At 43.1% G+C, this 978,699-nt stretch overlaps 16 protein-coding genes and 8 long non-coding RNA genes across 36 annotated transcripts; 10 read left to right on the top strand and 14 right to left on the bottom strand.

Moving 5' to 3' along the window:
* Nucleotides 1-4,941: 4,941 nt before the first annotated feature.
* LOC307207637 (uncharacterized protein) lies at nt 4,942-19,646 on the bottom strand. 3 transcript variants are annotated; one of them, XM_079961689.1, is made up of 7 exons: nt 19,330-19,446; nt 18,852-19,019; nt 15,626-15,793; nt 11,194-11,234; nt 10,574-10,689; nt 6,488-7,825; nt 4,942-5,107 (listed from the first exon to the last, which is right to left on the bottom strand). In XM_079961689.1, exons 1-7 carry the CDS (start codon nt 19,422-19,424, stop codon nt 5,072-5,074), a joined length of 1,962 nt encoding a protein of 653 aa, XP_079817815.1. In that variant the 5' UTR covers nt 19,425-19,446; the 3' UTR covers nt 4,942-5,071. The 3 variants fall into 3 exon arrangements, with proteins under 3 accessions (XP_079817815.1, XP_079817813.1, XP_079817814.1); XM_079961687.1 differs by lacking the exon at nt 4,942-5,107 and adding an exon at nt 5,326-5,480; XM_079961688.1 differs by lacking the exons at nt 4,942-5,107; nt 19,330-19,446 and adding exons at nt 5,327-5,480; nt 19,519-19,646.
* A 520-nt stretch (nt 19,647-20,166) lies between these two features.
* LOC307207667 (uncharacterized protein) lies at nt 20,167-433,855 on the bottom strand (the record flags this gene model as incomplete). The annotated part of the gene is made up of 2 exons (XM_079961752.1): nt 20,167-20,335; nt 432,591-433,855. One exon carries the CDS (start codon nt 433,853-433,855, stop codon nt 432,851-432,853), a length of 1,005 nt encoding a protein of 334 aa, XP_079817878.1. The 3' UTR covers nt 20,167-20,335; nt 432,591-432,850.
* On the bottom strand, nt 23,750-31,708 carry LOC307207687 (uncharacterized protein). The gene is made up of 4 exons (XM_079961790.1): nt 31,606-31,708; nt 27,185-27,408; nt 25,218-25,336; nt 23,750-23,990 (listed from the first exon to the last, which is right to left on the bottom strand). Exons 1-4 carry the CDS (start codon nt 31,620-31,622, stop codon nt 23,829-23,831), a joined length of 522 nt encoding a protein of 173 aa, XP_079817916.1. The 5' UTR covers nt 31,623-31,708; the 3' UTR covers nt 23,750-23,828.
* POU3F4 (POU class 3 homeobox 4) lies at nt 76,665-82,677 on the bottom strand. Its single transcript, XM_079961728.1, has one exon. It carries the CDS (start codon nt 82,622-82,624, stop codon nt 81,521-81,523), a length of 1,104 nt encoding a protein of 367 aa, XP_079817854.1. The 5' UTR covers nt 82,625-82,677; the 3' UTR covers nt 76,665-81,520.
* Nucleotides 83,834-175,382, top strand: LOC307207712. Its single transcript, XR_013834782.1, has 4 exons — nt 83,834-84,114; nt 84,698-84,809; nt 134,459-134,659; nt 174,379-175,382. It is a non-coding gene; the product is annotated as an uncharacterized lncRNA (long non-coding RNA).
* On the top strand, nt 176,011-176,915 carry LOC307207400. Its single transcript, XR_013834669.1, has 2 exons — nt 176,011-176,116; nt 176,415-176,915. It is a non-coding gene; the product is annotated as an uncharacterized lncRNA (long non-coding RNA).
* Nucleotides 210,848-223,190, top strand: LOC307207734. The gene is made up of 3 exons (XR_013834809.1): nt 210,848-211,036; nt 222,056-222,121; nt 222,815-223,190. It is a non-coding gene; the product is annotated as an uncharacterized lncRNA (long non-coding RNA).
* Nucleotides 392,208-396,328, top strand: LOC307207735. 2 transcript variants are annotated; one of them, XR_013834810.1, is made up of 3 exons: nt 392,208-392,303; nt 395,469-395,671; nt 396,005-396,328. It is a non-coding gene; the product is annotated as an uncharacterized lncRNA (long non-coding RNA). The 2 variants fall into 2 exon arrangements; XR_013834811.1 differs by having other exon boundaries at nt 395,469-395,712.
* Nucleotides 433,856-442,401: 8,546 nt separating the features above from the next.
* Nucleotides 442,402-465,059, bottom strand: LOC307208127 (transmembrane protein 182-like). Its single transcript, XM_079962497.1, has 5 exons — nt 464,796-465,059; nt 463,357-463,471; nt 460,018-460,116; nt 458,614-458,751; nt 442,402-448,218 (listed from the first exon to the last, which is right to left on the bottom strand). Exons 1-5 carry the CDS (start codon nt 464,946-464,948, stop codon nt 447,989-447,991), a joined length of 735 nt encoding a protein of 244 aa, XP_079818623.1. The 5' UTR covers nt 464,949-465,059; the 3' UTR covers nt 442,402-447,988.
* Nucleotides 465,060-469,586: 4,527 nt separating this feature from the next.
* LOC307207642 (sodium/hydrogen exchanger 2-like) lies at nt 469,587-503,334 on the bottom strand. The gene is made up of 12 exons (XM_079961699.1): nt 503,263-503,334; nt 498,761-499,224; nt 496,994-497,244; nt 495,828-496,045; nt 494,368-494,564; nt 490,866-490,955; nt 489,332-489,402; nt 485,576-485,740; nt 483,274-483,385; nt 482,312-482,446; nt 470,656-470,728; nt 469,587-469,736 (listed from the first exon to the last, which is right to left on the bottom strand). Exons 1-12 carry the CDS (start codon nt 503,285-503,287, stop codon nt 469,597-469,599), a joined length of 1,941 nt encoding a protein of 646 aa, XP_079817825.1. The 5' UTR covers nt 503,288-503,334; the 3' UTR covers nt 469,587-469,596.
* Nucleotides 503,335-517,276: 13,942 nt separating this feature from the next.
* LOC307207670 (TLR adapter interacting with SLC15A4 on the lysosome-like) lies at nt 517,277-524,301 on the bottom strand. Of its 2 annotated transcripts, none has more exons than XM_079961762.1 (2): nt 523,556-524,301; nt 517,277-518,545 (listed from the first exon to the last, which is right to left on the bottom strand). In XM_079961762.1, exon 2 carries the CDS (start codon nt 518,492-518,494, stop codon nt 517,580-517,582), a length of 915 nt encoding a protein of 304 aa, XP_079817888.1. In that variant the 5' UTR covers nt 518,495-518,545; nt 523,556-524,301; the 3' UTR covers nt 517,277-517,579. The 2 variants fall into 2 exon arrangements, with proteins under 2 accessions (XP_079817888.1, XP_079817887.1); XM_079961761.1 differs by lacking the exon at nt 523,556-524,301 and adding an exon at nt 522,873-523,121.
* A 274-nt stretch (nt 524,302-524,575) lies between these two features.
* LOC307207696 (uncharacterized protein) lies at nt 524,576-531,922 on the bottom strand. Of its 3 annotated transcripts, XR_013834762.1 has the most exons (4): nt 531,846-531,922; nt 530,589-530,667; nt 525,620-525,788; nt 524,576-524,764 (listed from the first exon to the last, which is right to left on the bottom strand). XR_013834762.1 is itself a non-coding variant. In XM_079961805.1 (3 exons), the coding sequence occupies exons 1-3, from the start codon at nt 531,112-531,114 to the stop codon at nt 524,617-524,619; spliced, it is 333 nt and encodes a 110-aa protein (XP_079817931.1). In that variant the 5' UTR covers nt 531,115-531,295; the 3' UTR covers nt 524,576-524,616. The 3 variants fall into 3 exon arrangements, 1 of the variants encoding a protein (XP_079817931.1); XR_013834763.1 differs by lacking the exon at nt 530,589-530,667 and having other exon boundaries at nt 525,620-525,795; nt 531,727-531,894; XM_079961805.1 differs by lacking the exons at nt 530,589-530,667; nt 531,846-531,922 and adding an exon at nt 531,106-531,295 and having other exon boundaries at nt 525,620-525,795.
* Nucleotides 531,923-532,091: 169 nt separating this feature from the next.
* Nucleotides 532,092-539,013, top strand: LOC307207697 (SH3 domain-binding glutamic acid-rich-like protein 3). Its single transcript, XM_079961806.1, has 3 exons — nt 532,092-532,278; nt 532,869-533,036; nt 533,560-539,013. Exons 1-3 carry the CDS (start codon nt 532,231-532,233, stop codon nt 533,659-533,661), a joined length of 318 nt encoding a protein of 105 aa, XP_079817932.1. The 5' UTR covers nt 532,092-532,230; the 3' UTR covers nt 533,662-539,013.
* On the bottom strand, nt 536,985-575,240 carry SH3BGRL (SH3 domain binding glutamate rich protein like). The gene is made up of 4 exons (XM_079961804.1): nt 575,075-575,240; nt 548,962-549,147; nt 543,308-543,388; nt 536,985-540,664 (listed from the first exon to the last, which is right to left on the bottom strand). Exons 1-4 carry the CDS (start codon nt 575,117-575,119, stop codon nt 540,632-540,634), a joined length of 345 nt encoding a protein of 114 aa, XP_079817930.1. The 5' UTR covers nt 575,120-575,240; the 3' UTR covers nt 536,985-540,631.
* A 13,402-nt stretch (nt 575,241-588,642) lies between these two features.
* LOC307208384 lies at nt 588,643-591,011 on the top strand. The gene is made up of 3 exons (XR_013835135.1): nt 588,643-588,816; nt 589,189-589,215; nt 590,982-591,011. It is a non-coding gene; the product is annotated as an uncharacterized lncRNA (long non-coding RNA).
* A 9,206-nt stretch (nt 591,012-600,217) lies between these two features.
* On the bottom strand, nt 600,218-605,428 carry LOC307207720. Its single transcript, XR_013834794.1, has 2 exons — nt 602,903-605,428; nt 600,218-600,521 (listed from the first exon to the last, which is right to left on the bottom strand). It is a non-coding gene; the product is annotated as an uncharacterized lncRNA (long non-coding RNA).
* Nucleotides 605,429-618,683: 13,255 nt separating this feature from the next.
* On the top strand, nt 618,684-699,290 carry BRWD3 (bromodomain and WD repeat domain containing 3). The gene is made up of 39 exons (XM_079961591.1): nt 618,684-619,459; nt 619,559-619,617; nt 619,804-619,833; nt 620,707-620,766; nt 634,017-634,167; nt 634,597-634,695; nt 636,221-636,381; nt 638,408-638,629; nt 638,957-639,057; nt 641,371-641,441; nt 642,278-642,378; nt 643,315-643,355; nt 644,374-644,478; nt 645,874-646,027; nt 648,081-648,215; nt 649,832-649,960; nt 651,908-652,133; nt 657,358-657,525; nt 657,648-657,831; nt 660,338-660,431; nt 662,395-662,544; nt 663,686-663,762; nt 672,330-672,507; nt 673,066-673,182; nt 676,318-676,425; nt 677,176-677,300; nt 677,788-677,870; nt 678,123-678,234; nt 680,311-680,372; nt 680,499-680,654; nt 683,003-683,123; nt 683,580-683,705; nt 684,150-684,285; nt 685,047-685,193; nt 686,087-686,239; nt 687,956-688,125; nt 688,934-689,028; nt 689,904-690,059; nt 692,489-699,290. The coding sequence occupies exons 1-39, from the start codon at nt 619,426-619,428 to the stop codon at nt 693,253-693,255; spliced, it is 5,364 nt and encodes a 1,787-aa protein (XP_079817717.1). The 5' UTR covers nt 618,684-619,425; the 3' UTR covers nt 693,256-699,290.
* Nucleotides 699,291-723,266: 23,976 nt separating this feature from the next.
* Nucleotides 723,267-746,140, top strand: LOC307208126 (syntaxin-3-like). Of its 4 annotated transcripts, none has more exons than XR_013835002.1 (3): nt 723,267-723,468; nt 729,077-730,697; nt 745,296-746,140. XR_013835002.1 is itself a non-coding variant. In XM_079962495.1 (2 exons), the coding sequence occupies exons 1-2, from the start codon at nt 723,428-723,430 to the stop codon at nt 730,002-730,004; spliced, it is 969 nt and encodes a 322-aa protein (XP_079818621.1). In that variant the 5' UTR covers nt 723,267-723,427; the 3' UTR covers nt 730,005-731,603. The 4 variants fall into 4 exon arrangements, 2 of the variants coding, with proteins under 2 accessions (XP_079818621.1, XP_079818622.1); XR_013835003.1 differs by lacking the exon at nt 745,296-746,140 and adding an exon at nt 733,607-735,689; XM_079962495.1 differs by lacking the exon at nt 745,296-746,140 and having other exon boundaries at nt 729,077-731,603.
* Nucleotides 746,141-817,875: 71,735 nt separating this feature from the next.
* TENT5D (terminal nucleotidyltransferase 5D) lies at nt 817,876-834,874 on the bottom strand. 4 transcript variants are annotated; one of them, XM_079962600.1, is made up of 5 exons: nt 834,550-834,874; nt 831,382-831,525; nt 827,433-827,558; nt 825,220-825,356; nt 817,876-819,169 (listed from the first exon to the last, which is right to left on the bottom strand). In XM_079962600.1, the coding sequence occupies exons 4-5, from the start codon at nt 825,312-825,314 to the stop codon at nt 817,975-817,977; spliced, it is 1,290 nt and encodes a 429-aa protein (XP_079818726.1). In that variant the 5' UTR covers nt 825,315-825,356; nt 827,433-827,558; nt 831,382-831,525; nt 834,550-834,874; the 3' UTR covers nt 817,876-817,974. The 4 variants fall into 4 exon arrangements, with proteins under 4 accessions (XP_079818726.1, XP_079818725.1, XP_079818727.1 ...); XM_079962599.1 differs by lacking the exon at nt 831,382-831,525; XM_079962601.1 differs by lacking the exons at nt 831,382-831,525; nt 834,550-834,874 and adding an exon at nt 830,987-831,010.
* Nucleotides 834,875-842,554: 7,680 nt separating this feature from the next.
* LOC307208376 lies at nt 842,555-843,706 on the top strand. Its single transcript, XR_013835126.1, has 2 exons — nt 842,555-842,661; nt 843,337-843,706. It is a non-coding gene; the product is annotated as an uncharacterized lncRNA (long non-coding RNA).
* Nucleotides 843,707-849,722: 6,016 nt separating this feature from the next.
* LOC307207998 (DNA excision repair protein ERCC-6-like) lies at nt 849,723-856,796 on the bottom strand. Its single transcript, XM_079962287.1, has 2 exons — nt 856,689-856,796; nt 849,723-853,599 (listed from the first exon to the last, which is right to left on the bottom strand). The coding sequence occupies exons 1-2, from the start codon at nt 856,739-856,741 to the stop codon at nt 850,071-850,073; spliced, it is 3,582 nt and encodes a 1,193-aa protein (XP_079818413.1). The 5' UTR covers nt 856,742-856,796; the 3' UTR covers nt 849,723-850,070.
* A 5,974-nt stretch (nt 856,797-862,770) lies between these two features.
* Nucleotides 862,771-874,181, top strand: CHMP1B (charged multivesicular body protein 1B). The gene is made up of 8 exons (XM_079961784.1): nt 862,771-862,930; nt 868,224-868,321; nt 869,167-869,313; nt 869,632-869,700; nt 869,802-869,909; nt 871,336-871,379; nt 872,152-872,224; nt 873,407-874,181. The coding sequence occupies exons 1-8, from the start codon at nt 862,915-862,917 to the stop codon at nt 873,449-873,451; spliced, it is 600 nt and encodes a 199-aa protein (XP_079817910.1). The 5' UTR covers nt 862,771-862,914; the 3' UTR covers nt 873,452-874,181.
* Nucleotides 874,182-929,527: 55,346 nt separating this feature from the next.
* TBX22 (T-box transcription factor 22) lies at nt 929,528-952,074 on the bottom strand. The gene is made up of 8 exons (XM_079961828.1): nt 951,516-952,074; nt 949,869-950,016; nt 944,759-944,860; nt 941,537-941,711; nt 940,243-940,407; nt 937,481-937,545; nt 935,787-935,872; nt 929,528-931,106 (listed from the first exon to the last, which is right to left on the bottom strand). Exons 1-8 carry the CDS (start codon nt 951,661-951,663, stop codon nt 930,493-930,495), a joined length of 1,503 nt encoding a protein of 500 aa, XP_079817954.1. The 5' UTR covers nt 951,664-952,074; the 3' UTR covers nt 929,528-930,492.
* A 19,893-nt stretch (nt 952,075-971,967) lies between these two features.
* LOC307208383 lies at nt 971,968-975,798 on the bottom strand. Its single transcript, XR_013835134.1, has 2 exons — nt 975,721-975,798; nt 971,968-972,075 (listed from the first exon to the last, which is right to left on the bottom strand). It is a non-coding gene; the product is annotated as an uncharacterized lncRNA (long non-coding RNA).
* Between the last annotated feature and the right edge of the window lie 2,901 nt (nt 975,799-978,699).

Genomic DNA, 978,699 nt, shown 5'->3' with positions numbered 1-978,699 from the left:
ATTTGAGGAGGGAGATTATTCCCTTTCATATGTTACACGAGTAAAGGTGATTCATGTTTTGCCAGTGGTGGATCGTACTATAAGGCAGAAATAGGCAACCACCTCAAGAAAAGAAAATTTGCTGTTCCTTACTACAATACAGTCTAAGGCCATATCCCTATCATTTCTTTAAAGTACTATTATACCACTTTGACAGTGATGACTTCCCCGAAATAATCCTGGGAATTATAAAGGTGCTGAGAGTTGTTGTTGTTTAGTCGTGTCCGACTCTTTGTGACCCCCTGGACCAGAGCACGCCAGGTACTCCTGTCTTCCACTGCCTCCTGCAGTTTGATCAAACTCATGCTGGTAGCTTCGAGAACACTATCCAACTATCTCGTCCTCTGTCGTCCCCTTCTCCTTGTGCCCTCCATCTTTCCCAACATCAGGGTCTTTTCCAGGGAGTCTTCTCTTCTCATGAGGTGGCCAAAGTAGTGGAGCCTCAGCTTCAGGATCTGTCCTTCCAGTGAGCACTCAGGGCTGATTTCCTTCAGAATGGAGAGGTTTGATCTTCTTGCAGTCCATGGGACTCTCAAGAGTCTCCTCCAGCACCATAATTCAAAAGCATCAATTCTTCGGCGATCAGCCTTCTTTATGGTCCAGCTCTCACTTCCATACATCACTACGGGGAACACCATAGCTTTAGGAGACCCCTATTGCTCTCCAAAGCTACATCCTCAAGAGGTCCCTTGGAAGAGGCCCTTAAAGTTCCAAGGATCATTTGGAGGAGCCAAAACTAATGGTTTAAATTTATAGTACAGATGTGACCTAACTTTTAAAAGTGCTTCTGTGTGAAAAAACAGAGGTTCAGCCTTATATCCATCATTTATTCTCTAAATTACCATATACAAAAATTAGGAATAAGCTCTGTAGTAATTTGTTAAACTTTCATGATTTCCCAGGAAATTACGAAATTTCTCTTTGAAAGATTTTTTTTTTTTTAACGTGTCAAGCGGGGGGTTATGACTGAATTGAAGTATGCTGTTATAGAACTTCAAACTAGCATCTTTTGAAAGATTCGTAGTAGCTGGAAGTTCCTAGCAAATTCCTTACCGAAACTGATGCAAGCTTTGTCTCAGATTAATTCATGCAAAGCATTCTGTTAAGTGCTGGAGGCCAAATTAATATTTAAGAATTTGTTGTCATTTATTACTTTGCATCACTTCCACAAACACATTCTGAGCCTTGGGCAGTTGGGTATTTAATTCTTTTAAGGTAGCTCAATGAATTATGGAGCAGGGTTTCAGCAGGGGGAGGGGGTGGATATAATAAAAGTCCAAAAAAAGGGACTTTTCATAAATTTCATAGTATTGTAGAATTGGAAGGGACACTGAGGGTCATCTTGTCCAACTGCCTGCAATGTAGGAATCTTGCCCACAGCTGTCCTTGGGTGGCTCAAAACCCAAGCCACCTGGTTAACAACCAGATACATAGACCCACAGCACCATGAGGCTTAAAGGTAAAGGGTAAAGGGGACCCCTGACCATTAGGTCCAGTCGTGGCTGACTCTGGGGTTGCGGCACTCATCTCATTTTATTGGCCGAGGGAGCTGGCATACGGCTTCCGGGTCATGTGGCCAGCATGACTAAGCCGCTTCTGGCGAACCAGAGCAGCGCACGGAAATGCCATTTACCTTCTTGCTGGAGCGGTACCTATTTATCTACTTGCACTTTTACGTGCTTTTGAACTGCTAGGTTGGCAGGCGCAGGGACCGAGCAACGGAGCTCACCCCGTCGTGGGGATTCGAACCACCGACCTTCTGACTGGCAAGTCCTAGCCTCTGTGGTTTAACCCACAGTGCCACCCGCGTCCCACCATGAGGCTTAAATAGCAGTAAAACTTCATCATCATCATCATCATCATCATCATCGATGTGTAAATGGCCTTTGTTTCACTTACTTCAAAAATAAACATTTTTTTAAAAAATGCTCATGGATTTTAATTTAAATTAACAATGAGTCAATCAAGCATTATTTATACAAGCCCTGCTGTATCATTCTAATGGCCCTTCTAGTCCATCATCCTGTTCAACTAGTCCAGCCTCCTAAACAAATGGATGCCTCTGGGAAACCTGCAAAGAGGACAGGAGTGCAACAGCACTCTTCCTGCTTGTGATCCCCAGAAACCAGTATTCAGAGACATGCTGGCCCCAACACTGGAAGGTGGCTAGTAGCCATTTAGGGGATGTGGGTGGTGCTGTGGTCTAAAACAATGAGCCTCTTGGGCTTGCTGATCAGAAGGTCAGCGGTTTGAATCCCCAGGACAGGGTGAGCTCCTGTTACTCTGTCCCAGCTCCTGCCAACCTAGCAGTTCAAAAGCATACCAGTGCAAGTAGATAAATAGGTACTGGTAAACGGCGTTTCCGTGCACTCTGGTTTCCGTCATGGTGTTCTGTTGCTCCAGAAGTGGTTTAGTTATGCTGGCCACATGACCTAGAAAGCTGTCTGTGGACAATCGCCAGCTCCCTCAGCCTGAAAGTGAGATGAGTGCCGCAACCCCATAGTTGCCTTTGACTGGACTTAACCATCCAGGGGTCGTTAACTTTTTTCCCCTTAGCTATTTATAGCCTAATTCTCCAAGCCATGTATAGCCTAATTCTCCATGTGTCTCCATGTGTCCAAAGTGTCTAGCTGCATCTTGCAGGAGGGAATTTCATACTTTAACTATGCACTGCATGAAGTATTTCCTTTGGTCTGCCCTGAATCTTCTGAAACTCATTAAAAAAGATTTGGAAATATGGGGGAAGGTGAAACTATCATTTTTAGGAAGGATTTCAGCCTTAAAGATGAATATCTTACCTTTGTTCTTATTCCAAACAATACCAGTAGCAAATAGCACTAGTTGCTTTAGGGAATGGCAAAGAGATATTTCAAGATTTGTCTGGCGGGGGGGGGGGGGGGGAGGAGGAGTGAAGAATCAAGTATAAAATTTTGATAGATACTAAAGACAGAGGTGGCTTTGCACTGCCAGACTTTCGATCGTATTATGTGGCAGCCTGCTGAATCTTCTGAAACTCTGCTTCATTGGATGCCACAGAGATCTAGTGTTATGGGGGGGGGGAAACACCCCTCTATACACTTTCTCCCATCATGGTTACTTTTTTTACTCCTCTATTATGTCATGCCCCCCACCACACTACTACTTACACATTTTCTAAATGAAAGAGCTCCAGATGTTATAATTGTTGTGCATAAGGAAGTTGCTCCAACCCCTTAATCAATATGGTTTTTAGAAATCTTTTCAGTACAATAATGGTAGAAGGGCCTTGCCATCATGGCTAGTAGCAACCCACAGCCTTTCCTCCATGAAAATGTCTACCTCTCCCCACTAAAGCTGCCCTGGCTGCTGACCATTATGGGAGCAAATTCCATTGTTTCACAGTGTGGAAGGTGAGTAGAAAAAACTTTGCCCTATCCACTTATTTCACAACATACGTAACTTTACACATGTACTTTGCCTCCACCCCCACCCCCAGCCAGTGTGGACTGGTCCATTAGTGTAAATGAGGCACTGGCCCAGCAAGCTCAGTCTGCCCTCAGCCAGCCAGCCTCCCTCCTTAAACCAACCAGGGGGGTGACTCTGACTATCACTGTTAGTCCCCTTGCCTTCTGCCCTACTAGTCCCAAGGGGCACCATCCACCTCTGTTCCAAATAGTGTGCATTTCAAGAATGTTTGCACTGTCTCCTGGTCCGCTGCATTTTGCAATCTTGCAGGGCTCATTACAAACTGATTCTATGCCACAGCCACATTGATAAAGAAAAAACCCAAAAACACTTTATATGTGTTATAACACTGTGATACCAGATGGCGCTGTGGATTCCCATCTTTCGCCAACGGGATTTCCCTTTAAGAAGTCTACAACGTGTTTAACTGAATCGCTTTTTTGATGTGTCTGGATCTAGCCTCTGTTTCTTAAGGTGATGGTATCCTTTCCAAACATCATGGAGGGAAATCCTGAGTTTGATTTACAAAGAGGTTTCTGCATTGCTGGAGTTGTTGAAACCAACCACCACCACCTCCCAAGACTAAAAATGTGTTCAATCACATTAACTGCTGAAGCTATATTGTCACATTTGTCCCAAAGCCAGGATGGACACACTGCATTTATTCCCTATATGCCTATCTTGACACCACATTTCTGTCAGTCTGTTCTATTGGTGTACTTGGCCAAATTGGAGTACTGCTCTAGTACACGTTGTAATGACTGGTCTTTTCTAAAAAGCCAGAACTTGCAGAGAAATGTGTTGTTAAGTTGGCAGACTGTATCAGAGTGAGAAAAATATGCCCATGATGTGACACCAGCATTCCGGGGGAAAGGCAGTTCACACAACCATTTCTCCATCTGACACATTGATTCAAAGGATCCACTTCGGGAACATGAAGTGATTTGCACCATAGTTCCTACAAAGACATGCTGTACACAGGGAATGGTGCAGAAGTGGCTGATTTGGGCAGAAACCTCAAAAGCTACATTCCAATATCTGAAGTTGCAGCTGGCTGCCTTTACCACCACCCTGCCATGGCAAGCTGCAGTGGCAACACCCAACCTCATATGCTATGTCTGCTGGGAAAAGGCAAGGAACCAAACATGTTGTTGTTGTTGTTTTAAAGACTCAGTCTGCTCTTAACCTTTGTGAGAGCAAGCTGTTTACTTGGAGCTGTCCATGGTCCTGCAACTTCTGGGCTGCCTTCCTCTGAGGATTCTGGTATCAGATGCAGAATCTTAGAGTAGGAAGTGACCCCAAGGGTCATCTAGGCCAATGCTTTGCAATGCATATTGCAATCTTTTGCCCAATGTAGGGCTTGAATCCACGACCCTGAAATTAAGAGTCTCATACTCTACAGACTGAGCATGAACAAGGCAATTACCAAGTTATGCCAATAAACTCACTACTCACAGGTTGTTGGTGGATATGTTTTATTTGTTAGCTTTTAATAAAAGGAAGAGCTATTCATTGATACCAGCTGCTGCATAAAAAATCCCCAGAGAAGTGTTGTGGTAGAACTGAAAAAATCATTCTTCCTTTCTTTTTATTGAAGGAATTTTTGAACCCATTTTGCTCCAGGCTGGAATGAGGAAGATAGAAGGCATGAGAATGGAATTAATAACAAGAAGAATTACAAATTATTCTGCAGAAAGAAACATGCAAGTTTTGCCACCTTATACACATACAAGAATGCATTTCTGCACCCAGTTATCTGAGAGTAGTGCCTTCGGAGGGCCACTTTCAGGTAGCAGATGGGGCCAGAAACAAAAGTGGGCAGAGAAAAATATATATGTAAATGTCTACTAATATACATGTACTCACACACCCATCTCTGTTCTCCACCCAGATAAGCAAGAAGCATGCCAGGTGCAGGAAGGAGTCTGAAGGGTGGGCAGAGGAGCCAGGGGAGCAGGAGGATGATCAAGGGGAAGAGGCCAGTGATTTGTGGGGTTCTGTACCACCCATGTGGCAGAGGGAAGAAGAAGAGTCAGAAATGGGAGAAAAGGAGGCAGGGAAGAGTTACAGGAAGGCACAGAGGTGGAAGAGACAGAGGCAGAGACAGCTAGGCCATTAGAATCTCCTCTGCTTCTTCCCTTGCTGTCTCCAAGGACAAGGAGGGGTTTAAAGGGACAGGAGCATCTGGAGCTGTAGTACAGGAGGTCACCAGCTGCTGGCATCACAAGTGTGGGTATGTGTGCTGAAAGGGGCATGTTTGCATTGTTGCTCCAGATATCTGGGTCAGAGCACAAGCCTGATGAAGGAGATGCCTAGCTAGCTATTCAGCAGGAGCAGTGCACATATTTTTTGCACCTTAGAAGCTGATGTAGTTGAGTGCTTTGACACTAAAGAACCAAATGTCCAATCACATGTCCTCATTGTGAGTTGTGTATGCTTGGGACAAGGCATCATCAGAGTTCAAGGATGTAGTCTAGCCAGGCAAAATTACTTAAGGAGGGTTACACAGCAGCACAGTTTCGGAGTGTGGCTTAGGGAAAATCCTGAGGGCCAGATAGAGAGGCTGAGGGGGTGTGCACATATTGCCATTTCAGGCTTGAGGTGCTCAATCCCTTCATTGCATCCATAGAAACAAATTCCTGTTTCAGCCATTTCATGCTGGAGTGTCTCTCTGAGGAAACTTTTATATAACTAAGCTATTTCACAAGAATGTCAGATGTAAGAATGAGCAAGATAGGTAGGATTCTACTAGTTTGCTTAGTATGAATACATTTGCTCCTGTTTTCTAATGATTTGGCCAATGAGCACTTGTATTTTACAAGCAATGTTGCAGCTTTTTAAACTTTAGACTACCTGTATTGAAGTTCTGATTGTGGTGCACCCAATATTACCTCTTCCCTATGGTATAATATTTGACTGCCTTACACCAACTATTTGACCTTATTACACCAACATTTCTGACCTGCGTTTTCATGAGATTTGAAGAAAAAGAGAAACAACTTACTAGGCGTGCAGCTTTCATCTCCTGCAGAGATCCTGTTGGAATTGTGGTGAAGAAAGATTTGTGCACTGCTGTGTGTTTCTCAGTATCTTTGGGAGAAGTGGTGGGTGATTTGAGTGGTGTTTTCCCAGGCGTTGGGCGAGGCAAGCTGCTGTCAGCTGTAGGTGACATTTCCTCACTTCTGAAATGAGTAGTGGCAACATTTGGGGATGGTGTACTTGCTCTGGCAAACATACGTGCCCGCTTCTGAGATCTGAGAGAGGTAGTGAGAGCAGAAGCTGCCTCTGTGTTCAATTGATCTTCTGGTGGTGGCGGCAAATTTCTGGGTGGTGATCTGGGTGCTGAATCATGAGGCACCATGCCAGGTGGTGATGTGGGCACTGTTTTCTCCAATGGCGGCTGAGATGTCAGAGGTGAAATTTCTTGATCTCCAGAATTAGTAGACTCAGGCAAAGGTGCTTCTGAAGCTGCAACAGTGGAAACTTTGCCTTCTTCTTTTCCCTTTCCAAAACGTTTCCTGGAAACATTTAGTGGTGGCTTAAAAGCTCTGGCAAACAGAGGTGTGCGCCTCTGAGATTTGAGCGATGTGGTAGGTGCAGAACTCAGCTCTGTTTCATCAGTGGCTGATGTTCTCTCAGAGGTTGGACTGTCATTAGTCGCAGGTGAAATTTCCTTACTTCTAAAATGAGTCATTGAATGCTTTGGAGGAGGCTCGGTGCTGTTTATCTCTTGTGGTGTATGGATGGAAACAGATTTTCCAGGCTGCATTTTTTCCACTGATGATTTCAAAATCCCTTTGAGTGATTTTGACTGTTCCCCATCATCACTTGGTGATGGCGCAGCAGATGTTTGAGGGGTTATGTCTGATGGAGATACCATCAGTGTGGTATCTTTCTTATCTTTGATTCTTTTCCTAGGTTTAGTTGCTGAAGGGGAAATGGGTGGTGGTGATTTTGGTGGTGGTGGTGGTGGTGATGGTGATTCCACAGTGGTCTGGGGTGATACACTGCTATGGTGTGATTTTTCTTCATTTTCAGGTGTAACTGTTATATTACCAGCTGCATCTACCTCGGTATGATCACCTGCATGTTCCTTAGTGTCTGATACAGGGGCCTTCTTTTTCTTCCAACAAGGCAACTTGTGCCAGAATTTCTTTTTCTCCTCTGACTTGCTTGGATCTGCTTTCTCGGAGTTCTCTAAGGCTTGGTTCTGGCTTGGTTCTAGAGATGGTTCTAGAGATGGTTCATCAGATTCACCTGGAGCAATTGGCTTGGGTGGTTCAGTGGTGGGGATTTTAAAGTCTAGTTGCACATGTGCCGGTGCTAGCGGTACGTTGACTCGCTGAAAGGCAACAATCAAATTGCATGTTAGTAATTGTGACACAGAGAGAGTGGGATTGAGATAAGGAGAGAATCCATGGACAGCTGCAGACCCTCCAACTCTCTCATACCAAATATCTCTTGTTCCGCGGCCACGTTCACACCTCCTTCATTTCTCAGGGTAGAAAACTCTACTCTAGCTGCACCAAGCTATACTGCATTCATTCATTTGCAGTGGCACATCTGGGGCTTCAAGAAAACCAAGGTGTTCATTCTTTTGTTCTTTTGGCTAAAGATATGCTTCAAAAAACCTCTCATAACTGCTGTACAATCTGTTATAAAAATGAGCTTCATCAGCATGAGAAGTGGCAGACAGTGCAGAACATGGCACCTTACTGCCTATGGGTGTTCATCAGTACGGGTGTACATTAGGGGCAAGATGCACCCATCTCCATAACTTAGAGATTTAACTTCCATAGATCAGGGGTACGGGCATTTAACCACTGTTTTTATCTAGCAAATCACACAAACAATATTTTAACAAAGCATCCCTAAAAGCCAGTGTTATATCAGTGGAAGGGGAGAACGAGAGCTGACCTTAGAGAATTGGCACAGTTGACATGTGTGTGTTCTTTTTTTTTTATGATAATTTTTATTATTATACATTTTGTAAAATTCCCTCCAATTCTTCGTTCAATCCCGCATACAACAAATCATAGTTATTTTTTTGACTTCCTTCAACGTCTCTGACAATCATCCGTAGTTACACCTTTAATACACATTCCCTTCTTTCGTATTGCCATTTTTCCTCCTTACTCCTATTATTTCTCATAAACAATACTTATTTTCTTTTTTTACAGTGCCTCTTTAAATCCCGCTAGCATTGTGTTCACACCACATATATTTTTCAGATAATCCACAAATTTCCCCCAGTCTTCGATGAACTTTTGATCTTTAGTATATCTAATTTTCCCAGTTAATTTGTCCAGTTCTGCATAGTCTGTCATTTTTAGTCTCCATTCTTCTATCGTCGGTATTTCCTCTTGTTTCCACTTCTGAGCCAACAGGATTCTGGCTGCCGTTACCGCATACTGGAAAAGCTTACAGTCCTTTCTTCTGATGTCCTTTCCTACCATACCTAAAAGAAAAGCTTCGGGTTTTTTCACAAAAGTATATCTTAACATTTTTTTCAACTCATTATATATCATTTCCCAAAAACTTTTCACTTTCTTACATTCCCACCACTGATGAAAGAATGTCCCTTCCTTGTCTTTACACTTCCAACATTTGTTATCAACCTTATACATCTTTGCTAATTTTACAGGTGTCATATACCATCTATAAAACATTTTCATCACATTCTCCTTCAGTGTGATACATGCTGTAAATTTTAAATGCTCTTTCCACAGTTTTTCCCAATCTTCAAATTGAATATTGTACCCAAAATCCTTTGCCCACTGTATCATTACCGATTTGACCTCTTCATCTTTCGTATTCCATTCCATGTGTGTGTTCAGTATAAATCTGGCAGCAAAGTTGGTGATCTCATGTGACTTGGACCCATAAACTTATGTTAGGCCATTGTAGATAGGACAAGAGCCAACAAGAGTGAGAGTGCAAATGGGTAGAGTGGTGCAGGTGGTGACATTATGCCACCCTTCACCCTAAGGTTCCAGGGTGGGTTGCAAATTAAAATGCAATATCAAAAACAATTTAAAATAACTTGGAATCACAAAAATAAAGTTGGTCTTAAAATTATACACCTCATGTGTCAAAAGCCAGGGTTAAAGAGGTGTTTCTTCAGCATTTGCCAGAAGCTGTACAATAAAGGTGCCAGATGCACTTTTGTAGGGAGGGTCTTCCACAGCTTTGCGGCTGCCACAAGAAAGGCCTTCTCTTAGGGTCCCCCACAAACTTATGAAGGTGATGGAACTACCAAGAGGTTACCCTCTGCATACAAGGGGAACTATAGGGAAGCAGGGAGACTTTCATATATTGGAGGCCCAAGGAAGAATCTTTGGCTCTGGACTTTTTGATTGTAATACAGTATGTGTTGCTTCACTTAGTTCAAAATGTGGCAAGTTACCCTTCTGGTGTCCTCTTCACCAGCTTGGATCTTTGTTGAGTTTCTCCAACATGGAAGGCCATTGCTAAGGATTGAAAGGATGCACACAACCCATCTGGGCTTCTATAATATGAGTGTAGTTCTAATTGTAATCATTTTTTATACAGCTACTGTGGACTACAATGCCCACGATGCAGTGCATTCTCACAAAAAAGCACGTGTCAAAACATCCAGTCAGCAGAATATAAAATATATACATTGAAATGTCACAGGCCAGGTGGATTTTCCATTGAACTTCCTGGCTCTGTAAGCAGATTTCACTATGCTATTCTGTTGGCAGTTTTGTACCTTTCAGGGTTTTTTGTAGATCACTCCCTTAATGGCAGGGGACCTTTGGCCCTTCAGGTCCTGCTCCTATCAGACTTAGCCAGCATGGTCAGTGGTCATGGATGACAGGAGTTGTAGTCCAACAACATCCATAAGAGCAAAGGTTCCTCAACTATGTTGTAGCAGATATGACACATTTTTTATATTGAAACCAATATACCCATATGGCTTTGACAACTTCTAAAATACTTGAATACTAAACTAAACTAAACTAAAATAGAGTTTTGTCTTGATCAATTTCAATGCATTGCCCCCTCCTAATATTGCACTTTATTAAAAATTCTTGCCTTATTAATTGCCTGGAGGAATTCTGCTTACCTTTAAAGCAGAAGGCCTTGATCTTGTTTTGGTACCAGGTCGTACTGGCTTTGGAAAGTCCAGAGGAAAGCTTAGGCTGACTCGTGGCTTTAGTATGGCATTATAGCACTCGATATCTGAAATATAGATAGAAATAAGAAAGACGTTTGAGGGAGGGGGGAACCCAACAACACAATGGTAAAGAGTGGTTTCAATGAATTCACCTATGAGTTCAGTTCTTAACAGCTGCTTAAAAGGACAGCATAAGAATAGCCCTACTGAATCAGGTCAATTGTGATCTAGACCACCATCTTAATCTCAGTGGCCAACTTATGTGGAGCCCAAAGGCAGGACCTGAGCACAGCAGCCCTCTCCTCACTTGTGAGGAACTAGCACTGTGAGCAACTGGTATTCAGAGGCATATTGCCTCCAACCGTGCAGGCGCAACATAGTCATAGTAGGGTCTGGTGACTTCTGTTTCAGTGTATCTGAAGAAGTGTGCATGCACACGAAAGCTCATACCAAGAACTAACTTAGTTGGTCTTTAAGGTGCTACTGGAAGGAATTTTTTTATTTTGTTTTGACTATGGCAGACCAACACGGCTACCTATCTGTCTCTGATCGGATGTTCACCTTCATACCTGGAATGTATTTTTCATAAAGTGGAGATCCTCTATATTTACTACAAGAGAAAAACAACAACAGAGAGAGGCATTGTCATATAGACTGTTTTACCAATTCTAAAGACATTATCCTTTTTTCAGTTTTAAAATATTATTATTATTAACAGGTACAAGGTAAAAAGGTTAAGGTAAAGGAGCCCTGGACAGTTAAGTCCAGTGGAATTCAACTGTGGGACGTGGCGCGCATCTTGCTTTCAGGCCAAGGGAGCCGGAGTTTGTCCACAGCAGCTTTCTGGGTAATGTGGCCAGCATGACTAAACCGCTTCTGGTACACCATGACAGAAGCCAGAGTGCATGGAAACGCCGTTTACCTTTCCGCTGCAGCGGTACCTATTTATCTACTTGCACTGGCATGCTTTTAAACTGCCATAAGTGTATGCCTTAGAACTGGCTTCCTCAACCTCGGCCCTCCAGATGTTCTGAGACTACAATTCGCAGCATCCCTGACCACTGGTCCTGCTAGCTAGGGATCATGGGAGTTGTAGGCCAAAAACATCTGGAGGGCCGAGGCTGAGGAAGCCTACCTTAGAACAACCTTCATTTAGGAACTGAATAGATATAGAATGATTGAGTTACGTTCCTAAACAATAATATTGTTATAATTTATTTCTAATATCCCACTCATCTGACTGGGTTACCTCAGCCAATCTGAGTGACTTCCAACAAAATATAAAAGAACACAAGAAAACGTCAAACGTTAAAAGCTTCCTGAAACAGGGCTGCCTTCAGATGTCTATGAAAAGTCAAATAAATGAGTGCTTATCTCTACAAAGGTTCAGTGAGATCTTCTCTTTTCTGTAGTAGCAGTTTATGAATTCTGTCCGCCACCTCGACCTCCCCACCCCGTCATCCTAATTATCTACCGTTTCAACACTCATCCTGGTAACCAAAACAGAAGTCAGGTGGGATTTATTCTAAAGACCTGGTTGTATGCAAAATCCCTTTGGATACCTTGGAGCCTGCGGCAAGTTGAATAGAGAAGAAATTACTTATTTGGTGTACATATTCCAGAACATCAGTGTGTCTGGGCATGAGTCATTTAGATAAGTGAAAACAAAATAAGCACCTATTGGCCATTTGAAATGAAAATACAATTAAAGGCTGCAAGGTCTCGTTCATATTTACTACTGCGATACTATTAGCTGGAGAAATATTTAATAATGTTATGGTCATGCAATGAGGACGGAATTTTTTTTCCCTCTAGGCATTTGTTCAGGTGATAGCTGAAGCTGGTTTTTTTTTTTTTTTAAAGGAGCACTCATGGCTAGGAGATGCTTTCTAAAATGGCCATTGATGATTGGTTACTGCTAGCTATCAAGCATGCCTCAATTGGTTGGGACCTGGAACCCTGAGATTTATTTATTTATTTGCAGCTGGCTGAAAGGAGGAGTTTCAATGTGGTTCGCTTTTGAGGAACTGACACTATGATTCAGATAGGTAAAGGTAAAGGGACCCCTGACCATTAGGTCCAGTCGCGAACGACTCTGGGGTTGCGGCACTCATCTCGCTTTATTGGCCGAGGGAGCCGGTGTACAGCTTCCGGGTCATGTGGCCAGCATGACTAAGCTGCTTCTGGCAAACCAGAGCAGCACACGGAAATGCCGTTTACCTTCCCACCGGAGTGGTACCTATTTATCTACTTGTACTTGGCCGTGCTTTCGAACTGCTAGATAGGCAGGAGATGGGACCCAGCAACGGGAGCTCACCCCATCGCAGGGATTCGAACCGCCAACCTTCTGATCGGCAAGCCCTAGGCTCTGTGGTTTAACCCACAGCACCACCCGCGTCCCTCTATGATACAGATAAGTACCATCTATTCTGATAGTCAACACACACACCCTGCCGCTCAACCTTATATTTGTAAATGGATATTACAAAGCAGCATAAGTCTCTTGCTCTCTCCTCAGGAGGAAATTAATCTGGTGCTTGAAACTTTGCTCCCATCTTCCCCCCTGCTAGTGGCAGCACTGAGACTGAGAAGCTGACCCCCCCACCCCTGTCTGTGCTGACAGCTGTTAGGAAACCCATATTCCTCTCACAGAGCTACATACAATCCCCAGAGTTTCCTGGGAAGAGGGACTGGCTGTTAAACCACTTGGCAAACTGTAGCCCTATGAGGGGAACAGGGGTCTCCTAACAACCCTCAGACCCCTAACAAACTACAGTTCCCAGGATTCATTGGGGGAAGTCCATGATGACTTCAAGTGGTTACAGGGTGATGGGGCCTAATACATACCCTCCAAAATTTCTCCAATGAAAATATAGACGTCCCATTCCATAATGATAATTTTACTATTTATACCCCACACATCTTGTTGGGTTGCCCAGCACTCTGGGCAGCTTCCAACATATATAAAAACATAATTTTTTTTTTAAAAAAACCCTTCACTATACAGAATTGCCTTTAGGCAGCTCAGGGCTTGGATAGTGTATCTCCAAACCCTCCAACATTTCTCAAATGAAAATCCTATGGGACATACTAAGGAAAAGCGGGACATTCCGGGATCAAATCAGAAACCAAGATGGCTTCTCTAAATCAGGGACATCCCTGGAAAATAGGGACACTTGGAGGGTCTGCTAATATATAATGTATGCTGGCAAGGTTGCATTGTTATATAGTTATAGAACAGCTGCAGGGAACTTCTTTCAATGCAAAGGAAACATTTCGCCGTCATCAACCCTGCAGGTGACACATGTTAGTGGTGGGAATGACCAAAGGGAGTAACAAATGTGAATCTTGCCACTGTACAATGGGCTGCTTTCTTCACACTCACCGGCCTCTCTCTCTGTATCATCCAGGCAAGGAAGAGACAGTATCAGAGTTCCAGGATGCATTCTAGCCAGGCAAAAATGCTCAAGGAGGGTATGAAGAAGAGGTGGTGAGGGATGTGGCCTGAGGAAAGTCTCAAGGGCCAAATAGAAATGCTTGTAGGGCCACATTTGATCCCCCAGGCCTGAGGTTTCCCACCCCTGTAATAAAATAATATATTTCCCATTTTCATCTTCTCTTATTTCCACTGCATTCATCAGCATATTTTGTTTGGACGGGGGAGCAAAGTTAGAATGGAGGATTACAACTCTGGTGGGACCAGCAGAATTGATAGAAAGAGCTGAAGAATGATTTTTGTTACTTTCATAATTCTTCCCGCGCCCCCCCTAAAACTTTGAAATGATTTTTCTCAACAGCTTTTAAAACATTTGAAAAGGCGTCTGTCTTTTTTTCCTCTTTTTGTGGCCTTGTTTCATTTCTTCCCTTGTTAATTAAACCATTCATCCAAAACAGGCATGGAAGAGAAAGATCTAATTTATGGACCTAGCCCAGTGAAAAGAAACAAAATTGAAGAATAAGCTGGACTGTTTAGAGGATTTATTACAACTGTGGTTGAAAGCCTTTTGAATAAGCTTGAGTGGGAGACCTGCAAAATGTGGCAACTTAATATTGCATCAAGGAGATGAGGGTAATGAGCTGGATCCTTGAAACAGAGGTAGGAGCAATTATTTGAGTTGCAAAGCTTCCTCTGGCATACAGATGGTCCTATTCTGCATTACTAAGACCACAATAAGAGTATGCAGGATCAGGCCAGTGGCACATCTAGTCCAGCATGCTGTTCTCAATGGTGGCCATTGATTATGATTAATCACATGGCCCTGGGGGGGGGGGGGGAAAGAAGTTTTGTGCAGGATTCACTTTTACTAACCCACTGAAAATGTCGCGGGAAAATGTAGGGGCCTTGTTTTAAATGTGTGCCTGTTTATGAAGCTCATCTCCAACATCTGGCCCATGGGGTGATGCAGGTAATTCACTCTACCCTATGAGTCACCATTTTGTACCTGGCTCTGGTTCTGGTTCTGGTCTGCTCAAAAATAAAATAAAAATAAAAATCCCTGAAGTAGTTCCTGCAAAATCAGTTTTTCTGCCCGACCCTGAATGGATTGCAGGTGGGAGCAGGTTACACATGAGTGCACATGCATTGCCTTTTAAATAAATAAATCTGGAAACTCCACTTGTCTCAATCCAGCATCACTTCTTTCTTCGGACAAATATTTCTATATCCAGTGCATAGATCAAAATGTGCAACACAATGGCTTTCCCAGTTCAAGGCAAGCATGTTGAGGAAGCTGAGTTCATATCCTTTGGGGCAGTGGTCATTGCTGCCTATTGGGACTGGCAGGACAGAAGGCACGGAGGCCAACAGTAGGTGGCGCCAGAGTCAATGACAGCCAGAACCACCCTATGACTTTCTGTAAGTAAAGGTGCAGATTGGGGGGGGGGTGCGGGGTGGGCAGCAAACTGAATGTGATGGGGGAGAAGGAAATGATCCTGGAATTGCTTTGTGAATTTGTGCCCTGTTAACAGCTGTAATTGGGGCTGGAGCATAACTTAGATTACCTGACATGCTGGTCTACCTTGGATGTCTGCTCTAAGTTCTTGGCTGGAAGCTGTTTGGCATTGGCTGGAACATTCTGGACATTGGCTGGAAGATGGTGAGTCTTGGCTGGAAGGTGGCGAGTATTAGTTCCCTCTGAATGAACTTTCTGGTTGTTTGCAGGTGTTTGACTGAAAAGACAATGAGAGAGGATTAGGAATGGGCATGTTAGCCCTAACCCACTCAGCATTCCCAGCAGCCTCAAGCACTGGGCAGAAGGTCCAGAGGAGGAGGAGGATTTGCATGTGCATCTGAAAGAGAATCCACCCCAAAACTGATAAATCGCAATTGTGTGGGCTTTCCAGTGATGGGGAGGAGTCCTTGCTTGTTGCACTCCTTACATACTTCTACACATACAAACGGGGGGGGGGGGGCTCCAAATGCTGTTGGATTCCAACTCTCTCAGAAAGCATGGATGATAATCATGGATGATAGGGGTTGTCACACAAAAGCATTGGGAATGGGGCATTGCTCCCCCATCCTCCCACCAAAAAAGCAACAACAACCCAAAAACTTTGGTGCCCTTTGAAAAAATGTCATGTGTGAAGCACCTTATACTAGATCTAGTACAGGGGTCAGCAAACTTTTTCATCAGGGGGCCGGGCCACTGTCCCTCAGACCTTGTGGGGGGCCAGACTATATTTTGAAAAAATAAATGTCTGAATGAATTCCTATGCCCCACAAATAACCCAGAGATGCATTTTAAATAAAAGCACAAATTCTACTCATGTAAAAACACGCTGGTTCCCAGACTGCCCGTACACCGGATTTAGAAGGCAATTGGGCTGGATCTGGCCCCTGGGCCTTAGTTTGCCTACCCATGATCTATAAAAAAAAACCTCTTCATTGAGCTTGCTAGATTAACGGGTAGAATACGAGATCAAGATGAACAAAAATTTCATAAAAACTCGAGTAAATATTGGAAGTATATTGATAATAAATGGTAGAGGACACTGGTGGTGTTGGAATAGAGAACGTTTAATATTCAAGATCAAGATAAAATACGTGAATGTAGGACTTATACGATACTTACCAATAGGGTGGAGGGGAGTCCAGAGCTCAATAAGAGTCCAAATATGAAGTTTTGTTTCTTTTTTCTTGATGATAATAATTTTTTATATTTAATTTTTTTTTCTTTGTATAAGCAGGGGAAGAGATAAGTACATTATGTAAATGAATTATAATTTATTTATATGTATGTTGATATGCTTATTGATATGATGAATTGTACAGTGTATACTTACACGGGTATGTGTATTTGTAAAGCTTGAATAAAAAGTATTGGGGGGAAAAAACCTCTTCATTTCTTGGGCAGATTATACTTTGACAACAATTCAGGACCAGCTTTGCTCAAGAAAGGGTGGTTGGTTTTGTTTTTTTAAAATTATCTCCATTAAAGCCATTTTTCCTGACTACAGTGGTAACTCGGGTTACAGATCCTTCAGGTTACAGATGCTTCAGGTTACAGACTCCGCTAACTCAGAAATATTGCCTTGGGCTAAGAACTTTGCTTCTGGATGAGAACAGAAATCAGGCGGCGGCACAGCAGCAGCAGCAGCAGCAGCAGGAGGAGGCCCCATTAGCTAAAGTGGTACCTCAGGTTAAGCACAGTTTCAGGTTAAGAACATACCTCCAGAATGAATTAAGTTCTTAACCCGAGGTACCACTGTACTTCAGAGTGAGACAGCAAAGTTTCTTTCATTGGCCTGGCTGAGATCAAATACTATCTGGCTCTTCCCTCCATAAGTGCCTGCTGCAGCAACTACACTTGTAACAGTATGAAAGAGCTAGTACCTGACCTTTCTGATTTGCATCTTCCTTACCTCATTCTATTTTTACTGTATCCTGACTCTTAGATGATAATCCACTCTGGTCCCATTAGCACTCTTCGTTTAACACAGTAGCATACCACTTTAAACAGCTTAGCTTCCCCTGAAGACTCTTGGGGACTGTGGTTCTCTGAGTGGTTCACCAGTCGATACCTCATCCCAGAGAACTCAGAGAACTTTAGCCGTGTGAAGGGAATAGGGGCCTCCAACACCTCTTAGCATCCTTAGCAAATTACAGTTCCTAGGATTCTTTGGGGGAATGCATGATTGCTGAAAGTGGTATGATAATGCTTTAAATGCATAGTACAGAAGACACATATTATAAAGCATCAAGCTCCTGAATATGTTAGCAGACAGGCAAACAATATCTCTTTCTTTCTATCTGTCTGTCTAGACAGGTGCATAGCGTGATAATATTTAGTCAACTACTGAAGAAATTTTTGCTTAGGAAGGCTTTATCTGCAGTGCACCCAGTCACTTATGGAATATCAATTTTACATCTGATGCTTTTTTTTCTGGAGTTTGCTGGTATGCTTTTGTTGTTTTGAGAGCTTGTTGAATTGATTTTATTGCTTTTAGAGCTTGCATTTTTGTGTTTTGTTCTGTTCGATCATATATACTGCTTCAATGGCTTTACACAGTGGAAAACTCTATAAATTTGCATAATTACCTACCCAAGGATTGGAAACATGGTGCCCTCCAGATGTTAGACTACAATTCCCATCAGCCTTAGTGGTAATTGCTGCCCATCGAGACTGACAGGGAGAAGGCACAAAGCCTAACAGTAGGTGGAACCAGAGTCTATGACAGTCAAAGTCACCCCTTGAACAAAGAGGAAGCAGATGGAGGCAGAGCCCCATTCACCCAAATCTATTTAACATGATTATTTTTAAAAAGCATGTGCAAAAGAATAGCCATGAGAAGAGGCATGTGATCAGATTCAGGTCTAAGATTTGCAGACAGGGAGGGTAACCCTTCACCCACTGCTGTGGTACTGTTGAAGTTTTACCTCCTGTAATTGCTACTTAATCCAGAAGGGAAGCTGCCAACGGCATTGAAGGCAGCATTCTCTTAGAGTGATTAGAGCTTTGGAGTGGAGAGGATTTTCACTGAGATTGCAACATGGGTGAAAGGGTTAACTCTCCTTCCTAGGAACTGTAGACCTATTGCTGTAATTATCATAGTTGTTGTTGTTGTTGTTGTTGATCCAACCCTTCAAATGCATTCACATATTCGCTCCTTTCATTTACTCCTGCAGGAGGAAATGTGGAGATGTTAATGATCTTGGAGTTGTTTTGCGAGATTGTGCAAAACACCCTGTTAACAGCTGTGCCTGGGGCTGGAACATAACTTGGCTTACCTGACCTGCTGGTCTGCCTTGGGTGTCTGCTCTAAACTCTTGGCTGGAACATTCTGGGCATTGGCTGGAATGTTCTGGGCATTGGCTGGAAGATGGTGAGTTTTGGCTGGAAGGTGGTGGGTACTGGTTCTCTCTGAACGGACTTTCCAGTTCTTTGCATGTTTTTGCCTGAAAAGACATTGAGAGAAGATTAGTGATGTGCATGCTAGTCCCACCCATAACATTCTCATTGGCTACAGCTTCAGGTTTTCACGCATTGGGCAGAAGGTCCAGAGGGGGGAGGGTTTGCATGTTAATCTGAATGAGCTTAGAATCCTCCCCACAACTGGGAATCCCAATTGCATGGGCTTTCCAGTTGTGGGGAGGAGTCCCTGCATGTTCAATTGAACACCCAAAGAATACTTTTTCAAACTTTCATGTTGAAAGTTCGGAGTGGAGCTGGAACCTCCAAGGACATAGTGACCAGGCCGATGCACACCTCTCCGTGCTCCTTACATCAACCTGTGCTCTTTGAACACCTGTATACTGAACTTGTATACGGAACTGGGCACTATACATGGGAATAAACTCCATGTGGACTGACACCTTGTCTAGATTTTATTGGTGTTTCCATGTAGAGGATTATCCACATTTCAGAACAATGCCCCGAAGTGCAAGATTATTTCACCTCACCAGCTTGTTCCTTCTAGCCAGACCGGGGGAATTCATTTTTCTGTTTCAGGCATTTCCTTCCCTTTTTGCTGAGGATTCATATTGTGAAGTCATCCTGAAGAAGCCTGAGCAGGAGATGCTGCTGCTGATGTCATAAAGAGACGGAGAAAATGAATGAAGGGGAAGGTTGAGATTCCATTTGGTACAACCCAGATACCATGCTAAGAGGTGTTGTTGTTGTTTAGTCGTTTAGTCGTGTCCGACTCTTCGTGACCCCATGGACCAGAGAACGCCAGGCACTCCTGTCCTCCACTGCCCCCCGCAGCTTGGTCAGACTCATGCTGGTAACCTCGAAAACACTATCCAACCATCTCGTCCTCTGTCGCCCCCTTCTCCTTGTGCCCTCCATCTTTCCCAACATCAGGGTCTTCTCCAGGGAGTCTTCTCTTCTCATGAGGTGGCCAAAGTACTGGAGCCTCAGCTTCACAATCTGTCCTTCCAGTGAGCACTCAGGGCTGATTTCCTTCAGAATGGAGAGGTTTGATCTTCTTGCAGTCCATGGGACTCTCAAGAGTCTCCTCCAGCACCATAATTCAAAAGCATCAATTCTTCGGCGATCAGCCTTCTTTATGGTCCAGCTCTCACTTCCATACATCACTACTGGGAAAACCATAGCTTTAACTATACGGACCTTTGTTGGCAAGGTGATGTCTCTACTTCTCAAGATGCTGTCTAGGCCTGTCATTGCCCTTCTCCCAAGAAGCAGGCGTCTTTTAATTTCGTGGCTGCTGTCACCATCTGCAGTGATCATGGAGCCCAAGAAAGTAAAATCTCTCACTGCCTCCATTTCTTCCCCTTCTATTTGCCAGGAGGTAATGGGACCAGTAGCCATGATCTTCGTTTTTTTGATGTTGAGCTTCAGACCATATTTTGCACTCTCCTCTTTCACCCTCAATAAAAGGTTCTTTAATTCCTCCTCACTTTCTGCCATCAAGGTTGTGTCATCTGCATATCTGAGGTTGTTGATATTTCTTCCGGCAATCTTAATTCCGGCTAGGGATTCATCCAGCCCAGCCTTTCGCATGATGAATTCTGCATATAAGTTAAATAAGCAGGGAGACAAAATGCAGCCTTGTCGTTCTCCTTTCCCAATTTTGAACCAGTCAGTTGTTCCATATCCAGTTCTAACTGTAGCTTCTTGTCCCACATAGAGATTTCTCAGGAGACAGATGAGGTGATCAGGCACTCCCATTTCTTTAAGAACTTGCCATAGTTTGCCATGGTCGACACAGTCAAAGGCTTTTGCATAGTCAATGAAGCAGAAGTAAATGTCTTTCTGGAACTCTCTAGCTTTCTCCATAATCCAGCGCATGTTTGCAATTTGGTCTCTGGTTCCTCTGCCTCTTCTAAATCCAGCTTGCACTTCTGGGAGTTCTCGGTCCACATACTGCTTGAGCCTTCCTTGTAGAATTTTAAGCATAACCTTGCTAGCGTGAGAAATTAGTGCAATTGTGCGATAGTTGGAGCATTCTTTGGCACTGCCCTTCTTTGGGATTGGGATGTAGACTGATCTTCTCCAATCTTCTGGCCACTGCTGAGTTTTCCAAACTTGCTGGCATATTGAGTGTAGCACCTTAACAGCATCATCTTTTAAAATTTTAAATAGTTCAGCTGGAATACCATCACTTCCACTGGCCTTGTTATTTGCAGTGCTTTCTAAGGCCCATTTGACTTCACTCTCCAGGATGTCTGGCTCAAGAGGTAGTTCAAGTTAAATCTTACTTACACTCCTTTTTCCTTGTGACTCTTGGTCTTGATATTGTGTGGTGGTTTACTAGAACATCTGCTGCAGCTCTCCAAAGGACAACAGCACATTGCCTCCATTAAACTGCAAGTCATGGGATCCTGCAGATGGGTTTTGGACCTGGGTGATTTGCTGCAAGTCTTAACTTGAATGACTGGAACAGGAAGTTGGTTGGGTTACTGCCAAAAGGTTATGCTGTGCTACATAGGTGGATGGTCTCTGGCTGTTGTAGGAAAGTAATTGGCCTGATGGATCAGACAAAGTTCCTTCAGGTTCAATATCCTGTTTCCCATGGTGGCCATACAGATGCCTTAATGAAGGCAACTGCTGCCTCTCAATGTCTGCTCACTCTACTGCAGAATACCTAGGAAGACCTAACATTATCCCATCACACTAGGAGATTACTGGAGAAGGCTGGGACCCTTTCAGTCAAGCAGCAGCTTGAATCACAGGTGCAGGTTGTGTTTGCTCCTACTGTTATAAAAGGGCTGTTTCAGCTTGTTCATTGCTGGAGCAGCTCAACAGTTCTGTGTTCCTAGAATCCTGCCTGAACTTTGCTTTGACTTGTTTCCAGTCTGAATTCCACCCAGCCTCACACTCAGTTTGATCCTTTCCATGTGCTGTGCTGTAGAGCAGGACACCCAGTCCCACCTGTGACTTTCACGTGCATTCCCTCAAGTTGCCAGCATGCTCTCATCCCTATAAAATGTCCCTTGAAGAGAAGTGAGGGATTATGCCTAGCTCTGGTGCTGGAGTGCCTTTCTGGGGATTTGATTTGAGGTAGTAGCTTCATTTGTGGGAGCACTGTTGTCCTGCTTTTTTACTGCAGAGGAGCCCACAGAACCAAGCCAAAAGATAGATTGGTGGTCACAGCAACATGGAGAGTTACTAGTGAGCTATTTGTTCTGAAGGGGGTTAGAAGAGAATTGAATTGGTTAGGACCTGAGTCAGAGATTGCAGTCTGTGGAGGTTGGTTTACCAACCTTAATTCTTCCTCAGCCAGTTCCTGCCCCCCCTGACTTGAAGGTAAAGGTAAAGTGACCCCTGACCATTAGGTCCAGTTGCGGACGACTCTGGGGTTGTGGCACCATCTCACTTTACTGGCCGAGGGAGCTGGCATACAGCTTCCGGGTCATGTGGCTAAGCCACTTCTGGCGAACCAGAGCAATGCACGGAGCAGTACCTATTTATCTACTTGCACTGTGTGCTTTCAAACTGCTAGGTTGGCAGGAGCAGGGACCGAGCAACAGGAGCTCACCCTGTTGCGGGGATTCGAACTGCCAACCTTCTGATCGGCAAGCCCTGTGGTTTAACCCACAGCTCCACCTGCATCCCCCCTGACTTACTTCTAGCCAAAAGAGTGGGTCTGACTTTCATTTTTGCCTCCTTAGTCTCAGTGTGGTCCTTGCATACCTTTGTAGGAAGGAGAATGAGGGCAAAATGAGAATTAGCTGGCTCAGTCCGCCATTGCCTCCACCTTCCATTGGCCTCTCTGCCTTCCGCCCCACCAGGCACCAGCAAACACTGCCTATAGTGTCACTGGTTACAGAGCCAGACCAGGTTTCTGGTTCTGATGTTGGTGATTAGAGAACCACTGAACCTGGGGCTGGCTTTTGAGCTTCTAACTTCCGGTCACCTCTCATCATCTCCATCCTTCTTTGGGCCCCTAGAGCCTCTTAAAAGGCCATCTCATTGGCCTAAAAATAGCAGTATTTGATGACCTCCTGGAAAGGTTGTGTGGGTGGTACTCAGTTCCCTGAGATCAGGGGAAGGTACCAATGGATGTCATGGCTTTAATTATTGGGGTGTAGCATCTGGTTCAGTGGGCTTCTCCTTGCTAACCTCAGGTTCAGTGGGCCCCTGACCACCAGCTTGATTCCTTACTGGGTGACACTGTGGCCTCTGACTAAGTGTACTGCCACTTCTGGACTCCAGGGTCATGACACCTATGCTGTCTGCCTCCATCTATACTCTACATGTGTATTTGTACACAAACCCAAATGTTACAAAACACCTTAAGTCTCCATTGATCTTTTCTTTATAAGGAAGCCAAACATGGGCAAGCACTGCTGCTGGAAGTTCTAACTGCTCAAAGAAGGAGGGCGAGTATAGCACTATGGCTAATGACAATAAGCCAGGTTCACACTGTGACTATAGATCCTGTCTTGTCCTTATATCACTGCTTGAACAAATCACAGTTCCTTGAGGTTAGATATGTTTTAGCTTAAAACCAGAAGTGGAGGCTTTCAAACCCCTTTTCTGGCACGTGAAAAAAAAGAGGGGCATGTAGTATATGAGCCCAAAGTTCACGATGGCTTGTTCCTATACAAGGAAACCATGATGTCCCAATACGTGTGAAGTTGGCTGGACTATTTCTGATTTGTGGTCACATTTTTCAGCAAATAATTATGAGTGTTGCCATACTGCTTGCTGGAGGACAACATTTTGGGTCTTTTTTGACTTTATTATCTAAGATGTAGTTGTGCAGCTCTTGCTTTTCTAGGTGGTCACTTGACTCCCAATCACTTTTCCTCATCAGTGAAGAGTGGACCATCTACAGGTACAGGCATAACCAGCATGCCCCCAATGCGAACATAATGATTTTTCAAAATTTCTTGTTTCTCATCCTTTATAAGAGCATCCATGGTGGTATCCTGTCTTCTTTCATCAACAGCGATGGAAACCTTAAAATTAACAACAGAAGAAAAGAGGCTGCGATACATTCTTACATCAAGATTTACTTACAGAAAACAAAAGCCAGCTGACCTTCCTACTCCTGCCCTCCCCATCTCCTTTTCCTTTTGTGACTACAGTGGTATCTCAGGTTAAGAACTTAATTCATTCTGGAGGTCCGTTCTTAACCTGAAACTGTTCTTAACCTGAGGCACCACTTTAGCTAATCGCACCGTGCCACCGTTGTGTGATTTCTGTTCTCATCCTGAAGCAAAGTTCTTAACCCGAGGTACTATTTCTGGGTTAGCAGAGCCTGTAACCTGAAGCGTCTGTAACCCGAGGTAGCACTGTATGTTATTTTTATTGATTTGTAAGCCACTCTGGGCCCAATCATTAGCTCATGAGTGTTAGGGTTAAATCCTGCTGTGTTGGCTGCATGCAGCACATGGAACTATTGTTGTCAGCCAACAAAGAATTGAACCACACCTTCCTGCTCATTAGCTGTCATTACCGATCAGGTGTCAGTTGGTTGACAAGAAGATGTAGTTTGCAAAAACTGGAACCCCTGGCAAGCCAAAATTGGCCCTGGGTGCCCCACTGTTGCAATAAATTATAACACATACATAACATAATTTTTTAACTTGTTTAAAACAAATACGTAATCCAATGCAAAATTTCATCTCACATCGGAAAATAAAACAGCTTTCTTCCTTGCTTCTGGTTTCTTATTTATCTGTGTCCCCTGCAGATCTCATACAAGGATGCTAAAACTCTGAAACAGGGGCAACTCCAAGGGTTTGAAAATTGTACTTATGTACCCTTTGAGGGTGGTGCTGTGGTCTAAACCACAGAGCCTAGGGCTTGCAGATCAGAAGGTCAGCAGTTTGAATCCCCATGACGGGATGAGCTCCCGTTGCTCAGTCCCTGCTCCTGCCAACCTAGCAGTTTGAAAGCACGTCAAAGTGCAAGTAGATAAATAGGTACTGCTCCAGTGGGAAGGTAAACGGCATTTCCGTGCACTGCTCTGGTTCGCCAGAAGCGGCTTAGTCATGCTGGCCACATGACTCGGAAGCTGTACGCCGGCTCCCTCGGCCAATAAAGCGAGATGAGCGCCGCAACCCCAGAGTCGGCCATGATTGGACCTAATGGTCACGGGTCCCTTTACCTTGATCCTTTGCAAATCTCTGATCCCACAAATTCACCACACAAATCTTGAACGTATATCATTGTTCACTTACTTCAGTGAAAAACAATGGCTTTGTTTGTGGTCTTTGTAGAGGATGTGGAGGCTTTGGAAACAGAAGTTTGATCTTGATCAAGGACTTTGGAGGAAGCTCACCAAAAATGGAATCTAGGACTAAGAAATCATAGGAACATGACTAGGGAAATAAGTCTTTACAGATAGGTGAGCTCTATGAGGCTGTGCCTTGCTGGAGAAACTCCCCTCCCACTTCAAAGAAGCCTGAATGTCATCAGAAGGCTGTTGGTTCAGGCTTGCAGAAGCTCTGAACAGGAACACACTTCTTTTGGAAAACACTACAACATTTAGTTGCAGCTTATGCCTGTTTTGTATAACAGCCATCTTGGTGGTCCCTCCTATCAGCAGAGCAAAGATATGTGGTCAGTCAATGTAGTGATTAATGAATACCTGCAGAGGAGTCTGCAAGCCTGCAGAAACATATTTATTTGAAATGACACAACCAGGATTGAACATAAATTTCCCTACATGATGTATGGAATGTTGAAAGCAGTGGTTCCCAATTGGTGGTCCATAGACCCTGGGGGTCCATGCAACCCACACACAATTTTGGGTGCTGTGCTGTCACACAGATCATGTGATTTGCATGGCAACGTGGCCTGGAAGACCACCACATAGATATCAACATTTTCAAAAGTAGAGGTCCATGGCTTGGCTTTTGAAAAACGGGGGGTCCACAGTACTTAGGTAATTGGGGACCACTGGTTTAGAACATGTTGAAGATTGGGGGTGGGAGGAAAGTGAGGTTGAATGAAAATGGCTTGCTTGAGCATCTAAAACAAAGGTAGAGAAACTCAGGCCCCTCCAAGCCTCTCTATCAGGCCCATGAGATCCCCTAGGTCAAACACTTCATTGATCCACCCTCGTTGATCCACACCGAGTGCCTTTGCCTGGCTGAACTGTCGTAATGCCTCTTGCTTGCCATGGATAGAGAGTAGAGGGAGATCTGTGGGTGGTAGTGTAGAAACCTCTGACTCTGAGACGGCTGAAATGTGCCCTGCTATGAATGTAGCAGACTGAGAATCTTTTGGCACGGAGTGGGCCCAAGCCAGCCCACCCATGCGACAAGGTGAGGCAGCTGCCTCAGGTGGCAGAAATGGAAGCAGCAGCACTCCTGCCAGCATCCTGCCCCACCACTGCCACAGAAGCAACCCAGGTAAGGGAGGCTTCTGTGGTGGCAGAGCGGCACAGCGTTCTGCACAGCGTTACTACAAGTTTCCCCTGTCCCTATGAGCAGTGGCGTAGCATGGAGGGTGCAGGGGGGGCCGCCCGCACCAGGCGCAACATCTGGGGGGGCGCGCTCGCTGCCTCCGGAGTCACCGAAGAGCCTTGGGTGCAGGCTGTAGCAGAGCCCCATGTCTCGCGGAACCGCCGAGCTGTGCACGCGTCTGGGCTGAAGGCGTCCGGCAGGCAGCGGCTCTCAGCGCTCGCCGCAGCCCCCGCACGTCAGGGCCGCGGAAGGCGCGCCAGGCAGCCCCTTCTCACAGCCCCGCCACCGCTGCTGCAGCTGCTGGGCCATGTTGCATTTTCCTCGCCTCTCTGCCCTCCTCCTCCGGGCAAGCGGCGTCGTTTGGGCGGCAGCGCCAGCGGCAACTCGCCTCAGATCACCTGACACGGACCCGCCGCCGCCGTCGTGGCTACCTTACCGTAAATACCCCAGCCCAGGCAGCAGCAAGAAGAAGCTGGCAGCGGCGGCAGGTTAGGGGTTAGGGGCGCAAATTACTTGCCTTGCCCTGGGTGCTGACAACCCATGCTACGCCGCTGCCTATGAGCTGAGAGGTACTGGTGGCACAGCTCTGTGGAATGCTTCCCCTCTCACGAACTTGGTGAGAGGGGAGGTGTTGTGCTACCCAGCTTCACCACCAAGTGAGAAGGGAACTATGCAAAGTGCTTCTTGCAGGCCCCCAAGTCTGTCTATTGATGAACAGGTGGGATTGTGGAGCATACATGCTTTCTGGGTCATTTGTTGTGGACTATCAGCTTCCTTGGATGTGTATTCTTCGGTGGCAGGCTGTTCCTCATCATTTCCATTGGGATGTTCTGAGCCAGAGTCCATTTCATCATCAACATACTCCTCTTTTTCACCACCTTCCGGGTCTTCATTCTTTTGTGTCTCTACTACATCACCCACAAACTCTTCTGATTTGGTTTCATAGAATTCATCATCATTGCTGGGGACAGAAGAAAGGGTGGGGGGGATCCCAAAATGTGGAAACATGACAATACATTTCTGCCTATGAATAGCCAACATCTTTTCTATTTCAGAAAATATTGCTGAATTTATTTTTTCAATGTAAATATGATAATTATTGGTAAAATAATGGGATCCAGAAAAAGGAAATCTAGATCTAGAAATGCGACATATGCACTATTTAGAAATTCTTGCATGTGGCCAGCAACAATGCTGTGTTTCACTTTTGCCTTGGGAGGAGATATGACCAAATCTGTCAGTTTTGGTTTCTCTCAGTTTCTTATTTTCCCAGTTTTAAGGTCAGTTCTTCATAAGTTTGCAATGTTTTTTTTTTAAAGTCCTTATGAAAATTGATCATTTTAGTGTGGATTTCTCCTAATATACACATTCTTTTCTATCCTGTTTTGCCTAACATATACACTTTTACAAAACAATGTTCCTCAACACAACACTGTGTCATTATCACCAATATATACATCTCTGTGCACCCTTCACCATAGTATATGCTTTTCTTTCTTTTACACATTACAGTCATACCTTGGGATAAATACACTTCAGGATAAGCATTTTTGGGTTGCGCTCCACAGCGACCTGGAAGTAACGGAGCGTGTTACTTCTGGGTTTTGCCGCTCACGCATGTGCAGACAGTCAAAATGACGTCATGCGCGGAAGTGGCAAAACGCTGCAAGCGCAGACGCGCAGTCACGTCTTACGTTCTGTTCAGGATGCGAATGGGGCTCCGGGATGGATCCCATTCACATCCCAAGGTACCACTGTAGTCAGCTGGAGAACCATATTGTAAAATTTGGAGTAGTGCTGATTTTGAAGGATGGATGAGTTTTGGTTGGTTATTATTTCAAAAAGGATGAATTAGGGGAAATGCAGTCTTAAATTTCTCTCCTGTCCTTTCTTGGGGGTAACCTATTAGATGGCACATGCCAGGGGTGGGTGAGAACTGAGCCAATAGTGAGTTTGGCACTTTATTTTCTCTCTTTCTGTCAAACTTTTTTCTTTTGCCCTCTCTCCCCATTTCCCCTCCTTGAACCATCATGAAATTATAACAAAGGCCATATGAGCTCATCTCCACGATAACGTTTATTCTACTTTCACAAATCAATTTAATGCATAGTTTATCTGTAATAACTGAGCGAAGCAAGACTGGCAATGAATATATTACCTGAATTTCCAAACACACACATAGCTTTATGGATATATATATAAGGAAACAGAAGCACCACAGTAATATGGAACTTCTCTTTTCCTTGCTTGCTTATCTCCAGAGTTGTAAGCACTTCCCTTAAAGCATAAGGACTGGAGGATGGTAAATATTTAACATCTTTATGCGCCCTCTTGCCCAGCTTGTTCAGAGTTTTGGGCTGGCTGTCATCAGCCCCAGACACATTGACCAGATGTTTGGAAGCTGTGGCTAGATGGCTCTGTGGGAGCTGGTTGAAGTTAAATCCTTCAAAGACAGTTTTTCAGAAGCCGAACATCTGATTCAGCTGTTGGCTATTGTTTCCGGAGCTCCTGCACCAATCAGAAGCTACACCTTGGTTTTCAAACATTTCGGAAGTCAAATGGACTTCTGGAATGGATTAAGTCTGGCACTTTTGTTTTTTTTTTGCTATTTATTTTGCATTTTTGTTTTTGAGGCTTTTTCGGTTAATTTGTTTTTTTGACTCTGTGGAACCCAGTTCAGCTACTGATTGATTGATTGTGTGACTGCGGAAATGGATAAAAGCCGCCTATCCAAACAATGACTATCATCAGTGCAGGTGAGGGGGAAAAAATCTTAATTTTTATCATCTACAATACTGTCTTATTTATTTTATAGTACAGTACATTGATTATTGCTTTCATTTTATGGATCAGTGGCCTCATTATATAGTAAAATTCATGTTAAATTGCTGTTTTAGGGGTTGTTTTTAAAAGTCTGGAACGGACTGATCCATTTTCAATTACTTTCTATGGCAAAGTGGACCTTGGTTTTGGAACTCTTTGGTTTTGGAACAGACTTCTGGAATGGATTAAGTTTAATAACCAAGGTACTACTGTAGTGCCAGTTCTGTTCACTGAAGCAGTTGAGTAGGCACATGTGGGGTAGTTGCTTGTTGACTTCAGACAAACAATTCTGTCCTGAAAAGGACAAACATACTCTTAAAGGTAAAGGTAAAGGGACCCCTGACCATTAGGTCCAGTTGTGACTGACTCTGGGGTTGTGGTGCTCATCTCGCTTTATTGACCAAGGGAGCAGGCGTACAGCTTCTGGGTCATGTGGCCAGTATGACTAAGCCACTTCTGGCGAACCAGAGCAGCACACGAAAACGCTGTTTACCTTCCCGCTGGAGTGGTACCTATTTATCTACTTGCACTTTGATGGGCTTTTGAACTGCTAGGTTGGCAGGAGCAGGGACCGAGCAACGGGAGCTCACCCCGTCACAGGGATTCGAACCGCCGACCATCTGATCGGCAAGTCCTAGGCTCTGTGGTTTAACCCACAGCGCCACCCACGTCCCAGGCATACTCTTAGAATGTACCTTTAACCAAGCTAGACTATTGCCTTTTGTAGTTCAGTGTTGTGTACTCTGACTGGCAGCGGTTGCCCAGCATCTCAGGCAGATAATCTTCCCGTCACCTGCTACCAGATCATTTGGCCTGGAGATGCATTGAAACTGGGACTTTTGACATGCAAAAGAGACTGAGCTACAATCTCGCATCTCTAGGAGCAAGCTTGTAATGGATGGGGAAGCAAAATTATTTCTCTGAGGTAATGCTGCCTTTAAAGTTAAACACTTTTAAAAAAGCATGGGTTTGAATGGAAGAGTTAATCATGTGCTTAAATATTTTCATTAGAATCAATGAAACTGAAAAGTGCTGGATTGGGTCCCATATGCACAGCAATCTCTATGTTCAGTAGTCTTTAAAAATGCTTTGGGGAAACTTGCTTCCTAGCATGAGCTGAAGCCAAATTTTTATGTGAAACTATGGAAGCAGGTGGCAAGCCATAGCCAGTGCCAGATTAACAAATAGGCAAAGTAGCCACTGACCTATGGGCCCCCACGCCTTTTAGGGTTCCTGTGACAACGGATCCAAATAATATTGACTTGATCTTGAAAGAATTTGGAAGAGAAACCCCTATTGACTCAGAAACCTACATCACTGTCAGGGGGTCCTGAGATTTTGACTGCCTGGGGGCCTCCAGAAGGTTTAATCCTACATTGGCCATAAGTTGTGAGGTGGTGAATGATTAGCTGAATTGTTCTGAGAATCGATACTTAGCAATAAGTGAAAATCAAGAGAGAGGATATGAACTGACTCAGACTCTGCATTCATAATCTGAGGTCCTTCTTCGTGTGCCTCCTCCAAAAGCGGTCTGGAGGGTGGCAACACAGGAACGGGCCTTTTCTGCAGTAGCTCCCAATTTGTGGAATGTTCTCCCCAGGGAGGTTCATCTGGCACCTTTGATATATATGGCTCCCAGTACGTTTCCCAGCACAATTCAAAGTGTTGGTGCTGACCTTTAAAGCCTAAACGGCCTTGGCCCAGTATACCTGAAGAAGTGTCTCCACCTCCATCGTTCTGCCCGGACACTGAGGTCCAGCGCCGAGGGCCTTCTGGCGGTTCCCTCGCTGTGAGAAGCCAAGTTACAGGGAACCAGGCAGAGGGCCTTCTTGGTAGTGGCACCCGCCTGTGGAACGCCCTCCCATCAGCTGTCTAAGAGAAAAATAACTACCAAACTTTTAGAAGACATCTAAAGGCAGCCCTGTTTAGGGAAGCTTTTAATGTTTAATAGATTATTGTATTTTAGTGTTTTGTTGGAAGCCGCCCAGAGTGGCTGGGGAAACCCAGCCAGATGGGTGGGATATAAATAATAAATTATGATTATGATTATGATTATTATATCTTTAGGAATCATGCAAAAGCATTCCTTTTCATCCAGACCATTGTCTGAACAATATTCTACTGTCTTTTAAATGTGTTTCTGGAAGGGGTATGTTATTGTTTTGTTGTTTTAACTATTTATTTTTGCTTTTACCATGTATTTTTATCTTGTGAACTGCTGCAAGATCTTATGGTGAAGGGCGGTAAATAAATCAAATAAATAAATCTAATAGTCACTTGTTAGGAATGTTTGTGGGAGCTACTTGGGTATGAAGAGTTCTTGGTGAGTACTTGCCAATCTAGATGCTCCATTGATTTTCTTCCCCCTTCAGCTGGATGTTTTGGTCAGGAAGTTGCAAAGTACAAGTCATCAGTTTATCTGGTACATTATATTGTCACATCAGCTGATAGGACATTATGATGCAATGATTTCAGTGTTTCTTTTCAGCCTATCACTTGAATCTCTCTCAAACTGGCTAGACAAGTGTTTGGAGGCCCCTTTGGGACAGAGATGACTTAGCCATGGTACTCCATGCTCTGGTAATTTCCCGGCAATTTGGTCTGTGTGGGGCTGCCCTTGAAGACTCATAAACTTGTGACAGTCAGATTATGCATTAGTTAATTATATGTATGATATTAGTCAGGATAATCTATATGAATTCTCCACAATTCACTTGATGTAGGAACCCTCATTGTGGGTAAAGGTAAAGGACCCCTGGATGGTTAAGTCTAGTCAAAGGTGACTATGGGGTGTGGCGCTCATCTCTACTTTCAAGCCAAGGGAGCCAGCGTTTGTCCACAGACAGCTTTCTAGGTCATGTGGCCAACATGACTAAACTGTTTCTGGCACACGGAGGACCGTGATGGAAACCAAAGCGCACAGAAATGCCATTTAGCTTCCTGCTGCAGTGGTACCTATTTATGTACTTGCGCTGGTGTGCTTTCGAACTGCTAGTTAGGCAGGAGCTGGGAAAGAGCAACAGGAGCTCACCCCGTCATGCGGATTTGCTGACCTTGCGATTGGCAAGCCCAAAAGGCTCAGTTGTTTAGACCACACCGCTGCCCGCATCCCTCATTGTGGAACACTGTGCCAAATAGACTGGTGCGGGGAGGGGGAAATGGTGAAGTAAGGGCCTTATCAGTAGGCACTTTGCTGAGTGTGGACCCATTCAAAGCTGGAGCCAACCCTGAACATAGCTCCTCAGTTAATTTATACCATTCTTTAAATGCATTGTGGCTTAATCACCCTCACCCCACCTCCCCCAAAATCCACAGAGTGGAAACATTAGAAAGGAAAGGAAAAAGAAGAGGAAGCAAGGATGCAAAAATTAAGAGAAATGTTAACATATGTGATAAATTCACAAAGGAATTTACACTGTGTGCAGAGTACCTCTTCCTGGGCACAGTTGTTAGAATATGATAGTTTGAATTCCAAAGTCTTGCAAGGTGAGCCCCAAAAGTGTGATCATCACTTAGCAACAGAGCTGTGGCAAAGAATGCCTTGATCTCACTTGATTAGCACCTTGGAAAAGAAACAGCCTCATTAAAGAGGCAGTGTCATTGTCACTGCAAGGAACAACAGCTTTCCCCAAAGCTAGGAGAGCTCTTTCCATACAGTAGCAACAGTGTGCATGAGGACCAAAAAGCTCTATGGCCTGCCAGCCATTGTTATTGAACTCCTCCAAGCACCACACACATCTCCTCAAAAGAAGGAGGTTTGGCAGAGCTTTGGCCTGGTGTGTGTGTGGCCAATCCCACCTGGAGTGTTGCAGGAGTGGAGGATATGTACATGGGAATCTGCCTCATGTCATATCAGATGCAGGCAGTAGCCTGCACCTATGTTTGGATGCTGGGCACCATTTTGAATCAAGGTGGCAGACTAAAATATGACATTGGTGTGACTTTGCCTATTTTTTGGTGCAACAGATTGAAAATCGGGTGGTGATAGATGCTTGTGCCTGATATCCCCCATCAAGCTTTCTCCTTGTGTTTATTTTCAAGCCCTGGAGAACATGGGCCCAGGGTACCCCAAGGATTGCCGCAACTCTTATTTTCCAGCTCATTCTCTGAGATCACTTGCAGGAATGTTTTTGGTCATTCCCTGAGTAGCTGGGGCTTGTTTGACAAAGTGTGTTCTCCATCACGGAGAGCACATGTTGCGTTTGGGTATTCCAAGACACCTTGCTGTTTCTGGGCAGATGGTTTGGCCAACTCGTAAGCAGGGGCGGACTGTTACTGGGGAAATTTAGATGTTGCCATTTAGTGATTGACAGCCCTATTTGTTAAATACAAGGCACGCAGCAACGGATGTCCTCTTTCGCTGCGTGCTTCGGATCACCCGCCCTCCCTTCCCTAATGTTAGGCTGTTTGCTTGACCTTGCTATTGCCTGTCATGGGGTCGTCTGCTTTGGGGCAGGGACCCAGTAGGAATTTTGCCATTTGGCTGTTTAGTGTGTGCCACTTGGTTTTCGCCTACCGCGTAGCAAATCGTCACAACTTGTAAGGTTTGCGGTTAGGCATTGGTCTGGAATTGGTTGCTGGAGGGGTATGGATTCGGCTGTGCCTGCCCCTCCAAAATGCTGCTGCTGCTGCTGAAGGGTTTTACCGTTAAAGGAACCCAGGGGCTCCCCCATGCTTTTGTCTGAAACCCCCTGGCAAGGGGCTAGGGCCACGCTAGCCCCTGGGAGCATGCTGGGGAGAGGTGAGGCATGGTTCCCAGTCCCGTCTCTCTCCCTAGGTGACTTACCCTTCCTGACTTCACGGGGGGTGCGAATGTCAGCGCTGTCCCCGTGCGGGGACAGTTAGTGCTACCAATGCCTAAGCAACCACTCACATTGCTGTATTTGAATAAAGTTGTGGCCAAAATTATGCCAAAAAATTTAAACAAAAATTAAGTGTCAATTGTGTTTTCCTTTGGGGTGTATTGGGGACCTCGACACGCAACAAGAACTTGAGGCTGCAGTGCCATTGGCCCAGTCCTGTGGAACACCCTACCAATGGAGATTCAGTGGCCACTTTCTGTGCCAACTTTTAAAAGCATGTTGAAAACTTTTCTATTCTGCCAGGCTTATGGAGGTTTGTTTTTAGTTTCCTTTTTGCTTTTAACTCTTTTTTTTAATTACTTTTTATGATTTTATTGTTTGGAGATACACACACACACCAACAAACTAACAAACTAACAAACAATAAACTGCACTGGTGTGACATACCCTCCAACATTTCACTGATGAAAATAGGGATGGGCCATTCCATAATGATAATTTTACTATTTATACCCCATACATCTTATTGGGTTGCCCCAGAACTCTGAACAACTTCCATCATACATAAAAACACAATAAAACATTAAACATAAAAAAACATTCATTATACAGGATTGCCTTCAGACAGCTCGGGGGTGGGATAACTCCAACCCCTCCAACATTTCTCCAATGCAAATAGGGACATCCTAAGGAAAAGAAAGACATTCTGGGATCAAATCAGAAACAGGGATGGCTTCTCTAAATCAGGGACGTTCCTGGAAAATAGGGACACCTGGAGGGTCTGATGTGAATACATCTGTATGGACATCATATTCCAGTTTTGTGTGATTTCACTCTGTTTGTTGTCACAGATCCAAACTGCACTCACTGATTTGGGTGACTCTTAAGGTATTGCTCCCCAGCTCAACACAACGTTCCGAAGATGGTCTTCATCTGTATTTTGGACACCAGACACCATTTTGAATTAAGATGTTGAATCAAAATGTGTCTTTGGTAAGAGTTTGCCCAATTTGGTGTGATGATTACAAACAGGCTTTCCCAAATTGGAGGACGGAGTTTTTGCATATGGTTTGCCACTGGATGAACTGAGGTTGCATCAGCGTGTGCGCATGTGCACAGCCCCCAAACCTCACAAATTGCACTCTCCATTTAAAATTGTAATAAAGTGCCATTTTGATAGATTAGATTAACAGCTGTTATTAGCAGCAATAATTTGCCATAATAACAAAAATAATGATAATTGTGGGTCTTGGAAGTGAAGAAAAAAAGCATTTTTTTATATAAGCCATAAATACCTAAGAAAAATACCTAAGAAAAATACCTAAGAAATACCTAAAAAAAAACGAGGGACGCGGGTGGCGCTGTGGGTAAAAGCCTCAGCGCCTAGGGCTTGCCGATCGAAAGGTCGGCGGTTCGAATCCTCGCGGCGGGGTGCGCTCCCGCTGCTCGGTCCCAGCGCCTGCCAACCTAGCAGTTCGAAAGCACCCCTGGGTGCAAGTAGATAAATAGGGACCGCTTACTAGCGGGAAGGTAAATGGTGTTTCCGTGTGCGGCTCTGGCTTGCCAGAGCAGCGATGTCACGCTGGCCACGTGACCCGGAAGTGTCTCCGGACAGCGCTGGCCCCCGGCCTCTTGAGTGAGATGGGCGCACAACCCCAGAGTCTGTCAAGACTGGGCGCACAACCCCAGAGTCTGTCAAGACCCCTGTACGGGCAGGGGTACCTTTACCTTTACCTTTACCTAAGAAAAACGTGCAAGCGAAGCACCCTCTCCCCCTCAGATCAATTGGGAGGCAATATTAAACGTTTCTTGGAAGATTTTCTTGCCACATTTTAATTACCTGTCCTGTTTGTTTATATTCAGTTACATTTTTCTGAAGATGCAAAGTTTTCTTTTTTAAAAAAACCCAAACACCTTGGTATTTAGGAAAATCCAAAGCTGGGGTGATGCATGCTCAGGTGCTAATTTATTTGCATCAATTAATTCCAGGCCCCTAATGTAAACCAATTAGTATTCAACCCTTAATGGAGTCATTATCTGTCAGATTAGCTTTTCGAAATGCTTGTCACCGTTACAGGACTAGGCGGCAGAACTTTGCTAATAAAACTAGCAGAATTAATGGAGTGAATAGCAGAGATAATGACTTAATGTGGAACATACAGTATAGACGAGGGGACTGATCAATGGCATTCTCAAAATAAAGATGTCAGAGAAGTAGCTACAGTATTCTTAAAAAAACAAAAGCAAAACTCAACAACACCAAAAACCAAGAGAGTGGGTGGGAATTGAACAATACTACTCGCACACATTCAAGAGGACATTATTGTCTTTGCAATGGTACAAAGCATAGTAAGTATATTTCCTCCTTTTGACCCTTATATCATGATTGCAGGGAGTCTTTTCCCAGACCTTCCTGGAGATGCTGGGGTTTGAACCTGCAGCCTTCTGCATGCAAAACAGATGCTCTACCACAGAGCCACATTTCCTTCCCTGATCTCCCTGGTGTAGATTTGACTCTCAGTGCCATTGGCTGCAGGCACCTATGAGTGTGTGCAATCAGCCCAAGACATGGTGTACATGGTGCTGGTCATGAGCTGGTCCTCCTGAGAGCTGATGTGAAGGGAACTGTTGGCATCTGTCTGTCTTAAGAGATAAGGGAGTGTACCTCAGGGGATGAAGTCAAACTGCTGGAGAATCACAGCACCCACTGTGGCTACAGAGACTAGTAACTCGCAGCTGCTGCCTTCTGTGTTGTTTTTGCTGCAATGACAGCACCAAAGTGACCTCTCTGGGGCCCAAGCCTGGGCAGTGTGTATGGAGATCCTGGGCTGCCCAGATGACAATACCTCCCTCTCAGCCTCACTGTTGTGATCCAAAGGAAAGCAGAGTCTGGCACCAGCTTGGCTGCAGGAGTTGCTGGAAGGAGGCAAACAAGATACCATCCAACCATCTTAAGGACTCCACTCCAGATTTGTGTAGGGTTTAGTCCGTAGCCTTTTTCTCCTGAAGATATCCTGTTTTCACGTAGGTTTCTGGGGCTCTCTGCTATGAAAATAATGGGCATTCCAGCATAATGAAGCTTTGTCTCCTTCCAGAGTCATAGATTCACAAGAGGAATCTTTTTTTAATGGATTTTTAAAAGACAAAATAAAAAAGAAATCCTGTTTTCACATTTTCCAAAATCAACGAGTGTCATTACATCTCATAAATTAAAGAATTTAAACAATGCAGTCATCATCACACCAATCTGGTGTTGAATTAGAGAGGTTATACTTTCTCAGGAGCAAAAAAGTGTAAGAGTCACCACTCTAGGGAGATTTTCGGTGCTGGGATCTCTTTTATTTTACCCATGGACTGCCATCTGTCCAGATTTTAATTTGCTCTGAACTAATTTTAAGGTGTATTTTAATAAAATGATTGCCTGTTTTTATGTTCTTATGTTCTTGTATACTGTGTTAGTTTTATGATGTTAGCCACCCTGAGTCCGGCTCTGGCTGGGGAAGGCAGGGTACAAATAAAAATTTATTTATTATTATTATTATTATTTCATCCTCATCTTTGAGGAAATGTGATTTCTACTGAATTCAAATCTAAAAAAGAAATTCCTGTTCTCACTATGGAACAGTAACGATCCCCTCTTCTCCCTCAACAACTCCTCTCAAGATTCAGAAATTCCCCATAAATAATAAAGAAATTTGCTTCTTTGTTATCCCTCACCTCACTTCCGTTTCCATTCCCGCCGGAGCAGTACCTATTTATCTACTTGCACTTTGATGTGCTTTCGAACTGCTAGGTTGGCAGGAGCAGGGACCAAGCAACGGGAGCTCACCCTGTTGCAGGTATTCGAACCGCTGACCTTCTGATCGGCAAGCCTTAGCTCTGTGGTTCAGACCACAGCGCCACCCGCGTCCCAGACAAAAGTACATACATCCTCTCTATGATTTTCAGATCATAAAGTCATTTCTACATATCAGTTGAAGTCAAGAAAATGAGAAGCTGAACAAATCTGAAACTCAGTGGCGTGCAGTGAAAATTTTCATAGGTTTGTGAGGGCGATTGGGGTCGTGCATGAGCATTGCACCTCTCTCCCTAAGCCCGGCAGAAGCTTCCTGGGCTTTGGAAAGGAGGTGCCAGAGGATCATTTAGGGAATTAGCCACTAACTAGGGGACTAGCCCTAGTCCACTATCCACAAGCTACTGCTGAAACTGAGGTTCACCCATTGCTTTCTGCTACTGGTTCTTTTTGTTTTTTAAAGGAAGGAAAAACTGGCTTCTGAATTTGGGTGATTTGGAGCACAGATGCACAAAGGAAGAAAATGCTCAACTGTTCCTCACCTGCTGTTTTCTTGCTCCAAATCACACCTTCCCTATAAGGCTCAAAATATGTGTTTCTAAAGGCAAATGTGAAAGAAAGAGAAAAGGCCACTGGGATGATTCAAAACAGGAAGGCAGAGGACGGAAGGATGGCTTAAGCACCTCTTCCCTGCCCACAACTTTTTGCTCCTCATAAAGGTACCCCTGCCTGTACGGGCCAGTCGTGTCCGACTCTAGGGTTGTGCGCTCATCTCACTCTAGAGGCCGGGAGCCAGCGCTGTCCACAGACACTTCCGGGTCATGTGGCCAGTGTGACGAAGCTGCTCTGGTGAGCCTGCACCAGCGCAGCACATGGAAACGCCGTTTACCTTCCCGCTATATAGCGGTACCTATTTATCTACTTGCACTTAGGGGTGCTTTCGATCTGCTAGGTGGGCAGGAGATGGGACCGAAAGATGGGAGCTCACCCCGCCGCGGGGATTCGAACCGCCGACCATACGATTGGCAAGTCCTAGGCACTGAGGTTTTACCCACAGCGCCACCCACGTCCCTCCTCATAACCCCCCTCAAAATGTGCTTTCTTCCTCTTTCAAAAGGGCCATTGGGTTACAGTTACATGCATTTTCATGTAATACATATTTTGCAGCTTTCTTTTTGTTGTTTTCCAGTTATCTCCAGCTTCACTTCAGAGGCCAGGAGGGGGTGCTATTGGAATGCCATGTGCCTGGATTTTCTGCTAAGTCAGTTCCTTTTCTTTTTAAGTTACCTTGTAATTTTTATACTCACAATTAAATTTTGTGACTTGAGAAGGGGATGGCGACAGCTGCATTGCAAATGTGAATTTATGGTGTTTGGCTGCTATTTTTTTTTTAATAAGCAGTAATAAACGATTCAAAGTTTTGAGTTTGTGAAATATAATTTATGTTCTATTAGTATTAGTTGTTGGCATCCGTCTGTCTTGAGAGACAATGGAATGTGTCTTGGGGGGAGAAGTCAAACTGCAGGCGAATCACAGCACCTGCTATGGGTGCAGAGACCAGTAACTCATAATTGCTGCCTCCCATGTTGCTTGTGCTCCATTAGCAGCACCAAAGTGACCTCTCTGGTTTGCAAGCCTAGGGAGTATGTATGGAAGTCCTGGGCTGGCCAGACAACAAGACACACACACCCTGGCCTGGTCTCACTAATATGGTCCAAAGAAAAGCAGAGCTATATGTTTGGCACCAGCTTGGCTGCAGGAGTTGCCAGAAGGAGATGTACAAGGTGCCACCCAACAGTCTTAGGGACTCCACTCCAGACGCGGGTGGCACTGTGGGTTAAACCACAGAGCCTAGGACTTGCCAAGCAGAAGGTCAGCAGTGCGAATCCCTGCAACAGGGTGAGCTCCCATTGCTCGGTCCCTGCTCCTGCCAACCTAGCAGTTCGAAAGCACGTCAAAGTGCAAGTAGATAAATAGGTACTGTTCCGGTGGGAAGGTAAACGGCATTTCCGTGCGCTGCTCTGGTTCTCCAGAAGCAGCTTAGTCATGCTGGCCACATGACCTGGAAGCTGTACGCTGGCTCCCTCGGCCAATAAAGCGAGATGAGCACCGCAACCCCAGAGTCGGTCATGACTGGACCTAATGGTCAGGGGTCCCTTTACCTTTACTCCTTAGCCTTTTCTTCTCCCGATGATGTCCCATGAGGCAGCAGGTACAGATTCTTTCCTTGGGGTTTACTCCCAAAGCCTTTAGGAGGTTTAGGATCAGAGTTCTCCTAGATGGGCTTCCTTCCCAGGTTGACAAGCCCTATCTGCCCCTCCATAGCATGTGCAGAAACCACCTTCTTGACCACTGGACCCACTATCGGTTTTGTCCACTCAATCCACCAGAGCCTGTCTTTGCATGCAGGGGAAGTTGCTAACTCACTGAGGATTTGAGACCCATTGACTACCCACACCTGGTTTAGCTAGCTACTCAAAGCCGCTCCCAGGGTATGTGGCCACTGTCACGTGCTGACAGCTTCTAGTGTTATTAATTTGATTCTGCAACATGCTTGTAGGCCAGTAGGTTCAGGAAGGATATTTTGTTTCTCTCTTAAGTTCTTTGATTTCCCCTCTTACTCTTAAGAGGTGGTCAGCTATTGTATTCCTGGAGTCCAGTGATCTAGTAGCTAATGCTGCAGGAACTGGTTGTGTATTTTGCTGCAGAACCACATCTCTTCCAGAGTGGTCAGGCTCTAAAATAAAGCTACTTCTCTGTGGGTGGGTGTAGGGATCTGCCTTACATTGACTCAGTCTATTTGTTCACCTAAGTGGGTAGATAGATTTTAGCCCAATATTCTCTACTACTATGAGTGGTTGTGACTCCACAGGGTTTCAGCCAGAGAGAGGTGTTTTCAATTACCTGCCACCTGGGAAACTCAACTGAAGATGCCAGGATCTGATCCTGGGACTTCCTGAATGCAAAGCATGAGCTATAGCATTGCCCCAATTTCAACTGTGGTCCATCAAGCTCACCATTGTCTAACAGATGTCGCTGGACTCCAACTTCCAGCAGCCTCAGCCAGCATGGCCACCGGTCAGGTATGAGGGGAGTTATAATCCAACCACATCCAAAAGGTCCTTATCTCTGGCCTGCACTGGTGGACAATGGTTCTCTGGGGCTTTAGAAAGGAGTCTTTTCCAGCCCTACCTGGATATGCCAGAAATTGAACCTCGGATGTTCTGCATGCAAAGCCGATGCTCTACCAAAGAGATACGTCCCCTTTTTAATGGAATTGTGATGAACACATGAAGCTGCCTTATTCTGAGTCAGACTAAGGGCCCATACAGCTCAGCAATGTCTATGCTGACTGGCATTGGTTCTCCAGGCTTAGAAACAGCAGTTTTTTTCCAGCCCTACTTGGAGATCCTTTTGCATGAAAAGAAGAAACTATGCTCATTCCCCTGAACATAGAAAAAAGCCTTGTTTTTAGGCAGACCAATGGCCCATCATCAGTATTGTCTACATTGACTGGCACCGTCTCTCTGGGGTTTCAGGCAGGTCATACTTGAAGATGCCCAGGAATCAAGAACCCTTTGCATGCAAAGAAAGTGTTCTGTCCTTCCTCATGAAGGAATGCCCACCCAGCCCAGAAGTCTCTACTCTGCTTGGCATTACTTCTCTATGTTCTCAGACACAAAGATCTATATATGCAAGAACAACTGTGGCATATATATATATATATACATATACATATACATAAAGGTAAAGGTAAAGGTACCCGTGCCCGTACGGGCCAGTCTTGACAGACTCTGAGGTTGTGCGCCCATCTCACTTAAGAGGCCAGGGGCCAGCGCTGTCCGGAGACACTTCCGGGTCACGTGGCCAGCGTGACATCGCTGCTCTGGCCAGAGCCAGAGCCAGAGCCAGAGCCACACACGGAAACGCCGTTTACCTTCCCGCTGGTAAGCGGTCCCTATTTATCTACTTGCACCCGGAGGTGCTTTCGAACTGCTAGGTTGGCAGGCGCTGGGACCGAGCAGTGGGAGCGCACCCCGCCACAGGGATTCGAACCGCCGACCTTTCGATCGGCAAGCCCTAGGCGCTGAGGCTTTAACCCACAGCGCCACCTGCGTCCCATATATATACATACACACATATATATTTGCAGAGTGGTATTCTTGCACTTCAGTGTGAAGGAACCAATTAATTATGTAGCATGTTGCTTTTGAAAATTGAGCAACTGGAACTGAATGTGTTGGGAAATGGAGTTGCCCTTTTTGAGTATGAGACCAGTTGGGTCTTGGGGAGGGGTCATGGCATGCAATGCACTCGAGGCGTGCCTCCCATAAATCACAACACTGGAGTGCCGAGTTTTGCGTTAATCCTTCCTTACGTGTAGAAGTGCTGTCTCTGCAGCTTGTGATAAGGCAGAGGAAATTAAATTGTTTTCCTGTGTGCATGGCACAGCAAGGTGCTTACGCAACTTTTTAATAAAACACCAGCGCTGCTATGGCGATGGTGGCAGCTAATTTAATGCCAGTTAGAATTTCTCCCCTTAAACTTGATTGCTTTCCAAACTATGCAGAGGCCTGAAATGTCCAGCTTTTTGATGCGCTGATACTTGTATGGCCAGTCAGTGAAGGAAGATTATGGAGAGGCAAGAAGCTATAACGCTCGCTCACTATACATGGAATGAGTGCAATTTAGAATCGACCACAGCTTGTGTACTTTTAAAATTCCTGGAGGAGGGTGGGGGAAATAACCTGACTGTTGGTAAGAAACAATCAGGCACAATTAATCCTCAATTCTGATTCAAATCTTCATGTCTATTTCAGTGCATTTGTTGAGCTCCTATGTATGCAGGCTTTCCCCATTCACTTCAATGGCATGTAATTAAAAAATGGTCATCCATCCTCTGCTTGAAAACCTCCAATGAAGGAGCCCACAGCCTCCTGAGGGAGTCCCTTCTACTGTCTAACAGCTCTTACTTTTATGAAGTTCTTCCTGATGTTTAGTTGGAATCTCCATTTTTGAAATCATTGGTTTAGGTCCTACCCTCTGGAACAGGTGAAGACCAGCTTGCTCCATTTTCCATGTGACAACCCTTCAGGTACGTGAAGCTGGCAATCACACCTCCTCTCAGTCTCCTCTGTACCAGGCTAAACATAACCAAATCCTTCAACTATTCCTCATAAGGCTTGGTTTCCAGACCCTTGATTATCCTGGTCATCCTCTGAACATTTTCCAACTTGACAATATCTTTCTTAAATTGTGGTGCCCAGAACTGGACGCAATACTCCAGGTGAAAGAAGGAGCTAATCTGAGGCTGCATCCTAAACACACTTTCAAGGTAATAAGCTCCACTGAGTACCTTCAGTCTGTCTTTGAATAAACATAGGGATGGGGGAGAATTTAATTTCACTTCATATTTCATGGCAAACCTAACTGATTTTGTGTTTCCAAAACAATTTGTGAATCAAAACACAGCCATCCTTCAAAATTTGCACATTCATGAATTGTGCAATGTACCTCTCCAGTCAAGTGATCAGTATACATTGGTTAAAGCGTCCTTCAAAATGAACATATTGGTGAAAAGAATATACCATTATTTTAGGTATATTTTAGGTATATTACAAATGTATATTAGGAGAAATTTGCACTAAGATTCCCCCCCCCCCATATTGTACAGAAGGGCTAGATGGCCCTCATGGTCCCTTCCAGCTCTAAGATTCTATGAAATCCTTGCTGAATAGGAGACATAATACAGTGGTACCTTGGTTCTCAAACTTAATCCGTTCTGGAGGTACATTCCAAAACCAAAGCGTTCCAAAACCAAACCACACTTTCTCATGGAAAGTAATGCAAAATGAATTAATCCATTCCAGACCTTTAAAAACAACCCCTAAAACAAAAATTTAACATGAATTTTACTATCTAATGAGACCATTGATCCATAAAATGAAAACAATAAACAATGTACTGTACTGTAAAATCAATAAAACAGTATTGAAGATGATAAAAATGAAAATGAAAATTTTTTTTTACCTGCACTGATAATAGTCATTGTTTAGATTGGGGGTGTGTGTCAGGGTTCCCTTCCAGAATCACAGTTGGTGAGTCCTCTCCTGCCCTTCCTTCCCTTGCTTTTTTTACACCACTGAAACCTGGTTCAGACCCGCTGATTCTTTTCCTCACCCAAAAACTTTCAATTGAGACTTGCTTTTGCCAATGTTTTAAAATTTGCCTAAAGTAAGACATAGCATTATCACTGAAAGTGCTAGTGCCATGACTTACAGCAGCTTTATCAGGGTGATATTTTTCAACAAAAGTTTGCACTTCAGTCCATTTTGCAAACATTTCTTTGATCACTGCAATAGATACACTTTCTCTGCTCTGCTCCTCCAAATATATTTCCTCAGTTGCCCCCTGTTGCTGCTCCTTCAGATTGTTTCGAAGTTCTTCTGTGGTGAGCTCAGTTTTGCGGTCCTCCACTAACTCCGCATCATCACTACTCACTTCCAAGCCCATGGACTTTCCCATAGGCACAATTTCACCAACAATAGGTGAATCCTCTTCAACAACCTCACATACACGTTCTGGGACAGTTTCTGGCCACAGTGTCTTCCATGCTGACTTCAGTGTTCTCTGAGTCACATCCCTCCATGTTTTGTCTATGATGTGTAAGCAATGTAGGATATTGAAATGATTCTTCCAGAACTCTCTGAGGGTTAGCTCGGTGTCCGAGGTCACCTCAAAGCACCTTTGGAACAATGCTTTAGTGTAAAGCTTCTTAAAATTAGATATGACCTGCTGGTCCATGGGCTGGATGAGAGAAGTCATGTTGGGGGGCAAGAACTTTACAATGATGAAGCCAAACTCTTCCAACAAGTCGTCCTCCAATCCTGGAGGGTGACCTGGAACATTAGTCATAAGAAGCAGGCACTTCATTGGAAGATTTTTGTCTTGGAGGTATTTTTTCATACTTGGCCCAAACACTTCATGAACCCACTCAATAAAAAATTGCCTTGCTACCCAAGCTCTGCTGTTTGTTCTCCACATCACATGCAATTTGCTTTTTATGACATTGTTTTTCTTAAATACCCTGGGGTTCTCAGAATGGTAGACTAGCAAAAGCTTCAACTTAAAATCTCCACTTGCATTCGCACAAAATAAAAGTGTCAGCCTTTCTTTCATGGCAATGCTTCCTCCTCCTTTGTTATGTAGATCCTCCATGGCATTTTCTTCCAAAAGAGGCCTGTTGAAAACTTGTTGGGGAACGAAGCCCTGAGACTCAACATAATCTTTAAATTCCAAAACGAATCGGTCAGCGTCTAATTTGTTGGCACTGGCAGATTCACCATTTCTCATCACACTGTGTGTGCCACTTTTCCTCTTAAAATTATCATACCACCCTCTACTTGCCTTGAAACTCTCACCCTCAGCACTTGCTCCAGGGGGCGTTTCTGATAAGGTCGGCTTGCAAATGTAAAGCTTTTTCACAAATTATGCTCTCAGAAATGCTGTCACCTGCCAACTGTTTTTCAGTTATCCATATTAAAAGAATTTTTTCCACTTCTTCAATTGTCTGTGTTCGCTGCTTTGTGAGTGTTTTAACACCTTTTGCATCACTGGCTCCTTTAATGGCATCCTTATTTCTTAAGATGGTACAAATTGTAGATTTGGCCATACCAAACTGCAATGCCAGATCACTTACACGGACCCCACTTTCATGCTTGGAAATAATTTGCTTCTTTACCTCTATTGTAGTTCTGTTTATGGTCCTCTTGGCTTTGCAGCTTTTATCCATTTCCGCAGTCACACAATCAATCAATCAATCAATCAATCAATCAGTAGCTGAACTGGGTTCCACACAGTCACAAAAAGAAATAAACCAAAAAGCCATAAAAAGAAAAACGCAAACAATAGCAAAAACAAAAGCCCCAAATATAAGTTCCAAATATTACCTCTATGTTGCATTTGTGCTCAGGACACAACAGACGACAGCCCTCAGCGTAGCACTCAGAACAGAAGCGTGGCACTCAAATCCAAAGCAGAACACTCAAATTCAAAGTGTGGCACTCAGAACGGAAGTGTAACACTCAAATCCGAAGCGAAATACTCAAAACAGAAGCGTGGCACTCAGAATGGAAGTGCAGCACTCAAATCCAAAGCGGAACACTCTAATCTGAAGTGAAACATTTAAAAAGAGCATGTTCGGCTTCTGGAAACAATGTTTGTAAACCAGAACACTTACTTCTGGGTTTGCAGCATTTGGGTTCCAAGTTGTTTGAGAACTAAGCTGTTCAAAAACCAAGGTACCACTGTGTGTGTGTGTGTGTGTGTGTGTGTGTGTATGAGATTTAGAAATGTAGAAAACTGAACTTAAGATTGGAAAAATGAGTAGCTGAGAGAAACTGAAACTTACAGCTTTGCCCAGGCCTAGCTGTTTGCCACATACTGTGCTTGTGGCAGAGATGATATCTGAACCTCATACTTCATGGCTTGTATCTTATCCACTCTCTTACAGAACAAGCGTTGGCTACAGCTCATAGTTAGCTTAACCTCGAGCCCAGGTCTAGACGACCTGCAAAGCAGCATGTTGCAGAAATGAAATTTTAAAAAAGACTGCAGAGGAGCAAAGTACTGGAGGCAGTATATCCTTGAATACCAATTGCTGTGAATCACAAGTGGGAAAAGTCCTGTTGTGCTCATGTCCTGTTTTGAGGCTTCCCAAAGGCATCTGGCTAACCACTGTGAGAACAGGATGCTAGACTAGGGCTCTTCTTTTGTTCTTGAGAACATAAGAATATAAGAAGAGCCTGTTGGATCAGGCCAGTAACCCATCTAGTCCAGCATCCTGTTCTCACAGTGGTCAATCCACTGGCCTATGGGAAGCCCACAAGCAGGACCTGAGTACAACAGTATTATGTGAATATCATTTAAGTGTTATCTTAGATGCTATGAAAAATTAATTTAGGGCTACTGGGACAGACAAACAAGAATGTTTGTTCCCCCATTTTTGGAAAGTACAAAAGCCTGCTGTAACAGTCTTGGATGTCTGAGCATGTAGTGCACAAATGCCTGTGACCTGTAAGAAGAAATCAGAAATAGTTATTGGAAACTGCACACCATTTTTCTTTCCGATGCTCTAGGAAAATGAGCTACATGTACTATAAAATGCAGGCTATGTCTTTCCTGATATTTCTACATTCATTACTGAACCCACAAACAATTCGTTATTGGTAATTAATATTAATTCCATCCATTTAATAGCTGGTATTATCAAGGGTAGGGAGATCGGTTTCCCAGTGTTAAATAATTTTTGCCAATTTGTCTTGCTCGGCTTGCTGCTTCCCTGATTTCCCAGTTGCTTCATATCTTCTCTATCTGCAGTCAATGAGCTGAGGGAATCAGAGCTTCTCCAAATCAATAGATCAGCAGCCAGCACAAGTAGAGAGATGCAGATTTGCTGGATGGTAATGTGAGATGGAGATACAGAAATATGCAAAGCGGAAATCAGCTTGACTGGGATTGCTAAGGATATGTTCTGTATCTTTTGAGACATCTCCAGTTTCTTACTGTCACAAAACTGATAGTGCGAGAGACAGTCTACTGTACTGCCATGTTTAACACAGCAGTTCCTTGGCAATTTGTACATCTGTGAGTGGTTCAGTTCTACACCACCATCTCCTTTTTTTAGTATCATCAAAGACATGAATTGTCTATTTGGGGCACTCTTAATTTCAAATGCAGCTTTCAGGGGGGATTAATATCTTGTCATCTTCTGCTTTGGTTACTGTGTTTTCTGCGAGAAGAAGGGACTGTAATTTTAATGCCCAGCATAGACCATAAAGGACTATAAACATTTAATGGACCCATAAACATAGATTTTAACCTTTTAAGTATTCTACATTTTGATTGGCTATGTGGCTGTCTTCTTCCCTACAGGTTATCAAGACTAATAAACAGGAAAGTTGAAAGTGCTGAACAAATCAAAAGGCCGAGAGAGAGAGAGAGAGAGAGAGAGAGAGAGAGAGAGAGAGGATATATATATATATAAAAAACCCTGAAAAGGTCAAAGTAGTACAGTTCACTATAATCTTCCTCAGAATATATGAAGCATTGCGATTTTGAGGCCCTTACTCCTCAGCTTGTAATAATGGCAGAAAAAAAGACCTGGTCTTAGTGCGATCCATTTTTCAAGAAGCTGCTGTAAGGTTGATTTTATTTCTCTATAGCCCACCTTTCCGCCCTTTGTGATCAAGGCAATGAAGCAAAATTATGAAGCAAAATTTAAAAACAGATAATCACCATTTCAGAAAGAACATTCCAAGAAGCAAGATGCCAAAAATCATTTAAGCAAAGGTCCCAGGAAAATAAAATGGTCTTTGCCTAGTACCTAGCTGATGACGGCATTAATAGCCAAGAAGATATTTCTGCAGTGGGTGTTCCAGGGATGCAGGGGGGCACCACAAAAATGGCCCTATCCACCTATAGCTGCCTGCCTACCCCCCTGAGGGTGAGAATCCTTCCAAGAGAACTTCTGATGAAGACCTAAGTCAGGGGTGGGGATCCTGTGGACTCTCCAGATGTTGCTGGACTCCAACTCCCATCAGCCCCAGCCAGCATGCTCAGTTGTCAAGGTTGATAGACTAGTCCTGCAAATTGGGCAGGGTGGGAGGCAGGCTAGCTGGCTTTGATCTTGAACAGACAGCAGTTCCAGCATCCTTGGGCACATGCTGAGATCTATTTGGAGCTCCTCTTCCTCACAGCCATTGCCTCTTTGCATGATCTAAGTATGCAAGCAAGCAAGCATCAGCAGAAGAAGAAGCAAGGAGAAGTGGCAGCAGCCTTGGTTTGTCTGCCTAACTCTTCCTTGGCAGAAATACACATTGGAAAGGACAGGTCAGGTGAGTGGGCAATGTGGCGACAGTGGCGAGCAAGAAGTAGACACAATCATCTTGCTCTTGTGTCCTCTTAAACCTAGAGCATGCGTGGACAGGCAGGTTCATGGGGAGGAAGGCACCCTGGTAAAAGGTAAAGGTAAAGGGACCCCTGACCATTAGGTCCAGTTGTGGATGACTCTGGGGTTGCGGCGCTCATCTCGCTTTATTGGCTGAGGGAGCTGGTGTACAGCTTCCAGGTCATGTGGCCAGCATGACTAAGCCGCTTCTGGCGAACCAGAGCAGCACACGGAAACGCCGTTTACCTTCCCGCCGGAGCGGTACCTATTTATCTACTTGCACTTTGACGTGCTTTCGAACTGCTAGGTTGGCAGGAGCAGGGACCGAGCAATGGGAGCTCACCCCGTCGTGGGGATTCGAACTGCCGACCTTCTGATCGGCAAGTCCTAGGCTCTGTGGTTTAACCCAGGAGTCTATTTAGGCCTGTTGGGATTCAGAACTTACTGGGTTAATTGTGTTCTGAGTTGTGCCTCCCATTCTCTGACGTTTGGAAGGAGGGAGGAGCTCTAGTTGTTGTTCTCTCTGTGTCTCTGAGAGAGACGGACGGAAGCCATGAATGCTAGCAGTCCAGGAGATTTTGGGAAATGCTGAGCTGTAAATATTTGCTACAATAAAGAACTGTTGAATTTGGACATACACAGTGCTTGGTGTATTTGGATCTGAAGCAGACTGCGACAGTTTTGATCCGCTGTGTTTTTACTCTGCAAGGCGAAACCGGAGAAAGAGAGGGTCTGCGCAGCTTGCTGGGGAGCGTGCCGGACCACTGGGGCTAATTGGGGCCATAAAGCAATTAGATGGCCAGTGCAATTAAGATCTTATCAGATCTTCACAGGTTATGGAGGACCTAATTACCGCTAATAAAACTGTTGCTAAGAGTCTGCCGGTGAGCTTTGAAGTTTTGAAGTCAGCTTGGCAATAGCTGGAAGACGCTACTGAGGCGGCAGAGGTCTGCGTTCTGTGTTTTGCCTGCTGCAGAGAGGCAAGAGTTGCTGAGGCAGAGAGCTGGAAAAGCAGCTGAGGAATCGGGTGCCGGAGAGCTGACTGGTGAAACGTGAGTACAGCAGCTGGGGCCCCGGGAAAGAGGAGAGAATGGCAGACAGCCAGGTCTTTGAGGACGTTCCGCTTGAAAAGCTCACTTTAAGAAGTTGGGCAACCTGGTCCAGAAGAGTAAGGGGTTGGTTTCTGGTTACTGGGCTTTGGAATGTAAGCCAGAGAGAACCACTTCCCTTGAATCCTGAAGGGACAGACACTGCAGGCTTTGAGGCTGCGTTGCCTGAAGAAAGCCAGCAGAGAATGCAAAGAGAGCTTGCTATGCTAAAGGCATGCGTACATGCATCACTTTTGCCCAGTTTGGAGGGCGTAAAGTCAGCAAGGGCTGCCTGGGAGGTGCTGAGGAGTTTGTGTGAAACTTCAGCAGGATGCCAGAGCCCTGGAGGAGTCATGCAGAGCCTGGAAATGGCTGTAGCCCCAGTCCCTGAGGTGCAAGTCGGGGGGGCTGAGAATTCCAAAGGCAAGTTTCAAAAGTTTTCCACTGTGAGTGCTGAAGTGAAACGCAGTTTCAGCGAGGGCAGGGCTGGCACAGAGGGCTCTTCCGGAAGAAGGGGGGCCAGGCCAGCTGAAAGGAGCCCTGGGCAGTATTTTTCCACTGGTGATCGTCGTCGTCATGCAAAGTCTGGGAAGCGGCGTAGAGCTAGACGCTTCAAGGTCGGCCACCTGGACAAAGTGAAGATAAGGCCTAAAGAGTCGCGTGGGAACGCAGAGGCCAGTCCGGTCTCCAAGGCAACGGAGGAGGCTACTTCTACGGAAGCTGCCAAGGTCCTGAGCAAGGGGGAGTTGGTTGCCAAGACAACCGGGACGTTTGTGGCCAGTATGGCATTGTTTGAAGACAGCTCTGAGAGACACGCTGATTTTCGTTTTGTAATCGACTCAGCAGCTAACTGCAACCTGATCCCAGAGACCCCTGCAGTCGAGATGTGGAATTGCAAGGCAATTCCGGCTGGAAAAACTGTTCAGTTTGCAAGTGGGGAAAAGAAAAATGTGAATAAAATTGCAAATGTATTGTTTTCTGTTTTGCAGGAGCAGATGGAAGTTTGCATTGTGCCAGGAGTGCAACACTGTATTTTATCTGTGCCTTATTTGTTGAAAAAGGGGTTTAAGGTTTGCTTTGAACACGATGTTTGTACAATCTCTAAAGGAGGGAAGCAACTGGTCAGAGTTGCAAAGGGGCAGAATGATCTCTTCATTCTTAAAACGTCTCTGGAGGGTGAGGGGAAGGTTGAGAAAGCACAAGCCTTGCGTGCTACAGTTCCCACTCATGTTTCATGTTCGTGTGTATGGCATAAGAAGACAGCTCATGCCTGTCTTGAAGAACTACAGGTGCTACCTGAGGTTTCCAAAGGCTGTAAAATTGCGGAATGTGCAAGAGTCCTAGATTGTCAGGCTTGCAGACAGGCAAAGGTAAGAGGGTGCAGTTACCCCAGGGTGGAGAGGGTAACCACAAAACCTTTTGATCTTGTGCACATAGATCTGTTGGGTCCCATGAAGGAACCAAGTTTGGGAGGGGCCAGGTTTCTGCTGACACTGCAGGATGATTTCTCGCAGAACACCTGGACACATGGTCTCAAATCCAAGGAAGATGCTGCACAGCTGATTAGTCGTTGGATTGAGGAGGTGGAACTAATGTTCTCCACGAAGGTCAGGGAAATTGCTAGTGACAGAGGTTCACAGTTTACTGGGTCTGCTTTGCAGAAGTTCTTTCACAAGAAAGGGATAAGTCACACAGTGACTTCTCCTCAACAGAGGGGGGTGGCAGAGCTCAGAAGTGAGGCTCTGGTTAAGGCTGCACAGGTGATGCTGTCAGATTCTGGGTTATCTCCAAAGTTTTGGATGGAGGCAGTTAAATATGTGAGCTTCACCTGGAATCGGTCCTACAATTCAGTGGTAGGAGACACACCGTTTTTCATGCTTCACGGGAGGAAACCACAGGTTCACTTCCTCCGTGAGTTCGGATCAACGGCCTCGCTGCTGGTGCCTGAAGCTTTGCGAGGGCCAGGTGAACCCAAGTTCCAGAAAATGATCTTCTGTGGGTATGAGCCAACGGCTCGTGCATGGAGGTTTGCGTACCCGTCAGGTGATCAGAGTAAGCTGCTGATCAGTAAACACGCTGAGTTCTGTAAGCAGGAGGAAAGGTCAAAGACCCCTGCCAGACGCGATATTCTTTCAGAATGTCTTTCTGATTCAGAGCAGGAAGGTTCTGATGAGGAGGAAGGAGAGCCAGGGGCTGAGTCTGCTGATGACGATCAGCTCACTGACCAAAGTCAGGAGCAGGATGGGGCATCTCCGCAAGTTGTAAAAAGGGAGCCCAAGAGTGAGCCTAGTTCTCCTGTGAGGGTAATTCCAAGGGTTCGAAGACGTGTTAAGTCAGAGGGGGAATCCCAGGATGCAAGGGACACGCCTGCTGACCACAGTGAGTCAGAGGAAGTGCCTGAGTTTGTGCCCAGGCGGTCCAGTCGCACAACGAAGGGAATTCCACCTGAGAGGTATCAGGCCACAGGTGCGTGGGTAAGTTTCGCACAGTGCGAATCTGAGAGTTGTGAGGATGTTCCACAGATGCCTGACAGGGACGCCAGGAGAGGGCGCAAGGCATTGGGGAAGGGATTGATCTCACAGAGGTCTGCAAAGGTACATCCACAGGTCTTGTCAGGAATGGAGGCAAGAGGGGGTGTTGGGATTCAGAACTTACTGGGTTAATTGTGTTCTGAGTTGTGCCTCCCATTCTCTGACGTTTGGAAGGAGGGAGGAGCTCTAGTTGTTGTTCTCTCTGTGTCTCTGAGAGAGACGGACGGAAGCCATGAATGCTAGCAGTCCAGGAGATTTTGGGAAATGCTGAGCTGTAAATATTTGCTACAATAAAGAACTGTTGAATTTGGACATACACAGTGCTTGGTGTATTTGGATCTGAAGCAGACTGCGACAGTTTTGATCCGCTGTGTTTTTACTCTGCAAGGCGAAACCGGAGAAAGAGAGGGTCTGCGCAGCTTGCTGGGGAGCGTGCCGGACCACTGGGGCTAATTGGGGCCATAAAGCAATTAGATGGCCAGTGCAATTAAGATCTTATCAGATCTTCACAAGGCCTTGAGCAAAACTGGCACTTTGAACTGTATCCTAAACCCAACCGAAGGGCAGTTCAGGCCATTCAGTGGAGCCCTTGTGACTACAAGGCCCTGTTTCCTGGCAAACTGGCTCTGTCAGGGGGCAGAGGTTATTTTTGGATTTGGAGTGTAACGTGCAGCTGAGCTGAAGGCTATCGATTTTATTTTCAAAACTACAAAGCATTACAATCATCTTACATCCCTCACTTTAACTGATGGGAACCCTCTCAGCAAACGACATGACCTCTGGAACTTGGCTGTGATGCAGCCCTTTTCGAGACCTAGCCTGCCTCGAGGAGCTGACAAACAAGGGTGTCTAAATGGCAGGTAGACAAGACAGCAGATACTTCCTATAACAGGTGCCACCACAGGACACTGCTAAGGCATTTCTAGAGATATAAATTCCCACATAGTACCACTCTGGCGTATGACTAACTGTGGGAGAATCATATTTTAAGGGGGAGGGGAAGATAGAAACAGAATTAACCACTTAAAGGCCCCAGAATCCAAATCTCCAGGCATGTCAAAAACATACTACCTAAAACTCCTCAAAATCACAATGGCATTGGTGGGGACCTCAGTGCTGAAGGCTGAATGTGGTATTCCAGCCCTCTAGATTTAGCTTAGAAACCTATCCAACCATCTAGCTAGGATGTGTCCTCGAATTAGTATAATGCCTCTTGCTTAACTGGATAAAGAATGTAGAGGTGACTGTGTGTGTCGAATCCACTGACTGGAATATAGCTTACTCTGCAAAGGCTAAGAGTCACATTCAGTGTTCTTCCCCTCCCCTTCATTAGAATGTGGCCCCTGGATGGTCGTCTATAAAGTAATATGGATCTCTCTGACTGCGAAAGATTCCTCACCCCTGCTCCAGAGTAAGCTAAACTACAAACAAGTCCTAATGACATTCTTGATAGGCAGGTAGGTGGGAAGAAGCCGCAAGAGAAGCAATTAGGAGGCATTTAATTCATCATCGTGTCATTTTATTTATTTATTTATTTATTTATTTAAACATTATAAACAGAACTAAGAAACGAAATCACTATTCCCCCACTTTATATATAGGAGAGAAGGGAGGGGGCAATAAATAAATAAACCTGCTAGATCTAAAAGAGCAGAACTTACAAAGTAGATAAATATTATTTGTACTCCTGAGTGCAGGAGTTCAACTCCTACATCATTAAGAAAACAAGCTGAAGACAGACTAATGCACTGACTTTGTGTCCTACGCTACTAATGATTATTTTGGAGAACAAGTATTTATTTCTTATACCTTTAAAGAACCCTAAAGCAATGGGGGTAATTATTGAGATTCAACATCCAGCAATTACGGGGGAGTGAAGATGGGAAGTAATAGAGATTGCACGTTACTTTTTTTTTTTTCATGGCAATCAACTATTTCTGTGCAATTTTCAACCTTCCATCTTTTATAACATTTGATGAGGGATCATACCAAGCCAGGAATAAGTTTAGAAATAAAGAATAGAGCCAAAAGGGTAATTAGAATTTACCAGCAACACCAGCTTATATTTCTGACAGGTCCTAAATATTAAGAAATGTTCCTTCCTTGACTCATCAAGGTGATGGTGGCTGGTGCCCTTTGGAACTGGTGTGGCAGAAGACAGAATAAATCAAAGGCAGGTGGAGCCAGAACCAATGACAAACAGACCCAACTATTGCTTGTTTTGTCCCCATCCTCCTCCCTGCTAAGAACTAAAAGGGGAAGGCTGAGACAAAGGATGAGGAAGCCAGCTGTGGCCATGTCCTAGGCTGGTTGCTAGTGAGAAGGCAAACAGGTTGGGGCTGGTTGAGGGCAGACTGAGGTTGGCAGCCTCCAGTTCATCAGGGATGTTTACCAATCGACCTGGATCCAGAGGGGGACACCTTCTCTCATACCCCATAACTTGAGATCTGATGATGAGGCACAGGTTTCTTCAGGACAAGTGTTTAAAAACTTTAATCCTTCAGAGGTTGCTGAGCTACAATTCCCATCATTCCTAGTCATTGGCCATGCTTCTTAGGATGGATGGGTGTTATAGTGCAGCAACATTTTCAGGGCCACAGGTTCCCCATACCTGATATAGGGGATGAAGGGTACTTGTTTTTTTATAATAATATTTATTAAATTTTTGTATAACCAATAAAAAACATACATAATAACAAAATATTTTCCATTATCCACATTTCATTCTCAACTTTGGACTTCCTCACATCTCTTGTTCCTGCTTTCTAAACATAGATTTTACCAGCAAATTATTAACTTAATTTAATTCATATAATATAATTTTCCAATATTTAATGTCTCAAATTTTGGGATTTAACAAACTCTTATTGAAGCTTAATCATAAAATATTACTTATCCAAAATTTATCTTTTCATCTACCAATTAAATTTAAATTTATATTCTTTATAACTAGTTTGTTGGAGCCATGTTTTTGCTAATCTTACATCTTTCTTAACATTCATACAATTTACAATATTTTTGTAGATAGTCCTTAAATTTCTTCCAGTCCTCCTCCACCAGTTCTTCTCCCAGGTCTCGGATTCTGCCAGTCATCTCCGCCAGTTCCATATAGTCTATCAGTTGCATCTGCCATTCTTCCAGTGTGGGTAATTCTTGAGTTTTCCAGCTTTTAGCGATGAGTATCCTTGCTGCTGTTGTAGCGTACATAAAAAAGGTTCAATCCTTCTTTTGCACACTCTGACCAACAATGCCCAAGAGAAAGGCCTCTGGTTTCTTAAGGAAGGTATACTTAAATACCTTTTTCAGTTCATTATAAATCATTTCCCAGAAAACCTTCACTCTAGGGCAAGTCCACCAGAGGTGAAAGAATGTTCCTTCAGCTTCTTTACACTTCCAACATTTATTATCAGACACATGGTATATCTTTGCAAGCTTGACTGGGGTCATGTACCACCTGTATATCATTTTCATAATATTTTCTTTCAAGGCATTACATGCCGTAAATCTAAGACCTGTGGTCCATAACTTTTCCCAGTCAGCAAACATGATGTTGTACCCTATGTCCTGTGCCCATTTTATCATGGCTGATTTGACCATTTCATCCTGTGTATTCCATTTTAACAGCAAATTATACATTCTTGAAAGTATCTTAGAGCTGGGTTCTAACAGTTCAGTTTCTAACTTTGATTTTTCCACCTGGAATCCTACCTTTTTATCCAACTTAAAAACTTCTTTAATCTGAGCATAATGTAGCCAATCTCGCACTTTATCTTTTATTTTCTCCATACTCTGCAACCTCCAGTTATCTCCATCTTTTTCTATTATTTCCCAATATTTCGGCCATTTGGCCTCCATATTGAGTTTTTTCAAGGCCTTAGCCTCCATTGGTGATAACCACCTTGGGGTCTTATTTTCCAATAAGTCTTTATATTTCAACCAGACATTAAATACTGCTTTTCTGACAACATGGTTCTTAAAATTCTTATGTATTTTAGCCTTGTCATACCACAGATATGCATGCCACCCAAATGCATTGTTGAATCCTTCCAAATCTAAAACATCAGTGTTCTCAAGAAGTAGCCAGTCTTTCAACCAGCAGAAAGCTGCTGATTCATAATACAACTTTAGGTCTGGCAGGGCAAATCCCCCTCTTTCTTTAGCGTCAGTTAATATCTTAAACTTAATTCTGGGCTTTTTGCCCTGCCAGACAAATCTTGAACTATCTCTCTGCCACCTCCCAAAACACTCCATTTTGTCCACAATCTGCAAAGTTTGAAACAAAAATAACATTTTTGGCAATACATTCATCTTAATTGCAGCAATACGTCCTGTCAAAGAAAGTTTCAGTCTTGACCAAGCATCTAAATCCCTTTTAATTTCAGACCAACATTTTTCATAATTGTCTTTAAATAAGTTCCTGTTCTTCGCTGTTATATTTACCCCTAGGTATCTCACTTTTTTAACCACATTTAATTCTGTCTCTTTCTGAAACCTTTCTGATTCTGAAGAAGTCATTTTTTTCCCCAAAACCTTAGTTTTTTGCTTATTAAGCTTAAATCCCGCCACTCGACCAAACTCATAAATCAGTTGTAGTACCCTTTTAGTACTGGGCTCTGGTTCCTGTAGGGTCAAAACTAGGTCATCTGCAAATGCTTTCAGGGGGATGAAGGGTACTTGATGGGTGCTTACTGTGAAATTGGTGCTTCCCGTGTATGCAAGCTTTTTGCAGCAACTATTCCACACAACATGGAAATGCCAACTCTTATTCCCACCCCTGTCCCTTTATGGCTGGAACAGGTCAGTCTGCAGAGCCTGAGACTATTAAGGTCAAGCCCCAGGTCGGGGGCATTGCAGGGGGTTACACTAAATGACCCTTGTGGTCCCTTCCAACTCTACAATTCTATGTGTCTTTGATTCTGAAGATTATATAGGGGAAGTTTAATCTGGAGTACTATGATATCACTTTAAATAGTCATGGCTTCCCCCAAAAGAATTCTGGGAGCTGTTGTTTTTAAGGGTTCTGAGAGTTGCTAGGAGACTCCCATTGTCCTCACAGTGCTACAGTTATGGAGTCCCCCCCCCCCCCGAACAGGAACTGATTGTTAAACCACCCTGGGAATTGTAGCTCTGCAGTTCACAGGGTGGTTTAACAATCAGTCTCTCATTCAGAAGACAGACCGATAACTGCAGGATTAGGGACCTCCTAACAACTCTCAGCACCCTTAACTAATGACAGTTCCTGGGATTCTTTGGGGAAATCATACAGTGTGGAAGTGCCCCACAACTGTTAAAGCAGTTTAAGTCAATAGCATGAAAATGCCCTTTTTCTTTCATCTTATTTTATCCTTCCTCCAAAGAGCACAGCATGGCATTACATCAGGGTTGGGGGACCTGTGTTCCTCCGGATGTTGCTAGACATCAACTTCCACCAGTCCCAGCCAGCATGGCCAATGACCAGGGGTGATGGGAGTTGTAGTCCAGTTAATTTCCCCCTCCAGAGATGTTGCTTAGAAAACAAATGCCAGAATGGTTGCTCTCATCAATACACAGGTCTATCCTAAAATCTAAGGAGGTTTTCAGCAGTGCCATAACTAGGGGGTGATGAGGTGGCCCCAGCCAGGGGTGCAGGTGAGGGGGGGTGCAAAATGGGCTTTAAAATATGTCTATAAATAAAAATATCGATTATTGCCTCTTAGAAAAGGTTTTAAATAGAGGATGAATTGAATGGGTGGAGTGGGGGTTGGAGGAGAGGTGGAAAGAAGAGCTAATTTGTCCATGGTTAGAGGGCGCAATCTGGATGGTTCTACCAGGGGTGCAAGATCACCTAGCTATGGCTCTGGTTTTCGGCTAAGTGCTTCTACTGGCACAAAGATCTCTGCTTCTGCAATGGAATAACCCCCCTCCTCCATACTCTTCCTATGTGCCCCCACACCCTACCAAATCTGCTCTGGAGGGTTGGGGGAAAACCTATTGGGTACAAACTACCTTGCCTTCCTTCAGTCAGCAGAGGGTAAGGTTGAGAGTAACAGACAGTCAGGGAAAACTATACTTTGTGGTTTCTTGCTAAACTCATATGTTCCGCTCCTTCCTCTTCCCCGCTCTCCCTTTCTTCCTTCTCTCTTGCATGAGGCAGCCATGAGAAGTAGCTCCCACCATCTAAGCTTAGAATCTGAAGCCATCCTTGGAAATAGGATTTCATGCTCTTTATTTCATGCTCTTTATTCAGCTCATAGTGGTGAGGAGGAATGAAAGTTTTCCCAAAGTATCTGCTTTATATACATTATTTACACAATGGGCTGCACATGATTGGCTAATTCCGGAATTCTCCTGTAGGCCAATCAGGTTGTGGATTCACTTCCATCTGGAGCTGGATTGGGTGGCTCCTGCAGACCAGTCATACTGCTGCATTGTTCTACGACCAATCAGACTACTGCACTCTGAATCCTATTGTTCTAAGACCAATCAGACTGCTGCATTTTGGATCCTATTCAACTCAGTACATAACATAGGAAGAAATTGTAGGTAAATAACATTCTCCCCCCTTTACCAATGGGACCTTTGAATTTACTTGTTTAAGCAATGCTAGTGATGTGGGGATCAGACAGAACGGGTGGTGGTTTCAGCTTCAAAGCATTTTAACTCTGATATATATTACTATTTTTTAAAAAAAACAGGGGTGGGGGGAGAGGAGAAAGAAAGGGGAAGTTTTGTTGCACAACCTGTCCTTTGGCTAGTAGAAGCACTTCTCTGGATACCACCCACAGTATGAAGAAACCTACAGCTCTCCAGATGGTCCTGGACAACAATTCCCACCATCCCTGAATATTGGCCATATTGGCAAGGACTGATGGGAATTGTAGTCCAGCAACATCTGGGGTGGGTAAAGGTTAGCCATCACTGCTTAAAACAGAAGACTGAAGACTCAGAAAAATGTCAGCGAAGTGCAGCAGAAGGCCTCCTTCCATCCACACCATAAAGCATCCATCAAAATCCAACCCACTCGTCATTTTTGGATCAAGTCCTATTTTTAGGTTGAAATCTGTTCTGAGATGTTAACAATGTGCATTGATTCCCTTCTTTTCCTTTCAGAAGTAGAGGCATCCTGCTTAAGGCATGGCTTTAATACAGACATGATTTTGCAACTCGTTTTACATATAATTGCTTTTGATATTTAAAAATAAATAAAATTAAAAACAGCTGAGCGACTGTGGTTCTCTCTGTGTGTGTGGTTTTTTAAAATTGGCTGCTGAACATTCACTATATTTTTTTATCCTACAATCACTCATAAGGATCTGCTGTGGCTATCATATATCCTAAAAGTGCAATTACTGTAGAGACTTTCTGGTCTATTGGCTGGAGAATGCTTGTGTAATGACTGTGGAATGGGTGGGTGGGTGAAGACCCCGATCCTGCAAAGATTCTTAAGATTGAATAACATTGTGACTGCTCTTGGGAGAATAAGTTTAGGCTGCAGCATCATACACTTCCACTCTCAGGTCCAATGCTCAGAAATAAATGAGAGTATTTTATCAAATTATTGTTGTTGTAATCACAGACCCTTCAAGTGTCCCTATTTTTCAGGGACATCCTGAATTTACAGAAGCCATCCCAGTTTTTTATTTGATCCCAGAAGTTCCCACTTTTCCTTAGGACATCCCTATTTTTATTGGAGAAATGTTGGAGGGTATGGTAGGACATCTCTATTTTCATTGGAGAAATGTTGGAGCATATGGAGTTATGTGATCCCTGAGCCAAGGAGATAAGTAACCCTACAACCTTTAGAAGACATATGAGGGCAGCCCTATATAGTTTTATTCTGTTTTTATATGTGTTGGAAGCCGCCCAGAGTATTATTATTATCATCATCATCATCATCATCATCATCATCATCATTATCATTATTATAGAATAGGATGTCCCTATTTTCTTCGGAGAAATGTTGGAGGATATGTAATTCTCATCCTCATCACATCAAGACTTTGTGCTTGGAGCAGATGAAAGGACTTGAGAGCTATCTTATGTCTGATGCATACCTTATGTCTTATTCATTTGAATGAGACTACTCTAAGCATAAGAAAGATTGCATTCTGCATTGCTTTCATTGTATTTTATCATTTTGTGTTTGTAAATGAAGCTGTGATACCTTATTACTTTTTTGAGGGGTTGTCTATAAATGTTTTTTTATATATATATCCTCAGTGGTGTAGCGTGGGGGGTGCAGGGGGGGCCGGCCGCACCGGGCGCAACATCTGGGGGTTAGGGTTAGGGGGCGCAAATCCACGGGTTAGGGGGCGCAAATTACTTGCCTTGCCCCGGGTGCTGACAACCCACGCTACGCCACTGTATATCCTAAGCCAACTTAGCTGGGAGTACGCACCACTGAATTCAATAGGACTTTATTCTGAGTAAACATGGCTAGGATTACACTGTAAGCCTAACTCCAACCTGTTGTTGTTGTTGCTGCTGCTGTTGCTGTTCTCATTCCACCCCTTCTGCAAACATATCCAAGGCAACTTAATATATTCAAAATCATACAAATGCATTCAAAGAAGCAAGCCCTGCAGCAAAATGCGGCAGTGTGGGGTGCTTCTATTCAGGATTCCAATCATTCCATTCATTTAACCCTCCCACCTGTGATTTCTCCCTGCTCCCCACCACATGGCAGCACTTAGCCAGCCTCCTGCACTGACAATACATGCTCGGTCCTCATTAGACTCTTGTTTGTTTCTTTTGCCGCATTATGTCTCCCCACCCCGCAAAATGTTTTGTTCTTCTCTTATCTTGGGCTTCCTGCAACCTTCAAGCATTCTGCTACTTCCCTCTGAAGCAGGGGTGAAGAAGCTTTTTGGTTCCATGAGCCAGGTCTCTAGCAAGGCCACCCACCTGTCAATCAAGTGACACTTGTTGTTGTTTAGTCGTTTAGTTGTGTCCGACTCTTCGTGACCCCATGGACCAGAGCATGCCAGACACTCCTGTCTTCCATTGCTTCCTGCAGTTTGATCAAACTCATGCTGGTAGCTTCGAGAACACTGTTCAACCATCTCGTCCTCTGTCGTCCCCTTCTCCTTGTGCCCTCCATCCTTCCCAACATCAGGGTCTTTTCCAGGGAGTCTTCTCTTCTCATGAGGTGGCCAAAGTATTGGAGCCTCAGCTTCAGGATCTGTCCTTCCAGTGAGCACTCAGGTCTGATTTCCTTAAGAATGGAGAGGTTTGATCTTCTTGCAGTCCATGGGACTCTCAAGAGTCTCCTCCAGCACCAGAATTCAAAATCATCAATTCTTCAGCGATCAGCCTTCTTTATGGTCCAGCTTCTTAAGGTCCAAGTAACACTACAAATTCATAAATATATGCAGGGGTGCCAACTTGAATCAAATATTGGGGGGGGGGGCAGATAAGCCCCACCCTGCATAATTGATCACATGACACAGTGCATGTACATCATTTGAATGGTAATGCCCATCAACTTTAGAGGGGCAGCCTCCTCAAATATTTTATTGGAGGGTGCAAACACCCCCTCAGCCCCTAGGAGCTGAGTCCTATGAATGTACTGTATGAGTTTGCTCAAATCCTAACACTTCACTGAATGTAGAGGTGGGGGGGGGTGGTCTGCCACCTCAACTCATAACATGGCACTTTGATGTCATGAATCTACTACTTCAAGGTTTTCATTTTCCTTTTTGCAGTGTGTTGCTGCCTGAGAAGGGTTCCAAAGCCCAAACAACCTAGCACATTCAGGTGCACAAGAAAGTTCCCTGCAGGGACCTCTCTTTCACACCCAAATCAAGCTGGAGTCGTCTCTCTTCACACCAGCTGGCACAAAAGAGTGTAGTGCGACATCAAAGAAAAAGGAGAAACTGAATCTCTTTCCAAGCACTGCTCTTTGGATTGTGGGCAAATACAGTGGTACCTTGGGTTACATATGCTTCAGGTTACATACGTTTCAGGTTACAGACTCTGCTAACCCAGAAATGGGTTCAGGATGAGAACAGAAATCGTGCTTTGGCGGCGTGGCAGCAGCATTCAGGCCCCATTAGCTAAAGTGGTGCTTCAGGTTAAGAACAGTTTCAGGTTAAGAATGGACCTCCGGAATGAATTAAGTACTTAACTCGAGGTACTACTGTACAGTGAACACTCGGGTTGCGAACATGATCTGTGCAGGATGCACGTTCACAACCTGCAGCTGCGCATCAGCGCACACATGGGTTGCAGTTCGGTGCTTCTATGCATGCACAAAGCACAATTTAGCGTTTCTGCACATGCACGACCACCAAAACCTGGAAGTAACCTGTTCCGGTACTTCTGGGTTTTGGCGGTCCGTAACCCTAAAAAACACAACCTGAAGCTTCTGTAACCCAAGGTATGACTGTAATTAAATAGAGGAGCATCTGCTTTGCATGCAGAAGGTCCCAGATTCCGAGACAACGCAGCAAAAGGATCCTTGTCTGAAACACTGGATGGTTGCTCCCAATCCGTGTCCACAATTCTGATCTAGAGGGCTAGTTCATCTGGGTTTCTTCCTGTGTCCCTAGTTTGAATTTCATATTCCTTGTGGGACATTTTTTTCTATGATCCGAACACTGTTTAGCAGTAGAGTGGCCACGTGTCCTAATTTACAGAGGGCAGCCCTCTATAGGAAAGGCTGTCATAAGGCAATCCAGCTAAAGGATTTTCTGGTCCAAGTCTGGGTTCAAAGATAAAGAACCATGGGGGGGGAGGGGAGAGAGAAAAGGGATCCAGAGGTTGCCCATCAACACTTTGCACCTGACCATCCATTTGAGCAGGACCACCAATCACCTGATCACAGTCTTTCCCATGATGGTGAGATGCATTGCTTTTCTATCACAGCAGTTGTGTCTAACTCTGCATCAGTATATATAATATCATATGCGAATTTTATGCTAATCTGCTCTCCCTCGCTCCCTTTGACAATATGGAAATGGCTACCCTGTGTAGGAGGTTGCTTGAAACTAAAGCTACCTAAAGTTTTTGCACTGGTTTTTTGGGAGGGTCTATGTCCCAGCCTGGGATACTTTGCCACTGTAGGCAAGATGCCCTCCCCTGATGCTGTTGCCCCCAGAAGATCCAGACCTCCTTCTTGTTCCTACCATCATATCCCTGCTGGCTCCAGCCCCACTACCACAACTGCACCCTTGCCCATGGCTGAACCATAACATAGTAGCAGTGGTGAGGGTCCAGAATTAGCAGTGAGGGCAAGAGTGCTGTGGTGGCAGTTGTAGTGGCAGTGGCATGGGCAAAGCGGTTGCAGGGATGTCAGCAGTGCAGCAGGCTGTTAGTGCTGCAATGGTAGGGGTAGGGCAGTGGTTAGATCTGCCAGCTGAGGCAAATTGCTTCACCTCATCCCTTTGAAGCACCAGCCTTGTACTCGTTTTGTACATTTTAACCCTTTCTTTCCTTCCCATTTCTAGCCGCCATTCTTGCTGCCATTAATAAGTAACCAATTAAATGTTTATATAATAACCATTCCTTGTCTCCACTGAACATACCAAACTCTTTTCTGAATATACTCAACTTTGAGTGACAAGAGGGCAAAAACATCCATGAGTCCTTTATGGGGAATTAGTGACCATTCATTCAGCACATGATCAAGACTCTGTAGGACTGGCTGTACCTGCCATATTCCATAATATGTGTTTATGCTAACATTCTCCTTCATATTGAGACCAGGAACTTCTAGAATGTCCAGTGATTGTATGAATTTCGCTATTATTGCTTATAACTGAGCTATACTTTCAGGATGGGAGGGACTGTGGAATGCTCAGTTTGTAATCTTTTTCTTTTCCATAATATTATCAAGAAAGAAAGAAAGAAAGAAAGAGAGAGAGAGAGAGAGAGAGAGAGAGAGAGAGAGAGAAACTATGGCCATCTGCAGACATTCCTTCAGAGAAAGCAACTGTGAATTTTTCTGCTGCAAACTCACATGCATCTTTGCTCCCCAAAGGACAAGCTCTCTTCTTATCCTTGAGTTGTCCAGTTTGTGGGTTTTCTTCTTCCAACACTTGCAGTTTATTTATTTTGCACTTCTTTAAGACTTTTGCATCTTCACACTTTTTTTTTTTTTTTACTAATTAAAACCTGGTCCCAGAAGAGCTGAATGTGACCCCCTTGTGACAAACACAAAGCTCAACCAATCAGTATGGTGCTTCAAAGAGCGGGATGGTTTGGTGACTGATGCAAGAGCTGGCCAATCAATGCTGAGCAAGTCTAGCTTCTGCTGAAAAATCAGAGCAGCATTCCTCTGAGCATGATCCAGGGACAAAAATGGTTTGTGTGTGCCAAAAATGCAGTGTGTGAGCTTTCATAGCAGCCTCACCACTAAAATTATGTACCTCAGTATTAGGGATGAGCAGTTCTGTCAATTTGTCCTCCAGATTTCCAGATCACTTTCTGAATCTTGTTTAAAGTCATTACGAACATTCATCAACATTTTAATACAGATTTTTTTCTCATTTACACATTATTATTATTTTGCAATTTGCCTAATACACACATTTTGCAAAGCCATGTTCCCCAATGTAATTCATTTTGATACCCGATATTTGGCTGTAGAACTTCATTGAAAAATTTGAACAAGTGTAACTTTCAAAAGGGTGTGGCAGTGTTTTGGTTCATGTATTATTTTGGAATGCATTCAGTTGGTAGGTTTGCTTTTAGATACTAACTGAATTGAATTTGTCCCCCGTCTCTGATCTGTGTGCAGCCTGTCAGTTTTTTCTGTATTCTGATAGGGCTGCATTGACCACACAGAGCAAGAGAGTAATGGAGCTACTTGGAAGGGTATTTCACATAACCATTGCTAGGTTCATGCATTTTCTATTCGTTATCCAAGGTCAAAACATTTCCAGGATGAATCCTACACCTGACTTTACCACTAGAGAAAGGGCCAATGCATGCTACATGAAATGTACTATTCCATATAACATGCCTGGTTCATAAAATGGCATCTGTGGAGGGTGGGGAATCATGACCATAGCCTGTGGAGTGGGAGTTGACCATTCCACCAATGGAAATCATTTTGCTCAAGCAGCCTCTTGCTGCTATAGTAGTTCCCCTCTTAAGCAAATATTTCATTTATTACACTTCTTTCAGCAATTCATCAACCACTTAAGAAGCATACAAATAACATTGCGGATCAGGCACAGCCAGAAATCTGTAAAGCAACTAAAAAGTAAATATACACAAAACTATGCTACCACTCAGTGGATTTGTAACTGGCTGACTGACCGAACCCAAAGGGTGCTCATCAAAGGTTCCTCTTCATCCTGCAGAAGAGTGACTAGTGGGGTGCCACAGGGTTCTGTCTTGGGCCCGGTCTTATTCAACATCTTTATCAACGACTTGGATGATGGACTCAAGGGCATCCTGATCAAATTTGCAGATGACACCAAACTGGGAGGGGTGGCTAACACCCGAGAGGACAGGATCACACTTCAAAACGACCTTGACAGATTAGAGAACTGGGCCAAAACAAACAAGATGAATTTTAATAGGGAGAAATGTAAAGTATTGCACTTGGGCAAAAAAAATGAGAGGCACAAATACAAGATGGGTGACACCTGGCTTGAGAGCAGTACATGTGAAAAGGATCTAGGAGTCTTGGTTGACCACAAACTTGACATGAGCCAACAGTGTGACACAGCAGCTAAAAAGCCAATGCAATACTGGGCAGCATCAATAGGAGTATAGCATCTAGATCAAGGGAAGTAATAGTGCCACTGTATTCTGCTCCGGTCAGACCTCACCTGGAGTACTGTGTCCAGTTCTGGGCACCACAGTTCAAGAAGGACACTGACAAACTGGAACGTGTCCAGAGGAGGGCAACCAAAATGGTCAAAGGCCTGGAAACGATGCCTTATGAGGAACGGCTAAGGGAGCTGGGCATGTTTAGCCTGGAGAAGAGGAGGTTAAGGGGTGATATGATAGCCATGTTCAAATATATAAAAGGATGTCACATAGAGGAGGGAGAAATGTTGTTTTCTGCTGCTCCAGAGAAGCGGACACGGAGCAGTGGTTCCAAACTACAAGAAAGAAGATTCCACCTAAACATTAGGAAGAACTTCCTGACAGTAAGAGCTGTTTGACAGTGGAATTTGCTGCCAAGGAGTGTGGTGGAGTCTCCTTCTTTGGAGGTCTTTAAGCAGAGGCTTGACAACCATATGTCAGGAGTGCTCTGATGGTGTTTCCTGCTTGGCAGGGGGTTGGACTCGATGGCCCTTGTGGTCTCTTCCAACTCTATGATTCTATGATTCTATGAAAACCTTAATTCATTAAAACACAGGTAGAAACAGTAACTTTTTAAACATGTATATGTAATTCAGTTCTGTGGCTGGGTAGTGCTGCCACACTAAAGGATCGACCTTTTATAAATGTGGAAGAAACATTATGTAGCACTTGTAAAAGTAGAAGCCGAAAAATACTGACAAGATGCTAAATGAGCATTACATCAGCTGTAATTTTTTTTTAAAAAAAAAAAGCTTTACCAAAAAACCAAATCTGTGAGCCAAGGCCAATGAAATATGCAATTATTAACAATGGTGTGTGGCTTCACAACAATAAGATGCAAAAATTGTGTGCAATTGCACTTCAATGTGTTCTAAAATATCTGACTGTGCATACTAAATTTAACTACTCTGCAGCAATGAAATAAAAAGATATTTCCAAAACAAAGGTGTCCTGTTCAGTGATAATTGTGGCAAGCAGATGTTCTCTGGGGGTGGGAAACAAAGTTCCATGGATTGAAAACTGCAAGTTCTGGGAATTGAAAACTGCAAGTTCCATGGATCAAAGCAGTTACCGGTAGATAACCATGTGTGGGACTGGGTGCTCTCATCAGTAAAGTGGCCCCAAGCCTATAGCAGCTTGGAGAATGAGGTTCGGGAGATTTCCATCAGGACGACAGCATGGGGGAGGGAGGGTTAGCCGCTACCACACCCTGCTCCATGGCCCTAACCCTTCTATTTTAATTGCCATTTGTAAAAAGGATAAACAAAAACATACACAAGGAAAACAGGAAGCATCTGGTGTAAATGAAGAAATAGAAGAGTTAGTCTCAAATATGCAGAAGGGCATGGGTAGGCCTTGTAGAATACAGAGTCACCCTGTTTCTTGGGCCCTCAGTTAGGTAATCTCTGGACTGGGTTGTCTTATTTCCCCCCCCCCACACACACCCTTTAAATTGCAATGTGTATTATTTCAGTTTCTTTACAATATGGTTTGCCCTCTTCCACATTCATTCTGCCAAGTGGGACTCTGGACATCTGCCCTAAAGCACAGCCTTGATATTACCACCACTTGAGCCAACCCTACATGCTCCTTTGTACATACTTATTTGCAAAGCCCTCTCAATCAGAAAGGTCTCTAAGTGTTGTACATAAGAAAATTATCATTAAAACACAGCTGAAACCTACAAAACAGTTGAAAACCCAAGTATACATAAAGTAAAGGTCTATAAAATGCAGGTGAAATCAGCAACACTTTTAAATAACACATAACTGAATCACATTTAATTTTAATTCTCCTCTCTCTTTTCATCCCACTTGTTCACCATAGGTCTTTCTGATGTCTTCACCACTCCAACTTAAATGCAGTTGTTTGTGGGAATCATGAGAGAAAGTCAGAGAGAGTCCATCTGCAGCCTGAAAATACATCAGACCGATTGTGGATTGGTTGCCTGTGGTCTTTTTTGGTGGATCGGCAGAAGAATGAAAAAAGAAAATACTCTTGTTTTGGAAACTGGGCATTGCTTCCCTAATGATGCATGTAAGATAGGCATGTTTTCATTATCAGGCTCGAGTTGAGTCTGTGTTGGTAGCTACATTGATATCTATCCTAGTCCTGTGTTGTTATCAAAGTTTTGGGTTGAAACTCCACCTTTCATTGATTCAGAATTTCTTCCTGGTATCCATGAAACTCTACATCCTCTTTTTACCAAACATGAATCTGCCCTGTGTGTTATAAACCTTGCTGAAAGCATTTTACTGTGAGTTAACTACTATGTATTGTTTATTGAGTCCGTCCCCCACCACCACCACCCGCATGTTCTCTTGAGCACAGGGAGTTTTTAATCAAGTTTTGTAGTCCCACACTGCTGTTTTAAAATCAATTGCTTTATGTTCCAAAATGGATTTACTCCTAGATGGAAAGGTCCTTGGAGACTCCCTAGGAGCTCTGAGAAACTCTCCTTTATGCCGTTTTCAAAGCTTCTGTTTCTGATCCTCAAGTGAGGAAACATCAGGCTGAGTTCCAACATAACATCTTCCATTGGCTCATTCCCACACACCCAAACTCTGCTTCTGCAGGAACATCCCCAAATAAATCAAAGACAATATAACAGTGGGCTTCCTGGAACCTGTTGGATGTAGTGCACGGACATGAAAGTGAAGTCTAGACCCAGAAGATGGAGCTGAAGTCCCAGCTGAGCCCACAAGGCAAATTAGTGGCTCTGATCCAGCTGCTACAGTCACAGGCAACTACTCATGCACAACAGTCAATGGCTCCTATGTGCATAACATCCTATTTGCTTGAAAGAATGCATTTAGAGGTGGGTGAGATGTCATACATTAAAGAGGACACCCCTCTCTTTGAATGCCTTTCTGGTCCAAGTCTAAAAATAAAGAACTATAAAAGGGGCAGAGCAAACAAGGGCCTTGAAAATACCCATCAGCCGTGAGCAGCTGGACAGCAAACTGAGCAGGCGCACACAGGATTACCGTTTTATTATTATATGAATTATTATATGAATTATTATTATTATTTAAATTTGTATATTGCCCTTCATCTGTAGATCTCAGGGTGATTCACAACATAAAAATGACACCTGGTCACAGTCTTTCCTACTATGGTGGGGTGCAACATATTTCTATTTAAAAAATAGTAATTATTTCTAAATTTACATCTATGCATATAAATTAGCACATGCAGATTTCATGCTTTGTATGTCTCCTTCTGTCCTCTTGTTTGGTGATACAGCTCCTCTTTCTGGCTTTATGCATAAGAGGCCACCCTAGACACAGCCAGTCGGTTCAACTCTAATGTGTCTTGACATGGGCAATGTACTTTAGAGGCTAGTTACATACATCTCTCTTGCTGGATCTTTATCAGTGCTAATTATTCTGGTGGTACTCAGTACCGGCACCCTTTCTCCCCCATCCTCTTTCAAATCTTGTGATCTATTGGGATGGTGGTCAAGTTTTGTTGGGGAGTAGCAAACAGAGAGAGAGGGAAGAAAAACGGACTCCTCCTGCTCATCCCCCTTCTCTAAGAAGTACACTCATGCATCCCAGTGATGCTGGGGAGAAGTTTGGAGAAGTTTGGGAGAGGAGACATGTAATTCTGGAAGGAGGACAGGACGGATGCTGGTTTGGGGGCAGTTAGAGAGCCAGGAGCGTGGGGAAAGGACGAGAAGGGGGGGATTGGAGTCTCAATTGTAAAGCATGGGCTTCTTGAAGAAAAGGGTGGGATATAAATGCAATAAATAAACTATTCTGCTTACCTGCTTAAGAAAGATGGAGGGGCCAGCCAAATGGAGATGTCAGTCAACAAACCTGGCAGCCTGGCAACCAGAGATCTCCACGTGGTCACAATTCCGGGTTGCCATATGTCCTCTTTTTCCCGGACACACCCTCTTTTTCAGACTCAAAATTTCTCTCCGAGTGGATTTTCAATATATAGTGGTACCTCGGGTTACATACGCTTCAGGTTACAGACGCTTCAGGTTACAGACTCTGCTAACCCAGAAATAGTACCTCGGGTAAAGAACTTTGCTTCAGGATGAGAACAGAAATCGTGCAGTGGCAGCGCAGCGGCAGCGGGAGACCCCATTAGCTAAAGTGGTGCTTCAGGTTAAGAACAGTTTCAGGTTAAGAACGGACCTCTGGAACAAATGAAGTTCTTAACTCGAGGTACCACTGTATAGCAAAACGTCTGGGTTTATGCAAATACACATACCACAAAGCTTCCAAAATATAAAGAGATGCTGCTCTGCACCTTTCCTCTTCTACTCTACTCCAGCTCCTTTCATGTGACTGGAGCTGGCCAATAGTTGGTTGTCACATGATTTGGTCACCGTGTTGTTCTTCTCCCCTGTCACATGGTCCGTAGAGCCTGTGGCTGGGAGCCATAGAGGAATATGCCCAGGAGCCATGGTAACTGGGAGTGGGGGATGCCTGGGGCTTTGCCACCCTCGCCCTGTGGCTAACCAGCTCAGCGGGTGGAGGGAAGCAAGGTTGATCCAAGGCCCCTTTTTCCAACCTCAAGAGCAGCAGTGGCGGGTGGGGGAGCCATTCCGTTTGTTCACTGACTGGTGGATAGTTACTTTTGGCTAAAGCAGCCCAGTCAGAGTGGCTCACTTTGTTCGTGTAGCAAATACATGAAGCAGGAATGAAAAACATGCACTTTTATATGCTCAGGTCTGCATACATGTATGTAACACCAATGCACTCATAGCGAATGCAATTAGTGTTGCAAGTGTGGAGCTGCTTTCAGTGTCTTATGCATTTTGAAAGCAACCAAACACTGTGAGTTGGCTGAATATTTATAATATTTGCCTTTTCTGATCCTTATTGTTTTTTGGTTGGTGGAGTATATGTGTGGCATTATTATTATTATTATTATTATTATTATTATTATTATTATTTTAAACTCTTCAAAATAATGCTCTTCAAAATATGGCAACTCTATCACAACTGGACCCCTGCCAGTCTCAATATGTGCCTGGCACCTGAGGAATTTCATACTCTGGATATAGGAGCAGGGGAGACTTGGGGTGGCACATGACTTGACATGTACCTGTTTACAAAACAGCTGAAACCAAGAGTAGAAATAGTTTACATTGTCCTAAGTGGCCATTTTATGCACACTTTACCCTGGTATGTGAATTTTTGTACACATTTTTTGGCTTGAGGAGAGCGTTGCAAAATTCAGAGAAGTGCAAATTGCAGAGGATTTCAAAGGCTGCTTGTGTTTCAGTTAAGGCATTGTTTCAGAAAGTGAGATTTGATGGATTAATCCTTGAATGCAAACTAAATTGAATTTCTCTCCATCTGTACTAGGAGGAGTGGCTGGGTTTTGGGTGGGCGGGAATATGCCCTTAGAATCCTCTACCTATTTGCCTCACTTTGCCTTATTGCAAATTGTGGGCCTGTGCGCCACCATGCTGATCACCTTTAAAAGAATAAGAAAGCCTGGACACTGGGCATTTTTGCACTAAACAGTCAAAACATCTAGCTGAGAATGAACATTACTCCACCAGACAGAAAAAATGTCAGGCATAAAGCTTACTTCACATCTGGGGTCACCATTACAGTGAAGAGCCATTCAGTCCAGTTAAGGGACATAGTATCAAGGATGTCTTATGCATAGAAGCTAGTGGCACGGGGTGCCAGGGTGGCAAGTTCTGGAGGGCGCCAGGGAAGATGTGGAAGCTGGGCATGGCGCCTTCTGGCATCAGCTCACTGCCCTCGCCCACCTCCGCCATACAGCGCCGAAGCAGTGCTGCGCCCAGAGCCTCTGTCTGACATAGCCACTGTGGCATGAAGCAGCCAGCTGAGCCAGGAGGCACCGCGTCCAGCCTCCGCCTCTTCCCTGCAGGAGGAGCCGCCCTCCAGCCGCTGCCCGCCTCCTCCAGCCCCGCCAGCAGCGCTGTCCTCCCTAAAAAAAAGGTGGACAACTCTGGGCAATGGGGGGGCGGCATAGGAGGGAGCTTTGCACCATGGCACCAGGTATGCTTAAGATGGCCCTGCATAGTATTGGGCTTTGGCGGGTGTTAGCCGATCAGAATGGGATTCAGAGGACTGGCACTTTTCTGAAAGCAGTCAATCTATATTACATGCCATTGCAGAATTCGGGCTTCCATGACCTTGGAAACTTAATTTGCCTTTTTCCAGATCCATCCCTGATATGCATATTGGAGTTGCAAGCTGGTTAAAGAAATGTTGATTAATTCATCATATGGTATTTAACTGATTCACTGATTGCATTTGCAATTGATTTGCAAAAACAAAATTTCAGAGGGCAAAAAGATACTGTAGTAATTGTTGTTATTATTATCCTTCCTTCACCAGCAGGTTCGGGTTTTCTTTGTTTTCAGGTGTTGCACACCTAGATGGCAAGAAGCTGCCTTCTGCTGAGTCAAACCATTGGTCCATCCAGCTCAGTATTGTCCAAACTGAACCCTACCTGGAGGGATTGAACCTGGGACAATTTGCATGCAAATCAGGTGCTCTAGCGCTGAGCTGTGGTAGGTGCCATAACAGAAGAGGTATTCCTCCTGTGTGTGAGGGAAGACAGAACACCTCCTTTAAGAAGCAGTTTCCAATCTGCAGTTTGTTGAAGAATCTAGTTTTAAAGCAATTAAAAACAAATAAAGCATCCCCTAAATTGGGGGAGAGCACTTCTGTAGCCAGTATAGCATTTACCCACTTAATCTATATTATTAATAAATTAAATATTGCAGTGTGTGTGTGTGTTTGTGTGTGTGTGCGCGCGCGCACTCACATGTACATATGTGTGTAAAAAATATGTTCATTTGATATATACTTTATGTATAGATGACATCATCTAGTAGAGGGATGGGAGGCATGTGACCCTCCTGATGATGTTGGACCCCAACTTCCATCAGTCCCAGCTACCATAACCAGTGGCCAGGGTTTATGGGAACCAGAGCTCAGCAGAACCAGAAGGGTCACAGATTCTGCCATTCCTAACATAATTAGGGTTGCCATATTTCAAAAAGTGAGAATCCAGACACAAAAGTTGTTGAGCTATCCATCCCTTGGGCCATTCACCACCTCTCAGGCAAACCTACTTTGTAGGGTTGCTATTCAGCATTAATTGAGGAGCTGGAGGGCCATATATGCCACACTGAGCACCTTGGAGGGAAAAGGTGGATATAAGTGCAGTAAATAAATAAGATAAAATCCTGGTTCACACTTACATGCGGAGCAGTTGTTGACCATTCATCACGTGGTTCTTCAACGTTTGATTGTTTTCAAATGAATATGTGAACCACTTCCATTTCAAAATTAGATATAGTTCACATCAGGTGATATGGATGTTTTACCTGTGCTAATTCATCCATGATCACATTTACAAATAAAAATTATTGATTGGCGCTATTACAATCAGTGTGCCATGAACATGTTTGCGCACATAAACAGCTGGCCCAATGAGAATTACAATAATCTGTACTTAACATTAGGTGGCAGGAAAGATTTTTCTTTTGCTTAGAGATGCAATGGCACAAAATAACTTTTATTTCTTTAAATGGATTTCCTTGTAGCTTCATTCTTCTTTTAAAAAAAGTTCTTTGTTTACATCTGCCTTTTATTGTATACATTTTGTCTTTCAGCAATTGAGAGTGGGGAGTGAAAACAGAAGAAATCCTTCAGTTGCACAGCAACAAAAATGACAGAATATCAAATTTACACTAAAAGGAATCGCTATTTGAAAACGACTTGACTTTCAGCTTTCAAAAACAAAGAAAGACAAATAAACATCTATATTTCAATCCTTTGTATGGGTATTTGATAATAAAACCATAGATATAAAACAAATGCCCTTAAATGACACCATCTAGATGGTTTTAATATCACCTCCCATGTGTTCAGTTACAATATTTTAATTACACTGATAGATTTTTGTGCAATTTAAACTCTCTCTCTCTCATGCTTAAAGAAGGAATGTGAGGTTAGGGATTGAATTTTTCCCCTCTTTTGGGAAGGAATAGTACTCTTTTAAAAAAAATAGTACTAATTCTGCAATATAGAATTTCTTTGTGTGAATCATGCCAGAAAAACTACATGTATAAGGTTTGGGTAACTTACAAGCTAAGTACTCTGCAAAGAGAGGATCCTATAAAATCGGACCCTCCTTCCCATATCAGAGAGAGAGAGAGAGAGAGAGAGAGAGAGAGAGAGAGAGAGAAAGAAAGAAAGAAAATCACAACCAGATGATGATGATGATGATGATTTGTATAGTGCCTTTCATCCAACGATCACAAGGCGGTTCACAACATAAAAATACAAAATGAGAACACAAAACAAAAACAAAGCAATACCCCCCCCCCCAATATTTAATATCTATTCAGGGGACTTTTAAAAAAAAAAAAAATCCCACAGAGAATTACATGGGGAATGTTTCTTTATTTAAATATATGAGAATAATGCCAGTTTTATAAATGCCAAATTCTAATATGTTGCCAAGTATGAAAATCAAACACTATCAACAGAGCACTGCCAGAAATCATAAGGGCAGGATAATCATCAGCAAAAGCTCAATTACTTTGTAGTATGTAATACTTCAAATTACCTGCATACACCACCCACTGCCATACATAATGCCTGTGCGTAGTGGGTCAGGTCTGCACCATGTGAGACTCACCAGTCCAAATACAGTCATGTATGGTACCCCCATCAGCAGCCCCCAAAACCTGTTTTTACTGCCTATTTGGGACTGCAAAAAAATAGGGAGAGGGTGTCAAGCATGACCGCAGTCCCAAACTGCATTCAACTGGGTGGCTCTAAAGTAATGCTTACCTACGTTAGGATGAAGTCCTATTGGAGGATTTAACAATATGTGTGATAGTTCAGCAAAAAGTCTAAAATTAGACCTGTGATGAAATCCCAAACTACGATTCTGTGAATACTTAGTCATGACCAGTGCTACTTTCCTAGAAAAAGAGGTGCCAGAACTCACCATGAACACCTCCCTCATTCTCTTAGAATGTCAGTGACACCCACCTGAGAGTTTCAGTGAGTCCAGCCCAGGTCATGAGGGAGTTGAATAAAGTGGGCGGGAAATAGAGTGCATATAAATTGGTGAGTGGGGGACCCTTGACTTGTGAGCTATGGATAGAGCCCAGGAGAAAACCTTGCAGACGCTAGTCCATTAGCGTGACTGGGACACTGCCTCAGCAACCTCAATCTGCCTTCACCCAGCCTTTCCCTACCTGCCTTCTTATCTTACTTATAACCAATCATGGGATGGCTCTGCCTCTCATTGGCTCTAGTGCCAACACCTACTGCTGGTCTCCTGGTCTCCCTGATTTCCTCCCAACCAGTCACAATAAGCACTAAACACCACTGGGTGTAGAGGTACTTAGCCTGTACTTTGGCAGGAACCACATGTTTACTATCTTGGGTTCCCTCGTGGAAGAAAGGTGGGATGCAAATGTAAGGAGATAAAATAAGATGTATATGGTTATGTGCATGCAGAATTGCATCCCTGCCTTGTTCCAGATTAAACAGTTAACCCAGGGCAGTATTGTCTACTTTGACTGGCAGTGGCTCCCCAGGGTCTCCAGGTCTTTTCCATCATCTGCTGCTGGAGACCTTTTAATGGCAGATGACCTGGGACCTTCCACATGCACATTCTTTGTACTTCCAGCACTGGAAGCTCTTCTTCATTCACCCCATATACAACCATGTTCCTTCATGGAACTCATTTATAAAGAATACAGGTCTGCCTATTGTCCATTGACTGGAGAGATTACAAACAGGTAGAATAACAGTTATGGCATGGGAGGGGAATGTTTACAACAATATAGTTAAAATATATACATTTAGCCTTCATCCATAGCCTAAGCCCAGCCTCCATTGTAGCTTAATAAGAAAAGCAAATTGCTGTACAAAATTAGCAACAAAGCCCTTCCAGAGGAAGATTTAGGGCAGTGTGACCAGCTCCACTGCAATGGGTGCCAAGCCTAGAGGGCGCCGCAGGGCGTCACAACTAGGACATAGCGAACTGAGCAGAATGGAAGGTGATAGGTGGGGTTGCCAAATGTTGAGCTCGCACAGGGCGCCACTGAAATTTGAAAGACCAAAGTTCACCCCTGGCCCTGCTTGCCTGGTGGGTCACAATCTCAATTAATGGCTAGATTGTTGCTTTGTTTTGTTTTGTTTTCACTTGTAGCCTTATGTGACAGCAAGAAATGACTATTAAAAGAATGTTTTTTTTCATGGAAATCTCTCTGTCATTCATATATGTGTGCATGCTTATATATATATGAAATCTAAAAATATGTTTAGGGGTACTCTCATTTTCTTACTCATATTGAAATACTACCCCTCAATGAGGTCAAACTTTGATTCACAAAATGTTTAGGGGTAAGTGTACCCCAGCGTGTCTCGCCCCGAAAAAGCTGTGTGTGTGTGTGTGTGATATATATATATTCTGCGACTTGATACAAAAAACAACAATAATCCCAAAACTCATTTATCAAGCCTGCTCTTAAACGAAATTTTCTATAGGTCTCCCCTGCTCATTCACTCTGCCCGTTCTTTCTGGATTAATTTTTAAAGTGCATGAATTAGTAGTCTGTTTTAGGGTTTTGTTTGTTGCTGTCTAGCCTCAACCCCCTACCACCTCCCCACAACACTTATGGCTCAAATCAGGTGACTAAGGAATAACGGGCAGCCTTGAGAAAGTCCGCACAAAACCTTGCCTCCCCACCATCACTCTCTGGTCATATCTAAAAGGCTTTGGGGGATCTAGAGCCAGGAAAAGGACACTTATTGATACCAAGACCTTGGAGGCCATGGGAGATTATATTTCCATGAGGCATCCCAAAGTGATTTACAATCTTTGACCTAAGCATGCAACAAAAGAAGCAGAAACCGCTTTTTCTCTGGCAAGCATCTGAACTGGTCCATCAGTAGCCTCCATTTCTGCATCCTGGCAGGATATGATGTACTTTAAACAGAATGGAGTTTTAGGTGATGTAAATTGTAGTGCAGAAGATACTGTCATCAAAATGCTGTTACTACTACTGCTGTAATTATTAATAATAATAATAATGATAATAATAATAATATAGCAAAACAACAACAACATCCTGCAAGGAGCTCAGTTTGGTACACGTGTTTCTCCTGGTTCTCATTTTATTTTCATAGCAACCTTGTGAGTTAGGTTCAGCTAAGAGACAGTGATGGGCCCAAGGTTGACCAGTGAGCTTCATGAATTAAATGTTTGTTGCTCTACCCACATACCCACTGGAAATTCATGATGGCAAAAGCAATATGCATTCTATGCAGCTCTCCTCCCAAATGAGTTTGAGTGGTCAAATTTAAAGCAGCATTTTCATACTTATTTTAATAGGTCAGACACCCAGATCTGAAACACATGTCCTTGGAAGCATATCAATAGGGCATAACTTTAAAGTAAAAGCGGGGTCTGATGCAAAGCAACCCAGGCCAAGCTGCCAAGCCTTTAAGTTGCCCATCTGTGCAAATTTTATATCGTGATAGCTGAGCACAACTGGGTCGCTTTGAGAATAAACAAAATAAAGACTGATTTTCCCCCATATTGAAAAGTGCAATATGAATAAAAGATACAATAATAAAAATTGCATTGCTGCCTGATAAATATTAACTTAATATTAATTTACAAAATTAAGTAGGGTTGGGGAAATAATACTGGCTTCATTTTCCTGGATGGCATCTACAATCATCCCTGTTTCAAATTCATAAGGTACTGACACACACACACACACACACATACGAAAACAAACACACACACCAATAAAAACCAACAAACCACTGCCTCTGCCTTCACAAAGACACTTAACATCCCCTTCCCCCTCCCCCTTTTGCAATGTGCTTCTCTGTTTTAAATTATAATTCGCAGGCAGCGAATACATTTGTGCATTCAAATTCAAGGCAAAGTTACATTGTGTGTTTCCCAGTTGTCAATTATAAACGGCTGGTCCAAGGAGGAGCTGAACCTTTCTTAAAGTCGCTGCATAGCCAACAGCATCTCTGAGGCTGCCTCTTAAACTGGGGGGGGGGGGGGGGAGAGAGAGAGAGAGAGAGAGAGAGAGAGAGAGAGAGAGAGAGAGAGAGAGAGAGATTGTGCTCAAAGAAACATATGTCGTCCCAAGATTTATTTATTTTTAAAACCGAACGAAAGAAAAGGATCGCTTTGCACAATCTCATGTGAAATTGACTGTATTAGCTTAACTAGCCCTGCCTGGGAAAGGGAAATTTGCATTCCATGCTTTAAAAAAGAAAGGAAAAGAGGAGGCGGAAGAAGAAAAGCAAACAAATAAACCAGGAAGACTCCACTAGGATGACCCTAAGGAAACCGAGATCTACAACAACCTCTTTAACAGGAAGGCATTGCCCTGTCGAAAAAGGGTGTGAGACTCTTCTTTCTCTCCCTTCTCCAGCAAAGATGGAAGCCTTAGAAGGGCCTGCCAGCTGACTGGTATAGATACCAGCGTTTGCTATATATTAGCCTCAATATTGTCTGAGAGAGGAAATTGACAGATTTCTTAAACAAAACAACAACAAATTTCACATAGGATTGAAAGGGCGGCTGGGAATTTGAACACAAAAAAGCTGGCTCTTCTCTATTAAAGTCTAACCGTTTAACCCTAAATAATAATTAACAACAAGAAGAAATATTTTTAAAAGAGCAAGGCCGTAAAGCATATTGGAAGGGGGGGCGGGGACCGAGAAAGTTTATTTATTTTTATTTTTCTGTAAAGTTTCCTGGGTTTCTTTCTTTTTTTTTTATCACCACACAAATAACGCAACTTCTTTTAACCTGTAAAAATGTTTTATTCAGACCTTTTTTGTGTGTGCGTCTGTACAACAATAAAATATTGCGTCAATATAAACCCCCCCTTGACTAAAAGTGGTTGACAAACAAACATCACAAGCGAATCGTTTTATGTTTACGCCTTCCTTCCCTGGACAGCCGCTTCGAGGATATATATATATATATATATAATTATTTTTTCTGACTTTTTTTTTTAACATAATGAGGAATTTATTGAAAATAAATAATTGTCGGCAACTGCGATAGGCAATTTGGAATAAAATAGTTGAAAAAGCAACCTTTAATGAAAATAGCGTTTATTATACATCAGTTACTAAATGAATAATCTAAATGATCTTTTTCCCCCTTTTAAATTAATAACTTCCCAAAAACGTTTAGAATATACAAAACTGTACAGGTATTTTCTTTTTCTTTTTTCCTTAATATAAAGTTGGCAGAAAGCGGGGTCTTCATTGTTGGGATATTAAGCGCATATTCAGGCTTGCCAGAGAGAAAATATGGAAATGAACATTGTTTATGCTTGGAAAGAATTTGGATTGAAAACGGGCGCGGGAAATGGGGGGGGGGGGAATCCTTTTCCATAATTAAACTGGCGTTGTTTTTGCATCATTCCAGAGCTGCAAATTTGCATCTAGGGCTCCTTTCATATTATATCGATAGGTGTGTCAGACAGAGTAGTGACGGATGGGTAGGCACAATACTCTGGATTTTTTTAGTAGTATAACTATATATATCTATATATACTTAGATGTCTGTAAAGCACCTATACAAACAACTGCGGTGCCTCGTTGTGCCAGGTTTCTGAGTGTATTCGCTTAAGACGTGTATACGTGTAAAATATACACATTGTGGTCCTGCCTAGGTGTCCGTAGACAAACAATGGGCAATGCGTCTGTTTGTACAGCGTGTTTGTGTGTGCCTGCACACCCCTATAATGTGCGCCTTTGTAAACACACACGTCCACAAATGGAGGGGAGCTATATCCAATGACAGGCATGGAAGGGGAGGGAAGAATCTACAAGCAAAATAGCATTTTATTTGCTTTGGGGAAACTCTTTTAAAAAAATACAACTTAATAACAAAACGCTTTTGACCAGATCTGCAGCATATCAGTAAAAACCACAACCCAATTCCTTACTGCCTTTTCCCCCACCTCGACCCAACCACCTCCCATACCCATTATTAATTTCAACCCTTGCTGTTTTCCTTTTGACTTTTGATAAGAAACGCGGGCAAACCGATTTATTCCGAAGCTAAGCGTTGGACGGGAAACGGGTTTGACTACAAACCGTAGCTCCAGGGGCCGACCAGGATGGATCCAGTCGTGTGTGTGTATATATATATATATAACATTGTCGAAGAGCTAGAGACCAGGGAAAGGCCGGCCTTTCAAATATATATAAGTTATTCTGGTGATGTTTCCATGTTCGATCTTTGTTTAGACAAGCCAAAATCAGGCACGGGGATGGATGGGGAGGGATATGGAAGGGGACGAGTAGGAGTCTTTTTTTAGAGAATTTCCATGTTGACGTTATATAATTCTGAAAGTTATTTAAATATATCTGAAAGGGCGGGACAAAGAAGGGTTGAGAAAATCAGATTTTCTGACTAGTCATCTCTTGTTTCTGCCTTTGGAGCTTAGAAAAGAGGGGTTCCAGATTCCACCCTCCTCTAATGGGGGCTGGGAAAATTAGAATACATTTCCCCCTGCCTCCTCCTCCCCCCCACTTTACAGAAAATCAGTGACCTGCAGGGGGAAAGGGGAGGAGGAGCTGATCAATGGGGTTCCTCCAATTTTAGGTCACAAATGTTACCTACAGGTTGTGGTGTGACACCCCCGGCCTTCGGAAGGCCGCTATACAGAAAGTCTGGTTTAGGAACGAGCAAAGCCAAGTCCAGCCAAGCTAAAGCGAAAACAAAAAAATATATACCCCAAAACCTGAAATACATCGGATCAGACCAAGGCGCTGAAAGGTTATTCATAGGCACGTTTTGTGTATATATCTATATGGAAAGAGAGAGACAATGCATTTGTTCTGTTGTCTTCGTATCGGAGATTTCTTTTTTTTTTAAAGCCTTGATGTTTACCACAGAAAATCGGCGAGGGGGTGGGGAAGGTTGGATAGATAGAGAAACAGAAGAAAAACAAGATAAGTATAGACATATAAATAAGTATATGTGCTGCCAGGAATGAGCAGCGGGGTGGAGGGGGGTAATGACGGTGGGGAGGAGGTATGTATTATAAACTATTCTTTTCATTTTCTTAATGTCGTGGCCAGGTTGATGTTGTCCTGAAGGGTTGATGAAGGTAAAGTTACCGATAATAATAATAATAATAATAATAATAATAATAATAATAATAATAATAAAATCCTGGTTTGGGCAGGGTCGGGAGAAGAAGAAGAAAAAGAAGAACGCAAGAAAAAGGAGGGCGAGGAGGAGGAGGAGTGGGGGATGAATGTCACACCCATAGGATCCGCGCCGCTGCCCAGTTCCCGAGTGGGTCCTTCATAGTCAAAGATCGTGGCAGGAGGCGTCTGTTTTCACGCTGTGAGAGTAAACCTCGTGCGGCTGCGGCGGGTCCCCTGGCGGCGTCATCCTCTTCTCCTTTTGCCGTCTGTTGCAAAACCAAACCCTCACCACCTCCTTCTCCAGCTGGAGGCTGTCCGCCAAAGACGAGATCTCCTGGGCCGCCGGCTTGGGGCACTTCAAGAAATGCGTTTCCAGGACCCCTTTGACACTCACCTCGATGGAGGTCCGCTTCTTCCGCTTCCTGCCCTGAGCCGCGATCTTGTCGATGCTGGTGGGGCTCCCCGTCGAGGAGTCGGCCTCCTCCAGCCACTTGTTCAGCAGAGGCTTAAGCTTGCACATGTTCTTGAAACTCAGCTGCAGAGCCTCGAACCGGCAGATGGTCGTCTGAGAGAAGACGTTCCCGTACAAAGTGCCCAGCGCCAAACCCACGTCCGCTTGCGTGAAGCCCAGCTTGATCCTCCTTTGTTTGAACTGCTTGGCGAACTGCTCCAGTTCGTCCGACGTCGGTGTCTCCTCGTCCGAGTGGTCCTGGCAGTGGTGCGAGCCCAGGTCGCCGTGGTCCGGGGTGTCCCTCAGCACCTGGTGCATGGCCTGCGGCGTGACCGAAGCCGGAGGGGGCGTCAGACCCCCGTGGTCCAACATCCCGCTGACCGTGAAGCCCGCTTGAGAGTAGACGTTCAAGGGAGGAGGCGGAGGCTGCCCGCTCGACGTGAGCGAGGAATTGTGAGCCGGGCTGGCCCCCCAGGCGCTGGGGTGGCTGGTGTGGTGGGGCGAGTGGTGGCTAACGTGAGGCGAGCGGTGGTGGATGATGGCCCCCAGCTGCAAGTCTTCCCGCCCTGGCTTCACGTCGGGCTGGTCCAGAGGGCTGGCGGTCAAGGTGGACGACCAAGGCCCTGCGTCGCTCAGGCTGGTCACCCAGTGGTGCCCCAGAGGGTGCCCATTGCTGGGGACCCCTTGCAAGTAGTCACTTTGGAGAAGTTTCTGGGGGTTCCGGAATGGGCTTCCTTGCTGCATCCCCGCCGATTCTGCGTGGACCAAAGAGCTGGAAGTGAGGATGCTGTAGGGATTCGACGCCGCAGTAGCCATGCTTGATGCTCAGGATTCCCCCTACTAGTTATAATGTGGCAAAGGGAGATGCGTTCAGCCTTTGACATCTACCCAGCCTAAAGGGAGCCAAATCAGCAACCGCATGCTGACGGGCAGCCCCGGCGGCCAATCCGAAAGCCTCTTCCCGCCGGGAAGTGGGCGCCGCAACCAATGAGGGTTCGCCAAAGAGGCTGGCTCTGAGCCCGTCCAAAAGGGTGGGGGGATGGAGAGAGAGAGAGAAAGAGGGAGACGAAGAAGCTTGCAGGCGGAGAAGGGTTAAAACGAGGGAGTCTGGAAGCAGGAAGTGAATCAATCTTCAGGTTCCATTGGCTGCCGCGAGCGGGCTGCCCACGATTCACTGGGTTAACCCTTTCGCCGCTGCAGGACAATATCATTTATTTCAGCCCACCCACCCACCCCATCTGCCCCTCTGCCGCCGCTACTTCATTTTTTAGATCTTATTAGGAGAAGAAGAAAGGGAAAGAGGTGGGAGGAAGGGAAAGGAGGAGGCAAGGGAATGCGAGGGCATGGTTTAAATTTGTACTGATTAATTCCAGGTATAGACCTTTCCTAGAAAACTTGGGAAGGGGCAGGCGAAGGGAGGTTAAATACCCATCTTCAAGACGGACAGCTTCTCCTTAACACAATCTATAGACCTCTCCCCACAATACCACACCACCCCCAAATCTCTCTTAACATTTTGAAGTCAGTCTGAAAGCAACTGAGAGATTAAGGGGTTGGGGTAGCGGGGACAACAACAAAATAAACAAAACTGTCTCAAGTCAATCTCCCCGGCGCCTCAAAAGTTACACCTTGCCTAGGAAACTTCGTGTGTGAGAGAGGAAATATCAGACGAACACTTACCCGGGACACATATTGCATACATGACACTGTTGTCATACTTTTGGGTATGTTGCATACTCATACACACAGAGAAAGAGAAATGAAACAGCTCTCTCTCTCTCTCTCTCTCTGTGTGTGTGTGTGTGTGTGTGAGAGAGAGAGAGAGAGAGAGAGAGAGAGAGAGAGAGAGAGAGAGAGAGAAGCTAGTTTTCAGAGATTCATTTGTTTCCTTTCCACTGAGCTGACTGGTTGGTAAATCAGCAGTTAACCCGCTGCCTGATTGAAATGCAAATCCTGCCTGCCATTCGCCTTAAGTTGGGTGGTGCAAAGTTTGCTTCCACAGTCGCCCTGGTCATCCCTACGCTTCGGCTGCCTCCTCTCCACCCCCCCCACCCCTCCCCAGCAATTGGGAAACCGCGCGCTCCCTAACAACAAGCTCTGCAACTTTCCAAGCCTCTCGGAGCCTGTGACAGAAAAGCACACAACTTGTGGTGGCGCGGCAGGAGGAGAGACGCACGTCTTGCAGCCCCGGGTGCCAAGAAAACCCCTCTCCTCCTTCCTAGATACATTCAGGAGGCTATAGTGGCTTCGTTTCTCGACGCCTTTCCAAAATACAGAACACACACACACGCAAAATCTGGCAAACGGTTTGAATAAATTAGAATTGTTTTCTGCTAACCCTAACCCTCCCTTACCTTTGACATAAAGCTGTAAGGTATTGCTGTCTGTTTTATAAGCTTATTCCTGAAAACGTGGCTTTAGGTAATAAGGAGGAATGTCAAAGCATAAGTAGGGGAAACAATGAGAAATAAAGGGGGGGGGATGGAAGGTTGCTGCTCTTTCTCCTCTTAATGTTCCTTTTCAGTCTATTATGTCAATAATAACAATGATAACAACAACAATAGCAACAATACAGTCTGTTGTGTGTTCCTCCTGCAAATGTTTTAGCTGGAGATCAGAAATCGGAGCGTTTAGATTTTGTTGCAGTACTCCAGCTGAGAAAATTAAACCCTAATACATTCGAAAAGAAAAGAACAAGGATCTCCGAAGTTTTTTTTTTTAATGACCTTTCCGTGCATAATTTCGGAGGTAACCTAGCTGCATAATTATATTTGCACTTACAGAACGCTGCATCACAGTTCCCTTATTGGTTTGAAATTCCATTAAATATATTGCAGGAGCTCCTAGGTTAAGCTTGATTTAAATTTGCATACATTTTCATATATTTAGCAGAAATAAAAGAAGGGCTTGCAGCTACCCGAAAGTCATTAAGGCATTAAGTTCTCTAGGAAGACAGATCTGGAGAAAAATTCAAGAAAATGAAAATATCGCCCTAAACAAGGTGAGCTTTTTTCCCTTCCACATCTCTCTCTCTCTATCCTATCCTTCTCTCCCTCCCTCCCTCTCTCTCATTTGAGCTGCACCTTTTCCTTTTCCTTTTTTAAAATACAGGATAAAACAGCTACTGGTCATTTTTCAGCAGTTTCCAAGTCTAGATCAATGGATAGGAAACCTGAATGCAAGATTTGATCGTTTTTATACTTTTTTTGGTTAAAGTTTGAAATAAAAGTTGCATAGGCTTAAATATATTGAGGAAGTTGGGAAACTTCCATTTTTATTTTTATTTTTTTAAAAAAAACATTTTCCTGATTGCTGGGTTTTGGTACTGGGAGACAGTACTGTGGTGAAGAGGCTCTGCCGTTTTGGTTTCGACAGTCTTTTCTTCTTCTTCTTAGAAGCGTGGAAGCAATTTTTGGGAAAAGTACAGTTACTGGCAATTGAGGTTCCACTTATTTCCTCGCGTGGTAGACTGTGGTCCTTGCTGGATCCGTAAAATAATCTGTAAGAAATGGGGTGTGTATGTGTGTGTAGCTGTAAAGGCAAGACTATTCTCCCCACTGGGATGGGAGAATAATTTGAAAAGACAGAAAGGGCCAGATTTTTTTGCGCGCGGGGGGGCGGGGGGGGGGAAGAGAGAATCTTTAGCAAGGCAGGAATGAAACCCAGCCAGCCTAATACCATATTGAAAATCGGATCCACTCTATTTCTGATGGTCTATTTAGAAAGCTAAATAAGTGAAACTGGAACCTAACCTAACCAAACACAAAACAACCTTCGCCCTCTCTTTTGTACGATTTTTAAATCAAACTTTCATCGTTTGAGGGTGCCTTTACAAGAAGAGGAGGGAATCGTAAAGCAGTTAGCTATTACCAACACCGATCCCCAACACAGTTAAGCAGCACTGTTGCAAACTGAGGATGATGTCCGCTGCAACACTAAGGGAGTAAATGTAACCGAACACAATAGAGGGGACGGATAGAGAGACAGAGACAGAGAGACTACATGTGAAAGCAGTATTGAACACCGCAGGGATTTACTTCTGAGTAAGCGCGCCTAGGGTAGACTAGTTTCTCTTCCACCACCACCCATACCAATTGACTTGGAAGGTCAATCCTTTGACAGCAGGCGCGCCGGGGTAGGGGGGTGCCTGCTCCTTACTCCCAAACCAACTCATTTTAAGGGATGCTGGAGAGGTCTAAGTGAGGCAACCAGGAAACCCACTAGAAGCCTTTACCTCCTTGACATGTTTGGGGATCGCCGGGGGGGGGCAGGGAGGAGGAGGAGGGATCGATTATCTTTTTCTTCCCTCCTCATTAGAACTTCCAAATGAACTTGGCTAGGAGCGCACTTTCTGACCAAGCTTTAAAAGTGGGGAGAGAAAAAACAGGCCTGGTGCAATCAAGCTCAGAAAATGGCTTTTTTTAGACCAATATAATAAATAATGTTAAAAAATCAAAATTTGCCGGCATCATACAGTATCATGTTCTGCCTCAGATTAATGGGAAGATATCCTTTGGCTTCTCTCTCTCTCTCTCTCCCCACACCCCCTCCGCCTCCACACTTTCTCTTTCTGGAGTGTTTTTTATCCGCTTGGAGTTGCAACCCTCCCCTCCCCTCTCGCTTTTGCCTCCTAATCTGCTTGAGAGGGTTTCTTTAGCGCTTTCCTGTCAGTCTAACTTCCCGAGTGTAACAGATGCTGCTCTCAGGCGCTCCTTTCTGCTGCTCGGCTCTATTCAGCTCCGCATATTTCTCCCCATGATCCAGGTTTCCATAGAGAGAAGCATAAAGGCGAGAGCGGAGCCGCAAATCCATCGCCCCATGCAGAATAAAAGGACCTCATTCAATAGACCCGACCCCGTCTGAACATGAGAGAGTTTTACTTTTTAAGGACACGCAGAGTAACTGTTGCAAGAATTTGTCACTTATTTTTCCCCTCCCCCCCCATAGACTCCAGAGAGAGAGAAAGAGACCTTTTTTTTAGAGGAGGAATGAAAAGGAATCAAATCTGTGTTGTTGTTGTTATTATTATTATTATTGCCATCATAATTGTTAATACGAATGTTTTCTTCTTTTTAAAGCCCGTTGGGCTTCTCGGACTCCCTCCCCCTCCCCCCCCCCCGCACCGCGGCCCGCCGCCAACCAGAAATAACTTTATTTTCATATCTAATCTCTCTTCCCCCCTCCCCCACCCAACCCCGCTTCGATCACTTCATGGCAGGTATAAAGCCCGAGTAAGAATAGCTCTAGGGAAAAAAAGAAGAAAGAAATATCCCATCTTGTTGGGAGGCAAAAGAGAAGTTGCTCTAGAAGGAGAGCGAACCAGCGAGAGATAGAGAGAGCCGGTTTCTGTTTGTTTATATGATTATTTGTTTGTTTGTGTTGAAAGTGAAGAGGTGTCTGTAAAATAAAGTCCTCTTCTGGCTCCCTCTCGCTCGCTCCAAACACACACACACTTGACGGTCCAAGTTAAATAAACAAACAAATTCTCAGCTCGCACTGTTGCTGGGACACCCCCCCCCCTTTAAGCACACACTTCCGTCTTGCTTTTTAAAGGTGCGTAATATTCTTGCGTGGGGAAAGGAGTATATCGGATTGGAGGACAAGTTGCCAGCGAGCAAGGTGGTCACGAAGCTTGATCGCGCAATTCCACTCAATTCAGCGGGCCTCACTCCCAGGTTAAGTGTCTTTAGGATTGCTGCGTAAAACTTGCAGGCCTGAGCATGCTTACTTCTCAGACTTACTTCTGAGTAAATCCGAATAGGCTGGAACTGAGGTTTCCATTCTTTCCCGTCCCTCACCTCTCCTGGAGGTGTGTATGACTTTTAGAACGCGATCCTATGCACATTTACTTGAAAGGAGCAGTCTAAAGGGATCTTGATCATATTGTAGATGGGTGTCCAGGGATGGAGGTTTAACATGCGGTCCAGCACCACGGATTTTTATCAGATAGGAAATCCCTTCTTGTTACTACTGTGAGCGAGTGTCTGCGGGGGCTGTCTGCGAGTTATATATTTACTGCAAATCACCGGAGGCGGTTCATAATGCAAAAAACAATTCCTCGCAGTTTTAAGGCTGCAATCCTCTGCGTCTTTACTCCAGAGTAAGGCCTGCTGTGTTACACACTCTTACCCGGGGTGTGTTTAGGATTGCAGCCGTTGAACTTGTGTGATCGATGACCCCAGAGGCGCTCTCTCTCATGCTGTGTTTTTCTCTCCTGCGGAAGAGAGACAGATACTGAGAGTAACAGATTGCAATATAATTATAAGCCACACAATTGTGGGAGATATCATCTCTCTCGAGTCCCTCGAACCTCTCTCCCTCTCTCTTCCTAAGGAGGTGGGACACACGCACAGACGACCCTCGCCGCCTCTGTCTCTCTCTCTCTCTCCCCCCCCCCCCGCCACACCCCTTCCCTGCAAATGCTGAGATTTGGTGGTGGTATTTAGTTGCAACTTTTCCAGATACTACTCAATTCCAAGAGCGGAGGCTTGGGATGTTGTTGAGGGCGGAGGGGAAGGGGTTCCCCCCCCCCCACCACTTCCAAGGGTGCAGTTTTGACTGTGCTTAATACAGCATGAAGCTGCGAGCGGTAGGCAGCGAGGTGAGGTCGCGACCTCTATAAAGAAAATTTCACCTTTTCGCCCAAGTTCGCTTTAGAGGCAAGGCTGGGACTTGTGAAGAGACGCTTGGTGGGAAACAAGTGTGTGCTTTTGTGTGTGAATGTGAGTGTGTTTGAGAGAGAGAACCCACCCGGAAAATAAGAGTATGGAAAAGGGACAGCGAAAAGGAGGCTGGGGAAGGAGACTGCGAGAAAGAGCGAGAGTGTTTAACTGTTTCTTAAACAGGGGAGAGAGGTTTGTTTTTGTTTTCTTGTTGTCCCGCACTTTCCACAGGGCTAGAAAGGTTAGCCACGCTCCAACCCCGGTACTCTCCCTGCAACAAGCGAAAGCAAGGTTTTAAAACGAAACCAGAGTTTGTGGAGTGGGAGGGGGAGAGGAAGCAAGAGAGAAGAGTGAGAAAAGGAGAAGAAGAATTGGAGGAGCACTGGAGAAAGATATTAGCCAATTAGCAAAAAATTGCTTTCTCCCCCCCCCCCAATATTTTTTAGTCTCTGCTGTTTTGGGGGGCGGGGGGAGAGAGGCACCTTGCATTTTACTCCTCTAGACTCAGATGCAGCAGCCGAGGAAGAGCAGGGGGCGGCGGAGAAGGGAAGGTAGAGTGTGGGGCAACGCGTTCAAAGATTAACCCCTTCCAGGAATCTTTGGCAATATCCCTCCCCCCCCCCACTTGCCACTGGCGACAGACAAGGCAAAGTATATTTCTGGGTGGGCGAGTTTTGTCACAGGTGTAAAGAGCTCCGAAGGAAAAATAGCAGTGGATGTTAATTATATAAGTCCAACAATGTGTTGGGGTGAGCAAGCGTGTGGGGGGGGGGAGGGGTCGAGCTTCTTGTTTGGGGGGGCTTGTCCCTCCCAATCACTTCTAACTTCGATGGCGTTTGGTTGTATGCCCAGACATGAGCTGATTCTGCGTTCGGGATACTGGAAGAGGGAGTGATCATTTTGATATTATTATTGTTGTTGTTGCTATAGTGGCTGTTGTTGCATCTCCTCACCTTGGCAGAAGAAATTGCAAGGTAAATAAGATAGAATCTAATCTGCTCAGCGCCTTCCCTCAAATTCCGCCCTCAACCCGCCAGTTTAATTCTGCCCCACCTCATTGCGCGCGCGCGCGCACACACACACGTACTGCAAAACGAGTTTGCTTCCACTTGGTTCATCTCCCGTGTGTTCCTATCTGTGTTCCCACCTGAAAAGTTTGGATGTTGCTGTGTACTTTAGGAGAGGCGCGGAGGTTGTGGTTTGTTTTCAAATGGGACTTGCTCTAGCGGATTTAATTCGTTGGCTGGGGGAGTTATTTATTTATTTCAACCTGAAAATGGGGGTGCGTGTTTGTGTTTGTGTTTGTGTGTGTGTGTGTGTGTGTGTGTGTGTGTGTGTGTGTGTAGTCCGAAGGATCATTCGCGTGTATGAGCGAATTGGAGAGAGGGGTGGCTTCCACAAACAGTTCGATTTGGTCTCTCATTAGATCGGATGCTGTTAATTTCCTCGCTTGGCCAGCTTTAGAAACCCAAGTTCGTCCGTTCTTTCTCCAAAACATTTTACCAGCCTCTTCAATGCATAATTAAATAAATAAATACTTTAAAAACAAAAAAGAGGGAGGATGGGGGAAAGCTACTTTATAAGGTCATAGATGAATTCCAACAATCGACCAGCCTTAGTCCTGGTTTCTTCCTTAACATCCAAGTTCAGAAGCATCTAGTCGTGGGAACTGGACAGCCGTCTGAAACATTCCAGGGGTCCACAGCTGAGCCCTTGGACGGTAAATTGTGCTTAGAAGAATTCAGCTCCTTTCCCCCGTATCCATCTCTAGGTATTACTAAACTGTTACTGAACTACAGCTTATATCTAGTGCAATTTGCTTTCTAATATGCACACGGAGTAAGTTGCATTTGTAAAAGCGCTCAGGAAGTGACTACTGTAGTCAGAGCCGGTTCTTCAGTGTAGCCTTGCCTGGATTTTTTTTTTAAAGAGGCAAAAATAATTCCCATCTCCCCGAAAGGGATGACTTCGGGGCCCTTGGTCTTCAGCTGTGTCGCACTCAAGTCCGCAGGACCCTTCGTCATGTTCAGAATTATGGACTTAGCCCTGAATAAGGGTACAAAGGCTGCAGAACATTAGTAGACCCCGGATTTATATCCATAAAGGGACTCGTTTACCAACATGGTTTCTAAAAATCTCCCCTTTGGGTACCTTAACAAATTAGCAACAACAACGACAACAACAGTGTGCGTAAAATAGAGGAAGAAGTGTGTCTGTCATGCATACGAATTATACCTCCCAAATACATAGTCTCAGAAAATAGTGATACTGTATATTGGTTCCAATGAAAGTAGCTTCCATGTAAATGACTAATTTCTAAAGAGTAGATTTACATCTATTCAGATGTACTGTAAACCTCGCAGTATTCTGTAGGGTGTGTGCTTTCAAGAACTGTGTTTAGGATTGGAGCCTTGTTGAGCTAACACAATCTCCTCTTTACTTAAAGGAAATGTTTAAGCTTTTCTCCCCGCCCCTGTGTTGAGTTTTAAAAATAAATAATCCTACAATTGCAATAGGGAGAGACTATGTGTATGAACCGAAAGGGGAGGAGAAGCGGGGCGCGCGCGGGGTGGGGGGATTTTCTCGAGCACAAATCAAGACAATGGATCTTCTGCGCTGGAAGAGGCGGCAGATCTCAAACAAAAGCTTGATGAAGGGAACAGACAAAAACGCAAAGTTCCATTCAGGGCTCCCCTTTTGCCATGTTGTCTCACAGTTTGGAAGATAGCAGCTCTCCAAATTAATGGTCCTCTTTGAATGGGCGGGGCCTGAGCGTTCCACCGATTTAGGCCTCCTGCCGGGATGTGATATGGCTCCACCTTCCTCAAGGTGGTTCTACTTTTAAATATTTTCCACCCTGTCACCATGAGGACTAGCGACTTCTTTTCGTAAAATATAAAATCGCTGTTCCTTGTTCTCGCCAGACTGTGTGTTTTAATTCGAAAAGGGTGTTCCGTGTACATTTGTGCCAGCTGTAAAAAAAAAAGGGGGTTCTGTATCCGTTTGTCAGTGGCAATTGGATGGCATCTGTCTGGCTTGGGAGACAATGGAAGAGTGCGCCTTCGTGGGTGAAGTCAGATCGTTGGAGAGTTACACCAGATTCAGCAGCAGTCATTCTCATTAGTAGATGGTGGCGGGGTGGGAAGACTGTCTCCTTCACATTGAAGTTGTTGGATGCCTGGCTGGTCCCTGAACAGGATGATCGATTAGATCCGATCGAGCAGGGCTTCACCACAACCACTAGCATTCAGTATACAACGCACACCGCGAGAGTTTTCTCTTAAGTTCGTCTCACTGGTGGGGCTTGGAACTGCGGCCCAAAGCACCCACCAGTTCATTTAAGTCCAACCTATTTTTAATTTTATTTTATTGAAAGAGGGGGAGAGTAGGGCATCAGCGAAGCCACTAAAGGGAAAGCAAAGTTTTTGCCACGGGTGGGCAAAAGAACAGTCTTTCCTTGCCTCAAAATCAACTAGTCACTTTACCTAGGCTTGGGACAACATGATGGGCTTTTTTTCTTGAGAGACATGACCTACACCTCTAACCGTCTGCCCAAGCTCGTCACCTTCCTCACTCTCTACTAAACCCTTCCTTCCCTCCAGGGACATGACTTGCTTCTTTCTTTTCTTTTTCCTGCTGTGGATCTGCTCCTTTCCTTCTGCAGGTGTTTTTCTAGATACAAGGGTATTCAAACTCCCCTCAAAATCTAGAACTTGGTGTCATTTTCCAGTCCGCTCCCACCCCACCCCACCCCACCCCAATCCAAGTGAAGGTGTGCTCTTTTCATACCCACCGAAAAGCAAAATTGGGGGGGGGGGAGGGCCAAGAACGAAAGGGGTGGATGTAGTTTGTAAGCTTCACCTCTCGGTAGCACTTACCTGGTGTCCTGGACCGGGCGCTCACTAGTCTCTCTTCCCTTCCCCCCAAACACACTTTCTTTCGCCGTTGACTGATGCTCTCGTGATTTGTAGTAAACTCCTGTTAGGAAGCCAGTTTACGCCCTTGAGCGGTTATGGTAGCCCGCCACACCTGCGGAGATTTCACTAGTCTGTCTCTTTGCCATCAAATATCTGTTGTCTTAAACTGTAGCATCCGAATATACGTGTATTCTCTCTCTCTCTCTCTCGCGTGTGTATAAAAAGAAGATTCGACGAGTATCTATCTATCATCTATTTTCGAACCTCATGTCATTGTACGCATAATTTAACAATACAACGATCCTTGCATGCTTATCGTACCGCATCTAGAAGCCTGAACGTGTTCCATATTCTTATAGAGGGGTTTTTTTTGGGGGGGGGGATGGCATTCCTGGATTGCACGGACAGGCAGCCCTAGAGAAAGGTGGAAATATTTCAGATCAAAAAGGGTGTTAGAGGAAACTAATGGTAAAGGGGAAGGCATGACGCACCTCCCACCCTTTACAACAGCACACACTTAAAGAGCGATCCTAAACATGCTCGCTCAGAAGAAAGGGTCTCTAAATTCACGGGGTTGGCCGTCCTGACAGGGTTTTCCTATACAATGTATAGGATACTTCACCTGCTCATAAAAATATATCTAAGAAGTGGCTCCTGCTGATTTCATTGGCATTTTCTCCCAGCTGGGCGTTTATAGGATTGGAGCCTAGGATGCCTAAGTCAATTTTAGATGCAATCTTACGCCCACTTACTTGGCAGTCAACCTCAGTGGGATTCAGCGCGCATAAGAATGTAGCCTAAAAGGTGTAAGTCAGTTTTAAATGCCATCCCATATCCACTTACCTGGAAGTAAACCCCATTGGATTTCCTTCTGAGCAGACATAAACAGGATTGCCGTATGAGTGTATTTAGGATTGGAAGAACTATGCACATTCACCTGGATGGTGTGATGCTTATTGATATTAAAATAGGTCTTTTTCTAGTCAAAAGTAAGGCCGGCATCCTATGCACAGTTTTACCTGGAAGTAAAGCTAGTGGGTCTTGCTTCCGAATTAACATGGGCTTAGGGCGTTTAGGGTTGCAATCTTTTAGTTGGTGATGTGCTGGGTATCTTTTTTAACCCATCCTCTTTCACTGGGATTCAGTGGAACTCTGAAAGAGCGTCGCTATATCCTCATTCGTACTTAATAGTAACTCCATTGAACTCAGCGGGACTTCTTCCCGAGTAAACACGCGAGAGTGTCGGGCGGCTGCACAGGCAATTACTTTGAATGTGAGCTGGGTGGTTGATCTGTCAGACACATTTTGATCGAATTATCCAATTTTAAAGGAGTAAATTGGCTTCTCCTAGTTGTTCCAGTCTCACACCTCCAGTCCTTGCCTTGCCTTGCGTAGTAGGGACCTAAACTGTGCTCTTAGTAGGGTCTGAGAACAGCAAGTTTGTTTGTTTTTGTTTTAGAAGCGGGATAAGTATATCCCATTCAGTTGTGGAGAGAGATTATAAAGCTTTTGTTTTTGTTTTGCATTTTTAGAAAGTTTAAGGGGGGGGATGCTTTCTTCCTTTCCCCTGTTCTCGCCTCCGTTTAGGATTTTACTTTTACTTGGGTGGGAAGAGGAATCGAGATAAGAGAAGTAAATGTTATTGTTATGTTATATCAATGTATGGGGCGCTTTAAAGGACCTCTGTCCCTAGGAGCTTACAATCTCATTGAGACACGAGACGGGGAGACACAGTGGAAAGCCAGTTAAACTTGAAACTCTTGGTGTTTTTTTTTTTAAAAAAACTGATGGTCGAGCCATTCGAAGCACCTTAGGAAAAAGTGCTATTCCAATACAATTCCGCTACAAATTCTAGCGAAGCCGATTGCTGTTACATGCGCACACCCACAGCCAAAATCAGCTTTGCTGAAAGGAATTTCTTTTTACCGGTTTTAAGATTAGTCCTTCTAGTGATAGGCAGTAGGCACCTTTCAGGGAAATGGGTGCATGATCCAGGGTGTTGTGCAAGGAATTTTAAGTACGCTTCATTTAACTTGCAAATGAAAACCAGTGGGGTATTCAAGGCTTGGGGTGTTCGCTGGGAGACAGAGGTTGCATTTCGTACCCCTAAAAGGAGTTTAGGAGCTGGGTACTGTAAATCGGCATTCTCCGCTTCATAGCCAGGTCGACCAGCGTGTGGGTCGGCTTTTTAGGAAAGAGACCCGTAGGATATCTGCTCATTTTGGATCTCTTTTAGGTACTTCTTTGCTCTTGGACGCTTCCTTTTGTTATTTCTTCTAGGGATTAATTCGAGCTTGGAGGACTTATGAGCCAGACAGAGTGAGTGTCTTTGGCAGAGCTGCCTTTCCAATGAATGAATGAATGAATGAATGAATGAATAAAATTATTTTTCCGCCAGAGAGTTCAAGGCATTTGATCCTCAAGCAAGCCAATGAAGTAGGTTAGGCTGAAGAGACAGTGACTGGTCCAAGGTGACCCAGTGGACTTCAGGCCTGAGACGTGACAAAGTTTAGTACCGTCGCAGGTGATCCAAAAACCCTTTATCTCTAAGGGCGGGGGTGGATCACAGAACTCTGTGAGAAATAGAAAGGTACTATGGACTCCACATATTTTACCCAAACATTCACGGATGGCTAACACCCATGTGTGTTCCATGTATTTACACACCTATGTTTCTGAGGGCATATACATAACTTGAGGGTGTGAAATGGATCAGTTAAAACAAAGTTTTGTTTTTGAAGAAATGTAATCTTTTATGAAAGGGACGCGGGTGGCACTGTGGGTTAAACCACAGAGCCTAGGACTTGCCGATCAGAAGGTTGGCAGTTCGAATCCCTGCGACGGGGTGAGCTCCCATTGCTTGGTCCCTGCTCCTGCCAAACCTAGCAGTTCGAAAGCACATCAAAGTGCAAGTAGATAAATAGGTACTACTCCGGCAGGAAGGTAAACGGCGTTTCCGTGCGCTGCTCTGGTTCGCCAGAAGCGGCTTAGTCATGCTGACCACATGACCTGGAAGCTGTACGCCGGATCCCTCGGCCAATAAAGCGAGATGAGTGCTGCAACCCCAGAGTTGGCTATGACTGGACCTAATGGTCAAGGGTCCCTTTACCTTTACCTAATCTTTTATGAAGTTCAATCAGATTGCTCATTCCTACACACAACCCACTATTTTGACCCTGTAGTAATGAAGGGGCAGCATACACACATGTGAGCTTGATCTTGATGCCTGACAGCTGAATATGAGAACTGAAGTCACATCCACAATAAATTTCTGCCACACATTTAAGGCACATAGTTTCCCTCAAAAGATCATGGGAAAGGTAGTTTATCATTCACAGATAATACTCAGCATTCAGTTCCCAGGATCCTTTGGGGGAAGCTATGTCCTTTAAATGTATCTTGCCGATGTGACCGGAATCCATATTGAAAAAACAAGCCAGCAAGTAGCATTTCCTCTGAAGCTAATAATAATAATAATAATAATAATAATAATAATAATAAGCCCCACTCTGGGTGGCTCCTAACAAAATATTAAAAACACAATAAAACACAACACCAACCATTAAAAACTTCCCTGTACAGGATTCCTTCAGATGTCTTCTGAAAGTCATATAGTTGTTTATCTCCTTGACATCTGACGGGACTGCATTCCACAGGGTAGGCGCCACTACCGAGAAGGCCCTCTGCCTAGTTCCCTGAACAATGTGAAAATTCTTTCTATAATGTTATATATTGATGTGACTCATTCATACATGCAAGTCACTGGGCAAGGAACACATGTGTTTGTGAACCAGGACTGTGTGTCAAGGTCCTATATGTGCAAATTGGTATCTGTGAGCTCTGTGTGATTCTCTCTCTTTTTTATGAAGGCCCCATCTACAATATATGTTCAAAGTATGATGAAGCCATTGTAAATCAGTCATAGCTTCCCTCAAAGAATAATGGGTACTGTAGTTTGTTAAGGGTGCTGAGCATTGATAGGAGGCCCCTATTCCCCTCATGGGACGCGGGTGGTGCTGTGGGTTAAACCACAGAGCCTAGGACTTGCCGATCAGAAGGTTCGCGGTTCGAATCCCCGCGATGGGGTGAGCTCCCTTTGCTCGGTCCCTGCTCCTGCCAACCTAGCAGTTTGAAAGCACGTCAAAGTGCAAGTAGATAAATAGGTACCACTCCAGCGGGAAGGTAAACAGCGTTTCCGTGCGCTCCTCTGGTTTCGCCAGCAGCGGTTTAGTCATGCTGGCCACATGACCCAGAAGCTGTACGCCGGCTCCCTCGGCCAATAAAGCGAGATGAGGGCCACAACCCCAGAGTCGGTCACAACTGGACCTAATGGTCAGGGGCCCCTTTACTGTTACTTTATTCCTCTCACAGAGCTACAAGTTACCAGAGTAGTTTAACAACCAATCCCCCTTCCCAAGGACTTTGGGGAATAGAATTGTCTCCTAACAATTCTCAGAACTCTAACAAACTTCAGTTCCCAGGATTCTTTAGATGGGAAAAGCCATGGCTGCTTAAAGTGGTTTGATACTGCTTCAAATGTATGGTGCAGATGAGGCCAGAACAAAGAGACAAGTCTGTGTTGCATGTGGAAATAGGAATGGTCTCTGCTGTGCTTACAATATCCCTAGTTTTCTAACGTTCTCTCTTTCAAAAGACCAACTTTCTTTTATCACCATTATTACGTGTCATGTTCTGTTGCCGATATTGCAAGCAGGCACGGGAACTAAGCAGTGAGCAATAGCAGCTAGAACATCATACACAGCGCTTCTTCTAATTCTTCTTTTTAAAGAGAGCAGTTACAGAGGGATAAATAGGCAGTTCAATAACAACATTTGGGCAGTTCAAAAATTCGAGCCATGCAAAAGTTGTCTTATGTTAGGTGATGTTAAAAGAGACTGAAAAGTCCAGCCTTTTGTAGAACCCCAGACCCTGTTGAAGACGCTTCAGACTCCACAGCTACAGTTCAGTGGAACAATCACCATTTTTTTTCCTAATGGGAAGGAAAGACACACTCTTTTACAATTGTGTTGCCTGATTCCAAGTTCTGAGGATTTTCACCTATTATATGCAGGCTCCTAAACATCACAGCATGCGACTCAAAGCAAGAGAGCATGTATGCACTCACACAGAAAATTCACTGGTGTGTTGCAGTGGTACGCGTTTTGCAGGCACATTATAATCACTTACCACTGGGCAATTCTAAATTTCCCTTTTTAAAAAAGCCCAACTCATAGGCATGTGGATCTCAGGCCACCAGATCCAAAAGAATGATTTCTAGATGTGTGCCCCTGTAAGGAGTCAAAATCCCAACCCCCTCCTCCATTGCCTGTCTGCTTCTCCAAACTGTTGGGGGGGGGGGGGAAGGCTAGTAGCGGCTAAGTAATTTGCAAGCCAACCTAGTGAATTAGGATGCTCCTCTCTCCATTTAATTTATGTTTTATAGTTGGTTTAGCCTTCTGATTTGATTGCCTTAGTAATGCCGGTTGCCTCCAGCTGCTGATGATACAGCTTTAATTCTGTTTTAAAGGTCATGTAAACATGTGCCTGTAGCAGAAGGAATGCAAATTCAATTCCTCTTCTCCCCCCCACCTCACCAGCCCCTCCTTTATAATGGTGCCTCCCTATTTGCTTGACAGCTTTTGCCTCAAAAATTTACAGGAGTGTGTGTGTGCGCGCGCATGCATGCGTGCACGTGCGCTCAGTGAAAATCCCCTCTCTGTGTAATATCCATGTATAGAGGTATATGTTTCTCACATACAAATTGGTGGGCATCCTCTTTGTGAATGTGATATATTATAATCTCACAGAAATACACACAAATCAGTGAACATCCTCTGTGTCAATGTGTGTGTAATGTCTCTATACAGGGATATGGCTCACACAAACACAACAAACAAACATCCTCTGTGTGTATGCATGTGTAATACGTATCCCCTCCCACTAAATAAAAGGAACCTCCTCTTTAGAAAAAGAAAAGGTAAAACCAGCCTTGCTTCCCAGGGCCAAAAGACAAGACATGTGAGGAGAATGTCAAAATAATGCCCACCACTATCAGGGGAAAAGGGGTAAGTGAAGACCTACATCAAAAAACAAGAGGGGAAATCAAGATTTACATAAGAATCTACTGAATCTGTGCATTCTGCTGCCTGAGGCAGTTGCCTCTCCTTGTCTTACGGGTGGGCCCTGCCCCTTCCCCACCATACACATCTCTCTTTTTTAAATTTTTTCAGAACTCCTTTATTTTCCAGTTTCCAAAAATACATATAACAAACAATCCCCATATACCTCTCCCAAGAAACACCCCATGCATATTTAATGTAAATAATACAGTCAAACATTAGACAAGCTGGCAAATAGTTTAGAATTAATTACATCAGTTAGGTGTCTTCTACTCTCCATCTTAACAGATTGTCCAACATACTGGATAAACATGCACCATACAGTTTCAAAATCATTTTGGGTCTTTGTGTTCTCTAAGGTGCCTCTTAACCTTTTGCAAACAGCATGTTCCCACATACCTAGGAAAACACATAGTTTAGTGGAGATCACTATGGTGGCTCAGAAGGATTCACTACCATTTACCTGCGACCCAGCTCCTGTCCTTTTTAAAAGCAACAGGCAAATGGACAAGCAAGTACGTGGAGAGGCAGTGCGGTGTGGAGAGACACACCTGGGGAAAACCCTGGTCTCAGTCGCCACTTATCCATGAAGTTCTCTGCGTGTGGCATTGTGGGGGTTATTAGTCCCCTCTGCCTCACAGGGTTGCTGTGAAGATAAAATGGGGAGGCAGCCTTGCACTCCCTGGGAGGAAAGGTGGGACAGAACTGTAATAAAATAAAATGAAATGCACAGAGGACAAATCTATCCATGAAGACAAGTCATGCTGCAAGTGTACTATCTCCAAGATGGCCTCTGAATACCAGTCACAAGGGAACAATGGTGGGGGACAGCTGTTGGGCTCATGCCCTCACGTGTGATCCAGCACTTTATTTATCCTTGTTTGTCGAATTGGAACATTTCTATCCTGCTAGCTGACCAAAGCTCTTTAGGCAGCTTGCAATGTATTTAAAATCAAATAAAATAGCCAACACTACTGAAATTGGGCAAAGTCCCCCGCCACCTGCCACGTTTTGTAATGCTCTGAAACCACATTCACACCATACATTTAAAGTTCTATGACATTGCTTCGAACAGCCGCGGCTTTCCCCAAATAATTCTGGGAGCTGTACTTGTTAAAGGGACTGAGACCTGATACGAAACGTCCTCCCCGCAATTCCACTCACAGAGCTAGTGTGAATTTCAATGGGTAGCTGTGTTTTGGTTCATGCATTTGTTCATGAAGTGCAAATTAAGCAATTTCCCATTAAAATGCAAGGCCAATTTTTTTCTTCTCCATCCCTGCTTCTGAGTAGACATTCACAGGATTGCATTGTCACAGAACCAGCCATGTGCATGTTTACTCGGAACATAGCGTTTCAGTGGGGTTTGCTCCCAGGTGTGCATTCAGAGCATTGCAATCTAAATTTGGGATTGCAGCCTGATTCTGGCCATATTTACTTAGCCTTTAGGTTGCAATCCTATGCAGCTTTTTGTGGGATAAACTTTACTGTACATAAGAAGACTTACTTCTGAGTAAACATGTATAGGGTTGCAGTCCAAGCCCTTCTGCCCTCATGTGGAGTTTCTCACTTTCCTGTAAGTGAACATTGTTTTGCAGAAAACCCTTCTGCTTAGTAAAGGGACACAGGGAGCTTGATTTATACTGTGCCATACAGTAGTTCCTTCTCACTCAGTATGATCCACAATGCTTGCAGTGGCCCTCTCAGATTTCAGAAAGGTGCCTCTCCCAGCCCTGCTTGAAGTTGCCAGAGAATGAACCTGGGACTTCTACATGCAGTGATGCCGAGTGGTCCATGAGGCTAGTAGGGTGGAATGCAAGTCCTTATTGAGGCTAAAAGTACAATACATACTAATTTGGGTTGAACTTGCATGGGACTTTGTTTCAAGTAAGCAGACATAGGCTCAGGCTGTAGGTTGCAGAAGGATAATCCCCAAACTCTGCCATTCCAGAAGGCTGAGATTTGTAAACAATGGGGACTGGAGTGGTGTAGTTGGTGGAGTGCCCCGCTATAACTGAGAAGACCCCAACTCACCTATGAAGCTCATTGGATAACCATGGACTGATCAGTCTCTTGTGACCTAACCTTCCTCGTAGAGTTGTTTTGAGGATAAAATGGGGTATGTGTGTATGTATTGTATGGAGCTCCCTGGAGGAAGGGCTGAACAAGAATGTAATAAATATATAAAATAAAACCATATAAGCTGGTTCCAGTGTTGGATGCACCTATACATTTTCCCCTCCTTTCTTTTTTCTTGTGTGCTCAAGGGTAGGTCCAATTTAGACCTGGCTGGGGGTTGTCATTGGTAGCCTATAGTGTGAGTTGGCGTCTTGCCAATCTACAGTTAAGCCTGTGACCGCTTGTCCATCATTAACCCTATTTTAGGGGGTTATAAACTCAGCCATGCAGAATTTGCTCCAGGCGTAAAAAAGAGAAAAAAGCTTTTTGCTACAGCTCAGTTCCAGCCCCCACCCCTTTCCCCACCAGGGTAGACTTCATGAAAAAAAAATCAGTCTGATTGGCTTTGTCCAGGTTTTTTAACCCTTGATGGAGAAACCAAGCAGAAGAAACCTGGGAGCTGTTATTGATTTGGAACTTTTTCTTCTCTGTTTTACTTACTTGACTAAATAAATGGAGGTGGGAAGGGGGATTATTGCCTCCAAAAAGTAGTATGTTATCTGGCATTATGAATTCCAAAATGCAGCAAGCAAGAATCCCATTTTCTGCTCCTCCACAAACCTGATGGGTATAGGGCCGGTTCTAACATTATCCAAAGTGAGGCAATAATCTCAGGTGGAAGATACTGGAGGAAGGGAGAGAGGTAGAAGCCTCTTGGCTGTTCCTCTTTGACCATTCTCTTTTCTTGGGTGACAGTATTATGTATGCTACATGGCCCTTGCCTCCCACTCCCAACAAAGCTAGTTTGCTGGCTCAGGTGTGAGGGAGATGCTATCCCACTGCCAATGTGGAAGTAAGTTTCAACTGTCAGACCAAATGGAGAGGAATCCCCTCATCTTGTCCTTCAGGTCAGGCAGCAAAATATTTTGGGCCAGCCCTGTTTAGGTTAGGCTGTAAGGGGGAATTCTTCTTTCAGAAGGAGAGTATTATGAGCAGGGAAAGGTTCATATAAAGCAGCCTTAGTCAGGACATCTAGTCAAGTATTGCTGATCTCTCTGACAAGCAGCTGTTGCTCTCCAAGGTCTCAGGTATGGGTGAATCTGACATTCTCAGCTTCACTCCATTTTGCATTTTTTTCAGTCAGTCTTAAATTTTGTTCTCCCCTTTCCCCCATCTGTTTGCTTTTTTATTATTTAAAGAAATCTTCATAAAAGTTCACCAGCACTTTCATATGTATTTCTAATATTTGCATGCAATTTTGCCTAAAACACATATTTTTGCAAAGCAGTTTTCCCTGATACATGATATGATATTTACATCAATAAATGCATTTTCATGCACACGTTTCTGTAGCATGTGCATTTTGGAGTACATTATTTGGCTGGAGAAATACATTGCATAATTCAGAGTAGTGCCAGTTTCAAAGAATAGTTGCGCTCTGATTTGTGTTAGAAAGTGTAGGTTCATTAGGTTCACCTTTAAATGTGAACTGGATAGAATTTCTGCCCCATCCCTAGTCTCAGGCTGAGGATCTTTCTCAGCAGCTGCAGATGCCAAAAAATCCATGTAATCTGCTAAATGTAAAGCCTGGTGCTTGACTCCCAATTCCTGGAGAACCTGTCCACTGAGGAGTCTGTCCAAGGACTCCTAATTAATAGCATATCTGCTGGAGAACCAACACAGCCAGGAAGCAAACAACCACTCTGTTTATCCCTGTGATACAGAGTTAGAATTAGAGGGGGAGCAGTGAAGGCCTGGACCCTTCCATTATTATTTGTAGAAGACTTCTGGATGAGACAATAATTTATCTTAAAGTGGGGAGGTTTAATTCCATGTTCACTTCATTTTCAGCACCAGTGCTGCAGGGAGTAAAAGATGCTTTACAATTAATATGTATTTGTTCATTTAAAAGTATATATCCCACCTTCCAACCACTGGGTCTTCAAGACAGCTTGCAGCCACGGCATGAAGCAATCAAACATCATGTTATTTCAAATAAGATTAAATCACTGATGGTTTAACATGTGAATTATGTGCAAGAGGCCTCTTGAAATTCTCCACCCTATTTGCGGGCTGAGAAACTGGAAAAGCCACTGGAAAAACAACTCCCTAGTTAGCTCAGTCGGTAGGGCATGAGACTCTTAATCTCAGGGTTGTGGGTTTGAGCCCCATATTGGGCAAAAGTTCCATTCGTTGTAGGTGGTTGGATTAGAACTAGAGGGCTCTCAGGTTCCCTTCCAACTTTCTTTTCTATGATTCTCTGAAGGTAAGAGGAATCACATTTCTCCAGTGGAAGGTGAAACATCGGAACTGTTTCTTATGGAGTGGGACTCACTGTAAGTGGCAGCACAGCTCCCCTTGTCCACTTGGCAGGGTTTAGTGGCAGTGGAGGCAACAGTGTTGGTAGCCTGGCTACCATTTTGCACGCACCCTATGATGTTCCAGTAAAATGTTCCTAAAGCTCACCACTGTAGGACTCAGGATGTTAGAGGAGGTGGGACTTCGATCTGATGTGTCTAAGCTCTTCATATATTCTTCAGTCAATAAGCTGGAGGCAGCAATGCTTTTGAATACCAGTTGCTGGTATTCAGTTGGGGAGAGTGCTCTTGTGTTTACCTCCTGCTTGCTGGTTTCTCAGAAGCAACTGGTCAGCTACTGTGAGAACACATTACTGGTATAGATGGGCTATTGGTCTGATCCAGCAGGCTCTTCTAATGTTCTTAATAAACAGTAGTGGTGAAAGAGAACTGGGATGGTCAGGTTGTGAGTTATGGAGCATTTTCTGTGTGCTTGTACAGGAGTACTGCCATGAGCTTTGTAAGTATAAACATATTTGAAGTATTTTTAGAATGCAACAGAGATAAAGGCAATAAATTTAAGGCCATTTATCTTAATGGCAGTAGTTCGTAAGGGTTTCAGGCAAGAGTCATTTCTAGCCCTACCTGGACATGATGGGGATTGAATCTGGGGCATTCTGCATGACAAGCAGATATTCTGCCCCTGATCTGCAATGGGCAGCTCCAAGACTCCTACTGCCTCTTCCTAAGACTTTTTGTCTTTGAAAGAGACTAGATCTGAAAAACATTTCAAGACTAGGAGGTCTCAAAAAAGAAGACCACTCTCTGAAAACAGAAGACTTAGCCACCCTAATTTATGCCAGGCCCACCCAGTCCACATAATCCACACTGCCAGCCATGCACAAGGGCTAATGGGGCACACTCCACATCTGAGTCCCAGCTAGCTCAGGTTAGCTAGTGATGCCTGACAACACTCAGCCAAATGTTTGCTCTTGCACTCAATTCAGATGGAGTGGGGGAGAAAGTGGCCTGAATTTGGGAGTGATTACAAGTGTGCGTGTGATGTTTTGAGAAGTTTTTTTGGGGGTGCTTTCCACTTGGAGGTAGTTTCTTAACATATATTTGTTTTGTTTTAATGATTGTGTCTTCATCAGGGCATATTACAGTGGTGGTGGAGGCCCTTACAGTCTTTGCCTCCCAGGAGCTACCCTGCACCCCCTTCCAAATGGCCAAGGTTGATGCAACATTATTATATAGTACAGCTTTCACCAACCTAGTGCCCTCTGGTAGTGGACTACAACTCCCATAAGTCACAGCTAGGAAAAATTGCAAGTCAGCCGCAGGACTGATCTCTCTCTCTCTCTCTCTCTCTCTCTCTCTCTCTCTCTCTCTCACACACACACACACACACACACACACAGACACACACACACACACAACTTGCATGGGCAGAAATAAGTGGGATCCCCGTGAACAGCTGCAGTGTATGTAGGGTATGTGTGGACCTATTATAACAAATGCCCTTGACAGAGTGGGCTTACTGCCCCCTTAGTCATTTTGGGGAATTCACTGTCCTATTTCTTCCTGTCCAAGTTAATGCAAGGATTCCTAAATGGTCTTGTGGGAGAGACACCTGCCTGCTGCTTAAATAACCCTTGGAATAAAACGCCATGCTGGCTGGAGCTGATGAGCACTGGAGTCCAAAAACATCTGGAGGGCAACAGGTTCCCCTTTCCTAATCTAAAACAACTACAACCATGCACACAAATTATCTATCCATCACCAACAAGGGAGGAAGACTTATCAATTTATTGCCCTGTTCGTAGGCTTGCTGAGAGCATCTGATTAGCCACTGTGGGAAACCGCATGCTGAACTGGGTGCACCTTGGGAGATCATCTTACGTGTTTCATCTCTACTTTTACCTAGTTTTCCAGTAAAATAATGGATTTGATTGATTGAATTCAAGGAATGCATGTAATTCAGCAAAGGGTACTAAAAAGTGCTTTCCCTAGTAGTGCTTAATTTATGATTGCTAGCTACCCCTTCATATTTTTATAGACCCAATGCATTTTGTGAGCTCACTCCATAAGAACTAGAATTCCCCTAAAGGATGTATGTAGATAGAAACATGTCAGTTGAGGACTGAGCATGCTCAGTGGACATAGAATTGTTGCTGACTATTAGAGGAAGGAAATGGAAACTGTGGGAGGGGGAACGGAGTGCAATGGTAGGCCCTAGAAAAGGGTGGACCTGACTGGCTGGCTGAAATCCTGAACAGGTGAGTTCCACACTGCAACATTTTGTCACAGGTCCCACATGTATTGAGTGTGGATGTAGTATTACTAGAGGACTACCTTTGATGAAAAACATCTTATCTGAAAGATGCAAAGTCAATGTTGGAGATGAGATCAGTCAAGTCTGTTCAGAATACGCTAGAGAAATGCGGTGCAGAATACTGTATTGGTGTTTGTGCATTTGTGTGTTTGGAGAGATGCATCTCAGGCAAACACACCATCAGGGCCAGGTAAATGTTTGAGAAACATTCAAAAGGAATATTCTTGTCTCTTTTCCATTTGGGGATTGCTGAAGATCACATCTACTTCCTACTGGCAAATCTGTGTTATTTTTTCTTTTTTTAAAGCTTTTCTATTTTTCTTTTTGTTCATCTTCCATTAAACTCTCTGCCATTTCACACTGGCAATTGTATATTTACATTAAGCATCTATGCAGAAAACCTTTATATATTTTGTCTTTATTTCCCCCTAATCCTTTCTCTTCCATTATCACACCTCCCCGGATTGCTATTTTTTTAGGAAGCGTTTTCAGGTGGTAATTCTGCTAACGTCTCTGGAGTCATTAAGCACACCCCCAGCGGAGATGTATCTCATGTTTTAGGCTGCAATCCTAACTCTACTTACCTGGAATAAACCTCATTGAACCCAACAGGACTTACTTCTGGTTTGACATGATTAGGAAGTAACCCACATTGGCAAAATGGAACTCACTTCCTAGTTAACAGCTCTGAGATTGTGCTGTTAATGAAAGTAGGACTAAGTTGAAATTTCTCAGACATAATTTTTTTCAAGCTCCTTATGAACTACTGGAATATTTTTTTGTCCTGACCCAGAGAATATTTGGCAAAATGGTTTTCCCAGATTTACCAACCATGAATTGTGGATCCATTTTTAATACTGTTTAATATTATGCCGATATTACCCTCTTTTCTTAGCCAGTTTCCTTCATCTACCAGCATGAGCCCACTGTAAAATTTCATGCAACACTCAAACTGACACCCTATACACTCCTGCCTATCGAATTCAGAGAGGCATATTTCAGAGTAGGCATACATATGATTGCATTGTAAATGAGCTAAAATGTCCTAGAAGAGGGTTTGGGTGTTGTTGTTGTTTTAAAAAACTGTTGGATAATTTCACTTTCCCCAGGAATATCCAGGAAAATGCCCCCTCCCCCATTTCACTGCTCACAAATGGATAATTTTTGGAGGCCGTTTTTAATTATCCCTAAATGAAAGTAAAGTTGGTTTGCCAACTTTCCACTTGGTAAAATAGGGATGAAGCCCAGCGTTCCATGCTGTCAGGGTCAGAGGGGGAAATGGGTTTTCTGTGATGCATAGAAGGCTCTTTCTACCCTTAAATGCCTAGGCAGAGGGGAGATGAAGATAATGTTTGTGGGGAGCACATAGTGTGATTTGCCCTGAACCCCACATGTTCCCCTTTGGAAATTGCAACTTTCCATTTTTTTAATCTCTTCCCATTTTAAGAAAAGGTTTGCCACATGGCACGATGAGTGTGTGTGCTGTCTGAGAAACACAAACACTAGTCATTTTGGTGCGTGGAACAGAATTGTGCAGCTCTTTTGATCCAGGCCAAAGTTTTGAAAACTTGCATCAGCACAACTGATTCAAATTTCCCTGGGTCAAAATTTCTGCCTTTGCAGAAAACAAACATACAAAAAATCATTGCATGATACATTTCTAGTTATTATGGTGAGAATTGAAAACAAGAGAAGAAATCCCATAAAAATTGTGAATGGGTGGCTTTCCTAAAAACAAAACAGTGTTTGGGAAAGCACATTTCATATTTTAAATTATTGGATTATATCAAATCCAAAATTTCCTTTCACTGAAAAAAAAAAGTATGTGAAAAAGTTTCATTTATCACTTTTATACACACGGTTCTCCTGATTAAGGATTTTTGTACTGCAATGGGTGTGTGTGTGTGTGTGTGTGTGTGTGTGTATCACAATTAACAGCACTTGCTGATATTAAAAGGGTCAAATTTATGTGTGTGTTCAAGGAAGATATTTTATACATTACATTCCAATAAATTGGAAGATAACTTCCTATGCTGCCACATGCTTTACACATGAGCTTGTTATGTGGAGCATATGCTCCTCTCATGTGTGAATCGTGTGTGCATGGTGCGTCTTCATTCTTCCTTATCTTTTTCTGTATCTGAAGTTCTTCTCCGGCTTCTCTCCCCCCCCCATCCATCTATCGCTCTCTCCCCCTACACACACACACACACACACACACACACACCCCTAAGCATTTGATCATTTCTTCAAGTCCCTTGGCTGAACCAATCTCTTTTCATGCACAGGATAAAAAGAGAAGGACTTCAAAGTAGGTTCAGGTAATTAACAGCTGAGGGGAACATAATCTAAACCATAGGCTCTGCTTTGCACCCAGGTCTGCTTTCCCGAGCCAGCCGGCAAGGGAGCGCCCTATTCCCTATAGCATCCAGATCGGCTTCCTCCGAACAGCTTTTGCCAAGCCTCCAGTCATCACATCTGCATTTCAAACACCGTGGCTCTGGCATTAATTATTAATTAGCCTACAGTCACCCCAGAGGATTTAAGTTCCAGCCTGCATATACTTATTCATTGACCTCTATCTTAGTTTTTGTTGGGGGGGGGTGTAAGGGGGGAGCCACTAGATGTTTAATAATTTCCTTTCTCTTGGAACCTTCTGTTCTAGTTTCACCGAAAAGGGAAACAGTATATTTTCAGTGTGTGTGTGTGTGTAGAGGCAGCGGGGAATGGGAAGGTTGTCTAGCTATTTGTTTACTGGAAAATGAATTGAGGAGAGCTTGTGTCAACCCTTCTGTGTTTTTACAGCTGACAAATCTTCCTTTCCTTTCCTTTCCTTCCTACTTATAGCATTATATGACTCAGTTTTAGTTAATATCAGGGCTGAGTAGCGATAGGCTTTTTTTTTTTTTTTTCATTTCTCTAGTCTTAAATTTAGTTCTCCGCATTAGTTTGCAATTTTTTTAAAAAAAAGAAGTCCTCATGAAAATTCACCAGCATTCTAGTGCAAATTTGCCCCAATATACACTTTTTTTTTTGAAAAGCAGTTCCCCTGGATATAATGCATTTTTGTATGCTATTTTCATTATTAATATGTGTTTATATGCACACTTTGCCCTAGTATATGCATTTTTGTGCAACTTACTTGGTGGGAGAGCTGCATTGGAAATTTCAGAGAAGTGTGGATTTTGAAGGATGGATGTGTTTCAGTTCGCATATTGCTTTGGAAACTGCAAATCAGACAACCTTGTCTTTAAATGTGAATTGTATTGCATTTCTCACCTATCCGTGTGACTGAGATGAAATGTCTCAGACATTTAAACATTTTCTCTCCATCCTTCTCAAACTCCTTCTGAACTGCAAAATACGTTTGGTTCTCCCCTAGAGAATATTTGGCAAAATGGTATTCCCAGTTTTGTCACCCCTGAGTTTTTGAAGCAACTGCAGATTCAGTATTAATATTGTTCAGTAGTATTATTATTACTCTTGAAGGAAGCAGTGGTCTGGCCTCCTGCTCCCTCTGGTCTCCGTTCTATATTTTCCTTCATCTACCAGTATGAACTAATGATAGTGCTTCATTCAACTTTAATTTAGGATATAGCTCTTAGCTCACTTACCTGGGAGTAAGCTCTCTCAAACTTATTTCACAAGGACTTACTTCTGAGTAGACATGTCTAGGATTGTGCTTTGAACTGAACTTTCTCAGAAGAGAATTTAACTTTTCTCATCTCATATCATTAAACAAAATGATCCCACTGCAAATTTCACATATATGTTGCTCAGCCTTTGTTAAAATATCAGACTATGGTACTTAAAAATACATTCAGTGGATTCCATTTTTGAATAAGATATTCAAAGGTTTCTCTCTCTTCTCCCCATCCCCATCTCCACCCCCACCCCAACTCTGTGTGTATGTGTAAGGCAACACCGTTTTCTTCTGCACTCTGCTACCACAAAATGTGTTTCCTTTAGTAAAATTACCAATGAAACAGGTTTTGTTTGCAATTGTTCAAATGGTTCTTGAGAATCAGGGAGGTTTCTTCCAAGACCGTTACCCAATGGGCTTTCTTATCCTTTGAAAATCATTAATATTCATTACCCAGATTTAATATTCAGTTGCCTTCCACTGATGTAAAAATAAACAAACCAGAAATGACAAGCAGTTGTGATAGGAAATTCACTAGTCATTTGCATCTCTCCCCCCCCCCTGCATCCCATTCTTGTAATATAGAGAATTTACTAAAGGAATTTACTAAGCCTTAGATGTAATCTCTTCAGCCACTGTAGAGAAAACATTTTCACATTGCTCCTACTTTTAAAATTGTTAGTGAAACGTGAAGTGATTGTTTACTTCGACTAATTCCTAAAGGAATGATGATAGTGCAATTAGAAGGTCAGACTTGCTAACTTGTTTGACATTCCAGCATTGATTTTGTTAAGGAATTTAAATCTGTGATAGTACCCTTTAGAATATTTTAGTGGCAAGTGTAGGATTTGGATGGAGACACACACACACACACACACACACACACACACACACACACACACCATTCTCCACTCAAAGTTAAGCACTTATGCAACACAATCCAATGCATGTTTAGTCAGTAGGGATTATTTGCTATTATTTGTGCACATAGCCTTAGTCACATTGAATTCAATGATCAAGTAAAACTTGTGCTTAAATCTCTTGTTGATATCCAGTGTGCCTAAAAAGAGCATAGCATTGGCTGGCTCATATCTATCCAAAGAAACAATATGAAGGATGCCATGTTTGGCTGGCTGGTCAATCAGTGAACCTAACTAGTTAAAACAGTTCAATTAGTAGAAAATGTGTCCTTGATTAATGGTTCAGCTGACTTACCCCCCCTCCAATATTTAGTACTTATACAGCACTGAACATGGAAAAAATGTATGTGTATGTGTGATGCTTCTTTTAAGTCAAGGCCTGCTGTGTGATATATATCTACATCTTCTTAAAAACAAACAAACCTTTGTTTCTTGTTCTTTTGCTCACATGCAAATGTATGCAGATTTAACCAATTTACTGATTAATAAACTAAAACTCAAGTGAAGTAAAAGCTGCTGCCAGAGTGGGAAACCTGTGGCCTTCCAGATGCTGTTGGACTCCAGCTTCCAGTATCCCCAGCCAGCGTGGCTAATTGTCAGGGATGCTGAGAGTTGCGGTCCAACAACATCTGGAAGGCCACAGGATCCCGTACCCTGTCCTATCCAATGTTACTTGCTCCCTAGCAAGCCTACTTGGGAATGCAGTCTAATATTTTTTTAAATCACAGACATCCTTTGTTATTATCATGGCACTTTACATAAACCAAAACCAAATCAACCAAGAAGACAGAATCCTGCCCTAGTGAGATTTCAGTCTAAATATCAATAGTGTGTGTGTGTTGTGAGCAGGATACAGAGAGAGAAGACAGCAGGGAGAAGGGATGGCAACAAATACGAGCAGATATGTATGTCAAACTTTGTTCCAGTTGGGGTAAGGATCGTGCCAATGAATAGGCAGAGTTTGAGGCGGGGAGCACAAACACGAAGTAAATTAGAGCTTCATTCCTTGTGCAGTATACCTCATTAAAGAAATGTGTGAGTGAGATGGTTTTTTTGGGTTCATGCCAGTGCTTTTCTTCTGGAAAAAATGGTGCTTGTACTGTGTACCCTTGAGTAGTCCTAGAAAGAAGCACTGGTTAACACCATCCCTTCTCCCATTTTTGGTGCACTTGGAGACACTACAGATAAAATCCAAATGCAATGCCATAAATGTGCAGAAGTGCATTTTGGGCCATTAACCAATGTCTTTCAAAGTAACTTGAGAAAACAGTAATTTCCCCTACGTAAGCACTTTAAAACTTATGAAACAAAGCCCTTTATACTGAGTCACATAATACGATGGTGGGAGCAAAAACTTTTATTGCACAGCACAAGGAAGGAGAAAGGGATAAATTAAGTGAAACAAGTCAATAGCAAGAAAGCATGTCATACTTTTAGCAACACTATAGGCTTAGGGAATTAATGCTACCCAGCACCAGAAAACTTAATCAGATTGAAAACTGAGGTGCACAGGAACAATATAACACCAGAAGCTGAATTATACTGCGTCTGTCCATTGGTCCACCTGGCTGAATGTTGTGTACACTAGCTTTTCCCAACTCTTGGGTCCAGCTGTTGTTGGACTACAATTCCCACCATCCCTGACCACTGGCCCTGCTGTCTAGGGATGTGTGAGTTGAAGTTCAACAACATCTGGGGATCCAAGGTTAGAAAAGGCTGGTCTACAATGACTGGCAGTGGTTTGCCAGGGTTTCAGGCAGGGATCCTTCTTAGGGATGCTGGGGGCTGAAACTGGGATTTTCTGTATGCAAAGCAGATGCTCTAGTACTAATCTACATTATTTCCATGCAACAGATTATCCCCCAATTGTCTCTTGGTCTCCCTCTTTGCAACTTTGTACAGACTGAATCCTGATTACAATTATACTACCTATGCATTTGAGGTTAAGCTGTAAGATCACCACGCTTAGGTATGATTTTATGACAAGTAAAAAAATACTGCAAGTTTTAATACTAGGGCTGCTCCAAATACCCATAAATTATGATTTGGTGCTGGAGCTAGCAATTTCCTTTGGGTAGTACGTCAGACAACAGCAGCACCACTGCAATTGCGTGAATATTCACATTTTAAACATATAGTTCAGTGTCATTGTTTCCCTGGCTGCTGCTGCTGCTGCTGCTGCTGCTTCCCTGTTCTTCAGTGAATCACATGGATGAGTCTACCCAGTCAGGAATCACATAAAGAATAATATTACATTGCAAAGCTACATCTGAGTGACAACAGCAGACATTTGTAAATAAGACCATGTGCATGGATTCAACCAGTCAGAGTCGACTGCATGGTGATGCCACTGAAGGAAACAAAAGGAAGGTGAGAGAGGGAGAGAGACAGAGAGCACAATTTAAATCAATCAGATATTTATTGTTATAGGCCAGCATTTTAAACAAGCCAAGGAACTTTGTTTTTTTTTTTTTTGGAAGGGGAAATCAGCCAAAAATGGGAAGCACTTTTTGGTTCTACTGAAAATACCTATTAAAGAAGCAGCAGGTATCCTGAGCTCTGCTCAGAATTGTTGCTGTATCTCAAAGCAATTGTTTGCATTCTGATTAAAATTTATCCCCTAATTAATTGATAGGACTGACATCAATCAATGAATCTAGAATGAAGGGCTCTGTTGTGCCATCCAGAAGTCTTACCAGGAACCAGGGCACCTCTGGTTACAGAAATACAGCAGTTCCTTGTAAGGATTTGTACGCAGACAACTGATTCAAATGTTCAGGAATGGCAAAAGGAGCGAAGCCTCATGAGATTGCACCTGCCAGGTCCGGCCACAGTCAAAATGCTGCCCCAGGCAAACAGTGTCTCTGGCACCCCTATTGTTTGCTCAGATTCTGAATACTTTATTTCTAATTGCTATTTCAACCCATTCCACGACTTTGATTTGCATGCATGTTTCACTCTTGCGATGTAAGATGTTAAGTTTGCATGGACGGAGCTCATCACAATCACTCTTTTGCACACTGAATGGACATTGACATTGCAATCACCCAGCCACCCACCCCCAAATGAATATGCTCTTGGAATGTGAGACAGCGATGACCATGCAGATTAGTACTGCCTTTTACTACTAAAGATGAACCAGTTGTGCTATTTATTTCAACAATTAAGATGGCCTTTGACAGGCAGCACCCAAGCTCAGCACCTCTAATGGTCTCCAGGGGGAGGGTCACATCTCCCTAAATTTGGCACTGGTACCACCTCAGTATGCATGCTGAAAATGGCATATTCGAATATGTTGGAACTACGTCCCAGCCTCTTGTTGCTTCCAGGTGATCTGCTTTATTAAGCATTCATCCTGATTTGGTTTACAAGGAGATAAGACAGCATTGACTGCTTAAAGAGCATTTGTTCTGCTTTGTTGGTGGGGAGTTATCTGATCAAGTGCTACCCCATACTTCCTAGTGCATTATTCTCTCTCACTTTCCCCTTACCTTAAAAAGTCCAATCCATTGGGCAAAACTGGTTTGATGTGCAAGACCACCTAATCGTCCAACCCACATTTGCCAGAATATGATTGAATCCCACCCTCAAATAGCAGTTGTCTGGAAGTGCTCTCTCTGCCACACACAGAAAATGATTGTGTGAAGACTTAGCTTTGACACGTTTGTTCTTTTTGAAGAGACTCAGAAACAGCAGAGATTTCTTAGGTGCTTTCCAAGATGTTCCAGGTGAAAAGGCCCTACTGCATCCTATGTGCTCTTCCTGGACACCTGGATTAATTTTCAGCTGATATATATATATATATATATATATATATATATATATTAAAGCACACCTATCTATTTCCATCTTACAAATGCTTCAGGGTATGCTGCTCTAATGTTGTAAAAGTTTAGTGGCTGACAAGGGCATTTTAGCTTTATATAAGGTGTTTTCTTCTTTCCCCTTCTAAAATTAAGCTCCTTTAGAGATTTGGTTTTGAAAATGTCTGCTGTCTCCAAGGCTTCTCTATGATTATCATGCCATTCCCATCATCACCCCATCACCCCCATTTGGCTATAAAACCCAGGCTCTCTTTATTGCTGGCAAAGCTGCATTCGTGTTGATCTGGCGTCTTTTTGGCAGCCACCCAGCCTACTGCCTCCCTGCTAGCAAAAGGAATAATCTACATGTGTGGTTCCATAATTGCTGGTGCCAGGAAGTGTATCTGTGCAAGCATATGGACCATGCCTCTTGACCTCTAAGCCCCGCCTTTTGAAAGCCCTTTCACAGCCCCTGTTGTGATCAGCCTATAGAACCTGATTGTGGAAACTGGGAATGGCTGCTCCCCACCCCCACCCCACACTCCCTTTGCGTCTGCCAACAAGCTTTGCTGGCAAGTTCCTGTGCATAAACAACAGCCAAATTTGGCTTATTATATGAGGAGCTGTGTAAAGGCCTCCTGGCCTTTTCACTTGCTTTTCATATGCACAGATATGGAATTACAGGGATACAATGTTTCCTTAGTGTTTGGATATGTTGCACAGTAGACACTTTGGGTCCTCTGGTCCTCTTGCGGGAATTCACAGAGGCTTCGCTCCAATTAGGGATGCTTTAGAAATATTCTCCCTCTGAATATTTTCCCTGGGTTTTGTAGTTCCCCTGAATTGCCTAGTTATGCTTCCAAAGTGGAAATTTGGCCATTGTGCTTATATATATATATATCTCGCAACAACAACAACAAAACCTAAAGCACAACAGTTTTGTAAACAGCTGTGCACATGTTGCATTATTTGCATCTTTCCTTCCCTCAGAATTATCAACATGCAGCTGCAGTTTTTCACTAACATCCTAAGTGCAGATGCACCTCCTCCTTCCACATCAGGTGGAGCCTCTCTGCATGCATATGCTGGTGATATGCTCACTAAAATTTGCTTTTCTCTTACAGCAGATGTTGGGAAGCTTTTTCAGCTCAAGTGCTGCCTTCCATTTTGGGCAGCTTTCTAGGAGACACATGCCAGTGTTGGGCAGGGCCAGAGGCAAAAGTGGGTGGATCAATGAATGCAGGTGTTGACTTTGGACAATAGGCCACTTTCATCACACACCCCATCTCTTTCCTCCCTCCAGGCATGTGCAAATTATAAATGTTGATGTGAATGTATAAATTATTACTATTCTTTGAAGAGAAACACAATACATCTCACCCTAGCAGGGGAAGTTTGTGCCTGCTCAAGTCTGCTGTCTAGGTGCTGATTGTTAATTGGCAACATCAAGCTAAATTCCTTCCTATGGTTCAGTATCTTTAATCTAGACTTGGACAAGGCAGCCCAGGCAGGACTTCTCTATTTGAGGGGTTTTTGGTGCAAGTCCATTAGAAGGGAGAACAGGGGCCTTGAAGCTGCTTATCAGCAAAACTGGGGAGCAAACTCCATGGTTTCTTCTGCTCCTCTTGAATTTTGGTTCAGTTGGGAGATTTATTATCATGATTAGTTCTGGAATCAAAGTTTGCTCGGTTTGCTACAACTTCAGTTCATTTGTATCTCTTTCTCCCAGAACTTACATCCCTACTATATGGATGCAAATGTGTGCAGCAATTGTGGTTAGTGCCTATTGGGACTGGTAGAGAAGAAGGTAGGGAGCCCAACAGTAGGTGGAGCCAGAGTCATTGACAGGTGCAGCTAGAGCAAACAACCAGCAGAGCCAACAAATTCTAGTTTTGCCCCCATCTTCTGGTCCTACAAGGGCAACATTGAGACCAAGGAGGAGGAAGTGGACAGGCAGTGCTGCCAGATCCTGGCCTGGTAAACATCTGGGTGTTGACTGGTGGCAGACTCGGGTCAGTGAGGCAGTGCCCCCATTTGCCCTCATGGACCAGTCTCCACTGCATTGACAAAACACTACTAGAAAGAAATATTGATGCAGTAGTGTCTCTTTTGTGCATTATTTTATTCAGGTAATGACTGCAGACTTCCCACATGCATCTGGTTGGCCTAGTGAGAACAGAATGCTAGACCAGATGGGCCTTTGGCCTGATCTAGAAGGGGCTCTTGTTTCCTTCATTATTTTGACACAGGTCTCTGGATCCTGTAGTTAATTAAGCATTTCTGGAAAGTTCTCCAGAACTCTTGGTCTCATGCTTAAAGTACTCAACTGATAGTAAGGGATGAAGGTCCCAGTGTTCCAAAACATTGCAGATCTAGTAAACATGACAGAGACCACAGATCTATAGTACGGATCTTTCAGAAGACTCTGTATACTTATTTTCAACCCTTTTCAGATGAAGGGCCATATTCTTACCCAGGCAATCTTCCAAGGCCCAGATGCCAGTTCTGGATGGGGCCAGAGGCAAAAGTTGGCAAAACAACCAATGTATTGTTTCCCTTTGCACAGGATGATAGTTTCTACACATCCATTCTACAAATGTTTTCATGTAGTGATATGTATCTGTGTCAAGGGCAAGTCTTTGCTTGTATTTTGCAGAAAATTATTTCTCAGCTCTGAGGATAGTCCATTGTTTGCCTGCCTTATATTAGGCCTCTCTATCCTTCATTCAAACAACCAAGAGGCAGTATCAGAACTCAAGGACAGGTAAAAACACCCAAGGAGTTATGAAGTACAGCTGGTGAGGGGTGTGGCCCGGGAAGAGTTTGGGGGCTAGACCTTCTGTAAATCAACTCTATACTGAGACCACATTTTTACAAACTGGGAATGACACTCAGTAAAATGAGTGTCCTATTGTGTCAAAATGTTTCTGAAGCGCTGAGTGTTTCATTTTCAGGTAGAACTCTGAATGATTCATAGTTTATCTTCACTTTCATTCCTTCCCCACTCCTAAGCAGGAGGCCCGGACTCTTACCTTCCTTTTGAAAAAGAAAGTAATTCAATTCAACATTTAGCAAGAAACTTGAAAAGCAAAACGTGGAGGCAACATTCTATGACTAATTGGGTAGATCCAGACTCACTGCTGTTGCTAAAGATGCTTAATCACTATCAGAAGTAAAGAATGAGGGAATATCCTGTGTCTTTGCTTGCAGTGAGAAGTGCATGTACAGGAGCAAGACGAATGGTGCCTTGTGCCTTTAACAGCAGTGTGGCTGGCACAAATTAAACAGAGGAAGTCTTGCCTAGTATGAAAATGCAATTATGGGGATAGTGTCACCAGCTGATAATCTATCTGTCAAACATTTTATTACTTGTGCGTGGCCCCAATTTACTTTTGGACTCTATACTTCACTACAGCAACTTGTAACATTCTGAAAGCTGGAGGATGAACTTTTTATGAACTAAACAGTTCATTTGGATGAACTTGAACAGAAGTAATTCATGGAGGGAAAATCAAACTTCAATTGGAATTAGTTCATTTTTAAAATGAATTTTTCAAGCACTGGGTTTGATGCTTATAAAACAGGAGCTCTGAAACATTCCACCCCCTGGGGGCCCATTCAAAAGAACTAAAAATGCCTTAAGGTCCACCAGTCACAAGATATCAGTGCAAGGCAGGAAACAGTAACAAGATCAGGGCATAATTAGCTGGCAACTACTGAGATCATTTTTTGTTGATATAAGACCCTTATTTGGAAATTGCTAAATTCATTGCCACAGTGCCTTGTGGCAGGGAGTACCACAGTGCAACTCGTCAAAGGCTATCTGTTAGAACTGTGGAGTCAAGTGAAGTCTTTTTGAAGAGATTGTCTGAGGAAGAAGTTGGAGAATTGCCAAACTTTGGAACTCAAAGGACCCTATCAGCTGCAGGAGTCTGGAAGTGACTGAAGGTTGGACTTGACTGTGGACTTTAACACAGGAAGGACTTCGAAGTAAAGAACTCTCTCTGGGCTCAGTTATAAAACTATCTGAAACATCAGTAAATAGTGTTTGTATGCATAGAGGTTGATGTTTCCCTTGTAAAGACAGCTCTTTTCTGTGGTGAGCTTAACCACTTGACTGAGCTTCCTCAGCTCATACACCAAACAACACCAACAAGAGGAAATAGGGACTCCCATTTGCCATAAGATTTCCATGTGATTCCTTCATGAACCAAGCATTAATCATACCACTATTCATACCATATTAAATGTTTATTTATTAAATTTGTTAGTCAATTTATTTTGCCCAAGGCAGCTCAAAGTGACTTACAACCAACCAACTAGCCCCCCATAGATAGATTAAAACTGGGGTGGGGGTGTTACATTGAAAACATCCCACTCACTTCTAAAAGGCCACATATAGTTAAATGCCAAAGACCTGGTTACATAGGAAACTTTTTGTCTGCTGCCTAAAGATATATAATGATGGCACCAGGCGAACCTCCCTGGAACATTTCACAAATGGGGAGCCACTGCAGAATAGGTCCATTCTCACGTTGCCACCCTCTCATGGAAGGGGCACTCAAAGAAGGGCATCAGATGGTGATCACAGGGTCTGGGTTGGTTCATATGGCGAGAGGTGGTCCTTGAAGTATTCTAGTCCTGAGCTATTTAAGGCTTTATAGGTGAGAACCATAATTTTGAATGGGGCCTGGAAACTAACTGGTAGCCAGTGATGTTATATGCTCAAACTGTCTTGCTCCTGGCTGCTGAATTCTGCACCAGCTGAAGTTTCTGAGCTGTCTTCAGAGGCAGCCCTACATATAATGCATGTATACTATTTCATGGAATTCTAGGCAGGTTCAGTATGTGTGATAAAGCTCTCTGAACTACATGGCAGCAGTCTGGGCTCTGTAGTGGATGCATACAGACAACTGGGTTACTTCAGGCTGAGGTGTTTTTCTTTCTCACTCCAGTGTAGCCTGATTGTCTGTATCTGGTTGCAGGCAGAATTTTACCATGCATTAGGTGCAAAAGGGTCTTTAAAATGTGTGGTAAATATGTTCACCTACACTAAGGATGGGGGAGAATTGTGATACAGTTCACATTTAAAGGCATACCTACCTAATTCTCAATTATCAAAACAATATGCAGACTGAAACACAGCCATAGCTTTGAAATGCACACTTCCCTGAATTTTCAACACAGTTTTTCAACTGAATAATGTGTACAAAAAAAAAAAAAAAGAAGGCTTTTGTCCTAGGGGAAAGTGTGCATAAATGAAAGTAACAGGCAAAATTGCATTATATTGCTTGCAAAATATGAACTTTAGGCAAAATCACATTTAAAAATGTGTGTATTAAGAGAAACACACACACTGATGGATTTTCATGAGGATATATCTGCATATCAAACTGCTAAAGCTAGGTGGAGAACTCATCTTAATGCTGGAAAAATGAGAAACTGGACAGATTTGCCCATCCCTAGCTACCACTGCCAGACGCTTGGTTTGGCAATGTGGAAAATTGTGGAAAGCTGCTACTTGGGTAAATGGTTATCTGTGTTCACTCCCCGAAGAAAGTGCAGCATGAGAGAGATTTCTTGGGACTGTGAGTGTGCGGCAAAATCAGCTGGCTCAAACATTAGTATGTGCAATTCCTTTTGAAAACAAACACACACACAACACCCCCCTCCAAATTAGCTGACCCTCATAAAACATCTTGGTGTATTTTTGTTGTTGTTGTTCCACCCTCTCCACTGTTCTCACAATGCTTCATTCCATCCCCCTCCCCTAGCAGCCATTGCCACACGCAGCTTGCTGTATGGGGACTCCATTAATCCTACATTTCCTAGATGGTATCTAAGTCACAGTGGGTTTCCACAGAAATTAATTTGTCCTGACAACAGGCCTAAAGATTGGAGTCCGGGGATCGCTTGGCATATTCCCTTTTAAACCGAGGACAATAATAAACAGAAGGCTGATAAGGACAGTTCTTAAAGACCACACAGAGAAGCGGCCTTGAACAGACTTTACTCATTGGGTATTGGTGGATCTGCCTGATAATTGCCACTCCAAAAGCTCTGTGTTTGAAAGGAGAACAAGCAGCCTGGATTTATGTGTGGTTTCAGTACAACAGCAGCAGGTTGAACAAACGGAACCTCAGAATGTAAATTTCTTGCTATTTAAAGGTGTTAAATAATTTTCCAAACTTATATTGGAAGCCTGAAGAGAAGAGCTTATTCTCTTTTCCTTGTGGGGGCTGTATTTTTTATTTTTCAAATGCCTTGCAGTTTACACGTTTTTCAATTTTTATCAGAACATTGGTCTAGATAATTTTCCCTGAGGCAGGCAAATCACACAAAATATGGAATTAAGAAATTTCACAGGTCCTGGGCCCAACATGCAGAGATTTACAGCAAATACTATTTATTTGAGTCATTCCTGTTTAAATTTTATTTTATTTTTTACTGTATCTGATCCTGGAGGATCTGAGTGGGTAACAATCTAATAGTGTGTGTGGTTGTATTGCAGAGGCCTAATTATTTTATTTTTCCACTTTTACCTCAGCTGTGAGGGAAAGGACCCTCAGGGTATCTTACAACAATAATGAAACAACCATTGTAAACAATATGGCCATTAAAGACAGAATAACTCTGGAATTGAACTACTCTGTATCATAATGACACCCTTTTAAGCATATGGCTGCTTCAGGAATGTGTAGACATGTTTTCCATTCTTTGGTATATGGTTGAGACACACACATGCATACATTTCTATATTCCATTTATAACTTTGCTGGGTAAATAACACTTTTCATTCCTGTGCTTATTTTTACGCAAGATGTTAATTGGGCAGATAACCCAGAATGTTTTTTAATGTGCTTCTGTTTATCAATAAGGAATCCTGGCACTCTGAAGAATTGTGATTTATGAGGTTGTCAATAAAATCCATTTCAACAGATTTATGAAAACACCATCATAATATTGTGAACAGGTTACCATATGAAGTAGAAGGAACGTTGCTCAACTTTTTCACCAGTCAGGCATTTAGGATATAACCGAGAAAATGTAGAGAAGCAAATTGAGATGGAAGCAACTGAAAAAATGGCAGAGGGTGTCTGAAAGATTCTACCACCATCACATTATCATCATTATTGTTATTATTTTGCTAAAGTGGACATTGATTTTGCTTTTAATGAAATGACGGCTTCTCAGTACTGAGAGAGAAATAAATAACTGCCTTAAAAGCAAGGTGTTAATACATTTGGCAGGGAATGCTTTATCTACACCTAAATTGCATAAATCAAATATTACTTTAATACATCTGATGGTGCCTTCTTTCTTGGTGAAAATTTAGCTGCATACTTTTTAAAACCATGGTAGTCTCCAACTAAAAAAGATACAACAGAGCATGGTAGATTGCCTCACCAGCCTGCAATACAACACACACATACAAATATTTAGAATATCTATGTAAGTCAGATAAGAAGTAGCATTATAGTTGTGACTCCACAGTGCCAGGGGAAGGGGAGGGAAGAAGGTAAATGATCCAAAGTGTTTGCATGGATCACTTGGAATGAATGGTCCTAATTTATTTATTTTTAATGGGTGGCTGAGAGTCACTCTGTAAGGTGTGAGAGTAACTGCAGCTGCAATCATACCCCCCCCCCCAAAGGGAAAGCAAAATTATCAAGAGGATTGAGCAACTCCTCTAGAAGAATGGTTACATTTGGAGCTTTTTAGTTTAGAGAAAAGGCAGTTAAGGGACAACATGGTATAAAATTATACCGTGCAGATTTGAGAACATGAACAGAGAAGAATTTCTCTTACAAACAGCGCAAGATCTCAGGGGCATCCAATGAAACTGAATGTTGGAAGACTCAGAACAAACAAAATAAAGTTGTTTTTTTCCTTCTTCACACAGTGCAAAAGATAAATAATGGGATTTGCTCCCAAAAGAGGCAGTGACCGCCACCAACCCTGATGGCTGATTAGACAAATCCATGGAGGGTAAGACTATCAGTGGCTGCCAACCCTGATGGCTATCTTCTCTTTCCACTGTTGGAGGCACTATGTCTCTGGACGCCAGTTGCTGGGAATCACAAGCAGGGAGAGGGCTGTTGCACTCTAGTTGGCACTGTGAGAAAAGGATGCTGAACTAGATGGACCACTGGCCTGATCCAGCGGGGCCCTTCTTAGGCCCCCCCCCATTTACTCCCACTGTATTCAGTCAGGCTTACTCCCAGGTACATACATAGGAGCCTGAGAGTGCTTCCAGATGGTTGTATATTGCGGGTTTTAAGCTGCTAACACATGCAAAGCTTTTTGCAACATGGTGACCACAGCCTGTATTTTTTCTAACAGTAGGAGAAATCCACACAAAAAAGCTGATGAATTTTTACTAGGAATTTTAAGGATAAAATACCATTTGGAAACTGACATGGAAATGTGGAGAACTGAACTTAAGATAGGAAAAATGAGAAACAGAGGGAAACTGAAATCAACAGATTTCCCAGGCCTACTTGGAGATGTCAAGATTGAGTCTGGGACCTTTCAAAAGCAAGTCATATGTTATGCCACTGTGGTATGGCCCTTCCCCTACATAGTCCAGTGCAAACCATATTTTGGGAGCATGTATGCTACTAGTCCACAATACATGCTTTCATTTTCCTGTTGCTATCATTCACACAGGAAAATGTTAACCAGGTTCTTTTTCTTGGATAAAAATCTTTCAGAAAAATCTACTTTCCTGCCTCCTCCCACAGAATGTATTAAATGTATATGACACCTGCTCAGGAAGCACATCCAATGGAGTAGACATTTCAGAAACCAAATGCAAATTCAGCCAATAGGGTCACAGAATAAATAGCATTTTGAAATAACCCACAATGCACAGAAAGCATGTAAAACATAAGGTTATTCAAACAGAAGCAACCTCTATCACTGTGATGCACACAATGGTACACACATACCATTTGAATGGCACTGTCCATCAAATTTGGGGGGCCCTGGCCCCCTCAAATTTTTTATTGGGGGGCCAAAGGGACCTCAGCCTCTAGGAGTGGACTCCTATGTAGACCTGTATTAGCTTTGGGAATTGCTCTATAGTCTACTTGGCATTTTGCTAATCCACTATTGGTGATCTCCATTAGTGTCTCAGAAGTGTATTGCTTTGAATTTTTTCCATAAGTCTTCTTCTTCTTCTTCTTCTTCTTCTTCTTCTTGACTGTCCACTAATGGTAACAAACTGAGTCCTGCTAGTGACTCAGGTATGTGTGCAGCTGGAGCACAACAACAACACCACCTGCCTGCAAAAAGTCTCATATTTATTGCATCAGAAACTTTGAAGAAGAAGAAGTAAATAACACCTTTCCCACAATTAAAATTAGTTTTTATGCTAAATATTAATCAATTACAGCTGGCATGCTTTTAAAATTAAATTGTGAATGGCTGCATTTTTTATTTGTCACACTTAAAGTACTCCATTAATTGTGCCAATGTAAAGAAGGTTGAGAGGTGGGTGAACCACTGAATTAAAAACAAATACCCTTCATTGCTCCTCTTTCTGATTTTTGACACCGGACCAAAGTGCTGTTCATGGTGCTGTGGCTGAAATATGCTATCATATCATTCCATTCAGTGGATCAGGGGGAGCCCTCTGTAAAATAGAGTACATGGCCACCTTACTCTTGTATATTTCAAACACCCCCATTCTCACACAAAGGCTCATTGCTTAATTCCCAGTGCATACTAGTATACACTGATGCAAACATCCCTTCAACATTTGCTGGGTGTAGTATTCCCATTGTTTGCAATAGCCTGTCCTGTTCCAGATTCTCTGAAGCTGGTGGGTTAAGTAAGGTATCCACAAAGACCTCTTAGTTGTTTGCTTAGTTAACATTCCAGTGCATACCCTAACCCTTTTGGCTCCATGCAAGTCAGGTGGAGAGTTAAAAATTCAATACATGTTTCCTAGAATGCTTAATCTCCCCATGGATCTGGTGGCTGAGCTCATAGAGCAGCTGTCCCTCAAACATATTTAGCAATATATTATTATCTGGCTGGGAAGGTGGGCTATTGATGTTTAAATAAATAAATAAATAAATAAATAAATAAATAAATAAATGCAAATGTGGGAAAGTGATTAATGGAGGGCTGATACCCTCAAAACAGCTCTGTCTCCAGTCAATAGGCGGAGCTTTGACCACCAAAGGGAGTGGAGAGCAACACAGTTCTATCGTCATAGGGCTCATACTAACCCCTCATTCATTTCAGTGGAGCTCATGCGGGAGACCTTCACAGTGGATGATATGGACCCCCCTCCCTCCCCAAGCTATTAAGTGTTTCTGCATTAGGGCCAAATCAGGCATTGTTTCCCCTCGTTTTTATCCTTCCTTTCCTCTTTAGCGAACCTTTCTCTAACATGCTTTATCTATTTGACGCGTTTTATATATTTGATTAGAGTGACTTTGTATTATTTGATGCTCTGATGAGATAAACAGTCAACTTTTTGAATATGCTTCCCCCCCCCTCCATTAGAATACAAGCCCATGGATGTTTCACCCTGTCTGCTTCTTCCAGTTTGATTTCCCTAGGGACTCATTATCATGCTGCTCACTCCATCCGTCACCTACACTGTTGAACTTGCTATCAAATAACCTTCAAAACATTCCTAGTTATTATGTGTCATAGGCCAGATTTATGATAAACTAACTTTGAAACAAGCGTGAATCTTTTGGACTTTTTATTATTATTATTTTGGTTTCTCGTTAATGTTCCTTTGCGATTTCCTTGCGATTTAATTTTTAAATTGGTTAGCTTTAGTCTGCCCCTCTTTTTATGCTGGATTTCAGAAGAGAGACAACCCCCCCACCACTTCTTCCCTTGCTCAAATAACTCTCCTTCTTCGATATGATTTCATGATGATATTTAAGCTCCATGTTTTTATTACGGAATGCAAAGTGAAGTGCCTTGGCCCATTTTGCTCTCCAGAGCTCATTAGAAGGCTCAAAAGCCTTCCTTTACAGTTAAACTTTGTGGGGAAACGAAAGCAATGCAATTGTTTCTGTCACTGCCATAGACCAACTAGCACGTCAAAGGGTAGGAAGACCCTCAGTAAGCATTTTAGGCATAAGTGAATGGGACTGTACTTCATGTGGTAATTGAGAAACTTGGGACTGAAGCTAAGGGTCAGATATGTCCTAATTGAGTGCTTCTATACAGCAACTTGGGAGGGGGACACATAACCAAAAACACACACACACAAAAAAACTTTTCTGGGTCCTCTCAAATAACCATAGCTATCAACGTTTCCCATTTTCAAAAGGGAAATTCCCTTATTCCGAATAGGATTCCTCGCAAGAAAAGGGGAAAGTTGACAGCTATGTAAATAACTCAAGAAATCATTACTGCATGAAGACCTCAGAGATGTATTTTCTTAGAGAGCACCAGGGCTATTTCCCCCAGAGTTCTCTAGTAGGCAGTCCAAGACCCAGGCAGGGGGTGGGAGTCAAAGGCAAATGGGGTGGCCCATGCAGGCTGATGGTAGGCAGATAAGCATACAAAATGACAATTCTAAAATGTGCTGCAGGTTGGGTTCTTTTGCAGAGCGGTGGAGTAGGAAAAGCTAAGAGTCTGTTGAGCCCCTTCTCTCACAAAGTTGCTCAGTCTCAGACTGAGCAGCTACACCTAGGAGAGTTTTTGTATAAGACCAGAAGGACCCTTATTTGTGTGTTCACCTTATAGTTTAAAGTCAAGGGCCAGCCCAAGCATTTGAGTTTAAATGGATAGTACAGCCATTAGGTGGGGGGAGGCCCTTGCCTCAGGCAGCGGAAGCCTCCAAGGTGGCATCTGCACAAGTTGCCTCACATCTGCTGGTGGCAAAGCAGCACTAGCATCAGTGCCAAATTGGTGATAGCTCACCTGAAACCGGTGCAGATGCTGGTTCTGCTTCTCCACCACTGGCAGCAGTGGGAGCGTAGGCATTGTAGCTGGCAGCGGCAGGTATGGTGGTGCTGGTGGCAGTGGCAGCAGGGCAGGGTGGCACCTCCCATTTCTCCTCGAGCACTGAAATGTGATACACTACCACTGTTAAAGCCCTAAATGGATTGGGCTCCAAATATCTGAAAGACGTCTTCCTTCCCTGCCTACCCTCTTGGATATTAAAATTTGCAGAGGGCCCCCCTCTTGGTACCCTCAGGGATGGTGGCCTACAGGAAGGCATTCTTTGTGCAGCCCCTAAAATGTGTAATTCCTTCCCCATAGAGGTGCATCAGGTAACTGCATTATATAGTTTTGTGACATGCTGGAGACACACCTCTTTAACCTGACCTTTGACACCAGTATGTACACACACACACACACACACACACACACACACACTGATCTGCCCTATTCTGTTTATTGTAATATGTTTTAACTGTTTTAACTGTTTTTCGTATTGTATTTTTAAATTGTTGCAACCTGCCCTCACAGTGAAGGATGGGTAAGAAATCTAAATAATAATAAAAAACTCCTCAGGTTACCAGCCTCTCTCTCCACCTGTGTATTATCTCAGTGGCACAGATAACAAACAGGGAACCAGGCAGAGGGCCTTCTTGGTATCTGCACCCACCCCGTGGAACACCCTCTCATCAGATGGTACCTCGGGTTACATACGCTTCAGGTTACAGACTCCGCTAACCCAGAAATAGCACTTCGGGTTAAGAACAGAAATTGTGCTCCAGCGGTGCAGCGGCAGCAGGAGGCCCCATTGGCTAAAGTGGTGCTTCAGGTTAAGAACAGTTTCAGGTTAAGAACGGACCTCCAGAACGAATTAAGTACTTAACCCGAGGTACCACTGTATCTGACTTTTAGAAGACATCTGAAGGCAGCCCTGTATAGGGAAGTTTTGATGTTTTATCATGTTTTAAATATTCTGTTGGCAGCTGCCCAGAGTGGCTGGGACAACCAAGTCAGATGGGTGGCATAAAATAATAATAATATAATAATAATAATAATATAATAATAATAATAATAATAAGGCTCTAAGTCATATGGTTGGAAGTAACAATGATTTAAAAACACAACAAGGTGTGATCCTCTGAAGTATGCCTGATCAGAGACATACCTAGGGGTAGGTACTGTAAAACGGGATGCAGGCCCGGGCAGGGGCGACAGACAAAAAAATCAGACTATCGAGTGTATAACATAAATGTGTGCTGTGATGTGGCAGCATTGTCATGGCAAGATCGAATGCAAGAGAAGGCGTGCATTTTTTTCTGCCCTTCCTCCTCACCTCACCTTCACTCCAAATGCTATGAGTACTTGACTCATGCAAAATGTAGTCATTTCTAATGTAGGTATTGCAGTAAAGTGATACCCCAATATACCTCCTTGCCAAGGGCACAAGGGACCCTAGATGTGCCTCTGTCCCTGTATACCCGAAGGAGTGTCACCCACCGTTCAGCCCGGACACTGAGATCCAGCGCTGAGGGCCTTCTGGAGGTCCCCTCATTGCGAGAAGTGAGGTTACAGGGAACCAGACAGAGGGCCTTCTCGGTCTTGGCGCCTGCCCTGTGGAACGCTCTCCCATCAGATACTGCAATTTAAATGTTCAAGAAGGCTAGCCACTTGATCAAACTCTAGTCCTTGATTTGATTGGGAGACCCTGTGGTAGCTAAGTAAGTTTGAAACTACTTTAAATGGGTTGCACAGGCATCCCTGCACAGTGAATAGATCAGATGACTCAAGCAAGCAAAGCCACCATGGGCCTACTCACTCAACTTACTCAGCACAGCTGCCAATCAATTTGAATTATCTGCAATGAAGTTTTAATTACCTGCCTCAGATGCACTAAGCTGTTGGAGTGTCTGTACTCATTCTCTGGATCTCACTGAAATAAATGTTTCTGCCTTATCCAATACTTTTCCTTTCCCCATTTTTGATTGCATGAACTTGCTGTAGATATCTGCAATGAAACAAAGAATATGGTGGCTCTGATTGATATTGTATTCTCGTTTTTTACCAATGAAGTTATGTCTTCATGACAATTATTTCAATATGGCTATAGGGTTGGAATGGGGAACTTTTTCTGCCTGAGGGCTATGTTCCCTTCTAGGCAATCTTCCATGAACCAAATGTCAGTGGTGGGTGGGGACAGAGGTAAAAGTTGGAGGAGCAACAAATGTACATTCCAACTTTGTGCAGTAGGCTTCTTTCTATACATACTCAGTCACTCTCACACACTATTGAGGAAAAGCAAGAGGAAGTATCAGAGCTCAAGGACACATTATAGGCAGGCAAGAGCACTTGAGAAGACTAAGACTACAGAGGGGGCATGGGCATGGCCTGGAAATAGCCCCAAGGGCATGATAGAGAGTCTTGGAGGATCACACTTGGTTCCTGGACCCAAGATTCCTCATCCCTGAAATGTCATACGTGGCCCAAATACATTCCAGTCATTCCATCTTCTAAACCTGGTCTGAGAAATAAAGTTAATTCTGATTCCTCAGTATTGCCCTTATATATGGAAGCCTATCTCCAATACTACAATACTGTATCCAAATAAGTTCTGCTCAGAATAGACCCATTAATACTAATGAGCCCAAGTTAGTCATGTCATTAAGCTCAGTGGGTCTACTCTGTTGCTCATGGTGGCAGCAGTTATTCTTAGAATTATGGAAGATGCTCAACCCAAGAATTTGTTTGCTGTAATGGAACTGAGCTTGCTGTCCCATCACACAAACTTCTACAGTACTTCTGGCTTTCCAAAGCTTTCTTAATCTCAGCAGTCTAATTTAGAGTGTGTGTGTGTTTGTGCACAGGAGTCATCATTGGGTTCTTGCTGTTGTTAAGTAGCAATCAGAAACCCTTGCTGACCTACTACAGATCACCCAGAGATAGTGATGGACTAAACTGTCAGTTTTAGTTTTTCTTCATTTCATCTTTTTCCAGTTTTAAGTTCCATACATCACATTTCTGCATCAGTTTGTGAAAACGCTCACAGAAATTGACATTGTGCATTTCTCCTAGCATTCACATTTTTAGATGTAATTTCTCCTAATATAAAACAGTTTTGCAAGCAATTTTCTCCACTATGGTGCATTTTCGATATGCCTTTTTCATTAATACATGCATTTTTATGCTCTTTACCCTGCTGTAGACATTTTGTACAGATTTTGGAGAACTACATTTCTACATTTTGGAGAACTACAAAATTCATACAAGTGTGCATTTCCAAAGATACTTTGTTTCAGTTTGCATATTGTTTCAGGGAAGGCTGTGTTAGGGCTCATCCAAACTTCCGGTTGTCCCATGATTAGAAAGCATGCGTCCAAGTGGTTTTGCACTTGACCTGCTCCTTTCCCAAGGAAAATTCACTCTATAGCTCTAAATTGGAACAAACGTCAGTCCGGAGGAAGCTTAAACTGCCATTTGCTCCAATTGAGCACTAAAGAGCGATTTTCCCTGGAGGAGAGTAATGGGACAAGAAGAAGTGTGGATAAGCCCTTAGGTTTGCATTAAAATGTGAACTAAAGTAAATCCCAGACTCTCCATCCCTACCTAGCGAACTATCAGTAGTTCTCAATTTATCTTTTGTCCACCCCTGGTCTAAAGCAGCCAAATCACTCTATTATCCCAGTTGTCCATGGGTAGGGAGTGGGAATAAATTCAACTCAGTTTAAATTTAAGAGAACTTGCCCTTTGCACATTCTGGAGCAAGATTTGAATTGAGACACAACCATCCTTTAAAACTCACATATCTTTGAATTCTGCAATGCAATTTTCCACCCATGTGATACATTCAAGAATGCACATGCATGTAAAGGCATCTATTAGTGAAAACAACCTTAAAAATGCATTATATTTTGGGCAACTGCTTTGCAATGTGTATGTTTGGGGAAATAGCCTAGAAACCTGTGCATATTAGGAGAAAGTCACACTATAATGCTAGTGAATTTTAATGAGGATTTGTAACCTCCCCCCCCCGCCAAAAAAAAAACAACAAACCACACACCTTGGTGTGTAAATGTGGAGAACTGAACTTAAAACGGGGATAAAATTAGAAACAGAGATAAATTGAAATTGACATATTTGCCCACCCCCACCTATGGGATCTCATTACGTTTTACCATTCTTTTGGGATGTTTCTGGATGGAATATACACAGAATGGAAAGTGACTTGTTTATTTATAAAACATCTAAAAATTGTTGGGCATTATATGGAAATTAAGACAGAATATAGCCCCTGTTCTCGGGCTGGCATTCTAATAGATATGACGTACGAGCCCTTGTTTGATTTTTATAGTTCCCAGGTTGTTGTCCTATTATGGATCTTATGTAATTTTAATAATTGACTTGTTGACTTGTATTTTATCGAGTGTATTTTATCGAGAGCCACTGAGTGATGGAAAAATAGTGTAGAAGTGATCCCTCCCCCCCAAAATAAAGTCTCAGAGGAGGGGTGTGCAGAGAGAAGTCCTGTACAGATAAGTGCTGTTTTGAAATCTGCTCTTCAGCTTCTGGAAAGTTTAATTCCTCTGCAAAAGAGGCTTCCATTTATATGACTCATTCTCAGGAAACCTAAGGAGATCTTTAGCATTTCAGTCCAGATTTCCCAGCTAAAAAGCTGCTTCTGACAGTATTTTGCTCTTCATTTTGGTCAACCACCTTGCAGATGGGAGGGAATCCAAACATGATGTTCCCATATGAGGCTGCAAACAAACCATATACAATATCCCCAAAGAGTCTTGGGAACTGTAGTTTGCTAAGAGTGCTGGGAATTACAGTTTCCATTATTCTTTGGGGATGTCATGTCCTTTAAATGTGCTTTAAGTGTGTGCTGTGTATGCAGCCACAAACAGAAATACTCTTGGAATGTATACCTAATGCTTTTCCTACTGTGAATGTTTCTCATGTGGAGGTTGTTTTTAAGGCTAGGGAGACCCAGGTTCAAACCCCTCCTTAGTCTTGAAGCTCACTCAGCCATGCTGGATCATCTACTAATCAACCTACCTCACTGGGTTGTTGTGAAGGTAAAAATGAGGTGAATGGTCAGATGTATGGTAAGGGAAAGAAAAATATAAAGAACTTTAAAATGTACAAAAGAGGGCAATAGGGCAGAATTTCAAGGTAAGACATAAACAGTGAATCAAAAACTCATAATCAAAACCAGCAACAGATGAAATGATATTTGGATGGAATTTGACATCTGTGTGACTGTGCTGTTAAATAAGCAACAGAAAGCCACCAGACAGTTGTGAAGTCCAGTGGCTCCACTTCTCCCCTGAGAACCTGAAGGTCAATTTCTCCTATGTAGGTATAAAGAAAGTTTTTATAAACCAGTCCTTCCAGTCTTGGGGCATGACTAAATTTGAAGCTGTTAGCAAATGAATTATCAGTACAGTAGTACCTTGGTTTACAAACAGCTTAGTTTATGAACAACTTGGCTTAAGATCGCTGCAATCCTGGAAGTAGGTGTTTTGGTTTGTGAACTTTGCCTTGGAATAAGAACATGTTTCACTTCCTGTTGAGTGTGTTCCATTTGTAAATTGAGTCCCCCACTGCTATAGGAAAGCGTGCCTTGGTTTAAGAGTGCTTTGGTTTAAGAACAGACTTCCAGAACGGATTAAGTTCATAAACCAAGGTACCACTTGTTTTAGTTACCTCCCACAAACATGGAAAGTAAGCACAACCAGGGGTCCCTATAGATCTTCTGTCTGGTGATGGGGCTGAAAACCACTAAATCCCAAAATTTGTTTACATGCACACAATCCCACCCCACGTGGTAATAAGGACCCTTCACATTGCAACCCCACCCACAAAAGGGGGAGCACCCTTTCAGCATGTGGTTTAGACGAATTGGGGTTAAAGAGCATTTATGTATTGTTTTAATGATTCCCACCCCCCAATTAAAACAGAAATAAAAGGTTCAGAGGACCAGATTCTAGACCACTGGGGAAGGATCAATTTCCAAGGCTAGATCAGCCTCCCATGTTCATTGACGGTTTTCAAAGGGAGAAAACCGTAAATCTAGAAGCAAGGCATAAAGTGCTGAAGCAGGTCCCTTCTGAGAACCAGAAATTCAAATCTCTTTATAGATTTCCAGCCTCCAATTGGCCCCCAGTTTTCAAAATAAAACTTTTGATAATATTGAGGACAGGTTTTGGAACCACACCAATGGCCACTGCTTTCAGGCAGGGATTTGATGAGACCCGAATGGTAGATCTTTAGCAAGCAGAACATACTCACTCTCACTCTACAGTCCTCCTCAGACTTTAATTATCTGGCTATTTTGCTTTATGCTAAAAATACAACATTTCACTCCTGGTCTTTTCTCTGCTTTCCTTTAGGCAGCTCACCTCCGGTCATCATTTCTGATGACCGGCAGGAAAAGCACACTTCTGCAATGGCCACTGATAGAAGAAGTGGGGAGCTGTATGTCTGAGAGCCAAATGGGGCCCTTTGGCCTCTCTCTTATGGGACTTTCAGCAGGCAACACCCCCTACCCAGCTACACCCCATCTCCTTGGTCACTCCACTCATTGGCCCTACATTGCACCCTCCTTGAGTGTTTTGCTTGGCTGGAATGTGTTCTTGAACTTTAATCATGCCTTTTGCTTGCTTGGATGGAGGATAGAAAGGTAGACTGGCCTATTAGGACAATTGCCCCACAAATCTCAGTCTTGATTCATCCAAGCCCACCTCCCTTTTTCTGTTTTTACTTACAACCACTCCAGAGAACAGATCTGCCTATCATCCTCTTCCTCGCTGGCCTCACTGTTATCCATGTGAAATTCAGCAGGGGAATGGTTAGAATTAGTTAGCTCTGCATGTTGGGCTCCTTGTTTAGCACCTTCTGCTAACCTGTTGCTGGGCCTTTGTTTTCCACCCCACCAGTCCCAATGGGCACCAAACACCACTGGGTGTGCAAATGTGAGTAGAAACTAGCCTACTGTATTAAAAGTAAAAGTTAATTCATTGCTCTGCCCACTTTTACCTCTGGCCCCATCCACCACTGGCCCCTGGAGTGTTGTTTGGGAGGGAATGTGGTCCTTGGTCTGACAAAAGTTCCCTGCATTTGACTTCTGTTTTGGATCACTGTTAACTTGATACTATAACACAGGCATGGGGAACCCTTGACCCTCCAGATGTTGCTGAATTAAAACTCTCATCAGCCCTAGCAAGCATGGGGATGATGAGATGATGGGAGTCTAGCAACTACTGGAGGGCAAAATGTTATTCACGTCTGCTCTCAGGGGCGTCTTACCCATAGAGGCTAGTGGCGCGGGGCACCAGGGCGCCAAGTTCTGGAGGGCACCAGACAAGAGGCAGAGGCTGGACATGGCACCTCCTGGCATCAGCTCACCACCCTCGCCCACCTATGCCACGCCACACCAAAGCAGCGTGCCCAGAGCCTCTGTCTGCCATGACCACTGCGGCACGAAGAGGCCAACTGAGCAGGGAGGCATCGCGTTCAGCCTCCGCCTCTTCCCCACTGGAGGAGCCACCCTCCAGCCGCTGCCTGCCTCCTCCAGCCCCGCCGGCAGCACCGTCATCCCTAAAAAAAGGTTGACAACTCTGGGAAATGGGGTGTGTGTGTGTGTGTGTGTGTGCCAGAGGGAGCTGTGCACCATGGCACCGGATATGCTTAAGACGGCCCTGTCTGCTCTAATGTGTATTTGGAGGATATGCACACATCTGCTTTCTTAAGCCAATCTTAAGAAAATCAAATCTGTCCTCGTTGCTCTCTTTCCAGAGTTGGCATGTCTCTTTAACAGCGCAGCTGCACTTCATTCTTTTCCTCCTCCTCCAACACCTTGCCCAAAGCTAACTTGGAGCTCCATTCTGTGTCAGCTGTGAGATATAGATATATAGTTGTCTTAATTACCAGTATTTCTCCTGTTGCTCATAATTCTCCTTGCTCCACCAAAGAGCTCTTCAGAGAGCAGTAAGGTTTCCTCCCCCCACTTTCTTTAGGGGTTTAAAGGTTGTCAGATGTATAAATGATCTTTGCTGGAGATTTTTTTTTCTTACAAGTCATTGTGTGTGTGTGTGTGTGTGTGTGTGTGTGTGTGTGTAGGTTGAGTGTTTAAATGTGGGTGATGTTTTTCACTGGTGCATTAAGGAAGGGAGGAAAAAAAGACATAGAATGTGGCCTACAGAATACCAGAGAATGTGAACATGGCAAATTGTAATAGGTTTATGGGGTTCACCACCTGCAGTGAATTACCGGTACATATTTATATTGTATTTTTCTAAATGTAATTGTTAAACATTTTTGCTAAAATCTTTGTCAGTACCACCAGCATTTTGTGCACTGATGTTTGCATTTATCAGGAACTGTTCTTTGTCAACAGCTAGTTAAAGACATTTTACTCTCGGATTCTGTGTTAAGAGCCACCTAATTGAATTCAAGGGAGTGCATAACACAATCTGAAGTCAAAGAGGTTAGCACAGAATGGTCCTTTTAAAAACTCATTCTTGTGCCTGACTGTCCAAGTAATTGCCACCATCCCTGAGGGAAAATAATTACTAGTATAAATAAATATTTTCTTCAAAGTCCCAGTTCTCATTTTAAGTTTGCTAAGAGCTAATTCTGGTGCTTTATGCACACGATAGCTCTTGGAAATTATCCTGTAAGCATGTGGAAAAAAATCTGAGTGAAATGGGTAAATTATCCACGAAGCACTGCTACATAAACATGATCCAGAAATGTTGGATCTGGTCATCCCTAGATAAGTGATATGTAGTTCTGCCAAAAGCCTTCAAGTGAGTGGTCCTTCCTAAAATCCTTCATCTCTGATAAACAGCTTTCAAAGCTGCACCCATTTCATTTTACCCTTCATATTGTTGACTAGGTCCTTTCTTGCTCTTAGGATCAAAGGAAGACACCTTACACTGAATCAGATTATTGGCCCATCTAGCTCAGTATTGCCTAAATTGACTGCCAGCTGCTGTTCATGGCTCCATGGAAATGCTGGGGATTGAAACTGGGACCTTCTGAATGCAAAGACCACCTCCTATCATTGAGCTATGGTCCTTCCTGGGTAGGCCATAATCTCAATACTGCTGACACAGTAAGTATCCTTTTGCTTGTCTACTTCTGGTTTAACTTTTTGGGAAAAGTAGTCACTTGCAGCTTCCATGACCAGGGTGCTTCTCCCTTATCTTCTTCACCTCTTTTCCCTGGCATGGACCCTGCCCTTGCATGGCCACAGTGTACTGGACACACACACTGACTCTATCCTATAAGAATCAAATAAGTTAGGACAGTTCCAGTTTTCAGATGGAGTTTTGATTCTGTTGAATATTCTCCATGAGGTATCTTCTGGGTGTGAAACAATAGCCTAGCTTGTGCTTGGGATCTGGATGAATCCTGAATCTTGAGCCAAATTGTGGTGCACCTCAGAGGGATTTTGAGTTTGTCAGAGATAGAGCAGGATTTGGAACTACTCAGTATGAGCCAAAATGAGAACTTCTGAAGTGCCTTGTGGTGATTTTGCAAACCAAATCTATATGCTGTAGACAAGTGTCTGTTAAAAAAATTATATTGAGGGAGCAATCCTATAGCAAAATCCACTGGGATAAAAGGGTTAGGATCCAGCATATCGCCAGCTGAATTGGGAGGTCCCTGGCACAGCTGAACTAGGCTGGCTTAACTCCCTCATCCTTGGCTCAGCCAGAGATACACCAGTGTATCTCCTCCATCCTGACTCAGTTGGGAGTCAGTTGGCTGAGCTGAGTGCAATGGATCGTAAACTGATTTAAGCTCTGAAAAATGAGTGCTATAGCGGCATGGTGGGGGAGGAACCAAAGAAGGGAGACCTAGGCTGGATCCTACACTGATTCAGCTCAGTCATGTGACGTGTAAACTAGGTATAAGTTAAGGCAGCAAAAAGGGTGGTGCACCTCAAACAATATTTCAAAGGCTTCTTTTCCCTCTGCCAGTCTGAAGCCTGCTCAATCAGCAGTAGGCCCACTGCTGAATAGAGTTTGGATCTGGTGTAACTTTACGCTGTCTTAACTTACACTGGCTTGCTTTATGCCAGGTTCTTGTATATAGGGTTAATCTCTAAATGTCTCTAAGATTACCATATAAGGTAAACACAAGGGAGGGATAATGAGGGAAAGGAAACCATGGGGGAATGGTGGAGGGAAAGCTCCATGTGACAGACAAGCCTGTAATCACAGGGTATGATTTTATCCAGAAAGTGCAAGTTTTTCTAGTTCCCCGCATCAACTCAACTTTAAAGGAACCATGTTAGTAACCTTTGCCATTTCATTCCATGAAGTAATTCCTCAGATGGGCATGAGCATTAAAACGTTTCAAGTCAAATTGCTCCCATCCCTAGTCTTTCAATTGTACAATAAGTCACTTCAGGACAAAATATACCAGAATTATTTAACATTCTTGGAAGAGGGTGGGAAAAGGTATTTGAAACTTTATTCTTTCTTTGTTTTGGCTTGGGAACTCTCAGCTGCTTGTATCCAATGACTTGAATCTGATTTCAGCAGAATGTCCTTTTCAGAAGGTTGCATGGTATCAATAGCTTTGCTTTTTCCTTTGTAATGGTAATCTCTTCTAAAATATTAATCCCTGATCATGATTCCTTCTGTGTCATCCCAGAGACAAGACCCAGGAAAACTGCTCTGGCACATAAAAACTAAAGACATTTGAGTAGTTCCCAAGTATACCTCTTTAATGTGCAACGTGAGACCATTTTGGGTGGAGAAACTTACAAACATCTATTCTGGTCTTGTGCACACTCCTCCTTACTCACTCTGCTGTCAAGAAATGGATGAGTCCATATTTTAAGACAGGCCCAGAAGGTTTCTGCATATTGAAAAAATTCAATGCAGTGCAGTATGGGATAGCTTCAAGTTTGTTCCCTTGGAAGTTTTGCTTCTCCCACAATTGTTATTACAATTTGTTAGTCGCTTTATCTTGCCCAGATGTACTCAAAGTGACTTTCAAGCAAACAACCAGACAACATCCCCCTCCCTGATGCATTAAAACCAAGGAGAAAAAGAAATACATTAAAATCATCCCACCCACTTCTTAGGTCATAGAGGAAAGCTTTTGCCTGGTGCCTATAGGTGATGGGATGTTGCGATTTGATTAATGCATCTGACAGAAATAGCAGAGTGATCCAACTGGCTATGGTGGGGTTGTGCTGGAGTTGTGATGCACCCATTCCCCATTTCCTGGATGAAACACTACAGGACATTTCTGTTTATGCATAGGCTGAAATCCAGTGGTGCGATTAGGTAATTTTAGCTCTGAACTTAATGGTCTTCTGCTCTCCCCCTATTTAGGTTGTAATAGGTATTACTTGCTTCAAAATGTGGTAAGAAAGGCTTGCTACATTTAGGGGCCCTCATTTTGCTGAGTGGGAGGGGGCTGGCACAGCTGCCCCAAAATTCTGCTCTGATGTCACACACCACTGCTGAAACCAGAAAAGCTGTTAACTCATAACCACACAGACACACTTTTATTTCTAAGGTCTCTCCTCAAAATACTTCTCTGAAAGGCAGAACAGGGACAGTGATTTCCTAGGTAAGAAAAAGCTGTCAATCTCTCTGGTAAATGGAAACTTTGGTTGAGATTTTCTTATGTACATTTTTTTAAAAAAGTAATTTCCGAAGGATTTATTTTGTCTTGTAACTAGTCACACACATTAACTGGCACTAAGATAATATCTTTTGACCAGCTTTGCTGGTAAATCACTGGGCTATGTAATTGACTTTTGTGCAAAAATTATGCATTATAATCTCTGGAAGAAATAAAATGGAAACATGTTTAAACACTTCCTTTTCTAAATGCTTTGGAGGGGGCCCCCTCTCCCACTGCTAGGGATAGAAGGATTTGTCAATTTTCTCATTCTCCCATCTTAAATGCAGTTCTCCACATTTCTGGAGCAATTTGATTTTTTTTAAAAAAAATATTCTCATGAAAATTCACCAGCATTTTACTACACATTTTTCCTAATAAACACATTTTTGTATGTAGGTTTGACTAATGTACATTTCTGCAAGCAATCCCCCCTAGTATAACACATTTTTGTAGGTTATATTCACTAATATATTCATTTTTGTGCATACTTTCCCATTGTATACGTATTTTTTGCAAACATTAATTGGTTGGAGAACATCACAAAAAATGAATAAGTGCAATGTTTTAAGGATGGCTGTGTTTCAGCTCTTACATTGTTTCAGAAATTGCACATTTGATACATTCATTTTAATATATGAGCTTAATCAACGTAATCAAATTTCTCTCCCAACCCTATCTGGTAGTTCATTGTAGTTCAAATGAGGGGGAAATAGAAGCATCAATTTCATTTTGTAAGTGGCATTCATTTTTTTCTTGGTGGAGCTAAAGGCTTTTGAGATGAAGACAGGCAATTGGATTCATGCACATTGACCTCACAATTTCAGTGTTCTTAAGAGGAACAGGTATGGATTTTGACAAACATAAAGTTACATTTTCTGGGGTTGTTTTTGTTTTGTTTTTTATAAAAAAAAGTTTTAGCATCAATATTGCTGTTCTGAAGCAGAGATGGAAAGCAGAATATTTTCACTCCAAGAACAATGATTAGCTTATAGAACTTGTCATCGATTTCTCCCTAAGATATCTTCATAAAAAGTAAGAGAAATGCAAACATCCTATAACAGGAACAATATTTCCTTTAAATGGTCCCCAAAGCACTTCATTTCATTTTATACTTCCTGTAGCCTGAGCCAACCCAAGTGCTTCTGTCAGGTAACAAAGTGGTTTATGTTGATTTAAACCCCACCTTGCCCTCTCCTTGGCCGCCAAAAGTCACAAAAATATTTTCAGTTACTTCCTGAGGACACGCAGCCTTATGGGTCTTTGGTGTGCCATTGAAGAACTGAGCTACTGTATGGACAGTAAGCTTATGAGGGTGTTCCTGGTTATCTTAAATATTGTGATGGAACATAGTCATAGGAAGGGGGAGGTACTTTGAACAGCAGATAAGGGAAGCAGGGGGAACACCCTCCATAATGGCACAACAGAGATAAAGGCTCTGTCCCAGTCTGTTCCCTCCTGTTTTCTAGTTTTCTACATGTGAGGAGATTTTTGTAGAGGAACATGACACATACAGCCAGTTACTATCTGAAGTGCCACAATCCACTCTATTCAGACCTCTCAGGGTCTGAGTTTCAAGGGATGCGACCTGGGACATTGTAAAGAGGGAACAAAGCCTGGCTCCACTTCTGTGGTGACTCACAAGCATGAAATCGCAAAATGCAATTAAATACATTGCTTCTATTGCTATCCTAATGAACACTCTGCTAGACCTTCAACTACTTGTCTATTATCAGGTGAGAAGCAAGAATGACATGCAGACCAAAATTTAGAATACTTTCCCTCAACCTGCTGCCTTTTAACTCCCATTAGCCTTGGCAATTGGCTATGCCAGTTGAGGCTGATGAGAGTTGTCGTCTAAAACATCTGAAGGGCACCAGGTTGAAGAAGGCTGTTTTAGAAGGGGTCGTGCCTTTTGGATAAGTATCTATAACTGACTCTGATAAGGTTTGCAAAAAAAGAAGAAGCATAGCCTGGGCTTGAACTTTTAAATAGCTATTTGATACAGAAACATAACATTATTTTATAGTTGGAAGGGGCTAATGGCTTGGCAAATGCCTTTCGAGATATTGCCAATGAAAATAACAAGATTAATATGAGTGTTTGCATTTATCCAGGATTAGTCAGCTGGTTGTTGTTTTTTAAATACCCTCATTGGAAATCAATTCATCATTCAGAAGTACCTACTGACTCTCAAATGTTACAGTACCAGTGGAGAATGAGAATTGGTATATATTGTTAAATTTATCCAGATGGTGCAGTATCCCATGAAGTTTGGGAAGAGCATTAATTAAGTAATATACCACTTGATGAAACCTCAAAGTTTTTATAAATGCACTCACTGTATGAGAAGACCTTGCAACAGGCCTACCCTGAAACCATGAAGCAGCTTTATTCAGAAAGGCATCAACAGCCATGTTTATTTGTGAACAACAAATCAACAATTCAGCCTAGCGGTAAGTGAGGCTAACGTTCAAGCTGGTTCCCATTTATGCAGGGAATCACCCTCAGGGAGGGGTTTGCAATAGACGCTGCCCCAACAACTGGTGTTTTATTTTTAAGTCTTAAAAAAGTATTATATGTATTTTCAGAAACTGAAAAATAAAGTTAACAAACAACCACTTTTCAGTTTCTGAAAATACATATAACAAATATTCACCACATACCCACACCCCCAAGAAATATTCCATGGATGTAAAATGTAACTAATACAGTCAAACATTCATAAGTTTGAATAATAATTTAGAACTGATTGCAGCAGTTTGGGAGCTTCCACTCTCCAGCTTTGGGGCTTCCATATACATTTGCATCTCTGCATAGAAACTATCATGTTTGAATATGATGCAAATCAGCGTCCTCATTTGTCCTCTCTTTTTGGTGATACCTAAGTAGCCATTCTACTCTGCTCTCAGCAACAACTGCTACATCTTGACATCATGATGCTGAATGTTTCCTTACCTTGCCAGCAGCCAGTTGTCAAGACCAAATGTGCCCCCCAGCCTTCTCTGTCCCTCAGATAGCGGCAGACTTTGGGCTCCCAAATGTTAGTGCCGCCCTGTGCGATTCTAAAATTTGGCACTTCCTGCCTCTTGCACCCCATTCTACATCACTGTTGCAGCTCCCACTGTGGTGCCAGTGCCTAGTGCAGCTGAACTGGTCATGCTACCCTAAAACCTCCTTTGCCTCAGGTTATCCCCAGGCCACACCCCATATTATTTTCCCAGGCCACATCCCTCCCCACAGAAGTGGTTTTAGGGTAGCACAACTGGTTCAGCCACACTGGCTGCCATGCTGCAGGGGGCACCACAGCAATGGTGTAGAACCAAGAGGTGGGGCACTTTTAGCATTGCACAGGGCACTATTGAAATTTGAGAGCCTGAAGTTCATCACTGTTGCATGGCTCTGCTTTGACACTCGTTGAGTGTTTTTGCTGAGCTGGAATGTGTCCTTGAATTTGGACTGTGTTTCTTGTTTACCTGAATGGAGGACAGAAGTGTGTGTGTGTGTGTGTGTGTGTGTGTGTGTGGAAACCAAGTTAGATTATGAAGGTAACATTCAGATTCATAGCTTTGCTCACTTTTTCCTCCAGCCTCTCAGAAGTTCCTAAATGGGAATGAGGCCCTTGGACTGAAACTTGCTCCTCTTCCCTGCAGTGAGTGATACAAAGTGTGGAGGGGTTGAGTTGCCTTGGAGGGCAAGGTTATCAGCAGCTACTCTCTTGCACTGTCAGAGGCAGTATGTCTTGATAATCAGCTGCCCCTCTTTTTCCAGGGATGTCCCTGATTTAGAGAAGCCTTCCTGGTTTCTGATTTGATCCTGCTCAGTGGCGTAGCGTGGGGGGTGCAGGGGGGGCCGGCCGCACCGGGCGCAACATCTGGGGTTAGGGCAAATCCACGGGTTAGGGGGCGCAAATCCACAGGTTAGGGGGCGAAAATTACTTGCCTTGCCCCGGGTGCTGACAACCCACGCTACGCCACTGATCCTGCTTTCCCTTAGGATGTCCCTATTTTCACTGGATAAATGTCGGAGGGTGTGGTAGGATGCCCCTGTTTCCATTAGAGAAATGTTAGAGGGTACAGAGTTATCTGAACCCCGAGCCATCTGAAGGCAATCCTGTATAGAGAAGAGTTTTTTTTTTAATGTTTAATGTTTTATTATGTTTTTATATATGTTGGAAGCTGCTCAAAGTGCTGGGGCAACCGAGTAAGATGTGTTGGGTATAAATAGTAAAATTATCATTATGGAATGGGGCGTCCCTATTTTCAATGGAGAAACATTGGAGGGTATGGACCAGTTGCTGGGAATCACAAGCGGGGAGTGGGCTTCTGTGCTCAGTTCCTTCTTGTGGGCTTCTCATAGGCATCTGGTTGGCCACTATGAGACCAGGATGCTGAACTAGAAGGGGCTTTGGCCTAATCCTGCAGGACTCTTCTTATGTTCTTATGTTCAGAGTTGGATGCATATATAATATCTGGTTCCAGCCTCAGAGGCCACATTGCAACACAGAGCTAAGTGTCTATAAGCCAGCTGATTTCAAAGGGCTTAAGTGTTCTTAACGCTGCATTGGATTGTAGCCAGTGTCCATAGATCTGATCAGGCATTATGGCACAGAGTAAAAGAAAAAGTCAATACTCACCAAGCGAGGTGTATGCATGGGAGAAGGGAGCTTTTCAAATTTCTCGTCCACCCCTATACCCCAAGTAAGCTTCCCTTCTCTGTAGAATTGGCATGGCTTTTTTACAAGAAGGTCCAGTCCCAAATGCTGACAAAACAGCACAGCTAAACACAAATGCACATCTTTGTTTCAAAGTTTGCTGCTGCCAGGTGTGCATGGGAGAAATCAATTAATTTTGAGCATTTCTGATTGTATGTTAAAAAGAGTGCATTGGTCTGTGTGTTCAAAATCAATTGTCAAAACGATTGAGGATTAATAACTCTGGAATCCTGACCTTTTATGTTCCTGCAAGGCCATGTAATAGGATGATTCAAGATCTGATGCCATATTTCATTAGTACCAGAGAGGGAAACAGATTAGGCTTTACCAGAGCTGTGTAAATAACTTGTAATACTATGGATACTTCTAATACTGCAAATAATGAATAATGCATTTGATGTATTTTGCCTCATGTTCTCCTATTTCAGTAGTGGTTCACAACACTGTTTTGCTTTGTTTTGTTTTAATTGAATCTGTGCCTCAGTTTTAACATTTCATGATGGGTTACTTTGTGGTGGTGGATCATAAGCCACATCAGGCTGAAAAACTTTAGTGAACAAAATAAGTGAAGTGTTTCTACAGTTGACCCTCTGAATATGGCATAAATGGCAAACTCATTTGCCATTGCCTTTAACTCCTATTTTGGATCACCCAGCCTTTTGCTTTAATGATGAACATCACAAATTCCTATTGTGGAGAAAAAGGTGAATCTATACAACTAAATATATTTTGCCCAAAGGTCAACCCATTTTGGAAAACTTATATAACAACAACAACAACCATAATAATAACCACAATTATTTTATTATTTATACCCTACCCATCGGGCAAAAGGTGTGCTTTACAAGTTGCACTGGCTCCTGGTGGAGTATAGGGTCACGTTCAAGGTGCTGGTCTTGACCTTTAAAGCCCTTTGTGGCTTAGGGCCCTCGTATCTACGGGACCGCCTCTCCTGGTATGCCCCGCAGAAGGCCTTAAGGTCCATGAATAACCATAGTTTAGAGGTCCTGGGCCCTAAGGAAATCAAACTATCTTCCACCAGGGCCAGGGCTTTTTCAATGATGGCTGTGACCTGGTGGAATGCTCTGTCCCATGAGACTAGGGCCCTTTAGGGTTTAACTTCCTTCTGTTGGGCCTGTAAGACAGAGCTATTCTACCTGGCCTTTAAGTTGAATTCAGCCTGATCTTTTATTTCCCTTCCCTTCCCCTCCCCTTTTTATGAAGATCACCTGCTCTGAGACCCCACAGCAAATTCTCCTCTGGCCTCCTCGCTGGCCCAAGTAGGACCAATTCAGCCACCTAGCCCTGGGGAATATATGATTGATTTTTGATTTTTATTGTTATTCATGTTTTTATTTTTATGCTGCTTTTATAATTAAGTGTTTTAAAGTGTTTTACATTTGTTGTTAGCCACCCTGAGCCCGGTTTTTGAACTCGGAAGGGTGGGGTATAAATAATAATAATAATAATTATTATTATTATTATTATTATTATTATTATTATATAATTGGCTCCAACTCAAGCAAGTATATTCCTACTCTATAAAGGAGAAGGGCTCCATTGCTTGACATTTTTAAAATCCTTTTTTTCATATGAAATCTCCAGTCAAAGTGGCCTAGCTTCTAATATATACAAATATCTACTCAGTATAGAATCTGGCTCCTCCCATGGACTGAGATTAGTTTGTGAGAGTAACCCAGGTATTCAGATAGAGGAACATGACTGGGAAATGTTGTGGTCCAGAGCCCTGTTAAAAACCATATCTGCAAGAATACAAGAAGTTACTCTAAAAATGCACAACTCTAATGCCAACCCCAGCCCTGGCACTCCACTACTTGGAAGGGGGCAGAAATCCCTCAATTATTGATAAGTCCTTAGTATTCATGCTCCTAGCTGCACCAGATTCACAGTTGCTTCTCATTAGAAATCTAACCTACCACCCCAGCTCTCAGGAGGAGTGGCTTGGAAAGATTTTAGAACACCTAACACAGCAAAGAAGAGCCCTCAGACTTTAGAGGCTAGTCAAAAATAGACTGTTTTCATTTGAATTCTTTTCCTTTGTCAACTCAGATGCAAACTCCACTGAACCTCCAATTTCCCAGGTTACTATGTGGAGAGGTTTTGTAGAAGATTACCTTATTTTCTTATTCCTCTCCCTGCACATTCTATTTATGATCACTAGGTAAAACTTACTATGCTTTATTATTATTCCCCTTACTATGAAAAGTCTATGTGTAACTTATGCTTCTTCTCTAATAACAAAATTATGATTTCTTTTTTTCCAAAAAAGAATGTTAGTGAGTTTGATTCCAGATTATTCTGTAACTACCTACTCAAGATGTAAACTCCATTGAGTTCAAAGGGACTTACTCCCAATTGAAGACTGCAGCCTGATAAACCCACAAGCCTAAAATGGTGTGTGTGTGTGTGTGTGTGTGTGTGTGTGTGGCACTCATCTCCAAGTATTGACCAGTACCCCCTCCTTTTTAGGCATGTGAATATTTCAGATTGCAATCCAATCACACTTCCTAAGGGAACTGAGTTGTTCAGCTGTGTGAAACCCACATCCAAATCATGATACTACTTTTCATTCAGATATATATATTTTAAAATATATAAAAAGCAGTGTGTGTGTGTGTGTGTGTGTGTGTGTGTGTGTCTGTAACATGGCTTTCCTCTTTGTTCTGCTTGTTATTTAGGGCTGTGCTGATGGACGTTCTGAAACCAGCCGTGAAGGTTTTGATGGGGCAGCAGTGAAAATTATGTTTCCTTTTGATCCATTATTTTTGCTTCTGATTATATATATTTCTTTATGGGAAACCCACAACACATTTTCCAGCGAAATGCACACGTACAGTCTCAGGAGCCCAGAGTACCATTTAACTGTCATTTCCTTTGATTAACCTTCACCTGATCCTAATCCCACTCCCTTAGGCAATTTCCCTTCCCTTTGTCCTGCCATTTAAATACCACTCTCTAGCAGGTGGGCCTATCTGTCATTAGAGGCCTGCCTATGTAATCTATATGTGCATTTTTGGATGCCACAATGCCAGCTTAGCTACTGTGAGGCAAACAAGGAGCTGCTGTGGGCTAGTGTTATAATCGCAAAGGGGTGTTTGCAAGACATTGAGAGGCGATTCAAACTGGAGGAAGGAATATGGTATAGTCCTCTCCTAGGCTTGTACTGTCTCAGAACCCACATGGATAGCAGTCTTTATATGAGGGCACACTGCCAACATTTCCCCACATATGGAAAGCTTGTATGACCAGGGTGGGGGGACAGAATCTGGGGCTGAAGGTTTTTCAAACTTTACATTTCCCTGCATACATTTTCTGTGGAAGAGACCTATTTGAAAGATGATAAAGCATGACTTTTTGCTTGCTTGAACGAACCCTACAAAATTTGCTCTCAGCAGTTCCCCTCTGATAAACTTTTGCTTCTAGAAAATAGCCTTTAGTTACAGCCCAGGGGTACGCATGATGTTGGATCCAGACAAGCAGCACATTTACTCGGAAATAACCTCCACTATTATCAGTTGGGCTTACTATCACATAGGCGTGCATCGAATTGCAGTCAAACATCATTTAAAACTCAGTGCAAATAATGTGGAGTGGGGTAACAGTGTAAGATAAACCTTCAAATAATTACAATTACTTGTATCCAATCTAAGCTACATGCACTTAGGTTCCATTGAATTCAATGACTAAGTTCACCATTGATTTCAATGGATCAGAAACACAACTAATTACTCTAGATATAAGTATTTATTTTTATTTCTAGATTGCACTGCCGTCATTCTTTCATTTGAAACATATTGCTTATGTTGTGCTTTAAATGCTGTTATTCTGCTTGCATTGGTTTTTAGGTAAAAAAATGTTTTAAGTGTTTTACTTATCATTATAATAGTTTAATGATTTATTTGTATATTGTTTGAACTCTGTGTGAATCACCCAGAGGACTATGTTGATTGAGATGTCAACAAATGTTCTAAATAAATTTGATTGTTAAGGTTCTTCGCCATATAGAGGGAGTTCATATTCTGATCTCTCCCAATTTGAAGTTACGGTAGCTCACATTACTAGTTTCCAAACTCATCCTTGGGAAGGTTCCTCTGAAGAATTTCATTATTCAACACTGATATACAGATCAGTTTTCAAGTCACTGATCTATGCAAAATTATTTCAAATCCAGATCCTGAGAGGTGGATCACCATTTCAGGGCCTTTTGTGCTTCTGTGCATCCAGTAGGAAACAGATGGGGAATTTGTTAATTTATAGGTTGACTTGTAGCTTGGGATGGAAGATAATTTCATTCAGTCTGGATTTCAAAGTCAAACCCATCTAATCCATGGTTCCCAGACTTTTACGTGGATAAAATTATCATTCAGATAGTGCACTTCTCTAAAATTTGTGATGCCATTTTTATTCAAACATGTGTGCATTGTAAGAGAAATGCATACAATTTAGAGATGATAGATGCACAAAAATATATATTTTAGGGGGTAAATATTTTTTAGTGGAAGGTACATGCAAAATGAGTATACAGTGGTACCTTGGTTCTCGAACTTAATCAGTTCTGGGAGTCCATTCAACTCCCAAAGCCATTCAAAAACTGAGGCACAGCTTCTGATTGGCAGCAGGAGCTTCCTACACTCAAGCGGAAGCCATGTCAGATGTTTGGCTTCTGAAAAACATTCGCATTTTACTTTTGGAACATTTTCTTTTGGGTTTGCGGCATTCGGGAGCTGATTTGTTTGGGAGCCAAGCCATTCAAGTACCAAGGTACCACTGTATTGGGGAAAATGCAAATGTTTTAATTTAAAAAAATCATTAAAAATCTACAGAAAACCATATGGAAAGAAGTTAAGATCAAACATATGTGTATGAAACTGAAGTGGGGAAAAAATAAGGTGATTTGTCTAGCACTTGCAGTAACTCAACCTGGGACTTCAGACTTCAGCAGGTTATCTACCAGGCAGTTTAATGTGCTTAGGAATTGACAAGTTATATTTACCCATGTAGAAATTATTGCCACATCTGTAGAACAACAGCAACAACCAAAGACTCTACACCCAGCCGGTTTCTGATAGACTCAGTAGATTAAACTGAGGATCCAGTTGTGGTACCAGGGCAATGTGCTGAAAGATAACTATTGTTTTTAGAGTGTTTCTCTTTTGAGCTAAACATTTTAGGTTGATTCAGTAAGCAAATTCATTGGTATGAATGCTTAGATTCTAATGCCTTTACACCTATTCATTCATTACACATACCTTGCTTTTCCTCAGCCTAATGAAGGTTCCCAGGAGACCTCCTACCCAGTCATCTTATAGGTCAACCCTGCTTTGGTTCAGCAGTAGAACTGCATCTATATTCATACCATTCTCTGGGTTTTCTTTGCTGTATTCTGATGCTCCAAGCTCTTTCAGCAATCATCTTCCATTGACCAGTCATTGCATTTTAACCCACTATTTTGGAATCTATGAACTGGATACACTGCCTGTTTAAAAGAGAATATCTCACATTTCTGTTTCTTAAAAAAATCAAAATACAGTGGTCTGTTTTCGGTAGCTATGTGTCATTTTAACAATGTTTTAACAATGAGTCTGTAAGTGACTGTGGAGGCAAATTCTGGATCCACACATCCTTCCACAGTAAAAGGTAAAGGTAAAGGTACCCCTGCCCATACGGGCCAGTCTTGACAGACTCTGGGGTTGTGCGCCCATCTCACTCAAGAGGCCAGGGGCCAGCGCTGTCCGGAGACACTTCCGGGTCACGTGGCCAGCGTGACATCGCTGCTCTGGCCAGAGCCAGAGCCAGAGCCGCACACGGAAACGCCGTTTACCTTCCCGCTGGTAAGCGGTCCCTATTTATCTACTTGCACCCGGAGGTGCTTTCGAACTGCTAGGTTGGCAGGCGCTGGGACCGAGCAGCGGGAGCGCACCCCGCCGCAGGGATTCGAACCGCCGACCTTTCGTTCGGCAAGTCCTAGGCGCTGAGGCTTTAACCCACAGCGCCACCTGCGTCCCTATCCTTCCACAGTACTCTATGTATAATATGCTGGCTGGGGCTGATGAGAGTTACAGTCCAACAATATATGGAAGGCACCACATTGACTACCCATATGCATAGGTCTTAAATCTAGTGGCAGACAGCATGGTAGGGCTGCACTGCTCACCTGACCTCCCACTAGTTGCATTCACTGCTGCATAGTGGGAAGGAGGAGGCATTGATGTATCCAGCATGGTGCAAACATATTGGCAGGTTAGTTTATTTTTGTACATTTGCATCACACAAACCCCACCCCTGCCTCACCTCTCCCTTTATCCATCCTGGTAAACAGCAGTGATCCAGCTGGATCGTAGCCAGGTGTGTGGTGCAGCTCCACCACATCTTCTACAACTGCTTAAAACTGAGAGACCTGATTTCAAATCCCTGCTTAGGCAAAAAAAAAAAAAAAAAAAAAAGGTTACTAGAATAAGAAGAGTTTGGATTTGATATCCCACTTTATCACTACCCGAAGGAGTCTCAAAGCGGCTAACATTCTCCTTTTCCCCTCCTCCCCCACAACAAACACTCTGTGAGGTGAGTGGGGCTGAGAGACGAAGTGTGACTAGCCCAAGGTCACCCAGCAGCTGCATGTGGAGGAGCAGAGACGTGAACCCAGTACACCAGATTACGAATCCACCGCTCTAAACCACTACACCACACTGGCACCACTCTAGATGTCCTTGGCCCATTTATTGCCTCTCAGCCTAGTCTATCTCTGAGAAAGAAAACAACTATGGGTGCTCTTCCTGAGCTATTAGGACAAGACCAGGATAAAAATAAAATAAATTGATTAAGATTATGATAAACACAACTGTTGAAGGACTTTTATGCCTGCAAAACCTGGTGGATAATCATTTGGGGAGATACCCACAGAGAATATCAGTTGATTGGTGGTATTCTAAATCTAGTAATAAATATTATGGATATAATACTATGGAAATATTATGGATATAAACTCACCACATATTTTGGTCTGGATCCTGATTTAGTATGCTGATAAACCACCCACCTCAGCCTAAGGTTATTGATAGGTTGCCTGATTCAGCTCATGTCAGTCTCTTTCTCTCCCACCTTCTCCCTGATTCAGTTTGGATAATTCTCTCCTTTGTTACTGGGAATTCCCCCCACCTTTTCAGAAAAGTGGGTGATAATTGCAGCAGCCCCTCCAGTGAAAAACACCTGCCAAATCACAAGCATATAGATCCAAGGACATTTATTCTAGGCATTTAAAGTCTGATTTTTTATTTTTAAAAATCTGTTGTTTGCTTGGAGTTGGTGGAAATTTGGTAGACATTCTGAGGGCTCAATTTCTGCCAAAGTTCAGAAAGATACCTATAGTGGTTTTCTGCACAAGGACTGCTTTCACAATTTTGGGTAAGTAAAAAAGGAATCACTTAATTTTTCCATGTCCTTTTTGGGCAATTGGTCTGTAAAACTGTGGCCCCTTGGGTAGGAAACCTGCCAAATTGCTCAGATCAGCCCAAGTACTGGACACTTTTAAAGCTTATTTTGTGCTGGGAAAACTAAGAGAGATTTACTTTCCATGTAAAATGATCACAAGCTTGATCTGTCAGTCAAGACAAAGCTGTTCCTTCACTATCTCCCCATTCTGGTGTTTGTTGTCTCTTTGGCCATCATTCTACCTGGGTGCTGTGATAAGGTTAGATTCTTTCTTTGGTTTTCAGCACATGCATCCCTACATTTACCGGTATTTATTTTTTTAAAATCTGAATTGTTGAAGCACTAAAAAGTGCTTCCATCTAAGGCATCTCACTTCACCTCAGGATGAGGGGATCATGTCCAAATGTGTCGGAATGTCATGCATATCCCCAAGAAATACTACTTTTTCAAAAAACTTCTACAGTGGTACCTCAGGTTAAGTACTTAATTCGTTCCGGAGGTCCATACTTTACCTGAAACTGTTCTTAACCTGAAACACCACTTTAGCTAATGGGGCCTCTCACTGCTGCTGTGCCGCCGCCACACAATTTCTGTTCTCATCCTGAAGCAAAGTTCTTAACCTGAAGCACTATTTCTGGGTTAGCGGAGTCTGTAACCTGAAGCGTATGTAACCTGAGGTACCACTGTATTATATATTGTAAGTTGAATGAAGTCGAGAGTGTCAATGACGAGCAGTGCTGCTCTGGTTGTGAGAACATCAAGAATACCATGTCCTATGCAGCTCAGGACCAAGATACCTGAAAGATTACCTCATCCTTACAGTATATACCCAACCAATTACCATACTCTGCAGGAAAGCACATCCAGCAAGTATAATCTCATCAGATAACCCACCACACACCTCTTTATCCTGGATTTAGACACTTTAGGTGTCTATTTTTGTGATTGCAAGTTGTCTTAAATTGTTTTTGATACTGTGTTTTAATGTTGTAACCCACACAGGGACCTTGGGGTGAAGGATGGGTTAATGATGATGATGTGAGTTTGGGGGGTGGGGTTTGGCAGTATGCCTGAGCCTCTTTTAATTCTTGGATTCAGCAATGATTCAATTGTTTGAATAGCCAAACTAGCTTCCTGGTGAGGTAAGGTAGAGGTAAAGGGACCCCTGTCCATTAGGTCCAGTCGTGGCCGACTCTGGGGTTGTGGTGCTCATCTCGCTTTAGGCCGAGGGAGCCGGCGTTTGTCCGCAGACAGTTCTTCCGGGTCATGTGGCCAGCATGACTAAGCCACTTCTGGAGAACCAGAGCAGTGCACAGAAACGCCGTTTACCTTCCTGCCAGATTTATCTACTTGCACTTTGATGTGCTTTTGAACTGCTAGGTTGGCAGGAGCAGGGATCGAGCAATGGGAGCTCACCCCGTCGCAGGGATTTGAACCGCCAACCTTCTGATCAGCAAGCCCTAGGCTCTGTGGTTTAACCCACAGCGCCACCCGAATCCCTGGTGAGGTAATGGCCCCCTAAGTACGGGTTGTTAAGGTAACCAAAGGAAGTGGCTCTGTGCCAGAGGACAAATGGGTGGGCCCCCTTCCCTTCCCTGGCCGTTGGTGAGAAGGACAAAGGCCAGACTTGTGTGAGAGAGCTTGAAGCAGGTGGCAGGCTGAAGTCTATGAGGGAGAGCCATGCTTGATTTCTGTTGGAATCCAAGACTGTGACTATGGGAGAAGCAACATCTTCTTGGAGTGTTAATCCTGGGGGCCCCTCCATCACAGCCTAAGTTTGTATAGATGTGTAAATGAACCATATATCCTAAAGACTCCACTGTCCCTCATTCCCAGGAAACCAAAGTCTGGGTAAGTGCCTGGAACCCCTGGTATCTCACACTGCTTTGAGAATGGGATGAGATGCAACAATAATATTGATACTGGACATCTAAAGTGGTGACACCTACCCTTTGGAATTCTCTCCTGCTACATATTAGGCAGGCACAATATTCACTGTCATTACAGTGTCTATTGAAGACTTTCTTCTTTCAACAAGCCTTTTACCTGAAAAAAATTATTTCAATGGGCTTCTGCACTGGATTTGAAATTCCTTTTATTTTTGGATTTGTTTTAATTTTTTATATGCAATTGTTTAAACTGCATGCAGTTCTTTTATTTTTGATGCTTTAATTGTGAAAGTGCTTTGAGATGCTTCATAAGAAGTGATTAATAAATGAAATAAATAACAAAAATGAAATGCGGTAAATAACAACCTTGTCATATAGGAGAAGGGGGAAGTGCAGAGACTGTGTGAGAGGCAAACAACTTCCTTCCCCATCACAGGATTTTTGTGCCTTCAAAGCAATTCTATTTAATTTCAAAATTGTAGGGCCAGATGCTGAAACAGCATCTGTACCCACAAAGGTCAATGATATTGATAGTGTCTGCCTTCTCCCAGGAAGTTCATCAATGAGCAAATTCAAGTGATCTTTCTCCATCGGCCTCAGCTCAGCTTGTAACATCTTTCTCTCTCTTTTGAAAAAGGGAGATGTGTTTCTAATGAAGCTATGCACTGATGGATGGAATGGAAACAAATATATTAGAGATATATTTGGCATTATTCCTGTATCTGTTGCAACATCAAGTAAGGGGTTAATGTGAGCCAGAAACTCATTTTTTAATGCCGGTCCTGGGAAATGTGAAATAACAATGAAGATGAGGTGGCAGGTTCAGCACTGACACAAGGAAGTGTTTGCAAAATTTATTTATTTTATTAAAAGACCTAAGAATGGTCCCATATTGCAAAAAAAATACGAGGTAGCATCTAAATGTAATACACAATAAAAAATTGAAAATAATGTTAGTGAATTGTACAATGAACATAATTTAAAATATAAAAAATTGACTTAAATCATTGGCCACAAGGAGTCTAGCAAGGAAAGAATACAAAGGTTGCAGCAAGATGCACCTCAATGGATATACACTGGTGTGGAGCCACCACCAAAAAAGGTCCTTCTATGAACCTCCACACTACATACCTCATTTAACATAGGAAACATCAGGACTACTTTTTATGATGAATGCTCCTACTAACTATGGCATTTGATATGTGATGCCACCTTCACACATGTAAGTTATTGATGTTGCAGTGATCAAATGCTGAACATGCCTGTGTGGTCTGGAGATGAAACCAAAGGTTTTCATGCATATTTTTTGTAAACTGCTTTGAGGGTTTTTTGTTTTTTATTTTACAATGAGGCATTGTATAAATTTGTGAAATAAATATGTAAACACACACACACACACACACACACACACACGCCACATTTTCTCCAAGGAACTCAAGGTTGCATAAATTATTTTCTCCTCTTTCATTTTTTCCCTTTTGAGGTAGGCTACACTGTGAAAGACAAAAGGAGAGAAAGTGGTCCAAGGTCATCCTGTGAGTTTTATGGTTAAGTGGAGATTCAAAACCAGGTCTTCCCAGGCCTAGCCTGACATTAATTGTCACACCATGCTGGTTCTCAAGTCACATCAATGCTATGCATTCAAAGTGGGCACCATTGCCATTCGAAGAGAACAAGGGAGGTGTTCATGGTGAGTTCTGGCACCTCCTTTTCTAGAAAACTAGGACTGCTCAGCACCATTAACAAACTACAGTCCTTGGGATTCTTAGGCGGGAGCTGTGACTCTTAATGTGTTATGGAAGTACTTTATGGTATGGATGTGACCTCAGCATGAACCCAGGCCTCTCATAATGCTCAGCAGGTTAATCAACCACAGTATCCTCTCAACATTCATCTCCAGTTCTTAAAGTGCATTGAACTGTCGCATGTAGGTTCAGCAGTTTGGGCTCCCAAAGCCAACTGCTCTGGTACAGTAAATATATCCAACAATCACATTGTCTTGACCTTGGGATTTTTAATGTGCACATGCACATACCTAGCCAATCTCCAGTGGTGCACATGCTGATGTTACTGACCAGAAGAAAACTCTCATTAAAGAGAGATACTCAGCATTATCTCTGAGCACTCGCCAAGAAAACTCACCAAGAATGAAGCAAGAATAACTTGAGCTGGTGAGAACCCACACATCAAATGAACCCAAAGTTGGGTGGTGTTGTTGTTTTTTTAAAAAAGATGCACATGTATTGTAAAATTGTAAACCACACCGAGTGCCTTGGCAAAAAAGGCGATAAACAAACAAACAAACAAACCTGCTACCAAGAGAATATCCTCTCTGCACAAATGAAGTCCATGTAATGGACTTAAAAAATATTGTGAATGCCAGAGAATAAATCATACATCCAATTATGATTACATGCACACCTTTTAAACAAAGATAGGGAAATGGTGGCCCTTCAGAAACTGTAGGACTACAACTCCCAGCTAGCATGGCAGTGATCAGGAATGTTGGGAATTGGGGTCCAACAACATATGGAAGGCTGCAGCTTCCCCCAATGCTGTGTAAAGGCTTACTGTGGATAAAGGACTGAATTGGACCTCACTTTTTGGATTACATCTATATCACAAAATGGCAGTTCTCCTGGGCTTATATATTCCCCAGACTAAACTGCAGTGTGGGGGAAAAGGAAGGAGATCCACGATCAAAACGGAAGAATCTCCATTTGTTTTCTTAAGCTCTTTCTCTGGATAACCAAATGATCAATTCTCACTGTGTGCAGAAGAAAATTGAGTTAAGTTTCGTAATTTGCTGGTGCTGCTAGAGCTGTGGGTTTTGCTTCATTTTTTTAAGTGGATGGGGAATCCTTGATTTGGATCATCCTGTTAAATTCTTATGGGTTGGTTTTTGTTTTTTTGTTTTTGTATTTGCATTATGTTAAAACACAGTTTGCCAGACAATGGTGGACTTCTGAAAATATAACCACTCTTGATATTTTGTGCCTATTAGCTTTCGCTCTTTCCTTATAATTCTGAGTCTGGCAATGGCAAGTTCACCGACTCCAGATTTGAAACTTGATTTCCTTGGCATCACAGCATTAGCATTCAGCTGTGGGATGTAACATAATAGTATTATAAGCAACCTTCCATCCTGTTGTCATGGATGCAACACAACCCAGTATTGATACCAATATAACACCAGAACATTATGAAATCTCATTTTTATCTACCAATTTTAATTTAATTACAGTGGAAATTCTTTTCAAATATCAAATGTGCATTTATTTTTTCTCACCTACCCCCATTTAAAGGCATTTATTCCATTAGCATTATGTAGCAGAATTCTCTTTGTCCAGTGTTCCTTTTCTTTGTAGTCGAAATATATGCCAGTGTTAGCTTTGGAGACTATTTGAAATAAGCTTCCATAAAACGTATTTGTTTCTGAGTCAGGGTGGTGTTATTTATTTATTTATTTGCAAATGAATTTTAAAGAACATTTGCATTTCTGCTACAAGGGCTGCATCACACTACTTGCAAATAGGGATGGATGGATCAATCTGTTTCCAGTTTATGACAATTTTGCATGTGTTTAGCCATAACTCTGTTCCATCCTGTTTCTACATTAATCTGGAATATTTGATTTTAGAAAGAACATCTGTACAGAAATTGGCTTTTAGTCTTTATTTATTTTTATTTTTTTTGGTACGGTATTTCATTTTCCATAACAGAACCATATAAAATTACAAAAGGTATGTTTGTCCAAGAGAAATAAATTGCTACAATTTCTGCTTTGAGGTTGTTGTTTGTTTCTTTGTTACATTCAAGCGGTACATAAATATTATGAAATAGATAATGAAGATTCATAGAGAAGCTGCGTCATCTTTTGAGTCGATTAGGAACAAAAAAGTGAAATACACATTGAAGTATGGATTTAAAGAATCCTTAATTGCATAGTTTATCTCAGAAATGCATTTAAATACATATTTTATCTCAATGTATGCATTTTCAAATGCATTTTATCCTAAAATATGTGGTTAAACACACACACACACACACACACACACACATTCTGATACTTCTTTGAGCTGAGAACTATACTGCAAAATTTGGAGAAGTGCAAAATCCAATGGATATTGCATTCTGTAAGGGATGGATGAATCCACCAGTTTCACTTTCTCTCCATTTCTCTTCTTCCCAATCTTAAGCTTGGTTCGTCCTATTGCTAAAACAAAACAAAACAGCAGCAACTCTGGAAAAAAAAAAAGGTCTGCATGAAAATCAGTATGCGTTCTCATGCCCGTTCTCCTAATATATGTATTTTTAAAAATGTTATTTTCACTAATATACACTTTTGGTGGACATTTTTTGGTTTGAGAACTTCATTGCAAAATTCAGAAAAGTGTGAATTTCAAAGGGGAGCTGTGTTTCAGTTTGCATCTTGGTTTGGGATGTATGAAGTTGGCATTAAAATGAATTTCTCTCCCACCCCTAATTTTTGATCTATGTATTAGTTCCAGAGATGTGAATTAGGTCAGTTTGTTTAAAACTGCAAACCAAACCAAATTTTCTTCCAACAAAATATTGCAAAAGAACTGAGAGAAAATAATTGTTTGAATAATTAAGATGCTTCCTAAACATCTCTTTAGGATGTTTCAATCTCTCTCTCTCTCTCTCTCTCTCTCTCTCTCTCTCTCTCTCTCTCTCTCTTTCTCTCTCTCTCTCTCTCTCTCTCTCTCCCTCTCCCTCTCCCTCTCCCTCTCCCTCTTCTCTTCTGCCTTTATCAGAAGATCTGATAAAAATTAAATGATGCTGTTTCCAAGATGGTAGTTATAGAGCTATAGGGAAGGAGTGCTCAGAAGGGTACCATTCCCTGAAGCTACAAGAGGCTGGTACTATTCTCGAAGTTGAGGCTGTGTAGCATTAATGTGCCCAATGTGTGCATCCAGAAGATCTATCCTCTTTGCTAACACAGTTAGATCTGTTGTCATCCCTTTAGTAATTCTAAGTCTGACAGGATGTGGTTCTCAAAATTGAAGAGGGATCCAGAGCAAGCCTGCTTGAAGTGCTGTTTTAGATAGATAGATAGATAGATAGATAGATAGATAGATAGATATAGATATAGATAGATAGATAGATAGATAGATAGATAGATAGATAGATGATAGATATATGCATGTATACAGTGGAACCACTGCTTACACAAGGGTTCAGTTTCAGGGGTCCATGTGCAAAGTCAAGAACCCACTGAACCCGACCCCCACAGGTGGAGGGTTGCATGCTAGGGTCTGGGAAGGTCACAGGAAGGCCATGAGAGCTTTCCAGGGCCCACCTGCGATCTTCCCAGACCCCAATAAGCAAGGCAGTGCCTTCCCAGAGCCTTCACACCTCCTTCCCAGAGGGAGATAAGGAAGGTGCTGCCTGCTCACCTGGCTTTGGGAAGGTGATACAAGGGCTGTGGGACTCTACCAGAACCCTCAAACTGCCTTCCTATAGCCAGGTAACTGAGGCGCCAGGCTTTGGGATGCAGGGGTGAGGGCTCTGGCTGTGTCTCAGATCCCTTGCCCCTCCTTCCCAAAATCCCATACCTCACACAGCTTTGGGAAGGTGGCATGAGGACTCTGGGATTCTGTCAAATCCCCTCCCCAATCCTTTCCAAAACCCTGGTAAATGAGGAAAACCCACTGGATGTGTCAGTGGGGAAAATAAAGAAACAGAAAGCCAAGATAATTGCAAGTTGTATGTATTAAAAATGCATAAATAAAAGAGACTGAGCTATGTCTCTTCCCCTTGAAGAGAATGAAGGGCATGGCCTGTGAGGGTCATGGCCTAATGAGAGTCCCAAGGACTGTATAGAGAAGCATGAAGGGCCTGAGGTTCCCCACTCCTAGGTTCCTGCTCTCTTTGCATCCTGACAGAGTTAAACATAGGAAACATAAGAAGCTGCCCTTTATGGAGTTGGACTACTAGCCCATGTTTTATGCAAGTGGGCTGTTCGTTCTCCTCCTCTCCCCCCAAAAGGACCATGTGCAGCCAAAGTCTTTTGACTTAGAACAAAATGAGGACTCAAAATGGAATGGGAAAAACTTGCCCTCTCACTCTTGGAACACTAGAACTTGAATGCTATTCAATGTAGATGGTCGGTGGGAGATTCAGGACAAATGGAAGTATTTTTCCCCACACAGCAATTTGCTGCCACATGAATTTGCTGCCACATGATGTGTTGATGGTGACCATGGGCTTTGATAGCTCTGAAAGGGGGATTAGACAAATGCTTAATGAAATACTTTTATGAATGGTTGGTTGTCATGACGACTATATACAACCCCCATGTTGAAGGCCAGTATGCCACTGAGTACCAATTGCTGGAGAAATTACAGGAGTGTTGTGACTTTTAAGTTTTGTTTGTTGTATTCTGTGAAGCATCTGACTGGCTTTTACTAGGTTAGAAGGACATTTGGTCTGATCCCACATGTCTCTTGTTATGTTGGGGGAAAAACCCCTGTTTCCTTAAAAGGGGGGAAAGCAAAGTCTTTACCATTGACCAGTCTTTTCCAGTGCGGCACAGTGTAGATTTTATTGAGCTTCAACCCCCATTCAACATGGCCAATCGTCAGAGTGATGGGAGTTGTGGTCCAACAATGTCTGGTGGACAGCAAGTTGGGGAAGTCTGCTATAGATGTTTTTGAATGTTGTTATGACTATATTTTAAATTGTTTTAGCCACCCTTTCATAATTGCACATTGTTTTCTGGTAACCATATTTAATTCCCCCCACTTTCCTCCCCTCTTTTACACAGAAAAGCAGCTTTTCCTGCCTAGATTCTGTGCACACCCCTAATTAAAACTACTATGAAGGTGCCTGCATCAGTCAGCAAAACCAGGCAGAGAACATTATGGAGTGAAAATTAAAGAAGGAAAACATCAGAGAGTCTACTGTATATGCCTGCTGTTAGACACTCAAGCATGGAGAACAGGATACACTTCCATGGATGGATAGCTTTCCTTATTAAAAAAACCCAGTAGGACGCACAGTAGGGGAACATACTAAAACAAGGCTTTGTAGTAATTTCCTTGAAAGAAATTTCCCAAGATAGCAAGTTGAAAAGCTTTTAATCTTACAGCTGGCTTAAGGAGGGAGTTTTGCTGTAGGTGGTATAAAGACAGACCATTTGATTACAGCTGATCAGGTAGAGTTGGTCCAACAATCCAGACACTTTTGTTCCCCCAAGGGACTTTGAATTTCCACTAAAAAAAAAAAAAGGTTGAAAAACTTTTGTCTGAAATTTCCAGTATCTTTAAGGACATGAGAATATTTGGGGGTTGGAGGGAGATGTACTTATTTCAGTTTTTGTTAATAATAAAAAAAAATCATGTTAAGCGCCAGATGAAAAATCTCTTTGCAAGATGACAGACAGCTATGGTAGTGTTTGCTTCCTTTCTAGACTTTTAACTTATTCCTTGGATGACCTAGATGTTTCCGCAGGTGAACGTGAAAGACAATGTCATGTCATTTCTGCTGTCATTCCGAACTTCCGATTTCCTCCCGAATAATGGCACTATAAATAGCACCCTCTTAGCAATGTAAGCTGCCCAATTTAACCATCCCCATTTTGAAAAGGGGATTGAAAAGATTTCCTGTGAATATTTGCCAATTCAAAGAGAATGACTTGGATAGCGCACCCTGTATTATTACCATAGACTGCCCTATATTATTACTCATATTCCTGCTCATAAACTTTGTTTGAGGACTGCTAGCCAATTCAGTCATTAGCCTTTGCCTAAATTCCAAATATGTTAAGAAAAAAAGGAAACCATGAACCAGAATTATTTGTGTTTTAGGCCACTGGTAGATTGAAACAAGCTGTATGGTGGTGGTGGCGGAGCAGAATGGGAGGCTAAACAGATGGGTTTGTATCTAATGAAGTTGAAGTCACTTAGCAGTGGACTTGTCAAACTAGTGAAAAGTTTAGTGCTGCTGGAACATTATTGTGCAAAAGAACATAAAATCAAACTGGTGGTAACTTTGTTGTGGAATAGATTGCACAATTTGTTGTGCTGTGCGTTTCTGCTAGCACAACTGTTACATTGAATTCCTGTTGTGCAACATTAAGACTCACTCCTCCATTAGCTCAAGAGCCCTTGTGCTAGTGGACAAAGAATATTGGGTACAGCCCATGATGTAGCTGAGCCTCATTTGTGCTCTTCTCTAAGCACAACTAACAGGAGTTCCTGCCTTTGGCATGTGAAATATGATAGACAGTAGAGAAAGTGACTGACAGCAGTATAGCAAGACACAGTGGGTGGGATGAAGTTCAGTTTTAGCCTGTGACTAGAACAGCTGTGGGAAAGGATATTGTAGACCCGGGAAAGGTTCAGAAAATGGAATTAAAAATAATCAAATAATTGGGGTAACTCACCTTTGACAAATGGTTGCAACATTTGGGGCTTTTTCATTTGGAAAACAGGAATATCTGCCTACAGACCTGTTTCTCAATTCTACCCCCTGCTGTGGACCCCCGAAAGGCCTTATAAGACCCACATGGGCTGGAAGTGCCCTAGAGTGATGCTATTCCAGGGGTACTGGGGGGGTGGGATAGTTAAACTGGGAGCCACTTGGCACCAATCAGAGGAGAACTGTGGTTAGGTGAGCCAACCAGAGCATTCAGTGGCATGGAAGCAGTTCCAATGTCAAGGTGTCCATCAAATTTGGAGCTCTAGCCCTGATCCCTAGTTCCAGTCAGAGCTGGAAATAAAGGAGAACAGGCTTTGCTACGCCAGTATCTGATAACTCTGTAGTAAAGTGAACCTGAAGAAAAATTTGAGCAACAGAAACAGAATTGTTAAGTTATAGTGCCCTCTCTTCCCATTCTTCTCCCACCTCATTTTCTCTGACTTCCAATAGAAGATTGCACCCCTGTTTTCTGTCACAGGTGCATGATGCTTTTAGTACAGTGAGGGCAAAACCTCAGAAATAAACACAGGAAATTTGTGTTGAAGTAGGCCACATTTCTTATTGTTTACAGATGTACAGATGGCCAAGGCATTGGGAATGTATCTGGTATCAAGCAGCCCACCTGCTGGTTGATGAATAAGGTGCAGTTGACTCAGAGCAGGGGATTCACTCCTGACATGGACTAGATGCTATGATCCCACTTGGGCCACCATTGGGAGATATGCTGTGGCCCATCACCCCCTGCGTGTACCCCCAGAGACACCCCTCCTGGACCCCTTTAACCTGACCAGCTAAGGATCTAACCCAATGGCTTATCCACCCAAATTGTGACTGTTACTATGAGGTAGGTGAAAAACTGCAGACCGGCCAATTCGTCTGCAGGAAAAAAAATCCTCTCTGGCCCTGAATACGGCCACTAAGTCAACCATAGCAAGGTCTTGTTGGCCTGCCTGCTCACCTTCAGGCTGACCAATTACAGTCTAGGTGGGCGAGTGGTGAATCTAACAAATGAGGGCAAACTACACAAGGCTGCCCTTTTAAATACTACAGGGGCGGGCTTGGTTCAGCTTCCTCCCCTGCAACCTGATTGGCCCATTCAACCAGATCATCCCCATCAGGCTAGTACAGCCAGACGGGGAGGCATTAGACATCCCCTCCATTGTATGGGAAGGAGTTGGCCCCTGGGACCAGGCTGTAGCCATGCCACGCCACACCAAACAGCAAATGCCGCTCCCCTGGAGTCCCAGGTGAGAAGATATTTCTGCATTTAGAGCTGAATAGCCTATAATAGCAACACTTAATGTTTTTGCATGAAAAAAAATGCTAATCAGCCCAATTTCTTGCTTAGGCATGAGCTCTGTTGCTATCGTATATAAATATGTTAGAAATCAGTTGGAAAGGGTTTAAATTACAGTCCCCTTGGCACAGGACTTCTAGGTCATGTTTTGCCCAACACAATGAGGTACTAGTGGTGGCCTGATTCAGTTCAAGCTACGTTCATGAGACCTGAGAGTGTTTTCAGCACCTTGTAAACCTGACTAACCCAGAGCTGAGAAACACTCTCCGTGTCCTGAATATCTCATGTCGGCCACCAAGGGCTGAGAACAGGAAACAAACACGCTTTATAATGCGTTTCACATTGAAATAATTAAAGAGAATTGTTGCTGGAGGGAAACGTGTCTTTAAAAATTAACCCTGATTTTTTCACTGACACATTTCATTTACTTAGAGTGGTCCTTGGCATTTCCCTCCCCTCCCCTCCCCTCCCCTCCCCAATAGAACAAACTTAACACTGGCCAAAAAAGGAAATCAGGGAGTGGGGTGCGAAAGAGAAAAGAAAACTTGGGATCAGGAGGAATAGAAAATCCATTCCTACAATTCTTACTCACTCAAGCAGTTCTTAGGAGGACTGTGCTTGTGATTTTGGATAAGAGGCTTAAATCTGAGTTAAGAACACAAATTCGCAAAATAACAGATCCCTTTCCTGCTGCATCCCTGGGGCCTCCTATCTTTCAAAGTGTTATGGAAGTGAGTAGAGCTGTATAGTAGATTTGACAAGGGCCTGAATCCAGGGCCAGATAAGAACTTTTCAGAGGGATCTGGGCATTATTCGACTTGGGTTGAGAGAGCCCCAGATCACTATAGGTTGGGTTGAGCAACCCAGAGACATACAGGGCTGTCGGGGAGAAGAGCGTTAGGCAGGAAGAAGAGGTAGGCATGAGCAAGAAGAATGGGGAAGCTGTGAAAAGTTTCTGGGTGGCTGCATGTTTGTGGGATAAGGTAAAGGTAAAGGTAAAGGGACCCCTGACCATCAGGTCCAGTTGTGGCTGACTCTGGGGTTGCGGCGCTCATCTCGCTTTATTGGTCGAGGGAGCCGGCATACAGCTTCTGGGTCATGTGGCCAGCATAACTAAGCTGCTTCTGGTGAACCAGAGCAGTGCACGGAAACGCTGTTCACCTTCCCACCGGAGCAGTACCTATTTATCTACTTGCACTTGACGTGCTTTCGAACTGCTAGGTGGGCAGGACCAGGGACTGAGCAACGGGAGCTCACCCTGTTGCGGGGATTCAAACTGCCAACCTTCTGATCGGTAAGTCCTAGGTTCTGTGGTTTAACCCACAACAGCACTACCCATGTCCCATGGGAGAAGGTAGGGAGACACATTTCCTGTCCTCCTTCCCCAAAGCAGCGCTACATAGCATCAGAACCTCCAACTTAACAGCTGGAGGATATGAATCTGTGCATGCTGTTGCTTCATAAGAGATTTCCCTTGCATGCAGGGCATCCACTCACAAAAGAGCAGTGCCATGTAGGTTTGGATCCTCCTACTAAACAGCAGTTAAGCTGGAGGATCCAGTCTTGCACAGTGCCAGTTGCTGCTCCTTTGTAAGCGACAATATGCAGGATCAGATTCTCTCATGGATCCAATCTTCAGTGGCACCTTACAGGATCAAATTCTCCTATATTTTAAAATGCCATTATTAATGGTATTTTTTGTGAGTTGGGTGTGTGTGTTTAGGCTGCATGCCTGAGCCCCTTCTAACTTCTGGATCCAGCAAGGATTCAATGGTTGGAATAGCCATGCCAGGTCCTCAGCAAGCTAATGGCCTTCTTAGTATGGGTTGTTAGGATAACAAAGGAAGTGGCTCTGTGCCAGGGGGAACCCTGAGTTTTGTGTGTGAGCTAGAAGCAGGCAGCAGGCTGAAGACTGTGAGAGGGAGACATGCCTGATTTCTGCTGGAATCCAAGGCTGTGGCTATGGGAGAAACAAGACCTTTTGGGGTATAAACACAGTGAGCCCCTCCACCCTTGTACCTCACCCCTGCTTTAAAACAATCTACTTTCTACACTGGGAGGCGGGTGGTGTTGTAGGTTAAAGCACAGAGCCTAGGACTTGCTGATCAGAAGGTCAGCAGTTCGAATCCCGTGACGGGGTGAGCTCCCGTTGCTCGGTCTCTGCTCCTGCCAACCTAGCAGTTCGAAAGCACGTCAAAGTGCATGTAGATAAATAGGTACCGCTCTGGCGGGAAGGTAAATGGTGTTTCCGTGCGCTGCTCTGGTTTCACCAGAAGTGGCTTAGTCATGCTGGCCACATGACCTGGAAGCTGTACGCCGGCTCCCTCGGCCAATAAAGCGAGATGAGCGCCGTAACCCCAGAGTCGGCCACAACTGGACCTGATGATCAGGGGTCCCTTTACCTTTACCTTACTTTCCACACTCTTCTTATGAATTTAGAACATTCTTCACCATGCCAGAGATCTAGGAAAAGGGCTCAGTTGACTTCACAACACAACATTCCTTACCACAACCACCTTTTCATTACTTACAGGATGTTAAAATATCTGAAGTAAACATGGGTGTTTGGTGATGATTATTTTATTTCAGGATTTACACGACATGATCTTTAATTTAGTTAAACTAACAGTAGACAGTCATAGTCTCATGCAGTAATAACTTTCGAAATTCAGTCCTGCTTGTTTGATCAAAATTTGGGAAATCCAACATGGAGAAGTTTGGTCTCTCTCCCCCCACCCCACCTTTTTTATTTGATCATTCTTCTTGAACCAATCAAATATTGCAGTACGTATTTAATGAGAGAGAAACGTCTTGGGTGAAAAGCTTTTATATATGAATTCTGTCTCCTTTTATCATTTGATGTTGTTTTGGTTGTCTAGAATTCTAAAAGAAAAACATACACATTCCAGGGTGTCTGTCTGTCAATGTTGAGTTTAAATCATATCTTTTAGTCAAAAGGCTGTTCTGTTCTAAGGAGTACATGAAAAATATTCACAGGTTGGGTTTTTTTTATATATAAAGAGATATAGAATATGCCATAAAAGCTGATTTCTAGTTATAAGTGAGAAATTGACTTATCTTCCAATTTGTATTAGGGGTGTACATTGGCCCCAAGATTGCTTTGTATTTGCACCTGTGCAATCTTTAAAATTTTGATGCTTCTTAGCCACCCTGTGCTCTTTCTCTACTTTGGTCCATAATTTGTTCTCCAATACATTCTGTGAAGCTCCAGGTTGCCCAATCACTATAATGGATAATGTAAACATGGCAATACTCTACCTCTGCTTTTGGTCAATGAAATTTACAGGCACAGAGTAACAGACCCTCCAAGTGTCTTTATTTTCCTGGGACAGTCCTGGATTTACAGAAGCTGCCCCGGTTTCTGATTTAATCCCAGAATGTCCCACTTTTCCTTAGGTCGTCCCTATTTTCATCAGAGAAATGTTGGAGGGTATGGAGGAAGCCTGCCAAATTGAAGACAAATCGGTCTGGAGGCTTTTTGTGGGGGAAGGACAAACAACTCAGTTTCCTTCATAATCTGCATTAGTTCAAAATAATTGAGGGGTGGGGTTGGTCTCTTGCTCTTTCTTACCTGAAAATAAGAGGTGGCTGAGTAGTGTGTATTCTTGCTTATACAGTGGTACCTCAGGTTACATACACTTCAGGTTACATACGCTTCAGGTTACAGACTCCGCTAACCCAAGAATAGTGCTTCAGGTTAAGAACTTTGCTTCAGGATGAGAACAGAAATCGTGCTCCAGCGGCGCGGCGGCAGCAGGAGGCCCCTTTGGCTAAAGTGCTGCTTCAGGTTAAGAACAGTTTCAGGTTAAGTACGGACCTCCGGAATGAATTAAGTACTTAACCTGAAGTACCACTGTACACTAGTGCTAGGCCTTCATACCTCTGATAGGGCTTACAATGTGAGGCTGTCTAGAACACCATACCACCCAACTTTTTGGGACAGGGAAGCGGGACATCCATGCAGTCTTTCTGCCCCCACCCCCTTACGACACATGCTCTTTATCCCACCCCCTGCCTGATCCGTGTGCTCTTTTTACCACCACCCATCCTCCCGCATTCTTTCTCTCATCCCACACCTGATCCCCACACTCTTTCCCCCACCTACCCTGCCCAATCCACACACTCTTTTTAGCACCACCTCTCCCCCAATCCACACACTCTTCCTCTCACCCACCCCCAAAACTGCTATCAACTCTGGGAGAAAGCTAGGTGTCAACACTTCTTCCTGCCATGCCAGTTTTCTATACACAAGGCATTTATTTGGATGAAAGTGCATTCTGTCATGTAAGTGCATCTGCCGCTTTAAGTGGTAGGTCAGTGGTGGAGTGCATATTCTGTATGCTGAACATCTCGAGTTCAATCTTTGGTACCTCCAGGTAGCTCTGGGAAGGGCCCCCATCTGAAAACATTGAGAGTCACTTCTAGTCAGTGTAGGCAACACTGAACTAGATGGAAGAACAATCTAACTCAGTATAAGGCAGCTTCATATGTTCACCCTACATCAGGGAAAGGACCACAGCTGAGTGACCGTGCACAGTTTGCAAGCAGAAGGTCTCAGGTTCAGTTCCTAGCATTGGCTCTAGATGAGGTAGGAAAAGATTCATCTAAAACTCCAAAGAGCTGCTGCCAGACATGTAAATAATTCTGAGCTAGAAGGACCAATAGTCTGAACTGGTATAATAAAGTTCCTTATGTCTCCTGAAATAGATTTACTACCTCTTCTTCCAACTAGACTTAAAAGAAAAATACAATTGGACGAGCTCAATTGTAGCTGTGCCTCAGCCTTTGTTGACCTCAGGAGCCTATTTGAACAATTCAAACCAAAACCAAATGCATCAGAAATAGCCTGATTTTCTGCAGCAATTGTTCCAAAGCTGCTGCTATTGTTGGCTCATGCTATATTTTTAGTTATTTCTTTCTCTCTCTCTCTCGCTCTCTCTCTCTCTCTCTTGCTTTCTGTGCTGTGTATTATTTTCCACTCAAATAGCATGATACAACATTTCTTTAACCAGAATGTTAAATGTCAAGGAAAAAGGCAATTAATCTACTATATGCATATATTAGTATGGGGGGAAATCCTTGGATAACATGCAATTTTATTTGTTTAATATATAGGGTTTCTTTTTTTCTCTTTTCTTTTTTGGCAGAAGGAATTCCTGGAGGGAAATGGTTAATCTATTTTTAACTAAAGCTTACTTTTGTAATCTATCCAGTGCTTAGAGTTCTGTCATTGATCTATGATTTATGTGTTTTAAACCACCTCTTGGCTGCAACATTGGTTTCTATCCAGGATGCTGAGCTGAATACTAATTGCGAGATCAAATTTATGCTGTTGGGCTAAGCAGCTGACGGGAGTTCTCTTTGCAGGGCTCCCATAAAGCATGCCATGGCGCTGGAACCTCAGTGAAATACTTTTTGGGGAGGGGCAGAAATACTGCAAATGTTTGCTGGGGGGGTGCAGGAGAGAAGGGAAGTGTGTCCTTTTCAAAGGGGTATTAAAAAAAAAACAACCAGAAAAACAAGGCTTGCTGAGGATGTGCTGGATTTTGGCTCAATGCATTGCAGAGATGCACTGGCAAGAGAGTGCAACACATTGATATGAGCCAAAGATTCAATTGGTTGCTCTGAATCAATATGGGAAGGTCAGACCTTCTTACCTCTCTGCATCCCTTTGTGTGAACAGCAGAAGCCCCCACCTATCCCTTTAGAGTGCTCAGATTATCAGGGAGAGGAGGGGGCTTAATGATACACACAAACCCCGCCCTCTGACTACTCCAAATTGCAGCCAAATCATACTCCTAGTAGCCTTTTAAAACCATATCTAGGAGGGGAATCGCCACAGAAAGTAAGAGGCCCCAGCTTCCCCTCTGCCCCCTATAAACTTTGAGCATGGAGTGTTGCCCGATACTCCTACCCAGGGCCAGCTCTACAATGAGGCAGAGTGAGGCGGCTGCCTCAGGTGGCAGATGGTGAGGTTCGGGGAAGGAACACAGTTGTGAGTGCCATGTGCTGTGTGCTGTACCCTGTACACTAGCCTGCTGCCCTAAGGGCAGTGGAATACACTGGCCTTTCACCAGTATTGGAGTAAGATTCCATTGCCATTCCAATCAGCTTCTGTGTCTTCCTTGGGAGAGGGTGCTGTCTTATCCTTTGCCTCAGGCAGCAAAATGTCTTGAGCTGGCCCTGGCCCTACCTCAGGCTCATCCTTGCTTTTGATACTGATTCAGCTGCCCTTTACCAGCTGACAAGCAGTGCCTTCCAAGTCTCTGTAGCACACAGCCTTCCACCTCTTGACTATACCCTATGGATTCCCCCTCCCATTCCCATCTGCTTACAATGTGTGATTAATAATAATAATAATAATAATAATAATAATAATATATAATCTGTTGCTCTCCAGATATTGCTGGACTGCAGCTCCCACCACCCCTGACTACTGGCCATGCTGTCTGGAAATGATGGGAACTGGAGTTCAGCAACATCTGCAGGATTACAGATTCCACACCACTAATGAATATAAACAAGTATATTTAGCAACCAGGAATCTTTCTGGCTTGCAGTAATGATCAGACGAGTCATCTACCATAAGCCAATGACACAAGTGAACAAATACACAGGACTGGGAATATTTTCTCCTGTTTTGTATTATGCGACTTTATTTTGACACATGTCGAGCAGGCAATGTGATTTATGAAGACTTCATAGTATACTAGTGAACGCGCTGTAGTGTGTTTTATTAAGTGTAATAAAGTCTTAGTAACATGAACATCATCTGTGCTCTGTCTCTCTTTGCTTTGTCTCTCTGCTCCCCCTCCCTGAACATCAAAGCAAGCAGGGATTACTGTTTCCCCCATCAGCTGTGTAATTCTTAACAGCTTTGCACAGATCCTCTGTGTGTGTGTGTTTGTGTGCGTGCTCGCGCATGTGTGCGTGCATGCATGCATTTAAAATAGAGAGACAGCGCACAAGCAGAATAATCCAAGTATAAACAGCAGCCTCCACTCCCAACCATAGCAAAAGTTCAGCATGTGTGAATGCTCCTTGATGGCCATTCCCTCCTTTCTTTGGTTACATCCATATTGAAAAGCACAATGTAAATAATATGTCTCCCCTAAAGAATCCTGGGACATGTATTTAATTTAAGGGTGCTGGCAATTGTAGCTCTGTGAGGGGTAAGCTACAGTTCCCAGCTGTCCTGGCCCACCCATGAGGTGGAGTGAAGCAGCAGCAGCATCAGGTGGCGGAAGCCCTCGTGCTGGTGTCCCCTTGGGTGCACCTTGCTGCCTCCAGCAGTGGTGGCTGCAGGGTGAGCTGGGTGGTGTGGCAGCAGCAGCAGGGTGGAGCAGCACTTCCCATTTCACCTCAAGCAGCAAAATTTGATGCACTGGCCCTGGTTCCCAGAATTTGTTGGGAGAAGCCATGTGCTTTAAATATGTTCTTCAATGCTCAATGTGAGTATGAGCTCTACCACCGGAGGTAGAGCAAAGGTTGCAGGGCCATTCACTGGGGATGCCGAAGCTGCCTTCTCCACTGCAAATCCTGCATTAAGCAGAGGGCTTGCACTATATGACTTACAAGGCCCCTTCAAGTTTTATGATTCTGTTCTTTCTTCTGTCTCTCCTGACCCCTCTTTCAGTTCTCTTTCCCACTATCAAAACTTAGATTGTAAGCTTCTATGTAGCTGCATAGGGACACAGGTGGCGCTGTGGGTTAAACCACAGAGCCTAGGACTTGCCGTTCAGAAGGTCAGCGGTTTGAATCCCCACGACGGGGTGAGCTCCCGTTGCTCGGTCCCTGCTCCTGACAACCTTGCAGTTTGAAAGCACGTCAAAGTGGAAGTAGATAAATAGGTACCGCTCCAGCGGGAAGGTAAACGGCGTTTTTGTGCACTGCTCTGGTTTGCCAGAAGTGGCTTAGTCATGCTGGCCACATGACCCGGAAGCTGTACGCTGGATCCCTCGGCCAATAAAGTGAGATGAGCGCAGCAACCCCAGAGTCGGCCACGACTGGACCTAATGGTCAGCGGTCCCTTTACCTTTTATGTAGCTGCATAGATATAGTTAGATATGGATTGTGCTAAATAGCTGACTCATGGTATCCATGGTAATGAAGCCACAATAACTGAGTGGAGCCTCCAGTTTCAGAGGCAGTAGGCCACTGAAAAGTGGGCTATTGCCTTCATGTCCTGCTTGCAGGCTTCCCAGAGGCATCTGATTCTTTGCATGGAGAAACAGGATGCTAGACTTGATAGAACTTTGGTCTGGGTCAGTAGGAAGGTTCTGATGTTCTAATGAAGGATAAAACTAGTTAATAAGTGACCAGTCTGCTGTCACCAATCTGCTTTTCATCCCTGCACTCCCTGGTAACACCTTGTTGAAGCAGATGAGTGGTTTGATACCATCACGTTCAATGAACCCTTGCCATGTAGTTGGCTGCTGCACATGGCAAAACCCTGACTGTTATAATGCCACAAGTGGGTCCTTCATGGGTCCTTGAAGCATGTGGAGTGCTCCCTCTTCAGCACCTCAGTTACTTAGGGATGGGTAGACTTGTACATTTCTCTCAGTTTCTCATTTTCCCAGTCTTAAGTACAGCTCTTTCTTTTAAGCCTGTGAAAGTTCATCAGTCTTTTACTGCAAATTTATCCTAATATACACACCTGTAAGCAATTTTGCCTAATTTCCCTGTTCAGGGAAGTTTTTAATATGTGACATTTTAGTATATTTTTCATCTTTGTTGGAAGCCGCCCAGAGTGGCTGGGTTTCCCCAGCCATTATTATTATTATTATTATTATTATTATTATTATTATACACATTTTTTGCAGAGCAATGTTCCTTAATGGAATGCATTCCTGTATGTCATTTTCACCAGCCCATGCATTTTTATGCACACTTTACCCTAGAACGTGCCTGTTTGTACATACTACTTTGCTGAAAAGTTGCATTGCAAAATTTGGAGAAGCGGGAATTTTACAGGATGTTTGTGTTTCATTTTTTCATATTGTTTCAGAAAGTGAGGATTAGGCAGAGTCACCATTATATCCCATCCATAGTCACTCCATGCCATTCACTTTCCCACCATGCCCACTATCAGTCAGAATTCTGTGACTTGAGAGCAAACCTCAAGCCCCCTCCTCCAACACTGCTGATATTTTGGCTCCATAAGCGACAGCACTCATGGCCTGAACTTCAGAAATAAAGAGAATGATATCCCAGCTCCAACTTGGAGATACGGGTGCAGATGGTGACAACTGGGTGTTGCAGGTGAGGCAAAAGATGAACAGTCACTCTGTAATAACAAAGATGCATTGAATGTAGAAGATCCTAGATCCAGTTCTTGGTTTCTCTAACTTCAAAAAGCACCATGTAGTATTTGCTTATGAAAGACTTCTGTCTATATTCCTGGAGACTTATTGTCCCCAAAATAGTCTGACCTGATATGAGGCAGCTCCAGCCATTCCTGTGTCTTCTTTGCCTTTCACTAACCGATTCTGGGCTGAATCTTCCACACTGATCAGCCTGAGCTTCCCCAGGGATACAGCCACATGGAAGAAACAAATTGGACCCAGAGCATCCTTGGTTACAGCTGCTGCTTCCCAGTAGCAATTTGGGGGACTGTTGTGGCTCGTTTTTCAGCTTGTTGCACTTGCACAAAGGATATTTGCATTTTTCCAGTCAGTCAGTCAGTCAGTCAGTCAGTCTGTCCATCCGTCTGGCTGGCTGTTGCAGAGTAGAACAACATTATAACAATTGTAACAGCACATTCTATGTGGACTACTTCTCTACCATGGAGCAGCTAGTTTAGCAAATTTGGCATGCTGCAACGATATCCATATAAACAGTTGTGAAGGGTTCCCAACCCTCCTGCAAGATGGTCTCATCCCATCTGCCTTGCTCATAGGCAGGGTGGGTTCCAGGTGTGAGGGGACCCTAGGCAATGAGCCCTCTGGTGTATCTCCTCCTCCTCCACTGGTGAGTCCTGGTGATCAGTGTTCAAAAGAGCATTAAGCTTTGGGGTCTAGTTGCTATTACACAAAGCCCCTGGATGCAGTACATTGTGGGAAATTAAAAAGGCAGCTACACTCAGGCACCTGTGTCTCTGATCAGTGCACCAGAAAAAAGTGCAATGGGGAACCCTAGGTAGGTATTAATGGTGGGTCTTTCTGAGGGTACCAGTCAAGGGTACCAGTCTCTAGTGCTGGCCATGTTTATAGGATTCACTGCCACTGAACTGGTGCAAGCTATTTTTTGGTCATATTCTTATGTTTTGGATAAAGGCTGCTGCTGCATGTTCAGAATGCAGTTGAGTGCTGAATTGAGACTTGATATGCTCTTGCACAATGCCAACTGTGAAGGGCTAGCATATTTCGTCTGAAGTCAGCAGGCTATCAAGTCTCGACTGCGGGAGGCTTTGCAGTGCAGAACTCACTTCCCTCTGTTGTAGGCCTTATTTAATCTATCCCCAGTGTATTCTTTGCTTTAAAAGGGGAAGTCTTCTGGTTTCATGCAAGGGTCTTTTGCTTGTGTGTGTACATCCATGTCTCTGTGTGTATGTTCGTGTGCATGATTCTTACTCTATTCCCCAACCCCTCCACCAGCCAACTAGTGGGTGCATGTGGGTATGAGTATGTGGGTGAGGCAAAGGGACCCAATCCATCTACTTCATCCATTTAATCACCTATGTGCTTTATTTCTTGCAATGCATACTATAGCTCAGATGATGGGGGGAATTAAACCCACAAGGTGGACCCTCTGATTAACCCTCATTATAGTCACATTATAATCCCCAAGGATTCTAATACAATAGCTAAGGATTTAGAATCCTAAGTAAGGGAGTTGGGGCCCTGTAATTTGAACACTGGGTTCATTTATGTTCATGTATGTGATTGGCATGCATGTTACTTGTGTGAGCGCACACACGGCATGGTTCTTTCCCTCAGAGAAGCCTCTTGTGAAGAAGCACCCTGCAGAATTGACCCGCCCCCTCCTCTAGGGAAGGAGACACACATGTTTAATTAGGATCCTCCCTAATTAAACATTAGCCCCACCCCAAATTAATTTGGAACTAGTTCTGAGGTGTGGTGGGTGACCCCCCTGGTTGGTGCAGGGTGGGTTGGCCTGATGGGGGGAACTCAGCTCAGAGCCATGGGGCAAATCTGGGGGGTTGTGCGCAGCCCTGCTGGAAGACAATCAAACTGCCCCAGAAAAAGGCGGCTATGTGCAGATGTCAGCACACAGTATAACAGTTTGGATGATGATTTCATAGAGTTCCCAGGTCACAGTCCAATTCATATTTACTATGCTACTGCAAAGTGGCTGAAAATGAGTCTGAGCAATAAGGTTTTAAATATTAACACAGAAGCTGATGCTCCATCAGGTCAGGCATTGTGCAGCAAAGTTCCATCAAGTCAGAATTTGCTTTAAAGAGACATACAGTGTCCTTCTCGCCAAAGTAATGTGACATGGAGACCCTTATCCTAATGCTATTCCTCAGCTTCCAAGTAAGTAGGAAGTGGGAATTTTATAGAATGGCTGTGTTCCAGTTAGCATATAGTTTCAGAAATTGGTAGCTTTGCCTTTGAATGCAAACTGGATTTGAATTCTCTCCTGACCTAGTTGTAGAGAAGCTACTCCAATTCCCTTATCATTTTGGTTGCCCTTAATTTGCACCCTATCCAATTCTACAGAGTTCTTTACTGTACCCTATCCTATACTTCACCATTCACCAGTGTATCTTATTTTCATGTATGTTTAAAAATCAACAAAAACGGTTTGTTTTTTACGCCCAGTGTGGGGCTTGTATTCGAAGGGTGAAAGTGCTTGATTAGGATCAGGCTGTCTGAAGGGTCATGCAAAAAATGAAACACTAATAAAAAAACCTAAAAACCCCACCAGTCATCTGACAAATGGTTTACTGCTGTAACTGATATGGTGATTTTGTCTAATCTTATATATCTGACATGAGTTTTCTTGCCTTAGCAAAGAAATAATTTGCTCTTTCAACAGTCCTGTTTATCATGAATTAAGAAAAGAAAGAGGGGGAAGGAAAGGAAACAAGAAAAAAAGATGAAATTTAATATTTATTGCTACACTTTGTTTCCCTTTGGGAAATTTCAGAGAAAATGATCTCCCCTTTATTTTTGTCTATTTACTGAAGGCTGCTTCATATGGGACATTTTCCATACTATGAGAAAAAAATAGCTCATGTGATTCCATTATAAGATATGAACCATTTTATTTGGATAACTATTTCTATGGTAGTTGCTTCCTTTGGAGGATTTTGGTCAGCTTTTTATTTTATGACCCTGTTTTAATATAGCTTGCTTTTCTCTCCACACTGCGTATGAGCATCTAAAACTTTACAGGGTTGCAGATCCAGAGAAATATAATTCTATATTTGTTCGTATATTGGTAAAGGGGACTGGAACACATAATTATATTGTTAAGAGCTGGAAGCATCGCATCATAGAATTGTAGAGTTTGAAGGGACCCCTAGGGTCATCCAGCCCAGCCTCCTGCAATGAGGGAATCTGAGCTAAAGCATCCATGATAGGCGGCCATCCAACCTCTGCTTAAAAATCCCCACTGAAGCAGCAATGAGGGAGGTCTTCTAACAGCTCATAGCATTCTTAACAAATTACAGTTCCCAGTCCATGAGGTGAGGTGAGGTGAGGCAGCTGCCTTGGGCAGCAGAGACCCAAGAGGTGGCACCTCCAGCAACAATGACAGCTCGCTGGATGTTGCTGCCACTTTGCTGGCTGCTTTTGATTCTCTGTATACTTTGAGGAAGCTATGACTGTTGAAGTGGTATGATACTGTGTTAAATGTATAGCACAGATGGGGCCTGTGTTTGTATAGGATAGCAGACCTAACTGGATTAGCCGAAATGCTATGAAGGCTTTATGCTGCACAACAGCTTTCGGAAATATGAAAACCAACAGCTCAAAATTGAGGAGCCAGTCATTGTGTGTTCCATCTTAAGTGCAACCTGCATAGTATACAATTGAACCTAATATGGTTAAGTCTGGTTTCCTCCTACTTATGACTATGCCTTAAGACAGTCTTTGAGGCTCAGCATCCAGCCAGTTTCCCCTTCTTCCCCTCCCATTTCTTAACTTTGAGCCTGATGAAGAATTCTGGGAAACTCAAAAACTTGCTCACTATCTTATGTCATTTGGATGGGGGCATAATAACAGTATTGCTCAAGTGTGGCTTTTGGAATTTATCTGATGCAAAAAGCTTCATTCATTTCTTGGTTTAAGCTGGTATATATTGCAGTGCCACAACCTGGCCTCTTGAATGGTGAAAGGATAGACAGTGCGTGTAGGAAGAACATTAGCAAAGTAATGATTTCTTTTTCTCCTTACTAGGTAACTAGCTCTGAGGAACAGGCAAGGAAGGCCCAAGGAAGTTTGCTGTTCAATAAAGGATGCTGGGTTGCTTGGCAACCAATCGTTAGGCCCAATGGTGCAACCAGCCAGCCAGGCATTCCAAACTGGCTGCTTCCATCGTCTTACGTTCTAACACAGGTGTTTCTCCTTGGCTGATTTTACTGCCTTTTTGTAACCCCTGGGGTCATGCATGCAGAAAGTCCTGGACAGGAATTACAGCCGTATATAACTCCAAACTTTTGCCCCCTTTCCTAGAATGACTATTAAGGTATTTTGTCCACAAACTGGAATGGTCTTTTGTATATTGAAAATGTGATTCTCTTTCCCGGTTATACATGAATGCCCTTATACCACCCAGGTTTGTCAGCAAGAACAAATATAAAACATATAAGGATGATGAAAGTGTATTTTCAAGTTCAGGTGGAGCTCACTTCAACGCTTGGAAGTTTGTTGTGATGAGCATCACAAATGAATACCATATTGGACTAAGTAAAAACAACATGCCAAGTGTAGATGAGAAGACAGGGCAGGTTATTTGCCCACCAGTGAAAGGTCAGAAGTACTTCTGAAGAGCATTCACGTATTTTTCATATTTTCTTTCTCTTTCTCCAATGAAGTAAATGTATATGCTGCAAACTGCATTTTTCTGGATGATATTATATGGTTTTATTATTATATCATATGCCGCTCTGGGTACTTTTAGTGGGATGTTACACATGAGCAACATGTGTTTTTAATTATCTTTTGAATGTTTCTAAATATCTGGTTTTGACCTTCTTTTATTTATGCTTCCTGTGTTGTTTGTAAATTGCTTAGAGGGCTTATGACAATCAATTGAGATATACATTTTGTATTATTATTATTATTAATAATAATAATATGTGATTGTGGCAGCCTGCAAATGCAACAATCATTCTGCCAGTGGGAACCCCTTTCCTAATATAGCAAGTCCACTAAGTGGCTTGGGGTGACAAAAGTGTTACAGTGTTACAGTGTTAATAATAATAATAATAATAATAATAATAATAATAATAATAATATTTTATTTATACCCCGCCCTCCCCAGCCAAGGCCGGGATCAGAGCGGCTTACAAGCAATAATAAAAACAAGAATAAAATACAACATTAAAATAATGGAACATTAAAATATTAAAATATAGCCTCATCGCAGGAGGAGAAGGAAAAGAAAAAAAGAAAGAGAGGGAAGGAGGGAATCAAATTGGCTCCAAGCCAAAGGCCAGGCAGAACAACTTTGTCTTACAGGTCCTGCGGAAAGAAATCAGATCCTGCAGGGCCCTGGTCTCATGAGGCAGAGCGTTCCACCAGGCTGGAGCCAGAGTTGAAAAGGCCCTGGCTCTGGTTGAAGCCAATCTAACTTCCTTAGGGCCTGGGACCACTAGGGTGTTGTTATTTATGGACCCTGAGGCTCTCTGTGGGGCATACCAGGAGAGGTGGTCCCGTAGGTACGAGGGTCCTAGGCCGTGAAGGGCTTTAAAGGTCAAAAGCAGCACCTTAAATCTGACCCTGTGCTCCACCGGGAGCCAGTGCAGCTTGAAAAGCACTGGGTGAATATGCTCCCATGGCAGAGACCCCGTGAGGAGCCTCGCTGCACCCGCTGGAGTTTCTGGGACAGCTTCAAGGGCAGCCCCGCGTAGAGCGAATTACAATAGTCAAGCCTGGAGATGACTGTCACATGGATCACTGTGGCCAGGTCAGGGTGGGAAAGGTAAGGGACCAACTGCTTGATGCGGCGAAGGTGGAAAAATGTCGCCTTGGCTGTTGCTGTAACTTGCGCCTCCATGGAAAGGGAGGCGTCAAGGATTACACCCAAACTCTTAACAGAAGGCAATGGCACTAATTGGGCCCCCGCAAGAGAAGGGAGTTGGTCCCTCATCCCCATGCCATCCCGACCCAGCCATAGGACCTCTGTCTTCGAAGGATTTAGTTTCAATCGGCTCCCACGAAACCATCCAGCCACAGCTTCCAAGCATCTGGTCAGTGTGTTTGGGGCCGAGTCGGTGTGGCTATCCATCAGCAGATAGAGCTGAGTGTCATCAGCATATTGGTAACAGCCCAGCCCAAAGCTCCGGATAATCTGGGCAAGGGGGCGCATAAAGATGTTAAAAAGCACCGGGGAGAGAATTGCGCCCTGCGGCACTCCACACACCAAGGAGTGGTGCGACGACATTTCCCTCCCTAGTGCCACCCTCTGTCCCCGACCAGAGATAAAAGAGCACAACCAGTTACGGGCTATGCCCTGTATCCCCACGTCTGCGAGGCGGTGGTCCAGAAGATCATGATCGACCATGTCAAAGGCTCCTGACAAATCTAAAAGGATCAGCAGTCCTGACCCGCCTCGATCCAGTTGTCTACGGAGATCATCTGTTAGGGCAACCAGAGCCGTCTCCATCCCAAAACCAGGATGGAAACCGGACTGAAATGGATCTAATGCCGATGTTTCCTCCAGAAACCTACCAAGCTGTTCAGCAACCGCTCTCTCAATTACCTTACCCAAGTATGGAAGATTTGAAACTGGGCGGTAATTGGATAGGTCTAAGGGATCTAATGAAATTTTCTTTAAGAGTGGACACACCACTGCTTCCTTCAGTTCCCCTGGGAATGTTCCCGTGTCAAGGGACAAATTGATAATTTCAACCAGGGGGGTCTGTGCAACATCTGGACACTCCCTAATCAGCCAAGACAGGCACAGATCAAGGAGGCAGGTGGTGGGCCTACCAACTTGGAGGAATCTATCCACATCAGTAGGGAGTATCCGATCGAAATGGTCCAACACTCGACCTGAAGTCAGTCGAGGGGCCTCCAGTTCAGTCACTGTATCTAAATTGCCAGGGAGGTCACAGCGGAGCAACAGGACTTTCTCCGCAAAAAAGCTCGCGAATGCCTCACAGCTGTGGGTCGAATTTGTGCTTAAATTTGGTTGTCCTCCTAAGGACGTTATTGACCTAATTATTCTAAAAAGCTGTGCCTGGCGAGAGCTAGCGGATGCAATGGAAGCTGCAAAGTAAGATTTCTTAGCAGCTTTCATAGCCATCTCATAGGCTTTCATAAGCGTCCTATAAGATGTTCTTGAGGCTCCATCACGAGTCCGTCGCCATACTCGCTCTAGCCATCTGAGATCCCGCTTCATTTTCCGGAGCTCCTCATTAAACCAAGGGGCCCAGTTTCGATGGGGTCGCAGAGGACGCTTAGGCACGATCTCATCAATGGCTGCCAAGAGCCGGTTATTCCAGTCCTCAACAAGGTCATCTAATGAGTCGCCAGGAGGAGCAGGGTTCCGCAAGGCTTGTCGGAATCTATCAGAATCCATCAGTTTTTGCGGACGAGCCCAAATAGGTTCGCCACCCAAGCCAAGGAGGAGCGGGAAGTCAATCTTGGCTTTCAGAGCGTAGTGATCAGACCATGGGACTTCCACAGCGGGGAGCATGATCACATCTATGCCAGCCCCAAAGATCAGATCCAGCGTGTGGCCTGCTTGATGAGTGGGGCCCAAAACAAACTGGGAGAGCCCTAGTGTTGCCATGGAAGTCACTAGGTCCAGAGCCTGTGATGAGGGAGAGGTATTGGCATGGACATTGAAGTCTCCCAAAACCAGTAGGTTTGGGAACTCCAAGGCCCAGCCCGCCACCACCTCCAGCAGGTCTGACAGGGTGGCTGCAGGTGTGCTGGGTGGTCGGTACACCAGCCAGACAGCCAAGCTCTCCTTGGTGCCCCACACGAGACCAACACATTCAATGCCGGAGATCGCCGGTGATGGCAGAGCTCTGAAAGAGCAATCCTCCCGGAATAACAACGCTACTCCTCCCCCCCCCCGACCCACAGTCCGCGATTGATGGAGGACAGAGAAACCTGGGGGTGTTATCTCATGTAGGGAGACTACTTCGCCTTCCCGTACCCAGGTCTCCGTCATTGACCTATTGTATATTTTTTCTACTTTTACAAGACCTGCACCTATTTTTCTCCTTGCACAATTAAAAAAGCTTGAGCAACAATACCAGCCTATCCCAGTTCTTGTGCTGATCCTACATTGGATCTCACCCATCATCATTATTATTATTATTATACTGAGAGAGAGCACCATGACACAGGTGGCTCCATTGCAGGTACTTGCCATCATTTTTTTATTTGCAGTATGCATTTGCTCTTTTCCCAAGAACCTCAAGATGATGTATACAGAGAGTTTCCTTCCTCTTTCTTATCCTCAGAAAACTCTGTGAGGTAGGAACTATGGCTAGCCAAAGGTCACACATTGAGACAAAACTGCAGCTGAGATGTCAAATGAAATTTTGGCTGTCGTACCAAAACATGGCAAGGATTCAAAAAGCAAAACACCAAACCAAGTATTTCATGCCAATTAAAAAAAATTAACTTGAAGGGGCATTTAAAAATAAAACCTAAAAATTAATTCGGGGTGATAAAAAGTAGCTTGTATGTCCAGTAATTTATAAGCATGTTGTCCACTGAAAACAACCCATAACAGCCTCTGAATTCTAAAGCATCTTTAGAAGAAACAATTGTACAATATTCAAAGTTCTGTGCAATGGAAGGGCCTTTTCAGTTGTGGCTCTTAAGATGTGGAACTCCATTGCTTCTGACGTGTATCTTGTCCATCTCTTTATAGTTTCAGCAAATGTTTAGAGGTGGAGAGACCTGATTCTACAAATGGACTACTGGCTGCTCCTATTAATAATAATTGCTATTTAGTGATTGGTACAAGCTGTTATTTTTAAGGACTGGGTTACTTTCTGTGCTTTTATTTGATTATCCTGTAAACTGTGGTTTGTGGAAAGGGTGGTATATACACCATCTTAATAAGAAATAAAGACCCTATAAAACCAGACACTCCTTGCAGTATTTTCCCTTCCAATTGGTTCTGGCTCTGATTTGCATCTTTCTGCCATGTCATTTTTCATGCGTCATCAAAAGCAGCAGCATTTACAGAGCAGAGAAAGAGAGAGAGAGATGGGCTTCCATGGGCAAATTTGTTTAAACTCTGGAACTCTTGTGGGTTTCCAATAGTATGATGTGCAAGAGACCACCAGACAGGAAACACTGTTTCAGAATGAGAAGCCTGATGACGGGGTGGGGGGGGGGAGCCCTCTTTCTGCCTTTCTCAGAGGTTATGCCAGAGTAGTTTAAATGAGCGAGTGATGAGTGCATTTGTTTTTAGAAACTTGAGGCCAGCTTTGGCAAACAGCTTATTCTAGTTGCTAGACGTTGTTCCTCTCAGCACTGATGATACCAATATGTGAGCAATTGGAGTCATCTCTCCCTCTCTCAGGACAAAAGGTATTTAGGTTTCCTGCTGACTTTTCAGCAACTTCAGAAGCAATTATCTAAAATACTTGGGACTAGCACATGTCAATCCCAGCATGTGGTGTTGCTTAATACAAAGCAGCCCATGCATTTCATTGAAATACATGGGACTTAGCATGTATTGGATGCAAAATTGGGTGCAGGACTGCTTTTTTCGCACCCCTCCCCACCACAAAAAAATTAGAGAAATTGGGGAGCTGGAGTGATCTGCCTGAAGTGAAGGTCTCATTGCTCCCCCAGCTTCTCAAAACAATGGGTCACTGGCCCTTATGCAGAAAGATACAGGGAAGGAAAGGTGTGGGGTGCTCAGTGCATCATGTTGTGGTGGAGGCAACCACACCAAAGCTCCCTTCCCTTTGTGTCTCCCCACTCCCTTTGGTAAATACCAGTGACCAGCTGCATTGGAATGTTGGGAGAGTAATTGTGCCCCATCTGCCCCACCTCACTGTCTGCTACTGATGACATCTCTAAGTAGGGTTGGGAAAGCCATTCCATCAAGCTGCCTCAGTGGAAGAACTGTGAAGAGCTCTGGCTCACTCCATCAGAGTCTTCAAAGCATTCCAAAACCCTTCAGCATAATATAACATGGTGCAGGCTTGGTGGGAGGGAATTTCCTAAGTGTGGAGTCACCACAAAGAAGGACCTCATTCTCATGACCACCCACCTGACTCATCTTTGAAGGCAGCCCCACATAGAGCTATTTGCAGTAGTCTAGTCTGGATATGATTAGATCAGGGATCACTGAGGCAAGGTCAACCCCCGCCAGGAAGGCACATGTACCAGCTGAAACTGGTAAAAAAGCACTTCTGGACACTGACTCTGCTGGGCTTCCCCAGGACATGTATCTTAAGATAAGTGAGCTTAAAGGAGTTCATGGAAGGATAATTTCTCAATCCCCCTTCCCACCTGCCACAAACCTCTCCTAAAACATATCCCACCTGTTGAAAACACTGCTGAATAATGATGGAGTATGCACAAGGGGGTGGTGCAGCAGGGGGAAGTCTGCTGAATTTTGGGTGATCCTCCCCTACCTCAGCAGCTCCTCACAGGCCATCCTACATGGTCCAGGAGGGCCTCCTGAGCATCCCAATGAAGTTTTGTTTGGGGGCATATGTGCAGATGGCTGATGTGTGAGCGAACAGAAGACTTTCCTTCTGTCAGCTTATTAAAGTTTACATTGCAGGTTCCAACCCAATGTGTGTACAGTAGGGCAAGGAATACAAAGAAAGGGAACTCCAAATCCATGCCAAATCCAGAGGATAGCAGTCCCTTTATTAGAATTAAGAATGCCACAAAATTTCAACAGAGCTTTTGAGATTTTCAGATTTCTTCCTGAGGTTGTAGGTTAAGCAAAACGTGTGTGTAGAGGGACCTGACTTAGTGTTAAAGCCATGAAGTCTGCACTGGTCCTAATCTTAAAACTGAGTGTTAGAAATGGCTGATTCCTCATATTTGAGAATATAATATGCAGTGGTTGTTGGATCTGTTGCAGATAACTTCTTTAAATCTGCTATCTTTCAACCACTTCACTCTTTTAAATTACACCCGTAAAACAACAAAACAAGTGTGTTAAAATGTCTATAAAAATTAGAAGGATGGTTCAGGGGAACGTGTGTAATTTCAAAAGAAGCAACTCAGTGAAGCATTTCCTTGGATATGTTCAAATTTCTTGCAGAATCAGTGGATAACTCCTTAAGAGATGCCTTTGATTTCAAAGAGCAAAGCTATTTTCATGAGACAGAGATGTGCATTGGTTTAGGTCTACCAGTAAAAGTCAGAGGTTGTGATGAGAATTGTTCATAACAGGTAGAAGCTGATGATTAGAATCATTCATATCGGCCTCATCAGTAAGATGACGATTGCCCCACTTATATTCCCTGGGTGCATAGTAAATCAATCACTAGCATCTCACTGTCCGCAAAAACTGTATTTTCCTTCTGTCATTTCATGGATGACATGATGTGCCAATCTTCTGTTCTCTGATGAGGGTTAGGAATGGACAGATTAGTCAATTTCCAGTCTAGCATGCCTTCATTCATAAATCCATTCCTTCCTATTTCTGCATTAATTTGTAAAAAAAAGTGCATGAAAAAAATCGTATTTCAAAATGTGTTTTTCATTCCAGACACACGTTTTCAAATGTGTTTTCTTTCAAAGTACACTTATGTAAATATACATTACTTTAAAATGCAAATTTTTATATGCATTCTGGTCCAATTTTTTTAGAGCCACAAATCGCATGGCAAAATTCAGGGAAGTCTAAAAAATCCAAATGATACCTGCATTTTGATCTACATGTTAGACTAGGAGTTGCAGATCAGGCAAATTTGTACTAAAATTTGAAAAAACAACAACCAAACAGTTCTTCAAACACAGGTTCTTGAAGGAGAAATGAATGTATTATAGCAGTGAGAATTCCAATCTTTTTGTTTTACAGGGTCACCAAACAGGGGTCTTAAATGTAGAGATTGAGATTTTTCAAAGGGCTCCCTCTATTGACAACCACTGCAATTTGCACCTCACAGAAGTCAAATCTAAGCATTTTTTTTTTTAAAAAAAAGTGTAATTGGGATAGTATTGGTCCATGTTTGTAGTTTAGCAGTGATATCCATAGACTAGATTTCCATAGATAAGCTGTATGTACAGGAAAATCATGTGACATGGCCTTCCTGAAGATGTACCATTTCAGAATGCAGGAGTGTGTGCTGGAGTCTGTGGCATATTTGAATTCATGTAAGAAATTATACACTTGTAAGAAAGATTCAGCTAGAAAGGATTATGCACTTATAAAAAGGGTCCAGAACAGCCTTTTCTGTGATATAACGTTTCCCCAGTTACCAACAATTATCCACTTTGCTGCAGCCTTCTACATCCTGCTACCTTCTTTCTCTAAACTAGGGGTGTGTGTGGTGTGAGGTCCTCTGCTGAAAAGACAGCAGCCTGTAGACAGCAGGACTGTACTGGAAGGCCTGCAGCACAATGGCAGAAACCCTGAAGAGCTACTGCCAGTCAGTGCAGACAATACTGAGCTAGATGGACCAAATGGCCTGGCTACGTATGAACAACTTGCCCTGTTCCTATCACCCCAGCCCTTTGAGCATTCCTTTCGAGAACTTGGCCTCCTTGCACTCTGAGAGTTTTCAAGTTATTTGACAGGTACTCCCAAAAGGTCCCACTGATTTTCAGGGCTAGCACCAGACTGCCGGTTCCTAGATGAAACTGGGCTAGTATTCTCAGGGTAATAGACAGGTTTGGGCTAAGGTTGTATTGTACCACTTGGAGGATGGGTGAAAGAAGGCAGCCCTCTGGGCCTTTCTGCCTGGCCCTTAGAACCCTTCCACAAACTCTCTCCTTAGGCCATCAGCTTTGCTCGCAAGCCTCCTCAGGTGTTTCAGCCTGGCTGAAATGTGTCTTTGAACTGCAACAATGCCTCCTGCACATCAGCATGGAGAATAGGTAGGAGTGCGTAGAAACTAGCGTACTGTACAAATGTAACATCTACATGTTGCTTCACCCAGTTTTGCCTCTGCCCTCACCCACCACTCGCCTTTGGGATGGTTGTCCAGATTGGATAGTGTCCCTCAGGCTGAAAAGGGTTTCCCTGTTCCCAAGATTGTAGTCCATGTTGTTCCTTTTAACCACTCTTCCATTTTAACAGTCCTAGCGGCTAACCTCACAATCTCAGATTCTGCAAATGCTAGAAACTTACTCTCACTTTTTGTAAATGAAAGCTGGGGATATAGCAATTATGCTTCATGCAGGAGTGGGGGGGGGGTACTGTGTCCCTTGCCTCTTGCCCCTATATTTACGTTTATTTATTTATTCACCGCCTTTCCACACACGCATAAGTTGTTTTATATCAAATTGGTGAAAAATGCCAAACAAACAAAACAAAGCAACAAAGCAACGTAAACATAAACAATTAGCCTACACTCTTTTCAGCAGTCAAAATACAAATTCAGAATAAGGCAGAGTCATACTAAGGATGCCTATGCATGGAAATATAAAGGGTGGGGATAAAATTAAAGTACTTATGATGCAGCCCAAGGATCAGTTAACAGCTGTTCCCACCCTGCCTTAAAAAACCCCAAATCCTGGTGACCCAGCTGTTCACACCCTGCAGTCTCCAGTATGTGGTGCTCCTTGGACTTCCGCAAATCCCTTCCCAATCCCTGGTATTACCCTGTGCTTCCTGGGAGAAAGTGTGGGAGAAAATTGTAATGAGAATATATATATATATATATATATATATATATATATATATATTCTCATTACAATTTTCTCCCACACTTTTGTGCACACACATTTGTGGCAAAGGTCTCTTCCTTCATCCCCCACATTCAAGAGTTCAGTGTTACTGTATAGAAGCAAAAACAATTCACCCCCTCCCAAAAATATGAAAAATAAAAATAAAAATGTGATGTTCTTGTTAAAAGGACACAGCAGGGGGAAAGTAACTGCTCTAAACAGACAATGTAAAGGAGGAGAAAATAGCTCCCATGGACGCATTTGGATTGTTGATTCAGGTACCTCGAGGTAATTTGCAAGACCGTAGTTTTACAGAGTAGGAGCAGCTTTCTGGCTTCATTGCACACAGTGGGGAGGGAAACAGCAAGCCAGGCTCTTCATTTGTGCTTTTTTTAATGTTGCTTCACAACCCAGGAACCATATGGGGTATAAACGGATCACTCCCTCTGAGCAGGCTGTGGAAGGGTTGCAGGGCAGGGGCTTAGCGAGGCAGTGGGAAGCAGTGAGACAGAAGCAGGAATGAAATATGGATTGAAATCTCACCATCGGGTGCAATATCCCTTGTAGCGGCAAGAGGTTTAATAAAATCCAAAAAAGATATTTAGGCAGCACAGTGTGTATCTGAGCAAGGTTGTAAGGAGCATACTTCCCCCGTATTTCTGTACTGAGCCGTATTTGGAGGTGGTCAGACGTGACGGTGCATGGATTTGGGCTCCCCAAATTTCAGAGCGCAGGGAATATAGTTGTTTTATACTGAATTTAGGTCACTGGTTCAGTTGACTGATATGGACTGCATCCAGACAGCACTTTATTCCATTTCCCTGACATTTCCTTATCTGATAATCTCCACATTTTATGTAATCTTTCACACAATATGAAAGCCACTTCTTGAAAACTGGCAGAATCTGGCGCTCATTTCTGTGTTACTCAGTTCCAGGAAATAAAACACAAAGCAAAACACCATTTGTAAACCCAGTTAGCCTAGAAAACTGTGGGAGTTTTGCATTGCAATTTCATGTGGAGTGGTATCCCTGCATATACAGTTCTTTCCTGCCATTTAAAGTGTAGCATGGCATGGCAGTATATCAAAAGAAAAGCAACAGTTCCATAATGCAACATGTAATGGCAGTGTAAAAGGAACATGAGAAAATGGGACAGAAGTACTAGCATTATAAGCAGGAAAACTAACGCAGTAATCCTTACATCTGAATGCACCCATAATGTGCTCTGGCTGGCAGGGGCCCAGAAAGTGTTTCCCTCCACATCACTCAGTATGTGATCATTTTTACCAGAGAGGCCTAGGACTGAATCTGGTGAACCTTTTGCATGTGAAGCACGTTCTCTGTCATTGCACTTTGCACTCTGTCCATAGCTCTCCAACTTCACTGGGTCAGATGCCTGTGACCTTAGTTTGGTGCAGCTGATTTATGTTAAGCAAATATCAGGGCCCTGAGCCAGATTAGGACAGCAGCACGGAGGACAAGGAGCAGAAACACTAAGATATTTGAATATTAAGCAATTGGCAAATGCTTTAAAATAAGTAAACCATTTGCCACCCACAGTCACTATTAGAATCCCCTCCAAATTTGATTTTCACAATAGGAAGAATGTTCTCTTTGGGAATTAGGATTCTGATGAGAAGTGCAGCAGGGACAAAGGGTTAAAGCTCCCTCTCTTTGTAGTTGTCCTGATTCTTCTCAACTTATCTGCTTCACACACACACACACAATCAGGAATGCAGTGCCAAACTACATGACCTATGTTACCTCCTGTTGACCCTCAATGCCATTTTGAGGACAGAGTCTTACAGACTTACTGTATTTTTCGCTCTGTAGGATGCACCAGACCATAGGACGCACCTTGTTTTAGATGGGGAGAACAAGAAAAAAAAAATTCTCTCCCTCTCTGTGCAGCGCCCCTTCAGCGAAGCGGCAGGAGAAACGGAGCCCCTTCCATTTCTCCTCCCGCTTCGCTGAAGGGGCGCTGTGCAGAGAGGGAAAGCTGTGCAGCGCCTCTCCAGCGAAGCAAAGCCAGGAGAGCAAGAGGGATCGGTGCACACCGATCCCTCTTGCTCTCCTGGCTTCAGTGAAAGGAACCCAAAGCCTCCGGAGCACAGTGGGAGTGCTCCCACTGCACTTCGGAGGCTTCGCGTTGCTATCGCTGAAGCCATGGAGCCTGCATGCGCTCCATAAGATGCACACACATTTCCCCTTAATTTTGGAGGGGGGAAAGTGCGTTTTATAGAGCGAAAAATACAGTATGTCCTTCCTTCAACTGCCTATAAAGGCAATTATATATACTGGAGTCCCTTCAGACTGGTTTCTCAGAGCCACCTTCCAAACTTCAAACTCTGTCAGGAGACAGATCATAGGTCTCCCTCCCCAAAGAAAAGCCCTCCTGAATTAAGCCAATTGTGCAGGGATGGAGAACTCATTTGGGGGCAAATGACACTCTCCTGGCAGTCACCTGATGCTATATGACATTAAGCATGGAGATATGTTATCTCTCATCTAAGCACTGTGTAAAAAGGTCAAGGTAAAGGACCCCTGACAGTTAAGTCCAGTCGCGAACGACTCTGGGGTTGCGGTGCTCATCTCACTTTACTGGCTAACGTTTGTCCACAGACAATTTTTCCAGGTCATGTGGCCAGCATGACTAAGCCGCTTCTGGCAAACCAGAGCAGTGCACAGAAATGCCGTTTACCTTCCTGCCAGAACGGTACCTATTTATCTACTTAAACTTTTGACATGCTTTCAAACTGCTAGGTTGGCAGGAGCTGGGACCGAGCAACGGGAGCTCACCCCGTCACGGGGATTCGAACTGCTGACCTTCTGATCGGCAAGCCCAAGGCTCAGTGGTTTACATTACAGTGCCACCTGCATCCCACACAGGCACCATGTAGTCAGTCTCTTTACTCTTGATGTTAGCAGTATGCAGAGCCAGCCGACCCATGAGGTGGGGCAAAGCAGCTGCCTCAGGTGTCAGAAGCACAGGAGGCAGTGACCTACTTGACCCGTCGCTTCTGCTGCCAGCAGAACACCTTGTCTTGCTGAGTTGTGGCAAAAGGGAGACTTGGCAAAAGGGAGATGCCAATCACCACCCCTGCAGAGAAAATAAGCACCAAGGTCTTGTAGAATGGTCCCCTTCATTGAGTTTTGAGGGGGCATTGCAGTGATGTCAGTGGTGCAACAGACAGGAATGGAGCATAGTTGGAGGTGGCCAGGAGGTGACACATTCCCATTTTGCCACAGCGATAAGGTCAAGAAAATGCCTCTCTCTCTTTGTTTTTTAAAAAGCAGGCTGTGATACCACATTGCTAAGATCAAACATAAACCTCTGCCTGCTCTTTGACAGTAGATTACAGTGCTAAGGTTGGATAGAAGCTTCTGCCTGTTCCCACTTTGACATTTGAATCCTTTGATGTCAAGTAATTGAGAGTTGGGTGATCCCACCCACCTGTCAGAAGTGGGCCAGTTCTAGATGCGGCCTTTAGGATTAAAAAGGTTCCCTACTGCTGCAATAGTCCATTTAGTCCTGCATCCTGTTCCTCCAAGTGGTCAACCAACTGCTCCCTCAGAGACCCACAATCAGAGCTTGAAGGCAACAGCTCTTTCCCTCTGTTGGATCCTAGCAACTGAGACTCAAAAGGCATGTAGCCTCTGAACCTGGAGGTTGCATATAGCAGCATGACTATTGACTAGCCACTGATAGTCTTTTTGTCCACGAATTTGTCTAATCCCCTTTTAAATGCATCTCAGCTCATTTCAAACACCACACCTTTGGATCCTTTGGAAGAAGGAAGGATCACTGTTTTTGAATGTGTACAACTGTCACCCTGCTTTCACCTGGTGGTCAAGACCTTTTTGTGCTGTTTCCCAAGCCTGCAAAGCTATTTGATTGGAGATGACAGTGAGACAAAAGAAATAAATGTGCACACCATAGGAAGGGAAGTTTTTCTCAACCAAAAGGCCTTATCTTAAAAAAAGACAGTCTGACTCCAGCCGGTATCTCTCTGGGCACTTCTATATGGCAGATGATTGTGGACTCAGCGCTGCTCAAGCATGTCTGTTTTGTACAGTGTCCACACAATGTCACCTGTATCAAAATCCTGCTCTGTATTTTGCCCCCTCCCCATTCAATCCATATTTACAATATTTACTATTTTTACTACTATTTTTTACTTATTTTTCTCCCCGCGGAAATTGTAAATCTTGATTAAATGAGAATTTATCCATGCCTGGATAGCTCAGTTGGTTAGAGCATGGTGCTTATAATGCCAAGCTTGCAGGTTTGATACCTGTATGGGATATTCCTGCATTGCAGGGGGTTGGACTAGATGATCCTCAGGGTGCCTTGGCTCATTTTGGGAGGCTAAAACAGAACAGGGAACTTCTTATACTGTCCATCCCACTGCCCAGCCACCATCCTGATTATGCTGGTGGAGGTGGTCTCTGGTGTGGTGCTGGATAATTCTTTAATTATTATTATTTAAACCAATTAAAGATACTGTTGGAAATGGGAAGGAGATGCTGTAGCTTCTTCCCCACTCCAGCAACTGGTTGGTGAGTGGGAGATTCAATCCTGCTGGAGTCTGTTTCTTCAGCACATTCCCCGTGGGAAACACGCTGTCAAGGCAGATTCCTGCCTTCAGCCTTTTCATCTAACTCCCTGCCCTGACAACCCCAGATTGCTACTGCCCAACTTGGCTGAAGCCCAGATTCCCTCAAATCAGCCTGATTTGTTTCAGGATTTGGCTTAATCCATTGCACAGCTCTAATATGCAACATGCATTGCAATTACCAACAAAATTAGGAAGCTAGCCTTAGAGTTTGGCTGCTGGTCTGCTATTGCTGTTATACTGCTGGATGTGTCCCTACAACATGTGGCCCAAAGCTATAGACGTCTAACAACATGCTTAATAAATCCCACTTTTGTGGCCAAAGACAGACTGGAAGGAAAGGGGAGTTCACCAGGTACATGGGTGGCTTCAATTCAACTTGACACCACAAGGTGGAAGGAAACTATAGGAAGAGTGGGGAACCTTTTCTCCCCCCAGATGTTCCTAAATTACAACTTCCATCATCTCTTGCCTTTGGCCATGCTTGCTAAGGCTCATGGGAGCTGTAGTTCAGCAACATCTGAAGGGCCAAAGGTTTCCCTCTATTGATCCATGGAATAAATATATAAAAGATTATTGCTTTGATTTTTCAAGATTTTTCAAGAAACTCTGGCAAATGTACCAGTGTGGCATGTAATTGTGGCTCACCTGAACACCCCGCCACACACAAAAAAGAGTGAGGATAAAAAAAGGACACAGGTTTTTGCTTTTTAAATGAAATATGCATGTGCTAATGCATAGGTATAGTTTTGCCTACAATGAATGCCAGTGGCTCTCCATAATTTCAGGCAGGAATCTTTCCCAGCCCTAATTGGAGGTGCTGGGGATTGAACCTGGGACCTTTTTATGCAAGGTATGCGCTCTCGCACTCAGCTGCACATCAAACCATCAGTAACTATGATGGGACTATGGGCAAGTCCTCTGAAGCCCATCTAAGCTCCAGGACAGTTCCATAAAAGAGAGAGAAGGCATTTCTTGAGGTAGTACTAATCACTGTATTTGCAGAAACAGTGCTAAGCATTATTCACTATCCTATTTAGTTTCAAGCTGTTAAATTAGATTAGTTTATTTGTATCACCTTATACGTTACATGGATTTGTTGTTCTCTTTTTGCATTTATATAATGACATTGTTATTATCTATAATTGTTCCAAATATGTATTGGGGGGGGTTATTATATTTGTTGTTCATTTTATGTTTTGTAAGTAGGGGTGGGGGAGAATTTCAGTTCAGTTCTATCTAATCCACCTTTTCTGAAACAATGCGCAAGCTAAAATTTCAACATTTTTGCTTCTCTGAATTTTGCAGTGCAGGTAGCCAGCCAAGTAATCTTTACAAAAAATGTTTATATTAGAGTATGCATAACAATGCATATATTAATAAAAATGACATACTAGGAGAAATTGCTTTGCAAAGATGTGCATAATAGGGGGAATCACATAAAAACAAGGAGATACTTGCACTAAAAGCTGCTGAATATTCACAAAGAAGTAAAAAATAATCATAAACTGAAGTATAAATATGGAAAACTGAACTTAAGATTGGAAAGATGGAAAGTGAAAGAAACCAAAATTACCAGTTTTGCTGAATCCTAGTTGTGAACTGCTTTCGACACATTTTTGTAGAAAAATATTATACAAATATGTAAAGGAATGAGTGAATTCTGCATCCTGGTACACTCAAAAAGAAGCCATTTCAGCTTTCTGGGATGATGGCACTCCAGCTTCCTGGTCTTTATGGTGAAAAGATGATCTAAGGTGGCGGTGCAACTGTGAAGGAACATTGCCTCAGGGCCATTGTGCCTCCAGTTTTAATAGCTTTTCTTCTACCAAGTATAGATCTCTGTGTATGTGTGTGAGTGAGAGAGAGACTGTCTGTGTGAGCAAGAGGAAGAACATAGCCTAGAGGTCTTGGCCACCAGTCTATCCATTATTTTTAGTTGGAGTCACCTGAAAATCAGACCGCACACTCCAGTGTGGTGTGATGACCTTTGGGGTTTTTGAATTGTGCTCTTTTTCTGGTAAGATGCAAGTGGGTGACTTTGAAGGGGGACCCCCTCCTGTGCCATGCAAAAGTCTTTGAATTGTTCCTGATCTGCTTCTGAGGCTCCCCACTTATATGTAAGGTGCTTTGAAGATGAATACACCCATCACAAGAGGGGGGGGTAGAGGGAGGAGAAGAAGCCAGTACTATTCCCTTAGGTGAGCTAAAGCTGCAGATTTCATAAAGATGTTCACTATAATGGCTGCTGCTTTTTGGGTGGGACGTAGGAGGCAATCTTGGTAGTTTTGCAGCAAACCAAAGTAGAAGATTATTGGGTATGTTTCTTGAACGCTGTACAAGAACTCCATTTCACGTCAGCAATGTCTTCTTAGACTTCCTTTTTCTTTTCGTTTTTGCAACACCTGCATTCTCATAGCATAGAAACTCTTCATTCATGAGTACCATCATCTCTTCTGTTTCTGATGTTCAGGCCTGAGTGCTGATGCTTAGGTAAAGGTAAAGGGACCCCTGACCATTAGGTCCAGTCGTGGCTGACTCTGGGGTTGCAGCACTCATCTCGCTTTATTGGCTGAGGGAGCTGGTGTACAGCTTCCGAGTCATGTGGCCAGCATGACTAAGCCGCTTCTGGCAAACCAGAGCAGTGCACGGAAACACCGTTTACCTTCCCGCTGGAGTGGTACCTATTTATCTACTTGCACTGGCATGCTTTCGAACTGCTAGGTTGGCAGGGGCAGGGACCGAGCAACGGGAGCTCACCCCGTCATGGGGATTCGAACCGCCGACCTTCTGATCAGCAAGTCCTAAGCTCTGTGGTTTAACCCACAGCGCCTAGCAAAAACAAAACACACCACAAACACACATGAAAGCAAGGTATCAATAGTCTGAAGGCTTGCGGAAATACAAAATACAAAAAAACCCACCCACCCACGAACAAACAAAAAGGGGGAGGGACACCTTTAAATAGGCAACAGGACACTCACTTGATTAGCCACAGAATGCTGACTGACTCTTGGGGGAACAAAAATGGAAATTGAGGGGAATGGGGAATGGAGTACTCTGGAGTAGGGCATTTTGTTGCAGGTCTGACTTGTTCCTAATTTTGATTGTACTGCTCAGGATACAGAGCACTTGGTAGTTCTTATCTTTTTGAATCCATACAATGACCTTTACATAAATTGGGCTGGCCCTTTGTGACTTTTCCTGGTGTTCAAGCGTGAGGGTCATGGCCGAAGAAAATAAATGTTCTCTGAAAAGCAACCAATGGAATGGCTGTTGTGCTATTGTAAGAGCCAGAATAATGGTTGTATATGTGGGAATGGGGGTAGAAAGGCCCCAGTTATGACTTCCCCCAAATAACCCTGGAAAGTGTAGTTTGTCATGAGTTGTGATAATTGTTAGGAGACTGCTATTCCCACCATAGAGCCACAATTCTCAGAGTTCCCTGGGAAGAAGGACTGGTTATTAAAATGTTTTGGACATTGTTAGCTCTGTGAGGGGAATGTGGGGGCCTTCTAATGAATCTTAGAACCCTTAACCAATGAAAGCTCCCAGGGTTCCTTGGGGTAAGCCATCATAAGCAGTCTGATACTTCTTTAAATGTATAGGGCAGATGGGGCCAAGTCAGTTAAGTTCACACTTCTTGAACCAATATGAGAATCAAACCACAGCTCTCCTTTGAAATTCCCACTTTTCCCAATTTCGCAGTGCAGTTCTCTATCAAAATAGTGTGCTCAAAAGTGTTTGTATATAGGGTTGGCATATTTTGAAGAGCAAAGAAGAGGACAGATTTGCCGACTTCTGCTTTTAACTATGGATCACGATGATGACTCTACTCATGCAAAAGAGGTCATGTCCTGGAAAAAGAGGAGAAAGTGTGCCTAAGAATAATAACAAGTGTGCCTGTGATAATAACATGCAAAAGTGCATTACAGTGGTACCTCGGGTTAAGTACTTAATTTGTGCCAGAGGTCCATCTTTAACCTGAAACTGTTCTTAACCTGAAGCACCACTTTAGCTAATGGGGCCTCCTGCTGCTGCCGCGCCGCAGGAGCCCAATTTCTGTTCTCATCCTGAAGCAAAGATCTTAACCTGAAGCACTATTTCTGGGTTAGCGGAATCTGTAACCTGAAGCCAATGTAACCTGAAGCGTATGTAACCCGAGGTACCACTGTATATTAGGGAGAATGCTTGCTAAGAATAGTATATCAGAAGAAACAAGCACTAAAATGATGAAGTTTAATGAGGACTTTTTTTAGAATAAAAATATTCAGAACCTGACATGGGAATGTGGAGAATTGACCTTAAGATTGGAAAAATAAGTGACTTAGAGAAATCAAAATTGATGGATTCATCCATTCCTAGTATGTAATCTGCCCTGGGCCTGTATGGTGAAGGGCAATCTATGACTGTCATATTTTTCAAATAGAGAGCAGATAATGTAGAAAAATAAAAGCAGCAGAACAAATAATGAAAGCCAAATTTTGCAATTTGGTAGGGGATGAAGCTAAGAAATGGAATTCCACCAAATGGCAGACGACGAGAAGTTTAAATCCTGTATTGTCTTCCTTTTCTGGGCCAAAGTAGTTGTCGCTGAAGCCAGCATCTCTTTAAGAAATTCATTAGATTGGAACACTGCTGTTTGATCATCCCACAAGTTCAAAAGGGTAAGTTGTGGAGAGGCTTGGATAGGGCTTTTTTTTTAAAAAAATATAATAATATTTTTCTTTAGATATCTGGCTTTCATTACGTGTTTTGCTGCTTTTATTCCCCCCCCCCCCAAATTATCCACTCTACAGATTTGGAAAACAAAACCCCTGTGCTGCTCCTAAATAAATCAGTCAATAAATAAATGATACACGTAGCTGCATGGTATCTTTTTTTAATCCACTTTTAGTATTCAAGAGAGAAATATTGATGAGGTAAAATAATGTGTTCTTTTGCGGGTAGGTGGGGGACGAGTTACATTTAATCTAGTAATGTTTTGACTTCCCAGCTGGGATCTCTTTTTTGTTCTGTTCTTGCCACAATATAGGACTTCAGAGTATGTTACTAATTCTAGGGCACTCAGGAGGATGTTCAGAAAAAAAGGTGATGCGGTGTTTTGATTTGCTGTGCAAGTCATATAGAACTATCCATGGCATTGCTCTGTTTATCTTTTCTTGTATAAATATCACAGTTGAAACTGGCTATAATTAGCAGTTGAACTCAATTTCTCTCTCTTTCTCTCTCCTCCCCCCCCCTCCTCCTTGTTTCAGTTATTTTCTGTCTGTCCCTAATTTCCATAGCTGCTGCAACAGAATTCTAGGAATAAATGCAAACAAGTCCACTACTGCCTTCCTGGTTTACACATGTACTACGGATCATTCTTTAAAGCCTAACTCTTAATTCAACTAAATAATCACTGCTTCACAGCAATAATTGCATATGAAAGGGGCTCTTCTTCCATTTTATTGCACATATAATATTTCTAAATGCCTACGTCTTGGTATTTAATTTTCTCCTAATTGGCACAAGAGAGTTGTTCGCTTGCCAAAGTTCCTCCTAAAATCCCTTGATTCATTTATGGCAAATGTGTTTTCCCAATGGAAGTTCAAGGATGAAGCAACAAGAACTCTTTCCTTTCTTGGGAAATGTGACAGTCTGATGAAGGACCCAAGCTTTATATGTAGGTTTGAATTAGCACAAATATAGTGGTTTGCTATTGACTGTAGAGGGGACTGAGCTAACCAATATGATAAAACTGATGATACAGTACAGATGTAAGGGAAGAGATGTGAACAAAAAATATATCCAGGTGTTTGGAAAGTTGCCTCGGAATGATGCATAACTGAACACTTCTGTCACTCCTTCAGACTATAGAATGCAGTGGCCAGGACTGTCAGCTCAAATAAGCTGAATTTTAAAACTGAGCAAGTTATAACTGAAGAGGGCAATAATACCAATGATCTTAAATTGATTACTAATGGTAAAGGGTTTTTAACCTGCCAATACCTGTCAGATGAACATCACTAGTTGCCCAATAAAGCTAATTAGAGTTAAACTCTAAAGCTAATTGGAGTTAAACAGCTGATTATTGTTAAACAGTATTGTTGCATGCCACACCAATCTCTGAGTGACGCAAGATTCCAAGGGTTCCAGGCATTCTTACCCAGGGTCTATGTTTCCTTTTGTGATGTCTTTATGGTATATGGCTTGTCTTTATGGTATATGGTTTGTTTACACATATGTACAACCTGAGCCTGCGATGGAGGGGCCCACTGGATCAACATACCAAGGGGGTCTTATTTCTTCTATAGGCGCAGCCTAGGGTAAGATCCAATCAGAGATCCAGCATCATGCTCTGCCTCTTTCTCTCTAGTTCACATTACAGCAACCAATCTCTCTGATTTTATCTGTTAAGGGAGGGAGGAGCTCCATCTATTTGCCATCTTAGGCCCTTGGTCCTTTGTTCTTCTTAATGGCACATCACCCTCACAATGATGTTAGTCAGGCTTAATTAGCTTTTAACACTTGGCTTAATTAAAATATTAATCGTGTCTATAACACAACTTAAAACACATGGGTCTGGTTTAATGCACACTGGCTTAATACTCCAAGCATTGATTAAATTCTAACTTCTACTAGATGCAAAAATTTAGGGGTGTCTAGCACCCACAAACTCATAACAGTATACAGTGAGCAGCTGATACCTACATATCAGTGCTAAATAATTGCATCACAACCAAAACTAATTTGATTAGTTAGTTAGCTAAATAAGCATGCTTTTTGGAAGAAAGTTCTTGTTTCAGCATGACTTACCCCCCCCAAAAAAGTGTGCTTAAGACTACAGATGTTAAAGTGCTTGACTCTAGCTGCAACCAGGTCATTGAGATTTGAAACCAAGAGCTGAAGTAGTATGGGTTAAGATGTAATGTGGGTTAGTGCATATATTTCAATAAACATGTGCTAGATGGAGATTCGTTATATCTAACCATTTTGTAAATAATTCAAGGATGTCCTGTCTCCGTAACATTCACAAGCCTCAGGTAATTCTGCTAAGTAAAAATTGTCTGCTCAATGGGTGGGTTTAATTCTTACCAATACTGTAAAGAAGTCAATTCTCATTGTATAACAGGGCATCCCTCATCATAAACCAAACTGGAAGAATACTTCTAGGAACTTCCACTGAAGCTATGTCAAAAATTGAGTAATATTTCTACTACTTTAAAGGGGTGGAAACATCACAATGCTGGAAATGGCTTAGTAAATTAATTGCAAATTACTTATTAATGAAACACAAATACTCAGCTGTCACTTGAAGCCAAATACTGGGTTCACTTAATGATTATTTTTTGAGAAAACACATTAGTGCTTGTTTGATCCTAAAAGTGTTAACAGCGGGGGGGGGGGGAGTGAAGCATTTGGTCTTTGAATGGAAACCTAACACAGGGAGAAAAATGTGAAGTGAGGAAAGCCACATAAAATACCAAATGTCTGACAGGATTGTGAATAGATTTAGAAAACAGGAAGAAAAAGAAAAATCCTAGCCAGAGTAATTACAAAAATAAATACATAAGGCTTTGCATTTGCAAAGCACAGTGTAGAAATTCCATCCTGCTCCATTTCAGTTCCGTTTTCCGGATCTTGAGAAGGAGCAATCCAGCTCCCTATTTAATAAATAATGTTCTGGTTCTGAGTTTAGTTCCACTGAACATTATCCATTCTTTTTTCAGTCTAAGGAAAAGCTCCAGGTACATCTGCTCATACGTTGTCACTTCTCGTTGCTTCTGGTTGCCCTGTCACATCTGGTTTTAAGGCTGCACAATGACACAAGATGGTGACATGAGACATGGAATTCACACAGGCAGTATCCCATTTACCAAATCCCTTTCTTACTGTACAGAAGGACAGTAGGTCATTTGTAGAGGACTTGCTTTCCATGCAGAAGGTCACAGGTTCAATCCCCAGCATCTCTAGGTAGGCTGGGAAAGAACCCTAACTAAAATCCCGGAGAGTGGTTACCAGTCTGTTAGATAATACTGAGCTAAATGGATCAGTGATCCAACTCAGGTCTTTTTCACCCTTATATTGGCATAGCTGCTGTTTGATCTGATGCTTTTAACATTGAATTTGTAGCTGATTGCCTGCAGTTTTATTTGCATGTTGCTGTGATTAGAAAGTGAGTCCAGGGTTTTCCTTTCTGCACTAATGGTGGGTTGTCACCAAATTGAGAAAAGTTCCATGGATGTAGTCACACCAACCAGTAAATGTTGGACTTATGAGCATGCACACAGGGACAGCCCTTTCACAGCTTTGGGGAGGGAGCAGTATTTAATGCCTTGCATTCTAGAATATTGTGTGAGTATAGGGGATTAGAAAGGAATCATAGAACTATAGAATTTGAATAGACCATGAGGGTCATCTAGTCCTACCGCCTGTAATGCAGGAATCTTTTGCCCAACGTGGGGCTCGAACCCACTACTCTGAGATTAAGAGCCTCATGCTCTATCAGCTGAGCTATCCCAGCAGACTATGTGTCTTCCTGAGCTATAGCGAACTTGGTTATTGTGGTGAAATTTTATCTGCAGTTAATGATTACTATAAAGAGCAGTACAGTACTTTGACTCAGTGCCAGCATCGCTACTTGCCATATCTTGTCCCTGAACTGAGTTTGCAAGCTGACAGTTCACACTCATCAGAGGGAAGAAGTTGAAAAACAGACGCCTCCCCAACCATGGCCCCTCAACACACACGCCTCCAATAAAACCAAGATGGCGCTTGTATACATGCCACACAACTGAAAATATAGAGGAACCGTTCCAAATCATTCATAAAAGATGGATTTTTTTTCAGGTGTAAGAAACAGCAGGTTTGAATACATAATTCTGGAATATTAGCTGGATGAAGCCGATGTCAAGCGGCAACATGCCAAAAAATCTTTTAAAACCCAGGAACTATTCCACTATAAATGGTAAGCGTGGAAGGCAGACCCATGACCCTATGAAATATGACAACCCTCTACATAAGCTATATTTAGACAACAGGTAAAATTATTAGTCCAGGCCTTCGGAATCTGATGTCGTTGGTTTGGTATTGCTGTTTTTATAATAGATGTATGATTTCATTTCATTTTGCTTTATATTGCTGTTTATATGTTGTGTTTGTAAGCCACTGTTGTGTTTATGTGCCCAGATATGGGGAGGGAGGAGTATAAAACATTGAACTAAATGAATAAATAAATAAATAAATAAAAAATAATCAATTAGCCTCCCTCAACCATTCTTTTTGTATGTTCTATGAGTTCAATACACAGCTCTGTTTGTTAGGAAAATGCTCTTAATCTCAGTTTCAAATTTATGGGTATGTCTTGACTAGACTAGCAGGTGGAATATTTTCTTCCCTAGATAGGTGAGATGCTTCCAAAAATCCTTTCCATCTAAATTTCTTCTGAGTTTTGAATTTCCTAATTACCTGGTCTTATTTTGGAAGTGGAACTGATTGGATTGTAGCCAACTAAGTTTTACTCAGAATAGACCCATTGAAGCTAATGGTCCTAAGTGAGTCATGTTCATTAATTTTAGTGGATACTAGCATTGAATACAGCCCATTATTGTTTATTATCTTCACCATCTTATCTACAGCAAAGTAAGGAGGCACCATGTTCTGTTCTGCTCTTCATTCGTCGCATGCAGCGCCATTTCCATTCTGCCACCCAAAAACTATGTTATTTATCTCACTGTCCGCTGTGGCAAAATTATAACTTACACAGTTAATTATGTAATTTTAATAAAATATGTTGATATTACATTATTCCACTGCATTCATTTCAATAGTAACAACAACAGTGAATACCTATTATATTCACTGGATTTATTTCTGTTCCAAACAAGGGATAACTAAGTGAACACCTGTAATTACCATCCCCATTTTTGTTGGGTGGGGCTTTCCAAACTAGGTGAGCTCTGCTTCATGTGCCTCCATTCTGAATTTTCACTTTTACTAATCGACACAAGGATTACCGGTACCTCCTTTGTCAGAGGCAGTATGTTTCTGAATGCCCCCCAGCCGTGCCACAGTTAATCGAGTCCTGGCCACGACACTGCCCACCAGAAAAGGTGAGCGGACTTGCTGGAAACTGCAGGGGTTGGAAGGGGTCTGTTGCACTCAGGTCCTTCTGGCTGGCTTCTTCTAGGCCACTGTAAGAACATGATGCTGGACTGCATGGTCCACAGGCATGATCCAGCAGCTTGATTTATGTGTTCTTACATTAAGGGTTTTCTTTAAAACAAAGCAGAACAGAATAGAAAGCAAAAGAGCTTTCTGAAGATCAGTCACGCTTTTAAGATGATTTCCACTCTGGTGAGTAACTAAGCAAGTAATGCTTTGCCTTTTAAAAGGAAGGGTTGCTTAGTCACAAATGACAATTGATAAATCATCTGAACACCAGTATCTTAGTTGCAACAAAACCATAATTCTACAGAATAACATGAGCTGACTTTGCTGGGAACAGTGAAGATGTTTCATGGCACATTTCTCCCCCTCTTTTAATGCTTCCGCTTTTCATCTTTAGCTGTAAATACACTTAGCGAGCAAAAATGAAATATAAGCACACGCTGGAGGTATATATATATAAAAAGTAAGGATGATGATCACTCTTGGCTGTTAAAAGAGATTGCAATGAAGTGTTTCTGGGGAAAGAAGCAATAAGTAAAGCCAAATCAGAGAACAAAATCAAACTTCGTTGTTTAATCAGCATTTAAAAGGACAACTTTTGCATGTCAAAATCCTTCTTGTTAAAATTCTTCATTTTCCCCATGCTTTTCCCCATACAATTTCATCTTATGCCTTATAAAAGGTCTGATCTATGTAAGAAGCATATGAATAACACAGTAAGTTGTATTTTATTAAGTCAGCCCACTGACCCACAAACTCAGAAATGTCTACAATGACTGGCAGAGGCTCTCCACGGTCTCAGGTAGGGATTCTTCCCTAGCCCTACCTGGAGATGCCAGGGATTGAACCTGGGACCATTCGCATGCAAAAAGGTCCTTCACCACTGTCAATTTCTCATTCTTCCACTCTTCAGTTCAGCTGACCACATTTCCATGTTGGATTACGCTTTTTAAAAAACAAGTCCTGACCAAAATTCAACATCAGTTTCGTGCACATTTTTGTGTGCCCAACACTGTACAGGTCTGTGTACACAGTTTTTGTGAGCAGTCTCCCCAAATTTCAGCACGTGTTTTGGGTGAGTTGGAATCATGCATCACAAAATCCAGAGAAGTTGTGAATTTCAAAGGGTAGCTGTGCTTCAGCTTATGTATGCAGTTTGAGGATGTGTGAATTAGTGGGGTTTGCATTAAAATGAGAACTGAAATGAGAACTGAAATGGATTTCTCTTCCCTCCTCCATCTTCACTCAGAAGACTCTTTCAAGGGTGGAATATTGAAAGAAGGACAGACATTTAAACATAAATTAATGTTGAACATTCTTATTTTTGCATGGTTGCTCCCACACCCCATGTGCTGTTTGACTTCTTGGTTTGGTTAGAAAGGCAACAAGGTCCTCGGAGAAGGTATGTGTTTCTGTTTGGCAACACAAGATAAAAGTCATTTGCTCTTTGTAACGGGGAGAGAGAGAGAGAGAGAGAGAGAGAGAGAGAGAGAGAAAGAAAGAAAGAAAGAAAGAAAGAAAGAAAGAAAGAAAGATTCTTAACATGGCAGAAATCACCAATTGTATATTGGGGGATGGGGAGAAAGCTGAGCTTAAATATTGAAAGAAATCCACAAAGATAAAAAGATTTCATTTTGGTACTTCTTCACTGTTTTTGCAGTTTGGCAGCTGTCAACATCTCAAAATATCATCCCCCCACCCCTCCCAAACCGCTGAAAGAAAGAAAGTCTTTGATTTTCCCCTTGAGACTCTGAAGCCAAAAATGGACTCTTTGTAGTCTCTACTTCATTTCAGATGTGGAGTCTCCTCGCCCCCCCCCCCAGCGGACATCAACCGCCCCCCTCTTAGTGGTACAGAAACAACTAATTCATAAGTAGAATCTCAGTTAATTAAATAAGTTTGATAGTTTAACTCCACTTTTAAAATAAAAATAAATACGTACATGGAGTAAGTCTCAAAAATATTTTCCTCTTTATTGCAAATCTCCAGAGGTCCCCCATCTTGCATTTCTTGCATCATTAATAATGCAAATTAGGTTTTGTTTGGCTCCTCCATAAGTTTATAATTAGAAGTAAATATTTAATATGCGGATCAGAAAATCAAATTGTGTGTGACTATATGTATGACAATGATTGTATTATCTTGTTGCTAGGACCCAATGTAATACATACATACATACATACATACATACATATATACATACACACCGTGAGCCTTGCTCATGTGACCAACATGGTTTGTAGCATGTTATTAAATATACTATCAGAAACTGAACACGCCTGCTGTGGCTATTTTGATTGAGCCAAAGCAGACATGATGTGGAAGCTCTGTTGCTATTAGACCTCTACTTTTTGCTTTAAATTTAAAGCAGTGGTGGGAATTTGGGAAGGGATCAGTTTTGATCAGAGCAGTTTTGACCCTTTACATCTCCTTTCCTACAGTTCTTTGCCTTAGATTTGGACTGGGCAGTCCCACCTTCTCTACAGAATTCAGAAAGACTTCAAGCCAGGCCCATGAGGAGGGGGAAAGCAGCTGAATACACTTGCCTTGTGCCTTTGATGGCTAAGCAGCAGGGGAGGGGGCGCAGGGTGCCAGGGACCTGTTGCTTTTTTGTTTGAGCTTATAACTTTATTCTAACAAGACTCCAACCCTGGATCTCAGACAAGCTCTGGATGTGCCTGCTTCAAGCTATATTGCAGGATCATTGGACCTCAGAATGATTCAGGTCTATGATTTATATATGAAGACTGGCACGCATTTTCAAATCAGGAAACATGAGTTTCAATGACATCGATAGAAATGTCTGAGTATCTCTCTTGACTCGTTCTTTATGGTTTCCATATCATTGCTGGTACAATTCTGGCAAATACAGAAAGCAACCTAATGAAGCTTCTGAATTTCTTTTTAGTGGTGCATTCTGCACAGTCACTTGAACAATTTGCTTTGCCCAACTCAGTCTTTCAGTTGGGATAAAGTTGTACAACTTAGACTATATCCTTGCTTGTGTTAATAATAAATATAAAAGCAGTATAATCAATCAGTGCCATGCTTCCTCTTCAGCCGAGATCTGCAAACCAAACACAGTGAAGGAATGGCAACATTTGTGCTTTGTATGGGGAAACTCAATCTATATTTATTACAGCAGATAACATAAAAAATAATAAGGGACCTATTATCTTGCAGGAAAAATCTGATAGTGAAAAATACACAAGGCAGAGAGTTTTCCAGTGATAAAAAAATTAAATTAATTCATTTATCAACCTGACATTGATGGAGCTGATTTGACCTGAGAGTTAAAACACATGAAAGTTGAATGAGCAGTTTTAAAGAAAGTTGGGGAAGGACTGTAGACATCATATACATAAATGCCAGTAGCTGTCAAAGAGAAATCCCAACGCACGAGATCCATGATTGGATAGGATCAATTATGTGATGAATTCAGAGAGACTGAAGGAGCAGCCAAGGGACACAATGTTACTCAACAGTTTCTTTAAAGCAGTCTTCCCCAATCTGTCACCCTCTAGAAGATTTATACCAGCTTTTTCAGCAGGGGGTAGGTCGACTCTCCCACAGGCCTTGTGGGTAAAGGTAAAGGGACCCCTGACCACTAGGTCCAGTTGTGGCCAACTCTGGGATTGTGGTGCTCATCTTGCTTTACTGGCTGAGAGAGCCGGCGTACAGCTTCCGGGTCATGTGGCCAGCATGACTAAGGCGCTTCTGGCGAACCAGAGCAGTGCACGGAAATGCCATTTACCTTCCCGCTGGAGAGGTACCTATTTATCTACTTGCACTTTGACGTGCTTTCGAACTGCTAGGTTGGCAGGAGCAGGGACCAAGCAACGGGAGCTCACTCCGTCGTGGGGATTCGAACCGCTGACCTTCTGATCGGCAAATCCTAGGCTCTGTGTTTTAACCCAGGGTGCCACCCACATCCCGCGACCTTGTGGGAGGCCAGACTATATTTTTTGGGGGGGGGAATTAAAAAATGAACGAACTCCTATGCCCCACAAATAACCCAGAGATGCATTTTAAATAAAAGGACACATTCTACTCATGCGATCGGCAAGCCCTAGGCACTGAGGTTTTACCCACAGCGCCACCCGCGTCCCGCAAATTTGTTGTTAAAGGTAAAGGTAAAGGTACCCCTGCCCGTACGGGCCAGTCTTGACAGACTCTGGGGTTGTGCGCCCATCTCACTTAAGAGGCCAGGGGCCAGCGCTGTCCGGAGACACTTCCGGGTCACGTGGCCAGCATGACATCGCTGCTCTGGCCAGAGCCAGAGCCAGAGCCAGAGCCGCACACGGAAACGCCGTTTACCTTCCCGCTGGTAAGCGGTCCCTATTTATCTACTTGCACCCGGAGGTGCTTTCGAACTGCTAGGTTGGCAGGCGCTGGGACCGAGCAGCGGGAGCGCACCCCGCCGCAGGGATTCGAACCGCCGACCTTTCGATTGGCAAGCCCTAGGCTTTAACCCACAGCGCCACCTGCGTTGTTAGTGGGGTATAAATAAAATATTATTATTATTATTATTATTATTATTATTATTATTATTATTATTTAGTCTTGCATTTTACTCACACTATTCTTATTGTGGATACACCTTTAGAACAGGACAAAGAAACTGGTTATCTCGGTCCCTCCTATTCCCTATCTTGTCTCTTATCATGGCTCTGCAATTTTATTAATATGGTTTGTTTATCATGTTTTTGCCTCACATCTCAATCATATGATCCCTAAGGTGGCTTACAACTCACCACCTAGGAACATTACCATAACTGTAACATAAGCTATCAACACTGAAAATAAGAACTCCTAAAAAAGCAATGCAAAGACATAACATAGGAAGTACAAGTATAAAAGCAAGCCAGCTTAATTCAATTAATCAAATGTCATTGAATGTTTGAGCAAAATGTACAGGGTGACACTTATAGTCACCCCAAAGTGGAAATACAACACCAAAAACGACAACGAAAAGATGAAAGGCAGATATTCACATATAATTTGCATGTTGCATATACATGGCTGTAGCCAAGTCCATTCTGTGTATAACCAACTTAGGTTCATTAATTTTCAGTGAGTCTACTCTGAGTCTAGGACATAGTTTGATACATCTCATACATTAAGAAATAATTAGATAGAAATGGGATACATGTCACCACTGTGAGGAAGACTGTGACAAGGTGACCTATGTGCCTTAGTAATAATTATTATTATTATTATTATTATTATTATTATTATTATTATTTATACCCCACCCATCTGGCTGAGTTTCCCCAGCCACTCTGGGCGGCTCCCAATCAAGTGTTAAAAACAATACAGCAGTCTGTTGTCCAGTTGGTAACTTCAAGGCTCTTCGCTATCCTTTCTTTTCTTTTTTATAAATAATATTTATTAACATTTTAAAGACTGCAAAAAAGAGAAAGAATTAAACAAAACAAAACAATACGATACAAAAACAAAAACACCACACAACACCAGCCCCCAAACATTAAATTAACAAAACCAAACAAACACAATTTAAAACACATCTAATAAGTTCAGTATCTTAACTTTCATTCACTTGTTTCAACGACCTCCTCGCACCTCCCTTTTTGTATTCCACTTTAATTAACTGTTTCAGCAATTCCTTTCCATCTTCCTCTGTTTTCTCTCCTGTAATTTATCTTAACATATTCTAACCTTATTTTTCCCTTTAATATATAATTGTCTTAACATATTTTAACTTTATTTTCCCTTTAATACTCTTATAATCTATTTGTACTTAATTCCTTGTAACATTTCTACTAAAGCCATATAGCTCCTTTCCAACATTTTTCTAACACTCATTAATTTTACAATATTTTTATAAATAGTCTTTAAACTTTTTCCAATCTTCTTCCCCCGACTCCTCTCCCTGGTCCCGGATTCTGCCAGTCAAATCCGCCAATTCCCTATAGTCCATCAACCTGGTGATCTTCTGTCCAATGCTCTTAACTCTTTTTCAAGTCCCTTCTGTGAGTCTTCTTCATATTTATACTTGAACTTTACTTTGTCTTCCACTGATCTTATTTTCATTTTCCTTCTTTTGAGGCTAAAGAGTAGATCTCAGGGAAACTCCCACCTAAAGATGATTTTATTCCTTCTCAACAGGGCAACCAAATCTCCGTAGTTAAATCTAAGATCCGAAAGGTATTTCAGAACATCTTTCAAAATTTCCACTTTTGACTGATGTTCTTCTAAGTTCCTCTGGTAGTTCCAACAGTCTCTTGTTTTGTTCTTCTTTTTTTCCCCTCCTCTTCCAAGTCCGAGAGCCCTCACAGTTTTAATCTCTTCTTGACCCAAGTCCTGGTCCCAAAAGTCATCAAATTCCTGTGTAAGGAAATCTATCAAACTTTCTTTCTCCAGTTCAGGTAGGGCTCTGATCCCCGAAATCTGATTTTCTTTAAATTCAATCATAGCAGGCATCAACTTATGGTCATCAAATTGCATCTGTAAGGCTGGGACTCTCTCTCTCTCCAATTGTGTTACTTTAGGTTCAACGGCAATAACTTTCTCCCTAGCCTTCTCCACAGTTTGCCATGTCAAAGTAGATTCCTGTGTCAGTTTCTGAATAGTTTCTATATTGGTGTCCACTTTTTGTCCCAAATTGTCAATTTTGGTAATTACCACATCCACCTTTTTGTGAAGCTGTTCCAGTGAGTCACTTATCTTACATAATACAACCACTAAGGCCTCTTCTGTCAACATTCTTAACCGATTCAAGGTCCCCAGAATCTCACAGGTTTTTATCTTGCAGCTGGAAATTCCCCCAGCTCAACTCTTGTAACAGTTTCAAAAGCTTCCTCTAGAGGGAAACAGTTTCTATTTGTACTAGTCCTTTTAAACTCAATTCAAACAATAAAATTAGTTTCAATTTTCTGTTACTTTTACTCCTTTTTAAACGCAGACAGAGACCATGGAAACAATGTATTCCTCTTATTTAACTAACTGTCAGTGAATGTTCTAATCACAGTCAGTCCTGTTGGCAGCCCGTTTCCAGGATCGGAGCGGTGGTATATTAACTCTATTCGCTCTCTCCTGCAGGTATACTCAGTCCAAAACTTTCCCCCCTCTTCTCCTGCCACCAAGGAGGGTTTAGTATTTTTTACTGATGGAAATTTAGTCCTTTACAATAGGCTTTCCGAGACTTCAGCTTGCATCCTCATTGTTTCAATCTATTTACAAAAGTGGAAGGTGGACTTCCTGTTTTGGACCTCCCCGTTTCGGCACCAAATTAAGACGTTTAAAAATCAAATTCTCTGTTCTACTCACGGGTAGTTACTTTAAGATCAAATTGTCCACAGGAAAAAGTCAGCGCTCTCCAGCAACAGCTATGCGGCTTCGCTCCATGGAAGAAGCAGTCAATTCGAAGCACCGCACCGCTCACCCCATGTCGCTCTGGATCCCCGAAACTGGGTTTCCCTGCGAGTACGGGAGGCGCAAAAGGTGCCAGCCGAATCCCACGTTCACAGGCTTCACCCGCCTGTGATTTCTAGTGGGTCTCCGTTTTTGCCGTGGCGGCCAGACCCGGATTCCTACGAAGCAAATTCCTCCCGATCAGAGGAATTCCGCCATTACCGGAGGCGCTAACCCAGAAGTCTATCCTTTCTTATAGTTCTTTAACTTTATACTTTGAGTAGACACCCTCTGCAATTGATTTGAGGTTTTCCTGTAGAAAAGATCTTTTCTCTGTAAGCTTCATGGTGGAACACTCAGAGCAGAGCTTCCATCTTAGCGAATGGAGCCAGAGTCCCTTCAACACTATTGCACTCTACTTTGCCTGGTGATAAAGGCTACAGATGATTTCATTCACATTTTTGCAAGTGCTTTGGTTGCTCCCTTCCACGGCATTGTACATTGTGCATGACCATTGCACTGCCAGCACAGTGGTGTCATAACAAATGGAGATGGATTCATGTGGCAGGTGCTCTAGGGACCAGTCTAGAGCATTTGGCCTAGGGCTCCTAAGACCATGAACAGCTGAAAGAAATAGTACAAACACTTAATCTTCACTAGTAGGGGTGGATGAATCTGTTGCTCTCCACTACTCATTTTTCTAATCTTAATTTCAGTTCTCCACATTTCTACAATAATTTGGGGTCTCATCTCTATCTCTATCTCTATCTCTATCTCTATCTCTATCTCTATCTCTATCTCTATCTCTATCTCTATCTATCTCTATCTATCTATCTATCTATCTATCTATCTCTATCATCTCTATCTCTATCTTTATCTTTATCTCTATCATCTCTACATACTCATGAAAATTTATCAGCCTTTTAGTGCACATTTCTCCTAGTAAACCCAATTTTGTATGCATGTTTGACTAATATACCCCCCTTTCTTTTACTAATATGCACTATTTTTTGCAAGCAATCTTACTTAATACAGTGCATTTTAATGTTATTTTCACCAATGCTTGCAATTTTATGCACACTTTACTCTAGCATATGCCTTTTTCTTCACATGGTTTGATTGCAGAACTGCATCATAAGAGTTTGAGAAGGTGTAGATTTTGAAGGTTAGTTGTGTTGGTTTTGCCTGTTTGAGTAGTGCAATTCAGGCAGTTTCCCATTAAAACATAAATGAAATTGAATTTCTCCTCCATCCCTGTTGGCAGTTCTCACTTTTATGGCCAATGCTGCCTTAACGTTACAATTCCAATGTTCATGAGAAGCTATATATATAAACCCCTGGGTGACTTAGGATCCAAGAACCACAAGAAGCACCTTCCTTGCTACCAGCTAACTTGGGCATTAAAGTCTGTGGGAAGTGCCCTGTTTTTATGGAAGCCAGGAGGAGGATGCCATGGAAAAGGGCATTCTCAGTGGCAGTGGTCCAGCTTTGGAATTCACTCCTAGGGGATACCTGTTGGTGGCCTTAAAACCAGTTTAAAACATTCCTGTTTGTCGAGGTGTTTGGTTCTTAAATGTTCTGTGTCACAGTGCATAGTCCCTTAGTGAATTATGCTGTGTTTTATTTATTAATGAGTGATTTTTATTTCTGTGTTACAGTGGTACCTCGGGTTAAGAACTTAATTCGTTCTGGAGGTCTGTTCTTAACCTGAAACTGTTCTTAACCTGAAGCACCACTTTAGCTAATGGGGCCTCCTGCTGCCGCCATGCCGCTGGAACACAATTTCTGTTCTCATCCAGAAGCAAAGTTCTTAACCCGAGGTACTGTTTCTGGGTTAGCGGAATGTGTAACCTGAAGTGTCTGTAACCTGAAGCGTCTGTAACCTGAGGTACCACTGTATAGATGAAGGGTGGTAAAGAAATAACAACAACAACAACAACAACAACAACAACAACAACAACAACAACAACAACACATTGGCTGCCAGACACTTTCCAGGGTTTTAGACAACGGGCTTTTTGAGACCTACCTGGAGATGGTAGGGATTGGACCTTGGACCTTTGACATGCAAAGCTTATCTCTCCCACTGAGTTATGACCCATCCCCTCTGCTTTGCCTGTATGCATATTTAATAGACAAATAGAAACAAGCAGGCACTGCACCGATTGAGATATAGCTGGGGTATATGAAGCATGAAGGAGTTTCTCCCCACGTGATCCCTTCTACTTTTCATGAGTTTTCAGTGCTCCAGCTTCCCTGCAGAGTGGAGAATGGGACCAGTTTTCTCTTGCTTGGCATCTATACAGGATTATTTTCCCTTCCAATAGCCTTTTCCGTGGAGAGAAGACATTACTATTTATAGAGCACAGTATGTGTACACAGCATGGGTCCCACTGGCAGATCAGGCAAGAATATCTCTAGTTTAGAGGAAGCTGAGTTTCACTTCACTAGCTGTGGCTTAAGCAGAAGTCTGCCTGCACCTTGTGTGCAGAGCCCCAGTGCAGCAAGATAAAATCACACCTGCCTGACTAAAAAGTTACCTCCCCAAAGAAAAGAAAAACATAGGGAGCTGTTTAGTCACAACATTGGTCCATTTAGCTCAGTGTTCTCTACACTAACTGGCAGCAGTTCTTCAGGATTTTAGGCAGGGTTTTTCCTCAATCCTACCTGGAGATGGCCCAGATTGAACCTGCGATGTTCTTCATGCAAAACAGAGGCTGTACAGCTGAGTTGTGCTATCTGTGGTGGGTAGATTGAAGGGATGTGGGATAAATGTAATTTTCACATTTCTTAACACAATATGCAGGTGAAACACATCTATCCTTCAAAATTCACACTCCTCTGAATTTTGCAATGCAGTACTCAAACCAAAAAATCATTATATATAAAAAATCACATAGATTATGGGGAAATGTAGCAATAATGAATGTGTTGGTGAAAATAACATACCAATCTTCCATTATATTTGGGCAAATTGACAATAGTTTTTTTTGTTTTTTTGTAAGAACTTCTCCCATTGTCAAGTTCACATTTTCCAAACATTTACAGAGTTTTATCTTATTTTTAATTTTAATTTTATGAGACCTACCTTCTCCTACCTCCTTCACATTCCAGTTTCAGTATTAGTACAAGTGAATTTAATGCATTAAAAAAAAAAAAATCAGTGTAATTCATTTTGGAGGAATCTCCAGCAGGTGAGAGATTGTCACGGGCTCCCAAGCCATTCCTTTTGCACTTTAGAAGAACAGGTATAAAAACTACACAGCTGGATTGTATATTCTACATTGCCATTATTAAAACTCTGGCTACTGGGAAATTCTTCCTAGATTTTTGATTTCTCAATTCCATGGCTTGAAGTTCTGAGTTTTGAATGGATACACTAACCATTCTTAGTTGTTTCATTCCTCCTCCTCTTCCTCCTCCCCCTTCCTCTTTAAAAAATCTGTGCATGCTCAGTTTGCCACAGCTTACAGTTCTCTCAGTTCTGATTGAAGTGTCTGGAGACAGACAAGTCAGGTTTTGTGTCCCCAGCAATGACCAGTGGAGAAATGACTGCTGCGAGGAGCAGAGAGAAGAAATGCCATGGCGCATCTGCCACAGCACAATCGGATGCCTTCATCTGCCCCAGCTGCAACAAAACATGTCCCATCCAGCAGGCACAGTTTGACTTCACCTCCAAAGGTGCACTCTTCAATTGTCTCTTGAGGCAGACGGATGTCAAAAACAAAACTGACTTGAAAGCTTGTGTCATCGTTAAATGTCTAGTTGCTCCCCTAAAATATATTAGCTCAACATACACCAAAATGGATGCCAGAGAAGGAGGGGCTTGATATAATTGTGGATCTAAAACAGTCACCCATGCTGGATTGAACATCATTAATGGAAATGATGCAATTATCACACTCAGTAGTTTTGTCGTGTGCATGTGTGTGCACGAGAGAGAAAGAGAGAAAACAGTTACATGCAATGTGTGCGCACAGTTTGTTTGTAGGTTGATGCCTATGAAACCATCAGCTGGTATATATTACCAAGCATTTTAACTGTGCTCAATCACTAGACAGGACATTATCTTGTCTATTTGCAAGGACAGCAAATCTATCCATTGCACTAGTTTGCAAATTCCTACTGTTTATTTTCAACGCCTCTTTCATCTGCATTTAAGGTGCTCTGGGCTCCGCAGTTTCAAGTACCGATAGGAATCGCATGAGAAGTACCCTAGTTTGTTAAGCCGTCTTGAGTCCTCCCCCTCTTTTTTTAAGCATCTTTAGTTCTCCAATGCAAGCGGTTCCTCAAATCTATTCAATGTGTTCTGAGCACTGCGCTCCCCCCTCCACAAAGCATTCAGGGATCCTGCATCCGAACAGTTAATTTGCACTATGCTCTGTTTCAAGAAAAAGGAAAACTGTCACCCTGTCATTTTAGAGTCTGACACTAAGCTTGTCAAAAGAGACAGCTGTTAAAATGAATTACTGTTGACATGCAGAGAAATGGCCCCAGCCAGATGTAAAGGACATCTGCGGCAATGAAGTGGTACAGGGTGGCTTTTAAAATGTGGTCATACTGGTATTTGAATAGACCGTCTATGGCGTTAAAACATGGCCTTGACTCAGACTGTTTAAAGCAGTGAACCAGAGCCAATGAAAAATGGCCAAGAAGTGCTGATCTGTTGCCGTATCCATAACTTATGCCTGAATATGAAAACAGCTCTGAATTGGAGCTATTAAGCCCTTATCTTGTATCTGGGAGGATGTAGACTTAAAAACGCAGCAGGGAAGATTGTGTGTTTCCAGGCTCTCGAATCTGGGGAGAGGCGAGGCATAAATTCATGAGGTGGATTATGCTGCCAAATAAGTTGGTTTGTCTTCTCTGAACGAATGCCCAGGTTGGAATTGCAAGGGCATTAAAAAGGTGGGCTGATTGCATCTAGGAACATCCGCAGATAAGTCCTGCTTTCATTGCCTTTCTCTTCCCCTCCCCTCTCTTTTTCTGTATGTGTGTAAGGCTTGATAGAGAAAGAGCTTGAGCTTAATGTATTTACTTGGGGGTTAGTGCTATCAGATTTGGAGCTTAGGATCACAGACAAAAATCAAATTAAAAAATCGAAATCCCTTGTATATGGGAAGCCTAGTTCCTTTGGTCTACACTTTGGTCTGCATAGTTAACAAGTTCTGTGGATGAAAGAAAAGTCAGATACTAAATTCAGATAGATAGATGATAGATGATAGATGATAGATAGATAGATAGATAGATAGATAGATAGATAGATAGATGATAGACAGACAGACAGACAGACAGACAGACAGACAGACAGACAGACAAAAATACACATAAAGATATAAACCTATACCAAACAGTAGGAACACATATGAAACAGTAGCCCTTGTGGTTATTTTCTCTTATCTATATGGCAGGAGCAAGGAAGTTTTTTCATTCCAAGGGCAACATTCACTTCTTAGGTTACCTTTCATGTACCACAGGGCTTGAAACAAAAGTGGACAGAGAGATTAATATCATTGTATGTTACATTCTGCTGCCGTCATTTCCCTGACCATTTCTTCAGTCAGGGTACAAAGGGGTGTGTAGGGGCACCCTCAAATTCAAGGAAGGTGCTGCCTGGCCCCAGGGTGTATTGTTGCAATCCTTTGGTTATCGGGGCAGCAGCCCAGATGTGGGAAACACCTTTTTTTCCAGCCTAAAGGCCACATTCCATTTTGGGTAACCTTCTAAGGGCCACATGCCATTAGTGGGTGGAGCCAGAGACAAAAGTGGGAGGAGCAGACAATCTGAGTTTTATCTAAGCATAGTAGGTTAGTTTCTACATGCTCTCAATGACCCCTCTCTAGCCTTCATCCAGGCACCCCCCACAAAGGTTCCCCATTCTGTACAGCTGCATTTTATTTATTTTCTTCATAGCGCGTGCGTGCGTGCGTGCGTGTGTGTATAGAGAGAGGTTTTCTTCCATATCAGTGTGCACAAGAAGGGTGTGTGGCTCCCATGTGGTCTACCCAGACTTGCTCATCTTTAGAAAGATTCCTGTATTGTGTGCCCTCAAACCATGTCCTGGGGTGGTCATACCTGCACATGATGTGTTAGGTAGGAAGCTGGTGGTGCTGCCTATGTTTGTGGAAAATTCCCAGGGACCTGTGATCACTGATGAAGCAAATTCCTTCCTTCTAGCATCTAATTCTCCACAAAGCAGTGATGTGTACATGCTCCATTTCTCTTAATGCTAGGAGCCACATCCACACAAGGATGTACGGGGTGTTGCGGGAGGGGGTAGTACCTCTGGTGGGGGACACGTCATGCTCCTTCTTCGGTAATTTGTCCACCTTTGGTTCCCATCCTGCACTCAGCTCTCAACTGGAGCCAGTGCCGGATTAAACCCTGTGGAGGCCCCTAGGTAGTAGAAATCTCAAGGGGGGAGCCCTTACAATTTATTTTAAAGCTTCTACTGGGCTTCTTGCAAATATTCTACCAGGATCTGGAGTCAGCGGGAACGTGTGACACACTAACCCACAAAAAGCTTTGTATCTGGAGGTTTCACATGTGCACACTCTAGTGAGATAACATTGAACTAAGAAAGCTTGATTGTAATTTTCTTTCTAGATCAAATCAATATTATTTTGATCTGTTGTCATGGGGCCCTTAATACGTGTGGAGCCCATAGGCCGGTGCCTACTCTGCCTATTTGGTAATCCGGCACTGCCTGTGGCTCCCAGAAGCATGCAACAGTGGCCACAATCCAGGAACTGCTTCGACTGACTGCCTAAACCAGATGAGGGTAGCCGATGGGTCTCAAACCCTTAGTGAGATAGGAACTTCCCCTGCATGCAGAGACAGGCTCTGGAAGATTGAGCAGACAAGACCAACAGTGGGTCCAACAGTCAAGAAGGCAGGCTCTCCACATGCTGTAGAGGGAAGTGAGGGGCAGATGGGGCTCATCAACCTGGAAAGGTAGCCCATCTAGGAGAAGGAAAACTCTGATCCTAAACCTCTGCTGCCTTGTGGGATATCTTTGGGAGAATAAAAGGCTATAGAGTAAACCCTACACAAATATGGAGTGGAGTCCCTAAGACGTCTGAGTGGCGCCTTGTACACCTACTTCCTTCAGCCTTCAGCCTTCAGCCACCAAGACACCTACGTCTTGGTGGCGCCTTATATGCCTATGTCCTTCAGCCAAGCTTGTGCCAAATGCATTGTTCTGATTTCCTTTGGACCACATCAGTGAGGTCTTGTCATCTGGGCAGCCCATGGAGGTCACTTCGGTGCTGCTAACACAGCGATTTGACTTCATCCCTGGAAGGCAGAAGCATAACCCATGGTTTCTTGAGACAGATGGATGCCACAAACAAACAACACCCACACTATACATTCACTATCATTCCACTTCGAACAATCATGGCTTCCCCCCAAACGATCATGGGAAGTGTAGTTTGTTAAGGATGCTGAAAATTGCTAGACAACCCCTATTCCCCTCATAGAATTATAATTCCCACAGTCCAACAGGATTGATTGTTAAACCACTCTGAGAATTATAGCTTGGGTGGGTGTATCTTCTACCATCTTTCAGCATCTTACCAGACTATAGTTCCCAGGATTCTTTGAGGGGGCAAGCTACAACTGTTAAAATGGTGTCGTGGTGCTTTAAATGTATGGTGTGGATGTGGCCATGGGTTGCTTTGCATTGGCAGCACATTGTCCAGCATGGAAAGGCTGATGCAGAATTCTGGATAGTGGTTGACAGGCAATCTTCCTCCCTCCCCTTGGCCTGTTTCACTGTAGCTTGAATTGCTGAATAAATGCAGGATTTTTGCATTGCATAATCTTCCACAAACAAATAAACGTGGGTAAAATCACTGTTCCTCATGGGATCACTCACAGGCAGCAGACCCTCTTGGGGGTATCCAGTGTTGTACACACACCCTCCCTTTTAATCGCCAAACCTTTCATGGTTTGTGGAAGCCATTCACTCAGAGTACTGTATGAAGAAAAGATCGACAACTTCAACACAAACTCTGATTATATCTACTACAGTAACTGGTTTACAGAAGCAAGACTCCCTGTGGGTAGCCTTTCAGTAAGGCAACCCAAGCAGGGTCTTTTTTCTTTTCTTTTTTTAAAGGAAGGGAGACAGAGTTTGCTTATTTATCTTGCTACTTAGCACATCATGCAATTTCTTTGACATGAATTAATTTCCTCTGTAAAGTGTCCCCTGTAATAACTAACATTGTCGCCACATTGTCCAACTGGAGGAAGGATTAATTAAATGAAAAGGGGCCAAGAGGAAGTTCTAACTTCTGATTACTTGTGACCCAGATATTTAGTACTCTCCTTATGCTGAGGCCTCAGGTGTTCCAGGAAGGATGTTTCTTCCACCACCCCCTTTAACCTTGAAACAAGGCAAGTTCAGACATCTCTGAGGGCGGTCATTTTTCTTATTTGCTCCAGATCCCCTTCAATTCATCATCAATATCCACAGGAAATAATCATCTCTTTATACTTCAGATTCCTCTAAGCTCTGCAAGGCTCTTGTTATGATTGCTTTCCAGCTGTTTTTCCTCCCTTTCTCCTACAGAAAAAAATTCCATGTGAAGAATTTCTGGTCACTTACCAGTTGCTGATTGATACCTGCCAGTAAATGCCAACTTTGACCACCTTGAATGGAGATTTTGGTTTAGATAGTCCTTGATGCTCTAAATTATCATCCTTCTTTCTTTGGGAAGGTCTTGATGTTCTCCAGCTGAAACGCTTGACATGAACAGTTTTTAGCTCCCAGGAAGGGCAGAGGTTAACAACAGTGAATCAGTTCAATGCTCTCTTGTTCTGAGTTGCTCTGTGAAGCTGGTCAGTGGTTAGATTTTAACAAGTTTTGCGTCCCAATTAGGTTGCAACATTTGTAGCGCAAACCATCTTTGCATAATATAATAAAGGGCATATTGTTGTTGTTTTGCAAGGCTGGAAAGTGAGAAAGCAAACACCACTGATGGTAAGACTCATAGATCTTCACCCTGATATTGGAACTCTATCAAACCAAACGCCCCTCCCCTGCTAGAAAAACAAAGAAATATGTACTTTGGGCACTCCTCAGTTTATGGACACACACATGGCTACTGCAGTTCATTAGTCCTCAAGGCAAAGCTCCCATTTTTGTTATTGCAGTTTTGCATTCATGCAAAGGGGAGCAGGAGGGCTGATCTTGTTGACCAGGATAGAAAAGAGATCAGTGATGTGACTGCCCTATTCAACTCAACCCAACCTTCTCTATCCATATTATTATTAATTAGATTTATTACCCTGGGATACCTTGACCCCTGGGATACCTTGCAACTCTACAATTCTATTGAAACAGTTAAATCACAGTCAACAGAATAGGGCTGTAAGTCCCAGAAGACCTGCTCCCTGCCTTGTAGGTTTTTTCCCACCTGGCCTGGGTGAAGCTGCTTAACAGAATCTTGGGCTAGGGTATTGTTTGGGTGGTTTTGTTGGGAAGGAGGTTGTTGCTGTTGTTGGTTTTTGTATCTTTATTTTAGATTGTTCAGTTTTGTTGTGCCTTTTAATGTTTTATTTATTATTACTACTGTTCCTATGTTGTAGTTATGTATTTTTTCATGTTGTTAACTATCTTGAGCATGGTTCGAACTGTGGAAAGGTAGCGTAGAAATACAATTATGTATGTGCATATGTATGTATGTATGTATGAAGAATATATATAAAGTGTTGCACATTGGGGTTGCATTTTCCTGAGTTGCTTCATTACTCCAGCACAGCAGTCTTTGCCTTAGTAAGCTGACCATCAAATCACGCTGCTGGAGAAATAAAGCGCTTCCAAAACGTTTCACAGCCTAAATCGGGGGTGGGGAGCTGAAAATTTCAGGAGAGCCAGAGCCAGAGAAATTGGCCAGGCAATGTCAAAAAGCCAGTAATTTCCCACTGAGTCATCATACATCTCAAGAAGGTTTATGAACAGAAGGCTGCCAGAGTCAGAAATGATGTCACTTAAGATGGAGGAATTGTCATAGTCCAACGCTGGATGATGCAGGGAAATTATTGATGACAACCAGGGCAGCTGGAAGAAAGCAATACAGTCGCTTTAGCAATGCAGCAGCAGAAAAATGAATAAACTGGTGGGCAGGCGGAAGCAGTGGTGGAGCTTCATGCTCCGGCACCGGAGGGTAGTGGAGAGCAGGCAGGGGCAAGGCTGGCTCGTGTCCTGGGGTCGTGACATGCCACCTGTGGGGGTGTGGCGCCCAGCACGGGCGGGGGGGCAGCCACGATAGCACCCACCGGGATCGCGCTGCCGGGGGCAGTGCATTCCCCCCCCACTCCTCTTCTTCCTCCAGTGGGTGGAAGTACAGGAAGCCCATGAGCCTGCCAGCTGTGAAATACACAGGCAACAGAGAAATTCCTTAGCTGGCATTTATTTGTGTAGATTGGGTGTACAGAATTTTGTGGTAGCCCCAAAGCACCTGACAGTACTGTTATATAATGCAAGTAATATCCAGTGTGCTTTGTAGCATAACATTATCACACATAGAAAGAAAACACAACACCCCCAAGATGGTTGTCACCAATGGAAGCGAAGGCACAGAAAAAACTCAATATGGAGGCCAAATGGCCGAAATATTGGGAAATTTTGGAACAAGATGGAGACAGGGTAAAATTGCAGAGTTTTGAAAAATTAAAAAACAAAGTGCGAGATTGGCTTCATTATTACCAAATAATGGAGGCATATAATTTGGATAAAAAAGCTGGCTTCCAGGTGGAAAAATCAAAATTGGAAACAGAATTGTTAGATCCCAAAATTAAGAATTTGTCAAGAATGTATAATTTGCTGTTGAAATGGAACACTTAGGATGAAACAGTGAAATCTGCTATGATTAAATGGGCACAAGATGTTGGACATAACATTATAATGGCTGACTGGGAACAGTAATGGAGCACAGGTATGAAATTTATGGCATGTAATGCCCTAAGAGAGAATTTAATGAAAATGATTTACAGGTGGTACATGACACCAGTCAAGCTTGCAAAAATTTACCATTTGCCCGAAAATAAATGTTGGAAATGTAATGAGACAGAAGGTGCATTCTTTCACCTTTGGTGGACATGCCCAAGGATTAAGACATTCTGGGAGATGATTTATAATGAAATGAAAAAGGTATTTAAATATACCTTTTTGAAGAAACCAGAGGCCTTTCTACTGGGCATGGTCGGCCAATTGGTGCCAAAGAAGGACAGAACTTTCTTTATGTATGCAACAAGAGCAGCAAGAATACTCATCGCGAAGTATTGGAAGACACAAGATTTACCCACCCGGGAAGAATGGCAGATGAAGTTGATGGACTATATGGAATTGGCGGAAATGACTGGCAGAATTCGAGACCAGGGAGAAGAGTCGGTGGAAGAAGATTGGAAAAAAAATTAAAGATTATTTACAGAAATATTGTAAAATTAATGAGCTTTAGAAAAATGGTGGAATGAAGTTATATGGCTTTGGCAGAAATGTTATAAGGAACTAGGTACAGATAGATTGTTAATGTATTATTATTTTTTAATTTTTTTTATAATTTTTATTAAAGATTTTTTAAATACAACAAACAAAATAAAACATACAGAAATGTCATGTGCCATAACATATTTTCTGATCCTCCTTGGACTTCCTCACATCTCCCGCTCCTACGTTCCAAATTTATAAAAATTAAACCAGCAATTTCTCACCTTATCCCCACCTTAAAATCCCTTTTTACAATGTTAAATCTTAAATTTTAGATATGTTTATTTCCTCTTCAGTGCATTAAGATTAACCCAATAATTATCTAAAAATTTAGTTTTTTCATAAATTTAACTTATCTTCATAATTCACTTCATTTGTTTCCATGGTGCCCAATTGTTTATGATCAAACATCCTGCTTAACATTCATACAATTTACAATACTTTTGCAAATAAATCTTAAATTTTCTCCAATCTTCTTCCACCGTCTCCTCTCCCAGGTCTCGGATTCTGCCCGTCATCTCGGCCAGTTCCATATAGTCCATCAGTTGCATCTGCCATTCTTCCAGTGTGGGTACATCTTGAGTTTTCCAATGCTTGGCAACGAGTATCCTTGCTGCTGTTGTTGCATACATAAAAAATGTTCGATCCTTCTTTAGTACCCCTTGGCCAACAATACCCAAAAGGAAGGCCTCTGGTTTCTTAAGGAAGGTATACTTAAATACCTTTTTCAGCTCATTATATATCATTTCCCAGAAAGCCTTCACTTTAGGGCAAGTCCACCAAAGGTGAAAGAACGTTCCTTCATTTTCCTTATATTTCCAACACTTATTATCAGACAAGTGGTATATTTTTGCAAGTTTGACTGGGGTCATGTACCATCTGTATATCATTTTCATTACATTTTCTTTCAAAGCATTACATGCAGTGAAATTCAGCCCAGTAGTCCACAATTTTACCCAGTCCTCAAACATAATATTGTACCCAATGTCCTGTGCCCACTTTATCATAGCCGATTTAACCATTTCATCTTGTGTGTTCCATTTTAACAGCAAGTTATACATTCTTGAAAGTACCTTAGTCTTAGGCTCTAACAGTTCCGTTTCTAACTTCGATTTTTCCACCTGGAATCCTAACTTTTTATCAAGTTTAAAAACTTCTTTAATCTGAGCATAATGTAACCAATCTCGCACTTTGTCTTTCATTTTCTCCTGACTCTGCAATTTCCAGTTGTCTCCATCTTTTTCTAATATTTCCCAATATTTCGGCCATTTGGCCTCCATATTGAGTCTTTTTCGGGCCTTAGCTTCCAATGGTGAAAGCCACCTTGGAGTTTTGTTTTCCAATAAGTCTTTGTATTTTGTAGATTGTTAATGTATTAAAGGGGAAAAAAACAAGGTTAGAATATGTTAAGATTAATTACAGGACAGAAAACAGAGGAAGATGGAAAGGAATTGCTGAAACAGTTAATTGTATACCTGAAGGAGCGTCTCCACCCCCAACGTTCTGCCCGGACGCTGAGGTCCAGCGCCGAGGGCCTTCTGGCGGTTCCCTCATTGCGAGAAGCAAAGCTACAGGGAACCAAGTAGAGGGCCTTCTCGGTAGTGGCGCCTGCCCTGTGGAATGCCCTCCCATCAGATGTCAAAGTGATAAATAACTACCTGACCTTCAGAAGACATTTTAAGGCAGCCCTGTTCAGGGAAGTTTTTAATCTGTGATATTTTAGTGTATTTTTGGTTTTTATGGAAGCCGCCCAGAGTGGCTGGGGAAACCCAGCCAGATGGGCGGGGTACAAATAATATATTATTATTATTATTATTATTATTATTATTATTGAAGTGGAATACAAAAAGGGAGGCGTGAGGAAGTCAATGAAACAAGTGAATGAAAGATAAGCTTGAAAATATTGGAAGTGTTTTTAATTGTTCTTGTTTTGTTTTGTTAATTTAATGTTTTATGTAGAGTTTTTGTTTCTGTTTCTGTATTGTATTATATTGATTTGTTTAATTCTTTTTCTTTCTTTTTGTAATCTTTAAACTCTTAATAAATATTATTTTTTTAAAAAAAGAAAGAAAGAAAACACAACACACACAAACAGGAACTTACAGTTTAAATTTCTACAGTACAGAAAACAAAACAGAGGGAGGAAATTGTAGAGTGGAAGGGGAGGTGCATGTTTTCTAAAATGCACATACTAGGCAGAAATGTGCATAGAAAATGAATACATCAGTGAAAACAGCATACAAAAATGCATTATATTAAAAGAAATTGCTTGCAAAATCATGCACATTAGTCAGACTGCAGGCAAAAGTGTTTTTTAACAATAGAAGAAATCCACAATAAAATATTGAAGAAATTTCATGATGATTTTTTAAAATGCAAATCTGGAGGACTGTATTTAAGACCAGAAAAACAAGAAACAGAGAGAACCAAATTTGACAGATCCTTCCACCATGGTAATTCTACATACACTGGGCAAGAGAAACCCTTAGCGGGCACGACGCACACAACCAGCAAAGCTGGCCCAATATATTTTGCTGTTTGTAGTGGCAACCCCCACCCACAATAAGACAAGGAACATGGTACCCAAGGCCAGCTGAGACAGAAGATCCCAGAAGTGTTCTTCTTCTTCATCTCTAGCAGGGAAGAACATACACTACAATAAATTAAAGGAAGTAAAGAATTTGCTGCATTTCTTGACAACCAAGAAAGGGTCAGCCAAGAATGTTTTATAACGTACTCTTGGTGTCTTATGTATTGCACAGTAAGAAAAGCAGATTGCAGGATTTGTCTCCAGGCCTCTGCTCTAAAAAGACTTAAAATTAGAAAAGCATGAGACATGAGTAGTAGAAAATCAGTCCCCCATTTTCTTCAGGGACTGGAAATATTTTGTGGGAAGATTTGAGGCAAATTTTGGGCCAGCCTCAGTCTAAACCCAGCAAAAGGGGAAGAGGTTAGCAGGATTATATTGGCAGGGTTAGAAAGGCGAAGGGAACAAGCCCAGTTCAGGTTGGTTGCATGGCTCATTAGAGATTTACAATTTCTTTGCCTCCTATCTCTCCTGGTTAATGCCACGGGACTGGCCCCTGCGGTGGAGAGGCTGGTGTTTTCTACCTCAATAGCAATAGAGGCTTTGAGAAGGATTTTAGCAATATGAGTGGAAAAATTCCCCATGCAGTGTCTTTAATGCTGCTATCCCTTGCTGAGCTGGAGCTGGTATAATTCTTCATCTGTGCAAATAGGGAGGGAAACTGGGGCATTAAGCTGCGATTGTTTGATGAATTCCTGCAAGCAAAGATGAATAAATTGCATAACATTCCCTTTGAATTGTTATGATCAGAAAGCTGAAATTAAGTTATATTATTCGGCTCAGAGAGGCAAGGATACCAACTTGCTTATAGATGTGAGGATTTAAAAATGTGCTAAATGGCCATCAGAGGGAATTTTGCCATTGCTTTTATGTTTGGAGAATCACTGCTGCCACTGGCTTCGAAGAGATGAGGGAATAGACCCAAAGGTTCCCCTCCTCTGAAAATACATCTCCTTCTATAGGTGAAAGATTCCTGCTCTTGGGGATAGGGAACCTTTAGATCCAGTTTATTGAAAAGCTTCATTAAGTTGAATTCTACAAATCACAGAGTTCATGAGGTTTAGTGTCGGCATGAACCAACTCATATGCAAGCAACTTGCCATCTAGATCAGTGTTTCCCAACCTTGGGCCTCCAGCTGTTTTTGAACTACAATTCCCATCATCCCTGACCACTGGTCTTGCTAGCTAGGGATGATGGGAGTTGTAGTCCAGAAACAGCTGGAGGCCCAAGGTTGGGAAACACTGATCTAGACCCACCCTCCATTAATACCACCCCTTGTTGTTTTTTTAAGGTCTTACCATTGCTTCTTCTTTTTTTTAAGGGGGAAGAGCATGCCCAACAATGAAAAGTTGAAAGCAGATGGGAAGAAAGCAGCACAACTTGCCAAATGCGAACACACACTCAACAACCCTACCCCACCTGCTAGAAGCCACACTAGTACAAGCAAACACAAAAGACACAGAAAGAAAATCAGTAGAGAGAGTTCACTGAAGCACAGCCTATAGTTTTTTGTTTCTTTGCAAGGCTGGAACTGCAAAATCAGTATTGTTCAGCTGCCAATTACTAGGTGTGGGCATAAGCTTCTGTTGCCTCATGGGGAGGGGGAGTTTCACAAATTATGTGGGCCTGACATATTGAGCTGTAGTATCTTGAGGTTGGATCCAGAAAAGCTGTGGGCAGAAGGAAAATATTTGACCTTAGTGGACCCAGCTGTAGTCATACATGAACCAGTTATTACTAGACCAGACTACTGTAGTGCCCTCTCTGGAGGACAGTCTCTGAATATAGTGCACCAAAATTCTTCTCATCCTTTGTTGTTGTTTCTGCTGTTCTTATTTTATATAGCACCATCAAACTTTGCCCAGAAGGCTTGTAGTCTGTCATTCAGCACAGAGGAGACAATAAAGAAAGGTAAGGGAACTGTATGCCATTTCCCTTCTGCACTCATGCTTTTGACCCAGTGGTAAAACACCATGTAAAGTAGAAGCTCGGTATAGTCATATGTGCATTCATGTCCAGATACTCATGCAATGGGGGGCTGCTCCAGCCCCCCACCTCCAGTACTAATGTCACTGCACTAACCATCTCATGAACTGAGTAGGGATGAAGGAGAAATATGGTTTGGCTAGCATGTTAATACAAACTTAACTTTTCTGCAACAATATGTGTTCTGAAGTTCAGTCATCCTTTGAACTTTACATTTCCATGGATTTTGCAATTCAGTTCTCCAATCAAATATAAAAGGTGCAAAAATAGATATGTATTATGGGAAAGTGTGCATTAAAATGCATATAATATACAAATATGCATTATTAGGAGAATTTGTTTGGGGAAATATGTGTATCGGGCAAAATTGCATACAGAAGTATGCATATTAGGATAAATATACACAGATATGCTATTGGGGACTCTTTTTCTTTTAAGCAGACTGTTGAAGAAATGTGGTAAACTGAAAATAAGACTGGGAAAATGTGTAACAGAGAAAAATCAGAATTGATAGGCTTGACTATCCCAGGTGTTGAGTGGAATATGTGTTAAGTTGTGGGTGAACATATCAGATGACACAGCGATTCTTCAAACACCTCTTGTTTATTCACAGGCCAGGACAGAACTGAACTGAAGGGTTCAGCCAGCCTGCTTATATAGAGCTCCACTACAACGCAACTGTAACCACTTTCTGTAACTATCCAATCACTGAATGTCACTTTCGATCCCTTATTTGCATAACTATCTACAGTATCCCCCTGCTGGCCCAGGGTGAGAACTTGAGTACATAACAATATGCACCTGTTTAAACACTCCACATAACTGAGACTGGCCACTTATTATGGTCTAATATTGTAGAGTACCTGCTTGTGTATAACTGGACACCAATGAATGAAATTTGATTGCTGACTTGATGCTGTTCACCACCAACACCCCCCATCTCTGATCCTTAACTTTTATATATCTCAATAGTGGGGGCCCCCAGCTTTGAACTGCTCTATTTTCTCAATAATAATAATAATAATAATAAATTTTATTTATATCCCGCCCTCCCCAGCCGAAGCCGGGCTCAGGGCGGCTAAGAACACTAAAACAGTTTAACATTATAAAAACATTATAAAAATTAATTAAAATCAAAATTGATGGCAACCATAAACTAAAGTTTTGTAAAGATTGCCAAAGGAGGGAGTCAGGCTGCGCCCTGACCAAAGGCCTGGTGGAACAGCTCTGTCTTGCAGGCCCTGTGGAAAGATGTCAAGTCCTGCAGGGCCCTTGTCTCTTGTGACAGAGCGTTTCACCAGGTTGGAGCCACAGCCGAAAAAGCCCTGGCTCTAGTTGAGGCCAGCCTAACCTCTCTGTGGCCTGGGACCTTCAAGATGTTTTTATTTCAAGACCGTAAGTTCCTCTGTGGGGCATACCAGGAGAGGCGGTCCTGTAGGTACGAGGGTCCTAGGCCGTATAGGGCTTTGAAGGTTAAAACCAGCACCTTAAACCTGATCCTGTACTCCACCGGGAGCCAGTGCAGCTGGTATAGCACCGGATGAATGTGATCTCGCAGCAAAGACCCCATAAGGAGTCTGCAGCATTCTGCACCCGCTGGAGTTTCTGGGTCAGTCTCAAGGGCAGCCCCATGTAGAGCGAGTTACAATAATCCAGTCTGGAGGTGACCGTCGCGTGGATCACAGTGGCTAGGTCAGGGCGAGAGAGGTAAGGAGCCAGCTGCTTAGCTTGGCGGAGATGAAAAAATGCCGCCTTTGTTATAGCTGCAATCTGCACCTCCATGGAGAAGGAGGTATCGAAGATTACACCCAAACTCTTAACGGACGGTGCTGGCACTAATTGCACCCCCGCAAGAGATGGGAGTTGCCCCCTCAATCCCATAACATCCCGTCCCAGCCAGAGGACCTCTGTCTTCGAAGGATTTAACTTCAACCGGCTCCCACGTAACCATCCAGCCACAGCTTCCAAGCATCTGAACAGTGTGTCTGGGGCCGAGTCAGGATGGCCATCCATCAACAGATAGAGTTGGGTGTCATCAGCATACTGATGGCAGCACAGCCCAAAACTCCAGACAAGCTGGCAAGGGGGCGCATAAAGATGTTAAAAAGCATCGGGGAGAGTATCGCACCCTGGGGCACTCCACACACCAAGGAGTGGCGGGATGACAATTCCCCCCCAAGCGCCACCCTCTGTCCCCCGACCAGAGAAACGAGCGCAGCCATTCAAGGACTGTGCCCTGGAGCCCCACGTGGGCAAGGCGGTGGTCCAGGAGTTCGTGATCGACCATGTCGAAGGCTGCTGACAGGTCTAGAAGAATCAGCAGCCCCGACCCGCCTCGATCCAGCTGCCTGCGTAGATCATCTGTTAGGGCGACCAGAGCCGTCTCGGTCCCATGACCAGCGCGGAAGCCAGACGGGAATGGATCCAGAGCCGATGTTTCATCCAGAAACCTACCAAGCTGTTCAGCAACCACTCTCTCAATCACCTTACCCAGGAATGGAAGATTCGAAACCGGGCGGTAATTGGATAGATCTAAGGGATCTAATGATGTTTTCTTTAAAAGCGGGCGCACCACTGCTTCCTTCAGTTCCCCTGGGAATGTCCCGGTGCCAAGGGACAAATTGATGATATCCCCCAGGGGGGCCCGCACCTCGTCTGGACACGCTCTAATCAGCCAGGATGGGCACGGGTCGAGAGGACAAGTGCTGGGCTTTCCAGCTCGGAGGAGTCTGTCCACATCGGCTGGGGATATCCGATCAAAGTGGTCCAATACTGGACCCGAGGACAGTCGAGGGGCCTCCAGTTCCTTTATTGTATCCAAATTGGCAGGGAGGTCATGGCGGAGCAACAGGACCTTCTCCGCAAAAAAGCTCGCAAATGCCTCACAGCTGTGTGTCAAATTGTTATTTAAATTTGGCTGTCCTTCGAGGGACATTAAAGACCGAATTATACTAAATAATTGCGCTGGGCGAGAGCTAGCGGATGCAATGGAGGCCGAGAAGTAGGACTTCTTAGCGGCCTTCACTGCCATCTCGTAGGTTTTCATAAAAACCCTATAAGATGTTCTTGAAGCTCCATCACGAGCACCCCACCATACTCGCTCTAGCCGTCTGAGGTCCCGCTTCATTTTCTGGAGCTCCTCGGTAAACCAGGGAGCCCGGTTTCTACGGGGTCGCAGAGGGCGCTTAGGTGCAATCTCATTGATGGCTGCCAGGAGCTGGGTATTCCAGCCCTCAACAAGCTCAGTCAATGAGTCTCCAGGGGGAGAAAGGTCCCGCAAGGCTTGACGGAATCTATCAGGGTCCATCAGCCTCTACGGGCGAGCCCAAATCGGCTCGCCACCTAAGCAGGGTGGGGGTGGAACGTCAATCCTGGCTTTCAGAGCGTAGTGATCAGACCATGGCACCTTCATCGAAGGAAACATGATCACATCTATACTGACACCAAAGATCAAATCCAGTGTATGTTGCACCAGTATTGCTGGGATTTTCAGCACCTGGTGAACCTGTCACTATTCATCAATGCTTTTGATGAAAGTGGTACCCATTGTTGAGCTGATGTAGTTATGCTGCTAGTATAGTATTGGTTTCACATTAGTTTGTATTTAATTGAAACATTGCTTTATTGTACTGTTTCGATGTTATTTCTTACTCTGAGGTTGTGAAGAGTGGGTTATAAATAATGTAAATAAAATAAATAAATTTGTAAGGTGCCCTTACATTTCTGTCCTAAATTTTGTTATGAAGTACTAATGTTGGTGACTCGCTGAGATGCAACCATTTGGCCACTTCATTCATAACTGCTATGAATGTTCATTTATAATGTGGTAGCTTTCTCTTCAGTATATTGAACTTATTCCATAAGTTCCATTCATCTCCCGACAAGAATCCAGGCAAAGAGGCAGAGCTAGGATAAAGAAATAAAGACAGATGGCTCTTAATTACAAAGGTGAAATGCCAAATTAAATTTGAGGCTCCCCCCAATCACTTTAAAAATAGGACACTGACTTGGTTTACTTTGTAGGCAAAGGTGAACATTTCCTGAATTATAATCTTCCAGTGGAAACATTCTTGCTTCCATTGTTCAGAAAGAGATTATTTTAAAAGATTAGTGAGACTTTCAATATTTGGAATGAGAAGGAAGTATCCTCATTTTTCTTGTTTGTTTTTGTTTACTTTAAAAAAAAAAACCCACAGATTTGTATTGAACAGTATTGAAAAACACCAGTTAATGTTTAAATTTAATTTTAGTCAAAAGTCTTCATATAAACACTTAGGTTCCATCTGCACTATACATCTAAAGCAGTATACAGTCGTGTCTTGTTTTGCAGCCGGGATCAGTGCCAGAGCCCCAGCCGCTAGCCGAAAAGGACACAGAGCAAAGTGCTTCATCTGCGCACGTGCGCGGAGCAGTTTGCACTTCTGCGCATGCGAAGCACGATTTATCGCTTCTGTGCATGCATGAGCGGCAAACCTGGAAGCAACCTGTTCCGGTACTTCCGGGTTTGCCATGGATGTTCGCTGGAATGGACGCTAGACAAGGCGGACATTCGCGGAGGTATTACTGTAATACCATTTTAAACAGTTACAGCTTCTCCCAAAGAATCCTGGGAACTTTGTTATGTTCAGGTTGCTGTGAATTGTTAGGAAACTCCTATTCCCCTGACAGAGCTACAGTTCTAAGTGTAGGTTAACAGTCGATCCCTCTGGAAGTTGTAGCTCTGTGAGGGAAATATGGGTCTCCTAACAACTCTCAGTGCCTGTAACACACTACATCTCCCAGAATTCTTTGGGGGAAGCCAAGTATATTTAAAGTGGGGTCATAGTACTTTAAATGCATAATGCAGATGCAGCATGGGTGAAAAAAATAGCCTACTTTGCAAAGGTAAAATTTGCACGTGTTGTTTTGCCCACTTTTGCCTATGTCCCCACATACCATGGCATGTGGATCCCAAAAGGAATGTGACCTTCTGATTAAAAAAGGTTCCACATCCTTGGTCTAACCTTTCAGGGCAAGTAGTTTCACATACATGTTTTTGTGATGGAAAACCCCTGTCACACGTTGCAACAAAGCGTTCCTCAGAAGGCAGTCACAAGATGCTCTCAATAGATCTCAAAAATGAATCGCAGAATTGTTAGCAGGAAGGGACCCAGAGGTAGGGCTGTCATATGTCCAGGTCTCCCCGGACACACCTGAGATTCGTCCATCAGAAATAGCCAGATATATGGCAACCCTTGTCAGAAGTGTTGATTTTTTGGAGAATTTCCTTAGAGATGGCTCAAAAATAACTTTTGTGTCCAGGCTTTTTGAAATACGGCAACCCCACCCAGAGGGTCATCTTTGCAATACAGTGCTACCTCAGGTTACATACACTTCAGGTTACATACGCTTCAGGTTACACGCTCCGCTAACCCAGAAATGGTGCTTCAGGTTAAGAACTTTGCTTCAGGATAAGAACAGAAATCGGGCTCCAGCGGTACAGCAGCAGCAGGAGGCCCCATTAGCTAAACTGGTGCTTCAGGTTAAGAACAGTTTCAGGTTAAGAACAGACCTCCCGAACGAATTAAATACTTAACCTGAGGTACCGCTGTACAGGAATCCTGTCCACAGCTACTCCTTGTGGGGCTTGAACCACCAACCTTCTGGTTAATAGCTAGGCACAGTGATTCACTGCACAACCTGAGGTTCTAAGATTCATACAGGAGAAGGCAGCCTTGCAAGTCCCAATCTGGATTAGGGCTTTCAAAGTTAAATTTTGTCAGAATCTTGAATTGCAGTCCATGCCAATAGATGCTTGATTCCATGTGTGACTGTGTTGCAGGAGCAGTTCACATGGAAGGGCAGAATCACAGAGTTGCCCTCTCAACAGTGGTGTCCCTGTTGCTTACCTGAGTGGTGCAGGGGAGGGCAGTGGTGAAATTGAAGTTGAGTGAGTACACTGCCCAAGACAATCTGGCACAATTGCTGGTATGCCCACACAACCTCAACCTCACCACCACCCTACACACCCACACCCCTCCCCAACATCTAACTAAGCAGCAGTGGCACTACCCTCCCAAGCTGGCCACTCCTGCTTGCATTGTGTGATGAACCACAGAAATGCAGGTGGCAACCTTCTTAGTGAATAATTTTCAAGACTCACTCCACCTTAGGGGAACAGCCAAAGCTCAGTGTCTGAGTGTCTGTTTTCCATTCAGAAGCTCCTAGGTTCCATCCCTGGCATTTCCAGGAAGGGCTGGAAATATCCTCTGCCTGAAATCCTGGAGAACTGCTGACAGTCAGTGTAAACAATATTGACCTAGGTGGAGCAATGGTCGGACTTGCCATGGGGCAGCTTCCTACAGTGGCCCACCCAGGCTGATCAGTGGCTCCTTATGAACAGAAAGAATATAAAGGGTTTCCTTTTTCCAGGCTTGCTTCAGCAACATGATTTTCATGAGCACTGATGTGCCTTTTTTATTTATTTTCTTGCTCTTTGCCCTGACTCTTGGCTTATTCTCTGATCTTGTCTTCCAGATTTTCCTTCAGCCCTTTCTTCTGGAGTGCTCATTGTCTTTGCCTCCTGGTTAGCCCTTCGCTTTGGCTTGCTCTACGGCTTTTCTTCATTGGCTCCTCCCTCATTTCTTACAGCCACCCATGGCCCAAACCTGACACCCTGTTTGTCCATCACCCACCCCCAACTGATGTTGTTGTTAGATTGAATTACACTGAATGCATCTACAAGCTGCTTCTACACATATACTAGTGTTTGTGTATAGCTGCTTGATTTGTATAGCTCAACTATTGTGTACCTGGGTACATGGACTGTACAGTTCTTGAATACTACATGTGATTAACTGTACAGACATACAACTCCACTATTTGTGCACACAGGTACACAGATTATGCCTCCTGTTGCTGTTCATCAAGGTTAAGAATGCATGGAATTCTAAATTGATATGAATGTTGACATAAATAAATGCCTGCTTGTCACAGTTATAAAAGCAAGTATTGTATCTGTTTGCCTGCCTGCCTGCCTACTTACACAAGTAAACACACACACACTTTCCTTCCCTCCAAAGGAGGAAATGAATATCATGGAATACATACACACAAAAACCAGGGCATTTTGTTCTTATGCACAGCAATGCACCTATATCGCTCCTCATCAGAAATCATTCTTAATGATGTCAGTGACAGTTTTACCTGAGAAACGACTGTTGGTGAATTTTAATTCAGAAAGGGCATGCTTTCTGGAAGAAGGGCTCTGTGGCAAATTGATTTTTCCAAGTTTAAGAAGAGACTGTGCAACATATCCAGGTGATGAGGACTGTCTCTGTATTACTAAAACAGATGGGCACTGCTCTTTCACATGTAACATCATGGGGATAGGCAACAAGCAAGCCAAGGGTTCATTCTGGAGTTCACAGTCCTCCTGCATGACCCTCAGCATGTTACTAAAGATTCTCCTCTTGTCTTCTGTAAGCTGACTTCATTGACTCTCAAATTTCCTGTATTGCATTGGCTTCTGAAGCAGGTATGGCTGGGGCCATGCCAGGTGTGATTAATAGTGTGGTTAGCGATCACATTGGGGTTTTGCAAAGTAAATTCCAGGTACCCCAACTCCAATTAAATTCAATTCCAGGTACCCCAATGAACACACACACAGCAACACACACACACACAGCATGGCTGTGAGGCTTAGGGGATGGGAAGTATATTTGGAGCCAACGGGGTTCAGTATCCTTTAAAGTGTCTTAATGTACCTAATTTGCACTACCCCAAACAACATGGAAATAGAAACACAGCTGGGGGGCCACTAGGTGGCGCATCGGAAGATGGCTGACAATAACATCTCTCCGACCCACACGAGGTAATTTGGAGGCTATGATGGGGGTAATTAGCCTCCTTAACCCCCCCCCCCCGGATTATGGGGGGGACGGCCCTTGCCTGCTGTGCCCTATACCACCCCCGAATTTGTGGGGGTGGGGGCACTAGGCACAAAGCCCTCCTGTGGGATTTTCGGCACTCCTCGACGCCGTCCCCGATTCGCGCCGCTGGTTGCAATGATCTTTAAAAGAAATAATTTGGACATGATTAATTGCACATACATCAAGGAAAAAGGGGAGTAAATACTGCTGACAGAAGAGATCTCTGATAACAAGATAACAATAAAATACGAGAAGAACGTCAAGATACGGTAATGACTGAGGGGGGAGGGGGGGAAAAACCTGCCTCTACCTTTTTATGTGATTTAACAAGAATCCCCCTCCCCTAATGAGTCAGAAATTAAGGACTTAAGCTGTGGATTTAAGGCTGTGTGGAGATAAACTTTCGATCCAAAGCAATGTTTCAAGATGAAGCTGGAAAGCTAAGAGTTTTGGAGTGACGCAGTCAGGAAAAAATGCCGTTCGCCATTTTGTGAGGCATTGTGGGAGCTCTTGGGTCTGGGAGGAGAAAGAGAGAAATAGAGTTGTTTACATATCGTGAATCAACTCCTCGGTGGGACTTAAGAGCGACAAATGCCAAAATTTACGATGGATAAAGTGATGTTATCTACGAAGGAGATATATGGAAACCATCTGGACTTAGTGAAGGAACGGGAAGTCCACACAGGATTATTACACTTGCTATCGGCTTAAGGAGACTAACAGAAGAGATCGTAAAGGAAAAAGAGAAATTATACGAACAAGATATGATGTGGCAACACCAAGATAAGACTGGATAGAATTATGAACTTTGTTTGGACTGATTGGGACTGATTTGGACATTAACGCAGTAATAAGAAGATGATCTGAATTCCCCTTTGGATCTTGAAGTATGGGTCCCCCCAACAAAATTTAAAAAGTTGGCTTTGTAATTCGGAATTTATATGATGTGATTTAATTTGATGTGATTGGCCAGTTAATAAAAATTATTTTTTTAAAAAAAAGGAAATAGAAACACAGCTATCCTTCAAAATCAACGCTGCTCTGAATTTTACAATGCAACTCTCCAACCAATAATTTGTAATTTGTACAAAAATGTCTATAGTAAGCAAAAGTGAGCACGAAACTGCATATATTCATGTAAGTAGCATACAATGCATTATACTGAGGAAAGTGCCTTGCAAAAATGTGTACAGTACTCTAAATGGCATAAAAAAATGTGTGTAATGGAAGAAATTCACACTAAAATGAATTTTCATGAGAATTTTCCCCCTACCCTCATAAACTAATGTGTAAATGTGAACTGAAGTTAAGACTGGAAAAAAATAGAAACTGAGAGAAACCAAGTGACAGATTTGTCCATCCTCACTACAAATTACCTTGTAGGGTCCCCTCAATGTGCCTTCAGCCAATTCAGATCTCTCTCTCTCTCTCTCTCTCTCTCTCTCCCTCTCTCTCTCTCTCTCTCTCCCCCTCCCTCTCTCTCTCTCTCTCTCTCTCACACACACACACACAACTGCCCATTCAAACACAAAAAAGAGATTCCTGGCTCCTGTTGACTTTCATTCTGGGTTGTTAACTAGCCATCAACCTAACAAGAGAATAGTCAGCCAGAAACCAGTGACATCTGCTGAGCAGGTCTTGTAGAGGAGTGTGCAGAGTGCTAGGGTCCACTGATTAACTGTGAGGTCTTTGCAAAGCCCTGTTGCAAGTGCCAACAGCTGATTGTTGCCACTTGCAGAGCTCTTTGCACAGAGCTTGAGATTACACTATAATCAGTTGATCATCACACATTGTAGGCTGTGCCTTTTCCCACATGGCTTTAAACCATGTGGGCAAAAGTGGGTTACCTACCATCATTGTGATAACAGGTGAGTGACAGGTAGGTGACCACACCTATCTCTCAGATTTTGCTCATGGGAGATACAAGAAGTAACAATTATGCCCACTGGCTGGATCCAGTTCCTTACATCCTGGCCTATGCATTTGGCTTCATGGGTCACAAGTTTTAGGAGCCTGAAGCAAACAAGGCAATGTCTTCCATGAGTTTGTTTCCATTCTAGAGCTTCTTCATTGCTTGTCAGCATAGTCTTATTTCCCCACCTAATTTAGGAAGACAATGAAATTCTCATATGGCTGAAATCCAATATCTATTTTATTTCATTTTTGGCCTGGTCTGCAAACATGACCACACTTAAAACTTTTCTGCACGGAGTCCAAATGTTTGCGTTGTTTAGAGCTGCCAAGCGGACTGCCATCTCTGCTCGGAATCGAATGTCAGTGAACCAAGTACATTTACCAGGCTCTGTCAACCTGTCAGCATCTGTTAAAGCTTCTGCCTAGATGTATGCCCAGGAGGGAGTGAAGAAAGGGATGGGAGAGTGAAAGAGCCAATGCACGTCCCAAAGGCAGAAATCGTGTGATGCCTTCCTGTTTCCTTTCCTTTCCTTTCGTTTTCAGACATTCATTCACTGAAAATGAGGACTATTCACAAATTAAGGCTGCCTCATTCCAAATTGAAATTAGCACCTCTACAGTTGCTTGGAACTGCAGGAGTAGAGAGCGCTGTTGTGTTCAAGCCCTGCTTTCATGAACATGAACATCTGGCTGGCCACTTTGAGAAGAGAACCAGCTGTGCTGGTCGCCAATTTGTATCTGGGCCCAATCAAAGTGCTCATGTTAGTGTTTGAAGCCCTAAACAACTCAGGCCCCAAATACCTGAAAGAATGCCTGCTTCCCCACAGACCACCCTGGGGTGCTAAGATTAGCAGAGGAGGCCCTCTTGGTTGTACTGTCAGTCTCAGAAGGTTGGGGTTGGGGTGGCCCAGGAGAAGACATTTTCAGAAGCAGTCCCTAAATGGTGGAACTGCTGTCCCACAGAGTTGACTTAGCATTAAAAAGTCACCCTCATTATGCAGCTTTCAGTGAATTTTGAAGATGCACCTCTTTACTCTGCCTTTTGACATTTGAGACATATACTTTTAGAACCCTCCTCATTTCTGTGGTTGTAAGTTGTCTTATGGGACACAGGTGGCGCTGTGGGTTAAAGCCTCAGCGCCTAGGGCTTGCCGATCGAAAGGTCGGCGGTTCGAATCCCTGCGGCGGGGTGCGCTCCCGCTGCTCGGTCCCAGCGCCTGCCAACCTAGCAGTTCGAAAGCACCTCCGGGTGCAAGTAGATAAATAGGGACCGCTTACCAGCGGGAAGGTAAACGGCGTTTCCGTGTGCGGCTCTGGCTCTGGGCAGAGCAGCGATGTCACGCTGGCCACGTGACCCGGAAGTGTCTCCGGACAGCGCTGGCCCCTGGCCTCTTAAGTGAGATGGGCGCACAACCCCAGAGTCTGTCAAGACTGGCCCGTACGGGCAGGGGTACCTTTAAAAAAAAAAAAAGTTGTCTTAAACTGTTTTTAATGTTGCAACCTGCCCTGGGATCTTGGGCCAAAGTCTGCAAAAATTTCTAAGCATAAAGCAATACAAAAAAAGAGAAAAAGTTCATTAAAAAATGCCAATTAAAACAAATGCTAAAAACAAATTGACATAACACTTATCAAATGATAATAAATATCAGTAGTTTTGAAGTAAATGTACATAATAAAGTTGCGTTAAAATTGCATGTCTGGGTTAGGGTTGCCTGAACAGGCATCAAAAACAAAACACTGGAGGTGCCACCCTTTAAACAATAGTCCAGTAGAACTGGACTTGTTTTAAATTTGTGACAGTCCTCTCTTTCTGAAGGGCCACCAGAGGAGAGTCCTCTGCCAGAAGGCATCTACCATTTGAAGATAAAGGAACAGAATGGAAAGCAGAGCCTTTGTCCACTAACAGCATGTGGGCAGCAGACAGGGCACCTGGGGCAGTAGTATTCAATGCCATCAGTGAAATGACATTTGGCTTCGCAATGGATCTTCTCTCTTATCCTTTCCCCATGTGCCCCCAAAGTCTGTTCTTGGTTCCCCTCCCCCCACAACATCCCAGAGCAGATTTAGGAAGGGCATAGGATATACATGTAAGAAAGTGTACTTTTTCCAAAAGTAAAAAAAAAAAAAAAACACAATCCAGCTACAACCATGAGGTAACTACTGGGGAGAGGGGAGGAGAAGAGATGCCTAGTGTCAATATATCCTTGATAACATTGAGGAAAGAAAACTGCAGCTTGGGTAAACTTTCTCTCAGATTCCATCAACACACACATATAACCCGCTGAGAGTTATAGATGTGATTATTTACTGCACTTACAAGGTTACACGGCATCATTCTGTGCATTATATTTTCAGCAATGAGTCCCAGGGGAAAACAAAATTCCCATTTTTATTTTTATTTTTTGTAAAGGAAACACGCTACGAACCATTTGGAGATGATGTTCTTTTATTTTTGTATGGGGAATGGGATTTGCATTTTAATTAAAATTTGCATAAAATCTCTCTTCCTGGGTCATAGTGCTGGTTTTCGTTTTCATTCAGATGCTCAGAAAATGTAAATTTGTTTACATGGCCTTAAAAAAAAGTGTTGCCAGGGAAGAATAATGAGACCCGCGGCACACCATTGCAGTCACAATAAATCTAACAGTGCCACAGCTAATGTCTCAGTGCAAGGTCCTCCGCAACAAGGAAAGATGGGGGTATATACATTTCTTTCATTATATGTACCAAAGTATTCCAAACTGTGGGGGCAAGTTACATATACTATTTGGTGAGTGGGGGCTGGGGGATATTAACCTAAAAGATAGACAATTCACCACCACCACCCCTTTCCTGAGATAAGAAAGGATGCAGTGACATTTAGAGCAAGGCTTTTATTAGAAAATAAAGTCCTTCGTGTTTATTAGGCCTTGCAAGGCTCAGCTGTGTGCCTGTGTGTTTTGTAGAAATAAAGATATCAGTATTCATGTGGCAGGCAGAGGTTTACAGCTGCAGTGGGTACGAATACTAATAATAGGATAAAAAGCGGATGTCATATTAAGAGGTCTTGAATGTGGCACTCCAGACATGCCTTGTTTTATTTTTACGAATCGTGCTGTGCTGACATCCGTCCTGGAAAGGGAAACAGAAGGACTGCAGTGGGGAGACCTTCTGAGGCCAAAATGAGAGATGGAGAAAGCAGCTTTCTGCTCACCCTGAGGAAGGAATCAGGCCCTTGGAGCATTCTATTTGAATACTCAAAAATCCCCGAGGTTTCATTTGTTTTTGTTTTTAAAAGCATTCAAAATAATATGTGAAGGAACTGATTCTTCAGTACCACCTGCTACCCCAGCGGTCAGGAAACTCAGACCTAAAGGATGAATGTGGCTATCTATCTAGGCTTTGAAACTCTCCTCAGCCATACCCCCCAAGGGCCTGGCATGTTTTTGCCCAGCCGGGATGTGTCCTTGGACTCTGGTTGGTAATGCCTCTTGCTTGTCTGTATGAAAGACCAGGGGTCTGGGTGGGGGTTAGAAACCAACTACTGTATGAAGGTAGAATTAATATTAGCTGTTCCAGACACTTTTGCCTCTAGCCCCACCTGCCACCAGCATGTGGCCCCTTATCCTAAAAGGAATGTAGGCTTTGGGCTAAAAAGTTCCCCCACCCCATGCTGTTATCCTGTGGTCTAAACCACTGAGCTTCTTGGACCTGCTGATCAGAAGGTTGGCAGTTCGAATCCACGTGATGGGGTGAGCTCCCATTGCTCTGACCCAGCTTCTGCCAACCTAGCAGTTCAAAAGCATACCAGTGCAAGCAGATAAATAGGTACCGCTGTGGCAGGAAGGTAAATGACATTTCTGTGCGCTCTGGCTTCAGTCACACTATTCTGTTGCACCAGAAGCAGTTAGTCATGCTGGCCACATGACCCGGAAAACTGACTGTGGACAAACGCCAGCTCCCTTGGCCTGAAAGCAAGATGAGCGCCGCAACCCCATAGTCGCCTTTGACTGGACTTAACTGTCCAGGGGTCCTTTACCTTTTTATTAACCAAAGGATTAGAGCAATTTGCCTTGGGGCCAGAATGGAGCAGCACCCTTGAACTACATCAAGACACTGCTTCTTAAAACTAATCTGAAAACACAGCTAAGGCAGTGATACTGATAGCATATTTTTCTGCTCAGGATCACAGGGGGTTGAGCTACAATGTTTTACTTAAAGAGTAGCAGGGATAATGGGAGTTGTGGTCCAATAACACGTGGAGAGCACCATGTCATACCCAACTGTCCCGATAAAACCAGGACATCCCATTTTTTCGAGTGCAAGCACAACAGCCATTTTGGGCACTGTGGTCTCGCACAATCTCATGCCGCAATCTTGCCCTGAAACAGCATTATTCAGGGCTGCAACCTCATGTGGTACCCCAAAATATGCTTTCTTTTGGTGCCATGATATCATGCAAGGACATAGCCCTGGAAAAGCACTTTTGGGGGTCATGATCTCTCACAGGTCATGTGACTTGCACAGAAACACAGTCCCAGAAGACAGCTCCCGGTTTTTGCCTCGGCGTGTTGGAGGTTATACAATGTTAGCCAAGTCTTCTGTCAACAAATCCAGACTCAGCCAACTTTCCAGCACAGACCATGTGGCTTTTAATCCCCCTGATGAAGATTCTGGATAGTAGATGTGGCTAGGGCTCCCCTAAAACCAAGATTGGCTAACCTATAGCCCTTCAGATGTTGTTGGACTCCCAGCTTTCATCTGCCCCACTCAGCATGACCAGTAATCAGGGATGGTGGGAGTTGTAATCGACCAACATCTGTTGAGCAGCACATTGTTCTGCTACGTAGTCCCTTGAGAAGGGTCCATTGCTTCATTGAAGATGAGCTAGCACCAGGTAGTGGAGATTAGTTTCATATGTGCATCCACATTGTCTGTTTAATATGTCCTGCTTTATGAGTTCACCATATTAAAACAATTCCCCTCACCTGAGATGTCCTGCAACCACCCTTTGCACAATAGAATTCAAACAAAGCAAAGCAAAGATATCATGTTGCCGTCACCACAGGACAAAGAAACAATGAAAATGCTGTGAACTTCTTGCAGCAATATAGATACAGGTAGATATAGATATATTCAGTAATTTAGAAGCAGCCAAATGGTGTCTGTTTGAAAAATAGACAAAACAAGGAAATTGGTCCTATAGACTGATTGTATGACAGAAGGCCCTATGAAAAGTGCAGATTTTGTGCCTGAGCTGTAAAAAGAGGGGAGCCCCAGTGTGAAAGCTGACACAGCATTAGCAAAATAATGCTCCAGTACATGCAGCCATAATTATTTGCTCGTTAATAACAAATTTTTGCAAGTCACAGGAGTAACACAAATTGGAAAACAGAAATAATTATCAGCAATAATGCTGCAGAAGCCAGACAGATTGGAAGTCTCTTCCCCTTTAAATTTAATAATAGTAAGATAACCAGGAAATTAATAAGAAATACATAATTGAAAATTAACCTTGCAAATCTGTTGTTAATGACCCATGGTACTCCTGCAGCACAATCATTTTACAGAGGCCCTGATTTGCATCTGATGCTAAGCCAGGTAATATTTTGGTGGAGGCCAAATAAGCAATGTTTAAATAAATCAGATTTTCCATATATATATATATAAATGCAAAGGAACAGACAGAAAAGGCACGCCTTTCTAGGAAATCTTGATAGAAAATAAGGACATAAGAAGAATCCTACTGGATCAGGCCAGCAACCTACCCAGTCCAGCATCCAGTTCCCACAGTGTCCTACAAGATGTCTCTAGAGAACAGGACCTGAGTTCTCTTTCCCTGCTTGTGATTCCCAGCAACTGGTACTCAGCAGCATACTAGGTGTAAGAAGAGTACTGCTGTACTGTGAAATTCCCATTCATCTCAAAATGTCATGCACCTGGGGTGTTTCCCATAGCTTGCCATGCACATGGGTTTTTCAGTGCATGAAACACAATTTGTGCTGAAAGATGCATCATAGCATGCCACACTCAGTAAGCATTCCAATGCTCCTCTATGTGGAGTGGGCCATTTACTCTGCCTGCACCTGGGGGAGTGGGGACTCCATATTCACCCTGGGTTCCAGAAAGCCACTTCTGGGTGGTACAATGAGGACCCAGGACAAAAGATGGGGGGAAAGTTCTCTGGAACTGGATCTTTAGTCAGTGAAATCAGGGGTGTTATGGGCCTAAACTGAGTAGAGCCCCCAGGGGATGACATACCCTCCCACATGTTGCAGAAGAAAATTGGGGCGTCTAGCTTCCAGGGCTGTGTTCTCACATGAGGGCACAGCCCCGCCCCACGGGATCGGGACAGTTGAGGGATATGGGGTGATGTTAAGATGATTCGACCCTGACCTTTCATTACCACAAAACATCAATATGTTGTACAGAAACTTTGCAGCAATTAGAACCCCGCCTTTTAATTTGGTTATCTGGGATTTATGAGGGCCATGTCACACACATAGTGGGCAGGCATGTGGCTTAACAAATTCATGCCTCTTACAGCTATGTTTTCCAGGGGTTGCTACTCCCAACCTTTGTTGAATATATGCTTGGTGTACATCTGGGTTTGCTCCTGAGTAATGTGTGAAACAGAACTTCAGTTAGTGATCTGACCCTGACCTTGCTTCTGTTGCAGTGCATGCTGCCTCTCTATCCAGACAAACATGAGGCTTTATCGCAGTTCAAGGACATATTCCCGCCAGGCAAAAGCACTTGAGGATGGCAGAAGGAAGAGGGGCATGCAACAGAGGACAGTGAAAGCTTTGGTTCTAGATTAGAAATGGAAAATGGTTTGCATGTTTCCAGAGGCAAAAAGAATAAATAAAGTCAGAACAATAGATGGAAGCTTTAATTTTGTACAGTTGGTTAGTTCTGTATGTGTGTTCATGCACACCTCTCTATCCAAACAAGGAAGAGGTATCAGAGTTTAAGGACACATTTTAGCCAGGCAAAAATACATGGGGGGGGGGGGTTGAAGTAAGACCAGGGAGGGTGTGAAGCCTTACAGAGAAGAGATGTGGCTTGGCTTAGGGAGAATTCCAAGGGCCAGTTGGAGAGGCTTGGAGGGCTGCATTCAGAACCCAGGTCTAAGGTTCCCCACCCCAGTCTAGAGCTTGCCAAGCTGATATTGCAGTGCTGGAATGAAAGAAAGGGAAGACGGAATAATTTAGATGTTATGATCTCACTTCACGTTTCATGCTTTAAAACGCAGCCCAACCTGTAACTCAGGTTTATGTGAAGTGCATCTTGTTTGAAACTTTGCAATTAAAAGAGATGCTTGTGAATGGCATGTTTACTGTATCCCCCATATAACTTCGCCAGGCTGACGGGAAGTAGAAACCCTTTTACAATGAAATATTACCCTGGTGGAGGTGCTGTTATATTCACAACAGGAATGTTTCTTTAATGTACGAAAACATTGCTTTAAAAGCACAGTGGTTGCCACAGAGAAAATTGCAGTTTCTAAAGGCATGAGTAACAATTTTAAAATAAAAAGTAAAAATAAACCACTCTGCAGCAAATATTTAATGTGGGTTTTAGCTGATCAAGCAATGCAAGGGGGGTGGTGGAGAGTGGGAATTTCTTAACCCCAATGGTATGTCAAGGTTGAACCACTGTGGTGTAGTGGTCAGAGTGCCAGACTAGGGCCTCAGAGACCAAGGTCCAAATCCCCACATAGCCCTGCAAATCACTGGGTGACCTTGAGCCAGTCACTGTCTTTTAGCTTAACCTACCTCAAAGGGTTGTGATGAGGATAAAATGAGGAGAACAACCATGCATACCACTTTGAGCTCCTTTGAGGAAAGGTGGGGCGTAAATGTAAATAACAAAGATGGGGTGACCCTCAACTGCCTGCACCTTATTATTTTTAGCAAAAGGAGGGAAGTTATTCACAACCTCCATTTATCAGGGAGGAATATACTTTATTGTCTCATTTAGAAGACAGAATCATAGAATTGAAGAGTTGGAATGGACCACAAGGGGCATCTAGCCCAGACCCCTGCAATGCAGGAATCATTTGCCCAGTGTGAGGCCTGAATCAATGACCCTGAGATCTTGGAGGACTATTGGCAATAAACCATCCTTTGTCAACTGAGTGTCCATCCATCGACCGCAGCCAACATGGCCAATGGTCAGGGTTGAAGGGAACTGTAGTCCCAAACATCTGGTGGCCATTGTGTTGGGAAGGCTGGAGTAGGCTTTACTAGGCTAGACAGGGCCATGGCTTATCTCTTTATATAGCACTTCATATAAAGATTCCAGATGTAGGGAAGCTACAGGGTTGTGTTCCTCTGGTCATGGAACAGCTCCATCTGAAGTGAATGGAGACTTGGAAAGGGGGAAATTTTGCAAGGTATCACTGGATTTGGGCATTTACATGGAGATGGGCTAATAAAATCTTTACTCCATATTTATATGAAGATTTTTTTCAGGGTTTTTGCCAAAGAAGTTTCATATACTTTTCCCCACTTATATATTGGCAGGTCTAGAGTTCTGATTTCCAATCCACCACATTCCATGGTCTTGAACTGGAAAGCATCTCTAATGCTAACAGCCCAATAAACCCAAGACAAATGAAATGCCTTTTAAAGTGCTAAAGTTCCACACTGATTTAAAATTATTCCACAGTCACTATTGTTGTAATTAGAAGCCATCCCAAGCAAAATCGACTCCAAGTGTTCTTATAATCACAAATCTGCTGATAAAATGCAGGATAGAATGCAGGAAATCCAAATAACAGATTTGTCCCTCTAGTGGCTACAAAAAAATAATAATAATCTACAGTAGAAGCCTCTTCGAACAATTATTGTTATCAGTCTGCAAAATTCTCAGCTTTTCTGTGATTTTACAGTTGTGACATACAAATATTGAATTAACAGAACTCAGAATCATCCTCCCATTTTTCTTTGTTTTTAAAAAACTGTTATCAAATTTCTAGCCCTTAATATATTGCATGAGGGGTTTTTTATCCCTCACAAAACTTCAGTCTCTTCAAAACCCTCATTTATTTCCTAGATGAATCAATGTGCTGTGAATTTAATGTGGGAATGTTGATTTTAGTAAATCTGGTGGCTCTTTTAGAGCACTATTTCACTTCAATAGAACAGTAACAAAGGCTTAGGAGCCTCTCCTGTTTGGACCAGGCCCAGGCATATTGAGCTGTTCTGGCTAAGAATTGGCTAGGAATTATGCATTCCTCAATGAACCTAGAGTAAAATGCAGATTTTCTGACTGGCTGGTCCCAGAAAAGTTCCAAAAGAAAAGAAAAGAAAAGGGGAAAGGAAACATAATGCAACAATGACAATGACGATGATTTACCATGTTTTTGGTGTCACCTTGCCCATTGCATTTCCAAATGAGCCCAAGATTCACTATTGATCTATAGCATAACCCCACTCCTGAGCATCTAACACTGCACCAATGTATTCTTTCTTCTATACATATCAGAATTCTACAATCCGCTTGACTGGATGCTTGTCTAAGGGGAAACAAGGGTGATTCGGTGGGAGAGAAGAAATCCGGTACTTCATTTTATTGTCTTGTGAAAGTTCTCTCCATTCTATGCCTTTGCTATTCTTATCCCCTTTCATGCTCCCTTAAACTTCATTATGCAATCAGTCCAACACTGTTTTGCATCTGATGCTTTATAACTCATGCCTGCCTCTTTCTCACCCTTGATTACTTTTACACTTCTCTGTTCCTTCATGCTGGCCCTGAAAAGCAGTGCTTGGGCAATTATTGCTAGATGGCATGTATAACCCTTGGGCACGCATTAATTTGTCTTTGAACACATTCTATTTCCCCTCAGTGTCCTTTCCCTTCATTGCTTTGTCCTCTTCAATTTCACCTTGCACTTCCTGCTTTATTTTCCTTTCCAAATTTTGCTCTGCTGAAATCCCATCTACTTGTGTTGTTACCCCCATCGCAGCCCCTCCTCCTCCTCAGTTGAACATTAATCCCAATTAGGAACTCGACGACATGGCAGTTTCGAACTGTTTAAGAGATTTCTTTTCCCATTTTGGAATCATGATAGCTGACAACAAAAGTGGCTTAACTTGTGTCTGCTGTAAGTGATGACCCTGCACATCAAAGAAAAGAAATATTAGCATTCCATCTATTGCTGATATTCAGGCTGTGTCGTTCCTTCTGTAACCAGACCTTATCACCCACACATAGAGATGCAGGAGAAATTAAAATCTGCTGGCATTTTCATGAGCAACTTCCTAATTCAAACCGATTTGTAAACTGAAGCAAAACTATACTTAGAATTTTACACTCCTCCGACTTTTGCAATGCAGTTCTCCAACCAAACAATGGGTACAAAATGCATCTGTTGTGGGCAATGTGCATAAAACTGCATATATTAGTGAAAATGGCATTCAAAAAAATTATATCAAGGAAATTGTTTGCAAATGTGTATATTAAACTGCATATAACATGTAGTGGGGTTTTTTGTTTTGAAGAAATTCACACTCAAATGCTGATTAATTTTCATATGGATATTTTAAAAACACACCAAAATTATGAATTGCTGCAGAAATGTGGAAAAAAGGATTTAAGACTGGAAAAATGAGGGGGGGGAAAATGAAAGTGACAGATTCACCTATCCCTAAACACACATAAGAGGATGGTATATAGTAAGATAGGAGGAACCCTGAGGTTTGTATAAGTATGATTTATTTAGAAAATTCCTAAATGGAGAGATGTCCAAAAACACACCAATGAGAATTATGTTGGATGTTTGGCTGTAATATTAAACATTCATTCATTCATTCATTCATTCACCACTGAGAACTGATTATGCTCAGTGGCTATGGAATGCTGCCTTGTTATTGGGAGGACACCCTGGAAAACTGGAGGAGTGGGGAAATGGAATGCAGTGGCTAGAATCACAGGAGCACTCCAAACTGCAACATCTCATTGCAAGAGTCACTCATACACTATGAGTGTGTTCCAGCTTTAGTTATAGGCAACAATATATGAACAATTGAACATTGAACAATATATCAAGTTCAATGTGTAGGGTGGGGGTGGGGTGGGGGTGAGCACTGTGTTGACGACGTGCATCTACAGTAATGTCAACTGCACACACAACTCTCTGTATGGGAAGTGGTTTCAGGTGCAGATCTCCCTTACTTCAAACTTGTGACTGCAGGTTTGAAAGCTCCATATATAGCCCCCAGAATTTGCAGATGAAAAGATAACAGGGTTGGGGAAGTTCCCACTTCAACTGAGACCCTGAAAAGCTGTTGTCACCAGTCCAGAGAAACGATGTCGGGTCAGGTGGTCCAATGGCCTGTTATGTCAGTTTCTTTTTTTTTTTTCATTGTGGCCTCAATAAAAGATTAATGAATCTGTCAATTTTGATTTCTCTCAAATTGTGGTGTGCCCCCCAGTTCAATTCACCTTATCTCCACATCTCCACATCTTTTTTAATTCCTCATGAAAATTCTTCAGCAATTTAATACTCATTTCTTCTGTCTTAGACATCTTTGCAAGCACTTGCACCTACTATAGTGCAATTTTGTATGCGCCCTCATATATGATTTTGATACACACTTTCCTCAAATATCTCCATATCTATACACATTTCTTAGTTGGAGAACTGCATTGCAAAATTCAGATCTCTCATATGAGCTGAATTAGAGGCCCCTTATGAAACCTGATGAGTCTCCGCATTGTGTGTATTTGGGTGAAGGGGAGTCTCAGGGCAGCTGGGGGGAGGAGATGCCTGAAGGGGGTGTATGTGCAGCTGATCCATCCAAGATTCACCCCATACCAAGATGCTGCAGTTGCTTAAAGGTAAAAGGTAAAGGGACCCCTGACCATTAGGTCCAGTCGTGTCCGACTCTGGGGTTGTGGCGCTCATCTCGCTTTAGTGGCTGAGGGAGCCGGTGTACAGCTTCCGGGTCATGTGGCAGCATGACTAAGCCACTTCTGGCGAACCAGAGAAGCGCACGGAAACGCCGTTTACCTTCCCACCGGAACAGTACCTATTTATCTACTTGCACTTTGACGTGCTTTCGAACTGCCAAGTTAGCAGGAGCAGGGACCGAGCAACGGGAGCTCACCCCGTTATGGGGATTCAAACTGCCGACCTTCTGATTGGCAAGTCCTAGGCTCTGTGGTTTGACCCAATTTGTTCAGAAGTTTGTAAGACTAAAAAGGGAGAAGTTGATGGACTTCCATTTTCACGTGGCTCAATGTGGTGCCTTCCATAGTTCTAGTTCCAGGTAGGTAGCCGTGTTGGTCTGTTGAAACAAAATAAAAAAATTCCATCCAGTAGCACCTTAGAGACCAACTAAGTTTCTTATTGGTATGGGCTTTCATGTGCGTGTGCATAACATAAGTGTACATAAACTTCTCCCTTTTGTTTTAAAAAGGAAGAAGTTTATGTAACCCCGAACTCAAAAATCTTAATACCTTAAAATGAACATTGGAATACCCCATATCATACACTTGCACAATTGCAACAATAATGGTTCTTCCTAAATAAATGCATGATGACATTGCATAGTCTACACACACACACACACACACACACATATTTAGTTGCATTTATTGATATACATAAATTCAAAGATTTCTGTGCTTAAAATACTGCAATTTCGTGTTTCCTCTAATAACTTTGGTACTTGACCAGGAAGAAATCCTCAAGCAGTGATACTGCTGTAGAATAGAATGTCTCTATTTTCATCTGAGGAATGTTGGAGGGTATGCATTGCTCGCCACCAGGCCCAGGAAATGGATCCTGATTCTGTCTTCTGAGGCATTAGCTACCCCTTCCAGTTTGGTGTCATCTGCAATTTGGATGAGCATCCCCCCCAATTCCTTCATTCAAGTCATTTATAAAGATGTTGAACAACAGTCAGCTTTTATGCCCCGGCAGCAGACCTGAGTGAAGACTGGCTCTGTTAGGTACATCGCTGAAAACTTCCCCGCCCACTAGGGCCATGATTTGCCTGTTTTGAATTTAAATGTTGGTGGACAATGTCACCAGCCCCTCTGTCCAGCTGAGGCCTGTTGTGATGTCAGTCAGCCATGTGGGGAAATGATTTGCCTCCACTTGGCCTTCTGGCAGCCATGCTGAGCCACAACTGCTGCCGCTGCCTGGAAACAGGTAAGTGGTCTTTCTCTGTACATTTGCAGATAAAAAGGAAATTAAAAGGTAGGACATAATGAGTGACCACTATGTTCCACCCCCACTTTTTCCTAGGTTTGGCCTAATCCTGAGCCCCACACCACCAAAAATTGGGACGTTTACACCCCTGACCCTATGTTAGATGCAGCTCCATGATTCATTCATTCATTCATTTTCTCTCTCTCTCTCGCCCTCCCCCCTTTCCTATTTTCATTTTTCTCCTTTTTCTTTCATTTCACATCTCGTGAAGACTCCCATTGATGTTTGTATATCCTATTCTAATGTTTTGATCCCCTGACACACTATATAATACTTCTATTTATTATCTAGAACAAGCCACCAGTACTTCCTTTCGCTTTCCTTTCCCTCGGGCATATCATATAGCTGACCCTTCTTAACCGTTTGGCTCCAGAAGAAGGCAGGGGAGCGGGGAGTGAAGCTATTTGAACTATACAAAGCCAAGTGCAATTGGGCAAAGAGATTTATGTGCCAGGATTTCCGAAGTTGTGCAATGCCACATTTATCCCTGTGCAATGTGCATGGCATTTATTACAGCTGGGTTTCAAAAGATCATGGCATGGTCTTTTCCATGTAGTCTGGATGCACATATTAATGCTGGGTTCTACTCCTACCCAGGGCAACAAATCATCTGACAAGTACCCAGACCTCCAAATAACTGTTAGCAGACAGAGGTAGATGATTCCAGAGCTAAAGGTACTGGTATAGTGAGAAGCAGCTCCTCTGGCCCACCTCAAGGGGACGACCTGGCCTGGAAGAATTCTCAATGTGGATTCCTGGCCCACTTCTAGTGAGAGAACCTGGCCAAGTCAGATGAGGAGGTTGCATCAATGCATGTCGCTGTTGGTTGGGAAAAGAATACATTACTATATATGGTAAAATAGGAGAATTTCCTGGGTGCCTAGCTCCAGGTTTGGGGTAAGTATTCTTCAATGAGAGCCACAGCAGAGATTTAAAATCACAAAACATGCAGCAAAGTAAAGCATGGAAATATAGGCTGTTAGACCTATACAATCTCCCCTTCTAAATTTATTCAAAACTTCCCCACTTCCCTTCGTACTTCTAGAGACCACACATTTCATAACTTAAAAATGGTTTACTTACAAGCTCTTCAAAGGTCATATTCATGTGCTTTTCCATGCAGCAGCAAGAAAAGACAGGCAGTGTAACGTAGTTTCAAAATCTTAAATGTTTCTAAATTATTTGTATAGAAACACAAAGATAGCTTGCTTAAGCATGTGGAGCAACCAACCCAGACTTCCCTTCTGGTAGGCTTACATGGTGGAAAATAAGAGAAAACAAAGAGTTTGGAAACCCTTGCTCCCAAATTGAGGTGGTGTGAACTTGCTAAGCCTGGCAGAACAGCTTATTCTATGATTTTAACCCCTTCATGCATTAATTAGAGTTAAGTATGCTGGCTATATGAGGCTGGATATATCCCAAAGTCACTTAGCTCTCTACTTCTGAATGGGACTCCTTTGCCTTGCCTTGTCCAGCTGTCTACTGGACCCCTGGACTTCTACTTAGTAATGTTGTCCCTAAATTATATTTCAACTCAGATTGGATCTCTTGTGTAATCCAGTCTTGAGGTTATCAATGCATAGACTACGGTGGCTAAGATATGGCCAAAGCTGGCTAACCAGACAAAACTGGTAAAAGGCACTTCTAATCACAGAGGTCACTTGGGCCTCTAGTGACAAAGGTGCACCCAGGAGTACCCACAAGCTACATGCCTAATCCTTTAGATGGCGTGCAACCACCTGATTTACTTCAGTGGCCTCAGCCCAAAGCACTGTGATTGGAGTGGTTTCAGAAAATAATTTAATGCAATTTAATGATAGCCCTGCCCATCAAAACGAAAGATTCCCCTATCCTCCCTTCTTCACCCTGTCCCCTCTTGAGTTCTGGGGATTTTCCCAGGGGGAGATGCAGGAAACCTGTGCTTCCAACTTTTGGGAAAAACCAAGAACAGAGTGACTCAGAAGCTTAGTGGATCCCTGATCTGCTTTGAGAATGAAATCCTTGTTAATGCAATCCAGTTTGGGGACATAAGATCCAGACCCAAATCACCCCAATTCACTGATGCACATTGAACATCAACAATCACAATAATCTTTTTTAAAAGCTAGATGGCACAGGAGGTGGGATGGAAAAGGTGGCCTTTCAGCCCTTTTGTATTCCTTTTCCCTCTTCACTTCAGTAACGAATGAAGAGGGCTCTTTTCTCATTTGTTCCCATCTGTAAAATGGCTGCATTATAAAGGAATGTGTTTAAGGTGGTGTGAAGGCTCTCTCTGTGGTTTTTCACCTGGCATAACTGTTTGCCACATGCAAATCCTCACTTACTGATCTAGCAACATGAATGCTTATGTCAGCTGGCTGTTAATCAGCTTAAAGCCAAACCCTCCTGTTTTAATGAGCTTTTGGCTGGGACTGTAGAGAACTGCATGATCTTAGCCATTGTAATATCGAGGTTTTCTGGCACTCCTCTTGGCAAAGTGGTTGTCTCTTCCTTCTCCTCTTCTTCATCTTTTTCCCCACCATCACCAATGTTCCTTTTTTCATGCTGGCAAGTTCTGAATGATGGCACTGTAAGAATGTGCTAAAAGGCATCTAGAAGGGGAAAGTGACGGCTGTTGCTATAAAGCTGTGGGGCATTTCTAATATTTTAATAGATCTATGACACACTCAGCATGCCCTCCCCCCCCCCCCATGCATTAAAAGGAAGGAAAATGAAATCGGGGATTTGTACATTTCGATGTGCCATTTTGGGAAAGCAGAAAATAATTATTCCTGGGCATAGTAGGGAATTCTCCCTAAATGATCTTCATTTATCAAGAGAACAATTAACGAAAGTGCACAGACAGTTGAAATGTTTTATTTTCTATTTTCAGTAACATGCACACATTTAGGTTCCTGAGGATCTGGTCCTCCCACCGCACGCTCAATTACTTTGGCAAGAGCATGCTGCAGGGACCTCCCATAGCTTTCCCCCTGCAAATGAAATTCTCAGCCAAGGATGGGTCTGGAACTTCTTGGCACTGGCAGAGTATAGCAGTAGCTGTGGGTAGCAGGAAAGCACTTGACACATCCAGCAGACAAATGACAGTTGTTTATAACTAGCTAATTAATTGCCATGGATGGGAGGTAAAGCGGGAAGGGGGAGAAGGTGATGCAGCATTTTAATTCCCAAGCACGTAATTCAGGCCCCATCTGCACTTTGCATTTAAAGCAGTATCATACCACTTTAAACAGTCATGGCTCGCCCCCCCCCCCAAGAAACCTGGGAGCTGTAGCTTTTATGGGTGCTGAGAGTTGGTGGGAGGCTCCTTATTCCCATCACACAGCTACAATTCTCAGAATGGTTTGACAGTTAATCCCAGGATACTCTGAGAATTGGAGCTCTGTAAGGGGAATAGAGGCCTCCTAAGACGTCTCGGCACTTTTAACACACTACGGTTCCCAGGATTCTTTTTTTGAGAGGTGGGGAGAATCTATAGTGCAGATAAGGCCATAGACAGAGGAAAACATAGAGGAATGCAGGAGTCTTTTGCCCAATGTGGTGCTCAAAACCATGACCCCAAGATTAAGAATCTCATGTGTACTGCCTGAGACCCCATAAGGCCCCACAAGGTGTCTTGATGGGCCTAGCTTTTTGTTACTTGTTTATATGTTTATACAATAATTAGGAAAAGTAGACGATCACATTTTATTTTTTAAAATTTTATGAAATTTATTTGTAGTTTTCTGCAGGAAAGTCATAAATCAGCCCAAAGTTTAGAATACAAAGATTCCATAAAATAGCCAACAGCAATAAAACCATACCTGAGACAAAAACATCAATACTAATACTTCTTGTAAACATTCTCTATCTGCTAGTGCAAAGGCTCTTTCACTAGTGGATGGCTGAGTTTTAATGTTGCACAACAGAGGAACCTAACACAACAGTTGCACTAGTATACTACCAGCAACCTGTTTATGTATTCTCTTGCAGAACAATGTTCCTCTGGTGCAATACACGTTGCCAGCGGAAAAATATATACTGCTAAGTGACTTTAACTTAGCACTACCCTGGATATAACAAGATGACGGTGATCCTTATCTCCCACCCCCTGTGGACTGAGTATGATAGATCAGAAGGGCCACACACCTGTCAATCCTCTGATGTCACAGCAACAGTAGGTGACCCATTTTCATCTGCAAGGTTTGGAATTAAACCTTGTGGGCACAAGCACATCATGCACAGTGCTTTGAAGCACTGGTGGTCAGCTGATTGTTGGGGCTTCAAAGCTCCATGCATTGTCCTAGGCAAATCCTGGACTTTGCAGAGGGCTTTGTGGGTGCAACTGTGCCTTTTCATGCCCAACAACTGATGTCATATAGAGTGTCGGTGATAGGGCAAGAGGGTGTGGCTTGGTCAAAATGGCCTTATGAGCCAAATGAGGACAGCTGGCAAGCCTAATTATGCCCAGGAGTCAGAGGTTCCACAGCACTGCTGCACAGTGCTGAATGAATGAATCAATATCAATCAACAGAGAGTCACCTGAAGCTACCTGCATGGCTGGTATCCCTCCCCAAATGTTTCTCATTAAAATAAAACGTAAATGATGTAGCAAATAACTAGTTATTTGCATCACATTTTGGAAAACGAGCAGCAGCAGGAGAAATGCTGGCAGATCAGGCACGTCTGCTTGGACCGCTATTTTGTAAATGTATCTTTTAACATGATTTAATTACATTTTAAAAGCCGTAACCCAGAGAGAGAACCGAATGCCCCAATGTTTACATTACTCGTGCACTAGGAAACATCCCAAGTTGGCTTGTAGCTTGAAATGAATTAACATCTTATTATTTTCTGGGCTAGAGGCTGGTAGAGGATGCCGCGACTGGAGCTGATCTTTGGAGACGTGACTAAGCATCTCCAGGTGGAGGAGGAGGCCCTAAATTCTCTTTTGTGTTTATCTACACATTAATTAAATGTGACCATTGAGAACGGAGGAGATGTTTTGATGCACCAAGGGGTTGTTATTGTACCTTATGCAATCCTGTTTCTTCCTAAGGAAAGTGTCTTTGAGGGCAAAAGTTTTCAGGGACATGGAAAGCATTTGCCCATCATGGGTTGTGTCCAACTAGTGTGGTGTCACAGTTAGAGCATCAAACTAGGATCTGGAAGGCCAGGAATCCCCACTCAGCCATGAAGCACTCTGGATGGCCTTAGGCCAGTCACTACTTCTCAGCCTGATCTACCTACAGGGCTATTGTGAGGATACAAAATGGAGGAGGGGAGAAGCATGCACATCACTTTGAGTTGCTTGGAGGAAAAGTGGGATATAAATGTAATAATAAAACAAATAATAAATCAGGTTTCCTGATCTGATCCATTAAAATTAATGCAGCTGAGTTAGCCATGCCTGTTGATTTCAATGAGTTGTAGCCAACCACCTTGTAGAATAGAATATTCAGAGGTCTATCCTAAATATTTTTAATATTACTACAGTTCCCTGCTTCCTGCTCATTGAATATCCATTTATTAGATGACGTTTATTGTTACATTAGAGCACCTCCTTTGCAAGTAAATGGCCCAGGCTGAATTCCAAGCATCCAAGGCCAGCATGGGGGTCAAAATCACTGGGCATTTGCCAACATTCACTTTGCTGCATGGGGCACACTGCTTGCTATCCTCCTTGCTGTTCTGGCCTGTTCACTTGCTGTCTCTTGCCACAAATGCCCTCTCCAAGCAAATGAACAGTGTGGAGATGGAGCGTCCTGTTCCGTTTGTGACACACTCCCTATCTGGGCAGTTGCATGGAACAAGGGTGAAAGCCCCAGAAAGCTTCTAACCTTGGTTATAATTTTTCTTCATGTGCTTTTCTTTTTTTAGTGTGTTTTCTTAACATTTCAGGGACTATATACACAGAGAGACACACAGAGAGAGAGAGAGTACCGCAATTACACACACACACACAGAGGTGTCAACCATTTTGTGCACTTCCTGGTGATGCGAGACTGCCAACATGTGGGTCTTTTTGGACCCAGAAGAGGGGAGAGTGGGGGCAGGACAGGGACAGGACAGGGTGGAGCATGCAGGGGCCAGGAACTGAACCCCCACACAAAACGGGGCTGTTTGACCTCTGTTGGTAACATAGGGTTGGATCAAATGTGGACCTTGCTATGGCAATCGGTTGGTATATTCAGAGCCAGGGAAGAATTTTCATTGCAGCCTAATAGGGCCTGTCTGCAGGTTTTGCCTACCTCATAACAATCATAACAACTTTCTGGTGGATGAGGCATTGGTTTGCATCCTTAGTCCAGGCAGGCAAGAGGTTGGGGGCCCTGCCATAAGCAGGTATCCCCTTAAAAGAGTGGGTGGGATGCCTTCTGCCCAGATGCCCAACTCAAGGGCAGAAGGGCCTTAGCACCTCCTGCTGGTGGCTGTGGGGTGTGTGTGTTGATCAACCAGCAAGCAGACTGGTTGACTACTGTATGTGTGTGTATATATATGTGTGTGTGTGTGTATGCTAAAACTTTCATGCACCTGTAATTAACAAAGTTGTAGCCTTATTTGATCCCAGCACTGGTGGCTTGTGCTTCTTTTACAGTATGTCTTAACTATGTGTTCAACACCCACCCCTCATGGCTTCACTGCACATGGGCCCACAAAATTACTACATTACACTAATAAATACAACAGAATAGGGACAATAGAACAGCAGCAATACGTATATATAAAGGGGGGGGCTGTACCTCCAACATAAAATCAAGAAACCCTCTAACTTTCCTCACTTGCTTCAAACACTGTTATATTGATTTTTATAAAGCATATTTTTAAACTGTCGAGTTTATCAATATTTCGATCACTTTGTTACATCTACTTGTTTCAAAAGCCTGTTGATTTTACCGGCATTTCCTTTTGAATGCTTTGTGTAAACTGCTTAGAAGTGCATCTGATTTGGTTGCGGAAGGTCTCAGGTTCAGTCCTCAGCATCTCTAGGTAAGCCAGGGAAAGCTCTTTGTCTGAAACTCTGGACAGCTGCTCCCAGTCAGTTTAGAGGCAAAACTGCACTATATGGTCAGTACAAAGCAGTTCCTATCTTGATAGATTAATGAATAAAGTGAATGATACTTACTGAATTATTAAATAGGCTCTCAAAATGTACAGCTGCTCCCCGCATTTTATTTTTAGCAATTTCATTTCAAACATCCAGGAGCACATTTTGAAACCTGTTGTCTCACCCACTCCCATCTGAAAGAAGTAGCCCAGTAATTTAGTTCTTTTCAGGCTACAGCATTTGGATGAAGTAGGCACAGAATTTCAATGCTCACCCTTTCTTTTCCCTTGCCTCCTTTTCTCTGAAACTAATCTCACCTCCCTTGCCACGACGAGGTACCATAGTGTCGAGCCTTGGTGGGGCAAAATGAGTGCCAATTATCTGCTCGCCTAAGCTGAAAATGCACCAGGTACTGTAAACGTCACAGGTGACGGTGTGTTTATCAGGGAGAAGGAGGAAACAAATGGTAGCCATTACAAAGGTGCATAATTTGGCAATTATGACAATTTGTTTTGCTGACACTGCCAGCAAACAGTTATTAGAAAAGCCAAATATGACTGGATTATATATGTCTACACCCATGCCGTACATAAACAAAGCAACGGGGGGGGGGGAGGGGGGAAGCACTGTGGTCCCTTGCAATAAAGAAAAAAAAAGAAACAGTGGCAAACTATTAATGCTCTTTTGAAAAGAGGAGTTTTAACAAAGTAAGCAAGAATCATTTTCTTTGGTTGAGTGTTGATTCCCCAGCGTGCTCTCAGTAAGTAATTAGAATCGCCCAGTGAATGTCAGCATCAGCTTGTTTATTCTCATTATTTTATCATTTTAAAAACCCTCTAGGTGATGAGACATGCAGTATAGAACATAATTACCATTATTAGCATACTAATTGGACACAAAAATAGGCCAACTACAAGGTAGCCAACTGAATAATTTCACATTAATCAAACACCAGAGTGAATAAGCCCATTGTTGAATTGACAGCTCCCATAATTGGCAATATTTTTTTTCCCCCACGAAAAAATATCAGAATTTCTCTGTACCGGTTGCAGCACGCTGCTCTGTAATTTAGTCATTTCTCCACGTCCCAATCTTTACATTTCTACACCTAGTTCGAGTTCAAGGAAACATCACGATAAGAATGCGAAGTCTATTAGCAAGTGGACTTAAGCATATAAAAGGCCTGACTGTTAACAACCGATTCACTTGATAAGCAAACAAAAGAGCTACCAATGAATTTAGATACTTGTTACTTCCCGCATTCCATTTAGCCTCAGATGCGCTTAAAACTCATAATAACATTGGGAAAGCAGGGGAAAACACTTTACCTGGCAATGTAATTCACTATCTTAGAAAAATCCATTAGAAAATTGCAATCCTTATTTTTATATTTATTTTACGAAGGACAGCACTGAAGTTTGGATGTTTCTCTTTTCTCTCTTCCCACCCGCTTTGGACTCATCCCATTCTGAACATAAAAACATAATATGAGCTCTTCTGAATCAAACCAAAGGTCCATCTAATCCAGCATCTTTTTATCACAGTGACCAACTAGATGCTGATAGGAAGTCAGCAAGCGGCAGTGGTGGATGAAGCCGCTAGGGCGCCTGGGGCAGCGCGCCTAGGGGCGGCGCAGGCCACCCATGGGGCAGGGTGCACCGCGGGGCCTCCAGAGTCTACCTGCCTCCTCCCACTCAGCAGCCCTACAGCTGGGGGGGGGGAGGCAGCAGGCAGACCGTTTGAGCAGCGGAGAGCCTGTGCACGCCCAAGCCACTGTGTCTCTCCCAGGAGAGACAAGTGACTTGGGTGCGCTGCAGGCCCTGTGGTGTGTGCCCCCCAACATTTTGTCTCTTTCACACACACATCCGGGGTGACACCCAGGGTGGCCCGCCCCCACTGCACCCCCTTCCTCCACCCCTGGCAAGCAGGATTTGTGCTCTGCCTGCCCGCGACTCCCAACAACTGGGCACCCTAATTTTGAACAGAGTAATTATAGTATTGGTGAGTTATTGTCACAAAACTATTTCATCAGCTGTAGAACTGACCTTCCATAAATTAGTGGGTTGCACCTCAAGGAAAGCCGCCTTCTTCTTTTTAAAAATGTTTTCAATAGGGGTCTAAACATAATCACAGTGGGTGCCTGTCTGATTACAACTGGTAATTAATTTCAGAGAGCTGGAGTTGCAACTCTAAAAGCTTGGTTTTTAGTACAGGACAAGCACACCTCCAGGGCATATGAGTGTCTTTGCAGTGCCCCATATGAGGAGCATAAATTCTGGGCAGGGATATACAATAGAGGATGAGGTAGTCCCTTAGATATCCTGTTCCCAGATGTTTAGGGCTTTAAATGCTAGAAGGCAAACCTTAAACTGAGCCTGGCAGCATGTTGACAGCCAGTGCAGTTGCATCAGCAGTGCGGTTCCATCAGCAGTTATATGGTGTCAATGGGGTGCCCTGGTTAATCTAGTGGCTGCATTCTGCACTAGCTGCATCTTGAGGGTTAAGCCCAAGGGAGTTCCACATCAAGCACTGCAGTAACTCAACTTTTGCAGCATGATGGCAAAAACTGTTAATGACCACAGGGCACTTCATGAAGGGTAATCTTGAACTGGCAAAGACAAATACATAGAGTGGTGGTGGTATGAATGTAGAAGAGTTCACAAGAAAATCAAAGAACAGGCAGTGGAAATTATCTGAGAGCAAAATAGTAGGAGTGACCATTTAACATGGCAGCACTGCTGGCAACACAAACAATCTGGTGTTTGGTAAGTTAATTAACACATGTTGAATAATGAAAAGCCATAACCTTGATTCAAGCCACTGATGACAAAATTGGTAATTGCGCTCTCCACCCACACACACTTTCAAGAGGTTTGGTGGGTGACAACATGAAAACAGGTCTTTTCTGTGGTGGCTCCCTGTTTGTGGCATTTACATAACTAAGTATAATGTCAGTTACATTGCTGTTACATTATTCCATTATTATTTCTACGTACATTTCCAATAATAATAATAATAATAATAATAATAATAATAATAATAATATATTATTATTTCTATCCTGCCCACGTGGCTGGGTTTCCCCAGCCACTCTGGGCAGCTTTCAACAGAACATTAAAAACAGGAAAAAACTTCAAGCATTAGAAACTTCCCTAAACAGGGAAGTTGTTTATTTCCTTGACATCTGGCAGTAGGGTGTTCCACAGGGCGGGCGCCACTACTGAGAAGGCCCTCTGCCTGGTTCCCTGTAACCTCACTTCTCCCAGTGAGGGAGCTGCCAGAAGGTCCTCGGCGCTGGACCTCAGTGTCCGGGCAGAACAATGGGGGTGGAGACACTCCTTCAGGTATACTGGGCCAAGGCCGTTTGGAGCTTTAAAGGTCAGCACCAACACTTTAATTGTGCTCGGAAACGTACTGGGAGCCAATGTAGGTCTTTCAAGACTGGTGTTATATGGTCTCGGTGGCAACTCCCAGTCACCAGTCTAGCTGCTGCATTCTGGATTAGTTGCAGTTTCCGGGTCAACTTCAAAGGTAGCCCCTCGTAGAGCGCATTAGCCCAAGTGGGAGATAACCAGAGCATGCACTACTCTAGCGAGACAGTCTGTGGGCAGATAGGGTCTCAGCCTGCATACCAGATGGAGCTGGTAGACAGCTGCCCTGGGCACAGAATTGACCTTCACCTCCATGGACAGCTATGAGTCCAAAATGACTCCCAATAATGTCTGAAGCAGCTTTCTATTGTTCATTGGCTGGAATGGGCGAAAAGTGCATCAAGAGAGCTAGGATACATCAGAAAGCATATGAAAAATGGAGCAATGTGATGAAATACAGGGGCAGGGAAAGGAAGAGTCAGTTAATAGCAAGGATGAAAGGGACAGCCACAAAGAGTACATTAAAAGCAAGGCAATGTTGTAAAGGTTAGGTAGGGGAAAGAGATTTGCATGGTATAGACAGAAAGCATGCCAAGACAGGGGAAAAGAGTAGGCTTGGAAGCATACCAAACAACACTGCTCCTTTCACCTTGTAGCCACAGGAAAGACAATCTATCATGAAACTGATATGGCATCCCTCCTCGGGGCATTCAAAAATGTAGCATTGGAAAGGCAAGAGGTTCAGCAGTATTGTGTTTGTATTGTTTTTCCCTTATTTTGAATTGTTAAACAAGGGCGTACGGTCGAGTTGTTGACAAGGCATCTTGAATTTTTAACCGAGTCACTTCTCCCCATGAGTTCCAGAACTCTGGGTCATTGATCGACCAGGGAAGGTCTAGAATGGTGACACCTGGAGTCCAGAATTTGCCCTTAGGTCATACTGGTGAGGGCCACTCCCATATAGGCTCAGTGGTAGAGTCCACCTGCTTTGCATGTAGAAATCCTTGGCATCTCCAGGTAAACCTGAAAAAGATTCCTATCTAAAACCCTGGAGAGTTGCTGCCAGTTTGTGTACACAATACCAGACTGCTACTTGTGTGGCAAAAATTCTACAGAACAGACAAGTCCATTTATGTTCGTAACTGTGGGCTCATATGGGCAGTTTCTTGACATTCCAGACATTTACATTTATTGCTGGGAAATCCAGCTGTACCCCTAAGATGTGTGAAAGAGGCAGGGGGAATAGAATTTGAACAACTTCTGTCCTCCTGGGCAGGGAGAGTTGGGCTAATTAGACTTCTGAAAGGCTGGAATACTCTGTCGCTCTGCACATGAGACTATAGCAGGGATGAGGAGCCTCACCATTGGCCTTGCTGCATCCAAAATATGTGAAGGGGACCAGGTTGGGGGAGGTTGGTGTGTACTGACTAGCAGTAAAGGTAAAAGTAAAGGGACCCCTGACCATTAGGTCTAGTCGCGGACGACTCGGGGGGGGGGTTGCGGCGCTCATCTCACTTTATTGACCGAGGGAGCCGGCGTACAGCTTCAGGGTCATGTGGTCAGCATGACGAAGTTGCTTCTGGCGAACCAGAGCAGCGCACGGAAACACCATTTACTTTCCCACTGGAGCGGTACTTATTTATCTAATTGCACTTTGACGTGCTTTCGAACTGCTAGGTTGGCAGGAGAAGGGACAGAGCAACGGGAGCTCACCCCGTTGCGGGGATTCGAACTGCTGACCTTCTGATCAGCAAGTCCTAGGGTCTGTGGTTTAACCAACAATGCCACCCGCGTCCCTTTCCTGACTAGCAATAGCTCTCCAGTTATTCAGGCAAGAGTCTTTCCCAGCCCTGCCTGGAGATGCTGGGGGTTAAACCTGAGACCTTTTGCATGCAAAGCATGTATTCTGCCACTGAACCCTAGCCATGGGGGATCTGGAATTAATCCAATATTTATAGGCAGCCGTGTGCGGGTGGGGGAATGTTTAGCAGACCGCAAAAAAAGATGTAACTGTTGATTGATAAATAATTGTCAGAACTAGCACCCTAAAATTCTGTTTGTTGATTTTTCAAATAGATTTTATTTATTTTGAATATATGGATAGAACAATAAATATACTAAAAATCTGTTTTGATGGTGGTGAGGGGTATCATGAGTTGTGTTACATTAAGTGAGGTCAAAATAGATGTCTATAGATTTTTTTTGGGGGGGAGGGGAAATGTAATCTTTAATTTTGTTTTGGAGAACACACAATATGGTTTTCACAATGCTATTGTTGGTGTTGATAGTCCTCTTGAATTACTATGTAAATTCTGTTTGTATTCCCTCCTAAAATAACCCTCCCCCCAAACTTTATTATATATATACTTGGTGGGATTAATAAACTTCTTTTTTAAAAAATATTAGGATAACCTCGACCTATATTGTACCCTCAGGACGCAGGTGGCGCTGTGGGTTAAAGCCTCAGCGCCTAGGACTTGCCGATCGAAAGGTCGGCGGTTCAAATCCCTGCGGCGGGGTGCGCTCCCGCTGCTCGGTCCCAGCGCCTGCCAACCTAGCAGTTCGAAAGCACCTCCGGGTGCAAGTAGATAAATAGGGACCGCTTACCAGCAGGAAGGTAAACGGCGTTTCCGTGTGCGGCTCTGGCTCGCCAGAGCAGCGATGTCACGCTGGCCACGTGACCCGGAAGTGTCTCCGGACAGCGCTGGCCCCTGGCCTCTTGAGTGAGATGGGCGCACAACCCCAGAGTCTGTCAAGACTGGCCCGTACGGGCAGGGGTACCTTTACCTTTACCTTTTATATTGTACCCTACCATACCATAGCCTCTTTCTGCTTGTTTGTTTGTTTAAAAGGCGAAAGGAAACACATTATTTTTCTATATTTAGCTTTAAGGGTCTGAAATCCTTAGTGAGGCTTCTTGCCTCGGAACTGTAGGCTGGATTTTAATGAGATCCGTGAATCCTACTGGTATATCAGTGACCAAAACAACAAGCATGCTGTTGCAGTTTCTATTTGCCCTGTGGCGTCCATTTCTCTGAGTGCTACCACTCCTGTGCTTTGCATTTGATTAGCCTTCCATAAAATTTATGACCAGCAAGTGATTCCGTAAACAATGCTAGGAATATAGATCTTGATCAGGCATGCAGCTTGCTTGTGGGCATGCAACCTGATTTTGAGGGGTGGGGGTGACTTTTAAATGGTCCACATGGAGTGAAACAGAAATGGAGGCAACAGAAAAGACCACTACATTGCAATTCTGTTGACGGCTACTCAGAAGTAAGAAGAGCCTTGCTAAAAATGCCTATCTAGTCCAACATCCTGTTCTCCCAGTGAGCAGGAAATGCCCTTTGGAAGCCAGGAACCTGAACACAGCTGCACTCTCTCCACTTGCAATTCCCAACTATTGGTATTCCAAGCTGTACTGTAAGTTCCATTGAATTCAGTGGAGCTTACTCCCAGGTAAATATGTTCAGCATGATGGGGAACCTTTCTTCTGTCAAAAGCTTGCATTTCCTATGGGATTATCTGTCACCAAATGCTCACCAAGAATGCTTCTAAATAATGAGCTGATTCCAAACTCAAGCAATGCGAGTTTTCCTAGCACTAGTAGCAACCATCTGAGTCAAGCATAATTTGTGATAGAGCACTTTTCCTTAAACAACCAGGTCCAGCAATTTTAGCACAGTAAGAAATTCAAGCAAATCTCCTGGTGGATGCTGCTCTTAGTTTCAACCTAAGATAAAATCAACGGTATAGAATTTGGTCCAAAAATTGCTTTCTACCATGTAGGGCAGGTGTAGTCAATGTGACTCATTTCAGAAGTTAATGTACTACAACTCCCATCATCTCTGGCCATTGGCCATGCTGGGTGGGTCTCATGGGAGCTGAAGTCAAATGACATTTTGAGGGCACTACATTGGAAACAAAGGAAGAGGTCTAGCCAGACTGTGGTCTCACATCTGATGCTTGGCAAAGTTCCAGCTTTCTTTTGAAGGAGCTAGTGATAAGAACATGAGCAATAGCAAACAGCAAGAGAGATACAGATCAAGGATTCTAGAAAATATTCCTGGAGTGGCTCAAAGGGACATTAACAGCAGAGCCACTTCTGAAGCATGGGAATGTATCAAGGGCAGTTTATGACATGGTGCAAACCTTCAGACAAAAGGTTCTGCTGAGCCTCTGCAAGTTTTGGGATGCAGCTAAAGTAGTATATCAGCTAACAAGCCATGTTCAAGATCTTGTTGCTAAGATATAAAGCTCTGCACATATCTGTACCATGTTACCTGAAACACAACCTACCCCTCTAAAGACCTGTAAGATCATTGGAAAAATTTTACTCACAGCACCACATGCTGAAGAATATCATAGGGAAGTGACCTGAAAATGACAGGACCAACTCCTGACATTGCACCTGTACTTTGTGATGCTCTTCCTTCTTTCATACATGGAACATCACCCATCAGTCACTTCAACTGTCTTGTAAAGACTTGTCTTCTTGCCCAGGCTTTCCATGACCTAAAACATTGGGCTCTGTTATTACTAAATTCCTGTTTTTATCTGCTTTTATTAAACTGTTTTACTGTTGTTATTTATTTATTTTTTTAAAATGCTGCATCTCTTTTTATTTTTCTGTTTCATTGTTTTTATATTGCATTTTATAAGCTGCTTAGAGATTTTAAAGATATTAAGTGCTTCAGAAATGCTTTTAATTAAATAAAGTGAGTCAATAGCTTTCCTGCGTATGCTACTGCAACAATCAAAATGATCAACAGAATATTTTTAAAAATGGAAGTTTAAAACAACAAGGCATGTTGTGGCACTTTAAGGCTAACAAATTGGCACAAGTTTTCATGAGCTAAGATCCACTTTACTAGATGCATGCTGTGTAATCCTCAGCTGCGGGTATTTATAAACATGGTTGTAAGCAGTGGAGTCTGAAGGAAATGAAATGCAAGAAGAAAGCAGCAATTCAGTTCAACAGATGCAAAGTTAGGGCTGCCGTACAGCTTCTGCCATTATAAAAAAAAAGTTAATCATTAAGGTGCCACAAGACTCGGGGCAGAGTAACCCTAACCCCCAGTCTGGAGGGGGTTAGGATGTGCTTATGCTGAGCTCTGCTGGGCCTCGCCAACTGGGGGCCTCCTCCATTGCTGTGTTTCTAGGCACAGGTCTATGCTTTAAAAGTGTCATGTCTGATTAAAGCTTTAAGCCCTGTTTGTTCCAATTTAGGGGTAAAGAGTGGGTTTTCACAGAGAAAGCAGCAGGCCAAAAAAAAGCTCTCAGACATAGCGCTTTAAAGTGTGGACCTCAGTCTAGAAAGCATGGGGCAAAAAGTGCGGCTGAGCCCTCAGTTAATTTTTGCACAGTCATGGTGACCTTGACACTGTCTTGCATTAGACACAGGTGGCAAGGTGAAACTAATTATGGAAATCTTCCTCAGTGGATGGTGTACCCAGGACTCTGGGTTAAAAAGCCATTTTACAATGATGCAGAAAGGAGGATTATTTTACAGGCATATATGATGAAATTAACAAATCTGGTGAAAGCAAGAGAGGGAAGGCAAGAAATGGTGTTTGCTTGTTTCTTCTTGGAATAATAAAGTGCAAGTTTCAGTGAATTCATATTTTCTGCTGAGGAAGTTTGAAGTTGGGGAGGACAGATCAGAGAGTACAAATTCAAGCAAACTGAGGGGCAGGGAAAGACCATCATTTTCTTTTTGAAAAGAAACAGTAAAATAAAGCACTTGAAAATATTTATTGAAATATTAATATTTTATTCATGATAATCTTATATTATATTATATTATATTATATTATATTATATTATATTATATTATATTATATTATTATTATATTACAGTGGTGCCCCGCAAGACGAATGCCTCGCAAGATGGAAAACTTGCTAGACGAAAGAGTTTTCCGTTTTGGAGGTGCTTTGAAAAACAAATTTCCTATGGGCTTGCTTCGCAAGACGAAAATGTCTTGCGAGTTCCTGCGGGGTTTTTTCCCTCCCCCCCCCTTTTTCTAAGCCGCTAAGCCGCTAAAAGCCGCTAATCCGCTAAACCGTCAATGGGCTTGCTTTGCAAGACGAAAAAACCGCTAGACGAAGAGACTCGCGGAACAGATTCTTTTCGTCTTGCGAGGCACCACTGTATATTATATTATAGAGATCTTATTATACTAAGCATAATTGCTTGTATACTAATTGTATTTATATTCTATTTAATCTTTTGTATACTTTTCACAATAGCAAACTCAACTAATACCAATACTCAAACAAATAAGCACATTTAGGGATAACAGGCTTACTCTTGTTTCCATTCCCACCATGAAGTGCATTTCAGCACAGTGTTGCTTCCCATCTATATTGTATTGCACTTATGGCAGTGGGGCCTCTGGTTGGCTGAGCTTGCATGATGGCACAGAATGTTCAGGAGCTAAGCATTCGGTGGTCCAACTCCAGTGAGGGAAGATGGAATTGTCAGTTTGATGGAGATTAAAATTCCATACACAGCTGCTAAGAGGCCTGGATATTAGGGAAACAAAAGAACAGGTATCCCAAAGGATGAAGAGAGAGTAGGCAATGGATCAATAAAGTGGAACCTGAAGGAAAAGTGAAGAATTAATACTTGAGGAAAAGGACAAAGGAGTACAGAGAAATGATGCAAGACATTTCTAATCAGAATGGGGGCTCTGATGAAACATCTCACCAACATGAGGAGAAACTGGGAGGAGGAAAAAAATGGAATTTTAAGGAGGTTGGTTCATGGCACTGACTGGCAAAGGGAAGTGAGACAAAATATGAAAAACCAGGAAGCTAAAGAAATCTGGAGGTGTGAAGACACAGGGGGCTTATCCACACATAACTTTTGCCCTGCTTGTTCACTTTAAAGCTCCGTGTCCAAGCACCCTTTTCTTTGCTTCAGAGTTTTCCCCACGAAAAAACCCTCTTTAAAGCTGAATCTGAACAAATAGCAATTTGAGTTTCCTGTAGATTGCCATTTGCTATGAATGAGCTTTAAAGAGCAGGCTCCAGGGCAAAAAAGAAAGGGTGTTCAGACACAGAGCTTTAAAGCACAGACCATGCCTAGAAAGCACAGAGGATAGATAAGTGTGGAGAAACCCAATACTGGCTAAAGAAAAGCCAAGGGAAATGTAGGACTGTGCCAAAACTATAAAAGGGTTCTGGGGACAGGAACGGTTGTGAACCATTGATGGGGAAAGCATGGGCAGGCAAAGGAGGGAGTCAAGTATGAAAATAAATAAAAACATTATATATATATATATATATATATATATATATATATATATATACACACACACACACACACACACAGTGGTACCTCAGGTTACATACGCTTAAGGTCACATATGCTTCAGGTTACACACTCCGCTAACCCAGAAATAGTGCTTCAGGTTAAGAACTTTGCTTCAGAATAAGAACAGAAATCGGGCTCCAGTGGCGCAGCAGCAGCAGGAGGCCCCATTAGCTAAAGTGGTACTTCAGGTTAAGAACAGTTTCAGGTTAAGAACGGACCTCTGGAACGAATTAAGTACTTAACCCGAGGTACCACTGTATGCATAAGATTGCTAGGTGCAGAGCATGGGTGGGGAACCTGAAGGTCAATGGCTAATTATGACCCTCCTGACCTCTTGACCTGATCTGTGCTCTCATTGTGTTCATGCTTTTGCCTAGCAGAAATGTGATAAAATATTTTGCTTAGCTGGATGGAGGATGGAGAATGGAGGTGTGTGAGTGTGTCTATAGAAATGGTTAGCTTTTGCCTGGGCTCAAACGTACCCTACAGTACAATGGGAAGAGTCCTGCCTATTGTTCCACCCACATTTGCCTCTTCTCTGCCTATGTTAGTCCCACCCATTACAGGCATGCGGACTCCAGCTGAAAAGATTCCCCACCCCTGATATAGATTGGATAGTTTCTATTGCCACTGTACCATTGTGACCCTAAAGGGGCAACTAAAGCTGGCATCCACCTGTCTCAGGAGACTGTGGAAGAATGCACCTTCAGGGGTGCAGTAAAACATTTGGAGAGTTGCAGCACCTGTTGTGGCTGTAGAAACAGATATGGGAGAGACATGTTTTGTTGCAGCTGCAACAGATGATGGCATCCGGTTGTGCTGATGCAGATGCACCACGGCATTTCTTCTCTCTGTGCTCCTCCTAGCAGTCATTTCTCCTCTGGTCACTGCTGTGGATACACAGCCTGACTAAGTGCTGCAGTCATTTGCAAGGGATTCCCACTCAGCAGGGTTAATTTTGCCAGCCTTCGTGTCACATCTGCATTCCCAGCAATTGTCCTAGGAAAACCAGGACATCTCAGGTTTTTTGTGCAAGGGCATGGACAGCCATTTTGAGCACTGTGATCTCACATGATCTTGCACAAATTCACGCTGCAATCTCGCCCTGAAAAAAGCACTTTTTTCAGGGCCACAGGCAGGTCATGTGACTCACCAAGGAGCACATGCCATGCTTCTTGGCCTGGACATGTTGGAGGGTATGCATCTGCAGACATCTTTATAACACACATTTGATCTGCCATCAGGTCTGATGCCCTGTAAATGCCTTCCTTGGAGATCCTGCCATCCTCTGGTCTGTAGTTATGACCAAGCCAATGTGGATGTCACTGCAACAGGAGTGCAAACATGCTGAACATGTGGGAGAGCACATCTTTGGGTTACAAGGGTAGTAGGGTGGCAGATCAGAGGTCACATCCACACATTTAAAACACATTTAAAGTACATTTGAAGCACATAAAGGTAAAGGTAAAGGGACCCCTGACCATTAGGTCCAATCATGGCCGACTCTGGGGTTGCGGCGCTCATCTCGCTTTACTGGCTGAGGGAGCCGGCGTACAGCTTCTGGGTCGTGTGGCCAGCATGACTAAGCCGCTTCTGGCAAACCAGAGCAGCGCACGGAAACACTGTTTACCTTCCCGCCGGAGTGGTACCTATTTATCTACTTGCACTTTGACGTGCTTTCGAACTGCTAGGTTGGCAGGAGCAGGGATCGAGCAACGGGAGCTCACCCCGTCGCGGGGATTCAAACCGCTGACCTGTTCGGCAAGTCTTAGGCTCTGTGGTTTAACCCACAGCGTCACCCACATCCTACTATAAAGCACATGCCTTCCCTCAAATAATCCTGGTAACTGTAGTTTGTTAAAGGTAAGGGAATTGTAATTTTATGAGGGCTAAGTAATGGTTCTGGGAAATCTTGGGGGGAAGTCACATGCTTTAAATTTGCCCTTTAATGTAAGGTGTGGATGTGACCTGAGTTTCACATTATTTTGAATTAACCAGAAACTATTTGGTGGCAGGTTTTGATAGTTAACCAGGCACTTGTTTCTTAATTTCACACGCTATTTTAAATCTATCTTTCCAGTCTTAAGTATCACTATATTGCTCGATAAAAATGTTTATTGTTCTTATTAAAAGAAAAATGTAATTGATAGGCATAAAATACACCATTGTTCCCTGTGCCCATTTTATTGTAATGAAGTCCCACTCTTAATACTCTGTGATCTTCAATGTCCTTTAAAGTACTGTAGTGTGTGTGTGTTTTAAAACATAATCTATAATAATCTAATTCAAGTCACTTAAAATGGATAACTCAGCTCCAATTATGATATTGGTAAAGGTTTTTACATAATGTGAGCTTTAATACAGACACTTAACACTAATACACTCGTTTACAACATACTGTATGAATAGCTAATTAAATGACTAAGTAGCAGTAATGGAAGTGCAACTATCAATATGGGCAAGGTATCAATGATGTAAGGCATTAATAAAACTTTATGGCACTATTTAATCTCCTTTTATAGCTACTACATTATACCACAAAGATGAACAGGCAGGACAACACACACGCACACACAAAGGGACATCTAGAGGAAGATGAGACAACTGAAGTTCAGAATGGGTGGTGGTTTTTTCCACCTGCAAGAATGTCAACTTTTTGAGAATAGGTATTAAACTACAGATTTAGGATTTTCTTTCCCACATCAAGGGATAAAGAGGAACAAATCAGTTACTTCTGCTTTCCCCCAATTTCTATTTCTATTTTTTTCTAATTTTTAATTAAATTTAATTTCTAATCCTCCCCCCTATTTTTCACTCCCTTCCCATTTTTCTTAAGTTCCTTTCTCCACATTTCCACTTCTATCCCTAGGGTCTTTTGGTATGTCCCACACCCCGTTTAACCAGCTTATCTTAATTCCCCCCACCCCCCAATTTCTCCAGTTTGTCTCCCCACACCCCATGAGCATTTTTATCTAACCCAGTAAAGGCCTCACCCACAACATACCTTTAAATCACTGTTAATACATCTAAGAAATGTGACCTAAGTTATACCTGGAAATCAGCTGGATTACTTTCAAGCCAATATGACATGACCTGCCTTTTAGAGAACTGTGTCATGATTTTGCTTGTCCATGGTTTAATTTCCTTCCTTCTAATTACGCAGCCTTGAAACTTGCCTCGGTAGCCGGTCCAGTCAGTGAAAGTGGATTACATGGGCTCTTCCCAAGAAATGCCATTAAAGTTGCACTGGTACTCCAAGCCTAGCAATCAATGTGGATAATATACTTTGCCAAAAGCTCCATAATGGGTTTTTTTGTGTGTGTGTGTCTGTTTTTTTTACAGAACTCAATACATCTTAGCTGTCTCCACTGGATCTAATCAGCAGTGTGCTAGATTTTTGATCTAAGCAGAAATCATACAGCAATAATGAATTCTATGGGTAGCAGAGGACACATCATTATCTGTTTGTCTGTCATGTCTGTCTGTCTACTATGGGATTTATAGCCCTCCCTTTCCAGCTTGTACTGTTCAGCCTCAGTGACTCATCTGTAAAATGAAATTATACCTATTTTGGAAACTTGTTGTTGTGAATGCAACAAGGACATGGTATGTACGAAACCAACTTGCCCCTACCCGCAAATAAATAAATAAAATATCCTGTTTCATCCTGATCCAGAATTTCTAAATCACCAGCATATGTGATGCCTATGAAGATCTGTTTAGGGTCTTCAGTTGGTTGAATTGGTGTTTAGGCCCACTTTTGGCATGGAAACTGCCTTAGTCATTCTGTATGTTGACCTCAATTCCCCTTGATCTCAACAACAATAATACAAAGACTCTGGTTCACAAGGACAAATATGCTGCCATATTAATATAGAACATCTGAACACAGTTTGCCCCATTCATATAAATGGAGGGAGCAGGTCAACTTCCACAAATTAGCCCTTGAACGCAAGAGAGATCCATGCGTAGATCTGAACAAGTACTCTTGGGAAATCACAGGATGACACCATTCACACGTGATTAGAGGTTTCCCAGTTCACCCATAAGACAACTTCATTTGAACACTTTATTGCATATATGAAGGTTGCTGCTAATGCTAAGATAATTAGGATGCCCCTGCTTTTTCCAGTGCTCTGTGTGTGCACTGGAGTCCTGTGGAGCTTTGAAGAGAGGCTTTTGAGTTTCTGCAACAATATCACAAGCTTCAACCATTGATGGTGGGGTGGGACTGGGATGGATGGCTGTTGCAGATTTTTTTCAGAGCAGTCAGTGAAAGAAGTATACCATCCTGGTGTGCCTTTGCCATGGCTTGATGAATAAACATGACCTTGGAGTGGTGCTACATCAGGACAAATCCTGGGCTGATTTTGGCCAGGTGAAAGTATCTGATGTCCTCTGTGCTTCCAAAGGTAAATGTTATTTAAAGAACTGGCCAGATTATGAAATCTGCCAGAAGCAGCATAAACAGATGATACACTTAGTAATGCACTGATCACCTCAGGAACAGCTAAAGTGTTGTTCTCCAGTGACTGGCTAACCAAGATGACTAGCAAAGTAACTGTATAAACATTTATATTGGAAATTAGATCCATTAACAAAGGTATTTTATTTTTAAATCAAAACACAAACGTGGCTTTGACTGTGATCCAAAGGCTGTTTTAGGCTTCCATCCTGACAGGACATCTACACTGTGTTGCTTGGAAGGTGTCCAGTGTCCCCTGCAGGAAAGCAATATGCCAATTTGCATATCAAAGCAAAGAAAGAAGCCAACCCCAATAGACCTCAAAAGGGAAGTGAAACTACAGGGAAAAGCTCACTTTTGAACAACTCTTGATTAAAAAGAAATAACACCCATCTGCACCTCAGTGGCCACTTCCGTACTTTTAAAAATATATAAATAATCCACTTTGCATAAATTTAGCCAGTGGATTTCAGACTTTCAGTCCTTGTGGAACATATTCTACACCAAATTATTTCCTTCATTCGGTACCCCTGTACACCTGAAACTTCAGCAGGTAGCAGAAGATTCTGTGAAATGTCTGAGAATGCTCATTCTGCTGACTTAGAGTGCCAGCTAGAACTCATGTTGCAACTTATAACATGAACAGAGTAGCCCTTCCAGCCCAAGGGCCACACTTCCTTCTGGGCAACATTCTGAGGGCCACATGCAATGGTGGGTGGTGCCAGAGGCAAAAGTGGATGGAGTAATTAGTATAAATTTCACCTTTGTACAGTCGGCTAGTTTTTACCGATGCTCTCTATTATGCATCCAGACAAGCAAGAGGCATTAGCAGTGTTTAAATACACTTCCCAGCCAAGCAAAAACAGCTGTGGTGTGAAGCAGGAAATGGAAATCATGTACAGTCATGGAAAGCAGCTTTCTGATCTGCCTGTACCTTTCTAAAAAGTGTGGCAAATAACATTTTACTTAGGTGGAGGTGGAGAGGGAATCTTAAAGGTTCTCAACCCTAATGGAATGGTTGTGGGAGCTGGGTATGTTTAGCCTGGATAAGAGGAGACTGAGAGGAGATATGTTAGCCATCTTCAAATATCCAAAGGGCTGTTACATGTAAGATGGAGCAAGCTTGATTTCTCCTGTTCTAGGGGACCCAAACTTATGGATTCAAGTAACAAGAAATGACCTTTTGACTCAACATCAGGATAAATATTCTGATGGTAAATTTTTGACTGTGGAATGATGCTTTATCATTCTTGCATTTCAGGGGGTTGGGCTGGATGACCCTCGGGGTCCCTTCCAACTCTACAACTCCATAATTCTATGATTAATGCAAGGGGTGAATACATTCATGTATCTCTGAATCAAGGTCCAGATCATCACTGGACTCCCACTGGAGCCTTCTTGAAAACATGGTGGGTTGCCATCTGGAACCAATTCACATATAAAATTCCAGTTCAGTTTTGTTAAAATGATGATAAACACATTGAGTACTTATCTGTGAAACTCTTCTTCCTGGATATCTATTGATATAAACATATTTTTTGAAGTGCTGTATGTATTTTGTGCTTTGTTCCTCAAAAAGAAACTGGCTGCAATAAGTCTGCCTCAAAATCACCACTATTTATGGAGGAGGATAGCTAAATTAATACTACAGAAGAAGAAGAGGAGGAGGGGGAGGAGGAGGAGGAGGAGGAGGAGGAGGAGTTGTCTTATTGCTTTCATAGTTCCATTTGGAGGCTAGGAAAGTTCATGGTATGAGTCACACAAAAAACCAGCACTCCTTCCAATTCCTTGCTGCTGTGGGCAACCACATTTCAATCTCTAAAATACTCTGTCATAAAGCTATGTCACAATACAGTATCCTTCCAAAGCATGCTTGAGATCTCAACAGGCTGGTTGCAAGTGCAACAAGGGACTGGGAGAGCAGGGGTGACTTTTGTAGCCCACACTCAAAAGTTGCTCATACTCCCTGAAATGTGAAGGAAGGTAGACAATTTTGTCCACCTCTTTTCCCACCGCCTCCTCAAATGGATGAACTTCTGGAATTCCAAAACTTCATCCCACCACTAAGCAAAAAGATATTTTCCTTTAGAGGCTTCATGGGGATGGGAGTGGGAGGGATGAATGAGAGCATAAATAAGATAGTCTTGGTGCAGTAATTCTAGAAAAGGTGTATGTCATGACTCCTGAGCTCAGCAGTGATCAAGACACAAGTCAGAGGCTGCAGAGTAACCAGCTATGGAGTCAGAACAGGTTCAGGACTCTGACCCCTGTTGCTGGAGATCAGGAAACTACTGAGCTGGAAGCTGATGAACACAAGCTGGCAGAACAAGCTCCCATTAACAACAAGATGTGTAGAGCCAGGATGCTCACAGGTGCCTTCCCCTTAGCTTGAGGAGCTAAATGCCTCCTAGAGTATCTCACTGGTCCAGTAGCACAAGGAGTACATTAGGCAGGGGACCAGGATGGGTTCCTGTCTCCAGGACCTTCTAAGAAGCAACATCTGCACCATATATTTAAAGCACTTTAACAGCCATGGCTCCCCTCAAAGAATCATGGGGACTGTACTCTGTTAATGGTGCTGAGATCTGTTAAGGAACACCAGGGTGGTTTAACAATCAAACCCTCTTCCCAAGGAGCTCTGGGAATTGTAGTTCTTTGATGGGAGCAGGGATTTCCTAATAACTCTCAGCACCTTTTAACCAACTACACTTCCCAGGGTTCTTTGGGGGAAGTCATGGCTATTAAAGTGCTTTAAAGTTATGGTTTGGATGTGCCCTATGCTCTCCATAAAGGACAGAACCTGGGAGACATGATCTGAGAGAAGGGGTATAAAATGACTGTTTGCTTTTGACCTTTGTCAGAGCTCTCCGTGATCCTGGAAATCCTGGCCCATTTTGCCCTGTGGGCTCAATTACCAGACCTGACCAGATAGAGAAGTATCACAGCTTCCTGAAAGAGCATGTGCTTTGCATGCAGAAAGTCCCATGCTCAATCACCAATGGCATCTCCAAGTAGGACTGGGAATGTCCCATGTCTGAAATCCCAGAGAACCATTGCCCAAATGTATACAGTCTACTGAGCTACAGTCTGATTCAGTATAAGGTAGTATAAGGCAGCTTTCTGTGTTTCTGAGATATTTATTTTCTTGCATTGATATTTATTTTCTTGCATTGACCTATCCTCCGTGATGCTCAAGGTGGTGTGCATGGGTAAAGGGGAACTGGGGGTTTCTTTTTAAATGACACTATTATTTTGCCCCAATTACAGAAGAAATTAAAAGCTAACAGTTCAAAACCCCCCACTCCCATACACACCGAAGAGGATTCTCCTTGCGCCTCCTTTTTCTTCAGTGCCTTATTTTGTTACCTGTGATGCTGTCCATTCCAAGCCATTCACTTTCTCATTCCGGTGCTGAATTTTCAAATCTGTCTGCTTTGCTCATGATGGTTATTCCAGCTTGAGGAATACCCTGTTTCATGAAGAATTGGATATATAATGAAAATCTCTCTCTCTCTCTCTCTCTCTCTCTCTCTCTCTCTCTCTCATATTTTAGCTAAACACCATCTGCTGACTAAAATCACAAACAACACTTTTCTGCTCATCTCACTGTTGTTGTTGTTTTTGCTGCTGCTGCTGCTGCTTAAAAAAACATAAAAGCTGAAAAACCTAAGCATCAGCACAGGAACAGAGGAAGCTGCTCTATAGCAAGTCAGACAATTTCTTTACCTAGCTGAGCACTGTTGACACTGACTGGCAACAGCTCTTAAGAGTTGAAGGCAGGAGTCTTTTCCTACCCTTCCTGGACTAACCATGTGCTTTGCTATTGCCCATCTTGGCAAACAGATGGGGTTAGTTCATCCATCACTAGTGGGTTTAAAAGTTGGAATCTTCCCTCCTTCCTTTTGCCAAGAAAATTGTTCATAATGGTGTGAAGAATTCTTCTATCAAATACAGTGGTACCTTGGTTTTCGAATGTATTCCGTTCAAGTTCCAAAATGTTCCAAAACATTCCAAAACCGAAAACTCAATACGGAAGCCTCAGTATGGAAGCCGCATGGCATGTTTGACTTCTGAGGTATGTTTGAAAACTGAAGCATTTATGGCATTTGAGTTCTGACATGTTCGTCAACAGAGACATTCAAAAACTGAGATACCCACTGTATTGTGGTCTTACAAAAATTTTCTTAATTGTCTCCAGATGTTTCTTTTGATGAGGCACTTTTAATTTTGCTTTAGGTGAAATTTTGGTGGGCACTCCAGTTGTTAGAGGAGTGTCGGGGGGGGGGTGTCATTTTGGTCACCTCATTTTGTTTCACCTTTGCTTTTGTTTTTCCATTATTTTCATGGAAGTCCTAGCCAGCACTCTGCTGCCTGTAGCATTAAAGTTTTCCATCAAAATGGAATGACATTAGCATACATTCTATTACTCCCCCAGGACATCGCCAAATTTCACACATAACTAGACAATGACCGCTCCCCACTTAAAACGGGGGGCGCCCTTTGCGTGGACGCGTGCAGCCCTGGATCTGGAGTGGCCCCATCAGCATAGGCTTTGCCTTCCCTCAGGTGGGATACCTGGAGGTCCCCGCCTACCCCAGTGAGTTGTCCAATCCCACCTGGGGGGAAGCGTTGCCAGGGAAACCAGGCCAGGTAGGGGGAGGGATTACCTGCCCACACAATAGAGGGTGGATCTTAATTGTTAATCCTCACTTGGCTCCAGAGCTTCTCCCACCCTACCCACCCTCAGTTAATGCCTTCTTTTGCAGGTTAACTTTTCTTCATAGGTTTTGCAGGTTAACCTGTCTCCACAGGTATGCGGGCGCTGCTACGATAAGGTCGCTGTTAAAGGGCCGGAAAGGAATTTCCCTGCATTGGCAGGTTTCGCCTTTCCCGTAGCAAAACGTCACAACTTTGGCGGTATCAGGCTTTGGGCGGAATCCTTTAGTCCATCTTCCTCTTTGCGGCGGCGATACCAGGGTTCCCCGTTAAAGGGGTTTTTGAAGGGAGGCTTTGGCCGTACGCCGAAAGGTCGTCATTGCTCTCCCCTGCGGCGGCGTAACGGGGGCGGCTATCTCTGCTTGAACATATGTTCTCCAGAGCCGGCCCATCCCCCCCACACACACACTGGATAACCCTGATGCTCCCTAGGTCCCCGGCTGGGGACTAGGGAGGGAGAACGCCCAATGCCTGAGCCAAGGTCTACCCACATTTGAAATTTAATAAAGTTGTGGCCAATTTAATCCCATAGCACGTTGTCTAGAGTCGTTATTCCACATGACGGGGGGGACCACTCGGGATCTGGGGACTCCGCCTGTCCACGCAAAAAGGATCTCTGTTTTGCAGACAATTAAACAAAAATGAAGGTAAAAATGAAAATGAAGATGCCCATATTAATTATGTTCCAAAACATATGTAGAGGACTATGGGATTCCCAACTGAACACATTCGGTCCTCTGTCATACCATCTGAGGCAGGTGGGGAGCCTTCCTGTCTCTGAGAGCATCAGCAGGAGCTGAGCATTTGTTTTTCCTGCAGAATACCCTGGATGTTATATCATTTGGGAACATTCTGAGTAACTGGGTGGTGGTTAGAGATGGGGGAGAAAATTGCATAGTTCACATAATAATGCAAACTTCCCAAATTCTCATTTTCTGAAGCAATGCATGAACTGGAACACAATTCACTTTGAAATTTGAACTTTCTCTGAATTTCTAGGAGTGGGAAATTGCTTACAAAATCCTTATACAGGGTAAAAAAAAAAGTTTATAAAAATACGTACATTAGGAGAAATGTACATGGAAATGCATATCAGTTTTCATGCAGACATTTAAAAAGATGCTTTAGTTGCTGCTGCAACAGATGAACCATGTTGATTCTAGTAGTTATTTTGTATGAGCTTCTACTGCTGAAGAAGAGCAGGGAAGGACAGATAGGAGGTGTGAATTAGGGGAATGAAGTGTGCACAGAAGTATAAGCGAGAGGAGAGCGACGTAAGAAGCGAATGTGGTCATTCCACTTGAAGTTGAGATAAGTCCCTAAAATTCATCCACGAGGCTTCACATTTATTGTTTTAAGCTAGTCCCAAAAGTCAAGAGGACAGGTCCCTGTCCTAAGGAGCTTACAATCTAAAATTTGTCACAGTGGAATTAGAAAGCAAAGTGGGGAGAAAATTGTGGTTGGAATTAACAGGGAAAGAATACACAGTTCTTTCAGTTTGACCTACTTGGGCTTGGCTATGGGCTTGAACATAGGAAGCTACCATACCAAGTCAGATCAATGGTCCATGTAGCTCAGTATTGTCTACAATGATGGGCAGAGGCTCTCTGGAGTTTCAGGCAGGTTCCTCCTGCCATTCCTACCTGGAGAAACTGGGGGTGGAACTTGGAACCATTTGCATGCAAAGCTTGTGCTTTACCACTGAGCCCTTAAACAATTTGGCTGCCATATTGCAAACATTTTAGAGAGTCTAAGCCAAAGTCCAGTTTTAAAACTTTTGCCAGATTTTGATTTTGTGCTGAATTCTAGTTTAACTGTTGTGCAGGAGCTCCATGTACTCACTCAGAGCCAGCCCACCCGTTAGGTTAGTTGAAGCAGCCTCCTCAGATGGCAGAAGTGCAAGAGGTGGCTCCCTACTCGCCCAACAGCTTCTGCCAGTGGCGGAATGCCACCCTCTTTCTGAGGTTCAGCAAGAAAGAGCCATTCTGGTATGCAGCATCACTGCATGTCTTTCCTATCCCTGAAGCAGAGAAGACAAGTTCCATGGCCTTGCAGAATGTCCCTCACTCTTGCCAAGTTCAGCAAGGGTATGTGTTCCAATGCGCGGCACTGCCATTCAACATGTGGCTCCCCCTGTACACACTGGAGCATATGTGGAACTCGGGACTTGAGCAAGGGTGTATATATTTGTGTGGCACTGCCTTTGCTCAAAGCCAAATGAATAGCTTTGTGAGCTGCTGCACCTTGATATTCCTTCCCTACATTCTATGTTAGTCAAACACTCTCCCTACTGGAGGGCTGGCAATTCATCTGTAATACTGCATTTTTCTTTCCCCCAAATCTGAATGGACTAAAAAAAGAAGAAGAAAAACCCTGATGCTAGCGCTACTTGTCCATTATAATAAAGGCTGATGAGAAACAGCAGAGGCGATGTTGGATAATGCATTCAAGTGGTGTGCTGTGGCTGGAGAAAGAGTGAGAGCTCTGTTAATGGTGTGAACACTTGATGTTGGATCAGCAAGATTATGTGTCTTTATTATGATTTCTAGCAAATTTAGTTACTGGAAGGTTTATTTATTTTTAATTAAAGTAAAACTGATGAGGGCCAGTAAATTTGATACTGATTAACCGACCCCAGCAGCCAGTAATTCTTTCCTTTGGAGGTGCTTTGGTTAATGACATCCAACTGCAGGCAGGAACTTTGCAGCTACAGAAAGGAGAGAAGAGGCACCTTTGATTTCATTTTGAAAATACACTCGTCAAACCGCCTCTGGTTGCTCTCCCTCTGAAGTCAATTAAATGTGACATTGGTATGGAGAACGTTGCTATTCTTGCCCCCGTTTCCCCCATGAAATAATAAAGAATTGCTACATCAGATTTTATTAGTGTGTTTTGCATGCTAAATAGCTACATTAAAAGCTTGACATTTTCTTGTTCTGTTTCTTTTTTTTTTTTAAGTTCCTTTTTACTGGTTGTGATCAACACAAGGAGCCAGCCACAAGGACTAAACACAAATCCACAGGGTTTACGCTACCTTTTTATTTCAAATGGATTTCTTGTTTTGTTTTTTAAAAGGCGGCATCCTTTTTAAAAAAAAAGACAACATATAAGAAGCACATGCAAGGTCACTTTTTGTATGGATTCATTGTCCACTAATGAACCTACCATGTGCACATTAAATCTAGTGAAATATTGGTAAATATTCTCTCCACCACCAATTTTTAAATTTGCATATGCAAGTTTTGCAGCTGTGCTGGGGAAGGGACAAGGACCATCCTTTAGAAATTTGCTTCTACAGAAGACAGAGATGGCCACCAATTTGGGTGGCTATAAAATATGACTAGACATGGAGTATAGGACTATCAATGGCAACCAGCCCAATGGCTGTGTTCTGCCCCTGCTGTCGAAGGCAGTATGCCTCTGAATGCCAGTAGCTATAGATCACAGGTGGGTGAGAGTGCTGTTGTACTCAGGTTTTGCTTAGGGCTTTCCTTGGGCCTTGTGTGAGATCTGGATGCAGGACTAGATGGGCAGTTTCTGGGTATTGGCCTGATCTAGCAGTCTCCATTTTCAATGTGTGTGTGTGTGCAATTAAAAACAAATATTTAAAACAGTGATGTGGAAATTGGGTGGTGTCAAACCATGCACACCCCCTCACTGCCCATCTCCCTTAGTGTTCCAAGGTCCTAGAGCACAGAGGGCATGCCATGAAATGCAAAGCATAAAAGAAGAAGCAGCCACAGCTGGGATGATGCTGTGTGCCCATTACATCCAGGAAAAGCTCTTCAGACATCTCAGGTACATTTTCTGGATGGCGGATAACTTGGAGAGGCTGTTATGTGACAGAGTTCAGCTTTATTTGTCTGCTACCTGCTGGGCAAGCGATAAGCACCAGTGAGAGACTGAGGAGTTCATTCTCTCCAGCAAGGTTACTTCTTCTTGATGAGCATAAAAAAGATAGCTTTAAGCCATTCACAATTATGACCTTGACTAGGAAAATGTAAGTTAATAAGGCTTCAACAAATTATGGTCTTTTTGGTCGATTTGCCTAGTGAACTGTTAATTGTAAAACTGAAAGACATTATGTTCAGCTTTCTCTATCACATCTTTTGTGTTTTAACAGTGACACTTCATTGAGTGCAATTAACAAAGCCTGGGAGATTTATTAACACACTTCTTCATGGCCAATGATCCATTCCACTTAAGACATAACACTGTAAAATGCACATTATCTCCTTTTGGCACTTACAATAATGCTTCATGAACTAGGAAGGCATATGTTAAAGCAGATAAAATAGCATTATTAGCTGACAAATCTTACAATTTATTAGACAGTTAATTTATCAGCTTAAAAGACACTTAAAACAGCTGTGCATTTAATGTCTTTTTAATGTATCCAGTAAAACTTGCATAATTGCCAGTAGTGCCATTTATTTTTAGCTATGTTGCAAAATGTCTGCATTTGCTGTTTACATCTTCTTTTAATTTTTCCTGCAAGGCTCATCATGCCAGAGGAGTGAGTCCCACCAACACAAGGGCAGGTCATCAGCTCAAAAAGGCTTTCCAGTACAGATACTAGTTGCCCACCAATAAGCTCTTCATTATTATTTGTGTGCTGAGTTGGACTGAAGAGGTCTTGCATTTTATCCTTACTCCAAGGGCAAGGAGGAGGATGAGTGGTTCATAAAGGAATGCCACTCTGCATCAGAGACCAACAATGTCTGCCTTTGCATTTCGAGCTCATCCTTAGCCACATGCCTGGGGTATAAACTAACAAGGTTCTGAGGCTACATTAGCAGAGGTGTTTCATTTCATAATTAAGGCAACTGCTCCCCAAGGATCAATTGTATCAGACCTAAGTACTATCTGTGTGGAAAGTGGGGGTGAGGATTCACATTTAATGACTCTGATGCATAAATTGGTTGTGTTTGTTTGTTACTCCCTAATTTAATGGAACCTTTGTTAGCTCTTTCCAGCCCTCATCTTGTTTTTACTTATTTATTTCCCCTTTTTATTTTCCTTATATATATTTTCCTTTTCATCTACCTGTCTATCATCTATATCTATCTATCTATCTATCTATCTATCTATCTATCTATCTATCTATCTATCATCTATCTATCTATCTATCATCTATCTATCTATCTATCTATCTATCATCATCTATCTATCTATCATCTATCTATCTATCTATCTATCTATCTATCTATCTATCTATCTATCATCTATCATCATCTATCTATCTATCATCTATCTATCTATCATCTATCTATCTATCTATCTATCTATCATCATCATCATCTATCTATCTATCATCTATCTATCTATCTATCTATCTATCTATCATCTATCTATCTATCTATCTATCTATCTATCTATCTATATGGGAAAGGATGCCAATTAATAATAAAAAAGCAGAAATTAAACCGCAGACATTGTGGTTTTCATTAATTGTCAGATTAGTTTTACTCATTGTATAAATATTTTATCTCTCTGCTAGCAGAGCAAATGAGAAGGGGTCCCAAAGCTACAGAGAGAAATGCCTTCAGGTTGTGGAGACTGGCCACAATCCAGTGTTCATCTGGGCACACTCCAGCTCATTGATTTAAATATACTTAATGTGACCACTCTGTTTTGACCAAAAAAGTCTACACTTTGCAGACCTTTGGCTCTCACAGTAACTGGGCACAGAACGTTCTGAGTAATACTGATCCAGAAGCTGTTTGCATCAATAGTGTGTCTTCTAATGGTTTGAAATGTTAAAATCAGGCTCAGGCCACCATCCATGTCCTGTTTGAAGCACTATTATAGTTTGTTAAGCCTGCTGAGAGTTGTTAGAAGACCCCTATTCCCTTCACAGAGCTACAGTGCTCAGAGTAGTTTGATGACAATAAATTTCTCTTGCCAGGAAACTCAGGAGATTGTAGTTCTGTGAGAAGAATTGGGTTCTCCTAAAAACTATCAGCACACTTAACCATCTACAATCCCTTTTGGGACAGCCACAAATGTTAAAGTAGTATGCTAGCACTTTAAATGTATGGTGCATATGTGGCTTTAATTGATTCAGAATTCTAGCATCCTTCAAGAGATCTTTTGGGTGCAGAATAAAATTCCATAAAGTTCAACCCTATCCCACCAGGCTCTACCCATTGTCCCCTAAGGCACCACCCCTAACTCCAAGCAGTATCTTCTGGGTCTATGTTAATAGACACAGCCACGTTTCCCCTGATGCACCCAGCTCCTCTAGTCTCCACTCATGCCTCCAAGCTCTAACCACTGTTTTTGTAGAGCACCTATCCCGCTCTACTCTCAGGATCTGAATCCCAACAGACCTCGTAGCCCTAAGAGAGGGAAATGAGGATCCTGCAGAAGGTTTAAGTAGCTCACCCACCCAGTGCTTTTTTCCAGTGGGTACTCAAGGGTATGCAGTACTGGTACCACTTTTTGTTGTTGTTGCAAAGTATAGCACTTACTGTAACAACTTCATGGTGAGTACTGGCACCTATTTTTCTAGCAAAAAAGCACTGCACCCACCCTTGTTACACTGTGTGCGCTGGTTGTTGGGAAAGGCATGTAGCTCAGGAGTACAGCACATGCACTGCATGCAATAGGTGCCAGGTTCAGTCACTGGTATCTCCAGTTAAAGAATCAGATAAGACCAGTTGTTGGGAAAGATTTACTTCTTCCTGTAACCCTGGAGAACCACGGTCTTTCACAGACACTGCTGGTAGCACCTTAGAGACCAGCTAAGTTTGTTCTTGGTATGAGCTTTCGTGTGCGTGCACACTCCTTCAGATACATATCTGAAGAAGTGTGCATGCACACGAAAGCTCATACCAAGAACAAACTTAGCTGGTCTCTAAGGTGCTACTGGACAATTATTATTTTTTTAATATATATATTTCTACTGCTTCAGACCACCACTGCTACCTACCTGAATCTAGACACTATTGGGTTAGACAGACAAATGGTCTGAACTGGCATTATAAGGTACCCAGTCAACCAATACTCAGTTCAAGTTCTTGTTACTCTAAGGCTGCAATCCTAACCCCACTTACTTGGAAGGAGGCCCAACTGAATTCAATATGACTTACGGTACTTCTGAATAGGCATAGTTAAGATTGCAGCTTTTTAGGTCACATCCACACCATATATTTAAAGTACATAGCTTCCCCTCCCAAACCCTGGGAACTGTACTTTACCCCTTACAAAGCTATGGTTCCTTGCACCCTAGCTCCTGGGGTTCAAGGGGGGAGCCATGTGCTTTCTGTGTATGGTTATGATTAAGGAGAGTGAGGTTGCTGAAGGTTGCCATTTTTTGCCATTATGTGACCTTGGGCAAGCTATTCTCAGTCTCAGTCTTCCATCTGTAAAAACTGCCTGTCGCACAGGTTTTTGGGAAGGATGCAGCTAACACTGGCAATTATAACTGCTCCAGAAATTGCAAGTTGACAGTCAAGCTTGTGATATATTTGTTAACCATCTTGTTGAGTAGGGGCGGGCCTGGGAAAAGAGAGCATGAATCATCAAAGTTAAGAAGAATGATATTGACATATGCATACCTATATTCATTAAAGCAAGGTCTCATCAATTACCTTTCTAATTAAACACAGCCACTTAATAGTGCGTTACTGAAGGAGAGGTAGTCATCTAATGAAAAGTGCTTTATTGTTTGATTAGCACAGCACCATTGATGAGTTTATTGTTATGCTGTCAATTGTTGGAGAGTAATCTTTATTCCAAGTACAGTGTGTTAGCCTAATTTGTATGGCGTTGCATGTGTGTGTGTGTGTGTGTGTGTGTGTGTTCAGGTAATAATCAAGCTGCTAGACAACTATCAAGCAGATATGTCTTCATAGGAAGTTCTGATTATGGAAAAGGAAAGGAAAATCTACTTTCAAATTGATGATGGTTGTGCCACCGTTCTGCTTCCCAAAGACCTATGGTCCTCCAGATGTTGTGGGACTCCAAAGCTCCTCAGCCACAGCCAGCACAGCCAGTGGTCAGGGATGATGACAGCCACCACCCTAGTCTTAGGCTGAGTTAGAATATTGCTACCTGCAGCTTACCTGTTCCTTCTCTGTTAGGCTAAAAGGGAAGAAACAGGTAAACTACAGGAAGCAGCAGTAGTAGAACTATTATATTTTTAAGAGTGCCCTTTTGACTTGTGTTTACAGTATTGCTGTAGTTAACACAAAGTTCACAGAAACAATAGCTCACATATCCTTCCCTTAATATTCACCAAGTTCAGCAGGATATCTGCAAAAGAACACCTGTGTAGCTATACCTATATGCATGTAGGTGCTCCACATGATCTAAAGTCCTGGTTGGGAATTAAGCACCATTCTGCTTTGTAAGGAAGATTGGGGAACCTGTGTTCTGCTAGATGTTGCTGGAATATAATTCCCATTGCCCCTTGTGTTTGGTCAACAACATCCCGAGGGTCCACATCCAACCTTGACATAAGACTTATACACACACATGACACAGCATATAAGCAGCACACAACATATACACTACACCAGAGCCTTCTAAACTTTTCAGGTTGGTGACACATTTTTTAGACATGCATCATTTCGCAACACAGTAATTCAGTTTTACTAGCCAACCAGAGGTTAAACTAACCCCTTTCCAGCCCTGGGAGGAGCACGTGGAGCATTCAAATGACACACCTACACACTGCAGCCGACACACTAACGTGCCGCAACACACAGTTTGGAAAGCTGGGCAAAGGAGGAATTGCTTAGTTCTGCTTATATGCCAGCACTTCATTGAGAAATTAAATAAAGAAATCCAGATCTAATGTTTTGAGGAATAATAGTTCAGTGGTAGAGCATCTGCTTTGCATGTAAAAAGTCCTCTGTTCAGTCCCTAGCATCTCCAGGTAGAGACTACCCCTACCTGTCTGAAACGTTGAAAAGTCACTGCCAGTCAGTGTTGACAATACTGAACTATGTAGGCAAACGGTCAGACTCAGTATAAGGCAGCCTTCAGTGTTCCTTCTCTCTCCTTATCCCTCCTTCTGTGTGCCACCTCTCTTACGAGTCAAGTTGCAAATATGAATTAAATGCCTATGTGGGTGGTCCCATTGAGTGGTATTAACTAAGAATCAGTTTCAGAGACAAAAACAAACAAACAAATACAGTGGAACCTCGGATTAAGAACTTAATTCGTTCTGGAGGTCCGTTCTTAACCTGAAACTGTTCTTAACCTGAAGCACCACTTTAGCTAATGGGTCCTCCTGCTGCTGCCATGCCACTGCCACATGATTTCTGTTCTCATCCTGAAGCAAAGGTCTTAACCTGAGGTACTATTTCTGGGTTAGTGGAGTCTGTAACCTGAAGCGTCTGTAACCCGAGGTACCACTGTATCTGGATATGAAAAGGGTATATTCTTTGAGAAGAGACATGTGGGGTGTAGTAAAGGGATAGATCCATCTGGGACAGGGACCTACGGTACTTCCTTCATCAAAAGTCCCTCAAGACAGGAAAAGGGATCTTGTTCCAACATCCTAAAGGTCTGCAAGTTTATCCAAAGAGGGGGGAATGGATGTTTCCATCAAGAAAACTGCTTTTCACTTCCTTTCCCCTTACTGAAATCCTCACAAGGGAATAACATATATGAACATGCATAGCTGGCTTATTCAGGGCAGAAATAGGTCAGGGGAGAAAATCAATTAAGTTTGTATTTAAGGTGAGCCTACCTAATTTGTACTTTCTGAACAATACGCAAACTGAAATAGAACCATCCTTTGACATGCACATGTTTCCAAATTTTGCCATGCAAAACTCTTGCCAAATAATGCATTAAAAATGTATATACTAGGGTAGAGTGTGCATAAAAATACATATATACTGGGGGGGGGGAATAAGTGAAAATAACATGCAAAAGTGTTCTATATTAGGGCAAACGTGTACGTTATCCAAAATCTGGGGTCCTTCGGGAGGAAGGGTGAGATATAAGTTCAATAAATAAACAAATTTATGCTAAAAAGCTGGTGAGGATTTTATGAGGATTCCGCCCCCCCACCCAAAAAAACAACAACTGCAAATCGCTGCAGAAAATTGTCTGGGAAAGCAAAACTGATAGTTAATCTACACCACACACATTTATAGTGGAACTGTCTACTATATATATTGGAAAATGCCTTGTCCATTTGTTTTCTAGGTTTGGCCACCTATCAATACATCATTGCCAAATTTTGGCATGAGGGTTATTGAGGTGGGGAGGGGGGCAACCTTCATTGACGTTTGCAGAAATACTTCTAAAAAGCCATTCTAAGGCTATTGAGCCAGTCAGCCAAGATGACAAGATCCTCAAATACAGCCACCACCAACTTAGCATAATGAATGCCACATGATCCTTTTGTCTAAAGCTTGAAACTGTGAGTCTGCAAACCAGCAATCAGGATGTTTTCACAGTGTGTGGAAAACCAGATATCCTTCCCCTCTCCTCTCCCCCAAAATGAAAGAAACACTGATTTGTTTTGTTTTATTTATTTTTTAATGAAAGAGAAGAAAGAAAATGCTGCTTGTTTTTTGTTTTTCTTTTAAATGGCAGATTTGGGCAGGTGTTTTATAGTTTTCCCTTTGACCTCAGTTTCATGTGATCAGGACCAATGTGTCAGCCTGGATTTTCAGCACACTTTATCATTCACCTCTGCTTGTCCCCTCATTTCTCTACTCAGAGAAAGCCACGTCTGAAATGTTATTGAGTAAAGCAGGACTCCCTACACTGCTGAGGGCTCTCCCTCAATGGTAATAAAATGGTGATAAAAACCAGAGCTGACACTTCAAACAGAACACGAGTCAGAGCTGGACAGGGGGAGGGCTGTTTGCATTTTCTATTCTCTTTTCTAAAATATAACACTTCGGTAGAAAAGGGAGGTGGTTTATTTTACTCTTCATTTTCATTAATGAATAAAAGTTATCTTTTGATAGAGAAGACATTTTCATTAGCAGTATTGTACAGAGGTTGGCAACCATGAGCTGTGAACCAAATTCACATTGTACAAACTGCCATTCCCATCAGGCTAAGCCTGAGTGGAAATGGTAAAAGGGGAGTAATTCTGACATGGGTTTAATCCGCCAGTCTGATTGTGTGTAAATACTATATACAGTATATCTGTAGATCATTACTCAAATATAACATGCATACCAAAAACGATCCCCATATTCCTTTATTGACTCAAAGTGTTTATAAATATTCTTCATCCATATTGCTATGCATTGTTATGATGGCAACCCAAAAATATCTGGGATATTCCCTTCTCCCCAGTAATAAAGGTTGTGATATATGCTAATTGGAAATTGGTATAAAACTTGAATCCTTTCCTAGATAAGATTCAATCTGTGCACAAATAAGTGCTTTTCATGGGGCATTATAAAAATCACATTGGAGAAAAAATATAGAATCATAGAATCATAGAATCATAGAGTTGGAAGAGACCACAAGGGCCATCAAGTCCAACCCCCTGCCAAGCAGGAAACACCATCAGAGCACTCCTGACATATGGTTGTCAAGCCTCTGCTTAAAGACCTCCAAAGAAGGAGACTCCACCACACTCCTTGGCAGCAAATTCCACTGTCGAACAGCTCTTACTGTCAGGAAGTTCTTCCTAATGTTTAGGTGGAATCTTCTTTCTTGTAGTTTGGAACCATTGCTCCGTGTCCACTTCTCTGGAGCAGCAGAAAACAACCTTTCTCCCTCCTCTATGTGACATCCTTTTATATATTTGAACATGGCTATCATATCACCCCTTAACCTCCTCTTCTCCAGGCTAAACATGCCCAGCTCCCTTAGCTGTTCCTCATAAGGCATCGTTTCCAGGCCTTTGACCATTTTGATTGCCCTCCTCTGGACACGTTCCAGTTTGTCAGTGTCCTTCTTGAACTGTGGTGCCCAGAACTGGACACAGTACTCCAGGTGAGGTCTGACCAGAGCAGAATACAGTGGCACTATTACAGAATACAGTGGCACTATTATGAATCAAATTTTCTACTCTCTAAAACCCACACAGACATAAAGGTTACACAGCAGGGATTACTGTCATAAGACTTGTCAATAGAGCACAAGGCAAGACATTAAATCAGGTGTGAGGAACCCTTGACTGTCCAGATGTTTTGAACTACAATGTCAATCAGCTCCAGCAAGCATGGCCATTCACAATGGATGATGGGAGTTGTAGTTCAGCAATATATGGCTTCCCACACCTGTATTAAATAAAATGAGTGAAAAGGGTTGCCCAAATTTGGCCATTATCATGTTTAGTAAATAAAGTATTGGGAACAAGGAAGGCAAAATAATAGGACACGCACAGAGAGAAAAGCAACACTAGCTAACTGATGCTCTATGATGATGCACTAATATGACAGCAATCTATGCCCCCACTTTCTCCAACCTGGTGCCCTCCAGATGTTTCAGACTACAGTTCCCATCAGCTGATGGGAATTGCAGTCCAAAATATTTGCAGGGCACAAAGCTGGGGACAGTTGCTGCATCAATAAGTCTTTGCTTCAAGCACATTTTGGTTTTAGAGTACCCTGGAATAATGATTAATTCCCAAGTAGCCAATTTAGATTGCCAAGTCTTCAAGAGAGAACACGTGTCTGTTTTATTTATTTCCAGTAGCTTTTAACAAGAAAAAGCAATTCCCTGGGCATTGAGCATATAACATCTTAAAGTTTTTCAAATGCCAAAACGGGTGCATTTACACCTCACTTCCCTAACTGCAAATTCCCTGTGATTTGAAAAGTGGATTTGTTGCACTAGGTGAACGGAGCACTTTAATCCACTTTAATTGTGTAAAGCTAACGTTCTAGTATGCACTTGAATCCCTCCTGCAAAATAGTGACAGTCTGGAGGCACCCTTTGTCACCCACATATTTCCTGCTTTCTTCTTCTCTCCCTCCTGCTATCCTGTCTAAAATACAAAGCACTGCCTGAGGCAGGCTTCCGACTATGAGTCAACTAGTCAGGCAAAATGAATAAAGACATGTCAGCAGAAGTGAGATGGACTCTCATTCCTATGTGTTGGTTTAGATTGGTTTACCAGCCAACCACTGCTCTTTGGTATGTGATCCCAGGAATATGCACAGACCTGAAGATCATCAGCAGCAAAATATATACAGTTTATATTGGAAAGCAGATAAAGGGAGAGGAAACTAATACATTACACTTGTTTTAGATTTGAGCTACAATGGTATGCTCCCTGGGAGTATTGAGCATTTGTTGTTGTTTAGTCATTTAGTCATGTCCGACTCTTCGTGACCCCCTGGACTAGAGCACGCCAGGCACTCCTGTCTTCCACTGCTTCCCACAGTTTGTTCAAACTCATGTTCGTAACTTTGAGAACACTGTCCAACCATCTCGTCCTCTGTCGTCCCCTTCTCCTTGTGCCCTCCATCTTTCCCAGCATCAGGGTCTTTTCCACGGAGTCTTCTCTTCTCATGAGGTGGCCAAAGTATTGGACCCTCAGCTTCAGGATCTGTCCTTCCAGTGAGCACTCAGGGCTGATTTGCTTCAGAATTGATAGGTATTGAGCATAGTGACACTTAATTCCAACCTGCATGGGATTGCACTGTAAACCTGTCAATGGCAAATTTTAAAATGGTTTCTATAATCATATTTGCACATAAAATGACTGACAGTATTTCCAGATTCAACACACATGAACACTCGATACCTTAAACCCAGTAGCCTCAATTCAGACAAAGTTAATCACACCTAAGAACTCTCGAAATCAACAAGATAAATTTGGTCACAGTTATACAGTTACGATCTACTGATTTCACACAAAATACATTTTGGATTGGGGCAACTTAGTTGGAGGTCAGACTCAATAACACAATATTCCTCACTTCCAAGTTCTTCTGTTTGGGAGAGCTGATTAATTCTTGATACTCTTCTTTTCTCTGCTACTACTGCAAACCTCTCTCTTTCCTAGTACAATGATCATTAAATTAGGGCATTTAATTAGAAACTTATTTCAGCCCAAGGGCCACATTCCCTTCTAGGCAACCTTCCAGGGTTCACATGCCCGGGGTGGGCAGGGCCATGTGCAAAAGTGGACAGAGCAACAGGTGTAAATTTTATCTTTGTACAGTAGGCTGCTTTCTGCACCTACACACACATCTCCCTGCCTTCTCCACTGAGAGACAAGAAAGAGGCACTATCAAAGCTCAAGGACACATTTCAGCCAGCCAGATAGATTCAGGGTATTAAGCAGTGCCAGGGAGGGATGTGAGCTGTGGAGAGTTCCAAGGCCTTCACCTCTGCATCTATAGCAGCTGGTAGCGTGGTACTTCTCACCTAGCTTCCAGTGGTGTCCCTTGCTGCTAGTTGTTGTGTCAGAGAATCCTTTTTCTTCCTTCAATTGTCCCTCGCCTGCTCTTCTAGTCTCTTGAAGCGCTGCAATATCAATGTTAAAACTTTGCAGCTCTCTTGCAATGATGGCAGTTCTGCGTTCAGGACACTCACTGTCTGTGTTATCTGACAAAGTCCGTATATTCCATGTTCCAAAGTTCAATTGTATTTTACGACTGCTAGGTGGTGACCCCACTGGGCGTGTTAATCCAGTAAGGGAAAAGAGAGGCAGACTATGTTTAGGGCACCTTTTCTAACCCCTCCACCTTTTCAGGGTGAGCAGAGTGGATCCTAATAGGGCTGCTCAGTCATGGATACAGCTGCTGAGCTGCTCAACTGCCTCGTTCCTTGAGTCAGAATGACTGGATCTGTATCCACCTCCCATGTGCCAGTTCATGACTAGGGGCTTGCAGATTTCATGATCCTGCCCCCGTTACCATTTGCCGATCGCCATGGGACTTTTGGGGTTTGGGTTCGGTTTTTGGAAGACGCCTGTGCGTGAATTTGTTTTATGTGTGTAGATCAGTGCACGCTGATCAATGCACAGTCTTCGCAGTAGGGCTCTCTTCTGATGGCATAAATAGTCACGACGAACTAGTAGATCCTATCTGCTGCAGTCTTCATCCGCCTTCACAGCGGCTACATACTGCTTGTTATCATCTGCCTGTTCTGCTGTTGAGGACTTCTTGGATCATTCTTTGTCTAGCTCTTTCCCTTTGACCTTACTGCCTTGGGTGACCCTGCTAGGAGTACGAGATTCCCAACGGCTTCACTCACAAGTGCAAGCCAACTCACCACGACAAGGTGTAATGTTGGAAAATGTTGATCACTTCTCCTACCTAGGCAGTTATCTTTCCACAAGGGTCAACATTGATGCTGAAATCCAGCATCACCTGAGCTCTGTGAGTGCGGCTTTCTCCAGAGTGAAGTGCAGAGTGTTTGAGGACCGGAACATTCACAGGGAAACCAAAATGCTTGTTTACTGTATGCTTGTGAAACATGGACCACTTACAAACGCCATCTCCCACTTCTCGAAAGATTCCATCCAAAAAATCTTACACATCACTTGGGAAGACAGGCGAACTAATATCAATGTATTGGATGAAGCAAAGATCACCAGTATTGAAGCAATGATTCTTCAACATCAACTTTGTTGGACTGGTCGTGTTGTGTGGATGCCTGATTATCGTATTCCAAAGCAATTACTCTATTCCGAACTTAAAAATGGAAAGCATAATGCTGGTGGTCAACAAAAGAGGTTTAAAGATTATCTCAAGGCAGATCTTTAAAAATGTAGTATAAACACAGACAACTGGAAAACACTGGCCTGAGACCGCTCCAGTTGGAGAACAGCCTTTACCAAAGGTGTCATGGACTTTGAAAACACTTGAACTCAGAACGCAAGGGAGAAACGTGCTAAGAGGAAGGCATGCTTGGCAAATCCACACTGTGATCAACACCCACCCGGGAACCAATGTCCCCACTGTGGAAGGACGTGTGGATCCAGAATTGGCCTCCACAGTCACTTATGGACTCATTGTTAAAACCGTGTTTATGGAAGACAATCTTACTCAGCTACAAGTGATCGTCAAAGAAGAATAAGAAAGAAGAGATGGGAAATGGTGTCCACATAAAACAGTAGAGAATGTTTGGGGGGAATTCTACAATGTGGTTTCCTTTTTCTATGGGTGTGAGTAAAAGAAAAATCTCAGACATGTTCTCAAAAGAAAAATGTCTTCTGAAAAACTCAACTCAGCTCTCTTTGCAATAGGACTCTCCCTCTCTCCCTCTCTCTGATACATTTTCCAGACAGGATTGCTGATTTTATCTGTGAAAATCTCGTTACTGCAGTTGCTTCCCTCTAAGAGTGCTTTATGGTGAATCTGACATGCTTGAGGTAGCATTAGGACCTCTTTGCACTGATGTGTTAGACCTCCAGGTAAATCCCTGATATGATCTCAAAGAAGTTTAACACATCATTTGTTAAGCCTTCTTTACCTAATGAGATGCCGAAAGTGGTTGATTGGTTCAGGGTTGCTATTCTGAATCGATAAACATTGGTAATTTGGGACTGGTTATATTCGCCTGTGCTCATTATATTGGCTCCCTCTAATTTCACTGTGAACTTGCCCTGAATTCTGTTCTTTTTTTCCTTTCCTTTTTTGTCTTTTTTGCATGCCAGATCATATGTACAACCGTTGATTCTGAAGTGAAACAGAGGAAGAAGATTGAAGAGACCCTAGTTAACAAGGGGCACTTGCCTTCTTTTAAACTGCCTTCAGCTTTCGATTAACCCCATGAAGATGTAATCAGATCAGATCTTAAAACAATTTAAAGGTTTGTTATGTTGGTATAAATCAGTTTTCACCCCTTTGAAGAAAGTCTATGTTGATTGGGACTTTCTGGTTCAGAAAAAAAGGCAAGTAAGAGGTGAAATGATCCAGGTTTATGACATTTTGCATTGAATAGAGAAAGCCAACAGACAGGTGTTTTTCTCCCTTTCCCATAGTAATAGGACCTGGAGACACATGGCAATAAATAGGTGAACTGTAGCTCAGTGGCAGAGCATCTGCAGCCTGTGCAGAAGGTCCCAGGTTCAATCCCCAGCATCTCCTGACAGGACTGGGAATGTCCACTAGCAGAAATCCTGGAGAGCCACTGCCAGTCAGTGAAGACAACACTTAGCTAGATGGACCTGGCTTAGTAAAAGGCAGCTTCCTAAGTTCCCAAGGTGGAAGAGATTCAGGACAGACATAGCACATAATTAATCCATGGAATTGACTACTTCAGGATGTGGTGGCAGCCACCATTTTAGATGGCTTTAAAAGAGGATTAAACAAACACGCTGAGGAAAGACCTAGTGGAGGTTAGGAGTCATGATGACTGTACACACAGCGTCTAGGTTTCAGAGACAGTATGCCCCTGAGCACCACTTGCTGGGTAACAGCAATGGAAGAGGAATGACGTCTCCATGCACTGATTTTAGGCTTCTCAGAAGCATCTGGCTGGCCAGTGTTATACTGGATGGGATGTACCAAGGTAAGAGTTCTACTTGGCCCACTTTTGCCTCTGGCAGCACCCATAGATGGCATTCCAGGACGTAAGGTGACTCTCAGGATGAAAATAGTTTTAAAGGCTGCCCTTGCAGGAAAATTCAGCAGGACTCATCACTTTAGAAGGGCTCCCACTGAACAGTCTGCCATACCTACACATTTCATCCATTTCTGCTAACTTAGCAAATAAAAAAATATAGATAGATGATGCCTGTAAAATATATATATCAAACTTTGAAGATGAGTAGCACACAAAAAAAAAACCCTGGACCTATTTGTCTATAGCAGACTTTATTCATTCATAACGGATGACTCATGATCCCTAGCATGAGTTTAGCCATTGGAGTGCTGCTGCCGGTCATTCTAGACAATACTGAACTCAATAGACCAATGTGACGGCTTCCTACATTTTATTTCTGACCTTCATCCAATGCATGCAGGTCAGAGGGGTGGAGCTGCTCAGGGGTATGATGTTGGAGGCTAGGCCAGGTGATGTATTCCTGCCCCCTCTCTATATGTTAACTGAAATAGGCTTTTCTAGTCTTTTGATCCCTGCTTGTCCAAAGTTTACACTGTAGTACCAATTCACAATAAGAGATGTACAGTAAGGAGTAAAAAGAAGAAAAGGCGAAGATGAATGCATGTCTAAGCATACCACCCATAAAAAAAACCTAGTGAGAGAGAGACAGAAAATTAACTTCATTAATGTGTAAATCCCACAGAATTGCCCAAAGATTTTCTTTTTTATGTATGAGGCTCTTAATGAACATGATTGCCCATGGCAAGTTAAATATCAAATAATTCTTTAAAGTGCTAAGAGACATTTATAAGTGTGGTAATTGATATCTAACTAGCTAAAGCTCTCTTAATAAACGCCTAGACATTCTTTAAAATTTCAAAGTATTAATTATAGAGGCGCATTTGCTATGATTTATTGTGGTTGTGGCTCTGTAACTGTTTCTATTATAAGGCTATATATGTGTAATAATAACTGAAGAGTACTGATTCAGCTTATGATGAAAGGGGGTCTTCACAGAACACCAAAACAAAATATGCATGTATATGACAGAAGGAAATGAGATGCCAACAGATATCTGAACTAATGCAAACCACCAGTTCAGTGTCTTAATCGAGAGAGAGAGAGAGAGAGAGAGAGAGAGAGAATGAATCGGGGGTTGTATCAACCACAACATTTAGTTTGGACCCCAGTTTGACACTTTGAAAAAGATCTGATTTGGCTCAGACCACTTTGAATGTTGCTTGCTTTGGCTCATGACCAAATCAGAACCTTGATTCATTCAAAGGAGGGGTGGTACCCCAAATATCCAGCTGAACTGTGAATCTACAAGTAATTTACTGTTTATGCTCATTTAACTTGCACACATTCAGCTTTACGCAGTTGGCTATAGGTAGATAGTTATTTAAAGGGGCTGAAAGGGGGCAGGCACCCAGGGGAAAAAACAGCTATTGAACCCAATGTGTTTTGATTGTACTTGAGTTTGGCTTTATGCACTATTCCCAGAACATAACCCCTGCCATCACTTAGAATTGCCTGTATTCGGGCCTTCTCCAAGGAGAAACAGTTCTTGGTCAAAGCAACTGAAAGCAAAGTGGCCTTTTCCCAAAGCTTTGGACTCTGTTTGAAACTTTAGAGGGTAGGGTGGGTTCTGCTTGCCCCACTAAATACAATGGGATCCATTGAAAACACCAAGTGTGGGAGGGAGAGCTGGGGCATTGTTTTATGACTGGGAGCTTTAGCTTCCATTCAGGACTTTTCAAGCAGTGCTTGGAGGTGGGCAGGGGGATTAAAGCAATATACAGGAAGGCCACAATTTACATGGGGGTTACATTATAGGAACCACAGCTAAAGCCAAAATTTTATGTAATCAAAACCCACTGGATTCAGCGGTATGTGGCATTGCCAAGGTCATTTCCCTCCAGAACACTGCCTCCTTTCTACCCTGTTTTATTTTATTTTATTTTAAATACATGTAACACAAGTTAAATACATGTAAGTTGCAGGCTTACTGTATCAGCAGTTGTTCTCAGTCTCCACCCTTTGTGACCAGCTGAATGACTTTGGTGATAGTGGCAGCAGCGCTTCTTATTACCTTGCAGCAACTACATGGTGCTAAATTTCCAGAAGTGGCTTCTGCATCATGTGAAAGCTCAAATATAATGGAAAAATTAAGGTACATAGGCAAATATGGGGGAAACAAAATAAAGTGTCATGTGAATGCAGCCATTGAGTTTCTGCAAATCGGTTCCAAAAGCAGCTTGAGAGCCACCAGTGACTGAGAGATTGTGTCTGTCCAATGTGTCCATATCCTCATCAAACTCTACTCTCTACACACCTCCCCAACCAGCTCACTTGGTGTCGAGGTTGGTGGGCAAGGCAGATGTTCCCAGGAAACCATGGCTAGGTCCTCCACACCAGGCTGGGTTTCAAGAAAACATATTCCTCCTCCTCTGCTGGACATGTAGTCATGAAAGTCATGTTGGGTGTCTATAGACCTTTCAGGTCAGAATAGGAAGTGTGGTAGTAGGGGCTGGGAAACAGGATGCAGGCTGGGGAACAGTGGTTCCACTGAGCTTCTCGGGTCCGGGGGGGGGTCTGGAATGCTTTCTAAAGACACTGAGTCTGTCAGCTGTCTCTCCCCTGGTGCTTCTTCTTCTTCCTGCTCCTCTCCCAATATTTCCCAGCTTCTCCCCTCTGTAGCCTCTGATCTGTGACCTTCCGCAAAACACTGTTGTAAATCTATACTGTCTCCCTCTTCTCTAGCAGATTCAGGCTCAGGAGGCAGTATCCATTCCTCCCCCTCCTCTGCCCAGTCCCTGACATTATCCAAGTGTGTATACAAAAGAAGAAAACCAAGTAAATAAAAGTAGCCCAGAGTAAAGTAAAACAGTAAATCTACTTGGAATGGCAAATCAATTAAAGCTGTTCCATCCATTTCAACAGTGCTGTGCAATGTGATCTCCGAAGTGGTCTGAGGCAAAGCAACCCACCATCTAAAGCACCAAATCAGGGTTGTGTTTTCCCCCATCTATGCACACACCCATTTTTTTTTTCTGATGTGGGAAGCACTCGCAGTGTTATTCCCCCCCTCCTTCTATCTGAACTAACACAGTACAACATGTGTTATTTGTAAGTACATTGTTTGGCACACATATTTGTTCAGATGTTCACAGGAAGGTAATGGATGGATGGACTCCCCAGTTTGCTTTCAGGGTTAGTAGAGAGTTTCAAATGGACATCTCTTGACCTGCCCCTTCTATTGAATATGTAGGTGGGGCAGCAGGCATATATATCAGAGTGCCTATGCCTGCACAGAATCACTCAATCATGGTGTTGGTAGAATCCACTGGGAAGTTCTGTGAACACACATCATTCCTTCAGGGCCTATGCCAAATTCTTGCTCTAGCCCATACCAAGCACAATGCTGAACAATATGACACTTCATCCACGCCAGCTTCAAAATTCACCATAGCACTTTGAATATTGGACATACATTGAGAAGTATTGGGCTCCATATTTGATGCTGCAAGCCCTTTGAAGTAAGACTGGGATATTCATATAATAAATGAATAGCTAGCCTTATGCTAATCCAGCATGGTCCTTTTCCTCCCTACTTTTTACTGGCGTGCATCCTTTCTTTTTAGTTCACCTTGCCATATCTAATTGGATTACTGAATAGCTAGAGGTGAAGGCAGAAAGCACAAAAGTGCATCACAATGCTAGCTCATGTCACAACCTTGCTAGTGCTTTTTTTTAAAGGCTTTTGATTCCACTCTGCTGCTCTTCCCCACCCCGAAAGAGGTAATTGCATGACAATTAGATTAATATCTCATACATACTTATTAAACTCAATAAGTGGTCCCATGCAAACAATTGATATTTAATTAACATTATCATCCTACTAAGTTTAAATTAAAAGTTCATTTAAAAACACCTCCCATGTTATTGCTCACATTAATGTGAGTTCGGTCTCTCCACCACCCCCTCAAATGTGTTTCATGTTGTGCTATTTGTCAATTCAAGCTACGCAGATTGCTTTAGGCTAGTTCACATGCAGAGATTTGCTACCCGGCTGCCACTTCTGGGTAGGAAACCCATGCATGCATGCAGCATCATGTTGCAATGTGGTGGAGTGAGGGGAGCCTATTTAATCATTAAAAAACAAAGGTAGCTAATTGGGTCCTTAAGAAAATCTCCAACTCCAACAATTGAGCAAAACCTTTATTTGGACCAACCCAAAAGTCACAAAACCAGGGGCAGCCCTTTAATAAGCTGTAGTAAGCAATGCACCTCAGGCAGTGCATGAGAAAGGACCAGAACAGCAATAGATTGTGCCCCCATCTGTTGCCCATGGGCTGGTCTGCTGTCAACACTACTGCAGCTAATAGCCATCCTGCCATCTGTGCACTGCAGCTGTGCAAGCTGCTGTAGCAGCTGCAACTACTACTACTTCTCCTTCCCATTGAGTCTTGTCGCTGTTGCAGAGAAACAGCCAATGACACTCCAGCAGGGTTCTCTGGGCCCACCATTCCTCAGTGTAAGGAAAGGGGTCCTTCCTTAAGTGAGGCATTGTGTTTCACGTGGCCATGGAGAGCACATGCACTGCTGCGGTTTTGCCACGACAGTTGTGGCAAAGTGGTGGTGGTGTAGACACTGTCCATGGCAACCTCAACTGGGGGTGTGCCCCAAAACCCTGACTGGCTCCATGGTCTTGATCCTGAGGACCCCTGTCAGGGCCAACCAACACTTGGCCACCCTGCCCTACCAAATTAGTTTGGGGCAGGTTTTCCTTTAAAAAATAAAAATCTTAAACATATGACCTTGATGGTATGGGGGAAACTGGATCTCCTTCCCTGCCCACAATCAATTCTGAGAGTTGATTCTGTGCAAGGAGATTTTCAGCAGGGAAACCTGTTGCAAAGGAGCACCTTGCCATGCAGGATCCATGTCTGCACTGCACAGCTATTGCACAGAGGCATAAATCCTGCAGGCTGCTACTTCAGAGTCAGGGCATGAGACAGGCAGCAGAGTCAGGCAGCTCCTGACTTCTTCTAAGAAGACACAGTCAGCAGTCAGGAAGGTCTTGGCAGTGTTTTCCTGCCTGATGTCTGACTCTCTTTTCTGCCTGATGCTCCACTCCCAACAGTTCCAGATTGCCCTGGGCCATCCTAGCTGACCTGCAGCAATATGTGGCTGTCTCAGCCTGACTTGGCCAACAACCAAATTCCTCCAAAGGCCCTAACCGTAAGTACAGTGCCTCACTCTGGCTCCCTGCTCATCTCCAACAGCTTATGGGGGAAACTAAACTTGGAGACAAAAGATGTGATGAAGTTTCACTCCACCTTAAGAGATTGTGTGTGAGTTGCAATGTGTATCTGCACAGAGGACCCCAGAGATCTTTGCATTGTGCAAGCCTTACACCCAAAAATACATACACATACACACACACACACCCATAACAACAGGCATTTTGCTAGTATTAAATAACAGTAGGTTATTACTTTTAATTGCAGATAGGATGTAGCTTAATACCCAGGAGGCTAATTTGTTTATATTAGCTGGATGGGTCAACTGCTTCAAACACACAGACTGCAGAACTACTAGTAGATTGCATTACACCATTTAAATAAATAGTAGCAATTTGTCAATGTCATCTTAGCTTCAATATTTTACTTTTCATTTCCAGGAAACAGTACTCCCAATTAAGATGACCTCTCCTTTCTTTCCCCAAATCTTGTTAGTGGTAGATGATTCTCTATGGTCATTTGGTTCATAAATAGAACAGCAAGCTCTTTTCAAAGAATGATTGTCAAAATTTCAAGTCAAATCAGCCTTAGCGTCACGTACAGGGAACTTCACATATATAGTAATGTTTTTGCTTTGTTTAGGGGAGAAGTCAGGAATAGATGAACGTTCACAACAAAGATGCAGCAGGTTTCAGGCTTATGGAACAAGATTTGGCCAAGTATACTTTGGGTATACTTAACATGCCAAAAATGCCTGTTGGATCCCACTGAGCACTGGAATAGCAAAACTCATATACTGTATAAGAATAATATAGGAGCAATTGGAAGGTGGGGGGGTGTGTTATATAGCCACAATTTACAGGTACATAAGAACAGGAAACGCCTGCTGGATCAGGCAGCTGGCTCATGTAGTCTTCTTTGGCAATCACTTGTAGCTGAGTAAGATTTTCTTACATGAATATGGTCTTAACAGTGCGTGCGTATGTGACTGGGGAGGCACCAGTTTGGCTGCAGCAGTTGCCAGAAGGAGGTGTACAATAAGCCATCCAACCATCTTATGGACTCCTGTTTCTCTCTCTCTCTGCCTCTCTGCTCAAAATGGCTATGCACATTATTCCTGAGTCAAATTTTTCTGCAGGCATCAGAAGCAAGTGCCCTACACTAATGGAATTATGAGGTCCTTAAGCTCAGTAGCCTGTCTTTGCTATTGATCTAAAGTCTCTAAAGACCATCATTTGAACTTTAATAGAATTGTATTTTCTCTCTCCTATTATTGCAATTTTTCTTTCAATAGATAAGTGGTTCTGATTTCCATCTTTGGCTGGGAAGCACTAATCCAAGAAAGAAAAGGAAAGGGTAAAGGAACTGTAAAAACTGTCTGGTGAATGGAGGTCACAATGGTTATGTGTATATTAAAAAATCAAGGTGGAAAAGGTGGACATCTTTGTACTTAAGTCTCTACAGAGGGAAGAGGGAATGTGTCAATTTCTATTTCTCTCTGATTTTTATTTTTTTCAATCTTCAGTTCTCCACATTTCAACATCAGTTTGCTATTTCATTCATTCATTCATTTATTCATTCATTCGTTTATTATATTTGTTAGTCACCTTTATCACAAAGTGACCCAAACTTTGTGTTAACATTAAAACTAATAAAGAACATTCAATTAAAAAAAATCTAAAAACACAGCTATAACGATAAAAGAGGTTGCAATGCCACCCATCAAATTATGGGCCAAAATGCCAAGTAAAGATAGAAGTCCTGCCTGGTATCTTAAAGTAGATAAAGAGCACCAATCATGCCTCCCTGAGGAGAGCATTCTGTATGTGAGAGGGGAGAACCACTGGAGGAAAAACATTTTTAAAGAAGTCCTCATAAAAAACAGCATTTTAGTGTGTGTTTTCCCCAATATACACATTTCTGTATGCAATTTTGCCTAGTGTCAGATCTACCAAGAAGTGGGAGAGCCTGGCTGTGAGATCTTGGTTCTTGGTTCTCTCCCAACCAGCACATATGTGTGTGTTTTCACTGCAACTCTTAGTTTGACCTGAGAGACATCTGCCTGCAGGTAGGAGTGTTTGCACACACACCCAGGGCTTCAGACGTCCACTCTGGGGCCATATCCTGCCCTGGCAACCCCTTAAACAACCCATCCAAGCCTTCTCCCACCCCTCCAGACCTGATGGCCTATCCTGCCCCTCCACGCCTTCCAGGACCTGTAAACGGCCACCCTTCGCCTTACAAGCTCCCTCTGCGCCCTCCCAACTTCCCCCACCAAACCACAAGTCAAAAAGTGGTAGTAGTGGGTTGTAATCTCCTCACCACAGTGAGGGTCTACTCTTTCCCTCCTTCTCAACCAACTTCAAAGGGAGGAGGAGGACAAAGGAGCAAGCTGCCCCTTTTATTGTCCTCTCCCCAAGTGCTGGAAATGTCCACAGTCAGGAAAGGGAGCAGCTTTTTGCCCCACTTCTGCTCTGCCCATGGCCCACCTGGACCACAAGGAGCGATATTCCTACTCTACATTCAAGTCAGCTACATTTTCTTCCTGTACGTTCCAGTCAGCTGAAGGATTCTTCTGTCTGTGGCATGCTCTGCTCTGTGCTGAACTGCAACCCAAAACCTTCTGGCAGGCAAACTGGGCTGGCTGCAAGCAGGGGGAGCTGGCTTCTTTGCCTCTTTCTACTTTCCTGTATTAGAAACTCTCCCTCATTTTTGGTCTGGATCTCCTCACCTGCCAATGAGGTGATATTCTCATTAGCTTCTCCCTGCAGAGTATCATCTGCCTGGTACCCAGTAGCATTTCCTCAGTTTCTGGGAAACCTACAGCTTCCTCAAGGACAAAAGGCCCACCAAGCAAAGACCTGATGATCCCACCTCTCTCCCTTTTCCTGCTTCTGTAGGAAATGCTGTCCAAGGTCACTGCCTGAACACAGGTCTTTGGGTAATGTTCTTGAACCAAGTCCTGCATTTCTTCTAGCAGGATGATCAGCAACTGCTGCAGGATCAAATGCTCTACAATCTGCTCCTTGGTACAGATTTCTGACTCTGGAAAGCAATGGCAGAGGCCCCACAGTCAAGCACAGACCTTACAACAGGCCTTGGCCTCCTGGTAGCGGAAATGCCTGAAGTTTTATTCAATTTAACTTATTCATGATGCCGGTTATCGGACCCAGAAACATTGCTTTCCTTATTACAGTGTTTAGGACTTATGGAAAAGCAAAGAGCCAAGGTGAAGGAGGGTCTTGAAAAGGAATCAGGCTGTATTCATGTCAGAATGCAATTTATTTTAAGAACACATATCTTAAATCAGCTCTCGTAGCAGTACAATACATAACTCAAAAGTATAGTTTATTATGTTCAAGAGACTAATTTTGGAGCTGTTATTTGCAGGGTTGACTTGATCTATTATTTTTCTGACCTGTGTCTAGATATGGGATAGTTTGGGGGCATTGGGGTACTACCAGACATGACACATGATCACATCTGGGTGTTCCCAAACTCCTACAAAGCAGACAGTAGAAGAGGGAAGACTGAAAGCGTCCCGTGGGTAGGCAGGAGACTTCTCCTCCCTTTCCTTGTTTCCTCAAAAATAGTTCCCTGGAACTGATGAGAACTGATGGAACTGACCCTCCTTAACCCCCCCCCCCATTTTTGTCTCCACCCCGCAGAACATTTCCAATCAGAAGAAGGGCAAGTGCCACCACCAACACCCCAGTGGGACACAGCGCACATGCCCTTCACCATACTGAGAAAACCCCTTAAACCTGATTTTGTTTTATTTTTTGGTAGATTTACAAAAAGAAAAACACACACCAAATTTTAGAAAGGGGCAAGATTAGATGTGGATGCACAAAGCATTATTATTATTATTATTATTATTATTATTATTATTAACTCCTTGTGCTCTGCTCTGCTCCTCCTTTCTTCCCGCCCAGGGTGGTCCTGCCCTCTGCCTGAACATCAGAGCCGGTGTGTCACATGAGCTTGGGCCTCGGTGGTGGTGGTCCCTCTTCCTTCCTGCCCACTCTCCAACAGCTGCTACAAGCTGCTCAAGGGAGGAGGCTGTCAGCAGTGGCCATGCAGATGCCATGGAGAGGCAATAGGATTGCCACCTCTGCAGTCACTCAGGACAAGTGCCAGCTCATCCTCCTCCCCAAGTTTAGCAATTTTGGCAATGGTGGCGCTGGTGGTAGAAATAGGGACATTCCAGGACCAAATCAGAAGCTGGAGTGGCTTTCATAATTCTAGGATTGTCCCTGATTTTGTGGAAATTGTAAGTAGCCCTCACGCTTGTGTTTACCATTGCAAAACCATCCTTTTGGACACTGTCCACTGAATATTATAAATATATAGTCAATTTCTCATTAGAGGCAAAGTATGGCCTTCTTGGTATGACTCTTACAATTGATCATTATCATCCAAAATAAATAAAATGAGAGGGACTTCAAACACTGTCACAGAAAGTCTTCAGTGTGTCTAACAGGCCTTTGCTATTGTAGCAAAATGACTAGGCCCATTACGTTTCCCCTGAAAGGACGTGGGGGAATCTATTCATTGTGTATAAAACCTTTTGCACTTTGACATAAAGTTCTTTCAGCAAAACCTTTCCTTTCTTGCTTTTTTCCTTCCCCTGATTGAAGCAAAACTTAAACCATATTCCGTTTCACAAAAGCAAAATGTGCTGAACATGTGCCTTTGGCCAGAGGGAGGGGGGGAACGAAGCATGTGTGACGACCTCTTCGACAAGAAGATTCTTTCTAAGCAAAATCTCCTGGGAAGGACCATTACTCCAAAAGCTGAGGAGCACAGGAAAAGGGTGAAACGGCATTAGATCAAGCATCAGCAAACTGGAGAGTCCAGGCTGTGGAATAAGTGATATTTAATATGTGCGCTCTGAGGCTCCCATTGAGTGCCCTGTTAGGTAACCCGGATCAGGATGCTTGTTTAGTGGATAAAAGTGTAACTTTAGAAATTGGCAGGAACTCTGTTCCTCTGTGCCTGGCCACCTGTATGCTCAGCCAGAGATGGTAAAGAATCTCAGACAAGCACACTTTAAAATAAAAAAGCTTGCTCTCTTTCACTTCCTTAAAACTGCCAGGTTCAAAAGAACCATTTGTGTTTAAAAAAAAGTAGAAGGGGGGGAAAACCCAGCCTTCTTAGTTCCAAGATGAATTTATTAAGCTCACTGATAAAGCTCATACTTTGTCTTCCTATTACTGAAATAACATCTTGATTCTTCTTTTTCCCTCCCTCACTTCTCTTGGCTGTGAAAACAAAGCTAAACAGAAAGGGATTGAGGAATTTTATTTTTCAAGAAAGGCATGGCCCAGCAATAAGTCCTTGTATCAACAAAAGTGTTTGGTTGCCATATACTTCTGCTATCAATAATAATAGAATACGTCTGGAGAGAGAAAAGGAACAAGAAATCACCCCTAACGGCCCAGATAGTATATTAATATAAAGCATTAACACTTCAGTCACCGAAAACAGGACTTGATAGGAGAGATTGAACTGAACAGAAGAATATAACATCTTCCAAGATCTCATTACGCTCATGCCCATCTGGGGTCCAGAATAATGAAAGAGTGGCATGAATTTATGGCCCCATAGATTCAGCATTAGCCCCTTGGATATTGTGTTGGATTAGCAGATTTATGGCTAATCCAAACACTATGGGCAAAATGATGTCTTTTTACATCCTCACTGCAGATCTCTGAAAAGCAGCAATAAGTTAAGGGGCTGAAGAGTTGACAGGCACTCAGGCATTTGGCCAAGCAGGGTGACATTCTGCCACCCTCCAAAAACAATTCATTTCTGGCAGCACGAACCCCACACTTCCAGATATGAAGAAAAGGGATGGAGGAAGAATTCATTTAAAAAATGGATTTATGTATAAAAGTTGGTGGTTCCAACCCGATCTAGCTTTGGCCAAATTTGACTGCCTCTTGATCACCCTCTTATGTCTGTTTTTAATGCCACCAGCAAACATGTGTGAATAATCTCAACACTGAGATCTAGACCTACTGGAGAGTCTAGAGTGTTTGTTTGTTTTAAGTAATAAGAAGTGAAGGTCCTGTAGAGCTGAAGAAACATAAAGTGAAAACCTCAAATGCCAACTGTTTGTAAAAGATGTTGGCCCAGTGTGACCTTGGAGGATATAGCACTGGAAGGAGCAGCGTAGAAAATTTTGAATGGGTGCATTTGGCTCTTTTTTAAGGTGGTTAGGTGTGCTAATGTACAGAGGGTATCACTCTATTTGAAGGAATCCTCAATTTGATAGCCTATCTAGGGCGAGTCTAGTTTAATTTTAAAGATCCCTAAGAAAGGAGAGCAGGGGTCTTGACATTCTCCATCAACTGTTAGCCCAGACTCAGCAAGCACACAGATCAGCTGGTCACAATCTTCCCATTCTCGCTAAATCACAGTAATTTAGTAGGTGAAGCCAGCATACCATCTCTGAACTTATATTTTAAACTATTTTAGTTGTGATTAATTGGTCTGCAAAAGGGACACGGGTGGTGCTGTGGGTTAAACCACAGAGCCTAGGACTTGCTGATCAGAAGGTCGGCAGTTCAAATCCCTGCAACAGGGTGAGCTCCCATTGCTTGGTCCCTGCTCCTGCCAACCTAGCAGTTCGAAAGCACATCAAAGTGCAAGGAGATAAATAGGTACCACTCCGGCGGGAAGGTAAACGGCGTTTCCGTGCACTGCTCTGGTTCGCCAGAAGCGGCTTAGTCATGCTGGTCACATGACCCGGAAGCTGTACACCGGCTCCCTTGGCTAATAAAGCGAGATGAGCACCGCAACTCCAGAGTCAGCCAGGACTGGACCTAATGGTCAGGGGTCCCTTTACCTTTACTTAATTGGTCTTCAAGACTGGAATCTGGATTAAGATTTTTTTTAAAAAAAATGGTTCTTACCTGAGCTCACTTACATGGTGCCTCCCAAAAACCTTCTGTGACTACAAAGCTGAAGCAGAAATACATAATAGATTGGTATGAGTCAGTATGTGGAATGAGGCTGGCAAAGGCGGCTGTTAATCAAGGACAGCAAGTCATGGAAAATATTTCTTCTGTTATTAGCCCTGCTGCTCTGCTTGTCGAATCTGCGACTGAAGTATCAGAGGATGCTCTTCCTTTTGTAGAAGGCCTGGTCAAACACCTTTCCTTTTAATGTTTGCCTAACTGGTCAGCCATCCCAAATATGTCAGGGATTGGCACGTTGGATTCTTGGCAGTCTCAAATGCTAGCTCCTTTTCTGTGGTGGCTCCCTCTTTGTGGAATGTTCATGCCAGAGAGGCTTGCCTGGTGCCATCATTACATATCTTTGGGCACTAGGAAAAAACATTTTATTTACCCAGGCCTTTGGCCATTAAACAATTTCTGCCCTTTTTTCTGTGATTTTATTTTTTTATTGTTATGCTTTGTAAATTTTGCTTTTAATGTTGTACGCCACTCTGGGATCTTCGGATAAAGGGTGGTATATAAATTGAATAAATAATAATTATAATTTTTAAATGTCCAAATAAATTAGAAGTTGCAATGTTTATGCAAATCTGTGCCCTCTTTTGTCCTCTCTTCTTAAGCGAGGCATTTTTTTCTTTGGCGGCTTTGCATAAGTGGTTACCCTACCTATTCCTTTATCTGTTGCTTTGAAGGGCCAGATCAAGTAATGTTTGCAAATAAGGAAGACATCAAACAAAATCAAAAGAGGAGCAGAAATCTCACCAAACTTTCCTACTTAGCTGGAAAAGTATTTACTGACCTAGGGATAACTAGTGCTTCAGTGACTCAATCCAGTCTTCAGGGGCTCATCATAAGGATCCTTCATTATTAGCTAAAATCCATGGATACTCTTTGTAAGGCATGTGAGCGTTCTCTAAGTCACAGCTATGCTCCAAAACAGCACTACAGTAGTTTATTCTAACAATCATGTTGGTGGTGCATTATGGGTTGTACCCAATGCTAGTCCTACTCAGAGTAGACCTATTGAAATCAATGAACATATCTAACTTAAGTCCATAAATTTTAAACTGGATTACTCCTAATAAAGCTTTGTTGGATACAACCCTATGTGTTTCTTCTAGGCTGTTTTCACTGCCACTACAGTCAAGAGAAACATATAGTAATGATACAAAGACTGAAATTACCTCGTTGAGTAGATGGATTCAACCAGATTGTAATGCACAGCAGTACTGCAAATCAAGCACAATTTCCCCCAGAAGTTCTTCTCTGGGTTGTAATGTTAAAGGAGATTCTGTTAAGCATTGATTTTGGATGAAACTCCCAAAGATTGCTGAAAATAATCTGACCCTGTTGTTATATCAATGTCTTCTGTATTTGTGTCAGATTCAGATTTTTTTAATTTGTTCATACTCATGAGACCATTACAAAACAAAGCTTTAACCAAATGAATGTAACACTAGACAACATCAATAGAAGTTTGGGTCAATTCTATTGATTGCTTGTTGTTAGAAAAAGTGTGATTGTTGTCCCTCATCCAGATCTAATATACTTGTTTTCCATGGCTGGTGTTCTGGAGTGGAGCAGATGAAACCATACTATAATTTAAAAGGAGCAATATAGTAATGCTCATATACACAACACATCCCATTATGACCAACTTCATCAACATGATGCCCTCCAGATTTGTTGGGCCACAGCTCCCATCAACCTAGCCAACACAGCTATTGTGACTAGGGCTGATGGGAGTTGTAGTCCAAAACCTCTGGAGGGCACAGTGAAGGCTGGTGGAGGTTCTTTGGAAGACAGAACTCTTTGGAAATCTGTAAGATTCACCCACTCAAATTCTTGATACCACAGCCAGTATCAAGCTGATTTCACAATAGGTACTGGATACTTGCCCAACACTATTCCTGTTTCCTTCCTTGCATCCAGATATACAAATATTTTAGAGGATGCAAGCAACTGCTATTAGAGAAGATAGATCAAATGCAATATGTTTGACTGTGAATTGTAATAAGAAGCTATGACCCATAAGAAAAAATAAGTAGCCTGCTGGATTAAAGACCTATCTTGTTCTGCAAACTGTGGCCATCCAGATGAGATTCCTACAAGGACAATGGCCCTCTTTCTTTGTTGTTCCACAGTGACTGTGGTCAAAGGCGTGCTGGCTCTGATCTTGGAGTTAGTACATAACCATCATGATTAGCAGCATTGGTAGCCCTTTACTTCAGTAATTTGTCTAATCCCATTTTAATGCCATTCAGTTTGGTGGCCATCACAGCACCTTGTGGGGCAAATTCCACACAATTCGCTGTGTGAATAAGTTCTTTCTTTTTGTCTGTCCTGAACCTTCCAACTTTCAGCTTCATTGGACTATCACATGGAGGAAAAACACACCTCTCTGTCCACATTTTACACACCGTATGTCATTTAAGGCACCTCTGTCGGGTCCTGTCCAACTCACCTATTTTTTCTGCCCATCAACATTTCATCATAGCTCTACTCAAAATGCCCAAGACCAATAGTGGACTGTGTTGTGGGGCTGAGCTGTATGGTTGTCCTACTGGCCTTGGTGTCAGTGCATCTTACCTGGATGATGGGGGTGGGAAAGGGCAGCAGTGAGGTTAAAGTTACCAAGGTGTCCTACATGCAAACGGTCTGGGTTCCTGTGGAGATGAAGTAGTCAAAACTTTAGGTCGTGTCTTCTTAGCATGTAATCCTCATTGAGAGGAACCTAATAGACTACAGTGGTACCTCTGGTTACGTACTTAATTCGTTCCGGAGGTCTGTTCTTAACCTGAAACTGTTTTTAACCTGAAGCACCACTTTAGCTAATGGGGCCTCCCGCTGCTGATGCATTGCCACCACACGATTTCTGTTCTCATCCTGAAGCAAAGTTCTTAACCCGAGGTACTATTTCTGGGTTAGCGGAGTCTGTAACCTGAAGCGTATGTAACCTGAAGTGAATGTAACCCGAGGTACCACTGTACTTAGTTCCCTTATGAGGAAAGACCCTATAAAGACACTGGACGTTGTTTCAGGAGACAATGGAGGAGTGCACCTTCAGGGATAAAGTGAAACCATTGGAAAGTTACAGCTCCTAAAGTGGCTGTAGAGACCGATATGGGAGAGAAATGTTTTATTGCAGGTGGTGCAGATGATGGCATCCAGTTTTGCAGCACCATCTCTCTGCTCCTCCCAGCAGTCATTCCTCTTCTGGTCACTGCTGCGGATACAAAACCTGACTGTCTGTCTCCAGGCACTTTAATCGTCTGCAAGGGATTATGAATAAATTAATAACAGACTTAGTTCCTCTTCTCCAATTGAAGGTCTCGTAAGATGATACCCTCATTTTAATTGCAATTTGTATCTTTATGTTTTGGAGTTTTGGGGTATTTTTTTGTTCTGTGAACCGCCCTGAGACCTCAGGGTATAGGGCAGAATAATAATAATAATAATAATAATAATAATAATAATAGTAATAATAATATAGTATTCTAAATATGTCTATGTTGTATCCTTTGTATTGTACTGTATTTGAAACAAGTCCAAGTTTTAATGCTCATCTTTTTATTCTTTGTTTTCTGTTTTTGTGGGTCTGTTTTGTTTTTTGTTTTTGTGGGTCTGTTACCATATCATAGTCGAAGGGATAGCTCAGTCAGTAGAGCATGAAACTGTTAATCTAAGGGTTGTAGGTTGAAGCCTCATGTTGAACAAAAGATTCCTGCATTCCAGGGGGTTGGACTAGATGGCCATCGTGGTCCCAGCTCTACAATTCTTTGCTTCTATTAATGATCACAGCAGTATGGTTGGGGCTGCACAGATGTACTGGTAGAAGTGCTGCATTGACTCCACTGGTGCACCCATATGGCCTCAAATTTGCTGAAACCTAGCCTATCGTGTCTGTCTTTCTTTCTCTTTCTGGCCTTTATCTCCTCTGAGGCCTGGGGCAGTTTGATGAATTTCCCAGGGTGTATTAAGGATGGAAAACAGGACACCCCTCCATTCACAGTTTTCTTTCTCTGGCCTCTGCACACCTCTCCTCCTGCAGCTACCAGTTCTGCCCTACTACACAGGCTGTTATCGCTCATGACTTGCCTGGATTTTGTTCCCTGTATTGTCTTTCCCCACTGCAACATAGGAATTTGTCCACAAGCATCGTTTTTTAAACAACAACAACCTTTTAAATATTCATTTTAATTTAGCAAAAAGATCTGGCAGAACCTACCTATTCTGGCATACGAATTAGGCTACCTACTGCTTAAAGCCTCATATGAACCTCAGCCACTCTCCATATTATGGAACTACATAGGAATGAGTCTCCAGAAACTGAAAAGGAGGAAATAAACACCCATCTTTATTTTCGAATTAGGTTGTTTGGATTCTTGCCTGCGAGAAATGCATACGGGCATCAGTGGAAACCCTGTAGCTACAAAACACAGTTAGGGCCTGGGAATTTTTATACCGATTGCCAAACAGCCCTTTACATCTCCCTATTCTAAGCTCTGAGCATTTAGAAACACTGTTTCATGAAGAGCCAGCATTTGGGGGCATAGACAGTTTGGCAAGAATCACAAATGCCTTCATTAACTCTTGAGAATCAGCAAAGAGGTATTTTCTGAACCCAAAATAAACTGTAAAGAAATGAAAATGCTAAAGAGTCTTGTGGCACCTGATTAACATCTTTGTTGTGGCATAAATGCCAACACCATCTTTATCAGATGCATGGCATGGATACTTAAGCAGGTACAGATGTGTGTAAGAGGACAGAGAGATGAAAAAAGAATTATACCAAAAAACACTGGAACCCCCTCCATATATATATATATATATATATATATTGGCACTTTCTGTCCTGATCCCATCCAGGCATTATGCTTTCCCTCTAGCCTATATCTGATGTCAACAATAGGTGTGTTGACCAGGGAAGGGGAAGAAATTTGGTTTGGTTTGCATTCTAATGTGAACCTACCTAATTTTCACTTCCCAGAACAATGTGCAAACCAGAACACAGTTATCTATTTAAATTTGCACATCTCTGAATTTTGCATCACAGTTCTCTAGCCAGAAACAAAATGCACATAATAAGGGCAAATGTGCATTAAGAAATAAAAAGGTAAAGGTAAAGGGACCCCTGACCATTAGGTCCGCTCGTGGCTGACTCTGGGGTTGCGGCGCTCATCTCGCTTTATTGGCCGAGGGAGCCGGCGTACAGCTTCCAGGTCATGTGGCCAGCATGACTAAGGCGCTTCTGGCGAACCAGAGCAGCGCACGGAAACGCCGTTTACCTTCCCGCCAGAGTGGTACCTATTTATCTCCTTGAACTTTGACGTGCTTTCGAACTGCTAGGTTGGCAGGAGCAGGGACCGAGCAACGGGAGCTCACCCCATCACGGGGATTTGAACTGCTGACCTTCTGATCAGCAAGTCCTAGGCTCTGTGGTTTAACCCACAGCGCCACCTGCGTCCCTGCATTAAGAAATGCATGTTAGCAAATTTAACATGCAAAAATGCATCATAAGAGGGGAAATTGCATGCAAAAATGTGTGCATTAGGCAAGATAGCAAAAAGGAAGGAGAAGTGTGTATCAGGAGAAATGCCCACTAAAATGCTGACATATTTACATGAAGACTTTAAAAAAAAAAAAAGTTTGCAGATTGATGCAGAAATGTGGATAACTGTATGCAAGATTATAAAAATGAGAAACTGAGAAAAGCCAACACTGCCAGATTTGGCTATCCCTAATTCACATAATAATGCCTCAATGAATATGTAAGGAGGAGTAGAACAATGACTCCTGCAAGCTACATCCCCTGTATGCCTCCATATGTACATGCACATGTCCCTCCCACTCACCAGCCACTAGTCCCACTTTCAGTTTTAGTGTGAAGGGGCTCTACATACAAACATATGGATGCACATAGGGGCTTCTCCATGGAAGCAGAAACTCTGGCTACTCAAGAATTCCCACTGGTGCAGAGGAGCAAACATGAGTATACACTACATGAGTATATATAGTCCTCGACATTGTGTGACCAGGCGTGACAGCCCCAGCCCCCAGGGAACGTGGGAAAGGAAATAAAGACTCTGACGGACTCTTATGAAGTTAAAATTAGGCCACAACTTTATTAAACTTCTGAATGTAGGAAGACCTTGGTTTAGGCCTTGGGCATGTATCCCTCCCAGCTGGGGAACTGAGGCATATCAGGGTAAGTGTAGGCAGGCAGTTGAGCCCATATCCCCACACGCAGGGTAGTTCACTGACAACCTTTCAGTGTATGGCCAGTGACACCCATTTATGCAACCCCTTTAAGAGGGGACCCTGGAATCGCCGCTGCAGCAGGGTGAGTCACCACTTCACACACATACACACACACCCAATTATAGGGAAGAAAAGACTAAAGGATTCCACCCAAGGCCATAACCGCCAAAGTTTTGACAAATTACTATGGGGAAGACAAAGCCTGCCAATGCAGGAAAATTTATTCCCGGTCCTTCAACAATAAACAGTCAAAGATCGTAGCAGCGCCTGCTAAACAGGAAGAAAAAGTTAACCTGTAAACAAGAAACATTAAAAAAAGGGAGGGTAGGGAGGGTGAACCTCCAGAGCTGTCTGCCTGGCTAATACTGGCTCCTCCCCCTATTTATAATGGGTCTGGCCCCACTTCCCAGGAAACAAAACTTAAAGCTGAGGCTGGGTGTGAACCTCTGAATAATACACTGAGAAGCAGACCAGCCCCCTTCTACTAGCAAGTTCCCTGGGAACTGTAGCACTGCATGTGATCCTGCAAAAGGCTCCCACAATATAGTGTGAGTGCTTATTAATGCTACATGTGCAGTTAATAAAGGACATGGCCAGCATGCACACCAGCACACAGAGGGGTGTCCCCTCACATGTTCAGTATGGATGTATTTCATGGACACCTCTGCTCTGAGGCCAAGCTAATAAGCAAGACAAGAGACATCTTTAGAAATGGCCTGTATTCATAGTTTGCAAAAGCTTCTGTCAGAATTGTTTCAACTAATTTTATCATTGCCTTCCTCCCTCTCTGATAGGCCTAGAACTATGAAAATGTTGGGAGATTCAAAGAGAAGACAGTACTTCTTCACCCAGGACATAGTTAAACTATGGAATTTGCTCTTGCAAGATGTAGTGATAGCCACTAATTTGGATGGCTTTAAAAGAGAATTTGAGAAATTCATTGCAGGGAGTTGGGCTAGATGACCCTTGTGGTCCCTTCTAGCTATACAATTCTATTATTCTTTTCTCATTCTTCCACCACACCTTCTGAAAAGAAAAGGGAAAGGGAAAGGGGGGGGAATCAAATTAATTATTGGGATTCCTCTACTTGCATGCATATTTCAATATCAATTGCCCCAGATACACAAAAGGCAAATGATGAACCCAGTACAGCTTCCCTATTTGAGAATGCTCCAGCCTTACCTTTCCTGGATAACACAGGGGGCACCCAAATGAACCAGCTAGTTATACATGCACACAAAGTCGCTGGCTGAAAGTAATTCTGTATTCAGTTTTAATAGAGCTGAATCTCCTGCTGAGATTTCAATATCTGACAGCCTTGCTTTTCGTGCCCCAAATGCCCAACCTCCCCCACCCTCAATGTTTGACCTTGGGTATGATTATATTCTTGTACATATCTCATGCAATGGGAAACCATTTGCCTGTATCACTCATCTCTCTCTCTTGCGCTCTCTCTCTCTCTCTCTCTCTGTCAATCCTGTGCAACTGAGATGGTCTGGTGCACTGAACAACAGTTAAAATTAACATTGAAAGGTGTTTCTTTCCTCTTTTCCCTGAATACTGTGAAAAGAGGGGGGGGGAGTAAGAGACAAAATTGCCTGCATTTTTAAACTATTATTTAATTGTGGATTTTGTTGTACTCTTATTTTAAAAGCTGCAATCTCCGTATGCATACCTTCCAACATTTCTCCAATGAAAATAGGCTTGTCCCATTCCATAATGATAATTTTACTATTTATACCCCACACATCTTACTGGGTTGCACCCAGCCACTCTGGGCGGTTTGCAACATATATAAAAACATTTTAAAAATTAAACATTAAAAAAAAAAAAAAAACCTTCCTTTTCCCGGATTGCATTTAGACTGCTCGGGGGTCAGATAACTCCATCCCCTCAAACATTTCTCCAATGAAAATAGAGACATCCCAAGGGAAAGTGGGACATTCCAGGATCAAATCAGAAACTGGGACAGCTTCTCTAAATCAGGGGTGTCCCTGGAAAATAGGGACACTTGGAGGGTCTGTGTACATGCATGTCATGTTGTTTTTCCTCTCTGCACTGTATTTTTCTGTTCTGTAGACCAAATAAACTAAACTACAAAAGTTAACGGGTTACCTTTTAAAAAATACTCATTTAATGAAGCAACAAAACAACTGTCATTGGGGAGCATGGTACAGGGGACCTGTTTCTTATGCTGAGCTTAATTCCTTTCCTCTGTTTGCTTACAGGATGGCTTAGTGCACTGCAAAGCAGAGTGTCTGTGCTCCAAGTCATTAATCAACCAGGGTTGCATCCAGTGTCAGTCCTGCTCAGGGTACTGAACTTAATGAGCATGGCTAACTTAGTTCCTTTAATTTCAATGACTCTACTCTGAGTAAAGCATAGTTGGATATCACACATAGTAACAACTCTGGGCAAAAGGTATCAAATCTCTTTAGAGCTTTAGGTGGTCACTGACAAAGTTGCACCTCTTCTCCTGAGTGAACTATTGTGGATAGTTTCTCCCCATACAGTGGTAACTCGGTTTTCGAAGATCTTGGAAGTCAAACATTTTGGTTTTCAAACGCTGAAAACCTGGAAGTAACTGCTTGGTTTTTTAATGTGCCTCGGAAGTCGAACAGGAAATGCGGCTTCCATTTTAAGTTTTCCGGAGGTAAATGCTTCCTGAAGTAAATGCTTCAGTTTTTGAACATTTCAGATGTCAGTCTTCCGGAATGGATTAGATTCGAGAACCGAGGTACCATTGTATATCAATTGACTTGTGGATACATATGCATTGTGTTGTATGGATTTTGGAGCAGGGTTGTTTGTTTTGTTGTTTTGAATTCTTTTTTTAATATGCAGCATGAGTTGGGGAGGGGGGTTGGCCGTATGTCTGACCTCCCTTCTAATTCCTGAATCTAGCTGGAATTCAGTTCTTGAAATAGCCAGGCTAGCTTCCTGGTTAGGTAATGGCCTAAGTATGGGTAGTTAAGGTAACAAAGGAAGTAGCTTGGCACTAAAGGGCACATGGGTGAGGCGCCCTCCCTCAACTCACTGGTAGTTAGAAAGATGAAGGCCAGAGCTGAGATGGGAGGTAGAACCTAGAAGCAAGGCTGCAGGCTGGGCAGTTGGGAAACAGAGCCATGCCTGATTTCTACTGGAATCCAAGGCTGTGGCTATGGGAGAAGCAAGCCCCCATTGAGATGTTAATGCTGTGAGCCGCTCGGTCATAGGCTCAAGCTGCATATATGTGTAGATAAACCCTATATTATAAAGACACCACAGCCTGCACTGTCCCTTATTCCAAAGGAGGCACAAACCCTGGGTTTTTTGTTTCTACATTTGTTTGTTAGGGGAAAGCAAGAGGGTATTCGTCAAGTTGATTATAGTAGCAGGTTGGAAGAGGTGAAGGAAGCTGGGGAAAAGAACTGAGGGTTTCAGCTGTACGCAGGAAGACATTGTCTAGATGCCAGGTTCATTTATAGATGACCATCAGGCATACCTGATGATAAAAACAGACCAGTTCTCTTTTTTTTAATGATATTTTATTAAATTTTATCAAAGAAAAAGGTTACATGAAGAAAAACACAAAATATATAAACATACAAAAAACATCAGAATACAATAAAACAAACAGTTAACACATAAGAAAAGAAAAAAAGAAAAAATTAGAACACTAAAAGAGAATTCAAAAACTTTAAAAAGAAAAGAAAACCCCTCTCTTTAATTTCTTACCATTCATAAACCTATTTTCTTGACTTCCTCGCACCCCCCTTTCTTGTATTCCAATTTGAAACTAATTAGCAAATTCCTTCTTATTAATTTTATCCTTATTTATCTTTCTTCTCATATTGTTTGTTCCTAATTTTCATCTAATATCTATCCCTTCTTTCATATTTATATTTTACCTTTTTTACTAGAACCCATTCATTTCATTTCAATGTCATCAACATTCAAAAATTTTACAATGTTTTTGTAAATAGATTTTAAATTTCTTCCAATCTTCTTCCAACAACTCTTCTCTCTGATCTTGTATTCTGCCCGTCATTTCTGCCATTTCCATATAGTCCATTACTTGCATCTGCCATTCTTCCAAGGTGGGTAAGTCCTGTGTCTTCCAATGCTTTGCAATGAGTATTCTTGCAGCTGCAAACAGACCAGTTCTCTAATGCTGGTTATGTTAGTATGTATGTATGTATGTATGTATGCATGGAAAATTTACTTCCCCACTGGGGAGAAATCATGTGCATGTCCATTCTAGCACCTATTTTGATGCTGTCATTCCAACATAGGACAAAGACCTTTTTACAAACCTTAGAAGGGTAGCTACATCTTTAGCTGCTGCATTCTTGTTCTATTATTATTTTATTTATCTCATAGTTAAACTGTTTCATGCTTGCTTCATCATTTTTAACACAAGTCAGATTGAGATCGCAGCTGAGCTGAAGAAGAGGAGGCACAAAAGTTTAGCAAATGCACACACACACACACACACACACACACACAACCTTAGGTGGGTTTGATCAACCAGTTTATTTCCAATAAGAGCTGGATATTATTGCCATCTGGTGGTGGGAATCCAACGACACTAAGATGTTTGGAAGGATCTCATGAGCAATTCAGCTGTGCCAGCATTCCCCAATCAAGCACTATCCAGATGTTTGGGACTACAACTCCCACCATCCCTGACTATTGGCTGGGGCTATTGGGAGTTGTAGTCCAAAATACCAAGAGGACACCAGGTTGGAGAAAGCTGAGCTATGCAATTGCCACTTCACCATCAAGCTATGCTTTTTTTCTGGTTTATTCAATGATAGGAAAAGTTGTCATTCATATATTGGAGATGGGCGGGGGGAGGATCTGGTTCTCTGAAAGATAGAAGAATCAATGGAATGGCAAAGTCCACCTGGTATAGCTGACAATAAACCCTCTTTTTTCTTTTGTCCTCGGGACTCCTTAAAACAGGGATGGGGAATTTGTGGCTGCACCTGGAATCCAACAACATTTAACAGTAAATATGATAATACTATCAAATATAGATAAAAATGACATACCGTAATCTTTTTAAAAAAGTATAATTACATGCCTGGGTTAATATACCAAACAAATTTTAAAAACAAAACATGGATATTAAGAAAAAGGAATTTTGAGGGCATAGGTGCTGCCACACTAAAAGACTGGGTCCTCTTATTTTCTCAACCCTCATAAGACACTTTTACTGGAATTTATGAAAATGTACTCAAATAGTTGGTTGCAAGTCAGGATGGGAGAATCGGCAAATTTCAATTCTCTCACTTCCTCATTTTCCCCATCTTGAGGTCAGTTCTCCACATTTCCAACTCATTTTGCAATTCTTTTAAACAAAGTTTGAAAATCCGTTAGCATGCTAGTGTGAATTTTTCCTAATATATACATTTTTAATGCAATTCCCCATATGACCTTTTGGTATGCTATTTCCACTTATATATGCATTTTATGCACACTTTAGCCCAGTATACATTTTTTTGCACAGCTTACTTGGCTGGAGAATTATGCTGCAGAATTCAGGAAAGTGTGAATTTTGAAAGATGCCTGTGTTTCGGTTTGTGTATTGTTTTGGAAAGTGCAAATTAGGTAGGTTTGCTTTTCAGCTTGAACTGAATTGAATTTCTGTTCCATCCTGCAAATCAAGGACCTGAGGCTGGGAGTTCTCTAGGCATAAGAAATCCAAAGGAGAAAAGGAAAGAGGAAAGTGCCATATTGAGTTTGTAGCAGCAGAAATTGTTGTAGTACTCCCCCACTCCCCATTCATCTCCATCAATAATATTTGGTTAAATGACACTCTAATATGTGTGTTGAAACATTCTGGAATAATTAAAATTGCAAAGGAAATGTGTTGGTTTCGGGGGGGGGAGGGAAATGAGAAGATTTTCTAGCATTCTAAAATGTTTTGAAGTCAGTGCTTTCAATTAACTTGGTATCAATAAATTGACTGATTATCAACACCTTGCTTTCAGGTTCCCATTACTGCTTGTTCTTGTTTCCTTTGATGTTGTGCATTAAATGTACTATGTAGGTGTTCATTTGGGTATGTTAAAAGTTACTGGGGTTGCTTAAACTTGCTGTATGAAAGTCAGTCTATATTCTCATTAAGTATAAGCAATGCTGAAGGAGAAAGAAGACCTCATTCATTCTCTTCTGTCCAGGTTTTCTTTTGCTATTCTGTTGGTTGTGTTCCATTCCATTTGCAGCAGAGCAGGAATTTATTTGATAAGGGTGCAGCACAGCACTGAATGCAGCACATTTCTACAATGTAGACCCTAGATCCACACTATGCCCCAGATATCCATGGCTTCTCAGAGATCTGCACAGGCCCAGGTCATTTCTGGTTTTTAAAGGCCTTACCCATTAAAAAAAACTAACGAGAAAATAAACATACAAAATAACCATCAGCTGCTTCCTTGCTTGTTTCAGGCTCAGAGTAAGAAATGAAAAACGATCTGCGTACAAGAAAGTCTGAATACTAAACACATTGACTGAATGGGGGAATTTTGCACAGTCGAAACTCCTTGGATTCTCAGATCTCCAGGCTGCAATTCTAAGCCCATTTCAGTGAGAAAACCCCATGAAGTACAGTGGCCAAGTCATTTCTGTCCAAGAGGAGTTGTAGTTGGCAAACCACCCAGAGCTGAAAAAGGCCCTCATTGCCACTGATACCACCACTAGGCTATACCAGCTACTGTAGGTAAAGAAGAAGCAATTAATTTCAAAGCCACATGGCCCTCTGAATCACAATAAGAATCAGTGTTTCAGTGCTGCCTGCTTTATCATGTTTGCCAACATATATACCATGCACGAGTAATTTTTTAATGCATGCCTTGAGATAATCAACGCCAAGTGTTGGATAAGACTATGCAAGAACATAACACGAGCAGATGGAATCCAATGGCCCTTGATAGTTATCAAGGAAATCTCATCGTGTACAATCATATCATGCCATGATTGTGTTGTCTTGAGTTATGACAAGCTGCAGACAATTTGGGGTAGCTTTTTTCTTCTTTCAGAGAGACTCATACTTCCTGAGCCAAAAAACTGAAATTAAACTTGTGCAATCAAACATAATGCATAAAATTACTGATATAGACTAGAAAATAAAGTACTTCCTGAAAAATATATGCACTGAATTGTTGGGAGTGGGGAGAGAAAGATAAGCAATCTATATAAATCAATCCATTTGCCAAATGTTTACTCAGTCAGAACTGAGATGCTGAGTATATGCTAATCTGTTAAGAAACTGACATTTGCTAGTAAAAGTTTGTGGCACCAAGTAAATCACCTCCAGTGTGGGGATCTGATGAAGATATGGGGACCTGGTCCCATAGCTGGTGGCCATATGTTCTGCTCTACACAACTCAGTCCTATATCTGAAGCAATTCCTGGTCCAAGTTCTGATTAAAGAACTATAAGAAGAGAGAGCAGGACCCTCAAAGCTGCCTATCATATCTAAACAGCAAGTTGAGCTGGCAAATCAGGTCACCTGGCTACATGCTGAGATTACTGTATTCTATTTAAATCAAGAGGTCCCACCGACGAGGCAAGCTCAGGAAACTTCCTGGAGCAGTGGCAGAAGCCCCAGAGGAGACACCCCTGTGGCTGCCCCTCTGCCTTCACTGCTGGTGGAGAGGCAGCTGCTGCAACAGCTTTCAGTGAGATCTTGCAAGATCCCATGCACTCCACAAGATCTTGCTACAATCTCATGACATCTCATGCACTTCACACCAAGGTAAAGGAAGCTTCGGGGGTGGGGGCTTTGGTGGCACTATTCCTGTTTCGCCTTATGTGGCAAAATGGGATATGTCATCCCTGATTTAAATTATAGTCATTTCCCCCCTAACTTTGCATTTCTGCATATAAATTAGCATTTAAAAACATTTGCAAATCAGTGTCCTTTCTGGACAGATAAGTCACTGAAACACGCTTCTGCCTCCTCCTTCTAAACATCAACATGGGTTGTAAATCAAGAGGCCATTCTCCTTTGATTCTTGGAAATTAAGGAGGTTAGAATTGATAAGGCATCTCTTTGGTGTTGCTGTGCTATGTCCAAATACCACCATAATTCAACAGGAGAATATAGAGGACTCCCCCAAAGCCCTTTGAAGTAGGCCAAAATCAAACTTTATTCTTGATGTGCATAGGTTCAGAAACATAATTTTATGTAAATGTGATATTTAGGGGGTTTGGGAGGGGATTACTTCTTCTGTCTGTTGATATGGTTTGTATATATTTATAGTTTTGTTGGTGTTTTAAAAAAAAATACTTGTTTTTAGCCAAATACAATTGACACAATTCTGTCTCCACTTGCCAAGTAACACATAGGTGAATATCTCTTACGAATGGGTTCAATGTCATAGATGGTGGAGGGAAAGCAAACTTGTCTCAACCCATCTGCATTTGGTCCAGAAATTTCACTGGCAGATCCCAATGGGCCACTTGGACCAATATAGAAGAGACCAGGAAGTCCTGCAAGAGATGTGTAGTATTGGAGCCAGGGACCATTATGGTTTTAATAGCGACAGGGTGGTGGCAGAATGAAGCAGAGATTGGGGCCTTGGGAAAATGGCAGGAAACTGGTACTCTGGCCTGCTTAGCTATGAGATTCCTTGATGGGAATAGTATTGGATACATAGTTTTGTTGGAGGCCATGGCTAGACTAACTGTTAGACTACTGAGGCATGCTGACTGGAGGCTGATGTGAGCTGTAGTCCAACAACACCTAGAGGGAACCAGGATTGTGAAGGCTGCCTTAGCCCTCTCTTTTTTATGCTCTTGGTTTCCCAGTTGAGCCAATAAACTCATTGGGTGACTTTAGGCATCACTCTTGCTTAGCCTTATTTACCTTGCAGGGCAGTTTTTGTTGTGGAGCGGATCCATCTATCTGTGCCACCTTGAACCCTTGGAGGAATGACATTGCTACAGGCATAACCAGGAAAAATAAGTGTTTTTAAAGGAATCTGCATGGTGCATGATTCAGCATGATTCATGTTTTGTCAGTTTTCTTTTTGCTTTGAATACAGTTGTGAATTTTAGATAATTTGTGTCATTAATTTCTGAAATTAGCCTTAGGCCCCTCATAATACCACTAATCCAGATCTAGAGAAGGACAGAAGTGATGGGGTCACCCAGGCCCATGCAGAGTTTTTCTGAGGCCCAGGGAAGGAACCTTGTTAGAATAAAGTTATAAACTCAAACAAAACAACAACAGCCAGTTCCTGGTGCCCCATCCCCGCACCAGTTTAGTTAGCCCTTCAAGGCCTACTACTAGTGAGCATGCCAATAATAAGAAGAATGACTGCACTCTTCTACTTACCTGTTCCAGTAGCTCTTTGGTGGGTTTGTTGTGAGCTAGACAAGCAAGACCCTCCATCACAGCTACTAAAATTATCTTTGGAAAGAATATTGCTGTATTAAGTATGCACACATCCTTGAATCAATTTTATCAAAACACAAGAAGCTGCCTTATACTGAGTCAGGCTGTTAGCTCTTTTGGCTCTACACTGACTGGCAGCAGCTGTCCTTCAGGCAGGGTTCTATCCCAATCTTTCCTGAAGATGCTGAAGATTGAGCCTAGGATCTTCTGCATGGGAGCCATATGTCCTACCACTGAGCCACAGTCCTTTCTAAGGGGACATATGAGGCTGCCTTATAGGCTGTAATATGTAACATGCAGAAACGCTTTATATTAGATAAGATGCTTTGCAGAATTGTGACTATTAGGCAAATGTGCATACACAGGAACATGGGAAACTACTGATCCAACTAATCTCAGTATTGTCTACACTGACTCAGCAGCTCTTCAAGATTTTCAGGCAGGGATTTCTCTCACCTCCACCTGGAGATGCCAGGGATTTAACATGGGATCTTCTACATGAAAAGCAGATGTTCTGCCAATGAGCTACGTCTTTTCTGCATTTCTGTAGAGTGCAGTCTTCTTCGTATCAAACTCTCCATGTTCCATTTCCACCATCCCATGCCCTCTGTTTGTTTCTAGTTTCCCAACTCCAGACTGCCTCCAAAGAGTCTTCATTCTGCAGCATGCCTCTGCATAAATATCCTCCTTTTACCTCTGAAGTTCTCCACATTTCCTGCAGCATCGCTAGGGGTCAGAGACACAAAGGTGCTATCCCCTGACTGTGGCAAATACTGCCATGTGTTGTATGTTTGATGAATTAAAAGGATGCTGCCAACTTAATTACACTGTAACCCTTCAATAAAGGAAGGGCAGAGCTGATTAACTAGTGAATAATTGGGGGCTGATTGATGGCTTTCTCCCTCACTGCTAAAGGCTGTATATGTAATTATTTTGCCTCTGGGCCTAATTTTCCACTGTTAGCTTCCACTTTTGTCATCAGCTGTAATTTATGGATGGGGGCCCCCTAGAAAATGAAGTAGCCCCCCAACTCCCAAGTCATGTCACCTACAAATGGCCACCAGGCTACCCCAGACACTCATCTTTCTAGCCATTTAGTAGCATTAGCAACCCCACTCTCCACAGGAAAGAATACAGCCATTTGTCAACAACTATCATAATATAGATTTTTCCCCTCCACTTCTTCTTGTCACATAATAATGTTTGGGCATCCAAACCATAGGTTTTATGTGTGGCGTAAGTGCCAAATCAATGTACAGCAGTTGAGAAAGGCTCTTTAGGAAAGCACCTTTAAAAGCTGAAATAGTTTTAGCCAAAAAGAAAAGCACCAACACTATAATTGTTAGGCAGGATATACAACTGATCCTTAGGAATCAAAGCCAAAGCTTGTTTGAGAAGCCACATTGATTCTGGGGGGGGGGGGGAGGGAGGAGTAGTGTTGTGCTACAATCCTGTACTGATGTTATACAAATTTTGAATCTGGTTCCTGGATGCAAAATTCAGGATTTTAAGCATAAAAAAAAAGCTTTATAGCCCTTAAGGCTGTGAAAAAAGGCTAGAAAATATGCACTCAGTGCCTTGTGATATCTCAAAAGAGTGGGTGGCGGCAGTGGCAATGGCGCTGACTGAGCAGTGGTGAGATAGTTGTGTATTTTTATGCAAGCCACAGCAAAGTATGCAGGATATATATGGAAATGTGCTTAGTTTGTAGGATGGATGCCCATCACAGAATCCAGCTTTCTTGGCCTAGAAGAGTTTGCACTGGTGCAAAATGTTGACTTTGTGTCTCTGTGTGTAAGTATATATGCAAAAGTACACAGAGCTCTCAATGTTTAAATTTCTATCAGTTGACAAAAATAACATGCAATTTGTACAGCCTGATCAATGTTGATCTGTTTTGAAAGCCTGGATTCATTTCACTGTATAAAATGTAAAAACAGCAATGACTGGAATAATGAGGGTGATACATGGAATAGAAGGGGTACCGGCTTTAGCAGCCATATGCAAAATACCACTGTCTCATCCCCTGTCCTGTGATGTGCAACTATTAATAAAGAAATACACATTTAAGCAGATTGAAAACATTTATATTAGCTCACAGTGTAATCATTTGCTAAACAAAAGACTCTGATATATTAAAAAGATGGGACAGCTTTCCAATTTTGTCTCCTTATTCTGTCTTCACAGACTATCCCTTTGCCTGTAAACTGCATCAGGATTTCAAGACGCCTTTCCCTCAGACCTCAGGTGGGTGCTGGCCCCAAAGGAGGTAGTGGGCTGGATAGAGAGGGAGGAAAAAGATTGATATTTGCCCTCTCTTCTTATCTGCACTTGATTTATAAGTCAGTGCAAGTATGCAGGAGAAATAAAGGCAAAGACCTTGATGCTTCCCTGTGGAGAATATGCACCATTTGGATTGTAGGCATGAAAGGCAAGAAATTAATGTTAAGCTGATCATCTGTCACTACTGCCAGCCTGATGGTTTTGCAAAGAACGGGGGAACTGGATGACATGCCCTCCAGTCAAGGGCACGACTGCCCGCTGTTCGCATATTATAAACACAAAGCTTTGGGTTTGGAAGGGATTTAAATTTAAATTATACTGTACTTGGGGGAAGGCAAATCTTTTACACAAGTTTATTTTCCTGAAGTATTAACATGCAGATTTTTTTTTTTCTTTGGGCTGGCTTTATGAAAAGAAGAAGAAAATAGCTTGCCTTTCCACCTTTTTATCCCCATACAGAGGCCTTAATAGGTATCCCTAGTTTTAAAGCAGTCTGTTCTCTAATGTAATAAGGCTTTAAGACTTTCTTTATGCAACAAGAGGGTGAGACACATTGCGTAAAGAAACAATAAAAAAAAACAAGCTCTTCTTATTTCAATGGACGGAGAAGGCCAAAATAAGTCCTGGACTTGGAGGTCTGAGATTATTTGTTTATTTATTTTCCTGTTCAAAAATGGCCATAATCGTAATATTTGTGGCTGGAGCTATCACAAATATGCCTATAGGATAAGGAGAAACATAAAATTTGTGTTACCGTGTTCAAAGATGAGCTTCAAAGAGGTAAATGAAGCACTTTGTGTGATTGCAAATACCTTATACGATGTCGGGGTAAATAGAAGCCCTTAAAACAAGCAAAGATTGACTTCCACGTGTTTGGTCCCTTGGTTTACAACTAAGAACTTCTGTAACATTTTGCTCACCTGATGGCCTTTGCACTTAAATGATTTCAATGCTCTAGACTGATGCCCCCCAGATGTTGTTGGATTGAAATTCCCATCAGCATGCAGATGATTTGAACCACAACTTCCATCATTCCTGACCATTGACCATGCTGACTGGGGCTAATGGGAGTTGTAGTCCAACAGCATCTGGAGAGCAGCAGGTTTGCAAAGGCTGTTCTAGATAGTAGTTCCCCTTTTTTAAAAACCAGTCTCCAATGTAATGAATGAGGAACGTGCTCACAAGCACAGCCTCAAGATTTTTTCCACAGCAGGTACAATGACATCAGGGCCAGGAGAATTGTCAGACCCTTCCTGCTTTGGGAAGTGAATGAGGTAGTAAGTTGACCATTGTTTGTGATAGACTGTCACAAAGGAAGTCAGATAATCTATTACAGTTGAAAAGCAGCTGGAAGAGGAGAAGTGTGCAGAGGCCAGAGAAATAATTATGAGGCTGGAGGATGTGTGGGAAGGTGACTGTTGTTGCTGCACTACCCCACATGTCAGCTGTTAGGTAGGGAGGCTGAGCAGCCTAAACTAAGCCTCATTGCACCTCAGTTCTGTTTGGGACTTTCTCTGCCCTCACTGACATCATCTTCAAGGTCTGGGGAAGGTCCATGAGGACTCCCCAGCTCTCTCCTGCCATTTCCTCGTATGATTCTGTTTGTTTGTTTGTTTGTTTCCCACATATACGTGGTCGCACATGAATTATTATTTTTTTAAATGATATTTATTAGAATTTCACATAATACACAAAAGTAAAAAACAACAAAACCATTTTCCAGAAAAGATAAAATAGAAAAGGGGGGGGGGGAGAAAAAGCAAAATTAAAAGATATTCAACGTTTACAGTCCTTATTTTCAATAACTTTTTTCCGCGACTTCCCCTCGCCTCCCCTTCTTGTATTCCATGTCCAAATATTTGTTCAACAAGTTCTTATCCCTAATTTTAACCTTAATTTATTATTATATTTAATTCAATTTATATACATCAATCATTATACTTAAAGACTTTTTCTAAAATCGACCCAATTTCCCTTCCACGAATTCCCCATTTTTATACTAATCACAAAGCAAAAAACGAAAAAATAAAAAGAATCAGAATATATTTGTACACCCTTTGGACTCCCAGATCCCACCCTCCCTTTCCCGGTTTCGATCCCCGAACCATTGTCCATTACTCCATCTGCTATCAGCCTGGAGACCTCACGTCTGAGGCTCTTAAATCTCTCTCAGTTCCTCTCTGCCAGTTTTTTTGATAGTCCTTTGTATTAAACACCAAGTCTCGGAGGGGCTCTATCCCGATAATGTCCATGTTCCTTCCAGCCAGACCTCCATATTTAAAGGTGGAGCTCAAATCTTGTTTCTTAATCCTTTTAATTCCAAATGTCCCAAAAGCTCCAACTTCCACCTTAATCAGATTTATAGTCCATAGATCTTCAGATCTCCACAGAAGGAGATCTTTCCATTCCTCATTCTTCAATTCAAACCAAATTTTGATCATCCAGTCCTTATTTTCTTTTATATCCATCTTGACAGGCCTCCGGCTCTCCTTTGCCTTCTGCAGCATTACAGCCCCTCCTTCCTGCTCCTCCTGTTCAGCATATATCTCTTTCTCCACTTCCTCAAATTCCTCAAATTTCTCGCACATGAATTAAATGCACATAAGTGAGGGGATGCCTTACAGCACTTCTAGTCTAAATGTCATTGCCGGAGGTACCCAAATGCTGGGACCTCCCCAGCTGACATATAGGGGATGGATGTATGAGAGCATATTTGTTTATTTCAGTCAATAATCAGTTAAGAGGGAGGATGCAGCTGGTGGAGGTATAACGAGGCTCAACATATGACTCAGAGCAATTGACCTTAAAAGTGACAGACATTAAGGCATTGCCATATACCAGATCCATGAACCAAACTTGACTGAAATCAACTCCATCCATGAAAAGAGGACATAATTGTATCTAAAGAGGGACATGTAAACAATATGCTTGATAAGTGTGGTTGCCCTGAGATGAGTCCTGGACCTTCTCTTGCACGAAGAAAAGACTCGCCATAACCCTCAGTGAATGAGAAGAGTACATGCTCTGACGGCACACTGAGTGTAAACGAAACCTCTTCTGTGTAATCACACATTCAAGTTTTCTCAAGGCAGAGCCACTTCATCCTAGATTTGTCCTCATCCTCCTTACTAGTGCTAAACACTGAGACTAAGGAATAGGAAGATGACAGGTTATACCAATACCCTTGGATCTGGTTGTAAGTAAGAAGGCAGACAGGTGAGGATGGAATGAGGGCAGACTGCGGTCCCACCTGAGAGCTTTCCTCTCCTCTCCCAGTCTCTCACCTTGGGAGATCTTCACTTCCCTGCCTCTCACTCAGGCTCCTTCCACCAACTATCTGCAATTTTCATGTGGGTGAAGCCCTTGGCCCCCATTGGTGGCCCAGAGCAGGAGACACCACTGGGGTCTACCCCTTGAGGTGACTCCCATTGTCACTGCCCATCATGGAGCAGCCCACTGACTGAAGCATGATGGGCTTCCCCCTCTGCATCCTGAAACATCCTCAGGGTTGTTTGAGTCCTCTCAGCTCATACATAAGTTCCACTACATTTGCAGCTGCTAGACCACTCTATGTGGTGGGCTTCAGCAGAGCCAGTTCAGACTGAGGCTACCAGCGCAGAAGTGATGCTGGTATCAGCACTGAATGCTGCAAGATCTAGACCAAAACTTGCACTGATGCTGCTTCTCCACCAGTGGTGGAGGCAGCAGGACAGGCAGAGAAATGGCAGCAGCAAGTAGTGGTGACAGCAGGACAGGGCAAGGCAGGACTTGCCATTTCCCCTGCTTCAGTATATATAGAATGAGCCTGTCCCCACAGGCAGAATGCATCAAACGGTGTTGCTCTGATCACCCTAACATCTTGTGGTTTGAAAGCTGATAACAAAAGAAGAAAATGTGATCTTTTGCATAATTATTTTTCAATAATAGCTGGCCTATGTTGCCTAATTCTCAAAAGCTTCTTTTCTGATCCCGTTCACTCTGCCCTTGATGATTAAAATGTACACAATAAACTCAATTTATATACATAAAAAAGATTTATCTCCTAAATATGATTACAAATGACCTTTGATAAAGAGTTAGCGAAGAATACCAGGAAAATAAGAGCTTCAAAAAGGGGGAAAGATTAAAAGCAAACATTCTAGAGAGGTGGTTAATTTCAGCTTCCTTTATATGCTCCATTATTATTATTATTTTAAAAGCCATCACACCATCACTAACTTTTATCAGTAAGTTCTCCTTTGTTTTGCTCTGCCACCTAATTCTTTTGATGACAATGAGTCCACAGTTTTCCAGTCAGTGATTTTGATCTGCATGTTATTGTCAACCTTTTTTTCACTGCTCTGGCTTATATGCAGATCCTCGCAGCAGAAGGCAGGGGCAGACTCAGTGTAACAGCTGGCTGGTTTTGCATAAGAATGGACTGCCCTTTCCCTGTTGTTTGCTCTTTGAAAATTACAGTAGGTGGGTGTCTGACTCACATTCCCCCCCCCCAAAAAAAACAAATACAGATGAAACTTCATAGGTGTGTGTGCGTGCGTGCGCGCGCGCGCGCACGCACACATAGATTTCTTTATATATTTATATTCTACCCTTCCTCCCAAATGAGCACAGGCCAGCAAGCAGAAAACAATTAAAAAGTCGTCTTAAAAACAATTCTAACACAGATGCACTAGGATAAAGATCTCTACTTAAAAGGTTTGTTGAAAGAGGAAGGTCTCCAGGAGGACCTGAAAAGCAGTGGCGTAGCGTGGGGGTGCGGGGGGGGGCGGCCGCACCGGGCGCAACATCTGGGGGTTAGGGTTAGGGGGCGCAAATCCACAGATTAGGGGGCGCAAATTACTTGCCTTGCCCCGGGTGCTGACAACCCACGCTACGCCACTGCTGAAAAGAGAATGAAGATGGCACCTGTCTAGGGTTGCTACACATCCAGAATTTCTCAGACATACCTGGAATACAGCCATGGGGAACAGCGTCCAGGAGGCAATCACTGAAATGTCCCATAATAGAAGTGGCGACTTTGGCGATTTCTGGAAAAAATAGCTCTAAACCTCAACTTTTGTGTCCGGATTTTCACTTTCTGAAATACAGCAACCCTACACCTGTCTTCTGTTTAATGTGTGGGAATTCAAGGGGTAGGTCCCATGACACAATATATTGTGCAGAATTAACTCCTGATAAGATATCAGTAGGTGCAGTGGCAAAGCTGCATGCTCCAGCACTGGGGGTGGAGAGCAGACAGGGGCATGGCTGGCGTGTCCCGGGGGTGTGGCATGCCACCCGCAGTGGTATGGCTTGCATCCTGGGGGAGAGGCACGCCACCCGGCACAGTCAGGGAGGCACAGCGCGTGCCAGGGGGCAGCCGCAATTGTACTCCCTCCCTGATGGTGCCTGGGTCCCACAGCCTCCCACCCCCCTCCCCGTTCCTCCGCCAGTGAGCAGGAGACCCTTTCTGTGAGATAAGCATTTTAGCTTTATGAGGCTAGTTAAGACTAATTAATGCATGAAAGTGTTAATACCGTAGAGTAAGCTGTCCTGCCAGGCTTATCTATGTCACTTCCCTTCCTTTGAGAAGCTCAGCAAGTGGAGAGAGTTGAACTGGTTGCTCTAGCACAACCACATGGCTCAACTGCCACTCTTGAGTTCCTATAGCAGTAATTTAGGAACTTTAATCACTCTGTAACTAAGCTCAGTTTTATTGCCTGGGCAGCTATTCTGAAGCACATGAATCTGACCTTTGGAGACTTTGTAAGTAAACAATTTTCAAACTTAGCAAACGTGCGGTCTCCTCCTATGTTGAGGGAAACTTTGGAAATAAACTTTTTAAGGGGACATTTTGGATAAATACCCAATCTGTTGGGTATATACTGTAAAAAGTGAGGCAATTGTTCATGAATCCTGGTCCCAAGCTGTATAAGGCTTTATGCAGCAAAGCCAACACTTTGAACTTAGCCCCATAACCAGTGCTTTTTTCTGGGGGGACACAGGGGTATGTATACCCCTAAACATTTTGTGAATCTTTGTACTTTTGTTCAATTACTGTATTTATTTTATCCGATTTGAACTATAAAATGGTGATTTTCTTGAGTGAAAATGAGAGTACCCCTAAACATTTTTTAAGAAAAAAAGCACTGCCCATAACTAATTTACAGCCATATATAGATGCATATTAGGGAAAAATAGATTCTTTTGAAATAGTGGACAAGAAAGAGGGAAATGACTCCTAAACATTATACATACATACATACATACATACATACATACATACATCAGTTGCTTGCCACATAAGGAGTCTCCCAGCAGCTTGCAAAATATTAAAACCATTAAGCATAACATAAACACAGGAAAAAACCAATGTGTTAACTGTAAAAAGCCATACAATATCCTATAAAACAGATCCAATAAAACAGCAACAGAAACTTCCGCAGCTGAAATCTAACATCAATAGCAAAATAATCATAAGCCATCAAACCTCTGGGAGAAGGGAGGTACGTTTTACCTGGTGCCAAGAGGATGTAAATAATGGAGCCAGGTATACCTCACTGGACCTCACATTTGCCAAAGGTGCTTCTCCCAGTTACCTCCTAAAGTTTCCAGTCCTAATGGACTGGAGTCCAGTCTGCTCTTAACTGGGGCACGCTCCCCCAAAGGAGCATGTTTGCCAATTCAAGTTGCTGGTTATAACTTATAAAGACATTGCAAGGATCAAGATCGCAATACTTGAATGTTGGCAATTTCTGCTCCCATTTCCCTTTTCACTTGAAGCCTCTGATATCCCTTCTCATACCCCTGTTTGTAAAATAAGTAAAGGGGAACAGAGAATGTATTTGGGGAATGGTGGTGGTGGGGTGCTTTGTGGAACAATGAGGACTCATAAGGGTGAGCAAGCAGAAGGTAAACTTGTAACATTTTTGAGGTAGGTTTCTATGAGCTGCCAAATTTTGCTTCTGAGCTTGAAGAACTTAACTGGCACCCATTGTCCTCATATATGATTTTTTTTTCTACTTAGGCTGTATCAGCAGGTTTAAGGTGGTTTGATGGTTAGTTTCAGAAAACCCTAGCATGGGTCTTTTGTCATACGAGGTACAGGAAATAGCTATCAGTACATACTTCAGGATGAGTGAATTTGCCAATATTGGATTCTCATTTTTCTAATCAAGTTCAGTTTGACACATTTCCTCATCAGTTTGTGAAGTTTCTTTGTAGGTTTGATTGTTTTTAGTCCTCATCAACATTTTAGACTGGATTTCTTCTAATATAAGCATCTTTGAATGGAATTTTCCTTTATATGCGTGATTTTGCAAAGCAGTTTCCCCAAATGTAATGCATTTTTGTATGTTATTTGAACATACAAGTAGATAAATAGGGACCGCTTACCAGCGGGAAGGTAAACGGCGTTTCCATGTGCGGCTCTGGCTTGCCAGAGCAGCGATGTCACGCTGGCCACGTGACCCGGAAGTGTCTCCGGACAGCGCTGGCCCCTGGCCTCTTAAGTGAGATGGGCGCACAACCCCAGAGTCTGTCAAGACTGGCCCGTACGGGCAGGGGTACCTTTACCTTTACCTTTTATTTGAACTGACATATATGTATTTTTATCCACATTTTATCCAAGTATGTGCAATTTTATAAACATTACTAGGCTGAAAGACTGCATTGCAAAATTCAGAGAAGTACAAACTGAAAAGGATGGCTATGTTTCAGTTCACATATATTTTGCAACCTACCTTCAAAGAAATAGAATGAGAGGCCAGTATTGATCAGAGTGTATCTCAGTCATATTTGTATGGTAGTAAATTCATTTGTATTCTAGATCAGCACTCTTCAGGCTATTGAGAACCCAAACCAGCATGCATTTGGAGATCCATTTCTTTCTTTCTTTCTTTCTTTCTTTCTTTCTTTCTATACTGCCTGCTGGTACAAACCAATTTAGATCAGGTCACGACCCAGTAGTGGATCCCAATCCACAAGCTGAAGTCCAATGCTCTGGATAATCAATTTCAAATAACATTGTTTTTAAAAAATCAAGGTGGAAACCTTCTAAATATGAAAAAGCTAAGCCTTTGGAGAAGTATCCAGACAATGAAAATGGGGAGGGCTTGGGAGTGAAGATGTTTGTTTTTAATTAAAAGGAATACAATCCTTGGCAACCTGGCCAAGTTCAGGTCTTTTATTTGCACTGAGTTTTAATCTGTGTTCACATGAGCTCTTGGATTATGTTTGAATCAACTCCTCCTGCCATTGATGTTTTCATCAGTGCTGGCTGGCATTTCCAAATATGAAAATTAGTAATACTAATTGCAACAACGGGAAAGCATGGAGACTTAGCTGCTCTGCTTTGCTTAAACTGTTAACAAAGGGCCCAAGATGTTCAGATTACGTGACAAAAGTAAAGGAGGTGGGATATGGGGGAAACGTGCAATGAATCGGCTCTTCATATAATCATAGGTGTTGATGTGTTGCTGGCTCCACTATTAAAACTATGCGGGTTTTGATCTGTGCTGTGTTTGATGGGAAAGCTCTTTGGGTCCTCAGACATCCTATCATGCAATACGACTGACTAGTCCCATGACTGACTAGTCCCATCTGCACTATACATTTAAATCAATACCACTTTAAACAGGGGTGTCTGATTTGGCCACAATGACCCACACCTTAGTTACACCTCATTCAGTTTACTGTAACGCACTGTACATGGGGCTGCCTTTGATATGTGCTCAAGAACTTCAACTGGCTCTGGTTATACAGAGCATACTGTTAAAACAGTTCCTTGTTAAAACAGTTCCACTTGCTACTGGTATAGTTCCAGTCACAATTCAAAGTATATGGCTTAGGTCCAAGCTATCTAAACTATCATAATACCTCATACAAATCTGCCCAGGTTCTGAGATTTTCAGGAGGGTCCCACCAACCTCATGAGCACCCTTGGTGGGGTTGTGGGAGAGGGCCTTCTCAGTGGCTGCTTCTGGACTTGGGAACTCCCTCCCCAGAGAAGATAGACTGGCTCCCTCTTTGTGATCCTTCTTATAAGACCTTCTTATTCCAACAGGCTTCTGTGAATTGGCTGCTTTTATTGAAAGGGCTGGTGCCATACCGTTTTTATTGTAATTATCTGCCTGTGTTTAACAGGAGAGAGAGAGAGAGAGAGAGAGGGAGAGGGAGGGAGGGAGAGAGAGAGAGAGAGAGAGAGAGAGAGAGAGAGATTTAAATCTATTAATGTTTCAATGTGTCTAATGATTTTCCCCTCTATGTTTTTAGCTGTTCTTATTTTTATGTGCAAGCCACCCTGTCAGGGAGAAATGTGGGGCATAAATAAATAGATAGTAATAATCCTTGGGACTGGAAAGAGGGAATGACTGTTAAGCCATTTTGGGAATTGTAGTTCTGTGAGGGGAACTAGGGTCTCTTAGCAGCTCTCAGAACCCTTAACAAGCTACCATTCCCATGATTCTTTGGTGGAAGCCATGACCTTTAAAGGTGGTCTGATACCAATTTAAATGTATAGTGCAGATGGGGCCTAGGGTATACACCACATTCCAGGGGGACTTGCTTCGGAGTAATTGTGCTTGAGATCACACTGTCAAAGATTCCCCCCACCCCCCAATGGCTATGTTCTCACTACACTGTCAGAGGCAATATGCCTCTGAATACCAGTTGCTGAGAATCACAGAGATGAAGGGTGCTGCTACCCACTGGTCTCCTCTGTGGGCTCCAGGCATGCAGACCTATGTGGAGCATCTCCCCACACATGGCAGTGGAGGAATCAGACCCTCTGAAATGAAATTATTATATAATATCTGCATGAAAACTAATAGCTCATGGGCTTCTTAAGACAGTCAATATCATTGTTACATGTAAATATTGTACCTTTCAGTATGTGTTTTGTGTTCATTTCCTGTACAGAGTTAGACTACGTCATTGATAATCTGGACCTGGACTTTGTTGATTCAAATGCCTTTTCGTGTTTATATAGAGCATTGCAAAGCAGCAATTAAAATATTTAAGGAGGGTGAGGAAATCTTTTGCATGCAACAAAGATTCCCACAAAATGTTAATTTCTGTCAAATAAGTGAATATATGCACAGATGCCTCCTGACAGAGGCTATGATTTCTGAGTGCTTTGCATGCCAAATAAGTTGTTTACCCCCTCAATGTTTGCCAAGTTTACTGTCAATTTACAAATAATTTCCATTTTGCTGTTTATTCAGTTGCCTTTTGATGGATATGTCTTCCAGACTTTTATCTTGCATGTAGACAAACTAATTAATATTTTCCCTTCAGGCAAATATTTTTTTTCTTAGATCTAAATGTGGGTTAGATTCTTCTCCGTTTCCATATGCTTTGTTCTGTCAATCATTTCCTCTTCTGTGTTGCTAAAAATGTAACTCAGTGGATGTCATTCCTCATGTTCTACAGATCCATTTCACCTACATGCACTTTTCCATTTGGATGTAGCTATTTTCCGTCAGAAGACAGTGAGGTGGAATAATATGGGGAGCCTTTGAAACAAGATTTGAGCCCAGCAAGCATCTATATACTAGGCTGCTGGTATATTAGGGTCCTTAGCTTGACCTCATTCTTGATAATGTTGTGGCATAAATGGCAGTGGGAAGAGATAACTCTACACAGTGCAGGGCCAAACCAATATTGAGCAATCCAAACCTTCAGCAAACCTCTCTCCATGCCCCTCCCTCAGTCAGCGAGTCTACCTCCTCATTGTAGCAGCACCATGAAGACCTTCTCTGTAGCCCTTTTGCTGGAAATGTTATAAATAAATAATGCATAAATTTGCACTTACAAAAAAATATTTGCATATGCAAATGATGCAAATCTATCCTCTTTTGTTATCATTTTAGTGATACCACACTTCTTTGGGGTGGTGGGACTCCATCAAAATGAGTATTACAGCAACTCTTGGTCATTTTACCAGTTGTCACCCTCTACTGGTGAGGCAGACAAATGGGAACCTGTGATATACACATACAGTGATTTTGACCTAGAAAGCTCCAAACAGTTTTTGATCATTGCACTTGAATGACTCCCTTTTCCATCCTGCACCTACCCAGGTATTGAACAAGCTGAGTGGTAACTGATAACAAGGTCTTGTCAGTTGTGGCACCCCATTTTTTGGAAAAGGTCATCTCCTGAAAGGGTTGCTAGGCACTGTGCTTGAAATAAATTACATAATTTTCTAAAGACATTGGAAGGCAGCCCTGTATCAGGAGGTTTTTAATGCCTGATGTTTAGTTGTGTTTTTTTATTATGTTGGAAGCTGCCCAGAGTGGCTAGGGCAACCGAGTCAGCTGGGCGGAGTATAAATGATTTATTAGTAGTAGCAGTAGTAGCAGTAGCAGTAGTTTTGTTTTTTGTTTTGTTTTGTATTGTTTGTTTTGTTTGCAATGCAAGGTGAAAACTTTATTTATGTGTGCAGTTGTTTTAGATAGTTTTAATCTGTAGATGTCATTTTTATGTTAGTATATCTCTCCCCCCCCCCCCCCGTTTTGCTGTAATCTTTTTAAACTGTTGCATTATCTTATTTTTATTGTTGGCTGCCCCGAGAACTTCAACTGAACAGTCCCTCAGTATAGCATGGCATGGCAAACCACTTTTGGGTCCCATGTTACCCATAGCAGTGAATAGAATATTCATACAAATTAAATATACAATACATTGGTCAAAACAGTGTAAAACAGCAAAATCACAGAATGCCCACCACAAAATATAGTCAATCAAAAATCACAAAATGCCACCAATCACACCGGTTATGTGTGCTTATAAATGTTTCAAATCAATAAGTTATCCTCAGCAAGGAAATCCAAATTACAAGACTGTTCTTGAAAATGATTTCCCCTCCCAAGTTCATTTGCATCTCTCAGCTCCCTTTCCTCCCTCAGATCTACCTATCAGGGTATGTTGGTCACTTTGTTTGCTCCTGCAGTAAGCACTGTGACACTGCTCAAACATGAACGCTGTACAGGGAGCCTGTCTCGAAAACTTCATGCTGAATTTCCTGTCTGGAGACCTTCATGTTCCCTGATAGGATGCAGATTGTGCATGGTAAATGTGGTCCCATTTAGGAGATGCTGCCCTTGATAGCTTGCCATCCAGCTGATTATTATTCTGCAGGTGTAACGGAGGAGTGGGATATAGTTACGCAGACTGGATACTGAAAAGCTTTTGCAATGTAAAGGAGTATCTCTTCAGAGCTACAGTTTGTTTGTGTGTATTTTAATGAGAGGGTTGTACATCTCATTGCTTACCTAGACCAAACTTATAATTTTAATAAGCAGAGCTGAAACCTACAAGAAACTAGATTCTTACAGCTTGTTCTGGCAATCTGCCACGCCTGGCAAAAGCTGGAAGGGAGAAAGTGCAAAGCATCCTGCAGTGTGCAGTGCCATGAATCATGGCCAGCAACACCTTTGGTAACAGTGCAACGACGTGGCAATGACAAAATGTATTAATGCAAAGTCACATCCCTGCTCAACCCCCAAGGATTAATTCTCAGACAGGATCTATCCTGTGATCCAACCCCTTCTCAGAAACAGCTGTGGCCTTGCAGAAGCAATTTCAGTGAAGAAGCTGGAAAATATGCTCCTGCAATGACAGAAATCAGCTCAGTCTGTGAAGAAGTTGTGTGACAAGTTAGAATTTTTTAAAAAATGAAATATATCCATGGGTGTGGCTGAGGTTTTCAAAGTTCAGAAATATATGGTTTGGCACAAAGGTGCGGTTTGCTCACAACATACATCCTTTTTCTGAACTGGATGCCAGTCCCTTGAAAGTTCTTCTCTAATTCAGATTGTAGACCAAGCTAGAACAAAAGTTGTTCTCTATTTCTCCTGAACCAGACACCCTGCAGGTTGAAGACAGAGTCCCCTGAATCCAACGCTGAATATTCCCTTGAAGAGCCTTCTGAGTTGATTCATGATGAAAAATCCCTTGGAACTGTTGGGTGTGCATATGGAGCCATTCCCAGTCCTAGCACCAAGTGGTGACACCAAGTGATGACACAGCAAGGAGTCTCATGACAACTCTCTGCATGCTTAACAAAATACAGTTCCCAAGATTCTTTGGTGGAAGTCATGACTGTCCAAAGTGGCATGGAACTGCTTTAAAGGTGTAGTGCAGATGGGTCCCAATTCATGCTTTCTGAAGCAATATGCTAATTGAAAAGCAATCATCGTTTGAAATTCACTTTTGTTATCTTCGGTTGTTTTCTTTAATTATACATCCTATGGGAAGAGTTGCACATAACTCTGAACATAGATTGACTCTGATCAAATTCTTACTTTACTATCTCTGTGATTGTTATTCAGATGAGGGGGAGGACACCCAGCTGCTTTAGATAGAAATATTGCAAAAGCTGAAAAGAACAGCAATAAAATGGGGCCATCTCTAGTAGATGGAGATGTTGCATGAGACAATATACAGGAGTAATTGTTCATGTTATACTCAGGTGAATGATTTTTTCAGGGATGACCTCATCTAAGAACATATGTACATTTCCACCATTATTGCTTGGAGCTGTGCCTTAACTAAATGGCAGTGATACTGCACTACCTGGCAAGGCACTGTGGCTATGATCCAGAAACCAAGAAATTGTCAAACTTTTTAGTTATGGGGTTGCTAAAAGCCACCAGGCTCTCCCCACATTTTACTGCTGCTATTATTGAACATTAATTTGTGACTATGAAATGCATCATCTAAATATGATTTCTGCGGGTACAGGGAGCAGCACAGGCCAGTTCTGAAGCTTATTATGAAGCCTAACACTCCGGGGATATGTTCACATACAGCTTACTGAGTTTCTCTATGACTAATATTTAGTATAGTATCAATGATCCTTAACATCACCTCTGCAAAATAGCCTGGTATTAATATCCACTTATAGTTACTTTTCAGGAAAGCGAATCTGAAATTAGACTGTAGTTCAGGGAAGAGCACATGCTTTGCATGCAGAAGGTTCCAATTTGAGTCCCAGTTATCTCTAGGATAGAAATTTGATCTTGTTCTGCATTTTAATGAGAAATGACCTAATTCACAGTTTTCGAACCAATATACAAGCTGGAATAAGGGTATCCTTAATTTAAGATTAGAGGAACTGCAAGAGAATAGTTGTTCAATCCTATTCTAGAATAGGAAGAGCCCATCAATTCTTGTTTCTCTCCATTTTTCATTGTTCCAATCTTAAACTGAAAAAACCCTCACAAAAATCCATTAGGATGCAGCATTTATTTTAAAAACAATTATTCGTGTAAATTCATCAGCATTCATCGTGCGGTGATGCACATTTCTCCCAATATAAACATTTTGCTATGTAGTTTTTCCTAGTATAAAATTTTCCAAACAATTTCCCATAATATAATTCCTTTCCAGATGCTGTTTTCACTTATTGAAGCAGTCTTAGCCACACTCCCCCTAAAATATATGCACTATTTGGCTGAAGAAGCGCAACAAACATTCAAAGAAGTGCAGATTTCAAATAACTGCATTTCGGTTATCCTATTTCGGGAAGTGTGAATTATGTAAGATTGCATTTTAATCTGAATTTTCCCTCCATCCTCAGTAAGATCCAGCCAAGAATTTTCCCCCTTTTGAAGAAATCAGGGAGCAAGAAAGAAATATAAGGCATGTCCATTTATATATTTATTTTCTCCCTCCAAGGGTTACCTTACACTCTGCTTTTAAACTCCTGCATAAGTTTGCCTGTTGTCTTTGTCCATGGAGTTTTCTTGGCAGGGATACTGGAGTGGCTTGCCGGTTCCTCCTCCAGGTGGATCACGTTTGGTCAAAACTCTCCACTATGACCTGTTCATCTCGGGTGCCCTGCACGGCATAGTTCATAGCTTCTCTGAGTTATTCAAGCCCCTTCGCCACGGCAAGGCAGTGATCCATGAAGGGGCATGAAGGTCCGTATAGTAAAAGCTATGGTTTTCCCAGTAGTGATGTATGGAAGTGAAAGCTGGAACATGAAGAAGGCTGATCACCAAAGAACTGATGCTTTTGAATTACGGTGCTGGAGGAGACTCTCGAGAGTCCCATGGACTACAAGAAGATCAAACCTATCCATTCTGAAGGAAATCAGCCCTGAGTGCTCACTGGAAGGACAGATAGTGAAGCTGTGGCTCCAATACTTTGGCCACCTCATGAGAAGAGAAGACTCCCTGGAAAAGACCCTGATGCTGGGAAAGATGGAGGGCACAAGGAGAAGGGGATGACAGAGGACGAGATGGTTGGATAGTGTTCTCGAAGCTACCAGCATGAGTTTGACCAAACTGCGGGAGGCAGTGGAAGACAGAAGTGCCTGGTGTGCTCTGGTCCATGGGGTCACGAAGAGTCAAACACGACTAAACGACTAAGCAACAACAAAGTTTGCCTAGGAATAAAACATTCACTCCAACTTTTCAATCTGCTAATAGGGAGTATTTTTCTTACTTACTAACTTAGCAACACAATTTTTTGTTAGGGCAAAACAGGAACTCTCCAAGACTAACTCCACAAGACTAAGGGGAAGAGTGACTTTAAGGGGACTAAGCTATGTCAACCAGGCACCACCCTGAGGGTTTAAGTTCCTCTCACATCAAGCTTTTGTGTGAAGGAATATAGGCAGAGTCTTTTGTAAACAAAGAAGAAAAAGTGACTGCATAGTGACCCTCATCTGTAGTCAGAACTCTTATTTAAAACCAAAAATAATTTATTATCAAGAGGAAACAGGCAAAAGTTGCTTAAAGGGGGAAATGATATTTCAAAGATTGGCAGCATTTCAACCCTCTTTTGGCCTCAGATAGTAAAAATGGGTTCCAGACCAGGGCTGGGGCAAGTCACTTAAGAGGGCAGGGTGAAAAATTTACTCCACCTTGCTGTAGTCCTCATTTCTGTTCTTTGAATTCTCAGTAATATCCTGGATTGATACTACATCATGACATAGTGCCATGTGGGAGTGAGGGGTGATGCCACTGATGGCCACCCATTTTTCTCCCTTCCAAATCACCCCTTGGAATGATGGCATAGTCTTTTTCCAGGGCAATCTGAAAATTAAAAATGATTTCACTCATATTTCTCTTTAGGTGGAACTAGGTGTCTCTGTTTATCTATGAAATGTATGATTGTGTTTTTCCTAAAAACAGCCTACAAGATAATACAACATTAATAGATACAAAACGGGAGGGGGAGCAAGAATCATTAAAGGTGGCGTCTCTTACGGTAATTGCTACTAGGTATGGTTTGTGAGTTATAGCACAGCTGTGGGGGATACAAACCTCATTGGTTATCTTAATTTGGGGCAATCCATCACTTTGTATTGGAAATAAGCCAATAATGTAGAAAGAATGAGATGTTTGGTACATTTGCTGTAAATGATCTACTGGACGATGGCAATATAATCTTGTCATAAACAATTCACCCAGGAAGTTTAAGTTATACCTAAGCACCTTTGTAAACATATTTGACACCAATACTAGTGCTATCTCTTTCCCTGTAGCAAGTTTACTAGAATTTGTTCAGTCATAGTTCAGCAAGCATTAAGAATAAGTCAAGAATCCTCTGTGGATTAGCTAAGGGGAATTGAGAAAGCAGGTCATGGCATGGGACACTATTACAGTGGTACCTCAGGTTAAGAACTTAATTCATTCCAGAGGTCCGTTCTTAACCTAAAACTGTTCTTAACCTGAGGTACCACTTTAGTTAATGGGGCCTCCCGCTGCCACTGCGCCACTGGAGCACAATTTCTGTTCTCATCCTGAAGCAAAGTTCTTAACCCAAGGTACTATTTCTGGGTTAGCAGAGTCTGTAACCTGAAGCGTCTGTAACCCGAGGTACCACTGTATATTGAAGAAAATTCCATATTGACACAGTATATTCTCTAAAGTTTTGAGATACAGTATAATTCTAGCAAGAAGTTTCTGCATCCTGAAATTCAGCATAAATATGGCCTTCTCTAACTTGGTGCTCTCTAATTATTTTGGACTTCAACTCCCATCAGCCCCAGCCAGCACAACTGACTGATGGGAGATGTGGTCCAGAATAGCTACAGGGCACCAGCTTGTGGGAAGGCTGGTCTAGTTACTCCCCATCAATCAAGTTTTCTCCATTGCTGTGAGATTCAGTTGAAGCACAGGAACTGCAATCAAACCATCCCTAGGTTATTACTTTTTTTTTAAGGGAAATAATTCCTGTTCCAAATGCATGAAACTGAGCTATAAATTCATGTACTTTGCAACCTGGTCGAGGGGGAAAAATAGCTTTTGACCTGTGAAGTAAAATGGTCCATTCAGAAAAGATTTTGTAGACTGCTTTTAAGATAAATGTTTGCTTCTTGTTGACTTCCTCTGACTTCTTTATTATCAAATCATGTAATTGTATTGTTATATAAGCTTGGGTATATTGTTTTATTTAGTGATCCACATTTGTGAACATATATATTCATGAAAATTCATCATGGTTTAGTGTTAATATCACATAATATACACATTTTTATATGCACTTTTGCCTAATATACACATTTTTGCAAAGCAGTTTGCCCTAATATAATGCAATGTTCACTAATATATGCATTCTTATGTCCACTTTACCTAGTTTGTACATTTTCGTATACATTACTTGACTGGAGAACTGCTTGCAAAATGTGAACCTCGGAAGATATCTATAGTTCAGTTTGCATATAGTTTCAGATTGTGCAAATTAGGTAGGTTTCTTTTAAATGCAAATTGAATCAAAATTTTCCTCCATCTCTAATTGTAACTCGTGATTCACTTCTTTTCAAGGTACCAACTTATGTACTGTAATATGCTTGAACATAGCACAATTCATGTTGTCTCACCTTCTCCCTAGAATATTTTGTGTTGTATTGGGTGGGTTTTTTGTTTCTTGTTTTAAATGTAATCTAATTTTAGATTTTCCCCAGCCATGTTCAGCTGAATGGCATTGTTAATGATACCAACAGCTGATGTCTTTATCTTAAAAACTGATTTATCTGGCAAGTGGCATATAATTGGTGGGGGAAATACCTCTAGATAACACCTAAGGAAAGATTAATTGTGTCACTGTGCTTCCCTATAATAATTGTTTACAAGAGCATTTATGCATGAGCTGTTGCCCTGGTTCAAAAGAATAACTCATCAGATTGACAGGTTCTCTGCTCTCAAGTATCCCAGTTAATTGCTGTTGCAGCTAGTTGAATAACGCAATTCCACACACACACACACACACACACACACACAGAGAGAGAGAGAGAGAGAGAGAGAGAGAGACTTTATACAACCAGAAAGAGAATTTCAGAATTCCAATTTTAAGCAAAGATCGGCCCCTTCACTGATGAAACATCAGTTGTGCTTTCTTTTTATGATTTAGAATATAGCAGATCTCATGTAAAAAACCCCACACTTTCTTTTCTTTTCTTTCTAATTATTTTCATTTATCCAGTTTCCTTTGTTTTGCAGGTACAAAACCTTGTAAATATCTCTGTCTCTCCTGAACAGACAACTAGACAACTAAGTTTTCCATAATGCCTGAACGGGGGGGGGGGGGGGGGGGGGCGCAGAGTGAGTCACACATAGCTATTAAAGAGATAGAAAGGAGCTTATAATCACTAAATTAGGTGAGTAAGGACCAAAGTCCAAATATAATTCCAAGCATTCCAAATTCTGCAATTCTGAGACAGGAGTCCAATGTCATTACTTCTGCTGCTGGGGTTGATGGGAAAATAATTTCACATAACAAAACTGGAGAATTTTGAGTTTCTATGATAAAAGTCAGTTTTTCTGGCAGCATGATAAGCCAAGTACTGCTGGCATATCAATATTCAACTGTTGTCTTTGTGACAACTTGTTAAACTTGTGCAGAGAAGAAGCATTGCAAAAAGGGTAGCAGACTGTGTAAGGAGAATGTGTAAAATTTAATTGAGATATGCACATCCCACATGAGAAGAGAAGACTCCCTGGAAAAGACCCTGATGTTGGGAAAGATTGAGGGCACAAGGAGAAGGGGATGACAGAGGACGAGATGGTTGGACAGTATTCTCAAAGCTACCAACATGAGTTTGACCAAACTGCAGGAGGCAGTGGAAGACAGGAGTGCCTGGCGTGCTCTGGTCCATGGGGTCACGAAGAGTCGGACACGACTAAACGACTAAACAACAAGATGCACATCCCACAAGGCCTGTGGTGGGGGGTTATGAATAACTGTCAGAGAATGTAAAAAAGTGTGGTGAGTATGTGTACATTCCCCAACATTGGGTGGAGATTATGTATATTGACTGGGAAATGTGCACAATTCCCTCTTCATGGACAGATTATGTGCAGATTCTCCATGAGGCCTAGTAAATGTGCACAGGAGCCAGCTGTTGTGCACATTAACCACTCAGCTTGGATTCTCAAATCATGTGGAACTGTGTCTTTGGATTCATACGGTTAATTCCCAAATTTTGTATCTCAGATATCAGCCATGCAGTTCAGGCCTCTACATTTCCGAGGGCAGTCCTCTATTTCAGGGTTGGGGAAACTGTGGCAGAGGTTATGCAAGCTGTGGTCCACCGACAGCAGGATTCCCCATTCTTGCTGTCTTTGAAGTTGCTCTGTATTTGAAGAACTGGCTGGTCAAAGTCCATTTTTAAAGATTAAAAAACGTAAGAAAGGGCCTTGAAATTGCAGCTCAGCAGTTAGCACTTTGACAGGCACACAGACCATCTGCTCACAGTCTTCCCCACTATGGCTTATACTTTTTAAACTATTATTTTTGAAAAATTATAGTAATGCTTTTTTAAATTATAGGAAGCATTTCTAAATTTGTATTGATGCATGTAAATTAGCATGTGTGTCCTTTTTTGTTTTGTTTTTTGTTTTGTTTTTTGTTTTGTTTAGTTTAGGCATGTCTATCTAAACATTTTGCCAATGTTCCCCCATTAGATACAGTGGGCACAGCTGGAGAGCGAGGAGGGGAATGAGCTGTTTTTGCTCCCCTCTGTGTATGGAGAAGTGACCAAGAACAAATATAATCTGAGCTGGGTTGCAGTTGGATCTGAAGCTGTCTTGCAGTGATATATTATCCACTGTTGCTGCTTCAGTCTCTTATGGTTTGCAGCTCTCCCATATTCACCCTCCCAAGCAGATGAGGACCTCCTTGTGGCTCCTACTAGGGATGATATCAGGACTCCGCCATGTGCCCAACCCAGCAGGTTCCAGACAGTAGAGCATGAGCCTCCCTTCCGCAGGCATTGAGTATGCACCCAATTCAACATGCTTCTATTCTATGTGTCAGCTAAAGGCAGTTGAGCTGCAGTCTGCTTTCCCTTGCCAGTTTACAGAAAGGAGCATGCTTTATTGTTCCTGATTGTGCATTACCAATTGTGTCTTCACCATATGACATCATGTTTGGGGCAGATGAGCATGGTTTGGGGGGGGGGTGGCCTAATGGGCCAAATTTGAACCTCTGGTTGTGATCTTCTTTTGAGGCAAGTTGGGCCAATAAGCCAAAGGTTCCCCAACCCTCTTTTGGGTGGTTGGCAAGATACCTATTTTTCAGAAAGCATTTGGAGGAGGACCAGGGACCTGTTTGCTGCTAGCTGTCATTTCCATTCATCTTTTTTTTTTTTTCTTGTGCATTTTTAATGGACTGTGTGATTTTTGTGGCTTTTATGGATTCTTATTGACTTGTTTTTATTGCAAGCATGCCTGTGGCCTGTACAAAGGATGGTGTGTAAATCATCTAAGTAAATATATAAATTCCAACATTCCTTTTAAAAAGGCACCTCAACAGCTTGGTGTTCAATGGCTGCTGATTCTGATGGCTATGTTCTCCCTCTGCTGTTGGAGACTGTGTGCTTCTGAATACTGTACAGTCTCCAACATACTGGAATACAGTACTGGAATCTGCCAAGTGGATGAGTGCTGCTTTAAACCGGTCCTCCTAGTGGCCACTGTGAGAACATGATGTTGCATTAGATGGGCCTTTGGTGTGATCTAGCAGGGCTGCTCTTTTATTCTTACACCATCCCCTGAGCCTGCTTATTTGTAATGATCACTTCTAGAGGCCCTGCTATGTGGTGGTGTGGTAATGGCCATCAGCCCTGATGGCTGAAAAAGGAGATTAAATAAATTCATGGAGCATAAGGCTATCAGTGGGTGTGTTCTACCTCCACTGAGTTGTTACCCCCCCCCCAAAAAAAAAAGTGAGAAAAAGGGAAATTTCTTGTCAAGATTCAAATTTGGGGCAAATATTATTTGGTGAGAGAACCCCAGCAAAGATTTAAAATCACAAAACATACAAATATAGGCTGTTAGGCTTTTACAATAGACCCCTCCAAATGAGTTCCAAAATGTCCCCTTAAAAAGTTTATTTCCAAGGTTTCCCTCTTTCCCCAGCATAGGAAAAGACCACACTTTTGGTAAGTTAAAAATGCTTTACAGTGGTACCTCTGGATGTGAACTGGATCCGTTCTGGAGCCCCGTACGCATCCTGAACAGAACGCAACCCGCATCTGCGTGTGCATGGGTTGCGATTCACCGCTTCTGCGCATGATGTCATTTTGAGCTTCTGTATGTGTGCGAGCGACGAAACCTGGAAGTGACCCGTGACTTCCGGGTCACTGCGAAACACAATCTGAAAACGCTCAACCTGAAGTGTCTTTAACCCGAGGTATGACTGTACTTACAAATGCTCCAAAGGTCGGGTTCATGTGCTTCAGAAAGCAGAACAAACAGTAAAACTTGGCTTATTTATGAAGTAGCAAATGTTCCTAAATAATTGGTATAGGAACTAATGAATGGCTGATGAGAACCATACAGCTGAGCTGGAACTACCAGCTCAAACCTCTTCACATGTTGAGCTTCTCAAGCAGTCCACAGGGTGAGCAATTGGCTTGATGACCCATTTCCTCCCAAGGTAAAGGAAGTGGGCATAGCTAAGCCAGGCAGGGCAGCTTATTCTATGGCATTAACCCCTTCATGCATTAATTGGACAAGCATGTTGGTTGTATGAGGCTGATTATCCCACACACTGTTGGAGGACATTTGCTTCTGAATAACAGCTGCTGGTGTAGAGCTCAGGTCCTGTTTGTGGGCATCCCTCAGGCAGCTGGTTGGCCACTATGAGAAGAGGATGCTGGGCTAGATGGACCACTGACCTCATCTAGAAGACTCTTTGTATATTCTCAATACAGTACCTCTGTTAACCAAAAACATATTTGAAGGTGACATGGTAGGTGAAAAATCTGGGGGGCGGGGAATGCCACGTGTTGCTTCAGGCATTGGAACATTTTCATATAAACTACTTACATAACCACAAAGGAGCCACAGAGGTAGCTATCTCCCTTCCATGGCATCTGGTCATCAGCAGTATGCTGCTCCTTAATAAGGAGGTTCAGTTCTTAACTGTCATGATGAATAGCCATTCTTAAACTCCTGTCTGCTTTGATTTCCGCTGCCTCAAAAGAAGATCAAAAACAACACGATTCTTAACAGAAATTAAAGACGTGATGCTGCCAGTTGCTTCTACTGTATGATATAATTTATTTTATAGTGAGGATCAGGCTGGTTTGGAGGATCAAGAGAGTGGAGATTCTAAATTTCTCTCCTGCAATGAACGTACAAAATTATAAGAATTTGTTTGCAGGCTTATCTCCTTCATTGTGCCACAGCCTCATTTTACACAGTGAGGGAGGTAGGGAAGAGGAATTGGGAAGAAGATGACATGGTGTGGATTATTTTGTTTACAGAACCTCCTTGCACCTCAAGTATGGTTTCAATTTTCCCTTTGAAATTTAGATCAAACAATGCTGTCAGCATAAATCCATTTCTCCTGAATATCATCATGTATTTGCAAATATGCAGCCAGCTTCGGGTTCACGTTGTTGTGATTTCTTTCCCCACCCCCCACCCCAACTCTGGACCTCACTGCCACTGCCTTGGGATTTAATATCTAGCTTTTCTGGAATACAGATCAAAAGCTTGTCCCAGTTCATGGATGCACCACTGTTTGCTTGATCTGTAGTTTGCAGTGGCTCCCATCAAATGGGTGACAAAAGCTTACGAAAACTACTCAGTAAGTGTGAATGAATGCAACTGAAATTGTGAGCAGGTTTGGTCACCTACCACTTTTGGCAGTGAAAGCTTGTGTTTGTCTCACGTCTGTTCTTCCCTCCTAAGCATTTTGGCCATCTTTTCATGGAATTCACAATAGTGGTACTCCAACTCTGAAATGCCCCCCCCCCCCTCACTTGGCAGATGCAGTTCCATTGTTAATGTTTAGCTTTAATGTTAGCAGCAGTCAAATGAAATATTGTTTTGTTGCATTTTCATTCATTCATTTGGAAAATTTATATCCTGACTTTTGACTGAATGATCCTTTACAGTAGATTGTGGCACAACATGCGCATATGTTGTTCCTTGCTCTGGGGTTTTGTAAATAATAAAGAACAGATTCTAAATAATTTAATTATTGGGGGGGGGACTGCCCGTTGTAACAATAATGATAGGATGGGTAATTAGGTGACAACAAAAACTGCAAAAAAAATATTAGCAGGGGCAATTAGAATTAGATCTATTATTTGGTTATTGATGTAAAAGTCCAGAATGTATTTTGAATAGTTAAGTCTTTACCTCTATCTTCAGTGCATTTTATTTTATTTTATTGCTATGGCTAGTGGCTGATGCAAATAAAGATTATTTTGATTCTGATAATAGGATGGGAATAATGGCTCCCTTAGGCTCAAAGTACACATTTCTCCATGGCATTTTTAAACACACACAACACTTGACTTTCAGCCTTATAATTAATTTAAGACAGAACTACAAGTAAAAGATAGCATTCCATATGCTATCCCAAAAAGCTTACCATAGGCTAAAGGTTTATATTATTCTATGTATATAACAGGGAAATGTAAAGGGAGGAATTTGCCCAAGTAAATAAGCATTTGTGCTTTTTAGGCCAAGAGCCTGGGTGGTTGGCCTGTATAGTCTTCCAGGGGGTTCTTTGAAATAAATGCTAGCCTGGTCCCTGGAACAGCAGCTTTGTGGCTTTGCATCAACCCGTTTATTAATAGCACCTCATCAAAAATTAGCAACATTTAAATAGCAAAAAGTGACAAAGTTTTGTCAGCTCTGATGGCATGCTGAAGAAAACAGGCAGTTGATATTGTGACAGTTACATGAAAGGCTGCAATCAGTATCAATGTCAAAGGGATACAATGATGGTTCTCTGCATTGCAACATGTCTGGTATAATCAGGAGGTTTCTGTGTCAGGTAGCAAAGGGAAAGCACAACAATTTTTTTAAGCAGGGAGGAGGAATGGGAAGGGAAGAAGAGGAATGTTTGAAGGGAAGGAATCATGGAAGGATGGTAGCTCAGTGGGAGAGCACATGCATCCCTTGCAAATGACCCGAGATTCAATGACCAGCATCTCATAAGAACACAAGAAGAGCCGGCTAGACCAGGTCAAAGGCCCACCTGGTCCAGCATCCTGTTTTCACAGGGGCCATCCAAAGGCCTAAGGGAAGCCCACAACCAGGACCTGAGTGCAACAGTATTCTTTGCTCCTGCGGTTTCCATCAACTGGTATTCAGAAGCTGTGGAGGTAGAACATGGCTAGTAATAACTGATACAACCATAATGACTGCTCCCCGCATAAAACGGGGGGTGACCTTTGCGTGGACACGCGCAGCCCCTGGATCTGGAGTGGCTCCATTCAGCATAGGCTTGGCTTTGCCTTCCCTCAGGTGGGATACCTGGATGTCTCCGCCTACCCCAGTCAGTTGTCCAATCCCACCTGGGGGAAGCGTTGCCAAGGAGACCAGGCCAGGTGGGGGAGGGATTACCTGCCCACACAATAGAGGGAGGATCTTACCTGTGAATCCTCACTTGGCTCCAGAGCTTCTCCCGCCCTACCCACCCTCAATCAGTGCCTTATTTTGCAGGTTAACTTTTCTTCACAGGTTTTGCAAGTTAACTTTTCTTACAGGTATGCGGGCACTGCTACGTTAAGGTCGCTGTCAAAGGGCCAGAAAGGAATTTCCCTGCATTGGCAGGTTTCGCCTTTCCCATAGCAAAATGTCACAACTTTGGCAGTATCAGGCCTTGGGCAGAATCCTTTTGTCCATCTTCCTCTTGCAGCGGCGATACCAGGGTTCCCAGTTAAAGGGGTTTCTGAAGGGAGGCTTTGACCGTACGCCAAAAGGTCGTCATTGCTCTTCCCTGCGGCGGCAGCGTAACGGGGGCGGCTATCTCTGCTTGAACATATGTTCTCCAGAGCCGGCCCATCCCCCGCACAAACACTGGATAACCCTGATGCTCCCTAGGTCCCCGGCTGGGGACTGGGGAGGGAGAACGCCCAATGCCTGAGCCAAGGTCTACCCACATTTGAAATTTAATAAAGTTGTGGCCAATTTAATCCCATAGCACGTTGTCTTGAGTCGTTATTCCACATGACGGGGGGGGGAGGCGCTCGGGACCTGGGGACTCCACCTGTCCACGCAAATTTGTCTAAACTTTTAAAGCCATTTAAGTTTATAGATGTCACTACCTTTTGATTGTGTTGGGAGAGTTTCCTGCCTAAAACCCTGGAAAGTCCTTAAAGAGATAAAGAGACTTGGAGGAGCACATTTGGCTCTCCAGGACTGAGGTTCCCCACCCCTGATCTTGTGTGTGTGTGTGTGTGTGCAATAGAGAGAGAGCGCGCATGCATCCAGTCATGTGAGCCATATACCTACAGTGCTGTAGTCCAGATATTGCTTTACCATTACAGGGAGAACACAGTGAGGTCTTTTCTCCTGTTCCTCCTCCCAAAGCATTCCTCTTAAGTGACATAGAACCATTCTGTTTGCAAAGCGTTATGAGTCCTTTGAATGCACAGTGCCACAGGTATGCAAATTGTAGTATCTGACAGTGCCTATATAGACAAGAATCTCTCTGTTTAAATAATAGTATGCAGTACCATCCTGTCCCTCCCCTTCACACGCCTTCCTAAAGCCTGGTTAATGTTGAGTTAGTCAACAAACACAAACAAAGGCAGCTGTGCTGTACTCCACTGACAGCTGGATTGGGTGCATGCACCATATAAAGGTAAAGGTAAAGGTACCCCTGCCCGTACGAGCCAGTCTTGACAGACTCTGGGGTTGTGCGCCCATCTCACTTAAGAGGCCAGGGGCCAGCGCTGTCCGGAGACACTTCCGGGTCACGTGGCCAGCGTGACATCGCTGCTCTGGCGAGCCAGAGCCGCACACGGAAACGCCGTTTACCTTCCCGCTGGTAAGCGGTCCCTATTTATCTACTTGCACCCGGAGGTGCTTTCGAACTGCTAGGTTGGCAGGCGCTGGGACCGAGCAGCGGGAGCGCACCCCGCCGCAGGGATTCGAACCGCCAACCTTTCGATCGGCAAGCCCTAGGCGCTGAGGCTTTAACCCACAGCGCCACCTGCGTCCCGCATGCACCATATATATTGCTACAATTCTGCTTTAAACTTTCACAATGTAAGTGGAGTCCATTAAAGAGGAAGGGCCTAATTTTTTAGTTTAGTTTTAGTTTTTTGTGGTTTTGTGTGTTTTTAAAAAAAATAATTTTTGATATTTAATTTTGTGGGAATGTTCAGGAGAGGATATATTGCTTGATTATAGCCTTTCCAACTTGTGTTAACAAGTTCACAATTTAGCAGAGTAACATTCCCCCTTTTAAACTCACAGCGGATGCGTTTGCTCAGGCTTGCTAAAGCCTCTATAATAACTGTTCTGGTATTTTCCCCTTATTCCCTCATAAAAGATAAGACACGACACAGTCTTCTATAAAAGTAAAAAAAGTAAAATAAAAAAAAAAGTATAAAAAGTGTTTACTCACATTCTGTCCCAGAAGGCAGACTTAGCTTAGAAAAGTAACATACACCTGGAAACTATCCTATAAAGAGACAGTCGCTTTGTCCTCTCTTGGCTGGAGGCCAAGAGAGCATCTTTGGCTAAGCAGATATTGCTTCTTCAATGCATGTAGTCAGACAGAGAGAAATGGCTGCCCTGCCCTGTGCTTTTGTCATTACCTGCACAGGTGAGGCCATGCCCACCTCTAGTCACATGCAGAGGAAGTCTGTCCCAGCCCAGAAGGAAACAGGAAGTTTACCTGCAGGCTGGACAAACATTCCTCCCCATGTGTAAACATGTTCACTCTAGGAATGTTGTACTTGACTGCTCTTGTGTTTCACATTCCACAATTTTTTTATTTTTTATTTTTTGATATTTGATATTTGATTTTTTGATTTTTGATTTCAAAAAATCTAATATCAAAAAATCTAATATCAAAAAATCTAATATCTAATATCTAAAATATAAAATATAATACAGTAGTACCTCGGGTTAAGTACTTAATTTGTTCTGGAGGTCCGTCTCTAACCTAAAACTGTTCTTAACCTGAAGACCACTTTAGCTAATGGGGCCTCCTGCTGCCACTGTGCCGCCGGAGCCCGATTTCTGTTCTTATCTTGAAGCAAAGTTCTTAACCAGAGGTACTTTTTCTGGGTTAGCGGAGTTTGTAATCTGAAGCATATGTAACCTGAAGCGTATGTAACCTGAGGTACCACTGTATAAAATAAACAAAATATAAAATAAAAACAATAAAACAATAATTATAAAATAATAGCAAAATAATAATAAAAAGAGGAAGGGCCTAATCTACTGATGTCAGGAGATGCTCCTGCACCCTGGATCTACTGTATTTTTCGCTCCATAAGACGCACCTAGTTTTTAGAGGAGGAAAACAAGAAAAAAAATATTCTGAATGAAACAGTGGATGCGTGTGTGTTTTTGTGCCAGCTGTAGCCATGGACATGCTATGTGATCTGATGGTGAATTTGGGGTGACCCAATGCAAAAATCCTGAGGATCCATGTGCTTTTACCTCCCCCCTCGCATGCCAATCAGCTGCTCAGTGGCTTTGTTTCAACACCCTCTTCCCTCTTGTTTGCCTTAGTGTCTTTTCCTTAGCTGGGGCAGTTTTTTGCTCCTCCTTTTCTTCTAATTTCTCTCCTCATTGCTTGTTTTAGTATTCCTGTCTCTTCTACTTGCAAGTTCGCTGTCTTTACCTCCCCCCTCCCAGGCAACCTCCTTTATCACTAGATTCCCTTATCTCCCTCCGATCGCTTGCTGAGCAGCTGCTCAGTGGCTTTGTTTCAACACCCCCTTCCCTCTTTCTAAAAAGAAAATGCATGATCTGCTTTTTGCCCCTGGGCAATTCGGCTCCAGGGACCACTCATCCACTCCATAAGACACAAAGACATTTCCCCTTACTTTTTAGGAGGAAAAAGGTGTGTCTTACGGAGCGAAAAATATGATCATTCCCCTGTATGGCACACCACTGAAGTGCGAGTTGCAGTTTCTCAATTGAGAGCCCTCATGCCCTGGACTGACAGTGTGCACCCTGGAGTATAAAGAGCTTCTTGTTCCAGTTGAGCAAGAACGCATTTCTGAGCTCTGCTGTGCTTCTTTATCTTTCAATGGAAGCCGGCCTGTTAAGGCAAGTGGGGGACCACCTCACCAACCTCAGCCAGCGCCCACCTGCTTGCCTGCCTACTTATTTCCTAGACTGGTTGTGGCCCTCCATGTCAGCTTCCTCCGCTTCCTCCTCCTCCTTAGTCTAATTGTGAGCCTTCCAGAAGTCTGAAGGGAAAAGGATGCACCTATTCTATTTATTCTATGATGATAGTGGTAGTGGTGGTGGTGATGATGATGATGATGATGATGATGATGATGATGCAGGGGCCCATCTGACTGGGTTGCCCTAGCCACTCTTCCCACACATATAAAAAGACAATGAAACATTTAAAAACTTGCCTATACAGTGGTACCTTTGGATGCAAACAGGATCCGTTCCGGAGCCCCGTTCACATCCTGAAGAGAATGCACCCCTCGTCTGCGTGGGTCGCGATTCGCCACTTCTGCACATGCGCGTGACGTCATTTTGAGCATCTGTGCATGCGCAAGCGGCAAAACCTGAAAATGCTCAACCTGAAGCAACTTCAACCCGAGGTATGACTGTAAAGGGTTGCCTTCAGATGTCTTCTAAAGGTTGTATAGTTACTTATCACTTTGGGGTGTCACATAACTCTGTACGTTCCAACAGTTCTCTGAAGAAAATAAGGACATCTTAAGGAAAAGCGGGAAATTCCAGGATCAGTTCAGAAACAGGACGGCTTCTGTAAATCTGGGACTTATCCCTGGAAAATAGAGACACTCGGAGGGTCTGAAAGTAGAATCAGTTGGCTGCACCTGTAACTCATTCTGGCTCCACCTACCGTTTGGGCTCCCTCCTGGAGACCCAAATAACACCAGGACCATCCGGAGCACCATAGGTTTCCCATTACTGGCTTCAAGAACGATTTGGGATTATAATCTGAACAAGGCCTTTGTGTCATGCTGCTCTCAAGGGCACAATAAATAGCAAGGCCAATAACTAAATGCCAATGTAAACCCAAGAAATCTAGTTACACTGGTGCCTCCTAAACCACCCTCCAAAATTTCACACCTGCGACAGCCTTCATGGAACTCAGGCATTTCTCCACACACACCCCTCCACAACCTATAATCTGCCATAAATACCTTTATATCAGGCCACTTCCCAAATGTGCCGCCTTTCTCAGCATTTTTCTAAAGCCAAAAGGCCTGATGGAAAGCATAGCTGACTCCAGTACATCACTAAGCTGAGCCTTTACCATCTGCTTCAACCCCTAATTACAAATGCAAAACAACATAATTCACAATCGCATCATAAAAAAGTAAAATATAAGTGATTTAAATGCATGTGCTTTGCTTATGCAAGGCAACGTTCATCTGCTATTTTCCCCCCTCCCTGTGTTAAAAGAGAACCTCCAGGGTGAAAGGCTGTTTGCATGGACCAAAAAGGGGAGCCATTTTGATGATTTAAAAAGCAAAAAAGTTTTTTTTTTAATGTGTTCACATGTAGTAAAATATAGATTACTTAGACATACGTGATCCTAAAGAATTTTTCACCCTCTCTCTTTTTCTTCATTGAATGAACTTTATTACAGTCACAGACCAGCATAAGAAAAATATATGATGAAATAGAGGTTAGGATTTAAACAGATAATTGTTACAGGAAATAAGGACAAAGAAACAAACATAGGATAAAACATGTGAATAAAATATGAGATTAAACACTGATAATGGATGAATAAAGACTGATAATTAAAACAGATAAGAGCTAAGAAAAAAACAAATAAAAACACGCAGTTAAAACAACTGTAAGAACATAAGGACTAAAAGACACGCAGTTAAAACAACTATACTGGTTTCTCTTCAGATCGTATAAATCTTTCACCTTTTTCATCATTGTAATCTAAAGTAACAGCTTTCAATATGGGCCAAACGCCTTTCAATAATTATCCAAATGCTTACCAGAAATGTACATGTATGTTGTAGTGTATAGGGACAGCATGAGCCACTCATCCATCCATATACACCAGTATATTATACCAAAGAGCAAGAATTGTATATATTACTCTTCTGGGGTTTGGTGAGGGTTCAGTCTCCATTGATTCAGGTTCTAAGGTCTGGTGGTGATGTGGTGAGACATAAGACATGTTGATAGGGAGACAATGCTTGAAGCATTCCTTTCTTTTTCTTTTAAATGTCCATGTTTCTGAGTTGACCTTCCACCCGTTATAGTCTGTCTATCTCCAAGTTCTTCCATTCCACACCTTTATTCTCCAAGAAAATTCCTTCTAAGCATCATGTAAGGATCAGCTTACTTGGAAAAGTGCTTATTCTCTTCATATACCCATTAGGACATTGTGTTCTGCAGGAAAGTTTCGCCTTGAAGTTCTTGAAATATTTATTTATTTAACAGATTTTAGATACCACTTGATTGTTGTTGTTTATTTTACAAAAAAAAACTAACCTCTGCGTGGTTTGCAAACGTGAAATAAAAGTGGTTAAATAATTAATATAATACAATATAATTGATATAATATAATATTTCTATGCTGCACATCTGGCTGGGTTTCTGCAGCCACTCTGGGTGGCTTTCAACAGAACATTAAAAACAAAATAAAACTTCAAACATTAAAAAATTCCCTAATCAGGGCTGCCTTCGGATGTCTTCTAAAAGTTGGGTAATTGTTTATTTCCTTGACATTTGATGGGAGGGCATTGCACAGGGCGGGCGCCACTACCGAGAAGGCCCTCTGCTTGGTTCCCCGTAACCTCACTTCTCACAGTGAGGCATCCACCAGAAGGCCCTTAGAGCTGGACCTCAGTGTCCAGGTAGCACAATGGGGGTAGAGACGCTCCTTCAGGTATACTGGGCCGAAGTCGTTTAGGGCTTTAAAGGTCAGCACCAACATTTTGGTGCACCAACAATTGCACCAACAAGTGTGCTCAGAACATACTGGGAGCCAATGTAGGTCTTTCAAGATGGTGTTATATGGTCTCGGTGGCACCTCCCAGTCACCAGTCTAGCTGCCGCATTCTGGATTAGTTGTAGTTTCCGGGTCACCTTCAAAGGTAGCTCCACATAGAGCGCATTGCAGTAGTCCAAGCAGGAGAGAACTAGAGCATGCACCACTCTGGCGAGACAGTCCGCAGGCAGGTAGAGTTTTTTGTTTTGTTTTGTTTTGTTTTAAAATTTATACCCCACCCATCTGGCTGCGTTTCCCCAGCCACTCTGGGCGGCTTCCAACAAAACACTAAAATACAATAAACTGCATCTCCTTTTTCCACTCTCAACATTTCCACATCTGTTTGCAAAGTTGTTTTAAAAAAGAAGAAGAAGCCCTTGTGAAAATTCATCAGCATTTTACTACAAATTTTTCCTAAAATGCATGTGTTTGTGGGTGATTTTGCCTAATGCATACACTTTTGCAAACCAATTTTCCTTAATAATACACTTTCCTGTGCTATTTTCACTAATGTACACATTTGATGCACACTTTGCTCTAGCACATGCAATTTTGGGCATATTACTTGGCTGGAGAACTGCATTGCAAAATTTGGAGAAGTGTGAATGTGAAAGGATCACTGTTTTTCCATTTGTGTATTGTATTGGAAATTACAGATTAGGTATGTTCACCTTTAAATGCAAACTGTATCAAATTTATCCCGCAGCCCTCAAACTTACATAACATGGCAGTAACAGATTTGAACCACCTCTCCTTCAAAGACCCTTCTGTCTGCTGATGTAATGGATCTAGGCAGATATACAAGCACAGCCTTCAAAATATTGCAAACCATAAAGAAAGTAAGATTAAAATCACTTTCCAGACTTAGTCTCCTTGTTTTATTTTGAATAATATGAGTGATTAATGGGATCAAAGACTAATAACCCTCCGTTATGGAATCTCCATGTCATTTTATTGGCTTCTTTGGGTTTTGGATCTAGCTCAAAATGAAATGAGTTGCAAGTAAGTTAAGGATAGCAGACTTTTCTAATTGTCAAAATTAGGTTTGTCTGGAGCAGAGACTAAAACCTTGAAATAAACAAAGTATGAGGTGCAACAATTATGTAAAGCCAGAATTAATGGGGGGGGGGGAGGCATTATTTGGAGTGTGCCTTCCCATCCTGGGACAAAATTAAACATTGTGCAGCAAGCAAGCAAATAATAGTCAATGAGTGGAATATGGAATAGGACAGAGCAAGGATGAGAAACCTGTTGCCTTTCAAAAGTTGTTGGACTCCAACTCCCATCAGCCCTAGAAATCAGTCTTAGTATTATATGAGAAGAAAAGCTTTCTGGGCAGGGGTGACATTATTTACTATTATGTTTAGAAATGTTCCTGTTGGCTTAGGTTGAAGTGCCAGTTTCTTGTTCTTCAATATCAAGGAGACTTGAAAGTATTCCATGGCATGCTTAAATTGTACTTACTTTTTCAGTGGGACCTACGGTGCATTCCTCTGCATGTTTATAAAGAATCAAGTCCTGCTGTGTTTAATTGAACTAACTGATGTAGGTGTACCTAGGGCTGCAGTCGTCTTGAGCACACTGCAGCTTTCTTGGGATTCTGCAGAATCAGTCCATAGGATGTATTGCATAGAAGTGGCTTGTATCCTATTTCACAGTATTCTTTAAAATCCATATGATAAATGAAAGCATAATCATCACCCCACCTCAAAAGAAAACAACCATTTCCAAGGTTTGCAGGTGTACAAACAAAATTCTACAAGGAGAAAATGTTGGTTTTTGTATTTGGGTTAAACGCAAAAATAGATTAGGTTAGCTATAATAAAAATGAGAATTTCCTGGATGCCTAGATCCAGGTTTGATCTTTGATTATGGGGGCTGAGGTCCCTTCAGCACCCCAATAAAATATTTGCAGGGGGCACCCCCCAGGTTGATGAACATTGGCATTCAAATGATGTATGTGTGCCACATCTTGTAATTGATTATGTGGGGTGAGGCTTACCTAGCCCCCACCGTATTTTATTCAAATTGGCACCCCTGGCAAGTACTGTTTCGTAAGAGAGCCCCAGCAGAGATTTAAAATGACAAATCATTCAGCAAAGTAATGCCTGGAAATATAGGCTGTTAGATCTTTAAATTATCCCCTTCTAATTTGCTTCCAAAGTTCCCCACTTCCTTTAGCCAAGAAAGAGACCACACATTTGGTAAGTTTAAAAATCTTTTACTTACAGACACTTCAAAGGTAAGATTCATATGCTTTTCTATACAGCAGCAAGAAAAGACAGGCAGCAAAGCTTAGGTTAGTCCCAAAGTGGTAAATGTTTCTAAATTATTTGTATGGAAACAAAAAAGATGTCTTACTTAAACTACACGGTCTAAGCTTGGACTTAGACCTCCTTACTGGTACGGTTCATATTATGAATGTAAGAGAACAAAGGGTTTGTTAGCCCTTCCTCTCAAGGTGAGGAGGAGTGACCGAGTTAACTTTGGCAGCTTACTCTATTGTCTTAACTCCTTCATGCATTGAAGGACCTGAACACAACAGCACTCTCCCAACTTGTGATTCCCAGCAACTAGTATTCATAGGGGTGATACCTCTGACAGTGGACATAGAACATCACCATCATGCCTAGTAGATATTGCAGATTGTTTTATTCGTTGTCAGGAGCCACCTTGAAGATGATCATGGGGAATAAGCATACAAACTACCTTCAGCTTGTAGTAGATTAAGCCAGTGGCGTAGCATGGGGGGTGCAGGGGGGGCCGGCCGCACCGGGCGCAACATCTGGGGGTTAGGGGTAGGGGTAGGGTTAGGGGGCGCAAATCCACGGGTTAGGGGGCGCAAATTACTTGCCTTGCCCCGGGTGCTGACAACCCACGCTACGCCACTGGATTAAGCTGCTGATAACAAGAAAGCTAGGTGCTCACCTCCTTCCAGTGTTATTTCTGATCATTATTTAAATCATTTTTGTGACCAGGGAAAGCAGAAATGTGTCCATTATTCACACAGGTATTTCCAGCTTCCCCATCCTCCCACCATATTTGTTTCATCTCTAACGCTAATTAATCCCAACTCAAGGCAATGACACCACACCAAATAACGGGAGAATTCAGAGTTCATAAATAATGTCACCCGGCAGTCTTCCATATTTACAAACAGATTTCCCCCACACACAAACAGAGCAAGGAATTGGGAACAATGAGGTCACCACTGTTGAAAACCAGAGAGTGACAAGCCTCCTCATTAGAAAATGACTTCGTATGAGTCAAAATTACAGCTTTGAAGAGGCTATTACTGAATTTGACCCTATAGTCTGCTAGGTCTTTCCCGATAAGCATTCGTTTAGAAATCATTTTTGTGTGTCTAAATTATCACACATACTCTTTCTCTTGCTGGAATCAAAATGCATTTGTCTATCAGCATAAGCCAACCTTATTTCAGAACAGAGTGACATTGTAAACTACCGTACTTTCTGTTCCCCAAACTTAGAGATGCTCCTGTGCAACTTGGCCGTGTGCAACAACTAGCAATCCCAGAGTAGAATGGGAGCACAGCCATCTGCATTAAAAAGCAATAAATATGCAATCAAATCCACAAGCTCAGATATAAATGAATGTCCACATTAGCTGAAACTGGAGCTGAGCCAAAATTTCTCAGTTCTTTTCCTTTGATTTCCTTACCCTGGCCTGGATAAAGCTCCCATCTGCAAAATTTCCTCAAGTTATTCTCCGCAATTATGATGGTTTGGGTGGTGGTGGGTGGATGTTATCCCCTATTCACAAAATGATGCTAGATCTTGAGAATTGTGGAAGGGATGCAAAATGGTAGGTAGGCTGCCAAAAACAGTCGCTGCTTAGGAAAAAGAGAAAGAAACTGTGTTACTTGTGCTAATGATGAGCCGCACCGAAAAATGACAAGAGATTTTTTTTCCTTCTTCCTGGTGAAATTTAATGAAATGATCCTGCAAGTTTGGAAACATTAAGGATGCAGAACCAGCAATTTCTGATTGACCACCTAAATCAGAGATGAGGAATCTATCACCCTTCAGCCAAATGTCAATGCTTCTCTGTAAATAGGTGACTTCTGAGTGGTCTCAGATTCCCATATATATGTGAGGCTTCATCCTCAGTCTTCATCTCCTTGGGACTGTCTAAATCAGGAATCCAAAGAACTTCTTTTTGGCATGAAACTCTGCACATTCTCTGGAACACAACACTCATCTGAAGCAGGTAATATTCAGCTAAAAAAGGCTGCATTGTCTTTACTGAATTTTATTTCCAAATCTATATGTAATTGTTGCTTTTCATTTTTCTTCCTATTCAACCCTTTTCCCCCAAATAACATATTTTTTATACTTTGAAATTTGGCTTCATTGGTTTTTAAAGGGCAATTATCTTAAATTACACACTCAATCTTCCCCACATGCTAGACTGCATAACTGTTAAGTTACCTCTTTGTGTACTGTGGATCTGGTTTTGTTAAGAACAGTGTCATCTGGGCTTTGGGAAACTAAATCCAAAGCTCCTTATCACTTAATATTTCTACAGCTGAGCTTAAAGGGTGGGTTCCTTGTCACCTGGGCTTAGAAATCCTTCCAAATAGTCAGGCAGTCTATATATTTTTGCAGGCTAGAATCAGACCTTATACAAAAATTGGGTGCAAGAGTAGGGAAAACTCAACCTCCCAGTTCTGCATCCGCCATTAATCACCCTATTCTCTTTCGGGTGCAGGTGACACCCCATTCATGTCAATGGGGTGAGTAGCTCCTTGAGGGCATGAGCAGATCTGTTTCTCCATTGACATGAGTAGGAAAACCTAGTGTGTGTGTGGGAACATCTGTAGATCTGAAGGAGAATCATGGCATAAAAATACAAGAGAAAAACACAAAATACATAACAAAACAAGAAAAACAAACAAACCAATAAGCCCCTTCTCTCACCCCCTCCCACAAACACATTTAAGCAATTAATAAATTAATTGTAACCATAATAATATTCAACCATTGCAAGTGAGAGTGGGAAACAGTGACTTGACAAAGACCAAATTGTGAATTAACAGAAGCAGTGGCATTCAAACAGAGAACATTCTGATTCACAGCTCAGCTTTTTAGCCTAAATGCTAAATAAGCAAATTCCACCCAGCTTTAACATACAAGACATAATAATTATGACAATAACTTCTTCTTTTTTTGTCTTTGGCAAAAATAATCTTACCCAAAACTATAAACTGATACCTTTTGGTTTAAATAAAATTTCAACTTTGATTCTTTGATGCTCATTAATCAACTAACTAACTAATTAGCTAGCAGCACATTAAGAAATTCAAAATGCTCTCTACAGCATAAAAAGTAAGGAAGAGGTGTTTGATAATGGAATGAGTTTCCTTGCAAGGTGGTGGGCTTTCCTTCCTTGGGGGTTTCTAAGCAGAGGTTGGATGGCCATCTGTCATGGATGCTTTAGCCAAGATTCCTGCATTGCAGGGGTTGGACTAGATGACCCCTGATGTCCCTTGCAACTATACAATTCTATGATTCTATGATTCATAATATTTGTTCTGCTCTACAGTATCACCATGACTCGGCCCACCCCTCAGTATCATTTTCAAATATATGCAAAAGGAAGAGAAAGTGAACTTTTTTTATTTCAAGACATTCTGCAATTTACACATTTTTGTATCAGCACACTTACCCATGTCATACGTTAGTATTTCCTCTGAACGGATTTAATTTTTAATTTTCCTGAATCAGTGTTAACCAGGAAAAAGGTAATTGTTGTCAAGAGTATTCAAACTGTCAGAATATCATTCAATCTAAAAGCTGTTAGAATCTCTGCAAAAGTAATTACTGAAACTCTATTCAACTGTAATAATAACCTGCCACTGATGACAGCAATTACTGGGAAAGTGTAATAGAAATCAAAGGAGCATTTTTCTCTGACAAGTACATTTCTAACTAAGGTTTACATTGGCTGAATGGTGTTGACAATGACTATGTGCTGTATCACTCTTAATCACGCTTGGCATGATGCTACAGTCTGAACTGCTCACATTTAGCAGCAAGACTAATTGTGTGTTTCATTTGACACTGTCCACACTCACAGTACATTGGAGGGGGGAGGGGATTTATCTTTTAGATCCACAATGCATTACCCTGACTTTGATCCAATTTAACTATCAATGACAACTGACCTTTGGACCTAAGACAGAGTTTACAGATTCCCATTTTCTTGAATAAATGCCTTAGAGAAATTTTCCCTTAGGGAAATTTTCTCACATCATCTTTTCTGTTGGAAAAAATACCCCTTCATGTTCTGGAAGATTCCAAAGTATATTTAGGGCCTTATTCCATGAGCTTTTCCTTAGATTATTCATTATTCAACTGACTTTCAGGTTTGGTGGGTGTGCGTCAGTTAAGGAGGGGAATTAAAACTAAGAGAGCTGAGTGTGGGGTGTTCATGTAATCTCACTGTATACAAGTTGTACAAGTGAAAATAAAGTATTTCTTTTTTTTCCAATAACCAATCCATTTATAATTAAACATCCAATTTAACTTATACATTCTTTTTGACTTTCATCAGCCTATCTGACAATTTTCATATTTATCACAACTTCTCACATTTCATACATTTATGTTGCACTTTGACAATCCCTATTTTATCTTCTCTTTTAAGCGACATTCCAGTTTATTTTTTCACAGAGCTTCTTGAAATCCAACAAGCGTTATTTCCTGATCACACACAGTTTTCATATACTCTGTAAATTTATTCCAGTCCTCGGTGAATCTCTGATCGCGTTGGTTTCGAATTTTCCCAGTTAATTTGTCCATTTCTGCATACTCCATCAGTTTCATTCTCCATTCTTCCCTCGTTGGCATTTCTTCCTGTTTCCACCTTTGGGCCAGCAAAATTCTGGCTGCTGTTACTGCATATCTAAATAACTTCACATCTTTCTTTTCAACATCATTCCCTACTATACCAAGTAAAAATGCTTCTGGTTTCTTTACAAAAGTATATCTCAACATTTTTTTCATCTCATTATAAATCATTTCCCAAAAGCATTTCACTTTCTTACATTCCCACCACATGTGATAGAATGTCCCTTCTTTCTCTTGACACTTCCAACATTTATTACTAACTTTAAACATCTTTCCAAGTTTCACAGGAATTATATACCATCTGTATATCATTTTCATAACATTTTCCTTTATCGTAGTACATGCGGTGAATTTCATTCCCTCTTTCCAAAGTTTAATCCACTCCTCTAATTGTATATTGTAACCAAAATCTTTGGCCCATTGAATCATAACCGTTTTTACTTCTTCATCTTTTGTGTGCCATTCAAGTAATAATTTATACATTTTTGACAATATTTTTATATCACTATTCAAGATTTCTTGCTGAAACCTCGATTTTTTCCCTAAGAAACCTTTTTCTCGCATCTGTTTTTTAAACACTGCATTCAATTGGAAATATTGCAACCAAACATTCACATTTTCTTTAACCTCTTCATATGGTTTCAGATTCCACTTATCTCCTTCTTTAATTATCAAATTTTCATATGTGGCCCAATTCCCTGTCATATTGACCTTTTTCGTACTCATTATTTCCAATGGCGATAGCCACATTGGAGTTTTAGGCTCTAATAGATTTTTGTACCTATTCCACACTTCAATTAACGTTCCTCTAAAAATATGATTTCCAAAACCTTTATGCACTCTGTTCTTATCACACCATAAATACGCATGCCACCCAAATCTATTGTCATATTCTTCTAAGTCCAACAATTCTGTGCTCTCTAATTTTATCCATTCTTTTAACCAGCAAATACAAGAAGCTTCATAATATAACTTTAAATCTGGCAGGGCAAAGCCTCCTCTTTCTTTTACATCTGTCAATATCTTAAATTTAATTCTGGGCTTTTTGCCCTGCCAGATATATCTTGATACTGTTCTTTGCCATTCTTTAAATATTTTCACACCTTTGATTATTGGTATTGTTTGAAACAAAAACAACATTTTCGGTAGCACACTCATTTTTATCGTTGCAATTCTTCCCCATAACGATAGTCTCATCCTTGTCCATACATCTAAATCACATTTGATTTTGTTCCAAGTAGGTACATAGTTGTTTTGAAATAGGTCAATATTCCTGGGAGTTAACGTAATCCCTAAATATTTTACTTTTTTGACCACTTTCATTTCTGTTTGTTGCTGTATTTCTTCTATCACTTCTTGATCTAAATTTTTAACCATTATTTTGGTTTTTTTTCTATTTAATTTAAAGCCTGACACCTGACCAAAATGCTCAATTTCTTCTAACACCTCTTGAACACTCTGTATGGGATCTTCTATAGTTATGACTAAGTCATCAGCAAAGGCCTTAACCTTATATTGATTACCACCCACTGTTACACCTTTTATCTTTTCGTTGTTTCTTATTGTTCTTAGAAAAACCTCCAGAACCGATATGAATAACAGCGGTGACAACGGACATCCTTGTCTTGTACCCTTCGTGATGGCAATATTTTCTGTTATAACATTGTTTACAATTAGTTTTGCTCTCTGTTCTGAATATATCGCCTGTATACCACTCAAAAAAGATTGGCCCACATCCATATGTTCTAAATTCTTTAACATAAATTCCCAAAAGATATTATCAAAGGCCTTCTCAGCGTCCACAAAAATTAACATAGCTTGTTTTTCGTTCCCGCTAGACAAATATTCAATTATATTAATTACATTTCTTATGTTGTCTTTCATTTGTCTGCCAGGAAGGAATCCTGCTTGATCCTTATTTCATTTAGTACCTTTTTCAACCTGTTTGCTAGAATATTTGCGAACATTTTATAATCATTATTCAATAATGAGATTGGCCTATAGTTTTTGACTTGCATTAGATCTGAATCTTGTTTGGGAATTAACGTTATGTATGCTTCTTTCCATGTTTCAGGTATTTCTCCTTTTTCCAATATCTTATTCATTACTTCTTTCAGCGGTACCAGTAGGATGTGTTTCAATTCTTTATAATATCTTGCACTGAATCCATCCGGTCCTGGTGCCTTTCCACTTTTTAAATCCTTTATTGCCCTTAAAATCTCTTCCAATCCTATTGGTTCATTCAATTTGTTTTTGTTACTTTCTGATATTTTTTGCACCTTTTTCTTCTTCAAATATTCTTCTATTGTCTTGATGTTGAGCTTCTCTTTTCTTTTACATAGATCTTTGTAAAAGTCCACAAATCCTTTCCTTATTCCCTTCGGATTCTCTATCTCTGGTTCTTCTATTTTAATTTTATTAATCGTACTTTGCTCCTTCCTTTTTTTAATTTTCCACGCAAGCCATTTTCCAGATTTATTTGCGAATTCAAAGTTCTTTTGCTTCATCCTTTTTATGTTCCATTCCACTTCTTTATTGATTATCATTGCAAATTGTATCTGAAGCATTTTTATACTCTGTTTAGCCCTCTCGTCGTTTGGTCTTATAGTCAGTTTCTTTTCATTTTCCATTATTTGTTTTAAAATTTCATTCTTCCCTTTTTCTCTCATTCTATTTTTGATTGAATTTTGTTGAATAAAAAATCCCCTCATTACAGCTTTGCTGGCGTCCCAAACCATACTCGTTTTCGTTCCTTTGTTAGAGTTATTCACAAAATAGTCCATCAAACATTTCTTAGCCCTATCCACAATTTTTTGATCATCCAGAAGGTTTTCGTTTAGTCTCCACCTGAAAGATCTTTCTTCATTCCCTTTTAGAATGGCTTTAACCGCGTTGTGGTCTGATAACACTTTGGGTTGAATCTCAATCTTCAATATTCTTGTAGTTAATTCACCAGAAACCCAAATCTGGTCAATTCGGGACATCGCTTGGTTTACCTCTGAATAAAAAGTAAATTGTTTTTCTAATGGGTGCCTCAATCTCCAAATGTCCACCAAATTGCAGTTTTCCGCCATATCAAAAAAGGTTTTTGGTAGTTTCCCTTCTTTCGATTTGCCTTTAGCCCGCAGTCTATCCATTTCCATTGAAACCACCCCATTCAGATCTCCCATTATTATTATTTTCTGGTCCAGGTATTCAAATAGCTTCTCCTCCAATCCTTTAAAGAATTCAGCTTTACTTCCATTTGGTGCATAAACTCCAATGATTATTAATTTTTCTCCTTGCCAATTGACTTGAACTGCTATCATCCTTCCTTCTTCGTCTTTGAATAATTGTTGTGCCTCTAATTTGCTTTTGATATACAGTACCACCCCTCTCTTCTTGCTTTTATCCGATGAAATAAATTCATTTCCCAATTTCTTATTAACCAAAATTTTTCTATGTGCTCTTTTAACGTGAGTCTCTTGTAAACAAATGATATCCAAATTCTTCTGTTTTAAATGTTGTACCACTTTATTCCTTTTTTTCCTTTCATTCAGTCCATTTGTATTCCATGTCCATAATTTTAAAGCCATGATGTCTGCCAATTAAATTATATATTTTCCCCCTCTTATGACTTCTCTTTCTCTTCTTTATCTTCTTCACTTTCCTCGTCTTCATCCTTTTTCTCTCCTCTTCCTCTTCTTTTTTCCTTTCTACTTCGTTCTTCCTCCTCCTCCAACTCCAATGAATCTCCCTCATCACCTCGCGCTCCTGCCCCTTCTGCAACTTCTCCTTCTCTGGTCAGTTCTCTGTATCTTCTGGAAAATTTTTCCACATCTTCTGATTTTGTCAATCTGTGCCTCTTCCCTTTGTATGTAAATGTCACTCCTTCTGGAAATTCCCACTTGAATTCTATACCGTTTTTCTTCAGTGTTTGTACTAATTGTCTGTATCGATCTCTCTTTTTCAACAACCTCACTGGCACATCTTTAAAAATAATTATATAATTCCCATCAATGTTTAGACGTTTTTCTGTTTTTTTGTAAAATCAGGTCTCTCATTTCCTTATCTTTAAAAATAATCAAACAATCACCAGGGAATTTTTTAGCTTTGGTCGTTCTTATTTTTATCCTGAAGGCATTTTGTATCGTTTTCTCCACTTCTCCAATTTCCATGTCCAACCATTGGGCAATTTCTGCTGTCAATTTTTCTTTAATCTTTTCTCCTTGGGTTTCTGGCACAGATCTTAATCTCAAATTAGATTCCCATTGCCGAAGTTTGTTCATCGCAACCGCATCCCAGATCTCTTCCTGCGTTCTATTCACTTCCGACATTTCTGCCCTGATTTTTTCCTCTTCCTTTCGGACCTCTCTCATCTCTAATTTTGTCCTTTTCATTCCTTCTTCCAAATTCTGTGTTCTTTTAACAATTTCAGTATTTTTTTTAACAATTTCTTTCATCTGATCTTTCAATTCATTCACTGTTAAGTCAATTTTATTGTCCATTTGTTCTAATTTAGTTTCCATCTGACCCAGTTTACTTTCAAGGTTTTTCTCACTACTTTTTATATCCGTCTTAAGTTCTGAAAACATCCTTACAATATCTGCTTTCCAATCAGGTTCTTGTTTCGAACTCTTTCTCTCTCCTGCTGTTGCTCCTTCAGTCTTTTTCTGAGTGTGCGACATTTTTACCCTCTCCTCTCCTTTGTAACTTTCTCAGAAATAGTGAAAATTAAGACAAACAAAAAGCAGCCAATAATTTGTTTTCCCCCCACCTGGTAGATATCAACAGTTCAACAAATAAATCAACTTCCTCCAAACATCTAATTTCTTACACTGTTTTTGTTCAATATAAAACCAAAATAAAATCCTTAAACTTAATATCAATCATATAGTTTTCATATCTATCTATCACCCCCTAGATGAAATCAAAGTACATTGAATTCTGGTAGAGAGAAGAGTTAATCAATTTGTTGATAAACAGCAGCAGAATAAATTGAGAGGCCCTCCAAAATCTTCTTGCCACTTGCTTGGCTAAATCCCAGGGATTTGTTGCGAATTTTAAATTAAAACAGTAACCAAAATCTTTCTTCAATCTTTCCAACAGTCTCTTTCACAAATCATATCCTTTTAATCCAGTAATCCAAGTTTCAAAGTTTCAAAATCCCAAATCCAAAGTCCAAATTCCAAGTAGAGAATGTAGAGGGGGAACCCCCCCAAAACCCGACAAAAAAGAGAAAAGGCAAAAAGGCAAAAAAGCAAAAAAATGAAGAGGGAGCAAAAACAAAGAAGAGCGAGCCCGAATGTATCCACAGTTCTGGGGTAGATAAAGTTCTTTTCCCTGGTAACCAGAGTGTTCTTCTTTGGCAACAAAATGGCGCTTTGTATCCCTTGCGTATAACTTCAAACACACGAGGGGGGGGAGTCTGCTTTATATAAAAAATAAAGGTTTTACAGTCTCAAAGTCCTTAAATATCCCAACAGAAAAAACCAAAAAATAAAGAGGTTAGGTATCTATCGTCTTAAATCTCTTATATTACTTGAGTTGCACTTATTTATATCGTTCCACATCAATGCCTCCGGGTCCGTAGCTTAACTACGCAGTTTTTTAAAAGTGAAAGTAATCTCGCTGTCTTCCTTTCTCCTTCCCCCACTCACAAAGAATTCTCCGGTACTGTTTATAAATGCTTCTCCACACTCCACACTCCTCTCCCTTCTACTTATTACAAAGTCAATCTTTAGGAGAGGCTTCCCCCCACAAATATCTCGTGATATCCTTAAAGAAACTTTGCCGCTTGTTGTAACTTACAGTCTCTCCGCTCCGCAAATTCTTCTTGTGTTAAAATCAGATTCGCGGCAAGGCTGACCTCCTTTTTAACACCCTGCCACCACGAATTAGTCCAAATTAGTCCAAATTTGTCCGAATCCAAACATAAAAATCCCAATTCGTTTTCTTCTTGTTTGAGAACGGATCGCTTTGTGCGCAAGCCCGGGGCTTCGCTAAGGAGAGATAGAAATGGCTTCCCGCTGCCGACGTCTCAACCCCGCCACACTCGTCACCTCCAAAAAGGGATTACTTGGTGGCCGGAGGAGAATTTTAACGGCAGAGCTGGGACCCCTGCCTCTTGGATCCCCTTCCAAGAGTGTTTGGGGGGCTGCGGCGCCCTTGCAAACCCCCTTTTTCTCTCCCGATAGCTGGATACTCCTGCGAGCAAGAGATCCCACTTGCTTTCACTTCGCGATCCGCCGGAAGTCTTTTTGTGAAAATAAAGTATTTCAATTTCAATTTCAATTCAATTCATTTTCAATTTGAGGTCTATATGGGCTGGCCCATACTGAGAGTCAGTGTGGTGTAACGGTTAGTGTGTTAGTCAAGGATCCCAGGAGATCGGGGTTCAAACTTCCACTCAGCCACGAAACTCTGTGGGTGACTCTGAGCCTAACCTACCTCATAGGGTTGTTATGAGGATAAGTGACGAAGAGCATAACTATTTATTTATTTATTTCATAAAATATATTTCATATTATTTATGTCATAAAAGAACTATGTACTCCTTGGGGAAAAGATAGGATATGAATGCAATAAATAAATGAATAAATAATTTGCATATTTAGTCGCTTGCTATGTAAAAAGTATCTAAACAACTTCCAAAGCTTTAAAAGCACAAGGGTTAACATAAAATCAAAGTGGGGAGGGCCATATGTTACAACAAACCATAAAGGGGAGACTTTGGCAGGAAAAGAAATCATCCAGCAAATACCCATAATCTATCAAATGTCTGGGAGAAGAGACAGGTTTTCGCCAGTGCTGAAAGCATGCTAATGAAGATGCCCAGCGGACCACAGTGGGGAAAGAGCCACAATTTTGCTGCCCAAGTCAAGTGTGTAGTATCACAGTGCGGTCATGTTATTTTGACACCTGAGGCAGAAAACCCCACAAGTGTCTCTCTTCTTTCCTGGCAGTAAAAATACTACAATGATAAAATGAATAACTGAGAATATGCTGCCATTTTATGACACTCAAATTCAGCTGCCTGAGGTGGTTGCCTCATTTTGCCTAAAAGTGTGACCATGTGTCCAACTTTACAGACTTCAGTTTGAAGGGCTGTCAAAGGAACATTTGGCATTTAAAGGGATGTTCTGGCCAGGTTTGGTATAAAGATACAGAAAAGACAGCAGGGGACGTCAGGTTAAGAACATAGGATCCCTACTGGATCACATTAAAGGCTCGTCTAGTCCCGCAACCTGCTCTCAAAGCAGCCAAGCAGATGCCTATGGGAAACCCACAAGCAGGAACTAAACACAATAGCACTATCCCCACTTGTGAAAGGGATGGGCCAATGCATCAATTTTATTTTGCTTTCATTTTCATTTATTATATTTCTATGCTGCTTTTCCTCCTCACAAGTTACAAAGCGGATTACAAACAATAAATAACAACATAATAGAACATCACAATTACAACATAAATCATATAGAATAATTAACAAATCCTAAGTAAAACAATTTCAAATAATCAGTAAGACAACCACCGTCTATAAAACACTATTTCAGTTTCTCTCAATTTTTCCAGTATGAAGTTCTCTTCTCCACACTTCCACAACAGTTTGCAAAAAAAACTTTTCAGCAACATTTTCTCTTAATATGCACATTTTTGTATGCAGCCATGCCTAATATATGCTTTTTCAAAAAGATATTTCCCTTAATATAATGCATTGGGTACCAGTACATTATTTTCATTCATATAAAAATTTTAATGTACAGTTTACCTTAGCATATGCATTTTATCACATGTTATTACTTTGCTTGTGAACTACACTGCAAAATTTGGAGAGCTACAAATTTTGGAGAATGGCTGTGTTTTGACTCACATATAGTTTTCGAAAGAGTGATTTAGGCAGATTTCCCTATACCTACACTGAGGGTCCCCAGATGTTGCTAGACTTCAACTCCCATCAACCCTGGCTATCGTCTATCATGGCTGGGGCTGATGAAAGTTGGAGTGTAGCAACAACTGGAGGGCTAAGAACAGTCACACTAACTTACAGAGTTGTCTGTTGTGACACCCTCCCCCACCCCACTCCACCGCCTCAAAAACCTGCTCCACCTATCTTTTTTGGCACCAACTACCTCTGAACATCACAGGTTAATTTTAATGGTTGTTACTCCTCTAAGGACATTGCCATCTGTTCTGGCCTCTGTGTACAAATGCTAATAGAGCACAATGCACAGCTGAACCATTAAAAAAAATCCTGAAACTATACATAATTTAAATGCCTTCACATTCTGTGTTCCTTCTATATTTTCATATGCATCTGTTACTTTGCTTTCCCCCTCCCACCTCATATGTCACAACGTACTTTCTTGAATGTGGCCACTTGCCAGTGCTGATGCAGCCACCAAGGTACAGAGTTGGAAGCTAAGGGAGACAATTTATAGTAGGTATGCATCATAGGATTGCAGGTCCATCATTTAATTCATAAAAGCCTTAGGTAAAGGTAAAGGTACCCCTGCCCGTACGGGCCAGTCTTGACAGACTCTGGGGTTGTGCGCCCATCTCACTTAAGAGGCCAGGGGCCAGCGCTGTCCGGAGACACTTCCGGGTCACGTGGCCAGCGTGACATCGCTGCTCTGGCGAGCCAGAGCCGCACACGGAAACGCCGTTTACCTTCCCGCTGGTAAGCGGTCCCTATTTATCTACTTGCACCCGGAGGTGCTTTCGAACTGCTAGGTTGGCAGGCGCTGGGACCGAGCAGCGGGAGCGCACCCCGCCGCAGGGATTCGAACCGCCGACCTTTCGATCGGCAAGCCCTAGGCGCTGAGGCTTTAACCCACAGCGCCACCACAGCTCTGCTTTCCCGTTACCTTCACAGGATGCCCCCTCTTTTGGTTTTGCTTTCAGTAGGTTTACCAAGCAGGCAATCTGAGTCAGCAAATCTGGACTGCTTTTAGAGGCATTGTTTACATTCCCCCTGCATCCCTTTCCAGCACATAATCACTCAGAAATTGGTAGTTAGGTCAGTTATGAGATTTTACTGTGCAGCAATAAGGCCAACATCTGCCTTGCATATTTGTGGTTGCCGTCATACTGCATCCAACATCGCTTCCTATTGTTCCAGGAGTTGCTCAGGCATATAATAGGGTTCCAATGAGTTCAAATCTCTTGCGCTAAGGATGGCTTTAGGGAGCTACTTCTCTGCCATATTGTGGATTAGATTTTTCCTGCCAGCAGTTCCACCCAACCCCTGTGCAAAAATAAAACAAAGCGAAACAAAAAGCAGGTTGGTGAAATGAATGGCAAGTGATCTCGTTTAAGCTAGTGCTCCTGTTGTTCCCTGCTTGCAGCATACTAGGTTCGATTTGGTTAATTTTATGGTATGTATGAATTGCTTCACACACACACACACACACACACACACACACACACACAAACCGCCCAAAGCAATCTACAATCACTAGAATACAATAGACTAATGCAAAAATATAAACATATTAAAAACATAGAATGAAAACTTCCAGGCATTGGTGCTGCCCAAGTGTCCAGAAAAACAAAGAAGTCTTTGCCTTGTGCTGAAATGATTTGCCAATGCTGATGTGCCTCCCTGTAGACAGCATTCCATAGACAATAAGTTACTACAAAGAAGGTCTGTTTTTCCATTGCCCTCTTCTAGATCTACCTTGGAACCAGTAGATGCGGTGAGATGCCAGCAGTATTAAGTATAAAACAATAGTGGAAATGTAGAAGTGGGTCACGTGTTCCTGGTTGAGAGTCTAAGGTGGATCTTAGGTTGGGAATGGTTGAAGGCTGCTGGTGTAGACAATACCACGCTAAATGGACCAAAGGTCTAGCTCAGTGTAAGTCAGCTTCATGTATTTGGAGGAAGAGCCACAGCTCAGTGGTGGATCACATTTTTTGCATGAAAAGTGGTTCCAGGCTCAGTCTCCAACATCTGCAGGTAAGGATGGGAAACATTCCTGCCTGAAAACCCTGGAGAGCTTCTGCCAGTTGGTATAGTATAGTCAGTATTGAACTAGATGCATCAATGGATCTGAGTCAGTTTAAAGCAGCTTCTTATGTCCATATTTTCCTCTGGCATGTTGTCTGTCTCTATCATCCTCATTTTCAAATAAAGCAAAGAGGAATCTAACCCTTTCCTTCAGGTGAAGGAAGGGTACAGATTGTTTTCCCAGCCCACAGCACATGTGTGCTTCAGTTCCACTCTGCCCTTGGAGAATGCAGGCCAGCAATAAGCAGGTCTGGCTGGCAGATGTCCTTTGAATGGTTTTGCAGCACTTCCTCCCAGCCAGAAAACCTAGGAATGGACTAGCCAATGGCAAAACTACACAGAGCCTGTAATTCCATTCTCCACAATGTTTTGTTTTGTTATACTCTCTCTCTCTCTCTCTCTCTCTCTCTCTCTCTCTCTGTGTGTGTGTGTGTGTGTGTGTGTGTGTGTGTGTGTGTGTAACCACTAAATCAGACCCAGGAGATTGCACCTCTGCCTAGATTTTTTAAAAGAACCTGACATTTGTCCCTGTGGAAATTCATTTTGTAAGTTTGGGCCCAGTTCAATGTGTTCAGGTCATTTTGAATCCCATTTCTGCCTTCTGAAGCATTAACTACCCCTCCCAGTTTGGTTTCATCTGCAAATTTGATGAGCATCCCCTCAATTCCTTCATCCAATTCATTTATAAAGAAGTGACTCAGGCATGCCGCCTAACCACCCCCCAACTCACAACACTACATAATATAATAGCAAACAAACCAGTAACACACACACACACACACACACACACACACACACCACAGTTTTAAGGACCATAGATTGCTTAATTACCCAAAGGCCTGGAAGAAGAGGAATGTTTTTGCCTGGCGACTAAAGATATGTAATGAAGGTACACTGCAGGTGACAGTTACTATGTGTATGTTGGGTGGTGGTAGTAATAGTGCCGGGGTCTATAATTTCAGTGGTACCCTGTGTGATGCCAAAATTTTACTCCCCCCCCCCCCAGCCTCGCACCATCTATTCTACAGTGGTACCTCAAGATGCGAACGGGATCCGTTCCGGAGCCCCGTTCACATCCTGAACAGAATGTAAGACGTGACAGCACGTCTGCGCGTGCACAGGTCGTGTTTCACCGCTTCTGCGCATGTGTGTGATGTCATTTTGACCACCTGCACATGCGCAAGCGGCGAAACCCGGAAGTAACGCACTCCGTTACTTTCGGGTCGCTGTGGAGTGCAACCTGAAAGCGCTCAACCTGAAGTGTATTTATCCCAAGGTATTTATCAACTGTACATCATAGTTGTGGCACTCTCTGTGGTGTCCCTGAGGCTCTGCACCCAGTCAGTGGCGTAGCGTGGGGGGTGCAGGGGGGCCGGCCACACCGGACGCAACATCGGGGGCGCGCGCTCACACTAGCAGCTCTCTGCCCCTACTAAAATCCACTGGTTAGGGGGCACAAATTACTTGCCTTGCCCCGGGTGCTGACAACCCACGCTACGCCACTGCACCCAGTGCAACCGAAGCAGTTGCTCTCCCCTAAATCCACCTCTGGTGGTAACTTGTAACCATAGTCTGTGCTGCTTAAGTTTGTCTGCTGCCCTCAGGTATGGCATTAAGATGCTTTTTCATCACCAGTGTTGAAGCATGATTTGATTGCCAATCTCGTCCATTTGTCCCACTGATTCTCCAACTTTTTATCCAAGCAAACCAAGTGATGACATTGGAATACCGAGCAAGTTTTGTTTTGTTTTTTAAGTTCAAGTAATTAACATCATGCTTCCTGTGTGCTCAAATGTATTTTTGTAATCATCATCAATTTATTGAATCAGCCTTCAGACCTTAAAAAAAACAACACCACATAGGTATCTTCTTGCCAATTTCTACATTCTTGCAATAATAATAATAATTTATTATTTCTACCCCTCCCATCTGGCTGGGTTTCCCCAGCCACTCTTGGCGGCTTTCAACAGAACATTGAAAACAGAATAAAACTTCAAGCAGTTGCCTCTTACTCGTACAGGAATTAACTGTAATGTATACACACAAAGTCCTGGAACTTTACAATTGTAATACAACAAAAATCAGAAAACTCCTCTCCACCCCTCCTACAACTGGACTATCTAGCTCAGTGAGTTAAGGACAGGTTAAAGTGTCTTTGATATATGGATAACTTTGGTCTGATTTTCCCCTCCCCTGGCTCTTATTATTTCACTGGCTACAATCTTCTGTTTTTAATGGTATGTGCTATTAAGGCTTATTATTATCATCATCCCATCCTTCAAAGAAGTTTTTAATACCTTGTTTTGGAATGTTCATAGCTTTTCAGGTGAAAGTAGAAAGATCAGATCATGATGTTCTCTATTGCACATGTTAATGAAGTGAGCGAGTGAGTCAGAAGGACTGGTCCCAACCCACTAAGATGTCCCAATTCAGAATCTAGCATGCAGGGCCAACCCAAGGGATTGTGCTGCCTGACACGATGGAGCCAACTCGTTATTTCCTACTTCAACACTGGCAACAGGACAGCATCCTTGTCTGAGGGCCAGCTTAGGAGGTGCAAGGCAAGCTGTGTGTAGTAAATGAAGCTCTGTACCTCCAACAATTTGCCATCACTTCCTGCCCCCCTTCTGCATCTGTTACCTGAACTACCACCCTAATGGGTTTCCAAATGGGTAGGCCCACTCCTGCTTTTATGTATTCGGCTGGATGAGAAGAAGGTCCCATGGACAGGATTGGGATCTAAGATCTCAAAGCCTGCAACTCAAGAGGCAGAGCCTGCTGGTCAGGGTTTTAGAGCTGGAAGAGAACTTATGGGGTTATCTAGGCCTAATATCTGCTCAATGCAAGAATCTGCAATTACAGTTTTCCTAAGTGATAGCTATACAGTCTCTGTTTAGATACCTCTGACAAAGGAAAGCCCTCCACCTCTAAAGGTAGTTTGGCTGTGTACACACCATATATTTAAGGCACATTCCACCCACCTAGGAATCCTGGGAATTATAGTTTGTTAAGGTGCTGAGGATTGCAGCTCTGTTATTAGTAAACTACAATTCCCTTGGGATCATCTTCTTGATGACAGCTCTTCAGACATTTGAGGGCTGCTATCATGGCCTCCCTTTACTTCTCCATACTCAGCACTAGATTCAGGGCAGTGCTGGCAGTTCCGCCGCACAAAGCACAAAGCAAAATAACAACCTATATTTATATGGGTACTACTCAAAGTTAAGCCCCAGTCAGATGGGCAATTTAGTTGCCGCAACTATAACATAGTGCACTTGAAAGCATGCACAAAATGGAAGGCGAGAGGCAGGAGGGTGTCAAATAAATATTTAGGGCAACAATTTTTGTCCTTGCGCAGTGCACCATATTACCAAAGTCTGTCCCAGTCCATACTAAACAAAGCCAGCTCTTTCAACCATTCCTCCTAGTTAGTAGTGCCTGGTGCCCATTGAGAATGGTGGTGTGGAAGACAGTGAGGCCAACAGCACATGGCGCCTGAGCCAATGGCAGGCAGATCCTCACACAAGACTGGTTGTAAGTAAGAAGACTAGCAGGTGGGGGCAGAATGAGGTTGGTGGGACAGAGTCCTGTTTGCCCTAGTGGAGCAACATCCAGTACTCATAGGACTTGGTCTTCTGACTAACATCATCCTGGCCACCCTCTTCTGAGGTCACCCTAGGGTAGGTGATAAAGAGCTCTGCAATCCTCAAAGACAGGTGAGCAAGGCAAGGGGGGACCTGAAGGAGTAGGTGGATGTCCAGGGGTGGGACATCCAACCGAGGGGGGACTGTGTGGAAGGGCATGTCAGGGTCTATAATGTTTAGCCTGTATTAGAGGAGAATGAGAGGAGATAGGGTAGCCATCTTCAAATATCCCAAGGGCTGTCAAATGGAAGATGGAGCAAGCTTGTTTTTACCCTGCTGCACAGGGTGGGACATGAACCAATGGCTTCAGGTTACAAGAAGGAAGATTTTACCATCTGGAAGAACTTTCTGACAGTAAGAGCTGTCACCCTCAGGAGGTTGTGGACTCACCTTCATCAGGAGTTTTTAAGTAGAGGTTGGATGGCCATCTGCCATGAATGCTTTAGTTGAAATGCTTGCCTTGCAGGGGGTTGGACTAAGTGGCCCTCAGGGTCCCTTCCAACTCTACACTTTTATGATTTCTGCACCAGCTTTTCCTGCCAACAAGATGACACCAAAACAGAGGAATTGAGAGGGAGGGAGGGAGGGAGGGAGGGAGGGAGGGAGAATTTAGCCAAACTGCTGGTTTCCCTTATTGTTGAACTATCCACTGTATTGCCTCTAGGGAGAAATATAAGTTGGAAGTCGAGCACCCCCCCAAAACAAACAGCACCTCTGATTAGTATCTCATTTTGCTAGCCTTCCTGCTTCATTTGTTTCCCAGATGGGCAAAGTAAAAGGTCAATAACCCCAGGGCAGCCAATCTGATTGGAAAGAAATGTGATTTCTGGAAGGGAAATTTGCAAAATATAGCCATAACCAAGAAATGAGAAGCATCTGAAGAAAGTGACAGTGCAGGCTAATCTTCCATGTAATTTTTCTTATAGAATTTCTGACCTTTTTAGAAAGAAAGAAAGAAAGAAAGAAAGAAAGAAAGAAAGAAAGAAGACCCTTCCTTTTCCACGAGCACAAAACTAAGCCTGTTCACTAGCATGGTTCTTTGAGTACCATGGGTTTTTTTATTACAGTTTGCCTTAATATTGAACAAGATAATAGACAGGATTGTTCTTAAAAAAAAAAAAATTAACAGCCCCCATTTTCAAAAAACAATATAAAATAATATTAATATTGTGGCATTTTACAAACTTAAAGTTCAATCCTATGCATGTCTACTCGGAAGTAAGACTCTCTCAGTTGAATTGGTTATTCCAGGTAAGTGTATGTAGGATTGCAGCTTAACTCTTAGATCCTAAGGTAAATTAGCTTGAAAAAATTCATGCAAGAAATATTTTCCATATTATCCTTGCAGCCACCTACAGCTCCCCCTCCCGCCAAACAAAACAAAACAAAACAAAACAAAACAAAACCCTTTCTGGAGGATTGGGAGCTCCTCTGAAAAATGATGAATGGGGCATCAAGTGACTGACAGGTGGGCAGTCCCACCCACCTGTTAAATTTGTCACATGAGGGATTTGAGAGATCTGATTACCTAGCCCTTCTCTGCAGCCTTAATTTTCCCATTCAAAAAAATAAAACATGCAAGACTTCTGGCTAATTGGGAGGTCAGGATGGAGGCCAATTAAGCAACAACTGTGAAAACTAACATGATATTGTAGCTTCCTTTTATTAGTGAATTGCAAGTGTCTCTGATTCAGGACCAGAAGTATAAATTCTACACGTTTCATGGAAGGGAGCTGTTCTGCTCCAAGTGATGATCCCAGCAAACGGTTATGTTCCAAATCTGGGCTAGGGGGTAATAGCAAGCTTATTGAGGTGATGCAAAGCAGGGTCATGCGGAGCGCAGCCAATTAGAGCAGATCCAAGTTAAAGCAAACAAAAGCTTGTTCAAACTGCACAACTCCACATGGACCTGTAGAAAGTTTCAGAAATAGCTTTAGCAACTGGTAATCCCAGGCTGAGCTTAATCTGGGCAGCACCTCAGTCTGAATGGTTAGCTTCATCTCTCAAAGCCTCTTATCCTAAAACAGGAATGGGGAAGCTGTTGCCCTCCAGGTGTTGTTGTCCTGGCAATTGACAGTGTAGGATGGAATTGATGGAGAATTGTCACCCTACGATATCTGGAGGGCCTCAACTTTCCCATCACATGTTAAAAGGGAAATCCTCTTGTTTCAAAGGGCCTTGCCTATTTCACCAGCTTTGGCTTTTTCAACCAGAGAAGCTACAGGTTCCGCTGCAGCTTCCGCACTGAAGTTGAAGGGTGGCAGTGCAACCGCAGGCTGGCAGAGCTTCTGGAGCAGTGGAGACTTCCAAGATTGACTCTGAAAGCAATTCACTTTCACCCTTTGACGCTTTCCTCCAGGTCCCCACCCTTGTCCCCCAGAGAGAGGAAGGTGAATGTTGAAGTCAAAATAACAGGGATCCTGCAGGCTGCCCATAGATGTCTGTGATGGAAGAAATAGAGACTGAGAGCATTCCCAAAGGATGACTATAAAACTTGAAACCTCAAGTGGCAGAGAGCTTGTCCACCCTTCTAGGCAATTGGTTTTGCTGTCAAACTGTTCTTGCTGTGAACTGTTCTTACCAGTATCCTGGTATGCTACAGTGAGGATCTTAAACTGTGTCCAGAGTCTTAGTCCCCGTAGCGTCTCTCATTGTCCATCTTCCTTTCCTCCAGCAAAGTTGTACAAAGTGAGATTTAGTGAAAATGGCTCCCGAGAAATACAACTACAGGGGCCAGAGGCCAATTTGGATCCATTTTGGATTGGTCTAGTTCAAAATGGATTGAAACAGATTGGTGATACATTTTTTAAAAATAAACATGTTCCATGCCTTTTTAGAATTTGTACATCTTGAATCTTGGGTTAATTCTAAAACAGATTCCTCATCCTAATTCCTTCCAGATGGTGCTTGAGTCCACCTCCAATCAGCCTCAGTCAGCATGACCAGTGGTCAGAGTGAAGGGCACTGTAGTTCAGCAACATCTGGATGGAACCAAGTTGTGGAAGATGTTCTAAAATGTCTCAAGAGAGAAGAAGAGAGCTACATTAGGAAAATAATAGTGTGTCATTAAGAGTTTAAAATTTAAAACCTATAGCTTCTGTAAACTATACATAAATCCTAATTTAATGTGATAAAAAATATGGTGTTAATAGACACTAGCATTAAGTTTTCATTACGTATTGTTCTCTGATGGTGACATTGCAGATACTAAGGTCTGAAATATGGAGATTTGGATATATATATATATATATATATATATATATATATGCCTAGAAAGCTACCAAAGGTGGCCTAGATCCAGGCTTCTTGGGTATTATTTTGTGGCTGTAGTGGGTGCCTTTTCTCAGATTTTCTGCTGATTATGCTGGAGCAATATTATGAGACAAAGAATTTATGCATAATGGGCATAAATCTTTCTATATGAGCCACCAGAGAGGCAAGAAAAATGGATTCTGTCAAGGATCTACATACAGATATGCATTAAACAACAGCCCTCCGTAGTTCAGAGGGCCCAGCTTTAAATGTAGATTTGGGGGGATAATGAAGAATGAAATTAGTGCTTTGTCAATGTGTTAAACCTTTCCGGGGCTCTCTGCTGGCATATTTTTATAGCTTAGGAGGATAAATGGTGGGGATCATAAATTTTTCCAACTTTTCAGCTGATCTTCCAAAGTAAAATGCAAGAAAGCTTCCACTGTGCAGCTTGGCACAACAGAAGTTGTTATTCATCAGGGATTCGGCACCACCACCGTAACTTCCAATTAGGGAAACATACATTAAAAGCTGCCGTACGCTGCTATAGGAGGCCAGGCAGTAGCTCGTGATTAATGGCTGTTCATTTACTACAATCACTCACATTTTTTTGTGCACAGGTCTTAACAGAGTCATTTGTGAATTGTCAACACCCAAATTTAGTCTACCTCCAGCCATCAATCAAAGGGGAGTGTGTATTTTCACTTGTGGCTGTGTGTTTGTTAATTACACTGTATGTCTTCTGCTTCTCTTGAAATGAGTACAATTTTTCCCCCCAGAGATTGGAAAACTACCAAGCATTGTTGACAAAGCTGATTTAAGGAAACATTGGGTGGGGCGGGAATCATAAAATGGGGGGGGAATAAAAATCATGCATTTTGTTCAGTACTGCAAAGAAAGGCTCCATGTTATTAAAGTCTGAGGTAACTCTTCCTTACCTGTATCTTTCACATTGTTGCGGATCATCTCAGAAATTGTTTTGTTGCTACAGCAACATTTTCCCAAACAAAATATACAAAGCTTTTTTATTTTTATTTTTTAAAATCACTTCCCACCCCCACCCCCCCTCTGTAGATAACCACCTATAACATTGTCATTATGTAGCAGATTGAATATAAAGTCTCAAACTGCGGACTTTAACTTTGATTATCATCATTGGTGTTATGATTATTATAATTATTTTTCAGGACCAGAAACACAATACTCGTTGGGTTTTCACTAAGCAGTTCCCTCTTTCAAGATTTAACAAGAACAAAAGTCAACAAAGTCCTGAGAGTACAAGAACACTCATGCATCACTTGCTGTGCAATGGAACCTTTTTCTGAGGGCTCGCATCAGTGGCTGGCATTATCAGGCACCTGCAAAAGCTCCTATTTCAAAGAAGGGGGCTCCTAGTGACCTCCCAAGCCCCTTGCCTCTGTTGCTTTTCCTCCTTCTTGCTGTTGCTGCCTATTAAAGACTCTCCTCCCTGGAAGAGAGGGGAGTGGTTGTGGGCGGGAGCCCGAGCACCGCCCCTAGCAGGGGGCGTTAGCCCCCTGCCTCCACCTCACCTGGCTGGCGCCCACGCCCCCTCGGAAGGCATCCAACCAGGTGCCACAGAGGGGGCGTGTTCAGCAGCCTTTTGCTGCAGTGCCAGCCTCTCCCTGGCCTCATTCTTCGCCATCGTCTCATCGCGAGTCACCCACCCTCCACTCCCTTTTAGCTCAGGGTCTTAGTTCATTGGCCTTGCTATGGACCTTAGGTTGGTCGCCCTGGTTGCCTGGTAGGAGTTTTTCCATTTGGCATTAGGCTTTTTGGTTTTTTCGCCTACCTCGTAGCAATCGTCACAACTTTCGTGGTATTGGTGGGTAGGTTAGGCATTGGAATAATGTGTTGTGGTGTGTCAAAGTGCTAGGTGTGGCCATCGCCTATGCCTTCAATTTTTGGGTATTCCGTTAAAGGAATCTGGCGGTCATGTATCCTGTCCGATGCCTGCTTGGCGGGAGACCATAGCACGACCCTCGGTGACATCAGGGGAGAGCCTATAGTTGGATTAGCATCAACAGGCTCCACCTACTGGTGAATAAACCCACTTGTTTTAGAGATCCAATGCCTAAGCCAATACCTTTTCACTGCTGTAATCAATAAAATTGTGGCCTTTCCTTGCCCATTAACCTTATATCATGTGTCCTTGTGTCTTCATTTCACATTGCGGGGGTCGGGTCCTCGAACCACAATAAACAAAAGGAATAACTTTCTGACAGTGGAACTGTCTTCCTCGAGAAGTTGAGGGCCTTGGAGGTTTTCAAGCAGAGGTTGGATGGCCATCTGTCATGGTTATTTTAGCTGAGATTTCTGCATTTCGGGAGGTTGGACTGGGTGACCCTCTGGGTCCCTTCCAACTCTACAGTTTTATGATTCTATGATTCTCCAAGTCTATTAGCTGTAGGATATTCATTTGTCTTGAAGAGGACAGTCCCCTGTCGTTGTTTTGAATTATATATATATATATATATATATATATATATATATATATATATATTTGTAGCATGACAATATCAGAGCAAGATGCAAATGGGAAGCCCAGAAGCAAGATATGAGTTCAGCAGCACTCTCCCTCACTCTATGATTCCCAGCAAACTGGTATTCAGTCATATTTTCTCTGACAGTGGAGGTAGCACATAGCCATCAGGTCTAGTAGCCTTTATCTAATCCTCTTTTAAAGCCATCCAAGTTGGTGGCCATCACAACATCTTGTGCGAGTAAATTTGATGGTTTAATTATACACTGCATGAAGAAGTTCTTCTATCTTGTCTGCCCTGAACCTTCTAACATTCAGCTTCATCAAATACACCTGAGTATCCAATTATGGCAAAGAGACGAAAAGTTTCCTCTTTTCACTTTCTCCGCACCATGTATAATTTTACACACCTTTATAATGTCTAGTCCCATGGACTGCAAGAAGATCAAACCTATCCATTCTGAAGGAAATGAGCCCTGAGTGCTCACTGGAAGGACAGATCCTGAAGCTGAGACTCCAATACTTTGGCCACCTCATGAGAAGAGAAGACTCCCTGGAAAAGACCCTGATGCTGGGAAAGATGGAGGGCACAAGGAGAAGGGGACGACAGAGGACGAAATGGTTAGACAGTGTTCTTAAAGCTACCAGCATGAGTTTGACCAAACTGCGGGAGGCAGTGGAAGACAGGAGTGCCTGGCGTGCTCTGGTGGGGTCACGAAGAGTCGGACATGACTAAATGACTAAACAACAACAACAACAACAACAACAAAAATGTCTACCCTTACTTGTCTCTTCTCTGAACTAAAAGGCTCTTCGTATTGATTGATTGGGTTGTGCTGCTCTTCATTCTTACCCTGCTTACATTATATTACCGTAGTTTCCCCACCCATTAAATTAAGATGAACCCCCCTGAAGAAATTAGGGCTAGGGACTTAAGTTCCCTACCCCTTCTTTAAAGCTTAAATATATGTAAAATACTTAACAAGATGATAAATATTTATTGCCTGTAGCGATAGGCCACTACAAGTAGTGAAATAATTACAGTGCCCATTTACAGTGTTGATGATAACTCACACATCCTGATAAGAAAATTAACACCTGTGGTAGGATAAAAACCCATTCACACATGTCATTCTTCCTTGTTGTCTCTCTCCCTCTGCACTCTGCCATTCTTCTAGGCTTTACATTTTTGGCATTACGACGGCTACTACTTCTAACAACAACAACTTATTATTTATATGTTCATTTGACTGTTGCCCTAGCCACTCTGGGCAGCATCCAACAAATTATAAAACCACAGTAAAATATAAAACTTCCCTAAACAGGGTTGGCTTCAGATATTTTCTAAAAGTCAGATAGTTGTTTATTCCCTTGACATCTGACGGGAGGGCATTCCACAGGGCAGGTGCATCTAGCAAGAAGGCCCTGGGCCTGGTTCTCTGTAACCTTACAATGAGGGAACCCTCAGAAGGCCCTTGGATCTAAGTGTCCAAGATGAATGATGGAGGTGGCAATGCTCCTTCAGGTATACAAAGCTGAAGCACTGGCACACTTTCTCATCACTCCCCCCCCCCTCCGCACCAAAAGGCACAAGCTTTGAAATGGGCAGGAAGCACAGTACATGCTGGTATGCTACCTCAGACTTGCTACATGAGTAGCTGTGGCATGAACTTGTGAAAAAGGTAGGGAAATTGCTCCTGCAGTTTTCATGGTTGAGAGGGTCGCAGATGTTTTTTCTTTTTCTTTCTGGGATCAAATAAGAAATAAGAAATAAGAGCTAAACTCAAAGTTTTCCAGAAGTGGCTTCTATGTCTTATGAAAGCTAATATATGATGCAGAAAGTAACAGGGAAACATCAGGAAAATTAAATAAAGTGCCGTGTGAATTCAGCCACAGTTGGGACATCACATTGAAAAACAGTATTTTTCTCCATCACTACCTTGGGATCTTATTGTGCAGAGGGAGTAATCTACAACAAAGCTAGAGTAGATAGGCCAATGTTTTGATCCAGCAGGGCTCTTATTATGTACTGCAAACCTTCTACATCAAAAATAGTTAACATGATGCCCTCTAGAGGTTGTTGGATTATGCATTCCATTATATTTGACAATTGGTCATATCTAGCTGGGGTTGATGGAAGGTTCAACATAACCTGGAGGACCCCATGGTGCCTACCCCTGTTCTTGTTCTTTATTTGTTTTTGCAGAGTCTTCGCAGTAAGAATTATAGTGAATAAGTACAATAATAATTTTAGCTGGTAATGGAAACTTGTTAAACCAACACATATTTAACTAAATATTAGAAGGCACTTCCTAACTGTAAGTCTGTAAGATGGGCCCTCCTTTGAAGGTTGAATGATCACCTGTCAGGCATACTGTAATTTCAAGATTCTGGCACTGAGCAGGGGTCACGCGGACTAAATGAACTCCCAAATCCCCTCCAACTCTAAAATTCCATGGGTTGGATTAATAGTTGTGTTTGAATACAGCAATGGGGGACCTGTGGCTCTCCAGATAATAACTCCCATCAACTCCAACAAGCAGTGATGAGGGGTGGAGGGAGCTGTACTTCAACAACACCTGGAGGGGTGCAGGTTCCTCACTCCTTTATTCCCATTGAAACCAATGGGACATAAGCTAATTATGACTAAGTTGCCACTTTAATTTCAATAGGACTAAAGCTTAACTAATTTCTGTCTGTATCCAATCCTATGGTTCCAACACTAAGGTGAACGGTCTGATAAATCTACTTAATCCATTGCCCTTCTGCATTTCAGAAATCAGGTTTAAGAGTTGCTGGCCACATTTGGATAATATAGGATATTAACACTCTGCAAGGATGACTGACAAGCAGATTGGTGCCAAATCACGTATGCATGAGGTGGAGGATATTGAAGTTGACAGTGCTTGATAATTTACAACTTTCACCTTCAGCATCTCATAATTTACATCACAATCACTGAAGAGAAACCTGGAGTCAAATAAAATTGACGGGATTAGAGCCCATGTGTGATGTCCCTGAAACTTTGAGACTGCAATCTTATTGTTAGTTACCTTAACATATAGGTCTGATTGAACTCAATGGGACATTTCTGAGTAAGCATATATAGGGTTGTGCCTCAGAATGCTCATTTTGAACATGTGGATGGAACTTTCCCATGATCCCTGCTGAATGTGGGCAAGCTTTATCTCCTAGCTGTCAATCTCTGTGATATTTCGTGGTATAGTTTACTTAATACAGAAGTGGGAAATCTTTTTCAGCCCTTTTTTCTGGGCAAACTCCTGAGAGACATATGACAGTGGCAAGCAAAAGTGTGGGGGGGGGCAATTGATGTAAATGTTAACTTTATACACAAGTGTAAGTCAGTAACTGTATATTATAACACACTGAACTTCTGGTTTGGGGGGGTTGTGTCCTACCAGGTGTTTCTCCAACTATGCTTTCGGTTAATATCCAAGGATAAGGATAGAAAACATGTGGTCCTCCATACATTGTTGTACTATAGCTCCCTTCTTGTTGTTGTTTTGTTGTTTAGTTGTGTCCAGCTCTTCATGACCCCATAGACCAGAGCACGCCAGGCACTCCTGTCTTCCACTGCCTTCCGCAGTTTGGTCAAACTCATGTTAGTAGCTTTGAGAACACTGTCCAACCATCTTGTCCTCTGTTGTCACCTTCTCCTGGTGACCTCAATCTTTCCCAACATCAGGGTCTTTTCCAGGGAGTCTTCTCTTCTCGTGAGGTGGCCAAAGTATTGGAGCCTCAGCTTCACGATCTGTCCTTCCAATGAGCACTCAGGGCTGATTTCCTTAAGAATGGATAGGTTTGATCTTCTTGTAGTCCATGGGACTTTCAAGAGTCTCCTCCAGCACCATAATTCAAAAGCATCAATTCTTCGGCGATCAGCCTTCTTTATGGTCCAGCTCTCACTTCCATACATCACTACTGGGAAAACCATAGCTTTAACTATACAGACCTTTGTCAGCAAGGTGATGTCTCTGCTTTTTAAGATGCTGTCTAGGTTTTCATTGCTTTTCTCCCAAGAAGCAGGCGCCTTTTAATTTTGTGACTGCTGTTAACATCTACAGTGATCATGGAGCCCAAGAAAGTAAAATTTCTCACTGCCTCTGTTTCTTCCCCTTCTGTTTGCCAGGAGGTGATGGGACCATTTTAGCTTTTTTGATGCTGAGCTTCAGACCATATTTTACGCTCTCCTCTTTCACCCTCATTAAGAGTTTATTTAATTCCTCCTCACTTTCTACCATCAAAGGGTAGCTCCCTACCCTTGGCCATTTGTTATGCTAGCTGTCACACATGTTAGCCTTGGAGTCCAAGAACATTTGAACACAGCTTGCTCATCTCTAACCTACAACCACCCTTGTTCTGAGTTCCAGCTGGGCTACCACTAGGAGGTTGGATTGTGCATGCAAGTTTCATTCACAACCCAAACCATAACAGTCAGCGGTGGCATTTTTTATGTAGCAGACTTTACTTCTAGACACTTAAGAGCATAGGAGGCTTGTGGATCAGGCCAATGGCCCCTCTAGTCCAGCATCCTGTTCTCCCAGTGGCCTGCCAGATGCCTATGGGAAGCCCACAAGCAGGACTAGAATGCAACCTCATTCGACACACTTACGATTTCCATTCGACGCACTTACGATTTCCATCAACTACAAACTCCTCTGACTGCGGAGCTACAACATAGCCATTATGGCTCGTAGCCTATGCTAATCTTATCCTACATTCACTTGCCTAATCCTCTTTTAAAGCCATACAAGTTGGTAGCTGTCACTACTGTCAGCCTCTTCTGTCAGCTCAGTGGAATATCCCTTTCCTTTTCAGGCTGCAGAAGTTCAGCTGGACATGCATGCAAAAGCCATAATGGTTATCCTCTACCTCCACAGTCAGAGGCAGCAATGCTTCTAAATACCAGTTGCTGGAAAGCATGGGAGGGGAGCGTGCTCTCGTGCTCATGTCCTGCTCACTGGCTTCCCATATGTGTCTGGTTGGCCACTTTGAGAAAAGATTGCTGGACTAGATGGTCCACTCACCAGATCCAGAAGGGTTTTATCGTGTCCTTGTGTTATGTTAGCATGATGATTTAGAGCAGGCATGTCCAACAGGTAGATCGTGATCTACTGGTAGATCACTGGACATCTACGGTAGATCACTGGTAGATCATTGGCTCCTCCCAAAGAAGCTGAACAACTGTGGCTCCCCTTAAAAGAGTTCAACATTTTCCCTCCTCCCTGAAAAAACTCAACAACTTTGACCTGAACTCCAAAAAAGGGGGTAGATCGCTGCCAGTTTTTAACTCTGTGAGTAGATCGCAGTCTCTTGGGAGTTGGCCACCCCTGATTTAGAGTATACTTAGGTACTGAATTATTGTCTTCATTTTCCTGGTTGTAAAGCTAGTGCTTCAGTCCCAGTTTCTAACATTCCTTTTAGACTACATTACCTGTTGTGTTATGGAACTGTGGCTTTTTGATCGATATACTGCCATTTCAGGGTACATTTCATTCATGGTAGTGTGACACAGCAGACATCCTTGGACAGGTCCCTACCTCCCCAATGTTCTTATGCACTTCTTGCCCCCCCCTCCATTATCCATCCATAAAAACAGGAAGGGAAAACTGTATGCCAGCATATTACCCCCATTTTCATCCCATGATTGTCTTGATGAAATGGGTTGCAAACAGATTTTGCCCCCAGAAGAAACCAACACAGAAATGAGTGCTAAATATTAGGAAAGCAGAATAAAATACTGTCTCGATGCAGCCTTAGATTCTGTTAACTATGGACCACCGAGCTGCATACACCACAGACAAAAATAATACTTGCAATAAATAATAATAATAATAATAATAATAATAATAATCTGTACAGAGTCCAATATTCTGGGGGGGAATAAAGCAAAAGGCAAATAAATTTCCTGAGACAAAGCATCTGAAATACACTTACAGATGTTTCTCTACGTTACCAAATAGAGGGAGTGGGTGGGTGGAGGGAGCGAAGTCCCCTGAGCTAAAATGAAAATTGATTTTTGGGAGGATGGCGGGGCGGGGGAGGGGAAGAGACTGAAGGATATGAGTGGATCATCATAATTGGCTCAACATGTGCCACAAGCTCCAGGCTACTTCAACTTCTTTTCTTAGCTGACAGATTTCTTTTGGAATTTCTCTCAAACGAAATACAAATGGGTTAATTGCAATATGTGAAACATTTGACCATCATATCCTCGACAGTGAACCCTCTCCACGGGGGAATTTCAAGAACCATTGTCAAATTCATAACAGCCATTCTAATCCACAGAACCCACCAAAAAAAAAAAAAATGCACCCAGGAGCGGCTTGAAAGGTGTGTGTGTGTGTAAAATCAGGCTATTTTACTGTAAGACGACACCATCTACAAGAAAATCTTTAATAAAAAAAGAAGAAGAAAGGAAAGAAAATGCTGAGAGTAAAAAGTTGAATATCCGCTCATTAAAGGGATGTCAAAATGAGAGATCTTATCTGCTAATCCTTAAATGCAAATTACTCAGGGAAATTTAACAAGAAACAATTTATGTTCCCAACTGCCTTTGTAGGGATAATAAAGAAAGAACATCCTATACCATTTAGTTTCATTTTAAGAATGAATACCTTGAGCATTAATTCACTTACTGAAATGACTACTGTAAGTGATGCATAATTGAGAGCCAGTGTGGTGAAGTGAGTGTTTGCCTAGAATCAGGGAGACCCAACTTCAAATATCTACTCAGCTGTGAAACTCACAGAATGAGCTTCGGCCAATCACAGCCTCTCAGCCTAACCTACCTCACTGGGTTGCAGTGTGAGGGTAAAATGGGAGAGGTGGAAATAAAACATAAACCAGATGGAGTTCTTTAGGAGGAAAGGCATCTTGTGAGCTACAGCCTGGTAGGAGCTGGCTGCAAATAATAGCACAGATACTGGCAGGGTGAGGTCTGCTTCCAATTAACCTCCATCTCCAAGACCCACCCTGTGATGTTCACTGGGGATCACCCTATCACATCACTATGGGCCTCCTCTAGGTCTCAGGGTTTAGGCCCTGAAATCTCAGGTCCTGGGATGCTCCTGACCTGGCAACTCTAACTGCAAATGACTATTGAAATTTTCCATTATTTTAGACGTGGCTTGCTACGTGCTTTGTATGATGAAGAACTGGAGTGGGGAGGGCAAGCTGCTGTCTGAGAAATATAATTCCAAAAACCCCTTGGGCAAGACAGAACTACTTGCATAGCCCTCTGGATTGTGGCCCATCTCATCAATCAAAAGATAACTAGCTAATGCTTTTAAGAAAGCGTGGTGAGCAAATCGTTGGCTTGTTTCCCTTAGAGACTAGGAATGAGGGATTGAAAAAGACTATGCATCTTCTGAAGTTGAAGCTTCAAGATCTTTATCTCAGTTTGGGGGAAGAGGAATTCTATTTTGCTGGGAACCCAATGAGATTTTCATTCTTGCCTAATCAGGAAAATATGTCAGTTGTGCTCTGAGCCTCTCTAAAACAATGGCAGATTACACTGAGGCATTTTGCCCACTGGATGGGAAATGGATGCAGGGATATTGCCTTAATTTCTGATGAGAGCTAATTACAACCCTAGTTTTGTGCTGTTAAACAGACACAAGTCTGGCAGGGGAGTGGAGTGGGGGAAGGAAAGATGGAAATCTTGCTTAAATGAACTGATATGGGTTTAGGGTGGCCGTGTGTCCTACTTTACAGAAGACAGTCCTCTGTTTGCAGGGCTGTCCAAGTCTGATTTAAAGATGAAGAACGTGGAGGGAAAAGAGCAGACTGAGTAGGTACTTGGGTGATCCAGTAAGTCTTCCCTGCTATGGATTGCATTTCTGTTTAAATTATACCTCATAGAATCAAAGAATTGTAGAATGGGAAGTTACCCCAAGGGTCATCAAGTCCATCCCCCAGCAATGCTGGAATCTTTTGCCCAACATGGGGCTTGAACCCAAGACTCTGAGATTAAGAGTTTCATGCTGTACCAACTAAGCTATCATATGTCTTGAGGCACACAAATCTGTATCTACAAATGTAATATTATTTTTTATTTCATGAAATTTACAATGTTGCTTGTTTTCAGAAAAACCTCAAAGCAGTGTGCAAGCAAGATAAAACAATAAAATTAACACTAAAAAAAATTTACAACCATAATTTAAAACATACAGAAGGTTAAAACTGCAATAAAATAGACTAAAACAAATTAAAACTCCTACAAACTTTCTGAACATCTGGGTAGGCTTGCCAAAATTTGCAGTTGTACTTGAATATGCAAAGTTGTATTCTCTTTTGCTCTCTTTTATGGTGATGTATACATAAGTGGCCATGCTAACTGGGTCTTGGGTCTTGACTTTTAGAAGACATCTAAAGGCATCCCTGTTTAGGGAAGTTTTTAATGTTAGAAGTTTTATTCTGTTTAATATTTTGTTGGGAGCTGCCCAGAGTGGCTGGGGAAACCCAGCCAGATGGGCGGGCTATAAATAATAAATTATTGTTATTATACTTACTATTATTACTATTAGGTTTGAGTTCATGAGACTCTCCCCTCCCCCCAATGAGTTGAAGGTAGAATGAAAAAGTCATCATTGCCTGAAGTGGATGCTCATCATGCTATCATATCCAGGAAGCAGTTTTGCGGTTTTCATAGGGCTCTGTAAATTTACAAAAAATCTGCCTCAGGGAAGGCAACTGAGGGACAAAGGAAATTAATGTTTGTCATGGAAACAATGCCTTTATTATAGCTCAAAACTACATGTGACTTACAGTTGTCTGTGCATTTGCTCTGATTTTTTTAACTAAAAGAAACAGCATTAGAGGCAGCAAATTTTAGGGGAAGATTCAAGGCAGAATAAGAGTTGCATAACATTTCCCCCTTATTATCTGTCTACTCTAGGACTGAGTGACCTTTCCAGCCCATGGGCCATGTTGGAAGACATTGCCTTTGAAGTTTGCATTTCTAAGTGGGTTTTTTATTTTATTTAAACAGCTGTAGAGGCATACAAATGCATGACTACCAGGGATCCTAATTTGAATTTGACCTGCAAGACTGTTTGTTTCAAGCCATACCAAACCTAGTCTTCACACCTGACATTACATATGATGTCATGTGTGTGGCAGGTAAAGACATTGCTACCTGCCCAAAGTAGGGTTTGCTGATATCTCTGGTCACTTTTGCCCATATGGTTTGATTTCAAAATGTGTAAACAACGGAAAATTACTCACTCACAGTGGCTCAGGGAGATCAAACCCCAATCTACTGACTCAGTTCAGTTCTCCACCCCTGGCCTTCTCAAACATCAGCCTGCCCACATGCTAAGCTAATCTTCATAGGCTCTCCTCCAGGCACTTTCACGTTTAAGGATGAGCATTTAGCAATTGGAAAAATGGCTTCCTGGCTGTGGCAGCCCACTTGTGCAATGCTCTCTCCCTAGAGGCTCAGTTTGATGTTTTATTTTCTGCACCAGGTAACAAACATTTTTTTAAAACACAACAACAGGTATTTCACCCTTGGACAAGATTGTTTTAATATCACAAATTCATGCTGATTTATTCTGTTGTTTCCTCTGCTTTAGTCTGAGGTCCTTCATCCACCTTTTGCTCCCACCCTGCACTCAACTCTCACCTGTGGCTTTTAGAAGCTATCAGAAGGCAATAGTGGCCACACCCCAGGAATGGCTTCAATTGGCTGGCTAAACCAGGTGAGGGTAGCCAATAGGTCTCAAACTCTTGGTGAGTTAGAGGACTTGTCTATCCCGTACATGTGAAGCACGGGAGCCAAGCTGGGCCCCGGGTTATGGGTGCCTAGTGTGCATGATATCATGGTGTCATGTTATGACATGATGTCATGATGTCAAGTATGACACACACACACCACACACCCCCAGCCTTGGAACCTGACTTCCAGTGGCACCAGAAGTCAGATTCTGAGGTCTCAGAAGGCCTTGGAAGTTGCATGGGGGCCCTGCGGTGTGGGTGATGAGCACCCACAACAAAACTTTTATGGGTGCTCAGGCACCCATAGCCCCCCATAGTTGGCACCCCTGATGTGATGACAGGCATTGAGCCAGTTACTGCTGCAAACTGCAAGGGTAGAAGTTTGTACCCTGCAAGAAGATGCTTGCTTCACTGAGACAGGCAAGGAGCGATGCCCAGCAGATCGCCAGCCAATGTGCCAATGACTACTGGCTAAAGCTGTGTCAAAGCATTCAACTTACTGCTGATAGTAGCAACACTTGCAAAATGTACAAAAGCATGAAGAAAAGCCTTTGGGCCAATAGTCAGGAAAACTGCACTGCTGAGAACTGCTCTGAGAGACAATCACAGACTGCAGCAAGCAGATGAAGCAATGGGCAGAGCACTATCAAGAACTGTACTCATGGGAATGCATGGCCGCTGACACAGCAGTCAACAGTGTTCAGACTCTGTGGGTCTTGGGAGAGCTGGATTCCTGTCATTATAAGCTGAAGAACGCCATCAAGTCTCAGGCATGTGGTAAAGCCCCAGGACAGGAAGGAATCCCAACAGAAGTGCTGAAAGCCAACTTCAATTCCTCTCGAATGATGCACATCCTACAATAAGACATGTCTTTCCATGTTTCAGTTTCTACAGCCGCAGCAGGTGCTGCAGCTTTCCAGTGGTTTGACTTAACCCTTGAGGATCTGCTCTTTCATTGGTCTCCCAAGGCAGACAGACGCCAACAACTCCATTGTTTATCTCTGTTTTCAGATGTTATTCTCTCTGTTTCCTTCCATAGAGTAAGCCATCCTTGAAATATTTATATTGAATGTTGGACTGTACATTTTATAAAACAATGAAACATACAAATCAACAAGGTGATATGATAAAGGCATATGGTCTGCTGTGGTGTGTTAACTCATTCCACTGTCATTGTATTATACAGGTGCTGCAGGCTTTCATAGCACTTTCCAAACCTGCCACACCTCCAGGGCCAGTCCACCCATGAGGCAAGGTGAGGCAATTACCTCAGGATGGCAGGCTCTGGATAGCTTAGAAAGACTGCCTGGTCCTCCTCCACTGCACACCCACAGTCTGCACACCCACTGCCAACACTGGAAGGCAGAGGGCAGACACACAACAGCGGGTGTACAGTGGGCATGGAGCTGCTGCACGAAGGAGGAGGTGGTGGTGTGTGAATGCACCTGCTACAGGAGATGGGTGCATAACAACAGGTGCACAGTCAAGAAGGAGGTGGGGGGGGGAGGGAAAGGTGGCATTTTTGGTTTTGCCTCTAGTGGGCCATCCAGGGCCAGTCCTGCAAACCTCTTTGTCTACAGGCATTGAAAATGAGTGTGTATGCCATAGGCAATGTTGTCTCTCCTATCCCACTTTCATATTCCTCTTAATAACTCTTGTCAGTTTCAGCTCCCACTAACATTTTAAGGAACCTGGAGGATATCCCAAAATCTTTAAACGGTTTCATTGGCTATCTGTATCATGCCACATCCCATTTCTACAGAAGGATTTGTCAGGGAGGCGGGCAGAAAAAGAAGTATCAAGTGTTTAATGTGTTGTTGATTTTTCAGGGGTGCCTATGCATAAGTTAAAAGGGCATTAAGATGCTAAATCAGAACAGCAGAGCACGAGACACCTGTCTGCAAGCAAAGACAGCAGATGCAGAGAGAGCTGGAAATTTCTGCCCAAATGGGAATAGCTGAAAGAACCAAGACACTGAGATAGGTATTGCCTATGAGATGGGTCCATGAATAAATTGACTGGAATTCATATGGATGTTAATTTGTGACATCCCAATAAAGGCACTGTGCTACCCAGCTTAGAACCAGATTATCTACTGTTTGTATCACCAAAGGCCCCTGTGCAAAGGGGAGGCATGCAGTTGGTTCAAGATGGGGTGTGAACACAACAAGGAGCAATCCTTCCAGTAATAAGAATCAACTAAAACCTGGAAGCCAATTCAATGTTTTTGTTTTTGGGGGACAGGGGGCGGGCAGGTGTGGAGGACTCCCTGGTCCTGAATAGGGTAACTGTGCCCCTGAAGGACCAGGTGCGCAGCCTGGGAGTCATTTTGGACTCACAGCTGTCCATGGAGGCGCAGGTCAATTCTGTATCCAGGGCAGCTGTCTACCAACTCCACCTGGTACGCAGGCTGAGACCCTACCTGCCTGCGGACTGTCTCGCCAGAGTGGTGCATGCTCTGGTTATCTCCCGCTTGGACTACTGCAATGCGCTCTACGTGGGGCTACCTTTGAAGGTGACTCGGAAACTACAACTAATCCAGAATGCGGCAGCTAGACTGGTGACTGGGGGCGGCCGCCGAGACCACATAACACTGGTCTTGAAAGACCTACATTGGCTCCCAGTACGTTTCCAAGCACAATTCAAAGTGCTGGTGTTGACCTTTAAAGCCCTAAACGGCCTCGGCCCAGTATACCTGAAGGAGCGTCTCCACCCCCATCGTTCTGCCCAGACGCTGAGGTCCAGCGCCGAGGGCCTTCTGGCGGTTCCTTCATTGCAAGAAGCAAAGCTACAGGGAACCAGGCAGAGGGCCTTCTCGGTAGTGGCGCCCGCCCTGTGGAATGCCCTTCCAGCAGATGTCAAAGCAATAAATAACTACCTGACATTCAGAAGACATCTTAAGGCAGCCCTGTTCAGGGAAGTTTTTAATCTGTGATATTTTAGTGTATTTTTGGTTTTTATGGAAGCCGCCCAGAGTGGCTGGGGAGACCCAGCCAGATGGGCGGGGTACAAATAATAAATTATTATATTATTATAATGCTACTTACTGATCAGCTGGTGTTAAGGTATGTTGTACTCCTATAGTTTATTTTGTCAGGTGTGAGAGAATTAGCAGACAAATACAACAGGGAACCTTGTACTCAGGAGCAAAGGGTAGCCCCTGGGCCTCTTTAACAAATGAATTAAATACATAAACATATAATCACTTTTGACTTCCACCCCCATTGTTAATCTTAATGTAATGATTTCCCTCTCCACATCTCTTTCATAACTCTATTTTTATAAATCCTTTGTCAATCCATGGTTTGAAATTTTACAAGTTTTCTGTCAATCCTACCAATGTATGTAATTGTTTTCAACGGCTTTTCAAATAAATTATAAACATTCCCCATTCTTTATTAAAGACCTCCTCTTCCTGATTTCTAATTCTTCCTGTAAGCTTTGCCATCTCTGCATAGTTCATCAATTTTGTCTGCCACTCTTCTTTCCATTTCTGGGCTAACAGAGTCTACGCAGCTGTGGTTGCGTAAATAAATAGTTTCGTCTGATCCTTTGGGATCTCTGGTTCTATAATGCCTGAAAGAAAAGCTTCTGGTTTCTTAGGAAAAGTTATTTTCAACATTTCTTTCAGTTCATTATATATCATATCCCAGAAGTATTTTATCATCTTATATGACCACCACATATGATAAAAAATACCCTCTTTTTCTTTTTCTTCACATTTCCAGCACATTTTAGACTTTGATTTGTATAGCTATATGGCTGGATAGTGGATGTGGGTGGCGCTGTGGGTTAAACCACAGAGCCTAGGACTTGCCAATCAGAAGGTCGGCGGTTCGAATCCCCGTGACGGGGTGAGCTCCCGTTGCTCAGTCCCTGCTCCTGCCAACCTAGCAGTTCGAAAGCACGTCAAAGTGCTGATAGATAAATAGGTACCACTCCGGCAGGAAGGTACGGCATTTCCGTGCACTGCTCTGGTTCGCCAGAAACGGCTTAGTCATGCTGGCCACATGACCCAGAAGCTGTACACCGGCTCCCTCGGCCAGTAAAGCGAAATGAGCGCCGCAATCCCAGAGGCGGTCACGACTGGACCTAATGGTCAGGGGTCCCTTTACCTTTACCTATGGCTGGATAGTGTTCTCGAAGCTACCAGCATGAGTTTGACCAAACTGCGGGAGGCAGTGGAAGACAGGAGTGCCTGGCGTGCTCTGGTCCATGGAGTCACGAAGAGTCGGACACGACTAAACGACTAAACAACAACAACAACAACAACATGGCCCTCAAACATGTCCCCACGCCACACTCCTCATCGGGGTGCTTGGCCCCCTGCTCCCTCTCTGATGCTACACATGCTAATCATTTAACCACTTTATTTTTAACTGTATTCATTTAAGCGTTTTGGTGTTTGCCTCCCAGGGTTTCTGTGCCCAGGATATAACCAATAACACATGCATAGTTCAGTTGGTAGAGCACAAGACTCTTAATCCTGGGGTCATAAGTTTGAGCCCCACATTGGGCAAAAGATTCCTGCATTGCAAGGGGTTGGACCAGATGACCCTCATGGTCCCTTCCATCTATACAATTCTATGATTCTGTGAAGCAAATCTTTTCCATTAATTATATGGTGCTACCCCTTAGTTCCAGTGTCCTTCTGCAGCTCAGCTTACAACCAACCCTAGGAACAGGCAGCTGATGCATTCGTTCATTTATATCTTGCCTTTTTCCCTGACAGGGACTTAAGGCAGCTTACAGGTGAACTGCTTATTGCTCAGGCAGGCCTTTGAAAACAAAGGTGCAGACAGTGCTTACTGCTGGGCTGCTGTCAGGGCAAACTGTAATTTCTTATTCTAAATGTGTTCTGATGTATTTCAATTACTGTTTGTCATAGAATCATAGAACCAGAAGAGTTGGAAGGGACCCCAAGGGTCATCTAGTCCAACCCCCTGCGATGCAGGAATTACAGCTAAAGGATCTCTATGACTAGTTTATTTTTTATTACTTTGCATTTTATAATGTTAATTTTAAATGGAGTTAGCTGCCTTGAATCCCAGCTTGGGAGAAAAGCGGGATATAAATTCAATAAATAATAATAAATGTGCATTCATGAGCTGTGTTCATGTTCTCGTCCCCAAATGCAGCTCCCTAGCATTCCACCTCTCATTTGGAAGGCGGGTTAACCTTCACCACCCAACCTGAGCCTTGCTGCTCCCATCTCTCTCACCTAGGAGCAAGGTAACAACAATTAATGTGGTTTCTTCAGCAACCTCTGTCTGTCTGTGGAATGGATTTCTCCTCTCCCTACAGCCCTGCACCTCCAAATCTGCTACAGAGGGTTGTGGGATCCTCGAGAGCTAATTTGTGGGATTCTGTGGGAGGAGGAGAGGAAGGGGAAGTCCCATGGCATGAGCAGAAGTCTGCTTGTGTGGCATTGGATATAACCCAATAAAGAACATAACACACAGTGGATATCAACAAACCTACTCTAAAAATTAACAATCGGTTCTAACAGTGCAATCCTGCATGTCTACTCAGGGGGAAGCCCCACTGGGTTCAATGGCATTTACTCCTTTGAAACTACTGAAGGCCGCATACAGTATACTACTAGAATGGGAGATGAAAGATGAAGAGGTAAAATCAGTCATGATCAAATGGGCACAAGATATAGGTCATAATATTATGATGGAAGATTGGGAAAGGTTATGGAAAACCGTTTTAAAATTTACAGATTGTTCTTTGTTGAAAGAAAATTATATGAAGATGATGTATAGATGGTATATGACACCAGTGCAATTAGGAAAAATGTATAAAACAAGCTCAAATATGTGTTGGAAGTGTAAAGAAAAGGAGGGGACATTTTACCATATGTGGTGGGACTGTAATGAGATTTTTAAAAATTGGGAAATGATATACAATGAATTGAAGAAAATGTTCCATCTAACATTTGTTTAAAAACCTGAAGCATTTCTGTTAGGGATTGTAGGAAAAGGCCTGCCAAAGAAGTTGAAAAACATCTTCATGTATGCGACAACGGCTGCGAGAGTCTTAATAGCACAAAGATGGAAGACTGAGGAAATCCCGACTAAAGAATTATGGCAAGAGAAACTGATAGACTACGCAGAATTGGCAAAATTGACACATAAGCTACGGGACAAGGATAACTGTGACTTTAAAGATGAATGGGAACCTTGTACAAAGTATTTAAAGAGGCAACATAGTGAATTGGACTCCTTGGCAGGTTTTGAATAAACACTCAGAAACATTTTATTGAAAATAACTACCATAGTTCGACAAATCAAGGATTTATACAATTTTGTAACATGCAGAGAACAGCATTTATAGAGAAATCGGAGATTGGAACTGAGAGAAGTCGGGGTGGGTGGGAAGGGGGGGTTGTTTTATGGGAGGGAGGGGGAGAAAAATGGGGGGATTAAGGATTATATGTTTTAAGATAATATGTTTTGTTTAAATTCCTAATAAAATTTTTTTAAAAAAAAAAACAATGGCATTTACTCCCAAGTAGATTGATATAGAGGCTCAGCCTAAATGAGAAAGTTTGGGCAACAGGTGCATACTCCTTGTGAAAGCTTGGTTTGTTGATAGAAACTATTGTATAACATATAAGAGGTTTAAAAAAGGCAGGTGCTCACTTGGTGACAGTAAAAGGGATCTGTCTGGGGAATCTATGGTTTTGTTTCTCATTACAAGGGTGCCCCCGAAAACAAAGTATCCTTGCACCAGGCGAGGGCATTTGTGACACTATCATTGCTGTGACTGTGTGTCTTGGGAGAAGAGCTCATCAAACTGGGATGGGCCTGTTCTGAAACTGCAATGTCATGAAAACTGCCATGCTTGAAAAATGTCTATTCATTACAAATCAGAATAATTATTGATGACAGACTGGAATAGGTGGGAGACATCTCATTAAACACAGCTATTGGTAAATGTAGGGGTATGCCTGTTTGCCCCTTTAAAAACTCTACATTTTTAAGGAAACAATCCAACTATCAGTTTATGCATGGAAGAATCCCTAGACTTCAACCATTATCCCAGTCTACATCTGTATTGGAATCAATTTTAACTGCTTTTTATGTATAGTATTGTTGTTAAATGTTAGTATTGTTTTTATGTTTTTTATGTTTGGAATTGTTTCAAATATTTTTTTTATTTAAAACCACACACCTTTTTTTCTTTTTTGTGCTTTATGACTGTATCTTGTTTTAATTGATTTTCTAATTGCATATATTATTGTCATAAGCCACCTAGCAACTTTTGGTAAAGGGCGTAAGGCATATTTTAAAAACTATTGACCTAACTCTATGACCTCTATCTGTAGACCAGCCTTTACCAGCTTGTGCCTTCCAGATGCTTTTGGACACCCATCAGTTCCATGGCTGTTCATGGGACATTTTGTGTACCTGGAACAGCCTTCCCAAACCTTGTGTTCTCTAGATGTTTTTGGAAAGCTGTGTTGGCTAGGGTTGATGGGAGTTGTAGTCCAAAATGTTTGGAAGTACTAGGGCAAATATCAGAGGGCAGGATCAGATTCAATGGCCATACATTGATTTTTGTTCAACAGTAGGAGAAATATATTGATAGTAAGAGCAGTTTGACAATGAAGCCAATTATATGATTGGGCGAAAAGATGCCTGCATTGCAGGGGGCTGGACAAGATTATCTACCGTATTTTTTGCTCTATAAGACTAACTTTTTCCCTCCTAAAAAGCAAGGGGAAATGTGCGTGCGTCTTATGGAGCAAATGCAGGCTGCGCAGCTATCCCAGAAGCCAGAACAGGAAGAGGAATTGCTGCTTTCACTGCACAGCAATCCCTCTTGCTGTTCTGGTTTCTGAGATTCAGAATATTATTTTTCTTGTTTTCCTCCTCCAAAAACTAGGTGCGTCTTGTGGTCTGGTGCATCTTATAGAGCGAAAAATACGGTATGTGGTCCCTTCTAACTCTTCCATTCTGTGATTCTTTGATAATGGGGTGGTGGATACTTTCTCACTGGAGAACTTCAGGCACAATTTGGGCAGCTATCTGTAGTTGTGGATTGGGCAGGGGTTGGGATAGATGACTCACAGGGAACCCTCCAACTCTTTAATTCTATAATGTGGATATTTGGGGCTTATGCTATGTGCTGCAGTGTTGTTGTTGTTGCATTATGTTAGTTTATGGTTCACCTTTCATATAGATTTCAAGGCAATTTGCAATCATACAATAAAAACAATTTAAAATAGGCTTAAAACAATAGAAAATAGCAACTAAACTAAAAACAACACAAGATAAACATCAAAGGCAGAAGCCTTTTCATCCTACTGGGAAAGTTTGTTGATACAAATATATATATTTAGTTGTTTCTGGAAAGTACGGATAGCAAGTCCCTGTCATATCTCAACAGGGATGCTGATCCACAAAACAGGGGCCATCACAGTGAAAGCCCTGCACTGAGTTGCTGTGGAGCAGGCTACTGATATTTCAAGAACTCCAAGGAGACGCTCTCTTGCAGAACACATTGACTTACTGTGGATATAAGGGGATACTGAACTGTGCAAAACCTGGAGGGTGGTCAACAGCATGATCCAGTTCCAGTACACGTCATGGGTAAAGATTCCATCCATGCCCTGGTTTGAGGGTGTTTATAGGTTTGCCATAGCAGCTAGGATTGATTGATTGATTTGCCTTTATATATAACCTATATATATATATATATATATATATATAACCTTTAAATCTTAAGCTTCTGCTAAAAAATGGGAGCTGAGGCAGCCATGGCTTCTCCTGCCCATTTCCCCTGCCCCAGGCCTTCTCACCTGCTCCTCTCCCTGGCCTGCTGCATTATGCATCTGCAGCACTATTCAGTAAAACAGGTGGGGAGCAAAAGGAGTGGGAGAGGATCTGGAAGAAGCCACAGTTCATTCTGTCTTGATTCCACAGCACTGTGAAAGGTAAAGACGGAAACTGCAGCTGGCAACCCTTGGTGGCATCCCTAGATGCCTGAGAGATAACAGCAACCTGGAGGATGTCCATGGCATGGAAGCAAACATAATTAGGAGCCCTGGTGAGAATAACGTTAAGAGAGAATGAGTGAATCCGTGGTGCTTGCCGGGGGATAATGATATTAGTGGACAAATATTTGAAGACTGGAAAAGCCAAGGAGGGCATAAAATAATTCTGCAGAGTATAATTAGGGTAATATTTAATTAAGAATACTGAAATTAAGAATGAGGGCATTAAAAAAAAACCCAGATGACTCTGAAAGCTAAATTTGCTGTTTTATTTCTCTGCCAAATTAGTTCTTGCCGAATCAGTTGTGAAAAATCAGGTGTGTACAGTGTAGTGGACTTGGATTTGGGAGACCCAGGTTCAAATCCTCAATCAAATTGCTATCTTCACAGGGTTGCTGTGGAAATAAAATGGGGAGAGGGAGAACATTATGTTCTTGAGCTCCTTGGAGCATGGGTGAAAACTCAGTAGTTTGCCTCAAAAACCACTGGGCTTTTGTAAGCATCCCTTGCAAGCGCTCACTGGGGTCTTTGTAAGTGTCATCTCTAACTTTCCTCAGGATCTAGGAACATTATGGGCATTGGTAATGGCCCCTGTGGTGGGTTAGAGCTGCCTTCCCAACACCAATGTAGCTGCTGCTTACCTGAATGAAGATGAGGCACAGTGTTGGTAGGATCCAGGCAGTGTGGGTGCGTCAACAGAGGTGCCAGATTGTAGTAGCCTGGAGTCCTTGGGTGCAGTGAAGGATGCTGCCATGCCACTAGTGCTGAAGGAAGAGTCAGCTGCCAGTTCAGTTGCTTCCTGCAAACTGAATGGGATGTGCAATGTCTTGTCCTTCATCTCAGGCAGTAAAATGCCTTGGGATGGGTATATATTCTGATGGGAGGAAAATTCAGTATACCAGCTCCACCATTGGTGTACTTTCTTCCCTGGTTTTTCAGGTGTGTCCCTGATCCACTCTGCTCTGCCAGCTTTTCACCTCTGTTGAAGTTGGAGCTCTGACATCAGTGAGGCTAGGGTCACAGAGGTTTCCAACGGTGCTGGGGAGGAGACTATGTGGTATTTTCCTTTTTGAGTTTGACCATTGAAGAGGGAGATCCACCCTGTTCTACAACCCTTGGACCATCAAGGACAATAAACCTGCAAGACAAGACAATGGAAAACATACACACAAACGCTTAACAGAATGTGTCCACTCAATGAACACAGAAATGCTTCATATAGTTTATTAATTTTCCTGCTAGGCCTGATCTGCGTGGCAGCAACTGTGAGATGAAGAAGACACTCAGACACCCTTCAAACAGAAAAACCTCATGGAGCATGTGTAGCTCAAATAATTATTTTCATAATAATTTCTTGTATCTTGAATACATCTGGCTGGATGCTGTGTCCCTGCCTTCTATAATTAAAGGCCCACATCCCAGTGTTGCATGAGCACTCAAAAATAATACTTCCAAATCCCAAATGTTTTCCCCCAGACTCTTCTTCACAACCTGTCTATTGAAATCCATAACCTCCCTGGTAAAATCAGTGGATACAAGGAGGAAGCATGGAAAAAGGTAATGCACCATAAGGAGCTGGTAAGGCTAGTATGATGCAGGACCCTGGACAGCTCCGAGAGACAGCAGGAAGTTGATGCAGTTCTGAGGCTCCACACAGATGTACATAAATAAATTTCAGATTCTGCTTTCTTTAAGAAAAATATCTTCAACAGGATGGAATTTGGGCAGATGTGTCAGGCAGAGGGGTGATTAGCCATTTCCATACCTGCCACCTACTCATTCCGCAACTCCATGTGTGTTTGCTCTCACAAGCACCCCTTTCCTACCACTACTTCTCCATTCAAAACCAGGTTCCTGCATGGCACATGTTGCAGTAAACCCCTAAGTCCTAAATCTGGCTGAGTTACCTCCCAAGACAGACAGTTGGAGTTGGACAACAGAGCTGCTGGGGACTGCCTTTAAAAGCCTTGGCAATATGGACAAGTACGGTATTTCCTCTTTTTTCCAGGAAATTACAGGCAGAAAATATCTGCACACTTCTCTGGAACATGAGAGTCAATTTGGTAAAAGGTCATGCTGCTCTCTACCTTTCACTGCTCTTCCAGCTCTTGGCTGGGGATGTCACAATTAGGTGTCAGAGTGCAGTTTCAGAGTGTAAACAGAACAGAGTGCAGTCTAAGGCAGAGAAAGGCACAGAGAGATGAGTTTAGGCTCTTCAGGCATTTTGTCTGTCTCCCTAGAGATCTGGTATGAGGGCTTGGACTGCCTGTTGGAGCATTTAAACCTCCACCTATGCACCTCACTGCTGAGAGAAGTGGGGTGAGCTTAACAATATATATGTTTGTAGACAGCATAATATCCTATGGCTAATGAGTTTTGTAGTTCAGTCATGCTGCACAAAGCAGTCCCTCTTTCTTTTCTTAAACTGACTGCCTAGTCACTTTTCCTGATGATCTTGAAGTATTATACTACAGCTAATGTTTCACTTATCCCACTTATGGTTCAGCTTATTAGTCATTTATCAGATCTCGGAGTCTCCATGTGACTTACAAAATTTTAAAGGCATAGAACAAGGTCAAAAAAATAGCAATGTATTGCAATAGTAACCATACAATAACCTATAAAGCTGACCCAATAAAACAACAGCAAACCTTCAGCAGCAAAAATATATACCAACAATAAACAGCAAAATAGTTCAAGACTGGTATGCCTCATGGACTGCTTCTTCCCATATGAACCAACCTAGACCCTGCAATCATCATTTGAGGTCCTTCTGCATGTGCCTCCTCCATCAGAGGTCCGGAGGGCAACAACATGAGAATAGGCTATTTCAGTAGTGGTTCCCTGCTTGTGGAATGCTTTCCTCAAGGAAGCTCACCTAGCGCCTTCATTACACACCATTATGCACCAGGCAAAAACATCCATCTTCTCCCAGGCCTCTGGCTAATTAAGCAATTTGTGGCATTTTAAACTGTGCTTGGGGGTTATTGTTTTTGTTTGTTACTATGGTATGTATTTTTGAGTTTTTATATTACAAACTGCCCTGTGATTCTCAGGTGAAGGTTGGTATAGAAACTTAATTAATTAGTAAATTATCTATAATCTGCCAAATGCCTGGGAGAAGACAAAGGCTTTTGCCTGGTGCTGAAAGGGTGTTAGCGATGGCAGCAGGCCAGCCTCATCAGGCAGAGCACTTCCAAAAGCAGGGAGCCACAACTCAAAAGGCCCAGTCTCTTGTCACCAGCCTCCAAACCTCCCTCAGAGAGGGCAGCTGGAGGAGGACCTCAGTTACAGATTGAAGGTTCTGGGAAAGAAGCTGAGTCGTGAGCCATACAGGGCTTTGTAGTTCAAAGCCAGCATTTTGAATTTGGCTCAGAAGTGGAAGGACCCCAAGAGAGAGAGGCAGGGAAGTGAAGATCTCCCAAGGTGAGAGACTGGGAGAAGAAAGGAAAGCTCCCAGGTGAGAACTGGGAGGATCCACTGCTTTCTGTGCATGGCAAGGCTTAAAAGCTACCTTTGAGAGAGGACTCTGCATTTCCTTCTCAGTTTCATTCTCTGTTTTTGTTTGGATTGGTTTGTTTTAGCTTACTGTATTATGGAAAAGCTTTAATAAAATCTTATGAAAAAAGAATTGTACAAACAGCCGGCGCTGCTACGTTAGGATCAGTGCCATGTAATGAGCTCACTCCACCTCTCTGTTAACTTGTTTTCAAATGAACAGGCTTTTAAGTGCTTTAAACCCTTTCAGTTCCCCAATCATTCTGGTAGCTCCCTTCTGTATCTTCTTCATATGCTCTATACTTGTGATGGCCAGAATTTCACTTCCTGGTTTCTGCTGCCTCCAAGTCCCTTTGTTTGACATGCTTCTGTTTTATTGGATTTGTAAAGGTGACCTTAAATATCTCAATGGTAATAATTCCTTCAAGTGTTTGAATCAGCAAATACTGTTACGTTCATATTTTGCATTATATACTGTAGGCTGTTTTAATCTGTGTAAGCCATTTCAGTGATATTAACACTGTAGGCAAACTGGTACTAAAAGTTTAAATGTCAGGGAGAGGTTTTTTCATATTAGCACTAGTGCAAACAAAGCATTTTCCTCTTCCTGGAGTACTGAGGCATAAAATACCAGCCAACAGGAAAGGCACCAAGTGCCAGTGGATCCAAACTAAACAAGAGTTGAATTTATGATAGCATTTTCAAACATGTGCCCTGTTATGAACTACTTCAGCTGCAGAACACTATAAAATTAGAGCTAAGAGCAGGGGAGGCAACTTTGCTCATTGAAAGCATTTCAGCTATATTATCAAACTGGATTTCTTCTAATTCCTAGAGAGTTAGCGCAACTTTCTCACAGCACTGTATATGTTGAGAGGGTGACCATTTTGTCTTTTTTCCATAAACCTGCTTCTCAGTTAATGACCTCCTGTATCTCTAGCCACAGCCATAAAAATTATCCACAGCGCAATAGCTCTGTGACAAAACACTAGGAACAAGGCCCCAATAGCAGTTTAAGACCCAGTCTACATGTGTTGCAAAGTGAGTTGGGAATGAGGCATAGGTGGGGCTGGAAATGCAACAGCAAGTTCATACAGTTTGTAACATAATGGTTAGTTCTGTTATCAGTAAATCAGCTAACCAAGAGGAGTGGTGGAAGGGTTACTTCGCACCCATACAGAGGGGCATGATGTTTGCTGAGGTAATACGTTCCTTGATTGACCACATAATCCTGAGGAGTTTGCCCTCTGTATGTTTATTTATATGCCTCCCTGCTATGTACAAGTACTAAGAAAGACAAGACCTATCAGCTCATTTCTCCTCAAGTTATATACTGTTTTTGTTCATGGAATCATGTATAATTCCGTGGGTCATCTAGTCCAACCCTCCTGCAGTGCAGGAATCTCTATTAAATCATACATGACAGATGGCCATCCAACCTCTGCTTAAAAACGTCCAAGGAAGGAGAGTCCACCATCTTCTGAGGGAGTCCATTCCAATGTCAAACAGCTCTTGATGCCAGAAATCTCTTCATGATGTTTCTTGTAACTCCTTTCTTGTAACTTGAATCCTATCCGCTGGAAGTGGAGAAAAACTTGTGCCATCTTCCATGTCCTTTAGACATTTGAAGATGGCTACCATATCTCCTCTCAGTCTCTACCTACCCAGGCTGAACATACCAAACTCAACTATTTTTCAAAAAGCTTGGTTTTGAGACCCTTGATCATCTCAGTCACCCTCTTCTGTACCAGTTCCAGCTTGTCAAGATGGTTATATTGAAGCACCCAGAACTGGACACAGTATTCTGGGTGTGGTCTGATCAAGGCAAAATAATAGAGAGGTTCTATTACTTCCCTTGATTTGGACACTGTACTTTTGTTTTATTATTTTATTTGGTATCATAGCTTTTCAGTTTTATTGTTTTGTTATATATCATATTTGTTATTTTTGGTAACCCATGTGCTTGGTATTAAGCAGTATATAAGCGTATATGATACAGGGACGCGGGTGGCGCTGTGGTCTAAACCACTGAGCCTAGGGCTTACTGATCAGAAAGTTGGCGGTTCGAATCCCCGCGATGGGGTGAGCTCCCATTGTTCAGACTCAGCTCCTGCCAACCTAGCAGTTCGAAGCATGTCAAAGTGCAAGTAGATAAAAAGGTACCGCTCTGGGGGAAAGATAAATGGCGTTTCCGTGCACTGTTCTGATTCACCAGAAGCAGCTTAGTTATGCTGGCCACATGATCTGGAAAAACTGTCTGCAGACAAACGTCGGCTCCCTCGGCCACTAAAGCGAGATGAGCATCTCAACCCCAGGCTGGACTTAACTGTCAGAGGTCCTTTACCTTTAAGCATATGATATAACTAAGCAATAATAAATAGTTTAGGTTGGAGTGCTAAACTAGGAACGATAAAAATCACAATTCAAATTTCATGTCAGGCAAAAACTCTCTATGCATTTTTAGGAAAGAGATGGCTTGTAAGACTTGACTTGCCCACCCCACCCCTCTGCAATCTGAAGATAAAAATGCTGGTCTACCTTATAGCAGTGTTGTAAGGACCATTGAAAGAATTTATGTTGATGCTCTGTATACACCGTAAAAGCTCTACACACATAAAAAAATGGTGGTAGTGGTAATAATAATTAAGGATACAATCAAATTAAAAACATTTAATTATTTGTTCACATGCATTCTAGTAAGCTAACCTATCAATTAAATTTGGACATGAGTGACTTTTTTGAAGCAATTGATTTAATTGCTGTTTCAGCCCTTATAATAATGAGGGGGTGGGAGAGGAGGAAGAAGAGTCAGAGGAAGAGGAAGAAGAAGGCAGTGGGAAGAAGGAAGTTTCAATATTACAGCAGTCAATAACACTTTAATATATATAGAAAAATTATATAGAGGGAATGAGATGAGAGAGAACAACCATGTCAGGAGCTTGTCATTACCCATAAAACTATAATATAAGATAAACATTCAATACAACAAATTGTCAGCCTTATGTACTATAGCTAATTAGTGTTAGGCCTGTAACCTCATATATAATATAGGTTTTCCCATAGTAAAATTTGCCCTCTATTTACTAGGACGCGATAAAACTTGAAAAGGCTGGAAGAAAATTCCAGTGTCACAATGTGTTTACTCACTTTCTTCCACAAATGACACTATTTCACTACCACAAGGGGGCCAGAAGTACCATGAAGGAATGACTAAGGAATTCCTTAGATCAACTGATTCCAGGATGATGATTTCTTGTTTCCAACAACAATTCCAGTGCAGTATTATTATTATTATTATTAAGTCCAAAACAGAAGAAGTTGTAATGGTGACTTTTGCTTGAGGTGTGACAATGTCTACCACTGCCTGGCACGGAATCCAGTCCAATCAATCATTGTTTCCCCATACTCTGGAGAAATACAAACCCTTTGCCCATAAACTTACTAATGGCTGGCTAATGAAGTTTGGACTGTGAGGATAAATGCAGCTTCACAATCAGCCACTATTGTGTGCCTTTGCCTCTTCGCCAATCACCATTATGCCACTCAAGGCAACTGTTCATCTGGATTTTATTTTTAACCCCCTAAAGGACACTTCAAAGCTTAAAGGCCATTTCACTCAGAAATACATTTATAAGGGAAAAGAGCAGAGAACAAATGACAGGATTATGGAAGAGCTACTTGAGGGCTCCTGAACATTTTCAAATGAGTTCCTTAAATTGGAAAAAAAAATCAAAGAGAATACATGGAAGGCAAAGGAGAAATAACTATTAAGTGCTTTCTTCATGGGTGATAATGAAAATGTGTTAAGGATAAAAACAAGCAAAAGCAAAAATGCATGTTTGTGCGTTAAAGATGGACAGATCTAATTCATTATTCTGTTCTGTTTTTCATTCATCTGCAATGTTTTAATCCTCTAAAAAATGAACATACTTAAATATTTTGATAGGTATTGTAATACATATGATAATATTCATTTTATCTCAAATATTCATTTTAATGTGTGTTTTGCTATGTTTAAACCTCTGGTAATTGTTTTGCAGTATTCAGAGAAGAATGAAATTTGGAAAATCCACACACTAGAAGTGTGAATCAAGTCATTTTATGTAAGAATGTGCCTTTAAACAGGTATGCGTTCAAACAAATTTCCCAATTCACAAGAAATAGCACCATCTGATTTTGAAAAACAGTGGAAAGAAAACTGATCTCTCTTTCTCTATAATGAACAGAGCAATCTGAACCTTTCTTTACAAAAGGATGGGGGGAAGGCAGATTCGGCTTGGGCAGAATCCTACTGGCTCCATCAACATTCCTCTATTCACTGCCTGCCCCTCACCTGCTTGCTGGTTGGTGTTGATGTGTGGTAGGAATGGGAGGCTGTTCCTCAGTAAGAATGAACATATCAGTCAATTTTGGTTTTCACCTTTTCTCATCTTTCCAACCTTAAATTTAGTTCTCCACATTTCCACAGCAATTTGCATTTTTAAAATTTAAAAATAAATAAGTAAAACTTTTTGGGGGAAAATCAGATTTTTAGCACAAATTTCTTCTGTCAAGCACATTTGTATGTAATTTTCATTAATATACACATTTTTGCAAGCAATTTTACCTACTATAATTATTCATTTACATAAGCTACTTACATACTGCTTAATTACTGGAGTTTATGAGCTGTAATGCATTTCTGTATGTTATGTTTTGTACTTACTGTTTGGTTGGAGAAGTTAGAATCATGGAATGATAGGGCTGGAAAGGACCTTGAGGATCATCTAGCCCATAGGACTGTGGGTGGCATTTCTGTGTGGGTTGGTCCCATACTATGTCATGCCTTCACAGGGTTGGGGACCCAGGGGAGTAGGCAGGGGTCCCTGAACCTAGTATTTGGGATCCTCTTGGGGGAGTCTCTAGGCTGATACCTGATGAAGACCAACCAGAACTATCAGAGGAGGCCAACACAAAAAGCTTCACATCTAAGCCAAAGAGTGATGGCACAGTATGTATCTCTAGACACAGAGCAGTCAGTCTACTCATGAGTAAGGGGTCTAGTTGTTAGTCACCAATCCATTATCACTGTCAGAAGTTGAGGACAGGTGCAGTTTAGGAGACCAGAGTATATGAGGCCTCTACTTTGGCCTTCTTGCACAGGTCTCTGGCTCCTACTGTACACCTAGTCCCTCTACCTTGTTGAATTCCCTGTGTTGTTGACCATGGACAGTTTTCTGACCTTGCTTCTAGATCACATTCTGTACCTAGACTGATCTGTGCTTACAGAGGGCACGCCCTGGAACATGACGCAGTGCCACATAAACATTCGGAAGAATTGTGAAGAATTCGGGTGTAGCTAATCATAGAATTCCTCCCCACCTGGCAATCTGCCAGCCACACTGGGATCAGTGATTGGATGGGAAGATTTTACAAACTATTGGCCATGGGGAGGTCCTGTGACATTATGGCCATGTCTACGGGGGGGGGGGGGCTATGCCCTAACACAAAGTCAAATGGAAGTGCCATTTATATGCAGAAATGCAAACTCTGACCTTGTAAAAGGAGAGGGGAATTATTTCCATTTCTGCTGAACGTGCAAATCTCTCGATCCCTCTGGGGAAATGAAAACCCAGTTGCTGCAACAGATTGGCTTCTGTTTTGCTGTGGCAGACTTTCCCGCTCTTTCTACATGCATGAGAGGGAAGAGGGGGCTGTTGGCATCCCTTTCCTTTAATTTTCAATTGGACAGACATTCTGAAGATCCAATTTAAATTGCATCATGGTGCAATCCCTTGAAGTCAAAACCAATGTAGCAACATTCTTTGGTGAGGATTACCTACGCTGTCAGGCTCTGCCGACAAATAAACAAGGCTTTGTCTATCAGGGTCTGCAATAGGGGGGAAACTGCAAATAGAATGCAATTTGAAGATTGTTTTTCTTGATGGGAAAAGTATTACAGTCTTGTTTAAAACATACACAAAATAATTTGCAATAATTGCCCTTACATAAATAGATAGCAAAGCAATAAGTGACGATAACCATGTATAAAATGATGGATTAAGATAGACTTTAGGGCAATATAAAATAATTGGAGGACTTTATTGCTGCTGCTACCACTGTGTTTTAATGGGATGGTACTGTGGTATATTCTCACAACAGTGACAGAAAGGTAAATTAATCTTTATGTATCATCATCAGGCAGTGTAAACATGGCCAAGCTTAATTACAATATAATAGATTGTTAAGTGCCTGCCCCAAAAGAGGTGCGCTCTCTTTCGTGCAAGTGATTACAACCAAGGCTATCAGCACTCCAAAGAATATTTGATAGGCTGTTAGACTACAGGGATGAAATGGGATTCCAGTGTCATGTCGATTGAAGAGCAACTGGAAGCAGCAATGGGCCAAGTGGAATTGTGCTCAAGGTGAAATAGAAATTGCAAGAATGTGCTAAATGACTTAAGGTCATTTCTTAGGTTAACATTAACAGTCAGTGAGAGTATGTGCAGCAAGTTGGTGGAGGTCTAAAACTACTGCTCAGGTGTGGAGAGTGGATGAGTCTATCATTTTCAGTTTTTCTCTGTTTCTCACTTTCCAATCTCAAATTCAGAACTCATTTCTGCAAGAATTTGAAGGGGGGGATTCCCACAGAAATGAGCTACTGCTACTACTATTGCTACAGTAAGTTTACTTTGTAATGCTCCTTATTTTTACTGAAACAGAAGAAAAGCGGTATACAAAGTTGAATGAATTTAATGTCAATCTAGGGATAACAGAAGTTCTGGTGCAGGCATACCCTAATCTGAATTTTCAGTATACATGCTTAGCTTCCCCACTTTAAACTTTTTAATTATCTTTAATTCCTGTAAATAGCATAATGATCCTTCAACTGCAAAGGAAATGAGGTAGAACTGAAAAATCCATATGTTGAAGCAATGTTATTCTTATCATTTCAACAGCACACATCATCTCATTAGATAGATTTCTGCATATTTACACTGATGACAGCCATCAATTGATCTCTTTGGCCAGAGGCAGATACATTGCTTTAATTTATTTTCAAGTCAAGGTGCTTCCCCCCAGCCTGTTTGAGTAAGCTTGATTTGCACCCAACAGATGTTCAGTGAAACAGTGGGATATAGACGTGCATGTTGTGTGATCTGTTTTTTTTTTAAAAAAAGTATATGGCAGGAATGCAAATTAGCTATGTCCAATGCAGTCTTCAATATTACAACTGTTATGACCAACAGTGCTAATTATTAACGTGGGTACCTTTCATAAACGCTGCAAGAAATAATACAAATGCAAATATGTCAAATAATTAGAGAACTGTTTAGGGTGTCTACAGACTGTCACTATTTGACCAGAGGGTTCAAGACTGTTTGTAAATAAGAAGGCATGCAGGTGGGGGCTGGCTAAAGGTGGGGTGAGGCATTCCACCATTCACCCAAATGGACCGGCCTCCATTGCAATAAAGGTTAATAAAGGATCAAGGGAGAGAAAGATTTGATTTAACTTGATAATATCAAAAGCCAGAGCTTGAAAGGCTTACAAAGAAGCAGTAAGCGTTCATTGTATGAAATGACCAATGGAGGGGGGCTGCATTAAAGCCTCTACTTTGCATTTTGATTCATTTGTGCTATATCACTTTTTGTTTGAGCAACAGCGTTATCTTTGAAAACCAAAACTTTCTTCTACAATAAAACTGTTGATTTCAATCAGGAGCTAAAATGCCATCCTATGAGCAATAAGATCTTTAAAGGCCAATTAGAAGGGAACCACAACACCTGTTTAAATAATCGTGATCATCATGAATATATAAGACAAAGATTATGTGCCTATCTTCTGTAACGCCACAACATTAACCTTCTTCGTGCCTTACAATTTTGCTCCTGACATGCTATTTCCTATTATGTCATATCATTTGTTCATCCAGCTTTTGTTAGTACGACCATCAGGCTCAACTAATGATCTACAGTGGCAGGCATACACAACATGGTGCTTCCAGATGTTGTTGGACTACAACACCCATCAGCCCCTGCCAGTGTGGGCAATGGTCAGGGACGTTGGGAGTTGTAGTTTAGCTACAACTGAAGGGCACCATGTTGGCTACCCCTACTCTACAGGGTGAAAGAGGAAGCAACTAATGGATGTCTCCAGGCTGTCACTATCTTGTGGGAGGGACTCAAGCACAGACTGGAATTTTAAGTCAGTGATTCTCAAACCTTTTTCTTCGGCCACACTTTCAGAATAAAGAATTGTTTGTGGCACACTGAACTTTCTATTGCTAAGAAATACATTGGAAAAGACTTACCGTCCTCTCGCACCAAACCAATGTGGTGTGCCCCACACTTTGAGAACCACTGCTGTAAGTTCACAGAGTTAGAGTAAAGTGTTCTGATACCCATGTGCAACAAATCCATTTTTAAAAAGAATCTAACTTTTAGTACATTGGTTAGTGACAAGGAACTGCACTGAAAAGTGTGGGGTGAACAACTGACAAGGGATGGGCACATTTGCTCATTTCAGTTTCTCTCGATTTCTCATTTCCCAATCTTAAATTCATTTCTACAGCAACTAAGTCCTTGTGAAAATTCATCAGCACATTTTTGCAAAGCAATTTCCCCCTAAACCATACATTATTTTCACTAACATGTATTTCATGCACACGCATTACTACAGTATATCCATTTTTGTACGCATTGCTTGGCTGGAGGACAGAATTGCACAATTCATAGAAGTGCAGAGTTCAAAGGATGACTGTTTTTTATTTCAACAAGTGTGATTTGGGAAGGTTCCCCTTTTAAATGACTCAAATTTCTCCCCTTTCCTATGAATTGCTAACAGAGATTGTTTTTCAACATCTGATTTTTGGGATGGTGACAGCAGCCATGAAATTAAAAGACGCCTGCTTCTTGGGAGAAAAGCAATGACAAACCTTAAAAAGCACCTTAAAAAGTAGAGACATCACCTTGCCAACAAAGGTCCGTATAGTAAAAGCTATCGTTTCCCCAGTAGTAATGTATGGAAGTGAAAACTGGACCATAAAGAAGGCTGATCGCCGAAGAATTGATGCTTTTGAATTGTGGTGCTGGAGGAGACTCTTGAGAGTCCCATGGACTGCAAGAAGATCAAATGTCTCCATTCTTAAGGAAATCAGACCTGAGTGCTCACTGGAAGGACAGATCGTGAAGCTGAGGCTCCAATACTTTGGCCACCTCATGAGAAGAGAAGACTCCCTGGAAAAGACCCTGATGTTGGGAAAAATGGAGGGCACAAGGAGAAGGAGGCGAAAGAGGAGGAGATGGTTGGATAATGTTCTCGAAGCTACCAGCATGAATTTGACCAAACTGCGGGAGGCAGTGGAAGACAGGAGTGCCTGGCGTGCTCTGTTCCATGGGGTCACGAAGAGTCGGACACGACTAAACGACTAAACAACAACAGATAGCATTAGTTGAAGTGTGATAAACTTATCGAACAAGCTAATCACTTCAAGTTGCACCCCTTTTGGGGGGAGATGTTGAGAAGACATGTACCCCAAAGAGGGCTATAAAATTATGCATGCTGGGGAAAACGGATAAAAGACAATAGATAGATAAAAGTAGATTGTATAAAAAAATAAATCTTATAATACTAGGGTAAGGTAAAAGAAAAAGGACCCCTAGACAGTTAAGTCCAGTCAAATTCAACTACAGTGGACCCTCGGGTTACATTACCTTTGGGTTTTGTCACGCACGCATGCACAGAAGTGCTCTGCGCACCACGCACATGCGCAGAAGGGCACCTCTGGTTACAATGGTTTTGGGATATGGCCAGGCCGCTGGAACAGATCCCGTTAGTAACTGGAGGTCCACTATATGGGGTGCAGTGCTCATCTCGCTTTCAGGCCAAGGTAGCCATCGTTTGTCCACAGCCAGTTTTCCGGATCATGTGGCCAGCATGACTAAACTGCATCTGGTGCAACGGGACACCATGACGGAAGCCAGAGCGTACAGAAATGCCATTTACCTTCCCACCACAGCAGTACCTATTTTTCTACTTGCGCTGGTATGCTTTCAAACTGCTGGTTGGCAGGAGCTGGGACAGAGCAACGGGAGCTGATTCAAACTGACAACCTAATGATTGGCAAGCCCAAAAGGCTCGGTGGTTCAGACCACAGTGCCACCTGCATCCCTTTCTATAATACTAAGGCCATCCAGTGAAGCTGAATGTTGGAAGATTTAGCAGAGTGTGTAGTGAAACTATGGGATTTGTTCTCTCAGAGCTGTGGTGCTTTTCCCCTGGTGAGCTATGGCTCTCTTTATCAGGAAAAGCTATAAAGTCTTCCTGTTCAGGGATTTCATCTGGTCAGCAAAAGTCTCTTCTGCCTCTCTCTCTCTCTCTCTCTCTCTCTCTCTCTCTCTCTCATTCTGACTCTTAGCATGGTCTATGGGTCGACCTCTTGGTTCTGATTCGTGGTGTGCCTCTAGAATTCTTATTTCTTGCTCCCCCTCAGGCACGCCCAGACACTTAATGCTTTCATTTGACTTCCTTCTTTCATCCCTGCTGCTATTTTTCCACCCTTATTTTCCCACTCACCTGACACCCTGTCCTGTTTCCTTCTGCATTCGCCTGGTGTCGTATGATTGACCCTCTTTTGAAATGGCCTGGGGAATTTGGGGAATTAGGCAGAGTTCTACAAGCATCAGTCTGGCACCTACTCAACGGCACATTGAAACAATGGCCCTGCCTAAGTCAGAAAATTGCAGAGCAGAGAGAAAATTGTCAAGTAGAGTGCAAATTGTGGATCCACAATCCTACTGCACCTGCAATTTCCTGACGGCAGCAAGGCTTATGACTGACAGCAGTTGAGTGAGGCACAGACATTGAAGAGTGTGAGCTGAACCTGAAGGCCACCAATTCTGCTCAAAAGCAGGCTTCCCTGAAGAAAATGCCTCTACTGCTCATGCTCACCGGCTTAACACCTCATATTAAAGTAAAACGCACTTCAAAGTTACATGAGAGCCTGTGTAATGTAGTGGTTAGAGTGCTATTGGGCTGGAAAGAACTGGGCTGAAATTCAGGAACTTAAAGGAATAAGCCATAGCTCAGTAGGAGGGAATACGCTTTGAATGCAGAGGATCTCGGGTTCAATCCTGAACATTACCAGGTAGGACTGACAAAGCCTCCTATCTGAAACCCTGGAAAGCTACTGGCAGTCAGTGTAGATCTGGAGTAAGGAACCTATTTCTGCTTGAGGACTTCATTCCTTTGTGGACAAGCTTCCCGAGTTTACATACTGGTGGTAGGCATGATCAGAAAAAAAAAGTAGGCAATGGAACAACTTAGTACCATTGTAGAGGAGGGTACATTGTAGCCACACACAAAAAATGTTGTGAGGGTTGGGGGGGGGTAGGCTGTATGCCTGAGTCCCTTCTAATTTGTGGATCCAGGAGGCATTCAATTGCTGAATTAGCCAGGCAAGGGCCATAGTGCCCCCCAAAGTATGAGTTGTTAAGGTTACAAAGGAAGTGTCCACAAATGGGTGGACCTCCTTCCCTCAACTGTCAGTTAGAAAGAAAAGCCAGGACTGAGGTGAGTGAGCTGGAAGCAAGCTGGGCACCTGAAAGACAGAATCATGCCTGATTTCTGCTGGAATCCAAGGCTGTGGCAATGGGAGAAGCAAGACATATTGGGAGTGTTAAATGCTGGTGAGCCCCTCCATCGAAGGCTCAAGTTGTATATATGTGTAAATAAACCATCTATCATAACGACACCACAGTCTCCATTGTCCCTCATGCCAAAGGAAGGCAGGAACGCTGAAGCTTCCCATCAGTAGTTTGCACCTTGACAGCAGACTGAGCAGGTCGATTTTCCCCATGTATTTAAATTATAGTAATTATTTCTATATTTGCAGTTGATCATATGCATCATATGCAAATCTGTGTCCTTTTTTCTTTCTTTTTTGTGATGTATGAATAGTTATCCAAGTGGGCTACCCTAGACACTTCAGCAGTAGGGCTAGTCTCTGCATACATTGCTGCCTGTGTTGTTATCTCCTCCCCTCTGAATATGGAAATCCTTGTTGGTTTCAGTACTGGAGCTCTCATATCCTGCAAGGAACTGCTGAATCATGTTGAGCAAATCACGACCCTGACTCAGCAGATCATTAAGGGTCAAATAGTATCATTTGATACCATCCTTTCCACGTCTCATTTCTGCCAAAATGCTGCATGATTCTCAGGAGGAGGAGGAGGAAGAGGAAGGTGAGGAAGGTGATGGAAAGGAAAATGCCACATTCCTGTAAATGAAGGGATGAGAAATGCCCCACTCATTGATGCAAAATTACCGTTATTCTTCCTCCTCCTCCTTCTACTTCTACACAGCTTTATACAATGTGCACCACAGAGGAAGGGAGGGGGTGGGGGACGCAACCAAACAAGTGACACATTAGTTAAGAGACCTTCCATTTTACGTTGACAGTTCACGATAATGGAATTTAATTGTGGGAAAAAAGCTGAATAATTTTCGCTGAATGTCATTCAGTTCATTCAAACTGGGAATCAGGGACATTTCTAACAAAGGTTTTCAAACTTCTTTTGAAATCAGGAAGCTGCTGCACACAGATAAGAGGAGAGGTTTGAGGATTCTCTATCGGAAATTTCAAGGTTTTCTTCCCCCCCATCTGCTTTTTCAAATTAACTGGTAATTATCCAGAAAGGCACATAATAGTGCTGAAATGACAGAAGCTGACAAAGGTTTTCCTAAGATATGTAAATTGTCAGTGATAGGCAAGGTGCAACAGAAAGGCTTTCTACAGCACAATTATTTATGCCAGTTTCATTTGCTTTTTAGGTAGAAATGATGGCACACAGCTTCAGGAGCGTCTTATCACATGCGCTGCACATTAGCTTCATAACCATGTGCTAAGGACATGTGGCAAAAGAAACTTAGCTTTAAGATAGGGGTCTCCTCCACTTCTTCTATAGCTATGCGCCATATATATATATATATATATATATATATATATATATATATGAATGATTTAAAAAGGAAAAAGGAAAACTCATGTTGAGGTTAAAAAAAGAAAGTGACCAACCATATTATAAACTAACCCATATTTGCCATATGAACCTGCACTTCCCAAAACTGGATTATTGTGTGATGGTTGATTTCGTGATGGCTTTCAGACAGGCAATTGCTGGTGCTGAGCTGCTTGTATACAATTTTTCAGTGGCCTCGTGCTCTGATCTTAAAATTTCCTGCAAATAGCAGGGTCTGTTACAGACGCTAAGCTAGGAAATGAGGGACACCATCTAGATAGCAAAGCTTCTGATGCATGGTTTTAATCTGGCGTGTGTGTGTTAGTGCATCAGGAACTGCTAGATAAATGATTCCGCTACTGCACTCGTTCTTAATATGTAATGTTTATTGCATATCTTTGCCCAGTAAAATCTTTTTGGATCCACGTGCTTAGAAAGAAGAAACTGCTTAATATTTTTGTAAAAAAATATCTAAGTGGTGTACAATATAAAAACAATATAATTAAAATAAAATCTCACCATAAAACCAATAAAGCAGTAACATAAAGCTTATGCAAACAAATGAACCGGGGATTGAAAACATGGAAAACAGAATCCAATTTCATGAACCAGGGGAAGCCTGAGAGAGAATGAAAGAGTTTTATCCAGTGGTGGTTCTACTCAAAGCAGACCCAGTGAGATTAATGGTGCACTGATTTTATTTCTTTTTAAATAGTTTTTATTAATTTTCAATTCCAAAATATCCAATATATGCCCTGTGGGAAACTTGTAAACAGGGAAGGTGCCTCTGTTTACAATACAGTGGTACCTCCGGTTGCGGATGGGATGCGTTTTGGAGGTCCGGTCAGATCCCAAGGTTTCCACAACCTGAGGGCCACTTCTGCTCATGCACGCATGGTGAAACCTGGTCAAATACTTCTGGGTTTGCTGCTTTTGAATCCTGAAGTTTACGTTACTACTGTATGTCTGAAGCAACCGATATTTGCTGCTTCACATTTGGTGAAGAGCAGGGCATTCAATGGTACAGGGGCAATAGCAGGGGGGAAAGCCCAGTAATAGAAATAAATCAGAGGCACCAATAGAGCACATAGCTTGCATGCAGAAAGCCCCCAAGATCTTTAATATAGGGTGACCACTTATGCATCTCCAAAGCAAAAGAGGATTCTCCTCACATTTCCATGTTTACCTATAAATTAGCACATGCAACTTTAGTGTCTTCTTTCTCAGTGGTGCATGTGCTTAAAGGTAAAGGTACCCCTGACCGTTAGGTCCAGTCGCGGATGACTCTGGGGTTGCGGCGCTCATCTCGCTTTATTGGCCAAGGGAGCTGGTGTACAGCTTCCAGGTCATGTGGCCAGCATGACTAAGCCGCTTCTGACGAACCAGAGCAGCGCACGGAAACGCCGTTTACCTTCCCACCAGAGCGGTACCTATTTATCTACTTGCACTTTGACGTGCTTTTGAACTGCTAGGTTGGCAGGAGCTGGGACTGAACAGCAGGAGCTCACCCCGCCATGGGTATTCGAACCACCGACCTTCTGATCAGCAAGCTGTGGATTTAACCCACAGCGCCACCCACGTCCCTGGTGCATGTGCTTATTCATAGGTAAACATGGAAATGTGGGGAGAATTGCTTTAAACAAGTAAAAGGCATCTCCCCATAGAGGGGAAGACTGTGACCAGGTAAAGTCTGTGCCTGCTCAGTCTGTTGTCCAGCTGCACACAGTTGATGGGCAACCTCGAGTGTCTTGGGGGGGAGCAGTCTGTCTCTTCTTAGGGAACTTTGGCTTTAAAGTAGTCTTAGACCAGACAGCTCTTCACAAAGAAGTCACCTTCAAATAGGTCTCACCTCTGCAAAGTAGGACACAGGGCACTGGTTGTCAGTTCATTTCTGGGCCCAGTTCAAGGTGCTCTCGTTGGTGTTGAAAGCCCTAAGTGGCTTAGACCCCAAATATATTTCCATGCCTATCAATCTACTTGGGGATTAAGATTTGCAGAGGCGGCTCTCTTGCTAGTTCCTCCAACTTTTAAATGTGTGGAGAATGACATTCCAGGAAAGAGCTTTTTTTTTTCCTGTGCAAGCCCCACTAAACTGTGGAACTCCCGCATCATGGAGGTGTGTCTAATCCTATACAGCTTGGGACAAGGATAACTAACTAATCACTGCATCCGGCAGCAGAGGGCATCCTTCAGATACCATCCTATCAGGAAGTCTGGTTCTGCACTGTTAAGTTGTGGGCGAACATAGCAGATGACACAGCGATTTCTCCAAAGCAGCTCTTTATTTGTAAGGTGGAACAGAACTGAACAGCAAACAGCTCAGCCGGCCTGCTTTTATAGGCAGCCGGCTGTCAACATTGTAGCAACAACAACCCAGAGTTTCCCGCCTAAAATAACTGACGTGGACCTGAGTGAAAACTATCTACAGACCTGAGTGAAAACTATATACAGTATCCCCCTGCTGGCCCAGGGTGAAACTTCACTACATAACATGCACAATGTTTGAAACAGGCCTTTAGTGTGGTGGCACATACCCTTTGGAACTCCCTCCCAGTATATATCAGACTCGTGCCTCCTCTGTTGTCTTTTCAACAGCTTCTAAAGATGTCCCTCTTTAAGCAAGCTTTCTAAATGGACGTTTTTATCCCATCTGGTATCTGTCTTGGATTTGAATTGATTTTACATATGCGCTGTTGTAGAGAAAATAATAGTAATAATAATCTTCATTGTATAGCTTACATTGTTTTATTTGCTTTTATTTGCCTGTATGCTGTTGTTTTATTGGTTTAGTGGTTCTGTTTTTGTTTTGGTGGATACTGTTTTTTCATAATACATAGCATCACCACTTAGAGATTTTTGAAACAGTAATTGGTTCAGAAGCTCTTTAAAATAAATTTAAAACATGAAGCAGGTGCAGAATTTAAAGTTCAGCTCACTTGTTACTTTCTAAATATGAACCTAGCAGGTGCTTTTAGTGCAGCGGCACCAGTATGCTGAAACTCTCTTCCCCTAGATGTGAAGCAAGGCTCCCTGCACCCTCAATTCCAGTGTTTTTGACTTCTGTTGAAAACCTTTCTTTTCTTCCCCAAGACTTCCTGATTAGATTCGTTTTATTATTTTATTTATTTTAAAATTTATTATAGCAGATACCCCACCAGGTAATAGGAGAAGCGGAAATAGGGGGCTGCCGGGCATCTCCACCAGCTCTGTTGAAAAAACAGCCTCTTTTGGCTCTTCTCCTAAGTTTTCATTTCTGAATCTCACTACAAAACCTCTGTATTTAAGAGGTTGGAGGAGACTGCTGGAGGAGACTCTTGAGAGTCCCATGGACTGCTAGAAGAACAAACCTATCCATTCTGAAGGAAATCAGCCCTGAGTGCTCACTGGAAGGACAGATTGAGAAGCTGAGGCTCCAATACTTTGGCCACCTCATGAGAAGAGAAGACTCCCTGGAAAAGACCCTGATGTTGGGAAAGATTGAGGGCACAAGGAGAAGGGGACGACAGAGGACGAGATGGTTGGACTGTGTTCTCGAAGCTACCAGCATGAGTTTGACCAAACTGCAGGAGGCAGTGAAAGACAGAAGTGCCTGGTGTGCTCTGGTCCATGGGGTCACAAAGAGTCGGACATGACTAAACGACTAAACAACAACAACACTGCTGCTTCTTCCTCTCTCCCACTCCTATTTTGTTTTGTGTCCTCTTAGTGGTGCAGCATTAAAACTCATAGCACATGTGCAAAGCTAAGCAGGGTCTGGTATGGTTTCAAATTGGATGGGGGACCGCATGTTGAGACTCCTGGAAGTTGGAATAGAAGACCCTCAGGGTCTCTTCCAAGCATACAATTCTATGACTTTGAGATCAGGGTCTGTCTTTTCACTAATATTTGTAAACTGAACTGTAAACCGAACAGAAGAGCACCATATCTCTGCTAGGAAAGTGTTCCACAGCATGGGACTGACAACATTACATGCCTGTCTTCTAGCTGAGGGCAGCCGGGCCTCTGTAATGCAGGGAACAACTAACAACATTCCTCTGGAAGACATACCCTTCAACATTAATCCAGTGAAGAGAGGGACATTCGATTCCATAATAATATTTTTACTATTTATACCCCACACATCTTACTGGATTACCCCAGCCACTCTGGGCAGCTTCTAACATATATAAAAACATAGTAAAACATTAAACATTTAAAAACTTCCCTATACAGAATTGCCTTCAGATGGCTCAGGGATCAAATAACTCCATATCCTCCAACCTTTCTCCAACAAAAATAGGGACATCCTGCCATACTCTCCAACATTTCTCCAATGAAAACAGAGACATTCTAAGGAAAAGTGGGACATTCTGGGATAAAATCAGAAACTGGGATGGCTTCTCTGAATCAGGGACGTCCCTGGAAAATAGGGACACTTGGAGGATCTGGAATGATCTCAGTGTCATCACTTCTTGTCCATGTCATCCATTTAATCATCAGACCAAAGGCTCATCTGGCCCAACAGCTAGTTGTGGTTTGAGGACCCGACCCCCGCAAAGTGAAATGAGGACACAAGGACACGTGATATAAGGTTAATGGGCTAGTAAAGGCCACAACTTTATTGATTACAGCAGTGAAAAGTATTGGCTTAGGCATTGGATCACAAAACAGGTGGGTTTATTCACCAGTAGGTGGAGCCTGTTGATGCTAATCCAACTATAGGCTCACCCCTGCTGTCACCGAGGGTCGTGCCATGGCCTCCCGCCAAGCAGGCATTGGACAGAATACACGACCGCCAGATTCCTTTAACGGAATACCCCTAAAAATTGAAGTCATAGGCGATGGCCACACCTAGCACTTCGACACACACCTAGCACTTCGACACACCACAACACATTATTCCAATGCCTAACCTACCCACCAATAGACAATAGACAATTGACTGACCAATTGTCTATGACAAGTCTACTAGCAGGACATGTGCAGCATAAGAATATCTTACCCATAAAAATACGGAATAATACATTGTTTGTAAGAATATGTGTCAAAGCACTTTAATAACTTTTTAATGACTATAGAGTTTTGCTTGATGTAATCCACCTGCAGTTAATTACAGGAATGGCAAGTTAGCAGCTATAATCTGAAATGCTATCTAATATCCTCAGAACACTCAACAAAACACACAAGCTCCATTTTCATAGACTGAAGAAAAACAGCCCCTTTGGTCAGGGACATTTTTGGTCAAGGGTCTGAGCATTTTGCTGGAACCATCAAGGAAATCCTTCATCACTTCATCTACCCAGGTGCAAAGGTGTCCCGTGGCTCTGGGGGTTTCTCAAAAAAAGTCCTTGAAATAACAACATTGATATTCCAATAGTAATATTTCAAAGCTCAGGTTCTGTTATTTATTTTCTTTCTCTTCAAAATATTATATACCCTGCCTTGTTTGCAGTAAGTCTAGGCAGCTTACCAAAATCACACACAAGTAAAGTCATAATCCTCCCCCTCTTCAAAAGCAAAACAAACAGAAACCCACATTAAATTCAAATCAGAACCAACGGCCATATAAGAAAATTCAGCACCCCATATTAAAACAAGGTCTTCTACCTCTTTCTGGCAGGTTGTAAAGCTGGGATCACACAGCAGGCATAAATCAACATGTCAATGGCTGTATACCATTTTATACCAGCAGAGTATTTGTTCTGCAGTGCATTATCCTTTAGCTAGACATTCCTAGAAATGCACATTATCTTCATTACCAAGAACATCCCACAATGGGATGAAGGGGACCAACATTAGTTCAGTATGCTGTTGGTGTCACAAATTTATTGTTAGTAATTTGGCTGAAAAATAAAAACAAGTTTATAATGCCATCATAAACTATGTCTATGGTATAACCACATTTATAATGTTATGGAATTGGGGCTAGGTTTTCGGGATTCCCTCTAATTTTGCAATTCTGTATCTGGATCATGGAGGTCACAGCCCAGGCCTAGTTGGTTAGATATTCCCTTTTGTAAGGTAAGCTAAGATAATATGTTGCCGCAGGAAAGTATGTGCAGACAGTTCAAGTAAGGCAATAGAAGCACAATGCAAATAGGGAAAGACCTTAATCAATTATGGATCATTTGCAGACAAACAGTGGATACTGATTGTATTCGCTGGATTGATTAGCATTCTGGACATGGGATGAGTAACAGAATGTCAACAATTTCTGCTGCTGTTTCTGAATAGTCCAACATTCCTAACTCCAAATTAACCAGCTCCTCCAGCTTCCTAAAACAGACACCTGATGTACCATAAAACGTCAGGTAGTATTGTAATCTAGCACCATTCAATATGATGGATGCATATAGCTTTGAGTGATCTCACTTACAAGCAATGTGACCAGCCAATCACAATACAAAACAATAAGGCTGCTTGAGGGCAGGAACTTGCTGAGTTCTGTGTAAACTGCACTTGGATGGCAAGACCATTATCTTTGGCCTGCCAAGCTTGCAGGACCTGCTTTGGGTTATTATTGTTATTGTTGTTAATATAATTACAAACCCAGGATCCACCAGTCAGAGCCTGATGAAAAAGACATGCAGTTTAAACTGCAGAGCCCCTGAGCACATTCTGAGCCAGTTCTGGTTTTAGTACCAGAACTGAACTGATATCACCTTTGGGTACCCCAAACTTCCTTCATTTCTACAGCAAATTAAGAGGGGGGTATTACCATAGTTAAGGAACTGGAAATCAGAAATGTCTGGCAATCAACCAGAAATTTCCAGATCTGTAATTTTAAAATAATAATAAATAACACATATAATATAAATGTTGTAATATTGCACCTGCTATGAGCCATTCTCTGTAAACCAACACACACACACAAATATACACGCTGTCTTTACATAGACCCCACCCACCAAATGCTAGATAACATAAAACTTACACCTTGTGCAAACTGGGCTCTGTGCAGTTTAGCATCTAATTGTCCTCTAATCTGCTTGTATCCTACAGTGTCACCAGTGACGTCAAATATATGCCTGTATCGCTTCTTTTCCTTGCAGTAAAGCAGGTTGTCAGTGAGGGGGAAAGGGGGGGGGAGAGAGAATTTTCAATTACGCCAACCTCTTTCAACTTGGCACAATGATACATCAAGCATTTTATTTTATTTTTTGTCCTTGAGTGCTTAGGAAATAAAATGTGTCGATATTTGTTGTTGCTGCTGACAAACCTGGCAGCCCTCCACGTTAAATGCTCCTATCTACCTAAACGTCAGTGACATCTCCTAACAGAGGCTGGATTTTATACAAATTTGACTCGTGATCTCAGTAGATGGATAGCAGGAGATGCGTGTTTAGCATTTCCCTGGCCCTCTTCCCCAGCTTGTTGATATTTAATTCATTTGGCAATTGTTTTTAAGCCTTTGAGGGGGGGGAGTGCACACTTGTGTGTAGAATCACAGTTTCGAATCAAGGAATGCTGTAGCGAAAGGGTCACAAAAGTAGAGCGGATGCATTGTGCAGCCTATCACTTGAAAAGAAAAGGCAAGGAACTTCTAGTAACAGCAAACTGCAATTGTCATTGCTAAATTGACAGTCATCCTGCCTGGTTCAGCATCAGCACCTGGCACCCCCAGGCAGTTGCCAGCATTCTACCACTCTGACAGGGCCCATCAACACTTCTGATTGTCTTGGGAGCCCAGCTCCATGAGGAGCCATTTTCATTTACCAAGATGCCCCCAAAGTAGCATTGCTCTGGGGCATTGTCAGAAATCAAAATGGATATTTGGCCTGTGATGTTTAGTTCACACAGAGGCACACACCCACACCACGTCTTGCTGCAGTGATGAACAGGCATATGGCGAGAGCTAGCTCTTAGACAGCAAGCTCGCAACTCAGCACCACTTGGATGATGGACTCAAGGGCATCCTGATCAAATTTGCAGATGACACCAAACTGGGAGGGGTGGCTAACACCCCAGAGGACAGGATCACACTTCAAAATGACCCTGACAGATTAGAGAACTGGGCCAAAACAAACAAGATGAATTTTAATAGGGAGAAATGTAAAGTATTACACTTGGGCAAAAAAAATGAGAGGCACAAATACAAGATGGGTGACACCTGGCTTGAGAGCAGTACATGTGAAAAGGATCTAGGAGTCTTGGTTGACCACAAACTTGACATGAGCCAACAGTGTGACGCGGCAGCTAAAAAAGCCAATGCAATTCTGGGCTGCATCAATAGGAGTATAGCATCTAGATCAAGGGAAGTAATAGTGCCACTGTATTCTGCTCTGGTCAGACCTCACCTGGAGTACTGTGTCCAGTTCTGGGCACCACAGTTCAAGAAGGACACTGACAAACTGGAACGTGTCCAGAGGAGGGCAACCAAAATGGTCAAAGGCCTGGAAACAATGCCTTATGAGGAACGGCTAAGGGAGCTGGGCATGTTTAGCCTGGAGAAGAGGAGGTTAAGGGGTGATATGATAGCCATGTTCAAATATATAAAAGGATGTCACATAGAGGAGGGAGAAAGGTTGTTTTCTGCTGCTCCAGAGAAGCGGACACGGAGCAATGGATCCAAACTACAAGAAAGAAGATTCCACCTAAACATTAGGAAGAACTTCCTGACAGTAAGAGCTGTTCGACAGTGGAATTTGCTGCCAAGGAGTGTGGTGGAGTCTCCTTCTTTGGAGGTCTTTAAGCAGAGGCTTGACAACCATATGTCAGGAGTGCTCTGATGGTGTTTCCTGCTTGGCAGGGGGTTGGACTCGATGGCCCTTGTGGTCTCTTCCAACTCTATGATTCTATGATTCTAAGTGTATATAACCATGATGGGAACCAATAATTTCATACTGCTTGCCCATATGACAAGGAGAACACAGACACATACATTTCCCCGTGTTACAAAGAGCTGTATTTTATACAGATAGTGGGGCCATGCACTGATTTCATAACAAATGAAATACTGGAATGAATGGGCCCCATTTGATAGTTCTCCTCCACAACCTCCTCCTCCTCCTGTTTTAGGAAACTGTCTGTCTGTCTATTGTCTTTACATTCCAACACCTCTTAGGATATCAAAACCAAATATGACAGACATCCTCACTTAGGATGGGTACGGCCCATTGCTGCCATATTAATTTCCCACAATGCCCTTCATGTAATGTCATTCCAAGGGCATTGCAGTGTTCCTTGCAGGGCTGCTCAAAGGGTTTCCACCTGTCTGCCAACACTAGGTAAGAGATAGCAGCCCACCAAAGGCCTCATTCAAACCTAGAGCTATCCCTGAATGAATGGAAATGAATTGGGTTGATTTCTGTTGTCCTGTTCATGACTCATTCAAAGCTAGGTGGCATGCCTTCTTCAGCAGCAGTAGTACAGGTCCTCTGAGGACAGGTGAATATGCCAATTTTGCTTTCTCTTGGTTTGTCATTCTTCCAATCTTAAATTCAGCTCTCCAGATTTCCACACCAGTTTGCAGGCGGGTGGTGGGGATGTTGTTGGGTTGTTCTTGGGGGGGGGGCGGGTTTAAAAAGCCCTTTTGAAAATTCATCAGCATTTTCATGCAAATTTCTCCTAATATACATAATTTTGCACGCAGTTTGGCCTAACATGCTGTTTTTCTGTAGGCTATTTTCATCAATATAAAAGGTAAAGGTAAAGGTACCCCTGCCCGTACGGGCCAGTCTTGACAGACTCTGGGGTTGTGCGCCCATCTCACTTAAGAGGCCAGGGGCCAGCGCTGTCTGGAGACACTTCCGGGTCACGTGGCCAGCGTGACATCGCTGCTCTGGCGAGCCAGAGCCGCACACGGAAACGCCGTTTACCTTCCCGCTGGTAAGCGGTCCCTATTTATCTACTTGCACCCGGAGGTGCTTTCGAACTGCTAGGTTGGCAGGCGCTGGGACCGAGCAGCGGGAGCGCACCCCGCCGCAGGGATTCGAACCGCCGACCTTTCGATCGGCAAGTCCTAGGCGCTGAGGCTTTAACCCACAGCACCACCTGCGTCCCTATATACGCCTCTATAAATGCACTCTGCCCTAGCAGATGCATTCGTGTACACATTACTTGGCAGAAGAACTGCATTTAAATATTCAGAGAAGTGTGAATTTTGAAGAATAGCTGTTTTGGTTCATGCATTGTTTTAGAAAGCAGTTTGCCTTTAAACACAAACTGAACAGAATTTCTCCCCTACCCCTACCTCTTGGTGGTTGCCTTCTTTCCAGAGAGAACCCAGTTTGTGTCATTTTTTTAAAAAAGCATTTTGGAGGGATAATGGCAACCACCGTGTGTGTGTGTGTGAAAGAGAGAGAGAGAGAGAGAGAGAGAGAGAGAACGAACCACCATTTTCTCCTGCTCCAAAAACGCCCCCAGAATAGCACTACTCCCACAGCATTCTGGGCAAATAAAATGGCAGCCATCAGGAAGCCACATGGAATTATGCTGCTGCCACAAAAACAGCAGCAAAAAAAAAACAAAAAAAACGGGGGGGCAGGGGAGAATACAATGAAAGGTGACATGAGCGACAAAATGAATGAAGTCTTTAATAATGAAAATAAATGCAACTGCAAAATGAAAACAAAAGGTCCCAAGTTCACTTCCCGGCATTTCTAGGCAGGGTTGGGAAAAGATCTAGGAAAACTACTGCTGCCAGTCAGTGCAGACAATGCTAAACTATAACCTGCCTCAGTTTAAGTCAGCTTCCTGTTTCATGGTGGTGGTGGGGTGTCCTATATTGTATCCTGCCACAAGCAGAGCTGCCAGGCCCCTGTTCCTGTTAAGATAGGCTAGGCTGGATGGTTCAGTCAGAAAAGCACAACTCTTAATCTCAGGGTTGTGGGTTCAAGCCCCAGGTTGGGTGAAAAAGTTCTGCATTGCAGGGGTGGACCCCGAGTCGCCTTCCAATTCTATGATTCTGTGGAATACACTCCACAGGGGACCAGACAGAGGGCCTTCTCGGTAGTGGCACCCACCCTGTGGAACACCCTCCCTTCAGATGTGAAGGAAATAAGCAGCTATCCTATCTTTAAAAGACATCTGAAGGCAGCCCTGTTCAGGGAAGTTTTTAATATTTAACGCCTTACTGTTTTTAACACTTGATTGGCAGCTGCCCAGAGTGGCTGGAGAAACTCAGCCAGATGGGCGGGGTATAAATAATTTATTATTATTATTATTATTATTATTATTATTATTATTATTATTATTACTTTTGACACCCCTGCCACAAAGTGGCGTTCCACAAGTTAGAATGCTCCATTTGGATTGTTCTCTAAAGTGTGAAGTTCCTAGATAGGCTCTTTTTCTTTGCTTTGCTTTGCTTTGCTTTGCAATATGAATAACAAGGCTTAACAGAATGAAACATACTTCAGAATTCAGGGAATTGCATTCCTATTCATCTTAAGTTAGGGGAAAATATGTTTTTAATTAAACGACCATCCCTTGTTTGTAGCTGCAAGGTACTTGTGCATGATATAAAACTCAATTTTAATAATACGTACACAAACTAACATTTCTCTGCCTCCCTCTTCCTCCTTTCTTAGGTTATACAAACAGCACTGTAAAAAAAAATGAACCCGCTAAGGACAGTGTGTAGATAGGTTTGTTCTGATAAGAAACATTAAGAGCCAGGTGCGCCCCCTGGTGTTAGAAGCAGAGTATCTGTATAAACAGTCTTCTGTGGAGATTTGCTACAGCCACTAAACAATTTGCCTTTGCCATACCTATCGTTTATCACGCCGTATAGGGAATATATATTTCTTAAACACACACACACACACACGTGAGTTGAAGCATGCTGGGAATGCAAATGACACCTAGCATTTCGCACGATTCATGGCGAATGCAATTATAATTAAGATTATGATAAAATATTAAGTCAAGATCATAAAGTGTTGATCGGTCCTGATTAGCTGTATTATCTGTAATTAGAAATCACACCATCCTTCAACAGTTAGTGGCATGTTTTGCTTATGATGCTGCAGAATGAAAAGGGGAAGGCATGAGTCAGCTTTTGTGATGGGCTTTCGTTATGGGTTTAATTGAGGCAAGGGACAGCAGTAAATAAAGGCAGAGCAGGGTGACATGGCGATTATACTGTAAGATTGGGAAATTTGCATATAGGTTTTGTTTGAGGTAATTTGTGAGTCTGGTAAACAAAGTATTTTTGCCCTAGGCTTGTTCACACATTATGTTACACCAAGCACAGGTGTGGACTTTTTTACCCTGGCCTTTATTTGTTTGTTTATTCGCATTTCTTGAATTTATATCTCCACAAAAGCACAGTTTAAAAATGCAAGCAAAGCAAAAGCATTCTAAAACAGTCTATAAACATTTTAAAAACGGCTAAAATTGAAAACAACTAAAAGCAGTTAATATTCTTCCATCTAATGATATTGGGGTTGCCTTTGAAAGTGAAGGCATTTTGTTTTGTGGGACTGATCTATTTTGCCGAATTTATAAGGCCCTGTTCTGTCTGCAGCAATTTTGCTTGGGTTTGTTGTTTTTTTTTATTGTAAAGGTTTCATCTGTTCTATTGCCATAACACCCTGGAATGTTATAGTGACATGAAAGTAAGAAATCTTATGAACAAACAAGCATTTGTGTGAAAGAGCAGGGCACCTGTTCAACTATTGTGTACCTTCATGGGACCTGAAATTCTGCACCTTCTCTCCTCACCCTAGACTTCAGACAAAGAGAGGGCTATTACAACAACTCACCCTTGCTGAGCACATGTCCCTGATTTTGGTAGGAGAAAACTGCCAGGATGCAGAGTGGATGCTATGGTAAAACACCAAATCATTGAATCACCAAGAGGATGAGGAACATTCACTTGCACTTTTTAAGAATATTGAAGGAGTCCTGATGGATCAGATCAAAGGCTTATGTACTCCTACAACTTACTTCCTAAAGTAACCAATTAGATGCCTCTGGGAAGCCCACAAACCCAGGGCATGGAAGCAGTAGCCTTTCCCTGTGGTTGCCTCGCCACCACCCACAGCAACTGGTATTCTGTGGCATGCTGCCTTTCAGCCTGGAGATCCCATAATGGCCAACAACTGCTTATAGAACTCTCCTCCATCAGTTTATCTAATTGTCTTTCTAAAGCCATCTGGGCTGGTGATCACTGTAAGGATAGATTTGATTATACCTTTAAGAACCCAACCCCTGTCTTGTTTAGGATGTCAGGCCCAAGGAAATGTGTTGCCTTGCCCCCAAGAAAGAGGGAGCCCAAGCCTCATGGCATCAGTGTGTGATGCATGCATGCCCTGGGCCATGCTGATGTTGCACATGGATGCTGACGTCATGTGTGCACACCCAGTGGTGTGCAACCACTGCCACCACAGAAGTTGGGGTGGCCCTCTGATTTAGAATTTTGTGGGGGGGCTTGGCTCCCACAGCCCCCCCATACTTGGCTCCCCTGGGCCTAAACAGAAGGTAGAGCTAGAATCCAGAGTGAGAAAGTAGTTAAATGAAAGAAAGCCTTGTTATACACAGTTCTTTAATAAAACTATTGCTTCTTCAACTCTTCTGCTTATTATTAAACAGAGAACATTACAGTACAACCATTGTTGCATCTGATGAGAGTGAGTTCCACAGGAATACAGAAAGCTGTCTCGTGTCAACTTCAGTTGGGTAAGGGGAGAAATGAATACAAGTTGCATCTTAAAAGTGAACCTGCCTCATTTGCCCTCTCCAAATCAATATGCAACTGTCATTCAAAATTCATGTACAAAAATTCACATACTAAAATGCATACAGTGGTACCTCGGGTTAAGAACTTAATTTGTTCTGGAGGTCCGTTCTTAACCTGAAACTGTTCTAAACCTGAAGCACCACTTTAGCTAATGGGGCCTCCCACTGCTGCCGTGCCGCCGGAACACGATTTCTGTTCTCATCCTGTAGCAAAGTTCTTAACCCAAGGTAATATTTCTGGGTTAGCGGAGCCTGTAACCTGAAGCGTGTGTTACCTGAAGCGCATGTAACCTGAAGCGTATGTAACCCAAGGTACCACTGTGTATGTTTAGGGAAAGTGTGCACAACAATGGGTATATTAGAGAAAACAGCATTTTAAAAAATGCATTATATTGCTGATTCTCCCCCTCCCCCACAAAAACGCACATGGGAGGCAAATTTAAAGTCAAAATGTGTATTTAGGAGAAATGCACACAAAAATAAGTAGAAATGTTATTGGATTTTTTTTTAAAAAAAATCCATAAATGGATACAGAAATAGCATGAACTGAACTTAATGTTGAAATAATTGGAAGCCATGAAAAATGGACTTTGGCAGGTGGGTAGCTCATGTGGTTAGAGCATGGTGCTGTTAACACCAAGATTGCAGATTTGAGCCCCATATGGGACAGCTGCATATTCCTGCCTTGCAGGGGGGTTGACTAGATCAGGGTGGTCAACCTGGCTCCTACTGCCCACTAGTGGGTGTTACAGGATTATAGGTGGGCGGTGGGGGTTCTATGGCACAAGCTGAATCCACCTTCCATCGAGCACGGGTGGGTGGGAAGAAAATTTTACCATCAAGAAAGATGCATTAGTAGTGGGCAGCAGGTATAAAAAGGTTGACAACCCCTGGACTAGATGATCCTCAGGGTACCTTCCAATTCTACAGTTCTATGATTCTGTGAATCTATGAATTGTCCATGCATAGGTTATATATAGCCCATTATTTGGGAATATCAGAAAATCCCTGTTGTATCATCCCAAAAAACCCATCCAATCAGGCGTCCTATTTTCATCGCAACCAACCAGACGCCTACAGGGAACCTGCGAACAGGACCTGAGTGAAGCAACAACTCTCTCCCAAATTGTGTTACTCTGATTATTTTGACTTGTAGCATCTCTCCATGATCTCAGAAAGGTCTCCATCACCTTCTACGTGATCTTTCCCCTGAAAGATTCCAGGGAATTGATATGAAGGCTTTATGCATGCAAATCATGTGCTTTGCCTCTGCGCTATGGTCCTTCCTCATAATTTAATCATTCTCTATGTGAAAATGTCCATCCCTTTCTATACCCTGTATCTCCTAATAATCAGCATCACTGAACTACCGCAGATATTAGGAGTGGAGAGGGGAGAGATTGGCCCACTCTTCAATAATCTTTTTCCTAACCTTCTTTGGCTCGTGAATGTGACCCTGGCTTTTGATTTTCAGTATGACGCCCTGCATTGATTTATTTTGATGCAGATTCTTTAATTGACAGGTGTGCAAGCTGAGCTGCAAGAAAGGAGGTACAGTAAGGTTAAGGTGTGAGTAGAAACTAAATGGCTCTGTTTGAAACCCATAGGAGCCAACCAGAGTGCAATTTAACAATTTCTCTTGCAGTGTATTAGGACGGACTTTGTGTGTGGTCCATTGTTCAGTTTATAATGGATGCGCTGTTGGCTTGCAGAGTTACTGAACTACCCAGGTTTTTTTGCTCCTTTTCTTTGAGGGGGGATAAAGTGCTTTGAGGTACTCTATGAATGAACGTCGTACTGAGAAACCCTAATCTATTCCATATTGCACAATGAAAAGCAACTCTACTGAGCCCTGATGAATTGTAGTACTTTCCCCTCTTTTTCTCTGAGTACATGGCAAATCTGAAGGGACTCTGCAAGGTGTGTCTGGAACCCTTTTCTTTCACTGAGGCCCTTCTTCGTGTGCCCCCACCATGAAAGTCCAGGAGGGCAGCAACACAAGAATTGGCTCTCTGTTTTTGGAATGCTTTCCCTAGGGAGGCTCGCCTGGCCCCTTCACTAGGTGCCAGGTGAAAACGTGTCTTTTTAACCAGGCCTTTGGCTGATTAAACATTCTGTAGCCTACTAAATGTGCTTGTGGGAGGTGGGGCTATTGGGTTTTTTTGTGTGTGGGGGGGGGGTTATTATTATGTATTTTATGTTCTCATTTTGTACTTTTATGTTGCGAATTGCCCTGTGATCTTCGGATGAAGGTTAGTATGCAAACTCAATAAATATAAATATAAATATAAATAAATAACCCACCCACCCACAAAAAAGTAAAGAAAGAGATTAATAAGTGGGCCATGGAACAAAATATTGCAGCATGGAGTGGTTCCACTGTTCAGAGTTCCTGCCAATCAGCTGTGAACACTCCATTCTGTTTTCGCTTTCCAATAGTTTCCTGTTTTTCCCACTACCAGCCTCAACAGTCAGCCAGCATCCCATGCCCAGCCTCAGTTGTCTTTGACTACACAAGCAGTAGAACTCAGAGAACTGGGGTTTTAAGGAGGATGCACCCAACGCCAGTGGCGTAGCGTGGGTTGTCAGCACCCGGGGCAAGGCAAGTAATTTGTGCCCCCTAACCCTGGATTTGCGCCCCCTAACCCTACCCCTAACCCTAACTCCCAGATGTTGCGCCCGGTGCGGCCGGCCCCCCCTGCACCCCCCACGCTACGCCACTGCCCAACACCCACAATGTTGGACAGATCCTGGTGCGCCTGGAGCAGACGAGACTAGTAGGAGGTCTAACAATTCATAAGTGATTCTGAATGTAGTGAGGGAAGTGAGGAGTAAGGGGGGCTCGTCAGCCTGCAAAGCTGCCCCATCTACGACAAGGAAAACTCTGATCTTAAGCCTCTGCTACCTTGTGGGATAGAGGAAAAGGCTAAGGAGTAAATCCTGCACAAATACAGAGTGAGATCCCTAAGATGGTTGTACACCTCCTTCCAGCAACTCCTGCAGTCAAGCTGGTGCCAAATGTATTGCGCTGCTGTCTTTTGGACCACATCAGCAAGGCTGATAGGGGAGTCTTATCATCTGGGCAGGCAAGGACCTCCATACACACTGCCCAGGTTAACACGCCAGGGAAGTCACTTCACTGCTGCTGACACTTCAACCCCAGAGGCACAATCCATTGTCTCTTGAAACAGACAGAGGCCAACACACAACACACATTTGTTTCCCACCAGCTTTTGCCTCTGATCTAGGTCATGAGGAATATGGTCCTCAGTTTCCAGGGCCGGCCCCCCCTCTACACCTCTGCTTGAAAGGAAGATTGCAAACTTCCCTTGTTGAAATGGCTGCAAGCAGTGGGTTTGTCGCCACTTTAAAAACTCTAAATATTTTTCGTGGTTAAAAAAAAAAAAAAGTCTATTTAAACAGCATGGGGTTATTTTAATCTCAAATTGGCATTTTCAAGAGAAAGAACTTTTAAAAGAAAAAGGAATCTATTTTTTCTTCTTCCATGTTTTCTCACTTTAATTAATTTAAAATGAATGAAAAGTGCTTCATGCTCTAAGATCCTGAAACTGTCGGCATCAGCTGACTCTAGCACTCTCAGCCTCATCTTCAGACTGAGCTGTGGGTAATTCTTGTCTTTGATGTCTTTTGAAGTGTTTGTGGCTTAGGCTGAGGCAGTTTTACATGGCAAAGCCAATGGCTTTTAAATATTTGAGGTCGAATCCTCAGGATTAGGAAGAGCCACTGCTGCAAGAAATGTGCTCCCAGGCAGAGACCTCAAAGAAGGCCCTGTAGCTTCTGAGGCCTTGTAGGTGGTGGGATCATGGGATCAGTTCCCACCCCCTTAAAAAACAAAAAAACAAAAAAAAAACCTCGCAACCCTCAAGGAGGAGAATTAGTTAGAATGTATCTAAATGCACAAACTTGGATTTTGCTGGTCTTTTCGAAACTCTCTTTTCGCTTCTCTTAAGTAAGAATTCCAAATGCACTTTTGAAAATACCTAAAGAATAAATAACCATGCAGTTTGTGAAAATTATCCTAGTGTATTAATTTGCTATGTATTACTTTGTCATGTTACCTTATTCTTGCAAACTTCCCTGTCACCATTTCTGGTGAAGGGCAGTGCAGAAATCTCAAAAGAAAAAGTAAGAAATTTCACTTGGTGGCATTGTACCTTTCTGAGGTTGGTCCGAAGGCTGTAGCCACACCACACTGGCTCTTGTTATTTAACAAAGTAGTAGTTCGAAAGCACGTCAAAGTGCAAGTAGATAAATAGGTACCGCTCCAGCAGGAAGGTAAACGGCGTTTCCGTGCGCTGTTCTGGTTTTGCCAGAAGTGCTGGCCACATGACCTGGAAGCTGTCTGCGGACAAACGCCAGTTACCTCGGCCACTAAAGCGAGATGAGCACTGCAACCCCAGAGTCGTTCGTGACTGGACTTAACTGTCAGGGGTCCTTTACCTTTACTTTTAGTTCAGTGTAAACTCAGACAATTTATGGGGCACTACTTCCACAGAGGAAGTATTTTTATTCAAAGGCCACTGTTGGCTCCAAAAGGAAATAGCAGAAGCAGGGCTATTACTGGCTAATGCAGGTTTTCCCAAACTTGGGTCTCCAGCTGTTTTTGGACTACAACTCCCATCATCCCTAGCCAGCAGGACCAGTGGTCAGGGATGGTGGGAACTGTAGTCCAAAAACAGCTGGAGACCCAAGTTTGGAAAACCCTGGACTAACTCCAACCTACAACCTAACTCCCTTTTCTGCTGCATCTGGAGAACAGCAGCTTGTTGGAGGAGCCAGAAGTTAGCCCCATTCATGAAGAGAAGGAACTCAGTTGTGGCTGATTTCCCATGGGGAAGCATATTTCTTTTGAGACCAACCATTAATGGTGAATCACTAGCAGTGCATCAGCCCAGGTGGGGTAGTGCCAAAGGGGCACATGCCAAAAAATAATTGTGTGGTATGTGGTAAGGGTACTCCCAATGGGAAATTGATTGACTTGCTCCTTGGAGCAGCTGGGGCGGGGGGGGGGGGATGAATGTGAAATAATTTGGCTTCTAAGTGAGAGATGGAATGCAAATGAATCGTGTGTATAGTGAGAGCATGCAATTCACAAATGCATATCCAGTGTTATTGGTTGGTATTTCATTATTTTGTTGTTTTATATTGTTTTGATTCACTGATTCTCCTTTTGCTGCATCTTTTTTCCTGTTCATATGCTGTTTGCTGCTTTGGAGTCCTTTGGGTCAAAAACTGTGTACAAATAAACCATAACATACTTAGGCCTATGCAATTCTTAGCAATTTTAGGCCAGGCAGGGCAGGAGAGATTTCAGCTCAGGGGATTCAAGGAAGTTGAAAAGTCTTCTTTGGATGATAACCTGTGTTATCATCCTGTGTGGTGGTAGTTGTAGTTAAAGTGTTGGGCAAGCACTGGAGAGACCCCAGTTTAAATCGCTACTAAACCATGAAATGTACAGGCTGGCCTAAGTCTAATCACCTGCCTCTTTCCCTTACTTACCTCACAGGGTTGTTGTAGGATGAAATGCAAGGAAAGAACAGTGTATATACCACCCTGAGCTCCCCAGAGGAAAGATGTGGATGTTAAATAAATCAATATATTTAATGTTACATTGCAGGGTGGAATTATTTGTTTTAATAGCATTTGCCATGGTTTAGAGAAAGATCATAGCTGAGGGTTCAACTCTGATGGCTACCATTTCTAATATGTCATCATAGCTCAATGGGTGGAATTCAACTGAATTTTACTCACTGAGGTTATTATGCACATTAATTTCAATGGGTCTATGCTGAGTAAAACGTGGTTAAATCCTGGTGTTTCCTACTTCCTTGCTCTGAGTATAAATGATGCAAATGATCCAAAAAATACATCAGGGTTCCCCCCCCCCTGCATTATTAATTCTGATTGCTTGTATAATAAAGGTAAAGCGACCCCTGACTATTAGGTCTATTCGGGCCCGACTCTGGGGTTTTTCCTGCACCACTCCCCCAACTGCTCAACTTCCTTCCTATAGGCCATCTCCCCCTCTCCAGCCGTAATTAAACCAACCACCGTTGTATCATCTGCGAACTTAATGATCTTATTACTGGGGTATTTGGGGGCACAGTCAGCTGTATAGAGCGTGTATAAAAGTGGGCTCAACACGCACCCCTGCGGCGTCCCCATATTCGTGATGAGATCCGCAGAGACGTGGGAACCCAACCTGACCCTTTGGGAACGGTTTGATAGAAAGTCTAATATCCACCTGCACAAACATGGTGGAAGTCCCAGGTCTAATAATTTGGGCACCAATCTATGTGGAAGAATAGTATTAAATGCAGAACTAAAGTCTACAAATAATCTCGTGTAGTTCCCTTGCTTCTCCAAATGAGTCAGGACAGCATGTAAAGCCATTGCCACAGCATCCTCTATGGATCTCTTTGCCTTGTACGCAAACTGGTAAGGGTCAAGTCCCACTGGCAGACAAGATAAGATGCGCTTCCTCACCAGTTTTTCGAAACATTTCATTATAATGGGTGTCAGCGCCACAGGGCAAAAATCATTCAGGCTGCCTATCTTCGATGTTTTTGGCAGGGGTATAATGGTAGCGGATTTCAGACAGGGTGGAACAGTGGCTTGGGCCAGAGACTGGTTAAAAATCTTCGTAAAGATTCTGCCAGTTGGTCCGAACAATCTCTTAGCACCCTGCCAGCCACCCCATCCGGGCCCATAGCCTTCCTCGTGTTTACCTCCTTTAATATTCGCCTCACTTCTCCCTCTTCCACCCTGGCAGCATTTCCTGTAGGTAGTGACGCCAATAGCTCTGGCATCCCTGTTGGAGTCACTGTTGGTGTCACCTCAAATCGGGCAAAGAAGGTATTCAACTCTCCCACCAAGGAAGCAGTACTCTCTACCACTGATGAATTCCTTGATTTATAACCAGTCAGATGTTGGACTCCCTGCCACATTTGTCTAGTATCATGATTTCTCAGATGGTCCTCAATTTTTCCTCTGTACTCTGCTTTTGCTTTCCTGATACCCCTCTTCAAGTTTGCTCTTTCTATGCCATACAATACCCGGTCCCCAGTTCTAAAAGCAGAATTTCTGGCCTTCAATAATCTCCTAACCTCTCCTGTCATCCAGGGCTTCCTATTCGGATACAACTTAACATACTTTTCCCGGGTGACATTTGCTGTGCAGAATCTAATATAATCCAGGACCGTTGATGTATAAGTTTCTAGATCTTGATGGTCGAAGATATTCCAGTCGGTCTCCTGGAAACAGTCCTGCAGTTGCTGAGCGGCTCCCTCAGGCCACACCGTAACCATCCGTGTTTGTATCTGGCCTTCTTTCCTGAGGGGTGTGTATACTGGTGTCAGAAGCAGGGACACATGATCTGAACCACCGAGGTGTGCCAAGGTCTTGACATCATATGCCCGTCTAATGTTCGTATACACCTTGTCAAGAGTATTTTCTCCCCTTGTTGCACACTCAATGTGCTGATGGAATTTTGGGAGTACTGCCCTCACATCTGTGTGATTGAAGTCCCCCACAATAATGTGCACAGCCTCCGGGTATCTGCTCAATTTAGCATTGATGTTTTCATGCATACTGCTCATGGCCCTGCATGCATTTGCAGTTGGTGCTATGTACACCGCTGTTAACACCACTGTTGTAAATTCCCGGGGAAGATAGAAAGGTCTGCATTTAATTGTCAGAAATTCCACATCCGGAGAACAGTAGGTATCCAACTTGACAGAGTCCGTACACCAGTTTTGATTTACAAAAATACACACAAACACACCTTGTTTCTTGCCAGAATCCTGTGTCCTGTCCCACATTGTAAAATCTTGTAATTCAACAGCTGTGTCTGGAATAGCTGAATTTAACCATGTCTCTGTGAGTATCAGCACACAACAATCCCGGATGTCTTCCTCCACTCCTACCCAAAGCCTCCATTCGTCAAGTTTATTTGCCAATGATCTCACATTAGCGTAAAAGATACTTGGAGAAGTAGTTTGCATCGTTGTTTCCTTATCTTCCTTACCTTTGTTCTCTCTTTTTTTTTGTTCTCTCTTTACCTATTTATCTACTTGCACTTTGACGTGCTTTTGAACTGCTAGGTTGGCAGGAGCAGGGACTGAGCAACGGGAGTTCACCCCGTCGCGGTGATTCGAACTGCCGGTGCTCTGATCGGCAAGTCCTAGGCTCTGTGGTTTAACCCACAGTGCCACCCACGTCCCTATTGGTAGCCTTACTCTCCATTAATTTGTATAATTCTCTTCTAAAGCCATCCAAGCTGGTAGCCACCACTGACTCTAAAGTAAGGTTGCCATATTTTGAAGAGTCGTGGGGATTGGGCACAGCGCCACCCGCGTCCCGATTGCTTGTATACCACCCCCCCCAAAAAAAAAAATGTCAGAAAGCTTTAGCAAAGGCTTTTGTAGGTAGAGTGTAAGGTAGGAACATGCTTGTCAGCTGTGGGGAAGAAAAGTCATCATTTTATTATTTACCTTGCCATCCAATTTATTAGCAGGAAGTCTAAGCACAATTGGTTTCTATAATACATTTTTCCAAGTCAGCATATTTAGATTTGTTGCCATAAGCCTTCCTGTACACCAAGCCATCTTTCTCTTGCAAAAGCACCAACAGAATCCTTGTAAATGAGATGAATATCAGAGCAGAAGATTGTTGTTAGTCTCTGGGCCATTTATTTACACGGCCACTTTCCATGAGAGATCATTTTAATCAGGCCACATAACAGAGGGAAAGTGTTCTCTATTGTGGACGGGTGGGGCTTAAGCAAACTAAGCCTCAGCGTAAAAAGCTGTAATCAGATGTGAAATTTACTGGCAGCCAAATTAGCATCTAATTGCCGATTTCCCATCTGATCTACAACCCCAGTTAAGTACGAGGGCTTTGATTGTATCTGATTTTATTCCGATGAAGTCGATAGAACATCCTTGGCTTATATCCATTCACTCTGGCTTAACGGCATTGCTCCTGAATGACTATATTCGGGCCATGTTGCAAGAACTGTTCCATCTGCATTTGGAAATGGAGACATTTGTATGACCTCCAAAAATGACTGATAAAACTGGGACACTTAACAGCATGCAAGAACACTTGTTTTCACATCCATATCATCTGAACTGCTATCTCTCTAGCCCTTTCTCTCTCTCTCTCTTGTATGTGTGCACAAACAAATGCCAAATATTGTTAATAGGCAAGGGCAAAAATGATTCAGGTGAAATGACTTGAACTTCAAAATGGTGCCAAAATGAGGATAAAGTTTTTTAAGGAAATAAGACCACCTCCCTCCACCCCTGACAAGGGACACTGACATGGTTTTACTGGACCAATGTCATCCAGTAGTGAGGACACCTTTCCCAGCCCAGGGACCACATTTCAAACTTTCCGAGGGCCACATTCCAATGGTGGGTGGGCAGAGAGGCAAAAAGTAGCTGGAGAAACTCATGAGACTCTTTACTTTTGCACTGTAGGCTATTTTCCAGCTATACATTAATCTCTCTCAATTCTCTAGCCAGATAGAAACACTCAAGGAAGCTGCAGGACAGGGCTAGTTAGAGGTGTGGCCTGGGGGGTTGGGGAATGGCCTAGTGCACTGGTTCGCAAACTCTCCCATCCACCCACTCTCAAAACTACCTGAAAATGGTTGCTGGCACTGGTGAACTGCTTAATGATTTCTCTGCCTATTATGGTGATTATAATGCACTGTAAACAATAGATGCTGTGCAGTTTTTAATTGCATTTTTCCTGCTTTTTTATTTCTTATTGGTTGTGCTTCATTGTATCACAATTTGAATTCCCCAGAATTCAGTACAGTGGTACCTCAGGTTAAGTACTTAATTCATTCCAGAGGTCCGTTCTTAACCTGAAACTGTTCTTAACCTGAAGCACCACTTTAGCTAATGGGGCCTCCTGCTGCCACCGCACCACCAGAGCACGATTTCTGTTCTCATCCTGAAGCAAAGTTCTTAACCTGAAGCACTATTTCTGGGTTAGCGGAGTCTGTAACCTGAAGCGTATGTAACCCGAGGAACCACTGTATTAGAAATAAAAGAAGGAATAAAATATAATAAAAAATATATGTGTGAAATATTTGATATGATGAATGTGCTGCAGATCCACATCCATCTGCATGAAGACTGCAGACCACAGTTTGGACAGAGAGTCATGGGGGCTGCATTTGCCCCCCTAGCCTGAGCTTTCCACCCCTTGTTTAAAGCTTTTCAAGTTGCCTTTACCCAAATGTCCTAATTTGAAAGCTCTCGAGTCTTTCTCTTTTTTACCTTGGTTCCTGCCTGTGATCAAGTGGATGGAATTTTTTATTTTTTACACTCAGGGCTCATTAGCATTTCTTGCAGACTGTTGAGTGGATAGCAAATAAAGCAGGAAGTGTCCCAGCTGTTGGCAAGAAAAAAATGGAATTATTCATTGCTTACTAATGTCAAATGCTAATGGGAGAAAAGTATCCTTGAAGAGAACCTTGACTAAAATTCATTAGAGGGAGATCAAATCACTGTTTTAATTATGCATTTTTGAAAAGGTGTATTTATTAGAACCAATTCCGACCTGCCATGCACCAGCTTCTGATACTGGCGAGGTGCCACTGACTTTGACAAAGTTGACTCCAGCATACAGAAAATGAACTCTGAATCCAGTAGTACCGTAATCCATCTTGCCACTTTCCTGTTCCTTCATGCCTCACTATTCATCCATAATAGGAATCTGCTTTTCCAGCTAGGTCACTTAGGGAGTAATCCTATGGGCCCTGGAAGAGTGTCCAAGAGACTATAAAGTTGGGATGTATGAAGGCACAGCCTTCCACTCTGCCGTGTCTGTATTCATTGTATGCAACACTGTTTCTCTTCCACTGCAGTTCATCCTCTGCCAAAAAAACTACATTATTTGGATCACTGTCCACTGTCCTTTGAAATTCATATTTCTCTGAATTTTGCATTGCAGTTCTCCAGCCAAGTAATGTGAACAAGAATGTAATAATAATAATAATAATAATAATAATAATAATAATAATAATTTATTATTTATACCCCGCCCATATGGCTGGGCCTCCCCAGCCACTCTGGGCGGCTTCCATAGAAAGCAAAAATACAGTAAAATATCACACGTTAAAAACTTCCCTGAACAGGGCTGCCTTAAGATGTCTTCTGAATGTCAGGTAGTTGTTTATTGCTTTGACATCTGCTGGAAGGGCGTTCCACAGGGCGGGCGCCACTACCGAGAAGGCCCTCTGCCTGGTTCCCTGTAGCTTTGCTTCTCGCAATGAGGGAAGCGCCAGAAGGCCCTCGGCGCTGGACCTCAGCGTCCAGGCAGAATGATGGGGGTGGAGACGCTCCTTCAGGTATACTGGACCGAGGCCGTTTAGGGCTTTAAAGGTCAGCACCAACACTTTGAATTGTGCTCGGAAACGTACTAGGAGCCAATGTAGGTCTTTCAAGACCGGTGTTATATGGTCTCGGCGGCCGCCCCCAGTCACCAGTCTAGCTGCCGCATTCTGGATTAGTTGTAGTTTCCGAGACACCTTCAAAGGTAGCCCCACGTAGAGTGCATTGCAGTAGTCCAAGCGGGAGATAACCAGAGCATGCACTACTCTGGCGAGACAGTCCGCAGGCAGATAGGGTGTCAGCCTACGTACCAGATGGAGCTGGTAAACAGCTGCCCTGGACACAGATTTGACCTGTGCCTCCATGGACAGCTGTGAGTCCAAAATGACTCCCAGGCTGCGCACCTGGTCCTTCAGGGGCACAGTTACCCCATACAGGACCAGGGAATCCTTCACACCTGCCCGCCTCCTGTCCCCCAAAAACAGTACTTCTGTCTTGTCAGGATTCAACCTCAATCTGTTAGCCGCCATCCATCCTCCAACCGCCTCCAGACACTCACACAGGAGCTTCACCGCCTTCACTGGTTCTGATTTAAAAGAGAGGTAGAGCTGGGTATCATCCGCATACTGATGAACACCCAGCCCAAACCTCCTGATGATCTCTCCCAGCGGCTGCATGTAAATGTTGAAAAGCATGGGGGAGAGGACAGAACCCTGAGGCACCCCACAAGTGAGAGCCCAGGGGTCTGAACACTCATCCCCCACCACCACTTTCTGAACACGGCCCAGGAGGAAGGAGCGGAACCACTGTATGACAGTGCCCCCAGCTCCCAGCCCCTCAAGACGGTCCAGAAGGATGTTATGGTCGATGGTATCAAACGCCGCTGAGAGATCCAGCAGAACTAGGAAACAGCTCTCACCTTTGTCCCTAGCTCGCCGAAGATCATCAACCAGTGCGACCAAGGCAGTTTCAGTCCCATGATGAGGCCTGAATCCCGACTGGAAGGGATCCAAATGGTCCGCTTCTTCCAGGCGTGCCTGGAGTTGTTCGGCCACCGCTCGCTCAATCACCTTGCCCAAGAATGGAAGATTTGAGACTGGGCGATAGTTGGCCATCGTGGCCGCATCTAAAGATGGTTTTTTAAGAAGCGGTTTAATAACCGCCTCTTTCAGCGGGTCTGGGAAGGCTCCCTCACGGAGGGAAGCATTCACCACCCCATGAAGCCCATCGCCCAGTCCTTCCCGGCTAGCTTTTATAAGCCAGGATGGGCAAGGATCCAGGAGACAGGTGGTTGGCTTCACTCATCCAAGCAGCCTGTCCACATCCTCGGAGGTAACAGATTGGAATTGATCCCACTCAACTTGACTAGACAGAACTCTAGCACTCTCCCGCCCCGGCCCTACTCCCACGGTGGAGTCTACTTCTTCCCGAATCTGAGCGATTTTATCTGCAAAAAACTTTGCAAAATCATCGCAGGAGAACATGTGGCCCGTACTGGGCCCCGATGCTGCAGGTGGTTCCACTAAATTGTGAACCACCTGAAAAAGTCTCCTGCTGCTGTTTTCTGCAGATGCAATAGAGGCGGTGAAGAAATTCTTCTTCGCCGTCGCTATCGCCACTTGGTAGGCTCGACGTTGAGCTCTAACCTGTGTCCGGTCAGATTCGGAATGAGTTATCCGCCACCAGCGCTCTAGCCGTCTCAACGATTGTTTCATTGCCCTCAGATCCGTGGAAAACCACGGGGCTGTCCGGGCTCCATGCAATCGGAGAGGGCGCTTTGGAGCCAAACAGTCAATAGCCCTGGTTAAATGTACATAAAGATGCATATGTTAATGAAAACAGTATTTTAAAAATGCATTATATTTGGAAAAATTGCATACAAAAATGTGTATATTAGGATAAATTCGCACTGAAATGCTTATCAATTTTATATAAATGTGTCAGTATCTAGATATATAGATATATGATGTGGAAATGTGGAGAACTGAATTTAAAACAGCCTCGGTCCAGTATACCTGAAGGAGCGTCTACGCCTCCATCATTCTGCCTGGACACTGAGGTCCAGTGCCGAGGACCTTCTGGCAGTTCCCTCACTGCGAGAAGCCAAGTTACAGGGAACCAGGCAGAGGGCCTTCTCGGTAGTGGTGCCCGCCCTGTAGAATGCCCTCCCATCAGATGTCAAAGAAATAAATAACTACCAAACTTTTAGAAGACATCTAAAGGCAGCCCTGTTTAGGGAAGCTTTTAATGTTTAATAGGTTATTGTATTTTAGTCTTTTGTTGGAAGCCGCCCAGTGTGGCTGGGGAAACCCAGCCAGATGGGCGGGGTATAAATAATAAATTATTATTATTATTATAAAACTGTATAAATGAGAAACTGAGAAAAACCAAAAGGGCTGGGTTGGCCCCCTTTCTCAGTTTCATTTGAGCTGCTGAGACATTTTTGATTCTGCTGAGACTTTAACATGGGCTAAAGTTTTGCCCACTTGTATTTATGCTGAACTGGTTGATTCTCCTTTTTTATTAATCGGTTTTAGTAACTTGAAGTTGGTTTGTTTTTAATTGTGATTTATATATATATATCAATCATTTTATTCATAAGCAACTTTGCATTTGTTTCATGAAGTGAGGCATGCATTTTTTTTTATTTTTTAAAAAACCTTTGTCTGAAATTTGCCCACATTTAACATCCCCTACATTGTGTAAAGCCACAAGGAAATTCTGAGCATCTTCTAATGTGTGTCATGGATCCATTTTCACAGCTTGCTGATGTGCCGAGCAAGGGGGACTATTTTAAATGCAGTTCCAAATAAGTTCTTGAACAGATCCTGGGAGCCTCAAAGGAAAACCTTTCCCCTACTGCATGAATGGGTGGTTAAATTAAATATATTTCACAAATGACTTGATGACATGAAACTTAAAAAAAAAAAAAGAGCAGATGGAGAAAGTTAATAAATATTTCATTTTCTAATATAAAATTCACTTCCATATTCACAACTTCGGGGATCCTCTGCTTTGCAGGTATCAATAAGTCTGATGGATTTCACATTCCGTTCTCATGCTCCTGCCCAGGCGACTCTTACGAGATCATCATTTGTACATGCTCGGGTTGTTTTATGGGATCGATGAAAGGCAAATGACTGTAAATCTTCCTCTGCTCATGGATTCTCATCTTTTATTCTGTGTGACCCATAAGTGTCCGTCCTGACATCAGATGGGTTATTAAAATGACAAAAATATATATCCAAAAAGAGAATTTATAAAGCAAAATTATCACTCAGGGATCTGAGGGGGAACCAGCGTAATCCTAAAGGTCATAATGGTAAAATGCTTCAGATTAAGAAATGAAAATACCTATCTGCGGGCTGGAAAGGAGAGAGGTGTGACTTTCCTTTTGCTTCAGGGAAGTGTGAAATAAAAGCATAGCCAGTGGTCAGAGCTGATAGGAGATGTAGCCCAAAAGTGTCTCCATAGGATCCTCAACTCTGTTTTAGTTCTTTTTTTAAAAAAAATATCCTTCGTATTAGAGAGCTTTAGAGTTCTGAGCTCTCAGAGCCCACCTTACCTGTTGCTACTTTTCCCATAACGTATCAGTTGCAGTTTAAGACTGGAAGGATAGTAGTTTAGAAACATGAAGAAACATTGGGGGGGGGGGTTGCCTTGGAAATCCCAGGTAATATTTGAAATATTTGAATATTTGCAAGCAGGACCTTAGTACAACAGCACTCTGTACAATAGCCAGTTTGCAGCAACTGGCACTCAGAGGCATATTGCCTCTGACAAAAGAGGCAGAAGATAGCCATCAGGGTTAATAGTTATTGGTAGCCTTTAAAAGGTAAAGGTAAAGGGTCCCCTGACCATTAGGTCCAGTCGTGGCCGACTCTGGGGTTGCGGCGCTCATCTCGCTTTACTGGACAAGGGAGCTGGCGTACAGCTTCTGGGTCATGTGGCCAGCATAACTAAGCTGCTTCTGGCGAACCAGAGCAGTGCACAGAGACACCATTTAACTTCCCGCCAGAGCGGTACCTATTTATCTACTTGCACTACGTGCTTTCAGACTGCTAGGTGGGCAGGAGCTGGGACCGAGCAACAGGAGCTCACCCCGTCGCGGTGATTCGAACTGCCGGTGCTCTGATCGGCAAGTCCTAGGCTCTGTGGTTTAACCCACAGTGCCACCCACGTCCCTATTGGTAGCCTTACTCTCCATTAATTTGTATAATTCTCTTCTAAAGCCATTCAAGCTGGTAGCCACCACTGACTCTAAAGTAAGGTTGCCATATTTTGAAGAGCAAAAAAGAAGACGCATTTGCCAACTTCTACTATGGATCAGTATGGCGACTCTACCCATGAAAAAGAGGGCATATCCAGGAAAAGGAGGAAGTATGGCAACCCTATGAAAGGCTTGGTTTTCATGTTGATGTCAAGCAAACCTCACCAGCTATGGGGACATCCAACAAAATTCCTGCTGTTTACCTCAGTGGCTGGGGTGGGATATAAGGGTTCAGGTGGTCCCTAGGGTACCCTGGACCTAAGTTGTCCTGGACTTTGTAAGTTAATACAAGGAGGTTCAACCTGGCTCAATGTTCCAACCTGAAACCCTAGAGAGCTGCTGCAAGCCAGTGTAGACAGTACTGAGCTAGGTGAGTCAAATACCTGATATGGCAGCTTCTCATATTGAACTGAGCAGGGGCAGTCGTCATTTAAAACTCTGCAGTACAAACCAGATTGCATACAGTGTTAAGCTTAGCAGGCTTTGACAGAACTGAAGGTTCTGTGCAACAGAATACAAAGGTAACTTAATACACAAACAGTACATTTAATCGTATGGTGACTGCCAAGCCTTCTGAAGTCAGTGGGTCCACTCAAGTTTGGATTCAATGTCTTCATCAAGGTTTGCAAAGAATCAAAGAATTATTTAATATAAATGCAAACAAAATACACGTTCTAAAACCAACATAGTTCCCCTGTTTCATCTTCTCAGCATAACGCTACGTTAAAATATTAAAAAGACATGTTAACAGTCACCCTTTTATGTCAGTGGAAGTATTTTTTTCCTTTTAAAAACATATATATTTAATTAGCATTTACAAATAGAGCTAATAGTAAACATGATGTCAGCCAGATTTGATTGCATTCAACAAGAAATAAGGTCAATTGGGACTTATCGCTGAATATTTATAACTGTGGTTAATATAAATATTGAAGAGACAGCCAGCATTTCACCAGGCTCACTTAAGTGCAAACTGCATCCCATTGAGGACAATTGCACACACACACATGAATGCACTCATGCTTCATCGTTGCTTAAATTTAGGGACAAAGATTATAAACCTTGATTTGCAACAATTTAGCCACTAGGGGGCGTCTCTCAGAGGGCTCCCAAAATCTAGAGATCCATGTCACTCAATATTTCTCAGCTGTTTTGAGGTTTAAAATTTGAACAGTTTAAGCTTCTGTGCACACAGGCATGCACATAAATTTATCGTGTATCACATGTTATTTTATGACAGTGATGAGGAGTGGTGTGCTCCTATTAGTCCACTGCTGTAACAGGTTCTCCAGACCAGGTAAGCATCTGAAGATGCTGGTGACTATTCCAGCTTGCAGAGGGATCTTGCTAAATGTGCTGTTCCCTATTTGTTTCAGTGGAAGGACCCATCCCACATGCACCCAGCAATACATGCATGGACTAAGTGGCTCAATTTACATGATTGGGGATGCTGTTCTGGGTATGGGATTTCCATGGGGGACACTGGGTTGGGATGGAAGGGGGTGGTCCCTGGATTTGTTGTGCAAAACCAGGATCTGGCAGGTAGGGTTGCATATGCCCGGAATTTCCCTGACATAGCCGGTATTCAGCCCTCACAGTGTCCATGCAGAAATCGCTGGAATGTCTGGGGAAATCAAGTTCAGCAACTTTTGTGCCCAGATTTTCTCTTTTTGAAATATGGCAACCCTAAGGACTTGCATAATTTGATAAATATTTCTCTCCTTCAGTTGTTTAAAAGCTAATCTTTAGCTCCTATAAATGTGGAAGTGAGAGTAAACTCTCACATTTGGGCAAAGCCCAGTGAAATTCTTAGAGCAATAGATGGGGATTTTATTAGCTCTCTGGGGTACCTCTGGAATATTAGTGAATGGGAAAAGGCTTTAGGGCCTCACACAGTTTCTTCTGTCTCCAGTAGGGATGGTTGGTGGTGGATTTTATTCAGTTGTCACTTAAAGGAAAACCTGCTTAAACTGCACTTTCCCAAAAAATGAGCAAACTGAAGCACAGCCATACTCTGACACCTGCCCTTATCTGAAATTTGCAGGGCAGATCTGCAGCCAAGTAATATGTACAGAAATGCATATACTGAGGGTAAAGCATGCATAAAAATGTATATATTAATACAGCATACAAAAACGCAATAGCCTCAGGGATAACCCATTTGCAAAAATGGGTATATTACACAAAATTACATAGAGACATGTGTATATTAGGGAAAATCGGCATTAAAATTATGGTTAATTTTCAGGAGTAATTTTTAATATAGGAGGGAATACAAACTGGTATACAAATGTGGAGAACTTAACTTGAGATTGAAAAATGATAGAAATTATAATTGGCAGGTCCAGACATCACTAGGTCTACATTACAAATGCATACCAGTTTCAAGCCTATTTACATTTCATGGCTCTCAAATGAGCAAATCATTTTGTGGAGGAAGCTAGGATGCCTTGGGATCAACGAGATGTGATAGGAAAAGGTGTTGCTCCCATTGGGTTCCTGGAAATGTAGCTGGTGAGGAGGCTGCACAGGAAGCCAATCTGGGGAGGCTTCAACAAACAAACAAGCAAATTTAGAACCAGAAGCCCTTGGCCATGTCATATGGATACATATGGCAAGTGGCAACCCCCTTCCTAAAATTTCAGAGAGTTCTCCTCCCTCTCCTTACACCCACCCAATGCTGGCTAGAGGTAGTAGAAGCTGTGGACCGAAACAAGAGGGAGGTGGACACCAGGTTGGCAAATGTTGAGGTATTAGGGCATGTTGAATTTTTCGACTTTCATATTCCCCAAATGAGGGGTGCTAAAAAGTTGTAACAAGGCTTGGAAACCCAAAGCATATTTTGGGTAAATTAATATGATTTCATTTTGCTTGGTATATAACTACATAACAATACTGACGTGTGTGTGTTTTTTGCATTTCTAATAATTTTAAACTTGCCTTATTAAAAAAATATTGTGGGGGAAATGTGTGGAAAATTGCATGAAAATAATTAAAAATGATTGCTAAGTACTTGCAGTTATATTACTTGTCCATCAGTGCTGCTACTACTACCATCCCAACCATTGGGAATTGACCTACAATGACTTCTAAACAGAGAACAAGACTGGGGACGTTCGTGCATATGAGCAACCTAATTGGAACTGGCAGAGAGTTGTTGCCCTCTGAACTCCCAACTCTGCAAGGCGTCATGACGTACGGGCTACTGCTAAGAGAACAAAGTGATGAGGATGTCAGAAACTACCCAGCAGCCAATCTTGCAAAAGACATTCGCCCTAAAGTGGGAACAAGCAAACAGTTCTTTTGCCACCCCCATTGTATATTTGCAAGTCACAGTCTTAAAGAAGATTCAAGAGAACTGGGAGCAAGCCAAACACATATCTCTTGGTAGAGAAATGCTAGATGTCAAAGAGGCTTTCACTTCAAAACTCGACAAGCTTTTTGACATCTTTAATTGCAAGTGTAATTTTTTTCTCTGCTCTGCATTTTGCTGCCCCGGTTGCAAAAAAATCAAGTACACCTTCCACTTCTAATAAAAAGAGTACAAAACATCAGAAGTACACAATGTTGCTGTGCAGAGCATCGGATATGGAGTTGGCCTGCGTGCTACAGCTGCCATCACCACTGCTGCCTTTATGGATGCTGGCTTGATCACTGGAGAAGACCAGAGACTTGTCGCTGATCACAATAAAGTCAAGAGGGCCCAATAAAAGGTGATGAAATCCCTGGATCAAGAATTTGACGGTCTTTTTCAGAAGGGTGATATTGACTGCATCTTCTTTGACGGCTGTGAAGATACAACTAAAGTTATGCTGAAAGCAGTTCCACATCATCACAGGGAAGCATTATTCAGTGTGCAGTGAGCCTGAGGGAAGATACCTCTACCACTTCACTCCAGACAAAAGCTCAAAGAGGGGAAAACAAGCTAATAATATTGTAGATTTCCTAAAGAAGAAGGGCATTGATTAGAGCCTGCAGGCCACTGCAGGTGATTCTACAAAAGTTAACACTGGCTGGGAGGGTGGTACTGTGAATCAGGTAGAGGTCAAGCTTGGTTGTAAGCTGAAGTCAGGGTAGGTTTCAGGAGGACGTCCGCAATAACTCACATGGTGTCAGTGAAGTTAATTCTCTTTATTCAAAGAAACAAAACAGCTCAGGAGGTCAGGCCTAGTGAGCCCTTCCGAGGAGATCTTGCCCCAATGAGGCTGTTGCGAGGACTGAAGGCCCCCACTGTCCCACAGACCTCTAAGTCTCTTCCTCTGCCAGGTCCTTCCCAAGCAATCTGAGACTCCAATGTTTTGTCTCCCTTTGCCCAGCTGCTTCATACCTCTTCTGGTTCTGGAAGACATGGGGAGGGGGAGACAGCCTGGCTTCCTCACAAGCCTGACTCATCGCTGCCTCTGGTTCTGGACTGCTCTCTACCAGACACTTCCTGCTCACTAAATAAATCCTGCTACCTCTTCAGCTTCCAACACCTCCTCCTGTGTATAAGACTAGTTTTTTTCCCTTAAAAAGAATGTCAAAAATTAGAGGGGGGGTTATACACAGGGCCATCTCCCTCCATTTTCTTAAATCTGAGTCCCCAAAAATAGGGAGCGTCTTATACATGGGGTGTCTTATAGATGGAAAAATACAGTAGTCCTTCAGTCACCAAACTCTCAATTGGAGAGCCTCTTACTTCGCTGAGTGACAATATTGTAACTAATCTCTCTACTGATCAAGTGTATTGGATCACACAGGCCATAATGATAGGAATACATGAAATGGATCTGGACCTTCTTGATATTGATCCAGAGAGCCATTCAAAATAGTTAACAATAGCAAACAGGCTTTGCCAACAATTCAGTGCTCAGCATGGTATGCTTTCAGCAAAATAATAATCCAGACACCCAATCCAGACACCCTTGAACTCAGATGACAGTGAGAAGAGGAGAACTGGTGTCCAAAAGATTGACTTGGGGGGCACTGAGAGAACCTTCTGTATGTCTGAGGAAGACGCCTTCCATGAACCCCAGTTTTTTGTCCCTGTTTGAGCTGATCAATTAGTCTGAATGGGTATATGAACCTCCTTTGACATGTCATCTTACTACAGTGGAAGTGAATAAGTTTATTGCTGAGCCCATGAAAGTTCCACAACGGCCCTGTTATGCTCAGTCTATAGAGAGGTGTGTGTAACAAGTCACAGAGGCAGCAGGGCTACATCAGAGGCCAAGAAGCGGCTGATGGCCAAGGACGAAGCCAAGCAAGACTTGATGAAACTTGCTGTTTAAATTTCTTATGAACTGATGTCAATACTTTCTAATATTGCTGTATGAGTACAAGGTAATGTTGTATGCTCAGTTGGATATGCTTTGTGCAGAGAAACTAACTTTTTTATAGCTTTGCCCACATTTTCAGAAATTAAAATTAAAATCCTTTGGTTTTCCAAGAACAGTTTTTTAATCAAACCTGGATTTACCAAGCTAAATGTTGTCCAGTCACAAAAATAATGGCATGTTTGAATTCCTCACACCCAAAATAATATACATATAAGACCCACCTTGCTGAATAAATTTTCAAAAATTAAGTTTCACACCCCAAAATGACATGCCCTATGAGGTAGCAAATGACATATTTCCCACTAAGGCAGAGGTGGAGAGCCTATTTCTGTCCAAGGACCACAATGGACAACCTTCTAGGAACCACATGCCAGTGGCGGGTAGAGCCAGTTGCAAAAGTGGGCAAAGCAACAAATATAAACTTTACCTTTGTCCAATAGGCTAGTTTCTAAACACACACACAAACACACCTTTATCCTCCATAACACAAGCCAGAGTTCGTGGCTCATATCAGAATTCATAGGCACTTTTCAGCCAGGCACAAAAGCACACAAGGAGGGTGCTAAGAAGAGCTAGTGAAGGAGCTGTGGCTGTGAAGGGTGTCCCAAGGTCCAGACATTTGGTCGCTGGGCCTGAGGTTCCCTACCTCTGTGCTAAAGTGATCCACCACCATTGTTTTAGAGTGCTTTGCCATCATTAAATGACACAAATATTTCTACAAACGCTTTCCCCAATGCCAAGACAGCATCAGATCATTCCCCTCCTGCACATCTCCCACAGAGGCCCAGCCTTTTCTTATTCCAGCTCCTTCGGGATACTGTAACCGACAAGGTAGAAAAGGATTCCAGAAATAAACACTAAGGGGACTCCCGCCGCTGCAAACATGAACGACCACCCGTAATAAACGTTCACAGGAGTATCGTCGAGGCATCTTTCGCTTCTTTCTAGAAGTATGTACTTTGGGAGATCGGCAGCAAATTCCTTCCACATTGCAAACATGAATATGAGCAGGGCAAATAAAGCACCTGAGAGAGAAGAAGAAGAGGGAGAAGAAGAAGAAGAGAGAGGCTTGGTTGGTTTGATTGGTTTGATTATTTGTATTTCTATGGCACTTCCTACTCAGATGAATCCCAAAGTAGCTTACAAACAGGGCCCCTGAAGACAGGTGTTTCGTGAGGACAGGGTTGCGATTGTATTCTGCAACATGTCATTGGTGCAGTAATCATGTATTAGTGGTGGACCTATGCTAGACCATCCACACACCATTCTGCACTATTAGTTTGTTCTACAATGCTTCCCTGATGTTACCACATTATTGGTGTCTGAAGGGGCAATATTGCTCTATAGCGCAACAAAATCAAGACAAAGAAACAAAGCAAACCCCTGGAACATCTGTAGTATGGAAAGTTACAGGATTTCAGCAGCAAGATTTTAGGAGGGAGGATCTGTTGCAATGTTTTGTCCATGTTTTATGCATGCTATGCAAAGCTATTGATATAATTCTAGGAAGTGTGACCAAATTGCATAAAAGATTACCTTGTTTCTATTCTCTTGCGCTGCAAAAGTCACGAATTCCTAGATTTGCATGAGGTGCCATTATCACTCTCCGCATGTTGCTGAACTTGTTTCTTAGCCATTGGTTTCAGATTTCTAAGATACACTTTGCAGTGATCATGTTACATACCCTCTTGCAATGTTTGGGGAAAGACTGTTTATTTATTGGACTTTTCCAGATCAGAACACAGGGAGGGTAATATTTTTATACAATCCAAACAAGAGCAAAAGTTTATAAAAACTATATATATATATATATATTGTTTTGTGCTGTCTCTTCCTCATAAGGTGGAAAGTTCAGGGTGGCCTAAAAGGGCAGATTTGCCACATAGGAGATGGGTACTGAGGAACAGAAGGTACATAGGGATGGGAGATACCTTCAGTTCAGTTTGCATTTTAATACAAAACTCTTTAACTCTTTAATTCACATTTCATGAAAAAAATATGCTAACCAAAATGCTTTTATCCTTCAAAATTTGAACTTCTCTGCAGTGCTGTTCTCTAACCAAATAATGTGTGCCAAAAGGTGTCTATTAGGAGAAAATGCATTATCTGAGAGGGAAATAATATGCAAAAATGCATATCATCTAAGGGGGAATTGCTTGCAAAAATGTATATATTAAGGAAATTTGCATACAAAAATTCTCATAGCAGGGGATATTTGCATTAAAATGCTGATATGTGAGAGGTCTGTATGTGTGCTGTATATGTGGTGAGTGTGTACATGAACACATGCAAGGAAATGGCCCTTGTCCACTTTGGCCATGCCCACAACTAACATAATGTGGCCCTTGAAGGGTTTGCCAATTCTTGATGGGGCTCTTAAGCCAAAATAAAAGATTAGACACCCCTGCTCTAATTGCTTATTTCCATGGGGCAGGACTGGTGGGAGATGTTTACATTGGCAGAAGTAAGGCATAGTGGGAGTGAGTAGGAAAGATATGAAGGATGGGAAGCACACACACACACACACACACACACACACACACACACACCCTTTCTCTCTCTCTCTCTCTCTCTCACACACACACACACACACACACACACACTCTTTTTTGAAGGCACCTTCTGGTTTCCAGGCCAGATAACATCTCCTGGAATCCTGTGTTGGGACTGATCTAGTCTTTAGTTTTACTCATAGCACAATTGTATGCATTTGTTCAGCTTTGCTTTGTGGCATTGGCTGGCTGCATATATTGACAGAACTGATCCCTTCCTTTCTTTAAACACTCTCTGCCTCCACGCATTAGGGCCTGCGATTAATTGAGAGTTTCCATTTCAATGTTGATTTAGGTCAATGGTATCTTCTGGGGAGGGGCTAATTGCAAGGGCATTGAACCGTGCTATGACACCTTTCGCCTTTAAATTCTTGCAACAATTGTCTAGGGGCTGACTGAGAGCCTTCCTAACTCCTCCTTCTCAGTCAAAGGATGGTAGCAACTTAATTTCAAGTAAATTGTTCACTAAACTCTGTGCCATCCTTTCTCGCTTCATAGCATCGTGAAACCTTGTTGGCTAATTGTAGAGACAAGTGGATGAACTCCAGACTCTCTTTAGAACTTCCGAAGCCTGTCTATAATTTGCTAATTACAGGGAAAGTGAACTTTCAAGCCCCCCCTTTTTCTCACCTCCTTGCCTAGCAAAAACATCCAAAAAAACTAAGAAAAAATAATGAGATGCTGATATCTTTCTTGGCAATTCATAAGTGCAAATGCATATGATATATGAGCAGCTTATAGCAGCCACAATATGGAACTATTAACTTTGAGAGAACAATTTGTAATATAAAGTGTTGGCTATCTCTCCCCCCCCCCCTTCTCTCTATTATTTTCTTTCTTTAAAAGGTTTGATGGAACTCCGTCAAGGACTGGGAAGAATCCCTGTGAGCCAGGCCACTTGTTACATTCATCAGATACAGCTAGATCAAGTCAAAGGTCTATCTGGTCCAGCATCTTGTTCTACGGCAGCCAATCAGATGACTATGGGAAGTCCACCAGCAGAATATGACTGCAACAGCAACTCTCCTCACGTTGCTGTTACTGATTTCCATTAATTAATGGTTCCCATTAATTGGTTTTCAGAGGCATGTGGCCTCTAACAGTGGCATTAGAACATAGGCATCATCATGACTTAATAGCCTTAACCACCATGAATCTATCCAATCCACACCCACCCTGGGGAGTGTCTCCAGGCTCTTGATTATTTTGGCTGCCCTTTTCTGCACCCTTGCTAGCTCCAGTATATCTATTCTGAATGGAGAATGTTCAGAGTATTCCAAGTGTTGCTGCACCATAGATTTGCGTAAAGGAATTCTGATATTGGCAGTATTATTTTTGATCCTTTCATATGATAGGAGGTCTTTCAGGTGCATGTAGAGTGTCCAGGACTCATGCTCCATCCATAGTATTGTGTAGAAGCGGGGATTTAAGCAGGAGGGGGATCTTTTTCACCCTGAGGGCTGCTTTGCCTCCTGAGCAATCTTCCAAGGGCCACTTGCCAGTTCTGGGCAGGACTAGATGTGAAGGTTGATGGAGCAATTGTTATAAGTTTTGTCTGTGTATAGTAGGCTAGTTTCGACACACACTCACATACCCCTCTCTAGTCTCCAAGAGAGAGGAAATACTGTAGTTAAAGTATGCATTCCACCCAGAGCAAACATTCTCTGTGTGAAGCAGGGTCAATGAGGGGTGTGGCCCAGGAAGAGTTGCGGGGGCCAACTGGGGAGATTTGAAAGACCACATTTGAGTTTTCCCACCCCTGTGATATGACATACATATTCATGGCCTAAATTCCAGCTCTAATCCAATAAATCTGTTAGTCTTTAAAGTATACTTGGTTGGTTTTTTGCTGCTGCAAGGCTACCCCACTGGAAACTGTTACATGAATTTGCAAAGAAAGCCTCTCTCAGGTTAACTGTCACATGTCAAACATGGTTAAGAACACCTCATGGCAAAGCAGTTCTCACAGAAAATGTGTTTCATTATCTGAAAAAGCAGTTGGCAACACAGCCAGTAGCTTGGTAGGGATAAAGGTCTCCAAGAGAAGATAGCAATAAATATCAAAAAGCTTCCAGGTCCATCTGCTGAATAATCTTCTCAGCCTACAAGTGTAGATGAGCTGGTTCATTTTGAAAGGGTGCCTCCGGAAAAAACCACCTAGAAAGATTTTGTTAAGGTAGCTGGCAGGTTACCAGGCAGATGCTCTAAAACACGGTCAATAATTGCCTGCCATTCTTAGAAAGAAAGAATGCAATGAGATGATCAAATCTTTCCCTACTGAAGCCCAGTTTGTAATTGAAAAAGGTCTCTGCTGGCACAGCATGCAGTCCTACCAACTTCTGTCACTTTGAACCTGAGATCCTGCTAGGTTTCAAGACACATTCCCCTTCTTCTGGTTTTGAAATCCCTAAACCTTGCCCATGTTTTAGTCACTGGGGGACATTTAGGGATAGGGAAGAAATATGATTCAGTTTGCATTTATTTGTGAACCTACCTAATGCAAAAGTAACATACAATAAAGTGCATTATATTAAGGAGAAGTGCTTTAGAAAAATGTGTATATTAGGCAAGATTGCTTTCATAGCATACATTAAGTGAAAAAATTGCCCTAAAATGCTGGTGGGTTGCTTTTTTTAAGCACACAAAATGATGTGAAGAACAGTATTTAAGATTGGGGGAAAATGAGAAACTGAGAGAAACTAACGTTGGTGCATTTCCTCATCCCTAGAGGTGTAACACAGTGTCATTTCCTGATCACCATATGCAGACAGGTCTTCAGGTCTGATCCTAAACCTCTGCTGGCTTGCAGGATATCCTCAGAAGAAGAATAGGCTAAAGAGTAACCCTACACAAATCTGGAGTGAAGTCCCTGAAATGGTTGGATGGTGCCTTGTACACCTCCTCCCAGCAACTTCTGCAGCCCAGCTGGTGACAAATGTGTTACTCTGCTTTCCTTTGCTCCACATCCGCGAGGCTGAGAGGGGAATCTTGTGGTCTGGGAAGCCCAGGACCTTTATAAACACTGACCAGGCTTGCACCCCTGGGAGGTCACTTAGGTGCTGCTAATGCAGCCATTAGACTTCACCTCCATTGTCTCTTAGGGCAGATGGATGCCTCCAACTTTCAGGTGCGTTTACAATTGCGGTGTTAAATGCATAAAAAGACAGACCACTTGCGAGAAACTTCCAATAGCCTTCTAGAGTCTATTGTCACACACCGTCACTACATGATAAAGAAGCTGTTCGGTGGTGTCAGGGGTTCAGGAGCAGAGGCACAGGGAGGAGAGGAGATGGAGAGTGAGGGGGAGGAATCCGAGGGGAGCATAGGAGAAGAGGACAGTGAACCGAGGGATTCCATGAGCCTCTCCAGCGAATCGGAAGATTCACAGAAGGGGGCGCCAGTGGCCAGGGGTAGGGGGTTCCCAAGGGGAACGTCCCAGGAGCAAGGGGACAGCAGGGACTCCCAGAGCAGTAGTTGGAAATCAGGACCAGCTTCCCCACCAGAGCAGAGTGGGGGGGAAGAGTCCCAAGGATCGGGGCCAGTGCATTCCCCACCAGGGAGAGAAGATAAGGCAGGGCTGACCACGCCTCCATCAGAAAGTCGGACAACGGAGGAGAGGTCAGATCCGGCCAGTGTCCCGGAAGAGGGAAGCAGTGACCGAAGTAGTGTAACGGTTAGGAGAAAGGTCACTGGGCTGGCGCAAGAGGCAAGTTCAAATGTACAGGAGCGCGGGACAGCAGAGAATGAGGATTGGGAACCGGGTCCTAAAGCCCGCCGGAGGGAGGGGGAGGAGCTAAGCGACTCAGCGTTGGAAGAGTCCAGAAAGGGCAATGCCCCAGCGGGCAGGAGGACCCAGAGGAGGAGAGAGCAGCGTAAAAGGTGGAGCCGGGCTAGGATCTTAAACTGGTGTCATAGGGGAGGAGACTCAGACGGTACTACGCCGGTCTAGGCTTTAAGACGTAGAGCTGCGCGCTACGGCTTTGAAATGGAAACTGAACATCAATAAAGACTTTTGTACATAACTACAGCCTAGCGTTGGTCCTCTGTGAGCTGGGACCTAGAGGCAGCTCTGACAGGTGGTAATTCAGCTACCACAGTGAACCACAATAATATAGGCCAAAAGCTGAAAGGAGAAGGCACAGGAGACATGAAAAGCCTCAATAGCACTTAACAAGTTCATTCTAACATTACATTGCAGGGATGGTGAGTGGAGCAACTAGGGGCAACAACATTTAGTTTACTTTTTTTTTAAAAAAAAAAAAAAACCTTAAAAACACCCTTCATCAGTGGTCGCCAAGCATTTGTGGCCTGCGGACACACTTGAAAATTTTAGGAACTGTCATAATAGTGGCAGTGCTCAGAACTCCTATCTGTAATAAGCGACCTATACCTACCTCAAAACAAAACACAGACCAAAACCTCAGGCAACACCCCCTTCCCAAAATCAGAATTAGGGGGCAGGGGGCCTTGGCAAGTCTGAGGGCTTACAGGTAGTATGTTGGTAACCTCAGTCCTGAAACACTGTCATGACAGGGTCTTCTATGTAAAAAAGAAAGATGGCTAGTGTGTATTTGAAAGTTTTTCTGATAGTGCTAGTGGATTTTGTTCCCACCACCACCATGAATTTTCCTGTCCTTATTCCCCCCAAAAAATGCAAATAGGGTGGCAACTGGAGGATGATGTATTTTCAATCAATCAATCAATCAATCAGATTATTATTTAGGAGCAGAGAAAGTCTCTACTTTAGGGTGTAGGCAGAATCCGCATTTCCTATCTCAGAACTGAATCCCAAGGCAAATTCCCCCTCCCTATAAATTACAATCACTTTCACTTTTCTCGAAGGAAAGATCTCCGGGACACGTAAGTTAATTAAGGATGATCTGCCATCCATATCAGATGACAATGACAGTTTCCCCCTTCTGTTGTCATTCCAAATCCTAAAGCTGTGAAAGAAATACTGTTGATGTTATTGAATGTTATAAGATGGCAATGGATTCTTATTTTATTCTTATTCTTAGAGTGGATGGTATATAAAATGATTTTGCAGTTCATTGATTGTGTATCTTGCTGTCAGAGCTTTTGCTGCTGTTTATTTTATTAGTTATTATTTATTAAATTTGTATACCACCCTATACCTGCAGGTCTCAGGGTAGTTACAGCATAAAGTCACAATGCACAAACACAAAATAAAAGTAAAAAAACAAACAAAACAATAACACACACACCCCGAACTCAGTCTATTTTATAGTTTATTTTATAACTTCTGTTGTAATTCATTTTCGTTTTCCTGTTTTTATGATGTTTTATGTCTTTAAATTTGTAAGTCACCTTGAGACTCCTTATTTGTCAAGCAATTCATACATTGAATTATTATTGGGTGTGTATCCAGCTACAAATCTACTCAGAGTTGAGCCACTGAAATTAATGTCCCCTAGATTAGCCAAATTCATTAATTTCAATCGATCCGCTCGGAGTATGACTAACAGAGGATACACAATAACAACAGAAGCAGCAGCCAGTGTAGATAAACATTACAGAACTCTATTCAGAGATTCAGATGATGGTCCAGATTATCTCATACAAAGACCTTTGACTAAATATTACTGGAACAATCATAAGAACAAGTTTGGATTAAAGTATTTACTAGATGTATTAATTGTACTTTGTACAATTGTATTTTGTATCCTCCTACATTTGTTTTATTGGATTGGAAGTTATGTTTAGCTGCCCTGAGAATTTTATTGAAGGAGCAGGGAATAAATCACATATGCATTATGTGGAGAATCAAATATAGGTGTATAAAATTCAAGAGTCTCTAGATGAAATGGATTGGCTACTCGGCGGGCACCGTTTGTGCCCCCCCCGACCCGCGAAGGAGCCTTTTTAAAGGCTGTGGAGCGGGTGACAGGGGGGGTGGTGGTGCTGTGAGTCTTCCGCTTCCCCTGCCGAGCGAAGCCGCATGCCATTCGACGGAGAGCGCTGACTTCTTCCATTGAAAATTTGGACTTTAAAAGAATAACCCGTGAGTAATTGGAACTTGGATTAAAAAAGGGGAAAAATTCTTTTTAAATTCGGAGCGAGTGGGGGAGGTGCAAAAAGGAAGTCAGCCTCCCCCCTGTTGTAGAGGAGCTAAAACAAAGGATTTGACAACTAAGATCGAGCGCAACCTTTTTTTTTTGATAAAGTTATTAACTTCGCGATGGAAAATTATAAGACTGGGCTGGAGGAGAAAAGTGGAATGTGAACTAAAATGCAACCCCCCCCCCCCCCGGAAACCCCGGGAGCGATCCGTAAGAGCGCCGGGAGAGGAGAAATAGAGGTTTTGACAGCTGTCAAAGGAGCTGTCAAAGCGGAAGAACAAAAAGAGAACTTTGTTACGAGGACTTTGCTGGTCACATTTGTTACAAATTGGATATAAATTGTTTAAAACAAGAAATAATAAGTTACTTTGACTGCTGGGTCTGATCGGGAAGGAAACTGAGTTATTATAATCCCTCTAGAGGAGCTGTGGGACACTACAAGTATTGTTGGCATTGAATTTGAATAGGACTTTTTATCGCCTGGGAAACTGCAGAAATGGAACACTATTTTGTCTACAGAGGTCTACACACTAAAGGAGACAATAGATTTATCTATTGAAGAATGGAAGGGACTTGACGTAATGTTTTGTTCCTGAATAACAAAGCCTCTGCAGAGGAATTAGAAACTTTTTGGAATTAGAACATTTCTGCAGGAGAGAAGGGAAAAAAAAAAAGAGGAGGAGAGAGAACAATAAGAACAACAAGAATAACAAGAACTGGATAAAGCTGGAAGATAGACTCCTTCCAAGATCGGACATGTGAAATCAAAGATGACCAAAAGACGGCAAAGACTAATAAAAAGACGGCAAAGCGGATTGGTGAAGGACTGTGGTTTAGATGTGGGAGCTCCAGGATGACAGTAGACAGTGACGGACACTGGGAACGCAACCGGGAAGGGGGGGAGGGAAATTTGGAATCCAAAGGGTGTTAAATTACATTTTATTCTTTTTTCTATTTTTCTGTTTATCTTAATCTGTATTGCATATTAAAGAGGGGAACTCGCGGAAGGGAACAGGTCGATTTTAGGGGATGGGAAAATATTTTTTAAATTGGGCCAATGATAATAATTTTAAAATTTGGGGTAAGAATTTGTTGAATCTATTTGAAAGAACTGGAATACAAGAGGGGGAGGGGAGGGGAAGTCCTGGAAAGAAGCCAATGAAAATAAGGTTTTAAATTTGGATGTTTTTCTTTTTTTGTTATATTTGAAAATCTTTAATAAATATTATTTTAAAAAAAAGAAAGAAATGGATTGGCTAGAGGTTCGGAACAGACAAAATAAAGTACTTTTCACACAGTGTATAATTAACTTATTGCAACATCCTACTGCTAAATGTAGTGGTGTCTGCTATCTTAGATGCCTTAAAAAGGAATGAGGAATCAGCACTGTGGAACCTGTAGCCCTCCCAATGTTGTTGAACTACAATTCCCATCATTCCTGACCATTAACAATGCAGGCTGGGGCTGGTAGGAGAGGGGCTCTAGTTGCATCTGTCATTGGACTCCAACCCCTATCAACCCCAGCCTGCATAGTCAATGGTCAAAAATGATGGAAACTGTAGTCTAATGATGTATGAAGGCCACATCTATTAGCAGCAATGAGCAGCGATATGAATGGCACCTCAACAGCAATGAACAGCAATGAATGGCACCTCAATTATTCAGAAGTAGGAATAACCAAATCTGTCAATTTCAGTATCTCTCAATTCTGGCTTTGTCTTTCTAACAATCTGTGAGTTTGTCTCACACACAGCTCATTTCCTTTGTTCCCCTTAATGGCCCATTACCCAGGCAATCACCTCATCAGGAATTTAGCATGGCTTATATTTTAACAGGGATGCAGGTGGCGCTGTGGGTTAAAGCCTCAGCGCCTAGGGCTTGCTGATCGAAAGGTCAGCGGTTCGAATCCCTGCGGCAGGGTGCGCTCCCGCTGCTCGGTCCCAGCGCTTGCCAACCTAGCAGTTCGAAAGCACCTCCGGGTGCAAGTAGATAAATAGGGACCGCTTACCAGCGGGAAGGTAAACGGCATTTCCGTGTGCGGCTCTGGCTCTGGCTCTGGCCAGAGCAGCGATGTCACGCTGGCCACGTGACCCGGAAGTGTCTCCGGACAGCGCTGGCCCCTGGCCTCTTAAGTGAGATGGGCGCACAACCCCAGAGTCTGTACGGGCAGGGGTACCTTTACCTTTACCTTATATTTTAACACTTGTTGGATCCAGGGGTTAGAAGGGCCTCAGCATACAGCCTACTCCCCACCCGCCTCAAAACTCATAACAACATCATAATGACCTTCATTCTCTGAGCGCTGGTGGCCCTTATACAGCGAAGGTAGCACCACACACCCATAAACAAGAGGGAGGAATTAGCGGAGTTGGCTAGAACATACTGATAATGCCAAGGATGCCGGTTCGATCCCCCTTTGGGACAGCTACATTGCAGGGGATTGGACTAGATGATCCTCAGGGTCCCTTCTAACTCTACAATTCTATGATTCTATGAAATCCAACACTCCAACTACTGTGCCAGAAAGAAGGAAAGAGAAACTAACCAGTGGTCAATACATGCACCTTTCTCTTTATGAAATACTGTGTAATTTATTATGAGAACGCCCATGTGATTTTTAAAAATTTTTTTGCACACATTCAAATTCATTCTTGATCTCTCTCTTTCTCTCTTATGCGCATGCGCGCGCGCGCGCACACACACACACACACACAGGCTACACAAAGTGGGAATTAGCCTCAGCATCCCAGGCACCCATATATCCAATTATCATGAATTGGCAGCTTACCAGCCGTGATGAAGAATCCGCCTCCTACTTTATAGAACCGTGCACTGACAAAAGGCACACCACACACCAAGAGAAATCCTCCTACGAGGCTGGCAGTGACAGCCAGCACAATGAACGCTGTCCAGAAGCCCCTGTACACTGCGCAATCGGAAAGAAGAAAGTAGAGGGGAACGCTGAGTAAACTCACATAATCGGATCTCCTTTCAGGAGAGGCTTGTAGCAAACCAATTTGTTCCAAGTTTCTCCAGCAAACAATTTGGGGAAAGTCGGGAGGGAGGGAGGGAGGGGGGAGAGAGAGAATGAAACAAATCCCAGGATTATCATCAGTAATTCAGAATCAGCTTCTTGTCAGTTTTATGGAGCTGCTACAATGGATTCAGCTGATCTCTGCACCCTAACTCGCAAGCATAACCAGGGTGCATCATGTGGTAGGTATCATGTTATACACAGAACACCAGTGCTGAATAGCCATGTCCCTTCTATGTTTACAAACATGATAAATGTATGATCATATTTCATGCGGGGGGGGGTTGGAGGAGGTGATTACAATTGCAACCATGGTATGCAGAGAAAGGGCCACAGCCAGAGTCCATGGCACCCTACAGGTGATGTTGGACTACAACTCCCATCATCCTTAACAACTTGCTATGTTGGCTGGGGATAATGGGAACCGTAGTCCAGCAACATCTGGAAGGCACTGTGTTGGCTACCTCTGCTGTAGCTCAGTAGTAAAAGCATCTACTTTGATTGCAGAAAGTCCCTGGATCAGTCCCCACCATCTCCAGGTAAAGCTGGGAATGTCCCAACGCTGGGCATATACTACCAGTCAGTGTAGGCAATATTGAGATATGAGCCAATAATCTGACTCAATATAAGTCTGGTGTTCCATTGTTCATTAGGACTACAGTGCAAAGGCAAAGGGTTAAGCCCTCTTCCCAGCAGAACAATGGATCAACAATTCAGGGTTTCACACAGGAATCTTTCTCAGCCATTTCTTTGAGATAAGGGGGCTTTGAACCTTTTGCATGCAAAACATGTGCTTTACCCCTGTGCTACTATAGCCCTTCCCTGTTTACTTAGAAGTCAAGTTGGGTCTATACATGCAATAGAAGAAGGGGAGGAGGAGGAGTTTGGACTTGATATCCCGCCTTTCACTCCCCTCAAAGCGGCTCACAATCTCCTTTCCCTTCCTCCCCCACAACAAACACTCTGTGAGGTGAGTGAGGTTGAGAGACTTCAGAGAAGTGTGACTGGCCCAAGGTCACCCAGCAGCAGCATGTGGAGGAGCAGGGACGCGAACCTGGTTCACCAGATTACGAGTCCACCATTCTTAACCACTGTACCCGAGGTGCTAGGATAACAGTAGACATTCAGTCTATGGGGTCAAATTTAACATGTGCATACCTGCAGTTGCATCATAGGAGGGGTGAGGATGAGGTCCAAGTGCAATAGGCATAGGAAACAGGTAGCCATGCATGCAATGTTTTGGATGTGCTTGACTCGCTGGAAGAAAAAAATAGAAAACAGGACAGTTGTCTGCTGCCTCTGTGGTTTAACAGTCACGGTAATCAGGTCTACAAGGGTTCTAATCATGCATCTGTAATGCAAGAACATCTAAAATATGCAAGCTGGCAGTTATCAGGGCAACTGTTAAAGAATTGGTCCCATGTTTGCTTATTTCCTACCCACTCTGCCCTTTCCCCTTGTGAGTCTTTTTGTTTGTTTTTTTAGATTGTAAGCCTGCAGGCAGGAGCTGTCTTGCTTTTAATTAGGGCTGCCGTACATCCAGGATTTCCCAGACATTACCAGGATTTCAAAGGTGGAAGTGACGTCCAGGGGGAATTTCCGGAAGGTGGCAGTTTGTCCTGGATCTTCGGCAAGTAAACCACAAAATGCATTTTGGGGGGCCAGACACTGTAGAACTTATTCTTTTCTACTGTCCATTGTACAACCAGCTATGCAAACACGTAGTCTAACATCACTGCACAATGGAAATATCAGATTCTATCTGTCTGACATTAACACAAAAGTAACTGCAAGGGTGGTTGAGTTTTTTGTCAATAGTATCTCTCTGAGTGGTGAATGGCACTATTTAGTGGGAAGAAATCCCAATGAAAATCCTCATTACTATATATATTTTTACATGGCTGTTTCTTTAGGAAATCATTATTCTCTCTGTTTACAATGTCAAGGCTGTTTGTGTCATGGCCGCCAACATGGCACCATCCACACGCAAGTAGAAGGTAGCAACAAGCTTGGGAAAATCTCCGTTTTTACAAAAGTACAAAAAAATCTTTAGGGGAGGCACAGCATGGGAGATCCCCAAGCAACCCAATGAGGATTGAGCATGTTCAGTGCCCCTAGAATACTGACTGATGGGAGGAGATAGAAAATCAGGGGGAAGTGGGAATGGAATGGAGGGTCCTCAACCCCAAGCAGATGCATTCCACACTACACCTTTGGGTCACATCCACACCAAGCATTTAAAGCACATTCAATGCACATTTAAAGCATATAGCTTCCCTCATAGAATCTTAGGAAATATAGTTTTCCCCCTCACAGAGCTACAACTACCAGCACCCTTAACAAACTACAGTGCTCAGGATTCTTTGGGAGAAGCTGTGGGTTAAACCACAGAGCCTAGGACTTGCCGATCAGAAGGTTGGCGATTCGAATCCCCACGACAGGGTGAGCTCCCGTTGCTCGGTCCCTGCTCCTGACAACCTAGCAGTTCGAAAGCACGTCAAAGTGAAAGTAGATAAATAGGTACCACTCCGGCGGGAAGGTAAACGGTGTTTCCGTGCGCTGCTCTGGTTCGCCAGAAGTGGCTTAGTCATGCTGTACGCCGGCTCCCTTGGCCAATAAAACGAGATGAGCGCCGCAACCCCAGAGTCGGCCACGACTGGACCTAATGGTCAGGGATCCTTTATATACTTTAAATGTGTGTTAAATGTGCTTTCAATGTATTGCGTGGGTGTGACCTTTGTTGCATTTCCTACTTTGTTCTAAGCTTGATGTGGTAGAAGCTATCATAATCTATTATCTCCCCACCACCACTTTCAGGTAGCACTTCACCTATTGATTGAATTCATCCTGCATTGCCTGGGAATTGACCTAGGAATAGTTACCATTTTTGAGTGCTGCAGTGCCTAAGGATGGCATACTTCCGAGGAAGTAGAGGGGCCATTACTGCAGAGGTGTCCCATCAATATTAATGTCACCAAGGCTTATCATGATGAACGGTAATAGGATGAATGTTCAACAAATTAATTAATGATTATCCACTTTACTTAAAAATGCTTCCCACAAAATAGGGGGCACTTTATAATAAATGGACATTCGTTCGTGCTAAGTGACTAATGAAATTTCAACTGCATTAATTATTGCATCTGCAAAAAGCGGCAAAATGAATTTGCTGCGATCGGTCTCATTAATGCAGACACAAAAAGTAATAAAAGATCTCCTGGTTATCAAGAATATCTTGCGCTACGGGAATGGGCTTCAAGTGATGTTTAATTTGATCATTTGACTTAAGGTAATATCATGTTATACAACGTATTATAATAATTAGGCTTGGATGGCCTCCATTATTACATTAACGTGGCAATCCAGAACTATCTATACTTTATCGATGAACGCTAGAAGTACAATATAAGGAAGGCTATTAGAAGACTCAGTTGGCAGTTCTGTGCACACATACTTGGCATTGTGGGGCAAAGTGAGGTCTGCTTCCAAGTAAATATGCTTGGGATCAGAAGTCAGAATAAAATGCTGGTGAGTTTCTAGAATCAGGAATGTGGAAGAGCATACACAAAAGTCCTAGATAACTATCATGCTTATTTATTAAACATATTTATCTACTCCCAAACCATAAACTATCAGGTCACAGTTAAAAGCAATTCAAATAAAAGCAATTGGCTAATTAAAACATCTGCAATGGCCTGCTGTAATTAAAAAGACTTCAAGAGGCACCTGAAAGACAGATGTGAGGGTGACTGCCTAATAATCCCTGCTGGAAGACTGGTCCACAGCATGTGACCATTGACACTCAATGTCCAACTTGCAGCTGAGGCCAGTCAGGCTTCTGTTACATGGGGGACAACAGCTTTCTTGGTGATTAAATAAGGGCTCAAGGGCTCAAAGTATGCTTTGTCCAAGTTATTCAGGGCTTTGTATATCAACACAAGAGCCTTGAACCTGGCTGGTTACATATGGGCAGCCAGTGCAGGTGTCTTAGCAGATGCTATCAGTCACCTGCCCCCATCAGCAGACCAACTATTGTGTTCTACACCAGCTGGAGCTTCCAGACCAGGCACAAGGGCAGCCCCACATAGAGTGCAGTTCAATAATGCAGTCTCAAGGTTACTATGCTTAAACCAAAGCTGTTGGCTGGATGGCAAACCAATCTGACAAATACGACTGCTGCTTTCAGTCCGCAAATGACACATAATTGATTACAGTTCTCCCAGCATTTGTACTAAGCTTCCTCTGCAGTGAAATGAATGGAGTAGAATAATGTAATCACAATGTATGTTACATAATTTTGCCACAGTGGACTGTGAGTTGAATAATGTCATTTTTGGTGGAAGGTGAACTGCAGTGGAATAGAAACAGTGACACATGTGATTAATACAGGGCAGGATGAAAATCAATGCCTTCTTGGCTACAACCTCAACAGAAGCTCTCTTGTTAGGTAGCTACTATATACTGCAACACTGTGTTGCCGATTCCACTTGTACTCACTAAACCAGAAGTTCCATATGGTCTCCTTGTAATCTTCACCAAAGAACCAGCACCGCCAAAAGAAACCTTCATGGTGAAATGTAAGAATTCCTTTTGTCCAATTTCCCGTCCCAACCTATTTTTTAAAAATGAAATGAAATTCCAGGAGTTCTATGAAAATTATTGCATTCCATTTAGCACAGAAGCATTTATTAATTTACATTTGTATCCCACTTTTCTTGTAAGGTACTGTATGGGGTACTGCCCACTTCATTTTATCATCACAACAATTCTTGGTAGATAGGTTATATTTTTAAACACAGTATTAATAGGCAGATAGTGTTAAAATTGAGCTTGAATCCCTAATATACCAATCACTGCTTATATATACAAATACAGAGCATAATAGCTAGCCAATGTGTTGTTGTTTATTAATTAAAATGCAACTTTTGGACATCATTCTCCAAAACCCAAATGACTACTTTATGTACACCCAAGGACTGGAAACATTCACAGTGTGTTCTGCAGGTGTGTGAGTGCTGTTTTCTCATTTTTTTAAGCAGCAGTCCATTTCCCTAAGCCTTGTCACAAAGTCAAACTGTTTCTGAAGGTCCTTCAGTTTCAAAAGGGGATTGTCATGCAGAAGGAGAGGTGGGGGAAACCATAGGAAAACATAAGCCTTAAAAGTCTGGTTGGTGGGCACAGAACAAGCAGCCTGGTTCTTTGGATCCCAGCCAATGTTTTAAAAGAATCTGGGTGTGGGGTTAATAATATCTCATTCCAGCAGTTGGAACAAATATACTGGGTAAAAGCATGTTTTGAACTGGACCTCTCCCCTGCTTCCTCCTCCACTTGGAAAAGTGAGTAACATGCCAAAGAAACTGGAGACACAATGGATGGAGTTGAGAGAATCCCCAAGGACATTTCCTACATTCACACAGTCAAGGTTTGCTATTTGGCCAGAATTTTACAAGCCTGGCTGCTTTTTGCCCTCTAATATTATGCATATTTACTTTGAAAGTAAGGCCCAGTATGTACAATCAGATTACTCCTAGGTAAGGGTGGATAGGACCTTAGGCTTAGCCAGTTACCAAAACTGGAGTATAATATTGGCTACAATATGTCCTTGTTTTTTAGGAGGGGTGACACCAGGTTAAATAAACATTAGCCGAGTCATTATATGGGTTTTACTGCACTAATTCATCCATTAGATCTGCATGTAAGGGGGGGGGCACACACATAATTCTAAGGAAAACATTGTATTTTCTTTGCAGATGACAGTCACTGATGGTAGTCTGGTTGTTTAAGAATTAATTTAATCTGAATATGTCAGGTGAAGAGAGAGCATGCACGAGAGTTTCTTATTTGGGATCAAAACTCTCAATCTCTTTCATTTTCCTCTCCTTTCCAAGAGCATTCTCTTTTCCCCTGGTAATGGCACATTAAAGCTACAGGTTTACCTCCTCAGTGTGATAGGTGCCGTTCTCAGGTATGAATCCTCCACACGTCTCCGTCGCCAGGAGCCAATAATCTGTCCCAAAGGCTACAAGGAAGAGAAGGACCCCAAGGACTCCGATGATCCCTGCTAAAAAGGCAGCTATTTTGATCTTCATGATAGAAAGACAAAGCAGGATGGGGTTGGCAGCTCAAAACTCAGCAAAGGAGGAAGAGAGTGTTCTTGTTTTGGGAAGAGGGAAAGGAAGGGAGGCAGAGAGAGAGGGGGGGAGCAGGGAGTAGAGAATGAAGAGTAGGGGTTCTATTTTAAGACACAGATCAGCATCATTTCATGACTGGTGTTCATTTCACAGGGCACTAAGGAGAGAGCTATGAAAAGCTGATGACTTGGGTCTACCAAGCAGCTAAGGCATTAAAGCACACCCATGTATGTATACTCTGAACTTTCAATCTGCATCAAGGTAACTGACATTCTGTCCGAAAAAGAGCTGCATGCTGTCACCTGCACATATTGCAACCAATTTCTCTCATAAAAATAGAGAAAGTGGAACCTGCAACAAAATGTTGGGAGTCCAAGATGTTGCTGTGTGAAATTCTCCTATTCAGGGTTCCAGGCAGGCAGATACTCCAGTACTGAGCAATGGATCTTCCACAAACCAAATTACTCAGAAACAAAATTAAGTCTGGGGCTCCTGTGGGCAAAAAACGCATCGGCTCAAAATCTCCTGCTCCAAGGAAAGCAGACCAATCATATGAAAGCAAATCTCATTTCAGACTCTCCCTACACCTGACATCTCAACCCAATCTACCTCAAAGAAATCACATGGTGCCCAAGAATAATAAATCTATTTGATCCCCTAAAGCAAAAGATTCCATAAAGGCCTCTCCTTGCCACTCCCCACTGGCAATGGAATTAAATAACTAACAGTTTGCTAATAGTAGAGTTGACCCTGACTGAAGAAGAAAGGTGTTTTGGTCCCCACCCCACCCCCTTGGTTTTATAGTGCTGGTGTGAGGTCCTTGTAGCACAGCTTCTTTTTCTACACATGAGAGGCCTTTGCACAAGTAAGAGGTGAAGAAGACTTTACTGCCATTGCACTAAGTGTTCCCAAGTGAACACCTATTTATTTTCTGCTTTTAAAAGTCAACCAACTAGAAGGGCCACTTTACACAGAATCATAGAGTCGTACCTCAGATGTCGAACAGAATCCGTTCTGGAAGTCCATTCAACTTCCGAAACATTCGACTTCCAAAGCTTGGCTTCTGATTGGCTGCAGGAAGCTCCTTCAGCCAATCAGAAGCCGCGGAAGCCCTGTCAGATGTTTGGCTTCAAAAGAACATTCGAAAACCAGAACACTCCCTTCCAGTTTTCGGTCGTTTGAGAGCCAGAACATTTGACTCCCAAGGCATTTGGGAGCCGAGGTACAACTGTATGCCAGGGAAATTGTGCTCAACAGGGAGCTGGAGCCCAGCCCACTAACGCATGTGCCTTACAAGTATTTGCAAGCATGTATATGCTGCATTCAATCTTCAGATTTTTAGGTGTACTCTTTAAAAAAAAAGCCAAAAGGTACGCAGCTAAAAGATGCCATTGCTATTCCAGTGAAAGAAGAAGAAGAGAGAGGATTTCAGAGCTGTGTGAGTGAAATGTGTGTGGATCAAATGGCAACAATTTATTTCCACACAGGCATGCAGTACTCAATGACACAGTGAATTTAAACACTTTTCATAAGCCTGAAACTCCACAGAGAATTAATTTGCCATGCATTGAGATCCCAACTTTTAAAGCATTTTCCACTTAACTGTGGGATTTCGAAATGCTGGATATCAAAAGAGATCATTCTGAGATGGAATTGGTGTTGCTTTCGGTGTGAGGGACACAGAGTTGCAGGGCAAAACTCAGGGCCAGCACAAGACATTTTGCTTTGGGGTGGGTGGGTCACGTGCCTGTGGTGGGTGGGGCCACAGGTAAAGAGGAGTGGCCAGTAGCAAAAGTGGGTGGGTCAGTGACTATGACTCTTACCTCAGTGCAATAGCCTACTTTCCAGCCATGCAGAAGTCAGAGGTTTTACAGCACACAAATATGTCTTCCAGTCAACTAGAAGGCAATATCATCGTTCAAGAATACATAATTGTCTTCATATATCTGAAGGACTGCCATGTTGAACAGTGCCCCCTCACACTCTTCTCCCCTGCTCCATCCTCTGCTGCCTTTTGATAAAGGGTGGTCTATAAATTGCAATAATAATAATAATAATAATAGAAGGCAATCATGTCTCCCCTTAATCTTCTCTTCCCTGGACTAAACATACCCCAGTTCTTCAAGCATTCATCATAGGAATCAGTTTCCAGCTCCCTCGCTAAGTCACCCTCTTATGGACATATGTAATATAACATGTTATATGACACCCAGAACTGGGCATACTACTCCTAGGGTTGCCATATTTCAAAAAGTGAAAATCTGGACACTTTTTGAAATAGTTTTGAGCTATTTCTAAGGAAATTCACCAAAATCTACTCTTCTGACAGTTTCCCAGACATTTAATCAATTTCCGCCAGGATGCTGTCGCTGACGACCGAATCCCAGCTATGTCCAGGAAATTCCGAACATATGGCAACCCTAGTTATTCCAGATGTGCCCTGACCAGTATAGAAGAGGATGCAACCATGTGATCTGGACACTGGGCTTCTGTTAATGCAGTCTAAGGTTGCATTTGCGTGTGTATTTTAGCAGCTGCATCACACTGCTGGCCCATGTGCACATTGTGATCTACTAAGTCACCTAGATCATTTTCTTGTATGCTACTGCCAAACCAGATCTCCTCTGTCCTTTGTTTCAATTGTTTTGGGTACCTAAATGCAGAACTTTACATCTCTGCTGAATTTCATCTTGTTGGTTTCAGTCCAGTGTTCTGTTCTGCCCAGCTTTTGTTCCATCCGCAGATTTGATGAACCACCTGCAGCAGCATCTAAATTATTTATATAAATGTTCAACTGCACAGGGCCATTCCACTTGAGATCTCTCCACAGCTTTCTACAGAGCCTTTCATGAGCATCTGTTGGGTATGGTTGCTCTACCAAGTTGTGAATCTATCCATAGTATCATCCAGCCTACAGGTCATCATCTACAGCTGAGATAGGGAACCTGTGGCCCTCCATAGGTGGACTACAGCTCCTCTCATCTCTGGTCATTTCCTGTGGGGGTTGATGGGAGCTGGAATCTGATGAACTCTGGAGGACCATAGGTTCCCCATTCCTGATTTACAGCTTCAGTGGACTCAGCAATATAATGGGATAGTGTATAGATACACACACACACACACAAAGTATACTAATCAGAAGGAATAATAGTCATAAAAGTAATTGTTGTGCCAGTAAAAATATTATGACAACACTATTGTACTCCACATAGATGCAAGCCTTCTCTCTTTCACACACTGCATTTTTATTTCTGATAGATAGCTAGATAGACAGACAAAATACAGAAATGTTTAATATATATTTTTCATTTAAAGCGAGTTTACATTAAATGGTTGCTGCCGTCAAGATAGTGCACTGCTAAAGTGCTCTTTTCCAAAGAATCTGGCCTGTAAGAGCCAGTCTATATGCTCAGGAAAAGAAGCAGACACGGTTCTGCCATTTTCTGGCCATTCTAGTTCAGAAAGCAAGAGGTGTGATCACACGTTTTATTGCTCCATCTCACAGAAAACTCCCTGGGCATAGGCAACTAAAACACTAGATTACAGGTGCAATCCTTATGCATACACCTGTGACAACGAGGCCCACTGAACCAGTGGCGTAGCGTGGGTTGTCAGCACCCGGGGCAAGGCAAGTAATTTGCGCCCCCTAACCCATGGATTTGTACCCCCTAACCCGTGGATTTGTGCCCCCTAACCCGTGGATTTGCACCCCCTAACCCTAACCCCCAGATGTTGCGCCCGGTGTGGCCGCCCCCCCCTGCACCCCCCACGCTACGCCACTGCACTGAACTCAACAGAAGGTACTTCCAAGTAGACGTGCATAGGGTTGCAACACAGAGCTCTTTTGTGGCAGGAAACCCACCCACCTACCCCCTGCTTCTGAAAGTGTGTTGTTCTGAAAGGGTTGTGCCACGCAGTTTCTTTTTCCTGAATGTAGTGTCTCAAGCAGTCACTGTAAAATTCACTCATGTTGTATGACTGGTAAAGGTTGCTAAACAAAAAAAAATAAATAGCCCGTTGAAATTAGCCAGGAGTCTTTGCTGTAGCTTTTGGGGAGGTGCCTGCTAAAATCTTTTATCTTTCTGCAAGGCTACTCAGACATGTAAAATTGGTGTCTATCTTAATCTGTAATCTTAAATGTTGTTAAATAAAATAAAATGATCATATGGATTCTTTTTAAGATTTTTGATAATTCCTCATGAAACTGGATAAGTTTGAACATGCTTCTTTTATTTTATGGAGCTCCCTTCCATTTGAGACAGGCCCCATCTCTGTTGAGCTTCCAGGACCTCCTGAAATTTTTTTTTTTATTCCAGCAGCCATCTTAACTGATTTTATAGCTTTAGCTGATCCCCGCCTCCCACCACTGTATTCACTCTTTGTACATTGCATAGAGATGACTGTAATTAAGCAGTATATACATTGCCTAAATAAAATTAATTAAATAAATACAGTGTTTAACATGATCACAAACCAGTTCCAATGTACTGAAAGAGGAAGTGTGATAACACAGGAGTGCATTTCAAGCACTTTCTATTGTTTTCTACAAAGTCAGGAAAAGAATACAGGTACAAAAGGAGTGCAGGGGGGAAGCCAAGACATGGTGTTACTTCTCCTCTGAAATTGGCCTTTTCCCAGTTTCCTCGTCATTAACCCAGCGGGTAGTACTTGGCTGCAGAGGTATAATAAAACCAACTGACTTTGATCTGTTAGATTTCACACTCGGAGCTTTTCTAGAATGCCTGGCTGTAGGAAAGAAGGAAAGATATGTGCCTGATTAGTAACATTACTACTACTACTACTACTACTACTACTACTACATGCCAAAGTAGGCTTCTAAGTTGTAGTACAAAACCATTAAAGGTAAAGGTAAAGGTACCCCTGCCCGTACGGGCCAGTCTTGACAGACTCTGGGGTTGTGCGCCCATCTCACTTAAGAGGCCAGGGGCCAGCGCTGTCCGGAGACACTTCCGGGTCACGTGGCCAGCGTGACATCACTGCTCTGGCGAGCCAGAGCCGCACACGGAAACGCCGTTTACCTTCCCGCTGGTAAGCGGTCCCTATTTATCTACTTGCACCCGGAGGTGCTTTCGAACTGCTAGGTTGGCAGGCGCTGGGACCGAGCAGCGGGAGCGCACCCTGCCCCAGGGATTCGAACCGCCGACCTTTCGATCGGCAAGCCCTAGACGCTGAGGCTTTAACCCACAGCGCCACCTGCGTCCCTTACAAAACCATTACACAGGTATAAAAACCTGTTGCAATTATCCTGTTATTAGTCAAAGGATGTGAAACAACATCAAAACACCATTGCATTGCCAAACTCACACACCAGCATCTGAACATAAGAACCTAAGAAGGACCTGCTGGATCAAGAAGGTGGATCTAGCTCACACAGCCTCCAACAAGATGCCTCTGGGAAACCCAAAAGTAAAACCCAAGCAACAACAGCACTCTTCCCACCTGAAGTTTCCAGCAACTGCCCTTTTTCATTTTCAGCAAGAACGATTTTCCTGTCACTTACCAAAAAGCATCTGGTGGCTAGGAGAAGGGTCAGGGTCAGGCCTCAAGGCCTATCAATGAATCTGAAATCTTCTCACACAGAAAGCATGTGGAACTCAAACTGGACCAGTGTTGGGATAATTAGGCTCAGAGTTTTCCAACTTACCAGTAAGGGACCTGCACAACTTAGGTTTGGGGTTAGTCCCATCAGCCCCTTCTGATGAATAAGAATCATCCTTCTGCAATGAAGAAAGAACATAATTCACAGTCTGATCCTTTAACCATTTAGAAATAATAGACCCAAAATTATTGGAACTGAACATTGGGAAAAACATTCAAAGTTTAAGAGAATAGGCTGAATATAGGGATGGATAAGCTCATCCTGTGTTAGGGGGCTCCATTTCCCACCAGTCCCAACCGGTGTGACCAATAATAAGGGATGGTGGGAGTGTAGTTTGGCAACATCTGAAGGACCACAGGTTCCACATCCCCAGTGTAATATGCTTAAATGGGTCTGTTGTGCATCTACCTATACAGTTTCATGCCTTCCTGTTAACCGTGCCCCACAGAAGACTCCAAGGGAACGTGCCAGCAATATGAAAGAACACATATTTGCATACCCATCAACATTTCTCCAGTGGAAATAGGAACATCCTATTCCATCATCATCATCATATACCACCCATGAAACATTAAAAAAAATCCTATACAGGGCTGCCTTCAGATGTCTTCTAAAGGTTGTATAGTTACTTATCTCCTTGGCTTGGGGGTCTCAAAACTCCATACCCTCCACATTTCTCTGATGAAAATAGGGACGTTCAAAGGAAAAGCAGGACATTCTGGGATCAAATCAGAAACCAGGATGGTTTCTGTAAATGCAGGGCTGTTCCTGGAAAATGGGGGTCCTTGGAAGGTCTGTATTTGCATGAAGAAACCCCTTTTTAAAAATCCAAACACCTTTTAATTGAAATGTACGCTGGGGACTTACTGTTGCAGGCTTTAAAACATTGTTTTTTATTGCTTGTTTTATATGCTTTATGTGTATATTGTTTTATTCTGCTGATATTGCTTTTCCTGGTGATGTTAAAACTCTTCTAGATGTATTAAATGTGCGTGCACCCCAGGGAAGTCACTTTGCTACTGCTAACACAGCAGTTTGACGTCTCCCCCAGAGGCATACTCTGTTGTCTCTCGAGACAGATGGGTGTCCACAACAATAAATTTATTAATTTCAATGCAAGACACACGGACTGTCTCAGGAGTGAGCCTGTTGTTCCCATGGAGGCTGGCACCTCACACATTTTAGAACTCTAGAAAATCACCTCAGTCACCGAACCTGCATTGGACCAAAAGCCAATGTGCAGAGGCATACCTAGGGGTTAGCAAAACCAGCCCCTGCTGGAGACACAAGACAAGGGGAACACACACAAAAATCAGCTATCAGACTAGGCAGTGTATGGCAAAAATGTGCGGCAAGATCAAACGTGACACAAAGGTGATGGGGGTGGGGAGCTAATGCCATACAGCTTCTTACCAAGGGTGCAAGGGACCCTAGGTATGCCTCTGCCAATGTGTCAGGCATGACAAGATGGGTACATCATCCAAACACTTTGCCCCATTCAGAATCTTAGCAGAGGTATGCACTGAAGTTTCGGTGTTTCCAAAGGCAGCCCCGTAAACAGCAAAATACAGTAGCCAAGTACGTCCATGGCTGGAAGTAAGGGTACACATGGATGGCTTTGGATTAGGTTCCAGCTTCCAGTAGGTTGGGGAGCTTGATTATCTATGGCAAGGATGGGGAACCTGTGTCCCTCCATAGGGCTGATGGGAGCAAAGTCCAAGAAACATCTGGAGGCCCCTTCCAACTCCAGTATTCTACATTTGCCTGAAGATTACCATTAAGTTGGATCATACAAACAGCCATCTGTTACTCTCCCACCCAGCCTGTTTCCATTTATTTTCCTTTTTCGCCAAGATAAGAAAAGGACTTCTAAATATACACAAGACTCACAGTTTACGAGGAGTGGTGTTTACAGATCATACATTTTTTAAGGTGATGCACAAAGTCCAATCTACCTTGGACACAATTGTCCAACCTAATCTGGAAAGCAGCAGATTTGCCAATCCACACAAAATCGAACAGAAACTTGGCCTGTCTTTGCAGAGGTGTTCCTTGGCTCTGTGACGAGAAGCCGTGGAGGGCTTGCGAATCGAGAGACTCGTGCAAATGAGTGCCATGTCCTTTTGCTAAAGCACTAATCTGCATTCCTCAAGAACTATTGTTCCCACATTGAAAGCCTGAATATGCCTGCTATGTTTCTAAAGCAGAGTGTAAGCCTCTGATGGACGTGTGATCTGGCAGCTAGGTCCCAGAGTAAGGGCTGCCAAATAAGTCTGGATACTTCCCAATTCATTTTTTCCCCATGTTGCTTTTGTTTCTTTTCACTTGTAAGAAGGGACCCTGTGCTCTTTGCCCATTGTTTTTCAATGTCTCTGCAATTGTAATTACAATAGGATTCATGGTTGTACAGAAGTTGAATGACTCCTGAGAAGGTCATCCAAATGAGGTCCCAAAAGGCCTTTTATGGAGATACAATTGCAAAAAATAAAACAACCGCAAGGCACCATGCAGGGCATAAGTTCTTCCAAATCCTATTTTGATTGTTTCTGAGGAGCACACTCTGTGTATGTGTGTGCGTGTGTCTCTTCAAGCTGAAAAGGTCATCAAGGGTAGAAAGGATGTTCAAGAACTGGTCATTCTCCCCCTTCTTTCTTTAAGCTCCAGTTTGGGGAGGGACCATAGCTCAGTGGTAGAGCGCATGTTTTGCATGCAAAAGGTGCTATGTTCAATTCCCAGCATCTCCTAGCAGGACTGTGAGAGATCCCTGCCCAAAACTTTGGAGAGTCACTACAAGTCGGCATAGACAATACAAAGCTAGAGGGCTACTGGTGGGACCCAAAAAAGCAGCTTCATATATTCAGTGTAGATCTATTGAGAAACAGCCATAGCTCAGTGATAGAATCATTGCTGTGCACACAAGTTCCATCCCTGGCATCTGCAAGCAGAGCTGAAACCCTACAGAGTTGACAATACTAGATGGACCAGTAGTCCATTCAGTGTAAGGGGACCTTCCTATGCCTCGGTGTTTTCAATGGGCAAAATAATCAAACCTGAAGTTTATAGTGAAATGTATTTTATTTGTTGGATATATATATATTATTATTTTTTTTAAAAAAAAAAGCAACTGGTTTGCAATGTTGGGGATTTCTAGCATTTGGATTCATTTGATGCAGTTTGACATAGTTAATGGCCTGCAAACTATTTGCTTGATTATGTGATTCTTTTTAAAAACAACAACAACGCACACATTACTCCACTGTCTCATCCTTCATCTTCAAGCTCAGTGGCAAAAGGAAGTAGGGGCATTCCAGGATCAAATCAGAAGCAGGGATTGCTTTCATAATTCTGGGACTGTCCCTGAAAAATCGGGACACTTGGAGGATATGTACTTGGGCCCCCCCTTCCCCCGCTTCTTCTTCCTAAATACTTTTTTATGTCCTTCAGCAAGCACTTGAGTTCCCACAATCCTGCTGATGCCTCCCTTTTGTTCATGGACCCTGCCATTTTGGTAACCTAAGCAGAAGCAGTCTCCTCTGAATATCAGAAATAGGATATCAAATAAACCTGTCCTATGTTATTTGTATGATTTCATTAAATTTGTATGTATAGATGGAATTGGTTTTGTGTGATGGTAATAGTTTTAGCAATAAAAAAATGAATTATTCAACTTAGGACCCAAAAGCAGATATAATGCAGAAGGTGAGTCATTAGACCTCCTGGGCTTTACTGTTGTTGAGGGTTTTCTATAGATAAACGGTAATTTAAAGGAGGAGGTAGACTCTGGTCTTGGTCAAAGAAGTGGCACTGGGAGATAGATTGTTTTCTGTCATTTTCCTGACCTAAAGACCACACAGCTTCTGTGTGGTCTTCCGGGATGGGGAATAGAGTAACCTATATGGCACTTAATATATATTTTTTCCTAGTAGGAAAAAAAGAAACATGAAGCCTGTGTTCAGTGGTGGAACACCTGCTCTGCATGCAGAAGGTTCAGTCCCTGACATCTCCAGGTAGAGTTGAGAATGGTTCCCTGCCTGAAGCCCTGGAGAGCTTCTACCAGTCAGTGTAGACAATACTGACCTAGATGAACCAAGGGTTTAAGGCCTGGTATAAGGCTTCCCATAGGCCTTTATTGGTTGTTCTCTGAGCTTTTTTTCTGGGGGGGATACAGGAGTACACGTACCCCTCAACATTTTGTGAATCTTTGTACTTTTGTCCATTTACAGTATTTATTTTTCCCAATTTGAACTATAAAATGATGGTTTTTTATTTGAGTCAAAATGAGAGTACCCCTGAACATTTTTCTAGGAAAAAAAAAAGCACTGGTTGTTCTGCAATGCTTCCCAAAGTGAGAACATTATTGTTGTTTGGAAAGGCATTCTTGCACGACAGCACAACCAAAGTGGGACAAAAAAATAAATAAATTGAAAATTTGCAGTACAGTCATACCTTGGGTTGAATATGCTTCATGTTGAGCGCTTTCAGGTTGCACTCCACAGTGACCCGAAAGTAACGGAGCAGGTTATTTCTGGATTTCGCTGCTTGCGCATGCGCAGATGCTCAAAATGACGTCCCGCACATGCGCAGATGTGGCGAAAAGCGACATGTGCGTGCGCAGATGTGCTGTCGCTAGTTATGTTTGCTTCTGGATGCGAACGGGGCTCCAGAATGGATCCCATTCGCATCCCGAGGTACCAGTGTATAAAAAGTTAAGAGTATTTCAGCAGGAAGTTATGAGACTTATACTAAATGGGTACAAAGTGGTCCGTGCACCCCACCCCACAACTTTTGCAGGTGAAAACAGTACAGTACTGAAAGCATAACTGCTCCAAGTGTATCATGAGCACAAATAATCATGAATGTACTATTTGTGAGTTTGGGGGCAGGGGAGGGTAGACTGCATGCCTGAGACTCTCCTAATTCCTGGATCCAGCAAGGATTAAATTGTTGGAATAGCTGGCCGGCTTCTTGGTAATGACCTAAAGTATGGGTTGATAGGGTAACAAAGGAACTGGCTCTGTGGCTCTGGTCAAATGGGGGGGGGGGCTTCCTCAACTGGTAGGTAAGGTAAAGGTAAAGAGACCCCTGACCATTAGGTCCAGTCATGGCCAACTCTGGGGTTGCAGTGCTCATCTCGCTTTACTGGCTGAGGGAGCCGGCGTACAGCTTCCGGGTCATGTGGCCAGCATGACTAAGCCGCTTCTGGCGAACCAGAGCAGTGCACGGAAACGCCGTTTACCTTCCCACCAGAGTGGTACCTATTTATCTACTTGCACTTTGATGTGCTTTTGAACTGCTAGGTGGGCAGGAAACTGATAGGTAATTAGAAGGGAAAAGGTGGGAGTTCAAGTGTGTGAGAGAGAGCTGGACTAGAAGCAGAAGGCAGACAGAAACCTGAGAGGGAGAGAGATGCTTGATTCCTGTTCAAATTCAAGGCTGTGGCTCATTGCACATATATCCTAAAGACACGGCGGTGTCTGCTGTCTCTCATTCTGAGGAAGCCGAATGGCTGGAACCCCTGGAATCTCCCACCACACAGAGATTGGGGTGGTGTGCAACAGGACAATCAAAATGATGTATGGAGGGGACATGTGAAATTTAGAACACTTGGTGTAACTGGGAGTGGACGTGACAGAAAGGAGTGCAAGTTCCCTTCAGACTCCGACAGCAAATTCCCAGACTCAAAATGTGCACAGAAGCACCCTGTTCTTTAATTCTGCCTGTCTATCTGTCTTTTGAACCTGACTCTGGTGTACAAGGAACACAGGAAGCTGCCTTGTACTGAGTCAGGACATTGGTCCATCTAACTCAATACTGTCTACACTGACTGGCAGTAGCCCCCGACAATTTTTTTTTTTATTTTATTTTAATAATTTTTATTCATTTTTCAGATAGATAACAAAAACAATACAAAACAGTATAATTTCAATCTCATCATTTCATACCCTTCTTTCTTTTGACTTCCCCATACCTCCCCATCCCTGCATCCTTGTTTAGTAGTTCTTTAGCAACCCTTAGGTCCATTATCTTAATTCCCTTTCATAAAGATTCCTTTAGTTTTTTTTGATTACTGCTGCAATTCTTTACCTCTTACCCCCTGACATCTTAACATTCCTCAATTTTACAATTATTTTTGAGATATATTTTAAATTTCTTCCAGTCCTCTTCCACTGTCTCTTTCCCCTGGTCACGGATTCTGCCCGTCATCTCGGCCAGTCCCATAAAGTCAATCACCTTTGTTTGCCATTCTTCCAGAGTAGGTAGTTCTTGCGTCTTCCAATACTTTGCCAGTAGAATTCTTGCTGCTGTAGTGGCATACATAAAAAAATTCCTGTCCTTCCTTAACACCACTTGGCCAACCATGCCCAAGAGGAAAGCCTCTGGTTTCTTAGGAAAAGTCCACTTAAGGACCTTCTTAATTTCATTATAGATCATTTCCCAGAAAGCTTTAACCTTTGGGCAGGTCCACCAAAGGTGGTAGAAAGTGCCTTCATGTCGTCTTTTCCGAGGGAGGTTCAAGCCATTGCAGTTCCAACTAAGAAGTTGCAGAGACATTTTGTGTTTAAGTAGCTGTTCCTCCAACTGCTCCAAGCTTCTGTTCTTCCTCCGATGGTGGTGGTAAAAGTCCAAATGATAAGTTTGCTATATCGGGTGGTTCTTTCTCCTCTGCAGTTCCTTTCTGCAAATCCTCCAGGTATCTCTCCAAAAATTGTTCTTTGTCCTGAATTGTTTTTATTTTAATCTTTCTTCCTTTAAAGTTAAAGGACAGTCCTTGTGGGAACTCCCATCTGAATGGTATGGTATTTTTCTTCAACAGGTCTGCTAGGCTTTTGTAGTAGGTCCTCACCTCTAAAATATATTTGGGAATGTCCTTAAAAATCTGTATTTGACAGTTTTGGATCACCAGTGCTTTTTGATAATGCAAGTTCAATATTTTATCTCTTTCTTCTTTTGATCTCAGTGTAATTAGACAATCCCTTGGTTTCTTGTCTTGCCTCCTGCCCAGCCGGAAGGCTGTTGTTATCTCAAATTCATCATCTTCCGCCCATTCTTCTTGCCAAAAAGCTATAAAGTTCTCTGTAAGGAATTCCACAAGGTTGTCCCCTTCCCCTTCAGGAACCAGTCTAAGTTTTAAATTCTTCTCTTTCCTCTGAAGTTCCAATAAAGAGAGGGCTGCATCATGCTCATTCACTTTTTTAATAATAGGCCCAACCTTTTCCCTTGTCTCCTCAGCCGTATTTTTTGCACTTTCTGCAATCTTTCGTGTTTCAGAGCTCTCCTGGATTAATCTGTTTATAGAATCTGTGTTAGACTTTACACTGGCTGTATTAACATCTAGTCTTGTTGTCAACTCTGTTAATTTTTTGGAGTTCTCTGTCGATAACTTTGTCAGTGCTTCCAGAGATTGATTTATTTTAAGGAGTGCCTGTGTCATAGGATCCATAGAAGCTGCTGTTTTTTCCTGTGCAGCTGGTGCAGTTCCTGATATGGAGCCCCTTTTCTTCTGGGATTGTTTTGCTTTAAGCCTTGTTACTATCTCTTCTGTAGGGCCACTCATATCCTCAAGGTCGTTTTCGCAGAGTTAGTTTCCAAGTGGAAAATCCCACTGTTACTTTTCCAAATGCAACACTTTCACTTAAGACCCTCTAGAGGGAGCATTCAATTGTATCCAAATGGCAAGGAGAAAAGACAAAGAAGCAAGAAAGTATAACAGTAGCCAGTAATTTCCAAAGTCCAAACCAAAAAGTCTCTGTCTTCTATGTAACCAAAATGCAACAGGGTAAATCTAAGGTCCAGTAACATTGTTACAAGCAAGCCCCCACTTTAAAAAGTTTGACAGTTCATGTCCCGGTGTCTTGTTTGGGCAGCCCGTCCTGGGGGGGGTTTGACAGTGGAAGGTCTTATTTTCCCAATCGTTTTCCGGCAGATTAACAATGTCCCAATCCCTTCCCCCCTTCTCCTGCCTTTCGGGGGGGAAATTTAGTCCGATGTCAGTTTGACAGCTTAAAAAAAAAAGAAAGGTTCCCTTCAAATGCAGCTTGATTTTTCGTTGCTTTGTTTCTCCTGCAGCTCCGGGGAGGCAGACTTCCTTAATTTATGCCTTTCCCGTTTTCAGCCAAATTTCTTATTTTAGAGTCCCGTCAATTTCCAGTCTTACTCACGGGTGTTGTAGTCAATTTCCAGTTACAGGAAGGAATCGGCGCTCTCCGTTCATGGCGACGCGGCTTCACTCCGCTAGCTGGGTGACGACTCTCAGAACCGCGCTTACCCTGATGCCGCTCAGAACCCTTTAAAAAGGCTCCTTCACAGTGCCGGGGGGCGCAAAAGGTGCCCACCGAATCTCCTTTGTTCATAGGCTCCGCGCCTGTGATTTTAGGGGTCCCCCGCTCGCCGTAGCGGGTAAGACCCGAACTAGCGAAGCAGTCCTGCCTCGGAGCTCGAGGCTCGGACCGCCATTAAACGCTGGCGCCGACCGGAAGAGCCCCCAACAATTTTAGAAAGGGGGTCTCTCCCAGCCCAACCTGGAGGTGCCAGAGACTGAATTTCAGACCCCCTGCATGGAAAGCAGATGTTCTACTCCCAAAGCCTTGGTTCTTTCCAAAATCAATCAAGTTTAAGGGGTCCCATAAAATGTAGTAGTTTCACCAAGTCTGTCCACCCCCTTAAGCTTAAGTCCACACACACACACACACACACACACACACGTTTTTATAGGTTGCCCAGTCCTTTTAAATTTTTTATATAAAATAAGTATTGTTTCTTTATCTGTTCCGTGTCCATGCACCATTCAGGGCAGCTTACAATAATGTAAAATCACAGTACAACCAGAAATGACCAAGATAACAACTTCACAATAATTCACAATAAATAATTCACAAACACAAACCAAAATAAGATATTTCATTCCATTCTCCCAACTTTTTTTTTAAACTACATATGACCCTCCTAACCATTAAGTTCATTAATTCACAATTAACAATTATTTCCCTATGGTTTTCCCAAGATTCTTTCTGTGTGTTTTTTCTTCTTCTTGTAAACATAATAATTGTAATGGCTCCATCTTGTGGTGAGATGAAGACTAGCACCCCATGTGAAACAGCCTGGTTGTCACTGAAGAGTTATTATGGAGAGATAGCCACACCGAAATATTGTGCTACATTCTCCTGAGACTTGTCACCAAACGAATAAACCTGTGTCTGGTTTGTATGACTGCAGACTACTGGTGAGGTGGTTTGTGCTGGTTTACTGCAAGGCTCACACAAGCCACTCTTGGGTTCCTATACCAATAATTAGGAACTGTCACCACTTTGTAACTAAGCCAAGTTTTACTGCCTGCGCAATTTTCTAAAGCATATTAATCTGACCTTTTGAGAAGTTTGTAAGTAAACTGTTTTTTTAACTTACCTGTGGTCTTTTCCTATGCTGATGAAAGAGGGAAACTTTGGAAAGAAAGCTTTTAAGGGGATGCTTTGGGAGTCACTTTACTTCGCCGCATGTTTTTGTTACTACTATTTTAAATCTCTGCTGGAGAGCTTTATGCCTGTGTCTCTCTGTGGCCCTCAGGACTCTTCCCAGTCTACACTACCTACCCCCAATCTGCACCCCTCAATGGCCATTCTCCATGCCCTCCATAAGTGCCATTGCTAAGCTCAAATGCAGTGGCGTAGCGTGGGGGGTGCAGGGGGGGCCGGCCGCACCGGGCGCAACATCTGGGGGTTAGGGTTAGGGGGCGCAAATCCACGGGTTAGGGGGCGCAAATCCATGGGTTAAGGGGCGCAAATTACTTGCCTTGCCCCGGGTGCTGACAACCCACGCTACGCAACTGCTCAAATGTGTCCCTGAACTGGCCAAAATATTGGGAAATACTAGAAAAAGATGGAGATAATTGGAAATTGCAGAGTTTGGAGAAAATGAAGGATAAAGTGCAAGACTGGCTACACTACGCTCAGATTAAATAAGTTTTTAAAAATGACAAAAAGCTAGGGTTCCAGGTGGAGAAATCGAAGTTGGAAACAGAACTGTTAGAGCCTAAGACTAAGGTACTTTCAAGAATGTATAACTTGCTGTTAAAATGGAATACACAAGATGAAATGGTTAAATCGGCTATGATAAAGTGGGCACAGGACATTGGGCACAACATTATGTTTGAGGACTGGGAAAGGTTGTGGACCATTGGGTTGAACTTCACTGCATGTAATGCTTTGAAGGAAAATGTAATGAAAATGATATATAGATGGTACATGACCCCAGTTAAACTTGCCAAAATATACCATTTGTCTGATAATAAATGTTGGAAATGTAAAGAAAATGAAGGAACATTCTTTCACCTCTGGTGGACTTGCCCTAGAGTGAAGGCTTTCTGGGAAATGATATATAATGAGCTGAAAAAGGTATTTAAGTATACCTTCACTAAGAAACCAGAGGCCTTCCTTTTGGGTATTGTCGGCCAGAAGGTGTTAAGGAAGGACCGAACATTTTTAATGTATGCAACAACAGCAGCAAGGATACTTATCGCTAAGCACTGGAAAACCCAAGATCTACCCACACTGGAAGAGTGGCAGATGCAGCTGATAGACTATATGGAACTAGCCGAGATGACCGGCAGAATCCGAGACCTGGGAGAAGAGAAGGTTGAAGAAGACTGGAAGAAATTTAAGATTTATTTAAAAAAGCATTGTAATTTGGTTGAATGTTAAGAAGGATGCTAGATCATAAATAATTGAGCACCACTAAACTAGATGGAATTAGGATGACAAGTGAGATTGAGGAAAAAACATAAACCTTTGGGAGGATTATTAGATTATATTTTAAATGAATGGGATATAAGAATGTAAACAAGATGATAAATTGCGGGTAAGAATTGACAATGATGCAAGTGGGAGCGGGAGACGTGAGGGAGTCCAATGAAGCTAAGAAAATATGTTATGATATATGTTTCATTGTTTTTTATTTCTGCATTTATGTTTAAAAAATTTAATAAATATTTATATATATAAAAAAACAAATGTGTCCCTGAACTGCAAGAATGGCTTTAGCTTGCCTGTGTGGAGGATGGAGTACATGCAGAAACCTCTTGACTTTTGCATAGCTGCAATGTACAAAGGTAAGACGAACACTTACTACTCTAGCTACTTTTACCTCTGGTGCTGTGCACCACTGCCATGCAGCCCCTGTAAGGTTGTCCATCATGGCATGTGGCCCTCTCAGGATGAAAAAGATTTCCCCACCCCTGCCATAAGGTCAGGAAAACTGAGAACTGTAACTGGAGTAAAAGCTTACTTAAAAAAGGTAAAGGGACCTCTGACCATTAGGTCCAGTCGTGGCCGACTCTGGGGTTGCGGCGCTCATCTGGCTTTATTGGCCGAGAGAGCTGGCATACAGCTTCCAGGTCATGTGGCCAGCAGGACTAAGCCACTTTTGGCGAACCAGAGCAGCACACGGAAACGCTGTTTACCCTCCCACCAGAGTGGTACCTATTTATCTACTTGCACTTTGACATGCTTTTGAACTGCTAAGTTGGCAAGAGCAGGGACCGAGAAACAGGAGCTCACCGCGTCACGGGGATTCGAACCGCTGACCTTCTGGTCGGCAAGTCCTAGGCTCTGTGGTTTAACCCACAGCACCACCCGCGTCCCTTAAAGCTTACTTAATTTGAATCTGTTTCAATGCTCCACCCACCCCCAGCGCCCACCCTGGCTTGTACCTCTTTGCTCAAACGGTCCGAGTCACTTCTGTTCATGTGGATCTGCCAGCTCTTGTGTCTGAGGATCAAGATCTCCTTTGCTTGCTCCACTGGTTCTGTTTCTCCAGGCAGAGTGTGCCTGTTGTATGCTGGCACCTGGTAATTCACAATGCAAGCAAGACATGTTAATTGCTAGCGCTTCTTTCTTTCTTCTTTACCCAGGGGAACCAACTCATCTGTCCATTGTAGATTGGTTCATTTATTATATTTTATATTTATATCTTGCTTTACCTCTCCAAGAAGTTCAAGGCATGGCTGTCAAGACCCTTAGGCTATTTTCAGAGACACTTTTCTGCAAGTCACTTCCAAGGGAGGTTCCAAAAGATTCCTGCATTGCAGGGGTTTGGACTAAATGACTCTTGTGGTCCCTTCCAGATCTATGATTCTATGCTGGTGCACCACGGTGGACAACTGTGCTTGTGATAGTGGCAGCAGTAAATGCTGGTTCATTACTGTGAATGGAGCACACACACCCCAAAACCTTAGTTTGCCCTCTACCAGTCCCCACCTGTCTGCCTTCTTACTTACAACCTCTCCAGGGGGTGGCAACACTGCCTGTGACCCCTTTCTCCTCCTAGGTCTCAGTGTTAACCTTGGAGAACTCAGCAGGGAGGAGGGTGGTGAGAAAATTCATTGGCTCCACCTATCAATGGCTCTGGCGCCACCTACTGTTGGCCTCCCTGAATTCTACCCTACCAGTCCCAATGGGCACTAACCACCACTGAGCTGAAGTGAGCAGCAGCAGCCGCGGCGTCATTAGCATATGGTCGCATTATCTGAACCGCCATTTAAGTTTCTCACAGTTCCCTCAAACAATGCAACATTGGGGGGAAATGAATGTCACTTTAAGGCAATTGTAGGAAATTAGCATTGGTGGCATTGTTTACACAGCTGTTGTTATCAACTAAAGAAAAAAAGCTCACAGTTCTCCTTGTTTTGTACAGGTTCCTTTCCAATATCTTCTGGATATCATCCACCACATCTAGATTGAGACTGTCCGAGTCATTGACTGTGGTGGGGTGTTTGTCATTGTTGCTACAGTGGGCGGCGAAGAGAGAAACAGAATATTATAAAGATGCTTTATATGAGGCAAGAGGACATCCAATTACTGACCTTCAAAATGGACATTAAAGCTGGAAGGAGAGAGCGAGTTCTGTTCTACTGCTGCATGATGCTTTGGAGGACACAGAGATAATACTCTTGTCTTTCTGCACATCACCCTTTAAATTACATTTAAAGTGCATTCTTTTCCCCCACAGAATCCTGCGGGAACTACACCATTTATTAAAGTACAGTTCCCAGGGTTCTTTGGGGGAAGTAAAGGGGCCCCTGACCATTAGGTCCATTCGTGGATGACTCTGGGGTTGCAGCGCTCATCTCGCTGTACTGGCCAAGGGTCAGCTTCCGGGTCATGTAGCCAGCATGACTAAGCTGCTTATGGCAAAACCAGAGCAGCGCACAGAAACACTGTTTACTTTCCCACTGGAGCGGTACCTATTTATCTACTTGCACTTTGACGTGCTTTCGAACTGCTAGGTTGGCAGGAGCAGGGACCGAGCAACGGGAGCTCACCCCATCACGGGGATTCAAACCGCCGAACTTCTGATCAGCAAGCCCTAGGCTCTGTGGTTTAGCCTGCATTTAAATGCATGCTGTGTATATGCAGCCTTGCTACTGAAACAGGTTTTCTTTAAACATTGCACAGGAAGGTACTTTATACCAAGTCAGAGTTGTTGAGCACCTGTGAGTCTCCAACTGTAGCTCCTGTGGGTGTGATGCTATGCTTGGAAGTTCTCCTCTGGTGCCCACAAAGCCTCTGGAATTCCTTTCCCCGCATCATGAAGTGGTATGTATGGTTGCCTTCTATTCCCTTGAGAAGTACACAGAGCTGAAGGAGGAAGCTGGAAAAGCAACACCCCTTCACAATCCTTCTTCAGCTCTGTGTATTTTTTTCAAAACTCAGGTTACTTCTCCAGAGGGCATGGAGCTCATGACACCTGCTAACAAAATAATAAGCTGCTTGTTCCTTTTAACTGCAGGATTGAACCTCGGCTCATTGCATACAAGACATATTATCTACATCTAAACTGTGTTCTCTCGCCAACATTTCACACAGAAGGGATGCTTGAGGCATTCGATCTTTCTCAATTTCATCACAAACCAATCTGATTTGTACCTCTGGGACTCATGTGTAGGTTGCAACATAGCTGTCTATTGGCATTTGTACTTTGCCAAACACTGCAGCACAGTTCTCGACTCAAAACACGTATCAAAGTACATTTTTAATGCAGTTTTTTGAGAGAAAAGGCATTTAGAAGCAGGCATTTAAATATGAATTTCTCTCCAGAGTTATTTATTTGCAATCACCCTTTAATGCAGAAACAGGACACTGGAACATGGGAAGGTGCCGTATACTGAGTCAGACCATCTTGTCTATACTTGGTCCATCTTGTCTATACTGACTGGCAACAGCTCTCCAGGATTTCAGATAGGAGTTTTTTGCAGGCTTACATGGAGAAACCAGGGGTTGAACTTGGGACCTTCTGACTGCAAAACAGATGTTCTACCACTGATGTGCAGAGCGGCATGAACTGGAAACAGAGTGATCTATCTTTCCATCCATCCATACCTTCTTCCCCAGTACCTGCTTATAACAAGGAAGGAAGCAATGGCCACAATCCCAGCTTGAGGAAAGTGCAGAGTAATAGCCTGGCACACATGAAGATTAAAATACTCTGTATATGGCAACAAGTTAATAGGAAAATGTTCTGGGGTAAGGGCAGTGCTGGAAAATGGACCTCTGCCCTAGACCCTGGAGAGCTGCTGGCAATCCAAGTAGACCAACCTGCAGCCCTTCAGATGTTGCTGACCTCTGGTCAGTCCCAGCCAGTATGGCCAATGGTCAAGGGTGCCAGGAGCTGTAGGCCAACAACCACTCAGCCCTGAAACTCACTGGGTGACCTTAGGTCAGTCACCATCTCTTAGCCTAACCTATCTCACAGGGATGTTGGGAGGATGAAATGGGGAGGGGGAGAACCATGTACATGACCTTGAGATCCTTGGAAGATAAAGGTGGGGTATAAAAGTAATAAATAAAATAAACAAATAAAAATAAGTAGAGGGTACTTGGCTAGGTGAGCCCGTGATCTGACTCAGGATAAGGCAGGTTGCTACGTTCCTGAGATGGATAAGTTGTTGTTGTTGTTGTTGTTAAAATCCACTTACAGCAATGAGCTATGGGCTGGACCGCAAATGAGCTGCCCTGCTTCAGCTAGCTCAATGGCATGTTTCCTCTCCAGCTTCTCATATAGGAGCACAATGCTCGATTTGGGCTGCACATATTCCCGGAGCAAAAATTTCTGGAGATATTTGCTATTGAAGTATTCCAATCTGTTCAGGGAATTTGGGAGGGAGGGAGAAAGAGAGAGAGAGAGAGCGAGAGAGAGCGAGAGAGAGAGAGAGAGAGAGAGAGAGAGAGAGAGATATTGAGATTTAAGCTTTATTTCTGTCCATACAATGATCTCAGCAAAGATTACCATAAAGGAACTGGAATTCGGGTCGCTAAAATACTTCTGAAAGCCCTGCTCCTGCACTCTTTCTATGCGCACTAACGATGTATGATAAATAAGCGTCTGAGGCATAGAGACACTATATCAAAATAAGAGAGCAAAATTGATTATAAATAATGAAATAACAGAACGTTTTAAAATAATGAAAGGGACTAGGCAAGGTTGCCCATTGTCACCTCTTCTGTTTATTATGGTGTTAGCATCACTGGCAATTGCAAAAAGAAAAGACCCAGAAATAAAAGGAATAGTAGTAGGAAGTAAATCTTACAAAATAAAGGCCTTTGTGGATAATCACTACCAAAAACCCGGCAGAAAGTTTACCAAAAATTTTAGAAAGAATTTATGAATTTGGGAATGTGGTGGGATTTAAAATAAATATAAATAAAAACAAACTGTTGGCAAAAAATATGCAAGCAGAGGTGAAAGAAGAATTGCAAATAATTTCAGGTCTGACAATAGTTAACGAGGTCAAATACTTGGGAATTTGGTTTACAATTAAAAATAACAATTTATTCAACAATAATTATACAAAGATATGGAAGGAAATTAAAAAAGATTTAGAAATATGGAACAGGCTGAATCTGTCACTTTGGTGGAGAGTATCTACAGTAAAAATGAATGTACTCTCAAAACGATGTTCATGTTTCAGATGAACACAGTGATAGGGGGAATGGGAAGCTTCAAGACATGGCAGAAAGACATATCAAGGTTTATCTGGCAGTGCAAAAAACCTAGAATTAAACACAAATTATTAATAGACAATAAGAACAGAGGGGGATTTGCACTGCCAGATCTGAAACTTTATTATGAATCAGCTTGCTTATGTTGGCTAAAAGAATGGATGACATTGCAGAACTCAGATTTACTAGATTTGGAAGGTTTTGATAATTGCTTTGGGTGGCATGCCTACCTGGGATATGAAAAAGTTAAAACTCATAGAGGCTTCCTGAATCATATCATAAGGAAGCCACTATATAAGGTATGGGAGAAGTATAAAGATTTATTGGAACCAAAAACTCCCTGGTGGCTATCCCCTCTGCAGGCCATTGCAGTGAAAAGGAAAAATATGGAAACAAACTGGGCCACGTACAAAGACCTATTAGAAGAAGATAACCAACTGAAAATGAAAAAATTCGAAAAAATCAGACATCACCTAATGGACTGGCTATAATATTACCAATTAAATGAGGTTTTTAAGACAGATAGGAAAAACGGTTTTGCAACAGAAGAATCAAAATTAGATAAAGAATTAATACAAAATAAGAAAAGAGTAATATCTAGAATGTACAAGCTTCTTTTAGAGTGGGAGGTGAAAGATGAAGAGGTGATAGAAGTAATGATGAAGTGGGCAAAAGATTTTGGTAAGAATATCCAATTGTCGGTATGGGAAAGTTTATGGAACAAAGAATGGAAATTTACGGCCTGTTACACACTAAAGGAAAATTTCTTGAAGATGTTCTGTAGGTGGTATATAATTCCCAGCAAACTGGCCAAAATGTATAAAATGAGATCTATTACTTGCTGGAGGTGTAAACAGGCAGAAGGGACATTGTTTCATATGTGGTAGGGCTGCAAAAAAATAAGAATTTCTGAGATATTATTTATGAGGAATTGAAAAAAATGTTTAAGCAAAATTTTATAAAGAAACCAGAAGCCTTCTTCTTGGGCATTTTAGATTCAGGTATTCCAAATTAAAAAAGGAGAATATCTGGATCTATATGCTACAACAGCAGCGAGAATACTGATTGCCCCAAAATGGAAAGGAGAATCAGTACCAACAAAAGAGGAATGGCAGGATAAATTATTGGAATATCTAGAATTGGCTAAAATGACAGAGACAATTAGGAGACAGTCAAACCAAAAGTTCAAAAAGGAGTGGGAAACTTATAGAGAATATTTTTTAAAAAGCATTGTCCCTAAGTCAAAATCTGGACATGCTTTGATTAAATTTCACAAATTACAAGACAGATTCTAAGTATAGCATATAGAAAACAGAGGAAATTGGAAAATGACCAAAGAAGCAGATTAACAAATAGGTAAGACAGACCCGCATTGAGGAAGATGGAAGTCTGTCGGGAAAGCTAAGTAATTGGAAATCAAGAATATGGTGGCATAACCACATGATTTTATGCAGCTATTTGGATGTGATTGTTTTGTGTCTGTTTTGGAACAAGTTCTGTAAGTAAAGCTTATGGATAGAAGGTGTACCTGGGATTGCCCAAGGCCCGGAGGTCTTTGGCAGGCAAGTTAGTTACTCTAGAACATGCATGGCAAAACTTCGCCCTCCAGATGTTTTGGGACTACAACTCCCACCATCCCTAGCTAACAGGACCAGTGGTCAGGGATGATGGGAACTGTAGTCCCAAAACAGCTGGAGGGCCAAGTTTGGCCATGCCTGCTGCAGAAGGTGCTGGAGGAACAGTTGGTTTCCACCTGAATCCAAGCCCTTCCCTCCCAGGCTCAAGAAACCAAAGTGGCAAGGAGCAGCAGAGGCTGGCAAGCTGCATTCCTTTTTGGGCAACCTTCCAAGGGCCACGTGCCAGTGTTGGGTGCAACCAGAGACAAAGAGTGGACAGAGCAAGAAATGAGAATTTCACCTATGTGCAGAAGGCTAATTTCTTTGTCCATATATTCCTCTCTACCCTCCATTCAGGCCAGTAAGAAGTGTTACCAGAATTCAATGACACATCCCAGCAAAAACACTCAGGGAGGTGGACCTGAAATACAGCTCAGGCTCTTAATCTCAGGGTTGTGGGTTCAAGCCTCACATTAGGCAAAAGATTCCTGCATACAGAGGGATGGGCTAGATGTCCCTCATGGTCCCTTCCAACTCTATAAAACTGTGATTCTGTGATTAAGTAGGGCTGGTGAGAGGCATGGCCTAGGAAAGAGGGTGTGGCTGAAAATAGGGTGTGACCAAGGGAGGTTCACATGGGGTCAAGCAAAGAGAGACCTGGAGGGACATATTTGACCCCCATGCATGCAGTCCTCCTCCCTTGTTTAAAAGGAATTAGTTCTCCTAAACCCAGTGAAGGAAATTGGTATTTTATCATGAAAGTGTGGCAGAAACCCATCTGCAATAACCATCTTGGCTTTGAAGAATCTTCTTTACTGACTCTTTGATGGTGCCACTGTGAAAAATGTTCTAATGCTCAGAGGGTGAGCAACACCTGGCAATGGGGAAACTCTTTTCTTTTGTAAAAAAAACTTATCTTCCAAACAATCGAGTCTTGTGTTTCATGTTGAAAGAAAAAGAGGAAGAAAAGGGAAAAGCTGTCCCATTTTGTGGTGCAGCCATCAAGCAGTGCTGAGCCACCCCTAGCAGGGACTTTGTGAAAACAGAAATCAGGCTTGTGAGTTTTATTTCTTACACTTACACATGTAGAGACTTGTATTGTTATCAAATCCTTACTTGTCTTTCCAATAATACTGCCCCCAGTGTCCTGATATATCTTCTATGCCAGCCAACAAATGATCCAAGAACTAAATGAGAGAGAGAGAGAGAGGATTTTGCTACATAAACTGTGTTGCTGTTGCATAAAGTATTCACTGTAAGAGACAGCAAGAAAACATCTGCCCACAGATAAAACAACATCACATTTTTGGCAAAGCAGACAACTGCAATTTTTAAAAAAGGAAATTTGCCTATATAGCTTCCCATTTAATCCTCCACTGGTAGATATCTCCTCAACTGCCTTTCCTTAAAATGCTCAATTTTGTGCACTTATTAAATATATAAAAAACTGGTGGTGGGAGAGGGAAACCACAAAACAAAAAGCACTATGTCAGTTAAAGGTAAAGGTAAAGGTACCCCTGCCCGTACGGGCCAGTCGTCTCCGACTCTAGGGTTGTGCGCCCATCTCACTTAAGAGGCTGGGGGCCAGCGCTGTCCGGAGACACTTCTGGGTCACGTGGCCAGTGTAATGAAGCTGCTCTGGCGAGCCAGCACCACCACAGCACATGGAAACGCCGTTTACCTTCCCGCTATAAAGCGGTACCTATTTATCTACTTGCACCCGGAGGTGCTTTCGAACTGCTAGGTGGGCAGGAGCTGGGACCGAAAGACGGGAGCTCACCCCGCCGCGGGGATTCGAACCGCCGACCATGCGATCGGCAAGCCCTAGGCACTGAGGTTTTACCCACAGCGCCACCCGCGTCCCTACTATGTCAGTTAGAGTGCCTTCCTGGCATTTCCTGAGGGTGGGCATACATGGCAGCTGAGTATGTGTCACATTCAAAGTAAATTCAGAATCTTAATTCAAGGTCTTAACTGGTGATTATGGTATGACATTCCAGAACAGGATGTTTACAACACACTATGCCATGTATGCTGTGTCCCCAACCCACCCACAGGAAATGCCAGGAAGGGCTCCAATGGAACAGCAGCTGCTATGCATGAGGAAGGTCCCAGGTTCGATCCCTGGCATCTCCAGGTGAGGCAACCACCCCAGGTGGCAGGATCCACAGGGGCAGCATCTCCTGGTGCTGATTTTTAGTCCCGTCCCACCCCTTGTTCCTCATGTAGATATTAACTCGGCCCTTCTTCCCTGGAGGCTGGGGGGCCACCATTTTGGGGTTCACCTCAGGCATCCAAAACTATTGGGCAGGTCCTGTCGGGTGGGATAAAAATGCAATAAATAAATAAAAAATACTATTACACTTACATTTACTATTATACTTTCTTTCAAGGACCTCAATGTGGTATAAATACATAAAGCCTTGCTGGAGCAGACTAAACACCTATTTAGTCAAGGTTCTGGTTCTCACAGTGGAAGCCTGATACCTGGAACATGAGCACAACAGCACTCTCTCCCAACTTATGCGCCCCATTCATTAATATCCAGAGGCATACTGTCTCCAGGAGTGGGGAGAGTACTCAGCTATCATGACTGGTAGCCACTAGCCCTCTTCCAAACATCCTCGCTTTCCCAGAGAGGAGAACTTACCCGAATATGAATTTGTTCTCCCACGGTGGGAGCACTTTCTTGCTCTCTGGTGACGTCTAACAAGTCAACGAGAGGACGGATGGTCATGCCCTGCCATAGAGTACAAGAATGAGAGAGAGAGAGAGAATTTGCACATTTCATTCAAAATCTATATCAATCACAGGGCAAATCATTTTCTCTGTTTGATGTTCATGTGTGTGTGCTGTTGCTTATGGAGCCAACTGACACCATCTAGAAGAGGAACCTGTCAGTGGGCTCTGAAAACTACAATGTTTACAAGTAATACAGAAGATCTTGTGGTAGGGATGGAGTCCTAAGTGTGGAAGAAACACAAAAACAGGAAAATGAGGGCTGACCATGCTTGGTTATAGAATGCAGCTGACTTTGGGGAAGGAGGGCAGAAAACCTGGGGTTTGGGGATTTGGAATGGAGCATTCAGTAAGGAGGCATGGCTGGTTGGCAGGCACACCAAGCAGGAGAATTTAACACTACAACGTTTTGTTGCAGGTTCCATTTAATGGCTTTCTATTCATCTTTTGGGGGTTTGCCCACTAAAGGAGGTCATGAGGTTCAACAAGGAATGAAACTGTGGGCCAAATGTAGATGCAACACGAATACGTCTTTACATTTAACATGCAGGATTCAGTAATGTAAACTGAACCATCTGGGATGATGAACTTTATTGGCAATGTAGCAGGTACAGAGATGGGGTTTAACACTTCTCACTCCTGCTGTAGTCCTGAGGAGCTATTTGCACTGGGAAGAAAACCCTGCTCTCACCCAGTTAAATACCAGCTAAAGAAGGAGGTTTTTCCCGCCTAGGATCACAGCAGGGAAGGAGAACTTTTGGGGGTTCCCCTCTCAATATAATAAAATGAATTTATTAAAGCAAAATTACATTTTGTCTTTACAAATCTCAGGTGCCCCTTTGAGATGCTGAAGGGGGCAGAATATTTAACAAACAAAATTGATCACTCGTAGTCAGAAGGTAAGGCCAACCTTCATATTTTCTTCCTGCTTTCTTAGTTTAATATAATATGCCAGAACTAAAATAGCCTCAAAAAAATAAGCACGTCTATCTTTAATTTGCACCCTCATCTGTTAAAATGGGCTGCCACTATTTTTCTTTTATGTTTTTATTTATTTTGAGAAAGCAAATTTTGAGAAAACAATTGTTACAACGGTAAATAACAAATAACTTGTCCTGATAAAATTACAGACTTTTATCATGAACAATTTCCCATGAGTGCTGGGTGGATTCCTGCCTGCTGAAATCCCAATGACTACCACTGCCAGCCCAGCCCAGCCCAGCCCAGCCCAGCCCAAGCTAATGCTGTTTGGTATCTGAAGAAGTGTGCATGCACACGAAAGCTCATACCAATAACAAACTTACGTAGTTGGTCTCTAAGGTGCTACTGGAAGGATTTTTTTTAATGCTGTTTGAAACCTGCATGTTAAATTTGAATTCACATTAATGTCATGTGTAATAAATCACTTACCACACAGTGATGGCTCTTTGCTTGTGAACATAATAAATGGAAACCCTACATTCTACTGGTATTCCAAGATTTGGCAAATCACACTTCTTGGGGTGGGGGGGGGGAATCTGACGTAAACTCAGTGTCCATAGGCCAAAATGTTTGAGATCACTTCTTTACCATTTGCTTTAATTTTATATTATATACAAACACTTTGGCTCAGGAGCATCAGGTACCACAGCTCTGGGTGCCTGTCTGGTTTTAGTACAGCTTTTATATTCTTTTTTGAAGTGAATTTTCAAAAATAGTTTTGCTTTAGACCATGGAACCCTTTGTAATTGTATGCCACACATCCCTATGTTTAAATTACATAGTTGCATCCTATATTTCTTTATTGGAAGTTGTGACAACTAATCTTATTTATTTATTTATTTATTTATTTATTTATTTATTTATTTAAACCTCTTTGTTTTTTCATTTCTTTGTTCTGTACCTGCCTGTCATTATTGAAACTCAGTAGAATAAAGTACAATAAAATAGGAATATGTGCATAGTTTCACAAACCTAAGCTCAACTGGAAATGCAGCTCATCCCATAAAGGATATCCATGTTAATGGTGGTGCTGTTGATGTTGTTGTTTGGATTTACAACAAGTCTATATAACAGCAACAGCACCATATGATATAATTTCTATTATATCAAAAGCCCAGAATGCATTTCTGATGTCTATGGCCCCCTTTTTGTTTCTGCTTCAGAATATCATACCAGTTCTCTGTTACTAGTTTGCTTTACATTTGATTTTGTATTTTAATAAAATAAAATATACATTTTTAAAAACTCAATAAAGCTATTGGGGGGGGGGGGAACTATCCAGTACCCAGTTCCAACTTTCCTGTTTCAAGTTAGATATTTAAAAATACATTTAGGTCCCAGATGTGCTATAATTAAGGATGTAGTTTAGCCACAAGATGGCAGTGCAAGGCAAATATATGCATTATATCTGTTTTACAGCACAGTATACTGTATGCTGTTCCCCCCTCCACCCCATTCAGGGCACATGATACCACAAAAAGACACAAGTTGAGCAAAGTTTCTTATAATCATAGAATCTCGCACAGGAGTTTACAAGTATGTCTGTCAAGAGAAACCAGAAATTTAATTCTGGCAAAACTCTCAATATCCTCTGCTGTAGGAGTGACAAACCTAGGGCTGCCATACATTTCAAAGGCAGAATTGATGTTTTATCAGTGTTTTTGTAAAAATAATAATAATTGGGGTCTTCCTTTTTGAAATACGACAACCCTAGGCTATCTCTTGAAAAGCCACAGGTAATATGGGGAAGCAGAGTGCAATCATTTCAAATGTGCACCAGCTGGTACACGTTTGCACGTTTTCAGGCATTCTCTCAAGCTAGTCAATTTCCTTGCCTGTGGATCGGCTGAGATGAGAGGCAAAAGCAGCCCACCTTTGCTGTTGGCTTTTGGAAAGTGGCAATGGACGCAGGGGGCACCTCAGTCCTTGCCTAAGCATAGGAACCCCTGGAGTCTTTCACTGGCAGGAGAATTGGGTAGCACACAATAATATGCACAGCTGCTGACGAAGCAGCAATGCCAACTGATGCCAGCAGCCCATGCAAGCACACAAGTGCATGGTGCTGACTAAAAATGCCCTGTGCCTCCAGTGTTGACTCCCTCACAAGAGTTGTCACCTTTTTATTCCAGCAGCCTAACATGACTTTCATGGTTTTCAGTTTTAAACTTGGTTGATTATGCTTGCTTTGTTGATTACTATTTTACATTATTTTAAGCACACGACTTAGAGATTTGATTTCATTTTCATTAAGCAGTTTTTGAATTGCTTGAAATAAATAATCGTGTATTTTGAGAGAGTGTCCAGAATCAGATCTGTGTGAAAATTTCATGTAAGGACGTCTTCAGAATAGTAGTTTACAAGTTACGAGTAAACTACAATAGTAGTTAACAAACCTACTCAGAGGAGAATTACAGTGACAGCCTTCATTTTACCTGTACAAACACAGTGAAGAGGATCACAACAGTGGTTGCTGCAATGAAGAGCTTCTTTCTCGGATAGTCAGGGAGCAAGAAAACCAGGGAGAAACAGATGGCTCCTCTAAGCCCCCCATAGGCAATAATGAACTGGTCCTTGGGTGTAACGGTGTTGACATGTGATCTGTTTATGATGAAAGTCAGGACAAGAACTCCTAAAACAGATGAAGTAAGTTGGAAAGTTATCAGTAGTGAAAGGGAATTAAACTGGTAATTGTGAAGTCTAGGCATCATCTACTCTGTACTCATCACATGCAGAGTTGCTTATGTTTCACTGCAGTTTGTCTTCTGCTGAAAACTACATTACATAAGTTATGGAACTGATGGAATTAACAGCATCGTCATCGTATTATTCCATCCCATGAATTTCAATGCAAAGGAAACACAATCCAAATGGTGGGAGGAAATCAATTACATATTGTTTGTGGAATGAAAGCAACAACAGTCCGTTCTGGACCATAGCTGTCAACCTTCCCTTTTTTTGCGGGAAATTCCCTTATTCCAGCGCCGTTTCCCGCTGCTTCCCGCTGCTATCCCGGATTGTTAGATATCCCGTAGACTGTCCCCGGGACAGGTGAGGCTGCTGGTCCCTTATTTTCAAATCTAAAAGTTGACACTATGTTCTGGACATGGGACAAATAAGAAAACATCAGCAGTTTCTACTCCTATTTCCATTGGAATTCTCCAGCATCCCTAGTAAAGATGAATCCCAATGCTCTGTAATGGCTCCAGCAGTGACACAGGGGACAAGAGGCTAGTGATGGAGACCAAAAAGGCACAAGACTAAACACAGAGTACAGGCCCAACACTAATGGACAATCCTCAGGCATGAAAGCCCTGAACCTGGACCTCCAAATCCATCAGGGGGATAACAGTCTCATTCCTAAAAGCCACACACTCCACCAACCCTGCTTGCCGACACAGAAAACATACCCAGTGAAAAAATATTCGGACAGGCGCAACATGCTGGACTGCAAGTTTAAGGCTCTGCATTTCTCAGAAAGGAAGTGGAGCCACAGGAGGCTCCCCAGCCGATGACTATGAAAGGGCCCAGTGGCACTTGAGTGCTTGCTAGAGGAAGTCATCTGCTGCCCCTAGGCCCTGTCTTGGGGCCTTAGAGACCTGCCTCTGGACATTCCTTTTCTTTATTGGGAGAAGGAACACCAGTGCTGGTGGAGAGGATATTTAATCCTTTCCTCCTCTACCACTTTTCCAGTCTAAGCATCTCCCCAAAAGCTGCTATTAACTGTTAAAAATACGAACACATACACACATATATATGCACTATGCTTGCATTCTTCTTCCCAGCAGAACAAATAGCACTGGTGATGGGTAGATACAGGGATGTGTATGTAAACACTGTGCAATTGTGATCAGATCCATGCATGAACTTATACCATCTTTCAAGGGCTCTATACCTAGTGCTCTCCAAAGGAGACAGAAAATGACTGTGAAGCAAATGTACGACCAACTCCATTCATGATTGTCACCGATGGTGGAGACTCCTAGGAAGATGAAGATGAGGGTGTCACTAACACTGCTCCACATCTTCATGAAGTATTTAATGGTTGTGTGGGACTTCAGAGAAATGTTGGCCTCCACATAACGTTTCATGCCCATTGCGCATGCAATAATTCTGAAAGAGAAAATAAAAGAAAGTTCCGCACACTTTTCCACTTCAGGCAGCAGTGGGGAATCTCCAGCCCACAGAAAGCCACCAAGCCACACAGGAGGGCTTTACAAGTGCCAACAATCAGCCGATTGCCACTTGCAAAGTCTTGTTCCTTTGCATGTTCTGCTATGATTGCAAAGGCTCACAAAGGCATAGGGCTTTGCAAGGGCCAACAGTCAGCTGATCAACGGAGCCTTGCAAAGCTCTGTGCCTTTGCCTGTCTGGTTTGATTTCATACAAGGGCTTCCAGCCCTACCTAGAAATGCTTGAAATTGAACCTGGAGTCTTCTGCATACAAGGCAGATGATCTACCACAGAACAATGGCTCTTCCCATTCCTTTCCAAACCACAAATCATAATGCAATACATGGACTGAGGGCTTATCTACCTCTTTTCGGGCATTTTAAGGCCTGCACTTTAAAGCTCTGTGTCTGAGTGCCCCTTTAATTTTTGCTCCAGACATGTCCCTGCAAAAACTTGCTCTCTAAAGCTGAATCAGAGCAAACAGCTATTTGGGTTTTCCACAGATTGCCATTTTCTTTGGTTCAGCTTTAAAGAGCAGGTTTTCATAAGGTAAGCTCTGGAGCAATTAAAGGGGTGCTCGGACATGGAGCTTTAGAGCACAAGCTGGAAAGCACAGAGGAAAGGTAAGTGTGGATAAGCCCTGACAGACTACATTTGAAAGAAATCACATCCCAATTTGTGCCTGTTCATATAGCTACAATAAATAGGTTTTTGTCCCTGGGCTAATTTTCCAAAACTTTCTGTTTACCACACTGATTTCCATTGCCACCACCCTCATAATCCTAACCACAATTCCAATATTTCTGAAAGCTTGGACTTTAGGCCCAGTTTGGTTCAACAATGAGCCATGCAAGCCTGAAATACTCTAAAGTCCCTCAATCTACTTACGCCACAATACCGGACAGATGAAACATTTCTGCTGTGAGATAGGACAGGTAACTGTAGAGGAAAACAAAAAGGGGCTCAATCACACGAATATTTTTGGTGAATCGTGTAGTAAAGGCAGCTATCATGCCAAACAGGAGGCCCACCAGGACCCCGCCGATTCCGACCACAAAAAACTTCCCAATTCCTGCGAACACATCTGCTGTTTTAATTGACGGCATTTCACAGAAGGACCTGAACAGCTTATACAAGACCTAAGAAGAAGACAGAAGTGAACAAAACAGAAAGGTTTTAGTGGGGAGAGATGGAGAGAGAGAGATCTTTACAAGGTGGGATCCCCATGTGGTGGAACATGTGGCAAATTAATCTTCTCCATTTTTGCTTATTATTCTGGTCCTTTCACCTTTGGTCTAAGCAGGATTACTGAAACCATAGGTGTGTTGCATTTATCTTTTGCATTTCTGGCATGGCAGAACCCAGCATGGAGCATACAGACATTCCCAGAGGTCTCCCATCTAGGCATTGACCATATCCAGATTTCCACATATCCAATCCTGTTCCTCCTCCAAGCAGCTTGGGGCCATGTACGGTATATGGTTCTTCCCCCATGCCATTTTATCCTCCCAACAAATCTAAGAGGTAGGCTAGGACAGAGGTGTAGTGGTCTAGGATTGTGCAGTGCAGGAGGAAGGTCATCAAAGACCCATTACTATTTCTGAAGCAGGGTCCCAACAAGGTCCCTGTCTCCAGCATCTTAGAGTTGCCCAATCAGCTTAAATGGGGAGCTTTTTAACCACTGGAAAGAAGTCTTCTCACTCTTTGGGCTGTTTTGAGTCCATCAGAGTAAAATGAAGTTAGTCGGCCATTGAGGATTGGCTCCCGGGGTCACTCTGGAGAAGGCATGTGGGAAGAGCACCAAGGAGTTGTTCTCAATGCTTCAAAGCTATGAATTTATGAAGACTGAAAACACAAGGTGCTTCAGTTTCAATAAATACTTTGTGCAATGGAACTTCAAGGAAAACACAAGTCATTCTGAAAGAAGATATTGGAGCACTTCAAATCATTTACTCATCTATGTACAGAGAAAATAGTAGGTCTGGCTGAAAGACAACACATGGAGATCTGCATTGATCACTGCAATGCATTCTCTAATTATTATTATTGTATAATAACAATAAGACTTTATAAGTCTTAGGGACTTTATAATTTTAGAAGGGGGCGTAGCTCTGGGGTGTGTGGCTGTGACTATCATGAAGTGTCCCTGCACTTCTGTATTTGCCACCACACTACAAAAGCACATGAACCTAACCCTTGAATAATTTGTAAGTATATATAAATAAATTAACTTACCAAATGTGTGGTGTTTTTCTATGTTGGGGAAGAGGGTCTAACAGCCAAATTTTCACACTTTACTTTGTTGTATATTTTGTGATTTTAAATCTCTGCTGGGGTTCTCTCATCAAAGAGTATTTGCCCCAAACCTGGATCTTGGCATCCAGAGAATTATCCTTTTATATAACTATTTTTCCTAGCAACCAACAACAAATCCATCCAAGCAAGCAAGAAGCATTATCAGTCTAGGCACGCAAAAATGTCCAAGGAGGGTACAATGCAGGTCTGGTGAGGGATGTAGCCTGTAGGGAATTGATGTGACTGGGGAGAGGGGTGAGACTTGAGGGCCAGATAAAAAGGCCTGGCCCAGAGGTTTCCCATCCCTATCCTAGAAACAGCACTTCCATGCACATCAAGGTCTCAAGAAGATGTACTTACAACTGTCACAGCATCATTGAGAAGAGATTCTCCAAATACCAAAATGTGAAGCTTCTCATTGACATGTATCTCTTCGAACACAGACAGCACAGCAACAGGGTCAACAGCTGCAATCAAGCTACTGAACAAGAGGTTGTGAAGCAAAGATATATCACGGAGCTGGAAGGTGTCCACTTGGCATATCCCATAGAGCGAGAATCCAATTCCAAAGACGTTCCATATCGTCCCCACAACAGCATATAAGAGGATCGTCCCAATGTTCTCAAAGAAGGGGCGACTGGGCATGAAGTAGCCAGCATCCAGGACAATGGGTGGCAGGAGGTAGAGGAAGAAGATGTCACTGTCCATGACAGGAGGGGATTTGTCGTTTAAGCCATAAATGATCCCTCCCATGATAAGCCCCACGAAAATCAATAAGCAGCTTTCGGGGACAACGGAAGGTAGTTTCTCAAACAAATGGAAACCTGCAAAGGTCAAGAGGCAACATTAGTGGGAAATCAGAAGCATTTGTTGCTTTGTGGTCATTTCAGCTTATGTGCTTGTGCCCCCACCAAACCAAGTGCCGTGTGAATTGAGGGTCAGGAAGCAGAAACTAATCACCTGCTGGGCTGGAGTCAGAACTAGTATGCATTAAAGCTGAACCTATCAAATTCCCACTTTCCAAAACAATATGGGAAATCAAATACTATGCTTCAAAACTTGCACTTGTCCAATTTTGTGATGCAGTTCTTCAAATGACATTTACAAAAATGCATGTTAGGGGAGACGGTGCATAAAAATGAAGATATTGGTGAACATAACACATACAGTAAAGTGGAGAAAATTGCTTGGGGGGAAAAAGTGCACTTGAGTAAAAATGTGATTATTAGGAGAAATGTGCACTAAAATGCTGGTGGGGATTATCCAGAGACTTTCATTTTTGTGTCTTTTCAAGGGACTTTTGATTTGTTACATTTCAATGGATGTGCATTTATTTTAGCTTAGTTTATCATAAAGGTGGCTGGGGGCAGTGTGGCTGTCTATGGTAGGTGGACTGTGGTTAAAATTATGTGCACACTTCTTTTCAAACCAGCAGTGGGAGCACAGTGGATGCAGGGTAAATAGGTGTGTACAGTGGCGTTGCAAGGTGGGGGCGGGGATTCCATGTCTGCGGGAGTGACAAGAAGGGGTGATTGCCCTGCCGCCCCAGCCTGGGTGCATCGGCACGAGCAGACATCGCACCGCCACAGCCGCATGTGGAGAATCCTCCGTTTGTGGCTGCAGCTGCGAGCAGAGGATCCCGCCACTGTCTGTAAGGCGTTCGAGCACCGGCGGCGGCAAACCACTATGTTGTACAATGCATGCGCAGTGTCACACGCATGTGCTGTATGTAGCGACGCCGCACATGCGCTGTACATAGCGGTCTGCTACCGGCGCCACCCGAGTACCGTACAGATGGCAGTGGGATCCCTCCGTTGCCACTGCAGCCGCAAGCAGAGGATCCCACCACCGTCCATACAGCGCTCAGGCGGCGCTGGTGACAAAACGCTAAGTACAACGCATGCACTGTGTCACACACATGTGCTGTGCGTTGCAACGCCGCACATGCGCTGTACGGACAGTGGTGGGATCCCTCCACTGCCGGCAGGAGCCACTTACAGCAAGCTGGCAGTTCCCCTCCCAGCCTCCCTCCCTTGCTGGCTCTCTGTAAGCGGCTCCTGCTTTACAGCGAGCCAGGGAGGAAGGGAGGCCACCTGAGAAAAGTTTCCACCCAAATACGATTTTGGTTTTAAACGCAGTGTAAGAAGTCTCTATGGGAGTATATTGTGTTTAAAAATGTGGTATCAGAGTTTTTAGGGGGCTAACCAGGTTGGGATAGCTGGGATAGCAGGCTTGTTGGGTTTTGAATGTTTTATGTAGATTTTTCAATTTTGTTGTTCTGTATGATAATAAAGATTATCGTGTCGTATCGGAGGGAGGGAGGGGGACGCACAGGAGCCGTGGCTCCTGAGAGGACGAGCTGCGCAGCTTTGCCCGCGCCCCGGCAAAGCGGCATAGCTTCCCCCTTCCCCCGATGGCTCAGGGTACTTGGGAGTCGTGGGGTGGGGCACAGAGGTGTAGGAAGGGGGTGCGGACCACCCCAGGTGTTTTTGCTGAGGGGGTGACATTCGGCACCCACCCACGACTCCCAAGCCTACCCTGAGTGGTCGATGTGTGGGGGTGTGACAAAAAAATTTCCACACTGGGTACCATCTGGGTTTGCTATGCCTCTGGGTGTGTATACACACTGCCTAGGTGTTTCTTTCTAGTAAGTATTTCTCCAGCACTTTGCAGTCTCCCTAGCTACCCATTTTTCCTGATCTAAAAAAAGCCCCTAAGAAGGAGATACCTCGTGATGTCTTCTTCAGAGCTTTAACTGAATTGCAGAAAGCGTGGGGGGGGGTCCTACAGAGAGCAGATCATTAACTAAATAGTTTTTAGAATGTATTTATTATTATTTAATGTATTTATATCTTGCCTTTCTCCCAAGCTGGGATTCAAGGCAGCTTACAACATTTTAAAAAAAACATCATTATAAAATACAAAGTAATAAAAACAAGGTCGCTAAAAACAATTGTTAAAATGCATTGAAACCATCATTATTAATTAACCAGCAATTAAATTACACTTTGTCCTGACAGCAGCCCAGTGGCCAGCATTGTCTGCACCTTAGTTTTCAAATGCCTGTCAAAATAGGAAGGTCTTAGCTTGCACGTGGAAAGACAACAAGCGGGGGGAGCCAGTCTAACCTCTCTTGGGAAAGAATCCCACGATACGGGAGCAGCCAGAGAAAAGGCTTTTTTCTTGTGGCACCACCCACCGTGCGGTGGGTTGGACTGAGAGAATGTGCTAACCCAAGAATCTTAGCATTCAGGTGGGTTTGCAAAGGGACATAAGATCTTTCTGCTAACCTGGGCCCAAGCTATATAGAATGAAAGAAAGGACATTCACAAACATCCCTTAGCCACCTCAAAATTAAGGGATGCACAATGGGGGGGGGGAATCCTGCATCCCAAGCATTTTCGGATCTAGCCCTACCTTTAAAAATAGCTAGAGGTATTTAGATTTCAACAGCTGCTCATTAAATACTTTCCCAAGCAAAATATATGATGTGGTCAACGCAAGATAATCTTTCAGAAAGACATTTAACTTTTTTTAAAAAATATATATATACTCAGGGTTTATTGTGTGCAGTTCCAAAAAGCTTTTGAGTTCCTGTAATCAGAGACAGCTTTATTAGTTGTGGAGAATTCAATTTAAATGTACGTGAATCATTCATACTTCAAATGAACGGAAAACATCAATGCAGCCTTCTAAAGCCCTCCATCCATACTGCTGCACAATGCAGCCGGCTAATTTGTGCATCTGAATAATACATTAATGGGGGGATTCTTACTGTCTCATTGGAAAGATTCAGCTGTTTTATTGTTCTTGAAGGAAACAAATGGATTGGAGGAGGTTGGATTTTTTTTTTATAGACAGATAGCAATCAGAGAGGCCTGTTGCAGACTCCCTGTACAGACAAAAGAAGAGCTTCAAAGTGTTACAATCAGTGCTTTTTTTCCTGGCAGCACCTTTTCCCCCTAGAAAAAAAGCACTGTTTACAATTTAAACCATGCATTATGTTATGTCACAGTTTATATTGCTAAAATAACTCATTGATACACCTCTATAAAGATTTGGACATGGTCTGATTTCTTTGAACTTTCTTGATTGTTTCACAGGACGCTGGTGTACAGTTTTGGCATTTGGCATTGCTGTTAAACAAAAGTCTCCACATGCATTTCAAAACGGACCTGCAAGTGGTAAGGTGCCCAGTAAACACTCGTAAAGTATACCTCAGCCCTAGAGATGAATGGATCAGACTTTCTAAAAAAAATATTCCATTTTTCCAATCTTAAATTCAGCTTTCCACATTTCCGCATCAGTTTGCAAACCTTTTTGTTAAATCCTCATGAAAATTCACCAACATATTAGTGTGAATTTATCCTAATATACAGCTTGTTGCAAGCAGTTATGCCTATTATGATATATTTTTGTACTTTCACTATCATGTGCGTTTTTCTGCAACATTATGCACGTTTGTTCGCATTATCTGGCTGAAGAACCACGTCAAAAAATACAGCTGCATTTCAACTCACATATACTTTTGGGAAGCTTGTATTAGGTATGTTCAGATTACAGTGCAAACCAAACCAAATTTATCCACCATCCCAACCCATTCCCTGGGACTAACACAGAAAGCTGCCTTATCCCAAGTCTAGCTTCGTATTGTCAACACTGACTTCCAGTGGCTCTCTAGGGTTGCAGGTATCAGTCTCTCACTTCCCTACCTGGATGATAGTCCAGAGAGAAGACTAGATGGACTTTAGATGCATTTGCTTGTCTTTTCTTCCAAATCTGTATCCTCAACCTGGGAACTTTTGCACGCGAAGCAGATGCTCTACTACCCAGCCCACCAACCCCTTCCTGGAGAAACATACCTATTTTAGCCAAGGAAGCCAACATGATCCACAAGGTAATCTCAAAGGGCACTTGGACATGCTGATAGTCTAGAGAGAAGAAGACTGAGTGGGCTTTAGACTCATTCGCTTGGCTTGTCTCCAAATCCATATCTTCAAGAGACTCCATCATCGTGGAACTCTGGAAGGCAGCAGCTACTGGCAGAGAGAGGAGGACAGAGGCAGAGGATCCCAGAAGCCAAATTCCTGGCATGGCCTCCCATCCAAGGATCAGAGCCTCCATCTGCCAGTTGGAGTTCTCACTGTCAGGGGAAGTGCCAAGCTGGCTGGCTGGCAGGCATCTGGCTGGCTGGCGCCCAGCTCTTTTGCTGCTTCTGCCTGAGCGTTCTGGAGGCTGCTCTACTTAATGCACCCTGCTGCATGCTGTAAATTATATGGATGGGTGTGCAAGGGGAAGAGCCACTGCTGGAGCAGGGAGTGAGAGGAGAAAGAGACCCAGCAGCAACTACCTACGTCACTTGGAAAATGCATTTTCCACTTAGCCAGATCAAGACATTCTAAACTATGCTGCCTAACCTAAGCAATCCTTCTAACTTTGCAAAATAAAAACAAGCCAAAGAAGGCATATAAACCCAGGTTGCAAAGCAGGCCAGCCTAATGTGAACCAATTCATAGAGGGTGGTCCATTAGGGGAACATGGGACACTGTCCCACTAACCTCAATCTACGCTCAGCTAGCTCCTACCTACTTGTCTATCTTCTTGTTTTCAACCAGTTCAGTGAGTAGTGTTGCCTGTCAGCTTCCTCCTCCTCTTTCTTAGTGTGGCCCTTACAGAACTCATCAGGAAAGAAGAGGATGGGGACAAAATGTGAATTAGCTATCTCTGTCTGTCACTGGCTCTGGATACACCTACTCTTGGTCTCCTTGCCTTCCACCCTACCAGTCATCACTAGTCACAGTGTTGAAGGAGGCCTCATAGGCCTTCTAGCCCAACGACCTGAGGGGAAGTTCCAGCAATGCCAGATTTAGGACAGTACAGGCGGTTCCCTTGCACTGGGTGCTGAGCCCAGGGGGTGCACAATCAAAAAGATCCATAACTGAGAAAAACCATTTTGGGGCGCCCAGTTTTGGCCTCACTGAGAGCACCATATTACCAAAGATGACCAAAGTCCGTTCCTGACTCCAGAAAATTGGTTCCGTGGTGAAACTGTTCTTACTAATCATTCATTTTTCCTAAAGTTCAGTTGAAATCTACTTTCCTATTACTGAAGTCAATTCGTTTGTTCATTTAAGAGGATCTATACATACTGCCTACTACCTAAAGTTCTCAACACAGCTTACAATACATTTAAAACACAATAAGATAATTAGACAATAGCCATCGCAGCAGATCCAAGATATTTATCTATACATACACAAATACCTGCATGTATACATATTTGTGTGTGTGTTCCCATAAGATCCTTCTCATAGTCCAAGCAAAGCAATATGTTCCTGGGCAAAGGGGTCAGTTTAGGGGCAATGTAGTCATAGTAGGGCTTCCCTGACAAAAGCACAGGTTTAGTAACTCAGCATGTGTATCTGAATTCCTGAACTGAGCCATCAATGTGTGTCTGGCTCTCTGCGAAGAAGAAGAAGAAGAAGAAGAAGAAGAAGAAGAAGAAGAAGAAGAAGAGGAGGAGGAGGAGGAGGTGGTGTTTGGATTTGATATCCCGCTTTATAACTACCCTGAGGAGTCTCAAAGCGGCTAACATTCTCCTTTCCCTTCCTCCCCCACAACAAACACTCTGTGAGGTGAGTGGGGCTGAGAGACTTCAAAGAAGTGTGACTGGCCCAAGGTCACCCAGCAGCTGCAGGTGGAGGAGCGGAGACGCAAACCTGGTTCCCCAGATTATGAGTCTGTCGCTCTTAACCACTACATCACACTAGCTCTCTTACACCACACTGGCTCTCTTAGGAGTTCAAATGAAATTTTTCAGGTGGGCAGGTGGAGCCTACCATACGCCACTATACACATTGTGCAGCTGAGTCTCCTGGCCTAGAACTGACTATTGGAGTAGCTCAGTGTTCCTCCCACACAGGCCAAGCACTTCCTCCCAGGGTGGCTGTTGATGCCTCTCATAGACCCTGGCCTTGGAGACAGATGCAGAAGGTGCCGGGGGAGCAAAGGCATTAACAAGCCTCCCAGAGATGTTACAAGCCTCTCCTCGTCCTGCCCTGTTGGGGTGGCAGAGAACAAGCTGTTGATTTTCATGCAGTGGCACCATCAGGGAGGGAAGTGTTCAGTTGTGGGTGAACATATCAGACGACACAGCGATTCTTCAAACAGCTCTTGTTTATTCACAGAAACAGAACAGAACTGAACTGAAGGGTTCAGCCAACCTGTTTATATAGAGCTCCACTACAACGCAACAGTGACAACTTTCTGTAACTATCCAATCACTGAACGTCATTTTCAATTCCTTATTTGCATATTTGGACCTGAGTGAAAACTATCTACAGTATCCCCCTGCTGGCCCAGGATGAGAACTTCAGTACATAACAGGAAGTGTGCAGAGTCCCAAATGCAACAAGGCCAGCTTATATTTTGAAGTAAATGAAGCAATGTAGATTCATTCCTCCCATCTTCCAACCTTCTGCATATGCACCTCGATATTTCATATCTGTTATTGTTTGAAATATTTATCCTGCCATAAGCTTTTGTAGTCTAACTGCCCACTTCCCCAGAAGCAGGAAGTAAGGCAGTGTGTGTGTGTGTGGGGGGGGGGGGGTTATCCACACATACCTTTTGTCCCATACTTTCTAGGCGATTTAAACCGCTTTCGTCATTGTTGCCCCAGCACTTTCCACGCAAAGAGCAACTCTTTAATGCTGAATCAAAACAAACAACAATTTGGGTTTTCTGCAGATTGCTGCTTGCAGCAGTAAAAAGCAGCTGGGAAAGCACCAGGGCAAAGCAAAAAGTGCTTGGCCACAGCGCTTTAAAGCCTGAGCCTAGAAACACTGCACAGAGGGAAGTCTGGATGAGCCCTGTGTATATGAAACTCAGGTTTAATAATAATAATAATAATAATAATAATAATAATAATAATAATAATAATAATAAATTTTATTTATATCCCGCCCTCCCCAGCCGAAGCCAGGCTCAGGGCGGCTAACAATAATCAAATAATCAAACAATCAAATAATCACACATTCAAAATATTTCATTATAAAAATTAATTAAAATCAAATTAATGGCAACCGATTAAGCAAGATTCTGTGCAGGTTGCCAGAGGAGGGAGTCAGGCTGCGCCCTGACCAAAGGCCTGGTGTAACAACTCTGTCTTGCAGGCCCTGCGGAAAGATGTCAGGTCCCGCAGGGCCCTAGTCTCTTGTGACAGAGCGTTCCACCAGATTGGAGCCGCAGCCGAGAAGGCCCTGGCTCTAGTTGAGGCCAGCCTAACCTCTCTGAGGCCTGGGACCTTGAGGATGTTATTATTTGCAGACCGTAGGTTTCTCTGTGGGGCATACCAGGAGAGGCGGTCCCGTAGGTACAAGGGTCCTAGGCATCTGATGAAGTGGGCAAGGACCCACAAAAGTTCATACCATGATCCATTTGCTAGCCTTTATATTGTACCGCCAGACTCTTTCCTGTTCCTTCAGATACAGAAATTCCCTATATAAAGGACACAGGGCCACCCTACACATTTTGGGAGGCAGGGAGCACAATTGCTGATATTATCAGGTATATTAATGATGTGAAGCCCTATGTAGTGCACAGGGCTCTACTTGGTGCACTGGCTGGAATTCGAAAGGGCACTGCTAATTAAAACGTGGAAGCCCAAGGCTAATACAGCAGGGTGAAAATCAATGGCCCACTTTGGCTCCAGCTTCCTAAATGACACCAGACCTGAACTAAGGGCGAATTAGTGATCTATTTATTTCTCTTCTAATTCAAATCAAGAGAGGGGAGGGGGGTCCAAAACTGCTTGTCAACACCAGCAAAACACAACCCCCTTTCTGATGCCATTTTTAGCACACAGCAAGGGTGCAAGGAGAAGTCCTCCTGAAGGATTACTGTATTACATTCAGCAGCACTTTGGCCACCAAAGAGCCAAACAACCTTTTTCCCTGCAGCTTTTTATAGAGATGCATTAGTCATGGGCACTCTTGCCTAGACTATTCTTTATTGAATGAACACTGGTGGTGGTGGGCTATCTGGGCTGGTCCGGGCGTTATACAGAGTGAGGCAGCCACCTCAATCGGCTGCAGAAAAGGAGAGGGGGGGGGAGGAGGGATGGATACGGGATAGCGGTCTGTGTGCAACTGAGAGCTGAGGAAAAGGAGGAAGGTGGGGGAGGAGGGGCAAAGGGTGTGAAGGGGAAAATGTGGGTTCAGCAGCAGAAAAAAAAGAGAGGAGGGAGGAGGAGTCTTGTGAATGGGGCTGATGATAAAAACTGGTGCATGAAAGAGCCTGGGGAATAGGAGGGGTGGGGGCATCATAATTGTGCTGGTGGTGAAAAGGCAGCTTAATAGTTGTGATGCAATGGGGGGGGGAGGGAGAAGGTGCAGGAGGTAACCATGGGTGGTTGCACACAAGGAGAGGGGAGGCAAGGACATGGTGGTGAAGGTGAAAACGGGTTCAGAGTGGGGCTGCAGAACAGAAGAGAGAAGTGGCTTCGGAAATGGGGTTGGGAAAGTGGAAAGCAAGCTTATTAGCTGCATGGGGTGGGAAGGGAAACTCTGGGGGTTAATGGGGGGGAATGGCAGGGGTGGGGGGGTGGAGTGAGAAAGGGCTCAGCTGCTAGTATATTTGTGAGCTATGTTTCCTCCCATATTTTCCTCTCCTCCAAAAGGATGAACTGGATTCTCCAAAAGGAAGGAGGGCTAAAAGGGAAAGCTGTGTAATGGTCTGGAACCATTTATTTTTAATCAATAGCCATTTGATCAATGTGGTGCATAAAAGCGTAGAACAGGGAAGCTGTAAACCGGGACAAAATATGAATTATCATATTGGAGTGTTGTTGTTAATTAAACATGTAATTATATTATTTGTAAATGTATCTACAAAGTGTATTGTCAACAATAGCAAATAAAAGAGAAGGAAATAGTATATTAGCTAGCGTTAATATATCATATTAACAATACTATCAATAGAGAAAGAAAAACAGAGGAGAGGAGTAACAAACAGATCATTGTTAGTGTTCCTCCTGTTGCTATTAAGATTGATATGGATGCCTTTCCAAAAATAACCCTCACTTTTTAATCTTATTTGTTTTTAAATGACATTTGTATGCAGCCACATAACATTCTCTTCCAAACACGACAATGTTAAAATTACAGTATGCAGTGAATCAAATCAACAGCAGGTCATGCAAGGCAGCAAAGGAGAGACAGTTTACAGCTCAGATTAAAACTACTCTAAGCCACAAGTAGTACATTAGTCCAAGTAACATTTATTTGTTTATTCAACATATTTGTTTCCTGCCTTTCAGGCCAGTGTCCACACCTGGCACCCTTTTCTCCAAAACAGCCGGCTGGATCAGGCCCATCTCACAACAGCAGACCAGATACCTGTGGGAAGCCAAAGAACAGGGCCTAAATGTAACCCCACTCTCCCCTCTTGTGATCCCCAGCAACTGATAAAGGTAAAGGTAAAGGGACCCCTGATCATTAGGTCCAGTCGTGGTCGACTCTGGGCTTGTGGCGCTCATCTCACTTTACTGGCCGAGGGAGCCGGCGTACAGCTTCCAGGTCATGTGGCCAGCATGACTAAGCCACTTCTGGAGAACCAGAGCAGTGCACAAAAACGCCGTTTACCTTCCCCCCAGAGCGGTACCTATTTATCTACTTGCACTTTGACAAGCTTTCAAACTGCTAGGTTGGCAGGAGCTGGGACCAAACAACGGGAGCTCACACCGTTGCGGGAATTCGAACTGCTGACCTTCTGATCGGCAAGTCCTAGGCTCTGTAGTTTAACCCACAGCGCCACCCACATCCCGATATTCAGATATCTGATATTCAGAGGCATACTCCCTCCTGCAGCAAAGGTAGAAATATAGCCATTACTGCTACTTCCTAGGGATAGTTTTATCCTTTGAGAATTTGTCTAATCCTCGTAAGAACACAAGAAGAGCCCTGCAGAAGAGCCCTGCCAAAGGCCCATCTAATTCAACTTTTTGCAGTGGCCAACCAAGATGCCTCTTCTGCAGGGCCAGAAAGCCTCTGCTCAACCCAGGCATGCGAGAGGAGAAGGAACACTTGAGTTCGATGTTCGTAGCTGTTTAAAGTAAACACAGTTAGTTGGAGTGGCAGTGTTTCATCTCAGCCAGGCTCAGATGCTCTATTCTCAGCTACTGCCAATCAAACCAACACACATCATTAAAAGGAAGATTGCCAAATCCTTGTCTTCCCCACTGCGTAGCTCTGGTTAGGGACTTCTCCCTGTGATGTCAAGCTTCCTCTCTCTGAGTATGGTTTCCCCACAGCCTACACACTCCTGCCTCTAAGATGGTAACAAACAACACTGAGAGCTTGATTTGCATCCGTTCTTCAAGGCACTTATTCGGGGATGTTATGTGCTGTCACAGAAAATGTAAACATTCCATACTGTACCATGTAATTTTAATCAGAGAGCTCATTGTCAGCACTGTTTACCAATGTTTGTGCACTCAGTCGGTCTGTTTAATATAAATACAATTAGGTATGCAAATGAGTCCCTCACTTGCATCTTATAGGATGTGCCTGAGCTCCTCTGTAAAGAGAGTCCCAGTGTCAGTTGCACAGCACATGATTATCTAAATGAGTTCACTGCCATGCCACCAGATGACCGCTGATTTAGGCAGCTTCAAAAGGAATTAGACGTATTGATGGAGCACAAGTCTATTGACAGCTATTATTTTTATTACCATTATCTATATCGTTATCTGATACGGGGGTGGGGAATCTCAGGCCTGGGCACTGAATGTGGTCTACCAAGTCTCTCTATCTGGCCCTTGGGTGTTGTTTGTAGACCACATGCACCCTCCCCAGCCCCAGCCCTCATTGCTTTGCACCTTCTTTTTATTTACTAATTTTATCTGTTTGTTTATTATTGCATTTATTTCCCACCCTCTTTCCCAAGGAGCTCAAGGTGGTATACATGGTTCTCCCTCTCCTTGTTTAATCCCCACAACAACCCTGTGAGGTAGGTTATCCTGAGAGGCAGTGTTACTAACCCAAGGTCACCCTATGAGCTTCTTTGTCAAGTTGGGATTGAACCCTAGTCTCCCAGGCCCTAGTCCAATACCACACTGAATTTCACTGGCTTTTTCTTCTGGAATGTGACCTTGAATCTTGATCATGCTTCTTGCTTGCCTGGATGAAAGACGCTTGCCTATTTTAGCTTCTGGTCCCACCCACCACTGGCATGTGGCCCCCAGAAGGTTGTCCAGAAGGGAATGTGGCCCTTAAAATCCTCCTACTGCTCCAAAAAGCTGAAGCATGGTTTTTGTGCTCCTTCTCACAATTTCATCCTGTCTAACAACGCTTTGAGGCAGGCAAGGCTGAGAAACTGACTCAAGGTCAGCAAGAAATCTTCATGGCTGATCAGGGTTTCAATCCTGGGCTTCCACTGTCCTTGTACAACACTCATAACCACTGCCCCACACTGGCGATTGGCCCTTACAGGTAAATGGAGCTTCCAGGATCAGACGCAGACCCTGGCTGCTAGAACCTGGGGACAAAGAATAGAGGAGATTGTTGTGCCATTGTGTGTGAGCTTCCCAGAGGTATCTGACTGGCCACTGTTGGAAATTTGATGGACCTTTGCACTGATCAAAGAAGGGTCTTATATAATCACATTGCTGGTAGCAGCATGGTGCTCTGGTCTGTTTAGAAGACACACACAATCACACGCACAAACTATCGTTCAGAGGTTGCAGAACAGCTTGTGCATGTGGTAGAGAAACTGAAGGTTTTTTCTCTCTTGTGACAGAACTCAGGACCAGCAAATGAAATTGAATATTGGAAAATTCAGGGCAGATCAATAGCTGAATCTGTACTGGAATTCCTTTTTGGACATATTGGACTTGGACTAGAAGTAGGTCCTTTTTAAAATGAACTCTCCAAGCTCTGGGCAGGACTGGAACTAATGGAATTTAGATCCTAGCTGGTATGTATATTGCCTTCCTTTTGGGAGAAAAAAACACTGAAATAAAAGGGCATGGAATTTCTTTTGGATTGTCGTTGGCTGCCCTCTTGTGTTTCAAAACCACATCTGCTTCTGCAAAATAAATGGGGTTGTTCACAAGAGTGTGCTTTATTTTAAATTGCAGACCACTTGAAATTTGCTGGGCGACAGAACAAATCACTTAAGGAACTTTTTTGCTAAGCAAATCAAGCACATACATAATACATTTTAGCAACACCACCAGCACCAGCCTGGTGCAGTTATTATGCTAATCACCAGTGCTTTTTTCTGGGGGGGGGGGGGGGCGCAGGGGTACGCATACCCCTAAACATTTTGTGAATCTTTGTACTTTTGTCCATTTACTATATTTATTTTTCCCAATTTGAACTATAAAATGGTGATTTTCTTGAGTCACCCCTAAACATTTTTTTAGAAAAAAAAGCACTGGTAATCACAAGTCCTAAGGCAAGATCTTTGTTAGCTCGTTCAATAATCTATACCTGATCAAAATGGCCTTGCACTGTGTCATTTAAAAAACAAAACAAGGCAGGGCCAATTATAGATGTTCTTGACTGTTCCACAGTTTCCCCCTTCCATGGAGTATACTCTGCAAATCTCAGTGCTAAGGGGGGAAATAGTGGCAACCTGCATAAGCAGGTTGGCTGAATGCAGTAAATAATAATAATAATAATAATAATAATAATAATAATAATAATAATAAATTTATATCCTGCCCTCCCCAGCCGAAGCCGGGCTCAGAGCAGCTAACAACAGTAAAGTAATACAGCATTCTAAAATCAATTCATTATGAAATCAGTTCAAATCAAATTAATGGCAACCATTGGGCTAAAGTTCTGTGAGGATTACCAAAAGAGGGGGTCAGGCTGTGCCTTGGCCAAAGGCCTGGTGGAACAGCTCTGTCTTGCAGGCCCTGTATAAAGATGTCAAAGCCCACAGGGCCCTAGTCTCTTGTGACAGAGCATTCCACCAGATCGGAGCCACAGCCGAAAAAGCCCTGGCTCTGGTTGAGGCCAGCCTAACCTCCCTGTGGCCCTGGACCTCCAAGATGTTTTTGTTTAAAGACCGTAAGGTCCTCTGTGGGGCATACCAGGAGAGGAGGTCCCGTAGGTACGAGGGTCCTAGGCCGTATAGGGCTTTAAAGGTTAAAACTAGCACCTTAAACCTGATCCTGTACTCCACCGGGAGCCAGTGCAGCTGGTATAGCACTGGGTAAATGTGATCCCACAGTGAGGACCCTGTAAGGAGTCTCGCCACGGCATTCTGCACCTGCTGGAGCTTCTGAGTCAGTCCCAAGGGCAGCCCCACGTAGAGTGAGTTACAATAATCCAGTATGGAGGTGACCGTCGTGTGGATCACAGTGGCTAGGTCAGAGTGAGAGAGGTAAGGAGCAAACTGCTTAGCTTGGTGGAGATGAAAAAATGCCACCTTTGTTATAGCTGCAATCTGCACCTCCATGGAAAGGGAGGTGTCGAAGATTACACCCAAACTCTTGACAGACGGTGCTGGCACTAATTGCGCCCCCGCAAGAGATGAGAGTTGCCTCCCCAATCCCATATTGTCCAGGCCCAGCCAAAGGACCTCTGTCTTCAAAGGATTTAACTTCAACCGGCTCCTACGTAACCATCCAGCCACAGCTTCCAAACATCTGATCAGTGTATCTGGGGCCGAGTCAGGATGGCCATCCATCAACAGATAGAGTTGGGTGTCATCAGCATACTGCCGGCAGCCCAACTCAAAACTCCGGACAAGCTGGGCGAGGGGCAGCATAAAGATGTTGAAAAGCATTGAGAAGAGTATCGCACCCTGCGGCACTCCACACACCAAAGGGTGGCACAATGACCGTTCCCCCCCAAGCGCCACCCTCTGTCCCCGACCAGAGAGAAACGAACGCAGCCATTGAAGGACTGTGCCCTGGATCGGCGAGGCAGTGGTCCAGGAGTCCGTGTCGAAGGCTGCTGACAGGTCTAAAAGAATCAGCAGCCCCGACCCGCCTCGATCCAGCTGCCTATGAAGATCATCTGTTAGGGTGACCAGAGCCGTCTCGGTCCCATGACCAGAGCAGAAGCCGGATAAAGATGTTGAAAAGCATTGAGAAGAGTATCGCACCCTGCGGCACTCCACACACCAAAAGGTGGCACAATGACCGTTCCCCCCCAAGCGCCACCCTCTGTCCCCGACCAGAGAGAAACGAACGCAGCCATTGAAGGACTGTGCCCTGGATCGGCGAGGCAGTGGTCCAGGAGTCCGTGTCGAAGGCTGCTGACAGGTCTAAAAGAATCAGCAGCCCCGACCTGCCTCGATCCAGCTGCCTATGAAGATCATCTGTTAGGGTGACCAGAGCCGTCTCGGTCCCATGACCAGAGCAGAAGCCGGATTGGAATGGATCCAGAGCCTCATCATAGAATTAAATATTGTGTCTTGTTATTATATGTTGGAGCTAAGGCTTCACCCTTTAGCTTGTTTTTGTGGTTGCTTTCATTTTCCTATGTTATTCTCTATTAGACTGCTCACCAGTAAACCAGTGGTGTGTGCTCGGTGGACTAGGGGGAAGCAGGCAAGTCCCCTAAATGTTCCCAGTAAATTAGAGTATTAAAGTATGAAAGCTTCTGGCCGGCTTAGGGAGGGTGTTCTGGAGGAGAGGATGAGATTTGTGTGTCAGATTGGAGATATTTAAATTCAAAAGCAATGATAGGCTGATTTGGGACCTGATCTGGGACAAAGCTATAAGGTGTCAAGAACCATGGATGCAGCAGTGAGATATTTGCAATACTTGCATCTTGAAAATAAAGGCTTTCAAAATGAGTCTATAAACCAAGTGCACAGACCTTAACAGAAGCACAGAGAGTTGGAGTGGTGTTGTCATTGTGGAATGCATTCATCCTCTATAGACACAAAATGTCCCAATGATAGAAATGCAGGAAAACTGGGCATTTAGCAAGAGAGCTATCTGGTTGCACAATCAAGGCAGATATTTGGTTGCACAACCAAGTCAGGGCAAGAGTCAGGCAAGAAAACTAAAATCCTATCATTTATAGGAGGAAGAGGGAAAGGAAGCACATGAGGAGGTCCACACTGTTTACTGTGTAAAGGAAAAAATAGTGAAGCCTTATAAAATAGTTGTTTTGTCCAATAATCATCCAGTAGCCATAGAAATAGATATGGGGACTTCTGTTACACTCATCAATGGAGAGATCAACAAGACAGAGGAGGCCCAAGTTCATTGGCCATGACAATAGTGAAATTAAGGACTTAAACCAGATACAATTTCCCAGTCCTAGGATTGGTAGTAATTCCAGCCACGTACAAAGGACGGCATAAGGTAGTAACCTCCTGGTCTACTTTATAAGGGACCATCCACCTCTATTTGGAGCGTGAACCACTTTGTGAGGTCTGCCTGAAAAGCGATATACAAATACCTTAAGTAAGTAAATAAATCTCAGCCAGACTGGCAATCTAGAACGAAACAAGGGTCAGAGGGTTACTCTGATGTAGGGGTATATTTTGTATCATCTACCTGCTAAAGTCCATTTAATCAATATTTTGAGTGAAGAAATTAATAAAACAAAACTTTGTTTAACCTACTTTTCTTCTATAACTTGTGACCCTTAAAAGTGGTTTCTTGGTTATTGAATCAGTCCTTATGGAACTTCCATTCTCTCTTTAACATGCTCAACATTCTTTCATCCATTAAGATCAGGAATTATTCGACTTTGCAGTTCTTGTACTGTATGTTTCTTAAAATTCTCCTAAACCTGTGCTAAAAACTTTATAAGGATCTATGGTCTTCCCCTTTAAAACATATGGCCAGAAATGCATCATCCAGCCATAGATCAATTTTTTGGATCATGATGTGTGTGTGTGTTATGCCAAAATCACAATGCGGGGGAAACCGTGGAGCCAGCCAATGTCTCCATCTTTATTTCAGATGATGTAATATATTGGTATATCACAATGTTTAGCTGGTGATATATTGCGAAGTTGAAAACCAGATATCGCCTAGCCCTACCAGGTAAGCAAGGTGCCAGGTTTGGGGAAGGAGGAGCAGAGGATCTGGTCCTCCTGTCTTCTCCCTAAAGCTAGGCAAGCGCTTACAGGGCTTTGGACAGGAAGGCTCTCCCTCAGCACAGTGCCCTGGTCATGCTGCCCTAAATTCACCTCTGCTATCACTAACCTACAACACTTCCCAGCAGCTGTTTTGTCACAGTGCCCAGAAAGATTACATCCTCACTAAATACTGCCCAATGGAGAAAAAGGTTTGCATTTCAAGAGCAGAAAAGCTCTATAAAAAGGATTTCCACAGTGACAAGAATATGGCATGTCAAAATCAGCTATGGAAAGGAGAAGTCCCGGTTTGTTTCTGTTCCTCTGCTTTTCTGCAAAAATCACAAGACCTTAAGCAGTCCAATTGTTCCATAAATATATATTTGAACATGTCATGATGGGGAAGTGTGGATACTTCAGTAGGACAATTCGGATTTATTTATATGTAAGCACATTGCGGCTTCTTGGGAAAGTTCCATTATGACTTTCCATAACACAAATGAAGTGAAAACTGGCAGCAATGACTGCTTCCAAAGTCCACCTAGAATCATCTCCCTCAAATCCAGATGCCCTAAGCAAGACTGTTTTTAAAACCTACTGGACTGAAATCACATCCCTGCCACACACCAAGCAGCTGCAGGAGGAGAGGTTTGCAGAGGACAGAGAAAGATCTGTGAGTAGAAGGGTGTCCTATCTGCCATCCTTAAAACCCCCTGGGAAACTCACCCAATCAACCTGCTGGGGTATCCTTAGTAAAACATTTACATCTAGAAGTAGCTTTATTTGAATGAGCCTTCCTGTGGCACAGCCTCTCAGTCTATAATGATGTGAGTATCTGTAACTGAAGTGAACCAATACTCTTCACATTTACCCCTGCCTCCATCGCCTTCCCCTACTTTTTGTTGTCTTTCCTATGTTGAATTTTAGATCGTAGGTACTTCAGGGCAGAACTTGCTTTCTTGTATTCTTCAAAACACCATGTACATTACAAGGGCTCCTAAAGACTAGTATTTCTTAAGGATGCATTCTGAAACATGTCAGTGATATAACAGTGACTAATGGTAGATTTTTGGGGACGTGGGTGGTGCTGTGGGTTAAACCACAGAGCCTAGGACTTGCCGATCAGAAGGTTGGCAGTTCAAATCCCCGCGACGGGGTGAGCTCCCGTTGCTCGGTCCCTGCTCCTGCCAACCTAGCAGTTCGAAAGCACGTCAAAGTGCAAGTAGATAAATAGGTACTGCTCCTGCAGGAAGGTAAACAGCGTTTCCGTGTGCTGCTCTGGTTCGCCAGAAGCGGCTTAGTCATGCTGGCCACATGACCTGGAATCTGTACGCCGGCTCCCTCGGCCAATAAAGCAAGATGAGCACCGCAACCCCGGAGTTGGTCACGACTGTACCTAATGGTCAGGGGTCCCTTTACCTTTACCTAATAGTAGATTTATACTAGACCATCAACACCTCAATCCGCTTTATAAGCTGTTCTGTGATCTTTCCTCTATCTGGAGGGGCATTCTTGCACTATAGCCTAAGAAAAGCAGGACGAAGAATAAACTGGATCATTTGTGGTATAAAAAAAATTACAGGATTTCAGCAGAAAGTTACAAGATATGCACCAGTTGGAAAGAAAGCAGTATGTCCTCCCCAAAACTTTTACAGTATTAAAAGTAGGGTTGCATATAACTGCCAAGGTACCATCATGAAAGGGCAAAAAAGGATGTCTGGAAGGGCCCTTTATAAATCACTTTCATAGACAGAAGTAACATTCAAACAGGGAATGTTAGAAGCTGGGTTTTATAAGAAATCTCAGTTGGATAACAACAAATGGTATAAAGCAGATGTTTAATAGCACTGAAATTCCATAGCAGCTCACAATCAACCATTAATAGGCTATGCAGAGGTTTTGTTTGAAAACTCCAGTAGTGTAACTAGTTTCTGCTTGTATCACAAGCTTATTTTCAATGGCCAGGGTACAATGGTTGGAGATTCAGCACCAAACAGGCAGTGATTGTCAGCCTGTTGCTGGTTTTGTTGCAAGAGCCCTCTGCTACCTTAAAGGCTAATTTGTTTAAACCAAACAGTATTTACAAATCAACAGTTCTACCATGTATTTCTGTCATGATGCATACTACATCACAGAGGGCTTTCTTCTGCAATGTGGTGTTGAGATTTGTAAATTTGGAGTGCTAAATTCACTGCTGTTTCCACTGCCAGTGTTTTGCAAACCAAGCCGAGCTAAGGAATGGAAAAGAGTTTGTGTTGCTTTGGATGCTTCACCATGTTTTTCATGAGGCAGCTGGAGGTTCACCTCACTGATATTATTCACCAGCATATTCGATGTCAGGAAGTGAGTTAAGGAACTGCACCTGGTCAGCTTTTCTTCCAAAAACTGCTTATAAAGTTCCTGGACTTCTGCCTCCATGTAGTTGTTGAGTATGGAGTTTGAAAGAGGCTGCTTGTGGAAAGTCATGCTTTTCTCCCCAACCTCTTCTCCATGCCAGAACTTGACAGACTTGGATTTCAACACAGGTTCATTTAGAGGTGAATGTCCTAACGGGATATCTTTTGAGAACAAAACAGGGCCAGCAGACAGTCCATCATAGGTCTGGTCCATGATGCAATCTGAATCACACGTATGGTCAGCTATGTGATCTCCTCCGATATGCAGATCAGGATAGTTCTGGTAAAGGCTTTGGCCCGACCAAGATCTATACAAATCCAGCTCATTTTCACAGTGTTGCTCTTGTCTTGGTATGCACTGAGGAGTTGACTGGGGGATATTGTTGCATCTTCTTGCAGGTGACTTTTGTAGAAAATTCTGCTGGGGAACTTCTTGGCCTCTTTCCTTGTCGCAGCACATCAATGCCACCTTCTCTGCAGACTCATTCTTGGATTCTGTACAAAAGTCTCCGTTTGCATCTGTATCTTTAAACTGCTTTTGCCAGGGGTCTTCTCCAACTTCTCTTAGTGTCTGGGATTGGTGGGTCTTGTCTGGCCATTCCTCTTGGTAGGCAACGTTGATGAGGATGCTTTCTGCTAGCATTCTGGCTGAGAATTGAGGCAGGCTGTCGAATTCGTAGTGTAGATAATATTCCTTTAAAGCAAAAAAGTGAGGGGCAGATGAAGTCATGTTGGAAATTAAGACTCATACAACAAAAAATAACATTTAGAACTTACTGGGCTCGACTCCATTACGCTTGTTTATGAAAGGACTATCTAAGACATATAGCTCCAGGAGATGTAACAGGGATAATGCTTCTCTAAAACATATGTTTGTACAATGTCCTATATTGATAAAATTTTAGTGGAAGGTAATAGAGACAATCAACACAACTGTACAGAAAAATCTGAAATTTGCAGAGGAAAATATCCTTTTGAATTATATACCCAATACATGGAATCTAACAAAGGGACAATATGAATGGACTCCCTGCACCCTTACTGCAGCAAAAAGACAGGTATTGGTGAACTGGAAAAAATGAAAATATGGATCATTTCCATGATTGGATTAAAGGTATGTGCAAACTCACTACACATGAACAAGTTGCAAACAAACATAGACTTGCCATGGACAAATTTAATGATACTTAGAATTCATTTTTATAAATACCATATTAGGTTGGTTAAGGCCTGGTTAACTACAATAACATTTTTTTCTTTTCTTTTTGTAACGTATACAATTTATTTTTCTGTTTTGTTTTGTTTTTTACATGGGTACTATTTCTTCTTCTTCTTTGTGTCTTATCTTACTCTCTGTACTTGTGATTATGTATTTTTTTTATTTTTCAATAAATACAGTGGTGCCCCGCAAGACGAACGCCTCGCAAGACGGAAAACCCACTAGACGAAAGGGTTTTCCGTTTTGGAGGCGCTTCGCTAAACAAATTTCTCTATGGGGTTGCTTCGCAAGACGAAAAAATCTTGCGAGTTCCCGCGGGTTTTTTTCGCTCCCCCCCCCTTTCCTAAGCTGCTAAGCCGCTTATCAGCTGTTCCGCTGATAAGCCGCCTCTCAGCTGATCGCTAAAAGCCACTAGACCGCTAATAGCGCTAATCCGCTAAGCCGTCAATGGGCTTGCTTCGCAAGACGAAAAAACCGCTAGATGAAGAGAATCGCGGAACGGATTAATTTCGTCTTGCGAGGCACCACTGTAATATAAAATAAATAAACATTTTCCCCAGTCCTGCAGCACGCAGGTAAACTCAAACAGCAAAATGCTCTACAGCAGCTTTCCCTAACCCACTTGCTTCCTAAATGCTGTTGGGCTCTGACTCACATTACCTCTAAGCTAAGCATTGGCCGTGCTGGATGGGGCTGGCAATAGCTGCTGTCCAAAAACTTTGGGCCAGGATGCCAGGTTGGAGAACATAGCTTTTCCCCAACTCTTTCTGCCCAGGACAATTGACAGATACCCTCCAGAATTTTCCCTGGGATCTTCTTAACACCCCAGGGGAAACAGCAGTAGACTTCAACTGCATCTTACAATAGTTTACAGCATGACCCTATACATTTGCACTCAGAAGTAAGTCCCACTGAGTTCAATGGGGCTTACTCCCATTAAAGTAGATAAAGGATTGCCGCCTTTATACCCAGCTACTGTTGGTCAAAGGGACGCAGGTGGCGCTGTGGGTTAAACCACAGAGCCTAGGACTTGCTGATCAGAAGGTTGGTGGTTTGAATCCCCTCGACAGTGTAAGCTCCCGTTGCTTGATCCCTGCTCCTGCCAACCTAGCAGTTCAAAAGCACGTCAAAGTGCAAGTAGGTAAATAGGTACCGCTCTTGCGGGAAGGTAAACGGTGTTTCCGTGCACTATTCTGGTTCACCAGAAGTGGCTTAGTCATGCTGGCCACATGACCCGGAAGCTGTACGCCAGCTCCCTCAGCCAATAAAGCGAGATGAGCACCACAACCCCAGAGTTGGTCACGACTGGACCTAATGATCAGGGGTCCCTTTACCTTTACCTTACTGTTGGTCAAGTGTAAACCTTAAAAACAGTGAAGAAAACTAGGGGAAAACCATCAGTGCAAATATCACATCTGCTGTCTTGTCTTATTCACCTTTACCACAGCCTTGCAAGGTAAGTCACAATAGTTCCCTTAAAAATAAATCAGCTGTGGAAAGTGAGATCAGAAATATTCAGTTTGCCCAAACCACGCTGTGGGCCATGGCAGGACCTGAATTTGGGCTTCTCAAGAAAGGAATGGAAAATGACATTTTGGATCTGGAAGGGTACGACAATAGTTTTGGTTGGCATGCATACTTATGGTACGACAAGGTAAAGGTGTATAAAAGCTTCAAAAACCATATTGTAAGGAAAGCATTGTATAACGTTTGGATTAGATACAAAGATTTGTTGGAAAGTAAAACCCCTAGGTGGGTGTCACCAATGGAAGCTAGGGAAGTAAAAAAGCTCAATATGGATTCTAAATGGCCAAAATATCATGAGATTTTAGAATATGATGCCGAAAGGGTGAAACTTCAGAGTTATGAGAAACTAAAGCCTAAGGTTCGAGATTGGTTGCATTACCATCAGATAAATGAGACGTTTAAACAGGACAGGAAAATAGGATTTCAGAAAGAGAAGTCAAAACTAGAAACAGAATTGTTGGAACCCAATACTAAGAACTTATCAAAAATGTATAACTTGCTGTTAAAATGGAATACACAGGATGAAATGGTGAAGTCAGCTATGATTAAATGGGCACAAGATATCGGTCATGATATTATGTTTGCTGACTGGGAACAGTTATGGACCACCGGTATTAAATTTACTGCATGCAATGCTTTAAAAGAAAATATTATGAAAATGATCTACCGGTGGTACATGACCCCAGTCAAGCTTGCAAAAATATATCATTTGCCTAATAATAAATGTTGGAAATGTAATGAGACTGAAGGCACTTTCTACCACCTTTGGTGGACCTGCCCAAAGGTCAAAGCTTTCTGGGAAATGATCTATAATGAAATTAAGAAGGTCCTTAAGGGGACTTTTCCTAAGAAACCAGAGGCTTTCCTCCTGGGCATGGTGGGCCAAGTGGTGCCAAGGAAGGATAGGATTTTCTTTATGTATGCCACTACAGCAGCAAGAATTCTACTGGCAAAGTATTGGAAGACGCAAGAACTACCTACTCTGGAAGAATGGCAAACAAAGGTGATTGACTTTATGGGACTGGCCGAGATGACGGGCAGAATCCGGGACCAGGGGAAAGAGACAGTGGAAGAGGACTGGAAGAAATTCAAAATATATCTTAAAAATAATTGCAAAATTGAGGAATGTTAAGATGTCAGGGGGTAAGAAGTAAAGAATTGCAGCAGTAAACAAAAAAACTTAAGAAATTTTTATGAAAGGGAATTAAGACAATGGACCTAAGGGTTGCTAAAGAATTATTAAACAAGGATGCAGGGATGGGGAGGTATGGGGAAGTCAAAGAAAGAAGGATATGAACTGACGAGCTTGAAGTTATATTGTTCTATACTGTTTTTATTATTTGTGTGGAAAATTAATAAAAATTATTATAAAAAAAAAAAGAAAGGAATGGAAAAAAGGTGGGATATAAAAATATAAGCAACTAAATAAATAAATGAAACGTCAGATTCTGCCCAGTTTCTCATCCATAAATCAAAATACTTTAAAGCCCCATCTACACTATACATATAAATCAGTATCTTGCCACATTAAACAGTCATGGCTTCCCCCAAAGAATCCTGGGAACTGTGGTTTGTTAAGGGAACTAGGAGTTTGTTAAAGCACAACTGTTCCCCTCACAGAACGACAATTCCCAGAGAATATCAATCCCACTGCCAGGAAACTCTGGGAATTGTAGCTCTGTGAGGGGACTAGGGGTCTCCCAACATCTCTTAGCACACATAACAAACTACAATTCACAGGATTTTTTAAAAGTATGTATACATTTTAAAATATGCATACAAAGCCAAAGGGGGGAAAAGATTCTCATTGATGAACATAAGAAGCAGCAATCTTAGCTCCAAACTGAATCTTGGCTGCAAATCAAACCAATTCATATTCCTGTGATACAGTTACACATCTACAAAGGAATATGTGTAACTGATTATTAAAAATAATGAAGCAGCACTTATGCTCAAAATTAGAAATGAGCATAGAATCGCAACCTTGAGATGCTGAAAGCTGCCGTCCTAAACACACTTGTCAGGAAAAAGCATGCACACACACATATGCATCAGCCATTTGCCACTGCAATTTGTGTACAAAAGTACAAACATAAACACAGTTTAGCAGATGAAATTACCAAACTAAATCAAATGGCTAGAGAGTAAAATCTATTGGAAAAGTTGGGACATTCTTCTGAACAGAAGTGTTGCACTGTAAGTACAAGAAATGTTTGGTTTAAAATAATAATAATAATAATAATAGAATAAATAGTGATAAAAGTACACAACATACCTTTGCAGGAAGGCGAGAATTACATGCTCTGTGAAATCAGTAACGTAAACAGAAGCAAAGCTGGAGGCAGAGGATTCCTTAGTCTCTACCTTCTTCAAAGATCCTCTAAGTACTAACTGTCTAGTGACCTATCCTGTTCCCCTTTTCTTCTAGTGCAGAATGCAACCCTCATGGAAAAAATATGTGATCTAACCTCCAGTGACAACATACCCCAAAGAGGATATGATTACTATTTTATAATGCAAAGGAATATTAGGCAACAAGCCAAACAAAACTCATATTCTCCAAGTGACGGTTGCTACTTGAGTAATTTCGTAAGTCCATGGAAATGGGAACCAGACAATAACGAAAGTGAACTTGGTTCATTGCTCTGCTCTGCAAGAAGCTGGACCTGAAAGCCCAGTGTGCAGTACAGTGGTACCTTGGTTCTCAAACTTAATCTGTTCTGGAAGTCTGTTCCAAAACCAAAGCATTCCAAAACCAAGGTGCGCTTTCCCATAGAAAGCAATGCAAAACGAATTAATCCGTTCCAGACTTTTAAAAACAACCCCTAAACCAGCAATTTGACATGAATTTTACTATCTAACGAGACCAATGATCCATAAAATGAAAGCAATAATCAATGTACTGTACTATAAAATAAATAAGACACTATTGTAGATGATTTAAAAAAAAATTCTTACCTGCACTGCTGATAGTCATTGTTTGGATGGGGGGCTTTTATCCATTTCCACAGTCACACAATCAATCAGTCAATCAATCAATCAGTAGCTGAACTGGGTTCCACACAGTCACAAAAACAAATTAACCGAAAAAGCCTCAAAAACAAAAATGCAAAATAAATAGCAAAAACAAAAGCGCCAAATTTAATCCATTCTGGAAGTCCGTTTGACTTCCAAAATGTTCAAAAACCAAGGAGCAGCTTCTGATTCGTGCAGGTGTCCTGGAAACAATAGCCGACAGCCGCATCTGATGTTCGGCTTCTGAAAATCATTCAAAAACCAGAATACTTACAGTACTTCCGGGTTTTGGCATTTGAGTACCAAGGCATTTGAGAACCAAGGTACCACTGTAGTTCTTAACTGTGGGTATTCAATATGGACACATAAAGGTCCAAAGTATATCTACTGTGTTAAATGTGCCATTGTAGCATTTTAGTGAAGTTATCGCCTCTCTCCCCTCCCCACCTCCCAAGTTGCTATGTAAATACAGTGGTACCTTGGGTTACAGATGCTTCAGGTTATGCGATTTCGGGTTGTGCACCGCGCCAAACCCGGAAGTACCAGAACGGGTTACTTCTGGGTTTTGGCGCTCGCGCATGCACAGAAGTGCTAAATCACACTTTGCGCATGCGCAGAAGCACTGAATTGTGACCCACGGATGCGCAGACGTGGAACTGCAGGTTGTGAATGTTGTGGGTTGCGAACGTGCCTCCCGCATGGATCACGTTCACAACCCAAGGTTCCACTGTAGCCAATTGAATGTACCGGTAAATACCCAATGTACAGCCACTTCTGATATAAATGGATGTTTGTTTTTAGAGAACTGCATAAAACTACTAATAACCAAATATAAATTACACAATGAAATTGCGTATTTGAAAACCTACAGCTAGTAAGGAAAATGTTTGGTAACATTTCTATACATATGGTTTATGCACAATCTTCTTCATAATAAGTTATTAATAAATATCCCATCTGCAGAATTCATTACTATAATGGAAGACTTACTTATTACATTTTACTTACTCAAGCACCAGAGCTTGGAGGACAACTTCATATTTCATCTTTTCTTGCTTGCCTTTTTCCTTATTTTTATTGATCTTTAGTTCCAAGCTTTTCCGTAATAAATCCAACTTTTGGAGCATCTGCACATCTTTCCAACTTCTAGACCTAGTTTAAAAATATAACCTGAATCAGATGACTTAGTTGAACTTGTTCTTAAACATAGTTCAGCAAGAAAAAAAAGGGGGGGTTAGTTCTATTTCATATCTGCAGATTTCTTTACATTCCTTCATTTTTGTTCTTTACCACAAATGTCTAAAATCTCATTTCTCTCTGTTACTGGGTCCGCATGGATATTTTCTATGGGGGTGTGAACTGTGTACAAACTTAGTGACCAAAAACCTTGGTAGTTTACTCAGCCACTTCCAACTTCAATGGATTCAGATGTAGAAACTTTTATTTCTCAATGTCTGCAGTTCCTGTTTTCAGAGGGGTAGCTGTGCCTAGTTTGTTCCTGCAAATACGTCAAAGGGTCTTGCGGCACCTTGAGCACCAATAGATCTATTGTGACAGAAGCTTTAGTGAACTAGGTCTAATTTGTCAGATGTAAGGAATACTAAGTCAGCAGAGAGAGAGAATAAGCAGTGAGGTCAGAGTGTTTATGAACTGCAAGAACAGCAGATTATGACAATTAAAGTCAGTCTCAGGGCCTGTCCGCACAGGTGCTTTTTTGTGGGTATATTCTGCAACATGTTTTTGGCACACTAATCATGCATTAGTTGTGAACACGTTCTGCTTTAGTTTGTTCTGTGATGCTTCCTCATTATTGAGGAATACTGTATGTTATTTTTACCACATTATTGCCAAGGCCTACACAACAAAAACAGAACTAAAATAAAGCACATGTGTATAAAAAGTTACCAGATTTCAGCAGGTTACAGGATATGCACTGATTGGAAACGAAGCAGTGTGACTGGCCCAGTGTGATTCGATGTTCATGCATTCTAACTAGCCAATTAATACCTGTAGTAGAATAAAAACTTTTTTTCCTGATGTAGGCCACAGATGACAGAACTGTACTTCTCGATGAATTCAGCCTTTACCTGCTGGAGTCTCTCTTTGAAGTCATATTCTTCCACCGGTTTCTGAGCATTGCTGTTTCTGATATTAGATTTGTGCCCAGTTCCTTTGTCTTTGCCCTGTGCAGAATACAGAAGACTACTGAAACAATAGTTACACTTCACTCTTCTCAGTACAATGTGTTTCTTATATGCAAAGTGGGTATTGCTGCTGGGGTGTGTGGCTTGTATATGCTATGACTGGAAGGATTGTTGTGACAGGGAAAGAGAGTGGGATTTGTCTAGCGTGTTTGCAGGTGGGATCTGCAATAAAATGTTGCTGCATACAATGCTCCTTTTCAGATTTCTAATCCTTTTCCAGGAAACTCCATTCCCTGCTCCCTTTTCCATTTTCTTCCTCTCAACAGTCAATTCAATGCCCACTGAGTTTGCTCAGTCTGGGCTGTTTGGTTGGGGTGCGGGGGTGGGGTTCCTCCTTCCAAAAAAGAAAAAAGGCCTGCTGCAAATCTTATGACTCCCGTAGTAAGCCTGTGAATAGTTCCCTCTTGCATGTAGATGCTGCTGTTTTTATTACATAAGAATCAGCTAATGGAGAATGAGTTTACTTGGAATGTTTCTGATGCAGTACTACCAGTGGCAGCCCTACCACTAATTGTGGCTGGTGCTCACTGGGGTTGGTAGGATGGAAGGCAGGGAGCAGTGGCGTAGCGTGGGGGGTGCACTGTACTATTTATTTAGGATGTGGGCAAGGGCATTGTTAGTGTGCTTGAATACTGCCAGTTCCCTGTATCATCCTGAGGATGTAGAAAAGGGGGAACTTGGATCACGTGTGTTCCTAAATCAAGATGACTGGCTTGAAGCTATTTTAAAACTTGGTTATCAATGTGATTTAGTCACAGTTAGGTAGTAATAGAGTTGCAGTTTCCATTCTGATTATGAAGCTCTCCCATTTCCTTCTAACCGAGGCTCATTTTCGCAAGGTAATGCTTCCCTCATTTTCTAGTTGTTCACTCCCAGGTAGCTGTTTCCTTTTCAGATCAACTAAATGCTCCATTACAACAGTATTCTCCCATGACTTCTGAACGGAGCCTCACCAAGTGACCCACTATTCCATATTATATAGTACTGGCTGTCACCAATATGTTTGTCTCTTGTCTGGGGAATATGTTCTCCAGTACTACCTGGGCTAGTCCTGAAATGCAGCTAGTGCACAGTCAACAAGAGTGTCTCCCATTCTATACCTCTATTTTGCATACCTCTGAAAAAGCTGCATCTCCAGACTAAACAAACTGCAATGGCTGGCTTCCTCCTATGAAGGTCACAATGTGAACACAGGATAAAACAGTATATAAGTCTGTAATCCTGCACTGGGTCTGGTAGTAAGCTTCCCTGAACACATGGAGACTGTCTTCTGAATGCATCAGTTTGCATAGTAAGAGGTTTTCCCTCACTAGATTGCAGCTGGTCCCACCCTAAGTTACCCACTTTCAGCGTTGACTGTTACTACTTGCAGTTTCTTTTCCTGATATCTTTTTACTGTCTGTTTTTCTGTTTTGGGTTAGTCAAAGCCTTTTGATTCCAGATACTAACTGAAAGACTTTAGAGTCCAAGATAGCCAGGTGTCCATCCACAATGATTCTTTGTTGTTGTTGTTGTTTAGTCGTTTAGTCGTGTCCGACTCTTCGTGACCCCATGGACCAGAGCACGCCAGGCACTCCTGTCCTCCACTGCCTCCCGCAGTTTGGTCAAACTCATGCTGGTAGCTTCAAGAACACCATCCAACCATCTCGTCCTCTGTCATCCCCTTCTCCTTGTGCCCTCCATCTTTTCCAACATCAGGGTCTTTTCCAGGGAGTCTTCTCTTCTCATGAGGTGGCCAAAGTACTGGAGCCTCAGCTTCACGATCTGTCCTTCCAGTGAGCACTTAGGGCTGATTTCCTTCAGAATGGAGAGGTTTGATCTTCTTGCAGTCCATGGGACTCTCAAGAGTCTCCTCCAGCACCATAATTCAAAAGCATCAATTCTTCGGCGATCAGCCTTCTTTATGGTCCAGCTCTCACTTCCATACATCACTAGTGGGAAAACCATAGCTTTTACTATACGGACCTTTGTTGGCAAGATGATGTCTCTACTTTTTAAGATGCTGTCTAGGTTTGTCATTGCTTTTCTCCCAAGAAGCAGGCGTCTTTTAATTTCGTGACTGCTGTCACCATATACAGCCTTGTCGTACTCCTTTCCCAATTTTGAATCAATCAGTTGTTCCATATCCAGTTCTAACTGTAGCTTCTTGTCCCACATAGAGATTTCTCAGGAGACAGATGAGGTGATCAGGCACTCCCATTTCTTTAAGAACTTGCCACAGTTTGCTGTGGTTGACAGAGTCAAAGGCTTTTGCATAGTCAATGAAGCAGAAGTAGATGTCTTTCTGGAACTCTCTAGCTTTCTCCATAATCCAGCGCATGTTTGCAATTTGGTCTCTGGTTCCTCTGCCTCTTCTAAATCCAGCTTGCACTTCTGGGAGTTCAATGATTCTTTACCAACCCCAATTGTTGCTGAGATTCTGAGTCAGTTTTAATCCCATGCAGAAGGTTCCTCAGGAAGGATCTCACCTTACTTTCCAATGACCCTCTTTTGGGCTTCTCTTGAACTAGCACTGTGATCATTCTAATTCCCACTGAAGCTCTTGGGCTTTGCTGGAATATGATTTCTCTTTTGAGTGCTATTGTTTGCTGCACCTGGATTCACTCACCCAAGGAAAGAGATCTTATATAGAGGATAAGATTATCTGTAGTTACTAGCAACAATTGCTATGTTCTACCTCCATCACTGGAGGTGATATGCCTCTCAATACCAGTGACTGGGAATCAAATGGGGGGGGGGTTGTTGTTGCACTTGGGTTCTGCTTTCAGATTTCCTACAGACATCTGATTAACCACTCTTAAAACAGGATGCTGGATGATGGTGGTTCTCCAGCCTAATCCCACAGATATTGTCTTACTTTCTTCTCCTTTCCACTGTTGGCACCAATGCTAAGTACCCTCAACTTCCATGAAAGGTGAGACATCCGGGCAGGGTTACATTGGAGAATTCAGATTAGTTGGATGAGAGAGAGAATGAATACTGGGCATTTATTGTATAATAGCTGTATATTTACAGATATACAAACAAAACCAACTGGAAGCAAGCAGGCTCCTAAAAGCAGACAACTCGTCATCCTTTCTCCAAAGACAGCAACTGCATTCCTAAGGGAATCCCTTTAAGTGAAATAAATCACAGCTCACTTGCCTTCTCTCTCTCTCTCTCTCTCTCTCTCTCTCTTTCTCTCTCTCTCCAGATGCAAGCTTCTTTACACAATTTTGGTCTCTCAACCCCATTAGCTGAAAAGTATCATTTACAAAAGGGAGGCAGATTTATGGCTATCAATGAAAGCTAATGTTATTTTATTAAATGTCTGAACACATACTGATTGTCATGTGACAAATGCACACATTCAAGACAGGTAGAATTTTCTCCCAGTGGAGATAGGAATCACTGAGGATAAATCTTTTTTTGCTATCAATTAAAAACATATCCATTCTCCCTGGACTTTAGAGGTTCATAATACAACTGGAGTTTTATACAACTGTTGCTGTGTGTTGCCCTGCCTAATTTTATATTATTGTAGTTTTATGTTTTTATTGATCTTTTATTCTGTATCTTAATGTAAACTTCATGCTTGCCAGGGAACTTCAGTTGAAGGGTGATCTAAAATACATTAAGTAACTAATTATCACAATCAGAAGCATTTCCTAATTATTATTTTTTATTATTCATTAAATTTATATTATATTGTGAAGCCTAATCACAAAAGAATGGTCTGTGCAGGGGTTCACCTGCATTAAGAAATAAATTGCTCAGAGCCAGAAAGAAAGAGTTGAAGCATTTTAAGCAAATTAAGCCAAAGCTAATATAATTACAATATATAATATTTCTAGATTTCAGTGGGATATTCCAACATGTGCTTAGATCTACTTCACTGAAACCATTAAGACTTAAAAATGTTTAATTTTGACTGGAGTGTACCCAATGTGTCTTGCAGAACTGGGAGGCCTATTGGTTAGAGATACTCAGTGTATACAGTGAAGTCTAGAAAAGTTTTTTTTTGCCATGGTAGTGCACAAACCCAGTAACATTTAGAACCCCTCAAACAGTTGGCTCATTTCCCCTTCCAAGCTCCTTGCAACACAGAAACTTTTCTCCTTCCTTTTTGTCTTACTAGATTCTTGACTAGGCTACTTCCTGTATTCCCACAATAGATTATTACATTCTCATCTATAATTGCATAAATGGTCATTGTCATTTTTTGGCTCACAGCAGTTTTAGGAAGATGATGATGATGATGATGAAGAAGACACATAATCTATGCCTTGTAGAAAATGAATGTTCATAACCATCTGCCTTGCTGCATTCCTTCCTGAGATAGATAACACTTAACAAATAAATTTAACTTTATATCCTCATAAAAGGAAAACCATTTGCATGTGGATACTTCATAGTCCAAAAGGGTATCGGTATCTCTCTTTCTCTCTCTCTCTCTCTCTCACACACACACACACACTCACACACACACACACGGGAGATATCTACAGGTTTGGGAGAACCCTAAGAAGTACAAAAAACTTTAATGGGGGTAGAACCCCAAAGAGCCTAATGAGGACTGAGCATGCTCAGGGAACAAGGAATGCTGACTGTTGAGAGGGTGGGAACAGGAAATTGAGTGAGGGTGAAATGGAGGATCCTAGAAGATGACAAGACAGACTAGGAAGAATTCTGAACAGGAGCACCCCACATTTTGCTGCAGGTTCCACTTGCTAATTATAAGGCAAGTGGCAGCCCTTGCAAATATGCCAGGCTGGCATGCATGGTTCTACCACCACTTATCTTCTCAACAACCTTGTCAGGTGGGTTAGTGACTGATCCAAGGTGACAGCTAAATAAGGATTTGAAGCTGGTCTGGGTCAACAATCAAAACACTACACTTCATTAGATCTCATTGACTTGACTTTAGGAGGTGAATGTAAGCTCCAAGTCAGCTCCAATAACTCCTACCAAGCCTTGAAGCTGCTCATCACAAATCTTCCCCCTTCCCCACATCTTTAAAGGTGGTCATCTGGTCATCTAACCACCAGCCCCAATTCTCAGCCTTCCTGAATCAGGGCAGGGAAAGAGGAGTGGAATGAGGTACCTTATTAATATAAATACTGTAACTTAAATAAAATCAACAGCAGTTTCATGGACCAGTTCTAGTAGGAATGGGCCTACTTGTTTCAGTTTTCCACCTTTTCCACTCCTGGCAAGGCAGAATAGCAATGGCCAGCCTTTATGGCAAACGGACCACAAGGCAAGAGTTTGAGGCGATACCAGTTTTGTGCCCCAGTGTCCAGGGCTTACATGTTCCATGTAGAAAAGGTGATAAGTCTTTTCTTCCTTCGGGCAGCAGGGACACAGGGAGCTAGCTGCCTTATTTATATCAGTGGTAGCCAGACAATTGGCTCATCAAGCTAAGAACTGTCTACACAGACTGCCAGCAGCTTTCTCCCACGTGTCAGAAAGGAGTCTTTTCCCAGCCTTGCCTGGAGGGACGTTCTGATAGCTGCCAACTTTCAGATTGAAAATAAGGGATCGGCAGCCTCAAAAATAAGGGATCAGCAGCCTCATCTGTTCCAGGGGCAGTCTACGGGATATCTAACAATCCAGGATAGCAGCGGGAAACGGCGCTGGAATAAGGGAATTCCCCACAAAAAAAGGGAAGTTTGACAGCTATGGACCTTCTGCATGCAAAGCGGGTGGTCTACCACAGAGCTGTGGCTGTTCCCCCATTCATTACAAGTTCCTACTTCGCTGGAGACTTTAAAGCAGAAGTTGGATAACCATCTGCAATGGGTGCTTCAGTTAAGGTTCCTGCATTGCAAAAGGGGGCTGGACTAGATGACCCTGGGTCCCTTCCAACTTGGTGCCCTCTGTCAGTTTTGGGACTACAGTTCACTGATCATCCCCAACTGCTGGCCATACCAGGCTGGCGCTGATGAAAATCCAACACCCGTGAAGGGCACCAGATTGCCCACCTCTTCTGCAGTGAAGCCACCACCAGAGCAAGGAATGGTTACTGCAGCGGTTCAAGGTATAATCACCGTTGTCCCGCGCCCTCCCGCAACCTTTTCCTCCAAACAACAAAAAACTCCTGCCGTTCCTCGCAAGCCGCGCTTGGGGGCGCCAGAGAGCAACCACCAAGAGGCGGAAGGACGTGAGAGCATATAGGCCTGCGTTGTGAGGGCTTGCCTTTTTTTTTGAGTGGCAGCTCCAGCAGACCAATCCAAAAGTACGGTGAGCCTACAGGCGGAGAACGGGGCAGGGGGATAAAATCCAGGCAGCGCAGATGTTGCGTTTCCATAGCAACTGCGAAGATTGTGGCTCGGGCGGGCGGTAGGGAGAGTTTTATCCAGGACGGAGCAGATAAAATTAAAGTGGGCGGAGGAGGTGGATGAACGAGGATCGGGGCCCTTAGCCGGTGTGAGCATGGGCACTATTCGGGTCTATTACACCAGTGTCACAGGATCCAGGGAGGTGAGAGGAGAGCGTTTAGACGAGAGGTAGAGACGCCCCCCCCCCGGGATGCAGCGATAGAGCCACCAAACGGAGGGTTGGGTAGGTGTGTCCATCATTTGGCGCGGAATAGGAGGGGCTCGTGGCACAGGTGTGGGCTGACTTAGAGAAACCCCATGGCACGTCTACTCGTAAGGCACTCTGCACATGCTCAAATGCACCTTTTGGAAAAACAGGAGCCCATTTCTTACTCTCAGCTACTTTTACTTTTGGCTGCACATATCTATCTAGGCACACGCACAAACCTTGCTCTCTTCTGAGTGGTGCTGGTGCCAGGCTATTTCATGCCTTGGGCAAGGCTAACTACTTGGGTGCGCTGCTTTCCCTGCCCCCCAAATTAAAAAATGCTAACGTCAATTTTTAAAAACAGACACCTTGTAGGAAATAAGTACTTATATTTGTTTGTGGCTGAAATGTGTCTCTGAACTGTGAAAATAGATTCTAACTGGTCCTAGAGGTCTATATGGGGTAGGGGGTGATTGTCCTTCATGTAAGAGAGGCTCCATGATTCAGGGCTACCATCTTCAACAGGAATGTTTGTTTCTGCCTAGGTGAAGCAAAGGCAGTCTGATGTCATTCGCATTCTGGATGGAAACCGTATGAAGTACCAGTTAGTGGATGTGTCCATCAGTGAAAGTTTGCTGCAAGAGATGAGGGACAAAGCTGGGAAGCCAGATGCGATTCCACCTCAAATATTTAATGGAGAGGAGTATTGTGGGGTAAGAGATCAGACTCTACACAAACACAAAGACACACACACGAAGCAGCTAAGAAAAATAAGAGACAACCTGCTGGATCAGGCCAAAGCTCCATGTAGTCCTGCACTCTGTTCTCACAGTAGCTAACCCACAATTATATTTTATTCATTTGAACTATTGTTTATTGCATTTTTAGCCCAAACTTCCTCAAACATCTGAGCACCATTGCCTTCCGTCAATGATTCTTACAACAATCCTGGAGGCAAGTTGGGTTGAGAGATAGTGACCTCTCCAGCAAGCCTTATAATTGACTGGAGATTTGAATCCAAGCCTCTCAGGTCCAAGCTTTTTCCAACATGATGTTCTCCAGCTGTTTTGGGACTACAGATCCCGTAAGTTCCAGACAATGGTTAGCAATAATGGGAGTTGTAGTCCAGCAACATCTGGAGAACACCATCTTGGGTAAGATGGCTGTAACCATTACGCATACCAGATTTGTTGGTTTCTTGAATCTATATAATGGGCTGTTTGCATTTGTTTTTAGGATTTTGAGATGCTGTATGAAGCAACTGAAAATGAAGAAGTTAGGAAGTTCCTGAAGATAGGAAGGGTAGACAATGTTGCAAGAGAAGGGATTTCCATCTGAGATGTGGCTCCACATAGATATTAAAATATTGTCGTTTTTTACTTAGATGAAATTTGTGAATCCTGCGTGTCAAAAAAATTCCAAGCTATAAATACCTTAGTTGCACAAATGACAAATCAGCTTTTTGGATAACGTTTGCTTCAAGTGCCATGCCGTCTTCTCTGTGAAACACCGTTCAGCACTACCTTCTTCAGAAGCTCAGTGGAAACACATTGTTTTTAGCTATGAAAAAACATTTTAGTATAGGTACTGGAAAATATTGCACATCTGGATGGAATATTCAATTAAAACGGCAGCCAAAGTGTATACAAAATCAGCTGATCTGTTAACAGTCCTTTGTGTCTCATGCCCATTAAGAACATAGGAGCCCACTGGATCAGGCCAGTGGCCTTTATAGTTCAGCATCCTCTTCTCAGCAGTCAATCTAATACCTTTGGGAAGCCCACAAGCAGGATCTGAATGCAATCTCCTGTGATTTCCAGAAACAGTATTCAGAAGCAACCTGCCTCCGACTATGGAGGCAGAGCATAGCTACCATACTCAGTAGCCATGATAGCCTTAACCTCCATAAAGTGTCTAATTCTCTTTTGAAGCCAACCAAACTGATAAGACATTGCTGCTTCTTGTGTGAGAGAATGTCATAGTTTTAACTATTCAAATACAGTATGCCCAATGTGGTAGTTCATAGAACTACTTCAAACAAACAGAAAGAACCATTATTTTTATGGAAGATTGCATGATACACAACACGATACAGCCCACAGAATTAAGACAAGAGCTTCAAGATGGTTTGGGGTTCAGATGAAAAGGAGCCTGGCTATGTGTCCTTCCTCCTTTGTCATTTGTGGCATTTCATTTTAGATAGAGGAAAGTAGGCTGCAGGTGTGGATTGGCTTGCATGGAGAAGGTCTCTGGTTCCATCTCCAGGTGGGAATGTTCCCTGCCTGAAACTTTGAAGAGCCACTGCTGGCCAGTGTAGACAATACTGAACTTGATGGACCATTTTTGTGACTCGATATAAGAAAGCTTTGTGCCTATGAAAGGGTCCAATCTCCCCTCCTCAGCTATTATAACCTTAGTAATTATCACCACTGCCCTGGGGCTGCTCTGTGAATTATTATTTTTTTTTAATGCGTGTTGAATGCAAAAATATGTATGCAATGTCACATGTAGTTTGGACCAAAATGCTGCTGTTCATCATCACTTCCTAAAACAGAACTCTCTTGTACAGAGCTACTGCAAGCCATTCTCCTCCCAACATCATCTACCCCTCCATCAGCCAAGATTTTGTGACTCTTTTGGTGAATACTTTAGCAGATCTCAGGGTTTTTCAGTACTTGCTAATATTTCCCTCTTGTTTTTCAATGGCCCACTTGGGCTTCATTTCTGTTTGCTTTTAGAATACATGATTAAATATAAGAGAACACAGTAGAAGTGGGATCCCCTGTTGTAGGATGGAGCAAAGGGAAAGGGAAAAGCTGAAGGCCAGTCTCTCTAACATGGAAGCATGTTAGATATTACAAATAAACAAGACACCAGTAAAGCTTGTGTATGTGTGTGTGTCAGGTAGAAATCTTTATTATGAAATTCATACTACTGTAACACAAAAAAGAGTGAACGGAAAGATGCAGAAGTACATCTGTTACTACAGATTTTTTTGAAATCGATTTTCATTGCTGTGTGTTGATTACCAATATTAAGACTAACTTAGCAGAAAGACAAAATACCCTTCAAAGAAATCAGCAATTGTGAAATATATATATATTAAGAGAGAAGCAGAACATCCTGTGATTTTATTTCCTAATCCAGGACCCAGAATGATCACAGAAGGGGACAGAAGGATTTTTTTTTTTTAAAAAAACCCCATTAAAAACAGGAAAGGCAGTCATTAATTAAAAAAAAACCTTAAAAAACAACCCCAAGATTGTTAAAAATGACAAGCCTGATTATTATTAATAAAAACAAGAAAGTCCTTACTTGAGGAAAGAGTACATTATTTCAGGTTTTAAATATAAAGCACAAGAATTCAATTTTACCAAGTCTCAAAAAGCAGTTTAAAGGCAAATCTCTTACAAAGGAGATGTTGGCGTAGTTCTCTTGGTGCTGCTGAATGTACATCTGGGGTTGCCTACTTTTTCAAGATGCAGGTGTGCCATGCATGACTGAATGCCGTTCCATACAAACAAACCACACCCTCCATGTAAACAAGGAATTTTCTTTTTGCATGATGTAGTTATGGCCTATGGTCACAGAATGAATTATACAGTAGTACAGTGGTACCTTGGTTTTCAAACATCTCAGAAGTCGAACGTTTCGGTTTTCAAACAAACCTTGGAAGTTGAACATGCTACGCGGCTTCTGCTGGGTGCAAGATAGTTGTCAGCTATTGAGTCCTTGGTTTTCGAACATTTCGGAACTCAAACAGTCTTCCGGAATGGATTACGTTTGAAAACCAAGGTACCACTGTAGTAGTAGTACTACCATTTTATAATGGGACAACAATGAATCACCTAAAGGGGTATACCTCAATGAGAATTAGCCGCTTGCTGGATTATTGTGCCCTCAGATTGCCATCAAGGCAGCCTGGACTGCACAATCTTTTTTTCTTTAACAAGCTAGCAATAATGCTTGTTACAGATTTATCACCATATCTCCTCGAATCATTGCTTGCTACTTGAACCTGCAAAGCAGTCCAGGGATAATAAATGGCACACTAGCATTCAGAATTGAACATTTTCTTCCCAGAACACATGATAAAGTTGACCTGAACTGGGATTCACAGTAGGACCAAGATCAAAATTGGGCTGTGACTGAACAAAACTGAATACTAGAAGCAACAGCAACAGCAGCAGCAGCAGGGTTCGGCTCACAGCACAGATAAAAGCCTGTACTTACTTTGACTTTTGATATGAATGTAAGACCTCTTCTAGCATCTGGTTTCCAAATAGTATTGGTTGGAAGCTTCCACAAAGTGTAGGCAGCTATCCTGCCCAACTTCGGATCTTAGCCACTGATAATAAAGAGATCAACCGGAGGTTCCATTTTAGCAACTGTAGCTAAGAGGCATGGATAGGTCTGCCTTCTGTGAATTTATCTAATTGGCAATTAAATTCATTTAAGACACAATCGTAACTATACCCTAAGACAGAGAATTCCATTAAAATGTGATGGTACCAACTACTAGCCATTGCCTCCTACTGGAAAAGTCTCAATATTCTATGAATACATTAACCCAACATTCACAGGTGCTGTTTTTGCAGGGATTCGGATGGGTTTGCGAATTCTTTTTTAAAAAAACAAAACAAAACACAAACAATTCTAAATTTGCAGGCTGTTTGGAATTGCTTTATTGCAATACTATGGCATGAGTCAATATGACAATCTAAGATGTTTCGTTGCCTTACTGGTTGTAGAAATGACAGTAGAAAGGAAATGTCAAAACTGCTTCCTGAAATTGGATGTGATATTCCCTGTTGTGATACCCCCAAGACTGCCAAGTTATGATGATTCACGTAAGAATATTTGTTCCCACCCTCCCATACTGTGTTTGGAAGAAGTCACATTCCTGGGAAGGAGAGTGAAGGTGTTAAGGGGACTCACGACCTCAAGATCTTGTACCATGGCACACCATTCAACACAGAGAGAAGTGGGGACTTACATTTAAATTTAGAAGCACTATTTTCCCAGTGCTGACTCCGTGCGAGTTATATTTACATGTCCTAAAACAGCCACGTTTTTAAGGAAAGCAATTTTTTATCCCACTTGTAAAAGTGAGCAACTGAAAAACAAAATCCACAACACAGTCCGAAGTTTCTAAAATGCATGCAAGAAACTTAAAAATACCCATCTGTTCAAGCTCAATACATGGACCACAACTTCAATAGGCCACCACTGTTCTTTCCGATGCAATGTGTTCATGCTTTTGTCCTTCCAACAAGAATTATCCTATCCCACCCTTGACTCAATTTACTACAGAGTGCAGTTAGAGCTGAAGCGTCTCCAGATGCTAATTCACTGGAGGACAAAGAAAGAGACAGGCAAAAAGAGATGGCTTCCTACTGTATGGCAAAACATGGAAACAAACCATTGGTTCACCCTACTTTCTGCAGTCCTACATCACTTTGGGCACACATGGGCAAATACAATGTGTGAATCGGGTCCCCATGGGTGTAGGCCACCTGTTTCAGTTATTAAAATTGCTGCCTATATATCCCTAATCTGGTTGAAACATGAATGATTAATCTGGAGTGGGGAACCTTCTTCAGCCAAAGGGCCACATGACCTTCTAGACAACCTTCTGGGGGCCGCATGCCAGTGGTGTGTGACAGAAGCAAAAGTGGAACAACAATTTGCTCACATATCCCTCCATATCTTTCATCTAGGAAAGCAAGAAGCACGATCAGAGCTTAAGGGCACATTATATCCTGGCAAAAACACTAAATAGGTATAAAGCAGGCTGATGTGACTTGAGAAGAGACCCACAGATAAGGTACATTTGCTTCCCAGGCCTGAGGTTCCTCATCCCAATTAATCCCCAGAGAATGAAGAACATGCTATGGATTTCTGTAGCCCTCCTTCCATCTTGTGCACTGGTCGCGCTTCCATTTCCTAGGTCACTTCCAGACAAGTGACTTATTGGGCATTCAACCTCATTTGTTTTGCACAAAGTTTGTGGGCAAGTTATATGATGTGCACAGTTGTCAAGCATTCATTCTGTATTTTTTTTGGGGGGGGGGAGGTTACATTGCATCACATCAAAAATCTGTTATGCTTCACTTTACAGTGCATTTTCCAATCACATCCTTTCAAAAGAAGATCATTTGGAATGGGAGAAGTAGGTTTATTGTTCAAGAGTGCCAAATCCACATTAAAGGTGTAGCCTAGATTTGCTGGCATGCAACTGTATCCCAACTGCAGTTGTCTGGAAGTGGTCCTGGTTTCTTGTTTCATTGGTATGAATTAGGAAAAGAATGGACAACAAGACCCTCTAAGCAATGATTAGAGACTATGGATTGAAGTAGGTTTGCAACCCATAGCTTGCAAGCAAGCAATAACCCATAGTTTTCTGATTCAGATGTCACCGCAAGCTACAGTAATCACATCCCAAAGGACAGAAAGGAGAATCCATGCAGAAAAGGGGAGAAAGAAACATATTTTCCAATCCAAACAGAGCTCATACTAAGAAACCTGCTCAGAAACAGCATTTGGGCTAAAGCAAATAGTGAAAGCTACTCCATATACTGCTGTGCTTCCAACTCTTTTACATTACAGAGCTTGTAAAATAAGGCAGCAGCTGCTTTTGGACTGCACCCAGTTCTTCAAACATTGCATCCAACATTTTCTATTGGGGGGGGGGGAACAGGTCAGCGAAGGAAGTCACATAACTGCTTTCTCTTTTAAACTCCACTGTCTTCTCAAATATTCTGGAGTATGGAGACTTTACTCCTCAAGCTCATCACCCAGGTCTAACAAATGATAAGATGGTGACAAGCTACACTATGTCTAAAAAGGAAGCCTGATTCTCAGAGCGCTTGCATACAGTAGACAGTCCTGCAAATTCGTATGAATCCCATTCATAAACACACCAATTAAGGGAGTGGGGGGAAACCCTTGAAAAGAAAATACTTGGTAACAAGGATCAAGTAGACTATTAAGGTCAAAATCAACAGATTAGAAAGCATCTTTGTTCAATATACAAGGGGACAAGAGATAAATTGTGGCCAGTAGACAAAAGGTGTTTGGCAAGATATCACTGGATCAGAGCTTTGGCACACAGTCTTCAAGATTACTTTCCAACTTAGAGGCCTTGATGAATCAGTCCCCCAGAATGCTTTCTGAGTGAGGTTATTGCCTGTTGCAATGATAACAGCTCAATATTGCACTAAATGAAAATCAACACGATGAGCAAAGATTGCTGAAAGCAGCTTCATGGCATTGCAAATCCACGCTGACAAATCTGTAGAGGTGGCATTTTTTCTCATTATCTCTCTTCCTACAAAGCAGCGAAGATTTACTCAGAATGACTATTATTCCAAATAGCAATAACTTGATTATGCTTTTCAAGTTCTAAAACATACACGAGCAAAGTGGAATGGATTTTTTTTTGCAAAACGTCGCATGAAAGGCTTCAAAGTTTACAGAAGATGAGGACCAGAGCAGGTTTATTTCTTGTGGTTTTTTTGGCTTATTTGTAATATGGTTTGTTATGTACATTTCACCATGACTGCACTAAAATCTTACACAAGTAGGCATTTTCAGGTCCTTGAAAAGCAGATATATTATAATGTAATCAAATATTGAGTTTGTGAGAATTCCTCACATTGGTCACTCCAATGAGAATTATAAGGCATTTTTAATAAAGGTTTAAGCTGTGTGCTGAAAAATTACAGTAGACAATTTCAAAATGCATCCTACAAATGAAGAAATATCCTAACCTCAGCAAGCAACTACAACTATTACTACACTACACATTAACTTTTTTTGTTTCCAAAATCACATTTAAAGAAACACCTACATTATTTTTCAGTAATGTTTTTGAGGCACTGGCGTTGATTAACAGAATTATTTGCTGCTGTTTCAGCTGTTGGATCTACAAGTATAACTACAGAATTGCATTACTAATAGTAAAATAAGGTGGGGTGTTTTTTTAAGTTTACAAAAAATAAAATAAAAAATTACAAAATTGCCAAAAAGCAGATTGCACCACTTGGGTGAACAAGTGGGGGGGAAATTCATTATTTCTAAACACTTCCTTTAATGACACCCTTTGTCTTTATGGCAAGTTTGAGTTTTCACTTGGCATTTTCCATTTTATATTCATGTATAGTGGGGATGCTGTGTGCAGCAATCAGCATAGGGGGCGGGGGTGGGGCGGAATTCTTGAAGCATAGATAATTTTGCTACTGTATCAAAAAGCTGTTGAAATTTCCCTTCGCAGAACATTTAAGGCTTTAGGCACAAGGGAAAATATTCACGCTTCCTGCTTCGCCAGGGCTTCTGCCTCCTAGAACAACAACAATAACAACAACGTCAGAAATAAACAAAATGCAAGGGTGTTATTACTATTAAAACAAAAGAATGGCAACTTGGACACGTGTGTTTGTTTTGATGACAGACAAGAAAGGAAAAATTGTGGCGCTACTTGGGCAAATAACAAAGCCACATTGTGCAAATGGCAGAATTCCCACTGATCTCAGCTTATCACTCACAGGCCCAAGGAGACACTGTGTGCTAGCATAGGACATAAAAGGCAGACTAGCTCAAACACCGGCTGGAACTGCATAGTCTTGCCCCTTTCACACTGGTTCTGTTGCTCATTGCTGCTTCTGCCTTCTGCAACAACAGTGGGCAGGGAGTGGCTGGCATTAGGCGGCCATGGAACCAGTGGGAAAGGGCAAGATGGCAGGGCTTCAACTAGTACTCAGCCATGCAATCCTAACCATATCTGCTCAGAAGCAAGCCCCACTGAATTCAATTGGGCTTACGCCCAGAGATGTGGGGTTAGGATCACAGCCCAAGTCACTTAAATGCCTGCAAGTTCATGTTTCAAGGATACTGCCCCACCAACTGCAGTCCTTCTTACTTACAGGCCAAGCCAGGGGTGGTCCTGCCTGCCATCTTCCTCCTCCTTAGTCTTGGTCTTCCACTTGCAGAGCTCAGCAGGAAGGAGGAGGATGGGTACAAAGCTAAAATTAGTGGGCTCTGGCTATCATTGGTTCTAGCTCTACCTACCTTCCTACCGCCCTACTAGTCCCAATAGGAACCAGCACCCCTGGAAGAATCTGTTCCAATGTCTCTTTATCCTACATCTGTCAAAAGTTTTAAGTTGCATTCTAATTTGTGCAACAGCTAACCCAGAAAGTCCTCCCTAGAGATGCTCAACAGCTACATTCCTATGTGTTTCCTGGATTGTGAACTCCATTTTTTGCTGTTGTTGGTGATGAGTTTTTAAACCAGCACATTTCTAGATGTTTCCATTTTAGAAACCTTGATTTTTTTATTTTGCACTAAGTTGTTGCTTTGGGTATGCTTTAAACAAATATGTGGGTGGGTGTGGGTTTGTTTAAAAAACAACCACCCAGGTTTTCTGCACATACAGTATGTACTTAGCAGGGCCAATCCTGGCTCTCAGGTGTGTTTGCAAGGATATCACATGAACATTTTTTGTGTATACTCAAATCCTGCAATCAGCAATTCAGTAGCTAGGTTTTGAAAAGTCAAGGTATATCCCCCAGAGTTTCTTTTCAGGGAAACTGGTGTGTGTCTCTCTGTGTGCAAGAGATATAACCAAAACACACACATACACAAAAAGCAATGGTTCACAATACAAATGCTAAATATTTTCAAATCCTCCCCCTTTTAAATTCAAGGAGTCAATAAGCATGACAGCTAATAACCTTAAGAACAATAACCTTAAGAACCAACTTATCAGATCAAAAGGTGGGCTGGAGAGAAAATGTAGCACTGTGAACACTTGATAGCGAATCAATTACTCTTCAAACGTGTTTACATAGAAGAATGCTAGCAGGCAAGCTAGTCCTATCTCATCTGATTGAAATCAGAAAAGAATTTTCCCATTTCAAGAGCTCTCACAGGAATCCAGTGCTTAACTAACCTAGACTGCTACGCAAAACAAGTCTGTAAACTACCTAAGGCAAAAGTCTATTACAAAGAGACAGCACTTTCCAAGAATGTTCAGATATTTCACAGCTAACATTCACCTTTACAACAAACGCTTTAGCAAGTTCTGATTTTTAAGGACTCCCTCTTCTGTCCCCTCTTGTGGATTGTTTCCCTACCCACCTTCTCTTTCCTACACATTATGGTAAGCACAGGATTTAAGCAGTCTACTTTCTGCCAGAAAAAGCAGCCAACCTGTGGGTTAAAGCCTCAGCGCCTAGGGCTTGCCGATCGAAAGGTCGGCGGTTCGAATCCCTGCGGCGGGGTGCGCTCCCGCTGCTCAGTCCCAGCGCCTGCCAACCTAGCAGTTCGAAAGCACCTCCGGGTGCAAGTAGATAAATAGGGACCGCTTACCAGTGGGAAGGTAAACGGCGTTTCCGTGTGCGGCTCTGGCTCTGGCTCTGGCCAGAGCAGCGATGTCACGCTGGCCACGTGACCCGGAAGTGTCTCCGGACAGCGCTGGCCCCTGGCCTCTTAAGTGAGATGGGCGCACAACCCCAGAGTCTGTCAAGACTGGCCCGTACGGGCAGGGGTACCTTTACCTTTACCTTACTTTCTGCCAGAAAAAGCAGCCAACCTGGATCAAGGCTAAGGTTGGGGGAGGGGAAGTTTAACCCTTTCCTCCCTGCAATACTGCCCTATCAAGGGTATACCAGCAATACACAGCACCATTGGGGCAATTATCAGCACCTCTCTCTCTCTCTCTGTGTGTGTGTATGTGTGTGTTGGAGGTGGGATGATTTTCAGTGGGACAATGGTGCAGAGGGTTAGGTGCCCCCAATGCTGCAGTCATTATCTGGATAGTGATCCTCCATAGATGCTTTCTGCAAAAGCACGTAGCTTGAGTTTCTGAAAACAAGTAGAAATCTTCCTTTAGAACTGTTACGATGTTTTACTAAAGAAGTGAAAATATTTATGCAAATACCTGGGGAAAAATAAGCAGGCATCAAGATGAAATTATACGTACCTTGGAACCAGGTGGGGCAGTCAAGCCTAAAAAGGCGTATACCGCATTATTCTCTCTAGCTTCGAAGAAATCGTCATAGTTCTTTCAGATTAAAAAAAAGCAGAAAGAGAATCAACATTCCAGCAATAACAATCCAGTTAGAATGGCTCATCCAAGGGTCACCAACATGGCACCCTTGGGCACAGTAGAGCCCATTGAAGTCTTCCCCTCACACTTGCAAAAACCATTCTCACTCAATGCCCCCTTGGTTGTGAAGACAGTTATCTTCCTCTCCACTGAAAAGTTAAGAAGTTGGAAATGTGACACTCCTTCCTTTCAACTCTACATCCTTTTCAAGACTCAGATTAATTCTACTGGTTCCAATGTTTACACTTTGGTAAAGCAAAATGTTTGTTCTCTCCCCCCAACTCTCTCAGGGAGGGGCAGATCTGGGGAGTAACCAGAAGGCGCTCACCCCAAAATCTAAAAAGGCTGGTGAACCCTGGGCTAGTCTTTGAGATATGGTAGGTGGGAGCTCATGCAGGGAGAAGTGTTCTCTAAGATAACTAGGCCCCAAGTTATGAAGGACACAGTATCTTGTTCTTCATTAGCTGCATTTGCAGGTGGGGTTGATTGAGTTGCTTCCCCCCTTCCTTCAAGAAAGAACACTCTACTCTCACTGCCAGTTGCCCTACGACCACAAAACAAAAATGAGGCATACTCTGGCCTGTGCCATCAGCCAAGGGCCCAAAGGCTGCTGGGAGCTGCACTCCATGACTCCTGGAAAAAGCATCATGTTAAACAAGAGACCAACTGGTTCTTACTGGTCAATAAAGGAGAAGCTGCTAGCTTTCCTTTCCCCACCTCATTCCTTTTTCTTTCTTCCTTTTTTATCATGCCCTCAAGAGGCTGTCTTATCTTTTAATATATGTGCAGGGCTTAGAACATTTTGGTGCTTTTAATATTTCCCCTCTAAATTTCTTCCTTGGAACTCAAGGCAACATATATGGACTCTCAAGTCAGTCTCCCAATTTGGACACTGACTAGATCCCAACCCACTCAGCTTCAGCAAGTTATATCAACTAACTTTTTGGACCACACCCTGAGATCTTGTAAGAACAGACCAAAGGCCTAACTAGTTCAGCTTTCTGTTCTCATCACAGCCAGATGCCTCCAGGAAGTTTGTTGGAACCTGCCTGCCTATTAACATCATTTTCATAGACTTAATTCCATGTTCCCCCAATACAGGAAGCAATGCCACTCATTGCTCAAATGAGGGCCTTTGGGGTGATGGCCCCATAGTGGTTGAATGCTCTCCCCTTAGGCAACTTAGTTATATACGTCTGGCATTCAGAAATTGGTACAAAACTCACATGTCTGGAAAGGCTTTGGAATCATAGGAGCCAACTCCCAGGGGCCAAGGGATCTTCAACCCCCGCCCCAAATAAAATATTTGAGTGGGCTGCCCCCCCCCAAGTTGATGGGCATTGCCAATTAAATGGCACCCATGCACTGCGTCATGTGATTGATTATACGGGGAGGGCTTACCAAGAGACCACCTCCCATATTTTATTCAAGTTGGTACCCCCGTTTGGAGTGACAATGAGTTGGATTTATTGATGTATTTTGACATCACAGGATTGCTAGTTTCAATTAGCCTCAGGAGAAAGTTATATTTGTATACAGTGGTACCTCAGGTTACATACGCTTCAGGTTACATACACTTCAGGTTACAGTCTCCGCTAACCCATAAACAGTACCTAAGGTTAAGAACTTTGCTTCAGGATGAGAACAGAAATCATGCTCCGGTGGTGCGGCAACAGCAGCAGCAGGAGGCTCCATTAGCTAAAGTGGTGCTTCAGGTTAAGAACAGTTTCAGGTTAAGAACGGACCTCCGGAACGAATTAAGTACTTAACCCAAGGTACCACTGTACTGCCTATGCAAATATAACCTAGCCAAGATTTTTTAAAAAAACTTGGGGTGTGGTTTTTTGGGATGTGATTGAACAGTTTTTTATTGTAACATATACACTACTCTTTTATTATTGGTGTTGTTATGAAATCGTTCTCACAATTGTTGATTTTATGATGTATTGCTGTTTTCATTGATAAACGCTACACACCGCTATTGTAAGCATAATTTTTTTGTGGAAAGACATCATACAAATAAAGTGAAGATGATATCTTACTGATTTTTAGGATCCCCCCCCCCTTTTTAATTGCTAAGTTGCATTTTTATAAACTGAGCGTATAAAAAAGCAGGACAGTTTTTAAAGTGTGTGTGTGTGTAAAATAGTAATTATATTCTATTTCTTACCCACCCTTCATGAGAAGAGTTTCCTTGAAAAGTTGTCGTATCTAGTGCGGGCTGGGAATTAGAATGCCTGGCAATCGTCTAGCTCCCAAATACAGCATTAAGCTCCAAAATTTCTAACATTAACAATGTATAGCTTGAACATGGGGCCAAGACAGTAGGTCTCAGTATCCATGGCAACAGCAATACATGCATCTTTAAACTCCTACTCTGTTTCTTCCTCCTCCAGGTTCTAAAAGGACTGGATAATTGCCCGCTAGGCCAAGAGGCACAACATCTGATACTTGCAGAAGACACAGATGTTCCCCCCCACTGCCCAACTGACACCCTGGAAGATGCCAACAGTGAGCATCTCATTTCTTGCTATCAAGTTGTACTACAGAAATGAGAGGCCATGCATCTTTCTGTAACTTGTCTGTACTTGTAATGAATCAGTCTTTTAGTGTAGCACGCTCCCCTATTCTCTGGGTAGCCTTCTTCACTGTACTGTTTTCAACATCTTCTGAAATCTACCCAATAATTGTTTTTAAAACTGCCAGTTTTTAAAACTGCAAACCAGTTAGAGAATTTGTATTTTTTAAAAAAATTAGGTGGTGTATAAATCATTAAAAAAACAACAACCCAAACCATCAAATCACTATCTTATCTTTTGAAGCAGTACTCTTTAATAATCAGCATCCTATTTAAAAATGAAAAATTTGAATAAGAACATGGGAGGAGATTGATGCTGCAATCCTGTACAGATTTGCCTGGAGTGAATGGAAATTATTTCTGAGCAGGCATTGCACAGGATGACACCGGTAAATCCCAAAGTTTTCTGTGTCTTGAATGATGGAAATCTAAGTTAACTCAAACAGGAAGCTAAAGGCAAAAAGGGAAGCTACACATTTCCACATTTTAGTGGGACTGGATCCAATTTGCGCCAGGGAAAGTTCAAGCGTGTACACTGCTTAAGCAAATACAGTATAATGTATTTTGGTAAGGCAGAGTTGCTGTTTTTAAGTGACAGCTGGTGCTCCGACCCCTGAAAGGGAAAGGATAATGAAAAATAGACCACCCAGATACACCATTTCCTTTCAATTATTATTATTATTAATTAACCATCATCAGTGACACAGAACACATTGCTGGATTCAGTCAGGTTGACTCTATACTGCCAAGTGTGACAGAGGAAACCAGTAATTTTGCAACTGCAGTTGAGAAAATACTAGTGTTTAACGGAGCCAGCAAGAGGTTTTTCAATTCCCCGTGATGTAATCAGCCTAGCTCTTTAATGCAAAGCCTCTCCCACCAAAGGTCACAGATCTCGGGCAGGTCACATGGGAGAACCAAAGTGAAGTTAGCCAAGGAGCTGCCATTAAGGGCAAAACATTTTGCATGTCTTCAAGTCATAAAGGCCAGGCACCTAAAGCAGAGTCTCGTCTTATGAGTATCAAGGGAATAACACAGAAAGCTCCAGATCAGCCACAATAAAACAGGAGAAAGGGGTTGGAATATGAGCAACTGGGCAACTTATTATTCCACACTGGGCAACTTATTACATGGTTTTAACTCCTCAAAAGGTTCCAACTCCTCAAAAGATTCCATCAATAGTGTCTCTGAAAATTTTTACATATCATTTGGGAAGACAGGCAAACTAATGCCAGTGTACTGGATGAAGCAAAGATCACCAGTGTCAAATCAATGATTCTTCAATATCAATTTCGTTGGACTGGTCATGTTGTTCAGATGCCTGATTATCATCTTCCAAAGCAACTACTCTATCCCAACTTAAGAATGGAAAGCGAAATACCGGTGGATAACACAAGAGGTTTAAAGACTTTCTCAAGGCAAATCTTTAAAAATGTGCTATTAAAAAAAAAGGTAAAGGGACCCCTGACCATTAGGTCCAGTCGTGGCCGACTCTGGGGTTGTAGCGCTCATCTCGCTTTATTGGCCGAGGGAGCCGGCATACAGCTTCCGGGTCAGGTGGCCAGCATGACTAAGCTGCTTCTGGCGAACCAGAGCAACACACGAAAATGCCGTTTACCTTCCCGCCAGTGCGGTACCTATTTATCTAGTTGCACTTTGATGTGCTTTCGAACTGCTAGGTTGACAGAAGCAGGGACCAAGCAATGGGAGCTCACCCCGTCGCGGGGATTTGAACTGCTGACCTTCTCATTGGCAAGTCATAGGCTCTGTGGTTTAACCCACAGCGCCACCCGCGTCCCACTAAAAAATGTGCTATAAACACCAACAATTGAGAAAACACTGGACTGCCAGCGCTCCAAATGGAGAACAGCCTTTAACAAAGGTGTTTGAAGACGCTCAAACTCAGGACAAAAGGGAGAAATGTGTTAAGAGGAAGGCACGCTTGGCAAATCCTCACCGTGATCAACTCCTGCCCGGAAACCTATGGCCCCACTGTGGAAGGACGTGTGGATCCAGAATTGGCCTCCACAGTCACTTAGGGACTCACTGTTAAGACCGTGTTCATGGAAGACATGGAAGAATCTTACTTGGCTACAAATGATTGCCAAAGAAGAAGACATGATTTTAAATTTAATCAAAAAACCTTTGCCGGTCTAGGGAGATTGGCAGGCTTTTAAACCTGTTTGTAAGTGTTATATTTGTAACCATTTATATATGAAGCTATGGGACGTGGGTGGCGCTGTGGGTTAAACCACAGAGCCTAGGACATGCTGATCAGAAGGTTGGCGGTTCAAATCCCCGTGATGGGGTGAGCTCCTGTTGCTCAGTCCCTGCTCCTGCCAACTTAGCAGTTCGAAAGCACGTCAAAGTGCAAGTAGATAAATAGGTACCGCTCTGGCGGGAAGGTAAACAGCGTTTCCGTGCACTGCTCTGGTTTGCCAGAAGCAGCTTAGTCATGCTGTCCACATGACCCGGAAGCTGTATGCCAGCTCCCTCGGCCAATAAAGCAAGATGAGCGCCACAACCCCAGAGTCGGTCACGACTGGACCTAATGGTCAGGGGCCCCTTTACCTTTCCCTTATATATGAAGCTGTTTTATGCTGAGTCAGATCATTGGTCTATGTAGCTCAGCATTGTTTACACCGACTACTAGAGACGCCAGGGAGTGAACCTGGGGCTTTCTGTGTGCAAAGCAGATGCTCTACGACAGAGCTACAGCCCTTCGCCAAACTTTTAATACAAAGTACAAAAAAGGAGGACAAGAAAAAGAAACTGCTGCCCCCTGTCACAATATCCCCCCACCCCAAACCGAAATTTGGCTCCTGAAAATTGGATGTTCACTTTTGGACTAGGATGGAGGATTTCTTCTCAGCCCTAATTTCAAGGCTTGCACAGGAGAATTTCCCACTGTATCCTTCCAAAAGGCAGGTAAGAGAGGCCTGGTTCTCACCCCAAGGTACCGGCCATCACTGAAGATTCGTGGAGGCAAAGGATTCCCACTGGTCGGCCGGCAGTTTTCGGGGATGTTCTCCCGCATCCATTTGCGGTTCTCTTCATTGGCCGCAATGTCCTTCTCCTCATACTCTATCTTGTTGACTTCCAAAAAGCCACACACGTCCTGCTGTTGCTTTTTAATCTGGAACAATATATATATATATAGGAATCAGGTGGGAATAGAAATTTAGTAATAACAGGATCAAATCTCATGGATCAAGGTAAGCCGGGGGGGGGAAGGGGGAAGAGAGGTATATCTTTACAAGACATTCTGAAGCAACTGATGGATGATGTTTCATGTGCAACGGAAGGAAGTGCCTCACAATGCAGGGGCAATGGTAGGAAATGCCCATTTTTGGTTTACTGCCCTGTAATACTCTGTAGTGTTTACCATAAGTAAAATCTCTCCAGGCAATCTAAGTGATTTTGCAAGTCTATACAGAAGGAAAGGCAGTCTTTCAGGTCTCAAGTCGTTCTGGGCTTTATATATTAGTAACAATATATTGAACATGTCCCTGTAACTGATTGTCAGGCAGTGAAGTTCCCTCAGCACAGGTGCAATAATGTACATGACTGGGTGCTACAATCAACATCATGGCCACAAGGTTCTCACCAGCTACACCTTATGGACCAGACTCAAGGGAAGCCCCCCCAAAGAAGGCATTACAGCAGTCCAATTGTGAAGTTATCAGTGCATGAATCCCAGTGGCCAAGCTATCCCTGTCCAGGAAAGGGCATATTTGGCATACCAAGCTAAGCTGGTGACCAGCAACCAAATTGCTGTTATGGGTGGGACTACAAAGAGGTTCTCCAAGGCCAATCATAATGCACAGGCAGGTTTCTACTAATAAACAAAGTGAACTACTCCTGGCCTACAGGAGCATCTAACCATGGTTACTACCATTTCTCACCCAAATGTAACCTACATTATTTATTCACTCGTGACTGGATAATATCCTGGGTTGTTGGCATCCATCTGTCTTGAGAGACAATGGAGGACACACTCCTTTACAGAAAGGGCCAAAAGCTCAGTAGTTGAACATCTACTCTGCATGCAAAAGATCCCAGATTCAGTCTCTGGAATCTCCAGGTAGGGACAGGAGAGCTGCTGCCCGTCAGTGTAAACAATACTGGGCTAGATGGACCAGTGGTCTTACTCAGTATAAAGACAGATTCCTATGTTGGTATAATGAAACTGTAGGATTCAGGCAGCACATCTGTCCATCTCCAGATAACTCCTGTCACTAGAAAATAAGCTTAAAAAGAGGCTGGCTTTAAGCTAATGAAACTACTGTTAAGAAAAGCAGCACTACAAACACTGTGTTACTTCCGATTCAGGCCAGATGCTGGACTCTTCAGGCAGCTTTCCCATATTTGGACAAGTAAAAACACCCAAATCCTCCACTGAGCAGATGTGAGGTCAGAAGATAGGCAGACAAGCTCCAAATATGGTAGCTAAGCTCCTTGGCATGCTGCAGTATAGAGGCTGAAAGGGGAAGCAAGAGGGAGAAATACAAGTTGGTTCTCACGTCTGAAGCTTCTGGTAGGATGCTCATTCAGCTACGTACACTGCAGTGACATGAAGGATGAAGGCAGAGGCATGGTCTACACATGCAGCAGAACAGGATGGGGAAATGGACTAGACTAATTGAGACTGCAAGTCTGAATGTTGCCTTGGCATTACAGCTCCTTCCTTGCAAATAGAAAACCAGCACAACAGGCAAAGGGCTTGGCTAGAATGACCTCTCTGATGTCCTAGTTTTCTCTCTGCTAGGAGGTATTTGTTGACAGGGCTACCACCCTCATTCTGCTGTATGTGCAGAGCAAGCCCAACAGACAATATTCTCTAAGCCAACCTTCAGAAGCCTCCTAACATGCCTGCACACAATTCCTTGTCACCTATGGCTATCAAGGTGGTGCTATACTGCAAGGCTGCCTTAACTAATCCTCATAGTTGTTTTTTTAGGGTTTTTTGCAGAAAGGAAATACGAATGTACAGGGTCATGCAAGCAAGGGGATGTAACTTGTACTGTCAAAGAACAGACATAGAGGAGAAAATTGAAACAGACTTTTAAAGAGAAAACAGAAACGAAAACCACACCTTTTGACAAGGATCTGTGTGGATGGCCAGTCACACCGTGGATACTTTCAAAATTAATTAAACAATCCAGAAATGATTCTGCTCTCTGGAATAAGCTTGCCTCAAGCCAGGAACTGCTCTGTGTTTTACAGAAACACTGTGTAGTCAGTACTCTAGCTCACACTCTTCTCTAATTAATAAAGCAGCAAGCCAGCGGTACAGAGCCAAAAAATTTCTGAATTATTTTCCAGGGCTTTCTGTATCCTAAGCTCATTAGTAACAACAAATAGATGGCAATGACAAATAAAATATTTGGAATGCTTGACAATTTCAAAGGTTGGTTTTTTTAAAACTTTGCTTACTAAACGTAAGAGTAATAAACATGCTAAAATGAGATCACTCTCTAGAGCACAGGGAAAACTAACACAACAACTTAGTTCAACTTGCTGTCTGCCTTTTTAAAATGTGTATTTGGCAAAATGTCCTTCCAGTGGAGTGGGGGAGGGGAGGGCTTTAAGTCTCCACAGGATCGCTTCTAGAGTGCCAATCAGCTATAGAGCAGGCACAATACAGAATGATTCTTGAACACTGTCAGACCAACAGCAAGACAGAATGGAAAAAGAAATTTATGTCACACAGTGAACTCGGGAATAATGGTGGGTAAAGGTAAAGGGACCGCTGACCATTAGGTCCAGTTGTGGATGACTCTGGGGTTGTGGTGCTCATCTCGCTTTATTGGCCGAGGGAGCCAGTGTACAGCTTCCGGGTCATGTGGCCAGCATGACTAAGCAGCTTCTGGCAAACCAGAGCAGCGCACGGAAATGCCATTTACCTTCCTGCCGGAGCGGTACCTATTTATCTACTTGCACTTTGACGTGCTTTCAAACTGCTAGGTTGGCAGGCGCAGGGACCAAGCAACGGGAGCTCATCCCATCACGGGGATTCGAACCGCCGACCTTCTGATCGGCAAGTCATAGGCTCTGTGGTTTAACCCACAGTGCCACCCGCATGCCACAGCGCCAGGTAGGGCAAAAGGCAAGGAGCCCGGCAGTAGGGGGAGTCTCCATGCTCCTACCTACTGAGGGTGACACTGAGGATAAGGGGGAATAAGAAGCTGGCAACCAGTACTGTCTCTTGGACTGGATATAAGACGGCAGGCTGGCACCCCATCTTCCCTAAAAGGATGTGCTCATAGCTCAGGTAAAAGTCACAGAAGTGTGCAGTAACAAAAGGGTCTGAAAAGCCAGGAAGCACAATTAAGCTATTTTGGGTAGGCCTATCAGCAGCCCTGTTTCCTGAGGAACGCTTAGGAGAGCTGCAGACTGAGAAGCCAGAACAAATAAATTCGCCCCAGCTTTGCCCTCATTTCAGATCAGCGGGGCAGGGTTCAGGATCAAGTGCAGCCAGGTCTCTGCTGGGCCTACTCTGCCTAGGGCTAGCTCAACCTGTCCCAGCTACAAGTTATCCTTTGTTCTGCTTGCTTTACCTAAATACCACAAACAAACAAAGTATCTTGGCGCTAATCATCACACATCCATAAAAACAACACAAAAGTCATTTAACCTCTGGGCAGCGATTCACAAATAACTGACAGACTGAGCAAGACACATCAGAAGCAGGCATTTGAAACAAATTGCTGGCTTGATATTGTATTAATTAGGCAACATCTTCCCCAACCAAGGCACAGATGCACTAAACATCCTGTTTCTTGCAGGAGCAAGGCACCCTCAATAGTGCCTCTCTGGCTGAAGACAAAGATTGGCTAGGGATACATGGTGCAAGGTAAGCTGGTCCCAGACTGTGTATTAAGAGGAAGAATTTGACTTTGTAGCCTATAGACAGCTAGTACAGATCCTTTGTGTGTTACTCAAAGGAGAATGTCTTCCTGACCCCAACCATCTCACATCCTGCAGCAAAAGAAAACCCACACTTTGGAAACAAATATATGGGTTCATTACCCAACTGACGGTAAGCCCCCTCAGCACCCTCACAGAACTACAATTTCCAAGGTTTCAGTGAAGAGGGTTAGTTTTCAATATGAGCGGTACCAAAAGGTGTATTTTTAAAAAACAACAACCACCAGGAATGACACTCATTGTTTCTGGCATACCACTAAGTTGTACAGGGCATCCTTGGTGCCAGCCCACAGGATCTGTCCATTCAAATTGCCTGAACTGCTGTTGATAAAACTCAGAAGAAGAGAGCCGCTTTTCAGTGGAGCGATAACAAGGGAGAGATGGGCTGCTGCCAAGTCAAATTAATTTATCCACAGGGAACTAAGCCAATCTGGAGGTCCTAACTGCATGTCGTTTCGACATTCCAGAGAACACCAGGAATGCACATACCATTCCAATTTGAAAGAGCACCCTGCGAAAGTGCCCAGCTGAGAACAACAGTTGTGCTTTCAGAGTCTAAAACCAACACAAAACCAGCCAAGAAGTTAACCTGCATGCCACAAACAAACAAAGCCAAGAACTTTTATTTCTAAAGGGCACAGAATTTCCTAGCATTACTGTAAACGAAATAAAAGGAAACTCTGAAGCAACTGGAATTTGATGTGGCTGCTTGAGTCTAGCTGGGCTTTTCGGCTTTTCACTTTTTGAAAAGGCAACTTTTTTTCACTTTCTGGAAAAGTCGGGAACCTTTATCAAGCCAAGGCTCCATTCACTTCTGGGAAATCTTCTGGGGGCCACATGCTTATAGTGTGCAGGGCCAGAGACAGAAGTGAACAGAGTAACACATGCAAATTTTAGCTTTGTATGGGAGGCTTGGCTTCCTACAGTAGCCTATAAACACTCACAAACCCATCTCTCTCCAGGGAAGCAAGAGGCAGTTCCAGAGTTCAAAGACCCATCCTGCCTGGCAAAGGCACACAAGAAGGATGCAAAGCAGGGCGAGTGAGAGTGTGACCCAGAGAAAGGAGGGGTGGCTGGGGACGAGAGTGACCTGGTAAGAATCCCAAAGGCCAGGAAGAGAGACCTAGAGGGCTGAGCTTTTGGAAAATTTTGCTGGCCCGGGTGCATGCCTGCTCCTCCCTTCCCATCAGCTTGTATATTTGTAAATCAAATGAGATAAACATAGCACAAATCTCCAAAACTTCCTCCTTACAAAAAAACTGATCCTGTAAAAATGATGTGGGGCACACAAACAAATCCTCCAGAAGACTAGATATGTTAGCCTATTGAACCAAAAAAAAGATCAACCAAGGTATTCCAAGCCTACAAAGTCATTCAGCTGAGACAGTTGCCTCCTTTTGTCCTCAATGAAACATAAAGGGCTTGGGTTCAGACATAGCTTGTGGAGGACATGAATATACCCAATTTGCCCTTAGGGATTTTTTGGTAAAGCAACCAACCCTTCAGTTAGAGCTGTTGGAAGAGATGGCTCAAAGGTAAATGCATAACCTGGTTATAGACAAGTCATTGTTTAGCTACACAGTGGTACCTTGGGTTACAGACGCTTCAGGTTACAGGTTACAGGTTAAAGACGCTTCAGGTTACAGGTTACAGGTTAAAGACGCTTCAGGTTACAGGCTCCGCTAACCCAGAAATAGTACCTCGGGTTAAGAACTTTGCTTCAGGATGAGAACAGCAGGCAGCAGGAGGCCCCATTAGCTAGTGGTACCTCAGGTTAAGAACAGTTTCAGGTTAAGAATGGACCTCCAGAACGAATTAAGTTCTTAACCCGAGGTACCACTGTAGTGTGAACAAGATCATAAAGCAAGGGCTGGTGAAACTGAGCCCCTCTGAATGTTGCTTAACTAGAATTCACAACATCCCCTGTTACTGGTTATGCTGACTAGGGATTGTGGCAGTTGGAGTCCAACACTATTGGGGGGGGTGTCAAAGGCTCCCCACTCCTGCCTGAAAGACTACCAGCTTTACTGCTACAGAAACTTTTGTTAGCTACAGACTACTTCACCAGTTGCATATTGTGATGCATTAGTAAACAAGCTCATCTCACAAGAAGTTTGGCAACCTTTAAGTGCCAAATGGTGCCACAAGATTTAGAGTATTTAGATGTAGAGTTTCCTGAAGGCTACATAAACATAACACCCTGGAATCTTACAGCTCACTCTTCTTCCTTAAAAAGAACATTAATAAACACAAGCTGGTTTTTTCCTCTGCCACTGCCATTTCCAGATACTCAGGTTGCACAAACCTTCACAACATTCCACTGAGAGAAGCAAGAGGTAAACTTGCAATAAATCAAGAGACAGCACTCATTGATGGAAGCAAAATGCCATCTTGGCTTTGACTTTTTTCACTTTCTATTTCAGTAGCAAATCAGAGTCAGAACTGATTCAAAAGCAGAACAAAGGTGCTCTTCAATTATCAACCCTACAGATTAACCTCCTCACCAAATCTATCAATCATTTAATGCTTTAGTTTATTAATCTGCCAAAGAAAACTATTTAAAAACTTGTGGCCAAGTTTTCTCTCTCTTGAATGTGCAGAAGGAAAGACATAGAGCCAGTTCACACCTAATGCTAAACCAAACTATGTCTTCAGGAGAATGCACAAACAAGTACCATAGGTTCCTCAACAGATCATGGTCACCGTGCTCCTCCCCCAATCCTCCCGCTGCTGCTGTGCTAAGTCATGATTTGGTTTAGCCTGTCATCTGAACTTGGGTTTATGGTTTGTCTTGCTCCACTAGCAGCAGAAACAGGGCTGAAGAGAAGCAATGAGATGTCATTCTCTGCCCCAGGAGCCAGTGCTTTTGGGCTAAATCACAGCTTGGCTTAATGCTCCATTTGAACCAACTTACTATGGTTTGGAGCTCTGTGGAATAGTCTGTGAGAAGGAGCACACATTGTTTGGAAAACAAAAGCAGGCAAGAATTTCTAAACTGTGGTTTGTGTTGTACATTTGGAAGCTGAAACTACAGTCTGGGTTCTAAGTTATGATTATTGCAGTCCATGGTTTAGTGTGATGTCTAAATTGAGACAATGCCACTCAGTGGTGCAGAGGCAGGTAGGGATGAGGTTCTGTCAATTATTTAACAACAGGGCAACAAGGCCAGCTCCTGGGGTGCTATTTGCTAATCTTCTGCATGCCAAATAAATAAGCTTTATTATGAGAGAAACCCATCAAGGAAACTAGGCACAAAAAGAGGTAGATTGGCATGGCATGCATGGATAAAAGGGAGGGTGTGGAGAAGGATTTCCAAAGTCCCAAGCAAAATGACACAAAACAGTGAACAAGCTTTTGAGTTCACCAGTATTCTTAATCAGGCTAGATGTTAAGCAAAGCAGGATTTGAGCAGAAAATGCTCAAAATGTGCAAAAAAACCCCAACCTCTAGCTTGGTGTTCAAGCCATAGTATGCACTGGCCAAACAAAATTCATGAAGGGGCGTGGCTATGGTTGTCACAGAGTGCCAGCGTTTACTACCACACCACTGATGTCACCACTTTAAGAAAAAACGACCATGTGGACCTCACTCCTCAGTCTCCCAAAGACTTCTAGCAATCTTGTTAATAGGGTGCTGAGTACCCTCAGCTGGTGCTGACATCTCTTCAGACCATAGGGCATTAAAGCACCATCAGGACATTTGCAGCAAAGAGCTCCAAGCGCTTTCCCTGTTGCTCTGCATTGCATGAGGTCTGATAAAACATGACTATTTTTAGAAGTGGGTAATTACTGCTGAACTCTTGCTGCTTCTGCTGTCTCAGGCACTGGGGCTTTTTTGAGCCAAGAATCATACATGAAGTCATGTCACCTGCAAAAGCTTGTGCAGCTAGCAACAAAACATTCTGGGCAACTGGTGGACAATCAAAAAAGCACATGGATACAGTATATGTGTTTGATGGTGGCTTTGAAATGCATATGCAATGCACCAAAATGTTCAGGCAGGAGTTGTGCTGAGAGAATAAGAAAATACCAAAAAAAAAAAAAAATCTCAAAAAATTAACTAGAAAAGATGTAATGGTTTCAGATGGTGAACTTTTTTTAGTGAAAACTAAACACACCTCACCAAGTGTGAATTGCTAAGACTGGATACATTTAGGACTGATGATGTGGACTAGCTTCAAGGTCACCAAGCCATTTCCTTCATGTGTGTGCCTTGAAGGCACATACAGGTAATATCACAAATGGTAATGACACATTTAAGCTACATGAGAATCAGCCTCTGTAAAGTTCTCATCCCACCATAGATAGGATAGTACAGAACCGGGATCTGGGACCTTCTGTAACAAAGCCACTGCTAAGCTACAGTGCTTCCCTCAGACCCAGACGCTTGGAGAACTTCATCAAAAAAAAGAGGCTTTGGACGGGCAGGAAACCCCAGTACACTTGAAGAACCATGTTAAGCAGCCCAGCTCCCCCAGACATTTCACCTTGGGCATTGGACAAGCCTGTACATTGCTTCAAAGGATCCAGAATATTTACCTTCACTCTCCCTCTCCTCATGAGCTAAGCCAGAGCAGGGTCCAGTGGGAGAACTGGTGGAGGATTATCTGGCAGGCTGCAAAAAGGCCAGAGGTCTAATCAAGGGGAGATGGCATCAGGTGCATCGTGCAGTCACCAGGTGATGGAACAGGCTCTACTTGCATAAAACTACTTGGGATGCTTCCAGACAGAGATTTATTGCAGAATCAGTGTTACTTTGGCACAGAAGTTTTTTTGCACTGTCCACATGACATAATTCTCAACAAAATGCCAGTGCGCATTTAAACATAATAATAATATGGGTTTCTGTTTTATCACAGAGAATCCGTCAATAAAAAAAATGTCTTCTATATCTGCAGTCATTGCTGGAGGGGAGAGTCTCTGTCTTATCTGTTGTGGCATTTTGTGGGCAGTGTCTGTCACTTTGCCTCTACATCCATTTGCTCCTCACCTGAGCATTTGCTCCTCACCCAGCTATTTTGTTTCTGGTGATTTAAATATGGACATACCGGGTACCTATTTCCACATACTGAGGCACGCTGGAATTTCCGCAGGCCAGTTTGGAGGAGCTATTCTCTGAAGAGCTAAATACATGTGGGAAATTTCCATGGAGACGGCAGGTGGCATTCAACTAAGAACAGAGTCACAAAATTAATGAACTACCTTAATCATATTCATTAGTTTTAATAGGTCTACTTCCTATAAATCACAGCATATACATCGGTTCCCTGGGAAGAGAAGATTGCTTGTTAAAGCACCCTGGTAACTGTGGCTCTATCAGGGGAATTGGGGGTGGGTTGCCTTCTAACAACTCTCAGCACCCTTAACAAACTACCAAGAGCCTTCTTGGTGGGTGCTCCCGAACTTTGAACTGCCTCCCTAGAGAAGCTAGACTGACTCCCTCCTTGTTGTTCTTCCGCCGGCAGGTGAAGATTTTCTTGTTCCAACAGGCTTTTAGGAACTGACTGCTTTGAATTAAAGCACTGCTGCTGTGCTGGTTTTATTGTACAGGCAGTGACCATTTCACACAAGGGTTCCTTGCCCCCATGCATATATAAGCATCCTCCATCCCGGTCCACCCCTCCCCACACCGTTCTGCCTTCTTCTGGGTCCAAAAGGACCCACATGGCGGCAATAGCACGTCACAATTTGACAAGCCTAAAATGGTCTCCACCTGTACTTACTGGCATGTTTTAAACAAATTTTATATATAAATATAGTTTTAATTCTATCAATATTTAATTGTAATTTAATTACTGGTTTTTCTATGTTTTTAAAGATTCTTGTTTTTATCAGTAAGCCGCCTTGAGTCACATCAGGAAAAAGGCAGGGTATAAATTAACAGCAGCAGCAAGTAAAATACAGTTCCAAGCATTCTTTGGGTGGAGCTATGGCTGTTTAAAGAAGTATCACAGTGCCTTTGTATTATATTGTAGTCAGATGATCAAATTACAAATATAATAAGGATTAGAGAAGGCAGGCAGCAAGATGATAGATTTAGAGAAAAGTGGAACATATTTCATATCAACTGGAATGAAAGGATACAGGAAAGAGACAATAGATCCATATAAGCTATTGGGGAAGATAAAGACTTAAATATATCCAAGATCAAGTTGTCTACAAAATGTGCTTGGTTTGAGTAATTTCTTTTTAGTGCTGTGATTAGATTACAAATTAAATTGGAATGAATGAGCAGCTTGCATTGAATAATGCTGAATTTCTCTGAACAGTGTGCATTTAATATTTATAAAACATTTGTTTATCTGCAGATAGATGCATTCAGGCTTCAGTTTTGTATTCAATAATTATACTACTAAAATGTGCATATTTAAATTTTATTCTTAAGGAAAGCAAAGAAACTTTCACCTCAGGAAAACATACTGTATTTTTGTGTTTTAAAAAACACAAACAAAAATATACACTACCTAACGTCAAAGAGTTAATTTGGTGTGATACGAACACAACCTCTTATTGTCTTAGAAAAAGAAAAGTGTGGGGGAAGAACAGCAGAGTTGTGTTCTGATGCAAAAACCTAGAAGATCACATTGCTTCCGATAACTTGACAAGAAAGTAAACTAAAAGCAGCTGGTTTTACTCCAGGGAGACAGAGATTGTCAGATGGACCTCTCACTTGACACCATTTCAGCTGCATATGTATTTAACATGAGGAAGCCAGTATTCCTTCGGGTAGATAGGAGCCAACACAAGCTCTGCAAAATTAAACTGAGCATTTGTGCTGTCCAGATTTTATCCTAGCAAGCTTACTTAGTGCATGTAGTACAATAGACAGTGGAAAGGGCAAAATGGGAGGAATAATAATAATAATAATAATAATAATAATAATAAATGAACTAGGAGAGCAGAATTAGGAGTTATTTTGAAGACTTCTGCAAGGTATTCAAAGGAATGGTGAAGGGTAGCTTTATTAATGTAAGTGAAAGTTGCACTTTAGACAGGTATACTTAAAACTAATATTTATTCTGCGGCAATAGCCACAGTATGAAAGCTTGCCTGTGGGAATGTTTGTATGTTTTTAAAAAGCACTTCAAATTATCTTTCATTATACAACACAGCATGGGGACGCAGGTGGCGCTGTGGGTTAAAGCCTCAGCGCCTAGGGCTTGCCGATCGAAAGGTCGGCGGTTCGAATCCCTGCGGCGGGGTGCGCTCCCGCTGCTCGGTCCCAGCGCCTGCCAACCTAGCAGTTCGAAAGCACCTCCGGGTGCAAGTAGATAAATAGGGACCGCTTACCAGCGGGAAGGTAAACGGCGTTTCCGTGTGCGGCTCTGGCTCTGGCCCTGGCTCTGGCCAGAGCAGCGATGTCACGCTGGCCACGTGACCCGGAAGTGTCTCCGGACAGCGCTGGGCCCTGGCCTCTTAAGTGAGATGGGCGCACAACCCCAGAGTCTGTCAAGACTGGCCCGTACGGGCAGGGGTACCTTTACCTTTACCTTTATACAACACAGCATAATGCATAGAGTCCTTTATAAAAGCTGATGTACAAGAACAAAATATTTCCTGACCAAATTAGACGTATTAACTGCCTCCAAACATACATTGTCCAAATATTCCAAAGTTTGTTAAAATTGTTCAGAAAGTCTTATGCATGTTCCTCAGCCTCAAGAAAGGACTAATTTCACTAAAGAAACCAGCAGTCTACTGCACATTTTTTAAGAACTGTAAAAGAATTTTAACACTCTATTTGTCTTAGCAACAACCCTGTAGGGTAGACCACTGTTCCTATTTTCTTTTTTTTTTTTTACTAAAGATAATCAAAATGGACAGGCAATAATTTGTCCAAGACCACCCAGCAAAAAGCAAAAAACACAACAACCCCAAAACCCACACAGCTAAAAAAAGTCCTGAATCCATGATTACTCTATCTGCTAAGTTGGGGGGGGGGCAACTTACTCCCTCACAATATCTACTTTTAAATGAAATTTAACTTACAGGTCTTGTGCTGCTGATGTCTGGTGTCAGCTTCCTGGCAAAATTCACCTAGTTCAGAATTCTGTTTCTAAGGCATCCAGATAATTGCTTCTAGAATCAATTGCCCTCAGGCTCTCCTACCCAGAGGTTTACACAGAACAGCCTTCTGCAACCTGGTGCCCTCCAGATGTTAATGCAATAATGTAACATCCTTGTGGGCTCAGACTGGAGGCTCAGGTACTCTGGTATCACTGGTGGCCAAGCAGAAGCCTGTGGGAAATTAATGAGGGGGACCTCAGTGCAACAACACTCTTCCCCACTTGTAATTCTCAGCAACTGGTCTACAGAGGCATACCACCTCTGATACTGGAGCTAATATATAGAGGTCATGACTAGTAGTTACTGATAGTCCTTGTCCTCCACCAGGCATCCCCAAACTCGGCCCACCAGCTGTTTTGGCACTACAACTCCCACCATCCCTAGCTAACAGGACCAGTGGTCAGGGATGATGGGAATTGTAGTCCCAAAACAGCTGGAGGGCAGAGTTTGGGGATGCTTGTCCTCCATGAATATACTCCTTTTAAAGCCAACCAAGTTGGTGGCCCTTGCCAACCTGGGCCTGTGAAAGAAAATTCCACCATGTAACCCAGACAAATACGTTCTTCTGTCTGTCCTGACTTTCCCAACATTCAACTTTATTAGATGACTCTAGCTGTGAGAGGGCCAAGAAAAACTTATCTATCCACTTTCTCCAAACCATGCATAATTCTTTATTCTGTGTTTGTTTTAGTTGCTCTTGATATTGTGCTCTTCAGCTGCACAATATGCTTTCTGAGATGAAGCAAACCCAAACTGTATACAGTATTCCAAGCGTGTCCAACATTTGTTTAACAACGTTATGATACTGGCAGTTTTATTATCAATCCGTTTCCTAATTATTCCTTACCTGGGCTTCACCTTTTTTGCAGCTGCCACACACTGGGTCACAATCTTCATCAAGCTAACTATGAATCCAAGATCTTATTCCTAGTCTCTCACCACCAGTTCAGACTCCATAGGCGTATACATGGGTTTTATTTTCTGCAATAGTATGTGCCACTTTGCACTTGCTTTCATTGAATAACATTTGCTAATTTAATTACCATTCATGCAACTTGAAAAGATTCTTTCAGAGCTCTTTGCAATGCCCTTCTGTTCGTACCTGCAGTACAACTGAGTGTCATCAGTAAACTTGGCTGCCAAGCAGCTCAACCCAAACTAATTTATGAACAACTTAAAAAGCACTGGTCCCAATATGAATCCTTGAGGGACCTCACTTCTTAAAAGCCTCCACTGTGAGAATTGCCTATTGATCCCTACTCTCTACTTTTTCTTAAACAAGTTAGTGGTTAAAATTACTGATGTATAAGAGGACCTGTTCTTCCCCACCAACCCACTCAATGACTGCTAAGCTTATCAGGTGTCTTTCAGGGTGGTGATTAATCAACAGCTTTTTCAAAGTTTAAATACACAGTGTTGACTGGATCACCTCTACTTATAGGCTTTTCAACACTCTCAAAAGAAGTGTTCAGTGTTTCTCAAACTTGAGTCTCCAGCTATTGTTATGACTACAATTCCCACCATCCCTGACCACTGGTCCAGCTAGCAACGGATGATGGAAGGTTATACCTGTACTCCAACAAAAGCTGGGAACCCAAGTTTGAGAAACACTTGTTAGTTAGGCAGAACCTAGCCTTACAGCTGGAGCAGATTTAGGGTTTTTCACTGGTCCAAGGGAATGCCATCTCAAAGCAGGTGAGCTAGGTGCTGGGCTATGGGTAGGAGGCGTGAGGCTCTGACAGGGTCCTTGAGTCCTTCTGCCTCTGTTCCAAAGCCTAGCTAGCACTTTCCCAGCTTGGGGAAGGAGATAGAAGGGCTCTAGGTCCCTGCCAGAGCCTTTGTGCCTCCTTCACAAAGCCAGGTACCTCCTTACCCACCTTTGGGAAAGCTGCGCAAGGACTGGGGTGGGGTGGAGGAATGCCAAATTTTGCTCTCGCGCAGGGCAACATAGTACCTAAGTCTGCCACTGCTTGCAGAAGCCACGCCAGTTCCTCTCTATGTGCTATAATTCTACCTTCAATAATGCTTTCTATCTGGTTAGGTGGGGCCAAGTGCCCTGCTTGGTCATCTTACCCATTTCCATTTCCATTTCCATTCCCACCCCCACCCCCCCAATTTCAAGCTGAATTGCTAACTTTATGCCTGACTTTGAAATCAGAAGATCTAGAAAACCTGATTAATCTTTTTTGTGTGTGTCTGTGGATGTGCCTTTTGAGTTTGCATGTTGCCGCTGCAGAACCCAGCATCAGACATGCCATTGTTCCTCTCCTTAAAACATATGCTTGGAAACAAAGCACTTTAAAAAAGAAGAAGAAATAAAACAAGCATACGCTTGGGTCAAAACAACTAACTTCCAACTAACTTCTGTCTGCAATACAATGTGGCAAAACGTTATCAGGTTTCAAAAAGATGCCTTCCAGCAACCTCCTGCTTCTTTTTAAAGCACTGAGCACCTCCCAAATCATCATAGCCATAACCCCAATTACTGCTTTTCAATGTGAAGAGTCTGCCCTTTGGCAGTTTCTGAAATTCAGCCAAACCATGTTTGACTTTTACATGCTTGGAAATGGCTTTTTGCTTAGTCCAAAATAAACACCACATAAAACCTCAACAATTGCTGGAGGGCATTCACTGAACATGATGGGTTATCCATCCACTACTTTAAAAGTTCAGCAAAGGAATATGAACACAGCTGTAAGTTTGCCATCACATTGTCTACTACATCCCCATTGTGTTCTGGGATTCTGGCTTGGCCCAGGCCATTTGGTTATCACATTTTTAAAAAGTCACGGCATCCACCTAGAGCAGGGGTTGGCAAGGTTTACCTCACCTGGGCCGGTTCACTCCAGAGGAGATCTCTCCGTGGGCCGGATTCCATGTGCGATTTCTGGCACCGCAGAAGAGAGTCCCCACGCCGCACTGGTTTAGTGCAGCGAGCGGGGACTTGCTGAGCAGGCGACTCGATTTGGGGGCAGCTCGTGGGCTGGTTAAACAACCCCCATGGGCCGCTTGTGGCCCATGGGCCTTATGTTGCCAACCCGTGACCTAGAGCCTTAACATTTAAAAATGAAGGTCAAAGCTGTCCCAAAGGAGCAACTGGTAATGCAGAACTTTGACTGCTGGTGACCTAGGTGTAACCCTCACACAAGGCAACTTATGGAAAGTGTGGTTAGACTATGAACCCTTTCCCCTCTAGGCAGGCCTGTGGAACTTGTGGCACTCCATATGTTGCTAGGGGACAACTCCCATCAACTGCCATCATTGGCCACCTTAGCTGATGCTGATGGGAGCTTAAATCCAACAACATCTGGAGGGCCACAGGTTTCCACATTTGTAGCCTACTTGCTACTGGGATTTTCCAGTGAACCCAGGGAACTTTAGAATGAGGGCTGGGTGTATATGCAATGGGAGAGAGACGGTTATTATGTAGTAAAAATTCCTTGAGGGTTGTATATTTTTTTTAAGAGTCCCAGAACCTGTTAAGATGATTGAAATTAAAATAGTGTTTCTTAATAGTTTTGTGGAAGCACATATATCCATTTCCACACTGTCCTGAGTAGTGTTGTACAACTGTTGTTACACAGAAATCAAGATCTCACAACAACAGATATAGTAAATGGCATTTTAAGGGATCTAAAAGCTGGGATTTTAACTCAGCTGTTTGCTTAGGTCTGCCAGGAAACTTGTCAGAGACATTAAAATAACTGTGTTTCCCCAAAGGCTGGTTGCTGTGCATTTCTGTGCTGTCACTGGAACAATGAATGCCTTTCAGAAAAAAAATATACTGACCTAACCCACATTTATAGATATTGTACAGGCACAGCTGTATCTCAGTAATAGGTAGTACTGCTACCCAGTATTGCCAAAATTTCATGATTAGCCCACCTTTCCTGAGCTTTCTTTAAGAAAATGCATAAGGCAGATTTAAACAATGCATGTACATTTTCATTAAATGGTAGCTCTTGAAGCTTAAATGATAGCACCCAAATTCAAACTAAACAGCAGCAGTAGAATGGAAGAAATAAGTAGCAATGTCAAGAACCTCTAATATCTAACCACAACATCAGAGGTGGAGATCTAAAAAGTCTCACATTTACAACACAGTGATATCACTATAATGGTTACAGCTTCCTCCAAAGAATCCAGGGAAATGTAGTTTTGTAAGGGTGCCTAGAGTTGTAGAAGTCTCTTATTCCCCTCACAGAGCTGCCATTTCCAGAGTTCCAGGCAAAGAGGGACTAAATGTTAAAAAGATATTGCAGTGCTATAAATGTATGGTGCAGATGTGCCCCAAATTTCAGAACCAAAAGGTCCTTAATTCTTGTCATGAAAGGATTTCAGAACCAAAACACAACAGAAGAGGCTCGTCTGTACTGTATTTGCAGATCTAGGGTGAATGCAGCTGTGGCAGATGATACCCAGCTCTACCTCTCTTTTAAATCAGAACCAGTGAAGGCGGTGAAGGTCCTGTGTGAGTGTCTGGAAGCGGTTGGAGGATGGATGGCGGCTAACAGATTGAGGTTGAATCCTGACAAGACAGAAGTACTGTTTTTGGGGGACAGGAGGCGGGCAGGTGTGGAGGATTCCCTGGTCCTGAATGGGGTAACTGTGCCCCTGAAGGACCAGGTGCGCAGCCTGGGAGTCATTTTGGACTCACAGCTGTCCATGGAGGCACAGGTCAAATCTGTATCCAGGGCAGCTGTTTACCAGCTCCATCTGGTACGTAGGCTGACACCCTATCTGCCTGCAGACTGTCTCGCCAGAGTGGTACATGCTCTGGTTATCTCCCGCTTGGACTACTGCAATGCGCTCTACGTGGGGCTACCTTTGAAGGTGACCCGGAAACTACAACTAATCCAGAATGCGGCAGCTAGACTGGTGACTGGGAGCGGCCGCCGAGACCATATAACACCGGTCTTGAAAGACCTACATTGGCTCCCAGTACGTTTCCGAGCACAATTCAAAGTGTTGGTGCTGACCTTTAAAGCCCTAAATGGCCTCGGTCCAGTATATCTGAAGGAACGTCTCCTCCCCCATCGTTCTGCCCGGACACTGAGGTCCAGCTCCGAGGGCCTTCTGGCGGTTCCCTCACTGCGAGAGGCCAAGTTACAGGGAACCAGGCAGAGGGCCTTCTCGGTAGTGGCGCCCACCCTGTGGAATGCCCTCCCATCAGATGTCAAAGCGATAAACAACTACCTGACATTCAGAAGATATCTGAAGGCAGCCCTGTTCAGGGAAGTTTTTAATATGTGACATTTTAGTGTATTTTTTATCTTTGTTGGAAGCCGCCCAGAGTGGCTGGGGAAACCCAGCCAGATGGGCGGGGTACAAATAATAAATTATTATTATTATTATTATTATTATGGCCCGCCATGGTGGTGCTGTGGGTTAAAGCCTCAGCACCTAGGACTTGCCGATCGAAAGGTTGGCAGTTCGAATCCCTGCGGCGGGGTGCGCTCCCGCTGCTCGGTCCCAGCGCCTGCCAACCTAGCAGTTCGAAAGCACCTCCGGGTGCAAGTAGATAAATAGGGACCGCTTACCAGCGGGAAGGTAAACGGCGTTTCCGTGTGCGGCTCTGGCTCGCCAGAGCAGCGATGTCACGCTGGCCACGTGACCCGGAAGTGTCTCCGGACAGCGCTGGCCCCTGGCCTCTTAAGTGAGATGGGCGCACAACCCCAGAGTCTGTCAAGACTGGCCCGTACGGGCAGGGGTACCTTTACCTTTTATGGTTCAACTCTGCCCAGACCTCAAACATGATGTGGAGCAAGATCTGCCCAGAAGACTCTGCTAATAACTCTGAAACCATGGGATCTGGGTTTCCCTACCCCAGGAATGGAGGTCCCCACACCATCTACCTGGGCTTCTAGCTGACTCTTGTACTGCCTCTACAAACACATTCTAGCCGACAAAAACACTCGGGGTGCAAATCAGGGCCAGTGAGTGGTGTAGTCTGGGGACAGTCCCAAGGGCCAGGCCTGGAGGGCCAAATCTGGCTCCCGGACAAGAGATTCCCCATCCCAGTCCTAGGGCCATTGCAGGAGCAGAGAAGACAATGGGCCAGGCAGATCAAGGGCTGATTGAGGCAGGAAGGGGCACCAGCCTTCTGGACCTGAGGAAACAGACATCGCCCTTCGCACCAAGCCTTGAGCCAGGTCTCGGCCATTCTGCAAGGTTCCCAGCATCTGCTGCTTTAGCACAATACTGCTATGCGCCACCTCAATCTCCAAGCGGTGCGAGATTCCAAGGGTTGCAGGTGTGCCTTAACCCAGAGTCTATGTTCACTTTTGGACAAGGGGACACAGTCTTTATGATATATGGTTTGTTTACATACATTTACAACCATAGCCTTCTGTGGGAGGGTGGTTCCAAGCACCTCGTCCCAAGCAGCGCCAGCTTCTTCCAAAAGCAGCAGCATCCCTGCCTTGCAGCTTGCCTCCCTAACGCCAGCCCAGCCCAAGAAAAGCCACATCTCACCTGTGCTCACCTTGCTATCCTAAGCCCTGATTTTAGGAGAGGGGCCCTGGTCATCTGTATTATCACACCTAGTTATTTGATGCTTTGTTGTACTCAGTCCCCCCAGGCTCTCCCCTCAAATGAAATTAGGCTGACTCCATTACCTTTGAACCCATGTTGATTTCACAGAATTAAGGATGTCGTCCAGCACACTTAATTAGCCATCACACATGCTAATTAAAGGATTGGCAGGGCCTATCACACAGTTTAAACAAATCTATGACAAAACAATAGCTTCATTGTTTAGCCATTGTTAACATTGCCCTGCTTGCCATCAACAAAGTTATTTACCAAGTGGGAATTTACCTTGGTATGCCTGGAACTACCTGGAACAACTATTTCTGTCTCTCTATCTCTCCGCTTCACCCACTCCAGTTTGGTCATTTGCATTATCCTGCTAATGACCAGGAATATATATATACAGTATATGTATCAAGTGAAGTAGGGGAGGGAGCTGTTCCTATCGTTGGGCGGAGTGAGGAAGCCAGTGCAGCTGGTGGTTTTGAGTACCATGAAAGGGCAACAAAAGGTTACTGATTTAAATATTTACTTGCAGTGAGAGGAACCTGTGGGATTTCTCAGGTTCAAATTCCCACTCAGCCACAAAGCTCACTAGCTGGCCTTGGGTCAGCTGCTATTACTGGCTCAAGGTACCTTGCAGGGTTGTTGCAATGATAAAAAAATATTTGGGGAAAAGGGGTTGTATTTGCTGCTTTGAATTCCTTAATTGAAAAGGTGGGGTGCATAGAAATAAATAACTTGACCAGTCCTGAGTACTGTACTGTGATCCTTGACCAGGGGAAGGGGAGGTTGCTTCTCCAGAAAGGAAATGTGTCTAAGTTGCCTTTATCATCCTTAATCTTCCCTGGAAACACAATGTGGTGCACAGCCTCACCTGCTGCGCATGGGAAACAGAACTCTGAATGTTGTGGCATTAGCCCTTAAGCCTGAGTGAGTTTGTCAAATGAGATTTAGTACCAGACTGATCACATTATATTGCCCCTCTGCATCTCAGGAACAATAAAGATTATGGGTTTAAGTCTGTAAATATTTATTGGTGTGTGTTTATGTGTGTGTGTTTTAAAATGGCTCTTCTGGACCCTAATAACCTGTGGGAACTTTACAAGGAGACTGTACCCTGCAGGATTAAGCCATGCCATGAAAAGGACTAAGGAAACATGGGAGACCACACCCAACAGAAGGAAGGGGAAGGAACAGAAATCATACTTAAAAGGTGTGACTGGCAGATTGCCTCCCAGAAGGAAAACTGGAATCTGTGCCAAATGCCTTAGCTAATCATTTCTTAGGGTTTTTATTTTTTGTTAAGTCATTGTTCTGCTGGGTCATTTCACTGGGCAAAACATTCATCCAGTCAGAATATCAGGACTACTTCCAGACAATATTTTTGAAGTACAGTGGTACCTTGGGTTACAGGCGCTTCAGGTTACAGATGCTTCAGGTTACAGATGCTTCAGGTTACTGACGCTTCAGGTTACAGACGCTTCAGGTTACAGGCTCTGCTAACCCAGAAATAGTACCTTGGGTTAAGAACCTTGCTTCAGGATGAGAACAGAAATCGTGCTCCGGCGGCGTGGCGGCAGCGAGAGGCCCCATTACCTAAAGTGGTGCTTCAGGTTAAGAACAGTTTCAGGTTAAGAACGGACCTCCAGAACGAATTAAGTTCTTAACCCGAGGTACCACTGTATGGGGGCAGGGGGAGAGATCATCACCAATAGTAAATACCATGTTCAAAGGAGCAGAAACTACACTAGAGGCTGCTAACTGAGGGGAAATGTTGCTGCTGGTACTTTTGTGAAACCCTGAAAGGTCTATATCCCCTCTAAATCCACAGGGCACAAGAATCAGTGCTTTGTACTGCCTCAGCCTGTCCTACATTGAACACATCTCCTTAAAAATGCCCACGTGGCACTTGGTGCCAAGACTGAGTGACTACCCTCCCTATCCTGAGCAGAGGTGCAAAGAACTTCGCTCTGTGAGTGACTGCACTGGTGACTTTTTATTCCTATTGATGGGGCAGCTGTGTCATGGCTGCACCATTTTGTGCTTGGATTTCCCCACTATTTTAGATGCAGCAATCATTTTGCATTATGCCAAAATCCAATAGTGGCCATTTCTTTGTTTTGTCACACCCATACAGTGCTCAATACCACCACCCTTCCCATGACAGTCATTATGTGACTGCTGTCCACGGAATGTTCTCAAATTTCCAAATGTGTCCACAGGCACAAAAAGGCAGGTCATGCCTGAACTAGACAATAACTACCCCCCACCCCCATAATGTGCTCATTTATCCTCAATTGCGTCACATTTGTTTATTTGGTTTACACCATGCCTCGCTATTCAGAAAAAGTATTCTTTGTGTGTTGTCCAGTCGTTAGAGGTGGCAGTTTGTTTGTACTGAATGACTAATGTTCGTCATTACAAACAAACATCATCAGCTGCATGCAGTTGATTAGAGGCACCTGGCTTTGTAGTATGCAATGGGACTCACATATGAAAGGTTGCCCAGGCTATAGATTCCTATATAAAGGTAAAAGGACCCCTGACTGTTAGGTCCAGTTGTGGGTGACTCTGGGGTTGCGGCGCTCATCTCGCTTTACTGGCCGAGGGAGCTGGCGTACAGCTTCCGGGTCATGTGGCCAGCATGACTAAGCTGATTCTGGCAAACCAGAGCAGCGCACAGATATATACCCTACGTCATATCCTTTATGATAATTACAAATAAGCACCACCAATTGCCTATGGCAGAGTCCATGCACATGGATGCTAGACACACTTGCTATAGCACTCAAAGCAACTGTCAGTGTCTTGAGCTGTTTAAAGTAAGTACTCTCTGCTGTGTAATCCCTTTTGTTGTGTGAAGTCTACCCCCCTGAGGAGGGGGTAACATAATAGCCTATATAAAAGCCTAAGCTGCATGACCTATATATGAAGTGCATTATCAGCAGGCTGCATAAGAGGAAAGTTTTTTTAAAAAACAACAACAACAACAAAAACACATGCTGTTCCCATGCTCTTCTTATACCATAAACTCTATTCAAGTGGTCCCATCTTGCTTATTCAAAATGTGTACAAGTTTTCATTCCAAATTCAAAAGAGAATTGGGTCCAGGAGCTCATAAAGTTTGATATAGCTTGATAGTCACTCATTATTTATGGAACCAACCCCTCCATTAAAGTCCTTTGACGAGCACACAGGGCAGAGTCTTTGCTCTCATTTCTTGATGGGTTTTAGACAAAGAAAGCAAAATCCATCCAAATTTGCACTTTGTGTTGGGAGAGATCTCAGAAGCAATGACAGAGACTCACGCAACTTATCCAAATTCCAGCATTAACTAGGCAAAAAGAGCCTCCCCACTCCAGCGACCTCTGCATATAGCATAGAATTTGGGAGAGGGATGGGTTCTCTTTTAAACTGGGCTCTTGGAAAAAGCAAAAGCAGTTCCAATTCAGGAGTGAAGTACCTTTGGGCCTCCAGGTGTTGCTGAACTACAACTGCCATCCCCTAGCAAGCATGACTAATGGTCAGGGATGATGGAAGATGCAGTTTAGCAACATCTGGAAGGTCAAAGTTCCCCACACTGGCCACAGGCCACTGCAAATATAATACAATGTCTTATTAACACATACACGCAACATGAACATAAAGGTAAAGGTAAAGGTACCCCTGCCCATACGGGCCAGTCTTGACAGACTCTGGGGTTGTGCGCCCATCTCACTTAAGAGGCCAGGGGCCAGCGCTGTCCGGAGACACTTCCGGGTCACGTGGCCAGCGTGACATCGCTGCTCTGGCGAGCCAGAGTCGCACACGGAAACGCCGTTTACCTTCCCACTGGTAAGCGGTCCCTATTTATCTACTTGCACCCGGAGGTGCTTTCGAACTGCTAGGTTGGCAGGCGCTGGGACCGAGCAGCGGGAGCGCACCCCGCCGCAGGGATTCGAACCGCCGACCTTTCGATCGGCAAGTCCTAGGCGCTGAGGCTTTAACCCACAGCGCCACCTGCGTCCCTTACATACACACTGTTTAAAATGCAATGAAAATTAAACTAAACATTGAAACTTCCTGGGGTTACTCTTACATTTAGCTTGTTCAATTAATAAGGCACCTTTACAAACCACTGACATTGGGTTCAGAATCAGCTCAATTCTCCCAGTTCGCAGTACAATTCCTCTGTACTGTACTTTGCACAGAGGAAAACTTTACATTAGCGATCTGGGGCAGGAGCAGTCACCGTGGGGAACTTAATTTATGAGGCTCTCCATAAGGAAAGACCCCGATCTTAGGCTGCCACCTAAGATCAAAATTTGACTGATTCACCAAGCATTTCCAAATGGCAATGGAAGGAGCCATTTTCTTTGGATTTGTTTTTCAATTCGTTTTATTATTGGTGTTATCCACATGCAACCACAAACATGGTTGGTGTTGTAGACCAGGAATGAGGAACCTGTGGCCCTGAAGATATTTCTGGATTACAACACTCATCTAGGGAGGGGAGAATCTGACACCTCTGTTTCTCTTCCGTTTCTTGTTTTCCCATTCTTAAGTTCAGTTCTCTGCATTTCTACATCAACTGTTAATTACGTGGCTGGAGAACTGCATTGCAAAACTCTTTTTTTTTTTTTCAAAGTTTCAAAGATTGCTTTGATCACATCCATTTTAAGACATTCTTGCACCAAGATGTCAACATTTTAGTGTGAATTTTCCCAAACAAAACTAATTTCTGCTATGATTTTTGAGATCAAGTGTCAGCAACAATTGTCACCCTAAGAAAAATACCTACACCGTAAGCTCCTTCTTGCTAAAAGCAGTATTTTAGCAATGACACTTATAGCCATGCACAGGGCCAGCAAACCCTGGCATTCAAAATTGTGCTTTGTGGTTAGAATGGGCCACTCACATGGCAGATCTGCCACAAGTACCGTACATTTCAAGTTGGGAATTTCTTTCTTTTTAAAAGCCAGCTTGTCCTGGAGCCCGAGAGTTATAATCATACACTAACAATGTTCTAAATTTTCCAAGCGCTGGGTCCTTATGCGCCCGAAATAGCAGAATCCATGCACTAATGGGAGGTTATAAGCAGGTTCAGGGAACCCCAAGGTTTGAGCTAGTACAAACATCTTCAGTAAACAGAGAAAGGATGAAATGGAACATCCTAATCAGACTCATTCCAAACTGCAACATTTTGTTGCAGGCTTTATTTTATCATAGTTATATTCAGGTTCTTTGTCATATTATTTGCATTCCATCCTTCCTTCGAAGAGTGGCAGTGGGGACATATATGGGATTTCCCCACTTTATCCTCCTAACAACCCTGTGAGGTAGGCAGAGACTGGTACTGCACAAAGCTACCCATTGAACTTATTGGCCAAGCAGAGCTTAGAACCAAGGTACCGTATATACTCGAGTATAAGCCGACCCAAATATGAGCAGAGGCACCTAATTTTAGCACAAAAAAACTGGGAAAACTTATTGACTCAAGTATAAGCTGGTTCACCACACCACAAACCTGGTGGTGGCAGCAGCAGCGGCGGAGAAAGAAGAACAAACAGCCGGAAATGGCTGCTTTCGGGCTGCTTGTTCCTCCGCCACCGCCGACAGCCCAAAAGGGCTCCTTTTGGGCCGCTGCCGCCCACCTCACTCGAGTATAAGCCGAGGGGGGCTTTTTCAACATAAAAAATGTGCTGGAAAAGTTGGCTTATACTCAAGTATATACGGTACATTGTGTTCTAAATTATATTGGTACCAAATTTACTTCTTAAAGGACCCTCCAATTCCTTGTCCAAACGAAGCCACAGGGGCTACATCTGATTTACACACCTGACAATCAGGCACCTGATTTAGCTCTGTTTCTGAAGTTACACAAGCCATGTCTGGAGAATAACAAGATTTACACATGCACGCACACACATGCACACACACACTCCCTTTGAAGGGAGGTCATATAGAAATGTAATAAAAACAAGAGCATCCCAGATTGTAGAACTGGATACTGAAAAGCGAAGAAACGAAACAGGAAAGGAACATGGGGGAGGTTAATGCTTAATTTCTATACCAGAGGGGGAAATCTGAGCCTTTGTATTCTGAACAGCAGGACAAGCCTAAAGAGTGGCGTTAAGTGGATTAAACGGATGCTTACCTCCTGGATAATCTCCATGAAATAAAAGTGCTTTTGCCAAAAAGGGAAAAGAATGAGAACTGAAACCCATTCCTTCCCTAGATACAGTTTTGCCTAACCCCAGGAACATGGAAGTTGGTGGTTGCTACTCGAATGTAAGGGAAAGGCACTCTGTACATGCTAAGATGCACTCACATTATGCCTTCATGCATGCCAGCTAAACAGTTTTGTAGGTAGAAGGTCTGAAGGTGCAGATTAAGCCCTTCCTAGGTAAGCAAAAGATGACTTGCTGCTGCAACCCATGAATCACCAAATGCAGACGTCTACCTTGTTTACTCCACTTTTAAGTTTCTCCTAAAGTTATTAGTGAAAAACTTGCTAGGTTGCAAACAAGTTATCTCAGACAAGTACAGTACTTACATGGTTACGTGTTTGTACATATATCTGTGACAAATCAATACAATAAAAAAAATTTAAAAGTTGGGGACTGGAGGGACCACCCTAAGCAAGCAGAAGCAGTCTTGAATACTAGGATTCAGTACTGGAGCATGCAAAGTAATCAGTACAGATTAGAGTACTCCTTCCTCAAGGGTATTTGCAAAGAACTTTGAAGACTAAAGAGCACTATCCAAGTATGCTTCACTGGAAGCAAATCCTATTAAAGTCAATGGGAATTAAATTCCAGAAGAGGATCCATGTGTTGCTTTGGCAGCTGTAGACAGCAGCTGCATACCCATTTACCTGGGAGCAAGACAAAATGAAATTAATGGAACTTACTTCTGAGATGTCTATAAACATGTACATAATGATTGCACTGTCCAGAGTTTTGTGGCAACTGAAGAGAAAAACAACCCTACTGCATGTTTTCTCATGAATCAATCCAGTTGTTTTCAGTGGGAAATTACCCACCAGGTAATCAAGCACAGAGATAGTTGCCTTACTGTGGCATCAGCTTTCATAGTCTCAGCTTCTCATACTATGAAAGCTGATGCCACAGTAAGGGCAGGAAGTTGCACTGAGCACAACGGAGCTTGCCTCCGAGTAAGATTGCTTAGGATCATACTCATGTCAGCCTTGAAGATGCCGATAATACATAGGGTTGCCCCACCCCCCACCCCATCATAAAATGGCAGATAAACCCTGCTAAAGATTGTCCCAAATTGCTTGCTACAATTTGCAAAAGCCACCCAGCCCATATTTTTTGTAAGCGAGCAGAGGAAATAAAAGAAATAAGGAAGGAAAATGGGGAAATGCCCTGAATGTAAGAGATCGCAGTACTGTAGGGGGAAACGGGAGAGAGGGAAGGGAAGGAGCCTGCTGCTGCAACTTTCCTTCAGTACAAAGGGGTGGGGGAAAGTTAGGAAGGAGAACAGCTTTTGGGCGAGGGAGGGGAGCAGGAGCCGCTGGCTTCTCCTTACCGCTGTGGAACCTGATGAAGAAGCGATGCAGACTACGATCACCATCCTGAAGAAGGGCGCAGGCGCTTCTTTGCGATGGCAGAACGAGCGCAGGAGGCCAGGAACAGTGTCTCAGCCAAAAGCGAGCGCAGGAGGATGGGGAGAGAGAGAAAGCGCGCAGGCGAAGAGCCGCAGCACCGTGCAGTGTGGAAACACGGAATGCCCCGCCTCCTGCTACTAGCGGCAGCTGCTGCTATTGCTACGCATGGGACCCGCTCGCTGATCATCCAAACCCCGGAAGAAGCTGAGAGGGAGAGCGTGTTTGTATCGCAGAATCGAAAGGAAGTGGGGGAAATTGCAGGGGTGATACAATCCGAAGCAGAATTGCGAAGGCTCGCTTATTTCCCGCGCCGGATCTGCTGGGCCTGGGTCATTCATGGAGGGGCGGGGAACGCGTTGCTGTTGATTTAGGGGTAAAGCTCTTTTTTCCGGAACGGGGAAACTATTTTGTTCACTTTCTGCCACAAGCCCCAGAACCTTCAAAGCCGCTCCGAGGCATTTGTTAAAATGAAATGGCTTGCGTTCAAAAATCGCACAGATCAACGTGAAACCGCCTTAACGCAAGAGATGCCCCTGCTTCGGGGCGCTTACAATCGGGAAAGTTCGCATTATTAGGTCTAAGGCAGCCTTTTTCAATCTTGGGTTCCCATATGTCGTTAGACTACAACTCCCATCATCCCTAGCTAGCAGGGCCAGCAGTCAGCGATGATGGGAGTTGTAGTCCAACAACATTTGGGGAACCAAGGTTGAGAAAGGCTGGTCTAAGGCAATAATGCTTGGCTCTTGGTTTCAAATGCTTTGTTTAAATATAGTTTTAAAATGCCTGAATAAAGGGCACACCTGCAAGACAGTGTGCAAGAAATGTACTGTATAACAAAACATTCTGGTTTATAAAATAACAGTATTAAACCTCATTTTAAAAGAGCTGTATTATTATTATTATTATTATTATTATTATTAAATTTGTACAGACTTTTCATCCAAAGAACACAGGGCAGTGCTCTACATAACAATACAAAATGAGAACGCAAAAAAAGACAGTCAAACAAGCGTTTTCTAGTTTGTATCAAAAAATTTAAAAGGCTTAAGAGCATGGCTTAACTACAATGTGGTCATGTGCATTTCCTGTGGGAGGGAATTAAACAAATGTTGAGCCATCACCAAGAAGGACCTGTTCCTGGTACCTTCTTTCTTCTTTGGCGATCACTCGTAGCCAAGTAAGATTGTCTTCCATAAACACAGTTTTAACAGTGAGTCCATAAGTGACTGTGGAGGCCATTACAACTCAAGTCTACTCCTGATGGGCCAGAGAGCAGCACTCAAGAAACTGATCAAAAAGCCCTTACAATGGCCCAGAAAACTGGGTGAGTATTATTACTGCCGTGAGGCAAAAGAGGAGCTGAAGCAGAGAGAAAGTGTCTCATGGCAGATTTAAACCAGGGTCTTGGTGTTTTATAGCACGGACTCTTCACCCCCATTATCCCTATTGGACGTATCTGACATAAGAGATACGGTTGGCCAAGGGCACAATGAGCTGTGATGAGGCTGAAAGGCTGTAACAGATCATTGTCTTCGTGGCCCTATTGTGTTCATAATAGGTGCTGCAATGATGTGACATCGGGCATCTCGCTTTCCAGTATCAGCTTCCTCCTCTTCTTTTTCCTCTTCCTCCTCTTCTTCTTCTTCTTATTCCATTTCCAGTAGGCTCTCCTAACGTTCTCAGAGTGGCTTAAGATAAAACAGATGAAAACAATCACAATCAGAAAATGTAAAACAATATACAATACAAAATATCTAAAAATGCCTCATTCAATAACACAATTCATTTAATTTAATTTAATTTCATAAACTGCATATACTGCTTTATGGTTTGTTTGTTTTTAACCTTCAAATCAGTTTACAAAAGTAATAGAGCAGTAAAATTATTGGTAAAAAGCTGTTAAAAACAACAATTGAAATCGTCCAAAAAGTTATGAATAAACTTAAAACAAGTTAAAACACACACAGCAACATTTTAGATATCCAAGTAGGCTTGAGATAGGTCATTAGTCCATGTAAGGTAAAAGGTAAAGGAGCCCTGAACAGTTAAGTCTAGTCAAAGGCGACTGGGGTGCAGCGCTCATCTCTACTTTCAAGCCAAGGGAGCTGGCGTTTGTCCACAGACAGTTTTCTGGGTCATGTGGCCAGCATGACTAAACCGTTTCTGGTAGATGGAGGACTGTGATGGAAACCAGAGCGCACAGAAATGCAATTTAACTTCCCGCTGCAGTGGTACCTATTTATCTACTCACGTTGGTATGCTTTCGAACTGCTAGGTTGGCAGAAGCTGGGGCAGAGCAATGGGAGCTCACTCCATTGCGGGGATTCAGACCGCTGACCTTCCAGTCCAGGGATTCACTTCTGCAGCACCGGAAACTGCGTCGACACAAGACGCTGGAAATCGCAGTCACACACTCTCATGCACACCCGCGATCCGGCCCATGGAGGGGGCTCCGCGGCAGTGAACCAGCCAAGGTAAGGTAAGCCTTGCTGACCCCTCTCCGCAAGCCCAAGAGGCTCAGTGGTTTAGACCACAGCATCACCCACATCCCTTTTTACCTTAGTCCATTTAGCTCAGTCTTGCTTACACTGAGCAGAAACTTTCCAGGATTTGAGGCAGGGTTTTCTCCCAGCCCAACCTGGAGATGCTGAGCCTTGAACCTGGGATCTGGATTCATCAGCAGCGGGTCTTCCCCAGGTACTGGGGCTACAGCAGCTGCCCAAAGATGCCACATGTTGACACAGGGCTGGTCATGCACATTTTGGAACAGGTGGGTTCTGTCTTAAGGTCACTGTGCTCCAGATTTGCAAAGCTAGTATTCAGAACCTTGCAGTGCAGCTGCTCTTTTGGCCTAGCATAGATAAAATTTCTATTTGTACAACCACCCAAACCTCCTCCATAGAGGTCTTATCACCTCCCTAATCGGGATACTGTAACTTGCAAAGAGATTAAAGAATTGGCAATCCCTGAAGTTAAAGACTTGGTACATTTGACTCTGAGATAAAGTTTGTATTGAATAATATGAGTGAAGGAGAAAAGGAAAGGATCAGAACAGAAACAAAACAAAAGGGAAAGGGAAGAAATCCAAAACCTCTGGCCAACACCTACATTATGTGCTGCAGAACTTAACGTATATCAGTTTAGGGGAACAATTGTGTAATTAAGGATTTTAGTCTCCAAACAGGACACCAAAAAGACTCAAATTCCCAAAACTTTCCTGAAGCAAGGATTAGTTGTTAGTGGGCGGAACATCGTTTCTTCATGATGAGGAAAGGAAGTTTCCATGCTGTTTAGTTGACAAAGTCTTACTCAGAGTTTACACAATAAATCACCACGTGTTATGTTTATAATGCTTGACCTCAAACGTTACATTTTTTTTGCCTTGGTTCATTTTTTTTTAACATGGAAAAGCACACTAATGATGTAGCTGGCAGAGGGCCATAGATTCAATTGCAGACTTTCTTACGCTTGTATCGCATCTTTTTGTGAATATAAATCAGGTTTAATGGGGGCACTTAATACAACTGAAATTCTAAAACCCAGTTTAAATTTAAAACCTCCAATTTATGTTGCTACTATTTTTTAGATAATTCAGTTCTTAAAAACTAAGCCGAGCCTTGTTTAGCACAATGCATCCGTTGTCCAGTGCCAAGCATTGCTGCCATTAACCTAAATATCATAAACTTTCAGGGTATTATTAGACCTGATGATATTTAGGATAGCCCTGGCTTGTCTAGTTCAGCATCCTGCTTCCCACAATGGACCAACCAGAAGAAGATTGGAAGTGCACAAACATGATGCGAAGCCAGCTGCCCTCATCCTGCCTCTGATCCTTGATGGTGCTTCTAATCCTTGATGCAGCAAATAAATAGCCATCATTACTAGCAGATTTTTGACAGCCTAATAATAATAATAATAATAATAATAATAATAATAATAATAATTTTTATTTATACTCCACCCTCCCCAACCAAGGCTGGGCTCAGGGCAGCTTACAAGCAATAATAAAAACAAGTTGAATGAATACAATTTAAAAACAAGATTAAAATACAACAATTAAAATATTGAAACATTAAAATATTAAAATGCAGCCTCATCGTAGGAGAAGAAAGGTAAACAAAAAAAGAAAGAGGGGGAGGGAATCAAATTGGCTCCAAGCCAAAGGCCAGGCAGAACAACTCTGTCTTGCAGGCCCTGCGGAAAGAAATCAGATCCTGCAGGACCCTGGTCTCATGAGACAGAGCGTTCCACCAGGCCGGAGCCAGAGTTGAAAAGGCCCTGGCTCTGGTTGAGGCTAATCTAACTTCCTTAGGGCCAGGGACCTCTACGGTGTTGCTATTTATGGACCTTCAGGTCCTCCGTGGGGCATACCAGGAGAGGCGGTCCCGTAGTTACAAGGATCCTACGCCGTGAATCTGTCTAAACTCCCTTTCAATTCATTTTAAGTCAGTGGCCATCACACACCTTGCAGTAACAAATGTCAGAGTTTAACTATATGCTGTATGAAGTATTTCCTTTTGCCTGACCTGGATCTCCCACAATTCATTTTTTTTAAAAAAATATATTTATTAGGTTTTTTATACACATACAGCAAAACCAAAGGGAAAAAAAAAACATACAGAAAAATAAAATTAACAATAATAAAAAAGAGGTAAAAACTCCAGCTTTTAAATTCATACTTGAGTAACTTTCTTTCCTGACTTCCTCACACCTCCCTTTTTTGTGTTCCTCTTTACCCAATCAAATTCAGCAAATTCTAACCCTCTTTCAGAAATCATTTCTAATTATTAAAATCACTCTATTATATCTCCAATCTTTCCTCCTTATATTTAAATACCCTTAACATATTATTTATCTCCCACAATTCAACTTCATTGGCGCAGGGTTCTAATATTATGAGGGAGGAAAATTTCTCCCCTTCCCACTTTCTCGGCACCATTGCGTCATTGTATCACCTCTGTCATGCCTCCCTGCTTATCACCCCCCCCTGCAAACTAGCCCCAAATAGCCCCTTTCATAGCAGTTACGCCAGCCCTTGATCATTTTGGCTGTGCCCCCTTTTCCACCTTTCCCAGCTCTACAATATCTCTACAATATTGAGGTGTGGTGCCCAAGAAATGTACACAGTATTTCAAGTGTAGTTGTATGGTATGTTTGCATAAAAGTGCTATGATATTGGCAGCTTAATCCCTTCCCTAATTACCCCTCACATGCAATTCATCTTTCTCATGGATGACCTATTGCTAATAATTATGGCAATGCTGTGCATTTTATTATTATTTGGATGCTTCTTGTGATATATTCATTATATATAAAATATTCTTGAATGGAAAGTAAAGTTACTCATTGGGTTTAAAAAAAGATGGAAACAAGTAATAAATGTGTTGATTATAGACTGAAATGGCTTCCAAGCAGAAAGCAGATGCCTTATCTAAAGAGAAATTCTTAGGGAGGATTGAGGGGTGCTGCCAGATAGTTGCTATTTTTGAGTGGAATTAACTTTTATACTGGCAAATTCAAGTTGTACAGTTACAGTTGATTAGAAAATCTTGTGCAAAATAAGTCATCTTCCCTGAAAGATCAGAAGCTTTACAATAAGGAAAGTGGTAGGAAAACGCACTGAAAGGTGTGAGGTGACACTTGCTTTGATGGAACACTGCCTAATCTCCACACAAATAAATCAGAATAAATTAAATGGCTAATGTTGTCCAGACTCCTGCAAACATACCAGGTTATCTCGAAGTGTCCTTGAACACTTTTACTGATGAAGCGTACAAATCTACCAAAGAATATATAGTTAAGCATGTTTCAGTACAATCAAATCAAATAATTTTATCTGCTGTTGAACATGCAGAACAAATAGCTAATGCCCAAGATGGAAATTATGGAAGTTGTGCATTGATATTAAGAAAGCCTTCCACTTCTAATAAAAAGAGTACAAAACATCAGAAATACACAATGTTGCTGTGCAGAGCATCGGATATGGAGTTGGCCTGCGTGCTACAGCTGCCATCACCACTGCTGCCTTTATGGATGCTGGGTTGATCACTGAAGAAGACCAGAGACTTGTCGTTGATCACAATAAAGTCAAGAGGGCCCAATAAAAAGTTATGATATCTCTGGATTGGGAATTTGATGGTATTTTTCAGAAGGCTGATATTGACTGCATCTTCTTTGACGGCTGTGAAGATACAACTGAATTTATGCTGAAAGCAGACAATTCAGATAAGCAGCTCCGCATCACCATCACAGGGAAGCATTATTCTGTGTGCAGTGTGCCAGGTGGAAGGTATCTTTACCATTTCACTCCAGAAAAAGGCTCAAAGAAAGACAAACCAGTCAAAGTTATTGCTATTCAATTTGCAGATTTCCTAAAGAAGGGCATTGATAAAAGCCTGCAGGCCATTGGAAGTGATTCTACAAATGTTAATGCTGGCTTGGAGGGTGATACCATGCATTGGGTACAGGTCAGGCTTGGTTGTAAGCTGATGTGGTTGGTTTGTGCCCTCCACACCAAAACACTCTTCAACATTTTAGTGCAATTTTTTTCTATTAAACACATTTTTGTATGCAGTTATGACTATTGTACATATTTTTGCAAGCAATTTGTCCTAATTTAATGCAGTTTTGTCTGTTACTTTCACCGTGTTTATTTTTATACAAAATTTTCCCCAATCCATGCATTTTTGCAGACATTGTTTGGCTGAGCATCACAGAATTCAAAGAAGTGAGAATTTTCAAGGAAGACTGTATTTTAGTTCTCATGTTGTTTTGGAAAATGAGAATATGAGAGATTCATCCTTATAAATGTGCACAGAATCTAATTTTATTGGAGTTTTGCAACTTTGACCTGTTGCAGGACCTTAGCCAGACCTTAGCAGAGCATATGCAGAGTTTGATGAAAGCAATCAGCTGCAGGCAGGATGGAGGAAGCAGGAAGCAGACGCTGCTACCAGTAACTTGTTTACTTAGAGGTGTTTACTTAGAGGTGTTTATTATTTACAGCAGACTCTACAAATTATTATATACAAAAACAGAAAACGAATCCAAACGACTCTCAGACTCCACACTGACCAACAACCTTTCTAGTCAGTTAGGTCATAAGTCATCATGCCTGTGTGAGACTTCAACCAATGGTAGAGCTGTACCTAAGGCCTCATATCTCTAGGCAGAATTACTCCTTTCTGCTCAGTCATGCTTGACTTTCGGCCAACTCTTAATTGACTTCGTGTGAAGTTGCACGTAGAAGAAAAATCCCAACAAATTTCTCCTCCATTCCTAGCAACAACTAGCAGCTGTTCTTCAGAGTTTTTGTTGCAAGCAATGCTAAAGCAGTGTGCAGCATGTGGCTAGCTCACACTGTCTCTCCCACCCTCTATTGTGTAAGCCTTAAATGCATTGGTGGTATGGACCTGCTGGCTTTCACAACTACTTCTTTAGTTACAGTGGTACCTCGGGCTACATACGCTTCAGGTTACATACACTTCAGGTTACAGACTCCGCTAACCCAGAAATAGTGCTTCAGGATGAGAACAGAAATCGTGCTCTGGCAGCACGGCAGCAGCGGGAGGCCCCATTAGCTAAAGTGGTGCTTCAGGTTAAGAACAGTTTCAGGTTAAGAACGGACCTCCGGAACGAATTAAGTACTTAACCCGAGGTACCACTGTACTACATTTATATACCAGCTTTCCTTCAATGAATTCAGAGTGATATATATACAGGTCTCCACCTCTCCATTTTATCCTGACAATTACCTTGTGAGGTAGGTTAGGCAGGCTCAGACAGAAGTGTGTGGGGGGGGTCATATGGGCCACTTGGCCCAGGCCTCCGATTCCAAAGGGGGCCTCGGTCAGCATATTCACAATCACAGGGAATGCATTGGGGCAAACACAGAGGTGCAAAGGCGGCGGCGGCGGTGGGCGGATTCCCTGGGGCCATGGCTGGCAGCGAGAGAGAAAAGCTTCCCCGGCGTTTGGGGCAGGGCCTGCAATAGGCTCCGCAGAGGAGTGCAGAATGGGTGCCGGGTGGGTGGAGGCGACCAAGGCTCCAGCAGCCAGTGTGCCACAAACATGATGGTGGACCATGTTTTTCATGCTGTTAATAGTTGGTGAGTTTTTGTTTGAAATCTTGTTTGCCAAAAATTAAAACCACACGTACCTTTAAGATAAGTGTTTTGGCTTTCTTATCGCTAATTTTTTTTTTTTTGAAAATGATGGAAAATTGATGAAGATGTGGCCATTTGTTTAAAATTTTGTTGACTAGGCCAGGAATATTACTTACAACCAAGGATTACATATAGGTCAATGGGGATAAAATTTGGTGGAAACCATGTTTTTTAAAGAAATAGTGGCTTATGAGCAATAGTGGCTTTCTCACAAGCATACATCTTTTTTAAGAGTAGAATAAGAAGACGGAGAAGTTTTAATTATAATTTAATTATAATTAATAGTCAAATTTGTCTACTTAAAAATAGATTTTTAAATACATTATTGAACTATTAAAAAATGTATAACACATTTTAAAATGAATAATGTATTTATTGTAAAATGTATTTAAAATTATAAGACATTATAAAAAAATTACGTTACATAAATATTTTTACAGATCAGTTCCATACAGCATAGACATGAGTACCACAGGGAGGAAGTTTGAAAGTGGTGCATCAAAGAGAAAACGCGCTAAACAACAAGATGAAGCTGTAAAACAATCAAAATCTATTATTGCATTCGTGGTCAGAAGTCCACAACAAGACAACCCTGTTAATCATCTTGCTGAATCAGGACCTTCCGTTATAGAGGTTAATGCTATTGAAGAAACTGGCGATCAATCAACAGAGCCAGCCGTGGAGCTAACAAGCGCCTCCTCAACAATCTGAAGATTAATAAGAGGAATAGAAATGATACTGAGAGACTTTTAAAAGTTCAGGACTTTGAGGTACCAATGAATGTTCCGAGTGATAAGGACAATAATCCATTTCCAAGTCGTCTTTTTACTGTAATAATGAAAAATGGCGAAAAACATAAACGAGACTGGTTGTGTTGGAGCCAAGTTAAGCAATCTCTTTATTGTGAACCTTGTTTTTTGGGGGGGAGTTACGACTAATGCATTAACAGATCACCCAGGATGGAGTACAGAGAAAGGATGGAGAAAATTAAAGGATCACATTCCTAGCCATGAAAATTCTAACTTACATAAAGAAAACTATATTGCGTGGAAAATGTCAAGTAGAGCTGCTCTGTGTGGTTCTGCAGTTGACAATTACAGTATGTTTTTGACCAGCTCAAGGCTGGAAGAAAATACTTCAACACATCCTCAACATTATCCTGTTTTTATCAGAGAGAGGTCTCCCTTTCCTTGGTTCTTCTGAACGACTTGGTGATAGTCATAATGGTAACTTTTTGGGTTTAGTTGAGCTCCTCAGTAAATACGATTCATTATTAGCAGAACATGTTGCAGAAGTACGAAATGCACAGGAGAATGGTGTAAGACTCCAAGTATACTACCTATCAAGTAGAATTCAAAATGGGTTTATTGAAATTTGTGGATCATTCATCCAGAGGCGTATCATTCAAGAAATACAAGAAGCTAAGCATTTTGCGATTGCTGTTGATGCAACCCCTGATTTCTCTCATCAAGAACAGTTATCATTGATCATCAGATATGTGAGGAGAGAAGCTAAAAGTTTTGTAACTGAAGAGTGCTTTCTTGGTTTTCATGAATTTTCCATAAAGACTGGAGAAGAAATTGCCACTGAAATATTAGACGTCTTAGAGAGGCTCAATTTGAACTTTCAAGACTGTGGGTCAAGCATATGACAATGGGTCTAACTTGGCTGGAAAGTACACAGGTGTACAGGCTATCCTAAATGGAAAGAATGAGAACTGTATTTTCTCTAGTTGTGCCAATCACACTCTGATAGTGTAAAACAAATTGCAAACCATTTTGATGGTATTCGAACTGCAGTATCTGAGATCAGTGAATTAAAAAATTTAACTGCAGAATGTAAAGCTGATCTTTGGGGAATAAAAAAAACTTGAACACTTTTGAATATAATAATAATAATAATAATAATAATAATAATAATAATAATAATAATAAATTTTATTTATATCCCGCCCTCCCCAGCTGAAGCCGGGCTCAGAGCGGCTAACATCAAATGTATAACACATTAATATAAAATCAGACAATTAATTAAAATACATCCTCAAATCAGATCAGGATCAGAATAAAATCCAATCAGATGGCAACCCGCAGATTAGGGTTGGGGACCTTAAATGCTCACCAGGCCCAACTGTTTGTGCTGAACTTATACGGGCCTGTGAGAAAAATTGGGAGGCCACTTTCATACAAGTTCTTATGAAAGGGGAGAGGGAGTCAGACTGAACCCCGACCAAAGGCCTGGCAGAACAGTTCCGTCTTGCAGGCCCTGCGGAAAGATATCAAGTCCCGCAGGGCCCTAGTCTCTTGTGACAGAGCGTTGTACAATATGTTGTAATGCCAAGTATTTCGAGCAAACTTCTCACAATGATACATGAGATAAACTAGGTAATAGAATCACGCAATGCCACATTGGATGTTGAAAGGGACAACATAGATCAACTGCATACGGACATTTTGAATTTTAGAGAGAAATGGAATAACATACTTCAAGAATGTCAAAATAGGTGTTTCAGATACTTTTATTACTCGCAGGGGATGTCTAACTCAAGAGGATGCTGAAAAGACTTCAGAGTGAATGTATTCTTCAAAATAATTGACTTTGTTATTGTTGGACTGACAAGGCAATTTTCTGAGGGAAATATGTGAACTTTTCGATTTTTTGTGGAAGTTACAATACTTCAATAATGACGAACTGATACAAAAATGCACTTGGTTTCACTTGTGATACTCGAACTATATTTCCGTGATGAAATTCAGAGTCAAGTGCTCCTCCTTAAGCAAACTTTTGATACGAATTTCAAACTTAATTCTCTGTCACCGAAAGAAATTGCCGATCAAATACTAAACTTGAATTTGGAAAACATTTTTCCAAATCTTCTAATTGCATTACGCATTTTCTTATCATTACCAGCTACAGTGGCCTGTAGAGAAGTTTCAATATATTAAAATGAATTAAGTCTTTCTTTCAATCAACAATGGCTCAAGAACACCTAAATGGTTTAGCAATGATAAACATAAACCATGATAAGGTGAAGTTGCTTGATTTTTCCTGCGTAATTCAAGAATTTGCAGAAAAGAAAGCTAGGAAAGCATTTTCAAATGTAATTACTTAAAATAATCCTTTTCCCTATGTATTTTTAAAAAGCACTATTGTATATCTTTATTTTCCATTTTGTCTTTATATGCAGATAAGGTTCAAGCCTTGAAATAAAATTATTTGTCAGCATAACCTTTGTGAAAATTATTTATATACTTATTTATTTATAAGACTTCAGTTATCCCCATGGTAAAAAAAAAAGGGGGGGGCACATTATCTGCCTGGCCCGGGCCTCTGCCTAGCTCTGCAAGGCCCTGAGGTTAGGCAAGGAATGAGTAACTAGCTCATCACCCAGTGAGTTTCATGGCTCAGCAGGGATTTGAACCCTGGTCTTCTGGGTCTTATAATGTCCAACACAGGACACTGGCTCTCCCACTTCTGTTGCATACAGGACATCATATGTGTAATTACTATTTGAGCCATTTGAGCAATCTGTTTTTGTTGTTGTTTAGTCATTTAGTCATGTCCGACTCTTCGTGACCCCATGGACCAGAGCACGCCAGGCACTCCTGTCTTCCACTGCTTCTCACAGTTTGGTCAAACTCATGCTGGTAGCTTTGAGAACACTGTCCAACCATCTCGTCCTCTGTCGTCCCCTTCTCCTTGTGCCCTCCATCTTTCCCAACATCAGGGTCTTTTCCAGGGAGTCTTCTCTTCTCATGAGGTGGCCAAAGTATTGGAGCTTCAGCTTCACGATCTGTCCTTCCCGTGAGCACTCAGGGCTGATTTCCTTAAGAATGGATAGGTTTGATCTTCGTGCAGTCCCTGGGACTCTCAAGAGTCTTCTCCAGCACCAGAATGCAAAAGCATCAATTCTTCGGCGATTAGCCTTCTTTATGGTCCAGCTCTCACTTCCATACATCACTACTGGGAAAACCATAGCGTTAACTATACGGAGCAATCTGTCTGCTGCAAAAATGGGAGAGATTTCACAAATTGTACTCACTGGAATTTACTGCATTCTGTTTCTTGGAAAAGCAGATAGAAGCCTTGTGTGTTCGTATACTTGACTGCCTTATATGCTGTGGTGAAGCACCCCTTTAGCTTTCAAAGCCATTCAGATCCTTTGGACAGGTATGTTTTTCAGCTGACTTTCATTGCATGAATATTTGCACTATAGGTGGGTGATTTTTGTTGGAGCAGGGGCACGGGCTGTCACTGCAGCTCATGTGCATGCAGTTGTAGAAAAGAATTATCTTGTGATCCTGATGATCAATAGAAGAAACAGTGTGTTGGCTATTTAGATAGTGAAAGAAGGGCTGGAAATGATGTTGCACAAGTATTTATTTTTTTAAAAAAATACAGTATCAAATATCTGAAGGGGTTGAAAGGAACACGTATTTGTGACTTTGCATGTGCATGAAGCATTCATTATTCTGCAACTAAACAGAGACACCTGCTGGAGCAACTACAGAACTTCAGTGATGTCTGTCCAAGGAAGAGAAATATAAGGGCTAATTATTAGTTTAAATGAAAACAGAAAACTTCGTAGCAGCTTAGCAATTGGATAGTTTTTTTGAATAAGGCACATTCTCTCCCGACTACCCTCTCTTTTGTCTCCTTCATCGTTCTCGAGAGATCTTTGCCGCAGGGACACCCAGCTTCTTATCCCTGCACGCACCCTTTCTCCCCAGCCCCCGACCGCCACTCTTTGCAGAATAAAGGTCTGCTGTTCTTCTGCTAACAACCTCGCAAGTTCACGCGCATACAGCCAGCCCGCTTTCGCTGGGTAACTTTCAGGGAACTTCTTCCAACTTCTTGTCATATTGTACCAGATGGTTGTGCAGTGGTGATTGGGAGCCATTAGGCGGCGCGGTTAATGTGCAGAAAGGCGCTTAAAACATCAGTAGCCAGTTGTTAAGCCGCTTGTATTTTGATTCATTTGTGCAATTAGGTATATAGATCATAGATGTCAACGTTTTCCTTTTTTTTAAGGTAAATTCCTTTATTCCAAATAGGATTCCTCGCAAGAAAAGGGAAAAGTTGACAGCTATAGATACTGTACAGAGCTGTGAGCGGGGTGGCTCATAGTTTGCAGGGGACTGTCACTCAGGCGATGCTTTGCCTGCATATGTAAAACATAAAAGCGCCAGTTTTGCAAACATGTTTGTGCCTCTCTCGAGCTTGTCTCTGCTGCGTCAAGCGCGAGATAACGCTGAATGTGCCCTTGCAAAAAGCTCGCCACAACCTTCTTGCAGGTAATTTGGCGGGAATTCTCCTATTTTAAAAGAAGAATAAAAGGCTGGGACGCATTTGACGTAATGACGTCAGAAAGAAAAATCTGCTTCCTGGTGTATTGTGGGAACTGTAGTCCCGGAGTTTGAGATGATCTGAGAATAGGGAAGACCTGACCTGCATCAGAAATGCAGTTGCGAGAGAAAGCAGCAGATCTGTTTTATTGATTTGGTTCGTGCAGTATCTAATAAGGACAGGAATTGTTGTTGTTGTTGCTTCTGCCGCCCACGCTCGCAGGAAGGGATAGAGAAGTCTAGCCTGCCTGACTAAATGGCAGAATAAGTGGGGTGGGTTGTATCTGTGATCAGATTTGCCACAAGTCTGATTGATTCTGGTCTTGTGTCTGCTTTTTTCTATTCTTTCATACTGTGTGCAGATTAAATTGGAGCTGGCATGGCTTGTTACTTTTGGACTAAACACTCAAAGACAGGCTATCAGCTCCATGTCTAAGAGGTCATTATAGTTTGGAGAATATGACTAGTCCCAAAGTCTTCTGCTTTTTATTAAAATGAAATGAAAACAAGTGTTTGTTTTTGAAAATAGCTCAGTACAGAAGACGAGGCAATGCAGGTATTTTTTTTAATACCATATGGTTATAAAAAATTCACACCCTCTTATTTTATATCTGAGCCTCTTCTCAAGGGCCTCTTCCAAAAGCTTGTGACACAGATTTCCCCTTTTTAGTTTTATATAGGTGATACACAGGAGTGGGGTTGATGTGGGACTAGACTTTCACACCAATTTCCCCTGCAATATTTAGCAGCCATGGAGTCTGGAGTGGGCGCTACTCCACAAGGGGGAGCTATTTGTGAAAGCCCACTGCTGTAGTCCGTTGCTGCCTTTTCTCAGCCCTTTTCACTGCTCTTCAGCAAAATAGAAATAGAAATGGAGAATTAGGCTAGAGCAGGGGTCACCAAACTTTTTCAGCAGCGGGCCGGTCCACTGTCCCTCAGACCTTGTGGGGGGCCGGACTATATTTTTTAAAATATAAATACTCTGCAAGCCGGTCCCACAGCTGCCTCTGGACCTGGAAGAGGAACACACTCTGCACATGCTCAGGAGCGTATATCGGAGCTGCCTGCTCACTGGCGTTGTTGACGAGCAGCAGCCCGTCCCCGCAGAGCTCCCAGGCGGCGTGACCACACGCTGTGGCCCATCGTCCAGGTCAGCGGGCAGGCTGCACATGCAGAGCACCGGAAAGGCGATGCGCAGCTTGCCCTCCAGCTGCTCCAGCACAGCTGTCCAGTGCACCAGCAGCAGCAAGCCAGGCACAGGGCCAGCAGGCACACCAAGCTCCGGCTGAAGCCCTGTGATGTGCCCATCACGATGCTCACGGTGCAGCCCAGACCCGCCGCCTGCCCACCAGCCTCGGCGTCCATGGCCACACCAGCTTTATCTCAGTGCGCGGGCGGCAAGGCTTCAGATTGGCTGCAAAAGCTGCCTGCAGCCAGTGTGAACCGTGCAGTGTTGTGGAAGTCAGTCCCCAAGTGGTGAAGAGTCCATGGTTTATTTTCAAGGAAACGCCACACAAGTTTAGCTCAGCAGGGACTGACTGAGCGGGCGGCAGGGTCCACGGGCCGGATTCACGAGCTTGCTGGGCTGCATCCAGCCACCAGACCATAGTTGGCTGACCCCTGGGCTAGAGCGACATCTACCATGCCATTGTGCATGGTTATTGGAATATGTTGCAGAGTGTAAATACAGGATAATTCATTCATTTCCAAACTATAGTTTAAACACTGAGCTCAGATGTCACAAAGAATTGTGGTTAGTTTTAAATCAAAATCAGTTACTACTCACAGATGTAGGGAACAGAAGAATGTCTATATGTGTAGGCCCAAAGCTTGATGCAGCTTATTCTCATTCTGGGAAATCACTGCTTCCCATTGATTACATCTGCACCAGGTAAATGATTTATTTCTCATATAGCAGTCTCAGTCCAGTAAACTATGTGTAATTGGACTGAAATTTAGCACTGTATCCATGTGCTCTTTCTTTCACAACTGTAACATAAAAATTACAAGGTTCGTTAAGTTTCCTGGTTTCATGACCTGATTTGTAGTCGGAGATTAAACCACAGTTTTCTGATTCATGCATATTGGAAAACAGGTTTTGCATTATGGCATACAAAAAGGGGATCTTCATTCAGCAAACCATAGTACATTCGACTAAAATAATTATATGTGAACCAGTCCACATGCTCAGCATGCAGTTAGTGCTATATTGTAACCTTTGCCCTCTGCACTATAGTAAAGCCCAAACCTATGGAAGCTTTAATTTTCTATATTATATTTCTGTGAAAGTTTTTTTTTAGCAAATTATTTTCTTTTCTGCAGCCACTAAGAAGATCGATGAGAATAGTTGCTGTGAGTAGCTCTCCCTTTTTCTTTTATTCCACTGCATATTTCCACAATGTTAATGCTGATATGACCAGAGAGCATCCAACCTACTAAGAAATGGCATCTACAAAGCAAAGAGCCATTCCTCATATGGTGTCTCATGAGAGCAAATGCAGTGTGGTTAAGAATATAAGCTGTGAACTTGCAGTTCTTTTGCTTCAAATCTCACCTCAGCCAACTCAACATGTGTCCCTCAGTCAGAAACATGCTTCATAAAGAATACAGGGCTGATATCACTCCCTTCACAATGTTCACTTCAGCTGATGTCACTGTGCTGTGTGCTTCCTGATACCCTCTAGTGGTGCCAGGGAGACAGAACCACAGCAGGAAAATGTACAGTAGGATCGCAGATTGCATTCATTTAATTTGCACAACCACAGCTTTGCACGCTTGGCCACGAGCCAGCTGATATCACAAATTAAACACACACAAGGTGGAGAACTTAAAAGCTTGTAGACTTGCTTTCTGGGCTCTGGGAAGGTCTTGCACTGTCTCTGGAGCCCTTTGCGAGTCTGGATTCCAAGCTTTATATTACACATGCAAAATTGAATGTTGTCTTAAACAATTTATTCTGCTTCTGCTAGTTAAAGGAGGGGCAAAAAATGGTTCGTGGCCACTGATAAGAAAAATATTCCTAAACCCATCACTGGTTTCTGTGATTTTACTAGACACCACCCACGTGGAATCATACATTTGAAACCAAGGAGGTTGAAACTTGGTTGTTGTTGTTGTTTTGGAAGTGAAAGCCACAGGCATTTTGAGCCTGTTAGAATAACCTGAAGAACTGGGACAACTGTGTTCCTGATGCTGTATGAGAACCTTCTTCTTAAGAAACATGTTGTCTTATAACTAGACCTAAGGGGATGCTACGTTAAGTGTGCTGCCCCACCCCATAACAAAACAGATGTTGCACCTTTGCCCGGGTTTTAATTCTATGTCACTTTAGGAAAATAACATTTTTTTATCAACTTGAAGAACTCTAAAAGTGCAAGGACTTTATGATTTAATAAAAATTGAAAGAGCAGAAGAAACGATGAGGACAGAAATGAAAATAGATATGGTGCTGAACAAAAGACAAATAACGGAGAAAGGGATAGCAGGGATGTTATATAAACTGATGATAAGCGACAAAGAAAGAATGATAAGGATAATTCAGATTAAATGGGAGCAGGAAGGTATGATCCATTCAAACACGGCCCAAGAAGTGATGAAGAATATAAACAATATTAAAATAGAAAAGTATAAAGAATTAAGTAGAAAATTTTTATTAAAATGGTATAGAACTCCGGCACAAATGGCATATATAGTGAAAGGGTTTAGTCCCAAATGCTGGCATTGTGGTCAGGAAAAAGGACTATATTCACACATGTGGTGGGAATGTAATCTGGTTAAGGAATATTGGCAAAAGATTATAAAGGTAATTTCTGGATTATTTCAAATAAACATAGAAGTTAATAGGGATTTGTTATTTTCGGGACTACTGGGAAATAACAAAGTAAAAAGTAATAAGCAAGAGTTGTACAAGATTATGATTCTAGCTGGAATGGCAGTTATTGCTTTGAGATGGAAAGAAAAGGCCAAATGGAATATGGAAAAATGGAATGATTATATTTTTGAATACGTACAATCAGAAATATTTGCACAGATAGTGGCAGAGGACAGATAGGAAAACAAATGCCAAAGAATCACAAATAAATGGGCTTTTTACAGGGACTGGATAGAAAGAGAGGAAGCCAACCCTAACAAGCTCGAATGAACGGACTGTGTACATGGATAAAGATATGAAGAAGGAAGGCCTGACGGGGGGGGGTGTTGGAGTGGGGAGGGAGGGGAAAAAAAAGGTAAAACAGATGGTATTTTGAATGGATTTTGTTATGTAAGCCCTTTTTCAGAAACCATATATATTAATGCTATATAGGTATGCATTGTAGTATGAATTAATTGTGTTTTGTATTCTTTGTTTATAGAATATATATAATAATGTTACATTACTAAGCAAATTTAATAAAACAAAATTTGAAGAACTTATATGTGTTGGGCTATGTTATTCTCTTTCATATTACGTTTCTGAAATGAAGCTCTAACAGCTGATCTTTGCATTTACAGTTTCCAAATGTATGCATATTCACATAAACAAGCCTGCAGATTAATGCAGGAAGAGTGACTTTTGGTATCAACAGCATGCAAAAAGCAGACACAACCTCAAATCTGCTTTACTTTGAGAAGGCAAGATCAGGCTTGTTCAGATCATTCCAACCATCTGTTTCTGAGCAGACAGCTGCTGCCCCTGTGAAGATAATCTACGAAGACTCCTATCATTTATTCATCCCAGCGCCCTCAGAAACATCAGCACATCTGATGACCATATGACTAGCAATAACATTTTACATGTCACTAAGTATAAGGCAAGCTGAATAGATGCAAAAGGTTACCAGGGAAGACAATAGTTACTATGCTTAGATTTGAAAAACAAAGAGCAGTAGTGTTTAGAAGCCAAAACTTTATTAATTGTACCAGGCATTTGTATGGTTTTTGGTGCATGTGATAGTGAAATTGAAAAGGAATCATTTTTCTAGAGCCTGTATCACACCTAGTGCACTTTCAGCAAGCCATTGCTTGAAATGAAATGTTGCCGTTCACAATTTGTATAGTGCTTTTTGTACAAGGCCAGGGCTATCAAGTTTACCCAATCATCAAAACCAAACTGAACTTTATGTTTACTGTTTTTATGTGAATTCCTCTAGCTTTATTCTACAGTGGAGGGGAAAATGTTACATCAGAAGCTATCCTTATGTACCAAAGATTCCCAAGAACTGCAGAATCATGTGTTCTTACATATTAAAAAACAACCCAAGAATAGCTTGCACATCTAGAAGAAGCCAAGTAAACTAGCATGTCAGGAACCCTTCCTAACACACTACTTTCCTGTGTGCAAAGGAAGGATCACAGTGGCATAAGCCAGATAGTAATGTGATTGTGGAACTCAGTACGTTCCAAATAAAGGAAATGCAGAGCCATGACAATACCTTAAGATGGGCAAACAGAACTACAGTGGTGCCTCGCAAGACGAAAGAATCCGTTCCGCGAGTCTCTTCGTCTTGCGGTTTTTTCGTCTTGCGAAGCAACCCTATTAGTGGCTTAGCGGATTAGCGGCAAAGCGGCGCTTAGCGGCTTAGAAAAGGGGGGGGGGGAGCGAAAAAAATCGCAAGACTCGCAAGACGTTTTCGTCTTGCGAAGCAAGCCCATAGAGAAATTCGTCTTGCGAAGCGCCTCGAAAAACGGAAAACCCTTTCGTCTAGCGGGTTTTTCGCCTTGCGAGGCATTCGTCTTGCGGGGCACCACTGTATTAGGATAATTAATGCCAGGGATAGCAATAGGACCTTCTATGGCTTAACATACAGTGGTACCTTGGGTTACAAATGCTTCAGGTTACATACGCTGCAGGTTACAGAATCCGCTAACCCAGAAATAGTACTTCGGGTTAAGAACTTTGCTTCAGGATGAGAACAGAAATCGTGCGTTGGCGGTGCAGCAGCAGCTGGAGGCCCCATTAGCTAAAGTGGTGCTTCAGGTGAAGAACAGTTTCAGGTTAAGAATGGACCTCCGGAACGAATTAAGTACGTAACCAGAGGTACCACTGTAATTGTTTCTTGGCTTTTTGAAGTGATTTTGAGTTATCATATGGCACTGCATTTAATAATGGTTTCATTTACCGCTGTTATATTAGTGTTACTTAATACTATTGGTAATTTTTCTGTTTAATTAAGTCCTTGTAAGCCCTTGAGCCTGGTTCAGAAGCTCCAGCTGGTGCAGAATGTGGTGGCCAGACTGCTGGCATTCAGACAATTGCTGAAACAGCTGCATGGGTTGCCCAGATACTACCCAGGCAGGTTCAAGGTTCTTGTATTAATTTACAAAGCCCTGAACAACATAGGCTCAGTAATTGCCTCAAACCTTATATCCCAGCTTGATCACTGAGAGTGCTGTTGGTCATCCCCCAGGTTGTCGAGGCTTAACTGGTAACATGAAACTGAGTCATTAGTGCCATTGGCCCAGTCCCCTGCAACACTACCTTCCATGCCAATTTTTAAACACTTGCTGAAATCTTTAATATTCTGCCAGGCCTATGCAGCCAATTAACAATATATTGTTACACAATGGTTAATTGATGCCTGTTTTTTAAAAAACTTTTTATGGTTTTCATTGTACAGTTTGATGTGTATGGGTTGTTAGGGATGGGTTGGTACCTCTGCTGGGGGATGCATCGTGCTCCTACTGAAATAGTTTGTCTACCTTTGGCCCCCAGTTTGCACTTAGCTCTCACTTGTGGCTCCTAGAAGCTGTCAGTTTGCAATAGCGACTATACCCCAGGAACAGCTTCAACTGGCCGGCTAAACCAGGTGAGGGTAGCTAGTGGGTCTTAAATCCTTGGTGAGTTAGGGAGATGGTTTGAGATCCACTGGCTAGGTGAGGGTAGCCAGTGGGAACCACCTAACTGTGAACCACTGTGTTAGACTGTTGTGTTGCCTCAGTAATGGACTAGAGAAGAGCCAACAAACTGAATCCAAATCCAGATAAAATTGAGGTTCCCTAGGCCAGATGGATGGGAGGTTGCCTGTTCTTGATGAAGTCATACTTCCTCTGAAGATGCTGATATGTAGCTTGGGGGTACTTTTGCTGTGGCCTTGGTGGCACAGAGTCCCTTCCGTCAGCTTTGACAGCTGGCCCAGCTGTGCCAAAGGGATTGCCTAGCTTCTGTTGATTATGCTCTGGTAACCTCTAGGTTAGATTACTACAATGTGTTATACATAGGGCTTCGTCTGAAGACAGCTGGGAAACTTCTGCTGGTGCTGATTTCAGTGGCCATGTTGCTCACTAGGGCAAAACAATTTGAGTATATAATGCCAATCCTGGCTCAACTGGCTGCACTGGCTGCCAATTACATTCTGAGCCCAATACAAAGTGACCTATAAGGCCTTAAACAGCTGAGGACTGCAATACCTCAAGAACCTATCTTGGACCCTGTGGCCATCATCTGAGGCCCTTCTTCATGTTCTGGGTGGCAACATGAGATGGGCCTTTTCTGTGGTGGCTGTTTGTGGAATGATCTGCCCAGGGAGGCTCACTTGGTACCTTTATTGCATATCTTTAGGCACCTGTCAAAAACATGCCTCTTCTCCCAGACCTTTGGCTAATTAAACAATCTATGGCCTTTTAAACTGTGTTTGTGAGAGAGGGGATGGGGGGTATTATTGTTATTGTTTGTTTTTCCCCCCAATAGATTTTTATTGAAATTTTAAAGGTTACAAAAAGAAAAAATAAAGAACATATTTAAACAGAAAAAAGAAAATAAAAATACAGAACAATACAAAAACAAAGGAAAAAAACAGAAAAAATGCAGATAATTAAAGAAAAAAAAACCAAATCAATCCTTTACGTAACTGTCTTTCCTTTGCTTATTTCCTTGACCTCCTCACACCTCCCTTTTTTGTATTCTAATTCAATTAGATATTTCAGCAAATCCTTTCCATCTTTATTTCTATCCTGATGATTTATCTTAATATACTATAATTTTACATTCTGTTCTTTCACCAATTAACAATCCATTTTTACTTAATCCTTTATATCATTTCTGCTAAAACCACATTGCTTCATTCCAACATCCTTCTAACATTCCTTAATTTTACAATGTTTCTGTAGATAAACTTTAAATTTCTTCTAATCTTCTTCCACCAACTCTTCTCCTTGGTCTTGGATTCTGCCAGTCATTTCCGCCAGTTCCATATAGTCCATCACCTTCATCTGCCATTCTTCCCGGGTGGGTAAATCTTGTGTCTTTCTATTGTTATTGTTTGTTACTACTTTATATATTTTTGTGTTTTTATATTGTAAACAGCCCATTGATCCTTGGATAAAGGGATGGTATAGAAAGTAAGCAAGCAAGCAAATAAATAAATCCTAATTATTGGCTAAATGAAATTAAACATTTCAAGTAAATAGAGCAGAACAAGGAACTACGTGAGGCTAGATATGCAGTGAAAGGACAGGTTAGAAGCACTGCATTTGCATAAACAGGTTTGGGGTGTGACAGTATATGTACTACTGCACATCCAATTCTCCTGCTTGAATGAATAATAGGAAAAGGCCTAGCAGGTTACACAGCTCTCTCATAACAACATTTCAGTTCCTTGTTTCAACCCGTTTTATTTTAACCTTAAGTTCAGCATTGCACTGTATCAAGCTTGAATCCATTTTGTCCCATCTCTTTGCATCAGAAACCTTAAGAGTTTCATCAGAGTCTTGGCTGAGCTTAGGATCTAGGGTTTTCATTCATTATTATAGCATTGGCTGACAAAGAGCCCATTACATCACCCATTTGGAACAGAAAGCCTTTGCAGCTGCTTGTACGGTGAGATGGGGATTTGGGTTAGTATCATCATTATTTTTAAATAAAACATTTTTTTGTTTCATTCTTCCAGGGCAATTTTCTCTGTAAATTGTTAAGAACTGTATGCTAAAGAGCTTCTGGAGGAGGGCAAAGGGAAGGAACAGAATAAAGCAGTTTTATCCTTTCTTTCTTGATTTCCCGTAAAAAAGACCTAAGGGGAAGAAATAGCCCCATTACCCTGCATATCTTCTAGTTACTGTAGTGAAGTATGAAAAGCAAAGCACACTGTCATAGTAATGGCAGATGGTATTAAAAAAAGAATGACATGGGTCAGGCTCAGAAATGTTTGTTCCATTTCTGACCTCAGAATGAGCGCGGTCCTAATTAGTCCAAAAGAAGTGTGCAATTAAACTGATGGTAAGAGAAATGAGTGCTTTTCCTCTACTAGCTGATTTAGAGTACCAGCAATTTATTTATTTGCAGACAAATGGGATGGAGTGCTTGTGGCTTGCATCCTGTTCCCCCTGGTTGAGTATCTGGGGCTATATATAATATGAATATTTCACATATTTCACATTTAGTGAAGAAGAGATTTCTGCCTTCAACCCCCAGCATGTCTGATAGTGCCAGTACCTTGAAATAACACTTCCATTTTGAGTAGTCTAATCAAAACTCTAGCATTCACAGGGGAAATGACCGACAGCTGTACATTTTACCAGCTTGGGTTTTATTTTGTGCAGAACAGAAAATAGAGGCACAAGGCTGAATTAAATGAGAAGCATGTGGAAAGGAAATGGGTTTCAGGGGGCGCCTGAATTCTAAAGTTAGGGTTTTTTATTTTTTAAAAAACACAATTGCATCTCATTTGGCATTGTTATAATATTTAACTTCATTAGACTTCTGCTTACTGTTAACTTTCAGCCTTTGTGCCAAGTTCATTCCATCCACTGTCAAGTTCTGTGAGGAGGTTTACACTTCGAATCCTTCCCTCTGCCATTTTTAATAGGAAGAAAAATCATTTAAAAGAATGGATTTGGAAGGAATGAAAGCTGAAGGTGATCTGCCAGAGAAATAGCACAAGACGCATTCTCAGAAGCCAAATAGGACTGTGTCACACAAGAGATCATGTGTATGTGTTCTAGGCTGCCACAAACAGTGCCAATTAAATACCATTTAGCTTGAAACCCATCCCCACCCCCCAAAAGGGAAATAGGGGTGGAGTGGGGAGATTGAAAACGCAGCCAACCAGTGGACTGCCCCATCTATCCTAGTCAAGTATATGGAGAGGAGGAAAGCTCCATAGGATACCAGTAGTTTTCCGCATCCCTGAGGGAGGCTCCCATTCACGTCTATTTAAAGCTTTTAGAGGGGGCTGTGTTGGCTCCTGGTAATTTAAGGTACAGTATCAGGACTTGCCGATCAGAAGGTCGGCGGTTCGAATCCCCGCAACGGGGTGAGCTCCCGTTGCTCGGTCCCTGATCCTGCCAACCTAGCAGTTCGAAAGCACGTCAAAGTGCAAGTAGATAAATAGGTACCACTCTGGCGGGAAGGTAAACGGCATTTCCGTGCACTGCTCTGGTTCGCCAGAAGCAGCTTGGTCATGCTGGCCACATGACCCGGAAGCTGTACGCCGGTTCCCTCGGCCAGTAAAGCGAGATGAGCGCCGCAACCCCAGAGTCGGTCACAACTGGACCTTACTTTTACCTTTTTATCAGGACGATGTGCATCCCCAAAAAACCCCATATTTTTTACATCTGCTAAAGTTATAAGCAACAGTTTGGCTAATCAAGCTGAACTGCGGGGGGGGGGGGGGGGGAGGAAGCCCTGATGTGGAGGTGGCACGGTTTCAGGTGTACTACACTGGATCCTTGTCAGCCGTGAGAGCTCACTTCAGTCAGCAGTCTGCCTGTGGCATATTGCTTTTTGATCTGTTCATCTTGGGCCAAAAGCTGAATCCTCAGTGCCATCACTACAACTGACATGAATACATGAGTGGTGTCCACTGCTAGCCCTACTCGCATAGTGTGCCCACTGAATTTAACCGACTTGGCTGACTTAGATTCATCACCAAAAAGAATGACAGAAGACTTTTTCACATAAAGTTTGCATCTGCTAATGCATACGTATAGATTCCAGTTAAGAAATATTTACTTATAATTTAAATAAACATGCATACTGTGGTCTAAACCACTGAGCCTCTTGGGCTTGCCAATCAGGTCGGCAGTTCGAATCCCCGTGACGGGGTGAGCTCCCGTTGCTCTGTCCCAGCTCCTGCCAACCTAGCATGCCAGTGCAAGTAGATAAATAGGTATCACTGAGGCGGGAAGGTAAACGACATTTCCATGCACTCTGGTTTCCGTCACAGTGTTCCGTTGTGCCAGACGTGGTTTAGTCATGCTGGCCACATGACCCGGAAAGCTGTCTGTGGACAAACGCCGGCTCCCTCAGCCTGAAAGCGAGATGAGCGCCGCAACCACATAGTCGCCTTTGACTGGGCTTAACCATCCAGGGGTCCTTTGTCTTTTTTTACCTTTTACATCTCACCATAGTGGGGAAGACGGCCCAGTGACCTTGACCACCTGACCAGTCTCCTTCTCCAGCTTGATGGGCCACTTTATCTTTTTTTATCTTCAAGGCCCCTCCTGCGCTTATAGTTCTTTATCTTTAAACCGGATTTAAACTGGATAGCCTTTCAAACAGAGGTCTGTCCTCCACAAAGTAGTATGACTGTATAGTAAACATGTACTAATCACAACTAGGAAAAATGACACTTACCACTGCAGTATTGATGTGCTTCAATTTTCTATTTAAGTATGACAAAACTTAGGATAAAATGAGAGCTCTTCACAAGTAATGAGAATATGAATTTAGAAGAATACAGCAGATGGAAGAGTGGTGTGTGGGCAAGTTTCTGGTTTCCGCAGCACAGTCTACATCTGCTCCTGATGATGTTAATAGGCTGATTTATTTCAGTTGCTAAAGTAAAGAACCCTAGTAAATTAAGTCAGATGAGTAGGTTCTTTCTTTTCCAGCTAAAAAGGCAGAATCCAGCAGCTGACCAGTGATGAAGAGGTGAATGTAAAAGGGACCTGGAAGGAGGAATGAAAAGGAGCAAGGCATAATGAGTTGAGTATGAAAGGAGAATGGGAGAAGGAATTACAAGAGATGGGTAAAAATATTTATGAGAGGCATGTGGAGGTTGGAATGGAAAAATATAAAAGAAAAAGCTTTCTGCACTTATGCCTCCAGATCAGCAAATTCTATCGACAATGTAGAGACTGAATCATGATAGTTTCAGAGCAAACAATTATGTCGAGTTGTTCATATAAATCAACCCTGAGAGCGGTGTGCTCTGGTAATTGGTTTCATTATTGAACTTCTCTTTCCATTAAGAGACTGCTTCTGAAGTTCCACTGAAATCTACCTAACTCAAGCCCATTAGAACTAATCCTGTGGAAGCAAAGGACAAGCCATTTCCCTCTTATAATCAAGGGCCCTTCAATTATTTGATGAATGCCATCGTGACCCCACTCAGTTTTCCATTCTCCAAGCTACATGTTTGTTGTTGCTTCAACCTTTTCCCGCAGTTCATGAACTGACAGCTCAACAGATGCAGCTGCAGCATCCTAACAACATTTTCTGTGGCAAAGTTAGAGAATATGCTGTCATGAACTCAAAACAAAGCACTGTGTCTCTCTGTGTGTGTGCACGCACTCACGCTTTCTTTAAAAATTTCTTCAGATTTTTAAAAATTAAAGCAAAAAATAAAGCAACAGTAAAGCAACCTAAAACAACTGGAGGAAACAACTCCAGTTGCTTAATGCCTATTGCAATCATGCCCTCCACCGACAGCAGAACAAATTGGTGATGGTAAAGACTGGAGGAATTCTGTGGCAAGGGTGGCTTGGGCACACATACGGGTTCTCACAATGAATGCCTTGAAGGGCCATAGGTTGCCCATCTTTATCACACATTAGAATGGGTGGCAAAAATAAATAAAGAAAGAAAAGCATAGTTTCATCAGTACAGATGTCCACACAAAATCAGTGGCACAAAACTTACCTGGCTGCCTAATTTGGACTCTGAACTAGTGAGGCTTTATTTTATTTATTAAATTTGTATACTGACCTTCATCTGTAGATCTCAGGGCGGTTCACAGCATAAAATGACTAGATAAAAAACTAAAATACATAATAAAAACAAGAGCAAAACAAATCAATAACCTCTCCGACCCCCCAAACTATCCCACAAAGACATTTAAAAGGATATAGGATGTTAGTTAGCCAAAGGCTTGGTTGAAGAGTTCCACCACCAAAAGCAGCAAGCCACCTATTCTCTCTTAAGAGGAGAAAATAAAACACATACTTCAAGCTACCCTTTCATCACTCCTAAACTGTACATAAATCAGAGACTGAAGCAAATTCAGGTCTTTACACCAGGAAGACAAACTGTAAAAAAGATCACAGAGTACAGCGATTGTAATATCCTTCCCTGTTTATTAGCAGCTGCAGTCATGCTTTGAGTCTCAATATAGAAATACATTCCTGTCCCAGAAAACCATCTGAAATATAGTCAATCATTGGGGAACAATTTTTTTGTTGTATTGAGACCTGCAGTTGTTCTAACCTAATTTCGACGTGCTGATCTGAAGTTGGTTTTGTTCTGTAAGCTCTAGGGTTTTTTGCAATTTTTGTTTTTCACTTTTCACCATAATCTTTGTTTTTTACAATGCAAGAATTCAATATTTTTTTAAACACATGGCCAAAGTAGTATAATATGAGTATAAATGTAAGTGACTTATATAGCATTGAGCATGACATGTATAGCATTGAAAATGGCATGTATATCTATGTACAGTTGGAGGTATGCAAAAAAAATGTAATCCCTTGGAATACACAGTATACTGGGAAACATTTTTTTCCATTTTCTTTTGCATGAGATTTTTCAACTGTTCTTATATGTTCTTTCAATGCTGATTTCAAATCTGAAATTGATTTTCGTGTACATGCTATAGTTATCTTGCAATTTCCGACTTTTGCCGATATGTCATATTTACACTGGGGATAAGTGGACACTGACATGTTGATCTACGCTAACCACATGGTAATTATTGTTTTGCAAACTTTAACTTTCTTTATTTTTACAGTTTTGTAATCTAAATATTTGTATTTTTCAGATCGGACCATGGCTCCTTCAAGTAGACAAAAATGTGTAAACAAGCCTGATGCCATTTGTTATGCTATTATTGCTTGGTCAATACAAAGGGTATTGGCAAGAAAAACCAACATGCTGTCAGCTATCCAAGTATTCCTTCAGCAATTAGACCTATCCCACACTCTGAGGAACTCCCAATTCCAGTTTTTAAGGGGTTTGTCTCTTCTAAAGATGAAGGAAGTGAACCTGGTGAGGAGCACAACTGGATCATCTGTGTGGATCTCAAAATGGTCAGCAGAAAGGCTTTACCAAGTACCTGAATAACAATTGTAGATACCACTGGGAAACAAAAATAGAAGTCACTTGTATGACCCTTGGGTTCTCGCCAAACCATGGGAACCCCAAAAGGCATACTCTTCCGTTTTCCTTTTGTTCAGTCTTTAAGTATTTCCTCACAATTGTGACAAACAATATGCAGAGCCCATTTCTTGTCTTGGTCGCCATGGGGAATTTCAAAATAGCTTTTATAAGCACGCCTCACAAACATTGTTATATTGCATCTTTGACGAAGAAGCGTGTAGCAGCCACATACATAACAAGGTATCAGGCTTGTTTATACATTTTTGTCTACTTGAAGAAGCCATGGTCCATTCTGAAAAATACAGATATTTAGGTTACAAAACTATAAAAATAAATAAAAACTAAGTTTGCAAAACAATAATTACCATATGGTTAGGGTAGATCAACGTGTCAGTGTCCACTTATCCCCAGTGTAAATATGACATATCGGCAAAAGTCGGAAATTGCAAGATAACTACAGCATGTACACGAAAATAAATTTCAGATTTGAAATCAGCATTGAAAGAACATATAAGAACAGTTGAAAAATCTCATGCAACAGAAAATGAAAAAAAAATGTTCCTCAGTGATAAGCTATCACATTAATTTGAATGGTTGTATCACATCAACATAATGCATACTTCTTCCCATTACCTGACTGCCTCCATAAAGATGTAAAACACCACACTGAACTTAATTTTAAGCATTACCCCAAGAACATGATGATATTAGCACAGAGAAGGTTTTTTTTAATAGTTAAGATGTTTTATTTTAATAGCTTTAAACAGAAAGCTTGTTTAAATTAAACCTGACGAAGTACTCAAAAACAGTTGATTACTCTATGTTAAAAACACCTAAGAGTAGAGATGGAAAAGAATGTTGATTTTTAAGTGAACCAACTAGCACAGAGATTTCCAAACTGTGTATCGTGACACGTTAGTGTGTCTGTTGCAGTGTGTAGGCGTATTGTGTGAATGCTCCCCACACTCCTCCTGGGGCTGGAAAGGGGTTAGTTTAACCTCCATTTTGCTAGTAAAACTGAATTACCATGTTGCAAAATGATGCATGTCTAAAAAAGTGTGTCACCGACATGAAAAGTTGGGAAAGTACTGGACTAACAGATAGTGCAAAGCCCAGGTAGCTTGAACAGCTGAGAGCCTACAGTCCTTGAGGTGTCTTGTTTTCCCGTGGCCAAGATGTGGGACAAACATGACCTCTCTGAAGTTGAGAAGTTCGAAAAGAGTAAGCTGAAGAAAACCAACAGCTCGATTCCTAATATAAATGGGGGAGGGGGAAAATACCTCTTGCAAGAGACTACATGTGGGGTGCCTGGATAATAATTTTATGTATGGAAAATACATGTTGCATGAAAGAAGGTAGGTTTGAATAACAGTTAAGCCAGGGTTCAGGGCCAGATCACTAACCTGGAGAAGTAGTCTAATTTATTGACAGCTGCATGAATTATTATAGCTAGGAAGGGGCAAGCAGAATATAAAATGGAAGAATGGTATAAAGAGATGCAGGATATAGCTATTAATGATAAATTAACATGTGTCATTAAGGTAAGAAGGGGAATATGTAGGAGAAATGATTTTGAGGAGATATGGAGGGTGATTTGTAGAATTTGTTCTGTTAAAACGGAAAGTAGTCAAGAGGTGTTGAAATTATGGGAGGTTGGGTAGTTACAATGGAATGGTCTCGGGGGTGGGGTTCTAAAAAAAGGTTTAAAAAGTGAATAATTCTAAAGAAAAAAAGAAAAGACAGTATCCATTTCTACATCACTGAATCACCATTACCTTTTACATTATTTTTCCATGTTTTATCCGTACTTAGTCACATATTATATAATATGTATCATTCATAAAACACATACAATTACAGTTGATAGAGAATTGTCTGATTTATAAGAATCAAATATATTGCAGCTATAAAGTGTGTACCATCCTGTAGAACACCAGGACATAGAACATAACAGCTGCCTAGCAGCTATGAGATTATAAATCAGTCCACAGCAGAACAGATTATACTGTGCCTTATATGAAATTGTTTCCCCACCAATCATATGAACAGCTTTTATAATTTACAGTAATAAATCTGTATTTTATGGACTCCCCAGCATTTGTTTCTGCATAAGCAGACTGAATTGGAAACAGAACAGATAGTATAAAGAAGAAAGACCTCTTTGAATAAGCAGTCTTTTGAATTCAGCCTTGCGCTATACCTTAGTACTAAAAGCAATTGTTGGTTATGGAGCTCCATCTAGGGGAAGTATTTATATAAAGCAGGATGGTAATGAATTGGCATCAGATGTAAAACAAAGCAAATAGCTGCGGTGGGAAAGAGAAACCCCAGGACAAGAATTTAGGAGATAGTAACGGCAGTTACATCACTGAGCATTGTGTAGCTCTGGGATAATGGAAGAGGAAGAATATGAAGCTAAAGGAGAAATGGACAGAAGACGGGTCTAAGACTCTGGTCACAATGTTGCTGGGTTGTTGTTGTTGTTGTTGTTTAGTCGTGTCCGACTCTTCGTGACCCCATGGACCAGAGCATGCCAGGCACTCCTGTCTTCCACTAACTCCTGCAGTTTGGTCAAACTCATGTTGGTAGCTTCGAGAACATTGTCCAACCATTTCGTCCTCTGTCGTCCCCTTCTCCTTGTGCCCTCCATCTTTCCCAACATCAGGGTCTTTTCCAGGAAGTCTTCTCTTCTCATGAGGTGGCCAAAGTATTGGAGCCTCAGCTTCACGATCTGTTTTCAAGAATACAACTATTTCTCAACAAGGCAACGTTTTTGGAGTGCGACCCTCATTGAGTGCAAGGAACTCACAGGCCAAATGCTGATAAAAACAAATCGATAGTTATCTAGAATCATAAACTTCATATAGAAGATGGGAAGTCAAAGGTGAGAGATGGGGTGAGATCTGAACCAGGGAAGCTCCTGGTTCACAAGCTCGGTCTCTTTGTCAGCATGTTATGTTATCTTATTGCTTATTGCTATTATTATAGTAGGGCATATAAAGGTAAAGGTAAAGGGACCCCTGACCATTAGGTCCCGTCGCGGATGACTCTAGGGTTGCAGCGCTCATCTCGCTTTATTGGCCGAGGGAGCCGGCGTACAGCTTCCGGGTCATGTGGCCAGCATGACTAAGCCACTTCTGGTGAACCAGAGCAGCACACGGAAACGCTGTTTACCTTCCTTAATGGAGAGAATTTCACGCAGCCTTTAGCTCTGAAAGTGCCAGTCAGCTGGCATGTGCCCACACATGATGTAGTGACTGTACATCAGGGGTAGGCGACCTAAGGCCCATGGGCCAGGTGCGGCCCAATCGCCTTCTCAATCTGGCCCGCAGACGGTCCGGGAATCAGCATGTTTTTACATGAGTAGCATGTGTCCTTTTATTTAAAATGCATCTCTGGGTTATTTGTGGGGCATAGGAATTCGTTCATTCCCCCCCCCCCACCACATGGTCTGAGAGATGGTGGACCGGCCCACGACTAAAAAAGGTTGCTGACCCCTGCTGTACATTATACTGAATCTTGGCCAGGGATGGGGCCACATGGAAGTGATAGGCAATCCAGAGGCAAAAATGGGTGGAACGGCAAATGTGACTCTTACCATAGGTTCAATAGGGGATATAAGGATATTCATTTATTAACGGTATAGATTTATATCCTGCCCTTCATCCCTTTTGTGATCCTAGAGTTATACCCTCCAGAATTCCGCCGATGAAAATAGGGACATTTTCATCAGAGGAATGTTGGAGGGTATGAACACACAGAGTCATTTTTAAGAGTGACAGAATTACGATGCATTCTCTCTCCCCACCCCCCGGAATGCACATGGTGGGGTTTGCCATGACTTCCCGCTTCAGAGAGCAGCTGCCTCTTAGCACAGCCATGGTGATACTCTACATGACATACATTGTCCTAGACTCAATGGGCCAATGGCTGAACTCTGTATATAAGCAGCTTCATAATATTACTCTACTAAAAGGTAAAGGTAAAGGTACCCCTGCCCGTACGGGCCAGTCTTGCCAGACTCTAGGGGTGTGTGCTCATCTCACTCTAGAGGCCGGGAGCCAGCGCTGTCCACAGACACTTCCGGGTCACGTGGCCAGTGTGACGAAGCTGCTCCGGCGAACCGGCACCAGCGCAGCACACGGAACGCCATTTACCTTCCCACTATAAAGCGGTCCCTATTTATCTACTTGCACTTAGGAGTGCTTTCGAACTGCTAGGTGGGCAGGAGCTGGGACTGAACGACGGGAGCTCACCCCGCCGCGGGGATTCGAACTGCCAACCATGCGATCAGCAAGTCCTAGGCGCTGAGGTTTTACCCACAGCGCCACCTGTGTCCACTGATTACTCTACTAGCAGTAATTACTGAATTGTGTTTTACATGTGTTTGATGGCCTCCTGCCATGTAAGATTTAGTTTACCTTCCTGCATCGCAGGTTGGACTAGATGATCCTCGAGATCCCTTGCAATTCTATGATTTACAACTATACCATAAAAATAGCTACTTTAAAAACAGCACAAAACATTACAAAAACAATTTTTAAACAATACAAAATGAACAAATGAGGAAGAGATCTGTTTTCATCCAGCCAGTAAAGCTTGTTGGAAGAAAAAAGAAGTCCCACTGTTTCCATTAAGTACAAAGAGTGGCTGGCCACCATATATCAAGAGCAATACTTTTCCCCACAAAACAGGAACCTCCCTGAAAGCTCTGGTCCAAATTATTCTGGAGCAGGCTACTGATATAATTGTAGAATTGGAAGAGATCCTGAGGGTTATGTACTCCAACTACTTGCAATGCAGAAATCTCATCAAATTCATCCATGACAGATGGCCATCCAACCTCTGCTTAAAAACCTCCAAGGAAATAGAGTCCACCATCAGGGGAACAGCTCTTACTGCCAGAAAGTTATTTCTGATGTTTGGTGGAAGTCTCCTTTCTTCTCATGGATGAATGCCTTCCCCCTCCAGAACAGGAGAAAACAAACTAGCTCCATCTTCCATGTGACAGATATTTGAAGCAGTGTTAGAAACTCAGATATATAAACTAAGCACCAAATGGCTCCTTATACCAAGATTACAGTCACTGAAAAGGAATGTCTGGTTGCCATTTTGGAGCAAGACAGCTGTGAAGTCTTATTTTTGCAAAGGATTGACTGACTGTGATTGATTATCAGTTAAACATCTGGCTAGTTCAGATGACAACCTTGAGCTAGGTTAAGAACTTTTGAGAACTTAAAGAAGGAAAGTCACTTTATCCAGGAACAGTCCACATATATATAGGCCTATACCTACCTCTTTTTCTTAATGGTGACACAAACCATTCATAACGTAAGAATATTCTTCACAACTGTGAGCAGGGCAGTGGAGTGCGGTAAGTGAAGACAAGCTACAACAATTAACTATAACGTTGTTCACCGCTATATGGTGCTGCCCAGGCATCTTCACTTGCCTGGGACCCAGCTAATTTCAAACACTAATTTGAAGATGGCTATCCTATCTCCTCTCAGTCTCCTCTTTTCCAGACTAAACATACCAAATTCCCTCAATCGTTCCTCATAAGGTTGGGTTTCCAGATCCTTGATCATCTTGGTTGCCCTCCTCTGCACACGTTCCAGCTTGTCAACATCTTAAATTGTGGTGCACAGAATTGGACACAGTATTCCAGGTGTGGTCTGACCAGGGCAGAATAGAGTGGGACTATTACTTCCCGTGATCTGGACACTATACTTTTGTTGATGCAGCCCAGAACAGCGTTTTTTGTTTTTTTGCTGCTGCATCACATTGTTGACTCAGGTTCAGCTTGTGGTCTACTAAGACCTCTAGATCAGTGGTTCCCAATTAGCTAATTACTGAGGACCCCTTATTTTTCAGACGTCAAGCCGCAGATCCCCTACTTTTGAAAAATTTGATAACTCCATGGTAGTTACCTCTGCAAAGCAATTTTTTGAACAAAATGTGGGTTAGCCAAAGGATTTTAGGTACACTAAAAAACAGACCAGGGCTGAGCGATATCTGGTTTTCAACATCGTGATATATCAGCAATTAAACATCACAATATTTCAATATGTCACAATGTCTGAAATTGGAGATCAGGTGTGAGGATGAGGGAAGAAGCTGCAGAGATTGGATGGGTGGAGGGAGGAAAGGAAGCAGAGTCACCTCCACTGCATGGGTTGAGTAGGAAGGGATTGGGATGGGGGATATGTATCAGTGGGGCAGCCACTGAAGATGTACCTCCACTGTGGCTGCTTCTGCTTTCCTGCTGGATGAGAAAAGCTGCTCCACCTCAGTGCCAGGGGAAGATAGTGCCATGGTGCCTTGAACTGAGGATGATCAGCTGCCCTGTTTATCATCCTATTGGTGGTGCCTTGAAATCAACTGTCCTCCCTTGCATGAGGAGTGATATATTCCTGCATACTGCAGGGTCAAAATTGTTATTGCAGTGTGATTTCAAAACCAATTTTGGCCAGTATATTGTTGTTTTAGACCATAAAATTTGTGATATTACCATGCAAAAATGACAAAAATTTTGTTGGGGGGAGGCAAGGGATGGGGCCGTGGACCCCCTGGGTGCATTCCAAGGGCTCCTGGACCTCTAATTGGGAACCACTGCTCTAGATCCTTTTAACGTGTACTTCTTTTAAGCCAGGTATCTCTCACCTTAATGCTTGTTTAGTTGGTTCTTCCTGCCAAAGTGTAGAACCTTTCATTTGTACCTATTAGAATTCCATTTTCGCGTATATGCAGCTCTGTGTGTATGAAGCTCTGCTCACTACTCCTCTATAATTTAGTGTAGAAATATTTCTTATATATTTTGTGCTTTAAAAACCACACATTTAAAAATATGTACTAAAAATATTGAGCCACACTAATATAAGTGAGATGCCAAATTATGTTCTTATTACTAAATTTGCATGTTTATCCTCCAAGAAACTCAAAAGTAATGTACATGGATTCCAACCCACTGCCTCTCATATTATTTTATTTTATTAATTATGCAATATATTTCTATACTGCCAAATTGGGATTCAATGCGGCTTATAACATTTCAAAAATCAGTTATAAAATAAAGAACAACAAAAACAAGCTGGTTAAAATCAATACTTAAAATACATCACAATATATCTAAACCCAGCAATTGTAATTTGCACTGACAGCAGCCCAATCATCAACATAATCTGCATCTTAATTTCCAAATGCATATATTCTATATATATTTGCCAGTTAAGCTGAAAGAGGGAAGGCATCTCAAAGTCACCTTTCCGCAGGAGCCGAAAGAGGGAGCAGGGCCAGGGCCAAAAAGATCAGCAGCCCAATTCTGTATGCTTTTACTGCAAAGATTCTTGAGATCAATGGTTTACTCTCATGTGAGCATGCAAAAGATTCGGAATGCAGCCCTGAAGCCCAGTCCTGCACATCTGCCTGGGAGCAAAACCTTAACTCCAGTTAAGGTTACTTACTTCAAAGTAAATCTGCAAATATGACTGGGGATGGGCTTCAACAGGCAGGCAGAAAAACAAAAAATAGCTGCAAATTGTCCGCACACCTCCCCCCAACAGCAGGCACTGAACTAAAGCACCCCAAAAATCAATTGGCAAGCACATCCACCCTTGCTCCATCCATGAATGGCTCAGGTAGCCAAATGGGGGGATTATTTTTGGAGGGCTGGATTTGAAAGAGGATTTTGGTCTCCCCTCCCCCATCCCCTTTTAGTTTCTGGAGCGGAAAACAAAGAACAAGCCGCAAGCCCTTTACATTGAGCGATATGATCGTGATGGACAAATAATAAAATAAAATTAACATCAATTTGCTTAAGCCTGTGTGTGTGTGTGTATGCGCGCGCGCGCGCGCGCGACAAGCACTCTTAGGAACCGGTGATGGTGATGGAGGAGACACAGTAAGAATCCCCGATGGAGTCAAAGAAAAAGAAAGAAGCGGCACCGTTGGAGGGGTCGTATTGGAAAGAAGTCACTGAGGATGCCGCTTCCTGGAGATTTCCCTATGGCGAGGGTGCCTTTCCAAGCCAGAAAGGGAAGAGATGGCAGAGATCCCGATGATCCTTCTATGGAAGCGTAAACTGAGATAGGATGGACTTGCCTGGATTCAGGCAGCAGGGTCCTAGAGTCCCACCCGTCTTCATCACAAAGCTTAGGAACCACTAACTCGGCTTTCGGAAGGAGCTCCCACGTCTCCTTCCCAATGCAGCTGCCGCAGCCGAAAAAAACAACAGAACGCCTGAACCCCGGGGCACTTGTACAAAAAGAGGGGCTGCCACACAAAACGGGGCTATGAGGGGGCCTGGGGGCGGTCTGTAGAGTTAGGTATCAGTTAAAAAAAGCATGGCATGCAACCTATTGAGTATAAAATGCACAACTTGTACAGCTAGAGCAGGGGTGGCCAACTCCCAAGAGACTGATCTACTCACTTAAAAACTAGCAGTGATCTACCCCCTTTTTGGGGGTTCAGGTCAGAGCATTTTTTAAGGGAGCCACAGTTGTTCAGCTTCTTTGGGGGGAGCCGATGATCTACCAGTGATCTACCGCAGACGTCCAGTGATCTACCAGTAGATCACGATCTACCTGTTGGGCATGCCTGAGCTAGAGCATCAAACGTAGCTGCTGGGGATATGGCTGATATTTTGAAATTACTGAATGTCTTAGAATAAGCAAATTGCTATTAGCGTCTTCTTCAGAAACAACTGCTTCACAGCACTTCTGTATTATTGGTCCCAAGATTTATGTGTGTGTGGGGGGGGGGGGATTTTACATGAAACCTTAATAATCAGAACAATGCTATAAGTAAACTGGAAATATAATGAAAAACCAACATAATAACAGATACTAGCTAATTTGTTAGTGTATGAAGCATGAAAAAGGGAGAAATAATAGTCATAACATGCCTTCCAACATTTCTCTGATGAAAATAGGGACGCCCCGTTCCATAATATTTCTACTATGTATACCCCACATATCTTATTGGATTGCCCCATCAATCTGGGCAGCTTCCAACACATTTAAAAACATAATAAAACATCAAACATTAAAAAACTATACAAGAGTGCCTTCAGGCAGCTCGGGGGTTGGATAACTCCATACCCTCCAACATTTCTCTCTTGAAAAGAGGGACATCTATCATACCCTCCAACATTTCTCCAATGATAATACAGTACAGACATCCTAAGGAGAAGCGGGACATTCCAGGATCAAATCAGAAACTAGGACAGCTTCTCTAAATCAGGGACGTCCCTGGAAAACAGGGACCCTTGAAGGGTCTGACATATTTAGCAATACAGTATGATCACCTTTCACAGGAAGTATGTGGCAAACCAACTGAAGAAATATTCTAGATTATGAGAAGGAATTGGGGGGGGGGGGGTTATATATAAAAAAATGTAATCCTTTGAATGAATACTCCCTTACTTTAACTTCCTTCTTTCTAAACCCACTTCCTTCTCCTTTAGGTATTTCTTGATACCTCCTTTCCTACTATTCCACATTCACCACAAATCAGCTTTGTTGTTACTTTGCAAATGAAAAATATTCAGCTGTTAACTTGATGGGATGGTGCATATTTTGATGTGCCACCAGGTAGAGAAGTAGTGTCTACCTTTCAACAGTGGACAAAAAAAATGGGGGTGGCACCCTGAGGAGCAAAGTGGATGCTGCCATATTTGACATGAATCAGAACGTCATATTTTTGCTGGAAATTTGCTGGAAGTTTTCAAATTTAAAGAAGGAAAGTTAAAAAGAAGCGAAAGAAGAAAATATTCAAAATAAAGGAATGGGTGGGGAAAATTAGAAGCAAAGAACAAATAAGAAGGTCCTGCTTCTCCCATAGCTGCAACCTTGGCTTCAAACTGACCTCAGCCATGGCTCTGACTCTCCTTCTCCAACTTGTGTATTACAGACTCCCACTTTACCTCTCAGCCCAACCCCCCTACTCAGCTCACATCATGCAAAAATTCCAGGCGCAATGCTTAAAACTCTACTTCAAAATTCTCTTTTGTCTTCCAAATGAACTCTGGGTTGAGGGATGGACCCCTCCCATTTGTTTTTCTTAATGGCCCCTTATCTTCCCCTTGTCTTTATTACTGGCTGATCTCCCAGGTGATTATCAGGCTGGCCTGGCTGATCCAGGAATTAGGAGTGCCCAGGTATTCAGACTAACACCCCACCCCATGGGCATAACCAAGAAGGGGCAGCTGCCCCACAAATCAATCAATATCAATAAAAATCAATACAAATTTGAGGTTCTGCTCCCCAACAAAAGCCTGCCCCACTAACAAAAATCCCTGCTATGCCCATGCCCCCCCCCCAATTTGCAAGACTATACTTCAATCAAGGCAGCACCTCTAATCCTCGTTTTGCTCTTAAACTAATATAAAAGCAACTACTACACTAAAAATATTTCTGGAAACGGAAAGCTAAGAAACCCTGCTTCAGAATTTTTGCCATGAAGAAACAGGCGTGTTCTCTGAATATTTATAACAGACCCCTCAAAACGCAACAAAACCATCCTTCTGCTTGAAATTAGAACATTTCTTAAGCGAGGGGTCTAACTGCCTACCCAATGTTAGTCATATCATTTATTTGTGCATCAGCAGACACACATACAAACAAACCCAATGCACACACAGAAACCAGTATTTCCCAAAATAAAGCCCACTCATATCTCAATAATGCAATGCCTGTAGTGTAAAAGGGGGTGTATGGGGTGGGTTGGTACCTTTGGTGGGGACACATTGTGTTCCTTCTTGGGTAGTTTGCCCACATTTGGCCCCCAATGTGTACTCAGCTTTCACCTGTGGCTCCTAGATGCTGTCAGCATGCAACAGTGACTACACCCCATGAAACTGCTTTGACTGGCTGGCAAAGGCAGGTGAGGGTAGCCAATAGCTCTCAAACCCTAGTTTAAGGACTTCCCCTGCATGCGAAGACAGGCTCTGATGGATTGAGTGGACTGTCAACAAGGTGGTTTCTACATGTGCTGTAGTGGCAAGTGAGTGACGGGTGGGGCCTGTCAACCTGGGAAGGTAGCCCATCTAGGCATGGGCATAGGGGGGGCGGGGGGCGGGGAGCTGCGCTCCCCAAATCAATAAATACAAATCATTACAAATCTGAGGTTATGCCCCCTAACAAAAATCCTGGCTACGCCCATGCATCTTGGAGAAGGAAAACTCTGATCCTAAACCTCTGCTGCCTCGTGGGACATCTTTGGGAGAAAAGGCTAAGGAGTAAGCCCTACACATGCGTGGAGTTCCTAAGGCTCCTGCAGCCAAACTGGTGCCAAACATACCGGTCTTTCCTTTGAACCACATTAGCGAGGCCGAGGGTGTGCGTCTTGTCATCTGGGACCATCGGCTGGGTGAGGACTGCAGGGCCTGCTCCCTTCCAGGGCCTTTTCCAGCTGGCCCAGGCCCTTATTTGGAACAAACTTTTGGGGAATTGTGGGAAGTGTTCTGCCATTGCTTCCCTGTTCCAGGTGGTTAATGTGCTTTAAAATGTCCTCAAGCAGTCGGTGGCAATTTAAATTTTTATTTATTTCTTTCCTTTTTTCCTTTATTGGGGGTGGGTGGGTGGGATGGATATTTGGTTGGGGATTAATTTTAGTATAATTGTTCTGTTCCTTTTTTGTTGTTGTTGTTTTATTGGTTCTGTATAGTTTGTGTTTTGTTTTAAGGGGCGGGATCAGGGCTGCCTGGGAGTGGGGCCCCAGCCAAAACGATTGCTGGGATGAGTTCCACAGGGGGGGAAGCACTGGGACATCTGATCTCGGTGATCATGGGCAGGAGGCGGAGTTACGCTAAGACCAGACCATGTCATTACCGAGGAGGCAGGTTTAGTCGTCGTTTGAAGACTATCCCTGCCTCCGGGTCTGGCCTTGACCAGATGGATACTGGAATCAACAGGGGAAACCTACATGACCTGAAGGTGTTGCTGTGTAATGCCAGGTCAATGATGAATAAAACCACTGCCATCCACGACCTGATTGTGGATGGAGGATTTGACCTGGCATGTGTGACAGAGACCTGGTTGGAGGAAGCAGATGGGCCTGTCCTTGCCGCTGCTTGCCCACCAGGTTTCTCTTACGTACAGCAACCCAGGTCATGTGGGCGGAGAGGGGGGTTGCAGTGATTTTTAGGAAGTCACTAGCTTGCACCGGGCGTCCTACTGGGAAGATCCAGTTTTCTGAGTGCATGTTCTGGAAGTTGGGCAATAGGGGCAGTACAGGTTTCCTTTTGATGTACCGACCTCCCCGCTGCACCAAGGATTCCCTGTCCCAGCTGCTTCAGGTCGTCACGGATTTTCTCCTGGAGACACCTAGTTTGGTTGTCCTAGGGGATTTTAACATCCATGCTGACACAACCTTACAAGGGGCTGCTCGGGACTTCGTGGAAAGCATGGCCTCCGTGGGGCTGTCCCTGAATAAGTTTGGCCCAACTCATAGTCATGGACATGCCTTAGACCTGGTGTTCACCTCTAGTGACGTGGGTGATCTGACACTAAGTAAAAGTGAAACAAAAGAAGTGCAATGGTCAGATCACTTCCTGGTGCAACTGGACTTCTCTGCGACCCTTCCCCTCTGCAGGGAGGTGGGACCAATTCGGATGGTCCGCCCCCGCCACTTAATGGATCCAAATGGTTTCCAGAGAGTGGTAGGGGATGCTTTATCCCATGTTGATGGCCTTTCAGCTGATTCCCTGGTGGCCCGCTGGAATGCAGAGTTAACCAGGGCTATCGACTGTCTGGCTCCGAAGCGCCCTCTCCGATTGCATGGAGCCCGGACAGCCCCGTGGTTTTCTTTGGAGCTGAGGGCGATGAAACAATCGCTGAGACGGCTAGAGCGTCGGTGGCAGAAAACTCACTCCGAATCTGACCGGACACAGGTTAGAGCTCAACGTCGAGCCTACCAAGTGGCGATAGCGACGGCGAAGAAGACTTTCTTCACTGCCTCTATTGCATCTGCAGAAAATAGTAGAAGGAGACTCTTTCAGGTGGTTCGCAATTTAACGGAACCACCTTTACCACCGGGGCCTTGTAAAGACCCCAAGATCTCCTGCAATGATTTTGCAAAGTTTTTTGCAGATAAAATCACTCATATTTGGAAGGAGCTAGATATCACCATGGGAGCAGGGCTGGGGCGGGAGAGTGCTAGAGCTCTGTCTGGTCAAGTTGCATGGAATCAATTTCAATCCGTTATCCCCGAGGATGTGGACAGGCTGCTTGGACGCGTGAAACCAACCACCTGTCTCCTTGATCCTTGCCCATCCTGGCTAATAAAAGCAAGCCGGGAAGGGCTGGGCGATGGACATTCCCAGATCCGCTGAAAGAGGCGGTCATTAAACTGCTTCTTAAAAAACTATCTTTAGACCCGGCCAGTATGGCCAACTATCGCCCAGTCTCAAATCTTCCATTCTTAGGCAAGGTGATTGAGCGTGTGGTTGCTGAACAACTCCAGGCACGCCAGGAGGATGCGGACCATTTGGATCCCTTCCATTCAGGATTCAGGCCTCATCATGGGACTGAAACTGCCTTGGTTGCGCTGATTGATGATCTCCGGCAAGCTAGGGACAAAGGTGAGAGTTGTTTCCTAGTTCTGCTGGATCTCTCAGCGGTCTTTGATACAATCGACCATAACATCCTTCTGGATCGTCTAGAGGGGCTGGGAGCTAGGGGCACTGTTATACAGTGGTTTCGCTCCTTCCTCCTGGGCCGTGTTCAGAAAGTGGTGGTGGGGGGGAATGAGTGTTCAGACCCCTGGGCCCTCACTTGTGGGGTGCCTCAGGGTTCTGTCCTCTCCCGCATGCTTTTTAACATCTATATGAAGCCGCTGGGAGAGATCATCAGGGGGTTTGGACTGGGTGTCCATCAATATGCAGATGATACCCAGCTCTAATTCTCTTTCAAATCAGAACCAGTAAAGGCGGTGAAGGTCCTGTGTGAGTGCTTGGAGGCGGTTGGAGGATGAATGGCGGCTAATGGATTGAAGTTGAATCCGGACAAGACAGAAGTACTGTTTTTGGGGGGCAGGGGGCGGGCTGGTGTGGAGGACTCCCTGGTCCTGAATAGGGTAACTGTGCCCCTGAAGGACCAGGTTTGCAGCCTGGGAGTCATTTTGGACTCACAGCTGTCCATGGAGGCGCAGGTCAATTCTGTATCCAGGGCAGCTGTCTACCAACTCCACCTGGTACGCAGGCTGAGACCCTACCTGCCCACGGGCTGTCTCGCCAGAGTGGTGCATGCTCTAGTTATCTCCCGTTTGGACTACTGCAATGCGCTCTACCGGTCTTGAAAGACCTACACTTGCTCCCAGTACGTTTCCGAGCACAATTCAAAGTGCTGGTGTTGACCTTTAAAGCCCTAAACGGCCTCGGCCCAGTATACCTGAAGGAGCGTCTCCACCCCCATCGTTCTGCCCGGATGCTGAGGTCCAGCGCCGAGGGCCTTTTGGCAGTACCCTCATTGCGAGAAGCAAAGCTACAGGGAACCAGGCAGAGGGCCTTCTTGGTAGTGGCGCCTGCCCTGTGGAACGCCCTCCCGTCAGATGTCAAAACGATAAATAACTACCTGACATTCAGAAGACATCTTAAAGCAGCCCTGTTCAGGGAAGTTTTTAATCTGTGATATTTTAGTGTATTTTTGGTTTCTATGGAAGCCGCCCCGAGCGGCTGGGGAAACCCAGCCAGATGGGCGGGGTACAAATAATAAATTATTATTATTATTATCTGGGCAGCTCAGGACTTCCACACACACTGCCCAGGCTTGCGCCCTGAAAAGGTTGCTTCACTGCAACTAACACAAGTTTGATTTCACTCCCATTGTCTCTAAAGATAGGTGGATGCCAACAACATACAGTGGATGCTCGGGCTGTGAACGTGATCCGTGTGGGAGGCACGTTCGCAACCTGCAGCGCTGCGTCTGTGCATGTGCGGGTTGCGATTTAGTGCTTCTCCGCATGCGCGACCGTCGAGCCCAGAAGTAACCCGTTCCGGTACATCCGGGTTTTGGTGCGTTCGTAACCCGAAAAAACACAACCTGAAGAGTCTGTAACCCGAGGTATGACTGTAGTGTGTTGGCACTGTGGTCTAAACCACTGAGCCTCTTGGGCTTGCTGACTGGCACGCTGGCAGTTCGAATCCCCGCGACGGGGTGAGCTCCCATTGCTCTGTCCCAGCTCCTGCCACTAGCAGTTTGAAAGCATGCCAATGCAAGTAGATAGGTACCACTGTAGCGGGAAGGTAAGCAGTGTTTCCATGCGCTCTGGTTTCTGTCATGGTGTTCTGTTGTGCCAGAAGCGGTTTAGTCATGCTGGCCACATGACCCAGAAAGCTGTCTGTGGACAAATGGCAGCTCCGTCAGCCTGAAAGCGAGATGAGCACTGCAACCCGTCACCTTTGACTGGACTGAACCATCCATGGGTCCTTTTACCTTTACACTTAGTGTGTTAATAATAATGTGTGCTTTTTGAACTCCCTTGCACGAAATGTTGACAGCTCTGACAAGTGATCGCCGCATCTCCATACATGCCCTGCCAAGACCGAATTTGGGAGGGGGAGGTCCAAGTTCAAATCCCCCCATTCCACCACGACGCTCACTGGGCTAGGGAGGCTTTCTTTCAGCCTAACCTACCTCAAGAGGCTGCTGCGTGAGGATAATTGTGGGGCAGGAGGATCGGGAGCTCGGAAACGCACCCCTACACTCCTGAAAGCAACAACAACAATGGATGGGGTTTTAAATAATAATATTTTATTTTATTTTGCATATGGATAAAATCAACAAATGAAACGCAGCAAGCGAGCAGCCGACATTTCTGAAACTGACAGCCGACGACCATGGCCACCTCTTCCCAATCTGGGGCAAAGATCAAGCCGCAGAAGCCGAGGGGCGGAATCGGGGGGACAGCCCAAGGCCCTCGGGGTGTGCAGGCCTCAGGCTCCGCTAGGCCCAAGCCCCCTTCCCCTTTTCCGCCTTCCCTGCCTCTTCCGACCGCCGCCTCGGCCGCCTCCCACAGGCCACCCCGTACCACCGCCCCCATGCGGCCGGAGGCTCCCTCGGCTACTGAACAGCCTTCCTGCCTGCTTCCCTTCTCTCTCTCTCTCTCTCCCTCCCCCCCCCCCCCCCGTAATTACGGAGCCGCCGCTGTCTCTCCCCTCTCTCCGTCCTCCTCCATTCCCCTTCAGGCGAGCAGCCAGTCTGAGGGCCGGCACGGGCTCGGTCCCTCCTCCGCGGCGGGGGCTACATGGAGCCGGCGAGGCGCTAATGAGGCGGCGTGCGGCAGCGGCAGCATATATACCCTGCCGCTGGGGCTGTTCCGGGCGGTCGTAACAGGAGCCGCTCCTCAGGCAGGCAGCTCGCCCGCCCTTTCCTGGGACAGGGACCATCCCCAACAGCGGCAGCGACGGCGGCGCCCCCGGCGCCTTTCCCTTCTCCCCCGGTGCTCCTTCCTGACGGGCCTTCTTCTGAGGAAAGAGGAGGGATGGCGGCGGCCGCCCCGACTCAGCTGGAAGCCGGTGAGTCTCGGGTGCCGCGGGGGCTGAGGCGGAGGCTGCCTCCTTGGGCTTCCCTCGCCCTGCTTTAACCTGGCTTCTTCTTCTTCTCCTCCTCCTCAGAGCTGTACTACCTAATCGCCCGCTTTCTCCAGTCCGGACCGTGCAAGCAATCTGCCCAGGTGTGAAGGGTTTGTGGGCAAAAGCTAGCGTGGTTGTGGTGGTGGTGATCGGTCGGGGGGCGGCGGCGGTCTTGTTCTAGAATAGAGCTGGGGTTTTTTTTTTTTTTAGTCGGGGTTGTGGGGAAGGGACCTCTATTGCCTCCCCTCACGCTCTTTGTGTGTGTATCTGTATGTCTTTTTCCTCAGGTGCTGGTGGAGGAGCTGGAAGAACACCAGGTAATGTCCCAGCATGTGGTCTGAGTGGGTTTTTTTTGGGGGGGTATGTGTGAGGGATTGATTAATGCCGAATTAATATATGTCTCCTCTTCAGCCCTTGACCCCAATCCTCGCTTCAGTAGCCGTGCAAATGCCCTCCTGGTTCGTAACCCCTTCCCACAAATCTTGCTATCCGTGAAGAACTTGTTGGGATAGGTATTAATTGCACACCTTTGCAACGAAGCCTCCGTCTCCACCCCCTCTTATTTTGTTTTAAAATTATATTTATTCACCGAGCAGCTTTCTCAATTTAAAGAAACCGTGCTTGCTTTTGGTGACCTTTCATTTGGCTCTTAAAAAGATAAAGAAAGAAAGAGGGAGGTGTTGCTACTATCAGTCCTGGTTTCTTCCTCCACCCTTCCCCCACCCCACCCCAAATGTGACAACACAGGACATGCAGTTTTTATCTGCTCAGGAAAGGAGCATTATTTCCCCCTGTAGTGCTTGCTTGTGGGATGCCCTGGGGTGGCAAATGAGTGAGAGACTGGGTATATTTTGGTCAAGGAGCTAGTAGAGGCTTTGTGGAACGGCCAGACAGGCTTTCTTTTCTGAAGAACTGTTCGAGGCCAACAAAGGAGAAGCTGCATGAAATGTAAAGGGCTCTCTCCCACTCTAAGTAGGACAGCTTTTACATGTAAACCTATTTTCCTTTATCTTCAGAAGTTTTTTTCTTTACACCCATCTGGTGAGTGTAAGTGACATGGCATGCAGCTGTAAGAATCAGTGGGGGAGTTGTTGGGAGATAAGGGAATCATTTGTTTTCTCCATTTCGCACACGCTTTTAATTGCAAGACCTGTATCTCTTCCTTGCACCTCCTCCCCCGCCCCACTCAGTTGATCCCAAAGCGCCTGGATTGGCAAGGCAAAGAGCATCGAAGAAGTTTTGAGGATTTGGTGAGTGAAGGCTGGCTTTTAAACTTGCAGGTGGGGTCGGGGTTGCTTCAGCTATGGAAGATATGGCAGAGTTACTGCCTTTCTCCTTCTTTTCTACTCCAGCCGAGGGAGAAAGGAAAAGTAATGTTAATATTAGTCACTTGGGAAGGGGTTCCTGGTTTATTTTTTGTGTGAATCGGGGAACGGGGAGGGTTATCTGAGGGCACGTACAAAGCTCAGGCCAATGATTCTGCACCTACCAAGCTGGAGTTCCGTGTTTGCAAATGAGAGTTGCCTGCTGATTGGTTGCAGCTTTAAAGATAGGAACTGAACAGAAGGGTGTTTTTTTTTTTTTTTTGCAGCATTTGAAAGAAAAATACTACACTCACTTCATAGCCATATTATGTGGAAACAGAGCATTTGCTGATAGATATTTATTTTACACTTTAGATCAAAATGTAAAATGTAAACAAATTATAGAGTGAGTCATTATATGTTAAGTTTTGCTTATGAATGGTGAAGATCAGTATGGAAGTACATTGCTTTAAACATAGGAAACATTCATATTTGCTTGAGAAATAAAGGAATTGTAATTCTTGCTGACCAAAAGGGGAATGTAAATAGGGAGAAGGGCTGAAAGTTTATTGGAAGGCAATCCTTGAGCAATCCTTGGATTCATTTCGTTTTTACAATTTGTTCTGGTGAGATGATAATGTGGCACATCAAGTTATGAGTTGTGAGAAGTGTATTAGTGCGAACTGATTTACCGAGTATAAAATATTACATATTTTTAGAATACATTTCTGGGTTTGATTCTAAAATGGGCTATGTCATCAAATGCTGGAGTATGCCAGTTGCTGTGTGTGGCAATCATTATATGGAATATGATGTTAAAGTCAACATTGTATGGTTGCTTCTGCTGGTACTGTAGCAGTTAGTGTAATTGCTCACTACTTTTTTGAATTATAAACTCCTATCTCTTATGTCTGGTACTCCTGTTTAATTTAGAGGCGCCTGAGGAAAGGAAGACTATTGTTACACCTCTGATCTAAACACTACTGATGTGTTTTCTGTCCACCTTGATTCCATAGGTTTGTTTTTTTGCAGAATACAAGTTCTGAAAATTTTGCTCCTTTCCCTTTTAGCCTTGTACTAATGCACTGTGCTAGATGCTGTATGATGTTATTTTTTATTGCTTTTTTGTTTCTTATAGATTGTATTTTATTATAATTTACATTCCATAGAATTCATGTTGTAATACAATAAAATATCAGGAAAAGGAAGCAATAAAATATGCATATTTAATGTGGCCATATTGTGGACTAGCTGAATGAATCTCATTGACCACTGTCTACCTATGATATTTTGAGGACCCCTGATATTGGCCACTGGGATGTTCAACTGTTTAGTGGGTACTTCACTTCAGATTGTAATATATTATAAATGATGATCTGAAGCTGCTCACTGGGGCTAATTCCATCCCTTAGTTTATGTATGGGGAACGGTCCACTAGCATGGCCAGTGATCAGGAATAATGGGAGTTTTATTCTAGCAACACCTGGGGTGATATGGGTTCCTCATCCTTAGTTCTTAACCTATACCTAATATTTTATTTTTTTGGAAGCTAATAAGGATGGGCCGCTGGTCTTTAGCAACATATTTCATCTCACGGGGTAATATAAACATACCTCCATATTTCCAGGTTGCTGAGCGTGGCTTTTGAAATTAGATATGAGAGGAAAAACTCATGTAAGCAGGGAAGAATATGATTTAGTTTGTTTGAATGGACCCTTCTGTCCTTGCCCAGTTTAATTTTTCCACCATTTGAGGTCAAGCTTCTCTCCCCCGACCCGCTGTCTTTTTAACGCCAGCAGGAAAATTAAATCAGCAGAGGCAAAACAGAAACAAGCCAATACAATTAGAATATGAAAAACAACTGATGGAAAACCATGTAAAGAATTGTGTGGCAAGATTTGTAATTTCTTATAAGCAAGAAGTTGCATTTCTTCTTCCTTCTTTTTTTGCTGATCTTATGACTGGGAATAAAATGAATGTAAGGAGATCAGATTAATTAATTTCTCTTAAGTCTTCACTGACTTTTCAAGGTACTTAAATATTTCTGACATTCATTTCAGGAAACCTTCCTTTAATTGTGAGTCAATGATCAAGCTTTATAGGTATGAAATATTACTTAGATAGGAGTATGGTTGTTAATACTTGGCTGGTATATTTACACAAGCAAATACTATAGTAATTGCTACTAGTACTTGTGACACCTATTTTACATGGCAGAATCTTTCTGTAAGGAAAAGTGCTCCTATTCTATTGCTGCAAGTGAACAATATACTCAACCAATACTGGTGGTTATAATTAGAAATGATCATGCACTCAGCACATTTGTACATTCTATAGTGGAAGAAAAATGGTTGTGAATATGAGTTGCTAGACGTTGACAGATCTAGTTGTTGGATCTCTAATTTCACAGAGCCATGCCTAGTTTTAATTTATGTGACTATAGTAATAGACCAATTCAAGGTGTTCAAGGAGGGATGAAACTAGGCTGTTTTTCACCTAGGTCAAAGATCCCGTTTGGCACATCCATGCACATTTGCATTCACACACACAGGCAGTGAGCCTCAATGGTGCTTGTCTGGAGGCTTCACCTGGGGCAAAAAACCATGCTAGTCCCCCCCGTAGCTAAGGCACTCTCTTCAAGTTATATTTTCCTTAAACGGAGGCAATATCTTTTAAACAACCTTTTTTACCCCATAAGGTTGTGTTTTTGTTTTTGTTTTCCTTGCCCAGGTAATCCTGAGAGCTGCAATACGAAGGTACTGAGAACTGCCTATCCTATAAAGTTATTAAGTTTCTTGCGTCCATATATAGATGTGCTTTAAACTTACCGAGAAAAAGCTGGATGATAATTTATTGGAGATGTGTTAGACTTGGAGTTGACCATTTGCCTGAATGAGTAGATTATCAGACCTGAGTCTCCTTGCTCTGGGGTGTTTGTGTGCTTGTCTTTGTGGACTTATATACAAAGCTAGTACGGGATTCCCTGCACACTGGCAGGCCTTTTGACTAGATATGATTCTTCTAAATCTGCAGTTCTACTTAAAAGGCATCTACCAAACTACTCCTGACCCATTCTGAAGATGCAAAGTATAGTGTCAGAACTGGCCTTGAGCCTTAGGGTAAATAGTGTTATTTTGACAAACAAGCACAACATCAGCATAGTCATTTTCATACTTGGGATCCTAGTTAGCTGCTTTATACCCTTAGACAATTGATCCATCATACTCAGTATTGTCTACAATGACTGTTGGTGACTCTCCAGGATTTCAGACAGGGACATTATCAGCCCTGCCTGGAGATGCAACGATTGAACAAGAGACCTTCTGCAGGCAAGCAGATGCTTTTCACTGAGCTTCTATTACTTTTTTGTAACTATCTAAACTGGAGCAGATGCTCTTGCTTTAGATAAAGCCCATTGCCATTTGGGAATTAAACTAGTTTGCTACTAGTGTAGTCTGGAGTATATATGCAAAGAAGCACAATAACAATATGATGTGCAGTGCACTGTGCAGATATGTTCTAATAAGTCTCAACTGCTTTTCAGACTGAAGTCCCTCCCCAAGTAGTGTTCTAAATTTAAAATATGTAGTAAAAGGCAATTTTGTAAATAAAATCAAAACAGCAAGATAAAATATAATTCTCACAGACCAGCAGAAGACAAACAAGGCTGAAATAATTAACTTGCCCTGAAAAGAGACCAAAGGTATCTCTGGAGGAAGACTGCAGAGCAAGTGCAGATAGGATCATGGATTAAATATTTTTGTAGCACATTTTCAGTGTAAAAAATGTTTTACATGCATACATTGTCTCAGTTGCTTTTGCAGGCACCAGGTAAGGGAGGTTGATACTATTTCCTTCATAATGCAAATAAAATATGTGTCTTAATATGTAAATTATAGCAAAAAGTCTAGATGGTAATGATGTCATATAATTCATTAGCTACAAGTGCCAGAAAGGCCGGACAGTGGTAAAGTCCAGCTATGTGAGCCCTGCTCAGAGTAGACTTATTAAAATTAATGAACTTGACAAACTTAGGTCCTCTAATTTCAGTGGGTGTACTCTGAGTAAAAATTGCATGCTTTCAGCTTTTCCTCTAGCTCAGAAGACTAGAGGCAATGCTGCCCCAAAGCTATTAGTGGTGATGGGGTTCTGCCATAGGAGCCAATTCCTAGCCACCCCATAAAAAATATTGATAGGCATTGTCATTCAGATGGTGTCCATGCACTGCATCATTTGATTATGTGGGGGCAAGGCTTACTTGGGATCCCCAATATTTTATTCAAGGTAGGACCCCTGGGTTCTGCTTATGAACTATAGTGTAATCAGAGTAGCCCTCTTGCTAAAGGGGTTGGACCACCAACTGCATAACCACAAATCCTGTTTAAGAAGCATGAATATTCTCCCCATTCTCTTTACTGGCAGCTGTTTTTACAAAACAAAGCAGCTTCATTGTTTTGTTTCTTCCTTATCTTGACATACCCAGGACTCCAAATGTCTGTCCAATCATACCTGTTTGCTAGAATCAAGTGGCTTTTTATTTACAGATAATTGGCCTCTGGTCTACCCTTTCAGGGCTTCATAGGTAAAGGTAAAGGTACCCCTGCCCGTACGGGCCAGTCTTGACAGACTCTGGGGTTGTGCGCCCATCTCACTTAAGAGGCCAGGGGCCAGCGCTGTCCGGAGACACTTCCGGGTCACGTGGCCAGCGTGACATCGCTGCTCTGGCGAGCCAGAGTCGCACACGGAAACGCCGTTTACCTTCCCGCTGGTAAGCGGTCCCTATTTATCTACTTGCACCCGGAGGTGCTTTCGAACTGCTAGGTTGGCAGGCGCTGGGACCGAGCAGCGGGAGCGCACCCCGCCGCAGGGATTCGAACCGCCGACCTTTCGATCGGCAAGCCCTAGGCGCTGAGGCTTTAACCCACAGCGCCACCTGCGTCAGGGCTTCATACCAAGGGTGAAAACAAATTGCGCTATTTAGTTGTTCACTTTGCAAATGGTTAAGGTAACTATTGATTTGCAGCACTGCATTAAATGTACTGAGCCACCAGAACCCAGCTATCTTTTGTTCTGACCTTGGTTAATTTGGTTTTTATTCTCCTGCCTGTCCCATTCTGCCTCTGGTCAGCTAGGCAGTTATCTATGACAATTCCATCAGGACAAAAGAATAATAATAAAAAGAGGGATCACTTGTATAGGTTACATAATTAATTTATGGGATTCCCTGTCATAATATATGATTATGGCCACTATCTTAAATTATCTTTAAAAGGGCTTTGATCACTTTTTGACAGATAGATTAATAGTTTGTAGCCAACACAGATGAAACAAACTTGGAGCTTCAGAAGCAGTATTATTCTGAATACCAGTTGATTGAATTGGCTGTGTGTGTCACATTATTTGCTTCATTCTCCAATTTGTGAGCTCCCTAGATGGGTCAGGTTGACCAGTGTACCAAGCAGTGTGGTGGACTTGATGGACCTTTGGCCTGATAAGAAGAGCAATGATAGATCAGGCCATAGCCAAGAACTTCTTGTTCTTATAGTGGACAACTAAATCCCTGTTGGAACAGTACTTTCCCTGATGCAGCAGGGTTCATCTTAAGTCCTTGTTTGTGAAGTTGGGAGCACTGAACTTTGAGGGGAGTAACTTGTATGCCTGGTGCATAGACATGTGATACTTAACTAGACAAACAATCTTATTGACTAGTAGAATACAGGTATTCTTTTGGCACTAGAACTCTACATCTCTCCTCCTTTTTAGAATGTTGGGGGTAGGATTATCTACTGCTCATCTACTGGTGGTCAACATGGTGACTTCCAGATGTTTTGGACTTATAATTCCCATGATGCCTAACCATCAGCCATGATGGCTTGGGCTAATGGTTTTTAATCCAAAATGTCCGGAAAGTACCATGTCGGCTATCCCTGATCTAACTTAACCTGGGGGGGCGGGGGCGGAGAGAGCATACTAGGCTTCCCGTCTTTCTTTTTAGAAAAACGCCCAAAGAGCCGCAACTGTATAGTGCACACACTCTCTCTTTCACACAAACTAGCCCACGTTTCCTCCCCTTTACCTGCAGGAAATGGTGGGAACCATTGGGCTGGAGTGCTCACACCTTGTGGCTGGACAGGCAGACTTTGGAAGGGATGCCTCGGAAAGGCATGCCAGGTGCTGGCACTGTGGTTGCAGCAAGAGCCTGCTGTGCTTAGGACACTGCACCGCTGCCACATGCCGATGCACCGCTGCTACCTAGCACTCCACCCGTATCTCGGAGAAGCTGTTCTCTGACAGGGGGGCCATGCATGGCCAAGCAAGGGAGGCAGTGGTCAGCACGAACAGCAGTGGCATCATGGGCAGCTGGAGCCCTCGCTTTGCGCCCCACAAAAAAGCCATGGAAAAATATTCCCCCTAGATGCCATTTTAGGCATCTGATTTCCATACATGTCTGGAATTTTATTCTATACCTTTGAGTTATTTTATTCTATACCTTTGAAGTTTATATTGTTTTTCAGGCCAGATATTGAAAAATCAAAAAAGTTATTTCTATGCCAGATAATTTTATTTGTTCAGCTATCAGTGCTCTATCTGTGTAGATGGTTCTTTAAAAAGAGGAACAGAGACTTAAACATGAGATTTTTTGCAAATTATTTCTCCTTGTGAATATGTCAGTTCAGATATGCCAATAAAAAAAATCAACAAGATATAAGAAATACCTTGGGTAAGGAATCTGTCAGCTTCAGTGCTCTGGGGATTTATTGTTGTTTTTAACAACTGGAAATCATTTTACCTGCATAAAAATCTTTCTTTGAAAACTGTGCTACTATGTAGTATTTCCCCAACCTTTGATTTAAATGTGTTTCACTGTGGCAGTGTTACTTAACAAGCAGCATTTATTCAAAAAATTTCTTGTCATGAGCCACAAATTTACATTATAACTTTAAAAGTTAAAGAAATCCTTGGGAACTCACTGTTTTTAAGGAAAGGGCTAGTGCTCTGATGTTTTTTATTATGATTTTATGTGCAGTAGTACCTCTGGTGGGGAACACTTTGCGCTTCTTGGAGGGTAGTTTGCCTTCTTTGGTCTCCACCCTGCACTCAGCTCTCACCTGTGGTTCCTAGAAGCTGTCAGCATGCAAAACTGGCTACACCTGGGAAACTGCTTCGACTGACTAGCTAAACCAGGTGAGGGTAGCCAATGGTTCTCTCAAACCTTTGGTGAGTTAGAGACTTCCCTTATATTCAAAGACAGGCTGTGGCGGATTGAGCGGAGGGGACCAATAGTAAGTCCAACGATCAAGAAGGTGGTTTCTGCACATGCTGTAGACAGAAGTGTGGGGCAGATGGGGCTTGTCAATCTGGGAAAGTACCGTATTTTTTGCCCCATAGGGCGCACCTAGTTTTTTTTGGGGGGGAAATAAAGGGAAAAAAATTATTTTCCCCCCAGGCGCAGGGCTGGGGCTGGGGTAGCTCGAGCTTCCCCTGACCCCATCCCCCAGAACAGGCTGCTATCCGCAAGCCTAGGGAGCCCGGCGGGAAGTTGCGCCGGTCTCCCCAGGCTTGCGGATATCTGCCCGAAGCTCAGCGCACTCCAGGCTTCGGGATGCAGGCAGCTCTCCGCAAGCTGTGGGAGCCTGGCGGGAACTCCCGTGGGCTCCCAAGGCTTGCAGATAGCTTCCTGAAGCCTGGAGAGCGAGAGGTCGGTGCGCGCCGCCCCCTCTCGCTCTCCAGGCTTCAGCGAAAGCCTGCATTCGCCCCATAGGACGCACACACATTTCCCCTTCATTTTTGGAGGGGAAAAAGTGCGTCCTATAGGGCGAAAAATACGATAGCCCATCTAGGAGAACGAAAATCTGAACCTAAACTTCTTTGGGAGAAGAAAAGCAGTAAATCCTGCACAAATATGGTTGGATGGCGCCTTATAACCTCCTTCTGGCAACTCCTGCAGCCAAGCTGGTACCAAACGTAGTGCTCTGCTTTCTTTTGGACCACATCAGTGAGGCAGAGAATGGGGTCTTGTCATCTGGGCACAAGAAAGGGGCTGTGAGCAGCTGTCCACTGCTTGCTATTACAGTGGTGCCTTGCAAGACGAAATTAATTTGTTCCGCGAGTTTTTTCGTCTTGCGATTTTTTCGTCTTGCGAAGCACGGACTTTGGAAAAGCTTCAAAAATCACCAAAGTCTTAAAAACCTCAAAAAAGGCTACCACACCGCGTGCTATGAGTTGCTCCTCGAAGTGAATGCACGGTTTTAAGAAAAAGGAAACAAACTTGCAAGACAAAGGAAACAAACTTGCAAGACGTTTTCGTCTTGCGAAGCAAGCCCATAGGGAAATCCGTCTTGCGAAGCAACTCAGAAAACGAAAAACTCTTTCGTTTTGCGAGTTTTTCGTCTTTCGAGGCATTCGTCTTGCGAGGTACCACTGTAATCTAAGATTTGGTTGTGCAAATGTGCCCACTGATTCAGCACACTTGCAACATTTATAAGCCCTGGGTCTTACTGCTGTTCCTTATTTACTGTAGCTTTTTAAGTAGCTTTCGGATTTTAAGGAACACGGTATTATAAGCTACTTTGGGCATTTGTTACTATTGGGAAGGTGGGATATAAATTGCTAAGATCTGGTTTAATGCAGTTTGTAAGCTGTGAAGTGTGTAGTTCAAATTTTAGCTTACCCGTAGGATTTACTTGGTAACCTTGCTGTTCTGATCTGTTATCCCTGTCCCCTCCCTTGTCTGCAAGAGAGCTGGTGTGGCAAAGTTGCTAGAGAATGTTTGCCTTAGACCAGGGGTTGAGAACCTCAGGCCTTTGGGCCAAATGCAACCCTCTATTCCTCTTTGTCTGGCTCTTGGGGCTATCCTCAGGCCACATCCCTCACAGGCCCTGCTTCACATCCTCCTTGAGTGGTTTTGCCTTGAACGATGATGACTTTCACTTGCCTGGATGGAGGATATGGAGGAATGTGTGTAGAATTTAGCTTATATTCATTGCTGCACCCACTTTTGCCTGTGAACCTGCCCACTGCTGGCATGTGGTCCCCAGAAGGTTGCCCAGGAAAAAATGCAGCCCTCAGACCGAAAAGGGTTCTCCATTCCTGACTTAGTTGGTTTAAATTCCTACCTGGGCAAGCAGCACTCTCTCACCCTAAGCTTCCTCATAGGGGTATTGTGAAGGAAAAAATGGGAGACCTATGTATTCCACCCTTCGTTCTTTGGTGAATTAACAATAAATAGTAAGAGACTTCACTGCTAAATTATATAATCATGTGAGAATTATGAGAATCCTCATTTTATATGAATTTTAAAGAGCTATAAATGTTAGAATTTGGGATAACATTAAAATGCAAAATTTGATTACGCAACATATTTTAATTTGTGTGAAGAGAATAGCCAAATGTTCCTAATACAGTTGTACCTTGGAAGTCAAATGGAATCCGTTCTGGAAGTCTGTTTGACTTCCAAAATGTTTGGAAACCAAAGCGCGGCTTCTGTTTGGCTGCAGGAAGCTCCTGCAGCCAGTCAGCTTAGGTTTATTTTAAATTCTGCATATCATGGTAATATTTTCTACTGGTTTTTGTGTGCTCAAAGTAGTTCAGGACTCCAGCCTTGTATACAGACAATCCATGTTTTGCATGGAGCCCTGCTTATGCTGGCAGGGCCCGTGTAAAGCGTTCTACCCCAACCCATTGCTTTCCCTGTTCCGCTCTTTTAGTGACATTTTAGGGTCACATTGGGTTTGGCACCGTGCACTCGTGTGGGATCATGCACCAATCGGATGTGCATAAATCGACCGTTGCCTGTCCTTGAAGGAGCATCTCCATCCCCATCATTCAGCCTAGACACTGAGTTCCAGCTCCAAGGGCCTTCTGTCAGTCTGTTCACTGTGAGAAGTGAAACTACAGGAAAACTTTCAGTTGTCACACCTGCCCTGTGGAATGTCCTCAGCAGATTTCAAAGAGTTAAAGAACTATATAATTTTTGGTAGACATCTGAAAGCAGCTCTGTTTTAGGAAGCTTTTAATGTTTGGTGTTCTTGCCGTTGTTGTTTTTCCTGGTGACTGGGGCAACAGAGTCAGATGGGCAGGGTATAAGAAATACATTATTATTATTGCATTATTATTGTTGTTGTTTGGTCATTTAGTCGTGTCCGACTCTTCGTGACCCCATGGACCAGAGCACGCCAGGCACTATATGTCTGTTGTCTTTGTTCATGGAGTTTTCTTGGCAGGGATACTGGAGTGGCTTGCCGGTTCCTGCTCCAGGTGGATCACATTTGGTCGAAACTCTCCACTATGATCTGTCCATCTTGGGTGGCCCTGCACGGCATAGCTCATAGCTTCTCTGAGTTATTCAAGCCCCTTCGCCACGGCAAGGCAGTGATCCATGAAGCGGACATTATTATTACATTATAATTAGTAGTATGTTGGTTGCATATTTGCTCTATGACTCTTACAACAAGCCTGTTTCATTGTGCTTGTGTGATTACCCTTATTGTTGCATTTCTTGGAGTTTCCAAAATCATGAATATTTCAGCAAAGTACATTTTCCCACATAATTCCCTACCTGAGGAAGGATCACATAGAGGCAAAAGCAACCATTTTTATGTGAAATAGCTATAAGTAAGAATTAACTCCCTTTTCTATTTTGTCTACACAGAGAAGAATTATATGTGTAACTCAATGTTTAGTTCACCGTCATTAAAAAAATCTGTTCAGTAGTAGAGATTGACTTCCTCCATGTTGTGTCTACTCAGGGTATCCTCACAGGGGAATTGAGGGCTATAAAGTTTATAATTATTGGCAGACACTATATATACTGTCTTTCCACACTTCATTTACTTTACAGCTTGAACAGAAATGCTACTTACTGATGTTAGGTATGGTAAAAAAAAAAGTTTTTAAACAGTTGAAATTATATGCAGATACCACTTCTTCAAAACCTGTCTCAAGCCCTGGTTAGTATTAACAGTGACATTTAAATGCAGTTTAGTTTGGTGTGTGCAGTGGAAGAGGGGGAACACTTGTAATCTTTTAAATATGGTTCAGATATTCTCAACTAGCTGGTTCCTTGATATAAATTTATGTAATATCAAATTGTGTTTTGGTTTAATTATTGTTTGACCTGATACCATAGTTATGAACATTGTTACATCTTCTGAGTTGATCATACCATAGAAATGGGACTTCTGAGCAGATTAAAAGTGAAAGTTTGGTGACATGTACTTTGAATTTAACGAGCTTCTGGGTTCAGTCTCTGTCATCTCTGGTTAAAAAGAAGCTCATGTAGCAGAGCTGGGAAAGGATTTCTGCCCAAGAAGAAATAGTCACTGCTATTCAGAAGCTTAGTTCACACATAATGATAAGCCATGGCCAATGGCTTTGCAGGATTGAGCATTACTGCTCATGCCTGCTGCCAGTGTACTCCCACTTGGCTTCTTCACTGACACAGACAGAAGGAACAAGCCATGAAGCCTTGACTTGTAGTTACAGCTGAACCAGGATTGTGGTTTCTTTCTCCCCAAGAAACTATGATCAGCAAGCCAAGAACAAACCATGGCTTTATGATCACCAGGGGAGGAGTGAAGCAGGAGCAACCAGCCAGTATGTTCTGACACGGTTTTGACCTTGATAATCATGGCTTTTTAAGTGTGCACCAGGCCGCAGGGTTAGATGGACAAATGGTCTGATCTGGTGTGAGGCAGATTTCTATGAAAGCAGATAAGCAGCTGCCAAATTCCTATTTGCCTATTCATTTGGAAGCACAAGTTGCAGTTTGGTGCAATGCCTGAATCAAGACATAGTCAGAGACTTGTTGGGGGAGGAGGGTTGAAGCTTTATTGGGAGTTGCTGCACATTCATAGAATCTTGTATAGTAATTCAACTTATGTGGTTGTATTCCGCAGATTGTGCCTAAAGCCAGAATCGTGTATAGTTGGGTTCAGTGGGGGCTGGGATTGCCAATGCCATTTTCCCTAGCACCCTGCCCCTTTCTGCCTCCTTTCTAATTTTTAATCTTTTTTGCCATGTGTGTAAACCTGAATGTACACAAGTTTAATGTGCATAAGTTGCAGGCTTACTATATTAGCTCAATTACTGTGTTGTGTCCTAGGCAGCGGTACCAGCTGTGGAATTGGGTTCTTGCCCAAGTGTGGCCTTCGTGCTTGGCACAGAGTCTAGGAACAACAGGTCACATACTGCCAGCACTGGTTCTAAAACTAGGAAGCAAAGTCAGGTCAAGGAAAGGTTGGTGGACACACAAGCAGAGGGTCAGTCAATTTAAGTAAGAATAGGCAAAGCAGGGATCAAAATTCAAAAGGCAACAAGCAAGTTGGGCAGTTCTGAGTGGCGGTTGGACAGGGCAGGCTTGAATGTTGCTCCAACAAGCAAAAAACCCAGTCAGCCTTAAAGAGGATTGCAGCTTCCTCTGAGCAGCATTCCTTGCTCCATGAACAGAGGCTCAACTCTTAAAAGGCATGAGGGAGGCCAAAGTTCTAGGTGGCCTCCAAATTAGATTCCTTGAAGTCTGAGGAATGTAAGTAGAGAGGCACTGGCATCACAGGCTTCTCTGATACTGGAACTCCCAAGGAGATAGGGATATTTGAGACCGATTCTGAGAGCAAACCCTCCTTCTGTTCCATGATGTCCTCTGTGTCTGCAGCTTCTTCACCTGAGAATGGTGTGGTTGAGAGCACTAGTTCAAAGGAGACTGCTATTCACAGCAGTTTAGGAACTGGGCACAGTTTTGGGTTTGTTTGTTTTTGCTTTTAAGCTTTCTAGCTTATTTTTTTAATGAAAAAATTAAAAAATTCCTAACAGTGAAGACAGGAGTGCCTGGCGTGCTCTTGTCCATGGGGTCACAAAGAGTTTGACACGACTAAATGACTAAACAACAACAACAATAATTCCTAACAGTCTTGGGAAGTTAAGCACTTTGGAAAAAAGTGCCTCCCCAATTGCAGTGAATATAAAGGCTGTACCTGCACCACTGCTGATGCAGATGTGCTGCTTCCTTTCATCTTTTACTGCATTGTATTTTGAGGTACTCTCTGTGCTAGGCGTGGGATAGAGGACATTTCCCTCCACTTTGTAATCAGATAAATACAAAACAGGAGCTTGGCACTCAATAAACTGAAAAATGCTGCTATGTTGGGGAAATAGAAGAAAAGCTCTTACATTAATTATCTTTTAAAAAAATTATTTAGGTGGCAGCCAATGCTCACATCCCTCCAAACTATCTTCTCAAAATCTGTGAACGCATTGGACCTTTATTGGATAAGGAGATCCCACAGAGTGTGCTTGGGGTGCAGACTTTGCTGGGAGTGGGACGGCAGTCATTACTAAGGGCAGCCAAAGGTAAGATATGTGGCATTTTTCCTTTGTCATATTTTAAAACCTCTAGTACCATTTTACAGAGGCCCTGAAAGTGGCTTAACTTTATATAAAAAAAACTTACCATACATAAAGCAAGCAGTGAAAATAACATTCTGTGTTTTTTACATAAATTGCACTTCTGGTTAACATTGAAAATAAATGGGCAAATAGGCAGAAAGTAAGTAATTAGTTGAAATGAAATGTTGAAACAGGCAACATTGCGTCTCATGAAAGCTTTTTTCTGAATAAGTACAAGCATTTCCCAGAAATAGCTTTGCAGAGAAGGGAGGAATGAGAACGAGCTCAGAGAAGTCACGGCTTTCATAGTTCTGGCAAAACAAAGCAGTATTGGTTGTAGAACTCAAGCATTCAGCTCAAGTTTTTTACCAGCTTTGAATCTTATTCACACAGATTGTAGGCACACAGCTTGGAAAGTATCAGCATTTGCAGCTCTCCACAGAGGAAGGCCCCCTGAAGTACCTTCAAACTATTCAAAACCACCAAATGTGGGTAAGGAATAAGTTACAGTGTTTAAGTGCATGTTTATTATTTATGGAGCTGCTTCTTATATTGGAAATTTTTCTTTAGCCCAAAATTTAACTTAGATTTATGGCATCATAGAAAGAGCATTAATATAATGGGGCAGGTGATTTTTTTCCAGCCAGAACATTATTAGTATCACCAGCAATTCCTGCCATGGTACATGTAGAATGCATTAAAATATGCACTTACTTTTCCTGTAAGAAAAAGTTGTATTATAAAAAAATGGAAAGGACAAAAATACATCTATCTAGTCTCTTGCTGTAAAGGCAGGACTATTCATCCCGTAGACATGTTTGTCTGGGGGAATTTGTTTAATTTGTAGATGCTGAATTATGGCAGTAAATGAAATCCTGATTGTGAGCAAACAGCATCCACTGACTCGTCATCTAGATCAGTGTTTCCCAACCTTGGGCCTCCAGCTGTTTTTGGACTACAACTCCCATCATCCCTAGCTAGCAAGACCAGTGGTCAGGGATGATGGGAATTGTAGTTCAAAAACAGCTGGAGGCCCAAGGTTGGGAAACACTGATCTAGATGACCTCTTTTAAAGATATTATGGTGGGAGTAGATAACACTTAAGGATTCTACTGAGCAAAAATAAAAATAAAATCCGAAACGTTAGTAAAAATGAATAATTTTAAATTTTGTTTATAAACAGAAAAAAATCTCAAAACCCAACTTTCAATATGTATGTGTATAACAGTGACAGAATGTGAAGCTTGGCTCAAAAATAAAAGTGCTTATTTAAAAAACCAGAAACTTTGAAAGGAACAGCTTTAAATGACAGTAACAGGAGGCTTAACAAAATAAGCAAGAGCAGAAAAAGAGGCAATGTTCAAAATGGCATTAAATACGTTTAATAAAATACAGTGGTACCTCGGGTTACATACGCTTCAGGTTACATATGCTTCAGGTTACACACTCCGCTAACCCAGAAATATTACCTCGGGTTAAGAACGTTGCTTCAGGATGAGAACACAAATCATGTGGCGGCGCAGCAGCAGCAGGAGGCCCCATTAGCTAAAGTGGTGCTTCAGGTTAAGAACAGTTTCAGGTTAAGAACAGACCTCCAGAACGAATTAAGTTCTTAACCCGAGGTACCACTGTAGTGAAATACCCAGCATGTTTTGGTGAAATCACCTTTGAGCGCAAGAATATAGAGGACCATACACAGGGCCCTGCAGACCATAAATCTGGCACTGCCAGCCTGTACTACTGATGCCAACACATTGTAACAGCCCTTATACTGTGTAGGGGCTTTTCAGTGGGAGGGTGGCGCTTCTGTAGTCGCCTTGCACCCACCATGACGTCTTCCGAGATGGCCTTACATGTTTTCAACTAATATTAGCCATAAGTAGGCCAGACCTGTTGTTACACTTGATACTGCTCTAATGGTTGCCATGTGAACCTCTGTTTTATTGGTGGATAAGTAGATTTACAGCAGTTTAAGTCATTGGGATAACTGTGTTTTTCCCTTCTCCCTCGCTTTTAGTAAATATAATCTGTGCCAGGCAAACAACTGGATATGGGCATTTCAGCCATTTGTTCCCCTCGTCCTTCTACCAGCACATCAAGATGCACAAGAGAATTCTTGGGCATCTGTCCTCTGTGTATTGTGTAGCCTTTGATCGCACTGGGCGGCGAATTTTCACAGTGAGTTGAAGAAAACTGCAATATTTCAAAACATTGCTTGACTTCGTTTGTTTGTTTTGCTCTCTCAAAATACCGTTTTCGGACCTAGGAACCACCTTTAAATCAAGCACATCTGAGGCTTCATTTCTTATTTACCCCTCATATATTTTAGCATATATCTGTATAGTGGTAGGTAATGCTTCTGTTGTGATCTACCTTAGATCTGGACATGGGGAATTGGAGCTGACCCAGGGGGCTGGATCTTTATCTCCACACACACTTGTGGGTCAAGCTTGGCAGTTGGATGGGACAGCCCAGTTGTAAAGCCGTAAATCACTTGGTGGCCCATTTTTGCCTATGTGGTTTGAAATAAAACTTCTGCAAAAATGCCTGTACTGTGCTTCCCAAGCACCAACAGCCCTGTGCAGGGGGCTTTACAGGCGCCCTTTCATCCAAGTCCTGCAGTTACTTGCCCACACCTGCTGTCATATCTATATGATATTGGGTATTTGGCTGAAATGGTCTTTAGGACCAATGATGAGACCTGACGCCCCAATTAAACTCATGTTCGGAGGTTCCATACCTCTGTGGCAGTGGCTCCCAACCAACCAGTTGAAGACTATGTGATCTTTACTAAAAAAAAAAGGAAAAGAAAGAATGCATGTGTCCTTTAAAAAGAAAATGAAAAGGTTTTATATTTTGCTTATAGTCAATCATCTAGAAACCCCACTTTTTCCAAGAGGAATGTTATGTAATGTCCTTGGTTTTGTGTTTGCTACTTTTCTTTTATAGCTCAAAAACAATTTACGGGAATGTTACAGAAGCTGCTAGTCCTTCATACAACTGTAGCATTTTCTTTGCAGGACAGCATGAAGCCCTCCAAGTTAGGATGGACCAGACTCGAGATCCATCTAGCTATTTGTTTTGCTTCTCACAACAGTCAAAACATGACTCTGGGGCACTCTCAAACAGGGCATGAAAGCATTCTGTTGTAGTGGTTAGAGTATTGGACTAAGTCATCAGAGAGATCTGAGTTCTAATCCCTAATCACTAGTGGACCTTGGGTCAATTTCATTCTCTCAGTCCAACATCACAGGGTGATCACAACATCACAGGCTGGTTTTTAAAAATATTTTTTATTGACTTCAAGAAAACAAAACAGCAGCTTTGAGTAAACATAACAGAACCCAGTTGCAGATTGTAGAATAATTACAGTTGCAGATTGTAGAATGCTCACAGCGCGAGGCCAGTCTTTTGTTTCCTGCTTGGCAGGGGGTTGGACTCGATGGCCCTTGTGGTCTCTTCCAACTCTATGATTCTATGATTCTATGATTCTAGTATAGACTCAGACACTCAGTGTGACCTTATGACCTTCGACAGCTTCACCCTTGTCCTTTTAATTATCCCAGTGATTTTAAATGCCAATGAAGGTATTTAATATTTATTTATTTATGACTCAGAATAGATAACAGAAAATGAATTAATTACCTTAAAAGAATCATTACATTTTATGTGATTATTATGCTTCAGTATAGCCCATCCACTCTCTTGAACCAGTCTTTCTTCAATGCAACACTCATCACTTGTCTGTGTTGTGTACGACATTAAGACAGGGCTATATCCCAGACATTATTGAATGCTATCTCTAAATAGCATTATACATGATTTCCATTGTTGAGCAATGACCATATGAGCCATAAGCAATACAATATAATTATGCTTAATTGTTGGATTAAGGTCATTTTCCAGTGGCAGCAGTGCTAAGAAATGATCAAGCAATGGGGATTGACCCAAGACCAAAACACATTCACTATTGTGATCACAGGACTGTTGTGAGGATAAAGGGTGGGTGGGTGCAGGAAATTGTTTACGCTTTTTTGCACTCCTTGGAGGAAGGCCAAGGATAAACTACTACTACTACCAAACCTAATGGCACTCAGGCAGTTAGCAAAAAGAAGGGATACATACATCTCTAGGGTCATAGTGAAAACAGTGGCACTTCTGCATGTTATACTTTGGATATTGTTTTTTGTGTGTGAAACATTAGGGTTCGGATGATTGCTTGGTGAAAATTTGGGCTACAGATGACGGACGTTTGCTCTCAACACTCCGAGGACATTCGGCTGAAATTTCTGACATGGGTGTTAATTATGAAAACACCCTCCTTGCTGCAGGCAGCTGTGACAAAGTAGTCAGAGTCTGGTGTCTTCGAACCTGTGCACCAGTTGCAGTGCTGCTTGGCCACACAGCTTCAATAACCTCTATACAGGTAAAGTAGATGAACACTGTTGTTTTTTTCTTTGCTTTTGTTTAGCACTGAGTTACAAGACTACATTTGCTTGGCCAAATGCATGTTAAATCCACCTCAAATTTGAAATTTCCATCCGTCAAACAATTTTGTGATGGGCCTATTTTATTGATTGGCCTTATTATTTTTTGCTTACTTTCTCATGGTCAAAAGCAGTCCAGAACAATATTTATTCAGTGAGTGTGTTTCATATGCCCAGTAAAATAGTTTTGTTTTTGTTTTTTTAAGCTGGAAGAATGAGGGAAAATCCTAAAACCAATTTACAATATCTTTTTCTAAAATCTTTAGTTTTCTCCATCAAGAAAAGGAACAACTCGATACCTCACTTCTACAGGTGCTGATGGAACTATCTGCTTCTGGCAATGGCATTCAGATACAATGAAATTTAAGTACGTATATTTCATTAGATTTATTATTTTAGCTCAGTTTTCTGCTTTTGGACACATCAGTGTTTTCTTAGGTCAGCTTGGTGGTGTGCCACAATATGACTTAGCTTCTGCTGTGCTACAAACTTCACCATATGTACCTTGGGTCACTGTAGAGCATTGTAGGGTTTAAACCAGGGCTGTCCAAGTTTTCTATCAAGGGGGCTGCAAGAGTAATTCAACACGGGCAGCACACTATTGTTCCACTGGGGGGAAGTGAGCCCAAAAATCTGTCACCCCTCCAGCCCTTGCGTTGCTTTTCCACAGCTGGCTAAGCAAGGTGCAAGGTTCGGGTGGGTTCCTAGAGCCCTCCCACCTCCTTCTCAAAGCTGGAAGAGTGCTAACTAGGCTTTGGGAAGGAGGCAGGAGGATTCTAGGATCCTGTCAGAACCCTCACACCTCCTTCCCCAAGCCCACTGCAGTGGGGGGCGTGGCATCAAATGTTGTGAAAGGCCACAAAAAAGGCCTCAATGGCACATTACTTTTGAGTCTTGATGGTTTGGATGGAGAATTCAGAACTATGGCAATCCTGTATTTCCTAGAAGCTCCTTTTCATTGAGCTGAACCGTTCTATTTTGTTCAACATGGTCTAAATGAGGGATGTGCAACCTTAGACCCAGGGGACAGTTGCAGCTCTCTTGGCCTTTTTGTCTGGTCCTTAAGACTCTCTTGGGGTCACCAGCCATGCTCTGTGGCCTCCTTGAGTGCTTTTGCTTGACAAATATGAAATTGAGCTGTGATGATGCTTTTTGATTGCCTCAGTGGAGGTGCGTGTATGTAAAACTTGTGACTTTTGCATGATGGGAATACAGACTGCTATACCATGCTAAGAGTCACGCCTGTTGCACTGCCCACTTCTGTCTTTGGACCTGCTCAATGCTGGCATGCTGTCCCTAGAAGGTTGTCCCTGAGGCAATGTGATCCTTGGGCTGGAAAAAGTTTCCATTCCAATGCTAAACTGAGTGGAAGCTGAGGCAGAGATATTTCCCAACCTAGAGATTTATTCTATTGATTGATTTGCCTAAATTTTTACACTGCTGCAAAGCAGGACTATCTAATGCCATCAGGGATTGCATCACCCCACCCCCCCCGAACTTTGGCATGGCTCTGTCCATGCTGTCTCTTCAGATTAAGCTCCCAGAACCGCCCCCTTTTTAGAATTTTATGTAAAAGAATGGAATTCTAGGCTGCAGTTTGATATGGCTGTGAAAAGAGATGAATTAATTTTTTGCTAAGTCAAATGTTTTAACAAAACTTTGTAGATTCTTACCATTGTGTATCCTCATTGAAATCTTCAGTCCTTTGGTAGAGCCTCTGAATCTCCCTACAAGCACAGTGAATAGGAAATTGCCCTCTTGAAGAGTATTCCTAACAGTGCAATTCTATACATTTCTACTAAAAAGTACTCCCAGGAAATTGGGTAAAGGATTGCAACCTCAGTCTTCTCACTCAGCCAGGAGATTTTGTCCCACAGCTGAGACATTTGTAATTTCAGGTGGGGGTGCAGAGGTAGACTGTAATCTGATGGGTACTGTTGGCATAATTTGCTCACTGGTCTTTCCCTAAGCCAGTGGTGAGGAACCTTTTCCAGCCTGAAAGCTGAATTCTCTCCTGAACAATCTTCTGGGGGCCCCACATGCCGGCGACGGGCAGCACCAGAGGAAGAAATGGGTGTGACCAGAGGCAAAGTGGGTGGAAGTACACATGTAACTTTTTATGCAGTAGGCTACATCCCAGCCACAGGTCAGATGTTTCTACCCTCTCCATATGTAAAAGAACATTAAGAATAGCTCGATAGAGAGGGCTGGCAGACATTTAGCCTGCATTTCTGAGGTTCCCCTCCATTCAAACTTCTAGCACACCAATTTTTGTATTTAGTTGAATTGGGATTTTTTAAAATAGCTTTTTAAAAAGGGGCTTTTATTTTTGTCGAGTGGCTCCAGTAGATTCATAGCCTTTGGGAAAAAGCAGAAGATCAACTCTTTCTAGGAAAACTATAACTTAACTGATTCTGTATATCTGTATTCACGAACTTTATGCAGGTTTGGTTTAGTTTTGACAGGCTGCAGACAAACACCTTACCAATTTTTATTTTGCAAACGTGTTAACGTTGCGAGGATGTTACTTTCTCTGCATGTTAGTAACTGGGATCGTATTCTATGGACTGCTGCAGTTCTAGCAGCTCATATTGTACAAATATAAATTGTTTTCTTAACAGGTTTATATAATAACCTTTGCACCATGAAGTAATTAAAGTGCTTCATATTTACATTTCAGGGATCGTCCAATCAAATTTGCTGAGAGGTCAAGGCCTGGCGTTCAAATATCTTGTTCATCTTTCAGCTCTGGTATGTATATATATTTCAGGAACAGAAACCACGTAGGAAATGGTTTTCTGCAAAAAAAATTGTTGGTGCTTGTTTTTGAAACCGCTAACTAGTTCAGAAAACACAACTAATTTTTTCAGGAAAATTCAGACTTCAGGAAGATTCTAACCAGAGCCAGTATTAATTGACAAAAATATCTAGGAAATGATTGGGATCTAGGACATTGGTTGCTCTTGGAAAATATAATTGATGGAACTTTCAGCTTCAGGCACAAGCATTAACTTTTCACAACACTATGTCATTAAATCTATTGAGTTCTAGTACAGGTTGATTTTGCTAGCAGCTTTACTTTGTAGGCAGTTTGTCTTACTAGGATTTCCACCCTTGAGTATTTCTCTTGAAACCTGAAATAAAGTGAATTACTGTTACACATTCCTTGCTGTTTAGGTTCTTTATAAAAAGTACTTCAGCAAAGCACTTGAGGTTCTTAATGCCATTTTAGTGGACCTTTAGCATGATCTTGTATTGTGCCAAATTGAGGGGGCGGTGCAGGGTCTAGTCTGACATTCCATGGTGCAGTAATTCTATGGTAATGTTTTGGATAATTGTGTACATTTTATCTGTTTAGTTTGCCAAATATAGATGTCAGTGTTCTTTGAATAATAAAACACTTTCAGAATTCACAGCTCCTGAAGGAAAAATGCATCACATGGTTCACATTTTGCTCTCTTGAAATGTTACTTTTCAAATCTGGCAATACCATTTGAACAACAATCATGATTTGCTGAATGAAAAATGTAAGGTTTCTTGATTTTTTTCTTCTTGTCTTTATCTCCTGCCCAACTCCTGCTTTTTAGGTGGTATGTTTGTTGTAACAGGGAGCACTGACCATGTGATAAGAATATATTACTTGGGTTCTGAGACTCCAGAGAAAACTGCTGTGTTAGAATCTCATACGGTAAGAATGAAGCAGGAAATCACACTTGCATTTTTTTTTTTTAAAAAAAAACCCTGCTCAGAAGTTTAGGTTGTGCATTTTAACACAGGCTTACCCTGATAAACGTTCTTGTCTGGAAAAATCTTTGTTATCTTCTGTGGAAGAGGCTGCTTCACGGCACATTCAAGAAAAATTGCTTCTCTTTTGAAACAAACAAGGGAGCCTTTGCAGCCTAGGGAGCATGGTGCTTTCCATGAAGTTTTGTGCATGCAAAGACTGCTGTTTTGAGACTAATCTATGGTTGGGTAACAAAACTTTCATGCTAATTGACCAGGACCTTCTGCAATAAGCAGAAATGGCGTTAAGATTAATACAGTGCACTTATAATGGTGGAATTAGTTTTGGCAAAAATATTGCAGCGTGTAGTTTCTTTTTCTGTCAAATATATTTTGCTGTAAAGGAAAGTGATATGTGTCTGTTTGGTTTTTGACAGAAGCAGCAAGGCCATGGGATGCCATGACCAAAGTACATGGTGCTCTGAGCCAATGTCATGGTTATGTGGAGTGGTGGGTGATCAAAGCACCAGTGTTTTGGGATAGCAAATAGGAAGGTGCCCCTCCATAGAGTGCCAATACTTACTGGTATTAATTTGTGCATGCATGGTATCCAAATGAAACATGGTGGCTGAAAGTGGTATGCCAGTGACCTCAGGGAGCAATAGGTACACAAGATACATTATGATCTTCAGGAACCGATGGGCATAGGGCTGGCCTTCTTCTTGTTCAGTTAACACTGGCCTGTGACTTCAGATAAAGGGCTGATGCATGTTTTGTTGACACTTGCTGCTAAGATGTTTTGGATACTCTAGAAACGTGTGGATGGAGGATAGCAGGGTTGTACATAAGCTGACTGTAGAGAAAAGTATTGATGAAAACAATTATTTTCTATTTTTTTAAGGACAAAGTAGTTGCTGTTCAGTTCTGCAACAGTGGAGGCAGGTAAGCATTTCTTTTGTTCTTATCCCATGATGTTATTGCTGTATTTGATTTTCCATAATATTTTTTTAATTTCTTACGCTACTTGTGAAATATAAACAGTCATTTACAAACGTCTTGTAAACTGCTTTACTACAGTCAAGCAGTATATACATTTTCTAAATTAAAATAAGGGATTTATCTTAAACTGATCAATGGCAACTTTCTATCTGTTTGGACTTCTGATTCAAAGCAGAACTGAAAATGGCAGTCTAAATTGCGCTTCCAATTTTGGCTTGGATTGAACAGTGTACTATGGTTTGCTGCAACCAGGAAATAGTTAACTGGGGCATGTAATGGGTTGAAGAGGCAAAGCTGAAAAATGGCAAACTGTGGTTAGGCTGTGACATCTCAGCTGGGACAAAGTGTTCTGAATTGCATTGTGAAGTGTGGTGGATAGCTGTTCAGTATTATACTTTTTTAAACCTTTATATCCCACTTATATTCACTAAGTGACTTTAATTAAAGGAAATTAATGAAAATATTACCTGTTAATTAGCCACTATATAAAAACATCTGATAAGCAACTAGAAGCCAGTTCAGTTGAATTTTGTTCCGATGCTTACTAAATGTTTAATATCCGGTTGGTGAGCTTGTGAACTGACCACATGGTATAAAGCATTGCATTTTGAAGAGTTAGGAGAGTTCTAGGGTTGGCTTGTTCAGCCATGAAAGCTGTTTCTAGATGTTGCTGTAATTTAGAACGTGCATGTGAAGCTACCCTGAATCAGAGGCACATGCAAACCTTGCCCCCTTGTGCTGCATTTTGTGTTAGGTGTGTTTGTGGGTACCAGTGCAGGGTCAATCACAAGATAGCCCTTAAAAAAAATAAAGTGGAAATATTATTATGCAGGAGTTCAGGGTGCCGGTAGACCAAATTCTGAACTGGGTAGGGGAAAAGCAGGTTGGAAAGCAAAGCAGAGGGGCTTCAGTGCCCTACACATGTAACTTTTTTCCTTTTCCCTTTTACTCGAAAATACAGACTAAGATTTGTCAGTGGAAGCAGAGATGGAACAGCCAGAATCTGGCAATATCAGCAGCAAGAATGGAAGAGTATAGTGTTGGAGATGGCGACTAAGATGACTGGGTAAAAGGCAGAAAAATGTTTATAATTTAACCTCAATAGACAAAGGAATTCAAATGTTCAAAACACAGTAATATTTATTTCTGTGGTTGAAATCCAGAAATGTTCGTTTTCTTCACCTGTTTCAGCATCTCTCCCTTCTAGCCATTTTCCTCTTGTGGCTTTTGTGTAACTCAGGGTTTCTGGGGAAACCAAACCATCTTGTTACCTATGGAAAGTTTTGTCATGGTATTCATAGTAGCGTTAAGCTGCACCCGTCTGGTTGCTTCCCATCATCATGTTACGTGTGGCGCATGGGGCTTGCTGTTAAAAATTTGTAAAGCTACAGTACATCTTACTGGGCACATGCATTTCTCTAGAGGGGAGCGCTGGCCTACTTTCTGAACTAACTGTACCTGGTTGAGACACAGTGAGTTGCACTAGGAGCTCTTTTTTGCATTAGAATCTGACAGAGTTTCCGCAGAAAGGAACCTTGTAGTCTGTGTTGAGCATTAAACCAAACAGGATAATTATCAGGAATATAAAAGGCAGATCTTTTCAGAGAGCATTTGGTTATTTTATAAGCTACTTATGCTACATTTCTTGTTTCCTCTAAAGATTCAGCAAAATTTGAATGTGTAATGCTCACAGAACTTGCATTTTCTACATATATTCTCTGGCGGCTGAAAAATGTTAGGTTTAAATAAATAAATTCCTTTATACTACTGTTTGTATGTACAGTTAAACCTCGGTTATTGAACGTAATCCATTCCGGAAGTCCATTTGGCTTCCGAAATGTTTGACAACTGAGGCGCAGCTTTAGATTGGCTGCAACAGCTTCCTGCACTCAAGCAGGAGCCGTGTCGGACTTTCGGCTTCTGAAAAATGCTAGAAAACCGAAGCATTTACTTCTGGGTTTTCGGCCTTCGGGAGTCAAAACGTTCCAAAATGGAGGCATTTGGGAGCCGTGGTTTGACTGTATTGTTTTGATCTGGCCAGCTTTTTACTGACAATGGTTTAGTGATGATAATCTGTTTCCGACATCTGGAAATTAAGGCCAAGTATGATGTATAACTGGAAGGGTTTGTTTGTTTAAAGAAAGGGGTGGGAAACAGGATGTAGCATGTGGGTCGAACCATCAGCACCTCACTCCCACCTGGCAGGCCACTTCGACAGGTGGGCGGGACTAGTAACCTTTTTGGAACCTGTAGTTTCTTCCTCTGGGGCAGCTGCACAAAAGGTGGATGGGGAGGGGTAAGTTCCTAGGATCACAGCCCAAATGTATCCCGTGGCTGCTTTTAACATCTTCAAAAAACAATCTGATCAAAGATTTCCCAGTGTCGCATTTAGTTTGGCTCTAAGTTGGTACTTAAAAGTTTCATTTGACTAGATTCTTCTTTAACGTCTACATTTTCTCAGAAATAGCCAAGTGTCTGGGGAAGACAAGGTGTCCAAGTTGAAGGTGACTATGGTAGCTTGGGATCGTTATGATACTACTGTTATTACAGCAGTCAACAATTTCCTTTTGAAAGTGTGGAACTCTACTACTGGGCAGCTTCTTCACAACCTAACTGTAAGTTAGACCTTCAGTCGATTAGCTTTTTAAGAGGATCTGCATTTAGTGCTCTCTCTGTTGTGTGCCACTGAACTGGGGTCTGGCACTAAGCTTTGGCATCTTTAAGAATTAAGATTCTGATCATGCTTGTGGAGAACAGCTGAGAAACTTGCAAACAGCATCAGATGAGTCCAGGAGTGGTGTGGACCAAGGACTGGTGATCTTTTATCAGAAACACATCAAAACAAATATACAGAAAACAAAATAATTGATCAAATTAGTATTGTTTTCCTAATGGGAGGAGAAAGCTGTTATCATTTTTCCTGCATTCTAACCGATTGATGGTTGGCTGGTTGGTTGGTTAATCAATCAAATAAGATTTTCCTGTTGTTTACTATCCATCTGCCTTCTAACTGATCAATTAACTAATGAAATTATAAATATATTTATATTTTTTACCAAAACTTCAATGAAGGAACCCTTCTGAGGCACTTCTGAGAAAATGTTAGCGTGTTTACAATTGAATGAATAAAAGATACCACTTATTGTTCAGGAGGGGATTACTTGTGTTTCATAATACAATTAGAATTTTCATAATATAAGTGGGACTAAAACCCGCCCCCCCCCCCAGCATTAAAGTTTCATATATATATATTAGAATATCAGATCCTTCCAGATACCTGTTGTGTTCAAAAAATTCCCACAGGGTTGGAAAATGCTGTGACAGGCATGTATATTATTCTGTCTGATCCCAGGAAGAGCAGGGATAGGTGAATTCTTGCTTGGCCAAAAAAGCAAGCTGCTCTTGTGTTCAAGTATTCTCAGTAAGATTCTCCATTGTTAAGCTGAACAATAGAGCAGCCTGATTTGTTCCTGTGTGACTATTCCCAATAACAAAATCCTGACCTGTGGGAGTATGGTTAACTGGGATCAGTGGGCAGGCAAGTGGGACAATTGTCTTCTAGGTTGTGTAGAGCAGGAACGTCCAACTCCTAAGAGACTGCGATCTACTCACAGGAAAAAAAGTGGCAGTGATCTACCCCTTTTTGGGGGAGGGGTTCAGGTCAAAGTTGTTGACTTTTTTTAGGGAGGACAGTTCCGTTTTTTTGTGGGGGGGTGGGTTCTGGCAAAAGTAAAGGGGAAAGGGGATTAGGTGCTCACCAAAAGATCGCTATGAAAACAATCTGCCTCACAGTGAAAACTCCGCCTTCCTTTCTAGCGAAAATGGAGAGTGGGGTGAGGGGGCGGATGCTTTTAGGCAAAAGCAAAGGAAAAGGAGCCCATGATCGACCGTGATCGACCTGAAGCTCCGGGGATTGATCAATGGATCCCGATTGACCTGTTGGACATCCCTGGTGTAGAGCTATCACTTGCACTCAGGAGGCTGATGTGCCCTTCAGTCCCCAGCAGCAAATAACTGTGGAGCCTGTCCCCACTTCAAATTGGAACTGCTCCAATATGAGCAGAGTTGCTTGCATTTCCAGCTACCCACTTTTTAAAACAATTGCCTTGTCTTTAAACAGGAGGTCAGTGTGGATATGCCTCCATTCTCTCTCAATTCCAAAATATTTAAAAGTCCCTGAATATGGGCTTCTACCTGACATTGTAGTTTTCTGTGTTAGAACCCTTCTGACGTGCTAGTTTTGTGTCTATTAGGGGTGTTCATTTTTCCATTTATATACCAGTTTTCATAAAAATTTCAAAGTAGTTTACAAAGCACAATATAAAATACACAATTGCAAACAACTAATAAAAGATCAATACTATCATAAAAAAACCCAAACCAGGGATTAGTTCAGCAACAGCATAGTGGTGGACACGTAGGATTCTTTAAACTTCACAAGGATCTGATGGTCTGGGTGACACACCTTTTTGTCATGAAAGAATGTTCTGTCATCGAAGCCTTCAGTCTGAGGTGGTAGACCACAGAAACATGCAGACCACCTTCATAAGATTGAGGCACTGGTCACCTGTGTGTATGTGACGAGCAGGGGAGGGGGGAATGTAACATGAAGCTTATATGGGACAGTAACTACTTCTTAAAATATTACTTTCTTTGCATTTGTTGCAGGGCCATGATGATGAAGTGTTTGTTTTGGAAGCTCACCCATTTGACCAAAGGATCATGCTTTCTGCAGGCCATGATGGGAATATTTTCATTTGGGACCTCGAGAAAGGAACAAAAATGCGCAATTACTTTAACATGGTACTGTATGATGGGCAGAATGAGTGGTCAGATCTTAGAATCATAGACTTGTAGAGTTGGAAGGGACCCTAGGGTCATCTAGTCCAACCCCCTGCAGTACAGAAAACCTTTTGCCTAACATGGGGCTTGAGCTCATGACCCTATGATTAAGAGTCACAGATCTGAGAATTAATGTGTATTTATCTGCGTTGGTGCAGGATCTTTATAAAGCACCTCATACCAAAGCAGAGAGAACCCACCCTTGCTGTCCTTGGTGAAAATACATCTTGCTGAAAATAGAAGTAAAGTTTCTATAAGCTTAAAGGTAAAGGACCCCTGACAGTTAAGTCCAGTCGCAAACGACACTGGGGTTGCGGCTCTCATCTCGCTTTACAGGCCAAGCGAGCCGGCGTTTGTCCACATACTGTTTTTCCAGGTCATGTGGCCAGCATGACTAAGCCGCTTCTGGTGCAACGGAACACCGAAACCAGAGCAGCTCATGGAAACACTGTTTACTTTCCCGCTGGAGCAGTACCTATTTGTCTACTTGCACTTTTTGGTGTGCTTTTGAACTGCTAGGTTGGCAGGAGCTGGGACCGAGGAACGGGAGCTCACCCCGTCCCAGGGATTCAGACCGCTGACCTTCTGATCGGCAAGCCCAAGAGGCCGAGTGGTTTAGACCACAGTGCCACCCGCGTCCCTTAAGCTTACAATATAACAAAACCATGCAGGGTGAGAAGGGGGTATGGGAGAACTCTGTTGTGATTAACAGGTCTAATTTGTAATCAGAGGGAAATGTTTTGCCAGGTGCTGGCAAAAACCAAGTGCTTTGTGGGAGGGATGTTAAGAGTTCTGGTGGCACACTCAGAGCAAAGGGGTGTTTTTTAACCTAAGTTTAGCCCAGTCCTTCCCTTCCCCCGCCCTTTACTTTCAGATCCTAGTTCTTTTTCTTTCCCGTTGATACAAATTTGCTCCTGATTACACTGACTACTGTGCTTGCTCACCTGTTCCTTTTAGTCAGTGGACCCTCCCCTCCCCTCCCCCTCAGTTCTGGTCTGTTTCTTTGAGTTAAGTGGTCTGTTTGTCTCAAGTGATTTTATTCATCCATTGTCAGTCTTACATTCTTCTGGTCCCTTTGTGTGTGCTTTTGCATGTACTTATTGTGTGTCAAGTGATTCTTATTTATTTCCAGCCAAGCCATAGTATGCCTTTTTAGTTGTTGTCATAGTAATTGCTAGCATCATCTTCATTATTTCTTTTTTACCCTCCCTCAAACTTTGAATGCTATTCTTGTAGGAACTGTTGCAGCTAACCTCTTGAGATTTGGCAAGAGGTGCTCTGCTTACAAATTTCATCAATTTTCTGCCAAAAATTGTGAATGAAATCTGCAGGCAATGTAATTGAATGGAAGATGACAAAGCCCTTTTTTTTACTCCAAAGTGAACTTGAACCTGGGCAGAACTGGGCAGTGTCTGGAACGCTTTGAGCTGAGAATGGTTGTTTTTTTGAAGTGCTGAATCAGGGTCAGAACCAAATCTTGTTGTCGGTACACACCCCTAAAAGAAAGGAAAATTCAGCTTATAAATTTGTCCAGAAAAGTTAAGCAGATCCAAATGGGTGTTGTGTGTGTTTTACAGATTGAGGGCCAAGGCCATGGTGCAGTGTTTGACTGTAAATTTTCCCCTGATGGTCAGCACTTTGCCTGTACAGATTCCCATGGGCACCTACTATTGTTTGGATTCGGATGCAATAAGAGTTATGAAAAGGTGAGTTGGTGGACTCTTAATGTCCTTCTGTGTTTAGCAGTATTTGACATCATCCAGCCAGAATGAATCACTTTTAAAGTCCTGTGAATTGCAAGGAAAATGTAAGAATGTGCTTAAATCTCTCTTAAAGTTAATGGGATATTAAAAGTGCCTAGCTTTGCAAATGGATTGTGTGTGCTGTTCTTCTGTGGGAGACATTCAGACTGGAACTAATTACTCTAGATTAATCCTACTCTGTGGGGTTTATTGTATAGCTGCTGGTTTGAGGACTGATTAACTGGTAATGTCTGGAGGAACTGAGTCCTTGATTTATAAACTGCTAATAAGGTAAAGGTAAAGTTACCCCTGCCCGTACGGGCCAGTCTTGACAGACTCTGGGGTTGTGCGCCCATCTCACTTAAGAGACCAGGGGCCAGCGCTGTCCGGAGACACTTCCGGGTCACGTGGCCAGCGTGACATCGCTGCTCTGGCCAGAACCAGAGCCGCACACAGAAACGCCGTTTACCTTCCCGCTGGTAAGCGGTCCCTATTTATCTACTTGCACCCGGAGGTGCTTTCGAACTGCTAGGTTGGCAGGCGCTGGGACCGAGCAGCGGGATCGCACCCCGCCGCAGGGATTCGAACCGCCGACCTTTCGATCGGCAAGCCCTAGGCGCTGAGGCTTTAACCCACAGCGCCACCTGCGTCCCGCTCTGCTAATAATAAACTGCTAATAATGGTGTGAAAAGGATACAGATGTTTTTAAAGGCTAAGAAAATGAGAAGTGTATGTGCACATGCTCATGCTTTGTCTTAAGCAGCAGCTTCTTGGCACTCACAATAACGAAGAATTTCTAAAGAAAAAATATAATTATAAAACCAGCTAGTGACTCCTAGTATGTTTACAAGCACAGTTCAGAGTGTTGGTACTGACCTTTGAAGCCGCAAACGGCTTTGGCCATGTATACCTGAAGGAGCATCTCCACCCCCATCGTTCACTGAGGTTCCATCGCCAATGGTCTTCTGGTGGTTCCCTCACAGCGAGAAGTGAAGTACCAGGTAGAGGGCCATCTCAGCAGTGGCACCCACCTTGTGGAACACCCTCCCATTAGATGTCATGGAGATAAAGAACTACACAATGTTTAGAAGACATCTAAAAGCAACTTTTTGTATCAGAAAGTTTTTAATGTGTGACATTTTATTATTTTCTTAAATTTTGCCGGAAGTCGCCCAGAGTGGCTGAGGAAACCCAGCTAGATGGGTGGGGTATAAATAATAAGATTATTAATAATAATATTACTCAAAATGATTAAGAAAGCAAGTTTTGGCCAAGGGTGTTCCTCCTAGGCAGTGTATTTCACAGGTTAGGGGCACTATTTAAAAAAACTGCTCTGCCCACTAGAAAGTTTAACCTACCCATTTATGGCAGAAATTTTGAGCAGGACTGCCCTAAAAATATTTAAGGATGTGAAAGTGTGTTAGCGAGATGTGCACTCCATAAAGGTTCTGAGTCAAAACCAGAACCTTGAGTTGAATTTGGAAGAAAACTGGAAAATTACACAGTTTGCAGTGAATTGGTTATAAAAAGAAGTTTGTTAAACTCCTTCTCTTGAAGTTGACCACTTAGGACCTCATATCTGTGGTTTCTGAAGGATACCACCCTCATGTTTCATTAAAGCTTTTCTTTGTAGTCCTAAGGGTGAGAACTGTGCTTGCTTTTTTTAAAAAAAAAAATGAAAACCACATAGAAAAGACACTTAATTCTAAGCTTTTGTGGTGCATAGAAATAGTTCACATGCAGGTTTGCTCCTCTAAAGTAGTCTGAATAGTCCGATGGGGCCAAGGTGAGAATTACCATTTGACAGATAATTTCTAGCCAGAAAGACAGTTAACAGAGTATGCGTTGTATGAGAAGAATTAAGAAATGTTTGTGTATTTGTACTGATTTCTAAGTTTGTGTCCGTTGTAGATCCCGGACCAGATGTTCTTCCACACAGATTACCGCCCTCTGATCCGTGATGCGAATAACTATGTCCTAGATGAACAAACTCAACAGGCGCCGCATCTCATGCCTCCCCCGTTCTTAGTTGATGTGGATGGAAATCCTCACCCCACAAAATACCAGCGACTGGTGCCAGGGCGGGAAAATTGTAACGATGAGCAACTCATTCCTCAGCTGGGATATGTGGCAAACGGTACACCATATTTAAATCACAGAATCTGAAATGAAGAGGTGTTTCTTGCCTATTATGAAGTTTCTTAGAATGTAGTATGCCTATTAAGAAGTTTCTGTTTTTGGGTATGGCAGTCTTCATCCTGCTGGCCTTCAGATGGTTTGGATTATCAATATATGCTGGCTGGAACAGATGAGAATTGCAATCCAAAACATCTTGATGGCATCAGGTTGGGGTAAGGCTGGGATATGGGTTAACTCAAGAAAGAAGGGTCCCTCTCTGTCTTGCATGGGGGAAAACCATACATTAAAAATAATCTATTAAAATATTAGTAATAACATAGGTCTCCTGATGAGGCAGACCAGCAGTCTTTCCTCTGAATTTAATGTCAAAGGTGTTTTGTTTTTTTGTTTACTCATAAGTAAAGATGCAGTCTTAAACCCACTTATGTACAAGCCAGCCCCTTTAAATTCAGTAAGATTTACTTCCTTGTAGACATGGTTGGGCTTGCCACTGTAAATCTTTCTGAATGCAATTTTGGGCTTACTTTAAGTGAAGACTTTTTGGTGAGTAACACCTTATTTCATCAGATATTATTTAAATAAGTTTTTTTCCTTCTGATTTTATGGTTTACTTTATCAGATTTTGTCTCTAATGCATTCTTTTTGTGACCTTATTGTTCATCATTTAGAAACCATGTTAAGCAACAAAAAAATTTGTCAAAATAAAGTTGTAGCTGTAGCTATTTTTTGAAACCTTCCAAACAATACAGATGAGGGGAATGCATTTAGACAAGCTAGCATAAAAGCTCTGTGATGCGATGGAGTTTCTAAATTGGAAAAGTAATTAAGTATTACTGCATGGTTGGGCTGCAATCCTAAGTAAGCAGGTGAACATACAAAAGGCTGGGAGGGGTGGAGTTTTTGGATTTCATGATCTAGCAGCCTCTGCTTGATGAGAGAGAAGATTTGTGAGCCATCCAATAGAAGAAGGGAATCTATTGCAATCCCTATTTGCCTGTGTTTGAGGGTAATATCAGAAAACGATGTAGAATTATGTGTGTCTCTCAATAAAGAAGTTAGTAAGCATTCCGGGTCTGTATTGAAATGAATTTTTAGCCAGTATTTGAAAGTCATAATTCAGCCCCTGGATTCTAGGAGATGCTGGCCAAACTTTAAACATATAACCAGATAGGAGACACATTTTGGAGCCCCTAGAATTTGTCGGAAGAAGAATGCCTCTACACCCTCGACTTGGTTGTTAAAGTCAGTTATCCATAAGGAAATCCCATAAAGGAGTTGCAATACAGTTTTTGCTCTGTATGCCTAACCGCTGCAGGCACATTCTGTTTACCATCAAGAAAATAGAATTGTTTAGTTTGTGCTGCGGAGCACAAATGGTCTGCAGAGCACAAATGGTCACCCATTTTAGATTGTAAAAGGTGATCCCTAAGTATTTAAAGCTTTTAACTTGTTTGATTTCTTGATTACCAATACACAATTTAGATGGATGCCAACTCTTTGGCAATAATCAATCGATAGGTGATTTCCTTGACAGTAATGAAAGTACGCTTTTAGAACTTTTAGAACTCTGGTGCAGGAGAGGTTAAAAAAAAGAGAGGGAGTAAAGGACCCCTGGATGGTTAAGTCCAGTCAAAGGCATCTGTGGGGTGCGGCGCTCATCTTTCTTCAGGCCGAGGGAGCTGGTGTTTGTTCACAGACAGCTTTCCGGGTAATGTGGCCAGCATGACTAAATTGCTTCTGGTGCAACGGAACACCGTGATGGAAACCAGAGCACATGGAAATGCTGTTTACCTTCCTGTCGCAGTGGTACTGATTTATCTACTTACACTGGCATACTTTCAAACTGCTAGGTTGGCAGGAGCTGGGACAAGCAACGGGCGCTCACCCCGTCGTGAGGATTTGAACTGCTGACTTTCTGATCGGCAAGCCCAAGAGGCTCAGCGGTTTAGACCACAACGCCACCTGCAGGAGAGGAGGACAGTGTCATTGCATATAAATGTACAGTGGTACCTTGGGTTACGAGCTTAATTCGTTCTGGAAAGTCCATTCTTAACCTGAAGTGTTCTTAACCCGAGGCGCACATTCCCTACATAGGCCTCCTGTGGCCCCGGAAGTGGATTGCATTCGTATCCCGGGGCAAAGTTCGCAACCCGGGACACCTACCTCTGGGTTTGTGGAGTTTGTAACCCGATGTGTTCGTAAGCAGGACTGTTTGTACCACTGTACCACTGTATAGGAACTGTCTTAGATCCCACTGCATAGGAACTGCCTTAGATCCTAACCTAGGAGGGTTGCCATTCATAACGAGTAGATGTTGTTTCATATCATTCAAAAATAGATTAAATAAATGTGGGTCAAGAATACATATAAATGTCCCCTTTCGGATTTCATATACTTATCCGCTAGAAAGGCAAGTGAGAGACAGTTATCAATAGTTGATTTCTAGTTTGTAAATCTGATTTACAAATGTTAAGGACCAATAATTCTATTCCTTTTAATCCAATCCAACAGATAGCACTCTAAATGTTTAGAGTTTACTTATAGTGGACAGGAGACCAATAGGGTGATAATTACACGGCTGTTCAGGATCACCTTTTTTATAAATTGGGATGATTACAGAAGTTAACCACGATTATGGTATAATTCCATATTCATCTTTAAGAGTTAAAAGGTTAGCAAGTGGTGATGTCCACCGATGTGCATACTTTTTTCAAAACCTCAGCAGAAATCCCATCAGAGCCAGGGGCCTTACGGAGTTTTAGCTCTGCAATAAGTTCCATAATTTTGTCTGAGCTTACTGGGGGCAAGTTTGGTATAGTAAAGAGGACAGGCTCATCAGCATTTGGAAGAAAGCAGGGTGAGATTTTGAGTATTTTAAAATAGTAGTCCACCCAGGTTTGGGAGGGAATGGTAGGTACAATTAAAAAATAGTATTCAGGTAGCCAGAGTTTATTTGCCAGAAGGTTTTATGATGATTCACTTTTACTGCATTTATTAAGTGTGTCCATTTATTCTGATGGTATATTTTCTTCTTCTTAGCAATAACTTCATTATATAACTTCCTACGAGTAAAATAGGTTTTTTTGGTTTTATCGTCACCCTTTTTGCAAAGGTCTCTGAACGATATTCTGAGCAATCTTTTCTCTGTATAGCATTCCTGGTCAAACCAAGGGGAGGGATTAGAGAGGGTAACAGATGCAGGCTTAGCTATTGTACCACAGTTGTCTATTACTTGGGAGTAAGCTGTTATTACTACCTTAATAGAATGTGAGTTACTAAGGGTTGTTCTCAAGTGTAACATTTTGTCTTGAGTCCAGGAATTTGGTCCCTTCGAATTGGGACTATCTAATCCTTTTCAAAATACTATCAGAGGCCTGATCAGAGTTACCAGGCTTCAAGATCTTATTTATTGGGTCGCATGTAGACAGAAGTAAGGGGGCGTGGTCACTTTCCATACGGACTCCAATAGAAATGAAGTTAACACCAGAGTGTAGATTTAGAGAACTGATACAATACAGATACAATTAGAATTATTTGTGATAAATCTGTATTGCATTACCCCATCCATGGTGACCCACAACATCTGTGGGATTCAGATTAGAACAGCCTGTAGGTGCTTCCTTATACAGGGCTCAAGTGAACTCACACGGGACTGCAGTCCAATCCCTCCCCCCAAGAAGTCAAAATAATATTTTCCTCTCCCCACACTCTTATTGGGTGATCTGATGAAGGTCTTTTCCCCTTTCTCGTTCACCCCTCTCTTGACTGGTCAGAGAATAGCTGTCACTGTCATCATACCTGCCCAGTCAGGCAGTCAGGCCTGGAAGACTGCAAGGCCTAGTGCTCCATGAAGGACTCACCTCTGCTCAAGCTGGTGGGAAGCAGTGAAAAGCAGAAAGAGAGGTGGCAGTGGCGGCAGGATCTGCTGCTTGGTGAAAGAGACCCACACATTTAGTAAGGAGGGCAGGAAACTCATCATGGACTAGCAGCTGATGGCCCATGGACTGGCAGTAGTCCAGGGACTACCACTTTGAGTAGCACTGTCCTAGGACAAGTGTGACAATAATACCTTTAGGAACAAATTCCAGAGTGGGAGCTGTGCTAGTCTGTTTCAGAATAAAATAAAGAAAAATGAAAAACAGTGTCTAGTGGCACCTTAAAGACCTACAGACTTATTGTATCATATTTGTTGGTCAGATACCATTTCATCAGGTGCATTATATTTTAACCTTTATAGATAGGTTTAATCACCTGCAAAAACGTTTTAGCAGAGTGAGGCCAGAAAATTACACAATACAAGGGAGACTTGGAAAAATCAACAAATACACAACACAAATGAGATCTGGTCAAAGGTGTAAAAGATTGAATCCATAGGGGTGATCTGCTTCCAGTTGGTGCTGATCCAGGCTGGAGCTGGAGTCATGGTTTCTAACTATGGAATGGAGTGGTGGCATACAAGATGATGACAGTGATGATATGTTAACCCAGTACAGGTTCAGAGAAGACTTATAATCACTGTCAGTTGCTCTGCTAGGTCATTGTTTGCAGCAGGATCACCTTCCTCCCCCCAAGTAGTCCCTTCCACGTAGACTTGCAGCAATAGAACTGTCTGTGAGCCAAGTAGGTGCTCCTCTGGCCCCTTGGACTTCCTGTCAAGTCTGTTGCTGCATTTGCTCTTGAGACCTGGGGGTGGGTGGGAATCAGGAACTGAAAGAAGGGTTTGATGGATTATGGGGGGACGAGTGAGTTGTCCCTGAGATGGGGTTCTTCAGGTTGTTTTCAAACTACTGTGAGATTCTTCCAGTCCAGATGGAGTAAGGTTTATCTGCAGGATCACAAGCCTTGACCTCCAAAGAGACCTCCAGGCTCTGCGTTGGATAGGATCCTAAATCTGCAGGCAAGATGAATATTGTGCATACATAAACACCTAGCCAGACGACAGTTCTTTTTTTTTAATGAGCAAGCGGTTCCTACGTTTAATTCTTACTTTAAATGGAGAATGCAGTCTTCTGAGTTGCACGGGGCTCTTCTTTCACCTGTGTGTCAAGGAAAAATAGTTCAGTTCAGTACTAGCATGCAGGCTCACTGGCTAGCACAAGGTTCTTGATGGGCACATGGTAACCTGCTTCGGGGTCTCCCATGGCACACCTTTTGGCATTCACTCTAATAAAGTATTGTTGTACATCTCGGAATGCTCACTTGATGCTCTTTTTTTTGCAAAGGTGATGGTGAAGTTGTGGAGCAGGTGATTGGGCAGCAAACTAATGACCAAGAAGAAAGCATCCTTGATGGAATGATCAGGGAGCTACAACGAGAGCAAGATCAGAGAAGACTTAATGGAAGTGAAGCTACTCCAAATCTTCTGCAAATCAGATTGCAGCCTGCTAATAGTAAGAGTCATCTCCTGTTATTCTTCTAGACAAGTGTAGAAGGATTCAGTGTTCATTGGTCTTCTTTTGATACAACAAACACGATGGGGAAAGTTGATTAGTCTTCTGGTTTGTTTTGGTAGCTTTGAGAAGTCCAAGTTTGGATATAGCTTCCCCCCCAAATGTTGGGCTCAGACGGAGTGGTCAGATTGAAGGTGTTCGGCAGATGCACCACAACGCTCCTAGAAGTCAGATGGCCACGGAGAGGGATCTCATGGCATGGAGCAGGAGAGTGGTGGTGAACGAGCTGCATCCTGGGATTAGCAGGTAAAAACAATGTTTAGAATTATTTCAAGTTTTGTCTTTATGCATGTGTGTGCCATGATCTTCCTGGAATCGTTTTAAGGAACTCACCCATGTGTTCCCATGAGATCAGCAGAGTATATTTGTTTGTTTGTTTGTTTGCTGTCACACCAACTCCCTTCTTTAGCTTTTCTAAACCTAAGCCAAAGTAGGAGGTTTAACTGACGGACATACCTGTAGGTCATCATCTTGGAAACCTTTGGCCAGTCATGGCAGGGGAGAGAAACAGCCAATCAGGAGTGTATGGGGCTGGTAAAGAAATTTGAAAGTTTACATGGCAGCTAGAGCCTGGCTACAAAAGTAGCTAGGTGTGCTTAGGGGTCTGTCTGGCAGGATAAGCCTGTTTAATTTCCTCAGGTGGAGGAAATAGACTGAGAAAGAGGATAGAGATACTTTAGGAAGAGGGAAAGCAAATACAGTGGTGCCCCGCAAGACGAATGCCTCGCAAGACGGAAAACTCGCTAGACGAAAGAGTTTTCCGTTTTGGAGGTGCTTCGCAAAACGAATTTCCTATGGGCTTGCTTCGCAAGACGAAAATGTCTTGCGAGTTCCTGCGGGGTTTTTTCCCTCCCCCCCCCTTTTTCTAAGCCGCTTATCCGATAAGCCGCTAAAAGCTGCTAAAAGCCGCTAAACCGCTAATAGCGCTAATCCGCTAAGCCGTCAATGGGCTTGCTTCGCAAGACGAAAAAACCGCTAGACAAAGAGACTTGCGGAACGGATTCTTTTCGTCTTGCGAGGCACCACTGTAGTAATTGCAGGAGGAGATACTTTTAATAGAAACAGTTCTGTTGTAGAGAATTATAAGTGAAGTTTAAACCTAAAACGGCATTTCAGAGAGAAAATAAATACTGTGCCTTTAATAGTGAAACCTTCAAGCGTTATCCTTTTTGAATGTATGTTAATAGAAACAGTTTTTGTCTCCATTGTGCCTCAGCTTTGATTTCTACCTAGCTTGGGGAATAGGTTTTCACTGCACTCCCCAGCATCAAGAGGCCTTGCTGCAGGTTTATATTATACACTACCACATGCAGAGAATATCTGAATTCTTGGTTGTTTTAGAAAGGGAGTGACCAAGCTTTAATTATTCCATCTTCACTGAAGGGAGTATGTCACAACAGCCCAGGTAACAAATGCATAGGTCAAGGCTGGTTCTTCACCAGTTCATACTTGAAATTGACAGACATAGGCAGCAGAGAGATGTGGTTTGGTGGGTTAAACAACAAGTCCCCAAGTATAGAGTTTACATAGCTGTGTTGCTTTTCTCTAGTGTTCCCTTGCTTTTGCTGGACTTGGAACATGAATACACCAGTTGCAGCACCACAGAAACACAGCACTCTAAACACCTTTGTTCCAGTCCTTGTAGAATTGCAAGGGGCATTGTTTGATAAATTACCCCTTCCTAGAGACGCTGCTGTAAGGATCCCTCTAATCTGGAAATGAAGAACCTCTAGCCCACAGGCCTGATTAGACCTAGTACAAGTCCCTGTTTGGCCCACAAAGCCATTTTCCAAGACCACACCCACTTGCCCCACACCTGACATCATTTGTGATGTAGCTGCCAGTGAACAATTTGGAGCCTTAAAGTGCACTCCTGCTTATTCTTTTGCAAGGGAGACTTGCTGTCGCTGCAGATCAGCTGTTTGAGAGTAACAGCAAACTGGTTGGAATCAGCCAAAAGCCAGGCTTGAACAGTGCCTTATCAGCTTACCAGTGGTAACTTTGGATTGGATTTTTCCTTGCAGCACAGCTTGAGCTCAGTTTGTGCTACAAAGGAAAAAATTGACTGCTTGGTGTCATGCTGATGGCAGGTGATTGATAGGTGGGCAGTCCTCCTCACCTGTCAAAGTGGCCTTCCCCGGGTGGGGGAGCTCAGGATCCAGCTCACCAATTGGGAAAGGTTTCCCACAACTGCTCTAATCAAAGACCATTTGATTTGCTCAAAAAGTCCTAAAAGCATAATATTTTTCTCTTATCCCATTAAATTTGCAGTTTTGAGAAATGGTAGCTTTGCGCATGAAATCTTATACATGTGAACTCAGGAATAAACTCTGCTGTGCTCACTGTGGCCTGCCACAGGAAATTGCACAGGATTACATTTTTAGCCACCCTGCACTGACGCCTGTTCTTTAAGTGCAAAATAAAGACCACACTTCTCCACCAACTATCCTGGCTGAGCAAGCTCCAGTTTGCGCATCAAATTTTCTCATCCAGAACAGTTTCCCCGTTCAATTAAGTGGTGGCTATTGCATCTTTCTTTTGTGCATGCAGATCTAATCTCTCTGTTGAAATGAACACATAGCAGGAGTGCATATAGAATTCTAGATTGAAGAACACTAGCTTCAATAGATGGGGAAAATTCTGAATCCCCCCCCCAGCAAAAAAAAAGAAAAAGCTTGGAAGCCAGGGTGATGAAAATCTAAGAACATGTTTAAAGGTTCAAAGATTAACCCAAACTTAACATCTTCTTAAGAGTTCAAGAGGAATGCCGAGCTGCAAAAGGCGAATTAGAAATTCATCTGTATACTCTTGAAAAGAAGAGAAAGCCTTCCCATACTTTACAAAGGGTGAGAAATTTTGCTTGTTTTCAGAAATCCTGTGTATTCCATGCTAAGAGCTAGCTAGCCAAGCACAGATATAGGATCTTAATGCTTTGGAGGGCAGTGCTATTGGGAGGAAGGGCTGAAATACCACTGGCATCCAGGATTTTTTAGGGAGTATCCAAGCTTGTGCAAAAGAGCAAAGTTCCACATAAATTGCAGGGGAATGAGGCTTGTGGTGCATAATATGATAAATAAGCTTAGCGTAGCTTTAAACTTGACTTCTGAGTAGAGAGCCAGGGAACTGGAGGGTATCTCATTTGGGCCTCCTCATCTTAGGAAGAATGATGCAAGTGGGTTCATGTCCTCAGACTACACAGATAAATGGATAAACTCCATGTATATTCATATACATTAATAAATTGTGAGTAAGAGTAAGGGATTGGGGACGTGGGTGGTGCTGTGGTCTAAACAACTGAGCCTAGGGCTTCCTGATCAGAAGGTTGGCAGTTTGAATCCCTGTGACGGGGTAAGGTCCCATTGCTCAGTCCCAGCTCCTGCCAACCTAGCAGTTCGAAAGCACATCAAAGTGCAAGTGGATAAATAGGTACCGCTCTGGTGGGAAGGTAAATGGCGTTTCCGTGTGCTGCTCTGGTTTTGCCAGAAGTGGCTTAGTCATGCTGGCCACATGATCTGCAGACAAATGTCGGCTTCCTTGGCCAGAAAAGCGAGATGAGCACCGCAACCCCAGAGTCGTTCACGACTGGACTTAACTGTCAGGGGTCTTTTACCTTTTTGAGAGTAAGGGATTAGGTAGGGAGAGCAAGGAGGCTCCAATTATAGTGGTTGCAGGTAGTGGGAGGTATGGTGTAAGGCATGAGACAGGGCAGATACAGAGGGTGTTGAATGCTTAATTGTTGATTGCTGCATGCTGGCTCTTCCTCCTCCAACTGGGGAACCAGTGTCCTGTCAGCCAGCTCTCAAGCCTGAAGATACTGCTGTTAAACATCAGACCAGTTTTAAATATAATCTCATTCGCCCACAGTTTGGGCCAGCAGGGGCAGAGTTGTGCTCCCCCCCCCCCAAATCTTTGCCTGTCTAAGTGTTCAGGGCAACATCAGACCAGATTTCCCCCCCCATGTACAGTGGTATCTTGGTTCTCGAATTTAATCTGTTCCAGGAGTCCATTTGACTCCCGAAACGGTTCGAAAACCAAGGCTCGGCTTGGTTCAAAAACTAAGGCGAGTTTCCTGCACTCAATCGGAAGATGCTTCGGATGTTCATTTTCCGAAAAATGTTCGCAAACCAGAACACTCGCTTCCGGGTTTGCGGCGTTCAGGAGCCGATTTGTTCGGGACCCAAGCTGTTCGACTACCAAGGTGCCACTGTATAGTTTATAAGAATTCAGTCTCTCTCCCCCAAGTTTCTTGTTCCCCACCCCACCCCCGCCTAAGTACAGATCTAAAGTGTTTGTAACTTGTGTTGAACACATGAAGCAGGTTAAGGATTCTGATGGTGTCCTGTTCACTGTGCTACTCACAGCCTCCCTGCCAATAAATATCCCATCACCTGTGGCCTCTGATGGGAGTTGGAGTCTGACATTTAGAGGGCCACAGGTTCCCTACTTCTGCTTTTAGCTCAGTTGTTTAATTTGCATTGGTTGTGGGTTTATTATAGCTTATACTGCAGTATGCTCCTGAAACACTTGGGGGTTTGGGTACAGTGAGGAAAAGAACTTTATCTACACAATGAATATTTAAGGCTGGAATAATGAAACAGACCCTTTTACTGGCTAAAATGGATGTTTCAAATACTTCAACCAAGGTTTTGAATAAAAATGCTCACCTGTTAGAGAGCCATAGTTCAGCATTACAGGCATGAGCCAGCCCTACATTATTGCATAGATTTGGTCGATCTTGATGTTCGATGCTGCAAACTTTCCTCTGTAATCTCAAATTCTGTGTTCTGTTCTTCCCTGGTACTGTGAAAGTGTGATTATCAACCCGGCAGTGGGCGATCTTTGCGAAGAAACCAACGCAAGCGTCAGCATGCTTACCAAACACGCTCCACCTTTGATCATCATTCACAAGGTGTACGAAGAAGCTCACATACTCAGGAAGACTCTGAAAGCTCTTCTGAGGTCAGGTGTCTGGTTATTATATTAAATCGTGTTAGTGGGGGAAAGCATTAAAATAAAAAGTGGACTTTAAACCATTACCAAATATGATCAAAATGTTGGAGTTAGAGTTTTGTCACAATTAGCAGAAGTAAGACTGGAAATGAGTTCAAGACAAATTCAGTTGGACAATTAGGAGCTGGCAGTGATCTGTGAACAGGTTGGTTTTGCCAGTACGAAAACCCCTACCAGCTATTTAGATCACCCTCAAATTGTTATGGTTGGGAGTTTGTGTAGCGTAGTGGCTAAGATGCTATGAAACAGGAACCCCCAATTCAAATCTTGCCTTTATCATGAACTTACTGGGTGGCTTTATGCAAAGCATGCTTGTCTGAGAATATGGGTGATAGTATGACCTCATAGGGTTGCTGTAAGAATTACAGCTCTTCTCTTGCATTATCTAATTGTAATCCTTATAACACATCTATAAGATGCTTACAGATGCTAAGTATAATTATTAATTCAGCTATCTCCCCTTATTGCTATTTGAGTCCAATCTGCAGGTCTGCAAACATTCTGGAGGGAGAAATGCTGGCTGTTTGCCCTTAACAGGACTGCTGTTATGAGTCTGGCACTCTGCTAGTTCTGGAATGCTGTAATGGCAGCTTTGATGTTCGTGGAAGATGTTTTCCCTTGCAGTTTTCTGTTCGCCCGCTGTATCTAATGTCAAGAGCAGTTACTAAAGCTTTGCTTAATGCTCAGCTTTGGATTTTACAGTTTGTGACAAAAGACGGACACAGGTGCTTTCTTTGCACTCCTTTGAGTCAGTTTGAGAAGATAAGAAGCTGCTGAATACTAAGTGAGACCATCGGTCCATCTAGCTCAGTGTTGCCTACACTGACTGGCAACAGCAGCTTTCCAGGATTTCAGGCAGGAGTCTCTCTCAGCCCTACCTGAAGATGTTGGGACTTTCTGCATTCAAAACAGATGCTTTACCACTGAGCTGCAGCCCTTCCCCGTTTAGTTATTGACAGTGTCTTTTAGACCTACACGTAACAGGAGGTGTGCAATATGAGAAGGAAGTCATCTTTCTGCTAGCAAATTTGTGACTGTAGCAAAGTGATAGAGCAAATGGACAAAGCTTTCTCTTTTCTTCCCCTCTCAGGAAGATGACACAGGTGGCACAAGTGATGCGTCTGTGGACGACAATGTCACTGCATGGCAAAGTGAAAGCAGCTCTAGGTAATTTCTCTTACTCTGTTTTAAAGGAGAATATTTCACAATGAATGTGCTGCTTGATACAAGGCCACCTAATGTGGGGAGGGCACGATGTGCACAGCTCTACATAGGAACATTTTGCTGCTCAATACAAGAATTTTGTAAAAGTAACAGAAATTAGTGCAGATTTTTATCTGCTAAACTGATAGCAAATAACTTGTGAGTGCTAACTTCTTCCTTTCAGTTTACCTGCTTCCCCTTGTTAGTCTCATCCTCTGCAGAGTCTGAACAAGATAATCACAGCAGATCAACAGCCAAGCTGTAAAAAATGTAAAGGAAAAAAGTAAATAACTTATAAATTCATATAACATATTTGATGGCCCCCAGAATTAAACACACGTGTGTCTAGAGTGACACGTCTCTATAGTAAAGCCTCAATTGCACATTTTAAACCATGTTTTTAATTACAATAGTTTCTCCCAATTCTCCCCACCCCCCACCTTGGCTCAAATGAGTCAAGTATGCTTTGTCATATTGTATGAATGTAAAGTGTGGTTTATGTATTTCATGCAAACTAAGCAGTAAGCCAGAAATAAACCAGTAATAAACCTTGGCTTATTTCTGGCTTACAACTTGTAAAGCATAGCCCAGGTTCAAATAGGACAAGACACAGTATGCTTGCTTGAACCAAGGGGGAGAAGTTACTCAGGTACTTATGTAGGGCCGGGTGATATCTGGTTTTCAACATCATGATATATCACCAGCTAAACATTGTGATTTAGTGATATATCACAGTGTCTGAAACATGGAACTATGCAGGGTGGGTGAAGGCTCAGTCTTTGGAGATAGCTGCTGGTGCGGGGAGTGAAGATTGGGCATGCAGCTGGGCAAAAGAGCATGGAAATTGGGTGGGTGGGGAGTGTAAAGATTGGATGTGTGGTAAGTCAGACACACACACACACACACAGGAGCAAGGGAGGAAAGAGGTGTGAACGACATAGGGCAATATGCTTGGTTTTTTTCTTTTGCGACATCTGGGAGGGAAGTCAGTGACTCAGCATTGGCAGTGGCATCATGAAACCGAGCTTTCTGCCAACTGCTACCAGGCAAACACATGTTATGTCTGTGCATGCACTCGTGTGTGTGTGTGCGCGGACACACACACACACTGATTTGCCATGTATTGTCAATTATTTTTAAATGGTCATTGCATTGTGGTCTGGAAACTGGTATTGGACAATATTATCAATATATCTCCTAGCCCTATGCAAAGCAGAGACAAAGGCAGACTCACATAAACAAATCCCCAAATCCCTTGCAGAATCCCAAAATTTTACACTCCCCCCCCCTCCCACAGGGTAGGTGGGCTTACCTGGCTAGATGCCACCCATCTTGCTACAGCTGGCGGTGGAGCAAGGGTTGGTAAAGGGCTTTTTGGTCCAGGCTCATATTTGTTTTCTTAACAGCTTCACTGCTCTTGGTCTTTGTTAGATAAGTGTTCCTTAACTAACTTTGGGGCTGGGACGCGACCTGCTGGGCATCCTGCGGATGTCGGGGCCTGGCTCTGGCCATTTGTGGAGTCATTAGAGAGCTCCTGCGGCCGGAGGCTGATTGCGGAGCCTCCGTAGGTCCCTCAGATGTTGGGGCCTGGCTCGTGGAGCCCCCGTAGGCCCTGCGGATGTCCGGGCTTGGCTCCAGGCAGCGGCAAGGCTTCAGAGAGCTCAGAACACTCACTTCTATGTTAAAAACGTTCGTAACCCCCCCCCCCAAAATAACTCAAACCACTGAGCCTCTTGGGCTTGCCGATCAGAAGGTCAGCGGTTTGAATCCCCACGATGGGGTGAGCTCCTGTTGTTCGGTCCCAGCTCCTGCCAACCTAGCAGTTCGAAAGTACGCCTAAAAGTGCAAGTAGATAAATAGGTACTGCTCCAGCGGGAAGGTAAACAGTGTTTCTGTGCACTGCTCTGGTTTCGGTGTTCTGTTGCACCAGAAGTGGCTTAGTCATGCTGACCACATGACCCGGAAAAACACTGCGGAGCGGACAAATGCCAGCTCCCTTGGCCTGTAAAGCAAGATGAGCACCACAACCCCAGAGTCGTTTGCGACTGTAGTTAACTGTCAGGGGTCCTTTAAAACGGTAAAGGTACCCTTGCCCGTCAGGGCCAGTCGTGACCGACTCTAGGGTTGCTCACTCATCTCGCTCAAGAGGCCGGGAGCCGGCGCTGTCCGATGACACTTCCGGGTTACGTGGCCAGCGTGACAAAGCTGCATCTGGCGAGCCAGCACCAGCGCCGCACACAGAAACGCTGTTTACCTTCCCGCTAGAAAACGGTCCCTATTTATCTACTTGCACTTAGCTTAGCTTTTGAACTGCTAGGTGGGCAGGAGCTGGGACCGAACGACGGGAGCTCACCCCGCTGCGGGGATTCGAACAGCGACCTTTCGATCAGCAAGTCCTAGGCTCTGGTTTAACCCACAGCGCCACCCGCGTCCCTCCAGGGGTCCTTTACCTTTACCTTTACCTTATTAGACAAGCTGGTTTGCTGTAACATGCCTAAACAACCATAGCATAAATGACAGCAGAGCAGTGCCCTCACTGTCAAGCACATAGATCGCCTCAGTATTCCAGTGATTTGTGTGGTGTGAAATAGGAGGGGTAGAGACTACAGTACAGTTGATGTATGATTTGGTGCAAACTTGACTAAACATGCGTGAGAAAGCACCATCATGCCTACCACGTAGCAGTGGTGGGAGCAAACAAAGCCTACTTCTTTGCCACCATTGCACCCTCAATTAGCTGTCTGGCAGAACCTTTCAGAATAGTGAATGGGATTTTATGATCTGGCCAATAACGGATGCTCTGATGCCTTCAGAGGTGTGCTATAACAACTTTGCAAAGATACTTCAGAGACAAAATTGTTCAGGTTCAGACAGACTTGGATGCCAAGTCCAATGGAAGTTTATAGAGCAACATCTGTTCCATCTATACTGGATTGGTTTAGATTATTGCATCCTGCGGATATGGACAAGCTGCTTAAAGAACTGCCACCAACCACTTGCCTCTTTGACACTTTCTCATATTGGCTTCTTAAAACTAGCTCTAGGAGATTGGATGGATCCCTGTAGTGATTAATGCTTCATTGGAGAGTAGGGAGGTGCCATCTGCCTTGAAGGAGGCAGTGGTGCACCCCTTCCTTAGGAAAACCTCCCTGCTGCTATCCTACGCAAGCTCCTACTTGGATAGGATGGCAGCAGAGATAGCTAGATAAATGTAGTCTTGGAAACATTTACCAGGTCAGAGATTGGTTTATTCCATGGGTTGATGCAGAACTTTGCATAGACCCTTCTGGATTAAGAGTACTACCTTTTCAAAACCTTAATAAGATGATGATTACAGGTCTAAATAATGCCTTTCTTAAAGCAACCATGCAGGTCCAGGGGAAGCTGGACAAAATCATTGGCATTTTACAGTTTTCCTTTAACACCTATATTGGAGCATAAGGGACGCAGGTGGCCCTGTGGGTTAAAGCCTCAGCACCTAGGGCTTGCCGATCGAAAGGTCGGCGGTTCGAATCCCTGCGGCGGGGTGCGCTCCCGCTGCTCGGTCCCAGCGCCTGCCAACCTAGCAGTTCGAAAGCACCTCCGGGTGCAAGTAGATAAATAGGGACCGCTTACCAGCGGGAAGGTAAACGGCGTTTCCGTGTGCGGCTCTGGCTCTGGCTCTGGCTCTGGCCAGAGCAGCGATGTCACGCTGGCCATGTGACCCGGAAGTGTCTCCGGACAGCGCTGGCCCCTGGCCTCTTAAGTGAGATGGGTGCACAACCCCAGAGTCTGTCAAGACTGGCCCGTACGGGCAGGGGTACCTTTACCTTTACCTATATTGGAGCATGAAAACTTTAAAAGATGTAGAAATATACTATCAATTTGCCAGTAGGGGGAGCAAGAGTATAGAATATGCAATACCTATAAAAATAATAAACTACTGTACTAAGAAAAGAGGAGCTGTATCAACTTTTGGATGATATCTGTCCTAGTAGGTTTCAAATATTTTATTCTGTAAATGGCTTTGGTGTCTTATGATGAAGAGCCATATCTTTTGCTTTTGCTCAGCAGCAGTTTAGGTCTGAATTAGGGACTCACTCACATGGCCTGAAAATAACAGGGTTTACAGGGGGTCACTAATTCAGAAGTGGTGACATCTTGTATTTATAAGGCACTTCTTTTGGAATGGACTGGTAACATGTTATGTTTGGAAGGAGTGTCTGGGACTGACATGGGACTGGAGTTACAGGATGAAGTATAGAATGCTAAATGGGTTAGATTACCTTTTAAAACCATGTCTGCAGAATTCAAGAACCCTCCTTCAAAACAATACATAGATGGCATTGGACCCCAGTTAAATTGAATAGAATCAATCTCCAGAATGTTGGATGAGTTGTGGTGAGAGTGTTGTTTTGTGCAAGATTTTTGGATCACTGTATTCGATAAAATATCTATTTACTGTATTACACTGGTCAACAACAAATTTGTTGTCTGCATTTTTTCAGTTGATTTAGGATGAATCTGATGCGCTGAATCCAAAAATCACATTGGTTTTGCTCAATCAGGTCAAGTTTTTGAGCTATGGCCACATGCCTTTTTTATGTTTTTGTTCACATGTACACTTGTGTGGAGCATTTTAGAAGAAGTTGGTGGAGGTAAAATGCCATGTCGAATAATTGTTTTGATTGGAAATGATTATTTTAATGACAAGAAGTATTCAGGTCCGATAGTTCTGGGTGATTATGTCGAAAAGGGATCAGTTTGAAGTCATAAAACCTCGAAATCTTCCATAAATTGGTGCGGCAAAGCATAAAGTTGGGGGATCAAAACTAAGTTAATGGGGCAGCCGCCCCACGAAGTATCCTGATCTTCAATCAGCACGTCGTCCTGTAGCTCATTGTGATGAAATTCCAGTGCCTATCTTCGGAGAACTTCCTGACATTAGTGACGAAGATGCCTCCAGTGTTGAAGGACATGAAGAAGAAGAAGTGGTTCTTGAAGATGATGCTCCACATCCATTTTCCCAAAAGGAGTTGAATGATCTAGTTCGCGACCTCGGCTTGTCAAAGGACTCTGCCAAACTGTTGGCATCCAGATTGAAGGAAAAAAACCTCCTCTCTGACAGTGCTTGCATCAGCTTCTTCCGCAACAGGCATCAAGAGTACCTCCGTTTTTTCTCGGAAGAGAAGGACTTGGTGTACTGTGCAGATATTGCGCAGCTTCTGCTCAAGCTTGCAGTGCCACAGTACGAGCCCAAAGATTGGAGACTGTTCATTGACAGCAGCAAGCGATCACTGAAATGTGTTCTGCTACACAACAGCAACCAGTTTGCCTCTATACCCCTGGTTCACTCGAGTACACTGAAGGAGAACTATGAAGCGGTGAAGTATGTGCTGGAGAAAATTGGTTATGATCAGCATAAGTGGTTTATTTGTGTTGACCTGAAGATGGTGAAATTTTTGTTGGGACAACAGTCTGGCTTCACCAAGTACCCATGTTTTCTGTGCATGTGGGATAGTAGGGACCGTGCTCAGCATTACATGAAGAAGGACTGGCCTGTGCTGGAGGAATTGATGCCTTGCAAAAAAAGGAACGTCATCAACGACCCTCTGGTGGACAGAGAAAGAATACTCTTCCCACCGCTGCACATCAAGCTCGGCTTAATCAAGCAGTTCACCAAGGCTCTGGACAAGGATGGTGACTGCTTCACTTACTTGTGCCAGGCTTTTCCAGGATTGACCATGGAGAAGTTGAAAGCTGGCATATTTGACGGTCCTCAGATCCGTTAGCTCATCAGAGATCCAGAGTTCGGAAAGTCAATGAACGAAGTAGAACTGGAATCATGGAAGGCATTTGTTCTGGTAGTGAAGAACTTTCTTGGCAACAATAAGTCCAGAAACTACACAGAACTTGTCAACAACATGCTGACTGATTTCAGAAACCTGGACTGCAACAAGATGCACTATCTATTTTCACATATGGACCGGTTTCCTGAGAACCTGGGTTCAGTGAGTGACGAGCAGGGCGAGAGATTCCATCAGGACATGAAAGAGATGGAGACCAGGTATGAGGGTCGCTGGGACGCAGTCATGATGGCTGACTACTGTTGGACTCTGAAGAGAGACCTCCCTGCTGCTGAGCATTCCAGGAGTTCCAAGAAACGGAAGTTCAAGCCCTGAAGTTTGAAAAATGGTGAAGCAACATGCAATTTACGTGTACTTACCTTTATCAACGCCCACCATTCAGTTTACAGTAAACCTGACCTGATGCAGAGAAATGGATGCCATTTCCTGATTCAGCAGTGCAAAAATACCCTAAATCAGTTGTAGAAATCTAGACAACATTCAAAAAGTAAAAAATTATTGCCCAGTGTTATGAATATTATGAAACAGAAAATGCCTGACCCTTCTTTGGCCCTTTTTAATGATTCCACTTTCCAAAGGTCCTCATATATTACATCCAAAATTAATAGCTCTATTACTAGCAGTGGCCAACTTAGAAATAGAGAGGCACTGGAAATCAGGAGGATTCACCATGAAGGGTTGGCTTGATAGAATATGGGATGTAGCACTTTCAGAATATCTAGCATACCACAGCTGGGTGATTAAGGTCCTTTCAAAGGGGGGGGGGGAATTTGAAATAGTTTGGTGGCCATTTATAGCACATATTCACACCAATGAACACTTGTTATAACCCCCATCGGGTCAGGTAACATGGAATACTTACATTTAATAAATTTAAGAAATAAATAACACTCTATACTATAAATAACTATTGAAAACTATACTATAAATAAGTATAGTTCTATACTATAAATAACATAATTTAACAAATAAATAAAACAACTAAATAACATTCACCACACTGTCTCAGAATAAATGTACTTACTATTAATCAACGGCACTGTTGTAATCTCCTTCCTTTTAAGCTATAATGGTAAATCTTATCTTCATTTCCAAACTGACAACTTCTCCATCATATACTCAACATAGCTGTAAACATTATCTATACTGTGCCTTGTCAATATTGTTGTTGTTTTGGTTGTAGTATGAAAATACAGTAAAAAGTAAATGGAGGGGGGGGTAGACCTCACAGGACCTAGAAGTGTTAAACAGTTATCACCCAGTGACAAATATCCCCTTACTTGGCAAGGTGCTTCAGAAGGTGGTTGCAGTCCAGCTTTAGGCATGCTTGAAGGAAGCTAATTACTCGGATGCATTCAGACATGGTCATCGTATGGACTCGGTCATCCTTCTTGATAACATTTATCGGAGATGTGGGGAGTGCAATCCTGCTCGTTTTCTTTGCACTCTCAGCAGCATTCGATACTGTTGTTTTCCAGAGTGGACTGGAGCACATTCAGTTAATAAGATGGTTCCTCCCACTCACCTGGATAGGCAGGGACCTTCAAGTCTTCTGCCTCCTCTTCCTGGAGGGAGGAGCCATCCTGCTCCCCAGATCTTCCCAGTTTGGGTCGGCTGAGTCCTCTGTTCTAAACAGAACTATATTACCTTTTGTTCACTCCACAAAGTGGTTTCCCTAATTTCTCTCTGCTCTGGTTTGTCTACCTTGTTGATCTGAACAACGACAGCAACTTTTAAAATACCTTAAAGGAGGGGAATCTATTTAACTTTGTTTTCCCTTAGGTCTTTAAATCTACAGTTTTCATTTATGGCAGCCCATTCACTTCCTCTCTGCCTGTAACACAAAGAGGACCCTACTATGTGCCAACTGACACTCACTCTGTGGCTTTTGAATAGCTTAACATTTTTGACCCCCACTGTCCATACCATGCAGGCTCTTGCCTTGACTGATATAAATTGCTGCCCACAAGCACCGACGACAAAAAGCTTATGTCCTTGGCCGCCATAGCAACAGAGCAAAAAACAAAAAGGAGGTGGCAATAACCAACAGGTGGTGTTTATCTCCTCTTTCTATCTTGAAGCTCAAAGGCCTCGTGGGCAGTAGCGCTGCTAGGTAGAGGTGGATTTGCTGTCCTCCCCATTTCTCTTCTCAGTGCTACATGGCACAGACAGAGTTGAGGGTCTTCCATGGTTTGGGAGAAGGAAGAGTGGCAGCACTCATTAAACACTACTTTTTCTCTTATTGAGAAATTGAATAGGCCTCAATATCAGTAGATCTGCCAGGTAGAGATGTGTAAATGTATTCATGATACCGAGTTCCTGATAAAACCACTTTTGATATTAGTCATGAATGAAAGATTTTATGTTTGCTTTCGTCTGGAGCTCATCATTTACAAATGATTTCATATACCCTAGAGCCACATCAATTTCTTCCTTTTATATTTTATAGGTATATATTAATTTGAAAGGTATTTGTGAAATATAGTATTAGTTTATATATATTCTAAACCCTAACTTGGCTGTTGTTGGGTTTTTATTTCCTTTTGCTTTTCATCCAGTATAATCAGTAATTCCCCCTCCCCACCCCCAACCAGCAAGCTCTGGTCTTCCCTTTGTGGCCCTGAAAATATGTCCCACTGGGAACAAAATGTGTTTTCTAAGAATTTTGTTATGTGAATCTTTCAGCGATTCATCCAGTGAATATTCTGACTGGACTGCAGATGCCGGAATAAACCTTCAACCTCCGAAAAGACAAACAAGACAGGCAACTCGCAAAATGTGTAGCAGTTCTGAAGATGAAAATATGAAAGATATGAAGGGACAGGAAGAAAAATGCAAAAAACCCAAACAGACAAGGAAAAAGGTCTTTAGGCTTTTCTGAGTAAAACTTTATTCCCCCCCCCCCCCTTTTGGGAAAGGTAAACCAGTTACCGTATTTTTCGCTCCATAAGACACACCTAGATTTAAGAGGAGGAAAGGGGGAAAGCCCCTTTTTTGGGGGGGTTGGCTCAAAGTTGTGCAGCTTCTTTTGCAAAGGGGAAAAGCCCCTTTTTTTGAAGATCAGCTCAAAGTTATTGAGCTTACCTTGCAAAGGGGAAAAATCCTGTTTTTATGGGGTTCAACTCACAGTTCAGCAGCTTTTTTAGGAAAGGAAAGGGAGCCATTTCTAGAGTTTCCAGACAGATAATCCAATCAGCCAGTCACATGTCACTGGGGAAAGAAACAGCCTCCATCTGCAGAACATTCAACAGTGGAGGCCTGGGCAAGGGGATGGGGCCAGAAAGGGAGCCAGCAATCAACCACACACTCACTCCATAAGACGCACAGACACTTCCCCTTACTTTTAGGAGGAAAAAAGTGTGTTTTATGGAGCGGAAAAAAACGTACTTGTGTTTAAACTCTGTAATGCTTTTGTTTTAAGAAACCTAGTGGACGGCTTTCAATGGATGGTGAGCCCACTGAAGAATGGTTTGCTCCACATTGGATACTGGATACCATACCGCGGCGTTCCCCCTTCGTTCCACAAATGGGGGATGAGGTAGCTATTTGTTTATTTAACTGGAGTAGGGCATGTCATTTTAGGGGGTGAAACCTAATTTTTGCAAATTTCTGCAGTGAGGAGTCTTAAATACAGTGGTACCTCGGTTTTCAAATGCCTCCGTAGTCGAACGTTTTGGAACTCGAATGCTGAAAACCCAGAAGTACCGTATTTTTCGCTCTATAACACGCACCTGACCATAACACGCACATCGTTTTTAGAGGAGGAAAACAAGGGAAAAAGCATTCTGAATGAAACAGTGGATGTATCATTTTTGTGCTTCATGCTGTGGCCACAGACATGTGATCTGATGGTGAATTTGGGGTGACCCAATGCAAAAATCCTGAGAATCCCTGTGGATCCATGCTTTGTAACCACGTTTTTGCACCATTGCAGCCCCAGGCAACAGTGGGTGCGTGATTTTGGGGGGGCAGGCTGTAGCCATGGACATGCTATGTGATCTGATGGTGAATTTGGGCTGACCCAATGCAAAGATCCTGAGGATCCATGTGGATCCATGTTTTGTAACCACGTTTTTGCACCATTGCAGCCCCAGGCAACAGTGGGTGCGTGATTTTGGGGGGGCAGGCTGTAGCCATGGAAATGTTATGTGATCTGATGGTGAATTCGGGCTGGCCCAATGCAAAGATCCTTAGGATCCATGTAGATCCATGCTTTTTAACCACATTTTTGCACCATTGCAGCCCCAGGCAACAGTGGGTGCGTGATTTTTGGGGGGCAGGCTGTAGCCATGGACATGCTATGTGATCTGATGGTGAATTTGGGCTGACCCAATGCAAAGATCCTGAGGATCCATGTGGATCCATGCTTTTTAACCACATTTTAAGTGGGGAGGGAAGGAAAAACACAGAAAGGACAAGGAGCAGGAGAGGGGTGTGCAGAGAAGCAGCTGGCTAAGAATGCAGGAGAGGGGTAGGGAGGAAAGGAAGGCAAAAGTTTTCCCTCACCTACCCACCCAAGCCAGCCAGCTTGCGCGCTCTCTCTCTCTCTTCCCTCCTGCATGTTTTCAGCTTTCCCCTCTGCTTGCCTGGAGGGGAGGGGCTTTCCCTGCTCTTTGTTCCGTTTGAGCAAACACAGCAAGGAAACAGAGGTGGGTGGGCAGTAAGACCCTGAGGCAGAATGCTGGAAAGCAGCCGCTTCCTCTTTTCAAGTTTCCCTTCTAGGAGACGCGCGGTTTGATTTTTGCCTGCTTTTTTTTGCCTCCCCTTGCACTATTTGGCTCCAGGGACCACACATTCGCTCAATAACACGCACAGACATTTCCCCTTCCTTTTTAGGAGAAAAAATCTGCGTGTTATAGAAGGAAAAATACGGTAAATGTCTCGGTTTTTGAACGTGCCTTGGAAGTCGATCAGGAAACGCAGTTTCTGTTTTGAGTTTTCTGTATTGAGGCTTCCACTTTGATTATGATGATGATAAATTATTATTTATACATTGCCTATCTGGCTGGGTTTGAGGCTTCCGCTTTCAGTTTTCGGTTTTTGAATGTTTTGGAACTCAAACGGACTTCCGGAATGGATTATGTTTGAAAACTGAGGTACCACTGTATATAATTTGGGGTGTGAGGAATTAAAATCTGCTAATATTTTTTTGTGATTGGACAACATTTAGCTGGGTGAATCTACATTTGATTAAGTAGCACAGAAACTGCTTTTAGAAAAACAAACTTAATTTTAATTTTGCCTTCTGAAAATGTCAGGTAATGCTATAAAAACTTTAAATTCTCTGCATAAAACATATCCTACTAAGTGTACAACATAAAGCAACATTAGAAAAGAATGACATCAGTTTATAAGAAACTTAAACAAGTTTCATCAGGTCTTGCTCTGCTTCATTCTTGGACATCAACTGCCAACTTGCTTCTTGGCCTCTGATGTAGCCCTGCTGCCTCTGTGGCTTGTTGCACACACCTCTCCATAGACTGAGCATGACAGGGCCACAGTGGAACTTGAATGAGTTTGGCAATGAACTTCTTTATTTCAGCTGTAGTAAGTTGACGTGCAAAAGGAGCTTCATGAACCTCGTCAGACCAATCAATCAGCTCCCAACAAGGACGAAGCACTGGGGCTGATGGAAGGTGTCTTCCTCATACTTCTCTGCTTAGATTCAGCCAGCCATCTTGTTTTGTCTCATCTCCTTGCCACTTCGCTTTTTAACTTTTCTGTTACGCTCAGGCCTATATAAGATAACAGCAAGTACTTGGCAATCATTTTATGCAATTTATTTCATTTTATTATATATCTTGTAAAATAATTTTATTAGTCCCCCCCCCACAAAATTTGACATTCAATTCACTTTCAGTATAATAATTTCTTACATTTTGACTTCCCATCCATCCTTCCAAGATGTACCTGCTGTATTCCTTTATCTGCTGCCATTTATTTTCTATTGTATTATAACTTATATTGCAGTCATTTATTTATTCTCCTTCCCTTGCCTATTATTCAAATCCTGCTTGTGATTTCATTTGGCTATAGTTTATTCTCATCTTTTTGATCTCTTGTATTTGCTGTCAACTTCGCCATCTCTACATAGTCAATTACTTTAAAATCCATTCTTCTTTCATTGGGACTTTTTCTTTCCATTTCTGCACATACAAGATTCTGGCTGTGGTAGGAGCATACATAAACATAAACAACATAACTATTTCCTTTGGAACCTCTGCCCCTATAATCCCCAGATTAAATGCTTCAGGCCTCTTGGGAATAATTATTTTAAAAATCTTTTAAAATTCATTATGTAGATTTTAATACATTTTTATACACATTGTTTTAATAAGACAAGTTTAAAATTACTGGAAATTCCACATCAGGTTGGCAAAGTCTGCTCTGTCACGTAGCACAGAAGATTGTTTTAGCAATCCCCGAAGAATCAAAAGTCCTGTTTCTTGAAATACGTACATCGAACCTTAATACATTGATCTTTCTGCATCTTTGAGGTCTCTTCTTTTCCCTTGTGTCTCCTGGCATGCACAAATGATGCATGTTTAGGAACTAGCAAGCGGAGCATTATTTATTTACTTTGGGATATTTATTTCCAAATTAAGGATAAGTTCTGAAAGCTGAGGCTTGGTGTATTGTGAATCAGAGTGTCATTTAATTTTCTTCCTTTCAGGTAATCTATTTCAGGCAAGGGCATGAAGCTTATGTGCGTGCAGTTCGAAAGGCAAAGATCTACAGTGTAAACATGCAGAAACAACCATGGAATAAAATAGAACTCAGGGTAAGGGGAGCTTCAGAGTTATATTGTTTTTTATCACTGGGTTGAATAAACCCAGTGAACCTGCCTAATACCAAGTTAGATGATTGACTAATCTATTGCCTTACACAAATCAGCAGTAGCTCTCCAAGCTTTGGGGCAGGAATCATTCCCAACCTTACCTGGAGATGCCAGAGATTGAACCTGGGATCTCCCATGTGCAAATCATATACTCTACCTGTCTGAGTCACACATCCTGCCAACAACAGAGACTTGAGGCAAAATAATCCTGTGCAGAAGCATCTATCTGATTAACTCACCTGGTGCAGATTACACTGTGTCACAAGCAGAGAGCAGATATCCAGGAGTGTGGGACTTGGCTTGAAGGTCACATTCAACTTCACATTGTGTAGAGGCCATTATCAGAAACCGCACATCTGCATTTGTGAACTTGAATTTCTCCCCTGCCATCATATTCTTGAGCTTCTCCCCTCCTCCCTCCAACTCCCGTGCAAAGTAGTAATAGGGAGTATGGATGTGTGGGGGCGATAGGTTATAAATATACATGTGAGAATGTGGACATGAATGTATGAGTTAATGCAGAATGAAAAATGGGTCAATGTAGAATGAAAAGCGTCGGTGGGGGGACACTTGTTTTTTATGGTCAATTTGGGAATTCACACTTGTTTAAAACAACCCCCTTTATGTATGTGCTTCAAAGAAAATGTACATGCACAACTAAGCTTTGACCTCCAGTGCTGTTTTGACAAACAGGAACAAGAATTTGTGAAGATTGTGGGAATTAAGTATGAAGTTGGACCACCTACACTTTGCTGCTTGAAGCTTGCCTTTCTTTATCCAACCTCAGGCAAAATGACTGGTGAATCATTTTCCATTAAGTAAGTGGCTGGCTAAATGGGTGCTTGTCCATCACCAACTCACATTCCCCCCCCCCCGAACCTAATTTAAAAACTTGTCTCCCTAATAATATTTAGGAAAAGAAGCATGCTCATTACATTCCTGTGCCATCAAGACACGGACAGTGTATTTGATCACATGGCAGGGAAGCACAGAACATGATTTAAATGTTATCCAAAAGGTGGAAAATGTGCGCCACCACCTTGCAGTATTTAGCCTGGCTTCTTTGATTGATTGATTGATTATTTAATTTCTGTACTGCTTAATATATTAAAAATATCTCTAAGCTATGTACAAAAAACTGAAGCAGCAACAAACAAAATGCTGCAAAAATACAGTTTCATATAAAAATGTTACATTAATACAAAGTTGCTAATACACATATGAATCAATATCATAATTACCTTCAAGCCATATCTGTGGTTGTACTACCTCCTTCTGAAGAGCTATTCCACTTCTGTTTCACAGGTACCATGATATGCCAGATGTTATTGATTTCCTTGTGCTGCATCAGTTTTACAATGAAGCCAAAGAAAGGAACTGGCAGATTGGTGAGTGCTAGCTTACCATTGGCTAGCTCCATATTAAACATATGAAATGTTTTCTGATTTTAGTTTTTGTTTGTTATTTGATGTAATCTTACACATTTTGTAAATGACTATATTTTAAATGCAATGTATATGTTTTAATGAGAAAAACAGAAAAAAGAAACAGCACTCTAAAAAAAAATGCACACCACTATTAGTATTTTTGTGCTTTTTCTGCATATATCACTTGGCTCATTCCAACTTTTTCTGTTGCAGGAGATAGATTCCGCAGTATAATAGATGATGCATGGTGGTTTGGAACGGTAGAGAGTCAACAACCATTCCAGTCCGATTATCCTGATAGTTCCTTCCAGTGCTACAGTGTTCAGTAAGAATGACTATGAGTGTGGCTGTGTGTACTTTGATGCATTTTTTTTAAGTCCACTGCAAGAAAAGCTGAGTTCTGTAGCCTGTATTTCTAAGTGAATTAAGCAAACACGCTCACTGATTGATACAATGATGTACATACAGTGTCTGTACCTGTCTCTTGAACCATAAGGATCCACAAGGCAGCTAACAAAATAAAATCATAATACACACTTAACAGCAACAAAGCAAGACTAGAGGTTTAAAACATTATATCTCAGCAGCAAAGAGCCAGCAGCATTATACTGCTTAGCAACTACTTAGCAGTCAGCTACAGTGCTTACGAAAAAGCAATAGGTTGTGTCCAGTTTACGCAGGGTGGGGCACCTAGTTTTTCCTCATCTCTCCTACCTCCTACAGCCTTCCATATCGCCAAAAAACATGCTCTTAAGGGTTGGGAGACCTGGGAAAGTGTAAGATATGGCACAGGAGGTAGAGATGGGTTGACAAAATTGGGTTCCATTAACTCCATGAGCAGAAATAGTTTCCATTAGTGCAAAGAGTCACCTTGGGATAAACAGCCCAAAGCTTTTGCTTGCTGTGTATGCCAGTGAGGCAGAGGCTGCCTGCCTCTCCTCCTTCTCTGGTGCCTAACCACTCTTCCCTATGACAGCCATGGGTTGCTCTAGGTGGGATGATTTTGGCCAATCTGGGGCTGTCTGGCCCAGGTATAAGGCAACCTCTTACATCATTATGCTGTAACTATGTAGGGTGGTGGTAATTTATAGTTTCTGGCCTTCTCCCCTCTTAACATGCTTAAACATTGTGATCCCATTTTCTCCAAGTGGCTTCTACTTTGTCAGTCACAGATGGGGCCTTTTTAGTGGTGGTTCCATTAACCTTAGGCTTTAGAGGCACCAATATAATCCACTTTCGGACTTCTTTATTTTGCAAGACATTTAATGACTGTCTTATGCTTCTGCTGTTGTGTCTGTGTATACTTAAAAGGGACGCGGGTGGTGCTGTGGTCTAAACCACTGAGCCTGGGGCTTGCCGATCAGAAGGTCGGCAGTTCGAATCCCCGCGACAGGGTGAGCTCCTGTTGTTTGGTCCCAGCTTCTGCCAACCTAGCAGTTCAAAAGCATGTCAGAGTGCAAGTACAGTGGTACCTCGGGTTACCTTCAGGTTATAGACTCCACTAACCCAGAAATAGTACCCCAGGTTAAGAACTTTGCTTCAGGATGAATACAGAAATCACGTGGCGGTGGGGTGGCGGCAGCGGGAGGCCCCATTAGCTAAAGTGGTACCTCAGATTAAGAACAGTTTCAGGTTAAGAACAGACCTACAGAACGAATTAAGTTCTTAACCCGAGGTACCACTGTAGATAAATAGGTACCGCTCTGGCGGGAAGCTAAACTCTGTTTCCGTGCGCTGCTCTGGTTTCTCCAGAAGTGGCTTAGTCATGCTGGTCACATGACCTGGAAAAACTGTCTGCGGACAAACGTTGGCTCCCTCGGCCAGTAAAGCGAGATGAGCACCGCAACCCCAGAGCCGTTCGCGACAGGACTTAACTGTCAGGGGTCCTTTACCTTTTATATACAGTACTTAAAAAGAACTTTTTATTGATGCGGTCTGTATATGTGTGTGAATTTAAAACTTTTAATGTTTTTTGTTGTTTCACTTGGCTTAGTATTCAGTTGCTTGTTTTTGTTAAAACTACTTGGAGACTTCTCAAGCAAAAAATCATTATATCAATGCTTTAAAATAAATAAAATGTAGACTATATCTTGTTGCGGCGCTTGATAACACACCATGGTGTGATTGATTTAGAATTAAATTCTCTTTATGGCTGAATGCTGCATGCAACACGTGGTTGGATGCAGCTTTCAGTCACTTCACAAGTAGTCACAGTGTGATAAATGTTGAAATAAATCCCTTAGCAGCTTCAGACTAGTTACTTGAATGATTGCTTCCACCCATATGAATATTTCTGGGCACTGAAATTGGTCTTGGAGACCCTGCTGTCTGGCCACTGCTACTGTTCTGCACTAGATCTGTGTATGTTTTAAGTCTTTAAATATATTTTTTGTTCTAACAGCTGGGACAATAATGAAAGAGAAAAGATGAGCCCCTGGGACATGGAGCCAATTCCAGAAGGAAGTAAATATGTTCCCCCATCCCCTTCATTGGGTATCAATAATTTGTGAATAAGTACAGTGGCAGAGGCTCTAATGGGTATGTCTTTCTGTCTCTGTCTCCCTCCCCCCTGACCCTGGTTTTCTGTAGCTGCTTACCCGGAGGAGGTTGGGGCTGGTGTTCCTGTGACAACAGAGGAGCTGGCATCTTTGCTGTACAAACCACAGGAAGGTGAATGGGGATCCCATTCCCGAGATGAAGAATGTGTGCGTGTTCTTCGCGGTATTGATCAACTTCTATCCTTAGGTATGTGGGCCTCAAAAGAAGACTTGGAGATGATGCCAGGGACCAAGAAACACAGATGGCAACACCCTTAGCATATCTATTTACTTATTTTAAAGCATTCTTATCTCACTCTTCAGTTAAAGAATGTTCCTGCAGTGGCTTGCAGATGTCAATGATAAGACAGTTTTTGTCCTCACGCTTTCAAACTAAAAGACATATCACAAGAGGACAAGGTATTGGGAGCGGGGAAAAGCAAACTTGGGCACTATTCTTAGTTTCAGAACTCTTGTAATCACCAGCTGGAGTGGAAAAATTATGTTGATAAGTGATTCTTGGCATGTGGCTGATGTGAAACTAAGATTTGGGTAAACAGAAATCCAGAAGAAAGTATGTAAACATTTATTTGGTATTAAGGACCTTACAATAGACGCACACTACAGTGGTACCTCAGGTGGCGCTGTGGGTTAAAGCCTCAGCGCCTAGGGCTTGCCGATCGAAAGGTCGGCGGTTCGAATCCCTGCGGCGGGGTGCGCTCCCGCTGCTCGGTCCCAGCGCCTGCCAACCTAGCAGTTCGAAAGCACCTCCGGGTGCAAGTAGATAAATAGGGACCGCTTTCCAGCGGGAAGGTAAACGGCGTTTCCGTGTGCGGCTCTGGCTCTGGCTCTGGCTCTGGCCAGAGCAGCGATGTCACGCTGGCCACGTGACCCGGAAGTGTCTCTGGACAGCGCTGGCCCCTGGCCTCTTAAGTGAGATGGGCACACAACCCCAGAGTCTGTCAAGACTGGCCCGTACGGGCAGGGGTACCTTTACCTTTTACAGTGGTACCTCAGGTTACAGACGTTTCAGGTTACAGATGCTTCAGGTTACAGACTCCGCTAACCCAGAAATAGTACCTTGGGTTAAGAACTTTGCTTCAGGATGAGAGCAGAAATTGTGTGGCAGCAGCACAGCAGCAGTGGGAGGCCCCATTAGCTAAAGTGGTGTTTCAGGTTAAGAACAGTTTTAGGTTAAGAACAGACCTCCAGAACGAATTAAGTTCTTAACCAGAGGTACCACTGTAGTTTGACTGCTTTGCATACAGCTTTTAAGTGCAGCAACAGATATACTAGCAAACTGAACTTGTGTCTGAAGATCTCTCTTACCTGTTTAGTTCAAATTCATGTCCTCTTCGCAACCCCATGCACTTTGGCACCACTGCTTCTTTGTTTCCCAGGACTCTCTTTAGGCAACCGCAATACTGTTTTTCAGGGCATTCTCTGTGGTGGCCCCTTTGCTGTATAAGAAGCCAGAGAAGTCTCGGGCTTCTTCACTGTACAGCTTTCAGTAAATGCTGAAGACACACTCCCCTAGCCTTTCATACCTAAGATGTGTGTTTTCAGAGCCCACCCTATTCCTGTAACTAATTAGTTTTAGCTATTTTTTAATAGTGGATTTTAAATTGTTGTGACCCACTGTGGGGCCTTCTGGTGAAGGGCAGATGGCGGTAACAACAACAATTATTATAATAATTTATTTAATGCTTCATGCAGAGTTTTTCTTCTCTTCCCCGCCAACATCCATTTTTGCTTCTTTGGTCTCTCTTTACCTTTAGCCTCTGCCCCATCTACCATGCTTCCCTGAGGTCCCTACTTGTCATTTCACTGCCCTAGCCGATTCTTTCTGTCCAACATGCATGTCTCTGTTTTTTCCCATGCTCACTCCCTTCCTAACCATGGACACTTCTTCCTAATTATATACAATGGTACCTTGGTTTACGAACTTAATCTGTTATAGAAGTCCATTCTTAAACCGAGGTACACTTTCCCTAATGAGGCCTCCCACTGCCAGTGCCCTTCCACCATTTGGATTCCATTCTTAGACCAAGGTAAAGTTTGCAAACCGAGGCACTTGTTCCGGTTTTGCAGAGTTTGTAAACTGAATCGTTCATAAACAGGACTGTTCTTAAACTGAGGTACCACTGTATCATTGTAATCGGGCATCCATTACATGTTTCATCTCGTGCTCTTGCACACAGTTTGCTGTCAGTTTGTAAGGTGGTGAACTTTCCATGACATAGTTAGGGCGACAATAATTTTAAGTACTATACTGATCATCATATTACCTTATTGGGCAGGTGTGTTTTTTTAAAGCATTAATAATATAGTATAGTATAGTATAGTATAGTATAGTATAGTATAGTATAGTATAGTATAGTATAGTATAGTATAGTATAGTATAGTATAGTATAGTACACTACAGTACAATGCAATGCAATACAATACAATACAATACAATACAATACAATACAATACAATTCTTCTAAGTTTCAGCCTTTGACTTCCGGCATAGCTTGTGGACTTTAATCAGCTTTCTTTGCTACCTTTTTAAAGATATATCCAACCCTTTTGCTGTCCCAGTGGACCTTAGTGCCTATCCTCTATATTGCACTGTTGTTGCTTACCCAACTGACCTCACCACAATAAGGAGAAGACTTGAAAACAGATTTTACAGGTCAGATTGATTATTTCTTTCCACTGTCTATTTTTTAGTATCTTGTCTTTTTTTAAAAAAGTTGCTAACTTTTGCTAAATTGTATCTGCTGTAGTATTAGTGAATTTTCCCCCAGCTCTGCTTAATCAGGAAAATGCTGCAAGAGAGTTGTAACTTACTTGCAGCATCTAAGATTCTCCCGTTAACTATATTTCTGATGTAGACCAGGATGTGTGGTTTTTGCCCTGTTTCCCAATCACTCATGATTTCATTTCCTGGCTCTTAAGAATTGTTGATGTTTTCCCTACTTCTTGTATTTTGCTCTTCTGCCAGATTGAGACTTTATTGTTTATGAAAAGCACATGCAGGCTTTGTAAAAATGATTTTAGGTTACAGAATGAGCATGGCACATATTTCTTTTTGTTTTTATTAATTTGTTTTTATTAATTTTATAAATTTGTTCTCTTCCTTTTTCAGGAGAATATCAGCACTAATGTGGGAGGTACGATATATTGAACATAACGCTAGGACTTTCAATGAGCCCGATAGTCCTATAGTTAAAGCAGCCAAAATAGTAACGGATGTCTTACTTCACTACATTGGGTGAGCTGTCACTTTTCTTGCCAACTACCATTTCCACAGTTTCCAAATACTTTCCCTAAAACTTCTCTGATCAGCAAAGTGTTTCCTGAACTATTGCAGTTGCATTGTGTGCATCTGTCTTGCACATCCCTTTCTTTATGCTACCAAATAATTTCTTCTCTCATCACCTCTTCCTTCACTTTTGTCCTGCCCACCATGGAGATATACTGTGGGAATTTTTCATGAAGAAGCCCTGCTTCCCACATGATCTGACCATCTGCTAATAAATTCAAAGTGGTGTTGCATAGCATCTGGCATGCGGGTTCAGCAAGCATGATATGCCAATTACACACAAATCAGCCCTTAATTTGTAATCCGTCTGGGAAAGGGTGATGTTCCTTTTACAGTCCCAGCAGTCCATGGCACTCTGTTGGCCCCAATGCTGATAATCATATTACCCTTTAGGGATCAGAGTTGCACAGATATTCTGGAGATGTATAACAAAGTGAAAGCCGAAGACCTGAGTAGCGCAAATGAAGAAGAGGTGACAGAAACATATGCTGATTCGGATGGTCCAGGAACCTCATCTGGGAAAAGAACTGTGAGTGCTGCTTAGTTACCTGTCAGGGACTGGCTGGCTGATGAGGAGTAATGGAGAACCTCCAAGGGGAAGGAAGGATCAGAGCCAGGGGACTAGTGAAGGGATACCGAGGGGAGGTCAGAGGGAGAAGCCTGGGAGGAAGGGTTGAATGCTGAAGGGGCAACAGAGTTGAGCGAGCAGGAAGAACTGGTGACGGGGAGCAGTTCAGACTCTGAGGCTGAAGTGGGTGGTGGGGTCAAGGATCTGCTGAAAAAAATCAAAGGACTCTCCCTCTCCTTCTGTGACCAGCTCCCCTTCCCCTGGTCTGCAAGAATGTGCAGAATGAGGAGGGCAGAACAGATACCAGAAGTGGGCAGACATAGTTTGAGGCTGCTTGGGAAACATCTGGGAGAGGAGGAGCCATAGAAAGGGTGGAAGGCAGGGACCTTTAGTCCTGGCAACTGCTCTATAGGGGCAAGACCTGCTGGGAAATGTTGCTGAGAGGCATGTTCTTTTCCTTAAATGAAGAGTTAACTTCACTGACAATGGTGCTGTGTGTCTTTCGTACTGACCTGTGTCTGACAGCACCTTTCTTCAGCCAGTTTGTATAGAGCCAGTTATATGTAGAGTTTAAAACTATATATCTGTCAACACAGAATGAATCACTGAGTTACTTTTCACCTGCTTCTGTCAAATTGGAACTGAATCAGTATAAATTAAGCAAGATGGAAGGAGAATTTTGTCATAAAACGTACATGTTGCTGTTGCTCCCCTTTTAAAAGGTTCAGATAAAGCAGCAGATAAAAAAGCAGCCTTCCAAGCCACGTGCTGATGCCTGGAAAGATAAGTGCAAACAGTTATTAAGCCTCATCTATGAACGTGAAGATTCTGAGCCATTCCGACAACCTGTTGATCTCTTCTCTTACCCTGTAAGTTGCTTACATTTCTTTAGTTTAGGAAGGAGGAGTAAAGAATTGTGTGACGCACTGAAACCCTACCCTCCATAATAGCACCACAATGTTCTCAGTATTCACAGAGTTTTCTTAGGCGTTACTCACATACTTCCAACTCTGTGATTGCTTGCTTTAAAAAACAAAAATGAAAAGAACCTGAGGTTCTTGGGATCTGAATCCTGTATTTCTTCTGGAAGCTGTGCTTGTACGTACAGCTTGCACGGTAAAATAAACAGGCCTGCCCCTTCCTTAATTTGAAGTATGACTGTGTACTACAGAGCTTTCCAAACTGTGTGTCGTGACACGTTAGCGTGTTGGCTGCAGTGTGTAGGTATAATAACATGTGTGTCACCAGCATGAAAAATTTGGAAAACTCTGATGTACTTGTGTTTGCTAATTCAATTTTGCCAGTTTTAGCACTAAAATCTCTAGTCTTTGTTGTTGTTGTTTTTTAAAATCAGTTCCTGTAATATACCATAAGGACATTCCACATAGTAAAAAAAATTTCCTTTCCCCTCCCCCATACAATATTTCTCTTTTCTCCCTTCCTGCTTGTAGAGCACTGAGAAATTTGGCAGGTGGACTAGCAGCAAATGCATTCACTCCATGATTATTTCTTTGCTTGTAGTATCTTCAGAATAGTTCCACCTCAGAAATCATCACACTGAGAATGCATGCCTTGAAGCAATCTGCCTTTTGAATGTGCATCCAGACCTTAAGTTTCATTGTCTGTGGAATGTTAAAAGTTTTATAGCTTGTTTTTGTGAAATAACTTTGGAAGCAGCCATTCTTCAATAAATGCAGTAACTAACCATATCGCTGTAATGTGGCAATGTTACTCATTTAACACATATAAATGTTGCTTGTAGGATTATCGTGATATAGTGGACACTCCAATGGACTTCAGCACTGTGAAAGAAACTTTGGAAGTAGGAAATTACATGAACCCCCTTGAGTTTTACAAAGATGTTCGTCTGATATTCTGCAACTCCAAAGCATACACTCCTAATAAGAAATCAAGGGTAAGATGTAGAGGTGGTGGTGCCTATGACTGCAAGCCTCCAGCCTGACACATGCAAATAAAGTATAATAGTCCCAAAATACAGGCCTTTACTAAAGACTGTTGCCCTGATAGGCTTCCTAATGCAGGTTACATGATAGTATGCACATGGTGAGAGTCCAAGCCTTTGGAGCAGGAGAAAACAGGCTTCCATGTCACAATCCTTTAGATATCTGAAGATGGCCATCATATCCTCTCAGTTTCCTCTTATCCAGGCTAAACATACCCAACTCCCTCAACCGGTATAGGAAATAATCAGCTAGTTTGACAAACAAGCTGACTTGGGTACCAGGCAACTTCCTTGGTCTTTCTTTTCTGGTGACTTGTGCATAATTTTGGGACCATCGGTAGCCCCATTAGTCCTCAGACAGCAGCCTGAGTAGACCCAGGGATGGTTTGGGTCATAATTCAGTGACAGAGCACATGCTTAGTATGCAGTCTGTTCCAGGTTTAGTCTCCAACACACTTTGACGCAGTGAGGATATTGGACTGCTGGGCTGGGAAAGACTTCTCTGCCTGGGCCTAGGGAAGAGGGAATTGCCAGTTAGATGAACCAATAGCCTGATAGGCTACAAGGCAGCTTCCTATGTTTTTTCTCACAAAAGGCGAATAAAAGGTTAATGAATAGTTAAAATATTTGCTTTGTTTCTCTTTGCTTTGTCAGTTCATTTAGCTGTAACAGCATAATTTAACAAGGTGCATTGTCACTCTTCTTCATTTTATGTTTGATCTGTTCTTTGTTATTTTGCACAAAGCATTCTTACTGTAATAACCACATGTAATATGAATTTCTTATGCTTAGTTTTAAGTACATCCGCTGCTGGATTGCTGCTTTTTGATGGTCATCAGTTTTATGGGTTTTACGTTGTATTTGATATGTTGTATTTTAATGAAACATTGTGTACCTTGCTGAAACTTCAGATTAAAGGGCAGATTATAAATAATAGTAATATTTTTAATATATGTAAGGAAGATTACTAGAGGCCCTAGATTCAAGCTGTGTGTGTAATCGTGTGAATGTGTTTCATAGTAACTGTCAGCTGCCTTTGAGCATGTATGCTCTCAGCTGAAAATAAGTTCCTACTTGTCCCCTGTACTGCCAGCGGATAGACTTGGCTGACTCTGCCAACCATTTTATAAATGCGCCATCGTGCCATATCCAATACACATTCATCTCCTTGGTTGGGAATCCCAAGGTTTATGCTGCAGAGTATGAAAGTTCTGAGCTTCTTCAACTGTCCTGAAACTTGTGAGAGCAGGGACTGGCTGGACAAGCAGCAGTGCTATTGGTACCCCTCACTTTTAGCTGCTGCACAACCTGCCTCTCCAAACATCACTCTTCATTACATGTTGAATATTGAAGAATTGCTAACCCTCTATGTTAAATAATTGCTCCTCTATGTTAAATTCACTGGGGTTTTGCTTAACTTTTTAAAATAGATGGCCACCTCTATAAAGCAACTGAGTGTTTAATCATTTCCATCCTCCAAGGAGGCTGGGGGTGCTATGCACTGTGACTCCCATTTTGACAGGTAGTGACTGGCCCAGAGACCCAGTAAGCTTTGTTACTGAGCAGGGATTTGAATCCAGGTCTCCTCAGCCTAAATCATGCACGTCTTCTGCACAGACATTCACTCTCAGGTGTGATCATTCTCCCCCTCTTTTCCTTCCCTACCAGATCTACAGTATGACACTCCGACTATCTGCCTTATTTGAAAATCATATTAAAACTATAATTTCTGAATACAAGTCAGCAGTGCAATATCAGAAGAGGCGAAGACCACGGCTACGGTACCGGAAACAACTGCGGAGCAGCAGCAGTTCTTCCTCTAGCAGCAGGTCACCCAGGTAACAATTTGGATAATTGCTAAATGTATGATCACATATTGATGTTCATTTAGTGAGAGCTTACTGGACTGTGTGTGGACTACTAGGCATACAGCTTTCTCAGTAGTAGCCCACACTTTTGGAACCTCCTCCCTGGGGAGATACATAAAGCCCCATCACCTTGGCCTTTAAAATAAATAAACCCTCTGAAGACACATTTATTCATGTCTGCACTTGGACGATCCATGCTGCACTCTATAACATTTTTAACTGCTGTTCATGTCTTGTAATTATATTTTCATGCATTTTAAGAGTCGTGTAAGCTTCCTTGGGAGGGTGGTGGCATTTAGGTTACAAGAAAGGAATTTTGACTAAACACCAGGAAGAACTTTCTTGACAGTAACAGCTGTTCGACTGTGGAACATAAGTGGTGGGCTCTCCTTCCTTGGAGGGTTTTAAGCAGAGGTTGGATGGCCATCTGGTCTGTATGATCTAGTTGAGATTCCTGCTTTGCAGAGGGTTGGACTAGATGACCCTAATGGTCCTTTCCAACTCTACAATTCTATAAAAAATGTTTTAAATAAATAATAATTTAGTAGTACATTTGTTTTATGCCACTGCCATGTATTCCGCCTCAACATCCAGCCTCTGCAGCAATTTATGTACCACAACAAAATTGGTGAGAGCAGATTTTCATGGGGGGAAAGCAGTATAATTATAAGCAGGCTGAGTTGCAGTGAAAGACACAACGTAGACATAACTGACCTTTCAGACTTCACAGAGGTCATTGTTAAGAATAATGCATTGCTGTTTTTTGTCATGCTTATAGCCCCAAAGGAAAACAGAAGCAACCGATGCAGCCTAAAACAAACCTGAATACCTCACTGCCTTTAACTAGGACTAATTCTTCAGTTTCATCTCATGGTACGTGAACTTGGAAGCAATAACCTTTCATTGCCTTTCCGCTTCTGCACTCCACTTTTCCACCTTGCTTTCACTACAAGGACCCTTTGCTTTTGCCTGTACTGGTTGAGCCCCAGGAGCCTAGGCAGACAGAGAGGATACACCATCTTACCCATACCCTATAATTGATCTCTATATCATCGAGGAAAGTGTTTTGTCCTTTATGTTCCTTTCATGCTGATATTCTCTCCCCACCCCCCACCCCATTATATTGCATACCTTGCCCTTTGCCACAGAGTGTCAGATCTCTTCTCCAGTCTGTTCTGCCCCCAGCATCCTCGGGAATGTTCATAGTTTTGTTCATAGTTTTTATGCAAAAATGTGTAGATGAAACGGCACGTACCAAGTCACAGTATCTGTTACTGCCCATTTCTGTCCAACTGTCATCTTTGCTTCTTTCATTCCAAATGTATGTGATCCCCCCACTAAGGGATTTGGAAATTGTATATTTATGTTTGTAAATTCATGCATATGACCATTGGCCTTGCTGTCTAGGGATGATGAGAGTCAAACACATTCTGAAGAGTCACGAGTTTCCTACCCCTACATTAGAGAATTGTGTTAGTGTGTCAGAAGCTTCTCCTAAGTCAGTAATCGACTCCCACTAGGTAAAGGCCTGGCGTCTTAAGGAATCCATCTTCTGTGACCACCAATTATTTGTATGATTGTTAACATTGCACTAGCAGTGCAATCATAACTGAAAGAAATTTCATAAAGGATTTGAGGCCTACACACTCACATGCCACTAAAGCAAATGAATGCAATGCTTCTACTTTCAAATTCATTAACATTTTCCATCCATTGCGAGACTTGTGATATCATGTTTAAATTTTCAGATACTACTGAGGAACCACCTGGCTCTGCTGTTGCTGCTGAAGAGATGGACAGTCATCCTTCTTCATCTGGCTCAAACACCCAAAATCATAGCGGAAATGATGCTGAACCAGGGAAAAATAGGCTAGTTAGAAATAAATCCACACCAGTTACACAAGGTGAGAAGTTGGAGGAATAAAGATTCCCTCTCTATATATATTTCCCTCTCCCTCTCCCCCCCCCTTTTGGGGGCGTGTGTCTAGGTCAGAGGTTTTCAACCTTTTTGGGTCCACAGCTCCCTTGACCAGCTACATTATTTCTGTGGGGCCCAGTTATGTCACCCCTTGACTGCAGAGCTGGCAGCCCCTCACCCCTCCCTTGTGGAGGGTTCCTTCAGCCTCCTCTCTTCTCCCTTCTCCTTGGAACTCCTATGGGCGGTCATAGCTGCCGCCTCTTGTCTCTGAGCTTCCCAATCCTACTCCCAAGAGAGGTACCTCCTCCCACTGCCTCACAGGGGCCTAGGAAGGACCACCTTGCCAGCCCCAGAGGCACCATTCCCTGGGGAGCTTGTAGTTAGAGCTGCTGAGAAAAACAGCTATGCAAACCTTTGAAAAGCAAGGATGTGAGAGGGCATCAGAAGAGGAAGGGAAGGGAAGAGAAGAGGGACAGAGGCCAGTGTTGCCTGTGGCACCTCTGACAATCAAGTGACACAACCATGGCACACAGGTTGAAAACCACTGGTCAAGGGTTTTATTTGGTTACAGCGTGATTCTGATTCTTGTGTTTTGTGAAGCAAATGTACTGTTAGATTGTGCACCAGATCACCCTTCTCTAGTCACAGGGCAACAATGTGGCAGAGTTCTCTCTGGGAGGGAGCGCATTCCTAATGGGCCAGCTCCCAAAGTGTGGTATTTGTAACATAAATACAGTGGTGGTTGTGCTTAATGGGACTGCTTGGGTAGAAGGCAGGGAAGCCAGCAGCAGGTGGAGCCAGAGCCTATAACAAGTTGTCTCAGTTAATTATAGTTGTCCCCATCCTCCTCTCTGCTGAGTTCTACAAGACAATGCTGAGATAAAGGAGAAGGGGCTGACAGCCAGGGCCACCGTTGTCTGATGGTTGTAAAGTAGGCAGGCAGGCAGGTGGGGACTAGTTTAGGGTAGTGGGTCTGTTCCCTGCTCACTCTAATAAACCATTAGAAAGGTCCGTGGTGGTCTGTAACAGCTGTGCAATTTTGAACTTTTTTATTTTAATCCTCTCTTTGCAGAGATGTCATTTTCCTGGCTTCCACAAACTGATTAGCTAGCACACATGTTTAGGGGTGTGGTGAAGGGTGGGAAGCCCAATAGAAGCTTCTCACACCCACTTCACTGCCCAACAATAGCCCTGCAGTACTACTAGTAGTTGCTGCCACCACCCTTCCACTTACTTTGACAGTCCAGATGGGAGGGGATCTGGGATGCACTAAAGCAATTACTTTGCAGACTTTCCTTGTGAGTGGCTCTGAGTCTAAAGGCAGCCCTCACACTCTCGTGAGTCTCTCCCAGACCTCAGAAGAGTAGGCTGGTTACTTACAACTCCAATCCTAAACATCAGGTGGCATGAATTTCAAGAATCTAGGCACACAGGGATCCTGAAACCCTGAGGTTTGGCAATCACACACTTTGGGGGTCAAATTATAAAACTTTCTTATGAATAAATGATAGAGGAAAAGCAAGCAGAAGGTAAAACAAAATAGGCCAGAGTACCGTGGCTTTCAAACTAAACTAATCCTAGCCTAGCCACTACAATACAATGGTTCTAATTTACTTAAAAATCTATCTTCATAGCAAGTCCAGCCAAATCCCTGACAGTGGAGGGAACAAGCTGCAAGTGAAACTCAGCCTCATAAAGTCTCTGTCCCCTCTCCTGGGCAAGTGACCCCTGACTCCTTCTGACCAATAAGCTTCAGAGTCAGTCAAGTACCCCTTTTGCATCTGAAGAGGACTGGCAGGAGATACCTGACAGACTGGCTTAGGGAAATGGTGGGCAGTTCCAGGGTCCATTGGATAGGTGTCATGTAGCAAACTTATGTTTAGTTATTGGTTACAAAATGAAGGCCTTCAGGGAATGTAGGCCAGGCATAATCAAGGATAAAAAGGAGGAGAAGCAGGAGGTTGTTCTTTGTAACTCACTTTGAGTCCCTGTCAGGGAAAAATATGGGGTGTAAATAAATTTGTTGTTGTTATTGTTGCAACTGTGGCTCAGAGGCATCCCTAGCATTGCAATATCCCTGTGATCTGTTGGGTGGTGGGCTCAGCCTTGCAGAGGCCCAGTACCAATCTCATGGGTGTCCCATGGGTAGGCGTCTGCCTCTTGATTCAGCAATGCCCTTAATCATGTATTTCTTTAAAAACCAACTCTGCTTCAGTTTAAAATTGCTTGCCTTTGAGCAGGTGTAATGAACAATCCACTTTCATCTTGGTAGGCAGAGAACTTTTGAAATGAGACTGCTTGTTCTATGAGTAAATTTCTTCCAGGCTGGAAAAAAATATTTTGTTTTCTCCAGGAAACTGAGATCTAGCTCTGTAGCAGCATCGTTGACAAATACATTTGTTTGAATTTCTGTAGATCAGCCTTCTGATAAGCCCCTGACAAATGGTGATGGGAGAGAGCCCCGAGCAACAGTCAAGCGGAAGCTCTCAAGTGCATCAGAAGAGGATGAACCCATTGGTGAAAAGAAGAAGAGAGAAGAAAAAGAAAAGCCAGGTTTATCCTCCTCAGAAAGTGGAGATTCACGATCAAGCTCAAGTTCTGAAAGCGGATGTGGCTCTGATTCTGACTCTGAATCAAGCTCTAGAACAGATCAGGACTACATAGATGGAGACCATGACTACAGCAAATCTGTGCAAGTGAAACCGAAAAGAAAAATCCGAAGGAACATCTCCAGTGGGCAGAGAAATTGGCAGGGTAGAGGGACAGGAAAGAGAGGGAGATGGGGCCGGTGGGGTAGGTGGAGCAGAGGGGGGCGAGGCAGCCGGAGGGGAAGAGGCTGTAGCAGAGGAAGAAGAGGAGGCAGGGGAGGAAGAAGAGGGAGAGGGAGAGGAGCCTCCAGAGGAGCCTCCAGAGCCAAGCGCCCACGAATTGCCGATGATGAATTTGAGAATCTTTTGGGGGGACGCTTCAGTGAGAACACATTTGGTGGGCGGTTCAGCAGGCCGCCTCGGATTAAAACTAGGAATGAGGGCAGGCGAACCGTTTTATATAATGACGATTCAGACAATGACACTTTTGTGCACACTGAGGATCCTCTGAACCTTGGTACTTCCAGGTCAGGCAGGGTGCGGAAAATGACAGAAAAGGCCAGGGTCAGCCATCTCATGGGATGGAATTATTGACAAATGGGAAACTGGAAGTGAACAATGGTGTTTTGACGATCTAAGGCCTTCTACTGCAGGGATTTTTGCCAGAAAATCTACAACGCAAATTGTGTGGGGACTCTGCTCACATTTTTTTGTGGTGCTTTTTCCATTTTGCCCATATGTATGTTCAAAGACTTCTGATTGCCACATGTTCTTGGCCAAAAGAAGCCTTGCCCATTCATTCTATATCTGCAGAAATACTTTCCCACACTACACTTTGAGGTTGTCATAGGAGGACAGTGGCAATGGAATCATGATTTTGATGTCTCCCCTTGTTTTTCTTTTTTGGTTTTGTGTGTTTTGTGCATTATAGAAACAGCACCTTCTTACAGAGATTTTGAATTGTCTGCCATGAATTCCTTACATTCAGTAATAACTTTTGCACAATTCACCAATCTTAAAGGCAGCTATAAAATGTTTACAGTTTCTCTATTGTGCACAGAATATGAATAATTTCAATCTTTCCAAGCCAAACTTTCATGAAGTATGTTCATACTTGGGTATCTCGGTATGCTTTTCTCATTGGTTCTTAATTCATGTTTTGAAAATGAGAGGGAGAAAGAGGGGTGGGTGGGGCTTGGTGCCTTGTAAATACGTAGCAGACTTTTGACATGCATTAACAGATGCATGCATTAATAATATTATACAATGAGATACTTGAGAACTATGAATATCAAGACACACAGGTGCCAAATGCAAAAGTTAACTTGCTTCTATATTCATTCTGATACCCTCATATTGTTATAGCATTAATTGAGACTGCCAATAAGGTGTTAACATCATCATTGATATTTTCTCTCCTTCGCAGCCACTGTTTTTCTAGTAGCTTAGCTGCCTCCAGACTTGCAAATAATAGAAACATTAGAATTCATTTCCTTTTCTTCATTTATGGGGTTGCTGTAGGTTGTGTGGCATTAGCACAGTCCGTCATTAAACGACAAAATAGCCATTTGTCAGGTTTCAACCTGACAATCATACTCACGATGCTTTACATGCTTTAATTTGATTCTTTCAACTACAACATAACTTTTTTATGCTATAGTAACTTTGCCGACTCACTTAGTATGGACAACTGTCTCAATCTTCCCCGGGGCGGGGAATCATAACACCCTTGATTAAGAGATTGCTAATTGGCAAAGGAGCTCCAGGCCACTGAGCTCCTCCCCTCTCCCTCCCCCCAGCTTCCCCATTCACTTTGGTGGAAGGGCATGATTGGTTCACTTTTATTTTTGTTTGTGCGTGCTAATCAGCTCCTTCTGTTGAAGTGGACACAGCCCCACAAATGCAGAACATCTGTGTGTGAATTTTGGCATGTATGGATTTCTCATTGGGTGTGGTGCCATCTGGTTTGATACTGAGAAATAATTTGCACAGGGCTCTTCTGGTAACAGTGTTGAACAGTGCATCAGTGTAAGGGGAATCTAGGCTTGGGGAACCATGTTTGTCCCTCATCACTGTAGCAAGTGAATTTCAGAAATGTGCTTTCCCCCTTCTCTTGAATAAGTTTCATTTTTCTATTTTGTGTAATTCATCATCCCAGAGATAAAATAGAAGGGTTGACAGAGCATATGAAAGAGAAACAGAAAGCCAAATAAAATGATGAGTGAAATTTCATACATTATTTCTATCTAGCCTGCAAGCAATTCTTTTGCTAGGCACACTTGGTCAGTAACATTGCTGGATCTCCACAGAATTACAGTATAATTTTTTATATATAATGTGTGTAAGAAAATACATATATACACATGCATACAAAAGTGGCTGTGGATCATCTAATGTAAAAAATAGATTTTAAAAACAGTCAAATTGGAAGGCATTTGCCAATTAGGGCAAAAATAGGAGAATTATGTTACTGAGTTATGTGATATAGAAACCAAGCGTTTATTTATATACACACTGGATACAAATCCAGGAGTCAGGTATGGCACACAGTTGTCCTGATTCAGATCCTTTCTGCCCATGAAAGCCTGGAAGTGTTCGTGGAGCATTCTTTAATACAAGAGCTCCATGTTTGCTTCTGAGAGTGTGCAGGCTGTGCCTCAGGATGTGCAAGTATAGAATCTTTTTGTTCAGTGTAGTATTTCAGATCTACAAGACAGGTGTGTGCTTAAAAGGAAACCTCAAGCATATCTCCTGCTATACTATATAGACCGGCTATACTGTCACCATGGTTGCTTGTAACCACAATGGGGACAAATAGTGTTATTTTAAAGAACTGAAATCCTGCCCCCAGAGAAGGTATTCACTTGTTTACATGTATTTACTGTGGAGACCTATGCCCTAAGGAGCGGTGTGTGCTTCTTTGAAACAACAATTACAATTTGGGAGAAATGCCTTTAGTGTTCTCTTTTATTTAGGACTAATTATGTACTGTGAAGATGATAGGAAAGCAAGAATACTTTTCTAGGATGAAAGTATTTTAAGGATATGTGTTCATTACTAGGCATACTAGGAAACTAGGCTACAATGGTGCTGCAACAACAGAACGTCTATTCTAAAGGAAATGGAGGTTTCTTGTGCATGTGAGGAATAACCTGGTGGTGTTTTATTCAGTTTGGTGGTTGGGATAGTTATCAAGTGAGGATTCCTTACTGTACCCATTCATCTGTTGTTTGAGGATATCAATCAGGTGATGTGGGCCACCCTGAAAAACAATTAATTTGGACAGGGTTTACTTTCCAGAGTTAAAATTGTATAGGACTCTGTAGCAATATTGGCTTGGAAATAACAAAATTGGACCCATTCTTCAGTAGACAGCTCTCAGGACCTCTCTGATTTGGACTGCCAAGGCCCTACTTCATTCTACCCCATTCTTATCTTCCTTGCACCTTTTCCTGCTCCTTTCAGGTGCTGCTGGTTCCTTTGTACCACTTGCCCTGTGGATGCTCCACATGTTCAAGTTCTGGACATCAACCCACTAGGCTGTTGGCCGCCTCAGTGAGGATCAGATGCACTCAATTGAAGTTAGCTTCTTGGAGATGGGGAGGCTTGGCCTTCCCCATGATTTGTGTAACGCCACAACAGAACTTTCACTGTAAAGGCTTGGGATTTGAAAAATCCAGAGAATGCCATACTAAATCAGTGTAATGGTCTGTCTACAATTCTGTTTCAGGATCAAAATTGTAGAAATTTAGTGAACAAACCATCAAATCACCCCTTCTTAATTTTGTTTGTTTCTTACTGTGCAAGCCTTAGGATGTTCTGTGAACTCATTATGTGTCTTGGTGTTGCTCCCAGATATTCTAACTGGCAATAACTGAATATCTTCATTGTATTTATGCCAAATTATGCTCACCAATAAACCTCCCAAAGGAACAGTATTTAGAAAGGAAATGGTGCTGGATTCTACTGAACAGCTGAGCAGAATTGCTTTAAGGGATTCTGCAAGGAGGCCAAAGCCGTATCCTATAAATTGGCCATTCAAATTCAAAACTAGATTATGTTTCACTGCAGAAAACTTTGTTGCAGTGAAACACAATTGTTCCATTTTATCTGAATTGCCCATCATGTCTGACTGTAGGCTGTTCAGTGCCTGCCTGAGGCTGCCTTCACAATTTGCCACATGCATTTTGGAAGTGGTATTCTAAACAGAACAGTAACCAATCATCTTTAGCGATAACCAGCATGGTATATGTGGAAATGCAGAACACCTATTTTCACAGATTTCAGGTTCAACCTCCCTGCTTTAAGATGAATTAGAACTTTGGATTTTTACATAAGATATATGAAACCTTTCTGTTCCAATCAAGAGCAATACTGAAATCTTTTATCTGAAATGCATTTAATGCTTTCCTGAACTTTTGAAGTTTGGGCAACATCTTAAATGGTTATATCAACTGAATTTTAAGTCTCTCATCTGCCATCAAGAAGCAAAGGGTTTGTGAGGCATTCTATCATTTTCTAGTTTCTAGTTTCAATTTGTTTGTTAGTAATAGGAACAAAAGGTAATAGGACTTCAGAAGTAAAGTAACAAAAGTAATAGGACTTCAAGTTCCCACATACCACCTTGACTTCTTGTTCAAGTAAACCTATTCCTTCTCATGCAATCTTTAAATTCTAAAATAGCAATACCCTGCCCCCCCGCCCCCGATCAAAGCCTAAGGTGTTATTGCATTTTGTTTTCTCCACCATATGTTGCTTCTGTTGTTTGGCAGCCTTGGAAACCCTTGGTTGCAGAATATTTCTTAGCATTAAGCCAAACCATACAAAGCTGTTGGTCATGGCTAAGGTTAAGCTGAGTAATTTATCTTCACCTAACACAGCTGATCATGTATTGGCACAAAGCAAGATAAACTAGATTTCGTCTAAGAACATTTCACCAACCTTAACTTACACACTGAACGCAAGCAGTTCTCTGTATTGCAAAGTTAGTGTACTGGTTTCATAATATATGCTACAAAATATAATAACTTTTCTATTTGTAAGAACAATTAAATATTTATGGGCAGAATGCACTGTTCAACACCTAAGGGTGCTCTATTAGAAATCTCTTAGGTATTTTCATTATGTTCTTTAAAATGATGTATTCTAAATGACTACATTTACAAGGAATCTCTCCCCCTCCCAATATTACTACCGTATATCAGATGTTTACATTTTTTAAAGAATTTCACAATGGTGATTCTCAATCTGCAATGTTGCTAGCATTTTTTTAAAGACCCTTCAAACACAGAACAACACTTTGACATGTATAGCTCAGTATATCAGACATTGGCCCACAACAAAATACATGTGTTACAGATCCCTGCATGTTTATCAGCTCTTGTGCAAGCCTATTAAAATGAACAGGAAGTGCTCATAAGGTTTGCCTTGCACACCCTCTTTATTTTAAATGAGCAAGCGCAGAAAAGTTCTCTGCTGGATTGTGCTCTTATTTTCCAGCAAAATCGCTGTCACAGCCTTAACCTATAGTATTATATCAGATGGTGCTTTATGAATACATGTATATGCATGGATGTGGGTATGTAATTAGCAGACTGTGTTTTTAAACAAAATGGGTACTTTATAATAATCCTGCTGCATACCCGCCATACCATTTTGGCATTCTCCATCAAAATATTTAAAGTATACACTAAGAATAGTAGGCCTCAGTCTTTATAAGATTGTACTTCATGCCCTCCTTATTTCCCCTCCCTCCTTCCCCAAGGTGGTGTGCAAGAGAGTAGGAGTGCTTGAAATGTGGCTGTCAGTGTTTGATTATAGTATATGTCTGTTCCTCCCTCCCAGACACACACACACACACACACACACACACACTTACACCTGTAGTCTTAACCTTTGCCAGGCTGATCGGCAAGCTCATGCCAAGACTTCTTTTTCTTTTTTAACAATTAAGTGGTATTCAGAAGGCTTGTTTCTATTTCCAAGGCAGATATATATATATATGTGTGTGTGTGTGTGTGTGTGTGTGTGTGTGTGTTTCTGGCCTATTTTGCCTTTTCGTTAAAAGCTTCACAGCAGGTTTTGTTGAGGAATATTACTCTTTACAACTGAGCTTCAGACACATGGAATCTTAGTGTCATCTAAAAGCTCTTAATGCCTGTATATTGTGTTCTTGACAGTGTAAAGTACTTCACAGTTAACACCCCTGCAGAAAAAAGGTGCACACAAATTGGTTTAAACTAATACTGTTTTGCTTTCATCTTGTTTTCAGAGGGTGCTCTATGTTCATATCTTTACATCTGCTATCTCAGGTCCCTTTAAAATGAAATGCTTCAGGGATTTTTGATGCCACTTGACGTTGGCAGACCAAATGTAATATTTATATGCAACAAGCTATTAGTTTTTTGTATTGTAAAAAAAATGTAAATTTGTAAAGATTTTTTTTCTTAGGGTTTTTTTTGGGGGGGGGGGAGCAGGGAGGGGAAAGGAAGTCACTTAATGTAATTTAGGATGTTTCATTTTTCCAGCTGTGGGATTATCTCAATAAAAAACCCCACTCATTCTATGATTTTTGATTATTATTTTTTGGTGTTTTATTGTATATACAGAATAAATGTATTGATGGAAAATTATATCAAGTTCTTTAAAACAACAACCACCCTAAACTAGGGTGTTAGCCTAATCGGCTGCTTCCAACCTCTTTGGTGAGCAAGAGAAGGAGGTTTGGTTATAATGGTGAAACAATGAAAAGAGGATGCACAAACTCAAGAGGTGCTGCTAGGTTCTGCATCTTGCAAAGTGTGGATAGCTGTTCTCTTGTGGCTGCTTGAAGTAGTCACTTCCCCTGGACAGCAGACTGCCCTTTGAGAATGACCCTCTCCAGTGGATCTCCCCTGCATGCCCAGCTCAGCCCTGTTTCTCAACAGTGCAGAAGGTCTCTTCTGCTGGCTACATGATTGCATAACCGTAGCCTCCCATGCAATGTAGAAAGTGCCATAGCTGGAGATCCATCAGAGGAGCAGCTGCTACACCTGCCTTGTGGAGAAATCTGCCTCACTTTGCCCCATGAGTGGGAGGCCCTGGCTACTAGGCAATTGATACCCTCCAGATGTGGACTAAAACTCCCACCACCCATCATCCCATCCCATGTCTGTTGACCATACTTGCTGGGACTGATGGTATTTGTAGTCCAACAACATCTGGGGGGCACCACATTGGATGCTTTCTCTTTAGCAGATGAGGAGTTTGACAGGCATGTGCTGTAGGGAGGATTTACCAGTTGGATCCACTGAAGGCACACCCTGGGGTGTTACTGCTTTGTCACATCCCAAAGTTTTGGGACATTCTGCAGTAGCCATAGGAGAAACAGGTTTTTTCCACTGAATTCCTGTTGTCTGTGTCTCCTGCAGGGTATTCCACCCACACTTGGGTTTTCAGTGGATTGTGATCCTCTTTCCATGCTTCTGGCTCACCACACATTGTGGGTGGATGGGTGATACATAGGGACTCCCGGATCAGTTTCTCCCTGTCCCATAGTTTTCAGTCACTTCTACCTAAAGCTTTGGGGAAGTTATCTTTCTTTTATTGCCTCTGTTGTACCTATTGAAAAAGCGCTTATTGCACTGGGGTAACATCCACACCGTGCATTCAAAGCACATGGCTTCTCTCAAAGAACCATGGGAGAGTAGCCTACCCTACACAAAGCTACAAATCCTAGAATCTTTAGCTACAGTTCCCAGGGTTCTTTGGAGGAAGCAATGTGCTTTAAATGTATGGTGTGAACGTGACCTAGGTTTTTCCTTTACAGAGGTTTCTGCTTGCATGAAGTTTGGGGGTAAAGGGGTTGCTCTTCCAGTCCTGTCTAGGAGGAGGGCAGCCCCTGCCTCTAGAGAGGATCTTACTTGAGAGGCCCTGTTTGCTTTCCAAAGGGAAAGTCTAGAATGTCACCCAGAAGACAATGAGAGCAGAAATTCACAGCAGTTTCCCTTTTTGTATGCTAGGTGGAACCGTGGACATAAAATGTGCAAATTAAATCCATATCCTCTTGGCGTCTGCAATGTCTAAAGCCGTTTAGTCATCTTGTCATCACAACACTCCCAATTTTGCAGACAGCATTATGAGAGCAGCAAGTGGTTTCTGGGTCAGGGGAGAATGATACTTGCAGCTGGATATATATCCTGATTTCCCTGTCCCCTTTGGCCACCAAACTAGGTGCATTTGCCACCTTGTACACAATGTAGAGGACTGGCCCATGATTGAATATCACTTTTCAAGCTTAATCCTGCATATGATCCACCTAGCTGCAGTTTGGGAGCTGGCCTCACAGAATCTCCATGTTCAGAAGCAGCAGGCCTCTATATAGCAGTTGCTGGGTGGGAGTCAGTAGTGAACAAAGGCTCTTGCTTTCACTACTGAAAACTTATACTGGGGTTACTAAAAGAGATAAAAGTGCTGAACCTTTTGGACCATCAGCTTGATCTAGCATGGCAGCTGTTAATGTTTTTTGTGACTATAGGATGCCCAGTACTAGGTCACATAAAGAGGCCCTTAATTCACCTTGTTCAGTCTCAATAATAACCCACATATGAAAGGCTTAATTTCTTTGTAGTTTTTGTTTTGGACTCTGGTATTGTGATCAGAGGCAATGGCCTTGTGCTTTTTACAAATGAAGGGTTTTCCGTGTGGTTTAATTAGCGAGTCATCACTGCTTGGCCAAAGTAATTGCTGAATGTCTTTATGAATGATTCCAGCATGCACCAAAATAATTGTGTGAATTGCAGGAGTCTTTCACACAGCACATCACGATAAATAAATTGGCGTACTCACTTCTAAAGGGTACCTTGTGTACTTCTGCTTCAAATATAGTATTGTTTTCTACCTCTTAGTTTCCTTCCCTCTTGCCAAATATCACAGATAGCGCTATTGAAAGAAGGATTTCCTCCTACGCAGCCAAGGGTTGCCTCCTCTACAGGACTTGATTGCGCTATCACAAATTCAGTACAAGGACTCCCCTCACAGGATAATTTCCCTGGTAACATGTTGTGAACCCAAATATAGGATTGTGGAAAAGAAGGATTATGATTATGATTATTACTTTATTTTTGTAAGCTTCACAGTGGCAGATTTCATAACTATCTGTTCCCTCTTAGCAAGAAGAGCTGAGAGTTTACATTCTGTTATTCTGCATACCATATCCAAAGTGGTCAGTGTTTGTTTTAGTTTTTGATTGTTTGTTCTGGTTTGTTTTCTGTTTAATTGAAAATCTCAATAAAAATAATTTTAAAAAACAACAACAAAGTGGCCAGTAAAACAAGTAAAAAATTAAATTCAACCTTAAAACCACTTCTTAAGAATCACAATAAAACATTGAAAAGGAAGGCAAATAACAGTGGTGGCTGGTGCCTGATATGGCAGAAAGCAGGGATGCCAAAAGTAGGTGATGCCAGAGTCAATGACAGGCATAGCCACTCATTCTCTGTACTAAGTTCTACAAAAGTAACACTGAGACCAGGGAGTGTAAGGTAACCAGCATGCTTGAGTCTAAAGCAGTGGTTTCTAACCTTTTTTTGGCCATGCCCCACCTAAGCATCTCTAAAATCCTGATGCCCCTTCTCCTCATGAACTATAATTCTTATTATTCAAAAAGTGAACTCTTCACATGGAGGAAGCCTAAAAGGCCATTAACTGTTAATAACTCATTCTCAAATTGCCCCCCATTAAAAATCAAATTGCCCCCCTGTGGTGCGTGTGCCCCACATTGGGAACCAAGGGTCTAAAGCACGAAGGGGATAATGCCATAGAGTGAGCTCTCCTGTCACTTCCCCTCAGCTTGGTAGGAAATGGGCAAGCAAACCTTTTGTTGTACTCAGACTACATTTGAATGTGTTGTGTGAGCAGCTCTGAGCTGCTCCCTCTGGAAACATGGCTTTAATCAGCCTCTAGCTAGCACAAAAGAATGTGCTAGACAAGAATGGAGTCTGAAAACCTAAGCCAATAATTTAGGAACTTTTAGCATTTTGTAACCAAGAAATGTTTTACTGCCTGTGCAACTTGGTATGAAATAGCACATGAATCTGACCTTTGAAGTGTTAGTTCTAAGTAACCTATTTTATAACTTACCACATGTGCAGTCTGTGTGCTAGGGAAGTGGGATACAGTGGTACCTCAGTTTTCGAATGTAATCTATTCTGGAACACCATTTGACTTCTGAAACTTCGAAAACCAAGGCGCAAAGGGCAGTCTGCAAATTTACAGAGAAAATTGAGAAAAATACAGTGGTACCTCAGCAGAAGCCGTTCAACTTCCAAGGTGCAGTCGAAAATGGAAGCATTTACTTCCAGGTTTTCAGCGTTCAAAAACCAAAACGTTTTATTTCCAAGATGCTCAAAAACCAAGGTACCACTGTACTTTGGAATTCACTGGAAAGGCACATTTTCAAGGTTTTCTAGCTTACATTTCCACACTTTTCTTTCCTACATGTTTTGCCATGCTAAATCTCTGCTGAGGTTCTCTCACCAAAGAGTACTTGCCCCAAATTTGGATCTTGGCTTCCAACAGGGAGCCAAATTCCAACAGGGAGCAGGGAGCTGACAATTGGTGCAACTTCCTGGACTGCTTGTAAGAAAAGGAGGCAGGTAGGAGGGGGCTGGCTGAGAGCCAGCTGAGGTTGGTGGGGGCAGTGCCCTGTTTGTCCTAATAGACCAGACTCCCCTGTGTACCACAACCACCAAAGATTAAAGCCTGTTGGAGCACAGCCCCACTAACCTGCTGCTTAAGTGGAAGCTCAGAAGTGGCCAAGCAGATATTCCTAGAGAGCGCCTTCCACAATCTCAGCACCACAGAGAAGTGTGTGTCTCTGTTACACTTGTGATGATAGGGCACATAGAAGGGTGTTAAGGATGTTATCCCTGTGTGTGAGAGAGAGTGAAAGAGAAATTTGAAATAGTTAAGAATCCCTCCACCATTCCGCCACTTTCAGGATTACCCTTTCCAGTGCCCAACCCCTACACCTGCTTTCATGCTATCTTAGCCAACCACTGGTTTGGGGAAAAGCCTTTGCTGAGATAACAGGTAGTTCCACCCTACGACTCCGGCTACACAAACCGAATGGGAGTGGAAAGAAAAGGTATAGGAGGGAGATTAATTTCTTTAGAATGAAGAGGTAAGGTGTTCTTTTTGCTTTTTGTTTTTAAATGGCACTTTGAACACCCCAATGTGCCTTTCCCCTGTCCATTTTAAGAACACTAGAAGAGCACTGCTGGATCAGGCCCAAGGCCTATCTGGACCAGTATCCCACTCTAGCAGTGGCCAACCAGATGCCTATGATAAGTGTGCAAGGAGGACCTGATTGCAATAGCACTCTTCTCACCTGCAGTTCCCATAAACTGGTATTCAAAGGCATAGTTCAGGGGTCAGTAGGGGGCTTTTTTAGCAGGGGGTCGGTCCACTGTCCCTCAGACCTTGTGGGGGGCCAGACTATATTTTGAAAAAAATATATGATCAAATTCCTATGCCCCACAAATAATCCAGAGATGCATTTTAAATAAAAGGACACATTCTACTCATGTAAAAACACACTGATTCCTGGACCATCTGCGGGCCGGATTTAGAATGTGATTGGGCTGGATCCGGCCCCCAGGTCTTAGTTTGCCTACCCATGGCATAGTTTCTTTTATTGGCGTGAAAGGGAGAGAGAGAGAGAGAGAGAGAGAGAGAGAGAGAGAGAGAGAGGGAGAGGGAGAGAGGGAGGAAGGAGAATTCCAAGTTTGGGGCGAATAATCTTTGGTGAGAGAACTTCAGCAGAGATTTAAATCACAAAATATTCAGCAAAGTAAAGTGTGGAAATATAAGCTGTTATATCTTTAAAATATGTGCCCCTCCAAAATGTCCCTCTAAAACGTTTCATTCCAAAGTTTCCCTCTTCCCACAGCATAGGAAAATGACCACATTTGGTAAGTTTAAAAATTGGTTTACTTACATACTCTTCAAAAGTCGGGTTCATATATTTCAGAAAGGTTGCACAGGCAGTAAAACTCAGCTAGTTGCAAAGTGATAAAAGTTCTTAAATTATTGGTATAGAACTCAATAGAGGCTTGTGAGAGCCACGTAGCTGAGTACACTAGGTACAACAATAAGCGGACATAGCTAAGCCTGGTGTTCCTTCAGGGGCGGAGCTACCTGCCCCAGCACCCAGAGTGGTGGGAGGTGGGGCTAGCCACCTGAACTGCAAGCATCCCTAGCTGCCTTCTGCCCATGTGGTGAGCATTGGGGGGACACGCCGCTAGCTGCCCACGGCAGCATAGTCCCTAGCGGCCCACCGCCTGTGCAGTGAGCATCCGGTGGCGCCGCCCATGCAGTGAGCGGGGGGTGGGGGTGGCGCAGCAATGTCACCCGCCCTCACAGCTGACACCCGGTGTGCACCGCACCCCCCGCACCCTCCTTCCTCCACTTCCTCCACTTGAGGGGGCCACTCATTGTTGAGGCTGAACGAGGAGCTGGTCACAGAGTGATGTCAGGACGTTGTGTGATGTCAGCTGTTAAGTTGTGGGTGAACATATCAGACAACACAGCAATTCCTCAAACAGCTCTTTTTTATTCACAGGCCAGAACAGAACTGAACTGAAGGGTTCAGTCAGCCTGCTTATATAGAGCTCCAGTACAATGTAACTGCAATAAATTTCTAAAACTATCCAGTCACTGAACGTCACTTTTGATCCCTTATTTGCATAACTATCTACAGTATCCCTCTGCTGGCCCAGGGTGAGAACTTCAGTACATAACACCCCTCCCCACCGAGATAGGGCATTAGTTACAATCGTAATGGTTTCCTTATATACAGCACTACACGTAATGGTTCAGTTAGGCATAAAAGCATATCAATTACATTTCACATACTTCCATTAGACCAACAGTGTTACATGTCCAACAACATCGTCCTTTAAATAAGTTGGGCGCTTGGAACTCTGCCACACCACCGGGGACTGGTATCCAAGTCCGTGGGGCCGCCCAATTCTTGCTGAGGCTCTGGCACGACCCTAGGTGGCGTTGAAACCAAGTCCCCTGGATCCGCTGCTGTGGATGGAACCTCCACAAGTGGAGTTGGCGGAATGTCAGGCACGGCAGTGGTCTGAGTCTGTGGGAAGTCCGGCAGACCCTCTGAAGTGGCTTGGTTCGGCTCCATGCCCGCAGTTTGCGAGAGAGGTGTAGGTGGAGCCTCACCATCTGTAAGTGTCTGTTCCGGAGCCACGAGCGCAGTTGGGGGCACCACGGTTGTGTCCAAGTCCCCAACCCTGCGCCTAAGCTGGTCTATGTGCTGGCGCCACAAGCGTCCGTCTTTGAGTGCCACCTGGGACGAGCGAGGTCCAGTGACTCCCACTACTGTGGCTGGCACCCAAGGAATGTCCCCCACAAAGTTCCGGGCAAAGACCTGGTTTCCTGAAACAAATGACCGTGGCACATTGGCACAGCCTGGGGGTTCAGCCACGGCAAAGTCCAGGTGCAGCCGGTCGAGCGGGGACCTGAGGCTGCGGCCCATAAGCAGTTCAGCAGGACTCCGCCGTGTGGCCGCATGAGGGGTGATGTGTTGCACGAACAAGTATTCGGTGACCCGCTCGTGCCAGTCTCCCCGGTCCAGCCGCCCCAGTGCCTCTTTTGCCGAACGCACACTTCTCTCCACTTGCCCGTTGCTGGATGGATGAAATGGTGCCGTTAGAGCATGGCGGATGCCCAGTCCCAAAAGGTTCTGCTCAAAAGTGCCTGACGTGAACCGGTCCGTTGTCAGAGACAAGGACATCAGGACACCCATGTGTCGCAAAGAGGCTTGCAGCACCCGAAGGACAGCCTCGGTAGTATTGGAGGGCATCAGGGCCACCTCCAGCCATTTGGAATAGGCATCCACCACTACCACCACAGCTGGCCAGCTGTGAAAGGGGCTGGCCAGATTGATGTGACCCTCGACCAGGGTGTCTTGGGCGTCTCCCAGGTGTGTCCCTTAGCTGCTGGTTGCGCAGGCCTCAATTCTTGGCACGCTTGACAGGCGGAAACCCAGGAAGTGATGGCATCGTCCATGTTAGGCCACCAGACGGAACAACGAGCCAACGCCTTCATTTTAACGATTCCCGGGTCGCCAATGTGCAAAGCCTCAAGGACGCGTTGGTGGAGTCTTTGAGGAATCACGACGCAGTCTCCCCACAGCAGACAGCCACAATGAGCTGAGAGTTCATGTTGTCTGGTTGCGAACGGCTGGAATTCTGATGCAAAAGACCCTTGTGGCCGCCCCCTCCACACCCAGTTGAGCACAAGGCTGATGGTGCGATCCTGGGCAGATGCGGAGGCCACAGTGTTAGTTGATACAGGCGCTGCCGGAAGATCCTCAATCAGGAGGAGCGATGAAGCATGAGCCGGGTCTTCCACAAATGATGGAAGAGGGCAATGGCTGAAGGCGTCGGCATGGCCCATCGATTTCCCCAGGCGATGGACGAGCTGGTAGTGGTAGACAGCCTGGAAAACAGTCTGTCACAGCATGTGTGGTGAGAGGACTGGTGGAGTTGGTCGATCACCAGCAAGGAGGCCCAGGAGCAGCTTGTGGTCGGCGAAGAGGTCAAAAGTCCTGCCATAGAGGTATTCATGGAACCTCTTCACTCCAGCCACAAGTGCCAGTGCCTCCTTGTCGAGCTGGCTGTAATTCCGTTCCGTCGGAGATAGCGTCCTGGAAAAGTAGGCGAGCGGTGCTTCTCTTCCATCTGGAAAACGGTGACTAAGGACAGCGCCGATGCCAAAAGGTGAGGCGTCGCAGGCAAGGACTAGCTGCCTGGCTTCACTGTACTGTACCAGCACACTGTCTGATGAAAGGAGAGCCTTGACTGCGTTGAAGGCTGCCATCTCCCGAAGACCCCAGGACCAAGGTGTCTTCGTGCTGAGGAGTCGGTGAAGAGGCTCAGCCACCGTGGCTTTGTGGGGCAGGAACATGTTATAAAAGTTCAGCAGTCCTAGGAACGCCTGCAACTCCGTCTTGTTCTTTGGGATGGGGGCCTGCTGGATAGCGCGGATCTTGGATGTGGTCGGGTAAAGGCCAGAGGCGTCGATCAGATAGCCCTGGAACTCCACCTGTGGAACGGCAATCTGGCACTTCTCCCTCTTTACCTTGAGCCCGGCCTCCTGGAACCTGGTCAGCACTGTGCGAAGGCGCTCGAACAGCTGCTGGTGTGAGTCTGCGGACACCAAGACGTCATCAAAATATGGTACCACACCTGGAAGCCCTTGCAGGAGACGCTCCATAAGGCTTTGGAAGATTCCAGGAGCCACACTCACCCCGAACTGCAAACGGCGGCAGCGGAATGCCCCTCGGTGGGTGACGATCGTCTGGGCTTCAGCGGTGGCATCATCGACGGGCAGTTGTTGATAGGCTTGGGCAAGGTCCAGCTTAGCGAAGACCTCACCCTCACCCAGGGAATGCAGCAGGTGTTGGACAACAGGAACCGGATAAGCGTGCTGCTGAAGTGCCTTATTGATCGTGCACTTGTAGTCGGCACAGATTCTCACCGAACCGTCCGGCTTGACAGGCGTGACGATGGGGGTTTCCCACTTGGAGTGGTCAACTGGCTCCAAAACTCCTTGGGCGATCAGCTTGTCCAGTTGTTCGTCCACCTTAGCCTTGAGAGCAAAGGGAACCCGGCGTGGCTTTAGCTTGATGGGGGCGACTTGTGGATCAAGGCTAAAGGAGATGGGCGTACCTGTATATTGACCCAAAGTGCCGTCAAAAACCTTGGCAAAGTCTTTGACCAGACCCTCAGTCTCTGCGTTAGAGATGCAGTTGATGCCGGTGACTTCCAGGCCGAGGGCATCAAACCAGTCTAGCCCTAGGAGGCTTGGCTGCTGACCTTCGACCACCACCAGTCGGAGCAGGCCCGAAAAATCCTTGAAGGCGATCCGGAACCGGCCAACGCCTACCATAGGAATGTCATTTCCCTGGTAGTCTCTCAGTTGTATGTGGTGAGAGTCGAGTTGCCTTTTGGACACTCTGGGTACCAGTCTTTTGATGGTGCTCCAAGACACGATGGACAGGGCAGACCCTGTGTCGATCTCCATGTCACATGGAGCTCCTTCAATGAGCACAGTGACGTTCAACTTGTGTCGCACAGGCGAGTCGGTTTGGCCAATCGTGGTTCCAGACGGGCTGTGGCAGTTGGTGAGAGCGAAACAGCTTTCCTTGGCGGACTGGAGTGAAGACTTGGACTTGCAAGTCGGTGCAGGGGGGATGTCAGATGGAGCCGATCGGCAGACCTTAGCGATGTGGCCCCTTCTGGAACACGTCCGACAGATGGCATCTCTGAATCGACACTTGGCACGGGAATGGCTGCCTCCGCAGCCGGCACATTCCGATTGGCCCTTGGACTTCTTTTGGAACTTCCTGCGCTCCCGCTTTGTCTGGTGCACGTCATCGTCTTCGCTGGAGGATGCCTCATCACTGCTGGCCTCTTCATGGTGCACTGGAACTGGCTTCCTAGCAAGACGCGGGCTGCTGGCCTTGCAGATCTCCTGGGCGGAGCGTTTGGCAGCTTCCGAGGCCACGGCCTCCTCAATGGCTTTCTGCAGCGTGAGGTCTGGCTTGGCGAGGAGACGCCGTTGCAGATGGATGTCCTGGACCCCGCAGATGATTCGATCCATCAGGGCATCATCTAAGTCTCGGAACTCGCAGTGCATTGCAGCCTGTCGGAGGGCGGCGGTGTAGTTGTTAATTGACTCCCCCTCTGCCTGGTTCCGGTGGTAGAACGCATGGCGGGCAGCAATCTTGGATGGTTTTGGCGCGTAGTGGTTGCAGAGCTTCTCTTTAATTGTGTCCCACGGTGCTGCCTGGACTGCTACAGGCGCAACCAATGCTCGGGCCGTCTCGAACACCTCAGGCCCACAGAGGCTGAGGAATAGGCCCCGCTTAAGCTCCTGTGATACTTCCGTCAGCTCATTGGCTTGGAGGTAGCAGTCGAACCGAGCGAGGTAGGAGTCCCATGATTCAGAGGCTGGCGCAAAAGGTGGTAGAGGCACAAGTGAAGCCATGGTTCCGATGCCGATGTGGATGCGATGGATCCACAGTGCTCTAGCCAGAACAGTCAGCTCTGAATTGGTTCTGTTCAGTGATTTCGCTTGGTGATTCAGCTCCGCTCAGAGGGTGGCTGCATCTGGCTGTGCTCTGTTGTCCATCCATCCCACCCTTGTTGGCAGTGTTAGATTGTGGGTGAACATATCAGACGACACAGCGATTCTTCAAACAGCTCTTTTTTATTCACAGGCCAGAACAGAACTGAACTGAAGGGTTCAGTCAGCCTGTTTATATAGAGCTCCAGTACAATGTAACGGTAATAATTTTCTAAAACTATCCAATCACTGAACGTCACTTTCGATCCCTTGCTGCCCCAGGGTGAGAACTTCAGTACATAACATCAGCACATCGCGTTAGGTCCCCTCAATGTTCTTCGGAAGATGGTGCCTCTGACGTAGTTATTGTGGTTGGTAACTTTATCTTCCATGAATTTGTCTAACCTTTTAAAGCCATCTGAGTTGGTAGCCATCACAACCTTTTTTTGGAAGGTCATTTTAATTGTCCTCTTCTCTGCCTTCTCCTGTTTTGTGACTGTTGTTTATGAAATGGCACTAGAACGGTTCCTGGTATGTATATATATATATTTAATGGAAGCATGTGTGAGTGTTTGGTCTGGGCGGTTCCCAGAATGGTTCTTAAATCTAATATTTCTGTGCGTGGGTTTGGTGACCTGCAGCAATATATCACTAAAGTACAGACAAAATATTTTGTACAGCCCTTGACTTTCAGCTGATTTGAAAGTCAATGGAAACCAACATGACCCAGGAAGGCCCATGTGATGAGCAGCAATGATTCATCCTTATTCCCCCAATTAGCCATTGAAAGGGAACAAATATGGTACTAATGTTAGAGAGAACAGAGCAAGCAGCCAGTGGCTGTTTTTGATTGATTGAAAAGAGAGACAAATTGGGCTCTCTAAAAGGATTATTTTAGAGAGAACTTTGAGACATCCATTGCAGGCCTAATGCTGTTCATTTCCACTTCTACTCAACCTGCATAACTGTATAAAATAAAGTGTATGTATTTGAATCTCTGGATTTCTTGTTGATTTGCTTTTATGCATTTTTATATTGCTTGTTTACTAGGTTTTAGGTTGTGTTTTTGGGTGGCAGCCAATGCTATTCCAACTCAGAGTAGACCCATTGAAGTTAATGTGAATGACTAATGTAGTTCCATTGGTTTCAGTAGGTTTACTCTAGTTGGTTACAACCCTTTGTTTTAATGGTATATTTGCTTTTTGCCTGTAGGCCACTTGCAGATTTAAGAAACATTAAGCAGAATTTAAATGTTTTTAGATAAATAAATAGAAATATTGCTCTATGCCATTCATTCTCCAGTAACCTCATTCCCAGGAAACTAAATCCCAGAGTAAAACGCCCAGGGAAATACATACATGTGTACATACATACATATATACATACATAATTTTATTTGTATGCTGCCATTCCACAGTTCAAACCATGCTCAAGGTGGCTTAAACAAAAATACAGCACATAAGTTTGCGTTATCATTGTGGAAAATCTGATAATAATAAAAATACAGCACATAACTGCAACACAACAAAAGTAGTCACAAACAATAATTAAACAATTAAAAAATACAAACCAAACTGAACAATTTCCACATATATCGCAACAAGATCTAAAATAAAGACACAAAACCCAGCAGCAGCAACCCCCTCTCCACAAGACCCCACAAACAGCACCCCAGCCCAAAAGTCTTCAGCCTGTCTCCTGAGCTTCTTGTTTGCTCCTCCCAGCCCTTGGATAGCTAGAGGCCACTGCCCAGAGGTGTGAGCTGGAAGTGGAGAGCTAAAGGGCTCTTGACTCTCAGCCAGTGGATCAGCCATCAACTGAAAAATCCCTCTTGGTCCTAAACTGTGAAGAGCAGAATCTCCTCCAGAAACAAGATGAAGAGCAGCTATACTTCTGAGATGTGTTTTCTTCAGCAAGCCCCAGCTTGAGGTGCTCCTCTCCTAGAGATGCCTTGGTGGTCTCTGATTGAGACATTCAGGAGCAACAACTTGGTGGCAGCAACAGAGGTGTCACAGGTGGGTTCCTAAGCAAGGATAAGGGAGCAATTTTGGTGCAGGAGGCGGTGTTTAATTGGCTGCCACTGCACAGAAATTGAGAAACTGTATTTGACTCATCTTGTGCAGGTGTTTCAGGATGGAGACATAGGTTGGGCATGCTGCATGGAGAAGCTGTTTTCAATGGAGCCCAGCGATGGAAGTGTGCAGCTGTATTGAGGCAGCACCAGGTATTGTAATTTTGCATCCCCCAACAACTTTGTGCTGGGCACAGGTGTTTTAAAACCACTGTCATGTGTTGGTGTCAATCTGTTCTAATCATCCGTCTAGCCACAGCATTATGCATTAGCTGCATCCCACACCGAAGAGTAGCCTCTTGTGCTCCCTCTATTCTCAAAAGAATTTCAATGCCTTTGACCCTTCTACTATCTCTGCTTAAGACACTTGCCTGTTGAATGACCTGTGTGTGAAAAAGTGGCAGACAAATATGCTTCGGAGGGGGCAGACAAACCAACCTTATGTAAGGCTTGCTTGCAGATTTCCCAGGGCTCCTTTTTAAAAAGAAGCTAAGGCTTATCCATCTTTCTCCATCAAAATACTCACCAGGCAGTAATCTTGGATCAAAATAGCTTTCAACTCATCATGTTACAGGAAGCATTTCTTAAAAAGAGCTTTTGATCTTGAAGGTGGGGTAGAAAGGAGATGGCTATGACAGGACCTACTATTTGCACTTTTCGGGAATAATTGAAGACATGTTTGCTCTGAAAGACTTTGTCAGCTGAATAAGTGGGCCCTTTACTATGAATGCCTACTTTGTATGGTTTTATTCTTGTTTTGGATGTGTCTGTTTTTAGCCGCTTTTGAATTATTTCCGGTGCAAATTGCCTTCAGATGGTTGTTTTGATCGAAACAGCAATAACAATAGCAATAGCAATGAAATTACCGTTTAATTTCATTTGTTGCCATAAGCATGAAACGCAAAGGCATCCACAATTGGGGGTGGGGAGCCTCAGAGCAAAGCCCCCATCCACAAAAATGCTTGTTACAGCACAGATGTTTATGACAACTAGGGACACTTCAAAGCAGCCTCCGTGCACAAACTATTGAAAATGTTAGGTTTCATTACTGTTAGCAGTAATATACCGTATTTTTCGCTTTATATGATGCACCAGACCATAAGACGCAGCTAGTTTTTGGTGGAAGAAAACAAGAAAAAAAATACTCTGAATCCCAGAAGCCAGAACAGCAAGAGGGATCGCTGCGCAGCGAAAGCAGCAATCCCTCTTGTTGTTCTGGCTTCTGGGATAGCTGCACAGCCTGCATTCGCTCCATAAGACGCACACACATTTCCCCTTACTTTTTAGGAGGGAAAAAGTGAGTCTTTTAGAGCAAAAAATACAGTAATCAACTGAGTACTGATGCAGATCTTGTGGCCTAAGAAAATGAATTGTTGCACTTTTATGCACACTTTTACCCTAGTATATGCATTATGCAGACTACTTGGCTGGACAACTGCATTGCAAAAAATCAGAGAACTGTGAATTCCTAAAGATGGCTGTGTTTTGATTCGCTTATTGTGTCAGAAAGAACAAATTAGGTAGGCTCACATTTTAAATGCAAACTTTACAAAACTTCTCCCCCATCCCTAACCCTGGCCCTGGTTTCTCAATATGTTTTGTGCCCCTATAGAGTAGTATGTGAAGCTTGTTTTTTGGCTTCCTGGTGGGTAGAGCCACAGCCAGTTCTCCCTGCCTATGGAGGGTGGATGCTTCTGAGGTCCACAGCTATACTGTCTAGCTGCTTGACTCTGGAAAAGTTTGGCCTAAGTGCTCGTAGGCGTTGCTGATTTTATTAATTATCCATATTTCCCCCTAGCTGTTTTCTGTTGCACTTGACTATGTCATCAGCAGTAGTAATGGAGCATTCCCTGTCTCCTTGGTTTCAGCCCACGCAACTGGTTGAATAGAGCAGCTCTGGGTAGCTCATTGTGTACCCAAAGGGCAGCAAAGCAATCTCACCTTTAAAACAAAATCTCATAAATGTGTCTGGAAATAGACAATGTACGTCATGTTTACTACTGTTCTGCAATGGATTTTCTGTTGGATTATACCTGATCAACTTGATGGAGGCTGTCTGACCAAGTTTTTTTTTCTATTTACTGACTTTAATGCTTGTAGACCATTAGATGAACTTGGGTCATGTGATAGCCTTTCAAAACATTGCCTGGTGCTGTTATTATTTTACTTAGCATTTAATTTATGTTTTAGCACAAGGACAGGGAAACCTGTGACCTTCCAAGGATTTGCTGCAACCCAACTCATCATCCCTCACCACTGGCCATGTTGACTGGGATTCATGGAAGCTAAAGTCCCAACAACATCCATTTATTATTTAGAGCATTCAAATGTCCTAGTAATGTGGGTTCCCCTCTAACAATTAAAGCTGAACATTAAGAGGAAAGGGCGAAACTGGGTTATACTTAAAGGGGCTGTGATTTTCACAGGTCCCTGTAGCTAAAGCCCCGAGCGCAGCGGCTTAGATCTAACTCCAGATCTAGTGCACACTGGGACTGGTAGGGAAGAGGGCATGGAGGCCAATGGTAGGTAGCGTCACAGCCAATGACAGGCAGATCTAGCTAATTATTGGTTTGCTCCTATTCTCCTCTTTACAAAGGGAAACTAAGACTAAGGAGACTAAGGAGTAGAATACTGCCAAAAATACCACCCACTGTGCAAATAAGGTTAAGAGTATCCCTTTTTTTGTAGTGGGGGCTAAGATGAGGTTGGTGGGGCAGTGCCTGGTTCTCCCAAACCAGCCTTTCTCAACCTGTGGGTCCCCAGATGTTGTTGAACTACAACTCCCATCACCCCTAGCTAGCAAGGCCAGAGCTCAGGGATGATGGGAGTTGTAGTCCAACAACATCTGGGGACCCACAGGTTGAGAACCGCTGTCCCAAATGCAGCAGCCCCCACTGCCTCTGTGCGTATCTTAATCAACAGAGACTTCAGTTCCATTTCTGTTCTTTCAGGTTTTCTGATGCTTTGAGATTATGCATAACCACGATACCACAGAAATGTCTTGCGTACTTGGAGCCATTATAGCCATCCTTAGTCACCAACCGGTAAGTCCAATTTCCTGCAGAGTGCAGATTAACCTCAGTGATAATTGGAATATTGATTTGTTTTTCTGAAGGATTGGCCTCAGCCAGAGTGACAAAGCTGTGGATCTTATGACTTTTTTTGAAAAACAAACAGACAAAAATTATAACAACCTGATAATTGAAGGATTTGGGCTGCATGGGGTGTTAGGGGATGGGTAGTACCACTGATGGGGGACATGTTGTGCTAAGCCAGATGAGGGTAGCTGGTGGGTCTCAATCCCTTGGTGAGTTAGGGACTTCCCCTGCATGTGGCAGGAGTGCCAACTTGAATAAAATATTGTGGAGGCCCAGGTAAGCCCCGGCCTGCAAAATCAATCACATGATGCAGTACATATGCACACCATTTGAATGGGAATGCCCATCAACTTTGTGGGGGCCCAGCCACCACAAATATTTTATTGTGGGGGCCAAAGCCCCCATGGCTCCTAGGAGTTGGCTCCTATGGCATGTGGAGACAGGCTCTGGCTGATTGAGCAAACAAGATCAATAGTGGGTACAACGCTCAAGAAAACAGCTTCTGCACGTGCTGTAGAGGGAAGTGAGGGGCAGATGGGGCTCGTCAACCTGGGAAGGTGGCCCATCTAGGAGAAGGAAAACTATTCTCCTAAACCTCTGCTACTTTTTTTTAGGGTTCCCATATGTCTGGGAAATCCCGGACATGCCCTCTTTTGGGAGGGCCTACTGGGGAATTTTAAAATTTAGAAGTGAATGTCAGGGTTTTGGGGTTATGGGGTTTTTTTGTGTTTGTGCACTGGTGGTTCGGGTCCAGGCTTGGATTTGGATTTTGGATTTGATATCCCACTTTATCACTACCCGAAGGAGTCTCAAAGTGGCTCACAATCTCCTTTCCCTTCCTCCCCCACAACAAACACTCTGTGAGGTGAGTCGTGCTGAGAGACTTCAGAGAAGTGTGACTAGTCCAAGGTCACCCAGCAGCTGCATGTGGAGGAGCGGGGAAGCGAACCCAGTTCACCAGATTACGAGTCCACCACTCTTAACCACTACACCACACTGGCTTGGGCTCAGACAGCTCTGGCTTTGGCTCGGGTGCATGCAGCTCAACACGCTTAAGCAGGAAAGACAGGACAGCTAGCAGAGCTGATGGTCAGGGAAACTGCTTCCCTGAGCATGCAAGCAGGAGAGACAGGGCTTCTGGAGAGCTGATGCGCAAAGAATCTTCTTCCCTGCACATCTGCTCTGCCTGTTCACACCACTGCCCTGTCCCTTCCGCAAGCAGGAGGGACAGGGCAGCTTGCAGAGCTGATGGACCAGGAAATTACCATTGGGGGGAATTTTCAAAAATCGGCAAAATGTCTGGATTTTTACTTCTTGAAATATGGTAACCCTAACCTTGCGGGTGGGACACGGGTGATGCTGTGGGTTAAACCACAGAGCCTAGGACTTGCCAATCAGAAGGTCGGTGGTTCAAATCCCCGTGATGGGGTGAGCTCCCGTTGCTCAGTCCCTGCTCCTGCCAACCTAGCAGTTCAAAAGGACATCAAAGTGTAAGTAGATAAATAGGTACCGCTTTGGCGGGAAGGTAAACGGCGTTTCCGTGCACTGCTCTGGTTCGCCAGAAGCGGCTTAGTCATGCTGGCCACATGACCCGGAAGCTGTACGCCGGCTCCCTCGGCCAATAAAGCGAGATGAGTGCTGCAACCCCAGAGTCGTCCGCGACTAGACCTAACGGTCAGGGGTCCCTTTACCTTTACATACTCCTAGATCGTTTTCACATGTAGTGCTAGTAAGCCACATTTTCCCCATCCTATATTTGTGCATCTGGTTCTTCCTGCCCAAGTGCAGGAACTTTACATTTGTCTATATTGAAATTCATTAGTTTGGGCCTCGTTCTCCAATCTGTTAAGGTCATTTTGAATTCTGATTCTGTCTTCTACAGCATTAGCTACCCCTCTCAGTTTGGTATCATCTGCAAATTTGATGAGTGTCCCCTCCTTTGTTCAAGTCATTTATAAAGACATTGAACAACAAAAGGTCCAGGATAGAAATAGACAGTAAACAATACTGTATGGACCGAGGCTTTAATTTGGAATAAGATGACTTCTGCCTCCTGCTCTTCTTGGTCTATAATGGTAGAGCCCTTAGGGGCCGGGAATGCCCTGCAACATTTTGTGGCAGGTGTCACTTATATCACTATTCTGTAAGGCAGGGATGGGAAGCACAGATCTGGGGACCAAATGCAATCTTTCACGTCTCTGTATCTGGCCCTCAAGATGCTCCCCAGGTCACACCCCCTCACCAGCCCTGCTGTCACCCTCCCTAAATTTTGCCTGCCTGGAATGTGTCCTCAAATGATACTAATGCTTATTGCTTGCCTGCAGTGCTTTTTCTTTTCCTTTCTGGGGAGTTCTTAGGGGTACACAGTACTGGCACTTCTTTTTTCATAAAAGAAAAGCCCTGGTTAAGAGTGTGGCACTTACTGTAACAACTTCATGGTGAGTACCGGCACTTTTTATTCACTCTATCTGTGTGCCTTTTTATTTACTCTTGTCTGTGTACTGACTCCAGGGACTCAGCAATTTCACTTTAGCTTGTCTAAATGTTTTGTCTATATTGGATATTCTTTTCTGAAGCTGTCTGTTGAATATGATTCACTCTCAAGGCTTTGCTCTAGAGTTTGAGCCCTTCTGAACAAACAGCACAGATGTTTTCAGGTATATTCTGCATTCTGTATCTTACATCTGGCCCTGACTTTATCTTTGAGGCAAAGTGTTAGTTTCCACAAACACTCAATGTTATGTACTGAAGTTCTCACCCTGGGCCAGCAGGGGGATACTGCAGATAGTTTTCACTCAGGTCCACATACGCAAATAAGGTCTCAAGTTTGGCCCCTGAAATCTTAGGGTCTGGAATGCTTCTGACCTGGCAACCCTGGTACATAGTGCCATATATTCAAACCCAACTACACATCACATGGGAAGCTGCCTTATGCGGACTCACTCTTGATCTATCTTGTGTAATATTGTCTATACATGCTGGCAGCAGCACTCCAGGGTTTCAGACCAAGGAGTCTTTCCCAGCCTTTCCTACATTGGCCGCCAGTTTGTTTTGTTAGAAAAACACTGGAGCCTAATTCGAACAGTAGAATGTCTGGCATCTGGTGGGGCTTTTGTGTTGTGCTCCAGAATTGGCCCTTCCCTTCAGGCGTTTAGTTCAGTTCAGTTAAAAAGACCAACTGTCATTCTTGCTTCTTGCCTCATGTTGTTTTAGTTTCTCTCCGATAGTATGATATTGTGCTACAATTTCCTTTATTATTAAAGCTTTGTTGTTTGGCATAGATGTGAGCCGCTTACTTTGCTGAAAGTCTGTCTTGGTTTTTTTGATGTGACTTTAAATGTCTACTGAATTGAATTTCTGCCCCATCTATACTGGTTAGTTTCTGTATGTAGAATGGGAGCAGTTGCTGGGGTGGGGGGAGAATCATCACTGTCTTCATGTGCCCCCTCCATGAGATGTTGAGAGGCAACATCTCTCATGGCAACACAAGAACAAGCCTTTCCTGCAGTGGCTCCACATTTTATGGAATGCTCTCCCCAGGGAGGATCATTCATTACACATCTTTCGGCAACAGGCAAAAACATTCCTCTTCAACCAGGCCTTGTATGGAAGTGAGAGCTGGACCATAAAGAAGGCTGATCGCTGAAGAATTGATGCTTTTGAATTATGGTGCTGGAGGAGACTCTTGAGACTCCCATGGACTGCAAGAAGATCAAACCTCTCCATTCTGAAGGAAATCAGCCCTGAGTGCTCACTGGAAGGACAGATCCTGAAGCTGAGGCTCCAATACTTTGGCCACCTCATGAGAAGAGAAGACTCCCTGGAAAAGACCCTGATGTTGAGAAAGATGGAGGGCACAAGGAGAAGGGGACGACAGAGGACGAGATGGTTGGATAGTGTTCTCGAAGCTACCAGCATGAGTTTGACCAAACTGCGGGAGGCAGTGGAAGACAGAAGTGCCTGGCATGCTCTGGTCCATGGGGTCACGAAGAGTCGGACACGACTAAACAACTAAACAACAACAACGTGGCATTTGAAATGGAGTGTGGGGGTGGAGATTATTTTTGTTTCTTAGTATGTTATGTATTTTCAAGTTTTTATATTGTAAACTGCCCTGTGATCCTCAGATGAAGGGCGATATAGAAATGTAATAATAATACTTTTAGGCACCAGGCAAAAGTGTATTTTTCTCCCACCCATACCTTTGGCCTTCAATTTTGACTGTTTTGGATATTGAGGCCTTCTTTGGTCCATGGGATGTGTTCAGCTGCCTTTGATGTATGCAAATCTTATTTAGTTTTTATTTCATTTTAGTTTTATATTGGTTTTAAAATTTGTATTATATTGTAAGTCAATTTGAGTTTATTTTTTTTGTAAAGAAAAGAAAAAGACTCTTATACAGTCAACTCCCTGTTTGCGCGGGAGTTCTGTTCTGAAGCACTACATGCATTGGCAAAGCGTGCGGAAGCCCACCCCATTCTGCCCCACCCCTTTACAAGGCCAAAAATGACACGTGCATTGGTGGTTACGCACATGCCAAACGTGCACAAATGTGGAGTTGTCTATATATGCAGAAAGGGGAAGATTTGCCATTATTTAATATGGAGACATGATTGCTGAAATGGCTGGAGGCAACACTGGTACAATTAATTGGAGAATGTCAGCTATTGCTGACATTTAACAATATTATTAATTGGACTTTCTGTGTAAAAAGGAAGATGAACATATGATATTTGGGTTTGAAGATTGGAAAAAATACTGATTTGTGGAAAGTGGAATAATAGGATGTTGTCGTGGAGCAAAAGTTTTGAATAATTCTTTTTATGTAACTGACAGATGGAGAATTGGAAGCCCTCTTTTCTTCTTTTCTTTCTTTTTTCCACCACCACCCCTTTAATTTTGTTGTCTCAAAAATGCTTTAATAAAAAATTATGCAAAGAAAGAAAGGAAAAAGGAAAAAGGAAAGGAAAGGAAAGGAAAGGAAAGGAAAAGCACCTAATAAGTGCAAATAATAATAACTTTGGCTTGGGCTCAAGTAACAAATGATCTTGGGCTACTAGTGTTTCTAAGAAGGTCAGCCCCGCTCCATTACACAGGAACATAGGAAGCTTCCTTAAAGCTTTCCTGGCTGAGTATTGTCTGTTCTGATTGACAACTTCTCTCCATGCCCTCAGGCAGAGGTTTTTCAAATCACCTGCTCCCTGGTCCTTTAAAAAAAACCAAGAGATGCTGGGGATTGAACTTGGAACTTTCTGTAAGTTGAGTATGCACTCCACTGTTGAGCCATGGTTCTTCAACCAACTATCAATCAATATATGAAACCACTGGGGAAAATTGTGTAGATATGTAGCACTCTGTTGATGGTACCCATTTCTCTTTTGTCATCTGAATTTGGCATAACATAGGAAGCTGCCATATACCATTGAATCATCTAGCTCAGAACTGTGTACACTAACTGGCAGCAGCTGCCCAGGAGTTTTTCCAATCTCTGCTTCGAGGATTGGACCTAAGACCTTCTACATGCAAGCCAGATGTGTTACCACTGAGCTATGGCCCTTCCCTTACCGTTGTTATGGTCTGGAAGTCTTGGTATTCTTAAAATGTCTGGCCATAGTTGGGAACTGCATGTGGGAGAACCAAACAAGATTAAACCAGGTCATGGCAGAAAAAAATGCCATTAGAACCATTGCCCATCCCTAGTCCTTGAAAAAAGGCAGGCTGTAAGTCTAATTAAGTAAATAAATTGGTAGATGGATATTATGACCATTTGGTTTCAGCAAATTCAGTAAATGAGTCTTAAAGATTATTACACATAGTCTTGGTAGCTATGAACTGCTCTGTTTAATTAACCACTAAAGAAATGATTGCTTTCTGAATATTTATAAATCCTTCTGCGTGCCCTTATGAGGAATTCATGAATTAGGAAGTAGAGTGGAGTCTCAGGAAGATTTGGCAGAGTTTCTTAAAGGAGCATAATTTGAGATGGCAGTTGTGTAAGTACAATAGTTATTTTTATGCTGTTGCATATGCAGTGATTAACTGTTTGCAATATCATAGGATGCAAAGTTAGGCCATTTGGTCCATCTAATTCAGTATTGTTTTTACAGTGAGTGGCGGCACCTCTACAGAGTGCCTGGGGAAACCCATCCAGATTTATAAATAATAAAATTATTCTTCTTACTACAGGGATTCATCTAGAAGACTTTCCCAGATCTACCTGGAGATGGCTGTGATTTAATCCAGTACGTGTGCATAAACCTTGTGATTCTATGCACAGTTTCTCACAATTGAATCTCCAGCTGTTGTTGGACTACAGCTCTCATCATCCCTGACCATTGGTCCTGCGACATAGGGATGATGGTAGTTGTAGTCCAACAACAGCTGCCGACCCAAGTTTGAGAAACACTGTTATAGTCATGAGATTGAGCTTTGAAGAAGAAGAGGACTGTTAAAATGACTATACCAACTTCCTTTGTTAATAGTCATGAACAGGTCTGTTATCCCCTTTGTAATGTAAGCTTAGAGCAATATATTACCACAGAAATGAGCAATTGGAGACACCTAGAATGTGAGAGTGAGTGCACTAAAAAAAAGGGCATGCTCACCTTCAAAAGCTTGAGGTGATTACGAGGGTTGTTCATTAAAGATTTCTCCTGACCCACTTCCGGTTATCATAGGAGGATGAAATTGCTCTTGTGTAATGACGCAGGTGGCGCTGTGGGTTAAAGCCTCAGCGCCTAAGGCTTGCCGATCGAAAGGTCGGCGGTTCGAATCCCTGCGGCGGGGTGCGCTCCCGCTGCTCGGTCCCAGCGCCTGCCAACCTAGCAGTTCGAAAGCACCTCCGGGTGCAAGTAGATAAATAGGGACCGCTTACCAGCGGGAAGGTAAACGGCGTTTCCGTGTGCAGCTCTGGCTCGCCAGAGCAGCGATGTCACGCTGGCCACGTGACCCGGAAGTGTCTCCGGACAGCGCTGGCCCCTGGCCTCTTAAGTGAGATGGGCGCACAACCCCAGAGTCTGTCAAGACTGGCCCGTACGGGCAGGGGTACCTTTACCTTTTAATGATACATCTCTCCATGGGTAACGTGGTAATTTGTAGCCCTGAACTCCTAACGCTTTCTCTGCTATGGGTGCTAACGTGCAGTAATGTCTGATAATGGAACCAGTTGAATGCAGAGCGGTCATTAAGTTCCTGTACTTGAAAGGGTGCACACCATGGGAGACGTTCGATGAGATGAAAGGGATTTATAGGGAGGATGCCCCATCGTATGACGTTTTCAAGCACTGGCATCATCAGTTAAAGTGTGGTCAGACTTCGGTAGAATAGCTCCCATTCCTGGGTGACCACAGTCCACTATTGATGAAGACAACATTCAGCAAGTGGAGGCCGCCATTTTAGAGGATTGCTGCATAACCGTTCACCAACTAGCTAATAGACTAATTACTCAGGAGGAAATATGGGTCCATCATTATGACTCAGAGACTAAATCTCAGTCCAAACAATGGAAGCACTCTGCCTCACCACCTCCAAAGTAGGCACTTCAGCCTGCAAGGTCATGTTCATGGACTTTTGGGACCATTGCGGAGTAGTGATGTTGGCTTTCCTGGCAAAGGGTACCACAATTACCAGGACATACTATGTTTCACTGCTGCAGAAATTGCGGAAAGCTATAAAAATTGAGAGGTGTGGTATGCTGACCAAAGGTGTCTGCCTCCTACAGGATAATGCCCTGATTCACAACTCGTATGTTGCTCAGACAGAAGCACAGCCCCTCGGGAGAAATGACCAGACTAATTTTAACAGCATTCCAGTCTTTTACTTTGGCTTAATCATGGGTTATTTTAAGTGAAATGAATCCTAGGTTTACTGCTACCACCCTCTGCCACATCTAGCAAACTGCTTCTGATAGTTACCTACCATGGCTGGTAAATAATAACCTAATTCTATTGCCAGAGACATTCTGGCCATGCATTGGGTACCTGGGCTGAAAGTAATTTATATGCCTTTTGGAAACAATAAAAATTAGAACATACAGTCCACGTGCATGAACTCTGAGTTAATGAAGGGACTTTACTGTTCAATGAATGAGTGCCTTGGTGTTCACTTTCCTTTTAACATGTTCCAGAAGAGGTGGGAATGATTCCTTCAGTTCCGGATCAATGGGCTCCCCAGTGATGTCAATGTGTGGCTGGCAAAGCCGCTCTGTGGTACCTGTCAATGATTTACCTGTACCTCCCTGGGCACAGGTGACTCAATTCCATTTTAATTGCTTTCAGATCTTACAGGGCACAAATGAGGATCAAGAGAAAAGTCCAATGAAAGGTTGCAGTGAAAGCTAGTGAGAAGGAAATGGCCATAGCAAAACCAAAGTATAAAATATCCCTCAGAAGAGTGAGCTCAGCTGTCCTGGCTCTCACTCCAGATGTAGAACTTGAACTGCCAGCTTTGTTTTCTCCCAAATGCTTGAATGCATGAATCAGAGGCAAGGCATGAAAAGATAAAACTAAGGTAAGCTAAGTTAGGATTGCTGCCTTCTTTGGTGAATGGAGGGTTCATTTGCCTTTAACAGTTATGTAGCGGACAGAAATTGCAGCTGGCCCTAACATTAGGCAGAGTGAGGCAGCTGCATCAGGTGGCAGCTGCTGGGTGGTGGCAGTGAGGTGTTGGAGGACAGAGCCATGTATCCTACTTTGCAGAAGACGGTCCTCTATTTGAAAGTATCCTGGCTCCCACTCAAAACACTCACAGAAGCTCTTACATTTGAGTAACAAAGAGATCTTTATCGAGGGAAGTGTACATTCCCATATGCCAAATACGTATTTTAAATGAGATTGATGCTAATAAGTCACAGAAAGGGCAGTTTTGTCCCCAGATCTTTGAGTAGTAGTTGGTGGATGTACCAACATGCATCCTTGCAATATACAGTAAGGCTCTTGGCTATTGTAAGGGCTTGTAGAATTCACATTTGTTGTCTGATTCTGCACTTGCAGAGTAGGATGTAGGAAGGTGATTTATGCCAAGTCAGCCCACTGGACCATCTAGGTCACTATTGTCTTCAGTGATGGGCAGTGGCTGTCCATGATTTTGGGCAAAGGTCTTTCACAGCTCTACCTAGAGATGGAGTTTAGGACCTTCTGCCACTGACCTGCAGCCTTTCTGTACAAAGGCTATGTGGAATTTACATAGCACCATATATGTATTGCTAATATACCCAGTTTAGAGTAGAAGGGGTGGGGGTGTGGAGTGGCTATATGCATTCTCACCGGGAAGATCAGTTTGACTCTGCCCGAAATCGCCAACTCTCATCTCACCATCCATTTGCTCTCTTCATCTTTTCCATAGTTTTAAGCAGTGCCTTTTTTCTGGGGGAATACAGGGGTATGCATACCCCTAAACATTTTGTGAATCTAAGTTTGGCCTCATTGAGGGCAGTATTTCAATATGAGTAGGAAAATGAGAGTACCCCAAAACATTTTTTTTAGAAAAAAGCGCTGGTTTTAAGCAAACAATTCTGCCCACACCTGATCCTCCCCCCAAAAAAATGACATAGTAATTTCATCCCCTGTCACTCCTGAGTGATCACCTGGTTATTGGGAGCTGTTTTTCCAAGATGCATTAGCAGCTCTGAGAAGAGTATTTCAATGGAGGAGGTAGCATTATAAAAGGATCTTGGCTGTACTCATTACAGTTTCATCTGAAGCACTCAGACTCTTCCTTTGTATAAATTCATCATCTTTCACTGTTAAAAAAAAATATTCCAGCTATCATTAGAACCATTTAAATAATCATATCAATAATTTAGCATCAATAGGTTTTTATTTCAAATTACAGTTTTGTTACCGCTGCTAAAATCCGATTACAAAAGTAGCGGGAGTTCTACTGCTTCCTACCCAGAATTTTAAAAACAATTTATATCCCCCCCCCACCTCATAACACTTGGTTTTATCCAACTAAGTCCTACGACGCATTGACCCACTGAAATCAATGGCTGCAACTAATTTGCCTGTTGATTTCAATGGGTCTACTCTGCACAGCTCTCAGTTGAATGCAACTGTATGTTTCAGCAGATTATCTGATGAAGTGAGGTAAATCTGGAATACAATGCAACTGAGTTCAATTTTGACCTCCATAGTGCTTTGTGATGACCCCAACATGCTTTCCTAACAGCAACAACCTGTAGAGGAAAATGACATCTTGCGCTGTGATAATTGAGCATCAACAATGCTTAAGAAAATAAACTGTAGACCACAGAAAATGCAGTTCCTTGGTTAAAGTAAGCACCAGGAAATCCGCCAACGTTCTGTTCTGGGGCTTTTGTGTGTACTCTGGAAATGCATGAGTGTTGATTGTTACTTGGGAGGGACCATTGTGTACTTTTAGATAGGTAAATGCAAAATATTCAAAAGAATAACTTAACTCCTGCCACATGGAATGATTTCAGATGGAAAAGGTAAGTTGGCTCTCTGACTGGACTCAGGGCTTTATGTGCTTTAATGTATCTTCTTGCACATGGCTGATGAATTTTTGTGAGGGCTGTTTTTATTTTATTTATTCACGACCTTCTGCATTCAAAGCACTGCTCTACCACTGACCTACAGCCCTCCCCATGTAGGAGCTATAAAGTTCTTCTTGTGTGGGCTGGGATTTGGAGCAACAATAGCTGGCTCAAGTGTTTGGGGGAATTTCTTAGTTCTTACTCCCTGGTACATCTCTGAAAGTAGCCTTGGCATCAAGCTGCAGTAGGAAACTCAGACACAGGAAGCTGCTTTAAACTGAGTCAGACCATTGGCCTGTCTAACCTGGTATTGCCTACAAGCAGGGATGGCAACCTGTGGCCTTTCAGATGAATGTTGGACTACAATTCCCATCAGCCTCTCTCAGCATGGCCAGTGATAAGGGATGATGCGAGTAGTACTCCAACAACACATGGGGTGCCACATGTTCCCCATCCCTCATCTACACTGAATAGCAGTGGCTCTCCAAGCTTTCAGACCAAGTCTTTCAAGATCAGGTATTGATCTGGAACCTTTTGCATGCAAAGCAGGTGCTTGACTACTGAACTCCAGCTGTTCCCTAAGCTGACTTGCCCAACACCACCAAGCAGAGGTGGCACTTGAGTCCATGTCTGTCAGGATCAGATCTACCACATGAAGCTCATTTTATAGTGAGGAATCAAATCTTGTGAAAATCTCAATTCCAAGCTTTTCTTTACAGGTCTTTTAAAATTTCTGTCTCGCTGCTTGAACTCAACAAGAAGCAAATAATTTTTGATCCAGTTCTACTAAGAATGGAAACAATTATTGGATATTTTTATGTGTATGATTACACACATTATTACCAGAGGCTGTTCTTTTTTTACCTGCCGTACATTCATTGAGTATTCCTGAGATCTTGAAAGATCAGTTGCAAAGCTTGGAGAACAGAAATGGTTTATGTATTTGGGTTGTGCACTGGATTCAAATGAGGTCCAAATCCTGGACCATATTGGGTTCATTTGGAGGAATATGGGTTGCAGTTGAGTGGGGCTGGGGTAGCTCAGAACGATCTGGGGATAGTCAGGAGGTGTGGTGTCAAGCATGAAGAAGGAGAAACCAGAAAAGGAGGGATCTACCTGGTGGCCACATACGATACGATAATCTTTATTGCCATTGTCCCATACAGAACAATGAAATTGAAAAAATCTACATCAGACATTCAAAAGCCAACAAGCCTGCTATCCCTGCTATCCCAGCCTGGTTAGCCCCCTAAAAACTCTGATTCTCCATAATTATATACAATATACACCCATAGAGAAGAAGATAGATGTAGGTATAGGTGGATACCTTCACCTTCCAAACTCTCCTTTTTCCTCCCAGGCCTCCCCACCCCTGAAGCAGCACTGTGCAGGATCAGAGCCTCCCACTTACCAGTTGGGAATCTCTGATCCTGCATGTTTCCAGTTGCTCGTTGCTGCTCATTTCATGTGTACTCTTTTTGGGAGGGGAGGAAAAGGAGGTGCAGCATCTCCTCCTTCCCCTCCTGATTGTGTGTTAAAAGAGGGTATTCTGTTGGACACAATCCTACTGTCATTGGAAGGGCATCTGAGGGTCAATAGGATAGACTGGACCTTCCTCTGAATGCAGAGAGCAGAGCTGACTGATGCCCACTGGAACTGGTAGGGTGGAAGGCGGGGAGGTCAAGAGTAGATTGAGCCAGAGCCGGTGACAGGTGGAGTCAACTCATTCTATCTTTCCTGCTCATTCTCATCCCTGCTGAGTTCTACAAGTTCTACACAGAGGAGGTTGACAGGCAGTTCCAGGCTGGTGAGAGCCGGCTGAGGGCAGACTGGGGTTGGTGGGGCAGTGTCCTGTTCCCCTAGTTGACCTACGCCCTGTGAGTGCAAAAATCTGGGCTGCACTTGCCATTTCCCTGTCTGTGATCTGATGGTGCCAACAGCAAAAAGGGATGTTATGAAGGGAAGGGGGGCATAGACCCCCTAAGATGGTAGAGTTGGGACCCTGAGTATCATGTAGCCCAACCCCCTTCCAAGCTCCAAAGCCTTCCCATTCCCCCAGCATGTCCCCCAAAATTGGGGGAGAAAGTACAGGAAGTGACTGTTTTAGGTGTGTGTACAGGTCGGCGGTTCGAATCCCTGCGGCGGGGTGCGCTCCCGCTGCTCGGTCCCAGCGCCTGCCAACCTAGCAGTTCGAAAGCACCTCCGGGTGCAAGTAGATAAATAGGGACCGCTTACCAGCGGGAAGGTAAACGGCGTTTCCGTGTGCGACTCTGGCTCGCCAGAGCAGCGATGTCACGCTGGCCACGTGACCCGGAAGTGTCTCCGGACAGCGCTGGCCCCTGGCCTCTTAAGTGAGATGGGCGCACAACCCCAGAGTCTGTCAAGACTGGCCCGTATGGGCAGGGGTACCTTTACCTTTACTTACAACTGCACCCAAAAACATCACAAAAAGGGACGGGAACAGAATGGGGTGTTTGCAGGCTTTTTCAATGGTATTTCAAATATACACAATTTCATGTAAATACACGGTGCCTTGGAATGCAAACCCCACATAAACAGGGAGATGCCTGGACACTAGATGGGGGGGGGGATTGGAAGGGAAAAAGCAGGGATAGAAGTGTGTGTGAAGGGGGCTATAAAAGCCCCTTCAGGCTTAGGATTTGTCAGCCCCATCACTGATTCTCCCACCCTCAACCCCGTAAGATTATTTTTTGTCTAATGTTAAATTTTTGTTACTGCTCAAATTATGCTGTTATTATGCAAGACAAAAAAATCCTTCAAAATTATTTAGGAACAGAAAGTTGTAAGAACATAAGAGCTTGCTGGCTTGGGCCAGTAGCCCACCTTGTCCAGCATCCTGTTCTCACAGTGGCCAACCAGATGCCTCTGGGACGCCCACAAGCAATGACCTGAGCACAACAGCACTCTCCCCTTCTGGGGTTTCCAGGAACTGGTATTCAGAGGCATACTGCCCCTGACAGTGGAGGCAGAACATAGCCAGTAGGATTAGTAGCCAGAAGGAGAAACAGGGAAGAGAGGAAGGAAAGAAGGAAAGAAGGAAAGAAGGAAAGAAGGAAGGAAGGAAGGAAGGAAGGAAGGAAGGAAGGAAGGAAGGAAGGATTCTGTGACTGCAGAATGCAGAACCATGGAATGCATGCACAACCTCCATTCTTTAATGGCACTCATTTGAATTCTGGTCCACTTTGCATCTGGGTTTGACTCAGTAGTTTGAAAGCTGTTGCAGGGTCACCTTCAAAGTCAGCTGAGTCTGGCTTGAAACATTCCCCCTGCCTGCCTGCCCCCTTTCACATTTCCCCATGACTGCACTCAGCAATGTTCATTTCTACAGCTGACGCTGTATCATTGGGCTATGTGCCACCCACCCCTGGCATGGAATCTAGTCTAGCCGGTTTACATTAGCCATGTGATGTAGAGTAAACTCTGGTTTAGAAGCTTATTGCCTCAGTCAATATTTGCAATCGCTTTAGGGAGGGAAGTTTTCTTTTACTCTCTCTATCTCTCTCTCTTTAAAACAGCTTTGACTGACACAAAAGTCCCCAAGCCCCCTCAAAATCTCCGTAAATGCTGATGGGTGTGCCTCACTCACCTCCTCTTCCACAGATGTTTCCGGCTTCGAGAAGAGCTGAAAATGAAGGACAGGTTAGAGGAGCTCAGGAACAGAGTGAACGAAGACGGGGACTCTCTGGATCTAGATGACACTCTCTCCTTCGACAACCCTATTTTCCAAGAGGAAGAGGGCAATCCCATGAACAAGGTTTTCCAGGAGATAACCAGTCTCTCCTTGGCACTGAATAAGCTGGAAGAGTTATCTGAGAACATCGACAAGAAGCAGCAGCAGGTGCTTTGCTGCACTACCGAGGAAAGCATTTGCAGGGAGAAAAAAGAGCTGAGCGCAATCAAAGACTCTTTCACCCAGGAGGCCAAAACCCTGCAGCCGAGGCTCAACAGCATCCAAGAGGCTCTCACCAGGGACAGCAAGCAGTGGCTGGCCATTAGCCGCATACGCCACATCCAGCTCTCGGCACTTGTTGGCCGCTACCGTGACATCATTGCCCACCACTACGCCAAGGAGACACAATATGTGGAGAAGCTGAAGGAGCAGATCAGGAGGCAAACGGAACTGGCTGGCTTGGATCTCCAGGAAGAGGACATCAAGCGGATGGTGGAGAGTCCTGTGGTGCCGCGCATCGTTGGCCAAGACTTGGAAGTGCTCAGAGCCAAGCAGCATCTGGCCTTGGCGCAGGTGCGCCACCAGCAGCTGCTGGACTTGGAAGCGCAGATTGGCGAGCTGCACGCTCTCTTCCTGCACCTGGAGATCCTGGTTGCAGAGCAGCAGGAGACCATCAACAACATCGAGTACAATGTCCTGCATACCCTTGATTACATCTCTCAGTCAAACGAGGAGGTCAAGAAAGCCCTCAAATATGAGCGGCAGTCACGGTTATCTGCTGCGTTGTCTGCAGTGCTGGGCCTCTGCGCTTGCTGCACATGCCTTTCGTGTATGGCGACTCCGAGTGTGATGAGCTGAATAAAGAAGTGTGGGCACACAGACATTTTTTCCTAGACTTAAAGGCTACCACTGGTGACTAATGATAGCACTCTGGAACATTGGATGGCATGTCATTGCAGGTCAGTCCTGGATAGTTGCTTGGGGTGGATGGAAGCATTTGCAAGGCAACTGAATGCATCTTCACCCCCCTTTGCTTATGGATTTCGCAAAGTTTTTTTGTTCTGTTCTTAAGAGCATGAAAAGAGGCCTGCTGTGGATGCTTTTTCTGGCCAGCATCCTGTCTCCAGCCCCGCACAGCTGAATGCTTCAGGGAAGCAGACAGGCATGACGTGAAGCTGATGCAACAACAATGAAAAGGCGTTCATTTCTTCAACTATGTCTGTAGGAACATAGAAACCTGTCTTCTACTGAGTTTGATCATGGGTCCATCTAGCTTCACAATGTCTATGTTGACTGGCAGGGGCTCTCCAGGATTTCAGGCAGGGTTCTCTCCCAGTCCTATCTGGAGATGCTGGGGACTGAAGATGGGACCTTCTGCATGCAAAGCAGGTGCTCTACTACTAAGCTGCAGTCCTTTCCCAAACAGCTCTACTGTCTCCCAGTTAAGAGGAGTTAAAACCCAGAAAGGCAGTAGAGGTCAAACCAGCCCAGAGGCCAAATCTTCTGATGAACAACACTTGAATCATAATCCCAAATGCATCTGAAAGAAAGGTACTTCTGCATATCCTCATAACACCCTCTTCTTTTCCATGTTTTCTGTGTTCCAAATGGGGACTTTGGAAATGTAGGGCTGGCCCAGTAATGCAGCAGGAGGCTTAAGTGACCTGCCAGGAAGGGGGATTAGAGGAAGGCAGGAATCAGTGCTTCAAGAGTATTAGCCCTATCTTGGGGTGGGGGTTGGTGGAGGTTGCACATTTGCAGTTTGCTCCGCTTTTCTTGGGCTGGCACTGTGAAAACAGGTTCTGTGGCGTCTCTCAACTCTGCTGAAGTCTAGCTTCAGTGAAACTGGAGGTTACTGAAATATGTATAGCTCAAAAGAAAGTTGTAGAATGCCATAATTCACCCACACACAACATCTTCCTTCCTCATTTTTTGCATAACAGAGTTGCCAGAAATTCTCCTGATGTGTCCATGGTTAGAATGCATTACCTTCAGTGGATGCCCCTTGGACAAGTGACTCCCCCCTCACCAGGAGGGTCTTCTCAGTGGGCCCTGCTGCTAGGGTGTGTGGCCCATGGTACTGGCCCTGATCCACATAAAAAGAAAGTGAGGGATCCCCTCCCCTGCCCCACCTGTAAGACGAGGTCTTTGCACCATTTGGAACCAAGAAAAAAACCAAAAAACATCGTTTGGTTTACTGGCTTTATTTCCTAGATGCTTAAATTGATCATGTGTTTTACATCCTGGCTCCATTCAGTTATGATTTCAAATGGCTTCTGGTTGGTGTAATTTGGAATAACCTACAGTATGAATTAAGGGTGTTAATGTTTACATAAGAAGGCAACGTGTGCATGCATGTAATATATCTATGTATATCTATGTACTTGTATACATGCACATTACATATGTATTAATATGCATGTGTATATAAATTTGTATAAAATCATCTTACACATTACGCAGGTCTTCATACTTTCATAAGGTGTGGGGGGAGGGTGGGGCTTAGAGGAAAAGCCATAGGTCAGTGGCAGGGCACAAGCCTTGCTTGCAGAAGGTCCCTGGTTCACTCCATGCCATCTCCAATTAAAAAATGAGCAAGCAGTGTGCGATGGAAAAAGACTTTTCTCTCTGCCTGAGATGCTGAAGAGCTGCTGTCAGCCAGTGTAAACAATACCAGACAAATGGTCTGTCTTAAGGCAGCTTCCTATGTGCTTGCCAGGAGTCTAAAATAGTTTTCTCCACCTGCAGTTTGAAGCGGCAAATTTATTATTCTCCTAATTAACCAGCTTTATGCACCACCCTTCACAATGTCAGCAATCCTAGGGCTTTCCCCAAAATATAATTCAACTCAATTGTCTACAAATGTGTTGCTTTAAAAGGGGGTGGGGAGGAAAGGTGAAGTTAGAGTCCTTTCTTGTATTTCTGCACAATAGTGAATAGGTGAGATATGAAGTTCTGTTTTTCTGAACTGGGATTCAGATTCAGACCCATTCTCAATGGTCAGCTTCCAATGAACTCCAGGATGAAAAAGAGCCACCCCCCCAAGGGGCCATATTGGGGTCTAAACAGAATTTTGCGGTTGGTGCACATTCATATATTTTAATGAATTTATTATTGCACTTAATATCCAGCTTCTCCTCCTAGGAGCTCAAGGTGGCATACATAGTGCTCCTCCTCTCCATTTTATCCTCTTAACAACCCTGTGAGGTAGGTTAGGCCGAGAAAAGGTGACTAGCCCAAAGGTCACCCAGTGAGCTTCACGGCAAGGTCACTTTAACCATTACACACCATTGCCCCTCTCTATAAACAGGAGGGTTGGGGAGGGGAGGCTTACTAAGAGGAGAGCGTGTTCTGCAGCCTGGGCCAACCAGAGACATTTTGCTGTCTGAGATGACATCATCATTCAGCATGTAGAAGCTGATCATACTGTTTTACAAAACAGCATCCCATAATGTTTGGGAATTTTTAGTTTACAGAAAAGGTGTCTGAGAGGCAACATGACAGAAGTTTATAAAATTATGCATGGCCTTGAGAAAGTGGAAAAGTTTTTCTCTCACTCTCTTAACACTAGAACTCAAGGACACGCAGTGAAGCGGAATGTAGGAATGTAGGAAGACAGACGGATACCAACAATTTCACTTTTATTTTGCCCGTTTGTTTTTTTAAAACGAACAAAATTGTTTTAGGTTATGAAAGAAGATGATTGTTTTCCTCAGATGCAAGCACTTAATGCTAACTCTCTGAAATCAAATGGAAATATGAAAAAGGTGACTGAGTGGAAATTGGGGTTTGGACAAGTGAATGCCAGTATTTCTTTTTTAAAACAGGTTTGGTACAAAGCACAGGGTTCAAACAGCACTGCTATCTTGAAGACACAGAAGTACAGCTGCAAATAGTCAGAGGCAATTTTTCTGTGTTTCACTGTCCACTATGTTAACATGACACTCAAGGCTAAATTCCCAGTATTAATAATAATACTAATACAGATGGTAGGTGGGTTTGTGTGCCTGATAAATATAAACAGATTCTGCTTTGGATGCAGATATGTTTTAATTAGTATGCATGTGTAAGCCGCTGCAAACTCAGATCTGCAAGAACAGAACATAAGAACTGGATATGCATTCAGCAAGCTGGGGAGAATATCAGCTTTCATTTACTCCCTGGCCCGGCCCCAAATTCTAGTCCTCATGTCTGCAATGGGAAGCCTAGTAAAATCTCAGAAGCAATGATTGTGTGTGTGTGTGGGGGGGGGGGGGTTAGTGTTGTTGGAGTGCAGCTGTTATGCAAGACAGCCTGTGATTGGCACCTCAGACTCCTCCACAGCACCATGTCCAAGCAGAGTTAGAGCTGAAATAGTCAAATATACCTGTTTTGCAAGATAAATCCAGCACGTAGTATTCTCTTACCTTTGATACACAGAATTTGAGGCTGCCTCGCTGTAGGAATCAGACTTGCTGCAGATAGGCACAATTCCTTTCATACCCTCCAACATTTCACAAGTGAAAATAATGAAAATCTTGCAATACTGCTATTCTTAAACTGAGAATTGCTGCCTGAATCCAACCCGATCTGCATTGCCTGATGCCTGCACAGACCTGACCATCTCTTCATCACATTGGTGTATGTCAGGGGTAGACAACCTTGTTCGCTCCAAGGGCCAGATCCTTACCCGGATCAGCCTCAAGGACCAAATCTAATGGCATCGGGTGATTTGCTGCTTTGAAGTCCTCAAAACACCTCACAGGCAGCAAGGCGCTGCTATAGCAAAGGGGATATGCATTTTAGCAGCAGTTTCAATGCAAACCATTTCCCGATTCATTGAATCCTGCTGAACTGAATCAGAGTATGCATGTCAAATCCTACTGCATGCAGGGAACCTGCTCATGCAGCCAAACTGAGCAGGATTTAGCCTCTCACCAGCTGACAAGTGTGTGTATCTGTTAAAGCCTGCTACTGTATTGTTTTCTCATGACAGTCCATGTGGCCTGCACAGCCAATGCGGAATTGATTCCCACCCACTACCCATCAGTTAGCAGGGGCAGACCTTGGTAATATGGCATCCTGTGTGAGGCCAAAATTTGACACCCAGCCCTCACACCACCTTCCCAAAGGCGGATAAGGGAGGCACCGCGCTTTGGGAAGGGAGGCATGAAGCTCTGGTAGGGTCCTAAGAGTCTTCCTTCCTCCTTCCCAAAGCTGGGCAAATGCTACTAGGGTTTGGGAAGGAAGAATGAGGACTCCAGGACCTTGTTAGAGCCCTCACATCTCCTTTCTGAAGCTTACTAGGCTTTGGGAAGGAGACTTGGCCCCTGCGCCCTGTGTGGGGAAACCAGTTGCACTGCCCTAAATCTGCCTCTGCAGATGGCATTATTGAGTGGTGTTTGCTGATGGACAGGTGGATGCGGTTGGTGGAAAATGGACTTGTGGGCCAAAGTGGGCTCCCTGGCAGGCAAAGATGGGCCCATGCATTGGAGGTATCGAGTGCATGTCCATCATGCTCACATATCCATGCTTACAGCCTTTCCCTCCATAGCAGGCTATTTGCCCTGTATGGGGAAAACCCACATAACTGTACCAGAGTGAAATGTACTTCTCCTGATCATGTTACTTTTACTTTTTTTTCTCCCCGCTAGGCACTATTCATTGTAATAAAAAGTAGCCCACAAGGCTTTGGAATGGCTCATTATCAGAAGGAAAGTAGCGGCCACAGAGCTGTGAATACTCCATACTTTGTAAAGGCAGCTTCATGCTGTGGAAATGCTTTTCTATATAAATTAACTTGTTTACAAATTGGACACACACAATTCGGCACACTGGAGGAAGCCATATTAAAAAGGATTAAGCTCAACAGTCCAGGGAATTTATAACCGGCTTGGCAGCCCTGAGTATATTTCATTGAGACAGCCTTCTCAGCTGAATAAATACTATAAGAAAGGTGGGGTTTTTTTTGTTTTTGTTTTTTTGTACAGGAGACTCTCAAATCCTTTCTTGACATTTAGAACAGCATATCATGATTTGGTAATGTAGTCTTCCGACAGAGACACCTCCAAGGGAAATAAATTTGCCTAACTCACTTAACAAATGTGGAATGGGGAGTTCTGCTTGACAATTCTTGCTGCAGTTCAAGGATGGGATCTGATTTGTAAAATGAGAGGCACCACGGTTTCTCTCTCCCTATAATACTGTTGTGAGGTGGCTTTTTTGGGTGGGTGGGGGGTAGCCTGTGTGCCTGAGCCCCCTTCTATTTCCTGGATCAAGCATGAATTTAATTCCTGGAATAGCTTGCTTCCTAGTGAGGTAATGGCCCACGTATGGGTCATTAAAGTAACAAATGAAGTGCCTCACATGGGTGGCCCTCAACTCCCTCCACTTGCTGGTAATTAGAAAGGCAAAGCCCAGAGTTGAGTTGGTGTGTGTGTAGTAGAAGCAAGAATCAGGCTGGGCAGCTGAGAGACAGAACCATGCTGGATCTCTGTCAGAATCCAAGGTTGTGGCAATAGGAGAAACAAGACACTCTTAGGATGTTAATGCTGTGAGCCCGTCCGTTGAAGGTTCAGCTTGTATATATGTGTAAATAAACCACATATCTGAAAGACACTGCGGTCTCTGCTGTCCCTCATTCTGAGGAAACTGAACACTGAGTAAGCGCTTGGAACCCTTGGAATCTCACACTGCTCAGAGACTGGGATGGTTTGCAACAATACCAATATCTTCAGTGATCTATCTATGCTTTTTGTACTGTACAGCATCTGTACAGTTTTGCTTTGATTTTATCTGTGCTTTTTTGTATTATTATGCTGTGCATCATCTACACTGACTGGCGGTGGCTGTCCAGGCTTTCAGGAAAAGTTATCTCCTCGCCCTACCTGGAGATGCCAGAGACTTAACCTGGGACCTTCTGCATGCAATGCTCTGCCACTGAGCTACAGTCCTTCACTAAATTATCTGGGAAGCTCAGGTCCAGTCACCTGATCTGAAACAGATCTAGGAATGAAGAACACCATCTTAAATGCTGCAGCTTGGTCTTTTGTTACAGTTGTGTGAAAGAGCTTGCCCACATCATTGTATCTGGTGCCAGGATATAGTCTAAGGCTGAAGCTAAGCAGTACTGAATCTGGTCAGTGCCTGGAACCACCTGCCTGAGAACCACCTGCACATTGGCTTGGTTTCCACAATGAAAGAAAGGCAGGCTTTAAAAGGCAGAAAATACAAATGCAATTCTGGGTCAAACTCCCTGGTGATCCCTGGAGAATCAAATGACACAGTTCTTGCAGGGCTGTCTAAACCATTTTGCTGCTTGACGAAGAGGATAAGCCGGTCCCTGCTCCCCAAATTCCATGTATCATAGCCAACTTGACCCAAAGCAGTTGACTCTTTTTTCAGTGATGAATGCAGGGTAGGCCAGGTTGCATATATTGCCCCTGTCCTTTTGCCTCTCCTCAGAATGTGCTACCTCGGCCAGCCACACTGAACACTTCTGCATCAAACTGTAGCTGGAGGATCATAGTTTCGAGTGCTTCCATGTTAAAAACAAAGCAAAGCATATACAAATCGATTTGCTGGTAATACACTAGTTTTCTATGCATGTAAAGGAACATGGGAATATACTCTGGACCAGGAATATACTGCTTGGCCATTCAGTGAAGTGTTGCCTACTCCAATGGGTAGCAGTTCTTCCCCAGAGTCTCAGGCAGAGTTCTCTCACATTAATTGCTATGTTTTTGCAGAATGAGCCAAGTTTTGTGAATTCATTGCTCCACCCACTTTTGCCTGTGGCCCTGCCCACCACTGGCATGTGGCCCCTGGAAGGTTGCCCAGAAGGGAATGTGGCCCCTGGACAATATTCCTCACTCTTGAAGTTATAAAACAATGCCAGAAAGCACACAAGAAATAATGCCAGAAAGTACCCAATCAAACCTAGAAAAATATCAACTTAGTTTCAGAATGTCTGAAAAATTCTTTTGTTACTACTTTCCCTTGTGCTTTGCTTTGTCAACAGGCTTTTATGTGTATAATTTCTCACTCTAACCACAGACCTGGATATTTGTCCACTTAGCTCTTGGGGGAATCTTTTGTCCTTTTCCTACTTGACCTCTGAATAATTTAATTAATTCATCTGCTTTAATTTAATCAGCAAACCAGTATTAATTAAAAGGGAGATGATTCATTGAGACATTCCTTTAATCAGTGTGTAGCCCTAAAAGAAAGAAGCAAACAAAAATTAAACAGCAGCAGTCATCCTGGTCCACCTTAGGGTTTTGGATATGACTCAGGGAGGAGGCAATGTCATTGTTGACCCTAGGGACATCTTTGTATCCTGGAGGAAGTGGTGGGGGAATTTAGCCATTGATAGCCTTAAAGGTAAAGGTAAAGGTACCCCTGCCCGTACGGGCCAGTCTTGACAGACTCTGGGGTTGTGCGCCCATCTCACTTAAGAGGCCAGGGGCCAGCGCTGTCCGGAGACACTTCCGGGTCATGTGGCCAGCGTGACATCGCTGCTCTGGCCAGAGCCAGAGCCAGAGCCAGAGCCGCACACGGAAACGCCGTTTACCTTCCCGCTGGTAAGCGGTCCCTATTTATCTACTTGCACCCGGAGGTGCTTTCGAACTGCTAGGTTGGCAGGCGCTGGGACCGAGCAGCGGGAGCGCACCCCGCCGCAGGGATTCGAACCGCCGACCTTTCGATCGGCAAGCCCTAGGCGCTGAGGCTTTAACCCACAGCGCCACCTGCGTCCCTGACCAGCTCGGCTACCTACCTGTAACTAGAAATAAGGACAAGGAAGAGGTAAAGAGGCAAAAAGCTAACATACCAGCTACAAGTGGTCAGGGTTCCAAAGCAAGGATTTCGTGGAAAGCATGGCCTCCATGGGGCTGTCCCTGAATAAGTTTGGCCCAACTCATAGTCACAGGCATGCCTTAGACCTCTATGGACGTTGGTGATCTGACACTAAGTAAAAGTGAAACAAAAGAAGTGCCATGGTTGGATTACTTCCTGGTACAACTGGACTTCTCCTTGACCCATCAAGCCTACCAAGTGGCGATAGTGACGGTGAAGAGGACTTTCTTCATCGCCTCTATTGCATCTGCAGAAAAAAGTAGCAGGAGACTCTTTCAGGTGGTTCACAATCTAATGGAATCACCTCCACCATCAGGCCCCAAGTTCTCCTGCAATGATTTTGCAAAGATTTTTGCAGATAAAGTTGCTCAGATTTGGAATGAGGTAGACTGCACCATGGGAGCAGGGGTGGGATGGGTGGGACAAGTCCTGTCTAGTCAAGTTGCATGGGATCATTTCTAATCTCCTATCTCCGAGGATGTAGACAGGCTACTTGGATGAGTGAAACCAACCACATGTCTCCTTGATCCTTGCCATCCTGGCTCATAAAAGTGATCTGGGAAGGGATGGGCAATGGGCTCTGCGGGGTGGTGAATGCTTCCCTCTGTGAGGGAGCCTTCCCAGATCTGCTGAAAGAGGTGGTTATTAAACCACTTCTTAAAAAACCATCTTTGGATCTGGCCAATATGGCCAACTATCGCCCAGTCTCAAATCTTCCATTCTTGGGTGATTGAGTAGGGGGTAGCTGAACAACTTCAAACAAACCTGAATGTGGATGATATCCAGCTCTACCTCTTTTTTAAATCAGAACTGGTGAAGGTCCTGTGTGGGTGCCTGGAGGCAGTTGGAGGATGGATGGTGGCTAACAAATTGAGGTAGAATCCTGACAAGACAGAAGTATTGTTTTGGGGGGACTGGGGGTGGGTGGGGGTGGGGGACTCCCTGGTCCTGAATGGGGTAACTGTGCCCCCTGAAGGAGCAGATGTGCAGCCTGGGAGTCATTTTGGATTCACAGCTGTCCATGGAGGCGCAGGTCAATTCTGTGTCCAGGACAGCTGTCTACCAGCTCCCCCTGCCCGCAGACTGTCTCACCAGAGTGGTACATGCTCTAGTTATCTCCCACTTGGACTACTGCAATGTGCTCTATGTGGGGCTACCTTTGAAGGTGACTCAGAAACTACAATTAATCCAGAATGCGGCAGCTAGACTGGTGACTGGGAGTGGCTGCCGAGACCACATAACACCGGTCCTGAAAGACCTACCTTGGCTCCTGGTATGTTTCCGAGCATAGTTCAAAGTGTTGATGCTGACCTATAAAACCCTAAATGGCCTTAGCCCAGTCTACCTGAAGAAGCGTCTCCACCCCCATCATTCAGCCTGGACACTAAGGTCCAGCTCTGAGGGCCTTCTGGCAGTTCCCTCACTGTGAGAAGTGAAGTTACAGGGAACCAGGCAGAGGGCCTTCTTGGTAGTGGCGCCCGCCCTGTGGAACGCCCTCCCTTCAGATGTGAAAGAAATAAGCAACTATCTGACTTTTAGAAGACCTCTGAAGGCAGCTCTGTATAGGGAAGTTTTTAATGTTTGATATTTTATCATGTTTTTGATATTCTGTTAGGAGCTGCCCAGAGTGGCTGGGGAAACCCAGCCAGATGGGCGGGGTATAAAATCATCATCGTCACCATCCTCAACTCCCCCCCCCCAATCAAAAATAAGTCCCATAAGTTGTAAACTTTCCTGATGGGGTAAGAAAGCTTCCACTGTCAGAGGCAGTAATGCTTCTGTATACCAGATGCTAGAAACTGCAGGAGGGGAGAGCACTGACACTGTGTATTTGGGCTTCCCAGAGGCATCTGGTTGGCCATTATGAGAACAGGATGTTGAGCTAGAAAGACCACTGGAACTTGCTGGAACTCAGTTCCGGTACCTCTCAGGTGGATGCCATTGCCATTCCAAGAGAACAAGGGAGTCCCACACCTCTTTTTCTAGATAAATAGCAGTGGCCACAGGGCTAGTCTTATGCAGGAAAGTCTTATGTTCTTATGCTCTAGCCTCTTGATCATTTTGATTGCTCAATTGCTTCATGATATAAAAGAAAAGATATAAAGGAAAACAGTTCAAAGGCACATTATGGCAATTCTGCACTAGATGAACCTTTTTTTAAGGGCAGCCTTCTGTGGAGCGCATGGTGGCAGTCCAATTTGGTGTATGTCCACCAGTTATGGAACTCTGTTAGCCTCCTTGCCCAAGATGCCTGCCTTCTCTTTAAGCCACACTACAACATCTGATGTGTTCAAAGAGCTAAGAACTTTCGTTCTGACTGTACTGGAGGACTCGTTTTAATAACTCCATGCTGAAGTCTGTGAGAGCTGCAATATTTTTGGTATGATTCTTTCACTTTCATTCAAAGCCCTGCTTGGATGTCATTAGCCTTTGTTACATTATCTCCTCTGTCCAGCCTGTCTTGGTGAGTCATTCCACATAGACTAGCAGATCCTTTAATAATTCAGCTCGTTAGGAGATGATATCCAACTGTCCTTTGGAATTGCCTTGAAGACTAAAGAAGAAGAAGAAGAAAGGAAATCTAAGAAACCAAGTTATCCCAGGAGAAGCTATTATCCCCACTGCCCATAAGGTGATGCTAACAGGAAAGGCTGCAAAGTGGGGGACAATGACTTCCATTCAAGATTTCTAAAATGTTTAAAAACTTGCTCATGAGGCAGATGGGCAACAGCTGCAAATATTAACAAAGCATGGATGGGATTAATTCCTTTCTTCCACATCAACACACCCTGAAAGAGTTTCATTTGTGGACATGTCTTGTCCAGACAGGCACTGAGGGAGGCCTAAGGATGGAAGAAGGCATTATTTCCCATTCAGCTTTCTCTATTAATTGTATGCAGCACTGTTTATGTCCCGCTGCATTTCTCCATCTGCCAAAAACTGTTATTCTTCTCACTGTCCACTGTGGCAATATTACAGAACCTCTTATCATTGGCCATGCTGCCTGAGGCTGATGGGAGTTGAAGCCCAACCTTTGGCAGGCCACATTTCCCCATTCCTGCTATAAAAAGGTTACAAAGGAGAAATATAGAAGGACAAGAGCCACAGACAAGTGGCTAGCAGGACTTCACAGCAGAACAGGGCTTTGTTTCATTCAACCACTTAATCCCAAATTAAATTTCATAAAAGGCCTGTGGTTGTACTACAGAATAATAATAATAATAATAATAATAAATAAATGCTGATGTATTCTGGGCACTGCATGCTTTTAGGGCAATGAAAGGAAAAACACAATTTAATCTGTTTAACAGACTGTGTTATTGGATTAGGACTTCTTTGGCACTTTGGGGAGAAGTCCTTTTGCTGTTATTCAGATTCAGAGTGCAATTGGGTGCCAAGAACTACAAACAACACATACACACAGGCACCATTGTGGCATGGGAGGACTCTCAGGATTCTCTCCCAGGATTCTCCAAGCTCCTTCCCTGAATTTTCAGTTTTTATTACGAAAGAAGAAGTAGAATCCACTTTTACGTCAAGAGAAATAAGGAAGCAAGATCCAGGCCATAGCTCAGTGGTAGACCAGCTACTTCTTATGTGGAAGGCCCTGGGTTCAACCTGCAGGTAAGCCTGGAAGAGACTAGGGCTCAGCACAACCCTCCTCAATCCACCCCATGGCTCCAACCCAGGGACCCCCAGTCAGGCCAACCTGCCTTTATCCAATCTGGGGACCACTTAACCTGCCTCAAATCCAGTCCCAAATTAATTTGGAGAGTGTGGCTTATGTTTAATTAGGGTTAAAAACATATGGCTGGGGTGAGACATTACATATCCTTCTCCCATTTCTTACCAAGCATGGGGTGGTGGTGTTTTCATTTTGCTGGATGCTCCTGTGGAAAAGCTGCTTACGAACGAGCATCTTGTACCCCACAAGATTTCTGCACTGATATTAGGTTGAGGCAACAGGCAGGAAGGAGAGGCAGGTGTCATTGGGGGGAAGTAGGCCCAGATTGGGAAGCAGACCAGGATTGGAGGTGGGGGAAAGGGGCATGTGTTGTAAAAGGCTGCAGTCTGGTGCCAGGCATTATCTGAGCAAGTTGGTCACTCAGAGCTCTTCCTGCCTCGTGTGTGCCTCTTCAGGACTGGAACAGGACAGCAAACAGGACATGCAGGCACAGATGCTTGTTGGAGGAGAAGCCCCAGTTCTTCATTGAGGTTTTGTGGGTTGGGAAGCACAGGGGTCACAGAGGCTGATGCTTTATCTATCTGGGGCTTGCTTTGAAAGTCAGATCAACACATGGTCTCAAGAAACAAAGGAAACACATGCTGGAGGGTGCATGATATGGCTAATTGGACCTTTGTCATTAGCATTACAGACTGTGCTGGAGAGGGAGAGCAGATTGCATTTAGCTCTATGTTTATTTGACTGGTGCCCCCCCCACTCCATTGGTGGGATATGTTGGTTTTCTGTAATTTTCCTATGCAAAAATAATTTCCCTAAGAACTATTTTCTTTCCCTTTAGAAAATTTTCACTTTGTTTCATTAAAACCTTGTGGTCTCCAATTATACACCACTCCATATATATCCCCCCCAAAAAAACCCCTGCTCCAACACCTGGTGTGGCTCACAGGGGTGGGGCTAGCCGCCCGCGGGGGTGCGTCAACATCGGCTTGTGTCCCAGGGGGGTGCATCAGTGGCAGGAAGTGTCCCATTGGCACAAGTCCCAGTGGGGTGCGCCGGTGGCGGGGAGTGTCCCAGGGGGGCAGAGCTTGCAGTGATATCACCCCCCTCAGGGAAGGCACATGGGGCAGCCCGCACCCACCACACCCACCTTGCTCTGCTACTGCCTCACCTTTCTTTTAACTTGTGGAGGGGCTGTGCCATCCCAACCCACTTTTTAGCCACAGTGGCGCTGTGGGTAAAAGCCTCAGCGCCTAGGGCTTGCCGATCGAAAGGTCGTGGTTCGAATCCCCGCGGCGGGGTGCGCTCCCGCTGCTCGGTCCCAGCGCCTGCCAACCTAGCAGTTCGAAAGCACCTCCGGGTGCAAGTAGATAAATAGGGACCGCTTACCAGCGGGAAGGTAAACGGCGTTCCGTGTGCTGCGCTGGCTCGCCAGAGCAGCGATGTCACGCTGGCCATGTGACCCGGAAGTGTCTCCGGACAGCGCTGGCCCCCGGCCTCTTGAGTGAGATGGGCGCACAACCCCAGAGTCTGTCAAGACTGGCCCGTACGGGCAGGGGTACCTTTACCTTTACCTTTAAAGTTACAGGAGCAACAAGTTCATTGCTCAGTTGAGATCTGAATGTGGGTTCTAATTATCCCAACTACACTTTTCATTTTCAAATAAATATATTTGCTGAAACTGCATGTGTGTGTGTGTGCGTGCGTGCGCGCGCGCATGTGTGTGCGTGTATAGAGGACTGGAAACAATTAATTAGAAATTTTCATTAAGTATAACGACACTCTCCAAGAACGCTTTCCAGGCCTTTCCAATCAAGCACAGCCTTGACAAAGCTGTTTTTAACCTTGACACTGGAACACAACTGGAGAAATGACTGAAGGCATATATATTCCTCCAAAATGTATTGTTCAATAAGCACAGGATCAAGTGGCCTCTGATTAAATCCAAATAATATGACATTTTGGAGTGGAAAATGTCACTTGGTGAAATAGATTATGATCTCACCCTTTGCATTAAGCCAAAACATCCTTGATATAATGTTAGCAATAAAACTTTTTCTTTTTGGAATTTGGAAACGAGGCTACAACCTACTTGTGAGGGATACCTCCTGTTTTCTGTCATTTGTTCCTGATGCATCATATTCCAATTTTCTCCCTGTTTGGAGACATGCCTCCTTAAATTTTGTTAGATACAACTCAATGGAGTTGTCATTCTTCAATGTTCGACTCTGGGTCGGCTCTACCATTAGACAGAGTGTGGCATCTGCCTCAGGCAGCAGATGCTTTGTGGCTGTAGTGGCAGCCTTCCAACCATTCCTCCTGAGCTTCCTATTAATTCTCCTCTTCAGATCAGAGCTGTGTGTTGGCACATGGCCCGTTGTGTACACTATCCTAGTGCAATGGAGGACTTGCCCCATTGCCAGTCTTATATCAAGATTTCTGTGCCAATCCAATCAACATCTTGCCCTCTGCTTCAGGGAGGAGAATATCCTGGGCCAGCCCTGGTTCAACTCCCTCCCCAGAATCTACAGACGAGCCTTTCTTCTATCAACCTAATGTCCTCAACATGATGCCAAATTGCATCAGCTGCAGCCAGGGTGGATAATGATCAGGCATTATGGGAGCTGTAGTCCAACAACTTCCGCAAGGCAACAGGGTATTTATTTATAGCATTTTATGCTCATCCTTTGTCAAATGATCTGAGGGTGAGCTGCGGAAAGCTGCACTAAAAGTTAAATATCTAAAAAGTAAATTTCTAAAAAGTAAATAGCAGGTGCAAGCAGCCTGATCCAGACTGTGACCCTAACTAGGAGTATCAGGATTTAACTCAGGGAAAGGAAAACTGATGCACACTAAAAGTTGTTGGATTCCTTCTCATCATTATTGATCCTTAGTCATATTGTCTGGAGCAGATGGGAGCCTTGGTAGCAAACTTTCACCAAGAGCTGGCTCGAGGAGAAGCAGGTGGAAAAACCCACCTTTGCTGCAAGAGGTGCCTCTGAAGATTGCTTTTTCAAACTCCCGATAAAGTCAAATGTCAAGGAAGCAAAAGGGGACCTATTTCAGTATTAGCAATTCTGTATGCAGCTGTTGATGATGAATATGATGTGTGCAATTAGAACAGCACACACTATTTAGTGCTCCGCGTTTTGCAAAATGGCTTTCTGTTCGAGTAGGTCCTTTCCCATTTATAATCAGCGACAGCTACCATTCACTGCCAGGAAAGCCTGATTCATTCTGACTCACTGCTGAAGTCCCTGCGCTGCTGCTGCTGCTGCTGTGTGTGTGTGCGTGCGTGTGTGTGTGTGTGTGTCCATGTGTGAAGAATAATACAATATTCATGCTCTTTGATGGAGCCAGCGTGTATGTTCCTCGTGGAGGTACAGGCCCTGCCTTTTGAATTACCTGAATAATGGGCTGTGCCTCAAATGTAACTTCAGTGAAACTATTTGGAAGTCACAGTTTGGATAAATCTGGGCCATGCTGTAGTGTTCCCCCAAAAGCCTACTCAAAGTGAATTCTGAAGACTGCATGTTCTTTTTATACAGCTATGCTTGAAATTCTGCTAAGAGTTTTGCACGTACAGGAAAAATACATGCAGGCTACCTCAATATTTTTTTCCTTTCTTTCAGAGAAGAATACAGCTGAGCTGCTTTGAATTAAAAGACAACAACAGCATTCAGCAGGTGGCCCTAGCCTTTCTACAAACCATTAAAGACTAGAGATAAGGAAGAAATTTGGTTCAGATTACACTTAAATATGAGCCCACCTAATCTGCACTTCTGAAAACAATATGTGAGCAAAGACGTCCTTATGAAATTCGCACTTCTCTGATTTTTTCCAATGCAGTTTGCTAGGGTAAAGTGTACATGTAAGTGCATACATTGATGAAAATAAAATGTATCATATTAAGGGAAACTCCTTGCAATAATGGGTATATTAGGGGGAAAAAACGCATTATAAATGTGTATATTAGGAGAAATTCATACTAAACTGCAGATGAATTTTCTTGAGGACTTAAAAAAAATCACAAAATGAAAACTGAATACTTACCTGGCACAGGAGACACCTTTATCATGAAGGAGGTTTTCCCAGGTTGAGGCTCATCCATTGCACTGCAGGTGTGCTGACCCCTGTGATTTCCACAAATGCAGGAAACTCAATGGGATAATTTCTGCTAGTGGGGGGCTGTGCTTACGTTTTCCCCTGGGGAAAAAAAAGAAAGACTGGAAAAATGAGAACTGGATATAATTTGAAATGGACAGGTTTGCCTGTACCTACAAAGAGAGCACAATTAAGGCAGGTCTCTAGCATAGTTATCCCTACCACACAGGAAAAGTAGGAAATGGATTTCATAAAGTGATATTTTAGTAAACACTGGGGAAGTAGAATATACAATTGCCACAATTCATGTTGAGATATAACTGCATTAGGCAAGAACACTTCCTAGGCCTCTGACATGGCCCTAATCATCATCATCATCATCATCATCATCATCATCATCATCATCACCTGCCAGCTGATGTCATAGCCTGAAAGTGGTCAGCTGACCTTGGAGTCCAGTAGAGAGACACTAGGTGCTATAAAATTGAAAATAGGTAGAGTTATTGAAAAAAGGTAAATGAGTAAAACTGTTCATGTGACAACAGTATACATTTAGCAAAAAGAGGTGTGGCCGCACAGAACAAAATACCTTGACTGTCAAAGGCCAATAAAAAGAGTTGTATCTTCAGCAGATGGTGAGAGTTGAACAATGAAGATGCCAGGCACAAGGAAAACACAGGAAAGAGCAAAATACAGAGAGTGGAAAAATAAGTAACAGCAGGTGCACAGAATGTAAATAGTATTTTTTTAAAAATATCCCAGGTAATGAGCTTTGTATTCTGTCCAAGAATCTGGAGGTATTTTCTTTAACATTTCGAAGGATTGCATAGTTTTGGGAATAAATATTTACAGTGGTACCTCGGGTTATATACGCTTCAGGTTACAGACTCCACTAAACCAAAAATAGTACCTCGGGTTAAGAACTTTGTTTCAGGATGAGAACAGAAATTGTGCTCTGGTGGCACAGCTGCAGCGGGAGGCCCCATTAGCTAAAGAGGTGCTTCAGGTTAAGAACAGTTTCAGGTTAAGAACGGACCTCCAGAACAAATTAAGTTCTTAACCTGAAGCACCACTGTATATCCAATTTAGTTGAAATTGCAATGGGCCAGTTCTTGCACTACAATGACCGCTCCCCACTTAAAACGGGGGGCGCCTTTTGCGTGGACGCGTGCAGCCCTGGATCTGGAGTGGCCCCATCAGCATAGGCTTTGCCTTCCCTCAGGTGGGATACCTGGAGGTCCCCGCCTACCCCAGTGAGTTGTCCAATCCCACCTGGGGGAAGCGTTGCCAGGGAAACCAGGCCAGGTAAGGGGAGGGATTACCTGCCCACACAATAGAGGGTGGATCTTAATTGTTAATCCTCACTTGGCTCCAGAGCTTCTCCTGGAAGGACGTCGCTGGACTTCCTTGTGTTTAAGAGAAACACAAAGTGTTTCTCTTAAACCTGTGACTTCTTAAGTTTAGGTTTTGAAGTGTGTAACTTAGGAAAAGGCCAGAAATAGATCTCTCCCTCCATCTGCCTGAGAAACTTTCCCAATGTTCAGAATGAATTCATTGTGACTCCCACACAGAGCACCAAAGGATCAGGAAAAGCTACTGGAATGCGTCAGAAGAAGCTATTGAGAGCTACTGCACTCCAGATCTATTGTAGTTTATAGCAATGTTTGCCATCTGCCTGGCTGGTTCCTGTGTCTCCTGGAAAAGACAATCATGCTAGCACAGTGTCACAATTGCTAGCATTTTAAAGATCTAAATCTGAATGCAGAAAGTTCTGAAGCAAATCAAACAGCTGAGCACCCCTATTGTTACCTGATTCTGCAGAAGTCAAAATCTAGAAAACAACTCACTGTGTAGATAGTGTCATACAGTTAAGCCACTAGATGACTCTGTGCTTAACTACATCTGAATGGAATCAGACATTTTTGTTACCAAAGACATTTTGACACCTGAGGCGAACTACAAAATGGTTCCACCTCCGCACCAGGGAAGAAGGGGAAAGTGAAGATTTCTAACAGGAACAAGGGTTGAATAAAGATCTGCACTGGGAATGAGTGTAGCTGGAGACCAGTAGAGCCTCCTATTCAACAAGAGGCCACTGTAGAAGTGGTATGGGCAGGGGGGCTGCCAAGTAGCTGGCAGATCCAGCTTTCAAGGAGCATGCTACAGCTGTCGCCACACTCTTACTGATCTGTGCTGTGGCTACACCCTCAACCACTGCACAAAGCAGAAAGCCTTCGCACCCGGTAATAATAATAATAATAATAATAATAATAATAATAATAATTATTATTATTATTATTATTATTTATTTATTATTTATACCCCGCCCATCTGGCTGGGTTTCCCCAGCCACTCTGGGCGGCTTCCAACTGAATATTAAAAACAGTACAGTATCAGACATTAAAAACTTCCCTAAAGAGGGCTGCCTTCAGTTGTCTTTTAAAAGTAAAATAGTTGTTTATTGCCTTGACATCTGCTGGGAGGGCATTCTACAGGCCAGGCGCCACTACCGAGAAGGCCCTCTGTCTGGTTCCCTGTAACCTTACTTCTCGCAATGAGGGAACCACCAGAGGAGACACTCCTTCAGGTATACAGGACCGAGACTGTTTAGGGCTTTAAAGGTCAGCACCAACACTTTGAACTGTGCTCGGAAACGTACTGGGAGCCAGTGCAGATCTCTCAGAACCGGTGTTATGTGGTCCCGGCGGCCACTCCCAGTCACCAGTCTAGCTGCCGGTAAAGCAACACATACTACTTTGTCACATGCTTTACTACCCCTGTTTCTGAGTGACTGGAAAATGGATGGGTTGGGTGTATGGCTGGAAAACAGGGGGAAATGTGTGCATTTGTGCATGCTCTGTGTATGTGTGTATAGGATGTGTGCATATGGCGAGTCTATGCAGCGGTGTAGCGTGGGTTGTCAGCACTCGGGGCAAGGCAAGTAATTTGCACCCCCTAACCCGGGGCAAGGCAAGTAATTTGCGCCCCCTAACCCAGGGCAAGGCAAGTAATTTGCGCCCCTAACCCCTAACCTGCCGCCACTGCGTTTCTTCTTGCTGCTGCCTGGGCTGGGGTATTTACAGTAAGGTAGCCACGGCGGCGGCGGCGGGTCCGTGTCAGGTGATCTGAGGCGAGTTGCCGCTGGCGCTGCTGCCCAAACAACGCCGCTTGCCCGGAGGAGGAGGAGGGCAGAGAGGCGAGGAAAATGCAACATGGCCCAGCAGCTGCAGCAGCGGCGGCGGCGGAGGGGCTGTGAGGAGGAAGAAGAAGAAGAAGAAGAAGAGTTTGGATTTGATATCCCGCCTTTCACTCGCTTTAAGGAGTCTCAAAGTGGCTAACATTCTCCTTTCCCTTCCTCCCCCACAACAAACACTCTGTGAGGTGAGTGGGGCTGAGAGACTTCAAAGAAGTGTGACTGGCCCAAGGTCACCCAGCAGCTGCATGTGGAGGAGCGGAGACGCGAACCCGGTTCCCCAGATTATGAGACTACCACTCTTAACCACTACACCACACTGGCTGCCTGGCACGCCCTCCGTGGCCCTGACGCACGGGGACCGCGGCGAGCGCTGAGAGCCGCTGCCTGCCGGACGCCTTCAGCCCGGATGCGCACACAGCTCGTCGGTTCCGTGAGACATGGGGCTCTGCTACAGCCTGTGCCCGAGGCTCTTCGGCGACTCCGGAGGCGGCGAGCGCCCCCCCCCCCAGATGTTGCGCCCGGTGCGGCCGGCCCCCCCTGCACCCCCCACGCTACGCCACTGAGTCTATGTGCTATGTGTGTGTCTGTCTGTGTGGAGGGAGAAAGCCAAACTCCCTCTAAGCATATCCACAATAACTAGAGAGTTGGTCCACTGTCAATGTGACTCCCAATTCCAAAATGTTTAGTCACCTTGCTGTACACAGACTGGCTAGCAACTTTCCAGAGTTTCAGATAGGGGTCTTTCCTAATCCCGATCTTATGTGGATATATGACTTGTTGTAACTAAGTACTGGTACCTTACAACAGGTGCCTGACTTTTCTTATTTCCTCCTCCATCCCAATTCATTTTTATTTTGTGCTGTGCTATTTTAAATTGTATTCTCAGGGCAGGGACTATAAACTGCTCTGGAAAATTGTGTTGCCTGAAGCGCAGCAAAACATTTTAAACAACAAAAACAACAACAACTAAATAAGTAAACACTAATGAATTCTAGCCTCATGAGAGAGTCTGGGGAGAGGGAAATACTTGTTTCTCTCTGCTGCCTCCACACTTTGCAAAACCTTATCAACTATCATAATGAGCTGATTTACTGAAACAACGTCTTCTTTGAGGTGAGATTTGTGTTTACGATAATCTGGGGGGACAAAACGGGGCAAAAAACATAATGAGAATTCCCCTTGCTACGGACAGCCATTGTAGTAATTTCTCTTGAAATGTGCGACAATTGATGCTGAGATGTGGGCTCGTTTCAGGCAGGAGATGACAAATAATTTGGCACCAACCAAACTGTTGCTGTTTTAGACTTCTCCGGGCCATCTGCCATAGGGAAAACAAGAGGATATGTTTCCTGACTCAGAGGGACGCAAGCAGAGAAGTATTATCTGCATATGGATTTGTACAAGATCCATCTGATACAGACACAAAGGCATTCGAGGTTAGCATTAAATCTTCATGTCAGTTTTTCCACTCCATATGGCTATTGGAAGTTCATCAGCAAAGGTCCTTCTGTGGGTGACTTAAAGGTTAATCCTGTTGTTAGTAAATCACCTAAAAAAGAGGGTGATGGTGGAGATATAGCTTAGCAACCAGGCAAGGGTGTTAAGATCTTCACTGAGGTAACACATGCTCTGGTTGGCACTGTTGTTCTGAGGGAGTGCTCTTCTGTACTTTTTAGTTGCCTTTCTTCCTGCTCTGTAGAAAAATATCTGTTCCTTTCTCCTCACTTATGCACTGCTTTTGTTTGCTTTCCTCAGTAAGGGGTTATCAGGATTTTTTTACTCTCTGGTGTCCATCTGCGACTTTTCTAAGAGTGATGAAGACAGCAATGGCTGGCATTGTTAACTAACTGGGAGGTCCACATTCTAAGCTGAGGGTGCATTGCCAACCTTCAGAACTGCCTGACTTTGCTATGTCTTTCTTCTTGCTACTGCTGCCTGCTCACCTTTCCTTTCTCAGTAGAGCAAGCAGTGACTGGAGCAGCTCCAAACTGTCTTGCCCCATCCCTCTGGGCCAGGGACATCTTCTGGAGCCCACCAAGCCTCTGAACTCTTCCCTGCAGGGGGAGGGTGGTAAAGGCTATTTTATCATTCTGCATCTGTTGTAATGTGACCACCCCTCCCTGGGTTGGGGTTGAGTTTTGAACCTGTTGTTCTGTGATTATTTTTAGGAATATTTGGACTTCTGTTTACTTAAGGCTGTGGAACGTTTTTCAACCTAAGAACCACATTCCCTTCAGGACAAACAACATGCCAGAAGCAAAATGTGGGCAGATCAATGAATGTGAGTTTTACCTTTGTGCAGTAGGCTGATTTACACACCCTTCCACTCACCCACCCACCCACATGCTCTATCCTCCATCCAGGCAAGCAAGAAGCATTCTGCTTTACACTGTTCTGATACAGGGTGAATAAAATATGGAGGGGGCAGGTAAGCCCCACCCCGCATAATTGATCATATGATGCAGCATATACATACACACAATTTGAAAGGCAATGTCCATTAACTTGGGGAGCTGGGCCCCTTAAATATTTTCTTGTGCGGGGCAAAGATTCCTGTGTTGGCTCCTATGTTCTGATTTACTGGTAACCATTATTATTATTATTGGCAAGGGACGCAGGTGGCGCTGTGGGTTAAACCACAGAGCCTAGGACTTGCCGATCAGAAGGTCGGCGGTTCGAATCCCCGTGACGGGGTGAGCTCCCCTTGCTTGGTCCCTGCTCCTGCCCACCTAGCAGTTCGAAAACATGTCAAGTGCAAATAGATAAATAGGTATTGCTCCAGCGGGAAGGTAAACGGCATTTCCGTGTGCTGCTCTGGTTTGCCAGAAGTGGCTTAGTCATGCTGGCCACATGACCTGGAAACTGTACGCTGGCTCCCTTGGCCCATAAAGCAAGATGAGCGCTGCAACCCCAGAGTCGGTCACAATTGGACCTAATGGTCAGGGGCCCCATTTACTTTATTATTATTGGCAATAAGAGCTGTGAGGTGGTGGTGCTCTTCTGGCTTCCAAACACAGTGTGTTGTTGGTACTTACATGCTCAGGAAGTTTGGCACTGCACAGTGCAACTATATATTCCTCTGCAGAGAGGTAAGATCAGAACCTCCTATAATTTATCCATTACTTAGTTGGCATTTTGAATTTGGACAAAGGAGTTGATTGACAATGAGGCTGATGAAGCAGTCAAATTTCCTTTTTATCAAGAGCAAGATGGTGACTGTATGGGGTTCTTTCCATCTGCAGGTTTCAGAAAATCTGTCAGGGTGTATGTTATTTCATTTTTCTTCCAGTAGAAGGAACGCTTGTCCTTAAGCATTAAGTGTATATGGGATATTTTAAAGTCACTACTGAGCCCAATTGTTTTACTCCATATCCTGGCAATTACTTCATAAGTGGTTTTGTGGGAAGCATTTTTCAATCTGAACTTGATTCAAGTGTGCCAGTGGCTCCGTGACAAATGCTAGGCCAATGGTAAACTGGTATATACAGTGACAATAGCTAAGAAGGAGAGCAAATCCATTCCAGGGCTGCATGTTGCTGCAGTAGTTTTAAAAAACCAGATATATTAAAATGTTACCTGGATAAAAACAACAGCACCTAAAACAAACCTATAATACAAGAAACAGATTGGTTTTTCAGAATGAATGATCACAATAGGAATAAGTCTTAGCAGAACTGATGTAGGGATGATTTTCCTTATTTATCTAATGGAAAAATATTGCTTCCTCAACAGTTTCTGGATAAATAATCATGCTTACTAGATTTTACTTGGCAATGGGAAACTGTACCCTAACCGATGCATTAGGCATTTTCCAGGACTGGTTCCATTTTAGTGGTGGTGCTTGTGAGCTTGGCAAAGTGCTCTCTGGTGGCAGTAGCATAATTTTAATCTGAGCACTGAATGGTATTATGGAGGTCCCCTTCTTTAGATGGCAATGCATATTTCTTAATTCAAAATAGTGTTGTGTGCACCCCAGTCTCCAAGTGGTGAGAAAGTCCTGGGGTTCCAGCACTTACTGGAGGCTCAGTTTTTCTGGAATGAAGATCATTGAAGACTGCCTTTAGGATATTGGGTTTTACTTACGCACATATACAACCTGAACATCAAACAGCACTAGCATTCCAACAGATCTTGCCTGTCCATTAAGTTTCTAGGGGGTTCCCAAAGCTGTAGCTTGGGATTCAGCACAGAACAAGACAGGTTTCTATGTCTCCTTTCCAATTCCCAGCTTTTGCCCAGACTAAAACAAAGACTAGTTTCCAGGCCTATTGTTCTCCCACCCAAGGGATGACATGGCATCCAGCCAGGTGAGCGGGGAAAGAGACCTGCACAGCCCCTGAAAGAGCTTCACCAGCCAGTTGTGTCTATGGCAACACACCTGTTCTTAACTATCTCCAGGCCCAGCCAGGGCCATTAACTTAACAGAGCTTGGTCTGATCACTTCAGCAATCCCTTTTCCTACAAACTACACCATCTTCACAAGCAGTTTGCACAAAGCCATGAAAGATGCTGACTTTCTTGCAAGCTAATTGAGCTCCCATTGAAATAAGCAGGCTCTTTCTGTGCACCTTGCAGTAACTGTCCCTTCTGTGTGCTGAGCTCTTTTTCTTGTTTTAGCTATTAGCATAGTGCGAAGTTTATGCCAAGCTTGTGATTTTATGTCTTAGCCATTTGCCAGTGCGTGGTAAAGACTGCTCTTTAGAATGTCCTCATAATGCTTTTGTTTGCAGCACAACATGTCTTTCTTTCTTTCTTTCTTTCTTTCTTTCTTTCTTTCTTTCTTTCTTTCTTCTCCTGCATACCAATCTCAGATGTTGCCAATCCATTGCACTTTGCAAAGCAGCAATACAGTGATGGCCCCAGCACATCTGCCAATGCAGCATCTGAGTCAGAACAATGGCGAATGAGTCAATGTTAAATGAAGGAAAATTGAGTTAACAAAAAGAATTGTAACCAAACTGTTCCCTTCTCCAACCAATTGCCAGGGTGGGCCTTTGATTAGGGATGGAACACTATGTCCAGACGAACACAATAATTGCCATGCTGGATCTGACCAGAGTTCTGTCTGGTGCAGCATTCTGCTTTTGTTAAACCCAACCAGTGGTGCCATCAGTGGTGTCCATGCCTCCACTCAGCTGAATGAGAAGGAGGGCTCTCAAACACAGCAGGGCTTGATTTCCATATTTTGAAATAAGTGAATGCATATTATTGAAAGAGGGACTGCCCACAGGATACTTCAGCCTAGAGTCTGCACCACTGAACCCTATAACCTGATTTTCTTTTTGGTAGAGACGTAGCCAAAGCTCAGTGGTACAGCACATGATTTACCGGTAGATGCAGGAGGTCCAATCTCAATCTCAGGGATCTTCAGCTAAAAGTATGTATCAGATATCAAGTCATCACTCCTCCCACTTTTCAAGGCAAGTGGATTCTTGATCCCCCCCCCTTTTCCACATTTCCAGAAAATTAATAGCTTTCTCCCCTGCTCCTCTCTGTAAAGCTCTGAGCTTGCATCATCAACATGCTCCAGCCCTATGCCATTACCAGTGACAGCAGTTCTACCACCTTTGCCTGGGAGAAAGCAGGGTGGGCAGTTGCTACATGTTACCTCCATGATCAGAGATTGCATGCGTGCCACTGAATACCAGTTCCTAGGGAACATGAGTGGTGGCCTCATGTCCTGCTTGTGGTCTTCCTGTAAGCACCAGGCTGGACTATTCTTATGCTCTTGAGAAAAAACTGTGATCCTTTGTACCAAATGCTACCACTGACAGATGTTTTTCCATCTGGGCATTTCTTTTACTGTGCCATAATCTTTAGTGAAGTTGGAACACACAGCTGAGGCAACTGGAAGTAAAAAATGAGGCCAATCAAGTGAAATTGCTCACGTCTATATTAAAAATGTGTGAATTTTGGTTTCTCTCAGTTTTGCATCCCCCCTCCCCCCATCATCGATTCTCCACATCTCCATGACAGTTTGTGATTATTATTATTTTTAAGTGTCATCAGCGTTTTAATGTGAACTTCTCTTAATTATGTCAAAATATGTAATTTTGGCTAATATACCTATTTTTTGCAAAGCAGTTTCCCCTAATGTGATACATTTTTCTGTTTTAATTTCACTAGTTTACATGTTTTTTGCTTACACATAATTTCATTTTAAGTGCACACTGCACTGAATTTCTTGTTCATCCCTTCTCTAGATTGATCAAGCTTGATGCACTACCAGGCATGTCCAAAGTCCATTTCGGGGGCCTAATCCGGCCCGTGTGGCAGTATATGCTCTGGGGTAAAATCCTAAAAAAAAGCTCAGCAACGTCAATCCTAAAAAAAAGTTCAACATCTTCAGTTGGCCCTCACGCATGTTCACTTCATCAAATCTGGCCCTCTTTGAAAAAAGTTTGGGCACCCCTGCTTGGACCAATTCTAGTTTCCTCTATAGAACATGGATAGCCAACATGGTCTATCCAGAAGTTGTGGACTACAGTTCCCATCAACCGCAGCCAATCTAGCCAATGGTCATGGATTATGAAAGTTGTAGTCCATCTGGAGGGCTGCACCTTGTCTACCTGTGCTATGGAACTGCAGCTTCATCCAGCTATGGCCCAACAACACAATATTATGCAGGATTAAAGAGACATCATAAACATGAAAAGCTACTGTGTTAAATTACTGAAAGCTTACTTAATAAAACCAAGAAGCCCCTGTGTTCTTTCTCATAAATCCATCATGAAATTTTAAAAAGATAAATAATACATTAGAGAAGTAATTGTGTTGTCCTGCTGTTTTATAAGGCTAGGATGTAGGGTTTAGTTAGAGACATTTCTTTTTTTAATTCTATCTACTTTCTCCCAAAGTACACCTTTTAACTGCTTGAATTTATATTAATCCTGCTAATGCATTTAGTTGTTTACAATGATTATTTAAATTTCTGTGTATTCCATTAATTTTGCTTGCCACTCTTCCTTGGTTGGGACAGTACAAAGCATAGGAAGCAGTGGCAGTCCTACCTTTTTTTTTGGGGGGGGGGGGGTTGAACTGTTATGGAGGCCCCTTTGCAGCCAGCAATGAGGTCTGGGTAACTGCTATTATCTTCTTTAGTGGAGTTGTTCCATGACAGATCACAACACCTTCACAACAGTTGTGCTATTGACTCTCTAACTTTGGGATTGTTGAAATATATACAACAAAAATAAATCAATTTGGTCATGTTTCTGGGATCCCTCCAGGAGCAGGGGCCCTGAAGCTTAAGTTTCAATTCAGTTCATGGTAGATAGGAAGGACAGTAATAATAATAATAATAATAATAATAATAATAATAATAATAATAATAATAATTTATTATTTATACCCCGCCCATCTGGCTGGGCCTCCCCAGCCACTCTGGGCGGCTTCCATAAAAACCAAAAATACAGTAAAATATCACACGTTAAAAACTTCCCTAAACAGGGCTGCCTTAAGATGTCTTCTGAATGTCAGGTAGTTGTTTATCACTTTGACATCTGCTGGAAGGGCGTTCCACAGGGCGGGCGCCACTACCGAGAAGGCCCTCTGCCTGGTTCCCTGTAGCTTTGCTTCTCGCAATGAGGGAACCGCCAGGAGTCATATGATTGGTCTGTCTTGCTCAGTATTGTCTATACTGTCTATACTTGTCTATACTGACTCACCATGGGGTTTCAAATAGGGATGTCTGCCAGCCCTTTCTAGAGAAGTCAGAGACTGAAACTGGGGCCCCTTGCATGCAACATGGAACTGAACTATGGCCTCTTCACAAGAGCACTCTGCTTCCCTGTGGTTTCCAGCAACTGGTATTCAGAAGCATTATGGCTTCTGACCGTGAAGGCAGAGCAAAGCCATCATAGCTAGCAGCCATTAATAGCCTTTTCCCCATAAGAATATTAGGAGAGAAAGGATAACATCCATGGGGTGGGGGGCTGAGCTTGTTAGGTGGGTGAGTCAAATGACCACAGCGCAGCACTCTAACAGATGCATACATCAGGTCAATGTGACATTTGCACATTGGAAAGAGGATTACGCATGGCTGATGAAAACATAATTACCTCGAATCTGTTGAATGCACTGCACTCTTTATTCTTGGAATTGTTTGGGTTGAGCCGCAATTAAGCCACAGGTTCAGTTAAGGTTTTATTTGGAAACTATAAACAAAACCATATTTAGAAAGTCGGGACTCTACCCAGGCTGTGCCTCTTAGATTATACATATTTTAAAAATTAGATTCACATCTTACCTGATCCCACTTTTCCATTTTACCCTCACAATAAACCACGAGGTCGGTTAAACCGATAGGTAGTTACTGTCCGTAAGTGAACTGAGTGTCTAATCCAGGGGTGGGGAACCTCAAGCCCAGGGGCCAAGTGTGGCATCATGGCTAGAGTGTTGGACTATGACCTGGGAGACCAGGGTTTGAATCCTCACGGAGCCATGAAGTTCACTGAGTGACCTTGGGCCAGACACCATCTCTTAGCCTAATCTACCTCACAGGGTTGTTGGGAGGATGAAATTGGGGGGGGGGAGGAGGAGAGAACCACGTACACCACCTTGAGCTCCTTGGAAGATAAAGGTGGTATATAAATGAACAACCACCACCACCACTACAAAAATGGTTCTCCAGCATCTCTATACAGCCCTCAGGACTCTCCCTAGGGTGTACATCTCCCCACTCACTTTGCTTCACCCATTTGTTGAATGCCGCTTTTGCCGGGCTGGAAGCTGTGCTGGAACAGAGATGATGTCTCTTTCTTGGCTGAGTAGAAAGAGGTGTGTGTAAGAACATCTGAACTGTGCATGGAGGCAAAGGAAAGAATTACGTCCGTTGCGCTGCCTGCCTCTTCCTGCTTTTTGCCTCTGGCCACACCCACTTTTGGAAAGTTGCATACCCTACAACATTTCTCCAACGAAAATAAAAGGTAAAGGACCCCTGACGGTTAAGTCTAGTTGCAGAAGACTCTGGGGTTGTGGTGCTCATCTTGCTTTACAGGCTGACAGAGCCGCTGTTTGTCCACAGACAGTTTTTGTGGACAGCATGACTGAGCCACTTCTGGCAAAACCAGAGCAGCGCACGGAAATGCCATTTACCTTCCCACTGGAGCAGTACCTTTTTATCTACTTGCACTTTTTGGTGTGCTTTCGAACTGCTAGGTTGGCAGGAGCTGGGACCAAGTAATGAGAGCTCACCCCGTCGCGGGGATTCGAACCACCGACCTTATGATCGGCAAGCCCAAGAGGCTCAGTGGTTTAGACCACAGCGCCACCCACGTCCCAGTGAAAATAGGGACATCTTATTCACACACACACACACACACACACACACACACCACCCATCTGATTGGGTTGCCCCAGCCACTCTGGGCAGCTTCTAACATATATAAAAACATAATAAAACATTTTTTAAAAAATAAAACTTCCCTACACAGGGCTGCCTCCACATGTCTTCTAAATGTTGTATAGTTACTTATTTCCTTGGCTTGAGGATCACATAACTTCATACCCTCTGATGAACATAGGGATGTCCTAAGGAAAAGTGGGACATTCTGGGATCAAATCAGAAACCAGGACAGCTTCTGTAACTCTGGGACTGTCCCTGGAAATAGGGAATCTTGGAGTGTCTGAAGTTGCTCATGAGGGGATGTGGCTCTTGAACTGAAAAAGATACCCCACCATTTACATGTCTGTGGAAGTATCTTCAACCTTTTCAGACCCAGGATCCACTTTTAACCGAAATATGCATCTGGGGACCCATTTCCTAATCTTTTACCTTATATTTGAAAGGTGGTAGTGCTCTACGGGCAACGGGCTTCCAGCACCAGGCCAACTGGCAGACCAACTCTGCGTCTGCAATTGTGACATGAAGGCTGGCAACATCTACCCTGGCATGTGGGAATCTCTTGTAGACGACTGCATTGTGGAACATAGTGAGAAGCAGCACCATGGTGCATCTGCAGCAGCCCAACTGGACACCTTCATCTGTCCCAGCTGCAACAAAACATGTCTCTCGTGTATCAGTCTCTACAGCCATAGCAGGAGCTGCAACCTTCCAACAGCGTGACCTCATCCTCAAAGGCGCACTTCTCCATCGTCTCCTGAGACAGACGGTTGCCAACAAGATTGCATTACATTGGTAGTGCTCCTGTCGTGATCCACCTTGGATCAGGCTGCAACCTACTTGGGGGTCCTGACCACCCAGTTGGAAACTGGTGGCCTACAGGATTCCAACACTGTGCCGAACAGGCCTCCTGCAGATACCATCCTATCAGGTGGTATGTTTTGCACTGTGTTGGAATTGAGCCTTTAGTGTAGTGGCATCTACCCTTGGAACTCCCTCCCATTACAGTCTGGATAGCTCAGTTGGCTAGAGCTTGGTGCTCATAATGCCAAGGTTGCAGGTTCAATACCTGTATGGGACAGTTGCATATTCCTGCATTGCAGGGGGTCGGGTGATCCTCAGGGTCCCTTCCTACAGTTCTGTGGTTCTATATCAGACAGGTAATGTCTCTGTTTCTTTTTGGCACCTGTTGAAGGCCTTTCTCTTTCAACAAGCCTTCTAAGCAGAGATTTTATTCTAGATGGTATCTGTACTGGATTTGACGTAATTTTTAAATAGGAAATTATTTTATTGTAGATCTCTTTACTGTCCTTATTCTGAAATTGCTTCAAAATGCTTCATGGGAAGAGATTCATGAAATAAATAAATAAATAAATAAATAAATAAATAAATAAATGTCTACTCAGAAGCTGAATGGGACTTACACCCAGGTAAGTATATAGGATTGAAGGCCGAGTGGGGAGTTCAACCTTCCCCTTCTCCAGCCCTAATCCAATACTGTGTTTTCTGAATTACTGCACAAAAATGCAAATGTTTTTCTCACCCCAGTCCTGAGAATGCAAATTGGTGCTGGGAAACTGTTATTGGCTCAGTATTCTGCCCACTACCTCCCTCAGGGATAAATGCAAACTTCAATTCTTCATATTATTTTTCAGATGAAGTCCCTGGCAGAATCCTTTTTAAAAATCTGATGCTTGTTGAACAAAGTATGATGAATTCATCTTATATATTATTTATGCATGCAAAAACCACTCCAAACCAAATTGCATATTGTCTAATCTTGTCACTCCTGTTTATGATATATGTGTTATTATTCATAATGATGCAACTCCTTGACATTCCTTACCTCTTTATCCAATTCTCGGTGGCAGAATAACACAATTATAAAGTATTAGATTGTAGAGATGAATATATATATATATATATATTTAAGGGTAGGGAATGAGATTCCAAATAGGGAAAGTTATTGCAAAACTGGTTTGAATCTGGGTTCTTCAAGCAAAACTGAAATGTGACTGTAGCATGTCTTTGGCTCCAGGGCTTTTGGAATGAATTAAGCCCCCAGATAACAGGAACTAGGCGGCTTCTGCAGGATTAGAATCATCCACAGTTACAAGCCTGACATATTGCAAGCCTTCCATAACATCAGTAGCATTCCAGGAGATAGCGTGGAACCAAGTCAAGAGGAATGCCATGGAATTACAGTGACCACCTGGGCCTGAGTCAGGAAGACTGTTGTCAAAGTACTAGCCAGGGTCTCCCACTACCTATCATTAGGGGATCTGTGAATCTTGCCAATTCTGTTTTCACTCATGTTCACATTTTTTCAGCCTTATGTCCTGTTCTCCACATTTCTGAATCAGTGATGCTTTCCCCATTAAAAAAAGCTTTGTTAAAATTCATCAGCATTTTATTTTTTTTAATACAATTTTATCCAGTAAGACAAGTTAAAGGTAAAGGACGCCTGGATGGTTAAGTCCAGTCAAATTTGACTATGAGATGTGGTGCTCATCTCACTTTTCAGGCTGAGGGAGCTAGTGTTTGTCCACAGACAGCTTTCTGGGTCATGTGGCCAGCATGGCTAAACCGCTTCTGTTGCTTCTGCTAGGTTGGCAGAAGCCGGGACAGAGCAACAGGAGCTCACCCTGTTGCACAGATTCGAACCGCCAACCTTCCAGTCAGCAAGCTCAAGAGGTTCAGTGGTTTAGACCACAGGGCCTTTACAAAACACTTTTTCCTAATATGCATTTTTTGTGGTACTTTTACTAATATATGCATTTATACACACACCCATTGCCCTACTATATGCATTCTGGTACATATCTTTATCTTTAAGTGCTAATTCCAAATGCTAATTTATGCTTAATATAAAAGTCATTTTACTCTTTGCTGTTCACAGGTGAGACATGATTGTTTTTCACTTTTCACCATGGGGTGGGTGTGTTGTGATTATTTTCACACACCCCTCTGGGGGGAATTGGTAGGGTTGTTTGTGATCAGCACTTTTTTCTGGGGGTACTCAAGGGTACGCAGTACGGACACCTTTTTTTCTAGAAGAAAAGCACTAGTTAAAAGTGTGGCACTCACTGCCACAACTTCATGGTGAGTACCAGCACCTTTTTTTTTCTAGAAAAAAAGCTCTGCTAGTGATGGGAGAGAAGTTCAATTCAACTCACAAACCTAATGAATTCACACTTTCTGCAACTGTACATGAACTGAAATGCAGCCATCCTTCAAAATTCACACTTCTCTGAATTTTGCAGTGCAGTTCTCCATCCAGGTTGTGTGTACAAAAATGTATATCATAAGGTAAAGTCTGCATATAAATGCATGTGTGACTGGCATTAATGTAAACAAATGCATTATACTAGGAAAATTGCTTTCTAAAAATATCATTATTAGGTGAAATTCACACAAATATGCTGATGACTTTTCATGATGAGTTCTTTTTAAAAAAAAACCCACACAAGGTGGTATAGAAACTAAATTTAAGACTGAAAAAATGGGAAACTGAGAGAAATGAAAATCGACAGATTTGCCTACCTCTATGGACTGCTTTTCAACTGGCCATTGCTGCTGCATATATTTTCCACTGTAGGAACCCCCTCTTGGCTGGAGACCATGTACAGACCATAAAAGATGGGATCTCTTCCTCTGAGACAGCACCTCTCTCTCTCTCTGAGAATGACTTGCCCCTTTCCTTACTCAAGTCTATTAAATTAGACTCTGCTGTTCTATAATCCATTATCTAACTTGTAATAGTTTTACAACTATGGATTTAAACCAAGGCAGATGATTTTTCCATTGATTAGCAATTAAATACCCCTGTTGTAGAAAAAGACAAAAAGCTTTGGGATCCCTTGGAGAAGGAAGCCGTTTGCCATGGAAATGATGTCTCAGCAATATCAGTTTCTGCCCTGGTTTATGATTAGGTGGATTTTTAAAGGCTAATTAATTTTAAGAGCATATGAAGGCTGCTAGGCTACCTTCATGGGGGAATTGAGCCTTGGGGAGAAATTAATAGCTCCCAGATGGAGGCTTTTTAACCAAACACACACAGCACCGAGAGAGTTTCTGACCCATTCCAAGGTTACAGACTAGGTGTCGGAGATGTTGGAGAACTGCAACAGCAATGAAAAAGGAAGGGGAAATCACTGCACTCCGCACACTTACCTGTGGTCAAGAATGGAAATAATTCATGCGAATTCAATCAGCATTGGTTCATTTAATTGCTTTTTTTAAGTCCACAAATGATACATAAGTATTTTTTTTACATTGCTTTAATGTTTTCTTTACATGGAAATTAATGTAAGTTATGAAAGTTATGTAAAAAGTTGCACAACACATGCAAATTATGTTACATAGCAGACAGTGATGCAAATGAATTGGTATTTGGTGGAAATCAAACTGCAGTAGAATGGAAACAGTGCTGATTGTGATGAATACAGGTTAGACGCCTCTGCCTTCTTACATGGCAAAAGGGGGGCAGAGGCAACCATTCTGAAGATTAGTTTGGAGCTCAGTGGGATAGGTGTGCGCAGAGCCAAGGGTCAGAAAATCATCTGAATTTCCTCCTACTAGGCATGGGGAACCTCAGGCCCAGGGATCAAAGTGGACCCTTTGATTTTATTTGACCCTTGGAACTGTGCACAATCCATGCCTCCTCTTCCCTGGTTTCATTATTTGTTGGAAGTGCACAGTTGAGATCATTCAGTGAGCAACTGTAGTAAGAATTTACTTCTACACTATCTTGTTCTACCCAAGTGAGGGACCACCTTTTAAATAAAATGCAGAACCAAGGAAGTAAAACAAGTCGTGTGCCCAGTTAGGGACCCAGAGTTTATGAGATACTATTGCAATAGGACAGAGCTCAATTCAATATGGTTGTTCTAGCTGAACTGCCACTTAAGAAGAAGGTCTGCCCAGAGGAAAATAAGAACAAAGCTTACATAGTAGCTCAAACACAAAGAGTTATAAAACATCAAAACATGCCTGAACATCCTCCCACGTACATCAAGAAAAGTTACAGGCTATGAGAAGTAAAACACACATGGCTCCCTACTGGTAACTTCACCCTCACAATTACCTTGGGGTGCTGCTAACTGCCTAGGCCATTTGGGTTTCATTGTTTCCTTATCAACCAGGCCTTTGACAGGGTTATTGATATTCCTGTTCCTATGTCACTTCCTTTCATCCCTGAGCCTTCTCAGGAAGCTTCAAGGAGATGTTTGGATTTACACTCTGATGTTAAGTAAAACAACATCCTTAATGACCATTGTACCACTTTCAGGGTTAGATAGAATTTCTTGTTTGTGTCCTAGAGAGCACAGGGGTTATAAAATATTATAAAATTTAAGCACACCACAAAAACTATTCAGTGATGCACTCTATCTTTCTGAAGGTAAAATGCCATTAATATTTGAAAAATTATTAAATCAAAATATGCACTCTGGGTCTCTGATCTCTGATATAATAACTAATCACTCGCCACCCCTCATCCACAGAGAAGACAAGCAGAAAATGCTTTAAATCAAACAAAGAGTCTAGACTGATGTTCCCCTCTAGTCTTCTCTTTGTCTAATTGGATAGATCTGCTTTCCTAAATGTCAGGCGTTGTTATGAGTTCATTCATTGGTTAAAAACATGGAAAATATGGAGCAGGCTAGTTCCTTACAAAACAAATGATGACAATAGAACCTGCACATTTGGCCTCATATCTCAGTTTCTACAAATACTAGAAAATTGCTTTTTAAAAAAGGAACCTGGGGTTATTGTGGGTTGGGGGGGGACTGCCACCTATTACTTAAGATGCTAGAGAGCATTTTGTCCCCATGCTTTAGATTTGTTTTTGGTGATGGACAGGAATACACCCTTATGTTGCTTAGAGTGCCATATGGCTAAAAAGACATTTGAGAATTTATTATACAGAAAATCCTGGTGGCAGCCCTTATCTGATGCTATTTGTGTATGCATATGACTATTAATGTGGGTTGGAAAACAGAAGGAGGACACTGTTTTCAATGAAATGTTCTTTGCAGCCTATGTTGGTGTAACACAGAACATAATGTCATAACAGAAAGCAGATCCTCTAAATGCAGAGTTCCATCTTTACTATCATTTTTGTACCATTCAGGTCTTTGGAAGACGCCGCTTGATTTAATTTTATATATATATATATATATATATATATATATATATATATATATGATGAGCAGTTTTGCAATGTGGAAGTTTAGGGAAAGCAATAGGCACCCATTTTATTTTTTTAATGGTTGCAGTGAAACGTCAGAAGACATACTGCAGTTGTTACCTGTTACCTGCAGGAAGCTCACCCCATCAGTGGAGACAAATCAAGCTACACATCCTATCTCCTCAAGTAATTTGAAAATGTTTTTTAAAGCACACTAGCTTATAAAAAGAAAACACCAGGGAAAAGATTGTTTGCATCCTTTGGAGTGATACAATCTGGATGCAACTGAAGTTGTGGTGTTAAAAAATACACTAAGAAGATATTGGAAGCTACAATGAGGGGGCTTTACTGATGGCTTCCAGATGACCTGTTCATTGAGTATTCATACTGATCTGTTTGCAGGGAGGTTAGATGATGTTGTGTCAGACAAATGCTACCTCACACTTTTCAGAGCATTTCCCCTTCACTATACTCTGGCTTTTTTGTTTGGGGGTGAGGAGTGAAAGCAGGTTCATTGCTCAAGAATTCCAAATCTATTTTAATTGCACATCTTGAATTTGCTGGTATGCCATTGAATCCCACCCCAAAATAGATTTTTGGGGGGCAGTTTGCTGTGCATGTGGGCTGACAATCCATTGAGATTACAGGACAGGATATAAATGATAATCTCTATGTTGATTTACATGGCAATCCTCACTTGCTACTGCAACCCTCAAGGGATGAGCATGCACTAGACTGCACTTCCCATCCTCCAAAATCTCCGTGCATCACACAGATCAGTTCCATTGTCAACCATATCACAGTGTGTCAGGAGCAATATGCACTAGGGGGAGGCACCCTGCATTACCCCTCATGAAGAACAAGGCTATCAGTGGCTAGTACCATGACAACTATGCATGGCTCCCCCACAGGAGGGGAGAGTAGAACAGCAGCACAGAGAGAGCAGCTATGAAGAACACTGCCTTTGAGAGTGACCTGGTCAGTTATAGAAACCCAAAATATGTGGTAACTGAAAGGGTTTGTTTTTCCCCCCAGGTGAACCAAAGGAGGTGAATGAAAGGTACTTTTCTGAATAGAAGTGCACTTGATGTTTGCTGGGTGTTTGCTGGTGCTAGCTGAAAGGTTGCATAAGAGCTCGGGGCTCTCAGTAGTCAATGAATGAGTGGTAAGGGATTGTCCTGCTTACATTAGGATCCAGGAGACTCTTGTTTGATACAATAGGTAGGTGGTCTGAGGCAAGCAATCATTCAATTGGATCAGAAGCACCAAATTTCAAGTACAATCCCTTTTAAAACAGATTTTTCCTCTAGCCACAACAAGTACAACCCAGGATGTGAGGGCAGTAATCCTCTATGACTGGCATTAAGAACCAATGGATTCTTTGGGGTTAGAGGTTGCCAACTCAACACACTCTCATTCAAGACGTCATTTGGAACCTTTTAATTCACTCCCATTGATCTGCTGCTGCTCTCTTTAAATACGTGTTACTTTAATTAGCGCTTGAGAGACTAACTAGGTGTCTACATTATTTATGCTGCAATATGATTGGGATGGGTTTTTGCCATAACATCTGATTCTTGGGAGGGAAAGGCTGGGGGGAAGAAAAAACATCTTTGCCTGAATGGTTTTTAAATGTCAAGCAGGGATTATATTTGTGAACACTGTTAAACAACTAGCTTAATGCATAAAGCTTAGCCTACAAGTCCAACCTTTCAATTAAACTTTGCTTTAATGCAATCTGCGGGTGACAGAAAAAACAAGTAACAAAACATAGAGAGAAATAAGATCACCATGACTACAAAGGAAACTTTCTAGCACAAGCCATGCTTTAGTCAATCAGGGACAGATTTTTTTCCCAAGGCTTGTGACTTATAAACAAAAACATTTTTAAAAAAAGATCATAAGTGCAAATAACAAACATAATATACAAATATTGTGAACCAATGGTTGCAGAAGCAGTACAATATTTGATGTGCCAGAGGTCTTGACAAAGAGGTTGTTTAGGATATCCATATCGAGTCTTTGGGCTTTGGGGGGATTGTAAAAGCATTTTTCTTTAAAAATTGCCCTAGTTGCCATAGGTCTGGGTTTAACACAGCATTAAATATTAAAAACTTCCCTAAAATCTGCCCTGCCACCATTTTGACTGTCCAATTCCCATTTGAGTGCAGGAGGATAAGGAGAACTTGAAATAAATAAATGAATATTGGTATTATCAACATAACTGAATCATTTACTGAATGAAGCCAAGCAGTCAAATTGATTCCTTGCAAACATCGGTAAATACATGCTGGTTTTGTGGTATAACCAGCCTCATATAACCAACACGCTTACCGGTAAGTCTTATTGATGCATGAAGTGGTTAATACCATAGAGTAAGCTGTTTGACTAGGCTTAGCTATGTCAACTTTGCCTCATGTTGGAAGGAACTAACCAAGTCTATGTTCTACACCTGTCTACCCAAGAAGCTCAGCATGTGAAAAGATTTGGACGTGTGTGTGTGTGTGTGTGTGTGTGTGTGTGTATCTCAAAATATTCATTTAGACAACTTTAAATCAGTGACTTCTCTTTCCATGGTTCCTTTTGCATACCATATATCCCTGCATATTTTACATGAACTAAACCATTCAGTAATCCATTGTTACAGTCATCAAAACTTATTTACACTGTTGAATTTAATGCTAAGAGCATTTTTAAATGAACACAATTTTAACCCATATATTCAGTAAACATTTCCCAGTCTTCTTTAAGCATACATTCCTCTTGTTCTCTTATTCTATATTTTAAATCTGCAAGTTGTGCATATTCCATCAGTTTAAGTTGCCATTCTTCTTTGGTTAGGACCTCACTAGTTTTCCATTTTGGGGCTAACAAAACACAGGCCACAGTAGTAGGATACATCAATAGTCTTTTTTGACACCTGGGAATTTCCCTCTGAATTATCCCCAACGAAAAGGATGCTCCAGCGCAACTTCATGGCTCTCAACTTGTTATGTACTGAGTCGAATAGGATCCAAACTGCAGCAGTCTGATTGGTCCTAGAACAATAGGATCCAAAAGGCAGCAGTCTGATTGGTCCTAGAACAATAGGATTCAGAATGCAGCAGTCTGATTGGTCCTAGAACAATGCAGCAGTATGATTGGTTGGCAGGAACCACCCAATCATGCTCCAGATAGAAGTGAATCCACAACCTGATTGGCTTACAGTAGAATTCCGGAATTAGCCAATCATGTGCAGCCCATTGTGTAAATAATGTATATAAAGCAGATACTTTGAGGGGACTTTCATTCATTCCTCCTCACCACTATGAGCCGAATAAAGAACATGAAATCACTTTGCGACTCTGAGTATATTTCACAACTTGAGTTCCGTAAGCAGTAATTTAGGAACTTTCATCATTTTGTAACTAAGTTCAGTTTTACTGCGCAACTATTCTGAAGCACATGAACCTGACTTTGGAGACTTTGTAAGGAAACAATTTGCAAACTTACCAAACGTGGTCTTTTCCTATGCTGAGGGAAACTTTGGAAAGAAACTTTTTAAGGAGATATTTCGGAACTCACTTTATGGAGTGTATTTTAAAGGTATTTAACCTGTATTTCCACACTATAGTTTGCTGCATATTTTGTGACTTTAAAATCTGTGATAGGGTTCTCTCACCAAAGAGTACTTGCCCCAAACTTTGAGTTGGCATCCAAGAATTCTCTCTCCCGCCACCCCCACCCCCCATATATTGCACCAACATAATTTGAAGCTCACTTTTCAGTTGTTGTTTGGCTGGTTGGGATGATACCTTAATCTCTCCATAGACATTTCCTGAAAAGTGTGCTTAGAGCAATGGATGGTTTTATGTCTGCCATACCTTTTGAGGAGGACTAGGTACATGCCCTGGCAGTGGGTTTATATATGTATTATTATTATTATTATTATTATTATTATTATTATTATTTTATTTTTCCCTGCCCTTCACCCTAAGGTTCCAGAGCGGGCTACAACATCAAAGCACAACATTAAAAACAGTTAAAACGATTTGGGTTGGGTTCCTAAAAATATAGCATTTGGATTTTTGATATCATGTACCAAAATGCTTGAGCCACCTCTGCGAGGCATGAGTTAAATGCATGAATAAATACATAAATTCAATTGTTCCAAAAGAAGTAAACTAATTAAACGGATGGAAGGGGAAATGTGTTGAAGCCATCACATTGAGTGTATGCCCTCCTGTGCCTTCTTCTGATAATGAGTTGTTCTGTGATGCTCTAATTTGTGTCTTTGGGCCATGGGCTTGAACTCTTTCATCCATGCTCTTTCAGGAAGCGGCATTGGAGCAAAGGTCTTAGAAACAGGCACACCTACAATTTCAGGAGCACAGGCTTTTCAGCTTGATAGGCAAGCAGTTCTGTGGCCAACCCCGATGACAAAAGCAAAATCTAGCTACTAAAGCAATTAAACAAAACAAGGGACCACTTAACAGCTCCTGCAAAAGAAAAGAAGAGCCGTGCTGGATCAGATCAATGACCCTCCTGCCTCAGCATCCTTTTCTCACAGTGGCCAACCAGATGCCTATGGAAAGCTTGCAAGCAGAACATGAGCACAACAGCACTCTTCCATCCTGCAGTTTCCAGCAACTTTTATTTGGGCATGTTGCCTCTGACAGTAGAACATGACCATTATGGCAGATAGGTTTGGGCTGGCTGAAGGTAGATGATGAAGCTGGTAATGCAGTGCCCCATTTGCCCTATCAGGACCAGGTTCCACTGCCTGGAAGAGATACTGGATAGACCACTGTCAGAAAGCTTGGCAAGCCACTGCCAGTGAGTGTGGACACTGGGATAGATGGATCAATGGTCTGACTCAGTATAAGGTAGTTTCCCATGCTCCTATTTTGCACAATGTCAAGGATGCTCAAAGGCACGACCTGTCTTGAGCTCAGAAGTGCTCCATTGTCACGTGCTCCAGAATGGAGCACTGTCACTGGAAGCAGGTTTCACACTGAATACTGGTTCCCTTTGAATGTTGCCACAAATGTCACTGTTCCTGGGGAAAGCCCAAGAGTAAAATGAATGTGCGGTTTGATCAGCCAAAGATCAGCAGGAGAGAATGTGGGTGGTGTATTGCTTTGCAGCGAACGTGGAGGAATGGATTCTTCATTGTTTTGAATGTGTGGACAATGTGTAGAAGCGATTGCACAGAAGAGTGAATGAGTATGTTTATACACACACACCCATCATTTACTTTCTGAGCAATGAGAAGATCAATACGAGCTCCTGAAACAAGGCTCTGGAAATAGCAGGCAAATGTAACAGGGAGAATAATAGCAGCAGAATCCTTTGTTGGTGCTTTTATCATGTATCACACTAAACAGCTGTGAACTAGAAAGGGCAAAAATTGATTTGACATTAAAGGGGGGGGGGCTTCAGATTAAACAATTTGAATACTTTTTTAAAACAACAACCATATTTTTCAAAGTCTCAGATTCTGAATTTTTCACAGCTCAATCTACCACCTCGTTAAATATCCCCTGAGGAATCTGCAGAAGTTTCATTAATACATGATATCTAGAGGAAAATAATTTCATTCACAGGTACACCTTGAAATTGTTTTTCGCTGCAAATAGATAGTCCTTCATAACCCTGCCTTTCTTTCACCAAGGAACCCAAATGATCTCCCTGGTGGGAGAAATTCAATTCATTTAAAGTTAAGCTTTTCCTTGGATAGATGTATTTGTTTTTCTCTTTTGTATTTTCTTTTGTTGTGATTATGTATGTATTTTAACTTGTATTGAATAAAATTATCTATTTAAAAAAAAGAAATTGGTAGGAACTGTTTTTGGTTGCAAATAGATAGTCCTTCTTAACCCTGCCTTTCCTTCACCAAGGAACCCAAATGATCTCCCTGGTGGGAGAAATTCAATTCATTTAAAGCTGAGTTTATCAAATCCAGATTTTAAGGAACAATATGAAAACTGAAACACATCCATCCTTTAAAATCTGAACTCATCCAAATTTTACAATACAGTTCTCCAACCAAACTGTAGTTACACACACAAAAATGCACATATTAGGGGAAATGTGTACAAAAAATGAATGAGTGGATAGAAATAGCATAAAAATGCATTATATAAGGAGACATTGCTTGCAAAAATGTACACATTAGTCGAAACTGCAGATAAAAATGTTCTCAGGAGAAAAATTCAAACTGAAATGCTGAAGAATTTTCATTTGTTTTGTTTTTTAATCTGCAAATTGTTGCAGAATCATACAGAATTTCATTTAAGATTGGGACAATGAGAAATAGGGACAACTGGAACTGAGAGATTCTTCCATCCTTACACCCGTCCAGCCACTGACCAGACCCAGGTCTGATTAGCTTCAGAAAGGTGGTGGTCTCATGTGCCTGCAGACCATACCACAGGACAGAGATAGGGAAACTAGAGCCTTGGAGCCAACTGCAGCCCCCAGATCTCTTATTCTGGCCTTCAGGGCTCTCCCCAGACCATGAGAGCCTGTCCTCACCAAATCTTGCTCCATGCCTTTGAGTGCTTTTGCACCCAAGTTTAGGATATTACACCATTCTTTGAGCAGAGTTTCTTTGAGAAAAATAAGTGGCTCACGTAAATGTAAACAACCTTTAATAATAAACTGAGAGAAAACTGTAACAAAATAACATAATGACTGAGAGAAACTACCGTATTTTTCACCCTATAGGACGAAAAATGAAAGGGAAATGTGTGTGCATCCTATGGGGTGAATGCAGGCTTTCGCTGAAGCCTGGAGAGCGAGAGGGGTCGGTGCGCACCGACCCCTCTCGCTCTCCAGGCTTCAGGAAGCTATCCGCAAGCCGTGGGAGCCCGGCGTGAAGTCGCGCAGCTCTCCCACGACTTGTGGAGAGCTGCCTGTATCCTGAAGCCTGGGGCGCACTGAGCTCAGCATGCCCCAGGCTTCGAGCAGATATCAGCAAGCCTGGGGAGACCGGCGTGACTTCCCGCCGGGCTCCCTAGGCTTGTGGATAGCAGCCTGTTCGGGCTTCCCCCGCCCCAGCCCCATGCCTGGGGGGAAAATAATTTTTCCCCTTTATTCCCCCCCCCAAAACCTAGGTGCACCCTATGGGTCGGTGCGCCCTATGGGACGAAAAATACGGTAAATACAACAACATAACTCAAGACTGAGGCAAGAAACAGGAAGAGACCGTTGGTCCCTCTTAAGTGACATTCTTAATGGAACACACTGAAGGGAGGGGCTGATTCCAGAGCAGAACACACAAGCCCCACCCACCAGATATCAAGCACTCTACTATTCAAAATAGGCCCTAGTGTTTTTCTTATAGGTACTGCCCACCCGAAGCTTGGAAGGTTTGCCTACATGGGAATGCTACCGTTTGACAGGAAAAGGTTCCCATCTCCACCTGGCATCCACGGTCAAGATTACTTTACTTGAAATCTGGCACAACATATCAGAAAAAAATTAGTTCATAAAAATGTGGTGAATGTGACTTTTGAACAAACCTAAACACACACACACACAACCTCTGATTCATGATGCACAGCAGAACCCCAATTTTATCCAGGTTAGGTGACTTAGTCATTGCTCCCATGCTGTGGCAAATCTACACCATTGTCTCTCTGAATCTATTTTACTATGCAAATGGTTTGTGACTGCTTTACTCTCTGGAACGTGGAAAGCACTTTGTGTTGCTGCTGGTTGTTTTTTGAAGAAAAGAAATGTTCCCATTCTCTCAATAGCCTGTGGCTTTTTTAATTTTCTGTGCTCTACTTCTGGTGAAGCATCTCAGCAGTATGAATCAGTGTTCCCTTCTAATATCAAACTTGAGCGGTTGAGTGTATATCCATTTAGAACCAAAATGCGGCCACCCCAAAATAAAAGGACTGCATATGTGAGGGACGTGCCAGGTAGGTAGAAGTTGATAAGTAAATAAAAACAAAACAAAACAAAACAATTAGCCTGGCAAGGAGGTGGGAGTTTCCGTGGTATATGGGACACTGAGTTGCAAACTGCATTGGGAAAGCAGACAGGAGGTGGAGGGTGGAGAGGAAAGTAGCTGGCCTCTTCACCCGCCCCCCAAGCTTGTGACAAGTATCTTGAATGGGAGAATTAGGATTTTGGGTGATGTGAGCCTATAGGAGTCAACTGGGCCCACCCAATAAAAGGAGTCCTTTTGGTCCTTCCAATAAAACATTTGAGGGGGCCACCCCCCCCCAAGTTGATGGATATTGCCATTCAAATGGTGTGAGTGCATCTTGTGGTTGATTATCCAGGGCTTACCTGTCCGTGCCCCCCACAATATTTTATTCAAGTTGGGACCTCTGTGTTAGGCGGAAGATGAAAAAGGAACCTCACGATTTGTGCTCCATTCAGGAATGTTTCAGGAGAAAGGAAGGGGGAAAGCCACCTATTTCGTTTCCCTTTTCCACTTTCCAGGAACCCCCCCTCTCTCTCTCCTCAACCACCACAACCCTGAGCCCTCTAGCACTCTATAGCATATCAAGGGGAGACCTCAGGTGGAAATAACAACTATGTTCATTCTCTTCCCAATTCCTGAGTGTCACCTTCGTGTCCTCAAACGGGTCTGAACAAGCACAAAAAGGCTTATGTTCCAGACCCACACATAGATGTGCTCTTTAGTAAGTGAGGTGAGGGTTGCAAGCTTCCTTGCTTCACTGGCATGTTCTCCACCTAGCTGGGGGTGGGGGGTGGGGCTATGTGGGGAACATGCCAGCCTCAAAAATCCAGCTTCAAAAACTGTTACCATTGAAGGTGGCAAGCATCATCTCACTGTGAATTGGGGTGGGCATGTGGCTTGGGATGCTTAGAGACTATCAGGGTGAGGGACTTTTGTTAAGGGTCAAGATTTGATTTTGGAGGTGCATTATTACTATTGTCTTTTTGTATTTTATAGTTAGATGTTATGAATTGTTAAGGACCTGCTTACTTTTACTATACTGTACATTCATACCTTGGTTATTGAATGGCTTAGTTGCCGAACCAATCAGATCCCGAACGCCACAAACCCGAAAGAAATGTTCCAGTTTGCGAACATTTTTTGGAAGCTGAACATCTGACATGGCTTCCGCTTGAGTGCAGGAAGCTCCTGCAGCCAATCAGAAGTTGTGCCTTGGTTTTCGAACGGTTTCGGGAGTTGAACAGACTCCTGGAATGGATTAAGTTCAATAACCAAGGTATGACTATATTTATTCATGATGTCTATTCATCAGCCTGTCGTTTGTTTAAATTTTATTTTAACTTGTTAACTAAGGGCTCACCCACACTTATGTTTTTCCCCTGATTTCTAGGCACAGATCCTAGAGGTTCCCCCCATCCCGCTGCTTTCCCCAGGAAAACCCACTATTTACTGCTGAATTGGAACAAACATCCATGGTGTTTTGTGTGGATTGATGTGGGTTTTCCTGGGAAAGGTGGCAGGAGAAAAAGACAACAACTCCTGGACTTGCCTAGAAATCACAGGGCAAACACAAATGGGGGTAAGCCCTTAGTGAATTACATAATTTCGCTCACATTGTAAGCTGCCTTAAGCATAGTTTACTATGGAAGGGGCAAATACAAATAAATGATGATGATCAGAATAGGAATGCAGGGCAGCGTTTTCTAGCAGAATCCCATGTCACAAGCAGAGTGCTTACTTGCACACAACAAAAAAACATTGTGTGCACTGTTGAGTTCTACAAGGGCAAAATAGATTTAAAAGTGGGGGAGGCTGACAGCCAGTGCCAGTCACCCCCTGAACTGGTTTTAAGAAAGAAGTTGAGTAGAGGTAGGGGTTGGCTGATGGCAGGCAGAGGTTGTTGGGGCAGAGCCCCATTCACTTTAATGGACTAGCCATGGCTGATCAAACTTTAGGTTGTAAGGTCTGGGATTAGGGAGTGGGGGTGTTGTAAAATGCAGCTAATGCCTTAAACTCGCATGAATGAATGGGTTAACCTGAGCCTTAAGCTCAAGTTACCAGAGTGGATGCGTGTTCGCAGGTTCTCAATAACCTCTGCTCCCTCACCTTCTCAGTAGTTGTATCTTTGTGCTTCCTGGAACAAGTGAAGAAGGAGCCATGCAGTTTGGTTCAAAACTCGGCAAATGCTGCAAATGAACTGAATCTCTCCAAAAGAGAGATTTTATAGCTTGCATCTTTGCTAGCCCAAATATTGCATGATCCTTTTTGTAAGAAAACCAAGTACTTTTCTATTTAAGTCATTTGGAACCTTTTCTTCAAATAAAAACATCTTGAAGGTCCCAGGCCACAGAGAGGTTAGGCTGGCCTCAACCAGAGCCAGGGCTTTTTCGGCTGCGGCTCCAACCTGGTGGAACGCTCTGTCACAAGAGACTAGGGCCCTGTGGGACTTGACATCTTTTTGCAGGGCCTGCAAGACAGAGCTGTTCCACCAGGCCTTTGGCCAGGGCACAGCCTGACTCCCTCCTTCGGCAATCTTCGTGGAGCTCTGGCCCAATGGTGGCCATTGGTTTGATTTGAATTAATTTTATAATGAATGATTTTAGAGTGCTGTGTTGTACTGTTGTACTGTTTTATTGTTGTTAGCCACCCTGAGCCCGGCTTAGGCTGGACAGGGCGGGATATAAATAAATTATTATTATTATTATTATTATTATTATTATTAGTTTTACTGCTAATGGACAGAGACTTGTTTGCTGTAACTTCTGGAAACTGTGAGTAAATATTCACCTTCATGTGAAGCTAAGTGTCTGTGACTTATTCTAGTTGAAGTATTTTTGTGGGGAATGTTTGTTTAAAGGTAGATGGTGACAGATTCAAATCTAACCAATCTTTAATGTACTTGGAGCTATCACCATTGTGCTTAACTGCTATTAAAGGTAAAGGTAAAGGTACCCCTGCCCGTACGGGCCAGTCTTGACAGACTCTGGGGTTGTGCGTCCATCTCACTTAAGAGGCCAGGGGCCAGCGCTGTCCGGAGACACTTCCGGGTCACGTGGCCAGCGTGACATCGCTGCTCTGGCCAGAGCCAGAGCCAGAGCCGCACACGGAAACGCCGTTTACCTTCCCGCCGGTAAGCGGTCCCTATTTATCTACTTGCACCCGGAGGTGCTTTCGAACTGCTAGGTTGGCAGGCGCTGGGACCGAGCAGCGGGAGCGCACCCCGCCGCAGGGATTCGAACCGCCGACCTTTCGATCGGCAAGTCCTAGGCGCTGAGGCTTTAACCCACAGCGCCACCTGCGTCCCCGACTGCTATTAGAGAGTAGTAATCTCTTCCAAATCTCTCTCAGGGGAGACTGCCAGGATTCTAGCTCACAGTAGTTTCTGAATCTGGAGATTGGCAATTTATAAATTCAGTCTTTATGGCACTACAAATTTTTGGCCAAAGGAAGAGGCTAAGCTATAGTCAGAAGGCTATAGAAATTTCTGGACAGTGGTAGGTTTATGTGGTGAAGCCTGACCCACCCAGAAAACAGAATGTTTTCTCTTCAGCTCTAGCTGAGAATTCTGGAAATGCTTATATAGAATCTGTAATTTGCTCAGGACAAGCCATCTTTTGCATCATTTAGTATAATTTCACAGGAATGAAAATATGCACATAGAATCTGTTCACATAATAGTACATTACAATGCGATAGCTACCTTCCAGCGGAGGCATACAAATAGCTCTCTCTCTCTCTCTCTCTCCAGCAAAATTATTTAGTGGTGAATTCTGTTGTTCATGATCTGAGCTACATGTCAAATAAAATTACTCGGGTTATATCTAATGTTAGAACATTAAAACCATTGAAATCAGAGAACTTATGGAAACTTGATTTAAGTGAGTCTATCCTATGCATGACTTCAGTTAAATATCACCTTCCTTGTGCATTGCTGACAAAATGGTGCGCGTACACACACACACTGCTTTTTTCTGGGGGGATGCAGGTATACGCATCCCCCTAAATATTTTGTGAATCTAAGCTTGGCCTCATTGAGGGGCAGTATTTCAATATGAATAGGAAAATGAGGGTACTCCTATTTTTTAAAGAAAAAAAAAGCTCTCTCTCTCTCTCTCTGTGTGTGTGTAGTCAAGTACTGTTTTCAAGGGTCCTGAAGTTTTAGGTTTTGCCTCTCACAACAGGGCAATTTGTTGAAGATTAGCATCTACAGGACTGTTGATTCAAAGGAAAACGTAACTGGTACTCTCCTTTGAATATAGGATCATAGAATTTGTGGTTCGAGGACCCGACCACCGCGACGTGAAAAGAAGACACAGGGACACGTGATGTAAGGATAATGGGCTAGAAAAGGCCACAACTTTATTGATTACAGCAATGAAAAGGTATTGGCTTAGGCATTGGATCGCGAAACAAGTGGGTTTATTCACCAGAGGTTCATCATCTGTTGATGCTAATCCAACTATAGGCTCACCCCTGCTGTCACCGAGGGTCGTGCCATGACCTCCTGCCAAGCAGGCATCGGACAGAATACACGACCGCCAGATTCCTTTAACGGAATACCCCTAAACATTGAAGGCATAGGCGATGGCCACACCTAGCACTTCGACACACCACAGCACATTATTCCAATGCCTAACTGAGACCCGAGCCGAAAGGCTCGCCGCCAATACCCTCAAAGCTGTAACCAATCCCAGATGCATTTGCTGACACTAGCTAACCAACTGTCATTCCCCAGATCCGATAGGTGGACACCGTCATTCCGGTATAAAGCTTGGTCGCCGATCCGGATACGGTCATGATAAATGACTCGGCCATACCAAAAGTGCACCCAACGGGCTATTGCACAATTTAAGAGTTTCCTGGATTTTTCAATGGCCATACAGTTCTGCACACTGCGTCACACAATTCTCTTCAGGAAGGAGGACCAGAACACCGTTATTCCGGGACACAAGGCAGCCACCTCATCCAAATCTCTCTTTATGTGCCACGACAAGTCCACACTTCTTCTGCTGATAAGGATGTCAGGAGGGCCAAACACAGCAACTCTCCCTCTCAACAATGGCATAAGCAATGCCTCGTCACGAAAACCAGGAAACTTGCACTCCAGATGGCTGCCAGGAGGGCCAAACGTGGCAACTCTCCCTCTCAACAATGGCATAAGCAATGCCTCGTCACGAAAACCAGGAAACTCGCACTCCAGATGGCTGCCAGGAGGGCCAAACGTGGCAACTCTCCCTCTCAGCAATGGCATAAGCAATGCCTCATCTCGAAAACCAGGAAACACGCGCTCCAGGTGGCAGTCAGGAGGGCCAAACGTGGCAACTCTCCCTCTCAGCAATGGCATAAGCAATGCCTCGTCACAAAAACCAGGAAACTCGCACTCCAGGTGGCTATCAGGAGGGCCAAACATGGCAACTCCCCCTCTCAGCAGTGGCATAAGCAATGCCTCGTCTCGAAAACCAGGAAACTCGCACTCCAGGTAGCAATCCGAGGTTAGGGGTGAGGCCACAGCTAACTGACCGTACGTGGGCCAATGGACTATACCATGGCCACAAATCCAGACACTTCTGAGAACGGCTGAAAAGAAAGGAGAGAGAAGAAAAAGAAAAGAAAATTACGGATAAGTAGAGGTAAAGGAGCAGGGCGCATTCTAACGAATGTAGCCTTTATAAGCGTCGGATTCCACCGGCCCATTTCCTTAATCTTATCCACTGGCAGGCCCAAGTGTGCAGCTGTTGAGGCGGCGCCAATCCTAAATGAGTGTGCTGCATAATCCTGGGAAGATGAACCACAGGCATCAATAACTTTGCGGAGTGCCCTTGTGAATTGGTGTCTCAACAAAGGTGACCCATCCTCGTGAACCAGGACCGGGCCAGGACCGGGCAGTCTGAGGTAAAGGTACCATCTAGTGTCTTTGACCGGGCATGGGCCCCGCTGCGCTGAAGCTGTAAGTTTTACGAGGGAACCCCTACCTGCCAGGTCCGTTTGGGATTGACGTATGCGCAGTCATGCTAGCTTTGGTCAACTGCAGTTCCTCCCACTTGCGTTAACCTCGGCTACCACTTCACCAACCCTCAAGGCGCCAAAGAAGGCGATCGCATATGCTGCGGAAAAGAGGCGGGCCTCGAACTTGGCCCAGCAGATTGACCTAAGCTTTGTGCGTATCTGAGATAGCAGCCCGTAAGAAATTGGCTTACGGCTCTAGGGGGGTTGTAGCCTGCCCCAAACCTCAATAGCTCTGCGGATCAGGAAGTCACTGCACAGGTCAGAGGAAAACATGGCTCTAGCAAAGAAGCTGATGGCGGCTACGTGTATCTTTAAAGTTTTGGGGTCCCGTCCCAAATCGTCAAGATGGGAAAGGTATTGCAGAATGTAATCCGTGGTGGGTGGCACGCTAGGCAAAAGCCCCAATATCCCTGACCTGAAGCCCATGAGCTCCAGGTGCTAGCCACCGGAAGCGAGACATCTGAGAGCGAGACCCTTAGGGTAAGAAAGGTTGTGGATTAATCTAAACTCACCATGGGTCTTTTTGGGTACAATACCAAGGGGAGAGATATGCAGGTTTGGGATAGGGGGGTGTACGAATGGACCAGCCACCCTCCCTGCGGCCACTTCCTTAGCTATTTTCTTTTTCTGCAACCTCAAGCCTTTCCCTTACTGACATCTGGTTAGGGGAAATCCTTTGCAATTAAAGAGTCGGTTACTGGTATTCTGAAACCCTCTGACAAAACCCTTCCAACGAAAGGATGCTGCGCTTCCATCTGGATAGCTAGACAAGAGGTTGCGGAGAGGAGGGAGCTGGATCAGTGAAAATGCTAGACCCGGAGGTTCCCTATCGTCTGTTCCCTGCTGCGGGGGCTCCTCTGGAGCTAGAATGGTGGAACCCCCGACCTCCCCGAAAGGGCTGCTTCTCTTTGTAACATGCTGCAGCTGAGTGTACCCCTGCACACCTCTCGCATTCGTGCGGATACTTACCAGACTGCCTTGGCATGACCCCTTATTGAATTTCCAACACACCTTGTGCTTTGGCTCCCTTCTTAAGTCCGGCTTACCCATGCGATGAGAATCTAATGGTTTCTTCTCAACATACGGGATGACCGCCACCAACCAGATGCCCTTTTCAAATTGATCCCAGCGTGCTAGCGGGATCCTGGAAGCCTTCCTTCAGAACTTTTATCATAGCTAATGGTGGCGGCCCCCCATAAGGCACATAGGCTGTTCTGACTCTTCTTCCGTGTTGCCCGTTTTCAACTTGCTCTTCTTACAAACGTGCTTCTTCTTGGTGCGTCTTTTGCCTGACAGTTTGTCCCCCTCAGCTGTCTGAAGTTCCCCCTCCAGCTGCTGTTCCTCCTCACCGGCTGACGAGGTGCCCAATTCTGGAAGCTGGACCCAGGGCTGCTTATTCTGCGAAGGACTAGAAGAACTGGACACAACAGGGTTATTGACACAGGCCAGCGGCCTCCTCGCAGGCGACCCAATGCAGTTCTGAGGACCAGATGATGCCGAGTGAGCCCGAGACCTAGTTTGCACTGCTGCAGTTACTGTCCAAGAGCATATCAGGGGTAGCAGTGGAGGGCATGGGGTTAGGGGATTGATTGGAAAAAAGCTGCTCATAATCATCAATGAACGATCTAAATGCATTTAGGCAGTGTGAAATAGGTTATTATCCTGTCCATGTGGCACCCCCGATGAATTACGGCTATTGGCACCCATGCAGCCTGAGGTGTGAGCTGATTCCGTTGCAGAGCGCTTCCTCTTAGGCGCCATGGATAACATGCTAAAGCTACTGCCACAAACACGAGCTACCGCTTACAAGCAGTTGTACAGGGACATGTTATTGATTCTGGAACAAATATACTAATTAATGATTGTTTTACTTATAATAAACAATGATTCCCAAGCATTATCAGCCCCATGCTCTAACCAGTTGAGCTACCCAGGCTCTCTAGAATTGTGTGGGACCCCATGGGTCATTTAGTCCAACCCCTTGGAATGCAGGAATATGCAGTTTTCCATACAGGGATCGAACCTGCAACCTTGGCATTATTGTCACCATGATCTAAGCAACTGAGGGTTCCGAAATATATGTCAATTATTTATTATTAATTTTATTTTATTTTTATTAGTTTTATTTGTCTATTTATATATTTATCTTTATATTTACTTAATTAATTAATCAATTTAATCTTGGTATGTGATGCCATTCCACTTATTCTCTTTATTTATTTTTTATTATATATTATTATTAATATTCTTTATTTAATGTTTTATTTTAATATTATTATCATTCTATTATTATTTATCTATTATTTATTTATTTATTGTTTTTATTATTTATTATTATTATTTACTAGAATCTAATCCAATTATTTGTTCAATCAATTACCACTGTAATTAATTACTGATACTATCAATTGTCTACCGTAAGTGACGATGATATGAAATCATTATTCATCACTTGACTGTTCTGTTTGTATATGTCTATAAATTCATTTGACACCAAACAAATGGGTCAGGTGGATAGACCTGCCTCCTGAGGAGCAACTCACAAGCATGTAGTGATGAAACAATAGGAACAGCAGAGCAACGCAGCCCCCATACTGCAATCAAATGGAATCAAAGAAAATCGCTCTCAGGGAAATGTCCTTTAACTAACACTTTGCAAAACAAAAGGTAATGCTAGAGGCCCAGCAGAAGGAATATGCTGCCAAAAACAATGTTTCCTTGAGTTGATTATTAACGCTTGGCTATATAATGTTTCCTTGAGTTGATTATTAACGCTTGGCTATATAAATTCTTAACATCAGCTGAATTAACTACACTGTGCAAATTCCATGCAATAGTATGCTCAGAACGTACTTCCTTATTAATTTATGTATCTGTTAGTCAATATACAATTCAGGCAGATGCACACAATCAATTATATAGAGCTGCTTCCTCAGGTAAAACTCCTAGTGATTTAGAGGGATGGTACCATAGAACAATCAGAGAACAACAGACACAGGAACTGCTATCAAATGAAAATGTAGGAAAAATACACTTAAGGAGATGGTCCTTCTACCAGCATTTCGGCAGAACAGTGAGCCTTTTAAATCAATCAATAAATAAAATCTCATTCAATCCTCTGCAATGCAGGAATATGCACGGTGTCCCATACAGAATAAGCTATACGTCACTTAAATGCACCGCTTGTATTTATTTATATTTATTAAATCACAACCCAGCAAGAGTTCAAGCAGCAGCGCTCAGCTAGTTGTTAGCACCTGGCTCCAAGGAACAGACCCATACACAAAGAAACCTCAACTGCAGTCAGACAGAATTGGAAGATAATTGCCTACAATTAAATGTTGCCCCTTTTAAATGATAGGCAAATCTAGGTGCAGAGCAACACCAAGTAATCAGAATTGAAAACAACTGCTTACTAGGAAATGCCCAGAAGCTGCAGCCAAATTAAGAGAAAAGGAAATCAACAAGATTCCAGGCCCACACCAATGGCCCTCTGAAAAGGAGGGGTGAGGTTGCTCTTAAGGGGAATATTTCACTACTGGGAAAACGTCTACCAAACAAAGGAAACTTTGCCAAACAAAGAAAAGTAAATCTTTGCCCACAAGGTCAGCTCCATGAGAGTGCTCAAACAGACAAAAGACTGCAAATGGTCAAACTGCTGGTTAGTTAAACTGACAATGCAACTAGAGCTGCTGAACTGCCAGGTGCTTAAAGACAATGCCTAACAAACTGCTGGTCACTCAGAGAGCAATCAAGCCTGCAAGTAAGCAAGTTTAAAAACCTGTCTGGTAACTGTGATGACTCAGGCCAGAAGCAAAGGGAACTCTGAAAGGGTGGGGGGTGCTGGGAGGGAGGAGGGGTGAAGGGAGGAGAAGAAAAGCCTGGGGGGGAGGAGGGGGTAAAATGAACATGCCGGGCAAGGAAAAGTTTAGAAGAAAAGGAAAATAGCTGTCCTTTACAGTGAGCCAAAATGAAGTGGAAATATAAACCGCAACCTGTTTTGTTTTGTTTTGTTTTGTTTTGTTTAAAAGCGGTTTTCTTTAGGGACCCTGTACTGGCAAGTGAAGCCAATGACAAGAACCAGGCAAAGGTACACCTTCAAAGGTTCTAAACATATAAATATACAATGCTGAGGAATGGTTCCCTGGTCAGAAACCCTGAATTGTCCCCCCCAAGCCCTGCCTTATTTCTTCCCCCAAACGCCAAGCGAAAAGGGGGTGTGTGGCTTAGATAAAGTAAGAGGGGTGAGGTTTAAAAGCACAGTCTATTCTAAGCCCCAGCATCATTTAAAATTTCAGAGGGGGCTCCCGATTTAAGTGGTACCAATGGATGGCAGGGTAAATCAAACCCACACTAAAAGAGTAATAAATCAACAAACGGCAGGCACAAACACACGCTGCCAGCACACACACACGACTTAAAATTAGAAAGGAACAGTCAAGGGCAAGAGAGGGGGGAAAACGTACAAGCACCCTGGCCAACAAATTAAAATGTAAGGCAAACCCAAAGGCAAACCCACTCAGTCACCCAGACCAGCCAGGCAATCGGACGGGCAAGGGCAATAGAGGGGAAAAAACATACATGCACACTGGCCAAAATTAAAATAAAACGCACAGCCACCAAGGCAGAGGCCAGGGAAGGAAAGTGAGGAGACAAGGGAGATAGTAAGATGGCATTCACACAGACCTCGCTGGTGGTGGAGTGACCATGTGCTGGGCAAAGGAACAAGCTGCAGTTTAAGAAAGGTAATTCGCACTTAAAAACACCCAAACAAATCCAGCACCAGGAGTGGGGGGAAATAAAAGGTTAAATGTAGGTTTTTACACAGAAAAGAGGACACAGCAAGACAGCAAGGCAAACTTGGGTGCGTAGGTTTTTAAAAGCAGTAAAGCAATGAGCGCACGCAAGCCTCCTAAATTTAAAAAGGCAAGCCAGGAACCAGACAGCCTCCACACACACAAACACCCCCCCCCGACTCCAAACCTCGTTGCTGAGCTCTTCCCTACGATGACTCTTGACTCGCACAGGACGACGAAGAGAAATGAGGCCGGGGAGAGGCTGACGCTGCAGCATCAAGGCTGCTGGACACGCCCCCCCCATGGCACCTGGTTGGATGGCCACCGGGGGGGCGTGAGCGCCAGCCAGGTGAGCTGGAGGCAGGGGGCTACGCCCCCTGCTAGGAGCGGTGTTCAGGCTCCCGCCCACAACCACTCCCCTCTCTTTCAGGGAGGAGAGTCTTTGTAGAGCTTGAAGGGACCCCAAGGGTCATCTAATCCAAACACTGCAGTGCAGGAACCACAACTAAATAACCCATGAGAGATGGCCATCCAACCCCTGTTTTAAAGGAGAGACCACCAACTTCCAAAGTAGTCAATTCCACTGTTGAGCAGCTGTTACTGCCAGGGATCTAAATTATTACACCCCCTTCCCCCCATCTCCATGGATGACTGTCAAAGGCCACTGGTGATGTGAGCAGTGACATCAAACCGTAGAAGCACAGGACATCTGCAGTAGGAATTCTACGTCAGTGTTGCTAGCAACACATTATTCAGGTACCTTCCTTAATGCCATTAGTGTCTAGCAGCAGAAGACAAAGACTTTTCACTCTACATTTAAGGTCAAAAGTGTTAATGAGTATTAACAGCTTTTTAAAAGGAGCCTTTGCTTCACATGCTAATAGAGCATTTGGAATGAAGGAGGGGAAAATGCAGGAAAGTGAAGAGGGTCATAATCCAGGGTGACGTTTCACCCCATGTACATGACCGCAAAGCTGTATTTTTACTTTGGGAACATAAGATTCTGCCTTGTGTAAGTCAGGCCATTGGTCCATCTAGCTCCACAATGGCTGGCAGTGACTTTTGCAAGGTTTAAGATAGACACCTTGCCATACCTAGCTATGCCCAAGGATTGAACCTGCATGCAGGTATGGGACCTTCTGTATGTCAAATGGATACTCTACCACTGAGCTACAGTCCCCTTCTAGGATCTTTAAATTTCCCTTAGGAAAACAATCTGGATTTCCCTGCCTAGCTAGCTCCTAATTCAGTCCTAACTAAACTAATAGCTATCTTAGTGCTTATCAATCCCTAACACTCACTGACAGTCAAGCCCTATCTGACAGTTTAATACTTAGGTTTCAACTCCCTATTATCTCTTGATTAAGGTGGCCAGGACTTGCTCTAGCTGTACAAAGAAAAAGAAAAAGCATTTCATCTTTTAAGCAAAGCCTGAATAGTAAACACATTGGTCTAATTGGGAACACTGATACAAATAAATGAGGCATTCCATTTTTTTAAACCATGTGATGGGTTATTGTACTGGCAGCAGAAGCCTTCAGTGGTAGCAGAGTAGCTCAGTGGTAGAACACATGTTTGCCACATAGGACCCAGGTTTCATACCCAACATCTCACCTGCCTGAAACAGTGGAGACAATAGCTTGATGGGCCAGTGATCTGACTCAGTGTAAAGCAAATTTCACACATCTTACAGTGGGATCTGATGAATGCATAAGAACATTGGAATTTGCTTTATAGCCCTTGCCTCTGCTGCCAGTACCACCTCTGGGATCGGTAGCTGGAATGGCAGCAATGCAGGTTATATGAGCTCATGCATGGGAGTTTTGTGGGCTCTGTGGGAGGAGGTGGTTGGACTATGTTGCATTCCTGTGTGACTGGAAGTGTGACAAGATCCAAACTAGACTCAGAAAAAAAAGCAGCTTTCCCAGTTTTAATTAGCTAAGTGCCCAATTTGATTACCAACAAGTCCCACTTAACTCCCAATAAAGGCTGTAGCCTATCCCATTAAAATAAAAACAAATGTAAGTTCTTCATAACTTACGTCCCTCCTTTATTTTTATTTATTTGTTGAATTTATATACTGCCCTATACCTGGAGGTCTCAGGGCGGTTCACAGAAGCTTGGAGAAATTACCATTACCATTTGGTGGATTCCGCCCAATATACATCATGCACAAGGAGACCCAGGTGCTGACTCCCAATTGTTTTTCTCTGCTGCCTGCTTGAAATGCAAAAGAAACAGAACAACACATGAAAGAGATGAGAATCCCATTCTTCTCCAGAGTAGTAGCCTGCTAACCTGGAACTGTCATGATACAATTTCCCCAGGTGCTTAAGCACAGTAGTTTGACATCCTATTTTGTCAAAAGTGTAATTCACACATAGATGGCTATGACTCATACAGTGATATTTTCTCATTCAACATCCTACAGTTATGAGCATTTATGTTGGGACTCTTCAGGAAAAAGGGGTGTATCTGATGTGGCAGAGTGCAAGGCATACATCTTGTTCCAAAGAGACTTCTGGACTGCAGCTATTTTGGGGTAGGATTCAGTCATGTACAGGTAAATTCAGGTTGCACAATTAAAGTTGATTTGGAGGTCTTGTGCAAAAAAAAAAATCAAATCCACTTTCTCCCCGAAAATGCAATAATGAAAATGATGGGAAAGTGCACTCTTTTTCCTCATAAGGGCCTGTAAGAATAATGGTGTTGGATCGGATATGCTCTGGCTTGCAAAAGCTCATTCAGAATTTTTGAATTTAAATTTATTGTCTGACCAATAAAGCTATCTTCCAACAGATAACTACTACTGAGATCTAAAAACCCGGTAAACTCAAGATTCTGTAAGCATCCATCAGGTTTTTAACTGGTTTCACCTACCCTAGCTCCACTTATATATATCCTGAGACAGCTGGGTCCCCCCTCCTTCCCCCCCTTTTTGGTAAACGTTTTCACTCTTATTTCATTTTATAAAACAGAGAAAACAATTATAACCGATGAAAATTAAAAGATGAAAAACAAAACTGCAAAATAACCGCTCACTAGGTTCAATGGTAGGCGAAGTTGGCCGTTGCTGCCCCACCCCCAATGGTCGCCATGGCATCTTTGTCTGGGTTCCTGCCAGAACCCAATTTTAAACTGGCCTATCTGCAGCAGCCTGGGGGGCAGGGCAAAGGGAGTGGACCGGGAGTGAGTAATATTCATGCTAATGGATAAAAGGGGGCCTGCGTTGACGCCGGCAGCACAGTTGGCCCCAGAGAGTCAATGGAGGCGGACCTTCAAGAAGACCTAGAAAGAGGTGCTTCAAGGCACAATAGGCAGAACAGAGCTCCTGAGCTCTGGCATCACTGCACTTCGTGCCCCTGCTTATTGGAGGGCAGGACTTACAGCAGGGTGCTGCTTCCTGGAGCCTTGCTCTGACATTGGCGTATTTAGGCTTTAACCACTCCTGGGCTTTCCAGAGCCGTGCCAGTACTCCCCCCCTCCCCACATCACAGAAGGGCGCTGGGTGAGGGGAGTGATTGCTGGAGTTGCCTCTACTGATACCAGCATAGGCCACACATGGCGGGTGCCATTTTAAAAAAAATGATCATTGTGTCACTCCTTGGGATTGTCCCCAAAAAGGTCCTGAATAAATTCTGCATGATTCATAACTTATCTTACCCAAAAGGTGGCTCGGTAAACGATGCCATTGTGAGGAGAACCTGAGCTTACAGGGTTACACAGCTCAGAGTGTGTGTCCTGCCCTACTGTGGGGCGGAGAGATCCTGCGTCATTTCCGAGGGTCTGAGTTCTTTGTTCAGTCTGGTTTCACTTTTGTCTGATACAGACATGCTTTGTGTGTTGTTAGACAATGGCTGATCTATGCTGCTGTAAATAAATTGCTTTTAGCTTAGTAAAGCTGTGTGAGTTCTTGATTCGTTCACACCGCTGCACAGAAGACAGAAAGCCAAGATCCTGAATGCTGTGTGTTTACTCTGCTTTGCTCGGAGGTCTGGAAATGTGTGCTGCACCTAGGGAAGCCTGCTGGACTTTATCCCTCTGAGCAATTAATCTTCAGAGCCATCCCACAAGAAAAGTGTTCTGTTAAGTACGCATCTCTGGATCATGCAATCAAACTCATCAAGGAGTGTGGCCCTGGCACCCTCTTGGCAAAATGTGACATTGAATCAGCATTCTGCCTACTCCCAATATATGTTGGAAGTGTAAGGAAAAGGAGGGAACATTTTATCATATGTGGTGGGATTGTAAGGTAATTAAAAAATTTGGGGAAATGATATACAATGAATTGAAGAAAATGTTCCATTTAACATTTGTTAAAAAGCCCGCAGCATTTTTGTTGGGGATTGTAGGGAAAGATCTGCCAAAAAAATTAAAAAACATTTTCATGTATGCGACAATGGCTGCGAGAGTTCTGATAGCACAAGGATGGAAGACTGAAGAAACCCCAACTAAAGAATCATGGCAAGAAAAATTGATGGACTATGCAGAACTGACAAAATTAACATATAAGCTATGGGACAAGGATAACTGTGACTTTAAGGATGAATGGGAACCTTTCACAAATATTTGAAGACGCAACAAAGCGAACTGGACTCCTTGGCAGGTTTTGAATAAAACATTCACAATTTTTTTACTGATAATAATCATCTAAACAGTTTGAGGATCTATACAACTTTGTAACATGCAGAAAACAGCATTATTGGAGAAACCAAAGACTGGAACTGAGGGAAGTCGGGGGATGGGGTGGGGGGTGGTTTCTGTGGGGGGGGGGAAGGAAAAATGGGGGGGAATGGTATGGCAAGGTTAAGGTACATAAGGCATTTAAAAACCATATTGTCAGAGAAGCATTATTTAATGTCTGGATTAAATATAAAGATGTGTTGGAGAACAAAAACCCAAGGTGGTTATTGCCAATGGAGGCAAAGGCCATGAAAAGACTTAACATGGAGACCAACTGGCCAAGGTACGGGGAAATTTTGGAGCAGGAGGGTGATAAACTGAAATTGCAGAGTTATGAAAAACTCAAAGACAAGGTGCGAAATTGGTTACATTATTTTCAAGTAAGAGAGGCCTATAATTTAGATAAAAAGATTGGCTTCCAGGTGGAAAAATCAAAATTAGAAACCGAATTGTTAGAACCAAATGCTAAGATATTATCAAGAATGTATAACCTGCTGTTGAAATGGAATACTGTGGATGAGACAGTAAAATCTACTATGATTAAATGGGCACAAGATGTTGGACATAACATTATGTTTGCTGACTGGGAACAGTTATGGACCACTGGAATTAAATTTACGGCATGTAATGCCTTAAGGGAGAATATTATGTGGCCAAAATATCATGAAATTTTAGAATATGATGGTGAAAGGGTGAAGCTTCAGAGTTATGAGAAACTAAAGCCTAAGGTTCGAGATTGGTTGCATTATCATCAGATTAATGAGACATTTAAACAGGACAGAAAAATAGGATTTCAGAAAGAGAAGTCAAAACTAGAAACAGAACTGTTGGAACCCAATACTAAGAACTTATCAAAAATGTATAACTTGCTGTTGAAATGGAATACACAGGATGAAATGGTGAAATCAGCTATGATTAAATGGGCACAAGATATCGGTCATGATATTATGTTTGCTGACTGGGAACAGTTATGGACCACCGGTATTAAATTTACTGCATGTAATGCTTTAAAAGAAAATATTATGAAAATGATCTATCGGTGGTACATGACCCCAGTCAAGCTTGCAAAAATTTACCATTTGCCTAATAATAAATGTTGGAAATGTAATGAGACTGAAGGCACCTTCTACCATCTTTGGTGGACCTGCCCAAGGGTTAAAGCTTTCTGGGAAATGATCTATAATGAAATTAAGAAGGTCCTTAAGTGGACTTTTCCTAAGAAACCAGAGGCTTTCCTTTTGGGCATGGTTGGCCAAGTGGTGTTAAAGAAGGATAGGATTTTTTTTATGTATGCCACTACAGCAGCAAGAATTCTACTGGCAAAGTATTGGAAGACGCAAGAACTACCTACTCTGGAAGAATGGCAAACAAAGGTGATTGACTTTATGGGACTGGCCGAGATGACGGGCAGAATCCGTGACCAGGGGAAAGAGACAGTGGAAGAGGACTGGAAGAAATTTAAAATATATCTTAAGAACAATTGTAAAATTGATGAATGTTAAGATGTCAGGGGGTAAGAGGTAAAGAAATTGCAGCAGTAATCAAAAAAAAAAAAACTAAAGGAACTTTTATGAAAGGGAATTAAGATAATGGACCTAAGGGTTGCTAAAGAATCAATAAACAAGGATGCAGGGATGGGGAGGTATGGGGAAGTCAAAAGAAAGAAGGGTATGAAACGATCAGTTGGAAATTCTGTTGATTTGTGTTGCTTTTGTTATCTGTTTGAAAAAAGAATAAAAATTATTATAAAAAAAAGGGAGAATATTATGAAAATGATGTATAGGTGGTACATGACCCCAGTCAAGCTTGCAAAAATTTACCATTTGCCCTGAAGGTACATTCTTTCATCTTTGGTGGACATGCCCAAGGATCAAGGCTTTCTGGGAGATGATATATAATGAAATAAAAAAGGTATTTAAATATACTTTCCTGAAGAAACCAGAGGCCTTTCTCCTGGGCATGGTCGGCCAATTGGTGCCAAAGAAGGATAGAACTTTCTTTTTGTATGCCACAGCAGCAGCAAGAATTCTTGTTGCAAAGCATTGGAAGACACAAGATCTACCCACCTTGGAAGAATGGCAGATGCAAGTAATGGACTACATGGAAATGGCAGAAATGACTGGCATTATACGAGATCAAGGAGAAGAGCAGGTGGAAGAAGATTGGAAGAAGTTTAAAAACTACTTACAAAAACATTGTAAAATCTCTGAATGTTGAGGACACTGAAATGAAACGAAGAGGTTCAAGTGAATAAGATAAATAAGAATATGAAAGAAGGGATAGATATTGGATGAAAATTTGAATAATATAATATTTGAAGGAACTTTTAAAGGATAAAACTAATATAAATGAATTTGCTAAATTAAATTTGAAGAGGAATACAAGAAAGGAGGGTGGGTGGAAGTCAAGAAAATAAGGTTATGAAGGATATGAATTTGAAAAGAGTGTTCTCTTTTTTCTTTTTTTCCCCTTTATGTTAAGTGTTTGTATTTTTGTATTTTTGTGGTTTTGTATTTTCTTGTGTTTTTCCCATTTATTGCTTTATAATTTCTTTATTGTGGAAATTTAATAAAATATCATTAAAAAAATGGGGGGGAATAAGGATATGTTTTTGGATGTCTTGTTATAAAAAAACTAAACACACACACACACACACACACACACACACACACAAAGAAACCTTTAGTACATTGGGGACGCAGGTGGCGCTGTGGGTTAAAGCCTCAGCGCCTAGGGCTTGCCGATCGAAAGGTCGGCGGTTCGAATCCCTGCGGCGGGGTGCGCTCCCGCTGCTCGGTCCCAGCGCCTGCCAACCTAGCAGTTCAAAAGCACCTCCGGGTGCAAGTAGATAAATAGGGACCGCTTACCGGCGGGAAGGCAAACGGCGTTTCCATGTGCGGCTCTGGCTCGCCAGAGCAGCGATGTCACGCTGGCCACGTGACCCGGAAGTGTCTCTGGACAGCGCTGGCCCCTGGCCTCTTAAGTGAGATGGGCGCACAACCCCAGAGTCTGTCAAGACTGGCCCGTACGGGCAGGGGTACCTTTACCTTTTTATGAAGGTATGGTCAGGTTGCCATTATGTCATGCATTACCTGGGTGACTACTTGATAATGGGGCCAGTGGATTCTGATGCTTGCTCCTGAGCATTAGCTTCATTTATTCAAACCGCTTCTGGTTTTGGTATACCCTTGGCAGCTGAAAAAATGGAGGGCCCGGCCAGCGTCTTGTCATACTCTGGGATTGAGCTGGACACTCACAAGCAAACATTGTGTTTACCTCAAGCCAAGTTAGATACCCTTATGTTTATGCTGAACACCGTGATATCTCTCAAAAAGACAACCTTACATCAGGTGCAGTCCTTGCTGGGGCACCTCAATTTTGCATGCAGGGTCATTGCACCTGATAGAGCCTTTTGTGCCCTCTTTGGACATCTCGCAGCCAGGGAGTTGCCCCTCATCATATTAGGGTGACATGCAGTATAAAAGAGGACTTAAAGATATGGCTGACTATCCTCAATGATTATAATGGGATTTCATTTTGGCAGGAGTCTTTAATCAGCTAGACAAAGAATGATCCAAGAAGTCCTCAACAGCAGAACAGGCAGATGATAACAAGTGTTTTGTTACAACAGCTGTGAAGGCGGATGAAGGCTGCAGCATTCTGCAGCCTTCTAGTTCTTCATGACTACTCATGCCATCGGAACAGAGCCTTACTGCAAAGACAGTGCGATGATCAGCGTGCACTGATCTACACACATAAAACAAATTCACACACAGGCATCTTCCAAAAACCCACCACAAACCCCAAAAGTCCAATGGCGATCGGCAAATGGTAACGGCATGATCGTGAAATCTGGAAGACCCTAGTCATGAACCCGCACATGGGCAACAGATTAATGATTACTGGTGGCTGAACCAACTAAATGCAGTTTTTGTAAGTGGTCATTTTGAAACTATTGCTTAATGCTCACCATATTGTATGAGGCTTAGAGAGGATTCATTAGCCACTTAAGCCAACATAGTGGTTTTAATAACCCAGCATAACCACCTAATCACAGATTTATCCTCTAAACAGATGCACCATTATTTCAAAGTGTTGGCCAGTTTGTTGAGGGTCCTTGTTTCATGCATTTTATATGATGGCTGCTATTTAATAGATCTATTGGGAAGGCAGAATATTCTATGCTAATATTATTCTGAATTTCATTGCATTTTAATGAAGATAAAAAAGTGTTTTCTATGTTTAATTTGGAGTTGTTTTTCCTAATGTTCTTTCTTCGTAATTGTTTAGGGAAAAAGCTGATATCGAGCAACATTCAGAATATAGTCTTCTAACAAGTCAAATCACTGCTTCACCTTCAGCTGGTGGGGTAAGAATTTTGTTTGTGTGGGTGTGATTGAGAAGGATTCCCATTCCCTCTCTGCAATGTTGCTTCCCTCTGGCCCTCACTTCCTTCCAGTCAGTTTGGAACAGAGACTCACACAGTAACGTAGTGGGCAGTCTCCTTGGAGAGCAAATTTTCTTACTCCAGTGTAGGAAGCTGCATTATAACAAGTTAAGCCATTAGTCCATCTAGCTCACCATGGTCTACATTGGCATTCCCCAACTTTCTGTCCTCTAGATGGTTTGGACCACAACTCCCATCTGCTTCAGCCAACATGGGTAGGAAAAGTGGTGGTTGTAGTCACTTTCCCAGCCCTGCTTGATGTCAGGTATTGATCCTAGGACCTTCTGCATGCAAAGCAGATACTCCACTACTGAAGCTATGACCCTTCCCCTATTAGCTGTCAGTTCTCAAATATTTCAAAAGAACTAATTGCATGCCTCTTACACACTCCACACCCACAAAACAGTATGTATACTGTATTGTATATATACTGTATTGTATATATAAACACACACACACCCTGAAACGTAAGAATATAAATGGTTACCTTTTGGATCAGATCAAAGGTCCATCTAATTCCAACAGCCTGCTCCCCACAGTAACCAACCAATTTGCTTCTTGGAAACCCATCTGGGATGGCTACAAAAGAAGGCAAAGGATTAGAACCCCTTCTCTTCAGATAGAGCTGAGATCTGGGGCCCTGTGCCCTGGGACCACAATTGCATCAATTGTACCCCCTCTAGTTCCCACCTTTAGTGTTCATGCACCCACATGCACCCACAGTGCATCATACCAGATGATCCCATCCCTCACTTGCTGAGAGACTGAATTTCTAAAGACCCACGGAAGGGAAATGAAATGTATAGGAATGAGAACTCAGGCCCCACCTGCACCACATTTTCTAGCTGTCATGGCTTCTACCAAAATATCCTGGGAACTGTAGTTTGCAATATGTTCTGAGAGTTGCTAGGAGATGCTTATTCCCCTCATGGAGCTAAAATTCCCAGTGTGGTTTAACATTCAGTCTCTTTCCCCAGGGAACTCTGGGAATTGTAGCTCTGGGAAGGGAATAGGGAGTCTCCCAACAAATCTCCTAACAAACTACAGTTCTCAGGATTCCTTGGGGGAAGCCATTACTGATAAAGTAGTATGATAATTGCTTTAAATGTATGGAATGGATGTGGTCTCAGTCGCACAAATTTTCATAAGGTATCCAGGAGAGGCAAACAAGGGCAAAATCAGTGACTTATCAAACAATTGAGGCTGACTCTGGTAAACAAAAACAGTGGTAAACAATTGGACAGTGTGCTATTTTATATTACTGTCTCCTCAAGCTTCATCTCATAAGTGATACTTCATTCATTATTTTACTTCTCTAAGTGTGCTTGTTCTTTCAAAACGTGCACTTGCTGGAATGCTTTTTCCATGTTCTGCCGGGTGCTCAATGGAACTATTGGGAGATGGGCAGCAGAAGGGAGAAGCAATTATCTGGATTTCTTAGAATTCAAGCTCATTTAATGGGATTTTAATATGTTTCTCTTATTTCATGTTGAGTTACTTTTTATAATATTCTTAATTGTCTGGAGTGTAGTGAAGTTTTGAGCAACTTCAAAAGACTAATGCACAGGCTGCCTTTTGCTCCTAACTCCTTCGCCTAGGATGCTACACTGCATGTCTCTGTCACACACAAACAGAAGCTGACTTTGTCAACACCAGCAGTGTTGTTACATTTCATTTTACTGTACTTTTTGTTCAACCCTGTCCAGAAAATATAATAAATAATAATAATCTTTTTGTTGCAGTACTTTTTTGGCAGTACAGTGGTACCTCAGGTTAAGAACTTAATTCGTTCTGGAGGTCCGTTCTTAACCTGAAACTGTTCTTAACCTGAAGCACCACTTTAACTAATGGGGCCTCCTGCCGCCGCCGCCGCACCGCAGTGGCATAATTTCTGTTCTCATCCTGAAGCAAAGTTCTTAACCCGAGGTAATATTTCTGGGTTAGTGGAGTCTGTAACCTGAAGCGGGTGTAACCTGAGGTACCACTGTACTGAGTACCACTACCTACCTACCTTCCTTCCTTCCTTCCTTCCTTCCTTCCTTCCTTCCTTCCTTCTGCCCAACAGCAATCATTTTCTGCTGGTACCAATGGCACTTTAATCAATACATGAATACCTGAACCTCTGAGAGACACAAAAACATATCCTTTTCCTAGAACTGGGTGCTCAGTAGTTTAACACCATAAACACTGTCTATTTCCACTGAGGACAAAATCCATTCATTGAGCATCAGAGGGTCTTTTCCCTCTGTAAGATAATGAATCTCTGGGGAAGGGGGCAGCTCAGATGGAAGAATTGGGCACTTGTCTTTGAAACTGAGCAGATTCTGCTCACAGCCTGCTTCTGAGTAGGCTACAGTCAGGGCCCTGTTTGACACATATCCTATTCATGAGGACTAGCTGTAGAAGGGTCACAGCATGTGGTGTACCTGCAGGAGGTCCCATGTTCAATCCCTGGCATCTTCAGGTATGACAGGGAGAGACCCTCTGACTGAAATCTGGAGAGCTGATCTGACTAGGGATAAAGCAGTTCCCCTCTATTTCTACCAAGGATGCTTTCCGCTGGGTTTTTTCCAACACCCCCTGTAACCACATGCATGCTGCCTTGAGTTTCATGAGAGAACTAAGATTGGCATTTAAATGTAATAAATAAATAATAATAATGGCCGCTCTTCACATCAGAAGGAGGGCGCGACTTGCATGGCTGCGTGCAGTACCCCTGATCCTATGTGGCTCCCAGGTAAACAGTCCTGGACTGCCTCCCCAAGTTGCAAACCTGAGGTTCCCACCTGAACTTGCGTCTTGTGTCCCGCCAGATGTGATTGTGTTTCACCTGGGCGAAAATAATCTGGTAGTGCACAAGGGCATCATACTGGTAAAAACAGCAATCACAGACTTGGAACATATACATGCCATGCACCCTAATATTACCATCCTTTGGTCAGAACTTATTCTGGCTATCCGCTCGGCAATCTTGCGTCTGGGGGCCCAAATTGTGAAGCATCCAGACATTAAAAACCTACAGAAGGGAGCTTTTCAGGCCTGATGTAGTGCACCTTACCACCAAAGGAAATGAACACTGGTTGGACAACATTAGGCACAGCCTTCTGGAATGGTTGTTGGACAGCTAGGGTTCTTTCAGGTGTAGATAGTCTTGGCGGTGAGACCCCGATTTTTGCAGTCTTGGGTGGCGGTTCAGGGCTTGGGTGGAGTCCTTTAGTCTATGTTCCCTAAATGGGGAGGGGGGGTGAAGCGGTGACACACGCCCCCCCCCCTGTGGTGGGGATCTCAGGGTTCGCCATTAAAGGGGTTGTGTTGAGGGGAGTCACTGGCCATACACTGAAAGGTTGTCAGTGCTCTCCCCTGTGTTGTAGCGAAATGGGGAGCGGGCTTTCTGCTCAAACATACGTCTTCCAGAGCCAGCCCAAACCCCAGACAGATTGATTAACCCTGATGTGCCCCAAATACCCGGCTAGGGACTGGGAGGAATAAATGCCCAATGCCTAAACCAAGGTCTTCCTACACCTGAAAGTTTAATAAAGTTGTGGCCAATTTTTATCCCATAGCACATTGTCACAAGTCATTATTTCCGCCCCCCCCCCCGGTGTCACCCGGTGTTGGGGGGGGGTCTCTGCCTGGGCACGCAATAACAAACTACAGGCACATGTGGAATCAGTCAATGATCCTTAATATGAAGGAGAAGGTGTAACTTATTTTCACTCGTGAATTGTGGGAGAGTATTCTATAGGCCAATAAGAAATGGACACACTTTTCCTTCAGACAATTTTCAGGAGATGGTGATTAAACATGGAATGTATTCACCTGGGGACTGGAGGTGTATGGATTCAGCTAGAATATTCAGGCAAGGCTACCTGATTTGCACTTTCTGTAACATGTGAACAAGAACACAGGCACCCTTCAATATTCACCCTTCTCTGAATTAGCAATATATACAAAAATGCCCTTACTAGGAAAAGTGTACATAAAAAATGCATGTATTCATGAAACAGAACATGAAAATGCATTACTTTATGGGGGAAATGCTTTGGGGTGAAATGTGCATACTAGGTGAAACTGAACAAAAAATAATTTTTATGAGGCTCTTTAAAACAAACAAACAAACAAACAAATTGGAAGCCAATATGGAAATGTGGAAAACTGAAAACTGGAAAACATGAGAAAGTGAGAGAAACAAAAATGCACAGATTTGCCCATCCCTATTTACACTCCAGAATTCCCACTGGTTGTATCACTCTTTCTGCATTAAAAAGAAACAATATGTGGCTATAAGAAGGGTGTGTGTGTGAGGAGCCATACACACACTCCCTACTTCTCATGATGTCAGTGGAGTCTTTTCATATTTATGTACAGATACTCTAGGGTAGGTAAAACATCACAGCATCTTAAGGTCTTGGCACATATGTGATATATACATTAATAAATAAAATATCCAAGTCATATTCATTCAAACCAACAATATATAATCATAAATATAGGTTAATTAATTCAGACTTACATACTTCTAAATCAATTCAGCATCTACATCTGGAATGAATAGCCTTAGGTTCTGGAGAGGAACGTCTGGCCCTTGCGATTCTCCTCAGGCCACACCCACTCCCCAATCATACCCCTTTCCCACAAGCCACATATCTCACCAGCCCTGCTTGGGTGTTTTTGCCTATCTGGAGTTCTTCAGCTCTGATAATGCTTTTTGCTCACCTGGATGGTGTATAGAGAGGATTGTGTGAATGTGTGTAGAAACTGGCCTCCTGTAATTTGAACATTTGTTGCTTTGCTCCTGTTTGCTTCTAGCCTTGCCATCCACTGGCATATGGCTCCTGGAAGGTTCCCTAGAATGAGCGCTCACACCTTCCTTTGTGGGCGCTCTTTGCGCAGCACCTTGGTCATTTGGGACCCACCGGCTGTTTGGGCTGGCCTGCCTCCCTGTGCTGGTCATTGGAGGTTCCCGCCAAATCTCAGCCAATCAGCACCACAGGGAGGTGAGGCCAGTTGCTTAAAAGCGGTGACTCACTCCCCGCCCCCTAAGCGCGGTGACAATTCCAGGGGTTTGTATATGGGAGTCACTGGCCATACACTAAAAGGTTGTCAGTGAACTCCCCTGTGTTGCGGGGATATACGGTGGGCTGCCAGCATACACAAGCGTCTTGCTGTGCACCCTTCCATATCCCATTCACCCTGAGGAGCCCCAGTTCCCCTGGCTGGGGACTGGGAGGGATACATGCCTAATGCCTAAGCCAAGGTCTTCCTACATCTGAAAGGTTTAATAAAGTTGTGGCCAATTTTTATTCCATAACATGTTGTCACTAGTTATTATTCCTCCTGGTGGTCTCTTGGGGCGGGGGGTCTCCATCTGGGCATGCAAAGGAATGTGTCTGTTGGATTGAAAATAATTTTTACTCTCTTCATGTCCACCTTGACATTTTGCTCTTGAGGCACTTTGGCTCTCAGCAGCAAAAATGTTCCGCATCCTGAAACTAGAGGGATGCTCCAAACTGCTGCTCTGGTGGGTGAGCATAGGAAGCAACAATGCAATGCAACAGTGAGTTCCTGGTTCCATCATCTTCTGATGGAAGGCGGTGTGTGTGTGTGTGTGTGTGTGTGTGGAGAAACCTGGTGTCTATGCTTCTCTGCTACTCAGCCTCCAGGAGGAAGACAATTCAAGATGAGCATAAGAAGACATAATTGCTATGATCCATATGCAGATACAAATGAATCCCTCTTACTGTGCTCACTGGGTCTCATTGAGGAGCACAATGAAAAACAGCTCTGCCATTCATTTGCAACACAATATAACTGCTGGGCAGCAGGGAGGAGTGGAGTTGGGGGGAATGAAGCGTTTCTATAACTAGCTTTTGTGATGGACAATAGATCTGAGGAAGCAGCAGTCCTGGATCTTTTTATTTGTTTTATTTACAGCTTTTTAGTCACCCTGGAAACAGAGTAGATGCTACCAGACACGACTTTTAACACAGTTAATTATGTCATTAGAGTCAGCAGTCCTTGACAGCTTGCATCAACCTTTGCCGGCCGAACTATGGAACTGTTCCTATGGAAATGACCGTGGCAACTGGCCTTATTTTAAGCTGACACAAAAATGCTCTAGTGCAATGAAGACAGGTAGCCAGCTTATATGATTTCCTCTGTGTGTGTTACTTTTACACAGGCTAGTTGCTATGCAGCTAATAAGAACCCACTTCCATAGCTGGGACACTTGCACAGGGAGAGGCAGATTAACAAGAGGAAGGTAGAACACAGTAGTCTTTTTGGAACATGGACATTAGTGATCAGGTGGATCCCCAGCCAACCCACACTGGAAATAATTGGAGGAACCCTGATTAGTTTGTCTCACTTGTGACCTGTGTGTCTGCTCAGTCTGCTGTTCAGGTCCTGCTAACTGTCAGTGTGCATTTTTATCATAGCTGTCAAGTGTCCCTTATTTGAAGGGACAGTCCCTTATTCCAGCGCCATGTCCCGCTGCTGTCCCTTATTGATGGATGTCCCTTAAATGTCCCTTAAATTTCAAAGGAAGCAGCTCCTCTCCCTCCCTCCCTGCCGGCCAGGGAGGAGGGAGGCTCCAACTGTGTTGCTTGGCTGTGTTGCTCACCCAATAAGAAGTCTAAGAACGACTGGGGGGTGGAGCTTGCATGCCTTGTGTGTGGCTAGTTAATGCAAGCTGAGGGGTTTTTTGAATGCTGGACGCCATTTTGTTGCACATGCTGCTGCAAACTTTGCAGTGCAAAGCCAGGCCGGGGAGCCATCTTAAGTTGAGGCTGCATAGGCCTTGCGGTGCATGTGATTCAGATTCTATTTAGTTGAACCTCTGGTTACAAAGTTGGTTGGACAGTGTGCTCAAAGCTACCAGCATGAGTTTGACCAGACTGCAGGAGGACAGGAAAACTGGAGTGCCTGGAACAGGTGAGGCTGCAGGTCCCTTATTTTGGTTGCTGGTCCCTTATTTTCAAGGCTGCTGGTCCCTTATTTTCAAATCTGTAAGTTGACAGCTATGATTTTTATGGCCTGCTCCTCCTGCTCTCCTTTCGTTGGATTCTCTCTCTTTTAGTTGGACTTGGACCAGTTCGTCCTTCAAATAGAAGATGTTCCTCAGGAAACCTTTCAAATGGTGCACTGTCCTTCGTAAACCCAATTGAGATGTTAGTTAAAATAATGTAGTCATTGCACTGGTCCCAGTGCAGATCAGGCCTCTACTATCCACCTTTTCCTAACCCCCATTAGTTGCTTTATGCCATAATTTAACAAGGTAATAGGGTAACAGGGAAAGATCAGCAATGGACACTTCAGCAGAACCTTCATGAGGTCCTGTGCACTGCAGAGATAATCCAAGGTTGCTGGGAACCATGAGGTTTGGGCCTTCTTAAAGAGTCAGTCTTCGTAGAGGCCATTCTGTCCAAAGCAGTCCCCTATGGATCTCCATACCAGGGTAAAGAAAAAGACTTGTGCCTGGTACCAGAAAAATGTTAGTGCCAGGTGAACCATCCTGGGGAGAACATTCTAGAAATGGGATGCTACAACCAAGAGGGCCCTGAGAAGTTAGGGAAAAGAGGTCTGTAAGAGCCCTTGGGTTGGATGCTGTGATCCATATAGGAACAGATCCAATTATGAACACTCCTACCCTCCAGATGGACCTGGACTTAGAGGATGTGTGTCAGGAATATGGGGTCCAAATCCCTCATTCTTATGTTTACTTCCCATTGCTAATGAAGACATCAAGCTGCATTCTTTTGAATCACACCTCAGGTTCATCTAGCCTAGTAATTTTTTCCTACAGCTTTTCCCAACCTGGGGCCCTCTAGATGGTGTTGGGCTACAGCTCCCAGAATCCCCAACTATTGGACATGCTGGGTGAGATTGATGGGAGATGTAATCTAAAATATTTTAAGAGCTGTTCTACTCATGTTGGAAGCAGATCTACAGTACAGTGGTACCTCGGGTTACATATGCTTCAGGTTACATACGCTTCAGGTTACAGACTCCGCCAACCCAGAAATAGTACCTCGGGTTAAGAACTTTGCTTTAGGATGAGAACAGAAATCATGTGGTGACACAGCAGCAGCAGGAGGCCCCATTAGCTAAAGTGGTGCTTCAGGATAAGAACAGTTTCAGGTTAACGAATTCCATAACGAATTAAGTACTTAACCCGAGGTACGACTGTATCTGGGTCTTTCTCATCCTTGCTGCAGGAGATGTCAAAAAATGAAGCCTGGACTTTTTGCATGCCTCCTCTCCTACTGAGCTAGGAACCTATGGCCTTCCAGATGTTTTTGGACTCCAATACCCATCAGCCCCAGCCAGTTTGACCAACAGTGAGGGATGAGTTGGCCTATACTTCCGCATCATCTCTCAAAGGCGCAATCTCTTAATGAAGATGAACGCAGTGCCACATAGCTGAGTGAGTGATGACTTAACTATGTCAACTCCATTATCTATAGCAATTGAGAATTCAGGGGTTTTCTTTATGTGGTGGCATATAATAGAAACCTACACCAAGGATGCTTGATATCCAGGATTCTGTGACAACTCATTTCTAGAATTAGAATTAGAATTAAATTAATGCTGAGACACCTTGAACCCCTTTCAACAGCATACTTGGAACCCCTTTCTCTCTTTATTCAGATGAGCCAGGCTACAACTCTCTTGCTCCTTCCAAAGCAGCAGTGAGGAACATTTTCATCCCCAGGGTCATCTTCGCTCCTGGGCAACTTTCTGGGGTTCCCTATCCCTGCTCTAAAGCCCTGATCCTCACCAGACCCTCTTCCTCAGAATTGGGAGCCTTCAAGGTAGTGTTGAGCCTTGGTAATGGTGTCCCTCGTTGTCCTGGGCCCCAAGAAAAGACCTAGACATCTTGCTGTTTAAGACACCCCTTCCATCAAACAAGGCAGTCAAGCGTCAAGAGTCAAGACAAGAAGTCAAGGCAGAAAATACCACAAGTCTCTCTCTCCCTCTCCTTCTCTCTCCTTCCTTGTCAGTAAAAGTACAATAAAAAGAAATGTGATGACAAATAGATTGCTGCCCTTTCATTACATCTGAATTCAGCTGCCTAAATAACGAGAGGGTTACTGCTGATTCAGGCTAAAGGCCCATTTCTTCCTACATCATGTTCTCACAGGAAACCCACAAATGGGATCAAAGCACAAGAGCCCTCTTTCCTCCTGCACTTTCCAGCAACTATTCAACATCTTTATCAACGACTTGGATGATGGACTCAAGGGCATCCTGATCAAATCTGCAGATGACACCAAACTGGGAGGGGTGGCTAACACCCCAGAGGACAGGATCACACTTCAAAACGACCTTGACAGATTAGAGAACTGGGCCAAAACAAACAAGATGAATTTTAACAGGGAGAAATGTAAAGCATTGCACTTGGGCAAAAAAAATAAGAGGCACAAATACAAGATGGGTGACACCTGGCTTGAGAGCAGTACATGTGAAAAGGATCTAGGAGTCTTGGTTGACCACAAACTTGACATGAGCCAACAGTGTGACGCGACAGCTAAAAAAGCCAATGCAATTCTGGGCTGCATCTATAGGAGTATAGCATCTAGATCAAGGGAAGTAATAGTGCCACTGTATTCTGCTCTGGTCAGACCTCACCTGGAGTACTGTGTCCAGTTCTGGGCACCACAGTTCAAGAAGGACACTGACAAACTGGAACGTGTCCAGAGGAGGGCAACCAAAATGGTCCAAGGCCTGGAAACGATGCCTAATGAGGAACGGCTAAGGGAGCTGGGCATGTTTAGCCTGGAGAAGAGGAGGTTAAGGGGTGATATGATAGCCATGTTCAAATATATAAAAGGATGTCACATAGAGGAGGGAGAAAGGTTGTTTTCTGCTGCTCAAGAGAACCGGACACGGAGCAATGGATCCAAACTACAAGATAGAAGATTCCACCTAAACATTAGGAAGAACTTCCTGACAGTAAGAGCTGTTCGACAGTGGAATTTGCTGCCAAGGAGTGTGGTGGAGTCTCCTTCTTTGGAGGTCTTTAAGCAGAGGCTTGACAACCATATGTCAGGAGTGCTCTGATGGTGTTTCCTGCTTGGCAGGGGGTTGGACTCGATGGCCCTTGTGGTCTCTTCCAACTCTATGATTCTATGGTATTCAGAGATAACCTGCCTCTGACTGTGGAGGCAGAGCTAAGCCATTGTAGCTAGTAGCCATTGAGCTACTTGTCTTCCATGAATTCGTCTAATCCTCTTTTAGAGCCATCTATGTTGGTGGCTCCCCCTGCCTCCTAATATAAGCATAATAAAGCAGGTAAGCATTGTAGGTCACTACACCTCTTGGCCAGTGGTGTGAGGTCAGTGGATGAGGGGGACTAGGCTAGTCCCTAAATGTTCCTGGTGAATTAGAGTATTAGAATCATAGAATCATAGAATCATAGAATCATAGAGTTGGAAGAGACCACAAGGGCCATCGAGTCCAACCCCCTGCCAAGCAGGAAACACCATCAGAGCACTCCTGACATATGGTTGTCAAGCCTCTGCTTAAAGACCTCCAAAGAAGGAGACTCCACCACACTCCTTGAGGTGTGCACCTTTTACTCCAACTTGCTTGTATACATTCATTTTTAAATTGTGATATAAAAGTGACAAATCATTTGTTCAAGAGCTGTTCCCTTGGTTCATTTCCTGCTAGACCCATTGCTGCATGTGAATGCATTTTGTGCAGTCCTGCATCCATTTCCACTTGTGGCTAATGAGTCATCAGTGGGAGTGGCTGCAACTAAGGAACAAGAAAGCAATAGCTAGTCTATTGGGCAAAGTGCCTCCCCCCCCCTTATTTTGAGGGACTGAGATTTAAGAAAATGGGGGGAGATGGCTCTGTGTATAAGACACCCCCTAATTTTTGACATTATTTTTAAGGGAAAAAACCTAGACTTATACACAGAAAAATACAGTAACTACATGTGGTTTGCTGTCATTCAGTGCTTTACGTTTAATGTGTCTCCTTGTATTCTGAAGACAACATCACACAGTTCTCCCCACCCCCCCACCCCCCATGGCAATTAAAAGCATACAGTTTCAAGTGTTCAAGTGAAGTGTGAGGTGACCAGAAAGACCATACATCTGTAGAAAGCATGGAGAGGGACTCGGTTGAAGAAATGCTTGCCTCCTTAGAGAATACGTCTGCACAACAATCACTGAGCTGCATGGCTGTGCCAAGGCCAACTCAACTTGGTAAAATGTGCCCGCTTCCAAAACACATCGTTTGGAGCCTTGCATCTTCAAGAAGAACAAGACATAATATCAGATACATTCAGTGGTGTTAAAGCAGCTCCGCTGTACACTGACAGTTGGATAGAACCTGCAACTATTCTCAAAAACACTGGGTACTATCTACCAGTGTAGTTTCATAAGGCAGCTATTCCTAACTATTCCCCTATGAAAAATTTCACCGCATATCACAGTTCTTGGCTTTTCCATTGGATGAAAAATGATCCTTTTAAAGAGCTGTTTCTTTCCTACCAGTAAAATAAGACATCCATTTCCCCAGTCCCACATCTTGTCTTTTGTGTAGCCACGAGAGATCCCTTTTCTGAATCAGCATATCTACTAATTCATAAAAGCTTCTAACACATGCTGTACAATAATAAACAAATGAGTTAAAATTCATTATATCTTGACATCAGCAATGACTGTATTTAGATTCAGTGCTGCGTGTCAATTTGACTAAAAGCTGGAGCGTGGCTCCAAGAGGAACGGTCTCCCTTAATAACAGACTAATGAGGCCCAACTGCAAAAATGATGAATTATGAATCAAACTTACTTTTTCCCCTTAACAAAATACGATTACTTCTCCAGATGAACACAAATGGGTACAGATTAACTAAAAGATTGGGATGTAAATCAAGAGCACCGTGACAGCAGCATGTGGCTGGCCAGCTTCTGTTCAGCTCATTAATAGTATTAGTATGTCTGTTGTATATTTTTTTTAAAAAAATGTTTGTTAATTGTTTGGGTATATTTAAAGCAATGGTTCATAGCCTTTGTCTCTGTGATAAAATGGAAGGCCCTCTTAAATCCTGAAGAACTTTTAGTGATTGTTATACATGGATATTTACATGGAACATTGGAAGTCGTCTTATACTGAGTCAGAACATTGGTCCATTTAGCTCAGCACTTCCCACACTCCTGGGCAGGGGCTTCCTACCTGGAGATGCTAGGAACTGAACCCGAGGCCTTCTGCAAGCAGGTGCTCTATCACTGATCCACAGCCCTTCAGTGGGAGTAAGTTCCATTGAATTTGATGGGACTTTCTTCCAGGGTTGCTACCTGTCCTGAGAAAAAATTGATTGTTGTTTCTTTGGAGAAAAGCATCCCCTGTCTTGTTCAGACTTCAAACGCAATGCCTCCCCCCCCCATGTATTCAAGCTCATCCACCTCCTCATGTTCAAAACTGTGTGGGCAGAGGGTGGATCCAGTGGGTGGAAGAGAGCAAGAGCCTGAGCTGGCGTTTGTGTGGGCAGAGGGTGAGTCCATGAGGAGGAGAACTGAGAGTAAGAGCGAGTTTTTGCGCAGGCAGAGAGGGTGGGGTGTATCAGAATCAGAGTGAGAGTGAAAGAGGGGGCTTGTATGGCCCTGGTCAAGAGCAGGTAATGGGGAGAGAGACTTTTTGCGTGGGCAAAGGTGGGTGGGTTGAAGACAGGGACTTAAAGACTGAGAGAGGGTTTTTTTTTCTTAACAGTTGGAAATATCATAGTGCTTTAGCCATTTTTTTGCATTGAATAAGCCACTGAAAACCCCATGTGCCATTGTAATGGGTTGCTTTGAAGTCATTTCTGCACCATGTAAAGTAATTTTTTAGCCCTCAGCAGTCATTCCTCCTCTGGTCACTGCTAAGGATGCATGACCTGACTGTTTGTCTCTGTGCACTGCAGTCGTCTGCAAGAAGTTGCCACACAGCAGGGTTGATGTCGCCAGCCCTCTTGTCACATTTGCAGAATGAATGAAAGCTGTCTAAAGCAACCAGCTGAAGCACAGAGGGGGAAGGGAGGGCTCAAAATTCCTTTGCTATGCTTTCCTTAAACTGTGAAAGTAACTGCCCACCTTTGTTTTTTGTGAACAGGGAACACATATGAATAATGGCCTGGCCACATCTGGCTTGGCCTTTAGAAAGGTGTGCAGAAAACAATTCCTGCAATCTCCTTGGCCAGCTTAGCTAGGACTCGGCCAATGTGACAATTACCTTGAAATCACCCAGCCCAGTGCTCCAGAGAGGGCTGCCAATCACATTATGAATGCTGCTAATGAACAGCCTGTAAATTGTTTACATTATTTATCTTCAGCTATGACACACACTGAGATTTTAAAATGCTAGCTGCCCTATTGCAAACATAAAATAAAATCATTTCCAGTGCAACCCTTATGACCATAAACACATTCACCGCTAATGATAAAATAAGCCTGAAAAACAGGCCAATTATACTGATGAACCCTAAAGCAACAATCACCAAAACAGTTATCATCTGTCTTCTCTTTCTGAGGGAGAATGCAATGCATGTGTTCTGTGTAGTTGTTTCTTTAGCGAAAGGACCATAGTTGGAGGAATTAACATAGCTGAGTGACAGAGCATCCACTATGCATGCAGAATGTCCCAGGTTCAGGCCCCAGATAGGCCTGGGAGAGAATTCTGTCTGAAACAGCAGAAAGCTGAAGACCATAAGCAGGGAAAGGCCATTGCACTCAGGTTCTGCTTTTGGGCTTCCCAATAGGCATCTCTGAAAAAAGGCTTGTGGTTCAGTGGGAGAACATCCTAAGTTCAGTCCCCAGCATCTCCAGGTAGTCCCCCGCCTGAAACTCTGGTGAGCTGCTGACAGTCAAGGCTGAAACTACTGAGTTATATGGACAATTGTGAGAACAGAATGCTGAATTAGACAAGTGTTTGGTCTGCTCAAGCCGGGTTCTTATTATATTCTTAGATAGCCCTTCTGTGAGCTTGGCAGGCTACTCTCCAACATTGTATATCATTTTGGGTAGCCCTTCTGTGAGCTTGGCAGGCTACTCTCCAATATATAGCCTGTCAGCAACAGCAGCAGGGAGACAAATGGCTTGTGGCCTTTGTGACTGCATCCACCACCAGTGTCACTTCAAGACCTTTATTCTGGGGGAATTAAAATGGTGGCATGGGTGAGTCCATCCATGCAGCATTCCTGTTGGTGTTTGGAAAGGGGGGGTGGAATGACAGACAGACAGAGATTAAGTGTGTTATGTGATAGCACCAGGCTTGCTCTGTCAGAGTACATAGTACTGGAGTAGATGAACTAATGGTCTGACCTTGAATATGTTGGTTCAAGAATTCCTGGATGCCAAGATCCAATTTTGGGGTAAGAACTCTTTGGTGAGAGAATCCCAACAAAGATATAAAAATAACAAAATAAGCAGCAGGGTAAAGTGTGGAAATATGGGCTGTTGGATCTTAAAAAATGCCCTTGTGAGTTCCAAAACTTCTCTCTTCTCATAGCATAGAAAAAGACCACATATTTGGTAAGTTAAAAATGGTTTACCTTCAAGTTCTTCAAATGCCAGATTCATGAGCTTCAGAAAGTTGCACAGGCAGTAAAATTTCACTTAGTTACAGGGTGCAATTTCCTAAATTATTGGTATAGGAACTCAAAAGTGGCTTGTCAGAGTCATGCAGTCTGAACTTGGAGCAATCAGCTCAGACCTCCTCATACTCTCAGCTTCTCAGGTAGACTGGGGTGTGTGGGGTGGGACAAAGATTTGATTACCTAGCCCATCCCAAGGTGAGCTAAGCCTTGTAGGACAGCTTACTCTGTGATCTTAACCACTTCATGCATGAATTAGACTTAAGCATGTTGCTTATATGAGGCTGGTTATCTCACAGAATAAGGCACCATTCTGTGTGCCTATACCAAAGGTCATCACCATATCCACCAAGTCAACATATCTGTAGTTCAAGATCCTTTAGAACAGGGCTGGAGAACTCAGAACCAAGGTCTAAATGAAGCCTCCAGAACTTTCTATCTGATGGATTCCCCGTAGGCAATGCCCCTTCTCAGACCACATTCCTTCTTACCAGGCTCCACCCTTCACAAAACATGCTTTCACGCCTTCTTGAGTGATTCTGCATGGCTGGAATGAATTATGACAATGCCTCTTGATTGGCTGTATGTTGAGAAGGATAGATAGAAATCTCTGTCTTCTCCATGGCAGGAATATAGCCTACTGTCCAAAGGTAAGAGTCATCTGTGTGGCTCCACCCACTCTTGTCTCTGGCCCCATGCAGCCTGAGGACAGTTGTCCCTGAGGCAATATGACTCTTGGGCTGAAAAGGGTTCCCTGTCTCTGCTTTAGGAGAAATAAATGTATAAGATTCATTTCCTCAAATGCTTTGTGCCAAATTACATTATTAATCTTTGACAACAATTCATTCATGTCTAATTGGTTCATGGTGTCAATTAAAGCTTAGAGTCTAGCTCTCCATTCTCCCTCAGTGCCTTATGAAAATCTTTATGTCCCCTACTTTGCCAGCCACAAGAAGCTGTAATATATTTAACTCACTGTTTCAGCCTGTATTCCTCTGGTCACAGTCACACACATACATTATTTACAACCTGCCAATCAGCTGGAAAATCTGTAAACCCTTAGGCAGTTTATTAAATTAAAATCAATGTCTTCATTTAGCCTGTTTCGAGATATGACATGAAGGTTGTGAACAACAGGATTATGTTGGTCAAAGGAAGGGCTTTGTTGCAGTTGCTGCCAATTCCTTCATGTGAGTTATTAAAATATAATGGGTATAGCCTCCTAGGGAAGCGAACCACTTTTTATGAAGGACATTGTGAATTTCTCATTCAACCTGTGCAATTTATCTTCACTGCTGAGTGGAAGATGAGCAAGCAAACTGATTCAGATGCAAGCTGTATGTTACCCTTAAGGCATCTTATTCATGTGATGCAAGATCAGACTTTATTATTTTAAGACTAGGATAAACCTTTCGCCCGACTGCCCACCCCATGTTTTCAAAAAACATTCTTCCTCTGATTTTCTGCTGCTTTCCTGGACAGCAGGGAGCGAAATTTCTACAACATTTCCAGATGTGACAGAAACTTACTTTACCGTATCTAGCCAGAAATTGTGGTGGGTAGCAAGTTGTGGAGTGAGCCTTGAGAGGCCACACTTCTTGGAATTCCTTCAAAGCGGTGTGTTGTGATGTAATATAGCATCTAAGAATTGCTTGGGAGTGATACTGTGAGATGTAATGTAATATACTGGAAGGTCTTGGAAGAGAAGCATTCTGATGCATTTAGCATCCAGGAACATCTTAGGAGGGATGTGATCTTTTAGGATCTTTCAGGATGACTTTGTTTTTCTTCCAACCAAGAAATGACCAAAAAAGAGAATTTTCTAATTGGCACAGCTGTAGTTTCTCTACCTTTGAGCAGGGGCATAGCACAGGTTGCCAGCACCCAGGGCTGTGCAGAGGGGTGGCTGGGTGGGAGACAAACGGACAGAGTATGCATGTGCATTCAACTGCCTAATGACATCTGCATCACCCAGGAGATCGCAGCCACAAAGGTAAGAAAAGAAGAGTCATCCCTCCCACCAGATGTCAAAGAGAAAAATAACTACCAAACTTTTAGAAGACATCTGAAGGCAGCCCTGTTTAGGGAAGCTTTTAATGTTTAATAGGTTACTGTATTTTAGTGTTTTGTTGGAAGCCGCCCAGAGTGGCTGGGGAAACCCAGCCAGATGGGTGGGGTATAAATAAATTAATAATAATAATTAATTATCATCATCATCATCATCATCATCATCATCATCATCTGGAGAGGTCACTTCCTAGTTTGCAGAGCCCATCATTTGAAGTATTAAGGCACCATTGGGTGTTGCACCTTAACAATTTTGCACTCAGGGCAACCACCCCGTGGCTCCCCCCCCCCATGCCACTGCCCTGAAGTGCTGTATAGCTGGCGTTAGTTCATATATAATTTATACCATTCAACAGGAAGCTATGGGAGATGTACCAACTGGAAATGAATAAGTATGAATGCCCCAGAATGTTTGCAGGCGCAAAATGTACTGAAGCATGATTGCTTATAGCCATCTGCATACGATCATACAAATCATCATGAATGCACGATAAAAAAGAAGTCTGGATGGGCCCTGCCATACAGCTGCCCTCCTCTGAACCCCTTCCAATTCCTTACAATTTGTCTATAGCCTATATCTTTTAAGTGAGGTATTTTATGCTGGTGGTTTTTTTTATTATTCTGCTGCCAGTGCTGATTATTATTAACCATTCATTGTTTAAAATCTTCTTTAAAATGTGAAGTGCACTATAGATTCTTATTGAAGGGTGATATACAAATGAAAACATTAAAAAAAGACATTGTTGAGGGAGTTGTTTGGAATTGCTTTAAAGGAGATCACCTTCCATGCATCTCCAATTTGGGGAGGGGACAGCAGCCACTACAAGTTCAGAAACATTATGGGAAGATAATTAGCAGTTTAAGTTAAGAGGGACTGAAGGGCCCATTATGGTTCTGCCTGATCCTCTAACAAGAGCATGTCAGCGAGACACAGAAATATCTGTGATTGTTTACTCTCTCTGTGTTGCTATTAAAAATAATGTGTAAAGTAACTGGTGGGAAAAACAGCAACAGTGACAGCTGTGATGGGATCTGAAGTAGTTGGCCTCTTCTTTCTTCTGCAAATAAATGAACATATGGATGGCATGATGTTCTTGAAAGTGAGAAGATGTCTAGCAGCAAATAATGTGAACTGAAGTGCCGTAAGAGAAAGAAAGCACATGTATTTGAAAAAGGAAGAGTCGAAGGATCATCTCTGATGTAATTGCAAGGGAAAGTTTGGGATTTGTCTCTTTCTGAGCAACTAATGCAACACAGAAGGGTTGCAACAGGTCAAACAAAATGTGGTCATTTTGATAACATATGGTCCCCATATATCCACTATGTCAAGAGAACTGAACACCCACACACAATTTCTTATGGAGAGGCTACATCATGAATAGCTGAAGCTTTGGCATCAGTGGAAGCTAGTAGTGTTTTTGTGGGGGAGGCATTTTCTTCTGGGATCCCAGTGCAATTGGAAAGGGATAAGCCCATGTCTGTGTGGCATGGCCCCAATTCTGATTCCCTCCTGACCTTCTGAAGTTGTTAATCAAATAACAACAGTCAGCCATATAAAATGCATGCATATATTTCATGTATCATATGATAGGATAAAGAGAGGGAGAGAGAAGTGTGTGTGTGTATTCCATGTTTTATTTTTCAACGTTATGGTGCTTGGTGAAAACTACTTTCAGAGGCCTTTGAGTAAGCTCCTTGATTTTAATTGATTCGCCTCAGTTATATATTTTGTAATCACATGATACACCGCCACTTAGAAAACATGGTGTTAAAGATATATAAATTGATGAAATAAAATAAAAATGAACTATTAGTTTGGGATTGGGATCTAATTACCACTCTGTGTGTGTCCTATTGATCTCTCCTAATATTTTCTAGCATCTTGTTTGGGCTGCAACCAGTTTTTCCCAGCATGTTTATTATTTATTAAGTTTCGAAACCTCCCTTCATCTGAGGTTCACATGGTGTTTTACAAGATAAAAACACAACAATACATAACATAGTAGGGTTGCCATATTTGGAAGGGCAAAAAAGAGGACACACACACGCACACACATATACACGTGGCTGGCTCAGCTGGTGATCGCAAAGAAGCCCCTATGCTGTCATTACTTGCCTGCTGCCAAGCAAAAAACCCCCAGACATTTTGCCAAGTTTTTTTAAAAAAAACCACACACCCATACTCAGCTTTTACCACTTAAAAAGAGGACATGTCCAGGCAAATCCAACCCTTTCATAGTCACACCCAAACACCAATAGTTTATCTATCTAGTAATAAGGCTGAGCGGAAACCCCTCCCACGCTGGAGCTGTCTGTATGGATTGCTTTACTTATCCATTTATCCATACATTGGCCTTTGTCAGAGTTCTTTAAGAGGAATAAAACGGTTCATCCATTCAGGAAGCACTGCTCTGACCTGGGCTTTGCTTATGCTTTCTTATTGGCTAGGGTCACCCATATGACCAGTTGAATAAGGGCTACCTTTTCTTTCAATTAGCTCCATTGCCCATCAACAATACCAGTACCTGTTTATACCTGCTATTGTGATGTCACCACATTCATGACATCAAGATAATCAATGTGGTGTCTACCAGTCACTGTGGACTACAATGCTCATCAACCATCAAAGCCAGTGTTCAAGGATGATGGGCGTTATGAAGATTATCAATCTATGAAGAAGAATGAAGTTTTTAAAAAAGAAAAAAGCAAAGCAGTAGCTGGATACCAAGGGGAAAATGTATTCCAATGGGCATGAAAAATGGAAAATAGTCTCAAGGATGGGGTTAGGAAACATCACCATCCCTGCAAAAAACAAAAACAAAAACAACAACACCCACTTTTGTCTCCAGATGTGACTATCCTATTTCCACCAGTAGTTGTTGCATGACTGATGTTTACACCACTCCAATGTTACAAAACAATGAAATGAATCTTTATTCACAAAGAGACAATACACTTAGGTTAAAAACAAATGTTTATTTTAAAATGATCTTTCCCCAAATACCCAAAGGCACTAGTCAACACATGGACTAATGACCTGCAAATAGATGTGGCCAGTACATTTTTTTAGCATTACATTTTTTTCTTTTGCACAACTTTAGATGGGACATCAAGTGAATTATATCCTCACAGCACAATTTCATTCTCAGAACAGCAGATCATTGTCTGATATTAGTACAAAAAAAAACATGCAGATCGAAACAAGAACTGATTTGTTAAATCTGTGATGTTGACCAGGACTCACACACCTCCAGGTATGTACAGGTGCAATACATCCACGATGTCACATGTACATGGCCACTTCCTCAAGCTTCCATTTCATAATTATAGCACACAACTAAGATCCCAGGAAGTGAAAAACTAGCATCCTTACAAAATATGCCCCACCCTACCTCTTTGAAAGCAGAGATGCAGCTGTATAGACATTAAATTAATATGGAAGGGGTTCTTGCAAATCTACTAGAGAAACTGAACATTTATAGTCTTCTAATTAGATATATCTTCCACCTAGCATGCCCAGTTACAGACATGGTTAGATCTGAGTGTGTTGGCAGGACTACTGCTATACACGAATCAAATCAGCCGACCCTAAATTAATCAATGGGTTTAGAAAACAAAGTATTTTTCAAAAGAGCAAGCAGGATTCTTCCATGCATTTTTCAAAGTATTTTTTAAAAAACAGGAATGAACATTGGGTTGTGTGTGTGCGTGTGTGTATTCAGAAATATTGCTAGGTTTTGAATTTGTGCCAAATGTTACATTGTGCTTGTCTGGCAGTGGAGAGTGAAAAAACACCACTTGGGGTCCAATGCACTGAAGCAGGACCATTTTATACTGAGCAATGGTAAAAACTCATGAAACAAATACCAGAATCTCAACAGAATTTGCAGTAAATTGACTATGCTAATGAAATATTTGAGGGGGGCATCCTCCCCAAGTTGATGGGCATTGACATTCAAATGATTTGTGTGTGCTGCGTCTTGTGATCAGTTATGTGAGGAGGGGCTTACCTCCCCCCCCCCAATATTTTATTCAAGTTGGCACCCCTGTATAGGCATTTCCATCATTGTAATGATTGGTAAAGCTCTTTGGCTTACATAGTGCTTCTTAATACTGAATAAAACCATGGGTTGATTTATCCCAGTACATTGTCTTCTCTCCCTGAAATAGGGTCTCAGGGAGAGGACATTCCCATCACCTGCTCTTTCATTCTTTCTTTCTTTTTTAATAACTGAACTTGCCAGGTATTGGACCTGGGACTCTACCTCTGAGCTCTGCACATCAGAGGTTGTATTACTTGCACAAGACTGCCTTATAGACCTGCAGAGCTTTAGATCAGGGCAATACATTTAGGGCTATGACAACTTTGGCAGGTATACAGTGGCAGAATACTGGATGAATCTAGCCCATTACTTTTTCTTAAAAACAAACAACACTTTGCAGGATCACTAGAACACAGGAAAAATATTATCATGACGGAGAATAACTATACAACCCCCCCCTTTACTCATTGTGAAAAAGAATATAGTGTGTTTAAGTGATATAAATGTGACAGCTTACATCCTAAACAAAATACTATAAAATATCTGCTTTCAATCTTCTACAATTATAATGAAAAGTGTCTTCAAGGATTTAGAGTTTTATATATCTATATCTTTATATCTTTTAGGAAAGAACTTAGACCTTAACACACACAGCCTGACAATATTAGATTACTCAATGCTGTAAACTTTCGATAAGTTTGAAAGCAATGTGTTGAAATCAGGCACTCGCACAGTTTTTAAAATAACAATTACACAGCAGGATATTACATAAACATAAGAGTAAAATTTATAGATATGGAAAATGAAAAAACAACAACACCAGAGTGAATTCTTGGTATAGATCTGGAATACCTAACCTGTGGCCCTCCAGATGTTGCTTAATGCAGTTGCTGTTGTCCTTGAGCAGTGTCCATGCTGGCAGTGCAGCTGGTGGGAATTGGGATCTGACAATATCTGGTAGGCCACAGTTAGCCACCCCTGATATAGATGTATACCTGAAGGTCATAAGATAGTTGGACAGTTTGTCCATCTCATCCAGTATTGTCTACCCTGACAGAAAGCAGTTCTCCAAGTTATAAGCAGAGGTATTTCCCAAAACTTGCTGCCTGATCCTTTTCACTGGAGAAGCCAGGGACTGAACTGGTCACAGTGGTAAAGTACATTGCTCAGTGATAGATCACATATGGAGAGGCCCTAACAGAGAGATGGTGTTTTGCATGCAGAAGGTCTCAAGTTCACAGGCCCTCCAAGTGTCTCTATTTTCCAGGGATGTTCCTGATTTAGAGTAGCTGCCCCAGTTTCTGATCTGACCCCAGAATCAGTGGCGTAGCGTGGGTTGTCAGCACCCGGGGCAAGGCAAGTAATTTGCACCCCCTAACCCGTGGATTTGCGCCCCCTAACCCTAACCCCCAGATGTTGCGCCCGGTGCGGCCAGCCCCCCTGCACCCCCCACGCTACGCCACTGCCCAGAATGTCCCACTTTTCTCTAGGGTGTCCCTATTTTCGTGGGGAAAATGTTGGAGGGTGTGGAGTTATCCAACTCCTGAGCCGTCTGAAGGAATAGGGAAGGGTTTTTTTTAATGGTTAATTTGTTAATGTTTTTATATATGTTGGAAGCTGCTCAGAGTTGCTGGGGCAACCCAATAAGATGTGTGATGTAGAAACAATAAAAATATCATTATTGAATGGGAAGCCCCTATTTTCATCAGAGAAATGTTGGAGGGTATGAGTTCAGTACCCAGGATCTACAGGTTGGTCTGGAGAAGACTCCTTTCTGAAACCCTGGAGAGCTTCTGGCAGTCAATGTAGGCAATACTAATCAAAACTGTTTTGTTATGAGGTAGCTTCCAAGGGGTTTACTTGGGATTGTTTGCATGCAAAACATGTGATCTAATGCTGAGCTGCGGTACCCCCTCAAAAGAGCCAGCTATTTATTAACTGCTGTGCACTGCCAATCCCCTATCACTTGCTTAGATATTCAGGAAAGTGGGACCTAAGGGTTGGTAACACATAGTCTACCACATGCAGTGAATACATAGAGCAACTTGAGTGCCACCCCAGACTTTTCTTTTTTAAAAAATAGCCACTATGTAGTAAATATACTGTGAATTCACTCAGAGTTACGCAAAAACACACCTGTGCAGTTGTGCAACTCTCATTCATTTCAACAGGACTTTCACCAGGGATGCTCCCTGAGTACTGTGCTCAAGACCCAGATAAGTGGTTTCTGCAACGCATCTTAGAAACCCAACATTCTCAAGCTGCTGTTTGGACATGAAAATCCCCTGTGATGAAAACAAACAAGCAAACAAACCAATTAACAGAATCAATGCTACTTTAGAATATTTATACATCTCTAATTGAACTTTTAAGAAATTATGAAACTTATGAAAAGTGGAGGGCTGAATCCAGAACATTTTCTGTCTGGAAGCGCAAAGGCAAGCCTTAATGTTGTGAAACAAAAGAACCTAGTGCAACAATTGCAACAGCAGAAACTTGTTTCACAACAAATCCACACTCACACAAAATATATAGATATCCCAAGTGGTTACCATCTGATGACATTCAATTGCAATCTCTGTGTAGGAAATACGAGACCTTTTAAAATCTATTGAAAGCTTCAATTTATACCTGAGACTTTTTTTTTTTTTTTTGCATATTGAAGTCTTTCATAATGTATAACATTGAAGATCTATATATCATGATACATCTTAGCAAAAGACCAAAAACATCAACTGGAGCATATCAATTGACTTCTGTGGTTCAGTTCCAGACCAGCTGGTAAAGGTTGTATGGGCTTAAAAGTAACCAGAACTTAAAGATATAAAATGAAATTAGACAAATTGTACAAGAAGTAGAAGAATACATGGGCTGGTTTTTGAACACCAGTAGATTCCTTCATTGTTGCTTGTACTTTTCACAATGAAAGCTTCATCTAACACAATAATAGTATGTGCCAGTTTCCAAAGGTAAAAATGACACTTATAGGCATAGCTTGATCTTCAAAGTCCAACAAGGCACACCAAGTGAATGATTCTCCTGGCTACAGTATCTCTCACATTCAAATTTTGAAAACAAAATTTGAACATGTTCAAAATTCAAAAAGTTTGAATGCTGTTTCTTTTATTATCATGGCCAAATGTTTTGCAAAATTTTGCTTCAGCTAGTAATGATGCGTCTACACCAAACTGGTTTAATACTCTGTCCAGGAAATTATAGTTCTGTGGAATTAAAGAATATTATCAGCATTATCAACCAACTGTCATCCCCAGGACCCGGGGCAGGGAGGTGGGAAGGCAAGGAATGAGCATAAAAGATCTTTGAGGCAACTTTCCTGGCCATCCAGGTGTAGCCTTTGTATTTAACCTGTCTCCTCCTTGAAATGCTTCTACTTCCTGTAGTAATTACTAAAGCTTAACAGTTCAGCAAGTCAGATATGGTATGTCCAGACTTTAAAAAAAGACACTACATTTGGGTGGAAATAGGACTGAGGCCCATTTTTAAAGTTATGGGAGCATTGTGATGGCAGCTGTTCCACAGTTCCATGTCATGTTGCTTCGGTAACACAGGACTGCAGAAAACACATACGTAGGATGACCAGGCTCACATAAGAAGCTCTGTGATCATCCATATCTCAAGGATCAGAGTGTCAATTACTGAAACAAGTGAGTAGCTTTTACAAAACTTGTGAAGTTCTCTATCAGAATTTGCCATACTGAATTGTTTGGCTTTCCACAGTTTTCTACAGAATTTCTGAAATGGATTAGATACTTATCACATTAGGTAGCACAGCAACATGGCATTAAAATTGGATCCACTCACGAACCATTCACCATTCACTTCAGTGAGGCACTTGGATAAGATTTCCAGTTCAGTTGCACTTCAGTGGGCTCGTGCTCTATACACTTTCACTATGAAATGAGGCATAGAGTCTTCACTCTCTTCGTTTCTTGCAGCTGAGGGACAAAAGCTCAATTTTGCACTCCAGAATGCATATACAGGTACAACAGATGAATCTATTGAGAATGGAGGACAGAATCACTCATGCCATATTTAGTGACCATATTTAGCCAGAAGACACAGCTCTGTCATCCTGCGGTATTGCTATCTCTCCAGTCGTACTGGAGCCAAAAACTTAAACACCAAGCCTTAAACACCAAGCCTGCACCTCCATGACAATGGAGCCTATTATAACTCAGGTCTGTTCAGCCTACATAAGACTTCAATTGGCTGTGCTCCCTGCAGAGGCAACAACTTCTGTAGCTCCGTTAAATGGAGAATGCTTTATGTCATCAGTGTTCCGCTGGAGTTGCCCAAGGTCTTGTTTTCATGCCTATCTCCTATCTCTGCTTGTTTAGACTGGACACTGCCAGCTTTCTCCAGAAGCGTCACAATGTCACAAAAGTGGATAATATATTCCAGTCTCCATCCCTATGCCTTGTGCTGGTTTTGCCTCTTAGTCTCTTAGTAGCAACACAGCACTGTAACAAAAGAACAAAAGGCAGGAGTGTAGACTTGATGCTGTAGCCAAACTCACAAACTTTTGCATTTCGGTCCAGGCACACAACATTAGTCTCAGTGCTTGTGCCATTTGTAAGACACTATTGCTTGGTTGGCAACGTTGGTGGTCTGGCCAAATTGCTGCAAAACAGAGAGAAACATGAGGGTGCACATAAACTGTTTTAGGAAACTTGCTGAGAATCTCACATGAACTCCAGCACACAGTTCATTCAATATGTAGGACAATATTTCAGTAGCAGGCCAATGTTTGGAAAACATGCACAGACTCACCCCAAAAAAAGATGTCCTGAAAATCAAAAGTGATAGGAAAATTTGCTTTAACATGGGCTTTATTTTGAAGAGCCCTCAGGGGAATGGGGGGCTAGGGAAAGGTTGGTCAATGATGTAAGGCAATGAGGTTTTGTGGTTGGCTACACCATGCCACTCTGCATGGGAATGTGAAAGGAATAGGGCTGGTAGATAATGGGTGGCTGTCTAGGAGCAATATAGTAATTGCTGAAGTTCCTGTCGCTGATGTAGGGAGCAGGTTGATAGTAGCATGTTACATTGGCTGCATTGGGAATGATATTCTGCTCTCCAAGCACTTTGAGAGCCAAGATGGTAATCATGTTCAGTGTCTGCCTTCGCTCGTGTCCCATAAGGCAGACCGTGCTCTCGTCCACAACCCCACGCAGAGTCATCAGGTAGTCGTACTTGCTCTTCCCTTCCCCAATGAAGTGATTGCGCAAGTATGACTCAATCTTCCGCTGCTGCTCTGTTACATCAGGGAAATCAATGAAGAATCTAGAACACATGTAACGTTCCAGTGATTTAATTTCTGCCTCATTTACTGGCTTAAAATCCCGAACCAGAAGGTTGCTATATTTCAAAAGGCCTCCACCACGGATCTCTTCGGGTTTTTTTGTGGCAATCAGTTTGTACTTCAGGTGCTCCATGGCCTCATCGAAGTCTCCATACATGCTTTCAGCAATGATGGACAAATTAGAATCTTCTGACAGCTCACCATCCGCATTGCTATAGACATCTAACACAGGATTGAGGATTATCTGAAAGGAATCAACACTGAACTCAAACTGCCGTCGGAGAGAGTTGACAAATTTAAGCTCAACATTCTTCCCACTGTTGTTTGTCAAGGAGATAAGACTCCAGCGATCATAATCTGTAGACACTTTCACCATCTTCTGCACATAGGCATCCTTCATTGTCTTTGCTGTGATCTTTTCTTTGTTGACACCTTTTGGTAAGAAGTCTAAAATGCAATTAAGGACAGACTCCTTCACAACCTGAAATTGATGCTCATTTCGAAGCTCAGCAGAAAAAATGATATCCAGGTCCTTGTAGCTGGGACCATTTTGTTTTAAAAGGATGTGGCTTGCTGTGGAGCCATTCAGGCGTATGTCTTGGACAGCGATCTGATTTTTGATCAGCTGCTCCTTGACGGCACAAATGATGTATTTTGGCTTCACCTCCAACGTCGGGAAATTCCCTCTGCCATGAATGGGGATCACCTCACTTAACACTTGATCCAGTATTTTAATCTGATCCCAAGTGAGAAAACTGAATCTTGGATCTAAATCCTCAGTCATCATGAAATCAGCTGGTAAACTAAGAGGAAAACACAAAGGAAGAAGTCAGAGACATCTTAAAAAGCAGTGACAGATCAAGCACTTCAATGACATGACAAATAGCACAGGAATTGATTGATTGCCCCACCTCGGGTTTGGAAGGAAGTCCTACACACCCAATCTAATTGGCTAGAGAGGGGTTCCTTCATTCATGTATTCAGTAGTTACATTGGAAGAGGGGCGATAGAATCATGCCTTATGGCCATAAACCTTGACCCCAAAATTACTGCTCACTATGTGTGTGTTAAGGCTGTCCTTGTTAAAGCTATCACTGAACGTGCAGTTCACAGAGGTACCAACAGTGGACAAAATCCTACTCTTCACTCATAAATACAATGGTTGTGTGGCGGGAAACATAACAAGAGCCCTCCTGGATCAGACCAATGGTTCACCTAGTACAGCAACCCATCCTCACAGTGGCCAATCAAACCTATGGGAAGCTCAAAAGCAAGATCTTAATGCAGCAGCACACTGCCCACTTGTGATTCCCAGCAATGGGCATAGACAGGCATACCAACAGTGGAGATACATCATAACCATCATGGCTAGTATTAGGAGCTTGTATTATTATTTTTTGCTACAGTAGATAGGTAGGTAGGTAGATCTATCTATCTATCTCAGCCATCAAAAAGTGTGTGTATCAAGGGGGGAAATCCAAAAGAATGCCAGGTTTCTAATGCTTCCAACACAACATTGGGAAGGCATTGTTTTCCTGGAGGTTTATTATGGGTTATTGTAAAATTAAGTGCCCCAGTGTTGTGATTTTAAGTATGCACACTATGAATGTAATTAAGGGAAATTACAGTACTGCACAATTAGAGGAAATTACAGTAATTAAGTACACAACCAAATATGGCAAATATGCAAGTAGATTTAAAAATAATAACAAATGTTCTGTAATGTCTATAGCATTGATTATTTACATTCAAGGAATCATCTTGATATTGTGGATCTGTAATCTTTGTGCTCTTGTCCAATAAATTGTCTGTGCTATATTTTTATTTCATTTCATTTCTTAAAAAAAGATTGGCCTGGTTTCCCCTCAAAGAATAAGAAATAAATGTTGCTTAGAGCACTCTTACTCAAAGTGGAAAATAAATTTGCCTTTCTTTATATTTTGTGAACACCTGATTATTGATTGGGGAATGGGAAGCAGGGTGGAGAGGGAGATGACAATGAACAGTAATGACAATTTGGCTTTTTCTAGTATCTTGTACATACCAGTAGATACCCAAAATGGAGTTTTAGGTGAGTAGGAAGGTGCCTAATACTATGTGAGACTATTTGACCATCCAGTCCAGTAGTGTCAACTCTGAAGGGCAGCAACTCTCTAGTGCCTTAGGCAGAAGTAAGTATTTCCTGACACTACCTGCTGATCTGATTAACTGGAACTGTCTGGGACCCAACACGGGTCTCTCTGCATGCAAAGCATGTGATCGACCACTGAGTAACGGCAGTGGTGTTTGATTCCTGTTGGGACTGGTAGGGCATAAGAAAGGGAGACCAACAAGAGATGGACAAGAGCCAGAGCCAATGACAGGTGGAGCCCACTAATTCTAGTTTTGTTCTCATCCTCTTCCCTGCTTAGTTTTACAAAGGGCAACACTGAGCTGCAGAAGGATCAAGCTGACACGAAGGGATTATCACCTCAGTTGTTGTAAGAAAGAAGGCAGGCAGGTGGGGGTAGGCAGAGGACATACTAAGACTGATATAGCAGTACCCTATTTGCCCCAAAAGACCAGCGTCCAATGAGCGGTAGCCTTCTTCCCTCACAGCACATATTTATCAAGTAATTTAAAATTATTTTTATATTTATATATAAAAATTATATTTATTTTTGTGGTGTTTTTGGAATAGGAGTTTATGGTGAGGCATCTCAATACAATCTAAAGCCTTGCAGAACTGTGTCTGACTCAGATGTCTTTGTAGTGGAGCAGTGAAGCAATACCCTGTATGGTGGGGGGGAAAGAGACAAACTTGCACAAAGATACAATGATATTGGGTTATAACCAACTAAGTTCTGCTCAGGGTAGATCCACTGAACTTCTCATTTTCAATAGACTTGTTGAAATTAATCAACTGAAATTAGCCATGAACATTGATTTCAATGTGTCTATCCTGAGTAGGACTAGCATTGGACACAACCTACAGTTATTTCATAGCACACCCAAGCTCAGATACCTTGCAGCTTGCATAGTAGTCTTGTTTCAGGCTGATGTGAATCAGCAATTACTCTTTGGAGGTGGAGTGAAGTGGATTCAAAGGTGCTTGCTACTACAGTGGTACCTCGGGTTAAGTACTTAATTCGTTCCGGAGGTCCATACTTAACCTGAAACTGTTCTTAACCTGAAGCACCATTTTAGCTAATGGGGCCTCCTGCTGCCACGGCGCTGCCGGAGCATGATTTCTGTTCTCATCCTGAAGCAAAGTTCTTAACCTGAAGCAATATTTCTGGGCTAGTGGAGTCTGTAACCTGAAGCGTATATAACCTGAAGCGTATGTAACCCAAAGTACCACTGTATAAGGAACTCAGAGCATCTCCATGGGTGGAAGATCAGAAGAGCTCAGAAGACATCAACTGACTCTATTTGGCTGTCCTTCTCTCCCTTAGGACGTATCCCTAATTGTATCAAATAGGTATCCTTGCACATGAAAAATTATTTCTCCCTGCCCCACATTATCATCTTTATATTCTTTTTCTAAATTAAATAACTTAGGCACCTAGTTCAAGATTTTGTTTCTGAAATTAAGTTGTGCCTTAGAATGGCTCGTCTCTAGCAAGAAAACAGAGATGAGGAAGAGTGGAGATGACATATAGAGAGAGACACCTGGAAAAGGTGTTTTGCTGCCATGGAAACCCAATATAATGGGTGCATGGCATGAAGTGTTAGGCCTACAGAGATGCAATCTTCATGTTGCCTTGCAAGTTAGACAGTGCAGAAGCACCTGGCAAACTAGCTGGCTAGTTCTAGCAAACATTGGTTTTGTGCCAACAAAAATTAAGGGTATTCTCTCTCCCTGCCTACTGAAACCCACACTGATACTTTCTTTAACAAACCAATATTTATACCGTATTTTTTGCTCTATAAGACGCACCAGACCACAAGACGCACCTAGTTTTTGGAGGAGGAAAACAAGAAAAAAATTATTCTGAATCTCAGAAGCCAGAACAGCAAGAGGGATTGCTGCTTTCACTGCGCAGCGATCCCTCTTGTTGTTCTGGCTTCTGGGATAGCTATGCAGCCTGCCTTCACTCCATAAGATGCACACACATTTCCCCTTACTTTTTAGGAGGGAAAAAGTGAGTCTTATAGAGCAAAAAATACGGTAATTCTAAATGTTATGGGTGTAGCCTAAATTTGGAGAGATGTAGAGAAGCTCAGGTGAATTTGAAACATCTAGTCTAATCAGTGGTGACTAATGGCCATTGGGGCTGGTGGTAGGCTTCAGGCAGGGGGGCTCAACAGTAGGAGGAGCCAGAGCCAATGACATAGCCTAGTCTCCTCTCTACCATGTTCTATAACAGCAGCACTTAGACTATAGGCTGATAACCAGTGGGCAAGAAGGCAGGCAGATGCAGTAGGCTGAGGGTGTTTTGGAGCTAGTGGGGTAATCCCTCATTCAGTCTATATGAACCAGCCTCCACTAGGTTCAATGCAAGAGACAAAAATTAGCTTGCACTCTGAAGTGGATTTGAGAAATAAAGTTCCTATGCTCAATAAGATTTACTGCTGAGTAAGCTGCAGGTTAAACCACAGAGCCTAGGACTTGCCAGTCAGAAGGTCGGTGGTTCGAATCCCCACGACGGCGTGAGCTCCTGTTGCTCGGTCCCTGCTCCTGCCAACCTGGCAGTTCGAAAGCATGTCAAAGTGCAAGTAGATAAATAGGTACCACTCTGGCAGGAAGGTAAACGGTGTTCTGTGCGCTGCTCTGGTTCTCCAGAAGTGGCTTAGTCATGCTGGCCACATGACCTGGAAGCTGTACGCCGGCTCTCTTGGCCAATAAAGCGAGATGAGCGCCGCAACCCCAGAGTCGGTCACGACTGGACCTAATGGTCAGGGGTCCCTTTACCTTTTAAGAACATTTAGGACCACATTGTCCCTAGCTTTCCTAGTCATTTAAGAATATTACAATTCCAGAATCCTCCAGCTAAAATATCCCCAATATGTCTGAACAATTAAAAATAAAATAAATACAAATTTAAGAAAATCATCCACTTTGCTATTTGGAAGAGTCCTCTGGAATATGTTAAATGCCTCTTGATGTAGTGACTGAAGATACCTGGAATGCACCATATGAATCATGATGTGCTCAAATACTCTTAGGCAATTGTGTCTATGATTGCAAGAAAGATTTGGGCTCATTATGATTCATATGAGTCATTCTAGGCAGCTTCAAGCATCGCATCAAGAGATGCTTCTGAAGAGTGGGCATTGTGAGCTGCCTTGAAGTAGCATACAAATGCTCCTAAATGATTAAACACATTTCAGGATTTGCCAGGGAATCTCCAATCCTACCTCAACAGGCCAGCTTTGATGGTGGGCAGTGACTGGCAGGTGAGTTGCCCTTCCTGCCTTCCAAAGTACCTTGTGCAGCAGTTTTCAAGCACTTGGAAATGACAGTGCAAGGGCTTTGCCAATCCCATGCAAAGTACTGAACAGTACTGTTTTCTGCAGGGATACAGTTGCACAATCAAGTTCTGCCTGGGGAACTCAGATGCACAGCTGATCTAGCACATTTCAACTCACCACCCATCAGCTGTTGAGAGGTGAATTCAAATCTACTTTCTGCATGATGCAGGGCCACATTTGCCCATGGACCAGAGTTTACTGCATCTAATTCATGCCAGGACACATGATCCTATAATGGACCTAACAAATTTAAGTATTGACAATGCCACAGGGCTACCATCCATCGGTTCTACCTGCATCACTCTTAATGTGGTGCCTCAAATGCTCCCTGGCAGTTTACCTGGTAGAAGTGGGGCATGTGAATACATTGCCATGCGCCAAACTTCACACAAAAAGACCCTTGGCCCTCACCACATCACATGAGCCAGGGTGTAAGAAATGAAAGCAGGCTAGAGCCAATCTCTTTTAATCATGGGCTTTGAAGACATGCTCCATTAAGCTAATTTCAACATACGTACTGCGGTTGTTTGTTTACTCTCTTATCTCATGGTAGTACATGGACTGCTGCTGCAAGCTTTCCATGCCATTATCGTCCTATATCTCTTACAAGACTCATGGTAACCAAAAACCATATGCCCCTAACCTACCTGATGGGGGGCAGGAAGAAGAGAGAAAAAGAGTCAGCTGCTTGGAAGCCAATGGTCTTGGGGAAATACGCAATATTGATTCTCTACCATCTGAAACAAGCATTAGCCAGGTTGTTAGCCTGAACAGAAGGCCACTAGGTAGCTATCCAAGTCCTGGTTATAACTTCATCTATGGCAGGGTGGAGAACCTTGGGCCCCAAGGGCCAAATGCAGCCTTCTAGGGCTCTCTGTCTGGTCCTCTCCACAGGCTACACCCTTCACGCGCCCTGCCCTCCTTGAGTGTTTGTTGCCTGGCTTGAATGTGTCCCTGAACCCTGATAATGCTCCTTGGTGGCAGATAGAGAGAGTTGTGTGATAGTAAGTATAGAAGCTAGCCTACCATATAAGGGGGAAAATATTACATTAATTGCTTTTCCCCACCCACCACTGGCATGTGGCCCTCAGAAGGTTGCCCAGAAGGGACCGTGGCCCTCTAGCTGAAATATATTCTGTACCCCTGAGCTGTGGCTAGAATCACACGGACATTTACCAGGAGCAAGGCCCTCTCTTGCAGTTCCTTGATTATGGAATGCTGCTCCCAAAATACATTCACCAGGCGCCACCATTAGCATTGTTTAGGTACCAGGTTAAAGCTGGTTTACATTGGCAAATATTTTGATGGTATTTTAACTCTCCTGTCTTCTGGATTTTTATATACTATTCTAATTGTAACCAGGGCCATACCTGTGTGTTAGATAGAGCACATATTTTACCTGCAGGAGTTCCCAGGCCTCTCCAGGTTAGTAGATTTGGTAGTTGATGATGCAGCGAGTGATGGAAAAGACCTCTGTCCCTGGAGAACTTGCATTGCCACTGCTACTCGGGATAGACAGTACTTGGTGGGATGGATCTGGTATGAGATAACTTCTCCAGTCAGTGCATTTTTTTTTTATTTAACTGTATTTTTGTAGCCTTTAAAAATGCATTTAAGTTGCCTTAAATATTACAGCGTCTTCCACACAAACTGGTTTTGAGCAATATTAATGGGGAACATTAATACTAAGCCTTGTTTAGTATATTAAGCAGCCTTATTTAAGAGTTGCATTGAACTCAGCAGTACTTACTTCTGGGTAAACTAGCACTTCCCACCCACTTCAGAAGAAATGTGAAGCAAATAGCACCAAGCCATCAAGTTACATGGTGATGGCCAGACCCAACCAAACTAAAACATCAGTATCTACAAAACATGACTGCTCATAAAAACATAGCTAAGCACTGGACAAAATTTGTCCATACTGTTTCTGAGGCCCCTCCCATCTGATTCTGAACCCTTTTTCACACAGTTGAAATCTGGGAATATTTATTCCTAACAGCCTCATATCTGTTGTTGTTTGGGAAGTATAAGGAACAACAACATAAAAAGCGTGCTTCAGTTTCAAAATCAGTGGTTCAAATCACTGGTGCTTTGATAGGCTCAGCCCACCATCTTGATTTAAAATGGCATCCAGTTCTATCCAAATATAAATTTACTCCTTGAGCTCAGGAACCACCATGAAAAATTTAGCTATAATATTTTAAGAGGTGTCCAAATGCAAACAACTTTCCAAAATACATAGTAGACATGGAGGGAGAGCAGAAATGCCCTTGCTATTCTGATTCCTGTCCTGACTTCCACATATTGTTTATTTCTGAATGGAGTCTACACATGTGCAGATTAAAGTGCAGCTGTTCACCCCATGATGGGGAACCTTATAGAGCATCAAATTGCACCTACCACTTCCTCAGGCTCTATGCACAATGGAGTGGTCAATGCGTAGAGATCAGGAGTAGAGACAAAAGGTGTGTCCTCACTCCTGTTCTATGTGTTTTTCTTTATGTTATTAGTCTGCATTCTGATGTTCCAGAGGGTAGGACCCAAACCAATGAATTCAAAATACAAGAAAGGCAATTCCAGGTAAATGTGAGGAAGAACTTTCTGGTGGTAAGAGCTGTTCAACAGTGGAACAGACCTCTTCAGAAGGTGATGGACTCTCCTTCCTTGGAGATTTTTAAGCAGAAGTTGGATGGCCGTATGTCAGCTGTGATTCCTGCATTACAGTGGGGGTGGGGTGGGGATGTTGTACTAGGTGATCCTTTGAGTACCTTCCAACTCTTCAATTCTATGATTCTATGATTCTATGTTGAGTAGTCCCATATTTCAATAATCAGAAAAGGGCTCTTGAGGACTAGGTAACTGCTCTTTTTAAATAAATAAAAATAGGCCAATTTTTTAGCATTCAATGATCTCTACAACAGAGGCCATGTTCTCCCCAACCTACCTTCCTAGTACCCAATAATGACATTCATATAATACAAAGTGCTATTGTGCTTGAGTGCATTGTGTAGAACAGGGCTGGCTATTGTTTCTAAGCCCAGGGAGCACATTGCTAGGCACCCACCTCTCTGAGGGCCATATTCTAGCAGTGGGAGTAACCAGCGTATGCATACACACACTATACTTTCAGACCACATACACCCACCACATATGCCCCCCTCTCACACACATGTACACATGCATATGCACACACCCATAAACACACACCATTTCCAGCTCTCCCCACTCCAAATCTGTGGTGGCCTTTAACTTTGCACAGATCATGCTCTGAAAAGTAAGAGGTAGTATTTCCAGCCTGACATACACCCCCCCCTCCAGTATTGCTAGCTGGGGGGGGGGGTCAAATTTATCAAGCTCCTATTGAGACACCTGTTGGTTGATGAGCTTTGTTCAGATGTGTCCTCTGCCCCAAAAGACAGAAAGAAGGTGGGATTAGCTTGGGGTAGAAATAATATACCTGAACATTTCTTCCTGATGAAACCCAGAAAGCTTTCACACTATTATCTAACTTACAGTTGGGCTTCCGTATACTGTATATTTTCTACCTCCTATTGCAAGAGCTTAACTTTCTTAGCAGAGTCTCCACTGAGAAATAAACAGATTCAAACTTACGATAGCTGGATTTTTTGCCAAGTATGCACTGCCGAAGAGTCAATGTGATGAATCACTGGATCCTTTGGCAAAAATATGAAATGCACATCTTGTCACTGATGAAAACGTGAACCTCCCAATGAAATGCTGTGGGATAAGAACAAACAGTAACATGGCTTTTTGAAACCTGAGTAGTCAACCTGCTGTACTAAGTTATGGACAAGTTTCTAACCTTGCATTCATGACATTGCCCTTCAAAGACATAGGTGAGATCAGTGATTTGTCAAACACAAGTGTTTGGGGGTAAACTACAGCCCCCGGGATTCTTTGGGGGAAGCCATGCGCTTGAAATGTGTGTTAAATGTTATGTTGGGCAAATGACTTAAACTTGGCCCCATCTGCACTATACATCTAAAGCCATATCATACCATCCTAACAGTCATGGCTTCCTCTGTTGTAACCTCCAGGCACATCTTCCAACATTCCTCTGATGAAGATCAGAGCACGTGTCTTTTGGTGCCATGCTCTCACATGAATCAGCTGACTTGCGTGAGGGAGCAGCAGCACTGCAAGTGCCAGCGTCAACTGCTAGCGCCAGCTCATCCTCCTCCCTGAGCTTGGTGGCGGCAACACTAGAGGAGCAAAATGGGACATTCCAGGATCAAATCAGAAGCTGGGATGGCTTCTGTAATTCTGGGGATGTCCTGGAACAATCGGAACACTTGAAGGGGATGTCTGTGTATGGTGATTATTAACAGCCACATTGTTACTGACGTGGTCTTGTGAATAAGTCCTAACTGTTGCTTGGCAGATGGGAGTTTCACATTTAAGCTTTGTAGTGATTTAGCATGGTCATTAAGAAAGCTGAGCCACACCTTCACGCAGAAGCAACTGGCAATGGCATTCAGCAAATCTTATTTATGCTACAGGTGGGAAAGGCTTGCAATGCATATTGAAGCAAAGCTCCTCACTTTGGCCCCATCCATCATTCTCTCCTCGTCTTTCAGCAGCATGGTAATAACGTCAGCAGTGACATTTCAATCCATTCTAGCCATAGGAAAAAGTAGCAGCATTGTGATTTTTCAGTTCTAGCAGTTATCCTCTTTCCTAATGCAACAGCCTTTGAAGCAACACCAGCAGACAGTGGTGCAGTTAGGTGACTTTGGACTGTAGACTTAATTGTATTGAGATGTATCCTTTAGGTGGCAATATGCTCTATTTCAGTTACTTGAAAATGTAGAAAGCTGGTCCTGCTGTGTTTAAGGGCTGCCCTGCTCATTCTGTTCTGAAGTCCTACCCTGATGGCAACATTGCTTGCACAACTAACTTTATGTGTGGCTGTAATAAGACCAGAAAACACTAAGCAGTGCAAACAGGTGTAAAACTTTCTTGTGTCAATCTATCCAGGGTCATTAACTGTCAGCAAGAAGAAGCTGATCATGTTGAGCGAAGGATGTGAAATCAATGGAATCAGGGCTTTCTGCAGAAGCAGCTGGCTTAAGATTCAGAAATCAAACTACAAAGCAGAATTCCTCTGGCAGGATTTGCACGCCCTTAGGTAGAAGGTACCAAAAGACACCCCCAACACCTGTTAAATTTGTTTCACAAAGCAGAATCACCCCAATATATATGTTCCAGAAAACCAAGTGCCTGTACAAAGAGAAGGATCCTTGCATGAGTTTCTAAGAAAGCCACAAATCCAGAATTTCCTGGAAATTGCCGAAATTTTGCCATCAGAAACAGTGTCTGGGTGAGAATCGCTTAAATCTGGACATATGTCAACCCATGTGTTGTAAGTGGGCTCCCCCCCCCCGAATTTCCTTTAAAATAGCTCAACAACTTTATGGCAACTTTACTTAACCCTGTGATAGAAAATGTATATTGTGCCAATGTATGAAGTCTCTTTGTTTGGGGCAGTTCCATTCAAACTTGTTCTATGGGTGCTGACTTACTGCAGTAGAATAAACTAGGGAACTACTGGGTGCCTTATTTTATACTCCCTGGTCTTGTCTTTTATTTAACATCCCTACCTGGGAGACAAACCGCTTTGGTGGACTCCCTTAAAAGTTCTGCATTGCTTCAGGTATGAATCTGTGGTGGGTATCCCCTGGGGAAGGAACAAGGTAAATCTAGGGGCTGCATATTTTTGGGCCACAGGGTGGGCTGGGGGCCTATGCACAGCCCTTCAAATTTTTAAAAATAGCTTTCATAGAGACTAAGCTTTCTGCACAGGCTAAGAAAATATTTCTCTTCATGTCTTGGTGATTTCAGCAGATTGACAGGTGGGTGGCCTTATCTCCCTGCCAGAATGGCCTGCAGGGTTTGAGGGAGGTCAAGATCCAGCCCACCAGCCAGCCACACTTGGTTTCCTACCCCTGCTATGTATGAATAGCCAGCTCATTCAATGAATATGGATATTTTTACGTAGTCAAAAAGGCACCATCCACAGACAACAGAGAGGTACCAGCAGACGCCAGTGAACTCCAAAGTGTGCAGAAGCAGGGACAAAGGGGAGGAAGTAAAGCTCAGTGACCATGGTCATGGGATGCTGGCTGGCTGGTAGAGTGGGCAGTATTTGGTGGAAAGGCATGACTGCTGGACCTCTGAAGCCCTAACAGGAACACAGGCATATTACAACATTTTGTTGCAGATCCCACCACTTTCACTTATAGCCCACCTTCAAGTTCAAGACCATGAATTTCAGAGTCTAACACAAGAGTGGGGAATCTTTTTCAACTAAAGAACTGCAATTCCTTCTAAGGCAACCTTCTGGGGGCCACTTGCAGTGACTGGCAGGGTGAAAGACAAAAGTGGTCAGTGGGATGAATCTTTGCTTTGTACAATAGACTAGTTTCCTCTGTCAGGGCAAGCAGAAGTTGTTATCAGAGTTTTAGGATGTATTCTAGCCAGACAAAAACACTCAGTCAAGGTTAGGAGGTTGGGTGGGAGGGTGGATAGCAGACAGGACCTAGAAATATATCAAGGGTCATACAGAGAGGCCTGGGTCTGAATTTCTCTACCCTGGTCTAGTGTGGAGTCAGATGGAGGTGAAAATTAGTGGACTTCATTTTAATACCGTTGCTTCAGGTAGAAAAGCAATTGCAGTCTGCATTGGCTAGGATGTGGCAATTCACTCGCTGTTTGTGTGTTCAGAAGTCCTGTACTTTCTTGCTTTTGCATTATGACACAAGTTATAAAGCAGAGCCCCCTTCTGAAGCTTCAGAGCAAATTCTGCATCTGAGTTCAGTTTAAACTGTGTTTGCTTTCTAACTGGCTCGGAAACACAACAAAAATAAATACTGCTGTTTAGAGTCAATGTTGCTGTTTTGAACCATAGCTCCTGCTATGGTAAAATAATAAACAGTTAAGAAACAGAAGTGCAGATGAATTCATCAAAGTGACTGCTCTTTTCAGCTTGCTGATTCATTGTAGGCTTTGGGGGCACAGAGACAAGATAAAGACAATTCAAGTCATATAAAAAGAAGGGAAAAATAAAGAACATGGAATAATTTTAGAGGCGGAAACTCTAGCTTGTTTGCCCCTCAGTGCCAAATGTTTATACAGCCTCAACCCACCTGTGGCTGTAAGGGGAAATTATTCCAACATCTCTCTCCAGCTTCTAACAGCTTCTCAGAGAACCAAATCATTTTGACCAATGATTCATTTATGAAAATTTATTGTCATCAAAGCACCATGGGGAGAATTGGCACGACAAACTTGAAAGGACTGAAAGAAGCACATTGGGATGGCTAAAATAAGAAAAATGGGAGAGAGGGTGGCAGGAGAAAGTTGACCCTGTGGATAGGAAGTTATTGAAGAATTAGTGCTAGAAATCTGAGTTTACAGTGCAAGTTGAATAAGTGAAAGGCAAATGTACTGCCTTGACTTCTGCTCATAAAACCATTTATTTCACACACACACCCCCAGACATCCACTACAGAGAAAATAAATGTAAGGGTGGGCCACCTACTTTAAAGGACAATAGTGGCAATGGATGCTATAGAAAGTGCTCTTGAACCTTGGATTCCCAAAGGTCTAAAACTCCTATCATCCCCAGCAAGCTTAATTGATGGTCAGGGGTGATGGGAGTTGAAGACCAACAGCATCTGAAGACCTAAGGTTGAATAATTATGTCAACTCTAGAAGCAAATGCCCCTGTTTTTCACTGCTTACACACTTGCATGCACCCCCCCCCCATGATATAAGGATTCAGTAGCCTTCCTAGTATCACGTAACACAAGTGAAATTCTAGGGCAGAAAAGGGGTTGGTCAGATCTCTCTAGCATCCGAAACTATTCAGAGCTTGGAAATACTTTTCTAAAGAGACCCAGGGATCTTAGCAGACTAACTTGGCCAAAAGCACCAGTGCTAAATGCACATGCTTAATATCTGCAAGGTGCTAGTCTCAATTTCAGTGAAGTAGAGGGGCTGGGAAAGACATCTTCCTGAGAGACATTGAAGAACTTCTGCCGAGTATATTGATTGATTGATTGCATTTACATCCTATCTTTTTGTCCAAGGAGCTAAAGGTGGCATACCTGGTTCTCCCCCTCCTCATTTCATCCACAGAAGAACCCTGTGAGTTGGGTTAGGCTGAGAGGCAGTGACAGGCTCAACATCACCCAGTGAGCTTCGTGGCTGAATGGGAATTTGTACCTCCATTTCCCAGGGCTTTCTCCAACAGTCTAACCACTACACCATAAAAGGTAAAGGTAAAGGTACCCCTGCCCGTACGGGCCAGTCTTGACAGACTCTGGGGTTGTGCGCCCATCTCACTTAAGAGGCCAGGGGCCAGCGCTGTCCGGAGACACTTCCGGGTCACGTGGCTAGCGTGACATCGCTGCTCTGGCGAGCCAGAGCCGCACACGGAAACGCCGTTTACCTTCCCGCTGGTAAGCGGTCCCTATTTATCTACTTGCACCCGGAGGTGCTTTCGAACTGCTAGGTTGGCAGGCGCTGGGACCGAGCAGCGGAAGCGCACCCCACCGCAGGGATTCGAACCGCCGACCTTTCGATCGGCAAGCCCTAGGCGTTGAGGCTTTAACCCATAGCGCCACCTGCGTCCCAACCACTACACCATACTGACACTCTAATAGTAAATGACCATGGACTAAATGGACTAATGATCTGACTTTGCATATATAAAGGGGTTTTGCAGGTTCAATAAAATGAGTCTACAATCCATTGATGAATCCAAATGTATCTTGAGAAGTCTCATAATCCAAAACTCAACAGGTTCCTAGTTAGTCCCAGGGACGAATAATGTCATAGCAGTCACCATTTTATATACTTACAAATATGCAGATTTCTTTTAAACTAAAGGTAGTCCGTGGACTTTTAGAATGTATAGTGCTTTAGAAGCCATTTAGCAAAAGGGAACATATATTTGCCAAGGGACTATATATGAGGCTCAAGAAGTGTACAGCATCCAGAAAGACTGGAGAATATAATGGTTGTTAGTTTGGTAGGGTTGCTATATTCTGAAGATCAAAAAGAGGATGCTATGACAGCTATTCAAAGCCAATAAATGCAATTTGTCTCAAATTGTACCCCTGAAAAAGAGGACATGTCCTGGAAAAAGAGGACACATGACAACCCTAATTTGGGGTCTTATATAAAGCTCAGGGGCTCTACATGGACAGAAACCTTTTATGCAAAGCCATGTCCAGGGATTTTGTATAACTCTTTAAGAGAATGACATTTACCTACACAATATAGCTTTCCCAAAACCATGTAGAAAACTTCAGAACATAATTCATGAAATCAATATGCAAAGGGCAGATCTTCTGTAGCATCGAGAGTTCCCACAGAAAATGTAAAACTCCTATAGTATCCAAAGCACGCGAGCAAGAGGGAGAAAGAGTGCTTATATATACCACTTAAAGATTATACAGCATGCCTAGTCTTTCAACATGTGCACAACTCTGTAGCTCAGATGGTCTTTTATAGCACTTATACATGACTCAAGGATTCTTTAGCCCACATGCACATCTTGCAAAGGATCTATAATAGTATTTAGGAAGTCCTGTAGTCTGGAGACCTTCTAAAGTTATGAACATTTTTACTCAAAAGCAGACTTTAAATGAATGGGGGGGGGGCGACCTACATGACGCTGACACAAAAACCTTGCACATAGACTATGTAAAATAACGAATGTTTACTACCCCCCCTCTCTCTTCCCCGTTCTATCCCCCCAACCTCTCTTCTCCCCGAACCTCATACTGTCTAACATTAGTGTCTAACATTGAATGTAAACGATCCACAGAAAGGACTCTATCAACTGAAAGCAGAGACACTGTATGTACTTTCGTTACCCAAGAAAAACTTCAATAAAAACATTTTTTTAAAAGCAGACTTCATAGAACATCCAGTTAGCATATATCAGCCCCTATTCTTTAAACCAAAAAGTCAACCCCGGATAGTTTCTAAGGACGCTCTAGAAAGTCCGAAAGATACCGGGGATCTCAGACACTACACAGAACCCAGGGATTCTTTACACTTAGTAAAGAATTGCACAACCTACGGCTTCAACTCCTTCCCTCTTCCCTTTTCCATGTTATATGCTACGGATGAAATTCCCATGTTCAAAGACAGCATCCCTCAGTTTTCCATTTTCGGGGGATGAGGACAAAACAACAGAAGTTAGACACTTCCAACACACGCTTCCTTGCAACCAACGGAAAACCAATGGAACTCGGCTAGAAAACAATGCGACTCACTGGAACTTGAGCATCTCCCAACACTTTTATAGGCTGCGGCCAAAGGTCTTACAGCAGTCGGCAAAAGTGATATATGCTCAGTCAAACAATTGCTGGGCTGCTAAACCTCAAGGAGGTTCATCCAAGCCCCAAAAACAACCGAATGCACGGACGCGCTGTCCTCCGTCTCTATAGAACTATATGCAGAACTACGTCCAAAAGACCCTATGTGAGGGTATAGTTTCTAGGTTCCTTACGCTCTAGTGTTATTCTGAATGCCACGCACATTTATGCGGGTGACAACAACGAACGACCACAACGAACAACCTGGAGCGCCAGAGGCAACTCCAGAAATATATGCCTCTGAGCTACCTTAAAAGAAACCCCTTCGTGTAGACCTTTGCCTTGCCTCGGCTTCCTTGCCTCGGTCAAGCACTTACCAAGTTGGCCTCGTGGAAGCGGTAGATCCTGGTCCCTCTCTCCCCCTCAGCGTCCCTCAAGCCTGCAGGCGAGAGAATGGCAAGGCGCACCCCTCACAGCCCTTGTCCTCCCTCCGTTTCCCTTCGGGGATGGATCAGCTGGAGCTTGTGAGGGCGCCAGGGGGAGAGATAAGTCCACAAGGGCTCCGCCTCCCGCCAGTCCCCCTCGGAGCCAAGGGGGGGAGGGAAGCCCGAAATCAGGGAACGGGAGGGGAGGGAGGGGGGAAAGAAGAGCGGAGACTCGGCGCCGAGGCTGCTGTCCGCGGCCACGGCGGTGCTGAAATGCGCCCCGTGCCTCTCCCCTGGCTCAGCCGTTGTAGCGTAAAAGAGTGGTCATGGCAACTCCGCGTCACACAGTTTGAGGTGCGGCTGCCTGATGGGTCTTCCTCCTTGCTGTGTGCCCGTGGGAGGCGGCAGACAGAGTCCGTGGGCGTTAGGACACCCGACCCCCCACCGCAGGGAAGGGGGAAGCCCAGCGATCCGCCTGGTTAGTTAGCCTGTCAGTTTCTGCCTGGTTAATTTCACTCCCGTCTAAGGCTTCCCTTCTCATCAGAGACCCCACTTCTCTTCTTCTTCTTTTTTTAAAAAACTGCCGGCATTTTAAAAAAAGGGGGGGACCAATGGTTTTTCTTTCTTTCAAAGGATTCCCAGTTCTACGAGAAAGGGCTCAGCTTGAAGCAGGACATCCTGACGCCCCTGCACCTGTTTTCAAGCCATAATTATTGTGGGTTACAGTAAAGAGGAGAGAGAGAGAGAGATTCAGGTCGTATGTGATGTATAATTGCTTTCACCAATGGGCAACTACAGCTAGCCCGTCGAAACTGAGATTCTGAGAAACTTTGCCTAACCCTGGGCCACAGCCTCTGACTAGCCTTATTTTGCATCCTCCTCCAATATATTTGTGGGTGGCGCTGTGGGTTAAACCACAGAGCCTAGGGCTTGCAGATCAGAAGGTCAAATCCCCAGGACGGGGTGAGCTGCCGTTGCTCGATCCCTGCTCCTGCTAATCTAGCAGTTTGAAAGCATGAAGTGCAAGTAGATAAATAGGTACCGCTCAGGCGGGAAGGTAAATGACGTTTCTGTGCACTGCTCTGGTTCTCCAGAAGCGGCTTGGTCATGCTGGCTACATGACCTGGGAGCTGTATGCTGGTTCCCTCGGCCAGTAAATTGAGATGAGCACCGCAACCCCAGAGTTGTCCATGACTAGACCTAACGGTCAGGGGTCTCTTTACCTTTACCAGTATATTTGCCTACCTGGAATGTCTTATCATCTCATAACGCCTTGGAGATGCAGTGTGTGCGTGTTTAGAAACAAGACTACTCAGCAAAGGTAAAATTTGCTTTAGTTGACCATCCTATTTTACCTCTGGTCCTGCCCACCACTGGCAAGTGCCCTACCCCCACCCCAAAAAAGCTATCCAGAAGAGAATGCAGTCCTCAGACTGAAAAAGGTTCCCCATCCATGATCTATTAGAGTGGTACCTCGGGTTACATACACTTCAGGTTACATGCGCTTCAGGTTACACACTCCGCTAACCCAGAAATAATGCTTCAGGTTAAGAACTTTGCTTCAGGATAAGAACATAAATCGGGCTCTGGCAGCGCGGCAGCAGCAGCAGGAGGCCCCATTAGCTAAAGTGGTGCTTCAGGTTAAGAACAGTTTCAGGTTAAGAATGGACCTCCGGAACGAATTAAGTACTTAACCCGAGGTACCACTGTACTAGAAATTGAGGAGAGCTGGTACTTCAAGACTGCCTCATCGATGCGCTTTGTGTCTGAAGCCCATTACCAGCCAGGGACTGGATCACTCCCACGGAGATTGTCTGTGGAAAGGACTGGCACTGTGCTGGTCCCGGGGGGTTACCGTGCGGCATGGTCCGAGGCTGATGCGGGGTCCAAGGTAAGGAGCCGGGCGTGGTCAGGAACTCTGGGAGAGCAGGTCAGGGTGCTGACAGGAACAGGTTTCCAATGATGTTGCTCCCGCAACCTGGGACTAGGCTGACTGGCCTTTATCTCCTCTGAGGCCTAGGGCAGCCCCGGTCCACAGGTGACTCGCCTCTCTTTGTCTGAAGGCAAGCACTCCTCCTGAGAGAACTTAGTTCCCTCTGCCTCTCTGCCCTGAGCCTTTGCAGCTCAGGAGAGGCTGGAGGGTTACTGGACCCAGAGGCAACCTCACCTTCCCCTGACAGGGCTGGGAGAGGAGCACCTGCAGGCACTGAGTCCTCAACCACCTCTGGGGCCAGAGTGGGATCACCTGGTGCCTGCTCCTGAGGATCTAACACAGGTGCAGGCGCTTCAGAATCCAGGCCCTGCCCCAATTCAGCCGGCCCTGGAGGCGGGGACTCCTGTGCAGGCTGGGATTCCTCCGGTTCAGCCTCTGAATCAGATTCCCAGGTCATCACAGGCACAGTGCAATGCTAGAATTCACATCTGCGCATGTCCGTGGCACCGGAAATTGCTTCTGTTCATATCCAGATGCCAAAAATCACGGAAGCAATTTTCGGCATCTGGACTTGCACAGACGTGATTTCCAGTACAGTCATACCTTGGGTTACAGACACTTCAGGTTGCATTTTTTCAGGTTACGGACCGCCAAAACCCGGAAGTACTGGAATGGGTTACTTCTGGGTTTCGGTGGTTGCGCATGCGCAGAAGTGCTAAATCGCACTTTGCGCATGCACAGAAGTGCTGAATCACAACCCGCGTGTGCACAGATGCACCACTGTGGGTTGCGAATGCTGCAGTTGTGAACGTGCATCCCGTACGGATCACATTCGCAACCTGAGCATCCACTGTATCTGCATGTGCGCAGATGCAATTTCCGGTGCTGCTCGGCGAGTCCCTGTGCTATGCCAGTTTAGCACAGCGTGCAGGGGACTCACTGAGCAGGCAGCTCTGTTCAGCTCATGGGCCAGTAAAACGGTCTTCGTGGGCCACATCCAGCCCATGGGCCGCACGTTGCCGACCCCTGCTGTAACCTGAGTAGAGGGTGTGGCTTGAATATGACCTGAGGAAAGTTCTGAAGGCCATGCAGAGAGGACTGGGGGGCTGCATTTGTCCTGAGTCAGGGGTCAGCAAACCTTTTCAGCAGGGGGCCGATCCTCTGTCCCTCAGACCTTGTGGGGGACCAGGCTATATTTTGAAAAAAAGAAAAGAATGAATTCCTATGTCCCACAAATAACCCACAGATGCATTTTAAATAAAAGGACACATTCTACTCATGTAAAAACATGCTGATTCTTGGACCGTCCGCAGGCTGGATTTAGAAGGCAATTGGGCCGGATCCGGCCCCCGGACCTTAGTTTGCCTACCCATGGTCCTGAAAGCCTGAGGTTCCTCAGCAATACTGTAGTCTGTAGGCATTAATGGATCCCAAGGCCAGCTAAGCTGTAGTCACTGAGGCAACTTCTAGAAATATAGAGCTACTCAAACATTTTTATAAGTAAGAAAACTGCCTCCTGATACAGTGGTACCTCGGGTTAGGAACCTAATTTGTTTTGGAGGTCCATTCTTAACCTGAAACTGTTCTTAACCTGAAGCACCACTTTAGCTAATGGGGCCTCCTGCTGCCGCTGCGCCGCCACCATGCGATTTCGGTTCTCATCCTGAAGCAAAGTTCTTAACCGGAGGTACTATTTCTGGGTTAGCAGAGTCTGTAACCTGATGCATCTGTGACCTGAAGCGTCTGTAACCCGAGGTACTACTGTATAAGAATTAGAGACCAAGGGTGCAGATTTTTAAATTTATTTTTAAAATGTTCCAATATTAATTGCATTTAAACTTTGACCAGAATGCATCCATGAATTATTTATGTGTGCCTGCATTTTGTGGCACTCATTCCTCCCCCCTTCACTGCATTCCATCTCTCCTATCTGACCCTGAAAGCGGCGCAAATAATAGGATGTTTTCCTATGTTGTGAGTTAGCACCAGCATCGCCTCAAGAGGTTCCAGGAACAGATACGGGAAAGCCTGGTTGTCTAGACACCTGCAAGATAAGTTGTAGGCCTAGACCACATGTTTTGAAACACACCAAGGAAGTTGATACCAGTGTGAAGTCATGCAACTTTGTATTCTTTGATCTGTAACCTTTCTTTACGTATGTAGAAAGATATTTGGTGTTTTATGACTCTGTTGGTTTCTCTCCCTATGAATCCTTGTTTTAATTCTCCTTGTGGCAGACTTCTTAACTGGCAGTTTAGCTATAACAACCACGTTAAGTTGAGCCCTGACCTATTGCAATAGTTACAATAAACGCTGGTTCCCTCGCTGGATTTGAATTAATTTCCTTGGTTCTGTGTTTTATTTAAAAGATTGTTTCTCACCTGGGTAACAAAAAAAGTGAGGTAGAAGTAAATTCTTACCACACACTCAAGTTCCAGGTTTGTACTTTCCAGGCCTTTCTTTGGGTAACTTAAAACAACCTCAGCAGGAACTTCTTGCAGCCAAAATGGGCCCTCCACCTTACTGACTTTTGAGATTGAAAACTCGGTAAATATTGGCAAGCACATCAGGTATCATGCCCACTTCTTCTTCTGTTATGGATTGAGAATTGATGGGGGGGGGGTGTGTGCAGAATGCATCCTGCCTTCTCTCTCTGCTTACATCTGACTTAAGGTGACAGGAAATAATGAAGGAACTGTGATGCAAGAGGGGTGACGGCTCATATCTCAGGTTAATACTACTGTACTATTGCAATGTTATCAAACACTTCTAATAGGCCAATAGACATTGGGCAGGGAGATGGGGCTTAGGCTAAGGGAGAGATAACACACCCTGCATGCAGGTGGTCCCAGGTCCAGACCCTGGCTTCACCACTTGAACAGATCAGGTAGCAGTGGGTGGGAAAGGCATCTGTCTGAGATCCTGGAGAATCACAGTAGATCAGTGTATTTGAACCTCAGGTCTCCAGTGTGATAGGACTACAACTCCCCCAGTCCCAAGCCAACTTAGTTAATGGTCAGGGATGATGGGCGTTGTTGGTGTCACAGACTAATGCTCTTGAACCTTGGGTCCCCAGATGTTTTTAGACCAATACTCTCACCAATCCTAGCCAGCTATGACACAACAGATGGGCCAGCAAGTGGCCTGCATGTGTGATCTGCATATGTGTGTACTGCATGTGTGGTAAGAACACTTGTGTGCTGTGTACATGCAAGAATGTGGGTTGGCAATACCTACTTTTGCTGTAGCTACACACACTGCTGGCATGTGGTCATCCTCAGAGCACTGCATACCAGAAACTGCCACCACCATGCTGAAAAACATTTAGTATACAATCCATTTGCGATCCTCACTGCCTTAGGCAGCTTCCAGACTTCATTATTAATAATATTTTATTAAAAGAATTTCAGTTATATAAGATAAAGTGTAATAATAATAATAATAATAATAATAATAATAATAATAATAATATAACAAATATATACCCCACCCTCCTCAGCCAGAGCCGGGCTCAGGGCAGCTAACACCAGTAAAATTACAATAAAAACATAATGGGGGGAACCAATTTAAAATACAGGTTAAAAATACAATTTAAAATGCAGCCTCATTTTAATAGATCAAAATCATAAGGGGAGGGAAACATAAGGCTCAGATTGAGTCCAAACCAAAGGCCAGGCGGAACAGCTCTGTCTTGCAGACCCTGCGGAAAGATGTCAAGTTCCGCACAGCCCTAGTCTCTCATGACAGAGCGTTTCACCAAGTTGGGGCCAGTACTAAAAATGCCCTGGTCCTAGTTGAGACCAATCTAACCATCTTGCAACTTGGGACCTCCAAAGTGTTGTCTTTTGTGGACCTTAAGGTCCTCTGCGGGGCATACCAGGAGAGGTGGTCCTGTAGGAACGTGGGTCCTAGGCTGCAAAGGGCTTTAAAGTTCAAAACCAGCACCTTAAACCTGACCCTGTACTCCACCAGGAGCCAGAGCAGCTGGTGTAGCTCTGGATGAATGTGATCCTGTGGCAAGGACCCCATAAGGAGCCTCACCGCGGCATTCTGCACCTGCTGGAGTTTCTGGATCAGCTTCACGGGCAGCCCCGCGTAGAGCGAGTTGCAATAATCAAGCCTGGAGGTGACTGTCACATGGGTCACTGTGGCCAGATCAGGGCAAGAAAGGTAAGGGACCAACTGCTTGATACGGTGGAGATGGAAAAATGTCACCCTTGCTGTGGTTGCAACCTGTGCCTCCATGGAAAGGGAGGTGTTGAAGGTTACACCCAAGCTCTTGACAGAAGAGAGAAAAGAAAGAGAGAGAAAAAAAGTGCAAAGAAAAATAACAAGAAAGAAAGAAAGATATAATGTAACATAAGGTAAAGGTAAAGGTACCCCTGCCCGTACGGGCCAGTCTTGACAGACTCTGGGGTTGTGCGCCCATCTCACTTAAGAGGCCAGGGGCCAGCGCTGTCCGGAGACACTTCCGGGTCACGTGGCCAGCGTGACATCGCTGCTCTGGCCAGAGCCAGAGCCAGAGCTGCACACGGAAACGCCGTTTACCTTCCCGCTGGTAAGCGGTCCCTATTTATCTACTTGCACCTGGAGGTGCTTTCGAACTGCTAGGTTGGCAGGCGCTGGGACCGAGCAGCGGGAGCGCACCCCGCCGCAGGGATTCGAACCGCCGACCTTTCGATCGGCAAGCCCTAGGCGCTGAGGCTTTAACCCACAGCGCCACCTGCATCCCCATAATGTAACATAGTACACTAAATATAATCAGTACACTAAATATAATGATTCCAGACTGTTCCTACTTAGCAGGTGGGACCCACTGCATACTGGCAAGTTCAGACTGTAATTAAAGTGGAGGAGCTATAGCTCAGTAGTAGAACTGCATTGAATGTACTATAGAAGGTCTGAGGTTTAATCAGAATCTCCAGGTAGGGCTAGGAGAGCTGAAACCCTGAATAGTCACTGCCAGCCAATGTAGACAATACTGAGCTTTAAGGACTTGTGGGAGATTAGCAGCCAAACTTAACAAATGTGTACTCTTGTTATAGTTAACATGGAAGAGGCTACTGCTACAGAGCTGTATTGCTGATGGGCAGATGCTCAGACCACAGGAATACAACTGGTAGCAAGGGCTCTGTGTGATGTCATTTTCCCTTCCTTTCCTGGAGAGGAAGGGGCATATAGTACTTTCTGTTCCTCTCTCTTTTCCTTTGACCACTGCTGGATGCAGATGTTTGCTCCAGCTGCCTGAAGCTGGTTATACGGTAAATAAAAGTATTTTGCCTGCATAGTTACTGTGAACCAATGCAAGTAAGTGAATCTTATTTTTAAACTTACTTTACAAGTGTTCCCCGATTCTTTAGCAGTGTAAGAAAAGGGATCCAGCTTACTTCATAGCTGAACTTGCTCAAAACAAGGTTTTATTATTTATTATTTATTGAATTTATATACCACCCTATACCTGAAGGTCTCAGAGCGGTTCACAGCCTAATTCCTATGCTTTTAAGTGCGCTGCCAAGGATGGAATTTTAAAACTCTCTACAACCCATACAAATGGAGGCCTGCAAGATAAATTGAAATTAATATACCCTCTCCTACATACATACAGTGAGGGGGGGAGTATTTGATCCCCTGCTAAATTTTCCCGTTTGCCCTCTGACAAAGAAATGACCAGTCCATAATTGTAATGGTAGGTTTATTGTAGCTGTGAGAGACAGAATAACAACAGGGGAAAAAAACCCCAGAAACCCAGAAGACAAAAATCAGAGATTGATGTGCATTATAATGAGTGAAATAAGTATTTGATCCCTTTGCAAAAGATGACTTAGTACTTGGTGGCAAAACCCTTGTTGGCAATTACAGAGGTCAGACGTTTCTTGTAGGTGGCCACCAGGTTTGCACACATCTCAGGAGGTATTTTGTCCCACTCCTCTTTGCAGAACCTCTACAAAGAGAGGTCAGTAAGATTTCAGTAAGAAGTAAGAAGTCAGTAAGATTTCAAGGCTGATGTGTAGCTACTCGAAACCTTCAGCTCCCTCCATAGATTTTTGATGGGATTAAGGTCTGGAGACTGGCTAGGCCACTTCAGGACCTTAATGTGCTTCTTCTTGAGCCACTCCTTTGTTGCCTTGGCCGTGTGTTTTGGGTCATTGTCATGCTGGAATACCCATCCTCGACCCATTTTCAATACCCTGGCTGAGGGAAGGAGGTGCTCACCCAAGATTTGACGATACATGGTCCTGTCCATCATCCCTTTGATGCAGTGAAGGTGTCCTGTCCCCTTAGCAGAAAAACAACCCCAAAGCATAATATGTCCCTTCCATGTTTGATGGTGGGGATGGTGTTCTTGGTGTCGTAGGCAGCATTCCTCCTCCTCCAAACACGACAAGTTGAGTTGATGCCAAAGAGCTCGATTTTGGTCTCATGTGACCACAACACTTTCACCCAATTCTCCTCTGGATCATTTAGATGTTCATTGGCAAACTGCAGACGGGCCTGTACATGTGCTGTCTTGAGCAAGGGGACCTTGCGGGCTCTGCAAGATCTCAGTCCTTCACGGTGTAGTGTGTTACCACTGTTTTCATGGTGACTATGGTCCCAGCTGCCTTGAGATCATTGACAAGTTCCCCCTGTGTAGTTCTGGGCTGCTTCATCATTGTTCTCATGATCATTGCAACTCCATGAGATGAGATCTTGCATGGAGCCCCAGACTGAGGGAGGTTGACAGTTATTTTGTGTTTCTTCCATTTGTGAATTATTGCACCAACTGTTGTCACCTTCTCACCAAGCTGCTTGGTCTTGTAATCCAGTCCAGCCTTGTGCAGGTTTAGAAGCTTGTCCCTGACATCCTTGGACAGCTCTTTGGTCTTGGTCATGGCAGCTAGTTTGGAATCTGTTGGATTGATTGCTTCTGTTGACAGGTGTCCTTTGTACAGGTACTGTAACGAGCTGGGATTACAGGTAAGACCTCTCCCTTACAGCAGGTGCTTCTAATCTCAGCTCGTTACATACAGTGAAGATACCAGGTAGCCTGACATCTGGCTGGTTGATAGGGGATCAAATACTTATTTCACTCATTATAATGCACATCAATCTCTGACTTTTATCTTCTGGGTTTCTGGAGGTTTTCCTGTTGTTATTCTGTCTCTCACAGCTACAATAAACCTACCATTAAAATTATGGACTGGTCATTTCTTTGTCAGAGGGCAAACTGGCAAATTTAGCAGGGTATCAAATACTCCCCCCCTCACTGTATAAGGTCTGGCTTGGCATAAGGCAGTTTGTCCCCATGGAGTTGGCACTCCTGTACAACTATTATTATTCTCCTCGCAGAACCAGCCCTTTTGCTGTAAGTGATGAGAAAATGCAGAGAAAAGTGTGGAATAACTAGTGTCTGGTTTTTTCACATAGCCTTCCAGCAAACCAGTAAGAATGAATGTTCAGTAAACATTGGCCATTGTAGAACCCCAGCACCATAAATGTGCACAAGCCATCAGAACCAGTGTTCCAAAACAGGCCATCTTTAAGCAACCAGTCTGATAACAGAGAGGCTTGCCTTTTGATTCAGGATGCCTTGTGTCCAAAATATTACTCATGAATGAATCAACTACCTTGGACCAGCTGGGCAATGATGAATAAGCTACGGTTACAACAAGTCATTATGTTAAACAAAAGCCATGTTTCTCTGTTACTTACGCTGAGTAATACTATTAGTCTTTTACTTTCACATTGAAACTCAATGGGGGTCAAAGCACAGTGTTCCTGCCTATCAAAGAGTGCTAGTTGCTGAGCACTATACAGGTGGGGCTTAAACCAAAGGAAAGAGCAGTCATTTGGACCATAGAGCAACTATAGCTGTGGAGTGCTGTAGCTTTTTATTGCAAACTGTGCAATTCATTAAACCCCCATTAAAAGAGGAAATAAATAGTTTTATCAGACTCAGTATTACCCATGCCACTAAGGAACAACACAGGGCACCTTACATACCTTCATTTCAAAGCTTGCTCTTATTACGCCATACTATTAAAAAACAGCCCAATGTGTTTAGACATCCATTGTCAAGAGACTCGATTGAAACAGAGCTGTATGGATACAAAATTACCTGGGGCACATCTGCCATGTTCAGAGAACAGGAATGTCATCTTACTGAATCATACGAAGGGATGTGATACAGTATTTTGTGTAGAGAGCTGAGTTTGTTTCCCAGCCTGGGGACATAATGTAGCAAAACCTACAGGCTATGGCCTATTAGTCAGCATCATGTGTCCTCAGCTCCAGATTTCAGGTCTGGAGAATTTTAACACATGTTGAAAGATCAGGGCTTCTTTCTCACAGAGAAGACTTGACAACACTTTTCAAATGCATAGGGCAGCTAGAGAATGAGTAACAGTTTCCAACAGTGCAGTCCTATGCTTGCTTACTGAGACGTATATAAAAAGCTGACTTACAACAGGTCAAACAGCTGGAATATCTAATTCAGTCATTCATATTCCTAATTATTGTGTTTAGGACTGCATCACTATCAGCAGCAACAGATTCAGACTGGAGCCAACTGGGTTCCCCTCTCTCCCACAAAATTGCAAATATTTCATTCGCAATTCCTTTAGGTGTACACCTAAAAATATAACACATTGTTGGAAATGTTGTGGTCCACTATCACTCTCTGCAGGATTCCAGGGGGTTCCAAGCATTCACCCAGGCTTGTATTCCCCTTTGGGATCAAGGCATGGTGGAGAAATATGGTTTAACATGTATTTACAACATGGGTGCAGATGGAGGAAGTGCAGTTTATATCGTTTGCCTCTGAAGAGGGGCTTGTCTTTCACAGCAGTTCAGCAGCTTCTGGGGCATCCTAAACTCCATCTCTGTTCCTCTGCCACAGCATGTCTCCAGCCACTCCGCATGGCATCTGTCCTTGCCCCCGAGTTCTCCCCACTTCCTTTTTCTTGTTCCCAAAACACATTGCAAAATGCAACACTCCTTCTTCTGTCTGCTCATGACCCCCCTTCTCCAGTGTGCTCTCTCTCACTCATTCTCTCTCTCCCCCCTCCCTCTGTGCGTGTGTGTGTGTGTGTGTGTGTGTTTAAAGGACATCATTTTTTCCTGTGTGGCATTATGTCCACATTACTCTGGCAAACCTCATTTCACAGACTCAAGCATCTTCCTTTGGTGGGTCACCAACACCTTTGTCATGTTAAACTTCTTCCATCCCAGGTGATGCCCTGGTCTGGCAGACCAGCTTAACCTGCACGTTGCCGCTTCCACGCATGCATGTGATGTCATTTTGACCGTCTGCGCATGCACGAGCAGCGAAACCTGGAAGTAACGTGCTCTGTTACTTCTGGGTCGCCGCGGAGCGTAACCTGAAAATACTTATCCTGAAGCGTATTTATCCCGAGGTATGACTGTAATACAGAATCTGTAACAAGGAATAGACGGGAAATCTGGTAGATGTTATTTTATGTTTTGAAGGTCACTAGCTGATGTACTAGGGACGCGGGTGGCGCTGTGGGTTGAACCACAGAGCCTAGGACTTGCTGATCAGAAGGTCGGCAGTTCAAATCCCAATGATGGGGTGAGCTCCCATTGCTTGGTCCCTGCTCCTGCCAACCCAGCATTTCGAAAGTACATCAAAGTGCAAGTAGATAAATAGGTACCACTCCGTTGGGAAGGTAAACAGCGTTTCCGTGTGCTGCTCTGGTTCGCCTGAAGCGGCTTAGTCATGCTGGCCACATGACCCGGAAGCTGTACGCCGGCTCCCTCGGCCAATAAAGCGAGATGAGCGCCGCAACCCCAGAGTCAGCCACGACTGGACCTAATGGTCAGGGGTCCCTTTACCTTTAGCTGATGTACTAATTCTCTTTTTTTCTTTGGTGGTGATGGAAATTTATTTTCTTTTTCTGTATGGTGTGTTAATGTGAACAGTAACAATAAAATTTATTAAAGGGGGGGGGGCAAAATACAAACTATAAAATAACTTAATAAAATAGTGAAACAAAGCAAGAAACAATTATGCTCAAATTGAACTACTCCCTGCCCCGACTAAACATTTGTCCTATCCCAAAGAGAAAGAAAATAATATTTTTAAAAACCACCATTCGAGGTGCAGCAGATTAAGAAGACTTTTTAAACATTTAAAAACATTTTCACCACTTGCTGCAGAGAGCTGCTCAGAGTATGTGTGAGTGTAGGCCCCGTCCCTTGGGCGCCTGATGGAATTGGCTTGCAGGGGGAGTGGTCTTCCCAAACACTCACAGGAGCAGCAACAGCTGTATATTGGACTGTATCTGTAGGTTTCCCCCTCTGTGTCTAATAACTGGGGTTAAATAAGTGTTGTTTACTTTTTATAATACATGGAAGATGGATCTCCCTCAGGAGGTTCTGGACTCTCCTTCCTTGGAGGTTGGATGGTCATCTGTCATTGATGCTTTAGCATTCCATTATGTCCCTAACATTTTATGTAAATGTTTTGTATAAATTATAAAAATTATCAATAAAACATGTTCTATTTACAAACAAAACATTTAAATAGCTACCTTTCTATCAGTAGGATGGGGGGGGGCATGGGTGTAGCCAAGATTTTTGTTAGGGGGTCAGGCTTTTGTTAGGGGGGGCAGAACCTCAGATTTATATTTATTTTTACTTATTGGGAGGCAGCTGCCCCCCTCTGTTTTTTTTTTTTTAATTTTTAAAATTAATTTTCCAAGTTTATAACAGACATATCAACAAACAAGAAAAACATCAAAAAACAACAAACACACACAAAAAAACACATTTATCCTAACTGTAATAATCCCACTCTTGTTATCATTGTTGGGTGACTTCCTTGAATCCCCCCGGCTGAGTTTCCATATCAATCATTGTAGCAGTTTCCAAAACTATTTTCACATAATATTTACTTGGTCAATTAACAACTTTCTTTCTTTTCATTTTAACTTTTATCCATAGTCTTCTACATATCACATATTTAAATCCTAGGCCAATCTGTTACTCACAAGTAATTCTATTTAAGTTATCAGCTGCCCCCCTTTGGCTACGTCTGGGGAAGGCACAGGAAGGAAATCAGGTCAGAAGGGGGCCACGGTCAGAAAAAGTTTGGGAAACACTGGTTTAGAAAATCATTTAAGAGGTCCCTCAAAACCCTCAGGGGGTGGGTTTGGGAACCATTGTCCTAATCAACAGAGCTATTGGGTTCACAGGGGGATTATGACCTGCAACAGGCAGTAGCTTATGGAAAAATAATTACAACTCAACTTCTGGAAGGTTTGAAGAGGATCCTACTGATGATCCCAACACATACATACAGTAACTAATAATTTTAAAAGCAGGTTTGAGTAGTAAAGGCTTAGGGTTAAAGGTGAACCCTGAGCCTGAAAACTACTTCACTTAGAACACATTGGCATAACTTTTCAGTATAAAAATACATCCTGTGAAATCAATAGAGATGCTCTGATGCTTCAAAGCCAGAGGAGAATTTAGCCCTGGGAGACGATTCTGTGACGGAATGGAAGATCAATAGAACTTGACAGGCATGCAGCTGTGTTGCTTCCAGTGACGTTAAAGCCCATTTACCTCTTCTGAGGAGTGATGTCAGCTAGGCATGAGTCAGAGGAAAGCAGTAACCTTAGTCAGTGTTCTATATTTATAAATTCATGACAAAAGAATAGTACTCTAGCCAGGATTGGCTTGTTATTGTTGTATGTCAAACAAATGCATGTCCTTTGGGACATCAACCTATAGGGGTCTCTTATGGTAGAAAAAAATGGGATAAAATGTTAAAAGATTCTCAAGAAGTACATAAATGGTGATGGATCTCTGTTTAAAGCAGGAAACCTTTGGTCCTCCAGATGTTGTTATAAACTCCAGTTCCCATAAACTCTAGGCAGCATGGCCAAGGTAAGGGATGATGAGAGCTGGAGCCCAGACACATCCAGCGAGCGTATATTGGACAAGATAGACAGGAACACAATACTATATAGCTTTTCTGCAGCAAAACGTTTTTCACCAGGTAACACTCCAAGCACCTAGGTGCCACAAAGTATTCCGCCAGTCTTTCTCAACAGGGGATGAATACATATCCGAAACATTTTGAGGGTTTAGCTGACATTTAACAGAAGTGTGTAATATAGGAAGGATCTTGCATCAAACAAGAGTTGTGAAAGAATAGGAAAATGAGATTTTATATGAACAAAAAGATACTGTAAAGAGACACTCAAGTGTACTTATTTCTTGAGTATTATTCTTTTTCTTATTTTCGTTATATGGTTTGAGACCCAGCATGCTATCCAATTTCTGGTCTCTCTTCCCTTTCTTAATTTCAATGGCACTTATTCCCAGACACTGCTAGATTGCAACCTAGGATGGGGTAGGGGAGAACAAATTTTAAACCAAAATTTTTTAAGATAACTTTGACATCATACTGCATTTATTTTGTGTAAACCTGGTTAGAAGAATCAGAATAATCTCCTCTGAAATCTTTTTGAGAATGTCCAACAGTTAATGGGGAACATTTAATAGTACCAATCTTGCCTGCACCAAGCTTAGATTAGGTGAATTTTTATTTCATTAATACAATATCTCATTTTCATTTTATACACCTGTGATTTAAGGGATTCCTAACAGAACCAATCACCAGCAAGCACTTGGTTACCTCCTGCTTCAGGAGAGCTAAAAAAGCAAGATGAGCTAGTGGGCCCATTCATTCATTAAAAACATCAGTCTCTATTCTACCTGAACTCCAAAGCCATGCAAGAATTTGTTCGCTGCCCTTCCCACTTATTTATCTGTTAGATGTAATGCAGCCGAGCTCTAGTTTACCTTTCCCCTTTATTGCGCCAGTTTACTTTCTTCAGGGAACTTTATTGCGCCAGTTTACTTTCTTCAGGGAACTTTTAGTATGAGGAGCATTTGGTTTCCAGCTGTGAACATAGAAACAGTCCAAATATAGGTTTGGACATTTTGGTGAGAACTAAGCCTCTGAAGCAGAGGCAGGAACTTTTAAACCTCACATCAGCCCCAGCCAGTATGCCCAAGTGATGCCAGGGACTATGAGAGGTGTGATCCAGCAATGTTTTGGCGAGCACAGGCTCCCTATATCTACTTGGAAAGAAATGACTCCTTGCCTTCTGTGGGAACAAAGAAGTAGATGGCACTTAACTAAAATGTGGTAAAAGAAAGAGCAACTAATACAATAGGCTTTCAAGGTTAAACCAGGTTTATTTTAAAATCTTAACAGCTAGTTTTTACAAAAAAAGAGAGAGACATACACACACCCCAAGTGAAAGAAGCTGGGCCTTAAATGTTACAGATCAATGTCAGAAGCAATTTCCCTCAAAGTGCAGGTTCATCTTTCCACTGCTGTGATTGGATGAAAATCTGCTCTGGAAGGAATCAATAAAAGGTTACCATAAAAGGGGTGAGTGTAACAGTATAAAAACTCTGGAAACTGCTGTAGTAAAACTCTAGCTTTGCTCTCAGACTCTATCATTTCACTGGATGGCTCCTTTTCCAGCCACTCCAACTCCTAATCACAATAGTCCAGAGTTTATTCTGCTTCAAGGTAAAGCTTAAAGGAATCTTCACAAGACATCGAACTGGTGGATTCAATGGTCTCTGCAATATCCTCCACCTGATCCAATAGGATACTAGCAAGGGATTTTCGTGAAGCGGTTGATCTTCTTCCACTAACTATTATCCTAGGAGAGAAACAAAGGCTGGTTGTGGACAATTTAGACTTTGGCGTTGACATGATATCAGGTAGTTTGTTTGTGGGAGATTCTTGTCTGTGCTTGCTATCATCCCAATCAGTTATAAAACAATCATCATCCTCTTCATTATCTGAAACGATTATTTTAACGGGCATATTTTTATGCTGAAAAGAAAGCTCACTGTTGTTCATCAACACATCATCAGAGCCCCCAATAACCATAGATCCCATTATACTTTTGCTGGCTTGGAGACTTCTGTTGTCCGAATTTTCCTGAAGCCAAGAGTGAGCCCAAGAGCTACAGTGGCTATTCAGTGGAAATCTTGTGTTCTCTGTATCCTTCAATGACATTTCCACTCCTGAGATATCTTGCAACTGATCCTCGGAATCTTCTAAGACAAGTCTGAAATCACACTGGGGAGAACCAGATAGAACCTCACCAACCATTATTACACTCATTCCAGATTTCTGCGCAAAACTGAGGTCTGACATTTTACTGGTCTGCAGTTGAGATGCTTCTGAGGCACCTGGCTCAGCAACTTCACCTGCCTCTCCATGTGGACTTGTAGGAACATTGAGAGACATGTCAGTCTCGCCTTGTTGCTTGACATTGTTAGACACATACTCTGATGACTGCTGCAATGGGACCCCTTGGATATCAGTAAGCATGCCATTTGCCTCGACAGGAGGGTCATGGCAGATTGTTTGAAGTTCAGAACTGCAGTTTACCTGGAAAGACAAGTGAGCTTGAGAAGAAGAGGATACATGACTTTGATCATGGTTTTGAGTAGTTTGTAGATCATCATCAGGCACATAGTGAAATGACTGCTGCAGTGGGGCCACTTGGGCATCGTTAAACTTGCCATTTGCCTCGGCAGGTGGGTCATGGGAAACCACCTGACATGCAGGGCTGCAGTTCTCCTTGTAAGATAATGGATGATCTTGAGTAAAAGAAGATATAGGAGTTACTTCTTGTGGACTGGCTGGTTTGCATTCTTCGTTCATGGATGCAGAGATATCCATATTAGTTATGTTCTGAAGCACTCGTTCATCTTCCTCAATAAGTAGCTCTGTCATCTTAGAACTCACATTGACAATGTCATCATCACTGCCACCTACAAGACTGATATTCTCACTGCTTGTGGGTTCATCAGTTACAGGTGGGACGAGAGCATAATTCGGAGAAGGCTTTGATGGCTTTTTATTTGGCTGGGTGGACAATTCCATTTCTCTCAGCCATGCCCCTTCAGTTGTGTTTCGGAGGTTTCCCATCAGTTGGTCCTTTAGCTGGGATTCCAGCTGTACCAGCTCTTGGGCTTTCTGTACCCTGTGTTCAATGTCCATGAGGACTTCTTCATCCTCAACTTCATCTCCATGAACCGCTTCATGTGTGTACATTAAGTCATGGTCTGATATGCCAAATATATCCAGTGAATGGAGATACGCAATGTGCTTGTCCAGCTGCTTATCTGTTTTTCTTTGGCTTGCATGCAAAGACTGAAGCTGGAGCTGTGTTACTGAGCTTTGAGTATCTCCCAGTGTGAACAACTCCCTTAGTTCTTGCATAGTGAAATATCTGTATGGGTCTTTCCTATCTCCCATGCTTTGTCGGATTAATGAGTCTTTGAATACTTGCCTTCTGTAGATTTTCTCCTCCACTGTCCCACAGCTAATTAGCCGGTAGATTACAACATTGTCCTTCTGCCCTATCCTGTAAACCCTGTCTACAGCCTGAGCATCTGTAGCTGGATTCCAGCTAGGATCAAAAATCACCACCCTGGTAGCTGCTGTTAAGGTTAGACCAACCCCACCGACTTGGGTAGTAAGCAGAAACACAGAGTACTCTTTGCTCTTCTGAAAGACACTAATTCTCCTTTTTCGCTCCTCCAACTGGCTTACTGTTCCATCAATGCGCATTAGCTTAAAGCACCTGTGAGTCAAGATGCGCTCTATAATATCCAGCATTTTTCTTGAATGAGAAAACACCAGTGTTCTGTGCCCCTCCTCCTGCAATCTTTCCAGCAGGGCCATGAGGAAGGACAGCTTTCCTGATTCCGCCATCAGAGTCTCATCCAAAATGTTCCTAAGGTTTCTCTTCATGCTGGAAGGCTCATCGTTTTCATCACCATCCACCATATTATAATTGGGAGCTTCCAGACCAAGTTTGCTACATGCTTGTGCTGACAACAGCCTGGGGTGATCACAGAGTTTCTTCAAGACATTCAGTTCAGCAAGTGGGGACCTTGTGGTCATTAACAACTTTTGGATATGATCCAGAGACAGAAAGTCCCTATATATTTCTTTTTGTATGGGTGATAAGTATACCCACACAATGAAGTCGTTTTTTCTGGGCAGAGAAGGCATTTCAGAAGCAACAGTCTTGCTCTGATATTCTGGGAGACTGATTTTGAGTTCAGGCTTAGCTTTGTTCTGTAGTTCATCTTTACTCCGTCTTAGGAAATATGGCTTGATTATGGACATCAGGTTTTCAGAGATCTTAAGTCCCAGTGCTTTTTCTTCCTGGGTTGCATTCTTTGTCCTGGCTCTTATGATAGGTTTTTCATATTCCATCCCGAAGGTTTTCATCGTGCCTAGAAGCGATCCCTGACAAGCAAAGTCAAAAAGAGCCCAGAGTTCTTTTAGGTTGTTTTGGACTGGAGTGCCTGTGAGCAGGATGCGGTTTTGAGCAGGGATAGCATGCACAGATTTTGTCGTTTTGGCAGATGGTGTTTTAATTTTATGAGCTTCGTCAAGGATGACGTAGTCCCAGATGAACTCCTTCCCATCAAAGCTCGATAACTGCTGCCAACTGCTGAGGACCAGCTGATAAGTCGTGAGCAAGATACCACTCCTCTTCTGGATCCTCTTTAGATTTCTCTCACATTCATACTTGTTGGGTCCATGAAAGACACTCACTCGCAGCCCAGGAGTCCACTTGGCAAACTCTTTAAGCCAGTTGCTCAAAAGGCTAGGTGGCATAATTAACAGCACAGTCCGAATGAGTTCTTCATCAAACATGCCCGAGAGGAAAGCAATGATCTGAATGGTTTTCCCCAAGCCCATGTCATCTGCAAGGATACCGCCTTTCCTTCCATCGCGGTATAAACTGTATAAGAAGGCAACCCCTTCTCTCTGGTGGTCAAATAGCTTGTCATGTATTTCTCCAAACAACATTAGTCCACTCTGACAGACGTCCACAAAGACATCATCTTCCTGATCCAGGGCTAGTGAAGCTAATGCTTCCTCAACTTTTTTCATTTTTCTTGTCAGCTTTTCACAGGGATAGATTTGATGAGCCTTCCTCAGAAGGCAGAGAGATTCCTCCAGATTGCCATTTTTTGCTTCCTGCTTTGCTTGGGAGACAAATCTGCAAAATATAAAGTTTGAAGAGTCAGAAATACCCTGCAAAAATCAACTCAGGGTCTTAAAATGTAGGAAGGACAGTAGCACCCATGCATTTGATTCACACAATATAGCATGCCTACAAAACAACTGTCATTTATTGTTTATTATTTATTTTCACACACATATATAGTATGTAGCGAGCTACAAAAATCACAAATTTAATAGTAAAAATAAATCAAATATCAAAGAGATAAACACAATAGCTCTAAAAACTCAGAGACCACTCACACACAGCATTAGAAATTATATAAAAAATTGGGACCAGTTTACTAGAATCATTTACTTGCTCCATGTGTTCTAGCTCAAGCACTTTGATCTGCAAGACTTGCACTTCTATAAGTGCCATATAATGTTCATTCTGCATTTGCTAGGAGTTTATCTTTCAGCGTGGCACCATGTATGCTCTCCTTTCCAATCAATGCTAGACAGATAGCCTTACTTTCTGATATTAGACATCAGCTAAAATCCTTTTTTTAATTCAGAAATCCTGTCCAGACACATATTAGTCTACCAATATTTGCTGAATTCATTTGTGTATTACTGATAATTGTTTTATCCACACTGCTTAAAGATTTGTTTAAAGATCCACACTGCTTAAAGATTAAGCAGTTTCTAAAGAAATAAATATAAAATATTAAAACCTTTGTGGAATAAAAAGATGTTCAACACTAGGGTTGCAATATTTTATTTCATAAAGTGAAAACCGGACACAAAAGTTGTTGAGCTTTTTTCTTTAGTCAAATTTGTTGAGCTTGTTTTGCAAAATCTCAACTAGAAAAACATTGCCGTTTTTGAGCTATTTTTAAGGAAATTCACCAAAATCTAGACTTCTGACATGGGTTGCCAAACCTCTGGATTTTCCTGGACATTTCTGTGATTTCTGCCCAGACCCTGTTTCCAACTGTCTTATTCCATCTAACACCCAAAGATCACTTCAACTCAATGGGACTTGCTTTTGAGTAGACTAAATAGGATTGCGTTGGAAAAATTAGAAGTGAAGTTTTGGTAAGTTTCTCCAGAGAGAATTAGGCCTCATCTGCCCAAGGACACAGTATTTTGGATGGTGTCAGTGCAGTTCCACAAGACCTCACCTGACTTATGCATTTAAATCTCTAAGAAACCACTTTAAATTGTCATGGCTACCCCTAAAGAATTCTGGGAACTGTAGTTTGTTAAGGGTGTTGAGAGTTGTTAGAAGATCCCTGTTTTCCACATAGCAATCCCTCTTCCCAGGGAACCAGTGTAGCTCTATGAGGAAAATAGGGGTATTCTAACAACTCTGTGAAGTGAATCAGGAGACTCTCAGCACCATCAGAAGGCTTTAGGAGAAGACATGGCTGTTTCAGTTGGTATGATAGTGCTTAAATCTATAGCACAGGTCTTACAGAACTGCAGTGACACCACCAAAAGTCTCTCTCTCTCTTTTTAAAAAGGCGAAATCACAGGATTAACCATGCCATTGAGCTTTTATCATCAATGGGAAACCTCTGGCCCAACCTCTGGTTCTAATTAGGCCCAGTATGGGTCCTAATCTGAACACAATGTTGTGGGGCAGGTACAGATGTGATTGCAAAGGAACAATCAGGAACTTAAAGTGAGCAGAAGTAAAAACACCAACACAGTAATCCTTATATTTGCAAAGCTGGATATTTAGCAGATACTTCGTAGATTTTATATTTTAAAAATATAGAGGAATGTTGCTTCTTTGCCTCAGCAGCTTTTCATGCATCATGAAATATTTTTTACACCTAGCAGAACATAACCTGATTAAGGCTGCAGTCCTATGAGAGTAAGTACCATTGAATTCACTGATATAGTCATACCTCAGGTTGAAGTAGCTTCAGCTTGAGCGTTTTCGGTTGCGCTCTGTGGTGACCCAGAAGTAACAGAACACGTTACTTCCAGGTTTCGCCACTCGCGCAAATGCTCAAAATGACGTCACGCACATGCGCAAAGCGCGGGTTGCGTTCGCTTCAGGATGCGAACGGGGATCCGGAACGGATTCCGTTCGCATCCAGAGGTACCACTGTATATACTTCTGAGTGGACATTGTAGTGTTAGGGCAGAGGCACACCACATATTTAAAGCACATGGCTTCCAACAAGGAATCCTGAGAAATGTAGTTCCCCTCAAAGAGCTACTCATAACAAATTATAGTTCCCATGATTCTTTGGGGGAAGCAATGTGCTTTAAAAGCATTCAGTGGGTATCTTAAAAATGGTAGATTTTGGAGGTTCTGCTTTTTCTCTGTACACACCCTTTAACATCCAGCATGAAGAACTCAGAAAGCTTGTACAGTCATACCTCGGGTTAAATATGCTTCGGGGTGAATATTTTCGGGTTGCGCTCCACGGCGACCCGGAAGTAATGGAGCTCGTTACTTCCGGGTTTCACCGCTCGCGCATGCCCAGACGCTCAAAATGATGTCACGCGTGGAAGCGGCAACCCGCGCATGTGCAGAAGCAGGTTGCGTTCGCTTCAGGATGCAAACGGGGCTCCAGAACGGATACCGTTCGCATCCAGAGGTACCACTGTATGCTATACTTTAGGACATTCTGAGTGGTGGAAATAAAGCTATTCTGTACTGGGTCCCCACCTCTTCCTCATAAAAATAAGCCAGCAGGGCTACATACATTTTACTATTGTTATTTTGAATAACTTTCTGACCTGCTGTTATTTTAACACTATTAATTGTTTTTGCTCCTGTTTTACATCCTGGAATTTTAACACTGCATTTTTTAGATCTGCTGCAACCTGCCAAGGGAACTTGTGCACCCTGAAATGTGAGCTAGTAATCATTGAAATAACTGTTATTAAATATTTCGAATATCACAGCTCCGCAAAGTAACCATACCCAGGTGTATTCAGAAGTAAGACCAACTGAGTCCACCGGGCAAGTGCTAGGATTGTACAGTCTTGACTCCCACTTGCCCAGGAGAAACGGCGTTATCACATTTCTTATCCGGGGAAGGAGAAACGCTCTGGAATCTTAGCTCAGAAGTAAACCTTAAATGCAGAATCACCCTCCCGTTCCAAATCCTTTTCGTTTACCTCCGGTACTGTTCATCCCGCTCAGGATTATCAGTGCCCAACGGCTCAGCCATACTTTCGCAGCAGAAACAAACACGGAACCGGCTGCCAGTGAGATTTCAAAACTGCGCGGCAAGCAGCAGCTTCTACTTCCTTAACCTTCCCAGCCTATCACTGAGCGGAATGCAAATGAGGCACGAAGTTTTTAGCCTTTCAGCTCGTTCCGAACACAGAGGAGGCGTTCTCATTCCAGAAGGAGGTGGCGGCTCATTCAATGTTTATTCGTTCATTCACACCATTCATTCATTCATTCGCACCACTGAGATAAAAATGTAGAGTCACAATTCAGATGTGTGGAAGTTCGGTTCCTGGTTTTGTTTTACTCCGGCTGCTACCGCGCCGCCGTTAAGTGACCATACAAAACCTTGAAGAATGTATGATTTGGGGGCAAGAGCTGTGACTGGAGAAGAAAAGAGCATTTATGCTCTTCCTAATTCAGATCGTATTTCGTATGAAATATATGATTTAGGCTTTAATGAGACTTACTTCTGAGTAGGCCAGCACAGTACTTTACAGTTAAACCGCAGTACTGTACTCGGAGTACTGTACTATTCATGTATTCATAATGAAGTCTCATCGACAGCATTGGATTCACAGGATAATAGCCTGCAACTTTTTAGCCATTTAAAAATCACTCTACAGGCAATTAAAGAATCCTGTGCCACAGTGTCCTGTAGCAGTTAGAATGTTGGAGGCCAGGATTCAAATCCCTGCTGATCCATGAAACTTAGAAGGTTACCTTGGGCCAGCCACAGTCTCTCAGCCTAGCCTACCTCACAGGGTTGTTGTAAGGATAAAATGGGGATGAAAAGAACAATGTACTGCCACTTTTGAGCTTCAACATTCTCACTTTGCGATCTCCAATATACTGTTCTATTCATTGCATTACCAACAGCGCAATCCTAACCATATATGAAAATAGAGACAGTCCAGAAGCCCCTCATGTTTACTCAGACTCAGGAGTGCCAACTTGGCCCCACAACCATGGGTGCTTGGGACTGTGGGTGCCATGCAGCGTGCATGGCCCTGGCACAAAAATTTGTGGGTGCCCGGCCTCTTCGTGAGGAATTATGTGGGTGCTCGGGCACCCACATAATGTCGAATGAGATTGTCTTCCAATCTTCCAACAGTGTGTCCTTAAGTGACTGTGGAGGCCAATTCTGGATTCACACACCCTTCCACATTGGGGACATAGGTTTCCAGGTGGAAATTGATCAAGGTGAGGATTTGACAAACGTGCCTTCCTAGGTTTTCTGTCACCCAGGTCAAATACCCATGCCCCGGATGTGTGTTTGCAGACATACAAACAAACACATACACACACCTCAATACATTTATTCATAAAGGGCATAAAAAGTAGGTAATATATCATTTTAATGCAAAGGAATCCTAGGAAGAACTATGACTGCCTGACCAAAGTCAAAAAGATCATCCCTTTCTAGTAAAAGCAAATTGTTTGTCAAAAGTAGAACTTCCATGTGCAGCAATTGTCTATCTGAGGTCAGGTTTTGAATTGAACACCGTCCAACCATCTCGTCCTCTGTCGTCCCCTTCTTGTGCCCTCAATCTTTCCCAACATCAGAGTCTTTTCCAGGGAGTCTTCTCTTCTCATGAGGTGGCCAAAGTATTGGAGCCTCAGCTTCACGATCTGTCCTTCCAATGAGCACTAAGGGCTGATTTCCTTCAGAATGGAGAGGTTTGATCTTCTTGCAGTCCATGGGACTCTCAAGAGTCTCCTCCAGCACCATAATTCAAAAGCATCAATTTTTCGGCGATCAGCTCTCACTTCCATACATCACTACTGGGAAAACCATAGCTTTAACTATACAGACCTTTGTTGGCAAGGTGATGTCTCTGCTTTTTAAGATGCTGTCTAAGTTTGTCATCGCTTTTCTCCCAAGAAGCAGGCGTCTTTTAATTTCGTGACTGCTGTCACCCTAAGGATCATCTAGTCCAGGGGTTTTCAACCACTATGCTGGGGTGCCTTGAATGGTGGTTAGGGGTGCCGCGGGCAACGCTGGCCTCTGTCCCTCTTTCCTTCCCTCCCTCCTCTGAAACCCTCTTGCATCTCTGCTTACAGAAAGGTTTGCACAGCTGTTTGTTGCAACCCTGGCTACAAGCTCTCCAGGTGAATGGTGCCTCTGGGGCTGGCCAGGGGGTGCTGGTGGCCAGGAACTGAGGCGCCCTCGGAGTAAGCAAGCACGTGGGTGAGGGAACCCAGCCAGCTAGTCTACCAGTCCCTGCTGTTGGAAATGGACAGACAAGTGGGAGGCCAGGTTGGCAAGCAGGCACTGCGCTGGCCGTTATTGTGCTTGCTGTGTGCAAGGCTTGCCTTGGAGCTGAGTGCTGAGTGCTGAAGGCTTTTCCTCTATGCAGTCCCAGCAGTGCCCACTGCTGCCACCGCTGCTTCCCAAGGTAAGGTTCACCTTTGGCCAGTCTCCATTGGGTCACTAAGTCTCCGTTGGGTCACTAAGGCTGGGGGCATCTTCTTCCCAGGCCCCTGTGGGGCAGTATGAGGAAGTACTTCTTTTTGGGGAGGAGGGGGGCAGCTTAGAGACCAGGGCAGCAGCAGCCACTGCCTGGAGCAGCGGTGGAGGAAGCCGCTCAGGCGCCTGGGGTGGTGCGCCCAGGGGTGGGGCAAGCTGCCCATAGGGGCAGGGCACACCACGGAACTCTGGAGTCTGCCTGCCTCCTCCCACTCAGCCACTCTAAAGCTGGGGTGGAGGTGGCGAGCAGACCGTTTGGGCAGCACACAGCCTGCGTGCTCTCAAGCCACCGCGTCACTCCCAGGAGAGATGTGTGGCTCGGGCACACTGCAGGCCCTATGGTGAGTGCCGCGCGGCAGTTTGTCACCCCTCTCACTGGTGACACCCGGGGTGGCCCGCACCCACCACACACCCCTTCCTCAGCCCCTGGCCTGGAGGACTCCCAAGGAGAGGGGGGAGGAGAGGGGGGGAGGGAACATTCCACAAGGGAGTGTGTTCGAAAAAGGGTGAGATGCTTCCAGCTCTGCAAGCAAGGGGTGACATAACTCGGCTCCTGAGCCCCACAGGGTGCCGCACAAAGAATGTAGTTGGTCAAGGGATCCATGGACTTATAAAGGTTGAAAACCTCCGATCCAGGCCAACTGATTCTCTTCCTCAGCTTCCTGCCCCTCCCTCTATCCCTCCAGAAATTCTTTCTCATACAGTAGCAAACCCACAGGGGATTTCTATTTTCTGCTTCGCTGGGGAGAACCACACAGCCTTTCCAGATTTTCCAGCTCCCCCTCAGCCTGGATGGAGTTGTAAATGAGCCTTCTTCAGCTTCATGGGGAAAGGCAAAGGGTGGAATTTGTGACTACCTTTCACTTTTTCATCTTTCTCTCTGGCTGAAGCCCAGACATCCTGGGAGGCTGGGAGTCTCAATGGCGCCCTTATGGAGGTTTCACCTGGAGCAGAAACCCTTGTTAGACCCACTCCCTAGCCATGGCTCTGCCTTCCTCTTAGCTTATTTCTCCCTTTTATCCTGATTTTGTGCTTCTTCAAAGTTCATGATGCCTTTGGTAGAGGCTATTCTCCAATTGGAATGCTTGCAGGCCAGTGATTCCCAGTTGTCAGTGTTTATACTACATTTTTAAAGATTTGCCTTGAGAGCGTCTTTGCACCTTTCTTATGTAACATAAAGCAGTAATCTGGAATGCTCAGTAAGAAAGCTAATGAAATGAAAATCTAGACAGATGTTTCCCACTTCCTGGCTTCTTTGGTTTCTTGTTTCCTTCTTTTGCCTGAGGCTACTGGCCAGGGAGATGAAGGTGGCTGAAACTGTTTCATCAAGTGAAGTTAAACATACACCCAACTTCAGAGGAAAACTTCAGCCAAGACTGCAGGGTGTTCATAAAATGGCAGAAAATCAGCAGAATGAATTGTCAGCTTGGAGCAGGGAGAGGTTCAGTGATGGACATTAATGTAATATACCTGCTTATCACTTCCTGTGGATTTTTTTGGGGGGGTGGGAGGGAATCGGATGAATACTAAACTTGCAATCCTACACTTAACAGGGGGCAAACTCTATTGAATTCAGTGGGATTTAACCTTTAGTAGACATGCATGTGTTAAGTCGTGGGTGAACATATCAGACGACACAGCGATTCTTCAGACAGCTCTTGTTTATTCACAGGCCAGAACAGAACTGGGCTGAAGGGTTCAGCCAGCCTGCTTATATACAGCTCCACTACAAACAACAGTAAAAACTTTCTGTAACTATCCAATCACTGACTGTCACTTTCAATTCCTTATTTGCATAAGTGGACCTGAGTGAAAACTATCCCCCTGATGACCCAGGGTGCGAACTTCAGTACATAACAGCATGATTATCCTTCTGCAGGCTGTTTGCATCACAGTCTCATAACAGATTCTAGCAAAATTAACATTTGTGCTAACAAGCCGGAGGGGAGTGGGAGGCAGTAAAGAGAACCAGAGTGGTTGAAACTAACCTGAACATAGGCGCCAACACCCTGATGCCCTGGGTGCCCAAGCACCCACAGCCCCAGGCACCCCAGGCACCCACAGCCCCAGGCACCCATGGTTGTGGGGCCAAGCTGGCAGTCCTGAACATGAAAGTTGTGAATGGTGGGTTTGTTGTTTTTTGTTGTTTTTAAATATTCCTGTTTTAAATGTTTTTAAAGACAGAATCCGTGTGCGACTTCCGTGTGCGACTCTGGCTCGCCAGAGCAGCGATGTCACGCTGGCCACGTGACCCGGAAGTGTCTCCGGACAGCGCTGGCCCCTGGCCTCTTAAGTGAGATGGGCGCCCAACCCCAGAGTCTGTCAAGACTGGCCCGTATGGGCAGGGGGACCTTTACCTTTACCTGGACGCAGGTGGCGCTGTGGGTTAAAGCCTCAGCGCCTAGGACTTGCCGATCGAAAGGTCGGCGGTTCGAATCCCTGCGGCGGGGTGCGCTCCCGCTGCTTGGTCCCAGCGCCTGCCAACCTAGCAGTTCGAAAGCACCTCCAGGTGCAAGTAGATAAATAGGGACCGCTTACCAGCGGGAAGGTAAACGGCGTTTCCGTGTGCGACTCTGGCTCGCCAGAGCAGCGATGTCACGCTGGCCACGTGACCCGGAAGTGTCTCCGGACAGCGCTGGCCCCTGGCCTCTTAAGTGAGATGGGCGCACAACCCCAGAGTCTGTCAAGACTGGCCCGTATGGGCAAGGGTACCTTTACCTTTACCTTTAAAGACAGAATCATAGAATAGTAGGATTGGAAGGGACGAGGGATCATTTGCTCCAACTTCCTGCAATGTTGGATTTTTTTGCCCAGTGTGAAGCTCGAACCTACAACCCTGAGATTAAGAGTCTCATGTTGTACCCAGTGCTTTTTTCTGGAGGGACACAGGGGTATGCATACCCCTAAACATTTTGTGAATCTCTGTACTTTTGTCCATTTACTGTATTCCCCCCCATATGAACTATAAAATGGTGGTTTTCTTGAGTCAAATGAGAGTACCCCTAAACATTTTTTTTTGAAAAAAGCACTGACTGTACCTACTGAACTTTTTGTTTAATTTTTAATTGCATTGTTTTTCTTCTTTAATATTTGATGCCTTGGGCTCATTCGGGAGAAAGGATGGAAGAGTAACAAATCCTTATTGAAGATTTAGAAGCATGTTTGCTCTCTCCATTTCATCTTCAAGAATCACTGCGCGTTCCAAAAAACTACACTACAAATTGGAGCTGACACGTGAGCGAGCGATCAGCGCCAGTCAGTTGCCTCTGCTTCCCTGTAGGGGGCAGTGCTTCAAAATCCCAAAGCGAGCACCCACAGGCGGCCCCGCCTTACTCACAGGGCCGTGACGTCACCACCCAGTACCAGCACCCCTTAGGCTAGAGGAAAAGCTCCTCCCGTCGCCCTCCTTTCTACTCGCCTCGGAGTGAAGGCTGCGCTCTCATTGGCCAGGGCTCTGTACGCACGCGCAGTTTCAGTCCCCTCCCTTTCCCCCCGTCTTCTCTGCAGCCCTGACACTGACCCGGACCACGTGACAGGATGCTGAGGGGAGGAGGAGGAGCAGGAGGAGGAAGTAGGAAGTGGATTCCCGAAAGGAGGAAGAGGGGAAAAAAAACACTCAACACGGAATTTTAAAGAAGCAGCAGACGCCATCGAACCGGAGCTCACTTGCCTCCCACTTTTGCCGGCCCTGAAGCGCCGCCATGTCCAACATGGAGAGTATCCTTGGTAACGCCGGAGGGAGGGGGGGGGAGGGGGATCTCCGGAATGGAGCCTGGGGGGGGGGCAACGAGAGCCCCTCCCCCGCTGCGGTAGACAGGGGCGGAGGGCGTGGCTATTGGAACCACCCGGACGGCAGAGGGAGCTCTCGATTGGTGGGCTTCGATTGGTGGGCTTCGGGTGTTCTATGGGTGGGCGGAGCTTCGGAGCAGACCTTTCCCCACCTTGGTTTTCTCTTCGGGAGCGACAGCTGAGGGAGAGGGCTCTAACCCCTTCCCCAAAAACCCCTCCTAGGAGGTGTACTGCTCTGTTTACAATAATAGAGAGGGTGGGGGGTGTTATTGCACTTTTTACATACTTGTTTTATTTAATAATAATAATAAATTTTTATTTATACCCCGCCCTCCCCAGCCAAGACCGGGCTCAGGGTTGCTAACAACCTATAATAAAAACAAATTGATTAAAATACAATTTAAAAAGATTAAAACACAACACTAAAACATTAGGATGCAGCCTCTTCACAGGAGCAGAAAGAAAAAAGGAAGAGGGGAAGGGAATAAAACTGATTCTAAGCCAAAGGCCAGGTGGAACAACTCTGTCTTACAGGCCCTGCGGAAAGAAATTTATTTATTATATCATTTTTCGTCCAAGAAGCTTTTGGTTGCCCTCCCCATTTTTTAAAAAATCCTCACAACAAACCGGTGAGGTAGGTTAACCAGAGAGGCAGTGGTTGGCCCAAGACCACCTGGTGCGTTTCATGGCAGAGTAGGCATTTGATCCCTGGTCTCCCAGGTCCTAATCTGACAATTTTCTCCCCTTTTCCTTTAGATGATTTTATTAATCACTGCACCACACTGGCACTCTTCCTCCCACACACCTTTGCCTGTGTGGTAAGATGCTTTGAGGGGGTGGGGGCTAAACTGGCCCTAAGCTACTGCTTTGTGGCTGAATTGTACTTTGAACCCAGCCCTGATCCAGTGCTTCAACCTGTACACCGCTATGGTTTAATGGCACTACTTCCTAAGGCAAAAGAAAGTATCTGTGGTGGTACCATAAAAGCTGATTGCAGGCTTATTGCAACGTTGGCTTTCATAGATGCACCAATTTGTGCATCTATGATCTGAAGGTGCATCTATGATCTGAAGCAGATCTGAAGGTATTCTTACATGAATGAGTACAGAGAAAATAATTGCATACAGTAGCGGGTGAAGAAAACATGAAAGGTGGCCTTTCTTTTTTCAAAACACCCTGCAGCATATACAATGTAATTGTACAGTGAAACCTTGGTTCCCAAACTTAATCCATTCCTGGAGTCTGTTCGATTCCCGAAACAGTTTGGGAACCAAGGCATGGCTTCTGATTGACTGCAGCAGCTTCCTGCAGTCATGTTCGGCTTCCAAAGAATGTTCAAGAACTGGAACAATTACTTCCGGTTTTCGTTCATTCTCCCCCCCCCCACCAGGTTGCCCATAATGGAATGTCTGTCACTATAGGGTGTGTCCTACCCTTTTTTGACTGTTTCTTTGGAGTCCAGACCAGTAGGCTCCACTCTATATGTGTGGAAAGAAGCACACTATTGATGTGTTTCTGTGAGTCCTTTTAAGCTGTAGGAAATGACAGCAAAGGGGTAGTCACTTCGAGTTGAGGCAAGGGCAAGAGCACCAACAAGTCTTGATTGGTTTTATGCTGGGGTAATGTGTAGTATGGCTCTATGAGGTGTGGCTGCAGTTTATGCTCATACTTGGTTGGTTAGTGGTCCCAGGACTGTTCAGATTGTGAGACTGATTCAGTCCTGTTGGGCTGGTACCCTGGGTGAGAGACTGGGTGGGGAGTTTGTTTCCCAAAAGAGATTTGGGTGAACAAATTATTTAACTAGTGTTGTTGGTAAGACTGTTTGCTTCCTGTTACTGCCTGTACTGTGAGTCTATGTTTGGCTGGAGCAGTGTGCAATTCTGGAGGGGAGGGTGCTTGACAAGTGTGTCTGGGAGGGACACAGATCTCAAGTATTCCTGTGGGTGCAGGGACAGATAGACATAGTTGTATAGAGGTAGGTCTGCAAGATGCTTGCAGATGCTTGCATTATGTTGCCTGCTTCCCATCTGTAGTATCACTTGAAGCTTGTCCAGTGTGCCTATTAGTCTGCTGTTGTTTCTGAATGCTGTTGATTCATAATAAGACCCTGGTTTTTTTTTTGTTCCTTTAAAAAATATTTTTTATTAATTTTCTTTTCTCAAAACAAGTATCCAATATCATTGGTAAACATACATTTTCCAATTCCCCCCCTCCCTGTTGACTTCCCTCAACTACCATTCCTGGTTTATTACATCAGATGATACATTCTGCTGTTTATATACAATATTATGTTATCACATTGTTGTACTTCTTGTTCTCTGTAAATAAAATTGTAAACGTTTATTTAAATCCTGCCAGCGAGACCATTTCTTTCTGTTTTTTCTGCAGATATATTGTAAATGGTTCCCATTGTTTTTCAGAGGCACTATTGTCCCATAATAAGACCCTGTTGATCTTCTAGATGATCTGGATGTTGATCAATTCTGGATGAGAGACTGGACAGGGGTAATCAGGAATATCTTCGGAAGCTCATCCAGTGTGCTCAATGGTCTGGTGTTGTTGTTTCTCAGTGCTACTCCAATTCATAAAAAGACCATGTTGAACATCCTAACATGAATGAATAGCTGATGTAGTCTGTATTGCGGGGCTAGGTGGGCCTGATCTGACACAGCTTTGCCCAGCTGGATACCCTGTGGAACACCAGTTCAGACCAGAGCCTCTGAGAGGAGAAGATGTCATAGTTTATAGAAGTTCTCTTTCCTTTACTAGGAAACATCTCTGCTTAAGAGCTGGACTGGAGAGCCCTGCATATGGCATGGGGTCATGGAGACTGATTGGGGATACTGTTGATGTACTTTCCACTTTGCTGCCCAACAGCTTCCCTTACTGAGCTAGCTGAGGTGGTCTCTAGTGTGGGTTTGGATAGACTCAGGACTCTAGCCCTGGGTGACTTCACTACCCATTTCGATAATGCCTCGGAGCCAGCTCAGGATTTCATGGGAACCATGGGACGGCCTCAGATGGTCTTTGGTCTCAACCTATAGAACAGGGCTTTGTAGAGAGAGAGGGGTTATCAGAATATGGAGGGAGGGCTTGTCTTAACCAGCTGCACTGGCTCCCGGTGGAGTATAGGGTCAGATTTAAGGTGCTGGTTTTGACCTTTAAAGCCCTTCACAGCCTAGGACCCTCGTACCTACGGGATCGTCTCTCCTGGTATGCCCCACGGAGGACCTTAAGGTCCCTAAATAGCAACACCCTAGAGGTCCTGGGCCCTAAGGAAGTTAGATTAGCCTCAACCAGAGCCAGGGCCTTTTCAACACTGGCTCCGGCCTGGTGGAACGCTCTGTCTCATGAGACCAGGGCCCTGCGGGATCTGATTTCTTTCTGCACGGCCTGTAAGACAGAGTTGTTCCACCTAGCCTTTGGCTTAGAATCAGTTTGATTCCCCCCCCCCCTTCCTTTTTCCTTTCTCCTCCTGTGAAGAGGCTGCATCCTAATGTTTTAATGTTGTATTTTAATCTTTTTAAATTGTATTTTAATCAACTTGTTTTTATTATTGGTTGTTAGCCGCCCTGAGCCTGGTCTTGGCTGGGGAGGGTGGGGTATAAATAAAAATTTATTATTATTGTTGTTGTTATTATTGTCACTGTTAGATTGCATCCTAGAGAAGTTTGGACTTTTGGCAGCAGTCCCACTCTGCAGGAGTGATAACTGATACAGATGGCCCAATCCAGAGGATAAATGAACCTGGTAGGTTCCTGACTGCTCTAGAGGATTTTCCAGAAGCCAGAGCTAGTGATACTGTCAAGTCCCTGCTGTCATTATGGGATAATGAGATGAGGAGGGTTATCAACACAAACACTCCCAAGGTTTGTCTCTGGTCCTGCAGAGTCTTCCCTGCTTACCAAGGAGCTGCAGAGTTTACTAAGGATCTGTAGTTAGTGAAGCAGACTTGGAGACAACTGGAGTGTTGGTGGCTGAAAACTCACTCCAAATCGGACACAACTGAGGGCAGTGAAGCAGCACTGAGGGCAGTGAAGGAGAACTAATTTGCTGCTTCCATTGCGTTCTCCAAGAGCCAGCCAGCCAAATCATTTTGGGTGGTCTGGAGACTAGTTGTACCAGGGATGATGGCTGGACTTCTGGAACACTTGGCAGAAAGTTGTGAGCACTTTGCATGGCACATTGAGGATAAAGTTGCTCGGCTCCATAGCGCCATAGATACCACTGTTGTTGCAACTCCAGCTGAAGTGTCCAGTGCAATGCCTTCTCTGTGGGATCAATCACTGTGGCCAGTTGATACAGGATTCTTGCAATGATGCAACCAACTTTTTCTTTTATTGACCCCAGCCCCTCCTGTTGTTGGGTGCCTGTAGGTGGACACTACAGAGATTTTAGAGAGTTATTGTTGCTCTTATTGTTTGTTGCCTGCCTCATTACTGGAAGAGCTGATATTTCTACTGTGTCCCTCCCCAAGACTATCAGAAGGCAAATAGTTGGGATATACTAAAGAACAGGTTCCCCCTCCCTTTTGGAGAGATCCAGGAACTTTATATAATAAGGAGTTTTAGACTGTCCAAACAATTGGGAAATGGCTGGAATTTAAATCACAAGATACTTGGGTTGGCTTTGTCTGTATCATGGTACCTGGTTGAAGGACCAATGAAATGGCAGTGGCAGAGCTGAACAGATCTTCTCTGATGCCATTGCATCAACAGAGATACTCATAGTTGTGAGGAGACATTTTTTTGTGGAGAAGAATCTGTCTATCAAATGTAGATTTTTAAATAACTGCTGATTACAATCACTGAGATGTGGTTTGAATCTAATGCTGCTACAGCAGAGCCTGGGCTGGAGATGTCACAAGCAGTTGCTTATCTCAGTTGCTTAATTGCTTCAGCTTGCCCACCCCTGAAGAAAGTAGACAAGGTGCATGGATTTTTGGAGTGCGCTATGTGTACTCTATAGCTGACTGGTAAAGGGCAGATGAATTTATTGATCAAGGTTGTCAGTACTTCCTCTAGGTGGGATTGGGGTGTTGGAGCCCATCTTTTTAATAATGGCCTTGTCTGCAGTGAACTATCAAATCCAGCACTGAATTTAGAGAATTTTGTGTACAATGCCATGGATATAGCTTTAAAACTTCAACGAGACCATCTTCATACTGTCAGCATTTATATTACTTGTTAACTGAGAACATCATCCTTAACTTAAATTTAAGAGCATCTTTTTAACTTGAAGTTCGCTGCCAAAGAACTTAACAGAAATGCCAAAAAGTGTGATAAAGAAGAAAAGGTTGAAAAAGCCAAAATTAAGAAGGTGAGACATGAAATTATATTGGAAGTTCCCCATATATATTGTTTGATAGTGTGTGAGCATGATCTTTCGCTGTGACAGTAGGAGTTATAAATAAAAGTTTGCACTGTTTATACACATCACTGGTGATGGCACAGTTGCTTACTGCAATATGTTTGCATTAGAAACTAAAAATAAAATATTAATTTATTGCAAACTAATTAACAGAATATCTCCATCCCCCAAAACATGTAGATAATGGTTGAACATGAATCCTTGGACTCTAAAGGAGCCATTTCCAAAGTGGATTTTCTTCTCTTTTCTTTTTTCCCTTTCCCCATCCCCCTTCCCCCCTTTTTTCCTTTTTCAGGTGGGGGAATTATTGAACCTTACCCAGCAGTAAATTTACTGGCTGAAAAGCCTTTAAATCTACAGTGTCAGTTTTCATACCCATCCATACAGTACCAGCTCCTCATTCAGAATCCAGTGTGTGTGTCCAGGAGAGTGGGTAGTGATGGGTAGTGATGTTATCCCATCTGTAGCAGATCATCTGATTTGATCTTTAGTTGGACTATTGATATGTGTCTGCCAGCAATTTGCAAAGCTTCGATAAGCTCTTCTGAGGGACCTGCCAGTTTGGTGTTGTTAATGTAGAGTGCTGGCCTTCTTCCTGTATTTTTTTAGACAATGAGAGCACTGGTACCCAAGGAAATAAGTGTAATAGTAATCATATGCCATCATCCTTCTTATTGCCATGTGTGTGCCGGAATCTGACGGTGATGGTCTAGGTCTGAAAGCTAAGATTTATTAGGGTGCATTTCTTAATTAGTTGAAAAGCTGTGTTCTGCTTCTCTTTGTTTAAATAAAAGGCAATTCAGAAAGGCAATACTGAAGTGGCAAGAATACATGCAGAAAATGCAATCCGGCAGAAGAATCAAGCCATCAACTTCTTGCGGATGAGTGCTCGGGTTGATGCTGTAGCGGCAAGAGTTCAAACAGCAGTAACAATGGGCAAGGTAATCAGCTTTATCATGTTTTAGCAAGAAAGACAAGTTTCCAAAAAACTTGCACTATGTACGTTTTTGTAAGATGGTTTGTGCAAGGCAAGTCCACAGACCTTTTGCTGCTAAGTAGGTAAAACCCTGTAGAATTTCAAATGCTGTGTTAAATAGAAATGTGGTCTATTTGAATCTCCTGAAGAAGCAGCTAACTATTGTAACAATGGCTAGTGTTGTGCAATTTCATGTCATGTTAGTTTATTTTGGGCTATAGTTGCCCAAAGTTTCAAATAAGAAATTTAAAAAATGTGGTTACTATATACGTTGTTCTCCTAGGTAACAAAGTCAATGGCTGGAGTAGTTAAATCGATGGATGCTACGTTGAAAAGTATGAACTTGGAAAAGGTAAACAAATAAACTCAGAAGTTGAGTTTTAAGGTATTTCCTTTTGTTCCTGGCTTGACATCATTTGTGCTCCTGGCTTGACATCATTTGCTTATGTGCAGATATCTGCCTTGATGGACAAATTTGAGCAGCAGTTTGAAACCTTAGATGTTCAGACGGCACAGATGGAAGACACAATGAGTAATACTACTACACTAACAACACCACAAGTAAGTAACATTGAAGTAGATATAATTTGCCATTGGCAGTCCTATCTAGCTGCCCCTGGGTGCTTTCTTGACTAATATGAGAGAGAGACTTTCAGAGAAAAATATGGCTGAGCTAAATAGACTCTGCCCTTAGAGCTGGACCTTCTCTGACTCAGCTAGAGAATGGAGTCAAGTTTACTCCATTTATTCTGCTGACAAAATAATAATAATAATAATAATAATAATAATAATAATAATAATAATAAAAATACAGTGGTTTTTCACTGGGCTTCCTCAAGTGCTTTTCAGCGATTATTTAATGAGGAAATCAGGAAGAGCTTGGAAACTCTCCTGAGCAGCAGCTTGTCCATCTCCTCTGATTTTTTGCAGTGGCCTGCTGCCAATATATTTTGGATGATGGAAGGTGTGCAGCCTAGAATATTCAGAGAATATTCTCTACAATAAGCAGGGTTCCTCTGCAGACGAGTCAGTATGGAAGGTTCTCCTTGAAGACAGAAAGTTAGAAAACCATTAGTGTATCTACACTAGGAACTTTGTCAGTATTAATTATAGGGTGTGTGTTTTGTTTTTTTAAAAGTAGGAAAATTTAGTACTGTTATACCTTGAGTTGAATGTGCTTCAGGTTGAGCGCTTTTGGGTGGCATGTTACTTCAGGGTTTTGCCGTTCGCGCATACTCAGACGCTCAAAATGACGCCATGTGCTGAAGTGGCAAAATGTGACCCGCGCATGCACAGATGCTCCGTCGCGTCTTACGTTCCATTCAGGATGCAAACGGGGCTTCGGAACGGATCCTGTTCGCATCCCGAGGTACCACTGTAACTGTTTTAGTAGAATGCTGAAGGCCTCCCTGTGGAAAGCCCTCCCTTCAGATGTCAATGAGATAAAGAGCTACATAACTTTTGGAAGACATTTGAAGGCAGCCCCAGTATCGGGGAGTTTTTAATGTTTGATATTTTACTATGTTTTATATGTGCTGTAAGCCACCCAGAGTGGCTGTGGAAACCCAGGCAGATGGGCAGGGTATAAATAATAAAATTAATATTAGTAGTAGTAATAGTGGTAGTAGTCTCAGCAGCAGCACCTTTAAGCTACAAAGTATACATGCAAATGTAGTGATAGCATCACTAAATGATGAATAAAAACAAATCAAAAATAGGCTTGAGTGTAATGCAGCACAGTAAGATTTGCTGAGTTCAGTAGGGCTTACCCCCCCCCCCCAATAAATAGGTATAGGCTTGTGCAGATAACACTAGTTTTAATTGCTTTTTAAGAAGCTGCATTTTGAGAGGCCAGATTTGCTTTGTGAATGTGTTAGCTCCCTCTAGTGGTATTCACAGGTTCAAAAAAACCGCACATGATCTTTTCTATTACGCTGGATTCCATGTCTGTTACAATGGTAAAACTGATTTGGTCCTCATTTTTTAGAACCAAGTGGACCTGCTTCTGCAGGAAATGGCAGATGAAGCTGGGTGAGTGTAAACATTTGAAGACTGAAACACCGAGTATTCTAATGGCAGTGCTTAATAAGGTTTTAATGCACTTGATATAGCAATAAATGCTGCCTTTCCTCTGATCCAGGAAGCATAATGTTAACTGAATATGTTGCAATGATAATATAGTGCTGCTCTCTCAGGAAAAAACATGGCTATTTCCACCTTTACCTGGAGATAGATAGATAGATAGATAGATGATAGATAGATAATGTCAAGCACAGTATCCTTACTTTGACTGAGAGATCACTATGAGACCAGAATGATAGAAAACTGCTTGTTGGACTTCTCTGAAATAACGTGAGTAAGAAAAAACTTGGAACTCTCTAATAATGCTATTTAGTAGCAACAGTGCTAAGCACTATTTATTTATTTATTTATTTCTAGGCTGCACTTTTAATTAAAAAAAAACAGCAAGGTGGTATACCACATACAAAATTACACAGAAGTGGCATAGTCTCCATCTTGAACACTGCAAAGATAGAAGAGGGCAAAAGTGAAGGGGCAGAAGAGTAACAAATGTGAGGACAGCAGAGGATTAACGCACCCCTTCAGTGGTGCAGATATTTCATAAAGCTGATCTATTATACCTGCTACTCTGTTATTAATTGGCATATTACATGTTGAGGGCTGGAGATAGAAGTGAGCACAACTGGGAAGCTTTCAGCTTGTGGCAATAAGTGCACCTGAGGTGTGGGGCTACTATCAGAATAACTTCTTGTATATTGGTTTCTCTTCTTCTGAACTCTAGCCTTGACCTGAATATGGAACTACCTCAGGGACAGACAGGCTCTGTTGGCACAAGTGTTGCTTCAGCAGAACAGGTAAACCCTCTTTTTGCTTGCTTGGTATTTCTTCACAGGAGTGGGGAACCTAAGGCCCAGGGACTAAGCGCAGCCTTTTAGGGCTTCTCCATCTGGTCCTCAGGACACCCATTATCAGTCCTCCTCCACACCCTCCTTAAGTGCATTGGCTTGGCTGGATTGTATGCTTGAACTGTAGTGATGCTTCTTGCTTGCCTGGGTGGAGAGAGGTGTGCGTAAGCCTCTGCTCTTGTGGGCCCGGAATATAGCCTGGTTTGCAGAGGTAAGAGTCTCACCTGTTGCTCCATCAGGCCTTTGGCTCTGCCCACTACTGATGTGGCCCCTGGAAGGATGCCCATAAGGAAAAGTGTCCCACCTCTGCCTTAATAGCATGTAAGATTGTCTCTTCAGTTGGAGCAAGCTATTTTAGATGTACATGAACTAACTATTGCCAGCTCATAGTCTGGCTAGATCTCATACCAGGACAAGCAAGCTAAGAAGCAGCAGCCTTACTGCTTTTCATGCCCTCTCAGTTTCAGAGTTTGCTTGTTTTCCTATTCCTTCCCATCCTCGTGCACTGTGTTTATAAGCCTATACAGAGCTTAGAAGGAGTTAGTACAGGCAACTCCCCCACTTACGCAGGAGTTACATTTTGGGGCCCCATGTGCATAAGTGAAATTGCATAAAATGGGGAGCACCCTCTGCCATTCTTGCTTCAGCCCAAACCAAAAATACTGCATCCCAAAATATCCACAATTAGAATTGACACTCTGGGGTCGGGAGGAGGCTGGAGGAGAAGTGGAAAAGCTGTTGCTGTGCTACTATGCACATTAGCTGTTAGGCAGGGAAGCTGAGCAGCATAAACAAAGCCCCACTGCACCACCAGTCTCTTCAGGGCTTCCTCCACCCTCACTGATGACCTTTTGGGGCTCCATGGAAGGTCTCGCGAACCATGAGGACTCTGCAGCTCTCTCTTGCCATTTCCAGGTTTGAATTGAATTATGTAATTATTTCCCAGCGCTTCCCTTGAGTTGATCAGGCATAAGAGGGTAGTTACCCATAGTCTTATAATTTAGATGTAGATCTTCAAGCCTAGCAGAGCTCAGTCTCTCTTTGGTCTGGCTGCTGTTCTTCTAGAAAGTTAAGTCTTTGTCCCTTAAGTAGTGCATTAATGAATGCCTTTTGTTGGTCTGAATTCTGCAGGATGAGCTCTCACAGAGACTGGCGCGCCTTCGTGATCAAGTGTAACGGGAAGAGTTGGAACTGCTATCTTCTGCATTTGCTTCCAGAGCATTCTGTGTGCATAAATCACAGCCTGACATAAGGTCTCCATCTCTAATATTTCCAGTTAGATATACTTAATGGGCGCTTCTCTTTTTGTCCTACTGTGCTTTTAAAAACGTGTTAACCCAATGGTGATATGAACTTCAGTGTATTTTCTAGTTTTAAGCATTTTTTAAGTCAAGGGTTATATTTTTGCAGATACTTTTTCCAAGACACAGATTGAATTTTGCCAAGTGTCACATCGGATTATCAATCCGGAAATAGAGTAGCACCTTTTAACATATATGATTTTAAGTTATGTAGCAGGGTTTTAAATTATAAATAATGTCTCTCTTCCTCCCCCCCCTGCAGAAGTGGGGAGTCCCTCAATATCTGCGGGGAAAGACCAGTTTGACAGAATGATATATTTGTTTGTGTGTTTGTGTACTGTTTAAACATCCCTGGATAATCTTTCCATAGTGTTGCAGAACAAGCTTACTTATGGAACAAGCTTAACTGTAGTAACACAACAAAATGATAGTTGTTATGCTGTCCTTGTAGCTGGAATCATTAGCATCATCACTTGAGAACCGAAGGAATAAACTATATTTTTAAACACTCCTGCCTAGATTATATACTGTATATATTACACTCTCCCAGAAATTTCAGGAATGCTTCTTAAGTAACTAATTAAAATGCTAGCTTTGAAATGTCATCTTATATCGTGGCAAAATTGTATTTTATATTCTTCTGTTGGTGGGGTGGGACAATGGATGTCTCAAAAGTGGAAATGAACTTGCATAGATAAAAGTACATACTCAAAATTCTTGCTCAATCTTGTTTCACAGCTCAGCTTAAAACTAATGGCAGCTTCTTAAAAAGGCAGTTTAAAAGCCTGCATTTAAAATGCAAATATTCTGGATGCTTCAGTTTTGCTAGGATTTACAAGCCTTGGGTGTCATCATCTGTTCAAATCATAGATGTCCACAGTGCCCACCATTTTGATGTATCTTCCTTCTATCATAATTAACTAAAAAGTTCCTGGGTTGGCTGAAAACAACTACTAAAAATTGGGCTGGTATAATAACTTGCGCGTGCCTATTGGTGCAAATCTCAAGACTGTCTTTGTGCAATTTAAGAGTGCAGTGTTTAATGAGGCCATCAGATAGGACGGAGGGTAGTGTGATGTGGTACAAAAGAGGACAAGGAGAAAGAATGCTATCTAGGCATGTTAAAAATTCCTACACTTGATTTCTGACTTGTAGACATTTTCTTTGTATACAGCCAGAAATGTGAAAGTCCAAACAGTGTGCAAAACCAAAAATTATAAAGCTGTCTTCCTAGTGAAACAAAGGTAACATGCATCTGAAGGAAAACCTCCTATCTTTAATTCTGTCATTGGCATCCTTTCCCATTGTTTTATTTCCCCCCTATGAAGCCTGCAGTCTTGTCGGCTGAGGGGCTGGGGTATAACTGGAGACATCAACTTTCTACTACTACACGGCAGCAGCTGCTGCTGCTGCCCTTCTATACAAGGGCCAGGATGTATAAAAGGGGTGAGAAGAAAAGAAGTTCCTCCTGTTCAGACAACCTTTACAGTGACGTTTATTGATTGCACTTTGTGTGTTTCAGGATGGAATTAAAAATATAGTTTATATCCCTTAAACTCAGGCCTATTTTTAAAGCAACGTTCTGTTGCTTTTGTTGAGACATTGGAGCGGGATTAGGTACAAGTCCAGATTTATTCCCACCAACCCCTCCCTAAAAAAAAATGTGTACATTTTTTCAAACAGGACACCTCATTGGAAAATACATTACAGTGGTACGTTGGGTTACAAACACCTCGGGTTACAAACACTTCGGGTTACAGACTCTGCTAACCCGGAAGTAGTACCTCGGTTTAAGAACTTTGCCTGAGGATGACAACAGAAATCGCATGCGGGCAGCAGCAGGAGGATCCATTAGCAAAAGCACGCCTCAGGTTAAGAACGGTTTCAGGTTAAGAATGGACCTCCAGAACAAATTAAGTTCTTAACCAGAGGTACCACTGTATTATACTACATTTTCTCCTCCTGGGTTGCTTAGAGTGGTGTACATTGTTCTCTGTCTTCTTCCTTTATTCTCACACTAATCCTCTAAGGTGGAATAGGCAGATGGTGACTGACCTAGATTCAGCCAGAGACCTGCTTTGTGGTTGAGTGAGGATTTAAACCTGGGTCTGCCTGATCCTAGTCTGACACACTAGAAACTGGACCACAGTGCCTCTTTGTCTTGGTATTGCTCACTGCTTAATATTTTCTGTAGTAGCTTGCTTTTGGATTTCTGTGTAATCATGAGAACAAGCAGCCAGTGCATTTTTAAAACGCTCCTTTTTCCTGCCTGCCTTTTTTCAATGGAACCAGCAGAGGGAAGTAGAAGACCTATCTTTTGATGGGAAAGGTTTGCTTAAACAGCAAAGGCTGGGTACTGCAAATATATATTCCCCCTTCTGTCTGGTTTAGAGGGTTTGTTTAAGAAACCAGAGCTACTTGCTTGTTCTAAATTTTAGGTTAGATGCCATCACTCCTTTTGTCATTTTTTAAAAACCAAGATTTTGATAATTCATGAAAATAAGATAATGTATATTGATGATTGATTGGTTAATTTCTATATCACTTAATATATTAAAAATATCTCTATGTCACTTAATAAGTTTTTTTTAATCTCTCAAGTGGTGTAAAAAAACCCTGAAGCAACAACAGACAAAATACTACAAAAATACATGGTTACATATAAAAATGTTACATTAGTTCAAAGTTCGTTGTTGTTTAGTCGTGTCTGACTCTTTGTGACCCCGTGGACCAGAGCACGCCAGGCACTCCTGTCTTCCACTGCCTCCCGCAGTTTGGTCAAACTCATGCTCCTGCAGTTTGGTCAAACTCATAGCTTCAAGAACACTGTCCAACTATCTCGTCTTCTGTCATCCCCTTCTCCTTGTGCCCTCAATCTTTCCCAACATCAAGGTCTTTTCCAGGGAGTCTTATAAAAATCAATATCACTTCATTTTCCTTCTGACATACCCTCTCTCTCAGCCTCTGGGTTCTCACCCAGGGTTCAAATAAACTCTCAGCTCACCCAAAAAAAGTCTCACAACGAGAATTCCTGGAAACAGCGGACATCACCCTAGTCTGCTACTTTAGACTTGCTTTTTATGAGCAGGCCCAAGGTGGATGGTACCTCCTTAGGCTGCCAACGGCTATGTTCTACTCAGCTGCACTCTGCATACCCAGCTCCAGGTACTGCAGGTTTGAAGAGTTTCCCAGGGGGTCCAAAGGAGGGGGAAAGGGCCCCCCTCCACTCACAGCTCTTTCTTCACTCTGCAGTTCTCTTCTTCTCCAAGCAAACCTTAGAAATGTCTTGCTTGCTCAGTTCAATTTCCATCTATTGCAGAGTTGGGGGACCTGTGACCCTTCAGAAGTTGTTGGACTCCAACTTCCATCAGCCGCAGCCAGCACAGCCACTAATCAGGGGTAATAGGCATGGTAGTTCAGCATCTGGAGGGCCGTGGATTCCCCTCCTAAATCTAGACTTGCCATCGTGCATCCTAGAAAGATCAGGGCAGTGCCTCCAAGAAGGTTTACAAAGGCAAAAGAGTGATTGTCTTGTTTAACCACCCAAATGATCAGATATTTAAAGAGTGGCTGCCTTTAAAAAGTGAATGGAGGTTGCATTTGGTTACCATGGCTAGTAGCCATTTCTTAATTTGCCTAATCCTTTAAAAAAATCAAATTCTTATCAATCAAATTCTAAGTTTGTTACCCCCCCACACAAAAACAAACAAACAGGCAACACAAGCCCACATGCAATGATATCAGAGTCCTAAAGAATGTTTGCGTGTTGATTATTTTGGAGGTGGGGGGAAAATAACCCAAGAACAGCCGTGCTGGATCAGTCCATTGGCCCATCTAGTGCAGCCTCCTGTTCTCACAGTGCCCAACCAGCTGCCTGTGAAGTCCACAAGCAAGACTTGAGTGCAATGCCACTCTCCCCAGTTGTGATTCCCAGCAGGTGGTGTGCAGAAACATAATGCCTCCAACATGGGGGTGCAACGTAGCCATCAGGGTTAGTAACCACGGAAACCCCATGAATTTGTCTAGCCGTCTTTTAAAGCCATCCAAGTTGTTGGCCAACACAACTGCTCAGGGGAAACTCCATAGTTTAAGAAGGTCTACTTTTTGTCAGTTCTGAATCTTCCAGCATTCAGCTTCATTAAATGGACCCGAGTTCAAGTAGCAGAGGGAGAAAAGCTTGTCTCTACCCATTTTCTCCATGCATATTTTGGGCAACTCTTATTATGCCTTTTCTCTAAACTTTAGAAGCTCCAAAATGTTGTAGCTTTTCCTTCTTAGCTAAGTTTCTCCACGCCCTTGGTTGCCCTTTTCTTGCTCTGCAATGTCTTTTTGGGGGTGAGGCAAGCAAAGCTCTGCATGGTATTCCAAGTGTGACCACATAATAGTTTTGTATAATGGCAGTATTATTTTGGCAGGTTTGTCTTCCATTCCTTTCCTAATGATCCCTACCATGGAATTTGCCTTCTTCAGAGCCATTGCACGCTATTCATTCAGCTATCCACTCCAACCCCAAGGTCTTGTTCCTGGTCACTCACGGCTAGTTCAATCCCTTAACCAGATATGTGAAATCAATATTTTTTTTTAATGGTAATAATTTATTACTTGTACTTTGCCACCCTGTACTCTAGGCAGCTTCCAACAGAATATATATATATAAAAACAATGAAACATAAGACATTAAAAACTTCCCAATGCAGGGCTGCCTTCAGATGTCTACAGAAAGATGCATAATTGCTTCTCTCTTTCTCATCTGATGAGAGGGTATAGTGGGGGGAGTCCACTATACCAAACCTTGGAGAGCTGCTGCTAGTCAGTGTAAGCAATACTATGAACCAATGGTCTGACTTGGTGTAAGGCAGCTCCCTGTGTTCCTCTGGAGCAGTTGGGTTTTCACCCTATGAAGCCCAGCTCTCCTCATCGCCTCCTTGATTTGTAAATTTCTCAGTAACTTCTATTTGGCTTTCACGCAGACTACAATAAGAACTTGCAGAGATGCATTTTCAGAGTTGTGAACGGCATGTTGCGTGTCTTTGGGGAGCTCCTCTATACCTGCACATCTATGCTGATTTAGTATGACTCTTCTAATAAAGAGGAGCAGAAGGTCACGCTGGAGCCTGTTGGGCCGCTAACATACCCTCCAGGGAGTTAAAAGGGCTCAGCTGACGCTTGAAATTGGTTACAGATTGTCCCAATAGGCCTTTTCCTTTATTTGAATGGTAATGACAGGATAGCATGCTTTGAAAAGAGACTTGCTTCCGATACATGGAAAACCACTGACCTCCCTTGTCATTTTTTTTACTTTTTTTTTACCAAACACACAAGTACTTGGCCGACATGAAGACATCAGGCAGCACTTTCTGCGGGCTCCAATTGAAATATTGGAAACACCACATTTTAGAAGCAATTTTAGCTACATTGCAAATACATCATGAAACAGATTTCTATCAGATGCCTTCCAGATCCGCAACTGAGGCTGACCCTCAGTTTCCTCCAGGGGATCGTAAAATTCTGTATGTGCATGGTAGCCAAAAGCATTGCAAGAAGTTCTTATTTGGGCTGACTTAATAGTCTGAAGGTTCTTCCATGCCATTGCAATTTCCGGGGGGAATTCAATCACACATTGACAAATTCAGGTTGCGCAGTTATAGTTGGTCAGGTGGTCTTGCTCAGCAAGCCCAGTTTTCCCAAAGATCTGACTTTTTGTGATGAGGAAAGTGATGGAAAAATGTATTGGGAAGTGTAGGATAACACTTGCTTTGGTGGAACAACATCCATCCTCCCTGCTAACAAATCAGAATGAATGCTAAGTATGTCATCTGATCTCCCTGCAAACAAATCAAGGTGGATGCTCAGTAAACAAATAGGATGGTATATATTTAGCACAGGGACGCAGGTGGCGCTGTGGGTTAAAGCCTCAGCGCCTAGGACTTGCCGATCGAAAGGTCGGCGGTTCGAATCCCTGCGGCGGGGTGCGCTCCCGCTGCTCGGTCCCAGCGCCTGCCAACCTAGCAGTTCGAAAGCACCTCCGGGTGCAAGTAGATAAATAGGGACCGCTTACCAGCGGGAAGGTAAACGGCGTTTCCGTGTGCGGCTCTGGCTCGCCAGAGCAGCGATGTCACGCTGGCCACGTGACCCGGAAGTGTCTCCGGACAGCGCTGGCCCCTGGCCTCTTAAGTGAGATGGGCGCACAACCCCAGAGTCTGTCAAGACTGGCCCGTACGGGCAGGGGTACCTTTACCTTATATTTAGCACAACTGGCAAATGAACTTCCCTCCATCTCCACATGTCCCACTAAATCTATTCTGGGTTGTACCCCCAAATTTGGAGGTACAGATTTGGAGAGGGCATGGGGGTGGGGAGAGGGAAGGAAACTCCATTCCACAAGCAGAAATCTTTGAGCTAGCAGACCTCTTTAATTGGATGCTGCCCAGTGTCTGGAAACATCCTGAGCTACAGATCAGGTACCTCCCCAGTAGCCTTTCCTGTGAACTTGGATAGGCCATTGTCTGTCAGGGCTCATCTACGCTCGCCTTTGGCCCCATGCTTTCTAAGGCACAAGTCCGCTTCAGTTCAGTGGTAAAGAGCAGGTATTTTTCAGGGAAAGCACCAGGCCAAAGGAAAAAGAGAGAATAAGTGCTTGGGTATGGCACGGACCTGTGACTAGAAACGCAACACAAAAGGAAGTCTGGATGAGCTTTCAGCTTCACTCCTGCCTCCTCAGCATTATTTATTTGGACTATTTATAAATGGTTAAATCTTTACAAAACGCCATAACGGTACACAACATGGCCTCATTCTTAGTGAAGCTATGCAGGATATATGACAAAAGTTGAGTACAGACCGATATCTAGAAAGGTGATAAGGGGGCTTAACAGGCTGGGGAATAATTGCCCTACTACTACAGACTACAAACTAAACAACTGTGTATGTGATTTGCAAAAATTCATTAACCGATGACATTTCAACACCTTCTAATACGTGGAATCTTAAATCTTATACGATGCCAAATCAGTAATGACATATGCAACTCAAAATCTCAAAGCCAAACAGTCCAAATATTCCTGAAATATGTCCATGAGAGCGACTCTCTCTGTATATAACTTGTGCTGATGCAATCCCAAAGGAACTCTGACAACGTTGTGTTTATTTTCTAAAAGGTCCTCAAGGAAAATTTATTGCTTTAGTGCAAGTGGTTCCTAATATGCTGCTGATTTGAACCCGGAATGTCCCTAGTTTCCCCATTATTACTGCCACTGAGCTTGAGGAGGAGGAGGTGCCAGAGCTTCTCTTGAGCGGTGGTGGCAGCAGCCACGAGGAAACGCCTCCTTGCCTCCTTTCTTGGGCAGCTTGTAGCAGCTGCTGGAGAGCAGGCAAGGGGGGGGGGGGCTGTGGCTGTCAAGGTCCAACCCCATGTGGTGTGCCAGCTCTGAAGGGCAGGAAGAGAGCAGGGCCACCCTGCGCGGGAAGAAAGTGAGAGCCAAGCAGAGAATAAGGAGCCTTGATTTTTATTTTTATTTTACCAAAAATAAAAGAAAAAAATGTGTTGCACTTCCACGTCTAATCTTGCTTGCCCCTTTCTGAAATTTATTTATTGGTGTGTGTTTCTCTTTTTGTAAATCTACCAAAGAATAAAATAAAATCAGGATTAAGGGGTTTTCTCAGGAGGGTGTGTGTGCTGTGTCCCATTGGTGAAGCGGTGGTGGCACTTGCCCTTCTTCTGATAGTAAATGCTCTGAGGGGGCAGGGGCCCCCAAAATGGGGGCAGGGTTTGAGGAGGGCCAGGGGAGGGGAGTGAGAAATATCCCTGTTTTCATCTGAGGAATGTTGGAGGGTATGGTTAAGTTAGGTCAACAGATTGAGCAGGTGCAGAGAAACCAGTTCTGTCTTCCCCAATATGTCAAGACAAATTGTATTTTTTTTTCTACAGTTGAATCTACATACCTAAAGCTCTACCTTGGCTCAGTCAGTAGAGCACGAGACTCTTAATCTCAGGGCCATGGGTCTGAGTCCCACATTGGGCAAAAGATTCCTGCATTGCAAGGGGTTGGACCAGATGACCCTCATGGTCCTTTCCAATTCTACAATTGTTGGATTCTATGATACACAAATTTTGTACAAAAAAAGAGGATGTGCATCCTCTTTTGGGGTGGGATGTCTGCTTGAGAACTGCCACAGTCATGGAGAGAGACTGCCCCTTTCCTTTCCTTTCCTTTCCTTCCCAGACCAGACTACTGGTCGCCACCAGTGCTGTAAGTCTCCTGAGCCAGAGAACCCATTCCCAAGAATTTAATTAGTTTTCGTTTATTTTATTTAAACCATATCTTGGCTTCCGGAGTAAACGTTCCAGGGCAGCTGACGACAAAAAATGGAAATCATCCAATCAAAACATGACACCAGTGCTACCATAAAGCAGCAATAAAAGCAGAGACAGCAAAGATAAGCATCAAAGCAAAAAAGATCCCAAAAGTAATAAAAGCAGGGGAAGGGGGAAGAGAGAAAGCATCATTAAGAATAGAAAAATTGTAGCAGCACATCAGGTCTTTGATTCAAAGTTTGGCATGCTGCTGTTGCTCATCGTCACCATAAGAAATGTGGCCTACTCACTTTATCCTCACAACAACCTTGTGAGGTAGGTTAGACTGAGTGAGAGCGATTAGCCCCGATACAGAGTATTATGGGTTTTGAAGTTGGATCCCCTGGCTCCCAGCCTGACACTTGAATCCAGGACAGGGAACCCTTTTCAACCCAAGGACTGCATTCCATTTGGGGCAACCCTCTGAGGGCACCATGCCAGAGGTTGGGTGGGGCCTGAGACAAAAAGTGGGTGGAGCAACAAATATGAATTTTTACTTTCGTGAAAATTCTGCACATCCCTCTCTAGTCTCCATTTGGGCAAGCAAGAAGCATGGTCAAAGTTCAACAGTTCATTCCAACCAGGCAGAAACACCCAAGCAGGATTGGTGCAGAAAACGTTGGGACTTTGTGGGAGAAAGTGTGGGCTAGGAGAATCCAAAGGGCCAGAAAGACAGGTAGGCTGCATGCCGTCCCCTGGCCTGACGTCCTCCACCCCAGTTTTAACTCTCTTGCCCCTCCTCCCCATACTTGATGTGACAATGTCTGTCATTGTGGGAAGGCAGGCTACACAACTAGTCTTCATTTTCCTTTAGGGGAAGACACGTTTTGTTGTTGCCGCTGTTGTTTAATTCCCCTTCCCAGCAGGTTCAGGTGCCTAACTGCAAATTTAGATTTTGTCCAGTGTGCAAACTTGGTTTCCATCAAGATGGTCATGGTAGCATTTGACTCATGGCATGTGTATATTATTCTCTCCCCGGCCCCTTGTGTTTCAGTCTTTGCAACTACAATAAAGTACCCGCCGTGTGGTTTGAAGCTCACGGCAAGCACAGACCTTTCCATCAGGAGTGCTGTAAATTAGTTCCAGTCTGCAGAAGAACACTGGAACTAATTGATGTGACCTGGAAGTTGGCAAAAAGAAAGAAACAAAGAAGAAGAATAAAGAAGTCCATAGCAGTGAAATCAACCTTTCCCTTCAATAACTTGATGCATATATAATCTTTTCAGGTTGTAAATAGACAAGGCCTCCTGCTCTGTCCCAAGATTAAGGACCTGGCTTCCCTTGTCGAAGTGATAATGACTTTCAGTTTTTCAGTTGATTTGTACAGCAGGTGCCTTTAAAATAAAAATAAAAAACACCAGGAGGTGGGGTGGGTGCAGGGAAGGTGGGGTGGGGAGGATGGGGAAAGGAGGAGACGCTAAAGAAAGCAAAAGCAAATATCAGGCACACATACCCGCTTCCTATATCAGTCTCTGATTATCCAGTTACATTTTCCTCTGGATCTGTTTACTTATCAGATGTAAGTCCCATCAGTTAAAAGAAGGCTGAGGAATGTGCAAAGGTGAACACATAACCATAAATCTAAATTGGAGAGTGGGAGTTTAAAACCACACACTACCGAATACTAATTTCACTTTGCATTCCTTGTTGACAGCTTTGCTTTTCTTTTTTACCGTAACTTGGGGGTGTAATTTATTTATTCAAAATATCAGATAGGATTTGCATCTGAATTTCTTCCATTCATAGTCTCAGGGGTATCAGATTTGTTGCACACAGAAGACCCCAGGTTCAGTGCCTGGCATCTCTGGGTATTGCTGGAGAAGTTGTCTTTTTAAAATCCTGTAGAGCTGCTTCCAGTCACTGGAGACAGTATTGAGATAGATGGCCCAGTGGTCTGACTTGAAATAAAGCAGCTTCCTGTGTTCTGATTTAAACTAGCCTGTTGTTCAGAATCACAGAATTGTAGAGTTGGGTCTGCGTGGGTTGTCTAGCCCGGAGGTTTTCTACCTTTTTGAGTCCATGGCTCCCTTGACCAACGACATTCTTTCTGTGGCATTCCTATGGGGCTCAGGAGCCCAGTAATGTCACCCCTTGTCTGCAGAGCTGGCAGCCTCTACCCCTTTTTCAAACACCTTCCCTTGTGGAGTCTCCCCTTGGCCTCCTCTCTTTCCCCCTCTCCTTGGGAGTCCTCTGAGCAGCTGCAGCTGCCACCCCATGTCTCTGTGCTGCCCCCCCTTCCCCAAAGAGAGGTGCGTCCCCACATTGCCCCACTGGGACCTGGGAAGCACCCCCTGGCCAGCCCCACAGCCAAGGTTTTGGGAGGCAGAGGCCTGAGAGGGCATCAGAGGAGGAAAGGAAGGAAAGAGGGAGAGAGGCCAGTGTTCCCTGTGGCACCCCTGACCATCATTCAAGGCACCTCAGAGTGCTATAGCACACTGGTTGAAAACCGCTGGTCTAGTCCAACCCCTGCAATGCAGGATCCTTTTGCCTAAGGTTGAGCTCGAACTCCTGACAGTAAGATTAAGACTCTCATGCTCTATCATGAGGGGTAGAATCTTAGGGTTCGTCCACACTTCCACCTGCCCCCACTGCTTCCCCCCAGGAAAACCCGCTGTTTGGGAACCGATGGAAGTGTTGGAAGTGTTGAATTTGGCATGCAGGGGGGCATTTTTAATTTTATTTTGCAAACAACTTTGCCAAAAAAAGCTCAGCAGCTTTTGTGTCCAGATTTTCACTTTTTGAAATATAAGGGTAAAGGTAAAGGGACCGCTGACCATTAGGTCCAGTCGTAGCTGACTCTGGTGTTACGGCGCTCATCTTGCTTTATTGGCCAAGGGAGCCGGCGTACAGCTTCCGGGTCATGTGGCCAGCATGACTACAGTAAGCCGCTTCTAGCAAACCAGAGCAGTGCACAGAAACCCCGTTTACCTTCCCGCTGGAGCGGTACCTATTTATCTACTTGCACTTTGACATGCTTTTGAACTGCTAGGTGGGCAGGAGCAAGGACCGAGCAACAGGAGCTCACCCCATCGCGGGGATTCAAACAGCCGACCTTCTGATTGGCAAGCCCTAGGCTCTGTGGTTTAACCCACAGCGCCACCCGCGTATCCCCCAAACTTACATATAGTTACCCAGGTAAATGACCTGGTTGAAAAATAAAACGATCATGGGCACCACCATTCCATGTTATTTTGAAGCTTGGATAGCGTTCTAGTTGCTGCTGGACCACAGCTCCCATCATCCCTGATCAGTATACATGTTGCCTGGAGCTGATGGGAAGTGAAGTCTTACAGCATTTGAAATAACTTAGCTTGGGGTACAGGCTCTGCCCCAAATGACTTGCTATTCTTCAAAGAATGAATGGGTGTGTCTACTTCAGGGGACCATGGAGTGAAGCAAGTAATATTTCACTAAAAATGTTATAGCAATACTGGCTCCACTTTTGCTCCAGAGATATTTGACACCAGCATATAATTATAGGTATAGCAACCATTTCAAGTTAGTTTCCCCAAAAGATGTAGGGTCTTGGAATCTTGGCTCTTCCTTCCTTCGTTTCTTCCTGCTAAAATTGGTGCCTCTTCATCCTAAATTGCCCTTTATAGTTCTCTTTCGTAGTTATAAAACCATTGAAAGCACCTCCCATGTTTAAACAGATGTTTAATATCAAGGTCCATCATCGACTTGAGTGTGGTTTCCAGTCACTAGCGTGCTTCGTAGAAAAATGTAGTAGGTACTGGCTGTGTACCCTTGGCAGAAAATAAGACAAAGTAAAAGAGGCAAATCTTGAACCAAGAAGGTAAGCCAAATGCCCCTGTGAGAAAAACTGAATTGTATGCAGAGATGGAATAAGGGGACGTGATCTTTGAGGCTGAATTATGGCTATGAATTTGGTTTTGCATTGTAAAGATGTACAACAAGATCTGCCTGAAAACCTTGACAGTCATTGCCAGTCAGTGTAGGCCACTGTTCGGGTACCTCCAATCTATTGGCCAAATTTGGTCCACCAAGGGTTCAAATGTGGCCAAGACCATTTTCCTCAAACTGCACACATGTGCCTCATTCCTGACATCATATACGATGTCAGGTCTCTATGTATGGAGACAGAGGGTGGATCTAGGCACAGGTTAAAAATGCTATAAATAAGTCAGAAATTAAATTGTTACAACGAAAGAAAGGGGGGGGGGAAGCCTATCTAAAAATCCATACAAACTCCGTTTTGCTCTCTGGCACCATCTGGTGTTGGATATTTATATCGTATTCAAAAGGTATTATTGCGACGAATGCAGCTGAGTCAAGAGGTGTATCCACCAATGAGAAACTGGGAGCCATAACGTGTATTCCTTATTGTACATTGGTATGAGAAAGCAAGGGACACGGGTGGTGCTGTGGGTTAAACCACAGAGCCTAGGGCTTGCTGATCAGAAGGTTGGCGGTTCGAATCCCTGTGACGGGGTGAGCTCCCGTTGCTTGGCCCCAGCTCCTGCCAACCTAGCAGTTCGAAAGCACATCAAAAGTGCAAGTAGATAAATAGGTACTGCTCCGGCGGGAAGGTAAACGGTGTTTCCGTGTGCTGCTTCGCCAGAAGCGGCTTAGTCACATGTCCTGGAAACTGGCCACATGTCCTGGAAACTGTACGCCGGCTCCCTCGGCCAATAAAGCGAGATGAACGCTGCAACCCCAGAGTCGGTCATGACTCGACCTAATGGTCAGGGGTCCCTTTACCTTTATGAGAAAGCAATCTTCAGCTTGTGGGCAGTAGAGCCAAAGTCCACTGGTTTGGCTGTGCAGACGATGCCGGCAGAAAGATGTATAGCTGCTAACAGTATAGCCGAAGTCTCAGGTGTTTTAAAGTGCCATGCAAATCCTCTGACTACCTTGCAGTGCCTTTGAGACTACATATTTGCCATAACTGCATTGTTTCTGGGGCTTTCAGGCAAATTGCTTATAGCACTACTTCTTTATTTTAGAAAGGTACATCAGAGACTACCATGTTTCCTAAAGATTTTTAAACATATACCTTTGGATTGTTTAATTTGGGAGAGCCATAATTCGCAGTCAATTCAATGGCTATATGATCCCAAATTCAAAAAAATGCTGAAACCTGCTGACGTTTAACATCGCCAAAGCTTTAATTGATTCATTGCATGGTATAGATATTTGTATGTCATTACATGCTGCAGAAAGCCTTTGAACTGATTCTATATCCTTGTTGCAGAAGCTGTTGTATATATCAGTCAAGTATGTTACGTGACAGTATATTATGGTAAGACTGCCTGACAGACACACCAGGGGTGGAGAGATCCTAGGAGGCAGCTGGTAAACATATTTAACCGGTGGGGTAGTTAGTCACACTTCTGGAGTTTTAATTGAATTACCTTTGACAGTGAACAGCAAACCTAGTGGGCGATCTCCTAAATTAAACTGACGAATGGGTTCCCCCAAAATCAATTAGCATAGAAAGCTGGGGGCATGAACACATCCTGTTGCTTAGCGGGGACTCGAAACAGACTTAGAATGACAGCAGCAAATGTGAGACCAAGTGAAAACAAGCATCTCCTAGCGCTGCTGACCTCTGCTCCCAAACATGAAAGAAAAACAGGAGCTCAACAGGAGCTGAAAAACTAGAACAGAAAGTCATTCGAGATCCGTTCTGGCTGAGATAATACAGGATGCTTCGAAAGAGCTTGATTAATGCCAAGCAGTATATTAAAGAAAAGATCCGCCAAAAGTACGGAAGCTAGTTTGAAGTGCCATGTCCAAGATATAAACATTCACATCTGCTCCGTTTTTTAATTTAGAGATGAGCAGGTAAGGAGAATGTTCGTCCTTCTGATGGCTTCAGTTCATGGGACTGGAGGAATCCTTGATGACCAACTGCATTCAACAGATGCTATGACCAGAGTGGGCAGGAGGGAGAACTCAGGTCAAGCTGCATACATGAATCATATATGATTCACCATTTGCATGAGAATGTGGGAAGAGCCCTGCTGGATGGAGTAGGCCAAAGAACCATCTATTCCAGCATCTTGTTCTCACAATGGCCAGGTAGATGCCCGTGGCAAGCCTGCAAACAGGACCTGAGCACACCAACACCTGGAAGGCTAAGACAAGACAATGTAAACTGGTATAAAATTAAGCAGCATGTTAGTACAAATTTATTCTAAGAACATATTTTTAAATTCAATTTTGCTTAATACACCAATTTTTCTGAATACAATGCATTTTCGTTTGCAATTTTCATTAATATATGCATTTTGTATGCACAGATTACCCGAGTATGTGCATTTTATGCAAATTTTGGATAAGCGCAAGTTTCAAAGATTTGCTGTATTTTGGTTTGTGTATTGTTTCGGAATGTGCATGTTGAGTGGGTTCGCCTATAAATGCAAACTGAGTCAAATGTCTTCCTGATCCCAATATCCATCACCCAATAAGAGATAAAGCCCTTCCTTATTGGGATTGGAAGATAGTGTATTTGATGATTGGACTCCATATAGTCCAAGACCAAGTGATTTGGTTTTATACTGAGGGAACGGCTTACTCACAAAGAAGGTATGTCTGTAGCTAAAGATTACGACCCACACACAATCCAGATATGTACTGTTTCATCCCAGAATGTCTGGACCCCTTAGAATGGGGGTGGTTGGGGGTGGTGTGCCTTCCTTTCACTCCAGAGGCTGTTCGGTTGAATGTCTGTGAGTGACAAGCAATATGTGACAACTGAAAATCTGCTGGAACTGATGCTCAGACTACTGCTGAATATTTTTTGGAGGGTAGATTCAAGAAAATGGGGAGGGAGTAGAAGAGGGTTGAACATGAGTACACCATACAGAAACCTTTTATTGTAGGGTCCATTTGTAAATCTATATTTCACAAAAAGGAAAGAAAAAATGTGCTTATCACCAGGTCTGTCTGGGTTGGGGTTTTTTCCCCCAGCATCCCAAGCAAGGAAGAACACATTTTCAGAGCTGAACAATAAATTTTAATTCTATGCTCTTTCAAAGATCATGATTACACCCTACAGCCCTGGTCTTGTGAGGATTACATCACTTCGTTTGCACAGCAAAGGCACACCGGGGAAGATCAACATGTGTGAGGGTTTTATGAAAATGGGAAGCACTCTTAGGAACAGGATCTCCAATCTTCCACTGATCGCTGGGTTGTTCTGCCTAGCATTTGGCTGGATTGAAAGAACATTCTGAACTGCTGGAACTGGGGAAGATTCTCCAACAGGAATAGGCAAGAAATTTGATCCAAGGTGAACATGCCTAATTCACAATGCCTGAAACAATGTGAGAACCAAAATACAGTCATTCTTCAAAGCTTGCACTTTCTCCCTGAATTTTGCAAGGCAGTTCTCCAGATATGTAATGTGTCAAAACTGCACATACTAGGGGGGAGCGTGCATATAAATGCCTATCACTGTGAAAACAACATACAAAAAATGCATCACATTCAGGAAAATTGCTTTGAAATACTGTACATTAGGCAATGTTACATTAAAAATGTGTAAACTAGGAGAAATCTGCACTAAATTTCTGATTACTATTCACGACGACTGATAATAATAATCAGAAACTGATGTAAAAATGTGGGGAACTTAATTTAAGTTTGGAAAAATGATAGGGCAGCCATATGTCTGAGTGGAAATTGGGAAAATATCTGTGAAAATCCGGACGTATGGCAGCCCATGGCAGCAGCCCATGCCGCCCCCCCCCCCCCAAAAAAAAATTGCCCAAAATGTTCAACATTTTTTCTGCCTAGGTTTTCAGTGTTTGAAATATGACAACCCTAAAAAATTAAAACAGAGAGAAATAAAAATTGATAAACTCCATCATCCCTATTCTCCAGTGATGATTTCAATGACAGGGCAGTTGCATATAGGAGAAGGTAGCCCTGCAGACAACTGGACCACAGGATTGTTATGGGTGTTTAAAAAATAATTGAATAGGGCCTGGAAATGGGCCAGGAACTATGGCAAATGACAAAGCACTGGTGCAATGTGGTAAGTATTTACCATTCCCCATTGGTAACTGAATTGCCCTTCTTTGGACCAACTGAATTTTCCAGGTGATTTACAAATGGGCTCATATGCCAGCTATTTCTGGTAGTATGTATAATTCACAGCATCATCACAATAAATTAAAAGTTATTTGTATTGATGTCTTCCTATGCCTTGCATGTCCAAACAATGTGGCTGAAATTGAAATGTGGAAGACCTTTATATTGTGAGGGGTTAGTGGTGTACAGCAATGGTTCCTCTCATGTCCAGACCTCTTTTTTTTATTTAAGGGGTCTAGGACCCTTTAATTAGCCAGTGGTACCTCGGTTTAAGAACAGTCCGGTTTAAGAATGATTTGGTTTACAAACTCTGCAAAACCAGAAATAGTGTCCCAGTTTGAGACCTTGGTCTAAGAACGGAATCCAAATGGTGGAAGGGTACCGACAGCAGGAGGCCTCATTAGGGAAAGCGTGCTTCGGTTTAAGAACAGTTTTGGTTTAAGAACGGACTTCCCGAATGGATTAAGATAGTAAACCAAGGTACCACTGCATTGTATTTGGACGCCTGCTGATGAAATGGCTAATATACTATCTCTTGTGTAGTCATGAGTAGCTCTTGGAAGCGCTTCAAGGTGAGCCACCTGTTAAAGGAGCACTGGTATCTAACCAAATAGCATCCAAGAAAGCTTATGTTTATTTATTTCACAAAATTTAGATACCACTTGCTTGTAAAAAGAACCTCAAAGCAGTATACAAAAAGATAAAGCGATAAAATCAAGAAAAATCCAATGCACAGCCTTAGTTCCTGGAAACTAAAGGGATTAAGCTGTCTGCCTTTTGCTTTTGTTTTGCTCCTTATTTAGCTCTCTCATCCTGTCTTTAAAACAAAATTGTTTTCAAAATATGGAAAGTAGCAGGGTCATCAAGAAGGCTGATGACATTCCAAAGGCCCGAGTATGCAAAAGGAGGTTTACTTTGCCCCTAAATGAAGCCAAAATGGGTGACAACAAAATATAATTCAAGAGGGAGTTCTGTATTGCAGCCACTGCCATAGTATCAGTGGTTTGGGTTGTTAATGGGGAGCCATAGGCAATATTGGGAGCCATAATTGCATAATGGCCAGAGTGTTGGACTAGGACCTTGCCTACCAGGGTTTAAATCCTCTCTCGACCATGAAACTCACGAGGTGACTTTAGGCCAGTCACAACCCCTTCCCAACAGGCCCTAAATTATTGGTACAAATCATCAGGCAACAATGACAGAGTAATTAGGCCAATTTATCCTGTTTATCTAAAGCAGGAGTGGGGGATCTTTTTCAGCTTGAAGACCACATCCCCACCAATGATGGTTGGGAGATCAAAGCAAAAGTGGACAAATAAATGAGTATGAATTTCACCTTTCTACCATCTCTAGGAACACCCACACCCCTGTCTCCATCATTGTCAGTATTAGCATTCAAGGACCCATTCCAACCAAGTGAGGATATGAAGCAAGACTGACTAGAGGTATGGCCTGTGCGAAGAGGGTGTGGCTTGTGAGGAGGTGTGTCCTGAGGAAAGTCCCTAGCTCCAGACAAAGAGGCTTGAAGTTCCGCAACAATGGAATATTAATATTTTTTTCAGGAAATTTTAGAAGAATTTGCACATTGGTTGTGTGTTTCTGTGTCTATTTTGATTCCTAACTTTCACCAGATTGTTGACAACGCTTGGCCTCTTTACAGTTAGGAACAGTTTGAGAAGCAATTAAAAAAACACTGCTGCTATTTTGGTCTCTTGCAGGAAGTGGAACCAAGGTGTATTATGGGATGGAATCCCAGGATTCAATGGGAACCCCTTTTATGGACTCTTTTTATGGTGGGCTCTTGAAATATGTGGTGTACCACGGCTGGAATAATTTCTGTGATCAACTCAGTACAGCCCTTTTGCACTTCAAATGGAGACATTCCATTGGCATTTTGTGTAGTGGCTGCAAGCCGGTCTCATGGCAGAGGAATTATCCCAGTTGTTGTGATCTAATGCCAAAGTCTTTGTAACAGAATTACTCACAGCCATACATTTGGGGTGGGGAGGTTGTAAGTGGGCACATAATAGGCTGGTTTCGATGTTTGCAGGAATTCATAAAATAAACAGCACCCTCGCGTAAGAAATGAGAACTTAAACATTTCATCCGGTTGTGGTGACATTTGCCATAAAATAGATTAATTATAGGGTTCCCCCTTTTCTATTTTGTACTAAGCAACCATTTGATGGAATACTTAAGTATGTGCATACAAATACATAACAGTTTTTTGAGTCTTTGTTTGCTCAGCATAGCAATATTTATATACAGTAATGATGTGCAATCATGGGCTCATTTTAATGGACAAGTATTCAGAAAAGAAATTGTTGCTTGAATGTAAGGGATAGATCTAATGTACAGCAATGCACTGTGCACCCATGAGGAACTCCCTGCTGAACAGGTGTTTGGCACTGCTCTGCAAATGCTGCTGACGTATTGCCTAGATTCAACAAGCCCTGAAAATACATCATGTGGAACATACATTATCTGAGCTGACTGGGGATAGAATCTGTTCAGCAAAGAGGTGAGATTGGAGGCACCTATGTGTGACCCCCACCAATGTCATGTGGCCCTTGGAAGGTTGCCCGTGAGCAGTGCTTTTTTTCCTAAAAATATATATGCATAGCTGTCACCTTCAGATTTGAAAATAAGGGACCAGCAGCCTTGAAAATAAGGGACCAGGAGCCAAAATAAGGGACCCGCAGCCTCACCTGTTCCAGGCACTCCAGTCTTCCTGTCCTCCTGCAGTCTGGTCAAACTCATGCTGGTAGCTTTGAGAACACTGTCCAACCAACTTTGTAACCAGAGGTTCAACTGAATAGAATCTGAATCACATGCACCACAAGGCCTATGCAGCCTCAACTTAAGATGCCTCCCCGGCCTGGCTTTGCACTGCAAAGTTTGCAGCAGCACGTGCAACAAAATGGCGTCCAGCATTCAAAAAAACCCTCAGCTTGCATTATCTAGCCACACACAAGAGATGCAAGTTCCACCCCCCAGTCGTTCTTAGACTTCTTATTGGGTGAGCAACACAGCCAAGCAACACAGTTGGAGCCTCTCTCCTCCCTGGCCGGCAGGGAGGGAGGGAGAGGAGCTGCTTCCTTTGAAATTTAAGGGACATCATTTAAGGGACATTTAAGGGACATCTATCAATAAGGGACAGCAGCAGGACATGGCGCTGGAATAAGGGACTGTCCCTTCAAATAAGGGACACTTGATAGCTATGTATATGTTTAGGAGTACTCTCATTTTCCTACTCATATTGAAATACTGCTCCTCAATGAGGCCAAACTTAGATTCACAAAATGCTTAGGGGTATGCGTACCCCTGCTTCCCCCCAGAAAAAAGCACTGCCTGTGAGTATCTGTGGCCCTCAGGCCAGGGCCGGCCCAATACATTTTTGTACCTCAGGAGAACCATATAATGGCACTCCACACACAAACTGAGGAAGAAGGGGTGAGTGGAAATCTACATCAGGAACAAGGGCATGGGGAATCAAATCAACCTTACTTGACAGCTGAAGTGGGAAGCAAAGACCGTCACAAGGAGAAAAGGGACCCACTCCATCATGCTGGATGGGTGCAGAGCCCAGGAAACCCCAGAGGGCAGCCCCTGCTATTTCCTCCCTAGGGGTGGAAATATCTACCTTCCTATTTGCCAAGAAGCCCCTGTGGAGGTGGCATTTGGTGGGAGTTGCCAAGGAAGTAGCAGATCCATTCTCCGAGAAGTGCACAGCAGCAGGGGATGTGTTGCTTGGAGACCAGATCTGCTGCCCCTGTAGATCCTGCTGCCTGAGGCGGTTGCCTCACCTTGCTTCATGTCCTGACTCAGGCTGAAAAAGGTTTCCCACACCTGATCTAGTAGTTCATACCTGTCTCTGCTGCACAGGAGCAAGTTTCATAATTCTAGCTGTGCATTGTGTGAAGAAGCATGTTCTTTTGTCTATCCTGATTCTTCCAACTTCCAGTTTGAAGATCCAAGATTCTAGTATTATAAGGAAGGGATAAGCTCCCCATGCACACACCATCTAGGTATATGGCAGCAACACTCTTGTCTAAAGACACAGCATTGCCCCACTGTACTGGCCAATCCTGAGCATATAAGTGTATCTGGATCTGCTCCCATCACTGAAACTAAGACAAAAGCTGGTCTATATTAGGGTTGTTCACAACTCCCCCAGATATGCCACATAGCCCCAGTCTGTACCTCAGTTCAACATATGGTTGGGTTGGGGAGATGGGAAGGGAATATGTATACTATGTCTTCTTCTTCCTAAACTCTCCTCCCCCACAACTGAGAGCAAGGCAGGTTCAGTCTTGTGGGATACTGCTCTGGTTTACAGTGCTGGGAAGCTGCTTGTGAAGGATGGAATCGTCTCACTTGCCAGCTGGTAAGTGGGAGAATACGATCCATTCCTGTGCCATGCTACTCCTTCACAAGTGGCTTTCCCTATACTCACATTGAAGCTGCTTACCTCCTGCTTACCAACTGTTAACGAGGAGGATTCCATCTTGCGTGGTACTGTTTCAGGGGGTGGGAAGAAGGAAAGGCCTGAGGGGAAGCAGGAAAAGTTATGCAGGAAAAACACCCACCCACCCCTACCGTCTGTCATGAACATATAGCTGCCTTGCAGCTCGTCTTTATCATTGTTTCTTATTTTTATTTTCTGCCCACACCGGCCGCTCTTTCCTGTGCCCCATAACCCTGACAGACCCAGATCGCTCTGGGTCACCCAACCCAACCTGCAGTGATCCAGGGCTATCTCAACTTGACTCAACCAACACATGGACTCCCTTGAATTAGCCTGATTCAGTTCAGGGCTCAGGACTTGGCTGCAATCCATTGCACAGCCCTTCCATGTATACTAGAAAGATGTGCACATCAAAAACACAAGTGAGGACCTGGATCTAACTTGTGCCATTTTAAATAAGCAATGTGGATACTGAAGAACATCCGAGTCTCTGGACTGGGCCACTGATAAGTGTGTGTGTATCTCTCCCCCCACTCCCCATCGCCCCTTTAATTCTTAAAGCTCCACTTCTAATTGTGTAACATTCTGATGAACCATGTCAGGCTGAAATCCAGGATTCAGAGGCATGTTCAATCAGTCCGAAGAATGCTCTGCTGTCTCATTTATTTCCAAAATAATGATAGATGACAAGTTCGCAAGAAAGGATAGCCAAATCCTGGAGTCTGCAGAACAGATGACAGTTGCACAGGGAAATGCAGGGCTGCCGCAGAGTGATGATTGACGGCCAGGGTCAGAATGTGGAATGCATTTGTAGGACGCTGTCAAATCATAGGGAGCTGCTGACAGCTTATTCTACAGTTCACTTCCTTTGCACACTGTTGAGATTTATGCTGCAGTTCTGGAGGTGCTAATTAAACTCTGCTTTGCAGATGACTCATTTGAATTGTGTGGCAAATTTATCTACCTGACTGTCTGTCTGTCATCTACCATTTTTACAATCAGTCTTTATTTAATAGCCCTGTAGGATTTAATACAGGGCTGTAACTTTTGTCGTTTTTTTTTTTAAAATATACTAAAATAGGGATGAAGGAGAAATCCTATTCCATATGCATTTAAAGGTTAAATTCACACTTTATGAAGCAATATGTGAACTGAAATACAACTTCTCTTTAAAGTTCTCACTGGTCTGAATTTTGTGGTGCTGTTTCTCTAACCAGTGTTTACAAATATGTATATATTCGGGACAATTGGTTGCAAAAATGTGTACATTAGTCAAAACTCCATATAATGATGAAATTCATAGTAAAATTCATATAATGAAATTCATATAATGAAATTCATATAATGAAATTCATAGTAAAATGCTGGTGAAATTTCATGAGGATTTTTTTAAAAAATCTGTAAATATCTACAAAATGTGGAGAAATTAATTCAAGACTGGATAAATGAGAAACAAGAAGAACTGAAATTGACAGAGCATATTATTTTTGTAGTGGGGACGGAACCGATGGTAGAGAGAAAAAGGGCAGAAGCAGACACACAGCTAGTTTAAACAGGACAACTATTCTGAGAGCAGCTTAAGGTATACTTTAGCATCACAAAGGCAAGGGCCCTGGATCTGACAGCCTGTCTGCTGACAGGAGCATCCAGCAGCATAAGTACTGGATAAATATTACTTTTTAAAAAAGGTAAAGGTACCCCTGCCCGTACGGGCCAGTCTTGACAGACTCATAGGGTTGTGCGCTCATCTCACTTAAGAGGCCGGGAGCCAGCGCTGTCCGCAGACACTTCCGGGTCACGTGGCCAGCGTGACGAAGCTGCTCTGGCGAGCCAGCACCAGCGCAGCACACGGAAGCGCCGTTCACCTTCCCGCTATAAAGCGGTACCTATTTATCTACTTGCACTTAAGGGTGCTTTCGAACTGCTAGGTGGGCAGGAGCTGGGACCGAAAGACGGGAGCTCACCCCGCTGCAGGGATTCGAACCGCCGACCATGCGATCGGCAAGTCTTAGGCGCTGAGGTTTTACCCACAGCGCCACCCCCGTCCCAAATATTACTTACTTACTTACTTATTTGTCATTATGTTTTTCCTCCAAAAGTTACCCAGGGTGATAAACACACAAACAATGAAACAATTAAAACATCTAAAAACATCATTTCCCGATTGGGAAGATCTCTACTTAATAGACTTATTGAAAGAGGAAAGACTTCAGTAAGTGTTGAATAGACAACAGAGATGTTGCCTGTTTAACATTTAATGGGAGGGAATTCCAAGTGGTAGGGGCCACAGCAGTAAAGGCCCAGTTCTTCTATTGTGCAGAACAGGAGACCCTCTCCTGCAGAGCTCAGGACTGAGTGGGCATAGAAGTGAGATGATATTGTAAGTATCATGTGGTTTCATATGATATAGGTTGTCATACACTAGAGCCAGCAACTTGAACTTTGTCCAGTAGCTAACTGGCAGCCAGTGCAGACATGTGGGAAAGAAAGCTGAATAAGCAGAGCCAACAGAGTATACCTTTCCTCTCTGCCCACAGCCACTAACCAGGAGGTGTTGAGCTGGCCTGTTAAGACCTTGCACCCCATGAAAGCATGCAAGGAGCATCCCCTGCCACTGGTTATGGTACGTACATATAGCCCAATTGCTCTGAAATGTCCAGCTATGGTGGATGCACATAAACAAAATGTTACGAGCCACCCCAAATCTCTGCCGATTGGTGTGAGATTCTAGGGGTCTTGACACTTAACCAGGATTTGCGTTTCCATTGGAAAAATTGGGCGCAGCAGAGACTGTAGTGTCTTTAAGCTATATGGTTATTTCCACACATATACACCTGAGGAGTACTCAGGTACTCAAGAGAACTCTCTGCTGTGGAGAGAGTTCAAAGCATTTACAGTCCGTGAAGAGGCAGCTTCTGCCATAATCACAGCATTAGAGTCAAAGGCACCCAAAGCAGCACCTTTGTGTCACCTTATAACAGCCTGCTCCATTCAGCCCGCATGGCCTCTGCCGCATCCTTCTTCCCAGAAACCCTTCCCAAATGCAACTTCCCACTTACTTTATTGCCCCCTGTAAACCCCCCATCCCACCCCCGTGCCTGGCAGTCTCCTGCCTTGTTGATGGGTCGATGACTGCCATTTGTGCCGTTGTTTCTTAATGGCTTATCCCTGGCCAGCTATGTCAAGATTGACTAGCTTGTTATCCTAAACTTAATCCATCAATGTCTGGCACAGTTTTAACCAAACCTTGATTAATTCTAACTTTTACTAATTCCAGAAATAATGTGTGATCCTGTTCCCACAACTCTGGGACCTGGGCACATAACAATAAAATAAAGCACATGCCTAGTTTTTGCTGCTTGCTTTGTGTGGTGCAAAAAAGCCAACTGCAAAGGTCAGTCAGGAACACAGAAAGTTGGTTTATATTGAGCCAGTCCATCTAGCTCAGTAATGTCTACACTGAATAACAGTGGCTCTTCAGGGTCTCAGGCAGGGAGTCAATCCCAGCCCTGCCTGGAAATGTCAGCAATGGAACCTGGGACCTTTTGCATGCAAAACAGAGGCACTCGCACTGAACCACAGCATATCATGTCGTCACCTGTTGGCAGCCGCACAAACTGCAGAGGATGTCAACATTTGACATTACAGTGGTTGTTGTTGTTGTTTAGTCATTTAGTTGTGTCCAACTCTTCATGACCCCATGGACCAGAGCACGCCAGGCACTCCTGTCTTCCACTGCCTCCCACAGTTTGGTCAAACTCATGCTGATCCTCAGTAGCATGTTGGATGCCTTCCGACCTGAGGTGCTTATCTTCCAGCGTCATAACTTTTATATGCCTGTTGTCTTTGTCTATGGAGTTTTCTTGGCAGGGATACTGGAGTGGCTTGCCGGTTCCTCCTCCAGGTGGATCACGTTTGATCAAAACTCTCCACTATGACCTGTCCATAGGGCCTCGGCCCAGTATACCTGAAGGAGCGTCTCCACCTCCATCGTTCTGCCTGGACGCTGAGGTCCAGCGCCAAGGACCTTCTGGCAGTTTCCTCATTGCGAGAAGCAAAGCTACAGGGAACCAGGCAGAAGGCCTTCTCAGTAGTGGCACCCGCCCTGTGGAACGCTCTCCCATCAGATATCAAAGAGATAAACAACTACTTGACATTCAGAAGACATCTTAAGACAGCCCTGTTCAGGGAAGTTTTTTTTTAAAAAAATAATATTTATTAAAGTTTTAAATGTTACAAAAAGAAAAAGGGATAACTCCAAGTTAAACAAAAACTTGACAACACATCACAATAAGGAAAGAAGAGAATAGAAAAAAAGAAAAAAATATTATAAAAAACAGAAAAACAGAAAAATAGAAACAATTAAAAAACACAACGAACTTTCCCATAACTTATCTTTCATTTGCTTGTTTCCTTGACCTCCTCGCACCTCCCTTTTTTGTATTCTAGTTCAGTTAGCTATTTCAGCAAATCCTTTCCATCTTTCCCAATTTTTATCCTATAATTTATCTTAATATAATGTAACTTTACCTTTCCTCCTTTCATCCATTAACAATCTATTTTTACTTAATCCTTTATAATATTTCTGCTAAAGCCACATAACTTCATTCCAGCCTCCTTCTAACATTCCTTAATTTTACAATGTTTCTATAAATAAACTTTAAATTTCTTCCAATCTTCTTCCACCGACTCTTCTCCCTGGTCTCGGATTCTGCCAGTCATTTCCGCCAGTTCCATGAAGTCCATCACCTTCATCTGCCATTCTTCCCGGGTGGGTAGATCTTGTGTCTTCCAGTACTTTGCAATAAGTATTCTTGCTGCTGTTGTAGCATATATAAAGAAAGTTCTATCCTTCTTTGGCACCAATTGGCTGACCATGCCCAGGAGAAAGGCCTCTGGTTTCTTCAGAATCCTGTTCAGGGAAGTTTTTAATGTGTGACATCTTAGTGTATTTTTGGTCTTTGTGGAAGCAGCCCAGAGTGGTTGGGGAAACCCAGCCAGATGGGCGGGGTACAAATAATAAATTATTATTATTATTATTATTATTATTATTATTATTATTATTTATTTGGCATGCTGATCAGTGTTTTTTTCTTTTCTTCAGGGGGTACTCAAGGGCACGCAGTGCTGAGATGTCTTTTGTTGTTAAAAATTGTGGCACTTACTGTAACTTCATGGTGAGTACTGACACGTATTTTTCTAGAAAAAAAGCACTGACTCTAATGATTAGGAAAGAGTGTCTCCCAGAGTTAACATCATCATCCCTGCTTTGAAATAAATGGTGGTGCTTAATCTCTCACCTGTCCCTGTTCTACTAGCTTGGACCAATTGGGTGGTGAAGAGGGTTCTCTCCTATGTCCTGACTTAGCTTACATCAGAAGGTGGTGGAACATACAGGAATATGCTACAATGGTTAATACAAATCAATTCACAGAGGATAGATTTGCTACATAAAGGCTATTCATCCTGATAGCCCATGGATGGAGAACCTGTGGCCTTCCAGACTACAACTCCCAACATCCTTGACCTTTGGCCACGCTAGCTGGAGATGATAGGAGTTTGAGTCCAATGAACCCTGGAGCACCACATGTTCCTAATAATAATAATAATAATAATAATAATAATTTATTATTTATACCCCGCCCATCTGGCTGGGTCCCCCCAGCCACTCTGGGCGGCTTCCAACAAAACACTAAAATACAATAACCTGTTAAACATTAAAAGCTTCCCTAAACAGGGCTGCCTTTAGATGTCTTCTGAAAGTTTGGTAGTTATTTTTCTCTTTGACATCCGGTGGGAGGGCGTTCCACAGGGCGGGCGCCACTACCGAGAAGGCCCTCTGGCCTGGTTCCCTGTAACTTGGCTTCTCGCAGCGAGGGAACCACCAGAAGGCCCTCAGTACTGGACCTCAGTGTCTGGGCAGAACGATGGAGGTGGAGACGCTCCTTCAGGTATACTAGACCGAGGCCGTTTAGGGCTTTAAAGGTCAGCACCAACACTTTGAATTGTGCTCGGAAACATACTGGGAGCCAATGTAGGTCTTTCAAGACCGGTGTTATATGGTCTCGGCAGCCACTCCCAGTCGCTAGTCTAGGTGCCGCATTCTGGATTAATTGTAGTTTCCGGGTCACCTTCAAGGGTAGCCCCACATAGAACGCATTGCAGTAGTCCAAGCGAGAGATAACCAGAGCATGTACCACTCTGGTGAGACAGTCTGCGGGCAGGTAGGGTCTCAGCCTGCATACCAGATGGAGCTGTGGGGCCCAACTGGGCATTTCTAATCAGAACCATGACATAGGAACAGGAGGTGTTTAAAACCTTGATTGAACATGCAGTCAGGGTGGGGGGAGAGAAGGTAACACAGACAGGCTCTTCAACACCAGCCTGCCTCCTCACATTTGATAACCCTGGATCATTCTGTGGGAACCTGATCTGACCCAGGACCATTCAGAGCTGCTTCAGACATGCTCTGGTTGAATCCTTGATTGGCCCAAATTTGCCATATTGGTTCAGGATTTGGGATTTGGTCAAATTGGGTGCACAGTCCCAGGAAACAGCAAAGAAGGGAGACCTGATTCTGACTGGAACCACAGAGGAAGCAGAGTCTTCACATTCCCATGTGATGGTCCTGATTTTGTTTAGTCTCTCCCCCCCCCCCCCATGCTAGTTATTGGTTAAAATGGGAGGGGGAGCCATCCACTGGCAAGGCCAAATTTCTTGATAAAAGGTTTCATTTGGCACTGAAAAGCCAAATGTTCATTCCACAACAAGAGGAAGTGCATTGACCAAATATGAAAAGGGGGAAAGGTTTGGTTGCAAAATCAATAAGAACAGATTTGCAGAAGACCTCCCCCAACACACACGTGCCTTTATCTCCCAGGATGAAGATGAAACCAAGAGCAACAGACATTTTTCATCACTTTGCATCCTTACATGTTGACACTTAAGTGGAAAGAACATGTTGAGTCCCTCAGGAAGAATCAGTTCAAGCAGGCATGGGACAAAGCTGTTTCCCCCACAAATAGGCTCTTTTGTTTTCTGGGGTTGCTGTAAGTTGCAACATACACATATCTCATGCCAGATGATTCATAAACTGTGCAGGACCAATGGGAAACATATTGATCTTGGACTTTTGACTGGTTTCCAGTTTGTTAGAGAAAGGAGTTAGTGTTCTTAAGGACCTTTCTCCTCAGTATTGGCTGTTTTACAGGATGTCAGTTGAGTAACTGACTGGGACATCTCTGTTCATCAGCTGCAAATCATAATGAGATGAAGGGCTGTAGCACATGTGCTTCATGTAGAAGGTCCTAGGTTCAATCCCCAGCATCTCCGGTTAGAGCTGGGGATGTTCCTTGCTCAAAACCCTGGAGAGTTGCTGCCAGTCAGTGCCAACAGTACTGAACTAGATGGGCCAATCGTCTGACTTAGTATAAGCCAGCTTCCTACATTGTTCCATCCTATGTACCATTATGAAACCTGGCTATGTCTTGCTTTGTGCATTGTTTCAGGAAATACAAATTAGGCAGGTTTGCCTTTAAATGCAAACTGAACTGAATTTCTCAACATCCCTACTCTGCATACATGCTCAACTCAGGATTTTGTTTTTAGTAGCAGAACTGGGTGAGCACACAGTCCTTTCACATGCATAAGGTTTGTTTCAGCAGCCTAATTAGGAACCCCCCCCCAAAGTGTTTTGTTGCTGCTGTTGTTAAACTGGCGGCAGCAACATGGCCCCCAGTGTGCCTACCAGTACCCCTGATAGCGACCATGAAAGGTATCAGTAAATATTCCCTCAAAACTCCACAATGCACAAGAAACTGTTTGCTCTAGCTGCTCAGTCCCTGTTTGCACTGTCCTGGCCCCTGCTACATTGAAAATGCCCCCTTAAATATTTCCATATTTAGATGCCAGGAGTGACCAGCCACCCTCCCTACCATTCTGAACAGAGGAGAGGTGCAAAGAGCTTCTCTCTGTCAGTGTGGCAGTGGCTGATGCAGTTACCTTCTTAAATGAATGCTAATAGGAGGGGGTGGTTTACAAAGAGAAATACACATGCTTGGTTGCCATTTTGCCTAACAACATCCCTCTACTTCTTAGTAGTCACATCCTCTGCTCATTTCGAAGCCAAGGAGTTGATTTTGGTATAAATACAGGTGCGGGGGGGGGCGGGGGCGGGGGACATTTCCATGTTGTGGCAAAAGCCACCAGGATAATTCACCTTTTGTGTATGACCAGAGCTGGGCTTTCTTGATGCTAAATCAGGCTGTTGGGTGCTTCTTTTCAATCTGGAATTGAAATTTAAAGTGACGCTTTTGTTTTCCATGTGTTCCTCTGGGCTTGCCACCTGCCTCCTCTGTCTTTATCCAAATAGTTTGGCTTTCAGGGATGCCCGTTTGGAGGTCAGTGACCCACACTGAAGAAACACCATTTGTCTGTTTGTTGTTCCAGTACCAAGAGGTACAGATAATATTTTTTTCCAGAGTAGATTAGAAAGTAAGGTGCCTTCTTTTCAAATGTCTTTTCTTTTTCGAATTTTGGAAAAACAAGAAGTTATTGAAACTCCTAGGGGAGACAAAGTTTGGATTGTCAACTTTTGTACTGGCCCTGCTCCTGTGGCTTAAACTAGTGTTGTCACTTGAAAGTACTTTCACTAGACAGATTGCAGATTTAACCAGCAAAATAAAGGAGAACAGTTTTAGAAGTCTATCTGCATTGTCCAGCTCCTCATTCTCATTCTGTGATGCTGAGGCTACCAGATGCTGAGCTGTTTTCTTTGGATAACTCAAGCTGATCCCAAAGGATGCAACCTGATGCTGCTGCCTTAGCTGCCCCTTCATCTGCTTCTTCTCCTCTTCTCCCCAGATTATATGTCACAAGGGCCATCCTCTGGCATGTACCATCCATTGCTTACACATGTTTGCCTTAACCTTTCAGGCTGTTAATTTGTTAGTAGATTTTCAGCAAATCTCACAGGGGCATAATTTGTCTCAATGGACCTCCAGCTTTAATATGTATTTCATTTAGGAGGAACCCCCCCCCCTTTTTATCCACCCTCCTTTTTTTCTTCCTGTAACTGATGAAGCCATTGGAATGTTGTCAGACTTGGTCCTACCTAGGAGGTCTTATCAATGGTAATTGCTTGCTTCACTTCAGAAGGCAGGGGGATTGGAGAATGGTCTTCCACCAGTGCTGCTGAATAGTAGTGGTGCTAGTAGTAGTAGTAGTAGTAGTAGTAACAACAACAACAACAACAACAACAACAACAACAACGTTTCAAATCCATCCAGGCACATATAACCCTATTATCTGGGAGCTCTTCACCCAGATATATGATGATTGATGCTCTGTAGCTAATCAGTGGTTAAAGAAAAATATTGTGCACCTGCTTAGAAGTCCAGTCCTCTATTTTCCTTTGTATGTTTCAGGTTTAAGCCCCAAAATTCAAAACAAAGGCAAAACAAATGCAGTGGGATGGATCCCGCTTGCTGTCTTGGCTTCCTCTTTAGCTGCACGCAACCTCTCCAGCCGGGAGAGGCTGCACGTGGCTTTGGCAGAAGCCAAGACAGCTTTCTCTTTAGCTCTTTGGGGCTGGGGAAAAAAATAATTCCCCCCCTTGATTTCCCCCTCTAAAAACTAGGTGCGCCTTATGGAGCGAAAAATACGGTAGTTAGGGGTAGAAACTGGAGTGGAAATTGCTGGTGTTCACTTATTTGCCCCATGTCTGGAGCAGGAATCAAACCAAGGAATACAATGGACATTCAATGTTGTTTTCAGTCCACAAACAACATGTACGTAATTATTTGTGTCTGTCCCCCTGCCCCCAAATTTGCATTGTATTTCCTTTTTACTGATATCAATGGTGTGGAATATAGTAATGCTAATGGAATTCATTATGGAATTCATTATGCGAAATCATCCCACAGCAAGACAAATACCTTTTTATTTTGGTGGAAGACAAACTGCAGCAGAATGGCAACAGTGCTGCATGCAACAAACATGGGTTGTAAGAGAAATCGATGCTTTCTTAGAACCCAAAGGTAGTCTTGGGGGGTTTCTGCCATCAGCAGAACCAAATGATAAACTCTTCACATGCCTGTACCACTTCAGGCTGTGAGTGATCTATTAGCTAATTTGAGTGCTCCTGCAAAAACAACAAAACACCTCTTGCACAGAAAGCTAGACTGAATTTGCCCCCCCCCAACATGCTAGTTTTCCACATGTGGGACATTTTCTCAGAAGGAAGCATATGCAATCATTATCTATAGTCTGAAATGGGACAGTTGGGTCCAGGAAAAGTTATACTGCTGAACCTGTTGACTGCATAAACTAACCGTGTGGAGCAAGAAATGAAGTGATCCAAATATAGTTGTTCTTGGTTGGTTGTATGTCTTACTCAGAGGAGTAAATCTAAAATTTTGCAGGCTGGAGAATCCAGCAAAAGAAACATATTACTTGCTAGCATTCTTAACTGTTGCTTTAACTTGCAATGGTTCATAATGTACTCTTACTTGTTTCTGGCTCCTTAACCCCAATGTCTCTGAGCATTTTTTTTTTAAAAAAAAAGTCAATATCAATTTTCTTTTGACATGAACCACAGAGATGACCCTTTCTTCCCTTTAGGAACATAAAACACACACCATGTCATTTCTCTGTGAGAGGGGGACTTAGCTGTGGAAACAGTCAAACAGCTCCCCTCTCCCAAATAGGAAATGTATTTCAGTATGGGTTACTCTTTATAAAAATAAAACAGTCCCAAATTGAATCCAATTTTTCCACCTCCTCTTCCCACATGTTCAAAGGTTCCCCTAGCATGCAGCTGTTTCAAGCAGGCCCTCTAGAAGCTCTTTCTGTAAATCTTTCTGTTTATTCGCTAACTCTGTAGGGATTCTTAAGCCACCCAATTTTGCTTTGAGATATCCAGGTGGAACTCCCATCATCCAAAAAGGGAACTTATTTAACATCAGACAAAAGTGATAACAGAAGCATATGGTATGGACATTTAGGATTGGGCTTTGCCTTTTGCCAGCAACTCCTCAGTGTTTTATACTGATTAAAAAGAGTAAGAGAAATCACTGACTTAGAACTCAAATCTGATCATTTCCTGTTCTTCCTAGGCTGTACAATGTATAATGGCAAAATGTAGTAATGATTGTGAGCTCATTGCCTCTGTGATTTCTGCAGCCATAATTTTTTCATCTCCGATGGGACTGGTTCCCCACTCCCCACCCCACTTTTTACAATCATAACCTGATATATTTATTATTGCTGTTTGATTGTGTTAATGAATTATTGTAAACTTCATTCAGCCTGGACACTGAGCTCCACCTCTGGGGGTCTTCTGGCAGCTTCCTCACTGAGAGTAGTGAAGTTACAGGGAACCAGGCAGAGGGCCTTCTTGGCAGTGGCACCCTTCCTGTGGGACACCCTCCCACCAGATGTCAAGGAGATTAAGAACTACATAACTTTTAGAAGACATCTGAAGGCAGCCCTGTATTGGGAAGTTTTTAATGTTTGATGTTTTATTATGTTTTTCATATTTTGGTGGAAGGCACTCAGAGTGGCTGGGGAAACCTAGCCAGATGGGTGGGGCATAAATCATATTACTACTACTACTACTACTAATAATAATAATAATTTCCTAGACAATGTACTGTTACTGTGTACTGTCTGAATTGAAAATAGAAGCAAATATGCAAGGTTTATTTTGCACACAAAAGCAACAGGCTAGTAAGTGCTGGGTAAAAATGATGTCATAGCCCTATTTGGGGATGGAGGAGGAGAAGCAGAGAGGCATTTCATCAAATATTCTCTTGGGGAGCTTGTGTATCAAAATAGGGCCATAGCTCAGGAGTAGAGCATCTGCACCGTATGCAGAAGGTCTCAGCTTCAGTTCCTAGTATCTCCAGACAGGGTTCATAATAACTTTTGGCTAAAACCCTGGAGAGCTGCTGCCAGGCAATGTAGATGATACTGAGTTAGAAGGCAGCTTCTTATGTTCATGCGCTAGCATAATCATCATGGCTTATTTATTCTTGTCTGACTTCTTTGTTTAGTCGCCACAAGTGGCAATAGCAGAGCTCTGTCACAGCTGCCTGGGTGCCATTACATTACAAAAATTGGACTGGATGTAATGCTATTCTGATGGGAAATGGTAGCCATCTAAAAAATAAAGATGAGGAACCATCTACTAGAGGGTGGAGTCAATGAAGTCCTACCCAGAGTAGACCCACTGAAATTAATGAAACTAAGTTAGCCACATCCATTAACTTAAGTGGATCTTCTCGGAGTGGGACTAGTGTTGAATACCACCTTATGAGTTTTGGAAAGTTGTTTGTTCTCTATGGGCGGAATTCAATGTTGTGCTATTACAATCTGTGCATCAGCACAAACATTTCTCCCTTCTCCTTGTGCATTGTTCTGCAGGTTCTTCCAACTCTCAGAGCCAATCTGGGGGGCACAGAGAGGGGGGGGGAGTCCTGTTGCTGGAGCAGGGCTTGTTGCAATGGCTGAACCAAGATGGCAGGTCAGACCTTTCAAAACTGCCCGGATTTTAACCAAATGCTCCATGGCAGTTCCTGAGTTCAATGCGCAATTATTTTGTCCTTTCTGAATGCCATTTTGAATCATTCTGGTGCACTCAGATTTTCAAAATCACACTGATTTTAACCACTGATTTGAAAACTGTGCTGATTTTTTATTTATTTCTTAGGCATCCCTAGCAATGCTAGGTGCAGGCCTGCCAGTCTGTTAATATACAGCAAAATGACCCTCTTTGGAAAGGGGGTGGGGGCTAAAAAAGAAATAGAATTTCAACCACCCCACCAAACAAAAAAGTCTTCTCAGAATCTTCAGCATAATCTCTACAAATATTCCCTACCATAAACACAGTGTCCCTGAAACTCTGGAGAGCTTGAGTTGATGACCCATGTCCTCCTGTATTACTCCTTTTACTGTAACTTGCACGAAATCTTTAATGAAGTTTTCAAATTTGCCAGGATGGTCAGGTGCATTTTATGTCCTAATCCTTTCAGACCAACATTCATCTGTCACTCTTTCAGTGGGTCCACATACCATACTGCAGTGAACAAAACCCACCAGGAACTGATCCCAGACACCCTGTAATTTTTTTCTCTTTGGGGTTATTGATAGGATTCCTTAAGTTGTTAACGCCCCTTTTATTCTACTCTGTATTTTTTTTAATAAAAAAATCTACTTTATTTTATTTTGTTCCATTATACACATTTGAATAATGTGCTTTATGTGCTTCTTATCTTGTTTTCTTGATGCTGTTCAATGACTGTAACAATGAAGATTTAAGCACAGTCTCTGCAAAATGCTCAGGATCATAAAAAAAAATTGGGTTCCCGCGGACCCAGCCTAAAACAAACACGTTGCATGCGCCATGCCTTCCTCCGAGCAGCGCTTCAAATCAAATGAGCAAACATTCGCTCCTGTCATCCTTCCCTCCTCCTCCTTTCCCCCTTTCCCTTTTCCATATGGCCTTTTCCTCCCTCGAGGCTTTAGAACATCTTGAAGAGCAATTTGTGAGCACATGTCAGCAAGTCTTCTCCGTGCCATTGTGGTATTTCCTCACAAAAGTGGATTGATTGGCATGTGTCTGTTGAGGGAGAGGTATCCTGTTTCAAGGAAAATACATGTCAGGTGCACATGTTGGAAAAAGGGCACTCAGACGCTGGAAGAATTAACAACCTTAAATAATTTGATTTAGCTCAATTGATTGACTGGTGCAAACAAGCAAATGGAATGTTGAGTTGAGGTGATTAACTGTGATGGGGCCTATCCTCCTCCACCCTCCCCATCCCCAACTCAGTGGAAAAAAATACCAACGGCAAGACCAACGAATTAATACACTGCTTATAAACACACACACACACACATACACACAGGGTTGTCGGAGGAGAGAGGATTGTCAAAGAAGAGGAAGCAAATAGACAACAAAGCAGAATAATCTAAATACACAACATAGGACTCAATTACATTAGTAAAAAAAAAAAAAGCATTTTAAATGTGTTATAACTCTGTGACACCAGTTGGCACTGTAGAGTTTGATCCTTCAGGAATGTGATTTCCCATTATGAACTTTACAACACATTTTCCTGAAATGGTTTTTTTTTTTTTTTTAATGTGTCTAGATCCAGTCATAGTGTACTGGAATCTACAATGCAAATGGAGGAACTGCAGTGGGGTGGATGGGACATAGATTTTGTTTTCAAGGCTATCTAGGAATAGGGATGTAAAGGGGCACCCTTTTGCTTTGTGATTTTTTCATGCAGCACTGTTTCTGATCCGCTGCAGTTCTTCTGCCAAAACCGATGTTACTTTTTCAGCTGTTCTGAACTGTGTAATTTTGTAATTATGTAAATTATAACACAGCCTGTTATTCAATTATATATCATTTGCAGACTGAAAGCAACAGCAAAAGCTAATTCCGATCATATAGACTGGCTTTGTTTCTTTTCTGGACATGGGATGAATAAGTAAACATTGGCATTTTCTGGTCCTATTTTTGTTTTCATCTGGATTCCCTAACATCCCTACCTGGGAAGAATTTAGGGTTGGCATTTGCCTTCCATTGCAGTTGTCTTTTTAAATGATTGTCCATTCCCAGCCTGGTTTGCACTTAAAAAACAAACAAACCTAGAAAGGAGTGCAGGAGGGACCTTGAAGTTGCACATCCACAGTTGACACCTGGACAGCAGACTGAGGAGGCACAGGCAAGTCACCTGCTCACAGTCGTCCCCCTCCCCCCTCCCCCCGTCCCCCCGGCAAGCAATGGCTAGATGTATTTCTACTGAAATTATACTATTTTTAAATTTGCATCTGTACACCTGCTGGGTTGTATCCAATGTTATTCATAAAACAGGCCTATTGAAATTGATGGGTGTTACTACCTTAGGTACATTAATTTCAGTGGGTCTACTCTGAGTAGTACTTAGATGCAACCAGTTATTACGAATAGTATTAATTTTCCAGTGCTCCAGAGGGGAGAACCCAAACCAATGGATTCAAATTACAAGAAGAGAGATTCCAACTAAGTATTAGAAAGAACTCTCTGATTGTAAGAGCTGTTCAACAGTGAAATTGACTACAATGGAAGGTGGTAGACTGTCCTTTGTTGGAGGTTTTTAAACAGAAGTTGGATGGCTATCTGTCAGAGAGTCTTTAGCTGTGATTCCTGAATTGTAGGGGGGGGGGGTTGTACTAGATGACCCTTGGGGTCCTTTCTACCTTTACAATTCCATGTTTCAATGATTTATTACCTGCCCCTTACTATAAGGTCTCAGAGCAGGTCATATAACATATAAACATACAGAGATACAAAATTAAAATACATTAAAACAATTTACAGTCAAAAGAATTGGGTGGCTCTCTATAGTATATTGTGTACAAGGCTAGGGTAAATTATCATATGCCAATCTTATACAAATCTATGTCCTCTTTCGTCCTTTTCCTTAGAAATGCATAATTGGCTCCCTAGAAGAGCAAGACAGAAAATGAACCCTCCTCTGTTCAGCAAACAGATATTTGTCTTGTGCATGTGAACAGAGCAACTATTCCGGTAAATGGGGGAAAGCTCTGGATTGGGTTACCATAGTTCAGCTCGTTTGGATGGGACACCCTGTGTTTTTAAAGGAAGGCCTTAGCCTTGCATTATCTGTTTAATATGCTGCAAGCCATTTATGGCATAAACATTTCCAGTTCATTTTAACTTCATATCAGAGAAGAATAATAAAGACAGCCCACTTATTGGCTGCAGCTGTGGCTATGTGTGAAATGTAACCTACAGAATTAGACTGTCAAGCATCTGGAGCCAGGGAGTATTGTTTTCCATTCTAATCTTGCCAAAAAAGTTGAATATAGGGTTTTATTTATTTTAACAAAAAAAAACCCTTGCAATTAAATATATCTCACCTATAAAGATCAGCTTCTTAGTTTTATATGATGATGGATATGTATTATACATTTATATAAAGATGATGGGGCTTTGCAAACTTACTGACAGCTCCCTCGATAGAACATTGACATTTGTTGCCATGCTTTCCAATTAGTCATTGCCCTTAAATTTAGTGCACACACAGCCAGAGATACTCTGATCATGAACACAGCTGAACACAGGACATTTGCACACTTCTTCCTGAAAATGGACACAATGGCTGTAGCTCAGTGGCAGAACATCTGTCTTGCATTGCAGAAGGTCCCAGGTTCAATCTTCAGCCTCTCCATGTAGGGCTGGAAATTCCTCCTCGCATGGGCGTAGCCAGGATTTTTGTTGTGTGGGGCAGGACTTTTGTTAGGGGGGGCAGAACCGATGTGATTGGTCAGTTAGTTAAGTATTTCTCTTGTTTTACCAGATCTGGGGGGCAGCTGCCCCCTTGGCTACGCCCATGCCCCCTTGTCTAGAACATTGGGCAGCTTCTGCTGGTCATTGTAGGCAAAGGATGAACCATTGCTCTGACTTGGCATAAAGCATCTTCCTATGTTCCTAATAGGGATGTCTATGTGTCCTGATTTGCAGCCCAAGTTCTGACGTGTGGTAAAGAACCGCAAGTAGGAAGAACAGGAGGGGTCTTGAACTTGCCCATCAACAGTTTGCACCTGGAGAGCAGACTGAGCAAACACATGAAGTCACCTAGGCATAGTCTTCTCCGCTATGGGGAGATGCAATGTATTTGCATTGAAATTAGAGCAATTGCTTCTCAATTTGCATTTAAATTAGCTTATGTGCATTATCAAAACCTGCATCCTTTTTCTGGACAACGTGCAGGTGCCAGCTCTAATACCAGGCCAGGCAGACACAATCATGCTGTTCCATATACAGTCATACCTCGAGTTAAATATGCTTCAAGTTGAGCACGTTCGAGTTGCGCTCCGCGGCAACTGTTTCGCCGCTTGCGCATGTGCAGACACTCAAAATGACATCACGCGCATGCACAAAAGCAGCGAAAAGCGATGTGTGCATGCGCAGACATGCCGTCAATAGTTATGTTTGCTTCTAGATGTGAACGGGGCTCCAGAACGGATCCCGTTCATATCTAGAGGTACCACTGTATATGCATTCTGATGGACATCTGAACAGGGTGCATGTATCAGGCCCCTGACACAATATGCTCCACCTTCTTGTTTCTGTGTATCAGATCTCTGATAAAGGGAAGGGAGGGTGCCAAGTCATTTTTGCTAATGTGCAGCCTTGGAATTAGCGGGTCCCTAGGGATGGCTATAGGGAGATAGCAGAACACCTAATGGTTAAGCATCTCCGTTCATTTCAATAGTATGACTAACTCTGCATATGACTAATATTGGATACAACCCAATGGCTAGTTGTATCAACACTGAGAATAATACAGTGGTACCTCTGGTTACAAACACTTCTGGTTACAAATGTTTCAGGTTGTGAGCTCCGCTAACCCAGAAGTCGCTGCTTCTGGTTGCGTACTTTGCCCCAGGATGCGAACGGAAATCGCATGCTGGAGGCACGCGCGCAGCAGGAGGCCCCATTAGCAAAAGCGCGCCTCAGGATAAGAACGGTTTCAGCTTAAGAACGGACCTCCGGAACAAATTAAGTTCATAACTAGAGGCACCACTGTACTAGTAGCAACGCTGCTAGTAGCAGTAAGGCATCACTTTAATTTAATATATTTCACCATGTTACTTTAAAAAAATAAAGATGTTCATCCACCTTGAGCAAGTAAGATACTCACTAACTTAAGCCACTGTGTGAAAACTTGCTGCAGTTTTACATGGGTAGTATTTTGTGAGCCTCCTGGAAAAAAGAGAATAGTTCTCTCTCTCCCCCCCCCCCCGTTAATCCAGGCAGCAGGCATATGGTTCCCCAGATGTCAGTGAACTCCAATTTCCATCAGTTCCAGCCATCATGGCCAGTTGTCAAGGATGATGAGGGTTGTCGGCTAGCAATCCCTGGAAAGCTATAGGTTCCCCATGCCTGCTTAAAATGAAATATACCAAAGAAAAGGGAGCTTGCCTCAAATCCTGACTTCTTGGAGACTTGTCCAGGGTTCGTATAAACAACTGCTCCAGTCTACTATATTCTGAACAAAATATTCTGTTCTCAGTATATTGCAGGCAATGCATCATGCCGTAGTGTGATCACTGGAGCGAATCATCAAAAATAGAAAGTAGAAGTACTCAAAGCAGCTTAATAAAGCCCAGATTGGCTCTGCCTCTTAGGAAATGTTTTAGAAAAACACATACAGGTGTATTTTGTACAGACAGGAACAGATAACTCAACGGTGAGGACAGGTGTCTATTGTTGGCATATGGCTGTCAAACTGTAAACCATTAGATTAAGCCAACCAGATACAATTACTGGGAATGAATTAGGAGGAAATACTTCCCTCTGACTACATGTATGAGGGTCCTTTGGGGGAGGGGGAGGTTAAAGCCAGCAATTATCTTGAAATCATTCTTTCATGTCTTTACCTGCCAAAGACATATCCACTTTCAAACTCTTCAGAAATGACGAGAGCCCCAAATGTATTTCCCGTGATTAGCAAATGAGCCATTATTTGCTAAAAGTCTTCTGTCCGTCAGAGGAAAAATATTTCAAGGCAGTTTGTCCTTTGGGATGATGCTAGCTCCTGTGGATTGCTTACAGAATGGATGCTAGCTTCCGTGATGTCAGTTGATCCCTTGTTTACTCAATTCAGGCTCTGTATAAGCACTGCTAACCCGGCAGGTTTATTGAATGGTGGTATATACAGCTCTACGGCAGCGCTCCTTTCTCTTCTTAGGGTTCTCTTTCAACTTTTTCAGCACTGTTGTCCCAACTTTGGAATGCCTTGTGGAAGGAGGCATGTCTGATGCTGACATTAAAAATTTGCTGGTGCCAGGTGCAATTCTTCCTTGTTTTTCCTTAGAGGATGGACCTGTTGCCTCTATGGATCCTTCTGCCTGAGGCAGTCACCTCACCTTGCCTCATGGGTGGGCCAGCTCTGACTGCTTGGGGGATTCATTCCAGATTGCAGAGTGAACCAAAATCACCACCCATCCCTATTATACAGGAGGATTAAGGACAGTCTATCCCTTCTCACTACCTCCAAGTGATCATGCTTACAATCTTGGTTTTTTGTTCTGCTTCTTTTTACTTGCACACAATTTTCCTCTTAGGCCTTTCCTCCTCCTGTCAGCCTTCCTTAACTTTCTCTGCTGCTTATAAAGCCCAGGCACACACATGCCTGTAGATGTGTGAAATGAGGCAGTGTTTGAGCTTTACATATGTAGTTAAACTAACCAAACACATTTTAGTATCCACTTCTTCTTCTTCTTCTTTTTGCATATATTTGATATTACCTCCTACCTAAGGGTTGATTATGGCAGAGATGAAAAAGGAACCAGAGAGAAAGAGGGAGAGGGAGAGAGAGATGAAATAAACAATGGAATAAATAAATTATTTGCTCCAGGCTTTTGAGATGTTTATAGTAAAAATGGCAGAAATTGGCCTGAACTCCTAAAAAATTCTAGATCTTCCAGGGAGGGGAGTCTTGTATTCACTGCATTTAGCATGGAGAAATATTTTGGATCTCAAGTCTGTTTTATTCGCAAAGTTGACTTAAAGCAGATGGACCTGTCAAAGATCACTCACACAGGTGAGCCAAATTGAGCTGATTGGTTGCTAAGTGTTAACAGCTGTTTGGTTAGGCAGCCAAGGAAATTGTTGCAGAGATCACGGCCTGCTAAAAGATGAGATCTGAATCAAAACATTAGGGAGAAAAACAGAACTTATCTGTGAAGTTATTCCATTGAAATAGGCCTTCAGAGAAGGGGGGGGGCAATGTGGCACCCTCCAGATGTTGTGGAATCCAACTTCCATCATCCGCAGCCAGCAGGGCCAATGGTCTGGAATTATGAAACTGAAGTTGAAACATTTGTAGGGCACCACATTGGCTATTCTTGCTTTTGAGCATACATCTCTTGAGCAGGATAAGACGTGTATGCTTCTTCATCAGTTTCATTCTGTCTTCACGCCCTTTATATGTTGGAAGTGCAACTGCAGGGATCATTTCATTTGTGTCTTAGGTGTTAATTATATTAGTCTTAAAGCCAAGAAGTTGGTGGGTAGAGAGATGTTGCTTTGCAACCAGGCAGGGTAGCATGGTCTCCATTGAAGCAGGGCATTCTCTGATGTAATATACAGTGGTACCTTGGGTTACATACGCTTCAGGTTACATACACTTCAGGTTCAGGTTACAGACTCCGCTAACCCAGAAATAGTACCTCAGGTTAAGAACTTTGCTTCAGGATGAGAACAGAAATCGTGCTTCAGCGGCGCGGCAGCAGCAGGAGGCCCCATTAGCTAAAGTGCTGCTTCAGGTTAAGAACAGTTTCAGGTTAAGAACAGACCTCCGGAACGAATTAAGTACTTAACCCGAGGTACCACTGTATAGTAATATATGACTCTTTCGTGTGCATTACTTGGCTAGCTAGAGAACTGCGTTGTGAAATCTGGAGAAATGTGAATTTCAAGGTTAGCCGTTTTTCCATCCTTGTATTGTTTAAATGCCAGTTAGGTAGGTTTGCTTTGGATGTGAACTGAATCAAATTTCTCTCGCATACTTAGTCTACGCTGAGCCTGGATCCAGACCAATGATTTGGAGCAGAGATGCATGAGACTGGTTGCTATTAGGATCAAAATCACCTCTTCCCCAAGCAAAAAAAAAAAAAAAAAAAGCTCATCGGGCTTTTGCCATGTGCCCATGTGGTTGACGCATAAAAACACTTTCTGCAAAAACAGTGAAATGTAAATTGTTATGGGTAGTACTCAGCAAATGACTTCCGGCTGTGCAACAGAACTTCCTTTCTTCCTCCTCTATCTGCTGCCTCATGCACCCCTTATATCTGTTCTGGGTTTTCTCCTAACCCTAACCCTCTGGAGCAGATCTTGGAAGGGTACAGGGGTGTACGGAGAGAGGGGAGAGATTGGAAGTTCCCTTGCACAAATGGGAATTATTGCACTAACTGAACTACTTAACTGGATACCGTCCTGCGTATTTGTTACTTTCAAATCAGTTCCCCTGTAATCCTGATTGGATGCCTTTCTTCCCTTTTCACTTGTTTCCACCCCTTCACTCTGTTTATTAACTTTTTTTTTATAATATTTATTAAAGGTTTTTTGATTACAACACACAAAGAAAAACATACAAAGATATCACATATCATAGCATATTTTCTTGTCTTCTTTGGACTTCCTCACATCTCCCGCTCCTGTGTTCCAAATTAATAGAAATTAAACCAGCAATTTATCACCTTATCCCCACCTTACAATCTAATTTTCCAATGTTATATCTTAAAATTTTAGATACGTTTATTTCGCTCTTTAAAACATTAAACTTAACCTAATAATTATCTAAAAATTTGATTTTTTCATGAATTTAACTTATCTTCATAGTTCACTTCGTCTGTTTCAATGGTGCCAAGTTGTTTATGATCAAACATCCTGCTTAACATTCATACAAATTACAATATTTTTGCAAATAAATCTTAAATTTTTTCCAGTCTTCTTCCACCGTCTCCTCTCCCAGGTCTCAGATTCTGCCCGTCATCTCAGCCAGTTCCATATAGTCTATCAGTTGCATCTGCCATTCTTCCAGTGTGGGTAGATCTTGAGTTTTCCAATGCTTAGCAACGAGTATCCTTGCTGCTGTTGTTGCATACATAAAAAATGTTCGATCCTTCTTTAACACCCCTTGGCCAACAATACCCAAAAGGAAGGCCTTTGGTTTCTTAAGGAAGGTATACATAAATACCTTTTTCATCTCATTGTATATCATTTGCCAGAAAGCCTTCACTTTAGGGCAAGTCCACCAAAGGTGAAAGAACGTTCCTTCATTTTCCTTACATTTCCAACACTTATTATCAGACAAGTGGTATATTTTTGCAAGTTTGACTGGGGTCATGTACCATCTCTATATCATTTTCATTACATTTTCTTTCAAAGCATTACATGCAGTAAACTTCAGCCCAGTAGTCCACAACTTTTCCCAGTCCTCAAACATAATATTATACCCAATGTCCTGTGCCCACTTTATCATAGCCAATTTAACCATTTCATCTTGTGTGTTCCATTTTAGCAGCAAGTTATACATTCTTGAAAGTACCTTAGTCTTAGGCTCTAACAGTTCCGTTTCTAACTTCGATTTTTCCACCTGGAATCCTAACTTTTTATCAAGTTTAAAAACTTCTTTAATCTGAGCATAATGTAACCAATCTCGCACTTTGTCTTTCATTTTCTCCTGACTCTGCAATTTCCAGTTGTCTCCGTCTTTTTCTAATATTTCCCAATACTTCGGCCATTTGGCCTCCATATTGAGTCTTTTCCGGGCCTTAGCTTCCAATGGTGAAAGCCACCTTGGAGTTTTATTTTCCAATAAGTCTTTGTATTTTGTCCAGACATTAAACACTGCTTTTCTGACAATATGGTTCTTGAAAGTCTTATTAATCTTAACCTTGTCATACCATAAATATGCATGCCAACCAAACGCATTGTCGAAACCTTCCAAATCTAAAATATCAGTGTCCTCGAGGAGCAGCCAATCTTTTAACCAGCAGAAAGCTGCTGATTCATAATACAGCCTTAAGTCTGGCAGGGCAAAGCCCCCTCTTTCTTTCGTGTCAGTTAGTATCTTAAACTTAATTCTGGGCTTTTTGCCCTGCCAGACAAATTTGGAAATGTCTCTCTGCCACTTCCGGAAGCACTCTGTTTTGTCCACAATCTGTAATGTTTCAAATAAAAACAGCATTTTTGGCAATACATTCATCTTTACAGCAGCGATTCGACCTAACAAGGAAAGTTTCAGTCTTGTCCAACTTTCTAAATCTCTCTTAATTTCTGACCAACATTTCTCATAATTATCTTTAAATAGACTCAGATTTTTTGCTGTTATGTTTACCCCTAGGTATTTTACTTTTTTAACCACATTTAACTCTGTCTCTTTCTGAAACCGTTCTGACTCTGTAACTGTCAAATTTTTTCCCAATACCTTAGTTTTCTGCTTGTTTAGTTTAAATCCCGCTACCCGACCAAACTCTTGAATCAGTTGTAATACTTTTTTCGTACTAGATTCTGGCTCCTGTAGGGTCAAAACTAGGTCATCTGCAAACGCTTTAAGTTTATATTGCTTCGCTCCGACCTGAATTCCTTCAACCAACCGGTCCCCTCTAATCATGTTCAAGAGCACCTCCAGGACCGAAATAAATAACAATGGGGAAATAGGACAGCCTTGTCGTGTTCCTTTTTCAATTTTGAACTCTTCTGTAATCACATTGTTGACTATCAGTTTAGCCTTTTGTTCTGAATAAATTGCATCTATCCCATTTCCAAAACCCCGTCCCACTCCCATCCCTTCCAAATTTCCCTTCATAAATTTCCAAGAAATATTATCGAAGGCCTTCTCCGCATCTATGAAAATTAACACTGCTTTTGTATTGATATTTGTTTGCAAAAGTTCCAAAATATCAATAATGTTCCTTGTATTAGCAAACAAATGTCTGCCTGGGAGAAAGCCTGCCTGATCCTTATGAATTACCTGATTTAAAACTTTTTTAAATCTACTTGCTAAAATGTCTGCAAATATTTTGTAATCCACATTTAGAAGAGAGATGGGGCGGTAGTTCTTAAGTTGAGTCTTTTCAGTTTCCAATTTTGGTATCAATGTGATAAACGCTTCTTTCCACGATTCCGGCGCCTTCTTCCCCTCCAAAATTTCATTGCTAACCTCCAACAATGGTTGTATCAAATAGTCTTTCAATGTCTTATAGTACTTGGAGGTGAGCCCATCTGGCCCTGGAGATTTGCCCAATTGCATGTTCTGAATGGCTTGTTCAATCTCTTGTCGTGTTATTTTAGAGTTCAGGATTACTCTATTTTCTTGTGACAGTTTTGGTAGTCCATTCTTTTTCAAAAATTGTTTTATCTCAGCCTCATCTTGCGGCCCTTGAGTATATAGTTTTTTGAAATATCTCTGGAAGCATTTTCTAATATCCACAGGGTTCTGAATGTTTCTTCCTTCAATCTCTAAGTTTGTAACTGTATTTAGTTTTTGTCTCTTCTTCAACTGCCATGCTAGCAGTTTCCAACATTTATTCGCCGATTCAAATGTTCTTTGTTTCATTAGTTTAACTTTCCACTCTATTTCCTGGTTTATCAATTTAGAATATTGTGCTTGATAGAGTTTAATTTCCCTCAGAATCGGCTGTGACTTCGGATTTGATCTTAACTTCTTCTCGAGTTCTTTAATTTTCTCCAAAATCTTATCTTTTTTCTCATTTTGTATCCTTTTCTTTACAGCATTCTGTTGTATCAAGAACCCCCTCATCACGGCCTTACTTGCATCCCAGATGGTTCTTTTTTCCACTGTGGTATTCAAGTTTATCTCAAAATAATCCTTCAGGACTTTTTGGGCCTTCTTGGTAATCTTCTGGTCTCTAAACAAATTGTCATTCATCTTCCATCTAAAGGAGCCGGTTGGTAGTAGTGTCATATCCATCTTTACAGCATTATGGTCGGAGCAGGTCTTTGGGCAGATTTCCACCTTTCTGGTCTTAGATGCCAGACCTCTAGATATCCATATTTGGTCGATTCTCGTCCATGTCAGTTGGGCTTCAGAAAAGAATGTTCCTTCTCTTCCCAAGGGGTTCTTTGTCCTCCAAATGTCAATCAAGTCCATATTGTCGGTCAATTCAAAAAAAGTCTTAGGTAGTCTGCCATCTTTTGTGACATTTTGATTTTGTGACTTATCCATGTTGGTTTGTTTATTAACTTTTAAAAAGAAATTAATCATTATCTCCTGGTTAGTTTATGGCATTTGTAGATTGAGATCCTTATTTAAAAATTAACTTGTGAAGTTTGAAAATTGTACTTTTTAAAACACACAAGCATACATATGCAAAATATCCATCACTAAACCTGAAATATTGATTCCCCTACATTTGAAAGGTGGAATTTTCTCCATGGCGTTGGAGTCTGTTTTGAAAAAGTGAAAAGTAGAGAAATGGGTTGTGAGGCAGCCATAAAACACGAGATGTTTAGTAGAAAATCACTTGTGTGATCCATGGTCCAGAAGCCAAGAAACCATGATGTCATTTCCAACATCTGTAAAAACTCTACAAGTCAGTATTGCTCCCCATAATATATGGATGGCTGAAATCCATTGTACCAACAGAACTCCATTTACTTTGATCTAAGAAGCTCCATCTGAAACATTTATACCTTTCCTTGGCCCAACAAGCTAATGAACAACAATTTCCACAGTAATTCCTTTTGGTACATTTGCTTTTTTATGGATCTTCTTCTTCCTCCTCCTCCTCCTCCTCCTCTTCTTCTTCTTCTTCTTCTTCTTCTTCTTCTTCTTCTTCTTCTTCTTCTTCTTCTTCTTTTGTGTCCCCTTGGCTTGACACCCTTAGTAGGGGAACCACCCTAAATCCAGCGCTGGTATAGATGTGTAGAAACCTTTGGCTTTGGCATGGCTGGTGTGTAGCCTACTGCACAAGGGAAGACCTGTTTCTCTGCCCACATTCTGTCTCTGTTCCAGTCCATTTTTGCCTCTGGTCCTGCCTGCTACTGGCATGTGGGCCCCAAGGAGGTTGCCCATGGGAGAATGTGGGACCTGGCTGAAAAAGGTCCCCCAGGTCTGTATCAGTGGGTCTTAAAAAGTAAAGTAAAGAAAAAAGTGCCTTTAAACAAGAAATATTTACATGCAGTGGAACGGATGAATGTAGGAAGGTGAATCTATGAAGCTGCTTTGTCCTCTAAGACCTTTGTTGCACCTTACACAGTATTTTCTAGTCTGCATGGAAATGGCTCCAAGTATCTTAGGCAGAAGTCTTCTACTTCGCTTGCTATCTGATCCTATTACCTGGATATGCCAGAGAACATATGTGGGATCTTCTGTTAGCAAAGTGACATAAATAACACAGATTCCAGAGAGAAAAGTCCTAATAGCATTTTACTGAGCATGCCAAACAAAAGCTGTGTATGATTTGAGGAGAGAGTTTTGCCTTTCTTAGGTCAGACCATGCACACAGCAGGATGACATTCAACCAACCAAACAGTAAAAACTCCCTCAGAACTACACAGCAAATCGGAGTGTGTGCTACCTCATACCTACTTGCTAATCAATGCCTCCAACTGTCCCCCTCTTGGCTTTAACAGAATTAACCCTTAATTTAAGACCCTGATGTTGGGTAAGGTTGAGGGCACAAGGAGAAGGGGATGACAGAGGACGAGATGGTTGGACAGTGTTCTCGAAGCTACCAGCATGAGTTTGACCAAACTGCGGGAGGCAGTGGAAGACAGGAGTGCCTGGCGTGCTCTGGTCCATGGGGTCACAAAGAGTCGGACACGACTAAACAACTAAACAACAAAACCCTTAAGTTGGACACTATATTATCCCTGCTGTTACACTTCCAACAACATCTGCATTCAAATCACTGCTTGTGCTGCTTCTATTGCTATCCCTACGGTTAGTCCCAAAATATGGCTTGCAAGCATATGAGGTCACCATTTGCTGTGATAAGCAGGTCTGGGTCTGGTCAATGCTTGGATGGGTGACTGCCTGGGAACCATGTGTAGAACACCTTGGGTCCTATTATGGAATAAAGGTGGGATATAAATGTAAGAAAAGGTTGCATCTCTGTGTATAACATCTCATACATCTACCTTTCTATGTGCATTATTGCTCATCCTGTCCTCATCACTCATTCCCAAGGAAAAGGTATCACCAGGTTCGTGGTAACCCCAAGATCTGCAGAAGTATAAAAAAGTTAAGGGGTGGGGAGTCTGGTAACTGTTGCTCTGCTTCTGCTACACTATAGCATAAGAATACAGTGGTACCAGTGGTACCTCTAGATCCATTCCAGGGTGCTGTTTACACCCAAAAAAGTCCGTAACCAGAGTGCCGCTTCTGCGCACGCATGTGGTGCGATGGAGCACTTCTGCACATGTGTGAATCGCACAGAACGCTTCTGCGCATGCGTGAACCATGCAGAATGCTTCTGCTCACGCGCGTGGGGTGAAACCTGAAAGTATACACTTCTGGGTTTGCTGCGTTTGCAAGCCGAAAAGATCCAACATGAACCTAACGCAACACGAGGTATGACTGTACTGTCTCCCTTCCACCAGATGGCATTAATGCAATGATGTCGGAGAAGCACCACAACACAAATATTAAAGTGGACTGATGTGTGGGCAGTCCAATATAAATCCACCAGTAATGCACTGTTACTACATCAGCTACATGTGGCACAATACACAATACAAAAAAAATTAAAAACCTAGGGTTCATCCACACTTACCATTGCTCTGCATTTCTAGGTACAGGCCCATGCTTTAAAGCTCCCTGTCCAAGGGCTATATATATATATAATTGCCCTGGTACTTTTTCCAAATAAAACACTCTTTAGAACTGAATTGGAGTCACCAGCAATCCATGGAAAACCTGAATTGCTGTTTGTTCCGATTCAGCAGTAAAGAGTGGGTTTTCGAAGGGGGAAGTGCTGGAGCAAAAACAAAAACAAAAAACCAGTGGTCTGACAGAGGGCTTTAAAGCTTTAAAAGACCTGTGCCTAGATAGCTCGGGATAAAAGTAAAGTGTGGATGAGCCCCTAGTCTGGAGGGACCCTATGTCTATATGACAATGAAAGGAACAGATTGATATTGTATGTGCATGCATCTGCTTCCAATAATATCTGTTTACATATTAGTGTGCAGTACAAATTTGTAAACATGTACATTTGAAACTTTTGAAGGAAATGATACAAGCTTTTCTCCTTTATTGGAACAGCATGTTTGAAGTGGCTGAACCACACATGTAAATATCTTTAATACTGGACAGGTTTCAAACAGTATGCGTATACCTATCTGCCTGTTTCATATTGTCATCCAATCCAGGTTTGTTTATATAATTCCGATACAAATTATCATCTAATTGCAGACCAAACTCAAGGAGTGTGTGTGTGTGTATATATATATATATATATATATATATATATATATATGAAGGAACACATATCAAAGCAACAACCCACCACCGTTTTCAAGCTGTGCCTTCAGTTTCTTTTAAATTTTTACCATAAACATGACTAAATTCTGGCAAAACCAGCTGGGGAACTGAACTTGGATACAAATGCGTTCTTTAATTTTGGCTCCTGGAGGATCAAAACGCAATACATTTCAAAGAGGTTGTAAAATCACCGTACTTCAAATACTGTCAAACCCATTCACCCATTTCTGTAAATGTAAGCAGACATAGATGGGGGGTGGGGGGTGGAGAGTAGGGACTCATGCATTGACTTCTCTCATGCAAAGATGGAATATTTATAATGGGTTAAGTTTTAAAGCAATTGCAAGTGTGAGGGTTCTGGAAATTTGTTGGAGGTGACCCAGCTGAAGCTGGGAGGGCGTGAGCAGAACACATGAACCTCCTGAAATTTTACTTCTGCACATGCAGCCTATATGCACATATATATTTCTGATGTTGCTGTAATCACAACACGCAAATGCAGAAACTGATTGTGGCCACAGGATTCAGTATCATGCAAGCATTTTAAATTCGGCACAGAAAATAACTGGCAGCCAGTGCAGTAGGGCCATGGTTGGCATCTTCTGCTCAAACCATCTTCCTTTAAAGGGAGTGTAACCCCACCAAGGGGATGCAGGTGGCACTGTGGGTTAAACCACAGAGCCTAGGACTTGCTGATCAGAAGGTTGGAGGTTTGAATCCCCGTGACGGGGTGAGCTCCCGTTGCTAGGTCCCTGCTCCTGCCAACCTAGCAGTTCGAAAGCACATCAAAGTGCAAATAGATAAATAGGTACCGCTCCGGCGGGAAGGTAAACGGCGTTTCTGTGAGCTGCTCTGGTTTGCCAGAAGCGGCTTAGTCATGCTGGCCACATGACCCAGAAGCTGTATGCTGGCTCCCTCGGCCAATAAAGCGAGATGTGCACCGCAACCCCAGAGTCAGTCATGACTGGACCTAATGGTCAGGGGTCCCTTTAACCCCACCAAGAGCAGGCAACTTCCCAACAGTACCACCCGCTAATAGTGCCACAGTCTTCTCTGGATTTAGATTCAGTTTGTTGGCTGGTTTTGACCTATAAAGCCTAAAACAACTCAGGACTGCAATACCTCAAGGACCACTTCTAACCATATGAACTGACCCTGACCCTGAGATCACCACCTGAGGCCCTTCTTCGTGTACCTCCTGCATGAGAAGTCTGGAGGGTGGGAACATGAGAATGGGCCTTTTCTGTGGTGGCTCCCCACTTGCCAATCAGTCTAGGGTGTTGCCTTTGTAGATTTCACTAGGAAGGTAGACAGGGACAAAGTCAGAAATAGTTGCCTTTTCCTACCATTGGCTACAAGGAAAAGGGGACAGCAGAGGATGAGATGGTTCAAAGCTACGAACATGAGTTTGACCAAACTGTGGGAGGCAGTGGAAAACAGGAGTGCCTGGCATGCTCTGGTCCAGGGGGTCACGAAGAGTCGCGCACGACTAAACGACTAAACAACAACAACCATTGGCTATGGCTCCACTTACTGTGGCCTCCTTGCCTTTTATGATGCCTGTGTCAATACCACCACTGGCAATCAGGGTTCTAAGTTAGGGGCAGGTAACCTCACTTGAATGCAGTCCTGCAGACTGATATCTCTGGCCCTTAGAATTATCCCTGGGCCACATCCCCTCACCCTAGACATCTCACTGGTCCTGCTCTGCGTCTTCAAGTGATTTTGCCTGGCTGAAATGTGCCCTTGGGCTGTGATAGTGCTTGCCTGGATGGAGCAGTGTAGAAATCTCTGATGGTATAGCCCAGGCACGTCCAACTCCCAAGAGACTGCGATCTGCTCCCAGTATAAAAAAAAAAACTTGCAGTGATCTACCCATTGTCATTGGAGGGATGAGGAGCATGTGTGGGGTGGGTGTTTTGGGGCAGGATTGCACAGAGTTGTTTAGCTTTTGGGGGGGAGGATTGACCAGAGTTATTGAAGTTTTTTTGAGGGGAAATGCCATAAATCGTTCACCTAATAATCCGCTGCTAAAGCCAACAATGGTATCCCCAATCGCCAACAGCAGACGCCAAACGACCGCCCACTTTACGCGACAGAGGGACAGAGCGAGGGGGGCAGGGGGCAGAGACATTCATTCCCCCATTTTTAAAATCCTGTGATCGATAAGGATCCCGCAATCAAACAGGAACACCCGGGGATCTATCTGTCACTTGCGGTTGACCAGCTGAACATGTCTGGTATAACCTATTATACAAGGCTCCACCCACTTCCCCAGTCCCACCCACCTTTAGCACACTCACCCCTGAAGTTGCACATGTGGGAATGTGGCCCTCGAGTAGAAAAAGCTTCCCCATCCCTGTTCTAAATCATATGGGCAGTTCTAAATCATACTATAGCCCACTGAACTGTCGCCTGACCTAAATTAGCACTAATAGTTAGAATTGCAAACTTTAAACATCGTAAATATTAGTAATGCACACTCAGAGATAAAATTATTATGGGAAGTGGCTCGCCAGCTTATTTCTGCATGTCAATAAACCCTCCAAGTGTCCCTATTTTCCAGGGACATCCCTAATATAGAGAAGTCATCCCAGTTTCTGATTTGATCCCAGACTGTCCCACTTTTCCTTAGGATGTCCCTATTTTCATTGGAGAAATGTTGGAGGGGATGGAGTTATCTAACCCCCAAGCTGTCTGAAGGCAATCCTGTACAGAGAACTTTTTAAAATGTTTAATGTTTTATTATGTTTTTATGTATGTTGGTAGCTGCCCAGAATGGCTGGGGCAACCCAGTAAGATGTCTGGGGTATAAATAGTAAAATTATCATTGTTGAATGAGACGTCCCTATTTCCATCGGAGAAATGTTGGAGGGTATGTGTCAGGATGCTGTGAAAAGCTCTGAGGCATCACCATTTTGATTTCTCACAATATCCTGGAGCAACAGCACATCCAAATTTCAGCTTTATTTATTACCTTGATACCTTTCCTCCGAAGTGGTCAGGGTGGTGTACATGGTTCTCCTGCTCCTCATTTTATCTTCACAACAACCCTGTGGTGTAGGTTGGGCTGAGAGACTGCAACTGGGCCAAGGTCACCCAGTCAGCTTCATGACTGACTGGGGATTTGAACTCTGCCTGACACACTTAACCACTTTTAATCACGATATCAGGTGCTGGAGTCAGTCTGTTAATTCTCTAGTAAACATTTGCCCCACAGCACGTGGGAGTGGTGGGAGTTTTCTGAGGCTGTCACATGCTAATGACCTAGTTCAAATTAGGAATGGAAGAGAGATTTGGTTCACTCTGCATTTCAAACACGAACCCGACTAATTTGTACTTCCCAAAATCAATATGCGAACCAAAATTCAGCTGTCCTTCAAAATTCTAACTTCTCTGAATATTGTGATGGAGTTCTCTAACTAAAGCATGTATACAAAGATATATCAGTGGATATATCTTCATATATATATATCAGGGGAATGTGTGTGTAAGAGGGATATATATGAAAAATAAATTTTAAATGCCCTATATTGGGGGAGACTCTTTGAAAACATATGTATATTGGGCAAGATTGTGCATGTGTATATTATGAGAAATGCATGCTAAAACAGCAACACTTTTATTCTTGGTATATAGCTTTGTTCTGTTTTATCACTATTTTATGTGAGGGCTGCAATTAAGAGTGTTCACAGTTCGAACAGACTGCTCCTGCTCAAAGCAGGGCTGCTTGCTGTCACTGTTTAATGTCACATTATATCTGCAATATCCTCCACCAAATATGCATTCTGTAGCTGAGTGTGCTTTACTGTGTTAGGGGGTTGCACAGAGGGAGTTGCAAGGCTGTCAGTTTGTCTGACCATTTGCCCCCTTCTAAGCCTCTGAACGGGACACGGATGGCTTGCCGATCAGAAGGTCGGCGGTTCGAATCCCTGTGATGGGGTGAGCTCCTGTTGTGTGGTCTCAGCTCCTGCCAACCTAGCAGTTCGAAAGCATGTCAAAGTGCAAGTAGATAAATAGGTACCACTCCGGTAAACGGTAAGTAAACGGCCTTTCCATGCACTGCTCTGGTTTCGCCAGAAGTGGCTTAGACATGCTGGCCACATGACCCAGAAAAACTGTCTGTGGACAAACGTCGGCTCCCTTGACCAATAAAGCGAGATGAGTGCCACAACCCCAGAGTTGTTCACGACTGGACTTAACTGTCAGGGGTCCTTTATCTCTGAGCATACTGGTAATTGTTTGCATACTGGTAATCTTTGTTGTGATCATCTTGAGGGAAAGCCTGCTTGATTCCTCTGTGTAAATAAAAGGCATTGCATAACTTACCTGGAGATACTGAATGACTTTTGATTGTCATTTTCTGCATCTGTTCAAGTAGCGCCCAAGGTAATCACCCCATCAATCCACACCTTAAACCCTCCAGGGCTGGCAATATGGAAAGGGAAGCCAATTTGACAGCTGGAATAATTTTGGTGGGTGTATATGGCAGTGATTTGGGAGCTGAAGGGAGGAAAGCTGGTAGAATAGGTAAATTTCCCACGAATGTAGTGATGCCCCTCAGCTTGGTGGTGTTAAAAGAGGATTAGACAAATTCATGGAGGATAATGCTATCAATGTCTGCAAGTCATAATAGCTATGTTTTTCATCTACTGCTGAAGGCAGTATGACTCTGAATACAAGTAACTGAGAATCACAAATGAGGAGAGGACTTTCCACAGCCATCTGATTGGCCACTGTGAGAACAGGATGCTGGACTAGATGGGCAACTGGGCTCTTCTTGCGTTCTCAATTATTAGCTACATTTTAGCATGAGAAATTCTGGGAGTGGACTTGAGCCATTGGCTTAAAAGCAAATTCAGCCCTCCGGTTCATTTAAATCGCTCCCTTCCAGTCTGTAGTCTGGCACACGGGGAACTCTGGCTCAAATCCTCCCTCAGTGGTGAAGCTCTCGGAGTAACTTAATTCACATGGAACGATGTTCTGCTCTTCTTATACAAATGGTGAGCTATAATGTGTGTGGCTTAGTTTACTTCTTTATTCTTTTAGGGAGGGGGATCCCTTTACTTGTTTCTGTCAGCTCTAATTTTGTTGATTAAAAAACAAAAAACCTACAAGCATTCCCTGCAGAGGCAAGATCTACCACCTATCAGCCTCACACTGTTTGCTAAAGACAGATGGAAGGAAGGAAGGAAATAAGAAGCTGAAGGAGTCTGGAAAAGTTGCTATAAGGCAGAGATGAAAAGTTGAATGTGGCCCTCTGTGCCTCTTTAAGTGGCCCTTGGGACTTCTTTTCCCAAGGCGCTCTTTTTATAGGTCCTGCTCCATGCCTGACTGGAATGTGTCCTTGAACTGTGATGATGCCTGGAGAAAGGATGGAGAGAGGTACAGGGGTGGGGTTTTATGTAGAAACTTCTGGCTTTTCCATGGCTGAAATGTAGCCTACTGTACAAAATGGTGAGTAATGCCAGTTGCCCCACCCACTTAGAATCATAGAATCATAGAGTTGGAAGAGACCACAAGGGCCATTGAGTCCAACCCCCTGCTTCTACTACTGGACCCACCCCACTACTGGCATGTGGACCTCCAAAGGTTGCCTGTGGGGGAATCTGGCCCTTGGGCTTGAGAATACCTGTAATGGATTAGGACCAACATAAAGAATGTGATTGGCCTTGCATGCCTCCTTTAAAAAACAAAACAAAACGCAGTAGCTATGGGAAGATCCAGACTACAGTGTGGAAGGAAATTGGGTTTAACCATTTGCCCTTGTCATAATCTTGATCTGGACAGCACACCTGTTCGCTCCTGGAGGGAAACTGAGGAACAAGCCAGACCATTGGTCTATCTGCTCTCCAGAGTTTCAGACACGAATCTGCCTTAGCCCTGCTTGAAGATGTCAGGCCTTTTAAAATGTGAACAGGGCTGTATTGACAGCATTAGACGCCCTGAGCATTGAAAAGATTATGATGCCCTGCCATTTGTAATCTGAAATGAAAACAATACTAAACTATAAAACAAAACAAAACAGATTTATTGCAACGCACAACAGGATCTGATTTCCTGGCATTATTTCTATCTACATTTGTAGGAACGCCCCCAGGTTCAGGTGGGGATAAGTAATAAAAAGAGAACCAAAATAAAAATAAAAATGGAGAAAGAGTTGTGGTGGAGTGTAATAAAGTGTGTGTGTTTCCATTTTGATGGAATTTGATGGGTCTCCTTTTTGTGTGTGCCTCTGCTGTTTTGGTGCCCTGAGCACACGTTGGCAACACAGCACTGAATGAAAAGCGTGTGTACAACCACTAAGCACTTTCCCTCCACCAGCGCCCCAGTAAATATCTGCCATGCTCATAATGGGAGACTGAGTCCAGAATGGGACTCTGGATACCTGCCCCAAAGTCCTGTCCTGGAAGTACAACTGCCACTCCCACAAGTACTATTCAGTGAACCAAACTAAAGGCACATAAAAGGACCAATCACATGCTTCATGTCATGTCTAGTTTGTCCCTCTGTTCTCATGGTGGCCAATTCGTGTTTGGGCTGGAGCAATTCAGACCACAGATGTGAGCCAGCAGGACTGAAACCTTCACTTAGAATATCTCCCTCCATATATTAGATGAAGTGTCAAGAGAAGGGTTCCAGACCCTTCAAGTGTCCTTATTTTCTATGGACGTCTCTGATTTAGAGAAGCCATCCCAGTTTCTGCTTTGATCCCAGAATGTCCAGCCTTTCCTTAGGATGTCCCTATTTTCATTGGAGAAATGTGGGAGGGTATGGGGTTATCTGACACCCATAATTATCATTATGGAATGTGATGTCCCTATTTTCATCAGAGAAATGTTGGAGGGTATGGGGTTCCTACCTAGAATTTTCTCTAACATGCTAATTTTCTATGTGAAGGGCACTTTTTAGAACATATATAAAGAACCCAGAGGAAACAGGCCTATGACACTGAACATAGAAAAGGTTAATAAACAGTTAATAGTGATTGGAGGCAAGGGGGGGGGGAGGGGGGGAGGGAGGGAGACTTGAATGGGACAATAGTCTAATAAGTGCTTTGCTCTGAGAACAGGGAGAGGGAGTTGGGGACAGGAAGCATTGAGTCATCAGTCCTTTAAAAGATCCATGAAATCAATTTGAGTATGCAAAGATATTCTCAAAATAACTCTGAGGAATGAGAAAGGCACAGAGTCTGGTGAAAATAACCTTCAGATCACTTTACACTTCAGTAATCTCGTGGATGCTAAAATTCTGCTGCAAAGTGCTTTTTAAAAAATAAAAGAAAAGAAAGTCCAATCTACATTTTACCCAAATTCTTTACATGACTGAGTAAATTAGCAATCTCAGCTTTCCCCCTATTTCAATATCTTTCATATTTTGTGTAGTTATTATGAAGACAGATGGTCCCTTGAGAAAATCAGTGAGGCAGCTCAGCCACAATTTCTCAAAATACTTTTTTTTCTGAGTGGAGAGCAAAATTCTGAGTGGTTTTTTTTTTTTTTAACCCTTGAGCCTTCCCCCACAAAAGGAGGGTCATTTTGTCAAATATTCACCAAATAGTGTCCACCCCTCCCCTCCACCACCTTCCCAGAGATACACCAGAAACTATGTACTTCCCATCTTCAGGGAATGATCCTGCATCTCTATTTCTGAGGCACAGTGGAAGACACTATATAGTGTCCAGGCAGCCAGGACTGAAGCTCTGCTATTGATACACTGCCAGTAATAACGGTGAGTCTCTCTCCCGCAACAAACAGATGATGGATTTTGCCCTTCCAGTACATATTTAGCAAACTCTACTCCCTAAAAAAAAAACAACCACGCACAATTTCATTGCCATAGAGAATCTCAGGATGCCAAAGTTTTGCGCTCAACTCATCTGATTATGGTCTACTCCATGGTCCACTGCCAACAATCCATCAGCTTTTGCTGATGAGCCAAAGCCGGAAGCTCTGCAGAGTTTGACATGCCACTGCTTCTGCGATGTTAAAGGAGTCCCATTAGAGGCAGTGGTTAATTGCAGAAGGCCAGGGAGAGTGGTTGCACCTGCTCTCTCTGAGAGGGGATGGAACACCATCGTTTGCTTTGAAATGTCCTGTTGTGTTCATCAGCCTGGATGGCATCGAGAAGTTATAGCCGTAGAAACCATATGGAGGATGTAAGGCACAATTAAGGGCTTCCTGGGTAATGGAACTTGATGGGAAAATGTTTCCAGATGCATGCAAGCCATACAGCATATGCCCAGCAGAACTGGGCCCTTGGGGGCTTGGTCCATTTAAGTCTTCTGCTTTGCCACTTTTGACGTTGGTTATGCTCAGAGAAGACAGTGCAGGCATCTCCACCATGAAGTGAGGCAAAAGGGGTGGACTGGAAGCATTTCCCAGTTTAGGATGGCTTGGGAATATCAGCGATGGCTGTCTTAAAAGGCTGGTAGGGCAAATCTTGTAGCAGACGGGGAGGCCAAAGTGGTGGAGGTAAGATTCCGGGCATGACATTCTGAGGTTGCTTGCTGACAGGTGGAGTGTAGGAGGAGAGCAAGAGGGGGAGAGAAGAGAGCTGAGAGGAGACGGGGTTCCCCCGGGGGGTGTCACAGGGGAAGACCCAGGACTTCCACCTACAGTAAGGCAAGGAAAATTATGTTGTTAAAATATTTTTTTAAAAAGAGAGAGAGATTTCCCTTTCTCTCTCTGGTTACTCCCAGATTGTTGCTGTTTGGAGGTGGGGTTCGATCACATGCTTGAAAATGCACCATGCAATAATAGAGACTTAGGAAGATTCTGTACAACAAACCTGCATCTCCCAAAAAGTCGGACTTTTCCCAATAACAAAAGTGATGGGAAAGTGTTCTGAGAAGTGTGGGATAACACTTGCTTTGATGCAATGTCATCTAACCTCTCTAGAAACAACTAGAACGAATGTTCTTTTTTAAAAATAAAAAAGCAACAGGCATTATCTATTCTCCATGCAAACAAATCAGAATGAATGCTCAATAAACAAGCCATCTTGCAGCGTGCTCTGTCTTTCTCTGTGTGTCTCACTCAAATGCTCAGGATATCCAGTGGCAGCAACTTCTGGGGTTACTACTAGGAATGTCCAGTTCTATACTCTATGCCCCAAACTATAGCCCTGGTGGTTTAAGACACAGGTGCTTCATTTCTTAAACCACCAGTGCTATATTTTGGGGCATTTCCCTAGACCAGCCTTGGGAAACCTCAGACCTGAAGGCTGAAGGTGGCCCTCCAGTCCTCTGTATCTGTCCCTCAGGACTCTCCCCAGCTCATGCTCTCCACTCTCTTTGGGTGCTTTTGTCTGGATGAAATGTTCTCTTGAATTGGGACAGTGCCTCTTAGGGTTCCTATAGTCCCATTGCATTCTCCCAGGCAGGGGTGCCAACTTGAATAAAATATTGGTACAGTAAACCCTGCCCCACATAGTCGATCACATGGCATAGTGCATACACACGATTTAAATGGCAATGCCCATCAACTTTGGGGGCCCCAGCTCCCTCAAATATCTTATGGGGGGGCAAAGATCCCTAGGAGTTGGCTCCTATGCCCCTAGGGAAAATGTCTATTTAGTGCTCAATTGGAGCATGCGGCAATTTTCTGGATTGACATTTGCTCCAAATTAGCACTAAAGAGCGGGTTTTCCCTGAGAAAGGGGCAGGGCAAAGAGGAACCGCTTGGACCCACACCTAGAAAGTACATGTCAAGCAAAAAACCACTTGGACCCATGCTTTCTAGGCATGGGTCAAGTGGAAGTGTGAGTGAGCCATAACCTGCCTGGTTGGAGGATTAAAAGGTGGTTTTTTTGGGGGGGGGGTAGAAATATCTCCATTTTGTGTGTTTAGAATGTGGCCTACTGAATCAACCACTCTCACCTGTTGCTCCATGCACTTTTGCTTTTGGCCCTGCCCACCACTGATGAATGGACCCTGGAAAGTTGTCCATGGCTGAATGTGGTTGTTGGGCTTAAAAGGGTCTCTACTTCTGCTCTAGGATGTAAAGAGATCCCAGGTATTGGAATGAATCCACCCAGGTTGGCCATTGGCTTGCCTCAACAGGAAAAGATAAAGGGACTTCCTGTCCAAACACAAAGTTTGCCTGAGCAATTATTGTTTTTTCCTCTCTATTTTCTCCTAACCTGCTGGCTCCATACCCACCAACTGCCCCAGAAAAACTGGGACATCCCATTTTCTCCTATGAGAGCATGGGCAGCCATTTTGGGAGCCTTGCTCTGTCATGATTTTGGGCCGAGATCTCATTCCGGGTCTGTGTTTGGTCTCCAAAGGTATGAAAACTATTAGCTTAACTGAAATGATGGTGTGTGCAACATGGCTGAAATTGTAACACTGTTTGACAGAATGACAGAAATTCAACTAAGAATTATTTTCTGCAGTTGGTTCGTGGTACCAGTTTTTGAGGGAGGGAGGAGGTGAGTGCCATGGTAAGTTCTCTGACTGCCCTTGTGTTCCTCCCTCTCTCTCTTTCCACACACACACACACACACACACACTCATTAAGCCATTTCCACACTCTTTTGGAGAGAGTTTAAAGTGGAATGAATGTTCCTTGCAATCAAGCATGTGTAATTATCTCACCAGAATGTAAAGCTGGTATTTATCCAGTCTGCAAGCTTTGAGCAATTTAATTGATGGATTAATGAGCAAAATCTTAAAAGGGGGCAAATCCCCCTTTGATTAATCAGTTGGGCTCAGAAGAAGCCAAAGACCTGGGATTCTCAAAGGACAAGCTGCCCGCAGGCCCCAAAGATGCAACAGCTCCCTTGTTGCTAAGCTGATGAAAAGGAACTGTTAAAATAGCATATCCTCCTTCTACTTGGCATCCAAAATCAACAAATATTTTAGCTTTCTGTACAAAATTATTGCAGAATTATTCAGAATGAAAATAAGGACCCCAGGCAACTGAAACTCACTGGAACTAATGTAGCAGCATAGTAGCTAAAGCCCCATCGAACAGAGTGAGACAGGATCTGCCTTATTATGGGTGAAACTACCCTTGCGCCTGGTGTGAAGGCGCCAGCTGTTGAAAAATGCTGTAGCTAGACTGTTGGTGGAGATAGACTACTGCCAACACATAACTCTGGTTCCTAAAAGCTCACATTGGCTGCCCATATGTTACCAAGCCAAGTTCAAGGTTCTTGTATTAACTTACAAGGCCCTGAACAACTGGAGTCCACAATATCTTTAGGACTACCTGCTCCCTTATATCCCTGCTCAATCAATGAGATCCCCTTTGGTGTTCCCCAGTGGCACAGATGAACAGCTCGTAACTACCAGAAGATGTGAATTCAGTGTAGTGGGCCCAAGCTTGTGGAACTCCCTCCCTAATTAAAGTTAGAAAGGCACTCTCTTTTCTGAACTCCAGGTGCATGATGAAGTCCCCCTTATTCCAGCAGGCATTTTAAGTTAGTTTGAGTTTCTATTTGGTTCTGTGATGATTTCTTTGGTTTTGTTACATTCCTTGTATGGTTTATTTTTATGTACATCACGTAGAAATTCTAATGATTAAGCAATATGTAAATGTCATAAATTCACATATTGCCAGTGGCAGATGATGGGGGGGGGGGGTGCAGCAGTAAAGGTTGGTCCACTTGGGGAAATGAAGCACTGCCCCACCAACTGCAGATTATCCCCAATAACCACTGCAGTGTGGATTCAGTAAATAGGCAAATGGGAGAAAACTGAAATTAATTGGCTCTGCCTCCACTTACTAATGGACACCCTAGCTTCCACCTTGCCAGTTCCACTGGGCACCAGACACCACTAAGTGGCATCTGCCACTACCCTATTACCCTTCCTGAACCCTTCTGCTGGAGATTAGAGTTCTTTTTGCAACTACTGCCACACACAGCATAGGACCATTGGTCCATCTACTTCCCCAGGCACTCCACCTGAGACCTCCTGCATGCAAGGCTATGGCATTTCCCTAAATGAACCTGCTTTCTTTAGGGACAGTGAATGAAGCTTCCTGTTGTCAGGGTTGAAATGGGATTCAGCTGTATCAGTCCAGTCAGCTTCTGTGCACAGGTAAGTGGGACACTATCTCATCCTTTGCCTCAGGCATCAAAATACCTTAGGCTGGCTCTGCAGTGAGACTGACTCCTGTGTAAACAGGCCTGGGACTAGGCTGCACAAGGTTGAGCAATGAACCAGAAAGCCCTTCAATTCAACTCTTGCCTCTATCAGGGATTCATTTGGTGGCCTTAGACAAGTAACTCCCAGTCAGTCACTCATGGGGATAATCAGGTCCAGCATCCATCATGCTCAGGCAGCTGTTGGGGTCTTGGTGTTCTGATGAGACCCATCACACTGACCTATCTCCATTCATTCCAGAGTGGATAGGGGCTGGGGGCTGCCATTGTGTTTTCCCCAGTGCCCTTGACCAGGCATGTCCAACTTTCAAGAGACTGAGATCTACTCCCACTATAAAAAAAAGTTGTTGAGCTTTTTTTAGGAAGCCAGAGTTGTTGAGCTCCCCCCCCCCACTTTTTATTTACATTTTTTGGGGGGCCATGATCCACCAAGATCTACCATGAACCCCCCACGATCGACCAGAAGATTGCGAACTACCTGTTGGACATCCCTGCCCTAGACCATTGGTTCTTTTTGTTCCCCAGGCATGGAACTAGATTCTCTACCACCAATCTATGGTCTTTCCAAAGGAAATCTGCTTCTTCTTAAAACAGTTTAAAAGGAAAAATCCTTCTGCTCTGCTCTGGATTCAGGCTTAGCCATGCTTCGAGTAGACCTGATGGGGCTCAAGTCAGCCCAGCTCAGCCTTATATTGTTGTGAGACATGGTATTGGTCAATGTGGAAAGGCCCTTTATCAAAAGCATTTCATGAGCATGCTGACATACAGCGTTAACAGGAATATAAGAAGCTGCCTTATACCAAGTCACATCACCAATCCATCTTTCTCAGTATTGTCTGCACTGACTGGCAGTACATCTCCAGGGTCTCATACAGGAGACTTTCCCAGCCCTGTCTCAAGAAAACAGGGAGTGAAACATGGACCCTAATCCTAACCTTCCCTGGGGCAGGGAAATGATGCTTTAAATCATTTTAATTCTCTAGCCCATAAAGTTAAAAGCCAAATTTGCCTGGCCATTAGATACAATGTCTTTACTGAAAATTAGCTTCCTTGCTATCCCAGTATTCAGGTTGCCAAAGCCTCCGAGGAACTGACTGCACTGAACATGTTGAAAAGCATGCCACTGTTGCTTAAAGTTCAGCATAATGATCTCAGAACCAATGGAGAATTCTGTACTTACCCTGACTTTCTGCACCAAAAGACTTAAAATCCAGGGTAAGTGATGGTCTCCATGGATATGATTCCAGAAGTCCATCCAATACTCCTCTACAAAGCAAAGCATGGACATCAGCCTAGCACTTGCATGGGAATATGTTCCAAAGGCTGGTTCAGATATTGACAAGTGGGGTACTATTTAGCAGAGTCATAGCCATATAGGAAATGGCCAAATAAGGAAATATGAACACTTATAAAAGTAATCTAATTTCCACTTTCCTTTATGAAGATGGGGGGGGGGATTACAGAATTCAAGCAAAATATCCCTGCATCACACTTTCTTTCTTGGCCACGTTCCTAAGAGACCAAGGCATACAAAATAGGATATTGTTGAGATTATCAGTGTGTCAACCTACCAGTGACTATGTACCAAAAGTTGATTTACAGCCACCCACCCACTTCACGGAAAATGAAGGCCTCAGTTCTGATAGGGGCAATCCAAATGCAAGTTTCCACACTAGGAATGCACCCTTCTCATCAAAGGGGAGTACAAGTGGGTCAGTCACGCCAGGTGTGAAGCTTCTGGGGCATCGCAGAAGGTGCTGCAACTATGACGTTCAATGGAAGGTGAGTGATGGGGGGGGGCACATTAGATTTTGTGCAGGGTGCCAAGTGCAGAAGCTTCTGCATCCAGCAAGTTTGTAGACAGGAAGCAAGGCAGTTTTATTGCACTAAATAAACAGATGTAGTGACAGACTATTCACATATAGCAAACAAATAGTCTGCAAATAACCCTCAAGAGGTAGGGAGGGTTGTTTTTAGAAGGTGGGTGTCTCAGAAGCTCTAGTGAGCACTCAGGACTTCCTGGGTGCCTCTTGAGATTCTGGCAAAAATATATCTTACTATGCACATGAAAGTAGTATGTGACACATAAAACAGATTGCAACTGATTAATCTCTTTTTGTTTATTTAATTGCTTAGCTTAAAATGTGCTCCAGTTGTTAACTTAAGGAAAGCCTTGCAGCTGGATCAGAACAAAGGCCCATCTGCCCCAGATTTCTGTTCTGACAATGGCCAACCAGATGCCCATTATGGGAAGCCCACAAACAAGACACAAGAGTAACACTGGCATTCTCTCCACTTGTGGTTCCCAGCAACTGGTATTCAGAGGCATACGTCTGAATATTAAAAATAAACATGAAATATTGTGAAAACTGCGAGTAATAAGGACCACTTTAAAATAGGAGTCTCTCCTCCCTTTCTCCCACATTGGGTGCCTCCTGCAACACCCATGGAGTCATCAGAAAACAAGGCGAGGGGTTGGACAGAGGGGGTTCGTAACTATTGTTTTACCATGTGCAAATATTATTTATTATTTCATATGTGTTTATAGCAAAGCAAACTCTAAGTGTTCTAGAAAAATAACAGATTAAACTGGAAAACTGCAATATTATGTAATAGAAAACTACAAGGCAAAAGCATATACTACTCCATTGGTTAACCAATTCTTACACTGACACTCATACTATCAATTAGTTAGGATAGCCTTCATGGATCTGGTCCCCTCAAGATGTTTTGAACCACAGCTCCTCCCACCAGCACTTGCTGGGGCTGATAGGAGTTGTAGTCAAAATATTTGGAGATCACTAAGCTGACCAAGGCCGGACTATGATGCCTTTAACTAGTGGACAGCCCAGCAAATAAATGGTAATAATTTACCTGTTTCTTCCAGGGTCTCTAAACCCTTTAGCAAAGGGATTCCGGTCAATCTTCAGTTTTGTTATCTGTGGACATTCGCAGCAAAACAACAAAGAAAGAATTGTTTGAGTGCTGTAACCAGGTCAGCAAACTTTTTCAGCAGGGGGCCCGGTCCACGGTCCCTCAGACCTTGTGGGAGGCCGGACTATATTTTGGAAAAAATAATAATGAACAAATTCCAATGCCCCACAAATAACCCAGAGATGCATTTTAATAAAAGCACACATTCTACACATGTAAAAACACGCTGATTCCCAGACCGTTAGAAGGCAATTGGGCCAGATCTGGCCCCCGGGCCTTAATTTGCCTAGCCATGAAGTAACCCAACACTAGAATGGCAAAAACCTAGTTAGACAGAATGTCATTCATTTGCAGGAGAAATTTGATTCCATTCACACTTAAAGGCAAATCTATGAAATCTGCCCTTTCTAAAACAATATGAAAACATAACTACAGTCATCCTTCAAAATGCAAATTTACCTGAATTTTGTGTTGCAGTTCTCCAAACAATTTTTTTTTTAAAATGCATATATTAGGGGGAAGTGCATAAAAATAAATGTAGCAGTGAAAAACACATGAAAAATGCATTATATTAAGGGAAATTGTTTGCAAAAACGTGTACAAAACAGCATGCAAAAATGTTTGCTGGGAGAAATTCACACTAAAATGCTGATTAATTATTCTTTTTTTTAATGCAGATTGCTGCAGAAATGTGGAGAAATGAATTGAATATTGGATAACTGAGAAATGGACAGAACAAAACCAACACATCCTTCCATCCCTACTCATATGCGCCCAATGTTAGAACAGGTTTCTAAGAAATTGTCACAATTACCATACCTATAAACATGAGCTTTTCGTGGTCACTAGAGTCCATTCTGTGAGTTTTGTGGAGCACTGTCCTCAGTAAGGGGTTTTAGGTATACATGAGTGTAGGGAGAGGGATATAAATGGTGAGACCTTGAGAGGCCATTATTCTTTGAGTTTGTTCCACTCCTCTTGAGTCTCAGTTTAACTAATAATCATTTGTTGGGTTAGAATGTGTTGCATTTGCTACACCTTTGAAGTCATTCCTTGATTGATTGATTGATTGATTGATTGGAATTCATATACTGCTAATATTTTTTAACCTCTAAGCAGTTCACATAAAATAAAATATGCATTTAAATTATCAATAAAAAGTCAGAAGTAAAAGCAAGTTCATTTTTAAAAGATACAAAACATAAACAAAACCAGCATAAAATTGCATATTAAATTGTGCATCAGCTTTTCATATCTGGATAGGCTTTTGTAGACTCATACCCTAATGTTACTGGACCACACTTGTGCCCTGATTCTTCTAAAGAGAAAACTTCACCAAATCAGTAGTTTTGATGTGATCTTATGCATGCTCACATCAATATACTTTCAGTACTGCTCTATTGATGCATCCGTGCAGTTTGGCACACTTGTGGTTAAACCGCCACACAATTTATAAGTAATAATTATCATTCAATTTATGTCATTTAAAGATCTTAAATATGAGCAAATAGTTTGTGAGCAAGAAGTGACCTCACATGCATGATATAGTAGGGATTGTTTTCAGTGAGTTTTTTTTTATTCTATTAATAACCTTGTTGTATTGTTGTTTGTGTTGTCCCTGTTTTTAATTCTAACTCAAAATAAATTCCCATGAGTGCCGCCCCCTGCAAGGAAAACACCCGCCCCCCCAAAAAAGAATTTTGGTATAAATAACTGAACTAGGAATGAGAGAGCAATTCATTTGGGTTTCACAAAGCCCACACTTCCCTAGCCCAAACATGTGAATTGGAACACAGCTCTTCTTTGCTTTTGTGTGCCCTTGTTTGGATTTTGTGATACAGTCTTCCAGCTAAAGAATGCAAACAAAAATGTGTATATAAGTGCAAAGGATGTGGAAGGAACTCATCCATCAGCCAAAATAACATGGATAAATCCACTGTACAGAGGAAACCTGGCTTGCAAAAACTGTATGACAGGAGAAATGTGCCTGAAAATGCATATGAATTTTCATGAGGGCTTAAAATATAAAAATACCTGAAAAGTATGCAGAAATGGGGCAGACCAAACTTAACACTGGAAAAATAAGAAACTAAATTACATGTAAATTGACAGATTCATTCACATTAACATCAAGTTTCGTATAGGGGCAGCATTTAATCAATATTTTACTGACCCAAGACATTGAGAAAAACTGCAATTTGGTCCATGCGCATACACACACACACTTTTCCATATACAGAAGCTGACCTTATTGGTAGCACCTTCCACCACACCTGAGGGATGTAATCTATCTTAGAAGGTACAGCCCAAGACTATGCGCACTAGGGATAGGTGAATGTGTCAATTTCAGTTTCTCTCAGCTCCTCGCGTTTCTTGTGTTAAATTCAGTTCTCCACCTTTCCACATCAGCTTGTATTTTTTTAAAAAAGAGTTCTCATGAAACTCCATTGGGATTTTAGTGTGATTTTCTCCTAATACACACATTTTAGCATGATAGTCTTCCTAAAGTACACATTTTTACAGAGCAGTTTTCCATAATATAATGCATTTCTGTGTTGATTTATTTGTGTGGATTTTTGTTTTTTTTTAATGCATCTGTCCCACTTCAGGGGGGAAAGAAACTACCTTAATTTGCACAATTCCAAATTCTGAAGAGAAATGAATGGAAGTACCATTTTTGAAGCGTCTCTTAAGTAACTTGCCTGCTGGTTTTGATAGGCTGTGACAGTGGTGAATTCAGTTTCTTTAAAGGAGAAGGTCTGAACACCTGCTGCTGGCAGTGACTGGATCTGGGACAGATCAAACCGGGAATCCTGGACAATGACATGGACTCTTGGCTTGTATTTGTGCATGGACTGCAGAATAATCTGTAAGAGAAGACAGGCAAATGTCCTTAAAAATCTCAGGTCTAGGGACCCAGTGCTAGTATATCTGGCTCTTGGGACTCTCCCAGCCCTATTCTGTGTCCTCCTTGGGTGCCACTCAACTTGCATGGGTGGGTGGGTGGGTGGGTGAAAGGGTGCATAGAAGCCTCTGGCTTTAGCATGGCTGAAATGTAGGCAATTGTACAGAGGTAAGAATCACATCCATTGCTCCACCCACTTTTGCCCCTGGCCATGCCTACCACTGGCATGTAGCCCCCAGAAATGGAGATGTGGCCCTTGGAATGAAAAGATTTTCCCATCTCTGGTTTATAGCATCAGTGCTGATCTAGGTTCCAAGGGAGGTGACTTTGACAATGGGGGTGGTAAGGAGCCTATATCATTGGATCTTTATGCCCTTACGTTACCAGAGCAGGATGAGAGGGACAGGTGCTGCAGCACAAAGGGGCTCCAGCTATGAATTTTACCCGATGTGGCCCTTGCAACACTGTGGCGATTTCATGGTAGAGGAAATCATACACTTATGTACAGAGACACAACTTTCTCTCCCTCACTCGCAATTTCTTAAATCCCAGTCTGAAAAACATGTGGTGCTGTGACTCTGAATGTAATAATGCTGAAAGGTAGATGGACTACCAACTTCCTAATTGATTGTGGGTTTTGTTTTGTTTTGTTTTAATTGGCATGAGCTCCCCTAGAAATTTTGGTAAAATGAAAAGTGCCATATACAATGGTTTCAAATAAACACACATACAGTGGACACTGAGGTTGTGAACGTGATCCATGTGAGATGCACGTTCGCAACCTGCAGTGTTCACAACCCGCAGTGGCGCGGGTTGCGATTCGGCACTTCTGCGCATGCGCAAAGCATGATTTAGCACTTCTGTGCATGCACGACCGCCAAAACCCGGAAGTAACCCTTTCTGGTACTTCCAGGTTTCGGCGGGTCCATAACCCGAAAAACCGCAACCTGAAGCATCTGTAACCCAAGGTATGACTGTATAAGGAAGTCTTAGGGCAGCCCTAAAAGTTATTTCTTGTTCCAACAAGAAATCTCTGTCCATCCCTCCCTTCTTCTCCCATTATAGCAGTTCACCCTCCAATCCACACCTACATGCCCTTTGTCGTCCATCTCATTGTTGGTCAGTTTCACCCGATCAAAGCTGATGATCTGTCTCATCCAGGTCTCTCCAGAGCAAGGGGAATCTGGGTGGATGTAAAGCCGGGGTGTGATGCAAGAATGGTCTGTGTTTCCGGCCACCATCCACTGGGAGCTGTGGTAGACATACCTTCATAAGGGACAGAGGTCGTGAGGTTAGGAATCAGCAGAACAATCTGATGCAGAACCCACATTAAGTCCTGTATTTGGCTTCTCAACACACATCATAAGCACGTTAGATGCACCTGCCAGATCAGACCAATGGCCTATATAGTCTAGCATCCTCTTCTCACAGTCAGACTCTGCCTGTAGGAAACCCATAAACATTCTTGAGCACTCCCCCCTAAAAAAATTATGCCCACTTTCTGAGTTATGCAGAGTTCACATGATTGGCAGCAGTGCTGAGTCACCTGGCAATCAAAGCCTACCCTGTCAAGAGCCCTTAAAAATGGAATGCCAAGGACATTCCTTCATCTCTCACTGCCCATTCAGAAGGCTACCTTTTTATTACATTTGCCACTTCTTTGAACTGTTTTTTGTTGGTAGCCTCGGATTCCTTTTCTGGTGTAAAGAGAGACCAAGAAGCTCAATGAAAAAAACAGTAAGCACTTCACTTGATGCTACCCTCCAACACCAGTTATTAGTAGCAGATCAACTCTGAGTTTATCTCTAACAATAATGATTAAATACTAAATTCTATAGTTGCAGTTTCCTCCCGGTTCTTTCTGTTCTGGGGTCCTGTGAAATGTGCACGGAGTTTGGGGGCATTGCCTGTGCCTCATTATAAATTCAGGGCTCCTTCAAAGGCATTCCAAAGAAACTAACCAGGTGTGCAGTATCCCAAGCAGTCAGGCTTTTAAAGCCTCCATTTCCTTGCCAGACACTCCATGGGACCGTAACTGGCTTGCAATCGTTAGGTCTCAGCCTTCCGCCCTATACTCTTACCCCTGCTTTGCCCACAAAGAGATTATGGTTCTATTTAGGACTCAACGCTTGCAAAATTCGCTTCCTGAAGATCACTCACGTCAGTTAGGAGAACAAGGACAGGTATCTGAACCCTGAGTATGTTTCTCCTTGCAGCGGACATCTTAATATTTTTTCACCTTTAGAACACCGAAAGAAGGACCATATGCATGCTTACTCAGAAGTAAGGCCCAATGAGCTCTATGGAGCGTACTCCCAGGCATGGGTGTATAGCATCGAAGTGTTAATAATCCTATTCTTTTGTTTTAGGTAGTATCTCCTATGGAACTCGGGGAACTTTCTTATGCATAGGGTTGCGCTGCGAAAGCAACGACAGAGCAAAAACGCGCCACTTATTTAAAGCACGGTTAAAGCATATGGCTTCTCGCAAAGAATCATGGGAACCGCAACTTTCCTCTCACAGAACTAGTTTCCAGCGTGCTTTTCATATGTGTTGAATATCCTAAATGTGTGGGGCGGATCTTCCCAAAAGGAACACCGAAACTGGCATTATTATTGGGGTTTTTTAAGAAAGTATCTCTGATTTCCGTGAGCGATTTAAACAACAAGATTACATATCTCGCATTGAAACCTTTGGGACGTAACACGCTCACTGTTGCATTAGCTCCAGACTCCTGCTGCCTTTTATGTGGGAGAGAATGACAGCTTTTCCAAAAGGCAGCCCCTGATCTCAACGTGTCAAATTATTGTCGAAGGCTCCCTGAGGTCCTTCGAACTGTTTGTTTGCTTTGCAACTTTCCCCAAGCCCTTTGGGGAAGGGCCGCAGCTCAGCAGTTAGGACGTCTCTTTTGCCCCGGCATCTCCTCCTGGTAGGGCTGGGAATACTTCCCTCAAACCCGGGCGCGCAGGCAATAATTACGCTCAGTATAGAGCAATATCCCGTGTTCCTAAGAGCGTCTATATTGGGAAGAGGTACTGTAGAAACCAATGTGCACATCGTCTCCCAGACCAGCGGTGGAAGGAAGAGCACGGGATTAAAGTAAACGGGACTGTGGGGCACACAGCTTCTGTCTGTGGCACATAGAATCTCTCGCCACAGGGACGCAGGCCCGCCGTGTGTGTACGTATACTTCTTAACCTGTGGAACTCTCTCCCTCATGAGGCACTGGCAGTGATGGCCACCAACTCAGGTGACCTTTTTCTTTAAAAAAAAAAGGGGGGGTTAGATAATTTCATGGAGGACAAGGCTGCTAGCCTCGATGGTTTTGTTCTACCTCCACGGTCTGGGGCGCTATGTATCGGAATACCATTTGCTTGGAACTGCTGCTGTTCTCAGGTCCTGCTTGCACAAGGCTTCCCACAGGCTTCTGGTCGGCCCACAGGATGCAAGCCTAGATGGGCTATAGACCTGAACCATCAGGCTTGACTTATTATGAAGGAGTTTACTTAGGCTGCAGTGTTAACCGCACCTGCATGGAAGAAAGCCCCACTGAATTCAGTAGGGCTTACTTTAGTGCAGACATAGGACTGCGTTTTAAGAACTCGCATTTAGAACTGACTTGGATCTTAGCTTTCTGTCAGCGTCTGAAGAGCCCTGCCTACAATCCGTTTTTGCCTGCTGTTTTTCGGTCCAGATACTTCAAAGTATTTGGGATGTCGTAAATTCGTGCAAACAGCGAGCTATTGATATATTTTGCCAATGGGTCAGAAAAGCTTAAAAATGAGGAATCAGTTTACGATTACTCCGCATAACTCCGGCCCTGAATGATTTGAGGACACGCGGTTATTTCCTAGAAGGGGGGCGGGGGGAATCCTGCTGAATATGAGAAAATAGGCATAAGAGCGGACTGCAGTTTCACGTGTAAGTTGATGGTCATATTGTGAAATTAGGAAGGTAGCGGGGGAAGTATTTAAAGAGAAAAGGGAATCCTGCACGATGCGCATCTGCTTGCTTTAAAATGGATTCCAGGCCTACTGGGGTGGAGAAGCAGGTCCCTTCGACATCAGCGGGACTGATTCACACGTACATGTAGGAAGGAACCATCCTGTAACTGGCAGTTGAAGCTGGGAAAAGATTGAGTGTGAGGGGATGCTACCATATGCGCATCCCTTTCTGTGCTGGTTCTGCCCTGACACAAGCAGGAGGCACGTCGTCGTCACCTCCTGCTGAAGTCATCCGCGAATGAGAGCGTGCACGTGTGAACTGCCCCTATATCTTGCTTAGCTTCCAAAGGAGAACGATCCGCGTTTTACCTGTATCTTTTCGAATCTACCGGCACCACGTCTATGGCGATGTAATATTGCTTCATCGAATCCAGACCTTTCACTTTGACTCTGACCGACGGAAACATTCTCCTGCGAGAAGCGTAAGAAGAGCAATAGGTTTCATTTGGCATCTAGTTCCTTGGTTCTTTTCTTATCCCGCTCTGTCTCCACTGCTCAAGGCTCATCGCGCAACTGTCCACAGCCATACCTGAAGGGATACCTGCCGCTTTATGAGCCCCGGAAGTCTCAGGCCGGCGAGCCTGCCTTTCACACCGCCAGCCTGAGCGAAGTCCCTGTGACATTTGCAGGAGCACTGGAGTTTAAGGGACACCCCGTTCCCTTTGCATTGCAAGGCTCACAGCTGAGGGACTTGCAAGAAATGGGCATGATCCTGTGCGCGCTGACTTGGGAGTAAGCCCCCTTGAACTCAATGGAAATTACTTTCGAGTAAACATGAACAGGTTCCGGCTGAGTTTCCCTCTTTTGCTGCTCCCTCTATTACCATCACCCCCATTCCCTGTCACATCAGAAGGGGAGAAATGATCTACTTTCAGGTGTAGCAGAATCAAAGAATTGTAGGATTGGAAGGGACCTCAAGGGCCATCTAGTCCAACCCGCTGCAGTGCAGGAATCTTGCCCACGAACCACAAACCTTCTGGTTAACAGCACTGACACATTGCGCCACAGAGACCTGGTAGAAACCGGTGTGGAAGTAATAGTTTGAACCCTTCCTAACAGTAAGAACATAAATAGCTGTAGTTTTATGCAAAATACTACTAGAAGTCGTAAATTGCTGGTTTCTGTCATAGTGAATAAGCCCGATTAAAAGTGCTTAGTATTTTGTTTCGTTTTCCAAAAGCTTTCTATATCCGCGAATGCGTGTGAAATCATTCAGGCACCATTATCAATGCTAAATTTTAAAACATGCTTCGTGGGGAAAAGGATCCCAACCACAGCAGGATTCTTCTCTCTCTCCCTCCAACAGATTGTCAATAGGACCAGACTGTTCGTTTACCAAGCCTTGGGCTGCGGCTGAAAGGTAGGAAGGGAAGTCTCAGAAGGACCGAAGACCAAGGAGAGGAGAGAGTGGGGGTGCAAGAGACTGTCGATGTGCCAGCTCCGTAGAGAGGTTTACCAGAAAAACAAGATTCCAGCCTAGCAGTGAGGAACAGAGAGCCAGCAATGGTGTAGTGGGGAGAATGCTGGACCAGGACCTTTCAGGGTTCAAATCCTCACTCAGCCATGAAGCTTCCTGGGTGACCTTGGGCCAGTCACCATCTTTCAGCTTAACCTACTTCACAGCGTTGTTGTGAAGGTGAAATAAAGAAAAGTTAAGATGTGAACGTAACAGTAAATAAACATGTCAGATGTTCCTGAACTATACAACTCTCACTGCATCTGACTGTCATGGTGGCTGGGGAGACATGAAGTTCAGAAACACCTGGAGGGCCACATGTTCCCCATCCTCCTCTAGTCCCCTAACAAATGTGTCTGCAATCCTATACTTGGGGGGGGGGGTGTTCATATCACCATTTTAGAAGGCTGTGAAGTTGTTAACATACACACACACCTTTCATGGGTCTTTCCTCTCTCCCTGTTCACATCAGCAGGGCTTCATAGTGTCACATTCGTTTTGTTTGTGTACACACTACAGGATGGGGGTGTCTTTACCCTGTGCAAAGGAGGCTAGACATAAATTAGAAAAGGCTTGAATGCTCCAACCCATGTGAATCTGGTTTAAGAAACAATGCATCAAAAAAACAGCTGTGCTTTAAAAAAACACAACCCTGCAGGAAATGTGCATTTTTTAAAAAATATAATGGCCTGTGTGAACACGGCACAGAAATCTGGGTACAAACCCAACACAGTGAGTGCACAGTAATTGAGAGTGTGAACTCAGCCTTAGTTAGCTAGGAGTGAGTCCCTGTCCATTCAACAGGGCTGTTATCTGAGTAGAGTTGTATAGAATTCCAGTGCAGCTCTGCCTTTAAGGCACCACAGAACTCCTTACCCCATGGACCTGGCTTTCCACTGCAGTGCTGAGGTCAAGGGTAAGGATGAGAGACCAAATAAGGCATGGATGGTTTCCCACATTTTGAAGTAAATGAAGTAAAACATATTACCCTCTGCATAGCACTTTTCTGAAGACCATTCTGTCTGCACCTGCTATTTTATTTTATTTATTTTATTTTATTTATTTTATTGCCCTAGACTTCAGTGGTAGATAACATGGTGCCCTCAAGATGCTACTGGACTTGACCATAGGCCATGCTGGCTAAGGCTGATGGGAATTCCTATCCATCAACATCTGGGGGCACTACATTGGCTTCTCATTGTTTTAATAATCTTGCAAGGGATGTTGCGTGAGGTGTTTTAAATAAGGGGAAATGTCTACATTCTGACTTGGCCAGGAATTTTTACTGCACTCTGACTCCTCACAACTTTCATTTGTTGAAGATGAGGCTGTCAATAGCTACTAGCCATGATAGCCACATTCTCCCTCTATTGTCTGAAGCAGTAGCCTCTGAATACCAGTTGCTGAGAATCACAAGCGGGGAGAACTCTGTTGCACACAGGTGCCACTTGCAGGTTTCCCAAAGGTTGAGAACAAGACGTCTTTGGCCTGATCAGACTGGTCCCTTCATATTTTCTTATGTCCTTCATAAATTAATCTCTCTTCTTCCCTCTCTCTGCAAAGAACTGCAAAAATGTTCAGCCAAACAGCAATTGGGTTCACAAAGTTAGCAAAAGCATGCATTTCATCCACCTAGCTACTGAGTGCCAAAAACACTAGAATCTTGAGATTTGGAATTCCACAGCACACATCCTCAGGCATGGACGTTCAAAAACAATTTTTTCAAAAGCATCTTCCTCCCTCCCTCCCTCCCTTCTTTCTTTCAATGACACCATACTGGTGACAAGATCAGCCTTCTCTCTAGAAGGGCTTATCAGATATGTGTTGTGTCTCTTTCTGACCTTATAGTAGAGGGCAGGTATGAAATCAAATAAATCAAGTACTCAGAAGTAAGTCCTGCTTGGCTTAAAGGGCCTTACTCCTAAGTAACCATGGGCAGGATTATAGGCAGATCAAATCCATGCACAGGATTCCTCCAGTAGTTAGAAGGGCACCTACTTAGGAATAGGTTGCCTTGAAATGCATTAATATCAAACCAAGGATGTTTAGGATCTTGATGTTAGGCTCCTCACATTCTTCCTTCTTAGTGACATGTCACCCAATCGTACTAACTCAGTGGCAGAGCACATGCTTTAATTTTTGGTATCTGCATTTAGAACCCGGGAAGATTATCTTTCTAAAACCCTGGAGAGCCGCTGCTAGTCAGTGTAGATAAACTGACAGTATAAGGCAGCTTCTTCTGTTCCTTCAAGGCTTCACTTGGAAGTAAGTCTCGCCGAGTTCTTACTCCCATGTAAACGTACATGAAATTGCAGCCTCAAGCTTTGCCTTAACAGCTCGGCCTTGGTGATAAGTGACTCTTCATGCACTAATTTATGGAGCTCTGGTTTGGGAATCGAATAGATTTAATGGAGAAAAGAACCTGCAGAAGGTTATCATAGTCATTTCTCTTGATCAGCGAAGGATGAACTTGTGCAGTTAACGTAATTTTAGACTCAGGGTTCAGTGGTTTACAGCCCTCCCCGCATTTAAGGATGGGAATATATTTTACTTCCTTTTCACCGAAACCTGCTAAGTTGCCCTGCAGCGTTTGCGAGCCCGGGACTTGAATAACCTTTTATTTAAAATGATATTAGAAAATGGCTACTGCATTGTCGGTGCGGGAGACCAGTGATAAGTTTTACGAATATCACAAAATCCCCATAGTAAAGTCTTCGGCCACCGAATTAACCATTAGCTCATCAGTTTTCTCTCACTCTCCCAAACCACGATCTCACCAGGATCACTGTTATTAAGGAGGAGCTTTTCGCTACAGAATTTATTCCAGGTCGTGAGGAGAGGGTAGCCTGCAGTGTATATGAAAGACAGGAGCAAACGATAAACACGCTTCCCCCATCCCCCGTACTGCAAATATTTGGTTTGAAATAAGGAAAACAAATTATCTTAACTCTAAGCGTTAGGGTGGTATTCAAGCGTTAGGGAAGGTATTACCCTACAAGATTACAAGGATTTTCGGTTCAGGATTGAGCGAGGACCAACACACACCCGCGCCTCTAGAGAACTGGAGCAGGCAAAGTAATTTTTAAGGTAGATGGAGCAACGGCTCTGAATTGTGATTTATGTAAGGCACTTTCAGCCTTTCCTGTATCCCTTCGCCTTACCATGGACGGAAATTCTGCCTCACTGAGGTGCTGAGTTTAAAAAATGTAACCTCTGGCAAGACTGGTCCCTTGATTTCCCCGTTTCGTTTTCATTGGAAATAAAAGAGGGAGGGGGAGGATAGCGACGCCTCTCTCTGAATTGTGGGGAGAACAAATTTGTCTCCCTTGTTAAAATAAGCCTCCCCCACCCTCTAGAACACAATGTGGCTTACTTCTGAGTAAGCATGCCATTTGTGCATAATATGGGCACGACCCACCCCGACCAAAGCACTCTCAAGATCAATCAGTTACTTTCCAGGAGAGAGTTGAGCAAGCGCTGAATTATTTGGCGTTGAAACCGGCGGGACTTGGAAAGTGTCCCTCAGAAACAGGATATTAATAAGAATGAATGAAAGGTCGAATGTACCAGAAACCACCCGTGTTTGTTAAAAGAAAGAAAAAGGCCTTACAGTACATTCCTATACATGTCTATTCTGAAGTAAATTCGACTCAGCGCAGTGGGGCTTGCTTTACTCCCAGGTAAGCGGGTACAGTATAGGACAGCAGCCTTAGTAATTTACTTGATCGAACCCACAATTCCGTGAGCGCACAGACTTCGGACCATGCCAACGCTGGTTTATTGGAAAGGGTAGAGCAATCGTGTGCATTTTTAGCACAGCAGCTGACACGCCGGCAAGCACAGTTGCTAACACGTTACTGGAAATTTAGAGTGCTATCTGGGGGCAGATCGCGCGCAGCACACGCATACACACAAAAACAAAAAAAGGAAGAGGGATATGAAACTCCGGGCCAGATGCCCTACCTGCCGGCTTTGGTGATAATCATTTCAGTGCCGATTTCGTGAAACCTCTTCCACAATTCCGAACCTTGCAGGTCCACTTGGATCGCTCCGGCCCCTTCTCTGGTTTCCTCCGGGAGGGAGCCCGCCGTTTCACCCTTAGATTTCTTTTCTGGGAGGAAATAAATGCAAGCAGGGTACGGGGACAGAACTACAGCGAGTGCCCGCGGCTTGGACATGCCATTGGCTCCCTTTCCTTCCGTGTGGCTCGGATCGGAATTCAAGCGGAAGCTGCAGGGATGCGTTGCGAGGGCCATTGAAAGCCATTCGTTTTTAGGAAGTGCTCTCAAATATCCATTGGAAGTCCTGGAAGGATTTTCTAGGCAGAGACTTTGTAGGCGCCGATAATTCCTATCGACTGCTGGGAGGAAAATCTGGTGGCACTCGAACCTGTTCCATGCACACTATGGATTGAAAGTACTTTACCAGCACCACGCAGGAATCTTGGGAACGGTAGTTTGTTAAGCACCCTTAACAAGCTACAGCTTCCATGAGTCTTTGGGGAAAACAGAGTGCTTTTAATGTGCTTTAAATAGACAGTGTGGATATTTTTTAAAAGAAACGATTAAAACAATTGCACGCACGCACGCACATATATGACTTATTTTAGCACGGCTTCGTTCCTAGAGAAATTGTGGGGAAATAAGAGCTCGCAAGTAAATGTGTGGAAGACGAGAGTAAATCCGGGATGAGGAACACTTGGTCCGTGCAGGTGCTCTTGGACCCCCCCCCGCCTTCCATCTGCTCCAGTCAGTCTGGTCAATGGTCAGGAATGATGGGAGTTACAGTCCAGTAACATTTGCGGGGTCGTATGTTCCCTGGAGTGTAAATAACGATGGGGGGGATTTCCTCTCTTCCGCCGCCACTGAAGCAATTACTTGGCATTCAATTGAGCGCTAGGTGTAGTTTTCGCTGCAATTGGCCTCTCTAAATTTCATTTGAATTGCACGAGTTTAAAGGTTATGCCCGAAACAGAACACAGATCACCCACAGGCCCCAGATTAATCGCTTTGTTCTTCCCTCGGTGTAAAACGAGGCTTTGATCCATTCCCTTTAGTAGAACTGTGAGCACGGCTGAGCCCTATTCACATTTAAGAATCTTAAATTAAAAACTCACAGTTCAGCACTCGGATTTGGAAAAGTACCCCCTCGGCGTGCGTCCGCATTCATTGTACAAAGTCCCTTGTTATTTTACCCTTCGCTTATTCAACACAGTCCTAACTTTTTATTTGGGGCAAGCGTTATTGAAAACAGAGCAAGCTTTAGGGGGACACCGGATTCTTCTTCCGGCTGGCAAATGAGGAAATACAATAAAGAATATGTTCCCGTGCCATGCTTTCCTTAAGGTTCTACCAGGGAGTAAACCCTATCAGACGCAGAGGGAGATTCAGCTGAACAGCGCAATCCTAACTCAAAAGTAAATTCTTTTGGATTAAATGGGAATTTGCTGTCAGGGAAGCTGGGCCGGGAAATTAGGACTGAAACCTTTCAGGCTACCATTCTAAACGCGCTGACCGACTTCCGAAGAATGTATAGTTTTGGACTGCACGATTCGGCGGTTGCCCGACTAGCACTACAGTGAGAAGAAAGAAGAGAGAAGGGCGACTTTACCTGGCGCCTGGTTTTTCCCGAAGACTGTCTTCTCGGCTGCTTTCTCAGCAGAGCGCTCCTCTTCTTCCAAATCCAGAAGTTTGCGCTTCCCCGAGTTGCCCACTAAAACGTCCACGGAGAAAGCGTGCGCCCTGGAGCTCAAAGCCATTATCCCCGTTCCAAATGTGGAGTCTCCTTCTTCTTTTAGAGAATAAAATAAAGAAAGATCAGGAAGGAAGCCTTCCTTCTTTGCTTCCCCTACTCCCCCCTCTTCAAAGCCGAAAAGAAACTTCAGCCCAGCTCAGAAGGGCTTGTGGCCCGATCAACCCCCTTCCAACACTTTGCGCAGCATCCTAGAGAGTGAGAAAATATATCCAGCTTCCCAGCTCCATTCAGGATTCCTAATGGCTCTCCGAGGAAGCGACTAGCAAAAAGAAGACGACATTTCCATCCCTACTTTTTAAAAAAGGTGGTGTGGGGGGGGGGGAGAGAACAGAACTGCCTTCTTTGGCAAATCCCAGGGACAGAGGAGTAAGACTGACAAGGGTAAGAAAAGGAGAGGGAACGCGAAGTCAGCTGAACCTGGATCGAGCCAACAGACTCCACTGTTTGTGTTAGGCACTGTTGGAAGTGCTTAAGAGAGAGGATGAGGGAGAGGGAGAGGGGGAAGGGGGTGCGGGGGAGAGAAATGGGGAAGGGGAGGGGATGGCCATGGGGTTGAGGATAACTCGCCCCTCCTTACCTAGATGGATGTCGGAGACTCTGTTCTCCTTTCCGTCGGCAAACTTAGAAGGGAATTCGACATATATTGCTTGCTGGGTGCCAATTTGCCAGGCAAAGCGCAGAAGCGAGTAGCAATAGGAGGCGTCTTTCTGGGCGTCCCTTTTGCAATCCCGTCTAGATCTGGCGAGTTGTCTCCTGCTAAGTCTTCGCACCACTGGGCGGCGTGGGAGGGATAAGGAATTCATGAGGGCTAGAAACAACGTTTCAAAGAGTTTGCTTCCGGACCTTTCCATCGAAACAAACATGCCTGTCTATTATTATTATTATTATTATTATTATTATTATTATTATTATTATTATTATTATTATCGTTTAATTCTGTTACGAAAAGAGCAACAACAAAATAAAATAAAATAATCAGCAACAACAAAGCTGTCGCTATCCCAGCCGCTGCAAGCCTATGAGTCTTTACTTGCAAGTAAGTGGCAGAGGATTTAATGGAATCTAATTCTGAGTAAACACGGACAGGATCGGCTGCATGTTGAATTCTGCGCGCTCGGGGTCAAATCTTCCGATGAAGTCTTTTATGGTGAAGGAAGTTCAGTTGAAATCTCCCCACATCTACTGCCCAGTACAGTAAAAGCGATAAGTTGTAAGCGATACGTTGGTTTCAAGTTATTGTTCCACGCAGGCTTATTTGATAAAATGGCTTATCTTGAAGTTGTTTAAAAATGCCCCAAAGAGGCAACTAGTTTTGTCGGAACTGAGGGTGGGAACGGCGTCTCTTTGAAGATGCTGATCCTGAGTTTCATTCAGCGCTTTACAACAGCAACGCGTGAAACCTAATGGGGCTGGTCCCTGCTGCGAGGCGCTTGCAATCGAACCGCACGATCCGGCCAGCTAGGCGCGTTGAAATTGCTGTGGATTCCAATAGAAAACAGCTAAGCACGTCCTTATGCAATCAGACTTAAATGAAAAGTGCTTTTAACTTTGGCTAGAAGGTGCCCTAAATTCCCACTGGGAAGGGACAGCAATAGGGGAATAGTAAGGGATGGATAAGTCATAGCATTCATTGATCGTTGATATTTCAACACATTGGCTTCCATTTAGGAGTACAAAAAGCATTTACGCAGGCCGCTTAAATCCAAATACTTTCCTTGGTTTCAATTTGGGAGGAGGGCGGGATTTTCATTTATTCAGATCCTTGTTTCAGACTTAAAACGGTTTGGTGATTCCCATTTGACGTTCAGAATCCAGGATGTGATATTTCCTCATTTTGATTTTAAAGCCACTCCAGGGACAATCGCATTGTTGCAGAACCACCCAGAAAAATAACTGCCTTGAACAGATTAGGCGAAGGAGGGACTCCATCAATGGAAATAAATCTCGCTGGGTTTCCTAATTTCAGCTGCCTTCTCAAAGCCTTTGCATTTGTCCAAATATCAGAGCAATAGCATGTTTACCTGGAGGCAATTCCCTCTGAGTTCCATGGGGCTGAGAAATATGGGTTGTATTCAGCTAAGTTTTACGCATTTAATGGACCGTAGTCCTGCCTATTAGTTTCAATAAGTCTGACATGAATATGACTAACGCTGGGCACAACCCTGGATTAAACAGAGTGGACCCCTTGAAATTAGTGAACAGGACTAAATTAGGTAGATTAGTTGCAATCTAACCAAAGTTCAAAGCACTTTTCATTTCTGCTTGATTGCATTGTGGCGTACTTAGCTCCTCTTGGAATCAGTGGCAATGTCAACGCGCTTCGCTAGCCGGATTGTGCCCTTCGACTGCAGGATGCTACTCGCGTTGTTCTTGTAATGCGTTTTAGAAACCTATGTTTATGCAGATCTAAATTTAAATATCTAAATATTTAAATATGCAGTATACCGCCCTTCATAACATCCCAGAGCAGTTTACAACACAAATTTTAAACCAGCAAATTACCCCGTGCAAGAATAACTGGTAAATCTAACACAAACAAAAACGTGTGTTTTAAAAACGTGTATAAGAGGTGGAAACAGCTCAAAAAGGTCATCTCCTGGTCACTCCCCTAAGTCCTACTCTGGTGACTTATTAGTATATGCACGTTTATCGGAGGAAGTAACCCCCTGTTGAACCGAGTGGAATTTACTTCTGAGTAAACATACATTGCCAGCGCTACCAGAGCTTCCCAAATACAGTAAGGAATGAATCAAACTAATACGTTGCAGATGTCCCGGTTATAATATTAAACACTCTATTACTGCATTTATAATATCAGTCTATTGTAATCATAAATATTTTTATTGGTGTAAGTAAAATACACACTGGTATTATTAATACGTCACGATTTTAGAATGACATCCTGAGCAGGGGATCTCCATGTGCGTGGATTTTTATTTTATTTTTAAAAACTAAAAAAGTGCTATTTTGGCTGCAATCCTATTTCAACTTACATGGAAGTAACCTTCACTTACTAACATATTATTATTATTATTATTATTATTATTATTATTATTATTATTAGTATTATTCCCTGTCCACTTGGCTGGGTTTTCCCAGCCACTCTCGGCGGCTCCCAGCAGAACCATTAGCCCTATACAGAGGATTGCACTTTTTTTAAAAAAATGGGGAGGAAGCTTATGCTACTACAATTCCACATACTTCCAAACGGGAAGCAGATGTGCATTGATTTAGTCCAGGCACCCCCAAACTCGTCCCTCCAGCTGTTTTGGGACTACAGTTCCCATCATCCCTGACCACTGGTCCTGATAGGTAGGGATGATGGGAGTTGTAGTCCCAAAACAGCTGGAGGGACGAGTTTGGGGGTGCCTCATTTAGCAGTACTTAATCATTGTGTACACAGTCCATTCATTCTTCAGGAAAGTGAAGTAATGTGCATTTGTCATTTACATATTGTGCATATCTTAATGCACAGTATGCTTTGAGGAGGTTCCTAGCCTGCTACATATATTCTTTCACACAAATTAGTTATTTTTTAACAAACAAACAAACAAACAAACAAACAAACAAACAAACAAACACTACTCCACTGCAAAGATAACTCTATTTACAATCTCTCTCCTCTCCCTCCCTATCCCACCCTCAGACCTGGGACAGTCACAAACTAGGAAGGGCAACATTAAAAGGTGGTGAACAGTCACTATTTCTTTTACCATATGATGTGGGTAAGATGAGCACCACTTGGACTTCCTGTTTTGTCCCCCAGATGCCTTGGTCCAGCATTGTCTAGACCAGGGAACTGCTCCCCACCACCACACCGCATGACTTTTAGTGAAGAAGGCCTGTTGGTCTCTAAGATGTGCTACTCGTTGGAATATTGCCTATGGTTAAGAGAGTAATGGGGAAATTAAATTTTAAATCAATGAGATTTTCGCCAGAGATGTGAAAAAATGCTTTTCACTGCAAACCTCTGCTTGTTTGCTCAGAAGTAAGCCTTGCTGTATAAAATGCAGCTTAGGAAGTGTATTTTGTATCCTTATTATCCACCAGGGTTTTTTTTTTGGGGGGGGGGCATAATTCATCACCACAGTCCTAACCAAGATGGATTACTTCTGTATTGGGAGTAAGGCTTCTCCTAAACCTGAATGTTGCACTTTAGCTAGTGTGCAGGACACTCAGCTCTTTCTTCCACACTCAATTATACATGGTGTGAAGAGAGCAGATAGAGAAGATATTTTCTCCCTCTGTCATAATAACCCAATGAAGTTGGAAGATTCAAAACAGGCAAAAGAATGCACCTTTTCACGCGGTGCATTGTTAAACTGTATTTCGTTCCTATAAAATGTAGTCATGGCCAGCAATCTGGATGGCTTTAAAAGAGGATTAGACACATTTCTAGGGGATAACTGCTTCCAGGGGCTGCTAGTCACTATGGCTGCGTGTTGCTTCCACTGCTGCAGGAAAGGTTAGTTGCTGGTATCACAGGTGTGGGGAGTGTTGTTGCACTTTGGTTCTACTTGCAGGTTTCCCATGGGTTTGTTAGTAGCCCAGATGGGCCTTTGGCCTGATCCAGCAGGAATCCTCCAACGTTCTTATGTTCCTAACTAGTACTTTCTAACTAACCAGGACACTATATAGTTCATTAGTACTAATGATGCACAGAGGGCCAGTAACACTTCTAGTGTAGAACATATGAACTGTGCAGATGCATAGCTGCAATGTTACTCCACCACAGAGCCCCCAAAATTTTAAAAACTGGATTCCTCTACAGTCAAAAAGCATACCAGCAATTGTTCCTGACACAAATAATGCAATAATCAAATGAGGCTTACATCTGAGTAGATACATTTAGGGTTGCACTGATAGGATACAAGTCTACATTCTCAGCCAAAGGAAATAGAAAACAAAACAAAACAACAACAACAACAACAACATCAACAATTTATTATTTATACCCCACCCATTTGGCTGAGTTTCCCCAGCCACCCTGGGTGGCTCCCAGTCGAGTGTTAAAAACAATACAGCATTAAATACTAAAAACTTCCATAAACAGTAAACTATATGAGTGTTAAGAAGGATGAGAGATTTGAAAATAACAGGGCACCATAAAGTTAGTTGAAAAGATTATGAGAATGGGTGAATCGTATGAGAATAATAAACTTTGAATAAATATTATGTCAAAATTAGGTATTTAAGATATAGATAAAATTTTCAAAGTTAGGGACAAAATATTGAAAATGTGTATAATAAGAATGGAAATAAGGTGATAAATTGCTGGCTAAAGTTTTATTAATGTGGAATGCAGGAGCGGGAGATGTGAGGAAGTCCAAAAACGAAGAAAAGTTGGTTATTATATGATGCTAAATTTTATGTTTGTTTTTTCTTTTTGTTTGTTCTTTCTTTGCTTATGCTGTTCTTTCTCTTTACTGTATTAAAAAAAAACACCCCTTAATAATTTTTTTTTTAAAAAAAAACTTCCATAAACAGGGAAAGACATCAGATGTCTTTTAAAAATAGGATGGCTGCAAAACAAAAGACTGGCAGTTCAACCCTATGCACATGAACTCAGAAATAAATGCTATTTAATTCAGTGGGGCTTACTCCTGGGGTGTAAGATTGCAGCTTAAGGTTGATGCCCAGTTCAGTCAGGCTCACTGAAATAAATCATATCATATATATATATATACACACACACAACTTAATGCCATAATAGTTCATAAGTGTGTGTGTGTGTGTGTGTGTGTGTGTAGCATATTCATTAAAATAATTAAAATGCACAGTGGGTCTACTTTGAGTATGATTCCGTTCCTTTTGAAGAAGAGGAGGAGGAGGAGGAGAAAAACGGGGTTTGGTTGCTGGGGGTCGGTTGCCTTTGGTAGGAAAACGGGTTTGTTAGGAGGGTTTTTTTATTACGATTTTCATTTATGGCCAATGAGTAGCACATCTTAGAGACCAACAGGCCTTCTTTACTGAAATTCATGCGGTGTGGTGGTGGGGAGCAGTTCCCTGGTCTAGACAAAGCTGGACCAAGCACCTGGCTCACATATGCATGCAGCACATCTCTCCATTGCTCAGCACTTCGTCAGTAGTAGCTGGATGTGTGACTCCATTACGGAGCGCAGCGTTCCAGGCGATAAGGAAAACTGTGTCCCCGGCCTTTGATCTAGAGGCTGATCCACGAAGACGAAATCTCTAGAAATCACTTTTCGAAGGCGCAGCAACATGCACATGTTAACAGGCAGCTACAGAGATCGGATCAAGAACCTTGCAGTTCACTCCTCCCAGTTCACTCCTTCCGGACAGGACAGCTCCCAATATTAACGCCTTAAATAATCTTTGGGGAAGGGCCTAGCTCAGTGGCAGAGCCACTATTTTGCACGCAGAAAGTCCCGGCATCTCCAGGCAGGGCCGTGAATACCCCCTGTCTGAAAACCATAGAGAACTGCTGCCAGTCAGTGTTGGCAAAACTGAGTTATATGGGCCAATGGTTTGACTCAGTCAGACACAGCTTTCTTTGTTAGTGTTGTGTTGCTCATTTCCTGCGAAGCCTTGAAAGAATGAATGAAAGGGCTCTTAAAGCTCAGGTTGCGCACCCCTGGTTTCTCTCTCCAACTGGAAAATCGCAAGCGTTGCTAGTGACCCATGGCTGATAAAGTGGCAAGGGCAGGAGAGCGCCGATTACCAAACTCCCTCCAGGGTAGGAAAGCGAAAGCCACGCTGACTTGTAATGGGCAAGTTGTCTCGTAATTGACAAAATCTCATGTCAATTACGAGGCGGAGAAAACGCGCGCATTTCTCGATTTCGCTTTCCGAGGGAAGAGATGGGCGCGGCGGGCGGGGCGGGGAGACGGAGTGATCCGATCTCCACCTGTTTGTTTGCAGTGAAGGAGGCCTGTCAGTAAAATGTCAACAGGCCGAAGTAGGGCGGGATCATCCGCAGGTTTTGCAGAAAGAGAGGGGCAGGACCCCTCTCGCCGCCTCCAAAGCATCAAACACGCTGAGATTGGTTTCCAAATAAGGATTTCCTCTCTTATACCGACTCAGCTAGATGGGAAGCAGATGCATAAACAGAAAGATCTATATCTATCTATATCTAGCTCACGGGATAATGCGGAAAGGGTAGGAATACACAATTTCAGCTGTGAAAGGGGTGGCAGTGGTGACGCTCCCTCTATCCTATCAAGGCAGCACGTGATCTGGTTCTGTCGATTTGCCTATCCCTTAATCCCTCCCCAATCCTTCTTTGCGATTGTTTTCAAACCGATTTCTAGAGTGATTAGGATTTGTACCTGCACTCATTCCGCAATAATCTTTTCACACAATTACAAGAATTCGTGCAGCATTAACTACTCTTCGGGTTGTTCAAAGACACCTCCTGCGAATACAGTATCCCAGCAAATCTTTACAGCGACCCTGAAATGTAGATGAAAATTGTATTCCCGTGCGCGGCAGTTAAGGGAGGCTAGCTAGCCATTTCGTGAAAAAATACCGACCGAGGCAAGATTCGAACTAGGGATTTCAGCATGTTAGAGGGAAATGCATGTTTACCATCTATCGACTAATGAATATAATGCGCGCATACACAAAAGTCACTTGTAGTGCAATTTTCACGTTTAGATTGCAGGGTTGTTTGTGTTTTTGTTCTTAAAAAAGGCGTGGCATTTATTCTTCCAGTCCATAAAGTTTCGCGCACCTCCGGCCGGATACTATGCATATTTTCCCTAGATGTAATCCCCTCTCTATACAATGCGTCTTACTCCCTAGTAAGCTTGTGTAGTATATAAAGTCTCACTTGAACACAACGAAAAGGGGCCGCGGGTAGGAGAAACGAAAGAAGTGAAGGAAATATTTGATTTCCTCTCGCCACCGCGTTTCGACTTGACATTCTTGGACGTGGGAGGGAACACAGGGAAGACGCTTACTCGCTCTTTCCCTAATTGCACACAAGTAATTTAAGATTGCTTATTTACATGGTGATAACTTTAAGTGGGGGGCGACTAAGGAAATGAATAAAAGAGACAGCAGAGCAGCATCAACATTCAGCTGGGATTTGCTACCGAATGGTGTCTGTCCTTCCTTCTATGCTATATCTTTACATATCTAAGATCCAGTCCTGCTGGATCAGAGCCCACCTAGTCCAGCATCCTGTTCTCACAGTGGCCAACCAATGCCTGGGGGGAAATTGTAAGGAGGACATGGGCGCAATAGCGCTCTCCCCTGTGGAATACCAAGCAAATGGACATCATCTGCGAGTGGACTTCCTTAGTTTCAACTCTGCGTCGTATGAGGATATACTGGATGCCCATGAGTTCTAATGTTATTGATTACTTATTATATGCATATGCCTCCCTTTAACCATAACGGATCCAAGGAGTTTACAATTTTAAAAAATGTATTCAGTCCGCATATTCCAAACCATGTCGTTTTGCTCCTTGCTCAGAGACAAACCCTGGTCTTTCATAGTGTCCGCTCAGCGAGGAGCTGTAGCCCAAGCAAGGCTTAGCGGCTGTGTGATACACCTGCTTCTGCTTGTTATAGGAGCTGACCTACCCAGTGCTACCTTTTGTCTCGTCCAAGTCTCTGGAAACCGCCTCTGAGCAAGGTATTGCGAGGTATTCTGTTCCAAACCTTTATTCCCACGCTCCAATTCGATTCAAGGGCTGAAGTTTAAAGAACCCTGGCTCTCATCACACCGAGCCAAAGGGAATTCTTTCTACCCTCCACAAAGTTTCACAAAAGGTAGCGCTCACAATTAAACAGAGACAGACAGAAAGCCTTTGCAAAGAAATACTGGAAGTATGTATATTTCCATACTCAGAGCATTCCTTGATCCTTTATTTCTTTCTCTGAGAACAGGCAAGGCTGTCTGTACAAAACCAGGCGATCATGAGGAAACTGAAGTTAAACCGGAGCTCACGGTAGCGGGTTTGGAGGCGGAGGCGAATTTGGAACTGTTCGGGAGGAAAAGGAACATTCGATTTTAGAACGTTCCAGGATCTTTCAAGCAAATCGAGAGGGGCGTTTGCCGTTTATCCAGTCTGAAAGAATTCGCTCTCAGCTTGGCAGTGATGTTCTTTCCTGCCCAGAAATCGCTAATCATCCACTAGGTCTTTCTTTTATTTCAGCAAAGGCAGCCTCAAAGATTTGATCGTGGATATTACATTTGGGAGCCAGCGATTTACATTCAGTGCGTAAGTACATTTAGGAACTCAAGTATCACTACTGCTCATTGAACTGAACATCTAACGCCAAGCAGAACTGAAAAAAGAATAACCGACTCGAACGGGATAAAGATTCTCAAGCAAAACACACACAAACACAGCCAGGTACTTTGAAAAACACAGCTTGCAAAAATCCCAAAGAACGATTTCCCAATTCAATCTTTTTAGGACTCTTGTCTGATTAAAGAAACCACTTAAAACTCCTACAATTGATCAGACTATTAAATTTGCATAAATTTGCATGTGTGTAAAATAACTTCCCTGGATCAAAAAGCATACCTCTTGTTTTAGATTATACCTGTGTCTAAAATGCATAAATTTAGAAGAGGGAGCTCTTTTGGTATGATAAGGAAGAGAGAATATTAGCGCTGTTTACAATTTCTATAAGTGTTTTGCATTAGTTTCCATTTGTTCACTTTTACCTGAGAGTAAGTCTTAGGACCTATGTATGAGTAGATTTGCATATGTTTGCACAATCACAAGAAGCATTGCTTAATAGATAAAATGAAGTTTAAATATATTCATCTAATTAAATAAACCATTCAGATTAAAACTAATACTAATAATGAAACAGACAATACATTTGCTAGGCCAATCAAAATGCCACAAAATAGTGTACATGTTTTTGAGTTCTCCAGAACTATTGATCAGGCTAGACAGCACCACCAACAAAAAAGAAGCAGGGGAAAGGTGGCCAGTGCCCATTTAGACTGGTAGAGCAGAAGGCAGGAAGACCAACAGGAGGTGGAACCAGAGCCAATGAGAAGCAGAGCCACCTTACTGCCTAACTGGCAGTAAGAAAGAAGACAGGCACATGTAGGTTGGCTAATGGCAGTTGGCCTGGTGGGGCAGTGCCTCATCCTCCACTAGGTGAGGGGAAAGGGAAAGGCTGGCTGAGGGTGAAGCCTTGTACATTGGCCTCAAGACGGAATGCAAGAGGAGGTAGCAGACATTCAAATCTGGCTGTTAGGTGCTATGCAGGCTCCAGGTTGCACCAAAATCTTTTGGGGCGAAAGGAACAAACAAGGGTTCATCCTCTGGAAGACCAAAAGGGAACTGAAGTTCAATTTCCGTTGGGCTCCAGGGAGAATCTTAGAAGCCTTCTCAAGCTACTAAAAATTAAGGCTGCATGCCACTGTGCTTATTAAAGCAACCCACATTTTCACCCAGAAAACAACAACAACAACAACAACAAAATTATGTGACTGAAATTAATAATTAAAGATATGGCTCTGTTGGATTCCCTTGCCCTTCCTGGCTATGAGTTAGGCAGTGGCTACACTGCAGGGGTGGAAGGTGGTAGTATGAAGGCAGTAGGATTAAACTCTCAAGGAGGCAAGCTCTGTTTTGCAGCATGCAGTATGCTTGCAATAGTACAGGAAAGTGCCTTTGATTTGAAAAAAAAAGTAAGTAATTTAGAGGAGAAACATAGATGTCCAAGGGTCATGGGAGTGGCCAGATGCATTTTTGGTGGGTGTTGTGGATATCTTTTGTGCTGGGTCTTTTTGTGCTTGCCCCTTCTTTCTTTATTACTTTTTTTTTTTAAAAAAAAGAAAGTTGTTATTATATTTAACTCTGCTTGCAATTATCCATATGTCCCACCTGAGGGAGTTACAGATGATGGTAACATGAGAACGGCCTTTTCACCAGTGCCCCCCCTGTCTGTGGAATGCTCAACTCAGGGAGACATACCTAGTGCCATTTTGTCAGCCTTTAGGCACCAAGCTAACAGCTTTTTGTTCACTCAGGCCTTTGGTAATTAATAGAGTTGCACACACACTGTGACTCCAATTAAGAGGGGACATCTGGTTGATAGTGACTCATCCTGGGCTGACCTGGGGACCACTTTCTACCCTGGATCTGGTCCTGAGTAAGTTTAAGGTTGGAACTAATGTTTAATTAGCATTTTAAAATGCAATTGAACAGATAGCTAGGAGAGGTGTGTGGGAAGGCGATCTTGTGTTTTAAGGTTTTCTAGTTTAAAATTGATGAGATGGGACGGCAGAGGATGAGATGGTTGGACAGTGTTCTCGAAGCTACCAGCATGAGTTTGACAAAACTGCGGGAGGCAGTGGAAGGCAGGAGTGTTTCGCGTGCTCGGGTCCATGGGGTCACAAAGAGTCGGACACAATTAAACGACTAAACAACAACAACAAAGTTTAAAATTTGTTGGAAGTTTGGGTGCAACTCACCTTGCAGAAGAGGAGCCAGCATAGGGTTAAGGCTGATAGAGTGAAGGACATCCACATTCCCAGACTAGCCTTGTACCCTTAACATATCAGTTTACTTCTGTATCTCTTTGTTGTTTAGGCTGATATATACTGCATTAGATTACATCCTGTTTACAGCTTCCTCCTCCTCCTCACACTTTTCTCTCAGATCTCAAGATGAGAGTTTACCTTGGAATTAACTTCAGAGAACAAAGGAGAAAGCATGGCTGCCTTGTTCTACTCTAGGCTAGTTACTTAGGCTAGAAATGAAAACCTTTCTATTCAAGCTTTTTAAAAAATTGTGCTACAAACAACTTTATCATTTTCTTACCTACAAGCATCTCTCTCTCTGTGTGTGACTGCAACAAGTAAATTCTACTCTCTAACCAAGACTCAAAAGCTTAAAGGCTGCTCACTCTACATACCAAAAGGATTTCATTAGGTAATCAACCCTGCTATCCCATTAAAATTGCTCTTATTTCTTGTATTTTACCTTGGCAAGTCACTTTGAGACCTCTTCTTTTGTAAAAATTATCATATTAGTAGTAGTAGTAAAGGTTGACTGAGCAGGTTACAAAGTGCAATACTGGTGGGACCTTAGCCACCTAGCACTGTAGTTTTCACATATGCAGTTGTTTATGTTTTACTAGGCATTAAACAGCAATTCTCACCAATAGATTGCAGATTGAGAGGTGGGGGGAGCGAATCTCGCTGGACACAGAAAACCCTTTTGACATTCCTGTACTCAGATAAAGCCCTAACAGCCACAATTCATTTCCTCATCCTCTTCCCATGTCAGTCTAAATGTGCATTTCTTTCTCTTCCTTCCTATACACATTTCTTCCTTCCTATACACATTTGAGTCATGGGCCTGTCCTCATTATGACTTAAGAAGCGGCATTGCTAGGAGAGAGCTTTGGGGCAGAAGTCCAGGGCCCCACTCAGCAGAATGAACAGGTAAAGGTAAAGGTAAAGGTACCCCTGCCCGTACAGGCCAGTCTTGACAGACTCTGGGGTTGTGCGCCCATCTCACTCAAGAGGCCGGGGGCCAGCGCTGTCCGGAGACACTTCCGGGTCACGTGGCCAGCGTGACATCGCTGCTCTGGCCAGAGCCAGAGCCGCACACGGAAACGCCGTTTACCTTCCCGCTGGTAAGCGGTCCCTATTTATCTACTTGCACCCGGAGGTGCTTTCGAACTGCTAGGTTGGCAGGCGCTGAGACCGAGCAGCGGGAGCGCACCCCGCCGCAGGGATTCGAACCGCCGACCTTTCGATCGGCAAGTCCTAGGCGCTGAGGCTTTAACCCACAGCGCCACCTGCGTCCCTTAGAATGAACAGGAGGCTGCCCCAAACATAGCAGACCTGGCTATATTTGAAGTTAATAATGTAATAGGACAGTGATGGCTGGTACCCAATGGGACTGGCAGGCAGAAGGCAGGAGGCTAACAGTAGGTGGAGCCAGAGTCAATGAAGACTGATCCAGCTACTTCCAGTTTTGTCCACATCCTTTTCCCTGCTGAGTTCTACAAGGGCAACATTGATAAGGAGGAGAAGGAAGTTGAGAGGCAATGCTTCCACCCCCTGAACTGGATGTAAGCAAGAAGGCAGGCAGTTAGGCACTGGCTGGGGATAGATGGCCTGTGTTGGTGGGATAGTGCCCCATTCACCCTAATGGATTATCCTCCACTGATAATAGATTTCACTGAGCTCCCCAGCCGTACCACATAAGACCATTAAGTCACAGTCTAAATTTACCTAACTGCACTACCTGGGAATGATAAGGAGTGCTGGAGCCCTTCAAGCAATAAAATTCCTCTTCAAACCTCCTCTGCCTCCTGAGATTTACTGGTGTGCTTTCAAATGTATCAATTTAATCCATAAGGACTAGCAACTTGACTTTGAAAAGAAGTACCACCAAGATTCTCAGGATGCCAAGCAGTGTTGCCAAATTCTGTGATACAACCACAGATGGAATTTGCATCACTCTGCCATAAGGTTTTTGTTCTGATCGTTTTGTTTCCAGGTCTATGTGTTTTAGTTTTAAAATGTAGGAAATGTGGTCATAGGGATTTTTTTGGAGTTGGGGTTTTTTTTTTGGTGATGATGGAGTATTACAATTCAAGGATGAAATGTGGGTTTTTAAAGAGTGTACACACTTGTTTTTTTCCTTTGTTCTCTTATCAACTCTAATTGGAGCCAGCTGAGAGTATTATGAAGAAACTGTTATCTCTGCTGAGATGACATGTTATTTAAAAAAACTATTTCAAGTAATCTTTTATTTCCTTCACACTGCAACACATTTGAAAAAAAAGGAAAAGAAAACCAAAGAAACTTGGCCAGGGATCAACCAAACTTTTAAAATTTCCTATGGTGAAGAATTAAAGAAAAGCAAAACACGATTGAGGATGATATAATCAGGAATGGTTTGGAAGCTTAGGTCATATTAATGCAGTATTATCCTTTTTTCTGAAGAAAAGAAATGCAATGAATATGGAAAGCCTTAATCTTCACAGACAGATGCTGAGCCCCTTTCTGTGATCTATTGTCATTTGCAAATTATTTGACCTCACGCCCTGTTCTCCTGTCATCAAGAAATAGAGAAATCATCTCATGGTGATGCTTCGAAGATTCTCTTTCTTTGACTTCTTGTCCAAAGGTTCATTTTCTGAATTACCTACACTTTTCCCCCCCAAAAGTGAAACCAGTGTATTAAGGGATTGTCTATCGTTCATTCGAGAACAAGTGCTGTTCTTTATATACTCAAAACAGCACCATCCACACACACAAGAGGGAGCTATCAGAAGACTCCAGGAAACCCCAAGGTTTGCAGAATTGTTTAAAAATCATTAGGAGCCCCCTCCCCTCCAAGGGACACAGGTGGCGCTGTGGGTTAAAGCCTCAGCGCCTAGGACTTGCCGATTGAAAGGTCGGCGGTTCGAATCCCTGCGGCGGGGTGTGCTCCCGCTGCTCGGTCCCAGCGCCTGCCAACCTAGCAGTTCGAAAGCACCTCCGGGTGCAAGTAGATAAATAGGGACCGCTTACCAGCGGGAAGGTAAACGGCGTTTCCGTGTGCGGCTCTGGCTCGCCAGAGCAGCGATGTCACGCTGGCCACGTGACCCGGAAGTGTCTCCGGACAGCGCTGGCCCCTGGCCTCTTAAGTGAGATGGGCGCACAACCCCAGAGTCTGTCAAGACTGGCCCGTACGGGCAGGGGTACCTTTACCTTTACCCCTCCAAGAAGTGTAAGAACACAAGAGCAGCCTGCTGGATCAAGCCAATGGTCAGTAAAGCATCCTCTTCTCACGGGTGGCCAACAAGATGCCTGGGAAAGCCTGAAAGCAGGTCACCCTACCCACCTGCAATTCCTAGCATGTGGTAGCCATCCTAGCTAGTAGCCATTGATTGCCTTGTCCAGAATAGTCTAGTCCTGTTTTGAAGACATTCATTTTTGTGGCCATCATCACCACCTACAACATACAGGTTCCCTTAATATTTCCAGGTTCTAGCATTATGGGAGAAGGAGGAAAACTTACCTCTATCATTATCAGGTCTTGCTTTCCTTTTCTCTAAACTAAATGCTGTAACCTTTCCTCATAGGGGAGTGGCTCCTCCACCCCTTGAACATTTTTGTTGCCCCTTTCTGAACTTTTCCCAACCCTGCCATATCCTTTTTGAGTTGAGGCAACCAGAACTGTGTACACACCAATCCGAATGCAGCTGCACCATAAAAACTCCTCAAATAACCCAATGAGGACTGTGCATGCATCTGTAAGAGGCTGGTAATGGGCAACTGGGTGGGTGGGGGGACAGAATGGAGTGTCTTGCAGGAAGGCTTTGTCTGTTTGAAACACTGAAAATGAACACTCCATGCTGCAACATTTTGTTGCAGGTCATGCTTCTCATTTCATTCCTGGACTCTGCACAAAACACTGTGTATGCAAGTTTGCTGCAGTCACTTCCCCTTCCGCTACATCCCAAATGCACACATGTACATCGAGAAGAGACAGTGCAGTATACTTCAGTAATTTGCACATTTGGCAACAGTTAATTGGAGTACTTGGCTCAGGGCCAATGCACCAGTAGTAGTAGTAGTAGTAGTAGTAGTAGTAAAAAAGAATAATTTTATTATTTATTTATTATTTATACCCTGCCCATCTGGCTGGGTTTCCCCAGCCACTCTGGGTGGCTTACAGCACATGCCTAAGGTTCAAGGACATTGGGAGCTCAGATAAAGGCAATTTGCTCTCAGTTTGTAGCAGGCAGTTGCATTTTGCACTCTGAAGTGAGACGTTCAGGCATTTGAGATTGCAGGATGAGCTTGCAATCTGCAGTGTGAGAACGGCAAGGTGGTGAGAAGAACAAAGCGAAAGGATTCTGCTTTTGTACATAGTCTGCCTATCTTTCAATAAACGCTAACAGATGCTTCTGTTACGGTGCGCAACCTGCTCAACAGTCGGCAGTATAGTGGTTACGGTGTTGGATTAGGCTCTGGGAGACCATGGGTTCAAACTCCCACTCAGCCATTAAGCCCACTGAGTGACCTTGGGCCGCTCATTGTCTTTCAACCTAACCTACCTCACAAAGGTGTTGTGGGGATGAAATGAGGAGAGGGAGAGCAACGGAAGCCACTGTAACCTCCTTAGCGGAAACACAGGATGTAAATGTAACAAACAAACAAAATACCCTAATAGACCAGCACTTTAAAACATTATTTTTTTTGTTGCATCAAGACTACATTAACAACACCCACACCCCACACTTTCATGCATAACAATTGTGTTGCCAATGCATATGGGAGAAGGAAATATGTAAAGGTTTTAGCAAAAGGCAAGTTGAATAAATTTTAGAAATTCTGCCAGCTGAACAAAAAATTTGGGAAGAGGGGCAGATCAAGCCAAATAAATAGCAATGGAAAGAAATGCAGTGGGTGGGCAGGAAGAGAACCCATTGTTTCTTATGGGATGTCCTCAAAATTCTCCCCATCTGAATTCCTTAGTTTTGGAGTTCCAAATTACCTGGTCTAGCTTCTAAAGTGGAACCAATGCACCACATATTCAGTTCCATCCCACATGCCCACATGCCCACCCCACAACCCCCACTGCATGAATGAGGGGCATGTTCCCATTTGGCAGAAAACCCTGTTGTTTAGAGGTGTGCACATTCCCTTCTGGGCATTCATGAAGCTCTGCAATAAAAAGCAATACTGATGCATTTGTACTTTCCATGATTGTATCATGAGTCAGGGAGGCCACAGGGGAATGCCGTTAATTGCTTCAAATGGAACTACGTATAAGCAGTACTAACCAACATAAAGTTTGGCCCTAACTTCCTACAAACCCTCTGACAAATATATTCCCAAGCCTCCACAAAATGCAGAATTAACAACATGGACTCTAATACCCTAGCACTCCAAAGAGGCACAAAACAAGGATGCCCAGTGTTTCCCTTCCTATTCATCCTGGCCCTGGAACCCCTAGCAATCCTAACCCAGGTAGCCCCTGACATCCAAGGAGTGGAAATAAAAGGCAAAACCTATAAATTAGGGCTATTTTCAGATGACTTGATGGTCATGACACTAGACCCACCCCCCACAGCAACTACCTTAACTAAAGAACCCAACACATTTGCAATGGTATCGGGCCTACAAGTAAACTTTGCAAAATCTGAGGCTATGTGCTTCAACACTCACCTCCCCCATATCCAACAAGAATTCACCAACATCACAAAGAGAAAACTCTGCCGCACCAAGTTCAAATACCTAGGGGTACAAATAACCTGAAACCTCAACAATTACAAAACCCTATGGTGACAAATTAACAAAGACCTGAAGAGATGGAGCAATACCAGCTTCATTCTCTCAGATAAAACAGGCATGATCAAAATGACCACCCTTCCAAAATTAACCTACCTATTCCAAACCCTTCCAATCTGGATTCCACCAACGCAACTCCACAAATGGCAGAAAAAAAACACTCACACAAAAAGCCAAGAATAAGTCCCAAATACCTGCACCTCCCCTATTCAGGATGTGAAATCCCCAACATAGAACTATACTACATCGCCAACCAAGTGTGCCACATAATCCATACCTTCTAGAAGATGAGACGAAGCAATGGGTACACTTGGAGAGAGACATAAATGAAAGCACTCCCATCCCAGCATACACTTTCCTCCAAAACAAACTAAGGAAAATCCCCACAACACTAAACAGGTTCACACAGATCATGCTTAAAGCATGGAAGGAAGAAGTAGGCAAACTGTCCCCAACTCAATCCCCACTAATCCCTCTGGTTCACCACCCACTATTCCACCATGCAGCACAAAATCTCCAGATAAAAACCTGGCAAACCAAAGGCCTAAATCGCCTAGCAGACTTCTAAAAATAGCAAACCCATATCAAAACAAGAAATACAAAACAAACTAGGGGACACCCAAATACCTTGACTAACACACCACCAACTACATGTCTTCTTAAACAACCCAGCGGTAATATCAACAACCACTAGGCCCTTGACCACCTTTGAAAACCTTCTCCTAACAACAACGGGATGTTGCAAGGGGATGGTATCCACAATATATAAAACACGGCTGTGAAACACCCCCCAAACCCCTTGATGCAATCAAAAAACAATGGGAGGATGACATAGGCTATGAAAATAACCCTACCAATTGAATTAGAATGTGGTCTAAACCTCCCTTAAAATCCATATCAGTGAAAAGAAAAGAACTCACTCTGAAACTCACTTACAGATTGTACCTAACACCATGGAAACTGGCGTTGATACACCCAGGAACCTCACCAAAATGCTGGCAAGGCTGCACCTCCACAGGCTCATACCTCCACATGTGGTGTGAATGCCCCCAAACCCAACTCTTCTGGACAACACTCATATAAGAAATAAGCAAAATAACTAAAAAGGTACTAGAAGCCACCCCAGAACTGGCCCTACTGAATATCTTCCAAGCTAACAATGCCCACTCACCCTATAAAGAGCTCATAACCCACCTACTCTCAGCAGCCAGAAACATCATACTCAGACACTGGAGGGACCTGACTGGAATAAAGATGGAACACTGATACCAAGTAGTATGGAAAACAGCCTTACTAGAAAAGCTAACCAATAGACTGAAACTGACACGGGGAGAAATAGAAGAGGGTGCCTTCATTCCAGCATGACTCCCCTTTATCACATACACAGCCCAACAAGGCAACAGCATGAACCCACTGACAGCATACAATTCAGTATGGCTAACTTAACCCAACAACCCCCCGCCATACACAAACAAATCCCCCTGCAGCCAACCAAAGACAATCAACCACACCCCAGGCCACCCCAATCTCTCTTACCACCAAGGAAACATAACTAGCGAATAGAAAGAGAACCTACCCAAGTGACACTGACACAAAACCCGCATATATACACTAAGTAAAAGAACATAAGCTTCACCACCCCACTCCATCTCTCCCATCCCCCCTCTTTCCTTCCCAACCCTATGCTGCATAAAACACCAATGTCTCACAACAAATGTAACTGATCCATAGAAAACTCAACCTGAAGAAAGAGACAATGCATGTGCTTTTGTAAACGAGGAAAATTTTAATTTATTTAAAATTATTTAAAATTAAAATTATTTAAAATTAAAATTAAAATAAAGGAACAGAAGGGGTGGGGAGGGAGATCCATTAATCTTAAATTGCCTGCTGCAGAAACCAATTGCACCATACAAACTTGGCAGAACCCAGTGAAGGTTGTTGTATAGCAACTGCATTTGACAGATTGCACCTTTGATTTTGATGGAGGAACATTTGGCTTGCTAAGGCTACTTTTTTCCACTGAACAAGAACAAAAAAGAGAGAGAGAGGCAAGAATTGACATATGACTTTCGGCTTACAGTACAGAGTTACTGGTCACCTGCACTTCATGAGACGCCTGATACCTTTATCTTCTATATCTCCATCTGACATAATACCCTGGATGTATACAGCGCTGCAGTTATAAATCTGATACTAACTTGCATTCAGTTCCAACATGGAGCTTTCATAAATTGTTCCTTCCAGTTTGAAGAACTCTTAGCAGGGAAACATTTCAGATCTGTTTTTACCATTTGGGGGCAGGAATGGTGGTTGGTTTCATTGCGGCACAATTTATTGTCACATGTAATTACTGTTGTTTATGGGAGATTTGAGCCTTAGCTCGTTGCCCACGGATGAGGTAGCAAACCCCACTGAAATCAACAGGACTTGCTTCCGAGCAGAGGCATATGCCTGAGCTGTAAGCAATATTAGCTTCATTGATTAGGAAAAATGTAAACTGAATTTCAGGCTATGAGTCAAAATACAAACTGCTATATGTCTAATGATCTCTTGCGTGTGTCTCTCCCATTATGTGGTTCTCTGAATTCTGGGCTTGCTTTAATTTCTTTTTAAAGGTAGTAAAAACTTGGCAGTAACCATCCCTAGTAGTCCAGTCTCAGTCATGCCCAAGTTATTTTTCCTTTATGTGCTCAAATGTCAAGTCCCACAGGATAGCTATAATTTCATCCTCCAATTTATCTGGCTCATAATGAACTTTAATAAGCCCCTGCTCCATAAATTCACTAGCACTGTAATTAAGGTTATGCCATAACTATTTAGTGTTTTGGGGAAAACATTTGGGCATTGTTGAAAAAAAATGCCCCCTTGCCCCCTCTTCCTATTCATCTACATTGCCCTCATTTCTTTCTCCCTTCTCTTAATTTGGTCTCAGTGATACGGACACATAGCCAAACCTGACTAAAGAGTATAATGAAAACATCCCATTCATTGCAACGATCCTTGACTCATTGGGGTTCTGTGTGTGACTATTCCAGGAAGCAATACATTCACTCTCAGTTAATGTTGTTTGTCCTCACTGATGGTTTTATGTTGCATAGCCAAACACGGTTGGCTGAAGACCTGCACGATGTCATCCACTTCATTATGTGATCCCCAGTTGGTTAGAATTTCCTATGTGGCAAACCCAGGAAGAGGAAAGGAAAAGGGTGGGAGGTGGGGTGGATGTTGCAGAAGCAACAGCATGTAGGGGTAACAGGACAAAAAGGGGAGTAATTTTCACTGATAGGTTCTCAGGAAATGTTTCTTCTGACCATGCACCCCTCACCAGTATATTATACCCATGAATAAAAATGGAAATCCTAATTATAATCTGTTATTTGGTGCTATTCAGAAAAGTAAGCAAATAATGAGCACTGGATGAAACCATAAGCAGGATTATTAACCATTCGTCCAGCCATTGATAGATCTAATGCTGCAATCCTATGCACCTGGAAGTAAGTCCTACTGAACTACCACTGAGTAGACTGCAATAGGATGCACTTTAAATTTAGCCATTCATGTTAAAATTCCAGGATTTTCCTCCTCCATCCCTAAAACTGTTTTTAGATACGAGCTCTTTCCAGATAAAGAGGAATTAGTAGGTGGGTGGGTACATTTTTCAGTTTGTTATTATCACAACACAACATAGCAGTGGTCCTATGGCTAGATCTGATAGGTATTGGGTCCCCATGCAAGAACTTGAGCCCAGAAGCCATGCCAACTGTTGATTCCAGGTCCATATAAATATGGACTTGTTTTAACCAAAGGGATCTCAAGCAGATGTTTCATTGTTTCCTTAACTCCTAACAGGAGCATTCTAACCAGCCAGATGTGTTGGTCATGGGTTCCATCCCCCATGTCACAATTATTAATTTTTTGCTTTTGGCTCCAGTCCCACCAATATTTTGCACTTGGTTTCTCCATGTGACAAACTACAGACTACAAAGTAGATGCCACAAGCCTGAAATTTGCCCACAGCTGCTCTAAAGTGCCACACCACATAATGTAAATTTTACCAGCTGTTTTGAGTATCCATTTTGGGAATGAAAAAGCGAGAAAGAAATATGTTTTATTATTATTATTATTATTATTATTATTATTATTATTATTATTGTTATTATTATTATTATTAATACTCCACCCTCTGGCTGGGTTTCCTAAATGCAAAATAAGTATTAATGATGGAGCAGGGATCCTCAAAATTATTACTGCTTTAGGGCCTCAATGAACTTTAATCAAATAATGGAAAAGAATGGGACATACTTTTAAAAACAACATGTTTGGTGGAGTATGCAATTTTATTTTGCATTTTAAACAAAAGTTGCAAGCATTTCTGGACTCTTTCTTGATGCACCTCTTCAGAGAGCAAACACAAATCATTTTCCTGTTACCCTGCTGACCTTTGCCATGAGATGTTTTGCAATCCCCAATGAAAGACCCTTTCTCTTGAACCCCTCCCTCTGAAACATTGCAAAAAAAGACCTAACAGCCTCCCTTTCTCCCATTAATTGAAGGGGGAAATCCTCAACATGTGTTGAATCTCCTCATAATACTTAAAAAAATACTTAAAGAATGTGTAATAATAGGGGAATTAGAGAGAGGGTAAAATTAACCCATATGGTTAAAACTGAGTGGAAAAAAGAGGGGGGTTTGAGTGACATTTAAATGTACTCTGTCCAATTTTACCCTGGGGAGGAGTACTGGAATGGAGAATGATAGAATGTGTTCTTGCTTCCAGGACAGAGTGTGTGTGTGTAAGTGAATTTAGGCTCTCTCTTGTGAAAATGAAAAAATATTCTGAAGGCCACTTGATTGGGGTGGGGTGGGGGGTTACCTGTCACATGTAATGAGGGAAAATCTATCAGCTGTCTAGGTTAGCGTCCAGGAAAATCAAATGGTATTTTTTGTATTTAAAAGGGAAAAAAACACAGAGAGATTTAAGGGAAACCACCTCAAATAAATTTGCCTAGGCATTTAACAAAGAGAGAGAGAGAGAGAGAGAAAGAGAGAAAATGATTTTGACTGATTTCCTTTGCTCAAACATAAATCCATACTTCCTTCACCAACCAAACTTGGGTCATTATGGATTGACACCATTGCATATCAGGCTAGGGCTTTGTCCTTCAGGCATAATTTCACCTGGGGTGTCCCTTCACCTTCATGTAATGGGTTAAAATGAACTTCTACATGCACAGCAATCAAACCTGGTAGGAAAAGGCTATGTTTAGTTAGGAAATTTATACTTTTCCCTGGCTTGTGCATTGATTTGGCCCATTTTAATCAATAGCTAGAAGGGATGGGTGAACTTGTCAATTTTTGTTTCTCTTAAGTTTCTCATTTTTCAGATCTTTTGTTCTCAACAATTCCACATTTTTATTTATTTAAAGAATCCTCCTGAAAGCGAAGGAGCTTAAGCACTGAAAATTGTCTATAGAACGGGGTATGCTGTAGGGACCAAGCAGATCTAAGGACCATAACATTCGAGTGCGTTTTGCGATGATATACAAAGAACGTCACTTGGGGCCTGAGGGTGATGCCGTGGCATCTCAAATGGCGTCAGAACACCCAGCTGCACCAGCCACAAGAAATGAATGAGGACACGCCAGTAGCCTCAGCGGCCTTGAAATCAGCTATGAAGGAGGAGGTGGCACAGAAGTTTAAGACTTTCCAACAAGAATTAATAGACTGCTGTGCCACCTCACCGAAAATGAAGCTGGGGGTAGGGGGTAAAACAAGAATAGGAAAAAACATGAAACTGCTCCAGACATAGCCCCAGAAACATTACAGATGTCAATTAATTTAAAGCTCCAGGAAGTGGGGTTTTGACATTACTAGGGATTTCTCTTTCATTTAGTGGTGCCCCACAAAGGTGCCACTCACACAGCAACCAAGTATAGATTCTGCACTCGGAACTACCTGAAGGAATAAGGGCTGGGGGCCTAGGCAAAGAAGACAATGATGGTGATTTGGAGGAGGAAGAAGGCTAATAAGTAGTAAGCCCTCCAACAGCTAGGATTAGGGGGGAAATGGAATTTCGAGTCTCAGAGCTCTTCCAAATAGATATGACTGGCATTGAAACACATTGGATGCTTAGAGTTTAAACATCCCACAGATACAGTACAGACATGCAGCAAGACGTAAAGTGATAAAGACTGGGAAATAGACCAAATAGTTAGAGATGTTTATTACAGAATGAACATCTCAAATAACATCTTTACTAACAAAAGTACTGGTAAATATTGTCCTTGCCTCAAATACAACATGGGTGTGGCAATACTAATAGGTGCAGATTTAGACTTGGGGGGGCAGGGGGCGGGCGGGAATTATTGAGATAAAAATGGCCAACGCCTATTTGTTGAAGAAGTCCTGGAAAAACACACAATGGTCACGTTACTGTCGCTATAGGCACCGAGTGAAGAGACAGCTCAATTTTCTTCATAAAAGGCTTAAGAAATTGGGGAGGTTTACTTATGCAGAGATTATACTTGGGGGAGATGTAAATTGGAATTGAATTTAATGGAAAATTAAAATCAGCAAGGCAGCAAATTTCACATATGGCCCATTTTATGCAGCTATTACAAAAATATGACCTTCATTAAATATGGGCAGAAGCAAATTCAGGATGCTTTGTTTCTCAGATAATTTCAGAGAGTGTGAAGTAGGTACATTTGCCAGTAAGTGCAAATTTAACTGAATTTCTCCCCCATTCCTAGCAGCTAGATAATCTGGTAAATCTATAGGAAGCTGCTTTAAACATCCATTTATCATTAGGTTTACCAGTCTTGCTCAACCTGGAATCCTCCAGATCTTTGGGACTTCAACTCCCATCAGCCCAGCTAGCATGTTCTTTTACTTCTGACTTTGCTGCCTGCCACACCACTGCTAATACCATCAGCTGATGTAGCCATGATGTCTGGCTACCATTGGCTCAGCTGTTGTGACATCACAGAAGGCCTGGGTAGCAGAGACTCAGGAAGCTAAGTGCTTAAGTTAGCCTTCTTCATGGAAACAACTGAATATAAATTTATTCCAATAGGCTTTTCCTAGATAAATGAATATTTACAACAAATGTCTAGTTTCATGGTTTTAAAAGTGTTTGCTTGCTTGTTTTGGTTATTGTATATCAACTTGAGACAATTTTTTTTATATAAAAAGCAATACAGTGGTACCTCGGGTTACATATGCTTCAGGTTACATACGCTTCAGGTTACTTACGCTTCAGGTTACAGACTCTGCTAACCCAGAAGTATTACCTCGGGTTAAGAACTTTGCTTCAGGATGAGAACAGAAATCATGCAGCAGCAGCGCAGCGGCAGCAGGAGGCCCCATTAGCTAAAGTGGTACCTCAGGTTCTTAACCCAAGGTACCACTGTAAATAATAATAATTAGTGCTTTTTTCAGGGGGTACTTTAATTGTTAAAAAGTGTGGCACTTACTATAACAACTTCACAGTGAGGGCACCTATTTTTTTCTAGAAAAAAAGCACTGATAATACTGCAGTAAGTTTATGGAGCCTTTTACCAGAAAGAGACCAGCAACAGTTGTAGATCATGTTGCAGAGTTGAGCTTCAGCTATTTCATAAAAAATGATGCATGCAGTCATCATTGCTAAGAAATTAATAATGGTGTTTCTTGAGCCCACAAGGGGCTGCTAGTTGCTTTAATTGTTTGGTAGCCCTGGAGATATAATGGTGTTACATTGTTAAAGTGATGCCTTACTTTTTTTTCTAATGCTGAGGGTTGCTGGAAATATTCAAATGATATGAGCATCATTTAACTATGATATTGACTTTTTTCTTTTTACACAGTCGGTACACCCATTATTCCTCCTCCTTGATGCTAAAGCAAAAGAAAAACCTATAGTTCCCAAGCATCCTTAGCAAAAACAACAACAGCTAAACAACCAAAGTCAATGTGGTGCCCTCCAGATGTTGTGGACTACAACTCCCACAATACCTGACTACAGGCCATTCTGGCTGGGGCTGATGGGGGATGTAGTCTGTAGGGAATCCACATTGGCTAGTCCTAAAGTCTGCAATGTAGCTACTTGGACATAGCTGATGCTCATAAATTGATTGCCTGATTTAATGAATTCCATGGGAATATATTCCCTCTCCACCCGTGCCCCTGACTGGATCTTTCCCCCCCTCTGGGACAGTGGTGATGATGACTCTGCTATGCACGCCATTCTTTTTTACCTATGAAGCCAGATGTAGAAGGTACAGAACAGCTGCAGAAAGTGCTGGAGTTATGATATATCTTCTAATACCCACAGGGACAATCAATTGTGTTTTATAGAGGGGCTGTTTGTGTCTTTCATTTTGTGTGTGTGTATTAAGATCTTGATGAAACCTTTTCTTTCCAAAGGCCCAACATTTCTCTTTTGCTCACCAGCTAAAACAAGTTGCAGCTGGGTCCATCTCCCTGGAGGAATCTTGTAACTTTCATATGGTGAAAGAATTACCATTGGTCCAAGTGAGGAAGACTTTCAGGTCCCCTCCACTGCTGACCATTATAGCTGGCAACACACTGAAGCATTCCAAATCCATCTGATTCAGCTGTGTACTGGAGAAGTACAAAAGCCCATGTAAATATATCATGCTATTACTGGTTGGCACAATTCATCTGCCATGGATAGACTCCACACGCCTGGATATTAAAACTCCCTATTAATTTTCATTACTCAACTTTATTTTGTTATTGGATCCTGGCTTGTTCCAATGAATGAAAAGTGGGAAAAGTAACATTATGAGGAGAGGGGAAAGCAAAAAATAGGGAAGGTCATAGCCTCTTACTTAAAGAACAATAGAATCTGTAGTTAATGAAGCTTTTCCATTGTACTCAGAACCTCCATCTTCATTTTCATGTTAATTTGTTAAGCATTTTATTCAAAGCAACTTTTTGGAAATGCAGCCAGAATGATCGTTTGCACTGCATGAGATCTGCCAATGCAAACATCTGACAACAGGATAAAATAATAATATCTTATTGAAACAAAGAAGGGAGGGGGGGGGAGAGAACCACCAAGCAACTTTCTGTAGAAAGTGATGTCAACCATGAAGCGAGCTATATATTCTTTGTATTGGAAATTAGAACCGCATGAACCCTCTGTATAAAAACATGAGTGAAAGCATGCTTTTTAAGATAATCCCCTGAGGGGTTCTGGTTATTATTTCCTGGTTTTAATTTTAAAGTAATAAATAAGTGCAAGTGATGGACCAGACACCTAGAAACACCAGCTTATTTGGACAAACGTAGATCAGTGTAGTTTTTTAATACAAATGAAGATGTTGGTAGTTTTAAAATGTATTTCTTCTTTTTATAACATGGATTAATAGAGATGTTATCCTGCAACAGAAAAACCAACTACAGCTTCAGTGATCAGCAAGCTGTACATTTTCATGAGTCAGTTTGATCACTGGACAGAAAAATCTGTCCCTAAAGTATTATCTCAGTTGCCTCCGGCTGTGCAGATGATCAGACAATGGGCTGTAAATTATCCTGCAAATAATCTTTTGCAATAAGGCAAACACACAATGATTTAATATACGAGCCCCTTAAACTTATGGCCCTTTCAGCTTGCAAAATGGGACAGTTTTGCTCAGATTCAAAAAACATTCCAAATAGCCTCCAAATTAGTAAGTAACCATCTGTTCTGGTGGCTCAACACCTTCCATGACCATAAATTTCAATCTCAGCAACATTAACAAGGGATTTACTTGGCAGAAAGAAGCTCTACCTTTGGATCATGGGGAG

This window comes from Podarcis cretensis, assembly GCF_951804945.1.
Source record: "Podarcis cretensis genome assembly, chromosome: Z".
In the NCBI taxonomy this organism is placed as follows: Eukaryota; Metazoa; Chordata; class Lepidosauria; order Squamata; family Lacertidae; genus Podarcis; species Podarcis cretensis.
This window is presented reverse-complemented; position numbering and strand designations above follow the sequence as displayed.

Excerpts from the sequence above, each read along its gene's own strand:
- TENT5D (XM_079962600.1), bottom strand. The coding sequence starts at position 825,314 with ATGCAAGTTCTCCAGGGACAGAGGTCTTTTCCATCACTCGCTGCATCA. Across the intron at positions 819,170-825,219 it reads AGGCCTGGGAACTCCTGCAG|TTTACCAGCTGATTTCATGA; the intron begins GTAAAATATGTG and ends TTTTCCTCTTAG.
- SH3BGRL (XM_079961804.1), bottom strand. The coding sequence starts at position 575,119 with ATGGTGATCGTAGTCTGCATCGCTTCTTCATCAGGTTCCACAGCG. Across the intron at positions 549,148-575,074 it reads CTTCATCAGGTTCCACAGCG|ATTAAAAAGCAACAGCAGGA; the intron begins GTAAGGAGAAGC and ends ATATTGTTCCAG. Across the intron at positions 543,389-548,961 it reads GTGATGGCCGGTACCTTGGG|AACTATGACGATTTCTTCGA; the intron begins GTGAGAACCAGG and ends TTAATCTGAAAG.
- LOC307207687 (XM_079961790.1), bottom strand. Across the intron at positions 25,337-27,184 it reads ACAAATGACCCAGAAAGCAT|TCCTAGATTCCATTTTTGGT; the intron begins GTATGCTCCACA and ends ATGATTTCTTAG. Across the intron at positions 23,991-25,217 it reads AGCCATTGTTTTTCACTGAA|GTTTCCATCGCTGTTGATGA; the intron begins GTAAGTGAACAA and ends GTTAATTTTAAG.
- LOC307207998 (XM_079962287.1), bottom strand. The coding sequence starts at position 856,741 with ATGGCTGAGCCGTTGGGCACTGATAATCCTGAGCGGGATGAACAGTAC. Across the intron at positions 853,600-856,688 it reads CGGGATGAACAGTACCGGAG|ATTTGTCTCCCAAGCAAAGC; the intron begins GTAAACGAAAAG and ends TATATTTTGCAG.
- BRWD3 (XM_079961591.1), top strand. The coding sequence starts at position 619,426 with ATGGCGGCGGCCGCCCCGACTCAGCTGGAAGCCG. Across the intron at positions 639,058-641,370 it reads TCAGATACAATGAAATTTAA|GGATCGTCCAATCAAATTTG; the intron begins GTACGTATATTT and ends TTTACATTTCAG. Across the intron at positions 683,124-683,579 it reads CTTGAAAACAGATTTTACAG|GAGAATATCAGCACTAATGT; the intron begins GTCAGATTGATT and ends TTCCTTTTTCAG.
- LOC307208126 (XM_079962495.1), top strand. The coding sequence starts at position 723,428 with ATGCATGAATCAGAGGCAAGGCATGAAAAGATAAAACTAAG. Across the intron at positions 723,469-729,076 it reads CATGAAAAGATAAAACTAAG|ATGTTTCCGGCTTCGAGAAG; the intron begins GTAAGCTAAGTT and ends CCTCTTCCACAG.
- POU3F4 (XM_079961728.1), bottom strand. The coding sequence starts at position 82,624 with ATGGCTACTGCGGCGTCGAATCCCTACAGCATCCTCACTTCCAGCTCT.
- TBX22 (XM_079961828.1), bottom strand. The coding sequence starts at position 951,663 with ATGGCTTTGAGCTCCAGGGCGCACGCTTTCTCCGTGGACGTTTTAGTG. Across the intron at positions 937,546-940,242 it reads CAGCCTATCAAAACCAGCAG|ATAACAAAACTGAAGATTGA; the intron begins GCAAGTTACTTA and ends GAATGTCCACAG. Across the intron at positions 931,107-935,786 it reads TTTTGGTGCAGAAAGTCAGG|GTGGAAGTCCTGGGTCTTCC; the intron begins GTAAGTACAGAA and ends GCCTTACTGTAG.
- LOC307207637 (XM_079961687.1), bottom strand. The coding sequence starts at position 19,424 with ATGGAGTTTATTCCCATGTATAGTGCCCAGTTCCGTATACAAGTTCAG. Across the intron at positions 19,020-19,329 it reads GATGTAAGGAGCACGGAGAG|GCAAAAACATGCAAAGAACT; the intron begins GTGTGCATCGGC and ends ATGTCTTTTCAG. Across the intron at positions 10,690-11,193 it reads TTATGAAAAATACATTCCAG|ATATCGAGTGCTATAATGCC; the intron begins GTATGAAGGTGA and ends TCTATATTTCAG.
- LOC307207670 (XM_079961762.1), bottom strand. The coding sequence starts at position 518,494 with ATGCTAGCAGAAAGCATCCTCATCAACGTTGCCTACCAAGAGGAATGG.
- LOC307207696 (XM_079961805.1), bottom strand. Across the intron at positions 524,765-525,619 it reads AAGTTTTTATTCTACTACAG|GTCTAGAAGTTGGAAAGATG; the intron begins GTATTAATTGGC and ends TTTTTAAACTAG.
- LOC307207697 (XM_079961806.1), top strand. The coding sequence starts at position 532,231 with ATGGGCACTATTCGGGTCTATTACACCAGTGTCACAGGATCCAGGGAG. Across the intron at positions 532,279-532,868 it reads GTGTCACAGGATCCAGGGAG|GTGAAGCAAAGGCAGTCTGA; the intron begins GTGAGAGGAGAG and ends GTTTCTGCCTAG. Across the intron at positions 533,037-533,559 it reads ATGGAGAGGAGTATTGTGGG|GATTTTGAGATGCTGTATGA; the intron begins GTAAGAGATCAG and ends ATTTGTTTTTAG.
- LOC307207642 (XM_079961699.1), bottom strand. The coding sequence starts at position 503,287 with ATGTTGGCTTCCTTGGCTAAAATAG. Across the intron at positions 494,565-495,827 it reads TCTCCTTTGGAGAGCACTAG|GAGTTCTTGTCCTGACTTTC; the intron begins GTATAGAGCCCT and ends CATCTGTTTTAG. Across the intron at positions 489,403-490,865 it reads GAGAACAAATTCATATTCGG|TTCTTGGATCATTTGTTGGC; the intron begins GTAAGTTCTCCT and ends TCTCTCATTTAG.
- CHMP1B (XM_079961784.1), top strand. Across the intron at positions 869,701-869,801 it reads AAAGTATGAACTTGGAAAAG|ATATCTGCCTTGATGGACAA; the intron begins GTAAACAAATAA and ends GCTTATGTGCAG. Across the intron at positions 872,225-873,406 it reads GTGTTGCTTCAGCAGAACAG|GATGAGCTCTCACAGAGACT; the intron begins GTAAACCCTCTT and ends TGAATTCTGCAG.
- LOC307208127 (XM_079962497.1), bottom strand. The coding sequence starts at position 464,948 with ATGAAGATCAAAATAGCTGCCTTTTTAGCAGGGATCATCGGAGTCCTT. Across the intron at positions 463,472-464,795 it reads GCACCTATCACACTGAGGAG|GTTGGGACGGGAAATTGGAC; the intron begins GTAAACCTGTAG and ends TTTAAAAAATAG. Across the intron at positions 458,752-460,017 it reads CTCCTATGATGCAACTGCAG|TGTACAGGGGCTTCTGGACA; the intron begins GTATGCACATGT and ends CCGATTGCGCAG.